Source organism: Sphaerodactylus townsendi, linkage group LG04 (genome assembly GCF_021028975.2).
Source record: "Sphaerodactylus townsendi isolate TG3544 linkage group LG04, MPM_Stown_v2.3, whole genome shotgun sequence".
NCBI lineage: Eukaryota > Metazoa > Chordata > Lepidosauria > Squamata > Sphaerodactylidae > Sphaerodactylus > Sphaerodactylus townsendi.
Genome location: NC_059428.1, coordinates 37,482,104 through 38,635,536, shown reverse-complemented (window position 1 = coordinate 38,635,536; position 1,153,433 = coordinate 37,482,104). Strand labels below are relative to the sequence as shown.

The 1,153,433-nt window shown below is 42.0% G+C and overlaps 2 protein-coding genes and 1 long non-coding RNA gene across 4 annotated transcripts; 2 read left to right on the top strand and 1 right to left on the bottom strand.

The window, feature by feature from the left end:
• Window positions 1–184,175: 184,175 nt before the first annotated feature.
• GAP43 (growth associated protein 43) lies at window positions 184,176–253,906 on the top strand. Its single transcript, XM_048494940.1, has 3 exons — window positions 184,176–184,317; window positions 215,459–216,068; window positions 253,162–253,906. Exons 1-3 carry the CDS (start codon window positions 184,288–184,290, stop codon window positions 253,248–253,250), a joined length of 729 nt encoding a protein of 242 aa, XP_048350897.1. The 5' UTR covers window positions 184,176–184,287; the 3' UTR covers window positions 253,251–253,906.
• A 20,291-nt stretch (window positions 253,907–274,197) lies between these two features.
• Window positions 274,198–851,083, bottom strand: LOC125430856 (limbic system associated membrane protein). 2 transcript variants are annotated; one of them, XM_048493154.1, is made up of 8 exons: window positions 850,113–851,083; window positions 579,814–580,046; window positions 486,014–486,139; window positions 332,451–332,585; window positions 323,927–324,047; window positions 321,815–321,963; window positions 312,908–312,943; window positions 274,198–283,463 (listed from the first exon to the last, which is right to left on the bottom strand). In XM_048493154.1, exons 1-8 carry the CDS (start codon window positions 850,265–850,267, stop codon window positions 283,366–283,368), a joined length of 1,053 nt encoding a protein of 350 aa, XP_048349111.1. In that variant the 5' UTR covers window positions 850,268–851,083; the 3' UTR covers window positions 274,198–283,365. The 2 variants fall into 2 exon arrangements, with proteins under 2 accessions (XP_048349111.1, XP_048349112.1); XM_048493155.1 differs by lacking the exon at window positions 312,908–312,943 and having other exon boundaries at window positions 850,113–851,079.
• LOC125430857 lies at window positions 404,202–409,451 on the top strand. Its single transcript, XR_007244229.1, has 3 exons — window positions 404,202–404,468; window positions 408,803–408,804; window positions 409,439–409,451. It is a non-coding gene; the product is annotated as an uncharacterized LOC125430857 (long non-coding RNA).
• Window positions 851,084–1,153,433: the final 302,350 nt, after the last annotated feature.

Below are 1,153,433 nucleotides of genomic sequence, written 5' to 3'. Positions count from 1 at the left end.
TGGTGCCATGAAACTGTGGGTCCATTCCTTTTGTGGTGCAATCTATAGCTACAGACATGATAGGTGACTTTGTGACTTTGTAGTGATTTTGGAGTAACCCAAAGCAAAAATCCTAAGGTTCCCATACATCTGTGCTTAGGAACCTTGTTTTTTGCATCAATATGTTGCACAGAAACTGTGGATTTGAGATTTTTCTGGTGCTGTTTGTGGTTATGGACATGACATGAGATTTGATTATAAGGTTTGGGGCAACATAATGCAAAATCCTTGAGGACCCATGAGATTCTGTGCTATAGAACCATATTTTTGTGGCATGCCACAGTTGCATGATTTTTGTGGTGCAATCTGTGGCTATAAACATGTGGTCTAATGGTGAATTTGGGGTAACCTGAAATAAAAACTCCAAAGGTCCATGAGGATCCATGTTTTGGAATCATGGTTTTGCACCATTGTGATGTCATGAAGTTAACATGATTTTTGTAGTCAGATCCATGGCTACAGACATGATAGGTGATTAAATGGTGATTGCAGGCCGACCTAGTGCAAAATATCATGAGGATCCACAAGGATCCATGCTTTGGAATCATGTTTTTGCACCATTGTGATGTCATAAAATATCAGATCCATTATTTTTGTGGTCATATCTATGGCTACAGACAAGATAGGTGATTTCAGGGTGACCTGGTGCAAAAATCATGAGGATCCATGGCAACCATGTTTTTGCACCACTGTGATGCCACAGTGCAGCAGATCTGTGAATTTTGTAGTCAGGTCTTGAACTGTGCAATGTGACTTCTTGATGTATTTGGCATGACCTGAAACAAAAAACCCAAGGATCCATGAGAATCCATGCTTTGGAACCATGTTTTTGCACCACCGAAGTGCCACAAAGCGTTAGATCCATGATTTTTGTGATCACATCTATGACTACGGACATGATGTGTGATCTAACAGTGATTTCAGGAAGACCTAGTGCAAAAATCATAAGGATCCATGAGGATCCGTGCTTTGAAGCCACATTTTTCTATCACTTAGCAATGTATCTGTGATTTTGCGGTCAAACCGGGGCTACAGACATTTAATCTGATTTGATGCTGAATTTGGTGTGATGTGAAACAAAAATCCCAAGGACCCACAAGGATTCATGCTTTGGAACCATGTTTTTGTAGCACAGCATTGCCACAAAGCATCAGCTCCATGATTTTTGTGGTCACTTCTATGGCTATGGAATGATATGTGATCTGATGGTAATTTCAGGGTAACCAAGTGCAAAAATCATGAGGATTCATGCTTTGCAATCACATTTTTGTGCCACTGTGGTGCCACAAGACTGTAGTAGATGGATGATTTTTGTGGCGCTGCCTATAGACCAAGACATGGTCTATAGAATCATGGTGGTTTTATTGTTTCAATGTAAAAACGATATAAATTCATGAGGATCCACACTGCAGATCCACATTTTTGTGCTGTTGCAGCACCACAAAATTGTTGCATCGATGTTTTCTGTAGCCTAGCCCATAATGCTGTCTTCCAAGGGTGATTTGATACTGATTTAGTGGAGTTGTCTTTAAAAAACATGGAGGATCCATGAAGATCTGACTTCTCCCTTTCTGTACCCATGAGAAGGCAACAGGCAGAGAATGACCGGCTGATTTATTTACAGCACTAACGGAGTGGTGAAGCTAACAGAGTTTTGCGCGCTCCTCAAAACAGAAGCTCCGCAGCACCAGTGAGAAAGACGCCTCCTATAAAATAATGCTCTAAAATCCTTCCAAGACACAAACTCGGCATAAATTACTAAGAAAGTACTCTGAAGCGCCTCCAGTAAATAACAGCAGCTGCTACCGTATCAATTTTGATCTGATCCAGTATTTGTGACTACAAGAAAATCCTAACAAATATTCTAGTTGTCCCTTAAAAACACACCCGTAAAACGAATGTTATCACAGAGTAGATCCCATTTAATTCGGCGGGATTCGGTGGTCCTGCGTAAATCCTTGCAAACGGATTTATTTTAGACTTAATACAAATCTTTCAGTTCCGCGAGGTTAACTTTTGAGGCAACATGCACAAATCCGGGCGCGAACTGACTAAACTTTGGAGGACCCTTCATCCGACACACTCGCATAAGTCATGTAAAAATCACAAGTCCCATAACCACGTGTCTTTAGGTTAGCTTCTTTTACAATAGTTCACAAACACGTTCCTGCCCCTCAGAATATTTAGGCGAAAGATTCTTTCTCGCTACAGAGAAAACTTTTACTTTTCTTTCAGCCACCCCTCCCCCCATCTCACATATCACTTTTTTAATTAACTTCCTCACACCACCCCTTAAAGGGCGGGGCTACAGCCGACCCCACCTCCTCACCCCCCACTGACCCCGGAAGCGCGATACCTCTCTCATCTTCTTTCAGCCTCCCGCGCCAATTCTACCTTTCAATGTACAACAGCCACCACCCTCCCCGCAGGCGCCTGCTCTCATTGGCTGCTTGCTCCTCCCACCCGCTCCGCTCATGTCCCCGATTGGCTTCTGGCCATGCCACTCCCAAGTGAGCTGGATTCACCAAACAGAGGATCTTTCCGCTCCTCCTCTATTTAGCTGTCTTCTCATTGGAGTAGCTCCAGATATTTTCTTTTTTTAAAAAAAAAAACTCCGCTATGTCCCCGGTGTTTGACGTTGTCAATCAAATCATAACCGATGCTGTCATTGGCGTACATCCGTATGATTAAGGCTGACCTCCTTCCATAACGCGTATTTTATTTGTCCGGGATCACCGCCAGAGGGACCCAGGGTTACTCACGATTGGCTAAAACAGCCGCTTCACGCTAGCACAGCATGTTAGGTTGCGATCTCTCCCTCCTTTCCCTACCCCCTCCTCTCTTTTCTACGCATTTCTATTTCTTCCTTTATTTATTTATTTCCTTCATAAACTTAAATGACCTCGGGAGGGAGGGGGAAATGGGCAGACTCGCCAGGGTCCTATGACCAATATCAGAGAGGGCAGGGGAGGAGTCAAAAGAGGTGACAGCCAATAGCAACGGATTGTACATTAAGAAGTTAGCGTTCTGCCAGCCAATCAAATTCTGTAGCTCCCGGCACCGGCGGGTGGCGGCGACAGGCGTTAATCACTGTCTGGGCTTGGCGAGGAACTGGGTTGTACCATTCTCAGCTGAAGACGGGGGGGGGGGGGGGAGAGCTAGCGCGCAAAGGGTTTTTTTCTGATATTAAATGTGCGGCTGAGATCAATATATGTTTAAAAACAAAAAGTAGAACCTGTAAAAAGCAAGAGATGGAACCGAAGCAAGCAGTAATAGTAATTTGGTGGAATTGTCCCCCTCCCTGATTTTTTTAAGGATCCTTCGAGTATTCGCTGCAAGCGGCGAATACCCTGCGCCAATAAACCCACGATTGTTTGGGATATTCGTGCTGTTGTTTTTAAAGTTTCAGATTTCACAATGACAAAATACATTAAAAATCAAACCAAAAAGGGAGGGGGGGGGAGTCGATCTGCATTGAAAAATTGACATTAGTAGTCAAAATGAAGGATCTTGCGGCTCGTAACTTTCAGGAATATGGAGCAAGGCATTTTATGCGATTTGGTCTGAGCAAAATAGATTCGTAATTGGCAATTGCCCTTACAATTCCTAAGCCTGTCACTGAAATAAAAAAATTGAAAGGAATTTTAATGAGTTTGCAATTTCTACAACCCATAGAAACAGTGTAGGAGGGGAAGTTTGTAGAAATTTACTAATTCTTCTTACAAAAGGATTATGCATCTCAACGGGGTGTGTGTGTGTGTGTGTGTGTTTATATTGGTGTGGGGGAGATAACATGTTTTAGAAGCTCTGTTCTGTGTATGCATTTGAAGGAGCCCCAAAATAGTGCTGTGTTACCGTATCGCCCTAGTGTAGCGGGAGGGCAGCGTGGAGGGCTTCTCAGGTACCCCTGCCCACTTGCCAGCCTAAAAGGGTGATACTGGCATTTCAGAGATGGGGAGCCCATTCTCTGGCAATAACCAGGTCAACCTACAAGAACTGGTTCTCATGCTGTCAGCCTGCTTGTCATGTCAGCACATTTTTAACTGTACAGCCAAGGAAAAATGTGTTCTCAACACCATATAGTAGTCCTGGTAAATATATATTAATTTCTAGTCACAAGAAGACTTCTGATGTCATTGCCTCCCCTGATTATCAACCAGATACTCCCTTTTGTAACTTCTTTTTACTACCTTACAGTCACTCCATTATTTCTCAAGCAATCCATCCAGACACCTCACAGAGGTGGTCCTTCCCCCTATAATTATCCTAACTGCCCCCCCCAAAAAAACCTTTTGTACGATGCCATTGACACCTTTCTGTGTTTGTTGCTGTGACCAACCCATTGCACCCCCTTGGAACCAAATGCTGGCCATTTGCCTCTGAAAGCAAATTCTAACTCGATTTTCCAAACTATCTATATCTTAGGAACTCTGTATGTGCATGTTTGCTGGATTGAATCAAATGCTTGTGAACTCCTTATCCCTACATAAAGATTGTCAAATTTGCATTATATTTCTCTCTGTGGATTTTCTTGAGAGCTGATCTTTGCATACAGCGGTATTAAAGAATTCCTTACCCAGCCTTTTGTAACATTAATAAACAGTCTGCTCTAAGTTCATATTCCCCACTATTTTGAGAGATTGCCTCTCCACCCTGGGTAACAGTTGGACATTACAGTGTTGTAACCATTTAAATAAAATTTGCTGGAAAATCTTGGATACATCAAAATACAACTAGGTGAATAATGCATGGGATACTTCCCCCCTCCCCCGCTCCCCCATGACAGCAATTCCATTCTGGCTGTGCAGAGTGACGCATCTCCATGTGATCTTGAAGATATGGACATGGTTTGCTTATAAAAATGGCCATCTTCATTGTTTATAGCCAGAAGCCATTATAACTTGTATAGCTGAAAACCTCAGCAGAACCCATTCTGGAGTTTGTGATCGTTTTATTCATTTAAACAATGCAAACTGCTCTGATTCTTGATAGGTAGGTAGGTAGGTAGGTAGGTAGGTAGGTAGGTAGGTAGGTAGGTAGGTAGGTAGGTAGATGATAGATAGATAGATAGATAGATAGATAGATAGATAGATAGATAGATAGATAGATAGATAATTTATATACTGCCCTCCCCGAAGGGCTCATAGCATCTGAGACCAGAATTACACAATCCCCATATAATACAGGCACCCATCCATATCTGCTACAGAAAGCCTTCTAGAAACTACCGGTATACCCCAAGTGCAAACCTAGCTGTCACTCTGTTGGTTTTGTTAAGCATTTACCAAGGGTTGCCAATTTCCAGGTGGAGTCTGAAGATCTCCCATAATTACAACTGGTCTCCAGACAATAGAGATCAGCTCCCCTGAAGAGAAGCACAGCTTTTGCATTACACCTTATTGAGGTCCCTTCCCTCCCCAAACCCCAATCTGCCCACACTCCATGCCCAAAATTTCAGGAGCTTCCCAACCTGGATGTTGGCAACCTAGGTTTGCCTACCGGTGCAGTCCTAAGCAGAGGTCATCCATGGGTGTAACTGTTGTGCTAGAAGGCTGCAGAATGGGATGGTAGAAATAAGATTTGATCTAGGCATCTGTGGAGAGTTACTACTGGATGTAAAGTAAAGATGAGCATTATGCCCTTGCCTAACTGACCTTGCAGTTTTGTTAGTAAGTCAAATAGAGAAGAGGGGAAATCATGCATGATTCCCTGAGATCACTAGGGGCTTAATAAAATCTAATAGATCTGATACATACTCAGTTTTTAAAATTTCCCCAAGATTATCAATAAATGGCTGTCCAGGACATTGTGGCATTAAATAGAATGACCAAACAATAATGACCAAACAAAGGATTTGGGAAATTTCTAGAGATTTGGAAGTTTGTGGAGAGGAGGAAGCTCAGTAGGACTGTAATGCAAACACATCTGTTCTCCAGTGATGATATTTCTTTATTTCAGTATGATGGCACTTTTATTTTTTAAAAAAAGGCCTGGCAGGCAAGAGAGAGGGAGACCTTCTCTGCATAGACCTTTTATCTTCTTAGACTTTTTCTTTACTATTAGTTGATGTAGTCCAGAGTCAACACCAGCATAGAAGCTGCGTACTGCATGAGATGGTCTGTTGCAGACACATTCCAGAGGAGGCTTTTGATGCTTAATCTACTTCCAACTAATTTTGTTTTATGTATATGTATGTTTGATTAGGGAACCAGAATAACCAGACCTTCCTCGAAACCAAACATTCTTGGTTGTTTATTCAGCCACTAATTGTATCCACTCTTTTTCATAGCTTGTTTCTTTTTTTGGTTAAAAGGGTCTTCTGGTTCATTGCAGCTCTTACACTCTGTACTCGAGGTGAATACAGTCTGTACTTTGAGCTGAAGATTTTTGCTTGGCCAGAACGATAGTTAATTAAAATTCTCTACTCCAGATGAAGAGTGATAATACTGGACAGAGGGTAAAATAGACAGCGATTAACATCATAGTTGAAAGTGGAGTTTGGAAGTCAATACCCAGTGTGTGTGGAGGCTTAAAGGATTTTAAGGGAGCGTCATTTGCTCTCATGTAAAGAGTACATTATAATACATTTTTTTAAAATGTGGGAAGAATTATACCGAAAGGAAAACACCGCACATGAGATGGTTCCTGGTTGGTAGAATGAAATAATTTAAAAATACTTTCACATAGCAAAGAATCTAAGGTCCAGTTCCTGGGATATATAATAATTAGACATAAGACTTTGTGGCCAAATGTAGAGAAATCATAGCACACTGCTGTCTTAATCCCATCTCCTGAGAATCCTACTCAGGTTTTATTCAATGGGGGTTACTCAAGAAAGAATTTCTAGGGATTGCACTATTTCTAAAGCAATAAAGGTAGGACTAGATATTTGATGCCACTTCAATATTTTCTGCAACATTCCATGTTTCATACATACGATGGAGCTATCTTTGAATTTAAGATTATCATGTTTAGCCTATATCTAGCAGAAATAGATATATACTTATTTACTTGGATTTCTAGCCCATCCTATATGCAAACGTTGTGGGAGATTACACAATCAAAACTTATATAGGACTCAACAATCTATTGTATTTACATGAGAATTAAAAGTGCCCCTTCTCACAATTACTTGGCCAAACACAAAGGTTTCACAAGACTACAGAAGATGGTCAAAACCTGGAGGGAATGTCATTATGTTCTGCCCACATACAGATGATTGAAGGATTGGAGCACCTTCCTAATGAGGAGAGGCTGCAGCGTTTGGGACTCTTTAGTTTGGAGAGGAGACAGCTGAGGGGGGATATGATTGAAGTCTATAAAATTATGCATTGGGTAGAAAATGTTGACAGAGAGAAATTTTTCTCTCTTTCTCACAATACTAGAACCAGGGGGCATTCATTGAAAATTCTGGGGGGAAGAATTAGGACTAATAAAAGGAAACACTTCTTCACGCAACGTGTGATTGGTGTTTGGAATATGCTGCCACAGGAGGTGGTGATGGCCACTAACCTGGATAGCTTTAAAAAGGGCTTGGACAGATTTATGGAGGAGAAGTCGATCTATGGCTACCAATCTTGATCCTCCTTAATCTCAGATTGCAAATGCCTTAGCAGACCAGGTGCTCAGGAGCAGCAGCAGCAGAAGGCCATTGCTTTCCCATCCTGCATGTGAGCTCCCAAAGGCACCTGGTGGGCCATTGCAAGTAGCAGAATGCTGGACTAGATGGACTCCGGTCTGATCCAGCAGGCTATTTCTTATGTTCTTATGCTCAGGAGTCTACCCAGCTAACTAACTGTAAAGGCTGCTATTAAAAAAGGAAGGAGTACTTTCCTAAGGTTACATAAGGCCCAGGCTGATCAAGTTTCATAAAAACAAGAGAAAAAAAACCAACCTCTTGAATTAATATCAAGAGGAAAAACTATGCTTCATATTGTGCCAAACACCACATGAGGCCAGGCCACGCCACGGAGCACCTGCCAGGGACTGGCCAAGCTGGTGCCTGTTCTGCTCACATAGTGACCATCAAGATTCCAGTAAATCTGTGTGGGTAGGAAGGGACACATAATTGTTTCCTTCTTTAAGAAGGGCAGCATGACACATTGGAGCTGAGGCTATGAACTCATCTCTAATTTTATTACACTGTGTGCTATGTGTTGTAAATTCCAGCCAAGAATCCAAGCGCAAAAGAAACTTTCCATGCCCAGAAGCTGGTTTGCAAATCTGCCATCACTTCACAATATTAGCATCAATACAGAGCCTCATGCATTCAGTTACTAATTGCTACACCTCTGTGTGTCTTAGGGAAATATCACCCTCTTCCCCCCACCTCTCCCAAGCTGACATCCAGTAAAAAGGTTAGAGGGAAATGGACCAAGGCCACACCTTAATTTTCTCCTCTGTGCATCCTTAATACACTATCCCATATAATAAAAGAAAACCACCACTGATCTTGAAAATTATAATCTGCAGAAAACAGGAGGGGTTGAAATACATGAGAAAAGCTTCAGAAGAACAAAGAATAAATATCTTCAATGAAACAAACACATTACAGCAAGCAGGGGATCTGGTAACCATACGTTAATGAGGAAGCTGAAATAAATCTAGCCAACAATCAGATTAAGGACATTTTTTCCCTCCTGTGGTAGTCAGGAAAAGTCACTGGAGGAAGGGCAATGGGGCTCATTTCAGACCCCAAGTGATGGTGCTTCAGAAGCCCTTCTCTTCCCCACAGATCTTGCTGCATTCCCAGCTTCCAACTATTCCTTCCTTCTCTTCCCTATTTTTCCTTTCTGGACCACCACAAGTTTCCCTTTGTCCCCCTCTATGCCCCCTTTTTTCTCCCATCCACAGTGTTTCTTCACACCCGCTTCATTTCTTTCTTTGCCTTCCTTCAACCTCTAATTTTTTCTTTGTTAAGTTTCTGCTATACCAAGTATCCTAGTTTCTCCTTATGACATTGTCCACAGCCACACACAGCTTTCACTTTCCAGCATTTCACAAAGAAAGAGGCCTGGGGGAAAAACTGGGAATATGCTCCTAGTTAGAGGAAGCATAATTCAGACATAGTGACGAGGCAGTCATTCTCTTGTTTCCAGTCCCACATTTGATGGCCTTGGGTAGCCTTACATGATCATACAAAGAGGTGGAAAAGGAATGCAAACAACTGGTATTTTTAATTTTCCAATTAGGGATGAGAAATTAAGGAATCAGTTCACAGGACTCCAGCAAAAAGGGATGGAACAAGGGGATGGAACCCTCCCTTTACCCTGGTAAAATCTCCTTGATATCTTGTTAGTAAAGTTACCTATTATAGGTTAGGAAATGCCTGGAAACTGCACAAATCTCAACTAGCAGTGATGGCAACCCGTTCACAGTCATGTATCAATCTATCATAAAAAACAACTTCTGAATCTAAGGCCCCTTCTGCACATGCAGAATATTGCACTTTCAATCCACTTTCAATGCACTTTGCAGCTGGATTTTACTGTGCGGAATAGCAGAATCCACTTGCAAACAATTGTGGAAGTGGATTGAAAGTGCATTATTCTGCCTGTGCAGAAGGAGCCTTAAGTGAAAAGGAGTATTGAAAAATTCATGTAAAGAAAGTCTTATATCTTGTTAGTAAGGCTACCTGCTATGGGTTAGGAAATTCCTGGAGATTTGGGGATGCAGTCAAAAGTGGAGAGGATTTGAAAAGGAGAGGATCTCAGCAGGGTGTATTGCCATAGAATCCACCTTCCAAATCTGCCATTTTCTCCTGGGGAATTGATCTCTGAAGTCTGGAGATCAGTTGTGATTCTAGTCAACCTCCAGGCCACACCTGGATGTTGGCAACCGTGTTTGCTAGCTATACACACAGAGACACACACACACTCAGGCCCCTTCCGCACACGCAAAATAATGTGTTTTCAAACCACTTTCACAACTGTTTGCAAGTGGATTTTGCCGTTCTGCACAGCTTCAAAGAGCACTGAAAGCAGTTTGAAAGTGCATTATTCTGCGTGTGCGGAATGAGCCTCAGAGAGAGAAAGGGAGAGGGAGCAAGAGACTTTCACGTTCATCAACTCCTGTATTCTTAAGCTTATCTTGACAGCACTTGACAGAAGTGTAAACAAGAGCTTCGTGAGGGGCCCACACACCTGAGTCCACAGAGATTCATGGCCTTCTTCTTCTAGTGATAGTAATAGGGTTGCCCTCTCTAAACTGGGTCATTCCTGGAGCTTGGGTGAGGGCAGGATTTAGGGTTGGGAGAGTCCTCAGCCCAGGATGATACCTCTAAAGCAGCCATTGTCTCTAGGGGAACTGATCTCTGTCATCTCTGCTATGTGGACAGAAACAGTATATAAAACGAATCAACAATAATAATCATGAGATCAGTTGTAATTCCAGGAGATCTCCAAGTCCCACTTGCAGGTTAGCAAACCTAAACAGATAGCAACTGTTTCTGGAGAATTCGTCTTCTCCTGTGTGTGCATCAGTTAGCCCACCACTATTACCGCATCTATTCACAGTTGCTTATAGTGAAAGCCATTCTGCACACAGTTCAGTGAATGCTGGCAGCAGCCAGCAGACTCTCAACACACATCGAAACTTTCAGTGTGGGTTGAATTTCCTATATGGAGTAAGTTATGTACTGACAGAATAAAGTGACACATCCCTAATTACCCTTTCCCCTGCCAAATAGTAAATTCTAGGATGCCAGTTATGTAGGATGCAGTATTCAGACTTGCTCAGAAATTAGCCGTGTCACTGTTGAGAGTGAGTTGAATGTCCCATGTGGCTGGGCAGTTACTAACAGCTTACACATCCTATAAGTGTAACTATCCAGGATATTTTAATCCTAAATAATGATTTAAAGGAAATAGTTCCTCTTAACTACATCTAAGCATGTTTAGACATGTTTTCCCTTTTACAGTAAAACAAAATTCCATTTTCACATTTAAATTTCTGTGACTGTAATTCTGCAGTGCAGTATAGAGTTGCCAGCCTTCAGCTGAGGCCTCGAGAGCTGGAATTAGAATTAATTTCCAGGTAATAAAGATCAGTTCCCCTGGGAAAAAAGACTTCTTTGGTGGGTGGACTCTATGGCATTGTGTCCTGTTGAAATCCGACGCCTCCCCAACCTCCTCCCAGGACCCACCCTTAAAATCTCCAGTTGGTTCACAACCCAGAGTTGGCAACCCCAAGTGACTGTGACATAATGTTGAGTGTATTGTTGTGAAACCAAACCATTTATTTATTTTTATTGCCAGGGACCTCTTCTCTTTTACGCTGTCGTTATAGTTTTGTCAAAAGAAGCAAACTAAGCGAAGGGAAAATATCTAATCTTTGTAGAGGTGGGGAGAAAGGGCCGCTTTCTGAACCGCCTTCAATTTAAAGCAAACTAGACACCTCCACCTACTGGTCAAATATGGGAAACGACACTGAATGGAAAATTAACAAAATTGAGCAATAAGTTTGCAGGGCTTGCTGGTATAACTGAGATCAGTGCTTGGCTCAAGATCAAGAACTGCTCCCTGAAGAATTTAATAATCACAAATATTAAAAAATACCTTACGTTAGACATTAACCAGACCAAATGTTTAGATAGCATGGTGCCTGTGTTTAGTGGAATGTAACTCAAACAACAAACCTTATTTTGTAATAATTAGGAATCTGGTTGATGTGAAGAGGGAAATGTTAGTTTTTCATTGTTAAATATATAGCTGCTTTCATCAAGACGAATTTGCTCCTTTGGAGAATACGTTTTTAAAATGATGTTCTTGTATTATTGGAACAGTTGGTAGGTCTCAACTATTTTTTTTCACCTTTAGCACAGTAGGAAGTAATTAAAAATCATATATATGCATATTGCTCCCTGCTACTCTTTCTCTGCAAGTTTTCTTGTTATGAGATTCAATCATGCAGTAAGTTATAAGGAATGTGAAGATCCTGAGGCTGCAGTCTTGCATATTAAAGGTATTCATTTTCATGGAATTACAAAATGCACGTCTAGGATTATATGATGATAAAGACTTCTGAATTTCAGATGATAATGTCTTCCCAGCAGCTTAACTTTTGCATAAGTCCACAAAAAAGTTTTTAAAACGTACATTATGGGAATGCTGATGACCCATCTGGTTTCAGTTTTGTGGCTTATAATTAATAGCAATCTATGATTGATTAATGACTGGAGTTGCTATGATTCAGTATGATTTGATAATATGTGCTGGAATTTCTGCTCTCTTTTATGAGTAATGCAATTATATGCAGAGTGCATTGCTTTCCATAGAAGGAAGCATGGAAGCAATGTGGAAAGCAGCTGCACGTATCAGACTTTGGCTCATAGCATAACATATATATCTGACTTGGATCCTCACCCCCAGAAGTAGTCCTGAGTCAGCAGCCATGTTTTTTGATCACTTCCTTGACCTCTCAGGCCATACGCTGTCTGAGGCCCCTTCCGCACACGCAAAATAATGCGTTTTCAAACCACTTTCACAACTGTTTGCCAGTGGATTTTGCTATTCCGCACAGCTTCAAAGAGCACTGAAAACAGTTTGAAAGTGCATTATTCTGCATGTGCGGAATGAGCCTGAGATTGTGGGAAAGACTTCATATTTTATATTGGGTCAAAAATTAAAATCAGCCTACAGGTGATCAGGATTCTAAATGTATGAAGAAGTAACCGGGTCCTTCTATCAGCAGCTCAATTATTTGGCTTCCTTCGAGTCATCAAAGTTCAGGCCAGGACTCCAGCAAAAAGGGATGGAACAAGAGGATGGGACCCCCCCCCCTTTTTACCCTGGTAACATCTCCTTGATGTCTTATTGATAAGGCTACCTACTATGGGTGAGGAAATGTCTGGAAACTGTGCACAAATCTGAAGCAGTAGTGAATGCGACCCTTTCACATTAATGTGGCAATAATCAAAAACAACTTCTGAATCGAAGTGAAAAAAGTATTAAAAATTCATGTAAAAAAAGACTACAATTTTAACTGTTTTGATCCCTGTGAAGGTCACTGATGGGTGACCAGGAGGATTTTAGCTGAAGAATCTTAATGCTCCTTAACAATGCGATTAAAAATAATAATAATGGACCTGATGGTCTCTCCCCCTTTGCCTTTCAAATATGATATCTTTCAGACCAAAGTGAAAGACAGAAACAGTTTGGTGCCAGTCTGGCTGTTTGGATGGGGTCAGGTTCAGAGACAGAAGGGAGAACTTACTGCTGTGGTTTGACTGAAGTATTTTCTAGTACTGGGGCCCTACAGCAATCAGATTCAGGATTAGCAGATCTTCTGCCTGCTATAGAAGTAAAGGTAAGTGACCTGTGTAAGCATCAGGTCATTACTGGCTCCTGGGATAACATTACATCACCATGTTTACTAGGCAGACTATGTTTACAGAGTGGATTGCCATTGTCTTCCCTCGTCATCTACACTACACCCCCAGAAAACTGTGTACTATTTTTCCCAACTTCAGAAGGATGGCAGAGTCAGCCTTGAGCTGGCTACCTGAAACTGACTTCCATTTGGAATGAACTCCATCCAGGTACATGCAAATACACCTCATCCCTCCTCAGTGGCGTACCAGGCCTAAATGGCTCCCAGGGGCATGACTGCCTCCCCGTCCGGCTCCCCGTGCCTCCCACCCGTGAGGCTCTCTGTGCTCCACTAACAGGAGCCAGCAGGGAGACTGGGGGGGAGGGCGGGGCTCAAGGGTAGCTCAGATGGGTACCGCCATGCCCACCTGGGCTGCCTGCCATAGTCTCCTGCCCTTCCAGCCTCCCTGCAGGCCAGCTTCTGCACTCCCCAGCCAGCCTGCAGCCAGCCTGCAGGGAGGGTGGAGTGCCGTGGCTAGTGGCCCAGGCGGGTGCTGTGGCTGCCTGCTGCCGAGCCCCTCCCCCGCCTCCCTGCAGGCCAGGGTCTGCCCTCCCCAGGGTGTCTGCCCTCGTCAGTGGCATATAAATTTCCAGAGTAAATAAATATAATAGAAGTTCTTGTTAAATCTCTGACAATTGATGTCTAACATTTTTTGTAAAATGGCCAAAAATTTCCAACGATTTCTTTACCTATATATCAGCTGAAACTACCCCTGCTTGAAGAATATTTATATGGTTCCTCTGTATGGTATATAACTGTGTAATATAGAACACAAGCAGCTCTCTTCCCTTGGCACAAAGGATCACTTGCATGTTATGGTAAACCTGGCTGGAAAGGCATTTGCAGCAGTAATGGAGCATCCACATGGGGTATTCTCTGTGGTTTCCACAGTCATACTCTCATACCTGCTATTCTCCTTCCCACCACTTTTATAATGCTGTAATGATATGGTAGCTACCAATTTTTTACAAGCCTGCAGAAAGCACTCTGATGTTGTTCTGTCCCCCAAGCAAAACAATCTAAAGGTGCCCTGTTCTTGGGTGGAACAGAGTGGGAGACACACAAACAAGGTATAACAGTTCACCAACAAGGTATATTGCTTAGAACAGGGGTAGGGAACCTGCGGCTCGAGAGCCACATGCGGCTCTTCTGCCCTTGCGGTGCAGCTCCACGAGCTGAGCCGCCTGCCCCATCCTTGCCCACCCTGCAGGCAGCAGGGCGGGTGCACCAACTGCCTGCGGTCGGCTGGGCCGTGCCGCGGGCTTCCCCTCTCGCCCGCCCCGTTCGAGTGGGGCAGGTGCTTTCCCGGCTGGCCCCATCCTTGCCCCACCCCTGCAGGCAGCAGGGCGGACGCATCCATGCGCTTCTCAGAATGAGAGGAGTAAAAGGTAAAAAAACCCCAATATATATAGTGTTATCTTTATTTTAAATGTCAAAAATTATTTGCGGCTCCAATTGTTTTCTTTTCCCGTGGAAAAACGGGTCCAAATGGTTCTTTGAGTGTTAAAGGTTCCCTACCCCTGGCTTAGAAGAATTGAGATCCTAACTCCTCCCAGGATCTGACTAAGATAAAGTACTTGCTTAACTGGAACATTTTGAAGCTTGAGACTTTTGTTCTTTCTTTAACTGCTTCCACTTCATCTGTGCTTCATCTGTGCTTTTTCTGGGTTCCTTGAGTGTCCACTTCATCTGTGCTTTTTCTGGGTTCCTTGAGTGTCCTTTGACTGGATTCTACTTTCTGTACACCTTAACTTTATGCTATCTTTATACACCTTGGACGTAACATATATTGCAACCTTCCAACTACCCTAGGCACCTTAGACTGACTGGCTGATTGACCAGGAGGATTACTGGGTAATAACATGAAGACTGCCTCTAGGAAAATTTCTTAAAGGGACAGGGTCTACTAAAATTCCCTCCTTTAGAATACTATACAAAGAACTGAACACATTATAATTATAGGGAAACTGATGCTTAATGAGAAAATAATAAAAGCTTATCTGGGGGCATAACAGATGTTGTTACCAGAAATGCCCAGAATACATGTGAAAATGTGTACTTGCATGCACTTTGTGTCCAGGGATCTTTTGTATGTGCTTGAAACCAGCTCAGTCTTGGGCTACACCTCAGGGAGAGATTCATAACTGCAGAAACAGTGAGAGAGATGATACTGAAATGCTAATATTTATCGACATATAGAAGTAGCAAGAGCAAATGAAGGGAAATATAGGCAGATCTGAGAGCAAAACCACAAAAGCTTGGGGAATTGCTAAACTGTGGATAACTGGATGGCACACCGGAAGGAAATACACCAGTATTCATGAAACAAGCAACAACAAGCGCATCAGATAATTTGAAGTGGAACTGTTTGTCCCTCACTCTGGTTCAGCAAATCAGAACCCACCCTTTGCAGTGTTGCAGTACAGTGTCCCCAAAGAGAGTTAGAGGGCAGAGAATACAGATTTTCTCTGATCACAGCCTTGAGTGAAGTGAGGGGACTTGGGAAGGAGGAAGGAAAGGTTGAGAAAAGCAGAACCAGAAAATTTCATACATCCTGCAGTCCAAGTCCAACATAGTTGGAAAAGTTGCTAGGTAGCAAGGAGAAGGATCCAGGTAAGAAGGGACTTCTATCTGGTGATTTCAGCAGAGGAAGAGTAATTTTTAGGAAACAGACTGAGTAGGCCTTGCCCTGTAGTGGCCGAGGAATGAAACTGAACCCAGTTCATTTATTCCAGGATGCCGGTTTTATCCTATTTTTCCTTCAGCATTCACTGTTGGTGCTGATAGTGATATTGATAGCATATTCAGGTTTTTTTTAAGGATTATAGGAAGAAGAGTGTAGGATGTCCAAATTTAGTCATAAGGAAGAAGAGGTACTGGAATATATGTATCAGGTAAGACAGAGGAGAGAGATGGGATGATTGAATTACCTGACTGGCAGACTTGATTAACATCTGTAAACAAAGGCCAGAAAGAGGCTGATGGCCCTGGATTCAGTTATTCTTCGATTTCTAGAGAAGTCTGTTTGGTAAGGAGGATTCCTATATGGTTCTAGAAAGTCAATTATTATCCTGCAAACCTTGCTCATTAGTCAAGAAGAAGAAGCGTTGGATTTATATCCTCTCTTTCTCTCTTGTAAGGAGACTCAAAGGGGATGACAATCTCCTTTTCCTCCCCCCTCCCCACAACAAACACCCTGTGAGGTAGGTGGGGCTGAGAGAGCTCATAAGAACTGTGACTAGCCTAAGGTCACCCAGCTGGCATGTGTTGGAGTGCACAGGCTAATCTGAATTCCCCAGATAAGCCTCCACAGCACAAGTGGCAGAGCGGGGAATCAAACCTGGTTCCTCCAGATTAGAGTACACCTGCTCTTATCCACTACACCACTCTTAACCACTACGCCATGACCTGGACCCTCAGGAAGCCAAATAATACAGCCATTGTCAGAGGTGTATCCAGGCCCCAGGGGTACCTGACTGCTCTGTGTGAGTCAGTATCCTTAATTTCCTGTAGTCCAATGTTAATTTCTTAGCTTTTGTTCAAACATGGATTCTCTTCCACAATTTCAGACATCATATGGCCAGAGAATTCACGATGATGACTCAAAAGCATGGCCTTTTCAGGGTTATAGTGGTGTTGGCAAGACATGGTGGGTGCAAGGGAAAGAATGCTCTAAAATAGTGATGGGATTTGGTAAATGCCAGTCACACAATCCAGTAATGAAGGAATTAATTGATGCATGCCAATTAGTTAGTGAGGTCAGAAGTCACTGACCAGGTAATTGATACCTATTGGTCAAGCAGACCCGGCATGAGCTACATGCAGTCCCACACACAGGCATTAGATATATATTCTTTGTTACACTCTGCACGTGCTCAGTAGTAGTTTCTTTGTTAGCCATGTAATAGTCAACCAGCAAGCACCATGAAGGTGCTAGCTGGAAGGTATGTACCTAGACTACTGCTAGCTAATCAGATAGATTTTTCTTGTCTTGTTTTTCCAAGTTACCCTTCCCCTTTTTTGTAACTAAACCATTTTTCTATAAGCAACTGCCTCTGCCTTATTATTGCGCTAACCCGAATCAATACTACTAACAACAAATACCGGTAGTCCTGATATGTGTGCAAACTTCAAAACTGTGCCCTTCTGATCCTCATAAGTGTACTATGTGTACTACTCAGGCTGCAATCTTTGGGGAAAGATTATAACAAAGCAGGATTGGGAAAATCAGAGGAAAGCAAGTGAAAATCCAGAAAGTGGACAATTGGGGGATACTGTCAAGCAGATCCTCCAAAAACCACAGGTCCAGTTAGGAAGTTGAAGCAGAGCAAAACATGCAGTTTACACAGCAAAAAAAAAAAAAAATTCTCTGGCAGCATAAGAATACCCACAGAGTCACTCCCAGCAATATGTTGGTAGCTACCATGAACAAAACAATCCTATTACATAGACTTCTTGCCCAAACAGTGGAGATAAGAAGGGCAAACACACATTGTCTCTTCTACCTAGAAATAAATGTAACATTTGAGGAAGAAACAGAATCCTGGATGAAGAAATTGTTGCAGAGCTGAGAATCTGGCTTATATGTTAAAGCTACATTTAATATTGATAGCTTTCTTGCATTTGCGTGTGTGTCAGGAGATATCTTTTTATCAACATATTTAGAAAGATTAACCAAACATAGATATTCACCTTTAAAAAAAATGGGAGGGTTTGCCACAGACTATTTTGTGAAATACAATACTGTGTTGTGTTGTACAAGGAACACACTAGGTGGCACTCTTCCTTTTGATCCAGTTACAAAACAGCTTTAAGGATTGCTATCGCTGAAAAGGCCCTGGAGAGACAGATGAAACAAAGCTCTTATTTGGAAACTGACTATACAGATTTATAAATATATGCTAAAAATTAAGAATGTTCGTGGCAACTCTATTTGGATTATCCAAATTATTATTTAAAATCTGCTTGCATTTCAGCTAAATATAACATTTTCCTTCTTCTGCATTAGCATGTTGATTTTAATCTGACTTTGTGAAGAGAAGAAACATTTTTTCACATAGGAAGTGACATCTCAGTAACAGGGAAACTGATAATTTACACATCTACGTACATCTGTTCTTGAAATTAATAGTTCAGTATGAAAATACAGAACTCTGTAGTTTTTTGTAAGCAGAGTTTAATCAAAACACTAACAAAGGCAAGGCCAAACTGAAAAGTTCAGAAGTTGACAACTTACTCTATGGAGCTAGATAAGTTTTGGGATGCTGCCTAGCTAAAAAATATTAGCAACTTTTGATATGGAACCCAGACGTCATCCAAAATGCATGCATGTGAATGGATAATTAGCATCTTCGGAAACAGGTGGGTATTGAGATGAAGACTGGGAGAGTTTCTATAAGTTTAGTAGAATTTAATTGCTGAGGATTTGATATTCACATGTTCATTTATTGAACTAAAGATTTTGGAAAGGAAATACTTGGATTGGATTAGGGATTCCCACTACTGCCCCGCTGGGAGCGGTAGAAGCATTAAGCGGGGAGGGGAGGAATTGTGTGACAGTAGGTGAGTGGCAAAGAATTTGGGGGGCAGTGTAGGGATTTCTGGGTCAGCTGGTGGGTAAAAGGTTCTTGGAGCAGAACACCAACTGTGACCCAGATCTAGCTGTGACAGTTTTTGTGAGTAGCAAAGTGAGTAGTCCTTCTCAAGAAACATTTTTCCACTCTGCTGCTAGGCACTGCTGCTGGCTGGTGCATTGTGGGGCGGGGCTGGATTGAGGAAGCAGTGGCAGGAAAGGCCTCCTGGGCATTGGGGGGAGGAGAGAAGGGGACAGCCCCCCAGCCTTGTGAAGCAGCCCCTAAGACCATGGTGGCGAACCTATGGCACTCCAGATGTTCATAGACTACAGTTCTCATCAGCTCCTGCCAGGGGCTGATGGGAATTGTAGTCTATGAACATCTGGAGTGCCATAGGTTCGCCACCACTGCCCTAAGAGGTGGGTGAGCAGGCTGACTCTTCCTTATAGGAAGTGGCCCAGCCCACAGCCTTTTGGTGGAAACAGCTGCATGGAAGGTGCAGGGCACAATCAGGGGAGACACGATGCTAGGGCCAGGCTCCTGTGGTGGGCTGGGGCTGTGGTGGCTGGTGGACTGACAGAAGCAGAGACAGGTGGGCTTGGCACCCTCTCAAGAACTGCAGGGTCAGGCCTGTGTGGCTGCCCCATCCTCCCCACACAGAAAGGATACCCTTTCTCTGGGTCAAATGCTTCCAACCTAGGCTGAGGAAAGGCTACTGGAGCTAGTGGCCTCTGGGATTGCCCAGATCCCTAACGGGGGCGGCGGGCAGCTAATCTCTTCTGCATCTCTCCCATCCTGATTCCCTCCAGCCACAGGTTGCAGAGCATTCTGCCACCTAGAATTAAAGACTTCCAGGCAGGTTTGAGAACTTGTCATGTTAAAGTCCACTTCATCACTGTGGCAGAATTGAAGACTGAACGAAGTATGAACGAAGTATGAACGAAGTATGCATAAATAACAGGTTTTGTCTGTTTTTTGAGGAGCGGGTGAGGCAGGAACACATGTGAGTATCATGAATGCACTACAACAAACTGGATTGTTAAAACCACGAATCAGACTCTGGCAGAGAAAAAAAGAACTGGGTTATTAATAGTCAGTAATGTATTCTTCCTCCTCCTCCTCCTCCTCTTCTTCCCCTATCAGAGTATCCCACCCTCCCATTTGTCCAACGCAGATAGTCCAACAACTGGAAATTGCAGTGGTATAACTTTCTTTTATTTATTTTAGCCATGTTTGTGCCTCCTCTCTACCCAGTTCAAGGTTCCCATCCAGCAAATTAAAGACGATTGGGGAAGGCAATGGCAAACCAGCTCATAAACAGTCTGCCTAGTAAACATCACCCTGTGGGTCAGTAATGAACTTGTGCTTACACTTTTATCTTTCTAGATGAAACAAGACTGAAGTGATATGGTTGCTGTACCTCTTCTGTCTCTTCATTTTGGGTGATCAGGGGTGTCAGATGTTGGGTGTGTGTGTGAAATTTCAGTGCTTGACCTGGGCACCATTTTCTGAAGGTGCGCCCCTGGTGACAGACGTCCTTCTTCCCCTCAAAGAAGTTGCCACAGATGTTGAATTCTATGGATAGCAGGCAGAACACTCACTCACTCACTCACTCACTCACTCACTCACTCACTCACTCACTCACTCACTCACTCACTCACTGTTCCCTTCCTTCCTTACTTCCTACCAATACCCTTTCATATTATTAAAGCAGCTCCTTGAGAAAACAACAATTTTAGATTTATTCTAATTGATTTTAAGTTCATTGGCTCAGCAGTACCTAGAATATGGATTCAACAAGCATTTAAGGCCAACCTCCGTTTGAGAAAGAATGACTGTGTCATCTGCATAGAGGAGAATCGGGGTACTACAACCACCAAGTTTAGGAGAATGCTCATTGATGTTCTGAAGATGGCTGATTAGGTCGTTGATACAGATGTTAAATGAGTGGTGCGCTATCTCACAGCCCTGCTTCATGCTTTTAGACGTTGGGATCTTGGGTGTTAGGGAACCTGCAGAAGTGAACTTTATCTGGCATGTTGTTGAGGAATATGGTTTTCAGATGAGTAGATGTAAACACAGGTCCATTTCTAAGGTGGTAAGTTTGGACTATAAAATGTCTCTGGAAAGCATGTCAAACACATTGAATAAATTGAGGAAGGCCACAGACAGCTTTTTATTTTCGGTGTTAATGTATTTTTCAGCTAGGAAGGAGAGAGTGATGCAATGACCAACTGTTAACCTCCTAGCTATAAACCCGATCAGTCCCATTCCCATAATATTTTTGATCTTAATCCGTTCGGTTAACCACAACCAGTAACAGTGATGACTACAAAATTAAAAGGGGAAACTGATACAACACATCATTCTCCATTATAAACATATTACTGTACAGATTTCACAGACTTACCAAATGACAAGGTAGATCTCATAAAAAAACAAATCCTGGATTTCCTCCTGTCAGCTCTTAGCAAGAAAGGTTCTTATCATTCACGGCAAATGTGTAGCATCCACTGACTAATGAATGTAATGTGCACTTGGGAATGCCAGAGGAATTTGAAAGAAGAGATTAGAAGAATACTTGATGAACCAGTTACATTTTGTTAGGTTGCCCCGATAAAGATTTGCCATAATATCCAGTTTTGCTGCTTGTAGAGAATGCCAGGCAGTTTGAACAGAAATAATAGTGCTTTGTAGGGGTGGTATCAAATTGCATCTTTAACAATCTGGGGAAGGGGAATTGAAAATAACTGCAATTATAAAAACCAATATAATAGCCAGCAGTAGTGGCTGACACTCTATACAAACGTAGATTGGGAAGTATAAAAATAATAAGACATTATTTGAAATAATGTCTTTATTTCAAAATGTATCATTATGTACTGTGGCATCATGGGAATTTGAGAAGTTCTGCTGATTCTGCTCTTACGTCACATCAAACATTGATGTGTTTTTTCATTGTTTTCATTCATTGTTTTTTCATTGTCCTCGTGCATACCACCATTCGGAGACTACATGAGGAGAGGGGTTTATTCTCAAGTGTGAAGTGCTTAATATTCAGAATTACCAGGAAAAGACTCGACATTGGTTGAAAATCAGGCTTCACATACCTCAAGTCACTGTTCTGATCGTTCTTTTTGGATGGCCTATAGAACAAACAATTTATTTCCGCAGTTCCAGTAAAGTACCACAGAGAAGACAAAATTGGCAGCCTGCGTTTATATCAGGTTGATAGCCCAAGGTTATGCTATGTCTCCATAATTTTCCCCTCTACACTTCATTTTTCTCATATACTAAAAATCTCAAGTGCATTGACTCTCAGTGGGCCTGCTGTCTTATTATGCTCACAGTTGGCTTACATCTTTTCAGGAAATGAGATATTATGACATTGATATTGTGGGAACTGGCTGGGAAATAATACCATTATTTTTATTCTACAGGTCCTGTCAGGGGTGTCTGATGCCTTATTCCATCTTGAAACTAGACTAATGAGAATCAAGGCTAGATTTTTTCTATTATCAGTCCATCGGTAGCTTAAGGTACACTCCTCCAATCACATAGGCCTTCCTCCTTTAATAGTACAAGATGTCTTCTAGCCTAGACAGCTGCAAGTGGTTCAGGATAATCTAGTGAGAGTGGATCTATCACTCAATGCCCTTCTGGTTCAAAATAATCTCAGACAAAGTGTTTTGATAACCAGAGGGTACAAGACATAAAGCATCAGCAAGATTTGATAAAGTCATTTGCTTTATGTCTTCTGTGACACAAAGATATTCTATGACTCTGTATCTGTATCTAACATATCTAGATGTCCATCCCCTTAGTAGAGCCTTTACCCTACCTAGGTGTGGTGCCTTGCTGTCTGTTCTCCTGGAAGGCAGATATAAGAAGACCCCTTATTCAGAAAGAATATGTCCTTGTGCTACAGGAGAAGTCTGCCAGTCATGTGGAGGAATGGGGAATCAAACGTGGTTCTCCAGATTAGAGTCCACCACTCTTAACCCATACACCATGGTGGCTCTCTATGGATGCTCAGGGATTCAGCTCAAAGTGTCCTGATTGATATCATGCTCAAAAGAAAGAAGTGCCTCTTTTCCCTCCCTTTACTGACTTCCTTCTCACTGTCAAGCTGCTGAGTTGGGTGTTTGTCTTTAACATGCAGTTCACACTGGAAAGGGGCTGAGGAGGGTGGTCCATGGAAGGGGGCATAAATACGCTCTTGCAAGGATGGGAAGGATCTTCATGATGCTCACTCCACCACGTCACTGCCTGTATCTGATAAGATAAGCTGCCTGCTTAAAGGGTAGGTTGACAGGAATGGATGGAATGCAGATATCATTTGGGTGAATGGAAGGGGGCAGTGATAGTAATACCCTTGAGCGCATGGAGACTTAGATGCCAAAAGGACAGAGCAGCCTAGCCATATAAGTGGCCCACGTGCTCTGGAGTTCAGATGGACTGCCTCAGGGTTCTCTTCTTAAGTTGGAATCAATCTCAGCCCCTTCGACATGCTATCCATATGACTTTCCATTGAAACATGCCTGTTTTTGCAGTTTTCCTAGCCTCATTCTATGTGGGTATTTTTTATTGGCAGGGCTATCCATGCTGTGACTCATTCCTGTTTACTCAGTTAGGTGAGTGATTAGAGAGCATTCCTGAGCATATGAGCCAATCTGACTTCTATCTCCTGTTTTGCAACTGGTCAGTATGTAGCTGAGCAAATGGTAAACTTTATTTTTTTGTCCAGCATCTCTGTTATTGGAAACTGAACCTTTGCCTCTTGTTAACCATACTTTCCCCAGTGACTTACCAATGGAGTGACAGGACTACCTTTGGTGAGGGGATGCTTGTATTGTTACCCAGGATGGAGACGCAGTCTCTCAATAATGGGGGAAAATGAGCTCAGAGCAGACTGCTTATTAATATTGCAAGAGGCTGGGTAGGGAATCTTTAATACCAATGTATACGAAGATAAGTTCTTGGAAGAAAATCCACAGAGAAGTATATAATGCAAATTTGACAATCTTTATTGTAGGGATAAGAGGTTTGCAAGCACTTGATTCGATGTAATAAACAAACACCCACAATGTTTCTAAGAGAGAGAGATATATCAAATGGCCAGCGTCTGGTTCCAGGGGGCAATTTTGTTGAGCACAGTGACAAAGATGTCAATGGCACTGGGTGATTGGCCCTTTGGAGGGTAGGATATTTATAGGGTGAACAACCATCTTTGGGGGCGTCAGGATGACCTTTGGGAGGTGCTGGGATAACCTCTGGGAGGTGTCTGGATGGACTGTTTGAGAAACAATAGAGTGCATTGTAAGGTGGTCAGGAGAAGTTAGTTACAGAAGGGAGTATCTGGGTTAAGATAATCAGGGGAGGCAATGTCATCGGGGTTCTCTTGTGGCTGGAAATGAGTATCCATTCAGCAGGGCTATCATGTTGAAGACACATTCTTCTTTGGCTATGGAACTGAAAATGTGCTGATATGGCAAGCAAACTGAGAGCATGAGAACAGAAAGAAAAAAAATTCCTGGAAGTTCCATGTAGGTCGACCTGGCCATTGCCAGAGAATGGGCTCCCCATCTCTGCAGCGCCAACAGCACCCTTTAGGCTGGCACGTGGGCAGGGATACCTGTGAATAAGCACTTCCCCCACTATGCCAGTCCGGTATGGTAACAGTATGTCCCTTTATTTCTGCCCCAGTGCCTGCATTTCCCTTGTCTTGGGAAAAAGTCTGTTGTGCCTGAGTCCTTCCCTAGCCAGGAACAAAACCCTGGGCATTTTAGGTGACCCATCAGCATTCCCTGTGCTGAGTAAGCTACTGAAGTTCACTTTATGGCTGGATTGGTTACGTTTTCTCCCCTGCATGTCTTCCTCGTAAAAGAAAACTTGGCTACAGGTGGGAACTTAAATCACATCTGTGGAACACCCTTGAGCCTTTTAACTCCAAGGCTCCTGCCACTCAAACCACCAGCCTCCTTGGGAATAAAGGGGGTGACTGCTCTTTTCTCTCTGCCTTGTGGTGCTCCACTGTGGGCAGGGGACAAGGCCACATCGGCAACTGGCAGTTGGCTGTGTCCAATGTGTGCCATTCATGTGATCCTGGAAAAATGCCATTCCAGGCTTGGTGGATGTTGCAGGGTCACCATAGACTACAGCAGGGGTAGGGAACCTGCGGCTCTCCAGATGTTCAGGAACTACAATTCCCATCAGCCCCTACCAGCATGGCCAATTGGCCATGCTGACAGAGGCTGATGGGAACTGTAGTTCCTGAACATCTGGAGAGCCGCAGGTTCCCTACCCCTGGACTACAGCATGATTGTTACACTGTCCATGGCAGACCTTGGGGTGTTTCTGTCACTGATTTCTCCTCTGTGGAGCAGTCATAGAACACTGGCTAGAAGTGCTGACAGGTCACTGGTGTTAGGGGTCTTAGAATGGGGATGATTGTTTCCTCAGCTAAGTGCAATCATGGACAGAACATTGGGCTGGATGTGAGGAAACCTGTTCAAATGTTTACTCAGTTTTTAAATGCATCGGATGACCTTAGACAAATCACTGTTTACACAGTGGTGTTGTGGGGATAATTCTTTACAACAACTCTTTTCACATACAAAAGGACTATTTAAATATATAATATAAAATATAAAATAAAAAATAGCAGTGTTTTGTGTGCTAGTCCTGATGCTGAAAGAACCTTTGCACTGTATTCATTTATGTTCAATATCAGCAGCCCCTGTAATGAATCTATATTTTCCATGGTTGTAATTGAAGAGAATCCCCCCCCCCCCCAAAAAACCTACAACAAAATCAAAACACAAAGACGCAAACAGTCTTTGTTTTTGTAAGCTATCTGTGAGAGGTGCGTAAATTAGAGCTGTCCTGGATAATCACCTAAATCTGAAGGTTGGCATATCATCAGAATATGTCTGAATAGATCTAAATTTTGGAAGCATAATTCATATTTAGCACAGAAATTGAACTCAAGATGTTGCCAAACTTCATTTTGTTCAGCTTGGGACACAAATATTTAGGTTTTGTAAGCCCAAATATTGAAAAGCAGTTTTGTTTTGTTTTGTCAGGGACAATTTGCCAACCTGGAATCTGCAACTAAATTTCAGTCATGAAACTGATTTCCTGACCAATTATGAATGCTGAATCAGCCACTGCTGTAGTTCAGATTCCAGTATACAAGGGCAGCTCCTTTGAGGTTAATTCTTGTTTTTTTCATTTATACCCCACCTTTTTTCCCAGTGGAGACCCAAAGTAATTTATATGACGCTCCCCTCCTCTATTTTATCCTGACAAAATCTGTGTGAGGTAGATTAGGCTGGAGATATTGACTAGCTCAAGATCACCCAGTAATATTGCATGGAAAAGTGAGAATTCACACCTCCGATCCTGGTGTGATACTCTAACTCCTATGCAACATTGGTTCTTAATGCATCATATTTTTTTTCTTTTCTGTTCAGTGCAGAGGTCTGGTGTGCATTGTTTTCTATGACTTTTCAAAAAGTTGTTAATACTGGATATCAGACATTTATTTTTATTGTGATTTTTTTAAAAAAAAATTAAGTAATTTTGTGACAGTTTGAAGCAACAAGTGCAGTTCCAAGCCAGATTTGTACAGATTGTGGTACATCTGGGTTTCCTCTAGTGCTAATGCTTGTGATTTACTGGAAACAATGAATGATGTTAGATCAAGGATGCAAAACGACACCGTTGCTTGATTCTAAATTTTCCTTGGGAAAACCGCTGCTATTCACATGTGTCATGACAGTCATAAGTATTTCCACATTCTGTTAGTGACAGTGTTGTATGTGAATTCACTCTTACAGTGTTACAATGGTTGTGAGAAAACACCAATCGCACAAACATTTATTTGTGATGGTTAGCCTGCTACAGTAACAAAGGCACCTTCATTTAGCATTTCATTATGATTGACATCTCTTCTTCGTACAATAAATATTTGGCCTTTCTATACCTAACCCACATCCCTTCTCTCCAGACTCTAATTTTGCTGCAGGCAGATTACCATATGTTTTCTCAGCACTTAATTTACAGTAGTCTACTCCTAAGAACATGTAATAATTCCTCCACAGAACTTGTTCACAACTGTTGCAATTGGTACATACAATGCCCGTACCTACTTAATACTATTCATGAATGATTAGTGATGAATGATACAGCTTCTCAACTGCCTTATTTTACAAACTTTATTTTCTCAAAGTTTGCTTTAATTCATCGAAAATAGCAGGCTGCCCACCGTATGCCTGTGGTGAAGGAATATTCATCCAGTGAGAATTTTTCCCCATATGGTGAACCTGTCATAAATTCCAGGAGATTTCCAGGAGTACTGTGTTTAAATAAAGGTGTCAAGAATAAGGGCTGGGGTCCTTTTCAGTCCTTCAAGAGCTATTTCAGGTGGCTCACAGCACCCCTTCCTTACAAATTATTGCACCATAATTTTTTGAACCCAGATGCTATTAGTATTAGCCTGCACACTCCCACTTTCCATTTTAAATTAGTGGGTTGAGGCCTATTCAGATGATGGGGGAATAAAGTACATTGCTAAGCATTTATTGGTGACAGTGGTGAATTCAGATGAAATCTTCTTTTGGGGTACAAAAAAGGGGGTGGCCCTTCAGCATCCTCTACTTTTGGAAGCTGGCCTTGAATATGCCAAAACAAAGCTGGGAGATCACATGTTGACTATTTGTATAGAAAGGTTAAGATTCTTATCTGTGTTTGTGATATTTCAGATTTTGGTCAAGAGGGGGCAACATTCTCCCTCAGCAAGGGAAAAAATGAAATCCGATGATCACACAGCCCTTTCTTTCTAGGAAAAGGCACGCACTATCAGATGGCATTTTAGAACAGGCATTCATTTTAAACCCTCTTTTTATGTGTCTGTTTACAGCGATAGAGGCTGATTTACACTTTTTACTTGCTAGGGACAATTTATCGCACACCTATAAATAAAGCTACAGCTCCTTCTTCCTGTGCCAACTCATGGTTTCCCAGCCTGCTTTTGTACCAGCTAATGGGTGGGGTGCTGATGTCCCCTTTAGAAAGGAACAGACAGCGCTAAGGTAATGGTTAGAAGGAACAAAAGCTAAAGCATCATTTCTGCATTACTTGTGGATAGATGTAAGTGCAGGAGATGTTGGAACACGTGGTAAGAGAGTGGAGCCAAGAAAAGAAGAATTTGTTGAAGGATGCTCTGGTTTTTTATTTCTTTTGCCATTACATATGCATGAACATAAATAATACGGGCTGCAGAAAAGGCAATCAGTTAATGGAAATAGAGGACAAACTAATGTGTAAATAAGGCCCTGCTCATTAAACAGATCAGTTCTTTAATTCTATCCAACAGAAATTCAGGTGGTAGCTTCAGTTTTTCATTGAGCTTTGGAGAATCTGAAGGCCTGGAATTTTATTTTATTATTGTATTTAAAATAGGTTTAATGCTGCCTTTCCACCCAACCAAGGTTCACAAGGTGGAAAACCTTAAAACATTAAAGCAATTAAAAATGCAATTAAAATATAAAATAATTACATGAACAACACAAGGAGAAGGACTGTAAGGTGTGTACTATTAAACACAAAAAAGTCTTTACCTACTGGTGAAAGGCACTGATCAAGTGAAACAGAGGAATCTCCCTGGGGTGGGAGTTCCAAAATTTGGTGCCACAACCAAGAAATCACTTTCTGGAGTTGTCTAGCTTCAGATGGTAGGAACAACCAAAGCAGGGCCTTCTAAGGTAACCAGAGTATGGATAGGTTCATATGGGAGGAGATGACACTTAAGATATGTTTGTACCATGCCATACTGGATTTTAAAGGTCCTTGAACTGAATCTGGAAGCAAACTGGAAGTCAGTGTAGATGGCACAAGATTGAAGTTATATGGTCCCTATGACCCATTCCAGTCAACATTCTGGCTGTAGCATTCTACACCAACTACAGCTTCAATACAGTCTTCAAGGGCAGCCTCATGTAGAGCTCACTGCATTAATCTAATTTAGATGTTACCAGGGCATGCACTACAGTGGCATGATCTTTTTTGCCCTGCAAGAGCTATAACTGGCTCACCAGCTGAAGCAACTTAAAGGCACCCTGGCCAGTGCCACCCCAGAAGGCCTGGGTCCAGGAGCACACACAAGCTATCAATTGGGTCTTTTAGGGTAATGCAAGCCCAACTAGAACAGGGGATAACCCATTTCCAGGGTGAGACACTCCCCCTACCAGTAGCACCTCTGTTTTGTTGAAATTAAGTTTCATCTTGTTGCTGTTTTAAAACAGCTTCCAGGCACTTGTTTATGGTTTCTACAGCTTCCTTGGGATCTGCTGGTTGTGCAAACTGTGCATCATCTGCATATTGATGACAGCTCAGCCCGAATCTCCAGACTTTTTCTGCCAGTGGCAATATATTGACATTGAAAAGCAAGGGGAACCCTGTAGGCCAAAAACCAAGTGGCAGGACAGCCGTTCTCCAACACCACACTCTGAAGATTACTCTTGAGGTAGCACTGGAACTACCACAGAATAGTGCCTCCTTGTTCCAGTCCTGAAAGGCAAACCTGAAGGGTACTATGATCAGTGATACTTAAAGCTGCCAAGGGATCCAGGAAAACTCTCTCTTGCTATCCACTTCCAGGTGAATTTCATCCACCATAACTAGGCCTGAAACCAGATTGGAATTGATGTAAACAATCAATTTCATCCTGGAATCTCTGAAGTGGTCCAGCTACCATTCATTCTATCACCTTGCTTATTCAACTTCCCTAGGGTTTGTTCATGGGTAGATGGACCACTGCCCACTTCAAAGCAGGGGTGACTGCCCATCTCTCAGGGAGGTATTTATTGTCTCCAGGAACCATTCAGTCATCCCAGGAGAGGCAAAAGTAGTAGAAAAGTGTTGTAGATCTCAAATGTCTGAGAATCCTGTCCATATCCTCATCCCTCACTAGTTGAAAGGTTTCACACAACTGGATTAATCCAGCACTCTGGGACTACCTGATCTTGGTGCTACTAATGTAGAGTACAAATAGCAATGGGTGTGAGAGATTTTATCCACAAAATAATTACTAAAATGATCACAGCAAACTGCAAAGCAGTTCACCTTTTCCTGGAAACCAGAACCCAATAGGCCCCTGACCAACCAGCAGAGTTATACAGATACTGTGTGGATGTAATGGTAGTGGGAAAATATTCTTTCTTTTCTGCCACCACTGCCACCACGGAGTAGGTTTTCAACTGAGCTCTATCCTGTGCCTTGTTGGATCCACCCACAGTCTTTCTCCACAATGGCTTGGTAGTCAAAAGGAACGGTCATTTCTACACATTCCCCATTAAATGACACTATACCCAAAGTTCATGGAGATATTGCATGAGAGGAGTTTATTTAACTGATATGTACCAGATAGAAAATAACAGTAGACAAGCAGGCAACCCACAGGGAGAACTCTGATCAAATTGTGTGATATTGGCTGAGCTGGCTCCAGTTGGGTGGTCTGAAACCTTCAAAGGCTCCTTGGTGGGGGCTCACTTTTCCCTCTGTTCATTCTACAAAACATTTCCTTTTTTCTTCTCCTAGCAGACTCCCTCCCATCTTCAGTCATTATTTATTTGCTTCCTTTATAGCCTCCCTTTCTCAACAACTTGGACCTGAAATAACTTACATCATTCTCCTCTCATCCACTTTCTCCTCTCATCCAGTTTCACAGCCAAGTGGGAATTTGAACCTGGGTCTTCCAGATTCTAGTTGGAAATAACCAATATGCATCATTGGCTTTTGTGGGATTGCTGCTGTGGAACAGAAGCAAGCAGCCAGGGTGATTCTTGCAAGTTATGAGGTAGCAAGTCACTGGTTGTTGCTGCCCTGGCCGAGTCCTCCCTCAAAGGCCAAAACATTCCTGCCTTTTACTTAAAGAAACCAAGCCTTTAATTGTCGACTAGCAAAAGCCACTGAGAACATCTCTTTCTTGAAGCAACAAGTGTTCCTTTTATCATTTGAGGTTTCTGGAAAGATCTGCTTTGCCAGTTCAGGGCTCCAATCTCTGGATTTAAGAACTGGATCTTTGGTTTTTAAAGCATGACGATGAATATAAATATATAAAGCATCTCAAATGGCCAAATATGAAGGTGAATCATCATCAAAGGTTAGCTAACCCTGAAATGCTTGAACATAGAAAGGTGTGAAACCAAACAGTGCTGTAGGACAAGACTGCAAGAAGTCTTGACATCTTTTCCATACAGTGTTTCTTTTCCCTCAGAGGTGTGGGAACATTCACTTCAATTTAGAGCTGCTTTCTTCTGAGTAAGAGGGTAAGAGGCCCTAAGTAGCATATGCCAGGCTATCTGGGCACAAGTGGGAAGTGCACATAACCCTGTCACTCCCCCTGATTTACTATGCATATTTTTACCCTGCAGGAGTAGGAGTATACCCAGCCCTCATACTAAATACACTCTAAGGAAAATACATACAGTAGTGATTAGAATGTCACACTAGGATCCAGGAGAAATAGGTTTACATTCCGACTCTGTCGTGAAAGCTTGCTGGGAGCCTTGCCTCAGTAATTCCCTCTCAACCTAACAGAGTTACATGATCGTTGCTAGGATAAAATGAAGGAAAGGGTAGCAACACACAGTACCATGAGCTGTTTCAAAGAAAGGCAGGATACACATCTATTAAATAAACTGTATATAGAGTTGTCACATCAGGGCATGTGGAATGGTACAGTATAGTCCAATTTTATCAGATTTTGGAAGCTAAGGGTCGGCACTTGGATGGGAGACCACCAAGAAAGACTTTGCAGAGGAAAGCAGTGGCAAACCACCTCTGCTTAATCCCTATACCCTGTTACACATAAAGACCTAAGGAAAATTGTAATGTCATCTGCCATTTCCTCCTGCCCTGCTCTCCACGTCTTGCACGTCTTCCACTTGTTGTCTACTTCAGACCAGGCTGCAACGAGTGAAAGTGTGGAACATGTGGAGGAGTGGGTAGGAAGAAATGGCAGATGACTTTACACTTTTACTTAGGTCTTTATGTGGATAGTTTTGAAAACCTGTGGGGGTCACCAAATTGTGCTGTGACTTGACAGCACTGTACACACACGATGGTCAAAATGAAGTTCATCTTGTTAATCCTTTCTCTCCCCAGCCAGCATTGTCCCTTCCTTGCATATTTGCAGTGTACACAATCTTCCACTTCCAGTCGCCTCGGTCCATGTACATATGCATGTAGAACTCACAATTCAAAACAATGTAAAAAATATTTTAATGGAAAAGTGGGCTGGCACAGAGAACCTACTTTTCATCATTGTTTGTCCCGAATGAGCAGTCTGCATGTCAGCTCTAGTTGTGCATTATTGCTCAACCATACTGAGAAGATATTGTAGTAGCTTGCTTGCTGTTTATGGTGAACATGGAGTTACAAGCAACATGTGATCATCTGTCACAATAGACCAGAATATGATGCAAATGTTTGGTGCCTGGATTTGCACACTCACAACCGCTTGTGCATCCAAAGGGCTAATTACCATCATCTGAGCCATTGTTTGCTGAGAGGAATGAGGAATGACAGGGTTTAAAATTTTTAATAAAATCAATGCTCTTTTTAAAAAACTGAAAGTTTCACTCAAGAGTATGGAGTCATGTGCAAAATGGTGTTACACATTTCCATAGGGCAAAACAACTCATTAAAATAAAACTTCTTAGTGAATTTTTAGGGCACGAATATATAGTACCCTTGAAGATGTTGGCCTATTCATTGACCTGTTCATGAAAATGGTTTCTTCTACCAGGCTTAACAGGAAGATGGAGCATATCTGACATACTCAATATAATCAAATTTTGTAAATATCATGGCAAAGGTCAGAGCAAAGGCTGACCTGATTTTTTTGCAAAGCCTTACCACGGGAAATTAGGAGATTTGCATTTTACTGCCTGTTTTATATTGAAAACAAGGAATAGCTTAGAGTATGTTTAAAAATCTTGTACTCTTTTTGTACTATACTGTCCTCACTGATGACACAATATCAAGGACAACCAATAATAGGGCAGTTTTGGTTCTTGCCGTTCATTTTAGCCTCTCAACGGAGTGGCTCATTTAGAGACAGTAAGTGGTCCAAATTTCATGGCTGAATGGCAGCTTGAATCTTGAGGTCTTCCCAACTCTTGCCCAACCACTATATACACAGGCTATGCAATTAACAATAACAATCACCCTTTCCTCTATTTTATCCTTGCAACAACCCAATGACTTTGATTAGGCTAAGAGGAAGTGTTGATGAACAGGGGGCTGTCCTGCTCATGAAGGGAAAATGACTCACTCAGATGAGCCCACAAGAATACTGCTGCAGAATCCAATCACCATCTAGTAGGAGGCTGAGATATTGAGGGAACACAGGAGAAAAGGGAATTGAGTTCTGCCTCAGTGAGAGAGCAGAGACAGTTCAGGTCTGACTCAGGAAAAAGAGCAGACCAAGGGAAGGATAGTCCAGAATGGTTTAGCTCTATCTTTGGGAAAGATAAGAGTGCTCAGTTGTCAGGCCCCGTACAATTTAATCTGACTCTCCAAAAAAGGCAGGCTGGCATGGGTGAAATCCTGCAGGTGAGACAGGATCCAACCTAATGGCTAGTGACTAGTCAATACAACTCTGTTTGTGCCTGAAAGCAGGGTAGAAATGTCTAACTACTATCTGAAGTCATAATCAGTTAAAATGTTTGTGCCTCAGTCTGGTTTCCATTTTGTCTACTGGAGATCTGTGTTGCTGGATTGTTCCTTTAAAATGAATCTATAAATAAATAGAACTTCTTAGTTATTTTATATCAATCCAGCCTCAGTGATCTCTGTGCACCTCAAAATGTACCTCACAGCAGTGAACACAAAGCCTGTATACTCACTCCTGTAGAAAACCTGGAAACTGAGGGGAAGGTTTATGGTTCAAAATGAACCTTGATGCCAAAAGTCACAGAAGACTGTATGTGTCCCCTCAATCGGGAAAAAAGACTTATCACAGGGAATGACTGATTCAAGATGCTTACCAATCTTTCATGGCAAAGTAGGAATTTGAACCTGTGTCTTTGGGATTTTAGTCTGATATTCTAACCACTAATTCACCTCAGACCAACCCATTGTCTGCTCTCTGCATCCACACTTTGACCCACCAGTTAGTCTGTCGGGGGTATCTTATTACGATAAAGGTGCTAGGTATATTAAATTTAAACTATAACTAGAAAGCCCAGTGGTTAACAATGGTAGACACTAATCTGGAGAACCAAGTTTGATTCCTTACTCCTCCACATGAGCGTTGCATTCATATCTGGTGAACTGAATTTGTTTCTCCACTTCTATACATGAAGCCTGCTGGATGACCTTGGGCTAATCACAGGCCCTTTCTGAACAGCACAGCTAAGACGTCCTGAGGACAGGAAAAATGTGTCTTGGGCCGTTTCCACACGGCCTCCCTGTCGCCTCCACGCCGGCGAGAATTCCGCCGGCGTGGAGGCGAAGGCCGTTTGCATGCATGCATGCGGGCGGCCGCAGCAGAGGACAGCGGGTCGGAGGACAGCGTGGGCGGGGCTTGGACAGCCAGCAGGCGACGACGGGGACAAGGTGAGTGGGACGGGCCAGGGAGACAGCGTGTTCCCGGCGGCGCGGTTCGCACCGCGCCGCCAGGAAGACGCTTTCCCCCCAACAACAACCCTTTAAAGGGTTGTTGTTTAGGGCGGCCTGACGCCGCCCTGGGGGGGGGGGAAGCGCAGTCAGGTCGGCGCTGCTGCGTTGCAGCAGCGCCGCCTGTGCGAACGGCGGCCTGGGGGCGGCGTTTTTACCGCCCCCAGGCCGTCATTTTTGGCCCATGCGGAAAGGGCCTTGGTAAGGAAGACATCCTCAGGACAGTTTATTTTTGCTCAAGCTATCTTATTTTAAAGTTACTAAAATGTGGTCTTTTTCCTGAAGTTTTCAAGTTTGGCTGTGCAAACACAGGAGGACAGGTTTACCCAACACTTCTTAATGGGAGGTAGACCAGTCCTCTGAGTGGGGCTGTGATTCTCAGATGGTGCTGCTTAGTTACAAAAACAACTCCCTTTAAACAAAATTAATGAATAAATAAATAAAAGAGAAAAAAACCCATACATGTGCAGGATCGCCACGGAAAACAAACTTTATTCATGATTGTTTTTCAAGGAAATAGTAAACAGATGAGCTGCAAGCAGATGAAACCTCAGTGGGAAACTAATGCAGCAAATAGAAGCAGCACAGATTCTCAAGCTGCAGAAAATGGCAGGTGCAAGCTGCTGTGAAAATGAAAGTAAGTGGTCTAATGGCAGGGAAGTGGAAGGCGGGAAAAATAAAACATCCACTATGCAAGCAAAAAAGCCAAGAGGTTTTTTTAAAAATGTGTCCTAAGACACTTTGTACTGGCAGAAAGGGCCACAGTTCTTCAGAACTCTCTTAGAACCATCAACCAAATAAGGTATCTGTTGTGGGGAGAAGAAGGGAAGGGGTTTGTAAGCCGTTTTGGGACTCCTTTCAGGAGAGAAAGATAGGGTGAAAATCCAAACTTCAACAACAACAACAAACAACAAGAACAAGAACAACAGTACTTTTATGAAAATGATATTTATGAATTGCTATACTCTGTAGATATGACCAAGAGCTGTGTTCTTGGAGGAAACAGAATCCCTGACGAAAGTATTAGTAGCCCTAACAGCACCATGACTTCCTCTTCCTCCTGTCTTCTGCCGCTATAGTGTTTTTCTCCCACCACCCTTCCTCATTACACTACAGCTCCTCTTCATCTGTGGCTACTGTTCTCACTAAATACTGTAGTGTTGCTTATGGTGGGTGCTAAGAAACCCCCATAAAGGCAGCTGAGATCTCACAATACTATGTCACAAGATCTATTTTGTCTTTAACTACACATATTTCCCTTACCATTTGTTTTAGTTTTGGAATTTTTCTGCCAACCTGGATTCCCCCCTTTGATTTCCCCCTGTCTGAATATGGCCACACTGTGCTGATGTTTTGATCCACACTATGGGGCTATTGTTCAGAACTGGTTAAAAAGAGATGCCCAGTATACCTGAAAATCATAAAAGCAGCAATATGTGTATCACAATAAATAAAAGAAGGGAAAGATATAGATGTAGTAGAAAACAGCCAATAAAAAACAAAGTGCAATGAAACAATATATTCAGTTGAATCAAACAGTAAAATAAAACCAGATTTGCAGGAGGAAGAAGAAGAAGAGGAAGAGGAAGAAGAGGAGGAAGAAGAAGAGTTTGGATTTATATCCCCCCTTTCTCTCCTGCAGGAGACTCAAAGGGGCTTACAATCTCCTTGCCCTTCCCCCCCTCACAACAAACACCCTGTGAGGTAGGTGAGGCTGAGAGAGCTCCGAGAAGCTGTGACTAGCTCAAGGTCACCCAGCTGACGTGTGTGGGAGTATACAGGCTAATCTGAATTCCCCAGATAAGCCTCCACAGCTCAGGCGGCAGAGCTGGGAATCAAACCCAGTTCCTCCAGATTAGATACATGAGCTCTTAACCTCCTACACCACTGCTGTTCCTTTCACCAAGTGAAAGCAGCTCAGAAGGTAAAAACTGGCAGATAGCACAGGATTATCAGAAAACTGGAATCTGCAGAGGAAAGCAATTGCAAACCATCTCTGCTTCTCACTTGAATTGAAAGCCCTTGGTAGGGTTGCCATAAGTTGACTGTGTCTTGTCAGCACTTTTCACACAGACTACAGAGTCTGTACACTTTTCACTAGAGGGTGAGCCTTTAGGTGCAATAGTGGAAGAACTTCAAATCCAAGCAGGTGAAATCAAGATCCTTGGAGCTGGGAATATTTTGGTACAAGCAAGCTTAAGCCTGCATGGGGCAGGTATGTGTACATATATGTAGCAAATAGACTGTGGTCACTGAAGAGCAAGTGTTTGCTAATGACTCAGTGGATTACTTAAAATTTATAAGTGGTTATAAATAATGAACGCGTGTACTTCAGTTCAAAGCCAGTAGTGTACTCTGTAATTTAAAGCTCCAATCCAAGAGTATTTATTAAAGTTCAGGAAGCTTCACTTATTCTCTTACTCTAAAATAAAATGTAACTTATTAAAAATTAAGAGAATCTTTTAGGAGCCATTAGGGGCCCTACAGTAAACAAAATCCCAATTGCCTAGTATGAGCCATTTGTTTTTGGCAGTGTGTTACTTCAGATGTCATTACAACATTCTCCAACCTGACTCACAAATGAGAGGTATGATATGGGAACCTTTGCCTCTTTACAAAGATTGGCTCAAGAACAACCTTCCAATGCCTTTTGACGGCCATTCTCTTTTACTGAGGTATGCGCAAATGGCGTGGAAGAAAAGAATGGCAATGATGCTACTTTAATTGCAAGTCAGTGTGGTATAGTGGGGACACCCAGGTTCAAAGCCCTACTCTTCAATTGCAGCTTGCTGGTTATCCTTGGGCCAGTTACATAGTCCCAGCCTAACCTACCTCATAGGACTATTACGAGGACAAAATGGAAGACAGGAGAATGATATAAGCCATTTTGGGTCCCCACTGAAAAGGGAAAAGCAGAATATAAACAAAGTAAACAAGCAAACTAATGCTTTTTGTTTTAGTATGGTTTTCATTAATTATCTAAAAGGTGTTCATTTACTTGTTTATCATACCTGGAAGGTAAGTTTCTGAGAGCAGTGTGGTGGGTCTGCTACTTGGCCCTTTGTCTCTGGCTTGCAGGATCCCACAAGGTAGCAACTTCTCCCCAGTGTTTTTTAAAAACATTGTTATGTAGCTGCTGAGTGTTTTCTACCACACACATAAAAAACTAATAATATATTTTAATCATAGCCTGGGGTTGCTGTCTCTTATATTGTGTGGAGTGATGTAGATATATATAAGACAGGCTATGAATTCCTTCACATGGTACCTGGACTTGCAAAATAATCCTCATAGATGTAACAATCTGTTAAATTTCCATCAAAATTTTTATCATTGAAACTTCAATGAGCTCACAATCTATTTAGATCACATACCTAAATACTCTTACATATTGATGGACCATGTCTCCCTGCTCGACCCACATAGCAGCTTTATTCTTCTCAGCAGGGTCTTTTGTGGATATCTCCATTGATTGAAACATGTTGGGCAATAGTCTGAGCTTGAACCTTGTCAATGGCTGCCTCCTGCATCTGCAACAACCTTCAGGAAGAGGCTCTTACTCTCTTGGTTTCTGGCAAGGGTATTGCTCTGGAAGCAGTGTGGAGCATCCTATGCCTCAGCCAGGGCAGAAAATCCACTGTGTTTTAGGTTGCCTTTGATGTGGTTTTTGTATCTGCTGTTTTCATGTTTGTTTTATCACATTGTTTTTGCATTGTTTTTACCCATCTTGGGTCCTGTGATGCTCAGGAGAAAGGTAGGCTTATAAATACTTTGAATAAATAAAATATTATTAGCTCCTTTGCTGGTTTTGTTTTGGAAAATTAACATGTGGACATGCCTCAATGTCAGTTTTTGTGCAGATGATTAAAGCCAATGCTTGCAAACTGCAAGCACAGACAATCCCGAAAACAACCAATAATTCTTTGTCACTTTTCCCAGCCTTGGAAAGTATTATAACATTTATAGCAATATATAAAGAGCAAACAAATATTTTCCATTTAATAGTTCACATGTTTATCATTTTATCTCCCTAGACTAGTCTAATATTTATTTATTTTGCTTAAAATATTTATATTTAGCTTTTCATCCCTAACTTTAACACAGCTAACAGCATTTAAACCCAATAATAATAATAATAATAATAATAATAATAATAATAATAATAATAATAATAATAATAATAAATTGGCATCAGCAAAAACATTCGAGTATTCACTGAAAAAGCGATGAGACAGTGGAAAACTGAACTGACGTCAGAAATGAAAACTTTGGAGCAGTCAACATTAAGCGAGGAATTTTCTAAGGTGATTCACTATCACCTTTACTGTTATCATTGCCATGATCCCACTAACAGTAATTTTAAAGAAAACAAAGTTGGGCTATCAAATGGCCAAAGACTCAGAAAAAATCTCACATTTGCTGTACATGGATGATTTGAAGTTGTATGGGAAATCAGACACAGAAATCCAGTCACTAAGTAAGTAAACCACAGTCCCAATATTCAGCACAGACATTCTCATGGAGTTTGGCCTGGAAAAGTGCGCTACTGTGGCAATAAAGAGGGGGCAAAGATCACCAAGAATGATGAGAATTGAAAATGCCTGATGGCCTAAATCCTCATCAAGGTGCAACCAAGAGGCAGCACTTTATAAATACCTGGGCATTTTGCAGTTGGATAACATCAAGCATGGGCAAGTGTTAAAGACTGGTTGTCCAGCAGAGTACACCCTAGAGGGTCAGGAAAATTTTGAAATCTAAAATTCTTAAACGGTGGGAATACCCATCAAGGCCATCAACACACCTGGGCATTATACCGATCGCCAACAGGTACACTGTGGGAATCATCAACTGTACACAGGCTGAGTTGGATGCATTGGACAGAAAAACTCGGAAGCTTATGACAGTGCACCATGCTTTACACCCACGCAGTGATACTGATAGATTATACCTTCCCTGGAGATCTGGTAGCAGAGGCTTACTGCAAGTACAGCAAACACTGGAAGAGGAGAAGCATGCACTGGTCGATTATGTGAAGAAAAGTCAAGAACAGACATTGATTGAAGTGAAGAACAGACATTTGCTAAAGACCCAGAAAACCAAACAAGAATATAGGAAAAATGTGATTAAAATGAGGACTGAAAGCTGGCACAACAAACCACTGCATGGCCAATTTCTGGAGAAAATCAAGGACAAGGTGGACAATGAAAAGACCTGGCTGTGGTTAACAACTGGTACTCTGAAAAGGGAAACTGAATCCCTGATTTTAGCTGCTCAAGAGCAAACCATTAGAACAAATTTGATCAAGGCCAAAATTGATAAATCCTTGGACGATGCAAAATGCAGATTGTGCAAAGAAGCTGATGAAACTGTAGATCATGTCCTCAGCTGCTGCACAAAGATTGCCCAGACTGAGTACAAACAGAGACACAACTCAGTGGCCATGGTGATCCATTGGAATTTATGCAAGAATTACAACATAAGAACAGCTAAGAACTGGTGGGAACATTGTCCAGAGAAAGTAATGGAAAATGAGAAGGTCAAGATCCTGTGGGACTTTCGAATCCAAATGGATAAAGTGTTGAAACACAATACACCAGAAATCACCATGATCGAGGACAAGAAAGTGAGCATCATCGACATAGCAGTCCCCGGTGACAGCTGGGTCATTGAAAAAGAACATGAGAAGGTCACTAGAGACCACGATTTGAAAATCAAGCTTCAGCGTCTATGGCACAAACCAGCTAAGGTTGTCCCAGTGGTAATCGGCACACTGGGCGCCATCCTGAAAACACTAGGGCAGCACTTGAAACTTCTAATTGACAAAATAAGCATTGGTCAAATTCAGAAGGCAGCCCTGCTGGGATCCGCACAAATACTACGCCGATACATTATAACTTCCTAGGCCTCTGGGTGAGGCTTGAATTGTAATGAAGACCAACAACCAGCTAAAGATCTGGCAGCTGTGAAATCTACAATAATAATAATAATAATAATAATAATAATAATAATAATAATAATAATAATAATAATAATAATAATAATAATAATAATAATAATAATGATGATGATGATGATGATGATGATGATGATGATGATGATGATGATGATGATGATGATGATGATGATGATAAAAAGATGCTCCATCAACAGATTAACTCAGCCTTAACTGCATGTACGTTAAAGACTGTAAGAAGCATGATAAAACAAAACCAGTTTCATTCAATGCCTAAAGCTGATCAAGTTGGATACCAGTTGAGGAGAGAAGTTCACAAACAAGGGACCAATTTAAAAAAGGCTCTGTCTATTGCACCTTCCTATGAACATCTCAACAATCATTTAAAAACCTTATATTCAGTATACCGTACTGCTTAGCACAGAGGAACAGTTACCATCATAAGGTCATCCAGTCTTACAGTTCCATGAAAATGTGAACAAACAGTTCATGGACTTGTACTAAAGTCAGGTTTTACACATCAATCTTCTAATCATGTAATTACAGATTATAAACTAAAGGCAAGCTTGTTTGTAGCATTTATAGTGCAGTCCTGAACAGATCTACTCAGAATTCTACTCAAATTATTCAGTGGAGCTTACTCCCAGGAAAGGGTTTTTTTAAGGATTGCACTGCCAGTTTTATAAAATGAAGGACCAAAAAGAAAGCAAATTCCTAGCCTTTATTATAGACAAATCTTGGTATTGTTTGCCTCATGTACCTACAATTACCTAATCAAGTCTCCCTTCATGGAGTGAAAGGGCAAATAGGTTTTCTACACTACTAAAGCCAAAGACATGTAAAATATAATGAGGTGTGAAAGGGGTAGGCAGAATGCTGCTGGTACCATCCTAACCTCCACAAGTTATTGTACAGAAGACAGATTATGTGTCTGTTTATGTACTTATATGTTAGTAGGCTCTGTAGGAAAGGTCAGGTGATATGTGGAGCATTACCAGACACAATCCTAACCTGCTCCACATGGTTACTGTCCATGGGGATATTCTGCAAAAGGATATTTATGGCTCTAGTCATATTGAGAGCAGGGATACTTGATCACCTGCTGGTTTCCTTCCAGCCTACTTGCAAGTTAGCTGTAAGGGAGGCAAAAAAGGATTATGAGGAACGCATGGCTGTGAACATCAAAACCAGCAACAAACAGTTCTTCAAGTACATCAAAAGCAGGAAGCCAGCAAGGGAAGCGGTAGGGGTCCGCTAGGATGACAAAGGAACAAAGGGTGTGCAGAAACATGGCAGGGAGATTGCAGAAAAAATTGATGAATTCTTTGCATCTGTCTTCACCCAAGAGGAGGTGAGGGAAAATTCCTGCACCCGGAACCAAGCTTCTTAGGGAGGCTAATCTGAGGAACCAACTAAGATAGTGGTAGACAAGGAAGAAGTTCTGGCAAGCCATTGATAAACTAAATGCTACCAAATCCTCTGGCCCAGATTGTATCTTACCCAAGAGTTCTTAAAGAGCTCAAGCATGAAATTGTTGATGTTCTCTACCCTTTAATATGCAACTTATCCCTGAAATCAGGCTCCATCCCTGAAGACTGTAAGATGGCCAATGTCACACCAATCTTTAAGAAAGGATCTAGGGGGGACCCGGGAAATTACAGGCCAGTCAGTTTGACATCTGTTCCTGGTAAATTAGTAGAATCTGTCATTAAAGATAAAATTATAAAACATGTACAAAAGCAAGACCTGCTGAGAAAGAGTCAGCATGGCTTTTGCAGAGGCGTAAAATCCTGTCTTACAAACTTACTAGAGTTCCTTGGAGGATGTAAATAGGCATGTGGATAAGGGGGAACCAGTGGACATTGTCTACTTGGATTTCCAAAAGGCTTTTGACAAAGTTCCTCACCAGAGACTATTGAGAAAACTCAGCAATAAAGGAATAAGAGGGGAAGTCCTCCTATGGATTAAAAACTGGTTGAGAAACAGGAAGCAAAGAGTGGGTGTAAATGGGAAATTCTCACAATGGAGAGATGTGGGGAGGGAAGTCCCCCAAGGATCCGTGATTAACTAAAGTGCTCTTTAACCTATTCATAAATGACCTGGAAGTAGGGGTGGGTAGCGTGGTGACCAAGTTTGGTAGATGATACCAAATTATGTAGGGTGGTGAGAACCACAAAGGATTGCTAGGAGCGCCAAGCCGGACCTTGATAAATTAGGTGAGTGGGCTAAGAAATGGCAAAATGCAGTTCAATGTAGCAAAATGCAAAAGTGATGCACATAGGGGCAAAAAATCCAAACTTCACTTGAAGACGCTTACAGGGGTCAGTGCTATCAGTCACAGACCAGGAAAGGGATTTAAGCGCCTTAATTGATAGTTCCATGGGAATGTCAACTCAATGTATGGCAGCTGTGAAAAAAGGCAAACCTCTATGCTGGGGATAATCAGGAAAGGAATTGATAATAAAACTGCAAAGATTGTCATGCCCTTATATAAATATCACTGCGTGGTGCTACCCACACTTGGAGTAATTGTGTTCAGTTCTGGTCACCACATCTCAAAAAGGATATTGAAGAGATAGAAAAAGTGCAGAGAAGGGCAACGAGGATACTTTCGAGGGACTGGAGCACCTTCCTTATGAGGAAAGGCTGCAGCGCTTTGGGACTCTTTAGTTTGGAGAGGAGACGCCTGAGGGGGGATAAGGATTGAAGTCTATAAAATTATGCATGGGGTAGAAAATGTTGACAGAGAGAAATTTTTCTCTCTTTCTCACAATACTAGAACCAGGGGGCATTCATTGAAAATGCTGGGGGGAAGAATTAGAACTAATAAAAGGAAACACTTCTTCACGCAACGTGTGATTGGTGTTTGGAATATGCTGCCACAGGAGGTGGTGATGGCCACTAACCTGGATAGCTTTGCAAAGGGCTTGGACAGATTTATGGAGGAGAAGTCACCCTATGGCTACCAATCTTGATCCTCTTTGATCTGAGATTGCAAATGCCTTAACAGTCCAGGTGCTCGGGAGCAACAGCCGCAGAAGGCCATTGCTTTCACATCCTACATGTGAACTCCCAAAGGCACCTGGTGGGCCACTGCGAGTAGCAGAGAGCTGGACTAGATGGACTCTGGTCTGATCCAGCTGGCTTGTTCTTATGTTCTTATGTTCTTAAGTTGTGGCCATTGGATTGGAATGTTCGACACACTGTGTTCAAACAAATGGAATTTTTATTGTGAAAATCATATGACTGTACATGTACATTTATGTATTAATTTGCAAAAAACTGTCTCCCTTGGCCACTGTGGATGGATTTCTTAGGAGAAAGGAAACGTGGGGAAAAGGTTTAGTGACTTTAGTCTGTCTCCCATCACTTCTGCCCTTTGAATCTCCTTAACTCCTTTCCCCTTTTGTAGGAATCCCACACAACCAAATTATAACATATGGACTATGCTACTAGAGTCTTAGTGTATGTCTTCCAAATGAGCAAGTTTCACAATTTCATATGCTAAAGGTCCACAACACAGTTGTACTGACATATAATCAGATTTTGATACTATACAGTGCCAATGTCGCTAAGTGTACTAGTTAGACATGGCAAGCACTTATATCCACCTGTAATTCTGTTTTCTGCTCTGCAACTTTCAAAGTTATAGGATCCTCGCTAGATGGACAAAAGCTGGCAATCCTGTTCATCTGACTTTCTTTCAGAACTCAGTTTCTAATGCTATTCAGTAAATATTTAGATTGTTGCACAGCTATGTCTCTGACTTAATGTGTTTGTTAGATGTGGTGTCTATGCCTATCCTTTGCTTGATACATCCTCATCACAGCTAGCACTTCCAGAGGGAGCTGAGAGAGATAGCAGGAATTGAACCTGGGACGTTCTGCATGTCAAGCAGATGCTATACCTCTAAGCCACAACCACTCCCCAAAGGTGAGCGTCAGCATTGCCTCTTCTAGCTAGTACAAGGTCGACAAAGGCTCAGGTTGAGGTTTTTGTATCACCTACTACCTGATCCTTTGTTGCTGAGGATTGAAACAAACAAACAAACAAACAAACAAACAAACAAACAAACAAAGCAGACATTCTACCACTGAGCTATAGCCCCGCCACAATTTCCCAAACCATCCTCTAATTTGTATAGTATTCAGAGGTGTTTTTCTAAACAAGATAATCTGGTATCGCTCTCTCTGTGAAGCTGTATAGATTAGGGAAAAAAAACAAAGTTAGGTATTGGCATAGGCATGTGTGAGTTCACCCACGTAATGCTTCCAACTGCCACAGTTGCTCCAGATATGAATAGAGAGGGCATTGTAGCAAAATAGCTCCATCTGGCCTTAAAGTTATAAAATCACTGATAAGATTGTCTAGCAAGTGCTTGATGAAGAGCTCTAAATTTCAGTTTGCGCCAGTTTATTTGAATAGCAAGGACAAAAGAATATTTATCTTGTCAACTACCATAAATAAACCTGTTAAAGTAATATATCTCTGAGGAATAGTAAAGTAGGATTATACAGTAAATATATTAGTTCTGCTCCATTTTGTGCTCATGGTGTTTGCCTTTGTAGATTAGATTATTTTTCTTTCTATCCAAAACATCCAGTGAATTGCAGAAAAGTGTGGAATTCATTCGGAGTAGCATCCAAAGCAGAGTTACATCCTTTTCAGTTCATAAACTTCAATGGACGTAGAAGGGTGTACCTCTGCTTGGGGTGGCACTGCAAATATTAGTATATTGGCAGCAAAGTCCATTGTGGGAGAGATGCAATGGGCCCTAGCAAAGGGTGGGGGAGCAAGCATTTCCCCCTGCAGTGGGCTTTACTGGGGCTGTAGCGGCCCTCTTCCTGTTTCCAACACTTGCCACCTACCTGGTCCTGGGTCTGTGGATGGTGGGTGGAAGAAGTCGGAAAGGTGTGGCTTGGGTTAGGTGGGAAGATGAAGATTGGGGGAGGGTAGACAGGAGTGACAGGGCTGGGGAAAGGTTGAAAGGTGACACTTGGGGTGGAGGGAGGGTGGAAAGATGAAATGTAGGGGGAGCAGAGGGTGAAATGGGGAGGCTTGGGATGGGGGAAGGGTAGGAAGGTGTGGCTTGGAGGAGAGGTGTTAGATGAGTATTGGTGTGGGGGAGAATGGAAAGGTAGGACTTGGGGTGAAATGAAAAGTCTTGGGGTGGGGGAGGGTTGTAAGATGTGGCCTGGGGTGTGGAGAGAGTTGGAAGGTGAGTATTGGAGTGAGGGGAGGGTAGAAATGTGAGGTTTGGGTGAGGTGGGGATGGGGATGGGGATGGTTGGGAGAGCTTCTCTGGGACTAAGAAGCAGCAGGGGCCCAGGTGCCACTGCTCTGCTGACCAGGAGGGGCTGCTTGGGCTTGCTGTTGGGTCGGGAGAAGCTGGGCAAAGAAGGGGATAGAATGTTGCCCACCAATGGGCAAGCAGGACTCACTTGCCGAGTCCAGCTTGCCGATTGGTGAAAGGTTTGTTATTGCGACATTTCATCCCCTAGTCCTTGATTGGCTAGGATGAGACATCATGGACTTTTTATGCTGAAGAGAAAGTATATAAGAATTCATATGTATCAATTACTATGTGTAGAGATACATACATTTCGAGTGATGTGGATACATGTTGTTTTTTAGAGTACTACTGTAGAAGGCTGTAGTCAAAGCAGCTGCAGCATTTTTAATGATGTTAACCAATGCACTTTAAGGTGAGGTTTGGTGAGGTGGGAATGGAGATGCTTGGGGTGGGGTGGGGAGATGGGAGGGCTTCTCTGGGACTAAGAAGCAGTGGGGATATCCGCATTGCATTTAGTAGATCCCGGATTAATTCCTTTCCTACCCCAGTCCCCAAAGAATTCTCAGGGGCTTTTGCATACCTCCCTATTTGTTACCTCCTTCTCAATATGTGTACCTTTCAATCAAGCCACTCTTTTGCCATTTTGGTTAATTTATAAAGTTTTATTAATCTGCATTCTGGGGAAATCCTACAAGTATGGTTTTATTGTTGTCTGGATAGAGAATCTGGTTTTGCTATTGTCTTGATAGCTCCCCACTTTGCTTTTAGGCATAACAACAAAACAGGGCCCCATGTGGAATTGTGTGTGTTTTTGAGAGGTAATAAACAATCTGGAAATTCACCTCTTCACTATCCCCTCCCTAGATCCTATATGCCATCAGTGACTTGAATATTCCACTTTTCACTCCCTCCTCCATTTCCTTCAGCTGTTCTTCAACTCTATTGAGTTTCCTCCCTTCCTTAAACTCTGTCCTCCCAATCCACAGTTTTCCAGGAATTCCCCAAGGTAGAACTATTTGTCAGGTTTTGGTTTTGACAACCCGTAAACCAATGAACTCAGAGGCGTAGTGCCAACGGGCCGGGTGAGGCGTGATGTCTCAGGTGCGTGGCGCAGCCATGGTGTTCCAGGGGCATGGTGAAGCATTCCGGGGGCGTTCTGAGGTGGGGTGGGGGCGGACGGCATTGCGGCAGGGGTGCAGGGTGTGCATGTGCCCTGGGTGGAGTTCCCCCTCGCTCCACCCCTGAATGAACTTGATGCAACAATACATCTATGGCAAGTATTTACAGGAGGACAACATTTGTCTTGCTTTGATAGTAACTCTTAATAACTTTGTTTTGTCATCTTTACAACATTTTATAATACTTATAGCAACAATTTCACATATTGTTCCTGGATCAAAATGTTGACTCAAATTGGGGTAATATCGAACATTTGTCTATATAAATGCTGTGCATATTGCACATTCAAGCTCAGCTGATGAAGAATGCAGTGATCTTCCTGAATTCCATGGCCACAGCACTTGAATTAACACATTCCAGTTCACAATATGGGTTTTTCATGCTTGAGATGAAACAGTCATTCTTTTCTTTTCACTATAATAACAAAAGTTCAGTAAAAAACATTACTATTGAACTGAAACCTGTTTTTGAATTCTTTGCATTACTAGCATGGCATATAAGATATATAAAGTGAACATAGTATAAACATGGCACAAATATCATATAGAAAAAAATTAACCAACTGAGAACACTCGCAACATGAATGGGTGAAATGAAAGGCTAACCATGACAGTGTAGATGAAAAACAAAATCAAGTGCAAAGGGTGTATGCCTAATTAAAAAAAAATCAGACCAAATTCAGCTAAACTCCCCAAAGGTTGTTGAGTCATGTCTTAGTAGTGTTATCAGAGTGACCAATGGTGGGTTGGGAGAGCCCTGTGCAGTGCAGTGCCAAAGTGCCATTTTTCTGCATTGGCTAGCATACCCACAAAGACCGTAAATCTTGTCTGGACTTGCTTTTGCCCATATCTGCCTTGCCAAATACCTGCCTCTCCCTTCCTGAAAGGATTAAAACAAAGACAATGCTTTGGCTATAGACACCCATTTCCACCTCTAACCCTGGACCATCTGTCTCACTGACAAAGAACATGCTAATATGTGTGATCCAAGGTGTGCCTGCCAGCACAATACTAATCTCAGTTCCTTCCTCTCTAAAGACCACCTTATTTCCATTGCCATTGTTTTACACCCGTAATTGAATCAGTTACCTTCCCCACCTGTGGGCACTCCTGGGCTTAGCCACTCAAACCAAGTGTTCAAACCATTAGAGTAACTACCTATTACTTAAGTGTAATATTCCTCTTTGTCTCCTTCAGGAAGACATAGACCCTACTTTGTCCAGGAAGATTAAGTTCTTTTAGCATGGCTAGGGGCCCCAGTATTTCCTATAAATTAGCCCCTGCCCAACACTCACTGCCCAATACTTCTGAGTGGCCTTTGGTTGAGTTGCACTAGGTGACATCTGCTTTCTCCCCTGCCTTCTTGAAGCTCAGGAACAGTTAATTTTGCCCATTTAATCCCCAAACCCTTCTCTTTTCCAAACCTATCCGTTCAACTCTTTGTATATCCCAGGATTGTGTGTTATCTGCTTCTTTGGTTATTGAGTGCTTGCCTTTTTTATTATTTTCCTTTAAAAAAACATGTTGAACTTTTACAAGTTCTCCTGCAGATTTCTTGCAGAAGCAACTCTTTGTAAGTTTTGGTAACTAAGAGGTAACCAAGATTCCAGGCTTGCCCAACCTCTCATTAATTTGGCCCTTGCCCCTTGCTAATCCCCCCCCCTAAAAAGGGCAGATGGTTGACCCCAGCATTTTGGGTAACAGTAATGTTGTATTCAAACTTTAAAATAATCACTGAAGTTTAGGCTAGAAGAAGCTGTTCTGAACCTGTAACTTTTTCTATGTAAACACAAGCAAGCCTCTTGTACTCCATCTGCACCTCAGTGTTTGAGATTCTAGGATGATAGCCATGTTTGTGAAGGGCCTGGCAATCTTTGGGTGTAAGATGTCATATAAGTGCTAAGAATCATTTCCCTTATAAAAGCTGAATTGACAGGTTTTAATGGAGACACAGAACTTTCCAGGCTGATCAATGACAGTGACGGGTAATGTAAAAACTGATGAATCAAAGTGATGTTACAGGGAACAGAAAGCCAAAGAGGCAGGTAAGCAGTAGATTAGTCAGCAATATAGGCAGAGAAAGATGGGCATCACATCAGGACAGATAAGAAGGCAGAACATAAATTCAGACTCAATGAGGAATTCGTAAATTGAAAGGATGCTTAGACACGTTCAGTAAACCTTTTATGATGATTTCCACTGACACCAGGAATAATGGATGGCTGAACCACGCATTGGGGGAAACTCTAGAGAAGGGGGGAAATCCATTTTTCCTGTTCCCCATCATTTTGCGAAAGGCTTCTTGTAGCCCCATATGAAGGTTTAAATTAATGCCTCTTGGTGCAGTGTTTCCTGGGCACAGATAAAATGGCCAGAAACCAGGAAGGCAATCAGTTCCATTAACTGTCTGTACGGCATTCCTGGAAAATCCAATGCCCGATGGTGAAAAGTGCCGTCCATTAAGTTGCAGCTGCATTACAGCAACCCTGTGGGGGTTTTCAAGGCATGAGATTGACAGAGGTGGTTTGCCATTGCCTGCTTCTGTTAGGAACCCTGGACTTCCTCAGTGGTTTCCATCCAAACACTAACCAGGGCCAGCCCCGCTTTAGCTTCTGAGATCTGACAGGAAAGGACGAGCATGGGCCACCAGGTCAGGATGAAGCCTGCATGCTTAACATCCATAAAGTAGATTCTTAACTGCAAAATAATTCTTGCCACCCCTGTTTTGTATTTGTTTGTCTTGAAGGTATCACATGGTTGTGCTGTTTCTGAATGAGATATACAATTTAAATTTTGATCAAGTGATAAATGGACATTATATGAAGCTGCCTTAGACCAAATCAGACTAGTGGTCCATCACAGTCGGCATTGTCTACTGCACAGGTGTCAAACTCGCTGCCCTCCAGATGTTATGGACTACAGTTCCCATAATCCCCTGCCAGCATGATTGACTGGCAACAGCTCTCCAGGGGTTCAGGCAGAAGTCTTTCACATCACCTACTGCATACTACTTTCAGCTGGAGATATCAGGGATTGGACCTGGGACTTTCTGCGTCATGCCATTAAGAGGCTCCATCGCTTAGGCACAGCCCCTCCCCAAGTATAGCATGACTTAAAACTGTAAAAGTATTTTTTAAATTTAAGACACCAAATACTTGGGTTCTGCATAGGATTTCAAGACGTCTGCAGAAATTTTCTATCCGTTCACAAAACTATGCTGTTTTGCAACGGCCACACAGGTCAAGCTTTAGATGGCCAGTGGGTGACCCATGAATGTGATGCAACTACGAAACAATTTTATCTCAGCTGTACCAGATTTTAATCAAAGTGAGCCAAAAGGTTTGACTGTAATATCACTCCTACCAAAAAGAAAATGACGTATGGCAGTTTTGGGAAACACACCAATATGACATTTCTCTCTATGTAACATCCCAGCCAAAGTTTATTTCAGTAGTGCTTATTCCCAGGAAAGTGTTCATCATGAAAGGATGGCACTGTAACTATGGTTGCTAAGTCTATGTTGATGTGTGTCTGTTTTTATTGATTCATTATGTTGATATATTGCTCCTTTTAACCTGTACAGGCTGAAGAGATGGTTTTAATCATTTATAAAATCATATAATACAATAAGATGCGCAAAAATATAAAAATTTAACAGTTTCAAAACAGAGCCACTAAAATACCACAATGGCAGCCAGTTAGTTGTAAAAACACAGTGGGCCATTTCTTTAAACAACAGGAGGAGACAAAAGAAAGTGAAAGAAAAAAACAAACAACCACAGTTTGCTAAAACTCGCCCACTAGCTGCTAGTTCCATTTCCACAGTGAAGGAGTAACATAAGCAGGACACAAACTCAGCAAAGGACCTTTCCCTTGTGGACACCAACTTTTCTTCTGAAAAGTGGGAGTATAATGTAAACTGTTAGACAGGATTATATGAGGACATATTATAAAGTACAAACACCAGGCTATGACGTAAGTGAATTTGGTGGCAAAATATAGATCTATATGTGTCAGCAGCAGATGGCTCTATGGCCACACTGACAACCCCCTCCCACACTGGCATCCAAAGAGGACCCCAGTGTAGCCCCAACACAGCCTGGATGTCCAGGTTCTGTGATGCTAGCACTGTGTGACAGGTGAGTGCCAGTGCATATCCCTTTTGGGGGATACATGCCCCAAGGAGGGCAAATGTGCAAGTACAACATACGTTGCTCCTTCATGTCTTTTTGGCTCCCTTTTTGGATGCGGCTCGAAATTGGCCTTTGGTAATATATTTGCTTGACTTTCTTTCCAAGTACATGTTTAGCAGCTGATATCCAAAGGGTATCTACTGTGTAATCCTAAACATAGTAACAATCTTTTAAACCCATTGAAGTCAATGTGCCTAGGAAGGTATAATTTTGTTTAGGATTGGACTGTTACAATGATAGAAACAAGAAATATTTTGAGAAGAAAAGAGCACTACTGGATCTCACAATGAAGAAAAAAATATTTGTTCTGTAGGTAGGCCATATTCCATTCTGGACAAAGGCTGTACAGTCATGCTTTCATCAAGCTGCTAGAAATATCCATAGCAACAAAGAGTAGTGCTAGCCTTATATTTGTAGATAGGTTATCTTACCTGATTTGTGGGTTGTCTTTCACTCTTGCTTGAGTGGTTAGCTAATATGCCAGTAGTGGGAGCTGTTCAGTTAATTGGTGGTCTGCCTCACATCTTAGGAGTGGTGCTGACTTTGCAGTGTCCCCTGATCTAAAAGATTCTATGGAAATGCTGGATTAGGAGTCACTGTTGGGAGGCCTCCTACTGTGCTTTGAGAGCTTAGATGGATTTTATGAGGTCTCCTTGTCAAGTAACAATCCAGCAGGTGTCTCTGAGGCTGAGAGTGTCATATTCATTTCACAGAACGTAAATATCTGCCAATAGTAGTAAGTGCTACAATAATCAATGAGAACAATTTATGTTTCCCTGAGTTCCTCAGAGGAAAGGTAGAATAAAATGTAATGATAGAGATAGTAATGAATAGTTTAGAAACTCCACCTGTGCAAATTATAATATAGGCAAAAAAAACTGGCACAGAAATGTTCTTGGTGAAATTCACTTTCCTGTGAAGGTGCTTCATGCTAGGTTTTCAAAGCCGCTGCACAAAGCTTATAGAAAGCATTTTCTACATTTTATGAATCTATGAATGATTCATAGTCCAGTCCTAAGCAGGTCCACTCATAATTCTACTGAAATCTATACAATGGGGCTTACTCCCAAGAAAGTACTCACAGGGTTGCACTGCCAGGGTTGACAGAAAGAGACTGTTTCTAAGTCATTCAGTGACTTTCATGGCAAAGTGAATATTTGAAACTGGCTCTCATAGGTCCTGATCTAACATTCAGTCTATTTCAGTGGTTCTTAACCTGTGGGTCGCGACCCCTTTGGTAGTCAAATGTCCCTTTCACAGGGGTCGCCTAAGACTCTCTGCATCAGTGTTCTCTGTCTGTAAAATGGATAAATGTTAGGGTTGGGGGTCACCACAAAAGAGGAACTGTATTAAAGGGTCACGGCATTAGGAAGGTTGAGAAACACTGTTACTAATGTAACAGTGACTCTTTTGTTTTGATCAGATGATTACCTAAATTGAGTTGGTGGAGATGTACAGTTACCTGGAGCAATGTGATTCTCTCTCTCTCTCTCTCTCTCTCTCTCACACACACACACACACACACACACACACACGCACACACGCACACACGCACAGACTAGGTGCCATCTTTCCTTCAGGGCCAGTTAGATTGATAGTTCTCAAAATATGAATATCATCTCCAAAATAAAGTGGTGCAAGTTAGTGGTAGAAGTTCACATTCTTTTCAGGCAATATTACATGTTAGGAATGCAAAATCCAGCTCACCTGTTTTCAACCAGTGCAAGGCATTTTTAAAAATATTTAATCAACTGCCAAACAGTTGATTAAGGCTAGGGCTGTTCACACCATCTTGCTTTGTTTCAGCCTGCTGACTTCTAACGAAGTAAAAACTGAGCTGATTTCTGGGAAAGCAACATCGAAATAAGTATTACCAGTTTCTTGTCAAGAAGTCCAAGAATCAAGACCTTTGAAATAGAGGCTGAGACAGAAGTGTCCAAGGACGTCAGAAAATTATTATAACAACTTCAAAAGGACATTGTGGAATTTATATTTAATCCTTTGGACATTCATTCTTTATGGAAAGATAAACATCATGTTATGAATAGTGCAATGCAATAAAAGACAAAACACATTGAGGCAGTATATATGTTTATAGTATTTATGTAAACAATTATTATTACATATAATGAATTTGTTATATGTTACAATACTGTGTTTTGCCCAGTCTTGTGATATTGTTTTGTTTCAGCCTGCGGCAGAGTGACTGAAGAGGCAAAATGGGCTGATTTAACAAATGCCTGTTGCAGGATTAAAGAGTTGTATGGATAGGCCCATATTCTTATGCATTAAGTGACTATTGTGGTTCAGTTGCTACTGTATGCATTTCATGTCTTTGATTTCTGCACACACACATATACACCCCAATAATGTAGTGGATATAATTATGGTTGTATGCTCTGATGTGAAATGATAATACCAAGGGTAGAGCAGATGTGAGTCATTTCTTTAGAGCGAAAAAAGAGAGAGACGAGACAGATGACAGCTAATCTCGCACACATGTATTTTCCTCTCACCACTGTGCATATTTATATAGAGAGGAATGTAATTGCTACTGCTGTGTCCAAAACAATCCTTTTCCATAAATATACTGTCTGGTGCAAACAAAGTTTAACTGGCTCAGACCTAAAGGCCCACTAGAGCAATGACCAATCCTTTCCAGGGTAACAGATCCATCTTTTCCATTGGCAGAGAAGACCAGAAGAATCTATTGTCTTCCCAGAATTTAGGCAGACTCCAGCAGTCACCTGGGTTATGGTATGGAGCGTGGTAGCATCTTCTGCTACAAGGAATTTAAATGCAAACAGTACACTGAGCCCAGGAGGTCTTTTTGGCAGCCCTGCTTGCCAGATTCTCAAATAATATAGTAAATCTCCATCTTGTCCATCAAGAGTAAGTCTGGCATACATCATTTAAGTGGAACAGAGGCAAGTATGTTCAGTCTCAAGAAGAGAAGGTTAAAGGGTGACATGATAGCCATGTTGAAATATTTGAAGGAATGCCATGTTGAAGAGGGAGCAAGCTTGTTTTCTGCTGCTCCAGAGACTAGAACACAGAATAATTGATTCAAACTATGAGAAAAGAGATTCCACCTAAACATTAGAAAAAAACTTCCTGACAGTAAGGGCTGTTCAACAGAGGAATATGCTGCCTTGGAGGGTGATGGAGTCTCTTTCTTTGGAGGTTATTAAACAGAGACTGAAAGACCATATGTTGGGAATGCTTTGATTGAGAGTTCCTGCATGGCAGGGGATTGGACTTGGATAGTCCTTGTGGTCTCTTCCAACTTTATGTTCTAACAGAATGTCTCTGTGGGGTTCATGGCCCTTTTTTCATCAGCATGTACTTCTTGCTCTGACCCATGACTTGAGAAATCCAATATAAAAAGAAAGCTCCTTGTAGCAGGGTTTTCTAAGCATCTTCAGCAAAGTGGCATTTGCTTGCCCCCCTTTCATTCCAGAGTGAATTCCTACTAAACAAAGAACCTAGTGTCAAAATCCAGAGATGGATTGGCCTGTGACAACTATGTGACAGGGGAGAGGCTGAAACAGATACTCTCTCTAATTCATTGTCTAGAATACAGCTGAGCGTGAGATAGATATTTCTTTAAATTATTACACATGATAAACTGCTTTCCATTAAAAGACAATGAAAGAAAATTGTACCTAACCCTGGGACACAAGGATGATGACAGAGAAAGCATCACTCTACACACCAATCTGCCACTGAAATCAGCAAGAGGCAGTAATAATAAATGGGCTCAGGGGACTGAATTCCAAACACATTTTATTTAGGCCTGCAGTACTGGGAATTAAGCCCCCAAGTCAATGTGATCCCTCTCTTCTCTGCAGATGGATGATATATTACCTGTATTTCTGTCAAAGCCCCAAGGATTTTTCTGTCTTATGTTGGCCACAGTTTTGCAGCTTGTAATACCTGCAACAACAATCCAATAATTTTGAATCAGAACATTTTAAAAACCATTTCCCAGAAATTTAAAACACACGATCTTTTAGAAGGAACTGATACAAACACCTTCTAATTTTTTTTAAAAAAAGATTATGTTTCAATCTCCCAAACATAACAAGGTTTCTAAATAATGGAAAAGTTAGCCAATTTGTATTTTTCTTTCCATACATTTCTGAAATTTGTTGTGAATTTCAGCTATGCGTGAGACGTCAAACAACAGTTCACCATTGGCTGGAATATTTTTTATTCTCTGTAAATTAAGACTTCAATTGTAAGGACACTTTGTTGGTAATAAGCTGCTCTGAACAAAACAGGACTGACTTCTGAGCTGACCTGCTTTGGATTGCTCCTGTGCCTATCTTCCTAGCCATTATTAACAGATCTTCCACTAGTTCTTTAACAGTTCTTAGAGTATGACCTTATAGTAGCCAAGTGCAACAAAGAAGCAATAAGGGATTTCTGTTTTTTTGTGACTTGCTACTTCTCAGCAGTTAGTTGACTCACTACTCCCACAAACATACACTTCTAAAAACAAGTTTACCGTTTACTGTCCCACTCATTACTGAATTGCTTGAGGCAATTATATATGGGTAGGATCTTGCAGATAACAAAATATTCCAGCCACAGGTATAATGTGGGTGAACCAAATCTGGAAGAACCTCTAAGTTTGCAGAAAAATCTGTTTTCTAAAATACCCCCAAAACATTAATAGCAATGGGTACAGTAGCTGTTGCAAAACAAATACACCCCCAATCAGAGTTTGTGCAAAAAATGACAGCAATGGCTACTTGGATTAGTTGAAGAGGGGAAGCCTGCTCTTGCTTGCCTTCCCCACTCACCTAGCTCTAACTTTCCTCCATTTGCTTGCCTTCTCCTCGTCCTTCTTTGGGAATGGAGAGGCAAGTGAGAAGGCAAGCAGGAGGAGTGAGGGGAGAGGAAGTGAGTGGGAATGCAAAGTGAAAAAGCAGGCAGAATGCCAGAGGGCCAGAGATAGGAGGAAGTGGAATATGGGCAGGAGGGACAAGGGGGCCCTTCCGCACATGTAGAATAACGCACTTTCAATCCACTTTCACAATAGTTTGCAAGTGGATTTTGCTATTCCGCACAGTTGCAAAGTGCATTGAATGTGAAAGGTAGGGAAGAGTCAGTCATGGCAGCAGCAAGAAAGGGGCAGAGAAGAAATGGGAGTTCCCTTTTTTCACGATTCCTCTTGTCTTTATACACTAAATCAAACACTAGCAATATTCCATCAGTTTCTCATGAGAACAGGAAACAGAACCAAGTGAGGTTGCTGAGCTAGAACTGAGAATGAATGTTTATATCTGGGGTCACCAAATCCTAACTTCATTCTCAGTCCAGCGGTGTCCCTATCTGTTTACTTTTACTTTCTCCCATATATGTTAATGACTGTTATTGATTTATAAGGAGAAAATTAAAGAACTTCTTATCAAGATTTGCCTCTGAAGATGCCAGCCATAGGTACAGGCAAAAGGTTAGGATTTAAAACTACCAGACCACAGTCATGCAGCCTGGAAAGCACAGAACAGCCAGTAAACAACTGGTACAGTGTTGCAGTAGGGGTGGTATATGCCCACTAATCCCCCTCTTTGTGCGCCTAGGGAAGAGAATGGAGGAAGGAGTATGGATTGTATCATGAGGAATGAATGCATAAAGAACTTTCCATCTTTTCATTGTCCTATAAATTCAATTAGTTGGAGAGAAAAGTTGGAGTTGGGTGGAAAAGATTGGTACTCTCTTCCCCTCCAATCAAACTTGATGAACCATTAGCTAGTCATATATATTGCATGATGTAAGATACAGTCTACACAGTGCCCGGGGAGAGAACATAAACATAAGGAGAAAAATATTGAATTGTTCACCATTTCCCCATATTTCACATGAGGTTGCTCTACCAATATTCTCTCCCGTAGTTACACAACACTTTTAAAACATTATGCTAAAAAAATACAATATATTAAAGATCACAGTACCAGGAAATCTTCCTAGCACCAAAGATTTGATATCAAAGGTTTTTAATAACACAAATGAAGTACATATATCTGAACATTGGTGTTTGTTAACTTGGTTCAGGTGTTTCTTTCTCTTGGAGGAGGCAACATTATCTCTTTCTTGTGAGTCTTTGGGGATATCCTGTTATGCAGAAGTGCGGTGGAAATGTCTGCAATCATGGCACCTCAATTATCCAGCCGTACGGAGAGGTAGTTCATAAAAATGGTCACTGTCTTCCTTTTTTATCATAGCTACCCAGAAGGGAGGGAATGGATTGTAGCTAATATGATGGTGCATATGAGTCCCTGCTACTAGGAACACAAATCAGTATTGCTCACATTCCATCAAAAGCTTTGAGACTGAAGTTAGATTAGATGTTACTAACCTGTCCTGATGATTTTACTACATGTATGCAAAGTGCTGTCAAGTTGCAGTCAACTTATGGTGACCCCAGCAAGGAGCTTTCAGGGCAATTAAGAAGCAGGGATGGTTTGACATTGCTTTCCTCCACAGAATCTTCCTTGGAGGTTTCCCTTCCAAGTACTGATTCCACTTAGCTTCTGAGATCTGACAAGATTGGGCTATATACCATGCTGTTTTCACTTCCAATGATTTTAGTACTTAAGCATAAGTCAGTTTCTTAGATGAAGGCCTTCTACATTGTTCTAATCTATTTAGTGTGGTCTAATTTACAAATCATCCTGATGTGGACGGCCCAAGCTAACCTGATCTCACCAGATCTCAGAAGGTAAGCTTGGTCTGCCCTGGTTTGCCCTTGGATGGGAGATCACCAGGAAGCCCCAGGATTGCTTTGCAGATGCAGGCAATGGCAAACCACCTCTGTTCATCTCTTACTTTGAAAACCCTACTAGGTCACTATAAGTTGGGGTTGTGATTTGATGGCATTTTCCACCACCAATATTTGAGCCTATTGTTTTCTTCATTTGTTCTTTACATTATTGTTCTTATCGTTTCAATCTTTGCTTTGGGTACACTACTGCATTGGTTGTTGCCATTTGAGCTCAGTTCTATTATCTTGTCCAGAATTTTAGCTCTCATATTATAGTTCTCATTTTGATTGAAAGAATAAGTGTGCGCTTCTTAGTTCAAAGATCTATTCATGTGTTCTTTTGTGTCTAGGGAATTCATGCGCCCGTGTAATTTATTGGAAACACTAAGGTTTGAAGACAGTAGTAGAAGAATATACATTTTTCTGGGTAGACTGACATCCATAATTACATTTTTAGTATCTCAGGTAATAATATCTGGTTTTATAGTGAACAAGTCCCCGCCTTTGCTCTTTGAATCTAGCTTTAAGGCATCCTTGGAATCACTTTGTCCTCTGGCTGGTGTCAAGGAACAGCTGGGTAATTTTTATTGAAAGTGGTTAGCATCTATTGGTTTGACCATGGCAACTTTCCCACAAACCTCCTGGTCTTTCTCTTTATAGATGCCTGCCCTCAGTTAATAGCTGCTTTACCATTTTTGACCTGTTGAAGAACAGCTTTTGATTTCTATAAACATTTATTATATAAAAAAACAGCACTTAATGTTATAATGATAGTGCAGATGATGAGGTTTAGGATAGAAAGGTTTAGTAGGTATCATCTGTATGTAGATAGAACTGAAGATACATGACAGTAGAGTGACAGAACAATGGAACATGAGACATTGAACCCAGAGAAAGAGGTTCTTCTAACAGAAACCAGATTCACATCTGTATAGAAAAAGCTTAGTGCAATCTTTCACACTATATGTGTATATAGGGAACTCTTTTTGATTTTGGCTTTAGGAGTTATATAGTAGATCCAAAGTTTTGATAAACAGGAGACCCATCAGTTTTGTCAGCATGAATACCACCGTCGGTAGGCCGATGGAACTGTAGTCTCGAACATCTGGAGAGCCGCAGGTTCCCTACCCCTGCCATATAGTCATGATAATGGAATTAGCTCTATGTGTGCAACATGGCTTACACTAATAATTTAAATTAATTAATAATTTTAAATTTAAAAATTTAGCTTTAAAAGAGGCTTGGACAGATTTATGGAGGAGAATTTGATCTCTGGCTACCAATCTTGACCCTTCTTGATCTGAGGTTGCAAATGCCTTAGCAGACCAGGTGCTCAGGAACAGCAGCAGCAGCAGGCCACTGCTTTCACCTCCTGCATGTGAGCTCCCAAAGGCACCTGGTGGGCCACATCGAGTAGCAGAGTGCTGGACTAGATGGACTCTGGTCTGATCCAGCAGGCTCTTTCTTATGTTCTTAATTATTCTCCACTTGTAGTGTTTCTAGCCACTGGAACCAGTCACTATTGGAAACAGTCTGGTAAGATGCTTTTTGAAATGTTGACTTGTACACAACATGTGATAGACTATGTGGTTGAAGTCTGTCTCCCTTTACTCACATGTCATTATTTATTTACAATATTTGTGAGTCACCTTTCAACTCAGAAACTGAACAGCAACAGAAAAGTAGAATGAAACAAAAATGAAAACATCAAACAACATGCAAAACAGTAGTCTGAGTAATGGAAAACATTCCAAACTACTTTTCCCCTCCCAAAAATGTTACCAAGTTGGTGATGATGGGGTCAGAAGGGCAGGTATGGCCTTACTGCTGCCCCATGTGGTGCAGGAGTAGCAAGGAGGGTATAGTACACCTCACAGCAATGCAGAGGAGGGCAAGAAAGACTGGTGGTGGCTTCTTGCTCTGGGGCAGAGGGGCTAGGAGGGCAGACATCACCTTAAGCTTCTCACTGTGCCTTAGTGGGGGTGGGAGTGAGGACAGTTGTCACTTCCTGCCTAGAGTACTGTCAAGCTCTGACTCCTGCAGGCTGGAGTCCAGGGCAGGTACACCCTCCAGCATCCTTTCTTGATGGCTTGGCCTCAGTTTAGCAAACGGAGAAGGGTTCAGCTGCACCCTGAGCCCCCTCTCCAGCCTAGTTCTTTGGCTGCAAAGGCATAGCATTACGCTTCTTCCTTAGCTACTTCTGGGCCAGCTTAATTAAGGACATCTGGGGGCAGGCTAACCCTGGACTCCCGTTCAGGGGCAGGCTCACAGTGAATCAAGGGAATCTGGGCCAGTGGCTGCCCTGATTGGGCCTTTCCTGCTCTCCTGTTCCACCATCTCCTGAGGTTTTAAGAGGACGTTCTGTCTTGCACAGGCCCCAGACGGCCTAGGATGCTATCGGGCTCCTCCTCTGGCCTGTTCCCAGGTGGAGATATCTGCTTGAGCTGGCACTTTTCTGAGTGTGGCCTCACCCTTGCTCCTTTCTTCACAGTCCCTGGTCTGACAGCCTGTCTCCATGGTGCCTGGGTGCAGCTGTTCCCTGCCAGTCCTTAAGGTGATGTGTGCCTTTAAGAATTTGGATTGATGGGTGAAGTAAAGAGACCCAGAGAAAGTAGTTGGAATTGAGAGCTGAGGGAGTTAAGGCTGAGAGCTTCTGGTTAGCTGTTGATTGGGCTATAGTTCATTTTGTTAATTGTAAATTAACTTGTTTAAAATCACTACGGTTATCCAGCCAACCATCTCGACAGTCCCCTCTAGAGCTGGCAAATGCTGGGGTACAGCTGCCACCCCTTGACATGTGCTAGAAGTCCTCTGGCTGGCCCTGCTTCAGAAATATTGGGTGAGAAGGGAGCTAAATATGGAAGTGGGGTTTGCAGAACCCAAACAATTAGAAGCTGTAAAGGTGAGAAGCAGCACCCAACTGGGCCCCGAAGGAAATTGACAGCAAGTAACATTACATTAAATCCTGACATACAATCTATTTAACCAGGAGAATGCAATAATACTGAGGAAAATATTCATCCTGCTAATAAACTTTGATTGCCATTGCAGAGGAGGAAGGAGAAATACCTTAGTCAGTTACTTCAACTCAGAGCTTTAATGTTATTGACTGTCTGATCTGTACCACATCCTGTCACATGGCTGTCTCAGTGCAAGGTATCTAGGAATGCCATTCTCTGTGATTGTGTTACCCCAAAATTCTGGGGAAGAACGCCACAACAATTTAATCAAACTGAACTATTGTTGAGACTTCTTGTGATGCTTTAGGGGACCATTTTTGTAATTCTCTTTGGGATGGGCTGTGAGGGCACGGCAGGAAAGAACCAGGCAGGATAGTTTGAAAGCTTAAGTAGATTACAGTTATAAAACCCATTTATGGGCCCATGGATTCAAGATAGCACTTTTCCTCTGGCTGTCTGCCTGTCATATAGTTCCCCTGACAGGTAGGGTTTATTAGCTTTTCCAACCACGCTCTCTCAGCATCTTTCATTTTCCCCTGCTCACATCCCTCAGCTGCCTGTCTCTACTCTTCCGGTATCTCTGGGCTCCCTAGGGCCTTTCATTTAGCTACACCAGCTGCCTGTGCTAACTTTCTTCCACATTGCCCACCGCTCACCCTCCCCAGTGCCTACCCCATCCGCTGGCAGTTTTGCTTTGTTTCATCTTTGCTCATAGTTCATCTTCTGTAGCTCAGCTGCTGCTTGTTTCAAAAGGGTAATAAGTCCTCTTGTCTGCAAAAGAATACTTAATGTTTGGAATGCTATCACAGTTACCTAATTCTGTTGGTCTGATTAGGGTTCTGAAATCTTCTTGATAGTTGTGGATAGATTTCCGACTTGCTGAACATTAGCTGTCCAGTTAAAGCTTGTGGAAGTTGTATGTACTGAGGGTTTCTGGAAAATAATCTGCCCTATATGTGTAGAGCTTTATAAAGTGGGCCAATCCCTAGTTCTGTCAGTGGTTTCTCTTCATAATGAAAGTTGCAACTTAAGCGGAGTTGGGATGACAAAACTTCTGGTGAGGTTCAATGTTTCTACACAGCTTGTTCCCTTATTTTTGAAGTTCCTCTATCTTTAATGCTTCACCACTTGGCAGGCAGATCTCTGGACCACAGAGATCAGTTCCCTTGGAGAGAATGGCAGCTTTAAAGGGCAAACTCTATGGTATACCACTGATTCCAGGTGAAATCCTCTCCAAATTCCCTGGTTCACAGGCAGCACTTGGAAATCTCTGAGAATTTCCCAAGCTGGAGTTGGCAACTCTAGTACAAGCAGCACAACAACAACAAAAGATACTATTTATTTACAAAACTATCTGAAAGATCTAGGGAAAATGTAAATGTACAAAAATGTTACAAATATATATATCCATTTTCAGTTTCTCTTATGAATACCAAATATTTAAATTATGGGTTGTTGTTTTTGCTAAATCATAGTGCTGCAAAGCTGTAATCACACTGTGGGAAAACTCAGTAAAGAAATGCCTTCATTTAGGGTTGCCAGCCTTTGAGTGGTGACTGGACATCTCTTGCTGTTATAACTGATCTCCAGGCAACAGAGAACAGTTCACTTGGAGAAAATGTGTTGGGGATTGCAGGGGAGTAAACGAAGAGTGGATGTGATGCCATACAGTCCACACCTTGAAGCTGCTATTTTACCCAGATCTTTTTAGGTCAGAGATCAGTTGCAATAATGAGAGAACTCCAGCCCCTACCTGGAAGTTGGCAACCTTAGTTAATACTAAAATCACCCAGAAAAAAATGACTGAAATTTTTACTTGAAAAAAAAATCATACAGTTCACTGGCAATGATTTGGCTTCCTGATTTTAGGAAATCAGAATACGTTTACACATCACCGTTTCCATAGTGATGCTATAGCAGGAGTGATGTAAATCTGTTTTAATCCTATCATGGCCTGTATCTATGGAATGGTTTACAGCTGGATGCTGCCTAAAATTACTTCCTGTTCCTTACCACAGTGTGGTTAATTTTATGTGCAATAGAATGGGGCATGGTTGGAATTTTTACCACCTCTACTACAAAACTTTCATTTTTGGAACTAATTTGGTACTTATACTTTTCTTCCCATAGGGCACATAGCAACTCTGAGGGGACAGGTTGGTTTCAATCAGAAAATAAGATGGGGAAAAGGGTTTAAATCCGCACTAACGCTACACCCCACCAGCTCACCCCTAGGCTGCTAAAAATGTGGGAGATCTAATCATTGATCTCCTACATTATTTCTAATTTATCCCCTGTCCTAACTAATTTTGTGTGTCACTTTGCAGTTTTGCATGAATGTGTGTCAAAAATCAGGCCCAGGCTTCTTTCTGAAGTGGAGCAAAGAAGTAAGTGTGTGTGTGTGTGTGTGTGTGTGTGTGTGTGTGTGTGTGTGTGAGAGAGAGAGAGAGAGAGAGAGAGAGAGAGAGAGCATTTTCCAGGCCCTTGGATCCTCCTAACGAGTATTCACAAATGGCATGGTATCAGAGATCTCCACATGCTGTCTGGTGATACATCTAGAGATCTGCTACTGGGCCGTATATAGCAAGCATTTCCACTTATTACTTACTACTGCAGCTCCCATCCCACTTGGCTTCTGTACATGCAGCTTTCATGATCTTGAGCTTAGGCGTTTTTTTTTGTCAAAGTGAACCCCTTCTTCCTTTTTCACCGGCAAAAAAGTTGATTGGTCCACATCCGCACTAAGGAGGTCATCCTTCTGTGGGAAGGCTAGTGTGACCAAGGAATGGTTGCCTTAATTCAGTTCATGCGTTTGTCTAAATTCTTCCTAGATGTGGGGCTGAAGAAGCACAAACCCCACCTACCATTACTGTGTAGAATGTTAACTTCTCCTGTGTAAGGGATGTGAGGGCAAGAAGAATGGGTTTAGTTATTGTGGCTGAACTTCCCAGCGGTTTACTCATATGTATGAGCATCACGTGTGACAGTCTGCGCAGAGATAGTGAATGGCTCTTAGAGAGCGTGTGTGTCTTGAAAGTCACAGCAAAGGCTGTGCGGTGTTATCAGCCAGCAGGTCTTTGGCAGGCTTCGCTTCTCTTTTGTTTCCTCTGCTCCCCTTGTTGTGTGCTGTCTTGTCTTCCGGAGGGATTTAATGTTGAAAAGGCAGAAGGAAGCTGAAATACAGCAGAAGTCAGAGCTTAGCCTTTTTTCCTCAAGGCTCCGTAGAAGAGATGCCATGTGACTGACTCAGGTGAATTTACAATAGGGTGGATGTCTGGAGAGATAAGAACAGCGCTATTAGATCTTCCTAGCAGCTTATCACTGCCTAGAGTCACACTCATAGTAAAACATGCTGTTAGTGCCAAGCCACAGGGCTCCGACTGCCAGTGATCCTGAGCTTTTGTGCTTCTCCCTGCTTCAGCAGGTGCTGGGAACCACTTGCCTCTTGGTTGCTAACAACCTGGACTAAAAATGGCTTACCTCGTTAACTTAGGCAGTTAAAGCTTTTCATGGCACAGAGGTGAAGAAGAATTCAGATTTATATCCCCTTTTCTCTCCTGTAAGCAGACTCAAAGGGGCTTACAAACTCCTTTCCCTTCATCCCCACAACAGACACCCCCTGTGGTAGATGGGGCTGAGAGAGTTCCAAAGAACTGTGACTAGCCAAAAGTCATCCAGCAGAAATGTGTAGGAGTGGGGAACCAATTTTGGTTTACCAGATAAGATAAGAGCACCTTGCCCCTGCTGGTGGGATCTTCATTGATCCTGCAGCCTTCTCACAGAATAGAGTTCATAGGGACAATCTGGACTCAGAAGCAAGGAAGGCAGTTCTCCCCATTACCAGGGCAAGAGCCATTCAGAATCTTGTATGTACATTTCACAAGCAGCATTTTTAAAAAGTGGCCTGTATCCCAAAGCTTTTAGGCTTAATGGCCTTGGCTACAACCACAGTGTACCTTGTCAGACTTCAAATGAGGCCTCTGCAAAACTGGTTTATCAGGACCTTCAGGATCAATGAAGATCCCCAATGGTGTAGATTATCCATACCCCTCTATGGCGGATTCCGTACAGGCCCCAAACAGCAGAGTGCAGTCAGAAATGCAGCTGCCCTGGGGCGTTTGCATGGCCAGGCATCTTGTGGACAGCATGCAAAACGGCTGTGGTTCATTGACAGTTCACATCCCCCTCCACAGCACATATGCTTGCCATTCTCCCATAGGGGAATGTACAGAGGCCATGACGATGAAAAATCACATTGCTTACCAATACTGTTTGTTCATCTAGTGGTCCTCTGTACAGGCACATGTCCCTCCCTCCTTCCCTGCTGTGGGCTGTCACCTTGCCTGGGTGGTGGCTCCTCGTAGTGGTGAATGGGGTTCAGAAAGGAAGGAGTACATCCCTCCTCCCTAGTCACATGCCCTGGGTGGGGAAAATAGATAGCCGAGGCTGTGATTGGAGGAGGGGAGCACTCACCTAACAGCTATGAACTTTAAAAATGCTAACTAAAAATGCGTTGCAGCAGGCCTATGCCCATGCAGTCCCACGTGTGCCTGTACAGAGACCCACTAGATGAGCAAACAGTTATGGTAAGCAACAGTGTTTTACTCAATATGAAACATGGACTGCTTCGCTATTTTGCATTAGTGAAATGGCTCAAGGGCCATAGCCTTCCATGAAACTTCAGGGCTGCTTCAAAATTGTGTCTTTCCTCTGCTTATTTAAAGAAAAAAAATTGAAATACAAGTCAATTTTGTATTTATCTAGCAGCATATGAGTATAAGAAGTAATAAACATGACTAAATTGGAGTCCTACAAAACTAATGATCTCCCTTCCTCTTGCTGTGCTTTTGAAGTTATATAAATAATCAGCTCTTCAAAGTTCTGAATACTGTGTCCCATTCACAACCAGATAATTGCAATAAAAAGGAAGGGGGGGGGGAACGTCTTAGCCATCTAAAAATCCTTGAAATACTTTCAGATTCATCTTAGGTAATTACGTCTGGAGTAGCTTTGGCCCATGTATCACACCCAGCACTGATTTGATCCATGCACTGTGTCTTAGTGAAGCCCCAACCCTGCCCTCTTTTGATATGGTGCGATGATTCCAGTCCAAACACCGTCAGTTTTCTGGAAACGTCAAGTGAGACACTTGTTGCCATGGTGATACTTAATAGTTCTGACTCAGATGTGGAGTTGTCATGGAAACTGCATCCATAGCTCCTGGGAGGTGATGTAGGTTCCTCCCCTTCCTATCAGCAGAAAAAGGCTCTGAAGCCCCATCCTGGTTGCTACTTGCTGCACTGCAGTGACTAAGCTTTCAAGGCTGTTTCATTATTCACAGACTGAGGGATAGTCCTTTTTGATCCTACTTTGGAGAAACAGAATTGTTACTTGACAGCAAAAATGCTTTTCCTGTGCATCAAACTTGCCACAAGCACATTATCTTCAAATTAAGGCATCTACAGTCTCCATGGTTAATTTTTTTGGGTAGATGGAAATCTTTTCAAAGAAAAGAAGAAAATGGCAGTTCATTGTTGAAGGCAGACCCCTTCCCCCTTTTCTCTGGCTTCTGCATTGGACCGTATCTACATATGACATCAGAAAGCCTACAGCCAAACTGTTGTTTTTAAACTGCAGCTATCTTTGTTCTCTAGATAACATAATTTTTTTTTATAAAGATTAAATAAACATTTGTTTAATTAATTTATTTTCCTCTAAGTGCCTTTGTGAAAGAAGGCATTTGAATGGTGTGTATAGCTTATTTACACATTGACATACTCATGTACACGAGAAATGTTCAGATAAAGTCACGTAATATGCTTTTGGACTATGTCACTATGGAGCCAGCGTGGTATAGTGGTTAAAGCAGGTGCACTCTAATCTAGGGAACAGGGTTTGAGTTCTCGCTCTGCCACTTGAGCTGTGGAGGTTTATCTGGTGAACTAAATTAGCTTGTGCACTCGAACACATGCCAGTGGGGAGACCTTGGGCTAGTCACAGTTCTTTGAAGCTCTCTCAGCCCCACTCACCTCACAGGATGTTTGTTGTGGGGGGGGGGGAGAGAAGGGAAAGGAGATTTTAATCCCCTTTGTGTCTCCTTACCGGACAGAAAGGGGGCTATAAATCCAAGCTCCTGCTCCTGCTCCTGCTCCTGCTCCTCCTCTTCTTCCTCCTCTTTTTCCTCTTCCTCTTCCTCTTCCTCTTCCTCTTCCTCCTCCTCCTCCTCCTCCTCCTCCTCCTCTTCTTCTTCTTCTTCTTCTTCTTCTTCTTCTTCTTCTTCTTCTTCTTCTTCTTCTTCTTCTTCTTCTTCTTCTCCACCACCACCACCACCACTAAGTAAAAGATGAAAATAAATCGACAGATGAGGGTCAGCTCCTGGGGGATCTTTCACACATCCTCTTTTTCCTTGCAGCACTCTGAGACCTAATCCTCCCCTGCCAATAACTGAAATAGGTCAAAATGAGGTAGTATGTGGGAAAGCTATCTGGAAGAGTAGAAATCAGTTAATTTTTCTCTTTCTTACTCTTTGGTAGCAGAATTTCTGCTACTTCCAGATGTCCCATCAATGCTGGGATAAAGATTGCCCTCTTCACGGCAGATTCCTGTACCCCATGATATCCTGACCATGAGGCTTCTATGATGCTAAGTATTGGTTTTTCAGAGGTCTGAGGAAGCTGTTGAAGAAAAGACCTGCATTCACCTTCCCCTAATGGTTTTTAAGATCCAAACCAGCCTAAATGTGTTGGACGGGAAAATTGTTTCTATAACTTTGGAGAACGTGTATGTATGTGTGAATATTGGAAACTTGGGAGTTTTATATGGCTATTTATAAAATGTATATTATTTAGGCATATCATCCACACAGGTACATAGTGTATAATGTTGATTTATTAATGAACATATTTATTTCTTTTATGCATTATGAAAACCTTTCAAACCAAACAGGGGGCTCAAGTAGACAAGCATTAAGGCATTAAAATATTTCAACATTAAAATAATACTTTGAAACAGCTTTTAAAATAGAGTATACATAAAAGATTTAAACAACTCAATAAAAATATATAAACACACAACACGCATCAGACACAATATAACCAGGGAGGAGGGCCAATAACAGTTAATTGGGGGTATGCCAAACAAAACAAAACAAAAGTCTTCACCTGCCAGTGGAAGACAACAATAAAAGGAGAGAGATTAATTTCCCTGAGAAGAGAGTTCTAAACTTTTGGTGCCGTAACCAAGAAGGCCTTTCTTGAGTTGCCACCTGTCTAGCTTCAGTTGATGGGGGAACCTGAAGCGTGGCCTCTGAACATGACCTGAGTAGATGGGCCAGTTCATATGGGGAAAAGGTGGGCCTTCAGGTGTGCTGCTCTCAATCCATATAGGTTCAATAGCAGTACCTTGAATTGAGCCTGGTAGCAAACTGGGACCCAGTATAGATGGAACAAGAGTTGAGTGAGGTCTGGATACAGGGGCACCCCCAAGCTCCAAAGGAGGAGTGCAACCCCATACAGAACAGGAGACATGCCAATTCCTGGGTTAAACCTTTCCCCAGCCAGTAGCACCTCCTCTTCCTGGGTCAAACCTTTCCCTAACCAGTAGCACCTCCTCTTTGTCGGGATTCACTGTCAGTTTTATTAGCTGTCATCCAACCCAAAACTGCTTCTGGGCACTTGTTCATGCTTTCCACAGCATCCCTGGGATCTGTTAGAAGTGTTAGAAGTATTCCACAAAATATATAGTTCATGGGAAAGGTTCAGTGCGAGAAACAAAAATAGTGCAGAAATAAAGAATCATACACAGAAAGAAAGAAAATGAAGTGGGGATTTGAGGATGTATCAGTGGTACTTTATTTAGATTAGACCAGATGGGGAGAGTTTCCTTAAGCTTTCTTTCAAATACTAAGATTTTCAAGGCAAACTCTGTTAATCTTCAGTTTATTATGTGTACCTTGCTATGAGTCACACCAACGGCTCATCTGGGACCAAAGAGAATATGTATTGGGAATACAAGTGAGGTCATAGTGAGAATGCAAACTGTTGAGACACCAAAGAAACAGGTGGGAGTGTTGGAAGCCCGGGTTACAAAGAGGAGACACTTTTTTTGAACGAAAATCTTGTATGATTTCACAAGAACCACAGGATAAAGGAATGAGATTGACAGGGATGGGAGTGGTGGGTTGGAGGCAGACGTCACTGGGTACGTAAAATGAATTGGTCTCCGAGGTAAAACTGACTGAAGAGCAGAATTTGTCTTCAGGAACTCCTCAGAGGGGTCAAACAGAGTGATGGGAACTAAATTAACCAATGTGAGAAAACAGAATGAATATAAAATTTCATGAGTTTCATTTTCTCAGACCCAGCTTGGCTCAGATCCTATGTGTGCATGTATAACAGACAGAGCAGATATTACAGTGCAGCATTGCTACATGCAAGCTTTGCTATTTACATTGAATGAGTTTTGAAATGGAGGCACGATGCTTTGCAGTTTCTCCGTTTCCAAATAAGATGAGTCCCACCGTCACCCAAAGTCTGCCATCTTCTTTAAACAATGATGACAATTTCCATCTGTGTCTCAGACTATCATGGGTGTCTATTAAAAAATCTAGCTCTGAGACCTGTGAACAAATGCTTTCCTTTAAGACCCTCCTGCTCCCTGTGCTAAAGTTGAAACTATGTCTTTCACCAAGTCCCGCAATGCAGTTCTACGTGTTCCCTGGACAGGGATGCCCATAGGATTAGAATTTATCTTGATTTAATGTCTCATCAGAAGCACATCCCAAGCAGTCATTCCATAGGGCTACTAAATGAAGCATGCCTTCTTTCTTCATCTGTGATTTAAACCTTTGCCCTTAGAGGCTTTGGGCTGAAAAGAAGGAAAGGATAAGAATGATCGATATTGACCCAAGTAGCATGTACACTAAATTAAATGGGCTTTATTTTTTTAGTTTGTTGAAAGCAGTTAGAGAGGGCTGCACAACTGATATGTCTGCTGGTATAAGTGACTGGAGAATCCTAAGCAGGTCTATTCATAATCCTACTCAGGTCTATTCACTGGGGCTTGCTCCCGAGAATAAGTTCCAAGGACTACAGTCTGAGGTGCCTGCTTCTGTTGTCTAGTCACAGCTATCCACCTCTTCCTACTTGACTTGCTATTTGTGAGTTTGACAGGAAAGGATGGCTATCAGCTTAACAGAAGAAAAGTTTTTTTTACTCTTTTTTCTCTTCCTTCAAAAAAAGCTTTCCTGCAGTTGAAGGGGGAGGACACTGATTTTTTCTGGGAAATGTCAACTTCCCTGGACCTTCAAGGGATGAGTCATACTGTTGCTACCTGAAGAGCTCCAAAATAAAAAATACGCTGTGAGGCGGTAAGAAAATGACATAGTGTGAGTGCGTCAGAAGATTAAGAACAGTTCATCAGAATCTTCTATTGTAATATATTAAAGTTGTAGTTACGGAGCATCTGTTCTTTTCCAGGAGTATTTCCAGTGATACTAAATAAGGAATGTTTGCTTGAAATAGAGAACAGGTGACAAGTCTAAAGTGTCCCCACCAATCTCATTTTAGACATGCGTGCATCATGATCATGCCCTGTATGTTCCTGTGCAAAGAACTGAAACCTGTCCAATAGGAAATTGCTGCACAGCAATTCAACAATCTCCTTCTCCTGCCACCGATTATTTCAATAAAGCATCATAAACATTTCATGAAAACAAGTTTTGTACATTTACTGCTTTATTGTTCAACTGATTCTGGAACTGACTGCTTGAGTATTAAAAGCAGCAATTCATCCATGTACACTTTTACATAGTGTTTTGTAAGCTGTATGTTATCCCCTTCTCTCTGAGCCAGGAAAAAAAATTGCCTTATGTATAGATTCTAGACTGACAAAGTAAATACACCCTAAATTCCCCAAATGGAGACAAATTTGAGTAATCAATGCATTTTATGATCTGATCTGTCATTATCCAGAGTGGGGAAGATTTTCCTACAGTGCAGGAAGAAAAGCAGTGCAACAAAACTTTTGAAAATTTCATATATTATAATCAATACAAAACAAGAAATTACTTGCACTACTAAATGTAATTCACAACAGACTCACTTGCAAATAATTCTTTTGACATAACATAATAGTGGAATCCAATATGCTTCCTAACCTTTAATTTCTTTCTTATTTACTGAAGCAGTAAGCCTAACTTCACTACCTCCCAAATTTTCCCTAACCATTCAGTTTATTTGGAAGATACACCCCCATACAAAGGAGAAGGAAGCAAAAAAAAATTCAGGGAGTGGTGCGGTCTTGCACTAGCATGTTTGGTCTCTGTGGGGTACTTACCCTGGTGGAAGAGGCAGATGCACCGGTGGCCTCTCATCCCTCAGTCCCACTGATGCAAAACCCAGTAGTCTGGACTATGGTGAGGCTGCACTGATGTCCCAATTAGATACCAATGTGGGGGTTGGGGTGGGCCAGGGCATTTCTGGGGATGGAACCTATGTTAGTTGACTAACATAGGTTTAGCATTGGGAGTGCTGCACCCTGGCCCTCAGATTTACGCTGCCCTTTTGGTGGCATATGTCCTGTAAGTCCTATGGGGCTTTCTGGTGGTGAAGTATGGGTGGATTTCAGAGCTTTTTCTTGCTCCCCGTGCCACCGGAAAGCCCTTTTGGAAGTGGCGGGGAAGTGCTGCATTAGCGCCATTTCCAACCTCCTCAGCTTTGGATGGGACTGCCCCTCTTCCAAAAACCAGCTAAGACTTTGCTAGTCTTGGTAGTGAAACAAAACTTGTATACTAGAACTGCCAATCTTGGTATTTAAGTCAGAAAACGACCAGCAAGAAGGGGACAAATCAGTCTCAGTCTTGGTGCAAGGGTCATGTGTGGTGGTTTAACATGATATGTCAAATTTGAGTACATCTAGTTTAGATTTAAACACTGCTCTGAATGCTTCATGGGACCATTATGGTTATTACTTGTGGTAATCCTAGTCCTTTGTCTCCTTATTCCTATTGTGTGACAGAAATTTCAGTGTTTGCATGGCTATGGAGGTATCCCCAAGCAATGTCTTTCCAGTGCCATTCTCTCTCCTTTTATCTTTTGTATTATTGACTGCCCAGATGACTTGATCACTACGCTGGGATCCAGATTCCCTATCTGTACATGCATAGGGAGAAAGTTGTACCCCACACATTACCTATTTTCTTTAACCTTTGGCTTTTTGTTTCATGCTGTTAAGTACAGTACATTATACATTGTTTGGGCAGTGCTTGGATATGAGACTCTTTTTAGATGGCATTCAGTTGAGCATTCTACACATTATACAATGCTTGATGTTATTTTGAGTTCTTGAGTTTACTCATTCTTCCAGTCAGCTATTTGTATTATTCCCTTCAATTAAAAAAATGGTTTCTGTTTTCTCTGTATGAGAATTCAGAGTATTCCTCCAAGGCTGGTATTTACACCCTTTGCTAAAGATGCCATAGATTGAACCCAGACCCTTCTAGCATGAGTTCCACCCCTGTGTCACAACCTCTCCCGCTGCAAATACCAAAGAATGTCTGTTTTCCTGAAGGAATCTGGACTGGGGTTAGGATGAAATGTAGCTTAAAATATATTATTTACATATTTATTTTGCAGTTTGGATTTTGATTAACATGTTATCTACCACAAACATTTGGAACAGAGAATACAAACAAGCCCTTTAAAACAGTGAACAGCTTGCTGCTTTCTCACTTTTCAGAGCAAAACAAAGGTACCTATTATCTCTTAACAAATATTGAAGGGTCTATTGAGTCTTGGAGGAAAGTAAACAAATCTATACTATCTGAAAATCACATTGCATGTATTGAACCCATTATGGTAGCTTTAGGAGGTGCTTGAAGCAAGCCATATTAAATCTTGATTAGAAGTCTGCAAAAATTTGATTAGAAGATTTCTGTTTTAATCTGGGCACATCACATTCTTTTCACAGTTTCATTTTTGAGGCACTCTCTTTTCTACCATCTTTTCACACAGTGGAGGAAACCTGCTACATCATTATGGGGGAAAATATTTCTGGTTCCACTGAGGAAAGCGCAAAGAAAAGCAGTCTGAATCCCCAGAGACTTATGGTGATGGATGTGATTTGTGAGCGAAGGACAAGACTGCTGATGTGGTAGAAGCATTTCATGATGGCAGATTAGAAGAGAGAGAGAGAGAGAGAGAGAGAGAGAGAGAGAGAGAGAGAGTAGATATCAGCTTCTCTACGATGTGGTTAAAATGTTGGACTAAGATATGTGAGACCCTAGTTCAGATATTCACTGTGCCATGAAGTTTGCTGGGTGACCTCAGGCCAGTCATTCTTCCTCAGCCTAGCCTACCTCACAGGGTTGCTGTGGGGATAAAAGAGATGAGGGGAGGAAGGGCAGGATGAAAAAGTACAACACAAATAAACACTGAAGCAAAGGATGCCGAACATGGGAAGGCAAGTCCTGTATTCTTGTACACAGATGATTTGTTCACCGCTCAGGTTTGGAGTAATACCGTCTTATGGACTCCTCCTTATTTTACTGATCTTACCTCTCTCTAGTTAAGAGTCTCTATGTCGGCAAAGTCTCTATATTGGCCCACATTAATGTGCTTCCCACAGCCACCTTGCATGGCAGGTTCATATTCATTCCTCACAGTGAAAGACTTTGCCTTTTTTTCATTGAGACAACCCAAAATTTCAGAAAACATGTTGTTTATGCAGCCTTGCATGGAACACTCATCAGGCCATTGCTGAAGGAATATCCCCTGTCTACTGATAGGGCAATAATACTCTGTTTCCTTGATGACCAGTACCCCCAATTGACAGCAGAAGTGGCCAAATTCCTTTCTTCCGCCATGAGGATCCGTGACCCTAAGTGTAGCACTCTGAAATTTTAAAGTTTCATGTCAATAAAGGTTGTTGTCGAATAAATACAATCTAAGTTGTCTCACTCAGTTGATCCAAGATTCTCTCCAATTCACCACCCAATGACTTCTGAACTTCGTTCTTATGAATGTGTGTCAGGACAACCTTCTTATTGTTTGTGCTTTGGATCAGTTCCCCTCTTGGCCTGCCTGTGCTAAACAGTGAACTGGAGTTGTGATAAGGCAGTTTTTCAGGAAGAATTATTGTAAGACCGCAGTCCCAAAATAAAGTGAATGGTAGTTGTTCTTTAAAAAACGTAAGACTTTATTGAGAACTGAAGCATGAGAGAGATAGACGACTTCTGAGGAATATAGAAAGAGCCAAACCTTAAATTTCTGCTGCCCTTGGCCCGCTCCCTTTCCGGGCCCAAGAGCAGCAGTTACAGTAAGATAACAAAGGGAAGAATACCAACATTCAAATACAGAGTTAACATTACAAAAGACAGGGGCTTGGCCACACCTTGGAGAGCTGTGGCTGCATTTTAGCTTTAATTTCTTGGAAGGCTGGAAGGGGGAAGGGAGGTGAGCCAAGGGGCCCATCCTGACAATTATATCCTATAATGGGTTTTACCTAGTTAACAAACTTCAGCAAAAGTTGGGTGACCTTGGTTAGTGGAGCATGGGAAATTCCTGGAGATTTGGGGTTGTGCCAAGGGATTTTGTTCTGGGAGCAGAGGGAGATCAGCTGGATGGGACACTATAGATGTGATGTGCTGCCAGAACTCTGAAGCTGCCATTTTATCCAGGGGAACATCCCTGCCCCTAGAGATTAGTAACTCTACAACAGATATCTAGAGTTGGGTTTTTTTTTTTCCTAGATCTGTGGTGGCAAACCTACGGCACTCCAGATGTTCATGGACTACAATTCCCATCAGCCCCTGCCAGCATGGCCACCACTGTCCTAGATGGTGTCCTCAGTAGACACACCAGTGTGTTGCTCCTGGATATGTTGTGGATTGAAGATATTTTACTCTAAGCATCTTGGTCAGGGTTAACTGTGGTGAATATCACCTTTCAGACAGCTCTTTATCAGAAGTTAAGCTGAGAGGGAAGAATTCACCCTGGGTGGGGTATGGAACAGGGAATGTGGTCTTGAGGTCTATTTCTGATCTCTCTCAATTCGCTGAAACCTGCCTGTACCATTTCCCCATATATCAGGCTCAGTATCTGTGTTATTGCAGCTTGGCTGCAATTGCGGGCATGAACCTCCTTCAGATAAAATGGAAAAGAACAGAAGTCCTTTCAATAAACTGGGGGTATTTGAATAGAAATTTGAATGAAATCTATGATGGGATGCATGCCTAGATTTTCCTTCCATGTTCAGCATCACTGCCGGACAGTTGTAATATCTAAAGGAGGGCTAAGAAGTGATCTGAAAAATATTTATAATATGTGCAATCTGAGAGAATGTATGAATTAGCCAAAAATTGATAACAGTGAGAAATTCTGTAAACTACTGAGGGAATGTGGTACATAGGCTTGGTAATATTAATGCCTGTCCACTAAAATATGCTGTTTCTGGTGTTGTATAGGCTGATTATGGTCATATAACTTCACAAAGAATACTGATTTATTTCAAAGCACCCCAATATTAGAATCTCTCTTCAAGAATAAAAAGGACCGTACCATGTAAGAAATAGCCCCTAAGTCTGGTTACAATGTAAATCTCAAAAAGTTCCCTCTCTAGCACATTATGGCCTTGCTAACCTGCAGTACTGCAAAGGGAAAACACTATGGTATCTGTAGAATATAATCAGTATCACAGTATACATTAAAGCTAACCAGTATAGCTTATTAAAATCAAACTTCATGGCTGTGTCTCTCTCTGCTTCACACAACAGAAGAGTGCTAATGAGGACCTTTGGCACTGGATGGTAAATATCAACTACTAACAGATGACAGCTGGACTGGGTTGTTTGTATGCCCTTTTCTGGAACCACTTGAGAGCCTATTTCCTTGGAAGATGCAAGGCTATGATTTTGCTGGCCCTAAATACCTTACAACAAAACTCAGGAATAAAACTTGTGAAATAAGGTTTTAGCATTTTTTTTAAAAAAAGAACGATTCTGAATCATGCCATATTTGGCTAAGTGAACTGTTTTCTCACCAAGTGACTGCCAAAGTTTCTACAGCATCCATCGAACCATGCAGAAGAGTCAGATCATACTGCTCATGGTAGTGGAGGGATGCTGCCGCTAGACTGGAGACCCATTACTCCAGTTTACTCAGAAGCAAATTCGGTAGGGTGGGCCCACACAGAAGGCAGGCTGGAAGAACAGCTGTCAAACAGATTTGACTTACTGCCAGGAGAGTTGGAGCTTGAGTTAAGACTGTTCAGATTTTCTGATTAGCTGGAACATATGAACAACATTAATTCTCAATCTATTTATTAATATGAATCTTGAGTAAATTGAGAAAATATCTTAACATTTGTTCATGTCTCTCTTAAAATGAATAATAGTCATACTATACTACAAGAAGAAGAAGAAGAGGTTGGATTTATACCCCCTGTAAGGAGACACAAGACGGCTTACAAACTCCTTCCCTTCCTCTCCCCACAACAGACACCTGATGAAGTAGAGGAGGCTGAAAGAGTTCTTAGAGATCTGTGTGTAAGGAATTCCATAGACGCAGAAATAAAAGGCTTTGGGAGTAAAAGTCCATTTATTAAGACATCTTAGAAAGCTCAAGTACACGCAGTGGCAGGAATGACACTTCCCACCAGAAGCACAGGTTATAATACCAGTCACCCCATCCCCCCTTCCTGCTTCCCATGGGAACAGAGGCTTCATCTCCCGCGCAAAGATAAAGTCTCCGCCGATGCATCTGGCCCATCGCCTGGGCTGTGGAATGCACTCAAGGTTACTTCACCATCAACACCATTGAATCCTTTACACTCTGCCTCCCCTAAAGAAGACCCCTTCCCCCCAGGTTTGTGCGGAAAGGCGCGGTGGAAAGCAGCAAATAAGGCTTCAATGTTTTCGGAATAAACCCATTGATTATACCCAGAGGAATATCCCACCCAAGAAACTAAATATTGCAAGCGTTTGCGATTAAAGCGAGAGTCCAGGATAGCGTCAATTTCGTAGTGCTTGTGGCCATCAATAATAGTCGGTGGGGGCCTCTCCGGCGGGTCGTGCCAGGCATCGGAAGCGGGAGCCTCCTTGAGCAAGCTGGAATGGAAGACAGGATGGATGTTACTAAGAGAGTTAGGCAAATCTAAGCGGGCAGTGACATCATTAATCACTTTAGTAATCTGAAAAGGTCCCACAAATCTCTTGCCAAGTTTGGAATATTTATGCACGTCTCTGAGATTTTTTGTAGATAAATACACCCAGGAGCCCACACGCAGAGGGAAATCTGAAATGCGTTTATCCGCTTGCAGTTTTTGGGAGTCCTTTGCTTGTTGTAAGGCGGTCTGGACCGACTTCCATCCCTCGGCTAGGGATGAAATCCATTGTTGAAATTCCGGGGGGTCCAAAGCAGCTGCGGGTAGTTGTGGCAACGGCGGGAAGGAGCGAGCAGACACAATTTCAAAGGGGGTTTTCTTTGTGCTACTATGAACCGCATTGTTGTAGGTACTCCGCAAACGGACTAACCTCTCACCATTTGTCTTGGTGGTAGTTGGTGTAACAACGTAAATACTGCTCTAGGGCTCTGTTCGTTCTCTCCGCCTCGCCGTCACTTTGAACGTGGTAGGGCGGCGACGGCCGGGGCGGCCCCCAACAACCCCAAAAACGCTTTCCAGAATTTTGAGATGAATTGGGGCCGCTGGGTCGGAGACCACCTTAACGGGCGGAATGGAGACGGTAAACATGTTGAATAAACAGCCGTGCCAACTTAGGAGCGAGGGGATGGAAGCACATGGAATAAAATGGGCTTGCTTAGAGAATAAGTCTACCACCACCCATAAAACCAGATTGCCATGACTTTCGGGCAAATCTGTAATGAAATCCATGGAGATGACTTCCCAAGGGCGGGAAGCTACCGGGAGAGGTTTCAATAGTCCATGGGGCTTTCCGGGATGGTTTTGGCTTCTGCACAAACCGAAAGCAGCCTTTAATGTATGCCTCAATGTCTTTGCGCATTGCGCGCCACCAGAACTGCCGGCGGGCTAAGTGCAGAGTTTTCAAAAAGCCAAAATGTCCAGCCGAACGGGCATCGTGGCAAGCTTCAAGAACTTGCTTGCGGAGGGGGGGAGGCACGTACCAACATTCCCCCCTCCGCCAAAAAAAAATCCATTCTCCAAAGCGCAATTAGAGTCTCCTTCGGCCGCTGGAGGCTCATGCAGCCCGCCTCCTCCAATTCCCGCAGGAAAGGAGAGACGAGACTGGGAACGGGGGGTGGAGGAGAAGTGGACGTTTGAGATCGGTGACAGCCAACCCCAACTGGGAGGGTAAGAACAGTGCGTGGAATGTCTCCGTAAGGCAGCTCCACCTCGGCAGGCGCGAGAGCGCGTCAGCCAGTTTGTTGGTTTTCCCAGGGAAAAAATGGACTGTAAAAGAGAAACGAAAGAAATCGCCCAACGAAGTTGTTTTGCGGACATCTTGAGGGGGGTGGAAAGAGCTGCCAGGTTTTATGATCCGACTAAACTTGAAAGGGGTGCTTAGCCCCCTCCAGCCAGTGGCGCCAAGTGGAGAGTGCTGCTTTGATGGCCGCAGTCTCCTTGTCTCCCACAGTCCAGTTGAGTTCGGCACCAGAGAATTTTTTAGACAAATAAGCACACGGAACCAGTCTACCATCTTTATTTTTCTGCAACAGGGCTGCCCCAAGCGCTTTGTCCGAGGCGTCCACGTGAACCACAAACGGGAGATCCGGGTCAGGGTGCTTTAGGATAGGTTCGGTTGGTAAACGCAGATTTTAATAGTTGAAAGGCTGTTTGACATTTCTCAGACCAGAAAAGGGGGGCCCCGGGCTTGGCGGACAGTGGATCTTTACCCTTAGTGCGTAAGAGGTCTGTGAGAGGGAGAGTCAGTTCAGCAAATTGGGGTATAAAATCACGATAGAAATTAGCAAAACCAAGAAACGACTGGAGTTCTTTGCGGTTGGTGGGCAGGCCATTGGAGGACTGCTTCAATTTTAGCAGGATCCATTGTTAAGCCCTCGGGCGAGATCCGTAACCTTAAATAGTCAATGGAGGTCTGATGAAAACAGCATTTGGAGAGTTTGGCAAAGAGAGAGTTGTCAAGCAAGCGCTTCAATACCTCTCGAACCAATATTTCATGCTCTTCTATAGTTTGCGAGTAAATTAAAACGTCATCTAAGTATACAACTACTCCCTTGTACAGTAAATCATGGAGAACTTCGTTGATAAGGGCCATGAAAGCTCCGGGGGCCCCACTTAACCCGAATGGCATTATTAAATATTCAAACTGTCCAAACTTTGTGTTAAACGCAGTCAGGTGTTCATATCCTTCAGCAATTCTGACTCTGTAGTAAGCTTCTCTCAAGTCCAACTTAGTAAAATGCGTCCTTTGCCGAGTGCATCTAAAAGGTCCTTGATCAAAGGCAAAGGATATTTATTGGACAGGGAGACCGCATTGAGACCTCGATAATCCGTGCAAAGCCGTAAAGACCCATCTTTCTTTTTGACAAACAAAACGGGAGCAGCGTGTGTGTGTTTGGTAGCTCACTGCATGAACCCGCGAGCAAGGTTCTTATCTAAGAAGGCACGAAGTTCCTTCTCCTCATTGGGACTCATGCGGTAGATTCTGCCCTTGGGTAGTTGTGCCCCTGGTTGTATGACAATTTTACAGTCAGTGTCTCTGTGGGGTGGCAACTGATCGCATTCCTGCTCCTGAAAAACTCTGGCTAGATCCTGATATGCAGGTGGGATGCCAATAGAATCGGGAGCAATCACTGAGGAAGCCAGAGAGGGGTGTGTGTCAGGAGACGTTGGGTTTTCTTCCCAATTCATATGTTCACCACAGGGAGGGTCAGTGAATTCTAGGATCCTTTCTTTCCAAATGAATTTTGGTTCATGTAACAATAACCAAGGCATGCCCAAAACTATGGAGGTTTGGCCACTGGCTTAAAATGAAACTAATTTTCTCCCAATGGTCGGCGCAACGGAGGAGAACCGGCTGTGTTTTGTACTGGGCCGGTCCTTCGCTTCCGAGGGGGCTGCCGTCCATTTGGGTGAATGGTATGGGCTTAGCCAGGGGAATTCGGTCTAGACCTAGCTCCTCTGCCACCTGGGGCCGCATTAAGCAGTGGGAGCAGCCGGAATCCACAAGGGCCGAGGCTATAATGCGCAGTATGTTTAGCGGGGTTGGCCAGAAATGCTTGAACAGTAATGGGAGCTGCCTTCACTCACCGCATCAGGAGTCGGGCCCATGTCCATGGGGGCTGAAGAAAGGCAAACAGCTGCTTCCCCTCCTCTGGGTCGCCTTCGGTCACCGCTTTAGACGAGCCAGTGGGAGGCGGCCCTGACCTGCGTGGTGGTTTGGCCGACGGAGGCGCTGAGCTGGAGCGGTTGGTTTTGTTTCTTGGGACAGTTGGCGGCTAGATGACCTGGCCCTCCGCGAGTAAAGACACAACCCAAGTCGGCGACGGCTGCTCAGAGGTGGTTTCGGTAGGAGCTGACTGGGCTTGATTTGGTGGACACAGTAGTGGTTTTAGGGCATGGGCGGCCTCCTTGACGAGCGTATTCCAAACGAGACGCCCACTTGAGACCCCAACTGGATCCAATCTGCAATGGTACGAGGGAACCCGAATTAAAAACACCGTTTCGAAGTTTGCTGTCCACAGCATCTGAGAAGTATTCGCGATTTCATGCGCTCAGGCCACTCAGGAGGAAGTCGAGCAGCCGCCGCACGAAATTCACGGGCAAATTCTGCAAACGGGCGGTTGCCTTGCTGGATGGGTTTGATGGTGCGGATAGCTTCATTGTCGGCGGCTGGATCTTGAAAGCGCCGCTCTTAAAGCTTGGAGGAATGCGGCACTGTACGAGAGTCCTCATCCTGCAAATCCAAAACAGTCACGTAACCAGTCGGCTGCTGCCCCATCCAGGACTGGAGCCGATGTCCCGTATTTTTTCGCGTTCAGACCGGTATAGATCATCATAGTCTTCCAAGTGGGCATTGAGTTGCAAGATGAAGTAGGGAAGTTTGGAAGCGGTCCCATCAAAACGGGCTGGTATCGGGGCTTATAGTAGCCCCGCTCGACGGCTCTTGGCGCCTGCTGGGGAGAGGTGGTCGCTCTGGTTGACCAGGTTGGCCAGGCACCTGTTGTCCGGGGGCGTCCCGGAACCGGGGGCGCTGGCGGTGCCGCTGGCGTTTGGGTGGCAGGACCCAGGTACGTGGCCCCCCTGGCACCGGCATGATCAGTAACAGCATAGGCTCCAACTTGGGGCCCCTGGTCTGCTGCCTCCTTAGTTCCCTCTCCAACGCAGCCAGCTCCCTCTCCTTGCGAGTCAATGCATCTTGGTGCGCATGCAAAGCAGCTTTTTCCCGTTCTAACTTAACCAGTTCGTCCCGTTTAAGGGCTTCAGTGAGTTCACTTTGCGGCGCAGAGCCTGAACAGCTTTCGCTGCCGTTGTAAATCCAGTCTGGACTGTTCCAGGACTTTATCATGGACTGACAGATTCTGGCATATTGTCGTTGGAGCTGCGTCTTTGGCACGGTCCAACTCGAGCTGGACTTCTTTGCGTTGCTGTTCCCGGTCCCTCTGCAGGTTTTCGCGCTCTTGCTGCAACTGTGCCCGCTCCTCCTCCCATAGCTGGCGTTCACGGTTCCATGCCGCTTGGGCATCTCGAAGTCGCCCCACTTCCTCATCCCAGTCTTCTCTCGATGGGAGAGGAAACCGGTCCGGCTGGGAATGCAGGCTTTCCTCAGTCTCTTCGTCATCAGGAAGCGAGCCATCGGAGACACCAGTAGCCGCCAGAGCCACCGGGTGGCTCCCCGAGGCATTTCAGGTGCGGTCGCCGGACCGGGATGGGGGGGGTCCGATTGGGAAGCGGTACGGATACCCCTCCCAATTCCATGTTGACTCCCGGTGTCCTTTGGACGGGCCTCAGTGCTGTGCCACGGTGGTTCCTGGGGAGCATCACCAAAATACGAAGTCCAGGAATCGTTCAATGGATTCCTGGGTTGCCGATGAAAGGTGGTCAAGCCCGCCTCCTCCATGACAGGTTGCATCTGAGGTTTGTAATCCACACGAAAACGGGTAGAGATCCGATCCACAGGCGCTCGATCCATAGACAGCGCCCCACACGACTCATGGAAGTCCCCATCGTCGCTGCCACGCCCCTCGCTCCAACGGAGTAAAGGGAAGACTCGTGCTGATACGAGGGACGGGAAAGAGCCACCAGCGAGGCCCGTTCTCCTGCCGGGTTTCTCCAGATCCAGAAGGGAAAGGTCGGAGCCCTCTTTGGGGGCTACCGCGAGCCTTCCAGAGTAACATTCAACCTCTCCATCGCAAGACAAGAGGTCCACTGTGCAAGAATATAGATGAATTAGGATTCCTGCCACAATGTAAGGAATTCCATAGACGCAGAAATAAAAGGCTTTGGGAGTAAAAGTCCATTTATTAAGACATCTTAGAAAGCTCAAGTACACGCAGTGGCAGGAATGACACTTCCCGCCAGAAGCACAGGTTATAATACCAGTCACCCCATCCCCCCTTCCTGCTTCCCATGGGAACAGAGGCTTCATCTCCCGCGCAAAGATAAAGTCTCCGCCGATGCATCTGGCCCATCGCCCGGGCTGTGGAATGCACTCAAGGTTACTTCACCATCAACACCATTGAATCCTTTACACTGTGACTAGTCCAAGGTCACCCATCAGGCTTCATGTGTAGGAGCAGGGAAACAAACCTAGTTCATGTGGAGGAGTGAGAAATCAAACCTGGTTCTCCAGAATAGAGTCCACTGCTCTTAACCATACCATTCTGGCTCTCTTCTACTACTGCTAATACATTATTGTTGTTATTAATAATAAGAATAATAATTTGTATAGTCCAATTTATAGCACAACCTTAAGCTGTGACCTGTTAGTGTTCAAAGTATTTTGCAACCTTTAACCATCATCCTGAAACCATCTTGTGTCAATTATTGGGTTTTGACCATAAATAAAATTTGATTTGAACCATCTTGTTCTTAGTATTTTCACTTTGCAGGTAGGGAACTGAAAATGACACACAGGTACTTAACATAAATTTATCCAGGATTCATATTTTATCCAGGGTTATGAGATTTGCAGAACTCCCAAAACTGGTAATATTATTTTTCACCCTGCCACTCTTACTGAAGGTGTAGGTAATAATAAGTCCAATTCTGAGCAGGACTTCTGTGAAGTAAATCCGATTTTATTCAATGGGCCATGCTGGTTAGAATTGCAATCAATGAGGTATAACCCAAACTGACGTCCACTTTTTGTGTCTGTGAATTGTCCAGGCTTCTGCTGGCAAATGTTACTTTACTTCTTACTCCATCTGGAAAATAAATTTTTCTTCATTGGTGAAACTGGCATGAAGGTTTTTTTGAATGGTCACTGTAGTTTTCAGAACAAAGATCTAGTACTATCTTCAGTCCAGTAATCAAATCTTGATTATAGCAACCCAGTAATGTTATGTATGTCACAAGGGCAGAGGAACATATCTTATGGACAGTGAAGAACATTCCAGCTACCAAGGAAGAGATCAAGACATCAAGGCCCTTTCCGCACGGGCCATTTACGGCGCCCCGGGGACGGCAAAAACGCTGTCCCCAGGGAGCCGTTCGCACAGGCGGCGCTGCCAAAACACAGCAGCACCGACCTGGCTCCCCTCCTCCACCCCCAGGGTGGCGTCAGGCCGCCTCCAAAAACCTCCCTCCTAGAGGGAGGTTTTTGGAAAACAGCGCATTTCCGGCAGCGCAGTGCGAACGGCACCGCCGGGAACACGCTGTTTTCCCCGTCCCTCTCCCACTCACCTCGTCGCCTTCGTCACCCTGCTGGCCTCCTAAGACCCTCCCTCGCTGTCCTCCGACCTCTGCGGGGGCCGCTCGCACACTCTCGTGCGAACGGCCCCCACCCCTCCACCGGCAGAATTCCTGCCGGTGCAGGGGTGCCCTTTCCGCTGTGCAGAAAGGGCCCAAGACATACGCAGAGGCCCATAGCCAGAAATATAACGGTAAGTGCATAGAAGTTTTAGAAGAAGCCATATACCTGCAATATGGCACACCATCTGCTATCCAGGGGAAAATGATTTGCTTATGATTACACTTTGCATCCTTTCTTTATTTAATTAGCATGCCTTCATTCTATTCTCAAGAGATATTGCTAGACATAAAACTGTGGGGTAGGATTGAAAATTGTGCTGGAAAAAGTGGTTGGCTTTGTGGGAAAAGATAGGAGCTGATCAGTTACTTAATTACCAAACTGGGAGATTCCTAAATTACACTTGCCTCCAAATCAGCGCTAAAAATAATTTCCTACCACCATGTAGGAAAATGTGTCTGGTTACTTTGTAGTGAGGGGAAAGCGCAGTGCATATGCACAAAGTGTTTGAAATTTTGGCAATCAGAGAACTGAGTATTTTGGGTGCAGATTTATTTAGATGCCCCATAATATCTCATTTGGTATCACTACAAGGAGGACACTCCTTGGCCTCCTCACCCCTTTGGCCTTCTGTAGTAAAGTGCTTATTTTTCTAGGGGTTAAGCACATCTGAGCATCGAGCTTTTTCAGTCTTATGCTACAATTCCAGTTTCTGAAGGAAGAACAAGAATGTAATAGTTGTTATTTACTGCTGAATCAAAAGCATTCTGCACAAGCTCAAAAGCATGCATTTTTTTCACGTTGCAGCAAGTTGCAGCAAGGAGGTTTGCAAATAATGATTAAATCACGGTCACAATCACAATAACCTTTATTGGCATAAAAATAATGATTAAAAACAGATACCAGGTTGGAGGAAATTGAGTTTTCATTTATCTCCTCTTCCCTCCCTCTTGGCCTTTCTATTTCTGAGACAAATTTCCACTGAAAACAGAGGAAACAGTCCCAAAACAGTATGGGAGTCACTTCAGTTTTCTCCCCAGTATGCTCAGTAGTCACTGAGAGCACAGCAGGATATAAGCAAAGGGTCAGGGGATAGGGTTGCCAGTTCTCCCTTTACAGTGGGAGACCTCCCATTGGCAGCTTGACTCCCTCTCTCCCTCTCAGTGGTGGGGATACTGGGGAAGTCACTAGAGTTCAAAAACAGTCCTGATGTGACCCTAGAAGTGACACCATCACATTGGGACAACACTAAATTATGGTAAATCTTAGAATGTTGTTCCAATGTGGTAATGTCACCTCTGGAGTTATGCCAGAAGGGACATCAGGCTGTAGAGTAGCAGTAATATGAATTTTCCTGCTCCCAAGCCTCTGCTGTACCCTTTCTCACTGAAAGATCTAAGTGCCAGTAGAGATAGAGAATGAGAGTGTGCTTCAGCCATTAGAAATAGTCCCTTGGTGTTTGGGGTAGGTGGAGGGTTGGAGGGGCCTTGGGTGGGCTGGTGTCTGGCCTGACTTGGTGTTTGGGGTGGGGGAGGGTTGGAGGTGGCTTGGGAGGGCTGGTGCCAGGCCCAACAGGGCAGCAATGGCTTGCCACTGTTGTGTTACCAGGCCTGGCTTGATGTTTGGGGCGGGGGAGGGTTGGAGGGGGGGAGTGGCAGTGGAAGAATTAGCAATCCACTTAGATTTTTTGGTGGGAAAGTGTGTAGTTGCTAGCACTCAGCCAGTAGCTCTACCCATGGAGAAAGGGGGTGAGTTGGGCTAGGAAAGATAATAAGTTGGGCTAGGAAAGGGTTAAGTAATCCAGCTCCAGATAACTTATAGCTTCCCTCTGCTCCATTCCTTACCAGGCAATGTGCCCAAAAACTATGTGCATTTCTCACTGTATCTCTGCAACAAAAAGAGCTAGGAACATTTAAAAAAATTAAATCTGGAATTCAGAAGTGAGGCAAGATGTAGGTCTGTGGTCACTGCTCCTGTGTCATCCACAGCAATGGACCATTTAATAGTGACACAAGATTACATATTTCTTTGCAGGTATTTGACTTCTACAAAGTAATAATATCTCTTATTGGTTACCACCAGCTACGTGTTCTTCCTGTCTAAAAAAGGGACAGGGTGGAGGGAAGAGTGAACTCAGAGTAATTCTTCACATATAAATAAACTTCTCTTACCAAATCAGGCAGATTACCTGGCAGACATGAGAAAGAAAAAAAAACATCTTGAAGGTTGGAAGGTTAATTTTACAAACTAGAAAATAAATTCTGAAAAAAGAGATAAGTGGAAACATCTTTGGCTGATGGCAATATTATAACACGCAGCTATATAATTGCTTTCCTGCAACTCCCCTGAGGGGCTAGTCTGGTTCATAAACACCTAATTTCATCTGTCCAGACAGGTAGTGAATGATATTGCTCTTCCAGAGAGATGATGAATGGAAATCATTAATAAGAGTAAATCCCAAAGACCAGAGATTCTCTTCGAATCTAAATTTAAATAGCTATGTCCTCTGTGACACTAGGGACATTCCGTTAACACCAGGCATTCGTTTTCTTGTTTCCTATCATACAGGGATGTTCTATATACGGTGCTATGAAACATAGACACAGAGGAAACAGAACCGTAGGATGAATGTCCACTTGATAATTACTTTTAAATGCTGACAAAAAGGGGTGTTTTTGTTTGAACAAACACCAATAATGTTCACACAATAAGGTCCATTGATGCAATATGAAAAAAAGGCCTAATGACATTTTGTCATATCTTACTGATTCAAAAAATCCATAATTATTGGCAATTTTTATTGGAAAATATTGATCTGAGGAACAGTCAAAGATGGCTCCAATGTTTCATTCATTTCAGCAGAACGTCTCATTGAAGAAAATGGGCCTGTTCCTATTTTCGGGGGGAATAAGTAATTTTTAATCCAGTGATACTTGCTTCTGAGTAAACTGCACACAAGAGTAGGCTGTTGAATCCATTTGGTTGGATATGTTTGTGCTGTTTTGGCATCTCAAATTCTTTCTGTTTCATCAGTGTTATCACTTCTGCTGGCCTCCTGCTTCCCATGTTAATTTCATTTTGGAAGCTAACTCTTGTGTTTTCATCTCTCTTTGCCATTTCAATTGGCCTGACCTTCAAAGAACTTTATGTTACTTCCTACCACCATTTTGTTCTCACAACTCTTTTGGGAAAATTATGATGACAGGTAGGGAACTGGTCCACGGTTGTCCATCGACATGCTTTCCCCATGTCTGTGCAACATTCACATATTTATAATTAATTCCAGCTATTTACTTTCACCTATGGTTTCTGAATATCCCAGTAAGGATTTTAAAAAATAGGTCTACTGAAAAGTATGCTTCCATTCCTGTCTCTAATTCAGTTAAGTATTTTCCTCTTATCAATGTTTATCTTTTGAGCAGTACTCTCTGGAACTAATTTTTTTTTTAAAAACTCTCCAGAGCTCATTGTAGCAATTGGTACAGCTGAACATCAGTTTAATGCAAAAACATGATAGCACATTACAATTCCATTTTTTAACATTGCCTATTGCCATTTTGGAAAACCTTCCAAAGAAAGCAGTGTAAAACCCACACACTATTTTAGTCATATTACTGTTCAGTGGAGAGACGCTCTATATGTAAAAATGCTATACAGTGCAAATAATTTTTGGTGACATCTTCATATACAAGCTATATTAATTGGTATTAAGCAGCAACCCCCTTAAAGAATAAAGGCCAGCAGGGAGTGGGGGAGACATTTAGCAGTTTACTGCCTCTTGGGGAAGAGAACTCAGATACCCTAGTAATGTGTGAGAAAATAGTCGTACCAGTAGTAATGCATGCAAAGCTTCTGCAGGCAAAGCACAGGTACTAAGTCACATGCTGTCTCTCTTGGGTGCCTTTTCTCCAATCTCTGTCCATTCCTTTGCTAGCTGCCTCACCATGTTTGAGCTATTACCTTTGTATTATCCTACTTTGTGTCCTGCTCATCATGATAACATTGGGATGAATTTCCCATTTCATTCTAGAAAACTCAGCATGGTTAGAGTGGCAGACTAAGATCCAAAAGATCCAAGTTCAAATTCCCACTTTACGATGGGAGCTTGTTGGGTGGCCTTGGAACCATAAGCAAATTTAGGGGGGACAGAGTGGCATTTGACCCAGGCCCCATTCTCCTGGATCACATGGGAAGTGCATTTTGGCCCCTGCCCCCTCTCCCCTTCACACCCAGCCCCTGGCCAAACTTGCACTGACCTCCAGCTCTATCAGCCCCACAGACCCCCTTCCTGGGTCTGGGCCAGCCTGCTGCTGCCACCCACATGCACACAATGCTTCTCCCCTGTGCCCCTAGGTGCCTGAGGCAGGGTCATCCTGAGTCCCCTGTGCACTGGGGAGCAGGAGGCTTGCAAAGCCACTCTCTCCCCTTCCAAGCGAGGCTAAGGCACACTGGGCATGGTGCAGAGACAGGTGCAACTTGCAGCACCCAGAGCAAGTGAGCACTGGCTGGCCTGCTTGCTTGCCGCCCAGCCCACCTGCTTTGAAAAGCTAGGGGTGAGGTGCACTTTTGGGAGGGCCCGAGTGCTTGCCCTGGGCACCATTTTCTTCAGATACATCACTACTTGGACCAGTCACTGCCTCTCAGCCTTGCCTACCTTACACGGGTACTGTTGTGAGGATAAAATGGAGGAAGGGGGAATGATGTTGAAATGATTTATTTATTTATTTATTTATTTATTTATTTATTTATTTATTTATTTATTTATTAATTAATTATTTGCTGTAGGTCCAAAAGAGAAGCAAAATAGGGCTACACCAAGCAACAGGTTAACTAACCAAAGAAAGAAACAAGATGCTAGGTGATTTGTGATAGCTTTATTTTCATGTACAGCTCCTACACATTTTGGTATTTGAGCTTCGTTGGGCAGGATCAAAGTACTTTTTGCTGAACTTTTCCACAGAAATAGAACTCAACCATGGCGGAAAAGTTCAGCAAAAGCAAACAAAGAAAACAACAACAACAACAACCCCCCAATCCCTCTGATGAAGCAAAATGCATAGGGGCTGTATGTGATAATAAAGCTGTCACCAGTCACCTTGCATCTTTCCCCCTTTGCAGCGTTGCTATTTGTTACCAGTGGGAAAAAATGAGATGTAAATTGTAAATAAAATCCATCATTAGCTGAGCACACCCTACTTTCCAGACAATTCTTCACATTACTCATGACCCAGAGGGCAAAACTCTTGGCTTTTTGCAATTAAGACTAAATGACAAAGCACACTGGGATGCTGAAAGGATGGCAAAGAAATAGCAGTGATGACTTATATTTAGCCATCTGGGTGGCCCTTGTAAGGGCAGAAAGGTGAGATATAACTTGTGTGAAACAATTAATACAATAATAAAAGATCAGCATGCTGAGAACCTAATAACCCTTGTCCAACCAGAGCCTCTGTGCCCCCAAACAAGCAGAGGTGTCAGTGTAAAGTCAGATATAGGGTAGTTGTCTGACTGTAGTTGTAAAAGGATTATTAAAACCCAAAAGCAGACATTTGATATCCAGCAAGGCAAGTCTGTTGCCACTAGAGGGTATAATATTAATGATGATTTTCAAAGATATTGTTTTAAGAGAGATGTAATCATATTTTGGTTTTTCAGAGCTGGGTTCAGACACAACATGACAAAAAGAGTTATTGATCACTGTATTCCAACAGGTATCTTGAAGGAAGTATAAGTTTTGAACTTTGATCAATATTGGGGTATAAATACATCATTATGATGCTTTAATTTCAAAAGTTAGGAATGGTAACAGAAAGATAGTGGCGAAGCTGCAACAGGTGTGTGTGTGGAGGTGCTGCGCCCCAGGCGCATGCTATTGGTGTCACATAGGGCAGAAAAATTGCCCCGGTACCTATAAAATGTAGGTACCTCTGTCCTTCAGAAACTTGCAGCACAGACTTCTGTGTGCAGGAGAAAAGTGTGTGTCATACAGGCCAATCCAAAGGGGCTGGGGGGAGCGAGTTGCCTCTTGGATGTGATGAGGACTTGTGGCGGCATCTTTGCCTACTCTGCTGGCATATGCGGCACTCCCACCAGTGGAGAGGGAAAAGACAATGGCTTCCAGCTGCCCCACAGCTCCGCAGTTGCAGAACCTGGGAATAGCGGCTGCCACAGAGCTATGCTGGCATCCAATGAGATGCCAGCATGGGGGGAATTCTTGGGGATGGAGCTGACTTCAGTTCCACCTGGGCTTTGGTGCAGGGAACACCTTTTGGGTGGCATACCTCCATTTTGGGCAATGCAGAGCTTTTCAGGTGGCTTAGGAATTATTTTTCTCCCTGCATTTCTGTGCCACCTGAAAACCCTCTGGGGTGTGTGGCAGTGGTGTGGCAATAGTGCTGTCACCAGCCGCCAGGGGCCCTTTGAACGGATTACCCATTGAATTGGGCTTTAAAAGACACATGACTTAATAAGTATAAAGCAAACATGAATTAAAGCAAGAGAAAAATACTACTTGAAACTACAATGGCAATTTAAATAAAACAGATCTCTCTAATCTCAGCTCCCTTGGCCATAGTCCCAGATATTCTCAATCAAATGTGGTTCTTAAATGCAGAAAAACACTAGGGCCACAAAATTGCCACATGCTCTAAATAGACCAGTTTTCAAAATGACATTTGGAACATAAAATACATACACACTTGGAAACAGCCAACAACAACAAAGAACTGGAAATATAAATGGGAAGTATTTCCCATTTATAGAGAAATATTTAATAGCTACAGAAGATAATACACTTATGACCTCTTAGAGAATAGCACTACAGAAAGTATTCAGAACAACGGAAGAATAGCAGGAAAGCAGAGGTAATGATAAATGACTCCAGCAGATAAATACTAATTTTTATGAATGGTGCGATTTTCTGAAGCGGCTTATGAAATATAAAGAAGAGGGGGGCAAAGATGCTATCTGCATAGCCTGTAAAATTAAGGATAATTTTGAAATCTGGGCCATTGAGATGACACAAGCTGCACAGTCATAAACTGGCCACAAGGGCTGATTATGCACAGCACAAATAAGATGTCCCTGGATGTTTCCACATGGCACAATCATACCTGGTTACAACCGGTTTCTTACAATCCGGGTCTTTATCTCGGTTACTCCCTTTGCATGGCTGCCCATTTTATGAAGGAATCCAGTGAAGACTAGGAGGAAATACTCTAATTTCTTTCGAAATTTTGTATTTACGTCTTTTGTATTTACGTCTTTTGTATTTACATTGCAAGCGTATCTATGCATGCCTGATGTCCTGTATTCTGATTGGCTGTTGTTTTTGAGTGGCAGCTTGAGTGAATGTCAGGCTGGAAGATCAGGGAAGCAGGTGGCAGGGTGGGGAGATCAGGTGGCTGAGTTGGAAAAATGAACTAGTTCTGCTCCCATGGTGTTTGCACGGTAGCAGGCTCACCCCGTGATTTTTGAAAAGAATCGCCAAATTGGCGATTTTTGAATACCCCAGGATGATGGAAATATCGCAGGGCAAACCCACTTTAGGACCAGGACCATGCAAACTTCTGGGCCAGACTGGAATATTTTCCTTGCTCAACCCAGGATATTTGGACTGTGCAGAAACGGCCCTTAGCATGTTTTAAAAAGAACCATCTTGGCTTTTCCTTTGGCAGAGCACAAATAAAACATCCTTAGGACATTTTAAGAAGAACCCCTCTTGGCCTTTTTGTCTGCATAGCAGACCTTTTATTTTTTTCTGCTTTCCACCCCACCCCCCATTAGAGCATTTACTTTCATTTTCTCACCAGCTTGTGTCTGCCATTTTCTGCAACTTGAGTCTGTGCTGCTCCCATTTGATGCATTTGTTTCCCATGGAAGTTTCCTCTGCTTGCAGCTCATCTGATTGCTATTTCCTTGTAAAAAAAAGTTCATGATCACCCTCAGAGGAACTCTGGCAGGTCTACGCATGATTGAAAGTAATGGGTAGACCTGCCCTCTGTGGAGGACAGGTCTACCCAATGCTGCTTAATGGGAGGTAGACCAGTCCTCCAAACAACTCTGATTCTCAAATGGCTTCTGCGTCGTTATAAATACACCTCCCTCTAAACAAAACAAAAGAAGGGAAAAAACCACACATTCTCTTTTTTGTCTGTCTTTATAGCTGAAGTTTTATTAACATAACCTCTTCTATAAGCATCATTTGATTCTTCCTCTCTGCCTCTCCCAGCTGATTTTATTTAATTACAGTATTTAGCCACATGTCTTCTTCTTCTTCCACAGTTAAAGTGAATAGCTTCATTGCCACTATCCAGTCTAAGGACAAATAAGTATTTCATCGTATTTTATGCTTTCATTTTTGCATCTGCATCTCTTAGATAATTCAGAACATAATTCAGGTCCGATGACTCTCTGGCCTCAAGCACAGACACCTGGTTTTCAAAACTTTCAGGCAAAGACCCCCGGATTACAGAAATTACATCTTCATTCACCAACACTTTCCAGCTGCTCTGATTTGCGTAACGATAAATCATCCATTTTAAATACTCATTCAAATTGCTCCCTTCTTTCATTCTTGCACTGTATCCCTTTTAGAAGTCTTATTTTCTTAACTGAATTTCCTCAGCATTTTTCTTCCAGGCCTTTCCAAAGATCATGAGCAGATTTGCAGCTCATAATGAGGGCACTCTCCTCATCCTCTATTGTTGAAGCCTGGAGATAGTATGCTTTGGAATCAGCCATTTCAAGCAGTTCCAACTCACGGGGATTTGGGGGCATTTCCTGCTCAATCACATGGGAGAGATTTTGAATAGCAAGAGCGTACTTCATATGAAATTGCCAGATTAAAATATTTTGTTCATCCAACTAAGGGAGAGCCAGTAGAGAGGACTGCTTGGCAGGACATAATTAAGTTTGCTGAAAAAGTCATTGCTGGGTTAGAAGCATTGACTAAGGTCCCTTCTGCACAGGCCAACAAACCCACACTGGGGACAGGAAAAAACCCATTCCGGGGTGGGTGGGGGATGACTTCACATGGCTCCTGCCCCAAAGCAAGGCTGCCCCTTGTTATATCCCCCAAAACAGGTTATTCGAGAATTGCGCTATCTGCAGTTCTTTTGTTTTAATGCAAGTTGCAGCTGCTCATGAGCGAACGGCTGGCTGGGAAGCGCTTTAAGCGGCTGTGCTTTCCTCAGTTTTTAAAGGTCCTGTCTTGCAGCTGCGTAGCTGCGTAGCCTTGCAGCATCACGAGACATCAACATGGCTGTGTGGGTCCATGCCTGCCTGCCTGTGTAGCTATGCAGCTGAGGGAGGAACGTTAAAAAAAAAGAGATGCGCCTCCATGTGAAGGCATGACAGCAACCTATATTGTTTCCATGGGCTCCATTTTCTGCCTGCACAGCACAGAGGCATGCAAATGGGTAAACAGGAGAGCAGGTTACTTTAACCTGACTGTAACCCACTCTCCCTGTGCTGTGTTCAAGGGGCCTCAGACTTACTCATCTGATACTGTATGCCAATAAAGGCCACTGTTGTTGTTGTTGTACTCATCTGACATTTTGCTTCTTTAGGAGCTTCCTTAAAATAAGCAAATCACTATGCATCAGAAAAAAAAGTATATGCAGTGGAAACATCTGTGCCCTTAACTGTTTGTTGTATTGCAATGAATTAGCAGAATAAATAACAGAGCAAAGGTTCAAGCGAGTTATTTTGTAGAACTTCACTAGATAACAAATAAAGTTACTCGAAGCATAGGAACAACAAACTCTCTGCAAATGCTCAGTCGGTTGTCTCTGCAGTTGATCTGTGACTGTGTGCCTGCTGGGGGAATAGACCAGAGATCTTTGCAGAAGCTCATGTGATTCCAGTCATAACACTTCAACAGTTAACTCTTGCTTGACTGAAAGGCAGGCATTGTGAAATCCTAACAGAAACATCTCAAGGAGCAGGCACACTGTTCATACTGAGGAAGCTCTTAGATAATAATGCCACAGCAGGCATCCTGTTTCCTAGTTTACACATACTAATGGATAATCCAACACCACCAGTAATATGCAATTCAATGGAGCAGGTCAGAAGGAAACAATAACATAAATTAGTTAGGGTGATATTAGCGCATGGGTAGTGCTAAAGCTTACTTCACTGAAGATGCGATGAGCAGGAGAGACATGTATAATTTGCATATTTCTATTTATTCAATCATGGTATAATTAATATGTGGCAGATTAATTCCAGAATGTGGCTGGGGGACATGTTGTTCTTCTTCTGTTATGCCATGTGCACAATTTCCAGAATGAGACTAGAACTGGCAGTTCTTGTAATGTTTTGGAGATGATCTCCGGCTAATTGAGATCCCAGTTTCCTCTTATTATGGTCCAGCAATGAAAATGTTTCCTCACAAATGCATGTACTGCCAAAGAGGGAAGACAGCTTAGAGTGTATTGCCCCATGTAAATATGTTGTAGTTTGTCCAGACCTTGGCAAACCTCCATCAGTAGTATTTCTGCATGTGTTTATCCACAGTAAGTTGCAAACAGTTCAGGTTGGATTTAGGAGCATTTGTATCTGTAGCTTCCTATCCTCAGGTGACATGGCAAATTACAGATGGTATTTTTTAAAAAAAATGAGAAAATGTTTGTCATATTCCTACTCCAGTTTCTGAAAAGGAGCCATGACTTTGTTCTTGCATGTGTTTCATTTTAAAATTCTGAGTGTAGTGGAAACTGTAAAACATTCACTGTAAGCCATCTGGATTACTCAAGAGTCTTTGTAATACAGCAATTGCAGCCACAGTCCAATGCAGAACCTCTCATGAATGCTGAGACTTGAAGAGCAGCCGGTTGAAGATGGCTGCTTCCTCTTATTATTAAAATCTTCCATTTTGTTGATGTTCTTCATTTTTGAGCTCTCCCTCACTGTGCCTACTAGTTCTTACTACCAGTTCCAGTGAATGTCCACTAGTACTTTAGAGTTTGTGGATTTCATAGCAGTGCTGAAGAGGGAGACAGCTACCCGTGCATATTCTAATTCATTTTTCAAGGCTGATAATTATTCCAGGGGCATTATCAACAATTACTAGAATAATTCAATAATTCATATCATGACAATCAAAATCTTGACAGGAAGACGGCTTTTATCTCTTGCTTATACAATGGTTTCTTTAGCTTGCCAATTGCTTGTGGACAGCTGGAGGATTTTGACCTCTTATGCATGCCGTGAGTTTTCTTTTTTGTTTATTCAGAGTGCCAAAAAGTGGCAGACAACAAGGAAGTGGTGGGCAAGGAAAATGGCAGCTGGATCGGCTGGACAAGCTTTGTAGCAGGAGAATCCCTAGTTTGAACTGAAAATCACATGAAAAACCCACTGCGAGGAAAAGAGCCGCGGGGCAAGCACTGCATTCATAATAGGTCGAAGAGGTTTTGGAAGCCTCAGGGCTTCTCTAGTCTGCAGTGTGATGAGTTCAAGAGGGGGAGGGCCATGTGTGCAACCAGGAATCTGACCCAAAGGGAATGTATGCTCACTGTGGGGCAGAAAACAACTGCATAAATGATCTGTGACTTGTAAAACCAGTAGTATGTTGGGCACAGACTTTCTGAGAAAATCTTACAGCTACATCAAGAAGCCATCATACACTCAGAAGATCCCTTCCCACATTCTGGATTGGGTCCAGCTAGAGAAACAGCTTGTGCTGCCAGCAGGCAGGGGTGTGACCGGGTCTGACCCCGAAGGGCCAAACGGGCAGCAAGCACAAGCGTGGTCAGGTCATGGTTCAATGGATCAAGGCAGGCAGCCAGCAAGGCATAGTCATGTCACAGTCCAATAGGTCAAGGCATGGCAGAACCAAGGGGCAGGCTGGGATTCAATGAAGAACCAGCACACAGTGGCGGCAAGTAACACACTTGTTGCATCCAAGCAGAAGCAAGTGCACAGCAAGGCTTATATACAGAGCCTCATTCAAGGGGCTGGGATTCTGCAAGGAGTTAATCCTCATCAGATGCGGAGACTCCCATATCTCCCATATCTTGCTGCCAAATGAGAACTCTGCTTCTGTAGTAGTGGCCTCTGCGTCTACCCCCTATGCACAACTGGCTCAGCACTGGGTTCCATAGAAGGATCTGCAGGCTCCTCCACCTGTATATCATCAGGCAGGGAAGGGCAGGAATTGGTTCTGCTGCCTGAACTTCCTCAGGAGCACCCAACTCTGGCTGCACTGTGTCCTCGGAATCTGCCTCAGAGTCCTCATTGTCCTGGTAAGTACCCAGGGGCTGGCTCATGACATAGCTGTTACATTGGCAGAATGAAACTTCCACTGATGGAGGAGTAGAATGTGATTTTTACCAATTTATTTGTTTATTGTTTACATTTATACCCCGCCATATTTCCAGAGACTCAATTTCCTCTCAATCTACACACTCTCACTTTGCTGAGTATTCGTGAAGGTCCTTTTTCTCTCAGGAGCTGTATTATGTTGGACTAAAGTAGGAATGTAGTAGTAGAAAGTCCATTCTGCCAACTTCACTGCACTGGCCGTAGTTTGAAGTCAGTCCTGTGTTTCCAATGTGTACTCAGTACAAGACAATGTCGTTTGTAGTTGCTGAAATTCAGCATGGAGACAAAGATCATAGTTCAGAAACCTGGAAATCCATCTGTAGTCCTTCTATATGTTTCAAAAAGTTATTATGTTATTAAAATGTAAAGTGGGAGGTGGCTAGAAAAAGTCAAGTCATTCTCTGATTCAGATCTGGCTTAATCAAGACCGTCATCCCAGTTTGAAATGTGCAGAAGACAGATCCATCTCATTTGTGATCTCCCAAATTTGCTAGCGTGCCCTGAATGATAAAACTCCATCAAGCTAATAATATTGTGTGATATTTTAAATGTTTTGTATTTTAAACCTGATTTGAGGATAATAGTTTTTATTTGAACTTGTTAATAGGATGAATCTAGATATGAGAAAAGTTCAGGCCTCCTTTCAAAAACACACTCCCTACCCTAAATAATTGTTGCCATCCTGTGGCTATTCTCATGTTGCTTCAACAATTTCTGGTTAGAACACATCACATGGTTGCCTGTCTTACTAGCAAAGTTGACCTCGTCTGGAGTGTTGCTAACATTATATATGACTCTTATCCATCCTTCTTTGTAGTGACACTCAGTTGTATAATTTATTTATTTATTTTTTATTTATATTTTAGATTTATAAGTCCTCCTGAATCTTGTGGTTTTCTCTTTGAAGCTACATACATTTGCAATTTGTTTTCACAGGCTGGCTTTGTAAGGCTGGAGACACTCAGACAAAGTTAACTTAAACAGAAAAACTTTATTGAATTGCGTCGCCCTGGGGTGCTGGAACTGAGGATCTCCCCTCAGTCCCAGCATTTAAGGCCAGTTTGAACCAACATGCCACCCAATTGCTGCAGTCCCCTCTCCCACCTCTGGTTCCCATTCTAGGTGGGTTCCTGCTTTAGTGGCCCCTCGTGGGGACTGATGCATGTTGGGACTTGTAGTCCTGACAGGCTTCTGTTTCTGTGTTAGACTGATGAGTTTTATCTGATGGATTTTATCTTCATCTAGCAGATATGATTAGCTTGTAGCTCATTTCTGCTTTAATTAAAAAAACACTACTATTATTGTTTGTCTTATAAGTTGTGAATTACTTGTTTCATTCGAAGAGGTTGTGGATGTATTTCTTTCATGCACTGTTTCGGGTGCATTAGAGCTATATGGTGACACCGAAACATTTTAAATAAATAAAATGATGTGAGCAGCAGAGATTGCATTGATAGCGTGAGACCGTGCGGGAGCAGGTTTGGAATGTTGCCAACCAGGCCTTTAAGCTTAAAGCTGACTTTACTGAGTCAGACATTGGCTAGTCCATCAATATCAGTATTATCTGCTCTAATGTGCAATACCTCTCCAGGGTCTCGGGAGAAGGTTTTTCACATCACTTGCGGCATGATCCTTTTAACTGGAGATTCTGAGGATTGAACTTGGGACCTTCTGCATGTGTAGCAGATTTTCTACCACTGAGCTGCAGGGCCTATTGCATTGCTATCTGAGCTGCCTCTTAGTGGGATTTGAGACTGTCTGTACTAGTACCTGAAACTGGTTGGTCTCTTGTATAATTTACTGATACATTTAACACCTGTCTTTTTGAATGAAGTATTTCCACTGCTAAGTTCAGAATGCTACTAGATTGGTACCAGATGAACTGTTTTAGTTTCCTCCTTGTCATGTGCAATATTGTACTGGACTGCCAACTTTGGATAAATGGGTGCTATTTGCTACTGTGTTTCAGAAGCACATTTGCTCTCTGTGGGGTAGAGAATGGTGACAGAATAGCCAGTTCTGCATCTGGTATATCCTAATGTGCCAGTGGCCATCTCCTTGCCAGAAGATGGATGTTTGCACTCTGAGTACCTCTCCGGAGAGCTAATGGCCGACATGGCATTATTACCAGCTTGCAATGAACTCCATTTTTTTATGATGGTAATTTGTTACACCGGTTTGCCACACACCCGCTGCTTTCTTGTTAATCCAATAATCTATATGAGAAAAGTAATTTTACATTCCTCCTTCCCATCTGCTGCCCATCACCCAATCTATATCTTAACTATCAGTGATTTATTAATGGCATCTGCATTAAGCACATCTCCGCTTCACTGGCGTCCCCTCCTGCCCCTCCCTCCCTTTCAGACATGCTCCTTGGCTAGGTTTAGAGAGTAGAATCAGCAAGGAGATAAGAAGCAACAGTGAAATCAAATGTGTTCTTGTGATTCATTCAGATAATTCACAGACAGGAAGGCAGAGTGGGGGCTGGGTGAGGAAGGGAATCTACCAGCTAGTCTGGAGACCACTACCCCAAACGTCATATGAGACCTCTCCCGCTCACTGCATGGGAAATTATTATTGCCAGCCTAGGTTACTTTAATTAATGTTAGAGCATATCATTCTAATATGAGAGGTGGGTTTCATTCTTGCAACGCCACAGAAACATCTACCCACTGTAAAGAAGGAATGCCAATATAACAATTTAGTGCAAGATCTGTAGAGTAATTAAAATAACCATGAAGGAATTTGTCTATTTAAAGAGCTATGGACTGGGGAAATACCAAACCACATAAATGTTCTAGATTTTCTAAAGCATTACCTCTTGGGGATCTAAGCAATTCTAAGTTAGTTGGAAACACTGAAATTTTGGACAATTCAGAAGGTTACTATGTCAGACTGCACAGGGAGGCCATTGAAATTCACAAACACTGAGACAACTTCAACAAGAAAGAAGAGACTCTGAGAATTAACAAAGCTTGGCTACCAGTACTTAAAAACACCAGAATCAAAGGCCAAGGGCATGCTACAATTCATGGACAATGGACTCCACCCAGACACAGGATTTGCATTCACCAATACTACTACTACTGCTGCTGCTGCTGCTGCTGCTGCTGCTGCAGGGAATGCAATTGCGACTACAAATGTAAATGGACTGATAACCCCACCCACAATACAGTGCACTCAACGACACCTTTGCATAGCCAGTTCCACCCAAACATTTACTGATTGGTTCCCCACCCTGGGACATGGACAATATATACCCCACTATACATTCCCTTCTCACCAGACACAGTGTGTAACAGACTTTTCTCTGTGATACACCTCTGAATATGCCAGCCACAGTTGCAGGCAAAATGTTAGGAACAAGATCTACCACACCACGGCCACAGAGCCTGGAAAACCCAACACAACCAGTTGAATCCAGCCATGAAAGCCTTTGACAATACAAATTCTAAGTACCTCTACACAAAAGTAAGTCCTATGTTATTCATTTGGGCTTACTCCCAGAAAAGTATTCTTAGGATTACAATCGTAGTCATCTTGCTCTTAGCAGGTCACAGTAATAAATTAAGACAACTGATAGCCTGGGTAGTTTTGCTAGGAAAGAACTGAAAACTGTTTTACAAAGACTATGCAATAGTTTAAGAATTACATCTGTGAAAAAGATGCCAAAAACACTATACTGCACTTCAGTGCTCATATATATTTCCAGCTCATATAAGAAAATGTTTTGCAGATGTTTCAACTGCAAAGAGTTGTATACTGTATCCCATGCCGGTCATGTTTCAGATACAAATGCAACTGATTCTTTTAATCTTAATTTTTTCATACCATTTCTGTATGGAAATGCTCTGCACTGAATTGACATTTTAATTCCCACCACCACCACCATACCACCCGGTCTCTTTCCTGATTATGGAGTTCAGATCCCATCATGGGTGTGTGGGTGTGTGTGTATGAATATAAAATTAAAAGTTGGTCTCTCATGAGTGTTTACATAGATTTGTATACTGAACTTCATTTGTAACTTTATCCTGTTTATCCAGTTGGAAGAAAACCTTTTGGAGCTAGCTCTTCACAATGTGCTTGGATCTTAATCCAGACAGCCAAACATTTTCTTTTACTGTCCCATGTGCATGTCTTTAATGTTTGTACCAGGCATAGATTTTGGAAACACCTTAAAAATAACATGAATTTATGAGCAAATTATTTAATCAGGTAAATTTTGGGAACACCTTATTAAAAACATGTATTTATGAGCATTACCAGTCCTGGGATGCCAATCCATGCCCCAGCATCATTCAGCAGGCTCTGTAAGAAGTAGCATACATTGTGCAAGGGCTGTTCCGCATCCACACAGACAGAAGCCTCTCCCATTACGTCCCTTATGAAATGACAGTAAAGGAAAAGTCAGCATTCATTCCATTGACTGAAAGGAGGAGCCTGGCTTGTGCTGGTTTCAGATGGGTGGGGGTGGGGGCTTGTGATGGATGGCCTGTCCTAACTGGGAATACCACACTGTTTGAGAGAGCTCATTTGGCATATCTTGCAGAAGAAAGATTTCATTAATGACTTCTGAGGAAACACAAGTGAAATTCAAGGGAGTAATTTGTGCACAAAATTGCCAGGGAAGAGACAGAATAACCTCTTGACATTTGTGCTTTTGTCAACCTCTCCAGGTACATTTTTTTTTAAATATTGAGAATTATATGAACTCACAAGCACTCTTTCATTTGAACCCTGCTTGAGTTTTCTTCGGAAAAAAATATAGAAAATAAGTGCTTTCCTAGTGGAAAAACTGAATAACAGTTCATCATTTTAAAGATGAAACAATCTAGCTCAGTCTCTGGCAATTCCTGCTTAATGAACTGTCAGTGACTTTTTAAAATGTTTTATATAATATCTGTACTTCAGTTTCTGATAATTATTACTACTTATTAGCAAGTTTTTTTAAAGTTTTTAAAATTGACTATTTGTACCTCCTTATTCTACAGTTTGGTGTATTGATTTATGAATATGAATCATTCAGATTACTATTGAGTATTAATTGGATGTCCTTCTGTCTTACCTTTTATTCTTTTAAAAATCTCATTTTCCAAAGAGAATCCCAATAATGTGTTTATCTCCTCTTGATCTCCTGGTCTTATCAACATTTCTGTACAAGACATGCTAACTCTTCGAGATCTACCCATCATTCAGGGGTTCTTATGTGAGGTGTAAATGTATTGTCACTATCCATGGCACTCAGATTATATTTATGTATACTGCACATCACAAAATACAGCAAAAGTTACACACAGGTGATAGCATTTTCCTCTGTGTTTTAGACACAGAGGGAAGAAGGGTCCTCCAAACCACACTTCTCTGAATGACATGGAACGCATCATGAGCTGTGATGTGACAAGGCCAACGGTGTTGAGATGTGTGAACATCATTACAATGTGGCAAGGCCAATGATGTGGATTTTCCCAACTAATCTTTGCCTGACAAAGAGAAAATATAACAATCTGGCAGGAAAGACTCATGTCCACAGTTGTACTCCTCGTAGCCTGAGATCTGCACAACCACCATTTCCTGTGTGAACCTTTGCACCCACGTTCTTGTAGTGTTTATTACCCAGCTTTTCCTATTATTGCTTTCACCCTTCAGAATGGACTTCTGGAGATCTCCAGCACTCTTGGCCTTCCAGAAGGCATGTGAGACCAAAGTATTTGACGGGGCCATTTGCCAAGCATTTAATTGTTTTTGAGGACTTTATTTTTGTAGGCAAATTCTATCGATGTATTCAATTTTATATTGTCAGACCTCATTTGACTTGTAAAACCAGGAACTGGACTTGCAACTGCTTCCCTCAAAAGCAGGGGGAAGGGCAGCAGTCCGCTGTCACATAGTTTTATTGTTCTCTTTGATCACCTAGGCCAGTGGTGGTGAACCAGAGGTGGCACTCAGAGCCCTCTCTGTGGGAATGCGCAAACAGAGTGCCCCCCCACATCTAGGCTAACCTGGGCTGCTGGGCTCAATTATTAGCATTAAACCTAGTTTTGGGGAAGCAGTGTAGGTAACCCTGTTAAGCGCTGTTAAACCCCCCGGATTTTCATGTGAAGAACAAAAGCACGATCCTTTACCTGGGAGTAAGCTCGGATGCTGGCAATGGGGCTTGCTTCTGAGTAAACCCTCCTAGGGTCGTGATTCACCCGTTGGAAAAGTTGCAAGGTTGCTTCAAAGCAAAGCCACCGACTACTACCAAGCTTACTCCTGAGTAATGCACGCCTTGGAGCCACCTGTTTTTTCTAAACTAAAACCTCAGTATTCAGGTTGAATTGCCATGTTGGCACTTTGCGATAAATAAGTGGGTTTTGAGTTGCAATTTGGGCTCTCAGTCTTGAAAAGGTTTGCCATCACTGACCTAGGCATTATTAAAACAAGGGGTTTAGCAGTGAAGATATCCTAGAGCCATTATCAATCAACTGTGTTTCATTGACCAACAACTGTGGGATAAGCTTCCTTAAGAATGAACCAGAAGTAGTAAAAGGTATCTCTCACCACCCACTGTCTTAAGAATTAGGGGCTAGAAAGTAAAGTGCAGACCAGTCACTTCTGTGGGTAAAAATTAGGAATGAATAGATCTATCCTATTTTGTACTTTCCCCAAATTTCCCAAATTTCTTTCCCAAATCTCTGTCAACCTGAGTTCTAATTTAACCAGAAGAATTTCTGATGCAAATTCTGTAATTGCAGCAAGTCAAGGTTGTCAAAAATTTCAGTTCCTTTTATTCACTTGTATGTTTTTCTCCCACATCCCCAAAATGCAGAGGTGCACTGACAGAACATTGCAAAATGAGAAGTCTTGATGGGGCTATATACGTATGAATACAGCAAGATTCATTTTGTGTGGTGTTTAACAAATGTACACATGCAGACAATTGTGTGCATTAGTAAATAACTGACAAAAACTAATCTTAATTCAACCATATTTTTACAAGTATACCAAGTCTGGGATTATTGGTTTGTTTCTATTTCAACACACATATATGTATTGTTAACACAGGGAGGGGGAGGTGCAAATGAACTGAAGGTACTGAAAGCTGCAGCATTATTACATGTCATCCAAAATTAGAAAATAAAAAGAAAACAATGGAGGAGTCTTAATCAATTCCATTTTGAAACACAACCAGCTGGTTCAGAACTCCAGGATCATGGAAGTTAGAGAATTTCAGAAGCATTACCACTGAAAACATATGATAGCTGCTTGAACATTTACCTGCTGCTGTTACTGTCATTATCAATAATTTTGTCCTCTACAATAGACTCTGCTTTATTGTTCATTTGTCCCATTTCCAGCCTGACTAGGGCAAGAGAGTCACAGTTTAAAGGGCTAGTACCCGGTAGCTCAGCTGAAACAATGCAGGGATGGTCTTGAGGAATTAGCAGCTAGGTAGGCAGCTAAGCTTCTGGAAAACTCAACCCCTACTTAGCAGAGGAACTGTACAAGCTTGGGCACAAGCTGGTGTGGCCATGTTTTGAACCAACAAAATGTCCACATAGAAGGCTTATAGGACTTGAGAACCCTTTAGCCTGAGTGGGAGCCTAGATCCCGCCAAGATTCAGAGCTCAGCAGTTTCATCTACCTATGCTCAAATCTGCCTTCTTTTCCACTTCAAGAGTCCCATGGAGATTGTGAGGTCCTGGAGGTGAATGGATCTAGGAGGAGATTCCCAGTTCTGAGCAGCTGCAGGAGTGCAGTGGGAAGTCTTCTCTAGTGAGATTTTCTCAAACTGTCAAGGTTAATTTTTTCAAAAAATAAAAACTGCTGAAACAAGATTTTCTTTCTTAAATATATTGATAGATACTGAAGGTATTAAGAACATAAGAACAGAAGAACAAGCCAGCTGGATCAGACCAAAGTCCATCTAGTCCAGCTCTCTGCTACTCGCAGTGGCCCACCAGGTGCCTTTGGGAGCTCACATGTAGGATGTGAACGCAATGGCCTTCTGCGGCTGTTGCTCCCGATCACCTGGTCTGTTAAGGCATTTGCAATCTCAGATCAAAGAGGATCAAGATTGGTAGCCATAAATCGACTTCTCCTCCATAAATCTGTCCAAGCCCCTTTTAAAGCTAAAGTATTGGTGTAATACACATCTTATAATGGTTAAAATATGTGCAGATAGGTCAATTGATAAAAATACAATAACAAATTTAGGATTTCACTTGAAGATAGGACACTGATTGTCAAACTGGCTTTGATATTTTTTTCACTCAGATATTATTCATTCATTTCTGCATAGCTTTTAATAGAAGGTCAGTCCAGATTCCTTTCAGACTAGGATCTAGAATCCATTTGAAAATGGATCTGGGTTAGCAAATCTACCACTGAATTCACGTTTTATTTTTAAATTCTGTGGCAACTGAACAAAAATGTGCTTGTTTCCACTTGTATCTCTCAGAGAAAAAAGTGAGTGTGTGATGTTTCTTTTCTGTGCCAAGAAAATCAAACCACCATCAATAACACTCTTGTCAACAATGGACTCTTTAGCCACCTTGTGCTAGCTTGTGGTATCCTACCACAACACTTGCTTAGTATGCTGCTTTTTAGTTTTCCAGTATGCTTTTTCTTAAGACCCTCTCAGCGCTTTATTATATTCCATGATCTCATTGGATCATGATCTCTCTCTCACATTAGCATTAGTCATTTAGCAGAAACACTGAGTGCCATTTGAATAATTCCAGTAATTATTTTCTCCTGTCCTCCTCATATGTCATTCCTCTCCCCTCCACAACTCTAATTCTCTCTCCATGCACACAAACACACACTGTAAAGGATGAAAGCTATTATGAAACTCCCATTGGACCATTATCATCTGCTACATCTTGTACCTGGATTGTATGTAACTCTGAATTTCTTTTGCTTCCTTAGCTGTTCACAGTGCCATTAAAATTGTCAAAGACTCCATTGAAGGCTGAGATCATTGAATTTTTGATATCTTTGGTTTGGGATGTTCAGATTGCCCAAACATGATGGTTTTGGGGTTAATATCCTTTCCCCTGATAGGATACTTGGCATCTTTGTAGTTGTATGGAAGACAGAAAATCAAGAGGCCCTCTCCCTATTATTGAATCTTTTTTCTAGGAATAGTTGCCTCAGAATATCAAGCCATTTAAAAATGCTTAGAATCATGGAATCATAGAGTTGGGAGAGTCCACAAGGGCCATCCAATCCAACCCCCTGCCATGCAGAAACATACCATCAAAGCAATCCCGACAGATGGCCAACCAGCCTCTGTTTAATAAGTTTTTTTAAAAAGTCTCCACAATCCTCCAAGGCAATGTATTCCACTCTCAAACAGTGCTTACCACCAGGAAATTCTACTTTGTTTCTTTTAGTTTCTTTTAAATTTTACAAATATCCAAAGGACTTGAAAGCATTTTTTAAAAATTGGTTTGTAATTAATTCAGCCCATTTTGAGAAAGATTAGAAAGAAATGAATGCAAAAGAACCTTTAGCTTGAATTTGTATGTAAGATGGAGTTAAGGTAAACTACAAGTTTAGATTTTTTACACTAGGGCTCATTCCGCACATGCAGAATAATGCACTTTTAAACTGCTTTCAATGCTCTTTGAAGCTGTGAGGAATGGCAAAATCCACTTGCAAACAGTTGTGAAAGTGGTTTGAAAACACATGATTTTGCGTGTGCGGAAGGGGCCTAGGTTTGGGTTCCTTGAGCCCAACTGGGTCTCCCAGACTCAGTCCAATGGCTTAAAAATAAATAAAAGAAAACCCACATGGGCCCAGAACACCACAACAGGTGGAGGAGGTGCTCTCCCCCGCCTATTTCCATTGCAGAAACAGTGCTGGGGGTGGAAGTTATTTCCTCATTTTGCTGCCTCACAACAGTTATTCTCAGAATGGGGAATAGCACCCCCCCCCCAATGCTGTTTCTGGTCAAGAAAATAGCTTGGGGCTGAGGAGGAACCTGCTGAGGAACCTGAGTTGGGTATGAGAAACCCAGACCCAACTTCTAAAAATCCCAGGTGTGTAATCTGGTTGTAACAAAATGAATACATTGAAAAATGGTACGTTGGGAAGGATGCTAGCAACTGAATTATAGCATAGGAGGCTAGGATTACATTAAACACAGAGAAACCTAAAATTTAAGAACAAGAGAAGCAGCTTCTCAGAGAGATCATGACGTCTTTTTTGGAATAAGTTTTTAAGGAAAGACTGAAAAAGCAGTTCATAGTGAGTACTTCAGATATGACAGCCAGTTTGGGGGAATCTAAAGTGGATGTATATATTCAGTGATCAATGATACCTCTTCAGCCTTACAACTCTGTAATTCTAGCTATGTTTATCATTAAAAGGTTGATAATATGACAGAGTTCTACAGTCATGCAGTGTCACAGATCTTGATTGTAAAACAAGAAGCAGGAAACCTTGTGATGGCTGAACATTCTCTCTTTCCACGTCTTGTTGAATCCCAAAAACAGTGCAACTGGAGAACACGAATATATTATATTTTGACAGCTGAATAAATATATGTTTTGCCATTATCTCTCACAAGTCTTTTCTCTTATTTTGTTGGCTTATCTGACTCATTATACCTCTAATTTTCTTTGGTCGCTTTGGTTCATGTTCATTGTCCTCTAGCTGTTTCAGTAACTGCCAAATGGGCTGGAAGAAATGCAGCAGAAAGATGTCATACTGTTCTACATACTTCTTCCAGAAACCAATACAATAGCATACTCGTTTATCAGGAACGAGAAACAAGATCCAGATCTGTAACTCCCAATCCTACATTTTTTTGTATACATTGGCCATGGAAACACACTGGTAGTAACCTTTAAGTTGGTGCTGACCTTTAAAGCTGTGAGTGGTCTTGGACACACATACCTTTGGGACCGCCTTTCCCCATATTGCCCAATTAGGTCCCTCCGCTCCTCAGAGGAGAACCTTCTGGAAATCCCTGGCCCAAAACATATCCAGCTGGCCTTGACTAGGGCCAGGATGTACTCTGTCCTGCCCTACCTGGCGGAATATGCTCCCGAATGAGATCAGGGCAAAACTTGAATAGTTTCCGCAGAGCCTGTAAGATGGAGCTATTCTGCCGGGCTTTTCCAGAGGCCAGCCGGGCTGATATCCATCTTTATTGGCCTCCCAGGGGATATCTGAGTTGCCATCTTGCTTGTTTTAGCTGTAGTTATATTGTAGCTGTGCTTTTACAATGTTTTAAGGATTTTATTTATTTATTTATTTATTTATTTATTTATTTTATTTATGGGATTTTTATACTGCCCAACGCCCGGAGGGCTCTGGGCGGTGCACAACACAGATTCTACATACAATATATGCAGACAAAAAAACCATTAAATTAAAATAATTTAAATTTAAATTTAAGAATTTAAAACACAGTGGTAGATTCAGTAAAAATGGCTTCAGCAATAACCCCAATTAAATCCTCCCAAGGAGGGGGAAACAGAACAAAAGTGGGTCCCCTAGATGACAGGGGGACTCCGAAACCAGAGGAATAGAAGGGGCACCTCGATCAGCGGCTGGGCACTCCAAAAGCCCGGTGGAACAACTCAGTCTTACAGGCCCTGCGGAATTCACCAAGATCCCGCAGGGCCCGGACAGCTGGAGAAAGAGTGTTCCACCAGGCAGGGGCCAAGGCTGAAAAGGCCCTGGCCCGAGTGGAGGCCAGCCACATCATTAAGGGGCCAGGAACCACCAGTAAATTGTTGTTGTTTTAATTGGGTTTCTTGTTGTATAGTTGTCCTGAGCACTTTGGGGATGGGTGGGGTAAAAAAAATCAAATAAATAAATAACAAGAAAAAAGAATTCATATTCTCCTTCCATTGCCAGAATCTTTTGGGGATAGTCTATCAGTACCTTGTCTCATTGAAACATAGAAGTTCAATTGTGACCAAATACCCCTCTTCTTCCTGTGGAATACTCTGCTTGCAGGCCATGCCCACAGTTGAGCATTCCACAGGAAGAAGAGGGTTGTTTAGTCATAATTGAGCTTCTGTCTTTTGGTGAAACAAGGTTTGGTTAGATGTATATAATAAACTGTGTATAACATTGCCAGGCTAACAGCACAGATTTAGATTTGCATATCCAACTAGCACATGTATGAATTTGCCATGTGTATACCTAGAATGAAAAGATGTATTCTGAACTCAGAACAGATGATGTGCCAGTTCCCTTGTGAGAGATTTTGACTACAATTGCCTCTTTTTGTTAAAAAATTTTTCATGCTTAGCAGCACCTAATTTCAAAGAATGAATAAATGGAATGTACGTCAAACAGACAGTGCTCTGCCATTCTCCAAGGCTTGCCGATAATCAGATCAGAGATGTGATCTCCTCCATGCCCCTGGGACAATGATGAACGATGTTACTTACTCGTCTCCCCCTCCTAACATGAGCCCACTTTTCCTTTCCATGATGTTGTTGCCTTGGAACTTGCTGACCCCTCAGAGGCAATGTGGCTACCCTTTTCATCTCTTCTCAAATATAATTGTAAATTGGAAGATATCTTGATAGGAATCAAAACATCCATTTCTTGTCTGCATCCCTGCTCTTTCTCCTCTGAGACCTCAAGAAAATACATCTGAGCCAGCCTTTTATTTACAAACACTTCTGATCAGATTTAACTTCATGGTTAATAAGAGTTTGGTCAGTTGGTCCCATCTGTTCTATTTGAACATGATGGGCCAGCTAAAAGTAAAATGCATGCTGAGCAGCATAATTACAACTTATTTATTACTGCTACTTATTTATTATACTACATTATTACTATTACTTAATTACTTATGGCCTCCATTTCCACCTATCTGTCTAAGAGAAGCAATGACTGTTCCAATTGTTTTCAACAGAGGATGTCAGGGCAAATGTAAATAAAACAATCTAATACTTTCAAAGTAGAGGGCATTTGTGGAGAACCTCTGAAACACTCAATATACGATGGTCAGAAGAATTTTGTGCCACTAGAGAGAACACTCCTTTTTTAAAAAAACAACAACACACTCTCTAAATACATGAATAAAAGAATTACTTTGCATATATTTTGAGATTTTCATCATTTTTGTAAGACAAGGATGCTTTCAGAACATAACCTTGAATTATTTGATGGGGAATCTGATGAACATCAGCATTAGCCTCAGAGAGTCTCATGTGCTCACATCACTGCTTGGAATGGCTGATTCCCCAGGACTGTGCAAGGTTGTCAGGTCAGAGGAAGGAGGTCAGATCATGTCACAGATAATTGAAGAATATACAGATGAAAGAAGAACTTTTGGCCTTGTTTGGTATGGCTTCTATTAGAGTTTGATCTCGTCATTTATTTATTTATTTTCCTCTTCTCGCTCCTTGTTTGCCCTTTGCCCTTCTCAGAAGCAAACTCCTGTCCTTTCCAATCCCAGGGGATGATGTCTCAAAAGAAGGATGCCCTTCAACTAAGTCTATGCCTGACCTCTTCCTTTTGTGGCAATCACATTGATTTTCACACTCGTATTACATTTCTGTAGCTTGGGTCTTATTGCTGCTTTCAGGATCATAGTCCACTGAAACCCAAGTAGGCTCATTTGCACATACTCCGTTTCACTGGACATAGATTTTACACCTGGTTTACCTTAAATAAAAATGGATTAAATTATACATGGAATGCAAAATCATGGAAATCTGGATTTGTGGATAATCTATGTACTTTAACCCCCTTTTGAAGGTAGAACATTGTATAAGTAGGCAATTCCTAATGAGCTGAACCAATTTTTTTATTTATTTCATTTGTAGCCCATCTTTCTTGCTGAGACTCACAACTTTTAAAAACAATCAGTCAAACAGCAAGCATAGCAAATAAACAATTCAGTAGGACTCAAACAACAACAACAACAACAACAACAATATCATCATCATCTAATTCATGACCAATGGCATAATCCAGAAAGTGGGTTGCAATGGTGGCAGACAAGGCAGTAAAAGAAAAGCGATACATACAACAACCATCACTATGGACGACAATCCTATACACTGATGTGTGAAAGCTATAACTTCCATTGTGCTTTGGAAAACACATGTGTGAAGGGTTATTGATCCAAACAGATCAGAAGTCATTAGACAAACACCAGAATTTTTGAAAAACCAAACTGCATTTGTAACTGGTTAGTGGTTTATAACTGGAATGACTTTTTCACTCTTGGCTATAGAGGGTTATGCAGTGATGATAGCTCTGTGTGGGCATGTGGTGGTAGGAAAATACCATTCCATTCCATTTTATTTTATTTTATTCATTTATTGCCCAACTTGGCAAAAATGTGCATGCAAGAAATGCTGCCAAGTGGACTGGACTATTATGTTTGGATACATTGAAAAAGTAATCTGCCGAACATGCTCATTTTGCTCATAATAGCCCAATAGCCCATCAAAAAAAAAATCAGCATCTTGCTTATGAGTAGTGAGCGGAAAGTGCATTGAACTGGCAAGTGTTCAAGCATCACTAATTAAATTGTACAATAAAGATCACAGATGCCTTTCAAATGTTGCGTCTTTGGTAATCAAATTGCCTGTCTGTTGAAACGTATCAAGACCTACCCTGATGTAGGCAGGTGAACTATCCAGATCCTCACCACCAGTCATTATCTGAAATCTGAAGAGAATTGGGATAGCAATTATGTTGGAATACACATGAGTGGTGGCATGAGTGGTGATGGGTCTTTAAATGTTACCCCAGAGGTGTGATCCAACCAGTTCTCACCACTTCTCTAGAAGTGGTTACTAATTTTTTTCTGAGTGCCGAGAAGGGGTTACTAAAGCAACCTCCCCGCCCAATAGGGACTGGAGGTGTGTGTGTGCGGCGGCACCACTGTTTGAATCTCATCACCATCGGAACCTGTTGTTAAAATTTTTGGATCCCACCACTGGTTACCCCACGTGATCAAATGGAAAAGTGGCTTTCACACCAAATTCAATCAAGTAGTCTGCCTGTTCCAGAGCTTTGCACTAACTGGGAGTTTTTGGTCATACCCTGGATTTGACACTGTTTTATGTGGAATAGGGAGGAAATCTTTCCCTGGTCAGGATGGCTAGACTCTATCTGTGCAGTAAAGGGCTTCACACTCCTTGAAGTATCTAGAACTTCTTGCTGTATTGACACCTTCCTACAATAAACGCATGTGTACATAATACATTGTTTAGGATTCTGTGGGTTTAACGTGTAGACTACTTGTACTCACAGTGGTCTTTCAAGGCAGTAGCAAGTGTGGCCACAGAACCTTAAGAGTGGCCACAAGGTAGCCTTCCCTTAATAAATTCCAGGATTACAAATAATTCTTCATATCGTTAGAATGGTTATAGCTCCAGTGACATCTACAGAGAAAGGATTTGCAATTAGAAGAACCTCTGATGCATGTGGTGGAACATTCCTGTCTGAACCCTTGCTGTCTATCCAGAATTCCATACAGAAGGTAAATACATACTTCCACTCCTTCCCATGCCCAATTCTTCAACCTCCTGCTGCACTATCATTCATGGGAACCTTCTCAGTTTCCTGCCTCTTTTTTCCCACTTGTCCCCAGACACATCTTGGTGATTAATTAACAATCCCTAGTAAGACACATTTCAAACAATTCAAGCAATTATATATAGGTGTTTCTGCATTGGGGTATGAGACTGGATCAGATAGCCTTTCCGATGTTCTTATCCTGTACATAAACATCCCCAGTGAGTGCTAAACATGCTACAATACATAAAGAAATATCTTCATGACTACTAAAAACTGGTTCAAACAAGTAATTATTCTATATATAACTTTTTGTATCATGTTAATCCATTTTTTGCACTTAGCCGACAAAATCTTCTAGGGGGAAGTTACTCAACATGAATATATCTCTATATTGTCACCATCTTATACCTGCAAAGAAACCTCAGCTTATCTGGAAGCAAGATACCCAGGCTCAAATATTTGCTCAGCCATAAAGATCAGTGTGTCAGTCACTCTTTCTCAGTAATACACACTGAGAAAATTCTTCAAAGGCATTTTGGTGGGAAGGGGGCAGAATGAGATAACCTCTCTGCACGCTGCCATGATTTCCTTGGAAGACTGAACAGCAGAATGCAAATACGGTACACATAACTACAATAACAACACAATAAAAATAAAACAAATGGTTGCATTTATTTGCTGCTCTTCCTTCAGGAAACCCAGACTGAGACATTTTTAAATGTCCAAATTCTTCTCTAAAACTGGCATCAACATCCATAGATCGAACTCATGGACCCCAAAATGTCTAGTTTGGCGCTTATCCTTTAATTTAAGGCAACTGACACAGTGACTTTGCAAAAACATGTGACTAGTAGTACATGCTTAGATAGACACATTCTAGGAACCTGTGTACTCTGCTTTGATTTGCATGACAGAAGAAGGGGCAGGATGCAAATTAAATACATAAATATGAATAATAGGAGGACCATGCTCCATGTGTGAACTATGGATCATGGGCACGACATGGGGAAACTTATGTTTCCAGTAAGAACGTAATCTGAATGATGTATTTTTTTCTTCACTGTATTCTCTATAAAAATCTGGGGTTTATTTATCATAGTTTATTTCTCTAAGAAACCCTGAACAATGCACAGGTCATTGTTTGCTGCCCTTCCTCCCTTGTATCTTCACAATAATCTTGTGAAATAGGTTAGGATAAGAGTGATTGATTAGATGTGACCCCATACATTTCCTAGGGGGGGGGGGAGAAGGGATTTAAGGTCAGGTCTCCTAAGTCAATACTCTAACCGCTGCTCGCGCAGTGAAACTGCTGTTGAGGGAGCAATGCTTGAAGAAGGTGATTGGGTGAAGAGGAGGGGGACCTTCTGTTACCCCCTCCACTCCTGGATCCAGGAAGGGAGGAGGGAAGCCAACTAAATGCTCCTTGTGTCTTGGGGTGTGAGGGAAGGTGAGAGTGACAAGCAGCCTGACAAGTGGTTGGCCACTGGGGGGGGGGATGGGATTTCCCCCCATGGCTCCCCACTTGTTCTTCATAATTCAGGGAGGATTTGTGGCTCAATGGTACAGCATCTGCTTGGAATTCAGATGGGCCTAGGTTCAACTGGTTCTGGTGGGTTTTCCGGGCTGTGTTGCCGTGGTCTGGTGGATCTTGTTCCTAATGTTTCGCCTGCATCTGTGGCTGGCATCTTCAGAGGTGTATCACAGAGGGAAGTCTGTTACAAAGCCCGGAAAAACCACCAGAACCAGTTGAATCCAGCCGTGAAAGCCTTCAACAATACATTGAACACGTCCTAGGTTCAGTTTGTGGCATCACCACAAAGGACCAGTAAGTTATATGAAAGACTGGTCAAAAGGACCAGTACGTTATATGAAAGACTTCTACATGAGACCCTAGAGAGCCTGTGTGCTCAACAATGACTTTGTGGCACCAATGGTTTGATTCCATATAAAGTATGTGCTTCATGCTTCACAATGTCTGAGCTGATCACCCTTTACTGAGAAACCATTTTTTGTGCCAACATTTTTTTGTCATCATTTAGTACAACACCCCAGAGTAGAGTTAATTTTCCATCCACTGCTGACATCTAATCATGAAGATTGTCTCTCCAAGAACTAACATGGGTTTATGTATTGTAATAAGACTGGAAGTAGGACTTGTGACATTGCATGATAGTGTGTTACTTCATTACATAAATAAATGCAATTCACTTGGAGAAAGGCATCTTATAAATTCAGTTAATAATAATTCAATTAATAGTAATAGCAATAATAATCCTATTATATGAAAGGCTAGCCATGATGGCAATGACTCATTTCCAATCAGTCACCACACACTACAGCCAATTGCCACGTACATATGGCTTGGGGGCTTGGCTTACACAAAACAGGTAAAAAAACCCGCAATCAAAACAGCTGAATATGATGGTTATTCTCTCGCATGCCCACCCTCCTCCCGCATTGCTGAATAATTATAGTCATTGTACTGTCTGCACCTGTCTGGGGAGGAGCAGGCACAAGAGTCAGAAGCTCCCCATGGGAGGGTCATGACTGCTGGTGGCCACAACGGTGCCATTAACTGTTGTGTGGTGATACAGGCATCTGGGAAGAAGAGCAGTGTTTGGGAACAGGAGGAGAAGGAGGAGGGAACTGGTGACATGTGGCTGTGGTAGGAGGAAAGGCAGGAGGGGCTGCTGCCCTTGGAGGGCACCATTAACCCTTGGAAGCCAGAAGAGGACAAAGACGAGGAGGGAGCTGGTGATGTGGGAAGAGGATAAAGATGAGGAGAGGACAAAGGGAAGAGGACAAAGACGAGGAGAGGACAAAGGGAAGAGGACAAAGACGAGGAGGGAACTGGTGATGTGGGACCAAAGGGGAGGAAAAATTGGCAGTTTTGTAGAGCCCATTGTATTTGTTTGTACAACGAGCTTTACTGCTCAGTTGGCATCATTAACCCACTAACAGTTTTGTAGAGCCCGTTGTATTTGTTTGTACAATGGGCTTTACTGATAGTGGAGATGTCTGAGGGGGGGATATGATTGAAGACCATAAAATTATGCATGGGATAGAAAATGTTGACAGAGAGAATTTTCTCTCTCTTTCTCACAACACTAGAACCAGGAGGCATGCATTGAAAATGCTGGGGGGAAGAATTAGGACTAATAAAAGGAAACGTTTTTTTCACGCAACGTTTGATTGGTGTTTGGAATATGCTGCCACAGGAGGTGGTGATGGCCAGTAACCTGGATAGCTTTAAAAGGGGCTTGGACAGATTTATGGAGGAGAAGTCGATCTATGGCTACCAATCTTGATCTGAGATTGCAAATGCCTTAGCAGACCAGGTGCTCAGGAGCAGCAGCAGCAGAAGGCCATTGCTTTCCCATCCTGCATGTGAGCTCCCAAAGGCACCTGGTGGACCACTGCGAATAGCAGAGTGCTGGACTAGATGGACTCTGGTCTGATCCAGCAGTCTTGTTCTTATGTTCTCATAGCAATAATAATCCAATAGATCTACACAGTTAATGGTAAGATGTAGTAAACGTTGTTTGGTGATGTTTTATACTATTATGAGCACCACAAATCCTGTGGGTTGAAGCAGCAAATGGTGTACTGTTTGCCCTGCCACGTTGTACTGTCATTGTGTAATAATATCATTGATGTGTTGCTGATATTATTCAAAATGCAGGCACACACAGATGAACAATTCAGTCTGACTGCTGAACAAATCCCCAAATTTGGATTACAGGATGAGTACATTTCGTTCAGATCTAATAGTATTTCACCAGTCAGCATTTCAACTGGAGCTGTGATTGAGGGTGCATATTGCAGCAGGCTGAAACTGTGCAGCCTGATGAATATATGCTTCTCACATAATTGAACCATGTTCCTTTCCCTTTCAGCATGCCTCATTGTTAGTGAAACCTTAGAATATGCACTAGATTCTTTCCACCTCCTCCTATCACTGCTTATTATCAGAGCCCATGGGAGCAGTCTGTGCATGATATTAGGTGAGGGGATTATTTTTCGTCTCCCTCTGTGCATTTTTTCCATTTTGTTCACTAAAGTGTTTTACAACTGAAGCCGAAATAAAATTTTGATATTTGATTTTATACATAAATAGGGATCTTACAGTCATTTTACAGATTTACGAATATTCCTCTAGTAAGTGAACAGGATTTGTAGCTGAAGTCACTGTAGGCTTAACAGAATGATAGTACACATTGCTTTCAACCATTCCAAACGTCTGTTGGGTGGAGCAGAGATGTATATTGAGTTGCTGCCTTTTTAACAGCCAAATGATCGTGGCGCTGTTGTTGCCTTATTTGAACCATTTTAGTTCAAACTAGCAGTTGTTTTAGAGGCAAAGAAGGAAAAGAGGTGGTGGCAGCATTTGTAAATATGCAGAAGCCTGTAGGGAGATATTATAGGCATATTTCAGTGGACTGACTAGATCAGAAGGGTTCAAGAGTCGCAGAGCCCCTGATAAGGAGGAGAGATGGCCAAGTTGGTTTGCAAATTTTCCAAGAAGCAATACTGATCTTATCTATCATCCTTGACTTCTTCTGCCTTTTCTTCAAGAAGCTCAAGACTGGACACCTTATTCTTACCTCCTCCATACAATCCTTGCAACAGTTCTATGAGGTAGTTTGCTTCAGAGAAAACACATGGCCCACAGCCACCCAGTTAGTTTCCCTGCTGAATGGGGATTTGAATCCAGGTTTCAAACTACCCTATACTGCTTTAAATGTCTTCAGCTACCATCAGGCTGAGCAATGCCAGGGATTAGGGTTTGTGCATGTTAGTATCAATTACAGATGAGAGGAAAACTTTGTAAGGTATTTGTAAAATTTCTGGACAAGGGAAGGCCATTTAGAAAGCTTGGACCTGTAGGCACTAACATGGGTTCTGAACAAAGTACACAAATGGTTGTGTTTTTATTTAGCCATCTGTATGAACCCGATACCTTTGTTGTACTGATGTAGACTTATAAAAAGTGTAGTGAGCAGATGCATAGGGGTGTGTGCGCATGTGTTGCCATGTACTTGGTTTGCATGAGTGACAAACACAAATCAAATGGAAAGATGCTCCTCTGTGTCCTCAGGTCATGCAGATCCTGCTCTTGGTATATGCTGGCACTCCACCCCAAGCAGCTTTTCCTGGGGTTTTGTTTTTCATTCCTCTAGGACACCTCCTCCATTTCACTCTGGCTTTCCTTGCCTGCAGTTTTGAAGAGAAAATTAACACAGGCAAAAACACACATAACAAAGGCGTTGAAGCGAACCCAGAAAAGTCTGCCACAGAAGAAGCTGCAAGGTGTCTGAACCTGCCAAAGCTTTCTCTGGGGGGAGTGGGAGAGTGGGATGGGACATTTTGAGTGTTGGCGCCACAGTACCAGTGGGGAATTGCATGCACTTTAATTAGGAGATGCCTTTGGCATCTCACTAGAGACTTGCAGGGTTGGGAGAGTGTGGAACATCTCTTGTGAGGAAGAGAAGCAACAATATTTGTCTGGGTAGCAGGTCTACTTATGCTCTGTCTGCACTCCATGTAAATAGAATAGACCTCAGAACAAAGCTTTCTTGGGGGACAGAGGAGGAAAAAAATAGATGATGGCTCTTTCTTTGGGCTCAGTTCTGATAGAGGCATAGTTACGGAAATCCACCCTCTTCTCCTTGGAATTTTGGGTTAATTTTTGGAAAGAAACTTCTTTACGCATTCCCAACCAGACCATATCCAAATGTTTGTTCTGTGCATGCTCACAACTTGAATACAGAACACCACTATGGCAAGAAGGAAGAAAGCTTTGAAGATGAAATGTTGCAGGAAGTAGTCAAAGCCTGTTACCTCCTTAACATCTATTTCCCTCCACTCTGAACCATGTTACTGCTGTCTGTGTCTGCACCACTAGACCTGGGACAGACAAAAATGCCAATTATTTAAAAAGCCTTTATGAAATGGTGGGGTAGGGGAAGAGGGGGACTTTGTAGTATTTCTCTGTCTTAGGGGTGGAGCGAGGGGGAACTGTGCCCGGGGCATGCCTGCATCCTGTGCCCTTTCCTTGCCCGTGCCCACCCCACCCTGGAATGCCCCGGGATGCCCCTGCCATTCCCCTGCACCAGCGTGCACCTGGTGCATCATGCCCTGCCCCCTCGGTGCTACTTTTTAAAAAAAAAGGCTGTGTGAGTTTTAGCTTTACAGTGATAAAGAATTTTTTAAAACAGACATTAAAAATACTCATGTAATATTTAGAAAAGTAGCATGACCAGCTGTGTGCATGGTACTACTTTGGATAGGTTGTTGTCTCTTTTAATTTGCCATGGCTTTCCAAGGTCTTGGCAGAGCTCCTTCTAAAACCACCTAGCTCTGATCCTTTTTGGCAAAAAAATCTACCTCATATGGGAAATGTTACACAGGATCTAGTGCTATAGTTCTAACCCCTTCTGCCTTACATGAATCCGGTGTTATTATGGACACACAGAGACACTTTTCCTATTTCCCATTATATGCCTCAGCTGCTTGCTGCTGTTTGCCTGCATGTCGGTTTCCCCATGAGACTAAAGAGCTGAGCTGTTTGATAAAGAGAATGTTCTTTTAAAATCTTTCTTTTTGTTCTGCAGACGGAGTCACCAAATCCTTTATGGCGTGGTTCATACACTTGCCAAGGTGCAATCTACATCGCTCCTCCTGACATTACACCATGGACAAATTTACAGGTTAAAAAACTATTGCGTTAGTTGAATTGTGACATGAGTAATTTGAATCAGAGATCCAATGGGAATGTTGTGCCTCCTAGACTAGTCTTTCTCTTCTCGTGGTCAAGGTGCGCAGGCAGGAGCAGCTGTAGCCTTCCCTTCTGCATGGCTTCCCTCCCTCCTTATTGCTGGAGTTTGCTGCACAGAGAAGCAGCTAACACACTGATTAAAAGGGTAAAAGGTAAATGTTTATTAGGAAGTACATTTAGGATAGGAAAGAAGGAAAGATAGCATGCTGCTATCTTGCTAGCTAGGAAGAGTCTCTGCAACTAACTTCCGAGAAGAAGCAGAATATTAGACCTGAGAGTATCAGCCTAAGGACAGACAAGGGGTGACACAAAAGGATGGAGGGGTCACTAACGTTACAGCCCTCTAGCTGATCACTTGCCCTCCCTCTGCTTCATCTCAGTTCCTTTGTATATTAGACATTGCTACATCCATCACTTATAGCCATCCCATACTCATAAGAACTACTGTTGGCTCCATTTGTAAAATCACATTACTTACATGGCTGCACATAACATGTACAATGCAGTCAGTATCAGCTTCACAGGAAGGGTTAAGGAAGACAAAACAGCATGGAGGGGAAGGCTCCATGTGTTCCAGTAATGAGGAGAAAAAGACACCAGCCCCATTCAAAAGGAGGGGGGGCAAAAGGGCTTGAGGGAGCAGGGAGGGGCTTTGCAGCAGTGCATTTGCCCTCTCCAGGGCACCTTCCCTGGATGAGGAGCCAGATGTGCCCCCTGCCCCCCTCAGCCCTGCAACTGCCAGACCTAGAAGTCTGAGCTGTGGTGGGGCTTATGCTAGTATTCTGATCAGATAGGGAGGTAGGCATTCCCAGGGTTGGAGCCAATGTTTCAGCTCCCACTTGAGGTTAAAGGCATGGAGTGCAGTGGCCCGGCCCTTGGGCTATGTCCTGTAAGCCCTGTGGAGGGCTTTTTAGTGTGTGTGTGTGTGTGTGTGTGTGTGTGTGTGTGTGTGTGTGTGTGTGTGTGTAATTAGAAGTGATGACTGTATTACTGAAAGGTCTGTTAACTGTATATAAGGATGATGATTATGCTGATATGTTCTGCACATGGAGGCTAACACTTAGATAAGCGCACTCCATGACATTTCCTTTTCCCTTTGAGGAAGAAGAATTGACTGACTATGATCTACAGGATTTACAGGCCTCTGTCACACTCATTACATTAGGGTTTTACCAACACACATTGTTATGGCACTGTTATTGATTTTTAGCATTCATTTGCAACTGGACTTTCCTGTGTGGATACTACAATCCAGAGAGTGAATTATCGGTATAGCTGCACAATGATAATACAGTACCCAGCAATGTGCTACTGATGCAATCCATGCACAAAATAAAGGACAGAAGCCTTCATCTACTCCACCACATGAAGGATTGCTGGCCAGGTAAGTGCTTGAATTTATCCTGGGTATCAGCTTACATGGAAATTAATCAATGGTTGGAGCCATATTTGATAACCCTTCAGCCCTTGCAGAGTTCAAAGTTAAAAAGTAGTTGTCAACCCCATTCAGCTCCTGATCTAGCACTGGTAGGTTAGACAGAGTCAGTGGTGGGATCCAAACATTTTAATAACAGGTTCCGATGGTGGTGGGATTCAAACAGTGACGACGACGCACACACGCACCTCCAGTCCCTATTGGGCAGGGAGGTTGCTTTAGTAACCCCTTCTCAGCACTCAGAAAAAATTAGTAACCACTTCTAGAGAAGTGGTGAGAACTGGTTGGATCCCACCTCTGCTTAGAGTCAGCTGGAAGAATTTGTAATTAAACCACCTTTTATGTCAATAAGTGGGGGAGGCTCTGTAGCTCCCGCTCCAGTTACCTTCTAAACGGAAAGCTTCTAGCTCACCATCCTCTGCAAAATGTCCCTCATGGTCCAAAATCATATCTCCAGCACATTCACAGAATGCTTTTCTTTCCTGCTAGAACCTAGTAAAGGAGGAAAAGCCATTAGTAAAGGATGATGTTGCTTGAGGTCTCATACATCTATGCAGGTAAACTCATGTGGTGGTGGCTTGTAGGATGTGCTACAGAATTGTCCAATTTTATTATTTTGACATCGCTGAAGAAGGGGACTCTCATTTTGATGTTTGATCACCTGCCAATTTGGCATATTTGCCCTTTGGGAGTTGTGAACAGGGATTTTGTGATCTGTTTGTCTGTTCTTTGACAATGACTATATGGCAGGTTGCTTCACACTGTTCCTTCCTAACAGTGAAACAAAAGAAACAAAAGAAAAAAATAGACATAGAAGGGCATACTCATTGATAGCTATATGACAAAGGTGATTCTCATTAAATCAGTTCTTAGGTCTGCCTGCCCCTCTTTGGACTGAATGCAGTTTCCCAAAATACTAGATAAAGATTGAATACCTTTCAAGTGTAGATGTCAGTGAATGTGGTATATGGGGAGTACTCCAGGCTGCTCACTAATGAGAATGGTACCCTACTGAATATGGTACCACATGCAAATTATGCTGTTGTTTGGATGTTGTGGGCTTTCTGGGCTATGTGGCCATGGTCTGGTAGATCTTGTTCCTAACATTTCACCGGCATCTTCAGAGATGTATCACAGAGAGAAGATGCAGGCGAAATGTTAGGAAAAAGATCTACCAGACCATGGCCACACAGCCCAGACAGCCCACAACAACCAGTTGAGTCCGGCCATGAAAGCCTTCGTCAATACATGCTGCTGTTTGACTGTAGAAGTTATTCTCCATTTTGATGTGAACTGATATGGATTTAAGGCAGTGATGGGATTCAAATAATTTAACAACTGGTTGTTTACAAGCACCATTTTAACAACCAGTTCTGCTGAAGTGGTGCGAACCTGCTGAATTCCACCACTGATTTAAGGCCATGCAGGAAGGAACCTCCTGTATCATAATGTACAGTATATTAAATTCTTAAGATACTGAGCACAGGTCATTACAGTAATGCAAGCATCACAACATGGTAAAAAAATAATAAATTAATGGATAGGAGTAAACATTTACAGTCCTCAAAGCTGAATGATTTCCCTTTTCTTAACTGTACAATCTGCTGGTGAATCCAAAGCACTGTGGATAGTTTCACCGGTGCATAGCAACTTTTCATCTATTTCCTCTTTCCATCAGCAGCTCCCCAAATCCTACTCCCAAATTTCCCTCTCTCTCCCCCAGCATGCCTGTGAGGCTGCCCAGAGCAGCATGTGATGGATGTGAGGGGGTGGTGCTTGAAGGATATATCACTGCTTTCCTCTGTTGTGTGTAATTGCTTTCCATTTGTGTATAGGGGTGAATTTCTAGCAATTATCTTTTTTGCTTTGAGGAACTGTGCTTCTATTTAAAATAAATTAGCCTCCCAATGATTTCCATAACTAATTTTTAAGTACAGGGTTAAAGAAATATTATGACTTAAATATGGGAGGAGAGGGCAAATTGAGAAGGGACAGGGGAGCAGAAAGAGAAAGGGCAGCAAGAGGGAGGCAGGCCTATTAAGGAAAGAGGGGTAAGTGGGTTAAGGGGGGGGGATCAGCATTATCCAAAGGGATTTATGCAACTAGAATTCTCAGTCTTGCTGTTTTTTTTCTGACGGGCTCACCATTATGCAACCTTGATGGCATGCTAAGTATCTATTCCAGGGGTCTGCAACCTGCGGCTCTCCAGATGTTCATGGACTACAAATCCCATCAGCCCCTACCAGCATGGCCAATTGGCCATGCTGGCAGGGGCTGATGGGAATTGTAGCCCATAAACATCTGGAGAGCCGCAGGTTGCAGACTATTCTGACTGTTCTCCAAGAGTAGGTAAATTAATAAGTATCAAGGTCCAAAGTTATATAGAAAGGGGAATTTTATTTCTTTATTCCTTTTTCCACTAACCCTGTACAGCGTGCTCTGAAGGGGCTACTGTGATGTTCATAGCAATATTTCATCTTTTATTTTTTGATTCCCAGTCCTAAAAGCTGCCAATTGTCTGAAATGTACAGATATTTTAATCTGTACATGATAATTTACAAGTAAAGGATAACTTTTTCTAAGCAAGGGTCAAATCTACGCACTGTTGAAATGATGGCAATAAGTAACTTGGTTTTTGAAAAACAAAACTTTTAAGGATTTGTGCTCCTCAACCCAGGTCTCCTTTGATGCTCAGAGATAACAGGTTGAACACATATTATTACATCCCTCTGAGGGTTATTGTGTCTTTGATGCGGAAATTAAAGATTACAACGGCCTGAAAGGGTACCTTCAGGCAGACAGCATGCATCACAGCACGGATTGTTACAGGTGTCTTTTCTATAGTTCCTTTTGTTGCAGTATAAGAAGGAAATGAAGAGGCCATCTAGTCAGACCCCTTGTGTGAAGCAGGACTACCCACCTGATCTATGTGTAGATCAGCTGATCCAAATTATGCCATAACATGCCACCTACAAAAGGAAAATACACAACAATGTCAAGGTGGATGGTGACTTATTGGGACTGATTTCTGGTGATATAAAATATTTATTTATTGATTCCAGCCAATTCTTTATTGCATCAAAGAAGAGGGCACCAGTTATCATCTTTATAAACAATATTGGTTAGAATTGTAAATATGTTTCAGCCACTACAAATAGATGGTGGCCTTATCATGTAACACAGAAATAGCTGTGTTACTAAGCTACACACTTAGGCAGAAACAAATTGTAATGCACAGATATAAGATAGGCAATACCTGGTTTGTGAAAGGGATCTGGGAGTCTTAGTAGACCACAAGCTGAACATGAGTCTACAGTGTGATGAGGTAGCTATGGAAGTCAATGTGATTCTAAGTTGCATTAATTGGAGTCTTATGTCTAGAATAGATCAAGGGAACTAATAGTACGATTCAATTCTGTGCTGGTCAGACCTCACCTGAAATACTGCATCTAGTTCTGGGCACCACAATTTAAGAAGGATATTATCAAACTGGAGTGTGTCCTGAGGAGGGCAACCAAAATGTTAAATGGTCTGGAATCCATGCCCTATGAGGAGAGACTTAGGATGCTGGGTATGTTTAGTCTGGCGAAGAGAAGGTTAAAGGGTGACATGACAGCTATGTTGAAATATTTGATGGGATTTCATATTAAAGATGGAGCAAGCTTGTTTTCTACTGCTCCAGAGACTAGGACACAAATATGTTGATTCATCTTTATTTACTGACATCAAACAGAAACTGGATTTTTTTTTTGCTTTGTAATAATCTCATTTTGTGCTGAAGTTTCACTGCATGGTTGTTTCATGGTAAACTGTCTGCAGATCATTGTCAAGCTTTGCTCTGACCAAATATTTGGGGAAAAAATGTCTCAGGAAATTTCTCCTCTACCACCTATGCAAGGCATCCATTATATGTGCCCATGCCTCCTTGTGGGAACTGTAATATTTGTGCAATAACAGCCAACAAAAATGAAGAGTTGTGAATCTCTGGTGAAGTTAAGAGGTCTTGATAGTGTACAACACAAAGCCTACCGTTGAAGACCCCAGGACATACAGGCTTGAAAGGCAGTAGATTTCATTAGGGAAGAGGGGAACACCCTCTTTATCTCCTTTTTTATTGGCTTCTAGATGCCAATCTCTGAATAACTCTAAAGTAAAGAGCACATCAATATTGCAGGAGTTTCCAATACTAAGAGCTGATAAAGTTTATTGTATTTATACAATAAATTGAAGGAAATGCTTTGGGTTTCCTATTTATAGACCACCAGGGAGGTTTCAGGTATAATTTATTGCTTCAATTTTTATAACGTTATTATTTAACTTACACACTCTTGTGCAGATATGTACAAATTCTACATATTTTTTTCTCCCACACACTGTTACCTTTTCCTACTCGGCTTCATAAGTTGACGTTGTTCTCTCTTACAAATGCAAACATTATTTGCATTTTAATACCTTCTCTAGTCTATAAGTTTGTCATCTTCCAAAGTATACAGTGACCTCATTGCTCACTGAAGTCAGCAAATCTTGAAAGCGCTCAAGCAGACCTAGAAAGTACTCAGTAATTCAAGGAAAAGATTTGCTAACATTTTCCCTGGTCAGTCAATCAATTCATCATCCTTATCCTTTGAGTCCCTCCGTTGGTTCTCCTTGATGCATTACACAAAAGTGCAATTTTATGTCCAGTTTTGGGAGTGTGCACAACTATGCTCTGTCCATCTCTGATCATAACTTCTGCTATGCTGTCAGTCATGCAAGACTTGATATCCCTTCAATTTCTATTTTCACTTGTCAACTTACTTTCCCCTTCATTTTGTCAACCAACAGCTTCTGATGAGTCTTTCTTCTTCATTCACAATAAATAGATACAAGCAGATATTGATCTTTTTTGTTCTCAAATAGTAAATTGTAGGATTTGTATTACCTACTAATTATTGGACTTAACAGATGACAAATTCCAGGGGTGGTTGTGGTGTAGCCATGTTAGCTTTCTGCAATAAAAAATACTAAAGAGTTTTGTGGCAGCTTAAAAGCTCTTCACACACGGTGGCATAAACTATTGTAGAGCACAGCGTACTTTATCACATGCACTAATAATAGATATACATCACTGTCAACAAGAGTGCTAATTTGAAAAATTCAGGATTATCTTTCCTTGGGAGAAAATGCAAGAGATATGAGGAAGGAGTATAGCAATGCATATAAAAAAGATTATTTTTTCCCTGTCAGTTGGTGAATGAAACGCATGAAAATTTCAGCAAGCATTATTTGAGGAAGGAGAGGAAGCCGATACACCATTCTGGGGCAGTTAACATATTATTTTTAGGCTGCTTGAGCACCTGCATGTTTAGCTAATGTCTTGTTTGCCGGTGATGCAGAATGCGACCATTTTTCACCAGAATGCCCATCTGTTTGTCAACCAGTTTATGGATGTTTGTCAGGTTGCTTCTCTGCAATTTTCCTTACTAGTGCAGTACAACAGAATCAGCTTTTCACGCAAATGCATTTACATATACTAGTGGCACGGGGGCAAAATGGCTCCTGGGCACCCCATGTGATCCCAATGGTGCATGCCTGGCGCACGTTCCCTCCTGTCCTGTGGCAGCTACGCTACAGATGTCCACTACTCCACTTGGTCTGCAGTTATTTAAATCAATTACCAAACATTAAAAATGCAAAAATAGAGAAATAAAGCAGAATCAAATACTGTTGGAAGATTTGGGCTAGGACCATGAAAAGAAGCAGGACAGCAACTCATAGAATTTTGTGACAATTACAAGTTGTTCACTGTGAACACACTTCATACAACCAAACAGATGCTTTAATAAATAAATGTCATTGGATGGCCCATACAAAAATCAAATACATTATATAATCAGAAGCAGGAGATGGAGAAGCTCTACTCTCTTTGCTAAAATAAGACCATGAGCTGATTGTGATACAGATCATTAATTGGTTATATCAAAAATTAGAATAAAGCTGAACAAAACCACCAAAACATACATAGAGCCAAAATACAATATAAACAGATGTGCATTACTATCAAAGAAGAATGTGCAAAGACTATTCCTGTAGCTCAAAGAAATGAAAAGTCTTAATGGATGATTAACCCCCTCATCCAATCTTCAACAAACTTGGGAGTTGGTATAAAGAGAGTCACCTGCAGCTACACTGCAAATTTTGTGCCTTTAACTTGAAAAATAGTTCACCCCAAAACCCTGCAACTGTTAAAGGGGACTGTTGCATTATACCCTATGGGGAATCTTTCTGGGGCTCAGGGAGAACTTTTTTTGAGGTAAAGATGCCAAATTTTCAGAGTAGCTGCTGGTGCTCTCCTTACAACAACCCCGACTTTGATTAAATTTAGGTCAGGGGGTTCAGTTTTATGGACCCCATTTTTCTTTCATAGAAAACAATGGAAGATGAATGTGGCACCTGAGATCCAGTGTGGTGTAGTGGTTAAGAGCAGGTGGATTCTATTCTGGAGAACTGGGTTTGATTCCCCACTCCTCCACCTGAGTGGCAGAGTTTCATTTGGTGAACCAGATGTGTTTCCGCACACCTACATTCCTGCTGGGTGATGTTGGGCTAGTCACAGTTCTTTGGAACTCTCTCAGCCCCAACTACCTCACAAGGTGTCTGTTGTGGGGAGAGGAAGGGAAAGGAGCTTGTGAGCCACTTTGAGTCTCCTTACAGGAGAGAAAGGTGGGGTATAAATCCAAATTCCTCCTCCTCCTCCTCCTCTTCTTCCTCTTGCTCTTCTCAGACCTATAAACTAGTGAAGATGACTGGAGTGAATGGGTAGATTCTTATGAGAGTAGGCAGTCCTTCAGCTACATTGGCCCCAAGCCATATAGGGCTTTAAAGGTCAATACTTGCACCTTGAATTGAGCTTGCAAGCAAATTGGGTGCCATCTTTTTTTGGAACTCTGGAAAAACAATCAATTTTTTGTCTATGTCTCCCCCCCCCCCCCCCAGTTTAACTCATACAGTGTCAGTATCCATTTTAGGGTACAAATATTGGTCGTTTGACCATTCATGGTGTGCCTTGGTTCCATGCATACATCCCCACTTGCGTGTAGGCTTTTCCTTTTGCTTCTGGTAATGCTGGCCATTTTCCTCTTCAGTGCTGCTTTCTTTGGATGTCCCCTCAAGGCTGGTAACTATCACCCATCCCTGAAACCCTATCCAATCTCCTCCCCTTTTCCTCTTAATTGCTTTTGCACATCTTGTGTGTGTGTGTGTGTGTTCCTTGGTTGAAATATATTTCTTGTTTTACTACTTTTATTCTTTAATAAAACCCATTCATTTATACAATTCCTGCTCATTTAAGAGTTCTCACCCAGATTATCCTGGTATACATAGGTTATCGATCCCAGCTACCTCTTTTTACTCTCTGTCTCCAGCTAATTCATTCAACAAAAGCAGAGACTGATTACTTAAGGTAACAGTAGGGAAACATTCAGTAACAATTGTTACCTACTTGGTAGGTGGTTGAGTAAAGATTGAGTGGCTGCTATCAACTGTAATAAAAATAAGGATTGATTCACTGCTATCAGTTGCAGTAAAATTGTAATTAAAAATTGTGACTTGACACAAAAAATACAAGATTGATGTTGTGGTGCCGTGTTTACAATACTGTGAGAATTCATATGAATCAACAAATGATAATTATTGTTTATTCCTAGGTACGGGGAGATTCAAAGGTTTCCACAATAGCATTCTCATTCTCTCTTGCACCCATAGATTGTGGAAGGCACTACAAGCAAAGGTGTGTGAAATAAAACTCAGCAGGAGAACATGTAAATTACTCAAGAGTTCTATCAGCTAGTAGACATTGCAGAAACTAGAGCCAGTGTAATTTTCCTGCCTTTCTCCCTTGGGCAGTGCAGTGTCTGCCTGACAGGTCTTCAGTTCTTTCTGTCAGAAGTTGAGGCCTCAGACTGGCCTTCTGGCTTCCCCACAGCTGGAAGGAACATGAAGCCACTGCTCAGCTCAGGCTAAATGTTCCTTGCAGGAAGAGGAAAATATTCCAGGGTTTTAGGATGTGAAGTTAAGTTGTACCGGTCTCTGTCTCATTAACAGTTGTGTCCATATTATAATGAGCAAAGGCTAAGGGATTGTAGTGAGAAGGAAACTGACACCCCAGTGATGCATAGAATTTAAGAGTTACTCAACAATGTCAACACTTTACAATCCCGGCAACATTTCCTCCTACATTTGATATCGCCTCAGTCTTCTTCCATTCTTCTGTGAGATCAATTTCCACTAATTTGAAACATCACTTACAGGTTCCTCAGATAAATTCCTTTCATCTCTTGGCAGTCTACTGGTTGAAGCTCTGTATTTATCAAAATAAAAGTATTTTTCAGTGGGGATTACTTTAAAAAAATGTCTCTCTAAAATAACATCCATGAGATGCTGCATTTTGAGACACAGAGGCAGATTCCACATGGGCCAAAAATAGCTATGTGAAAACGGTGTAAACCCTTTTACACCATTTTCACATTGCTGTTTTTGGCCCATGCGGAATCCACCATGGAGAAGGGATGCATGTGTTGTACTGGGGAGGAGGGTGAGTTTACCTTGGAATATTTGTCAGTGATAATAATCCTGGTCTTTTTATGAGGATATTACATCTTGGCTAATTATGGACAGAGGAGCTTACCTCTTCTCTGCCACGCTGCGGCATTAGGTGCACGCCTGAAGTGCTCTTGCTTTCCATGGGGAAAGTCGAGAGCAAAAGCAGGGGGCACACTGCAACTTCCTTGTACGTTAGTACAAGGATGTTTGCCGCACCGGGGTTCAGTTGCCAGTGTGCTGTAATCGGCCTCTGTGTAATCAGCCCTTGAATCATATTTATGAGAAAACGGGATTTGATTTTCAAAATCCTATTGCACAAACAGGCAACAAGACAGAGAAAAGAAGACTATTGGACAAGAGAAAAGATGAAGCATTGAAGCCAGCCTCTCTTCTGTTCTCAGGTTTGGAAGCGTTGGCAAGCTGTGTAGATACAGAGCTGATAATGATGTGTGACAGGGGCCAAGTATAAACTGTGGGGATGCTGTGTGCAGAGAACAGCTCTTCAATTCTACCAGCTGAAACACTGCCAATCTCCTTCTCGCCTCCAAGAATGTTCGCAACAACAAAAAGAGATAAAGTTCAGAGTCTCATTTCATCTCAATGGGGATTTTATTACCAAAGTGCCAAGGATAAGAAAAGACCAATTTGTAGTTTTATTGATTTGAGTAAAGGTCAGGGGCAGATGTGTAGGTCATAGTGTTTCCTCTGAACAGGCATGGGACCAATGCAGTACTTCAGCTACTTTCTGCTGTGGAAAATTACAGTGGGAGACAGTGTGCAGGAGAAAAAAGCACTAAGAGTGTTTAAATAAGGAAAGGCTCCGGATTGTTTGGAGTTCGGGGCTGGAAATCTAATGATGATGCTGATCAAAATAATATTAAAATTAGAGATCATATGACTTTAGTATGGGGTAAGGTTGAGGCAAAGATGGTGGAAGGGTTGGAAGCACAGCATCTGCAGCCTTACTCAATGCCTCAGGCATTTAAGGGTACAGATAAAGTAGCGATGTGTGACCTGGCAGCAACAATTACCCTGGTTCACTCCATTAATACAATAGTATGGCATCTTCATGGCACAAGGAAAAGGACCTTAGCTTCAGGTAGAACATCTGCTTCACATGTTGAAGGTCCAAAATTCAGTCTCTGAGATAATGGTTAGAGTGTTGGATCATGATCAGAGAGACCTAGGCCCAAATCCCCCACTTTGCCATGTGAGTTTGCTGGGGGATCTTGGGCTAGTCTTATATTTTCAGCTTAATTTATCCCATAGAGAGAGAAGCTGTGGGGATGTCAAAACTCTTCTAATTGGGAGACAAAGGGACCTCGACCCTTCTACTGAAGTATATTTGGGTGCTGCTCAGTGATGCCTTTATTTCATATGCTGACTTTAACTCCAGCAGCTTCTCTGCAGGGGTTGCAAATAGCTCCTCTTCTGCAAGGCTTCCTGCCCTTTTGCTGCTGCTGCTGCTACCTTACTGCCAATGACTTCTGTGATTTCTTGGCATCCTCTACACAGCAGCCAGCTGCTTGTGTTATGGTTTCCATGGCGATTCTTGCATGATGTAAAGGTGGTGCTGGTGGAAGCTGTAGGAAGAAGCGATGAGAGGTGGGAGTGTTCTCTGCATGTGAATGAAAAGTGGGTGAGGGTTGAAAAGGAGGAGACAAGGAAAGAGATGGAGACCGAGACTGTGGAAACTCTCTGAATGCTTTGTTAGTAATACTGCTTGTTATTTGGACCCCACGCATCCAAGAATAAATTGCAAGGGGGAAGAGGAGGAAGAGTTTTTACAAATTTAAATACACAAGACAGTGTGCCATGATAACCAGATTATATCTGGTAGCTTCTTTTCTCCACTAACCTGAATATAGATAATATTCTTGTCTCTGGGCTCAAAGTGCAAATGTGTGAAACAAGATCAGATGAATGTGAGACAGCACCATGAAGTATTTCAGTTTGTAAGAATCTCAGAATGTAGCTATCCAGATGAGTTATTATTGTTACTATTATTGTTGTTGTTATTCCATAATAATAATAATAACCACCACCACCACCACCACCACCACCACCACCACCCTCCTCCTCCTCCTCCTCCTCCTCCTCCTCCTGGTGGTGGTGGTAATAAAATAATATTTATTTAAAATTTAATTTTATTAAATTTATATACCACCACTTTCCTCAAATGAAACCATGCCCAAGGAACTTGCCATCTGTTTCAACAGAGGGAATACAACAGAGATGGAAAGTGTGCATCCACATGCTGCTGTATGTTGCTGTTGATGCTAGCATAATAAATACACATGGCACTTTTGGGAGTATAAGACCACAGGTTCTTGCCCTGAGGCATTTACAATCTAAATTTTGAATGTGGAGACAGCAAAGGGGAAGATGGAGGCAGACACAAGGAAGGGAAACAGAAGGAATATGTATTAATTTCAAGCACAGGTACATAGACATTATTTCAGAAGGGAAAAGAAACCTTTTTTTAAAAAAAAAGCTTTATGGAAGAAAAAGGTTTTGAGGAGCAATCTGAAAAATCTGAGAGATGTATTATGAAAGTATGTACTCCTGGGTATAAAAAGCAGCAAAAGGGAATGAGTGGTGTTTGAGAGAGCAGAAGAACTTCGGTTAACTGTGATCAGTGGAAATAGAGGAGCAAAAGTCATGGTAAGGCTGTATCAGGGTATGACAGTGAAGAGGTAAGGCGAAGGTCATTGAGACCTTGAGGCAAAAAAAAGTGGATCTGGGAGCAAGCAGGAAGCTGGTGTAGGGATTTAAGGAGGGCTGTCAAATGGCCAAAGCGACAATAGAGTGGAATGATTTTGGCAGCAGACTTTGAGATACAGATGAGAGAGCCAAAGTATGACAACAGAAGACCACAGAAGAAAAGGCTGCAGTAGTGGAGGCACAAGATTACCAGAGCATGAACCATTTTTTTTGGCTGAGAGGGTAGAGAGGAAGTGCCAAACTTATTCAGAGCTCTAAAGGAAGAAATTATATAACGTAGCAAGAGGCTGGATATGAGGAACAAAAGAGAGAGAAGTGGGGGAAAAAATCAAGGATTTGTAGCTTTTTTACAAGGTGAACAGTGAATTGTTGATGGGCATGGAGAACATATGAAGAGAGGAAAGTTTGGAAGGCAAGAGGAGAAGATTGTTCTAGGGAGAATGTTCAGGAGTAGAAGACCTCTGGGCACCTATGAGTATCAACTGTATTATCTGTATGTACCTACAAAATGTTCAAGTGGACATAAAATTGGGCATTATGCATAAATGAATGCCAGTTGCATTTTTAAATGTGGTTTGTATCACCCTTGCAAATTAAGTGGAAAAGCGAAAAAGGAGTTTACTTTGTGGCAATTTTGAATGAGTGCTTTAGCAGTATATGGAGATAATCACCTGAGAACAGAATAAGAGGAGGTGGCTTCACTGTCAAAAGTAGCGAAGAGAAGCAAAGTCCGCTTCTTTATAGTATCTGTCCCTTCTCATACACATACACATACACAATTTCAGGGAAGAGAATAAGCGTATATGTAGAAAGCAAGCAAAAGAAAAACATTTACCCGCTTATAGATTTCAGTGCTTACTACTGAATCGTTGGTGAGCTAGTGCCTGTCTTTAAGAATACTATAACCCTCAGCAAAATGTTGCAGCATCTGGAGCTGAAATAAAATCCTATAACATTTTTGAATTCAACATATTTTGGATAAAATTCTCACTTTCTGTTCCTAATCCTTTGCAAATTGCCTGCACCCCTTGATCTCCCTCCCCCCGTTCCACTTTCTGACCTGGATCCAGATAGACTGCTATTGCATAAACCTGTCCAAGTTTAACTCTGTCACTTCGGTGCTATTCTCCCTGAGCTTTTGTGGTGCAAAAGTGTAACTGTGCAAATCAATAAATACTCATGTTGTAATTTCTATGCTGGAACTATTTTTAGCAATACTGGGACAAAGAAGAGCAATGTAGAGTCCCCCAAAATTCAACACAATACCAAATATTCAACAGAATGGTTAATAAGAGGTTGACACAATAAAATTGAAAAAGATATAGAAGCAAGATCAAAGGTAACTTCTGCCCTTTCATGAAGCAAGCATCATGACTTCAATCAGACATTCGATATTTAAGGGCAAGAGGAGGTGGCACTGAGTCACAAAGCAGAGACTGGGAAGAGAGCGAGAAAGCTAGAATCAAAGATGAGAGTAACATAGCAAAAACTGAGTTGCTATCACACAACAGAGAACTGCCTACACCTAAGAAAAAACTACCAGGCTCATGGCTGGTTACACAGCCAAGCATGAGACTGACAATGCAACCCTAAGCAATGTTATATGCTTCTAAATCCATTGATTTCAATGGTATAACTTCTGTGAAACCTGGATCTAAAATGGAGATATTGTCATTCATTCAGGTTACGAACCATACCAGGTATGAACTCACACAACACAAATTGTAATTCAGCAACCGGTCCTAGAAACAAACTGTTGTCAAATTTGATACATACACTAGCTCTTTCTCCCATCTGCACTTCAGATTTAATTCGAACCAGGAAACGTAGGAAAATATATTCAGAGCAGTGGGAACTTGTTATGTAGCTATGACTGTACTCATCCACAGTGACTTTATTCATTTTAGGTTCAACACAAGAATCTTGTACGTGCACTGGAGTGCATGGATTCTTGACTCCAAACATTGAGTTTCAGCACAGGCACACTAAAACTAATGGAGAGCAACATGGATATTTGGAATATTAACATTTTTGGTTTTTGTGCACAAACCAAAGCATATAATCAAAAGCCATTAAGCCTTTTCAAATGAAAACTCGAAAGATACCATGTCAGAATAGAGTAGATCCGGGGGCGGGGGGGCGGGGGCTGGCTGGCTGCCAGTCTGCTTACTTTGAATCAAAGGCCTGAACAAGGCCTTTATTCCTTTCTTCTTTAACAGCATGTCTTCCAGCCTAGATGGCTACGAGCAGTTAGGGACAACTTAGTCAGAGTGGGGCTATCACCCAGCACCCTACTGGTCCAAAATATTGCTCAGGCTAAGTATTCTGTTAACCAGGGGGTACAAGACATTGAGCTTCAACAAGATTTGATGAAGTCACCTGGGTTTTGGTCTTCTTTGACATGAAGATTTTCTATGGCTCTGGCTCCATATCTAATCTATCTAGATGCTTTTTCCCTTAGGAGAGCCTTTACCCTAGCTCAGTTTGCACCATGCCATCTGCTGTTCTGGAAGGCAGATATAAGAAGATCCCTTATTCTGAAAAATCATGACTTCATGCTACATGTAAATTTGAGACTATGGGTCATGTTTTCTCTGTTTGGACAATGTTCACTTAAAAAAACTGCTAACTGCACTTAAAAGAAACTGCTACCTAATGAAAAGTCAAATATCTTGTGGCAAATTTTTGTTCCTACGTAATTAAAACTCACGGATAGCGGCTGTCTTATTCCTTTTTAAAACTAATATTGATATATTTTAAGAAATGTTTCTGTATTTAAATAATTTTATTAATTAACTATTTCCTTTCATTTATCTAAATATTTTTATAGTAAGTTTATAATGTTATTATTTTATTGTTCTCAAATGTCTCTCATTTTATTATTCTGGAATTTGATTTGTTTTATTCAGTGGCACTGGTCTGTGACTGTAAATTAATAAATACCAAATTCTAGAGTTTATATAGCACATGTGGTATACATGCTGGTAACGTACACACAATCTAATCTTGCAAGAATGCAGTTTCAGTATTGCACATCTATGAAAGTACAAGTAGTACAATGGCATAGGTATTGCTATCTTCTCTTAAATTACTAGAGACTTCTATAATCCAGGCTTTTGGTAACTTCTCATCTGGATTACTTGCTTTTGTGTGTGGCTCTGCTCATCAAGATAATCTGGAAACTTCTGATATTTGAGTGTGGCACCCTTTCCATATTTATGTGTGCACTCTCATAAACACATGAAGCTTCCTTAAACTGAGTCAGCCCCTTATTCTGTCAAGGACACCGACTGGCAGCATCTACTACCTGATCTGTTTTCATTAGCGAAGGGAAGGATTGAACCTAGGATCTTCCATGTGGAAAATTCTTCCACTTCTCTCCCGTATGAATCATATTTCCCATGTTTTGTAAAATCTTCATTGGCTATTGATTCTATTCAGATTATCACCTCTCTACAAACAGAGTAGTTTATAAGAGTATGTAGTGAACAGCAAAACCAATCAACAAAAGAAAATACAAAACAACCACCACCAATACTGATTTCTACAGCTCTGAAAGGCTTGTCATCTCCTATGATCCTTTTTAGACTTGCCAGGTTCCCATTGCCACTCACGTGGACAGCAAGAGAAAATTAGTGTGAAAATCGAGGTGACAGGCAGCATTCCTACATGCTGTTGTCATTTCCTGCACTCCTCGGTGTCCCTAGTGATGAACTGGTATATCTTCTGGGAGCATGGCACCTGCCTGGTGGAGTTCTCTGACTGGGGAAACCAGGGCCTTTGAGATTTAACACAATTCCACAAGGTCTGCAAGACAGAGCTGTTCCACCAGACATGTGGTTGAGGCAGTGATGGTGTGAAATCAACTAGTGTCCCTCCCACCCCATTTTGGTTTTTCTCCTTGAGTTTTTTTCTTTCAGATTCATTCATACTAACTTAATCAATATGGGGACATTTGTGTTAGCTAATATGAGATCTAATGAGAGTCCTCTCTGAAATATTTGTAGACTAAACTGATATTTTTATTGTAGTTTTAAATGATTTACTGTGGCTTATGTATTGATTTATTAATTGCTCTGGGTTTTACTGATTTACTGTGGCTTATGTATTGATTTATTAATTGCTCTGGATTTTCTAGGGAAGGCTGGTGAACAAACAACAAACAAACAACAAACAAACAAACAAGGGCTTGGCCCTTTTACCTCTGATATTTTTCTAGCTCTCCCACTAGGGGAAAGACATGGAATCCTCAGAACATTCCATTTATATCTTCCCCATGTTTTCTTTTTTAAAAAAAAACCCACAAAAACAGTTTGGAATGAGTCTATCTTTCTTTGGTTTGGATCAAACCAGGCTATACTGTCTTGGGTAATAGGAAAAATATAGAGAAAAGGTTCACAGAACCTTATGGTAATTTGAACCTGCACTCTGAGGCTCCAGATGGTGGACAGCCCATGGCGATTGACTATTTCAGGAAAACCTGTCTGATTCATCCTATTTCACAGCATGTCATATCTTTTCTGTTGACTGCCCTTTTGTCTGAGTAAAGCTGCACTTTAAATGAAAGTGAAATCAATTGGTCCTAGTGACTCATGAAGAAAAGAATATTAGTTCAGTTAAGTGCAGTTTGCATGTTTTAAACATGTTATTTTACACAAGCCAGCTTAATCACCAAGTCAGATCATTTTCCTATAAAGAAAAGGTAATTTTGGACAGGCTGTCAGACTATAATATTTTGCTATGCCTAAGTGATAGATCAGAAAAGCCTAGTCACAGCAATTTATGACATTATCCACAAGACTGACACAAATTTATCTTACATAGTTCCCTATTCCTAAACTGGAGGAAGAGGTAATACCCAACATGACCATTCTTTGGTCATTTGTCATTGCTTCTACCAAGTACATCACTTAGTCCAAACATACACAATAAACACATTCCCAATAACCAGATGCCAAACCCATACCATGATAAAATCAGATCTCACAAGTGAAGATCCACAAGAAACTTACTGGGAGGGCAGTGATATAGCTACCACGGGGCAAGGGGTGTGTGCGTCACACAAGGTGCGTGCCTGGGCGGGGGGGTATTTTTGATATTTTTAGTGTTTTTACTTTGTTGGCCAGCAGGGGGTGCAGTTTTTAGGATAGTGGCACCAAAATTTCAAGATATCGTCTGGCGACACTCCTGCTGATACCAACCAGGTTTGGTGAAGTTTGGTTTGGGGGGGGGTCAAAAGTTATAGACCCCCAAAGGGGGTGCCCCATCTCCCATTGTTTCCAATGGGAGCTAATAGTAGATGGGGCTACCCTTTTGAGGGTCTATGACTTTGGACCCCCTAAACCAAACTTCACTACACTTAGGTGGTGTCATCAGGATAGTCTCCTAAAGATACCCTGAAATTTTGATGCTGCTATCCTAAAAACTATGCCCCATGCAGGCTGAAACACTAAAAAACAGAATAAGAAACACTGAGGCTGAAGACTGGGCTCAAACGAACAAAACTCTGGTTTTTTTGTTTAAAACTTTTCCCTAACTATGCCTCTGCAGGAGGGTGCACCCCACCTCCATTTTTGCTTTGTTCCCTCTTCCCTTTCTCAAAGAATCCTCCACTGCACCAGCCACAGGGCCTCCATCTGGTACATGCTCTGCTTGTGCCCAGAGAACATTTTTGTTTGGAAGAAATTTGAACCCCAATGTATTTTTTATGTTTTAGACTTTTCAGCAAAACTTGGGGATCCTCCACGTTTGGAGAAAAATATCTTTTCTCTCAGTATGGGCTCAAGTGCAGATTTATCTATCCACAGATCTGCCTACACTTGAAAAATAGATACATAGGTACTCAGATCTACCTTATCTAGAGAATGTAGGCCCACAAAAGCCACCAAGAGTAAGCACACCAGACACACATAATGGGGACTGGAATGGTACCTGTTGATCCTGCTCCTAGACATTTCTGTGGGGTAAAACAAGACATTTCATTTTGAAATGGGTTGTGGAACATGGAAGGCTGGGAGATTCTACACAAAATGAGGACCACAGGCTGTGTAGAGCATGTGAGCTGCACTTTGGGGTTTGAGAAACAGGCTGAGCAGGTGTGATCCCACTTCTCTGTATTTATGTCGAGCTTTTAGATGACCAAATAGAATTCAAAATAATTTCAAAAGTCTCTCTTGTATGCTTATTCTGCAGCTGCACTATATGTTACACCCCAACATGGGACAGGCTGTCAAAAATGAGAGCATCTGTGTGCTTTCTTCCCTTTCATACCATAGGAGTTAGGAGCACTCAAGATATGATGCAACATCATCCCATTGTCATTGATTGCTGGAGGAAATTGAACAACATGTCGACATTGTGACAAGTGATAAGTAGTCCGGGATGTTACAGCAAGGAGAGGAGAGACTTGTCATAGGAGTGCCATTTTCAACAGCAACTTTGTGGCCAAGCTCTTAGTGAACATAGAAAAATGTTGCAGATTCTAATATGAGGCTGGAAGTTCACATGAGTTAGCATTTCTCCTTTTGGTGCATCCGCCATAATGTTTGGGGGGAAAAAACCCATGAGAGCTGGATGTGTGATGACTGGACAAAAAGCCAAGTTTACTGAAGGTTAGTTGATCTTCTAGAAATAGCTGACATTCTGTCAGTTGGCATTTTGGGAATTCTGGAAATAGCTTATGCATTGGCATATGATATCTGGAAATAGGAAGAAATCCATGGTGAGGACAAGAAGGAAGTCTACCACTCACCTCACAGAGACATGGTAGCTTCATCTCCTAGTTTCCCAGGTTGTTTTGCTGTGTAATCTCTTTTAGTGACAACATTCCTGCCAACATTGAATAGCCTCTATTTGCTTCTTTACAGATTGACTGTTTTACAGAGATCACAGAGGATTGTACCAATTAAGTATCAAATAAGTCCCTTATGGACATACAAGTGAATAGGCTGGAGTGGAACTGAATAGCTTGGTTAAGCCTTATTAGAATCTAAAGTGCTAAGGTGCACCAAGGCAAATGGTACATAAATTATTATAGGAGTTATTACTACAGCAGGTGTGTCTCTTCAAAGAATTTTTATATACTGAAACAAGTGCCTCATTTTTGCCTAACAGACATTGGCTTGTATCCTACCACTCTGTAGGGGTGCCAACCTCCAGATGATAGCTAGAGATCTCCTAGGGTTATAACTGATCTCTAGGCACCAGAGATCAACTCACCTGGAGAAAAGAGCAGCTTTGAAAGGTGGACACTATATCCAATTGAAACACCTCCTCTCGCCAAACGTCGTTCCTCAGAATCCTCAGGTATTTTTCAACCACAGCTAGCACTCCACCTAAGGGCCTTCCTTCAGCTTTTCAAGAGAAGAAAGACTCCCTGGGCCAGAGGAACTTCCTCCAGTCTAATATAGGATATTGCCCATCATGTTCAGTGAAAGCACATCATGGTAACCTAGAATTCAGTTTCAAGAATTTAACAAGAAGTTTGCTGTATGACAAAGGCAAACCAGAAAGGACTGAAGACACATCAGCAGCTGATTGATATCCCCCTGTGAAGTGGAACTTATGCTGTTCCTTCTGCTGCTCTTTAATTACTCTCTCAAGGATAAGAGTTGAAGAATCTTCAGATTCTGCAAAAACTAACAAAAATGTTCATATGAAGATGACCACAACTGGCCTCTGTCTTAATATTTCAGTTAGATTCGGTGGTGAATTGGATTCCCTGTCAGACGATGTGTATTGTGAAAACAGAAAGAAGATTTTTGAATTAACTATCAAAATTTGAAATAACAGATCCTCAGTCTCTTTTCATTTCCTTTTCTCTGTTACATTTTCCTCTTCAATCATCCCCCCCAAAACACCCCATAACTTGCTTTTCTCCACCTGTTCTGAATTCTACACCTTCCTTCTGCACATCCCAACTGCTCTCTCAGTCCATAATAAATAAAGTATCCATGCAATGGAATTTCTCATGATAGAAAAGGGCAGCCTTTCATACTGAACCTTGCTGCTGACCTTGATTTTCACAGTCGGGGAGTTATGCAGAATGACAGATGTGGTTGCCACCACCTAGTGGGGTAGGGTGGGAAATCTTGCGGCTTACAAGGAGACATTTAGATCATCACCAGCAGTAACAGTAAGTGACAGTGTGTAGCTCCCATCATCACTGCCGTCTGTGAGCCACTTTCACTTGGCACTTAGCCTGCCTTTAATGGAATGTGACCCACATCTGGGAATGAGCTCATCTGTAATCCACTTAATCAGGTTATATGAGCAAGACTCTGATGCCTGAAGTTGCTATCATCTTTTTCCCAGTATCATGGTTGGAAGGAGGAAATCTGATGTGTTGTCATTTACCATATTTTCTTGCTTCTTGGGAAAAGGAGATGCAGAGCTTCTACATATTCATGGAAGAAGCTCTTGAATTTGGACCCATCTACTATTTTTGTGCATGATTGTCTTTCATTTCAATTAATGACATTTGGTTTTCAGTTAAATACAAGTGGTCAAGAGCAGAATGTCAAGGAATTTTCATGATATGAATTGTCAGTTTACACGTGGTGATGGGTATGCTTTGATGTGGTCATAGAGTAAAATTTCACCAGGCTTCATTCCTGTTCATATAGATTTGTTCAGTTCCAGTTATTGATATTTTGTCCATTTTCAGTTATTCATATTTTGTTGGTTGGTTACAGTGATAGATTCTAAGGCTCATGTAATTTTTTATAGTAGCTTGGGCTCATTCCGCACACGCAAAATAATGCACTTTCAAGCTGCTTTCAGGGCTCTTTGAAGCTGTGCGGAATGGCAAAAACAGTTGTGAAAGCAGCTTGAAAGTGCATTATTTTGCGTGTGCGGAATGAGCCCAAGCTACTATAAAAATTACATGGGGGGAAGCATGGTATGAATGTTTTAGATAAAACTGTATAAATACTGATAAGTCCATAGCAAGAACCCCACTGGTTCAAACCAGTGGCCCATCTAGTCCAACATCTAATTTCACGCAGTGGCCAGCCAGTTACTCTGGAGTGCCAACAACAGAGCATAGAGGATAAGGACTTTCTTTGATATTGCCTTCATGGCACTAGTTTTCAGAGTTTTGCTGCCTCTAAATGCAGAATTCTCTTCAGTCACCATGGTCAGTAGACCTATTCTCCATGAATCTAAATAATCCCATTTAAGGCCATCTAAACCTTTGACCATCAGTACATCCTCTGGTAGCAAATTCCATATTTTAATCACTCAGTGAATAAAGTATTTCCTTTAGTCTATTCTGAATCTGCTAGCCATTATCTTTAAAGGATGTCCTCAAGTGCAAGTGTTTTGAGAGAGGAAGAAAAAGTTCTCTCTGACCATTCTGTCTACCCTATACATAATTGATAAACTTCTATCATGTTCCCCTTCGCCATTGGTTTCCTAAACTGAAAAGTCCCAGACCCTTCAGCCTTTCCTCATAGGAAAAGTGCTCTAACCACTTACACATCTGGGTTATCCTCTTTTGTACTTTTTCCAGTTCTGCAATGCCTTTTTTTGAGATATGGTGACCAGAACTTCACACAGTTCTCCTAATGCAGATGCCTCAAAAATGTATACAGGGGCACTGTAATATTGGTTTTCTTAGTCTCAAACTCTTTTCTAATAACCCCCAGTATAGACTTTGCATTTTTAAGTGCTATGGTGCATTGGATTGACATTTTCATTGACTTATTCACTACCCCAAGATCTCTTTTCTCACTCTGACCAAGTTTGTATCCCATTAGCATGTACTGAAAGTCGGGATTTATTGTTCCAATGTGCCTTACTTTAAACCTATATTGAATTTAATTTGCTACATTGTTGCCTACTCACTCTATGGAGGTCCTGCTGAGCTCTTCATAGTTAGTGTCTTCAAGTCATACACAGACTTGGCCACTACACTACACAGCTAGCCCTCAGTAACACTTCATTAATGCACTGATTAATGACACCTGCCCCAACACTGATCTTTGTGAGACCCCACTGCTGATCTCCGTCCGCAGAGGTAATTGTCCATTTAGTTCAACTGTCTATTTCCTTTCATTTAACCACTGTTAATCCATAAGAAGATCTGTCCTCTTATCCTGTGACAGTTAAGTTTACTCAGGAGGTATCTTTGGTGAGGAGAGCCGGTGAGCCTTTGGTAAGATACCTTTGGTGAAGAGAACTAGCATGGTGTAGTAGTTAAGAGCAGTGGATTGTAATCTGGAGAACTGGCTTTGATTTCCCTACTCTTCCACATGAGCGGCAGACTATAATCTGGAAAACCAGATTTGTTTCCACATTCCTCATGAAGCCTGCTGGGTGACCTTGGGCTAGTCACAATATTTTCTGAATTCTCCTAGCCCCACCTATCTCACACAGTATCTGTTGTGGGGAGGGGAAGGGAAGGAGTTTGTAAGCTGCCTTGAGACCCCTTTCAGTTGAAAAAGGTATAAATCCAAACTCTTCTCTTGTCAAAAAACCCTTTTGAAATTCCAAGTATCTATTTCTGCTGGGTCACCATTATCTACATGTTCACTTTTTCAAGGAACTCCAAAAGGTTGGTGAGGCGGAACTTCCCTGTGCAGAAGCCATGCTGATTTTCCTCTCAGCAAATTGGGTTGTTTTTTTCCTGCACACTGTGACTGGATGTAGTTATATACATGCCCCAATTCAAATTCTGAAATGAAACGATACTTCACAGCACAGGAAATAGATAAGAACCTTATGTTGCAACTATTTGGTATCTTTTCATGCCATGTGTAATAGCAGACAAACAACAGACATATTTTAAGTGCAGGGGAAAATTTTCAGCAAATTCTTGGATGATTTCCAAAGCAGAGAACAGTATGAAATCCATTCCATAAATAACACAGGCAGCAGTACTATAATGAGATATATGCAAGAAGTTAGGCAAGGTAAACCTAACTTTCTTCTCGAATACTAGGAGGGTTTCTTGCTTCCCAATCTATGAACATTTAAAGAAGGCTCTTCTCAAAAATATTGCCCTTGATTCTTTCTATAAACATATGTTTTTCTTCCGCATTTCCCCCTCCCACCTATCAAAAAACACTGATTTCATGAATGTGAAATAATATACACCACCAGAATTCCTGCTCTGAAGCAGACCTTTTTGCTATGGAGTGTGAACATAAAAATGCTGACAAAGCTGATTGAGGTTTTCGGCCACCTTTTGCATTTGGTTAGACATTTTCGCCTCTCCCCCAAATTATATTGCTGTGAACTTAGCCACCAAATTTCATTTAGACTTCACTTTAAGATTGCAATCTGTTATGCACTTACCTGGGCATCAGGCCCACTGAGCACAGTAGTACTAACTTGCAAAGAAACACACAGATCAAGCTACCTTGAAAGATACTGAGATATCAGCTACCCTGGACCATGGGATTAAGACATGAAGAATCTGCCTAACTGCACATTGTAAAATCCTCATGTCCAGGTCATGAAGACTTTCTATTGGACATGAGCTGTGGGAACCCTGCTGATGCATGAGTACTTTGTATCAATTGAGATCATGGCAAATGTAGAGAAGGTCCATAAAGCTTCCTCCCCATACCATTTTCATAAAATGATATGTAGATGTGCTGTTTGCCTCAGCACATCCTATCAGTACATGTTCAAATCCCAAATCAACAAATTGCGCTCCATTTGGTAACATCTCAATCAAAATCAGGCCCTCATGTGCCTGTAAATAGATTTCCAAATGTGGAACTCACACCTGAATGCAGTGGCGAATCTACAGTAAATAGCTCCAGGAGCAAGCAGTGAAATTGTCCCCCTCAGAACATGGTGACTGGTCCCCCCCCCCAATAAAAAGTCAGAGCCCCCAATCAAGATTCAAGATCTATCACAGACAAATTCTGATGTGACTAGCCTCTGGAGATCAGGGAGAATAAGAAAACAATCAGTGGGGTGACACTGTAGATTGAGTCTTAGAAGAAGAGGAGTGTTATACTGTGGGCAGTTTTGTTGAAGTTCCCTTATTGGATGGTATAGTCATGGCTTTAACATGATTCCTTAAGGAAAGAGCCTTTGCTATACCTTTCTCTTGTATCGTTTGTTGCTGGTTGCGAATGACTATGGCCTAGCAGGAACCAGACCAGGTCTTGCTTATGTTGTAATAAAGTAAAGTCAGATCTCCTGGGTCTGGTACTCATGCAGGTGGGTCAGGCAATGGCAATCTACTGCACACACCAGCATCTAAGTGCTAGCCACCTGCTTGGAATCTGATCTCATACTGATAGGCAGCTAATATTAGGGCCCACCACTGGATCCTACTCGAGGTCATTGGAAATGCAAGTTTATTTTCACCCAAGAATGGTTTTTGGTCTGCAATGATTGGCCCATAATATTAATTTAGCATGTAAGAAAGGCTCAGACTAATATTGTCATGTCATTCATTTTTCTCTAGTTGCCAAGTGGGATCCACTCTACCATGAATAGACCCTAATGCATTCCATTTAAAGAGAGGCATCAGACAAAAAGCCTCCAACAGAGGCCAAAGTGAATAGTCCAGTGGCAAGAAATGGTCCCAACAATTAGTACAAGTTAACAACAATGCCAGATGATATAAACTAAGATCAGGGAAGCTAAATCCTTCTTGTTATATTTTTGTCATTGTGTACATTTTTTTTGGTTTTTGTCTTATTTAAAATCATATTAGTTGCTGAATTTTAAATTTTTTCTTCCTTATTTTTTGTTTGTTTGGTTGTGTTGAAGGAAATTTTTTTAAAAAAACCTTTACAAAAATGCTTGCAGTAGTGTTTTTGTGAAACGTGTCCTGTAATTTGCATTTGTCTGTGATTAGTGGATTAATGTAAATGACCAGAGATGTAGAAAGGAAAATGTAATAGCTGTAAGCTGCTCTCTAGAGTTAAGTCTGCTGTTTTTAGCTCCTTGGAGAAAGGTCAGGATAGAAACGTTAGAAAAAACTTGTCATTCAAAAAGAGGAAGTAAATGCCAGTTTCTTGTGTAGAGGAGGTGACCAAGGAACAGGTTCAAATAAGATGCTCAAAATGGCTTTGGACAGATCTGTCCTATCACAGTGTGTTCTGTTTGGGAAATAACAGAATAAGCCACAAGCCTATTATTAAAGAATGCCTCAGTAAAAATGCATACATTTTCATGAAAGCTAATTAGAGTTCAGAATACTCCCACGCACTCCCACACTATGGGGTGACTACAGATGGAACAGGGCATCCAGGGATTATGGGATGGAGATAGGAATTGTGCACATATATGCCTCATTCTTTGTTTTTCTATAGATGATTACATGACCTCTATGGAGAAGAGACAGAATAAAAAATCACTAGGCTTGAATTAGGATCTCTTTCACTGGGCATGCTCCTGGGTATTTATTTTTTCTATTCTGGATTTATATTAACATATGAAGCTTTTGCACCATGATGGTTATATTTTTGTGTATCAAGACCGGTGAACACACAGTGACCCTATATCAAGAAGAAGTTTATGGAGCCTCAGCCTGACAAATGAAACTGAGTAGCATTTATTGAAAGGAAACTTTAGGACATGTCCTGATAATGATCACTGGTTCGCAGGGGGGGGGGGGGTGCTATGGCTCAGTGGAAGAGCTTTTGCTCAATATGTATAAAGTCCAGGTTCAGTCCTTGGTATCTCTAGTTAAAACATCCAGATGTGATGGGAAAGTGGAGAGACACTGAGCACATGATACTGACCTTGATGGAACAATAGTCTGATTCAGCATAAGGCAGGTCTATATGCAACCATGTGTAGTTACACTATAATTTTAATCAGTGTTATTACTTTATTGCTAGTTTATTGAAATTGTTTTAGCCTCTAGTTGTAATAAAATATAAACATTGGAACAATTATCACAGAAAATTTAAAATATAAAACCCCATGAAGTCACAGGGTCAACTGAATTAACAATAAGAACATAAGAACATAAGAACTAGCCTGCTGGATCAGACCAGAGTCCATCTAGTCCAATCAAGAAAATGGTCTTCAGAAATTGCTTTTGTTACATGCAGCATAGATTTAAAGTTAACCATCATGTTCAGTAAATTGTGTTTACAAAAATAATTGAAGCTAAAAGTCTATGAAGCCTTGTTATTGAGGTCAACACTGTATTTTGGATAAAAAAGGTCTGTCTTGTGTGTAGATCTTAGCTGATCTAGAACCCTCCATTCTCTTGATAAGGTTACCCCAGAGGTTATAAGACCTGCCCGCTACAAGTGCCTGGTAAACTTTAATGCAAAGGAGATCAAAGGAGACTTTTCTCTGGTCTGCAACTTCTCACATTCTTTTTTAAAAACAGCCTACAAGCATTTCACACAGCCCCCAAACATACAAGGGAACAAAGTCACATTTGATCCCATGGAAATGTCTATTGGTAAAATTCCTGTTACTGGTTGTTCAACTCTCATATTTACATAGCAGAAATGTTGTATATTGCTTGGCTCCTATTTCTAATAACATGCTGGTCTAGAATTTGATGGAAAGTATTACTTTGTTTTCTGAAGATGAGAATAAAGACACTCATATTATAGTCATCACAGATGAAGTTAGAATAGGAAGGTCAAAAACTTTGCAAGTAACTGGTATCCACTAATCTAAATTAGATTTAAAGACTCTGGTAGGAGTTCCATCATCTCCAGGTGTTTTATTGTTTGATAATGAGGTTATCAACACTTTACATCCATACCTGAGACAAGAGGCCATAAATCAGAGTTAAGAGAATCATTAGAAAGATTTAAACAAGGCCCCTGAAGAGCCATGCTGACCTGGAATATAGATTGGGGGGAGGGGGATATTCCCATTTTGAATTAGAAATATCAGATCAAAACAAATTATTGTACTTATGACAGCTCTTATTAATTACCTTTGTGAACTTTTACTGTTTTTTGATTCCATAGTCAAGTCCATGCAACACCATTAAGATCCCTGACTGGTGATGTTTTCTACCGGTAATTTATTAATTTTATTTCTTTAATCAAAAGAGCTCCAATTTGAAGTATGCTTCCTTAATATTGTAGTGTGATTTTTGCAACACTTTTTTCACATTAGCAGAAAATGTTGATGAGAGAAGGATGTGTGTTTCCATATATTTCTGGCAGGAGTATATGCAAAAATATCTCTTCTACCCATAAAAACCATAGACATGTAAGAAGAATGTTTTTTAACCAAAAAAAGGTAAAACAAAGCTTTTATTGGAGAACAAGTGCATCTTTGTGACTGGTGAAAATGAAACATGCTGTGGTGTTTATAATTTACAGTAGCTCACTTGGATAAATTACTTCAAAGTTTTACCTAGTATATTCCTGGAGAGAAAACAATTAAATGGCTGCCCTTCCATCGTAAAGCACTCATATCATCAACTTTCTGATTTCTAGAGCAATAGCAGCATGCTAATTATATTGCTGAGAAAATAATGATCGCTGCTAGGTAACTTGCTCAACCTCTGTTCGCCTTAACAAAGGCAAACTGGACAATAGTTAGATAAGCGTTACTCAGACAGCAGGAAGATATTCTTCTGTTGTACAGTTGATCAGTGTAGAAGGAAAGACTCCTCACTTTCTACACAAAGATGACTGCATTAACTCAAGTCATGTCAGAATATGTCAGAGTTCTCTCCAACTGTAGTTCTTAAGAGAAGTGGTTTTCTATGTGATTAATCAGGACACCATAGGAAAGGAATGGAGAAAGACTGACACTTGTAATATTTACATGAACAAAGAGTTCAACACTGGACACATCTGCCTTCCTTCCTCTTCATGTCTATCAGTGAGAATATTTGTTGGATAATATTTTTTCTTCTGCCTTCCACACTGCCTGTATTGCCTTCCAATTTTTATTCTCTTAAGGTATATCTATAGGAATAAAACTGCTTAAATGCTAACTGTGGTTGAAATTTTCAGAATAGGTAAACAGGTGCCACAAAAATTGCTGCCATAGGTCCAATCACAAAATGTTGGGAGATTCCAAGCCAAGCATCATTTCATAAGGAAGGCAGTTGCTTTCAAAAAGGATGTCTACAGGATTCTTCTGAAACACCTTCTAACTCCAAACAAGAAGAGAGTGACTCTTAGCTTAAGAAGCAAATGAGCACCAGGAAAATATCACTGGTTGCCATGGTGCCCACAAGCACAGGCTGAGGACTACCATGCTATAGAGCTTGCACCTTCAAGAATGAATAACTATCTAATTTTAGAGCTAAAAATGTTTGCTTTCCTTCAGTGAAGAGCATATATTTACTCTCAGTCAAACAATATACATATATGAGCTTTGAAATATGTAACTATGAAGAATATATTAGTATGATTACAGGCTGTGATTTGACTTTCGATCCAGTTAAATACTAGGAAATAAACTTGACTGGACAAAACGCACTATTTAAACATAATTGTTAAAAGACCTGGATGAAGATACAAGAGGATATGTACAGATGGCCCAAACTAAAGATTTCATGGCTAGGAAGAATTTCTATGTAAAAATGAACGAACTGCCAAAAGTATTAATTTTATTTCAAATGTTACCAATCCTTATACAAGAAAAAACCTGGCAGAGAAGAAAATGGTAATGTCAGAGAAGAAAAACAAGTTTAAATGGAATAGCAAAAAAGCCAAGAATCAGATTTAAAGTTTTACAAAATGAAAAAAAAGAGGACTAGCAGTACCAAATATTAAGTTATCCTATCAGGCAGCTGGTCTGGTTTAGACTGTGGATTGGATTATAAACCCATACCAGAGGGTAATAAAATTAGAAACAGCAAATTTGGAAGAAGAACTACATAATTGTTTATGAGCAGAAAAATCAGTTAGGAACAAAAATATACTGAAAAATTGAAACCATTCATCAAAAATAGATTGCTTAAAATTTAGAAAGTTGCACAATTTTAATAATATCTCCAATGTTAGCTATATTATAATAAGCTTATTATAATAAGAATGTGATAAAAATACTCAAGGAGAAATTAAGTCTTAGCAAAAAATAAAGGACTAGGGCAAAAATACAATAGCGGTTATATTTTCAACTAGTTTCAAGATTAAGAAAGGAAATTAATACAGCAAGAGGTATAATAAAGAGACAGGCTTTGAAAAGATGATTACACAACATAAAGAACATTTCTAGGATGAATTTATAAGCTAATTCTTCTATTTGATACATAAACAGAACAAATGAAAACATGCATGGTCAGATTGATGGAAAACTTTGAGGAAGAAATATCCTTCCAACAATGGACAAATGGGACAAAGTTTACAGGGAAACAAACATTAATAGGAAATTGGTACAAGATGTTTTATTGGTGGTACACTCCAAAGCATATTGAGAAGATGGATAAGAATTATTAAGGGACATTTTGGAACGGTAAAGAAATGGATGGTTCATTTTACCATATCTTATGGATGTGTTGAAAAGTTTTCAAAAATGGGAAAGAAATTTATTCAGAAATTCAGAAAATGGATACCCAGATTATGTTACTAAGCATATTGCCATTTTTTTTTTCAAAAATCTCGGAGGAACTATTTTAATATTTGATAAGACAGCCAGAGTAGTACTTGCAACAAAATGGATGGCAGAAGATTGTCCAATCCAAGAGTATGAGAAAATAAACTAGAGGAATGTACAGAAATGGCAAAATCAACAAACTATGAATAAGCAAATAAAGAATTTCAAGATAAATGGAAAGCATATTATTTATATTATTCCACAAAGAATGGATATTTCTGAAATGATGTATACAGATTATCAATAGCCATCATGATATATACCATATTGAAAAGGGGTTTAAAGGGAAATAAATTATTAATCACTCTATAAAAGTTGATAATATGCCAGTACAACTTTTATTTTGTGAAATTTTTTTTAAAGTTTATAAAAGTAACCTTTCATCAGTGCTTATTTTTTTTAAAACCTATTCTGGATTATCAGAATTTACATCCATAATGGCCATTATTGGTAATTTCAAATTTCTTATATTATATTATATGTATAATTTTGTTTCCTCTCTTACTATCCAATTTGGGGACAGGGACGAAACAGCTCCTAGATGCTTCCTTTGGAAATAATATTCATAATAAGGAGACAGCCAGACGTTTTATCACTGGATATGGATATAGGTATGTGAGAGACATCCATGAAGAAGATTTTTTTGCAAATGGAAGTTACAGATTACAAAAATGATAACTGATCAACAGAGAGAACACTGTTAAAAGAAAAGGAAATAAAAAGGGAAATATGTCTTGAATTACAGTTTGCTCTAAACCAGAATACCACCTAGAAACATTAGGTCTATTTCCATGCTTGTATAATTAGCTCTTGACATTTAAAAAAAAACAGAGTGAAGTGGCTTAAAGTCCATTAGCTACAGAGTTCAGGCATACAGAAATGCCAAACTGAGATCTTCCAGTCTACAGAAGTTAACATGGTGGCTATAACTCTGTGGTGTTGTGACATGAAGTAGTAAAAGTAATAAAAACTTCTACAGAATTAAGAGAAAATTGGTTGCTTTGAAATAAAATAAATGTCAGTATGAATAATCCATGCTTATTTTGTGACAGGACCATGGAGTGAATTTATATAATTTTTAAATAACTTATTTAATTATTTTAATGTTTTCTTTTGTGTGAAATCATTGAATAGCATATGGGATTATCTAGTTATTCCTCTGTTCTTTTTTGTAGTGCTTTTTAAAAATTACCAATACATAGTTTTTCATTAACTCACTTAGAGCTATTAGTTAAACCTACAATACCTGACAATGCTAATGTGTCAGTGAAACACGCTAGGGTCTGATACTTGGCTGGTAATGTTCTTTGTGTGATAAATGTGGAGGCATGTGGCCCTACTGATGCACACAACATATAATAAAAAGATGGAGAAATTAGTCTGATTCTTCTCTGCCACTTGAGTTGTGGAGGCTTATCTGGGGAATTCAGATTAGCCTGTGCACTCCCACACATGCCAGATGGGTGACCTTCGGCTAGTCACAACTTTTCGGAGCTCTCTCAGCCCCACCTCACAGGGTGTTTGTTGTGAGGGGGGAAGGGAAAGGAGATTGTAAGCCCCTTAGAGTCTCCTATAGGAGAGAAAGGGGGGATATAAATCCAAACTCTTCTTCTTCTTCTAAAACGTGTTACACAACATATACCTCCGTATGGATTAGCCACCTTACATGTCACATTAAATATGACCTGGATAAGTGGCATCTGCTCTTCCACTTTGCAAGAAATTCCATGGCCTGGTTAAGATATAAACCTGGACTATATCTTATTCTGTGAACTATCAAGTCTCATAATGATATGTCGTCATCACCTAAGTACATAAATGCCATCAGGCGGCAACAAATTTATGGCGAATCCATCAAGGGGCTTTCAAGGGATGTGAGAAACAAGTTGTTTGAGAAACAGAGGTGGTTTGCCTTCTGCTGTAAAATCTTCCTTGGTGATCTCCTGTCCAAGCACTGACCCTACTTATCTTCTGAGAGCTCGCTAGAGCAGGCTATACCACACTCCTTCCCTTAGAATGAAAATAAAGTTGCAACACTATCTTCAAATGGCACCAATCTCCACATTAGCATTCTGAATTGCTTATCTGTGACAATTTTGCCTTGAGAAGAGACGGGACCCAGCAATATATCTTGTAGAAAATAATGGTATAACGGTACATTATAGTCTCCTTACATATTCTGATGTGTCAATAAAATGTTTGACAATGGTAACAATGTAACTACTATTTTTAAAAAATCTGCATGTCATTTGAGTTGCTTGCTATTTCTCATCTGATAAATACTTGTTAACAGTACCCTTCATGGCAGTTTTAATATAAAGTTCAAAACTGTTATTCAGTATATATTGTGCTTCTACAGAGATTGTTTTTTCCCTTCCAATGCTGAATTCTAAAGCATGCTGATAATTTAAATTACTTTTTGCAACACTGGTTGATGTTTGGGATTTTTGGAACACTGTTTGATGTTTGTACTGATGTTTGGGTTTTGTCTATTGTTAAATATGGTTACTCCTTGGAGTTCCTCTCTCTGCCTTCTGTACCAAAGTTCACCCTGTTCCCTCCAGTTCTAATGCCCTGGTGCCAGAGGTGGCTGCATTACTGGGTAAAGGCATGTTATGGCATGTGCCCAGCGCCTCCCCTGTTCTGCTCAAGGTATTTTATAATTCACAAAAAAGATACTGGTCAGTGCCCCATTCTGGATCTGCAGGGCCTCAATAAATTTCCCCTTCAATTATTTCCCCTTAAAGGTTCTGCATGTTGTCCATGCCTGATATCATGGCCTTACTGGATAAGTACCTCAAGTTTGCAGTGGAGGACCTGATTTATGAATGTTGCATCTTCTTCTTTGGCCTATCATCCACCCTTAGGATGTTTAGGTAATGGCAGGACTGCACCATTTTTCCTTTCTTGGATGACTGACTCTTTTTCTCCTACTTTGTAGATGACTACCATACACATATTCTAATCTAGGCCCTGGGGTTGGTAGTCAATGATGCTAAGTCCAAGCTGCTACCTACTCATAAGATTGAGTTTATAGCTAATGTGCTTGACTCAGGTTGGCAGGGCAATCCTCCCTGTTAAAAGGGCTTGGGCTATTGAGATATTGGTATCTAAGTTCCAGCTGCATCATTTTCAAAAAGACATAACTATCCAGGCACCGTTAGGCTTAACGGCCTTGGCAAAACATCTACTGTATGCTTTACCAGACTTCAAATGCAATCATTACAGAATTGGTTCATTAGTTAATTCAAAATTAATGCTGATCCACAATGACACAGGTTGTCTATTCCCAAGTATATCCTCAGATCCTTTAAATGGTGGCAGGATCACAGCAACCTCTTGGAGGGTATGCCCTTTGTGGGGGAATCAGAGGCTGATTTTGCACTCTGAAATTGCCCCTGTTGGCACAGAGATTGCCCCGATACAATTGGGGGTTTTGCATAGCCCCCATTGCTGCAGCGTGGCTGCCACGTTTCTGCCCCAGAGCCGTCTTGCGGCAATGGCTTTGCTCCTGATCAGCAAAAGTTGAGGTCCTTTTGAAATGTCCCTTTGTTGCTCTGGAGGCTTCTGCCGCCATGCAAAACTCCTCCGTAGCAAAAATGGGGCCAATTTTCCCACCTTGCTGATCTGGCCTGTCCCACCAATGGACGGGTGCTGAGAAGCAGCGCTGTTCCCCCCCTTACAGTGAAAAAAAAACCACCAGAGGAAGAAACCTTGCTTTTTAGAAAGGGGGATGGAACCTTGGTGTGTGCAGGTGCCGTGCACGGGATAGCAGCGCACTAGCCACTTCTATGGCTTTTAAATCACATGTGAATATTAATGACATATGCAGAGCAACTCTGTGTTCCACCTCTTTAACTTTCATCAGGCATTACGCTGTGGACATTGATGCTAGGGCTGAGACGACTGTGGGTCAAGCTGTATTGTAATCTGTGGTTTGCTGACAGCACCACACCCACATTCCCAGCATGTAAGCTTGCCATTCTCCCACATGGGACTGCACAGAGGCCACGAGGATGAAAATCACTGTTGCTTACCGTAACTATTCATTCATCTAGTGGTCCTCTGTGCAGGCACACATCCCTCACACCTTCCCCACTGCGGCCTGTCATCTAATTCAAATGATGGCTCCCCACAACAGCAAAGGGAGATCTGGAGGGAATGGGTGCCCCCCTCTTCCCAGGTCACATGATCCTGGATGAGAAGGCAGCTAGCCTAGGCTTGTGACGAGGAGAGGAGCACTCAACTAACAACTAAAAACTCTTTAAAGACCCACATGTGCCTGCACAAAGGACCACTAGATGAACAAGTTTATGGTAAGCAACACTGTTTTTGGGGTGCTGTGTGGTTTCTGGGCTGTATGCCTGTGTTCTAGCAGCATTCTCTCCTGACATTCTGCCTGCATCTGTGGCTGGCATCTTCAGCCTGTGAAGATGCCAGCCACAGATGCAGGTGAAACATCAGGAGAGAATGCTTCTAGAACATGGCCATACAGCCCAGAAACCACACAGCACCCCAATGATTCCGGCCGTGAAGGCCTTCAACAATACATTGAACACTGTTTTTATTTGCCATGACAAGGATCCCAAAGTGAAAGTCTCACGCAAAAATGATTTGTGCAGTGGCAAAAAGAAAAAAAATGTAAAATAATTCACAATTGTTTCTTTTAGAACTAAATCAGACTGTCCATTTTTATTGTATGTGCTAGAATTTGGTTCAGGCTGTCTTGCCCACCAAGTGACAACATTGTCATTTCACTGGAGAAAGGTGGTTTTTTTTTGGAACTGCTACTGGTTGAATATTGAGTACTTCCATGGGAATAGAACATGGATGTTCAAAATATGTGAAGAAGTTCATTTGTTAACATCTCTCCCCCCCTCCCCCGGCATTATCTTTTCTCCATCCTATTGCAATAAATCTGAATGGGCATTTCTAGTTTTCTTTCCCAGAAATTAGGTTATATAAATATTTCGTGGATGTTTTTGAGACGTAAATGCAGTTATTGCTGTTGTTATTCTGTTTGGCAAATAAATAGAAAGGCCATCCATTAAGTATATAAATCAATACTAAAAATTATTTAGAAATGTAATCTTTGTTCCCATATGCAAAGCATACTTTTTGTAACTGCCTGGAATTCATGCCTTCCTACAAGTAAATACATCTATGTATACCCATGGTATACATGCACACAAACACATGGTACCTCAGAGGATTCACAGTACATAGCTTTAATGGCTGGTTCTTTCATTTTAACAGCTATGTGGCAGAAAGACATTTGACAGGTACAGCTTCTCCTGTCACAGCAGCACATCTCCAATGTCCAGAGTGTGATGTCAAGCTTCTTCTCTGAAAAATGTTACAGGTTACTGAAGCTGCATTTGGATCAGCAATCAGCAATTTTGCATCAATGCTGAACATAATGCTTTCAGAATGTAATAGCATTTGTTCTGAATGTTGCCGATTAGAAGCTTATAGACAATGCTAGAAGAACAGCTGCAGTGTACATGAATATAACCGTCACGTTATATTCTCCCACAAGAAGGTTCCCATACCTCTGTAATTTCACATAATGTGTACTACAGAGTTGTTCAAGAAGGCATTTTGAAAGAAAGGAAATAGGGTTGTAGTTTATTGCACTGTTCATTGTAGATATTTTCTTGGTTTTACTGTATTTTTTACTAATATGTGTAATCCTATTTTTGCAATGTTTATGGCATATTCCATACTGTATTTAAGGCACTGCTTTTACATTTTGTACTATGCCCATGTCGCAGAAAGAAAGGAGTACTCGTAAAGCAAGCAAATAAATGCAATGAATATTATACAGTGGTGTGAAATTGAATGGCTTGTATCCTAAATGCCCTATCTGTTCATGATAGCCACTCTTGAAGTTGGAAGAGACAACAAAATTTTGCTGATTCCCATCATTCACAGTATTCGTTTCCCACTTTGACCCCCATGGTGTTCCTTGAGGATCCACTGACACAAGAGGACACAATCTTAGGGTCACCAAGTACTGCACTGGGAGATCTAATGTCACCTTCCAGTAAGCCTGGTATTGCCAGTGCTGCAAAGGATCCAAGCCTATAGATATCTTTTCAGGTATGTAGCGGTGTTGGTCTGCAGTAGAAGAATAAGATCTGAGTTAAGTAGCACCTTGAACACCAACAAGATTTCCCAGGTATAAGATTTGAAAGTCAAACAGTACCGGATGAAGTATTTGATAAAGGGAGATTTGACTCTTGAAGATTTATACATTGAAAACCTTGTGGATCTTTAAGGAGCAATTGGACTGACAACTTTAGAGGGGTATGCAGACATGTGCTTGTGTCATGAGAGAGGTGTGAATTAGACTGGATGCATTTAACAGTTAAGCTGGAAAGATTACATGTAGTGAAATCTGCATGGCAATAAGGACAGTTTTAAAATGCTTTTGAGTTACTTCTGAAAGGCTTTCATACCATGGATATTTATAGACATTTATATTTATAGACATAATTATATACTAGCTGCATAATTATATACTAGCTTTCAATTTATAATTCTATTGGCCAGCAATTAGAATATTCTATTTGCATTTCTTTATGAATTAAATCCTGTACTTCTTGACCCACTGGATTAAAACCTATTGTAAGGATGCATTTTCACTAATGGATATTCTTCTCTTTTCCTGGCACTATACAAACCATTTGCATATGCTTATTCTACAGCTCTGTTGGTTCACCAAACACAGTAACTGTAAGAACTGAGCCCATATTTGGTTTTGGTTGCATCATTCATTCCCTTCAAGTCACGTGTGGTTTTTTTTCTTTGTCTGTGTATGAGACATCGGGCTCTAAGGAACACATGTGTTGTGACCCAAGTAAAACTGATCTTGAAGGTGGCAAAATACATATTTATGTGTTTTTACTGCACAGGAATGGATCTAATCCTATACTATCTGCAACAATAGCCATCCCATTCTCGTTTCCATTTATTGGATATCATTTCAGTAAGTGTTCTCTCTGGGATATTGCAGGTCTAAAATTAAATGTTAGGTAGCCAAAAAACACAAGACATGGCATTTTTTAAAAAAATTTTTTTTTTTAAAAAAAATGCCAATTAGGCAGAACATGTGGCTATGCTGTGTTCCCCCCCCCCCCAAAAAAAACCCTTTTTCTAACACAGAGAATGATGACAAAGCTATACTACCTTGAAGATATTGGATTTTCTGAAGTTTATGGTAGTTTGTCCATATGTTAGAAAAAGAAAAAAAACACATTTTCTTTCAAGAGATTAGCTTACCTCCTGCAGATCTTGAGAATATCAACTTTTGGTTGATATTCTCAATTCAATAGCCAAAAATGATTAATTCAGGTGGAATTCAGCTTTGACAAATTCTCCTTGCATTACTACAGATATCCTATTGTCATTCTGTACCATTCCCACAAAAGTTTTGCACTAGATAACATTGGCCACAAATCTTTTCCACCTGAGGGTTTAGTAGAACTAATCATAGATAGAAGATCTTCAAAGCAGGCCTACCTCTTCTTCCTGGAGAATATTGACAAAAGTTTTTTTTACTTTCCTCTTTCAGTAGTTCCAAATGTCATGCTGGAAAAGCTGGGAATGTAGTATATGCATCATGAAGAAGACATATGCGTTTCCATATCTATCAAATATACAACATGTTCCAAACACTTACATAAACTAGTGTCCAGAATCCAACTCTTACACTGAAACCACGAGAATACATGGCTTGTACCCTTTCTAGAGCTAATTACCACCCCACCCCCACCCCTATCCCCATCCCCACCCGCACCCCCACGCTCTACTTCTCATAGGTCTGCCAATAAATCTACTACCCCTTTAATACAGGCTTAATGTGTAAAAATGAGCAGGTAAAGCTTTTCATGGAATGAAGGTAAATAGTATCACCTGGTACATAACATCCTATTAAACATCCCATTAAGCATCTATTATTTGTTTCTCCAGGTTGTTGGCAACCTTAATTTCTCATAGCAGTCTATGTCTGCTAGAGTATGCCCTACACACAGCCAATTCACATTTTTATTAGATTATTAGCTTTCACCATCTGCTGTGCTCCATTCCCCTCTGGACTGATTTACTGGTGACAGGCAGATTTGTTGTGTTTGATGGCTTGTTATTATTTTCTTACTATTATCATAAACTAGTTTGAATCTACTCTGGTTGGGAAAAGAAGGTTAAAGGATCCTAAATAAATAAACAGACACCAGAGGAATTTCACAAGCAGCAGTAATTAGGAATGCTCAAACACCCACCTGTTGGGCTTGCATTTTTGTTTGCTGGTTGCAAACAGCGACTTGATTTTTCAACAGTTGTTGAGACAGGTCATTGATCTATTAATTAGTGTTCAAGAGGTTTCTTCACTGTATTCCTTCACCATGCTCTTTCCAAACCATGCAGTATAGTGCAATTGACTTTTTGCACATGTGCATTCTCACACAACCCAATGAAGACCTACCACCCCCCTCCCATACTGGATGCATAACTGCTCTGCTCAGCAGGAAGCTGTTTAAATAGATAACAAGATAACTCACAAATTGTATAGATCAGTCATAGCTAAATGCTGTGTTCCAGTAAAATCCTACCCTTCAGTATTCACCTAAGTAGTCCTTAATGATGCTAATGGCTGCTGATCAGTTTGAATCAGCAGTGTTTTTGCACGTACAGTTTTGTGAAAATCTGATGCAAGCCAGTTCAGAAGGCATTCACAGATGTCTGGCACCAAAGATACAATTTGGGCAATTGACTTGCGTCTGATCAACACCTCTGTTCACAGCAACATTTGCGGCATTCCTATCACAAGCCACCTCCCATTGCTGTTTCTCAGCAAGTGGCATTCATTTTCAGATTACCTCTGAACGCTGATGTTTCTCTCAGCCAGCAGAACTGATAGGATAACCTTGACAAATATATCCTGTGTGAATTGGTCTGATATCATTTTTTAAAGTCAGCAGTGCTAGCGGCCATCACCGCATCCTGTGGTGGTTAATTCCACAAGTTAATCATCCATTATGTGAAGAAATACTTCCTTTGTCTGTCCTGAATCTATAATTTAATGTAGTGACAGTGAGGTCAAATATTATGGGAGAGGTGAAAAATAGTTTCTGTCCACTTCCTCTACCATACATGGTTTTATACAACTTTATGACATCTTCACTTATTAGCCTAGATTTGAGTCCAATGGCACTTTAGAAAACAACATGCTTTGGGGGGTAAGAGCTCCCAAGTATTAAAGCTTCTTTTGGTCTGACAAAGGGAGCTTTGTCTCTTCAAAGATCATACTCCAAAAATCTTGTTGGTCTGTAAGGAACTGCTGGACTTGAATCTAGCTTGGCCACAGACTCAACCTGTTGATAATTTGGAGTATCATTTTAGAGCTCTATAACACTTCTTTGATATGAAATAATCAGAACTGAAGAATTGGTTTTTATACCTTGCTTTTCTCTACCTTTAAGGAGTCTTACAATTGCCTCCCCTTCTCTGCACAACAGGCACCTTGTGAGGTAGGCTTCATATGTAGGAGTTGGGACAAATGGGGATCAACCTGGTTCTTCTGATTAGAGTCTGCCGCTCTTAACCACTTGTATGCAATAATCTTACCCAATATAATTCAGCAACATGTAAACTGTCATGACAATAAACCCTCAGTGGGTGAGCAGGACTGTCTGCTTGCCCAATCCTCCTCCTGCCTTCCCTTCTGACCTACAAATGAGCTGACCTCAGTGGCCACCAGCACAATGGCGACAGACCACCCCCATGCTTGCCCAGCAAAAGGCTTCCCACTTCCCCTCTCTTTACTCCACACCCTCACCCAGATTCAAGACCTTCCACGTCCCCGCTCTTCCAAACCACCTCAACAAAAGTAATCTTGCTTCACTCCCCAACCCTCTCCCAGGCTCTACACTAACCCAGGTTCACCACTCTCCCCCTGGCCCTGGTCCCCACCTCATCACCCTCCCAGCCAGCCATGCAACAGCCTTCTTGCTTCTCCCTCCTCTCCTCTCCTCTCCTCTCCTCTCCTCTCCTCTCCTCTCCGAACCCCCACCCCAAGCCAGGCTCGCTGCTTTCCCACCAGCCTGGCATCTGCCTCCCCATACCCACCACCCCACCCCAAACAACCAGGGGAACCCACCTAGACGATAGAGGCTAATACTGTCTTGTAAGTCCGCCTTGGGTAAATGTAGCTGGGGGAACCAGACTCCTTGATGAGAGAAGGATGGGGGTGGCAGATCCCCATCCAGCCCTCCCTCCATCTTTTTCTAGAATGCATTTTATTTAGGATTAAAATGGGCTTTGCGGCTAGTCTAGTAATAATTCACCAATATAGCTATGCTATATATTTATACAAAGGTATTATAATATACTCTGTTATAATATTTTCTGATCAACCCTGGGGACGGAAGACACTCATTTTCCCTGACAACAGAGGGGCTGTCAACATGGGAGTAGGATACCTCTAGTATGTTCCTGTTACACTATGCTGATGCCCTATCTTCAGAGAAAATTAGTATGTGGAGGAGAATCACCCAACTTTAAGGAAAAAGTGAAGGACTACCAAGGAATATTCTGCAGAGGAAAGCAATGGCAAACCACCTCACCTTCTCACTTGCCTTGAAAAACTCTTGCTGGGATTCCCATAGGTTCACTGTGACTTGACAACGATTTACACACACACACACAGAAAGAGAGCATACCAATATAATCTATATCTATAAATGAGAAATACCACTGACTGACTGACTCACTCACTGGTAGTTTCCCCACTTACCATCGACGGCCCTTTGCTGCGTGCTACTCTCAGCGCACGTCATTTCTGGCACACTCCTGGGCTTCCCCATGACCCCGTGCTCATCAAAAGGTGCCGTTTTGAGGAGCGCCAGGAATGATGTGCGCTGAGGGGGCGCGAGAGTGGCAGCGTCGAGGCGGCTGTGTTGTCGCTGCCCCTGTAGTGGGGAGTGCCGCAGGACCCCATGCTACTTGGCGAGAGTAGCGTGCAGCAGATGGTAAGTGGGGGAACGACCACTGACTCATCAAAAGAACTCAAAACCCACCTAACCTGCAAAGTTAAATTTGGCACACCAGTTCATTATGTGGTTTAGGTGCTCACTAAGAAAGGATTTTTCAAAATATTCAGTTTTACTTAAGTTATTACACATTTACTGTTGAACTCTGGCCATCTGTGTTACTGTTGAACTCTGGCCATCTTCACAAACATTCTAAAGGTGACAGTTAAAAGCCTGCTTGCCAAGCTGAAGGATGCAGTACGGGAAGTAAAAATGATTCGTTTCACAGGAGATTTTAATGAAGCGCACTTTGACGCTCTACTTCCATGTGTTGAATCGACAAATTCTGATAATGCCCACCAAACAACAAGTACAATTGAGCCAATGGTGGCCCAACTGGATTCTACCACCCACCTCCTCACTGCATACGAACCTGTTTCTTCTGTTGAAACAGCTAAAGGGAGGAGAGGGATTAAACGCAGAAAGCGATTTACAGATTCGGTTAGAAAAAGACAACTACAGGAAGCTGCTGCGAAATATGCGAAAAACAACCCGGATGTTCACATACAGGCTGTGAAAAAGTATTCCTCTAACAACCCTCACGTTAACCAGACCGGTACAGCCAAATACAATAAAAAAAGATTACAAACCAAATTATCACCTTAGACTAAAAAATATTTGTCAGGTTTTGAATATGGCTCTCACATTGAATACTGTGGAGACACGGTTATTGCTCTTGGACTTCGATCACCCTGTGCTTGGTATCATGCTCTGAAGTGGCGGGATGAGCCCCCAGACGTTCTGTGTGGTTTACTCACCCACGTACCTTTATGAATCATATATTTACCCACCTTCTTAACATAAGCAGATCCCTAATTCTGTCTGAAAAAAATCTCCTCCCACTTTCACCTCCCTCTTGTCAGTTAAGGAAAGTTTTGTTTTCCCCGTTGTCTCGTTTCTGCCTTGGCAGACAGAGAATGGCAGGAAGACAGTGACGTGTGCAGACAGATTAACCAGGGAATAAAACAGAACTGGTTGAGAATCTGTAATTAGAAACCCAATTTCCGTTTCCTTCCCAGATACTTTTTAAAATCCCTTTCAAGGGTTTCTTGAATGCTTCAAAATGGAATGTCATTGAGATTTTGCATCTCCTGTTTCCTAGGCAACAGGTTGGTGATGCTTCACCTAGAAATATGCTGGGTCTCCGTGGAGATGCTGGCGTGGGTGTGCTATGGCAATCACAATGGGCACATAGCTTTGCCAGTCCCTCCTCTCTGCATGTATTAGAGGAGAAAGAAGTGAAGTTTTTATTTTTAGCTAGATAAGTGTTAATTAATTTGATTTATTTTCAGCATGCTTACCTTCAAGACACTGGGTCTTAAGATCTCAGACCTCAGCAATTACATCATTGCATGATCATCATAATAATACTTGGTACTTACAGAGTGCTTTAGCATGTTTGATGCACTTCACATACTCAGTAATTCCCTCAGGCAGATCAATATTCTTATCCCCATGTTTTAGATGGGTGGGCTAAGACTGAGACATATTGGCTTGCCTAGGGTCACCGAGGGAGAAAGGAGCCTTGAAATGGAAATTTCTGGTTAACAGTACCAGGAATCCTTGGTTCTTTATTGTACTATACAAACTCTCCAAATAATAGCACAAAAAGAAACCTTATATAGTCAAACTTTAAGAACATAAGAACAAGCCAGCTGGATCAGACCAAAGTCCATCTAGTCCAGCTCTCTGCTACTCGCAGTGGCCCACCAGGTGCCTTTGGGAGCTCACATGTAGGATGTGAACGCAATGGCCTTCTGTGGCTGTTGCTCCCGATCACCTGGTCTGTTAAGGCATTTGCAATCTCAGATCAAGGAGGATCAAGATTGGTAGCCATAAATCGACTTCTCCTCCATAAATCTGTCCAAGCCCCTTTTAAACTATCCAGGTTAGTGGCCATCAGCACCTCCTGTGGCAGCATATTCCAAACACCAATCACACGTTGCGTGAAGAAGTGTTTCCTTTTATTAGTCCTAATTCTTCCCCCCAGCATTTTCAATGAATGCCCCCTGGTTCTAGTATTGTGAGAAAGAGAGAAAAATTTCTCTCTGTCAACATTTTCTACCCCATGCATAATTTTGTAGACTTCAATCATATCCCCCCTCAGCTGCCTCCTCTCCAAACTAAAGAGTCCCAAACGCTGCAGCCTCTCCTCATAGGGAAGGTGCTCCAGTCCCTCAATCATCCTTGTTGCCCTTCTCTGCACTTTTTCTATCTCCTCAATATCCTTTTTGAGATGCGGCGACCAGAACTGGACACAGTACTCCAAGTGCGGTCGCACCACTGCTTTATATAAGGGCATGACAATCTTTGCAGTTTTATTATCAATTCCTTTTCTAATGATCCCCAGCATAGAGTTTGCCTTTTTTACAGCTGCCATGCATTGAGTTGACATTCCCATGGAACTATCAACTAAGATGCCAAAATCCCTTTCCTGGTCTGTGACTGATAGCACTGACCCCTGTAGCGTGTATGTGAAGTTTGGATTTTTTGCCCCTATGTGCATCACTTTACATTTTGCTACATGAAGTGAAGTACTCAAGACTAAAGACTAACTTTAACTAAAGACTAAAAGTACTCAAGACTAAAGACTAACTTTAATGAAGTGAAGTACTCAAGACTAAAGCACCAGTATTGTTTGCACTTCTATCATCATGTACACATTATAAAAACTGAGTACATCCAGATAGAGATAGAACGTGTTTCAGATGTGAGAAGTATGACCTGGAATTCCTACATTGTCACTGATGCCATGGCACCATTTCCAGATATGCAACTATAGTTTACTGCAGGGATCAGCAACCTTGAATATCAAAAGAACCATTTTTGGCACCCTTCAAAAAAGAAAAAACTGTCTGGGGCTATATTATTATTATTATTATTATTATTATTATTATTATTATTATTATTATTATTATTATTATTATTATTATTATTATTATTATTATTAATAATAATAATAATAATAATAATAATAATAATAATAATAATAATAATACCGCCCGATTCCCAAAGGGCTCCAGGCGGTGAACAACATAATATATAAACAATAAGCAGGAGCAAATCCGGTAAAATACAAACATAGGCTCCGTCAATAAAACATCTTAAAATACATAAAAACAGCGGCTAACAATTAGCAAATAAAACAAGAGGCATCCAGGCTCAATTTAAAAACCCACCCCATTTGAATCTTATAATCAAGGTAACACAGCATATTAAAAGGTTGTTGTGCGGACAAAATGAAAGCAAGGAGAACAAAGTGAGCTGCTTTAGGTCTCCACTGGAGAGAAATTGAGAGTATATATGAATATTATAAATAAACGAGTGTAGATGGCTTGGGTTAGAGTTTTAAATAAATTGAAATCCTTGGGCTCTATTATTATAGGGGAGAAAACAAGGTTGCCTCCCTTTTCTCCATCCCAGGCATCATTTTATAACCCTCCACCCCACCCATCATATCTATCTGGTCACCACAATAATCTTCCATGTTGTGCCTCAAGGCAGTTTAGGCAGAATTCATCTGCTCTAAACCCATTGACTTACACAAGATAGCCCTGTCTAGGAATCATTGAGGACAGCCTGGTGGGGGTCTACTGGAGAAGACAATAGTAGCTGGTCAATGACAAAACAATGCCACACTCCCCTGCAGAGCTTTCCAAACAAGCCAAAATAAAAGTCCCCCTTCCGCTCCCCTTGCCTCTCTGCTTCTCAGACAGAGAGGGTGGACAGCACTGGGAAAGCCAGATGGCCCTGGTTCTAGCTTTGCCAAGTAGCCACCATCTTGGTACCCAACTCAGGTCACTGTTGCCATGCCAGGCCCAGATGCTGGGAATTCAAGCTGTTGATGGGGTGCAACTGTAGGCACCAGAAGAGTCCTGTACCCCTGCAGGATACACTGGAAGCTTTTTGCCACCACCTGAAGAAAATTACACCCTCCAATCCCAACTCTGCTCCTAATGATGGCTATGCCATTGGCCTGCCCCTCCTGCCTGCTCCACTCCAGGCCAGGCTACACCTCTTGTGGTGCTCTGCCTGGCTGGCCATCTACTTGGGCAGGGAGCTACGCCAGAGCACCAAAAGAGGAGCATGTGACTCCAGGGCTGCAGGTTGCTGGCCTCGGGATCACTGGAATTGTAGATTATGTTTGGCATTTTGTCTTCAGATTTTGCTGAATTCAGATTCAAGCTACATATCTGCAATTCAGAAAGGCAGGTCATCCTGTAAACATGCAGAGGATTCTCACTTCATTGTTCTTCTCACTGAGAGAAAAGTTTGAGCAAGAATGACCAATATCAGCAGCCCAATTTGAAGGGATACATAAAACATCTGGCAATGGAAGGCTCACAAAATATGATTCTGGTTATTTCCTATTAAGATTTATCTTCTATACCTTTTTCTGGCTTATTCAGTTTCATTCTTTTTTTTTTGGCGTACAAGATACATGTTACATGTGCTGATTCCAGAATAATGCTCAAAAGTGGCTGCATTTTTTAAACATAAACCTTGTCACGCTAGATGTTACAGGTTTGTATGTGGGTGGAATCTGTGATTCTGGGCCTCCAGTCCTGGTTACTTCTGTTTGCACTGCTGATAACCACCAAATAATGGTAGCATCTAGGAGTGCTGTTTATAAACTTCCAAAGCAACAGTTTCTATTAGTTGTTGGATGGACCCGGTCAATATCATTCAGTACTTTGAGAGTGATCCATTTACAGGGTGATCCATTTGTAACATATTATAGTCATCTCTGTACCACAGTATTGTTGACAAAATACTTTTATATATTGGCTTTTATATATTGTGTCTCAACAGTTTGAACTTAATATACTTACCCTAACAAAAATGGCCTATGAATCATACCTTTCGCATGCCAGTATTGAACTGGAAGGGTACAATAAACTGTATCTTTCTGTATATGTGTTCATATGCAAGTGTAAATCTGTCTGTCAACCCAATATGGATTTTGAAAGCATCTGTCTGTCAACCCAATATGGATTTTGAAAGCATCTAACATCCAAATGACAAAATAAAACTACAAAACCAGAAAACATTTAAATGATATGCATACAGCAAAAACAAATCATATGTACACAGAAATATGAAAGTGTCTTCTATTAAACCAGACAAAGGTGATCTATCAAAGCAAGTATTGTCTGACTGGCAGCCGTTCTCCTTGGGTCTCAAGTCCTACCTGGCTTTTTAAACTTGGAACTGAATTTAGGAACTTTTGCAAGCAAAATAGTTGTTCTACCACTGATCCACAGTTCTATTCTAGCCCATCTCTCTCTCTCTCTCTCTCTCTCTCTCTCTCTCTCACTCACTCTCTCTCTCTCTCTCACACACACACACACACACACACACACACACACACAATAATAATAATAATAATAATAATAAAATAGATTGCCTTACAGTTCCCCAACAATCATTTTTTGTCCCAGGTCTTTGAGGAGGGGCATGCTATAAATCAGAACTGAACTGCTAGGTCCTTTCTGATCCACTTCCTTCCCAGTTCAACGTCACAAATCTTTTTAAACTCATCATTTTGTGCCAACCCCCTCCCCCCCTGGCCACATCTCCTAAAAATCCAACACACTATAAAATAATGAGTTGGCCTGCCATGAATACACTGGTGAGTGAAAATCTTGTTTGTTCGATTAAGGCAAAGCAAGCTTATGCTTAGCTGTAAAAATGGTCCCCAGAGGCAAGCATCATAAATTAAGTGCAAATCATGAACTATGATGTACAGACAGCACACTCACTCACCAGTCTTTATTCAGTGAGAAAGCTTTAGCCCATCTCATTTCATCACGGAGCAAGTTAGCTTATGCCACAATGATAATTTCAATCTAATATTTATAAGGCATGGTTTGCATTGCAGGGCACTAATGATTCAGTAATTTGCCCTTTCAAATAAATATTGTGCAAATATTTCCACAACTGCTCTTTTTGGCTTCTCACAGCCTCCTTCAGCATCTCTTTTATTTCTTGCTCATGTCTTAGGAAACACTCTGTTTTGGAACGCAGCTGACAGCATGTAATCTAGAACAGTTGGTCTCTAGAATGAGATGCGGTAAAGCACAGAAGCTGCCAATAGGGTACATGAAATTGCTGGGAAGAAAAGTTTATTTCCTTTTTCGTGGTGGTAGATTTTATTTATTTATGTACTTTTATCTTGTCCATCACTGAAGATTGGGAGTTGTAGTGGAATGACAAGCAGCATCCTTAGATTTGATATAAAGGAAAACAAGAAAGGCCTTTGGCTATGCAATTAGTGTTGCAGGCCACCAGTGGGGCAGTGGGGAGGGTATGGTTGCCAGCTCCAGATTTGGGGATGGAGCCTGGGGGTGGTGGTAATGGAGACCTCAGTGGGCTACAATGCCATAGCATCCATTTTCTCCTGGAGAAAAGATCTCTGTTGTCTGGAGATAAGCTGTAATTCTAGGGATCCCCAGGTCCTACCTGGCATCCCGGTATGCAGTGCCCACTGCAAGGAAAGATATGTGTTCCATGGTTCCTCTACACTACAGAATGTTTAACTTTTAGTGAATATTATGCACAGAAGTCTCCATTATTCTGAAATGCTAAAAGAAAACGAGAACCACGTAGGAAAACCTTCCGGTCAAAGAGGGAGAAAAGCCCACGAAGTCACATCCCTAATTTGAAGGAAGGAAAAATCTGACTGACTGGGCTGTGCATGAAAGCCATCAAGGGAAAGTTATATGATGAGAGTTCTTGGGAGGTGCACCATTTCTGAACAGGCTCACAGATATGTCGATACGAAAGCAACGAATCTCCAAGGAAGATATAGGAAGCCAAGGACTTTGTTTTGCAATACTCAGACACCTTAGTATACATTCTGTAGGATGGGATCAAGATTGTTGTCTTGTCTGATGGGAAAAGATACCCACAGTAAAGGCGCTTTCTATAGACTAACACTCCCTATTGCTACCTCTGTGAGGTACTGAAAGGCAGTATAAAATATCTTACTCAAATATATAAATCATAATATGATTAGGCAGCAGTCATTTTATACTACCTTTTAAAAGTATTAAAATATGCTTCTTCCTCCCATCCTTTTTTCTTAATTGTACTTGATGAAAAGGCACTTAATACATGGAAATGTTTTGATTTCAGTCAACTTTTAAGGAGTTTAAACATTATTTTAAAAAATTTGACATTGGTTTTCTATGTGGAAATTATGTTTAAAATCTCTGGAAATAAACAAAACAAATGTTTCCACCACTTTCAACAGAGCTGATTATTATTATTTTGCAAAAGAAACATCTGATAAAACAGATTTTCTCACTGCATCATGTTCCTCAACTGAGAAAGAACAGAATTGAAGGATAAAGATCCTCAATAATACTCTGAGGACTCAAGTAGCTGTTCTTTGGGAATTTTTCAGCATCCAATGCAAATTCAGATTGGTTCAGATTTCTTTTGAACTTCAGTTGCCCTATGTTTTCTGGGCTAGAATAGAAATTCTGGTGATGGCCTCTGTCATACCCAGGACACCAGAAACATATAAATTCCTCTTTTTTGAATTCTCCAGAATTTCAGAGAATTTGGAGAATTCTGTCATTTCACTCTGAGCTTTGGAGACTGCCAACATTTCTGCTTAAATGATTTGAAATAGGGTATGTCTGGCATCTTCACTAAGCTTTGCAGAATTAGTGTTACAGGCAATCCTAAACAGAATTATACCCTTTTAAACTCAATGCATTCAATCTATTTAGAAAAGTATATATTTACTGCTTTTAAAGATTATATTATTATTGCTTCTGTCAGCTCCATGACCCAGTATGGCATGAATCTGCCCAATCCTTTCCCCGAGTCTTCTGGGACAAAGATGGGTCTGGTCTTTGATGTCTCCTGGACTTGAGAGCAGCATGTTACTTATTAATATCAATAGAAAGTTTACCCTGGATGTTACCATGATTTGATTAAGACCCAATTTTAGAAAGAGAAAATGCTACAATAAAATAGATTAAATTTATTCAAGATTAGGACTTGGACTGGCACATTTTCAGAATATATCAGTGAATGTATTGTCGAAGGCTTTCATGGCTGGAATCACTGGGGTGCTGTGTGGTTTCCGGGCTGTATGGCCGTGTTCTAGCAGCATTCTCTCCTGATGTTTCGCCTGCATCTGTGACTGGCATCTTCAGAGGATCTTCAGAAGATCAAAGGAATTGGCATCTTCAGATCCTCTGAAGATGCCAGCCCACAGATGCAGGCAAAACATTAGGAGAGAATGCTGCTAGTACACGGCCATACAGCCCGAAAACCACACAGCATCCCACTATATCAGTGAATGCTAATAATCATATTTAAATGTCTGTCTACATTGACTAGAATTTTCAGAATTCACAGTATTGTCAAAACTCAGCAAAATTTTGGCATTAATTGGAATGTGATGCACACAGACATAATAGTAGTGATGGGGTTCCAAATGAAATGTCTATAAATATTAAATGATTATGGAGGTATGGACATCTCTTTCAGAAGCTTGTGCCTTGTACCTCTATCATATTGAAATTTAAAGTCTTGTGAAAAATAGAAGACCTCTAGCAGTTAACAAATATATTAAATGTTATTATCCAAACATTTCATGCTTGCTGATTGTTTTGAGTTTGGGATGAATTGTACTGAATTTCTTAATTTAATATGCAATTGAGCTAGGATGCTTCTGCCAGAATTAGAGTTTGTTATTAAAATGACACGAACATGCTATCACAAGAATTTGCTTTTCCTCTGGCCTACTTTAACTTGATTACCAAATACAACATCTGGAAGAGAAACCCAGGGATTGGGCAGCTGCAAGCAGAAATATAAAGATCCCCTAAGATTTGGACAGATTTTTCCTCTAGTTCTTTATCCACTATCCCCTTCCCCCCAAATACACACCTGTCTTTAGGTATGTCATACAACAGTAGAATGAAAGAAACAATCAAAGGACTGGATTAGGTAAACAGACAGAAGTTACACTTGAAAATATACAAGGAAAATCTCCAGGTTGAGTCCAACTGACAGGCAAAAGTCTTTCTCAGTTTTGCTAGCAACTGCATTTCAAACTTTGTAGAGAAACACAATCCACCTTGCACAACATCACACACACACTTTGGGGCTACAAAACAACCAGATTTGTTCCAGGAAGTTTCTGTATCAATACAAGGACTGGAAACGGGAGGCCAATTTATCGCTTTCAAGCACGTTTGGTCTGCTGATGGCTCACCTCTTACAGAACCTAGCACACATTAAAAATGATGACCTTTTCCATATTCAGAGCTTACTACACATTTTCCCAGTGGTCAAACCTTGTGTCCTAGAAACATTTTCTGTGAAATCATCCCACGTTCCTCCTCCTTCACCCCGGTGTTATGCTACTGCTGAAAACGTATTATTTCTGATGGTGATGGAATGTCATGTGGGATGCAGAAGAACAACTCTCCTCACTTTTTTCTTCTGTGCTGGCACTCTTGTGTTACTGCATATAGTTATATTTTGAAGTGGCAAGTCAAAGCTGTCTCAGCACACATTTCTACTACTGAGAACTACCAACTCAAATGGCAGCCGAAATAACTCTTGGAGCAGGTCAAGGTTAGGGTGTCTGGGGTTTCTCTTGCTCTCAGAGCCATAGAACATCCCCTCACTGTCAGATGAGGCATTGGGGGCAGAACGTGAAGGCATGGCCATGACTTCATCCTTCTCCCCAAGGTCCTCCCCCTCTGCAGCGAGTGGAGTTGGGCCAGGCTTGTGCGATGCTCTTGGTGAAAACAGCAGAGCAGGGCCAAGGCGTGGATGTTGGAGGCAGGTTCCCAGGAGTTGTTCTCAGGGCTATAGCCCTCCTAGTCAGGCAGCCACACCAGAGGTGGGAGTCCAGGATTTGGGCTAACTTGTATTCTGATTGACTGGCAATGTCTGTCAGAGGCGGTGGTTGCAGTGAGCTGGTCACAGAGGGTCAGGTGGCAGTGCAGGGTGAAAGAAAGAATGGTGGAAGAAACGGTGGGTGGAGAGCAAGGGCAGCAGCTGAAGCTAATAGGTCACTGAGTTGACTTGTTCTGGGATCTGGTAAGGGCTGATAAACCAAGCGTCCAACATGTAGAAGAGACTCTGGCAGAAGAAGTGATGGGTAAACATCCAAACTCAGTCACAGACATAGAGAGGGGGTTCAGACTGTCTTTTCCAGTCAGCAACTCTTTCATGAGGATGCTTTGCCTCTTGGAGATGCTCATAAAGCACTACTTGGCAGTGTATGGAACTCATCGAGGAATTGGTTGGCAGCCGACATGGGCAAGGCAGGAAGATCTCTGGTAGGTAGCACAGGTAGAATCCATAGTTGGCCATGAGTGGGGATTGGCACATGGAGGAGTGCATGGAATTATCGTAGGTGAACTTCAAATCGCTCTACGTCCTAACTTTACATCAGTAGTTCAATATGAAATTGACAAAGCTGGTCCAATTGACCATGCTAGCCTCAGTGTTCTATTGCTAGTTCAATATGACAAGGAGAAGAAATTTTTAAAAAATCTTTTGAAAATGGGGAGAAAATGATTGAAGGGAAGGTTGGGCAACTACATGGAGCATGAATAAGGACTAGGTGTTTGCAGAAAATGGAAACAATAAAAACTACTGGAGCAGGCACCATTATCTGAAGGAAAATAAATATGTAGCCCCACGCCCACCTCAAATTTTTCAGCCAAATTAGAGTTGCAGTAACATAATCATTACTGCAGAAGTCCTGTGTCAATTTCCTCCTGCCAAAGCAACTTCCGATGTCAATTTCACAAACAAAAAAACATATCAATTTCACAAACAAAAAAACATATCATTTGCCTGCAAGATATGTTGTAAACAACTTGTGTGGAAAAGGCCTATCAAAGGGCCATCTCACACCCTCGAACGCAGAGGTGGGATCCAGCAGGTTCTCACAGGTTCCCGAGAGTAGGTTACTAATTATTTGTGTGTGCCGAGAGGGGGTTACTAATTGGTGATTTTGCCACGTGATTTTTGCCTTAGTTACGCTCCTCCTCTCAGCAGTAGTGTGCAGAACATGAAGCAGTCTAGCAGGAGGTGCACCGGCGTGCGTGGCAGCCTGCACCTGCGTGCATTCATTTCCCGGCCAAGAACCGGCGCAGTGGCTGCATCCTTGCCACAGCCCCACCCAGGAATGCCCTACCCCGGAATGCCTGGCCACACCCCCATCATGCCACGCCCATCCCCATTGGCGCTACGCCACAATTTGAATCCCACCACCATGGGAACCTGTTACTAAAATTTTTGGATCCCACCACTGCTTGAATGTGACACCTAAAAAGTGACAGAGGTTTGGGGATTCCAAAGGCTAGACTATATCTCTTCCTGGGAAGGACAGGAAGAGAAGAATTAACCCACAGTGGGCAGGCAGAGACATGAGGGAAATTAAACTCATTTGCAGCATTTCTTTTGGGGTGATTTCATCTGGTGATAACTTAGAGGAAGGAACTTTATCTCCTGGGCTTCATCTTGATGGCCATCATTACTCTATGGAGCTAACAAAGGGACAGGTGACCTGGACAAAGACTCAGTTAATGAATGACTGATAGAATGCTGTAAGTAAGGCACCTCCCCTAGAATAACAACAGTCAGGGTATGTTTAGCCAAGGGACAGAGAATGGTATATATGCACCTTCATTTTATAACTTTGCTTAATCGACTATTATGTGCATACATTAAAAAATATTATTTTGAATGCTGGAAGTTTGTTCTTTGTAACAATGGTAACCCCCACTTAAATATATTACTGTCCTTCTTAGTTGGAAATACTGTAACCAACCAGATGGAAGCAGCGTAAATAGCCAGAGAGACATAAGGAACACCTTTGGAAGTTGGGTGGGCTCAAGAAAGCTTTGTCTGTCTTAGTGAGAAATACTCTAATCAATCAGCTGGTAGTAATATAAATACACAGAGAGAAGTGAGGAATGGCTTCGGGAGTCAAATATGCTCAGATGAGCAGTGCATCATTGGGTGGAAACCTAGGATGGCCATTGAATGTTCTGACCTCTCAAAGCACCCCAAGTGGAATGGTGCTCACAGGTTAGCAGGATGTTCTGTGAAGACCTTACAAACGCAACACTGGCAGTCCACCACTGGCTGCTTGTCCTCATTTTAAAGCCTCGGCATCTGAACACACAGTATCTTTGTTGGATCATTAAAGTAACATTTCCTTTTATTACTGTGTGATCGTGAATGCAGACGATCTTACTGTCATACAAATGTACAAAGGAATTCTTCAGGGAACAATTACTAGAATTCTCTGGAAATGGCTGTAGAGCTATTAGAAAAATAAAGTAACAGCATCCATTTGAGAGACTGCTTTAATTCCTAAGTTGCTTCTTTCGCTAAAACAACAAAAAATTCATAATACATTGTGCTCTCAAAAGAATGGAACTGTAACAAGTGTGATAATTTTTGGACTGGTTGTTTTATCATTCAAATATATTAAAATTATGTCAGTTTTTGGTCTTTGAAATTTTTTGGTCTTTGAAATGTAATAAAAGCGCAGAAAAATGGGCTTTGTTGTGCAAAATCAAAGGGAAGGTAGAAGGGTTAAATATTTTCTCTCCTTCCTGCACATCCTCTACCAGCATTGTGCCATAATTTACATTTTACACATTGGCAGGTATCTGTAATCTTCAACAAGTCTGTTGTGTCTGGAAATTATCTAAAAAAGAGTTTTTGAGCAAGCCTTTGGGATCTTCAAGAACCCAGTCACATAATTTATTAGAGTATAAATACTTTAACTTTGCACTGATTAAATAATCTGTTGTCATAATAATTCTACGAGATAGGCAAATAGGGTTTTTTAAAATAAACTATAAGGTAATGGAGTGAGGTACATTGCCTCTTGAGAAAAACAAAAAAGTGACATCACCGTTTTTAATTATTATTACATTTTAGGGAGTCTCAAAGGGCCTTACAATCACATTCCCTTCCTCTCCCCACAACAAGTGCACTGTGAGGTAGATGGGGCTGAGAAATTTCTGAGAGAACTATGACTGGCACAAAGTAACTCAACAGGCTTCATGTGAAGCAGTGCGGAATCAAACCTGGTTCTCCGGATTAAAGTCCATGACTCTTCACCACTGCACCATGCTGGCTTTCACGTGATACAAAAAAGACTGCCCCAATGCATTTATAATTCAACAAAAGAGAAATAAGCATATGCTAAGTCAGCCCAATGGACCATCGAGTTCAGAGTTACCTACTCAGAACTCAGTGACTCTCTAGGACAGTGGTACTGACTCCATGGTTTATGGAGAGCCATATTTGCACTTACAAACAAGAAAGAGCCACATGACTAATGTGTGCCCTGGGCACTACTTCAACAAAGGCATCAACACAGTAACATAAGATGGTTTTGCATATCAGGGAGGCTCTAGCTTCCTTGTTCCCCAACCCCTTTGGTAGCAGCTGTTTTCAAGGGAGAATCACCTGCCAGCTATAATCTTCACCAGACAATAGCCTCACCCACTTTCCTGAACATGGTGTGGTTGCTACACTAAAGAACAGTACTCAAAAGAGCCACAGATGGCATATTGAAAAGCCACATGTGAGTGTCACTGTCCTAGGGTCTCAGAAATAGAATGTTCACTATCAGCACCTGCTATGAAGAACTGTAAATTCTACAAATGCAAAAAGACACTTGACCACTGAGCCATGATCCCTCTTCTGGAGAGAAACTGGAAACAGTGATAAGCAGGAAAAGTATTTTTGTTCATTTGAGCTATAGGTATCTGTCTGGGGATGGAAGTGTTATGAAAGAAATGGATGCTGAGAACTGATCTGAAGAAAGTGAAAGATGTGACATGGCACAATTGTTTGAGAGAAGCCTTTTGAAGTTTACACAGAGCTTTACATTTTATTGAGTAAATCAGTCATTTATTTTGTTTATCCTGAATCTATTGCCCAACTTCAACATCATTGGCTGTCCCCAAATTCTAGTATCATGAGAGAAGGAGAAAATGTCATCTATAACTACTTGCTTTACATCATGAATAATTGTACAGATGTCTGCTAAGTCTTCTTTTGTAAGTTCGCCCCTCTTTTTCTGTTTTCCACCTGACTCTTTAGCTTCTCCTCAAAGGAAATGTGTTCTACTCTCTTTATCATCTTGGTTGGTCTTTAGACAGATGCAGCTTTCTCTAACCTTATATAAATGTCACTACGCTTACAAAGACTTGTAACACTTTCATCTCTGTGTAAGATGATAAATTATAAAAAATATGTTACTTTGAAGTACATACTATATTTTTCTTGAAGCAATTTCAGTGATGCCTGACAAACCAAAGTGGACTCTCTTATTTCTTGACTTGAACCATTTCCAATTCTCTACTTGGAAGAAAGTAGAAAAGAGATTTTGCTGAGTTACACCAGGGAGGTTCCTTGTTCTCCCCAGGGTTTTCAACAGTGGAGGGGTATAATTGTGCCCAGAGTGGAAGGAAAGATAAGTTAATCCGATTAATGGGACACAGTTGTGCAACTTGTGGAATGCCAGATAATACTGTCCCGATGAAAAAAAAATGAAGATAATTTCTGGGTTTCACTAGAGTATTTTTACAGAGCCGTGCTAAACCCCAGATGCCAGAGTATAGTGTGGGAATGGAATGTAAATATCCTATGTCCTTGCAGCAAAAAAACACATATTTTCCGAAAGGCCTAACTCTATGGAGCTGAGAGCACAGCAATTGTTTTGGAAATTGCTTACAACCACTAACCATGAAGCACCATGGTTTTAGAGCCCTCATGCCAGCCATATATGGAAGAAATAATCCAACACACACCTTTTTGGAATCATCCTTCTGCCACTTACCCACAGAACATGACAAAGGAAGGAACAAAGTAAACCCAGCATCCTCAACTGTATGAAGACTGCAGTGTGGTATAGTAGTCAAGGGTGTCTCACTAGTATCTGGTAGACCTAGGTTATAAGTCATGTCATAAAAGAACGCTGGGTGACCTTGTGCCAGAAATGCTTTCATAGCCTTAACTACCTCACAGGTTTGTTGTTGTAAATATAAAATGAAGGCAAGGAGGATAATGCAATCTGCTTTTGGTTCCCATTGTGCTGAAAGATGGTGTGCGTGTTAAGTGTTGTCAAGTTGCTTCCGACTTATGGTGACTCTATGAATGAATATCTTCCAAGATGGCCTATCATTAATAGTGTGGTTCGGGTCTTGCAAATTGAGGGCTGTAGCTTCCTTTGTAGACTCAATCCATCTCATGCTGGCTGTTCCTCTTTTCCTGCTGTCTTCAATGTTTTCCAGCATTATTGTCTTTTCCAGTGAGTCCAGTGACCAGAGTATGACAGCCTCAGCTTAGTCATTTTAGCTTCTAAGACAGTTCAAGCATGATTTGATCTAGAATCCACTTTGGTTCTTTGGAAGTCCACAGTATCTGTCACACTCTCTTCCAAAACCGCATTTCAATGGAATTGACTTTCTTTCTGTCAGCTTTCTTAATCGTCCAGCTTTCACACCCATACATAGTAGTATGGAACACTACGGCAAGAATTAACTTGATCTTGATTGCCAGTGGCACATCCTTACACTTCAGAGTCTATTCTAGCTCCTTCATGGTTGCCCTTCTAAGTCTCAGTCTCCTTCTGATTTCTGGGTTGTAGTCTCCCTTTTGGTTGATGATGGAGCCAAGGACTAGAAAGTTTTCAACAAATTCAAGATGGGTTACAAATGAATTAAACAAAATAAATTATGCCAAGTAAAAGACCTGCAGAGAAAGGCACAGAACAACACAGTATGCCTGAAATATGCTTTACTAGCCCTCAGCCGGACCATTGGGGGTAGGACTGACCTTAATGGTGGCCAATGATGCCATATCACTTTCAGCTGTATAATTGGAAGCAACATCACAGCATTGTGGGATGGCATATAGCCTACCCCTCCATTTTCTCCCTGCTGCTCCACTGAGTGCTGGTGAGGACTGGAAGGTGCTGGTGGGGTTTCTGGCACCCAACTGGCAACTCTAGCCTGAAGCATGTGGTTGGTTGCCAGGCAGTCATTGAAAGAGTCCCTAGCACAATTGAGTCATTAGATGAATAGGGCAGCCAGTTGTCCTGCTGGAGCAAAGCTCTTGTGCCATTGGAAGGTGCCCTGAAAATACAGCAGGCTCACTGGCAGAGTGGCTGTATTACTACATGTTCATAACAGGACAGCAGTGCTGTTTGTTAAGCTGCTTGTTGTGGTGCAGGAACCAAGCTAGAAAACAGAGTAGGTGGTCATATAACAGAGCAAGTGGATGCATACTGGTGACTGCAGCTTCGTTTATATTGTAAGCTCAGCAGCTTCGTTTATATTGTAAGCTCAGCAGGTGGTTGACACTACACTGTGAACGGCATTCTTCATGGCCTCTAGTCTTGCTGGAAGGCTGCCTGCAAGAAACCGCATGAGACATCAGGACAAAAATGTTCTGCAGTAGTAACAAAACTGCTTATGGGTTCAGAACATTCTTAAGTGAGCTGTTGATTTAAGAGACTGGTACTACTCAGATGCAGAGGTGTATCGGGGGAAATGGTGCTTGGAGACAACACCTGCTTTGGGTGCCCCCACCCCACCGTACCTCCTGTGCTCAGGGGCAGGGCTTGGGGGCGGGGGTGGCTTGGATGGGCACTGCAGCGACAGGCCGGTGCCCATCAGAGCCACCCCCGGGCAGTGCCCATCAGAGCCACCCCCTGCCTCCCTGCAGGCTGCCTCCTGCCCTCCTCAGGCCCTGGGGATGGCAGAAGCTGATTTGCAGGGAGATGGGAGGCAGGATGTTGTAGAGGTTGGCCCAGGAGCTGGCAGTGCCCATCTGAGCCATCCCCTTCCCTGGCCCCAAGGGCCTGGGGAGGGAAGGAGATGGATCAGATGGGCACCATGGTGGGAGGCGGCTCAGGGGTGGGGCTTGGGGCACCTTCCCCTCTCCAACTCAGCTTTTCCAAGCTGGGTCAGCATGGGGAAGGAGGGAGAGTTCCCGGCCTGGCATCACGCACTGGCATGATCCCCCAGTGGGGGAGAGGCCTCCCACTGTGCGGCTGGGCCCAACCTTGGGCACTGGCGAGTAGCACACCAGCATGGGGGGAGCTGCCAGGTGCTGGCAAGGTCACCTGCCCCATGGGAGAGGCTGGGCATGGAGACCCGACTTGTGCTCCCCCCCACGTGACTGAAAGGTGTGCGCCAGGGAAATGGGTTACCCCATGTCCCTATAGGCAGTATGCCACTGCTCAGATGCTCTTTCAGTTTCTGTACTTCTGTTTCAGTTCTTGTATCCTCGGTGGTCCCCCCTTTGCAGGATTCATAAGCTGGGGAACATAATGTAGGCATTGTCATATTAAGGCAGCTGCACAGGAAATTTTCTGCAGCTTCTATTTGTGCTGCTCACTGCAAGGCAAAGGGGGCCAATAGTAGTAATGGCTGGAGTGGCTGGCTGTTACCAACAAATGTGGTTGTTTTGTCCATTTGTATGTGGGACTACAGAAGATTGACATTGAAACAAGACCTGGGCCACAGGATTAATCAGGGAAAAACTTAAAATGTTCACAATTTAAAAACCCTCTTCTAGCCTTGCCTAGATCAGATCTCAGAGAGAAACAAGCAGAAGGGGCAGGAACTTGAGAAACAGCTGCTCTGCTGGTCTCCATCCTGAACTTCTGCCAGCAACTTCATCCCAATTCCACACATGGGTCAGGTCCAGACAAGTTATAGAGTCTAGGGCCTAGGCTATTTCTATCTAGCCTTGCTGAAGCTACAAGCCCAGTAGTCTCCATTCTTGCTAGTCTTCCTTGTCCAGGTGGGTATGAGCATGAAACATTTTCTTAGGGCCTTTTCACATGACCTTTTTTTGTGTAACATTCATTCATTGCAACGAAGGGGAGTAATTTTAGATTCAGCTGAAAAGCTCACCTCACTCTGATTAAATGTAATCACAAAAAGAAGAGGATGTCTGGTAAAATGGATGTAGATGAAACTCAATATAATGAAATATTATGAGGTTAACAGATTTCATGTTGTTACATTGTTCTGGAATTGCTGTAAAGCAGATGTGGCAATGTACAGAAGGACTCTATTGTGAGTGATAAACTTGGGGCTTTAACACCAAAGAGCTTGACAAAGGTGAAGTGAACACGTTAGAGTAAGAATCAGACCAGTGACAGTTCAGGTACATTTACAATTGCAGATGTGGAATCATGTAGAAATGTACCCAGAAGATAAGCTGTGATGAGTTTGTACTAGAATTTATGTCATTCAGCAAATGGATTATCTTAGCCCGCGTCATTAAAAAAAAATCACAAAAAGGAAACATACAAATGTTTAAAAAGTCTACAGCTGGCAAATGTATTCAACTATTTGAACTAAATTTACAAGACCAATATCATCTGTATCATGTGAAAGGAACGTCAAGTAAGCTGAATCATTAAGTCATGTCTGCATTTAACATATTTCAGGACTGATTTTGCTAGCAATTGAAAGATACTATCTAGGACACTAGACTTTTGCTTTGTATGCATTTGCAAACATGAACACCCAGAGAAGAAGGGAAAAGTCATTCTAGCTCGTAATTTAATATGGTGGTAACTAAACTAAAATTTTGCTAAAACATCACCAGCTTCCATGCTAAGCTGGGAAGAAAGCATTGCTAGTACAGCAATAATTCGCTTGCTTGTCCAGCAATAATGTTGGATCCAGTATAACTCCAAAGCATTTAACTGAGTCAGCAAGGGTCAGTTGAACTCCATTAAAAGTGAAGAGTACAATGTCCTTCAAAACCTCTGCATTCCTAACTAGAATTACCTCTGCTTTTCAGGGTTTGGTTTCAATTTGTTCACTCTCAGCCAATTAACCACAGCACCCATGAGCTATTCAGTACCTCTCAAGAGAAGTAGCTAGGGAAAATGGAGCCCAGGGAAATATCTGATTTTTCTGCCCTTCCCCCCCATGGGTGGCTGTCCTCCCCCACCACGATCAAAGACCGCCTTCCCACATCATGACCAAAGAACAATTCTGCCCCCCGCGTCCCACTTACCTCAGCTGACCCAGTGGTCACCGGCCTTGTCATCCGGCCCAGTAGTGGGAAGAGCAGTGCCCTTTCGCTGCCTGCCTCCTGCCCTCTGCTGGTGGGGCCCACCAATGGGAGGCAGTTGGTGCGGCGGCTCCTGCGGTGCCTCATGAGCGGTGAGGCCTTGATGCAACAGGAGTGTGCCACAGGTCAGCAGGTGGGCGAAGCCATGTGCAAGTAGGGAAGGCAGAGCGCTGGGCCTCTGGCTGTCTCCCATGTCCCCCTCATGGACAGGCCAGAGGAGGCCGACTCCTGATGCCCAGCTCGACCCCCTCTGCGCCCTTGGCCCATGTTACCGAGCATTTGTGGAAGCAGGCAGGCGGTTGCCAAAGGGGCTTGGCCAGGTGGCATAAGTTGGCCTCCTCCGGGATGCTCGTGAGGGAGATACGGGACATAGCTGGAGATCCGGCACATTGCTTTCCCACTTCGCACATGGCTTTGCTTGCCCACTGGCCTCCACCATGCTCCTACTGTGCCTGGCCCCACCTCGCCTCGATTTTCCACGCTCAGGACATGTGACCCCACCTCTAGTACCTCTATCTTGCTATCCACTAGGGCATAAAGAGATGAGTATTGTCAACATACCATGATCTGAATAGTCCATGCTAGTCCAATTTCATTAGATCTTGGAAGCTAAGAAAGGCTGAATGGGAATATTTGGATGGGAGACCACTAAGGAATACCAGGATCACTACACAGAGGCAGACATTGGAAAACTACAACTGAGATCTCTTGCCTAGAAAACTGTAAAGGTCACCATAATTTCGCTGCAACTTGATGGCAAAAAAGGAAGAAAAAAAAAAAGAAACAAACCAACAGCATATTGATGACAACCAACACCCAAACTATGAATGGTTTATCATAAGGACTTTGCATAGCGATGGAAAAGCGTGGGATAAGATTGCATCTTTGGGATGGATGAATCCCACACTGATGACAGCTAGTTTCCAGTAGCAACCCTTTAGTGATTTGAAGCAGTGGGGAATGATTTGAACCAGTTCAATTCACATCCCCTGATACTTACTTCTACCTCTGATGCCTGGACTATATGGCATGATCAACGGCTGCAGATAAATCCAACAAAAGCAACAAAGAGACATGGACTTTGTCTTCACTCAGGTGGAGGTCATCAACTAAAACTAGCAGATCTGTCTCTGCTCCGTAGCCAGGCCTGAAATCAGACTGAAAAGGGTCTAGAGCAGATGGATTATCCAGAAAGACCCAGAGTTGGTCTGCTACTGCTTTCTCAATCACTTTGTCCAGAACATGCTTAGGAGAGTTGTGATTGGCTGTAAACTTAATATCTCAAACTATACCATCCCTAGAATTACAACCAGAGAGATGGGGATGGGGACGTGGGAGGGCACTGTCCTGATATATAGGAATATCCAGAAACCTCGTGGTTTTATCTTAGGCCCCTTCGGCATAGGTCAATAAACCTGGCTGAAGGATGGGAAATAATCCATTTTGGCGGGGAGGCTTTGCACAGGTCCCGCCCCCTAAGGCTTCTTTCACACATACATAATAATGCACTTTCAATCCACTTTCACAATTTAATGTCGAAGGCTTTCACAGTTGGAATCACTGGGGTGCTGTGTGGTTTCCGGGCTGTATGGCTGTGTTTCACGATTGTTTGCAAGTGGATTTTGCTATTCTGCACAGTAAAATCTAGCTGCAAAGTGCATTGAAAGAGAATCGAAAGTGCATTATTCTGCATGTGCAGAAGGAACCTAAATGTTTCAGTGCCAAGTTGAAGCTATGAAACCACGTTATTAGAAAATTGCAAAAATCGTGACCTTTTTTGAACAAAGTGGCCTAGTGCCACTTCTGAGCGAATGCCTAGCCAGGAGCTGGGTTTGCTCACCCCCCCCCCCCCGTTGCAGGTACTTCCGCTGGTGGTGGCCATTGCTGGAAGGAAGAATCCACCCAGTCGCCATGTTGATTGATTGATTGATTGATTGATGTTGAGTGGGTCATCCAGCCAGATTCAGCCCGCCCTGCTACCCAGCTTCCAGATGGTGGCTTGGAAAGCATGTTTGCACGAGTGGCTGGGGATACTGCCAGAGCTGTGGCTGCTGGGTGCCTGCTGGCTGGCAGTGGGCCAATGGGGCACAGGGAAAGGCTTTTTTAATGTATTGTCAAAGGCTTTTACAGCCGGATTCAACTGGTTCTGGTGGGCCACACAGCCCGGAAAAGCCACCAGAACCAAAGGCTTTTTTTATTTTTGGAAGTTGTGCCAGCCTGGCTATGCAGGTGCAACCGGCCAAATAAAAAAAAAGTTTGTGAAGCGCCTTTGTGCAAAGGCACAGGGGCCACCTGAGTTGCTTGTGGACCGCAGGACCCTCTCCCAAAGGAAAACCAGGTTCACGTAACCTGGGTTTAACCTGCTGTGCTTATGCTGTGTGGAGGGGGCCATAGAGCTGCCATAAATTCCTAGGCAGAATTCCAAACAGATGATGTCATGATGTCAGGCTGATTTCATTTTTTTTGTTTCTTTTATTTAGTTTTGTTTATTCCCCCCCTGCAACTGCTTACAGTGGCAGCAAAAAATGGCAACTGGGAGCAAGGTATTCCCTGGCCATGGGGAGTTGGCAGCTTTAGTATAGACGTGGTGGGAAAGTGGAAAGGAGTTTTCATTTTTCGCTTACACTGAGTTCAGTGGGAATTTGTATACCACACTTGGATTTTTTCTGGTGTACTGTTACAGTAGTAGTTGGCATGTGGACTGAGAGGTCCTAGAATCCCAACTAAACCACGCTGCTTCCCAGCACACTTCCTGAGTTGCCCATTTCTGGTTCTGCTGTGCTACTGCAAGATTTACACCACCTTAGTATTAATGAGTGCTTTGATATGCTAGCATATCTCCAGATAGGCCTGTATATAGGCTCATTAACACCAGCATAGTTGCTATCCTTGGCACGTTACAGACCAGCCGTACAGATTTGTGTTAATCCTTCATTAGCAAATAAGTGGGAGAAATCTCAAAACTCAGGAAAAAATGGACAGGAAATATTGAAATGTTGTAAAACTTTTAAATATCCTGTGTCAATGATTATTTGGCCGCGAGAATAAGAATGAGAAAAGACCATAAACAGAAATTAAAATAAAAACCAAGAGAATGTTCAGTTTAGTAACTTGAGAGGAGAATTGGATCCTTGGGTTTTATCAATACCAACTTACACTAGTGTTATATCGAGTAACCATCTTGGTTCCTCCTCTTGAAAAAAGAGATTATGGGAATTGAAGTTTTGTTAAAGTGGTGAGCATTCTATTTAAGTTTCATAACATACTTCCAAAGATTACAGTTCCCAGTGTTTTATAAATGAGCATGCCTTTTTCAGCCAGCCTAAGTGTAATTACACCTTTCTAAGCCCATTGACTTCAATGTCTTAGAAGGATATAACTGATTAGGATAGCACTGTTAAGTTCAATTTTATAGTGTAGATGCACTCCCTGATTAAAGCTCCTGGCCACACTCCAAAAGATTAAGCATGCTTTAACTCTTTGATTTCAAAGATCTTAAGCGACTCTAACTGTATATTAGACTACAGTTATAGCTGGAGTTAACATCTTCAATTCACAGGTGACATGGTGTCCAATACACTTTAAAAAGATTGAGTAAGTACATGAGACAATCTTGACGATGAATACTAATGAATCATTGGCCAGGTGAATTCAAGAAATATATTAAAGAAAGCGATTGGTTTTTGTTTTGTTTTTTGAACTTCAATCAGTGATGAGATCCAAAAATTTTAGTAACAGGTTCCCATGGTGGTGGGATTCAAACTGTGGCGTAGCGCCAATGGGGCTGGGCGGGGCACGACGGTGGCGTGGCCGGGCATTCTAGGGGTGGGGCATTCCTGGGCGGGGCTGTGGCAAGGATGCAGCCGCTGTGCCGGTCCTTGGGCGGGAAACGAATGCACGCAGGTGCAGGCTGCCACGCACACCGGTGCACCTCCTGCTGGACTGCTTCAAGTTCTGCGCGCTACTGCTGAGAGGAGGGGCGTAACTAAGGCAAAAATCAGGTGGCAAAATCACCAATTAGTAACCCCCTCTCGGCACACACAAATAATTAGTAACCTACTCTTGGGAACCTGTGAGAACCTGCTGGATCCCACCTCTGACTTCAGTTGTAGTAATTCTGCAGTGGCTCTGATGCCTGTGTTTCCTGGTCGCTTACCTCCATGATTTTTCACATTTTCAGACTCTTACTCACTCTGTCCCAAATTCTCAGGAGTCACACATAGGGGGCATGGTGACCATTCTTCTGTATGTCTTGTTGATAATGTGTGCAGCGTGTGTAGTAAATATTTCCATAGATGCATGCATGTAGAGTCATATGTACTAATACGCTGGTGTATACCCACAAAATTCTCAATGAAAAATCCATTCAAATTCTAACACTGGCCAATTCAGTTATTTTGGGAGTGCAAGGAATATTTGAAAAAAAAAATGAATTATTTTAAATGTGTGTGCAGTTTGATTACCCATCTGCTGTACAAGAAAGCTGTGAGTTTAGCTTGCGTGTACTGTTTGCATATGCCCATTGGGTAGCGGAGACAGCAGCAGACATTTCTTCCTCCCCTGTCTGGAGACCGTGTGCGCACTAGCCCTTTCCAGAGGCTCCTGACATCTTGTGCGCCTTAAGAAACCGCCAACTTGTTTTCTTCGCCCCCATCTCCGAATGAGGTGGTCGTGCGCCCACTCTTTCCTTCCGCCGCTCTGGGGTGAAGAGGGCTGCTTAAAAAGAAACAAACAACCAGAGCGAGAATTGAAGAAATACAGCGGCTTTCTGGCAGACCCTACCTTGCCACACCCCCCTGAACAATCTGCGGCTCCCCCCTCCCCTTTCCCCTCTCGCAAGCTCCGTACAGTGGGGAAGTCGCCGGGTAATTGGGTCCAGATTGGATACGTTTAAATATTCATGAGGCTGGCAGGGGACGGCGAGGGGGTGGTTGCCTTGATGGTGGTGGTGGTGGTGGTAAGGGTGGGGGGTGGGGAAGTGACTGGTCCCTGGGAGCTGCCAGTGAACAATTCTGGGAAAGGGCGGGGGGAGGCAGAGAGAGAGAGAGAGAGGGGAAGAGGGGGAGCATGTGTGATGAGGAATAGCTGTGGACCTTGCAGTCCCTGCTAACTGCCCTGGGTGGTGTGGTGTGCGGTGTGGTGTGGTGTGGTGTGGTGCGTGCGCGCGCGCGAGTGAGTGAGTGAGTGAGTGAGGGAGAGGAAGAGGGAGGGGAGGGAGCGGAGAGGGTGGGGGGCGAGATAAGAGAGAGAGGAGGAAAAAAGGAGAGAGGAGAAGGAAGGAAGGAACAACAAGGAAGAAAGGGGACTGTACAACCATGCTGTGCTGTATGAGAAGAACAAAACAGGTAGAGCTGAAGGTTTCCTACTTTCTGGCCGCTGAGAAATGCCGGGGCTCTTGGATGTGGCTGGGGGGTGCTTGGAGAGAGAGGCGCGGGGGGCGGAGGGAGGCTTCCAGCTGCTTCTCAGCCACCGTGTCTTTTGCGATTTCTCGTGTGTGTGTGTGTGTGTGTGTGTGTGTTTGTGTAAAGCATCTTTCCATTGAAGGCTCACATCACATTTCCCTGAATGGGGGATTTTTTTGGGGGGGGGAGGGGGTTGGGGTGTGGAGTCTGAGACAGCGGGGGAGACCCTCTCCCTTTCAGACAGACACCTTTGGGCGGGGAACCTGTAGGAAGATGTGTGGAATGGGGTTTTCTGTCTTGGATTTGGAGGGTGGGGATATGCAGGAGAGGAGGGCGAGACATACTCAGATGCGGTTGTGTGAGCTGGGGAACTATGCTTTCTATATCCCCCCCCCCCCAAAAAAAAACAAAAAAAAAACACTGATCCATCCTAGACCGACATAAGGATGTTTTCTGCCTGTGCTTTCTTGGTTTGACACAGATTGAAGTGCATGGACTTCCAGACAGCTGGGATGCTGGGCGATGTGTTCTTCTCTTGAGTGCAACTTGACTGCATCCATCATTTTCTTTGCTTGTCTTTGTTTTAAGGGGGGGGGCAGAGGCAGTTAATGGAATGGAAAATAAATGAGCTACTAAGGGAGATGGGGGTGGGCGCATGGGGGTTCCCTCTCCAGTAATCCCTTTCCTACCAGGGGCTCTTGGACAACTGAGCACCAGCTGGGAAAAAGACAGAGGACCACGCCTCTGTTAGCTGTGAGCTCCGATGGGATGGCAGAGATGAGAATGGGATGAACTTGGTGGAAAACCAGTTAATATCTTATTGGTCCCATATGGTTTGGAGGGGTTTTTTTTGGAGGGGAGGAATAACAGTGAGGAGGGAGAGGGGGGGGGGAGCTCATTTTCAGCTATTAGAAAAAAAGATGAAAAAATATGAAAACGAACAAGATAGCCTTCCGACCCTCCCCATCACACCTTCATGTTAAACTGATTCACTTGGAGAGTGTTGCAGGTCCTTCTTTGAGGTGTATCTGATTTCTTCTGGATTTTCTCCAGTTATATTCAAACCACAGCAAGTGTTTGGCCTTTGAAGTTTATCAAATGTTTCTCCGTACATGTTGGTTGAATACTTATTTTCAATGCAAACTCCACAGACTGCTGGTAAGGCAAATGGCTGGCTGGTTCCTTCCAGTGTATCTGTCCCAGAAAACCAGAGTGCAGTATTCTTAAAAATCATCTGTGCTGAGAGCTGTAACAGTTTAGGATACTATAGTGTTCAAATACAGACATGCAAAAGGCATTTGTGAGCAATGTTGTTCCTACGTTAAGAGATGGTGGTGTAGACTGCGATGGGTGGGGCTGAGGAATGGGAACCCCCAGCTGCATTAGCATTTTCCCCTGGTTCATGTTTCAGATGCTCCCCCATTTCTGGTACACTGACTATTAAAACCTGAAGTGGGGTAGACTCAGAACATGTTGCAGCCAGCCAGCAGATCATATTTGATTGGCATATGTGAGATGAAAAGGGAGGGAGGAGGAAAGCAGACGGAAAAAAGAAAAAGAAAAGCCCACATAGTGAGTGGCAAGGGCTTAGCAAATTTTTCAAATAAGGTAGCAGACTCTGGAGGCTTAGGAAGTGATAGGCTGCAAAAGCCATTTTCATCAGCTTTCCACCAGCTGAGCTGCAGAACACATGGCCAAAACCCTGCCCTCATCACTCCTTTACAAGCAAGCTTATATTATTTTCTATTTTTACATTTTCCCAGTTTTGATATGTATGTTTATAAATTGTTGGCAGAAAGATCCTGAAAAAGCCAGGCAGTTGTATGGTCACCAGCCACACCCCTTTCCACACCCTTGTAGCTAAATCTTCATAGAATCAGGCATACATCCGGCATATACCCTTTGGTATACATCATCGGAGAATCAAGCCTTCAGCCAGCAATTTAAATATCCACATTCATCTACAGTTTGATGAACATACCTTCTGAGACACAAAGAGACACACCCATACACATATATACTCTTTCATATCCAGCCATATCCATATTCATGCATGCAATCCTAACTGCGTATGGGTGCACATATGTGCAAAGCTGTATCCAGACACACCCATGCCTCCAACTATCCCAATTCAGGCTCTTGTATTTGTACAGCATTCACATACATGTACAAATTGCACTTACAAGATATGCTGGTCCATAGAAAAGTTTGGAAACCAAATGCATCACTATTTCTTATAAGCTTTAACTGGAAAAAGATAGGAGAATCTTAAATGCATGCCTCCTCCTCCTCCTTATCCTTACAACCATCACAGTAGGAGTGCTAACAAATGACCATGATCTGAAGAGGATGCTTTAAAAAATATAGGCATGTTTCCTTGTTAATTGAGCAATACCTCTTTGTATTTTTGCCTGCATAGGAACAAATAACAGGGATTCTGTCAAATGTGTTAGGTAACATGCATATGTGCATCTCCTGTAGTCATATATATTTGTGTGTACATGTGTCTCCCTGCATCCAAAGTCATATTCGTAGCACCCTAGTAGGATCATTACTGAAATACATTAGACTTATTAATGGTAAAAGCATAAGTGTCTTTTAATCACACTATTCTCCCCCCCCCCCCCACCTGCACATGTGTATATAAATCGCATGCATAAATGCAGTTTCAGTGCATGAAATGAAATGTGATATCCTGCTGGCCTGGTTGAAGAGCAATTCAGATTTTTGACACCTCTGTCACCATTAAAAGGCATCATTAAAATGTTGAAAGTATGGCAGGCGAAAAGTGAAAATGTAAACTTTGGGAACATTTTGGACATCTAGCTCTGTACTCTGTGCCTGGAAATCTAGTATAGATATATCTCATGAAAGAATAGCTGTGAAACTCCTGTATTGTATACTATTTTGGAACAGACAGTATATAGACAGACAGTAAATAGACTAGTTATGTTGGAACAGACAGTGATGTGGGGGCCGCGTTGCAGCTTTGCCCATGTGTAGGAGAGAGGATCATATTGTCAGCTTGGGACCTCCTGACTAAATGCACTATTGCTGGAGAGAAAGAGAGGTTTTGAACCTTGCCACACCCATGAAATCAAAAGAAGGGGAGGAGGTGGAGAAAGAGAGAGCCTGCATTTCTTTCCTCCTCCACATGAGCAGCATAGATAAGCAGAACTGTATCTATAGAGATGCTATTTAATGCAAACAGAGAGGAAAGCAAGTGTTAGGGGACCATTCTGGCAATTACCAGCCAGATAGTGCAGTGCCTTTTAACACCAGGAGGCAGAAAGGTGGAGAGAAAAATGGAAAGAAAGAGAGGAATAAGCACCGTTTGAGGATACTTTATTGCTTCTGAGTATCTCAGTCCTCATTGGAAAATATCTGAATTGTGCTGCATAATGCAGAAACTGTGAACTTGCAAGGTGTTCTTATATCTTTAAAAGCAAAGCAGGGAGGGGAGGGGCAGGAGTGAAGAGATTTTCCTTCTTTGGGGGAATAAAAAGCATCTGAGTCTGATTTTCTCACAATAAAGCTGGCTGAGCTGTATCAATTGGCACCAGCTGTGATCACAACCGGAGCTTGCCTTTTAAGGGTGACAAGTCATGTGGCTTTTTCGAGACTTTTAATTTCTGCCCGACTGTCTGTGGTTCACGTTTTTTGAGGGTTTTGCACTCTATTTCTTGGATGTTGTCTGCACAGATTTCTCTTCAGTCGAGTCTCTGCAGCAGGGAAAAGTCCACGTTCAGCTTGTGCCCCTCACAGTGGTCTGAACTCCTTGATTATTATAGAAATAGCTTTTTTCATAAATCATGAAATGTAACTCATCTCCCCATTGTATATATAAGCTTCCCAAGAGGCTTGACTGAAAGCAGTTCCTCCATAAAGGCAAATAGAACCATGATGGGCTAGAGGAGAGATGCAATCACAACTTTCTTGTCGGTTTTGAAAACTGCAGGGTGGGAAAAGCACCCACCGGTGCTGAAGGATTCTCAAGAAACTTGAATCAAAAGCAGGTGTAACTTTTCCTCAGCTGAGCAAGTATTTGTGAGAGACCAAGAAGCAGTCTTTAAAATGAGAATGGAAGGTTTTCCTGTGTCAGTGTAAGGTTTTTCAAAACTCAGAACTCCGCCTTGTTCTTTTTCAGCGTGAAAATATGAGCCAGTGGCACACAAAGAGAATGCATACGAACTGAGGCTACCTTCCCCTAAGAGTGAAAAGATGCAACAATGATGTGATTGCCTTTGGGACAATGATCATAGATGACGAGTTTCAGAGTGTATTCTCTTGGCTGCAGCTTTCTTATATTTCAGGTCATCTTTTTCCCCACCCCAGATTTGTAGAACGTGAAGAATTATGTCATCTTCTTTGGCTGTGACAGTCACAGTTTTTCCTATAATCTTTGCTGCAGGGGACAGGACTCCAGTGGTCAGTACCACTGGTCACACATTTCCTGGCTGTCTACACCTTTACCATCTCTGTGCTCAAGGGTGTGGATGACTCAAAGACTCAGCTTGTCCATTTTGTTTAGTGAAAATGTACGTACATAAATTATTGTGGTGTTTTTTTTCCAATCCAGCTGCAGGCTTGTGTGGTAACCAGCAGGTAACATGTGTTTTACATTGTGCAGATGTTTGCAGCCTGGGTACTTTTCCTGCCCCATGGTGTGGTGTTTACATATAAATAAGAGGTTTGTTTTTGTACCACACCATGGATGCATAATTATCAAAAGATTGGTTCCCCCCCCTTGATTTGTGAATTGATCACCTGCAGGTTCTTTCCTGCTGCTATGGGATAATGTATGTCAGCTGATAGTAATGAATGGGTTCACATACCTTCAGGGTGGACAGTTTTTCAACCCAGGAGTTTGCATATTTGCCTGAATCCTGATAATGGAGGCCTAATTTTCAGAACTGCAGTGATTCTCAGATACATTGACCATGTGTACTTGAAGACTGAGAGGAGATATGCTGTGTTGTTGTTTTTTTGGAGTTGTGTGGCTCTTCAGAGTTCTGACATAAGGGCATTTTAATGCTTTGGAGGGCAAAAAAGAGAGAATATATAAGACATGTCTTTTAAATAATGCAAGGAAGCAGAGAACTTGTTCATACCTTATTTTGGAAGCCACCACATCACATGGGTCACTTGGTTTGCAGATTACTTTCCTAATTAGTACCATTGTCCCAGTGGAAACTGGCATTACTGTGAAAGTTTTTGTGCAACAAAGTTGCACCATAGTATGTGATACTTCCTTGTCCTACTGCTATAATGTGAATCCTAACAGGACTCCAACAATATAGGATCAGTTTTATTTATTTTATTTTAATTTATTTATTAGATTTTGTAGACCGCCTCATCCCCAAAGGGCTCTAGGTGGTTCACAATATAATAAAAACCAATAAGTTATGGGCACAGCCATGCCACAGAGCCTGGTGTGTGAACTGAGCATAAGAGTTCAATCCTAAACTGAGCTACATCTATCCAAGCACATTGACTTGAATGCACTTAGAGGAATATAATTCTGCTTAGGACTGCACTTTTACTAATTTAATGTGGCATGAGTTCCCAAGGGTAACAGTCAGCTTCAACAGATAAAAAAGCAGATTGAGGCCATATTCTCTGTGTGAAATCCACATCTTACAGTAGTGTTTCAGTAAGCAACTTGAAAAGGTACTGAGAAAGAAAGGCAACAGAAAAACATAAGCTGGTAAAAAAAAAACCCTACTATGGAACATTCAGAATTTCTTCATCTGATCGATATTGTGCACAGAAGTAAAAAGAGCCTGGAAATGTCACCTATCATCCACCTGAACTTTAACTAAGAACCCCTTGAGCTGCACATCTACCTGTTCACATGGCAGACAAGACATTTCTGCATGGTGCTATCTCCTACTGGTTGAGACATGTGGGCATATACTGCAGCTTTGTGAATGTTAGTCTGTCCTACCTGATGGCTACCTTCAAGATAAGGAGTATAGTGATCAGGGTAGGTTACAGGATTTGCATATATGTTGTGACCATATTGTGCAGTGCTACAGGGGAGTTGCCATGCAGCTAGGTAAGTGTATGTGTTTGTATGTTTCTTTCAACAACAACAAAAAGCAACAAATAATTTTTTTTACAGTTTAGGTAAAATAAGAAGAGTTTGGATTTAAGCCCCCCCCCCCGCTTCTCTCCTTTAAGGAGACTCAAAAGAGCTTACAAACTCCTTTCCCTTCCTTTCCCCACAACTGACACGTTGTGAGGTAGGTGGGGCTGAGGGAGTTCTGAGAGAACTTTGACTAGCCCAAGGTTACTCAGCAGGCTTCATTTATAGGAGTGGAGAAACAAATCCCGTTCACCAGATTAGAGTCTACCATTCATGTGGAGGAGTGGGGAATCAAACCTGGTTCTCCAGGTTTAGAGCCTACCTATTCTTAACCAACATACCATGCTGGATCTCCAGCAGGGCAGGGGTACAAGGGCAAGAAGGAAAGCTCAAATAACCTGGAGATTAAAAGAAGAAGAAGAAGAGTTTGGATTTATATCCCCCCTTTCTCTCCTGTAGGAGACTCAAAGGGGCTTACAATCTCCTTGCCCTTCCCCCCTCACAACAAATACCCTGTGAGGTAGGTGGGGCTGAGAGAGCTCTGAAAAGCTGTGACTAGCCCAAGGTCACCCAGCTTGCGTGTGTGGGAGTGTATAGGCTAATCTGAATTCCCCAGATAAGCCTCCAAAACTCAAGCGGCAGAGCTGGGAATCAAACCCGGTTCCTCCAGATCAGAATGTACCTGCTCTTAGCCTCTGCTTTTAGCCACTACACCACTGCTGCTCCTACAGCAGCACTACAGCACTGCTGCTAAAAGTGGTCCAAATGCTATTCAGAGTTGCCAGTTAATAGAAAGCACTAATAATGTGCCCTGGCCCACAAGTTAGCAAGCTGGTTTCCTGCTCTTTATGCTCTCTGAATCTCTCTGTGGAGTCCTGCTTAACTTTCTGGAATCCATAACGATCACTCTATATACAATGGTGTGTGGTGTTGGTTAAACCGAGTAGGAAACAGGGTTTTGCAGTTTTACATAATTCCAGAAGTGGAAGGCACACGATTCCTTTGCTACAGGTTTTCAACAAGCAGTTCTTTTGTGATTGTATCATTGACACATAGCCCACAGTTACATGAGACTGTGCCATAGGAAAGCAGCTGCCGTTTTAATGCTGTTGCAGTCTATAGGAGAAGCCAAGCCAAGCCTTGCTTGCTTATTTATTTATTTATTTAGACAGACAGACATCACTTTTCTTTCCAGTGTGGATCCAAAGTTACCTACAACATTCTTCCCTTTTCCCTTTTTACCCTCACAACAGCCCTGAGAAAGAGTGACTGGCCCACAGTCACCCAAAGAGCTTCCATGACGTAGTCAGGATTTGTACTTGGGCCTTCTAAGATCTTAACCATTATGCCAAAAGGATTCTCAGTATAACTGGTTGGTGGATATATTGCCATTGGATATAATTGCTAACCATATTCCCAAATTCATAAAGAACTAGCTACTTCCATGCAAGTTTGAAATGGCTTATAGAATGAAGATCGTCAGAATATCTAGCCCCTGAGGGAGTTCATAAACCTTACTTTGCCTGGAAAACTCTGTTACCCCCTTTTAAACTGCACTTTAAGTAGGTTAAATAGAGGACAGTCAACTAGATAAACCATTTGTAACCACTAGAGGTAAAATTAGTATCAAGAGAACCGGATTCACATTTACCTCCTCTTGGCTTCCCACTGAGAATATCTCTTCCTGCCTGCCTCTGTCGTGTCAGTGAGCAATGCCTCTCTCATTCACATGGGGATTCTGAGTTTTAATTTACTTAAAATTTCTGCAACTTTTTTTTTTAACTTTTAGGTGGAAGGTCAGAAATGTTTCTAAAGTGCATCTTTTGTGAAGGGGGAAATACCCATAATTTTGTGACCCAGTAATTTACTAAAACATTAATTACTGCATCTTTTCGGGAAACAGGAGGAGGGATGGGCAGAGTTGAACCCTTGTCATGTTTGGTTCCTGGTAGGATGAGGCTTTTCACTTTATAGCATCTGTGTGGATGAGGCCCACTCATCTGTTTGTGAACCTCCAGCCAGTTGTTTTGCCAGACAATTTTCCACTTTGTTAGACTTTGTCTTTGCAGACATTTTCTCTCCTCCCTCTTGCCATTATGCAGACAACTCATCCTTTTCATTCATGGTAATGCAACATCCCTGTGGAGAACCACACCCGTTTGCTTATGTGGAAAAATAACATTAGGAAAATATTGATTTAACTGTCTGTAGTGCAATAAAGGTTTTGTTCTTTTCAAATAAAGTGAATAGCACCATGTCCTCCTGCTCTTCATTTCCTCCCATGACCCCTGTTCTCCTTCCTATCCCCCACCTTGTATATGGTTCACAGTTTTAGATAATTTATCTTGCTGTGTAGCCTATTCCCATCTACTTCATCAGTTGGTCCTTTTCCCTGCTTTATCGGTCCTGTTTTCTTCTTCTTCATGACACGGCCTGCCTCTGAAATGGTGTACATGGACCAAATGTTGTCACAGTGTCTTGGATTTTTCCCAGCTTGCATACATTTGAGGAATAATTTAGGTAACCTAAAGGTAACACAGCAATCCTCAGGAATCATTTTGGGGTATGGCTGTGGCTCAATGGTACAGAATATTGTCTTGTGTGCAAGGGGTTCCAGGTTCAGTCATTGGGATCAGTTTAAAAAGTCATGTAGGAGATGATGTCAAAGACCTCTTCCTCAGAACCTGGAGAATTGCTGTCAGGCAGAGTAGATCTTGACAGAACTATGGTTTTGACTCAGTACAAGACCTTTCTCTGTGTGTATATTGACATTTATATAGGGCTGCCAGTCCCATGGTGGGGGCAAGGGAGCCCCTGTCCCACCTTTAATTTCCTGCTACTGCAGGGGAAAAATGACTATAGGGCCTATGGACTGATATCACTTCTGGAAAAACTTGAATGTGACATCATACCTCTCCAGGAATTACTTAGAAAAAAAAAAGTCTTTTGGGACTATGATATAATCTCACTTCTGGGAAAAGCACAGAAGTGATATCATGCCTCTTTAGGAATTGCCAGAAATTCTGTGGTATATGGTTCTCTATCCCTTCAGGTTTCCTGCTGGTTGCCAAGTTAGGTATGGCAACTTCCATGTATACAAAAGGGGGATGCCTTAGCTTTTGTGCCTGTTTGTTAACTTTCAGGGCAACTGGTGCCCACTGAGTGAAACAAAATGATGGACTACTGGTCTGTTGCAACAGAGCTCTTGGGTTATGATCAAGGTGCAAGCAGGTTGGAAATGGTAGTCTCTAGGGGTGACTAGACTGGATTTGGAAAAAGACAGAAGAATGGCTATGAATGGGCAACCATGTTTGATGGATCCGTGTATACTGATGTGGTAACAAGCACAGTGTAATGGCAATAGCAGCCCAGTAATGTTGATCCTCAGCATCTGCTAATAAGAGAGAATACTGTCATCTCTAAATATGGTAGTTGCAGTATGGATATTATGGCTTGTACCTCTTCTCCATGTTCTCCGTTGACCTCTTCTCCATATACTTATTCTATCTTTTAAAGCAATAATGTCTCTTGAAAATGTTCCATAGGTTAATTATATGCTGAACAAAGGAATGATTTCTTTTGTTTCACTTACATTTACTGCAGATGACCTTGGATCTTATTTATTTTGAAATTATTGTTCCTTATTTACTCTGCTCACACCAATTATGGTTTTCCTAAACCTCTGTCTTGCCCTCTTTCAATCATAATTTTTCAAGTTCTCCATATTTTTTTGACCATTTTACTGGTATTTTTAATATTTTTTCCAGTGCTTCTATAATTCTTTTTCTGAGATGGGGTGAACAGAAGTACACCTAAGTACTCAAAATGTGGATTTTCAGCTGTCTTGTCTTATTTTCATTTCCTTTTTAATAAGTTATGTTAAATGGTATTCTCTGTTCTTTCTTTATGGACTAGCTAACATCAGTCAAACTGATCATTTGTAGGTATTTCAGAGTCAGTGAATGCTCTTAAGCCATCTTTTGATTGTCTGGATGTGACTTTTGGTGCATCTGCCTCTTGATCACTAATTACTTCCAGAGTAGCCCTCACCATGGCTGGCTCCCCCTTGCTCTGGTTTTGGAGGAGTTTCTCCCCCTCTTTTTTGATCTGAGCAGCCAGCAGACCAATGATATTCTGATATGGTTTGCTACTGGAAGGAAGCTACATTCTTTTTTTAAAAAAAATTGTTTTTATCATTGGTAGAATCCTGAAAATATAAAAACTGCCTTGCTGGTGCAAAGAGCATATTATACTGTGTTCTGTTCCCAATATGACAAGCAGATACTCTTGGAAAGCTAGACAATAAGGTACAAGAAAGAGAGCCTTTGGTGTTGGGTACTGCTCATTTTAATGGCACACCTGCCATATGTCTGAGTTTACTGGACTACCAGAGTAAGAAGTCATATTGATCTTCAGTTATAATTGTCATGTTTTGACTCTGTTTGCAGCTCATTGTATTAAAAACTATGAAAACAACATGGAAGTACAAGTTAACTTTTGTATACCTTTCAAAGTTTCTGACCTTTCTTCTGCTTATGGAAACATGATTCTAGCTGATCTGAAGAGCTTAACAAATTGTACTGTAAATAGACAGGCTGCTGGGAGCCATAATGGGATGTCATACAAAGACGTGGGCTTTCCTCATTCTACTGACGCCTCAAATAAAAACAAATCACATGACTTGACCATCTCCTTAGGCATCCAGGGTGTCCTGGGAGCATGGAATTTTGTTTGCCTAGTTATCCCCCAACAATTGTAGTGGCCTAGGAGGATTACATGGCATTCTTCTCTTGAATGTTGGCTTTCAGGCTGTATAGCTGAAGCCTCCTGAGGCAGACCTGGCATTCCTATACCCCTGGACAGCTCCCAAACAAAGCAATAGAGCATCCCGGAGTTTCCATTTACTGATGAAAATATATGTTACCATGGGTGCTATATATCTGGAAAACATTTGGCCCACTCAAGGTCCGATCCCCCAATCTGTTTCTTTGATCTGAAAATTGGCAACACAGATTGAGTCTGAAACCATTACACTCTGGTATTTGTTAACATCAACTGATAATCAAGGGACGCTAATCTATATTATAACAATCATAATGAAAAATTAGTCTTCAGTCAATTGAAACAATTTAAAAGTAGTGAAAATTGTTATTGTCTGCAGTAGTCCCTGTATTAATGTGTATTTGCTTAGATTTATAGCCCAGCACTAATTAATTTGGCATTTGGACAAAATAATCTCTCTACAATGTGTATTCATTCACTCACATTCTTAGCATTCTGAAACTGCTTGGCTGGCCCAAAGTCTTAACTGTTCAGAAAGGCTTCAGTCCATAAAGTTGTCTAACAGACTCCCAGCAGCCAGGTGATTCCTTGTGTCTTGGGGCAAGGGTAAAGCAGAGATAGAAAAGGAGAGGCACAGATTTTCATTTGACCAAACTAAGAATTTTCTGATTGGTCCCTACTAGAGACGTTAGTAGAGAGCATCCTCTAGTAGTCATCCTGGGCATGGTTGTACTTTACCAATCATGGACAGAGGTTTAGCCTTAACTGAGTCTTTTATTCATATAATTTGTATTAACAGAAGACACAAAGGAGGGGCCATTCATGCATCTCCCAACTTGTTGCTATTTTCCAAGAAATGGAATGTGAACAGTCTGAATCTGAACTGAGAATCCCCCTACTGCAAACCACATTGCTCCAATGATAAATGAGGACTGCTTACACAATAAAGGATTACAAACATTTGTTTCAGTGTTAGCATGCATCCACCCATGATACACAAAGATTGGAATATATTCTAAAGTCCCTTTCTCTTTACTAGACATGCAGATTTTACTTTGCATAATCACAAATTGTGGAAGTGCCTAAGCAAATTAAAAGACAGTTGGGCTTGTTGCATTGGGTAGGTTCACCAGGCTTTCTGCTATGGCAAGAGGCTTCCCACCAATTGCCTTTGGTGCCTTCTGCCTCTCTGAGTAGCAGTGGGAGAAAAGTATTTAAAAACTGACTGGTATTGTCTGTCCTGCCATATCATTTCTGGGAACAATCTGGAAATGACAATGGGTAGCTCTAGGAATTGCCAGAAATTCAGACAATGATATGGCACAATGATGTCCAAATTTATCCTGGAGGATATTCTGAAGATCTGTCATTTCTGGGATGATACTGTCATTTCTGGGATGATATCATTTCTGGGATGATACATTTCTGGGATGATACTGTCATTTTTGGGATGATATCAATCTCTCATGTCCCCACTCCCTAGCCTTTCCACTGGGTGCTAAGGCTTGGCCTAGCAACCCACTAGGCCAAGGTTGTAAAAAGAGGATTTTACAACCCACTGGGTTGTAAAAAGAGGATTTTTTCCCCTCAAAAGCTCGTTCATATAACATGAGGTTTTGTCAGATCTTAAGATATGAACTTGACAAAGTGAAAAAGTCCTTATAATGAAACACTATGCCAATGTAGTATACCTTGTTTGTTGCCATTGTTTCAAAGGGTAATATTACCTTTTCCATTGAATATTACTTTCTCACAGCCCAATCTTATAGGGGTGTATGAATTGGCTCTTGGAGCCAGTGTAAGGTCAGGCCAGCTAATTTGTCCACATCGCTAGCAGAGAGAGCAAGCTGGGAGGTGGGCAAGTGCCACAAAGATCTGCAGCAACCAACCTGGAAGAGCCTGTGCCCTGCTGTACCAGTTAGGTCTAAACCCGGCCTCTGGTTTGGCTTGGAGCGGGCTATGGGTGTTTCTGGGGGTAGAGTCAACTTCAGTTGGCTTCCACTGGGATTTTGAGCTGGGAGTGCCTCCGGCCCAGACCTTGGACTCCATTTAGCCCTATGGAGTGCTTTCAGGCAGCTGGGGATTCTCTGTTTTGTTCTGCTTCCCTGTGTCACCTAGAAGCCCTCTGGAGGTGGCATGGGGGAGCAGCTATCCCCAGCTGCCACGGCTTTTGAATTGGGCTGCCCATCTTGTTGTATTGGCCTATTGCTTATTGTGCATTTTTTTCTATCTGAAGCTGTCATTGTAAGATGTATACAAATAGAGGGAAAGAAAAGTCACTAGTGATGATTTTTTCATGTTACTGCATTTTGTATTATGTCTTAGGGACAGATGATAATGGAGGAGCATATTAGTTATTTAAAAGATTTAACTCTCAATCAAAGCTTTTTCAGTTGGCTTCCACCTGAATTCAGCTTTTAAAACAATTTAATAAATAACCAACACTGAAAAGTAACACACATTTCTAAAAATGAGCTTTAAAAAGACCCACACTCACAATCTAGATCAATCTAAACCCTAAGTGAATTAAAAAAAGCTTTTGTTTGGCACTTGTTAAGTACCTGGTAAAGGGAGCTTCATGATCAAAGTACCACCATGTTAGCCACATCACCTTGTCTGTTAAGCTCCCCCCCGAAAAGACCTTACAGAAGATCTAAATTGTCTGCCAGTCTCTTCAGCCTCTTTGTCCCATCATTGGGTTGACTGTGCAATTAGAAATGGATACAATTAGAGTTGTTCTAAGTATATGGACATCAGCGGAGCTGCAACTGGGTGGGGGCACCGTGACCCTGGGCGCGCACCATTAGGATCATGTGCGAGGCGAAAATCGCCCCCCTTCCCCCGTCCACTTACCTTAGTTTGAGTTTGCTGCCTGGTGGAAACTATACTTCCCAGGAGACCTTGAGCCCCACAGGAGTTGGGGCTCGCTGCAAGAGTTTGGGCTCACAAGGTCTCTGGGAAGCATAGTTCCCACCAGGTTGCTTTTTCTAAGGTAGCAGCAAACTCTTAGCAGCAAACTCATGAATTGCTAGGACATCTAAGGTACTAAGGTAAGTAGGGGGGCATGGGGGGTGAGGACGGGCACCATTTTGCCCTGGGCATCATTTCCCCCCCCCCCCCCGGCACTGCATATGAATCATCCCGATTGAGGGGCTGGATGATTGCTGAAATTTACTTTTTTAACAGTTGTTTTAAAGCTGGAACTACATATTAAATGTATGGGTGCAAGAGAAAATGGCAATTACCAGATTCCTTATTGTGACAAAGAAGGATAATATGGGGTGATAAACACAGGGTGTTTCTACACACTTAAAATCAGCTTCCTTATCTGAATAGTACCAGTAACAAATAGCACATATACGCCTTCATTGCTTTGACTGAAAGGAACTATTCTAATCACAGCGGGATTTACAATTATTGGAACAAGGAGTTATTAATTATTTCAGCAACCATCAATTGCTAAACACTTCTTGATTGGAGCGGCAATCTCAGGAGTATTCCATCCCCTCCCTATATATCCTTTACAATTACTCTTTGGGTTAGAGTGTTTAGAAGGAACCCAACAAAACTTGGGCTGGATTAAGACATGCAACATGCTGAAGCTCTAAACTATGTCATATGTAAGAGACCCCGTGGCATTACCCTTGATAACAATTTTATATAAAGGCCTCTCCTAATCTGAAGGCCTAAGCAGTGGTTGGATCCAAAAGTTTTAACAACAGGTTCTGATGGTGGTGGGATTCAAACAGTGGCGCTGCCGCACACATGCACCTCCAGTCCCTATTGGGCAGGGAGGTTGCTTTAGTGACCCCTTCTCGGCACTCAGAAAAAAATAGTAACCACTTCTAGAGAAGTGGTGAGAACTGGTTGGATCCCACCTCTGGGCCTAAGGTAGAGTTTATCTAATTTGCAGCTCTGAATTAGACCAATAAATACCAGTTTTGTTCATTACAGATCTGTATCTAATAATTATCATTCTTCCCATAATAACTAAAAAGGGCAGCTAGCAAGCAGATGGGCTGGCTACCAAAGTTGGTGGAGGGTAAAACTAGGTCCATACAGAGAAGATAGGTATGGGTGTGAGACTCTGAAGCAATGCAGAAACGTTTTGGATTTTTGAAAATTAAATCCTTGCTCCTTCCCAAGCCCACAAAAACCTGTAGAGGCTGCTGGCTGCCCTCCTTCTGCCTTCCAGTGTTGGCAAGGAAAATCTGTGCGCAGGTACAAACCTTTACCCAGCCAGGGCTGGAGACTGAGTTGAAACCCAGGATCATTGTGGGGTTAGAGTTCATGGACAGCTGCTGTGAATTCTGGAACTTCCACCATCACAGTCTTCTGCCAGACACCTTCTGGATGAACTAGAGGAACTGCAGCAGCAGTAGCTATGTTTGGAGCTACTCCATAGAACAGAATCTGGGGAGAGCTATCATAGCCCCTATGCCAGATTCAGGCACTTTTGGGCAGTAGCTGATGAACTGCAACTTCAGCTGCTGTCTTTGAGCCAACTCCACAGAATCAACCCTTCTGGGCAATTAATGCATCCCCCTCTGAGCTGGCTGCTTCCCTGCAGAACAAAAGGCCAACCATTTTATATTGGTCTTTCCCCTCTCCTTTCCATTTTGCAAATTTCATGATTTCTGTCACTTGAAAAGGTCTGTGGCTCAGCGGAACAGCATCTGCTTGGCAAACAGAAGGTCTTCATTCAACCTCTGGAATCTCTAATTAAAAGGATCAGTTAGGGGGTAATGTGGAAGACCTCTGTCTGAGACCTTGGACAGCTGCTGCCAGTTACAGTAGATAATTCTGACCTTTATAGACCTCGGGTCTGATTCAGTAACAGGCTGCTTCATGTGTCTATATTCCTAGAAAGCTTACATATCCCATGATAGCAATCAATTTTTGGTTTTGATAAGCAATGACATACATGTAAAGGCAGAACCCTGATTGTTCACACAAATGAGCCCATTTATCTCTATGTAAAGGGAGTCCCCCATGCAAGAATCAGACCTTTACTGACCCCTGGGGTGACATTAGATCATGACATTTGTTTTATGGGATGGCTTGCCATTGCTTTCCCCAGTCATCTACCCAGCACGCTGGGTACTCATTTTACCAACCTCGGAAGATGGAAGGCCAACAGTGCAATCAAGAACAGAGTTACAGTGGGCTTAGGCTGGCGTAACTCTGTTCTGGATTGCACTGTTAGTCAATCTTGAGCCAGCTATCCGAAACCAACTTCTGTCAGGACTGAACTTGGGTTGTGAGCAGGGCTTTGACTTCAGTGCTGCAGCTTACCACTCTTTGCTGTGCGGGTTTTATTTTATTTTATCTTGAAACACATCTTGAATTTGTGAAACACGTGTGGAAGAACAAGGCTGGATAGTGGGCGTCTATCATTTTGTCATGAGCTAAAACAGACTTCAGAGTACAGATCGCTTAAACATTGTGGTATGGATCCATCTGTAGTAACGAATCTATTGTTTTCAGAATAGCCCAAGGATTCTGATATGAAATGCTACAGTCTACCTAAAGCAATCAAACAAATTTGATTGCATATCTGCCAACTTTTCAAAGTAAATACACTGTCACACTCATACTTCAAATTATGTGAGAATGAAGCTTGACAAGTGGGAAGTGTGGCCAACCCAAAGAATGTTTCTTAAAGCTTTCCTAAAGGATATGAGACTCTTATCTTAGAAATGTACCACTCTCTTGTCCTTGGAAGCATATTTTTTTACATTTGGATAACACATGTTCAAATAAAGCTGCTGTGTAAGGTGATTTTTCCTGATTCAGTCATCTGTGTTTACTAGCAAATTTATTAGATGTATTACTTGTGCAAGAACTATTGTACACTATCACCTAAATAACCTCCACCCATTTTTCAAACAAGTAAAACTTTAATATTCTCCCAACACTCTGTTACATACCCATGTTTTCCCGAAAATAAGACAGTGTCTTATATTAATTTTTGCTCCCAAAAATGCGCCATGTCTTATTTTCAGGGGATGTCTTATTTTTCTGTGTTCTGTTCGCCGGGCATGCTTCCAAACAAAAACTTTGCTATGTCTTACTTTCGGGGGATGCCTTATATTTCGCACTTCAGCAAAACCTCTACTATGTCTTATTTTCAGGGGATGTCTTATATTTGGGGAAACAGGGTAGATGTAGCCCACAGGACATAATTGAAAGATGGGTTATAACTTCACCATTATCCTCTATGCATTTTACAAGTTTTTTTGTATTGATCAATGTAGAAAGGAACAGTAAAGATAACATGCTAAGACAATATTTTAGTACACATTAACCATGTCAACTGGAGCATTATTCTGTTCTGTTTTTAAAGTTGGCAATATAATTTTCATAGTAAACATTCTCCACGGGATGGCTGGGGTTTTTAAAAATGATTTTCTTGTGTTTCCTAGTAACTAATTCAAATGCATTTCCTGTATCTTTAAAAGCTGTCTATCTTGTCATTCTGCCTAACAGCAATTGCTTCCCATTTTCTCTGATGGAAAATCTCCATCATTCTGATTCTTCAAAGCTTGCCAACCATTATTGTTCCTGATTCCCCTTGTGTACATTTTAATTGGGACCAAAAGACTTTGTGCTTTCTCCTTACTGAGTTCTTCACTCTGCTTTGGATTGAAAGGCAGAGAACCAGTATGCGGGAGTTAAATTTAGCTCTAAAGGTGGACAGATTAGTGTTTGGTATATAAATGTGGGAAGCTGGCATGTATATGAGATGCCAAAAAAAAACTGTCACAAAAAAGTAAAGGTGAAGTGGAGAACTCTATTTACCTCTCATAGGCAAACCTTTGAATACAGGCAACCTTTCCACTTCTCCTCACTTCTTTCCTGAAATGACTTATTAAAATTATTGATAATTTAAAATAATTTTTCTCCAAATGAAAAAGATCTGTGATATATTAGGATTTGTGGAATTTCCTTTATTCACCACAACCAAATATTATTGCTCCTGGTAATAATTTCACCATTTGTTTCCATCTGCCCTGATGTTCTCCACTTCCTGTTTCCTTTTAGCACACTATTCTGCACACATATTTATTTTGGACAACATGGCTAATTACTTTGGTTGTCAGCATCCTGTGTTTCATTAGCCCTTTATGCAGGGGTGATTGTTCATTCATTTCCGTACAGCAAGGGTGGCTTCAGTAATCAAAACTGGATCACTGAAAAGAGATTATGAAAAGGTGGAGGGAACAGCAATAATTAAACAAGCACAGAGACATAAATCTTAACTGAGGATATGAGAAACATGGCTACATGAAGATATGCAATAAACAGAACCTGGAAAATGTTTCAGTATCTCTCCAAGACACAATTTGAAGAGCCATATTGGATAAGATCAAAGGTCCATTCAGTCCAGCATCCTGTTTGCAACAGCAACTAGGCAGGTGATCCAGGGAAGCCACAATAAGTGTTGCTGTTTGTCTTCTCTCATGCAACCTGTACTCAGAGTTACCTTATGTCTAAAACACTGAACTTCCATTCATCTGTCATGACTAATAGTGATTGACAGACATCTCCTCCTGAACTTGTCTAATTACCTCTGCCTGTAAAAGGGGCTGTTTTGATAGTGGATTCCATTCATTAACTTGTGAAGAATTTCTTGCTTTTGTCTGTCCCAAGTTTCCGGTCAGTTCTATAGAGTGACTCCAAAATTGAGAAAGAAAATTATTTCTATGCACTTTCCACAAAACATACATTATTTTGTAAACCTCTGTTATATCCCCTTTGGCTTTCCCCCCCTAAACGAAAAAAAAAAACCCAAGGGCTTTCCTCATTTGTTCTTTTCTGCACCACTTTCAGCTCTACAACTATCCTCTTTGATTTGGAATAATCAGTATACAGCCACCTGAATACACCAACTTAGCCTGAGCTCATTAGAGCTTGGAAGCTCAGTATGTTTGGCCATGGTTAGTATTTGGATGGAAGACTACCAAGAAAGACCGAACTTGCTAAGTTGAGGAAAGCAGTGACAAACCAACTTGGATCATCTGTCTGGACCATCCAATGGATGGGATCATCTTGAGTCAGTTGTGCCTTGACAGCACATTCTTCTTAATTAGTATGCAGTAATCTAAATATTGCTGTATTATACCATTACATTAAAATATATTATGATGCAGGGGTCTCTTATTTTCAGTCTCTTTGCTAATAACCCTTAGTATGGAACATGCTCCTTTAATACTACCACACACAGAGGATGATATTATTACATTTCCACCATTATTTGAATATGCTTTTCTTACCTAGTCAGTGCCTTTCAGACCTCATCATTGACAGTGTGAATTCCTTTGCCTCATTCTCATAGACATATACTTTCTTACACTGAACCTCATTTGCTATTCCATTACCCATTCACTGTCTGGACAGATGTTTTTAGGATACTTTGCAGTGTGCTTCAGATTTTATCATCTTGAATAATTTGATGTGATGCACAAATTTGGCTACAACTGCTCACTGTCGATTCCGGATAATTTATATTTACTTTTGCTTTCTGTTCTTTAATGAGTTACTGATTTATAGCAGGGCTTCTCTTCTTATCCCAAGGACGTTCTGCTATCTAATGATCTAACCACATCCCTGGCTGGTTTCCTTCTTGCAATTTATTGAAATAAATATTTATTGAAGAAGAAAGAAAGGGAAACCTACACTCTACACAGAGGCAATACTAAGTCAGATGATTAAACCAGGTGTCTGGAATTAGAGATGATCTGTTGAGTATTAAAGCTATTAAGAAAGCTTGATTTTATGCAGTTAAAGGTAAATTTAAAATAAGGAATTCCTTCTCTGACTTTCCATATTCCAAGAGTGCTTTGCATCTGCTTATCCCAATGGAGGTTGTAGTGGAGAGAATTTATTGGCTACTGTCATTTCTGTCTTGAACTAGAGCTGCTATAGTGGCCAGATACTGTAGTATTTACACTCATGAACTGGTGGTATACCATCTATTGTGCTTGTGAGGACTTTGATGCCTTTTCCTGTCCAAAGCTCTGTGTCTTTCAATATTTGCATATCAGGCAAAAATTTAACAGATGCAGCATTCCCCAGCATGAAATACAACAGGAAAAACTTGTGTGTAACTGAAGTACACAGTTAATTTATAGCGATTCCAGCAAGGGACTTTCATTGCCTTCCTCTGCAGAGTCTTTCTTGGGGGTTCGCTTTTCAAAGCACTAACCCTGCTTAGCCTGTGAGATCTGACATTAGGCTATTACGATGCCACCTTCCCTTCCATATTTTTTTTAGATGATATTAAATTACACATTACCATGTGCTGCAATGCCACTGTTTCCTGTCAAAGAAACCTAAAAACCATACATATTGCCACAGTCAGTTCCGACAGGAAATTGCCTTCTTGATTCAACAATTTGCAAAAGCGAAAAATACTAAAGAAACCTGAAGCTTTTCAACAACCTTGAGGGCCAACGCTACACATGACTTTGTAAAATTAACCTGTTGATTCCTTCTCCATTGTAAAACATCCTTGAGAAGGGATTGTTTGCAGCAAATAAGGGGTGGGAGAGGTAGTGCATTGCTCTTGCCTTGCCAGCCATGTACAGAGAAGAAAATGAATATTCCTGCTTCTTCTCTGACAATGTTCTAGAACATCATGGGAGGAGGGAAAGCAGCTGGGGGGAATTTATGGGAAATTCAGCATATATGCTTCCTTTCTTCCCAAAGTCTTCTCCTCAGCAAAGATATTTTGCAATGGACAAACCATCATCAGGCACTGTAGTTTATGGCTGTAGTGTAATATGTAGTTTGGCCTTAAACTGATCAGGTTGATAGATATTGTTCAATGAGTTCATATATACATAGGGTTGCCAGTCTCCAAGTGTGGCCTAGATATCTCCCGGAATTACAACAGACATCAGTTCCCTTGTAGAATATGATTTCTTTGGCGGGTGGGCTGCATGGGTGTGTGTGCCTTTGCTGTTAAGTCACAGTTGATTTATTGTGACCCCCTAGGGTCAAGAAAAGACACATTCAGAGGTGGTTTGCCATTGCTTGCCCCCGCATCATGCCCCTGGTATTCCTTGGAAGTATCTCACCCAAATATTTCCCAAGATCGAGGCTGAGAATGTGTGACTGGCGCATGGTAACCGAACAAGTTTCCATGGCAGAGTGGGCATTCAATCTGAGTTTCCTAGATCCTAGTCCTACACCTTAACCACTATATTATGCTGGCTCTCAGATCCTGCTCAGGCTCCCCCCCTCCCAAATCTCCAGGAATTCCAAGGACTCTCCACCTCTTCTTCTGCTGGTGTGCTCATCAGTTCTAAATGCATGTGTATCACAGTTTATGACATGTGGAAAACAGGTATCTTTAAATGCACTTTTTCACCAGGTCACTAAACTAAGGGCCTTGTAGGAAGGTTGATTTACAGTCTTTTCAATGAAGCGTGAGGCTGAGATATTGTGTGAAATGGCAAGGTCTCTAATTCAAAACTGCAATTTGACACTTTCTTCACAAGTCTTTTGACAAGACTAAACAGGCCCCAGGATTCTGCAAGAAGCATCATCTCGGTGATGAGCAAGACTCGTTATCCTATTTTTACAGAGTTGCAGCTAGAATATAATGGGTAGCATCAGAGGCTATCTGTCTGACAAATGCCGGACCCAGTGCCCATTGGGAGTGGTCAGGATACCATTGTTCCTTTGTACAGGGTTCCCAGAAAGATGACAGTGTAAATTCTTGTGCTGACTGGCCAACACAGAGCAAAGGAAGTAATTCCTCTTCTCCAAATGCTGTGAGCATTCTGAAAGTCTTGGTAAACAACTCGGTTTCTGCTTACTTGTACTGTGTGTTTGGGAACTTGGTGATATAGGCCAAGTTGAGGGGCACAATGAAACATTACAATAGCCCAGGAGCAAACTGAGCAAAGAGTTTTTAGCAGTTCTAGAGGACACAGTCTGTGAGTGCTCTGGGTGTTGTGCTCTTGTTGTTTGGGTCTGAGCCAAATGGTCTTATCACTGGGATAAGACCTGGGAGATGGTGTAGAAGGCAGTGGGGGAGCCTATGGCCATCATCACTGCCACTGGCTGGGTCTGGCCAAGTCCATCCCTGTATCTTTGCCAGCAGAGCTGGAGCTTGTTTTTCTTCTGGCCACAGGTACCTGTCAGGGCAGGACCCAGCAGTTTCTTCAGGCTTGTCTTTGCACTGATGAGAACTAGCTGTGCCCCAATTATGTTCTCTTATTCTTGAGCAGTGGCGTAGCGCCAAGTGGGTGTGCGATGCACCGGGTATGCGCCAGAGCGGGGGACTGGTGGGGGCATTTGGGGCAGGCGGGGGCATGGCAGAGGCATTCTGGGGTGGGCGGGGGCATGGCAGGGGCACAGGGCGCATGCATGCCCTGGGCACAGTTCCCCCTTGCTCCGGCCCTGCTCTTGAGTTCTCTACTTGCCCATGAAACTGTGAGGAACATGCTCAGATTTGAATGTTCAGTACAATTGGAGCTAAATGTTTTACCACCAAGAATGTTTTTTTTCTGGGTTTGGGAACGTATGTTTTACCCCAGTGGTCTCCTGTCCCAATTCCCCTCTCCAACATGAATGAATTTACTATAAGCTGTGCTTTGCTAAGTCTGTATCTTTACATAATCTGACAATTTGGCCTCCTGGTATATGATAACTGAAAAATTTAAACATATATTTTCATAGCAAATGCTGAAATTTAATTTCCAGTAAGTGAACAAACAATACACTTGGCATTTTTTGAACCCAACAAAATAGTGATAGGCTCGACAGTACCCTGTTCTGCATCACTCCTCTTTTCTGATATCGGATCATGATCAAATATTTTATTCTATCTCTATGTAAATAAATGTTCTCTTGCCCCATTTCTGGGTCATACCCTCTGTAAGATGGATGATTTTTTAAAAATTGTGACATGAAAGGTGGATGCTGCCTCTTCCTTCTCCACAGCATATTTAAAGGCCACAGATATACATCTTCTGGCTGACTGGACAGGTTGGTCCTTCAGTCTATTGTCTGGACAGAAATGGGGAAAGGAAGGAAGCTTTCCGTGAAGCAGCCACATATTAACACATCAGCATCCGAATCAATATTCTCCTTGACAAGGCTAATTCCACAGAGGCATACTGCCGCCAGCCATGCTAGAAGGGAAAACCCTGCCAGTCTGGGGAAAATGCTGATGTGGAGGGTCCCAGGGACCATGGCAATCCTGGGACCACTAAAGGCTGGGGCTCAGGAATCAGTAAAGGTGCATTGTGTACAAGGACAGAGAAGAGCTGCACCCTGAATTACGGCAGGAATGGTCTATTCTAGTTGGGCAAATTTGTACTTGGTTTCCTGTTAAATTCTTCCTTTGTTTCAGCAGCCCTTTCCTCTGCACAGCCCTCTCTCTTCATCCATTAGGCTGTCTGTCTGTGTATTTCCATTTTGCCTTCCATTTCTCCCCTCCCGCAAATCCTTCTTTAGCTCCTCAACTCCCCTCCCCTCCCCTTCCTCTCCCCTCCTCCTCTCATTCTTTACCTTTTGGCTTCTTGATTCCAGCTTAGCTTGGGGGTGGTTTCTGAAGGCAGAAGGGTAGAAGGGTGTGGCACCCACTTGCTACTGTCCCTCGCAGACCTTGGTGGCGGCAGCAGAACCGGGAGGGAGGAACCAGCTGCACTGTCTGAGTTCAACAGCAAGCTGCTTACCAGCTGCTGGGAATTCATCCGCCTCCCCTTTCTCTAATTGCTTGGGATGTTTGTTTGATTTTAACAAACCCGTAAACACCACCTCAGAAGTTAATTGCTCCTATTTCCAGAGACATAAAGAAAAAAAAATATATAACACAAATGAATGCCTTGCTGAACTCAGCACCCTTCTGTTCATTAGACTAAGTGAACTCAGAGCTGTCGCAGAGACACTGCCTGCCAGGCAGGTCAGAGTTTAAGGTTACAGTATCTTGATAAGGACTGTGGGGTCTGATCCTCTCCTCTTAGGTTCTTGGCTCAAGATTCCTACTTTGGTAAGAAGCAGACAAAAATAATTGCTTTTATCATGCAGACCACTCGGATTTCTGCATTCCAGACAGTAAATTTTCAAATGATGTAGTCAAAAGGTTAAAAAAACAAGCCTGCTATCCAAATAAACTGATGCAGATTCAACATGTTTGCAAACATGTAATTGTCTTGGTTAAAAAAGAATCTCTCATTGGGACAATGGAGGTGTTAGCAAGACGAAAAGCAAGAGAGGGGATGCACAAATAAGAGGGAAAGTAAGAGAGGGAATGCACAAAAGGAAACCATGCCAAAGTCAGATGTCTCTGAGATAACCAGGCTGTGTATTTTAAAAGGCTGAAATACACTGAATATCTGGAATATTTACTCCTCTTCAAATTATATTATAAACTATTGGAGTGGCAGGCATTTTAATTAATGATGCAGTCTTTGGTTGTACTAGTGGGAAATGGAGCAGGTAACTGATGGCTCTTTTTGACTTCTGGGGTATTCTCTGACCATAGTTAAGAACAACCACTGTGGCATAAAAGATTCCTGCTACTATGCTGCAGAAAGGTTCAGAGGGAAGCACTCTATTCTAACCTGGTGCCTTCACACCATTTAACTGGGTTAAGCAGAACTGGTCTCAGTGCTAAATTGCTTCCTCACATCGTTAAGGCGTGAAATAGTTTTTTTCTCTCCTGCCTGGTGAGTCCACATTCTGCTACTTCAATACAAGCCCTTGGCAAAATATCATTTCTTGTACTTCTCAGTCGTATCTCAGCAGTCTGTGGCTTTAGGCATTAGCCTTTCATTTTTTTCCTTACATTCAGGCAACTGAAGGAGTATGGGAGAATCCAGAGGCGTATCTGCCCAGGCACAACTAATCTGATCACTTGGGGGGTGCAAAATAGGAAAGACGAGGCAGCAGGAAGTCCTGCTGCCTCATCGCCTTCGGGCTCCCTCTGCTCCACCCATGTCATTGTGGAAGTGAAGGGAGCCCGAAGACTATGCCCCTTGGGAACTATGCCCCAAGGCCAGCCTCCCAGCTTTTAAAAGCATGTTTCTGGAGGCTGTGCTGCTTCTCTCCTCAGGCTCTGTGAAGAGAAGCCAGGCTACAGGGAGCCCAGTTGGGGGGGGAGGAATGATTGTGGGTGGGGCCACACTCAGAACCCCACCCCTGAGTGCATGAGGGGCACAGGTAGGGTGCCTGGAGAAGGAGTTGTCTCCGGGCACCATCCCCCCCCCCCCATATGCCTCTGAGAGAATCTGTGAATCATGTTCAAAACTCTTACTTGTTTTGGACAAATATTCCTACCCCAGGTCAGTTGTGAGATATATTCAATTTCATATGTGTATATTTGCATAAACATATCCTGCCTGCCTGTCAAGAGAGTTAATTCCAGCATTTGTCAGGTAGAGAGGCTGTATCCAGATGACATAAGAAACAGAGGCACAGGGGCGGAAGCCAAACCCCTTAGGAAGCAAACAAACAAAAAACCCTAAAAGGAGGCCACAAGCTGGTTCTAAGAAATGAACATCCATTATGATATGCAATGTAGCAGCTGCATTTTGAAAAATGGCCTTCTTTGGAGCCAAAAGGATCTTGCTCTGTCTTATGCTGAAAACAGCAGCCAAAATAATTAACTTTGAGAATGTTCCATCTGTCTTTTTTCTCAACTGTTCAAATCAAGAATTAGGTGGAATTGGTGTGGCAGCTCTTTCAGTTACTTTGCCTGTACTGGAACTATTCTTAGATTGAACGAAAAAGTTTGTAAATCACACACTTGTGAACTGTGTTGTTGAACTGACCTATGCATAAGACTATGATTCAAGCTACTGTGAGGTTTTCTCTTAATTTTTACCCCGTTTGCCCTAGTTGTAGCATAAGATTGTCTGTTAATTCTATACCTTGTCTGAAAGTGTGTTAGTGCCACTGTCTGGTACATTTCTGCAGTACACACACATACACAGAATTTATTTATTTTTATTTTTATTTATTTATTGTTTCGGCTTTTATACCGCCCCATTCCCAAGGGTGGTATATACCGCCCCATCCCCAGTGATGTAGCATCCATATCTTAATAGTTTTTCTGCCTTCCCATGTTACTCATTGCAGTGTAAACACATATTATGTCTCAAGCCATTGAGCTATACCATGTGCCCTTTTCTCATGCCATCCCCGGGTGGGGAGTCCAGGGCAAGTGCAAGTTACAGCCCATTCTGAGTGATTGCAAAGATGGGGGAGGTGCTTATTCCCACACTTCCTGGTGAGATGTTAGGCTGTCAAGGCACATCTTACCTCTTCAGCCCCTTCTCAACCTGAGTAGCATCTCTTTTTATGTCACACCAGTGAAATTCAGAATGGACTACAGAGGTACTTGAGAGGAAACAACATGAGCAATTTATGCTTATTGCTTCTTCCCAAGTCATTACTCTTTGCTAAATGGGCCAAATGGACCGAAAGGCATGTCCCTATGGGCGGTACGTCCCTGTCTCCAGGGGGTAGGATTAAGGCTTATGGCACTTCTTCACTCTTGCGGAAGAAATAATTCTACCCCAGTCATTGCTGGGACATTATGTGTATAATTATGTGTGTAGTGTTACCATACTTACCTAAAAGGAGAAAAGCCCTGAATGAAAGGTGATCTTCTCAAAATGAGATATACACTCATTTTTTAAATTATTGTACATAACTTGTATGTGAATTTAAGATCTCTACGGTTGCTAAAAATGTCTTGCTTCTATGTGAATAGAGTTGTTTGTGAGGAATTGGTCCTTTTCCACTTGCTGTTCTCATTGTTGTTCCTGATACTGAAGCACATTGGCTCTGAAATAGCTATAAAGGGAAGGGAGACCATGCTCTGCTGCCCTATTCACACTTAAACCGACACAGTGCAGAGGAAGGAAGTCAGCTCCATGAGTTCAGTCACTGGGATATAAAGGGAGATTGTGATGTAGCATCTGGAAACAGAATTTTGATTGAAGAATCAAGTGAAGCCAGATTATGAGAGACGATTTATGAACTGTCTGAACTGGCTCCTGAAATTATTGGGCATAAATACATTCCTTATGGCAGAGGTATCTGGAAGTAGACAGCTTCTTTCTCTCAGTGTAGTACAGAAAGGCATTGACGTAGCTATAATGGGGACATCCGGGGACAAATCCCACGGGTGCCCCCTGGTAAGTCACGTGGGGGCAGAAAATTGCCCACTCCCCCTTCCCCCTCACTCCCTCATCCCTCCCTCCCCCTCCCCCTTCCCCCTCACTTCCGCGCCCCCTCCCTCCCCCTCCCCCCCTCCCTTCCTCGGCTAAACTAAGGTAAGTGGGTGGGGGCTCACAGGGGGTGGAGTCCAGGCACCACTTTGCCCTGAGTGCCATTTTCCTCCCTATGTTTCTGTAGAAAGGACTCTAGTGAACCTACAACATGATGGCATTTTTTCCCCTGAAAGAAGTTAGAGCAACAGTAGGCTTCTTTTTCAGGACAGAACTGGAATGAGAATAAACCATCTCATATTTTCTTATATTTCAGGCTTTTAAAATCATAGAATAATCTTAAAGTTTTGAGAGCTTAAAAAATTCTTTTCTAAAAATACTCTCAAATACTCTCAAATAAACACTCTCAAATAATTTTAAAATAAAGGCTCATTATTTTGTAAACTGGACTTACCATTTCTGATTTTAGTAGTCTATCATTTTTAATGAATGATTGCTGAGTTTTCATGCAGAGCTGACCCAGTTTTTCCTAAATTAGCATTTGCAACATATTAAGGCCAGGAATCGTAACTTAAATTCTGTAGAACTCCAAAAGACCAGTGGAATTCACTGGTAAGATCATTTGGGAGAATATGCAGGACCCAGGCAAGCCACAACTTATGAGGCACCAATCCTGATTTTGCCTTCAGTGTATTCTTCTTCTTATCTTCAGGAAAGCACCTCTTCAGATACCCTCTGAAATTATTACACCCCCCTCCAAAATCTGCAGGTAAGGGACCACTGGGCTTCTTCCACTTTGGTCTCTCCTCAGTAGCAGCAACTAATTCTTATAGCTATTCCTAACCAACTTCCAGAAGTCCTGGTTATAATTATAGGTAGAATTGCAGCATGCCACCCCTCCCACCCACTCCCTCTTCCTCTGCTAGGGTGGGGGGCCATGTCCAGATGCTGGACCCCTCCCTTGCATGCCACCCTCCCCCTCCCTCCCCTCCATTGCATGCCACCCCTTACTCACTCCCCTCCCTTGCATGCCACCCCTCCCTCCCCTCCCTCTCCCTCCGCTAGGGTGGGTGGGCCATGTCCAGATGCCAGACCCCTCCCTCCCCTCCCTTGCATACCACCCTCACTCCCTCCCCTCTCTCCCTCCCTTGCATGGCTCCCCTCCCCTCCCTTCCCCTTCCTCCCTACGCTAGGGTGGGCAGGCCATGTCCAGGTGCTGGGTCCCTCCCTCCCCTCCCTTGCATGCCACCCCTCCCTCACTCCCCTACCTCACTGCCCTTCCCTTGCATGCCACCCCTCCCAACCTGAATGGTAATGTGGACATTTAAACCCAGGCCCCTCAGCTCTACAATTCTTAGTTAGACTCTGACCTAGATGTCACAGGGTAGCCCAGACTTATCATATCTCAGAAGCTAAGTAATGTTGTCCCTGGTTAATACTTGGATAGGAGACCACTAAGAAAATCCAGGAATTGCTACACAGGGGTGGGCAGTGGCAATCCACCTCTGTTAATCTCTTGCCTTGACAATCTAAAGGGTCCCCATAACTCAGCTGCAACTTGATAGTACTTTCTAGCACTAGTTGAGTTAGCATGTGGATGAGAGCACATCTATTGAAACAGTGAAATGTGGATAGATGGCACTGCTGTGATGGTAGGGACATTATTGGGCTGGTTCCAGTCTAGTGGGAGTGGAAAGGAAAAAGTAATTGGTGCTGTTCTACATGTTTAAGCATAATAGTGCAAATGTGTAATGCTACCTACAGCACTTTGGCACACTCAGCTTGAGTCGTTGATTTGTAGTGTTTCCACTTGCACAGGGGTTGTTATGCATCTAGAATTCTCTATAAGATCCAGTTCTACATGCTTCCTTTGTATCTTCCTCTCACTGGATTTTGTTTGCAATTGTAGCCTAAATTGCTGCCCAGATTTCAGCACTTTTTTTGTTGAATAACAATGCATGTGCAGATGTTGCAATCGATCTAGGGTTTTATAATCTCCACAATCTTTTTTTTAAGTGAGAAGTTTCTGAAACCTGGAAGTTTGCCTGGACTTCCAGGACCATAAATGTTAATTGTGGCAGGCTCTGATTTACCTTTATGCATCTGGTTAGCTGTTGAATAGTAGCTCTAAGGACATGACATATAATCATGAATTCAGTCTGATCCTAAGCATTTTCACTCAGATGCAACCTTCCCTCTGTATTCATTAAAGCTTATTTCCCCATAACTGTGTACAGAATTACAGCCTTAGGCAGAAAAAAAAGAATGAATCACATCCTTTTGATCTAAATACCCCTTTGAAGTAAAATTATCTCACAAACAGAATCTGTAAGACAGCAAAGTCTGCACTAAAAAAAAATCCTGCCATCACAATGATGATGCAAAGAAAGATCAGAGCTTTTTCTGCATGGAGATATTTCTCAGTGTGACACAGCATACCTGTGTTTTATGAGACAGTTTCCATGTGATGTTTGGGGTCCCCCCCGGACTTTCCCTTTTGGACTTAAAAGGTAAACAGCACACTGGTTGCAGGTAGAGTCTTTGTTTGGAAGCTCTGACTGCAGCCAATCAAGGAGGGGGCAAGGCTTAGCCCCGCCTCCAAAATGGCAATGTGTAATTCCTGCATGCCTTTTATTCTTTAAACAGGATGTTTTTTTTAAATGTAGCTGAGGTGCAGCTGTGAACCCTGACTCAATTGTTGGGAGTGAGTGGGGGGATGGTAAGATTGTTTTCTGGTCCGTGCTTCTGTGCCAATGTGAAGAGTAGAAAGGAAGAGAGATGCCAGCAGTGAGTGGCCCAGGGAGAGGATATGCGAATGCCATTACCATATCCCTCAGTGCCACTCTCTACTGCTTGCACAATCCAGGTACTGTGGTACTCAATTTTTTAAATCACAGTGCCTAGTTTGAGGTTTTATTTGTTTTTTTTTTGGGGGGGGGGGTTGCAAATAGTTTCAGACAGCAGCCATATTGGTCTGCAGTAAAACAATTAGATTTTATTCTAGTACCCCCTTAGAGACCAACAAGAGTTTCAGGAGATCAGTTTTTGAGAGTCGGATCTCCCTTCCAAGTACCTGTCTAATGAAGGGAGCTGTGATTCTGGAAACTTATCTCTTGTCGGTCTGTAAGGTGCTACTGGACTCGAATCTAACTGTTTTAACAAATACAAACCCTTCATATGTTATGGTCCCTTAACTTGGCTGCTGGTGCTCCCAACATCTCCTGTTCTCCTCTCTAATCCTAACTGGAGGAACTTCATTAGTTTTAAAAAGATCCACTCATCCTGATTCTTAGGGGTCGTGTGGATACTCGTGGAATGGAATAGTATAATGTAACATTTGTTATTGCATTATACTTTCTAAAAGCTTGGTTGAGATCTCCAAAACAGCAAACAGTTTTTGACGTTTTCTTAAATTTTAATTGTTTTTATAATGTTTTCATTTGTTAGCTGTATGGAGCAGATCTCTGGAAAGGTGGCATATACATTTTCTAAGTAAATAAATACTCAAAACATCTCTAAAAAGTGTGGTCAAAATCCAGCCAAAGTTAAGTGCTTTTTGAAAACTCCATTGTTTGTAATGTGCTTCATGAAATAAATGCATGAAAAGTATTTAACTCTGGGACCATTCTGGTCTTCAAAAAATCCTAGAAGCTTAGTATTAAGAATCTATGAAAGTAGTGCTGCCATTTTTTATATGAACTTTTGAGGCAGAAATTTTCACATAAGCCACCAGTAAGAAAACTTTGTGTGAGTTAGATATCATCAAGTTGCTGCCAACATATTGTGATTCTATGAATTAGTGACTTCTAAAATGTACAATTGGTAATAGCCTTTCTCAGGTCTCACAAGCTGAAGGCCATGGTTTCCTTTATTGAGTCAATCCATCTCATGTTGGGTCTTCCTGTTTTCTCGCTGCCTTCTCTTTTCCTATCATTATTGTCTTTTCCAATGACTCTTGTCTTCTGATGACGTGACTAAAGATTACTGATTAATTATTCTTCCCTCTTGTTTTTCTCTACAGGTTGAAAAAAATGATGATATTGACCAAAAGATCGAACAAGATGGCATTAAACCAGAAGAGAAAGCTCACAAGGCAGCCACCAAAATTCAGGCTAGCTTCCGTGGACATATAACAAGGAAAAAGCTTAAAGGGGAGAAGAAGGGAGATGCCCAAACTATTGATGGTGAAGCTGGTGAGAAGAAGGAGGAAGTCCTCGCTAATGGTGTGGCTGATGGCAAAGCTACGATTACAGGAGTGGCTCTGTCTGAGAATGCCCAGCCTGCAGATGGCAACAAAGAAGGAGGCCCCGCAGCAGAGAAGCAGGGGGAGGCCACAGCTGACACTGGTTCAGAACAACCTGCCCCAAAGGCTACAGCTCCCGCTGCCCCATCAGAGGAAAAACCCTCCTCTGCTGCCATTGAAACGGAAAGTGCCACTAAAGCTTCCACTGATAACTCCCCATCCTTGAAGGCCGATGAAACCCCAGTCAAGGAGGAACCTAAACAAGCCGATGTGCCTGCCACTGTCACCACTGCCGTTAGCCCCACTGCTGCAGAGGATGCTACTGCCAAGGCAACAGTGCAACCCCAAACAGACACAGCAGAGAGTAGCCAAACCGAAGAGAAGACAGGTATGCTAGCCACAGGGAGGAAAGCTGTCCTTGTACTAGAACTAGTGGAGGATTCTGGGACATGGAAATTATGGTCATGATTACTCCATTCGGGACTATTTATGGGATGAGATTGATCCCAGTTACCCCCTCTTCCTCTCTGTCTCCAGCAAATCCCCACCTCCAACTTAAGTGGAGGCTGCCTGCCAGAGGCATACCTAGGCAAACTGGAGCCCTGGGTAAAACCTGAGTTTGATGCCCCCTTCCACTGGTGGCCACCCTCCCCCACCGTGACCAAACAATGATTTTTTCCACCAGGTCATTTCAAAGTCACCATCACATTATAGAACATGCCCCAACTCACCAATCTGAACACAGCAATGGGCCATGCCACACAGCAGAAATAATTTTTGGAAAACATTTTCAAAATGCTTTCAAAATATTTTATTACTGCTATGAAAACATTTTATGGTGTTGTATCCAGTCCCCCCAATTGGGGGAAACAGCAACACTTTCAATGTTATTTAAACTGGGAACCCCAGATTTTCCCTTTAAGGTAGATTTAAAAGGAGAATCTGGGCTCCCTAGTTTAAACAAGTGATGCTGGAATCCATCCCCAAACAGCATCATTTTCAATGGTGTTTAAACTAGGAAGCCCAGATTCTCTTTTTAAATCCACCTTAAAGGGAGAATCTGGGGTTCCCAGTTTAAACAACATTGAAAGAGATGCTATTTTGCGGTGGATTCTCCCCCACCCTGAAAAAGCATCCCTTTCAATGTTAGATTCTCAGATTCTCCCTTTAAATCCATGATGAAGGGGGTGGATTTAATAATAATAATAATAACCTTTATTAGGCATTGAGAGAATAAAAGAAAGAAAGAAAACAAGCATTGGCAGGAAGGGAGTGGATTTAAAAAGAGAATCTGGGGAAATTTAGGGGGTGCCTGTTGTCAGGGGTGCAATTATTAAGATAGCAGCACCAAAATTTCAGAGTATCTTCGTGAGACCCTACTGATGATACCACCCGAGTTTGGTAAAGTCTGGTTCTGGGGGTCCAAAGTTCTGGGGGTCCATCTCCTATTAGCTCCCATTGGAAACAAAGGGTGATGGGGGCACTCCCTTTGGAAGTCCATAACTTTGGACTCCCTAAACCAAACATCACCAAACCTGGGTTATATCATCAGGAGAGTCTCTCAAAAAGTTCCTGAAATTTTGGTGTTGCTAGTCTAAAATCTGCATCCCCTGCAGGCCAAAAACGGAAAAAAACACTGAAAATACAAAATCCCCCACAAACAAACCTGCAATTTTGTCGCCCACCACGTGGCGCCCTGAGCAGCTGCCCACTTTGCCCAATGGGAGGAATGCCTCTGCTGCCTGCTCAGGGTAACAAAGGCAGGAATAATTTTAAGGGCAGACACACCAGGCATCTGTCTGTCCTTAGTGGGACATTTGGGTCAGTATATGGATACAAATTCAGTAGAGTTGCAGTGGGAAGAGATGTTTCCCGCAGCATGGTTCTTTTCTTAACCACCTTTTCTTCACCCAACCCTACCACATGTTTGTCAAGATACAGGGAAGATATTATGCTGTCTTTCACTCAAAATGCAAAGCTTGTTTTGAGATACAGAGTGAGAGTTTCAAAACAAATTATCACTGTATTTTTCAGATTTCGTATATAATGACCATGCTGATAAGCGTCCCGAGAATTTATATAAAAACCCGGCCACCTGTTGTATATCAAAAAACATCCCTGACCACTAGTCTACTGGCTGGAGATTAGAGCAGCCCATGAGAATATAGATGTTGGCTATTTCAGCTTTTGATAACTTTACACTCTGAAAAAAATTTCCACTTTTGAAACAGTGTGCTGTGTTGTGCATTGTTGCACAATGGGGCTGTGGAGGTCAATTGGAGGTTTACCATAAAAGGGCAGTTTGGTGAGACAGTGGGGTTTAGTGTGTGGTAACATCAAAAAGGAAATAGATAATTGCAAATAAGCTGAAACCATCATGGGAAGTCTTAGGAAGAATCTGAAGCAAACACTAAAACTCGTAGTAGTTATTCCCTCTCCTCAGGGAACCCAGAGAACTGTTGTCTGTGTAGGTTGTGGTGTATCTTTAAAACACAATGCTTTGAATAGCGTTTTTACCTATTGGAAAAGGGGCAGCCATGACAGTCAAATTGGTATAAAACCAAGGTAGAGTTATAGTTTGGATAGCACTAAGACTGTCTAGCATATGCTAGAAGTAGGTTTTTCTTTTATAAATATCTATTTGACTTGGATTTGGGTGTGGGGGAAGAATCACTCATATCAGAAAGCAATAATCCAGCACTAAAATATCAGGCAGGAAGAGCAACCAAACTAAAAATCTATCTCTTCTCCTAGGGTCATGCTGTTTCTTGGCTTAACTCCAAATTACTTGAATGGAGACCAGCCAAAGATGATTTCAAGTCACATTCTCTGCCAAATGGATCTGTAAATCTCATGAGAAAGCCGGGTCTCCTTTACCCTAAAGCCGATAATCAGGAACATAGAGTGGGATGAGCTAAATAAACAAAGACATAGAAATTGTAGCATATATCATGTATAAATACAGAAGCTCCATTATTCTAGTTGTCAAAATTTATTTATTTTGAACAGACTTTTCCTGGTGTGTGCAAGGGAAGGCGAGGGAGAAAAGATGCTTGGGGCTAAAGACACGTCAAAACTGGCTGCAAAACCCATTCATCCCCACAAAGTCCTATTTAGCTCACTGGAAATATGCCTGAGCATTTGGATGGCAGAATGTGGCCTATAAAGAGATGTTTAGTGTATGTGGCCCATCCCAATGATGCCAAATCTTGCATGATCCTCTGCTGATTTCTCATTGTGGGAAGTGGCCAAAACAGGCATGTTCTGCTACTGATATGTACTGGCCCATATAAGACTGGGTATAAACGCTTACTAGAATGAGACATATAGATGTGTATTAAAATTACTCACTGCATAGTGACCAAAAGGCCTGTTTTGCACTCTCTTACTTAGGCAAAATATTTGATCCAAGAAGCAATTCTATTATTGATATGTCTCAGGAAAGCTTTGTGTAGCACCAATGAGTTCTCTTGTATTATTCAGCAATCTCTGCTTGCACTGCAAATACTTTGAACCTTGTACATGTCAGTCAGAGAAGATCAGGCTCCAATTCCCCTAGCTGGCTCAGCTGATTAACACTACTGTGTGTCTTGCATTTAATACATACCAAAATCTTTCTCTAAATATTCAGACTGAAATGAGATTTCTTTCCCCCCTTCGTAAAGCTAGAGGAAGAACAACACAAAAAGTGTCAGGATAAATTAAAACATTTTTTTTTTGTAGAATAAGGGTGAGAAACTGATTAAGCAGATCAGCCTGTTAGTAGAAAAAATAGCTTTCTTCATGTTCCTAAATAAGGAGTGAAGCTAGAAACCTGCCATGGTCTCATGATTAGAAATCTCAGTTCCTATTTTCAGTTATCAACATCTGGCTAGTGAATAATGGGTTAACTCACTGGAACTCTCTTCAATAAAATCCCATAAAGCAGTCTTAGAGATGAATAGCTATCCCAGTTTTCAGCTGGTGGCAGCTCTCAATGTGTTTCTGTTGCTTTCCTCCATGCAACCTATCTTATTTTCCCTTTCCAGAACAGAGTTTTCTGAACAGTGTGTGAACACAGTCCGCTTCTCAAAAAGTTGATTTGCAAGTGGTGTTACAAGGGGTGGTGAATGATCGATACGTTTATAGGATTAATAGTTCTAGGTTCTTTCTGGCTCCACAGGCTGACATATTCTTACTACAGTGGCCCATAGTAATCATTAAATTAGTATAACTGTTGTAATCGTTACAATAAATATCTCCCCAAGTCTTCCATCATTATAAAACAGGAGATAATATTTAAATAGAATTAGTTTTGACCATAAGAATGACAACCCAGCAAGTCTGTGAGGAGAAAAGACCGTGCTGTTGTACTCCGCATTGATCAGGTGAATGTATGGGAAGCGGTAGTGGCATAATAGTACAGCCCTTTCTTTTCATACAGAAGGTCCACATAAGTCAATAATTTGACATAGCAATATGTTGGGAAACATCTTCCTTTGTCTGAGACTCTGGTAAGCTGCCATCATTTGCCAGTAGACAGTATTGGACAATAGATGGATCTAAGTGATTTATACGGAGTGGCAAGACCTTCTTATATGTTCAGCTGTCACAACTGCATAAAGGGAGGGAAAGCACCCTCCTCAGGAAGGACATTTGAATGGTAGAACTGAGCTTTCCTGGGAATTTCCCTTCAAAACATTTAAGTCTTACTCTAAAATTATGGCTATCATTTCAGTGAGTAAAGATTGGCCCAGGAAATGATGATGGAAGACTGCCAGAAAAATAAATAAATGTAATTGGCTACCAGCCAGTATCAATAATTGGCTAATTTCCGAGGCACACTTGGCTTCTGCTCCTGTAAAGAGTAAATGAGGGTCAGCCTTCACTTTCACTGTACTGTTCACTAGGATTGTATTTTTATTGTAGTTATTGCCTCAGCCTTCTAATCCAAGGATATGATCTCATGGGTGACATTGACAGTGCATAAGATTGATGTTAGGGAGAATCATTGCGTCACCTGAGAAAGGATAGAAGGAAAAGACTGTCCTTTGCAGTGGTTGTTGGTTTTTTTTGTGAAGATACAACAGAATTTAGGGTTGTTTTTTCTCTTCAGTTTGCACACTTTTTTAACTTTTGAAATCAATACTTTATTTTTGTCGACAAATAGAAGCGTTACGATTCTCTACTATACTGAGAACAAAATGCATAAAAAAGAATTCTAAAATTCCACTGGAATGAATATGGAAAGTGTGCTACACATTTCCACATCAAGGGTGATGAGTAATACCTAATAGCTGTCCATAAAAGGCATGAACATATTTATTCATCAGTGTTGGGTGTGTTGATGATGTCTATTTTTAATTTGTAGCAGATAATGCTTGAATTGCTATGAAGACCTGCAAAACTGGGTTGATCTAAGACCACTGTGGAAATGGTGGGAAAAGATGGACATCATGAACTGTATGAAATTGCCTTAGGCAGGACATTGGTTGCCATAGGCATTCTTTGCTGTATTGATCCTACATTAGTACTAACACTGGTATAACATGGTTTAAAACCTGAGCATTTTCACAAGCAAACAATAGCTGTAGAAATAAAAGTTATTGTAATCTAATCTGGCACATGTATATCTTGCTCACACAATGCCCAAGCAGGCAGGCAGAAGTGTGGTCATTCATCTCAGTGTTGCAGGCAGATAGGGATTTGAATCCCTGACAGCACAAATACTGCCAAAAAAAAACACCACCCAGTCACAACCAGACAGGGAATGATGGAGTACCATCCCAATCAATTCACCCACCTGTTCAGTAGAAAGGAAAATAGCATTGACTTTCCAATTGAGGTGTTCTAGACAAGCTATAAAATAATGCCACTGTGGTATAGTGGTTAAGAGCAGTGGACTCAAAATCTGGGGAACTAGATTTGTTTCCCTGTTCCTCCACATTAAGCCTCCTGAGTGACCTTGGGCTAATCAAAGTCTTTTTCAAACTTTCACCCTCAACTACCTCAAAAGGTGTCTGTTGCGGGGAGAGGCAGGGAAGGTGATTGTAAGCCACTTTGAGACTCCTGAAAGGTAGAAAAAAATAAGGTAAAAAACCAACCCTGTTAATTAGCTTACTCCAGGCAAAAAAAGAAACAAAGACTTTGCAAGAGAGAGAGAGAGAGCCTACTTCTCCTGTGCATTTCCTGCTTTGGGACTTGCACAGTAAAATCCAGCTGCAAAGTGGACTGAAAGTGGATTGAAAGTGCGTTATTCCGCATGTGCAGAAGGGGCCTAGGAGGAGCAGAACCCACAGCAGGAAATGCACAGGAGCTGCTTGATAGTTTAGAGAGGAAGAACACTACACTGAAAATGGCAGATCTGACTCCCACCACTGGAAGATGTTGAAGCTTACCTTTTCTGTCAGCTATACTGATTCTACAGAGTAACTGCCTAACTGCCTAACTAGACTCACAGGCTTTTTGTAGAATCCTAGGGGTCCAGTTCATGGGCCCTTTCACTTCCTCTGTGCACCCAGTACAATGCATAGGACCTAATGAGCACAGCCACATATAAACCAGGATCTATGTGGGGTTGTAGACCAGATGAAAAATACAGGCTCAGTCCCTAGGGGTCTGCATTCAATGAAACCTAACTGGGGGAAAAGGTTTTTTAAACTGTAGATAGTTATCACAATCCCCCCAAGGCTGAAAAATTAAGCTTTTTTTCCTGGGATCATTGGTTACAGCAGTAGAAAAGGGAATTAACCCCTTTTAAAAGACAATGAAGAAGAGTTTGGATTTATACCCCTTTCTGTCCTGTAAAGAGACTCAAAGGTGCTTACAAACCCCTTTTTCCTTCCTCTTGCCACAGCTGACACTTTGTGAGGTAGATGGGGCTGAGGGACTTCTGAAGAACTGTGACTAACCAAAGGTCACCCAGTAGGAATGTAGCAGTGGGGAATCAAGCCCAGTTTTCCAGACTGAAGTATTCCTGCTCTTAACCACTACACCACTCTGACCCCCCCCCGTCTCTCTCTCTAAATCACCCCTCTTTGGCACATTCATGCCCAACATTTAAGTCCCCTCTCCTTTCAGCTCCACTGTAGTCTATAGAGAATCTTTCTGGGGCTCTGGGGGTGTCTATTTTTAAGATAGAGGCTCCAAATTTTCAGCATAGTTCCTGGTGATTCTCCTTAAAAGAACCCCCAATGTTGGTAAGGAATGTGTCAGGGGGGTTGATTTTATGGGTCCAAGCTTATTCTTCATTGGACACAATGGAAGATGCATGGGGCATCATCTTAGGGGTATTCCCTTCCTCACTTCATCATATCAAACCAACATCAATAGCTGGTTTCTTATCACACCAGAAATAACTAAGAGGAGAGGAAGACTCAGCCAGGCATTCAGTTGTGGATATTTCCTCCCCTTACTCATGCATGATCACATCCAAGATACCCAGCCCTGATGGGATATTGTGTTGGGGGCACCCAATGCTCCTGACCTCCATCAGAAAGAGTGTTGAGTTGATCATCCATGTGGATTTTTCTACTTGCTAACCATCAGAACAGAAATGAACTGAAACAGGAACAGCTTTTATTGAGCAAGGTAAGTTGTGGGGTGATCCCTGCTAATAACACATAGAAACAGAACTACCATTTATTTCAGTTACATGACTAACACCAGGAAACTTGGGCAACTTTCCCCATCAGTGCACACTGTGCTAGTTATTGCTGCATATATTAGATAACTATATTGCATACATCCTAGAAAGACATAGGAGATCAGACAGCAAGCCTTCTGAGGCACAAAACTTCTCATTTATTACTTTGGTTATTGTATGCTTTGCTGGTGGCCTTTATAGCACAGGGGTGAGGAACATTCTCACCTCTATGAGTGGGTGAGCAATGATCAAAATAATGCTCAAGCAGGCAGTACTTTTGACTGTCTTTTGTCTGAGTAATGGACAAATGGACCAGCTTGGTGCTCTTCCATTCCATGTGTTCTAACTCACTGCCCAGTCTAATAATTATTGTGTCAATGGTTGCTTACTTTAGATGATTCACCTATAGTAGATGATAATATGATCATTAGGATAGTACAAATGGAGAACCCACAAATACTTGCAGGAAGAATCTAATTTTCCTCTCCAGCTCAATTTCCTCTCCCCCCCCAAAAAGCCCCCATAGGCCTTCCCTTTTTCCTGCTTCATTCTGTCCTTCCAATCACCAGTTAAGCTATTTTTATCTGCCCCCGTGTATTCATCGTTTCTTCCATCTTTCTTCCTGGCAAACTGTACCTGGAAAAACTATGTTGCACAGTGTCTGCTGCAGCACTGGTCCCAGTTGTGCGATGGGGAACCCTCAAGGATTTGTGATCTACCTTCTAATACTATTAATTCTTTCCCTCATCCTGCCAGCTCTGATATTCTCACCTTTTCCTGTTTCTTTCTTTCCTTCCCACTCAGCAACCTGTTTTCTTTTTTCTGCACTTTCCTATTTTCTGCACTTTATCTTCAGCTTTGTTTATTATTTATTTACTTCACTTAGGACTCAAAACAACTTACATCATTCTTGTCTCATCCATTTTATTCTCACAACAACCCTGTCAGCTTGCGACTGGCCCAACGTCACTCAGTAATCACTATGACAGAATGGGGATTTTAACTTCGGTTCCCTAGATCCTAGTCTGAAACTCTAACCACTGAATCACATTGGTTTGTGCTGGATAGTTGCTGTTGAACAGTGGTGAGCAGTTGGGCCTGGGTGAATCATGAAACTTACGTGGTGTCAAGTCACCTGGTGGTTGCTGGTGAGCCTGGCCCTGAAAAGTCCTTCGTTGAAGGCCAAATCAGCTTTGGAAAAAGCCTATCTCCTTCCTCTCCCTTTTTCTGACAGAAACCAACACTTCAACTGTCAATACTGTTGTGGTTGCCCAGCCCGACCACAGAGGGCATTTGTTTATTAAAATTACAGGTGCTGCTTCTCTTATTGGTGATTTATCTCCCACCCATGGATATTTTATTTTTTTAGATTTCATATTTTTCTCCAAAGAAGGGGCATTTATCAGTTTTATAAAAAGAATAGCTTTGTCTCTGCATGGCTCCAGTCTTTGGATTTAAGTATCTGCAGGTGTAGACATGTTGAGAATTAGATGTATTGATGACCATTACATCTGAACTCATTTGTACCTGCTGTGAGCAAATTCAATATTCATTTGTGTTTCACTTTCATTTATTCCACAATCTGTGCACAGATTTATATTAAGTGAGCAAACACTGGCTCCCTGAGTCAGCAGAGGGAAGATTAACCGTAATATGAAACCTAGATATGCACTGAATTTTCTTTTTCAGTAGCTCTCTGTACAATTGGCTGAATGTGCAGCTACATTTTAAATCAATGTAACATAAGTTTTGTCTTGTTCAGTGTTGAAATCTGGTTTGATTAAATATTTGTTCACTCATTCAACATCTTTAAATCCTAACTCTCCCCCCACTCCAAGACTGAAGGTGTCTTACAATATGCCAGAGCAAAAAGCACAATAAAATTCATCACATGGTTTTCATCTCCTGTATTCTCAATTGAGACCTGCGCTGTTCCAGGTCCTGAAACTGGTTTAACTCCTGTATGAATAGTCATTCTGTAAGGTCAGCTAGATTTTTTCCAGGGAAACAGAGAGAGTAAGCAATTTCTTACTCCAGGTGTTGTCTGGAATAGTTACAAGATCATCATTTCTAATATACGGATAATATTTTCCTATTTCCTATCCTGAGAATGTAATTGCTCAAAAGCTGACTTTTCCTTTTATACTTACTTTCTCTGTAAATCTGTTTTCTCCCTTGAATAGGATAAATTGCCAAACTACATCAATTTACTGATTTCTGATCCAGATCTGGTTCATTACTTTTTTTTAAGCCATTGAGATGGCTCTTTCCATTATCCCTTTCTTCACTGTCACTCCCACTCTGTGGAATGGACTCTGAGGAAATGAGAGAAATGCTATCTTTAGAAATTTTTCAGAGATGCTACAAGGCCAGTTAATTTGACAGAGGATTTAATGAAATATGAGCTGTAGGTATCCATTGAGTGTGGATTATTTAGGGAATTTATTGTGTTGCTTTTATGTTATGATGTTTTAAATTATGATTTGTAAGCTATCTTTAGCCATGAGGGAATATTTAAATAAATAAATGTTGGGGCTCTGAAGAACTTGTGAAGTTGCAGTTTGGCAGTGTAGGCTTAGCTCTCTAAACTGACCTAATTAGTACTGTGTATACTATTGAAAATACCTTGCTATTTAATTTAGCAGGTAGAGACAGTTTCTGAGTTTTAGTGTACTTATAGTGTACCTTGATATTAACAACGTTGCTAAAGTAATTGGTGCTGTTCTCATCCTCCAAATCTCAAAAGGCTTTTCAGTTCCATAACGGAGCTATATGCTTTGTTCTGAATTGTGAACAAGGTTTGGAAACCATGTTTATTGAGGAAGTTCAGACAACTTTTATTGTCTTTCAAGAGACTGTATATGAAAATAACTGGGAGCTGAACAAGAATATTCCCATATAAGTCAGCCAGCAGTGCTACATTCAAGGGACATAAAATCCCTTTACAGGATACTAGCCAATCTGACCCCAAATTTCTGATCCAGATCTGTAGGCTGTAAGGTAGCTTAGTCTTCTGAGCTCTGCCATTTTTCTCTATCTACTAAAGGAAACTTGCACAACCCTTTTAGGAAGTGTGTCAAGAACCTGGATTTGGGATAATCGCCACCATGTGCAATCCTGAATCTGTACACTTTTAGAGTGTTAAGTGTCTTATTATTATACCATGCCTATCTCAGATAACTACAAATGGTAAAAGAACATTTCTTCTGTGAAGTCCTCTTAAAAGGATGTTGTTACAATCAAATAACTTGATTTCAAGCACATCACTACATATAACATTGGTGGATTCCACGCAGGGCAAATATAACAGGTATAGGACACAATACAAACTGTTTTGCACAGGCCCCATCCCCAAAACAAGTCTGTCCTATTTTATTTTTCTCAACCTAAGATTTTTGAAAATTGCTAAACCAGCAATTTCTTTTGCAAAATCCTGGGTTGGAGCAGCTCTTGTGCAAATGGCCAGGCAGGAGTCACTTTATTTCCCTTCCTTCCACCATGCCATCCATAGTCAGGGAGAATTCACCTGTCATTGCAGGGAGGTCCCTTTTCCTTTTTCCTTTGCATGTTGCACATGTGTAGCTATGCAGATGCAGCTGATTGTATTGTGGGATGATCGGCATGGCTGCATGGATTCATTTCTGGCTGCCTATGCAGCTACACATGTGTTCAGGAAATAAAAAAAGAGAGAAGTGTTTCCTTGCAAAGGCACAAAAGCAACCTGTATTGTTTCCATGGGTTCTAATCACTGCCTGCACAGCATGCAAGTGAATGGGAAAAAGGAAAACGGGTTCCTTTATAACAATTGCAACCCATTATACATTTGCTGTGCAGAATCAACTCTCAACTCTTTTACTCATTTTACTTCTTCCTGAGTTCCTCTGGGGGTGGGGCAGAATTCATTAGTTCAATTTCACTAAAAGTGTGAATTCTGCGGTATAACCATATCAGCATAAATTGAAACCTGAAATTTCTACTCCCCAGAAATGTCAAAAAATCAGTTGGTTTTCTTGGTTCATATATCAAAGCAGAGGTACTGTAACCTGATTGATCCAGGACTTGGCCAAAGGGGAAGGAAAGAACAGGGCTTGAATTTCTGTCTTCACAAGGAAAGCTCTGACTAAAAATGGTCAATCCAAGTAAAACATCACCTTGTATGTTTTTTTGTTTCATATTCTGTGGAAGCATTATAGCTTATCTATTTGTGTCCAGTAAGACTGCCAATTTCTGGATTTAATTTGTCATCATGTCCCTGTGCAGGCTGCACAGCTAGGTGATACCTGGCAACACTACACTAGGGCAAATTGCATGCTGATATGAACAGAGCTATGTGGCTCTTAAAGGCATTGAATTAACCTTTTGGAACAGATGCTGGCAATGTGAAACAGAAGTAGTAGCAAATTGTACAAAATTGACTGCCCACTGTGTGCAGTATACCAGTGGTTATGTTGTGTACAGCAGTTACAGAATCCCTTAGTACCAGGATCTAATAGGTTGAACATTTCAGCTGAAGACTGTAAACTCCTAAAGTACATGTTGGGATTTTGTGCACAAAGGAGAAAACACAAGAGAATGGTCAAGGTTGTACAGTCTGTATTCCACAATGTGAGTTTCACAACTGGCACCTATTTCAAGGCAGAAAGGACCACCGCAGAACATTCCCCAAGCTCATAAGTTCTGGCAGGCTAAAAGCATCTGGTTTGCAGACCATTCCATAAGTACTTCCATATTTCCGAAAATAATGCAATTCTATATGAAGGTATATCCTCTGAAGCCTGTTTACTTTAATGGCCTTGAAAGGGTGTAACTGCTTAGGATGACATTGTATGCCACAAAACCAATAAACGACCCAAGGAGTGACTGATGATTCTGCCAAACATGCATAGTAGCTCCATAACTTTCAAAATGATTATGTCATCCATGTTTCAACATAAGGCGCAAGTGTAAACAAAGAAATGATGCTCCCAAAAGTTTGCATAAGAAACAGGAAATCAAAGGGAGACTTAAAGACTAACCAGGTTTGTTCCAGCATAAGCTTTTGTGAGTCAGACCTCACTTCTTCACATGCACGTTAATTGAAAATTTCACAAAAAACATTTCGCACAAACCAACATTTCAGGGGGGAAAGTGGGCAGGGTGGTGGGTGGAAGTCTTGTGTCAGAGGAAGAGACCTGGTGTAAATCATTCAGGTGTGAGTCTCTATCTAAGGGACTGGGATAGAAGTGGTCGTTAGGGGACAATGAGAGAAGTCGCAGTTTCAAGCCTTCCATGGGGTTCAATTACAACAGATAAGAAATGTGAGGCTAGTATGCTAAATATTGAAGATTTGCATCCATTTTTTTACACTGATTCTGACTGGTTTATTAACTAAGGGTTTGTTTTTGTTTTTTAAAGAAAAATGAGATGCTATGTACATTATTCAATGCATAGGAAATTTAAGCTAACTTGGAAAACTCAAGAATGTCCTCAGTAGCTGGTTGCCTATGCTGTACTAATCAACATCAGGAAAAGCTTAAGATATTTGATAGGAATTCTCCTTGTAGAAGAATTTCAGTTATGTGACTATGAGAAATAATATTTATATGGAAGCTATAAAGGAGACAAAAATCAAGGAATGAAAGGAGGTCAGGGTAGGGGGAAACTATTCTGTGAATAATGTCACAGTTGTAAGATCCATGCAAACATTTCTTTTCTTCTGGCAAATTAAGAGTTACATTATTAATTTTTGGAGAAAACATGGTGTTATTTCTCTCTGCCTTTCCTCTGTTTCTCCTAAATTATGCATGTAACACTCTGTGGCTCAAAGTACAAGCTGACCCTTCATATGGTTTTAGCGAGCAAGAGACAAGATGAGACTAGCCTTATTAGTTCTAATGAACCATCTAGCCCAGTGTTCTATGCGTAAAAGGCTGGATGGTTTTAGGTACTTCACAGAAAGGGCTGCAGCTATGAAGTTGCCCAAGTAGGTTTCAGTTCATGATGCGTGTGAGAGACACTCAACACTGTGCCTAAAAACACAATTTTACTTTTGATACCATGCATAAAATAAATGTGCAGGACATTCTGAGCAATATACCAGCCAAGTGTACTCCAACATGGTAAATGCACATACAAAGCCTCCCTAAGGAACTTTACACAAGAAGTAGGGGGGGAATGATAGTGAACTCCTTGAAGGTAGTGCTAAAATAGTTCTAGCCACTTTAGGACAAGTATTACAATATTCTTCACATACAGAACTGGATGGGGATGGTCAGCTTTTGGACAGGAGGAAGTGCAGTTCTTAGTCTTGTTTTGTTTTGTTTTGTTTTGCATGAGTGTAAATATTTAAGTCCTAGAGAAAGAGACTGTACAAACTTGATGGTGAGAAACAATGTGGCATAGTGGTTAAGAGTTGTGGACTCTAATCTGGAGAACTAGGTATGACTTGTACAAATCCATGGATCTCAGGGTGGCCATGGCCCCAGGAATATGCCCCCTAATTGACCTCCTAAGTTCAGTCCATATGGTATTTAGTAGAAGCAGTAATAGTGAAGGAGGGGATGGCAGACGGCAACAGCCACATGCATATTTTGTACTCCGAAGTTACATTTTTCTCCCAATGGCACTCAGGCTGACCTTTTGTTACCAAACGAAGCTGGTTGCCTCTTAAAGGCCAATAGACTTCCTATTTGTTCATGAAAGTTGCATGTGAATTGTGCAGTTAGGGTATGCTTAGCTCCTCCCATTTGCTGCTGGATAAAATTAAGAGTTGTGCTCATGATTTGGCTTGGGCAGATCAAGGAAAGAGCAGTGATTGCATTTTACAGTTACCGGGTTGTTAAAGAGACAGAAGAGTATTTGCTGTAACTAGGATTGCCAACAGAACTGTTAAAACTTGTTCTGTCTCTTTAGAAGAGACTTCTTTATATGTGGAAATGGGTGTGTGGAGCTTACAATGCCAGGGAGGTGAATAACATCATCTGGTAAATCTCTCGTAAAGGGTCATGGCATTTTTTTTACTTCAGGCAGTAGGTAACCTTGTGATTTGGTTATCCTGTTGAGGAAAAAAAAGTACCCCAGAGAATAATGATAGATTAGATTCATTGCCCTCAACCTGAAATGGTTTCACATTACTTTAATACAGAATGGTTACATGAATTATCAGAGTGATCAGGTTTTTTTATTTTAGCAGGACTCCTGTGCCATTTAAGAGATTCAGCAGATGAAGCTTTTTACAGCATGCAGATGCCCTGATAATATGATGAATTCCACCTAAAGATTTTCCATTTGCTATGCAGCTGTTAAAGTCACAGGAGCCTTGCAAGAAAAATAAGCAAAGTGACAAACTTATAAAGTTAACCCACAAAATCTTATAAAGTTAACCCACAAAAAACGTTTAAGTAATTTGTCTTTATAGAAGACTTGCCATTAGATCTTATTTGAATATATTTCTTTTTCCCACCAGCTTTTAGTTGGCCAAAACTAATTACATGCACCTGTTAGCATGACTCAGAAGTAATTACTATAATGTTTTCACACCTGGGCTTCTATGACTCGGCACGGAGGTCTGTATTCCCTCATTGGGCTTTGGGGGCATAGCAATTAATAGCTTCTGCAGTGAATATGTACGACCGTGTAATATTAGCAAGAAAAATACTTTCTTTGTCTTTGGGCAACTGCCACTGTTAAGCAAAGACAATGCAATTAAGAGTAAGACCATGTTAAGATGCTAAGCATCACCATTGTGTCAAATTATACACTGATTTGTTTACAGGGCTTAATCTGTTTCCAGGATCAGTGCTGAAACCTGTTGTTCACCTCAGGCCACTTACATATAATACAAGGTATAACAAAAGACAAGTTTATAGGAGTGTGAACTATACATTTCTCTCATCACTACCAAGTAATCCAATCTGCAAATCCACAAAGAGTCACAGGACATAACTTGTGATCCTGCAAAGTGTGCTCCATTGTAAATTGAGTTTACCAAGTCACAAGGGGTATCTTTCAATCTCCGGGCGAATGAAGAAAAAAACAAAACAGCCATGGTTTCTCCCACCCTTTCACCAGTCCTATTACTCATTGTCTTCTTCTCCTCCTCCACTTCTGCAGAAGATTAACTGTAGAAAGTTGGCTTCAATTGATTCTAGAATTGCATTTGTGATGATTTGTGCAATAGTTGCAGATATAGTGCCTTATAAAACGGCTGCTGAATCTATGGCTGACAAAAAGGTATTCTATGGCTGACAAAAGAGTACCCTTGTACTCTATTCCCTATACATAGGGTTGGGAAATACTTAGACATTTTGTGGGCGGAGCCTCAGGAAGGTGGGGGTTTGGTGACAGGAGACACTTCCAAAGCAGCCATTTTTGCTTTGGTGGATTCCGCACAGGCCAAATATAACGGATGTAGGACAGTATATAAACCATTTGGGAGGGATATGACTCTGCACAAGTCCCATTCCCCAAATGAGTTTGGCCCATTTTATTCCCCTCAACCTGGGATTTTTGAAAATCACTAAACCGGCGATCCTTTTGCGCAATCCCAGGTTGGAGGCACTCCCACACAAACACAACAGGCAGGATACCTTTTATTTTCTTCCTCCCACCCTTTCACTTTAGCTTCCACACTGTCCACTCTCAGGGAGAATCTGCCCACCTGCCATTCTGTGCAGGTCGCCCAGCAGGTTGTGGTCAGATTCTCTGAGTACCCGACAGGCTACAAAGACTCCCCAAGCACACTTTCTCCCCATAGCAGCAAGTATGACCAATCTACTGCAACATGTTCATTATTGCCCAGCCGTTGCATGGGCGTCCCTTTGTCTTTTTTTCCCTTTTGTGTGTGGCACAGGAGCCACTATGCAGGTGCAGCCAATCATATTGTGAGATGATCAGCATGGCTGCGGGATCTCATTTCTGTAAGCCTGCGCAGCTATGCATGTGTTGCAGGAAATTAAAAAAGAGAGAAAAGCATCCCTGTATTAAGGTGCAAAAGCAACCTGGATGGTTTCTAGGGGCTCCAGTCACTACCTAAATGGGTGAAGGGCACACATGTGAATGGGAAAAAGGAAAGCAAGTTCCTTTATAATGACTGCAACCCTTTAATATATGTTGTGTGGAACCCACATTTGTGAACCCATCTCTGTTGCCTAGAGATCATCTGCAATAGTGGGAAAGCTCCATCCACCACCTGGAGGCTGGCAACCCTACCTAAAAGGTTTAGGTTGGGAGAACTTGAGAGCTTAGCTTTCCTGTCTGCTTTGCCTTAACCACTTGGCTGTTCAGTCCCTCAGAGGAAGCTGTAACCAGGTTATGTTTCATTCCTATTAACAGTTTGATGTGCATATCATTTTAGTAGTATGTTTTATAATTGTTAGCCACCTTGCATGTTATTTTTGAATAGAAAGGTGGGAAAGTCTGGATTTCTATGTGTGTAAAAAGAGGGGGTAATTTTGCTGATCCTTCTCCTGTGGCTGCTCACAATGCCCCCTGGGAAAGGGGTATCCTGGCAAAGGTTTTCTGTAGGAGGGGATATCAGATAGTATCACACATACCCCTCCTTGTATGCATGGAGATCTAGGCAGGAGCCAAACCAATATGTAAAGCCATGTAATTACTGGATATTGCTTGGTGGCAGAAGAAAACTCTCAACATAATAGCATCATTTTGCAATTAAACGTTATTAGGAAAAGCAGAAGACGAAATGCACAGCAAATAATTTTGATGTTAGCTGTGCACTGGGAGGTGGCGTGCTATTTCCTCCTATATTTCATACCTTTCACTTTTTTCTTGAAGTACATCTTATTTGGCTGTCTAAACTACCAGCTGCAGAAAACTATAATGGGAGAAGGAAGATCAAGCTGCCAGTGCATGTTCCCATAAGTGCTAGTTGCAGTTTTTGAGATGGCTGGGAGTGTTATTTTTCTGAGATGTACTTTGGATTATCTTTTGCTTTGACTTACCCTGTTAAGCTATGAGATTGCTTTCACATTTACCTACTACTTGATCCTTTTAATTTGGTATGCTAGGGGTTGAAAATGAGATCTTCTGCAAAGCAGAATACTCTTATTACTGAGCCACATCTCCTCCCTTTATACGGTATGTGCATGGTCTCTCTTTTGGAGAGAAAGTGGTATGTCTTGTCCAGCATTAAATTGGAGTGCGTGGGACAATGCAATTGAATTTTTTGTCAGTATTACTGCTCACACAGAAAGAAAGACAAGTAAGGGAAGGAGTGGAGAAAGATCAGCTCACAACATGTCTCCACTCCCTTCTCTGTGCCAGATGTGTCAGTAGTGCCACACCAGTTTATATGTCAAAGGGTAACACTGCAGTGGTGTTAAATTGTGATGTCTGCTCTTGCATAAACAACAGGAAGATGAAAAGGGAAATAGTGAATCAGTGCTTTGGAAGCACCATTGTCAGGACAGTCACGACCACTCAGAGGTCCAACCACTAAATAGCAGCCTATTTATGATGGGCTTTAACATGCTTCAGGGGTTCATTAACCTTCAGGGTATGGATCTCCATAGGTAACATCAAGGGATGAAGAGCTGCCAGGTTCCCACTCAGAACTGATGTCTACATGAGATGACACAATCATTTCACTGTCCAACCATTACTTGGCCTCTTGCCTACCTCCTTTTCCTTTCTATGGTTACAATTTTGCTGTACAACTGGAAGAGGAAGGGAAGAGCTAAGAAAGATGGCTGGGAGTCATAGATCCAATTTTCTTTTCATTTCATCTGGTCATTAAAAGATGTAAGCATCTTTCAACTCTAAAAGGAAGTGGGTTTATGGTTATGTTCTCTGGGGCTGAGATAATTCCTTCACGTTAAATATTTATTATACCTCATACATCTGCATAACTGATCTCTTAAGTTCTCTATGGAAGGACTTAACTCAGATCCTGCTATGGTCCCACCCTTATGGAACACTGCATGACCAGAAAGGATCTTCACTAGGTTGTACTGAGGCTTCAGTTCCTCTCCTCCTAATGGCTCTTGCCAAGCAAACAACACACAATTATTCAGCAACCTGTTTCCTAGTATGGTACATAGTGTACTTATTCTTCTTGTGAGAGTCATATGTATGCCAATGGTCTGCATAGTAACAGGCCATCCAAACCATTTTATTTATGTATTATTTGACTTATATCTTGCTCTTCCCCGTAGGGCTCAGGGCAGCGAAAAACAGTGATATAAACAAAGATCACTAAGGATAATCAAATCAGCAAACATCAATAAACGTAGCATCACACAATGGCAAAAAAAATCAATAAGTATAGCACAGCTGCATAAAACATAACAGTATAAACAGCACACAACATTACACATGGCAAAAACATCAATAAGCATAACATAACAAATATAATAATAGCATCATTAACAGAAAAACATCAACAATCATACCAATAATAACCTGAGTACACACAGATGGCGACTTTCCCTTCTATAGCTAAGTCTACAATATGAAAATCTAAGAGCCAGCATGGTATAGTGGTTAAGAGCAGGTGCATTCTAATCAGGAGAACTGGGTTTGATTCTCCGCTCTGCCACTTAAACTGTGCACAAGCAGATTAGCTTATGCACTCCAACACATGACAGGTGGGTGACCTTGGGCTAATTACAGTTCTTAGGAGCTCTCTAAGCCCCACCCACCCCACAGGGTGTTTGTTGTGGGGGGGGGCGAAGGGAAAGGAGATTGTAACCCCCTTTGAGTCTCCTTACAGGAGAGAAAGGGGGAATATAAATCCAAAACTCTTCTTCTTCTTCTTAGGCAGTTCATACCAGTGTCAGTACATTAACCAAGCCCAGTAACTAACTTAACATAACATCACTATGCTTCGCCTAATACCTTAAATATACCTAACACTGACACTATAAACTGCAAGTAATTAACAAACCCACTACCTAAAAATTCAACACTGAAGCTGACTAAAACAATCAATATAGGTAACCCCAAACACCAAAAGGTTCCAAAATGGGCCGTTGGGCCTCTAGCAGGTGTTTACACCACCACCACCACCCAGTCAGCATCTTCAATAGGTAACAGTGCCCACCAAACTTCATCCTTGATGGACTGAAGTGATTTCATCTGGAGGGGCTGCTGCCCCACCATCGCCATGTTCTCATTGAGGCACACCCAGCTTTGAATGACAAGTGTGATTCCTTCGCGTGTTCTGTGGGGGCCCCTGCCACCGGCCCCCACTGCTGTCAGGGAGCCTTTAGAGGCAAACAAATCATCCCGCCCTTGCACTCTCACTGCTGGAGAGCTGCTGTCTCTATGTCCTCCATGAGGCCAAACACTGCCACTGCCTCCACAAGCCCAAACGCTGCTGCCAGTAAGCCTGCATCATGCAGGCCCATCCAGTCGGTCGCTGTCTCCTCCACGAGCCCAAACGCTGCTGGTGGTAAGCCTGCGTTATGTAGGCCCACTCCGGCCAGTCGTTGTTGGGGGGCCTCTACCACCGACCCCCTATGCCAAGGCCACCCAGGAATCATAGGGGCATCTTGCAGTTCAAAGGAACCTCGTTGCTCACCTCTCAGTTGAAAGGAACCTCGCTGCTCATTGAATCGGTGCTTGCCAAATCAAAAATGCAAGCCAAAAGCAGAAGAGCACAAATGAAGAGCAAGTGGAGAGCACGCTGTTCCAGTCCTCTATTTCTCCACACCTCTATTCCTTCCACAAATCCAAGCCACTAACTAACAAATGCTAACAAAAGTTCTCAAAGACAGTAGAGAAAACACACTTCTACCTCCTCCTAGGTCTTAAAAAATAAACTAACTGCCGGAGCTCCTAGTCCTCCACCCCGGGTGCCATCTTTTTCCCATTCAGACTAACTGGACTCATTAGATTGTGACTTAAGTGAAGAGTAAGAATGCTGGGTGGATTGAGGGAGCCCTTTACTTTGAAATTAGTGGGACAGAAGGACAGAGGTACCTACTTACTATGAGAGAATCTACAATGCCCAAACACTATTACGCGATCAATTATACCTGAATGCCCTAAAGAAGCCCCTGCCTTTAAGTGCAGAGAAGTGTGTGAAGAGCAGCTTTGCTGTCTTTATACTGCTTACATAAGGAATATACATTAGAAACTGTTTTCAAAATGTGCATTCATTATTGGGCCAATGAATACCAGCGGCAATCTTGTTCATTTTCAGGTCAGGATTGTAGGTTGGTTCCAGTCAAAATTGGCTGTGCTACTATTTACTCCTCCCTACTGCTCACTTCATGCCTCAGCACTATGCTGTACTCAGGAACAGCATTTCTCAGAGATCAGCAGGCTGCAGTGGAAGGGGAAAGGCATGAGAGTTCCATTCCACAGTCTGAATCCTGACATTTGGTTTTAAGAATAAGCAATTAATTAAATTCTGGTTATTTCTTATTGCTTTTTCAGTGGGTTTTAACTTTACCTTCTTGTGAATGAATGCTCACAACACAAACCCTATTACTATCATTACGTTGGCTAACTCTCTTGACAGAGACATTGTAGATTTCATGAGTGACCGGGATTACAGTGTATGCAATTAAGGGCATAGCTGAATGAGATTCTTAATGATTCTTAATTGCTGGTAGCACTCTGGGTGGGTTATATTTGGATAGGGGTCACAGGACTGGGCAGCTTTTCAAAGCCTTTTCTTCATGTGCTGTTTTTCCAAATTGCTGCTTTCCAGTAGTCACTGTTTGTTTTAAGGAGCAGTCTTACAGGGACTTTGATAATGGGTGGGAAATAAGTACACAGATAAAATGAATGAATGAATGAATGAATGAATGAATGAATGAATGAATGAATGAATGAATGAATGAATGAATGAATGAATGAGTGATCTGAACTGAACTGAACCCCCAGTGGCTGTATGAGCATATTTGAGAATGAATCTCTTATAGTCACTCTGGTTTGGCCTTAAGGAAACCTAGAGACACAATGTCAAACCCAGTGACAGGATATATCTATTTTGTTTTGGGGGTTTATTTTTTTGGATGAACATCAGATTTCATTCTTAAAGCATGACATTTTTTAAGGCATTCCCACGCAGAATTAAGTGTGAAAGAAAACATATTTTCACTTTCATTTTCATGCTATCTTTTATGGCAGAAGGTAAATTACTCTGAGAAAAAGGGATGAAGTAACTGGCTTTTAAAAAAGCTAAGTAATTCTGCTATCTTTCTGCCAATTGCTGCTAATTGCATCAAGGAAAATTCTCATTGTATTTAGGGACAAGTGCTCACAGTACCAATAAAACTACCAAGAAATTTGTAGACATGCTAACAAAATGTATTTTTATTTATTTACAAAATTTGTATCTTGCCTTTCTGCCCTTACAAGAGTCACCAAGGCAGCTAACAATTTAAAACATATGATAAAATTACATTTTAAAAGCATTAAAATCAACCCCCTCAAAATACACATCATCAAAACAATTAAAAATATATGAAACATAAAAACAGCAATTAAAACAATGGTTAGAAACTAGGGATCGCTGCCAAACAAAACAAAACAAACGTCTTCATCTTCCAGCAGAAGTTAGCAACAGAAGGGGGCAGATACATTTGTCACCAATATGCGGATGACACCCAGCTTGTGTTCATGATGGTGGGCTGCCCGGCCTCTGTCCCTGGGGCACTCCAGCATTGTTTAGAGGCTGTGGCTGATTGGTTGAAAACGTGCTGGCTGAAGCTGAATCCAGCGAAGACGGAGGTCCTGTGGATGGGTCGAAGAAGCTTGCTAACTTTTGCCTGCCTACGCTAGACGGCGAGGTCTTGCAATTGGCCTCATCAGTCAAAAGCCTGGGGGTGATTCTGGACTCAGCCTTATTGCTAGAGGCCCAGGTCGCCAGGCTGCTTTTTACCATCTGCATCAGGCATGGCAACTGGCTCCGTACCTCTCCAGTTTTGACCTAGCCACAGTGATCCACGCAACAGTCACCTCCAAAATGGACTGTTGCAACTCACTATACGCTGGCCTTCCTTTGTCCATGATCTAGAAATTAAAGTTTGTCCAGCATGTGGCAGCCAGGCTCCTCTCGGGAGCGCAAAGGGGAGACTGGATTACTCCAGTCGTACTGACTCCATTGGCTGTCAATCGAGTTCTGGATCGTGCTCAAAGTGTTAGTGTTGACATTTAAGGCTGTGAGCGGTCTTGTATCTGCATAGCGTCTCTCCCTCTATTGCCCCACCAGGTCCCTCCGCTCGTTGTAGGGGAATCTGCTGGAGATCCCTGGTCTGACTGGCTTCCACAAGGGCTTTTTTAGCCCTGCCCCCTACCTAGTAGAATAAGCTCCCCAAGGAGATCAGGGCCCTGCGGGACCTGAATGAGTTCCACAGGGCCTGTAAGACGGAGCTTTGCCACTAGGGTTTTCCATCTTGCCAGCCATCCTGACCATTGTCATCATTTTCCTCCCATGGGTGTAGTGGGGGGGGGGGGGTTAGCACCATCTGTTAGTTGTTGTAATGTTTTAATATTTGATTGTTGTTTTATGGCTGTTTTAATTTGTATTTATTTGATGTTGGTGCAGCCTATTGCTTGATCATGGTTTCTTATTTATTGGATGTTGTGCTTCAAGTGCCCTAGCCCCCATGATACTTCAGTTTCCTCAAATAAGTGTAATCTCTTGGCACATTCTCATTTTCCATGTTCCATCCCATCCTAAAATCATCGAGACCAGTTAACTCCTCATTACATCTACATCCATCATCTGAAATTGACCAGACATTTGTACACATTGTCCATTGTGTCGTTCTGTGCAGAAGCTGTGTTTGTGCAGATGACCAGAAAGGAATGGTTAGACAAAAGATTGTCCGCATATTACACCAAATGGGTTGGAGACAACTGATATTTCTTCTGGTGAAAAATAAACTTCCTGACACTTATTTTACACTGTGATCCTAGGTAGAGTGTCATCCTTCAATAAATTTAGAAAAATATAATTTTGTATAGAATTGCTGTTGTACATTTTATATATTTAAATGGATTTGCTCCCAATTTACACTGAGGTGAAAAGGATGCTCATTCCACTACTATACTTCCCTGTGGTGGCCTCTGTACCATTTGGGTGTACAGCTTGGTTGGTTTGTTAGCATGTAGCCTGATCTGTTGACCAATCATCATCTTTGAAGTATGCGTTATCATGAACTTCAAGAATCAGACATTATTGTGTAATCTTTTAAGATAGCTATTGAGTCAAGGAACAGCAACACCGCCCTCTGCTGTTTGGCAAACTAAACAATGGCCGCAATTGGGTTTTACTACACAAGTGGGCTCATTTGATAATTAAGGAGCGGCAACCATTGCTGGATTCATTCAGACAGTCTGGAGCTCTCATGCCAAGACTGAATGTGTTAGTCAAGTAATTGAATTTTTATGTACAGATCCTGTGTGCTAATTAAAATAAGACAGCAGTGGAAAGACAGCTGCCTATTATGGCTATTTGTTTGGCATACCATTCAGACAAATTCCTTCCTGTAAATTATAAATTGTGAGTTGTAGGGGTTTTTCCTCTTGATACATAAAGTTCGCCCAGGTTTTAATTAAGCTCGGAATTATTTGTGATCAGGCGTCAGCTAGTTCTGCAGTAAGGACTTTGTTCGGGTGCCAGGTGTCTCCACTGTTTATGTTACTTTGAAAAATTAGAGCTTGTGCCAGGCTAGGCTTATCTCCCATTAAACTTTAATTTACAACAACATAAAAGTTTGGATCCAGGAAGCTCCCATTCAGGGTTTCGGCGTGAATGAGGAAGGTCCATTGTGTCGTTCTGTGCAGAAGCTGTGTTTGTGCAGATGACCAGAAAGGAATGGTTAGACAAAAGATAATGAGCTGTATTAAAGACATGTTGCTCATGTCCATGAAATAAAATTAAGTACCCTTACATAATTTATAGGGACAGCAAGCATTAGAAATTCCCCACTTTTGAGGTGGTTTTTCACAATCATTCACTCCATAGATTCATGGAGTTGGAAGGGGTCATATAGTTTAACCCCTTCCCCAATGCAGAAAATTAGAGGCTGGAGCATTGCCAACAGATGGCTATCCAGCCTCTGTTTGAAGTCCTTCAGCTAGGTGACACCTACCCTGTTCCCTGGAGAATTTGTTCCTCATAGATATTTTTCTATGATGGCAAAAGGCATGGAAGAAGGTAACCCCACAAACCAGCATATCCCACACTTGTTTTTAAAGAAAAGTTGAAAACTTGGCTCATTTGCTTTTAAAGGTGGTTTGTCTGTCTCTCTTTCATGGGTGTTACTGTTGTAGCAGTATTGAAAAACTGATTGTGTGATAGTTTTTGGGAGGAGCCAGGTTTGGGTATTTAGACACTCTGTTTTTCTCTTAAGCTCTGTAGGTCTGAGGAAGCTCTGTAGACCAGTTATTCAAATAAAGTTGGAAATTTATTCAAAGACAGAAAGGGTTTTCATGAAGATTGAAAGAACCTACTTTGGAAAAAAACCTGTTACAATTTGCAATGCACGCAAATATTTCAAAGAGGATGTTAAGGCAGAAACTAATGTGGGGTGGAGGGAGGGAGATAAGTTTACCAATTGCCTCTGTTCCCTCCTCCGCCCAAATAATGCTTGTGGTCACAGAGGTACAAATTTAATTATTCTCTCTGTTTGCCACAGTGGCCATCAGGGAAATTGACCATTAAGACCAGCAGGAAAAGTCCCAAAAGGATAATGGTTTGAGGGGGCCACTTCACCTGGGCCCCAAAAAGGGGGGTCAGTTCATATCTGCATATACAATCCTGTGAAACAAAAGTCCCAGGAGATAGTCACTGAACTGTGCAGGGACTGAAGACTTCATTGTAATCCCAGTCCTCTCTCTATGTTCAGTGGGGCTTACCCTAAAGTAAAACTGCACAACTTTGCAGTCTCAGAATCTTTCAGCATACTAAAAAATGCTAATTTGGAAATAAGTGTCACCTGGTTTGAAGGTAACCCACATAGTCTAAATGTCAAAAATTATTATTTTCTTAGTGCTGTGGTTGTGATTTTATCTTTGATGAGATACTCCAGAATTGTTGCATTTGTTATCACCTAGGTCATTTCTCCACAAAGCAGGTTAAGAAATACCCAATATTTTCAACAGTCGCTCCATTCAAATGTCACATGAAGCCATGGTTTTATTGGACCAATTACTAGTTTGACGATCTGAATGGTGGTCATTATGTTAACTATAGTGCATCCAGCAGGGATCCGAAACTGAGTTGGATCCAGTGATGTTTTGGCAGAAAACAAAATGCACTTATTGCAGCATTATGTGCTCAATCAGTAATGCAACTGTTGCAGCAACATGTTGCACTTTAATAGTTATTTAACAAAATAATGACATGCATATGGAACAATGGAATGTACAACTGATGGTTCACAGGATTTCAGCATGGTGTAAGATCCAGAGTGCTGTAGTGGTTAAGAGTGGTGACTTTAATCTGGAAACCAGGTTTGTTTTCCCACTTCTCCACATGAAGCCTGCTGGGTGACCTTGGGCTAGTCACAATTCTTTCAAAACTGTCTCAGCCTCGCTTTCCCCACACGGTGTGTGTTATGGGGAGAGGAAGAGAAGGAGTTTGTAAGCCCCTTTGAGTCTTCTTACTATTGAGGAAAGCAGGGTATGAATCCAAACTCTTCTTTCTCTTCTCAGTTTGGTTTCGAAATTGTAGCAGAAGTAATACCTTGTGCTAAGCTTTGAACATGTGGAAAAGATGGGGGTTGGGGAATAATCACACTTAGTGCAACCAGACAAAGAGGATTAATTACTGCTTCTGTTTGTGCAAGGGATGCACAGGGACAGATGATCTCAACTATGATTTTGTATGACATATATATGCAGAGGTGGGATCCAGCAGGTTCTCACAGGTTCCCGAGAGTAGGTTACTAATTATTGGTGTGTGCCGAGAGGGGGTTACTAATGGGTGATTTTGTCATGTGATTTTTGCCTTAGTTACACCCCTCCTCTCAGCAGTAGCACGCAGAGCTTGAAGCAGTCTAGCAGGAGGTGCTCCGGCGTGCGTGGCAGCCTGCGCCTGCGTGCATTCGTTTCCCGCCCAAGGACCGGCGCAGCGGCTGCGTGCTTGCCACAGCCCCGCCCAGGAATGCCCCACCCCCACAATGCCCGGCCACGCCCCCGCAATGCCCCGCCCAGCCCCATTGGTGCTACACCACAGTTTGAATCCCACCACCATGGGAACCTGTTACTAAAATTTTTGGATCCCACCACTGTATATATGTAGACATCATAGGTAAATCCTGGCCTTTTCTCTGGCATCTCCCTTTTTCCAGTGCAAGCTAGGATATCAGCTGCACGATTGCCAGCACTGTCTCAGCAAATGGCATCTTGCTACCTTGCTATCTTAACTCAAGGGCTTATACTCTCCTCTCAAAATGCCTCCCAGAATTTAAAAAGGAATGCTTTAAAGAGATGGGGAAAAATTATCTACGCAAAGCATAGCCACATGGGGTAGCAGTAGCTTTTTGAAACTCATGTAAAGCATCTCCTTGCCAGCTGCCATATGTCAACCACAGCTGGAAACATATCCAGCCCTACATAGTCCAGCTGTTCAGTGTGCAAAATACTTTCCAGCTGTGGCAGCGGCAATCTTTAAAAAAATCTAACTTGGCAGCCAAAATATGCAGGTACTTCTACTAAAGGAAGGCTCACTGGGAGTTTTTATACCCCAACCCCAACCTCCAAGGCATATATAAGAGAAAGGTTATTTCGCATCAGATATCCTTTTCAGAGAGTTCCCTGTGTGCTGTTTTCAGTACTAGTTCCATAGTAAACCACTATAATGAGTTACTACGGTGCAACCTTATGTACTCAATATCGAATCCAACTCTGTTTCATAGGATTTAATCTCAGGTGAGTGTGCATAGAGTGGAAATGATAGAACTCCCCCCACATCACTAGACTAGGAACAAAAGTTTCTGTTGATATAGGACAATAACAGTACCTAGTTTTTAAAGTTGTACATGACTAGCATATGGGAACTATGCAAATGGTTAGCAACATTTATAAACAATTCAAATATGTGCTGGTGTACACATGGCCAAGCCAAACCTCAAGACTGTATATCTTATGCGTCTGTAGAACAGCATTCAAATTAGAATTCACACATTGGGGAGCAAAGCTTGGTTTTTTATTTGATTTCTTTTACAATGCAGAATGTTGAAGAATGGTGGGGCTATTTTTCACTCAAAACACAGTGTTTTGTACCATTTTTGTTCCCCTCCTTTCCTTTTATGAACATGGAAAACTACTGGCTTTCATTTCTTTTGGCTTTATGTTTTATGTCTCCAAGTATGTTAGATAGTTCCATCCTGAACATCAAAACAGAAACTTTGGTGGACCCATGAAAAATATTTTAAACCTTTACTAAAACAAAGCCCCCCCCCCATAAGCCACCTCCCCATCCTATTGTGAACAGCAAATTGGTTATTAAAGTATAAATCATAACCTATTACCGATATTTCAGATCAAAGGGGCTACATAAAATTCAAGTAGACAAGGACAATATTATAATATGTGGATCACAAAGTAGAATCATTAGCAAAGAAGTTCAATTGGTCAGACTGAGGCTTAGGTAAAAGTAATCCCACCCTTGGTATTTTTTTTCTTTTTCATGGAAAGATCATAGTCATTCATATTCTATGCGGCTAATTTGTAGAATCAATTTATGCTTGTTCATTCATTTGCTTATATACTATCTTAAGAAAATCCCTTATCAGTCTACATAAACATATGAGCTTGCTATGTGAACCTGGATGATAGCTACGTCATTGTTGGAGGCACAGCATTGTAGTCTCCTTCCATTAGGTATAAGAGGAGTGGTTACCAAGAACAGAACCTTTTCGGTTGTGGCCTCTGGATTATAGAATTCATTTCCTATAACTCTGTGTCTGGCACCAAATTTAGTAACCATGCAATGCCAGGTCAAGGCCATTCTGTTTCCTCAGGCACTTTGGAAGTGTTTTATAAGGATTTTTTTGGGTATTCTTTATTGCCAACTTGTTATCTGTATCCATTTTCACAATGATTTCTTTCGATTTATTGCTGCTTCCATCTTTAGCATTTTAACTTATAGTTCTAGTTATTTTACTGTGCAGAGTCATACCCCTGTAAACCTATTGATTTCAGTGGTTTTAGAAGGGTGGACTTCAGAATCTTATTAAGGATTTAAGTCAAGCAGCTTAGAAAGGTGTAACACTTAGGATTGCATTATAGCTCTCACTTTTAGTTCAGTGTTGCTATTTTATTGTAACTTAAATGGGAAAGGTTAGTGATTTTTATGTTTGGAAGTCATGCTGAAATTTTTGTTGTCTGCTATATAAAACATGTTAAGCAAATAAAAGAAAGACCAGAAGATAGAAGGAAGAAAGAATGGAAAAAACATGGTCAAAAGTATTTAAAACTTTGTCTGTCCCCAGAAAATGAGTGGAAATGTAATGGGATTAATCTTTAAAAGTTTTGTGCATCATTAAGTGGGAGATTCCTCAGTGCTAATTCTTTGTTTGGTCAGTGGTGATTTTTATGCTCAAAGAATACCTAGAGCTTTGATCAACAACAAGATTTGCTGGGAAAACAGAGAATGAGACTGAAGTTCTCATCCTGCAACAGACTGTCACCATATTCTGTAATGAAGGGCACAACACCCACTTAAGCACTCCTCATTCCTCTACATTGATAACTGCTAGACTAGTTAGTTCTGTACAGGAGTGAACTTGTGTAGGACTGCTTTGTACCTGAAATAATCAATTCACCCATGCTGCCCTTCTTTATCCCATCCCACAATACTGCATATTCCCACTTACCCACTGACTTTACTAAAACAAGTGCACTGATGAAATGCACCTTTCGGGATGATAGAAGTGCTGTCAGCTAAGTAGGGTGTTATTTGCTCAAAAGCTGGAGCACCAATAGAGAAGGCGAGAGTGGCATGCATCAGCGAAGCTCTTCCCTCCGAACAGCACTCAATGCACCTGACAGTCTGCCATCTCCTCCCTGGGGTGTTCCTTGCCATACAATTAAGGTGTCTGTGATGATGGAGGAAGCTCTAATGTACTGAATGATCACTCAGAGAGAAAGGGGAGGGGGAGGGGAATGGAGAAATGAGCAGCGAGACATGTCCCAGATGTATGCTCAAATCCCAGAGATACCACTGTAGTGGGAGGTGGCTGCGGAGAAAAATGGGTGACTCTGGCTTTCCCTTGTTACCAGAAAGTAAACACAGTTGTAATAGGGTTAAGCCATCATATTCAGAAAGAGCATCTCTATTTCTCTCTCCCCCTCTCCCCCCACCACCCCAATTTCTCTGGAGAGACATTACTGCTCTTGCCCATCAGCCAAAGTTGGAGGGTTTCCATGGTAACCAGGCAGCTGGTGTCTAGACACTAAAAGATGCCTTGCAATGGAGCAGAGATTCTAGCTCCCCTTAACAATCTCTTACATATGAAAACACACGCCCTTGGTTGCCTCCCTTATGGCACATGACTGGGGGAAGGGATTCTTTCCACAGGCTGTAAATAGATGAAAAGGGGGAGAAGAGGCCCAAACTGAGCTTCCATCTCTTAGTGAAGAAGGTTAGAGTAGGAGCTTACTTAGGTGGATTTGCAGATCACGTAACTGGGTCAGAAAACAGCAAGTGTCTCTCGGGACCAGTACAATGAACTGCCCCGCACACGTATTCCATTAACTGGAAGGAAAGATGCCCTAGAAAGGTACATTTTACCAGTCGGGGGTGGTGGTGGTGAAGGAGATCAGTATCTTGCCTAACACATATGTTTTGGTACACATACTTACCATCGTTATAAAATGTTGGGTACCCAAACTGTCATTAGTCAGTGTGATACATTTACTCTCTGGTAAACCAATTGTATAATTCAATTTGTCACTTTCAAATTTGAGAGAAAACAAATGAATTAGTCACGGGTTTTACTAAGTTAGGGAGAAAAAATGGTTCCAGCCATGATTAATGCATGTTTCTCTTTAATAATGGTTTTTCATTTATCTTTGCAATGAGAAAAGCTAGAATTTTCAGGATTGTGACAGGAATCTACAAATCATATTTGCCTGTTTTTGCATTGGAGGTACAATGATATAAGGAATCATATACATTAAAAAGCTTATCCCGTGAAGCATGTGTGATGACAGTATTTGAGGTGTCTGTTGGATAGGGGTAAACAATTCCCCTTAATGGATATGTTCATTGTCGGTAATGTATATAGACATTGTTATAAAAAATTTTCACAGCAACCACAATAGGAAGAGCCTCCATACTGATCTGGGAATAATTCTATTATGTTTGAGACATTTCCTTGAGTAGAACATGAGGAGTCCTCGAATTGTGATTCAGTAGAGCCCTAATGCCATATGGGAAAGCATCACATGAGAATTAGAGGTTTTTATTCAACATCTCAGATGACACAAATTGCTTCACAGAAGCTAACACAATATTGCGTTGGACTGTCTGCCACTTGCTCAGAAGATAGTGCAAAAGAGGTTCTACTGGTGAGAACTAATGCTGAAAGAAAATGTGATCAAAGTTCAGAAGTCTCAGAAACGCTTGGTCTATGACACAGGTGTATTGTGGAATGCATTTACCTTCACTGGAATAGGGCAAGTGGCATTCATATCAATGAGATAGCCAAGCAATTCAGCGTGAAAGACTGTAAACACACACTTTTGACATTAAACACAGGACAAGTATCAACAACTAGGTGCAGGACTTCATGCACCCTTTTTGACTTTTCACTGGATTTGTCAACAGTATGCACAGTATCAAAATATGGAATTAGGATATCTTCTGTGAAGATCTGGAGAATGTCAGGAATCACACAAATGACCAGAGTTGTATCCATGGTGATAGTCTAGGCACTGATGTCAGTGATGTCATCAATAAACAGCTGCTGATAGGCCTCTGTCAAGTGCAATTCAGCAAAGACTGTTCCTCCTAATAATAAAGGAGTGACTCACCTCTGGAATTAGATGTGGGTACTGTGGAGTACATAGTTATCACAGTTTTGAATGTTGCTGTTGCCTTTCACAGGACTGACTGTAGATTTGATCGTTGGCTTATTGCTGTGATGAAAAAATGGAGGATGTAAGAATATTATGATGATGCTTTGGATCTCTACTGGTGAGAAAAGTGTGTACACACACAGTAGGTTGCAACTGTTTTGCTGGTGCAAAGTTAACTTCATTTCTGCTATACTCATGAAAGTGGCCAGTTTCCTCTTCAGCTGACAGATTCAGTATGCTCCATCTGTTTCCAAAAGCAGCATTGTGCATTTCTAAATAAGCATGGACATCGTTTGTAAGATTGTCCATGCCTTGTTTGGTCTCTAATTCTGCACAGTAACTGTCTGAATTGGGAGGGGTGTTATTGTGCTGTATCATATAAATAGATACAGGATGTGTATCAGATTGCTGTTCAGCTGGCCTCACAGCAAGGTGGGCTCCTTGTCAAATGTGCTTCATGGGTGCTTGCTGCTGCTTCTTTGGCAGACAGTGATTCTTCCTGTGCATTTTGAAACATGAGCAGCTTTTTATTTTCAAACAGGGACCTCTGCAGGCTTCATCATTCAAACCATAAACCAAGTAATTGTGCAGCATCTCCTTCAGGTTCAGGGAACTGCAGTGCTGTGTCAGGAGCTGTAATTCAGTAAGATATGTAGAAAGACTTTCTGGTGGGTCCTAGTTACCTGTGTAGAAGGCATTATGCTCTTCTATCATTTCCTGTATCGATCCTAGCAATTCACAGAATGGGCAAAACATAGATATTTGGGAAAATATGTTGTAGTATGAAGGAATAAGGATGCTTTTATAAGAGAACAGAATGGTAGTTTATCACAGTGTTTATTGTGTGTATTATCTATCTTTGAAATCCCCTTTCTGCATTAATGTGTCATGCCTTAGTTTTGTTTGCATCACTACACCTAATTCTCAATGTGGCCACATCTGTGAATACTTAAATATAGAGATTGGAACCATGATCATGTGAGACTGCAGGATGCCATTCCTACGAGGGGAGGGGAGCTGGGAAATTTTGCTGGTCTTGTGCTTTGCTTTGCTTTGGCTTTGCAAGTATTTATCGGATCCCTGCCCTTGAAGCTCTGTGGTTAGAGCAGGCTGGACTTCACCATATCTGCTGGTTCACATGTGGGGTGGGGATTGCCTCAATATATTATCAACAGTCCTTGAGGGTTTCCCACTGCACAACTGGGCCTGGCCAAATGGGTGAGCATCACTACACAACATGGTTTTGCTGAGGAGAACCTCACATGGAAAGGCAAGGAAGAAAAATGAAAGATAGGGGGGCAGAGAAAGGTAGGTTGGCAGATAGGTGGAAAGGTGAGCAGGAAATGGGCTGCCCCATGCCCAGGATTTCCTGATACCAGACCAGCCACACAAAGTAGGTGGGAGCCACCACTGCCATTTCCTGGTAGACCCTGCAGAGCAAACAGAGCGGCTGCTGCCACAAGCCACTGGCCCTGTGCTGCAGGAATCAATGGCCCTACTCTGCAAAAGAGGCAAATGCAAGTCACCAGAACTGCTTTGTAGAAGTGAGTGACCCCACTCTGTGAGAGGCAGATACAGTTCACCTGTGCTGCTTTGCAGGAGCCGGCATTGCCACACTGTGCAAGCAGGAGATGAGCTGCCATCACAAACTGGTGCCTCTGCCTTTCAGAAGCCAGTGGGAGCTGTTGTCATTGCAACCCGACTGGTCCCACTTAGAACCACGAAGACCAGAGCAAACTGGGCAGAAGCTGTAGCAGCTAATTCCTTCCCTCCCCTGCTGTCAGGAGGTGGGGTGAACCCTAGTCTCCCCCACCCATTCCATTTGAAGTGGGGCTCTTTCCAAGCTCTCCCAATCTGCCCTGATGACAAGGAAGCAATTGAGAAGTTACATATTGGTACCTTTATTATAATGGTAAAAGAACATTGGGAGGGAACTGTGAGCTGTTTTTCCCACTAGTAAGTTCCAAACTGAACTGGAAGTGGAAAATGAAATGAAACTGCTGTTCCTAAGATGCTGAATTCTAGCAGCTTCAGGTATATAGCAAGCTTGTAAGGACTAATATGCTACAAACCATATTTTTATCTATTCATGCCCAAGTATTTCCTGTTTGCCCTTCAGATTCTGTGATACCAGATTTTACATCAAAAAAATATGTGCACATATGAAAATTAATTAGTGACTGTAGTCCACAGTTTTGATGCTGCTGTTCGCAATGCAGCCATGTTCAGAATCATATCTAGATCCGATATTGTACCAAACCATAGGGTATTAGAATTGTTTCAGGTACTGTTCTCAGATATGCCTACCAGTGAAGAGTAAGGCCTTTTCTAAAATGCCTTGCCTGGGAAGACTTGCTTGCCCACTTCACTAAGCTAATTGAGGAAGGCCATAAACCCCCTTCCTATTATTTCATCTGGGGAGTTGTACTGCAGCTACTTTTTGGAGCTGTATGTGTTTTACAATATCTATCAAGGGGCCTTTTGGGCTGAGATGTTAAATATTTTCTAGTACAATTAAATATTTTCTAGTATGATTAAATATTTTTGTCTCTTTCATTCTTCTCATTATGTTAAGAGGTAGGTTAGGCTGAGAGAGAGTAGCTGGCAAGTCACCCAATGGAAGAATGGAGATTCAAGCTCACATCTTCCAGATCCTAGTACAACACTTTCAGTCTGACTAGTGGCATAACACCAAGGGCGTGGGGGGCATAGTGCATCGGGGGCACACTGGTGCAGGGACGTGGCAGGGCATTCCTGGGCATGGCAGGGGCACATGTGCGCCCGAGCACAGTTTCCCTTCACTACGACTCTGAGTCTGACACTGGCTCTAAATAGAATTTAGATTTTCTTTGGAAAATGCAGTTATTCCACTCTATGTTAAACACATATGTTCATGATACTGTGTGAGTAACATGCTGTCAAGTCACAGCTGACTTCCTCTGTAATGTCACCTTTGGAGGTGTCCCATCCAAGTACTGACTTTGCTTAGTTTCCCAGTTCTGGCAAGATCAAACTGTACTATACCATTCTACATTTCATTCACAATATTACACAAGCCTAAACATTGTTAGAAATAAAAAATTTAAAACAGGTTTCCAGAATGTTTTATACTTGCCTCTCAAAAACCATGAAGAAATAACTGCTGTGCTCTACTATCTTGAATGCCTGAAATACAGTGAGTTACCACAAAGGTCAAGGTGGATGTACACCAAATGGCTGATGCTATGAATGTCAGGGGAACAAGATGGCTGTTTCTGACTGAGCACTGTCAACTATAAATACAAGAATAATGAATCAAGACTAATCTTCTGAGGCTGTTGTATAGAATCTGGAGAGCTGATATGATTTATTTTTACTGGCACTGTGGTTGATAATGTAAAGATCCCACAAAAGTATAAACAAAAACAACAAGCCCACAAAAATAAAGCCAAAAGCCACCAACCACACACACAAACAAAGATCAGTGGCAATGTGCTGTTCTCCGCTCCAGTTTAATTAAACTTGGCAAGTCGAAGGAAGCTGGGCCAATCCCAAGAGACGGCTTTTACTCGGAAATCCACTCAACCTAATTTCACCAATGTAGGGCAGGAGAAGGACTTGGAGCAGAGCCTGCAAGCCATTAGTACATAGCGTAGGTGAAGGCAGCTGGGAACGCTCTCCTCTCAGAATTGCTGCCCCTCCTGCTTCCCCCAGCTTTATGGCAATCAGCGCTGTATTTATTCATAACTCTTTCATTTACTATAAAATCTGCTTGTGTACCATCCTTCCCGTTTTAAGGAAACACAGAGTGAAGCTGGTATTTGTAGGGAAAAGGGTTGCAGTATGTTTTAACTACCCAAGGACTACACATCTATGATGCAGAGGATTTCTCAGTGATGGCAAGCATAAAGTGCTAGAATAGGATTGCCAACTCTATCTTGGGGAATTCCTTGAGATCTGGAGCCTGAGAAGGGCAGAGTTTGGGACAAAGAGAATTCAGTGGGTGTGTGATTCCACAGAATTGACCCTTTAAAGTTGCCATTTCCTCCAGAGGAACTGATCTCTGTCACTTGTAATTCTTGGAGCACTGCAAGCCCCAACTGGAGGATGACAGCTCTAGGAAAGAACATCCCAGCACCAGAAACATAAAAACATACAGCTGGAAGGGATCTCAAGGGTCATCTAGTGCAACCCTCTGTCCAGTACAGGAAATAAGCAGCTATCTCCCGCCCATGCCCCTAGTGACCCCTACTCTATGCCCAGGGTAAGGCAAAAAGCCTCCAACATTAATTCTTTCATGATCCCAAAGTGGTGATTGACATTACTCTTGGTGAATAACAAAATGCCATAAGAGCTGAGCACTAGCTCATGCTTTCCTGCCCTCCCTCTTATGATTTCCCTAAATTCACAGTGAGTCATGGAATCAGCATTGCTTAGCAATGGCTATTGAGTATCTGCTTAAAAACCTCCAAACAATGAGTTCCCATCACCCTCAAGGAGCCTGCTCTACTGAGAAACAGCTCTGACTAGATGCTAATTTTTTCCAGAGGGGCATAAATGTCTCTGTCAGTCAAGGAGGGTTTAGGAGGCTTGTAAGAGTCAACCAACATTATTGACCTTGCTAGGAACTGGGAAAACTTAGGGAAACATTAGTAGGTCTTCTAATTATTTGTGTTTTCTGTAGTCACTGGAGAGGAAACAAATTTGATTGGAATATGTGGCCAGCTATCTTGTAATTTATTCAAAATTCTTTTATGGCCACTATATGGCCACCATTAGTCCTGTAGGCCAGAACCATCTCTTTGTAACATATAAATACATTTGCTTACAATATAAAATTCCTGGTTGGTTTGAACTAAAATGCAAGGAACCAGCTGCATTGACTCCAGATGGAGTACCAAATCAGATTCAAGGTGTTGGTAATTACCTTCAAAGCCCTAAAGTGTCCGGACCTATTGTATTTATGGGATTGCCTCTCCCAGTACATCACCTGAAGAGTGTTACACTCAGCTATCAACGATCTCTCATTGATACGTGACTTGAAAGCTTTCCAGATTGCCTCAGCCAGGGTCAGGGTGTTTCCGGCCCTGGCACCAGCTGGTGAAATTGCTCTATCAAATGAGACCCAAGCCTTGCAGGACTTGGTGCAATTCCGCAGGGCCTGAAAGACAGAGCCTATTGATGAGGCAGTAGCTGTTTACCATCCAATGGCCTCCCTCTTTCCTACCTGTTCCCTCCTTCCCTATCTTTCTGTTTACAATAATAGGAATTTATTGCATTTTACCATAAGAAAGTTTTTAACTGCTATCTTGATCTATTTTATAGTTAGATTGTTGGATTCAGCATGTCTAATTTTACTGTGTGTTGAAAGACCCCCTGAGCCTGCAAGGGGAAGACCGGCCTACAAATAAATATAAACAAATAAATATATTCTGGTGTGTGTTACCTCAACTATTCCAGTTCTTCCATCCCCCCTAGATAATGTCAGTGGGTTTTTTAATCAGTATTTCTTGTATCTAGTGCTTTTTTCTATATTTCCCCATACATCTGCACACATCGGACAGGCTGGTATATAGTTTAATTGTGTTTAATGAATTAATTTATTCAGTGCCTTACACTCACAATTGGCCAAATTTTCATTAGTATCCCTATTTCATCCCTATATCTGAAAAGAAAAAAAAGGAAGCTGGTGAGGCACAGGTCAGTGGGGCCAAAAAGCACCAAGCTAAGTTCCTGAGATGAGAAAAAGCAACATTTTGTTTGGGGGGGTGGGGCTACAAACAGGAGCCAGGCATTTTCCAACTCTATTGTAATATGGACTTTCTCCTGTCATAATGCAACTAGCCTTATTTCATGCACGTCCTTACAATTGTGCATTTGTGCCTTTTAGATGCTGTAGAAGAAACCAAATCTTCTGAAAGTGCCCAGCAGGAAGAAGCAAAAGAAGATGAGAGCAAGGCGGACCAAGAAAATGCCTGAACACTAAGAAATGACTCCCCGTTGCTCCTCCCTCCCTCCTCTTTCCCGTATCTTCCCTTCCTTCCTGGTTTCCATCTGACCTGCTCCCACTCACACCTGTGAGTCTGTCTGTCCTCCTTGTCCTCTCCTGCCTCCCACAACCCTTTTTCTCTCTGTGTGGCAAACATTTAAAGAAAAAAAAAGCAGGAAAAATCCCAGTCAAACAGTGTGGCTTAAACATTTTGTTTCTTGGTGTTGTTATGGCGAGTTTTTTGGTAATGATGATCCAATCATTTTGGGAAAATTCTTGCACTGTATCAGAATTCTTTGGTCTGCGCGTGAGTGTGTTTGTCTGCCCACCACGAATGCGCTCTCTCTCTTTCTCTCTCTTTCCCTCTCTCTCTCTCTGTTCCAAGTGTGTGTGCAATGTTACGTTCATCTGAGGAGTCCAAACCTAATGAGTGAGTTCAGAAAAAACAAACAAACATTTTTCTTTTCTCCCTTTTTCAATGTGATGATGGAATGAACTAAAGGAGACAAACAAAGAAAAACAGAATGAAAATACAACCCCAGTTTGTTTTAAAAAAATAAAGCAAATGTGCCAATTAGCGTTATTTGTGACTCCTGGCTCCTTTTTCAAACTGAAGAATGATAATAAAGGAGAATAATTATAATTATATCACTGTGATTGATTTCTGTAACACTTCAGAGTCCATTGTGGTCTGTGTGTTGTGTATGAAGATGGAAGATCTTGAAAGGTGGTTAGTTACGTTCTGGATTTCAGCTGAGAGCCAATTTTCATGAAGCATTTTATAAATGGAGGCCCATCCTTATGTCTGCAGTTGTTTTGTTATAGGACTGACCACAGTAGTGCTATTTTCCTATGCATTTGCAAACCAAAAATCTTGCTATATGTAGAACAATAAAGATACTGCATGTTAGTGCTATTTGTACATCACAATATACGTATGTTCTATGTACAAATCTGAACATCTTTCATCTATGAAAATGTAAAGACATCCAGGAAGCTGCGACGTAATCAGACAGAACTTGGCTAGAATCTTATTTCTCAAGTTCTTCTTCTGCAGTTAATATTCAGTAATCATGTCTTCTTTTCAGTAGTAAGTAAGTGGTATTTTAGGGTCCTTTCTTGCAGGCAAGGATGTTGAAGATTGTAGCACAATTGGGTGCACATTTGGGGACAACTAGGATTTTGCAAACCAACTGGTCCTTGGAACGCCTGGCATTATGGCCAACAGAATAATCAGAGGAAAATCCAGACAGGTGTTCAGTATTTCTTGAAACACCTTAAGGTTTGATGAACTAGGTATAGAAAAAATGCCTTCGAAACACTGCCTTCCAGTATTCTGTTTGTGCTGTATAATGCCATATCTATTCTACAAGATTTCTTACCTTTTGGTTGCCAGGAGTTTGATACAAATTTCAAGGAATAAACCATTCTATAACTTCATTACATTTCCCCTATACATTTTATCTAAAGAATGGAATCAGGAATTGACTGCTGTTACATAGCAGATTTTACTGATGACCTTGACACCAATGTAAATATTGTGCTGATCTCCTTGTCCTAATCCTTAGTTGACCTGGCCTTATTATTTATGACTGTGAGTTCAAAATATATAAACATCCGTTTATAGCTGACAGCTTGCGCAGGACCCTGTGGGCACTGACATCCTCCATTGGGTCAACTTCTGATTTTACAAGTTGCCATCTTTGATTCTACTTTAAATTTTTAGCCCTTAATGCATACCAGTCTTGACAAGAACCTCATCCTAAGGTATTTGGAAAACAAAAAATTGTGGAATAAAGGCTTTGGAAAAACAAACTACAACATGCATCAAAATTGTTTAACTTTTATATTTGTAACTTGGGTCTCGATATTCTGTGTCTGACGCTGAAAGAGTATTTGACTCCCAGCTTTTAAAGAAACTCTTAAAATGAAATTACAATGAACAAAGGATGAATGAAGGGCTGGAAACATCCATTCAAGACTATACTATTCACTAAAAATAGTATTTTTGGGAGCTGGCAACTACTATAGCAACTACTGCTTTCCTTCCTGTAGCTAAACAGCACCCCCCGCTGACAATATGATGTATACAGTGAAAAGAAAGGAACATTTTGCTCAGGCAATTGGGATGGCAGGAAGAAAGGAACATAAAGAGTTAGTAAACCAACAATTGGACAAAGCTGCAGACTCAGTGGTGGGATTCAAATAATTTAACAACTAGTTCCGGTGGTGGGATTCAAATAATTTAACAATTGATTGTATACAAGCACCATTTTAATAACCAGTTCTGCCGAAGTGGTGCAAACCTGCTGAATCCCACCACTGTGCAGACCTATATGGAACAGTATCCTGATTGGGTTCAGGTGATACCACATTCTCAATTCCTATAGAAACACACTGACTTCTGCAGTAAACAACTGCTGAGCAATGAGTGGTTTCTGCAGGACCCCAGTTAAATACCAGTTAGCTTTAGATCAGAAATGAAGGATTATATTCCCACCTTAATCCTCTGCTAGTGCAAGTGGACTGTCCAATTTCTATCTCATCAAGTATCTGATGACCACTGGTTTTAAATCTTAGAACTGCCTGTTTTACTGGGACCAAAACCATGCATTTGAGAAAGCCACCCCCAAATCAGAATCTAGCTGAAGACCACTAGTGTCCCTGGACAATGACTTCCTGCAGCATTCGACATTTTCTACAGTATTCAGTCTGAATACATGCTAGGAGGGCCAACCTTCTTTATCTGATGAGACCTGACAGGCTCAATAGCCCAGGGCAGGTATAGCTGTCTGTGTCTGCTGTTCTCTTTATTAGCTGTGAGAGCAAACAGTTTAATTGTATTACTGGAAAACCATTTTTAAGGCCCTTTCTGTAAAAGAGCTTTTAAGGTGGTCATAAATCCTCCAAGTGGTGCCCTTTCACTGCCCTGATTAATGTCACCAGACCGTCTGCCAGCCTTTTAAAAAAGACTGGAAATAAGAGTCTTGGTACCCTTGTGATATTGTACACAATCACACTTGATATGGTAGCAGACAGAATGACATGACTTCAGCACCAAAAATAAGGCTGTAGTGTAGCTAACTGCTAAGGTGACATTTTTGAATAGGTTGCTAGAGAAAAATAAGTACAAAAAAAGGCAGGGAAGAGGCGTTACAAAAAGCGTATCTCTTTGCAAGCAGTGGGTGTGTGTTGAGTGAGTCTGGTAGGCTGACACAGATATGACACCTGTAATTCAAACTGACTACATGAATTTATCAAAGAGAGGTACTGCTTTTTAAAAAATTACTATTATTATTATTATTATTATTATTATTATTATTATTATTATTATTATTATTATTATTATTATTATTATATATCCCGCCCTTCCCACATGGCTCAGGGCAGCAAACATTAATAAAAACACAACAATGTCACTCTGATTTTAGAAATTAATCAGCGACTTGGATTTTATTGAAGCTATAAGCTTGATCTAGAAAAGGAGTGAAGGAATCTCAGGATAGAACTAAGGTTTGCTTCAAAATAGAGTTATCTGGGACTGGGAAGACTCAATCTCTAGCAAAAAAAAGTAGTGGGCAGGAGGAAGATGCCTAACCTTTGCCAATTTCCTCTTTCACCCTCAGCTTCACCCAGTCTAGGCTGCAGGTCCATGTCTGTGATTGAAGTATCCTAAGAAAAATGTAGGTCTGAAGGAATGGATAAATAAAGGAAAGCACCCCCTCTCAACTTTGAGTAAATTACTGTGATGTTGTGGGATATTCATTATTATTCTAGCACATCCCCACTCTGCCATAGAAGCTTGCCAGGTGACCTTGGGGCAGTCACTTATTCTCAGCCCAACCTACCTCACAGGGTTGTTGTGAGGAGAAAAAGGAAGCGATGAGAACGATATAAGCTGCTTTGGGTCCTCACAGGGGAAAATGACAGGGTACTAAAACAAAGATAAAGCCCTGCTATAGAGGTTGTGTGAAATAGTTTAGTATAGGGCTTAAGATAATAAGATGGATTTATTTATTTATTTATTATATTTATAGTCCATGTTTCTCACTGAAACTCTACATGGATTACACAGTGTAAGACAATGCAATCAGTAGCATGAGACATCTAATAAGTAATGCAGTAGGACAAGAATTACGGGAATCTGAAGCAAAAGAATTAGATTTGGTATGTTAGACAATGCAGAAGGAAACAATGTAGCGAGAGTAGTAGGAATGATGTTGATGTAGTATACCTAGATTTTAGTAAAGCCTTTGATAAGGTGCCTCATGACATTCTTGCAAGTGAGTTAGTAAAATGTGGACTGGACAATGCTACAGTTAGATGGATTTGCAATTGGTTGACTGACCAAACCCAAAAGGTGCTCATCAATGGCTCATCTTCATCCTGGAGAGAAGTGACTACTGGGGTGCCACAGAGTTCTGTCCTGGGCCCAGTGCTATTCAATATTTTTATCAATTACTTGGATGATGAAATAGAGGGCATACTAATCACATTTGCAGATAACACCAAATTAGGAGTAGCTAATACTCCAGAGGACAGAGTCAGGATTCAAAATGATCTGGACAAGTTAGGGAGATGGGCCAAAGCTAATAAAATTAACTTCAACAGAGATAAATGTAAGATACTCCACTTAGGCAGAAAAAAAAATGAAAGGCACAGATATAGGATGGGTGACACCTGGCTTGACAACATGTGAAAGGGATCTGGAAGTCTTCGTAGACCACAAGCTGAACATGAGTCAGCAGTGTGATGTGGCAGCCAAGAAAGCCAATGTGATTCTGGAATGCATCAATAGGAGTATTGATCAAGTCTCAACTGGAATACTGTGTTCAGTTCTGGGCACCCAATTCAAGAAGTATATTGACAAGGTGGAACAGGTCCAGAGGAGGGCAACCAAAATGGTTAAAGGTCTGGAATCCATGCCCACGAGGACAGACTTAGGGAGCTGGGTACATTTAGTTTGGCAAAGATAAAGTTAAGAGGTTACATGATAGCCATGTTTAAATATTTGAAGGGGTGTCTTGTTGAAGAGGGAGCAAACTTGTTTTCTGCTGCTCCAGAGATTAGGATAAGGAGTAATGGATTCAAGGTGCAGGAAAAGAGATTCCAACTAAACATTAGGAGGAACTTCCTGACAGTTAGGGCCATTCGACAGTGGAATACACTTCTTCAGAATGTAGTGGAGTCTCCTTCTTTGGAGGTTTCTAACAGAGGCTGGATGGCCATCTGTCAGGGGTGCTTTGATTGTAACAACTGGCATTGCTTAGGAATAAGCACGGGGCACAAAAACTAACACAGGCCTTCATATAGTATCCTAATCTTAACACATAGCTAGAAGAATTTTGTTTATTGCTGGTGTTTAGATTTGTGTATTCAAATGCTGTGCATTTCATGGTGGATATAGAAGACCATGATTACTGACAAGTTCATTCCTCATCTTGTCACAGAATAGTAAGTTGTAGAGAAGTAACATAAACATAGACCAGGGGTAGGGAACCTTTAACACTCAAAGAGCCATTTGGACCCGTTTTCCACGGGAAAAGAAACACTTGGAGCCGCAAATAATTTTTGACATTTAAAATAAAGATAACTGCATATATTGGGTTTTTTTAACCTTTTACTCCGCTCATTCTGAGAAGCGTATGGATGCGTCCGCCCTGTTGCCTGCAGGGCGGGCAAGGATGGGGCCAGCAGCTCGGCCTCGCCGGCTGCTGGGAAAGCGCCCGCCCCACTCCAATGGGGCGGGCGAGAGGTGAAGCCCGCGGTGCAGCCCAGCCGGCCGTGGGCAGTTGGTGCACCTGCAGGGCGGGCAAGGATGGGGCCAACGGCTCAGCTCGTGGAGCCGCAGTGCAAGGGCAGAAGAGCCACATGCGGCTCTCGAGCCGCAGGTTCTCTACCCCTGACATAGACTAATGTGCCAGAATGCACTCTAGGAAGCACCAGGATAACGATGATCCTGATGTGTTTGATGGCATATTTGTAGTCTGGAATCCAGAATTTGTTCTCCTTTGGAAAGCATCAAGCATTAGTGTCAACTATTTTTGAGGGTCTATAGCAGGGGTGTCAAAGACGTGGCTGAGGGGCTGAACCTGGCTTCTTGAGGGGACTTATCAGGCCCCTGAGCCAGTTGAGGCAAACCCCCCCACCACTCCAGATTAGGAGACCTTGGGCCAGGCTGGATAACCTTGGGTCAGTCACTCATTCTCAGCCTAACCTACCTTACAGGGATGTTGTGAGGAGAAATAGTTTAGTATAGGACTCCTATACTATACTTGTGAGCTCACAAGTTCAGGCTCCTGCTGTTCTGGGGCCAGCCGAGGCAGTGCTCCCCTCCCCCTGCCCAGGCACGGCCTAACCAAATCACATTTATGTCATATCTGGCCCTTGTAACAAATGAGTTCAACACCCCTGGTCTAGAACATCGGGTGTGTTCCAGAGAACACTGCGGTTCCTTTGTTGTTTCCCTCTAGGACAAGATCTATAATGGTGAAAAACATTTATTTATTTTATTTAAAACATTTATATGCTGCCTTGTTTTAACACAGCTATGTAGTCATATGGCTCACATGGGGTTGCCATCTCCAGGCAGGGCCTGGAGATCTCCTGGAATTACAAATCTTCCCCAGGCTCCAGAAATTTTCCCCTGGAGAAGATGATGCTGGGGGTGGGGGATGGGGTTAGACCAGGGGTAGGGAACCTGCGGCTCTCCAGATGTTCAGGAACTGCAATTCCCATCAGCCTCTGTCAGCATGGCCAATTGGCCGTTAGACTCTATGGCAGCATATCGCTGCTGAGTTCTCTCCCATCCCTAAACCTTGCCTCCAGGTTCCACCCCAAATCGCCAAGAATTTCCCGGCAAATCACCAACTCAGACCCGGCAATCCTAGACATCCAACATTTGCTTTTTATTCTTTATAAAGAACACAGTACACAAAAGACAGGTGATAAATACAAATCACTGCTTAGCAAACAGTAGGCTAGGTTGTATGAGAAAGTGCAGCATTTATTTTAAAAGCTTCATCAACACAGACATCATTGCCAATCTCTTATTTAAGCTTTTAACATTTATAAATTATTAGTAGATAGTCCCAAGGTCATTCTGAATAGTTTAATCCTCAGTTTAGTTTTCTTGAGAAAAATGGCAACATAGTAAATAAAGAAGCCAAGGGTTTATATTTCAAAACCACAGCTCCCCTTTGTTAATCTCTAGATGGAGTAACTTTGAAAAAACAGTGCCATCTAGTGAATAATCAGTGAACCTGCCCTAAGATTTTTGGAGGCCATCTTCAGCCCTGCTGATGAAGCCAGATTCTGTTCAGCTACCAAAAATAAAATAGAATAAATTGCAGGGCAACGCAGCTAGCAGATCACTCATTGCATCCTGAAACCTTGTATACTTCTACACAAAGAGCAGCTGATCTTGTGAAAACAACAACAGCCAATATCCCTTATTTATTCTGTGCTTCATATTCTGTTTGTTAATAATAAGCTGATTATGTTGGCATGTGACCAGCCTTTTTTTTCCTACTGAGGGGCGCACATCGCCTTCTAAGATTTTTGGCACCTAAGTTTGTTTTGAACTATAAAGCTTCCCCTCCGTTGCCAGGTGTTCTACAAGGAGTGAGTGCATACACTTTGGATTTGCTGCTGTGAGGTAGACAAGAAAGCTATTGAGATCATGAGGTGGAATGACCGTAATATATAAATAACTAAGAAGATCTATTTATTTATTGGTTTGGTTATAAGTGAACAAATCAGCAGCACAGATAGACAAACCTGGCTGAGCCACAAATTTAAACTAATTATCTCTTCAGAGAGTAGTTAGACTTTTCTACAATGTTTTCTGGCACAGGCTTCCACCGAGTAGACACTAGTTTGGTCCTGTCTTACATGCTGGATTCCACCCACAATAGCCTGCCCATTTCCCAGAGTCAGGCTAAATGATACAATGTCTGCTCAACCCCAAAGACAGGCCTGACAATCAAGCGCTCTCTTCTCTTCAAGAGGGGAGAGAGGGGGCTTTCAGAGCCTGGGAGCAGCCAGCTGCTCTGAGGCACTAAAAGCCCTGTCCTTCCCTCTCCCAAGGGAGGGGGAGTGAGGGGGCTCCCCCAAAGGCCACACCACACTAATATCCCAGAAAGTGCTGGAGAAAGGCCCCGCCAGGCCATACAGCCGGCTCCCAGGCATGTGGCCTGCTCCGTGGCCAGTCACCTCCTGCAGTGGAAGAAGCCCAGTCCCTTTGGTGGCCGGCCCAGTGGCATGTGGGCCAAGCCACTGCTGCTGCCTTCCCTTGCCTCCTCCTGGCCCAACATCAAAAAGGAACACTTTAAACAGCATGTTACACAGAGTTGTGTGATCCTTCTGGGTTAGTTCTACTTAGAGAGTAGCGGAACTTTTCACTTGAGAAAGGATAGGACCCCAGCTATTCTTCTTAATGCATGAAAGGGCTTTCCAATAGATCAGACACTCCTAACAAATCTAGGCTGCTTAGCACTTCACAAGGTTGAAATCAGCACTTTGAATTGCACCAGGGGAATACATGAAGGTGTGTTATTGTTCTTATAAGTTCCCTTGTGGATCATGGGAGTGCCTGACCACTAATACAGTAACTAAACATAATGGGGACAGTGGCAGCTTATTGAACACTGGTCGCTCCTTTTGGCTCACTCTTTATTTACAACAGGACCAAAACATTCTCAAGTTTTCAAGCTCAGTACCAACTGGAATACATTACACTGGACCATTCCACACAAATCCCCCTCAACATTTCTAAAATGTTCAGTCCCCACCTTTATAATTATGTATGTCTGCACTCACCCCCTTGAAAGGATTCCTGGCTGCCATTAGATGATTTTCCCCCTTTTTGGGGATGGGGGGTGGGTGGGGAGAGTTTTGGGTTGAATCAATGCTTCACAGCCTCATGCTGTATTCTATATTCTTAAACTCGGTGCTTCGAAGACTGCCTCCCATCCCCAATAAAAGAGCGAACAGAAATGCTGCAAAAAAAAACAGGCGAGGAGGAATTGAGTGAACTCAGAAAATGGTGCCGAGGGTTAGGGTTAGGCTGCGAGACTACAGGTAGCGAGAAAGTGGAAAAATACCAAAAGCCCAAGATGCAAAGACTGGTTGGACACTGTACTAGAATTAAGAAATACGGACAGATTATCTTCAATCCTAAAAGGAATAACCAGGAAAAAATATGACTCAACATGGAAACCTCTGGATCAATACTTGTCAAAGAGAAGATAAAACAATTATTTTTATCTTGTTAATATCAGAAATACACTGCTGTCTCTTGCTTTCATTTGCTAATAGCATAATATAACTACAGGTGTTGGATTATACAAGATATGGACCATTAGACATTATATCAGAACTTTATAAGCTAGTTAAAGTGTATTGTTAGAACCATATGTTAAACGGTTGCCAAACCTAAGTTTTGCAGCAACCCTTATGCAAACTTACTGGGTATTACACCAAATGTCATCCTGATTTAAAAGGTGACACAATAGTATACGGACGGTTAAGTCCATAGACTTAATATGAACATGGTGAACACATGAAAAAAATGTAAATCTCGCAAAGACCAGGAAGCCAAGCTGGAATTAATTATCTAGTTAAAATGCAACGCGTGAATTTTATGTTTTTAACAGTTAAGCTTAGCTTAACTTTTTTAAAAAATTTTCTTGGATTTTAGTTACTAATATTAATTTGTATTAAACTCTCTTTTTCTTCTTTCTCTTATTCCATCCTAATCTTCCCTATCTCTCTTCTTTATTTAGGCTTTTGCGAGATGTTATGATTTTATGCAAATTCTCTCACTCTTATCCCTTTCTTCCCCCTTCCTTAACTTCCTTTTCCCAAACAACAGAGCCTTAAGACCTCGGACCAATATAGAAAATATTGTGTACATGGCATTCTATGTTGTTTGCTAGAACTCTGTATAACACTCCTTTTAAATCTCCAATAAAAATATTTAAAAGAAAAGAAAAGAAAAGAAAATGGTGCCGAGGAGGAAGTTCAGGGAAGCAGAGAAACGTGGGAAACATAATGCATAAATCGCACAGCAACTGAAGACATTTTCAAAACGTTTCAGCTAGAGACTCATTTAAAAAGGGGATTAATTTAAAATGTTTTGAGGCTGGAAATAAAATTTTGGGGGGTAAAAACAATGCGGAACGTCATGGAGGAAATGTTTTATTTCCTGCCTCAAAACGTTAAAAGGTTTGTGTGGAAAGGGCCATAGTCAAGCCTGAAGGCTATCAAAGAATACATCATAAATTAGGGTTTCCAGGTCCTTCCCCCCCCCCCCCGGCTATTGGCAGGGGCGGTTAATGCACACATATTCAGGTTGGAAAACTCCTGGAGATTTAGGGATAGAGCCTAAGGAAGAATCAGACCTCAGTGGTGTACAATGCCATGGAGTCCATTCTCCAAAATATCCATTTTATTCAGATAACTTATCTCTGTAGTCTGGAGATGAGTTGTAATTCTGCGGGATCCCCAGGTCCCATCTGGAGGCTGGCATCCCTTCACACAGATGCCATCTTCCCTTCTCCCCAGATGTTTACTCAGAATATTAATTTCACATATCAACACATAAAAACAGAAATAAATTTGTGGAAAGTATAGCAGTGACTATGTATGTATATTTTCGAAAAGAAGCTTTGTTTGCTAATGCTGATCTTATTCCGTTATTAGGGGGTGGCTTGGGTTGTTTGCAGACATAGTCTCTGTGGTCCTTGGTGGTGGAGAGGCCATTAATAAGGCTTTCTAGCCTGTCGCTTCATGCTGAATTCTTTGAAAGCTATGCCCCTGAGGGCCCATTAAAGGGAGGAACTCTGTCTGCTGAAACATATGAGTTTGGCAAGGGCTGCCTACTTACTTGTCATAAAGTCACTTCCCTAACTCTTGCTCACTGATTATATGGGAAAAGACATACTGGTAAAGCTGGGTGGGAGGAGATTTTATAATGGGAAGGGGAGAGCAACAAGAACCCTGCACTGAGCATTGAGGACAGGGGAGAGAAAATCTATTATTCGTGTGAGGAATTCTGTTTTAATTTTCATGGGAGGTGGAAGAGGATCCAGCTTGAATTAAGGACCGGGATTAAAATGGAACACAACAACAAAGAGGATTAATGACAGGCTCAACTCAATGTCAGAAAACATTCTGGGTGAATGATCAGAGAAAGCAATTTTCCATATGGTAACATAACACAATGTGTTATGTTTTGGAGAACTGAGTTTGATTCCCCACTCTTCCACATGAGTGGCAGACTCTAATCTAGTGAGCCCGGTTTGTTTCTCCTCTCCTTCACAATAAGCCTGCTGGGTTACCTTGAGCTACTCACAGTAGTCCCCACATACCTCACAAGGTGTTTGTTGTGGGAAAAGGGAAGGAGGAAGCTTGTAAGTTTGAGACTCCTTATGGTTAAGAAATATGAGGTATAAATTCAAACTCTACTTCATCTACAATCATTCTATAAACCAACATTTTGCCCTGTGCTGAAGATTTTTTTTAATCTATGTACAGTCAAAGGGCATAAAATTCTCCTCATCCCTTGCCAGGGCAATATACACAAAAGGTTTGTCAATGGGATACTTATACCTTGTGATAGTTAAGAAAGAAGTCAGTTGAAAAATGGTCTCCAATCTGAAATACCAGAAAGGAATGGAGTTTTTGTAAAAAGGATCTATTTTAGATTTTTAGTAATGTTCCGAGGTGTGCTTACTTCAGAGTAGGATGCATTGAACTGTGTAGCACTTATTTGAAAAAAAAACTACACAGGAGTGTGCGGTGGAACAGTGAATATGTTGAATATATTTGCAAATTTATCATCAGCTTGAATTCTGGGTCAGTTATCAGTACAAGGAATTCAGTGTGGTAGAATCCTGGCAATTGGCTGATGTCTTATCATTTGCTGCCCTGACATTTTCTTAACTCCACTGGACCTTGTCTAATCATCCAGCCTCTAACTCCATTTATGTGGGATTTTATGGAGACTTTTGCCTTTGAAATATTCATGGAGCTTTAGTGGTATGGTTCATGCTCCCCTCCCCCTGCCTTAATGGCATGTCTGAGGTTGGAAGGGAAGAAACTCAGTTGGCAGCTGGCTGGAGCAGAGGTTCTCTATCCTGCACTTGCAAATTCAACCTCACAGAACTGAAGAGAGTCCAGCCAAGGGGGCCGAAACAGCATAAGGGAAGTGTGTGTCTGAATATTCTCCACCAATTATCAGATTAAGCCCATGTAAAAGAGCAATTCACCATAGCACAACAGTAACCAAATTCTTTATGTAAGCCACTTGCATGGAATACATATTCCAATAGTGTCTCTCGTCCATTATAACACAGTTTTAAAAATGTTACCTCTAAAATGGCAGGCTTTTTGACATTTAGAAAATATATGATATGTTTACATTCTACACAAGGACAGTTTTGGTTGGTGTCACAAAGACTGAAGGATGCAATGTTATAATTTTGTAATGCTGGAAAGAAAACATTTATTTATTCCCCAGCAAGATATGTTTGGAAGACACCCTCCAGTTTTAAGTACAACTTCAGTGTATACCTGCAACCACCATCCAGTGAAGGAAAAGTATTGAGTCTTTTTGCCAGAGAGATAAATGACAGTCAGTGACAGTTCCTTGGTTACAGTTAAAGGAAATCATGCAATTTGTGCAGCCCCCCCTTCCCCTTCCCCAATAGCTGATAAGTTCATTTGCTGGCCTTGTGCAACTAATGATCTTGGAGCAGTGACTTACCATAAAATGAGTCCAAATCTCCATGAAGATTTCCATAAAGAAAAAACGCAAAGATCATGAGGGCAGAGAAGAAGAAGAAAACACCGCTGAGAAAAAATGTCAGTGAAACAATCTGATTTTTCTTGCTCTGTGTGTGTGGGGTGTGTGTGTGTTGAGGGTAAGGTGTTCTAACCATTTGCCAGGGCAAAAAACATTGTTGACATGAAGACAAAGACAAAATCAGGTAGAATATGTTTGGTCAGTTCTAATACAGCTGAAATTTCCCCTCCTTCTGGTTACCAATTGCCACCATAATGGCAATCAGAGTAAAGGTACTTTACCATTAGGAACTTTTTACTTTACCCAAATTCAAATGAGAACTCCTGTGCCCAGCAGGATTTTGTAATGTATTTTAAGCAGCATTTTAAAGAATTTTAAAAAGTAACCAATCTAGCTGGTACAATAATGGACTTATTTATTGTGTACATTTTTACACTTTTCATACAGGGTGATATAGATGCCTCTCCCTTCCTCTATTTTACCCTTACAACAATTCTGTGGAGTAAGTTAGGCTGAGTGAGGATCAAGTCCTACGTCTTCAGAAAACTGTACCAGACAGATCTGAAAACTGTACCAGACAGATCTGAAGACTGTCATGAGAATAAGACGAAACAAGAACTTTGGTTTGTTTTGTATATTTGGAAATGTCACAAGTGCCCATTTTTTCCTTAGAAAGTAAGACCTGTCTTATGTGGTCTGTGTCTGTGCTGATCTCCTGCTGTTGTATCCTTCCATCCTTCCATTTCATATATGCACTGAAAATGACAGTGTGTTCCTTTAAAAAGTTAGATTGTATACATAAAAAGGAACAGTTGTGTGTTATTTTAAATGTATGCTTGAGCTGGAAAGGTTTATCGAGCTTCCTGAACACAAACCCACCTAGGGAGGAGAATGTTTACGGAAAGGGTTGTTCTAAAATTTGCAGTATATTCATGGAAATCATTATTGACATGTCCCAAATCATCCTAATTAGCAGGTATTCATTGCCACCCACGTGTTCTGCCAAAGTAGCTCTGCACAGCGTGGCAGTGAATGAATCTGCAGGTTTTCAGCCTGTTGCCATTCAACGCAGATAATCAAATATTCGCAGCCTCTTTTTTTCTTTTCAGAAAAGAGTAGACTTTTAAAGAGGAAGAATCTTGATAATAGGAATAAAGGAAGATGTAGGAGTGTAGACATCAGCTGCACCCTCAAATTCCGTCTCTGAAGAGCAGCAGCAGTGTCTGGAAATCCAGATGTCTTTGCTTCCACTAAGGGTAGAAACAGGCATGCTTTGAACAGACATTGCTCTGCCTTAAAAACAAATGCCCAGAATGAAGCAAATGGGTTTGAACCCCTTCTACACTTTCTTCCCACATTTAGACAAAACACTGAGAACTGATTGCAAGCTCTGCACAAATGCCAAGTTATTATGTAAAATGTCACTGGCAGGGCCAGTTCCAAGATTTGCAGGCCCTTTAAGTTTCTAGGCTTCCCTGCCACCCTCTGCCACCCTCTGGCCTGTTATAGGCATACCCTTCCCCAGCAGTGCTGGACAGCATGTGTAACTAGAAGCATGAGTTGTTGAGCACTCCCAGAAAAGTGCTGGGGGAAGTACGTGCAGGGGTGGTTGGTAGCAGTGGGCCCTCCACCAAAAGTATTAGCTGGATCACAGCAGCTGGGGACCTTAGGGTAAACTCATATCAGCCCTGATTCCTTGTGAGTTGCAGATGTGTACATCAAATGAAGGATGCTACGATTTCAGTTTGCTAGATCAATGCAGCCTAAATGGTAATCCCTAAATTAATATGCCAGATAAATATGTGTGTTGGGTACTGTATATCATCCTAATTTAATTTTTGTTCATCATGGTCAAGGCTGCTTTAGCTCCTGCTGGGTTGACTTGTGCCTATTCATAATAATGACAGATTAACCTTAAAGTCCTTGGCTGCATACTAACAGAACACATTTTATTTTATTTTAAATTTATTTTAAATAGTTTTATATTTTGCCCCATCCCCAAAGGGCTCTGGGCGGGTTACAACATCAGTAAACATACATAATTTAAAACATCCTACTACTAAAACTATAAATCCTAATTTAAAACTTTAAAACCAATTACAAAATGATCACAATAACGCTGATTTATATAAATTAATCCATCCCGTCATTTCCACCTCAACTTCCCCCCTCCCCCCAGAGACCGAAAGATGTTTTAATATATTTGACCAATCCTGCTGGCTGGTTGGGAAAGGCCTGGTAAAACAGCCATGTCTGACATACCGTAGTTCCTGCAGGGTTCTGACATCAACAGGTAGCCTGTTCCACCAGGCCAGAGCCAGGGCCATAAAAGCTCTGGGTCTCGTAGAAGCCAGTTGGATGGCTCTTGGGCCGGGGATCACCAGGAGGTTCCCCTCTGACAAATGGAGGGGCCTTTTGGGCAATACGGGGAGATTCAGTCCCAAAGTGTATGACTTTGTTTAGGGTGTGTTTGTGTTTGTGTGTGGAAAAATGTGTATGACTTTGTTTAGGGTGTGTTTGTGTTTTTCTGTGTGTGGAAAAATGTGTATGACTTTGTTTAGGGTGTGTGTGTGTGTGTGTGTGTGTGTTTGTGTGTGTGTGTGTGTGGAGATTACTATGGATGCACAATTACTGCTTTGACACAGTGCTGAAACACACGTCATCATGCTCGTCATACCCTTCAGTTGCTGAAAGACTCATTTTTTAAAAAGAAAATAATAACCTTTGACTTTTTGAGATTAGACTTTCTACTCGTATATATGTATCCTACTGAGTGTTGATGATTGTCTGCTGAACACTCAGTGTTGATCATTGTCTGCTGAACTTACCAGATTCATATCCATTTGTGCATGTGAACTTTTGTATCGGCTCATGGGAACTATAGATTCTCTTCAGTATTAGCTAGACTTTTAAAAAAAATTTCACACCACTAAGAGCTACATCTCAGGTGTTGTTACCACTACTCCTCATATATATTACCCACACTGAAAACTAAAGGAAAAGGAAGCCAAATTGTCCTGATCTGAAATTTTTGCATGAGTGTACTTACACTGCTTTATGGGAGTTATAGTTGTATTAATGGGAATGATTACTTCTTTTCCTGGATAACCTCTTACATCATGATAAAGAGCACAGAAACACTGGGCAACAATAATGAGCCACTTCACCAAAGGGAATTCAGTCAAATTAAGCTGAGCTCATAATTTCATTTTTGGGGAGGGGGGTTCTCAGTGGTAGCTGAGAGCCCTTCGGGGGTTGGGCGGTATAAAAATCCCATAAATAAATAAATAGATAGATAGATAGATAGATAGATAGATAGATAGATAGATAGATAGATAGATAGATAGATAGATAGATAGATAGATAGATAGATAGATAGATAGATAGATAGATAGATAGATAGATAGATAGGTAGGTAGGTAGGTAGGTAGGTAAATAAATAAATAAATAAAAGCTAGCTAGCTCATCTTCTGGGCAGCCCTGGCCCCTACCTTACAGCCCTGGCCCCTACCTGGTGGAACAGGTTCCCAAAGGAGATCAGGACCCTGCAGGACTTGCAGAGCTTCTGCAGAGCCTGCAAGATGGACATGTTCTCCCAAGCATTTGACCAGCCTGGTTAACTACATCTACAGTTCCATATGGCCTCCCGTGGGCATGAAGGTGGGGAGGGAAAAGGTATATGCCACCTGTATTTTATGGTTCTGGTTTTTTATTGATTATATTGAACTTATTTTTACTGTTTTAAAGTATGTTTTAAGATTGTTGTTCACCACCCTGAGCCCCTAGGGGGAGGGCGGTTAAAAAGTCAAACAAACAAATAAATAAATAAAGGCCCCAGGTTTAATTCCTGGCAATTCCAGTTAAGAAGGATTTGTGACTGGAAAATTTAATCAGAATCCAACCCAATGGCAGTGCACAGGATATAGAAATGTGAACTTTTTCCACAGTCAAAACATTTTGGGGAAATATTTCTTTGCCTTAACCCCTCTTTATTTTCAATTTTAAAATAAACATAGGAAATATGGTACAGCCATATTTAGCTAGCTCATTATCAGAAATGTGACAGACAGAAATGAATATGAGAAGGAAAGCAATAAGTGAGTACAAAAGCATTGAAAGTGTAGACAGGAATGGGTTTCATGGGCGATAAAGTATCATTGCTTTGGAATTAATCTCCTGAGCTTTCCCTGCCCTCTTTTTCTAACTCAGTGCCTCCTGAAATGCATCTCCATTTGTCTGTATTGTGTTATTCCCCCTTCCTCTGTCTCATCCCAATGATCATTAGGGTCATAAAGTGCCCCCTCTGTTTTCTTCCCTGTGGCACTCTCCTTGCTATGTCTTGATTTGTTAACTCTCCTATCATTCATCTGAAATCAGAGACTGTGACTTTGACCTGGCTCTCTGTGTCTAAGTGAACCAGTGTACTAGGAGGGCAAGACAGGGAATAATTGAGGGGCACCCAGGTCCTGACCCCTAGTTAATGGCAATTCCAAACATTTGCATTCCAACCCGTTCTAGCAATTCACATTTTGAAAAGTGATGGCAATCAGCTAGGATGCTCAAGACTTCAAATCTCCCTGGAGTTTGCATGCAGCTTAATGTGTTTTGTAATGGCCTGTGAGGATAGAATCCAGATACTAGCCACCCAGAGATGTACATAACTCAACAGACTTTGCAGCACAATAACAGGCAACAAAATCTACCAACAAAATCCTTGGGAAAAGGGAAGAAATGAAAGTTATACCTTATGGTTGAGGCTGCAACAGGGCACCTTCTATATAGCCTCCCTCTCCTCTACTGTTCCATCTTCCCTTTTTTAAATAGCTGTAGGAATTTATTATTTAATACTATATGCTACTCACCATTGAGTTTTTTATGATGTATTATTATTATTATCCACATAACAACATAGCACAAGTGTCTGGAATTCATCTCTGAATATCGAGTCCTTCCCAAGGACCTAGGATATTAGAGGTATTTGCGTAGAATATGTGCAGTTCCTAGAAGTGCTGCTTTCTGCAGCATGTGGACTGATGTTCTGTCCAAGTTTAGGCTTTCCAGATGTTTTTCAAGATTTCTTGGGATTCCTCATAGAGCACCGACTACTAGTGGGATTACTGTTGTTCTTTTTTGCCACAATCGTTCAACTTCAATTTGTAGGTCCTTGTATTTTGTCATCTTTTCCAGCTCTTTGTCCTCTACCCTGCTGTCAACTGGCACAGCAACATCTATGATCCAAACATGTTTTTTCTCTATTATTATTATTATTATTATTATTATTATTATTATTATTATTATTATTATTATTATTATTATTATTATTATTATTATTATTGTTGTTGTTGTTGTTGTTGTTGTTGTTGTTGTTGTTGTTGTTGTTGTTGTTGTTGTTGTTGTTATTGTGGTGGGTATTGGTAGGATTTTAACTCTGGTTTTATTGTTATTTACATCATAATTATATTTTTGCTGAATTGTTGGAATCCGCCCTGACTCCAAAAGGGCAAAGGGTGGCCTACAAATGTTATAAATTAAATGAAATGGATGACAGTCCGTTAACAGTGTAGTTATCCAGTGATGAACATGTATTTGTAAAGTAGCCTTAAGAGTTGTTGGGATCGAATATTTGGAGCCAGAAAGATTTCCCCACCTCTTGCTGTTTCTGTTCAGGGACACAGTGAGATAAAGAGCACACAATTGATATAGTAAAATCATATTTTTCTGACATACTTTGGATTGGAAACAAACTAACATGAGGTTGAGAAATACTGCAGACAGTTGTAATATTTTTTGCAAATGGCTGTGATAGATATTAATAATCTACCACTTTATCCTGTGGATTTGCAGAAAACAGCACTATGTTCCTTCATGGCATTTAGAGCTACAGAAGAGAATTTAGTTTTATGTCAGCAACAGAAAGATGGATTTGATTTGGGGGTGAAATGCGAACTTGACATATTGGTTTCACACAGTGGACATAGCCCTTCGGAGGAGGGCGGTCTAAAAATCTAAAATCTAAATAAATAAATATTTGTATGCCATTAAAGGTTAAAATGAAATGAAATGAAAATAAATAAATAGTCTAGAGACAGGAATATCTCAGAGAAAACAGGATTTAAATACTTGAATGAACAATTTATGCCAATGTTAATAGGATTTGGGAAGACTATACAGTGCCTGGTTTCCCACTCTTTAAAACAAATAAAAGAAACATAACTGAACGAGATATGAAGCCAAGAGGTCTCTTTAGTGTATGACAGAAAGGCCCATGGATTTACTTATTTATTGGGTGGCTTCAGTGCATATACTTGTATCACTTTGCAGAATAGCTTTGTAAGATTTTCATTCCTATGTCATATGAGCCAGTTTTACCTCCTGGCCTGCCACACTATGTCATGATTTGTCCCCCTCACCTGTGCTGATTTTCCACTAGACTCCCTGTCCTGGACTCATTTTCTTATCATGCCAGGTACATTCAGGCCTGTATGGTATAAAAAGGGAGCCAATGTGGTGTAGGGCTTGAGAGTGGTGGACTTTAATTTGGGGAACCAGATTCAGTTCCCCACTCCTCCACATGAAGCCTGCTTGGTTAAGTCAGAACGCTTTTTGTCCATGTGTAGGCAGGCAATGGCAAATCCCTGAATATCTCTTGCCTTATGGGGTTTGCATAAGTCAGTTGTGACTTGAAAGTAAAATCACATACGTACGTACCGTAAATAATGGTCACTGGATGCAAGCAACATGGTGGTGACAGGAGATGAAAAGAAAGAGGCTTTGGCAGTTCATGCAGAATTTGACAAGGTTAGTCCAGGACTAGCACTGATATATACTTTTGCAAATCCTGATGGGTTAGGGTCAGTTAATCTGCCTCTACTCTCTCCCCATCTAATTCAGTTCAAGCCACAAAGGATGGAGACATCACAAGTCTCTGGATTTTGTCATAATATTTTGCCTCGTTTAGGTCTGCGGCTGAAAAAAAAATAGGAAAGGATAGACCCTGGAAGCAGATCTAGGAATCTGTCCACCACCTTCATGATGCTCAACAGTTTGCATGACAAAGATTGCACTTTGCAGATTCTGTCATCTTGTCCAGCAAAAGAATAGGCAAAACATGTCCCTTTATTTCTGCAGATATTTTCTCTTGGCAATATGGTTGCATCACACACTTGGGGCACTTTTGGGAACTAGACATAAATGTTATGTATTATGTGTATTTTTTAATTATTAGACATCCTATGTACATTATGACCCCCACATTCAAAACTCAAAGATGCCCCTTAACCCAATATTTTGCTGCTGTTGTTGTTATTTCTTTCCTCTGGAACATCCAAAGTAACCACTACTGGAGATAGGAACCAGAATGATGGATTCTATGTAGCTGAATCGCGCCTTGCAATAAAATCGTTGTTTGCTGAAGGCAGAAGCATCTCTGAAATGGGTCCAGCATCTGCCCATTTTCACATGTGTTTTGGGTAGGAGGTGTCTAGTGCTATGGGAAATGGCCTTTTCTTCCCCTTCCTTAATTTGTGGCCTTGAGACCACATTTTAACAATTCTTGCCCACCGTTATTGGCAGAAACATTTGAACATATAAAAATCATTCTAGAGCTTGGACACAATGAAAACACAGTGGAGCGGTTCCACTCATCCTTCTGGGTTTCCCTGTTCATAATTTCTTAGAGAAGACTGGATGGGGAGGGGAGAGGTTCTTCTTGCGCCAAATGATCTGCCAATGATCTCACTTATTGTTGCCCCATGGTCTTGAGTTACTTGGACCTGTTGGTTCTGCACAGGATATTTTATGCAGTACACTTACTTTCTACATGAGTTCCGTGTCGATTAGCTTGTTGTGGAACATTGGCAGGTGAATGATTCTTGCTTTGGACAGAGCCTGGCATTTTATTCCCTTCTGAGTTTATGGTTCTGTTTGGTAATTTTGCTGCAGTCTGACTACAACAAGGCTTCACCTTATTGCCATTAGATCTACGGGAGAGAGTTCAGAGACAAATCTCAGCCACAATTCTAAGCAACAAAAACAGTTTGAACAATGTACTGGTTTATCCTTCCCTCTCCCTCCCCCTGCTCCCTCCCATCCCAAGGATGTGGACAGGACAAGAAACGAAGACTCAGCTCTTCCTTTTCATGTTTATTTCATTTTTGTTTTTTGTGGATTTTTGTTTTTTTTAAGACCACAGAAGAGCAGAGCATTCATAGATGTAAATAAACAGAGACACGAAAACAGAAGTTAAATACATTGAGAAAAGAAAAAAAGGAAACAAAAAAACTTTTGTCATTTTTTTACACACACACTGCGCTTTTAAATTTTTTCTTCCACAGAGCTAGTTTTTGAAAAAAATAAACCTGACAGAAAAAAAATAGAATGGCCACGTTCTCATTTCGTTAAAGAGAAGTTCAGATCATGTCTACGGTGCTGGGGAAAAATATATAAAGATATAGATATATATATATATTTATATGTATATAACACTGTTAATGAGGAGAATTCTATCTGCCCAGCAGTGCAGCAAGAAGAAACTGGATATCCTCCCAAAGACCTGGGAGAAAAATTTGGCTGCAGCTGGGAAAATCCAAAGGCCAGGGATCTGTGGGAGACAATGTGACCGTCCTCTCCCCATCCCTTTATCTGCACAACCCTTTTCTTGTTAGCAGGAGCATACCACAAGTCACAAAGCTTATGACTTTTATTATACATTTAGTCTTAAAAGCACGTTGAGCAAGTATGTGTCAGGTTGTATGTGTTGTGGGGGAGGGGCAAAGGTGAGTGGGGGTATAAAAGGGATAGTTTAGGAAGTTGGTAGAACATTTTGTGGTAGCGTTTATGCCTTTTTGTGTGTGGGCATGTGTATTTATATATATATCCATGTGACCAAAATGATGTTCAAATGAGATGCCTTCAGAGAAGGAAAACGCTCCCATTTGAAACAGTTTTTTTTTTTGTGAAAGGTCGGTGATCATGCTTCAAGTATAGCATTATGTTTCATGTACACACATATAATCCATTGAGGTACAAGGAATTGCAAAAGCTACCAAAAGTAGAGAACACAGTTCTTCATAAACACCCCCCCCCCCGGCCCCCGCCTCTCACATGTCTTTGGTTACTTTCACAAGAGACACAAAAAATACCTTTTTTGAATTTGCTGTATCTCTATGATTAAATCACATTGAGCCAAACTTGGCATGTTTAGATATGGAATAATTTCATGCATTTCTTTTTACAGCTATATTTCCAAGGACTAGTGTTTGATCTTTACATGGCTGTTAGTTGCAATGCATACCATATCATCAAATTCGGGGGGGGGGGGGGAACACATGCATTCTCAGTGTCACTTGTGAAAGTACCTTGTGTGGTACTTAAAGTATGGTACACAATGATATTCAGCATCAAGTGGAGAAGTTAAGAAAGAAGATCTGTGTTGCCTAGAACTTGACTGTATATGAAACTGGTTCAGTGGATGTGCTTAGTGAACAATATTGCCTTCGTCTGACTCTAGTCATTCCTAGGCCTCACTTGGTCTCTCCATTGGCTAAAATATTCTTAAGGTGGAGAGGTAAATGCATCTCAGTAATTTCATTAATTTACTAAGCTTAACATACACAGCAATAACTGAATAATTAGAAATACCACATTCCAGTCAAAAATCTGTGTCCCCGGTAGATTTGGATCTTTAAATGGACAATGAAATGAAGTCTGTCCGTGGTACATATTTCTCCCTTGCATAAGGGGGAGCTTTTCTGGTCTGAGAATAGAAGGTACTTATTGATATGAACACACCTTGGGTATTAGCCTGTTCAAATTCTTTCACTTGCAATGGTTACAGTCTTGCATAGTTATTTCTCGCCTTTTAAACAGCCAGATACTTCACCAATATCGTATACTCTGAGCTCACCATGTCTTCCTTCCTTTCTGACCATTCTGGGAAGGTCTTGTGAAAAATTCCTTTCAACATTTGGTGTAACTGACTCAGGAATGAAATAACAAGAGGTTTCCCTTCAAGGGGGAAACAGAAAGAGTCCTTGTAAATCCTCTGCTGAGCACCTCCAAAATTTACTTCCACAGAACATTTTTAAGGTTGTTTCTTGTAATATCAAGAGGAAAGGAAATGTCAGCTGTGGATCACAGGAGTTTGGACAAAAGAAGTGGGTTGTATTTGCATGTGTATAGAAGAAATTACTTTCTGTCTTTTTCCATGAGAGGATGTAAAGAAATTACATGGAAGCCTCCTTTGGTGTGGTGCGGCTGACAGCAAAGGTAGTTCACCTGTAATTAAATGTCCATCAATCCTTTGAAACAGCTAGTACAGCTCAAATATTATCTGTAGGGTTTGAAATGATCTTTATTTTTTCAATGATGTTTATTTAGTTAATGCTGAATGAAAAGAATAATCTTAACTCCACTAACATCGCTGACCAAACTCTTTTCACCTTCACTGAAGTCAGGGGGGCTGTATCCTTGGCTTTCAAAAATGGTGTAATTAATAGGATCAAATATGCACATAACATGTTCACATCATGCTTCTACTTCTGATCTGTGGACCCCAAAGCAGAAAAACAAGTGGTTAAGGTACGTAGAGACTTATCACATCTACCTCCCCAGTAATTTACGGGCATATGTAGCCATACCATTTACTGCACAGCAAGACACATACAAATGATGATGCCATGCAGTCATGCCTACTGATCATGTGTTCCCAGGTTGGATTGGGGCCATGGCTCAGTGGTAGAGCCTCTGTTTGGCATGCAGAAGGTGCCGGGTTCAATCCTTGGCATCTCCAGTTAAAAGGAACAGTTAGGAGGTGATATGAAAGACCTTTGCCAGAGATCCTGCCAGTTTGAGTACACAGTGATTCTGATAGACTGATGGTCTGATTCAAGTATAAGGCAGCTTCATGTGTTTATGAAAGTATGAGGCTTTCTCCATGCCCTCTTGTTACCCTGTCTAAGAGGCATGCCTTTCCCTTCCCTCCAGCCCCAAGTCATTTGAAAAAGGTTATAAATCTGCTAGCAAGTAAGGGGTCATCTTCAGATTTAAGCGCTTCTTCCTCGGCATGTACATTACTGGACATTTCATGTCACTCTCATATATTTACAAACTTGTAGAAGAAATACAATTTTTTTGTATTTTTGTTTTTATAACACTAAATGTTAAACTTCCATCAATCAAACACAATTACACCTACAGTCTCGAGGAACTGGTGTCCCGTTCTGAATCACCACTCAGGCGCGGTGACAGGCTGAAGCTTTTTAGGGCTGTGAGGGGAAAAGGGAAGCGGGAAGACAAGGACAGCATGAGAGGAAAGAGTTGAACTACTATAAGAAACATCTTCACATGAATTTTCCCAGAGGATACCATAAAGTCACTCATTCTTTTTGACCCCAGGGACATCTTAAGAAGGTCCTAAGTGAACTCTAAGACTTACTGGCCTCAATGATAAACAAAATATTCAACAGCCAGTGAGAACTGAGGGCATTCAACGCCTCTCAGGAAGCACAAAGACAACATCAGACTCTGTAGAGTGTGACAGAAAACTACATGATTATTTGTCCAAACCAAATACTACCCATAGTCCTCTTAGTAAACCAACTTTGCTAAAAACTTTACAAAAATGTAGCTCACATGCAATATTAAAGTGCCTCAGTATACCTCCCCATTATACAGAGAAGCTTGGGCATAGAATAAAGAGTTGACAAAGGTCCCATCATGAGTCAGTGGTGGAGGATCGGGGAAATTTGATTCACAACCATTAAGCCTGACACGTTTTTGTTCTGTTTCCTGCTTCAGCCCATCTTGTTCTCTCTAAGAAAAAACCCTGTTTTTGTCAAATTTTTTTGTTATTTTACAAGTGTACTTTAAAAAACATAATTTTTTGAGTTTTCTTTCTTCTAAAAAACACATTGCTCTCAGTGGCACAGTGTTTATCAGCAGCCCCACAGTAACAAAACATGGCATTCAGTCCAACACTTTAAAATGACTCTATTACTGCAATGCTAAACGGTACAATTGACATTGGCAAAGAACAATGTTAGTTATGGGACTGACTGCATGAGAGGGAAAAGATGAACGTAGTTTTAGTTCCTTTCTTGACGTATCAGAAATGCTACTGGATATGGATGCTGACATCCTGAAAGACTCCGCCCAAAGCCATGAGGCATGAATGCTCAGAAGAATAACCAAGGGAGAAGCTTGACTTTGTTCCCACAGAAGATGTATGGCTTATGGTGGTCACCAAGTCACATACAGACATAAATGACATTCATTCATTATGGTTTTCAGTCTTTATGCAGATATCTGGTGGAAGTACTGATGTACTATCTAGTTGTCATTGAACAGTGATTCTTTCACTGCAATATACTTAGTGTTTACCTCTATAGAAGCTAGTCAGCCCTGGAAACCTCCTAGTTTTAAGCTGCTTTTCAGTTCTCCCTTCTTGGATGGAAGTTCTCTCTATTAATGGCTCCCTATGCCATTTTGGGATGCTCTGATGCCGTTGAATTAGGGTGGTGGGGGGAATAGTTGACTTAGCCTGGTCATTTACCATCTTATTCTGCCTGAGATTGGCCTTGGATCCCCCAAGATTAAGGGCTGGGGATCTTTTACAGAGTCCACAACTTTCTCTAGCACTAATTGTTTTTGAGCTTCATAATTCTACTCTGCCATTATTAGGTGGTCTTATGCTTAGGGGTCTTATATGCCTTTGAGTTTTATAACTAGGAAAAAAGAGCTGTTCCCCTGAAAGCCTATTTACACACCCTTGAGTTTTTTGTCAGGTAAAATGATCATAAACATACAGTCCATGTTTCCTATTCTGAAAAATAAGAATGGTAACATGGTTTTACTGCATAGGGGCTCATTCAGAAGGTCACTTTGCAATGCTCTAAGGGGAAAAGTGATCTCACACCAACTGTTCAATCACCAATATGATCATGTGAATTAGTTTCTAGGGATGACAACAGGGAATCTCAGGGCCAGGGATCAAATTCCAGTAGCTAACACACACAAACACACATACACTTCTCTCCTCTCACACACATATACATTCTCTCAGCCTTGTTGGGCAATGTTTCAGACAACACTCCTCAAAGTGGTACCCCTTCAGATTTCTAGACACCGTCCCAAAATGCAAGTGGAATTTTATCTTAGGGTGCAAAATGATATGAACTAGATGCCCTCAAGGAAAGGAAGGGGAGGCATCTATCTCTTTGTGGTGGCAGGACTGTCCTGGACTCATATGGAAGAGCTCATCAGGGATAAGGCTTCCCATCTCTCCTGAGTGCACCAAGTTAAGGAAGAAAGGCAAGTGGAAAAGGAAGGTTTTTATAGGGCTACTTTTAATCTTTTCTGTCATGGCAACTCATTTTTTGATAAATGGTACCCCTCACACAAAAAGGGTAAGAATCTGACAGTATTATTTCTTTCTAATTGCTTTACAAATGAACTCTGCATTTTTGAGGGGCACCTAAAAGCTGGGAAATACACCTTGGAAAAAAAAGGCAGAGACGCTTAACTATCTAGGAGAGTAGGTTAGGATCTCCACAGTCTCCCATTTGGTGCCTACTCCCCCCCCCAATACTTCCCCACCTCAACTCTGGCCCTAACCTAGACAGGATGGAAATTGTGACAGACCCAAAGCACAAAGAGAAACTGTCATCCACCCTGGACTATTTTGTGTCAAGTTCAAGGAACAACTGAAGCTTCAACGCAGTTGTAAACAGTCACCCTTCTTAAATCCTTTAAGTTGATGGGTGTAAAAGGGTGAAACTCTGCTTAGGATTGCACTATTCTTCCATATAATTATATGAGGAAAACAAAATGACAGGAACTCAAGATCTAACCATGGACATGTTTTGAGTAGAATGAGATCCCAGATGAAGGCTTGGGAGATCAACTACATTTTATGCCGTTATTAAGGCACGCAGTGTTTGTGTATGGGAATTATTTTGTAGATTTAGTTCTTCCTATCCCTTAACACTCCAGCAGAACTCACTCTGTGACATCCTCTAGGGTTATTTATCCACTCCTCCCCGTAGTCGTTCACACCCCTTTGCTTCTGCTTGCCTGCCTCTACAGAATGCCGTCTAATAGACAATCGTAAACTGAGAAGCCTGGCTAGTTGCTTAATTGACTGCCCAAGTCTGTTCAAAACTGCCAACTTCAGCAGAAATAAATTGTCAGAGCAGCAGGAGTGGGAAGCTGCAGTGATGTTGATCAAGGTGATAGCTGGCTTGCTGTATGCAGGCGTGGAGCTGCAGAGAGCTCTTTGCAAAAGGAATGATACTCGTTAGAATGAAAGGAAAAAAATGCACATATGTACACACTCACACTTTGCTTCCGCATTTCCAGGCATGAAACCATTCCCTTTGCTAATGCAGGAAATGCATTACAGGAAAACCTGACCCACCTTCCACTTACTATCCAATTGCAGATTTCCACTGTACATTTGGAAGGGATGAAAAGGGTTTTTCTTTGTTTTTGTTTTGCTGATTAGCAGTTCAGTGGAATGAAAGTCACCAATGCAGTACCAGTCAGTTTAGTCTTGGATTATTCTTTAATGGCCACTGAACATAGCATCCTTTGCACACTCACATCCCTACTGGGTGACCTTGGGCTAGTCGCAGTTCTTTGGAACTCTCTCACTCCCACCTACTTCACAAAGTGTCTGTTGTGGGGAGGAGAAGGGAAAGGAGCTTGTAAGCTACCTTGAGTCTCCTTACTGGAAAGAAAGCTAGAATATAAATCCGACTCTTCTTCTTCCTCCTCAGATGAGGTACCAACGGTTCCTTGAGGGGAACATAGTGACATGCCAATCCAAGTGTCAGTTTCTGAACCATTTCTTTTAAATAAGTGAGGCAGAGGCTATGCAATCTGATTGCACTTGTGATTTAGTCAAGTTGGGAGCAAAATCCTGGCATTAACTTTTTTTTAACCATTTCAAACCTCACTTGAGCCGGAGTCATCTCTGGAACTGACACAGACATCAAGTCAGATTGGATTAATCTGGCTCCTCTTCTCCCTGTAGTACTATAGCAGGAGAAGTTCTGCCTGGTAGCTTAACACAGAGGCAGTCATTTAGGACAGTTTGGTTGGTAATGCCAATTTATTACACTTGCCCCATCTAACATTTTTAGTATTACATAAGGGAGTTAAATTAATATATTTAGATTCACAAGTACTTTTTTTGTAATAAACCAGGTCACTTCAGTTAGCTGGAGACTGTTTAGAGACCTATTCAAAAACAATTTATCTTTCCCCGCATTTTCACCTTGGTATGATCATGTCATGTTACTTAGGTTTCATCTTCAACAAGACTGCTAACAGCAAAATGTACTAAGAAGAGTTAACATTATGGACCTTGTGAGATACTTGTGCATTCTTTACACTTCCTTTAGTATACTCATAAGAGGGTTTCCAATTCCTCTTCCCTGTTACGTACTGCAAGGTGAGATGCCCAGAGACTGAAAAAATGCCATCTCTTTATCAAAGGATGAAAAGTATTGTTCCATTGGAAAACTAGGTAGCCTCAGGGTCAGAGTGGATTCCAGCCATAGCAACATTAGAACCACTCAACACAACTGGAGAAAGCTCCTTCATACAAGGACACACCATGGTGTTCTCCTTTGGTTCTATCTGCTTCTTCAGCTGGGTCCTACAAAGCTATCCTATCAAGGCTAAGGTTCCTGCGCCAGAAGTGATCCCTGTGCATTACTGTTCAAGCACAGAAAACACATTCACCATGCAAGCAAAGTAAAGCAGAATCAAGAGACAGGAACTAAGATATGAGCAACCAAGCTATTATATACTGTAAATTTACCCAGCTAAACCCTGGCATTTATGGTGCAGCATCCTGAGATGGCCCATCTGCAGACCATGGTGGACTCCATTTGGGATTTTACCTTTGTTCCCCTTTTCTCTGCAGCCTACCCTTACACAAAAGTATACCCTGATGATACCCTGGTCTCCTGGACTTTATATTGAGCTTCCTGGATTCTATTTAATTTCTGCCACCTTCAAAGTCTTGACTCCAGAGCTCCTTTGTTCCCGGTATCTCCTGGGCCTTTCCTGAGTCATTCCTGCAGACCTTGCCATTACTTTGTTCAAGAAGCTCCATGTTAAATGGATTGGGTCTGGACAATGGGCACTTCCACTAAGGAATGCTTACTGACAATCTGTACAAACCACCAGGAGTGCTTTAGTCTTTTTCTGAGATCAGATTCATTCTAAGTGCAATGGCTCCCAAACATTCACAGTACCAAGCAGCCCCATTAGGCTTTGATATCACCCTATCTTCTAACTGGTTTGATGTCCTATTTGGATCTAGGCAAATTAAGTATTGGGGGAAATGTATGTGTTCCACCTGAATGGTATCCAGTTAAACTGAGTTGGGGAACAGGAGAAGGCTTCTCAAAACAGGGCTTCCAAGAAGAAGGAATGCTAGCCAGTCATGGCAATGTTCTGCCAGGGAAACTATTGTTCATCTCCTCCTCATCCTGCTTTCACACCCAAGCACCTCTCATCTTCTTGTACAATGCAAGACATCATCTACAGCATAATTAGCGTATGTACACAGGAACTGTCCCCTTGACATGCGTTTGAGACACTCACACACATCCACACAAGAGAAAAAGAGATAGAGGGAGAGAAAGGCTTGGCAAGGACAAGAGGTCAGGTGAGTTAAATTGGTATCTTTTAGCCAAATCAAAGAATTGTGGGCCAACAGCATCAAGGACTATAAGGGAGCGGTGAGGTAAAGGGCCATGTGGAGTTTCTTCGTGGGACACCAGTATGCTGGAGAGATCTGCATCACTGTTTGCCAGAAATCGGAAAAGGCGAAGTATCCTTTTTTAAGAAATGACAAAGCCAATCAAAATGTTGTGGCTACTGACACCAAAGCAAAGGCTGTCTCATTCGAGGAGGGAAAGAAGGAGAAAATTGATCAGGGAATGAGGAGAATAAAAGTGATTTCACTGTTGATATTTCTTTTTACAGCATCTCAGCATCCTTGGCAGGCTCCAGTGTCTGTAGAGTGATCCGTCTGGCCTCCCGTACTCTCAGATGATCGGTGACTTTGACAGTTTGTGATAATAAACGTTGTTGGTTCTTCTTCATTGCTATTCCCCCCCTTTTGTTGCGCTTCACGCAAAAGTTGTGAACGAAACTGTCCTTTCCCCCTTCTCTCTCTTGCTCTGTCTCCTGTATGACACATTTTTGTTTGTTTTGCTTTGTGTGTTGTTCTTGTTGTTGCTGGGCTTTTAATTTTTTTTCCCTTTTTTAAAATTCAGATGTTATTAACATTTGCTGAGGAGGCAGAGCAGGCAGGCTGCCAACAGCCACAGTGGTACGGCCAGACGCATTGATCCGTTGCCTGGCATCCCTGTACCAGGTCCTGTGGGGGTGAAAGAAGGAAGAAAAAGAAGAGAGAGAAAGTTTACTCACAAAACTGTAAGAAATTGGAACATGCAGAGGAACAGCCATATTCATTTAATGGCATTCCCCCTTGTCCGTCTTGTGCCTCCACAAGGAAAAGTTGAACTGGAGATGTATAGATTACAGAATCGCACTTCATGTGTGGTGCAATTCTTCATTGTTTTTTCATTCCATCACACCACTGTACAAGAAAAATCTGACCATGACAGAATGAGACTGCATATTACATACCTATCAACCTATCAGTCACACATTGTCCTTTCAAGAGGTTTTGTTACATTTTCATTGTTTGTGTGCCCCATTACTTCAGTTTTTTTTCTGCACCTTTTGCTCTCTCTCTAATGGTTGCTTGAATATTATATCACTGTATCTCCAGCATTCTTCCCTGCAGTGTTAAAGTGCAGGGAAATATGCCAGAGACACAGTTATGTAATATTGAAGTGACCACTAGAGGGAGCAAAACATGGTAAGAAAAAACCCCCAAAGCAATAGTGCTGGCAGTGCAGTGCACATAAGTGCTGACAGTGCAGAAGAGCCCCAAGTTGGTGCAGATACCACACCTAAGAAGCTTCTTAAAAATGGTTCATTATTTAGGCCACCTCACTGCCAAAAGGGGAACATGTGAATCCAATGGATTATTTGTTTCAATTTGAAAAAAGGTCTTTGTGTATATTTCAGCTGTGCCAACTAGAATAAACTAAAATTCAATGGTAATGTCCATGGACAGAAAGGGTGCTTTGTCTACACAGCACGACTTCCTTCTCGCGTCTTCCCTGCCCCCCACCCCAACACTATGGCAACTAATTTGGCCTTGATTTTCAGGACAGCAAATTTTTGCTGGGTATAAGGACCCCTCACTCTCTGCAAAAATCAGTAAGGAATGGTGTATAGCTCAGTGTTCCACAACCCAGGCACTCACATTTTCCATATCATTACAAGGTTGAAATAAGAAACAGCAGTTTCTATACTGTTGGACATCCACGACATTATCCATATCTATAGCCATCCATCTGATATATAATTGCACTGGAGGTGTGGAAAGATTCCCATGGCCAAAGGTGGTAGAACTCTGAGAAAGGCATCCCCTCCACTCCAGGTAACTTTGTAATCTGTGAAGTCTCAGTCACCAGTGAGAACAAACTCTACCCAGATTTCAGGAGTGATGCAGAGGGAAGGGTTCATTAAGGCTCAAGTTTTAGCTCAAACTTGTGCTAAAAGTATTACATTTTCCAGAAAGTTTCTCTCCCCCCCCCATTTTGTTTCAAAGAACAACAGTTAAAGGTGTGATAACTACATCTGCAGTCTGAAGTGGTACAGTCAATTCCGCTACCCCATGACTCCACCACTTCAATCTGCTGCATATTTAAACCAGATGGATGGATTAGAAGCAAGGCTCCGAGAGGGTCAAAAAAAGGCATCATTGGTAGCTGAAAAAAAAGAGAAACAAATTCTCTGCTCAGCAACAGGAGACTGAACCAGCCCTTTGCACTGGAACAGTGAAAAACTATTTCCAAACCAGTTCAGGGATCTGTAATTAAAAATTACTGGAAAATCTGGAATAGGCTTACATTCATTGGTAAAGTCCATGGACAGAAGGGATGCTACGTCGACACAGCACAACTAATGCAACCACCATTCTCACCAAGCAATAGAATTACCTGCTGGCTTAAGGCTTCCTTAATTTTTTTTAAGACACAACATAAAAGAACTTACAGTGATTTGGTGAAGGTTCTGAGGTTAAGAGAGTTTCACATTTGTAGATCAATGGACCATAAAGTATAAGATGATTTTTCACAATGAAGGCTCTAAACTGTGGTAGACAGACCCTTACCAAGCAGAGTCAAAAGCCGCTCACATCTGGGTCAGTAATTTAATGGGATCAAGCACCAAGTACAGACGGGTGAAACAGAACCGAGTCCAAAGCAAGATCAAAACTGGGTTCAGGCACCAGAAACACACTCAGTGGCTTACAAGTCCACACACATCATCATCACTGCCACAACACAGCTTGACTGACAACCTCTTTTATAGTAGATAGCCCACCCACCAGTGCAAACACTTCATGCAGCTGGGTTGCTGCAGTCTTGGCAAGCCCAGCTGGCCCCAGAGCTGCTAGCCTGCTGCTGTGTCTTCTTCTTCTCTGCAAACTGGCATGCAGCTTTCTCCAGCAATGCTCTCAGGACTCTGGAGACAAAGTGGGTGAGAGGGTTGGCAGAGCCTCCCCTGGTTTGGCATCAGGAGGTTGGAGAATCTCAGAGCTGTCAGAGCTGCCGGACCTGGTCCTGCAGAGACTACTGCTGCACATTCCGCCTGAGCTTCTGGGCCAAGTCCTGCAGGAGGCTCAGGCTGAGAGCCTGCAGACATTACCAGGGACTCTGGGCCAAAGCTATGCCCTCTTCCCTGTCTTCCTCCAAGGGGTCCCCAGACATGCTGCACTGGGCCACAACATAAACTGTTTCCAGGTTTTGCAGTTCAAACTTATACAGCCTATAGAATAATTACAGTTTGGTGTTAATGCTACACACTGAACTATCTGTTAAATGAGATTGTTTGGAGGGAGGGCAATATTCTCCAGCTGACAACTGGACCCAAGGGGAACAGATGCCACAGAAAGAGGTGCAGAAGGAGAATCGTTTGACATGACATGATCATTCAGATACGATGAGAAGATTTATGACAGTTGATCTGTTATGCTCTGAAGCTCTTCATTTAAGAGACCTGCACCCTTAACGGAGCTACACCCTTCTACGTCCATTGTCTTCAATGGACTTATAAGGGTGTAATTGCTTGGACTTTGTATTTCTCTGTCTTGATTAGAGCCATGTGAAATGCAAAGGCTGATTATATTATTTTTCCTCTGCGTTTGCATATTGTCTTCGTTGGTGCTTTGCTCTCATCTAGGTGAACCCCTTCATTTCTTTGGCAACCTTATCACATCACCCACCACTTATGTGCAATTTACACACAAATTATCTTGAAAAAAGGGGGGATTCAGGGCAAAAAAATGGTAAAGAAAAGTGTGTGGTTTGATTCACATAGGGTGGCGGGGGGGGGGATGACAGTGGGGATTTTTGAGTTAAAGCAGCAGGAATGACAAATTCATCATGTTCTTAGTAAGACCATGGAGAAATTGCCAGTTTCCTCCTCATTGTCGCTGGTCCCCATTTTCCATGAAAGAGTCTTGCCAGGAAACCTGCAGCACAAGCTCTGTGTGACCTGTCTTTTCATCCCCCCTCCCAAAGGACACAGCGTGGTCCACCTGTTTCCTCCTCCTCGGTGTGGTAGCCCTTGAATGCCACGGCTTGTTATAATTCTGCATGTTGAAGGGCGTCTGCCCACAGCTAGACGCTACCTCCTCAGGGGCTGATTCATCACAGCACTCTAATCAATAAAACATAGAACCAATCAGCAAATGTCTGCAGTCCCAGGAGAGGCTTTGTAATTATTTATTTGAAAAGTTGGGAGGGGCAGCGATTTCAGTGTAACGCTTATGGCCCTGCAGTGCAAACCCTACAGAGAGGAACAACAGGAATGCCAGGAAAGCTTTGATTTTCACAAGAGTAGGGAATGGCAGGAGCTCACTACTGCAGCAACAAATAATACAGAGTCGCCACAGGAATATTAAATGCGAACACGATGGATGTCCTTTCGTGCAGCCTCTTGTTTAAATGTTTAAATGCTCTTCAGGCTCGCAGCAATTTCTCGGCAGAAGTTCTATTTAGGTGGTGGCAGTTTTCTGCCAATCATGCTTTCTGCATTTTGTGAATGTGGTAGGATCCCGTCTTTAAAAAAAAAATTAGATTTTTAAAAATTTAAATCAGATTTCTTGATTTAAATATTTTTAATGAAATGCTTTTTGAGGAAACATCTATCTGAATATAGTTTTGTATTTAAGAAACATAGTCCAAATGTTTAAGAAACATATTCCAAAGGTTATTCATTGTCAAACAAAGACTAGTTGTTTTTTAAAAAATAATGTGGCATGAGACTATATATTTATGCAAGGTTTAAATTTTTGGTGAATGAATTCCATTAATCCATTCACAATGTAATTCTCTTGCAGAGATTTCTGTAAGATTATTTTGGCCAATTTTTCCACCTAGAAGACATTATCACAGAAGCTTTATTCAGTTTACAAACCAAATTTATGACTGCAGAGATAACATACCTATTCTTCATAGTAAAAATGCTATTAAAATATAACAGAGTTGAGAAAAAGATATTATTCCCATTGTTCCTTTGCAAATTTATGTACTTCTTACCTCTGCAGTGCTAATTTTTAAGAAGTTCAATTAGCAGAAGATTGTTTGGAGTAGATCTGCAGAAGGAGCTAAGTGTGAGGAGGGAGGGACAATAATTAAAAATGAAATTGAAAACTTTCTAGTAGAATTCTCCACAAGTCTTGGGATCTTTGTGTAGATAGTCTGAAGTTTATCATATTATTCTGCTGTGGAGCAGAAAATCTATAATGGCTGCAAGCTGTAAAAAAGACCCAGTTTAGGAATATTTTAATGCAGTTCCTCTACTATGGTTAAGATTCCAAGAACTCAGGACAGATTGTATCCTTGTATCCTTCCCCCTGCCTCTCCATTGTCCCTTATCGTCTGGCAGACTATACAGGTCTATAAAAACTAGGACAAAGAGGCTTAGAGACAGCTTCTACACTAGAGCTGTGGCTATGCTGAACTCCGTGGCTTCGTGTTGATGTGTCTGGGGCTGTGTAGGGATGGGTGGAGGAAGGGGAAAGTGAGGATGGGGTATGAGTCTGAAATTGTGTGCATCGAGGAATGCTGCTGTAAATTTCGTTGTGCGTGCACAATGACAATAAAATGCTTTGCTTTGCTTAACGGTAGTTGTAAACAGGGGGTCAGACTGAGATGTAATGTTTATAACAACCTACCTCAGTGATAGCAAACCTTTTCGAGACCGAGTGCCCAATTTGCAACCCAAAACCCACTTATTTATCGCAAAGTGCCAACATGGCAATTTAACCTGAATACTGAGGTTTTAGTTTAGAAAAAACGGTTGGCTACGAGGCATACGTTACTCGGGAGTAAGCTTGGTGGTAGTCGGTGGCTTTGCTTTAAAGCAACCATGCAACTCATCGAACGGGTGAATCACCACCATAGGAGGGTTTACTCAGAAGCAAACCCCACTGCCAGCACCCGAGATTACTCCCAGGTAAAGGATCGCGCTTTAGTTCTTTGCATGAAAATCAGTGGGGTTTAACAGCTTAATAGGGTTATCTACACTGCTTCCCCAAAACTAGGTCTTAGGTTTAATGTTAATAATCAAACCCAGTGGTCCAGGCCAGCCTAGATGTGTGTGTGTGGGGGGACAATTTCCCCCATGAGAAACTCTGTTTGCACATGCTCACAGAGAGGCCTCTGAATGCCACCTCTGGCACCCGTGCCATAGGTTCACCACCACTGACTTACCTAATGGGGTGGTCAGTTGAGGAGATAATAGGGCAGGCAGGTGAGAGGGAGGGCAGGAACCCTGGGAAAATAGGGGGGGTTAAGCTGAGAGGAAGAAAAAAAAGCAGATGTTCATAGGTGAAAGCACGGGGGCACTGGGGGCGGTGGTGAAGGAATGTTCGGTTATTTATGTATTTAAAACAGTGATGTAGGTATAGATTTTTTATTGGGGGGGTTCGGGGTTAGGCCATGCTCCAACTGCCTCTGGGGGTGTGGCCACACCTCCCCAAGCCCCACCCCCAGCCTAAGTGCTTATAAAAGCAGCTCTCTGAGGCAAGGGATGGCAGACTCCCATGACCCGCCCGCCCTGCCTCCCCCACCAGCTGGGCTCCCAGCTGGCAGCCGGCAGTCCCTTCTCTCTCCCCTCCAGGCAGAGGGGTAGTTAGGGAAATGGAGCTCAGTGCACAATGTGAGGTTTGCGCAACCCCCCTCTCATGAGCAACTGCTGTGGTGCTGGAATCCACCCCCAAACAGCATCACTTTCAATGGTGTTTACATTAGGGAGCCCAGATTCTCCTTTTAAATCCACCTTAAAGGGAGAATCTGAGGTCCCCAGATAAAACAATATTGAAAGTGATGCTGTTTTGGGGTGGATTATCCCCCACCCTGAAACAACATCACTTTCAATGTTTAAACTAGGGACCTCAGATTCTCCCTTTAAATCCATGCCGAAGGGGGTGGATTTAAAAAGAGAATCTGTGAAAATTTGGGGGGTGCCTGCTGTCAGGGGTACAATTGTTAAACTAGCAGCACCAAACTTTCAGGGTATCTTTGGGAGACTCTCCTGATGATACCACCCAGGGTTGGGGAAGTTTGGTTCAGGGGGTCCAAAATTATGGACTCTCAAAGGTGCACCCCCCATCTCCTATGAGCTTCCATTGGAAACAATGGGGGATGGAGGCACCCACTTTGGGAGTCCATAACTTTGTACCCCCTGGACCAACCTTCACCAAACCGGGGTGGTATCAGCAGCAGACTATCCTGATGATACCATCTAAGTTTAGTGACGTTTGATTCAGGGGATCCAAAGATATGGACCCTCAAATGGGTAGACCCATATACTATTAGCTCCCATTGGAAACATAACTTTGGACCCCCTGAACCAAACTTCACCAAATGTGGCTGGTATCATCAGGAGTGCCACCTGATAATAACCTGAAATGTTGGTGCCGCAAGCCTAAAAACTTCGCCCCCTGCAGGCCAAAAACCAAAAAAGCACTTTAAAAATACAAAAACCCACAAATGGGGGGGGGGAGCTTCAGACATGCAGTGGGGGGGGTCTGAACCCGAGAACCCCCCTTACCTACGTCCTTGATTTAAAACATTTATATGCTGCCTTTTCACTCAATTCAGGATTCTCAAGGACTGTAGTTGACACCCTATTAAAATATTAGTAGACAAAATGGCCTGAGGTGGCAAACCTGGACTGTACCACTTCCTACTTCAGGTGGGGGATCCCATGTGATGACCAAGAATAGACCAATACCATTTGCTGCTGTTTTATGTATAACTTTTCTAATGAAAGTTCTCATAATACCAGCCCATACCTTACTAGAAGCACCATATCAAACTTATAAGAAATGATTGTTCCCTTCTGTTCCACACTAGTCAGACCACATCTGGAGTGCTCAATTCTGTGTTCAATTCTGGGTAGTGCATTTTAAGAAGGATACAGTGGGTTTAGAGGAAGGCAATGACAGTGGGCAAGGACCTGAAAAATGAGGAAAAGTTTGTCTTTCAAAGTTTTCATTAAAATTATTTATACCAAAAATAGGAACATTTGAAGGACCTGAGTATTTCAGAAAAAGAGGGAGGGGGTGAGATTGGGGAGGGGCATGACAGCCCTGTGCAAATATCTGAAGCTGTGTCGCATGAAAGAAGGCAAATACATTTTTCTGCCACCACAGAGGGCAGGACTAGCTATGACAGGCTTGAGAATCAGGAGAGAATAGTTCAGTTGAACATTAGAACAACTTCCTAATCAGAAGCACATTTCAATGACAAAAATCCAGTCACTTAAGAGATGGAAGGATCGCCCTTGCTGGCTGCCTTTAACTTGAGGCTGGGCAACCATCCGTTGGATCTGCTTTCAGTTTGGATAAGATGGCACAATTCAAAGTGCTGGTTGCTGCAGAGATGTGGGCTGGGATAAAAGAGCCAATAATAGAGACTGAGAATAAAGAACATGTCGAGGAGAGGAACCTGAGGTTAAGAAAAGAAAGAGGCATGCACAGGAAACTTTCTTTTTTTACTTTTTAGGGCCTGGAAATTTAAGATTTTGGCAGGGAAATGGAAGAGGGGACTAGGAAGGAAGAGAAACGAGCGATTGGGTGCTAGATCTGTGGGTTAAGACAGATAAGAAAAGAGCTGATCTGGAGGATATGATCATGCAGAAGAAGAAGGCAGGCAACCCAAACAGTATATAGTGGGATGGATGGAGTTCCATTGAACTAAGCCAAGGCCTTTGAGTCACCTGGGTCAGTATTTGTCCACTATGAGCAATAGAGGTATACAAGATGTCATGTAAAGAAAGTTTTTCCTTTAGCAGGAGATTTCAGGGATTTAGCATGCAGGCAAAGCATGTGCATTATCAATCTGTCCCTGCACTTCCTACCCATTAGATTCATAACGTGGAGTGCAGATCCATGTGCAGATTTCTGCAGACAGAATATTGGCTACAGAATAAAATTGGCTCCATCTTCAGAACTGGCAAGCAGAGCGTAAAACAGAATATTGACTACAGGCAGTTTGTTTTATCGTGGCAATGAGTGATATTTATGAAGTGAAGAACGAGGGAGAGTCAGCGTGTGAGACCACACATAGGATGTTGCAGACTTTGGTGCCACCTGCTGTTCATCATCCCCCACTGCAGCAAGTCCAAAAGGAGCGCAGGGAATATGTAAAATGGATGATGTAAATATGTAAATAGCATAGTTAAAATTGTATGGCAATATGTAAAATGGATGATGAGATGGGCAATATGTAATATACAGGCAATATGTAAAATGTAAAATGGATGATGAGATGAGACACAAACACTTGCTGCCGCTTTTGCCTTTCCTAGATGTGATGTTACAAGTTATGAACAGATTAATTTCCTGACCTTCAGACATTTATGAAGCACAAGCTGTTCCTGCATCTGCCAATGCCAACAACCAAGTCTTCACTTTACTTTGTGTTAACACACTTCAGCCCAAACATAAAGCATACCTAATTTCTGTGTAGCCTAACAGGCCGCCTAGCCTGATCTCATTAGAACTTGGAAGCTAATCAGGATTGCCCACAGTTAGTACATGAATGGGAGACCATGAGGAAGGCTCGGGTTGCTATGCTATGGGAGGCAATGGCTAAACCACCTCTGATCATCTCTTTCCTTGAAAATCCCATTGTCCTAGGATCACCGTCACTTAGTTGTGATGTGATGGCACACAACTATTATGAATGTTCTCATCCATCTACGGCAATTACCTTTCAAAACTGCCTGACTGCATTTCCATTTTGAGAAATTTCATATCACAAATACAAGTTTAGAGGCATTTGTATTTTGCTAAATGAACACTTCCGGGAGAAATTTTATTCAGATACTCCAACCACTAGACAATGCTGGCTGTCTCTCCATATAAAACAAGGATGTCAAGACTTTATAACTTGCATGTCCTAAACAAATGCCTCTGAACCAGTATTTGTAATATGAAATGTCTCAAAATGATTTATTTTTGCCTTAAAAAATGGAAAAGATTGTTCAAGGAGGTTATAGAAATACGAATCCAGTTTCGTTTCAATAGAAAACTGAAAATCTGTGCCATGCTTAGCAGTCACATGTAAAACATGAAGTAGCAGCTAAAGATGAAACTAGGTCTGGTGGTAACTGACCCATTTTTAGAAACTCAGACCTGACCCAGTCATACAGAAAGCTTGTGTGACATTTTTCAGAGATGGTAAGCCCGCCCGACATCTGCAGGTTACTCCCTTGAAGAAAAGTTTCTGTCCTGTAAGGAGCCTCAACGTATCTTATAATCTCCTTTTCCTTCCCCCTCACAACAAACACCCTGTGAGGTGGGTGGGGCTGAGAGAGCTCCGAAGAGCTGTGACTCACCCAAGATCACCCAGCTAACATGTGTTGGAGTGCTCAGGCTAATCTAGTTCCCCAGATAAGCCTCCACAGCTCAAGTGGCAGAGCGGAGAATCAAACCCAGTTCTCCAGATTAGAGTGCATCTGCTCTTAACCACTACGCCACTGCTTCTCCCTCCTTAGATGTTTTTCTCTGCAGTTGAGCCATGATACTAGAAGCCTGGGTGGGAGAAAAAACTATGTAGTACAGGAATTGAGGTATGATTAGGTAATCAATACAGTGGGCAGACAATTAAGCACCCTTTTCGATGTGCTCCTTTCGCTTTACTAACTGAAACCTTACAATTTGATGCATGTTGGCCGCAGGTTTTCGATGTGACTGTGTACCCCAGTTCAAAGGGGAAGTCCCCTGTTCAAATCTTGCTTGCTTGCTATCAACACAATCCTAAGCAGAATTATACTTGTTTAAGTCCATTTGAGTTCAAGGGGCTTAGCAGGTTGCACATCTGTACAAGACTGAATTGTACATAACCTCAGGCAAGCCATTCTCAGTCTCAGCCAATCTTATTTGCAATATGGAACAATCCTAGTGCAACTGTTCATGAAATTAACGCAGGCATGGCTTTTAAGAACAGAAGAAGAGCCCTAAAGGATCAGACCAGTGGTCCATCTAGTCCAGGGGTAGGGAACCTGCGGCTCTCCAGATGTTCAGGAACTACAATTTCCATCAGCCTCTGTCAGCATGGCCAATTGGCCATGCTGGTAGAGGCTGATGGGAATTGTAGTTCCTGAACATCTGGAGAGCCGCAGGTTCCCTACCCCTGATCTAGTCCAACATCCTGCTTCATGCAATGTCCAACTAGAGCCCATATAAGCCCAGCCACTGGTGGAAACAGGATGTTTACGGCAAGCACCTGTGTGTGACTACAAGTGTATTTCATGCATCACCAGTTGTAATATGAAAGGCACAAATTCAGGGTTCAGTAAACCAAAACAAAACAAAATTTCTTGTCTCATATAGTGGCAAATACACCTTTAAAAAATCCCGAAGTCTAGCGAAAGCAAGAAAAGATATGTGAGAATGAAGCAAAATGCTATCAGGAAGAAGTTACACTGTCCAGAGGCAATGGGGTGTTGATTAAGTAATCTGCAGGTAGAAAGTACAAGGCACCAGACAAAATGTCTCACAACCAGAGGAACAGTTGTTAAAAAAAGAAGCTGAGGAGATGTAAGTAGTTTAGCTCTAAAAGCTGGTCACCTACATGTAACATTTGGGATGAAGATGATGATTTGCATAATATTCAGAATGGCTCATTTCCATTTCTGAAATAGCACATAGTCCCTCAAATCAGCGTTATTTCAACCGCATTTCTTTCTTCCAGTCTTTCTTTTTACACAATTGGCTAACTCCTGCCATCTAGTGGCACAGCTAGGCCAGGACTCCGTAGTTTGAAGAAATACATACTCCTTTGCCACAAGGTGGTATATTAACTCAAACAAGGAAGGAAAACATTGGCAATTAAGTGCTACTGTGCTAAAGTTTCCTCAGTTAGAGAGGAAGGGTGATTTCTTAGCCAGTCAGGATTCTCTGTCCCTATAATCTAACGAACAAATGCCACTCCTCTGCAATGCCATTTAATTCTCTTTAAATAGCTTGTCTTTACTCTTGCTCATTCTCAAAGACTCATTGGTATGACTCCTCAAAACTGTGCTTGTTTGAATTTCAGGCTGATGCTTCCATGAGCTCAGACTGAATGTATGCAAAATGCTCTAGAACAGTTTCTCAGCGTTGCCTGTTGTAATCTTGCAGGCAATCTAGGCTTGTGGTGCCGTGTCAGAAGCAAACACCATAAAACGTAAACAGCAGCTGAATCAAGCCCAAATCAGTTTCTTCTAACACCCAAATGTGGTGCTTTAATTGCATGAAGAATCTTGCATACAAACAGGAATTCTGGAGCAGCCTTCAATTGCGGTTTAGAAGCAAGACTTAACCTGGGGCTACACTGTAGCCTGGGGTCAGGAGAAAGCAAAGTGAAGCCATTTCGCTGGCCCCAAACCAGCAGCGTGGGGTTGAGGGGAAGGGTGGAGTCCCAAAAGCAGCCTGGGCCAGCCAATCGCCCCTTCCCTGGGAGGGGCAGAGCTCCAGAGGGAAGTGGAGTTTAGAAGAAGAAGAGTTTTGATTTATACCCCACCTTTTTCTCCTGCAAGGAGACTCCTGCAAAGGTAGCTGAAGCCCAAATCAGGCTAAAGCCACTTTGAGTCTCCTTACAGGAGAAAAAGGTGGGGTATAAATCCAAACTCCTCCTTCTTCTCCCCACAACAGACACCTTGGGAGGTAGGTGAGACTGAGAGAGTTCTGAAGAACTGTGACTAGCCCAAGGTTACCCAGTAGGAATGTAGGAGTGCGGAAACACATCTGGTTCACCAGATAAGCCTCTGCCACTCAGGTGGAGGAGTGGGGAATCAAATTTGGTTCTCCAGATTAGAATCCACCTGCTCTCAACCACTACACTACACTGGCTTTAAAGCTTCCACCCTGGTCCCTCCCCTCCCCCATACACATTTAGCTAGACTGTTCCCAAATTGGCTCTAGCTCTCTTTCCCCTCCTTGATTATTGAAAGAGGTTTTCCTGTTTATCCCATCTACCCAATGATGCAACTTGATTCTGGTTATTGCAGCAACTATGGGAATCTGGGCATTCCTAAGGCCGGTTCTAATTGCATGAGGTGAAAAATTAATGAGGGGCTAAATTTGCTATGAATAAAGGAACCACACACCATTTTCTCATTACTGGTGGAGGGCCATCTCACAGAGGAGGTATTGATCTAGGCCCCCTGAAATTGGTGTAAAACAGGCATAGGAATGTTTTAAATCAATAATAAATAAAATAATTGTCAACATTTGTTGATCTGAGAGAATGAAACAGGAGTATGATGAGGAAACTGGAATATCAGAACAAATATCTGTGCTAATGAAGACCTTGAAAACTCAGGAAATCTGTCCCCTGTGGTCGTCGTATGCCAAAAAATGCTCATGGCTACGGTGTTGCCCAGCACAGCTGAAGGATACAGTAGACATATGGAACAGAAAAACAGCTATTGAGGCAGAAGCAACAATGCAAAATGAAGGGATAAATTTAATCCCCTTTTCCCACTCCTTGTGGTCTGGAGAGCCTGAGGTTTTTAATACATGGCAGCTCCTTAGTGGGAAATCACTTTTCTAGTCTGTTGACTCTTTTTGGCCAGAATTTCTGGAGATGAAATCTTTATTATCAGTGAAGCTTAAAAGGAACGGATACCGTTAATTCCATTTTCAAGGTCATACTTTGAAAGTTATTAATTTCTTTCCTCCAGGGCTCACTGCTTATTCCACGGCTTTAGGGATTCGCAGCGGGTACTTGGTTAGCTACACAAGGAGATCCCCCCCACCCCATCTCTTGGCTTCAGGGGAAAAAAACCTTTTGTGCTAGAAGCAGCAGGCTCATAGCACACATGAACCATGTTGTCAATGTAAGTTAACAATGCTGTTTATTTCTATGAAAGTAATTTTCACAGGGCTCCTGCTAACACTTCTAAAATTAGCGCAGTGGCTGTTCTGGGCAAACAAGAAATAGCTTCCTTCAGGTTGTACAGATTTTGAGAGAATGTTGCAGAAACAACTTGCAACTATGCTATAGGAGCATGATACATAAAAACCGAGGCTGGTTTCACAAAAGCCATTCGGCAGCTTTCACGATTCGTTCACTCAATTTTTTTGGAACCTTCCGATAAGGTTGTGGTTAACCTGTTGCATTTCAGTACATTTCAGTGCGCTGCTTTTCCAACCTTTTAAAGACATAATTTGTTGCACTACTCCTCTTCACATGGAACTGTTGTGCCACACTGTCCTGTGTAGACTGTCAACAAGCTATTGAGACTTCTAAACTCATAGCGGCCTTTTAAAATTAAGAACTAATGGAGAAAAGTGTGATGTTTATCAATCTATAAGTAATGTTTATAAAGATATAACTCTGTTTATGTTTTGTTAAAGGCTTTCACGGCCAGATTCAACTGGTTGTGGTGGGTTTTCCGGGCTGTGTGGCTATGGTCTGGTGGATCTTGTTTATGATATTAAGGACCAAGAGGTATACTTGATGCAGATAAAGCTGGAAGTCCCTACGATAAATGTATTTTTGTCACTTTTTAGAAGAGCTTTCAGGTATGAATAAAAAATTTAAACTATGAACTCCTAATTTTTAAGGACGCTCAAACACCCAGCTGTTCAACTAATGTCCTATTCCCCAGTCATGAACAAGAAGCCAATTTTTCAGTGATCAGTTTGACTGTCAACCAGTTCATGACTATTTAACATGCTGCTTCACTGCATTTCTTCCTAAAAGTGCACTACAATGCAACTGGCTTTATCTTTAGTCACAACCATCATTTTCCCTGTTGGGCCTCTGGAAGGCTTCTGGAGAATTTTTTTTAAATGGGCAGTTGCTATTGTAACATTCTAATATGTTGCCATGATAGTTGAAATCCCAGCTTCCCTTTTTTTTTAAGTAACTCTAGTTTCTTCCATTGCAGAGTTATAAGAGGAAGGATGTAGGTGAGAGTTTTAGTTTTTTTTAAAGACAGCTGAAACTCTGGCATCTACAGCATCTTGGATCAGAGTAACACCTTCAGAAGCCTTCTGGTGGCATGGCAGGCAAAATAAATTTCAGAGGAAATGGTGAATCGTTTTGTGGATGCAGCCATAAATCATTAAACTGTTTTTTTTAAAAGCATACCCTTCCATGTTCATCTACATTAACGTTAAATATAGGTGGACTCAGTAACACAACTGGGGGATTTTAACTATATTTTCCAGTGGAAAAGAGAAGGGGTGGCTTTTGCCAATCACTCTCCTGCCACAGATTCTCGCTTCACTTACCCTGCCATTCGCTGAAGGTGGGCTGGAACTACTGTTGCCAGACTAACCCATGGGGGAGGGGCCCTCTTTTTAAAGACAGTGATACCTCTACCCATCCTGCCAACCCCTTTGGGTGCTAGTAGTGCAGTGCCAAATGGGGAGCCCATTCTCTGCATTGACTAGTGTACCCACAAGGACAATAAAAACTTGTATGAACTTGTCCTCTCCCATATGAGACCTGCATCACACTTTTTTTGAAGGGATTAAAAGAACAAAATTTCCCTGCCCTGCAGACCATTCCCATCTCCAGCCCAGGTCTATACACCTTTGCAGAGACAAAGAACTTGTTAATGTATTTGCCTTGAGTGTTCCTGCCAAATATTGTACTAACCCAAGAACTTCTTCCTCTGACTAATCTCTCTAACAACCACCTTATTTGCATTGTCATTGTTCTACCAGTGTAATTTAATCAGCTACTTTCCCCCTTACAGGCTCTCCCAAGCTTGGTTCATCAAACTAATGCTTCAACCAATGAGATTAAGGACCCAACACATCAAGATTCTTTCCCTGGGAATCAGGACTTTACTTTGTCCTGGGAGATTAAGGGCAACTCTGCATAACCTTGAGGGTCCCTTTCCCCCCATGACATAGGCGCTTGTCCTTGAACTCAGTGTTCAAAGTGTTTGGACCGCTGGTCTGCCACACCATTCTACCCAGCACTCCTGAATCTGCCTTGGGGTTCAGTTGCTGCTGTGTGCCACCTGCTTTCTACCCTGCTTACTTGGAGCCCAGTGCAGGTCACTGGACTCTGTTTTTTGGACCCAATGCCACTTCAGGATCTGGTATAGTATCACCTCAAAACATTTCCCTATTTCCTCCACTATTCCCAATCTATCCAACTCAACACTGTTTATATCCTAAGACTGTGTGCGTGTTCTGCTGCTTTGGTTATTGTGTGCTTGCGTGCCCCCATTATAAATGTGTTAAACTTTATTTTGCTGTCCTGCAGAATTTCTTGCAAAAGCTGATCTCTATAGACATAGGCAACCAATCTTTTGCCCAATCTTTTGCTAAGCCAAAAAAAGTCTGCTGTTGCCAATTCCCTACTCCCGTGGTGGCGAACCTTTGGCACTCCAGATGTTATGGACTACAATTCCCATCAGCCCCTGCCAGCATGGCCAATGGGCAGGGGCTGATGGGAATTGTAGCCAATAACATCTGGAGTGCCAAAGGTTCGCCACCACTGCCCTACTCTAAAAGGGAGCGGCTCTCACCACTTTGAGTAAAACTACTTGATTTCAAAGGATGTTGAGATTAGTTGGGTAGGAAAACTTGCTTATGAGAGAACTGCTTTGCTCACAAAAGATCCAACCCACGATTTCTTCCCAGGCCAACATTAGCTTGTCCTGGAACTAACAAATACTGATCTGGGAAGTAATTAGGGTACAGACACTCTCCCTCATTATCAATATATTCAAATACAGCAAGCACATCATCTCCACACTGCTGAAGATAGCATGTGTATCAGTATGAAGGCAGAAAGCACCACCAAGTCACAGCTAACATGGTGATTCCATAGGGTTTTCAAGACAAGAGAAATTCAGAGTTGGATTGCCATTGGTTTCCTCTGCATAACAACCCTGGTAGTCTCCCATCTAAGTACTAACCAGTGTCAATCTTGTTTAGCTTTTAGCCTCGAGAGATTTGATGAGACTGGGCTAGGTCAGGGCATGCATATGTATGGGCTTGTGTTTATATAACTGGATACACAGCGGTCTGATTTATTCATGCAAAATAATAGGTTGGTCAAATGAAGTGCACCACATTACACTACAAGATGATCATATTTTGGAATGGTCTCATATATTTAAAAACAAACAAACCTTCCCTAAATAGAAAACCAACTCAGCAAGAAAAAAAGGAAGACATGAATTTTCTTCCCTCTGCACTAATTTTCTATTTTTAAGGAGTTTTTTAAAAAATGCAAACAAGTATTCAGAACTGGAATCCACTATCAGTAGGCAGCAACTGTCCTTTTAATTGGGTGGGAATGTTATTGAATTTTGGATATTTTTAGCTTATCTAATTATTAGAGGTTTTAGTTGTGTAGAGTTTTTTAGCCTCAAGAGAAAATGTGGACATTTTTGCTTAGAGAATAATGTTGAACGAATTCCGAGTAAAGTCAGAAGACTTCAGACGAAACTGTCCACATTTCTGTTGCAGGATGCTGCACAGCCCTTGTTTCTATATACCTTTTTCCAAAAAGGGTCCCTATACTTTATTTCCGGTTGATTTAAAGCATTTTTTAGCCTACAAGATTAGGAAGCACACACATTTCTTCCAGGACTTCAGAATGTTACCCAAGAATGAGGAAGAAGAAGAAAAAGAGTTTTGATTTATATCCCCCCTTTCTCTCCTGCAGGAGGCTCAAAGGGGCTTACAATCTCCTTGCCCTTTTTCCCTCACAACAAACACCCTGTGAGGTGGGTGGGGCTGAGAGAGCTCCGAAGAACTGTGACTAGCCCAAGGTCACCCAGCTGGCATGTGTGGGAGTGTATAGGCTAATCTGAATTCCTCAGATAAGCCTCCACAACTCAAGCAGCAGAGCTGGGAAAAAAACCCCGGTTCCTCCAGATCAGAGTGCACCTGCTCTTAGCCACTGCTCTTAGCCACTACGCCACTACTGCTCCTATAATAAAGAATAATAAAACAAACCAACCACCACTCACTGGCACAACACAGACATGACACTGGTAGAAGGAAGCAGCTGGAGATCTAGGTAGTCCATTAAAGTGTCCTGTACCAGGCAAAGACTACATTGTGTTTCTGCTAATTAGTTATTTAATGGCCCACACAGAGAGAATGATAGAGGGTACTTCTGTTTTCTCTTTAGTGCATCTCTTCATCACTCTGCATCACCACTGCATCTCCTTCTCACTCTGTGTGCCTGGTACTTGACCTATTGTGGGTCTGTAAGTTTCTTTTGATGAAAATTGTCTCGGTGCCGCTTCTCTCTTGCATTAAGTTCCTGGTGCCTTAGCTCAAAGAAGCATGACAAAGCTTTAAGACTGATGAAATCTCTCCACTCTGCACTGTGGCTATTCCTTGAGTAGGAGGACATTTTAAAGCAGCAGTGAGGCTGCTTTAACATCTCTCAAGGGTAAGGCAGGGCTCACTGTGTTTCCAGGATAAGTAATCTCCAAGTGAAGTGTTTCCTCACTGAAGAAGTGTAACACACATTTGTCTAGTATGTTGAGATATTGAGCGCAGTGAACTCTGTAACCTTGCTATTAAGGACTGACGTACAGCGAAACTTTTCATGGGCTCCAACTTTGAGGTTAGTTTCCCTCTCTCTCTCTTGATGGTTCAAAAACTTTTAATAAGATAATAGCGACTAAGGGCAAAAACAAGACAATGTGGAAGACAGAGAGCTGAACAGAACTTTTCAAAAAATATTACAAAAACAGTTTCACTGGGGAAATGTGACTGGGGGTAGTTAAATCTTTCCTCTTGAACCATTTCCTGATTCTAAATTGCTTTTTCTGAAGGTTCTTTTTGCTTGAGAATGACACAGGGAGGGAAAACAGAAGAAAATGGCAAAGTGGTTTCAAATTTCTCTGCTTCCACTGAGGTTGGCCCTGGGCAAAACGGGTTCAATGGCTGATTATGAATGAGGCTCCAGGGGGTTCCGGGTGCGCACTGGGAGCTGAAGTGCATTGGGGCAAGATTTCTTGTCCTGATGTACTTCCTCTTGCCCCGCCGGTGCTTCTCGCTTTTCCCATGGAAAGTGAGAGCGCTTCTAGTGTGACTTTTTGCACTAGAGTGGGGCAGCAGCTGGCTGTGGCTAATTGGCCAATGACCCCAACCCCCCACTGTGGACCTCTCAAACGCCACATTGTGGTGACTTCCCCCCCTCCTGGGACTCACCTCTGGATGCAAAGAAGCATCACTCCTCAATCAGTCCTCCCTCTGCATGCCTGCTTGCCTCCTCCTGTCTCTCACAGTGAATTCCTATGCATTCTTGAAATCACGGGGCTTTATTTCTGACTAAATGTGTAGGAGAATGTGTGTATGCCTGCCTCTCCTGTTCCCCTGCCTTCCCAGGTGGTGAGTCACCTCCTTGTCCCAAGTCATACACATGACCAATTATTTGCCCAGCTGTTCACTCATTCTTTGGGATGTGCTGCCACCGTCCCCATGTACGACTTGCTACCCTGCTCACTCAGCACTCATACTCACTTGCTCAGGCAGCAGTAGTAGGAATGGGCCGCACAGGATGTCACCCCACTACAAGGGGTGCAGAGGCTGGTCTGGGCTATGTGAAAGCAGCTCTGCAGGGTCATACAACCTGTGGTCCAGCTTCCAGAACCACTTAGAGCACACAGAAGAAAAGAATGGTTCTACTTTGGAAAATGTCCAAGTTGCAGAGCTGACCCATTTGGAGAATGTTCTACAGACGACCCAGCTTCTAATATATGGGTCTAATCTGTTAAGGATCCAACTTTAGTTGTTAAAATGATGCACGGGACACTTCCTACATATATGGGCAAAATCTGCATATTTTAAGAAATACAGGAATCTGCTGCAGACAATGTAGTCCTGTGTTGAGACCTCCTGTCTTTTCCCCTAATGTGTTATTCCTGTTCTCATGCCACCCTATAAACTACCATAGGTAGGTGAAGAGAAATGCTCACAATAACGATGTGAAAACACAAGTAAAGATGGAATACATATCATTGACAGGGATGGCAACTCTGTCTTGGGGAATTCTGGAGATTTGGGAGATGGGTTTTAGGGAGGGCAGAGCTTGGGAAAAGGAGGCAGCTCAGTGAGGATGTGATGCTACAGCATCTGCCCTCCATACCTGCCATTTCTCCCACGGGAATTCATAAGAGTTGAAAGAGACGCAAGGGCCATCAAGTCCAACTCCCTGCCATGCAGGAACAATCAAAACACTCCTGACAGATGGCCATTCATCCTATTTAAAAAACATCCAGAGAAGGAAACTCCACCACATTCTGAGGCAGTAGATTCCACTGTTGAGTAGCCCTTATTGTCAGGAAGTTGTTCCAAATGTTTCGGTGGAATCTCTTTTCCTGTACCTTGAATCCATTACTCCCTGTCCTAGTCTCTGGAGCAGCAGAAAACAAGCTTGTTTGCTCTTCAAAACAACATCCCTTCAAATATTTAAACATGGCTATCATGTCACACCTTAACCTTCTCTTCTCCAGACTAAATATACCCAGCTCTCTAAGTCCATTCCTCATAGGACATGGATTCCAGACCTTTTACCATTTTGGTCACTCTCCTCTGACTCGTTTCAGCTTGTCAATACAATATCCTTCTTGAATTTTGGTGTTCAGTATTGAACACAAGCTTTTCCAGGTGAGGTGTGACCAATACAGAATGGAGAGGTACTGTTACGTCTCTCGATCTACACTCTATACTCCTATTGATGCAGAATTGCATTGGCTTTCTTGGCTGCTGCATAATACTGTTCCCTCACGTTCAGTTTGTGGTCTACTAAAATTCCCAGATTCTTTCACGTGTCCTGTTGTCAAGTCAGGTGTCACACATCCTATTTCTGTGCATTTAATTTTTTTTCTGCCTAAGTGTAACACCTTACATTGCGCCCTGTTGAAATTCATTTTAGTTCTGGTCCAGCTCTCTAATCTTCCCAGGTCATTTTGGCTGTCCTCTGGGGTATTAGTTACCCCTCCTAATTTGTTGTCAATTTGGTGAATTGATCTTTGTAAGCTAGAAATCAGCAGTAATTCTGGGGGAACTTCATGCTCCATTGGGAGACAAGCAACTCCAGACTGAACAGGAAGAATAAGGCAGGGCAGCAGTAGTCTTGTGCTCAATCTAATTCATAGTTATAACTTCTGCCTGTAAAAGTTCCTCCTCCTGCTTTGTATCTTTTTATCTGGGGACATGTATCCTACATTTCCACAAGCAGAGGAGAATATCAGTGGTGGTGTTAGAAAGTTCCCCTTATATTTTGCTCCCTGGAAAGCCCATACATTTGGAACCCATCAAAAGCAAACAAACAATAACCCCCTCTGCTTTTGCATCAGGCCAATTTGTTTTGAAGAGATTTCTTCCTGCTTCCTGTTCCTGTTATTAACAAGTCTGCTCAGGCAGTGGTGTTAATCATGCAAGTGCATCCATGTGGAATGTGCTTTATCAATGAGAAGGCTCGTACTAAATGGCAATTAGCTCACCAATGGACAGCCCAGTGCCTGAGTCCGGAAGATAAACTGTACATTTCCAGAATGACTTCACCATCACAGGTTAGTGAATGGAAACACTGTTTATCTGGGAAAATAACCAAATGGGAAGGCAATTTGTTAGGCAAATGCCTTGGTGGTCTGTGATGCGTAGAAATGGCCAAACTGAAGGTGGTTGTTCTTTGGATGCTACTGTCTTGGAGATTTTTTTTAACATTCAAGGATTAAAAAAAAAAGAAAAAGGGCAGCTATTTTTTATCCTCCCTCCCATTGCCATATTTTTTCCATTTCAGTTTAGCATTTCATACATGTGGAATGTATGTGGGAACAGAATCTGCAGGTGGGAACCTGCAAGGACCTGTGGAAGGCATCTCATTTCCCCACTCCAGGGCAATGATCACTCAGAGATGTATCCCCAACTTCGTAGTATTCCACTTTTGTCAACAGGGTAGGAGACACAGTTATACAATCGATAGTGCTAGCACAGCCTGTGGATATATATGTACAGGTACCTCCTGAGTTATCATATCTGGTACCATGCAAAACATACAGATTTAATGGAGATAGTCCTTCAAGCAATTTAAAGCCTGGTTTGTTTGTAATTTGGTCTTGAGAAGCTCATTCCTGCAAGTTGGCACGTAATGCTATTTGTGCATTGAGGCCCTCCTGTGATGTTAAACTTCCTGATCCAATCCTTGCATTAAAATCGCCTCCCAATATGATCTGAGCCTTAGGATTTTGAGAGGTAAAAGTTTCTAACATACAATTTAGCTGTTTCAGTGGGTTTCCTTTATTCTGTGGTACTGACAATTTAGGAGGGATATACACATTTATGCACAGTAAAATACCCAAAATTTGACTCTTAATTAACAATATTTGAATATATTTGGGGCAACTACTTTCTAATATCTGAATTTCTGCTTTTAGATCCACAGTGATTAAAATGGCCAGGCCACCACTACCTCAGCCTTTGATATACCGGTAAGTCTTGGTTGATGGTACATCAAATAATCGGTATCCTTTAATGTTTAAAGAGGCTGTCTTCTGAAGCCATGTTTCCTGTAAAAATAAAATCTCAAAGCCTCTTAAAATGTTTAGAAACTCTTGGTCATACAATTTGTTATAATATCCCCCCCAAATTCAAGGATAACGATTTTAATTATCATTCAGGGGTTAACATATGATTCAATTCTCCTTTTGAGTCTAAATAAATACACCCGTTTCTGAGCATGGGTTTACCAACTGATTGATCCGATACTTGTAAAGACTGGCCTTCTAATTACAAGTCTTCTGGGTGTTGTTGATTGTTAAATAGTTATCTAAATAGTTCTTTCCATCATTGGTATTTATATCTAGGTGCAGTTGTGCTATAGCAGTTGATGGATGTAGTTCCTAATTTATTCTTTTGCAAAGACAGTAAACCATTTGCGGAGACTGTCTTTTTAGTATGTATATGTTTCTGTCTCAAGAATTCTCTTTTGTTTGTGGTAATTAGTTGATCAGTTGATGGAAGAGGTGGAAAGAGATTTGTTAAGTCAGATTCTGTGGGGTTCTCAAGATTAAGGTGTTTGAAGGACCTACCTCATGATGTCTACTGGCTCTGACTGCTGATTGATTAAAATGAGTTGATTAGCTCATTTTGAGAAGTCTCATTTCTAGCCTCTTTTTTTGTAGATGTTTGGTTAATTGGAATTGGGTCCAACTCTTTAATCTCTATCAGTTTATTTTTACTAATCCCAGTCTGTCTACAATTGCTTGTTTTTCATAGGTAGGTAAGTTTCCAAAGGTTGTTGTAAGATCCTCTTTTTGAGAGACATCCAATAAATTAATGGTGAAGAATTAGGGGGTGGTATCCCTTGATTGTCTTGGGTCTGGTAGGGAACCTCTGCAGTTCCACCAGATCATTCCCCTTCTCCAAGTCTTGCTATGGAGGGTCCATAGTCATCAAGTTCTCATTTCTTGTGTCTTTTGTAGGTTTGTCAGGATTTTTTTTTTTGTAGTAATGCCACCACATTTGTATTGGCAAATATACATACTGGAAAGACACTGTCCCAGTCATTTTTTTCCAGTTTTTGAATTGTTATAGGAATTCTGGTAGTACAGAATGACAAAGTAATTTTTTTTGGTCTGGTTCCCATGACTAAGCTGTTCAATCTCCTTAAGATCTATCTCAGTATAATTAGTCCCAAGAAGTTCGCTCAGATACCTTTTAGCCTGATACTTGCTTCAAGGGATCAGGCCCTTGAAGCTACAAATTGTCAAAAAGATCCTGTTTGGCTGTAAAACAAGATGCTGGGTGCTCTCTCTCCTTCTCAGCAGCTCTGACATCTTTTGAGGTTCCTTGTGCAGATTCCATTGTTTATTTTTAGAAGTTGCACTCCCAACTCCTTGGGGATCCACATGAATTCTAGCTGTAGTTTTCTTTGGAGTTTTTGGTATCCAGTTTCTCCTACTTGGAGGACATTGGCTGTAAGAGCTGTGTTGATAGTTCATTTATTTTGTTTAACATCTCAGCAATTTGGTCTCCGACAAGCTTAGATGTACATGATTGAGTTATATTTGCCAGGAATTTATTTGTTTGGCTGAGTATTTGATCCAGTTTTTCCCCTATATGTTGTAAAGTCCTTGCTGTTAGCAGACATGAGTTTGCCAATTCTGCCAGCAACCTTGTAAAAAAAAAATTGCAGGAGAGGCTAATTCTTTCTCACATGCATCATTCTCCAGAATATCTCCTATTAAATCACTGTAGGGAGTTGGAGTTTGGGGTGTATTTTCCTCCTGCTGTTCTGAATTATAATTAGCTTCCCCAGCATTCTCCAATGGCAAGAATCTGTTTTGAGTAGGAAAGTCCAATGTTAGCTGGGGATTCTGTGGCTGTGCCAGCACAAAGTCATCCAGCTTAGTCTGTTTTTGTTTGGGCTGTTGACTCAGGGAGTTTGATGAGTTTGACCTGTACTTTCTTTTGGTCATAATCCTACTTTTCCGGCAGGGAGAGGCTTGAAAAGAATTCACTACTGGAGCCAATTAGCAGGTCCTTGCAAACGGCATCAAACAGCTGGAGTTTCACAAGTTCCACAAGTTTCTCCAGGATTGTAAATGAATAGCTGCTAGAACCTCTGCTGTTAAGCTCAAAGAGTTGAGTCAAAATGTGATGGTTTTCATCAAGTCAATGCTGATAAAACAAATTCAAATACATTAAAACTTATGAGCTCCTATCACGCCTCTTTCGGTTTGCCCGCTGCCGTCTTGCCTCTTGTGTCACATATGAAACCATGCATGGAAAAGATGGGATCTGACCCTGTACCTGATTTCCAGCTAGTGAGGTGTGTAGATGCAGACAGTGATGTACATCCTGGCCCTGCTGCATATGATGAATGCGTTTGGGGAAGATATGCTGTGCATCAATATGTAACAAAAAAAAGCTTTTTGATGTCTATATCGGACCCTTTTTTTTCATCTCCTTTTTGGGCTGTTTTCTGAGTCCAAAAAGTCTGAACAAAACTGTTATTTTTTAAACAAAGTGGTATGGAAAATTTGACATCAGAGCTGTAATAAGAGAATAGTTACCAGCATGTCCCCCCCCCCCCCAATTATTTGCTATCAATTTTTTTCCTCAGATATCATTACAAGCAATGGAAACACCACCTGTGTTTTCATGACCAGGAATGTGTTTTAGTCTGTAGTCCCATCTGTCCCTACAGACATATATGGAATGTCTTTTATTGTCATTAAATCTGCTTATGAGGAGGTGTATAACCTGACTCTAAATATGCCTTTTGACAGCTACCGCATCTCAAAGTAAAAACAGTGCATGTAATTTGGCCTTTCACAAGATATCCAGACATGCAGATACAGATATGCAGACACAAAGTCAACTATGAATAGTTCAACTGTAGAAGAAACATAGGAAGAACAGGCTGGAATGACTGGTTCCATTCACAAAGACAGGCTTGATCCTCGGAGATCCTTGTTAAGAATGCAAAGTCATTAAAAAGAGTTCATATCTTTCTGGACTACTGGATCCAAATGATCAATCACCCTTTATTCCAAGCTCCCCACCAGTCCCTTCCCCCGGTAAAGCTGTTAGTACAAGTTATGACTAGATCTAAGAGAACACTAGCTACAATCTACAGTCAATGCAGGGCCATTCTCCAATCAGTGTCTTCTTTATGGAAAGGGAACTATTATTCTCCCCCTGCCCCTACTACCTTCATTCATGTGGGTTCACTCATTTCGTCTATATGTCTCATTCAGGAATAATTTATATATATGATGTTTTAACTTTTTATTTTGTTGGAAACTGCCCTGAGCCTTCGGGGAGGGCGGTATACAAATACAATAAATAAATAAATAAATAAATAAATAAATAAATAAATAAATAAATATCAAAACAGTCATCTCATTTTTAAATGCAGTCCTACTACAGTTCTTACCACTGCCTTTATAGACATTAAAAGGTACATAAGTAGTGACAGACTTTAAACAGCAAGCCATAGGTCCATTCTGTATGCTTGAGACAGAAGAAACTTGTATGCCAGGGACAGAAAGGCTAGAAAGTGTGGATGAACTCTCAACAGGTCAGCAGGAGAGAGTCCCTACAGTAAGAAAATGGGACTTAATTCAAGATTTGGTTGGTTTTACCTAGTCAATTTTGTGATAGTTACATGTAGTATTTATTAAAGGATGACACCTGTCTCTTGGGCCCAGAGCAATGCAGGCTTAAAACATGCTATGCCTCACTGCAGGTGCATGCACATGGGGCATTTGGGAATAATGCAAAGCTATATGCTCATTCAGTCCTTACAAGATACAGTGATTTTACTTGGAACACATCCCATACTCACTGGCCTCATAGCCCTGAGTCCTCCTTGTTTGGTGTGATATTTTCTCAGGACTTGGAAAGCGGAATGTTAGAAACCTCAAGCAGAAGTATCCTGAATCTTATACCATGTTTCCCCGAATATAAGACAGTGACTTATATTAATTTTTGCTCCCAAAGATGCGCTATGTCTTATTTTCAGGGGATGTCTTATTTTTCTGTGTTCTGTTCGTCAGGCATGCTTCCAAACAAAAACTTTGCTATGTCTTACTTTCGGGGGATGCCTTATATTTCACACTTCAGCAAAACCTCTACTATGTCTTATTTTGAGGGGATGTCTTATATTCGGGGAAACAGGGTAGCGCCATGAGAAACAACAGAGGGAGCAATTTTGAGCAGTCAACTCAGAAATGAGTTTCATTTTGTACAATGGAATTTATTCCTCTGAAAGTGTTCTTAGGAAAACTCTAAGGAATGTCTTAACACTTGAATCTACAATCTAGAAAACTCTCCGTAAGCATATTACTATAAAAAATTTTTTCCATAAGTAACAGGTTGACCTTGGTAGCATGTATCCCAAGGAAACATAGTGATGACACTATAGTGATAGCATAGTAGGCATTATTTTAAGTAGAGTTGCCAGCAGGCCTGGAGAAAAATGTCCTGCCCCTTTAACAGAGGCTTAATACATAGAAGTGGAAAGTTGAAGCTTTATATGACATACAAGTAAATAACATCACCTGGTAAATAACATCCCATTAAGCCTTTGTTAAAGAAACAGGATATTTTTCTTCAGGCCTGTTTGCAACACCTTAATTGTCTTTTGGGGCGGGGGGGGGGGGGGCTTTATTATGCTAACATTCTAATAGCGACAGTGGAATATAACAACTCAGAAGAACATGTTTTGGGAGTAATATGCTGAGGATGTTGACCTTTAATAGCAAATAAAGCAGAAATTCTCAGAAATGAAATCATGTTTTTTTTAATATCCAGGCAACTCACTAATAAATTTGTTTTTGTAATTCTTCAGTTGTTAGAATCTGCAGATTCATATTTTAGAGAAGCAAACAATAAAACCCTTCACTACAGGCCTTAGAGGTCAAGGATTACACAACCAGGAATTCAGAGAATGCCACCGATGGCTGTGAATAGAGAAGTTAAGGGATGCAGCAAAGTTTTTTCTGAAGGCTCTATCTAAGGCAAATTGCAAAGGCAGGACAAACAGTTAGTAAAGCACCAATACCTGTGCTAATTGCCCATGGCAAAGAAACTGCTGGAAACATTTGGCACAGAAATAAGGTTTGACATATTAAAATTACGTTTTTGTTCAGTGAATTCCTCACAGTCATTCTGGATGCACTGAAGGAACGTTGGGATGCAGCTTCACAAATATGTGAATCAAAATCATGGAAAATTAACCAAAGTATGGAATATTTCACAGTCCATATCCTACTGACAGGTTATAAATATAAGACGAAGAACCAAGCAAACTTCATGGGCAGAGAGGCCTAAAGTTCTAAATTTGTAGATGCAAATATATTCCTTTGCACTATTCTTGATAGTTTGAGCAACCAGTAAAGAAATCTTCTCCTAGCATGTCCCAGTCCACCGAAGTTATTCGTGATCATGCGTGATTGAAACTGAGGGGCTTTCCGCACTACAGAAGGGAGCTAAGGTCGACTCGGTTCCCTTCAGTGGGGGGCGATTCCAGGCTGTCCGCACAGCAACTTACTTGGCCCCCTGGAACCGAGCTAAGTGGGCGGGATCATCTTGGTGCCTGTTTCGCTCCTCTATCGTGATTGGAGCTTGTGTTACCATGGGAAACGGGAGCGGCTTCTTTTTTTTTTTTTTTTTTAGAGTTTTTACAGTTTAGAGTTACATGCCCGCTTACGACTCTCCCGTTCCCGCGATGCCACAAGAAGCGGCTCCTGATTGGATTTGAACGGATGAGAGTGTCATTACCGGACAGCGTCCGCACTTCGAAGCGGTATCGACCTTGTTCCAGCAGAAAGGTGCAGTTCATAACTGCGACAGGGATGTCGCAGTTCTGAGGGAGGGGAACTGAGACAAAACAACGTTGAGCTCAGTTGCAGTGCGGATACACTGAGGTGAACCTAGATAGAAACCAGTACAACTCTGTCAGTCCGGAAAGCCCCTGAGTGGTCTTCAGTTACAGTGTTACCCTAATTAGATTTACATCTCCCTGTCCAATGAAGTGCATAGGATAACACCGTTAAGGCTCATTTAACTTGTCCCGTCAGTTTCAATGGAAGTGAAGCCCAAATAATTTTTTTCAGACATTTGCATATTTGCTGTATCATTTATTTGAACAAACCAAACGTCAATCTATGACAAAATTTGTTTAATGTAACATTTCCTTATGTGTGGTGGACATAACGAGAGCTATGAATTTCAGTGGAAACCTTTTTCTTGTATAAAACCAGAATTCAAATTTTGTTTATTAGATTTTTATTCCACTTTATCTCATGGGCCCTATAAATAATTTAGAATTGCCAAACTTAAACCCAAAGCAGCCCTTTAAAATGTTATTTTGTATCTGTGTACATTTTCATTTCTACTTCATATGATAATCATGTTTAATTGCATTTATTTTTCTAATTCTAGCCTCCCAATGGCCTACTTTACTGCCTTCCTTGAATGTTATTTGCCAATAACCGTACAGGGTTTATTTTATTAGTAGCTTGATTTTGCATGTGCTTTCCTTTAATTGTATTTGTTGATTTGTCTTTGTTTTCACCAATTATAGCTGTTTGTTGCAACAACATTTCAGTCTTTTAAAAGCTTTGCTATTAAGGCAAGTAAGTGACTCTGGAACAAATACCTAGAAACCTGGAACCAATATTTGATTTGGAATCAACTGCATTACCTCAGCGATCCATCTCTAGCCCTGTGCTGCATTTCCAACACCAATCAGTGATAATGTAAGAAGAAATGCAAAATAATAATTGGAAGTATAAAATAGATAATATCTGTTGTCTCGGTGGGTCACTTCCTGCTTTAAGTACACTAACTTTTAGGGATTTCACTGCAAGGAAATTTTCTTGCTTAGTAAGTCGCTGTTACTGTGTTGCATTCTAGTGTTTGTCTTTGGAATCAGAGTGACCCATGAATCCTCCAAATCAAGACTGTACTGTATGTGAACACATATTCTCCTTCAGATTAAACCTGTTGTTTTGGAAGCACTCCATTATGGAAAGAAGTCACAAGTGGGAATCTGCGTTATCTTTTCAAAAAAAAAAAGCACAATGTTCTAGCACATGTGCTAGAGGTTAAATGAACAGCCCAGCTGTTGGAGTCACCTGAATGACTGGTTTGAAATTAGTGACCTTTAGTTTCCATTCTCTAATACAGACAAGTGGACATCTCCATTTCTTCTAATATAGCATCAGCTGATGAACTACTGTGATCTTCCTGCAATGCCTGTTGCCTGCCGAGATCATTATTATTATAGGAAGATATCATCTCAGCTGTGTAGGGAGCCACTGTGCAATTCACATGGGACTCCAAATGGTCTCCCATTCAAAGCAATCCCTGGTTAGCTTCAGTAGCCCCCTGCCAATCACTTGGCCCATGTTAGATGGAAGGCTGTTTCCCTAAAGCATCATCTTTTTCTACGGAACTGTCAGAGGGAGGAGGCAAGAAGAAAAGAAAAGCCCAGAATGTATTGAGTCACTTCAGTCATTCTGGTAAAACCAGTATTTTGAGAAACAATTCAGTTTGTCAGCACTGAGTGGGTAAATAAGCACCACGACAATCAAAAGGTAGATGTGAGGGGGTGTCTTCTTTTTAGACTTTGTCTAAACTGTTTTCTCTTCCCTGATTCATCTTACTTATTAAATTGATGGAGAATGACCCAGCTCAAACAACTACAGTGACATAAAGCATATACTGACCTGAAAAAGGATTGGGGAGTGTGGGCAATATTTTCTCTAAGGAGTGAGAAAAAAAGAACAGAACAAGACAATAAGCAACATGCAGTTCTTACATCTACAAGCAGCTTTTACAAACCTGAAGGGTCTCCCGACTTGAAATTGTTTTGATTCTAAAGAATTTTTTTTAAAAATCCCAGTGCAGCTAAGTGGGTGACACCACATATTGGAACGGGGAAGTGAAGAACCATCTGGAGGAGTCACAGCTGAATAAACTGCATATAGAATGCAAAGGGAAACACAGCCTGCAGTAGACTTGAAGAGCATGACCCAGCTTCGGAGTATCAACATATCAATATCCTCCTGTCTAGTGTTTGGCTGTTTCTTTTGCCCAGTTTGTTTTCCAGTGGAATTTGTATTATGTGTTGACTCTGATGTTGAAAAAGAACCAGCAAACAAAATCCAACATCCTTTAACATGCAATCTGAATCCCCTCCCCACCAAAGTATCATAGCCTTCCTTGTAAAAAGTGATTTTTTTTGGGAAATCTGATAAGCTGCAATGTGTGCAGGAGGTTAAGAAGTGCATAAGACTCACTTTTATATCTTGTTGCCATATGGCACGATTAACCAATATTGTACTTTTGCAGTTCTTGCAGCAGGAACTCCTAAAACAACAGGTGCTTTCAAAACAGTAACCAATGTATATTTCAGTGCCACTTTGCAGCTGTTTCCATTTAACTTCCACAGTAGAAAAGAATTTAGTTAGACTGCAAACTTTCCCCAAAGTACAGCTGAAGTGATAGCTACGTGAATGCCAAACTGATGCATGATTCCAAGATGGCTTGAAATTCCTTCTTACAAGCCAGCTAGAAGCACCTACACTCCATTGCCACAATATTACAGTCAAGGAAACTGGGGTGAGGAGGGCATGCAGGCTAAAAATTATCATTTTAATCTCATATCAGGAAGATGGGAAGGGCATGCTTATCAAAATCATTAACTATTGGGACTATTGTTATAAATATCAGAATGTCAGATAACTGAGACTTAGTGCCTGTAAATTTTACAAGGAATAATTATTTTCATTGGGATAGACCTAGCTATTTTCTTTGCTGCTGTCTCCCCCACAGAGAATATCAGAACTGAGATGTTGGTGAGGGAGCAGTGGTGGTACCATACATTGCCAACATTACCTGATACTCCTCTAAAAATCAGGGATCTTATTGAGTCAGCAATATTTGACTGCACACCCCTAGTAGGGAAAGGGGCTTCTAGAAGTCAGTGGAAACTTCAGTCACAATGCTGGTTGACTGCAGCCTGGATTCTCAAGCTGCTTCCTTCTATCTGCCAAAAAGTCTAAACAAAATGTCAGGTTAACTGTGGGCCTTCCAATTTTGGCTTAGAAAGTTCCTGGAGTTTGGGAGCAGTGTCTGGGGAAATTGAGGAGCAAAATGAGGAGCAAATGCCACAAATTGCACCTTCTGAAGCTGCTGTTGCCTCCAGGGGAACTGATTTGTGGAATTTCCAGAGTGGTGTATTCTGTTCATAAATCAGGCATTAACACCATAAACTTAGGCAAATGTGTATGTACTAGTTAAATCAGTATTGTTGCTGTACTGGCACATGCCTATTACTCCTTCCAGCTGACTCTTCTTCTGGCACATGATCTTCTCACTCCTCTCCTAGCACTGAATCAAGTTCCAGTTCACCAGAACGTCAGAGACGGGAGGTGTGAGAAGCGTACCTGACCTCAACCACACACTGTGCTCATGCTCAGTTGGAGTTTAATTTCTGTTTGTTTTAATAGAACCCTGAAGTCCAAGAAGGAACTTTGCTTGCAAATTTAATATTCGCCAGATCCCCAAGCTGAGCATTTGGGACCTGCATGATGCTCATCACAGGTGAAAACATTTCTTGGCAAATATTTCAGGGCATCAGTCAATCATTATTTGCTTACACACATCTTTAGCCACCAACAGCGCTACACTCCTTAACTCAGAGGACTCCATGCTTTTATAACCTCACTTGTTGGAAACCCTGCAAACCAATCAGGATGCAGCAGGTCAAGTACATCCCGGTGCCTAATGACAGATCTCCTTGCTCTAACTGCCTTAATGGGAGTGTTCGAAGTCACAGCAGGTACTAGCAGATATTGTCTTCTTGCATGGATAATCCACAGCTAACGTAGAACTCAGTTTTTATAAAGCAATGGGGGCCTATTGTTCCAAGAAAACAGTCAGCTGCAGTGACAGAACCTCCTTGTTATTTAGTGCGCTTAAATAACTTAAGCCCATTATACCTTTCTCTCGCACAGCTGGTGAGGCACTTCTTTGCAAGCAGTTACACTAAAGCATTCTGGCCTCATTACCACATTGCTTTGTATGAAACTGCAGTACCTGCCCCCTACTTGCTGTGTAACACCCTTTTTATTCCACCCCATTTCTGCCCTATTAACTCAACCCTGTCTCCATTTACTCAAAGTCTTACGATGCACTATATGCTCTTGTGTGAAAGCTTGCTTTAAGTAGCCATGGAATGATAGAAAGGGTGGGCGAGCCACCAGGTGGTCTGGGTTCCTAACGGGCCCCATTCCATTGGTGATCCCTTTAACAAGTCCCCATGTTACAACTGTTTCCAAGCAAAATCTTCTTTAAATTATTCCCCGTGGCCTCTGTCTCTACAAGGGCACTATGCAGTATGAGAACTCAGGAATTTTCTCCCTATCACTGAAGGTTGAAGCTGGATGGTAAGAAACAATGGCCTTTCTCCACATGTGGTAGCACAGAGAATGTTGCTCAGTGCACTCGATGGTCTATTTCATATGAGTGACTTGCCAAGTAATGGAAGCTGCTGTGTAGACAATTTAAACAGCATGCACCAGGACTTTGATTTCATACATACTGGTTGTTTGTTTGTTTATTTATGGCATTTGTGGTCAATAAAGATTTTTGAAAGAGATCTTAAAACAGTGGTATTTAATTTTTCCAGACCAGAAGCCACTGAGCACGAGGACCTACTGATCTGCAAGCATGCAACAGGAAGCCATGTGACAGGAAGAGGGAAGTTAGTGTCAAGGCCAGGACTGGAAGCAGATGAGCCCAGGGCAAGGAACAGAAGCCAAATCCAAGAGGTAAACTGAAGTGAGGCAAAAAATAAGGATCAGAGCTATGGAGGAAATCATCTTCACCATGGTCTGATCTCACCTCTCCATCTTGCTGTTTTCTCTCTGATTAAGGAAAAATCAAAACTAATCAAAACTAATCATGACTAAATGGACAACGAGGCTTTTTTAAAAAAAATTCTGCTTCCTCTCTGAATAGCATCCTTGCTCTCTACTCAGGTGCACTAGCAGCAGGTTCTTCCCAAAGGCATCCCAAAATGGTGGCTCTAGAGGAGATTGCAAGCTGACAGGGAGAGTATCTTATGGGCTGAAGATCACTACCTTAAAACAGTTTCATTTAAAATCAAACAAGGCTAATGTGGAATAGCCATCATTTGTTCACTATGTTTTGTGAAAGATTATAATGCAGCATTATACATTTTTCCTTTTCTTTTTGCAGCCAAAGCCATTACTCCTTAACTTCTTTTTTATTTTAGCCATTGTGCTCTTTCAAAATTATGGTCATGAAAAATAAAGGAAAACATTAACAAGCAATTGCTTTAGCTATAATAAAAAGCACACTAATTAAACCATAACTGTCAACTTTCACCTCAGAAAAGAAAGGACATTTTAGCAATCAGAGATCATGGGGAACACAAAATAGCTAACCAAGCTGAGAGGCAGAAGAGGCTATAAAACTATCCCAAATTTCCACAATATTGTCTTCTTCAAAGGAAACAAATTATAAAGGCTGCCCTGGATTTCTTGCTTGTTTCAAATTTTACTTACAGACATAACATTGTAGGATTATGTACCTTATCAGAAAGCATTTAGCTGTGTGATATAAGTCTTTAGAAAAAGAAAAGAATGGACAGAAATCTTTTGCATCCACTCTCAGGATTTTTTTTATTCCCAAAACTCTTGTATTCTCCATTTACTTTTTCAGTCCCATAGAAGGGATTTGTGAAATTTACACTTGCTAATCCCCCTTCAAACTTTCATGCATGCCTGCCCCTCTGAGCTGAACTAAGGAGCAGATACCTCAGATGATGACCAGGGAGAACCAGGAACCCTTGTGAGAGACAACCAGGAGGCTCATGGGCACCTGTCACCACTGGGCCTCCTCCAGACTGAGGACTTCTTCCAGACCCAGAGCCCCTGCATCCTGGGACCTCAGTCAAGGGACCTACCCTGTCCAGGGTAGCCAGTGCCATATCCTGGACTACCAGTTACACCTGGTGGGAGCAACTGAAGCAGTGAATCCACAAAGAGGCAATTTAGTGATGAAGAAGCACCAGGCTGGCAGCCTACATTCCAGCTACTAAAACAGATAATTGCCTAACTGTACATAGTACATCAGAACTCAATCAATCTGACCAGATGAAGCCCAGGAACAGGCTTCTTCTTGCCCTCCAGGATACTTAAGCCATAAACTAAAGCAGGATCTTGTTGGTTCAGCCAGTTTGTATGGTTAGCTTACTTCCAAGCTATCCGTGAAACTGGTCCCAACGCCTGAATCTGTTTCAAGCCCTTGCCATCTAAGTGAGAACACATTCCTCGCCCCCCCCCCCCCCACACACTCACACAATTGGTTGCATGGTTTTGAGATTCAGTGAAAATACTCTGGTTTTTTTCTGATTGCCCCCCAGATTTCTATTCATTGCTACCTAAAGAGAACAAAATTTGATCGATTAACTACTGATCATCAAACAATTGAAAGGATTATATATATTAGCCACACATATCGGCGGTCTGTGCTTTACAAGGTGACAGAAATCTATCTAAAGCAATTTTTTTTCTTTCATGTTGTATTTAGAGAAGCTGTCTCTGATGGGGTGATCACTATGTTTCTGTAGTGATGATAGCATTTGGGTATTTCTGATCTATTTCAGAACACTGTCCACCTCCTGGGCAGCATGGATTTATTACTCCTAAGCTGCTTCATACAGTGCCTTTTTTTCACTCTACTGCTAAAGCTCAGTTTTCATATTTCTGGGGATGAGAATCCTCTTGTCCCAAAAAGATACCTAGAAGATATGTGAGTAGAATTATGGAAAATCTCAGTTGAGGACAGACACTTTCATCTACCTCAGGCCTAGCTGCTTATGTATCAAATGGAAAGACACTTTCATCTACCTCAGGCCTGGCTGCTTATGTATCAAAGTGTCTTTGGTCTTAGTGTCATGGCCTATTAAGGCCTACCTCTGCCCTTTTCACAACACATCTGGGGTCACTGGTCACTTGTTTTGCTCCTTTCCTAAACTGTATTTTCAACCAATTTGCAGGACCTAATAAACCCTGTTTCTTCCTTCTGTCTCTTTTCTTTACTTGCTATGGCCAAAGCCACAAACATTTCATTTTGTCCCTATTCTGCAGTTTCAATCTCAGCCACTATCATTTTTCAACCACCGCGGAACCTTCCGGCACTGACACTCATGCCTCTCAAAGAGGAGGATAGCTTTGAACAAATTTGTTCTCTATTAAAAGCATAACATTTTTCCCCCTGGAATTCCTTTGATTCCAGCAAAGAAAACCACTTGAACGGGGTGTGTTTTGTATCTCTTGCTCTGGTCTGTTCTTGGATGTGAAGCCAAGTAGGCTTAGATGGGTGTTTCATGCTCTTCTTTATGCTTTTTTTCTAAAGCTAATGATGGCCAATTATAGACTACCAGATTTCCAATTACAGAGTTCTTTACCATAGGAATGGTGAGTTTATTTTGGTCTCCATGGACTATGTGGATAATCTGCTCAGTCTTTCCACCTCATCTGAAAGTTGAGAAGTGTTCATCTATAATCATAAGGGGCTGCCGCTTTAGTTTTCTCAAATATTCCCATTATGTACATTAGTTAATTGAATGTTGGTGTTAACGAAAAATAAAAGACTTCTTCATATTTTTATTTTTAGCGTGGCTAAGCATATTGCGTTGGCATGAGATGAGCAGGAAATCAAACCCCTTGTGCTTCCTTTTCAGTGTCACTATGTCTAAAGTAGATATTTTTGCATTTTTCCCAGTGGGAAATGTTCTAACTGGCCCAGTATTGGGACCCTGGGTGTATCCTTAATTACAGAGAATGGAGATGTAGGGAGAGAAGAGTAGAACTATTTCCCAATGTGCTAAATAAGACCTGGGCCGAGCATCTGCCCCTCCCCTTTTTGCAGGTATTTGGAGTCTGGGGTTGGTGGAAGGAAAGAAGGTTAGGAAAGATAGAAGGAAAGAAGGGTAAGTCACATAAAGGTGAGAGCAAAGCAGAGTACAAAAATATTTAAATGGCTAAATAAACTTTAAACCTATGCAAAGAAAAGTAACCACAAGGCACTTGGTTTCCTGCTCGCATCAATTAGCACCCAAGTTGCTTTCAGTTGAACAGCTTTTATAGACTCTGAATCTTGCATATTATTATGAGTCTTGGGCATTATTATGAGTACAGCAGGATTTCATAGGACAGCTCTAGGGCAGCAATCTCTACAGGTCCCAGTGCACTACATCCATGCACATTCCAAGCAGTTTGATTTGCAGTTCAACAGCCTGTGACAATTTCCCGCACCCCTGTCACATTTAAAATTCCCTCACCTTTACAACATAGTTTGCGCGGTGATAAGAGGAACAATGGAATAGGAAACACTTTAAAAAATCCAGAAATGGTCAAGCTACAGTGAAACAATTACATCCTCGCTAAAATCTAGATTTTTTTCAAAAAGTAAAATGGAACACAAAGGCCCTTTCCGCACACGCAAAATAATGCGTTTTCAAACCACTTTCACAACTGTTTGCAAGTGGATTTTGCTATTCCGCATAGCTTCAAAGAACACTGAAAGCAGTTTGAAAGTGCATTATTCTGCATGTGCGGAATGAGCCTAAGTGGCACTGAAGACTCTCTCATGCTACCACAAAATACAAATAGATCCCCATATATGTCTCTTTATCCCTTGGGCATCCTCATATGTGCACTTGGTTTTCCGTATAAAATTGGGCTTATTCCTCTCAAGGTTCTTAATTCAGCTCATCCACTTGTACAACTATATTGACAACATCCATCCATCTCCTAGTCATTTATGAGTTTCATGTTCTTTACTTGCTGTAGCTTCTAAGATCATCAGAGGCACTGGCTAGTGGACTCATTCAAACGATAAGTGCTGCTAAATTTGACCTCTGGGATATTTCATTTCAGTAAAGACCTTATAAAGAAACTATTGCTAGGAAAAGAAACATTCCCTGTATATAATTCCCAAGAGAAATCATAGATTGCTCTAACATTCATTTTTTTTTTTAATAGAGAAGAAAACCTTGTATATAAAGATCTGGTCTGAAGGTGCAATGGGGAGGCGTAGAAATTCTTGTTTTTAAAAGGTGCTGTTTAGTTAAGGAACCATGATAATTACTTATCAAAGTCAGTTCAGTCAAAGAATGAAGAGAAGGGTGTTTTCAGAAAACAAAAAAGCCTGCAAAATCTAGCAAATGGAAAATTTCTGGCTGGTTTCTCAGCCACGTTATTTCTCCCAGAAGTTAACTTGAAAGGTATGAACTTGAATCTAAGGAGATACTATGCCATTTGTTGGAGTTTTCAGTCTGATCTTTTATGACAGTGATGGTGAACCTATGGCACGGGTGCCAGAGCTGGCACTCGGAGCCCTCTCTGTGGGCATGCGCCCACAGAGTTTGTTATGTGGGGGCGGAAAATCACCCCCCCACACACACATATCTAGGCTGGCTTGGGGCACTGAGCACGATGTGCACACACTGCGGTGAGCAGGGAGGACTTGGCTGGCGGGCCTGGTGCCTGTGCTCCGGGTGGTTGCTGCCCGAGGGGGGCGGGTGGTGCAGAGGAGGCAGAGATGCTTGAGAGGCACAGAGCGGTGCATGTGGGACTTGCTGGAGGCTAGAGCAGGCTGGCCCCTGCTCTAGCAGGTGGGGCGGAGGAAGAGGGAGCCAACCGGTTTTTTTCTAAACTAAAACCTCAACATTCAGGCTAAATTGCCAGGTTGGCACTTTGGGATAAATAAGTGGGGTTTGGGTTGCAATTTGGGCACTCGGTCTCAAAAAGGTTCGCTATCACTGTCTTATGATCTAGCAGGCCTTAATGTAGAACAAATTAACACTTAGATTTAAGACTATTCATTATCCTTCTATGGAGCTGAACAGATTTTAAAAAAATATTCAATGATGCAAAGCTAGACAGAGGGCCACTTCAAACACCGTAAACTGCCTTGAGAGTTGCATGCCAAAAGGTTGGAACAGAAGTTCCCTAAAGGAAATAAAGGACCGCATTTCCTACACAGTCATTTTTGTGGAGAAAAATACAATCAGCTGTAGTTAGCACAGGCTTCCTGTCTTTCCCATATGAGTTATATTTAGCACTATCTCTTTCCCCTGCCACACACTACGTCTTTTCAAATCCTCACAAACCTTTTTAGTCATTCTGATTTGGGTCTCAGTTCTTTCTCTTTTCTCCTCTCTTTGCCCCTTCCTGCCTTTGCCTAAACTTTTCATTCTTTCTTAACATTTTTCAAAGCTACACCACACCAAGATATCCAATCCCCACTTTAATGTTTTGGCTGTCACAGACAGTTTCAGTATCAACATTCCGCTTTAAGATACTGACAATTTCCCCATCGTCTTGAATCCCTACTTCTTTGAAGAGCAACGGCCGAGCAAAACACTTTCTTCTGTTTCACTTTAGGTTTGGAAGTATAAGCGTGCGTGTGTCTCGTGTAATGATGTCTTGTAGTCACCAAGTGCCAGATCCTAACCACCTCAAGGATATCCTTAAGTCATTGCAAATGTTTCTGTGAACTGACTTACTGTGTTCCTTGTGGCTTGTCATACTTACTGTAAAGAATTATGCTAGCATTTGTGATTCCCAATTTGTTGGTAGCCACGCAAGTGTAGTTGCCATAATGTTCTTCAGTAACATTGGCCACCGTCAGGTAGGACTGGCTCCCTGTGCTTCTGATCTCCAGACCATTGGCATTATTTATCCTGAGGAACCAAGAAAAATAATTGACAGATACATGACAACATGAAATGACTCACTTTTTCCAGTAGTAGAGAAAGATGGGAAAACACAGATTTGAAGGCAGATTGACAAGAGATGGCAGGATGGCAGGAATCGAAGAGGTAGAGGAAATAAGAAAAATATGATCATAATAAAAATGACAAAGAAAAGGGGAAAACAAGAGACTTTGTTCATAATAGTAAACATTATTATTTAGCTTTTTTAAAATTTTTATTTCTGGTACTTTGTTATCTAAATTGGATTGTAAGCCCATCAGGCAGGACCTTTTCATTTGATGCATTTTGCATAGTGCTGAGCTTGTTCAGGAGCTTCACAAATAATAAGCATTATGATTAAATTAGAATGGAGATAATAGAAGCTGTGATGAAGGCAAACATGAAATAAAAAAGTGGGGGGGGGGGCAAGCTTCACCTTGGAGTCAATATGTTTCTTGCACGGGGATGTACTTGAGTGAAGTTCAGCCTGGATGCCTGCTTATGACCCTTTCTATTTGAATCAAAGCTCACCCCTGAGGTTGGACATATCTTGTACGGATCTATACATTCTGCCTCTTCAGTGTGTTTCTGTTGCAAAGCAGGGCTACAGAGAAGTGGTAGGCAGAAGCAAGGCACTGAACACTTCTATGACCCACTCATTTGCCTTTATACATTTCTTCCCTCATACATCACAAAACTCTGATTCTGTTGCAGAAAGTAAACCAGAGGGCAGGAGTCGCAGGAAAAACCAAAAGATGAAAGAAAGGCTAATTCTCTCACATGAATACATGAAGCTGCCTTATTCTGAGGCCAGGCCACAGTTCTACCAAAGTATATATTATCTTGTATTGTCGAAGGTTTTCATGGCCGGAATCACTGGGGTGCTGTGTGGTTTCCAGGCTGTATGGCCGTGTTCTAGCAGCATTCTGACGTTTCACCTGCATCTGTGGCTGGCATCTTCAGAGGATCTGATAGTAGGAAAGGAAAGCAAGTGGTGTATATATACCTGTGAGTAACAATGAAGATAGCAAGGTCAATATGTGCGGGCATCTGAATAGAAGTAGCCTGGCATGTGAGTAACAATGAAGTATGTAGCATGTGAGTAACATTGACCTTGCTATCTTTATTGTTACTCACATGCTACATACTTCATTGTTACTCACATGCCAGGCTACTTCTGTTCAGATGCCCTCACGTATTGGCCTTGCTATCTTCTTTGTTACTCACAGGTATATATACTCCACTTGCTTTCCTTTTCTACTATCAGCTGCTCTGAAGATGCCAGCCACAGATGCAGACGAAACGTCAGGAGAGAATGCTGCTAGAACACAGCCATACAGCCCGGAAACCACACAGCACCCCACCTATATATTATCTTGTTTGCCTGGAAGTGGCTCTCCAGGGTATCAGGTAGAGGTATTTCACAAACCTGTGATGTTGTGGATTGAACCTAGAACCTTCTGCATGCGAAGCAGATGCTGTAGCACTGAGCCACAACCCACATTTTTGCATACAAATAGAGCATTCCTGTATTCATTCATCAAAGAACTGGTCCTTGGATTCTTACAGTAATCTGTTCTACTTTTCCATAGAAGAAGAGCTTCACTGAGCAAACAGTAGACCCAAAATGTTTTGATTGGACCAATGCTCAGTTCTACATGACCCAAACAAAGATAAAGAAAATCTCTTGACAATAAGCCCCAATAAGGGGGTGTGAATTTGCTTTTGAAAAATCAGTATCATTGACAAAAATGGGAAGCCCTCATCAAAGGAGGGGCAGAATCTATGACCACCACATTTGTGAACGAAACTAAACTGGGACAGTGAACGCAAGCATTTTTTTTTAGCATAAGCTGCAGGATGGTGATATTTTTAAAAAGAGAGAACAAGGGGCTCAGGGGGTTTTATTAGACATCAAAGGCAGCTGAAAAAAGATGATAAGTATAATTACCTTGTGTCATCTCTGTACCACTCAAAATCAGGCGTAGGCACAGCAGAGGCAGCACACTTGAGTGAAACTTGTCGTCCTGTAGCAGATTCGTTGCCCTTGGATTCCGTGATGGTGGGAGGGTCTGCATGAGAGAAACATTTGCTTATGTCATTGGCATCCGCATGGGTCCTTTCCGGAAATAAAATGCCCTGCAGATATCTAAAAAAAGTATCTGTTTGGGCTTTTTGTGTTCCCAGAGTGTGGAGAACACAAGCGCTGCCAGCCAAAACACTTCTTTTCCACCACCTGCTGGCCAACAGGACTCTGGACAATTTCAAAGTTGCACCTGCCATTTTGTGTGCTGCTGTAGAGATTCTCCTGCCTCCACTATTTGGTGAAGGTTTCCCATGAAGGTTTCCTCCGCTTGCTGCTCATCTGTGCGTGATTTCCAAGATGAATAAAGTTTGTTTTGCCTATTGATCCTGTGCATGTGTTGTTTTTTCTTTTTTCCTTTTTTTTGAGGGGAATGTCTGTCTAGATGCGAGGACACAAATACGCGTATTTTGCAACTTCTCTAATCATGATGTTGTAGCTTCACAGACATAACCCTCAAAACAACAAAAAACGACAGGCATAGAATATTTTTACACAGAAATCGTGTGCAGATGAGCTGCAAGCAGAGGAAACCTCCATGGGGAATATTTACAGAGTCTCTGCTGCAGCACACAAAATGGCGAGCACGAACATCGGAAGTGAAAGAGGCTTGAGCAGGAGAAATAAAGCAATTCCTGCCTACTTCTGTTTGCTCAAAAAGAAGAAGAAGAGTTAAAGAGTTTGGATTTATATCCCCCCTTTCTCTCCTGCAGGAGACTCAAAGGGGCTTACAATCTCCTTGCCCTTCCCCCCTCACAACAAACACCCTGCGAGGTAGGTGGGGCTGAGAGAGCTCTGAGAAGCTGTGACTAACCCAAGGTCACCCAGCTGGCGTGTGTGGGAGTGAACAGGCTAATCTGAATTCCCCAGATAAACCTCCACAGCTCAGGCGGCAGAGCTGGGAATCAAACCCGGTTCCTCCAGATTAGATATACGAGCTCTTAACCTCCTACGCCACTGCTGCTCCTTCTTCACACTGCTGCTCTTCAACCCACATTGAAGGGAAAAGATTGCTTATTTAGTGATTTTTTAAAAACTCAGATTGAGAGAAACAAAATGTTCTGAAGACGTTTAGGGGGAGAGAGCTGTGTGAACTTCTTCCCCAAAATGCTTTTTAAAACATCTCCTGTGCGGAAATCACCATAGCAAAAAGGAAGGTGTCTATTTGGGGAAGGGGTCAAGATATCATTTACAGTGTCTAGCGAAGTACAGTTATACCCTTCTGGCTCCATTGGCTTCAACAGACTTAGAGGGGTACAACCCTGCTTAAGATGGAACTTTAAGTGTGGTAGATAAAAAGGCTTATCTAGATTTTATTATAAAATGAAAAGACCCATTTTGTATGAAAGGTTGTCAAGAAATGAAGAGAAATTCAGCATCTGTGAGCCACCAACTCATTCTTAAAATACACTTTTTAGTTCATTACTTCTACTTTCGGCATGGCTGGAATCAGGAAACTGGGGAGCAGCCCAGAGGGGGGAATGGACTTACCTATGGAGCCGGCACAGGTACCCAGCCTGCTGGTGCAAAGGGCAAAGGTGCTGGTGGAGGGCCAGATACACAGGCAGGTGCCCTTCAGCCCTGCTGCTGCAAAAGCCCAAAGTCCCGGCTATGGTGGAGCAGCACAGCCATTTGAAAAGGATGCCAACATGGGGATGGGGCAGGCCAGGGTGTTCCCAAATTTGCAGTCAGTTGCGTTGAAGCCACTGGTCCCAATTGAGGGCTTTCTGGAGGCAGTGAGAGTTTTTGCTGCTGTCTCCCTCCCCATGCCTCCAGAAAACCCTCTGGAGGCAGAAGGGCATCACAGGAGTAGTGCTGTCCCTGCCACCTCCACTGCCTGGATTGAGCTGTAGGACAGGACGTAACACAAAAGAGCATATCTGCAAGAAATGCTCAGAGGAAAATGCTCATGTGTTTCAGTTGCTTCCTGACTAGTTTTTTTTAATGTATTAATTTTTAAATTTATTTTACACGAATAAACAATAAATTCTAGTGCCTATCTTACAGTTCACAGGATACCTCCCTGCTCAGAAATGCTTATTCACAAACTGGGCTGTGCAAAGATGGAACTAACCAGACAGAACAAAGCAGCACATCCAGCAAAACCTCTGAGGGAAAACATCAGGCGGGTCTCAGTCTCCACACAAGTGAGAGCATGGACGCATGAAAAATGAACACACAAAGCTGCTTTATGCTGAATCAGAGCCCTGGTCCCTCAAGGACTTGCAGTGGTTTTAAGAAGAGGTATTTCACATCACCCACCATCTGATCTCCTGCATGAGACCTCCTGCATGCCAAACAGATGGTCTACTGCTGAACCACAGCCCCTCCCCTACAGGGACAACACAGCCTTGAGAAAGCTAGTTTTTCTCTGACCTAAGACAACAATGAGTTAGAAAATGACAACATAATAGAGAGATGCCGGAGGCAGGTGAAACCAGTTCACAGTGTGTTACAAAGAAGCAGCATAAAGTAACTTTGTAAACACTGGAAGGAAGCTAGAGAGGAGAAGGTTGAGGATAAGATGGATCACTCTCCTTGTCCTTCCTGGGACAGGAACTGAAAATGGGTTAGTGGTATGGTATACCACTTGCCATTCTGACATTCTGACAGGTCCTGGGTGGAATGCATTTGCCACATCACAAAAATGAGAATGAAAAAAACCTCCGGGCACCTATATACCACTCCCACTCCCTCCCTCCCTTGAATGCTACCCCTCACTCCCTCCCCTTCCCTTGCATGCCACCCCTCCCCCCTCTCTGCTAGGGTGGGTAGGCCATGTGCAGATGCCGGGCCCCCTCCTCCTCTCTCCCTTGCATGCCACCCCTCCCCTCCCTCTGGTAGGGTGGGTGGGCCATGTCCAGATGCTGGGGCCCTCCCCCTCCCTCCCTTGCTACCCCTCCCTCCCTTCCCTTCCCTTGCATGCCACCTCTCCCCTCCCTCCCCTCCCTCTGCTAAGGTGGGTGGGCCATGTCCAGATGTCGGGGGCCCTCCCCCTCCCCCTCCCTCTTCTCCCTTGCATGCCACCCCTCACTCCCTACCACCATAGTGATAAAACAGGTGTCCCAAAACAGAGAAAGCCCCTCATGAAGAGACGGCTTAAGCCAGTATTTGGGTGATTTTCCTCCTTGGAGATAGATTATTCCCTATCTCAGTAGGTAGGTAGGTAGGTAGGTAGGTAGGTAGGTAGGTAGGTAGGTAGGTAGGTAGGTAGGTAGGTAGGTAGATAGATAGATAGATAGATAGATAGATAGATAGATAGATAGATAGATAGATAGATAGATAGATAGATAGATAGATAGATAGATAGATAGATAGATAGATAGATAGATAGATAGATAGATAGATAGATAGATAGATAGATAGATAGATAGATAGATAGATGAGATCGATTATTCTCTATCTCTTTCAGGTCTCCCAGAACAGAAATGCTGATGTAGTAATGTCAGCGTTTATATACATATTTGACCATTTAGTGCCCCATCATTGCCCTGGTTTTGGAAAATTAGTAGAAATAAAAACTGTTACAAATTGAAGAGGAAAGGGAATAATCAACTGCGAGAAAGGGACACTTTTAGAGACCATTATTTCTCTGTACGCTCACATTTCCATAATGCCAAGGGGAACATAATGTGACCTATTCACGTAGTAAATACTATACTTAAAAAAACTGGATCTCAGTATAAAACATTCACTTAACAACAAAAGTTAAAGACAAATGAGCCAAACACAAGGAGAGGAGAGAGTTTCTTTTTCAAAGTCTCCCTGTGCAAATGTTTTTTTCCTTCGGCAGTAAATCTCTTTGCCATCTGCAGGGAGACAAACCATTTCCGCTCCATTGGACCCAATACATGAGTTGAGTCATGAAATGAACAAATACCTTTTCTGAAAGCTACACTACCAGGCCTAGTGTTGGCGTTGTATTCCTTCTCCCGGCCAAGGTACCGGCTCACTCACTTTCAGCAGCATTCTTCATGTTAGCCACACTCCATGGCACTTTAAGAGAGAATTTCTAGATAGGCCCATGGCCAGATCCTTTGGCTGTAAATCCTGACTGATCATCTTTTTTATCTGAGAAACTCCAGGCTAATTCCAGGCACTTTAAAATCAGCAATTCCCTTCCAGTGAGAAGATACTGCAATCAAAGTTGCAGCAGCCTGACTTGGTCTGAAGAGGCCTATATTTCTCTGAACCAGTTATTTATCTAGCTGTTATTTCCCCACATGTGGCACTTAGAACAGGGGGAAAAGAATGGAAGAACAAAACCCTCTTTACCCGAATGGAAGAGGAGCCTGATAGGGTTGTTAACTCTGGGCTAGGAAATTCCTGGAGATGCGTCGTAGAGCCTGGAGAGAGGGAGGTTTAGGGAGGGGAGGGGCCTCAACAGAGGTGAATGCCACAGCCACCCTCCAAGCAGCTGTCTTCACCAGTGGAACTGGAGGCTGGAGATCAGTGATAATTTCTGGAGATCTCCACGCTCTACCTGGAGCTTGACAACCTTAATTAGATGGTCCTCTAAAAGACAGGTTGGGTCCCAAAAAAATTGGATTATTGTCCATAATTGGAACTTGTTATGGGAATGTAAACTAGTCTTCCTTTCAAGTGAATAAACAAACTGGGTTACTTGCAAGGATTTGTGGCGGGGGGAGGGGGAGCTCTCATTTGCCCCGTCCCCATTACTTCCTTTTACTCTTCTCTGGAAAACCCTCGAACACTGTCCTTTTCTTGACTCTTTCTCTCCTTACCACCCACCAGCCAACCTACATTCACCTCCACCCCTATCTTCAGTTTTCCCTCCTTCCCTCCCCCTGGCAGCCTTTCTTTCGAAAATTCAACACAGTTCCATATGCTGGTCCAGTTGCGTGTAGTAATAACCTTGCCATCCATACCATCGTTCACATAGAATGCTTTCTCTTTCTCTCTGATTGCTCTCTTGCTCTTTCTTTTGTACAGTATTTTCACTCTGTCACCATATCATATTGCTTGTGCCTACAACTCTATGAAAAAGGCAGTATTCATCACCACTCCCTTGGTGTAAACAATGGTTCATTTTTTCAGTTATCTCTCATTTTGACCACTACACCCGGCTCTGCTCTGGCTTGCAGTTGTCACACCTCAGCCACTTCATCTTTTGCCTCCAAAAATCGTTCGTTCGTGTCACTTGGACCATAAAATGCCTTTCCTTTAATCCCTAGACGAGTTTCCTCTACTTTGCTCTGCTGGATACATCAGAAAAGGTTTATCCTCACCTTCAAAACCTTCACCTTTGCACGCATTATTTCTCCCTGGTCTGCTATACTGATACTTCCTTGTCCATGGCTTTTGTTTCCCCTGCTCCATTATTCTCTATCTCCTTCAGGTCTCCCAGAACAGCTCTGCCCTCTGGTCCCCATCAAGTCATATACTTAGAACTCCCCCTCAAAACTCCTTTATGATTCTGCTACTCCCTTCCCTTTAACTATCTTCTGAAAATCTATCTCTTCCATGAAGTTATTGGCAAATAACCAATTAATTCTCAGCTTCTGCTGAAATTGCTTAAGCTCACATAACTGAATTGAACACGCTTCTACTTTTGTTTCTTTTAAGTGATTCTTTATCCAACACTATCCTTTAACCGACATCTTGTAAAATGCAATTATATATAAATAGGGTTGTCAACTCTGGGTAACTGCCTGGAGATTTGGAGGGTGGAACCTGAGGAGGGAAGGGTTTCAGGCAGGGTGGGACCTTAATAGGGTTAAGGCCATAGAGGCCACCTTGCAAAGTTGAACTGATCTCTGTCACCTGGAGATTGGTTGTCAAGTGGGAGAGCTCCAGCTGCACTCTGGAGGTTGGCAACCCATTAAAAAGCTAAAAATGGAGTAATAATAGGGGACCAAGAAAAGTCAAGACTGGATAAAGACACAAGTGCCAACAACTGAAAGCAGGAACTCAAGTGTAGGAATGCTCCCATGTTCATCCAGAGGAGACATCCCTGTTTTATTCCCGCCTTCTCACCTGTTTACCTCTTTTGGGGCAAGGCAGCCTTCCTTGTCAACATGTGGCAAATAGGTGACTAAAAGCCAACAGTGACAATAAATGCAGATTTGTAAGCCACAGAGAATTCTGATTTCTGTGTGAAAGTCAATGTGGCACAGTGGTTAACAGGGGCAGACTAGAATATAGAGAACTGGATTAGAGACACATGAATGGGTGTCTCTAATCTGGTTCACCAGGTGTGTTTCCCCACTCCTCCACATGACACCTGCTGGGTGTCCTTGAGTTAGTCACAATTCTGTCAGAACTGTCTCAGCCCTACCTACCCACCTCACATGGTTATGTTGGGAAAAGGAAAGGCAATTGTAAGCCACTTTGAGATTCCTTAAAGGTCAAGAAAAACAGGGTATAAAACCTAATTCTTCTTCTTTTACTCTTCAAATCAGGCCCAAGTTTAAAAAAATGGATACACACCCAAAGTAGCTCTTAAGGCTCATAACTTTTTCAAGCCTCATAAATCTAATTCCCTAAGTTGTATTTGTGCATACACACTAAGACAAATGCACAAAGAAGTCCATTTTGGAAAAAAAAACCCAAGAATGAGCTGAGGCATGCTGCTCAACCTATTATGCAAATATTATGGAATCCAGCTGTTCTGATCTGAGGAATAAGGCTGTGCTCCCTGTGGCTTCCATTTCTCCTACAATGGAAGGGTAAATGTATTTTGCCTGCACATGGGTTGGACTTTTAAAGAATGGTCTGATTAGTCAGAGACGATTTGAAGGGAAAGGGCACTTCATCTCTCAAACCATGGCAAAACAGAGGCCATTAGGAGAAAATAAGCAACAAAGTGTGGCATATATTTGCATAGATATGTGGTCACTCTGAAAGCGCCAATCACAATTATAATTTTTGCACCTTTATTTTAATGTCAAAGAATTAGCTGCTTCTTCATATGAGAAAATAGCACTGATTTAATTAAAATTCAGACACCCTGCAAGAATGTTACAGTACAATGATCCAGCGAAGGGCCATTTTCTCATGTAGTCAAAGATTCAGACTTTTAATTGGATATAGCGGTGCTCACAGATGTAAACTGCGGCTAGTTAAGCAATTGTTGGAATGTTGAAGAATGGGATTTGGGACTGAAAACAACATCCAAATGCTAACTTCACTGCATCCTACATGAATATCCATTGTGCAGCAGCAGTTGGTAACTTGCGTGTTTTGCTCTGTTCTTAAGGAAGAAGAAATTCAAAAGATGATGGTGATGGAAATTACTGATGAGGACAGCCAGCATTTATTTCAATTTCTCAATGTACATCTTAATTTTTATGAGATCCTTGACCTTGCCCAGTCTGTCATAGATTGATAAGTGAGGCCACCACTGACTTTAGCAAAAGTCATGCATCATGAGGTCAAGGATGATGTGACGCTTGTCTATTTATTTATTTAGTGCATTAAGTGCTTTACAACCTGTACCTACTCATGGTGTAACCTTCAGGTAAACACAGCCCCCTTCTGCTCAGCAAATGAATAACGGGTTGCAGCCGGGATAAAGCAACTCGTTTTCCTGTTTTCGCATTCACGTGCATCCGTGCAGGCAGCAGTTGGAGCCCACAGAAACAATCTGGGTTGCTGTTGCGCCTTCGCACGGAGACGCAGCTATATTTTGTATTTACTTCCCACGATGCGTAGCTATACAGGCATGCACAAATGAACCCCACAGCCATGCTGATATCTCATGATATGACTATCTGCACCTGTATAGCTACACAGATATAAGCTGGCATTTTTTTTTTAAAAAAAAGGAAAATAGAGGCAAATAAAGCACCTCCTTGCCTGGCTGTTTGCTCATGAGTGGCTGCAACCTGGGATTTTTGAAAAGACTCACTAGTAGCGCGATTCTCAAAAGCCCAGTTTGGGGGGAAATAGCATGGGGCAGACTCATTTTAGGGGCAGGATCTGTGTGAAGTCTCTCCCAACATTTTTTTTACTGTCCTACCCCTGTGTTCATTGGCCTGTGCAGACTGGACCACAGTTTTTCAATTCACGGATAAAGTACTGAAATGATGGGCTAGTCCTGGGAAATCATTTTGCTAATGTTGATGCTTCTCATTGGCTCAAGGCACTTTCTCCTGATGCAAGATGAAGAATCTTTTGCATCAGAGAGTGGCTCTCCACCATGGGATGCAATCAACTGAGACAGCCACTAAGCAAGCTCATGGCTCATCACAGATTGTCCAATCTTTGCCTTACACCACACTGGCTGTTTAAAGAAAACCACAGACAAGTCAACCATCAAAAATGTTCTCAATAGGCTATGATGGATTTTTGCTTTCTTGCTAAAACTGTACGCATAATGGGGGCTAACCTTTCCTTTCCCCCTTGCTGATCTCATAAGAAAGATACTCACAATTCACAGTGACTCGGACTTGTTTGACATCTGCTGTGGCGACTTCATTGGCCGCTTTGCACTCGTATTTGCCTGATTGCTCTCGCGTTATTCCCAGGATCTCCAAGAACTCTTCATCACCTTCAAATTCTCTAGCTAGGAGGAGATAAAGATACAATTCAGTCAGCTATATGCAAAAAACACAATTCAGTTGGTTCAGATTGCATTGTGTAGCATACACGAGCATTTATAAGTGGAGAAGCTGTAAAGCAAAGAGTTCTGCAGAACAGTTGTTAGTCTTAATGACTAGGACAAACATCCTGAAGTCACAGAAGATGGCATGAATGACCCAGAGGCTTTCTTCACATTTCATGTGAAGGATACAGTTCAATCATAAAACATCAAATTACATCCATTAGCCAGTGTGGCAATAAAATAAGCAAAGGATTTGTGTAGACTTCATATAGATTTGGTCTTCTCCCTCCCTAAATGGTGTCCTTTTAGAAACAACTTGAAAGATTTCTAATGACTTTGTAATAATCTATTTATAAGTGACCAGACTTTAAGGCCACAGAAGCAAAAGCAGACTGAATGAGTAACTGTGACATAACATCTGACATTATGGGTGGCAAACAGGAGTAACAGAATATGTGTGCACAAATCCTGCATTTTTGCGCACACAGACAGTTTTGTATTTGCAAGGACAGCATTATTTATTTATTTGATTTTAGTATACCGCCCCATCCCCAGGGGGCTCTGGGCGGTGTACAACATAGTCGTCATACAGTACAATAACAAAGGGGGCAATTAAACAACAACCAATGAATACCTAACATGGCATGAAATAGTGCCAGTCAATATTTCCTGAAATTAATTTACATGCCTAACACTAAGACTTTTCTTCAAGAGAGTATTTTCCACTGGGAGACAGACCGGTTCTCGGGATCTATGAATTATATTGCATGTTCTAAAAGTTTTGTAGCATTTATAAATAGATCATTACAAAGTTATCAGAAATCTTTCATAGTATTTTATGGTAAAATGTACTGTTTGGATTTGGAATATCTACAGTCTATATCAGGGGTAGGGAACCTTTAACACTCAAAGAGCCATTTGGACCTGTTTTCCACGGGGAAAGAAAACACTTGGAGTCGCAAATAATTTTTGACATTTAAAATAAAGATAACACTATATATACAGGGGGGTTTTTTACCTTTTACTCCGCTCATTCTGAGAAGCGCATGGATGCGCCCGCCCTGCTGCCTGCAGGGCAGGCAAGGATGGGGCCGGCAGCTCGGCTCGTGGAGCCACAGTGCAAGGGCAGAAGAGCCGCATGCGGCTCTCGAGCCGCAGGTTCCCTACCCCTGGTCTATATCATTTGCACTGGACTCTGATCTTAAGCTACAGGCTTAGGGAACTACAAGATGGGACCTGTGGGGGCTTGTGGGATACAAGAAGGTCCATCCTTCCCTTGGTTGTCTTCTGCTTTCAAACCTGTTATTCTTTCTCTGATAGTACTCCTCCTTCTATTCCTATGCCAGTATTTCCTGTTGCTTAAGTCACCCATCTTTCCAATCATTTTTGTCCTGTCCTTTTCCAACTACATACCCAGTTTTTCTTCAGCCTAGCTTTTTCTCCATCCATTCGCCCCTCTTCAGCTCAACCCCCCCCCCAAAAAAAACTTTTTACTGTCATTTTTTGCAGTGCAGCACCAAGAGTCCTCAAGCGGTTTCTGCTTATTTTGTCTGTGCGAGTGCAGATGTCTCTTTGACTGATGGTTTATAGTCCCTCCACTTTGACTGATGGTTTATAGTCCCTCCTCAGGAAACTCCCTCCACTGATGGTTTATAGTCCCTCCACTTAAAAAAAAACCTTTTACGTTCTCAGTGACCTACCTTATGGGGTTGCTGAGGAATTATTGAGTTAATGTGCTTGTGAAATGCTTGACGTAATTGCTGTGATACAGCATGTGAAGCACTCAGGCATGATTACTGTGATACAGCATGTGAAGCCCCCATCCACAAGTCCAGGCAACCACACTGCCCTGCTTCTCTCAAACGTGAAAGCCTCCCTGCTGGTGAGAAGCCCCCATTAAACTCCATAGATTTACACTGCCCAAAGGGGTGGTCTCAATTCTGGTCCACCAGCATATCACACCGAATGGCCATGCCCCTGCCCCACCCCCACTACACCAGCAGTGGGCGAAGGAGCTCTGGGATATTGGTGCCATGTTTGGCGCGCATTCCAGTGCTGGTGGGCGGGCATGGCAGCTGCACACCGGCGGAATCTTCTCTCCACAGAGGCAAGTGCTCCAAGGAGAGCAAATCCGCCAGTGTTCCACTCCCACACGCAGATTCTCTCCCCCCAGGTTTGGATGGCGCTCTAAAATATCTGAAGCCCATTGTTCTCAGTTATTTATATTCCCCAGTAGTCATTTACTAGTTCCTGGTTTTTTCATTGAATCTGGAGCTAGGCTTTGGGGACTTCTCTTTTCTAACATCGAAAGCTGAGTGAGCACATCTTTCCACTGTGATGTCTCATCATGTACCGCATACTGATCTCACTTTGCAAAGAGATGCACTTACTCAGCTTGGACATTCAAAAAAAGTGACAGAAAAGGAAGCACAGCTCACTTGCACTTCTCTGTACGGATGTTTGAAGCCACCCTCAGAGTACTGGTTGTAAGATTTTGCCTGTTGTGCTACAGAAAGTCTTTTTTCATGATTTCTCCAGCGATTCATCACAGTAATTCCTACATCGTACTTGGACAGTTACATTATCCCTTTGAATAGTAAACTACTCTGCCTCCACAAAGCAAATGCAATGTCCAGATGCCTATTTTTTCTTTGCATCCATCCTGTCAGCTCTTGAAAATTGAAATGTGTGCCAATATATAATCCATCACTGGTTTGGGAGAAGATCAGTTGATGTGCTTTGAGGGCCTTCAAATCCAGAAGTAATTATGTGGGGTTTTGGCTGCTCTTGCCTACCTCAAAAATGAAAATGATTCTTTAGCTATAACTGGCACTGCTAAGAACTGTTCTTCTCATTAATTTTGAGGTTGCTGTTGTTGTTTTAAATTGTCTGATAGAAGGGACTGCAAATGATAATATTCTGGTCAAAGATCAGTCAATTTTAAAATCCCAGTTTTGGCTAGGACCATTCATTCATCCTCTGTTGCACTCAGCTGGTTTGAGCTGGCTAATGGTTTTTGGCTTGTATGCTGCAGAACACCCATGCCAATAAACTGAATAGAAATTTCAGAGACAGTGGCCAATGTGGGGAATCCAAGGGGAACAGACAGTGTAGGGAATCCAAGGGGAACAGAAGCTTTTAAGGATGGGTATTGCTGATACCACCATTGAGGCATTGTCTGCTAATGCTCCTTCATAGAATAGGAAGCATCTAAATCTCTGTTTTTGGCTACACTCTCATATGGAGAGTGTAGATTTGTCTTCTGAAATCCCTGCATCAAGTGGACAAAAGTTTGCTGTACAAAACCAAGAAATGCAAGGCTGTAAGAGTTCCATAACTCCCTCGTGAGATGTGGGATATCTACCTTCACTTTATGACTTTTGTAAGGACAAGTTTTGCCAAACTTTTTTGAGTTGGTTTTTTTTTCTACTGAAACAGCTCACATTGTTGAATGAGCAGGCTTATTTTTAATCTGAAACTGATGGCCTCCTCCAGTGGTGCGAACAGCTGCAAAGGCAACTTTGAAGAAATGTGGGCTACATATACAGCTTGACTCACAAAAGTACATCATATATCTAATATACAAGTAGACTAAAATATTCTGAGACAGATATGCCAAGGACTAGTGGATACAATTCTACAAACCCTCAGGAAACTCCTGGTTTGTGGGAAGAGAAAAAGATGAGACCTGATAACTTACACAAGGTTTTGAGGTCACAATAGAAGCAATATTCAAACTGGGGGCTTGCTTGTGCAAAAGTTGGTGTATTATCATGCAATCTTAGGCAGGACTATATCAGTCTAAGCCCGTGGATTTTGACTGAGATGAGTAATTCTGAATGTGATTGCACCATATGACTCTAGCTTGCAGCTTATTCACTTTTTTTGTGGTCATGGTGTTTGTACTGTGGTTTGTTCAAGGTAAAACACTTTCTAGCTCCCACAGAAGCTGTTGAAATGCATAAATACCTAAAAGGATCTTGGAACAACAAAATTTTAAAAAAGCACTTTGTGTCAAATACTAAGAAAAGCACCTGTGAGCGTGATTCCTTGCTTTTAACGAAACCACTCACTGTTTTGGATTCTCAATGGTGTAGACGTTCCTAGACAATGGTGTGATCACTACTGTTAGAAATATCATCTTCCCATCACCCCACCCACTAGCAGCCACAGGGAAAAAAAGCAGGTTAAAGAAAAAGAACATCAGTCATGCACAGATATGTGACACATTCGCCCATCACTGTTTCCCAAGACTGAATTTCATAGGTCTGTCTAGACATTCCTGCAACATATCCAGTCCTGGGGTTTGGGAATCAATACAATAGAGCTGAGGGAGTGGGTGGGTGCTCTTAGGCCTAATGTTTCATGTAGTGCTGACTTTGATTCCCATGAGTGCCACTGCTTATTGTTGCCACCATACTTACATTTCTAAAGTGCTGGCTGTGTGTCCTTAGCTGAACAAGCATAGAATTTAAAACTGCATTTCAAAGTGGTTCAAAAGCTAAGAGGAACGAGTAGGCAGTCAGAAAGAAAGGAACATGGGGAGAGATGGGAAATATAATACATTTATAATTTTAGTAAACCAACCTTTATTGAGGGGGATGCACTTTGATCTACTCTGAATGCAGTTATGAAACAACAACAACACACAATTCAGACATATCTCCTTTTCAGTGATGTCTACTAAAAGGAGACCTGTTTTTATTTTGAAATTCACCAAAGTGTGGTGCCATATCACAGTAATAAGAAACAAAAAGTCACAGTTGGGCATTGTACCTAAACTACTTTGCAGAGATTCAGTGTTATTTACACCAATTCTCTTCAACAGGCAAACAGCCTGGCTCTTGCTAGCTCCCATCTAACCATCTAAAAGTGGTCGGAGGCTATCTTTGGGGAAGAGGGAAATGAATGGTAAGAAGAATGGAGTCTGTCTGCAGAGAGGCATTAAAGTGTCAAGCTCAGGAAAAAGAACCAGCAAGAAATTTGCTTATTGATATCCATTTTATAGCAGCAAAGGGAGATGGAATAAGGTGGACATTTTGGATACCATATATACTCATGTATAAGTCGAATTTTTCAGCACATTTTTAATGCTGAAAAAGCTCCCCTCAACTTATATGCGGGTCATTAAATTTTTTTGTTTTTATTTTGCCGGCCAGCAGGGGGTGCAGTTTTTACGCTAGCGGCACCAAAATTTCAGGGTACCCTCAGAAGACACTCCTGATGATACCAGCCAAGTTTGGTAAAGTTTGGTTCAGGGGGTCCAAAGTTATGGACCCCCAAATGAGGTGCCCCCATTCCCCATTGTTTTCAATGGGAGCTATTAGTAGATGGGGCTACCCTTTTGATGGTCCATAACTTTGGACCCTCTGAACCAAACTTCACCAAACCTGGCTGGTCTCATAAGGAGAGTCTCTTTATGATACCAGCCAGGTTTGGTGAATTTTGGGTCAGGGGATCCAAAGTTATTGACCCCCAATTGTTTACAATAAAATGCCCCATCCCCCATTGTTTACAATAAAAGCTAATAGTAGATTTTCCATTTCTGATAATATCCCTCTTAAAATCTAAGTTGGGTTACATTTGGACATACAGATGATGATGAGGAATCCAGTTTTGGAGGATTTGAACTCTTGTGTTTTAGCTTGGTTGCTGGTTGAGCTAAGGTTTTTGTACTTTTAAAGTTATTGTTGATACCAAATTGTTCTTGTTGACCCTCTTTTCCACTTACAGAGCCAGTTTACTGTTTTTCTTTGAAATAAATATTCAAAAACATTTAACCTACTGATGCCTCAATTGATGTAATTTTATTGGCATCTATTTTTATTTTTGAAATTTACCAGCAGCTGCTGCATTTCCCACCCTCGACTTATACGCGGGTCGACTTATAAGTTTTCCCAGTTTTTTGTAGTAAAATTAGGTGCCTCGACTTATATGCGGGTCGACTTATAAGCGAGTATATATGGTAATTCCCAAAGAAAGTATCTGGGTTTGCATTATTCTACAAGCAAGCTGGCAGTACCACCTGCTTGCTGGTATTCGCCACTGTTATCTCTCAAGATGTCTTCCCCACTGTGCATTCTCTAAATGTTTCCTTAGTTTAGTTTTATGTATCCCAAGTGATGGGTGTTCCTTCGCCACAGTCCTAAGGCAAGACAGTCCAGCATACAAATACAGCTGACCTTTACAAAACTGACCTTTTCTTAGTGACATCTCATAAATCCTGGTTATACCACTTTGCCAGTCCCTCTCACTTTGGGGATTATACTCTTCAGAGACTTCTAGATTGATAGCTATCATAGCCGCCCTTGGGTGTTGCAAAGTCAAGCTGTACTTTTGCCATCTTGGTCAGCATAAAGCATCTTGCTGTGGAGGCTAAAGAAACACAGCAGAGAGGTGCCAGGCTGAATGATTAACAGCACAATGCTATGCAGAGTTACACCATTTGAAGTCAATTATAGTCAATGGGCTTGGGGTTTAGAAGGCTGTAAAACTCTGTTTAGGATTGTTCTGTAAATCTACCTTTTAACCAAGAATGCCAGCTGACTGCACTTGATGATAGCTTTCAACAGAAAGGATGAAAACTGCTAATCTTGTGGTGGAAAGTGCCATCAAGTTGCAGCCGACTAACAGTGGCCCTGTAGGGTTTTCAGGATCAGAGACAAACAAAGGTAGTCTGCCGTTGTCTGTTCTGCATAGGAACCCAGGACTTTCTTGGTTGTTTCCCACCCAAATACTAATCAGGGCCAAGCCTACTTAGCTACTGAGATCTAATGAGATCAGACTAGCATGGACTAATATGCAGGCTTGGGTGAATATTAATGTAGTTCCAACATCCCACCCGAAGTAGTCCATATACAGAGGGCACATTCAAAATACCTTCATTTTGGAGAATGTACCTGAGCCATTGAAGTACATGTTCTGGTCCTTCAACAGCATCTCATAGGGCAGTGTTGGCAAACCTTTTTGAGACCACTCGAGTGCCCAAATTGCAACCCAAAACCCACTTATTTATTGCAAAGTGCCAACACAGCAATTTAACCTGAATACTGAGGTTTTAGTCCTGCGTGCACCCACTGGTCTGCCCTGCGCTGCTCCAGCACCTCCACCCACCCCTGTGTCTGCCCCACCCGCTCGAGCAGGGGCCAGCCTCCTCTAGCCTCCAGCAAGTCCCACGTGCACTGCTCTGCGCCTCTCTAGCATCTCTGCCTCCTCTGCCTCTGCCCCCCCCCCTCGGGCACAACCACCCGGAGCACAGACACCAGGCCCGCCAGCCAAGTCCTCCCTGCTAACCGCAAGCATTGTGCCCAGTGCCCAGGCCAGCTGAGATGTGTGTGGGGTGTGTGTGATTCCCCCCCACATGATGAACTCTGTGCGCGTGCCCACAGAGAGGGCTGAGTGCAACCTCTGGCACTCATACCATAGGTTCGCCACCACTGTCATAGGGTACGGTTACCAACTCCACACCGGGAAATTTCTGGAGATCTAGGGACAGAGCCTGGGGAAGGTGGATGTTGGAAAAAGAAGGGAGCTCAGTGGGGATGATATTCCAGAGTTCCCTCTCTACGGCTTCCATCTTCTCCAGAGGAACTGATTTCTGTAGGCTGGAAATCATCTGTAATTCTGGAAGAACTCCAAGCCTAATCTGTCTTTTGGCAACTCTAAAGATGATTTCCCTTAAAGGAAGGTTCTATACAAAACATTTTGTTTCACGGTACATCTATAACTTGCATGGGGATTTGTGAGACTTTCCTCTTCTTTCTTGATGGCATACGTGCAGAACAAACAAGTCTCGCTTTCAAGCAAATAGAGTAAATAGGTGGCAAAGCTACCACACAGTTAATAGGATTCAGCAAGGGACCAGGAAAACCTGTAAATGAGAATCCTGAGAGAAAAGGTAACTTTTTTCACCAGCAACAAGGGCTGATTTTGCACGTTAAAAGTGCCCTGTTGTTTGAACGGGAAATGCCTCAGTGCAATTGGGAATTTCCCTACAGCACCCAGCGTTGCAGTATATCTGGCATGCTATTGTCCCAGCACCACCCTGCAGCAGTGGCTTTGATATGGGACTTTCCAGAACTGAAAAAGGTTGGGGACCTTTTGGAATACCCCTCTGTTGCTCCGGTGGCTTCTGCTGCCGAGAAACCTCCTCGGCAGCAGAATGAGGCCATTTTTCTTTCACCGCTCTGGCCCGCCCCTCAAATGAATGGGTGCCCCCCCCCCCCCGGTTGAAGTGGAATTAGAAACGTGGAGGGAAAAACCTTGCAGAGAAGCAGCATGTGAAGGCACTGCAAATGGGAGAGTGGCAATTCCCTTGCACATGCAAGTTTAGACTGGGGAGAGATTTGGAGTACCGCGATTCCCTCGCACATGCAGGGATTTTAGATGAGGGGGGTGAGGGAGCTGATTCCCAGCACCTGTTTTGTGCACAGTCAACTAAATTGGTGAAAGTGAGTGGGGGGAGCAGAAGGGGGGAAATTCATAGAAGACATTGCCAAAGACCATGTGTTGCAAGTGGAGGAGAGCCGGGAGCAGTGCGAAGTCAACAGCAGGGTAAAGAGCGCTGCAGCAGCTGCGCTCCCGGATATAGCACAGGGCATTTTTGCTGTGCAAAATCAGCCATGCACTACATTCTGGCTTGTAGATTATGGTTGAACTCTGCCCTCTTCACATGTCCTGGAAGTCAAATATACATAGTGTTCAGCCTAGCAGACTCTAATCTGGAAAACTGGATTTAATTCCGCACTCCTCCACATGAAGCCTTCTGGGTGACCTTGTGCTAGTCACAGTTCTCTCAGAACTCTCTCGGTCCCATCTACCTCACAAAGTGTCTGTTGTGGGAACAGGAAGGGAAAGAGTTTGTAAGCCACTCTGTGAGAAAGGTGGGGTATAAATTCAAACTTTTATTCTTCATATCTGCACATAACACACTTCACTTCCTTATGTCACTTGGAGGCTCAAACAGATAAACAACTTGCACCTTTTATACAGATACATCCGCTTTATCCGCAGCCTCTCAAAAATATACAACCACAGAGAAGAGCTACATGATTCATAATAACATGCAGAGTCTGAAACCAGTCAATTTGCACAGTCCCCCCCTGCACTTTTATTTAAGAGCCAATACACAAGCCCCATGTAAATCAGCTACATTCCTTTCTGCAGTTTGAAGAATATTTTTATATCTGAAAACACATGGCACACATACCATTAGCCAATGCTATGGATTTATAATGACTGCTTTCGACATACAACTGCTCTTCTAATGGGGCAGAAAGATGTGTTTTTTCGGGGTGGAAACATGGGAACCTATCTTTTGCTTTAATGTGTGAGGCAGCCCTGAATATAAGATATTATGGATGCACCCAATGAATGCCCTAGTGTATGTGCCCAGTAATGGAAAATGGGATATTAACGCATGCTTTTTGTCACTCACCCCTGTCCTTACAAGGCACTGATCTTTCAAAGTGCTAAGTACACACAGCTTGTTATCAAAGTAATCCCTTAACTTCAAATTAAAGATGAGCAATCTGCAGGTAGTACCCTTATCTCCAGGTAATGATAAGAGAATCGACCACAGATAGGAGAGCTATTTCATGTTCACTTCAATCAAATATGTCAAGGAGACATACAACCATGCTCCCTCCCCTCTTTCACATGCATACAAGCACACTGCTCACCTCTTTCTCTTTTTCACACATATGATGCTTTTCTCAGGCACACTGCTATTCCTCCTTCCTCTCTTTCACACACACATGCACATGCACATGCACACACACACTTAATGCTCAGTGCCTTCTGTATACAATCAAAAACTATGGTTTGACATGTTTGCTTGTTGTACTTACACTAAGCTAAAGTTCAGCCTCACCTAAGGATATGTTTATGTATGGAAGAGAGGAAAAAACAGCAGAATTCCCACTCCTTTGTTTTCTTCAAAATGCTTTTGTAGATGTGGTATGAGGAGAGCAGAAAGGGCTTTGGGACATGTTGCCTAAAACACAACGCCAAGGGATGAAAAGATTGCCAATCCAAAGATGCCATTTGAAGTTTGTTGTGGCAGCCCCCAGTGCTGCATAGAAGGTGCTTTCTTGTTTTGTTTTGTTCTCTCTGCACTTTTCATGTAGAGTCTAAGGTCTTGCTCATCTAACTCTGTTCCCAGCTCGCCACTTGCATTCCCCAGGATGCTACTTCAGAACAACCAAAATAGCAAAGGGACTCTTTGACATCATTTTCTTGCTTTACCTCCAGCTGGGGATTTTTTTTTTCATTTGCAACTTTGAAGCTTTCGCTTATCAGTCTTTTCTTCTTCACCCACCACAGATTTCCAGGAGCTTGGCATTTTTTAAAAATCTGTCCCTCAGTTGAAGAGACTTGTTTTAAATTACAAGGGGGGAAAACCTGCATGTGAGGGAGAGATCAGTAGAGAGTGGCAGATGGCAAATGAATCAAAGGGCGGAACATGTTGCAAGGTGACGGAGAGCTGGGAAACTGGAAAACTAGGAAGAAGCCTGCGGAGCTAGGAAATATGAGGGAAATTAGGGAAACCAGAAGAAGTGAAACAGAGGCCGTTTCTGCACGGAGGCGGAAGCGGCTGGGTTGGCGCATTTTGCGCCGACCCGACGACACTGGGACCGTTCGCATGAACGGTCCCAGAAAGAGCCAGGACGACAGCGGCGCGGAGCACCGTCGCCCGGCCAACCCGGCTTGTCCCTGGCCCTCCAGCATGTCGCCGAGGCCTGGAGACACGCCCCCTGGCCCTGCGCGACTGCTCCAGCGTCGCCGAGCAGGGGGGCGTGTCCCCAGGCCTCGGCGACGCACCGGAGGGCAGGGGACAAGGTAAGTGCAGGGAGGGAGTGGTGGGGGGAAGTGCCTGGAAGCCGCTGCCGTTCGCACGGCAGCAGCTTCCAGCCGGCGTTTCCACAACAAGTGTGCTTCCAAGCGCACTGTGGAAACGCCGGCTTTGGGCCAGGCGGGCGGTGAGAGGGCGGCGCGGCTGTGAAGCAGCTGTGCCCCCTGTGCAAATGGCAGCCTGGGGACGCTGTTTTTGCCGTCCCCAGGCCGCCATTAAATGCCCGTGCGGAAATGGCCAAAGAGAGGTGGAGGTAACTGACAGGAGGAAAGAAGAAATAAGGGAAAGGTTGCTGGGTGCTATTAGCTTTGTTACACCTCAGCTTTTGGTGAATTGCAAGAGTAACAAAAACATGATTTTAGGCAGTGATCACAAAACACTGTACTCTGTTCCACAGAAATATGATAGTGTGGTCAGTTGAGGTGCAGCAGTGAAGAAAAATGGCATGCTTCCACATTAGAATATAGTCCTGAATGAATATGAGAATTATCATTCATTGTTCTGTGTTGCCTTTGCCAGAACCATTATTTTGTGCATTATTGAACATGGTGCTTTAATACAAGAGCATTTATAGTTCATTGAACAACTGTCACCAATAATTGCCTTTTGCAAACTGCGCCTTACTTTTACTTGGCAAAATGGCTGATGGAGTGGGAGTGGGCAGGTATACTTCTGGAGAACATTGCTCACTGTAAGTTTAAATCCAATCACAAAGGTCTACTCCTGGGGTATTCTGCAATCACCAACAAATTAAGAGGTGGGCAGACAGGCAGGCCCCCTTCTCCAGTGCTGCTGGGTTGTGGGTCTATCTGGCAGCTGCTCATGGCTGACAAATGGGATCTGGGGGAGGGAGGCTTGCAGCCGGCTGCTCTTGGCCAGCCAGCACTGGCAGGGAGACCAGGTTCACTGCGAGTGGGTGGGCAGGCACCTTCAGCATGGTGAACAAGGAAGGTTAGCCAGGAGTAAAGCTGTGTAACTGAGTTAGGTGCCAATCATAACACATAATTTCCTAAGGGATGGAATGTCACAACAACTCACTTCCTACCAATCAGCACGCAGGACACTTCCAGCTGTGGAAGTGAGACTTGCTCACCAATAGTGCCACCCACTGCCCTGCCAGTCCTGACACCACACTTCCCATTCTCCTCACCCTGTCTCACCCTACTCTAAAACATCAAGTTGGGCTGGCAGGGCACCACCTTTTCTATTCCTTCACCTGCTCAAGCCGCCCTCCCCACTGGACCCAGCAGAAGCCAAGCCAGACCCCACTCGCCCTCTCCCACCCCCCACCCCTATCCACAGACCCCCTGGTGAGACAACAACTCAGCAACCTAACATGTCATTGAACTCCTGTGCTTATCTCCAGTGATGGACCCAGGACAAAGATGTCAGGTGGAGGAGCACTGCTGCAGCTGGCCCAGTCCCCACCAACACTCAGCCAGAAGAGAAGTGTCCAGGGGGAGGGAGTGATGAGTGGCAGGTGTAGGTAGTGGCTGCAAGCCCCAGGCTCTTCAGTGGCAGGCAGGTCACAGCCAAGTTCTGGTGAGGTGGGGAAGAGCAAGAGCGCCTCGCTGCACCTAAAATGGAAGAAGGAACCAGGGGCTGGTGATTCAGTCACAGGCAGGAAACATGTCGGTAAGGAGTGCGGGTGGGGAAAGGGGTGGGTAAAGCAGCAGTAAAGTGGGGGGAAATGTTTGCTCATCCCCTTTTCTGCAACCCATTGCATTTTCCCCTGCAACAGGCTTTACTGCTAGTGTTGTATAATATTAAATAATTAAACTGAATGCCAAAATGTATTTTTTACTTTCAAAAGGGAGAGGGAGCAGTGCTAAGTAGGCACTAGGATCCAGGCAGATCATTCTACAACATTCTACAACAAAGAACATTCTGCAACAATATGACAGATGAATATACAGCCCTACTATCATCTTTCTGCGGAACAGTGCAGATTCAGTTTTGTCTCTTCACAACATACACCCACCACAGACAAGGAGGGCTGGAGATCTTTTGGATTTACAACTGATCTCCAGACTACACAGATCATTTCCCTGGAGGAAATAGCAGCTTTGGAGAGTGGATTCCCTCCCCAAACTCTGCCCTTCCCAGACTCCAAGTCCACCCAGTCCAGGGTTGGAACTATGGTATTTTCCATTGCAACCCCCACATTGTGGCATGGACTCCTTGTTGGAGATCTTCATGAGCCACTGCAAGACTTGTTTGTTAGCCGGAACTTTTTATGGGTCATGAACAACAGGCATCTTTTGGTGGGGAGTGTATTTGGGGTTTGTTTTCAAGACACAATGTTTTAATAGCTAGCTACTTGTAAACCATTTTGAGCCAAGAGAAAAGGTCTGAATGGATATTTTAATAACCAAATAAACAAGCCTTCAGACAGAAACCAATCCAGCCAATACTATATAGGGATGACTAGGGTGGGGATAGATAAGGTTCTGCAGGTTTTACAGGGTGGATGTGTATGTCATGCACATCCATTATATGGTGCAGTAATACAGATATGTGTGTAAAGTACTTATGGTGACTCCGCAAGAGGTTTCCAAGATGCAGAGGAGGCTTGCCATTGCCTCCCTTGGTGTCTCCCTTCCAAGTATCCATATGGCTTAGCTTCTGAAATCTTATGAAATAGGTCTACACCATGCTGTCTTCTCTTCTGGTAATACAGATAAGATGAACATATGCTAGGCCCAGCTGGGCAACCAGCAGGAAACCAGATAGGGTGGGAACATGAGGGGAGAGTGTCAGCAACAGCATGATGTCACTTGCCAGAAAACCCAATAGCGACATCATGCTTGTTTAAGAATCACCAAAAACTCTATTGTAAAACCATAGAATTGTCTTGATTCCTAGAGATGACTGATATTAATTCTGCAATATTCCTGAACTGGTGTCACACTAATGCAGGTGGGAAAGTGATTTTTTAAATCTTTTCTTTCTCCTGCCAGCTATTGAGTGCTTCAGGGCATATAGGAAGACATTATATAATTTGATATGCCAAAGAAGATTGTACTCAGATGTGATATATCTGATACAAAGAGATGTTTGGGAAGGCCTAGTTAGTAAAAGGCCTGTTTATTAAAGAAGGGTTCATGACTGGGTTTGACAAGTCAGTTTTTAAAAGACCAATATAGCAATGTTTTATATTTGAGCATTTGTTATTTTGATTTCAATGTTGTAAAATGATCTGGTCCTTCAGGAACAGAGAGGGCTATAAATCGAAACAAACAAATAAAAGGGAAACAGTACTGACTTTCCAAGGAGAATCAAGCATCCTGGGCAAAAGATGACGCAGAGTGAAGTTGTCACTGCCCTATTGAAGCAATAAAACAGCAGAGTGAGTTTAGTGTAAGCCACCTTCATTCCACCCATGCTACTGGAGTTTTAGTCCTTACAAGCCCTTCTCAAAATGTACAATTTGAAAGAGGAAGGAATGTTGAACGAAGAAGAGGGTCACACAGATTCTCCCTTTTCTCATTCTCCATGCACTGATCTCCTACATACAAAATGGACCACAGAGCCAAGCAACACACCCAGTGGGATGCACAATCCGGGGTTGTAGTCATGCTCCTCTTTTACATGTTGATTCTATCTGCTTCTTAAAGGTCTGAAAAGGACTGTGTTAAACCAGTAATAAATCAGAGAACTGAGGTCGGTCAAGAGAATCCAGTCTGGGTGTGAGATAAAACCCCGCCCCCCCGGGACATTTCTTGCTGTTCATTCAACACTCCTATTTATTGGCTGCCATATCAGTTTCCCTACACTTGCAGAAGCTGATCCCCAGATTTAGGCCTCCAATCCAGGATGCTTAACAGTTTCTAGCTGTCCACTCCAGCATTCTGTTTAGTTTATTACACTAGTCAGACAAGAAATTTATAAATGTAGATAAGGCTCTGATCGAAGGGATCTAAAATGGGAATTATGCCTAGCTTATTCTTACATGCTTTGAAACTTCTTAGAATTAAAATAATCAATTTGGATTATGAATCAGATGCTTTCTCCTGCTCCTAAAGCTCTGGAAACTGACCTTGTTTTGAGAGATTGTTATTGAAGCTCATTGGTTTCTTAGTTCAGCTAAGCTCCATACCGCCTCCTCTTGGTGAAACCACCCCTTGCCAAGAAGGATGGGAATGTGGTGGCTGTTTCCTTTCACAGGAGGAGAGAAGAAAATCAATTGGTGTTTGCTACTGGCTGTGTTCAGCACAATAGTGAAACAAAGCCTAAATGTTGCTTGGGGCACAGGGGTTTATTGCTTGCCATGCAAGCACTTGAAAGGCAATTAAAGCCGAACAACCAGCCAGCCTTCCTATTCTCCCGTGACTCTAGGAACAAAATGTTTGCTCTTGCTCAACCATATCCATATGCCATAGCCCAAGCAATACAGATCGGAAGAAGGTTTAGAAAAGGAGACGGGGAAGAGATGAAGCCACCAGAGAGAACCACCTTTCCTTTTTAATTGTTGATATATGAACACCGTTTGCCAGGAATGGAGGCTTGTGACAAGCTCTTATAGCAGTTTTTTTAATATATAGTAGTATATATATTTTCTTATAGTAGTAGATCCTTTCAGTTGTTTTAAAGTTTGAAAACCCTTTTTTTTAGCAGAGGGAGAAAAATACACTAAAGCTGCCATCAAGTTGTGCAAGAATGTTCATGGGTATGTCGAACTGGATCCCCACAACACGGTGGCTCTTAATGGACAGACATAAACCACTCCAAGACAATGAAAGATGAAGTTAACAAGATAAGGATAGTGATATGATTTTTCCCCTTTTAACAGTGTGCTTTTCAACTTTTGAGGAAGAGGCAGAAACAGACACAGTGTTGCAGTGGGTGAGAACTGAGAGGAAACAGCATGTGATTGTGTATGTAGACAGCTTTCCCCTATCACTGGACATACCTGCGCTGTCTGGATGCAGACAAATGATCCACTGGATGTTTGGCTCCTTTGATCACATTGTGTAATGAGTAGCATGCCACCCCACCCTTGCGTCCCCCTCCCCCTCCCTTGCATGCCACCCTTTACTCCCTCCCTCCCCTTCCCTTGCATGTCACCCCTCCCTCCCCTCTCTCTGCCAGGGTGGGTGGGTCATGTTCAGATGCTGGGGCCCCTCCCCCTCTCTCCCCTCCATTGCATGCCACGCCTCCCTCCCTCCCACTTCTCCCCCTCCTTTTGCTAGGGTGGGTGGACCATGTCCAGATGCTGGGCACCTCTCCCCTCCCTTGCATGCCACCCCTCCCTCCCCTCCCTTGCATGCCACAAGAGCATCTCTGTTCTGCTCTTCAAAAACAATCCATGAGCTTGTGAAAGAAAGAAAAAAACCAGAGCACTGAAAGGAAGGTCTGCAGCTTAGTATCAGAGCACGAACTTTGCATGCAGAAAGACCCCAGTTCAGCTCCTCTGAGCACCTCCACTTACAGGGGTCAGGCCACGTGAGGGGCATCTCTTTGAGACTACAGAACAGTCAAAGTAACAGTCAAAGTAACCAGTTCCTGCCTTGATAGCCCAATAGCTTGACTTGGCCTAAGGCAGCTTCATGTATTCATTTATGTGACATCCTGTTAGATCTGAACAAATGTTTGCAACTTTTGAAACTTGTCACGATCTGCCGGGTGATGCAACACTTTACATTTAGATTTGATGAGGAAATTGTGGGTTGCAGCATTTGATCCTCTCCCTGGTTGAATGCATGCTGTACAGAAAAATAATGCAGCAAGATGGAGCAAAAGAGCAAAACAGTGGTGGGGGGGGATGAGGGAGAGGGTTTGCTGCAGAACTGAATCTCAGAGCATCTGAGAAAAAAAAAATCAGGAGAGTACAAGAAACCTACACAGGGAAAGGTGATGTCGAGCATACTAGTAGGCTAATTGAGAGAAATAAATGGGAGAAAGGAAGTAAAAGCGATAAAAAAGGATCAGTGGAAAAAACTAAAATTCCAGGGAGAGATAAAGCAAAGAGAAGTGAAGCAGGGAAAATAAATCAAACAAGTGATCCCAAAGACTGCCAGAAAAAAAAAGTTGTGCCTAGAGAAACTCATGTGTCTCTGCTGAGCAGATAAACCCCCTGTTCTGCCATGCACTACTTATCAATGCTGTTGAATACACAAACCAGTGGCATCCCAAAAGAACCGTTAAACTATTTTCACTTACACCGGTATTCTTTTTATAAATCTGAGAGTTGAGATTTTCTTCGGGTCTTTGTCAGCATGTGCCCAGGAGACACAGAGAATCTGTTATATTGGCTCTGCTATGGCATACCTGTGGGAGCAGTGGGATTTATGGAAGTGCCTTTGTTGCATGGTCCCCGTGAGGACATGTAATACTGTGCACCGTACGTAGACCAAGTCAGATGAATGCATGAGTAATGCAAAGTGAGCAGGGCTGAACATGCCATCTTACTCCCTATTATGGCAACATTTCCCATTGGAAAAGGAAGAGACTATGGCAGAGACCAAAAAATTAACCCGCTAAGAAGGAGACAAGGAATGGACTTATTCTCACGGAAGCATGTCCCTTTGGTAATGAACAACGCATAGGGCGAAAATCCCAATTATTTATGGATACAGAAGCTAATATGAGCTTTCATAGACAAAGGTTGCAAGCAGTGGCGTAGGAGGTTAAGAGCTCGTGTATCTAATCTGGAGGAACCAGGTTTGATTCCCAGCTCTGCTGCCTGAGCTGTGGAGGCTTATCTGGGGAATTCAGATTAGCCTGTACACTCCCACACACGCCAGCTGGGTGACCTTGGGCTAGTCACAGCTTTTCGGAGATCTCTCAGCCCCACCCACCTCACAGGGTGTTTGTTGTGAGGGGGGAAGGGCAAGGAGATTGTCAGCCCCTTTGAGTCTCCTACAGGAGAGAAAGGGGGGGATGTAAATCCAAACTCTTCTTCTCTTCTCTTCTTCAATAAAAGAACAACTGATGCTTTTGGTCCTCTGATTACAGCAAATGTCAGAATGACTTGTTCTCCTCCATCTGGCATGGAGGTGGATGCAGATAACTGGGAGCCATTTATAAATAAAAGCATGAGATCTGGAAAGCAGAGGAGGGAGGTGCAGACAGAGTTAAGTATCCCTTCCCGACTGCTGCTTCTTCATTCAGAATTATCCCGTCTCATTACACCACATGCAGGTAAGGGCCAAGAATGTTCAGTGTGGCCAGTGTATGACTACTCTAGAGTTCCAGTGTGGCCAGTGTATGACTACTCTAGAGTTCCTTTATTTAACCAAGGCCTCATTTCTGAAATGGCAGAGAAAGGATAAGGGGATTTGGTGCAGGGCAGAGTAGGGGAAGGGATAGGGTTGCCAACCTCCAGGTGGTGGCTGGAGATCTCACACTATTTCAAATGATCTCCAGGTGCCAGAAATCAGTTCACCTGGAGAAAATGGCTGCTTTGGAAGGTGAACTTTATGGTATTCTATCCCATTGAAGTTCCTCCCTTCTCCAAACCACATCCTCCTCAAGCTCCACTCCCAACATCTCCAGGTAATTCCCAAGCCAGAGCTGGAAACCCTATAGCCCACTGAAGCCCCTGTCCTCCCCAGACTCCATCCCCAAATATCCAGAAGTTTCCCAACCTGGATCTGGCAACCCTACCCCCACCCCTCTGCTGCTATTGGCCAGGTGGAACTGGCAAACACATGAAGAGAAAATAACAGTATGTGGGGAACTTTTTCCAGCTTTTCCTGTGATGGTTCAGATGACAGAGAAGAGACAGGATAGCCTCGGGAGAGGCAGACTGTTTTGCCATGTGACTAATAGTACTATAAGACCGAGGACACTAGAGGAAAAAAAGCTCAGTAATTCTCTTACTCCCTGTTCTGTACCCTGTGGAGAGAGGGACGGAGACACTTCAGTCCCTGAAATCAGGCATGCCAGGAAGGTGGGTGGAGATGATGCCAGCAGGCCAGTGGGCCAAAGCTTAATAGGAAAACAGCAGTGATTTGTCTCCAAAATGATTTATGTTTCTAGCACATGACAGGCTGTCAGTGGAAAAGAGAACTGCTAAATTTACTGCCTTCTAGATCCCTGCCACAGTCATACACTTGACAAGTCACTTCATTTAAAGAGCCTGTGTTTGACGGGGCCGCCCTCCCCGTACCTGATTCTTATATACACAACAACAAACATGCAGTCAGGGAGGGTGGCTTTGAATACAAGGTCTCCAAGGCTCAGCTAATCTCTGTGTGAGTGTCTGAGGGTCATTTGCTAGGACCTTACTGTGCAACAGTTCACTTCAAGGTTTGGCATTTGCAGTTGCTGCATTGAGGGTGCAAATGGGAGCACCACTGCAGGGCAATTTTTGAGAAACTGAGACTGGGTGACCATTTTCCAAGCTTTAATGTCACACATTTGTTGCCATTTGTTGCCATTTGTTCAAAAGTCTTCAGTGCATACAAAGAGACTTCTCTATTAGGTCTATGTAGTGGTTTGATTGTCTGTTCCTGCATGGCAGAGGATTGGCATTGATAGCCCTTGTGGTCTCTTCCAACTCTATGATTCTATGAAGTATCCCCTCACAAGAAAGAAAAAAATACATTAAAGAGTCTTGTATCAATTATTACTCTATTGACCACTATTAATTTTTTCCTATTACCATCATTATTCAAGATCCCAGCAGAAGAAGTATTTTGACTGGCAAAACCCTAGTGTAAATCTTTGTGGTATGTAAGCACATATGTTGGGCATCATGCATGTAGCATGTGTCACTTCAGTATACTGTGGTTGTGGTTGTTTTTAGACACATCTGTCTCCCTGTACCTATGCGAATAATCATAGCCATACCCATTCCAATTCAGGGATCATTTTTACCAACTGCAAACTTACAGAACCAAAATAGTTACAAAGGCTGAGTTGGGGGGATAAATACTCTGGGGGAAATGGCTCAAAATACACCTACAACGGTTAATAGTATTAACTACTGCACTATTAACAGATGCTGTTTTGGCACTTTAAAAGGCATTGGGGTGAGGGGAGACGAGATTGCCCGTAGCCACCACTCCATGGGCCTGATCAGGATTGGGCCCTCATAGTAATTTTTAAATGGCTAAATTCTCTTCAAGATCTCACTGGTGGCCAGGAGTTAGCTCCATGGATGCTGTCACGTCTGGTTGGGCCTAAGACTCGCACTTAAACATATTTGGTTTTATGTTTTTTTTAATGATTTATTTTGTGTATTTTATTAATACTGTAAGCCACGTTGAGCTTATAAAGAAGAAAGGTGACTAATAAATATTTAAAACATACTAACAATTAAATAAATGAAACAAAACTGCCTCATACAGAGTCACACCACTAGTCTGTCAAGTTCAGTATTGTCTATTCTGACTGGCAAAGGCTCTCTAGCATCTTAGGTAGAAGTCTTTCACATCAGCTTTTCCACTTGAACTGGGGATGCTGGAAATGGAATGTTGGATCTCGTGCATTTATTTATTTATTTAATTTGTATTCCCACCCTTTCCCCACAGGGCTCAGGGCATGCAAATCAGGTATCCTGTCACTGAACCACAATCCCAGATCTGAACTGCTTTGTACTCTAAACTCAGATTTCATAGCGCTACTATGGAATTCAGTTTTCTTTGCCATGTTTATTTTCATATGTTTAAGAGGCGAAGGTGTAAATTAGCACATGCTTGGTGAAGTAAGGTGCCAAGAATGAAAAATAAAACATGTACGTAGGCATGGACCAGTTAGAATAGTGAAGGAGCAAGGCAAGTTATTTGTAGTGGTTCTTGGTTGACTACATTTTGACTAAATTTTGGGAGACTCAGGTTTGAATCTCCAGAGGTATTCTGGGTAACCTTGGGCTAGTCGCTGTCTCTCAGACTAACTGACTTAACAGGGTAGTAGTTGTGTGAATAAAATACAGAAGGGGAGAATGCTGTTATAAGCTGCTTTCAGATGTGTTGGGGGGGGGGGAAGCAGGATATAAATAAATATTTTAGAACTCACTGAGGTTTGCAGCTTGCAGTATAAAGGAATCCTCACTGCAGGGATGTCTATTTTATAATTCAGCTAAAAACTGTTCTAATTCCTTGGATGGTGCTGTGGATTGCTAATACTTTCCCATTTATATTCATTTCCAAGACATTTTCTTTCGAAAATGAAAAGGCAAAACTCAAGTGGTTTTTTTTAAAATACAGATGTAGCAGAACAATTTTGAGGATAAACAATTCTTCTGGTCTCCTTTACCAGCTGTGCCTTATTTTAGCACACACTCTCCCTAATAAACTTACTAAGGAAGATGGCACAACACTGTGCTCATCACATGCATATGCGCAAGAGTCATCAGCCCAGCAATCCCAAGTCCGGGGTGCAGACAAAGAAAAGCTTCTATCTGGAGGTTTGCTTCATTTGGTTGTCTGATGCTCTTAGGTCCTTGTAATTTATCTGATTAAATGTATCATTTATGGCTATCTGATCTCAGTGAATAATGAAAAGGGCTGTCAGGATTCATGCTTAGAGCATCACTTCTGCACTAGCTACCTCTTTTGGCTTCTTTGCATCATGGGGTGTAGCACAGTATGATTTTTGTGATAGGTTTTTGGATGTTTTTCTGGCTCTAATGGTATTGTCTGCTGGTGAGCAGGTTCCCTGGAGAGGCGGCATAAAATATTCTAAATAAACAGCGCAGGAATGATGCTTGGTGAATAGGGCTTGCCTGAGGTGGGGGCGGGGGATTAATAACTGCTTTCCTTTCTTTTTCTAACTGTCTCTCTCACCTTTTCATTAAAATGCTCACTGACTTATCCACACTCCACAGTTGTACCTTCAAAAATCTAGGTCATGTTATGGTTTGAAGTGGGGGCGGAGCACACTGAAATCAGAAATGTACAGAACGCTCTCGAGGAGAGCAGAAAATGGAGTTGAAGACCACCTTTAGCTTAGGCAAAGGTTTGATCTGTGTGTCACCCCCCACCTCAACCTACTTTTGCAGATGCTGGCATACTGGCAAACGGGGTGGGGAAGAGATGAGAGCTGTGCTAGGAGAAAGCTGCTTTCCAGTTATAGTTGTCAACCTCCAAGTGGTAGGACAAAAGAAAAATCTGCACCAATTGGCTTAAAGTCACCAAGTACTGTATATGATCCACAATTAAATAGCTCCATTTCAGAAACTAATACACATGTATACATAAATCAAATTCAGATTCAAGAATCTAACACCAGGCATGATAACTACACAGAAACAGGAGAACAAAGTATAAATTGGCTTGAAAAAATGATATAGATATTACACATATATCAATAGCCCATATAATAGGGCTTTAATTACCACAACAAACTTTGCAGCATGGTATAGCACACTCTACTCCCTGACAGAGACAAAGAGGCCCAGCAGGGGTGGTGGTGTAGTGGGTGGATGTTTGATAGCTGCCTTCAATAGTTAAAACAAGACTAGACTTCATTTACAAGCTTTCTTCTCCTTTTGATGTTACAGAGAGGTTTTTAAGAATTTCTGGTTCTTTAGGCAGATATTACTTAGATGTTCAGATCAAATGCAGTGTCACTTAAATGGCTGTCTCAGTTTCAAGATATAGCTTCATACATGCACAGGTGTTTGTTTAGGGTTAACCTTTCCAACATGGTCCTGGACATTCTCCTAAAAACACCCACCCTTAACTCCAAAGGGATTCACACTGGCTTGGGACAGAGTAAGCTCTAGGGTTTCTCTAAACCTTCACTTAACTCTGCCAGTTAAGCTAACACACCCTCATGAACTCTCTGGTCTAGTATCTAGCTGTGGTCTCCTCATGAGACAATAGCCAAGCCCTCTGTGTGGTTTTAGGAAATAAGTTTCCCTCTTGTCTTCCACCAACACCAGGCCTCCTAGCCTCTGCTGAAAACAAGGATCTTTCCTCTCAGTCTTTGGCCCCTTCCGCACACGCAAAATAATGTGTTTTCAAACCACTTTCACAACTGTTTGCGAGTGGATGTTGCCATTCCGCACAGCTTCAAAGAGCACTGAAAGCAGTTTGAAAGTGCATTATTCTGCATGTGCGGAATGAGCCTTTGAGATTTTTCTGGGAACCCTGGCCCCCTAGCTGTTCTCTCTCTGTGTCTCTCTGCCTTCAGACACTACCTCTTGACTGAATCTGAGGACTGACACAATCTGTGGCTCTCTATGATAGAAACGATCTCTGTGTCACACAATCTGGTTCTGCTACAAAATCTCTCAATCTGTTTCTCTGACAGGCTCTCTCTACTTTTTATAAGGCAAGCACACCCTCTCTGTGGCTCCTGGCTACTGAATCTCAGCTGGCCAATCAGGTTGATCCCTGGTTAACTCTTGGTGCTCCTGCACCTGACTGAACTGAACTGCACCTTTTTAAATTAACAATTTTAAAGCCTCATCTGTCACACACAGTCCCTTTGAGGTGGTCTGAAGATGCAGCTGGAGCTTTTTTCAAACCAATGTATACTTTGTTCTCTTGTTTCTATGGTCCCTCTGTACATGCAAAATAATGCATTTTCAAACCACTTTCACAACTGTTTGCAAGTGGATTTTGCTATTCCGCACAGCTTCAAAGAGCACTGAAAGCGGTTTGAAAGTGCATTATTCTGCGTGTGCGGAATGAGCCTATGTCACTACAATGTCTGGTGTTAGATTCTTGGATTTGAATTTATGTATGTATATGTATTAGTTTCCAAAGTGAAGAGATATTTGATTAATTGTGTACAATATAAAGTACTTGATTACTTCAAGCCAACTGGTGCAGACTCTTCTTTTCTCCTAATGTTGATGCACCTAACCCCTCTCTCATTATGGTGGGAACTTCCAAGTGGTGGCTGGAACTCTCCCACTATTATAACTGATCTCCTGGTGTCAGAAATCAGCCCAACTGGAGAAAATGGCTGCTTTGGAAAGTAGAAGGGGATTTGCTGTGTGGGCTGCCCTCTGTTTTCTATGCTATCAGCGTGGATTCTGCCACCTTTTCACCTTTCCTAACTTTAAACTGACACAGGAAGGATAGCATGGCCCCTATAAAAGTCATGGAGACAATGATAAGAGGTCACCTTCTTCAGGGATCAATCTGGATCTTATTGTCCAACTCCTGTGATATTTGTGGGATTTTTAGTGTAGTGAAAGGCCTGGCCTAGTGCAAGTTTGGTACCATTAGTTTACACACATCAGTTTTGTAATTTTTTTGCTTTTGCATAACAATGAAGGCTGTTGTTGTTTTTGGTACCATTAATTAAAAACAATCTCTCTCACTCCTGGATTTATTACTTCATATGAAATAATAACCCAAAGTTCTAGAATATTTTTTTAATCTAGAAAGGAGTCCAGAGCAATAATAAGACACCTGAAAATCAAAAACTAGGGAAAATTGCCCTCCCAATACAGAATCCAAAATTAAAACAGATTTTTTTTCTATTGCATGCTGCTAACATTTGCTTTGCACATGCTCCAGGATATTTTCTATATTTTGCTGATTCCATGGGAAAGCCTGGTGTTAAAAGATTCTGCAGCTAAGCCCTAGCACAAATGGAGATTTAAATTGTCAGTTTACTTAGTCCTTCCAGTCTCCTTTGTCCTTTTAGCCCACAAGGTATCTTTCTTGTCTTCCAGGCTTCTAAAATACCTGTTTCTCTCTCATTCCTGGATGTGCAAGTTCTTGATAGTGAAGTAAAGCACGCTGCAAATTTATTCTTTTCCATAGTTGATTCTGCACAGGGCAAATATAAAGGGTGTAGGATGCAACACAAACTTTTGGGGGGGGGGATTTGCATGGGTCCCGTCCCCAAAACGAGTCTGTCCCATTTTATACGCCTCAACTCAGGATTTTCGTAAACTGCTAAACCAGAAATCCCTTTGCAAAATCCCCGGTTGGAGCTGCTCCTGTGTGAATGACCACGAGGCACTTTATTTCCCTCCCTTCCACTGTGCCACAGTCAGGGAGAATCTGCCTGCCCTTGCCCTGCCATTGCAGGGAGTCTCCTTTTTCTTTTAATTTTGTGTGTTTCACGAATGCAGTTGTGCAGGTGCAGCCGATCATATTGTGGGAAGATCAGCATGGCTGTGGGGATTCATTTCTGCATGTCTGCACAGCTACACATGTGTTGCAAGAGAAGCGTCTCTGTGTAAAGGCACAAAAGCAACCTGGATTGTTTCCATGGGCTCCAATCACTGGCTCATTCCGCACATGCAGAATAACGCACTTTCAAACTGCTTTCAGTGCTCTTTGAAGCTGTGCGGAATGGCAAAATCCACTTGCAAACAGTTGTGAAAGTGGTTTGAAAACGCATTATTTTGCGTGTGCGGAAGGGGCCACTGCCTGCACAGAATGCATGTGAACAGGAAAAAGGAAAACGGGTTCCTTTTACGACGACTACAGCCCATTATACATTTGCTGTGTGGAACTGACCTATTTCATACATGCACCAGCAGTGGAAACTGATCCCTTGCTTGAGTACAGATTCTACTTTCTTTCTCTCCAAAACTGCGAAGATTTCTCTTTGACATGGTGTTGTATCCCTGAAGATGCTGATCTCATTTAGTTTGAACCTCAGTACTCCTCTTTTCCTACGGTGTTTCCAGACAAGATTCTCCTAAAGAGTAAACAACTAGAATAGAAGAAGGTCAATTTGATTCTGGGCCACAGCTCAGGAAGAAGAAGCTTAACCCTTCCTCCTCACACACCATCTTCATAATTCAATTACCACCCTGTAGCTGCTGTTTGTCCTTCAGGGGATGCACACACATACCCATAGAACTTAATAATTTTGAAAACCAACTGTTTAGACCCTGCTTCATTTATTTGCAGTTCAGGTAGTTATATGATCTTCTAACCTTGGGCCACCTTCAGACAGAATACTGAGCTATGTGGACTGTGATTGTGATGATTCAGGGCCCAACTAGACAAGACAGGCATCCCCAAATTCACTCCAGGGACACACCACCATTGCAGGGGACAGATACTGGTTGGAATAACTGTGACACAAGGGGTAGGAGGGAATTCTGCTCCCCCCCCCCCGCTGTTTCCTGAGCTGAAATAGTGCTGGAGGAGTGTTAGTGCAACACTGGGTGGCAGGTCAATCTCTGACATGGTGTTACCGCTGCTGCTCAGGTAACATTAAGTGATTTCAGCTCAGGCAAGGGGTAGTGAGGCGCAGGAAGCCGGTGTTCTTCAAAAGCAGAATATTTTATTCGGAAGTGGTTGCTACAGCTCAGGCAGGGGAATCGCGCTTTCGTAGCCAAGCACTAGAACCTTTATACACATAATCAAAAAGAGGCAAGAAGGCAGGTAAGGGGGCAGGTGAGGGGGCAGGTCCCTTACCTTGCAACGATAAGGAAACATCAACACATAAAATAAAAGGTACAATTACAACTTTGTGAATGGGACCATGAGATCTCGCTGTCAGGTGTCTTCCCGCGAGACTTTACGATAGTGCTGAAACAGAGAGCGGAGAGTGTCCATTCATAAAACTGGGTGAGGCTGTTAACGCACCCAGGTATCTGGTTATCAGATGGGCTGCTTCCTTGAGTTATGTCCTGAGGCTCCCGCGCCTCAGTCCCGCAACAAAAGAAAGTTCAAATGGTCCAATGGCGATCTTGGCACGTTCTTCAACGGCTGGGATATCTGGGGTGCCGTCATCAGATTCAATTTGTAACTCCAAAGGGGTCTTTGTTTTTGCTAAAGAGATTTACCTGGCATTGGCCCAAACTGAATTCCAAGGCTAGCTTCCTTGGCTCTTAATATCAGCTGCTACAAGCTATTGCTTTTACCAACAGATAAAGATATCTAGAATAACATATCTAAACTTAAACATTAGAGGAAATCTTAAAGACCTTCCAATACAGTACAAGCACATATACATATAAGCATGAGTATCCTAAATTAACAGTAATAAAACCTTAAATCAACTGGAGAACCTAGATAAAGTATAAGCCTAAACATGGGACAGACAATAAATTCAACACTGAGGGGCTTACATTTAAATCCTGAAAGGGATAAAGCAAGAGGGAAACCATGTAAAACATTGGCACAATCACATATACACGTCCTTTCCTGGTGTTATGGAGACTTTTGGACAACACTGGTCTCTTTGCTCTGATCCTTAGCCAGTGTAGTTCAATGATAGGCTCAGGAAAATATTTTCCCTATTTTCCTGGCGGTAACAATGGTGGTGTGTCCCTTGGGAAAACCTGAAGATGCCAATCTCAACTAATTTTGACCTCAGTACAATTCTGTTCTATGGTATTTCCACACAAGGTTCATTTGTGTTCCTACACTCTTGAACTTTTGGTGCAGTAAGGGAGACACAGAAGGGACAAAAACACCATTCCCACTGTTGTAGATTTTGTAAACTTAAGCAGTTCAAGAGGAGGGCAGAAAGGGATGAGACAGTACTTGGTTCTCATGACCTTTTCTTACATGCCCATGGAAATGCAGATCACCACTTTAGCCCCCCCCCCCCCCGCCTCCCAGGAATTTTCCTTCAGCCCAGATTGGCTAGAGGTCCTGGAGCTGTTTCCCCCTGCCCCCTTCCTCTGGGCATACAGCAGTGGCGACAGGGGGAACGGGGAGAAGATAGTTGTGAATTCCCTGCATTGTGCAGGAGTTAGACTAGATGACACTGGAGGTCCCTTCCAACTCTATGTTTTCATAAGGTCCACACAGAATCCTTCAGTGTAATAGTTTCCTCTTCAATGGAAATAACACCCTACTGGCTTCTGCAATGAAGTAGCAGTTGCCAGGATTTCAGATGTGTCTTTTGTGTTCTAACATTTGACCAGAAAGTCAAGGCTGTTGCAGTTAAAGACTTCTTTTATTGAGAAAGTGGACAAAATTACTACTCTCAGCTGCATGTCAAGTACCAAAATGAGTAAAAAACCACTGTTCCCCCCCTCCCCCCAACCCCTTATTTTCTTATTTCTGAGTGGCTGTCAAAACTGCTGGCCTTGTGCTTCGGGGGAGTCCAAAATCCAAATGGGATGCTGGGTTTGATTAAAAACAACTTTCTAGCTTAGAGGTTATGCCAATATCCTGGTGGGATTTTATGCCATAAATCTCAGCAGTTTGCAGTTTCACACAGAGGCGGAGAGGGAGGTATTATATATATTAAAAGTGGCAAATTTACCAACAGTTTATATCTTTTCCTTTACTTTGTAGAGTAGTTTCTCAGGCTTTTTTAAAAAATGCAGCTTTGCTTATATGGGGAGCCAGGGGAAGGAGTGAGTAAGAAAGATAACAGCATGAAACGGAGTAGGAAACTAGAAGAAGGAAAAGGAAAACAATGCAAAAGTAAGAAAAGGCAGGGATCAGAAGAGAAAGCATGAAATGGAGAGGGAATATAAAGAAAGAAAATGATGAAGAAAGCAAGCCAAGAGAGTAGCCACATGAGATGGAGAAAGACGTCAGCACCAACAGCAGTGGTGGTAGGAAATAAACATAGCTGGGTCCTGATCCTTCCAAGCTTCTCAATATGAAAAGTACACCATGAGCAGTAACTCTGGGCAATCGAAAGTAACTCCCACTGACTTTGTTGGGGTTTACTTCCAAGTAAATATGCAGAGGACACTTAATGGGACATAAGTCCCATTTAACTCAGTGGGGCTTCAGCATAATCATGGGACTGGGGTGAATGGCTATAATCCTAAGCACGCTCACAGTCTGATCCTAATAATGTGTTCTTGGTTCATTGACTTCAACTATCCTTGGGTGTTTCCCCATTCACCCTGATCCCCCCTATGCCGCGCACTGCTCTCAGCGCGTGGCATCCCAGCCGTGCGCCCGGGCGTCCCCACGACCCTGCGCAGTCATCAAAAGGCGCCGTTTACAAGAGTGCCAGGGATGCCGCGCGCTGAGGGGGCGTGACAGCGGCAGCGTCGGGGCGGCTGCACTGTCGCCGCCCCTGTCGTGGGGAGTGCAGGGGGACCCCGCGGTACTTTCCTCAAGTAGCACAGGGCTTAAGGTAAGTGGGGAAAGGCCCCTTATTTTGGGGTGCAGAACTTTTAAATGGTCTCAATCAGGATTCAGGAACTAGGAAATGCAAATGAGGAACTGGGAACTAGGGACGAACTTGGAATTAGGAACCAACTTCATTCTTGTCCTTATTGAACTGCAGCATTTGACAGTTGTCTTCACTATATAGAGCCGTGGTGGCGAACCTTTGGCACTCCAGATGTTATGGACTACATTTCCCATCAGCCCCTGCCAGCATGGCCAATTGGCCATGCTGGCAGGGATATAGAGTGTATCTGTAATATCCTAGCCACTTTCAAGCTTGTTTAACTGCTTCCCAGCCATGGAATGGTGGGAACTGTCGATCTATAAAAGGGCTAAAGATCTCTCACAAAATAATGAACATCCTCACAAAGTTGTAATTTTCAGGGTTAAGGGCAGGAGAGGAGTGAGAGTTCAACTGGTTTCAAATCAATTTAATTTGTAATGTAACAGTGCAACCTTATACCCCATTCTAAACTCTTCATTGAACTTCAATAAATAGCACTGTCAATGTACATTGCTGGGTGACTTTCAGTGGTGTTTGCTTTCCAGTAAAGATGAACTGTACTGTTGATAGAGTTGCCAGCTCTGGTTTGGACCATTCTTGGAGATTTGGGATGGTACTAGGGATTGGGTGAGTGCAGGGCGCTCGCAGGGATGAGATGCCCTATAGTTTGCCCTCCAAAGAAGTCATTTCCTTCTGGGAAACTGATCTTTGGAAGTCAGTGGTAATTCCAGGAGTTAAGGTTGGCAACCCCAGTTTCTGGGCTAATCCTTTAATAAGGATTAAGACTTATTGATGTAAGATCTAAAAGCCTTTTAGGTTTAAGCTGCAACCAAGTTATAACCTCATCAAAACTAATGCACAAGGCAAGAGATAGGGGAGTAGCATGGGAGAAAGGATGTTTAACTCCTTGCCCCGTGATATTTTCTTGTCCTAAATCCCCCTTCAAAAAATCTCCCACAGGGATCCAAACATTAGCTACAGAACAGGGACTCGGATCAAGAAGGCAAGGCAAGGTTAAATTCTCTCTCTCTCTCTCTCTCTCTCTCTCTCTCTCTCTCTCTCTCTCTCTCTCTCTCTCTCTCTCTCTCTCTCACCCACCCCCTTGCCACTATGCAGCTTCCTTGGCCTGATTCATGGCACCTGTACCATAGTTAATAAAAAGTGGATGATCTCATCTTGGATATTTCCTGCATTCTTGTCTTGTTTCATCTTAACTTCCATGAAACAAAAACATAAACAATCTAGCTTTATGACTTTTCCCCATGTAAAAAATTGTAAAAAAATTGCTACTGTCCTGGAATTTGAAGCAGGTTGTAGAGAAGATCTAATACGTGATTTCACCTGTTCTTAAAAATGTTGGCGACTTCTTGAACTGATTTTTTGAGTGACATAGAGAGGAAATCAGCAGCCCTGGAACAACATCTCAGCACAGCAGGAACCCTGCCAACCAGCCTAGCTTTCCACGCATCCCTGTCTAAAATCCCATGTCTTCCTCTTAAATTTTGCCTTCCAGGCTCTCGCTGAGTGGAAACCTGGGTTCTCACAGAGGTAAGACTGTGACTGTCAGGAGGCTCGAGACAGATAGGATCACAGTGGGGAGCTCTACAATTCGTCTGTTGTTGGCCTGTTTGCAGTTCCACTGCTCACACTCACCAATCTGTTCTGGCAGGTAAAGGCTAATGTATAAACTCTCCCACATCAAGCTGTCAAACATTTGAGCAGAGGCAGCCAATACGTGAGAAGAAGGGCCTCTGACACTAAAGGAATCTGTTTGCTTTGGGGAATTGCAACTATTCCAAACAGCAGAGGGGCAATGGATTATGAAAACAAAACAACCCCAGAACGCTGAACCCAGGCTTTCGACCTGAGATACTAGCCATTCTACCACCTGAGGTCTCTGAATGTGCAAGTGGTAAATTTTCTTTAAGGGACACATCATATGTACATATGATGCTGAAGAGAAGCAAATGATCCTCCTGATCCTTGTGCACCAGTTCTTTACAAAGTATCATTTTAAAGATACTTTTGCCACTCCCAGGGCACATCTTCTGGGCTGACTTTTTGGTATGTTTGCCTGGTGCTTGAGCCAGCCGGATGCCCATGGATCAGAACAGGATTTGCTAAGCTTTGAACACAAATGTATTGCCTTTAGTTGATCCATGCAGATGCTTGGTGACATACTCTGTGCTTTCCATATTACTTCCAGAAAAAGGTATTGCCTGTTTGTCAGATCTAGTGCAAAAACCAGATTTTTGAGGACAGTCTGGTGGTCTGGAACTTCTTACGTAACTAAATCAGTGCTGAACACTGAAATCAGAGGCAGAATTTTAATCTGCCAGCAGCAATCTACTGTTTCATACACTAGGACAATATATGTTTGCTTTAAAGTGCAGCATGAACGTTTCCAATAGGTGTATATGTATTATATGGATTAAGATTAGAGGAACTGTATGCTTCCCTATAGGCAATGCTACTGGAGTGGTGGGATGCTCGCCATGAAACAGCTCTGACCAAACTTTGCCAACCTCAATCTGACAGAAGGAGAGGGTAGTCCCCTGCCACACTACTTGTATTAATTTCAGTGGGATGCTATCTATGTGGTTGAGATACATTCCCATAACTGTGCAACTGCTTAAAATAACAAATTGCTGATAGAAAGATATATGTAACCAGCCTGCTATATGTATCCTCCTCTGCTGGCTGAAGGAGCAGCCGGGCCAGGAGCCTGCCATGGGCCCGCTGGGTGCCCCTCGACTTAGCCCGGCCCGGCCTGGGACTGCTGCTGCCCTTCTCCGCCGGCTGAGGTAAGTGGGGAGCAGGAGGGGGACCCGCTGGGGGCACTTTAGAAGGTGTTGCCCTGGGAGCCATTTTTTCCTGGTACGCCTCTGCCTCCATCTCCCTTACTATTCCTTTTTCTGGGTTTGTATTCTATTCCTATTATATGCTTTATGGTTCAGGATTTTAGTATATTGAAGGTGATTGGACTAGCTGCCATCTGAGATTGTAACTGTAATGTAAGTTATGTTTTTATTGTTTACAATATGTTGAAGCTGTCCTGAGCCCATGAGGGGAAGGGCAACATACAAGTTAAATAAAAGAAATAAGTAATTCATACCATCGCTGTAATTCGGAAGTGATTTGATGGCATTTCATGCACACACACACACACACATGCACACACATAGAGAAGCCCATACAGTCCACCAATTACTGGAGAGAACTCCAGAGTACTGCACCATGAATGGTGGACTTCCTACAATCAACACAAGAAGGACCTGTCTTTATCCTGGGACATCAACCATCCCATGCTCCAAAGTTTTTACTGACAGGAACTGCTAGGAAGATATGCACTTGTGTGTGTGCTCTGAAAGGTAATGGTATTGCTTTACTCATCCTTTTACTGGAGTTTTTCATCAGGGATAGACTCAGATGAATAGCTGAGCACTTCTCTGAAAGAAAAATGGCCCAAGGCATTTCTTTGACTTGTACAAAAATACTGATCATGTACCTGTACATTACACAACTCTCTGGGTCCCTTCAGCAGGGAAAAGCAATTAAACGAAATCACACATATGCTTTCAACACCAGAAAGAAAAGGACTCCTCACACAAACATGGAGACCCCAGTAGTTTCAATTCAAGAGACCAGCAATTGTATTTCAAATGGAGTGTGCAAGTTTTGCCCTTCAACTGAGTTATTAAGCAGAATTCACAATAAATTATCCAATCCTAACACTGATTTATTTATGTCTAAATTGAGCCTTCCTAGAAAAGATTAAATTGTACCCCCCACCACCTCGAATAATATGACATCCTGAACATCTAAAGCTGAAATCTTTTGCACACTTACTTGGGAGAAAATATCACTGAACATGGTGGTGATTTAACTGAGAAATCATAGGTTGAATAACTGATACCATGCCCTTCTGCTCTTATCGGGGCCACCAAGGTAGCTAACAAATTAACAACCTACATAATAAAATCTCCTTAAAATCCATTAAAACAAAACATGTTGGTAACAGTAAAAAACACTTTGTTAAAACAACTAAAACTAGAGCTAAAATATGAATACAAAACACTAAAGAAACTAAGATATCAAGCAAGAAGGCTGGATCCTTAAGGGAATGCCAAATGAAACAAAGGAGTCTTCACCTGCTGGCAGAAAGAAGCAACAGAAGGAGGCAGGTGAACCTCCCTGAAGAGAGAGCTCCAGAGTTTGATGTGCTGACAGAGAAGTCTCTCTCCTGGGTTGTCACCCATTTAAACTTAGAAGGTGGGGAGTACTCAAAGCAGGGCCTCAGAAAATGACCACGGTGGTCAGGCAGGGTCATGAGGGAGCAAGCAATCCTTTAGGTATATTTGTCCCAAGCCACAGGGCTTTAAAAATCAACACTAGCACATCGAAACAAACTGACAGCCAATGTAGATTAGCCAAGACTAGCGTTATATGGTCCCTATGACCCACTCCAGTCCACACTGGTTGCAGTGTTCTGCACCAACTGAAGCTTCCAAACACTTTTCAAGAGCAGCAGTAATCCAGCCCAGATGTAAACAGGGCATTCCAGCTGAAACTCCAGTGGCCAGAATTTTTCTGCTCTACCATCACATTTCCCTTTCTCTTCCCCTCATTCTCTTTCATATAGGCTATGCTCAGACTGCAGCTCTCCAAGCTTTCAGATGGACCCCTTAGGGAATAAACAAACAAGAGATGGGAAGCATCTCTGTAAAAACAACAACAGAGAATCCCCCTTGCATTCAAAGGAGTGAGTTGACAACACATAATATAAAGGCTGAATGGGCCTTGCAGTAATCCCAACTAACAGTTTATGTAGTAGCCATGTGGAAGTGCTATTTTTTAATGCATGTTTTTCCTCCTATAAGAACCTGAAGTGGCTTACTATTCCCCTTCCTCCAATTTAACTTCCCAAGGCAGCTGTTCCAAGGTCACCCAGTGTTAGGTCTTGGATCAAAAATCAATAAGTAGACTCTGGATACAGGATCAGTAGTCTTTATTGAGTTGACAACAAGCTCCCTAAGCTTCAAGAAGCCAGTTCTGCTGATCTGGCTTCTACATTCATATTTATACCCCAAGTTTGCTCCCTGTAAATCCCTCCTCCCATTTTTCCAGAGAATGTGTGAAAGTAGACTGTGAACAAGAATGTTTTTGAAAGCAGCCTTCCCAAGGCCAAACCAGGAATAGTCAGATAGCCTCCTGCTGGGTTTGCGCCTTCCCCCTGGAACCCAGGCAGGGTTAGCCTAGTTATCTACATTTGTAAGCATATAGAAACAATTCAACCAGAGTATAGGTCCACTAACATGTCAGATGGCTGGTTACATTGTAAAGCAGAGATCAATCCCCATACAACGGATTCTGTACTCCCTCACCCAGGCATTAAATGGCATGTGGCACCTCATTGGTGGATACCACGAAGGCAGGCTCCGTTGCCATGTCTGAGCATGCATAGCAGGGTGGGGACTTGAGCATGGTTCTCCAACATCCTAACCTGATGTTCTAAGGACTCCACCATTTTGGTTTTTATATGCTTTTAAATATATATATGCTGCTGTTCTCTTTCAGCTGGTCTTTATATTTCCATTCTCCCTCTTACCCTTTTGCTTCTACCACAATAAAACACCCTGGCATAGTACTAAAGCTTCAACTCGCCTGAAACATGTTTTTTTTTAAAACTAGTTTGTTTAGGACATTAGGAATGGAAGAGAAAGTTGATATCTCACCTGGAGTATAATTTGCTTTTTATCAAAATCACCCGGCAAACCGTGCTGTAGTATTACCAACAAAGAGGTATTAAATGAAAATAAAAGACATGCTAGTTCCTTTCAGCAAGAGGAAAACACAAGAACATAATTTTCAAACCACACAGCGGTGGAACTGCCTAAAATGGTGCCCATGGCAAACGTAACAGCTCACCCTGCCCTGGGTGCCACTGTCATGGCTGCCCACTGCTGTGGCTGAGAGTTTGTCAGATGAAGACTTGGTCATGGTTCACAGTGGCAAACCAGCTGTGTCAACAGAGCAGAAAGATTTATAGGCTCCCAGCTCTGAGCTTATGAGGAGTACTGGACAAGATTCCAGCAGCTCTGATTCTTCCCACATGACACAGCATGGCAGAAGCTGAGGCTGCCTTTGAAGGAGAGAAGATGCTCAGTGTGGTTGCAGGCCCAGTGTTGTTTTGAGCCTTTGCATCTACCTTCCAGAGCAACCAGCCCAGATGAATATGAGTTGCAGTGAAAGCTGAAGCTGTGGATGCTATGGGCTGAAGCTATGGATGCTATGATTCCTTGATGCTGCCTACACTTCCCTGCTCTGTCTCCAGACTCTGGGATACTCCCTTCTGGTGTGTATGTTCCTTGATGTTTGACTGTCTGGCTTGCTTGACCCTGCTTCCTGGACCCTCCCACTGGTTTGTCTAATCTATGTTGGGATTTTGCTGACTGTTTGGACTTTGCTGTTTACCAGCTTATGCTGCCGTAGGGGCAGCTCATGATCTCTGAGCCTCCTCAGTGCTGATGTTGCTGTGGCACCAAGGTCAGCACAACCCCACTTGGGCAGGTCCTGTGGGGTTGCATCGCTAGCCACTCCCCCTTGCATCTAAACCTCTGTCTGAACTCTATATAAAGTTTGGGACCAGCGTGGCCTCAGATCTCCTTGCCTCAAAACTCCACGTGGAGTTTGGAGTGGGGTGGGTCTGTTTGATGCTAGGCTTGCCTTGGCTGGATCCATCTTTAAACAGTTGGCTCTGCCTCCCAAGCTCCACTTCCAACCCAAGCTGAACCCAGCATTGATCAGGCCCATGTAAAGTTTGGGGTGGGGCAAGTCTGCACCGTTCCACTCAACTGTTCAACTGCACCTCTGCTCCCAAACTTCATGTGGAGTTTGGGTGGGGGCACAGTTGCAAGGGGAGGGGGGTGGCTTGGCAATGCACCCCCATGTGACCTGCCAAAATGGTACCTGGGACTCCAGTCTCCTTACCTCCCCTTGTTACACTACTGAAATCACATGGGCCCAATAGTTTATCACCTTGGAATAGCCTATTCAACTTGGTGAAATTCATGATGTAAAGCCCACATGAATTAGAACTGCATGACTCATATCTTGGCATCACTTGGGTTGTGATCCTAAGCATATCAATGTGAAAATCAATCTCATCAATCTCAGTGTAAGTATAACTGTAGACACAAATATGGTAAGGGTTAGGCTGTCAGTCTTCATTTTTTGTTTCCTACTTTGTATTGGCTGTATGCCATGACAGCTGTTATATCTGAGAAATCTACAGCTTGTTATAAAGACAATCATTCAAATCCTGGTTTGCCTCAACAAATGCTAATGATTATAATTTTAGAACTTTTGCACAGTCCAGAGATCTAGTTGGTATCCCACTCAGCACAGTGGCAAGAGCATCACCATAGAAGAAGTCAGGATTCAGCCTGAAATGTAACACTGATGCATTATGTAAAACTATAGTTCATTTCTTTAATTATAATTTGGTTTCTAGGCCACCCTTCCCCTTGGCTGGCTCAGGAAGACTTACAACAATAAACTGCCAGATTAATACATGAAACAGTACATAATACAATGCAATATAAAATCAATCCCTCACTAACTAAGGAGAATGAATTAAAGGAAGAAGGGAAGAAAAGAGGAAAGAAGAAATAGAAAGGGGAAAGAGGAGAAAGGGGGGAAAGCTATGATGGAATGCTGCTGCTGCCCTCAGCCATAGGCCTGGTGGAGCCATTCCATCTTATAGGCCCTGCAGAACTGCAATAGGACTCATAGGTTCCACAGGGCCCAGGTCTCATTTGACCCAGTGTTACACAAGGCTGGAGCCAGGACCAAAAAGGCCAGGGATTACCAACAAGTTGTTATTCATAGAGTGAATGGCATTCTTGGGGGAATATTTGGAAATTTTTTGGAAAAACTGCACCTTGCACTTTACTACATTAAAATTACCTGTATCAGTTACTTAATTATCTTGGATTTTGGCCAGTGGCCACAGTGTTGTCTAAGTTGTTGTCTAAATCCTTCACATTGCCCACACTGTTGTGCTTGTGTCCGGTGTATTTGGAAAGGCAGTCTCACAAGTATGAAAGTCCAAGATCACTCAGGGCTTTGAAGGTTAGCCCCACTTTGAAACTTGTAAAAGGCAGAGCAACTAATTTTGCAGCACAGCTTCTGGTGCCTTTCCTTACAAGAACCCCAAATTTGATGAAGATTGGGTCAGGGGGCTCCAATTTTATGGGGCTCCCCATTTCCCCTCCCTTTTTGCCAATGGAAGACAGATGGGGGCATCTCTTTGGGGCCCCATAAAATTGGACCCCTTCACCAAACTCAGGGTCATGATGCAGAGACCAGCAATGACAAACCATCTACTGAACATCTACTGCTTTGAAAACTTCACTGGGGTCGTCATAAGTCAGATGTGACCTGATGGCAGAAAACATTTTCTGTGACATCTGAACCAAGTCTGTGATAGATCCTAATTACTTTAAAAATGAATTTATGTTCCTTTTAATGTCAGAAGTTAGCTTTTTAAATTATTCTCTCTGCTGGCTCGTGCTATTATCCCCTGTTCTCTGCCGTCACACAGAATGGCCCATAATAACAATGGTTAGTTCTAACTCACCTTAACTGTTACTGTAAGGAACATTTTCTCATTAATCATTTATAAATAGCACTTGCTTTCTTGATTTACTAATATTGAAAAGGCAAAAATGCCAGATTTGAGCAAAGGGTTTTTCCCCCCTGCTTTCAAACACTTTAATTCGGCATTTGTGAACTGATGGCATGGAAAGAAAACCTTACTCCAACTGGAGTTGGGCTGTCAACACCCTTACTAGGAAAAACACCATGTGAGACTTGTCAAGGGAGTGCCAGTCGCACTTCTCTACGTTCCAGAAACAAATGGATGTGGGGAAACAATACTGAAATGTGTTCACATAAGATAAATTATTTATCTTGGATTTATGGGTTTCATTGTCAACTTAACTCTCAGATGCATTGGCATATTTTATACGCAGACAGACTGCTTCTAACTAAACAGGTTGGCTTTCCCTCTCCCGCCCCCGCCCCCCCGCCAATCCCTTCTATAAACATTTACCTTAACAGGATGAAAATGGCATGGAAGAACAGCAGTAGAATTAAATTCTAGCAGTTAACCAAAGCACCCAAGAGACCTCCTTCTTCATAAAGCAATTGCTTTACAGAGATGGGTTACTTATTATTATTGTTTAACCAATCATGATAGAGGACTAAAGAACTGTTCTGGTGGATCAAGCCGAGATGTTCCCACCCGTAATCTGATATTCATAGGCACACTAATTTTTGTACACGGAGGTTTCATTCAGTTTAAAATAGCTTTATTAGCTTTTTATATAATTTTTTGGAGTTATAAATCTAACCAGCATTCTCAGATCTACTATCTCTTGCTTCCCTAATTTGGCTTGAGATGCTTTCCCACCCTAATGTGCTGTCTTTGTTGTACCAGTTGCCTAATGGCTCTGTATAATTTCAAGAACAGTGGTCCCCAACATGGTACCCACTGACACCTTTTCTGGAAGCCACCAAGTGTTTTCAGGAAGTGGACAGGCCCAGGTAGGGCATTTACCCAGCAAAGCTTCTTACTGATTACTGGAAATTTGATTAGTCATATAGATTTTTTTAAAAAAAATGTTGCTTTGGCAGCAGCTGCCACCGTGGCACAAAGCTCTGCACTATGTTACTGAAGTTAAGCTGTGGCAATGATTTTGGAGTTGGATTCACTTCCACCAGTAGCCATTTTGTGGCAGCCATTTTGTTGCAGCACACACCATGTGCCTGCAATCTCAAAAACTTTGTGAGGCCCAGCTCTAGAAGAAAATTTAGTGGACACAAGTGAACTTGTCTCAAGCAGTTCACTATCTTCTGGTATATTTCTGCTTCATTACTTTCACAGCCTACCTCCTGATTTTTACGATATAGCACTGCTTTATTTAGAAGCAGTTGTCCAATTTCCAAGTCTACCGTGATGGACCATCTAAGGCTAATCACCACTGATAGATCTCCTCTATGAATTTGTCCTGTCCTTTTAAAATCTGATGGCCATCACTATCCACATGAAAAGATGTTACTGCTTTATTCCCAGTCTGCAACAGTGTCTATCAAGGTTTTTATTGTCTGCTCAGATTATCAGGCAGAGGTTTTTCACATCACCAAGAAGCTGATCCTTTTAACTTGTAAAATCTGTTTTGCAAGCTCTGCTCTCTGTGATCCCACCTACAGAGGTCAGATGGGTGGTGACTAGAATGGTGGCACCTTGCCTTTATAACATCCTCCCTCTTGAGGCTTGCCTGCTGCCTACTTTACTTCCGTTAGACACCAGGTTAAATAAATCTTTCTGCAAAGGCATTTAATTAGGGGTTTTAACTTATTGACTTTTTAACGGTCTGATTCTGTTTTATGGTCAGTTTTTATGCTACTTATGTCCAGTGGCTTGTCTTTTAATATCATGGCTTTAAATTATAAGCTGCCTGAAGCAGGACTCTGAAGAGCCAGTATAGAAATACACCTTTCACTGGGAGAAGCTAGCGCGTAACTCCAATAAGTGGTTACTGTCTTTTGTCTGGATCAGGTTAGCTTCATTTGTATGACTGTACACATATAGAAAACGAGAGGCCCAGTACAGAGAGATATTTTGCATGGACAAAATTTACCATGTAGAGAAAGGCTGACATCCTTTCTGAATCACCCCTAATTTGCATAATAATCCTGATTCTATGAAGCTCATCAGCTCTCTCAAGTCCACCAGAGGAATCTACTCAGCAGAAAAGTTCTGCCATACTACTACATCAGTCTTTTCTTTTTGGCCATCTGGCTACCTCTGGTGGAGTTTTTAAGACAACAGACATTCAGAGGTGGGTTGCCATTGCCTGCATCCACATCACCCTGGTATTTCTTGGAGATCTCCCATCCAAATACTTGCTTTGCTTCTGAGAGCTGATGAGATCAGGCTATCCAAGTCAGGGCAATACTGATGATACTGAAATTAAAATGTGTGGCATTCCATATTTTCCATCCCTCTCTTTTGCCCTTTGTGATACACAAATGATTTGTTGTAACTTGTTTAATATATCAGTATGGAAAATTGAAGCAACCAAAACAAATTCTCTTTTTATATAAGGGCTGCAGAAAAGTTTCTTTCCAGTCCCTTACCAGTAAGGAGTAGATGTCATTGTGCCTTAATTGCTGTTTGCCACACAGCTTAAGGAAGAGGTGGGAGGGCTGTTCTGAAACAAGAAGCCATATGCTTTGTTCTGAAATAAGAAGTCATATCTTGAAATAAGGGGCAATGGGGCAATCCAGAACTGGAGGGAAAGCCTATGCAGTTTTAGAGAGCCACAATCTTTTCTTATGAATGTAGCTGTGTTCTCAAACAACAAATAAAGGCAAACCAGCAGGTCAATGAAGCTAGACTCCAGCCTGGATTCAGCTTATCCCTCTACAAAGTCATAGTGCATTTACTTTTATTGGTATATATCCAACATCAGGTCAACATTAAGGTCAACAAAGCAAGAATAGACTTCAGCCTGGATTCAACTCAACCCTCTACAAAGTCATAGTGCATTTACTTTATTGGTGTACATCCAACATCAACATATGAATCTGCTGAAAAAGCCGCCTCTTTTGATTTAAGTGCAGGCAAACATTTTGTTCAATCTTGACAAGTACATTTGCCTCTCTGCTCTCTAATTCCAGTGAACACCCAAGCCTCAGAAACATCGTCAAACAAAATTTTATGCATATCCAGGATCCCCTATTACATAAGTGATAAAAGGAGGGTGGGTGTAACCTGAAATTTTGATGCAGGTGGGGCTGTCTGAAAGCTCACCTAGTTGCTAATGGATGGGGGAATGGTTTTAAACCTATTTTAATAAGAGTCTGAAGATCATGTTACATCTTACCAACACAATTTATCATGGAGAAAACAGTTCATTAGTCATCCACTGACTTGGCCAAATACTTCTGTCTCACACAGGCACAGATTTTGCCACTCCAGGCCGGGCAAACAGAAGGTGCATTAAGCCTCCAGTAGGCACTGCCACACATGGCTACACTCAGCTCAATGAACAGTGCAACCCATCCAACTGCCTGTGCCTGATCAAATGCAAACCAGAAACTTTATAGTGTCATGTACAAATGCTCTCAAGTCTCCCTAAAAGCAACATGGTGACCCAGGTCTTCACATCCTGACTCACCAGCTTGCATTATGATCTGGGAACTCTATCAACACAGTGCTCCTCTTAATCCCAGCATGCTGTAATGCTTAAGAGAAGTGGTTAATCTGGGGTTAAGAGAAATGGTTTCCCTGTTCTTACACAAGAAGCTTCCCCCAGATTTGGCTCCCTGGCTTTTGGCTTCAGTGAAAACCACCCCTAAATATTTGATTATGTGAAACTTTTCCCGTCCTGATAACTGCACCTGTCTGAATTTTCTTATGGTGCTGTTCACACATCCATATTCATTACTTGAGGGCAGCAGCCATGATTGTGTGAATGAGTCACCACAGGGTAGAAAAGTTGGACAAAATTATGAAGGCGCCCCCAAGCATTTACACATGGAATTGGTTTACACCTTCAGTTGCAAGCCACTGAAGTAATCACTGTTTCCACAGTGACAGCCACCATGCCACTGATACTTGACTCACAGATATTTTCTGCATTTAAATATTAAAAAGAAATCAGTTTCAATAACTCCATTTGCAGCTGGCTGTCACAAATCTCAAAGGCTCTTCAAGATCTTTTCATTGCTTTCATAACAAGTAAATGTGACAAAAGACCGAGGGAGGGAGAGAAAGAGGAAGGGTACAAATATACACAGAAAAGGGTTAACATTCAGCTGGGCTCCATAAAAAAAGAGCTTTCTATATAACTTGGCTCAAATGTTTACAAGTCTCAATCTACTGTCACATTCTGGAATTATTATTGCTTTCTACCAGGGTGATTGTGCATTAATGTAGGCTTTTGTCCTTGAGAAAATCAGGTTGCCTTCCCTCTATCATCTCCCAGAATAGCAGCATTGCTGTTGAAATGTACATGCTTTCTCAGGAATACAAAAGCGGGAAAACACACACATACACACATCACTCACCAACCTGGGCTTTTTTCACATGGGCATATTAATTAAATTATTGACTACTCTGCACATTTATGGAGGCTGAGCAAGAAAGCAGCAACAATCACCAAGGAGGCTGAACAAACTGGTCATGTGACAGTCCCTTCTGCATTACATTTATTATTTATTTGATTTGAAGTATTTACATACCTGCCTTCTTCCCAAGCATCTCACAACCAAGGCACTTAAGGTGGATGCTTGTTTACTTATTCCTGCTTCTAGAGATGTTATTTCTCATTTTGGATCTAAAATTTGGGAAACTTTTAGGATCTAACTAAATTAGGAGATCCATGCAACTGGATGTATTCATTTTACAGTTCTGGGCACCGCAGTTCGGGAGGGATATTGACCGGCTGGAGTGGGTCCAGAGGAGGGTAACCAAAATGGTAAAGGGTCTGGAGTCCATGCCCTACGAAGAGAGGCTTAGGGAGCTGGGGATGTTTAGCCTGGAGAAGTGTAGGTTAAGGGGTGACATGATGGCCATGTTTAAATATTTGAGTGGTGGGGTCTCCTTCTTTGGAAGTTTTTAAACAGAGGCTGGATGAGAATATGTCGGGAATGCTTTGATTGTTTGTTCCTGCATTGCAGGGGGTTGGACTTGATGGTGCTTGTAGTCTCTTCCAACTCTATGATTCTATGATTTATTTGGGAGATTTTTATGCCACTTCTCTAAGGCTGTTTCCGCACAGGCAGAATACAGCGTCCCAGGGACGCTAAAAATAGCGTCCCTGGGGAGGGGTTTGCACGGCCACCGCTTCATGCCAACCCCCGAGTGGCATGAAGCCGCTTTTTCCAAACCTCGCTTCCTGAGCGAGGTTTTTCGGAAACAGCGGCTTCCAAACGCTGCCGTGAGAACGACAACAGCTGGAAGGTGCCATTCCCCCCTTTCCCAAATGCCTTACCGTCCCTCCAACCTTCTGGCGCATCGCCCAGGCCAGGGGACACACCCCCTGCCCTGAGACTTCAGAGTTGTCATGCAGGGCAGGGGGCGTGTCCCCTGGCCTGGGCAACGCGCTGGAAGGTCAGAGGGATGGTAAGGCGTTCAGGGGATGGCGCAGCCTCTACCCGCCCCTACTGGGACCGTCCATGCGAACGGCCCCGAGGGAGGGGTGTGTGCATCGGCATCATAAAAGCCAACGCACCCCCTGAGCGTGGCCATGCACTAACAACCTAAGGAACCAGTCTGAGGTGGTTTTAAAAAAATATTGTATATATTTAAAATAAAATAAATATGTAACAGTGGGCTGAAAATGCTCACAGAATCTACATGTGGGAGGGCAAATTCAGATCATGTTTGCAGGAGAAGACATTCCTCTGTTTTTGCTGGCCAAACCCACAACCCATACTACTAGCCCTACCTGAGGACAATTGCAAACAAGGTCTAAAAGTGCCTAAGTACATAGAAGTGGATGAGGAAGAGGTTGATTGCTAATCTTCAGGTGAAGCCTGGAGATCTCCAAGAATTACAACTGATTTCCAGACTACAGAGTTCCCTCAGAGGAAACAGCTGCTTTGGAGGGTGGACTGGGTAGCATTACATCCCACTGAGGTCCCTGCCCCCCCCAAACTCTACCTTTCCCAGGCTCTACCCCTAAATCTCCAGAAATGTCTCACACTGGAATTGGAACCCCTACAGAGACAGAAAGGGAGATCACTTCAATTGGTGAAACTGCACGAGCAAAATTCCCTCTCGTCTTGTTTGGCTCCAATTCCAACAGGGCCTGGTGATATTTCTGCCACCATTTTAAAAATGGGAGGATCCAGACATGAATCACCTAGCATCTTATCTGCTTTGATACTTCAACATCATCATACCCTAGGTTCAGAACAACTTTTCAATTAAAAAATCTTCATGAATGTATATATCTTCAGCGTACCTAGGATAAGGTGACCAGATGGTCACCTTTGTTATCCGGGACGGGGAGGCCGCATCAGCGCACGGGCTTCTGGGGCTCGCGTCAGCGCACAGGCTTCTGCGCTCCTGCGTCCGCGTGCACCGGCTTCTGGGGCTCGCCATTTGCCGCCCTGTGACAGGGCGGCAAACGGCGAGCCCCAGAAGCCTGTGCGCTCCTGCGGCCGCATGCGCAGCCACAGAAGCGCACAGGCTTCTGGGCCTTGCCGGTTGTCGCCCTGCGACAGAGCGGCAAACGGCAAGCCCCAGAAGCCTGTGCGCTCCTGCGGCTGGGCGCACGGGAGGCTGCCGCACTGACCCCAAGGCAGTGCAGCAGCCTCCCCAATCGGGACAATTTGTAGAACCCGTGTGACGCAGGACAAATTGTCCAAAGGCGGGCCGGTCCCGCCAAAAGCGGGATGGCTGGTCAGCCTAACCTAGGACTGCATACCCATACTACCTCTCCATAAAAGGACCATTATGCATAGATGATGCCAAAGAACAGCCATAGCTCAGTGGCTGAGCCTGGCACCTTATGGGCAGACAATCCCAGATTCAATCCTGGGCTTCTCGGTTCAAATTACTGGGCAATATGAAAGGCTCCTCCCCAATTTCAAACTTCATGTAAGTTTTAGGCCCCTTCTGCACATGCAGAATAATGCATTTTCAATCCACTTTCACAATTGTTTGAAAGTGGATTTTGTTATTCCACACAGTAAAATCCAGCTACAAAGTGCATTGAAAGTGGATTGAAAGTGCAATATTCTGCAGGTGAGGAAGGGACCTTGGCCTTGACCGAATGGGAGGTTCAGAACACCCTTAGGCTCATTCCGCACACGCAGAATAATGCACTTTCAAGCTGCTTTCAGGGCTCTTTGAAGCTGTGCGGAATGGCAAAAACAGTTGTGAAAGCAGCTTGAAAGTGCGTTATTTTGCGTGTGCGGAATGAGCCTTACAATAAAAATGACAGCTTTAATGAATATATCTCTGTCTTGATTAATAGTTTGGTGTCTTTCTGTCTTTTATGACCATGAAGAACAAAACACCTTCCTCTTTCTACAAAAAAAGAGAGTCAATGATGCAAAGAACTGCAGAATGCCATAAAACAAGAACAAACTTTCAGCCATAAGACGACTGTTATAATACTATAAGCCCTGGAAACAGCCACAACATGTCTTGGGGCTTGAGTAAGCCGCAGATCTATATCCAAATGTGCTTTCTAACGGTTTTGAAAAGGATCACAAGAATTTAGTATACATATCAGTTTATGTGACATTTATAAGCAGAAACTGAATAATCTGGCCAGCTTTGTTTCACTGGAAGAAGATTTCTACCAATTCCCTAGTGAGAGTTTATTCCACAGAGCTTATGCATTTTATTGAATGTTCTCTTCTCCACGCAGATCAATAGCTCATTGCTGCATGTAGAACTTCTTTTAAAGGCATTCATTATTAAATTATCCACAGTAAAGCCAGGATATCCCCAAGTACTGTTTACAATATTTTACTTCTTGAGTAAATTGAGACAAAAGCCTCAAGGGGTTTTGTTTGTTTATTTGTGTTGTTTTTAAGAATCACCTTACAAAATAGTTGTGATTTCTCTACATTGGTTTCTGACATTTCTTTGCATTGAAGATACTTACTATCTTACTAATCACCATTTGTTGAAAAATAAGAATGCATCCTACATTCAAGCAATGAGCTGAAAAACAGAAAGATCAGTAAGAACGACTTTATTTAAAAGACTTAAGGTGATTTTTAGCATGATGGCCACCTGTTCTCCTATGCCAGGTAAACTGCCAGCAGGTAGAGTCAGGATTGTTTCCCAGATATATTATGTATTTATTTTATTTTAAATATTTACATTCTGAGGTGGCTGACACACAGAATCGTTAAAATAAATATTAATAAAGAGGGGGGCAGAGAGGGAGAGAGTATAAAACACAAACAATTTAAGCAACCGCATGCAATAAAAAGAGACAGGATCATTCATATCATAAAACCAAGCAGTAAAAATCTACAACTAGTAATATTAAAGATAGAACAATAAAACCAGGAGAAGAGCTAAATATTAATGAGTGGAATGTGCACAAATGCCAAGCGCCAAGGATTTTGTTTTAAAATCCTGTACCTAAAACTTAACTCACAAAGCATCTGGCTAACTGCTGAGTGAGAGAGAGCATTCCAGAACTGAGGTGCCGTTATAAAAGAACCACTGAGTCTGATCATCAGCTCCCATACCACTAAAGGCATGTACACATACTGTGGGAACTCTGCAGATGTTTACAAGATGGACAGGCTTGTATGGGAACAGATGGTCCTTTGAATATCCTACTCTTTGACCATTAGGGCCTTAAAAACAAGAACCAGAACTTTTCAATGTTCTCAGAAACAATTCACTTGGCACTGTAGGTTCTTGCAAAATCATATTTCATGACTCATGCCAGACAAGACCTTATTGCCACATTGTACATCGATTGAAGCTCCTCCGCAGTCATCAGAGATAATCCCAAATATATATAGTCTACAGGTGACTAGTGCTTTGATTTGCAGATACAATGGCTTAAAATATTCACATAGTAGCATTTATGGCAATCTGTCAAAGGCTAGCTCTCATCAACGTTCCACTGTTTTCAGTGGGCCTTATCCGTAAGACCTCCAGAAACTACTGTGGCCAGCCGGGCATCTGCATTGCTTGTTTATGTTATGTTGATATCAGTAAGAACCCAAGTCAAGGGACATAATTCTAATGAAATTCCCATTATTTTCTCTATAAGCAATCATTTCTAAATTGAAAGAATATGTTAGGACCAACATATTTTAATAATTTCCTACACACTATCTTTTTTCTTTTTTTCCACAACAAAGTTAAAAAATGAATTTTCAGCCAGCCAGATATTGCCTTTTGTGATCAGAGATAGGATATTGGGAGGGGGAAGGTAGGATTTTCTAATTTTGATGTTATTACTTTACATCCATCAGTCCATGCACAAAATATTGTGCCATTTGGAACAGAATTGTTGTCTAGATGGATGCTGCACAAGACTGAATAGAATCTTTTCATGCTCCTACATTTGTATTGACATTCTAAGGGCTAACCAAGAAAAAAAGTCTATTAGAGCCCAACAAAATGATGTGGGAATAGGCAGACAGACACGTTTTGGGTACACAAGACCAACTTGAAGTATTTGATGAACCTGATTCAATCAATATCTAAATTGGGTGAAGTACTTTCTGAGGACTAGCAACTAACTCTTAGGCTGTTTCCGCACGGCCAGAGGCAGCGGCTTCCCATCGGCTTTGATGAAGCCGGTGGAGCATTGGGACCATTCGCATGGTCCCATGCAGGCAGTCCTGATGCCAATGCTGCCTGCAGGGGCGGCTCCGCACAGAGCCTCTCAGGGTGTCTGAGAGGGAGTTACCTTGCATTCCTCTGCAGCTCTGGGCAGCTAGGAAGACATGCCCATGTTGCCCTCTGACCCTTGGGGTTCACAGGGGAGTGTGGGTGTGTTGTTCCAGCCGCCCAGAGCTACAGAGGAACACAACGTAAGTCCCTTGCAGGAACGCAAGGAGCTAAAGAGGAACACAAGATAAGTCCCTTGCAGACACTGGAGGGATCAAAAGTGGCGACCTCACGCCGGTGCAGTTTGCACCGCGTTGGCAGGAAGATGCCGTTTTTCAAAAACCTCGTTCAACGAGCAAGGTTTAAAAGCGGCATCTTCACGCCGGGGGGGGGGGGGGGACTTTGTCTGGGGACAAAGACTGGGGACAAAGACTGGGGAAAGACAAGGACCTAAGGCACAATGCTGCACAATCTACAATTGAAAGCAACCAGTTTCTCCAGGGTAGATGGGATGAAATTTTGGAGGATTTCCAGGTCCCACCTAGAGGCTGGCATCTCTAAAGTCCTCTAATTCAAATATGGTTTCTTAAGAATTGGTCTAATCATAGCTTTCCAGTTGTGAAGGAAATGGCCCAAGAGGAACATATTACTAATCTTCCCCAAAGAGGTTTTCACCTGAAATAATTTTACTAGCCAGGATGGGCAAGGATCTACAACCACAAGCACTCTGTCAACAAGTCTGTATTTGGCTTTGCTGAAATGAAAAAAAAAAAAACAACCCTGAAAAATGCTCTCTTTTTTGCCAGAAAAAAATTGGGCCCTTTAAACAGAAGCTGAAAAAGATGAATTGGGAAAAGTCACTGATGCTCACAGTAAGGATCTGCCGAATATAGGGATACGTAGTTATTTATGCCCCCAAAAAGCTGCTACAGTTAAAAGCCATAAACTATAAAGAAAAGCATGTACTAAGAAGAGGCCTATTGGGAATTTGGGCAAAAACATACAAAAGATTAAGCATGCCAATTTCACCTTTAATATCTCCACTTGAAGCTTTTTTATGATGTGGTCATCCAAAAGAACAATGTTACTATAATATATAAAGTTATGGTTAACAGCCAAGGGAAAATCAAATCCTGGAGGAAAATTTTAAAAAGAAGGAAATAATATCCAATGGTGGATATACTTTCAAATAGTATCAAAACTCAGGGGAATTCTAAAGACAACAGGTGGTGCCTTAACAGTAGTGTCAGAATTTGAAAAAAGAAATTAGTTTGCAAAAACAACGTTAGGAAGACTCTATGAGCGATTACTCAAATATACGACTGAAACAGAACAAGTCAAAACCTGTATGATAACATGGGTGCAACATTTCCAAGAAGACATTATTATGGACTAAAAGTATAAAATTCTCAATGTGTCAATCTTTGAAAGAACATTGCTATAAAAAAGTTTTTAGATGACATTTAAACCCAGAAGATATTAGGAAATTAGACAAAAAAGGGAACATACTGGAAATGTCAAGAAAAAAATTGTATCATTTGTTCATATGTGGTGGACCTGTAAAAAGGCAAAATAATAATACTGGAAAGAAATTCATACAGAAATGGGAAAAAAATTACTGAAGATTAATTACCAAATGGATCCAAACACCATGTTTCTGGGCATCTTTCCAAAAAACTAGCCAACAAAATTACAAGAAATACAGCCCAATCCCGGGCAGGGACGGACGACACTGCGCCGGTGCTGCCCTGCCCTCTCCAAGGGGCTTCCCTGCAATGGGGGGGGGGGGTTTCCAAAAAGGTTAAAAGCCAAAAACAGCCTCAAGAATCCCCCATAGGAGATGGCAAAGATATGCCATGAAAATTCTAGTATATCTCCAAAGCTGACTTTGGTGACATACAGGGGCTGGACAGGTAGTGGAAGCTGACTAAGGTAGGGTCCACCCGCTGGCCTGCCCCTGGATTGCCCCCAGTCACATGTGCCTAGGCTGGGACAGAGGCTTCCAGAGCTGTGCAGCGCCTGCCCAATAGGGGTACGTTGCCTGTTTGCCTGAGCATCTGTCCCACGTGTTGGCAGGGTGGGCAACCGTGCCAGTTCCATAGTGCTGTCCCCCGCACTCTGGATTGGGCTGACCTTCTTGTACTTATTAACAGCAGCCTGAGTTTCAAGCACCTCCAGTTGGAAAATGGAAAGGTTTCCTGACTGGAGAACTTGAAGATAAAATGAAAGAGTTCTCTAACATGGCTAAATTGACCAATCTTGTAAATTGAAGACCAAAACATCAATTCCCTGCTCCATTTGGTAAGTCCAGGGGTGGGGCTGATGGTTGTGGGGTGCTCCAGGGTCCCTGGGAGGGCATTTATGACAAAGAAGGGTGTGTGTGAAACAGGCTGCTGGGTGCTGGGAGGCAGCCCTGTCCCTGGATACATTTTTATTTATCATTTTAAAAAAATATTTTACAAAATTACAGATAAAACCAGTTAAGTTTTTCAAATGTCCTACAGTTAAAGCTATTTTATTCAGTATATCAGGCAATGTTAGCTCTTTTGTTCTTTGTTCTTTTTTCTCTTTCATTTACACTATCAGGAATGCAGATCCATTATATATTTGTTATTGATATAGATTATTTTGATTTATTTTGACTTTTCTAAGTGTTTATTATAATTATTTTAATTATATATGCTAGTTATGTCTGTTCTGCTTTCTATATTTTCTTTTCTTTTTTGTATGCTTTTTTCATGTTAAATCAGTAAACATTATTTTTTTAAAAAAACACCAGTTCTGGATCTGCCCTTAATCAGCCACTTGAATCAGATGAGCAAAATTGTCAGAGCTGATCTTCAAGTCAGAGTCAAACTCTAAACCACACCATATACGTTAATTCCAGTGGATCAGATTCAGCTCATGTTATCTTAGTGGGAAAGAAAGCCGTCTTCGTTGCCAACTCACAGGTCTTCAAATGGACTCTACAGAAAGCTGTGATTCAGCTTGAGTTTTCTCCTAAGTGTACTCAAACTGTCTCATCAAATTCAATGAAGAGCAGAAGCTAGCTTAGGCCGTTTCCGCACGGGCGGAATATGGCGGCCTGGGGACGGCAAAAACGCCGTCCTCAGGACGCCATTCGCACAGGGGGCGCAGCTGCATCGCAGCCGCGCCGCCCGACTGCCGCGAGGCCAGCGTTTCCCCAGTGCGCTTAGAAGCGTACTTGTTGGGGAAATGCCACCTTGAAGCCGCTGCCGAGTGAACGGCAGCGGCTTCAAGATGCCTCCCCCCACTCCCTCCCGGCACTTACCTTGTCCCCGGGCCTCCGGCGCGTCGCCGAGGCCTGGGGACACGCCCCCCTGCCCTGCGCCGCTGGAGCAGGCGCGCAGGGCCGGGGGGGCGTGTCCCCAGGCCTCGGCGACGTGCCGGAGGCCCGGGGACACGCCGGGTCGGCCGGGCGCCAGCGCTCCGCGGCGCCGGCGTCCCGGCTCTTTCCAGGACCGTCCATGCGGACGGTCCCAGCATCGTCGGGTCGGCGCAAAATTCCGCCTCCGTGCGGAAACGGCCTTAGTTTCTCTGCAAAAGAGAGTTAGAAGAGAGTTTGGTTGCTTGGATGGTGCCAACCAAGCCTCCGCGGAAGAAAGTTCCATAAGTAGGGGCAGGGTATTCAGTTCTGGTCGCCACATCTCAAAAAGGATATTGAAGAAATAGAAAAAGTGCAGAGAAGGGCAACAAGGATGATTGAGGGACTGGAGCACCTTCCTTATGAGGAGAGGCTGCAGCGTTTGGGACTCTTTAGTTTAGAGAGGAGACGTCTGAGGGGGAATATGATTGAAGTCTATAAAATTATGCATGGGGTAGAAAATGTTGACAGAGAGAAATTTTTCTCTCTTTCTCACAATAGTAGAACCAGGGGGCATACATTGAAAATGCTGGGGGGAAGAATTAGGACTAATAAAAGGAAACACTTCTTCACGCAACGTGTGATTGGTGTTTGGAATATGCTGCCACAGGAGGTGGTGATGGCCACTAACCTGGATAGCTTTAAAAGGGGCTTGGACAGATTTATGGAGGAGAAGTCGATTTATGGCTACCAATCTTGATCCTCTTTGATCTGAGATTGCAAATGCCTTAACAGTCCAGGTGCTCGGGAGCAACAGCCGCAGAAGGCCATTGCTTTCACATCCTGCTTGTGAGCTCCCAAAGGCACCTGGTGTGCCACTGCGAGTAGCAGAGAGCTGGACTAGATGGACTCTGGTCTGATCCAGCTGGCTTGTTCTTAGGGTAGGGCAACAACAAAGAGAAGGAAGAAATGGAAAAGTGGGGGGGGGGTCTGTTTTGGTGTCAACAACAGAACAGAAGAATGGCATGTATGCATTATAGTGTTTCTGTTTTTAAATGTCCTGATAGAAATTGACGTGGAGTTTTCCCAAGATCTGCACAGGAAGCAAAGCTGGAGAAAGGGAGGAACAATAAACCTTTGCATCAGAAATGCTTCGGAGATGCTGGCAAGGGACAGGTTGTCCTTGGAGAAGTACCAAATCTGAATTTGCAGATGCTTTGAAAAGCAGCAGCAGCAGCTCCGTTATAGGTGCTTTGAAAGAGAAAATGGTCAATTGGGGTATGAAGGTTCAATTGCTTGGGGGGGGGGGGCGAAGAGAAGAGAGAAGAGGGGCCGGCTATTCAAGGGCAATACATTTACTGCAGCTGATTGCCTGATGACAGCAAGCCACCTATGCCTTTTCAGCCAGACTTTGATATGTGTGATGGTGTTGCTGCTTCTGCTTCTGAAATAGTATATCCATTGGATCAATGATGTGAAATTAAAAAAAAAAAACATCCAGAAAGAAACCCTGAACTATCGCTGCTATTTCCTGAGCAGCAGCACTTCTTCTCCCCAGAGTTTCATTACGGTCTTCTTTCACTTCAAATGTATCTTCTTTCTAATTCAGCAACTGTGTCATCCTTTAGCTTTGGTCTCCCTATGGCAATATTCTTTTATCCTAATCCTGCCCTGTTGCTTCTTAATTTAGGGATGCAGACTTAACACAGTGGGTGAGGGCATGGAAGAGGCTGTCTTGAGAAACAAAATGGGGGAGGGAGGCATCGCAGCTGCTAGATCTGGAAAAGCAAAAGGGCAGAAAGGCCACCAGGGGCTGTGGAAGGCAAAGGTATGCCTACTGCAAATCCAAACCACAAAGCAGTAGTGATGAGGTATGAGACAGGGAATCCCAGAATGCTTCGCTTGAAATTTAAAATTATAAATCTTGTTCAATGGATGCGTGTGGGGTATTATGGGGTTGTATGCAAGTCTAGTGGCACAGACAGCATCTGGGGAGATGCCCCATCAAACTGGGTATGAATAAACACTTTTAGAACCATCCATAAATTACTCATGAACCTTCCCATTGATTCAGAACCGAAGGAGCTTTTTGCGGAGCATAAATTATGCATTTTAGTACAGGACAACAAAAAAACACACTTTGCAACTTCCTTAATACCACAAGGACTCATGAAATTGTGAAATCTGCCTATTTTCTTCTTCAGTGCACTGCATATCTCCCTACAGAGTTTGTGTTATTGTTACATATTTACAATAAGCAGGGGATGTGATTAAATAAGAAAGGCATGTGATTTGGGGGAGGGGGGAGGAATGGGAGAAGTGACAATGAATGATGGACATTTCAAACCACCAGCGCAAGCCAAAGTCAATTGAAGTAAATGGCCTTAAAAGTCTGCAACTTGGCACTGTTTTGCTATTACATCAACAAGACTGTATTTTGGTTTAGGAACAATTTCATTTATTAAAGTGGGCTGGGGAACAGCCAACAATTTAGAGGCAGCTCTGAAATTTGGATAAATGGGTAGGGATTGTTGTGAGGTTACAATGATGGAGGGCCACAGAACTATGCAGTGATTCTGTGAAACAAGATACAACAGAATTTTCTTCAATTTCCACATGCACTTTAAATCCCTGTCTCACTACCTGAGGCATTTGTCGCTGCCTACAGAATTCACAGCAAGTCAACAATATGACAGTGTGTACTTGGAGACAAAGAAAACACCCAGAATGAGAGAAAAGGCGGAAAGGATGGAGAAAAGGAAAGAGAGAAAAGAAGGCAGGCGAACAGGCAGTAAAGGGAGAGTTCACACCAATGTACTGCAGGAAGAGAAAGCTTCATAGAGGAACAGTACTTCAGTACTACATATAGCAGGAAGAGGGTGCTCTTCCCTTGCATGAAAACTCGGGGCACTGGCTGATAACTCTGCAAGTGTTCCTTTTTTGGAAGCCAATCAATAAAAACCTAGCCCATTGTTGTATTGGGGCCGAGGCTTGTACATTTCCTGATGTGGCTGCTACCCAGACATGCTTCCCATGTCCTCTTCCCTGCAGGGGCTACTAAGCAAAGAACGGAGGCAGGAAAGGGGAGCCCTGAGCCGGAAAGCAATCCCATTTGAAATTCTTAATGCTGTTTGTTTCCAGCCTTCCAGGAGGCAGGGGAACAATCCGCTCAGAAGGAGAAGGGGCCTTGTTTTGTTTCTCTTACTTAATTGACTGTTGCAAGGCAATCTCAGGCTTGGCACAAGAGGCAATGTCAAAAGGAAGATGTCAATGTCAAAAGGAAGATCCCACCACGTTGGCAGTTGAGGACTACTTCTCATGAGGAGCATGCCAGATGAAGGCAAGGTTCTGCTAAGTATGGTCTGTTCCATAAAGCACAAATAAGATGTCCTGAGGACCTTAAAAAAGATGTCTTGGGAAGGAATTTCACACAGCTTTTCCCCCAAAATATCTTCAGGATGTTTAATTTCAGCTCAAGGCACCTTTTTTTGAAAAACCTTTTTTCTTTCAGACACCTGCAAGATGTCCCCTGCCTAGCTGTGTGGAATGCAGAGCTCAGGAGGCATCTAATTTTTCCCACCTGTGTGTTTCGCTTTCTGGTCAGTTCCCTCCTCTTCTTGCACCTAACATTTTGTGTGTTTCTGAAGGGATTCTCCCTGCCTCCTTTTGCTGGAGGTTGCCCCAGGATGTTTACTATGCAGGCTCTGATCCTGGGCACCTTTTCAGTTTGAAAAATACATAGCTATACTCAGCTCTTCCTGATGATTCCAGCAATATATAGTTTTCCTATTTTTTAATTTTGAAGGAACTGTATTTGAATATACACCAGACACACATATGAGAATCTTAGCTGCTCAGAGACAGTCCTGCTCAATGGGTGGTAGACCTGTCCTCTGACATCCCAGTGGTTTTCCATGGAAGTCCTCCAAGTGTTTAATGCCTGTCTCTAATGCTTGACTTATGCATTTCTGTGTATATTCAACTATATATTGCCAGAATTGGCCGGAAGAGCGGAGTCCAGTGTTGGGTGAAACTGAGAGAGCGAAACATGCCTTTACTGTCTGGAACCAAACCAGCAGCTCTCCGGAGGACATCTTATTTTGGGTGTGCTGAGTGAAAAGAAGTAGTTGCCTCTTTTTAAGATGTCCCACAGACATCTTATTCATGCTGTGCAGAATGGACTGATGCTTGTGTGCAGTACTCGCTGTGTTGGACTGGTTGAAACAACCATCCTTCTGCTTAAAGGCTCATCAAGAGGAAGATCTGAAGGAATTAACATTTCTATAGTGCTGGTTCATCAAAGGCAATGAAGCTAATCCAAGAGCACCACATCAGAGCACAATTAAGACGACACTATTCATTCTCGTGTTTTGCATGTTTTTTGTATCTCCCAAAATAGTAGTTTAGTTGCAAATGCAGACACTGGGGTACCACCCTAAGCATCCATGGCACTGATATAAATGTTCATCCTTGCCCTCAAAGCGTGAAGTGTTTTGCCCAGTTCCTCTTCTCTCCTGCTCCTGTTTGCTTGTAGATAAGAACAGATTCACAAGATCATCTGCAGACAGTGTGGGTCTGCTCGGTGAGCATACCTATATTAAGTTTTCATTTGCATCTTGGCAAATGTCATGACTGGTTCCCCCTGCCCAAACACAACTCAAAATCTTTCTTATTGCGCATATATCTGTAAGCTCTGAACAGGTATACATGCATGAGTATGACCTATGACATGATATTAAAGCAACACACACACACATACACGAGCCCTGTTCATGAGTAACAATGAATGCCCATATAATGCATGTACAACATACATTTGAGTTTTCATTGCACATGTGTACACATTCACACTTAAATGTCTGGTTCACATTTATGTAGGTAACTGCTCCCTGTTTTCATTTGTAAAGTGAATGTGGGGTTGGCCCTTTCTTACAATCAGATATGCTCAGATATATGCAGGATGTACAGATGTTCACTGTAATATATGTACAGGCCTGCCACTGAATTCCAAGATGTCTCTTAAAGCTTTTTGGCTCTCCCCGAGTTGCATGTGTGACAGAGATTTTCTATGAAACTTGCTGGTGGAAGCCATGGGGTTGAGCTGAGCTGAGCTGGGCCAAGCTGGAGAGTTGAGCACAGGTGTCATTGTATAGACTCTGGTTGGCTCTCTGGTGGAAAAGAGAGGCTCGGGGTGCATATATTGACTGTGAGACCTGCTGCAGTTTTGGACTGTCTCAGAATTTACACCACAGAATGTTCGCAAAGTGAGCCTGAATATTACATCTCACTAATATCGTTCTGGATCAGTCTAGAAACTGAGCAATTTGGGGCCAATTCAGACATTCCCTTACAGAAGTAGTGCAGACTGATCCAGGGTAATTGTGCTGGTCTCTACCATTTACAAGACTGATTTTGGACTTCTGTCAGTGCCCTTAGGTAAAAGAATCATCCTTGTAATTGCAAGCTCTTTAAAGGCTTCCTGTAACAAAATCTCACCAAGGCCAAACAGGATGAAAGTGTATTCACCTGTTGCTTTTCCCTCCCTCCTCCCCCTCCAGGGCTGGCAGACTCATTGCACAGAAACATGAGGATCTCTGACTGAAATAAAAATTGAGGTTGCAGCAGGGGGCTGACAGGCAGGTGGAAGAAAAAAACAGATGTGAAGGCAATGGGGTGTGAGGGTTGCGTTTGACCTGCAATATATCTAACAACAAAAATCAATCCACCAACTGTAGCAATCTATTCTGTCATTCTCCCACTTCCCACCCATGGTCTGCCTCACTCTGTGCTGGCTTGTCAATGACTTGACCAGTCTCTCTCTCTCTCTCACTCTCTCTCTCAGCCTCTCTTATCTGCCTCTCCATCCTGTTGCTCTGGGTTTGTCCTACTTTTATCAGTCCCTCTGCCCCTTGGCAGTATCTTTCCCTCCATCTTTCAATTGTACCTTCCTCCCTCTAGTATCGATCCATTCCTCCATCTCTTTCAATTGATCTGTTCCTCCTATCCTTCTGCCACAGTGGTTTGCTACCCTTGCAGTCAGTCCACAGTGACTAGCTAGTTTGTCTGCCTGCCCACGTCCTCTCACCTCTCCAGCTTCCCTCCCCACACGTCAATATGTGTGAGTAATAATGAGCTGCCTGTTTTAGGGGCCTCCTGGAGGAAGAAGCTGCCCTATGCCTGAGATGTGCTCTCTTTCTCACCTTGCCAGCTGGGGCCTCGTTTATCTGTGGTTGCGGATGCTTTTAGTGTGTATTATTAAGAAGGCTGAGAAACCAATCATCCTGCAAAAGGCAAGGCGGAGAAACCATTAGGAACACAAGGGCTCTTTGCTAATGATTACCTGAGACTTGCCCAGGGCTGGCAGTCGGGAAGAGCGTTGATGATTGCATCCCAAGGCCCCTCAGTGTCTTTCATGAGGATTTTTCAAATACTTCCCTGCTTCTGGACTTTTGCAGGAAAAATAAAACATTAAGTCAGCGCCTCCACTAAGACACTTAAAAATGCTCAGTACACTTTGTGAAACTGAAATTCTTTAACACCTCTTGCCACTCTCATCATACCCCCTGAACAACACTACCTGCTCTTGATTGTTTATGACTACATTGGTCTGTTGTATCTCCTCGGCTGCAGGACTTAGCCACATGGAATGTTTTTGAAGGTCCACATCTTTATTTTTACTCCCAAAGGTGCATTTCATCACCAGCCTGTAACCCTCAATACTGGAAACCAAGGCGATAGAATGTATGTTGACTTGCAGGCAGCTGTGGGCCAACACAGTCTACACACTGGCAACATTGATTCAGGGTCCTCCTGTGCTGGGCTCTTCTCGCTGATATGCTTGCCATTTGTCCAGCTTCAAATGATAACAGCCAAAGCAATAACATAAGGGGCCCCCAGGCATCATACGACTCATTACAGATGATCAAATGGTACACTGAACTACTAAGTATTCAAGTTCTCTAATCCCTTACACACACACACACACCTTTCATTTACACTATACAGAGAAAACATATGATATCTACACAGTATCTATACTCCAGAGGCGGAGATGCAATGGGGACATCTGGGGTGGCTCGCCCCAGGTGCCATAACTGCAGTCATGTGTTGGGGGTGGGGGCAGGGTGGGGCATGTCGGGGACGTGAAGGGGCGTACGGGCAGTTCATGTCCCGGGCATAGTTTCCCCTCCATTTGTCACTGCTATACTCACATACATTCCTGACCAAGGTAGGCATGTGGTTCACTCTGTATTTGGGTTTGAATGCATATGAGGGAGAGAAAGAGGGAGAATTATCAGGGCCTCTATTTCACCCTTTCAAGAAGCAAGGCCCTGCACCTTAATATGGCTGACTTGGCCACCTAGCTACACACCATGATGACACTGAGACTAGACAACTGTAATGCACTCTTCACAGTTCTCCCCTCAAAATCAGTTTGGAGACTCCAGTAGGTACAGAACACCACTGCTTAGTTATTTTCAGGAGCTCTGTGGAATGTGCATATTACTTCCATTCTGCAATCACTCCATTGGCAGCTCATCTGTTGCTAGGCTCAATTCAAGGTTTTGGGCTATCACTTACAAAGCCTTTCATGGCCTTTGTCCCTCATATCCATGTGACCCCTCTCCCCCTTGCCTCTGCATGTCAGCTTTGCTCGTTGGAGCAAGGCCTTCTGCAGGTGCCAACTTGCAAATGGACAAAATCTGCAACTGCTGTTACATGTGCATTCTCAGTTGTGGCTCCCATCTTAGGGAACAGCCTGCATGATGAAATTAGAAATGCTTTTGCTCTCCTGGCATTCCACGAACTATGCAAAGCTGAGTTGTTCGGGAGGGCTTTTATGAATAAGCAATAAGGCTGTAGTGTAATTAAACAGTTTAGAAAGTTGTGCTGGTAAATGGCTAGGGACTGGAAACTATACTGCTGTGATCTATTTGCTCATCAATCTGCTTCTACTATGCAATTCCTGCACTGTTTAAACTGTCATATTTAAATGCTTACCCTTTGTTACCAGGTTTCTTTCAGATTTCTGGTTGGCTACAGATTTCTATAATCCAAATCCTATTGCACTGTTTATTGGGTATCCCATCCTAATGATTGTACTTGACTTAAAACTGTGTGATCCACCTTGAGTCTCACTGAGAAAGGAGAATTATAATTCCACGGGGCCTGTTAGGTAGAGTTGTTCCGCCAGGCCTTTGGCTGAGGCCAGTCATGTGTCCTGATATCATCAACTGACCTTCCTACAATACCCCACAACAATCAAAATGTGTTTAAATTGTGTTGCCTCTTCTTGAACATGTCCCATGCTCACATTGTCCTAAGGAGGCCTTATACTGGAACTGGGCCAGTTAGTTTCCATAGGCGTAAACAGTTGATGCCATCTTGTGTTTTACTATGTCTAAAGAAAGGTATTTTACTGTATTTCATGAATGAGTAGACATTCTTTCTGCTTAATCGTTATCATTAGGTGGCCTCACTTGAGCCCCCCTTCTCTCTCTTTCTGACATCTTGAATGCTACAAAAGCAATGTCCTAGAACTATGGTTTCCAACCTTTCTTGACTCGTGTACCCCTTGGCAACCCATTTCTCAAAATTGTATCCCCATATTAGCAAACCCATTACATAATTTTTTTTCGCATATCCCCAAACGCTCTGGTCCATACAGGTTCACAGGAGCTGCTGTGCTAGAAAGTAGCAAAACTGGGCAAATAAATATTCCCTGTACAACATAGTTGAGTTCATATTACAGACAAATGAATGCTCTGGAAATTTCATATTCTGGGGCTGTGGGAGACCTTGCTTCTTCCAAAGCCATGACTATCACCATTGCACACAGCAGTAGGAAATTGCCAGAGTGGGGTTCAGACTATGATCTGAGCTTAAGAAGAGCTATAATGTTTCCCTAATGATTGCAAAGTTAGCATTAAGAGCCACTGAAGTTCATTACCAGTGAAATCATATGCACACTTACATGGGAGTGAGCCCCACTGAATATTATGGGGCTTACTTCTGAGTATTCCCGCATAGCTGTATTCCCTGCAAATCAGATGAATTGAATTATTGGTAGCATCACTGCTTCTAATGTAAACTGTATCAAATTAACCTTGTTTTTATTCCCTAGGCCTGCTGCTATTTGGACAGCCCTCTCTGTATCTAATTTTATGAAACTTCACCTTCCATACCACTACACCACAATCATTTAGAACATCTTCAAAGTATCTTTGCCTTACCTTGCACATCAGCCACACTAATTTACATTTTCTGTGATGAAGATGACCGAAATTCCCACTGGGGGCTCAGGCATTAACATTTCAGCATGACTGGGCAAGTGCTTAGAGATTAAGCTTTCAAAACAGCTTTGAATTCTCCGGTTAAAATTTGCTTGAAATATCATGACAAGCTTTATTTATCTTATTAAGTACACTACATTAACTTTGCAAATATGGTAATGTGGACAAAAGTGCTTTCTTGACAAATTTCTAGAATAGGAAATTAACTACATTCATTAAAGTAGCCTTAATTATTAGTGATTCCTAGAAATGCTCTGAAAAGTCAATATTCCCCTTCACATGGGACCCCAGGAAGCAGAGGCGTATCCCAGCACTTGTGTATGGAAGGCTTTGGCTGGTCCTGTAGTGGAGTATGCAGTCACATTCCAAAACACTCGCATTCCAAAACACTTTGACTCATTCCGCACATGCAGAATAATGAACTTTCAAACTGCTTTCAATGCTCTTTGAAGCTGTGCGGAATGGCAAAATCCACTTGCAAACAGTTGTGAAAGTGGTTTGAAAACGCATTATTTTGCGGGTGCGGAAGGCAGAATTGTATGTTGTTGTATGTTGTTGACTAGGAGTAGGCTACAAAAAGGAACGAACCAAAGGGCACACAACTGGCGCTCTAGGACATGAGCAGTTATAGCTGTGCCAGTTATTGTTCTTTAAATTCAGACCTGATGTTAAGGGCATGAGAAGCCTGTGCTCAGTCATTTTAGGGGCATTCCATTGGCAGGGTTGCCAGCTGGCCAGTTATTCACTGACATGACCAGCATTATCAAAAGAGGATTTTTCCTTACAATCTAAAGAGTAGGAAAAATTGGCTTCATTAATTCCTTTCTTATGTATTGCTTTCTTATGTGTTCCTTTCCTTTCTTATGTATTGCTTCCTTCATGACTTGGATAACTTGGGGTAAAGTTAAAGGGGATAGAACAGACTGTGCCTTAGTGGAAGAGTTTCTGTCTGCAGAAGGTCACAGGCTCAGTTCCTGCATCTCCAGTTAAAAGGACAGGACAGAAGAAGGTGATGCGAAAGACCTCTGGCTGAGATCCTGGAGAACTGCTGTCAGTCTGAGTAGACAATACTGACCTTGATGGAGTGATGACCTGATAAAACAGCTTCATGTGTGAGGTTCTCTTTCAAACTCATCCTAAGTGATCCAACCCACTCTGACCTTGAGGAAAACCTGTAGGGGTGGCTGGTGAGCATTTCAACATCTTTGTTCATGCAGTTGGCTTAGCCTTTCCTCACTCCCTTACACTTTTTCCTACCTGATCCTTGGTGAGCAGTCTCTGCCTCTTGTCAGATCTGTGGTTTTAAGAATTGGCAACCCAATCCATAAAGCCTTTGCAGAAATTCTAAGATATGACGGTATAATCCTGAACAGAGTTAGTTTGGTCTAAACCTGTTTTGATGGATTTGCAATAGTATAACTCTGCATAGCTTTGCATTGTCAATGTCTTTTGGGGAATGGAAATGGGGAATAGGATTGTACATGAGTGCAAACAATGTATGCATACAGTCTACATATATACAGATTCCCTCTACACTCACTGAGAACTGTGCCTTCATGGAATTCTGGTATCAGTGCTGTTTTCTATTTATATATATATAGATGTTCCAAGTGGATAGCACATATATATTTATATATATAGCTGTTCCAAGTGGATAGCATATATATATATATTGTCTATATATATATAGATATAGATATATATATAGATATATATATAGAGAGAGATATAGATATATATAGATATAGATATATATAGATATAGATATAGATAGATATAGATAGATAGATATAGATAGATAGATATAGATATAGATATAGATATAGGGATAGGTATAGGGATAGATAGATAGATAGATAGATAGATAGATAGATAGATAGATAGATAGATAGATAGATAGATAGATAGATAGATAGATAGATAGAGATATAGAGATATAGAGATAGATATAAAGATAGATATAGATATAGATATAGATAGATAGATATAGATATAGATATAGATATATAGATATAGATATAGATAGATATAGATATATATTGTGTGTGTTTATATATAAAAAGATATATATATCTAAAAAGTGCTCTTCTTTTTTTCTTTACACATAAAGGATGCTGCATAGAAACAGGGGCTCATTCCGCACATGCAGAATAATGTACTTTCAAACTGCTTTCAGTGTTCTTTAAAGCTGTGCGGAATAGCAAAATCCACTTGCAAACCATTGTGAAAGTGGTTTGAAAACACATTATTTTGTGTGTGTGTAACCCCCATGCCCAGAATGGGTTGGCCCAGAATGGGTTGACCCAGTAAGGGGGTGGAGACTCAGAGCAGCAGAAAGGCTGCAAGAGCTCTTTGCAGAAGACAAGGGTACCAGACTCGGACCTTGATTTCTATAAGCCCTTAACACCTTGTTAAGGTAATTGCAATATTGTTGGGAACTACTGGGAAGGTAGTTGTTGTTTTTGCTATGTTGTAAATGTTGGAGTTTATTGTTTCAGGGTTTTCTTTTGTGGTTGTAATGGGTGAGAGTTCTCCTGGAGACCTTCATCATGTTGCAACCTGTTCATCAAGCCCTTGGAGTCTTCAGGAGCCAACCCACTTGCAAAGAAGAATTGGACTTGGCAATATTAGTAGACTGTAAATAGAAGGACTTGAAAATGCAAACTTAACAGGACTGCAGAGTGTAAATGTTGATGTTTTAAAAGTGTTAATTGTAAAGAAAAGTAAACCATTTTGTTGTTTAAAAATTGTTGTTGCAACTCATTCCAAGTACTGCCCCACAGAACCCACAAGCTGAGGTTACATGTGCGGAAGGGGCCGTAGACACACTGTATTTGAAGATGGATTTCCATAGGTTTTGCAGAGAAATTTCACCATATGGAAAGAAATCCTTACAACATCCTGAGGCTACTTGTTCTTATAAAGGCATCCAAATGCAATAAAGAAGAATATATTTTGGTTTTAGGGCTTCATCACATGGTCAAACATGCACAATAACTAGTAATCAGAGAGAAGTTACATGGATTACTCAGATTCCAAGGGTGGTCTGGTTATACAAATCCCCTTGAATCATCTTCTTCTCTATCTAATTCTGAACTCTCCTGAAGTAAAAATAGGGGGTGCCCTAAACTAGACCAGCTTTCTTTAGTATTATGGAGACTGAACCATGAAGTCCACATTTTAAAAGGAACCAAGTCTACATTGTGACACTCTTGGCACTGACAAACAATGGCCTTTTCCTCTCAACTTATTCAAAACATTTTGATGCAGGAAGTGTACTTAGGACTGCCCTGTACTTAGGACTGCACTGTAGGTAGCCTTCAGCAAGGCACTCTGTCTCTCAGTCTCCCTCTACAATATGAGGGGAAATACTGGCTTGCCTGGTTGTAAGAAAATAATATATGAAAAGCAATTGGAACAATGAACACCCTATATAAAATCTCAGTATTACTGTTTATAGTATAAATGGTATCCACAATAACTTTACACTGTTTTGTGGCATCAAACTGTCTCTCATCACTAGCTGCAAAAGCAACATTTAGTTCAGGTTCACAAGCCCTCAAATTGACCTGCAACCAACAATTTTGGCACAATTTACCACTTCAGCATTGTTATATGTAGGTCAAAATTTCAAAGCAATGCGGCTTGTTAAGATTTTGCCATTTGTTCTTACTTAGCTGATCTTTACACAGCCTCAAGACCTTTTACTGTATTAGTCAATTCTGAAGATGGGAGATATAGCCCATTAGCCAATGTATTTTTGATCCTATACTAGATAAAATCATCTCAGCGGAGCAGTACAAGATCATTCTCATGCCACAATGGAAGAGGTGTCAAAGAGGGTTCAACAGAATAACATCAAACAGTACAGAGTTTTATACAGTCCACATAAATACTTGATGTTATGCAGCAGGGTACTACATCGAATTGACCAAATAGTGCTGTCTTTGATCAGGGTAGTAAATTGTGAAAACTCACTGTAGAGATCTTAAAGAAAGATCTTTGGAAAAAGTACTCTTGGAGTTATTTCAAAGTGCTTACGCAAACTACTATGCATGACAGCAGACATGCACTACAGCAGGTCCATCCCACTTTATACGACATAAGAAATCATAGAGGAAAATGTAGCTGTAGGCAACAACAGGCTGTAAAAGAGGCCAGAAGTGAAGACCTGGTAACTATACTTATATGCATATTTACACATATGTGTAAAATACTGTCAGTTTGCAGCCAACCTATGGCAATCCCAGCAAGGGGCTTTCAAGGCAAGTGAGAAGCAGGGGTGGTTTGCTCTTGCTTTCCTCTGCAAGACTTCCTTGATGGTGTCTCCCATTCAAGTACCACTCCTGCAGATATTCCAAGATTGGGCTATATAATGCCGCCTTCCTGCCCATAATGCATACTTACAGAAGAAAAAAAAACAACCCCAATGAGAAAAACTTGCAATAACATATCAACATGTGAAGTTGCCCAATACGTTGTCAGATCTCTGATCCCGTTAGGCCAGTGCTCTCTCATGAATTAACCTGTATAAACTCATCTTATACTGAATCAAACCATTGGTTCATCAATTAGTGGTCTTTACTGTCAAACGTATACTGTCAGAAGTTCTTCAGGATCTCAGGAAGAGGTCCTTCACATGATTTTTTAAAACTGGAAATGCTGGTGTTTGAACTGTTTTTTTAAACTGGAAATGCTGGTGTTTGAACTGTTTTTTAAACTGGAAATGCTGGGGCTTCCGCATAGCAAAGCAGATGATCTACCTTCCCATTACTCTGATTGGCAATTGGTTTCTGGAGATATTTGTTAGTCCTGGCACTTTGTCAGCCCTGTTGTCATTCTTTAAACTGGATATATATTTTATAATACAAACCTAAAGAAATGGAGATAATTTGGTAATTCAGTCTGGGAATTGCTAAGGGTGAAGGTACACATAAACTTACCTCCAGGCAACTTCTCCTGAACATTTTAAAAAAAATTGAAGCAACACACTTCAAAATCAAGCACTCCCAAAAGCTTTGTTGAAGACATTTGACGAACAGGGAAATATGTGTTTACTCTTCCATCCTAGACACAGTGCTGGTATTAGATAAAGGTCAGGATCCTTTGGAATGACGAACAGAAAGCAGAGCAAAGCTTGACAATAAGGAGGAAACAACATCATTCCTTATATCTTATATGCAAATATCAGAATTCACATATACACTGCTGAGTTTTCAGACGGTCATGATATGCCTGAACTTTTTTGTCTGTAATGTACAGTAAAGACCAAGGAAGTGGGCTGGCCATTTATCTTACAGGGAAACTTCCTGGGGGACCACTGCTCAACAGAACCACTGGAGGGCAGGAGATGGACAAGACCCAGCAACTCTGCCCAAGACTCAGGGGCCAATTGATCCTGACCACGGCAGTTCGTGTCAGCTCACTGTCTTCTCCTACTGCACTATTTCCAGTTTGAGGGGTGCCCATTTCTAATCCTGCTGAGCTAAGTGGCCCAGGAGTCATGGCTTATAGAACAGCAGGATTAGCCCAGGGCTGTTTTCACTGCCTGATCTGCTCCTGCCAAAGGCCTTCATTTACGGCATATTACAAGTCAAGATTTTGGCCACAGAACAGCATGTGAACAGGCCAGTCTGTGTCTGCAATGGAAAATTTTGATTTCGTATATCCAGAAGATAACATGAAATAAGTTTCTTGCTGCGAAAAATTGGATACAATGTATTTTTAATATGTTCATTACCGATAGTGTTATAGGGGCTTTTTATTCTACTTTCAGAACCATTGTATTGAAACATAGATTTTAAATTTTTAAGTAAGCAAATGAGTATGCGGATAGCTAGCAGAATGCCATTTTGCCAAGATTTCACTCTCATATGCTCTGTATATGTGTGGGGATACTCAGAATTAAACATTTGAAGCAGTGGAGTGCAATGACTAAGAAATATTCTCCTGTCAGTGTAATGCTGCCAGTGTATAAGCCAGTGAAGAAAAAAGGACATGTTCATTGATACTAATTTTCTTCTAAGAAACCGACCAGGAAAAACAACAATGGTTGTCTACTATGGATGTGTGAGAGACATAAATAGGATCTATGCAACTGATTCCAAAACCTGAACTGCCACCATTTTATTCTAAGGGTATTTTTCCCCAGATAGTTTCACCATGCCAAAAGAAGGACCACAGTCTTACACTCGGAATACATTGATACAGGCTGTCTCATGACACTAGCAAAAAGCAGATGCCTAACTAATCATAAGGCTCTAACTGATGTTTGGACAAATGAACTGAAGCCAGGGTTAAGAACATCAAATGCAACACACACCTCTCTCTGTGCATGCTTTAGAATGTATGCCCTTTGTAGTTGTAAGTTGTCATGCCTAGAAATCAATTGGTACATATACAGGCATTTGTGAATTGTCTGTAACAGTAATCAGTATCAACTAAAGAGAAGTCAACAGGCTATGAAGAAACAAGAGGCAGCAAGGTTCAGTAGTCAGACTGTCAGAGTAAGATTTTGGAAACCCAGATTTGAATCCCCATCCTGCCATGGAAGCCTGTTGGGTGACATTTGGCCAGTGACTTTCTCTCAGCCTAGCCTACTTCACAGGATTGTTGCTGTGATGATGAAATGGAGGAAAACAAAATGATGTAAGCCACTCTGGGTTCCCATTGGTGAAAAAGGGTTCCCATTGGTGAAAAGAAATTTTTAAAAATTACTAAGTATACACAAGAACATAAGAACTAGCCTGCTGGATCATCTAGTCCAGCACTCTGCTACTCGCAGTGGCCCACCAGGTGCCTTTGGGAGCTCACATGCAGGATGTGAAAGCAAGGGCCTTCTGTGGCTGTTGCTCCCAATCACCTGGTCTGTTAAGGCATTTGCAATCTCAGATCAAAGAGGATCAAGATTGGTAGCCATAGATCGACTTCTCCTCCGTAAATCTGCCCAAGCCCTTTTTAAAGCTATCCAGGTTAGTGGCCATCACCACCTCCTGTGGCAGCATATTCCAAACACCAATCACACGTTGCGTGAAGAAGTGTTTCCTTTTATTAGTTCTAATTCTTCCCCCCAGCATTTTCAATGGATGCCCCCTGGTTCTAGTATTGTGAGATAACAGATACAGATAACGTAATGACTTGGAATTTATGTTGAGGAAGGAGCATCTGAGCACTATACACTAACATGTGAAATAGATGTTTTTGTCAGTTTGACTGAATTTTTTCCTCTTACAGTCGGCTAACTGACAACTCTTTTTATTGTTCAGCAGGAGGCCACTAATGGACTTATATCTCTAGCAACGTGTAGTAACCATAATCATGACTTTTAGGGCACAATAACTATGTACTTAAACATGTTGCCATCTTGTTTTAGAAACAATGGTCTATTAGTGATGGTATGTTAATGTGAATCTTTATCATGTATCTTTTTCATGGAGGGATGTTCAAAAATCCCCATTCATTCAGCTATCCAAACAGCCAGTTGTGCACCTTCAATTGAAGCATAAGTACTGCTATTGCTGCTGAACGAACAAATACATTTTTAAAGCATTTATATATTTCTACTAATTCCCTGTGGGGATAAATTTGACTAGTCAAAGGAATTCAGACTAGTTGGGATCTGGGGAGATTAGGAAACACTCTTCTTGGAACTAAAACGTTGACTCTTCAATTTAAAGGGGGAGGGTGCAGAAGACTTCTTAAGAAAACCTTCATAATACAGTCATCTTTATTAAAAACAAGGGGGAAAGAGCGTGACAGGAGCTCGAGTGTGAACTTGGTGGGGCGGGGGGCAAATTAGAGAAAAAACGAAGAGGGAAAAGAATTTAATGAATAAAATATTAAGATCATCCATTTTTTATGCCAAAGCATGGAACGTTCTGGCCTGCTGTTTCCTTTTGGTTTAACATGTTAACTGGTACAGTTCCCCTGTGAGAGCCCTCTGCTTGTAATAATTGTGCCAGGCACTTCACTGCATGCAAGAGCTTGCTGGCTAGTTAAGGCAGGCAGACAGGAGAGGGCAGGAAGGAACAAACCCTCTGTGGCCTCAAGAGGCAGAATCATTAGGCAGAAAAAACCTCCCAAGAACAGAACAGCAAGTTAGCAATGTAGACAGGAAAAGTGACTCCCAAGCAAAGAGATGCAAAAGTGAGAGGGAGCAGGAAACTCTGCAGAGGGTCAATATGTATGCTCTGTGTGACTATGAGGCATCTCTGATATACACAAACAATAGGAAATGGATCAGAGATGACCCACAATGCCTGACCAGTTCCCAGAAAAACCTTTGCCAGACAATGAGCTTATCTACACAACTGCTTTGGTGCAGCGAGGGAAGTCCAGCGGTGTGCCTGGGGAGGGACTAACTTTAGTTGGCTCCCTCCAGGCTGTTTGGTGCTATATGAGTTCCCTCCCACCACTTACTGTATGCCAAAAACAGTCCCTTAAGTCTGAAAAGCCCCATAGAGGCTGCTCGGTGGCAGGGAGGCTTTTGCATTTTTGTAGCCTCCCCATGCTGCCAGAAAGCCCCTTTGGGAGCATCAGGATGGTGTAGCTGCAGCACTGCAGCTGGGCACTTGACATGTAGATGGGGCAGCCTGAAGGGTATAATTCTGCTTAGTGTGGGAATGTTATACAGTTGTTTTTCTTCCATTAAGGCAGTTTCCGGATGGTCAAAATATCCTGGGTTGAGCAAGAAAAACATCCCTGTGCCGCCAAGAATTCTGCATGGTTCCCGGTCCTAAGGCAGGTTTGCCCCGTGATATTTCTCTCATCTCAGGGTATTCAAAAACTACCAAACTGGTGGTTCTTAAAAAAAAAAACCCTGAGGTGAGCCTGCTACAGTGCGAACACCAATCGGGAGTAGGACAGGTTTATTTTTCCCAACCAGCCCTCTGATCTCCCCCGCCTGATATTCATTTAAGCTGCCACTCAAAAACAGCAGACAATCAGAACGCGGGACACCAGACATGCTCAGATATGCTTGCAGCTGCCACTCAAAAATAACAGCCAATCAGAACATGGGACCCCAAGCATGTTCAGATATGCTTCCAAAGTAAATACAGAAGTCTGGCGCTTGTGCAAAACAAGCTGGAGTATTTCCTCTCGGTTTTCACTGGATTCCTTCAAAAAACAGGCAGCCATGTGAATGGACATCCCGGGATAAAATAGACCCAAGTTAAAAAAAACACACAGTGGTACACAGGTATAATTTTGCCTTGCAGAAACGACCTAAGATATCCAATAAATACCTAACCTAAGCTGTGTTTCATTTGTTTCATCTGTTGTCTTCTTTCCCTTTCCTTGAGTACCAATATAGAGGTTATTCGAGCACAGACACATGACATTCCACATAAATTTCTCTCTGTCTTCCAGTTTTGATAAAAAGGCAACTCTATAAATCCTGAGTGACACTTAACATTGGTCAATGTAAAGTGTGTGTGTGTGTGTGTGTGTGTGTGTGTGTGTGTGTGTGTGTGTATTTTAGTCTTACTCAATGGAAATGGCTGCCTGTTGTCAAATAAAACCTGGGCCAGGGACCAAGAAAATCCATCATCTGGTGTATGTTACAGGCCTCTGTTGGGGGTGTTTCCAGGCACAAAGCCCAGTGCAAGCCAGCTGTTGGCTCCATCCTTGGGAACCCTAGCCTGCCCCTAGCCATGCTGACTTCACTCCACTCCTTTACACAGATGCAGCTCTGGAAGAGAAAGCCCCTTTCGGGTCAGATGCCCTCTGCCCTGTTTGCCCTTCTCGCTGGTGTACCTTCCACTTATGTTTGTGGGGTGGGAAAATAGCCCACAGTCCATTCCAACCCCCCAAATCTGGATGGGACTGTAAAGTCCTTGAAATCAGTTATTTGGGCTTTGTTGTGCTTGTTAAAGTGGAGAAAACTTATACTTCCTTTGCTTTGGACAGGCTTTGGACACCGACCTCATACAGAAGAAGAAGGAAGAGGAGGAGGAAGAGGAGTTTAGATTTATATCCCTCCTTTCTCTCCTGTTAGGAGACTCAAAGGAAGTTACCATCTCCTTTCCCTCCCCCCACCCCCACAACAAACACTCTGTGAGATAGGTGGGGCTGAGAGAGCTCCAAAGAACTGTGACTAGCCCAAGTCACCCAGCTGGCATGTGTTGGAGTGAACAAGCTAATCTGGTTCCCCAGATAAGTCTCCAAAGCTCAAGTGGCAGGGTGGGGAATCAAACTAGGTTCTTCAAATTAGAGTGAACCTGCTCTTAACCACTACACCATGCTGGAGGGGTGTAAGGTGCCACCATAAAATATTTTCGCCAATCTTCACTTGTCAAGTTAACTTATGAGAGATCTATGTTGTTCCTGATGCTCAGTGAATTCAGTGAGAAACTGAGCACTGCCCACCCTGATGGGAAAATCAGCATTGGCCTAACTCACCAAAGTTTTAAGCTACGACCCTTTGCTTGTCCCCGTATCTAAGAGAAGCAGCTTTTTACCAGGATTAGTTTTGTTTTTACATTATAGATTCCTGCCTTGGGCACAGTGAGGCACAGTTGCCCTTAAGTTTTCAGTGGAACTGCAGATGTGAATAATGTATGGTGAAAAGGTAAACTGCCCCTACAGAGAGCTTTTGGTAGAGGTTGGGGGTGTTGAAATTTACAGCGTTGCATGCAGTAGCAGCAGGGAATTCTGGGAGATCTCTACAAACGTTCTAAAGGTGACAGTTGGAAACAGTTGCTCCCTGACTGTTGCTGAGGAAAGATGTGTTCTGTATAACCAAAAAGGCTCTGACTGATATGAAAACATCAGTCTTCATCCCTTTACCAAAGAAAGGTGATTACCATGTTTGTTCCAATTATTGCACAATAGCCCTCATCCCACATGCAAGCAAGATCCTTCTCAAGATAATACAAGAAAGGCTAGGACCAATTGTCGAAGCCCAACTCCCTGATGTATAAGAAGGCTTTTGACGCAGTTGCGGCACCCACGATCACATTGCAAACTTGAGATGGATCATGGAGAAAGCTCAAGAATACCAGAAGAACATCTACATGTGCTTCATTGATTACCACCTCTGACTGTGTTGATGGCAAACCCTGCAAGAGCTAGGTGTGTTGCTGCATCTAATCAAGCTGATACAGTCACTCTACACCACAGTGAGCCACAGTGAGAATGGCTCGAGTGTGAACTTGGGGGGGGGGGGATTAGAGAAAAAATGAAGAGGGAAAAGAAGTGATCATGCAAACATTGGAGCTAGAAGACTCAAAAGCATGAGTGAAAATTGGCGGCAGAAACATCAACAAACTTTGTTATGCAGATAAGCAACGTTGCCTGCAGAGACCGAGAACAATCTGAGACAACTTATAGTGAAGATCAAAGCTGAAAGTGAAAAAATGGGCCTCCATCTCAATATGAAAAAGACAAACATCATGACAACAGCTAGCATAGATCGGGCCCAAATTAGCATTGACAATGAGGTCATTGAGTGCGTCCAAGACTTCATCTTCCTGGGCTCAAAAATTGACTGTAATGGAGAAGTAACCCCTGAGATAAAGTGGAGAATAGCATTAGGACGAAGCACAATGCTGAGCATGGATAAAATTTGGAAAAGCAGAGACATCAGCATCAAAATCCAGCACAGGCTAGTCCAAGCCATCATCTTCCCCATAGCCATGTATGAGTGTGAAAGCTAGACTACAAAGAAAGCCGACAGAAGAATAGACGCATTTGAGTTGTGGTGTTGGCGAAAGCTACTATGCATACTGTGGACATTTAGGGTGACAAACACAGAAGTCTTGAGCCACATAAAACCAGACACATCACTAGAAGGGAAAATAACCAGACTCAGACTTACATACTTTGGTCATGTGATGCGATCAAATTCGCTATAAAAACCTATGATGCTTGGACTTGTCAGTGGCAGGAGAAGATCTGGGCGCCAAAGAATATGATGCTAGATACCATAAAAACTGATACAGGCATGAACATCAACCAGCTGAAGGAAGCAATACTTAATCGAAAAATGTGGAAAGAGCTTGCATATCGGGTCACCAAGAGTTAAGAACAACTGAATGGATACCCCGTTTCCCCAAAAATAAGACATCCCCTGAAAATAAGACATAGTAGAGGTTTTGCTGAAGTGCTAAATATAAAGCATCCCCTGAAAGTAAGACGTAGCAAAGTTTTGTTTGGAAGCATGCCCGTCAACCAGAGCATGCATCTGTGGAGCGGAAAAATAAGACATCCCCTGAAAATAAGACATAGCGCATCTTTGGGAGCAAAAATTAATATAAGACACTGTCTTATTTTCGGGGAAACAGGGTAACATCATCATTATCATTATGCTTGAAACTGTAACCAAAGAATGAAAAGTGAATGTATATAGGTGATACTTTATGTATATAGTCTGTTTCCCTCTCAGTTTAAGTTAAGTTATCTTATATTTAATGATTTCTGAGGTAAAAAGGTTGGTCTTTAACTATATCAGGGGTCAGCAACCCACGGCTCCGGAGCCACATGCGGCTCTTTTGTCCTTGTACTGTGGCTCCGTTTGGCTTGGGCAGGATAGACGGCAGCAGCGATGCCAACAACGGCAAGTTGCACTTGGGATGCGGCGACCACACCTCCTTCCCCACCCCCTCCCTCCTTCCCTTCCTGTGGGGGTGGGGTGGGGGTGGGGCTTGGGGAGGCAGGGCCAAATGGCTCTTTGGGTGTTAAAGGTTGCTGACCCCTGAACTAGATAACTATTCATATCATAAAGTGGCGCACAAAGCTACATTCTGCTCGTTACTCTACTAACAGGATCATAGAGTAACATACCTGCTGCCCTTCAGGGGGATCCTCCTTCTACAGAAGACACTAAGTAAAGAAGATCACATTGGAATATCCTGCATTTTTAGAGGAAGTCATTTCTACTGAATCTGTGTGTACGGCACCATCTAAAATTACACCTCAATTTTGCCAATATGAAAATGATGTGTTTTTAAACTTTTTAAAAAAACTTCTGGCTTTTATATCTTTCAAAACAAGATTTGCCATTGTTTCTACCTCCCAGACCAACCTGACATCCTTTTTACACCTAGCATGGCTTAATTAATTAAGTCTCCATAACCCTTCCTGTGCTCCATCTGAAGACAATTGAAATCTGAAGACAGAAAAGCTTTTCAATCATACACAACATCACTCTACTCCCCATTCCTTTTTGTTTTACTTGATACCTGGCTCAACTGAAAATTCTATAGAAGTCAAAAGTGTGCTCCCTAATTTATGACATTTTAGTTGGTCCTAATAAGTGATATTGCCCTACTGCTGTTTTGAGATTTTTGCTTTCTATCTGAAATCTCCCAGTACTGAAACACTGTTTCCTCTTCCTTTTAACCTTAATGGCCTGTGCTTTGTGTTCCTATCAGACGTTATCACAAGGCTTAGAAGATAACCGACCTAATGTTAATTAAACAGTTACCATTCATGACTTCTTAATACGCTCTTCATATGCAACTTATTTAGCAAAAGTAAATCTATCTGTGAGTCATACAGCTCCCCTGCAAATGAATCAGCAAGTTGGAGACTCTCATGTAATATGGTCTCCAGAGGGGCAGTCAAGATCTGATAGTGGTAATTGTCAGAAGGTGTGCAGCATGCTCCCTTTCTCATGTTGCGATGGAACAGGCTTCCCACAGTTAAGGGATGTTTGACAGCAGCAGAAATGTGATGGTTGCTAAGGGACACTAGAGGCCAAGAAGGGAAGGGAATGAATGCAGCTGCAAATTTCAATATTACTCAAAACACTTCAGTTCCAATTTAATCTCAGACCTGGTATCAGATGCCTGGCGATGGAGGCATTAGAAAAAATGTAGGTTTAGAAGACCAGAAAAGATTAAATGAACTTGGAGAATGAGTGATTAATATGTACCATAACAGTTATGCAAACACTAGAAGAGATATAGATAAGTTAGCCAACAAAATTGCTCTTTGATTGGCAAGTTTTTTCTTAATCAATAGCTTTTGACTGACAAGCTGAGAAAGATTTATTTGTCCCAAACCTTGAGCTACTAGAAAACTGAAGACACAAAGGCACAAAAGACTCTGGTAATAAGGTGATGGAGGACTTTACCCATCAAGACAAGAGGGATGTTGAAACCACTGCTGGTCCTTTAATTGACACAATGTACTCTACAAAGTTCATAACAATATCAAATTGTGATCTCAAAGGAATGGCTACTCAAAACAGAGACTGTGTCTAGAATACTTTATAGTTATTATACTTGAAGAATATGAATATTCAGTTTCATTAAACAGAAAAGCACTGGACACTTTGCTAGCAGCAAAAGACATGGCTGTGACAAGGTGCTGATTGCTATCTGGCAGAGCGAGGAGATGTGCAGGTGAGGAAGTGTGGGTGGGTGCATGGTGCCCTTATGGCAGAACCAACAGCAGGCACGGACTTCCAGTGGAATGGCATTTCACTCTGGTTGAGACTCTAAGTGCTCCAAGACTACACACTGATGATAGGGGCTATTATTTGCTGACTGTAGAGCAAATTTTCTTAGCTCTCACCTCCCCAGATATTGAGGATCTTTAGTATGACAAGCAGACTGAAAGGGTTTGGATTTTACACCAACTAGTTCTGAAAAATCCAGAATCAGCAGTATGAATCAGGCATTGAGCTCTTGGAAAAAAGCCTTTTTTTAAAAAACAACAACAACAACTCACTTTAAAATTTTTCTCCTTGTTAGTCTTCTTTCGTTTTCTTTCTTATCTCTTCCCTTTTTTACCTCGTTTCTGGAAAAGGTCCATAAAAGGCAGGCCTGCACAGACCTTCGAGTTGACCAGTTGCTGGTCTACTCACCTTCCCTGTTTTTATATGGTTATGTTCTGGCACTTTCTACTGTGTTCAATCTATTTTTTGTCACAGCTTGTTGTGTTGGTCATCAGGACAAACCCTTTGGGGAAAAGGGTCCTGTGTGCCTGCTCCCCATTGACAGGGCCCCTATAAGGGGCCTTGGAGGTTATGGCAGATCACGAAGCCATGTGCTCAGATGGGGGGCCTACAACCCTTGCCAGGTAATAAGGAGAGAACCATATAGGAGCTGGCACCCAATTAGCTCCCAGGAACTTGCCACATCACAGGTTCTCCTATGCAGGCATGCTGGGGGTGAGATATTTCATTATGTCAGCAGGTGAGCCATCCAATGTTAGGATCTATCACCATGCTGCACCTTTTTTCCTTTGCCTGCAATCAATAAATAAGCTGTGGCCAACAAATTTTACCAAGAAAATAGATGTTTGCGTGTTCATTTGGTCTCCAGGCTCCCCTCCTTCCACTCCTCAGATTGGAAAGAAAATAAAGCAAAATTAAGGGTCTTGGTCTTTTATCTATACCACACAGGAAGCACCGATGAGTAATTAGACTGTCAACTGCTTGGGAACAGGGTCATCTATGCTCATGGGGTGGTATTAATAACAAACAGCCTGCTTCAATACAAACATTTAAAAATGGACTAGGACACACTGATGAGGAAATCTCACAGCCACATTTTGAACCCTTTTGTGAGTGGGCACAATAGTCTCAATTGTTAGCACAATCAAAATAGTCACAGTAATTTCCTTACCAACCGTCATTACAACATTCACATTGCCAGTGGGAGCTTAAATCTCTAAATTGGGATGGTGTTTGTCATAAAGTCTGTCAGAATCTTAAAGAAAAGCTGGTTGCTTCAGTGAATCTTTTCACCTTGTAGTTCTTTTCTGCAGAAGGAATGCATAACGCCCCTTGAAGATTCTGATGATAACTAGTTTAGTGTTGATTGGTCTTTGGGGATGGGAACTAGAGCATTGTGTAAGAGCCGCTGAGCCCTCTTCTGCTGCATGTGGCCCCTGCAGCATGCCCTCTGACATTTTGCAGAGGAAAATACCCCTGCCTTTTCTAACATTCAGGGCCAAAATTTCTCTGAAACCAGAACAAAGTTGACATGCCTGCCATATCATACAAGTAATCTTACGAATGACAAACTTTTCTAAAAACGTCAGTTTTATTTCTGACACGACATAAAGAGATAATGGCCTGACTTGCACCCCCAACTCATATCCCCATGTCCACCTTTCCCAATTTTTGAGCTTTGGCTACTATTCTCAAACTACCCAAACAAGCCACTCTATCCTTATAAAATGCTGAAAACATTCCCCACAATGCTAGACTCTAGCTGCATTAATTTACCCCACAATGACTAATTATGTAAGTGACTCTAAAGCAGAGTAAGGAAAGTGACCAGTATCTTTGGAAAGACAAGAATAATTACACCAACGTCTTACCTTATGACTTCTTAGTTGGAGCCCTGTTTCCTTCAAGGCCAGATACAGAGACAACCATTATATATAAAGTTGTAGGCCTGTTCATCCAAGAGATTTTAACCCCCCTGACATCCCCACCAGCCCAAGGAAGTGTATTGACTCTTAACTCCTTGAAACACACAGCCACTTGCCCTATAAATTAACTCTTATCTTTCTTTTTTTTAAAAAAAAGAGTAAATAGGCTCCATTTTTAATGCTAACATAATATACAGACATTCCCATGAGCTATGTTTGAACCTGGATCTGAACTATTTGAACTTACTTTTAATTGGGCACTGCGCTGCAATTCCAGTTCATTTCTGTCGTTTTGGATGGGTTAGTATGAAATCATTTGTATATATTGCAAGAGTGGTAAGACACGTAGCAGCAAATGATTCCAAGACACAGCAGGCCTGTGCAAAATGCCTTGTAAGTGCAGCATCTAACAAAAATAATAACAATATGTTCTTCATATTGTTCTCCACATGCAGAATTAGATATCATTGATTTAGGATTTATTACTGTTAGGATTTTACAAGAGTCTGCTTCATTCAGTCAAAAAACCAGAATCACATATGCTTCTTGAAAGATCTCTCTGCTTCTTCTCTCAGCTAAAGAGGACCGATAGGCACTCAGACACCCAGACCGAACACTTGCATAGATAGAGTTTGCTGTTCCTATATTTAGTGCAAATTCATTTGTTATCTAGTAAAGTTCAACAGTTCACTTGCATCTCTACATCTCTTATTATTGCATCTCTGCATCGCTTATTATTTACTCTGCTAATTCATTGCAATACAACAATTTCATTTGTCATTTCTCTGTAAAGGCTACATATAAGCCAATACTGTGAGAACACTTTCAACCTGTGAAGGACTCTGTGTGCATAAAGAAGACTAATCTGTTTATGGCATATATATATATATATATATATATGGCATATATATATATGGCATCTATCTATCTATCTATCTATCTATCTATCTATCTATCTATCTATCTATCTATCTATCTATCTATCTATATCTATATATCTATATATCTATATATCTATATCTATCTATCTATCTATCTATCTATCTATCTATCTATCTATCTATATATATATATATATATATATATATATATATATATATATACATACACACACACACACACACACACATTTGTGATTTTTTTTACCATGCTACACAGCAAATTCAGACTACAGCTCTTTGTTAATAATAGTCAGATTGTTTGATTCAGATCCCTATTTTTTTAATCCTTTCAAGTTTCCCCACTATCAGAACACAGCTTTATCACAGGGGACAGAGGCCCAAGATGTATGAAAAATTACAGGCTTTACTAGCCTGCCCCTACTGACAAGGATCATATCTGCATTACAACAACAAATTCCAGGAAATAGATCTGTAGAATGAGAAAGGAATCAGTGATTACAAGGGGATAGCAGGCACCCTCACATATTTCATGCTTCCTCAGCTTTCAGTAACAGTGTGTTCAAACCTTCTACAATAGATTAAAAATTTAGAAGGCCTGCAGGTGATTAAAGAAGCCTCATCGCTCACTCCCATCCTTCAGCCCTGCAGCAAGCAGATGCCACCGCTGCTCCAGGCAGGCCAAGTTCTAGCTGCGTCAGCCTGGCCAGGAACAGTGTGGGATGAATGTATTTATGTGGGATGCAGTGAAGAGATCTATTTTTCTTTCAAGTTATCTCCACCTCCAGTTTAAACTAACACTGCTTACCTCTGTCACATGTTCTTGGGCAGGAAGAGAAAAATCACCCAAAAGGACCAGACTAGAAGGCAAGAGCTAATCTTAGAGCAGAACCAAAGCCCTCAACTGGTGATGGCTGTTTTTTTTTAAAGCTGTCGTTTCTTGCTCTTAGTGGTGTAGTGGTTAGAAGCAGGTTGCCTCTAATCAGGAGAACCAATTCTGATTCCCCACTCCTCTACATGAGCAGTGGATTTTTATCTCGTGAACTGGATTTGTTTTCCTGCTCCCACACATGGGCCCTTTCCTCACAGTGGAAAGGGCGCCTCTCCACTGGCAGAAATTATGCCGGTGGAGGGGAGGGGGTCGTTCGCACGGGAGTGTGCGGAAGCTGGCTCCCCACAGAGGCTCAAAGGCACAGTGCGGAGTCACGGGCCTCTTCAGATTCCCCTCATCTCTCACACCTCTATCTCTCCAGCATCGGTCTCGAGGGCTGCATGTAATCTGCTCCACGTTGCTGCCCTCCAACATCCAGGGGTTGGAGGGCAGTGTGAGCAAGTCTCAGCAGCTCTCCAGACCGACGCCGGAGGACGAAGTGAGTGGTGGGGGGAAGGGGAAAGCGGCACCTTCGTCGTGGTGCGGTTTGCACCGCGCCGATGGGAAGGTGCCGCTTTCCAAAAATTTCCCTCGGGAAGGGAGGTGGAAAGCGGCGCCTTCACACTGCTCGGGGGTGCACAGGACGGCCTGTGTGAACAGCTGCCCAGGGATGCCGTTTTTGCCGTCCCTGGGCCGCTGTAAATGGCCCGTGCGGAAAGGGCCATGAAGTCTACTGGATTGCCTTGGGCTAGTCACAGATCTCTCTGAACTCTCAACTCTTCTTCTTCTTATAACAGTAGCCATATCTTGCTTTCTTAAATAAAATAAAATATAGTCTTAAATCCATTTGTGGTTGGCCAAGCCATGACAAAGCAGTCAGAAAAGCTACCAGGCCAATCAGAAGTGAAGTGGCCAGGACCGAAGTGACCCAGTTATGTAATACTCAAGCATTTGTCAGAAGGGTCCACACAGGAACCAGTAATGAGCCAGGAGCTGGGTAAAAGAAACTTCTGGCTGTTGAGCTGAGAGGGAGAAAGGACCAGCAAGTTTTTCTCCCTTCTTCCAAAGCAGACTGTCTAAAAGCAGCAGAAGCATGGGGTTTAGGACAACCATAGTTGACTGAGACCATGAAAGAACAGCAGCGTGGTGCAATAGAGACCAAGAAAAAAGGCCAAGTGGCCACCGATGAAGTACACTGGAGCCCCATTTTGGAAATTGGGCTTAGAAATTCTTCAGTATTAGAACTTGCAGTGGAACTGGTGCACCTGGTACACTGGACTCTAACACTTTTGACTTCCATTCTATAGAGTATTTAATGGGAAAAAACCCCTTACTCCTCTAACAGTTGACCACCACCTTTTCACGACCCCAGCCCCCATAGAGTTTCCAGGCTTGCAGTGATCTGTGTGAGCCTTCCTTGCTACAGCAGACTGGCAACAACAAAAAAAATAGAAGAAACAATCCAGGCATCTCAGAAACGAGACTGAGTAAAGAGAAAGAAAGAAGTAAACAGTCTGGCAAACACTATTTAGTCTCTCTCGCTCTCACTCTCTCTTTTCATAGGAACACTCTCTTTCTTCTTCTCTTGCTCAGCTGCTGCTGTCCGGCTTCAAGTGAATTGCTTTCTCTCTCCTCTCAAATAAAAGAGATTGCCCTTCTCCCCCAGCAAGAATGCAGATGATAATTTGGCATTGTCCAGGACCATTATGCTGTCAGCTCTCAAAAGAAAATAGGCCTTGTAAAAATCCTGTAGTCAGACAAAGCAGAGCGAGCACTTCATGAAGGCTTGTACTTCAGGCTGCTAATAACCTTTCCTGAACAATGGCAAACATGGAAATCTCCACAGCCGAACATGAGAAACCTATGCAAACTTCACCTCCACTTAATCATAACTCTTGTTCCAACCTCAGCTCTCCACAGAATGGAATGAAATTTCTCATCTAGCTGCTTCCATGGTCTAAACCAACAGTGGCAAATAGAGGTGTCTGCTTCAACAAGACAGACCTTGGGCTCAGCAAAATATTGCCTTGGTCCAAGAGTTAAACCCGATTTTTGTTTTCTGGAAACAACCTTTTGTTTTGAGTGTAGGGTTTGAGGGCAAAAACGCCTCTGGAGGGGTATAAGAAAAAATATATTTCTTTTTGTTTCCTGGTGGTGTAATATGGAATTATACCAGTGAAATTTCAAGTAACGCTTTTAAAAATCTCAATTGCTATATCTGTACTGGGAGAGGCAAACGGTTTTTCTATCCTGAGTGGGAGCGGGATTTTGTTGTAGGGCAGGCCTCACAATGTACGAGTTAAAATAATATTCCACACATGAAGTGTGTTTATTGACATGCCTAACACAGGAAGCAACAATGACCCCACTCCTTTTCTCTATGAAAGTCTGTAACAAATCACATCAGCAAGAACTAATGCAGCACATTCTGGTCTCAACTTCTGATGAAAAGAAAATTAATGTTGGATATTGGGCAGAAATGCTTAGGATTCCATTCTCTTTCATGAAGAAAGAAGTGTTGTCTGGATGAGCAGGAGGAGGCAACAGTGTTTGCCCATGTTTAGGCAGCTGACCTATTGGCCCATGATGTATTACTGGATTTGTTTCAGCTCAAAGTATGGCATCAAATGACAATATCAACCAGCTACCTAAGCAATGGCTGTACTCAACATGAACACGTGCAGAACAAGTCCTTGGTGAAAGAGGTACTCAAACAGGCATTAGGCCTGTCTCTAGACAAACCAGCTCCTCTCGCACAGCCTCCATCTCCTTGAAGAAAATATATAGGATTTACTAAAGGATATTATAATTGAACACCATTATGTATCTCCATTTCTACAACTGTGAATATAAGAGATGTTGTCTCACTTGAGGCAATTTGACATGTTAATACACTAAAAGTGGGCCCTCTGGGCAGTCAGTGACATTCCTACTCACTTGGTCTCCCTATGTTTTCATATTACTGCTATTCAGATGTAGCAGCAGGCACATACACTGTCATCAGGGAACTCACAGCATTTCTGATTTGTATTGGTTGGTGCCTCATGCTAGACAACCATTTCTTATCTCTCAAATTGCAATGAGGACTTAATAACTGCCAATGAAAACTTATCCTGCAATAAATTTCTTAGTGTTCCTGTGACCAATTATCCATGAATAAGATGACTAAATAAAGTGAGATTTCCAAGTCAGTGTGCATACACAGTCACACTGCCTGGGGCCATAAGTAAAATTGTAAAATTTCTGGAAATTTTAAACCAATGGAAAAGAAACACACACACACACACACACACACTCATTTTCCCCCCTGGGAAAAAATGCTAGACAACCATCTCTTATCTCTCAAATTGCAATGAGAATTCAATAACTGCCAATAAAAATGTATCCTCCAATAAGTTTCTTAGCGTTCCTGTGCCCAATTACTTATAAGAGGACAAATTTGTCATTATTCCTATAGTAAGATGACTAAATTTTCTCATTTTTCCTTGAAATAATATGACCCCTGGAAAAAAAATGTAAATTTGGGAGTAGGGAATAAAATACATGCAATATTTATTTCTTATCAAACAAAAACTACTTTTATGGATTGAACAACATAAAAGCATCATTTATAATACAGCATATAAAACTGAAGTGTATGGCATACTTATGGAATTAAAAGTATAAATATCTTCATTTTTAATAAGAACAATGTTATGTATACCAGATACTTGAAAAAGGGCTGTAAGCAGCTGCATCCTATGCCACTATAGCAACTGTATCTTTATTTTTTTGCCGTTTAAGAAAGAGGTAAGAAAAAATAAAAGTTTGAAGGTAGAAGACAAATTTTGTAGTAAACAAAAGAACAGCTCATTATTTGACTCAAACGCTTACAGAGTCACAATCGGTAAAACTGCCAGCATGTTTGGATATTAACTTTATGAAAATGTATTATAGTTCATTAACTTTTGACAAAACTATTACATTTAAACAAAAAGGCTTGAAAATACTGTATAAATTTACAGTGTAAGAGTTTTTTTATTCATTTAAACACCAACCAAAAAAAACACCAACAAAAAAAAACCCTTGAAAAAATTGTATGTGGGGTCTACAGTGTTGAGAGTTTGTATTTATTGTTCCCCCAAACCTCCCAATTTTTCCACAGGAAAAATTGAGAAACTTGTCTGACTTTGATGGGTATGAGAGAAACACTTTGTTAGACTAAGTTTTTTCTCAGAAAAATATTTCATAGAAGGTTTTTCTCTTCATTCCTTAAAATTTCCTTGAAAAATTTAGATGGTGCACTTGAAATGAAAAAGGCAAATGGGATGATATTGGGTCAATACTACACTATTGGGTTAATACTACACTATTTTTTAAGTGTTAGAAGTCAGGCACTTTTTTTTTTAACCCCACACATGTTATTAAGTAAACAGCTGATATTTTCATCTTTGTACTGTTGGCTAGTTTTATTTAAAACAAAACAAAACAAAATGAGTACTTATTATGCTCTAAGTCACAAGATAAGCATTTTCTATATCAAATAAACCAATACTGGAGACAGAGGGACAGTGTCAGAGATGACACAATGCCCCTTTCAGGACAACCCTAAAAATGATGTTATGCCTTTCTAGTCACCACCAATTTTACCACAGTTTCTGGCAATTTCTAGAGACTTGAAAGTGACATCATGTTAATACTGACACCATCCCTCCGTCTCCATCCCTCTGGTCTCCTGCTGTCAACCCTAGTTCCCATTATCAGGCTAGGGATAATTAGAGCTTGCAACTGCCTTTTTACAGCTGCATGAAGAAAGTCAGTAGATGCAACCTGTCTAGTGTGAACATTTCTTGGTTTTTTAAAAAAATTATCCAGTTTTTCTGTCTTGCAGGTCGTCTATTAAATGCAGGAATCCAAGCAGAAAAAAAGCTCTAACCACCCTACTCTGTGAACAAAAGGACTATTCAAGTGCTTTACAAGATAATGGTAATTTATTACACCTTTAAAAATTCACACACTCACACAACATGAATTCTAGGATCCAGCAAGACATGCTTACTTTCTGCCTCAGACTCATGGAATATTAACTCAGCTGAGATAAACAGCCAGTGCAATCCTAAAGAGCTATACCGATGAAAGCCCAATGTAGCAAATTTTCTTAGAAAGGAGCATATCAGTTTAGAATGGCTCTGAGATTTCCCCATGCTAATAGAAGACCACTATTTATTCTAGTCTTGTTTCTGTTGTTTAAGAAGCATAATTTTGCAACTAGAACATCGGCAGGCAAAGCCTACTACAGGGGTGGCCAACCTATGGCACTCCATGCTGGAAGGATGATGGGAATTGCAGTCCATGAACATCTGGAATGCTTAGGTTGGCCACCCCTGGCCTATTACATTACTTCTAAAACAGGAAGAACCTTCATCTGCTACATTTCTGCCTGTCGTGCTACTATGAAAACTCCCAGTAAAGACCCCATAACAAGATTCACCTGGATAAGAGACAAAAAAGCTTTTCAATACTAACTCTACCTTGAAATTAATTTGAATTTCTGGTGCACAACCAGAAAAGCCAAACAACCAACCTTCTTATTAGGATTCTCTACAGTCTTGTTCCATCTAGTGGGAGAGGGAGTCTTTACAGCAGCCCTGTCTTTACAGCAGCCCAGAGCACAGTTTAAACATAGAATCACAGAGTTGGAAGAAACTCCAAGGGCCATCAAGTCCAACCCCCTGCAATGCAGGAACACATAATTACCAGTTTTCCCATTTCAGTAGAAGACCTCCTAGCCTCCGTTTCTATTGTCTATCAGCCTGCTAAGGACAGGCAAAGGCAAAATATTCAAAACAGCAGCACTGCACTATGACTTCTGGTTTTGCCATAGAGTTTTGTATGAATCCCAGAAGATTGGATTGAGTGACATGATATCACTTCTGGATATTCATTGGAAGTGAATGACATGCTGTTGCTGCAATGTCTATACATCCAGTCAGTGTATCCTCCCTGATCTGCTGCTTGTCAGTAAATGACTCCCACCCTAGCTCCCACCTTTCTCTCCCTTTTCATTGACACTTAGTAGTAGGGATTAGGACAGGGGTGGGCAATTATTTTTTCCATGGGGCCGCATAAGAAACAGAAACTATTGTGGAGAGCGGGGGGCCAGTCAGGGTCATCCGGTGGGCCGGATGTGGCCCGCGGGCCATATAATGCCCAGGTCTGGATTAGGATAATCCCTGCAATCCACTCATTAACCATTCCTGGCCAGTTCTCAGAACAAAAATCTCAGCACAAACAAGAGTACCTTCAATCTAAAAATGTGAAAAGGACAATTAAGTGCACAATATTGTGAACAGCTATATAACCACAATAGATCATACACATTTAACATTAAGAAGAAGAGATTCCAGATCAGAGGATATGATTCCAAGCAGGTATAATTCCTCAACACCTATCATGTTGTTAATTAAACACTGTCATCAGAGAATTACATTAGAGTTTGGTATAAAAGCAGTTGCTATTCAAAATGTCAATTAGTACTTAGGGTCTGACTCATTACTTTTCCTCAGCTGTTAAATAGGATGCCTACTAGTAAGAACAGCTTCACCTAGAAGCAGGCAGATTGGCCTGAAGAATAGAATGAGTAGCACTGATTTAAATCAGATGACGATCTGGCTTGATTTATTACACTTTGAAATCTCTGAGGTCTCATCTACATCCCTCCGTGTGACTGCATGTCTGCGTATAGTTTATATATGTGTGTGCGTGTATGAATACAGACAGACTGCACAGACATATGGTTTATTGGAATTTTATGGGCTGCAAAATCTGTGATAACGGGAGGAAATCCATTACCTGGTTAGAAGATAATATACATTTGCAAAGAGTACGAGCAAAGAGATTGGAACAGAGGATTCGCAAGGAAAAGGTACATTATTGGTAGAGTTGCAAACGGGAAAAATGCCCTGTCCCTTTAACAGGGGTTTAGCGGTGTGATATGTGCCTCTTTTAAAGGGATGCCATATATTTTCTCAGGCCTGGTTCTCCAATCTGTATTATTATTATTATTATTATTATTATTATTATTATTATTATTATTATTATTGATACAAAACAGTTACACACAGCAAGCAAGATCAATATGCTGGATTTTGTATTACATCACACGTCGGACACTTCCCAAGCATCTAGGACTGTGTGATGTATCGACGAATAATGCGTGCAGAGCCGAGTAGGGTGGCCTTTTGCAGCTGACATATGGTGATTTTGTCAGCGCCAATTGTTTTTAAGTGCCGTTCAAGATCTTTAGGCACTGGGTAAATCTAGTGTGCCGATCACCACTGGGACCACCTTTACTGGTTTGTGCCAGAGTCTTTGTAGTTCAATCCTTAAATCCTGCGTACCGTGTAAGTTTTTTTTCCAGTTGCTTCTCATCAATCCTGCTGTCACCAGGAATTGCGTAAATTACATATACATATTTATTATTATTATTATTATTATTATTATTATTATTATTATTATTATTATTATTATTATTATTATTATTATTATTATTAATTCAATTTCTATACCGCCTCGATCCCCAAAGGCAATTCGGGCGGTGAACAACTATAATATATAAACAATAAAAAAAAGCGAGCAAACTGCAAAATACAAAACATAGGCTCCGCTACAATAAAACATCTTAAAATACATGGCTAAAACAGCGGTTAACAGTTAGGGCAAATTAAACAAGAGGCGTCCAGGCTCAATTTAAAACCCACCCCAAGAAGGGGGGGACGGGCAGGCCCCTCAATATGAGAGGAGCTCTGTTGTACTCAGTGCCAAAGCAGGAGTACAGTGGGGGGGCACCATATCAGCGGCTGGACACTCCAAAGGCCCGGTGGAACAACACAGTCTTACAGGCCCTGCGGAACTCACCAAGGTCCCGCAGGGCCCGGACAGTTGGTGGGAGGGTGTTCCACCAGGCCGGGGCCAGCGCTGTGAAAGTCCTGGCCCGTGTGGAGGCCAGCCGCATCATTGAGGGGCCGGGGACCACCAGCAAATTGGCCTCTGCTGAACGCAGAGGCCGAGTAGGGACATATCGGGTGATGTGGTCCCGAAGGATCTCTCAATCTAAATATAAATAATTAGGCAAAGACATTGCAGTTATGTTTACCACATGGTTCTGATAAAATTCCTGTGATTTTAATCGAAACATGGAAGGTACACAATAAACATTTGCGAGCAGATGGTGAGACTTTCTCCGGCAAATGACTACACAACCACGACAGGCTTGGAAAATGGATTGGGCCGCAGCCCAATTTATTAATTATTAACATAATTATATATATAACTATATACACTATGTACAATGAGAAGCTGGGCAGCAGACGGGTCTTATACTCTGACTCCTCCCGCCTTTTGGTCTGTAGACCAATCATTGCAAACCTTGTGCATGCTTGGTCCCAAGCAATGCTCTTGCAATGCCTTTGCAAACCCCTTATTGCCTCTTTGCTCACCACAGCTGCAATGGCTGCTCCCGGTGATTCGGTTGCTGCCATTTGTCACTGGTATCCTTCTCTATTTGGAAAATATATGCCTATCACATTAGCAACATTCCTTGACTGAGGCACACCCTACTTTACAGTTATTACTTGAACACTTTCCTGTGTTTTGCACCTGGTTGCCACCTTGCACAGCTGTAGCAGAAGCAGGGCAGAAATGGGTGTGCAGCAGACCTGGGTGTACAGTCAATCACCCAACCGAACAGGCAAATTGTGATTTTAAGTGGAAAGAACAGTCTTCTTATTCAGCAGTTACTCTGGGCTCCTGCTCTTGAATTTGGCCAAGGTGTGGAGTGTTGTGGCGGGCAGGTGGCCTGCAATCAAGCTGAATCCAAAGACAAACAGCCATTGCCTCTCCAAAGCAAAGATCAATTTCATATGCCCTTGGTAAAAATACATATTCAACTGCTAACAACTCCCAACCCAGGACTTGTGCGCAGTCTGGTCACAATACCAACTTGCAATACTCCACCCCTTTTACCCAGCCTATAGAGATGTTGTGAGAAGAAAAACAATTTCCTGGAACAAGGATTTCTGCCCCACCCCCAAATGCCATCAGCAGACTACAGGAGTCCTTTCTTTGCCTTCCAGCAGGACTTGCAATGAGGGGAGGAAGTTTTTGCAGGCATCTGTGGGTGTGAGAGATGTGTGGACGCAGAAAAAACATATCTTGACTGATATATCTCTTAGGTCCTAGGTCACATACATCTCTCTCCCTCTTGAAGCTGCCTAATACTGAAAGAGACCACGAATCTATCAAGGTCAGTATTGTCGGTTTTAGCTGGCAGCACCTCTGCAGAGTCTCAGGTAGAGGTCTTTTACATCTATCTGAACCTTTTAACTGGAGATGCCAGGGACTGAACCTGGGACCTTCTGTACACAAAGCAGATGATCTATACCTGAAATGTAGCCTTCTGTACTTAGACACATAGTGCACAAATTCTAGTACATTTCCTTTTCTCTGCCCTCATCACATTGAATGATCATTACTGCAAAGTTAAAACACCTTTGTTCACTCTCAGTACAATATAAGGAAAAATACCACATTTGTCTCTTCCGAATTCTCTTATTAACTGTCAGTTCAGGTGCCCTTTCAATTTATTTATGAGAAGTTTCCACATGGCTGGAACAATGCTTAAATAGCCAAGCTACGTGAGTGGGGTCCAGTCACATGAGCTTTTCCTAATGTTAATTTTTTTAAGTGAGATTAGTTAAATGAAGTGTTCCAAGTGGGACACAACTTTTTTCTCCTCCTGTTCTCACTTAGCAGTTTGAAAATGGAAGAGGGTTATGCCATCTAATAGAGGGCATAAATTTCCTTATCTTTATTTTGCACAAAAAAAGTCTGAAATCTCAAGCATTTAATATATTCTACACAGAACAAAGTTAATAACCACCCAGGATGGCATATGATGGTCTTTTTTACTTTGAGAGACCCTTTCAAGAGGATCAAGCAGTATAGTTTGACCTTGTTTCAAACTTCATCACCTATCAGTGGACAAGGCAACTGGCCAGGAAGAGCAGAGTGACCTGCTGGTGTTCATTTTGGAGGGCTTTTCTCAAAGCCACATCTTTTAAAACAGTGTATTTTTAACAGGGGTTTGCAGGGGTTTTCTCTTTTTCTCCTTGTAAGGTTGCTAAGAGCTGAGACTGCTGGAGGTGGGGCTTAACAGGGGTTAACAGAGGTTACTCTTTGTCCTGGGCTGCTAAAGGTGGGGAGCTCCTGAGGTGGAGCTTCAATTCAGCTCTTTAGTTTCTGTAAGTCTCTGGAACTAAAGGCGGCAATGACAGCCTGAAGGCGGCGCCGCAATTTCTTCTTCTTTTTAAAAAAATAAATAAAATTAATTAATTAATAAGGACATTTCTTACGAGGGATAGTAGGTACAGTGAATAGCTCCAAGGGGCACTGACTAAAAGTTTAATATCTAAATATATAGAAAACTAAAAGCAGATATGAAGGCAGGAAGCCAGCCTTAGGGGGATGGGGGCTTCCCAGCGTTTTTTGAAACACATCCTCGAAAGTGTCACATGTATGACTATCACCGCCGCACAGAGGGCCAGAAGTCGTGGTGTGCCCTCACAGCTGCAATGAGCTCCCTGGCATACAAGCGAACGTGTCCGTTCTCTTGGAAAGCCAAGGTTGGCAGACCTGGAGAAGCTGAGAGAGGCAGAGAGGGCAGACAAACAAGGCTTTCAGGGACCCAGCAGCCGGGTCCCATCTCCCAAGGTGACACATCTGCTTCAGATGTCATGGAGAATGAGAGTCTGGGTGTGACAGAGGGTGCTAGTCTGGCGGTGGGGAAGATGTTCCCTTAGATGGGACCCTTCCTTAGTTGGTGGTCAGGGATATCCTCTCCGCGCCACTCGAGGATACCACCCACCTGCGGGGAGGTGCGTGGGGGCTCGCCTTGGTGTGAGTAAAAGGTGATTCGGATCATCAGGAATATAGAGAGTTGGGTTTGTGACAGGCGTGATGACCGCATGGGTGACTTGCCTGCCTGGGTCGCGAAGGTTGGGCGGATGTCATCGCTCACGCCTAGATAGGCTGTTAGAGCAGTGCTGGGGTGGAGTCAGCAGTTTGTGCAGATCCACATTGGTACCAATGACATTGGGAAATGTAGCCGGGAGTTTCTGGAAGCTAAATTTAGGCTGCTAGGAAAAAAAGGTTAAAAATCCAGGACCCCCAAGCGTGGCATTCTCTGAAATGCTGCTACCTGTTCCATCAGCGGCAGAGGGCTTGAAGCTAGGGCAAGCTGGAGATACAGGGTCTCAATGCGTATGGATGAGAAGGTGGTGCAAGACAGCAGAGGGTTTCAGATTTTGTCAGGAACTGGGGAACCTTTTGGGATAAGGCAGGTGGCCTGTACAAAAGGGGACGGGCTTCCATCTTAAATCCAAAGAGGGAACCAGGCTGCTGGCGCTCAACGATTAAAAAAAAAAGGTGGCAGAACAGCTTTTTAAACTGGATCCCTGGGGGAAAGCCCGACTAGGAGCTGAGGTGACTTCGGTGTCGGAATACAGAAGTCCATGGGGATGCAAGACAGAGAAGAGGAGGTTTTTTTTAAATCAAATCTCACATACAAGTGAAGAGCACACAGCAATGTGATAAAGTGATAGTGTCTACTAAAAGGCTGAGGAGGGCAAAAAAAACACATAAATCCCAGGTTAGGGACAGAGACAGAGAGGTGATACAAGTGTCTCTATGCTAATAGTAGAAGCATTCGACCTAAAATGGGGGAGCTGGAGTACAGGAGTTTTGAAGGAGGACATTGGATATAGTGGGCATCACAGAGACATGGTGGAATGAGGAGAACCAGTGGGATGCTAAGTTGTTATCCCAGGTTACAGGCTCTACAGGAAGGATAGGGACAGGGCGTGATTTAGGGGGTGGAGTGGCCCTCTTACATCAAAGAGAGCATAGTGTCACATAAAAAATAGACAAATGCAGTGGGGGGAGCTGATTCTCCCTACAGAAGCTTACTTCCCGTGGATATCAATACTCAGGGGTGAAGCTATAGTTTAACATTAGGAATATATTATCGTCCCCCTGGACCAAAAGCGCACAAGAAGGATTCTCCTGGGAGATGGAAAAAAAGAAATTAGAGAGGCCAACAAAAGCAAAAATGTCGTGGTAATGTGCTTTGATTTTAACTATCCCCATATAAACTGGAAAAAAGGAAAATGCAATGTTCAGGTCTCATAGTAAGGAGAGAACATTCCTGGATATGCTAAAATGACTGTGGCTTTAGGAGCAGATGCGGTTGTAGAACCGTAACCAGGGGAGATGTGGATCCTAGATCTGAATTCTATATGTGGGGACCCAGGACCTGGTCTGCGGGAGGAGATCAAAGTGTTGTTGAGCCGATAGGGAACAGCCACCACAATGCTGTCAGATTCAGTATCTCTGCATTGCGAACAAGTGACAACTACTAATGTAGTTACATTTGCCTATTCAAGAAAGGGAAATTTCTCAAAGATGAGGGGGGATAGTCTTGCCCAGAGGAAGCTGAAAGGGAAAATCAAGAGAGTCAAAAATGTCCAAGATGCTTGGAGGTTATTTAAAAACACAGTCACAAAGCTCAGCTGGAATGTCAGGTTCCGCAGGGTTAGGAAAGTGCAGCGCCCAGTCCAAAAGAAAGCCACCATGGTTAACAAAGGGACGTTGAAGAGGAAATTATTAGGAAAAAAAAAAGATGTCTTCTTTTTAGAAAAAAAATGGAAGTCCAACTCCTAAACTGGATAAAAGAATACCATTGTGAGAGAGAACACAAATGGTGGCAAAAGAGAAGCAAAGTTAGCTGTAAGGGAGGCAAAAAAAGGATTTCATGAGGAACACATGGCTGTGAACATCAAAACCAGCAACAAACAGTCTCTTCAAGTACATCAAAAGCAGGAAGCCAGCTAAGGGAATGACTGCAGGGTCCGTTAGGGATGACAAAAGGGAACAAAGGGTGTGCTAAAAAGATGACAGGGAGATTGCAGAAAAAGCTGAGATCGAATTCTTTTGGCATCTGTCTTCACCCAAGAGGAGAGGCGGTGAGGAAAATTCCCTGCACCTGAAACCAAGCTTCTGTAGGAGGCGGTAATCCGGAGGAACTAACAAAGATAGTGAGTGAAGTGACGAAGGAAGAAGTTCTTGGCAGCCATTGATAAACTAAATGTTACCAAATCCCCTGGCCCAGATTGCATTCACCCAAGAGTTCTTAAAGAGCTCAAGCATTGAAATTGCTTGATCTTCTCACTACCTTAATATGCAACTTATCCTTGAAATCAGGCTCCATCCTGAAGACTGGAAGATGGCCAATGTCACACCACAATCTTTAAAAGAAAGGATCTAGGGGGGGGACCAGGGAAATTACAGAGCCAGTATAAGTCCAGTTCTTGACATCTGTTCCTGGTAAATTAGTAGAATCTGTCATTAAAGATAAAATTACTTATAAAACATGTGTAGAAAAGCAAGACCTGCTGAGAAAGAGTCAGCATGTGCTTTTGCAGAGAGCTAAAAATCCTGTCTTACAAACTTTACTAGAGTTCTTTGAGGGATGTAAACGGAAAGGCATGTGGGATAAGGGGAACCAGTGGACATTGGTTCTACTTGGATTTCCAAAAGGCTTTTGACAAAGTTCCTCACCAGGAGACTATTGAGAAAACTCAGCAATGAATGAAGGAATAAGAGGGAAGTCCCTCCTATGGATTAAAAACTGGTTGGAGAAACAGGAAGCAAAAGAGTGGGTGTAAATGGGGAAATTCTCACAATGGAGAGATGTAGGGAGTGGTGTCCCCCTAAGGATCCGTATGATGGGACCAGCAAGTGCTCTTTAACCTATTCATAAATGACCTGGAAGTAGGTGGGTAGCGTGGGTGGCCAAGTTTGCAGATGATACCAAATTATGTAGGGTGGTGAGAACCACAAAGGATTGGCGAGGAGCCTCCAAGCGGACCTTTTGATAAATTAGGTGAGTGGGCTAAGAAATGGCTTAAAATGCAGTTCAATGTAGCAAAATGCAAAAGTGATGCAGCCATATAGGGGCAAAAAATCCAAACTTCACATTAGCTACATGCTACAGGGGGGTCAAAGGTGCTATCAGTCTGAACCCAGACCAGGAAAGGGATTTGGGCGTCTTAGTTGATAATGGTTTTCGCATGGGAATGTCAACCTCTCAATGTATGGCAGCAGCTGTGAAAAAAGAGCAAGAAGCGCCTCTATGCTAAGAGGGGATAGTGATTAGGGAAAAGGAATTGATGAATAAAACTCGCAAAAGATTGTCATGCCCTTTATATAAAGCTCGTGGTATGCGACCGCGACTTGCGGAGTACTTGTGTTCAGTTCTGGTCAGCCACATCTCAAAAAAAGGATATTGAAGAGATAGAAAAAGAGGTGCAGAGAAGAGGCGGCAGCGAGGATGATGATTGAGGGGACTGCAGCACCTTCCCTATGAGGAAAGGCTGCAGCGTTTGGGGACTCCTCTTAGTTTGGAGAGGAGACGTCTGAGGGGGGATATGGATTGAAGTCTATAAAAATTATGCATGGGAAATTTGAAAATGTTGACAGAGAGAAATTTTTCTCTCTTTCTCACAATACTAGAACCAGGGGGCATTCATTGAAAATGCTGGGGGGAAGAATTAGAACTAATAAAAGGAAACACTTCTTCACGCAACGTGTGATTGGTGTTTGGAATATGCTGCCACAGGAGGTGGTGATGGCCACTAACCTGGATAGCTTTAAAAGGGGCTTGGACAGATTTTATGGAGGAGAAGTCGATTTATGGCTACCAATCTTGATCCCTCTTTGATCTGGAGATTGCAAATGCCTTAACAGTCCAGGTGCTCGGGAGCAACAGCCACAGAAGGCCATTGCTTTCACATCCTACATGTGAACTCCCAAAGGCACCTGGTGGGCCACTGCGAGTAGCAGAGAGCTGGACTAGATGGACTCTGGTCTGATCCAGCTGGCTTGTTCTTATGTTCTTATGTTCTTATCAGAGCATAAAGCAGGGGTGTTGAACTAATTTGTTACATAAATGTGACTTGGTTGGGCTGGGCCCGGGGAGAGGCAGTTGCTGCCTTGCCTGGTCTCATAATGACATTGGGGGTGCCGGGACTGGTAAGCCTGCAGCGGGGTACAGTGGCTACCTTGACAGGGCTTATTAGGCCCACGAGCCATCTGAGACCAGTCCAGAGGTTTGACATGTTTGACATCTCTGGCATAGAGAATTCTTTCACAGTCCCATGTGACATCTGATTGTAAGGATCGAAGACAATGGAGAAGACTAGTAGCTGAGCACCTGTGCAGAAAGGAGGGAATACTGATGGGGCAAAGACACTCCAGGTGGTTGGTACTTCCTCACCATATCCTAGGACAGGGGTCAGCAACCCGCGGCTCCGGAGCCACACACGGCTCTTTTGTCCTCGTACTGTGGCTCCGCAGCGGCAACACCAACAACAGCAAGTTGCAATTGGGATGCAGCGAGTGTGCCTCCTTTCCCACCCACTCCTTCCTTTCTTCCTCCCTCCAGTGTCCTTTCACCTCCTTCCCTCGTCTGCCACCTGGGAAGGAGAGGAAAGGACGCCGGAGGGAGGGAGGGAGGGAGGGAGGGAGGAGGGGGCGGGGAAGGAGGTGCGCTTGCTGCATCCCAAGTGCAACTTGCTGTGCTCAGAAGGGCGTCGCTAAGCTGCTGGGTCTATCCCCGGCTTCGCTTGGCTGGAGAGACAGGGGCTTACTTGGGGAGGCACAGGGGCGAAAGGAATGTAGGACTTGGGGAGGCGGGCCAAATGGCTCTTTGGGTGCCAAAAGTTGTCGACCCCTGTCCTACATCTGTTCTGTAAGTATAAGCAGAAGTTGAATACATTCTGAAAACAGTGATTCATTGGTGCATGGGTTCTTATACTTTGATCCTATACATCTGCATCAAAGGGTGTGTTCTGCAATGCTGATAAGATATAAATGCAGCACAAGTGCAGCACTATCTACACACTTGTGAAATCTTGGTATTCTGTTGTTATTCAACTTTCAAAAAAGAGACCTACATCCCCATTCCTGTAAGGATTCAGCCAGTAATCCTTAAGATAAGGTTATCCAGCATTAAAGAATATCTTAAGTTCTATGCAGTGGCATAGCGCCAATGGGGAGGAAGGGTGTCACGTCCTGGGTGGTGCTGCGGTGGGGATGTGGCCGGGGCATTCTGGGGAGTAGTAGGGCAGGTGATGCTGTGGCAGGGGCGCAGGGCGCGCGCATGCCCCGGGCACAGTTTCTGCTCGCTTTACCTTTAGTTCTGAGGCTGGTGCATGAATACATTCAGCCATCTTTGGGACAATTCAGTATGCATTTAGATAGTTCTTTCTTGAGACTTCCTTTTTTCAAGTTCTAATAGCTGGGGGTATGCACCTCTGCAATGCTACATACATTTTGCTGGTTGCTTGCAAAAGCTATTTTGTGAACTCCAAAACAGAATTGCTTATAGATTTTTATTTGTTCTAGATCTAGATAGACTAGCATTTACTTTATAATACTGGTTTGTATCCTACCACTCTGCTCAGCTGAAGGCAGAACCTTTCTCCTTCCTTGGGCATAAAAACCTCTTTCTGCAGAAGGAAAGGGTCTTCCCAGAGGAAGGTTCTTTTCACCACCAGGGAGTTGAGTGGACTTTTGCAGTTACTGTGAAATTTTACAGTTACCATTTTGCAGTTACATTGAAAACCTTAGCCTTCCATAATCACCCTAATTGCCTTGGAATTAAAACAAAACCTTAGATGATGACCACATAACCACAAGTCACATCAAAGACACAGACTTCATTTAGATCTGGGATGTTTGTGACACTAATAAGTCAAATTTTCCTGGGAAAACTACAATTTATATAGTAACATAACTGTTTGGAGACTCAAGAAATCTTTAAGCTCAGCATATATATTTAGAATATGGCCACACATATGCGCAAAAACTCCTACTGATCTTTAATTACAGCCAACTCATGGTGTCCTACGCCGAAGGCACAGATATTTCAATAGTTTTCCTACAGATTGCCCCCACTTGGAATGAGTCATGCGGTAGACATTATTAATGCAAAATATTCTCTTTCAAAAATGCTTGCATATTGTCCATGCTATGATCACTAACTGCCTTGAAAACCACTTTTAAAAATGACGGTTGAGATGATATTTAACCACAAACCTCATTTTGTCACAGATGACGTGAAAGTAGTGATGCACATTGTTCTCTTTACTAATCAACATCCTCTTAGCCAGTAAAACCTAGGGATGATGCAAAATTTGCAGCAAATACATTTGATACTCAAACACACCATGCAGCAATCAGACACAAGCCAATCATAGGATCTATTCAGTTCAGCCCTGAGCGACTCAAAAACCTTCCATGCAGGTTTGCATCAGGGTTATGAGCATGAAAATGATGCTGATGCAGTCATTAACAATGATGAGGTTGACTTAGATTGGCACTAAACAGTACATTTTTTTAAAAAAATAGCATTTATTTATTATATGATTTGCAACTGATTTAACTGCAACTGATTTAACTTAAACAATTTCCTACTGAATAGAGAAATGATGCAGAAGGATGGGGGGGGGATAGAATTGTGGCGTAGGAGGTTAAGAGCTCGTGTATCTAATCTGGAGGAACCGGGTTTGATTCCCAGCTCTGCCCCCTGAGCTGTGGAGGCTTATCTGGGGAATTCAGATTAGCCTGTTCACTCCCACACACGCCAGCTGGGTGACCTTGGGCTAGTCACAGCTTCTCAGAGCTCTCTCAGCCCCACCTACCTCACAAGGTGTTTGTTGTGAGGGGGGAAGGGCAAGGAGATTGTAAGCCCCTTTGAGTCTCCTGCAGGAGAGAAAGGGGGGGATATAAATCCAAACTCTTCTTCTTCTTCTTCTATGTAAGAACTCACATGTATGAAACTGTGTGCTCTATTGTACTGTTGCAGTTGAAACAACCTGATGAACATCCATGAATGGGTCAAGGAACAGATAAACAGTTCATTGTAAAATGTGCTCTGTGTTTCTGACTTACAAACAAGATATGAACCAAACTGGTCTGAGTACCTCCTGTAAAATTTTGCTGAAGTCTGTCTTCCCTCTACTGTGACTAAATAACATTTGCATCTAGTGACTTCATCTTATTCTGGGTTGGCACCTATTCTCCAGCTGCAACCTTTATTCTAGAAGATAATTTTAACTGTTTATTCATTGTTTTCATTCCCCATTCTGAATCTTCACAAAGCAGAGACCAGCTAGGCCTATGAGTCCCTCTATTTGTGGAAGAAGTCTTGTTTTACCTTCCTCCACCACTGTCTCCAGCCCAAATGGAGAACCTAGCCCTCATTTGTATGATTTCTGAGGGCCATTTTAAATTGGACATGCTGGACACTCTCTTGCTCACTTTCATTTTGAGATTCAAGAATGGACACTGGTAAATTTGGTCAAAGGCCTGTTAGGATGTTGACATTTCACCAGGTATAAGGAAAGTTTTAAAGAAGTTTGCAAAGGTAGTGAAGTACTTTACATTTGGCCGGAAAGTTTCCTATGCCTGTGTATGTTGTAGTCTCTGAGATAGGATTCTTGAGATGTATCTGAGAGGAAGAAGTATCTAGCCAAACTGCCAGTTGTGATTAAGGAGAGATCTAAGGGGGTCACAACAAACTGTCCCCTCTTAATTTGAGCACTGATTTTGCTCCCTTTACCACCAATAGATCACAATATTTCAAATACTGTCATTTCTGTTTATTTGCATACTGTAAAAGTTACGTTTTTATTGCTGATAATATTGAAATAAATGTTTAATGGATGTGACATTCATGTCATATAACCAATAACTAATTCTTACATGATGTTGCTGTTCATGTCTGTTTATTCAGTTTATTTTAGTGGGCATTTATTGCCACACCAGTACCAAAGAATGAGAGACATAAATACTAATGGTACCACAGACTGCTGCAGATGTAGAAGCAGCGTGGACTCATTGGTGCATATGGTATGAGATTGTCCAGTCATCTAGAGTTTCTGGACAGAAGTCTACGTACAAATAAAATTAATAGTAGGGCAGTGTGATCCACTGATCTCAATAAAAATGGCTCTAAAATTTCAAATATAAATGTCTGATTAGAATGTGTCCCAACTTTATGGAATGTTAATATTGGGCATAAACTTTGGGTTTTATAAATGATATTTGTGGTCCAAAGGCTGATATCAAGTTTGGAAAAATAAGCATTCTTTGTCTATATACAGCACACAGAATATGTAACTATTTTAGCTACCTATGAATTAGGATAGGACTTAGGATATTATCACAGACTATTGTGGCTGACATGTATTCAGAGATTTGGACTTCAGTTGGCCACCACTGCCCAGCAGGGCCTTGTGTGCCAGCAGAGCTACCAGTGAAGATATTCTATTCCCTGCTATGGGAGATTCCCGGGTTGTTTTTTTGTCTCTAACTTTTTTGGGGGAAAATATAATCTGTAGTTAAGTTATACGAAGAAAAAAATTGGCTATATATGAAAAGGCCTTAGATTTTTCAGTCAAAATCAGGAATGACAAAAAAAAACCAGTTTTGGATTAAAACTGTAAAGAGACTCAAGGGAGCCTACAAACTCCTTTTCCCTTTCTCTCACAACAGACACCTTCTGAGGTAGGCAGGGCTGAGAGAGTTCTGAAGAATTATGACTAGCCTAAAGTCTACAGCAGGGGTAGGGAACCTGCGGGTCTCCAGATGTTCAGGAACTACAATTCCCATCAGCCTCTGTCAGCATGGCCAATTGGCCATGCTGGTAGGGGCTGATGGGAATTGTAGTTCCTGAACATCTGGAGAGCCGCAGGTTCCCTACCCCTGGTCTACAGGGATGTAGGAGTGGAAAAACAAATTTGGTTCAAAAGGGTTTTTGTCTAGAGTTTTTACTTGGTTCCCAACCAGAAATCAAGTCTTATGAGCTTTCTGTCATCCTTTGCATTACAGATTAGTAAAGTATCTTGTATGATTCCTATAATGAATTTTTATTAATAATGACTATCACTGCCTGATATTGCCACTTTGAGTTTAATGATTAAACCAGAATGGTTTATTAAGATCTGGAAAATGAGTTTAATGATTGAGCTAACATATTATGTATCTGCTCAAGGCATTTTGAATTTCATATTGAATACATTCTATGAACACTGGCCTGTATTTCTAATGTACCGGAACTCTACATTTCAAGATAGAATCTGCTTACATGTATTCTTTGGTATGTTACAGCTGATAAAATGAAATCAATTTATAAAATGGATTTATTTTAGAAGAGCTTTTATTATTTACTTAACAAACTTTACACTTTTTCCAAAACAAAAGAACATATGGATGGCTGGGGCTGCCAGTTGTGAACCACAAAAAAGAAAATCTTGTAAACCTTCTCCTATCATGTGAAAGCCATGAATTGCAATAGAATTTTTTTTTTAAAAAAACCTGTTCACATAAAAATTAAGTTTTGACCATTTCTGCAGCTATCAAGCTATAAAAAAGAAAACAGATGAGCTCCTGCTGAAAGCGAAGGAGACACTTAGAAAAACAATGTTAATTAGAACCTTTGCATATAGACAGAAAGCAGAACAATTTTCTTTAAATCTGTATCCACCTTCAGAGCTATTAAACCATTTCTTTTTTTTTCAAGCCATCATCATTAAATTTGTCTATCCTCTTCTAAATCCATCTCAATCAGTGCTGGCAATTTCCTCTAAATTAATACACCAAACTACCCTCCTGCTGAGGAAAACAGTTTTGCTTTGCAGATAGGCTGTGCTGCAGAATGCATAAAGATGGCAGCAGACTCATCCCTTTCTTTAATGTGGTTCTGATGGAAAACTGCATTCACAGAACAAAAATGCTGTTCATCACCTTAGAAATTAAAAAAAAAAAAATCCACCCCGCTCTGTGTTTTTGGCTGGAGCAATAATCGACAACTCTTCCATATCTAGGTTTCCTTTACTTTTGGAAAAAGCAGTGGATCACTAAAAAACGTGGGATCCATCAACACATCATGTAAACCTGGTGAACAGGGGTGTATTCTACAAAAATCTGGTATTGTTTCAGATCCAGATTGCCAGCAGGGCACCTACTTTGTGCTCCTAAATTTTCAGGAGTGTTCTGATTGAGAATCCCAATTTAGGAGCTGGATTTGTTTGTACCCAGATTTGCCAGATGTCAGAATAGCTGTTCAGCGGTGCCTGGTATATAGGGATGTTCTGTCCATAAGAAAGAATAGGTTACCTACCATTTTCTTGCAACAAGGCCAGGCTCTGCCACTCTGCTTGTCCTGCCAAGCCTTGTCAGGACCTTAGTCATATTCCTTGAAAGGGGTCCCACATCTCAATGTCCTATTCCCACAAAATGGGGTGCAGAGAGGCATGTAGATTAACCTGCACAGATCACAGCCTACCTGAAGTTCTGCATCCTGTTCTACTCAATCCTATCACGTCTCCAAACCATTACTCACCTATGACTGTCACTGTAAATCTGTGCCCCATCATATGTTGAAAGGCAGCCAGGATGACACTAGTTCTTAAGCAAAGAAACATTAGCTGTAGTACAGTACTTGGTTTCACTACAGGAATACTTGTGTTCAATTCAAGAGCTGTGTAGTCAGCAGGAAGATACCTGATTTACAACTTGCTTGGCCTGCCAGCTGTTAACAGCACTAAGATAAATATGCAGGCAACAGCTAAAGGATGCCAGCAAATATCATAGGCTGTTCGTAGCAAAGGAATAAGGCTTGTTTTCCCACTAGTAAAGAATATTGAGGTCATGCATTGTATCCTATTCTGAGACCCAATGGACCTCTTTAAGTCTTTAATATCCTTTAAGTCTTTAATATGCCTACTTACATTCTGTCCAGGCTCTGAGACTGTGTACAATGTAAGAAGACCCAAGCCCAATAAGGATGGTCAAGTTTAGCCTGATCTTGTCAGATCTCAGAAGCTAACCAGATTTGACGCTGGTTAGTACTTGGGTGGGAACCCACCAAGGAATTCCAGGATTACTCTGCAGTTGAACACAATGGCAACTCACCTCTGCTAGTCTCTTTTCTAGAAAACCCTATTGGGTCACCATAAGCTGGCTGCGATTTGATGGTATGCACATGCACACTAGAAGAACCATGTTGGAAAAAGACAAGGGTGAGCCTAGCCATGTATCCTCTGTCTCACCCATTACCAGCCAGATGGTTCTGGGGACCCATATTAGGCATGAAGGAAACAGTCTTCCGGAATTGTTGAATGCCCTGGTAAATTTAGATTACTGCAATGTGCTCTATGTGGGGCTGCACTTGAAAATAGTCTGGAAGCTACAGTTGGTACACTGTGCTGTGTCCTGAATGTTGAATGGAGTGAATTGTAGGGACCATATTAGTCCAGACTTGCTCCACCTACACTGACTCTGAGCTTGCTTCTGGGGCACTTCATGGCACTGCTATAAACCCTTAAAGCCTTCATGACACTGCTATTAACCTTTAAAGCCTTAGATAGCTTGGAGTCCTAAGAACATGCCCTAAGAACTGCCTATTCCCATAAGAACATACCTGACCATCCGTATAACTTTTTAACCCCTGCTTTTATACCCCATCTTTCAATGTTAAATGGGTGAAGACCTGAGAAAGAGCCTTCTCAATAATGCAATGTTGGAATGCCTTCCCTGAGGATATCTGTCCATCCCGCTCTATCATTGTCTTCTGCCAGTGAGTGAACACTATGGCTGATTCCGCACAGGCAGAAAACAGTGCCATAGAGATGGTAAAAACACTGTTCCTGGGGCGCTGTTCGCACAGCTGGTGCTGCTGCATCACAGAAATGCTGTGCTCACCCCCCTCAAGTGGCATGAAAATGCCGCTTTTGAACCTCGCTCAACGAGTGAAGTTTTTCAAAAGTGGCGTCTTCCACCCACCGCCGTGCGAATGGCAGTGGGTGAAAGGCGGCATTTTCCCCACACCAGCCCCAAATGCATGTCTCCTGGGCTCCACAGAGCGACGGAAGCCAGGAAAAGGTAAGGAGGCATTTGGAGGGCTGCACAGCCGTGCGGAGCCTGCTCCACCAGCTGCGCAGCCAGTGAAGCTGTTTGTGCGAACGGCCCCGAGGCTTACATCAGCATGAATCATGCCGATGCAGCCCTGCTGCTCTGGCTGTGCAGAAACAGCCTTTCTGTCTGTTTCTGTGAGTTTCTGTGCTTATTTGGGTGTGTGTGTGTGTTTTGTGTGTTTATGATGCTGATATATGATGCTGTTTTGATGTTTTAAATGTTTTAATGTTTGCTGCCTTGGGGACCCGGCATTGGCTGGAAAAGCGCTATAGAAATACTTTTAATAACTAAAAATTTTTATTTTAAGGGGTTTTCTAACTAGGACGACTATCTATGTAGTGATAGAACACTATGTGTGGAATAGCCATAAACCGGAGCATCTAAATAAAGGAACTGTACAATCTGGAAAACATCTTTGAAACTAATATCTAAGCTAATTTATAATTGACTAACTTTTAAGTGCTGTGAAGAAATAAAAAAACTATAAGTCTCTGTGCCAAGCTCTCTATGGATAGTGTAAATATATTCCTTTTGCCTCCTGCCTTATTTGCATCATCCAAAGCCATCTCCGAGTTAATATCCCTACCATCTTCTCTGTCTGTTAAATAAATCTGTGTTACTGTTTAAGTTAACATCTGCCTCAGTATATTTATTTGAGTGTGCCTGAGAGAAAAGGGAGTGCCTGGAAAGGAAAATAAAAATCAGCGGACATCCTTAACCTTCTGGTGTGTGATAACAGGGTTAAGGGAAAGTGCTTTCAAACAAATGCAACCTTATTTCTGAAGCACCTCAGTCTCTGAAGGGGAAAAGTGGGGAAAATAGAGTGAGTGGTTTCTCTGCCGTGGTGATATAGAAGGTTGAATGGAGTATTGGTCACACCCATCTTTTGGAGTTCTTTGAGAAATGTTCCACACCAAAGACTCATACGTAAACATAGTAGTCATGGCACAACCGGGAAGGTTGTAGTTTGCCCACCATTTCAGTTTTATATGGGAATAACTTTGTTTCCTTTTTTAAAAATTACTTTTTTCAGCAGTCTGGCAAAGTGTGCTGGCAAATACCAGAGAGCTGAATTGCACAGATTTCAATATAACTCATGAATGAGTCCAAAATTATTTTGTTTCTGGAGGTTGTTCCAAGAAAACTCACGTATTCATTTTTCCATATGACAGGGGTTTTTTTGTTTACTCTTGGGAATGACCTGGAATCTAAAATTAACTGAACGGAAACGGTTTGCCAGTGATCACTCCCAGTTTGGAGAAATTCTACTTCACATTATTTTTCAGAATGTGGTAATAAACAGCATTTTCTTTTAATACTGACTATCTGTGGGGGGGGGGGGGTGGCCTTGTGTGATCCCAGCTTTGTTTTGAATCTGTATTTCTTCTTGTTCGATCCTTGTCATTCATCACACACACATTGTGTCAATGATGATCATTTTCTCAAACATATAGAGGACCAAGAAAATCTTTCAAGCAAAGAAAGAAAATATTACAATTTTTTTTTAAAAAATTATTTCCTGGTTATAATAGAATGTGTGTGTGTATATATATATAGTATCAAATGGTCCAGATTTTATGTGCTATGAAAAGGTGAAAGTGTCATAGCTGTAGCTGACACTTGTCAGAGAAAAAAATGTACAGAGTGCATGCCACACACAGGACTATTGTTAGAACCTGAAGACAAGGTGAACATTAAAAGGAATTGTTCTGTTTCAAAGATCTCCTGGAACAATGCTGTCTCTCTTGGTGTTCTGTCTCCCCAGCAGCTTTTGATGTCATGGTGAGGCTTTGATTTCTGACTCTTGTAATTCTCACACTGACTCACTCAACTTAGAGCAAATTTTCAGTATCCCACCCTCCTTCTGCACTGGGTTCATTATTCAGAAAGTAAAATGTTTTGCTGTCAGTGTTGTTTTTTTCTGTTGCCGTTGCATTTTTCTGTTTCCCTAATATTAGGGATAGCTGTATTGAAGTCACATCTAATGAAATCCCAGGCAATTCCCCCATCCCTTGTATTAATGTTATTCCAGTGCTGTGTGGTCTTTCTAGCCTTTATTTTGGTTACCAATTAGGAGGTTTTAAAACCCTTTCAGTGTGGTACACTATCAGTGCAATCCCAAACTGAATTGCCTCCTTCTAAGACTATTGACTTCAATGGATTTAGAAAGGTATAACTCTGTTTAGGATTGTACTGTAGATTCTCTATCCTTTGAATTTACCTCTCCAAAAGTACCTCCTGCTGGGAGCTCTTTTATTGCCATACATCCCCACTCCCCGCATACCAAATAATAGCCTCCCAATCAGCACAGTTGGTACTGTAGTGCCTTTTTTAAAGCCTAGACAGGGGGTGAGCTAGGTAATTGCTTAATCCCAGATAAAGACAGTGATTATCTTGGTAGGAGCTAATTTGCCTACGAGATCCTTGATCTCCCCTTGGTGATTGTGGGTAAGATTTGGTCATTTTGCTTCCTCCCAACAAGTTCAAATTCCACATACCATAAATAATAAAAATCTATACTGAATGAAAAACTTAGGCCAGAAAACAGTGTTTTACCATTTGCTATGTCATCCAAATTCAGAAATATTTCTTGCTTGTGGAAAAATGCTGTGCGGCTTGACATTACTTATTTCTACACGTACGAAGGCTTGAAACTATACTTTTCATCCAGTGTTCACACTGAACTTTAAGACATCCACAAGTGGTGGTAGAAAATGCTGTCAAGCTGCAGCCAATTTATGGTGATCCCATACAGCAGTGGTGGCGAACCTTAGCACGGGTGCCAGAGGTGGCACTCAGCGCCCTCTCTGTGGGCACGTGCAAACAGAGTTCATCATGTGGGGGGGGGGGGAATCGCCCCCCACCATATCTTGGCTGGCCTGGGCTGCTGGGCTCGATTATTAGTATTAAACCTAAGACCTAGTTTTGGGGAAGCAGTGTAGGTAACCCTGTTAAGCACTGTTAAACCCCACTGATTCATGCAAAGAACTAAAGTGTGATCCTTTACATGGAAGTAAGCTTGGTTGCTGGCAATGGGGCTTGCTTCTGAGTAAACCCTCCTAGGGTTGTGATTCACCCGTTTAAACAGTTGCATGGTTGCTTCAAAGCAAAGCTAACGACTACCACCAAGCTTACTCCTGAGTAATGCACGCCTTAGAGCCAACCGTTTTTTCTAAACCAAAACCTCAGTATTCAGGTTAAATTGGCATGTTGGCACGCCAATAAATGGGTTTTGGGTTGCAATTTGGGCACTCAGTCTCAAAAAGGTTCGCCATCACTGCAATACAGTTTCCAAGGCAGGCGACACACCGATAGTTTGCTTCACAGCAACCCCAGACTTTTTGGTGTTCTCCCATCCAAGTACTAATTAGGGCAGTGGTGGCGAACCTTTGGCACTCCAGATGTTATGGACTACAATTCCCATCAGCCAACCAATTGGGCATACTGGCAGGGGCTGATGGGAATTGTAGTCCATAACATCTGGAGTGCCAAAGGTTCGCCACCACGGAATTAGGGGAACCTTGCTTAGCTTCTGGGATCTGATCATATCAGGCTATCCTGGGCCATCAACATGTATCCAAGAAGATATCTGCTGCTTTTGAATCACCATTTGCTTCAATTTTCCCTCAAGACTGAGATTGCATGAATGACTGAATAACTGTGCAAAGTATGCAACATAGAAGAGGCCTGTGAACACACAGCATTCATCCATACAGATATCTGAGCAACAACTAGTGTGTTGTACAAGTATCTTTCTTATGTATTTGAATACTATATGTAAAAGCAGATATTTTCCAGCGAACACCCCATTTTATCTGCATCACCAACGCTGTCCTTTATCAGCACTCTTCACCTAAGGCATGACTGGCTAAAAAAAACTGCTAAGTCTCTTCACAAGAAGCTTATGAAATCTTCACAGTATTAATTGTGTCATATTTATTGTCTTCATTGATGAGTTCAAACAAAGGAAAGAGTAGGTGAATCACTGAGGGCAAAAAAATAATCAAATTAACATGACGACTTAGAAGCAAGCTGTGCTGCGTTACAGCAATATGAAGTACTGTTTTCATCTTGCAGATGAGCAAAAATCGTGATGTGATTGGTAACAAAAGGATTTATCATGGTCTAGGCAAGGTTTGATAAAGGGCCTGGCCAGAAAACAGCATAGTATATACATCTGTTATAAAGTTCTCTGAGATTTTAAGATTAAAAGTCTACATGCTAGACATCTGTTGGAAAAACCTTGTCTGCAGCCCTGTTCCATGTTAAACCACAGCGTGATCACAAGTAGTCACAAGTTCCAACAACCCAGGATTTACCGTTTGGTGTCAACTAGGGTTGTAAACTAAGTTTTGTAATAATAAAAATAATTACACGCTGTCAAGTTGCAACTGACCCACAGCAATCCCTCATGGGGTTTTTAAGGCAAGAAATGAGCAGAGGAGGTTTGCCATTGCTGTCCTCTCCACGGCAACTTTGATCTTCCTTTGTGGTCAAATAGTAGTCATGGCCAACCCTGTTTAGATTCCAAGCTCTGACAAGCTCAGATGAGTCAGAGCTATTCAGAATGCATTGTTAATCACAGTTTGTCTTAATTCTGGCTTGTTATGACATCTGAACTGACAAGCCAGTTTGTTGTGTAGTGTTGCTCCTTGGATTTATTTGAACACAGATAGGGGAGACAGGAAAGACGTCCTTCCTGATGGGAGGTACAAGGAGGGCAAGACTGGTGAAAATACATTTCAAATTATTTTATCTGAAATTTCTAAACAGGGGGTTGAGTTGACAGAAAAGCTTTAAAATAGGAGTTAAAGGACACTGGTTCAAGTAAAAACATAAACATTAACAAAAAACTGGATAAATACAGATAATTAAAAACATTGCTTCTACCTACTCTCAAACGGCTCCTAAGGAGACTGACATTCACAGGATAGATATCATTTCTGTAAAGGCCTGATACTGCTAAAGAATATATGTCCATCCCTAATGTTAAAGAAGTACATTGTGGACCTCTACTGAAGCTGCTGTTGTTATTTCATCCATTCATAGCGTTTTGTTCACAGAAAAACACCATCTGGATTCACTGAAAAGGATTAAAAATAAAGGGTCCATTGCAAGACATGAATCAGATGGTTTTGAAAATGAATGAGTCACCTTATGTGCTCTTCTTAGAGCAAAATCTAAGGACTTATGTAACTACAGCAGAACATTTGTTAGGTTAACATAACCAAGGTGTTCTTTTAGTGAAAAAGAAATACTTTTTTTTGCAGGCTTCACGTGTTGTGTTCTGCCTTGTTTTTCAGTAGCTTAGGAAAAACATTAGTATGTATGACCCTAAATTGGGTGATCCAAGAACTTTTGCAAAATAGTATCTTCTCACTTGGGACGTATTTGTTTTTGATGAATTCAAATAAGATCTTCAGCTATATTAAGGGCCTTCTAGAGCAAGAAGAACTTTAGATGTGGATGGTGTCCTAGGTTTCTCTTTCTCTCTCTTTCACACACACACGCACATGCTCTTTCATACAAAAACACAAACACATATTGTAAGGGTTGTTTGCATTGCTGGAGGGGCTAAAACCCTAACCACCATAATAGCAAATTCAGTTGATTTCTCTGGAATTGTGTCTGGGAGGAAGGAGGTTGTTTACGGGGCGGGGGAGTCCATCTTTAAGGACATTGTTTACAAATGTTTGTTTGTTCATTTATTTATTTATTGGATTTATATCCTGCCCAATCCCTGAAGGGCTCGGGGCAGGTAACAACAAGCTTAGAACATTAAAATATGGCTCTTACTCAAACTGGCTGAACATATCATTAATAACCAGCAACCCACGCTGGAAAATGATACTCTTCTCACAGTCAATGGAAGGCAAACCTTTTCTCCCAAAGACAGTCTCCAACCGGGGCCTGCAACAAAACAAGATCTGTCCTCATATCCACTCATTCACTTGTTCATTTGCCAATGTTATACATGCCCTCAAATGTCAGCAGTGCCCTTCCACATTGCACATATATTGTTGAAGGCTTTCACGGCTGGATTCAACTGGTTGTGGTGGGTTTTCCGGGCTGTGTGGCTGTGGTCTGGTGGATCTTGTTCCTAACAGAAAAGGGGTATAATCAAAACTCTGACAGATCATGCAAAATGAATTTGTGAACCTCACCTCCTCCCTGATGAAATCAATAATCTAGACTGGGCTCTGCAGGCTAATGGTTACTCCACAGCAGAAATCAGAAGACCTTTAAGACCAAGAGAAACCCAGAACACTGAGGAGAAACAGCTCACCACAGGAAAAATATTTCTACCGCACATCAAGGGAATCACTAATCAAATAGGGAAACCGATGAAGAAATATAACCTACAAACCATTTTCAAACCTACCAGGAAAATACAGCAGATGCTACGCTCAGCAAAATACAAGAGAGACCCCCTCACTTCTGCAGGAGTCTATCGCATACCCTGCAGCTGTGGAAAGGTCTACATAGGAACCACAAAACACAACATTCAGACTTGTATTAAGGAGCACGAAAGACATTGTCGGCTTAAACATCCTGAAAAATCTGCAGTTGCAGAACATGTCTTAAACAAAACTGGACATAATATTTTATTTGAGAACACTGAAATTCTGGACAATTCAGAAGGTTACTATGTCAGACTGCACAGGGAGTCCATTGAAATTCACAAACACCAAGACAACTTCAACAGGAAAGAAGAGACTATGAGAATTAACAAAGCTTGGCTACCGTACTTAAAAACAACAAAAGCAAACCCCAAGGACATGCTAAGTTCATGAACAATGGACTCCATGATTTGCATTCACCAATACTACTGCTGCTGCTGCAGGGCATGAAAATGTGAATCACTCCCTGGATAGATAACCCCACCCGCAATATAATACTATCAACCACATCTCTGCATAACAAGTTCCACCCAAACACTTACTGATTGGTTCCCCACCCTGGGACATGGACAATATATACCCCACTAAACATTCCCTTCTCACTGGACACAGTGTGTAACAGACTTCCCTCTGTGATACACCTCTGAAGATGCCAATCACAGATGCAGGCGAAATGTTAGGAACAAGATCCACCAGACCATGGCCACACAGCCTGGAAAACCCACCACAACCAATTGCACATATAACTCAGTCCATCCTGTCTGTTTGATCTCTGAGGCTTCAGTTGTCTGTTCCTCAACCTGTTTTTCTCCAGTCTTCACTGAGTTCTTCAATTTTATTTTTTATTTCACATCTCCCGCCTACTCCAAACTCCGCTCTTCTCACCGACTGTCAGTTGTCGCAGTGTCCTAAAAAGTGGAGGGGTGACCTGAACAGACACTTTGCTGTGCATTTCACCCCAAAAATACAAGGTGGAAGAATTTCACCACAGAACATTGGTAACTGTGTGTGCTTAGAAATGTAAATTGTGATTTGTAGCCATACATTTGAAAATGTGTTAAATATTGCAGGGAGAGGGTTTTGCTGGGAGAATTAGTGTAAATCACCCCAGCCAGCCACCAAGTGCCAAACCTGCAAGTCATCAGTTCTTGGGGATCATTGGGGACCTTGCCCCTTTCTTTTTATCAGACAGCCCTCTTATTCTGAGAAGCTAACAAAGAAGAGTAAACAGATCAAGATACATGACAGATACTAGCAATCCATATATCACTTTAGGCCCACCCATCTTTGCCCAGAAGGCACACATCCCGAAGAGCCACTCATGCTTCTGAGATTTTACTTTTGGATTGCATTCATGCTATCACCAAACATACAAACAGAGGTCTCTCCAACAAGGTGATTAGCATGCTGTGATGGCAATGTAAATATTGCACTCGAATTATGACTTCCACACGGATTGTGTGTCAGGTAAAATACTCCTGATTTTAGCTTTCTACCCCTTGCTGATCATTGGCTTAGATCAGGGGTAGGGAACCTGCGGCTCTCCAGATGTTCAGGAACTGCAATTCCCATCAGCCTCTGTCAGCATGGCCAATTGGCCATGCTGGTAGGGGCTGATGGGAATTGTAGTTCCTGAACATCTGGAGAGCCGCAGGTTCCCTACCCCTGGCTTAGATCATCCAGGGTAAGGGCAGTTCTGCCTCCTGGGGCATTCTGGGGGATGGTCTTTTTATTCCTGGAATGTGTCCTTGGTATCTTGTGTGTCTCTAATACTGAGGTACAAATATTAAAAATGAAAAAAAAAGTCTTCAAAGTTAGCTGTTGTGCTGGTGACAGGAAATTACTTTGCATGAAAGTCCTAAAAGGTAAAGTACATTTAGAAGCAGGGCCCACTTCAAAAAGTTTGAAATGGACTGCACTAATGTAAAACTGAATCTGACCTCTTAACTTCTGAAATCTTTGAAAAGTGTTTGAATGTATTTTGGGTTATACATGAAAAAGAAATCAATAACATAAAAGCCATAAAGCCTAGAAAGGAACACCAGAAGGCAACATTAAAAGTTTACCTTTTACTGAGTTTATTTTTCCAAAACAAGTCTCTCTGGAACATTTTCTTCTAACATTGGTTTACAGACAACTATTGGTCAAAATACAGAAATCTCGGTATTTTTTGTTCCACTGGGGTTAAGGAAAGTCAGTTGGAGGATGCACTTTTGATTGTGAAATTGGTGTTAAATCCTCCTTTCCCTAGCACTATGGATTTAATGGATATTAGACCACCACAAATCTGCTTTTTGCTACAGCCAAATCTAAGGACTTAGTATAGCAGAACATTCGCTAAGTTCGGTTAACTGGGATCCTCAGGATCATCTGGCCCCCAATCCCAAAGCTTACATTTTCTAATTGGCACATTATGTGCCTTATATTGTGACACTAAATACTTGCATATAAAAGGAAATACAAATCACGTTTACATATCTTACAAACAACTGTGAATTTGGTATCTAGATGCGAAACCAGCCAATTTAGATTGGGTTGCAGCCAGGATAAATGAACTCGGCATAGCCCTGGGCCATTTGCATGGCTGACTGTCCTGGGGCGCACACCTTCATATGGAGACATGCCATTTTTTCTTAAAACTTACCACCCACCAATATGCAGCTCCACAGGCAGGCACCCAGAGCATTGCTGAAGCCAGAAATCCCAGCATGGATCCACAGATGGGAGCTGGGAGGTAAGCAAAAAAAAACCACCCCAACCCAGTCACATAATGTGCCTTGCAGCCATGGCCATTTGCTCGGCCATGGCTGCAAGTTGTGTTAAAACAAAAGAATCACACATATTGCAATTCTTGTAAAACCCCGGTTGGTGGGGGGAATGCGGAGCGGACTTACGCTAGGAACGGGATCCATGTGAAGTTCCCCCCAATAGGATTTTATCCTGCCCTCAACCCGTGTTTATTGGCCCATGCAGAAAGGGCCAAAGAACCCCACCCAACAGCTGTGTACTCAGTAGAGAAATTCCTACAAGGTAATCTCTGGAGCTTGCTTGAATGTGTCTTCTCTGGTTGCTCCTTCCCCGGTTGCTCCTTTCCCAACAATACTCTTCCAACCCTCTACTTAGCTTGGTGTAGTGTTTAAGGTGTTTTAACTATGCTAGGGTCTAGGAAACCTGGTTTGAATCCCCACTCTGCCATGGAGACTGCCTGAGTGACCTCAGGACCAGTCACACACTGGCTGTTTCTGCATGCACAGTCTCGTGCAGGTGGCACTGAAGCTGCTGCACACCACAGAGGCGGCCTCCGGTCTAAATGTGTTGTTTACCTTGTCTTCTCTCTGAGGCTCCAGAGGGAAAAAGTGACATGCCCACACTGCCCTTTGACCCACGGGGTTTGGAGGGCAGCATGGGCATGTCTCTTCTCCTTCCGGAGCCTCAGAGGAAAGACAAGGTAAACAGCACACGCAAACAGGCAGTACCCGAAAGAAATGCCCTCACACCAGTGCCCTTTGCACCATGCCGGCGGGAAGATGCAGCTTTTCAAAAAACATGCTCATGGAGCATGTTTTGAAAACAGCACTTTTGCGCTGTTGGGGGCGGGGTGAGCATGGCACTGAGAACATTTTACTGTTGTTTTGACATGCAATGCTATGGCTACTTAATTTTTAAAGAACATTTAAATTTTATTATTGCCATGTTATTTTTAAAATTGTTTTAATATGATACTGGAAGTTGTTTCAAAAGACAGAATCAACTGGCTGCTATGGGTTTTCTGGGCTGTGTAGTCATCAAACCACAGGCATACAGCCCAGAAAACTCAAAACAGACAATATTAATACATAACTAAGAGAATCATCTACATGAGACAAACTATTAAGCCTTGAACTTATTCTGCCCAAAATAGGGTTTTGCTCATGCTTGGAACAACACTTAAACTGAAGTATGTGTACAAGTGTGATTATGTGAAAAGGGATTTGGTATATGATTTGGTATATGATTTGGTATATGATTTTTTCTACTGAAAATACAGTAGTATTCAAAAATCCATTTTCACTGATGTTGTAAGTCCTGTTGATCCCATGGTTCTTGGAAACACTGTCTGATGTATTAACTTATAAGCACATGACATATCTGGATACTGCCTTTCATCTATTCTATGACGCTGCCGGTAATTATTCACATACAGTGTATACTTATTTGCTGCCAACTACATGCTATGAATTCTCATTGGTTGTTTGCTCAAGAGCATGAAGGTCACTGAAATGTTTTGTGTTTAGTCAATATTTTCCCATGTGCTCCTGCTGCCCTGTTTTTTTGGAAAGACTTATCTCATTGAAAACCAAATCCTTGTATCAGAATGCCAACCGTGAGTGAGCTAGCAACAACTAGAAGTGTTCATTTCTTAGCCTTGGAAATCATATTAGCATTCCCATCCTCCGAAAAGCCCACAAGATCTTATTAAATAAACATTATGGGATATAAAAAGCAGTGTGAGTGGACAATGAATGCAATCATTACAAAAGTTGGGCAAATACAGCAAAGCAATGCCTGAATTTTTTGAGCAAATTTGTTTTTGTCCCTCTCCTAATCCATTCCATAAATTTTCTCAGATGTTTCCTGGCAGGAATATTCCTGGAAAGTATACAAAAGAGTGCTGTAGTGACTTGACTTCAAAAAGGATTCCTAAAATATATATATTCATTCAAAAGGAACTCAGTATGTTACCATGTGACCAATCCATCAGTGCTATGCAAAGTTCTGCCCAGTTGGCTCATGCTATAGAACTCTGAATAAGATTGTACTAGAACTTAGTTAAATTGAGATTGTTTCAGAGGGTAGCCATTTTGGTCTGCAGTAGAACAATTAGGTTTGGCCCCTTCCGCACACGCAAAATAATGCATTTTCAAACCACTTTCACAACTGTTTGCAAGTGGATTTTGCCATTCCGCACAACTTCAAAGAGCATTGAAAGCAGTTTGAAAGTGCATTATTCTGCATGTGCGGAATGAGCCTTTGAGTCCAGTAGCACTTTAGAGACAAGAAGATTTGGGTGTGTGTGTAAGGTTTCAAGAATTAAAGCTGCCTTGTCAGAGGTCTCTGTTCCAAGGCATACCTGATGGAGCACTGACTCTCAAAAGCTCATACCCCAAAATGGTCCCCAAGGTGCTACTGGACTCCATTAAATAACGTATCAATTAAAAACATGTCACTAAATTTCAAATAAAAACTAACTGCAAAAAGAACTCATCACCCCTTTGAAGCAGAACACTGATACCAACTTTCTCATTTAGAAAATACTTTTCTTTCTTTATTTTCATTTCTTTCTTTATTTTCATATTTTTATCCTGCCCTATTCAAGTTTGACTTGCAATCATTATAGTTATATGTGGGAAGACGGAGACCAAAATATTTTTTTATTGCTAAATTCAATTATAGATTTTTAAATTATTGTTTATGTGCCTGGAAATAATATATAGTGAAACAGAAGAAGTCATGGAAAGGGAAGGACGTACAGATAACTCCTGTGACTACAGAGGAAGAGGAATATTCCCTCACTGAATTTGTTTTGGCCTCTGAAATATGGATGCCTTTAGAAGGAGAGATGCTTTATCTGTCAGCACAGGCTCAAATGCTGTTACAGCAGTTTCAAGCTATGCTTTTCTATCTATTATTTTTCTTCATAACCATTTTGGAATGAGTAATTAGAATTCTCCTTGCTGAAGAATTTTCTCACTAAAGCAAGACAGAATGCTAAACACTCGCACCCATTTGGGCAGAGAAATGGCAATTTAGGGACATACCGTATATACTTGTGTATAAGTCGACCCGCATATAAGTCGAGGCACCTAATTTTACCACAAAAAGCTGGGAAAACTTATTGACTCGCGTATAAGTCGAGGGTGGGAAATGCAGCAGCTGCTGGTAAATTTCAAAAATAAAAATAGATACCAATAAAATTACATCAATTGAGGCATCAGTAGGTTAAATGTTTTTGAATATTTATTTCAAAGAAAAACAGTAAACTGGCTCTGTAAGTGGAAAAGAGGATCAACAAGAACAATATGGTCTCAACAATAACTTTAAAAGTACAAAAACCTTAGCTCAATCAGCAACCAAGCTAAAACACAAGAGTTAAAATCCTTCAAAACTGGATTCCTCAGCATCATCTGTATGTCCAAATGTAACTCAACTTAGATTTTAAGAGGGATATTATCAGAAATGGAACATCTACTATTAGCTTCCATTGTTAACAATGGGGGATGGGGCATCCTTTTGGGGATCAATAACTTTGGATCCCCTGAACCAAACTTCACCAAACCTGGCTGGCATCATAAAGAGACTCTCCTGATGAGACCAGCCAGGTTTGGTGAAGTTTGGTTCAGAGGGTCCAAAGTTATGGACCCTCAAAAGGGTAGCCCCATCTACTAATAGCTCCCATTGAAAACAATGGGGAATGGGGGACCTCCTTTGGGGGTCCATAACTTTGGAGGTCTACAGACACTAAAATAATCACTTGAAAGATATTTTGGTGACTATCTTAGTTTTGGGATGAGTGGACTAAGGAACAGCAGGGTCAGACAACTAAGGGAAAGAAAAAAGGTTAAGAACATATGAAAATGGGGACTGAAAAGTTAACTCTGCACCTCAAAGAAAAGAAGTCTCGACATCTGTGAGATATGAAATAAGTACCATTATATGTACTGCTGTGGTGTATCAACACCTTTTGTTGCAAGCTGGTTTTGCTGGAGGTGATTAGCTATATTTCATAAAATGCCACTCCACATTTTTTCCTATTTTGCCTTAGGGGGAAAAGAATTATGAACAGAAACTTAACACTTTTCTGTTCTTCTCATTTTTTTTGGAAAGGGGTAAAAATACAAAGCCAGAAAATCCAGATGATCTCATAATTGGTTATTGATGAGTGCCCCAGGCAGCAGTGATTGTGCAGATAGAAAATTCTCTTTATAGCACAAGATGCCTGCATTGATCTGCTCTACTAACAGAGAAACATCATTCCAACATAGGGCCTAGGAAAACAGAGGTAATTATGCAGACAACACTGGGCAAGGAAGCTCCTGATGCATCAGGTTAACAACATACACATCTCAACTGTTATATATTAAGATGAGTTCGAAATTATAACACCTATTCTATCATTCTTGTTCATAAGACTGTATGACAACCACCTCCTGGCATGGTAAGGTCTCACCTCAGGTTAAACATTTTGTTTATAAGAAGAAAACCAAACTGCTAAAAAGAGCAAGTTCTATAGCTAAAAGGGATTTTGAAGCAGTGGAGAGCCAGAAGCCATCAGGAGCTCAGTGTCTCAAAACCTCTTTCTTCATGCTCCTCTGGAGAACTTAATGGAAGGTGGTGGCCTCTTTTCTTTTTCCTCAGAGTGTTCCATCTTGTTTCTCTTTCATTTTTCACTTTTAGCATTCATGATTTTTTTTTTCATTTTTAGCATTCACCTTTGGGTGTTTATTTCTCTAAGCTTGATAGCTGCTCTAAGGATTACATTTGTTAACAGTTAAGTGCAAAGTGTTTCACTTGCATCTACTTTATATGAGGCAGGTACAAGAGTTTATGTGAGGCAGAAATATTTATTGAACATATACATTGAACAACTAGAAGTGACTGCCCTATGTATATAGAAAGACCTGCGATTGCTGGCCATGCAATGTGTAAAACACGTCTGAGAGATAGTTCCCATCTTACCATACAGAATATTAGTGCATATTATTTGTGTTATAATTATTATAAATATGAAGTGTACAAAAAGTGATGCATTCAATTCCCTGCTAAAAACTGTTTAGGAAAACATCATTGTATGGGTATCATGTATTTAAAAAGTTACTTTTAGATCTCGCTTTAGATCTAGTTTAGTCACCATGATTTATGCCTTCACCAGGAAAGCCATGAGGAGCAATAGCATGAGGATTTTTGGACCTCCCTGTGGCTTTTGATATCATCAACCATGGTGATGGTAGTCATCAACTATGGCAATTCTAGACCAGATTGCTGGGATAGGTATGGAGGGACCAGAAAAGAAAACTAATTCAGGATGTAATGCTGAAGTTTTATACTCTTTGGAATTGGGCCTGTTAATTTGCATCTAATTTTACACACCCATGGAACTAAGGCCCTGTCAGCATCTCCTGTGGCCAGGGTTCTGACTGGGCAGGAAGAGGGGTTGAGAGGTACACATTATCTCTGAAAGCAGGAAGCACATGACATGACTAGCAATAACATTGCTTTGAAACCTGCACAAACCCCAGGATCCAGACCTGTGTCAGCAGTGCTAGCTGTCTGCAATTTAGATCCCGAATATGATGGTAGAACTTGTAGCTAGGGATAAGTGAACATTCCCTATTTCATTTTTTCTTCTGTATTGGTTTATATTTTTGCTAACCGTTTCAATACTATATTTTCTGATCTTAATTTGATCATGTAATTTGTATTATATATGCATGTTGTATGGTTTTTATATGCAAAGTATATGGTATCTGTATATGGTATCTGTAAGTATAGCATATGTCCTTTTAATGTATAATGTATGTATAGCATATAATGATGATTTATTCACTCAAATAACAATGAATATCTGTACAGTTTACACTACTTTTTGTGTAATGAAGCAGAAAAGAAAAGAAAAAGGTTTCATTCAGATAAGAGAGAAGCAAAATTGAAATGAGGAGTTTTGAATCAAAATAGCAAGGATGATAATTTTAAAATCATATCTAGTTATACCAGTTTAGTTGAATATCACTGTCTCATCTGTAGACGTATATATTAATATGGTATAGTCAGATGTAAAGTCATGTTCTTCTCTCTGTGTTCACTGGTTTCTTTTGTGAAAATCTCCTCCAATTCTTCCTGGGTGAATTCTACCTTCTCCATTACCCTATTTCTCCTTTGCCTTCTGCTTCTCCCTCTTCATTTCCCCCCATGCATTTTGCTTTCGTTATAATGCTACAGGAAATGGCTAAACCAATACTGCTTTTTTGCCCTTACTCACTTTCTCTTCTTCTCTCTACCCTTTTCTTTTTATGTGAGTCAGGCTAGTCTTTCCCTGAATATTTCACTGTTGCTGATGCTTTTTAAAAAAACCAAAAACTGCATCCCCTTTTGGCTGCTTAGCTGGCTGTCAATTCTCTGGATTTGCTTCACACGTCCAGTTCCTCATTATCTCCACTCAGTGTCTCAACCTGTCATTTGCAACTAAGGTTATTGTTATTATTTTCCACTCTAGGAAAACAGGATCAACAAAGTCTTCAGGACAATGGGAAGAAAAACAGCAGGGGCTCAAGGAGCAAAGAGGAAGGGGCAACTGGGGAAGAACACCTGCGTTTCACCACAGATCAGGCTGAAAAAAATGGGAAAGGATATAAAGCCATGGCACCCTTGTTAAATTCCTCACAGACACAGCGTGAAAGATTCTCAGTGCTCCAGATCAAGACTAACTTTAGAGGAACATGTCTCCCTCGGCTTCCTGGCATTTTCGGTCGGGCAGAAATTCCTTTCAATTAATAAGCTCCCAGAAAGAATCCTATTACCATACCAGAAATCTTGAATGCAGGAGGTGGCTGAGAGAACAATGAGAGAAACAAGTAAACGGCAGCTTGAAAATACAACACAGTCAGAAAATTAAGGGATGATGATGTCGCAGCTTCCAAATTGGTGAATGCGGGTTTTCAGTGGGGATTCTTTGATAGCCTCCAGCACTGATGTTCAGGAACAGATACACCTCTTTGATATTAAAAGGGAAATAGTGGCTTTTGTACAAAGTGGTTCAATTTGCAATGCCAGTTGAGTAGGGGATAGAATAAGTGCCAGCCTTGCAAATGGGATGTTAGCAAGAACACATTTATTATTTTTCTAGGAGGCTTGAATTAATCACATTACTCTCTATGACAGTGGTTCTCAACCTGGGGGTCGGGACCCCTTTGGGGGGTCGAATGACCCTTCCACAGGGGTCGCCTAAGACTCTCTGCATCAGTGTTCTCCATCTTTAAAATGGATAAATGTTAGGGTTGGGGGTCACCACAACATAGGGAACTGTATTAAAGGGTCGCGGCATTAGGAAGGTTGAGAACCACTGCTCTATGAGCTTCTGAATAATTATTTCTTTCTTAATTGCTTTTAGGATAGTACAAGTGGGGTATACCAGGAAATTATGGAGGGATCTCGTTTCCCCTGCCCCACCACTGCCTCTTTCCCTTCACTTAAGTCCCCATAACTTTACCTGTTTCTGCTTTTTCCTCTCTTTCTCATTCAGTAGCCAACCGACCATTATCTGATCCTCCCATCTGCAGCTTTCCTTCCTCCTTCCTTGGCAGACTCTAGCTGGGAAAACTGTGGCCAAATGTGCCATGCCAATTCAATAGAGTATAATGCCCCAGATTCCACTTTCTACAGTGACCATCTTCTCTAGGTGAACTCATCTCTATCACCTAAAGATCAGTTGTAATTCCACGAGATTTCCAGCTACCTACTATCTTTATTTATACCTTATCTTTCTCTTCGGTGGGGACCCCAAGTGGGTTACGCAGTTCTCTTCTCCTTCATTTTATCCTCAACAACTTGGTGAAGTAGGTTAGGGTGAGGCTTTGTAACTGGCCCACAGTTAAACAATGAGCTTCCATGGTAGAGTGGTGATTTGAACCTGAGACTATCTGATCCTAGTAGTGTGAGTGGTGGCTGCTGTTGAACAATACAAAGCAGCCAGGCCCAGGTGAACAATACAAGTCATGTCGCAATTAGTCAGTTAGTAATTGATGTCTGTCACTGATGAGTCCTCCTTGAAAGGAGAAAGCCTTCTACTGACAGAAATTAAGGCCTAAAGGCTGGTAATACTATTGTGATTTCTTAGCAACTCCCACAATGGCTACAATGTTTCTTAAAGCTACAGGTAGTGCACCTATTATTTGGAAGGGATTTACTCTCAGTGTAATTGTTTTGCTTTTGCTGAATTTTTATTATTATGGTTGATTTCACAGTTGCCAGTACTTTAGCTGGTTGTTGGCCTTTCATTACAATTCAAGCCTCACCCAGAGGCTTAGGAAGTTGTAATGTTTCAGCATGGCATTTGCACGAATCCCATCACAGCTGCCTTCTGAATCTGACAGATGTTGATTTTGTCAATTTGAAGACGTTTCAAGTGCTGCCCTAGTGTTTTTGGAATGGTGCCCAGGGTACCAGTTACGACTGGGATGACCTCAGCTGGTTTGTGCCTTAGACGCTGAAGTTCGATTTTCAAATTGTGGTATTTAGTGACCTCCTCGTGTTCTTTTTCAGTGACCCTGCTTTCACCGGGTACTTCTATGTCAATGGTGGTCACTTTCTTGTCCTCGATCACTGTGATATCTGGTGTGTTATATGCCAGCACTTTGTCCATTTGGATTCGAATGTTCCACAGGATTTTGACCTTCCCATTTTCTTTTACTTTCTCTGGACAATGTTCCCACCAGTTTTTAGCCGTTCTTATGTTGCAATTCTTGCATAAATTACAGTGGATCATCTTGGCCACTGAGTTATGCCTCTGTCTGTACTCAGTCTGGGCAATCTTTTTGCAGCAGCTGAGTACATTATCTACAGTTTCATCAACTTCTCTGCACAATCTGCACTTTGCATCATCCAAGGATATTTTGATTCTGGTCTTGATCAAATTTGTTCTAATAGTTTGCTCTTGAGCGCTAAAATCAGGGATTCAGTTTCCTTTTTCAGAGTTCCAGTTGTTAACCACAACCAAGTCTCTTCATTGTTTACCTTGTCCTTGATCTTCTCCAGAAATTGGTTGTGCAGTGCTTTGTTGTGCCAGCTCTCAGTCCTCATTTTAATCACATTTTTCAGTATTCTTGTTTGGTTTTCTGGGTCTTCAGCAAATGTCTGTTCCTCACTTCAATCACTGCCTGTTCTTGACTGTTCTTGACTTTTATTCCCATAATCGGCCAGCGCATGTTTCTCCTCTTCCACTGTTTGCTTTACTTGCAGTAAACCTCTGCCACCATATCTCTGGGGAAAGTATAATCTATCAGCACTGTCATAAGCTTCCAAGTTTATTATTTATTATCTTATTTATTTATTATTATTATTTGTTTAGATTTCAGATTTCTTCTTGCAAACCTGGGTTTTTTCCAGTTTATAAGAAGATCTGTCTTCTCTGTTCAAGGCCACAATCTCTGGATATCCATATATTAGGTCATACTAAGAATTAGGTATATTGATGTAGCATCTTCGGGAGTTTTAAACTAGAGAACAGGATAAAAATACACACAAAATTTTGTGTGCGTCTCCATGTCAGCTTCCAGCCTTCCCTTTTGTCATCAAACCATCACCTGAGGAGCTCATCCCAGCTCAAACACATGCCTGCTTTGGGAATAAAGCAAGGGAGATACAAGGCCAAGCAGGGTGATCAAGTGATAAGAAGGTCCAAACAGTGCAATGGATTTATAATGGTGTAACTCTTTAGGATTGTACCACTGATCTCCAGACTATAGAGAACATTTCCCCCTGAAAAAAAATGGCTACTTGGAGGGTAGACTGTGGCGTTATAACCACCCAGATCCCTCCCCTTCCAAATCCTGACCTCCTCAGGGTCCACCTTCACATCTCCAGGAATTTCCCAATCCTATTCCTAACACTGATCCTGTTTTTCCTCAACACTGTAACTGACTACCCCAGAACATACCTGTTTGTTCTATTTTAGAATATAAAATATTAAACTTCACATACTATTTCATATGCTTGGGTAAATTAAAACATTTTCTCAAATTATTATGGATTCTATTTTTTTAATATTGCTCTAACGAACTTTCTATGATATTAGAAATGCTTTCTTTAAAAATTCAGATACAGTGATTGTATCAGAGTCCAGTTTAAACAAGCCGGCTGCATTGTGGTTAAGAGCAGCAATGCAATGAAGCCATGAGAATCCTTTGAAAAAGTAGTCCCAGATTCACAGACTTTTCAAAATTAATAAGAACAATAACCATATTCCATAACATTTCAGCTGAAAGACATTGCTCAGTTCCAAAAAAGCTCAGCAAGTTTAAAGGAAATTACAATCCTCTGGTAGGCACTATAAAACTGTTATACAATAAATTAGGTTAACCTTTTCACCTATCATGGATTCCCAAGCATTTTGCCGAGACTTCATAACTTTACAGTTCATAACATCTATGAATGATTTGAGTATGTGTAATTCAATATAACATACTGTGGCAAAGCCAGACTTCTATCAGTGAAAAAATGAAAAGACCTATTAGGAAGCAAAAATTCATGCATGCCAAAATGCAACATTACAAAATTTACTGAGCTACTTCCCTTTTTTCTGATGCCCATTTTCATAACTTAAATATTTAAAATCTATATTTTTGCTTATTAGTCAAGTATAAAAATTAACATACTTGAGCAAAATTTTAAAATAGTAATAATGCTTTTGTAAATTGAGGCATTATGAATTTCAAATTAAAACATTAGAACATATACAACCTACACAAAAGTGATAATCTGTCAACAAAACATCTATCAATAATCTATCAACCAACATTGTAAAATTGGCACTGAGGGGAATGGCACAGAGGCGTGGAAAATGGCAGCAGGAAAGATAAAATGTTGTAAATATATGACTGCACTGAGAGGGAAGCCAGCTTAGAAACATTTCAGACAAAACAATCCCCCCCTTCCCCCCCCCCCCAAAAAAAAAAAAATGGAGAAAAGGCTGCTTGGAAACATTTTGGGAACCATAGGCGGATTCCGCATGGGCCAAAAACAGTGATGTGAAAACAGTATAAACTCTTACACCGTTTTAAAGCATTTTACACCATTTTCTCACCACTGTTTTTGGCCCATGTGGAGTCTGCCAAAGAGAGAATAAACAATGTGGAACTCTGTGGAGGAAATATTTTATTTCTCGCCTGAAAATGTTTCTAATAGTGTGTGCAGAAAAGGCGTCTGTTGTCAACTCCACCTATGTTCTTCCATGGAACTCATGGGTTCACTTTGGAATAATGAATATAGAATAATATTTTGGGTTCACTTTGGAATAATGAATATAGTCTTGTAATTGCTATATTCCCTTTTGTACCAAACAACCTTTTTTGAAGTGATAAACTGCTAAAAAAACACATTAAAATTTTCCAGGTTCAAAACCAATTTGGGTACTACATAAATTAAGAGTTTATATGCCTTGAAAAATCTAAATAACACAATGTAGTATAAGGCCACATTAAAATCCATGCAGGGTAGCCTAGGTCCTACACTTAACTGAAAAAAAAATCAGTCAAAATAAATGGTGATAACATATTACCAAGCAAAATCACACTCTGCATTAGATTTTTCCCCCTTTGAAAATATGTTGCTTTGGACCAGACAAATGGAATTAGTAAGAAAATTTTCCCTGTGGAGAAATTTACCTTTCTGAGGTGGATTCATACTGGGAACACTTTTAAATATTAAGCACAGTAGAGCAATTATAACTAATTCATGCACAAAGCCTTAAGCAGGCATTTAGAAAAGAGTAAATGTGTACCCTACATCATATTTGCAAACAGTGGAGAAAACTGTTATAGACAAACCATGATTTGGCCAACCCCTTTCTTTAAAACAAAAGTGGGATGGTAAGTGGATTTATTTCTTGAATTAAGCTTGCTAGCATTTTACTCAAGCAAAGGTTGATGAAGGGAATTCAGTCAGTTTTGGGATAGAATCGTAGAGTCATAAAGTTGGAAGGGGACATATAGACCATCTAGTCCAGACCTGGGCATTATACGGCCCGCGGGCCACATCCAGCCCGCTGGATGACCCTGACTGGCCCCCCTGCCATGCTGGGGAGCGAGGTGCCTTTGAAGGCCCTGCAGAAGCCGGTTGCCTTGGCTGCCAGCTTCTGAGGGCTTTCCAAAGCACCTCGCCCCCCTGCCTTTTGGCCCGGCCCTCCACAATATTTTCTGTTTCTTATGCGGCCCCATGGAAAAAATAATTGCCCACCCCTGATCTAGTCCAACCCCTTGTTCAATGCAAGATCTGCCTAGAGCATCCCTGAAGAGTGTTTGTCCAGCCACTGCTTAAATACTGTCAGTGAGGGAGAGCTCACCACATCTCTAGGTAGCTGACTCAACTACTGAACAATTCTTACTGTAATTGTTTCCCCTAATTTTAATCAGTATTTTTCTGCCAGTAATTAAAACGATTATTGTATTGCCAACAGTAACAGCTCCCTGCCCACTTCTAAGTTTTAATTTTTAAATACTTAAAGAGAGCAATCATATTTCTCCTCAACTTCCACTCCTCCAGACTAAACATTCCTGGTCCCTCAGTCTTTCCTCACAGGTCTCAGTCTCCAGTCCCTGACCATCCTCATCATTTTCCTCTGCACTCGCTCCATTCTGTTCACATCTTTTTTGAAGTGAGGCCTCTAGAACTGCACAAAAGACTCCAGGTGTGGCCTGACCAGTGTAAAGCAGGAATATGACATCTTGTGATCTGGATGTTGTGTTTCTGTTGATACACCTTCAGACTGCATTAGTCTTTTAGTCTCTGCATCACACTGGCCACTCATATTTAATTTGCGGTCCACTCGTACCCCTAAATATTGTTCACACACACTGCTACCCAGAAGTATAAACCTCATTCAGTATGCATATTCCACATTTTTGTTAACCAGAGCTAGAACTCCGCATTTATCCTTGTTGAACTGAATCTTATTTACAACTGCCCACTTTTCCAGTGTGTTCAGAGTTTGTTGAATTCTCATAACTCTTCTATTCTTCCTTCAGCAAACGTACCAAACCTTAACACCTCTTCATTTCTTATTAAAAGTGAATAAAGCAACCAACCTTGGTGCTTCAAGTGCAAGTCTACAATGGAGACACAAGATTTCATGGGATGAAATGTTCAGTGATGGAGTACATGTTCTTCATAACTTAGATCCCAGGTTTGATCCCCATCATTTCATTGACATTTCCTCTAGCAGAGCTGGAGAAGACCTCTTCCTAAGACTGCAAAGAGCTGCTGCAGGTTGGAGTAGATGTACCTGGACTAAATGGATCAATTTTCTAATTCAGTATAAGGCAACTTCATATATTCTTATAGGAAAAAAGTAATGGAACTCTGTGATGATGTCACTAAATTTGATTTGGGAAAGCACAGTCAGGGAGTTGACTAAAATCATATAATGTAACCTCTGTACTGAAGATAAGCAAGTGGGTCTGGATGGAAGACTGCCTGGGTTTTAATGTGATTAATAAACAATTGTGCTTAAACCATTCAGGAACACATACTCTGGAATTTCTTACCCACTTCTCACCACTTATTCACTTACTAATTGTAAATAATACTTAGAGAAGTACTACAAAACAGCTGTCAATGTGTGGAAACCGAGGGGACAGCTTATAGTTCAAGATGAACTTAGATGCCCAAAATCTTAGGAGTCTGTGTGCATCCCCTCAGTAGGAAAAAAAAGGTTTGCCACACATGTCAGACCCTGAATAATACAGCTTCTGCTTTTTAGAAAGAAGAGATAGAAAGCAGCCTAGTGATGAAAATACCTTTGCACTCAAGCCATATTTTTCATAATTATGCATCTTCAGAGCTTCATAACGACCAATTTAATCACTTTTGCTGTTTAGAGGGCCATAACAGCCAATCATGATAATGGCTTTGGTATTTGGTAGGAACCATTTAATGCCCAAGAGTTCTTGTTCTGAGCCACTTGATGCCACTTAAGTTTGATAGACAGCCTCTCATTAGTACAAGTTGCAAAACCTCCTGCACAAAGCTCATTCCTTTAAAACAAACTCCATTCATTGATCCCAGAAACCTCTGAGGAAATCATTACCCTAGCATGTGTGAGTGTGATCAACAGCCAATCAGGGCTTGATTCCCACTGATACCCCATGAATTTATTTTCTTTTGTCACATCAATTTACTTCTAATAAATGTTACTTGAAACTCTGAAAAAAACACACCTCTCCTCAGTCAGACTCTGACTCCATTCAGAAAGCCACTGTGGTACACTGGCTAGCAGGGTTGGACTGTATTATTTTCCACCAAAAATTAAAATAGAATTGTACATCCATCCACCACCACCTCCTGGACCTTTTTTGTTGTAGAATGCTCCACTTGGGTCCTACTGCCTACCTTGTTGCCCGCCCCCTTCCCAACAAATGCAAAAAATAAAAAACCCTTGCCATTAGGACTTTGTAGCATGCAGCAATCCCTTTCTATACTCCTGGTACCACAACAAATGGCTGGTGGGAAATAAGTTTCTGCCACTAGTTGCAGATGTAGATCCAGCGAGGATGCACAATGAAGAGGCTGGTATTCTCATTCAGAGCCTACTCAAATGTTGTCCCATTCCTGAGTTGTGATTACATCGTTCACTCTCTCATTTATGTAGTCTTCCACTGCCCCGTTAAAATCCATGATGTAATGGTTCAAGAGGCGCCACTGCTGAGAAGGGAATTTGCCATAGAGGAAGAAGTACTTGTTCCCAAACAAGTCTGATAGCTTGAAAATGGGTTGATCTGACTTCCCCTTCTCCTCCACATCCATGTTCTCACCCGTGGAGCTGCTGTATGGGTTGTCCTCTGATTCCAGATCAGGCCCTCGCCCCCTTGCTGCTTTTTGTGGTGCTCCTCTTCTAGTCTTCTCAGCTCATTGCCTGTGTCACTGGGCCCCTCTTCTCCATTGTCTCAAACTCCTGCAGACTCCCTGTCATTGCTGAAAGCTGCAAGATCTGCCTCCAACATCCGTGAGTTGTGGTTGATGTTTTATGATGCACTGGACTTCTTCTTTTCCTCTCCAGAAAACCCCTTCCTCTGAGCTGGCTGTTCAAGGATCTTGGATTTGTGGTTGGAGCTGAAGATTGGCTCTGTATGATGAGGAAGAGGTTGAGGTGTCAGAGTCTTCTTTTCACTGTCTTCCTCTTTCTCATTGCTGGATGATTCAGGGCTGTTCATCAGGTAACATTTGCAGGCCAGGCACCAGCAAGTGAAGTAGCAATCCAGGATCTACCTCTTGTGCACAATAGTGCCCCCAAGCCCTTTTACCTGGCAGTACTTGGGCATGTTGGAAAAGGCACAGATGAGGTGGGTGCTGGGGGGGGGGGGGCGCAGTTCAACCAATACTTGGCCTCCATCTCCAGGACTTTGTCCTGCAGCTCTGAGTGGAACGGGTTCTAGAAGCCACTCAGCATGAACATGGGGCCCTGCACAAGATACTGAAAAGGCCCTTTGACCAAGCCCTCTGGCTGGGCTTGCAGGAGCTTCTTGGGAGGGGGCTTCTTTGGTGGGGCTGGAGCAGAAGGAGAAGCTTTATGTTTCTTGGGGTGGGGGTGCAGCACAGGGAATATTGGGGTTCACCTTCTTTGGTGAGAAGGAGAGGCTGGTATTTTCCTTGCTGAATTCTAACTTCCTCTTGACTGGGGTAGGCTCCTTGGGAGAGGCTTTGGTGGTGGGCTTTTTCTCAGTCAATGATGCTGATTGAGGGTACTGGATACACTGGTTTTCAGGGATGCAGAGTTCACTTCAGAGGCTGACATTCCTGCTCCTGCTCCAGCAGCAATTTTTGTAGAGGAATGATGCCATTTTAAAAAGGCAAGTTTGCTGATAGTTGTTGGATGCATTATAAATGTTCTTTTATCAAAGTCCTATGTGTAATAATGCACAGAATAATGGTTTTGACAAACTCCACATTTAAAAATGAATTATAATGCTCATAGTCATTTAAGACTATTTTCTACTGCAGAAGCACATTGCTTTCTCTTCTGCCACATTACTGACTGCACTTTAATCTTTTGCTGGAAAAGAGTATAGTGTCTGGAAAACCTAGGTTCAAATTGCTACTAGAAGAAGAAGATGAAGAGTTTGGAATTATATCCCCCCTTTCTCTCCTATAGGAGACTCAAAGGGTTTGACAATCCCCTTGCCCTTCCCCCCTCACAACAAACACCCTGTGAGGTGGGTGGGGCTGAGAGAACTCAGAAGAACTGTGACTAGCCCAAGCTCATCCAGCTGGCCTGTGTGGGAGTGCACAGGCTAATCTGAATTCCCCAGATAAGCCTCCACAACTCAAGCGGCAGAGCTGGGAATCAAACCCGGTTCCTCCAGATCAGAGTGTACCTGCTCTTAACCTCCTATGCCACTGCTGCACAAAAGCTTGCTGCGTGACCTTGGGCCACTCTCAGCTTAACCTACCTCACAGGACACTTGTAAGGATAAAGTGGAGGAGAAAAATGATATAAGCTGCTTTGGGTCCCCACTGGGGAGAGAAGGGTATAAGTGAATTTAAAAAAAAAACTCCAATAAACTAAAAATGTATAATTTCTTTGTGTATTATATACCAATCTTTTTTATTATTCTTTGAAATATTCGGCACTAGCAGTTTTTCCTCATTTCCTAAGCACTTAAGGATGTCTTGGACTAAATAATGGTACCCGTACTATCTCCCCCCTCCTTCCTGAGGGGAATATGAGTTCTAATTTGCTGTTAGCTTTGATGCTTTTAGGAATGGGAAGCACCCATATGCGACTTCAGTAATTCTAACAATAACCCAGTAAAGGAGACCAATATTGTTTTATTTGAATTATAGTTTGGTAACTGAGGTGAAACTTTGGCTTCTCAAAATGTACTGAGTAAGCTAATGAGGCAACATTAAACTCCAAGGCTCACTATCTTAACCACTGCCTTTTTTCCCCTACCTACTTTTAGGGTCATTTGGTTATATCTATTTTTTTTTGTTTTGAATTCTCAGTTTTCTTATGTAATATGTTTCTCATGTAATACATGAGTAATTTTAAACCAGTTTAGTTTTATTAATTCAGAAATTTTTCATTATTCAGAAATATTATTTGTAGAAAGTGATGTGAGGATTAAAAACCATTTGAAGCATGTTTTGAATAAACTACTTCTTTAATATTACAGTTGGGATTCATTTCAGCATTTTAAAAAATATTATATTGCAGCATTTTTAAAGTGGTGGTCAGGTTTGCAAGGGCACTCCAGAGGGTCTACTTGTGTTTTTTTTTTTTTTTTGAAGGACAGAATTCAGTCTCTTCTCATGCGGTCTGTCTGGTGTGGCAAGGGGCAGGAACTCTCCATCTCAGGGGAATAGTATTGAATCAGTTTCAGGCTCTTCCAAAAGGACAGTTTCAGCCTGCAGTCATTCACCTGGAGAAAATGGCCATTTTGGAAGGTGGACTCTACTGTACCTCAATAAAGTTCTTCTTCTTCCCAAACCTGCCGTCCTCCCCCCACCCCCCCAAAAAAACTGCAGGTATTTCCTAACCCAGACCTATACCAAATGGATCTGTAGCTGGAATTAGAGTGCTAAGGTAGATGTTCTTTAGTCTTATCCAGAAAAAAGAAGAATTGGTTTCATACCCCACTTTTCTTCACTGCAAGGAGTCACAAAGCAGCTTACAAACTCTTTTCCCTCCCTTCCTCATATCAGACACCTTGTGAGGTCAGTGAGGCTGAGAGAGTTCAGAGTAATTAGGCCAAGATCCCCCAACAGACTTCTAGTATAGGAGAGGAGAAACCTGGTTCACCAGATTAAACTCCACTCATGTGGAGAAGTGGGGAATCAAACCCAGTTCTCCGGATTAGTGACCACCACTCTAAACCATTACATTATGCTGGTTGTGTTGTCTTAGGCATAAACACCATTTTGATATGTACTAGATTGTACTTAGCCACAAACTGAAGAACAGCATCATGAAGGCTGTGTTGCAATGAACAGGTCTAGGACCACTCAGCTATGAAGCTCATTGAATGCCCTGGGTCCAGTCATTCTCTTTCAGTCTAACCTCCCTCACACAGCTGCTATGAGAATAAAATGGGAAAGGGACATTGATGAATAATGCCTTGAGCTACTCAGGGGATGGCAGGTTAAAAATAAAAGATGATTTGCAAATAACTTGGTAGAGTAGAATGCCATATTAAAAGCTACTGCACATGCCCAGGCTGCAGCCTTCAGTTTTTTTGAAAAAAAATTCTGACTCTTGAGGACGTAGCCTTGAGTGTTTCTCAATGAATGGGATAAAAGAGAGCATTATAGAAAAGGTATATGATACCCATTATCTCACCTTACCTTAGTGTAACATCAGGTGGAGAATTTGATACTTTATACATCTGCCTGACTGTTAACCTCCAAATCCCAAGCAACAACCTAAAATGGAAGCACATTCTTTTGTTCCTATTCCTCAACATGCTAACACACTGGGAGGTGGGGAGGAGAGGGGGGAGAAATTCCTTTGCTTGATAATTAAGAAGCTCCTTTGATGTTAGCTGCTCACTAATCTTCCCCCCTTCCCATCCCTTAATTCCATTCGCCTACTTCAGTTGGCTGTCTCCTTATCCAGACTGCCTGGATGTTTCAGCAAAGCCCATTCATGTCACCTGCTGCGTTTCTATAGCTGTGATCTGCCTACTTTCCTTTCCGGATTTCAAGCACTGGCGGCTGTGTTGGTCTTTTTTCTGTAAAAATGGATGTAGTAATGATACATAAGATGCTCCAAGTTGAAGTTGGGACCTCTGTTCAAATTGACACTAAAACTTACTCATTGTTGCACATTTCCAAATGTTACAGAAGGTCAAAGTAACAAGGTTTTGATTCAATTAAAATTTTTAAAGGATGTAGGTTTAGGATAAGATGTGTGTGGGAGTTTTGTTATTCAATGTCATCAGCAGCTTTGCCATGTCACACTTGCCATCATGATGAAACTAGAAAAACAGTATAGAGCTGAGAGGGTGTTCTGGCCCCCTTACCAGTGGTTTCATTGCTCTTGTGCTTGTATCACGAAGAAGAGATCATAATGATCATAAACTGTACCCACTTCAGGCAATTATGTGCTTCCATAGTGTCATTTCATATTATCTGTCTCCATGCTGTGACTATTTTAATAGATCCCTGAAAACTAACAACTAATGGAAACTACTTCTAGAACATTGCTCATTTTAAAAGGTGAACAAACCATTATTACAAGTGAGCAGGGTGCTTGAGAGAAAATAGACCCTGTGACCAGGGTAAGGACCACTTTTCGAACAAACACATTATTTTTGAAGATGACAGGACTCCTCCCAGCCCCGATCAGCTGCAGCATTTTCCCCTGTCTCTTTGGTTGTTTCAGACCAGCCTGGATCTTTACACCCCATCCACTCAATGGCTCTCAGAGACAAACGTAGTAGCTTTAATCCTGTTGGCCGAATGATGTTACTACACACTGAATCTCAGTACCTTTCTAGTAATCTAAAGGTTTCGTTTTGCTATAACTGTTCTCTTGCTATAATTACACCTATAATTATATCTCCTACCTGGATATCTGTGTAACCATTCACACTGGAACAAGGCTGGGTCAAGGAATGCCGAACTCACACAAGCTGCTCCCTCCTGTCAGCTCAAAAACAGCATAAAATGGGTTAACTCTGCCATGGCCCATGATGCAAAATAAACAGGACTGTCCCTTGGCGAGAGTGAAATGGGAAGACTCCCTCAGGCCCTATGTGCTGGAGGCATAGAGTTCCCATAGACAGGCATAGAGTTCCCATTCAGCAAAGATGGCAGCAGCCCCGCAAAAAAAAATATCACAAGTGTTCCTTGACTGCTTCCCCCACCATGAGCATTGGAAGATGGATGTAGAGGTGTCTGAGGAGGCTGCAGTTCAGCTGCCCACCTTCTTCTCTTCCCTCACCTTTGGTCTCTAATAAGCTGCCTTCTTAAATAGTGGGAGCCATGCAGGCCCTGCACTGTCCTAGGAAATCCTAATCTTAGGAAAATACCCGTGGGATTAACTTTTCTTTTTAATTTCTTTAATATTGTAAGAACATCCCTCTGAACATGAGAAATACTGAATGTGCAAGGGGAATGAATCAAACACTTGGGAAAACATTTCCAACCACAATATTTATAACTTCATGAAGAATAGGCTCTTTCCTCAATATTACTGGCAACTAGGTATACCAGGTCTCCAGCCGTGATGGGAAACATCCTGCTGCCCACACAGTTTCCCCCTGACACTCAGTAGCGTAGCAGGGGAAAACAGGGGAGAGTCATTGTACATGGGAATGTGTGGTATAGAACATGTCTAATCTAGAGAAGGTCATGCTTTGTGGAGACTAACACATGAACAGTTCTTTGCAGGTCTAGGGATGAATGCACATTCTAGCACCGCAACTGCTTGCAGTGGAAGGTGAAGAGGGGCAACATCAAGTGATAATCCTAGGGTCTACTGTCAGTTCCATGTGTAGAACTGGCATTGGGACAAACAGCTGAACATAGTACAGGATAGAAGGGAAGAAAATAGTACAGGATAGAAGGGAAGAAAAGCTGAAGCACCTCCTCCCACTGACTACGCCATGCTCTACAGCTGATTTGGCTTCTTGCAATAATTTTAAGGAAAATCTCAGTCAGTTGTATAACATGAGTCTCATGTAACGAGGGCCCTAGGTGTCCTGTGAGATTCCTGAACTTCCTTTCCACTTACTGAGCTCATCTACTCTTTCAAAGCCTGACTCGTGTCTTTAATCAATATATGCAAGTTTAGCTTTGGCTTCTATTGAAAAAGACAGAAGGAGACCTCCTGGAGATAGGAACTCAATGTACCTATTTGCCTTGGGGTATCTGTCTTCTGAATCCTGCAGCTGAAGAATGAAAAAATCTAGGAGCAAATGAAAGCTCTTTTTTAATGTTCTCTGATATGCTGGGAAATGCAAACTTCATTATTACATCAAGAAGTTTCTTTGTACAGTCTGATCTATTGCACATTTACTCAGAAGTAACCTGTATTTATTAATTGTAGCTTACTCCCAAGTACGGGACTATAGTTTACTAAATCTAGTTTAAAGAGCCAGTGTGGTGTAGGGGTGAAGAATGGCAGACTCTGGTGTGAAGAACTGGGTTCTCCATTCCTCCACACGAAGCTTGCTGGGTGACCTTGGGACAGTCACAGTTCTCCTAGAACTCTTTCATCCTGTGTAGAGATAGGCAATGGCAAACCTCCTCTGAACGTGTCTTGCTTTGAAAGCCTGTCATGTGTTTTAATCAATTAGAACATAAGAACATAAGAAAGAGCCTGCTGGATCAGACCAGAGTCCATCTAGTCCAGCACTCTGCTACTCGCAGTGGCCCACCAGATACCTTTGGGAGCTCACATGCAGGATGTGAAAGCAATGGCCTTCTGCTGCAGCTGCTGCTCCTGAGCACCTGGTCTGCTAAGGCATTTGCAATCTCAGATCAAGGAGGATCAAGATTGGTAGCCATACATCGACTTCTCCTCCATAAATCTGTCCAAGCCCCTTTTAAAGCTATTCAGGTTAGTGGCCATCACCACCTCCTGTGGCAAAATATTCCAAACACCAATCACACGTTGCGTGAAGAAGTGTTTCCTTTTATTAGTCCTTATTCTTCCCCCCAGCATTTTCAATGTATGCTCCCTGGTTCTAGTATTGTGAGAAAGAGAGAAACATTTCTCTCTGTCAACATTTTCTATCCCATGCATAATTTTATAGACTTCAATCATATCCCCCCTCAGACGTCTTCTCTCCAAACTAAAGAGTCCCAAACGCTGTAGCCTCTCCTCATAAGGAAGGTGCTCCAATCCCTCAATCATTCTTGTTGCCCTTCTCTGCACTTTTTCTATCTCTTCGATATCCTTTTTGAGATGTGGCGACCAGAACTGAACACAGTACTCCAAGTGTAGTCGCACCACAGCTTTATATAAGGGCATGACAATCTTTAATGTTTTATTATCAATGCCTTTCCTAATTATCCCCAGCATTATATGAAACCTTAGCTTTCCCCTCAGTTGAAAGAGACAGCAGGAAACCTCCTGGAGATACACACACAGGCAATGCCTTAGGGAACATGTCTTCTGAGTCCTACAGAATGAAAGAGTCTCGGACCAAATAAACATTTTGGTAATGTTTTGTAATTTGCTGGAAAGTGCAAACTTCTTTATTAAATCAAGAAGTTCTGGTTTGTACAATCTGATCTTATGCACGTTTACTCAGATATGAGCTGCACTGTACTGAATGTAGCTTACTCCCGAGTGAGGGATTATAGTTTGCTAAACCTTGTTTAAAGAGCCAGTGTAGTGTAGGGGTGAAGAGTGGCAGACTCTAATCTTGAGATCTGGGTTCCCATCCCCACTCCTCCACATGAAGTCTGCTGGGTGTCCTTGGGCCAGTCATAGTTCTCACAGAGCTCTTTCATCCCCTAGGATGCATTTGAAAGGTTAGATAGTAATCAACTAAATAAATCAACTAACTACACACACACACACACACACACACACACACACACACACACACACACACCCCCTAATTTACAGGCAGACTGTTTTCTGGACAAGTTGGAAGGATCTACCTGCCAGTCTCTGAATGTCCTCCTTTTGATTCTCTTCTCTGTTGCCACAGTAGGATGAGGGAGCTGGGACAATATAATGCCAATGGTGCAACATCATTTCCAGCAAAACTCCTGGAGTGACATCACCAAGCAGCAAAATAAGGTCAGGCTGTTTTCTTACTGTCATTTTCATAAGTCTGCCCAGGGATCATTGACAGACATGTGGTGTTGGCAGCAGGTCCTAAGACTTTCATGTCAAGCTGCACCTATTCATATTCTTTCCCAAGCAGCTGCTGTACTAGAGTGTGTATCTAGCACTAGCTCTGTCCCAACACAGCATTCTGCACGTACTTCCATAGATAAGGCAAAGGGGATCTTCTGAAATCATCCACAGGCATTGGGACAAAGCTTTGTTATCAGCTAACACATCTCTCTTACCTGCCTCCCTTTGGCTGGTGTCCCAGGCTGAAAACTCAGGACAAGGAATTGATTTTGTGAAATGCCCAGAAAAAAACAAATCTTGAAAAGGGACAAATCTTGCCTCCGGGATGCTTTTACCTTTAATGACTTGTCTCCCATGACTCTCATCAATAGCAGAATAATTGAAATCAGTCATGATCAATAGATTAGCCCTTCCAAGGTCTCCATTACCTGAACTCACAACAGATGACGTGTATTTATCTACAGAATCACTGCGGCCAAACCTTTCATCACACATATGACTTCTCCCTAGTTCAAATGAAAAGGCAAAACTGTGAGGAGAGTGTAGGAGCCACAGGACTGAATGTTCCTCCCCACACAGAAAAATAATAATAAGGGACAAGAGTTCTAATCTAGCCTTTTCCCTAAATATCCACCTGGAGTCAGAATGGGTCCAGACCACAGTGTACCTCCTCAGTAGAAGGCAGCCTTTAAAAATAAGAGGACTCATGTTCAGTTCTAGAGTTGAACTGCACCCAAAGATCCAGCAATTCTTTTGGGGTTTTGGAGAACCTATGACAAATCTAACTCACAGCAAAGAGAATCCTCTAATTTCTTTTTTAAAAAATGCTGAGTTTGAGAAAGTGCGAAATAATGAAGTACCGCCTGTTCTCACCTGTACATAAAATGGGGGGGGGGGGATCACAATTGGATCAATAAAAATCAATAATAATAACTAACTAAAAGGATGCCCTCTCCAAATAAAATCACAGTCCTGAAATACTAATAAGAGCTTAGTCACAAATCCAGAGGAGTAAAGGATGGGAAAAAATGAAATGGGAGGAGAAGAACTGAGAGGCCAATTCACATAATCACTCTAAATCTTTTCTTTAAATCTCATCACACTAAGGAGTAGAAATTTACTGTTCTCTTTGGTCATTCACTCTTATCACTGTCAGTGAAAGAGAACAGTGTTGATGTACTTTTTGTTGAGAATAAGTAAACTTTTACAGAACATGCCCCAGGCTATGGCTGAAAGATTCATGATACAATAGTCAAGTAGGTATCCATCACTGCCTGGGTGGAACAACATGTGGAAGTCCTGAATTGCAGAATGATCCAAGCTCAATCCCTAGCATCTCCAGTTAAAGACTAGGTCAAATCACAGAACCTGGACCTGTTTTTCCAAATAGGCACTCTTCAGAAACAAAGGTGCCACCTCCTGGGCTCTTCTGAAGTATCCACAGGCACCACATTGGGGGACCATTGGTTCATTCTGATTGTCAGTGTGTCCCCTACTGAGATGCTTTAGAGTTTCTAGAGATTCTGAACCTAGATCCATTTGTATGCAACTAAGTGAGTTAGCCCTTCCCAGGAACTTTTTCTGTAGCCTAACTGACTTGGTTGACTCATTTCACTGTTCCTCTACACAAGTACCTTTTGCCAGCACTTCCATCCTTCTAAATGTGATGCACAGGGCTGAACTGTGATACTGATTTCTCTTACCTTCAGATGCTGAATCTGAAGTTCACATATTATAACACAAAACTATTTCTGTATGCGTATGTGTTTACATTATACTCTTTCCAGCTGCGACCTCTTGAATCATTTGCCCATTTGGGGCCTGCAGTTATTCATTTCTTCAGCCTGTTTTGAGGAACTATTACTGAGTAAGCTAGAATAGTTGAGTCATGGTTGCCCTATGAAAAATGGTTGTGCAAATCAGCCCTGAACCAGGCAGGTAATGAAGGAGTTCTGACCAAGGTCTCGATAACAGAAATGAAAGTGTAGTTCGTGTCTCCAGGCTCCTACGCCCTGCTCATATGTGACAAATAAAGTTCTATTTCTCATTAGTTTCATATACTAGGCTGTAGCATCATGGAATGAGGGCATATTTAAGAGAACTGTTTACAGGGGGGGATTGGGAAGCCTGTGAGTCATAAATCAGAACGCTGCCATAGCTCTCCAAAAGGAAGGGAATTAATCTTTCTGTCTTTCCTCTCTTTCTCTGCACCTCAGAGACTTCAGAGTCCAGCTCAATTATTTCTGAATCTTGTATGTGTTCTACAAAAAGAACCTCCTGCTAGCATTTTCCTAGCCAGCCTTGGATCTAGTAGGCAAACGCCAAGCTGCTTTACAACTGAGTCTAGTGGGGAGTGATTGAAGCAATGGGTATTGGAGAAACCAGAGGCAGGCAGACTTTTAGGGCTACATGTGACACTTCCCAGATATATTTAGGAAGGCACTTGATGCGGCACCTACCAGGACAAAGCTGTCATCACCTTCCCCAGTCCCCAGGAAAGAGAAATACAAAGCAAGAATCAGCCCCTGCTTTGATACAGGGAGAACTAATCAGAGACTCAGGAGGAGGAAAATGAAATGAAAATGCAATGAAATAAAAAGATCTCTCTCTCTTTCTTTAAATGTGCCCAGAGCAGCAATCCTAAACTTTCTCTCCTTACTGCTACAGCTCATCTGCCTCTTCCTGCTGAGAAAAAAAGACCACCAGGGTTAAGTAAAAGAAAGTACATGTTAACACTAGGAAAAACACAACCTTGTGTTTCCGTTTTTATAGGAAGAAATTGAAATATGTTTCAATTGATGGTGTTAACTACTGAGGATGTGTTTTCCTTTCTAAATTTGCACCCTTCTCCTTTATACAGTAGGACATTAAAACTCAATGTTTTTATATGCTATTATAACAAACCTTGGTCATAACAGAGACTACTGACTTAGAATCCCTTTCCCTGAACACACACACACACACACATACACACAAAACTAAGGGATTACTCTTTGTCATGAGTAATTTATGAGTCCTTAGAATTGCTATGGCTAGCAAGTAGAAGGAGATGCCATCTCATCCACTGCAGTGTAAAGAATCCCTCACCAGAGCATATTTCCCACTTTATTATGGAAAACGCTCTTCGCAAAACTCCATCCTGTATACTGAAATAATTCCAAATCAGTGTAGGAGTATCTAGTGCTCGGGTACTTTTTGTACTAGTACAGAGAGTCCTGCTGGAGAGATTTTCATGGCGAGTGAGCCTTTCAATCTGCATGAAGTGGGAGAAGGAGAAAGTATTCAGGGGTACTGAAAAGCAGGGGGAGACAAGAGTAATTGCCTGAGCAAAAAACCTCAGCATGCACAGAGGTGAGAAAATGAATGGGGAAAGAAACATGGGAGTTTATTGAGGACTGGCTATCTGGAGGTTGAAGTTTTTCAGTGTAAATATGATTTTGGGGTAGTAAGTGCAAGATCTGCTCACTTTCTGGGTTTTTTAAAAAAAATCTCCTGTAAGATCTTACAACAACAACAACAAACAACAACAACAACAACAACAACAACAACAACAACAACAACAACAACAACAACAACGGTGAACAATGAAAAGACCTGGCTGTGGTTACTGGAACTCTGAAAAGGGAAAGTGAATCACTGATTTTAGCCACTCAAGAGCAGGCTATTAAGATAAATACTGTCAATGCCAGAATTGAAAAATCCTCAGATGATCCAAGTGCAGACATACTCAGCTGTTGCAAAAAAAAAAAATCACCCAGATTGAGTACAAACAAAGGCACAACTCAGTGGCCAAGATGATCTATTGGAATTTATGCAAGAATTACAACATTAGGACATCTAAAAGCTGGTGAGATATTGTCCAGAGGAAATAACAGAAAATTAGAAGGTCAAGATCTTGTGGAACTGTTGAATCCAGATGGACAGTGTTGGCACATAATACACCAGACAACACATTGATCGAGGACGAGAAAATGACCATCATCAACATAGCAATACCTGGTGATAGTAGGGTCACTGAAAAGGAACATGAGAACGTCACTAAATACCACAATTTGAAAATTGAGATTCAGGGACTATGGCACAAACCGCTAATGTTGTCCTAGTGGTAATCAGCACCCCAGACGCCATTCTGAAAACACTAGGGCAGCACTTAAAACATCTTCAAATCAACAGAATCAACATCTGTCAAATTCAGAAGGCAACCCTACAGGGATCCACACAAATACTATGCCAATACATTACAATGACCTAAGCCTCTGAGAGAGGCTTGAGTTGTAATGAAAGACCAACCATCACTATCTAAGAACTGGCAACTGTGATATTAAGCAACATTAAATAATAATAAAAATACATTACCAGCACAGATACTGTGTAATATTCCCCCTGGAGAACTCATTCCAGCTCATTTGGAAACAAATCAGTGATGAATACCTGGGTATTTGACTCTTTAAAAAAAAAACAACCACCCACCACTTGGGGGCATCATTCCTTCTAGTGATTTCAATACAACAATAATAACTTGCTTTTAAAAACAGATGGCCACAGGCCTGAAGTTGCATATTTGGCTCAATTCCCTTCCTCCTGTTCTTATGGATTTAGTTTATAATATCTTCTCATCATCTCAAAATAACATAACGTATATGAGGAATTTATCCTTGTTTTGCATACTGTTGCTCAACTTGCATGCTTTGTCTTAAACTTAATATTTCTTTTTTTTCTTACAGAATTTGTATATGATGAACATGGTAGGGTATATATGGAAAGGTGACCAGAGACTAGGTTCTCAATCTCCTGGTGGGAACTAGAGATCTTCTGGAATGACAACTGATCTCCAGACCACGGAGAGAAAAAAGCTGCTTTGGAAGATGGACTCTATGTAGGTTGCCATACCCCGCTGGGAGTGGGGGGGATCCCATGCTTTCGGCTCCCACCATTCAGCTGGCCAACAGAGGTCTTATCAGCATCAAACTGAAGATTAACACCCAAGTCACTGCTCAATTGTTGATGACATGGGGATGCTCTGGTATTCGGGGGAAAAAAACTCTGGTTAAAAAAAGCTTCCACTAAGGAGTTTTTGCACAAATAGCAGCGTGTCTATACAGCATCTGCAATATGATGATATCTAGCACTCACCAGGATATGTCACTGATGCTGTGGGGGCTAGGCCTCAGTCCAACAAAGGCAAATGCCCCCACACACTCACCCGCTGTTTGTCAGGACTGCCTGGAACTCGAACCGAATGTCATAATTCCTTGCTGAGGCTCCTGTGCTTCCCAAAGCCAGTCCTCCACATGCTCCATTCTCAAAATCTCCAAGGATTTCCTATCTTGGAGATGATAACCTTACCGTCTGGCTAGATCTCTACCATGAGAAAGAAGTAGAAATATAGATTGAATGAACTCTTTAACACTGAAACTTTTTGCATGCACCCATTAAGGCCTCGATCCCTAAATCTGTAGCCAAGATAGCTAGACTTTTATTTTTTTTCGTAATAGTGAAAATAAAATAAAAGAATTTCCCAAGAATTCATGTCAGGTACCCTGGATTATATGAAACTTTTTAGAGTGTATCATATCTATGTGTTCTTCCCCATGAAATGCTGTATAAACTATTTAAAAAATGCCTGTAAAAAGTGAAACAACTGGAATTTTATGGCCTTTGAGCAGGGAAAAATACAGTTTGTTTTCAAACAAGGTAATTTCCATAAGAGACCATAAATTCCCAGAAACTGTGTGTAAAAAATAAACATGCAACAGGTTTGTCCCCATTATTCAATTCTGAAAGTAATTGGCTTAAATTTACATCATGGAGGGCCCGCAGTTTAGAGGTAGCACAGATGCATTTCCAGTCACAGGATCTCAGGTAGCAGTTGCTGGAAAAGATTTCTCAACCTGAAATACTATCAATTGGACTACCAGAGTACATTCAGAGTAGACTGTGAAAGGCCAAATAGATCAGTGGTCTGACTCTGTATAAGACAACTTTGTAATCTATTTTGGGACAAAGGATATATCTGCTTTTAAACTTCATACAGATTATTCAGACTTCACGGAGACATTAAATGCAGTTGCTCAGAATTAAGCTCATTAAAGAGAGAGTTGAGAGAACTCTTCAAGTTACTAGACAGATATAAGGAGATCACTTGAAAAGTTTGAATGAAGTCAGGAATAAATTCGTTCCTAGGTTGTCAACCTCCAGTTACGGTTTGTAGATCTCAGAATTACAACTTTTTTCCAACCTACAGAGATCTAGGGTTGCTGGGCACCCACTGGAGATTCCCCACTTTGGGCCCCTCCCCCCAGTGCCAGCCAGCAGGGGACTTGCCGGTGGTAAATTGAGGCCTCAACCTATTTGCTGTTGACATAATGACATCACTTCCAGAAGTGACAAATCTACACCTACACCATTGAGTGACATCATCTTGTTGCAGAGGTTGTGAAAATACACTGATATTTGAGCAAATCTCTCAGATAAAAACAATTTCTACCATAGAGTTTTTGTCCAAATACCACAGCATCTTCCATGGTGTTGCTCTGGGACTGGAATGACAGTTACCAGAGTGGAATGACTACCTCTGGGAATAGCAACAGTGTTCTGGGATTGAACTGAAAGCCCCCAGAGTGAAATGATGATGCCTAGGGATAGTAGAAGTGTTGTGATTACAGATTAACAACTCTTATTTCAAACCCGGGGGCTATCATTCCATCCTTGAAGCTGTCATTCCTGTTGCACAACACTTGTGCTACTGCCAGGTGCCATATTCCTACTCTGGGTCTCATATTGTTCAGTCTTTGCTGGTGAAGGTCAGAAATTCATGTACTTCTGCCTATACCTTTGATAGTTAAAAAGCTGACACAGAGCTCTGAAATGACTCAGTGCTATTTGGAGAAGCTCACAGACAGATTTCCTGACATATTTTACTTCCTAGGATCACCAATACCTGAGATTACATTCTGAATTAAGTTTAAATTGCAGATCTATGATGAAATCCTGAGGAAGTGGATTTTCAAATAAAATTCAAAATCCATCTGCGACTTAGTGCTAATAAATAGGACATTTCTCTGTTTAATTCTCTGTAATAAACTAGCCTGTCCCATGAGATCTAATTTTTTACTTTGGCCCGTTCTGCATGGGCTTTGCAAATGGGGGTGCACCGGCATACTTGATGCCAGTGCACCCCCCCGGGGCTGTTCACACAGTGCCCTGTGAACGGCCCCAGTGTCCCACGGGACCGCGTTCACATGGGCCTGCTGGCGAAGATCCCCTTACCTTTTTTCCTGTCCGCAGTCGCACTGGAGAGGCCAGGGGTCACATCCCCGTGGCCATGGCGACACCTCCAGTGTTGGACGCCTCCACAGACCGCCGGCAGCTGGGGCAAGGTAAGAGGGGACCTGCAGCAGTGCGGGGAAAATGCTGGCTTCCACCTGGTCCCGTTCGCTTGGCACCAGGTGAAAGCCAGCGTTTTCCAAAATACTTGCTCAACTAGCAAGTCAGGAAAACGCTGTTGTGGGGGGAAGGAATGCTGGTGCAGCTGTGCTCCAGCAGCAGTAGCTGTGTGAAGTTCTCCCCCACAACAGTGTTTTTACTGGCACCACATCGGTCTTTATGGCTTATGCGGAATGGGCCTCTCTACATCATGCAATCACATTCTTTTCCATATTGTAACAAACACTACTCAGAAATTATCAACCTTTACTCAGATTTACCTAAAGAATGGGCTATACTGGAATTGAAAAGTACTTTGTGACAACCACTTGATGACAGTGTTAGAATGGACTTTTAGGGCTAGGGTTTGTTTTTTTAATCATCCCTCAGCCTTAATATAGCTCAATGAGTAATCTTGACAAAGTCATTATAGCTCTCTTCTGAGATAATTATTTGTACCCTGTTTTTCTTCCCAACGGGGAGAAAGGGGGCCAGGACATAATCTCTCACCTAGGGTCTACAAAAACTTAGAAGTGGCCTTGAGTATGCCCCTGTCCACCTTCCACACCCTCAGATCTCCAGGAATTCCCCAACCTAGAGTTGGCAACCTTATTCCTCCCAGCTCAAGTGGCAGTGTGGACTATGGAACCCACATGAACTCGGTAGTCTGGGCTATACACTTATGCCTAGGAACCTTGTTTGGGAACAAAAACTAATTAAAAGAATCTAGAGTCTATATCCATAATCATCATACCCAAATTCAAAATTGGTTTTCTGGTTCAGATTCTGACTTGCAGATAACTCACCTCCATCTCCTAAAAGTTTAGGAATACACCCTCATCAGAGCGTATCTCCAGTGGACTTAAACCAATCTTTTGGCATTCTTCTGATCATCAAGCATAACTTTATCCCAGCAGGAATGGAAAAAGCAATTTCAATAGCCCCCACTGTCTGAGGAAAGGCAGTATTATATTTTGCACTATTGCAAAGAGCAAAGGCACACACCAGAAAAAAAGAGATTTCATGTGCCCTAAATCAGTTGAGCAAAAGAACAGTATGTTGCACTTCATTGGGTCTTCTCTATAGTTACTGCCAAATTGTTGTCTACATTTAAATCTAAGGAGAATTTTGGGTATCTTGTTCTGATGACAAAACAACAGGAATTTCAACAAAACTTTTCTTACACAAATGTAATTTTTGATGGACGCCGTTTATACATCAATACTACTTTTAAAGAGGGAAATGTTAGTATTTAGAACAGCTTAACACTAGATATAAATGGATAAAAAGTTAAAGAATTGATGGAAAGAATGATTGCCCTCCCTCCAGTAGCAACAGGAAAAGCAATAATACATCCTGCCAGATTCATCCCAGTGAGATGCCTAATCAAAGTGTCATCCTGAGTTCTGTACAGTGCTAGACCTCAAACAGTGTGCCAAACTCAAACTAGATAAGTGGAACAAAATTCTTTCTTGCTAAAGAGGGACCTCTTCCCTTTGCTTTTGGAGACGAATCATGACCTGCCAAAATCTATCCTAAAGCCTGGCCTGAGTGGGAAGGTTATTCTTGAACGTTAGAGCACACTCTGAAGTTTCTTCAATTTAATTCCAAATGGAGAGAAGGAGCAAAAAGTGCTGTGAAGAAAACGTCAAGAAAACCTACAGTCATCGTGACCTCTCTCCAGAACATTACGCTCCTTGCTAAGCTGACTGTTCCAAAGCAAAGCACAAACATTTCACTCATCTTTTAAAAAACCAGATCTTTTGTGTTAAAATGTAGGTTTCCTTAACAGTTAACAATCTCCAGGTAGGATCTGGAGTTCTCTAAGACTTACAGTTGCTCTTCAGAATACAGAAAACAGTTCTTCTGGAGAAAACACCATCAACTAAGGGTGTATTCTATGGCATCACGTCCCCACTGATCTCTTTTCCCTACTTAAAGTTCTCATTCCCCAGGCACCATCCCAAATCTCCAGAAATTTCCGAAGCCAGAAGTAACAATCTTAGTTGTCTTCTAGATTTATAGCAAAATAAATCTGAAGAAGCAAAGAACATGCCAGAGTACCCTCTCCATTAATCCCTCTTTCACTTTTTGCAGAACTATCTACATTTTCATTGCAGAAGTATCTACCCTTGAGATATATTAGTTACTTTCCAAATGGCAAGGTAGGTTGCTGCCATCGTGAAGCTAAAGATGACAATGAGGCACACTGATGCAAGTGCAGCTCACCTGCACACTGACTATTCCACTCAGAATCATTAGCCATTTGAATTGTAAAGTGGTTTAATTTTGAGATATTTTAAACTCGCAGTAAAGCCCATTGTACAAACAAATACGACAGGTTCTAAAAAGCTGTTGGTGGGAATGGTGCCCTCTGAGGGGGGCCACTCCTCCTGCAAAGGGTGAGAGTCAACAGGGTGCCTAGGAAGAAGGGGAGAGTGTTCTCCAAATTATAAGCACCCCACCCCCAGTTTGCAAAGGGGAATTGGGGCTTTGCAAATTGGCAGGAGCCACCAGGGTACCTGTGAAGATGGAAATAGTTCTCCCCATCTCCATGGCCCCCCTACCATAAACAAATCTGGGGTCCTGGATTTGTAAAGGGGAGGGTGAGTCAGCAGGGTGCCAGTGAAGAAGGGGAGAGTTCCCCTTATCTCCATAGGCACCCCTAGTGCTGTCTTTCTTCCCACCCCATTCAATGGCACCAGGCATTGGGAAGAGGAGGGGAGGGTGAACTTGCATGTTGGATGGAGCTAGCCCTGTCCCGCATGCAGGATTGTGCTGTCTCCTCCCTGCTTTCCAAGGTCTCCGGGCTTTGGGAAGAGTGGTGGTGTGATCTTGCATATGAGATAGAGCTAGCTATGTCCCGCATGAAGGATCATGCTGTCTCCTCCCCCCCTGCTTTCCAAAGACTGGAGGCCTTTGGAAGTGGGGTGTGGGGAGACAGCCCAGATGCTGCCTTGTTGTTGCAGGTCTCGGGAAGGGAGGGGGGAGGGGGTTGGAATGTGAAAGATGCACTTCCAACTAATGGGCATGCAAGACTCACTTTGCAACCTGTTTCGTGAGTCCTACAAGCCCATTGGTTAGTAGTTCATTGTCAGACATTCCAACCCTTAGCAAATTATGTAAAAGGATGATCAATATGTATTTTAATTTTTCCTGTGAAAATGTGCGGTAATTTCTTTTTATTTTGATGGAATCATTGTTGCTACAGCTTGTTTGCTGATGAAGTAAAGACAGATTGACTTTCATGACCATTGTACTCACTTTCGTATCCTAAACATGAAAACACAGCTGGTTTGAATATCACCACATCACTATGTGCACTCTTCCCTGTGGCAGCATTCCATTCAGAAATAGAAATGTGCAAACTCATTGTAATGAGCCCATTTACCAAAGTGTATCTATAAACCAGCTTCTTGGGAAGCACAAAACTTTATGTAGAATAATAATACACACAGCAGAGCAAATGCACCCAGGGTAACATCTGATTTGTTTAAAATATCATGCAACCCACCCAGTGGTGAGATCCAAAAGTTTTAGTAACAGGTTCCCATGGTGGTGGGATTCAAACTGTGGCGTAGCGCCAATGGGGCTGGGCGGGGCATTTCGGGGGCATGGTGGGGCATTCCGGGGGCGGGGCTGTGGCAAGGACGCAGCTGCTGCGCAGGTCCTTGGGCGGGAAACCAATGCACGCAGGCGCAGGCTGCCACGCACGCCGGTGCACCTCCTGCAAGACTGCTTCAAGTTCTGTGCGCTACTGCTGAGAGGAGGAGCATAACTAAGGCAAAAATCACGTGGCAAAATCACCAATTAGTAACCCCCTCTTGGCACACACAAATAATTAGTAACCTACTCTCGGGAACCTGTGAGAACCTGCTGGATCCCAAATCTGAACCCACCTTTCTAGCCACTCAGCACTTACCCTTCCTTTATTTAATATTTAATTTAAATGTTGAGAAGTCTTTTTTTGATCGTATCAAATGCCTCCTGTTCAGTATACATAGCTAAATCCTCAGTTGTTATCCCCAGACCACTCAGCTTATTTTCAATACTAGACCACCATTTGGTGAAGTGCATTGCCAATAGTACCTGATAGGAAAGACTGTTTACATCCTGGTTATAACATTTACACACCCAAAATTTAAAGGTAATATACCAAGCCCCAGGCTCCAGAAGGTGCTGGCCAGTTTATAGACAAAATGAGAGAGATGGAGGATTTTGTAAAGGAGCCATGATTGCACAGGCTCTACCTCACCGTTCCAGGCTCCAATCCAAATTTGTATTCTGTACAATAGTTGCTGGATAACCTTAGCATTAAAGGTCCGGATCGCTGCTGGAACATAACCATGACCTTTCCCATTGAAGAACCTGGCAATAGCCATGGCACTTAATTTGCCTGCTGCAATAGCCCGGGCTCTATGAGTGGGCCAAGAGGCCTGATGGTGAAAGTTAAAGCCAAGGTACCTAAAGCTTTTAACTTGTTCAACATAGTTACCATTCAGTTCCCACTTATATGTAAAGTCAGGGATATTTGTTAGCATGTTATGTTCACCAATTATGTTTCTAGCAATTAATGGAACAATATTTAGATTTTTAAAAACACACATTGTATAACCCTCCCCTTTTTTTTTTTTTTGCAAGAGCTATAGTTTGTCTTAAAAGTTGCTGTGGGATGTTTTCTGATTTAAATAAAAGCATAAATCTTTCTGACACATAGGAGTAATTGGTATTATCAAGTCTTTGTGCAGATACTAGATCTATTTAGCTTGGGTTCTTTTTCAATAGAACACTAAGTTGGCCTCCGGCCAAGCCTAAAGAGCTCCAGGGAGACAAAGATTTTGATAGTTAAATACCCTGAGGCAAACTTTGTTGCCATAGATTAAAGTTTTGGTAACCAAAGGATTCCAAGGTTGCCTCTCATTGATGTCAATTTTCTGAGTTGTTTTAATATCTTGCTGGTGCCTTAATTCCCCCAGAGTAGACTTTCTAATGCTATTCAATTTAAAATTGATGTTGGTGAGTTCCTTAAATATAACTTCCACAATATTTGCAATAAGGTTGCCAAGGCTGAGCAAGACCTCCACTTCAGTCGACAACGGGTCCACAAATCTGGAGATTGTATTCACATTACTCTTTGAAGTAGAAAGCAAGGGAGCAAGGAATCATTAGGACACTCCTCAACAGCTGTACCACCAATGGGAGCTTGAAGAGGTTTGTTTAGTCTTGCCGTTTTATTAGTCCCCTTACTGCAGTGAAGGGATTCAGCCAATTTGCACTGGTTTGGCAGAACCGGTAGCTAATTTTTTGTGTGGTTCGACGAGCCGACTGAATGAATCCCACCACCCCAGGGGAGAGGGAGCGTGGGGGCTTTCAGAGCAGTGGACAAGTTGGGCACCTTGCCGCCAGGCTGCTCCAAGGCACTAAAAGCCCAGTCCTTCCCTCTCCCAGGGGAGAGGGAGAGAGGGGGCTTTCAGAGCACCAAAGCAGCTGGGTGCCTTGCATTTTTCAGGCTGTTCAGCCTGTCATCTTAAAAAAAAACCACTCTCTCCCTACTCCCTCCTCCACCTACCTGTGGTCTGGCTGGGACCAGCATTCAACTGTGAGTTCTGCCTCCAAAGTCTGCAGTTTAAAAGCAGACCCAGCCAAGTTGAATCTAGCATTGAATTGCAGGCCCGGCTTAGCCGGATCTTTATACTGCTGATTTTACCTCCAAATTTCCCAGCCACACTAAGCCCACAGTTCAATGCTGGCTAGGCCTAGAATTCAACTCTGTGTCTGCCTCTGAAGTCTATGTGAGTCTCAAAGGGTAGCAATCAGCACGGGTTCAGTTCTTTAACACTTGCTGCTTCCCAGACCTACAAGGATTCCAGAGGCAGGCATATTTGGGGGGGGTTAGGGCTTAATAAGCAGAATTTTTTTTGGGGGGGGGGGTCAATACGTAGCATTGGCTTTTTTGAAAATTTCCAGGTCAAATAAACCAAACTCAAAAAATACTGATTTTTGCCAAAAATATTGAACCTAGGCTATGTTCCAATAGGAATATTGCCAGTGCTGCTTAGGGTCACACAGACAATTATTGTTGTTGTTGCTGCTTATTTATTTATTTATTTATTTATTTATTTATTTATTTATTTATTTATTTGACTTTTATACCGCCCACCCCCAGAGGGCTCTGCATGTTGTCATGGAGAGCTTATTACCATCAGTTCATGAAATGCACCAACCTGTTCTTTAATTCTCCTAAGAAGAACACTTTGATTTTCCAGGCTTTATTTTTTTTCCAAGCAACCAGATACATCCTCTGTTCTACATGCTGAATCTTTTTTTTTTTTTTAAAAGAGCAACCCAGTGACCCAGTTTTGGACATAACCAGCCTCTCCATTCTATCGTCCCATAAAATTCACTGCCAGTAATTTAGCTACAGCCAAAAAAGCACCAGCATTGGTATGTGCAAGCAGGGGATGCATAGAAACAAGGGGAAAATCAGAAAGTTATCACTGACTGTATCTCAAAAGGGTTACCAACACACAACTAAAGAAAATATGCGATAAAGACCCACGTGCATATAATCTGAGTGGGGTAGTCCTCAGAATCTACGTGTCAAAACAGCAATGGGGAAAGCATTTAGCCTGACCAAAAGAAAACTGGGGACAGACAGTTGATTAAAATAAGATGGAAGGGTAAGAGGAGGCATAATACCAAAAACTGCATACAGCATGAGCACTGCAAAGAGCTGACTGGCAATATAATCCACCAGTTTTCCGTCTAAAGCCTATGGACCAACAAACAAGAGGAATGAAAGGGACATCCCTAAAAATGTTTGGATTCCTTAAAATGTCTGGAACACTAGTGTTTGAAACATAGTGTCTGAAACATAGTGTTTATGTTTGAAACATAAAGATCTGACCATACAAGAGAAATTAAAAGACTAAGATCCTCACAAAACAAGAACAAAAGTGAAACGCTGGCTTCTAAGCTTGGCACTCCACTGATTCCAAACCCAGTTCTAATTGGAAAGGCACAGAGGCAATACAACAAGGAACTCTACAAAAGGTTGACCAACAGAGCTTTTAACCCCAGTGATCCAAGGCCACCCCACATAAAAGCTGAGAAAGCACTTTAGCCCTAAAGCCTTGAATTGCTTCAGGAACATCCTGAGTCCCAGCACAGAGGGGAGAAAAGGTGACAAATTACCACTGAAGAACTGGCCATTGAAAGCACAGCACACTCTTTCAGAGCTTTCCATGAGAGAAAAGCTTGAAAAAGAATACCTGGGTGATTAAACTGGGGGCACTTTCACACATGCGGAATAATGCACTTTCAATGCACTTTCAATGCACTTTGCAGCTGGATTTTACTGTACGAAATAGCAAAATCCACTTGCAAACAGTTGTGAAAGTTGATTGAAAGTGCATTATTCTGCATGTGCGAAAGTGACCTGGGACATCTGCTCTGCTGGCTGATTATGCAGTTTTCAGGAGGCTTGCTTGGGCTGAAAAGATCTCAAAAAGACCAGAACTTTTTTTCCACAATTTATTAACAAGTTTTCTCCAGTGCAATAGTTCTGAAATACCATTAGCAATCGTGCCGCAAACAAATTTTGTTCCTCCTTATTTCTAAGGCTACCCCTTAGTCTATCCAAAACAGCCAATTACTTCTGGCAGCTAACACAGCCCAACCACCGCAGAGCTCTCACTTTGGCAAGGTGTGATGTTTTCCCCTCAGCTGTGACCAAGGGGAGACAATTAAAAACTCCGTATCACCAAAGGCTTTGTGCACGTGAGTTGCATCAAACTGACTCTGTCCCTCATGTCCTTTTGAATTGCCCTTTCTATTTGTCTGTTAGACATCATCTGCTTTCTCCTTTACTCACTAACAGAGAAGGCCTATCTGAACATCAAAAGATTGTGTACTTATTGGATGACGACTCTAGGGAAGTTACAGAAAAAGTTGGCAAATTTGTATGCTCTGTTATAAAGCTTAACGCCTTAGAGCATATTAACATTTTATTAACAACTTGATAATCAGGTGTTATAGATATAGCTCCTTGACCGGTCTACTCATTCTTTAAGATTACTAACACAGTATTATCTCATCCACCATTTAATTGTACTCTGTTTATAATAATCTATTTTATTATGCCAATAAAGGTTTTGTTGTTGTTGTTGATTACCATTAGCAATCTATACAGACCCTTTGGTGATTGGAATAGAGGGACCATGTTGCCTGCACAAAACAAGGGGCTCTGATTGGTAGCTTGAACAGGGGAATGGGAATTCACTGCTGCTATATCATTAACGTAGAGGACAGAAGACAACAAAGTAACCCTGCTTCATTGCCCTGGACAGAAGGAAGTCCTTTATCAGTTTCCCCGGGGAGGCTACAATGAAAACAAGCAGTGTGATAATATTTGTCTGTTATTATTGCAATTTATATAATATTCATCAGTTATTATTCTAAAATAAAAGTTATTATACTCTCCCCTTCGGGGGAGAGCGGTTTATTAAGTTGAATGAATGAATGAATGAATGAATGAATGAATGAATGAATAAAATAACAACAACAACAATAACAACAACAACAACAATAACTGGTGAATTAAATCCAAAAGTCTGCAGCTGATGGGAAACATGTAATGTTTGGCTCACAGATACTCTCAAGATATAGAGCCAAGATATGGCTTTTAAGTTTATCCAGGCTAAACAAAGCACACTCTTTGGAAAGGCTATATATATTTCCGTGCCAGGTTCAAAAAAGCCAAGCAATGATTCAGCCCTGAATTCCCTCTTCAGAATTCAGCCTGCTCTCCCAAAACACCCTCAGTTTCCAGTCATGAAGCCAGTTTCAAATATAAATAAGTCATATAAAGTTTCCCAACAGAGGAAAGCAAGGTAATGGGACTGTGCTTCATACATAGCTTGCGTGTGAGTTTCTCACATTAATTTCTCACATTGCTGAGGGTGCATATCTGAATTCTGGCATACAATACATTCATTAGCACATTTTCTCACATTGCTTTTATTAAATCTCATCAGTGAGCATGGCGACTTTGTGACAATGCAGAACGATACAAGAAGGATTTTACCATGTCCAATTGCCTCATACTGAAGCAGCCCACTGTGTATAGGTAAAGGACGCCAGCATGAGAAGTGCCTGGATAAGTGACAAACTAAGACTTGCCAGAGCATTCATCCCACTACACCTAATAATTCAAGAAAGCACTTGGGGAGTTAATTAGGGTAAATGCTGAACATGTGTCAGCACAGGCCTTAGAAAAGAACAGGTAGAGGACTTGTTAGGGTAATGTGAGAGAGCTATACTGCCCACAAGTGCAAATTAGAAATAAAGGTGCTAGCTAATATGTGAAGGAACACCATCTGTTATATTATATATTCACGCTTCACCTTTTAGAAAGAGGCAACTTTCATAGAACAGGTACACGGTTTAGGCATAATCTGGCACCTACGTTTGTTAAGCACCCATTCTGATTGCTTTGTTTCCATAGCGTTGTGATAATTTTGCATCTCAGGTCATCCCCTCAGGCAAGTGGAAAAACTATGAATACATTTGGTAAAAGTCTCATAGTAAAAGCAGTGGTCTTGTCCTGACTACCTTATTATTGTCTACTCTTAACAACTGCTTTTTTGGATGTCAGGTTGGTCTCACATCACGAATTATCATTTTAACTTGAGATATCAGGGGCTCAAGCTGGGACCTTCTGAATGCAAAACAGGTTTATCACTTAATCACATGCCCAAGTCTCTGTAAAATTTAACCATGAGTGACAACTCACTCAAGAAAGGAAGTCCAAATGAGGTGACTTCCCAATGAAGACATAGCCTCTGAACAATGAATCAAGAAGTCCATGTTCTGAATCCTGCCTCAGCTATGAACTAGGTGGCCTAGGAAAATTACTTTCTCAGAGACATGGCTGATAAAAGGTCACTTATGGTACTTTATAGAGTTGTAAGCAAAATATGGGGAGCATTTTGAACACTCAAACATACTAATACACATTTGAACAGGACTGGAGAAAACCTGGTTGAATTTCTCCCTCAGCCCTGAAGCTCATTGGGTGTAATGGAAAGTAGTCTTAATAAATAAAGTTTGCCAAGTGCTAAGAAGAATGTTATTTTATTGCACATCACATACCACAGACCAGTGAAATGATTGTCTGTTCATCTGCTTCATGGAGGCCAGTCCCCTATCACCTTTGAGGTAGAACCAAAATCATGACAGAACAGTGTCTCTTTTCCTTGTCTGCAGCCCTTCAGTAAACCAAGGGGCTGTCTGGGCTTTTAGATCTGAGAGGGGGCACCTAAAAGCAATTATGTCGATTGCCTGGGTCATTTCCTCATGGTAAAGCTGTCTGATAGGAGATCCCTGAGCATGCTAGTAGGAATGCTCATCCGAGTTTTGCAGTTCACTTGCCATGAATCAAAAAAGAGGAATATGCCTGGATCAAGAAAGTTGGGCTGTTTTTCTCCCTGCTTGCTCATCTCAGATCTGTTTACTGCACAGGAGTGGCAGAGCCGTCATGAAGAACGAATCAGGGCTGATATCCTGAGAAATGGCATTTCAGCTTTCATTACCAGAATACCTCCAAGAATTAAAGCTGATTTGCATCGATATTTGCCATCTGAATTATTAAAGCTCTTCTCATACCTCCTTCCCCTCCCCTTTCCCCAGGCTTCAATGCTACAGTCGACAGCAACTATGACAATTTAACTATCTCACCAGGGAGAAAACGGGCTTGCTATAGGCAGGTCTTGGGTTTGGAAATTGGTGGCTGGTGTGAGGAAAATATATGAGATGTGATTTCTGCATATGTAGTAGATCAGATGGCAAGGTGAGAAAACAAACTACTGCGTTTAATAAGAAATATATTTTTTAACTTTCTCTCATATATCCTTTCAGCTGAGGATGCCATAAATGCATCATTAGTGCAGAAGTGATGCAACAAGGGACTTCCCACAGTTTAGTTTTGAAGAATGGTGCAAAACTGGAAGAATGAAAATAGATCTGCGAAGTGTTGAAGAGGGTTTTTTAATTTTTTGCAAATGATGAACATATGTCATAGTGCAGATCGCGCTAAGACTTGAATCTAACTTTGGTCTTTCAAGACTCCAAATGCCTAAGACTCCAAATGCCTAAGGAAAGTGATGTCTTGTTTCTTCCCCACAAACTGGATTCTAAATCCTAGTTTAATCCTTAGTTAAAATCCTGCTTCATGAGGAGATAAAAACTAGGATTTGTCCAGCCACCTGCATTCAGGTATTACAGAAAACATTTGATTCAAGGTATCCAAACCCAGGGAGCCTTATCACAGATGTGATAAGAAGCATGGCAACAATCTGAGATGGTGTTTTTCACGCACAAATTAGTTCATGATGTCTGAATGCAATTCAAGATGATTAGTTCAGTGGGAGCTAATTAATGAGGGTTGCCAACTCCAAATTGGGAAATTCCAGGAATTTGAATTTAGCCAAGGGCGGGTCCTCAGTAGGGTATAATGTCATACAGGATACGCTCCAAAGAAACCATTTTTCCCTACAAGAACTGCTTTCTGTAAACTAAACAGCAGTTGTAATTCCAGGCCCTCGACTGGAGCATGAGAACCTTACTTTAGTTGGAGATGATCTCTCAATAGCTAGGGATACATCCAAGAGCCTGTGAATTATTTATCCATCAGACCCTTCAAATGATAACACACATACAGCCTGATAGCACTCACCAAGCAATGCCCTACTGCCCCAGAAAGTACATATGGAGTAATAATGGAGCTTCCTCATGTACATTTTCACAGCAAGGAATATCTATCCAATTCTTCATACATAGCAGTGCTCAGTGCATGATGTTGGATGATTTCCCTGATAACATCAAAGGAAACTGCTAGCTAATTTTCCAGTAAGGAGGAGGATCAAATGTTCAATAAGATGCCCCTCATAGCAAAATTTGGGTCTTAGAAGTTAGCAGATTTGTAATATACAACTTAATTATGAGGGGGGAGGGAAATAGGTTATATTTCCAGCACACTGCAGTGGCTGGCACGTCTATACCTAGTACTGACAACAACAGAAGGGAACAGGGAGGCATTTCAGAATTCAGTGGAGAAAACATTCTTTCTTCTTGGCTCTGTTCACATTTCTCTTCTTGGCTCCATTCCCTCCTTTCGCCCCGTTTCTTCTTGGCATGTTCTGCTCTCTTGCTTATTGTAGTGCTATTTGCACTGGGCATAGGACTAAATCACAAAACACAGCACAAGACATTTTTTACTCTCATTATCAGTAGTAGTAGTATTTATATTAATAATATGGGATGGTGGAATAACTAGACCATTTCAGTTCCCCATTGAGATGAAACGCATGGAGAACTGCAGTGTTAGGATAGGCAGGTCTCTGTGCTTGCATGACCGGCAGACATACAAGTGGTGTAGTTCTTTCATTCATACAGAGGCAGTGACAAAGAAAACTATACCCATGGAATGTCTGCATATGCAAGCCCACTGTGAAGAGTCCCACAGTAAGCATTCCCTGCATAAAAGATCACTTTACTTCCTTTATGTTGCTCAACCGGAGTGGGAAAAGAAACTCTTTTTTTTAAAAAAAGAAACTATCTGAAGAAATAGTCTATAGTGAAGAGTGTAAGTAGGAAGTGAATACTGGCACTATACAGGAAGTTAATTTTGTGGTTTTGTAAAGCTCACCTTGAACTCGTTATTAGAAGAGCAAGACCTGTTCTCTTTGTCTGCTGGTAGCGATGGGTGACAAAAATGGCTGACTTTTAGATAAAAATATATGCCAACCTGCAAGCAGAAACTCCCAAATTTGAGAGTGTGCCTGGTACACTCTGATATACAGAAATATCCAGTACTTTGTCCAGCAAATGACCAGATAGCTGCTGGATCTTTTGTGCCCCCAAATAAGAACGTAAGGAACAACTTGAAACAGTTAAACAACACAGTGGTTGATGCCACAGACCAAGACTTCATACCTGTAGGGGTAAGGTGCCGCCAGGTGATGACAGGTTCGGGGCGTCCATTTGCCATACATACCAGGGTCACATTACTGCCTTCATTCACAGTGATATCTGAAGAGATATTGGAGATCTTTGGTGGAACTGTGGAAATAAAAAGATTGGACCACTTTTAGTTCAAGTTTGCCTTGCTTTGTATCATTTTTTTCGGTGCTCTATTTGATCACTAGCATACAAATACCCCTCCCTCCATTTCTAAGTGCTGGGAATGATTATAGCCCTTTTTAGTTGTTTTATCTTGGTAGGCAGCAACCACAATGCATACCACCCCCTAGTCCTCCTGATATGCAAAGTTTGAATAAACAGTGCAAAATGTATACATTTTCCATCTGTGAATTAATTTTTGATGATGTGTGTATGTATATACTGAAGAAGTACATACACTGAAAAACACATATGCTGATCTATTCACACATAATGGTGATCATGTATACTACATGCTCCCATTATCTATGGCAGGTGAACCAAATTTGAACATCCAAAATAGAACATTAAAAGAATGTGCTAAAGGTACTACCCTCAAAGACACCATCTCAAGTTAAACACTTTGTTGTCCTCCATGTGACAGTTAGAATATGTGAACTACAGAAGGAGCATATCCCTCATCTCTACAAGGAAGCCCTCCCCCCAGCAGTAATTTGCTAGACAACTCAGGCATGGGGAAAATTAGCAAAAATGTCTGCCTTATGCTATTATTTCAATTTTCTATCCTATGATCAGTTTGTAAGCAAATAATGACAGAAACTCAAATGGAAACTGAAAAGAAACGAAGGCAGAATTGAAAGTTAAAATAAAATTATAATTTTAGCTAACAGTATTTATCCTTCACATGCATACTTAAGCATAAGTTTCTTGCTTAGATAAGAGACCTTCCAACCAGACCTTGCTATTCAGTTGGGGGGCAAGACAGAAATGGTGAGGAAAATGGGGTAGGGATTCAGCACAATCCCAATGTATGGTGGCTAGGTGCTTCCTGGTCACTGGTGGGCTATGTGGGGTAGGGTTTTCAGATAGTACCAAAAAACTGCAACTGGTACAGTAGCTAATTTCAAGCAGACAACAGGTGAGTAGGAAGCAGTACTGAATCCACCTGATTATTCTTTCAAGCAACCACTTCTCTCATTCCCATTTTTTTCTCAATGGGCTGCAAGACCAAAAACAAATTCATCTGTAGAAAAACTGACCTAGATGACCCAAGCTAGCTCGATCTTATGAGATCTCAGAAGCTAAGCAGAACCAGTCCTGGTTAATATTTGAATGGGAGACCACCAAAGAAGTCCAGGGTTCCTACACAGAGGCAGGCAATTGCAAATTAACTGTGCATTTCTCTTGCCTTGAAAACCCTACAGGATTGCCATAAATCAGTTGCAATTTGATGACACTTTCCAACACCACACCACCACCAAAAAAATGGCAGGAAGGAAGAAGAAGAAGAAGAGTTTGGATTTATATCCCCCCTTTCTCTCCTGCAGGAGACTCAAAGGGGCTTACAATCTCCTTGCCCTTCCCCCCTCACAACAAACACCCTGTGAGGTTGGTAGGGCTGAGAGAGCTCCGAGAAGCTGTGACTAGCCCAAGGTCACCCAGCTGGCGTGCGTGGGAGTGCACAGGCTAATCTGAATTCCCCAGAAAAGCCTCCACAGCTCAAGCAGCAGAACTGGGAATCAAATTCGGTTCTTCCAGATTAGATACACGAGCTCTTAACCTCCTACGCCACTGCTGCTCCTCCCCCCTCCACATTTGGAAGTATTTGAAATAAGGGGACAATGGGTATAGAAAAGATTGAGTGTTACTATCTTATCTTGAAATTGCTTATCCCACTACATAACTGCTCAGCTTTATAAGGCCATGGGTCTTCAGGCAGAATACTGAGTGTATATATATGCACCATGCACACCCACACATCTGTGTATTACATTTTAATCTTGTCCTTCCTTCAAGGAATTCCAGGTGGTATACCCTCTTCTGTTTAAACCCCACAACAATGCTGTGAAGTAGGTTTGATTGAAAAAGAATGACTGGCCCTGGAGGAGCTTCATGGCTGGCTGGGTTGTTCTAATTCTAGAATACTCTCTGCAGGTAACAGCACTCAAGGATGTGCCAATGCAATTGGTCAGAAAGTTTTAACCCCTCCCCACCATGGTTTAGTTTGTGGTTAGGGTTGAAGTATCTTGTCTGCTATGACAACAAACTGAATTTGCTGTGAACTCTTCCCCAACAATGCATATTTTTGCTTCAGAATCTGAGCTTTTACTTCAAAGAGTCCTTGTGATTCCATAAATAATCCTGAAAATGTGAACTGAGTGCAAACCAATGCAGTGTGTGGCATGCCAATACTATACTTAGATTCAGGAGTATAGCTGAGTAAAGAAAATGTATGCAATATTTGCTTAGCTCTTAGAATTTTGCCAGAGCTATGAGTCAGCTTCCCAAACTCTGAACAGCATGCTTCTTGATTATTTATTATATTTTTATCCCTTTCTCCCCAACTAAAGCTGGGCTCAGAGTGTGAATTTATTTATTTATTTAAAATGTGGGGGTGGGGGAGGCATTCACAGCTTGTGAGCTTTGCTAGCTGGCCATGGCTGGAAACAGATGTCTGTTGGTCTGATCCAAGAGAGCTTTAAAAAAAAAGGCCTGTTATTCAGCAGATCAGTTAGTTGAAGATCTATTGTACTTGTGACAATGTAGCCTCTAGTTCCTATCTGAAGAGTTGTTCATGATCAATATTCACACTTCCAATATATATGTGGGAAGAGAACACTGTCAGTTTGACTGGCCTTAAATTCACACTGGGATATGCTGAAGACTGTTAAAAAGCATAGCAAGATGAGAGTTTATCTCAGTCAAGCTTGCTAACCAGAGGGTGCAGAATACGTAACGCACTGCAAGGAAGGATAGTTGAAGAGTGAGACTTGTGATGAAGAGCTGAGAAACAAGAAATTGTGTAAATTAGGGTGAGAACTCAGAAGAAACTTCAAGACCAGAAAAGAGCTGGGCATATTTTGAGGAACAGAGGTGTGAGAGGGGGAAAGAGTGTTAGAAAGGTTGGGTGGCTAAAGTCAGAGGAGCAAAATATGTACTGCTGATCATGGAAACAATGGGGGAGAAGACACAGAGCTGAATAAAGGAAGATAGTAGAATAAAGGGACAAAACTGGAAAGTGGGCCTGGGTTTGTAAAGTATTTAGGGAGGGAGGAAAGCTTTGGTATTCTCCTTATGAGCTTTGATATTCTCCTTATGAGTTGCAGAGAAATGAGTCAGAATGTGACTGTGGTCTAAGTACAGACCTTTACAGGAGCATTCTGCCAGTTGTAGTTGCTACTGCCACTCCTGAAAAAAATAAAAAGGGCAATAAAAGGTGGCAGGAGTGGTACCAGCTAGACATTAAGAATTTTTTTTTTACAGTGGGAGTAGTTCAGCAGTGGAATTGGCTGCCTCAGGAGGTGGTGAGCACCCTCCCCCTCTCTTGCAATCCTCTAAGAGCAGCTGGATGAACATTTGTCAGGGATGCTTTAAGCTGGTTCTGCACTGAGCAAAGGGTTGGACTAGATGGCTATATGATTCTACCAGTGGTCTGAATTTCATATGATAACTTCTGTAGGCTTTTGATATGTGTTGTACTACACTGGCTGGAAATGGCTTGGGGAGTAGTTTGGGATTTTCTACCTTAATTACCAAATCAAGGGAGCTACTGAAGATCGTCTCATATTTTAGGATTCCTGTATTGACGTCTCTGAAAACTACTTGTGGACACTCTCTGCGGTGACTGTAATCAGGGCCTGATTAAGCTAGTGCAAGGCCTGTAGCATATGTTATAAGGGGGGGCTACATTTAAATAAATGCATGTAAAAACACGAATTATTTACCTGCATAAAGTAATTCCGTTTTTTTATTTACTGTACAGCAACATAATACAACAAATGTCTGACACTTCAATGATATTACTTCACCACACCTGTGCACCACACCACAGCAAGACGCCAACGCACTCCTGCATGCAGGAAGAACCTGCATGTACCATGCAGCATTCAGCTCCCCCAGTATGTAAACAACAGTGTTCCTAGATTGTGAGAATACAGTGAGATGCCGATTTCACCAGACCGCATCCTAACGTTTAGTGTGGGACCCTTGAAAATGTTGAGCCCATGGCACACACTACTTTTGCTACTAGGTTAATCCAACACTGATTGTAATGCTTTGAAGTCACTTTTCATACAGTTTGACTCAACCCCATCTCTTTGCCAAAACAACACAGTTCTAATGGCTGTTGGCTTCCACACAGATAGTTTTGCCATATGGAGCCCCACCATGCTTTTTACCCGCTTCTGCATAGAAACTATGACACTTGAATAAACCCTGGGAGATTAAGAAGCAGCTTGAGCCTCCCCTGGGCAGATATATTATTTTTTAAAAATTTCTTGTACCTCAGGCTGAATGGGCCTTAATGCCTTAGGCCTATAAATATATGGCCAGCTGGCACCCTTATAAGCCTCCTAGGGAAGCTTCGCTCATTTTAGGAACAGAAAGACTGTGTGCTGAAAGCAACAGCCTTTGAATACATTGGTGAATTAAAACACATTTGAATGTCACATGTTCAAAATCTGGAGCTGTCCTTAGCTCTGAATCCTTCTGGTCAGGATAGCAGGGCACTAATAACATTCAGATGCTGTTAATTTTGAAGGTGCCAAGTTACTGTATTTTAAAAAAATATATATAGGTGTCAGCAGCTTAATTTGCAACAATAGTGCTCATCACTCACTTGCATGCAACTTTTTAGAACAGTCTTAAATTGGGAAGACTTAAAAGCTGTACTCAGACGAATGATGAGCATTGTGGCACAGTGCAGAGAGAGATGTGGACGGGTGGCTCCATGGAGCGCTGGACAATACTGTGAGATCAATTCAGTCAGCACACAGAATCTGGCAGTCCAAAATCAGATGTGTTGATGTAAAACAGTGGAAGTGTGCAAGCTGCCACACTTCCAATTACTTTCCACCAAAAGAACCACATTTGCTTGCATCCCCAACGTGAGGCCTACATCTCTGGGAGGTTTGACGCTTACTCATTTCTCTAGCAGCGGCTGTTTCAAAATGGAAACCAACTGCAAAGCACAGTCCCCACCAGACAGAGGCCTAACCCACATTCCTGAAACACGGAGCAAATGCCTTATTGAGCAACAGTGCTCAGAAAAGTGGCACATGTAGTTTCTAAACCACTGAGAATGGCATAAGACATTAATCTATTAAATGTGCTTACAAGCTCCGTTAAGTCAGAATATCATACTGGAATTGGATTAGAGGATTTGGTTCCTCCAGCGGTGTGGTTTACTGAAACACCAACCAAATGATTGTAAACACATTTGAAAATATGGACTGTGTAGTTTGATTATAGTTGTATAGATTCAGGCCAGAGTCAACAGAACCTAAGAACAAAGTACCACTGGTTAGACATAGAGGAGGATTAGCCATTATGGCTAGCGGTTCCACAGGTTGATGGCCTCCCCGCCATCTGGGCCAGGCCAGCCAGCTTATGGCAAGAAGGGCCTGAACAAGGGAGGCGGCACCCTGTGCACCCAAGCCCCACATGGGATGACTCACTCAACCACCTGAATCCCGTATAGTGCTTGAAAAAAGGTCATCCAGCCAGCTACATGACTGGCTGTCTTTTCCTCCATGCCTGCCTCCTTTAAGAGGATGGAGCTGAGGCAAGCCAAGCCCTTTACACCTCCCAGTCTCTATTGCCTGACAGAGTAGAACTGAAGAACACATCAAGTATTCAAAGGACTAGATAATTTCACAACTTTTACCCTCTGCTTATTTCAGGCCAAATGCCATAGTGTAAAAGCAGCAGCAGTGGCGTAGGAGGTTAAGAGCTCGTGTATCTAATCTGGAGGAACCGGGTTTGATTCCCAGCTCTGTCGCCTGAGCTGTGGAGGCTTATCTGGGGAATACAGATTAGCCTGTGCACTCCCACACATGCCAGCTGGGTGACCTTGGGCTAGTCACAGCTTCTCGGAGCTCTCTCAGCCCCACCTACCTCACAGGGTGTTTGTTGTGAGGGGGGAAGAGCAAGGAGATTGTAAGCCCCTTGGAGTCTCCTGCAGGAGAGAAAGGGGGGATATAAATCCAAACTCTTCTTCTTCTTCTAAAAAAAGGGGGGGTATCTGGGTCAGTCATTAATGATATTTGGATTGATTGAGGGGAGGACCTGAAATATACCGGAAAGCTGAGTGATGGGCTCCCCATGGTCTTGGAAGAACCACAGGTAAAGGTGCTACAATCCATTGCCAGAACTTTCAGGAAAGTGGAAGACAACCTGTCTCTTTATATCGTATCTAGCCCTAGTGATTTTCAAGCTCTGGTTTTCATGACAGAACTGCTCAAGTTGATGCAAATGATAAAAAGAATGAGACATGGAAATATTCTAAAATCCCCCAGTGCAATCAGTGTTGCACTCAAGAAGAAAGCGAGTGATTTGTTTCCACAAAACATTAGCGTGTCCCTTAAGCACCAACTGTACTTGTAACAAAGGGGGAAAACATCTTCAAAAACACATGCAGTCATAGCAGCTGCTCTAAGACACATACCCTTGTTATCGACAACGGCTGTCATCTCTGAGAGGGTCTCTTGACACTTCCTGGTTTAACATCACTCCAGTAGCTATGAAAAAGGGCTCCTAAATCTTCCCCTGCAAGATCAATTTGATGAAACCTTTTGATCCCTGGGCTCTTTGTCCATAAATGTCAAGCGCCTGAGTTAAAGGAGTGCCACCTCTCGGCTTCCCATTGCTTTTGCCTCTTATCTCTAGCGCACTGTTCTTTGCACTCTGACCTGTCACTCAAGGATATCTGAGGGGGACAGAATGGGAAATTTATTGGGAATTCCCTGGCAGGCTGATGCCTTGGAGGGCTGCTGGTAGTCAGGAAGAAACCCAGGCAAATCCCAACACCTTGGGGACTACTTTCATGGTAAAGACAGGATCCAATCAGCAATTGAATTCTCCTGCACTGCTGCTCATCAGAGGGTGAGCCAATGCCTGTGAATGAAACTATTGGTGCTGATCAAAATTGGCTTGCCCCAAGCCATTTTCAGTTCCCAGTTCCCTGCCCGTCTTGACGTAGTGGTTAAGAGCAGGTGCATTCTAATCTGGAGGAACCGGGTTTGATTTCATGCTCTGCCACTTGAACTGTGGAGGCTTATCTGGGGAATTCAAATTAGCCTGTGCACTCCCACACACGCCAGCTGGGTGACCTTGGGCTAGTCACAGCTTTTAGGAGCTCTCTCAGCCCCACCCACCTCACAGGGTGTTTGTTGTGAGGGGGGAAGGGCAAGGAGGTTGTAAGTCCCTTTGAGTCTCCTACAGGAGAGAAAGGGGGAATATAAATCCAAACTCCTCCTCCTCCTCCTCCCTTCTTCTTGTTCTTCTTCTTGTTCTTCATGTTCTTCTTCTTTAAAATGGAGTGACAGATTCCTGGATGTGAAATCCACCAATGTCTATTAACCATGATCAGTTAAGGGAACTTCCACATATAGAGGCAGCAAAACTCTGAATATCTGAGGAGGCAGCATCAGGAGAAGTCTTCAGCCTCTATGCCCTCTTTGTTTGGCTTCCAGGGCAACTAATTCATCGGCTGTTGTCTGAAGTAGGACACTGGACTGTATGGACCACTGGACAGATCCAGCAGATAATGAATGCCGTGGACCATTGTAAACATCTGAATTTATGTTCCTATCCATTCAAATTCAACAGCTTTCAATCCTTCTTGGTCCATTTCTGTTACTGATAATCGGGACGTCAACATCTTGTTCCAGTGGCAAAGTGAAAAATGGAAGGAAAGGGAGAAGCAAGGGTAGCAGCAGATGAGCATCTATTTTAACACCAGACAATTTTGCAATTGTTCTACTGACAGGGCCCTTTGGTCAGAAATATTTCACTCATTTTCACGAAAGCGTTGGGCTGGTCGGTGCATGCCTCAGTTGGAAACAACAGCTCCGCAGGGCTACTGCCGTATGTGAACGATGGTGGCAGCCTAAGCAGTTATGCCATTCAGAAATCTATTGAAGTCAACAAACATGGAAGGGCATAACTCTGTTTAGGATTGCACTGTGAGTCATTACAGATTAAACATTACCAAACAGAATTTTCCAGTCAACTCATGTCAGCTCAGAAACAATGGTTTTCAGCTGAATGATTTCACACATTCTGTTATATCAAGTCATCTAGGTACTTGTGAGCCAGCTCTTCCTCTCAGAAAAATAAACATCCTCTCTCATCCAGTGATTTTCACCTTGGCCCTTTCCGCACAAACCTTTTAAAACTTTTTGAGGCAGGAAATAAAATGTTTCCTCCCTGGAGTTCTCCATTGTTTTACCCCCTCTGGATAAAATGTTTTGAAAATGTCTTCAGTTGCTGTAACATCTATTGAAAATGTTTCCCACATTTCTCTGCTCCTCTTGACTTCCTCCTACATTTTCTGAGCTCACCCAGTTCCCTTTGATTGTTTATTTACAGAATTTCTCTGTTTGTTCTTTTATTGGGAGGGGGTAATCTTTGAAACATTGTGTGCGCAAGGAGTATAGAATGCAGCATGGGTCTGTGAAACATTTAAGCATCAATTCAACACATAACTCAAAAAAGGGGGGATCACGTAATAGTGCCAGGAATCGTCGTGTGAGGGTGAGTACAGACATAAAGGGCAGGGAATTGAAAACATTTTAGAGGACTTGTGTGTGGAAAGGGCTCTTATTCCCCCATGTACACGATAGTGTTTGGCACACCGACCACCTGCTTTCAGGTTCTACGCCAGTGATTCCTTGAGGAAAAGAAATCATCTGGACCTTTGTAGTCCCCACCTATAAGGGCAAGCCATTAAAACCTCCATCTGAAAAAGGAGTTTATAGCCATGAAAGCCTCTGCAGGAGCTTCCCAATTAAGTCTTGAGAGTTGTAATTTCCTTGTCCCTGGCTTCTAATTAGCAGCATTTTGCAACAAATACAAAGAAACTAATCAGCCCCCAGGTGAAGATTAAAAAGGGGAGGTTCTGTTGGCCATCATATACTGGAATACACCTTGAGCAGTTTTGGAGCTGACACCTTGCCTGCTACAATTAGCAGTCCCTTCCTACGGCAACTAATTGGCAGCAAATCGGCCTCATTAGTCATTGTTAAGTTAAAGTGAATGAGAGGAGACTGAGGAAGGAGGGGGGATTTAAAGAGGGGGGCTGAACTGGTAAATAGGACTGAGTGGCTAATTTTCCTCTTCCCTATGCTGCAGGCTAATCACTGCTCTTTACACCTATAACAAGAAGCAGCATGATGCCGCTCCTGTCCACATGGGTTACAATCTAAGCAAACTCTCCAGCCCTTTGGGGGCAACGCATGCAAATGTCCCTGAATCACTTTGAAGAGGCAAAATGCTACACAAGCAGTCAATTAAATTTTGCATGAATGCTTTTCTTGCATTTATGATAGTTAAAATCTACTCACAAGAGTGGCAGCCATCGGAGGTCAATGCAGTTAGCTACAAAATCCAGGCTTTCAAGAAATGCATCGGAATAAGCAACACTCACAAGTTTTACCACAATCTGACTTACTAACGACCCCCCCTTGTTTGTTTTTAATTGCTTGTTTTACGTATGTGTTCAGTTTTTTTAAGTTGATTATTGATGGCTTTTTAATTAATGCAGGCTAATCACTGCTCTTTACACCTATAACAAGAAGCAGCATGATGCCGCTCCTGACCACATGGGTTACAGTCTAAGCAAACTCTCCAGCCCTTTGGGGGCAACACATACAATGTCCCTGAATCACTTTAAAGAGGCAAAGTGTGTTCAGTTTTTTTAAAGTTGATTATTGATGGCTTTTTAATTGTTGTGCCTTAAGAATCCTAATTGGGCAGAAAGGCAGCATACAAATGTTAAATAAATAAATGCATAGGATCTCCTTTCCAAATTTGTTAATTCTTCTTTAAAGAAAAAGCAGTAGGAGTGGAATAAGCATGGAAATAAAGGCAAGATTCAGAACAGAAAAAAGAAAGGACTTCTTCTCAGGACAGATAAATAGTTTATGGAATTCCCTTCCCCTCTCCACAACAACCACCTTGTGAGGTAGGTGGGGCTGAGAGATTCCGGAGAGAATTGTGAGGTAGGTGGGACTGAGAAATTCCGGAGAATTCAATGCCATTGCTTGTGGTGATGGTCACAAATTTAGATGGCTTTACAAGAGAATGGAGATAGGCTTATGAATATTTGGAAAGATGGCTAACTTGAATGTCCCTCTCTTTGAACTACTGCATCCCTAAACTCCAGTTGGTGGGGGAGGGGCATTGGTGAAGAAAGAGCATCACTCCATGTCCTGCTTAGGTACTCCCCGGTAACATCTGGTTGGTCCCAGTCAGAAACTGAATGCTAGATTTAGACAGACCTTTAATTTCATCCAGCAGAATCATCCTTACATTTGTTAAGGAATAATTTTTAAATTCTAGTATAGAGAGCCAAGCAGAGATATTGAAGATCACAGGAAACCATAGAAACATGGTGAGACAGCTGCACTGACAATAATTAAGCAATGGTTTTAGTAGTTACTCTGATGTTAAACAGGCAGCCCAATCCACAGCTGAAGACAGTTGGGAACTGTGCTGCTCCCACATTGCTGCCTTCAAAAGACTTTCCAATGGTGCTGGGAGACAGAAAATATTTTTTTTTAAAAAAAACACTGCCAGAAAGCCCTCTGAAGGGCTAAATGGACTTACACCACCCAAAAGGATGATTTAAATTGGAGAACCGGGCTGCAATATAACTACCCTCAAAGCTGAGGTGAAAGCCTCCTGGAATGCCCTGGGAATCCCTGCCCCCCCCCCCCCCCCGCTAGTGTCCAATCAGACACAAGTGCAGCTCCATCGTGGCCCTGACTTCCAGGTTTTGCTACTAAGGAGCTGAAGGGCATTGGCTGTCGTCACCTTTGCCCCCTCCATCACCAGTGGTGCTTCTTGAGCTGGCAAGAGGAGGCAAATGCATTGGTGCAGCAGCCCCACATTACCTCCACTACTCACTTCACCCCCAATAGGATTGCACTGTGATCCCTTGCTGACTGCTGAAAAGCAACAAAATATGTGGCTTGATCAACACTGAATCAATGCATGCTTGACAAATGCAGATTAAAATAGAGTCAGAAACGGTGCCCTAAAGCAACCTCTCCTGGTCTTTGGAACCATGACCGCTTAAAGTTGTGGGGACCTGACCTGTATATATGTATGTGTTGTCAAGTCAAACTGACTTATGGTGACTCCAGGAAAGGTTTTTCCAGGCAAGTCAGAAGCAGAGGTGATTTGTCATTGCCTACCTCTGCAGAGCATTCCTTTGAGGTTCCCTATCCAACTATTAACTATGCTTAACTTCTGAGATCTGATGAGGTAGGCATTACCATGCTGCCCTCCATACTGGCCTGTAAGAGACTCCTTCCGTTTTGACAGTCCTGGGTCCACTGCATGCCCTGATTGATTGAAGGAAGGGGGAAAAATAGTTTTCTTCTTTGTCCAGTTATTGTGAGGAGGAACCAAAACTGTAAGACATTGAAGGGACTTTCCAGAAAAAAATAACTGAAAATTAAGTAAATCAAAATTGAAATCATGGGACTTGGGGCCTTGTTGTCTTTTAAGCAAGACAGCAACTAAGCACTTTCTTACTGCTCTTCTGTTCACACTTACTTAATCATACATTTACTTTTTATTCAGTTAACACATACAGCCATGCATCATCAGTCCAAAATGCACACACAAAACATGTAACATTCACCTGTGTCAAATCTTTTTACATGTGTTTTTCACACCTTCCTTTACTTATACACTAAAAATCTACAAAAAAATTGCATTTGGCCTTAGTATGTCAAGATTTGCTTCGTATTTTAAGATTCTGTTCAGCTTCTTAAATACCATTATGCCATATGTTCAGGGTTCATATCTGGTTTCCATTAATTACAATGGAAAGCACATTTCCATCAGTCACTCCCTCTGCCCTTGCATTGGAGAGGAAATTCTCAATGATTGCCCACATCATCCTTTGCAAATGTTCAGAAGATACAAGAAAACCTTCTGGTTCAAGCAGCTAAAGAAAGGTTAACACACGTCTACCTCTTTTTTCTCCATGTCCACTGGGAAGAAATTGTTCAGAGATTGCAGCCTTCACCCAGGGGATCCTCCCAAATTACAGCATGACCATCAGGCTCATTTTATAAGCCATAAGAACATAAGAGCATAAGAACAAGCCAGCTGGATCAGACCAGAGTCCATCTAGTCCAGCTCTCTGCTACTCGCAGTGGCCCACCAGGTGCCTTTGGGCCACTTTAATTCTCTCACAGAGCAGGCACAAAGCAGCATAGGGATGAATTTTTCCCTCTCTTCCTTCTGTGGACATGAAGTTGGAGTGCTAAATGGAAAAAAAAAACAGGGAGTACTAAACTCTGTACACATCAAGTCAATCGGCACATACATGATGCCTCCTGTACTAGCTTTATTCAGTTCAGCATTTTACTTTCAGCCCTTCTTTAATATACCATATATACTTGTGTATAAGTCGAGTTTTTCAACATATTTTCTGTGCTGAAAAAGCCCCCCTTGACTTATATGCGAGTGAGGTGTATTTAAAAAAATATTTTAGGGTTTTTACTTTGTCGGCCACCAGAGGGCACAGGTTTTAGGCTAGTGGCACCAAAATTTCAGGATATCATCAGATGACACTCCTGATGATACCAGCCAAGTTTGGTAAAGTTTGGTTCAGGGGGTCCAAAGTTATGGACCCCCAAAGGGGGTGCCCCATCCCCCATTGTTTCCAATGGGAGCTAATAGTAGATGGGGCTACATTTTGAGGGTCCATAACTTTGGACCCCTTGAACCAAACTTCATTAAACCTGGGTGGTATCATCAGGATAATCTCTTGCCAGGTTTGGTGATATTTGGTTCAGGGAGTCCAAAGTTATGGATCCGCAAAGTGGGTGCTCCCATCCCCCATTGTTTCCAATGGAAGCTAATAGTAGATAGGGCTACCCTTTTGAGGGTCCATAACTTTGGACCCCCTGAACCAAACTTCACCAAACCTGGGTGGTATCATCAAGAGGGTCTCCTAAAGATACTCTGAAATGTTGGTACTGCTAATATAAACATTCCTCCCCTGACAGGTTGTGTGAATGTTCCTTCTAAAATGACACCTGCCATGTGCAATTTTAAAAATATGTACACTAAAAATAATGAACTATTCTTTTAAAAAGCAGGGTAGTTTTGAGTCATAGTGAACAGGCATGTTCATTCCAGTTTTTATTGTAAAACCCATTATTTAAAACCCTTCCTTACAAAAAAGCTAAAGTTTTTGTACTTTTATAGTTATTGTTGATACCATATTGTTCTTGTTGACCCTCTTTTCCACTTACAGAGCTAGTTTACTGTTTTTCTTTGAAATAAATATTCAAAAACATTTAACCTACTGATGCCTCAATTAATGTAATTTTATTGGTATCTATTTTTATTTTTGAAATTCTTATCAGTAGTTGCTGCATTTCCCACCCTCGACTTTATACACGAAGTCAATAAGTTTTCCCAGTTTTTTGTGGTAAAAAATTAAGGTGCCACTCGAATTTATATCTTGAGGGCTTAGATCTCTATACATCAAAGTATATATGGTAGCTTACTAATTACAAATTGGCTGGTTTGAGGAAAATCATACACTTCACATGGTAAAAGGAAGGAAGGCATAAGCTTGACATATACCCAATGCTCCAGTTATATTAAAAAATACACTTGGCTGTTTCTTAATTTATTCATAAATGGACTTCATTTGCATACAGGAAAACATTCAGAATGAGTCCTCAACATTTTTGAGCCTGTGGACTCCTTGGGAATTCTGACATAAGGCAGTGGATGTAATCACTAAATGGTCACACACAGATATGAAATAGCTTACACTGAGGGTGCTAGGGCTTCCTTCATATATGCCTCTGCCTCATGTGGTAGCCATTTTGTGGCTGCCCACACCTATGTCAGAATTCCAAAGATACCGACAGGTTCAAAAAGGTTGGGGACCCTTGACAGACAGGGATTGCCATGCTCATATATATGACTTCCCAAACAGGGCAAATAATACTTGTCTCAGACTGGGCCAGCACGATCAGGAAAAGGGATAACTGGTACTATCTTGTATTATAATCCCAAACTCAATTAGGGAATAGCAAGGATGTGATTTACAAAGGAAAAATGATGTGAGCATCTAATCTTCCACTGTCTCATGTATTGAAGCTTCATTTTCTATTCTTTCACCACCTTTTTGTCTCTTCACCCACCCAACTGCAACAGGATGAAACTAGCAAAAGAACTAGTAAATGCATCTAATTGGCATATTGCACTGATGTTTCAGGGTGGGAAATTCAGAGGGGGGGAAATGCATTTGCATTTAAAAGAATACATTTTATGGCAGGTGCTTTGCTTGCCTCAGTGACAACTTATACTTAAGTGATCAACAATTACAGGTATATATTAGCGATGTTGCCAGTGATCATAATTCCTTGGCTGGGAATACAAATTTTGGCAGCTCATAATTGTTGCCTGAAATCTAAGGTGAGCATTATGCCCTAGAGAGCTTCAGTTTGTATCTTAATCAGTGAATAAGAGACAAAAGTGCTGGGTATCCCTTCCTTTCTCCCAAACTTATCAAGAAGCAGTGTTACAAAGGTGTAAGTATGCTCAGACCTAAACAAGCATTCAATGAAGTGATGGATTGTTTAAAACTTGCTTGTATGTGTTCACAGGAACAGGCTACTTGTAGCCTTCAGAAGCTGATTCCCAACAGATGATGGATCAGTTGGAAATCAGCTTCTGTTCATTTGCTGAGGAAATGTGGTTATATACCTGGCAAAGATGGGGTGGGGTGGAGGAACAGGAGCTATCTGCCAGCAAATCAGAGCACAACACTATCTGCTAATAGACCTTAAATCTGCCATAAGTTATCCTATTGCCCTTACTTTGTTTCTGCTACTGAGGTTTATCAAGGTTTATCAATATTAAGTTTAGAACTTAATATTAAGCGAATTCTTATATGCAAATATAATATATCTAGTTTATGTCAATCAAAGGATTGAGTGATTTAAAGTTTTGGGTTTCTACAACATTTTCAAATTCTAAATATACTACTACTTATATTTTCCTATACCTTCCTAAATAGATTTTTTACCTTCTAAATCTATCATTCAATGGACAGAAGGGTGTAACTGTTTAAGATTGCATGGAGTCAAAAATTTGGCAGATCTAATTCTAGAATCCTGTATACCTAGGGGTAAAGCATCTCTCTGCTGAATACAGTAGCTGGTTTTAGAACTAGAATTTAATGTTGGAAATAGATACTTTTGCAAATACTATGGTCCAGAATACTCCCAATACAAAAAAACCCATACTTACCCACTGTGATTACAGTCCTAAGAGAGTCCTAGCAGACAATGACTGCATTCAGACATCATAATAAAGTACTCTTTATAAACCATGATGTCTGAATGAAGGTTGTGAACTATTAGTGGGGTGAAACTGTTATGATTTGCATAACTAATTTATTAAGATGTCTGAATAGAGAAAACTCAGTGCAGTAAGCTGCTCTTTTTACAGTCCAATTCAAAAAGGAGAGGCAAATGGTTCTGTCACCTCCAAAGAGGTTTGCAAAGGCACAAAAAGTAAAAAAAAACAGAAAAAAATCACCATCCCGCCTGCAAGTGTATACAGCCCAGTTGGTTGTGTCTGCCTTATTGGTGGTGTAAGTCTATGCTGGCAAAAGTGGGCAATCCAAGGCTGAAATGCCTGAGGAAGCACCCGTAGAGACACCCCCATTGGTGCCTGGGTGACACATAAGTGCAGAGGTTGAAAAATCTAATAACTATCCATTGATTTTGTGCTCTATTTGAATGTTCATGTTCACCGCCCTGAGCCCTTCGGGGGAGGGCGGTATATAAATGTAATAAATAAATAAATAAAATAAATAAATATAAATTATATAAATAAATTATATAAATATATAATTTATTATACTATATAATTTATTGTGCTATATTCTTAACAATAAAACACTATACATAAAAATCTCAATAGAAAATATACATTCATATATGAAAATACGTAGAATATCATTTACTACAAAATATATCAAAAACAACCACAAAGGCTCAACTTTAAAAATCAAATACACAATATCTCAGAATGTAACACATAAAAGACCTAAAAAGTCCTGACATGTTTCAATCCAATTGGATATATATTTTTAGACTTCTCAACCTTTTTGGTTCTTTGTTTTTTCAGGTTGGGTTGATTTCTTCCCCCCTTTTTTGGCTGCTGACATGCAAGTGCCCCTGTCACCAGCGTAGATATCATGCCGCATGGAGTGGCATTTATGCTGGCAATGGGGTCACATCAATTCCACAGCCTTTTTACCTCCCCCCCCCCACTTTCCGGATTGCACAGTCAGCGCCCCCCCCCCTTACAAAGAAAGAAGCAAAGACCAGCAAAAAACCCTTGCTGCTCTAACCACCTGTTTATTTATTAATTGTTTGGGGAATTTATATACAACCTCTCCGGAGTCCTGCCTGAGGTAACTTACAAGGCAAAAAGCATAAAATCATTAAAACATCATAGATAATCAATTTAAAAACAGAACAAGCTATAAAACTGAAGCCATAAAAATAGATATATCAACCTCTGAGCTCCCCCCACCCCCATAAAACAGATCTCAGACCAGAAGCTGACCATGAAACTGCTAAAAAGATAAAACTTCAGGTTTATAAGCTGGGTAAAAAAGAGCAGTTTTACCCTGACATCTAAAAGACTATATCATAGATACCACACGAGCCACAAGAACCTTCCAAAGGGATGCAGTGTGTGTACAGTATGCATCTATCATTAAGACTGTAGCTTAGAGGTAGAGTCCATGACTTTTGTGCTAGTTCTCAATTCCTGTTCCTGGCATGTTCAGTTAAAATAATCACTAGTGGCCAGAATGGTGTTGTTGTTGTTTTTTAACATGAGGCCTTGGAAAATTTCCACCAGTTGGAAGAGACAGTACTAGAACAATGATCTGGTTCAGTGTAAAGCAGTTTTATATGTTCACTGAAATTTGTTTTGTGAAAACTGCGCTTGTGGAGTTATGGTGTGTATTTGAGACATAAAATGGCAGCATGCTGGAAGGCATATTTTGTGAAGAAGTGGCAACAAATAAATGAACTTACTAAATATATAAGCATTCATGGAAATGAAGCTCATTCCTGCTGGAGTGAGGAGGTTTAGATTTCCCTATCCTCAACTGTAAAAACGAATGAACAACAACAACAACAACAGCAGCAGCAGCAGCAGCAGCAGCAACAACAACAACAGCAGCTATGAAATGAAGACAAGAATGTTAAAATGTATTTAAGCTGAAACAACGAAGGACAAGCTCAATGCCTAACATGGGCTATAGTCTTAAAAGATCTAGTTTAAAATCCAATTCAAAAAAAAACATGCACAATGAAGGAAAGCATGGTATGTTTAATAGCAATAATCTCTGGACATTTCTAGGCTATAAATTTGGTACCAGTCAGAGCTTTCTGATTAATATACTTAAAGAGGCATGCTGTGAATAGTGCATGGAATTATTCTTACTGCATGCTTAAATTATACAAAAAAAAGTGTTTACTCTACTAAATCCAGAGGATTAACCCCTAGGATACTGACTAATCCAAAAGGGTAAACAGTTTTTAAAAGTGCAACCATACATATAGGGATGGCATTTATGTTTAAAGTGGGCATTTGTGATGGGATGCTGTAGAAAATCCTAACACAAAGCCCTAGATGGAAACCTTTTAAGGCCAAGGATTTTAGCTAAACAGTCTATTTTGCCACCTTACTGTTACATATACGGTGGATTTCAGTAAATTTGAAGCATTCATTTAATAGAGAGAAATGCCTACATTTTTGGCCACTTTAATCTAAATATGACATTTTGTCTTTTTGTATGTTTATAACCCTTCCCCCAGTCATATTTTTGTATACATTTTTCTGACTCTTCTGTTTTCTGGTAGGACTGTAATGTATTAGCATGTTTTTAAAGATGTTTTCAGCTTATGATATGGCAGTGACTGCTCATATTATCTGCAGCTATTGAGACTATTTTATCTTTTTAACCTAGGTCTCCTCATATTTTCATTCATATGTGTTTTAGTAATTGGGTTGGGAACTGCCTCAGGCATTTTTAAACCAGAAGTGCAGGATATACATATTTTAAATAAATACATAAGTTCATCTCAGCCAAGCCCTGCATTTACAGTGCAATCATATGCAGAGTTATTCCATCTAAACCTAATGAAATCACTAGATGTAGAGTTGATCAGATTGCACTGCCAGGTAGGTAATGTTGCATAATTCCCAATTTTTTTAAAAAAATTATCAGCCTAGACAATGCAAGTACATGCTAGGGACTATGGAGACTCTCAAGAGGGTGGTGGAAATTCATGCTGTAAGCCATTGTATACGTTATGGTGAGGAGGAGGAGGAGAAGAAGAGGAAGAATTTGGATTTATACCCCACTTTTCTCTCCTGTAAGGAGACTCAAGGTGGCTTACAAGTTCCTTTCCCCACAGCAGACACCTTGTGAGGTAGGTGGAGCTGAAAGAGTTTTGAAGAACTAGCCCAAGGTCACCCAGCAGGAGTGCGGAAACACATCTGGTTCACCAGATAAGCCTCTGACACTCAGGTGGAGGAGTGGGGAATCAAACCTGGTTCTTCAGATTAGAATCCACCTACTCTTAACCACTACACCCCTCAGGAACAAAACAGTACCAAAGCTTTTTTCCCCCCAGCAGGACATTACTGGTGGCAAATGTAATGCCTACTTCAGCTCTGGGCTAAAGGTTTGAAGCTTTGAATAAAACCCAAACCGCATTCTAAACATGTGTGTGTGTGTGTAAAAATCCATAATGTTACAACTGACTTATGTCAACCTATAGAGGATTCAAAGCAGATGTGCCTTCTTCTGCATAGGATCCTTGGTATTCCTTGATTGTTTCACATCCAAGTACTAACTGGGACTGACCAGGCTTGGTTTCTAAGGTATGATGAGACTAGACTAGAAAGGGCCATCAACACATCTTAAACTTACACTGGGGATAAAAATTTATAGCCTTTTGGGGGCTAAATTCCATGAACACTTATGTCAACAAAACTTCTTCCTGTGGATGCGATTGGATTTATTTCCATGAACATGAGAAGAAAGTAGAAAGAAGTTCTAGTTGTTACTTTTTTGGAAAGGACTATCATATACTTTGGTCACATGATGGGAACACAAGATTCACTGGCAAAGATGATAATGCTATGAAGCTGAAGACAGTTGGAAAAGGGGATGGGGCAACATGAGATGGATTGACTCAATAAATCAAGCCACAGTCTTCATTTTGCAAGACTTGAGCAAGGCTGTCAATTACAGGAAGTTCTGAAGGTCATTAATTAATAGGGTTGCCATAAGTTGGGAGAGACCTGACAGTGTATAACCGACACACACAGATCTATGGCAGATTTATACCTAAGTTAAGCTCCTGGCATGTCCAGTTAAAGGATCTCAGGTTGCAGATGTGGGGGAAAACCTTTCTCTATCTGTGAGAGGCATTGCCTGTCAGAATATAGAATAATGAACTAGATGTACCATTGATTTATCATGGTTCAAGACAAGTTCAAATGTCCACATATATATGCAAAAGAAAGCCAGGATTTTCCTGTTATGAAAGTGGGGACAAGAAAAAGGGAATGCTTCTGTTTTGTATTGGAATGGGAAAGGAGTTTTTCCTATTCAGTTTCTTATGGTTCTACATGCCTGTAGTACTAAAAAGAGATAGTCTTGATGACATCTTGTAGTGATTTGCAGCCTGAATGCTCCTCACTTATAAATGAGGAACATTTAGGCTGCAAGCTGCAATACTTCCACATGTTCTTGTTATGTGTACCAATAATTACCATAATTATGGGCAAAGTAGATTCCGTATAGCCATTTTTTGCACTCTAGGCACAATTGGGATACTCACCAAATGCTTCACCATTGTCTCAACTGATTACAGTCTGATTACATTTGATATTGTATGGCAGATAAAAAGTCACATGATGCAAAGTTCGGTACTTTAGTGCACAGAAGTGACCCACATAAACAGTTGAAATCACATCTGAAGGGTAAGAGTCACACATAATTCAAATGCATGGCGACTGGTTTGTGGATGACTTCTCTGGAGTACTGTAACACAAGCTTGCAAAGATGGGGTCATAATTTTGTAACACTTTCTCACAGTTATACTCATGTGATCAACTTGAAACTATTCCATAGTATAAAATAGGGGGGGAAATGATAACTCTTATTAGACTAAAGAAGCAGGAGATCTACAAGGACTTACCAGAGGCATCTCATTGTCCCTCTCCCACTAATTCCCCTCTACTTCCCCATAAACTATTCCTTTTTCCTGCTTCCTTCTCTCCTTACCACTTAGCAGAAAACCTAGTTCATCTGCCCATCCATCCTCAGCCTTCCTTCCTGGTTGACTCATGCAAGTTGTGTGGTAGCAAGTCACCTGATGGTTGCTGCTCAGCCTAGATGCAATGAGTCCTTCCTCAAAGGCCAGTACAACCCTGGAAAGAGCTCTGCCCCTCTTGTCAGCTTTCCCCCAACAGAAATCAAGGTTTCAAGGCTAGCTATACTGTTATGGTTGACAGCATAAGTTTCTTAAAGCTACAGGTACTCTTTTAATTACCTTGAGGAGGGAATTAACCCACAGTGTGCTTTGTTTTTAGATTTCAGATGTTTATGCAGACTTGTGGCTTTTCTCAGGTTTATAGAAAGATCTATGTCCAGGGGCGAATCTAGGCAAACTGGAGCCCGGGGACAAAATCTGAGTTTGGTGCCCCCCCACCCCCACCCCAGGTATGGACGACCACCCTCCCCCACAACGACCAAACAATGATTTTTTGTACCAGCTCACAAAACACCTCCCACCACCAGCAAAACATACATGGCTTTCTCCCCACCAACTCTCTTTCCTAATTGTGTCCTCACACCAACCCTGTGAGGTAGGCTGCTAGCCTGAGAAACAGCTCCAAGCCAGTGCAAGGGGAATTAACTTTTAAGCATGTAAATCTCTCACAAGTCACCCCCTATCTGAAGGTTTACCAAGCAAACATCAGCATCATCTCTCACAAATCACCTCCTACCACCAGCAAAACAGGCATGGCTCCCTCCCCACCACTTTCCTAATTGTGTCCTCACACCAACCCTGGGAGGTAGGCTGCTAGCCTGAGAAACAGCTCCAAGCCAGTGCATGGGGAATTAACTTTTAAGCATGTAAATCTCTCACAACTCACCCCCCATCTGAAGGTTTACCAAGCAAACGTCAGCATCATCTTCAGTGCTGCTGCTGCTGGGCTCCCTGCTCAGCTGGCCTTTTCCTGTGCCTGCTGGCTTCCGAGTCATGCCACACTTAATTTAAGGCGAATAAGCGAATAAGGCACGCTGGGTTAGAGGGAGGGGAGGCGGAGCTTCCCAGTCCTGCTCCTGGGAGCCCAGTGGGACTTCTCCCCCGCCCCCTGGACACTCCAGGCCACCGTACAGAGTGGGCGGGGCTACGACAGGCACTGGGAGCAGTCGGCTGCTTCAGTGCCTGCTTTCTAGGGCTTGCTCAATCCCTCCCTGTGTAGGATGTTTTGGCGCCCCCACGTGACCTCAATCGATGCGCCCGGGGACAAGGGGTACCCCATGTCCCTAGGCAGGAACGCCAGTGTCTATGTCTATCACCCCAGTCTCTGGATTTAAGCATTCAAAGATGATGCCACAATGATGATTAGATACAAAGAAGAAGAAGAAGAAGAAGAAGAATTGGATTTATATCCCCTTTCTCTCCTGCAAAGACTCAAAGGGGCTTACAAACTCCTTTCCCTTCCCCCCTTATACCAAACACCCTGTGAGGTGGGTAGGGCTGAGAGAGCTCCAAAGAGCTGTGACTAGCCCAAGGTCACCCAGCTGGTGTGTGTTGGAGTGCACAGGCTAATTTGAATTCCCCAGATAAGCCTCCACAGCTCAATCGGCAGAGCCGGGAATCAAACCCGGTTACTCCAGATTAGAATGCACCTGCTCTTAACCACTACGCCACTGCTGCTCCTAGATAATACCTTGCAATAGATTATACCAGTGTAAGGATGTGCACATAATAAGAAGTTGTCTTAAATTAAGTCACACCACTGGTCTATTGAGGTCAGTATGGTGCACTCTGACTATCAGTGGGTCTTATCCAGACACCTTCATATTATCTACTATTTGAAGCTTTTAGCAGGAGATGCTAGGGTTTTAAACTGGGTTCTTCTACATGAAAAGAAAATGCTCAGTCTGCCCCAAGAATTATTGCCTACATTCACAGATCCACAAGTTATATCCCCAGTGATAACTTCTGTATTCATAGATCTGGAGGTATCAATTCCATGAATATCCTTTTATATTTGTAGATCAAAATGCCAGTGATATCTTCTATCCACTGGCAATATTCAAATATTACATCCACTGGCAATATCCAAGAATTGCAGTCCCAGTATTATTAGATTAAGCAAAAGGGACAACTAGTGGAAATGAATAACTTTCATATATTTAGAAATAAAAACAGAAAAACACAAATGCAGTTTAGTTCTGCTTGCTAAAACATAGCTCTCAATTTTGCAAAATGAGAAGCACGATTGCTCACACTTGGGAGAAAAATAACCATATATAATAGTCCTGATTATTCATTCTTTTGCTTCACTAGTTTCTCTAGGAACTGACAGCACAGGCAGGGAAAGCATAGGATGTAGCAACGGAGGAGGAAAATGGGTAAGGTTTTGTGGATAATGGCAAATAGTGACTACCACGTACAATGGCTGTATTTTTTGCATTCAGTTTTTTTGGGGTGGGGGATTCTTTAACTTTTACAGTTTTGCATATGTGCAGTAGATGGAATTCTCTCCCAGCATCACAGAAGGCTGACTAAGGCACCTAAATGATTGTGGAGGTGCAAAAGTAAAAGGTCTGCAAGAGAGAGAAACTAAAACTCCCACTGGACTGTGTGAAAACCTGCAAGCTTTATATACCGCTGAATACACTCAACTGTACTTTTTGGATATGCAGAAAGCAGTCAGCTGAACAGGTTTAAACAGATCATGAATTTTATTTATTTTATCAGGCCTATTACCCTGCTCTTACCAGCCTATGGCCAGAGTCAAAGTGGTTAACATACCTGGTTAAAGTGGTTAACATACATAGTTAAAACAATATCCAAAACAGTTTAACAGCCAAGTAAAACAACAATAAACAAAATAAACAATAAAACATATATATCAATGTTATCAATTATGATGGCTAACACTTTAATACCAACTAATAGGGTACCATCCTTGTATCCAGGGATGGGCTGCCTTCCAGCACCCAGCAGCCCTCCTGACATCTCTCCCTTTCATGGTACCCACCCATGGATGGCAGGATACCCTGCAACTGGTAACCCAATCCCCATACTTACCAGCAAACAAAGGCACCTCATAGGAGCCAAAAGCCAGGAGAAGAAACAGGGAGCTGGTAGGAAGGCCTCAGCACTTTTACAGGGCCGAAACAGCATTGTCCCTAGTTGCAATCAGCAGGCCTCAGTGTAGCCAACACATCCTTGAACAGCTTGCAATCAGCAAGCCCCAGCCTTTCCTCAGAGCAGGGTCGAACCCACACAGCCCAGACCTGGCAATCAAAGTAGAGGACCAAGAGCACTGGGGGGCAATCCCAAGCCAGAAGGGCACCACAGACAGTCCACCAACCATTGATAGCCTGGAATCAAGAGTTCCAAAAGGGGGGGGGAGGAACCCTTTTGAAAGGGATAAAAGGAGGAAAGAGGGTGCAGCATGTGGTGGTTGGGAGGACAGATGTAGAGCAGAGGACTATAACTGCTTGAAGCAGAAATAAAGGCCTTCTGAACTAAGAACCTTGTGGCCTTTGCCTTCTATTGTTGTGCTGACTGGTTTGGAGGGTCTCAGCCTATCTTGTGAGGAAGACAGAGAGGTGCTCACACATTCCATTATGAACTATATAAAATCTTCCACCCCAACTATAATTTAAATTTACAGCAAATGGGGGAGGAGAAGGGGGCAGATTGGGAGGCCAGCAAGTTGGAAACACTGTAACTGACTCAACCAAAGGCCCAGTGGAACATCTCCATCTTGCAGCCCTGTGAAACTAAAGCAAGTCCTTCAGGACCCTAGTCTTAACTGGCCCGGCCCTGGTTGAGGCCAGTCAGATATTCTTGGGGCCAGGGACTACAAGAATGTTACTACCGGTAGAGCAACATGCCCTCAAGGGCAATATAGGGAGATGTGGTCCTGCAGATATAATGGTCCCAAACCATTTAAGGTCTTAAAAGTTAATACTAAAACCTTGAACATGACCCAGAATTCACCAGTAGCCACTGCCACTGTTGGCAGAGCACAGACTGAATATGTGCTGTTACCAGAGTCCCAGTAAGAACTCTCACTGCTGCATTCTGGACCAGTTGTAATTTCTAGAGGAGCCTGTTCCACAAAAATTCCTTTTCTCATCTGATGAGCAGACTATAAGCCAAACCAGCAGGTATATGAGCATCCTTTGCTGAGACAAGCCCTTCACTGCAGACTATGGGTGAACTTACAGCAGTAAATGTTTATTGTAAAAAATATTCTAGGCTCCGGTATGATGCTGTGGGATGAAGAAAAACTCCAGAAACAAGGGTTGCCTTAGCCTAGTTTGTAGCAATTAGGATCTTCCATTCTTAAGTCAATCCTTCATGACCCATACTAAAATTTATTGCTCATCTGACACAGCTTTGTTAAAAGAATTCTTCTTTTCCTTTAGTTGTATGCAATGGCACTTTAGGGGTCTTAGACTTGCTGCTACTTTGCCAAAAGCATCAGCAAGTGATGAAGATGTGATTTGTATATTTATCATCACAGTGGATCCTTCCAAGGAGTTCCAAGTCTTATCAGTTCCATGCATCTACGCTTCTTGAATACCCTGGTGACATTTGTCCCTCCTGGGTTCACATAGCAAAAGACAAACTAGATCCATGCCATTTCCTGTTACAGAACTCAGTTCAGTTTTCAACCGTAGACTTTGCTGAGCATTTCAGGATGAATAATTCCAGCCATTTATTTTGCACATGTTTAATACTATCATCTGCCTCAAGGCACAAATCAAATCATCAGATGCACTCGGCTAGCTCCCAATGACTTATGTTTCATAGTACCTCGGAATTTCAGGAAACAGTTGAGAAAGGAAAATGCCATATGTAGGAAAGATTAAGAAGGTAGAATACTGTATAGATGGCTAAACAGAAAGAAGCAAAACCAATACATCAATCACAAAGCGAAAGCTTTGTAAATATATCAAAGGGGACTGTAGTAACAGTGGTGGCAAAACATCAGTTTTCATCTTTTTCCCTTTCCTGGTCGCTATACAGAACCCATATTCTTTGTATCTGATAGCAGTAGGCACTATGCTATTCTGCTCAGTAGAGTTAACCAGAACACGAAGCACAAAATATGTAACTAAACTGCCTCTTCAGGAGATGAAATTTTCTCCCCAGAAGTTGCTTGCTGCTAAAATTCATTAAAAGTTTAATTCACAGAAATCTGCAGTTGTATCAAAGTGGCATAATGCTCAAAAATTACAGGCAGATTTACTTTAATGTGATTTGGTTTAATCAAATCCACTGTTCATTCATCAAGTAGGCAATCTATTATTTTCTACAACACCACAATCATTATTCCCTGTTCTCTCAATATCTTTATTACCCTTTGTGTTAAACCTGTCGTAATCTCATTGGATAACTTCTGATTGAGAAATGTATTCCTAATTTCACTTGAATGACTGTTTATGCTGGTTTAATACTATAGCCATCATGATGCAGTACAAACTCAAAGGCCCTTTCCGCATGGGCCAAAAATGACGGCCTGGGGGCGGTAAAAACGCTGCCCCCAGGCCGCCGTTCGCACAGGCGACCTGACTGCCCTCCCCCTCCCCCAGGGCGGTGTCAGGCCGCCCTAAACAACAACCCTTGGGCCGTTTCCGCATGACAGCGGAAACGGCTGGGTCGGCGCTTCTCGCGCTGACCCGAAGACGCTGGGACCCATCCGCCGCGGACGGTCCTTCCGGTGGCAGTCAGGCAGCTGGCGCCTCGTAAAGCGCCCGGCGCCCGCATATTGACCCGGCGCTTGTCCCTGGGCTATTCTCCGGCGCTGGCCAGCGGAGGCCTGAGGGACTACTGGCCCCGCAGGCCCTTGGCGCCTGCTCGAAGCCAAAGGTGAGTGCGGTGCGTCGAAGTGTGAAGCCGCTGCCGTTCGCTCGGCAGCGGCTTCACTGCGGCGTTTCCCCAAAAAGAGCGCTAGGAAGCGCTCTGGGGAAACGGCTCCAGGCCGGGCGGGCGGAGCGAGGGCGGCGCGGCTGCGCTGCAGCTGCGCCCCTCGTGCGAATGGCAGCCTGGAGACGGTGTTTTTACCATCTCCAGGCCATCATTTTCTGCCCATGCGGAAACGGCCTTTAAAGGGTTGTTGTTGGGGGGAAAGCGTCTTCCCGGCGGCGCGGTGCGAACCGCGCTGCCGGGAAGATGCTGTCTCCCTGCCCCGTCCCACTCACCTTGTCCCCGTCGTCGCCTGCTGGCCGTCGAAGCCCCACCCACGCTGTCCTCCGACCCCTGGAGGTCAGGACGCGTATGGGCTTCGGACGCCAGCAGTATGCACGACACGGGACAAGGCGGAGTGGACGGGTAGGAAGAGGCGGGTTCGCGCGACAGTTTCCGTCAGCTTGTCGTTCTTCTGAGGCCGCCTGCATGCATGCGGTCGGCTTCCACGCCATGGAATTCTCACGCTGGAGGCGCTTACAGGGAGTACCGCGGCGGAAACGGCCAAACATTCATACTTATTCGCAAGCCCATTTTGGTGTTTCTAAAGCTCTAGGGGAATGATGTGTTTTGGTGCTGAATACATTCCCCACATCCATTCTGGAAATCTAATTAGAATGAGCAGAAGCAGCTGAATTTTAATTTATGCTATGAATTTTTCTAGGAAAACCACAGCTGACCTGGGTGGTAGGGCTGCCAGTTTCCAGGTTTCCGGCCTGATATCTCCCCAGAATTACAACTGGACATTGACTGCAAAGATCTGGCTACAAAGGTCTGTTCCCATGAGCAAATTGGATTGATTCTACGGCATTATGCCACTGGCAATTTTGAAGTACAGCAAAACCAAAACTATAGCCTATGTGCTGCTCTTGTGTAATTACTGTAAATATATTTTCTTTTGTCTCCTGCCTTGTTTGCTTCAACAATTCATCTCCAAGTTTTAAAAAATCCTTTCCTTCACCATCTCCTCTGCCTGTTAAACAAATCTGTGTTTTTGTTTAAATTTAAATCTGCCTCTGCATATTTATTTTAGTGTACCTAATATAAGGAGTGTCTGAGAAGAGAAGAGAAAGGAAAATGAAAGACAATGGGCATCACGATGCCTTCTGGTGTGTGTGGACAGGTCTGAGGGAAAGTGCTTTCTACCTTTATGCTACCATTATTAGATGCACCTCAGACCCTTAAGTGAAAAGGCGGGAAAAATCAGAGTCAGTGGTTTCCCTGCCTTGGTGTGGTAGAAGGCTGAGTGGATGTCTGTCACACAGGGATTTCATTGAAGAACAGAAACATTAGGTCATAAAGCCTAATTGGTGGTCTGGTTGGGAATTACACCATGCACCTATATATGAATGGCTTTGCAGTGTTTAATGTTATTCTGTGCAATTCATGATGTCTAGCCAGCTGAGATCACCCATTTGAATTAACAAGGAAAGAAATGGTTCACTAATCTGAAAGAAAAAAAATGATGTTGAAGTAGCAGGACAGAAAGTGAACAGTGGCAGTGGGCATCAGTAAAAAAGACTTGGAAAAATTATCCTCTGTATTAGACATGGTTATCCCAGTCTAAACCCATAGAAAACAATGGACTGGCCTGGATATTCAGGATTGTGCTATAAGGATATTTGGAGTAAACATTTCAGTTTCTAACTCACAAAGTTTTGTTTTTGGCCTGAAAATGGAAAACACAAACATCTGTTGCAATCATAAAGATTAAAAAAAACCCAGCAATGTCATTTTCCTGTGAGTTTTGCATGTCATGAAAGAACTAATTAAAAACCAGTAAAATGTGCCAGGTTAAAGGTCCATCCTAAGAACTCTGGTAATATAGTTCAATGTTTATGTATTAATTATTATATAATTTATTAGGGATTCCAAAGCAGTAGTCCTGGGATATTTAAAGATTAGTGTTGAGGAGACAGATGATAAAATTATTCTGAATTTAATTATGGTTGTTCAAATGTATACCTATCCTGTAACAGATTGGGTTAAGAGGATGCAGAATGCCCTGCTGTTTTCTATGCTACAAAAACATATTATAAAGTAATGAGTATTATCAATTTAAGACATTTATTGAAAAACAGATATGATTTGGGATGTACTAGAATAGAAATATAAAATACAATATACAACCTTTTGCATTATTTACAATGCTATAAACAATCTGCATCTTTATGGTTTTCTCAAGGACTATCTTCTTTTCCTTAAGGTTAGCATACATCTTAAGTGTTGTGAGGTACTAACAGCCCAGTCCAGACAGAGGTACTAACAGCCCAGTCCAGACAGCCATGCATACAGAGAGGTGGAAGGCTGTGCCGACATGTTTGCCACCTCCACTGGCATAACAGGTGCGGGGCAAGGCATTCCTAGGGATGGAGCCAACACTGGTCAGCTTCCACTGGCGTTCCAACCTGGGAACACTGGCTCCCAGACTGGCAAACTGTTTGACTTATGGGACAATTTTGGCAGGGGAAGAGTGTTTTGTTTTCTCTCCTTTCTACATCACCCCAAGCCTCTTTGGAGGTAGTGCAATGCAGCCTTCACTGTGCTGCCTCTGCCCACTGTAACACTCCCCCTCCACAACTGGTTTGCACTGTAAATGACTTATGCATCTGGTTACAAATTACCAGCCACCAAAGAACAAACATGTGGTGACATAAATACATTGAAAAGTATTCAATTCTAATAATTCAATTCTACTAGTAACAGAAAAGAAACAAACCCAGTAAAAAATCAACTCCCCAAAAGCAATGTCACCAACCCTTTTGCCTTTAGTCTAATATCTTTTCAACCAATAAAATCTGAAAAAAAGTTAGTAAAATGCTAATTACCAGAACTGTAAGGCAGGTTTATCTCTTTTTGCTTGGCACTGGTAGTAGTTAATACTTTACTTTCACATTTCAGTATGTCAAGCATCAAGACACCGTGTTAGTCAAGGAATCTGATACTTCTTACCATACTTCTTACCATATCCATCCACCAGGAAGGATAATATGGTTTGTATATTTCTTGGTTTCTAGCAGAGCAATGCCTGGCCAGGAAATGGGAAACTCTGCACTAAAATGAGAAGCTATGATTAAGATCTATCTGGCACTGCTGACTCTAACATATTTATGTTGAAACTGATCCAAAAGATGGGCAGTTGTATCAGTGGGTATTTTCAACAGGCTCCAAGTGCTTCTATCTGCTTTTCCCTGGCTTGGCAGCTATCAATTGTATGTATTTTGTCCCTTTTATATACAAAAATACTTTAAGGTAAGTTAAAGTGAGCAAGTGCAAATGACTCAAGATCATCCAGTGAAACTGAACTTAACCTCCCCCAAGTATAATGCTGTACCACATTGCCCTGGTGGAGGGGCAAAATTGCCAAATTGAGGCGACTGTAGCCTGAGATGACACTGCATGCATGCTTTGTCCCAGCACCTCTGTTGCCACCAATGCACTGGGGGTGGGCCTTGGCTGTGGCCATGGGTGAAGCCGACATTAGTTGGCTCCTTCTGGTCCATTTGCCATGTTACAGCCAAGGAGTCAGACTTATGGGACCAAAAAAGGTGGTGTAAGTCTATGAAGCCCAATGGGGGCTTCTCAGCAGCAGGAAGGCTTTCATGCTTTTGAAACCTCCCCATGCTACCAGGAAGCCTCTTTGGGAGCAGCAGGGTGGAGTAGTTGCGGTCCCCAGCTGCCTGGGCTCTTGGATGGGGCTATATATTTGTCATCCCATCTCTCTTCCCACATTAACTGCCTGTTGCTGAATTGTATAGCAACTCCATAATAAATACATCCAGACAGTACTCTTAACTGGGTGGAGAAACATCTGAAGAGGGACTTTAACAGGATATAATTCCATGAAGTCCATCTTCTCCAGGGGAACTGGTCACTGTAGTCTGGAGATCAGTTGCAATTCTGGGAGATCTCCAGGCCCCAGCTGGCAGTTGGTAACCCCACATTCAGATGCACAGTGGGATTGTATATTCTATTAAATTACATTTTAAAAAGACTTAACTCACAAAGGGTTCATAAGCAAGAAATACATTTTAAAGAAATTAATTAATTGCAAGGAAACTGCTGTGACCATTTTATGAACATATCTACTTCAGAAGTTTCTTAACACACTTGCTTCAGGAAAGCAATTAAAAACCATGGACAGCAGCTGGAAAAGAACCTTCAGCAATCTGTAACAGTATGTATATTAGAGAACAAGGAAATGCTTAGGTGGCAGTCCTTTGAGTGAGAATAACAGAATTACAAATAGGCATGAAACCAATGTTTAAAAGAAGTCCGTTCAATTTGAAAACCCCTGTTGTTATTTTTCTCCTTTATAAGTTTTGAACCCAAGAGTCTTTAATTTTAAACCAGTTTCTCTTCTTGCCATATTCTTCCCTTTAAAAATCAATGTATTCTTCAATGTTATGTTTGGATCAGTTGCATATGTGGAGTTTACATCTTAATCTATGGGAAGGGAAGGGATAAATATTTAAAATTTTTAAAAAATGCCATCAAGACACATCTGATATGGTGGCCCTTGGTGGTATTTTCAAGACAAGATATTTTTGTCATAAAAATGAAACAAAAGAAATAAAAACAAAAGAACATCAGTGACTGCAAAGGCAACACAATGGCAATGGCAACCAGCGAAATAAAAATTACATAAAGGCTATAGTGATGGAAGTGCTAATAGTGAGTGGAAAGCCTGACCCAGAATTAAAATGTTTTGGATTGGGTTCCACTCCCCTTGAAGGAACAGGTCTGGGGCCAGCTGGTTAAGCAGGTGGCAGTTGTGACCAGGAGTACCATTTATCAACTGTGGCCTTTCCCAGGCAGAAAAGTTCTGGTCACTGTGGTGCACACCCTGCACCATAGTGCAGCAATCTAGATGAGATTACTGAAATGTGGTCTACATAAAGCTGCCTTTGAGAAGTATGCAAAAATGCTGCAGGGGCATATCTACAGTAAACAGCGGCTGGGATAAGCGGCAAAATCCCCCTTTGGTGTGGTGGCTAGTATCCCCCTGGCAAAAGTCAGACCCCCCCCCATCACAGAACCTATCAGGGCTGGCACCCACAGCGCCGCGTTTTGCTCCCGGTTTCTTGGGCTTCTGGAAAAGTCCCCAATGGGGGCAAGGGATGGGTGGGAGCCCCTGGCTGCAAAAGGCCAAAGAGGGAGCTGGTGGTTGGTATATCCAGTGGAATAGCCCTGTTGGAGTGCTGGTGAGTGAAAGCATGCCATGCAGGGCTCTGCAAGGAGGTCCAGGCCTGAGCAGAGAGGGCAGGAGAGTCCTGTGGGCAGCCACAATGGAGGGTGCAGTGAAGCTGGGAGTGGTGCAAGAGAAGAAGGAGCCAGTTGTCTATGCATAGCCGGATGGAAGCAACCCTCAGTGAATTCCACTTGGCCACGGAGCAGGGAGGATGGGGAAAGGTGGGAGTCTTCTCAGTTCACCTCCCCTTGCTGCAGCCTGCCTCCCTTAAGGATCTCCTGCCAGGGATCTGATTGGGCTGGGCTAGGCGGGGGTGGAGAAAGGCTGTGAGGAGGAGGGAAAGACCTGTGGAAAGACACTGCGGAAAGGTTGGGCCAGGGAGGGCAATGGTAGGTGGTTGGGCTGGGGGTTGTGGCTGGGGAAGGATGGGGGAGTGGCTGAATGTGCCCCTCACATGACACTTCCAAGTGGTGCCTGGGGGATCCATCTTTTCTGTGCATCCTAAATACATCATTGTCAGGATGTTGACTATAGTGGGTCACAGGAACCATATAGTCCAGTCTTGTCCTATTTACACTGGTCTTCAGCCTGTTTCCAGGCACAATTTAAAGTTTTGGTATTGACCCAAATGCTCCGACAAGGCAAAGTGGGTGCTGGCTCCAAGGCACCCACCTTTGTGGTGGCAACAAATTGCAGAGGTTCTGTGATTGAGGAGTCTGACTCGCCAGGGGATAACAATTTCACCAAAGGGGATTTTTGTATTTTCAGTGTTTTTCCATTTTGGCCTGCAGGGGCGCAGATTTTAGGCTAGCAGCACCAAAATTTCCAAGCGATTTTTTTGGGAGATCTCCTCCTGATGATATCACCCAGGTTTGGTGAGCTTCGGCTTTAGGGAGTCCAAAAGTTATGGACTCCCAGAGGGAGTGCCCCATCCCCCATTGTTTCCAATGGGAGCTAATAGGAGATGGGGGCTACACCTTTGAGGGTGTAGATTCTCCCTTTAAGGTGGATTTAAAAGGAGAATCTGGGCTCTCTAGTTTAAACACCATTGAAAATGATGCTGTTAGGGGGTGGATTCCAGCATCACCTGTTTCAACGAGGTGTTTCTCCAGATTCTCCTTTTAACCACCTTAAAGGAGAATCTAGTCCCGAAGTTTAAATAACATTGAAAGTGATGCTGTTTCCCCAATTGGGGACCTGATACAACACCATAAAATGCTTTCATAGCAGTAATAAACATTTTGAAAGCATTTTGAAAAATGTTTTCAAAAAAATATTTCAAGGTGTGGCATGGCCCATTGCTGTGTTCAGATTTCCTGTGAGTTGGGTCATGTTCTATAATGTGATGGTGGTGACTTTTGAAACGCAATCTCGCGGAAAAAAAATCATTGTTTGGTCATAGTGGGGAGGGTGGCCGCTGGGCACAAACTCAGGTTTTGCCCAGGACTCCAGTTTGCCTAGGTACGTCTCTGCATTGACCTTAAAGTTCTGTATGATTTGAGACCAACAAATCTGGAGGACCGACTGCCTAGTCCCTTATGAACCTTCCAAACCACTATGATCATCTTCAGAAGCCCTGTTTTGGGTGCCCTCACCTTCTGATTGACAGCAGCAATGTAGGAGAGGGCCAGGAGAGGGCCTACAGCTGTGGCACTCAAACTCTTGAACTTTCTCCCCAGGGAAACCTCTTCTGTTGCCATCTTCTGCCAGTGGGTAAGGATTTCTTTGTTTTGTTTGGTATCCCCTCAGTGACCTTTGTTCCTGCCCAGTATTTTAATTGTTGTTTTTGCATGTATTTTAGCTCTGGTTTTAATTATTTAAATGATGTATTTTGTAGATTTTAATAGTACTTAAAAATGAATATGCATGTTTGCATGAAGTTGACCACCTTATTGGCCATTTTAAGGGTAGAATGGCAGGGTATAAATTGTGTGCGTTTGTCTGCTGTGCTGTTCGGGTCAGGTAGGGCCAATGTACTCTCCAAAGTCTCCTCAGACTGGAGAACAGAAAGGGTTAAAAGCATCCAAGATCTTCTTCCTCTCTCTCTATTGTCATCCCTGTAGCCAAATTCCCTGAGTCCCAAGCCCTCAAGAGGAACAATGTTTAAGGTATTCCCATCCCTTCCTCTTCCCACCTCCCTGTGGGTCCCTCTCTGGCACGGGCAGAAGCTTTCATGGGTGCACCTGTACTGGGCTAGTTTTCCTGATTTCTCCATCCCCTGCCCGTCTGCTTGCTCAGCCAGCTGATGCCAGCACACTAAAAGTCAGGACTTTCTCATGAAGTAGATGTTCCTCCATCTGCTGGTTTTGGACGCGTTACCTTCCTGTTGGGCAGGTCCAGCTGTGCAAGGGTCACAATTTGGAGCGTTGACTGTCCTTCTGTGTTGCCCAATGGGGGTGGGGCAAACTTCTGATATGAACAGCCTTTTGCCAGGCAGGTTCCTCCTTTGATTAGTATGGGGGTACTGGGGGTACTACCCATGTACATTTTGTAAAATGCATTGATTTATTTAATTATTTAGACAGTACATCCACTACCTCTCCACAATCCTGCTGGAAGAAGTTCACAAAGTAAAAACAATGCAATAAAATCCATAAAGTAATAATGATAAGGTGCCATCAAGTCACAACTGACTTCTAGCCATCCCCCCCCCCCCCATAAGGTTTTCAAAGCAAGGGATGAGCAGAGGGGGGGTTGCCATTGCCTTTTTTCTGTTATTACTATAAAAACAAGCCATAAAACCAAAACTATCACAATCTTTTACAGCAGTTCCTCAATAAAACATTAGGTATATTGGCTCATCTCCAATTACAGGTATGAAAGAGTATAGCTATTTTTGCATGTCATAGTTATCTATATCTATATATATCCTCTCTCTCTTTGCCTGCAGGCTTGAGATCTCATCTATATGGAAACTCTATTTTAAGTGAAGGCAGACTTTAACTCCTGCTTCTATTTTTATTTATTTTTTGACAAGCTGGAAAGAGTTCCACCTAGACCACCGATGGGTCCTTAGATAAAATGGACTATTTTCAAGCAACACTAAGGTAGCTGTTTTCAGAAAACAGGAGCGTCTCCTCCTAATCTGCTTGGTTGCAGACAGCCCTAGCAATAACAGCAAATTAAAAAAAAGAAAGCTTTATGTGCATTTTAAAATTTAATTTGTCTTTTTGGTCAGATCCTTTACATTTTTCCAATAATAAAATTATTTCACAAGGTTTGGTCTCTGATTATCTAAAGCTCAGGTCCATTTTATCTAAGAACCCATCAGTGGTCTAGGTAGAACTCTTTCCAGCTTGTCAAAAAATAAATAAATAGCTGCCCTCTCCACATTAATTTACTGACTATCTTTATGTTACTGTGTGAAATTAAGCAGGAAGCCAGGGAGACAAGCAACCAACCCCACACATTAAAAAATCATGATGTTCATGCACATATGGGCCAGGTCTTAGTTATTTTTATTTCCTGTCATGTAACCCCCGGATTTGAGACTGAGGGAAGAAATGATTAGATTAGATTGAACATAACTGGAATATATTTTTAAAAAAGAGCTTTGAAGAATCCAGGTACTTTTGTGCACGTGTGTGAAATGCTTGAAGACCCTAGGCAAAGTATTTATTTTTGATTCTGTGGGATGGAAATGAAGGCTGCTGAACCCCATGATTTTAACCAGAGAGGAACAGAAAGCCCAGCCATTACGAAGAGGCTTCATTTTTTTCTGTTAGGAGGAAGACCACATTAAACAAGATGCTGCTGGAGGAGAGGAAGATGATATAGTGCATGGAATCAGACTATATGACACCACATTGAAGCTGCTTCAACTTTATGACTGGTCATGGAATCCATATACATACTTCAATTTCAAGGTGCCTAAGACATTTGAGAGTACTTTGACCTGCACTGATTCACCTCTCATTCCCCTAAGGTCACATAGCAAATGTAAATCAAACAGCATATAAAAGCTGGAAGGCAGACATTCATTCCCAAGCCTTGAGAAAGCAGAGGCATCAGATGCATGCTGTATAGACCACTTGCCCTTCCCCCTTTGGTGAGCAGCATGACTGACATCTGTGTTTGTCAGCAGAGACAGCTTGTCTTGAATTTGAGATAGCTAACTATCACTTGGGGAAACTGTAAAAGCCAGAGAAAGAAAGGGGGGGGGACCTAGAGAGAGGTAGGGGAAGCAGGAAAATGAAGGAAGAAGGCAGGGAAGAAAAAGATAGATCAATTTTTATATAACAACCTGGGAACTTGGGAAATATTATTGATAATAAATTCACCAGCACTGAGAATCAACAGAAATTCCTCAAACGGACTGGAGTGTAATAAGGCATATGACGCTAATAAAGGAGTTAAAACATTTGAGAAGAACAATTTGATTCACATCCAGTAACATCTTAGAGACCAACAGGATATTCAGGTTATAACCTTTCAAGAATCAAGGCTCTCTTTGTCAGACACCACAAAGATCAGGTAAAGGAAGCTTTGACTCTTGAAAGCTTCTACTCCCAAACTTCAGCAATCTAGCTGCTTTCTTAAGGTGATCTAGCTGTTCCACTGCAAACCAACATGGCTACCCTCTGAACATATTTGAGAAGAACACCTCCAAAATGAAAAACATAGTACTGTTGTTCCCCTGTTATTTAATATATGAGGATTCTTATAAGGCATATTTGAACACCCACTGGTTTGGCTCATGTCTTGGTTGCCAGTCACAAACTGGAAACTGATTCTTTAATGGCTATTGATCTGCTTGTGGCTGTTCAACATGTTCCTTCATAACTCATAGATTAGTAGAGGGGTGGCCATGTCTGGATAATTTCATCATTCCGACAGCACAATTGGCAAGCAGGCTGATGGGAATTAACCATGAAATTGGAGTGAAGATAGCTGCTACAATTTCTGCACTACAGCCTCAGCAGCCTTTGTAAGGCAGAAGGGCAGGAAACTAACTAACTAACTAACTAACTAACTAACTAACTAACTAAATAAATAAATAAATAAATAAATAAATAAATAAATAAAATGAAGCTTTTTTCACACAGCCAGACTGCATTCTACTCTGCCACGTCCTTGTTGGGTAATTGTTCTACTCAGCAGACAATTGTTTGAACATACAAAACAGTCACTAATAAATGCTGTTTTAACAAAAATCCCTTGGTGTTTATCTAAATGGTCCCTTAGTGATCCTGATGGCTGCCAATCGGTTTGAATCAGCAGCATCCTTGTGCATGTGTAGTCTTGCAAAAACACAATGCAAACTTGTTAGGTAGCTATTTGTGACTATTCAGCATGATTCAAACAGGCTGGGTGATTAGCTCAGTTCTGGCCAACACCTTTCAACATAGATAAGCTCAACCACTGAACATGTTTATGGCAAAGTTGACAACATCCTTAATTCTTCAATAATTATAACACAAACATTTCTGCAGGTTGTATGAAATATGAAATAAGTGATAGTAAGCTCTATCAACTTCAAAAGTGCCATAAAATGTTACTTTTTTTACATGCCACATGTACATTTCTGACTAATACCCATTTTCTCTTTTACATGCAAACATTATATGAACATGCACACTGTGTTCAGATGCTTGTTTTCACCTTGTTAGTTCCTCATAATCATAAATGTCAATGATAATTGTGATCAGGGAATAGAGCTAGTGGCAACATAGATGACTTCAAGAGAAAGTTGGAGAACATGAGGGAATGACTGCAATGATATAAACCCTGTCAGTTTTATGTGTGGCAGCCCATTCTAGGGAAAGAAATGGACTTACCAATAAACACATTTCACAATAAGGAAATATGCTCTTGCTGCTCTCATTTCACTTTCATTGTGGTGTGACTTCCATTAATGGTACAGATGAGAATACAAACACTATTAAATAAGATCCCTTAGACAGCAATCCTAAGAAGGTCTGCTTGGAATCCTACAGTCCTACCGAGTGAGGGTTACTCCCAGCAAAATGTTCTTAAGACAGCAATGTTAGCCTGCTGCTTTCAAGCATCAAAGATTTTAGAGACTGCTGTTCTATGTTTACTAAGGATTACTAAAATCAGTCTTTACTAATATCAATCTTGGCATTCAGTCAAAATAACTGCAGTGATTTTCACTAACTGAAAAACAGAAGGGATTTAGTTTTTCTGCCTGCATGAATTGAAGCTGAATTTTGGATTCTAAGTGACTATTACATTCAAATATGCCTATTTTTCAGAGTAAAAGCCCATTCATATTTGGTTTAGGAAAATGTAAAACAAACACGAGTCATAAATATTATGTCTAATCACTGTAATTTTCCATTAAGTTTTAATTTTCTTGGGAAAGTGTCTTGTAGTTCTTCATATCAGTCTCAAAGGGTGCAGGGTTTATTTCATGCCACTTAACAAAGGAAATTAGGATGCCCCAAGTATGCCATTACTTTGCACCCTTGCTCTTGATCAAGATTATTGTTATCAAATGGTACATTGAGTGGACTGATGTTGGCTCTTTCTGCACAAGTCGCCTAAAACATTTGCAGAACATTTGCAAAATGTTTTTGATCCCCCTTGTTTGTTTGCACTCACCACCCTCAAAACATTTCAGTTCCACAGAACTGACAAAAATAAAGAGGCAAGGGGGAACAGAGTGAGCTCAGGGATACGATAAAATGTTGCTGAGGGGGATGTTCAGAGACAGCACAGAGGCGTAAAAGATTCAGCAGGAAAGATAAAACATTTTAAATATGCCCGGAAAGCAAGGAAAGATGTTTCGAAAATGTTTCACACAAAAGAATAATTGTAAAAGAGTTTTCAGATAAATCGTTTTCAGGCTGGCAATAAAATGTTTACAGAATGTAAGGGAGAAAAAACAACGCAGAACTCCATGGAGTTTTAAAAGGCTTGTGCGGAAAGGGCCGCTGTCAGATATGGTCAAATTATTTCCAGCTCTATTATACTCTATTCTTGTTCTTGTATGTGTGTAAAATGCCACCAACTCACGGTTGACTTATAAAAACTGCAACAAGAGGCTTTCAAAGCAATTAAGCAGCAGAAATGGTATGCCATTGCCTTTCTCTGCAGTCTTCCTTGGACGTCTCCCTCCTGCTTAGCTTCCAAGATTTTATGATATTGGTCTATTCCATGCTGCCTTTGTTCCCTTCTACATGTCCTTAGATGGATGTAAGAGAAAGACTAGAAAGAACTGACAGGACTCAGTTAACTCTGAATGAATGGGAAGAGTAGGGAGGGAAACAACACAAAGGTAATGATTTCTCTTGACATGAATAAGTGTCTTCTATCTATCCCAGAAATGAATTTGTCTGGGAAAATATTGCATACCATTCATACTTATATCTTCTAAAAATGTTTTTTTTATTTTATTCTCATAATTAACCTGTGAAGCAAAGTCGGTGAGAGACTAGCATAAGGTACTTACGTTTCCTAAACAGGAGTTTGAACCTACAGTCTAGCAGCTATATCCATATGCCAATATAGCCACTTTCTATTTTGAAAACACTGATTCACAATTCAGTTAAACATTTGGATGTAATCTATTCTGTATATCAGAGGAGCCAAAAACCACATGCTAGACTGTTAAAACTGTTAAGGATCCAGTGATCTATGGTCTGAAATTATGAGTCTGAAATTGTGTGCATCGAGGAATGCTGCTGTAAATTTCGTTGTGCATGCACAATGACAATAAAATGCTTATGCTTATGCTTATGCTTATGCTTATGCTTATGCTTGTCAAAGGTGTTGACGGGCCACACTTCTTTTCTACTTGCCCATTCCCCAAGGACCCATTTTCCTTTCCCAAAGAGCTATCTAAGACACATATGGGGACAAAATCATGTTTCCTGCTACTTCCATCAGCTCATCTCCATTTATCAAAGAAGAAAGAACAGGTTTTGAGCACTTCCACTCCTCCCTTCAGCCTCCAGATCTACATGGCTGTAATTCTAGGATTAAGTGTTCCTAGGGTAGGAAATGGCTCCTGGACAGGGGACCAAAGAACATGTACAATCACTGTAAGATCCTTGTTCTGGATCCAACCCATAGGCACAGGCCCACCTTACTCAAAGTCTTCCTTCAGCCTATGGAGTCTTCTTCCATTGTAAGTGGCTTTTCCATCAGAGTAAGTGCAATTGAAGCTGGAAGAAATCTCCTACTGCTGCAGAATTCCTTCCAAGTGGCTCTTGCTCCAACAGAATTGGAGGAAACTTCCTTAGGCTAGGGAACATCCTCCAACCTAAACTGGGATACTGTCAGTTATCTGTCTCTCTTCTTAGTCATCATATTAAGATTCCACTAGAAATTATCTGGTTGAAAGCTCATGTAGACGGCCCTTTTTTGGAGATCAGTAGCACTGAGTTAGTGTGTATGTTTATCTGGTCAGTTTTTTTCACTCAGTCAGCCAAGTCTCCTCCTCATTACAGTTTCCACATGGCTTTTGTCCATGCAGGAACCCAACATCCCTTGTGGCATCTTACATACTAATATTTATTGTGACAGAAACTTCCATGGACCAGGGCCCACTTCACAAAGAGCTCTTGTATGCATTTGAGATTTACATAGGAACGTAACTGCATTGCTTTTCATGCCAGCTGAAGACACATTTTATGCATCTGATGCTTTAGGCTCACATTATAATCGAACAGAAAGACAACAGGTGGTCTTGCATGGCACCAGACACCTTTTGTTTGAAGTCAATGGGATTAGAATGGTATAACACTGCTCAGGATAACACCTATAAAATTCTGCCTCCCACACTGCTGGTACCAAAGATATGCAAGCCCTAGCTGGTGTTCTTGTCCTCCCTCTGCTAATGATTGCCATCCAGCAAAACCTTTAAGAAGTTGTCTCCGACTTTTCAGCAACTATATCACACCAGAATTTAACAGAAGGTCAAACAACCAATCTCACAATGTAGTGCACATTTTACTTTTTGTTTCTTCTACTGGAAAGTTTCTTGGATGGGTGGGGGGGAAATCCATCCATAACGGTGCTGTATGACATCAAAATATGGCTTTAAAACAAGTTTCAGTTAAATGAATATGTACTGGCATAAAATGTAACAATGGGTTAATGTTCTAGCTGGCTTTCATCAAGAAGGAGAAAATCACTAGGTACTCAGTGTGCACGTTAATAAATGAAAGAGAGGTGACATTCAAGATGATTTTTAAACAACTGGGAAACCAAACTGCTGGTTAAAAATACCACAAAGCCTTTAGCATGGAAAATAAAGAATGAAGTGAGGTGGGCAATCAGGAAATGATGGTGATTTAGTAAATATAATTATTGATACAATGCAGGCAAGGAAATGTTTCAGGGGGAAAAAAACTCCCAAGTCTCTACAAATCATCAGCTAATGGATTAAATGCATCCAAGGGTGAGAAGGAAATTAGCTGATCAATTCATTCAACAACTGCTAATTATATCTGACAAGTTAGGGAGAAATGGGGAGGAAGCACAGGATTCAAAGAAAGCAAATACTCTACAGGTCTTTTTTTGCATTTTGAAGGGAACACAGACTCAAACTCATCCATCTTTTTCAAAAAAGGTGTCATATATTCTTTACAGTCACTAAGGCTCATTCCGCACATGCAGAATAATGCACTTTCAAACTGCTTTCACTGCTCTTTGAAGCTGTGCGGAATGGCAAAATCCACTTGCAAACAGTTGTGAAAGTGGTTTGAAAATGCATTATTTTGCATGTGCGGAAGGGGCCTAAGTTTTTAATGATGTATATGGTACATTTTGAATGAAATACCCTTCCAGAGTGTTGTGCTAATTGAGTTATATGGCCGGTATTAGAGCCAATCTCTTTGAAACGGTCTTTGGGATTGCTTAATGTCTGTACTCTTTGGTGCCCACAGAGCAAGCACAGAGGGGCTCTATGGGCCAGTAATCCACCCGCACAAAGTCATGCTAATCTCATACCTGAATTATTCTGGTATCCAAGAGTCAATTTGAACCACTGTATGGCCCTTTCCACACAAGCCAAATACAGTGTCCCAGGGACGGCAAAAACGCCACCCCTGGAAGAGCGTTCGCACAGGACGCATTGCTACTGTGCAGCAGTGACATCCTGGCTTTCCCCGTTATTGATAAACAGCATCTTCCCGGCTGGGCAGTGCAAACCGCACCGACGGGAAGCCACTGCTTTCCCCGTTGGCTCCACTCACCAGCTAGGGCTTGCATCCCTCTGGAGGTCGCAGGGCAGCATGGGTGGGTCTCTGCAGTCCTCCAGAGGGACGCTGCACAAGAAGGGCAACTTCATAGATTTCTTCATAGATGCCTAAGGGCAACTTCATAGATTTCTTTTCTTTGTATACAGAGATAATCATGTACAAAAATGTGCATTTATCTGTTACAAAGAAGAACAGTTTGGCAGATAGAATCAAAAATTCACTGCATGTATTAGTCACCCCAAGAAACTGTGGTGGAATGAATACTTACATTGCCTTTAAAATATCACAATATCATTTACCGTTTTATGAAGGGTTAAGGGACAATGTATATCTCTTTGTCTTTCAAATCTGAATAACTACAATAGAAATTCTAAGCACATGAATAACCAAGATAGAAATTCTAAACGGGCATGCTTACTAATGACTCAGTCTTGGCCTCAGTTCTAAATCATTGTTAAAGAGGTCAACATCCTATCAAAAACCTTAGTAATAGGAAGAAGCTTTAAAACAATGTGGTTTACTGTAAAATGCAAAAAACAACCCACCTTGTTTTTACATATTTCATACATCATTGAAATCCTTATGAGAAACAAATGTTAAAGCCAAAGATCAAGGAATGTCACAAAAGAAAATTCAGTCTACTACCCATCCACCTTGCAGGCAGAAGTATTGTTTACATATTTGTATTCAAAAGATAAATTCAGTCTAAAATGGAACAGGCAAGATTTTTCTAAAACAGCTGAATTCATGTTCAGCGAATGTCTTTAGAGTTAGACTGTAACCTTTCTGGATTAGGAGCTACCTCAAACTGAAGAGCTACCAGAAATCGATCTTTCCTTATCCCTTTGATGGGATGCAGGGCATTCTCCTGAATCAAGCTACATCTTCGCCTCACAGATATTTTACGATAATTGAATCTTTCAGTGTTTGATGTCTTGCTTCCTAGAAGTGAAATGCAAGATGAGTTTATGATGGCCAGTATGAATAAATGTACACTGCAAAAATATTGAATTACTAATTCAGGATTCTTTTTTTCCCTCCTTTTTCCCTACTTATGAGCTAAACCAAATATCCAGATGCACAGTGATTTCATCTGAGGTTTTCCAACCAAATCTGTTCAGTTTTTAGCATGACAACAACTTATGAGTCAAATTGTCTTGAGGTAAGTTATGACTGTATTAGTTAACATCTTACGTTCTGAAACAAATGGCCAAGTCTGGTGTGTTGAATGCATGCCACCATATGATCTTTCTGAACTACATCGAAAAAAATGAAGTTGGATTATCTGCTACGAAACTATGAGGTTTTGCTTAGAAACGTAATTCCAACCAGCAGTGTGATTGCATCTGCTCCTCTTGATTGAATGCTAATGACAGGACCACAACAAGGATTACTGAATTTGTTGTGTCTGAATACTTTGTGCCTAAGCTTCTTACTGTGATAACACAAAAGCTCAAAATGTTTGTGTGGTAGCCATGTAGAAGCTACTGAGGCACTTGACCATATCTAAAAATATACAGCTTACAAGCAGAGGACCCACAAAATAGGGAACATCATTTCTCCACAATGGAGACACAATGGCGGAGCTACAATGGGAAGGGGGGGCAAACACCTCAGGTGCAGGCATGGGGGGGGGTGGAGAATCGCTCCCCCACCCCTTCCCTCAGGCTGCCTCAGGCCACCTTCACAGCCCTCAGCAGCCCCTACGGACCACAGCAGGCTGCTTTTTTCACTTTCAAAATTTGGTAAGAGGTGTTGGGGGGGGGGACATGGCCGCCATTTCGTCCCTGGCACCATTTTCCCTTCCTACAGCACTATGGAGACCCCAAGTGTTTTATCCTCACAACAAACCTGTGAAGTAGGTGAGGCTGGGTATGTGAGATTCGGCCAAGCTCACCAGGCCACCTCCCATGACAAGAGTGGAGATTTAAGATCCTGGTCTGAAATTATAACCACTACATCACCATCGCTTTGGTGTTATTGCTGGGTTATTGCTGCTGAACAATGATGAGTAGCTACCCCTAATTGAGTCATGGAAATTAAGGGATATCAAGTCTCCTGGCTGTTGCTAGTGACCCTGGCCCTGATGCCCTCCCTCCAAGGCTGAAACAGCCCTGGAAAGAGCTCTTATTACTCCCCCATATTGTCAGTACTATATGTCTGCCTATCAACAGCCACTAAGGGCATTCATTTCTTAGTTAAATGCTCTGCTTCAGTTGTTATTTTTTTTTGAGGGGTGTGTGTCAGAGATTTCAGATTTTTGTACAAATCTGGTGCTTTCATTTCAGGTTTGAGAAAGATTGTCTGTTCATGGCTCCAGTCTCCTGATTTTAGTACCCAAAGATTTCACCACATGCAGAATTAAATATATTGATTTATGTATTCATCCATTTCAACTTACTGCAAAAACAATCTTTAAATACTGGCATATAAAAGATAACCATAAGAATGTTACAGCACAGCTATATAGTTTATACAATGTGTGTTTAAGAGGAAAAGTATCTAATGAAAGCACATTGCTAAAATATATTGCTACAATAAACTTGACCAATCAAGAAAACCTTATCTTACCTCTAGGAGATTCTAAAGTTCTTGTTTTGCCTTCTTTCAGCATGGGCCAGTGCCAAGCAATTACTTTTTCCTAATATTCTTGTGCCACGTCAGAATGCATGCTAAACTATTGCATCCTATGGATGAATCCTTGTGGCAGGATAGGGAGAGATGACACTTTGCATCAAACTGAGGTTTAAGCTATTGCCATGTTTTAGGATATCAAGCAATTTTATAGCGTTCCAGACATTTTTAAAAAAATTATACTTTATTTCAGTAATGCCAAGTGTGACGTCACTTACAATAGTTTCTGGTGATTCCTAGAGCAGCAGGACACCACTTCCAGTTCCTCCTAAAAGTCATGTCACACCATACACAATACCCCTTACATCTCTGCCCCTCCTCTTGCCTGCTGGATACCCCTTGTATCCCTGTCCCTCCTCTTGTCCGCTGCCAGTCATTGGCTGGCAATCTTAAAAATAGGCCAGTTCTCACAGTACAGCAGGGAAAATATTGGCTTGCCTAAAGCAACCTGAAGTGAGAATTGAACAAGAGGCATGGCAGATCACATGCTAGTCAAGCTTTCTGAACACACAGCAGAAGGTCTAATTAGATTTGTAATGTGTATTCGGTGTTTATAAGGGGCAGAACAACACATTCCACTTGTTTCTTTTTAGAATAGATGATTTGTGTATTTTTCAAAGGCCAGTCTATCTAACTATTCATTCATTCATTCATTCATTCATTCATTCATTCATTCATTCATTCATTCATTCATTCATTCATTCGATTCAATTTAATTTATAGGCAGCCCTTTCTTATATGGGCTTAAGGTGGCTTACAATATCAATACATAAACAATAACATAAACAAAACAAGCAATACAAAGGACAAGTTTTGCCATATAAAGTGGCTTGCCTAAGGTTCCGTTGGCTGTATAAAAGAGCTGGTGCCACCCACTAAGAAGAGCTTCACTGTTACCTAAGCAAGACCTCATCAATGATATAATGGATAGATCCACATTGGCAGTTTTCACTGGCTCCTTGTTTCTGTTATGAATCTCCCCCCCCCCACCCCGCCCACACACACTTTATTCCTCAGTGTCCCCTATCCTCTAGTCTAGGACTAGCATTTCATGAAGATTAGTGGCAACAGTAGGAAAGGAAAGCAGGAAATGTTTGTTTTACTGATAGCAAATTTAGTCTGGAGCCATCCCAACATTAAAAACTGTGCTATCTCAATTTTTCAGAATATGTGGGAAAAATAATTCTTCTTATGAATGTAACTGTCAGGGAACAGAGAATTTGCTTTATGATAGAAAATCATCTGTTTAATTCATGAGACAGACTAGATTAGCCCTTTTAACCTGACACAAACTGAAAGAACATACAAACATACGCTAAAACTGGGACTACCAGTCTAAATCTGCCATCATTTGTTGGTGCAATCTCTCTTTGCATGTAAAAAGGATTCTGTACATAGAGGGTTAATGATTTTTCTTTACATTTGCTAATCCTTCTCTAGTGTTTTTGAAATATTCTGCACATCTTTCATAAAACCACAGGTTGTAATTACAAGTAATCAGTGATGGCAACTATATTCACCTGTGCTTATCTTTCATTTCTGTTCCTCTGAGGTATTTTACCTCCTTTATATGACAGGGAAACAAATAAAAAGACTATACACAAGAGGGAAGGACTGACAAATACTGAAGAGCCTAATATATGAGGAGAGATTAAAAGAAGTACATTCATCAGCTCCATTTACTGCATTCTCCATTTGTTATACTGGCGCAAACCATCAATTTAAGTGAGTCTCACCAGAATGTGTGGGAATTCCTTCAAGAACATGCACAGCCTAATGGATCCTTTAAACTGGTCTGGATTCTGGGTGCTAACAATAGGATCAAGTTACAGGCCCAGTTAAACAAGAAACATGCATTCAGTGGACATAGAAGGAGGCAGCGCTGTTTGGGTGGTACTGAAGATCCAACATTTGGAACGTGCAGTTTTATTTAATAGATAAGGCAGGTATAAATATTTCCCATGAGAGGATTACATATGAATCTCCTGCAGTGTGTTGTTTGTGCAAATGAACTCGCAACATAAGCTCCAATTGTACCCAGTAGTACTACCTGTTTTTCTTTATAAGTGCTGATGTGTACCGAATTAAATACAAATTAAATACAAACACTATCAATTGCAGCTTTGTAACTAAAACAATATTGTCTTGACTTGCTCGAAAGCTAAGGCAATAAAAATGTACCATTTACAAAATACTACATGAACTATGCACTTGTGCTTTCTGGTTTGTATGTTAAGATATTTTGAAGTTAACCTTTCAAACATTCTTTGACCTGAAATGTGCCACCAGACCCCATGTCTGTGATTCATTCAACCAATAATAGAAAACAATAAATCACATGTCAACACTTAAAAATTCAAGTTCAGTAGCCCCTTAAAGCCATTTCTCTCCCAAGGATATAAAAACTCAGTTTGTCAGACACAAAGTGGTATCTGATGAAGCTTTGAATTATGAAAGCTTTAACTGTTGGTCTTGAAGGTGAAGGGGGCTGAAAGAGGCAGTGATACACCTGCCCTTGAAACAACAATCATTAGATTCTCTGGATCTACTGCCCAGTTACACATTTGCTGTTCCTGGGTAAGGTAGTTGAGAGAGTGGCAGTTGAGCAGCTCCAGGTGTTTCTGGATGATTCATTGCACTGAATCCATTTCAGTCCAGCTTCTGGCCTGGCCATGGGATGGAGACAGTGCTGGTTGCTTTCACAGATGATCTCCAGATACAACTGGCTTAAAGTGGTTCAGCACTGCTGGTGCTTCTCGATCTGACAGTAGTTTTTTACTTAGTCAGCCATGAACCTTGCCAATGTTGGAATTCGGGGGGGACAGCCTTGTGATGACTGGCCATCTTTCCAAAGGATAAGGGACAGAGAGTCCTCTTGGAGGTCCTCTTGGTGGAGAGGACCTCATCATGCTACTTGTTGGAGTGTGGGGCTCCTCAGGGATTAATCCTCCCTCCAGTGTTAATTAACATCTATATGTACCCTCTAGCTTAGTTGGTAGCTCAGTACACTGATGACACCAGCTGTATCTGTTGATGAGGAGCTGCCCACGTACAATCCCCAAGGATCTGGCCAGTTGTCTGGGGATCATGGTGGGATGGATGAAGCAGAGATGACTAAAATTAAATCCATAGAAAACAGAGGTCCTGTGGCTGGGCTGGGGGGACTCGGGATTGGGTTTCCAACTCTTGGCTCTTGATGATGTGTAATTGGCACCCAAGCCATCAGTCAATAGCCTGGCTGTGATTCTGCATTTTTTCCTTTCTATGGCGACTCAGATCACAAATGTTGCCAAGCTGGCATTTTTCTACATACGTCAGGTTAGGCAACTGGTGTCCAACCTGTCTCACCCAAACCTACCCACAGTAATGCATGCAATGGTCACCTCCAGGCTAGAGTTTATGCAGTGCTAACCTTGAGACTGATCCGAAAACTTCAGTCAGTGCAGAATACGGTTTCACTTCCGGTTGCGAGCGGGAAGGGAGAAGCCGGGTCGTCCGGAGGCTGCCGCTAACTTTTGTGGAAAAGTTAATATACCAGCTTCCAAACTCCACAACCAACGGAGTTTGGAGAAGGGTATTCCTCTTGGAAAAAAGGAGGACCTAAGAAGAAAGAAACTACTTCACTATCGTCCACTGGAAAGAGGGGAAGGTACCCGTCTAGAGCCCACGGCCGGGAGAACCTACAGTTTCCAGGTAAAGAGACGAGATAGCCACACAGCGGCAAACCACAATCCCAAAAGCTCCGCAACACTCTTAAAACATCAAAGAGCTTAGCAAAACTAATTTGTATGGTTCTTGAACTTAGACTGAAGTGGGCACAGAAAATAAGGAGAGGCAAAACAGAAACTTGCAAAATAATTTGCGGTTAAGTTAAATTTAAAGACACAGAGACGCAGAGACTTATTTGAGAGCTGGGTGCCTTATTAAAATCGGAGCGAGCGGACGCAACATAGCGAGTGGGAGACTTGCGGAGACTTGCGGAGACGCGCACACACGATTGGAGATCAGGCACCGGTATTCAAATAAAGGAGTTGGAAGGGGCTGGGGCGAACGAGTGCGGCGAGACGAGGGAGATGCGGAGGCTTACTCGAGAGCCAGGTACCTTGTGAAGCGGGACCGGGTGTTTCGTGAGACGCAGAGATCTACTCGAGCGCCGGGTGCTTGATACTTGGTGAAAGCCGGAGCCGGAGCGAGCAGGCGCGAGACTTGCGGAGAGACAGCCGCATGCTATAAGCGGAGGAGTAGGCAGTGAAATACAAACAAAAGAACGAGTTAACGCAACGGAGAAATGGCGCACATGCGCAATTGAAAATCTGTCAAACTATTGAGGAGAGTGAAGAAAGGTGGAGAGATAGAAGAAGAATTTATAAACAATTCTGGCTAAACAAGTGCAATAGAGGATTGGAGGATTGGAGTAGTAACAAAGCGAAGAAAACAACCAGGAAGACTGTATGAATTAATAGAAGAGAAAAGAAACTTTAAACAAAAGAGACTGGAAAAAGAAAGGAAATAATAACAAAAAATGTCTAAAGCAAATACAAGAAAGAACAGCATTCCAGATAAAATAGATAAATCAGAGATGGAAAACAAAATGGACCAGTTGTTAGAAATGATGGCAGAAATGAAGAAAGAAATACAATGCTAACAAACTTGACGGTTTAGATAATAAAATAAAAAACCTTGAACACAAATTTGAGACAAAATTGAAAAATATAGAAGAAGATTTGGACTCAATGAAAAAAGATTTATCACAACTAAAGACATTAGAGACAGCAGTGAAAACATTAGAGCAAAAAGTTGATCAACAAGAAAACCTAAACGGAAGATGGGAGGGGAAAATTAATCTGCTGGAAAGAAGAAGATCTGAAGAAGATGGCCGCTAAATGTGCCCTTCTAGAATTAATACGATCAAAAAAAAGAAATATTTTTAACGCATTTAAAAGGTGGTGTGTGCACAGAAAGAGAAAAAGATGAAGATATTGAAAAGAAAATGATTATACACCTTGCAAAATTTTTGGAGATAGATATAGAAAGAATTATACGGATAAATACAAGAGGAAATGAGGAGTATAAGAGGATTGGAGATGTTTTAATTTTCTTCTCCAGAATGCAAACAAGGGAGGAAATATTAAAGAAAAATTCAAAAAAGAAGATGAACATAGACCTGAAAGACATTATAATACTAAAAGAAGTACCAATTTGGATTCTGAATAGAAGAAAAAATTATAATTTCTTGACAAACTTTCTGAAGGAAAAAAACATCTCATTTAGATGGGAAGAAGTGGAAGGACTGAGACTAAAGTACAAAGGAAAACCCATCAGACTACAATCATTGCCTCAAGCACAATCGTTTTTTGAGAAAACTAAGAAAGACTTCGAACTTAGTCAGTGAAAATATTAAGTAAGTGATAATTAATTTATTTGTTAAATTATATATTTATTTTATTAATTAGACAGAACAAATATGAACTCTAAATTTATTTCATGGAATATTAATGGATTAAATTCCACCAGAAAAAAGAAGCGCAAGACATTTCATCATACTTAAAGAAAAATAATAATTATGATCTGATATGTATGCAAGAGACGCATATCAGGAAGGAGGATATTGAACTGATTCAGAATAAAAAATTAGGATTATGTTTTGTTTCAGCAATGAAAAAGAAAAAAAAGAGAGGAATTGTATTCTATGTTAATGAAAAATTGCAACCAAAACTACTGTTCCAAGACAATGAAGGGAGATTTCTAGGATTGGAAATAAATCGGGAAGATGAAAAAATATTAGTAGTAGGAGTATATGGCCCTAATGAAAATAAAGGAAATTTCTACAAAAAACTCTTAGAAAAACTCAAAGAATTTAATTATAACAGTATTTGTTTAATGGGAGATTTGAATGGGGTAGTTTCGACTTTATTTGATAAACAAACATCAAAGGGGCAAACATATATAGGTGGCAAGCTTCCAAAATCTTTTTTTGCTTTGACAGAATTTCTAGAATTAAAGGAAGTATGGAGGCTGATGAATGGTAATAGTAAGGAATACACCTACTATTCAAAAAAATATAATTCTTCTCTAGGATAGATATGATATGGGCTACAAATGATTTATGTTTAAAAACAAAAAATATCAACATAGAAGCAAAGATATACTCAGATCATAAACCCATAACGTGGACCTTAAAGATGCCATATAAACAAAGAATATGGAAAAAAAAAAAATGAATACCATTATTTATTAAAAGAAAAGCAAAGTAGATCGTAAAAAGACTAAAAGAAACAAAAGGCAAGAATTTCTTTGAAATAAATAACTCCTCAGAAATTGATCTCAAACATTATACTTCAGCGGACACTTCTGGCAAAGCATATATAAGTAGAGTATGGCTTAATTAAAAGAGAACATTGTAATTGGAAAAAAAACAAAAAATAAAAATGGAAAAAAAGCAAATAAGAGAGAAAAATTTTGGAAACTGAAAAGTATTTAATATCAACACCAAATTGATAAGACACTAATGAAAGAATTGAACAGATTAAACAATCAACTGACAATGATATACACAGCAGATATGGAACGGAACCTAAAAATTGCCAAATTAAGTAATTTTGAACAAGCCAATAAGTGTAGTAAATGGATGGCTTGGAAAATCAGACATCAAATACAGAATAGGGAAAATTAACTCTCAATAATAAAACTTGAAGGGAAAACAATATACCTAATCAGAAAGATATATTATTGCGGAATTCGCTACAAAATTACTTACGGCTATTGACCTATATTCACAAAAAGAGGAAAATTAAACACAATGGGACTCATGGCAACAACTTTATTTACCAAGATTAAAATGAGGAACAGAAAGATTTACTAAAACCAAAGAGATAACTAATTGAAGAAATCCAGAAGAGTATACAAAAGGAAACTCTAAGATGGCAAAATCTCCAGGGCCAGATGGAATAACTAATGAATTATATAAAACCCCTGATAGAGACAAATAGCCCCAAATCTGAATCTAATGTTAACTATAAAACGTAAATAAAGTATCAATACAAAAAAAATCCCAGGAGATCATGGCTATATATAGGAAACTTTAATATTACGGTGATACCTAAAGAAGATTATGACCTTACTAATGTCAAAAATTATCGCCCTATTTCTTTGCTCAATTGTGACTATAAAATCTTCGCAGCGATCTTGGCGGAAAGACTTAAATTAATACTAAATAAGATAATTAGTAAAGAACAAAATGGATTTCTACCAAATAGACAATTAAGAAATAATATAAGAATAGCCATACAGACATAGGAGTTGAATTATTACATAAAAAAATTCAACCAACAAGCATTTGCTGGTGTTTATAAGACCTAGAAAAGGCGTGCTTGACAATCTTAGTTGGAAATTCAAGGAAAGAAACACTAATAGGAAATTAAACAATGCGGAGAGGAAAAATTTCAAGAAAAGAGATTGGATTAACGTAATATAATTTCAAAAACAAAGAGCTAAAATAAAAATAAAATGGAGAATTATCTTAAATCTTTTCTGACATCCAAAAGGGACCTAGGACAAAGGTTGTCCTTTGTCCCTATTTTATTATTATTTATATCCTTTCTTTAGAACCCTTTCTATTAAAATATAAAAAAGAATAAGAGGAAATTGAAGGAATAAAAAGCGAGAAAAAGTTTTGAATATGGCAAAATTGGAGGGAGCCTTTATGAGACTGATTTCTAATTATTTTTTTTTTAAACCCTACAAAAAAATCATCATTAGGAAGAATTTTCGAAAATCTCTAGATAAAGCCAATTTAGTGATAGATCAGGGATTGAAAGTAAAACGAGTAACCAAAACAAAAATGATGTGTCCTTTTAATATAAAACCAAATAAAAATAAAAAAGATAGAAAAAAGAATTAAAATATACAATAGTAAATAAAATAAAATACTTTAGTGGGATAAATTTGACAAAATATAATGTTCTTACTATTCAAAAATAATTATAAGAATTAGGAATGGAAGAAAAAATAAAAGATAAGTTAGAAAAGTGGGACTCAAAACCCTCAAACCGTATCACTGATGGGGAAAATAAGCGCTATTAGAATAAAAAATGGTTGTCCCTAGCAAAAAATGAGAACTTTCTATTCCAAACAATACCAATCTGAGAAATACATGTCAAAAAATTCTTCAAAGAAATGCAAAAAAAGACCTTAACTAACTCTTATCTGGGGAGAAAGGAGAGACCTAGAATTAGCTTTAAGATTATGTGCGCACGATGTCAAAAAGGGGCTTAGGATTACCAAATTTAGAATTATATTATATAAGCAGCAGGGCTGTTATGGTTCAAGGCTGAGTGGATGCTGCTAGAAGATAAAGAACTACTCTGAAGTCCTGGAAGGAACTGACCTATCTTTTTTAGGTGGCATTTCTTATATTTTGGTACGCTGACAAAGCGAAAAGAATATAAAATATTTATGGAACACCAGCCAAAATAAGAAGCATCAATATTTAAGATATGGGAGGGATTATAAAAGAAAAAAATATTAAGCTTCCAACACCAGAAGGTTAGCTGGCACCAAATTTTGAAGCTACCAAAGATGAGAATAGAAAAAACAACATAATATACTAAGATACAATCGAATTCTAAGATAAAAGCTAAGAGGCGGGGAATACACTCTAAAAGAAAGACAAGAAATTAAAATAGATGGACAAGAATTGTCCAATGGTTCCAATTTCAACAACTTTAAGGAGAAATTTAAATTGGATAAAGAGTAAAGGATTTGAGACAAAACAATCGGGTCTTATCAAAAATCTTAAAAGAACTCCCAAGAAGGGGATAATTTAAAAAATTGTATAAGCATATCCCTTCAATTAGGAGTTTCTACCAATTGACGAACAGGTAAACAGACACTGCATGGTAAAATGTGGGCTTATAGGACTTAAGAAGAGAAATTTCAAATTTGGAAATATGGGAAAAAACATGGGAAAAGAGGAATAAAATTTACAAAAGCAGTTAGATTACAGGAAAACTATCACAAGATGCTTCATCGATGGTATTTTATACCCCAGTTAAGCTGGCCAAAATTTATAAAAACTGTTCAGACAAATGTTGGAAATGCCAGGACACAAAAGGTACATTTTATTCATCTCTGAGGTGGACATAGTGAAGTTTTCCACAAAAAATTTTGGGTGGATATTTATAAGATGATTAAAAAAATTATGGAAATAGAATTTATATTTCTACAATTCTCATGGAAATGTTTCTTCTGGAATATTTTTGAGAAATTAATTTGGATAAAAAATCTGAAACTTTATTACATTGTATATAATAGTGGCGGCAACGATCCAACTTGCCAAGAAACTGAAGAAGAGAAGGCATCGATACCAACTTAACCTTAGAGGGACTGGTTACTACTAAACTTCTACAGGAATATGCAGCATCTGATAAATTATCATCAAATATACTTAAAAATAAGACAACGGAAAACTTTTTAGAAATATGGAAACCTTTAATATTATTTCTACAGCATAAAGAAGAATATAAGAATTTATTGATATATTTGCAATGTTAATAATAATTAAATAAGAATATAAGAAGTATAACAGATAAGAATAAAGTTATGGATAATAACTGAAATCAAAATTCAAGAAAAAAAAAAGTCAACAAAATAGATGCTAAGTGGAAGTTCTAAAATCTGATTTCAACTTTCTTTTCTTTTTCTTTCTTCATATCTTTCTCCTTTTAATCTCTTATTATAGTTTTCTTCTCTTCTTTCTTGTAATTCTTTTCTATAGTTTCGAAAAAATTTTAAGTTAGTATTTTACAGATTATTGAAACCGGTATGATGAATATAATATTGTGTAAAAATTTGTAATAAGGGTGTTTTATACATAATAGATGTTGTATTAATGTACTTGGAATTTACTTTGAAACCAATAAAGCTATTAAAAAAAAAAAATAGCCTGGCTGTGATTCTGCATTTTTTCCTTTCTATGGCGACTCAGATCACAAATGTTGCCAAGCTGGCATTTTTCTACATACGTCAGGTTAGGCAACTGGTGTCCAACCTGTCTCACCCAAACCTACCCACAGTAATGCATGCAATGGTCACCTCCAGGCTAGAGTTTATGCAGTGCTAACCTTGAGACTGATCCGAAAACTTCAGTCAGTGCAGAATACGGTTTCACCGGTCCTCACTGGGATACCAGGGAGGTCCCATATCCATATTCTCTATCACTTGCATTATCTCCACATGGAGTACAGAATCAGTTCAGGATTCTAGTACTACAGTTTAAAACCCTAAATGTTCTGGGACCTTCATCCCCTTCGGGGATCGGGCGGTATACAAATTAAAGAAATTAAATAAATAAATAATAATAATAATAATAATAATAATAATAATAATAATAATAATAATAATAATAATAATAATAATAATAATAATAATAATATCTGCAAGACAGCCTCTTGCTATAGGTCTCCCAAAGAGTATTAAGCTTAGCAAATAACAACTTACTGGAGATCCCTGGCCTGACAAGTGTTCAGCAGTCCTTTACCAGAGCCAGAGACTTCTCTGCTCTGGACCTGGGCTGGTGGAAAGCTCTGACAAGTGAGACCAGACCCTACAGAATCTGCAATAATTCTACAGGGCCTATAAGATGGATCTGTTCCACCAGACCTATGGCTGAAGACAGCAAGGTCTGTTTCAGCTTGGCTGGCCTCCCTTTCTTCTCTCCTCCCTCCTTGTTCTGTCTATTGATCGTTGTTGTGTGGGGTATGGGAGAACATTGACATTTTAATTGCTTCCCCTTGCAGGATGCTATATTTAAGGTGTCAGGTTTAATGTTATGTTAGGTTTATTGTTATGTTATTGTTAATGTACGTTTTATTGATATATATCAGGGGTGGCCAAACTTGCTAAACATTAACATCCATGTAGAATAAACATCAGATATTTGAGAGCCACAAAACAAATATTACACATACATTTTATTGTTACATGCACAATTTGTTACACTTTTATATAAACATTACGAAATACACATATGTAATAATATTCATGCATGTAATCATGTTTGCAAAAACAGAACAAAAAGTCGATTTAGAAGTTATTTGCCAAAAACCTTTCCTTTCCTTTTCTGATTTGTGTTCTTCCCTTTTTATTTATAGCAAATAATTGTGGGCACATCTATTAATCTTTTGTAACTCATTTTGTTCCAGTCACATTTGGCTGCCCCTTCTATCTGACCCACCCCACTGACACCAGGAGTTAAAAATTCCTTCTGGGTTTAATTAAAAGCAAGCTCTCTGTTGCAGTAAGTATACTTGCCACAAATTAATAGTGTCTTAATAAAATCTTATCTCCTCCAAATGCATGTTGTGGAAGTTTGGTACCTTGGCCCACCAGGGTGTGAAATTTAATTTCCCCTGTCCCATTTCCTTACTATTTGGGTCAGATAATAGAAAGGAAGGAAATTAACATCTCAACCCATATTTAGACCACTATTTATGTTCCATGTGAGTTCAAGTACCACAGACAAATCATGGAGGAGGATGGGGAGTTCAATGCATAGTCCCATATCATCTCTCCAAGACATGCTCAAATTTGTCAGCCATTTACCTCATTCAGAAGACAACCCTAACATTTCTGCATGACATAAAGATTAGAGAACTAGTAAGTGGGTTTTATATTTCCCAACCTATGTATGGATTCCAGTAACTTTTCCCTGTCATTTGTCAGTTTTTGTGAGCAAATGAGAATGCTAAGGGGCTCGGAAGGTGGTGGAGAAGCCAGGAGAGCTAAGTACAGCCATCAGCTTAGCCGATGCCTGTACTCAGCTTCCCCCACTCCCAGCCCAAATGGCCTTGGGAGGCAGCAGAGAGCCAGGAGAGCTGAGGGTAGCTATCAGCTTCGATGATACCTGAACTCAGCTCTCCTCCACTGCCTCCCAAAATTGGCTTTAAAAGTCTTACCTGAATGTTTCCCTGATCTTGTGTTTGCCAGCGTGGCGCAGTGGTTAAGAGTAGATGGACTCTAATCTGGACAACTGGGCTGATTCCCCACTCTTCCACATGAGGAGGAGAGTCGTATTTTGTAAACCAGATTTTTTCCCCATTCCTACATTCCTGCTGGGGAGACCTTGAGCTAGTCACAGTTCTTCAGAACTCTCTGAACCCCACCTACCTCACAAGGTGTCTATTATGGAGAGAGGAAGGAAAAGGCATTTGTAAGCCCCTTTGAGTCTCCTTTTAGGAGAGGAAGGGAAGGAAGTATGAATCCAGACTCTCTCTCTTCTGGCCTCACTGCTGCACTTTGCTAGGGGGTCTTGGGAACTTCTGTCTCTGATTCCTCTTCTGGTATCCCTGTGCCATAGCAAAGCACGGCAAGGATGAACAGAGCAAAGTGGAGATCCACACTACCAGAAGCCTCCCTATCAAAGCCACACTATCAAAGACACACAACACATAGTAAGGAGCTGCATGCAGCTCATGAGCCACAGTTTGGCCATATATAATGGTGATGTTGCCCCCTCTGACATTGTCATGACAGAGGAGAGCAGCATAGAAGTTGAATGAATGAATAAAGAAGAATATATTGGCCAACTGACAGACTGAGAATTCAACATGCTGCCCTCACTAAGCTTCAAAACCTGTCTCAGGGCCAAAGTCGACAACACTTACAACCCCAACATGCAACAATTTCAAATTATTCTTGTAGAACAGAAATACCAAAAAGTACATAAAAATTTGGATTCTGTTCACACACTTGGAAATGATGCTAAAGTTTACATGTTAATCATTATAACCCTGGGAAATTAAAAAGGAAATACTCTGGATTGTTTTCATCATTTTCTATCTACATGTGAGAAACAGATGCAAGCAGAAGTGACCTGCCAAAGTTACCGATGATTCAAATGTGCTGAATGTTGTGTGTGTTGGACTAATGGACAATTTTTGTCCGTGGTTCAGTCTCCACTTCAGGTTCTTATGTTATTGCTACAATTCTGCAAGTACCCTTGAGAAATGATGAAAACAAAATTCAAATTCAAAATTCAAATCTTTCTGTTTAGTATCAATTGTGTGGACTGTGTTTTTGGCATTTTGTAATTTTATTTTGAAATAACATCATGCGCTCTGATTTTAAATACTCAAGTCACAGTGAAATGTGCTATTTCTATCTAGTTCTCACTGAGATGGGAACCCTGTATCTGGACTGCAGTAATTTGGGTGGTATACCACAAGCAGTGGAGGGGGGGGGGGGGTCACCAGATCAAATGCTCCTGTAAAAATATTTATATACCACAAGTTGGATAGCAGGGAGAAGGTTCTCTGTTAGTTTCCAATTCATAGAGAATTATTGTGCAGTGGAACTTCAATCACACGTGCTCTCTGAAGTGGTGCAGCCCAGACACTAATTTCTCACTTCATTTAAAAAAGAAAAGGCCTACAAGGGGATGGAGCTTTTTAGCTCTTTCTTCTGCTATTTCTTATGAGTTTAATTTGGGATAAAAAGTGGAAGAGAGAGATCTTTAAATCACATGCATGTGTCTAATGGACATTTGCGTTACAAACATGGAAAACTGAACAACAAAAATTAGTGTTGTGTGAAAAAGTCCTAATAGAATGTCACCTGGGAACAGATGATACCAGACAAGTGACAATCATTTCAGACTCTCCTTCTGCTCCAGTAATGAGTCTCAGCTGTCTTCTCTTACTTCGGCATCATGTGCCTGAAGTTGAAATGACCTGCTGGTTGCAACTTGCCAAGAGGAGTTGAGCCCGCAGTACTGAATGCAGCTTATTAAAGTAACAACAATAAATTGGCTGCAGTGGGATTGGCAGGTGTGCTTCCTCACCTGAAGGCAGCTTGGCAATTTGTTTTGAGTGGCCAGTCTTTCTGGATGAAGTTCACTTTTCAATTGCTTCCCTTCTGTTCTCGACATTCATCCCTAGTGTACTGCACCAGTCCCTTGCAGACATGGTATGCTCTGGGCTACAGCTATTTTTTGTACCACATCAGGGGAAAAATCTGTTTCTCTTCTGTTCCTTCCCTTCTGTACTTTCTTTAGCATCACAGAAGTGAAGAAAGCTAATTCCTGATGTCTTGTAAGCATTAAAGCTGAAAACAAAAACCGAGAAGGAGCTGTGGGACGGGGGATGAAAATGAGACACAATTCTGCGTGAATAATTTCTGTCCCACATGGATGCACACAAAATGACAACTGAGGCTGTACCTTCCAAACCATCTCTAGGAACATTTCATATCTCAGTGGACAGGGAACAGACACTTGAGAGATCTCTCCCTCCAGAAATGAGACTGCTGGGGACTTTGCAAAATCCCAGAGGCCTATCAAATTGATGACATTTTGCTAGGAAAGCTGTGCAAACAGCGTAGGCTTTTACAGCTTGTCAAAGGCTTGGTTCCAGTGATCTCTGAGGACCTTGGGCAACTGACCAATTTAGCACAGGTATCCATAATCAAAAGGAGCAACACACTGTCACTCTGCTGAACTGTTACAAATTATCATGAAGAAAAGTATTCCTTCTTGCTCAGGTCAGGGATGGACTGTTGCATGCAGATGTGCGGACTTCGCTTTGCCCAGTAATGACAAGATAACTCTTATTTTTTGGAATGGAAATGGCTGCAGCCCAGTATAACAACAATGCCTGTAGGAAACTGGGTGAGCATAAACGGGACACATCCTGGCCACCAGGCAGCGTACTGCCGAATTTGGCCTCAGTCAGCCCCACGGCTGACCCCTGGCCCTTCGGGCACTGTCCCTCATGGGAATCGGGACAGGAGGTTACTAGGTGCCACTTGGGCGCATACCCATTTTGTGACACCCCCTCCTGCCTGGGGTAGCGAGCTCGAAACAGGACCTCCAGGCCTGCACCGACAAACCCTCCACTCCACTGGCATGCAAGCCTACCTACCCAATAAGGATGTGCCCCTATGCCCCCCAAAACTGCCCAGGTTGCAACAAAATGCATAACATTAAATAAGAACATAAGAACATAAGAACATAAGAACAAGCCAGCTGGATCAGACCAGAGTCCATCTAGTCCAGCTCTCTGCTACTCGCAGTGGCCCACCAGGTGCCTTTGGGAGTTCACATGTAGGATGTGAAAGCAATGGCCTTCTGTGGCTGTTGCTCCCGAGCACCTGGACTGTTAAGGCATTTGCAATCTCAGATCAAAGAGGATCAAGATTGGTAGCCATAAATCGACTTCTCCTCCATAAATCTGTCCAAGCCCCTTTTAAAGTTATCCAGGTTAGTGGCCATCACCACCTCCTGTGGCAGCATATTCCAAACACCAATCACACGTTGCGTGAAGAAGTGTTTCCTTTTATTAGTTCTAATTCTTCCCCCCAGCATTTTCAATGAATGCCCCCTGGTTCTAGTATTGTGAGAAAGAGAGAAAAATTTCTCTCTGTCAACATTTTCTACCCCATGCATAATTTTATAGACTTCAATCATATCCCCCCTCAGACGTCTCCTCTCCAAACTAAAGAGTCCCAAACGCTGCAGCCTTTCCTCATAAGGAAGGTGCTGCAGTCCCTCAATCATCCTCGTCGCCCTTCTCTGCACTTTTTCTATCTCTTCAATATCCTTTTTGAGATGTGGCGACCAGAACTGAACACAGTACTCCAAGTGCGGTCGCACCACAGCTTTATATAAGGGCATGACAATCTTTGCAGTTTTATTCTCAATTCCTTTCCTAATTATCCCCAGCATAGAGTTTGCCTTTTTCACAGCTGCCATACATTGAGTTGACATTCCCATGGAACTATCAACTAAGACACCCAAATCCCTTTCCTGGTCTGTGACTGATAGCACTGACCCCTGTAGCATGTATGTGAAGTTTGGATTTTTTGCCCCTATGTGCATCACTTTGCATTTTGCTACATTGAACTGCATTTGCCATTTCTTAGCCCACTCACCTAATTTATCAAGGTCCGCTTGGAGCTCCTTGCAATCCTTTGTGGTTCTCACCACCCTACATAATTTGGCACCATCCGCAAACTTGGCCACCACACTACCCACTCCTACTTCCAGGTCACTTATGAATAGGGTAAAGAGCACTGGTCCCAAAACGGATCCTTGAGGGACACCACTCCCTACATCTCTCCATTGTGAGAACTTCCTGTTTTCACCCACCTTTTGCTTCCTGTTTCTCAACCAGTTTTTAATCCATAGGAGGACTTCCCCTCTTATTCCTTCATTGCTGAGTTTTCTCAATAGTCTCTGGTGAGGAACTTTGTCAAAAGTCTTTTGGAAGTCCAAGTAGACAATATCCATTGGTTCCCCCTTATCCACATGCCTGTTTACATCCTCAAAGAACTCTAGTAAGTTTGTAAGACAGGATTTGCCTCTGCAAAAGCCATGCTGACTCTTTCTCAGCAGGTCTTGCTTTTCTACATGTTTTATAATTTTATCTTTAATGACAGATTCTACTAATTTACCAGGAACAGATGTCAAACTGACTGGCTTGTAATTTCCCGGGTCCCCCCTAGATCCTTTCTTAAAGATTGGTGTGACATTGGCCATCTTCCAGTCTTCAGGGATGGAGCCTGATTTCAAGGATAAGTTGCATATTAAAGTGAGAAGATCAGCAATTTCATGCTTGAGCTCTTTAAGAACTCTTGGGTGAATGCAATCTGGGCCAGGGTTTTGGTAACATTTAGTTTATCAATGGCTGCCAGAACTTCTTCCTTGTCTACCACTATCTTTGTTAGTTCCTCGGATTCGCCTCCTAAGAAGCTTGGTTCAGGTGCAGGAATTTTCCTCACCTCCTCTTGGGTGAAGACAGATGCAAAGAATTCATTCAGCTTTTCTGCAATCTCCCTGTCATCTTTTAGCACACCCTTTGTTCCTTTGTCATCTAACGGGCCTACCGCTTCCCTTGCTGGCTTCCTGCTTTTGATGTACTTGAAGAACTGTTTGTTGCTGGTTTTGATGTTCACAGCCATGTGTTCCTCATAATCCTTTTTTGCCTCCCTTACAGCTAACTTGCTTCTCTTTTGCCACCATTTGTGTTCTCTCTGGTATTCTTTATCAGTTAAGTTGGACTTCCATTTTCTAAAAGACATCTTTTTTTTCCTAATAATTTCCTCAACGTCCCTTTTTAACCATGGTGGCTTTCTTTTGGACTGGGCGCTGCCTTTCCTAACCTGCGGTACACCTTCCAGCTTGAGCTTTTGTGACTGTGTTTTAAATAACCTCCAAGCATCTTGGACATTTTTGACTCTCTTTGATTTTCCCTTTCTCAGCTTCCTGCGCACTATCCCCCTCATCTTTGAGAAATTTCCCTTTCTGAAGGCAAATGTAACTACATTAGTAGTTGTCACTTGTTCGCATGCAGAGATACTGAATCTGACAGCATTGTGGTCGCTGTTCCCTATCGGGCTCAACAACACGGACTTCCCGCACCAGGTCCTGGGTCCCACATAGAATTAGATCTAGGATCACCATCTCCCTGGTTGGTTCTACAACCATCTGCTCTAAGCCACAGTCATTTAGCATATCCAGGAATGTTCTCTCCTTACTATGACCTGAACATGCATTTTTTCCAGTTTATATGGGGATAGTTAAAATCGCCCATTACCACGACATTTTTGCTTTTGTTGGCCTCTCTAATTTCTTTTTCCATCTCAGAATCCTCTTGTTCGCTTTGGTCAGGGGGACGATAATATATTCCTAATGTTAAACTATGCTTCACCCCTGGTATTGATATCCACAGTGCTTCTGTAGGGGAATCAGCTCCCCCTGCATTGTCTATTTTATGTGACACTATGCTCTCTTTGATGTAGAGGGCCACTCCACCCCCAATACGCCCTGTCCTATCCTTCCTGTAGAGCCTGTAACCTGGGATAACAGCATCCCACTGGTTCTCCTCATTCCACCATGTCTCTGTGATGCCCACTATATCAATGTCCTCCTTCAAAACTCTGTACTCCAGCTCCCCCATTTTAGGCCGAATGCTTCTACTATTAGCATAGAGACACTTGTATACTCTGTCTCTGTCCCTAACCTGGGATTTATGTGTTTTGCCCTCTAGCCTTTTGTAGACACTTTCACTTATCACATTGCTATGCTCCTTGCTTGTATGTGGTTGATTTAAAAAAACCTCCTTCTCTGTCTGCATCCCCATGGACTCTGTATTCCGAACCGAAGTCACCTCAGCTCCTGTCGGCTTTCCCCCTGGGATCAGTTTAAAAGCTGTTCTGCCACCTTTTTAATGTTGAGAGCCAGCAGCCTGGTTCCTCTTTGGTTAAGATGAAGCCCGTCCCTTTTGTACAGGCCTGCCTTATCCCAAAAGGTTCCCCAGTTCCTGACAAATCTGAAACCCTCTGCCTTGCACCACCTTCTCATCCACGCATTGAGACCCTGTATCTCCGCTTGCCTAGCTCGCCCTGCGCGTGGAACAGGTAGCATTTCAGAGAATGCCACCTTGGGGGTCCTGGATTTTAACCTTTTTCCTAGCAGCCTAAATTTAGCTTCCAGAACCTCCCGGCTACATTTCCCAATGTCATTGGTACCAATGTGGACCACAACTGCTGACTCCACCCCAGCACTGTCTAACAGCCTATCTAGACGTAGCGTGACATCCGCAACCTTCGCACCAGGCAGGCAAGTCACCATGCGGTCATCACGCCTGTCACAAAAATAACATACATAACACTGCCACATCACTTAAGAAGGGAGGGTGGGTCTGCTTGCTCGCAGCCTTGTGAAGAGGCAGAGCAGAGCCGGGCACTGGCTTATATAGCCTGCCCGGCTCTCTTGTCACATGACGGTTCCAACCGTCATGTGACCACCCTCCAAGGCATAAGGGGAAGGAGAGCAGCCACTCGATCCTCCCCTGCCGCAACGGCGCCCCAGGTGAGTCTGGGTGTGCTTTTTCATGATGCTGTGACACAGTGAAGTCAGTCGCACTGGAAATGTCTGAACTAGCAAGGGGTTTGTATGACCATTGCCACAAGTCAGAACTTGTTTTTTTTTTTGAGATCTAGCCTGATCTTATCAGATCTCAGAAGCTAAGCAGGGTTGTCACTGGTTAGTACTTGGAGACTGCCAAGGAATGCCAGGATTGTTATGCAGAGGCAGGCAATGACAAACCGCTCTTGCCTTGCAATCTTACTGGGTTGCCATAGGTCGGCTTTGACTTGACAACACTTTACACACACAGGGAAAATAGTTCTACCTAACCTTGACTAGTGTGAAATTGGAATAATGAGACTGAGGGGATATAATACCACCTTATAAACAAAACTAATTTGGAGAAAAGTAGTAGGAGGAGACTATAGGGATTTATAAGACACTCAGGATATGATTTCTGAGATAATATTTCATTTAATGGATATGAAAAGTAAATCAAAGTGGGTCATATCTGAGCAGCCATAAGCAGAGGGAGTCTGCAGAAGAAGATCTTTCCCACTTGTCTCTTCCTTCGAGTTCTCCAAATGCCACCTCACCTCCACGTCCCCCCAGCCCCAAAATTGCTGATGTGTATCTGGAGACCTCAAGAACAAGATTCCACACGACCAGGAGGTGGGGGGTGCAAATAGAAGAGGAAATTGGATTAAAGTGACCTATTTATCTCAAAGCTGGTTGTGGTGAGAAGAACATTTCATTCAGTTCTGCCTTCTTGAAGCACCCCACCCCATGAATGATGTTCTCATTCTCTAATCTTCAGCAAAAGCTTTAAGGGAGATTCAAGAGGATGAAGACAGTTTTGCATACTTTCTGTTCATGGGTTATTGAATCCATATCACAATACTGTGTTTCTTTTTATTCATTTATAATTTTATATATAAAAAATCAATCTTTCACTTTTAGAGCAGAAATTAAACAATCAAATATTCCCACTAATATTTTATGAATTTTGGTTATTAATTTCCCCTCTTCCTTTTCTGTACTGTAAACTAATTATTCAAATTTAATGAGAGGTCTATTCATCTGACCTCTCTTTTTAGAAAAGTTGTAATGTGATCTGTAGCCAACTGCATCCTTCTGGAATATCACTTCTGTACCCTATTTGGTTCCCCTTTTCACAAGCAGCCCAATCCGGGGGGGGGGGTTAATCCCCTTCTGAAAGCAGTGTGGGCCTATGCTGGTGAATTTGCCCTCACTGGGGCACTTACTCTGGTAGAGGGACAAATCCACTGTGGGGTTCTGGGACACATAGTCACGGTGCACAGCTCTGTGTTAGTGCTCCCATGCTGTCCCAACCTGGGTCAGCATGGTAGCGGCATTCTGGGGGTGGAGCCAACCTTAGTTGGCCTCCAAAGCTCAGTCGACCTCCGCATGATGGCAGAATTACCACCAGAGATATGGTGTATCTCTATTCTCACCTATGGGGAATGTAAAGATGAGTCTTTTTACTTACGTTTTGGGCTTCCTACACCATGGCTGTTTCCGCATGAATGCGGAAGCGGCCGGGTCAGCGTTTCCGACGACGACCCGATGACGCTGGGACCGTCCGCATGGACGGTCCTGGAAAGAGCTGGGCAGCCGGCGCCGCGGAACTCCGGCGCCCGGCAGACCCGGCATGTCCCCGGGCCTCCGGCGAGTCGCCGAGGCCTGGGGACACGCCCCCTGGCCCTGCGCGCCTGCTCCAGCGGCGCAGGGCAGGGGGGCGTGTCCCCAGGCCTTTGGCGACGCACCGGAGGCCCGAGGACAAGGTAAGTGCTGGGTGGGGGAGGCATCTCGAAGCTGCTGCCATTCGCTCGGCAGCGGCTTTGAGGCAGCGTTTCCCCAACAAGAGCGCTTCCGAGCGCTCTGGGGAAACGCCGGCTTCGCAGCGGTCGGGCGGCGCGAGGGTGGCGCGGCTGCGATGCAGCTGCACCTCCTGTGTGAATGGTGGCCTGGAGACGGCGTTTTTGCCGTCTCCAGGCCGCCATTAAATGCCCGTGCGGAAACGACCCATGAGAAAAGCCTTTGGATGGGGCAGTGTGGTGCTGGAGCTCAATCTTGATTGGGCTGTAAATTTACATTTGCATTTTTTACAAATATCTTATTAAAAAGGGGCTCTTTAGGGCATAAACCATAATTTTTATTGAAACAAAACTGTGGATGATATATGAGTGGGGTCAAAGGTGAAATTCCTGGATATAAAGTTTTTCTCCATTTTCTCTAAATCAGAATTGGACTTGAAAGAGTTGAGAATGAATTTAACTTTTTTAAAAAAATGTTCCTTATTACCGTGTATAATATCTGATGTCCTCCCACTTCTTCCATTTTACAATTACACTGTAATCTTCCAACAACTGCAGGCAGTGATTGGGATTTGGGAATGTACAAAGTAAAGTGATTGATCTTGAACCTGATAAGCTGCTGTTTGGTTTGTGAGGCTTCTGTAGGATGATCACCTGCAGCTTACAGACCAGAAACCTGATTCTCTTTGCAAAGGGTGATGCCACAACGGCTCTTCAAGACTGACTGCATGGTATGTTCCACCAACACAGAATAAAATAGAAGGCAGACAAAAATTTTAAATGTATTATTTTTAACTTTCCTTTTTGCCTCCCAATGTGAATGCTAAACATATGTGCCAGTAAAGAGCATTCAAGTACTTTGCAGTTTCTTAAAGTCATTAGTAGAAAAGGGACAATGAATGGTAGCTGGGGAAGAATCAAGAAGGATTGGATTAGGAAGAGCTCCCTGCCTTTTTTTTGCCAAGGTTAGGAAAGGGAAAATACAATTGGCTGAAATGTAGACATTCTTCAGTAAGGATGCCCAATATTTCACTATTCTACAAAAGCATACAATGCCTTTTCTCTTTTTTGTTGTCCCAACTGAGTACCAAGGCTTTTCAGTACTGTCATCAGCTGGAAGTGAAGCACTTTGGCATGGGTTCTCTTGAGGACTGCAGACTTGAACTCACTTGAGCATACTCAAACTTTCATTAGGATGTTAGATGAACATCCAGCAATTGAAGCTGTCAGTGCAAAGGATGCAGCTGTTTGGTGTCCTGCCCTGAAGTTGGCCCTCTAACAGTGCAGTTTATTTTCTCCCCCTAAATGAAGGATGTTATATTTATTAGCACCAGTCTTGCCCTGTTTGCCCACAGCCACTGCTGTTCTGATCTTCCCAATTCACTTTCCAATTAAATACTCAGCTCTTGAGAAACGACACAGCAGGGAGCTTCTTGGTCTCTTCCTCTCCAAGTTTGGCTGGTCAAAATAGCCTCTGGAACTTTCTAGCGGATCCCTAAGTACGGTAGTATAAATTGGAACTTGTGCTGGGCTGAAAGGATAGACACTTTATCACAGCTAAAATAGCAGCTCCCCAGGACCCAGCTTGAGCCTTAAGACTTTATGTTATCAGCGGGACTCGTGATAGTTTCTAAAAGCCTGAAAGATATTGCATATTCTACTTTGGAAATTATAACAATTTACTTGGGATGCATAGGTACAGGGGGTTTTGGGGATCATTTCACAGGTTAAGCATAGTTGGCTTATGACATAGGCAGATTTATAAGGTTGAATATTTCAAATGGATAAGACAGAGAGCAAAGACAACAATCGTTTTAAGTCAGGAGGAATAAGGGTTTCCAAGCCCTCTCCACAGCAGGGATAGTTTCTTTGTACAGAATACAATGAAGAAGATGGGCTAAGCTGGGTAAAATCTCTTGCGTGTCTGTAACACTCAAAGCATTGCAGCTCTTCCTGCTTCTTGGTAAAGGTGACAAAGGTCACTAAGGTAACAGTTACTGAAGAGGAAGGAACAAAAGAAGTGAGTGGGAAATGAGAAACAGCATGGGTTGACAGAAGAGTTTTTCCTCAAGAAAAGTTCCCTTTGCTCACCTGCTCTCCCCAAAAAGAAAAAAAAGTGGTTCAAATTCTCTCAGAAACAACAAAAATAAATGTTGGTCTGCATCTGTTTAGTGGGCCCCTCTATCTTTAATTCCTCACTCCTGCAACAGCCAATATCACTCATGGGTAGGGCTGCCAACCTCCAGGTGGTATCTGGAGATGTCCTGAGCTTACGACTGATTTCCAGGTGACAGAGATCAGTTCATCTGCAGAAAATGGCTGCTTTGGATGGTAGACTCTATGGCATTATATTCCATTGAAGTTCCCCCCCTCCCCTCCCCTCCCCAAACCTCACCCTCCTCAGGCTCCACCTCCAAGATTTCCAGGTATTTCCCAACCCGAGGCTGGCAACCCTTCTCAAGGACAACCTCCTGGATGACTTGCATCTCATTCACTTAACTGTTAGCAGTCCTGGATACAGCTCACCGTTGGGACCACAGGCAATCTTCTCATTACAGAGGGCGCAGACTTTGCAATGAATACTTTTAATAGGCAAACATACCATATTTGACAGCCACAATCGCACGTGAACAAAACGTCCAATCTGTTTGCCTGTCTGTCATTTACCTTGAATGGCTTTTGAACACCTTTGCAACTGTTGGACAGTTCATGACCTCATTGCCACCACTTTGATGCTAGATTTCCATGATGGATACCAAGACATGTATATCCTCCCTCCATGTTATGTGTCAGGATTGGGCAAAAGTGATATAAGAATCCCTGGCCACAGACAAAAGGGATGAATGGAAGGGAGGAAAGAGACTGCACCAACCAAGTCAAGCAAACCCAGAAAACTCTTGGAAAGGTCCTAAAGCAATGTTATCTCCAGAAACGTGTAACTGATTGTGGCAGGGGAGCAAGTGGTAAAGAGTCTATAAACTAGTTAGCAGTAGCTGAATAAGACCTGGCAAATTTTACTTCTCCTGTCCTCAAAAGGTGCAAGACAAAAGGCAAGAAGAGCCCTTCGGTTCTCAGTTGGACTGGAAGATATAGCCACGTGATGAGAGAAAGAGGAGGAAAAGACTTACTCTTCACTCAGAAGCCCTCCACCTTTTCCTGTTAGTTTCTGTTGTACCTTGGTCCTCAATGGAAACACAAAATGGGATATAAATAAATAAAGACCATTGATCAAAGACCCTTAATTTCATTAGTGGGCTTTTTGCCACAAAAGATCCTTGGTACTTGTTTTTACCACAATAACTGAATTTGCCTATAATTAACATGTCTTGAACTCCCCCTTTTTTCAACATGTCTTGAACTCCTCCCATTACCCAAAAGGCATCTCCATATGTGAGCAATGACTTGTTCTCTGTCTTCCTGGCTGCCTAGTGCCAAAGAAGTAACTGACTTTACACTTTTCTCCTGTTTTGGGATGCTTCCATGTAGGCTATTTGCCCTGGGTCCAATGGTTTTGGTAATAGTGTATTTATGTACCTCTTGGAGTTTCCCCATCTTTTCATTGTTCTTTCAAAAGCTTGCATTGTTAAGAATTTTGGGGAAAGATTGCAGAAGAGCCTGGAATGTCTGTTGTGTAAGCAGGCCAGTTTTGATTTTCTATTTTCTCAGTCCTACCACTGTTCCTGCTGTAGCAATTTCATGCCCCCCCCCCAAAAAAAAGAGGGGCTTTCCCCCTATTTTAACTAGTAACTGACCATCTTTATAAATTTCTGTGTCCCATGGTTTTTAATCTCCAGTTTTCATTTTGTTTAAAAAAATTAGTGTCTACCCACTTTGGTTGCAGAGATATATGGGGTAAAGAGTCTGCAATGGAAGAGGATACAAACTTTTTTTTTAAAAAAAGAAAAAAGCTGTGAATTGAAACAACCTGATATAACAATTCATGTATCATTACAACAACAGTCAATCACCAATTTTAATAAACCTGAAAAAGCCCCAGTGGTGGGGGGGGGGAGGGGAGGGGAAGTGGAAAGTGGTGGTGGTCACAGCTGGGAGACTAGGACAGAAGATCTATGGGGAAATGTGCCATGTAGAAGCCTTTTGGTACTGCATTGGCAGCTGTAGCAGCAGTGGAGAAGCTACACAAACCTGTCCTCATGTGGAAAGTTCCCTGAAATAGCTATAATCCTAATACAACTGTGCAAAAGGAATGCAGCTGTGTGCTCTATGGCCCATTCATCTTTTATTGGACCTTCCAAAGGCAGACTTTAATAGTTGGCACAGCTAGTTATTCTAGTAGAATAGTTTACTCTTCTGACATATGTATGTGTGTGTGTATGTATGTTTGTATATATGTATGTGTTTCATTATTGTATGTATTGTGCTGAACGTTGGCTTTTATACTAATAGCTACTGATGACATACTACAGCCTAGCTTCTATAGGCAACTCTTAGCACAGTTTGAAGGCTGTACTAGATGACAAGTTCTGTAACTGTTACTTAGAAAATTAATTTCTCTACACTAAAGCTTCCACTCCAGAGGCTCTCGCTGTGCATATGTCTACAAGAAGGAAGAACATGCTGTGACTGAGTGTCTTTTCCGAGTGCATCTACATAATGATCAAATCACTTGCCTACCTTGAATCTGGCATTATAAGACCTGCCCTCCATCTCAGGTCATTTTTTGGTCTCCCTGTGAATTCTTTCTGATATGCTCTTATCCTGCTTCAAAGCGTGACTGCTAGGGCTGAACACAGTTTTGCAGCTATGAGCTCACAAGTGCAATCTGCAGAAACAATAAATTTTCTGCTTGCTGCCCTCCTTTTCTATATACTCGATCTTCATATTAACCTTATTTGCCATGTAATTGGAAGTCCTGAGGAGGACACTCTCTACAATAATCCCTGGCTGTTTTCCAGACCACCACTTCTGAAACATAAAACTAACCCCTAACCACTGATCATGAATAGATTATTCCAGTTCCTGTATTGGTGATATAAATTCTCCAAGTAAAAAACCCAAATTCTAGAATCAAGATGTTAGCATTATTGAAATTTATAGAACAGATGTGATTTTCTATTTATTTAAAAGTTAATTTTTTTGCCACAAGAATTCTGGGACCAGACAGGATCTTCTTTCCTTTCCTTTCTTTCATGCTCCTTTGATCTAATGATCTTGAGAATCAAATAGGGAGCCTTTATTTCTTCAAGGAAAATATAGTGGAGAGATATTTGGCCACTGCCAAATTGTAATTCAGTTGTAATTCCAGGAGACCTCCAGCCGCTACCTGGAAGCTGGAAACCCTGGGTCCAAAGTATTTGAAGGAAAACAATAACTTTCCCAAAGTCGATTGCCAGATTGAAGGCAAATAGAAGTATATTTGAAACTTTTTCTATATGAAATCTTGAAATGTACCCTATTACAAAAAGTTGAACCCATAGTATACTGAACCAAGCTATAAGATGGACTTTGTTTATGGCTTGTATGCTGTGAATGCAGGTAGGAAACAATCCCCAGGATGCAAGTTTTCATTAGTGCAAACAAAACAAATAAAATTTAGTGAGTGATACTGGGATTCCGTTAAATTATGCCAATAACAGCTACAGGTCTAGTGTGTCTGTCAAGCATTCAGGTGTCAAACACAGGCTTGAAATGCAGCTAATTTCTAATTGCAAAGTAATAATTTGAAGGCAAAGGGAACAACGCAAAATCAAAGGGAGAATCATGCGTGGGAAGAATCCTAATCATATTAGGTCATCTTGTGGCATCACTAGAGAGAGCTGAAATAAGCAGTGAAAAAGGTTGCTTGGGGTAAAGTCTTGTCATTAAGCATGTCACAAAGAGAGATGATGAATGGTTACTCCCTTCACTTCTATTTCAAACCGTGCTATGAGTAACCTTAGGCTTCTTCCTGAATTTAGTGTATCTCCTGCATTTACCACTCCAGAGCCCTACCAAATGCACTATTTGCATTAGATTTCACCATTTCCATTGCCATTATCTTCATAAAATTGTTTCAGTGTAGATAATACTCTATATCACAAATGATTAGAGAATTAAAAATTAGGCAGGTGGGGAGGTGGGTATATTCCTTGCTTTCAATACTATTTGTAGCAATACTATTTGTAGCATATACAGGGTTTTAATGTCTGTCCTCCCCCTTATGAAGTGATTCCCACCCAGAATTTTTCCCTGTCTTATTGACTATTTTCAACTGACTTGCTTTTGGTGCATTTGTTTGGATAATTCCTGTTTCCTCCTATTTAGCACACAGGAAACAGCATTAGTAACACTCTTGATTTTAAATGAACACTATTAATATCCGCCTCTGCAAAGGACTGTGGGATAATTTTGATAAATGTGGCTCAGAAGCTGATCTGACAACAGGCTCGCACAAAGTCTGTGCGTTCATAGCCCATCACTGCTTCTACAAAGGGTGTGCAATAGAGGTGGAATGAAACATGGAGGTGAGATGACAAGCAGGGGGAAATAGGGTGGAGAAGGCTGAATGATTCTGCACAAAACACATGCTTCTTCAGATTACTCTAAAATGCCTGGAGGGAGTAGGAACATCAGCAAAGAATGTTTAAAAATGGGATGTAGCTTGCAAAATGCACAGTAATGCAATCAGGACTGATAGCTGAGATGCTAAAACATTACTTTCCACATTACTTTTAAAACACATGGGTTTCGTCTCCAAGATATATTCATATCTTGATACACAAACAAATACTACTCTATGAGCAATTTTCCATGTAAAGCCACACAAACTCTAGAGCTACATCTGAAAGTTCCCCACGTGTTTACCTTTTTTTTCAAAGTAGACATGTGCATTGTCTTTGAGACATTAAATATCTAATGATCTTGGGAAAAGTAGTGTGGGATTTTGCCTTGAGTAACAGCAGAAATAAGAAAGTCAGCTTCAACCCAAGGTACAACCTGGCCCAGTACCACTTCCATGCTAGATTCTGATTGGATGTTAGCATAACTCCGCAGCAGCATCCTCTTCTGAGATTTGCCACTGCTAAGCTGTGGGTGGCTAGATGCTGGCATCCTTGCCCTCCCTTTCACCAGCGGAAGGGACAAAGATGTCAGCATAAGCCCATACCACATCTAAGCAGTGATTCCCCCCACCCTCTGGATTGGGCCGTTAGTTCTGGTTACATAACATAATTTTCACATGTACATTTATGAGTGTGCCTGATTTTGTTGGGCATATTTTAAAGTGTTTTCAAATTATCATAGGCCTTTCAAATTCATTCTACAGCCATTAAAGATAGAAACTTATGATTCAGCATGACAGTTGAGGTTTTTCACAAGTGTCTGAAGCCCATGTTTAAATGCCTCAGAAGTTGCATGTGGGTGATAGGACATGTATTGCCCATCAGTGTGCCAAAAGAAGAACTCTGGAACTCTGTATTCTTAGGCTGATTCAGCAAAGCATGAAAGTCAATGGAGACTTTAAATACAAATGTAAAGCTCTGCACATCAGTGACTACCACCCATGTGGTTAAAGAAGATTTTGAGCTTGGGTGCCTTTTTAACTGGGAACTAAGAACATAAAGATGCGGTGCAGAAACAAGGGAACAAGATGGAGCTCAAGGGTTTTTAGTGTAAGTGCCAAATTGTGATTATTTGTTTAAAGGGTGGCTGCAAAGATAGGAAGGAATTTCACTCTTCAGGAGAACAAGAAATATTGCTCCTGCTCTAAAGGTTACTCTATACCAACTGTTGTTCTTGTGATATATGTCTAATAATATAATATAATGGGAATAGCTGGTGCAATTTGTAGTTCATCTGAAGTGGTGGCATCTGTGCTTCGGGCCCTATTTCTGGGTTCTGTTGCTGAGAAGTCATTTTACAAGAGGTAGTAACTTTCTCACAATGATCATCACCACATGCAGGAGGACAAAAGAACAAATGAGCAAAACGTTGCAACTTCAGTTTCTTACCTACAGAGTGCATCTCTAGACGAAACTGCAGGTTACAGACAAGATCCTCCCCCTGAACATTTTATCAGTTACTGTCAACTTGACTGGCCCAGCAGCAATGGGTATGCAGTCATATTTAACCTTTTCTTGCATTTACCATCTAAACCATATCCACAACCCCGATGCTGTTATCCCCAGAAGGAGACAGGTTAAACAGCCCTACCTAATGTTGTATCATTAATCAAGCACATCGAGAGTAAGAGAGCCCTATAGTTACTTTAAAATAAAAAGAAAGTGAGATTCCAAGCATAAAGTGTAGATTTGCACTAGCAAGTTCTTCTGGAAGACAGTATAGCTGCCTCATGTTCCCCATTGTGTTGCTGCTGCTGTTTGCCTGCAGCTGTTGGAGCTGTCTCCATCTGGTATAGAGATCAGAATCCATTAAGTAAGGATGAGGATTGTTTGGAACAGGAGTTCACAGGAACAACTAAGCCCAAGCTGGAGCCTCACAATTCTACCTGTGTACGTGTGTTTATAAAGCTACACACACACACACACACACACACATATATAAAACCCCTCCACATCCTATTGAGCAATTGTTTCTGCACAGCAACTCAGCTCTAATTGATCTGGACACCACAGCTAATTTTCCCTCAGACATCTGTTAACACACATTAGTGTATGTCATTAAGGAGGGAAGCACAGATTAAATGGAAGGGGCAGAGCTCATAGGCCTTGTGTTTTGGGAGGTGAGAACAGGCAGGGGAATGACAGCAGGGAGGAGAGGTTTGTGGAGTAATGTTCTATCTGGGGAGTGGAGAAGGGGGGCAGCTTTGATAAGGTTAGATGCTCCTGTGTAGCATCTAATCTGTTTGGCTAATATGCTTCTGGAATAAGCACTTGTCACTTTCAGATGAATTACAGCATGTAGCAGCATTGAGAAGGCCTCAAACAAGGAACAAAAACAGCTAGTTGTTGTTGAAACCCAGAGCAAACGCTACTTCTTTTACTTCCTCGTCTCTTTCTGCTGGTGGAGGGTGGTGGTGGAGGAATTCTGCTGGTGGAGGGGGGGGCGTTCGCACGAGAGCGTGCGAGCGGCCCCCAAAGAGGCCGGCGCAAGAGAGGCGGCTCCGCATGGAGCCGCCTCTTCCCCGTCCCTCTCCCACTCACCTCGTCGCCCTGCTGGCCTCCGTAGACCCGCCCACGCTGCCCTCTGACCTCCAGGGGTTGGAGGACAGCGAGGGAGGGTCTACGGAGGCCAGCTGGGCGATGGAGGCAACGAGGTGAGTGGGAGAGGGACGGGGAAAACAGTGCATTCCCGGCGGTGCCGTTCGCACCACACCGCCGGGAATGTGCTGTTTACCAAAAACCTCCCTCCAGGAGGGAGGTTTTTGGAGGTGGCCTGACGCCACCCTGGGGGAGGGGGAGGGGAGCCAGGTTGGCACTGCTGCATTTTCGCAGTGCCGCCTGTGCGAACGGCTCCCCGGGGATGGCGTTTTTGCCATCCCCAGGGCGCCATTTATGGCCCGTGCGGAAAGGGCCTTTGATTTCTTTCAGTCGTTATTGGTGGTCTCAGAGGTGATAAGGACAATCATTCTATAGTTTGCATTTTGACTGTTTAAAGTGTTTCATACATGCAATCTCTTTAGACAAGTCCTACAATAAGCTTATGAGATAAGTGAATCTAACTGCAATTGGGAGGCTAAGAAATACATATTTTCAGTGAATACAGGGCAAAGGTGCACTTTAAAATAGTGACACCCCCCCCCCACTAGAGTTCTCAACCATGCCTTAGCAAATGCCAGGAGATTTTGGGGGTGGTGACTGGGGAGGGTGGAGTTTGAGGAGGATGTGATGTCACTTCTGGACAACACTTTGGAAATTCATTATGTGGAAGTCATATAGTAAATGATGCCCAAAGAAGGATATCTGTATGGACTTTAAAACGCTGGAAGGGGGTGGGGGGTTGTCCAAAAGATTCAGAAACGTTGATCAAGCTTCAAGGGGATTTTAAAAAAATTGTTTATGTTTTCTGGACTACTTTATTTCTATTTATCCTTGGTTTTCATTGATATTTTTCTTATATGAGGATTTTATTGTAAACACCACACAAAAAAATGGACAGAGAGGACATTTAAAAATACCCATCAATAAAATAGCTTTTTTATTTATCTTGTTGATCTCAAAATAAAGACTGACTACCAGAGCCACCAAGGAAATTTCTCTCCAAGAATTTGGCTAGAGGTCCAGCTGAACTAGATCTAGAAAGTTCAATTCAGAAATACACTGGACATGAAAGCAAATATACATTCAGTTATTTGTATGTTTGGCTGACATACATTCCTTGGGCTTGAAGACTGAAGTGTCTTGCAAGCCATCATAGGAAAATTCTTTCTCGCCTGGCCACAATTTTCATTCAGTTCCCTTCTTCATTTGGGCATTAATTTTTGTGTGTGGATGGACAACAGAATATGATCAATAAACCTTGTCAGACTAATCTTTGCATGCTTAGCATGAGATTACTGTCTGTATTTGATGCTATGTCTTGCACTTCTTATGTTTAAGGAAGGGAATCCATCCCCGCCCAAAAAATATAGAAATTAAAACTGTTGTTCATTATTCCTTGCTACTACTGTGTTTATGAACTTCACAGATATCCACTTCTGCTTCTGCTTTTCAATAAAACAGCTGGATGCAAGTTATGAATAAATGCTTGGAGCATTGCAGCAGGGGTTAACGATTAGACCAAAATCCATCTGCAATCATTCCCTATTAAATATGCACAGTCCAGAAAATGGGGAATAGATTTTAGCTGAGCTCAGAGTGGCAGTAACCAAGCACAATTTGCCCTTCTCATGGCTGCTCAGTAGACTATAAGCACAGGAATAAAGATGTTTACATTTTTAAGAATTCAAAACCTCTCTGTGACACAGCACTATCCACTTGCTTGTCAAAGCAACCAGGATTACAATGTTCATTAAATCTAGTGCTGAATCTTGCTTGTGGCAACAAGAAGAGGGTCTGCAATGCCTCTTGATGCTAGATCTGAGTAAATGTAAGTGATGTTCTCTTGCTGTGATACCACAAAGGGGCTTCCGTATCATTCATCTCAATAGTTTCTGAGTGTCTTAGAGTAAGATTAGCTCATTCATTCTCAACCTTTTAAAAAAGACAAAAGTTTCTGTAACATTGACTCCCATTTCAAAAATAAAAACAATGTTCATCAGATCATACTAGATCATAACAGAGGTTCATACATGGGGAAGCTGCCCCCCCCCCCACTTAGCTCCCTGAAGCTCTTCTTCTCAAGTGATTCTTTCTCAGATGAGATTGCTTCCATTAACAGAAGTCAGCCTGGGAGAACAGTGGCATGGAAAGTGTGGTGGTTATGAGTGGCAACTGTGTGGCAACTGCCTTCTGGAAAGAGAACCCAATCCCCCACTTTGATCCTTCCACAGGTTTTTTTAAACCCCAGCCACCCACCATCAAATAAAAAGGAGGACATAAGCTTTGAATAAAAGATTGGCAGACTGCAAGCTATGTGCTCCCTAAAGGTCTCTTATTTGGAAACCTGCTATATCAAGGCTGGACTTATTTGTGAGGTAAATAGAGATCACATTTTCTTATATATTTGACTTGACAGACAAGGCAAAGCAGGAGATGAGCAGCAAAGCTTGTTTAACAGAAAATAAAGTAATAAGGTAAATATGATGTGTGGATAACTTAAATATATAAAGTAAAGCTAGCTTTTAAATAAAGTAAATAACCCCCAAACAGAGATTTGATTCCCTTTTCTCTGGACAGGATACCTCAGCAGATTCAATGCAGTTATTTTTTTCCACACTCAGAGCACCCTTCTATAGAACCTACCAGCTAAGAATGCTGGACCCTTAACAGGATACTTATTGGCTCCACAATATATGTTTTCCTCACTAAGGCCGTTTCCGCACGGCCGCCATGCGCCCCCACGCCGCCAAGAGTTCTGCCGGCGTGGGGGCACAAGCCTGTTCGCACGCAAGCGTGCGAGTAGGCCAAGCAGAGGCCCCCGCAGGAGAGGCGGCTCCGCACGGAGCCGCCTCTTCCCCTCGCGATGTCTCCCATTTGGTAGCCTGCTGGCCGTGGAAGCCCTGCCCACGCTGCCCTCCGACCCCTGGAGGTCGGAGGACAGTGTGGGCGGGGCTTCCACGCCAGCAGGCTTACCCCACGGAGACATCGCGAGTGGGGCAGAGAGAGGGGGACAGCGTCTCTCTCAACAACAACCCTTTAAAGGGTTGTTGTTTAGGGCGGCCCTGACACCGCCCTGGGGAAGGAAGCACAGTCATGCCGCTGCTGCGCTAGCAGCAGCGGCGCTTGTGGCAACGGTGGCGGCCTGGGGGCGGCGCTTTTACCGCCTCAGGTCAAGCCGCTTTTGGGCCGCGGCTTGAAACGGCCTAAGCCAATTCCAAACCCTAACCAAAAAGCCAGTAGAAGCCTGGCTAAGCCAACACTGCTTTCCAGTGCCACAAAATTCCTATAAAAAGAAAAGAAAGTTTTTCCTCATCCTTCTTAAGCTGAAGGTAACTCAGCCACTCCCATCCAGGAGAGTTCCATGGGCACTCATTGTCTGACAATTACTTGGATTTTCATGAGGGCTAAATCCAAGAGATTGGTTCAGTGGCCTGGAACAGAGGCAGAACTGTTAAGAATGATTAGTATAAGGGGTACGTCCGAGTTTGACATTCTCTGTTACTGTACTCTTAAAGAAATGGATCCCTTTCCTACACAACTGGAATTCCTTTCAATTTAATAAACTGTTTCATATAGCTCCAAGTGCTGTTTTTTGCATCATATTGAGAACATGAAGCAGACACCAATGTTAGGGTTGCCAACACCAGTTTAGGAAATTCCTGGATGATGTCTGGAGAATGTAAAGCTTAGTGAAGGAAGGAAACTCAGGGTGGATGTGAGAGTCCTCCCTCCAAAAATATCATTTCCTTCAGGGCAACTGATCTCTGTAGTATGAAGATTAGCTGCATTTCTCCATGCTTTACCTTGAGTTTGGCAACCCTATTCAGTATAGGGGCAGCAACTGTGACAAATAACAGCAGAAGATTTGAAGCTGGCTGAGCTATGTATGTGAATAGATGTCTGTTGTATTCATACAGCACACAATAAAACTGCTGCTTTTGTTTGCTATTCATACAAGAAACTTGTATGAAAGAAACTTGCATAAAAGAAAATGTAGTTCTTAAAGAGACATTGATAAATTTAACAGGATTTAAGCCCAAAAGAAAGTTAGAGCTCTTCCAAATTTAGTCCCATGCTGTATTGTCAGTAGCAGATCTAATTCCCAGAATACCAATTTTAATGGAGTACGGTACCTCAGTAATCTCCTTTCTCAAGTTAGCAGTCAGCCAAGCTTCTCCTATCTGGGATAAATGGGAAGTGCTTCCAGGTGAGTAAGAAAAGATTCCTTGAATGAATGGTCCCCAATACCACCTTATTTAGACATTAACTGCTTCCAAAGTATATACATGACATAATTATGAGCATCTAGAGATGCATCTAAAACAAAACATTTCTCACAGAAGTTCTATAATTCACTCTAAAATATTCTGGTTTGATTGTTTTCTTTGACTGATTATACTTTCTTTCACAAATTAAATTTCTTCCTGTGTTGTTATTTGTAAAGACCATCCTCATGATAGGACCCACTTCAGTTCTACTCCGAAAAAGGATCCATAGTGTAAGTATTTCATCTCCTTTGCAAACAAGGACCTGCCACCTGGAGCTGTCAATATTATCAAATGATACCTCAAAATGTCTTTGGAGAGGTGGCATATGAAATTTCAAAATAAATAATTAAATCCTATATTGCCATAATGAAAATGTCAGGTTACATGATAAGTTATTCCTGTTGAATAGATAAAATACTGCATATCCTACAAACAGTCTGTAGACTCCAACTAGCTCAGAAGAGAAAGGAATGTTAAGCCCAAATAGGAACAGGAAAGAAGCTAGAATTGTAATGAAAGTGAATGTAACAAGTTCTAAAAAGTCATGGGAAAAACTTGGTATGAAACTGTATTTGATAGATTCAAACAACAACTGAAATGATTGTCTTTGCTCTGAAGGTGATAACTCATCATGAGAGTGATAAAATGATCAGTAAGAATGTTCCCAAAATATTTTTCCTCCATTAAACAAACAAAAAATTACTATTTCACTAAGTAAGAGTTATGAGGCATTATGACCCAGTAGTACAGACAACTTGGGATAATGTCCATACATTATTAAAGCAGGTAGGTTTGTTGTAGGGTATGCTCCTCCTTGAAACCTATTTCACATCTCATTGGGTAACTGAATGAGATCTGATTTGTACACATTCTCTTGTTTTTCTCCATCAGTGTCCCAAGGTGATTGTTTCTGAAGACAGAACCAATTTGTTAAAAGAAGATAAGGAACATGAAGACCTATTTTGCTCTTTTGCTATTCCTAACACTGATCTTCATCTACGAAGAATGCTGACTAGGAAATTCTGTAAGCATATCATTTCAAAATACATGGTTCAAAATTCTGAACTAACCTACAATGCTTTAAAAAGTACAGCAGGTTAATGCATGTAAACTTTCTCCATGTCTAATGGCACATCCAGCAGCTTTTAGTTAGTAACCCACAAGAACTTTTCTACCTGTCAGCTAAGAGGCCAATTATTTGTGTCCTTTACATCATCTCCTGTATAAGAGATGGAAACTTCTTGACAGACAAGACAGATGCTTCAGCTTGCAACTGGATGACTAGAAGCCAAATTCACATGAAGTATTGTCTAGATGATTACAGGCTCAACAGTGCAATCACAGCTATTGAATGAAAGTGGTCATTGTTCTGTTCCCCAAGCAAACAAAAAATCAGGTACCTTGCACTTGGCCAGAACAGAGTATGAGACCCACAGACAAATAAGTAACAGTTCAAAAACGGTTTAATAATATTGAAGTTTAGGACTCTGAAGTCTATCTAATAAAAGAATACTTGTGATGTTGGAAACTTTTGGAGATTGAAGAACTTGCAGACATCAACTCTTTCCTTAACTGGTTCTAAGGAAGCCTGTGCTACTTGTACTGCTTCTGAGATCTCCTGGTGTCCTCTACTTGGACTCTGTTTCCTTGCAATTATGTTGAAACTGGATTACTTAAAATATCTTTGATCTTTCACACCTTAAGCTATAACACCTTGTCTGAGATATTGTCTCCAGCCTTTCCCAGACACCTGAACTAAAAATAAAGCTGTAAACAGGAACTGCTAACCAATAAGAATGCTAGTGCTTTGTCTCTAGAGGGCTTCTTAAAGGGACAGGGTCTGACTAAGGTTCCCTCCCACAGAATGCTGTACAAAAGGCAACTAAACCCTGTACAATGCTGTACAAAAGGCAACTAAATTCTGACTAAGGGTACAACTGAGGCTTAATTAAGGAAAATAGTGAGGGTGTCTCTGGGGACATGACAGTCATAGTCATGGATGCACAGTCATGAGTCTGCAGTATTGACAGAGGTGGACCTTCTTGAACTTATGGAAAAGAAGACTGGAAAAGGTTGTGGTCCTCATCTTCACTTATTGAGTTAAAAGGTTTCTGTGAAGAGGAGGCAAAGCCACTTTTATCTGGAACTAAGAAGAGCAGCTTCTATTTCAGTATGCAGAATAGTAAGTTCATATTGTCTAGGAAAAATTGGTGAAAAGTTCCATTATCTTGCCTTTGAGAGGCCATGAAGTCCAAGTCCCTGGGTTAACCCAGCATAACTACTTCTTCTACCTGTTTGTATTTACCTTAGGGTTTTCTCCATTGGCATTACTTTGCTTACCTTGATTACATTCAACTGTCCATCACCACACAGAATTCATAGATAGTACCCACCTGAACACAGATTTTGTATTCAAGGATCATTAACCCAGCATAGTGAGTGTTGATATGAGAGTTTTGAATGACATAATGCGTTATCAAGACTTGTCTATAGAATCTGGACACACAGCACTGACTAAATGAGCATAGGCAGGCTATGACTTACATTAATTTCTATTACACAGCTGTACTTTAGAAGTTATTTGTGTACAGTGCCAAGGGAGAAGGTGAGAACAAAGGTTCCCATTAGTTTGTAAGACCCTATGCACTCCCACAATAGATGTCGTAGCCCAGAGGCTGCTGAACATCAAAACAATGCTTTGAGGTCTTGCAGTAGGAATGTGTTAACTGGCACTCCTGGGAAGCATTGTGTTTTGGATGAAACAAGGTGATACAGAAGCCCTATGAACAGTGTTTGAGATGTGATAGTTAATTCAAACATGTTGAAGTTCTCAAAAGATAAGCATGCAAGAGGGGGCTGGCCCCTTGCCTCTCTTTTTCTTACATCATGGATTTTTAAAAAATCAAGTATACAAGAGTCTAGTGAGTATGTCTGCAGAAACAATTTGAGAGCCTTCGTCTAAGGGAGAATCCTTCATGATCACCCCTTATTTAGTTCAAGGTAGTCGTAACTATTCTTTCTGCATGAGAGGCAAAGCAAAGAAGCAGTTCCTGATGACCTAGTATAGGAGTGAAGTTGAACTTAATGTGGAAGTAAGCAAACCGAGTTAGAAAAAGTAGCTGAACACATATTTTGGCAGCAGACCATCCAAGTAATTTGGGTCGGCTGTCTACAAAGGCAACAATTACAGTGATGACATATGAGAATCTTCTGAGAAGTGGTGGGCTTTAATGAGAGAGTGACAAGTTTCCCTTGGGTCACTGGAAACCTAAGAATATGACTTGTTCGCACTCAGAGAAGTGTAAATAGAGGTACGCTGGTGTAAGTGAAAAAGGGTATTAAATGTAGCTGAAGGAAGAAGGTGTGATTCTTATAGATGTGTCAGAGCTAGAATCATTTGAGGACATAAACAGTTGTGTCACTTACACACCAAGTGTAAACTGGTCATAAAACAACCATCGACAAGTGCAGCAGCTTACTCTGAAAGAGTGCTCTGCATATCTGGGAATGACAGCAACTAAAAAAGCAGTTGCAAAGAAAGCAGTTTCCCTCCCACTTCTGTTCAGTGATATTGGAGACACAGCATAGAAGTTAAGAAAATGAACAGTCAATCAGTTTAAATGTTGCCTGTACCATGAACTCGTGAGGGAGCTTGAAGCAAGCCATAATTTCTCAGCTTCCACTGTCTTCTCCTTTGCAATATTAGGATAATATCTGTGCATCTTCTTTCCCCTAAGGAGCTCAGGGAAACATTATCCTGTTCTCCACTCATCACAACAGCACTTAGAGACAGGGGAGGTTCAGACAGAGAGACAGAAATATGACTGGCTCAAGGTCAAATTAGGTCTTCCTGAACCTCATCCTCCAGTCTAACCATTGCATACACTGCCTTGTTATGTGTTTATATCCTGCCTGTATTCCGTCACAGAAATCAAAGTAGGATAGCAGGGGGTCCAGGAGGTTTCACCTCCAATGACTGATTCAGACCCAGCAAGACTGCTGTATCATGTGCCCTCCAACCATTCCTGGAGAAAATAGGATATAGCTAGTTGGCTAGAATGCTAACTGACCTTTCAGGGTTGCTGTAACGACTGCAGCAATTTCAAAATACGTGAAATGCTACAGATCCTCTAAAAATGCTTTCATAAAATGCAGGCTTATTCAAATGTTTGAGATCCAGTGTGGTATAGTGGTTATAGTGTCAGACAAGGATGTGGGAAACCCAGGTTCGAATCTCCACTTTGCCTTGGAAACTTGCGGGCTGACCTAGGACCAGTCACACACTCTCACCTTTGACCTTGGAACAGTGGTGTAGTGCCCATGGGACAGGGGGCGCTACACACCGGGCGGAGCCATGGCATAGGTGTGGCCAGGCCATGGAGGGGGTGTTCCCTGGCTGGGGTGGGCGGTGCCATGGCAGGGGTGCACACAAGCCCTGGGTGCAGTTTCCCCTTGCTTCATCTCTGCTTTGGATAGTAGACCTCCAAGGAACACTAGGGCTATGATGTGGAAGCAGGAAATGGCAAACCATCTCTGAACCATCTTGCCTTGAAAACGTAGGGGTTGCCTAAATCATCTGTGATTTGAAAGAAAAAAATTCTAATGTTTAAAGTTCTCAGAATCTTAACTGTAACCCTTGTGTTTCATTGAAGAATATGACTACTTATAATAGGACAAGATTTGTACTTCTGCTGATGCTATTAATCATTTATAAAGTGGGACCCTAGGGTTCAAAGGGCTTTCTCAGTAAAAATTACAACAGTCCTTCAGTGTAGGTCAGTACTGAAGGTAAGAACATAAGAACATAAGAACAAGCCAGCTGGATCAGACCAAAGTCCATCTAGTCCAGCTCTCTGCTACTCGCAGTGGCCCACCAGGTGCCTTTGGGAGCTCACATGTAGGATGTGAGGATGTAGCTAAAGGTAGCTAAAGCGGAGAGAGTCGAGGCTTGTCTGCTGCATAATGAATTTATGCCTGACAAAGGAATTTGAACTAGAAACTGCCTTGTTCATAATTAATTTCACAAAACCATAGAATTCCCAAGTTTTATTAATCTGCACTGAGCACCAATTTTATCTTCACTAGAATTACACTAAATAATGAAAATAGAGCAGAATTCAGTTGTCTTTTTTTTGTTTCCTTTTCACTACCCTGCTTGCTTCTTCTGAATGGTATAGGTTGCAATGCTATATCATAAATTCTGGAAAGAGGAAGTCTGGAAGTCATACAATCTACTGTGGAGCACAGAAAAATACCATCTGTCTGGTCTCCTGTGTTTTTGCTACACTTTCTGCCTATCTATCTTCCGAAAACTGAGTCACCTAGCTATATAATAAAATTGAAAATATTCTAGCACTATATTTGAATGAGTGTATTTGTTCCAAAAATATTTCACAGAGAATCCTCATGAGATCATACAAAATGACAGAGTTTGAAGGTAATCACCTACTTTAAATTCGCTGTTCCAGAACAACAGAAACTTCTATGGGTAAATGATTTTTCCAAACCTTTCAAGAACCACTCTTTCTAGGAGCAGAAAACAACACCTTAAAATGTGGCATAAGCTTCCAAAGGCCAAAACTACTTCTTAGGGAAGGAAGGATACTGGGAATGCAATCTAATTGGAAAGCAGCAGTAATGGTGAAGCCCAATGGACTCCACCAAAGTATTTCTATTTATTTATTTTATTCAATTTATTTGATTTATATCCTGCCCTATTCTTGCAGGGCTCAGATGGGTCACAACACTAACATTTCAGTAACAATCATTAAAACTTTAAATATAACTTTTTCCCAATACAAATATTAAAAACAGCAATACTGTAATGCCAAATACTGTATAATAGATATTAAAAACCAATGGCAATAAATAATCCCCTCCACCCCCCCCTTCCCCCAGAGGCTAAAAGAAGATGACCTTACTTCATTCGACCCGGCTGACTATATGGAAAAGGCCTGGTGAAACAGCCACATCTTGCAGGCCCTGCAGTTGCAATAATTCCCTCAGGGCCCTGATGTCACTTGGTAACTTGTTCCACTAGGCCGGAGAGATGTTCTCTTGGCAGCTAACTTGCGTAAAAAGTCCAGTATAGTCAATGAAAGCACAGTAAACACTGCCAATATTAGGAAGAGAGTTTATTGTGGGATAGGAGGATGGACAAGAGAAGATTAACTAGATCCCTTAGGAAATATGTTGACTCTCTTTTTGCAAAAACTTGCCTTCTGTTAAGACTGAAAAGGAAGCAGTCTATAGCTGCTAAGTGCACCCTGATGGAGGAAGATGTATATTAAATAATATTGGCAAGAGAATTGCTCCTTGCGGGTTGTCACAAGCCAGTTTATAGTGAGGTTCTTTCTAGCACACAGATTAGAAATTTTCTAGTTTAGCTCCCAGCTGTCTTGGACAGCTAAACATGCATCCATTACAGGAACTTTAGGTAAGAATCAGCTTATGTTTAGAGAAAGGGTTGAGTAACAGGTGACCTGTGGCATCAAGGACTCTAATCTTTCTCTAAGCTGTTGTTTCCTCTAAAGGTCAGCAATGGAATTGAGAACTATCACTGAATTTGTTTACTGAGCCATGTCACAGGATCAGCTGACCACCTGCTGAAAGCCACTATATTAAAACAGTCTCCCTACTGTGACCATGATATCTATTTTAGCAGTACTTTACAGTGTGTTGTTTGGATGCACATTCAGTACATTTTAACTTTTTTGATAAGGTCCACAAAAGGGCCGTACTTCCAGTGTCTGGAATGTTATTATTACATTTTGTCAAACATCAGTCTTGTTTTGAAAGTATTGACTTTGATTTGACAGTTTTGAAGAACAGTATTTCAAAGTGTCTCAGAGACTGAGCTGCAAATCACAAAGCCCCTGTTTCAAATCTTAACTTTGTCATGAACTTTGTAACCGGTCTTAGGTGATCCAACCACTCATCAGACTCTTCCCTATATCTATACTAAGGATACAATAACACTTGTCTACCCTCTAGGACTCTTGTAGTAATGACTGAGGTAAAGTACACAAAGCAAAGTATATGAAACACTTGGAACATTTTGAAAGTGCAAGATGAACGCTAGGGATTATATTGTTACTTGAATTTGTCGGATATGGCCTTTGATTTAATTAAATGTGAATTGCTTTCCTCTTTTGAAAGCTAGACGTTGGTAAGAACACTGATTCATCCATCTAGTGCCAGGAGATGTCCCACAGTGTCACCTAACTACTATTGTGCAACACATCTCTGGGCAAGAAAAAAAACATTGATCTTGTTATTCTCAGCACAGCCATGGGTGTTTTTTTTTCACATGAGACGTCCTGAAAGTCCCCAGGGATCCAGACATACAGATCACAGATATAGCCAGTACTAGTACTTGTGAACCTCAAGGCTGGAAAAAGTATAACTATAATCCTCGTGGGAGTAACACAGTTATTGCCAACTGAAGATGTAATTGCCTGTCTTTACACCTGATGTCTGTCAACATTATAGCCTGCCCACTGTAGAACAAATTACTGACTGGGTGAACTAGCTTGTCTTTGATTTCCTGTAGGCCCATACCTAGATTATTTTTGATAAAATCACAAAATGGTGTGATTTTGCAATTCTTCCGCATATGATTGGTTTATAGAAAGTCACGGGCTTACAGCCTCTAAATGGAGATGGCTTGTTAGCACCTCTTGGTGGTGGTAGTGGGGAATAATCTTTTCTGCTGATGATAATTATACCTTTGCAGTTACCTTCACAAAAGACTGCATTCACGTGTGTTCAAAGGGAACTTTGATTGTGAAAAGCTTTCATAGACCAGAGCTGCTGCAGCTGAGCTGCCACTAAAAGCCAACTGAAATCCTCCCATTTCAAGTTCTTTTCCCTTTTATGCCATTTAATTCCTAGCATATCTTGCACTGCCAATTATTGTTTTCTTTTAATAAAGCTGTGAATAAATCTGTTGAAGCAGAGAACTAGGAATGCCAGGCAGTGAAGAACACAGGGAAGCTTTGCGCATATTCTAATTGACTGAGGGCTAATTTATGTTTATCCAATGTTACCCTGCAACTATCACATGTTAGCTTGGCTGTGCAAAAGTGTTACTGCAAATTAGCAGTCAAGGATACAGCTTTTTGGTGCAAACAAACAGAAAAAATGTTAAGGGACAGAGTGAAGGAATCATAAATGCTACCTGACAAAATTATGTGATTTGGCCCTAATGTGCTTCTCAATATTATTGCAGTTGTGGGAACTCTAAATGCATGAAACATATGAAGCTGACTCATATCAAGTCAGACAATTGATTTATCAAGGTCAATATTGTCTGTTCTACTGGCAGCAGCTCTCCAGAGTCGCTGAAGTCTTTCATATCTCCTACTACTGACCTTTTTAACTGGAGATGCTGGAGATTTCACCTGGCTGTTCCTGGCTGCTTTTTACTCCTACTTTTAGGACTTAAGCACATTAAGTCTTTCAAGGTCATCCTGGTCCATACAGACATTTCTCGTGCAAGTACTAGTCAATGTGCTTTAAATGGGCATCACAAATGTGGTAGATGTCGTATATGTAATTTATGCATGACTATAAAGACATTTATAGATCCATCCAAAGGACGTCACTATGAGTATTTCAGCAACTGTAATTCAAGGTGTATTATTTATTTAATACAGTGCGTGTGAAACAAGCTGTACATTGGGTCCCATCTGAGGACACTGAAGTAAACTGAAACATTGCATCATGGATGCCCCTCTTGTTCTACATTTTTGTCAGGCTGGTCACTCGGACTGTTATGGACTGTGAATCACAGTAAATATATCTATGGGGCTCAAGAAGAATTATTCTACAACCGGAAGTGATATTCATATGCTGGTTCAACTCCCTGGAACCTGATGGAGTTGGGTTGCTTTTCTGTAATCATGAAAATGTTTCTCTATGCGTTTGGCAAAACAGAGGGGTAGCTTTTTGTAATCGGAATAAATATATCTATGTATGAAAGCTCAGTAAAACATTTGCACCTGCTAACATACCAGTGGAGCCTGCACCTTTAAATAATGAGGACTTTGCTGAGATTGTAATATACTATAAGATAAGCATTGAGGTTAAGTAAGCCAACAGAAATATTTACCACAGTGGCTTTGAATGGTTGTAACTTAACAGTTTATCACTATGGGGTTTTTTTCCCCAGCAAAACAGGCTGGGAGGATTTTTCCCGGGAAGTAAGCCAGGCATGCATTTATTTACCCTCCCTGACGAAGCTATTGTTGTGATATTGTGTACACATTTGGAGGGATTTATTTGTATAAAGATGTTACTTGGCTATGTTTATGTCTGCAAAGGATTGTACTGGAGTTTGTACTTTTACATTATAAGGGGGTATTATCTGAATTGTATATGCACTGTGATTTATACTAAATTTGCAAGACGTTTCACCTCTAATTGCAACAGGTTCATTGCAGGGAACTTGTTCCCCAATTAAGTATTGTACATACTTATATTAAGGTTTTGTTTGCATCCTAACCCTGTGTGGGATTCTCATAAGTTGCAATTCATCTTCAGTATTGTATATAACATGCAGGTTGTTTTTCTGCTTGTTATCTTACATTTAATAGTTGAAGCCCAGTGAGGCATTTGTTACATTATATTTTTTATTAAGGTCTTATAAATTTATTAAGGTCTTATTAAGGTATTATAAATTTATAAAAGGCCCTCATACCTTCGCAACCGTCTTACCCCATATGTCCCAAATAGGCCTCTGCATTTGGCAGAGACGAATTTACTGGTAGTCCCCCACTACTCAATGATGTGGCTAGCCTCTACTCTTTTATGGCCCTGGCCCCTGCCTGGTGGAACACACTTTCTCCAGCTTAGGGCCCTGTGGGACCTTGGTGAGTTCCGCAGGGCCTGCAAAACTGAGTTGTTCCACTGGGCTTTTGGGGAGACTGGCCATGGATTGCCCGCCCCCTCTTGATGCCCCCTATACCATATATTATGTACCATCCTCAGCATTGCTGGTCCCCTCCCAGCCTTGGGATTGGATGCCATTATCAAATGTGGGTATTATGATGCTGCTATTGTTGTTATCTTTCATGGGATTTTAATATGTTTTTATAGTTTGTATTTATTGTATACTGTTGGTTTGCTTCTGTACACTGCCCAGAGCCCTCCGGGGATTGGATGGTCTATGAAATACGATTAATAATAATTACATAATAATTATAATAATAATAAATGGATGCAAGAATACATAATCAAAGCACTCCCAACAAGTGGCCTCTGTTTAAAAACCTCCAAAGAAGGAGCCTCTGCCACACTCCGAGGCAGTGTATTCCACTGTTGAATAGCTCTTAAGTATCTTTACCAAATATTACTGAAGTTCTGGCATTCCAAATGTGAATGAATTGCCTTTTTGAAATTCATTACAAGAAGAAGTTTCCATCTGCTAATATGGAAATATTCAGTTTCCATAGCAATAATATTTTAATATTTTATTACTACATAAACAATAAATGAATAGATGAAATGGTCTGGTGAGACTTTGGGCATCATATTATGAATACTACCAAGTCTCCTGCAATATATTTCACTAGTTCTTGGAGAACTTCATGAGCTTCTGATCAATTTCACAGCAAAATTCAACACACTGGTTCTTACCTTTAAAATCCTGTATGGATTAATTTACTACAAAATTCTGCATTGGGGCTCAACTCTGAGGCCAGGGGCTCAGAGTACATAACTCCAGGACTGTGTCAATGGTACTGGTTACATATTGTCTTTGAGCTCTATTCAAAGTGTGGGTTTAAACCTTTAAAGGATTTTTAATGATGTAAGGCCCTTATATTGAAACTCATTTCATAGTACACTCCCATGGACTAGCTGAGTTTTCCAGACAGCCTTCTTCTTATGATGCCTTCCCTTAGGACTATCCATACTGTTACAGTTCAGTTGCAGAGCAGAGAGGTTTACTACATTTAGGAAGGCATGTAAGACAGTTTTATTCCTGAATGCCTTTGGCTATGGTTGTTTTAATTCTACATTTAAAAATAATTTAAAATTCTATTTTGTTTTACATTTTAATCAGTTTTGCCAATTTCAAATTGGGACATTCCTGAGGAATTGGGGGTGGAGCCTGGGGAGGGTGGGAGTTTGGGGAGGAAATGGCCCTCAGTGGGGTACAATGCAATAACCCTTTAATAAGCTATTTTCTTCATGATCATAGAATCATAGAGTTGGAAGCGACCCCAAGGTTCATCAAGTCCAACCCCCTGCCAGGCAGGAACACACAATCAAAGCACTCCTGACACATGATCATCCAACCTCTGTTTAAAAACCTCCAAAGAAGGAGATTTCACCACTCTCCAAGGCAGTGAATTCCACTGTCAAACAGCCCTGACAGACAGGAAGTTGTTCCTAATGTTTAGGTGGTATCTCTTTTCCTGCACCTTGAATCCATTACTCTGTGTCCTAGTCTCTGAGGCAGCAGAAAACAAGCTTGCTACCTCCTTGACATGGCATCCCTTCAAATATTTAAACATAGCTATCATGTCCCTACTTAACCTTCACTTCTCCAAACTAAACATTTCCAGCTCTCCAAGTCTCTCTTCGTAGGGCATGGATTCCAGATTTTGTACCATTTTGGTTGCCCTCCTCTGGACACATTCCAGCTTGTCAATATCCTTCTTAAATTGCGGTGCCCAGAATTCAACACAGTTCAGTTCTGGGCACCATACTGAACATGATTCCTGGGATATTTCCAGGAACCACAGTGCTTGGTAACCCTTATGTGAATCTGTATTTTATTCTTACTAATTGGATTGCTAAATTGAAACATATACCTCTGCATGCATTGAAATTAGAAGAATGTGATTGGTGTTTCTCCAGTCCACTGTGGGAAAGTATTCTTGGAAAACTTTAATTGCTAAACAGTGGATACAGACACTTTCCCTTTGGGGTGATTAAAGAAAACGTAACTTATTACAGCTGCAGCCCTAAGAACTCTTTCTTGTGAAGAAGTCCCAATGAATAAAATTGGACTTAATTCCAAATACAAGTGCTCTATTTTACTTTTAGAACTATTCCTTAAAACTCCAAGAGCAATAAAGACCAAGTCATTCCCCTTATATATATATATAAGCTGGAAAGCTTCTGCCATTCAAGTCCATGTTGTACATTGCATTCAGAATTTTCACATGTAGTCAGTAAAGATCTCAGAGTATGACAGCACAGTGCATATCATCCTTTGGATCTAAATAATTTCTAAACGTCTAGATCAATTTTAAATCAGTTCAGAATGTTTATTTACACACATGAAAGTTAATATCTATTAGGAAGACTACTGGAGTCATTACAATAAAGACAGCTGAATTTCCTAGTTTTATCCCACTGTGATTACATGAGGGATGGAGTAATTCTACCTACAAAATTTTGTTTGATTTGTAGAAAGCTAAAGAAATATGCATCTTAATGCATACACCCAAACATGTTTCATGCATTATATTGGTATAATTGATGTAAAAACTAGGAAATCATGCTGAAATCCTTTTTGGAGCGAAAGTCAACTGCATCCCTACTAAATGGATTTTTCTCTGTTTCTACTTGTCCAGGACATTTTCGCTCTTTCTCCTTATTCAGCTGTCTTTATTGTAATGACTCCAGTAGTCTTCCTAATAGATATCAACTTTCATGTGTGTAAATAAACATTCTGAACTGATTTAAAATTGATCTAGACGTTTAGAAATTATTTAGATCCAAAGGATGATATGCACAGTGCTGTCATACTCTGAGATCTTTACTGACTACATGTGAAAATTCTGAATGCAATGTACAACATGGACTTGAATGGCAGAAGCTTTCCAGCTTGTGTGATCCTGGCAAACAGGCACTCCCTGACTTTCTTTATACATTATAGTATCTGTATTTTCAACACAAACATCCTCTTTGTGTAGAAAGCATGATTTTTGAAGATGCCGTATGTTATTTAGGAGGAGACAATCACTGGACAATGCTTAGGCTCAAAAAATAAATAAGCTGTAGCTTCCTATGGCCCAAGACAGCCTGAACATCTACAACTGCCTGCTTCGTAAATTCTTCAGGAGAATGAACAAGGTAGGAGTACTTGTTGGATTAAGTCTACAGTAGTTCCTTCTAGTATGGAACCCATGGTTAAAAAAACCCTGAAAGGCCTTTTCCAGTTTCTGTCGCTCTTGAAGTATTCATTCTGTATTTATTTATTTGCCCTGATTTGGATGGCCCAGGCTGGCTTGATCTTGGCAACTCAGCAGGGTCATCCCTGATTAGTACTTGGATGCGAAGTCACCATGGAAGTCCAGGTTGCTACTGAAAGGCTGGCATTGTCATGCCACCTCTAAATATCTTCTACCTTGAAAACTCCATGAGGGGTTACCATTAATCAGCTGTGATTTAATGGTACTTACACACACACACACACACACACACACACACACACACACACACAAACAGAGAGAGAGAGAGAGAGAGACAGAGAGAGACTTACTGAAACAGTCATGCCCCACCTTTCTTCTTGGTTGATGGTGAATTACAATCAGTGGTGGGAATCAGCCGGTTCACACCACTTTGGCAGAACCAGTTGTTAAAATGGTGCTTGTAAACAACCAGTTGTTAAATTACTTGAATTCCCACCTCCGGAACCGACTGTTAAATTATTTGAATCCCACCACTGATTACAATATGCTCGCCTCTCCTCACAGACAGTGTGTTTTCTTCACAGATAAAACTCCAGTTTCATCCCTCCAACTGAGAATGTTGTGGTGAGCAGGTGATGGCACATTAAAAGGACTACAGTGAGGAAGGACACTTTGAATGTGTCCTTGATTCTCTTCTTTGTGTCATTTTATGTCAACATTCCATTGTGCTAGCTTAGCACTGTCTTCTCTGGGTGGCAGTGGTTCTCCCAAGTCCCCAAGCTTGGGATGGGAGGCTCTAGTTCAGCGCTACAGGATCTGTTTTACTTGCAAAGGCCCTAGTTTCATCTCTAGTTAAATGGCTCAGGTGGCAGGTGATTTTGAAGGCAACCTAAAGAGATTCTGGAGAACCACTGCTGGTCACACAACCAGTACTGACCTCGAAAGACCAATAGTCTGGGCAGCTTCGTAAGAATGAAGGTCTCTTTCAGTTCTGCTCCTTGTAATAATTTATAACTGGAGATAATTTATAACATGCTAAGCTTGTGTTCAACCATTGAGCTATGCTCCTGGCCCATTCTGATCACATGCCTGTGAATATTACCTGTTACTTTGGGAGCTTGAACTTTGTTTATTTCGTGTGGAGGAAAACTGTTTCCAGGTGATGACATGGAAGATGTACGTAAATTGTGCATTTAGTGACTTGTCTCAAATGAATAAAGTTCAGAATAAGTGTTATTTTTACACTTGACATTTTAAAATGAAATAAATAAATTAATGAGTTAATTGCATTAAAGAAATATAGTCAAACTGCCTCGCTTCAATCATTACCCAAGAACTGCTGTCATCTGTACTAGTCACATATGACTAATCAAGGACACTGAGAAGAAAATTACTGATCAATATAGCACTACACTGTGGAAGAAAGAAGGAGGTCTGCATCACCACTGCAAATCAACGCTGAATCCTCAACAACAATTTATCTGGAGATAAAAATATGCAGGTACTTTTCCATTTGAGAATGACCCCCAATTTACATGGACTTCAGAGCTATCTGGAGTCTTAAAACTGCTTTTCAAAATTCCCATGAAGTATTGTTCACAATGTTTTGTGTTCTGAGGAACTTTGGAGGGAAAATGAAGTTTGATTGCTATTTCCAGTACTTGAAGGAGTGTACTTCCACACTGTAAATGCAAGCCTTATTCTTGACTTGGGGGTGGGGGGTGGGTGGGAATCTGCAACTAACCAGATTTAAAGAATCTCCAGTACAGACCAGATAAATGGTTTCTTTGGCTCAGTGTTGGTTTGATACCATTTATCAGATGCTACATGAAAGTTCATAATGGTGCTGTGTTAAATATAGTTACAACCTTCTATAACTTCAATGGCATCAAGACAGGCATATGAGGCATGACCGTTATACACATCCCATATTGCTAATTCTTACTATCTGGCCATCAAACAAACCTCACAGAACCTCTGGCAGAGATTACTGTCCACCCACAAACTCTGTTTCCAGAAGCCATTTCTTACCTTGAACAATCAAATAAACCTGGGAAGTCTTGGGATGATGAAGCGTTTGCACAGAGCATGTGTATGATCCCTCATCGTAGATATCTACTTTCTGGATCCGGAGGCTGTATTCCAGAGGTGTGCGTTTCTCAAGCTCTACCCGAGGGTCCAGGGACCACTTGTCTTGGCCAGCAAAAATTATGCCTGAGCGATTTAACCAGGCTACCTTGGAGCTTTTGTCTTCTATAAAACACCTGCATGAGATGAGAAAGAAGAGTTTGGTGTCTTAAAAATCAGCTTAGTTTCGGTAACACCCTCCATCCTTGCAAACTTTTCCCAAACCTGCCATGTTCTCATCATCACCTATGTGGTCATCTGTTTTTTTAATGCACATAGTTCTTTAAAAATATATTTCCCACTATATATGTCTTCACTACCAGCTGTTATTATTCCTGTCACAGGCATGGAACTGAGTCTGGGAATAACTTGACCATCGAGTAGTATCCACCCTCTGGTTTCACAGTTCTCAGCCCAATTTGCTATTCATGCACTACAATGCCAGAAATGGATGTTTTGGAGGATTATGTGAGTGTGACTTCTGCCATAAAATGGAGCTCTAAAATGCAGCAGTTGTGGGTACTTGAAATGGTCCAGAATTGACAAATTAGGCTTTGACTCCCTTGTTTCTGATGAAAATGCTACCTCAAAGGCAATTTTAATTCCTGGTAGGGGAAATTTTACCTTACATGTTTTAAATTGCTAGCTGCATTGGTGGTCCTTCTAAGAGCAGAAAAGCGAGATACATTTTTTAAAATAAAAAAATAAAAAAAAATAAAAAACCAGGAACAATGTTCGTTGCCAGGACTTTAAAGCAGTCTGGGAAAGAATGAAAAATTCCAATTGGTCGAATTATATAGGTAGGAAGGAGCTGAGCCCTTCTTCCCCAACCTGATGGTCCCAATCCATGAGATTCTTTCACAAGACAGCTACATTGTCATCTGCAATCTGGCAGTTACCTAAGCTGAGTTATGCCACTCTCAGCTACGTATGTCACTGCCTATGCAAAAGCCTGGCAAGGCTAAAAAGTTTATGACCTTCTCAATGGTTCCCATTTCTGTTTTGTACCTTAGAATGATCTGCATAGCTCCTATTTTTTCCCACTCGGGAAGGAGCTCCAAGCAATTTTCCACATTTTCTTTAACAATTCTCCTGCCTACAGTCTTCCTTCTGAAACTACCCATGATATGTTTACACAGTAGAATATTTAGATTTCCTTCTTACATGTACCCAAAGGCAGGATACACAGCAGGCTTAAAATATTCCCCTTCTAGTTGGTGGAATGAGAGGTCAGGGTTGCGAACTGTATTTTTTTAAAGAAAATGTTATAGGTCAGCATCTGTTACATTGCACATCTGCTCTTCAAGACTGGCTACCACAATCTCTTTCTGGCATTAAAAATGTGTTCTGTCTGCATATTTTCTCAGTTCTAGACAGCTTTTAACCTTTCGTGAAAACTAGATGGTGCCCGCCCCTGGGCCAACATCAGAGCTGCCTCTACTGTGTTTGCTGCCTTCTCTGTAGAGATTTCACCAACCCCATACAGCTTGCTTAATATTCTCAGAAAACCAGGTGACACAGAGGTGAGCAGGAAGGGGAGGGGGAGGGGGAGGCAGCACACAGATACTGCATGGTCTGCCACCTGGCAGGCCCTCAGTGGCAACAGCTGTCAGTAGCAGTGGGGAGTCCACGAGCAGGAGGATGGACTGACAGCCTTCCCAGGCTACATTAATCATTCAGTCTTTATGCTTTTGCATAAAGAAGCTCGCACAGAATCAAACTCAGCCTGAATCTAACGGGTGAAACCAACGGGTGAAACCAATCAAAGAGGAGATGGACTTAATATAATTCTCTTTTCTTCCTGTTAATTAAACTGGAATAACTGCTGCCTGATGAGTATACTATATTTGGGTCAAACGTGCTCTAATACTTAATATGTGTTTTTTTTGGTAGCATTGATAATGTTGCCCAGTGATTACAAAAGCAAAGGGAAGTACGTCCGACTCCTATCAGCAGCCGTAAGACCATCGGAGATTGCTCTCTCCCCCCCCCCAACTCCAAACTGGATCACAGGATGGGTGTTTCTTCAGTATTTTTTTTCAATGTTAATTTAAAATAATGTACAGAAGTTTTGATATGGAGGGCCCAAGCTAGCCTGCTCTCATCAGCTGCAGATAACTAAGCAGGGTTCCGCCACAGTTGATGGAAGACCATTGAAGGTCGCTATACAGAGGCAGGCAATGGCAATGGCAAAACAACTCAGCTTGCCTCTTATGGGGTTGCCATAAATCAGGCTGTGATTTGACAGTGTTTGCTATATGGAATATCAATTAATAAAATAAGGAATATATTTTGTGTTTTACTGTTAATAGTACTGCTATTATTCTGCTTCTTTTTCTTCTAACGTTTAGCTTACTGTGCTATGTGTAGACATTGTGCGGAAATGGTATGGAGACTATGCAAAGGGCTTATCATCTTTATTAGAAAACAGGAAAGGCCCAGCAAGTGTGATGCTCAAGCATGGAAACTAAATGGCTTACATCCAACCACACAATTTTACAAGCAGATCGCTACAAAATTTTAAAGTCAGTTCATCCCCAAAAGGCAACTGTCTTCATCTCTAGCAGATTCTCTACTGAAATATTAGCAGTTTCCCTGTGTACTTATATTTTGTCAATCAAGGCTTCATTTTGAAAGGTGGGGTTTCAGAATTCACAGATATTGAAAGGTTGTTCAAAGTTCCTTTGTGAAAAATGACTTTCAATACAGAATATTTGGCATACCATATTTCTGTAATTTTTGAAAACAAAAAATAATATACATATTTAAGATATGAAGAACATGAAATGACTGAATTATAACCTCATCATGAAACCCATGGTAGGTATTTTCAGGGGCTGGTCTCAATTTTTTATGTTTCTTATGGCCTTCATATAGCTGGTATTATTTGGCTGTTCTAAAGTGAGATCAAGCTGGTTGAAACGCTACAGGGACAGACAGACCTTCCAAATCATTACATTTTATCATATTGAATTTTTTCTTTTGTCTCTAGAGAGCTTTACTTGAAGCCGTTGGTTTTTCTCTGATCAAGGTTATTTGTAACCAACAGAGACTGCTTCATTATATTATTATTTTCCTTCTGAAGAGCAGCAGATTCAACCAGGTGGCCATTAAGGTCCAAGTCTATAACATCTATTTTGGTTTTAATGTGGTTTGCTCTGTGACTGATGAAGAGCTTCACAACCTAGTTCTAAAATGAGCTTCTCGTATTTTTAATGATGAACTGAATACGAAGTGACATTTCAGTTGCTTCTATATTTTGCCTTCCATTTAACTAAATAAAAGCTTCTGGCCTCTTGGGCTGTGTCACTTTCTCACCTTTTGTCAGCTCTGTTCACACAGGTGTACTTTTACAGAAAAAGTATTGCAACTGGAGTTTGAAGATAAGCAAATAATTTAACAGTACAGTTTCAAATGGTTTTGGGGAGACATTTACAGAGCTCTGTAGACCTCAGAATACTGGTCAGAGCCAAATGTTATCATCTTGACCTTCTTTATCCTTTTGAGTTCACCACCCAAGAAGCCTACATCTAAACTGTGCAGTTATTCTGGACTTATTTCTGCTCATTCTAATTTGAACCCAGGTCTCTTAAGTGCAATACCTTGATCCCTACATCACATTTGTTCCTGTGCTGCTGGACAAACCTGAAGTATGTCCTCACCTTGAACCTACTTACCTCAGGTACATAACATAACTATTTCTCATGGTATAACAGCCCTTCTCATGGTAACTTCAAAAGACCTACTACTTTGGAAAATTGGTCATTGTCTATAAAGGAAATCTGACATTCTACACTTGCTATTTCTCATAAATTGAGGGGTGGGGGGAGTACACACAAGGTCCAGTAAGACTGGATTCAAAGATTGCAACTATTTCATTAATTTCAGTATACATCCTGCTGCATTGTATCCTAAATGAATGGGTTCATAAGGTTCTTTTTAGATGGAAAAAAATTCAATGAACAGATGTGAAAATTTCATACTCACGAATGACTATAACACTTGACCTTATGGTCACACCTTAATCAAGATTTATATAATGATAATCAGATGAGGCAATAACTGTTAATTCAATATTAATGGAGTATTAACTTGCAATTTATATGGTAACTCAGACAGCTTCTGCATAGCATCCATCCAATATTACAAAGCTGTACATGTTTGTTAAATAATCAATAAACACAATCATAATTAAAGCTGAACAATGTAATCGGCAAACTGATTGAAGGCTGTTGGATAGCCACAACAGGCTAATTTTTCCCTAGTCAAATATATTCTACATTTATAATCTTACAGTGTAATCTTATGAAAGAGTGATTGTGGTGGCTTTTCCAGGCTGTGTGGCCGTGAAAGAAGTTTGACCTCAGTGGCCCTTTAAGACCAACACAGTTTTATTTTTGGTACCTGCTTTCTTATATATGCATACTTCTTCAGTGCAATCTTATGTTTGTCTCTTTAAGAGGGGTACTCCTAGAGAAATATGTATAAAATAGCATTCTTAGATTTTTCCCAAGTCTCCCAACAGATGTTGGGAGTTAGTGGGCCTCCTACTTGCGGATTTTGCTATCCCCAGCAAGGGGCACACTTGGGAATTAGATATATTGTTCTCAGTCTGAGACTAATGGTGCCATTCTATGTGGAGTTAGTATACCTGTCTAAACCCAATGGGCATAGAAGGGTGCTTAGGATGGAATCCTGTATCTAGTTACAAAAGGAGAAACAGAAATAAGTCTTAAAAGATTTATAGCTGTCATGTTTATATAGCCAGTAACCCATTTCTGTTATTAATGTTAGAAAAGAGTAGTCTGTCAGGTTCCAGTTATGAACCATTGAGAGCCCCTTAACTAAATGGTCTGTAAAAATGCAGACCATATTATTGCCTCTGTTTATCATCCAGCCTTGTCCCAATCCCAGCCCAAGTTTATCATATGCTTTTTCTTCAGGATTTTTGTGACTTTGCACCTTTTACTCTTCTGCATTTTCTCCCATAGAGATACTTGCATAAAGCACATTAATTTCTCAGTGTGGTGCACCAGCAGCAGTTCCTTGTTGTTTCTATTGTTCTACCCAATTTTGTTTCACCCCCCTGGTCCCTGCCTTTGGCAAACACATGTGTGTCCTGTCAAGAAGAATCATTTGACTGGAAATCATGACAAGCTATGAAAACCAACTTCATTGTCAGCAGTAGCAGTGGCAACAAAGATTCAGCCAGTCCCTTCCTGTAACTAAAGCGAATTCCGCATGGGCCAAAAATGGCGGTGTGAAAGTGGTGTGAAAACGGTGTAAATCCTTTATAATTCCCGAACTGTATAATTCCCGAAGCCTAAAGAAACCCCAAAATATTCTGAGAGACCCGTCTCATCCAGCACACTCTCTTTTTGAACTGTTACCATCTGGCAGACGATACAGGTCTATAAAAACTAGGACAAAAAGGCTTAGAGACAGCTTCTACTCTAGAACTGTGGCTATGCTGAATTCCGTGGCTTCATGTTGATGTATTTGGGGTTGTGTAGGGATGGGTGGAGGAAGGGGAAAGTGAGGATGGGGTATGAGTCTGAAATTGTGTGCATCGAGGAATGCTGCTGTAAATTTCGCTGTGCGTGCACAATGACAATAAATGCTTATGCTTAAACCCTTTTACAACATTTTCACACCATTGTTTTTGGCCCATGCAGAATCCCATGCAGGATGAGGCTTTGTTTGCATGCCTTTCACGTTCAGAACCTCTTTTCCTGACTATGAAAAAGTATGCTTGAAACTGTGGTAGAGCCTTGATGTTCCAAACAGGAAGATCTGCTAGGTTGATTCAAACTCCTTTAGCATCCTTTGAAATCCCCTCAGGTTCTTGATCTGATTGGGATCAAATTAAGTTGGGAATCAGCGATAACAGAGATGGTGCAGAAGTACAATCTGAGAAATTTCATGAAACTTTTGTAGCTTCTCCTCAAACTCCTATAATGCTTTGCCTGAGCATGAATCTCCCAATTAGTTTTGAATTTGACTTTACATGAGATTAGAAGGTGACTCCTAGTTCCAAGCCTAATAAAATGGTGGTAGACTTGCAACAAATGCCATGTGAAGACTGTTTTAAATCCCTGCATGCAGCAGCTGACAAATTATGCTAAATGGCTTCCCAGTGGAGACTATGGTTTATACTTGCACTGTAGTTTACACCGCTTTTGGGTGACCTACTATGCATGGTGACAGTATGTTTCGACCAGCCTTATTTGATTAAAGCATACCCTCCAGCATTTGACAGATGAGAGCAGGTACGCTTGATTCATTATGAGAACCAGAATAATAATGAATGAATAAATATTTCATTATTCCTATTTCCCGATTCAATACAGCAAGCTCACCATCCAACCAGAAGGCACATTTCCACAAAATTACACATTCGCACACCCCACAGCTTACTCTCAAAATGCCCCTTTTTTCTCCCAGAATTTCAAAGTTTGTTACATGCTAGCAAAATTGTGAAAGCCAGTTTAGTAAAGGCAGCTTTGCGGGTACAGCTGTCAAGTACGTTCCACAAGTAGGTAAAAATTCAATATGCAATAGATTATGATACTCATCGTGCAAAATTGGTCCTGTACCTAATAAATAGGTGCAGCTGGAAGCCATGTTTTAATGGTGTGTTTTTGAAACACTCCAGGGCTCTGCAAATAGAACGCAAATGAAGAAAGCATTTTAAATTAAACTGCTTTGAACTGAGCCGAGTGCATTTTTCTCCAGCCCGAGCTGCCTCCTTCTGAGAGTGGCGCAACTTGCGAAGGCCTCTACACAAAGGCTGCTTTCCCTTAAGGATCACAACACCACAAGTGCTGACGAGCCAGCTGTAATCTTGCCATTTCACAAGCATTTGCGGGATTCAGCTAACAACTTCCCTTGCCACCCATCCAAACCCCCTGCTACTTCCAGTGCCAGTAGCAAAATGGCAGAAAGGGAAATAAAATGGGATCAAATGCTGCTTGTTCAATGCAAAACAACACTGATTCCCAGCAGCAAGAATAAACAAGCCAGGCATAGTCTCTAATGTGTTGTAAAGTGCGATGCTGGAAAGCAAACGCTGTTGTTCCACACCATACAGATACGGGAGGGGAAAGCAAGTGTGATACAAAATCATAGCAAACCATGCAAAGATGGCATCAAGGCACCTCATTCTGTTCATCTTTCTCCTGCCAAGCAATCAAATGGACCATGGTGTTACTGAAAAGAAAGAATTGCTTGGAAGCAGAAGTCACCTTTAAGCTATGAGTATTCTGTACAACAGGCTCCTATGGGTTTGAGGTTAGTCTGAAAGATCTCCCTGATACATAATTCTTATTGTGATTGAGAGTCACCTAGTAATACTATTGTTGTGGAAAGTCTGGGCAAAATATACCTCTGGGAGGAAAAGAGGGACATAAAATATACCTCTGGGAAGAAAAGAGAGAGACAATCTGCTTGAGACCCAGGAAGATCATAGAAGCCTTTCATGCAGTCTGTGCCAAGAATAATTCCTCTGGGCTTGGTACAATTATGCAAAGCACCCACTCTGTCCTGATAGTACGGCATACATACAATTTCATTAATAAAAATACATTTGTTTAATGTTTCCCTTCTGCCTTTGTAGTAAGTATGACAAAGTCTTGTGGAGAAAGAACTGGACTGGAGCTTAAAGAAAGGAGCTCTGGAGCATGTTTTTATTATGTCGCTTGACATTCACAGTATACACACAATACCTGGGAAATCTAAGACTCCATAAGATCTCCTTGTTGCTGCTTCTGTCACAGCACTGCAGACAAGTAAGTTGGAGAAGGAGAAAATGAAAGATGAGGTAAGGTTTCGGGGCTCACGACTGCTGTTCTTCATTATTTTTTAAACGAGGTAATAGTTCTGTCTTAAACACAGTTCTATCTTTCTCAACTGACTGACTTCAGTGTACTTAGAGTGATATAACTGCTTTGGATGGCACATTGTGTTTTTGAGCAGGGGTAGAATTGACAACTCTGAGTCGGAAAATCCCTGGAGATTGGGGGGGGGGGCTTGTGTAGGGTGGATTTGGGAAGGAATCTATAATGCCATAGAGTCCACACTCCAAAGCAAAGTACCTCCAAGAGGTACTGAACTCCGAAGTCTGGGAATCAGTTGCAATTCCAAGATAACCAGGCCCACCTGGAGGTTGGCAACTCTAAAGAATGAGGAGGTTGTAATTTTGGAGAGAGGAGCTGCTAAGAAATGTCAAGGGTAGCCTTTAAAAAATCAGTTCAATAATGAATTTTATGTGAGAGTGTGGTGGTTAGACTAGGACGGGAGAAATCCAGGTTCAAATCCCCACTTGCGCCATGGAAGCTTGCTGGGTGACCCCAGGCCAAATTCTCAACTCTGACCTTGACTAGAATTTGGATGGAATACCAGAGTTATACATATACTCACACACAACTGTATATATTGTATTGAACATTGGCTCCCATTCTTAGCTAAACTTAGTCCAGTCTTAGCCCCAGACAGTACAGGAACTTGCTGGCGGGGGGGGGGGGGTGGAGCAGGGAACCTTGACATCCTTCTCATTTTCAGAGTTGAGGAGAGCAGATGAGCAGTCTGCCAGACAGACTGTTGGACTAAGCATGATATGTGAAGACTCTTTCGTTATACCACCATTCTCAGGTAAGTTATCCCACTGGGAAATGGGTGAATCCATTCAGCCCTCCATATCCATCATGTAGTACCACATCGTATTGTAACATACCTTTAAATGCTTCTTACTCTCTTATTGTTTCTGTTGAGCTTAGGGGCTGTTCTGATAATGAATTTTTAGGTGCTCCTAGTATGACCAACACCAATTGCTATAACACTTGTTGCAGGTGCCGCATTTATGGAAATTTCTGACAGTCACACTCATGGCTAGGTTGTCCACATTTTTTAAAAAAAACTTTAAACAAAACCCTCTATATGCATTTTATAAATAAGTTGTGCTGATTTGGGACAAATGTGCAAAATGAACAGTAACAAATCACTACAGTACTAAAGTGATTACAGCGTATGTAAGAAATATTAAAGAAGCGTGTTTCCTAATGAAAATATGCAAAACCAGTGAATACAAAATGAAGAAAAATACCTGTTTTTCAGAGCCGTCCTAAGCAGAGCTACTCCCCTCTAAGACCATTGAAGTCAGTGGGCTTAGAAAAGTGTAGCTCTGGTTAGGATTGAACGGTTAATAATGTTTCTTCCGCTTGGCACAATGCAAAAAATGGAAATAAGTATTTCACATCAAATTAGAACCAGTGATCTGTGAAACCTTCACTATTCGAATGACAGGACCCTTTATGCCTAAGTTTCCCTTTATTTCTGTCAGCAAAACATATGCTAAAAACCTGCTTCCCTGTGTGATGAGGTATATTTACCAGTGAGAAACCGTCTGTCTAAGAACTGAGCATCTCATTCCAACTGGGTCCTATGGGAGTGCCACAAACACTTCAAGTTCTTATGCTAGGAAGATAGTTTGGCTGCCTAGCCTGTTGCAGTGCACATAACATCTTGATTCAGGTCATTTTCTGGCCTGCCAAATATTCTCTCATGAGCTTCAATCAAGGCCCTGCTCACAGAGCGAGCAGCAGAAAGAGAGACAGTGGTGATGCGGTCTCTCTGAAAACAGTATCAATTTCTTCCACTTTCAGATCAGCAGAGAATTCTTCAACATCCCTTTCAGTGCAGCCTGGCTGTTTTTGATTTTGACACAGAATGATTGGGGGAGGAATGCTGATCAACATCTGGTCACATCAGCTTCGTGAACTATCTGGCCAAAAACAGACTGTACTTTGCCTTCTTTGTAACAAAACCTGTCACATTTAGCCTAGCAATTGCATGTGTGACAGGACAACAACGAATTGCTGCACTTTTGCACTGGTTTGAATCTGAGCTCTACAGAACTGGAGACATTTCAAGGATCATCTGGTTCAATTCTGCTACATCAAGGAAGGACCTGTTATATTCATACCATCACTGCAAGATACTTATCTCCCACAGGGGGTTCTTGAACTATGTAATGCTATGCCATTACCTCCTTGAGGAAAGTAAATAACTGTACAAGAGTGGCCAAATACTGCAAAGATCAAGGAAGACGAACTGTTTGCGATGATATCAGTGACAGAAGACTCAGTACATGAAACCAAGAGAAATGGGGTGTAACCACCTAATCCCAACGTGAGCCATATAAACAATATTGGCAATAAAAAGATACATTCTTTGTTCCTAGATTTGATCATCAGCAATGAAGAATGAATAAATGTGATCTACCCACCAAGGATTTGAGAAAAACAAAACAAATTATTGTTCCACCACCATAATATATTATCTGATCCAGTAGAATAACGTCATACAACGGGGCAATTTTAGACTGGGACTTAATGGTTTGTGCCATTCTGCTCCCCTCCTCCCCCATAGTAATGTGCATTGTTTCAGTTGTTTCCAGTATGAAACACATAATGAATGTTCTTCTACTATGGACCAGAAGTGGTTGTGAGACAGATTTTAACTCCATCCCCACTCATTTTATGAACTAAATGTGCCAGTCACTTATTGGCATGCAACAGGCACCACCCTACCCTTGTCTTGGGATTCCAAGGCATGTGATTTGTAGGTGGTTGGTTTGGGGGAATGAGTCTTGCACATGAGTAATGGTTACTTTACACCCCAACACTGTGATAAACAGCTGACAGGTGAAACTCTGTAGTACTAAATTTCACTCACATACTGGGTTGGGAGTAGTGAGTAACAAATTATCCTAGTGTCATTGTGACATCATCAGCCCTATGCTGGACTTAAAGGTCTTCATTAACAGGGCTTGATATAGAATGAATCATGGAAATTTGGACTGGAGAGTCTAGCAGACAACCTTTGGATTTTCCTGTGCTCATTCTGGAGGGGATTGAGGCAGGGAGTGGGAGGATGCTTATTCCTAGAAACAACTGAATATATGTGTGTATATTCATTTTTCAGTGAATAGACTGGAAATACAGTACAAATGATAAAATAAACATGAAATTTTCATACATGAAAATGTTTTCATTTTTTTGGGAAGCAGCTGTCATAATGGAAAAGAGGAGGAGGAGGAGGAGTTTGGATTTATATCCCACCTTTCTCTCCTGTAAGGAGACTCAAGGTGGCTTACAAGCTCCTTTCCCTTCCTCTCCCCACAACAGACACCTTGGGGCTGAGAGAGTTCAGAAGAACCATGGCTAGTCAGTGGGACTTGCATCCATTTATTTGCTGCACAAGGCTTCTCATTTTTAAAAAATCGTGTTCTGAAAATTCATGATTACAGAATCTCAAATTTCAGCCATGGTTCTGGATGGAGGCTGTCTTACCATTTTGAAGGGCTAGCCATAAATGGTACCCTCACTGAAGAACAGAGGAAAGGGAGCGATTTAGATGGAACTCCTACATGCCTGCTAATTATCAAGCCTGCAGAGGAAATCTGAAACATTCCATTCTGTATCAGAGAATTATAGCACCTGGAGCCCTTAAACCCAGATAAAAAAGTAAGATGACTATCAGGCTGTTGGAGGAAAACAGCAATAGATCACAGTAAATGAAGGGAAAGCAAAGATATCAAGGCACCCCTGATGCAGCTACTGAAGAATTAGTGATGCAAATAGAAACTCTGAAAGAGATTGGAAGAAAGGAAAGAAAATGAGGACAGGACAGAAAGACTGAGCAGGTGAGAAAGTGCTGGATATCAACAGCAAGAGAAAGAAAAAAAGCAACAAAGAGAAAGAGAGAGGAAACACCAAAAGGAACTTCAAAGCTTCCTGCATCACCTGTTCCAAGCCCAATTATCATTCTGCAAACATAGGAATGAGGGGGGGGGGGGGTTGTCAGCTAAGTAAAGCTCAGACACAGAAATTAACTCATTAGGGATTGTATTAACTGAGGTAACATATTAACAGATCGATTTTACTTTTTCTTGTTGTAATTTTATGTAGCACAAATATGCCTAATAAAGATCTTTGTATTTGTATTGATTATAAGGATGCATAAATCTGTAGATTTTCAATGCTTTGGTGGTGGGGGTTGAAGGATCATTCCTTTCCCCCTAAATCCAGATGTGGGTGATCTTTTTAAACTAGTATAACATTCCTTTTAAACATCTTGTTTGAGACACCTCTTTTATCATTTTAAAAGGTATTCCTTTATCATGGAGTTTTAAAAGATCCAATCTACTTACTGTGAATAGGGATGCCAGCATCTAGGTTGTACCTGGGGATCCCCCCAGAACTATAGCTCATCTCTGGACTGCAGAAATCAGTTCCCCTGGATAAAATGGATGCTGTGGAGATTGGACTCTGTGGTATTATACCGCACTGAGCTCCCTGTCCTCCGCAGCTCATCCCCAAATCTCAAGATGTTTCTCAGCCTGGATGTGGCAGCAATGGCATAGGAGCAGCAGTGGCGTAGGAGGTTAAGAGCTGGTGTATCTAATCTGGAGGAACCGGGTTTGATTCCCAGCTCTGCCACCTGAGCTGTGGAGGCTTATCTGGGGAATTCAGATTAGCCTGTACACTCCCACACACACCAGCTGGGTGACCTTGGGCTAGTCACAGCTTCTCGGAGCTCTCTCACCCCCACCTACCTCACAGGGTGTTTGTTGTGAGGGGGGAAGGGCAAGGAGATTGTAAGTCCCTTGGAGTCTCCTGCAGGAGAGAAAGGGGGGATATAAATCCAAACTCTTCTTCTTCTTCTACCCTCCAACTCCTGCTGGTTGCCCGTTTGCACCTGGTAACCCTAGCTGGGAATGGGTGGATGCTGGGTGTTAGTGATTTGGTTTCTTTATCTATGCAACAACAGAAGAATAAATGCTCATCTTGATTTTGAAATCAATGATCCTTCCTTCCCTCTAGTCCAGATTTTAATGGATGTTATTCCAAACTAAAGCTGCTTCCACAATGGATATTTGGTCTTGGTTGGATCATAATGGGGAAAAAAAATTATCTCCAGCTTCCACACAGCATTATGGTGCTCTCATGCAGCTTCTGGCTTTCCCAAAGCTTTGCTGCAATGTTTCCAAAGCCTGCTTTGTTATAAAAGATCACAGCAAAGCTGGAGAGCCTGCTGTGTGGATTTTAAAGTTCATATTTTTCACAACTCTGTCAGCTGCATTTTCCAGGCCCTTATCTTCCGTGGAAGTCATTTTCACCTGTAGCACTAGTCGGCTTTGGATTTATTTGTTTTTTTAAAAAGTAATTGACAAATCAATGTAGTGTTGTAAAAATCCACCAGAGTGATGCAAGAGGGAGAGGAAATAGCTACCACAGGGATTTGGGACATGAGAAATGTGGGGCAACATGCCATGTTGAGAGACCATTGCTACTTGACTGAATTGTCAGTCTCAGCAACATCAAGGAAACTTGGGTACTCCTAAAAGTCACCTAAACTGTCGCATGCCATCCAGAATGAAAGTTGCATGCCATTTTTCTTTTCTTCTTTTCTAAAAGAAGAAAAAAGAAGAGTAAGAAGAGCTTGGATTTATACCCTATTGTTTTAAACTCTAAGGAGTCTCAAAGGCCCCTTCCGCACATGCAGAATAATGCACTTTCAATCCACTTCCACAATGGTTTGTAAGTGGATTTTGCTATTCCGCAGTTAAAATCCAGCTGCAAAATGCATTGAAAGTGGATTGAAAGTGCATTATTCTGCATGTGCATAAGGCGCCAAAGTGACTACAAACATCTTCCTTTCCTCTTCCTACAACAGATACCTTGTGAGGTAGGTGGGGCTGAGAGAGTTCTGAAGACCTATGGCTAGCCCAAGGTCACCCAGCAGGCTTAAGTGTGGGAGCAGGGAAACAGATCCAGTTCATCAGATAAGAGTTTCCACTCATGTGGAGGAGTGAGAAATCAAACCCAGTTCTTCAGATAAGTGTCTTAACCACTACACCACACTGCTCTCAGTCCACTTTTTAAAGCATCAAAGTATTAATTGACCAAAAAACTTGAAATATCTGCTCCTCCTCCTTTCCACGCCCAGACAGGCACCTTTCCTCCTGTGTTCCACAAGTTCCATAGATACTTAACAGAGCATCAGAGGGTTATCTCTGGACAATTCATGTCATTGAAAAAATATCACCAAACTAACCATTCTGAGCCATTTACCTAAAAGCCACTTAACATTTGCAGCAACAATCACAATGGGATCTTTGGGATGAGATTTTGAGGGAGCACAATCATGAAAAGACCACAATAGCATCCCAAGTTTCAAGGGAACAAAGACAATAAAGAAACGTTTTTTAAAAGACAGCAAGAAAACAGACAAGAGAATATGCTTCCAGTTGAACTACGATGCTTTCAACAGATGTTGTTCTATCTCACAATTTGAAACATCCTAGTTCCACTTGAACCCTTTAATGTATTTAACAGCCCTGGTGACCTCTCTTTCAGGCAGAGTTAGGGCTATATCATAGGTGAATTCTTCTGTACACAATCTCTGTGTAGGAATAAATGGGTGCAATAAGTATTTCATGTATGAAATAAGGCAATTACATTCAGTTGGGAGGATGTGGATTGTTAAAAATTGTATACATTAACTGTGGTGATTTTTTTTGTAGGCTGCCTGTTTTTATACAGCACCCCTGTGTATAGAATGCCTGTGATGGTAGCTGTGGATCTAAACATCAATTGCTGCCACTGTGGAAAGGCAGACTGTACTGGAGAGGACACTGTTGCTTTGTGGATGCTAACTGTATGCTGGGCATGGAGAGGGTATATGTTCTGGGTTCATGTTGGCCATCGCTATGGCTTTTTCTGCACGGGCCATTTATGGCGCCCTGGGGACGGCAAAAACGCCGTTCGCACAGGCGGCGCTGCTAAAACGCAGCAGCACTGACCTGGCTCCCCTACAGCACCCCCAGGGTGGCGTCAGGCCGCCTCCAAAAACCTCCCTCCTGGAGGGAGGTTTTTGGGAAAACAGCGCGTTCCCGCCGATGCAGTGTGAACAGCACCGCTGGGAACACGCTGTTTCCCCCGTCCCTCTCACACTCACCTCATCGCCTTCGTTGCTCTACTGGACTGCTGAGACCCTCCCTCACTGTCCTCCGACCCCTGGAGGTCGGAGGGCAGTGTGGGCGGGTCGCAGGAGTCCAGCAGGGCGATGAAGGCATCAAGCTGAGTGGGAGAGGGACGGGGAAGAGGCGGCTCCATGCAGAGCTGCCTCTCCCGTGCAGGCCTCTGTGGGGGCCGCTCGCATGCTCCCGTGCGAACGGCCCCTATCCCTCCACCGGCAGAATTCCTGCCGGTGCAGGGGCGCCCTTTCTGCAGTGCGGAAAGGGCCGTATGGATTTGTGCTATCAACTGAATAATGTGGAGGTGTTATGGGCAGGTAGTGATCGGTAGGTAATCAGTAGGTGGTGGCAGGGGTTCAGAGGAAACTCTGGGTGTGTCTGTCAGTGCTGCTGCACTGGTAACATCCTCATGGTGTTGTCTCAGTGCTTGAACAAAGGATTAAAGAAATGTCACCCTAGTGATATAGTAGACATAGTAGGATTGTCCTGCCTATTTTAGATGTCAGTCCTAAGAAAGCTTATTAACTGAATTTGGTCAAACTCACTTCTGGATTAACATGCATTGGATGGGATTTCAACCATTAATTGAGAGTGTAAGTTAGAAATAGCTGAAATAAGGTAATTTTTTTTAATTTAACCATTTAAAAAACACTTGGGAATTTCCCTTTGGCATTAACAATCATGTCCTATCTGCTAAATGTAATTTGATCTATAAATTGTTTCCACTCTTACCGCTCTCCTGGTGGTGGCAAAGATGGACAAAATATTATAGATGACACAGCAGTTAAAAAAAAAATACAAGCACCCACCATTGCTCTCAGTGATAATGGAGCTCTGGGGACAGAAATGCCAGGAATTGTGGTGGAAAGGATTAGCGTTTAAAAACCCTTTCATAAGCTTACCTCTCCCCTCCCCAACACAAAAAACACACACTTGGCTCTTCATATGATGCTCCCACTTGAAAGCTTAGCACAGCTTCTGAGGAAGACATAAACACACACACAGTCATTTCCATATCTAAGGCCAGCTCTGAAATCCCATCGCCAAATGCTGCTCTCAGAGGAAGAGACCAAGTGGCAGATTTGCTCTCAACTGTTCTGCTTCCATTCATTTTAAGAATCATCATCATCACACACAAAAAGAATATCCAGAATACCACTTTTTCAGTTTAGGCGCCTCATTTCTGGAGAGAAACAGGAAAGTTAGAGATCATTTATTTGTTAGTTCAGAGGCATAAGACAAGAGGCATATGAAGGAGCTGCCAGAGATTGATTTAAGATGGCTACATCTGTGTTACTTTGGCTAAGCAAAACATACTAATAGTCAATATGAGGATCACAAAAGAAGAAGGAAAGTGCATGAAAATAACAGTATCTACACATATAGAGCCGGTGTGGTATAATGGTTAAGAATGGTGGTTTGTTTCTCCATTACTCCACATGAAGCCTGCCTAGTGACCTTGGGCCAGTCACAGTTCTCTCCAAACTCTCTCAGTCCACACAGAGGCAGGCAATGACCAACTACCTCTGAATGTCTCTAGTCTTAAAAACCTTATGGAGTTGCCATAAGTCAGTTGTGACTTGATGGCACCCACACAAGAAAAGCATAACAAGGGTGTTTTAAAGCAGATGGGGAAAACTGCTTGACACAATGTAGGGTTGCCAGGAATGGTCGCGCAATGAATGAGGCATGCCCTGGTAACTCATGAGAAATTGGTTGGGGAGGGCAAAGGAGGCAGCCACTGGCAATGGCATGAGGTCACTTCTGGAAAAACCTGGAAGTGATGCCACACTTCTCTAGGAATCACTGGAGACCCTATGGTAAAACCATAGACCACTGAAGTTTTGCCAAGAAGTGACATCATGCTATCAGCTTAAATATTTAATATTTCTCCCTTTATGGGGACCTGGCAACCTTTCTGGATGTAGAATTACCCCCCAGGAAAGTGAAGGAGGAGCCATTTACAAAGCAATCCTAAATGGATTTACTCAAAATTTTAGGGGTCACTCCCAGAAAAAGCTGTAGAAAATGATTCTGAATATTTTAAATAAATGTGTTTTAGTTCCAACACCTATATTGTAATTATTCCTTCAGTTCCTTGTCCCACTATCTCACAGGTGCACCAGCAAACTAGTTGTTTTTTCTCTTTCTCACTCAGATAATGTTGCTTTTGCTGTCTCCTTTCTTTGAGAGGTTTACCAAAGGTTTTGGTGCTTACCCTTAAAGCCCTGAACAGTCTGGGGACATCACATCTGCAGGATCGCTTCTCCCTTTATGTGCCCCAATGGGCTTAATGCTAAGCCAACAACAACTTGCTGGTGGTCCCTGCCCCCAAAGCGATCCAACTAGCCTTGACCAGGGCCAGGGCTTTTTTCAGCCTTGGCCCCTGCTTGGTGGAATGCTCTGTCTAATGAGACTAGGGCCCTGTGGGACTTGACGCAGTTCCCCAGGGTCTGCAAGATGGCGCTGTTGCAACAGGCCTATGTTTGAGGAAGTTATGGGGATATCATTTAAATGGCCTTTCTGTCCCTTCAGGGAAGTTTAATAGGGTCCCCTTTGTAGAGTTTTAACAGTGAATGTTTTATAATCTAATGGTTTTTAATTTGTGATTTTATATGTTGTAAGTCACCCCGAGCCAGCTAGGGAAAGGGTTGCCTAAAAATGTGATAGATAGATAGATAGATAGACAGACAGACAGACAGACAGACACCAGCCTTCTACCGCACTTTTTAAGGTCCTCTTCTACTTGATTCCCTATCCTCTATCTCTACATTTTATTACTATCTCTTCCATCAAAAATGTGCCTTTGTTTAAAAAATGAGCAAAATATGAACAAAAGGCACCACCATTTGCATTCATTTTGAAATTATTTTTTTTTAAAAAATGGGAATCAAACTGTATGAAAAATTCCTGTTTGTCCCCCCTCAGTTGGTTTTAGTAGAGAATACAAACCTAGATGCAACATCTTTGTTTTCTGAACAAAATCGTCAAAGGCTCAACTTGCAATATAAGGAATCATATCTGTTGTGATTCAGACAGGTGGAAAAACAATTCCAGATAGGAAATTACTGTGAAGTCTCATTTCCCAACTGTAATGTTCATTTTGCATACTATTTTAATGAAATTTCTGGGAATTGTAACTCTCATGCAATGGATCAACCTGCCCCAATCTTAGGTGGACTGGAAGGAAGGATCCCACTTTTATTCACAACTAAAGTGAAGGCTTGTGCATCTTTTAAAAAATGAATGTTGCAATATCTAGAATGCTGCTTATCTAGTTATAATGAATTGTAGGGAGAATTTGAATCCACAAGGGGGGATTATCATATAAACAGGAAGCATTCAGTTCATCATCACAGTAGAACATATTTTGTTTTTATTTCTATATAGTATGTATCACTAGAAAGAGGAAGACAGAGTGAGAAAACATAAAGAAACGTTAGACATATAAAATATTTCTTCTATTTATTTTGCTTTAAATCACTTTAAAAGCTGGGACTATGTTTTGTATCTGTCTGAAATTTGACAGGCAGAATCCCATAGTTCAGGGGATTCATTTCCTGATAAATGTATCCCTACTACAGATGGAAATAATATCCTATTGAAACCAATGGAAAATTAAAATGCATAAATGTAAAAAATGAAGAAAATGAAAAATGACATTTTAGAAATGAAAACACCACATGAAATTGCATCTACTTCTCTCCATTCCCTACTTCGACATCATTCCTGCCTATAATTTTCCCATCTCCTTTAGTTTCCCGGTTTGCTGACCCTTTTTCCATTAGCATTGCAATCCTACCTTGTGGGTGCTCTTTCCACAAAGCTCGCTAACCTATGACCTCCTTATCCCTCCACATGTACTCTCCTACCACCATAATATAGTCCCTCTTTCCTTCAGTCATTTCTGAAGTTTTTCATATGCAGAGCTTTGGATCGTCAAGAATCTGTAACAGATCCTTACCTTTCAGCAGTTGGAACGTTTATAAATATTTCATATCTTCACATCAGCAGTTCAGTGACTTAGAGAAGGGGCTCATGAATAACGGAGCTAGTGTGGGAGGAATTTGAAACCCGTTATATGTCTGTGTGTGTGAATGTTGTGATAAACACTGGCAATTTTACAGATTCACATGAACGCAAAGCAAATTTGTACAAACGGTTAGCACAGAGAGGTGACTTGTATATATTGTCTAGCAGCTATTTCACTATGGAAGAAGATAGGATGGATATTTTTGTTATACATTAATTGGTTCGTTTTATTTTAGTGAAGAAGCTGCCCAAGAGATTCTATGGCATTTATATTAGTCACAAACTGTGGTAAACATTTCTTTCCCACTCTCGCACAAGCATCTTTGAGTTTTCCACATGTCACTGATGTGTCACTTCTGTCCACTGTGGTCTGCATAAGGGAATTATTTGAAAAGGGCTTGAGGCAGGCATGGAGAGAGAAAATGCTGGGAATGAGGTCTCTTGGGAGCTTTGATCTGAACTCACCTTCATCCCTGCACCCACAATGAGCCTTCCAAAGGAAGACACAGTTGTAAATAAATAAGCAGATGAGAAAAAAGAAATGGCAGTGTGTGTTTGATGGAGGGGATTGTTGTTTTTTGCTGTCAGCATGAAAGTTAGGGCCTGATTTATGACTGATGTTGAGGAGGAAAGAAGCAAAGGCTGGCGGGATCAATTGATTCCTCAGAGGGGAGACATGGGTTGTATCTGTTTCTGCAACTGGGTCTTCCTGCCATCTTAGTTAAAACACCACCATATAGCAAAGTGTAGCTTTTATTAAAGGCTTTTATTAAAGGCTTTCAGTTTCGACCGTCAACAAGGCTTACAAAGCGTACTCCATGATGGAACTGATTTTTTTGCATACTGATGCTGTGTCAAAATGGCAGAAGCTGAGGTCCAACTAGAGGGATAAAACCAAAAAGCTACATAAATAAATTTTAAAAAGCCTTGATAGTGGGACCTGTAGGGTTAGAAGTGCACCATGAAGTCAGCGTAGCATCCTTTTCCTTTCCACTTGGACTGATTTTTAACAAGCAGCAATCTTTTTGAATTTTTGATCCACACTCCTATACTCTCTGGAACTTGTTTTTTTTTTAATAGTTACATTCTTTAAAAGCCTTCTCTGTTACTAAAAGTCCCTGGTCACATAAAAAGCAGTGATATAATGGGTTCCCACATATTCACTTCTCCCTTGACAGTAGTTTAGCGCCACATGGATTCAAAGACCTTTTTATCTCTCCGCTGTATTTAACCATTGTAATTAAAAGAAATTGATTTCTCAATCAATTAGTTATCAAATATCTGTAACAGCTTTTAAGCTCTGGCATTATTGTTTAATCCCATTGGTTACTATGAGCCAGGTCGACTGGCTGTCTCTTTACCTGAACAACTGCTGCCAGTAGGTTACTCTCAGGTAAGAAAAGCCTGTGAAATATTTTAGCATAGTGGGAAAGGAGAGAAGATAATTGAAGCTTCTGCATTCCTAGAATATTAATAAGTATGTTCTGCTAGCCTTGATAACAACCAGTGGGCAATGCCAACTCGATGCCACCTGTTACTCAAGGTACAAGAACCAAATATAGTAATTTGAAAATGACAGCAGGCATACCACTCCAAGCTGATGACTGATGTAATACTAAAAACAGATGGGACTAGTGACAGAAGTCTGTAGGCTGGATCACTAGACAGAAATCTAGGGACTGGGTCATCATGTAATAAGCTTATCAACAACAGACGTTATAGTTGTATGTATGCATAAGCAATAAGGAGAAGAGACAAAGCCCCAAAAGAAAATGGCCTCATTCCAGAGTTGTATGTACATAGTGGGCTCTTGCATGTGCATTTCTCTGAGCCGAACAGTTCCCATGCATGCAGTCTTCAGTTTCAGTGCTCTTTATGGTTCCTTATCTTATGACTGCAGCTCGGTTGTGGGGACAGTTCTAACCAATTTAGACTACAATTGATATTCAAATAATTATGGTTAGAAACACCTGAAGTCTATCACTGTGGCACAGCTAACATACTATCATGCTCAGAGTCATTCCCTGTCCCTCCTCTAAAATACTAATGGCAGTTTCACATTATCTATACCTTGTACAGGACATTTAATCAGGGCCTAACACAGCCATTAATTTTGTGGATGTGCAGGGACTTTCTTGTAGGTCTCCTCGAAAAATGCTGACTCTCTGTCTACTATCACCACCACACAGGATCTGTAGAAGTGCCATCTTCTTTGAACTAGATATTTGCAGTTCCCACCCATGCATTAGCAATACTTCTTTCATTTATTTTAGAAGCAATAAACTCTCATTCATGATTTCAATTAGACCGTTGCAAATGAGATTGAAGATAATGCATCTCATGATTTTTCATGCTTCTCCTGTGCAGAGACTGAGGCAAAAGTCATTTCCAGGCCAAAACATGGCCTCTTCTTGATTGATGAGGCTAATAAAGAGGCTTTATTGTGATATAAATAGCCTTAAAAATGTCCTGAGGAGTCAATATTGATGCTTGATGGCCTCATGCATACAAGGTCCTTGTCTTAAGTAGCACTAAAGCTTAATGAGTTATGCTTCACAGGAGTTTTCTGTTGGCTTTGGGTATTGATTCTGGGAGCTACAAAATGGCAGAACACTGCTGAGATAACTTGTAGTTGGGAGAAACAAATGCTTTAATAATGTTTCCATTCCTTTCCAGGTTTTTTCTAGGATGAAGTAGGAGGAGATTTTTGCCTGGTCATTAGAAATGGGAGAAATGAGAAGTTCTGGTTCTGCCATGGTCACCTGCCTTGCCCAGGCCATTGAACAGAAGCAGTGGATTCGTTTAGCTCTTTGAGGCTGGAAGACCTACACCATAAGGCAGTTCACACTTCTCTCAACAGTAATTAGGATGATTCCTGCCTTGACTCTGTGGTGAATATCTGAAACATGGAGGTAGCAGCAGCTATAACCAATCTCTAAGATGCAGACAACATGAGACACAGCTGCAGTAATGACTCCAACTGACTAAGGCTAAAGAGCAGTTAGGGATACTCTGTTAAATGTGTACATGAAATGCCATCAGGTTGCTTCGACATATGTCAACTTTATGCATTAATGACCTCCAAAATGTCTTACTGTGAACTGTCTGTTGGGCAGTCCTCTGGGGTGTCCTCTGCCTTGCTATTTTTATAAAACAAATAAGTGTTTCTCCCTTTATGTTTGGTTTCTTCTCTCTTGTATTTGCATTCAGTTGTTTTCTCAGTGTGCTTTGCCTTCTGAAAAGGGTGTGTCTCCTCTTACCCACCTTCAGCACATACTGCTTATTTTAACCCTCAGAGATTTGCTTTGTTTTGGTACCTTTTTCCTGCAATTGAGTGTGTAGAACATACAGTCTCTATTTAGGTATTTTTAAAGATATTTTGAGGAAGCAAGGGCCTGTATGCCTTCATAATGTCTCCAAATTGGCTATGCAGTAAACAGGGGTTTAGCTATCCTAATTTAGAGACAAATCCTAATTTAGGGACAAACTTTGGTATTGAGTTCTCTTTAAAAATGGGTCTTTTGCGAAGGTCAAAAGTTAGAAGAATGGCTTCTCTTTATGATTCCCATATACATTCTCTAAATCAAGCACATTCATCACTGTTATTTTGCACCACATCCTGTTAATCACTACCAAAGATAAGCTGGCAAAGGATCACAAGAAACACATTAACGCCTGACTTCTGATATCAGAATTTGCTCAATCTCTCTTCTTAAACAACAGTGAAGCTTGTCTGGGATGCCGCAAGGCCTTGTACCATGTGGTCTTTGATTCTGTTTCTCCCGCAGTGTATGATTCTGCTTCCTTTCAATTAAGGCATCGCAGAAGTTCCGATGTAGGAAGGGGTCTTGAACTTTTGTCGGTTAAATACTAAGACACACGTCTCTTCTGTTGATTTCAGAAGGGTTTCAATGTGGTTTCCATGAAAGTTATTATCAATAAGATGTAAATAGGACTGTAGCTTTAAAGTCTAATCCTAATATAATCGGAAGAAAATCTTGTCAATTTAAACGACTAATTTCCAACCAATGTGCATGCTATTGCAGCCTTAAGCATCTCAGACATTTCCCAGCACCTAGCAGAAATATTCAGTCTAAGACTTTTACTAAGACTACAGGACCCAAGATTAATGTAACAGAGTTGAAGAACTGGTATGTTGATATCAGTGTAACTGAGTTTAGAATTCTGCTATAAATCATGCAGTGATGCAGCAAGGACACAGCCCCCTCCATGATCGGGTACTTCGGACCAGATGGAATCTTTATTTCTTGAATTTGTTTCTTGAACTCTGTCTCAAAGCACCCCAGTTTTCTCAGTTGGATCGTTGCTGATGTAAATATTGAAATGCATGCCAAGAAGTATGGAACTAAGTGCCCAATTTGCAGGGGGGACTCTCCTCTGGAGCTGGCATAGCCTTGCACCAGTGTGGGTGTCCACCCCACTGCAAAAGGGGACAAATGCACCAGTGAAGAGGCAGATAATCAGGCACCTGGGAGCTATGTGGCTCCATGGCACCTGATCCTGGACACAGCTACCATGTCCCTGCCCCATCAGATATGGCTGGGGCATTCTGGGGCAGTCCTGGGGGGTGGCGCTGACCTTAGCTAACTTCTAGGGTTTGGGACTGGGTGTGCAGTTTCCCAGCCTTCAGACTATTCGTTGAGTCCAGTGGAGGACTCCCTGGTGGCAGAGGGAAGAGTTTTTTCTCTCCCTTCCCACACTGCCAGAAAGCCCTCTGAAGGCAGCAGGGCAGCACCACAGTGGTGCCATCCCTTCCCACCCAGGGTTCTGGATTAGGCTGCCGATCATTCTGCCCTGACTAGGATAGCCCACATCTTGTTAGATCTTGGAACATACACAATTTTAGCCCTTGCTAAACAATGGCAAACCACCTCTGTTTGGTCTTTCCTTGAAAACCACATGGGTTAGCATAAGTGGGCTGTGACTTGACTGTTCAGGAGGCTGTAACAGCACATCCCTCTCTTTCAAGAGTTAAGGGTAACACAGTTTAGTTGCAATTGCTGTTAGGTATAAGGCTAAGAACTATGAGATGTGTGACAGAATCAGGTGATGAACAGGCCCATTCTCTCAAATTTCTAAGTACCGGTACCTCCATGAGAAGACAATATTGCAATCTATAGTTCAGACAGAAAACAGTAAAGTACTTGTGTGAGGTGAGATCATCATAGTCTTTGGCTGTGGGGTTATTGCCTGTTTCTTGGGTGTTCCTTAAATAAATACATCAAAAAGAATACTTGTCTTTCAGTGGGAAGATCCTCCTTGCACTGGTTGCTAGTTTTATTCTCAGACTCTTTGCCAGAAGAAGACAACAAGAGGAAATAACAGAAGCGGGGGAAACATGCTTGACATTTTAAATGATTTCAAAACTGAGACAGTCTGTGGGAGAGGCAGGGTGAATAAGATATGTAGCCAGCCTGTGGAAACATCTGAAGGCAGCCATTTCAGCTACATCTGTGTCATTAGGTCATTTGTGACTTATGACCCAGCCATCACACTGAAAATCCTGGAGATGTTTCTCTTTGTGCTTGGTTCAATGTGCACTGAGAATGAACTAACCTTTGTAAATGCTTAAGGTGCATGAATGCTAAATCTTATTATTCCCTTAAAGAAAAGATTCCTAAATAGAATCCTCCTGGATTTCTCGTACTGAAAACACAGGACTGAACGTTCCCAGAAGAGAAGTACGGTATGTCAGCATCACAGGGGACAATACCACATAGGGGATATCAGACTAGCATTGTGTTATAGCATTTAATTTTTGTCTCGTGGTGGGAAGTGCTCACTTTTCTCTTTGCATGTTTCCTGCTTACACTGTTGTAGCTCAGAGAGGCTAGTCATTCATTTACCAAATACTAAACATTTATACACTTCCATTGATATCTTATAGCAGTGGGTGAAGCACAACTGATCGTAAATTTTGTGCAAATTATGCACAGGCTTATCAACACATCTAGCTTTTCGTTGAAAGTTCTCAGCTGGCTCCACCTTCTTGCATGTGCATGTTGAAGACATCGAGTGAGTCAGGCCACCACACCACAAGAGCACTGTTGTTTTCTCTGACCAATAGGTGGCAGCTCTGTAGCACCTTAGGTGGAAGTCATTTGAGAGCCAGCATGGTATACTGGTTAAGAGTGGTGGACTCTAACCTGGAGGACCAGGTTTGATTCCCCTTTGATTGGCAGACTCTAATCTAGTGAAGCAAGTCTGTGTCCTTACTCCTCCACATGAAGTCTGCTGGTGACCTTGGACCAGTCGCAGTTCTCTCAGAACTCTCTCAACCCCACCTATCTCACAAGGTGTCTGCTGTGGAGGAAGGAAGGGAAAGGTGTTTGGAAGCCCCTTTGAATCTCCTTACAGGAAAGAAAGGCAGGGTATAAATCCAAACTCTTCTTCTTTTTCACATCACCTCCTCCCTGAACCTTTTAATTAGAGATGCCAGGGATTGAACTTATGACCTTCTACATTCAAAGCTGATGCTCTGCCATGAAATCTGGTGCCTCGCCAGTCACAGTTAGAGTTGGGAGCAGGCGTTGTTTTTCAGAATTCCTCTTGCTTTTACTTTTGTAAAGATCACATGGTGTTGATGCATAATATGCTCCTGACCTTGCCAGACTTGAATATTATGCCTGCATTCCCATTTCCAAAAAAACAACAGCCCATTTTCATATGACAAATAAATGTTTAAAATAATCAGCTTTTGGAACAGTCGTCAATGCTTACCTGCTTTGTCGACCCGCTCCGATTATTGCCAACATTCCAAGCACTAAAGCTGTACAATATGCTCACAACATATTTTGTTTCATTAGTGGGAGTTCTGTTGCAACTTAAAAGCTAACTTTTCAGCTGTATTAGGCACATCTTTAATTGGCAGACAAATATATACAGAACGGGGGGTGGGGGTGGAAATTGTAAACAGCAGGAGAGTCAGACGGTGATGGGATGCTAGCAATGCATTTCAATTACTCCATGAAATAGCAAATGTAGTAATAGTTTCAGGGTCAGGGAACTCTGGACATGAGTAATGTGAAACAGTTTTTGTCATGAGAGTTGAGTGGATTCTCCATGTTCAGAGGCAGACCATCTCTGAAAAGGAAAGAGCTATTTGTAAGTTTTTTAAAAGCACCTCCCAGACTACAGTGGGAAACAGAATACTGGCTGGATATCTGCTCCAACCCAGCAGGGTTCTTTTTTCCTTTTTTGGAGATTAGCTTGTGTGATAGTGTCTGCTACAGAGGACCAAAACCTAAAGCCTTGCACCCTTAAAGCACATGGCAGCTTGCAAACGCTATTGAGCACCATGGGACTTACTTCTGAGTAATTATGTATCAACTAAGGTTAGACTAGATATGACATCCTGTGCTTTGCAGTTGAAACATGCATTCTGATATTAGGGGAGACCCCCATAAACCGAGATGCTAGAATTCCCTATCTGCACCAATAATTAAACAGCAGAGGTGGGATCCAGCAGGTTCTTACAGGTTCCCAAGAGTAGGTTACTAATTATTTGTGTGTGCCGAGAGGGGGTTACTAATTGGTGATTTTGCCATGTGATTTTTGCCTTAGTTATGCCCCTCCTCTCAGCAGTAGCGAGCAGAACTTGAAGCAGTCTAGCAGGAGGTGCACCGGCGTGCGTGGCAGCCTGCACCTGCGTGCATTCGTTTCCTGCCCAAGGACTGGCACAGCAGCTGTGTCCTTGCCACAGCCCTGCCCAGGAATGCCCCGCCCCCGGAATGCCCGGCCATGTCCCCCTTGTGCTTCGCCCAGCCCCATTGGCACTACGCCACAGTTTGAATCCCACCATCATGGGAACCTGTTACTAAAATTTTTGGATCCCACCACTGTTAAACAGGTAAATAAAAAGGGGGTAATGGCAAAAGAATACCCTTGTAATGTGAGGGGGACAAGAAGACAGTGAACGTTTACAACAATAGTAAGCATGTACACCTTTATTGACATAGAGCTTATAAGGACTGTTGTGAAGAAACAAAACAAAAAATGAAGCAGATTTGGAAGTTGGAACTGATTCTATGTACCTACTCCTATTGTGGAATACTGAGGGTCTAGGGTAATAGTTGCTCTTCTCTTGGGAATGGAGAATCCTAGCTACTGAGCATATTTAAAACTACCTGACACATACTACTTGACAGATTCAGATTCAGCTGAGTGGCAAAAATGTGTGAATTCTAGCTTTTTCTCCATTTAGCTAAAGCAGGTTAGTTTCTGAATTCCATTGTTCACCTGTGTTGGAGACAGCATAGGGCTTCTCTCTCTGTGGGGCATGTGACGAATTCCACCCAATAAAGGCTGGGATTCTGCTAAGACCTCTGTGAGATACTGTAGTAAAAGTAACACCAATGTTCCGGAAAATTATGAAGACACCTTTTGAAAAATCTTTTTACAGTGACTCCCACTCTCTGACTTCCTGGGGGAGTGTGAATTTCACAGGCGACCTGCTGTGTGAAAAAGCATCTCCTTTCAAATGAGCTAAATTAAGCTACCATTAACATCTCATGGTGACCTCTTGTTCCAGTATTATGGGACAACATAAAAGGGAAGATGTGATCTCCTTTCACAGTCTCCTTCACTATTTTGAATAGCGCACTTAGTGCCCTTTAGCATTTCTCCATTTCAAAGGCTAACATCCAAGGACCCAACCCAGATGGGGAATTATTCCCCTAGCTCGGTGGAACCATAAGATTTCCGTTTCCATACCACCAGCTGAGGCAGAGCATAATGATCCCTTTCACAAAAAAATGCTAAAATTCCCACTGCTTAAAGCAAAGAGGGCTGGATCCAGTCTCACATTTTTTGCTGCTACACCAAACAGCTGATCAGTAGAATGATAACTTTTCTGAAAAGGCTTTACATGCTCAACCCCAACTGCTTGGTGCATGATTTATGGTGCCTGTTCTGAATTTCATTCATTAAATAAGCTAGGATACAGATATTTTTTTAAAAAATATATATTTTTACACACACTCCCGCACATACTTGATCTCACATTTTTACACAATGTATTAATTGATGTTTGTGTTGATTATTTAACGACATCAATTGCTAGCTTTTTAAAAAAGTTCGCATTTCATTCTGGTGGGATGCACATGAAAGAAACATTCCATACTTTACAGTTTTCAAGATGCTTAATTTTTAAAAAAAAAAACTTATGAAAAAATTGTACTGCCTCTTGTATTTAAGAATCTAAATGGAATTAGTGACGACAAATTGTTTTGTACTGTCGAAAGTCTTCAAAGCCAGAATCAACTGTTGTTGTTTTTTCCGGGCTGTGCAGCTGTGATTTGCCCGTTTTTGCTCCTAAAGTTTCACCTGCATCTGTGGCTGGCATTTTCAAAAGAATGTCATGGTGAGGTGTTTCTCTCCATGGCCCATGGAGAAAAAAGCTTCTTACTGTGACAGGTCTCTGAAGATGCCAGCCATAGATGCAGGCAAAACATTAAGTGCCCAAACTACCAGACCACAGACACACAGCCCAGAAAACCCACAACAGCAAGCAAATTATTTTTTTTAAAAAAAGCTTATTTTTTTAAGATGATGAAAATTAATCATTAAGTTATGGCAGAGACTATACAATGATTGTGGCAGACCTAGAAAAAGTCCCTAGTAACCTTAAATGCCAGTTCATTTGCAGAAATATTGACTGGGAGTAGATAAGGGAAACAGCCATGGCTGGTTACTACAGGATTTCTGCAGAGTGAAGACAGTGAGATAGAAGATATAAAGGTGGACACTGTTGAAGCTATCAGCACCACTATCTTCTACCGCAGCCTTGCTTGCATGGAAAGTAGGGCCCAAAGGCACATAGCTGACTTTTAATGTATTCTAAGCTACTGCATTACTTACTTCAGAGTATTGATTCAGATCCAAGTGACAGCACAATCCTCAAGGGGGAGGGGCAAAAGTGCTGAAGAGGCGGTGTGTCCCTGGTACCAGCATAAATACCACTTGCACTGGTGTAAGAGGCATTTATGACAGTGCCAGGTCACTCATGCCACCCTGAAGAACAGTGTAGCAGTGCCACACATGTCAGCAGCATAGCTAAGGTGGCATCACATGCTGGCGCACCTCCAGTGCCAAAGTGGGTGTGCCTGCTGGTGAGTCTGGCATTAGTCATTTCCCTGAGCCCTTTTCACAGAGGAACATCCACATTTACTGCTGCAAACATATGGCAAAAACGTAGGTGCAGCCCATACAGCTGCATACAGTAGTTCCATGGGGGTTGGGGAAGTGTTCCTGTTGGTTTCTGGCTGCAGTGCAGCAAGCCACTTAGGGCAGCTCAGCTGCACCCTGACGGTGCTGTCCCTGGCTATGGAACAGCTACACTCCCCTGGACTGCACTGTGTTTCCACAAGTGCAAGAATTTTGTTTTGCCATGTGCAACATTCTGTTCTCCTCTGCTCTACTACACCTAAAAAAGCCCCCTCGAAATCTGTCCCTGTCCCTCAGGAACAGCTCTTGGGGCTGTAGTAGAAGGGGGGATGTAAGCAAGTCATACTTAATAGGCAGATTTTTTTTCCACCCATGGAAATGTTCAGTAGGATCCAAGTCTTTGAGTCTAACACTTCCATTGTCACTAATATATACACATGGTTTTTTGTGTGTGTGTGCTGTCAAGTCATATCTGACTTATGGCACCCCCTGGTGAGGTTTCCAAGGGAAGAATCATTCAGAGATTTGCCATTGCCTGCCTCTGCATCATGACTTTGGTGTTCTTTAGAGATCTCACGTCTAAGCACTTGCCAGGGCCGACCCTGCTTAGCTTCTGAGATCTGACAAGACCAGCCTAGCCTGGGGCTATCCAGGTCAGGGCACTGCTAATACATAGCAACAAGCTTTCATAAACCAACAAGCTTTTTTAAAGGGGTGGTGAGGGGGATCTGAAATTTGGATGTTAATAACAGTATTAGAAAGGACAAATTACTGCCTTTTTGCTCTTGTTATTTTTATTATTCTCAGTGATCATTATGATGCACTCGTCCTATAAAGGAAAGAGAAGGATTCAGGATGCAGGATAATGAATCCCTTCTGAAACAGCAGTTCTACCAGCATGCCCACAATCCGAACCAGCACTCAGAGGAGCACCAGCGTTACCCCTAGCTGCCAATAGACCACTTTAGGGCAAGTTAGGCAATACCAGATGTTGGATCAGCAATATCTTTGGCAATCATGGGTGCTTCCTTCCTTTATTTTCCTTTAGTGCTTGGTGAAATTCTGTCTCCCCTTAGTGCTTGAGACCTCTAAACCCGACAGCTAAATGCCAGTATGATGGCTATCATAAATAGTTGCAAGCATTCGTTTTTGTTGGAATGATTACATTAATGAATATCAACTTATCATTAAGTTTGTTTTTTATTAGTTATTACATAACCACAATCCTAACATTCAAAAGTTCTTAAGAGAACTGACAGTGAGGTTACAAAGGCATCACTTTCAATATCATGAGTATGTGTGTACCTGGTTAAGCATATTTTACAGATTTTGGAAATAACAAAGTCACACAAGTGGAATAAGTATGAACTTTAACAAAGATCAATTTCGTTCTCGGGTGTGGGTGGGGAATCAACTTTCTCCAGACTGCTTCTCATCCTCATTATTCTTGTTAGTTACAAAATGCTTCTAATTAGCCAAAATGTTCCCCGGTTCCTTGTAGCCTATGCCCCATCTCTCCCCTATGGTAAGAGACACCCCAGTACTACTGTAGGGGAAGCAAGTACTGATGAATAGATTCCTAAATCAAGAGTTACTTCCTACCTCACAGGCACCAAAACAAGCTGATCTAAAAAGTCGTCATTTATGATGTCAGTAAATTGCCTCTCCAAATCATGCCCAGATGTGCAATTGAAAGCTCAGTCACCTTGTCTTTTCATTCCAGCCTGCAATGCCTCATGCATGCCTATGTCACTCTGTACACAATAAATTACACTCAAGTACATTAAATGCACCCATTATTATTATTAATTATTATTATGGCATCAGCAGATTTAACTGCTTCCATAATCTCTGCAGCATGGTAAAACCCACACTGCTTTTCTATTGGATATGCACAGCACACAGTCTGTTGTACAATCCTCAAGGCAAAGACCTTTACCAAAGCCCCTCCCAGCACGTACTGTTAGCTCTTCAGGAATAATAGGCAAGGGCTACCATAACTCATGCCATTAACAGTGATCAAAACAGCTTGTCTGGACAGGATGCTTTGCTTATATATGTGCTGCATTGCGAATACTAACAAGTCTGGTGCTAGGAAAAATATAGGAGAAGGCAGCCAAGTTGTGTAGGCAGAATCTGGCAAAGTTACAGAACTAAAGTCAAAAGGGTGACAAAGCCACAGCATCCCAAAAGCACAGTGACATGGAAATCCTATATCCGAACACTCCCAAGTGCTGCCATCTGCTGTGATCCAGACTGTAACATGATAGAGGGATCCAGTGTTAGCAGTGAATAGTGGACCTTTTTGATCCCCTTCCAATGACCTGAATGACCTCCCAATATATCATTTTGTCTATGGGTGTGTTGCCAATGGGACAGAAACTCATGATCACAAACTGTTACTTTAGCGTATTTTTATACCTTTCAAAATGTGTAGACTTCTTAAAGCACGGAGCAACAGTACTGAATGCTCCAGTAGGTATTTGCTGATGAATTGACAATACGTAGCTCTGAGTGTTCAAATGCCGTATTGATCGATGTCTTTGTAAAGAAAACTATGGTGTGGAAAGAGGGATCTGACAGAATGCTTGTGTGGACTGGAGTCTTTCTCAAGTAATCAGTTTAAATATCAAATATCCAAGGATGGTTAGATCAGACAAATATTTTTGTGAGAGGCTTTATCCCATTATCAAAGGTTACGCTATGTAAAACAATTACCAATCAGTCTTAACCACAAGGCAGACTAGACTTTATAGAACAACAAAACTTTGATTTAAAAGAAAACAGGCTGCTAATTTGTGACTTTACAGTTTGCATGTTAAGAGGCAGAGTTCATACAATAGGTAAATGCCACATTTAAAATAAAATAAAAAGGAAAGTGAGGACCAGAAACAGGGCATTTTCAACAGTGGCACCTTGCCTATGAAATGTTCTTCATGTTGAGATTTCTCCAGTGCCAGATACTCTAGTTTCTCCAGATACTCCAGTAGCTTCAAGAACTTCCCTAAAGCATTTTTTACCCAAAATTTGAATTAAGGGGATAATTGTTTACATTCATTTTTAGAGCCGGTTCTAGACTGGGAAGGGATTTATGAAATTTGTTTTACAATGTTATAGGTTTTATGGTTGTTGATGGGTGTGAATGGGTGTTTTCCTGTTGAGATTTTACTGTTTTGTTTTTAATAGTTTATTCTCTTGTTAAAAGTTCTATGATTTTTTCATTCTTATTATGCTTTACTTTATAAGCTGCTTAAGAAGGCATTTTAGAGACGTGGCATCAAAATCACATAGAGAAATACATACATACATACATGCATACCTACATACCACTTTAGTTCCTCATGCTGAAATGTTTAAAAGGGAGAGGTAGTTACTTTAGCTAGTGTCTTTCTTAACATTGATCCCTGTGGGATTCACTGCTTCATGACACAGCCCCTATTGATATTGTCAAATGATCCCTAGTTGGATGTTCCAATCCACTTTGAGGTTGGCATCAGTCTAGAGGGAAAGAAATTGCTATACTCTGTATCCTTCTGTTCTGCTCCGTGGTCTCTTCACTTGGGCACCAAGAGAGTCCAGGCTGAGAGTCCCCCTCAGTCTAGACCTCCGGTACAGAATATGGTACTGAGTGCTTGACTTTGCTCTAGCTTAGCCAGGCACCAAAGCTCAAGTGTGTAGTTCTGATAAGAGAGACTGCATGCCAGAGAAGCTGCATGAATTCCTGAAGAATACTGAAAGAAAAGGGTGTGCATGATAGACGGGAGTTTTTAAAAAGTGAGATCTTCAATGCTCAATTTCAAACAGTTCCAGTGAAGAGGAAAAATGGGAGGTGACTAAGGAAACCTGGATGGATTTCTAAAGAACTTTCAATTGAGTTGAGATTTAAAAAGAACCTGTACAAGAAATAGAAAAGGGAGGAAATCACCAAAGAGGAATTCAAACAAATATCCAGGATATGTAGGGAGAAACTCAGAAAAGCTAAAGCACACAATGAGCTCAGACTTGCCAGAGCGGTGAAAAACAATTTTTAAAAGTTTTTTTGTTACCTCCATAGACAAAGGAAGAAAAAGGATATGATAGGGTCACTGTGTGGAGAAGATGGTGACATTCTAACAAGAAACGGAGAAAAGGAAGAGCTACTAAACACCTTCTTTGCCATGGTTTTTTCCCAAAAGAAAAACAGTGATCAACTGGCTGGAAATGGATCAGAAGATACAGTAGGGGAAATTCAGCACAGAATAAATAAAGAGCTAGTACAGGAGTACCTGAGTACTTTAAATGAATTTACATCTCCAGGGCCTGATGAACTAAATCCCAGGTATTTATTTTGGATAATAATAATAAGAGTTTTGTGTGTGTGTGTGTGTGTGTGTGTGTGTGTGTGTGTGTGTGTGTGTGTGTGTGTGTTTAAATGAAGACATTTGAAAGGGAGGGCATGAGTGACACCCTTTCACTCCTTATTTGCTGTATTTTTTACTGTCAAAATGGAAGGAGAGGATATTCCAGAAGGTCCCTGCTCCCCTTATTCCACTAATGAAGGCACAGACCCACATGAATTCAACCAAAGAAAGCAGCATAATTATTCACACTTAGAATGTACTGTGAGATGGATACCCAATGGGTTTCACGAATACGTTCACATGATAAAGGCAATAGTAGAAACCATTTTTTCCAGCCACTGATGCAAAGCATCCAAGGCCATTCACATGGTTAGCTGTAACATTAGCTGTAATATTTTCCAGCAGTATGCTAGTAAGCAATGCAAAGAGCACATCTAACTTTGTTCCAGCTTTAAACTTGTAATTAAAAGCAAAAAGGTGAGCACATGCAACAAGAGATTCGTTGTGAGTTTCCATTGATGGTTCTTCCATGACCAGCATTAAATATTCAGCCCCACCATTAAGGATATAGTTTCAGATTACATGTCCAAAGCTCCGCCCTCCGTTTGTGGATTTTTAGTGGTATTTTTAGTGTTTTTTCAGTTTTTGGCCTGCAGGGGGTGCAGTTTTTAGGCTAGCAGCACCAAAGTTTCAGGGCTTTGTTGGGAGATTCTCCTGATGATATCAACTAGGATTGGTGAGATTTGGTTCAGAGGGTCCAAAGTTATGGACTCCCAAAGGGGTGCCCCCATCCCCCATTGTTTCCAATGGGAGCTAATAGGATATGGGGGCTACACCTTTGAGGGTCCATAACTTTGGACCCCCTGAACAAAATTTCACCAAACCTGGGTGGTATCATCAGAGTCTCCTAAGGACTGAAAGTTTTGGTGCTGCTAGCTTAACAATTGTGCCCCTGACAGCTGGCACCCCCAAATTTTCCCAGATTCTCCTTTTAAATCCTCCCCTTTGGCATGGATTTAAAAGAAGAATCTGGGCTCCCTAGTTTAAATACCATTGAAAGTGATGCTGTTTGGGGGTGGATTCCAGCATCACAGTGGCTGTCCATGGGAGGGGCACAAAACTCAGATTTTGCACCGGGCTCCATTTTCCTTAACTGTGCCTCTGCCCCGAGGGTAGGGTAGAAGTGACTGCTGGCTGGGAGTCCAGCCGGAGGGGGGCGGGGGGGGGGGAGAAGAGTCTGCCATCCCCGGCCTTGGAGAGCTGTTTTTATAAGCACTGAGGCCGGAGGGTCGGGCCTTGGGGAGGCATGGCCATGCCCCCAGGGTTGGGTGGGAGCGTGGCCCCACCCCCGAACTCACCCCAAAAATAAACTATAGTTACGTCATTGCAGTCGGGTAACTATGTTGGTTTGTAGTAGAAAAGCAAGAATCAAGTTCAGTAGGGCCTTAAAGACCAAAGTAATTTCCAGGGTATAAGCTTTCCAGAGTCCAAGCTCCCACAGGAGTTCACACCCTAGAAAACATGTTTGTCTTGATAGTGCCACAGTTCAGGATGTCATGGATGTTTCAAAAGCTGAAAATTACATATTTACGGTTGCAGATAATTGTTCTGATTAAAAACAAGTTACCAAAAAGCTATTACACACCTATGGGGTGGGTGAAACTGTTGATTTTATGAAAGACAATGAACAATTAATGGAGAAGACTAAAAAGTCATCTGGACTACTCATTCAATAGAGCCAACGTGATGTGGTGGTTACACTGGCAGAACTGAGGGACAGAGGGGGCAGATGACTCTGGCACAATTTGCCAGGGTGATGTGGGAGGCACATTTTGACCCCCACCTCCTGCATCCAGCTCTTGGCTGAATTCCCATTACCACCAAACTCCTCCTGCTGCCACAGCACCAAATTCTCTCTGCTGCCACCCTGCCGCCCCGCTTGGAGGAAAAGATTTGTTTGGAGGGGGGGTTATGTGTGAGGCAGCAGGGGGAGTTCAGTGGTAAGGGCCAGGCATGACACCATGGGCAAGCTCCTGGTGACAGTTTTTGGCAGTACGCTACTGAGTGGTTAAGAGCAGTGAACTCTAATCTGGAGAACTGGGTTCAATTCCCCACTCCTGCCAGGTGACCTTGGTCTGGTCACTTCTCTCAGAGCTCTCTCAGCCCATACGGAGGCAGGAAATGGCAAACTTCCGCCAAACATCTCTTGTCTTGAAAACTCTACAGGGTTGCCATAAGTCAACTGTGATTTGATAGTACTTTCCATCACCACCACGATTCTTTCAAATGCAGAAAGATGAGCAACAGCCCATCTTCTTTTTGAACAGGGGAAGTTTTCTGCTTATCACTGTGAAGAACTATGCACAGTGAAGACTTTCCCTGGAACAGTTTTTAAACAAAATCAAACAGGGACAGAAATATGCACATATGCAACTCTGCAAAACAAACTGTACAGGATATGCCTTCGTTTTCCAGTAAAGCACTGTACATATTTACATAAGCATTGCATTTATGAATAGGGAATCATACACACTTAAACTAGATCTCTGTGCACAATTATACTGGGATCTGAACTGACAAGTAAAGTAACATGACAAAAGTAATATTTAAAAAACTCCTTATAAAATCCTATCCTTACCAATCAGTGTTCTGAACACATGATACTGTTATTTGAAAAGGATTTGGAAGGTTTTAATTTGATGACCGAACTCAAGACACAGAGCCCAATACCTGAGAAAGTGAACACATCTATTTTTCCCTTCCTTTTTAAAACAAAATGTAGTTGCAGAGCATAAAATTATATCTTGGCACAAGGAAAAGGGCCTCTTACCTCTATCCCCTCCAGCAATCAGTGTTTCCACTGTCTTTTTCCCCTGCAGGGAAATTATGATGGGCAAATTTTATTCAGTTTGATTCAAATCTGTTCATAATGAGCTTTCATAATATATTTTAGGGTGAGGGAGAATAGTCTGTTTCCCGACACTTCTTGTCTTACCCTTATTCAGCAAGTTATACACGGTGAAGAAGAGAAGGGCACACATGTAATGACCATAATGCAAATTCTTGTGGAGAAGACTATTTGGATGGACTTATATAACACGTTTGACCATGTGGCCAAGTCTAGATAGGAGTCGAGTAGGTGGTAAAACTACACCTTCATTCCAGTCTTCCTGATCCGGAGTCTGTCTGAGTCCTCTGCAGACAACCCCACCAATTATGGCTTGGAAGAAGAGTTTGGATTTATACCCCACCTTTCCCTCCTGTAAGGCAACTCAGGGCAGCTTACAAACTCCTCTCTCTCATCTCCCCACAACAAATAACTTGTGAGGTAGGTGGGGCTGTGTTCTGAATGAACTATGACTAGCCCAAGGTCACCCAGAAGGTATCATGTGAAGGAGCAGGGAAACAAGTCCAGTTCACTGCTCATATGGAAGAGTGAGGAATAAAATCTAGTTCTCCAGGTAAGAGTACACTGCTCTTAACCACTGCACCATACTGGCTCTCCAGAGTGATAAACCACAGATACTGCAGAACTTGTCACAAGGTCACATAGAGGTATAGCAAGGCATACAAATGTGGGTTATTTAATGAGAAAAACCTTATTCTTAAGAGGATGGGACTGTTATGAATCTTCAGAATTTGCTCTATTCAATAAAACTTTAGTCTTTCTCAGACTTTCTCAGACAGCTTTTTTGGAGCAAACTGTCACTCTTGGAGCTATTTGTGTCATGTTTATATATGCTACTGTATCATTCCCAGGAATGAGAGTTGCTTGGAACTTCAACTCAAAAGAAACACATGCAAGAAAAAAGAGATTTCAGATCAGAGAGGATTTTAACCACACAGCACCTTTTCCATAAACAATCAGAGAATGAGATGACACAAAGAAACGTTTTCTGAAGAAATGTCTGCTTTGTCAGGTAGTTAATAACTTGTATGACCTGGATGGCGCGGGCTAGTCTGATTTTTGATAAATCTCAGAAGCTAAGCAAGGTCAGCCCTGCTTAGTATTTAGATGACAGAAAGAGGCAGGCAATGGAAAATAATATCTGAACGTCTCTTGTCTCAAAAACTGTCCATCACTACCATATGCCCGCAAGGTGACCTCTTAAGCTGGTAGTACAACAAAACACTTTAGCTGCTCTGTGGCTCAAAAACAGCACAAAATGGGTTATGGAGTTTTTCAAGTGGTGGTACTGGTGTTTACATTTTTGAAGTTCAGTGTAGGACTTGGATGCAGAAAGCACGGCCATGACTCACCGGGGCCGCCATTGCCGCCTGGGAAAGGGCGGAAGTCAGGCAATGGCTATGCCCATCGTGGGCAGCAGAATCATGACGCCGGTGCAGCATCATGATGTCAGATGGAGGGGTGGCAAGAACCTTATAAGGCTTCGCCCAGCCCTTGGCCCCTCCTTCTGGTTTGAAGCAATAACAAGTTTTTCCCACTCCCCACTCTTTTGGGCAATGTTAATGCATTAGTTTATTGTCATAGCCAAGCCGGCAGTTGGTGCATGAGAACTGATCTGATGGTGAGGGAAGCTGTGGAGCTAACCCTCTTTGGCGGAACCTCCTTAAGAGGTTTGGGGTGGAGCAAGCCATAAGTCAGGACGCCCAAGTATGGGCTACTGTGGCTTGCACCCCTTAGCGGTAAAATGGCTCTTCAGAAAGTGGCCTGCCGCCCAGCCGAGTTTTACTACCACTGCACAAAACGGGCCTCCAGAAAGTGGCCCATCACCCGGCTGGGGTCCATGGTTCTGTGCAAGGTTAACAATTTCCTCCAACAGGTTGGAAGAAGGCTTCACTGGAGGATAGCACTTGGGCTGCCCAGTGTACAGATTAGATCCTGTGCTGTGCCTCACACTTCTTTTCATCCTTTGTCAATAGAACGGTTTGGCTATGGCCAAAATTTTAACCCCACATACGGGAGTGTTGTGCCTTTATTTTAGCTATGAAACGCTGAGCAATACCAGTCCCATCCTCGGGTGGAAAGAGCGGAAACAAAAGTTACAAAACCCATTCCCCTGCAGTTCGATTTAGAAAATTTATTGATCTCTGCTGTGTGGCGTCAGTTCTTCTTCCAGCAGCAGAAAAGTGACACAATATGGTAGCCCATGATTGATAGCGTGCACTCTAAACTTCATAGTTTAGAGTGCTCCCTTGAAACTATGACTGTCCCTTGAAACTATGACTGTCCACCCGTCTACAGAACAGATGGTTGTGCAGTTCATACAGTTCCAAAAATTAAAAAATTAAAAATCTAGTCTGCTAAGTGTGCATACTCAGAATGTCGAAGAATTTACAAGCATCCCCTCAAAAGCCAAACCACACACACACACAAAAAGGTCAGACATTTTTGAGTGTTCAAAGGAGAAGCTTATATGTCCACACACACAGGTGTCTGCCGCCTCCATTCCAGTAACCATTTTGCAGAGATGGAACACGTGGTTGCCTTATACTGAGTCAGACTATTGGCTTATCAAAGTCAGTCTGCTTTGACTGGCAGAATTGTCTACTCTGACTGGTAGCAGCTCTCCAGGTCTCAGGGCTTATAAATTCTTTGGGGATGTCAGGCTTTGAATATGAGACCTTCTGCATGTAGAACAGACACTCTAATACTTAGCCATACTAATAGTTGTTTTGACAGAAATGCCAACTGATTTATACTACGGTTCACATTTGGTGCCACTAGTATTAAGTGTGCCAAATTCTGTGCTGGATTGTGGAGTTTAAATATTATAGGAAGCCTTCATGAAAGTTTAGAGAGTGTTCATTTTCCCCTTCCTTGTGCAATGCTCATATCTCAGTTAAGACCCGGAGCATTAAGAAGTTAGAACTCTCTCTCTCTCTCTCTCTCTCTCTCTCTCTCTCTCTCTCTCACACACACACACACACACACACACACACACACACTTAATGTTTCTGAGGGCTGTCAGGAATTTTGCGCAAAACTGAAATAATCGAGTTACAATTAAGTCCAAATTGAACTATATTTTCTGCATCCGTAATAGTGAAATGTTCTGTAATTAAATTAACTCATTACACATGAACATAATTCCCTCAGTTTTTTATTAATATAACAGTGGCAAATATGAATTGTTGTAGCTTCAGAAAAGGCACCTGGTTTTGTCACTTTGAAAATAAGGGGAAATAAAATGTTCAAAATGGAAAGCATCAATATTGTTTTAAACTAAATGGATGGTTATACCTTTGAGGTCAGAAAGACTGAATAAACAGAGCTTCCCTGACACTGTTATTGCTACATAGAGGAAATGCATTCTTTTTTTTTCCTAGAGAAAAGGCTCCGAAAATAAATGTAGTATAATGGCTCTAACATGGCCTGGGTTATGCACACATAAGTCTTACTGATTTCAGTAGGACACACTCATAAGGCTGGGTGCTATTAGCACAGATCAGCAAAGGATCAACGAAACACTGGTTCTATATCCAAGAGCAAAACTACTGTGAATATTATGTACCCTCTAAATAAAATGCCTCATACTTTTATTAATCTTCCTGTCTGTTTCTTTCTTTTGACTTGCTTTGTCAGTGGGAGCAGCATGGATGCCACATGAAAGCAGATGGATGAAGTAACTCGGGAACTCACAGACTTTCATTGCAATCACCCTTTTCTTCTGGGAATACCTTAGGAGAACCACTCCAAACACCCAAGCAGGACAGGTAAAGAATACAGGTGTGAAATGATCTAATGGCCAGTGATGTCAAAAAAAGATTTGCTTTCTCCCAGATGTGTGTGTGCCAAGCAGCAAACCACAGCTGTAGACTGGGGCAAAGAGGTGCTTGGTTTCACCTGTGCTGCAAGAATAGATGTGACAATCAGGCCCGGCTGTCTTGGTGTGATTCCACCTCCCAGCATACTGTTTTATTATTTATTCCAAATGCTAGCTAGTGACACTGGAACTTCCCAAGTTTTGCAGCATTTGTACAAAACTCTTAAACCTACTTGAATTGCTTCATAAAACGTCTCTAGTTCCCTAAGCCACAACCGCTACCCTTTGTAAGAAGGATGACTAGCCAGTAGTATGTGTGGGGGTAGCATTCTAAATCAAATTTGGGAGGCTAAAGAAACAACAGTTCCTATTGAACTCAGAAGTATATCATGGTGAACAAATTTCAGAAGCACACTTGGCAGAAAAACTGTCTCCTGTTTAAAGAGCCACCCCAGCAGCTGTTTAGTCCCCTGTTTAGAAAGACAAATGGAAGGAGGTGTTGGAAAGGTGAGTTGAGTTGAATCCAGAGTAAATTGGCAATTAGCTTCCTGCTCCTCCTTCGGACACTCTCCCAGGTCATTCCCAGCATCTCCTATACTCAAGAGCAGACTTTTGTAGAAATAGGCGGCCTGCCCCCAAAATGGGGAGGGAGGGAGGCATTCCACTGATAGACAATTTAGTCTGAATCCAACCTGGTTACTGGAATGCAGGTGGCAGGCACCTGTGTGTGTGTGGACATATGAGCTTCTCCTTTGAACACTAAAAAATGTCTAAATGTTTTTTTTTTGTATGTGTGTGGTATGGCTTTTGAGGGGATGCTTGTAAAATGAAGGAAGTTTCACCCAGGGCCATCACCAATGATAAACCTCTTACTACTTCTCCAGCTCTCAACAAGAATCCTTTGCTTCACATAACTTTCCTTCTTTGAACTCTCTGTAGCACTCTTCTTCTCCTTCAACCATTAGCTACCAGCTTGTTGGGAGATGGTGTCCTAGTGTGTGATAGATGATTGAAGAGAGAAAGATGAGTGATCCTTCTGATAGATGCTGGCCTGAGATTTTCTCTGGACACATTAGGGACAGGTAGAGGGGAGACTGCAATGTGATGGATAGCATATAAACTGAAGAGAGCTGATAATCTTCTAAAGGAACCCTGCAAACAGCGCCTGCCACAGGGGAAATAGGGCAGCATTGTCAATGTAGGCTTGTATGAGTCTTGTACAGGCAACTTTGATCTGTTCCGCTTCTCAGTGATGGATGTGTGTGGGAAGAACAAAGAGCAAATGTTGTCCTTATTTTACCAGAAGCGCTAGCTCTCTCAGCCTGCATGTTATAACACTGTCAAACCTATTATAGTAGGGTTCTGGTACATATTGAAGGTACTGTGGAAGGGAAGAGTTATGCCAAGCAGCAATTTCATCAGTCTCTCCACAGGCAGTGTGGCTGCAGTTCATCCTTTGACCTCCTCTCGAAGCCTTATGACATGCATGGACTTGTCTCTGTACTACAGTCAGGAAAGTCAAGTATGTTTTTGCCAGACAACAAAACTCAGTAAGCTGCTTGCTAATAAAGCACTTCCTCTGATAGACACAGATTTATAGAATTTTAAGGTTATTTTACTGGTATTTTAGATATAGCTTATTGATAGGCGGTAATGCAGTCCACTGTAGTGTCAGGGGACGTTTTCCTTGAGGCATCAGAAAGTTGAAGTGTAGGTACAATGGTTTTATACTATAGAACAGAGTAAATTACTTGGGGACTCTGAAGAAATGAGTTTCATACATAGGTCTTGTTTACAAATTTTAAAATGTCACTTGAACCATATATGTAACTGCTGTGATACCCAGTTATGAAATCCTAGGAAATCTTGTTTTTAAATGGCCAACAAATAATCCTCAGACATTATAAAACCACTGGGCTATTTGCCTTGCCCCAACCCTCCTTATAATTTGCAATTTTGTCTCACTCTCTTACGATATCTGAATCACTTACTTATATGCTGCTCTGGTATTGTACAATTTGTTCATTGAAGATTTGGGACACTAAAATCTGGATGTTGTGTAAGCTAAGAGGGGGTGGGTCCCACCCTGGAATTGACACACTAAAGTCATATTTGTGATTCTAAATCTTTCTATGTATTTTTTAGCAGGAATTGGATTTCCATGAAATTGTAGCTATAAAGAGACTAGCAGGATACCCGTGCTTCGCTACCCATACTTCATCACAGCCTCTCTATTAATTTCGGGGTGACATTCTGCATACTTCTTTACAGCCTGTCTGTGAACTTTGGGGTGACATGCAGCATATTTCCTCACAGCCTGTCTGTGGACTGATGGGTTGGTTTTTGCATATTTTGCAGCAGCTTCCTGTGCCTACTTCATTCAGTCAAACAAGAGTTAACTGCTTAAATCACATGACTGGAATCACACGAGCTTCTGGAAAGATCTCTTTTTCTTCTTCCAGCAAAAGAGGACAAGCAGGCAAACAGGCACATATAGACTGCACAGACACCCAGACTGAGTACTTGAATAGATAGAGATTGCTGTTCTTATATTTAGCGTAACTTCAACTGTTATCCAGTAAAGTTCTACAAAACAACTCACTTGCAACTCTGCTATACTATTTACTCTAATAATTCATTGCGGTACAACAAAGAAGGATGAAATGGTTGCAGATGAATACTTATGTATATGGGATAGGAAAACTGGGAACAGAAACAGTATGCTAATGCTTTGCTCTACCTGAACTCAAGACTAATAGATTGTGTTCAAACAGAAAGTCCAAAGAGGCACCCCACCCAGCATGGTAGACTATTAAATGAGACTGGCCCTCTTCCCCATCTTGTACCTGCTCAATCGTTCTTCAAGGGACAAAAGATGCAGCACTTCAGCTGTTCACTGCCATCTGTGTTTCAGCTGCCAAGGACTAGGCCCCATCCCTGAATACTCGGAAAGCAGCAGAAGACAGCAGTGGTTTTCCTTCTTACTGCTGCTTTCCCCCTCTTGTTTTAAATCAATAGTTTATGACATGTACAAGGGGAAACTGTAAATTTAATTTTGTCCCCTGCAGTGTGATTCATATCTTGTTTGCTGGGAACATAATGAATATGTTTGCCCTCCAGACCCCCTGCCCAGTAGAGCAATTGAAGGATAAAGGAAGAGAAAATAGCAATGTGCAATTAAGGAGGTGGATTAATGCTGGATTAATCAGCAGCTTAGCTAAAGATAGCATTGTGCCATTTGTGTATGTGTGTAAGGCAGGGAGATACAGGGACAACATTCCCCGAGGGAGCAAAGAGGAAATCAGCTACTTTCCTTTTCCATTCTCAGGATTAGGGATGATTCAAGGAGGAGACAGGCAGGCACCTGAAGATGATGGACCTTCGCCCAGCTTTGCCCTTGCAGATCACCAAGCAGTGCACAGGGTGGTTATTGCATTTGTCAGCCTTTCTAAACATCTAAAAAACTGCAGGGGGAGAGATTACAGAACCAGAGGGACAGTCCTTGGAGTCTGTTGTAGGCAGCAATTTCTTGCCATAATGTGTTGGACTGAAGTTATAACTTGACACCTAATATTGGCCTCAGATCTCATCATCACAGCCAAAAGCTTCCTGTCCCACACTTCTGTTTCAGAGGCTATAAAGCCGTTGTAAGTGTCTCAACCCCACATTTTTAGATAGGGTGGGTTTTTTTTGCATTGTAATAATATTTTCCTTTGGGGATGTCTTTTCTCTGTTGACATTCTTTCTGAGTTATTTAGCAAGTTCAAAACTGCTGGATTTAAGGAATCATATCCCATAATGCAAAACTGCTTATCTGGTCCTGTATACAGTAAGCTAATAAGGAAATCTCTTGGGGAAATGGTAATGAACCTCCAGTAAGGGCTAAATGATTAGAAGATATCTTCTAAATATAACTGGGATCATCTCTATTTTCAGGTGTTTGCTCCTAAAAAGACATTGCTGTTGTTCAGTCTCTGGTTTGCCTTTGGCGGTTTGTTTTTTCTAATTGTTAGTGCAAGTAACACTACCCTACCCAAGCAGAAATATTACTGAATGTGTCTGAGTGTTACTTGTTCCATATGAATAATAAGCCTGCTCCACTGTGAGATTAAAAATTCTATTACACATTCTGAAATTATTAAACAAGGGAATGGTTGTAATCAATTTAGAAATATGCTTCTGCAGACGCCTAGGTAGCTATTGCAGAATAAATGAATGAAGAATACATGGGCTACAGAAGGGCCTTCAGCAATATTCTGCAGTAGGGGAGGTCGTGCAAACAGAACGACTCTTGGGGTGTTATCAATCCATTTGTAAGCATGTGGTATAAATATGTGGGAGAGGTATATTAGAATCTCATTTGTGCATCTCCTTGGAGAAACTAACTACTGCTATATTAACAGCAAGAGAGAAAAATATGGGAACATGGCTGTTACTTGTTTAAGAACTAGGCTGATCTTTTTCCTTCCTTTGCTTAAGCCAGAGACCACCGAAGGGTCTCCACTGAGATCCCAATGGATTTCACATTGGCCCAGCCTGTTTAGACTACTCCTGTTTATATACACTATATTTGGTTAATTTAAATGGTGTTTCCATTTTTGTAAGCCACTTTGAGTGCCCACTGGGGGATACATAGAGCTGGAAGGTACACCACGAGTCATCTAGGCCAACCCCCTGCACAATGCAGGAAATTCACAGCCACCTCTCCCCCATCACCCGCATTCTCCAAGTGAACCCACTTATGCCCAGAAGAAGACACAAACCTCCAGGATTCCTGGACCAATCTGCCCTAGAGAAAAATTCCTTCCTGACCCCAAAATGGCAATCAGCATTACCCCAGGCATTTAAGGAAGGACCTCAAGAGTCAAACAAACTAGATAAGAAATGTCCTAAACAAATGTACAAAAAAAAGCGTCCAAATACTAACTAGAGTCCAATTGCTTAGTTGTTTTGTTTGGGGGAGGGTTGCTGTTAACTTGCAGCCAACATATGGCAATCCCTTATAGTTTACCAGGCAAGAAACATTCAAAAGTGGTTTGCTGTTGCTTGCCTCTGTGTTGCTATTCTAGATTTCCTGGGTGGTCTCTGATTTAAATACTATGTATGTTCACACATTCTGCATCCAAATCCTACTTGTTGATTCTTTTGCCATGATGATGATATTTAGGTTGTTTTTAGGCAATTATTATGTGATGTTGTAGTGATATTAAGATGTTATTCTACTGATATGTTATGTGATGATGTTATTATTGAGGATTGTGATGTTATATTATGTTGTTAGGATACTTTGATAGTGTTATATTAAGAATGATGTTGATTATGTTTTATGAGGGTTTGTTATAATATGTTATCATGTTGATTACTCTTGAGTATTGTTGATATTGAAATATTGTCCATGGTTTATTGATTTGATGTTTATTGCTGATGTTGCTGATGTTATGACTACTGTTATATGTATTGTATTGTTACATTGTTGTGCACCGCCCTGAGCCCTTTGGGAGAGGACAGTATAGAAATTAAACATTCAATTCCATAAATGTGTTCCTAGCAGGAAGAGTAGGATAAAAATGAAATAAACAGAATACTTCCTCGGTATTTAAAACATAGATAAGTCCACTTTTATTTCAGACCACTTGAGGTAAAACAGTAGGGCGGGGGGATTAAAACAAAAAAACAGTATGAGGGTTTTAAAACAAAATTCAAACAACTATTAAAAACGTTATAATTCAAAGTTTATTTTTTCTGAATTGATATTGCTATTATTGCTCTGAATTTGCTTTTGCTTGAGAAAACTCTTTTGCAATAGGCTTCCAATTGGCCCCCAATCCAAACAGACATTCTGAGATGGTTATAATATGATCTTTACCTGGGGCTGTAAACTGGTTCAACTAGGCTTTTAAATGTCAGGTTTGCCTCACTGCACTGCTGTGGTCGTCCAGAGGGGGAAAAGTTTTACAAATAAAACAAAACCAAATGACTGCAAATAGCCTTTTTCCTCTTTTCTTAGAAGATGTCAACCATAACTGATGTGAGATAGATTTGACATCTACTTCCTCCCTTTTCCATCAACCATTCTCTTTCAAACACCTTTCAATAGGTTGAGGTTTGAAGGCAGACTGCCATGGTAGACTGGACTCACAAACCCAATGGGCATACATGTATACACTAATATTTCTTGGGCTCTGCATAAAGATGAGTGGTTTTCTATAGCTCCATCCCAGGTGGGATGCATTCTATCTTTGTTCCCTTTCCCCCTGCTCTGACAGTCTTCCATTTTATTTTGCAGAAATTTGAGAATCACAACAAAGTACTAAAAATAGAATGGTTCTCCTCATCTCCCTAGTGTGTGTGGAGATCATGGACGATGAGAAGAGAGTGTTTTGTTGTTATTTTAGTGAGTATAAGCTATTATGTTTTCGGGATAGGAAAAGCACGTCCAGGGCTTTCCCAAGGTTTCTGGCATCTGCTAGCCACAGGCCTTGAGGAAAACAGTTCATGGAGTTCGCTGGGCATGCTTTTCCGTGATTCAGGGGTCATTGGGAAAGAACATAAAGGGCTTCAAAAGGCTCTCTAATGAGCTATTTGAAATTATATCATATTAGAGAATCTGAATGGAAGTCTCTAATGTAATATTATTAGAATAACAATCATTTGAAAACCAGAACTGTGCACTGACATGACCTGATTGCCTCCCACCCCTTAAATAGCAAAGTCTCCATGGACATTATAGGAGAACTTGTAGGGGGAGGTACAGACTCCTGTTTGACTGTTCAGAACTTTCATAGTCCTGGGTTTTAATCTACTACACAGTATGATGCAGGGGCAGTGGGGATAGCCAAGATTCCATTCTAAAAACCTGGTTCAGATTTTGCAACTGTTTCTGTTCCAAACTTTAATCACAATGAAAAGCATAACACGTTACTATGCACGCACTGTACATGTTTTTGCTCCTTACACTTAGTGCATACATATGAGTATGCTGCTAAAGGGCAGTTCTAGGAACCCTAGGTATACACTGAGTGCATGCACTTCCAATATCCTCAATCAGTCCACCTTCTTTACTTGTGGAAGAAGCAAGCTGCAAGTATCGGCATAGACCTTCCATTCATCATGCTTATCGCATATCAAGATTAATGTGATACCCAACTATGCAGCTAGTCCTGTTGTAACTGTAATGAGACTGTTTCTGCCCAGATAATACACTTTCTTTTGTTTACTACCAATTTAATGCTCTCTATTTCCAGCTTTTACTTTTTCCTATCTCTCAGATGACAAAAACTCAAATGTCTGTTACTATAGCTTAGGATGCAGCAGTCTGCAGATCTGTCTCTTTAGTATTGTGTGTGTGTTTATGTATTTTTTTTTAGAAATCTAAAGCAATAATATATTTTTCCATTTCATAAGCACCCCCAATTATACAATTTTATATGCTTAGTTATACAGGATGCCATTTATATTCTTAAAACAACCAGTTTCATTGACTTCATTTATACCCTGCTTCTCGCCCTAGGAAAATAACTGTGAAATCCTGCAAGTGGAGGGGGAGAGAGGGCTGTGGAACTGGCATGGTCCTGTCACCGGAATAAATATCATTCCATGTGTATCTACACTGGCACTGGGGAGCCATGTGTCTACATGTCACCCAGTCACAAACACTGCTGCTGTGCTGGTGCTCCTTTGGTGCAGGACCCATGCCAGCATCAATGGAGGTGTTCATGGGGGTGAAGTTGAGTCTAGTCAGTTTCCCAAGGGCTTTCAGCCCAACAACACCCAGCATGGTGTAGTGATGATTCAAACATAATTTTGTCCCTCCAAAAAGGGGTATGTATCCATTGTGTTGACAGTCATGCAGACTATGTATGGCTGGAGCACCGAATGATAGGATTCCTCAGGCATGCAGAGCCAACGTGAAGCAGTGTTAAGAGCAGGTGGACTCTAATCTGGAGGTTTGATTCCCTACTCCTCCACATGAGCAGTGGACTCTTATCCACTGACCAGATTTGTTTCCCAACTCCTGCATTCCTTCTGGGTGGCCTTGGGCGAATCACGGTTCTTCAAAACTCTCTCAGCCCACCTACCACACAAAGTGTCTGTTGTGAAGAGAAGAAAGGAAAGGAATTTGTAAGTCCCCTTGAGTCTCCTTACAGGAGAGAAAGGTGGGGTTTAAATCCAACCTTTTCTTCCTTTATAAAAATCCTTGTTACATGCTGTAGTCAATCCTCTGCTGGTAGGGACTGGAGCTAATTGGGAATAATGATTAGCAGAATGTTGGCTGCAGAAATATGTTGAGCAACAGAAGCCAACTATGGTGTAGTGGTTCAGAGTGGTGGACTTGACTCTGGAGAACTGGGTTTGATTCCCACTCCCAAATGAACAACCCAAACCCTTCTTGTATATACTGTATCATGCATGGAGTATCACCTGTTACAATTATCAACAAAGCACTATAAAGCACTGTTAGAAACACAGTCTTTAAAGAGTCACTTTTACTCTCAGCAGGGGTGAACACTCCTGTTCAACAATTTGTTTCAGACGACTCAAAAGCATTGTGCTGTATAAAGCCACCACTTTTTACTTGCATTCTATGAGTGGTGGATTCTTATCAGGAGAACTGGATTTGATTCTCCACTGCTTCACATGAGTGAGGGACTCTTATCTGGTGAACTGGATTTGTTTCCCAACTCCTACACATAAAGCCTGCTGGGTGACCTTGAGTCAGTCACAGTTCTTCAGAACTCTCTCAGTCCCACCTACCTCACAAGGTGTCTGTTGTGGGGAAAGGAAGAAAATACTTTTGTAAGCCGCTCTGTGATTCCTTATGGTTGAGAAAAGTGGGGTATAAATCCAAACTCTTCTTCTTTTGCTGGTGTAGATTTACTCCACCAAAAAGGCAGGCAGAGTCCATTGGGCTGCACAGAGCACATGCAGCTCAAATATTCCTCTTTTTCTTTTGCTCCTCACACCTCTGCAAACCGCTTTAGCACTGCATAGCTGTTAGCATTGCACATACTTCTGTTTTTCCCAAACTGCTTGGTTTAATCCCTCCACATGCAATTGCTTAAAAGTCTCCAGAAATTGTAAATTTTACCTATTTGGGAAGGACTGTTCCTTAGGTAAGGAATGGAGGTGAAGTTGAAATTACTCCCAAATGATTGGTGCAAAATAAAAAGTTGCACCCCTCCCCCCAAAAGCCACTACTAATAACTAAATCTTTTATACTTTTAAAACCTGTTGATCATAAAGAACGAAAAGCTATTTTAAAGAAGTTAAAACCAAAAATGACAGACTTTTAAATGCACATTCCTTGCTGAACTAGCTATGAGGCTGAAAATATGAGTTAGGCTTAAGGAAGAACTGGGAGAGATTAGTTCAAAATTAGAAGTGGCTACAACACTTCACAGTTATGCTGAAACCAATTTTCTGTTTCGCAAATGTCTAAATGGAATGAAAAACATACAAAAATGTGTAAATACAATTTTTAAGTGGCTGTCTCTTCCTTTGCTTTAACAACTTTCAGAATGGTATACTGTGGATGACTGAGAGTGATCCCAAGAAAGTCTACTGAGTAAGGGGCTATAAACCCATGGGGCATACACTCAGAAAAGTGCCCTTAGGACTGCAGCCAGAGTGCTTTTAACATCTTTTATGAAAATGCACTAATCAGCACATGGAGACTGTGGGAGGGGGAGGAATTCTTGGTTTGCCTGGTGTCTTTCCTTTGGTCTATCCATAGACACCATACCTCAAGCTCCCTCAGGCTTTTTGCTCCAATTACATACAGGAGAGTTTTGCAGATTGTCCTTGCAGGACAATCTATCTCTTGCCCTTTTTTGGGGGGTGGGGGGATGAGAGCCAAACGCTTTGATTAAATATCTTCTGGACTTCAGTGTCCCATACTTTTCTGCTGTGACAGTTTAATTTCCAGGCTCAAAACTTTTCTGAATCAGAAAATGCCAGTTTTGTGCATTGTCACAGGTAAAAATCAAAGCGTTCCCATTTATTTCCAGGAGCAAGTTAGCTGTCTGTAGACTTTTTTTCCTCTTTATTTTTTATTAGTTCTCCAAAGATTATTCCTCAGTATCGAAGACAGCAGAAGCTGCAGTATATAAATTCCTACTATCTACAGTGATGGCACTTTCTACAGCACTCAGTAATTAAATAATAAAAAATCATTACAGACCTTTCATTTACAAAGCATCACTGCATTCTGAGAGATTCTGAAATTGTCTTACAGGTTTTATATAAAAGGATTCACACTTCGCTAGCATTCAGCTGTCTTCGGAAGATGGAACATGGTAGCATTTTATAATATCGACCAACGTAGTACAGTACAAAGCAAGTGAAAAGGGTTATCTAATGAAAGTTAAAGGCATATTTGCTGTACACAGGAGTCACACAAAAATCTGGGTAGTGTGGAAGCAACAATGGTGTGAGCCAAGGAACATTTGAGCTATGAACTCAATACACAGCACCAGGTAGGACCCAAGAAAGCTTTAGTAGCGCAAGATCATCATACCTCTCTGAGACCATCACGTCATGTTAAAAGATACCCCTGGAGGTTAAGAGATCCTCAGGAGCCACACTGGATATGGTTTGACATGATCAGAAGCTTAAGGGGGAAATCTGAGCAAACAGTGCCTCCCTTGTATGAATGGACATGCCTTTCACTTGTTCCTAGGACATTTTGAGCTTACTTATTTGTTGTGCCCTATTCCTACAGATTAGAAATGACATTATTTATGTGTTTGTTTGTGCTTCTGCTAACCGAGGTTCATAAAGAGTTTACATAAAATATACACATATACATAATTAAGCAACTGCAAAAAAAAATCAGTTAACTCCAGGGCTGATCCAGGATCCGCTGGTCAGGCTCAGTTAAAGTCAGTGGCTACAGGTCCTAGGCTAAGAGCCATCGGTCAAGATCCCTTTGGCTCATGTCTCTGGCATTATCTGGCAGTTTATGCATGCTGCTGCTCTTAGTTAAAATATCCACACGATCTTTCATAACTTATCCAGACTATAATTCTGAAAGCCCAGCCTGACATTACCTAATTGTCCTAGGCACTGTTATCTAGTACCCCATCCTGGGAGCAAGCCCCCATGGATAGACCCAGTTAAGATTATGAGTAGTGCTAGGGAAAGAACTGAATGGCTGTTCCTGGCTTGTGTATTCCCTTCAGATGCAACCCCAAGGCTCCTTTTGAACTATGCATGGCCTAATCTAAGAAAGTCTGCCTCACACCTCCTGTAACCCCACCCTCACCCCCTGTGACAAATGCAGTGACACTGTAAAGTACTATTTGAAGTGGCTGTCTTATTTTGCATTAACAAATTCACAAGTGACATATTCCAGATGACTGAGAGTTTTTGTGAAAATGCACTAAGCAGTGGTGCACTAACCATGGTGCAGTGGTTAAGAAGAAGAAGAAGAAGAGTTTGGATTTATATCCCCCCATTCTCTCCTGCAGGAGACTCAAAGGGGCTTACAAACTCCTTGCCCTTCCCCCCTCACAACAAACACCCTGTGAGGTAGGTGGGGGTGAGAGAGCTCTGAGAAGCTGTGACTAGCCCAAGGTCACCCAGCTGGCGTGTGTGGGAGTGTACAGGCTCATCTGAATTCCCCAGATAAGCCTCCACAGCTCAAACAGCAGAGCTGGGAATCAAACCCGGTTCCTCCAGATTAGATACACGAGCTCTTAACCTCCTACGCCACTGCTGCAGGTGGATTCTAATCTGGAGAACTGGGTTTGATTCCCCACAGAGAATTATCTGGTGAACCAGATGTGGTGAATTATCTGGTGAACCAGATGTGTTTCTGTACTCCTACATCCCTGCTGGGTAACCTTGGGGTAATCACAGTTCTTTGGAATCCTCTCAGGCCCGGTCCGCACAGGCCAGTGAAGTGGCTGCACATCGGCATACATGATACTGGAGAAGCCATGGGATTGTTCACATACTTTTGTGCAGCTGGCCCCGGACCACAGAAGTGCCTCCTGTTTTTTTTTTTTAAACCTACCTTCTCTCCCTTTGGAGCTCCATGCTTCCTCGTCCTTGCGGAGCTGTGCAGGGAGAGAAGGTAGGTTTTTAAAAAACAGGAGGTGCCTAAAAGCGGCGCCTCCAACCTGGTGCCATTCACACAGCACCAGCTGCAAGTCGCTATTTTTCAAAAACCTTGCTCATTGAACAAGTTTGAAAAACAGTATTACCACGCCAGTTGTGGGGGTGGGGGGGAAAGCCCAAGGCTGCCTTATTTTGGAGGAAGCAGTCGTGTTAAGTGTGCCCAAGGAATGGTATTTTTACTGTGCCTGGGGTGCTATTTTTGGCCCATGCGGAGTGGGCCTCAGCCCACCTACCTCACAAGGTATCTGTTGTGGGGAGTGGAAGGGAAAGGAGCTTGTAAGCCACCTTGAGTCTCCTTACAAGAGAGAAAGGTTGGATAAAAATCCAAACTCTTCTTCTACATGGAGGCTGCAGGAAAAGCAATTTCTGGCTATATAATCATGCTCTGAAACCACCTCCTCCTCCTTCTTAACATCCAGCCTGATGGAACTGTTGTGATAAAAGATTGTTCTCTTTTTGCATTTTTTGTTAGTTGGTCCAAATAAAGGTATTACCTTACTTTGACTTTTGAAATTATTTCCTAGTGGACCAAAATGTCAAACTGTATGTTTGTTTATTCATTTGTTTTCTTTTTTGACAAATAGTAATCCTAAGTGAATGCCCACAGTAGCAGTTCAGAGTGAGTGAGGAGTGCTCATCCTGAGCAATCAATGAAAGGCAATTTGTCCTTCTAATATCACTGTGATGAATAAGTTGTATTCCTGCTCTTGAACCAGGGAAGTTGAGCACATTAAAATAGTCTCTTCCCATAACATCCCCAGCTCTAGACTCAGACAGTACCATGCAGGAGGATGAGATGCCTACAACAGGGTGCCCAACCTTATTAGCCTGCAAGCAGCTTTGGGATTCAGACATGTGATGGTGGGCACAATTACAACTGCAATAGCACCTGTTTGACGCTTTAAGCAGAAGCTCTGTTAAACAGGATGCCTTTTCATCTGCAGAGCCAATCAAGGATCCAATGGTCAAGCAAAAGGCGTGCTGGGCAACTCCCCCCACCCCCGGTCCCTGCTCACTTTCTGAAAATTCTTGATGGGCACCGGGAAAGGTGTCAGTGGAATCCACAATACCCAAGGACACCATGTTATGAAGTAGCTTACATCCATTTCTGTTGTTAATGGCAAATGCTGGGAACAATGTAAGTACTCCCTTGGGTACTGCCACGTGCTATTGGAGATTATCCAATATGATTGCAAGTGGTCTGCAGACCACCAGTACCTTTCCTGATAAGTTAAAAATGTCAAACAGCCATATACTACACAAGGTCAATGGAAGGTCTCATGTAGGATGAGATAAGGAGAAACTTTACATAAGGCAAAGTTGGTGGATGGTGGCAGCTAATGCTTGCAGCAGATCTGAGAAGGAGTAAGCAGCAGCAACCTCTTGTCAATGAGGAGAAAGGGGTCACCTGGAGTGTGAACATATCACCATTAATATGGAAATGAGGGAAGAAGCAGCAGCAGCAACCTCTTGTCAGTGAGGAGCAAGGGGTCACCTGGAGAGTGAACACACCACAATTAATATGGAAATGAGGGAAGAAGAAGAGTTTGGATATATACCCTGCCTTTCTCTTGTATGGAATCTCAAAGCAGCTTACAAACTCCCCTCCCTTCCTCTTCCCACAACAGACACCATGTGTGGTATGTGGGGCTGACAGAGTTCTGAGAGAACTGTGACTAGCCCAAAGTCACCCAGCAGGCTTCATGTGTAGGAACATGAAAACAAATTCTGTTCACTGGCTGAGAGTTTGCTGCTCGTGTGGAGGTGTGAGGAGTCAAACCCAGTTCTCCAGCTCAGATTCCACTGCTCTTAATCACTACACCATGCTGGCATAGAAGAGTGTCAACTGGGACGTGATAAGGAAGAGGCATGACTGTTGAAGAGGATGCCACAAAAGGTAGGCACAACTGGATCCGGGCAGTATCTGTGTTAGACATATGTAACCATTTTCATAATCATTCTACCTTCCAAACGAAACCTGGGGTCTATTTGATAGAATGAGCCATCATTAACATAATATACATATGCAAAGGCAGAATTCTTAGAGCACAAGAACTATTATGAAAATGTTATCTTGCATAATTTTTAATTTACTAGCTTAATCTCACAGAATAAGCTAAACACAATGTACATTACGTATTATTACCAGCAGGACTCAACCAGTAGGAACAAATCCAGCCGCCAGTGTGGGAGGGGGTCTCATTGGCACCGGCCCCCTCGGTCCGCAGCCTGGGGGTCCACCTGGATTCGTCTCTTTCTATGGAGACCCAGGTGGCCCATGTAACCCGGGTTGCGTTTTTCCATCTTCGCCAGGCCCGGCGGCTGGCCCCCTTCCTCTCCCAGGCGGATCTGGCCACAGTGATTCATGCAACGGGTCACCTCCAGATTAGACTATTGCAACTCGCTCTACGCGGGCCTACCCTTGAGGCTGATCCGGAAACTGAAACTGGTCCAGCATGTGGCGGCCCGTTTGCTCATGGGCGGTGCCTCTAGAGATCATATCACACCTGTGTTGCACCGTTTGCACTGGCTCCCAGTTGAATTCCGAATCGTCTTCAAGGTATTGGTGTTAACCTTTAAGGCCTTACGCGGTCTGGGACCCTCGTACCTCAGGGACCGTCTGGTCCCATATGTCCCACGTCGGTCTCTGCGCTCGGCAGAGGCCAATTTACTGGAGATCCCCGCCCCCTCTATGATGCGGCTGGCCTCCACTAGGGCCAGGGCTTTTACGGCCCTGGCCCCTGCCTGGTGGAATGCTCTCCCACCAGCTGTCCGGGCCCTGCGGGACCTAAACGAGTTCCGCAGGGCCTGCAAGACTGAGTTATTCCGCCGGGCTTTTGGGGAGGCCGGCTGCTGATAGGTGCCCATTAACAACTGAGATCCGCTGTTCCCCTCTCAGAGGAGTTGAGGAGTTAATGGTCGAACGCCATCTGTTTTTAATTGTTTATGAATTTGGAACGCTGCATTTTAACTGATGAATTTTAATATTTTATTTTGTTTATCTGCTTGTTTATATTATGTTGTAAACCGCCCTGAGCCCCTTGGGGGAGGGCGGTATAAAAGTGGAACGAATAAATAAATAAATAAAACAATACAAGCTGAGTTCTAAATGAACAGGGTTCATCTAGAATGCAGACTGCCTTCTTCCCTGAAATACGCCCTTCCCTCCTCCCATTACTCTTGGTAGTCAGTGTGTGTGTGTGTGGGGGGGGGGGGTGCTCAACTTTGGCTTTGGGGCACTGGTGTAAAATGAATTCCAAGAGAGCAATGCAAGAAATTCAATCCATCAGGTATTTTAACCAAGCATACTCAAAGGCAGTCACTGACATTACTCTCCCATGAGTCTGTTGTGACAAGACATGTTTGAAGGATGGGAGGTGGCTAAAGAGCGGCATGGCAAAATGAAAAATGGATGAATCCTCTAGAGGCCAGAGGGGAACAGGTGACTAGTATTCCATCACTGGCTTGATGTCAGCCTATTAGACTGGGTCACACTTGGAAGGAAAGGTATGTATGGCTTTGAGTTAAAGACAAGTACCTCATGCCAAGGGAAGGTGCACTTGACAGATTAGTGGTCAGCAAGATTTCATAGAGCAAAGAGGAAGGTGATGGAGAGGTTCTTTAGCCTTTGCCAATAGCGCACTAATTGTTGGAACCTTTTATCAGTGGAAATTCCAACAGAAATGGCTTTTCTTATTTACCTTCATTTACTATGCCATGCTGTTATATGTTTTTCAAACAGAATAAGAAAGTTTTCTATGTAACCAATATCAATATGTGGTAAAATGTAAAGCTGGATCAATAGTGGGTGGGGGTGGGGGTGGGGGTGGGGGTGGGGGTGGGGGAAAGTTCACACATGTTGTCAGTGATATTTCTTCTCAGAAGATAAAATAGAGAAGAGGAGAATTATGTCAGGGAGTTCTCAACTGGGAAGCAAGGTGGGGTATAATAAATACATAGTGAAGACTGCTTGGCTAAATGACATGGAGGGGTATAATATCTGATAGACTGAGATGCTGGGGACAGAAGAAAGGCAGGCCAAAATAAAAATGAGAACCCAGCAGTAGAGGGGAGTAAAACATTTCTGTGAAAAGCCATTAACAAGATGTGGTTTGAAGTACCATCTAAAATAACATTGAAAAGACTTGAGATAAGACATTTGACCCAGCTTAATGAAATAATCATGCATATTATCCCTCTGTGTTAAAAGAGCAAAATCCAGTAGGTAACTAACAAAATGTGATATTGAGACATATCATATGCAACAGTAAAGTTCATCACATTGTGCGCAGCTGTACGGTGCAAAAAAGAAGACACGAAGTAATGTGTGAATTTAGGACCATGTCTTCCCACCTCCCATCGCACACACTCAATGCTGTTCCACACCATCTTATATCTACTGTCAACATTCACACTGGAATCCCACAAAACACATGTGCAATTGTACTGAGGAACCCATTCAACAATTTTAATAAGCAAACTTCCCAAAAGCTGGCAAAGAAATGGAAATAAAACACATTGTTTGAACCATCTGCTAGTACAACCTGCGACCCCTCCAAGCTGAACGCAGTCCACCAGAAATGCTTTGTAGTTTGCCAGGGGCTCAGTAAGCCTCTTGGTTTCACAGCCTGCTTAAGACTGCAACAACAGCAATTGTCAAACATCTGGCCGGCCCCGTTATAAGCAGCTAGTCGGCAGAATTCAGCTCAGTGAATCACGTTACGCAGGTCTGAATGAATCACCTGGGGTTTTCTGGAACCAGTGATTTATGTCATGATTTTCTAAAACAAGACAGTATCTGGACAAGAATAGATTTCCAGCAACAGCAGCACTAATTTAAAAGGAACACCATCAAATGGCTTTAGGAAGGGAAAAGTCAAGTTTTTGAGTTCCTCCTAAAACATGGGCATTGAGTAGTTGGAGAAAAGACATGGGGTGAGTGGTTAGTTTGAGCTTCCTCCTATTTTTGTGCTGTCAGTTATCCAGATCATAGTTCTGGTCGCAAATCTTCAATACTCCTTGAGACCTCAACTGTCAAAATGTACTGAATCACCACACTCTGTCAATAGCAGAGCAATCATGTTCAGTTATGACCCTTCTCAAGCCTCTGAAGTCTCAGAAGGGTGTAACTGCTGAGGATAGCAACTGCCATTCAGAAGTAGTCAGGGGGCAGCTCAGAGCCTCCAAACACAGTGACAGAACTTGATTTCTTCTGGAAGAGATAACTGGACAGAGCAATGTAGATGATTGCTGAGCTTCCAATTGGAGAACAAAATCTGTAACCACAGAAGATATAAGGCTTTGCCCTTCAGAAAAGACAGAGCACCCTTCCAGAATAAAGCCTTCTGATGGGATGCCTCTGAGAATCCAGTCTTTCCCTCCTCATGCAGTGGCCGTCACAGTCCTTGGGATTTTATTAAACCAGTTTTTAATCTCTTTACACTGCATGTAAAAAGCTGTGCACCCGGATGCCTCCAACGAATGAGCAAGCTACTAAGCTTTTACTAGTTAATAAAAGCACTCTTCTGGCAGCAGCCTGCTCTCATTGTTCCCTGCCGCATGACCTCTACACATGGCTCAGAGCTCTCAAGCATCTTCTTAAGCCTCCTTTTTTAAAAAAATGGAAAGGTGACAAGAAGGGATGTTAGCATCAGTTCTGTCGGCTCCCATGGTCTGTGAATGGGAAGCGAAGGCAAATCACTCCCAGTAATTGAAACTATCACCCAAATCTTGCTCCTTGGACCACTGGTAAGGCAAACAGCACTATACACTACCAACCAGTGCAAACACACATGCAATCAGGATGATGAGTATGCATGCGTATGTCTGTGTGCAACCACAGGTGAGCACATAGAAAGAGGAAGGCCCACATCATCAGGTTTCAACAGATAAAGCTGCTTTTCCAAGTGGCTGAGCATATCTGTTCACAGAGTTGAGACTTTAAAAAATGTTTATTTACATGCTAAGGTGTTTGTTGAGTGTGTTGTCAGCACTGATACAGGGGTAGCTGAACACACGCTGGTTGGGCCAAGTATATTGGTAGATATCTGCAATCGGGTCAGTGAGTTATATGCTTGAGTTTGTTGCAAGGCGGTGGCTGTAACACTGCATTAGTTGAATAAATGCTAGAGAATGATTCTACCCAATCTTGAAGGGTGATTCAGTACAGGTCACGGGGAGGTGGGGGGGCTGCCAAAATTAGACAGGATGCCTATCCACAGCCATTGCAACGTCAGGTGGCTTAAAACACAGGGCCTGCTTCCAGGGAGAAGTTTCACTTTCACTTTCTGGAGAAGTTGGCACATTAATACCCTGGCCAGTATTATTTACAAAAATATTATGCCGTCTCACTTATGTTGCACTTTCTATTAGTGCAGTCTGAACTTTACCTTATTGATACTTCACAAGTTTATGAGCTGTGCCACTCATTTTTACAGCAGTCTAGAGATGCCACAGCAGACTTCAGCGCAGGATGACTAATTGAGGCATTGTCCCCTTTGAGGCTTGGAACTCAAGCTTTTCTCTCTTTGAAAGAGACTTGTGAGAGCTGAATTTCTACTATGAGCCTGAAGTTTTGACAAGGTCAGGCATTTTTCCGGATGCTGACTAGCTTTGTGGTTCTTTTTGACTGAGGTATACTACAGGGTCTACATGTTGATTCATGTTTGTATGACGGTACATGGAAGGATTAATTGATGTACTCATACATACTCTCATGATACTGTATGGTTTTCAAACCATTAGTAGATAATCAAAGACCACAGAGTCTATGTTAAAACGTTTACTTTGCGTTTTGAGTTGCACAGATTTTGTGCTGCTAGCCACTTTCAGTGTAATCACATTTAGTGTATGCAGTCTTGATACATTGACTCTTCAACTGATTGCTGTTATAGTAATTTCTCCAAGGCTGACCTGGGATCTGAACCTAGGACCTGTCACATACTCCAAAGTTACAGCTGACTTATTGCCACCCCAGGTGACTTTCCAGGCAACTGAAAAGCAGAGGTGGTTTGCCATTTTTTGCCTCTACAGAGTCTTCTTAGATGGTCTCTCTTCTGAGTACTGAACTGGCGGGCAGCCCAATCCACAGCCTGAGGTGGTTAGAGGTGACGCTGCTACCACGCTGACCTACCGCCTTCAGAGGGCTTTCAAGTGGTGCAGGGAAGCAGTTAAAATGACAAAAAACCTCCACCTGCTTGAAAGCACTCCAAAGGGCTAAATGGACTTATGCCACCCTTTTAAGTGGTGTAAGTCCAAGCCCCCAGCAACGTGTTGTCACCAGTAAAGCCCAGATGAAAGCCGACTAACATTGGCTACACCCCTGGGAATGCCTCCGGCATGACCCCGCTGTCCCAATGGGGTCAACTGTAGTGTGAGAGTACTGATGGAAGTGAGGGTTTGGGTTGTTCTAATGTGATTTTTATTGCTGTTATAATTGTTATATTTTATATATGATGTTTTATTGTGTTTTTAATTTTTTTTAACCTTTGTAAGTTGCCTAGATATACTAGTATGAAGCAGGGTATAAATATCATAAATAAATAAATAAAAACTAAAAATGGTTTCTGCTGCATGATGTCTTCTTAGTTCTCTTCCATAACGACACAAAACGTTGGAGCCACCTTTCTTTATACCTGAAAACTATTAAGTTGATTGAGGGCAAAGACGGCAAGGACTGATGCTCCAAAATGGGAAAACTTTGAATGCAATCCAGAATCGTAGAACTAAACTGCCATCCCAACCTTTCTCTAAGTGGCTCTCTACTACAATTTTGTCCTTAAAAAGCTATAATTTTGGAGGTCATACTAACCTAATTACATTGCTGTTGGTAGCTGAGGCAACAGCTGCATAACATGTGTGAGCCCAGGAGGGTGGGGAAAAAAAGCAATAATCTTCCTTGTGATTCTTGCTATAATTATGGCAGAGGAAACCATGAGGTTCTTCTCCTTGGCAGCAGTGTGGGCAGCTGCTATAAAATTCAGAACAAAGCTTAAAGATTGTCTCATCAATATTGCCTTTTAACTCACCACGTGCCACCTAAAATGCAAACATTACCCATTACACCTATCAGGTGGGGACAATGTGTGTAAAGTCCTCACTACAACACAATGTCTAGGTCTTAGAAATCAATAGTCCTGCAGCGTCCTGAAAAGACTAAATGTCCCCAAATTTAAAGCTGACAGCAGAGTTCTAGGTTAAGAGCTGCTGAATAAACTATATTGCTGACTTTTACTTTGCCAGTAAGGTTAGCAGACACACTTTTTTTTCCCTAAGCAGTTTGTTGGTACAGGTTATTTGCAAAAATGCCTCAGTGGGAAGTCTAATGGGGGGAGACACCTCACCAAACTCCCTCTTCCATCTAGTCCCATAGAAGTACTGACTCCAAACAACTTATCACTCAGGTGCATACTTGGATACTTGGATGTCCTATTCCAGTCTAAAATCTTGCTTGCCTTCCCGATCTGCTTCTTGGCTCAAATACTGGTTTGTCACCCTGACAGCATCCTGCATCAAGAGCATAAACAGGCAGCTCAAATGCCTTACAGCAACAGCTTTAGTACTGAAATATACTTAGTTACAGCCGTATTTAAGTGGAACTGGATTACATGGTTTCTTTTAGTTGGAAACAAGAAGCTATGCAGGCAACCAAGCAAACTTGTTTCACGGGTTTAGCCAAATGTGGGGCCAACCCAGACATGAGGGAAATGAATGCACCTTTTTAATGCATCTGTTTTCAGTGGAAGCAAGAAGGCATATCTCACGGGAAAAAGAGCACATGGGATAGACAATTGAACCTTTTCCCCTTGCAGTCTCCCTCCCCTCAATCCATTAGAAGGAAGACCTGTCACATCCTCCAATTTACCTGTGAGCAGGGAAGGATCATGATGAAGGGACCCACCACATCTAGTTGGGCTCACAACATCCTGAAACAATGCAGTACTTTGTTTTCCAAAACAATCCTTACAGTGATGCTACTATCCGAAATGTTGGGGCCTGCCCCTTCTAGAGTGGGGAATTAGCAAAGGGCAGTGTCATGCCCCCAGAGAAGCTCTTACTATTTGTCTTGTCAAGCATCAGTTGTCCTGATAGTTAGTATGGGTTTAGTTACTTTTGTGTAGTGTTCTACAGGAGGGAACTGAATAAAGCGCCTCCTGCCCAGCCGTTTGCTCGCAAGCGGCTGCAACCTGGGATTTTTCAACACACTTGTGGATAGTGCAATTCTCAAAAAACCTGGTGTGGGGGAAATAACATGGGGCAGATTCACTGTAGAGGCGGGAACCGTGCGAAGTCCTCCCCCCAAAAACAGTTTTTTAACCATCTTTAATTCGTGTTTATTGGCCCGTGCGAAATGGGCCAGACTTTTGCAATTTTAATAACTGTTTCCAAGACAAGGTATTCATTCAAGATTGCTAATATATATAAATTGTCAAAATTAGCTTATACAAGAAGCTAGTACTCCACTGCAATACACCCAATATAGATTTACAACGCACCATGACATACACACATGGATACTTTTCTCCCTGCAGAATGCAACAATAATCGCACATAAGACAAAACCCAGAACTTTTTATTATTTTAATTATTCACGTTTTATTATTTTAATTTCTACTTTTTTAGTGGAAGTATTTTAGAAATTCAGCTGGGGTGTGTGTGTGTGTGTGTGTGTGTGCGCGCGCGCGTGTGCGTGCAGATGGATTCCAATATGATTTATTCTACTCTAGCAAACATTTTCAGTAACACAGAACCAGTAAGTCCAGGCGAGAAAATTGTCTGAAGAGGATTTCAGAAGCATCCCTAACTCTAATGAATGGCTAGCTGCTGTGATTGTTTGATACATGAGTTGGTATTGATTCTGTTTGCCAAACTAGATAAGAGGGCAACGGAATTGTTTAAATTAATGATCTGCAAACTTGCCCTTTGGCTAAATCATACTGTGGTTGTAATTTGTACACGGAATCCTTGAAACGCACACAAAATGCTCACATCTTAGGGTTCTAAAAGAAAAGATATTGTCCATGCGCACTCTAGCATTGCTTCTTGATAACTATAGTTCAAGTGAGAGGAAAGCATTGTGTTGCCTAGGTTACTATCTGATGCTCTGTGCATGTGGCCTAGGCAACTGTCACAACACCTGTTCCACAACTCAGAGTACGCACCAGCAGCAGAGACCACTGACTGCCTAGTGTGACCTGTATAACTGTGCTGACAGAAAAATGGAATAAAATCCATCTAAATCTAACTAATGTATGCCCTGCTTCAATCTGTGGGGAACAGATGACTTGCTTAGGAATCCATGAAGCTCTGAGCATGTGCAATAATCAAGTAATGGCTGGCTAAATACCATCAGATACAAAAAGAGCATATAATTTTAATAATGAAATACTACTGCATCTGTGTATGGTTCTCCAGTTGCACAGTGGCGAATAGGAAGGCGCTCCAAAGGGTGATCACTACTGCACAAAGGATTATCGGCTGCCCTCTTCCCTCCTTGGAAGAAATCTATAATTCCCGAAGCCTAAATAAAGCCCAAAATATTCTGAGGGACCCGTCTTATCCAGCACACTCTCTTTTAAAACTGTTACCATCTGGCAGACGATACAGGGCCCTCAGAACTAGGACAAAGAGGCTTAGAGACAGCTTCTACTCTAGAGCTGTGGCTATGCTAAACTCCGCTGCTTCATATTGATGTATTTGCTGTATTGAGGCTGTGTAGGGATGGGTGGAGGAAGGAGAAAGTGAGGATGATGTATGAGTCTGAAATTGTGTGCATCGAGGAATGCTGCTGTAAATTTTGTTGTGCGTGCACAATGACAATAAAATGCTTATGCTTATGCTTATGCAGTTCCTTTTAAATACAGCTCCTTTTAATCCATTTGAGGATTGGCTTGACCAAAATGAGAGAGAGAGAGAGAGAGAGAGAGAGAATTAGCGCAGGGTAAGTTTCACTGCATTATTTGTGAGGTGTGGGGGAGTGTCTCTTGTTTAAATAGAACTCTGGTCAGTGTCTCTTGTTTAAATAGAACAGTGTTTAACTGTGGCTATTGAGCAGGCCTGGCCAGAGAGAAGAGGCAGGAGAGGGGTTCTCCTTGGAAATGGGTTATTGAATTTAGCAGCAGTGGAGACAGGTAGGATTTTCAAAAGTATTTTCAATGACTGAAAAACATATATCCATTCACTGAGATTATAATATACCGGTAAGTGGATTGATTAAAACATATGTACAAAACAATATACATTTACCGGTATATTACTGATTAACACCTTGGATGAGCGTTTTAAAAGTAGTATAATTACAAGCAGCTGTTTCTATTACTGTCGCTCTGGTTAGCATTGTGAATGTATTTTTAAGCAGCGAATGATATTAAGCCACGGAAAGCCATGGGTGTGAAAAAGAAAAGAATTTATATTTATAAACTTGCATGTATAAATATGTGTACTATTTAATTCTGAACTGTGATGGACAGCTGCATTCTAAAGCCCTTCGGGGATCGGGCGGTATATAAATTTAATAAATAAATAAATAAATAAATAAATAAATAAATAAATAAAAAAAATAAAGAGTTGTCCCAGTCCTAGAACCCCTGTAATTGACAGGGAATTTCAAAAACATTCTGAGAATAGCAGTTAGAACTCTGACAAATGAGAACTGACAGTTAACTGAGAGAAGTTAAGACGCAGCTTGGAAAACACCATGTGAGACATAAACTGTCTGGTAGAGGATTCTCCTCAGGAGTGAAAAGGAACACATTTTGGTTTTTTGGATCAGAGCAGGGAAATATCTAGGGCCAGTTTGAGAAAAAAAACTCACAGGAAAATATGTTAATGTTCCTAACTTCTACAATGGAAGAACCACATGTAAAAGGGCAGGGGGAACCCTTAAGTTTAAGAAAGTATAAAAGAAGCTTAAGTTTAAGAAACAAATCAGTGGTTGCCAAGAGAAACCATTCTCTGTACAAAGTAAAAAATTAAACCCTTGTATGTGAACCACTTTGATTCATCTGGAAGTATATCATTTATACTTAACTTTCATCTCAAGTTTCTCAATTCTGTTATTCTGTTACAAACCAATCTGCTGCAATGAAGAATTTCTAACCCGTCTTTCACACAAAAAGAGACCAATAATTTTAAGTTGTATTTTAAAAAACCTCTCGAGTTCCAGATATTTTTGGCCTTTTTATTATTCAAACTATGTTCCTCCATCCATCACATATACATTATGACATTGGGAGACTTATAGTTCACATAAGTTTGTATGGTTAATACATTCTCTGTTTGTTTACAGTGTGGTGCTCATTAGCATTTCAGTATCTTGCTTCCACACCTGGATTAAAAACAGTGAGAACTGCCATCACAACCAGGCTCATTTTGGCTGTAGCATCCCATTCAGTCCAGAAGGGCAGAGGAAAAAGTGAGGAGGAAGCAGGAATGATGAGAAGGTGCAGGCAAGCTTTTGAGAAACATGAATGTTTGGGGACATATTGGCTCCTGTGCAGAAGGCATGGGGAAAAGGAACAACTCCTATACAGTTGGGTGGTGTAACATTTAGAATTCAGACTAAGACCTAGAACAATTGGATTTGAATCCCAACCTGAACTGTGAAAGCTTGCCAGGCAGAGGCATTCCTCCCATTGGGCAAAGTGGGCAGTTGGCCTGGGCGCCCCCTTTTGGGGGGCGCAAAAACCGCAAGTTTGTGGGATTTTTTGTATTTTCAGTGTTTTTCTGTTTTTGGCCTGCAGAGGGTGCAGTTTTTAGGCTAGCAGCACCAAAATTTCAGGGATTTTTCAGGAGACTCTTCTGATGATATCACCCAGGTTTGGTGAGGTTTGGTTTAGGGAGTCTAAAGTTACCGACTCCCAAAGGGAGTGCCCCATCCCCCATTGTTTCCAATTGGAGCTAATAGGAGATGGCAGCTACACCTTTGAGGGTCCATAACTTTGGACCCCTGAACCAAACTTCACCAAACCTGGGTGGTATCATCAGTAGGGTCTCACATAGATATTCTGAAATTTTGGTGCTGCTATCTTAATAATTGCACCCCTGACAACAGGCACCCCCTAAATTTCCCCAGATTTTCCTTTTAAATCCACCCCTTCCTGCCAATGCTTGTTTTCTTTCTTTCTTTTATTCTCTCAATGCCTAATAAAGGTTGTTGTTGTTGTTGTTGTTTAATATTATTATTAAATCCACCCTCTTTGGCATGGATTTTTAAGGGAGAATCTGAGGTCCCCAGTTTAAACATTGAAAGTGATGATGTTTCAGGGTGGGGGATAATCCACCCCAAAACAGCATCACTTTCAATGTTGCTCAAACTGGGGACCCCAGATTCTCCCTTTAATGTGGGCTCCCTAGTTTAAACACCATTGAAAATAATGCTGTTTGGGGGTGGATTCCAGCATCACTTGTTTAAACTAGGGAGCTCAGATTCTCCTTTTAAATCCACCTTAAAGGGAGAATCTGGGGTCCCCAGTTTAAATAACATTGAAAGTCATGCTGTTTCCCTCAATTGGGGAGACTGGATACAACACCATAAAATGTTTTCATAGTAGTAATAAAACATTTTGAAAGCATTTGAAAATGTTTTCAAAAAATATTTCTGCTGTGTGGCATGGCCCATTGCTGTGTTCAGATTTGTGAGTTGGGGCATGTTCTATAATGTGATGGTGACTTTGAAACAACCTGGTGGAAAAAATCATTGTTTGGTCATGGTGGGAGAGGGTGGCCACCCATTGGGGGGGGGGGTGGCATCAAACTCAGGGTTTGCCCAGGACTCCAGTTTGCCTAGGTATGCCACTGTTGCCAGGGGACTTTAGGCCTGTCACAATAAACTAGCCTCCCCTGACCTGGATGGCCCAGGCTAACCTGATCAGATCTTAGAAGCTAAGCACATTTGGTTCTGGTTAGAACTTGGATAGGAGACCACCAAAGAATACTGGGGCCACTCTGCAGAAGAAGGCAGTGGCAAACCACCTTAAGTCTCTTACTTGCTTGGTTGCCATAAGTCAGCTGCAACTGTGTGGCACTTTGCATGCATACAACCTAACTTTACAAGGTTATTGTTGTTAGGATTAACTGAAGGAACTAATGTGAAAAGCAGCTTTGGGTCCCTGATAAGAGAGAAAAGCAGCATATAAATAAAAAAAGTTTGCTCAGTTTTCTTTTAATCTGTTAGCAGGATTTCTCAAATTTTAAAAGTATGGAAAAAGAGAATTGTGCTGGACTGAGTACAGCTCCATTCTTTCTTCCTTTTTATTTTTACATTGCAGTCCCTCTTCTAGGCCCAATTCCAACTTGCTGTTGAAGCAAATTATGCAGATACATCCACCTCTAGCATTTTTGAACTGCCACCCTGAATTGGAAGGAATTGTGTTAAAAGAAACAACACCACCCTAACAAACAAGAGAGTATAAATATCTTGTCAGGGTAGTTGGACACACCTCTCCTGCTCTTTGAATCTAGGCAGCTGCCAGCTCAGGTTTAAAACCTTAGAAGAACACAGCAAGCATTTAGCAATGGTAACACTTCATTGTTCTGCTTTTTATTAGAAATGCAAGGTGGCAGTCAAGTTGGCTGAAGAGTGTTTGTTAAGCAAATGCTCAGTGCATTTTAGAAGATGAGTGGCAAAATAGTTACCAGTGTAATCCCAAACAGAGTTACATCCATCTTCGTCAGTTATCTTCAATGGACTTAGGAAGATATAACTCTGCTTAGCAGTGCACAGTAGAAGACGTTAATAAGTAGGAAATACTGATTATTGGAGCATGTCATTTTTCCCTTCCTCCTTCTTTTGGAATAGAAACCTAATTTATTTTTATATATATATTTATTTTAAACAACAACAACTGGGGTTTATGAAAGTGTGAAACCCAGTTGGATTGCAGTCATCAGAATCTTCAAGCAAACCTGCAGCCATGACAATCCATGTAAATTGCTTCTGCATCTTGTCAAATCATGGATTCTCTCATGAGGTACTAAGAGAAATGTGGTATACACATATATGCTTACCTTAGCAATACTTGCTTCATAGTAAATATAATGCAAGCTACTAGTGGAGGAAAAAGTCAAACCTCAGGACTTGAGGAGAGGAAAGGCAGAATGGTACAGCCCGATCTTGTCAGATCTGGAAAATTGAACAGGGCTTGTATTTGGCTACGAGACCACTGATGAAGATTGTGCCAAGGAAGGCAATGACAAACCAGCTCTGCTTCTCACTTTCCTTGAAAGCTCCTTATTGGGTTGTCATATGTCTACAAACATAGATAAATAGGTAGGATAAATGAAAAGGACATCCCAAACCCAGTAACCAGATAAGATCTAGAATGGAAAACTGCCTCTAATTACATGAACTCTAGTCAATGAAAACTCATGCCACAAAAATTGGCTAATCTTCATATGTCAAAGAATTTCTTGTTCTTCAATAGTTTAGCATCCTTCTTCTTCCTACTTCCTCCTTCTCTTCTTTTTCTTGCAACAAAATGACTAGAGTACTGAATTTCAGCTCAAATCCATACTGTTTCACATTTTGGGGATTTGAATCAGCAAAACTAAACTGCATAATAGTGGTACAGTTTACAAAGTATGTATTTGAGGGCGGGAGTGGGAACAATCAGACTTAAAATTTGAAAGACAAACTTTGAAAAGTTAAGAAATGATCACATATTAAAATAAAGTCTGACTCTTTATAGAGGAAGAAGAAGAATAGCTTCTCCTCTTGTGGTGCCTTATTTGCACCAACAGCAGAAGGTAACATTGAAATAGATGACTTCTGGAGTTCTTTTGTTTTCTTTTGCTTTTGATAAGAGAGTAATGATCTTGTTCTGGAAACATATCAAAGACTGCAGTGACTGCAGGAAATGTCAGCTCTTTTAATTTAATTTAATTTATTTATATATTTATTTGCCAGGTTTCTTTAATCCTTGGAGTTTAAAGGCACCCATAAAAAAAAGTATCGTGTGAGAAAATGAAGAGCATGTGACTCTATCAAAGAAGAAGACCAAAGCTACAATTGCCAGGGGAAAAGTAGGGGTGTTTGTGTGCCTTGGTGGAACCTCGTTAGAAGACACATTAAGGCAATCCAGCTGACAGACTGAAGCATTTATGTAAGGGAGATAAAATTCTGCAAATCTTTTCATCTTTTACCTATTTTTTCCTTAATTAGCAGCGCTTTTTATAGCCCCCCCCCCTTCTCTCCACATGTACATCTTTCCATTTGTTTCTTTCAGCTGGGAAGATGTTTGTCAGCAAGCCAACAAAAATTCACTGGAAGACAGACCTTGAAGCCTCGCCCTAATTTAGAGGTTTATTCTCTATGCACAAAGTAAATTAAACTAGAGCCTTCTCTAGAAATGCTAAACATATGCAATGTGGGTTTGGGGAAAGGGAAATGGGATCATCTACCTGGCCATGAACCAAGTGTGTTCACTGGAACTTAGGCATGAATTATTTTGATCTTGGTTGCCAGTGGCACATATTTACACTTGATAATCTTTTCTAGCTCTTGGGAATACCCACATATACATACAAAGTCCTCTCAATCCACTTCCTCCAACTCATGCTGTCCCTTGTATAATTTCATTTATTTCTCCAGTGATACAGATAAGCAGTGAAATCTGGGCACAATTTACAAAATTCAGAAGAGTTGGTTTTTAATACCCTGCTTTTAAGGAATCTCAAAGGGATTTATAATCTCCTTCCCCTCCTTACGACAGGAATTCTCTCCTTGAGAGAATTCTGAGAGAACTAAGGCTAATCCAAGGCGGTGGCAGGTTGAATTTGGAAGAGCGGGAAAACAAGCCAGGCTCACAAAGTTAGAGTCTCCCATTCTTAACTACTATGTAGACTTCAAATGAAAACTCATTTTTGGTTACTTATCCACTATGCTCGTAATAGATCTGGGTACATATCTGCACATTCTTGAGCCAGTGTCCCTGTACAGAAACTGCATTAACAAGCAACTTTAAGTGAGGCCTGGTACTACTGCAGGATAACTGAGCATAAACATAATTCATGAAACCATTCAAATATGAGGGAAAAAAACCCACAAGTGCATTGGACTGTGTATGTCAGGGAGGCATACCTATTTCAGAGGCTTGGTTATTCAGATAATATTTAGCAGACTAGCCACATGAAACAAAACACAAACCGTAGTTGCAGGTGATCAATTCATGTTCAGTTTTCTACTATTGTGGCCAAATCTATATAGGAAGCTTTCAGTTTCTAGACCACTGACATTTGGAAGGCAAGTCACAAAATGCCACATACGATCTTTTAGCAGGAACACATCCTCTGCAACAACAGAATGTGCATGCACACACACACACACACACACATTCACTGCTTCCGTAGTATGAAAAAGCTGAAACCATTGATACAAAGTGGTAAATTAGCCTCACTGAGTTGATTCCCATTAAAATGCAGGTACATGCTCCTTGTTTATCTCCCCCCAGGAACAAGCTGTGAAAAGTGTTAGTGTCGGGGAAAATAATAATAATATTTTTTTTCAAAAAAAAAACCCCTAAGTGTTGACTCTACATTTTCTGGGGCCTGGTAAATTCAATGGAGCGTGGCAGTCTATCACTTTTCTCAGTGGGGTATAATTACTCATAACTTGAAGGTTTTATCTCTTGGCTGCCTCTAGTAAAAAGAAGAGAAAAAAGGCAAATCTTGCATATAAAATATAAGTGTTTAATTAAATATCACTTTTAATTGTTCCAGTCTTGGGTTTCATGGTTGCAGACTTCCAGGCATTTCCTCACAAATGGATATTGTTGGAACAGAAGGCAACTGCGCAGTTAGTGCCCTAAGCCTAACTAGTCATGCCACTGATTGACCGACAACACTGCTTTACTGCCCAGAACTGCTGGGCATGCAGTCTTGTTCCTTTGGCAAGTTCTGTATTGTGCTTCTAGTATCTGGGGAAGAACATATCAGTCCTTACTATACTTCCTTTCACACAGCTTGTACCACCTAGTCAGTATCTACATTCATGAGTTGGCAGTTTTCTATATTTTCTTGCTACTTGCTCCTTTAGGAGGGCAAACTAGACCTCTTGATTAAAATCCTGCTCCATCCCTATCTTGACCTTTCATTCAAAGCTCCTGGAACATTTTACATGTATTGATACTTTAAAGGTCCTCTGTGAGACAGAGCAGTTTTATTATTGTTGTAGGGTAATCAACAATCCTTTCCAAGGTTGATAAATCCCAGTTAAGAAGCCCTTGGCTTTCAATTGTACATGGACACAGATACAATCACAAGGGAAGACTACCTAGGCAGTGGGGTGTAGTGGTTAAGAGAGTGGGACAAGTATCTAGAAGACCAAATTCGAACCTCACTCATGCCATGGAAGTTCACAGGAAGAGCTTGGGCCTGTCATATTCTTTCAGCCTAATCTAGCTCTCAGGGTTGTTGCAAGGATAAAATGGAGGAGAGGAGAATGATGTAAGCAACTTTGGGTCCCCATTGGGGAGAAATGTGGGGCATAAGTGATTTTTTTAAAAATATATTCTTTTAAGAAACTGCTCTATTGGTCCCGCTGTAGTCTTAGTGGGAACATTTGGCCTCATCAAAACATTTAAGGCCATCTTAATTCTCAGCCACTCTCATCCTACCCTACTACTTGGGGCTCAGACTTGCAAAAACCAATACATGTTTAAAACTTTACTTTTCAGTTTCCCAGAGAACTAGCAATGCCTCTGTCAACCAAGTTGAGATCTCTTCACACTGCCACCAGCAAAATGTCATTTGATCTTGCCACCTTTTGCAAGCCAGAAATCTATACGTGCATGTGTTTTTTTTTGTGAGCAGGAAAAAGAGGCTTTATGTTTATGCTCCTCCCCTTCCCCCAATTCTTGTGATATCTTTCTGCCAGCTAGTCAACATTAACTCAATAGTCTTAAACAGCATAAGTAGGATTCTCCTCAAGCAGTTCTTAATAAACTGAACCTCCAAAGAATCTGAGTGCATATATATCTCCTGGAAAGAACCAATATTTAAGAAGCTATCAATAGACAATTAAAATTATAAGAATGTTTTGAAGAGAGTCAAAAGGTAACTAACTAACTAATCTTTACCTTTCAAATAACCTCTAAATCTCCCATCTTGGGAATGGTTCCAAGGTGGAGCACCCTTGGCACAGCTTCTGATATCAGACTGTTGACACTGAACATCTTGACACAGGACTACACCATCCAGGGTAGTATATCTATTTATTTATTTATGAATATTATTACCCTACCCAATGCAGAGGTCTCTAGGCAGTTCTCGATAAAGTTGAAATAATAAAGCTTACCAATAAAAACATCATAAATAAAACAGTAAATAAATAAAACATCACAAATAAAACAGATTATGGACTTTCACCCTGGAAGTTCTTTCCAGGAGTCAACCACAATTTGAGTTGTACATTCAAAGCTTTCCTCCAAATCAGCTCTTGAGCAATCACTGCAAAATATGGATTAAAGGAATCTAGTTTGCCATAGAGGAAACCAGTAATAATCTATCAAAGCATTGTGTTAGTTAAGCCAAATGGTTAAATTGAGTCTTGGATTTAGTTTCCCTTCCCAGCTTAATCACTCATCATATACCTCTCTGTCTGTTCCTGGAATGAAACTTTAGGATTAATTTGCCCCATTTCAGCAGAGAAGCTGGAATTTACATTTATTCTTTCACAACAGGAACTAAGAAGGATCTAGAATTTTTCCTGCTGGGAGGCAGAATCAGATGCCTTTGAATGCCAAGGAGAACAGACACATACCATGAATTCATTGTTTAGGAGATTGCTGCAGCCACCTAACTCTTGTCCCTGTATGTACTTTGGATCTTTTGCTGGCACTGTTATCACCCAACTTGTCTTCACTGTACTACATCTCCAATCACTTCTCTCCTTCTGCCTAGATGTGGAAAACAGCATGTATTGACAAGATATATAGGGGACACTTAAGGCAAGGTGTGAAGGAAAGCCGTGGTATAAATATTTTATTAGAAGTGGATACCCATCCTGCAAATTTCCTATGCAAACTTCACCCAAAGTTCTTAGAATAATTTTCATGGTACACATCTACTATGTTGATTTGTTTTATTAACTGCGGATTTTAATGTGTTGTTAAGGGGTTTTTGTTGTTGTTTTTAATTAAAGGCATCATTTTGAGGATGAAACTGTAACCCTGATGCAGGTGGATGACAACCCAGATTTCTTTCTCCATTATTTTCACCTCACACCATCCTCTGCATAGTAATTATCCTGCCTTGTTCCACCTTAAACAATTTGTAGTTCTTTTCAGTGTTTACCCTTCAAATCCTTGCAGTCCCTGGTGATGTGCGGTTGTTACATGGAAAAGATCTGGCAGGCATACAGAAAATGGGAAATGCTTTGCAGGGAAATAACAAAATGCAACTCTTGTAAAATAAATAGGAGGCAAAAAAAATGCAACAACCCAGCAGAAACAATAACAACAACAAAACCCTTGAGGGATTGAAATCTGAGCCACTCTCTTCCCAGTGTGTTCATCTAATCTCGCTGATGCTAGTTTAAACACACACAGGGACGGATCCTGAGGAACATTAAGCACATCACAAGAGATGGAGAATGCCCATGATTCCCAATGAACTGAGACAGTAAAAAAAGAAGGCAGAACTCAGTGTCTTGCAGGATATGGCCTTGTGTGCCTGGTTTACCCCAGTGGGAGAAAAAAAAAGGCAATTTTGTGCTAAATTTTAAAGTTTTTTTAAAAACTCTACCTGCTTGGCAGCTGCCATTCAAATCACGATCAGATCTGGCCTTTTATGAAAATGCAAGCCCATTAAAACAGCTGTGAGAATGTCCAGAATGTCTCTGAGGAGAAATGGAGGGATTTTTTTTTTGCAGGCTAGGAGGAGGGGGAGGACTGAAACAAATGTTCAGCTGGCAGAAGGAAAAAGACTACAGTCAAAAGTGCAGCCTCTTTCATATTTATTAAATCCCCAAGAAGCAGCACTAAATCAAACCAGGATGTGTGAAAAGAGAGAACCAGGTATACAAGACAGTCAACTGGAGGAAATCAACACATAGCAAATACTGCAGAGTCCCTTTTCCTTCTTCATTTGAAAACTCAGGAACAAAAATCAGTATTTGGGGATGGCAACTAAAGCTCACTGTCAACTCCTTCCCATTCTACAGGGTATTAAAACAGAAAGGGGGGGAGGACAGGGGTAGGAAATCACAAAATCTTGCCATCTTGATTTCTAAAAGGGAACATAAAGAAGAGATCAGATGGAATGGGTTATCCAGCATTTTAGAAATGTGACTAAAATAACTGCATATTAAAAACAAAGTTAGTCACATTAGGAAATCATATCGTATTTCCTGATAGGAATTTCCACTGATTGCCATTTGTGGGGAGGAAATTCACTAATCACCAGTTGGGATGAAATTACAGCCAAATCTCCCCTTCTCTATTGCTAACAGAAGTAGTAGAGGAAGAAGATGCCTCTAGACCAGTGATGGCGAACCTTTTCGAGACCGAGTGCCCAAATTGCAACCCAAAGCCCACTTATTTATCGCAAAGTGCCAACACGGCAATTTAACCTGAATACTGAGGTTTTAGTTTAGAAAAAACGGTTGGCTCCGAGGCATGCGTTACTCGGGAGTAAGCTTGGTGGTAGTCGGTGGCTTTGCTTTGAAGCAACCATGGAACTCTTCGAATCACAACCCTAGGAGGGTTTACTCAGAAGCAAGCCCCGTTGCCAGCAACCAAGCTTACTCCCAGGTAAAGGATCACGCTTTAGTTCTTCACATGAAAATCAGCGGGGTTTAACAGCACTTAACAGGGTTACCTACACTACCCAAAACTAGGTCTTAGGTTTAATGCTAATAATTGAACCCAGCAGCCCAAGCCAGCCTAGATGGGGGGGGGGGCATTCCCTCCCCCCATGACGAACTCTGCGCGTGCCCACAGATAGGGCTCCGAGTGCCACCTCTGGCACCCGTGCCATAGGTTCGCCACCACTGCTCTAGACAGTAAGCAATCAAAGAGATCAAAAGGCCAGGCTACTACTATGCAGATGCCCTCACTAATTGATTATGATATCTTCATGGTTACTCACATGCTAAAATGGGTGGATCCCACTCAACACATGCAAATCAAGCTTGCTAATTGAACCCTTTACACTTGTTGAACAGGCAAATGGTTCTTTCTTCCGCCTTGGACATTCCACAGGTATATATACTCCACTTGCTTTACTACCATCAGATCCTCTGAAGACACCAGCCACAGATGAAGGTGAAACATCAGGAGAAATTGCTACTAGAATATAGCCATACAGCCCGGAAACCACACAACAGAGAAAGAACAGTTTGGATTTATACCCTTCCTTCTCTCCTGTAAGGAGACTCAAAGGGACTTACAAACTTGTTTCCCTTCCTCTACCTACCCTGTGAGGTAGGTAGGGCTGAGAGAGTTCTGAGAGGACTATGACTGGCCCAAGGTAACCCAAGAGATTTCACGTGGAGGAGTGGGGAAACAAATCAAGTTCATCAGATAAGGGTCTACCACACATGTGACGGACTGGGGAATCCAACCCGGTTCAAGTTAGAGCCCACCACTCTTGACCACTACACTAGTTGGCCAGTTTTGTACACTGGGGAAGGGATAAGATAGGCAGAGTCTAGCTGTCTCCGGCATACTACCCACTGACAGCTGGATTAACAAATTCACATGTCCCACAGGGAACAAAGGGAAAAGCTTTGCATATACTGACTGGTGAGCAGGTAGGCTATGTAGCGTAAAAAAGAAAGATGGGCACAGAAATCAAATGTGGCCGTCATTATGCATAGTTCGTATTAGGAAAAAAGCTGAACACACAAATAGCCCCAGGTAACAGTGTAGGAACCCAGTATAGGTGATTACATAGAACTGTGGTTTTTTAAAAAAAGCTTCTCATGCCAGTGTAATAGTACACTAATTGACAAAATTGCCAATTAGGACAATCAGGTTGGTCAAGCACATATCCTGTTGAGCACATATCTACTGAGTCATTGTCTTTCCCCTTCCACCTGGAAAACCAGAATAAAAAAGGTCCCAACACAAGCCTTATCCACATGAGTAGTTTGCAAAATATCTTGCTGTAAAGTGCTACATTTTTTCCTTTTAATTCTGCATTTTTTCCTTCTGTTTGGTTTCAGAAATGTTTTCCCTTAATTCTTCTCCCATTGTTTCCCAGTGCACTTTTACAACAGTTTTTTTCTATCCATCTCCAAGCCAGTTTGAACTTGTGATCATGTTGAAATGATATTCATTTCTCTGCCCCACCAACACCTTAGCCATACAACCTTGTAGTCGTACACCCTTCTCTTCTGGAATTTTCTCCTCATCTTCTCCATTTTTGAAAGAATTTTTTTAAAAAAATCTCTATCACATGAGCAATGTCACATAAGGGCACAGACATAAACCAGGTTGCTTGTATCAGCTTTGTCAGTTTCAGCCTGAATGATCAATGTCACATTAAGATGAAGATGCAGTGTGTTCTAAGTTAGGAACAACTGAAATTGACAAAGGAAGATGCTTTTGCAGGAAGAAATTGACAAGGAATTGCCATAGTAAATCTCTACATGCAGAATATTGTATCAATGATAAGGCTAGAACCCTCCTTGTCCTCATCTTTTTTTTCTGTGTTCAAAGACTGAACCCTCACCAATAGTACAAATAGTGCAGTTCAAGAATAATGTATCAATCCCATCTGCAATATGTACAGACAAGTCCTTTGTGTGATGTGGAAGTTGACATTCCCCTAATGGACCAAACTGTCTCCTGCAAAGGTCTTAGACCAGATCATCCTACAACTGTGAACATTTCTGGTTCTGGGTGCTTCTGCTCCAGTTTTGCCCACAATTCCCACATATTAGGGATATGCAAATGACAGTTGAAGAGCTTAATCTGCCCCACAGCAGAGCCATCTAAACTAGACCTTTGTCATTCATAGGGAATCCATTCAGGGGATCACCACAGACAATGAAATTCCTGGGTCCTGGGAGGTAGGAAAACAACCAGTGTTCAATCAAATGTAAAGATGTGAAGATTATAGTGATGGTGTGATGAGTGTAAAACCAGACCCAGTGCAGCATCAGATGATTGGACCAGAGTGTGCATAAGTGCAATCACAAGTCGAAGGTCCACACGTTTATTTATTTAGACTTAATATGCCGCTCCTCACCTTTCAGTCTTGGGGCGGCACCCAACATTTATATAACAGATTAAAACAGTGATAACGTTTTAAAACATTACAAATAAATAGCATTACATTTATAAATTCCTCTAAGATGATTATAAACAATAAACAGATCCACTGAGGATTCAACAAATGAACTTGATGGAAAAGGTGCAACACATGGTGGAACAACTATCTTATAGGCCCTGCAGAATTGCATAAGCTCCCACAAGGCCCTGGTCTCATTTGACAGAGTGCTCCACCAGACTGAGACCAAGGCTGAAAATGCCCTAGCCCTGGCCAAGGCAAGCCAGACTTCCTTTGGGCTAGGGACCACCAGTCAATTACGATTCGCTGATCAAAGCGATCTTTGGGGAATGTATCAGGAGAGTCAGTCCCAAGGTACACGGGTCTGACCTGATCCAGTACTCCACCTGGAGCCACTGCAGCTGGCGGAGCACTAACTGAGTATGAACCTGCCATGGGATGCCTGTTAGGACCCTGGCTGCAATGTGGACCAGCTGGAATTTCCGGAGTAAGCCCAAGGGTAAACCTGCGTAGAGTGAATTGCAAGTATCTAATCTGGAGGTGACTGTTGCATGGATCACTGTGGCAAGATCGGCCTGGGAAAGAAAGAGTGCCAGCTGCTTCACCTGGTGAAGATGGCAAAACTCTATATGAGCAGTGTGTGCCAAGTGGGCCTCCATAGGTAAGGAGGTATCCAGGAGCCTAACCAGACTCTTGACAGTTGGAACAGCATTTAGCTGGACACTGTCTAGAGTCAGGTAGTTTCTACTGTATTCCACTTTACTGACACAAGATGCTAGAAAAAGGCTAACAGCTTCCCTTCCTAGCTCAATTTTTGAAGACAATTCTCCTTATAATCACCTCAGCAACTGACTGCCAGACAGATGCACAAGGCTCAATGATCAACTCTCTGGCATAAATAGCAACAGCCAATCTGACTGAATTCACCCTACATGTTCTCTGCTGGTTACCTGTAGTTTAGCTTAAGAAATGGATGCAGCATCTGAGAGATGAGCTGACAGAGTATGTGCTCTGGGTAAGGAGGGTGTTAAGGATCCTGGCCCTTACATTTCCTCATCTAGGAATGCCTCAATATGCAGCCAGGATTGCTGCAACTTCAGCACTAGGTCAATTCAAAATGTGTGGGGTGGGGGGGTGGGTGGGAAGTGCTCTCAAGTCTCTTCCAACTCATGGTGAGCCTATGAATTAATGACCTCCCAAACTGCAACAAGACCATGGTGGGATAGGAAGCTGTTTTCCTCTAGGACAGGGGTCTTCACACTATGGCCCTCCAGATGTTCAGGAACTACAATTCCCATCAGCCCTGCTACTTGGCCATGCTGGCAGAGGCTGATGGGAACTGTAGTTCCTGAACATCTGGAGGGCCATAGTTTGAAGACCTCTGCTCTAGGACAACTCCTCTCACCATAGGAAGCCTATATGCTTGCCAGGTCTGAACTGTCAATTACTGAATAAACTACCCTGACGTGAACCAGATCTCAGCCTCAGGTCAGTCCCAGCAAAGTTTTTGCGAGGCTTCTGGAAAAAGGAGTCTCTGACCTAGCTACATTCTTGATGCACGCACGTGTATTTTCCTCCTTCTGTCTCTCACTGTCTTTTGTTTTGAGGTAAATATGCAACCCAAGTCTTATGTGTAAAGCAGCCCATGTTCCCTCTGCTTTGTCAAGCTCTTCAAGGGAAACATTATCGCCTTAATTGCTTAATTCCAATTTGCATAATACGGCAGCCTGACAGCCTCCAAAACCAGGATGCAAAGGGAAGATTAGGAAACTATGGATGCACACTGCCAGCCTTTAGCAGTTGGTATAGAAGAACTGGGGAGCAGTCCTTGGATCAGCAACTCTTTTGGCTTACCCACCCTGCCGCCTTCTCCGTTCCATCTCTGTCAATAAAATGGTTTTGCAGGTTTTGGTTCCCAAACAGTGTAGTTGCGAATACAATGAATTCAGTACATGGCATTTTGAGCGCCCTCTAGTGCTGCTTCTTATTATACAGTTTTGCTACTGGAGTGTGTGCCTACTGACCATTACAGGCTCTCTCGATCAAAGATGTAAAGGTATCCATTTGGATACATCTTGAACAAAAATCAGCAAGAAGGTTTAAGTTGACACTGATTCTGCCACATCCACTCACTCTTTTCATCCAGCTGATGTACTCATCACGACACTTTGTAAAAGGTTAACCTCAAATTCTTAAAAGGACAGAAAAAGTCCAAATGGGTTCATATACAAAGTTGGACCTGCAGGTGCTTAGAGCACTATATTACTTTGCAAGACATAACTTAAAGGTTTGGCTGTAAACACAGAGTTATTCTGTTTTTGACAGTCAACAAAATGTTTCTTCTTCCCCACAGCATCAGGAAGGAGTATACAGTTCCCACACAAAAGGCTGCTATTTGAGCAGAAGAGTGTGCGGAAGTCCCTTCAGGATGTGGTGAAATAAATACACATCACTGGGTGCCCAACCTTTTTTGAGCCTTTGGAATTGTGTCACAGGGTGGTATGTGCAACCACAAAATGGCTGCTGCCAAAGAAGGAGTCACCTTCATGCCCCAGAGGAAGTCCATGTGCAGAGGAAGAGGGGTAATTGAAAAATATATATTGGAAAAGAAGAGTGAGAGGGATAATATAACCAACACTCTGTTGCCAAGCAATATTATTTTAAACTACACAGCCAATCAGATCTCCAAAGAAGCCGTGCTGGCCAAGAATGCCACCTGCAGTTTCCCCACTTTCTGAAAACCAGGTAAGGTATCAGCAGACTTCACAGCCCCACTTTAACCTCACCAGACACCACAAACCACCAGACCATCATTCCTGATTCCCAGACTTCACATTCTCAACCTTTCTGCATATCAGGCTCAGCAAGGGAACTGTGTAGAATGCTGGGGCAGGGGAGACATCCCCTTTCAACTCTCTTTTGCATGATCAGAGGAATGTCTTCATCAAGCAGGGAAACTGATCCAGGTGCATAGCACCACCTCTTTAAAAAGTCAACTTCCTTTCTCGGTGGCTTGTTCATAAATGAAGCCTCAGGAGACCGATGCATGCACTACCAAACAACCCAGAAGAATTAAAGCTGGAAACAACATATCAACTCCCTGCGAATGTGATAAGGACTTGGAAACAAAACATGAGCTCCTAAAATGATTTCTGTAAAATAACTGATTGGGATCATAACGAAGCAGAATAAAGCTGAGGAAAGACAGGTTCCCGGAGGCAGGATTTTGCTTCTTCTTGACACAGTCTGTTGAAGAGCTGTGATACAGCCAGAGGCTATTTCCAGTCTTGTACACCTGGGAAAAAATGAATTGTGTAGCTTGTCTGATAAAGAGGGTTCAAAGATGCAGAAACATGCATGGTAGCAGTCACTGAGGACAAAAACACAGATAGGTCTGAAAAACAGCCAAAAGTGAGGGGGTGCTCGACTTCAGCAGGAGAATGAGGGTAAGAACCGCACGTGCCCAAAGGGGTTCAGGTTGGCATAAGGGAAACTGGCAGCAGCAAAGTGGGCTTTGGAGCAACTAATGAAATTCATTCTGCAGCTCAGTGTGAAAAAGAAAGGGCACAGAAATCAAACATGGCTAAGTCACGATATATACAGCTGCGTAAGCAGAAAGCTTTAAAGAAAATACAGAGAGTCCCGGAGGAGGAGGAGGAGCAGGAAAAGGATGAATATGAGCAAAAGCAAATCAGAAGGATAATGAGAGGAATGAAAAAAGAGACCGTGGATGTCAAAACTGGAAGATTATGCCAGATCACAGCAAAGGGATTTTCCTATTATAGGCACGCGTAGCAGAAAGTAAAATTGGTCCCCGAGAAACTGTTGTGTAGATATAGGGACACTCGCTTAGCCTTGCTGTGAAATATGCAATTTATTCTTCTATCAGCAAAGGGGACAGAGGAAAAAAAGAGAGTTTTCTCTAGCCATTTAACTTTTATAGCTTGATATTTGGGACAACTTAAGGCTGATGCTCACAATCACTAGCACCATGGCAGCTGTCATTTCCACTGGCCACAGTCTATAAGAGGCACATGTTGCTGTGCACAGTGGTAGAACTAGCAGATCTCAACACAGATTGTCACTCACAGGGTTTGAAAGGGTTTGCATCAATGGTCATCCTTCCCATAGTCACCTCTCCAAGTACCAGAAGAGAGCTACAGTAATCATGAATGGCCATACCACCAGCGGTCCACTGCGCAGAGCTGGATAAGCCTTCAGATTTGGACAGAGGTACCCAGGCATCCAGGCCACAAAATGGCAATTACACACACAAACTGAAAGATAAAATGGCAGCTAGGACCACCACTCGTGGAGATATACACTCCTTTGACCTGTCCTCTTAAGGGTCATACTTCGATATTTCCACCAGTGGCCCACCAGTTGTCCTAAAGCATACCGCTACTTAGGCCAATGCTGTGTATTTTAAGGCCCCCATTCCACTCAGAGACCTTACAGATCAGTTCCTCTTAATTTCCAAAGTATATGTTACATTGGCTATTGTGGCTTTCCAGGCTGTGTGGCCATCATCTGGTAGTTTTTGCTCCTAGTGTTTCGCCCGCGTGTATGGCTGGCATCTTCAGAGGCATGTCACAGTAAGATTCCTCACCGTGACACATTTTAAAAAATGTAAACATCCAGTCCAAACTTGGCTGTGATGCCCCTAAAGCATTGAGAAGAGTCAAAGATTAATTCTGCACAGCACAAATATAATGTCTTTAGAACATTATAAAAAGTGTTTAGGGGAAGAACGTCACACAGCTCTCTTCCCCAAAACAACTTCAGCCCATTATAATCCTCTCAACCCAGGTTTTAAAAAATAGCTAAACTAGCAATCTTTTTTCCCCAACCAGTAGTGGAATTTTCCCTTTTTTGTTTTGAGGGGGATATCTGCGAAGCTATGGCGACACAAATATGCATATATTGCAGCTTCTCTAACTGTGTCTCTGTAGCTTCAGAGACTTCCACCTCAAAACAAACAAAAAACAACAACACATGTACAGGACCTCTAGGCAAAACAACTTATATTCATCTACTTTTTACAGAGAAATCACATGCAGATGAGCTGCAAGCGGAGGAAACCTCTGTGAGAAACCTTCACGGAGAATCTGCTGCAGCAACTGTTATGGGGGCAACTTTGAAACTGACAAGAGCTCCATGTAGTAGATGAGGGGAGGAAAAGATCCATTTTGGCTGGCAACACTTGTGTTCTCCTGAGAAGGAGAGGTTTTTGTGGGAACACAAAAACACCAAAACCAATCTTTTTATAACATTCTAAAGGTGTTATATTTATGCTGTGCGGAATCCACCAATGCAAATACAAGAGCTGCTATGCAACCTGCTGCTTTATGGAAGGCAAGCTACTCTCTAACTTCCTCACAGTGGTGTCAAGGCTTTACGGTAGCTTTTAACCTACCAGAGGTGAATACTACACAAAACAACACATGCACAACACAACAGTCACTGATTTATTTCTAAAAAGTTTAACCCAGAATTAATATAGCATTGAGGGGAAAAAATGTTTCTCCGAAAACTGCTGCCATAGGCAGTAGTCTAGTCTGCTTATAGCAAAAGCAGCCTTTCTCCTCATATATCATCCTATTTGGAATCTGCCTACAGCATAGGACTGCCCTCTACTGGGTCATGATAGATCTCTCATAAAGAAGAGTTAGAAGAATTGCTTGGGGAAGGCAGAAGGGAGTGGAGTCCCTTTTAAAATCTCAGACTCCCCCTTCTCACTTGCACCTGCAGTTCAACATCACAGAGCTCGCCTTCCTAGTTTTCCCTCACTACCCCCACTGGGCAAAGATGCTGACGCTGCTACAACAACATGTGTAGAGCTGTAATCATTTGCAGTGAAAAATGCTCTGTCTTTGGCAAGAGACTCCAGGACTCCTTTGCCTACCTAAATTTGCAGCCCCTCCCCTTGCTTTCATTTGCAATAGGGTGTAATCAGTTTTCAGCTCTTTAACCTTATTTTGTGTGCTCTTCTTTTTAACAATTTGCTATCCCCTCAAAACACTCAAAGGGAAAGAAAGAAACACACACATTTTAATTAAATTTCATTCCATTTCTCCCTTTTTTTCATTTGCATACATACTTCTCTGGAACAAATAAATAAAGAGAGAAGAAATGTGGAGCAAAAAAGGTGGCAGAGAGACAAATGCATACTGGGGGTAAGTAAGCAGTTCAGCACTTCGGGCCCCATTATAAATAAGGCTTTGAGACAAAGGGCCACAGCTAATTTTCATCTTTTAGGTGCATATAATTAACATAATTTTCATAACCCCGGCCAGGTCCATGACAAATGTCAGATTACACCTGGTGGGCACCTTGTACTCTTGTCTACAACATCCTTATTTTAAAATGGTTGCCTTTTAATGTTGGAAATCTGATACAGTCCTCAAGTAACTTGATATATAGCAACTCATAAATCATGAGTTTTGGGAAAGCGCAATTAATTTGGGTTGCTTTTTCCTTGTTGGCTTGTTTCAAATGCTTCGGTGTTTAGGGATACATTTTTTTTTGGTGTGCAATTTTAAAAACTCTCTTCAATCATGCATATCCCTTAATAGATGAAAAATGAGATCCACTCATTTTATAATAAACACACATGGGTTGCATAATATATAGAAAGCAGACCAAAGGAGATGCCACTTATGGAGGTGGGGAGGGGAGAAATCCTTTGATATGTTCAGCCAAAGATTTTTCTTAAAGATATATTAATTTACATTTTCCTGACTTATTTTGTATTGAGATAGCATTAATTATACAAATTATTTGTAACAGTTTGATCCCTAAATGCATAGTGCCTCCAAAATTTAATCTTCATATTAGAAAAGCTTTGCTATTCTGTTTCTTAACAAACTAGACTTAGGTTTTTCTAGTGAAAAGGGCACTGTTGGCATATAAGCCACAGGTACAAATTCAGTGTGCAACAGTAACGGCTACCCATGGTTAGACTACAGGAGTTAGGAAAGTAGACCATGGGTCAGAGAGAAAGACAGGGAGTGTTTTTGGAAGTGTGACTCTCCTCTCTTGACTTTCTCTGCCATTTGGTCTTTGAACAGCAAGGCAGCATGGGGAAAGAAGGTTGCTTGAAAGATATCAGCTCCTGTGTGCTCCTCCTCGTTTTGTTCCTGCTCAAATATACCTTTGAAAAGCAAAAGGAGGCCCAGGAGAGACACTGAGGGAAGAAAACCTCTTTCATCATCTCCTAACTGAATACTGCTCTGTGGGCAAGATTAGTTGCTGATGAGGGTCATACTATGCTGCAAGATCCTCTGCTATAAACTGAAAGTATGCAAATGGCAGAAAACTGGGAGCATCTATCAGGATACACACAACAGATGATATACCCCAATAGACAGTGTGGTGTATTGATTAAAGTGTTGGAGTAGAACTGGGGAATCCAGATTCAAATTCCCATTATGACATGAAAGTAGAGTGATCATGTCTGGATTGGGAAATTCCTGGAGGTTTGAGGGTACAGCCAGGGAAGATAAAGGTTTGGAGAGAGGAGGGAATTCAGTAGAGTGTAATGCATAGAGTCTACCCTCCATTTTGTCCAGGGTTAATAATCTCTGTAGACTGGAGATCAGTGGTAATTCTAGGTGACCTCCAGACCCTACCTGTCACTTAGCAAACCTACACTAAGTCTCTGATTAACCTTGGGATAGTCTCTCTTTCACAAAATAAACACCCTCCCTCACAAGTAGAAGCAGATTCTCTTTCTGGAGTGTTGTGGGGTTTCTGGGCTGCATGGCCATGTTCCAGTAGCATTTTCTCCTGACATTTCGCATGCATCTGTGGCTGGCATCTTCAGAGGTTCTTGCTACTGGAACACAGCCATACAGCCCGGAAACCCTACAACACTCCAGTGATTCCAATTGTGAAAGCCTTCAACAATACACAGATTCTGTTTTATCCATGGGGGGGCGGGAGGGGTTAAAGGAGAAATCCTGCTGACAATCTTTTTTTCCCCTCTTGTAATGTAGAGGTGACCACTTTTAACAACCTGCTTACGTTGTCATTTTTATTTTAAAAGGTAAGTCTCTATTGCCATTTGCTGCAGAGGTACATGGGGCTAGAGACAACCCAAATGAAATCTGGGGACTCAAAGAACCTGATACCCACATTGTTACAACATTATATCAATACAGTGATATTCAGTTACTGTTAAAAAGAATTGGGGGCAGGGAAACCAGAAGGAAACTTGCCATGTGAAACCACAGCAGCATGTACCCTTCTGGAAAATACAAGTGTTTTAATTGTAACTTGGTCAGTCCTTCTGTAACTACTAAAAGAGTAAAAAAAAAGGCCTGTGAGTAGGGCTAAAGGCAGCTAAGTTCCAAAGGGCCAATCAGAGTAAATCACAGACTCAGATGCTGGAAAAATCTCTAGAGACAAACCAAACAGGAGTTTTCATGTCATTCCAAGATCACACTGTTTCAAGGCACAGAAATTGAAAACACACCCCTTGTACATTGATTCATATTACTTCACAAGCCTTTCAAGATAGTCTCTGGCAACCAGCATCTAGATCTGTACTTCTGATTAGCAACCAGTAACTGAAATGTAGTGTATATGTCCAAAGTTTTCTCATTATTTATCAAGCAACTGTGACCCAGAAGCAAGCTTTTTTTTTCAAATAATAAATATAATTTCATATAAAAAGCCTCCTTTCCACTCAACCGCCCGCCCCTCACTCCTCATCTAGCTCCTCATCCCCCTCAATCCATCACTGCAGCGGATAAACCTTGGCTGTCATAGGTCAGGGTGGGGCCGAGGGGTGTTCTGCAGTGGCTCCACTAGGCTGCTCCTTCAGCCATCAGAGCCTTCGTCAGCTGAAGGAGCAGCCTGGCAGGGCTGGGCCCAGCCGAAGGGAAAATGAGGAGGGATGTGGGGGCGATTTCCCACCCCTACATGACCAAATGGGGGCCTGCCCGGGGCATTTGTCCCCCATCCCTCCATGTGGAAGCTACACCACTGCTCTGCCCATCAACTAATTCTTAAAGGCACATAGATCTCATTATGCCTGGCAGGCAAGATTGCTGGTTTAGACTTTTAGATTGCTCTTATCTGGCAACATGGAAGGGAGGGCGAGGGGGGAAGGCATCGATGACAGTGCAAGAAAGTGGGAAGGCTGACTGTGGAAGAGGGAAAATGTCCAGGGCAAAGTTGTGCTTCATGGCAAATCTGCCTCGTTCTGGCGGCAAGGCAAATTAAAATTATGCTTGAAGTGGTCTCACCTGTGGTGTAGAGATTGGAAAGTGAAAGTGGGGCTTGAAGACATATGCCCATACAACAAATCTTGCAGAGAGAGACATTCACCCCCACCATGTAGCAGCCACTTTGTGCATAATCAGCTAGGGTCAGCTATGCTTAGTACTTGGACAGGAGACCACCGAGGCAGTCCAGGTTTGCTATACAGATTCAGGCAATGGCAAACTACCTATGTTCATCTCTTCACCTGCAAACCTGATGAGGTCGCCATAAGCCTGCTGCAACATGACAACAGTTTCCACCATATTATTTTTCCCATATTGCTGATGAAGAACTGAGAGGGAACTTGCCAAAGACCACTTAGATCGTTCAAGGCAGAAATAAGATTCCAACAAGGGAAGTCTTAATTAATGCTTCAGCTACTGAACAATACCAGCCATCACAGATGGGGTTTCTTTCTGCCGGAACGTTGCCTTCAGGTCACCACTCTTTTCTGCCTCTGAGCTACCCTATTGCTACTCAGCTATGCTATTCCTTAACCCTCTTAGAAAGTACTTTTCTGCAGTATGAGAGACTCTACCTCACAACCTGTTTGCTAATGATGCCTGGTTGTTAGCTGAACTATAAAACACACACACACACTCACACTAAACCCCTACCCTGGTCTGCTTTTGAACTTTTAACAGAGGCTTGCCAGGAAGGGAATAGCAGATGGCACTTTGCATGTTATGGAGATAAGCGCTATCACCTGCTCACTGCTACAGATGAAAGAACTACAAAAGGAGAGAAAAGGGTGGTTCAAAATAGTCCTACTTTCTGCTGATTGACAGCCTGGTTTGTTATGTTTGGGTGTGGAAACATTTCAGTACTGCACATGTCTGCATTGGTCGGCGGGAGTATAAGACATTGTTTAGCATCTGTGGTGCTAAAATGAGTGAGGATAGCTCTTCAATCAGGTGAGTTGCTACATTTTTCTACAAAGCTTTGCAAACATTCATCAGATTAATGGTTGGGACTAATATTTGCCCAGAGCAACTTTCCCAAGGAACTGCAGATGAGCATACCTGATCAATATAGATAACAAGAGGTTTCATTTCTCAAGTGGCCTTTGATTGCTCAGATTTTTAAATGAAAACAGAACTTTGTTTTCATCCCCAATATAGCAAATCTCCCAAAGCACATTTTTGACCCCTTATTCTCTGTGGGTATAACTGAGCCAGGGAATGGATTGTGCTTCCCTGCAATCTCTTTATCTTTTCCGGCTGTGCCCTTTACTAGCTCTCCCTTGGGCTTCTTTCTCCTGGTACTTAAAGAATTTATTATTATTGATTTATTATTTCAGGCTGCTTGTTCTTTGAATTCCTTCTTAATTTTCACTAACGTCTTACCTGCCAAAGTTTACGCTGAATTCCATTAGCTTCTCTTACATTGAATATTCAAATTTAAAGGAGTCTTCCTTCAGTTTAATCAACCTACGTGTCTTCCAGGCCTGGCTTTTTCACTTCTTTCTTTCCTCCTTTCTTCATTTTTTGCTCCGGGCTGTTAAATTTTAAATCAGGGGTCTGATGCTGCCTCCTGTGATTTTAATAGGGTATTTTTAACGCAGCCTTCCTGCTGATTTTGTTTTCCAATTCTAACATTTTCCCCTTTCAGATGGTTTTTCAACTAACTTGGGAGATCAGTCAAGTTCACATTAGCTCAGAGCCTGTAATGGCTCCCAGTAGATCCCTCCCCAATTGGTCTTTCTTCTAGCACATGTGCAGGGCCACAGTAGGGCCTGGCGAGCTGCTTGCCTTGCCACGACCAGAGTGAACCCCACCCACCTCTCCCTGTTTTTCAGTGCTGGATGTTTACTTGATTTGTCATAGCCGCGTCGTGGGTTGTGTATGGGAAACTGATCTTTTGGCACGGTGAGCTGTGAGCTAACCCTTTTGGTGGAACCTTCTTACAAGGTTTGGGGTGGAGCAAGCCAAGGGTCTGGACACACAGTTGTGGGCTACTAAGGCTTGGGCCCCCAGCAATGGAGAATGTTCAGACAGTAGCCCACCGCCCATCTGGAATTTCCCTTCATTGCTCCAGTGGTTTATGGTTCTTTCCTCAAACAGGTGGGTTTGAGGAAGGTGCTGGAGGACAACTTACAGGCTGCCCGGCGGTGTGATCAGACCCCCAAGCTGCGCCTTACATTGTGTTATCCTTGTGCCAATAAAATTAATTGGCTGTGGCCAATCTGTTAACCATAATAAAGTTGTTCTGTTTTCTTTGCTAAGTTTGTCTAAAGTGTCCTCTTAATCAGGAGCTGCAGGGCCTTCCCTCAGTTGCCAAACAGATCAACTAGAAAAGGAGGATGAGTCAGGGATGATCACACCTGATTATATCATGTTCTCCTGAAGTTCGTTATACAATGGAAAGGGGATGCAAAGTCTAGTTGAACATGCATTCTAGACTTGAAGAAAGCTGATTTCAGTAAACTTAAGAAACTACTGGGTGTGATCCCATGGTTAAGAATACTAAAAAAGAAGGGAGTACAAGATGGATGGGAGTTTCTTAAAAGCAAGATCCTGAAGGCACAATTTCAATGACGAGAAAAAATGAGAGGTGTCTAAAGAAACCAGGATGGATGTCTAGAGAAGTCTCAAGTGAGCTAAGATATAAAAGGGACATGTACCAGAAATAGAAAAGGGAAATTACTAAAGAAGAATTCAAACAAATAGCCAAGACATGTAGGGAGAAAGTCAGAAAAGCTAAAGCTTACAATGAGCTCACACTTGCAAGAGATCATGTCATCCTTGCCTCTCATGTACGCAGAGCTTGCAGAATCACAGATGTATCTCTCCTGAACCTCTAAAGAGGGACTGATCTTAATTACTCATCCTCCTGGACTCCCTGCCCCTACAGGCAGACATTGAAGATGCCCATTTCACATGCACGACTTTGCTTCCAAATGTCATATGTGTTCGGCAGCCTTCCGCTGTGTTTTGTTTGAGAATTCTCAGGCTTTCTCACCAAAGAAAGGCTCCTCCATTGTAAAGCTGTTAAATGAAAACCTTTGCAGCTGTCATAGCCGCTCACTGCCTCAGTGCCTGCGAACACCACTTGGCTCTCATGCGTTGATGCATTTACTGTACTGGTAATTAATGCCGTTAGCTTTGTAATTAAAAAAAAACACAACTTTTTGCCTTTATACTTGGGGTGATAACGCTGCAAGTAAAAATTAATTAAAATGAGATGAATTGCCTTCAGTTGAATGAAATGGAAAGGGAGGCAGAGGAACTAAAGAAGAGGAGCGGGGGGGGGGGAGAGAGACAGGCACCAGGCCCTGCTAATGAAGCAAAATGATGCTGTCGGCTTTGGGGAGATTCTCCCCCCCTGATTTTCTTTCCTCTCTTGTGTTGGGTCGCAATTTAACAGAGCCTAAAAGTATTGCTTGACAGACAGGAAGTCATGGTGAGGCATAGTTGGTCACTGCTTCAGCCACAGCTGACCATGCAAGATGTAAATTTAACCACCCATGTTTGTTGAAGCCACCATCACCACCTCCTCCTCCTTTTTTTGTTTTCCCTTTACCTGACTATGTGAGGTAATGGGCTGTGAAATTGGCTTTTCTATTATTATTAATTAGATATGATGTTGGCTTTCTGGTTTTCCTAGCTTAGGCAGGAAAAGGGGCTAATTGTTTAAAAATGGGCAGAGACCTTAAAGACTTCACACATTGTGCAGAGGAGATTCATTGTAACCAAATTATTGGCTATTTGAGTGAAGACTCAGCAGGAGCCTGATGTGTGATATTGTTTCTCTTGCCGCTTAACCCTCAGTCCTGACCCTGACATTTCCATTTACACTTGGCATTTTGCCTCAGCAAACTAGGGTGAACCCAGAGGCAAACTGAAAGAATCGCCATTGTGAATCGAGGCTGGCTGGAGGAAGTAAATAGCAACAGGGAGAGGCAGGCAACACTGGAAGCCCAGATGAATCCCAGCAGCAGAAGCATTTTTGCTAGGATCAGACTACAAAACTCCAATCACATCGCAACAGGATGAAGTCACAAAGGGGACATCTGAACTTCTAACACCTTCCTGACTCTGTGAACTCTAGACATAGAATATTTTTGACATTCATGTAACTACTCAACCCATCTCTGACATACACTGTGGATTGTGTGTGCTACACTTTGTATAGCATGAAAGTTCTGCGACCATCTTGCTGTCAATTCATGAAGTGTACTTTAACTCTTTCCTGTATTTGTAGCACCAAGCGTGTTCTGTTCTACCATTACTCATGTGGGTGGGGTTACTTCTGTGGCTTCTGACGAGACGATAGTGTTAACACTAGGTCCACCCTGGCCATTGGTGGGAGCTGGAGGAAAGAGGATGAATTGCCAGCTCCATGATGGGAAACTTCTGGATATTTGGGGATGGAGGTAAGGACATGGACCTCAATGGGATACAGGGCCACAGAGTCCACCCCTCAAAGCGTCCATTTTCTCCAGAAGAACTAATCTTTGTAGTCTAGAGATGACCTGCAATTCCAAGGGATCCCCAAGTCCCACATAGAAGCTGGCATTCCTACTTAACACCAGTCTAGAATAGTCTAGAATGTTAGTGCGTATGTTGATCTGTACATGAACCTATCAATGAAACTCTATATTACATAAATAAGAAATAAATTAGTCTACTAAAGGTATACAGAAACAATGCAACAGGCCATGCTTTGTGGAAGAACTGTCCCAATGAACTGACCAGCAAAACTTTGTAAATTAATTTAGCACCCTTCCTTTTTGTTTTTCTTCTGCTTTCTGGGATTGTCTGCCATTTTCTCTTCCCCTGCCCCCTACTGCTTCCAGTAATCATTGATGGATCAAGTCTTGATTGTTACAATGTCCACATTCAATGCTCAGAAAAGAATACCTAATGGTACTATAGATCACAGCATTCTGATAGCTGCAAGTAGAAAGGTCATTAGAAAACAGAGAATGGTTGTTGACTTAAAGGGAAAAAGTATCTGTATGCACTAAGGTCCTAAAAAGCATTTTCTAAGAATAACCCCTAGTCAATATAATGGGTCTTACTTCTGAGTAGACTGCTTAGAATTGCAGCCAGCCCTGAGTCTCTGCATAGCATCACAGCTAAATATTTATAAATGTAAACTATAAATTTATAAATGGCCTAGCCATTTTGGTACTCAATAGGTGTGGTTTCATGATTGTTCACTAAACTTGTATCTTGCCTGAGATATATGAAAATGCAAGTGAAGTGAGCTGGAGGGACGACTTGTATCTGAGGTTAAAAAAAATGTCAGAGGCTATTCAAATCCCATCCTGTTATCAATAGTCTGTTTCAGCACATACCCTAGGCCAGATCTGACCTGGCTTTTTATATTGGCACTACAGTATTGAAGTTTGTAGTACACTTGCTTTACAATAACATGTGAAAAAGAAGGAGAGGATCTTGCCTGAGGCATAACACTTGTTTTACAGCTTGTCTTTGTACTGTGCTGGTGATCAAAGATAAAGGTCTAAGAAAGTGGATCAAGAAGGAATCATACTCATCATACGTCCACATGGGCAAAAGCAAGAAGGCATTATGAGCTGGAGTTGAAGCAGTGCTGGGGTGACTCTTGTGCAGCTTTTTCCCACCTTCACAGAAGAATATATATGGAATAATGTTATGTCAGAGAATGAAAAAGCATGTAGGTTTCTTTAGAACAACTAGCAACTGGATGCTATACAGTCACGCCCACGTCTTTAAAATGCAACATAAATGTGTTTTGTGAATAGCATTTCCAAATGTGAAACATTCATATGTAAGCCAAAAAAAAACCTATATCGAAATCACCTCATAGTATGTGCCCCACTTAAGATGTTGAAAAGATGGGGTGGATCCACCAAGGAGCCTTCCTTTATTACATGGACTGTTCCTTCAACTGACCTAGCTCTAGTAGAAGAAGCCTCCTTAGGCTGGAGGAAGGCATCACACTTTACTCTGTGTAGGATGGGTTAAAACAGTGGTTCTCAACCTTTGGGGGTCGAACGACCCTTTTACAGGGGTCGCCTAAGACTCTCTGCATCAGTGTTCTCCATCTGTAAAATGGATAAATGTTAGGATTGGAGGTCACCACAACATGAGGAACTGTATTAAAGGTCACAGCATTAGGAAGGTTGAGAACCACTGGGTTAGAACCTACCTCACTAACATGGTACTTCATCCTCTGAATGACTCCTGATCCAATCACCTTAAACTTTCCCTTGATCTATGGGCCTTTCAGTTAACACTGGACACAAATGGGCATTTCTAACCTCCTGGCACCACCAAACAACTCCAGAATTACAGAATCCAGCCAATTCTTTCTGTCTCTTGCATCAGCCTCAGTAATAAAGATCCTGCAGATGGATCATAGCTGGCAGTTTTACTGCTGATGCATGAAGTAAAACTGACTCCGGCTCATTCCCCTTAGCTGTGTCAGCTCCTGCAGGGCTCGGCATAAGGAACTATGACTTGAAGCAGTACATACTGTGACCAAATCCTTGCTCCAGCTTCTCCCCCCCCCCCTCCTGAAAATGAAGAGCTATGCAAGGACTGGTTCACTAATCATTTCCCTAGTTTGCAGCATGAACTACAACTCACTTCATTTGTTGGCCTTGGTACAGGAGTCATGCTGGAGATGTGAGTGCAGAAAGGCTGTGCAGCAGTTGTACGTGACTGATGGGAAAAGCACTGCATGCAGAAGGGATCTGGCATCTCCTGTTAAAGGATCTTAGATAGCAGGTGTTGGAGGACTCAGGGGAGCTGCTACTAGCCAGAATAAGCAGTACTGAGCAAGTCAGATGGTCTAACTTGGGATTAGGCAGTTTTATACTCTTCTGTAGAAAAAAGATCAGGGCTTCTCAATGGGAAAATATTATATTTGCAAATAAATGTATGAATCAGAACAGGCAAATTGGGTTCAAGGTTTGTTTGTTTTCCCTGCTAAGAGAGTTACAACCTTTCCCAGAGATATCGCACTGACAATGTTATGCAATGTATCTAGAGCTGGGGATAAAGACCTTCCATTTCCTGTCACCCTGGACTGTGAAAACACTGATTGGACACAGATCATTCTGCACTGCTTTCAGACCAGTGCCATCCAGAACATTCTTAGTTTAGTGGCATTGAATGGGTCAGAGGGAAAATGTCCTCAGTTTCATCTACAATGCATTCGCCCTGGCTGCAGTCTGAATCTATTAAACACAGAGGAGACAGATTTTGCTGATGGTAGACATGTTGCACAGTACAGTCCCATTTTATAGGTGAATTAAAGATGCTATTTTAAGAAAATGCAAGCACTCATGGAAAAAAAAGTTTAAGATCTTCAATCATGCGCCGAGCATTAAATATTACAAATTTCAAAAACTAAATCTCTCTGAACTCTCTCTGTGCCCCTTCAACTCACACATTCAGGTATGAGCTGGGAAGGGCAAGAGTGGCATTTTTCCTTGGGTACCAAACAACCTTGATAGGAAAAAAAAGTATTCATTGTGAACAAAAAATGCAGCTGCACCAGCGCTGAACTCACTGGCCCCAGTGCTTCCGATGACAAGTCACATGTTTCAAGGAGTTCTTGTTTCAAGGAGATATTCGCTTTAGGATAGATCTTAGGACCTATCTGTGCAACAAGTGGCTTCATGGCTTCCAGGAAGCAGAAGGCCATTGCTTTCACCTCCTGCAGGTGAGCTCCCAAAGGTACCTGGTGGGAAACTGCGAGTAGCAGAGAGCTGGACTAGATGAACTCTGGTCTGATCCAGCAGGCTCTTTCTTATGTTCTGAAGATGTGCTTCTTTCTGGATATATCCTAGGAACACTGATGCAGTCTACACTAAATTTTGGTTGCTGTTCCACTGCTGAGTTTTGTATTGTGTCAGTGCAATCCTAAACAGAATTACACTCTTCTAAGATTACTGACTTCAATGGGATTAGAAGGATGTAAATCTCTTTAGGAGGGCTTTGTGAAGTGGTTTCCTCTTCAAACACTGTTTTTAGCAATAAGACACTTGGACTCCTTGCTGAAATGGCATACTATCAGTAGGCATCATCCAAGCATACCTGTGCAGGTAGCCACCTAAAATGGAATTCTCCCAAACAAGTCAATCCGCTGCAGTTCTTCATTGGTATTCTGTTCACTGGTATTGTATTCAATTATTCTGTAAGGAACTGTGAAGACACCTGGTACAGGTGATTCATAAGTGCAATATGTGCCTATATGTTCTGAAATCTCAGTTACTCTTGTGTTAATCTTTTGGAAATATGATCTTTGATCTGAGCATTGTCATTTTGGCAAGGGACAGGGGCTGGCAGTATGAAAATACTGCTTCTGTCCCCCCACATTATTTTGTCTGCATTTTACAGCCACACTATCTCCAATTAGTTAATGCTTCGATACTTTTTCCTCATTTCCAAGGTTTTCTTCATTGTGTCACTCTAGCCAACCAGGAATCATGAACGGAACATTTTGATATCCTAGAACCAAATAGGCAGGGTCATGAGATATGACTAGGTGCCAAAGTAGAAAACAAACCTTTGAAAGGGATGGAAGAGTCCATGCATCTCCATTGTCCAGGCAGCTCCTGACCTGCTATGCTGTGCAGCCATAGCTTCATCTTCCTTCCCTATGGCCCCTTCTGCACACACAAAATAATGCATTTTCAAACCACTTTCACAACTGTTTGCAAGTGGATTTTGCCATTCCGCACAGCTTCAAGGAGCACTGAAAGCAGTTTGAAAGTGCATTATTCTGCATGTGCGGAATGAGCCTATGTTCAAAATGATGGTTTGTATATTCACATGTACTTGGTGCATTGTTATTTTTATTATCACAGCCTGGCAGATTGGAATTGGCACTGGAATGGATCCTTGGGGGGGAGACGTGTATGTGTACCTGCCTCCCCAAGATTGGGGAACTCCCATAAGAGGCCTTAGGTAGTAAGGGGATACCCACCCTTACATTCCAGGCAATAAAAGGATACCCACATAAAGGCAAGTGCTCAGTGGGATCCCAGGACTTGCTACTCGCTGTGTTTTCCCCAGGCAGGTGGGTTGGGGGAAAATGGCATTCATAAGTCAGCAGGTGTGTCGCTTGATCACAGGAGCTGTCCCTATGCTCCACCTCAGCTCTTCATGCCTGAATTCAATAAACTAAGCTGTGGCCATCTATTTTACCAAAAAAGGTACCCATGCCATGCATTACTTTCTGCTCTGATTTCCTCACCCATTCTCTCATCGGCATGGCAACATTGCCTGCCAGTGCTGTGCAGCGGGCATTTTTCCTGATACATCTCTATTTATTATATCATTTAAAACATTTACAAGTCTGTCTTCCTACTAGGCAACTGGGACCCAATGTTGGCAACAGATTTAAAACCATGTAAATCACAGACCTGCATAATTAAGAGTGACTAATTTGAGAAGAATGTGGATGCAGATGTACATCCCACTGAAATGCAGATGTTAATCCACAGCCAGATGCACATCTGGATACAGATACTGCCTGCTCTACTAAGCTATTTTCACCACCACTGTCCTCTCTCTTCCCCAACTGGCCCACAATGTTTGAGGGAATCAGTACAAAGAAACTGCACAGCTGCCGGGACATGTTCCCACTTCTGTCCACATCAAGACTCTCAAAGCTGCTTACAATCACCTTCCCTTCCCCTCTCCACAACAGGCACCTTGTGAGGTAGGTGGGCCTGACTGAATTCAGAAAGAATGGTGACTAGTGCAAGATCATCCAGCAGGCTCCTTGTGGAAGCATGCAGAAGTAAGCCCAGTTCACAAGATAAGATAAGAGTCTGTTTCTCATGTGTAAGAGTGGGGAATCAAAACTGGCTCTCCCCCTTTGGCACTGCACCAGACTAGTGTAATGAGAGGAAATGAAGGAAATATTATTCCACATTGCTCTTAACAGCAACTTTCTCATCACCTCCAGTCAGTAAATCCCACAATGTTTAATGTCTACCTGCCCCTACTTGTATAGGTGGACTTTGAGGGAAATCTGAGGCTCAACCATGAATGAGAAATATCTCACTTACAGAAAAATCCAGCCTTTTTTCCTATTCAATTAGCACTATTTCTTGAGGATGTAAGCATATAAACTGCTTTAGATTTTTAATATCTTCTTACCCAGCAGCCCTTCATTAGGTGAGAACATAGTGCCTTTGCTTCATGGCTGTATCCTCAAAACAAAGTCACACACACTCTGCATTCATTTCTTCTTTAATGTAACTTATATAACACCACAAGTTACGTATTGCAAAATGAAACTAAGGGAGAGTCCGCACTTACTAACTCAACCTAGGTTCGCCCCGTTGGGCTGAAATTGCCAACCTAGGTCAATTCCTCCGTTACTCTGCACAGCAGCTGAGGTCATCCTGCTGGAGCCGAACTCAGAGGGCGGGATCACCTCGGTGTGTCATTCGCTCCTCGTTCCTGATAGGCTGCTGCGTTGCTATGAGAAGCATGTAATCTGCCCTCCATTTATGCGCATGGCTGTCGCTTCTATACAGAAGTGGGGGGAGAACGGCGTGCTTTTCGCCGGTGTGAGTCTCCCGTTCCATGCATGCCCAAGACATTCATCTGTGATTGGCTGAATGGGCGAATCGAGGCTACGGAGATTCCCCACTTTACCAGCTTCAACCTGGGGTCACCGAAAAAAACTGTACCTCCCTGGTGGAGTCAAAAATTTAACAGCAGGATGGAGCAGAGCAGGAACGGACCCGCGTGGAATTCGCCAGATGTGGGGAGAACCTAGGTCAAACCTAGGTGGAACCTAGGTTGAGTTGGTGAGTGCGGAATCGCCCTAAATCCCAAGCCCAGGTTTTAAAAGTTAAAAAAAAACCTTGCAGCCACTTCCACACTCAATTTTTAAAGGATTCGCCTACAATCATTTAAGGGTATTCCTCAATGTCCTTCTTGACAAATGTCCTTCTTGATAAAAAATCTTGATAAATGTCCTTCTTAACAAATACACTTGTCAGGGAGCTGGGGGAGCCTCCAGTTTCCGGTGCAGCAGATAGGTGACAGCAAGCTTGACTTTGCTGCCATACAATATATCAAGCAATACACTCAAAACTGGCATGAACAACAGCGCAACACTACACAGAGTTACACCTTTTTTAAGGCCACTGAAGTCAAGAGACTTAGGCAGTTGCAACTCTACTTAGGAATGCACTGTAAGTCTCCTAAACAAGGGACAATTCACAGTTGTGCTTCTAATTCCAGATCCCAGGTAAAATGAGAACAACTAAAAATCCCTTCCTCTCCCCCCCCCCAACTCCTCTGTCCTTGTAGGGTGCTGTAGAGTGGCCAGGTCCCCCCTAGCCACCAGTGGGGGATAGGAGGTTAGACATTAGGACTGCCAGATCCAGGTAGGGAAACTCCTGGAGATATGGGGATGGAGTCTGGGGAGGACAGGGACCTCAATGGGGAACAATGCCCTAGAGCCCACCCTGCAAAACACCCATTTTCTCCAGAGAAACTGACCACTGTTGTCTGGAGATGAGGTGTAAATCTGGGAGATCCTCAGGTCCTGTCGGGAGGCTGCATTCCTATGCCCTTGCTGCCTAATAGTTCCTTCAGACATTAGGACAAATCAAGGAAAATGTGAACTCAAGAGACTCTTTTGGACATCCTAGCAGAAGTACAAAAAACAGGGGCACAAGGCATTCACGCATCCACCACTCCTTTTTTTAACTATAATTTTGGGAGCTGTGTTGAAAATGCCTTTGGTGACTGCACTGTTGCCTACAAAGCAACTGGGGAGGGGCCCTACAAAAAGAACGATCAGAATAAACCAAACGGCAAAGGGAAAATGTCCAAAAAAGCAGCCTGGAGGACAGGAAGAATCGAGGCATCCACAGATGAGTGCTTTTAATTAGGAAGAGGGCTGAACGGCAAGGAGCTTATGCTAATGGGAAACCTATTTTAATCAGCTTATTTTTTTTTTAAAAAAACAGCATTTTGTAACAGTCAAAACATAGTCTGAAAAATGGTAATTATCAGTAATGTGTTAACAGGGAGGGGGTGTCTCTGTGGGCTGAAATTAACGAGGTTCCTGTTTGACAGCAGCTCTATCTATCCAGGACATAGAAGCTACCAGACAGGAAGGTTCAGCCAGTATGTTGGCAACTGACAGCTTAGATGTGGTCAACAATGTGCACAGTTTCTCCCGGCCCTGATCTCCACTTTCCTTCAATGAATTCTTTGTTAACGTGATGTTTTCCTTTTCTTACAGTTCCCCCTTATTCTTTTGTTGTAAACTGGGGTCAGCATTTCTGTTCACTGGCTCCTATGCACACTCTCCTGAAGATGTTCTTCATCCCTAGTCAAAGGTAACAGAGGACAAAGCAATCAGTTCTTGTGAGTCCAGCCTTCCATTCCAGCGATCCCAGTAAGATTGCAAACCTTTGAATCTTTACAGGCCATTGGCATGCAAGACATGCAAAATGTTCTGTGCACTGCCTGCTGCAGATCTGTTTTCCAGTGTGGAGTATACCATACCCCTAGTTTGAGAAACAATAAAAACAGCAATAACAATAACAATAAAATGTGGTGGAAAGGGCCATCCAATTGCAGTTGACATGACAGCCCCATAGGGTTTTAGAAGTGGGCTGCTATTGCCTGCCTCTGTGTAGCAACCCTAGAATTCCTTGCTGATCTCCTATTCAAATACTAAGCTGACCCTGCTTAGCTTCTGATGTTTGATGAGATCAGGTCAGAGCAAGAGTTCTGAATACAGTCAAGAAAATTTGAACCTGTGGTTTAATTAGATGGAGTTTCTGTTCCTCCTTCTGTTCTCTTTTTATCACCTCCCTGTTCAGAGAGCTACAGGGTACCCAAAGCCCTAATTGCTACCTCATTCTAGAAACTTCAGAGCGAGCCAGGCCAATTGAACAGGAAATAGGATTATACAACCGACATAACTGAGTAGCGCCAGTGCCAGTTTACATAGTCCTGCTTTGCTTTTTAAAAGTATGCCAAGCATACAGTGCCATCTGCTCCTGTAGGGGCTGCCGCCATCCATGTATTTTCTTTCTTTGTAACATGTGGGATAAAGACCCCCAACTGAACATCAATCTCAGAGCTTCCCAGAACATAAAATCTTGAGGGTACATTTAATCTGTTGGGTAAGGCAGTGCAGGATGGGACAGAAGTGGAGAGGGGGGAGGGGAGAGAGAGAAAGAGAAAGAGAGAAGAGAGAAGAAAGAAGAGACAGAAGGAGAATGGCCAATGGCATACAGAAGGAATGAATGACTATATATAAATGGAACCATGCATTTGTTACTTCGAGAATAACCCCACACCTGCTGGCCCAAATGCTCTGAAAATTTCACAGACCCTTACTCATTCCCCCGACTGTGTTCTTACGTACCTCCCACTGTCAAACAACACACCTGAGCCAGGTAAAACATCTTTTTCCTGGCGCACCAGGCCATGAAGCTGCCTGTTGTGTAACTGTCACCCTTAGAATGTTCTTGCCCTTAGAATGTTCACTCAGATGGCCAGATATGAGCAGTGAAAACAGTACGTAGGCAATAACTCGAGTGGACATGAAACACATACACATGTTGCCGTGTGAGACATCAGGTGGGGTTCCCCCCCTCACACTCTCTATGCCTCACCCACTGCTACCACACAATACACCTACTGTCATACACATTCAGCAGAGGGAGAGGGAAGGGACAGAGGGGGAGGCATGCAAGGGAAGAGAAGTGAGGGAGGGGACAGAGAGTGAGGGGTGGCATGCAAGGGAGGGGAGGGAGCGGGCCCAGCATCTGGATATGACCCACCCACCCTAGCAGAGGGAGGTGGAAAGGAGGGAGCGGGAGGGGTGGCATGCAAGGGAAGAGAGGGTGGAAGAGGGAAGGGACGGAGGGGAGGCCATGCAAGGGAAAAGAAGTTAGGGAGGGGAGAGAGTGAGGGGTGGCATGCAAGGGAGGGGAGGGAGGGGGCCCAGCATCTGGATATGACCCACCCACTCTAGCAAAGGGAAAGGGGAGGGAGGTAGGGGGAGGGGTGCCATGCAAGGGAAGACAAGTGAGGGAGGATGCGGTCACACACATCAATGGCATCGCACAGGATCAGCCTGCGCGTTTCCATGAGCATGTACTGCTGGCCTCTGCAATTGATTTGCTGCTACTGTTCCTTTCCCATTTCACCACAATAAGCCACAGCAACACGTGGCCAGGCCCACTAGTATTTTCTAAGTGTGAACACACTTTGTAGGTGGTAGCTGACAGGCTCTAAAATATTAGATTCTGAGCTTAACATTTTTAAAAAGTCTCGTTTTGCATCAGTTTATGCCTATTATCTGGACTGAAAGTCTTGTTCATACATTGTCCAAGCATGTACAGTTATCATACTGAATCTGAGAAGACTTCAGCCCCCTTCTCCATGAAGCACAGGAAAATCAGTATGAAAAACAACTCAAATGTGTGAACACGAAGCAGGCTTTTTATACACTGTTATAGAAAGGAGGGGACAGACTGCATGGACCATTCTGCTTGCCTAGGCATTTATACATGAAGCTCATGCTGCAAATTGCTGTAAGGCAAGGAGGTCATGTGCTGTAAAATACTGTATTTGTATGTGTAGTATATTTTGATGTAATAAAGAATGGAAAGTAACATCACTGTGCTTGGTTGTTTGAAGAGATGGAAGATACTTCAGTGAAGGTTGTCAATAAACTACAACATACTGGTATGCTTTCAGAAACGAAGCCTAATGAAGCCTAAAGTTATGCAACAGAAATCAACAAATACCTTTACCTGTTACCTTCATTTCCATCTTCTCATCTCTTCAAAGCGTCCCCCATGCCATACTTTAGATTGCAAGCCTTCTAAGGCAAGGACCTACTACGTTGTTACTCTCTGAAATGATATGATACTAGGTTTTCTCAGGAAACCTACCAATCTACTAACCACAAGTTCCTTGCAGCACTCTCGTTTGGGGGGGGGAAAAGTATGCCTCAAAGAGTCCTACACTGATTGCAAATGAACACCAATACTAAGAAATAAATTTTGTAGCATTTGATTCAAACAGCTTCTCTGCTGATAAAAAAACAGATAGTGAGGTCTTCTTTGACCCTGAAAAAAGCTATCATAGTACCCTGAGTGTACAAAAGCCATACGAGATTAGGGTTATCATAAGAAGAGTGGTTGAGTAATGCCCTGACCTGAATGGTCCTGACTAGTTCAATCTCATCACACCTCAGAGGTGAAGCTAGTAATTGTATGGGAGACCACCAAGGAATACCAGGGTTACTATGCAGAGGAAACCAATGCCAAGCCACCTCTGTTAATACCTTGCCTTGAAAACCCTACTGGACCGAAAACCCAACTGGACTTATGGGTTGCCGTAAGTTGACTCTGACTTGATGGAACTTTACAAACACACACAATTGACCAATACTGAGTGGAAAAGTTGCTGGATTCAACAGTAAGTCTATCCATCACTCCATTTCTCACCCTTCTCTTTATGACCATTCAGCAACAGCTTCATGTTATCTGGCTCTGGACCAGCTATCATATCCCCCACAAAACTCTCTCTCTCTCCCTGCCTGATTGTTTTCTGTCTCTTTCAAAACACATGGGTGAACTCCAGTCAAGGATTTAACTCACTGCCTGCCAAGCACTCTGGTCCTTGTCTCTACAGGGAAGAACTAGTAGCTTCAGTGATAATAAATGTGGGTGTTGATGGAAAATTGTCACTTCAGAGCTTATTCACTCTGTTCTCACTTCATCTACAAACCTGCTGTTGTTCGAGGCAATTGCTGAAACTCAGTAAGCATAGCTGCCGTTATCTATCAACTCCTCCGTCTGAGCAAGCCGAGAGTGCTGTTTGCTAAAAAAACGTTGTAACTTAAAGCCCATCTCCTATTCTTCTTCTGAAATGTTTGGCCCTTGCTGAGAAACGACCAGCTGTAGGCAGCTTAAACAGGCCAATGTTCATTAAACGTCTTACTCAACCCTGAACCTCATGAATTGTTTAATGTACAACACAGACAAAAGCCTTATTTCTTCATGTGTCAGCTCTTGTTAAGCGCCTCCCTGCCCCTCTTGCCGCTGTCAGTAAACAGGATTAACAAGCCCTATACTTAGACACGCTGCACCCGCATATGATTCTCATACGAGCAAAAGGAGCAGTATGCTTCATACAAACGTTGACAGTGCGCAGAAGCAAATATGCTTCTAACGTGGTCTAGAAAATAATCCCTTGTATGTACCACAAGATGGCAAGTGCATAGAGAAGATGCTTAGAGACAAATGTAAACACTGTATACGGAAGTCACTCACAAACACACTGCAATACAAATGTAAACACTGTATACAGAAGAAACACTGTATACACTGCAATACAATTAATGATCATGTTCAGGATTAATTTTCACAGAACTAAAACTAATCTGTGGATTTGTATTTCTGCAAACTCATTCATAGGAAATGGGGTATAAAACCAATCAGAGGGTCATGAAAACCAATCTTATATTCTTCCACCTAACCAGGACAGAAATAATTAATAAAATAAACCAAGGAGTGCTAGCACATTCCCTAGAAACTCTTGTTTTAAAAAAGGCAAATTTCTAAGGCAAATTACTAAAACAAATTTACAGAGTAAGCATGAGTTATTAAATTTTCCAGATTTGGTTTGTGATCTTATTTATTTTTTCAAAAAAAAACCCTCCACAAGTAAGCATATGAGCTTCTCTATGGTAAAGATGGCAACCGGCAACCAAACACAGGCATTTTTAAGCCTGCATCTGTTCACAGGAGCTTGTACCTTGAATGTTCACAGGATCACCTAAAAAAAGTTAAGAGCCATAATTCTAGGAGGCTTTCTATCCAGTTCAAACATGACTCTTTACCATCTGCAGTACTCACCATATTCAGGAGAGTATGAAAAGCACAGAATTCTAATTGTAAAAACAGCTTAAGCTTATAACATTATTATACTGCAATGGAAGGTAAATCTGTGTCACAAAACAAAACAGAGAACTATAAAGACTGCTAAATGTGCAAGCTGTTGTGAATGGAAACATCTCAGATAGGCATTGCAAATTAGGTATTCAGCAGCTACAAGCCCAAACACTGTGGCATAACTGTGTTGTTTGCACAATGGGAAATTTCATGCAAGATCACTTCATGGGTAGTCTGCTTCTGTTAACCTGATTCGATTACATGTTTTCTACCTCATCCTTCCTGTGAAGAGACCAGGGTGACTTATATGGGTTTCCCCTCCTCCATTTAATGTTTACCACAATCCTGTGAGGTAGATATGGCTCTGTGAGGATGATTGCCTGAAGCCACTCAGTCAGGTACGTGGATGCTTCGGGAATTTGACCTTGAGTTATCCCGAACCAAACCTTTCCAATTCTGACAGCCCCACTGATTCTCTTAAGTGTGAATTTGATAAGAGTGAAGAGGGTTACGCTGCCTGAACATAAGACAAGCGAGTTGCTTGCTATGCTGAAGCACAGCCCTTAAAAAGGTTATCATCATTTCCAGAAGTAAAGACTGTGGGAGAGCTTCCAATGCAAATCATGCTGTGGACTTGAAAATTCGGACCAGCTGGTGGAATTAAGTTACATCCTCTATCTAGCAAAGAGTGAAAGCATGGTGGGGATTAAAAAAATAACACCTCCTAGTACATGGAATTTAATGAGACATCAACATCACTCCTTTCCAAACTGTCAAGTGTGGGGTGTCCTCTAGAGTTTTTCTGTAAAGGGGACAATCAACCCCACCACTCCCTCCAGTTGTAACACAAATACTTTTCACAAGAAAGAAAATCTTATGGATATTTTGAGAGTTTGGTCTGAAGAACGTGTAAAATCCCGATCCTTCAAAATATAACCCCCAACCTCATTAGCTATTGGACCATGATTTTTAGAGCTCGAGCCAAAATGAAAAAAAGGTTTTCTAAGTTCCCAATGTAAGGAAAACATACAAGCTGCTGGCAGGGTAACAGAGAATGGATTCTCTGAAATGTGTTAGTGGTGTATTTTGGAGAAGGGTGGGTTTTTTTGCCGTTTGATTGTAACTACTGGGCATATTTCAACTGGCCTTTTATTGCGGCATATCCAGTATGACTGGAATTGTAACAACCTGCATCATTAACTGATCAACATAACACCAGATATATATGCTGCAGTAATTGCTGCAATGTAGAAATTTCACCGATTGGACCAAAATAGAGCCATCCAATCATGAAAGGGAATGAAGGCTATCTGATTCAATGGAGCAAATTGTGGCTTCTACAATATAATGCTGCAGTCAAAATTTGTTTTGGACAAAAAGGAAGGGAAATGAGGTTTTCAGAGCATTGGCACAACTGAGAATGGAAACAGCCTTACACTCAGGACTACCCAAGCAAAGTCATGCCTCAGGTAATGTTTTAAAGCCAACAGCATTTTACCAAAAAAGAGACAGAATGAGACAGGGGAAAATAAGCACATAAGTAGAGCTGTGCAGGATCAGACCACCATGGCCATCCAGATATACCCCAAAGGTACACTAAAGGAGTATTGACAATCCTGTTTCCCTTCCCCCCAAAAACCAGCAGCATTCAAAGGTATATTGCTTCTGAACATGCAAGCCCCATTTAGCTATTAGGGCTAATAGTCACTAATTGACAAAATTTATCTAGCTTCCTTTCATCTAAGCTAATCAGAACATAAATATTTTCATAAAATATTATATGAAAATATGATTTTTGATACACACATCTGGAGGTTGCAAATGCCTTAACAGACCAGGTGGTCAGGAACAGCAGCAGCAGAAGGCCATTGCTTTCACCTCCTGCATGTGTGCTCCCAAAGGCGCCTGGTGGGCCACTGCGAGTAGCAGAGTGCTGAACTAGATGGACTCTGGTCTGATCCAGCAGGCTCTTTCTTATGTTCTTATGTTCTTATGGAATGGAATACACAGTGGATTCAGTATCACAATCACAAAGGAAAGTCAGACTTCCTGTGACACTCCTTTCTTGTCAGCAAGTAGGAAGAGTACGTATGGGAAAGAGCTTGATATTCATTTTGGCCCAAGTTCCAAAATTAACCTGCATGCCAACAAACAAAAGTCAGGAGGAGAGGGTTATACACAACCAGACATTGAACGAAAGCTGAGCACCAAAAGAGCTACCAGAGTCTTCAGGATTGGTCTCAGACCTGGCTGGCAGCTGCATAACGATCCCGGAGGTAATTATGGTAGGCATATGGTACCTGCCTAACCTTTTTGTACACCACTGGCTTCCAGGCCTTGGCCTTAGTTGCTCAGGTGAAGAATCAACTCTGTACCAATCACTAAGTGAACAAAACTCTGGTGTTACTGTTCAGTATGCATGCCAGACATTGCCTACCGTTGTTACAGGATGTTGGTTGGAGCCATATATCAGTCAGATGGAAGATAGGTAGGTGTGGGCAAAGCCTCTGAGATTGTGCTGAAGGCTTCTCTCCCTTGCCTCAGTGGCTACTCTAGAGGAAATATCCAGTGCCCATCAGTTAGATATCAGCTAGACATGAGAATACTTCTTATCTGTCAGCATTTTCAGTCAACCTTTGTTTCTATAAATTTTGTGATCAGCATTGTTGTGTCGTCTCTTTTTCACACTTATTCAAAAAAGCTATTTTGGTTGAAGTTATATTCCTGAAACTAGGTATATCCTCAGCTCCACTCCTGATCAAACAGTTGGATTAGTCCTGACTTCCCAGCTGGAGGAGGAGTTAACACTTTCCTGCCTGAACTTCTACCTACATGGAACAACCAACGTTAATGAACAATTAAGAATTAAGAAAAACACCGAGAATTAAAATAAGACTAATAAAAAGACTTATGCAATAGAAAAGCAAGTACATTAGGTGAAATCATCCCTAGTTGCCTTTGTCCTCTGGAAATAGTACTTTACACATGAATCCCACAGCAAAGCTACTGGATGTCTGTGTGTGTATGTGGGACGGGGGGAGGGGAGGGTATTTGCTAATAGAAATAGACTGGCACAGTCTTAAGATCCAAAACTGGTAAAACAAATATTCTGCTGCATACTCACATAACTCCAGAAATTTAATATTGTTCACCTCACCTCCAAGCTTTTTCAAACAGAAACTACACTTTGTTGTTCAGCTGTGCCCAGAAGGTACAGCCATTGTTAGCTATAGGCTTCTCTACTTCCAATCCAATGCTTTAAGTGGAGATCAAAGGCTATGAACAGATCCATAGCAAAAAAAATGGTTGTACCAGCCCAAGAACCATAAAATCTAACTTGACCATCTGTAATCACCATGTCTGTACATAGCCCCTTCCTATTTCAGCCTTGGGCCTCTCAAACCGCAAGCATCTTTTGTGGGATTTTACTACTGGTACGTGCAGCAAGCATTCTATTGTTGCTCTTCCTTATAATAAAACTTTGCCTTGAACTGACTTAAACAAGGAGAAAGGAACTGAGCTGAGTGTTTGTGTATGTTGAGCATGCAGGAAGAATAATGTATAAGCACCCTCTTTCAATAACTCACATGACTGGTGCAAAGCAAGACGGGGGCTGTTTTGCTGAGGCTCGCACTGTAGGGATGGAAATTTTTCGCTTGTTATTTTTATATTTGCCATCAGACACTGCCACGCTCCATCAACCTGAGAAGCTTAAACGCCAAAAGTTGGAAAGGAGGGAAGAAATCCATCCAGCGTCTGAATCTGTTTTGACGGCTGCATACGTATAAATGCTGGGCAGAATTCAGTTGCAAAACTGTTTGTTCTACCTGTCTCTAGGTCTGAGAGGACAGCAGAGACAACAGACTAATTACCATTGGGAAAAAAACACAGAGTAATTTGAGGAAATATATGGATTTAGACCTTTAGAAGATATTCCTGTGAGATTCAGGTTTATATTTCCACTTAGGTATGACATCCTTGGCCTTGAGCAAGCTGCTAATCAACCGTACTCCCTTAATATATTCTGTAGTATAAATTATGGTGAGTTTAAAACAAACAAGAAATTATAAAGCATTCTGATGACTGAAAATGTCCTACAGGAATGATAATTAGTAATGAAATAGTCACAGCAACTTAAAACTATGCCAGTAGATTACGATTTCATAGATTCAGCTAGGTACTATCATGGTAATAAAACAACTTCAGAATTGTTTCTTCTTACTGACTGTAAACATTACCGAAAGATTAAAAGACATTTGGCACATTAATTTCAGAACAGGATATGGGCATTGGGTAGGGCTGCTAACAGCAGGTGGATCCTTGTGATCTGCTATTATAGTTGATCTACAAGTGACAGAGATTAGTTTCTCCAGAGACAATGGCTGATTTGGAGAGTGGACTCTGTGGCATTGTATCCTGTTGAGTTCCCTCCCCACCCCAAACCCTATCCTCCCACAGCTCCATCCCCAAAACCTCCAGGTACTTTCCCCATCCAGAGCTAGCAACTCTAGTCCTGGGTGACCTTGGGCCAGGGAAGTTTGTTGGGTGACCTTGAGCTACTCACTCTCTCTCAGCCTACCTATCTTTCTGCAGGTTTTTGTCATCAGGATAAAATGGAAGAGGGGAGAACAATGTTATCAACCACTTTGGATCCACACTGGTGAGAAAAGTAGAGTATAAAAGTCTAAATCAGTTGAATATAGGAAACACAGATTTGCCACCTACTAATACACTGGTTAAAACTGCAGACAAACATGGCTGTCAAGTATACCTGTATGTTACCTGTATGTTACGCAAGCATGCAGCTATCACATTTCCCCTTAACATGTTTAACTGTGCAATCCAAAGGGGTGGTGCGAAGCTGCATTGAAAGTGGTGGAAGGGCTGCGGCCAGTGGCATAGGGAGTGGGGACCAGGGGAGCTAGAGCCTCAGGTGTTGCCTCCTGGAGTCATGTGGGGAGCACATTGCAGGGTTGACTCCCTGTGCCCCACCCCCAAACTCCCCATGGAATGCTGGTCAGTGGAGTTCAGGAGCAAAGCAGGCCCATTTGACACTAGCCTGCAGTTCAAAGCTTGACCCAAGCTTCACTGAGGCTAGGATCAAACTGAGCAGTTGGGCTGACCAGCTCCAGCTTTATACTACTGGCTCTGCTCCCCCAGCTCCCAGTTTAAAGCTGGACCTGGGTAAGCTGAGGCCACCATCAAATAGGCCTGCTCCACTCCCAAGCTCCATGTGGAGTTTTGGGTTGGACGAGCCTTGCTGGTCAGCATTCAACTGCACCCCACTTTGAACTCCACAGGGAATTCAGGGATGGGACACAGTTGCGAGGAGGTGGGGCACAGCTGTGGGGGGCATGGCACTCAGGGTGAGCCCTACACACTGTTTTACACAGTTATGCCCCAACAGGCACCTGTGCCACCAGTGCCACACAAACTGGTTCAGACACTGGGTCTGAAGTACTTACCTTGGTGGTCAGCTGCCATAGCATCAAATTTGAAAGCTGACTCCTGTGGTGGCTGGCCACTGCCACAAATACCCATGCCACTGGGGGTGGAATCTACTTTTGTAGTCTCCCAAAGGACATTTGACCCAGGAATATCCCCCTTCAGTTGTGCAGACCGACATCACCAAAAAAGGTGGAGTAAAGCTCATTCCGCACATGCAGAATAATGCACTTACAAACTGCTTTCAGTGCTCTTTGAAGCTGTGCGGAATGGCAAAATCTACTTGCAAACAGTTGTGAAAGTGGTTTGAAAATGCATTATTTTGCATGTGCGGAAGGGGCCTAAGTTATTTTCCACTATGGACTTTCCCTGGAAAGAAAGGAGTTTCTCCTTTCCTCCAGGGCCTACATTATTAATTGCCTCTTTGGAGGCAGCACAGCAGAGCTGTTCTCAGCCTCAGCTCTACTCCTCTGCCCTTTGGATTGGGCTGTACATATTTTAAAAATGTTTAATGTCTACACTTCAAAATGTAATGTGTAAACCTACATTCTTAGTAGGGCAGTTATTACACCATCATGACACCAGAAATAAAATTTTAGCTTGTGGTTTAACAGTGGTAAAAATAAAAGGGAATCACTGTTGATATTCTTCCATGCAGGAGTTAGGGCAGGACAAGATATTATGACAAACGTGGGGCTTCTGTAGTAGGCATTTATCTTCTCTTTTCCCTTGTGTACACTGAGTACAGAGGGTTCTCAGTGCAGCATAGTGAGAGCTCCCCACACCCTTCCTACTTCATTCATTGCTCACTGGCAAAATGAATAAATAAAATGAATAAATCTAATCCTTGCAGTGATTCCATGTCATGGGACGAGTTTCAGCAAAACTGCCATTTTTAGTCATAGCTCTGCGTTATTTGTAAACACATTGCTCCACCCTTACTTGCAGAGATAATATAACAGTACTATTAAATTATATATAATTTTTATTTATTTATTTAGATGTGGGATGCCGCTACTCTTTTTTTTTAATCTCGGGGCAGCTCACAGCATTCAATATCACAATTAAAATATTTAAAACATTAAAAACAATTCAATAAATGACATTTCAGTACTTTTATACTATTTCCAAAACTCTGTTCTGTGGGTTATATGTTTGGCCTGAGACCACAAACTGCCAGAATAAATTTGATAATCTTTAAGTGGCCACAGGTCTCTTCATAATTTTGCTGCAACAGACTACTATTTTTTCTGCAAATTAATGCTTCACATACATCTCATTAATTATCTTATAATTACCAGTACCTACTGTAATTGGTTATATTTATATACTCTCAACAGGAGTTAACTATTCTGGCAGTATACAACTAATGTTATAACTCCTGTCATGAAATGATTCTGTCCATGAGGCAGACTTGTTTGCATTTGTCACAATGCTCTGAGACTGCTAGATAACAAAAACACTGAAACATCTCAGAGCAATAGACACATGGGATTGTTTATACACAAATCTCTTGACCACTGGCTACTGGAAAGAAGTGCAGGATGAAAGACAAGGAAAGAATGTGACATCTCATCAGAGCACAGCATAGGTTCTTAAAGGGTGAAGTAAGGACAGGCAGGAAACACAGTAGGCTCCTTCTCATTTGATGATTGCACTGCCGAGGGCATTTCTTTCTATTGCTCACTGGGACCATAGGAGGTTGTTTCTACTTTGGAGATGGCTATTCACTGGAATTTTAAAAAGTCTTAAGACTCTTCCTGGTAAAATTCTTGAATAGGGCTTTACAATTCTGATTTCCCCCATGCCTTCTGCTTTGGATTCAGCAGGGGCTTCCTAAATAAATATTTAACTGAATAAAAATAAAGAACTTGATTCCAAAAAAGTGAAAGTAGATTGAAGAGTGAGAGATTGTTTTGGGATGCAGTAGAGCAAGACAAAACAAGAGAGAGAGATAAGGATTGGGTGTACAGGTGATAAAGGGCTTGATTTTGCTAGGGTTCAAGCTGCCTTTGCTTTTTACCAGGTCTTTAGGTTGGCCATACTACTAGATGGTTGGAAGACTTCTCTATTGGAATGTCTTCTGTATGGATCAGTGTCTGTATTTTTCTTCTTTTTACCAACACAACATGATAGAGGGAAGGAAAGCAATTGTAAACCTCTTTGAGACTCCTTAAAGTTGATAAAACAACTCTTCTTCTTTTGAAGTCACATTTAACATCCTAGATTTACAGCAAGAAATGGATTCAATAGTTTGACAAACTTGTTGGCCTGCATCTATCATAATCTGGTCCTGCTCCGGCTCGATCAGGGCATGTCTTCTGACCAGGAGGTGGGATCCCCTTTCTTGTCCTGCTATCTGTCTGCTATCAGTCTTGCTGGCTTTGTAGTTTAATTTCCTGGCATGAGCTAATCTTCTTGTTAGACACCTGCTGGTTCCTACACTTCAAAGCCTTGGGGAGTGTGGATTGTTTTGCTTTGATGAAGGCCATGACCTCACCTTCCCATGAGAGTGGAGGGGTGCTGCTGCTTCCTCTTCGGGAACTGGCACTGGAAGGTGATGCTCAGCTATGTAGTGGTGGGGATAATGGAGTCAAGATATAATGGAAGCTGTTTTGGTGCCTATTCTTTAGTTCTGTCAATGGAAGTCTACATGCCTTATCCTGATGCTGTGTTCAATAAATAGTTTGAACATGATGTGTCATTATTGAACAGTTCAGGGGCATGACAGCATCCTACCATTGCTCCAAGCACTGTCTGAAGCATTCTTCCAGCCTAAGGAGTCTTCCTCCACCTTTTGACTTCTCCTTCAACAGAGCAGCTTCTTAACTCATGAAACTGGACCTCAGACACAAGGAAAATAGGTTAATGCACAATGATTTTTAAAGCAGTAAATCAGCAGCTGTCTTAACAGACTCCCGGCTTTTCCAATTCAAAATTGCAATTCTTGTTCTGTAAACACAAGGGCTACAATGGACTGCACTGCTGCTTAAAAACACAAAGATAGTGGTAATAAATAATCGAATGACAGCAGGAACAGAAGCTTTAAGCAAATTACCTCAAGGATCATAGAATGTGCTAAGCTTCCAGGAGAAATCAATGGGATTTATTTCCACACAACAATATGTTTTAAATCAGGGGCCAGAGTCACATAATATTGTTCAGGCCTTTTCATTGTAGTCTATCTTCAACCGTATTTACAAGGGCTGTTTCCTCACTGAATAACCTCCCCAAAGTAGAATGACTTAAAAATTATCCCCAAAGCAGCTGCTATTATAACTACTTCTGTTTCATGTGTATGTTGCAGTTTCTTTTGAGCACTTTCTTTATAGCAAAATCATAAACTTCATACAGCTATGATGGTTGAATACCACTATCCTTGACCCTAGACTGAGATGCCCTCAAGGCTGGACGGCGGAGTGAAAACTACCTTGGCCTCCAAGGGTCTTACCAAATGCAAGATACACTGGAAATGGGCAAGAAATTGGAAGCCAGCAACCCAGCACATTCCAGCATGTACTATTCACCAGCTATCCACCAGCCTATAGGATCATGAATGTTGCCAACTACACAGAGGCAAATAAATATGAAACTTTGCTTTCTTAACTTGCAACTGAACCATTAATGGAAACATATGAGGTGTTCAGCTTGGCAAAAAACAGACAATGCAAATAGGGTGCATTTGATTTTTAACACTTTTTAATACTTTCACAGCATTGCTAAGAGCAAGCAGATCATGCATTCTATTCACTGTTCTGAGCCAGGACCCTATACTTAAAGTATCCCAAATGGATGACTGCATGACACTGGCATGGTTTATTCACATATACCTATCAGTGGGTGAAATAGTTGCCAGCCCTTGGCAGGCAATCCCTGGAGCACTGAGGGAGTAGACACTTCTGGGTCATCACTTCCTGTTCCAAACTTGGAAGTGACAATACTCTAAGAATTTCAGAATTTCAAGAATTTTGAAATATGTAGAGCATCATAACATAATTTCCTGTTACAAAACAAGAAATTGATCCACCCCTTTCCCATTTCTACTTTGTGAGGGCATTGTGTGATGGCAGGGAACAAGGAACATTGTCTCCTTCTAGAACCAGGTAAGTGGCAACCGTATTTGATGACTTCAACATCACCATTGCCACCCAAAGCAGAATTTTATCCCTCTAAGTCAGGTGGAGTCACTGGGCTTTAAAGTGTGCAACCCTGTTTAGGACTGAACTTCCTGCTTAGATTTACCTGGAATTTTTGTGCTCTGATTATGAACATTTTAAACAAAAGTTTCAAGGTACCTCTGCCACAAACTACATACTGTGTGGGTGTCAAGTTCACACATCTCAGCTTAGCTACTTCCATGCTATTTGAAGTTCAGAGTGGTAATCTACTGATGATTATCATTTCTAGGACTGAAATATTGTGATTTAGGTTCGCATTAAACTTAATTCAGGAGAAGACCACTCTGGTGTTTTCCCCACAGACCATATATCCTGGGATAAGGAGGTGAAACATCCAGGTTCGGCCATGGCCTTCTGCATGGCTTCAGGGCCTAAATCAGGCCCACCCCGCAAGATTTCCCTTATACTGCAGCTTTCAAAAAATGATAAAACTGGAGGTTCTTTTTAAGAAGCCTGGCCGCTCCTACGCAAACACTGCAGGAGCTGGACCAGTTTATTTTTCCTGCCTCGTCGCTTACTCTCCGTGCCCCACAGCTGCAGCCAATCAGAATGTCAGAAAAGCAAGAATGTTCACACATGCACAGAAATCTATGTAAACATAATGTGACGTACGTAAACTACATAAATGTTCATGTGGAAAATGAAAATAAAACGGGGGCTCGTGCATAATTCACTGGAGCTCAACTTCAACAGACCTTTATTAGGCATATCAGTAAAAATAAAACAAAATACAGGACAGAACAGGTGTTAAAACAAGACATAAAACTGGACAAAGCACGTAAGGTTGGTAAGGAAGAGGTGATCAAGCTTCCATGAAGTCTTTAGTCTTTGTATGCTCCGAACAACTTTTTTTATTCCCTACAGTCGGGACAAGTAGGGAGAGTCTAGGTAACGCATACCTTGGGCAAGAAAACATAATATGCTAGAGGGTCTCAACAGTATCCTGACAATATGCATATGTTCTGTCTAGAAGTGGAATATTCAACTGTCGGCCCTTAAGAATGGCAGAGGGGAATGTGTCCTATCTAGCTCGAGTAATGATCCGTCTCTGCCTGGGCTCTGACAGTTGGGATAGATAGTTCGCTGTGAGGCTAAATTCACTGGAGTTCTTCCTCCCGACCTGAACACACTGACAGGGCAGCCGTGCAAAGGGAGAAACCGAGATACAAATAACCCGGTATGTTTGATCCCAGTTTTCCCTCAGGACATTATATCCATGGGGGGGGGGGGACCTGTCTTTATTGAAGAAAAGAGCAAAAGCAACATCAGGACCCTTACCAAGACAGTCACAATGAAGGGGGTTTCTTCTTGGAGCAACTCACAAAACAAGACTGGAATGATCAAGCAGTGAGTTGCCTTCTTGTCCAGTTTGTCAAGGAGTGAAGATATTAGGTAGGGCGAACTAGGATGTTCAATGGAAGTAGGGATGGAAGATCAGTGAACACATTTTGAGGCATTACAGTCATGCTAAGTAGGCACCTGCCACCTACATGTATGTGCTACTTATGGTCCTCCTAGTACAGAAAGTTGCCACAGTCTGAAAAGGGCACATACATGCCCCTCTGTGTGCCTGCCTTCAGAGGTGAGACAGGTGCCAACTGGAGACAGGGCCTTTTCAGCAGCAGCACCTCACTTATGGAATGGTCCTCCCCTTGAGATGTTCCTACTGCATATGTTGCTTTATTTTATGTGCCAGGTCAAAATGCTTTTGTTCACCCAGGCTTTTAAATAAGTCTTATTTTAGTCTGTAAATAGTTATTTTAAGTTGTCAGTGGTCTGTTTCATGGTCTATGTTTTTATGCTGGGCTGGGGGTTTTTAATGCCTGATTTTAATTAACACCTTTCAATGTTGTTTTTATTGTAGTGTTGTTTTGTAAATTGCTTCGGGCAAATCCCTGGAGAGGCAGCATAACATTTTTCCAAATAAATAAATATATATTGATACAGAAAGTTTAAAAACTCATGCCAGCTAGTCTTGGAGGAAACAACTGGCAGAATGGAAAATTCTCCCAAGAGATAAAAAAACAAACAAACAGTTATAAATGCTGTGGAAAGACACCATACAGAATTGGCTTCCTGTGCATATAATGTGTTATGTGGACTCACTGTGGAGCTGAAACGTGCTGTGAATGAGGTAAGCCTTCTAGGTTCTACCTATGAAAGCAAAGACCAGCTTCGAAGGAAACCTCTGAATGTACTCAAATTCTTATGCTTCAGACTCTTTTTTTTTTTTTTGCAAACACAGATAATTTTGAGAAAGTACTAGGGAGGGTAAGTGAATTTTGCTAAATGTTTTATAATGTGCCAAGGAACCTTTATCAAACATTTAATCCCAAACCTGGCTTTGAAGCAAGGAGGCATACAATTCTGTAATTAATTTTTTTTACCTTCTTTTGCTAATCGCTGATAAAAAGCTTAATTCTATTAACAACTCGACTTGACAAATTGCACCGCTCAACAGAAGCGTTTAGAAATTAATTACGCATTTTATTGCATTAGATCGGATAAACAAGGGAGTGCCGAGTGAGCAGCCTGAACCAACCAACAGCCCGATGCAACCATTTTGGGAGGGTAAACTAGCTCTTTCTGGGTATTCCTGGTTTACAGTTTTCAGGGATGGAGAGTTGCTGACGCAGCTGGAGCGGGGGGATGGCTTGCTTGCTTGTCGGTTTGTGCTGGTCTTTTTACAGATTGGAAATATTCCACATAGCAAAGTTTAATTTTTTAAAGGTGGATTGCAAAGCTAGGGTAAAATCTCAGCGAAGCACAAATTTGTATGCCAAGCAGCCCCTGTGAGGGATAGCCAACCTCTGTGCAAGTGCATGTGTGTGAAAGAGAAAATAATTAGGATATGGACTGCATACATCACTTTTTGTACTCAGGAACTTATTCTTGAGAACAAAATACACTTGAACAGCAGAATTTATGAATTGCATGCATGTGAATAAATTGCATGTTTTCTCAACAAAATATACAACAGCGGTAGGTTGTAATCAATTGTGGGTATTATAAATGTGACCTATCAGTATAGGTATTGCTTGGACTGGAAAGTTTCAGAGCTTGATCTATCAGGCTATTATTCTTTTTCTTCCATTTCTTTTCTTTTCTGTTTTGTTCTACTCCTTTTCTTTATTTAAATCACAATGGCCCTTACGATTGGTGTGCTGGCAAAGATAGCCAGGGTTTTGTTTAGATGTCTTGAAATGTATTTAGTGTGCATTTTTGATTGGGTTCTGTTTTATTGTAGAAGAGCTTTCTATACTTTAGCACAGTATTAAATATGGTGCTTTTTTATATCAAGCAGTTGGAAAAAAATATTTACTTTTACAATGTATAACTTGTGGCCCAGGGTTTTGGACCTAGGATTGCCAACTAGACTGGAGAAAAAAAGGTCCTTTTCCCTTGAATAAAGACTTAATAGGTGGAAATGGGTAGTTGACGCTTTTAATGACATGGAGGTAAATAAGCACAAACCATTTTTTCCCTCCAGGTTGTGGCAACTTCAGTTGGACCCCTACTCATATGCTCGCGGAATCCTCAATTCATTCATATGTTCCACATTCAGATCCTTTCGCGCCATGAAACTTATTGGGTGATTTGGGGGCAAACATATTCTCTCAGTTTAACCTATCTCACAATGTTAATGTAAAGAAAAAATGGTATATGTGTGCTGCTCTGAGCTTCTTGGAAGAATGGTGGGATAAATATGTACTATAAAAATAATATTATTGTATATTTTATAGTGTAAACTGCTCTGAGCTCACTACAGTGGGGAGACCAGGGTATTAATTAAATAATGATAATGATAACAACATCGGCACCCTAGGCGCCATTCCAAAAACACTAGAGCGGCAATTGGAACATCTTCAAATTGACAAAATCAACATTTGTCAGATTCAGAAAGCAGCCAAGCTGGGATCTGCACAAATACTACATCAATACATTACAATTTCCTAGGTCTCTGGGTGAGGCTCGGATTGTAATGAAGGCCAACAACCAGCTAAAGAACTGGCAGCTGTGATATCAAACATAATACTAATACTGCTTGGGTATGTAGTCTACTTCCAGAAGTAAATAAAGTAACTGAAAGTAACATGTGAACTACCTCCAATATTTCCGTAATATTAATTGTGGTGCTAAATGACTTCCCCACCCTCTGGCCACCAAACCAGAGGAGCATGAGAGAGCAGAACTCCTTAATCAAAGATAACTTAACCCATTAGCAATACTTAGCTAAATATATTATTCTACATTTATTAGCAGGATACCTGGAGGAAGTTGCTCTAGATCATTGTACTTAGAGATGAAATACTAATGAGAATTGCTCTTGGGAATCAATTTCTTTTAAAAAGCTTTTATTTCAAAGTTTTGCTGCCACAATCTACTGCTAACCCACTCCCAAACAGGCCAGACAGCAGTTCAGATTTGATAGGACCATTTATTTAGCATTGATGATCATACTACCAAAATAATATTATTTTCCATCTATATGCGACCCTGGGCACAGCTAGTCTGGAGCTTTGGATTGGTTTGCTGTCAACATGCTGATGACATCTACCTTCTTCTGTTGATGGAGGGCCAGTCAGCTGCTGCCCCAGATATTTTGGTTCGGTGTTTGGAGGCCGTGGCAGGATGGCTACATCTGAGCAGGTTGAAATTAAATCCATCAAAGACTAAGATCCTGTGGCTGGAGCGAGGGGGGCCAGACCAGGGATTTCAACTGCTGAATTTAGATGGTGAGGCTTTAACACCTGCCTTGTACATAAAGCGCCTGGGTATGATCCTGGAGTCCTCCCTGTATATGAAGGCCCAGGTCATACATGCTGCCAGGAGGCCTTTTGCCATCTCTATCAGGGCAATTGGCCCCCTGTCTGTCCTGTACAGACCTGGCCACAGTGTTCCATGTGACTGTCACATCCAGGTTAAATAAACCAGCTTTATGCTTGTCTACCTTTTAGACTGCTCTGGAAACTGCAGCTGATCGCAAGAGTGGCTCCAAGAGTACTCACTGGGACACTGCACTGGCTGCCCTGAGTGTGCAATCACATTGAAATGGTCTTTATTCCTCCACCCCACCAAACATCAGGCCCTTATCCATGCTCCGGTGTAATTGCCTAACCTCCCCTTCAGCCCTTTTCTCCTCCCCGTCACCTGTTTTTGAAAGAAATTTATATATTTTTTCTTTCTTTGTTCTATCACATCAGTGATGTAACATTAGGACATACACAAGGCAGGTCAATTGTATCAGTTTTGTCAATTTCATCAAGAATTAGTGAAGTAACCTTAGACTGAGAAGTTAGGAGCGAGTGAAATTGACAATGGAAGTTGTTTTTGCAGGAACAAATTGACAAGGAATTGCAGCAGTAATGATCATGCATTACTGCAGCTCCAATTGGCCAAAAAAGTGGGGGTTTGGGGCGAGGGAGAAGGGGGGAGTTGGCTGCATGCGCCTTTTCCTTCAGGTAATGGCATATGCTCCAGTAGTTTGGTTTTTTTTACTTCCATTTTGTGTGGGTAGTTCTCAATGGTAGATGAAGGCTCAGACATTTTTTGACTTGCTGATTCAATGTCACTGTGCAGTAATGCTAGAGTGCCTGTGCAAAAGAAAAAAGGGGGGAGGGTTGTTCTTCTGTATCACAGATGACATCCCACCACTATCAGGAAGAATACATTTTCAGCAGGAATGTGTGGAATAAATGCAACTGAGGAGACAAGGGGGAAAACAACAGGGGAATGGAGGTATGTGGAATGATTTAACAGAGGACGTTTCCAAGACACAAGGTTATTTGGGTGGATGGTGAAAATCAGCATTTGCAATCTCTCGTGATATGTCATTTGTTCTCACGACAGTCCAATATTCTATGGAAGAATGAAACATAATGGAACTTCATTTGCAGCCAAATACTTACCCAAGACACAAGGTTTGACCACTGGGAAAATCTGTGGTGAGCTGAGCATGTGGAAAAGGCCTAAGTCTCGTTGGTGTTGACAGAACAGTTGAACATTCCTCACTCCAGCTGCTGGGAGGGGTGATGGAGGAAGTAATGGATTGTGGCCGTTTCATGCTCTTACAAGTCCTGCTGGCACCAACACAACTTGGAGGAGGAAGAAAGACCCACATTCCCATGGTCTCTTCCATGCATTATTTCCAATGGGAAATGAGAGATTACTTCATTTCCTATTGGGATCAGACAGCTCTGCAGTGGATTGTGGATTGACCTTAGCAGCTGCCTAATCATGCCTTCTTTTGATGCTGGCTGTGATAATGCAACACTTTCCATGAGGAAAAGTAGATTTTTGAGCATTCTAACATAAAATGGGCCAATAAGCAGCCTTAGGTATTGACACTTATCATTCCTTCCAAATATAAATATACAAGCATATATTTTCTGTAGTATGACTAATGTTATGTATATACTAAAATCAGCTTAAGGAAATGGCATCATTTTCACTTGGTGTTTTCCCTACTGTTTCTTTTATCTAATTTTGTCTAATTTTCAAGCGAGGTGCCCCACAAAGTTTTCTAAGATTTCATATTCTCCTTTTTGAAACATTCTGGAAAATGTCTCTTCTTTCTTGCTAATTATATCCTTCAAATACATGCAGGTGGTTATAATTCATGTCCTGTCTTAAGTTACCATTTAGCCAACCTAGACATATTTAGTTCCTTTAATCTTCTTCCTTAATAAGTCAATCCCTTGAGCCCTTTAATCATCCTTGTTGCCGTTCTCTGAATTCCCTCCAATTCATCTACATCTGTCCACTGTGAAGGTGCCCAGAAGGGGGAAAAAGGATTCTAGCGTTAACTTTACTAAGGCTGCATAGTAATATATCCTTGTTTCCCATGACACAAGGCATCTGTATGTACAGCCCATTCAATTCCTTACAACCTTGCAGGAATATTTTGATGAACTTCAGCCATTTCCCATTTCTTGCAACAGTATTATTATACAGTAATCAACATGATGTACACTTATAAAATAATAGTTGCATACATTTTACCAATAGTTCACAGACACTCATCTGTAGTGTCCGGTCACAAATGAACAAATAAATGTGTTTTATATTTTTATGTCTGTCTGTCTGTCTGTCTGTCTGTCTGTCTGTCTGTCTGTCTGTCTGTCTGTCTGTCTGTCTATTTGATTTCTAAACCGCCCTCCCTCTAGGGGCTCAGGGCGGTGAACAACAATGATAAAACTTAAAAACATAACATAAAAACTGATTCGCAATAATAAAAATAAAAACCAGAACCATACCTCGTCAGATGGCGTCATCCTCCCCCCCCCTTTATGCCCATGGGAGGCCAGATGAAATGGCAGTGATGTATTTAACCAGGCTGGCCAAATGCCTGGCGGAACAGGTCCGTCTTACAGGCCCAGCGGAAACTCTGCAGGTCCCACAGGGCCCTGATCTTCCTTGGAAGCCTGTTCCACCAGGTAGGGGCCAGGGCTGTAAAAGCCCTGGCCCTTGTAGAGGCCAGCCTGATAGCTTTAGGGCCAAGGATCACCAGAAGGTCCTCCTCCGATGAACCCAAATATAAACCCAACTCACTATTCCTTCTGTCTAGTTGATCACTACTCTGTGAGTGTAAGTCAGGATGAGAATGCATGTCTGTTTCACAGTCGAAGGCTAGTGCTTGCAAAAGCTTTGCTGTTTGTAAATACCAACCATTGCTGAAAAGAATAGGTGGGCAGATCCACGGCAGAGATAATAGGAGTTTATACCGGGAGAGGCATATGGATCCCACACTGTGAAGGGCTTTAGAGGTAATTAGCAGAGTCTTGAACTGAACCCAGAATCAAGTTGAGATTGGTATATACTATAGGTATGACCCCACTGGCTCCCCACATAAGCAGGACAGTAAAACCTGCAGCTCCCCTGCAGTTGCTTTCAATTTCCAATATAGTCAAATGTAGAAGGGCAGATTCTCTCTTGACCAGGTGTAACTGGGGAAAAAAGGACTTTTTGCTATAGCCTGAATTAGTTTTAGAAAAACATGGACATGCCCTTGACCAGACTTTCCAGAGGTTACGGTACAGAACAAGGCACAAATCCCCAATAGATAGATAGATAGATAGATAGATAGATAGATAGATAGATAGATAGATAGATAGATAGATAGATAGATAGATAGATAGATAGATAGATAGATAGATGGATGGATGGATGGATGGATGGATGGATGGATGGATGGATGGATGGATGGATGGATGGATGGATGGATGGATGGATGGATGGATGGATGGATGGATGGATGGATGGATGGATGGATGATAATGTTTGGTATTTCCCTAGTAGTATACATTTCTCACTAACAACAGATTTGTACTTCACAGTCAGTCATGTTGCCAGACACTTTTTAGAGTGTGTGGCGAACAGCCTTCAAAATTACGCTAGGGTAAATGGCAATTATAAATGGTAAAAGGTTGTTCTGTGAAAACGAAGGTTGGTGATTCGGCATTGGTAGGGGAGGGAGAAAGAAAATCCCATGCCACTCTGAGCAGGCTCAGCACAGCATGGAGCTCACTTCACCACCAATGCTTTCCAAGCCCTGGATCGTTGCTAGGGGAGGGAGAGAACTCTATGTCACTCTTAACAAACACAGAGAAGCACGGAGCTCTCTTCCTGACTGAAAGTTTCCAATTCCTGCTCCCACTGTTTCCCAAGCCCCGGAATGCTCAGGTTCAGTTTTTTTTAACCTGAAAATTTTTAGTAACAGCTAAAAAATGTCAGTAACAGTATCAGCGTTATTTGGCTTTTTCTGGGTTAAAAAAAGCCCAAACCCAAAATTTACCAAGCACCAGACACTGTGCTCATCCCTAATGAAAACATATGTAGGGGGGAGGATGGTATGGTACAGCCCAATCCCATCAGATCTCCAAATCCAGGCAGGGTCAATATTTGGAAGGGAGACCACCAAAGAAGATTCTGCAGAGGAAGGCAATGGTAAACCACTTCTGCTTCTCACTTGCCTTGAAAGCTCCTTTCTGGGTTTACCAAAAGTCAGCAATGACTTGCCAGCACTTAGCACGCACAAATTAAAATATCTATAGGATTATTATGGGCCTGATAATGGAAATGTGACACTTTTATCTCCGATCACACATACTAAGAAAGGGAGGTCCTGTGGTGAAACTGTAATTTTTGCTGTGATAGAAAACTAAGCGGGAGATCAGTGGCATCATGAAGGCTAACAAAATTCATTTCAGTAAAAAGCTTTAAGGATCATAGTTTACTTCATCAGATACATTACTTGTTCACCCATTAGGCAGAAGTGGCCATTAGGCAGAAGAGCTATTAGGCAGAAGAGTAGTGGTGTAGTGATTAAGAGGGGTGGACTCTAATCTGGTGAACCAGGTTTGTTTCCCCACTCCTACTTGGACTAGTCACAGGTCTCTCAGCTGTGGGGAGTGGAAGGGAAGGAGTTTGTAAGCTGCTTGGACACTCCTTATGGTTGAAAAAAGTGGGGTGTAAATCAAAATTCTTCTCTTAAAACTATTCGATCCTAAAAGTAAACAGCAGAGAAGTGGGATGGGGTAGAGGGAACATGACATGAAGAAAGGCCAATTTCAAATAGCTAATTCATTTGATTACGTGAGCTCTGACTCACAAAAGCTTATGATGGAATAAATGTTAAGTGTTTAATGTACCTCTTGATTACTGTTTAATTTTGCTATGGCAGACCCACACAGGTGCCACTCTGGAATTAGTGTACTGTACTTCTGATATTTATGAATTTGGTTTTACGAAATCATTTCGACAAACTCCTTCTCGTTGCACTAGACAGCTGTTTCTCTGGATCATCAGAGTAACTTTCTCCTGAATTCTTTTATACAGATTTCTTTCAGAAAGCCATTTGTTTGTGCCAGGAGCCTGGTTTTAAGTAATGAGCTGGACACCAAGAGGCTTAGAACTATTGAAAATATAAATGAAAATACCAGAACTTGTGCAGGGCAGCGATTCTGACAGTGTACTGTTAGTGAACTCTTGGTCTAGGTATGACGGAAGATATATGACTTCAGAAGAACTGTCTGTGTCTTGCCGATGTCTACCGGTAACCAGGACAGGGAATTCAGTTGGAGCTGCTACAGGTTGCACTAGGGATGAAAAGGTATGCTGCAAGCTCCTTGGCTTGATTCGAATATCTTAGTCTGGAATCCATCCCGCCCCCCCCCCCCCCATGAGAAGTGAACACATGTATTTTTAACTGCCTCATTTTTCTTTACTTTACTTTCTTCATGCTTAAAATGTATAAACTTCTCAATCTTGTGTATAAACAGTATAAAAATGTATAAACTGTGTAAAATGACATTTATAGGGTGTAAAATATATATGGTGTACAATTTCATTAAAGTTTCATAAAAGAAACAAATGACTAACCAATGACAGCAAAGAAGAGGCTGTGGTCCAAATGAATGATAATGACAACTTATGGAACCAAAGTTGTAATAATAATTTTTAATTAAACTGTTCATTCCACTTGCAGCATATTAACTTGTCAGAAAGCACAGCAAACGGAACTGAGCCCATGTTTAGCTGTGAATGGGCTGAAAACTACTGTACTGATGCAGGACTCAGAGAATCCTGTAGTCTGGACTATGGTGTATATTTTTGGTCCCACTGTGAGACAGATATGTTTCACAAATAACAGCTAGCCCATGTTAATGGCAAAGCAATGAAAAACTGAAATGTAGTGCTGCCCAGATAGCATGGCATTTGTAGTGTGGGCAATGCCACTTTGCTAACCTCAGAATTATCAAACCACCAGAAGACTGATAAGCACATGTTGCCAATTACTTTTACGATGCTTTCACTAGCAATTACCCAATAATTATCATCCCCTGAAACTCTTGGCAGTCAGAGTTCAATTAAAAAGACTTTCCCTCAATCTGGATTTTAACCATTCTTACTGGAGAATGAATTTTGATATAAAAATATGTCACTGACATTCAAATGTCATTGCATTTGAAACTTCTGCTAATTTTGATTTCAGTCCTAATGTGCTCTTTTTTTGCTGACAAAAATACTGTCCCTTGTACCAGTGTACCAAAAGCTGAGGTGAACTTTAATTCCCATACCTTTTTGTGGCTGGCCATGTATGTCAACATGGAGTTTGGAGTGAATTGTGACTGACTCAAGGTCACCCAGCAAGTTTCATGTATACAAATGGGGAGACAAACCCAGATTAGTGTCTGCTGCTCTTAACCATTACACCACGCTGGCTCTCTAAGGGGCAATATTGTAGTAGCTTAGGAACTGCATATGCAAAGAGACTTGATGGTCACTAGCATTTACCCAAGAACACATGTATAGTTCTCCAAGTGTAGAGGACTTTTGACATGGGATATGCCTGACATAGGAACCAATTTGGGAAACCTGAATTGACTCTGCTGCCAGGTTCTACTGTGACTGCCTGGAATTTGCCTCTTTCTGTTCCAGTACCTATTTCTAAAGAAAGAGAGAAAAATGGACAGCAGACTGATTTCCTAGTCTCCTGGAATTCTATTTCATGGTAATTTGGAAATAAGCAGCTCCACTGGAGTGAGCCGTCTGAGACAGAATTTCATGTGTGTTAAGGACTTTGTCCTGTGATCACCGACTCTTTAAAGAAGACAATGAGCCCTTTTCCTTGGGAAAGGAGATAATGGAGAGCTTTGTAGACCTCTTATGAGGCAGAATAAAATTATCATAATGCAAGCCATTATCCTGTCTGCCTCTGTCCTTTCTAAATGTTCTGGTTGTCTTGATTCCATTGGCTGATAAGATTAGATGTCACCTTGTCACTGTGGCACTTCCATGGGAGACAGTTGCCTATGCAAATCTTCTCTTGTTGCCATTGGCTCAGCTGCTCTGATGTCACAGCCACAGTTGTTCTGGTGACACAGAGAGCCTTTCAACAGGTGGGCCACCCAGCTGGCTACTATGAGAAATCTTAGCTGTGAACCTCAAAGTCCATGGACAGCTTTGGTTTAAAGGAAAGTATACTAGAAGCACAAACAATACTCTAAAGAGATTGTAGGTCATTTTTTCCCCTGCAAATCAACATCTCTTCCTACTTAAAAGACAGGACAAGAAGAATGGGATTAATATTTTTGTTTCAGAACCCGATGCAGTGACACTGCTGAATTAGAGAGTTTATTAATGTCAAATGGCAGCTTCTGACCAAAACAAACGCTGGAAGTAGCTACTGTAAAATTAAGTATGAGGAAGTGGGTGAGGAACATGGAAATAGCTTGTTTTCTGCTTCTCCAGAGAATAATGGATTCAAACTATGAGAAAATAGGTTCTGCCTAAACACTAGGAAGAACTTCCTGGTGGTAAGGGCTGTTGGACAGTGGAATACACTGCCTCAGAGGGTGGTGAAGTACACTGCCTCAGGTGGTGGCAGAGTCCCTTCTTTGGAGGTTTTTATACAGAGGTTGGATGGCAATCTGTTGGGAAGGCTTTGATTGTGTATTCCTGCATGGGCATTGGACAGGATGGTCTTGTGGTCTCTTCCAACTCTGATCTGAAAGTCAGGCAAATAATTGTTGTTCAGGGTTACATGAAATCCCTCAACCACTGTTAATGGAACTGCATGGATAGTGTAACCCCAGGTAGGCAGCATATGATCGAAATCCATGTGCCAAATTAGAGAATGAACCAAATTTCTTTGAAGCAGACATTGACTGATTTATGCATAATGTGGGCAAATGGGTAATTTCCCTCTGGGTTTTAAGGAACTCACTGAATGGACTCTCCCACGACGGCCATCTGTGTCTGTGTCATCTCCTAAAGGGAACATCCGTCCACCACATTTTAAGGCTCCTCTTGGCTTGACTTCCTGATCAGTAATTGGGGAGCTATAAAACAAGGCCAATTTTGAACAGATTCCAGGGAAACAGAGCTTGCTGAGTTCATTATAAAACTGCATTTGATTTTATATCCTAACAAACTTGCATCTGCCTCTTTCATGATACTGTAATGCTACAAATCTGCACATGTGCCAGGATGTGAAAGGCTCACAGAATCACCATCTGTTTCCCAATCGCTAGCAGCTCAGTGATCTGCACACTGAAAATAACACAGCAGTTTAGTGACAAGCTTCACACTGTATTCCCACCTCTGCTTTGCCAGGACTGTATTCACCTTTACACCCTGACGGCGTACTCTCCCTTCTATTAATTTCTACAAGTAAACAAAGATGAGATAGTTTTATATTGAGAGTGGTGATGAGTCCTCGCTTTCGTTTTGAAGTGGTACAGGACCAGCAGCATTTCCTTATATTTATTTCCACTTTGTACCCTGCCTTTCTAACTAGTTTGATGCTGGACTGACCACTGTGGTGGGAACACAGAAAATATGCCAATCCTTGGAGAACCATAAGAAGAAGAAGAAGAGTTTGGATTTATATCCCCCCTTTCTCTCCTGTAGGAGACTCAAAGGGGCTTACAATCTCCTTGCCCTTTCCCCCTCACAACAAACACCCTGTGAGGTGGGTGGGGCTGAGAGAGCTTCGAGAAGCTGTGACTAACTCAAGGTGTGTGTGGCGTAGGAGTGTACAGGCTAATCTGAATTCCCCAGATAAGCCTCCACAGCTCAGTCGGCAGAGCGGGGAATCAAACACGGTTCCTCCAGATTAGATACACGAGCTCTTAACCTCCTACGCCACTGCTGCTCTTTACAAAGAGAACTTAAAATCAAGGAGAAGTTGTACATGTGTCCATGATAGTTACCAAACATGTAAGCTGGTTTAGCCTCCGTCAGTTTATACACTGTTGACAGGAAGCAGTAGCAGGATAAATGGGGGACTCTGTATTTTGAATATATGACTTCCCTTGCTCTTTGAGGACAAACACAACACCAATCTGTATGTCACCGATCCTTAGATTAAAGATGAAAATATAAAGATTTAAAGATGTAAAGAGTTAAATCTCTCCCCTCCCCACACTAAGGCTAGGATCAGGGTTCCATGTCTGATATTCATAAAGACAAAAAACTTGGGAATTCCCTAATGGAACAGGGTTGCCAACTCCAGGGGGTGGAATTCTTGGGATTCTGTGGGCAGTCCCTTAGGAGGAGAGAGTTGGGGAAGGGAGCTTAGTGGGGATGTATTGCATATAGTCCACCTGCTGATGCTGCCATTTTCCTCAGAGGAGCTGATGTCCTTAGTCTGGAGATCAGTTGTCGTTCCAGGAGTACTCCAGGCCCCATCCCACTCCGTCATGAAACTTTTAGCATCATGCCTATATTGGGCCTAACTTATTACAAACATTGCTTAGCTTCTGATCAGCATTTTCAAGCACCATGAAAGCATATCTGACACCCGCTCCTTCCTTCCGTCTTTATTTCTAGATTATTCATGTCAGCTATCAATCTAGGCAAATTCTGACCTCACCCTTGGCCTTCCAGAGTTTGAGAATGTGTACGTGTTTCATTTCCGGGGAGCTTTCTGTTACCCTTTGAGGATTTGCAACGGGAGGGAGTAAATCTGAAATACATGCTGAGGGGAAAGTGCCTAACAAAAATATTCTTCTCCTCTCCCTTAGAGAGTTTGTATTTTGCTTGCTGCTTCTCTCCAGGGTCACAATTACTTGGAATGTTAAAACAACCTCCACCACCCCTCCCTGAACAACTCGTACCCCTCTGCTCTGCAAGGAGAAGAAAATTGTAGAGAAACACTACTTAATTATCACACCACGTAACTAATTAAAAGCAGAACGCTTGTGTGTGGTATGCTAATGGGGCATTAGAGATCCAGCATGCTCTGGTAAGGAGACACGGGCCCCCTCTACTCCCCTTCACCTCACTGCAGGGGCTTCAGGCTGACAGCTAACCATGATGAGATGGGAATTTATTATGCTGCATTTCTGTTCAGAACTTTTACAAGAGGCCACAGAGGTCAAGCAACTTCATTGATGCAGAGGGAGAAGAAAACACCTGGGCAGGAACCGAGAGAGCAAAGGATGGTTTACTGCAGAAAGTTACAAGCCGCATATATTTCATAATGCTGTACAAAGGAAGATTAGTTTGTTTCTTCCTTAAATATCTGATGGGAAATACGAAACTCTGTGGATCAAGGTCAACTATTAATTTCCAAAGTGAGAACCGTGAGGCTGAAACATGTGTGCACATTATGACCTCTGTCCTGGAAAATCTTTTTCAAAATTCTTTGTCCATAGACTTCACGTCAAAATAAGCAAGATGCATTCTGGGGGAAGGGGGGGATCAGGTCAACTGGAGTATATTAATAAATCCAAACCCTTCTGCCACAATTCTAGCATCCCATACTAATTTTTTCAGGGCTTCTGATATTGGTATTCTTACAACTGTTACACTATTTCATGCCAAGCCAAGCCAAATTTTGAAATAGTCTGACTCTTTCACATGAAAATACCTTTTATACCAAAATTCTCTATCCCCTGATCCTGAGAAATGGCCTCTCTTACCAGTTCAAAAATGAATATACTATACTCTTTTCCACAGAAAAAAAATGACAGTAGAATTGTATATTGATCTGCTGTGTCCTGGATGTTCTTTGTTCTTAAATGTTCCTCTTGGGTCCTAATGCATAGTTCTATGCCCAAGGCACTAGGACCCAAGTGGAGAATTCGAGAACAAAGAAGGTCCAGGACACAGCAGATTAATATACAATTCTACGATCATCTTTCAGTGAAAAACAGTATAGAATAGTATTGTCGAAGGCTTTCACGGCCAGGTTCAACTGGTTGTGGTGGGTTTTCTGGGCTGTGTGGCCGTGGTCAGATGGATCTTGTTTCTAATGTTTCACCTGCATCTGTGGCTGGCATCTTCAGAGGTGTATCACAGAGGGAAGTCTGTTACTTCCTCTGTGATACACCTCTGAAGATGCCAGCCAAGGATGCAGGCAAAACATTAGGAACAAGATCCACCAGACTATGGCCACAGAGTTTGGGAAACTCACCACTATAGAATGGCTTAATGTTTGAAAGTCTAACACCTTCAAGCAAAATATGGATGTTTGAGAAGAACAAAGTTTCTACATAGTTTAATTGTACAATTCTAAGTTACACCCTTTAAAGCCAAATGGACTTAGAAGAATATAACTCTGTCCAGGATCATACTCCAAGGTTACAATACCTGTAATGCTGCCCAATCACAAATGAAATTTCATGAGTGGCAGCTCTTGGGGAACTAAATTATGTTAAACAATTGAAAAGCAGTGATCTATACCAGTGCACACAAAGTGGGTGGATTTTGAAATAGATTTTCTGCAAAAAGCCATTGCTGGAATTGGGAAAATTAAATTTGGTAACAAAATTTCAGCTGTTTTTTTTTCCTAGCTGCACTTCGCATAGAAGTTATTATCCTTACTGGACTCAAATGGCTTAGCCAGGCTGATTCATGCTATAGTAACCTTGGAGGCTAGACTATTATAATGTGCTCTGCACAAGATTGCCTTTTAAAACAACACAGAAACTTTATTGTCTTGTTTTAGCCAATCAGACAAAAATAGTTTTCTCCAGAGGGTTGGAGGCAGCCATTTGAGAACTGCATTGCAAAAGCAGATCTTCTTGGAGCTTTAGGATACAATGAATCAACATGCTGATGACACCAGGTCCATTTTTCATATTTAGCCTTTTTGATTCTGAATCAATTCTTTAAGGTCAGACAAGATAGAGGTAAGGAATTCTGCATTTCCTCTGGGAATTGCCAAAATCTCTATGGTAAAACCACAGAGCTTTTGGCTATTCCTTTGACGGACTGATGTCACTTGCAACGCCTCCCGCCCATAAATTATATCAGTCGTCTCTAGGAATTGCCAAAAGCTCTATGGTTTTGCCACAGAATTTCTGGCCTGCTAGAGAGTTGGGCTCATTCCGCACATGCAGAATAAAGCACTTTCAAACTGCTTTCAGTGCTCTTTGAAGCTGTGCGGAATGGCAAAATCAATTTGCAAACAGTTGTGAAAGTGGTTTGAAAACGCATTATTTTGCGTGTGCGGAAGGGGCCTCAGTGTCACCTTTTGTAATACAGATTTCTGCATCCTTATATTTATTTCTGTTATGGTTTTGTAATGTATGTTAACTTTGACTCTCCTTTTACAAAGAAAAGCAAGTTATATTTTAATTAAAGATATAATCACAACTTGAAAAGTGGACACTGGTTATAATCATGGGTGGAAATGGAAATTATTTGATAATAATTTATATGTATATAACAGTTTTCAATATTCAGCATACTGTATGCTCTTGTCCGTGTTTTATATTCTGTAATCCACACCTGGGGTCTCACTGAGAAGGATGAACTATAAATAAAGTAAATAAAAAGAAATTAAAATTTTTTATCTGGGTTTCAGGAATAAATGAATGTATTGTAAACAGATGCTGAGGTTTTGAAGTTGGTGAACTTAAATTAAAAGCTGGAAGAGGAGACAATGAAGTTCAGTTTGAGAAGAGCTCAGTGTGTTCCAATTTATTTATGTATGGCTCTAATTAGATACTGTAGAGTGACTAGAACTAATAACAATTAATTATCTCTCATCCTAGAGCACACTTATTCCATACATCACACAACTCATATACTTTTACACTCCTCAACCACAAGGCAGAATTTTACCCAGAACTGAAGTCCATGTCAAACGTGCTGATATATACACCTCGGCTGAGTTGCTTAACTATTGTATTTTTGGAAAAATCTAGGCCATTGCCCCATAGTCTTGTAGCTATAAAAGTAAGCCCAGGGGACATACAAATGCAGTGGAATCAGCAGCCTGTGTTATAAAGCACTCTGTACTGAACACATCTAAAATAAAAGAATAGAGGTCTTAAGGACAGAGGAGTCTGTTGTTAAGATCCTTTAGAACAGATCTGTCTCAGTGATATATTTTACTAGGTATATGGAACAAGTCCTTGATGGTACCTGCTACCCAGACAACGTAATGAGAACTGAAAGCACCAAACATGTGCAGTACATTTCCTTTCCAATTCACAGGGATTTTGTATGCATTTTGCACACTAGACTTCTCAAGCTTCTGAATCAGGGCCATGTCCAGCAATAAATTTTTGAATGTGACTTAATATTACTTAGGGAGAGTTCGAAGTCTGTTCAGACCAAATATACATAATCTCAACCATCCTTCTGATATAGTTCATTTTCACCACAAAAAACAGGGGTGGATAAAATTTCCTGCAAGATCTTTCCCCACATTTATTAAAGCATGGGATTGTACGCAGGGAGCTGTATGTATTTGGAGTGGCTTATGCAGCATTAAAAGACAAGAACATAGAAAAGGTCCTGCTGATCCACTGCAATAGCAACAGCCGCAGAACTAGAGATGCACAAGGTAAGGACCCTTTTGGGGAGAACTTCATGCAAGTATCTCATTTATTCCCTCCCTAAAACCACACAAGTCTTTTGAGGCAAACAATAAATGTAGAAACCTACTCTCCACGAGCTCTGCAAACTAAATTACCAAATGAATTAAAATTACCCAACCAAACAAAATGATCGTATATCATTGATTTATTAAAACAGGACACTCCATTAACAATTAGCTATTATTACCAGGAATTCATATTACCTTGTTGGTATAAGCCCTCTGCAGGGGAACTCAAGTGAGCAGTGTCTTATATAACATCTGCTTTAGAAACAGGTCTTTTATTTTAGTTTCAAATGTAAGAACCTAGTTAAGTACCTTTTCCCCTGCATGATTCCTTTTTATTATTCAGCCAATAACTGATGCTTATTATAATAATATCAGTATTTAGGTATAGCATGGGAAGAACTTGATGATTTGAGTGCCTTGGGAAATGTTTTAAATGTGCAAATAATCAGGGACTACAACAACAGAAATGCTATCAGAGATCCATGGGAGATATACTGTAGATTCACATAACAAGGACCTTTGCTCTCAGTGAATTCATGTAATGGGGCTCTACTGCATTCCTTAGAAAGAAGAAAGAGAATGAAAGTTCCGGCAGAAACAAACACATGAAAGATGAACGTAATGTTTTTCATCTTCTTGCTACAGAAGGTGTTTCCTTCTCATTTGTGGATTTTTAGCTTACTTTTTTGGGGGAGAATATCTCAGATGGTTCTTCTTCATCATCGAGAAAGGTCATTATTTTTCAGAGATGGATGTGCTGGTCTCTCTTATTTTACCAAAAGGTGACTATTTTGTGTATTTTGAAATGATTAAAACGAGTGTGGGAATCTCATTATAATCAATGGCACGTGAATGCTTGTGGAATTTTAAAAAGGGGGCTAGGTTCAGGTTTTGGGAGTCCAAAACAAGGGAACCTCCTCGGCCCCCAAATATTTCCTTGAATGCTCCTATAACCTGCCTAGAGGAAAGAACATAATGTGATTCTCTGTGCTCTTTTAAGTCCCAGTGACTGCAAAACTACAAAGAGAATAAAAGAATCAGACTTCAATCCTTCCAGGTTTCCTGCTGGTAGAGGAACATGGGGGAGGCAGTGGAGCATAAACCCCATCATTGCTGGAAATGGGGAAGTTATGTTGAATTCCTTCCACCATTCCTGCTGGTTGAAACACCTGGAGGAGGCAGTTATTTCAAGTACCCTTCAAGCAGGCAATTCAATGTCTTGGGGCCTTCAGACTGAAAAGGTTCTGAGGAGAAGTAATGGAATATAGTTTTTTCGCTGCAAAAGTTCACCAGCTCTGCTTCCCAGAGGTTTTGGTGACATTGCAGGAGCTCTTGGGGGACTACCCCAATCCTTGTCGTAATAGATAGCCCATGAATCTTTGGGTGGTAGTGTGCTTCTGCTGGCCCATGCCTATCTATGTCACACCCTGATGGCAGCCTGTCAGGACTATTCCATGGCCACATCCTGGAACTGATTCTTCATTTGGAAAGGAAGTGGGGGGCAGAAAGACTATATGACTCACTTTTGGAAGATGAGGAGGGCTCAAGAATAGTCAGGGTTTTCACAGAGTCATCAACAGGTTTAAGGGAACCCCTAGATACAGAAAGGAAGACAGAGAAACTTGAAGCAGAACCTCATTTGAGTGTTCAGAGGATATTGTAGGCTGGTATTTTCTCAACTACTCTGGGCCTGGCTCCACACCAACATGCTCCTGCCCCCATTCTCTTCCTAATCACCAAGACTGTCCATGAAAAACAGCCCTGCATAGGAGGAGGAGCTGACTCAGAACCTATGCTTATTTGCTCGTTCATTTGTTCATGCATTTATTCATGCAACTTCTATCCCACCTCTTCCCAATCAAGTCAGGCTCAGGCAGTCACAATAATTTCCAACCATTAAAATCATATCATTTGCTATTTAAAAGCCTCACTATCTGTTATTATTATATATGTCACTGAGCATGTCTGCTGCTCGATCCTTAGCTCTGCAGAAGTCCTGTTCCTACTCCAGCCTTCTGCATTCATGGGACATAACAGAGTCCTGCAATCTCCAATTCAAAGACAAAAAATAGGATAGCGTAATGAAAGCTAAAGAACAGAATATTCTACACATTTTTAGCAGTTTTGTATCATTCCAACTGACATGGCTTTTCTGAAAAAAAAAACCCATCTATGATTTAGTAAGATGCTAGAAGAAGAGTTGGTTTTTACACCCCACTTTCCCCTACCTTTAAGGACTATCAAAGCAGCTTATAATCATCTTCTCTTTACCTTCCTACAACAAACAACTACTTTTTCTGACAGAAATGAGGTAGGTGGAACTGAAAGAGATCTGAGAAAATGTAACTACCCCAAAGTCACCCAGCTGGCTTAATGTGGAGGAGTGGGGAGACAAACCTGGTTGACTAGATTAGAGTCTGCCACTCATGTACAAGAGTGGGAAATAAAACCAAATTCTCCAGATTATAGTCCACTGCTCTTAACCATTAACCATGCTGCTCTTAACCATTAACCATGCTGGCTACAAATTTCATTTACTCACCGTCCCTATTAAAATACAATTCCAGGAAAGACTGAATACCTGTTAAAGCAGTTTTACACCTGCAGGATATTGTTAACTTTAGTGTATATTGACTAGAGTATCCATACATCTGCTCTGTACGAAAAGGTTTTTCAATTTGCCAATAATAAGGGCCTTCCATACTTCTTAGCAGAATACAGAGAGACTGGAAGGAACAGGGAGTGCATTACACAATACTTTTAGCATCCCCTGTAGTGTTGCCAACATCCAGGTGGAGACTGAAGTTCTCTAGCATTATAGTTGCTCTCCAAACTACAGAGTTCCCCTGGAGGAAATGGCACCTACATATGGTGGACTAAAATGGCATCACATTCCTTCTTAAACTCCGAGAAATTCCTAACCCAGAGTCGACAACCCTACATATGTGAATCCTGGACCAAGCACTGTAAATTCCCCTTTTGTAAACTGGGAATGTGATCTGATGCAAACCTTCAAAAGTGGATTTAATACTAAAACACCCGTTTGATTTCTGTCAGGAGAAGTAGTTAAGTTTTTATTAGCATAACAAGGAAAACAGTTCCAAGATACCTGTGGGGAAATGTAACAGGGAAAGCATTCATAACAGCCATTAGCCAACTCCCGCTCTCCATCTACATAGGTATACTATTCTCACAGGCTTCCCTGCCATTTTATCACAGCACTATAGGTGAATGATGGAAAGCAGTCTTCCAAACCAGGCTGACGTTTGCTTAGTGGAACCCTCTGGGTGTGAGCTATTCAGTTTAATTCAGTGAGTGATTATCAGCATGACAAGCCACAAAAACATTGGCATGACATGCTAACACAGAGGAGAAAGGCAGGCACCATGGGAATTTGGGGAGTGTGGAAAGATGAGATTGATATATTTTTTTTTAAAAAAAAATACAAGTCTAAACATTAACAGGTGTGCATATGATCCACGCAGGAGTTACCTTTGAGGGTATACTTGTTCAGCTTGCCAAAGCAATGGCACCAGCCACAGAAAGGACTGGGCTGCCATAAATCAAGGGGAACAAATAACCCAACCCTCACCACTCTGAAACAGAAGCAGCCTCTTTCAGCATCTCTCCCGCACCCTCCACCCTCCATGTTTGATAACAAGCCTTTGCTTCCTTGCTTCTACTTAATTACCCGTTGAATAAGGGGTTTTTTTTGTCATTTCTTTCAAACTGGCAGCTGGGGTAAAAGCATTAATTACATTCAGCAAATTGCTAAAGCAATACTCTGTCAGAGGCTAATGCGTGGGGTCTTGCGCTGCCCTGTTGTGCATGCCCCTTGGGGAATCTCCGTCAGAGCAAGCATTGCTTATTGCCCTCCTTCCCATACTCCTCTGTGTAATCTGTCAGCTTATCCTTTATTTACCCTGTCCACTGTATTATTTAAGACAAGATGCATCTTCATTACTGCTTTCTCTCTTCCATCAGCCATCAGCCTCAGCTGTGAGGTTGCAGGGCCGGGGTGCCGGGAAATGTCCATTCAAAGGCATCCACAGTTTGTGCGGACTCAAGCATATTATGATCATTAGAGAGAAGAATACAGACCCCAGGGCATCCTGAAATTAGGTAGCTGATCTGCTCTTGGGTCTTGCTCTGGGGCTAGAATATTGTCAGATATTGTCCACAAAACAGAATTTCAGCTACAAGGCTTCCCATGAAAGAAACTCTGTACACTATATGAAGAAGAGAGGGCTTCTGTTTTTTCTCTTTCTGAACCCAAGGCTTCAAAAGAGGATAGAAGAGCTCAGTGCGCATCTTTTGGAGTAGCTCCAAAACTCCAGGGCTAATTTAACCAGGAGTCAAGGTGATATAACTAGCAGCCAAATGACATGGGGTAGCTACACAATTAAAAAAAAAGATAAATGCATGTTCCAACCTTGCTGCATAGATATTAATTAAACAGGATTTCACCCCAGAGGTGGAGGCATTTGTGTAATTAATGGAACCATCTGCAATTGTGGAGGTAGTAGTGCAAAGCACTTAGAAATCCTTTGAGATACAAATGTGAGATGGAAATGATGATGGGGATGGCAGCAGTAGCAGATCCTCTAATAATGAGTTTTATCTCCACTGGTACAAGAGAGGACATCTTGGTAACCTTCATTATTTAGGCTATCTGTTTAAAGTCATGCACTTTATCTCGGTAGGATTATATAAAGAATGTGGCTTTTCAGCTCCTTTCGTGATCCACTATGCAAGAGAAGGCAGTGATAGATGGTGTGAGAGCTGCTAACAAGGCTTGTGTGCTGATATTATTATCGTTAGCTGCTTTTAACTGGGCATCCAAAATTGTTAGGTCTCATTTAAAATGAAAAATAAAACACGGCCTGCCTGATAGTTTACAATGTTAAGGCAAAAACGTCTAATATAATGGTAACACTTCCTTAGGCAAGAAAGGAAGGGAAAAATCAAAGGGAAGGATTGTTAGAAGGAAAAGTTAATAGATGACCGCAGACACATCAAGATACCTAAGAGTGATGTTGACATTCAGGCCACATCATAGATAGTAATAGGTATAATAGGTGTAATAGGTATAAGCATCTTCCCTACATCAAATGTTGTTAATTGTGGTTTGATCATTTGTGGTAAATCAGGCTCTGAAACAGTAGAAACATACACTGTTCTTTTTCCTCCATGTTATTTACCTATTTATTATGTAAGTGGTCCTAGACAATATGAGTATGGGCATTCCCAAGGAAGATGAGGTCAGAGAGCTGATATGTGTCAGCTGTTGGATATACAGATTTAGCTGAAGGCAACAAGGAATTTGTCATTGAAACAGGAGGTAAGAAGCTTTGCTTTGGATCCTATGATGCTGTTTCCCCTTGTGATTCTCTCCCCTTGTGATTCTCTCTAATGGCTGATTCCTCCACTGTGGTGCTAACTCCCGCCATTAGTACTTTTGTGTGAATAAGAACTACTTGAAATGCAATGATATTTCAAATGTGGGAGTGCTAGCAGCAGAGGAACTGAGTACCACATCAGGGAAAGCCACTACAGTAGCTGCAGAGAATCAAGAGGAAACCATGTCAAAGAATACAAGGCCATGTCTCTGTCTATAACAATAACAAAAACAACATGATGCTACAGTTAGCCTTTCTACTGTCAATCTGCTGAAGTGTTTGTATATTTAAAAGATTCCAGCACCGCTGTTTCTAAAGAAAACCAGAGTAAAAACCAGACAACAACCCAGAATGGTACGTGCCTTAATCATATCATAGGATATGCATCTTTCTGGGTACTGCTTCTGGTGGGTTTTTTGGGCTGTGTGGCCATGGTCTGGTGGATCTTGTTCCTAACATTTCGCCCGCATCTGTGGCTGGCATCTTCAGAGGTGTATCACAGAGGGAGCTCTGTTACACACTGTGTGATACACTGTGTGTTACACTCTGTGATATACCTCTGAATATGCCAGCCAAAGATGCAGGCAAAATGTTAGGAATAATGCAAAGTCTGATCTAATAAAATCAAGGAGACTTTAGGGAAAGCCTATCAACATAACCATCATTAAAGTTTACATTCCAATTACAGTTGCTGATGAGGAGGAAACTGAAAGCTTTTATACAAGTGTCCAGGAAAAATCTGATTACACATCTAAGAAAGATGTACTGATAATAATAGGTGATTTGAACACAAAAATAAGAAACAAAGCAGAATCACCTATTATTGGCAGATTTGAGCTAGAAGCCTGAAATGAAGAAGAACAGAATTCTGTGAAGAAAACAATTTGTTCACTGTGAACATGTTTCAGGCAACCAAACAGATGATTGTATACATGCACATAATCAGATGGCCAATACAGAAATCAAACAGATTATATAATTTGAAGCAGAAAATAGAAAAGCTCTAGTTCTGCTAAAACAAAACCAGGAGTTGATTGTTATATAGACCCACAAAGTGTTAATATTGAGAATTAGAATAAAGCTGAGGCGAAACACTGAAACCTATATACTGCCAAAATAGAATCTAAGCAGCACACCTGAAGAGTATGCAGACCATGAAAAGACTAAGTTTGCATTTCTATGTCCATGTGAACACGAACCCTAAGAGCTGTGGGTAGAAACTAGAGACATTATAAAGGAAGAATGATTAATTCTTGTACTCCTGTTGCCAAAAGAAATACAAAGTCTTGATGGATGAAAGTTTTAAAATTGCTGAAGATGGACGAGAAGCAAAAGGTAATGATCGTGGGTTGGCTCTCCCACGCTGCAGACCCAGGGCCTCCTTACAGCCCTCTGGGCCCCGGCCTGGTGGAACACCCTCCCTCTCCAGCTGATTCCGGGCCCCCAAGGGACATCAGTGAGTTCCGCAGGGGGCCTGTAAAACGGAGTTGTTCCTGCCCGGGCCTTCCTGAGAGGGACCCAGTCAGCTGAAATGGTGTGCCCCAGCCAGTTCGGGCCCATCTAGAGGCTTCCCACCATCTACTGTGGTTTCGCCACCCTCCCTCCTCCTCCTAATTTTTTTTTCCTGGGAAAATTTAATGAAAAAATAGGGGTTGGTTGGACGCTTCTTATTATTCCTTTATTATTCCTATTATTATTATTATCAGTATAATGTTACCGCTGTTTTAAAGATTTTAATAACTTATTTATTGTGTTTTAAGTTGTTGTACACCGCCCAGAGCCCCTAGGGGATGGGGCGGTATAAAAATGTAAACAATAAATAAATAAATAAATAACAGAAACAGAATCAAAAGTCTAAATGCAATGTTCTAGCAATAACATATGTAGAGCCAAAGGAAACTATTATGACCAGTGTACAGAAACAGAAGAGAACAGCAACAAAAAAGAAAAGTGCTAAAACAGGATTACAGCTAAACAAAGACATAATAATGACTATTGGGAAATGACTGAACTTTTAACGTTGATGATGAAGATACTGAAGTTGCTTAAGGTTTTCGATTCATTGGCTCCATCGTCAACCTAAAGGGAGACTGCAACCAAGAAATAAGAAAGAGATTGAGACTGGGAAGGGCAGCCATGAAGTAGCTAGAAAAGATTCTTTAGCCAGCATGGTATAGTGGTTAAGAGCAATGGACTCTAATTTGGAGAACTGGGTTTGATTCCCCACTTCTCCACATGAGTGGTGGCCTCTAATCTGGTAATCTGGTGAACTGGATTTGTTTCTCTGCTCCTACACAAGAAGACTCCTGGATCACAGCTCCCTCAGAACTCCCTGAGGCCCACCCACCTCACAAGGTGTCTGTTGTAGAGACAGGAAGGGAAAGTGATTGTTAGCTGCTTTGAGACTCCTTGCAAAAGAGAAAGGCGGTGTATAAATCCAAACTCTTCTCCTTCTAAGTGTAAGGATGTGTCATTGGCAATGAAGATCAAGTTCATTCATGCTATAGTATTCCCTGTTACTATATATAGGTGTGAAAGTGGGACAATGCAGAAAGCTGACAGGAAGAAAAATCATTCACATGGTCTTGAAGGAGAATTTTATGGATACCATAATTTTATTGATGCCATAATTTTATGGATACCACCAAAAATACAAATCAGTGGGTTCTAGATCAAATCTAGTCTGAACTCTCCCTAGGAGCTAAAATGATCAAACCTAGCTTGTTGTACTTTGGTCACATTATGAGAAAAGAGTCACTTGAAAAGCCAATTATGCTAGGAAAAATTGAAGACTGCGGGAAAAGAGGACGACCCACATAAGATGGATTGACTCTATAAAGGAAGCCAGGGCCCTCAGTTTGCAAGAATGGCGCAAGGCTGTTATCAATGGTGTGCTTTGGAGGACACTGATTCATAGGGTCACCATAAGTCAGAAGTGACTTGGCAGCACTTACAAAAACACACACAGAGAGCACCTTAGAGACCAACAAGACTTTCAAGATATAAGGTTTTGAGTCAAAGTTTCCTTAAACTGGTATATGACAACAGGAGTTTTGACTATTGAAAACTCATCCTCCTAAAACCTTGTTGGTCTCTAAGATGCTACTGGGCTTGAATCTAGCAATCAAGGCTACTGGAGACTCACATTCAATTTTGAACAGGAAGGATGCAACAGTTTAGCCACCTCCATCTATTTCTTCCTCAGATCATTAGACCAACTTCACAGGTCTTTCCAAAGCTGCTGACTGTCACAACAACTTGAGCGGCAGTAGCAGCGATGGGCCTCATGCCACCAGCAGCATCCATGGCCTTCCAGCGGCTGACAAGGACTAATTAGGAAATGAAACATTAGTTAAGTCGCTCTCAATTAGGGCCAGGATAACGTTTTCCTGGCAGCACTGGGGCACTTTAACTGCTGGTCCCAGGATGACTGTGAGCACATCAGACTTGCTGAAGGAGCTTTAATGTTTAACATATGTTGGGAGGATTACAGAAAACCTTTCAGCTGTGACATTTCTGTGTGCTCCCTGCATTTTCTATCCCCTGCAGCAAACAGTGGAATGGTGAGAGCTACAGCTCAAGAAAGATGCTCAAAGCAATTGCCAACAAGGGGAGGGGGGAAGTCTGCATTTTAATGCCTGCTTGTGACAAACTGCAATCTTTTTCCCCAACAAAAACCAATGAGGAGGTGAAGAGTTCCTCTGCTTTTAAAGTATCCGAGAACCTGATACCAGGGCCAATTTCAAACAGTTTTCCAGTTACCAAAGCATTAAAAAAGGGGGGAGGTCAAAAGGGACGTGAGCTTGGAATTTCAACAAATACAAAGCAGATGTAGCTAAGCTTTCTATGGGAACCTCAGAGGGAAAGAAAGCAATAAGCAAAAAACTAATTCCAACCAAATAAAAAAAATGAAAGAACAAAATCTTTTCAAAAGTTAGTTTTTTTGCCTAAGAGAATTTTATTTTGGGAAGGATATAAGCGTTAAGAAAATATTAGAGAAAAAGATGTGTCTTTTACACACAGAGACTTTTCATATGGCATAACAGCTTGTGGGGAGACGTGACGGCATAAATAAGATATTGGAAGGGAAGCGCTGGGAACGGTGGGAGGAATTACACAAGAAATGAATGAAGAAGGATTGAGGGGGCAGGCTGAGGCACTGAAGGCACTATTTGAACAGTGTCCTTTTATTTGACTTCATTCTATATATCAATAATGGGTTTGGCAAGGCATGGAAAATGTAGACTGAGTGCAACTTAAACAAGTATAGGAAAAGTTCTACATTGCCATGACCCGGGCTTGCCCTACTCAGCCCACTATGTGGACCAGTATGATATTGTAGTTGGGGTGCTGCTAAAGATCCCCTCCCTCCAGCTTTCAGCTGAGGGTATTAGAGAAGAAACCAGGCTGTCAGATGAACAATTTGTCTATTAATCAAGTAAATGAAGTCACCAGAAGTCATTCCACTAATTCCAGTGGATCAGTCTTTGGATGCAGTTTCCACATATAACGCTGACTTTATTTAGTCAATCCAATGCACATCTAGAAGAACATAAGAATATAAGAGCCCTGCTGGATCAGACCAGTAATCCATCTAGTGCAAGGTCCTGTACCACACATTGATTGGCCAGTTACCCTGGAGGACTGAAAAACAGGCACAGAGGTCAAGGCCCTCCTCTGAAGTTTCCTCCTAAGGCTGGTAGTCTGAGATTTAGTAGGACAGTAAACTGTCCAAAAGTGGATATCTTTAGTTGAAGTTTACAACCACTGTAATAAGTGCTGTAAATCTGCCCATTCACTTTTGAAAAGAGGATGTTAGCTTAGATGGACTCTTGGTGTGACCTAAGACTACTCCTTTTATAGTCTTCTTGAGAACTTTATGAAGAGGGAGGACATAAATGCATGAAATAAAATAAACAATGAAAACAGGATGCTATAGGACATGATTCAAGAGGTTCTATGAATAAAGGTTTAAACTTTTTAAAATTCAGTTTTCAGGGATATGGGAGTTTTCAGGCATATGGGAGTCCAATTCTGGGTAATATCATGGTGCAAACCTCACTCTCAGGATGTTGTTCTGATCTTGGGATGCCAAGAAATTGTTGGAGATTTGGGACACTGTTTGTAGTAAGTATTGGGGAGCCGATGGAGTCCAGTGGAGACATACCAGAGAATCTGCTGTTCACAGTTGCCACTTTTTCCAAAGGATCTGATCTATGTTGCTTGGAGATCTTTTGTAATTCCAGGATAACTCCAGGTCCTACCTTAAGGTTAGTAATCCAAATTTGCTCTGAAATAGTCTCATGAAGCTACAACAAGTAGCTTTACATTTGTGAAATCTAGGAAATGCTGGATCCCTGAGTCTGTTTCTGATCAGGAAATTGCATGGGATGAAGGCTTAACACACAAATCCTTTCCATATCACTCTTCTTCCATGCAGAATCAGGCCTCCACATGTCTGAAGCTAGGGAGACCTCCCAGCCAGCATCTTTGATACCCATCACCCAAACAAAGGGCTGGTGAGGATAAAAAATTTTTTAAGTGGAATTGCACTGACTCTAAAAGCCTGAAAGTTACATCACATCATCAGAATACCCCCAGTGTGATGCTCTAGGATTCAGGCAAAAGTCTATGGTTTTACACAGTTATACCAGCAGCTTCAGTTCCATGTATTCACTGGAAGTGAGATCTTTCTAACTGCCCCCATCTGGGTTGGGAAATACTTGGACATTTTAGGGTAGAGACTGGGAAGAATGTCATTTGGGGGGAAGGGAGAGATCTCAGTAGGATATAATGTAAGAGAAATCATACTCCAAAGCAGCCATTTTCTCCAGGGGACCTGATCGTGGTCATCTTGAGATCAATTGTAATAGTGGAACAGGTCCAGGAGCCCCCTTAGTATCGGCAATCCTACTCCCATCCCTGTACCCTTCCCTTTCCTGCTGGCATCAGTTGGCAAACTATCTGAACTTATTTTTAAAAAAGAAATTCCATGCATTAAACTCTCAGCAGCTCAACTGGGTTAGCTCAAAGGCAGAACTTCACGTCTTGTTGACCATGTGTCAGTTTTGAAGTCGACACTATAGCAGAAGAGGATCAGTAAACAATTCTAGAATACAAGCATGTTTTGTGATTTTTTTCTGATACACTGGCTGGGAAACTTCCTTCCTAATTATCTGTTTGTTGTCACAAAGCTTAGAATGATGAAGTCCAGGTGGGACCTTCAGTTCCCGCCCAAATTGTCACTGATCTCCAAATTACAGAGATCAAATTGCCTGTATAAAATAGCAGTTTCGAAGAACAGGCTCTAAGGCATCGTATTCCCACTGAGCTCTCTCCCCAGGCACCACTCCCAAATCTCCAGGAATTTTCTCAGCTGGAGTTAGCAACCCAACTAATCTGTAAATAAGAATAACTATTTCTAAATTCTATGAATAAAAATAATAATTTCTTAAACAGCCTCTGTAACCATAATCAAGTCCACAGCTCAACAAACACTGTTGGGAGGCAGATAGCACCTTTTAAAAATAGTTCATCTCAACATTATGGCTGTTTCTGTACGGTGGCAGAAGCAGCTGGCTACCGGCATAATTTATGCCAGTGGTGCCTCAGGACTGATCACACGGTCCCACGCAGGTGGTCCTGAGGCCGCTACAGCCCGCAGGGGTGGCTTCGCACAGAGCTGCCTCCAGTTTGTTGTGTGTACCTACCTTTTCTTCCTGCGAAGCTCTGGACAGAGGAAGGGACACGCTCCCATTGCAGTGGGATGTGTCCCTTCCTCTGTCCAGAGCTTTGCAGGAAAAAAAGGTAGGTATGTACAACAAACTGGAAGCGCCTAAAAGTGGTGCCCTCACACCAGTGCGCTTCGCATGGTGCCAACAGGAAGACGCCGTTTTCCAAAAAACTCGCTCATTGACCAACTTTTGAAAGCGGGGTCCCCTCCCCCAATTTGGTAGGGGTGAGCACGGCACTGCTGTGCTGCAGCAGCGGCAGCTGTGTGAACAGCACCCCAGGGATGGTGTTTTTACCATCCCTAGGGCGCTGTTATTCGGCCCTGTGGAAACAGCCTATGTCTTGCTAATTTCAGTTAGTTGTTTAACTAAGGAAAAGGATAAAGAAACTGCCTTTACTCTATCTGGACTAATTCCCCATCAGTTTCTACCTTGCCTGCTTTCTCATAAACCCTGTGCAGATGACATAATTATTTATTTCAGAGTTAAAGTCTGCAAAGTTATAGTTTGCAAATCAGGGTTTGATTCCTCACTGCTCCACCTGAGCATCAGACTCTTATCTGGTGAACTAGATTTGTTTTCCCACTCTCACATTCCAGCTGGGTGACCTTGGGCTAGTCACAGTTCTTCAGAACTCTCTCAGCCCCACCTACCTCACAAGGTGTCTGCTGTGGGAAGAGGAAGGGAAAAGAGTTTGTAAGTTCCTTTGAATCTTCTTACAGGAGAGAAAGGAGGGGTATAAATCCAAATTCCTCCTCCTCCTCCTCCTCTTCTCCTTCTTCATTCTGTCCCTACAAGAACATGTGTTAAACGGAGAAACACATGGACTAATCTTTCTTGAGAAAGATAAGAAATTGTGATGGGATATTTAACACCATATTTTTTTTTTAAAAAATCACTCTATAATAAAATATGTAGCATTGATATGTAGTACACAAACTAACTGTAAGAGTCAGGTGATATAATCTAGTAGGGCTAACAAGGTTCTTGGTTACAGAAATAATTTCATTTGAGATGAGGTTTTTGCAACTCCTTACCCCCTTCTTTTAAAAACACTCACTTAAGAATGACTGAAAGACTGAAAAAAGGGTCCCCTGCTATCTTTGCAACTGCTTTCATGATCTCCTTTGGATTTAAGCACATCTTTTAATTCTCCTTCTTTATTTGGATGTCTGTAGAAAGGACTGCTTTAAGTGCACAGGCAAGGCCCCCTTTCCCCCAAAAAGGACTGCAACATTTAGTAGCAAGAAACTCAATCGCATAAATTCTTCTGCAAAATTCCAGTTCATTTTAGAGCAATCTTAGACATGATTTTTAAAAATTTGTCTTCTGTCACCTATCCATTCAAAGACTATTCTGTATACTGAGTGAAAAGATCAGACTAGCTTCCCGACAATTACATTTCACACTATAATGGGGAATCTTATTACATTTTCTCATGACATGACCCACTGTTTTGAATATTAGGTTTTGAGATGGTTAGCAAGGGATTTAAAAGGGGCTGGCTATAACACTCGTTGAAAGGCAGCATGATTCTAAGGTGAACATTTAGATTTTTTATCTTTAAAAGAAAACACTTTCATGTGTTGCCCTGGGTTGACATTTAAAAAAATAAATAAAAGTCCTATTCAAAGGTTAACTATTTTTATTTCTCAAGATTACTAGATACCAATCCATCACTATAGGCAGTTTCAACTACAACCATTTATTCAAACAAATAAATTGGTTTTAGTTGAAGCATGGCTAATGGGAACTGTAAATTAGCTTGCTGAAGAGCAGCCACAAAGCCTGCCAGATGGGACACCAAGAGAGAAATGAACACGTGCGCCATCACGTACAGAAATCGCATCAGGAAACCAGATGCAGTTGCAGAGAGATAAAACAGATCTATAATTGTCCAAATACACTGTCTTCTACTGGAACATATTTCTAGAGAATATCTATTAGTGTTTTTTTATTCTGAACTGTTGACCTTGCGCAGAAGAATTCAAGGAAGGGTTGAGGATTATCCTTTTTGTACTGTTCAGTTCTGAACGATCAACCCTTCAAAGAACTCATATAGAAAGAAAGCAGATCTTGCAGGTACCGTATCTTTGGGGTTAAATCCAGCAACACATTTTGCTTGGAGCCCTAATCATAATGGATATCAATCAAAAAAATCAGAAGTTGTGGCATCTTAAGAGGTTACTAGAAGGAAAGCAATCCGCGTTAAACACATACTGGTCAAGACAGCTAGGAAGAGATCTGCGGGACTGGTTTGAGGAACGTTTTACAGTTCGCTGTCCAGCTTCAAACTTTATTTGAAACAACTGTTACGTGACTTTTTACAAGAATATTCATCTAACATAATCACAAGTCTTTGATGCTTGTATTCGACATTGGATTTTTTCCAGAGGACCTACCTGCTCTTTGTTGTTGTTGTTTTGTTATTATCATTCCAATGTAAGGTTTTGGATAACACTGAGTGTGCATTTGAAATTGCATTCCATTATCAATTTTGTCACTGAAAGCATGGTGGTGCATATTGCTGAGTTTTATATTTATGGATATAAAATCATAACGCTTTTCCTGAATGCTGTGATTGATGCAGTATAGGTGAGCCTATATTCAGTGCAAATTCTTTGTCTTTCTACTGGTGCATTAACCCCGAAATTCCTTTACTATGGGGAAGAGACTGGAGGTTAATGTATTTTCATCTATTGTATTTCAACAGAAACCTCTTTACAAACTATACAAGCGAAGCTTTGCATTAAATAAAATAGACTTGTAGCATCATAATACAGATGAAGTTGACTCTCTCAATTAATGAGTCTACATTCAATACTTTGATGTTGGGGTATGAGTGTTAGGAATATGCTGTACAGCAATGATCTATCATTTATTCAGAGGAATGGCAAGTGTTGAAAAGTTCTACGGTTCCCTTAGCATTCCTCAGTCCTATACTGCCAGCATAGCAGAGTTTCCTTCTTATGGAAGAAGAAGAAGAAGATTGGACACCAGATTGGACGTCAAATCGGAGAAAGCTCCATGTGGAAGCAGACAAAGTGAGACCCTTCATTTGTCCAGAGGAAGCCTTGCTTAGCAGAGAATAATCGTTGGCTCCTGTAGAGTTTTACTGCACATTTCCTGCAATTCTACAGATGCTACAAGAAATAGGACAAATTTCTAAAGACCGAGTTTGTAGGCACTAGAAACCAGTGAGAAGTCATGCTCTGTTGATCCAGGTCCTTTATCACCCAAGAAGGTAAGGACAAATGCCAGATTAACTCACTCCAGGAAAGATAAGGCATGGCTTGACATTATCAAAAAAGGCGAGACAACAGAAAATGAGGAGGAAAAGGATCCGCAACATTCAAAAGTATAAAAAACCACTGGAACACATCTCATTGGTCAAGCATTTCTTGCTCATGCCCCACATGAACCTTTTTCTCCAGAAGGCTGTGCAGTTGGGTAAAATAAAAAAGAAGAAGAAGAAGAAGAAGAAGAAGAAGAAGAAGAAGAAGAAGAAGAAGAAGAAGAAGAAGAAGAAGAAGAAGAAGAAGAAGAAGAAGAAGAAGAAGAAGAAGAGGAGGAGGAGGAGGAGGAGGAGGAGGAGGAGTTTGGATTTATATCCCCCCTTTCTCTCCTGCAGGAGACTCAAAGGGGCTTACAATCTCCTTGCCCTTCCCCCCTCACAACAAACACCCTATGAGGTGGGTGGGTTTGAGAGAGCTCCAAAAAGCTGTGACTAGCCCAAGGTCACCCAGCTGGTGTGTGTGGGAGTGCACAGGCTAATCTGAATTCCCCAGATAAGCCTCCAGAACTCAAGTGGCAGAGCTGGGAAGAACAAACACTGGTCTATAAATAAAGGACATCAAGCCAGTTGGGTGGAAGGATTCTTGCATTTAATACATAGGTGGTTCTGCCTCTTCCCAGGGGATTTCTTCAACTTCAGATATGAATGACATGTTTTTTGGAATAGAGTAATTTCCTCAATGGCGCATAGACAGGAGAAATTGATTTAGGAGTCAGATAAACAGATACAAACCAGTATGGTTTAGTATGGTGTAGTGGTTAAGAATGTCAGACTAAGTACCTGTGAGACCTGGGTTCAAATTCCCACTTGTGTTGTGGAATCTCATTGGGTGACCTGAACCAGTCACACTCTTTCAGCCTGCCTACCTCACAAGGTTGTTGTGAGAATAAAATTAAGAAGAACAATGTGTGACCCTTTGGGTCTCCATTGGGGAGGAAGGTGGAGTACAAAGGAATTAAATAAACTGGGAACAAAACCATGATACCTACTTATCAACTGTCAATTCAACATAAGGCATTTTAAGAATGATTATCAAATCTTTAAGACACCTGTGTTGTTCAAAACTGAAAAAGTACTGGCATTTGTAAAGTGCAAGCCCCAGTGTTTGAGGCACCTACACAAACTTCACATTTTTTTTGCCTTAAGTCTTATGAATCACTGCACTCTAATGCATTTTTTTAAAAAAATGGCTTGAATTCACCCAGTTTTTTGGGAGGTGAAAAAAGAAGTGGGTGTCCTTTTGGTTACTAAAAAAAATGCTATGTATAACAGGATCCATGAGGTGAAAGCTGTAGTATGGATTCTCACAACAATTCTCACAACAGTGATAATATTGTAACACAGACTGGAAAGATCTATCAGTATTGGCTGTTGTGTGTTTTTCACACTGTGTGTCCATGGTGTGGTAGCTTTTTCTCCTAACAGTTTCATCTATGGCTGACGCCTTTGGAGGCATGTCACGGAAAGATGTGATTGCCTCCGTGACCATGGCTACACAGCCTGGAAAACCCACAACAAACAGTTGGTTGATTCTGGCAGTGAAGCCTTCAACAATACATCATTCAGTACTATTATCACAGATGGGTGGTCTGAGGATGAAAGATAGCAGTTTGCCATCTGATAAATATATGACTAGGAAAAGGTTTAAACTGAGGCATTCTGGATTAGTGCTTAATAGCTGAGCCTGTCTCATACTTCTAAGTGAATCCAGATCATATGGTCTGTCTTATTTCCATGATGGTTCCACTGTGCAAATCAAATCATTTAAACAGTGGGTCCATCTACAGTTAGTGAGCTGTTCCTGCAAACCTGGGAGAATCCCCAAGTTTTCAGAATCCCTCCCCCAAAGATCCAGAATGCCAACTGGTATCTTGTCAAGCCACATCACATGATCTCCTCTGACAGTGCAGGGTTAGTCAGCAAAATTACTTTCACCTGATGTTTATGAAAATACTCTAATGCCTTCCAGAAAATAGTGAAGAACATAGTGACTCATTCTGCACAGCACAAATAAGACATCCTGAGGACGCCAAAACAAAAAAGGCATCTTGCAGAGGAACTTTGCACAGCTTTTTCTTGGTGATGTCCTCAGATCACCTTATTGCTGCTCAAGCCATCCTATTTTGAGGACATTTCAAAGTAAAACTTTTCTTCCCTAAGCCGTCTTCAAGATGTCCACTGCCCAGCAGTGCAGAATGCAGAACTCATGAGGAGTCTTATTTTTTCCAACCCGACCATTAAGCTCTCTGATCAGTTTCACCCTCTGCTTGAGCCCAACATTTTGTGTGCTGCTGAAGGGATTCTCCCTGCCTCCATGTGCTGAAGGTAGCCCCAGGACATTTGCTCTGCAGGCTCCGATCATGGGCACTTTTTCAGCCTGAAAAGTTCATAGTTGTATTCAGCTCTTCCTGCCAATTACAGCGATATATAGTTTTCCTATTTTCTTATTTTGGAAGAACTGTATTCTAAGATATGCAGACATGCATATGAGAATCACAGACACTTGGAGCCTCTGCGGTTCCAGTGATTTTCAATGGGAGTTCTCTGAATGGCTAAGATTCTCATATGCATGTCTGCATGTCTTCAAATACAACTCCTCATCATTTTTGTTAAAAAAAGAAAATGATATATTGCCAGAATCAGCAGGAAGAGCTGAGTACAACTATGCACTTTTCAGGCTGATGAGGCACCCAGGATTGGAGCCTGGAGGAAAAAAAAAACATCCTGGGGCAACCTTCAGCAAATGGAGGCAGAGAGCATCCTTTCAGACACGCACATCCAGGCACAAGCAGAGGATGAAACTGACCAGAGAACTTATCAGTTGGGTAGGGAAAAGCCTCTTCTCTCCTCTGACACCTGTGCTGTCTGGAAAATAAACAAGAGCCAGCTTTTGTTAAGACATCCCCAGGACATCTTATTTTAGGTGTGTGGAGTAAAATTAAGAAGTTGCCTCTTTTTAAGATGTCCCCCAGAAGCCTTATTTCTGCTGTGTGGAATGAACCTGTATCTGATACAGGAGGCCTTCGTGATATCTCACAGCTTTGCAAAACAGTACCAAGTTGTAGCTGAAATCCTGTGAGTCAGTCTCAGAAGATCTCAACAATCATTCTATGCTGACCCCTTTGGGGATTGGGCGGTATAGAAATCCCATAAATAAATAAAATAAATACATAAAATATCTTGTGAGACTGCAGCATGAGAACTTGGTGGCCATTTGGCTTCAGCCCCATTAAAAATAGGGCAGGATTCAATGACTTGTTTAGTTTTTCAGATGTGAGAGTCATGAAAAGTAGGTGGTGATACAGCCAGAATGGAGGGAGAGAGGCTGGAGCAAGAAGAAAAGATATGATAATTAGTGGAGAAGGAAAATCAAATTCTGCTCCCTTGTCAGTTCTGCTCCTTTGTGGGTCCCCTTACTATAAATACAGAACTGGAAAAGGCAGAAGAGTTTCATAATGAGTGCTTTCAAGTGATCTGGTATTTTATGTCTGGATGGATGTTGTGATACAGTAATGATTGCCAACCATTTTTTAAAGATACCCGTTTGGAAGTGACCGAAGGCTAGTTTCATGCCACATGAAAAGAGAAGGAGAAGGAAGAAGAAAAAAAAACAGAGGCTAATGGGAACATGCAAGAAACTAATAAGGAATTATCACCAATAACACTCTAATCTAACACCAAGCATAGGTTAAGACTTACTTTGAACTCTGGGTGATTTGTAACTGATTAATTCCAAGTTTAGTGCTGTTATCTATTTTCATGTTACTCAATGTAACAATGGCTATATAATTGTAGAAGTAAATGCATCCATTCCTATTTTGAATCCTGTTAACCATTACCTTAAATTACATCTCTCAGCAATGAGTTCCATTACTACATAATTATGCATTATGTAAAAGTCACTCAGTTGTATGTTAGTAATTTCTGATTTAACTGATTGTTCCTTTCTCTGTTCTGCAAAGAGAAATGGTAAATAGGCTCTGCTGATTGACCTTCTTGATTCTATTCATTATTTTCACATCTTCTATCATGTCTTCGATTCTTTGCCTGTGCTGAAGGAAATGTGACTAAACTTTTTAACCTTTCATTTTAACTACTCTAATAATCCCCGTGGTCCTTCTCTAGTTTTACTGTTTATCCTTTGGGAGATGGGGGTGAGCAGAATTGAACACAGTATATAAAATAGGTTTTTCATTCCATTATAGAAGTATTGCTTCTTTCCATCTTACCCTCTACTTCATTTATCTATGATATTTGTTTTATTTTCTTGGAGCATGCATATAAATGAAGGAAGGAAGTAGGCATGGGGAAAGCTCTGAATTTTGGCTGCTGTCCTGCAGTTTTGTTATCCCATGGAATAGATATGGGCAAGCTAAATTGTACTGCTCAGTCAGTCTACATTGATGCCTGCTTCCTGGCTCAAAAGTCTGGATGTAAAACCATATCAAGGAAACGGGGATGCTTATACATCACAGCTGTACTGTGTGAGGGATCTTGACTACAGAACCCTGACAATCAGGACCCAATGCCTTACTCCCTGTGCTATTGCCCAGTCTATAGAAAGCTCTATCTTGCAAGTGGTCACTGAAGTCTAGGCCAGCCCAACAGAAGTATGTGAGTAAGGAAGCCTATCAGGGCACCATTGGAGCTATGCAAATTCTGCCTCTGAGCTGGGTACTGAGTCTTGATAAATTATCTACAGTTGAAGGATTGAGCTTTTAATGAGCCTGCTTCCTTGGAGTGGTTACTGATGGATGTAGTATCCTCTGGGGCTTGGTGGATAGTGTTGGCAAAGGATAAATATGTTTTTAGAATAACTCAGGCTTATCTGATGGAATCAGGGAATAAGAACTCAAGTTATATTCCAGAAAGGAAGGCACAGGTAAATGATGAATGATAAGCAGGGAAGGAGACTGAATCCCAGACCCAATTTCACCATTTGGCTCAACTACAAATGGCCCTTGAGGGATTATTACTGGTCTCTTGTCTTGTAAAAGTCTTATAATCCAGGCTTTTGACAGGATTGGTCAGGAGTTAGCTTAGTTGGAAACTTTGAAATGATCTTTCCAAATCTGATTGGTCCAATAAAGGCATTCAAGCTAATGAAAAGTCTGTAAATACATTAACCTGGAATGCAGTTCTGTATCAACATGGAATTAGGAAGATAAAGTTATTTTCTGCATGGGGCTCCTTTGGTGCCAGACTACTTCACTTTACCCCTAATTTCTACATGATTTTTTCTACCATTAGTTTTCATTTTGAGCCCCCCCCCTTTACTATTTCTTTTGAGACCATTTTTATCCAGATCTTATTATGGAAGCCGATTGTCAGCTGGCTTTTTATTATCATGTAATGTTTCTGTTGGTTTTATTTGCACTGCTCACTCTCACCCACCTTCAGCCCACTGTTTCATGATTGGACTATCTTGGGCTCATTCCGCATGGGCCAAAAACAGCAGTGTGAAAACGGTGTGAAAACGGTGTAAAAGGGTTTAAAACACTGTTTAAAAGTTTATACCATTTTCACACCACTGTTTTTGGCCCATGCGCAATCAGCCTAGGTCATGACCCCCCCCCCCCCGACCAATGATTTCATTTTTTTTCTTTTTACTGCACTAAAATATCACTATATTACTGGAGCTTTGTAACAATGGATTTAGGAGATTCTCTGAATTCACAGCTTTCTCTAGCTCCTTCCCTTTTGGGGATATGCCTTCTTCCTGTATGTCCACAAAGAAAGGGTTTAGAGACTTTTAAAAAAGACCCTTCCCTCTCCACATACATACACAAGCTACTTCACTTACTACAATTCACTTCACTTACTGTTATATGTATAGGGCACCCAAATTTATGATCCAGTAAGAAGTAGATTACCAACTGAACATCACAGAAGGCTTTGAAAGCACATTTTTAAAAATGCAATGAATGTGTTTCTTTCACAGCTTTCAGGTGTTTCATTTTTTAAAAAAAGACTGGTTAAGAAAAACTGATAACCAAAATTGTTTGATTTTCATCAGGGAAAAAAAATATACCCATCTTGACAGGCTTTCGTTTCATTTGTCAAAACTTGCTTGGTTTAGGGTTGTGGGTTTTTCCCCCCTGAAAATTGAAAGATTTTTATCAGGCTTGAAAATTTTTCTTTTTATATGAAAAAATGATTCTTTAGAAAAAGAAAATGTTTTTCATAAGAAACGTTTGACAGACTTATCTAATGTGGCTCTGTAGGTAGCAAAAAGTAATAATATTTGGGAGCCAGAAAGGATACTCAATCTAGAGGCTGATTTATCAGATGAAAGGGCTAGCCCTGTATGCATTTAGGGAAGTTTGGCCTGTCCAATATTTTGCTCTTGCCCAATTCCCATAAAACAAAACAACTCTCTCCTATAATCACAAAATTTATCTTAGCTTACTCTGCTCTCAAACACCTGGATAAAGTATAGGTCTATCATTCCAAGGTTTCTGTTCTCAGTAGTGCCTTTCCTGCACTTAGGTAAAAGGCTAAGTTCTGCCTCTCCCCAAAGCAACCAATGACAGTTGATGGAATGTTAGAAGTCTGCAACCAAAGGATCCCAATTGCAGGGATAGGATCACAGTTCAAATGTTCAATGGAAGCCAGACCCTGTAATGTCTACCTTACTTCCATTAATGTTATGTTCATACCATAAATAAAAGTTAACCCTGAGTGTCTTCGGGAAAGAAATGCCCACAAACACATAAGTTAATATCTTGGTCTTACATGGCACAAGCTAATATCTTGGTCTTGGTTTACATAGGTGTTATAGGATATGAATAAATGGTGGCAGCTTGTGACTGGAATAGTGTTTGAGCCTCAACCCCAATAATTTTGTGTGAATGAGGGACTGTTATTAAAGGGAACTGGGCTCCCCTGTCTGCAGATGCCTTTGGGAGTGTGAGGTATGACCTGAAAGGGAAATGGTCAGGGCTCTCTATTTTAAAAGAGACAAGAAGGATTGCAAGTGTGATGTCCTAAGAGAGGGAGAAGTGTAGAGGATGGTATAAACTCTGAGTGGAGAAGTGGCATCACAGGTAGGTTGTACCACCTAGGATCTTCCTGTTCATTAATATTTGTGTATGTGTGTGCAGAGCCTTCTTCCACGACTAGTTTTGTATCTGGTCATACAAAACGACTAGTTTTGTATCTGGTCATTACTGCAGGTAATCATGTTTACATATACCTTGTAGTAGACAGTATTTGTTTTTCCAAGATACTTGGTCCTGGTTCCTGAATGCTAAGTGAGGCACTCAAGCAGTAAAACCAGGAAACTGATATCTTGCTGTGCACTGTAAAAGTTGTGGACTTGAAGACCTCTATTCTCCAGAATTTTTTGTTCTACATATTCCCAGGAAATCATCCCTCCCTCCCTCCATCCCTCCCTCCCCCTGTCTGTCTGTCTGTCTGTCTGTCTGTCTGTCTGTCTGTCTGTCTGTCTGTCTGTCTGTCTGTCTGTCTGTCTAAAAACATGTTTGACGCAGCTCTCAAGGTAATGCCATGAAAACAGCATAAATAGTAAATTAACAAACCACTAATAGCCCAGTCATAAGCATGATTTTAAAAGGTAATGAAACCTATGCTTTCCCCCTATTCCTATATCCCATTCCTTTCATTAAGGATTCAAAAGGAATTTTGGGTTTTGGTGGAATACGTCAAGTGAATATTAAGAGAACGTTGGCACAACATTGTCTCTTGGTAGTTGAAAGACATAAGCCTTTACTCTGTAAGCTCTGCTGGATGAAATTCCAATTAGGTAGCAGCAGGAACAGTGCCATGGGATTTATGTGTTCATTCCACCCACAAGGTTGAACTCTGAACTGCAATAGCTTGCCCAGAACCATTTCTGTGACCAACCTGAAGGCCAAGGAGGAAACACTAAAACCACACAGTGAATCATTTGTGTCTATAAGAAAAGAGAGACAGAGGCAGAGAGACCAAATCAGTCTAATAAATACTGATTATTTCTGTCAGAACATGAAAACATCACCAGAAGCAACACACATGGGAAGAAGGTAGCATAAGCCTCTGGAATGTCCATGAAGTATCTCTAAAAGAAATAAATGAATCTCTCTGCAACCATCATTGACAACTGATAACCAGTAAAAGGTCTAGTTGTAGCTAATGTTTCAAAGATTGTGCCACAGAAATTAGCGCAGGTAAATCCAGATGTTTTTGCATGCACATATCCTTGTACAGAACTACCAATCTACTAAAGTCTGATAGTTCCTCTTCTAAATGCCACAGTACAGAGTTGTATAGGAATAGAGAATGAAACAGAATCGACATCAGTTTCTGGTATCAAAGACTGTATCTCCCACAGCTGGTTCTCATGTAGTTAGATCTAGAGGCGGAGAGAGGAGGAACGGCCATGCTCCAAATGCCCCCGCCACGCCCCTGCAGGGGTGTGCACCCAGTGCGTCGCACACCCACATTCCCTTGGTGCTACACCACTGGCTAGATCCAACCTAGAGAGTGGGACAGACCAATTTCAAAATTTAATTTGAGATGGGACAGCTAGCATCAAGTACCATAATAGTTTCAAAAGTCATCACTGGGAAATTGTGTTAATTTTCTCTGTGAGTGAAAATTACCTTAATAAAAAAAATAGTTATTCCTTCCACATTGCTGGGGCTAGGGGCTCAGTGCTCCCATGAACTGGAAATCCATGTAAAAAAATTGGCCCTCCCTTTACACTAGAGAATAAGTCTGATTTTTTTGTTTTTCTTTTCTTTTAACTTTTAAAAAAGAAATTGTGTATATTTATGGTACTGATATTATATTGTATTATGGTATTGTTGATATTATACAATACTATACATGTATTTTATGCATTTCTGAGTGTCTAAACTTTTTATGTGTTGTCTGCTGGCCTTCATTTGTTGTATGTGGCTTCCACAAAACTCCTCCCAAATTCCCAATTAATTTCTTAGGTCGACCTGTGATATATCAAAACTGCAACAGGGAAAGTCATGTTGTGGAAGGGATAACTGTACATTTCTGAGAATGTATCTTTGCCTCATCATTCCATCACTATGACCGCTCTTCACCTACCTGTGGAGAGTGTACATTATGGGAGCAGGATGGCAGCACAAACCCTTAAGGAATTGTTTATTGCTTTTTTTAAAAAAAAGTTTCTAGAATATCCAGCAGAAGTTTATATTATACAAACCAATTACAACGGGAAAAAATATTCTTTGTCTTCTTCAGGTCTACTTCCAATGCCCTTCATGTGAAACAGCACCAGGCTACTGATTGAGACGCATTGTATTTCTTGCTGAATCACAGGGCTGCTTCCAAGGACACATATTGTTTTGAAACAAAGAAGCACTAGTTCAGGGAAATTCAAGCCACAGAATCTCCTTTAAAATAAAGACCATTTACAATTGTGCATGGTCACCCACAGTGGTAGTGAGGGGGTAAATGGCTGTTCATGCATTCCCCCACAGGTTCTTGTTGTGGCTATGTCATTATTAAAGTTACCTCAGGGACATCTGAAGTGCTTTCCGGTAGTGAAACCCGAACAGAGTCACTTATGGATCCAGAAAATTTATGCCGAAAATGCTAAGCAGCCCATCACTTTAAAGAGGTTGTGAGAACCAACCAACATTATGTTCTTATCAAGCTTCCTGGACAGAAGCTTCTCTGAAGCTAACGCATTACACAGCACATTTTCCTTGAAGTAAATGTGCCTTAACATGCCCCCAAAGCTGCCAGCATGCTTAGGAATATCAATGAGAGAGGTAGTCAAGCAGCCATTTAGCTGTAGCTCTCCTGAGGACAGCACAACCTATTGATTTCAGGGTTAAAAAAGACAAAAAGCTGTATGGATGTTCCAAGGGCTTTCGTCCACTCCTAATAATAGCTGAAAGAGCTGGGTTACTTTTCCAACATCCTGTAAAAAATTAGCAGTGAGCACACACGGTCAGTTAAACTAGAGAAAGCTTTAAATGGATTTTGAAATGGTCTTGTATGGAGGAAATAAATGCACTAAGGTCAGAGTGCCAAGTACCAAGGGGGGTGAGGCCAAAGGTCCAGAGGCTACAAAACTAACTTAATTATCTAGCAATTAACACTAGAAACATTAGAAGGCCCAGAACAAAAGAGCTAAGGAAGGGAAGACAGAAAGCAGTGGCTTCTTCTTAATAGCTGTACTGAATGCGGCTTACATGAAGCCAACTATGTGTGGGTGATGTGCTCTTAAACCTTTTGGGGGAAAAGATGAATTATAAAGGCGTGACAGTTTAAAACTCATTAGAAGTGGAAGGTCAATGCTCAGCAAGGTTTTAGCATGCACACAGCAGCATGTAATCATCTGCACAGCTCTGCGGGATGCAGCCTTACCAAGTACAAGGACCTAGTTTTCTGCCAATCAAATGAGACGCCTCCCAAATCCAGCCAGTTCACATGTTTGATCATTCACCTGGCTTTATCAATAACCACTTCATGATCTCAGATGTATATATTAAGTTACACTGTGAACAGTGATTGTCTCCATATTTATTTCTGAAAAAATATACTAATACTCTGCCTTCCCCAGCATCCATGGATGGTATCTGCTGGGCGATCACCTAGCACATTGGGAGACCAGCTAAGCGCTCTGGCATGGGTTGGCAGTTACTTGTCACAGACAGCATTTAACTATTATTGTAAGCCACCTTGAACCATGGAAAGGTAAGGTATAAATGTTTTAATGAATTCATACGTGAAACAAAAAAAAGAATACCGTGGACTTTATTAAGGCACAGTTCTGCTGTCAGAATTCATCCTGTTGTCTTCTGGTCATTGAATTAAAATACCTAGTAGTTTTTCATCCCAAAGCAGTGAGAGCTTTATTAAACATATTACATATCATAGCCTCAACAAATGGAATCAATCCGTTCAGTTCCATTGTTCACTCCAATACTGGCTGCTCTGGTTAGCTCTGGTTCTTTAAGGTCTCAGGTCTTCACTTGAAGCTGCCTTTTACTGAGCCACACACTGATACATCTAGTTCAGGACTGTCTACCTTCACTAGCAACAGTTCTCCATGGTCTGAGGCAGAGAAACGTCTGCTCCAAAATCTGTTGGTGAAATTCTTTAAGCAGAAATGCCAAGGATAAAATTTGGGACCACATGTTATGCAGAGTATGAGTTGGACCACCAAATGATGCACCTTCCTGCTTAGATCCAAGATCCTTTTAACAAGCAATACCAAGGACTAAGGTCTACTACCAAGCCCTGGCATTACAGAAAAGGCTAGATGAGTGTGAGACTATGAGTCCATGCAGCACCTTATAAGAAGAAACTGGCCTCTTAATTCTATAGACGGTATCTTATTTGGAAACTAGTTCCTTTGTCAAATCACAGAGATTTAGAGAATATTGATAGGGATGTCAGTGTTCAGCCTTCCGCACAAGATTTTGGATGCAACCACATACACTCCCATTGATCTTCACAGACAGTACAAGGATGTGCAACTCCAGGGCCCCTAGCAAACAACACAGCTGTTTGGCACACACGTCTCTCTGCAGGTTGGTCTTCAGATGCTGTATTAATCCTCAAGCCTTCTTGGGGAATGAAAGTCCTTGACTCAGGCATGAATGTGACTGGCAAAGATCCCATTATTGTAAAGCAGCCTACCAACAGCTATTCTGCTCTCTCACATATGCATATCTTAGCTCACTCTCTGCATTTTTCTAAGGTCACTGCTCTATAATTCAGTAACTCCCCCCCCCACCTTCTCAGATCCAAAAATAGCACTACTTCAAGTGGACAATGCCTACCTGCCTTGGAAAAAAAAGAGCTAATGTGATTCTAAAAAATGGCCGGAAGAGGAGAGAAGGGACACAGCACTTCTGACTTGGCCCCATTCTCTTTCAGTTGCCCAGGACTGGATTGCAATAGTAATGATCAAAAGCTTGCCACAGCAGCAAAAAAAGTACCCCTTGCAGACTCCTGTTCAGTTGTCTCAGTGCTCTAAACATAGTTCTTTTGCACAACTGGTTACCATATGAGGTTTTGAAATCCTCAGCAGCTAGTACTGCATCCACTACACACACACACACACACACACACCGAATTTCCCCAGCCATCATGATAAGACACTTCCTCTGCTGTTCTTGCTGAGATGCACCCCATCCCCAAACAAGGTCCATAGTGGCACCAGCTACAGTTGCCACCAAATTAGCCTAATGCAAAGTTTAAAGCGAATGTGGACAGCCCTTCCTAGGCAAAAACATCTAAATGGAATTTCAAGAACAGGTAAAAGAATTTTGATTCACAGGGTGAAGAGATCAAATATCAAGATGTATCCACATGCCAGCCCTCAGGCAGATTATAGTTATGCCCACAGCAACCCTTCCTCTCTCAAATTTATTACCAAATTTGTTACTCATACTGATCTTCTTATTAAGCTGTGTTATATTTAATTGGTTGAATTTGTTTGAGTGACAAGGAAAAAATAAATTCTGATGGCCTTACACTAAGCCTCTGAGGTTGGCTAAATTGGAAAAAGGTGCCTCAATTCAGGCACTTACCAGTTAACAAGAGGTTAACCTGCCAACTGTGCACCTAATGTATAATACAGGTAATTCACAGGAAGGTCAGTATAAAAATAGAGATGTGGCTAGGTGATTGTTTCCTATTTAATGAAAGGGGAGGACAAAGATAACTTAGGTGTAAGCTAAAACGAATGGCCCATTTTCACACACACACACACACACACACACACACACACACACACACACGGGTGTATTTCAGATGTTACTTGACTTTGCTTTTCCTGAAGCATGGTTCTCTCTCTCACACACACACTCTCTCACTGAGAACGGGTAAAGCTATAAGGAGGCTCATTTGCCTATCTTAAAGTGGCAGCGAATAGACAAAACTCAGTGATAAGGAGCACCATTCATTCTTCTGTTTCTCATGGTTAGTAGTAGGGTAATAAGGGACACAAGAGGCATTCCTTCCATATTTGCCTGATAAATAGCTGAACCACAAACAACTTCCATTTTAGATTACACTGTGCTTTTCTTTCTTAAAGCAAATTAGCAGCACTGTACAAGTGCCTTGAGAACTGGAGATGAGTCAAGGAAGGATATGTCTAACCTTTCCCTCTATGTCTCTTTTGTGATTTCAGAAGCCCCTGAGAAGCTGTAGTCAGCATCACATACTTTTCCCCCTATTTCAGTAATGATAACTGCAACTAAGAGGGGTTATTTAAATTATGGAAGAGATATACATTTTGGCCTCTGTTACTGCCCTAAATGACCTCTGAGATATTTTACTTTATGTGGTGGTGAACTAAGTAGCCTAGAAACTTTTGTCAAGGATATATTTCAGAGAGAGTGCATGAAATAATCAATCTGCTCAATCAAACAGATCTATCGGCAGGGATAATTCTTGCTGTTTATGGATAAGGTTTAATAACCAGGAAACCCCCTAGCATCCTATCACAAAGGCAGGATTCGGGAGTGAGGAGGTTGGGGAGAGAGATGTCTAGTGTGTGGTGTTACAAACCCAGTGTGTAGAGGAGAAGAACCTCTTTAATAAGGTGAAGAATATCCAAGGAAAGGTCTAGTAGAGGGCACAATTTAGAGACTTCATGCTGTACTAAGTATTCCAAGAGCACCTCTGTTGTAGGTACATGTTGATGCTCTTTTGGTAGTCTTGGACAGTCAGCACAGTTGACGTGTCAGACTAGGATCTGGAAGACCTGGGTTTGAATCCCCACTCTGCCATGGAAGCACACTGGGCAGCCTTGGGCTGGAGTTGCCTGATATGAGTTGGGAAATACCTTAAGATTTTAGGGGTGGATTCTGGGGAGAATGGGGCTTGGGGAGCGGAGGGACCTCAGCAGAGTCCAGTGTACCCTCCAAAGCAACCAATTTACCAGGGGAACTGATCTCTATCATCTGGAGACCAGATGTGCTAGTGGGAGATCTCCAGACCCCACCTGGAGACTGACAACCCTACCATATTTATGTATATGTGTGTGTGTGTGTGTGTGTGTGTTTGTGTGTTGGTTGGATTTATTATACCACCCTATCCCTAAGGGCTCTGGGTGGTGTACAATTTAAACAACACATCCATATAGCCTAATAGAAAAAATAAATTACATTTCAGTTAAAACAATTTAAAACATCCAGTACCTCCAACACAGAGACCTAATCAACAATAGCAGCAATAGCAGCAGCCCAGTCATATAGGCCAGTCATTTTTTTTCAGCCTAACCTACCTCACATATTAGTTTGTTTTTTAATTGAGGATAAAATGGAGAAAGGGTGATTGCCTCTTTGGGTCACCTTTGATTTAAAAAAAAAGACGTTATAAAAAATAAATGTACAGTCTCACCAAAATGTGAAAGATTCTTAATATTCCTATATTTGCCTTAAACCTGCTTCTCATTAATTAGGTACTGAGTTTTAAAGCCATAAACAGACACCTAATGACTATCAGGGCTGTTGAAAGGACAGGGGGCTGGGGGTTCCAAATTCAGGGGGCTCATATAGTCAGGCAAGGCAGGAACAGTTTGAATACAACTGCCCCCTTAGCCACTTTTCAAGTGAGTGCATTGAGGCCTGACAGCCCAGCAAAATGACCCAGTTCTTGCAGACTCAGACAGAAAGGCTCCACTTAGGCCCTAGGAAAGTGTCTCTAATAAGGCAATTCGTTAGCTGTGTCGCCTCGGCCCCTCTCTGCTATCCTTCATTCCTTCTCTCCCTCCCTCAAGCTAGTCATTAATGCAGCAGGAACAGAGGAAAATGAAGCCATTGGGCTTCGTATATATTACAGAGCTCTGCATTGTGAGTATAAGGCCATTATTTAGACACCCGAGTCTGCAGTGTGTTTTGATCACACCAGTTCAGCAGGACAGAGAGGGAGAGTTGGCTAATAGGCTTGGAAACTAGACTATATATGTGTGCTTTTATGAGGATGGTGCTATCTTATACACACACTAATGCATACATGCATACACATACATACATTTACTGAAAGGAACTAGCTTGCAGTCTTAGTTTGGGCCTTCTTCTGGATATTCAGGGGTTGGTTGTTTTTATCCCTTTCAGCTGTTGCTGTAGAAGAGACACCTAGCTACTGTTTGCACGCTGTTATTGGACAAATGTAATGAACCGTACTAGGTACAGTTCTAGAAAGCTCTGCATTGTCAATACAGGGCCATTATTTAGACACCCAACTCTCCAGTGTGCTTTGATCACACCAGTTCAGCAAGATAGGGAGAGGTGGCTTGGAAATTAGATTACATGTGTGTGCTTTGATGAGGATGCTGCTATCTTACACACACATCAATACATGCATACATACACATATGCAAATGTATTTAATGAAACTAGGTCGCAGTCTTAGTTTGGGCCTTCTTCTGGATGTTCAGGTATTGGTGGTTGTTTTTTGAATTATGGTTTGAATCTGGGATAGCTGAGGGAGTATCACATTACACCCATGCTTTTCCAATTTTTTGTAGATGCTGTCAGTGCAAGAAGTGAAGTTGGTCAGGACCAATAGGCCTTTCTTGATTGGTAGGCTTTTGAAATGTATTAAGAGGAGTTTTTATATTTAAGGCTAAAATATGTGTCATTAAAATAATCATGGTAATATCCAGAAAGCATCTTGAGAAATCCAAACAAATCAGCAGCGGGGGACCAGCTCAAATTGGGGACACAATGCTACACAAGGGGACTGTAACTTTCCCCCCTTGTGCTATTTTCCTGGTCAAAATGATGCCCAGCTTGGGAATGACCCAAATCGAAAGAAACAAGAAAAGTTAGGTGGCTATGTTATTTCCTTACTATGTTTACTATATGCCCTAACCTGGATAGCCCTGGCTAACCTGACTTTGTCAGTTCTCAAAAATGAAGCAGGATCAACCTTTGCAAGTATTTGAATGGGTCTCCACAGAATACCAAGGTTGTGACATGGAGACGGGCCATGACAAACTACCTCTAAAGTCTCTTACCTTGAAAACACCACCAGGAGTCATCATAAGTCAGATGTGACTTAACAACAATAACAGAAATGTTTTTAAAGCCACACCCCTACTCAATATATATCTTTGTATGACAGAATCACTCACCTTCAAAAAATGTCGTACTATTTCCTTTGTTGGGGTAGACAACCAGAAGATATTTTACTGACCTGACCAGGAAAAACGTGTTCTGTTCAATAAGCATTTTGATAAGCCATTTCATTCCAGACTTTGCAGAACTCTCTCCATGACATGCTTTACTCTTAGCAATCTCCACCTGGAATTCAATAGGATCTATCTTGGCTTCCCTATCCAACCTATCAGAGTGTACCCTTGGTTTGGGCACCCAGGTGCACTCTGACCCCCAGTTCTGCCATAGTTCTGAGACTGATTCATTAAGAGTCTTTGATTATGACTACCTTAGCTCTGAGATCCCCACAGAGGCCTTGCCTATGGTCTGTTTGAATTTGGCCTTTATTCTTAAACTTAGCTAAAATTTGTTCCAACTGATCACTAAGGCTTCTTATTAGGTTAGGTTAAAGCTAGCTTCCTTAGATCAAGCCACAAAGCCTTGCCCATTTAAGTATATTAAAAAGGGGGGGGCTCCATTGCTCTAATCCTGCCCTGCAAAACATCCTAAAATGTTAAAATTGCCCTAAAATATTATTTTAAACTCTAAGATCCTCTGGGCAGGGACTAGTCTTCTTATACTTTTTAAAATGTCAGGCATGTATAAGATGTTAAACAGGACTTTTTTTAAAAAAATGGTAGTCACTGGCAGTGATGTAGATATAGATTTTTTATGGGGTGGGTTTGGAGGGCGGGGCTCAGGGGGCAGGGGGCGCTCAAGCAAGCCAGACATGTAGTGGGGGGTTTGAACCTGTGAAAAAAAACACCCTTACCTATGTCCTTGCTCACTGGCATTGAGCACCAGCACCTTTTGTCAAAGTTCCTCTAATTTTCATGTGCTGACTGGCCCCACTCAGCTAGAAAAGAAAGAATGGACCTTTTAAAACAGCCTAATGGAGACCTGCAGATGGAGAAAGGAACTGGCAGAAATAAGTACAACCTTTATGCGCACACATCTTTTTTTTTTTAACAAAAAAGGCACTGGTGCAAAATATTGGCTTGCATTGGCCAACCTTTGTATTTCAACTGTTCCGTCCTTTTTCTGTATCAAAGTCATTTGCTTTGTTGCTTGTGGTCACATGACCAGACTTTAATTTATTCACTTATCATCTCTACTGAACTACAAAGCTACTTCATAAGTATTTGAGAGACCGTTTCCAAGATTATGGGTAGAATAAAGTTGTGTGGCAAAATGCTCTAGGGAAGCATTGGACTAGCTCTCATGAAGGATGGGAAAAATTACCTCACATATCAATGTAAGCTAAGCCAAGGAAAGTGCAGACTGATAAATCCCTTTTATGGGTGGCTCTAGCAATAGGAGGTGGAGGATTTTTAAAGTCTGGCCATTCTCTACAGTGTCAAACCCAAGGGCGACATTTGAAATTCTCTGGTGACAGGGGAAAGACAGAGACAGAGAACTGTGGCCATGTGTTATCAACCCAGAGGACATGACTGAAGTCAGAAAGACAAAAGATCAAAATGCCGGTAGAGCTCCCTAAATAATTCAAAGGGAAACAAACGCCTTGCAAAACTGTTCAAAGACAATGCTAGGCATAAATGGTTCGACTGGAACTATGAGACTCTTACTGTTTAAACTGCCTGGAAGAGCCTACAGAACGTCCTGTCCTCAGAGGTGGAGCAAGGGGAAACTGCGCCCGGCGTGCACGCACACGTGCCATAGCTGCAGTGTTGCCCACCCATGCCCCGGAACACACCCTGACGTCCCCTTGACAGCCCGGCCATGCCTCTACTGCTGCTCCGCCCAGTGCATCGCGCTCCCCTGCCCTGTGGGTGCTACGCCACTACCTGTCCTTCTTTAGTGTGGAATCTCCATCTGGAAGTTGGTACCCAAATTCTGTTCCAGTATTTTCAAGATATCCCTTCTAACTTAGGCAGCTGTTCTGTGAGTTTTGCCTCACAAATACAGAACGACTAAATTCAGTTTGTCCTGTACATACCCCAATAAGGTCGATTTGCAGCATCACAGGATAATTTTATTATCAACAGACAGAAGTGAAATAGTACACAATGTTGTTTCCCTTTCAGCTGATCAGCATCCACTGTGTACTACTGTTATAGCTGGCTCATTTTTCCGAATGAATTTGGTTCTCGCAGCCATTGTCCCTGTTAGTTTTGTTAAAAAAAACAAAAACCAGCACTGCTCTAGAAAGGGATTTGGAGTTCATTCTGTCTAATTCATTAAGTAAAGAATTGTTAATTAAATTCTAGTTATTGATCAGGCAGGAGCAGAAAGAACCCAGCTTGACTCTGAGTCATCATGGTAGCTTTGTGACTTTCGCAGCTGTGCCTTCTAGTAAACTGATCAAATATCTTTGGAGTCGCAGTTTGACAATAAGTATAGGCTAGACTCCAGGATAGCAGTTTTACAGTCTATTTCCCCCCAGGAAAGTATTTCAGAGATAAAATTACGAAAGTCTCCTAGTGGTAGTAGCTGTTTTGTTTTGGTTTTTTTATACCTTCCAGTATTAATGCGATGTGCTACTTGAACAATCCCCCCTCCTCGTTTTAAATCTTGCTAGATAACTATCAGATAACAGCTGCAATCCTGCAGATATTTTCTGGGGAAAAGGCACCACTGAATGAACTGGGACTTACTTTGAGTAGACCTGTTAAGGATATGTTTCAATCAGTCCAACCTTCACGGTACAATTTGTGGAAGGAGGACAGGATGGCACTGGATGCAGTGTGACTCTGACGCCAGCGTAAAGGCCACCTAATACTAGTGTAAGTGGCATCTATGTTGGTGCAGGGACTCTTATGCCGGTGAAAGGAAACCATGCAGCTATGTAATACCCAGGCACCAATGGTGCCACAGCACTAGTGTTCCTCTGGTATAGGAGCCCATGCCAGCGCTAATGAGTGTGTTCCCAGGAGCAGTTGGCTTCCTAAGCCTTTCAGCCCAAAAATGTCCCCTTTTGCTGGTGTGGACTTTGTTCCAACTGATCACTAAGGTTTCTTATGGAGCTGCTTAGAGGTTTTTCACTGCCCTCAGAGGCTGCCTCTGCACATCTACCCCACCCCCTCAGGATTGGGCTGCCCATAGAGTTACATCTTTCAAAATCTATTGAAATAATTGACCCTTTTCCTGTTTAGGATTATGCTATGCTATATCTATATAGATTACTTGACTATAACATCTACTATGTTCTTTCAGCTTTAAGCTGCCTGCATATTTCAGTGAGCAAAACGTAATCTATTGAGAATGGTGTTAAATCCGTAACTTAATGGAAATTTGATGGCAACCCCATAATTTTGTAATGGCTATACAGAATACAATAGATGGCATATTTGACTAACTAACATACTATTCTTTGGAGAATTGTGGTTTTGTTATTACACAAACTCATCTGTTAATAGTAGCATATCTGTTCATTATAACAGATATGCTACTAATAAAATTATTTGTTTCAAAATGTGTTGACTCTAGGACAACTGGTTGGCTACTGTGTGGAACCAAATGCTCGAATAGATAGGACTCTGGGTTGATCCAGTAGGTATGTTCCATTTCAAATCAATTCAATCTTTTTTTGAAGATGATATTATGGGATATAAAGTATTAACGACAATGTAAAGTACTGGAAGGGGCCTTTTTTAATCTACCAAACGAACTCTTTCTAGGTTTGAAAGAAAACAGGATCAGGAATATCAAATAAATATTAGAAATTGTTGTGATCATAAAACTGGTCACAACATATGTACACTAAGGGAGTATGAGTGCACCTGATGGTGCTTAACCAGCTGCAAAAAAAAAAGTTTCAGTTCCATGGGTAAGAACAGGAATTTTGTCAAGACTTGCAAATTTCAAAGAGGCTCACAAATTGACAAGATAATTCTTCTGTACTGGGGCCATTTCTGTGCTCACTTCCAAAAAGTGTCTCCTTAGAAGTTCAAGTCAGTTCAATTTGCTTGCTTAAAACCACAGGTCATTCCAAAGCAATGTTCAGCGACAATATAACAAGGACCAATGATCTGTACGAGTGACCAACCAGAAACTTTTCTACAATAAGCAATTTACAACCATTATGCTTATGCACTGGAAATGCAACAGTAGTGGTTCTTACAAACTGAAATTAGGTGAACGTCTCCACAAGAATCAGTAATACGAAGCACACTTAGTGAGGCACAGTGAAAAACCTACGCACAGCTGCCCAGGAATCAGATGTGCATATGAATTTACGTCTGCACTGAAAAAGGTGAGTGAGCATACTCTCCTCCATCTTATGAAGAGGATGTGTAGAGCTGTATTTCATAGATTGTATTTCAAAAGTCCAAGCCCATACAATCTAGTGAATCTCCTTGCCCATCTGTGTACAACACTGGATTTGGCCTCATAAGCTAATCAAAGCTAATTTGCATCTGCCTCCTCTCAAATGCAGAACAATATGATACGTGTTGAAACTTTCTTACGCAAAACACTGCTACCAAATGAATAAGGCGATAGTGGATCAGGGAACTCATATTCTGATACCATCTGCCCTCTGGGTGCTGTCTTTTCCCTGATCTACTTTCCCTCCCTTCCTCTCTCCATTTCCTCCATACTAAGTGTCCTTCCTTAACAAAATGACAACATGCAATGGAGGATAGGTCATACTCGGCAGACTTCCTGTTTGTTCAGTCTGATAGAAAAATATTTATTCATGTTATCAGTGAGAGAACTGAGAAAAAAAGAGGGAAGTAGGGAAAAACATTTATTTTAACCCTTCAGATAAGAAAAAGAGAAGCTCGGCTGGTATGGAACTTTCTGATTCTCTCTTCTCAGATGCACAGCCAAGAACATCTTAAGGTCAGGCTGTAAATCATGTAAAACATCTTTATCTACTCAAAATTGTTCTGCTCCTGATTCCTCCCTCTCCACCCTTCACCCCAACAGCAAGGACTTTGGAAAGCATCACATTCCAATATAGTATGACTGGAGGCGGGGTCATTTTTATAAGCTCAGCCAGACATCTAGATTAGGAGATCTACAAAGGAAGAATGCCAAAACTGAATAATTGTTCCAGCTGAAAAAAAAGTATCGTAAAGTCATACCTCTGAGTCGGCTGCTGGTGGCAATGTGTATGTCTGATGAGAATTAAAATGATGGGGCAAAGACTTGAGAGAAGCACAGAACAGATCAAAAAGGACATCAATGTAGATTCATTGGAATATTTCTACACTTGCAAGGCCTTCTGGGCATACAGCACAGCTTTCCTTCCCCTGGGGTAGCAAACCTCCAGGGACAGGAGTTGTAGGGCATTTTGGAATACCACAGGAGGGAGAAGGTGAAAAAGTTCCATTCACCCATGGAAGACTTTGGTGGATCTAAGGTGTAATCTTCACCTTGATACTTCTATTGAAACATGACCTAGACTAGGGGTAGGGAACCTGCGGCTCTCCAGATGTTCAGGAACTACAATTCCCATCAGCCTCTGTCAGCATAGACACTCTGGTGTGATCTGCTAACTATCTCCTCTGCCAAATAACAGGTATATATTTGAGGTTTGGATAAGCTTGATAGTCAATGTAAAGTTTGGTTGATAACTTTCTTTTAAGTAATGGTGAGCTTGCAATCATAATTTGAAATTCTGTGTTCTTCGAGGTCCAGATCAGGTTTTTTCATGTATTCACATTAATTATAACTAGCCTTTCCCATTGAAACACAAGACAGATTATACAGTGTAAGTCAACATTACCAGCAGCATTGGACTTTTCAGTAAGTAATGCAAAAGAGTTTGGATCGCACAAATCTGAAACAGATCTAAAACAAGGCATAAGCACTTAAACATGCCTTGTTAATGCAAAAATTACACATAATGAGAACACTTTCAACTACAGACAGTACATATTATATACAAAGTAGTACAGTGCACAGTCCCTGGTGTTTTACCAAAGCACTTTTCTGAATCATTTTTGTGTAAAAAAGAAAGAAAGAAAGAAAGCTGGAGAATAATGCAGTTCTGCAGAGTTTGTGAAAAGCCAGGAAAGTAGGAACCTTCTTAACCTCATCAGACAGAGGACCAAAACAGAAAATGCACGAGCGTGGGTAGTTATTCATTTGTAATTTGCAGATTGGTAACTGTAAAAGGCCCTGCTCTAATGACTAAAAATGTCAGCACATCATTGGGAAAGAGGTGGTCCTGAAGATATGAGGGACCAAGGGACTGAAGGGCTTTACATGTGATAGCCAAAACCTTGATGGGCAGCCAATGGAATGATTTCAGAATGAGGGTACAACACGTGCTCTGACTAGCTCCTGATAATAACTGAGTGGTAGTGTTCTGCATCTCCACATTAGCTTCTATGTCTATGCAGAGTCTCAGTGTTACTATAGTGTGGACCCAGGTAGCCAGATTGGCTATGTCAAAATAAGCATCCATTTTACAAGCTTGTGTTGGAAGAAAGTGCATGGGGAGGTTGCAGTTGCATTAACTTGCTTTCCAGTACTTTATCAAGTCAGCAAGGGTCAGCTGAGCTTCACTGAAAGTAAAAAGCGCAATATCCTTACGTGGATCAAGGTCAACAACTTTTAAACATGTGTTCAAAGCATGGCTGTAAAACTGCCAGAGCCTTTTCATAATAGTATCATCATATCTCATTCAGATGAATCATTTATTGTGACATATGTACAATAATGAGATCAATAAAAGACCAATTTGCACATCCGTTCATCATGTTGTTGACAAAAAAAAGTGAGTTGGCTTGTTAATGGATTCAGATGTTGAACTGGTTTAGAGGAGGAATCTGGAGTCAAACCACACATGTGTACTCCTACATTATTATGCACTCAGCATATAAGCTCACCGGAGGATGTAACAAGCTAATCATGGCCCCTTTCCAGTGATTCACTTCCTCTTTTTAAACATTTCTAGTAGGAGGCAAAACATCTTACTATGTTTGCATAGCTGGTTCAATGGCAAATTGTTCTCAGATATTTCCTTGATATGGGCCCCCAACCTTTTTGAGCCTGTGATCACCTTTGGTATTCTGACATCTTTGGAATTGTAAAAACAGCTGCCAAATCACTGCTGCAGGAAGTGGTGCCAGCCACAAAATGGCTGCGACGACTCACCTTCAGTCACAAAGCGAAGATCCTTGTGTTGTGATTGCAGCTGCTGCCAAAGCACATTTTTTAAAAAATCTGCAGAGCAAAAATCTCCAAAGGCCAATCAAAAGCCTTGCTAGGCAAAAGCCTCACCTGGCTCCACCCACTTTCTAAAAACACTCAAGTGGGTGCTAGGAAAGGTATTAGCGGGTGCCATGAAGCCCACGGCAATCAAGTTAAAGACTCCTGTCCTAGACACTTCTCAGAGTACTTCCTAGATAAGCTCATGTTTTCTCAGCATAAGAATGGACCACAAAAGATGCAAGTCCTGGACATATAAAGTCACACGTTAGTCCGTAAACATAAGCACATCACATACAAATCCTCTCTCTGTGTGTGTGTTTTGTGTGTGTGTAATAGATAAATAAGCCATCCTTAAACATCTGTGTCAGTGTAGGACAAGACAAACCAGAACTCTCGTTGAACTGACCTACTTTTACAGTCTGTCCTTGGCTCAAATGTGGATGTAGCCAGACAGGAGGGATGTCGATAGACTCTGTCAATAAACCAAAGCAAGGATCTCGGCTGCTCTCATCCAACACAGTTTAATTTTTAATCCAGCAAAACAGCAACAAGGACATAGGCAGCAGAGATTCGACAGCCGAGCAAATTGGTCAGGATGGAGTAGATTGATCTGAGAGAAATGAAGACACAGCAGAAACTCTGGTTTATGAGCAGGGATGGCATTTGGCCTCCCTTCACTTTGGCCAAGTAAAAAAGGAACACAGTTTAAAGCAAGGGCATTAGTGAATTTCAGCTGCTGCATTATGAAACAACCCAAGCATCCAATAGCCTTCCACCACAAGAAGACTCCTGCCCATTGTTTCACTGTTTAGATTTAGAATGACAGAATCCACATCAGAGAGAACCAGTATTTTAAGAGACCAAAGATCTCTTTATGAGGACAAGAGCATCCTACTCCCAGCACAGGGCCAGAATTGATGTACTTTACCATGCTGGTTCATATTATCTTATGATCCCTTACTTCTGCCAACTGCTTGATGTTTCTCAGCAGCTTGGCTCCACAACTGCATTTTATATTTGACATCCCTGGATAATATGTACCAAACTCCATTAGTCTTCAGCAAATTTTCATGCTACTTGTTTCCAATTTATTGAGAAATTTATGAATTTCAATCTTATGCTCTAAAATGTCAATACTCTTTCCCAACCTTGTGTGCAGTATTTGAAAGACTGAGATACAGTCATTTTTTCCAACTTAGAGGTGAAAATCACAGCACAGAGACTGATCACTGCAGAATTCAGATTGTTGCCACATCTTAGGCGGTTTCTGCACGGGCTGAAAACAACGGCTTCAGCCCGGTAAAACATCATTTTGGCGGGGACCCTTCGCACAGGCGCTGCTGCCAAATCGATGCAGCAGCACTCTGTGCCCGCCAAAAGGGTGTATTCAAAACTGGCTTGGGGAGCGAGTTTTCCTGCAATCGCCGGCTTCCATCCACTGCCATGCGAACGGCAGTGGGTGGAAGCTGGCATTTTCCCCTCCCCTCCCCAACCCCAAACGCCTTGTTACCTTCTGCTGGCAGCCATGTTGCTCTATCATCGCTCTGAGGAGAAGGGGACACGCCCCCTGGTCTCCAGTGCTTCAGCTGTCGCTGTGGCCATGGGGGCGTGTCCCCTTCCCTCCTCAGAGCGACGATAGAGCGACGCGGCTGCCAGCAGAAGGTAACGAGGCGTTTGGGGCCAGGGAGGGGACTACGCAGCTGTGCGGAGCTTGCTCCCACAGCTGCGCATCCCATGGGGCCGTTTGTGCGAACGGCCCCATAGCCTGCATCGGCATGATTAATGCCGATGCAGGGTCTCTCCCTTGGCTGCGCGGAAACTGCCTTAGTGTGAAAATTATCCGGCATTTCTTAAGCGTGCCATTGTGTGAAATGTCCAATAGATTGGCCCCAATCACAGAGATTCCATATAAATATTTGCTTCTTGCTATAATTTTGAACTGTACAGGAATGCAAGAATCCTAGAATGTGCAGCTTGTGTTTTTTTGGGGGCGGGGGCTGGGCGGGTTAGATTAGCATACCACAATGGCATGATTGCTTGTTAACAGGAAATGCAGATGAACTGTTCAGAATTGTTCAGAATAGTTTAGGAACAATTTGCTAACATTTGCAGTGCCTTATAGATGCTGTAGTCATTTCTCATGGGACATGCAACTGTTTCCCTAGACAATCGCATGACTCATTCTGCATCATAACACAAAACTGCTCTGAATGGCTGCTATCACATGCTCATGACCTATAAAGCATATAAAACTATCACAAGCTCATGACCTATAAAGCATATAAAACAACTCATACCAGAAAGCCTTTAGAAGCAGCTTCTGTGCAGATGCAAAGCTGATAGACATGACATTCAATTAGAATATAGAACAAAAATATCGAGGACATCCAGTGAACAGTAGAACCATGGTCAGTCTGAACGTCACTTTTAACATATTAACCAGCTCTCCCTTCATTTACTAGAAAGTTATTTTATGAAGGTTAAGGGAAAACTCTTTTGATGAATGCATCTCAGTTCCTTTTTAAATAAATAGTGGAATAAAGTCAAGGGCATCATATTGATATAGTATGTGCCCAACAGAAGTGGATTGATAAAATTTTGTGATAAATACCAACGGTTGCATGATTATTTGTATGGTACCAAATTAAGTATATTACAGAAGGATGTTTACAAGCACTAGACTACCATAACAAATCTGAACTGATGATTTGCCCTTCATATCTTGCTTGAAGGTCTTTAAGGGCATCTGACACAGCTCTGTGGTAACAAGATGCTCGACTAGGTGAAATATTGGTCTGATGAAGCAGGTATCATAGGTCAGCCTACTGATATTTCCTCAGACAAAAAGGAGGTGAAAGGTGTCAACTTCAGAATGGAAGGAGTCAACTTCTGAACAGAGGAACAGCTGAGAACAGGCAGAAACTGTTTTGCCATGGCTGCAGCCCTCTACCTCCAGGACCCCAACTATGCCTAAAACCAAGTCAGTTTCACCTTTAGGGTCACTGAAAACTCTGGAACAAAGGTGGAGACATCTCTGAAGAGAAATTCAGGATTGTCAGTGGAATGCACATGTGTGTCATCAGCATAGAGCACTCTCAGACAACAGAGACCAGAGTTGACACACCCCATCTGGGTTGGACCAGCCTAATTAGCAACAGCTGACTTATCTATCCAAGCAAGACAAGTGGCTATTTAAGCAGCCCCAAAGCAAAGCTGCTGTGAGAACATCTCACCACTACTTACATATCAGCCGTTGTATTGTATTTACAGTGCTTTTTGGACTCCTGACAACCTGACTACTTATGAATGGACATGATTCATGGCTTAAACTGCCCTCTCTTGCATTGATGCCTTGGACTCTGAAGGAACTGTGCTTGTCTTTGGATTGCTTTACAGACCACACTTCTTGCCTCCAGTTCTAGTGATCTACCTGGACAGCAAGAATCTTCTTACAACATATACTGGGACACAGAATGTTTTGCACGTACCACAACATTTCTGAGCCATTACCACCACCACCACTTCTGAGGTCCTAAAAATCTGCTTTTAAAGGGCTTGATGGGACTTAAAAGATGCAGTCCAAAGGGAAGACAAGGTGCATCACTGTCACAAGACCTGTAGATGCATCTAGTCACACAGAAATGTTTTCTCTTGACTTACAGGGCCCTTCGAATCCCTGCCTTAATGGTTAGGGGGGTTTTTTTGAAAAAATATGGGGGTGCATTTAGACCCATGGTGGCGAACCTTTGGCACGCCAGATGTTATGGACAACAATTCTCATCAGCCCCTGCCAGCATGGCCAATTGACCATGCTGGCAGGGGCTGATGGGAATTGTAGTCCATAACATCTGGAGTGCCAAAGGTTCACCACCACTGATTTAGACATATACTACAAGAACTGGTACAGTCCAGCAAAAACCATATCACAAAATTGCTGTGATTATATATTTTGTATTTGTGGAACACCTTTCAGGAACACCAGCTGTTACAGTGTTATAGAAAGTATAATGGAACATGGTGGGTTATTAACAACATCAAACCTTGAGGTATTTCAATATTTCATCATAATAATCAGATTAATCTAACATTCTTTAGGAAATATATTTCTGAAATCTAAGTGGGTAAATTTTTAATAGATCTGGATACCTTCTCTTGTTCAGGCTTCACAGAACACCTCGGGATCTGAAATATTTTAGTGCCGAACACGTAATATTTCAGTTATACAGTTTCTTTACCTCCGCCTTAGCTGTGAAAAATTGGTAGAAATTAATTTATCACTGCACAGATGGAAACAAATTAGCAGAAACTACACTGAAAGACAAAGATCGCCAACAGAATTTGAATTCACTGCGTTCACTAAACAGGGAGTACATGCTTCATCCATTAGACTATGCAATCTTTGCTTCCTGTCTAGAAGAAATTACAGGTGTTAAATTAGTCACAGGAGGGCTCCCCTATTGTTCCATCATTGCAAGAGAAACACTGGAAATTACAAGGCCTAAATTAAGATTCCAGAATAGAGTATAATTTTGTTCTCAATTATCGAGTGAGCCTATTCTTTACAGGGGTGTTACTTTACTCGTCTCTAATTTGGAAGAAGAGGGAATCTTCCATATAGGTCCTTGAAAGGTTAAACAAACATGTCCTCTGATTCAAACCCAGAGTGTTGTTCTCCATAAATATTACAATAAACGGCACTATAATTTGCAAGGACTAAAAGGTGCCAAGGCTCAGGAGGTGCTCAGAAAACACAATTTTTGGTCACAGAACAGAAGCCATTTGATGAATCACATGCTCAGATCTATGGTGTAATTGCCTACAGTGAAAGTTCAACTGCAACCCACCCTAAGATATTGCATCCCTGCTGTCTCACCCACTAATATATCTAAGGCCAATCAGAAGCAATACCATCCACGTACCAGTTTGAGTACCAAAGCATTTGGGTAGCAAAGATCTTTCCCTAAATATTTAGTATGTGACATTGTTAAGAGACTATAATCTTGCCTTGTCAAAGACTGCATCAGTGACTGCATCAGAGGATTTGGAAATCCTACATCCTAGAGACACCACAGGAAAAATGCCAGAGTATTTTGAAACCTTTTTAATTCACGCCAGGATAATAGCCCAATCCAGAGCTATCATGAGGGTGTGGACAGCACTGCTCAGCCCACTCCAAAGGTACAGGAATCTCAAACAATGTGTGTGTGAGAGAGGCTGATTCCACATGGGCCAAAAACAGCAGTGTGAAAACGGTGTGAAAATGATGTAAACCAGTGGTGGGATCCAAAAATTTTAGTAACAGGTTCCCATGGTGGTGGGATTCAAACAGTGGTGTAGCGCCAATGGGGCTCAGCGGGGCACGACGGGGGCGTGGCCGGGCATTCCGGGGGCGGGGCATTAATAATTTCTCTGTTACTGTAAAAAACTCTTACTGTAAAAAAAAGTTCCTAATTTCCAGCTGGTATCTTTCTGTCCATAATTTAATCTCATTATAGCAAGTCCTATCGTCTATTGCCAACAGAAACAATTACTTCTCCTCTAATTGACTGCCTGTCAAATACTTAATACTTTCAAATACTTAATTTTGTTTCTAGAAATCAAAAGAAGGATACTTTCCTTAAACAAGGAACTTTACCATATTTCTAAAACATGTTTTTAAAACAGCCCAACAGGGAGAATTATTCTGTTTTCTACCTTCGCTAACCAGCCACATAGGAAACAACAGGACTTTATGATTTTTGGACCTAATGGAATTTCTAACGGAAAAGCAGACCCAATTAGTAACCTTCTCTCGGCACACACAAATAATTAGTAACCCACTCTCGGGAACTGGTGAGAACCTGCTGAATCCCACCTCTGGTGTAAACCCTTTTATACCATTTTAAGCCCTTTTACACCATTTTCACACTGCTGTTTTTGGTCCATGCGGAATCTGCCAGAGAGAGAGAGAGAGAGACTCACCTTCAACAATTCCTTAGGGAACAGTGGAGGTACGTTGCGAAAATAACCGCTTATGTCTGAGTCCACCAGTGCAAGGGGGCTAAGGAAGCTGACTAAGATTGGCTTCGTTCCCAGGAAAGCCCCCATCAAACCAATGTAGCTTTAGACAGTGAGGGAGCGCCAATGGAGAACAGGTGCCATGGCCAGGTGTTACAGGGCCCTGCAATGGCTGGGCACTTCCACCGGCAGATTTGCTCTTCTGCTGGGGTAAGTGCCTCAGGAAGGGTATTTCCGCCAGCGTAAGCCTGTGCCACATCTAGAGGGGGATTCACCTTCCATTCTGGATTGGGCTGCCAGCATTTATAGGAGTCTGATCTAACAAATTTGATCTGTGGGTGCTCATCTGATCCCTCCAGTGAAGTTAATGGAGTTCCATATGTAAATGTGCATCAGGAAGACAGCCAGGCTCAAAGACTCTTTATTCTGCAGCCAGGCTGCAGATACAGAAAAATGCACGCTTATTGGAAATCCATATTATAATGCTGAACCTGGGGCCCTGTTTGAGGATGCTTGAAGTCATAAACAGCTCTGCACTGAATCTTGGAGATCCTGAACTCTGCATCTTGAGATGGTAATGATGTGAAGCGCCCATGAACCTGCCTGAGAATGGAGGACACTCAGCTCTTGGCAGGATTGTCTCCGCTTATTACAGCTTTGCCTTGAACAAAGGAAGTTATTTAACTATTTTCATTAAAGGCAGTGTATTTTTGGATGATAAAGATAATTAAGTACCAGGCGCATAATGATCCATTTGACACAGTGAATAAAAGATATGAAGTATTTCTAATAAAAACAGAACCCCCATAGGGACTTGAACTCACTGTCTGGCTTTGCAGTCTAAGCAAAGCACTGTATTCACCAGGCTAATACTTTCTGTTTGTTCGCCACAGTTGGAATTTATAACTGTGATATTGGCTGCACACACTGGGTATCCCTGTTGTTCTCTCCAAGCAAAAGAAATATATTGTTTCTCAGAGGGTCTATAAGAAAAAAAATGTTTTTAGAAAAACAAATGCAACTGTTGCAAAGTATCAAAGCATGTTTTCTTATTTGTTCCAAGATCTACACTGCATGTTTAATTTTAGGATAATCCCTATTAATTTGTCTCATGTTTTGTTTCATCAATAAAAATGTGAAAATAGAAGGGATATGGGGGCTTGCCCCCCTCTCTCAGTAGTTGATACTTTGTGAGTAAACCAGGAAGGATCTGAATGCCAGATGAGACCAAACTGAGTAACTCTGTGCAAGCCCCCGTCAAATAATAAAATCTCCATGCTCCATATGGCAAGTGATCATTTCAGTTTCCTTGATCATTTCAGTTTCCCATGAACTGTATTGTTGCAAAGGTGAAGACAATGGTAATTCTATTGAATATGGAACAGCCACTTGCTAAAACTCTCCCACTACTGTAAATCAAATCATACAAACCTTTGGAACGTCATGTGCCTGACATAAATTATGCTCCCCCCCCCCAATTATAGAATTCTTATTTGCATGCCTAGCAAAGCACGAGCAGACACACCTATCTTGTGTACCCAAGTTTCTTGAGAAGATGGCCAAAAACAAATCTCTTCAATGAGCTCTCTTTACTACTAGCATTTAATAGGGTATCTCAATAATTAAGAGAAGTCAACAGTCACCTCTAAAAACTACTGAATTTGTCTAATTACAGATCATATCTCCTGCCACATCTGATGATTCAGAGCAGGTCACAGTATTAAACTAAAAACTAACAGGGTTTCTTTATACAAAAATAGGAATAATCTATGTTTAGGTATCAATCAATCAATCAATCAATCAATCAATCAATATTTTATTTCGGTCAAAGACCAGAAAATATCAGATATAAAATATAAAATCCAGATAGTACATTTACAGACCAGATACAAAATAAAATTGAGGTAACCAGTTTCCAAAGACTGTTTGTCCAAACCATAATATAAGTTCAAGTTAAAAACTGGAATAAAATTTGAATAAAAGATAAAATCATTAATCCAAAGTTCCTATTTTTATTGCCCTACTTGTCCACGCCTTTTAACCACATAAGCACTGAATTATATAACCACCTCTCTGGTTATATTCGGATTGGCATCTTCTAATAGTCTTTCCATGGCACAATCCTCAGGGCCAAGAAAAATTGATGTTGGAAGAGAGTCAAACAGTTTTGCCCTCATTTCTTTGTGAGTGGGGCATCGTAAAAAAATATGTGTCAGGGTCTCTATTTCCCCCATATCACATGGACAAAGCCTGTCGATATACGGAATTATGTTTAGGTACATTAATCCGGAACCTGGACACATTTCCAAGATTCATTACTGCTCATGTGCATTGCTCTCTGTATGTATTTTACACTTTTGACTTACTTTAGTTTGGGGTGTGTAGTACTAATGAATTCAGAAAATGTCAGATCACAATTATGCATACATAACTGCTGTTGCACATATGTACTTGATTATAGTTAAACTGCAGTTTAGGGCTTATGGCATTTATGGCATGGGACCTCTTCATTTTTATGACATGTTCATATATCTATGTTTCAGTAGGTTTGAGAATACAGTGACTAGATGCTCAGCAGATTCAAGAAAACACTTTACATTTCATTTATTGTTGTTGCTGTTTTACACACTGTTTAAAGTCTCACATTATTTAACCGAGATTCTGCTGTTGTTCAATTTTGGCAAATACAGCAAGTAAAATCTATACTAAATATACAGAAAATCACCAGCTCCAGCTCATTTCCATACTAGGCTTTGAAAAACCTCATTTCACAAGCAATGGCATATTTGTAAAAAAATAATGGCAATTGGGACAAACAGTGAAATTGTGTCCCTCCCCCCATTGCGTCCTTCCCTTCATCAGCAGTGAAATTGTATCCCCTCCACTTCCCAAACAGGGACAAAAAGAGTGCAATAGGCAGGCATCTCCTCTCCTGCACCCAGCAATTTCTGCCTGGCCCACCTTGCACCACCATGGACATGGACTGTTGCCTCCAGCACAAAGCTGCACCTCACGCCCCTCTCCCAGCCAAGCCAGCGACACCCAGCAGAGCACGTGCGCATTCACCTGCCCTCTCTCATTTACCTGCTTGCTTTCTCACTCTCCCATGCTCACCCTACCTAGGATGAGGGCCACTTTGGTCACCTTCTGGCTGGCCAGCTACCCCTGGAGAGGGTTCCTTTCTAGCCCAGTGTACTATACTGATCTTTGGAGCTTGTTGCTGGGGGTGGGGGAGAGGCGTAGCCAGTCAGCCACCCATCTGCCTACCATCCAGGCTTCTGCTGCCTACCTGCTTGCCTCTTCCCCGAGCTGGGGGGAAAGCAGCAGTGAACTACACTCCCATGTGACATGTGCAAGTGGCTCCTGGGGCGTCGACCTCCTCTATCTCCCCAGGTTTGCCATTGTTGACAAGTATATAACAAGCCACAAGGATAGACTTCTGGATTTATATCGTATGTACTCACTGGATGAATATCATAATTAAAACCGTACTCTCAGTATAATAGACCATAAGCCATAAGAAAGGAAGTGATTTCACAGATGAGAAATAACACCTTGAGTTGACCTGACAGGCTACAGAAAACCATTGAATGCTGTTTTGGAACATTATAAAAATATCTTCCAAATAATCCCTTCATAAGTATGATGTAACTGTGATCCAAGGCTGATTATAGGACACTCACAGAAGAGAATTTTAAGCAGAATTAGGATTGCTGACATGCCTAGGGAAGAATGTCCTGTCCATTTTACAGAGTTTAACATGTGGAAACTGGTAGCTGAGGCTTTTCATGGTACAGAGATAAATAACATTACCTGGTAGATAAATAACATTACCTGGTAAACATCACAATCCATTATACTTGTATTTTTTAATCTAGGCAGCTGGAAACCCTAAGCAGAACTAAGTGGTATATTACTCAAATCATTGACATTTGACTGCTAATTCCCTTAGTACTGATATTGATTTAGACTACAAGTAGAGTCAATTCTCATTAAAAAAAACCTGAATGTGTACATAATCTCCATGTTATTAATGCATGGGAGAATATGCACTATATGCAAGCTATGATATTCAAAGTACTCACTTTGCAATAGTCCCAGTAATTTACCCTGGAATAAGTGGATTACAGTGAGGCTGCATGCCTTTGAATGCTGGCTATTGGGTTCAATACAGGGAGTATTTTGGAAACTCCGGTTGAATCCCTGATCTGGCAAGGAAAATTGCTGGGTGACAATTGACTTCATCAGCCCCATGCTGTGTAGAAACTGACACATGCTTTCCCCCAACACTATGGAAAGTGGTCCCTGCACCCCCAACAGAGGAAGGAGAGAAGGAGCAGACTCACTACAGGTCACCCATTAGGGCTTGAGGCACTGTCCAGGACTGCTGTTTGCTGTAGAAAGCCGTGCCCATGGAGAAGCAACAAAGCTGGTTTTGGTGACCCTCCACTTCCTGCACTCTGGGCAATTGCCTAGGTGTGCCTAATAGACTGGCCAGCCCTGCTGGGTGACCTAGGGTCAACTTAACCTTTCTTAGCTTAACCTACTCATTGCATTACTGTGAAGATAAAATAGAAGAGAGGAGAATTTTGCAAACAGCTTTGGATCTCCAATGAGCAGGCAGGTATAAAAAGAGATATGAATGAAGTAAAATAAAATAAATATAAGAGCACTGGTGTCCAAGCTAATGTATTTTAGAGTAATTTGGCTGGCGATTCTTAGAAATAGTACATTGCACTGAGAAGAGAAGAAGAGGAGTTTGGATGTATACCTCTCTTTTCTCAACAGCAAGTTTTCCTTTCCCTTCCTCTGCCCATGACAGGCACCTTGTGAGTTAGGGGAGAGCTGAGAGTTCAGAGAGCCCATGGTCACCCAGCAGATTCATATGGAGGAGTAGGAAAAAAAACCTATTTCACCAGATTAGAGTTTGCTAGTCATGTGAAGGAGTAGGGAATCAAACCTTGTTCTCTAGGGTCGTTTCTGCACAGGCCAAATATCCTGGGTTGAGCAAGGGAAATATCCTAGTCTGGCAAAGATGTTTGCACGGTACCAGTCCTAAAGCGAGTTTGCCCCATTTCCCTCATGCCAGGATTTTCAAAAATCGCCAATTTGGCAATTCTTTTCAAAAATCCCACAGTGAACCCGCTACCATGCAAACACCACGAGAGCAGAAACAGTTTATTTTTTCCACCCAGCTGCCTAATCTCCCTGCCCTACCCCACCCCCACCATCCTGATCTTTGCACCATCCTGATCTTGTTTTCTTTTTTGTACACATACTGGTTGCTCAGAGCACATAGCTACGGAGATGTGCACAGTGGGCTGAATGTTAGTGGACATATCATGAAGGGGGAGTCTCTTATTTTCCATAAAAAAATATGAGAATGTGAGTGGGAATGTGATGTGATGCTGTGTCCCATTATTTTTTGCTGCCATTTGTTGTGCTGAGGCCTGCACGGGGCCCTACCCAGAATTGGAAAAGGGGGAATTTGTTTTTCCCTGCTGCTGCACCAAAATAACAGCCAATCAGAACGCCAGACACTGAGGATGTTCGCGCATGCATGGATATGCTTGCTGTGTAAATACAAAAGACCTGTGCTCATGCAAAACAAACTGGAGTATTTCCTCCCGGTCTTCACTATGTTTCTTCACTGTAATGGGCAGCCATACGAAGGGAGAAACCCGGATAAAATAGACCCAGATTGTAGGATACTGATTGTAACCCAGGATAATTGTGCTGGGCAGAAACAGCCTAGTTTAGAGTCCAACTGCTCTTAATCACTACACCACATGAGTGTGTTGCACTGGATTAGGATTATGTAATGCAGGAGGGTTCCTCCTATGCTCTTTCAAGGAAGTCATAATAGTCTCTAAGGCAGCGGTGGCGAACCTATGGCACGGGTGCCAGAGGTGGCACTCAGAGCCCTTTCTGTGGGCACGCGTGCACAGAGTCCGTCATGTGGAGGGGCAGAAAATCACCCCTCCCACACACACACATCTAGGCTGGCCTGGGCGCGATCGTTAATTGGGAATAAGCTCGGTTGCTGGCAATGGGGCTTGCTTCTGAGTAAACCCTCCTAGGGTCGTGATTCACCCATTTGAAGCATTGCACAGTTGCTTCACCAAGCTCGCGTAACGCATTTCTAAACTAAAACCTCAGTATTCGGGTTAAATTGCCGTGTTGGAACTTTGCGATAAATAAGTGGGTTTTGGGTTGCAATTTGGGCACTTGGTCTCAAAAAGGATGGCCATCCCTGCTCTAAGGCCTTATTGCATGAAAAAACATCATTCTATAATGGTGTACATATTTTTCACTCAACCACATGTTAACTCCATTCTGTATTTATTTTCATGTTTTCCAGACTTCAGCTCATACTCATCAACCTTTCCAGATCTAAAGTATACAGGATTTGGCAAATGCAAGACACCAAGGGACCTGTCATTAAAAGGGCTATTTAATATGTCTATAATGCACTATGGACTTGCATTGTAGTTTGACTTCTTGGATTTGTATTGCAGGCTAATTTGGTCTGCTGTGTGCTGTGCAAGTCTGATTTTATTGTGTCTATTTTTATTGTTTAGCATTGCAAGCCACCATGGGCTTGGAAAGGCTAAGCAGAATTTTTAACTAACTAACAAATCAACCAAATAAATAGGGAAAAAACACTTGATGTTGCAGAAATACATCTTAGCATGTATGGCACTTTTTCTGTGCTTTAATTATGGCATGTAGCTGAAATTAAATGAACTACAGAAAGAACAATCCTTGCTAACCTAAAGTTGCTTAGCTACAAATCCAGTATTATGCTACCATAAATGAATTGTTCCAACTGTATAATAGAGCACCACTGATATAAGATGTTTTTTTTGATCTTTGTTAGAGAACAGCTATAATTAAAGTTATGAAAAGGGGATGGAAACTATAATATTACAATAAATTAACGATGGGGGAAGTCACTAGGAAAAATCATGAATTCATAAAGGTCACATAATAAGTAAACCATTCACAATGTACACAAACACATTTGTACCTGTAAACACAAGCACAGTTGTTGAGAGGGAAATCCTAAGAAAAGTTATACCTTTTTAAATCCTGGCCTCTACTCAGTGATTTTAGGTGAGCCTAATGGTCGATATGAAATACAGCATTATAGCATTTACCTAAGTACTCATCTTGTAGGGATTACAAGGTAGTATTTATGAAGAACTATGAAGAGTAGAAGCAGGTTAATAACATGAGTCTTCTTAGTAACCAGCTAAGTAACAATGTATTGTCGAAGGCTTTCACGACCAGAATCACTGGGGTGCTGTGTGGTTTCTGGGCTGTATGGCCGTGTTCTAGCAGCATTCTCTCCTGACGTTTCGCCTGCATCTGTGGCTGGCATCTTCAGAAGATCTGAGAGTAGGAATGGAAAGCAAGTGTATATATACTGTGAGGTCAAAAGGTGAGGCCCTCTGAATAGAGTAGCCTGGTATGTGAGTCACAAAGAAGTCTGTAGCCTGGGAGTAACAATGAAGATAGCAAGGTCAATAGGTGAATGGATCTGAATAGAAGTATCCTGGTCTTTATTTCCTTTGATTGATATTGTCTATAGTTGTCCTGTGTTTGTGTGGAGCTGATTTGTCACTGTCTTGATTCTAGAGTTTTTCAACACTGGCAGCCAAATTCTGTTCATTTTCATGGTTTCTTCCTTCCAGTTGAAGTTGTCCATGTGCTTATGAATTTCAATGGCTTCTCTGTGTAGTCTGACGTAGTGGTTGTCAGAGTGGTCCAGAATTTCTGTGTTTTCAAATAATATTCTGTGTCCGGGTTGGTTTATCAAGTATTCTGCTATTGCTGATTTTTCTGGCTGAAATAGTCTGCAGTGCCTTTCGTGTTCTTTAATTCGTGTCTGAGCGCTGCGTTTGGTGGTTCAGACACGAATTAAAGAACACGAACATGTCCCTGTTTTGAGGGTGATGCTTTCAAAATGGGTATATTGAAGATGGATAACATGTATACTATGGGCAGTGTCATGGGTGCAAAATGGTGCCCGTACCCCCACACATGTCTCTGCCCACCCCCACCCCCCATGCCTCACTTACCTTAAAAAGCTAATAGAGCAGCCTGATCCGGTCTGCAGAGGCTGCTCCAAGCCACGGAGGGTGCTTCAGGCAATGGGGGTGGTCAAAGGGGAGGGGTGGGGGAGCAATTCTACACCCCCACACCTGCGTCCAGGGCATTTGTCCCCCCACCGCATGGTAGCTCTGCCTATGATTACTACTTTCAAAGCCATAACAGCATGCGTGATTACATACAATTCACAGTATGAGCCTTCGTATACATTTATTTAGAACTAGCAGGCCCAGCCACGCGTTGCTGTGGCAATTGTCCTTCTCATCACAGTCCACAACCCACACAGATGTCCATGCAGGTCCAATGATCCCCAGCCTTTTGGGGTGGTCAAATGGAATCCCTCTTTCCCTTTTCAATGCACATTGTTATATGGTGCTGTCTTGTTTTTTTTAGTATAAGGTAACCCTTCCCATTCCACAACGGAACTGTCTAGAGTGCGAATCCCGCTGTCCATGAGGCTGGTTGACACGCACAGTCCTAGCTTGGGTAAGGAAGAACTGGGGCAAGGAGGCTATCCCAGTCAGGCAGCAGAGGCAGGGTGGTGAGGCACTCAGATTGAGGCCAGCTCCCTGGGTTCTTAAAGGGCCACGTGCAAAAGAATCAGAGCCGATAGTGTTTGTTCGCCCCCACCCTGCGGATTTTCTTAGAAGAAAAAGGCAAATTCCAGCTCGCTTTTAGTAAGAGAGCTTTGGCGAATATGGGTGAGGAAGTGGGTAAGTGTTGGTTGGATGTGAGGGAGGGCAGAGTGAGGTGTGTGAGGATGAACTGGATGTGTATTGTGTGGTAGCAGTGGGTGAGGCACAGAGAGTGAAAGTTACCTGTGTGTGAGGGGGGGGAACCCCACCTGACGTCTCACACGGCAAAGTGTGTATGTGTTTCACTTCCACTCGTATTACTAACAGTGTTACCTATTTACTGTTTTCACTGCTCATCTCTGCCCATCTGCGCGAATATTCTAAGCCCTCATACCAATCCCTCAGGCCACAGACAGACAGGCTGCACGAACATTCTAAGGGTGACAGTGAAACAGAGCCAGCCTCATGGCCTGGTGTGCCAGGAAAAAGACGTTTTACCTGGCTCAGGTATGGACTTCCGGCGATTTGAAGGTCCGATTACCTGCCCGCAACAGGAAGGAACGTCATGTGAAAATTTGGGGGCGATCTGTCCAGCAGCTTCTGAGGGAGATCATCAGGGACAAAAACACTGTTAGATTTTTATATATATAGAAGATGTGGTCTCACTAAGTTCCATGGGACTTACTGCCGAGTAAATGTGTGAAGGACTGCTGTTTCAGTTATGTGAAATGATAGTATGCCGTGGCATATTCTACATCTCTGATATGGTCTTGGTGCATCCCATGTAATATACCCCATACTACATATTAGTAATAGTAATTGTGCAACATGAGTTATGCATTTTCATATTGGAGATTCTGACACTAGGAACTATGAGTATCTCTGTGTGTGTATGTACATATCCTGCATGTAAAAGCATGCTGCTCCTGTTGCTTCCCTCTGGATTCACACTTTTAAAGGTCAGCAGGCTCTTTTCAAGCTTAATTCCTTTCTTGCTGCTACTGTTCAGAAGTAAATGTTCGCTTTTTATTAAAAATCAAAAGCAGAGGTGCTTGTAATCCTCCTGACTCTAGACTTTTAATATAAATGGAAAGCTTAGTTCAGAGCACTACCAGGTAAAATTAGAAGAAACCAGTGTCTTATTACTAGCAGAGATAGCAGTGTGTGTATTTGTACACTCATACACAAACACACATGCACATAGACACACATGCATTTAAATATTATTTCATGCTTCTTTCCAGGACTTAAAGATCTTTGTGAAACTGCACCTGGAAGCCGAGCTTGGGTCAAGGTCTTGCTGAAGTTGTATGCATAATCCTACCTCTTTGCAATATTTATTTATGGTGAGGAATTGGCAATTTTTAGAATGTGAGATCAGAAGTATTTTAGGGAACACATTCATGAACCAGTTTCATTTGTATTCACTGTATGTATGGCAGTTAAAAATGGCAGGATGAGGAGGTACCAGATCTCAGTCCAGCCCATCATGCCTATGTTATCCTTCAGATAAACAGCTCTTAAATTAATTCTCTAAGCCAGCTGCAAAGTTATTACAAATCAGATTTAAAGAATCCAAAATAACTCTCATTAACCAGGAGGGTCTTTATTCATTAATATATTTTGCATTCACTGGCTTGTAATTCATAACACTGCATGTAAGTAAAGCAAATTTTGAAACTGTTTCTGCACTGCACCAATAAATCAATAAAATAAGCTGCTGACTGCTCTAGAGTAGAAAAGGTCTCATGAGAGCTAGAGACAAGAACAGAAAATCAGATGTTTGGAGTCTAGCTTGGGAGCAAACGTGTTACGTTGGAAATAGTTTGGCAAACCAGAATATGAAACAAACTAAACAGAATACCAAAAAAAAGCTACAAGAAGTCTTGTATTTTGGAGAATACATTATGGGAATCCATTACGCAATCTGAATGTTTGCATTTTACTCAGCTGTAAAAGTCCATTGTGATCCATGGGGTTTTCTCCTAGGTCAGTGGCCATCCAATCCAGAATTATGCAAAAGTCCATTAAACCTTTAATATTGTTGTTTACCCCGGTCCTACGCTGACAAGTGAGAAACCAACTTAGAGGAGGGGCAATACTAACGTAGACACCAGCAAAGCCCCTTTATCAACTAGATACCCTTGATGCTATTATAATTTTAAAAGGAAAAAAATGTGTTTGTTAAAAATACAAGTGATTCTTTTCCATTTGAAATGCTATTAACACGGCAGGGAGACTGATTTTGACGAGCAAATGGAACAGGTACAAAAGTTAACCCTTTCCTGATACAAACTGGGGCTGCAAAAGACTACAAGAAAGTGGAATCCAGGAGATCCATCACAGGTTTTTACTCTTGGGGGACACTCATACTCCTGGTGATCCAAAAGCTCAGACCAAAGCAGAAGAGACTAGGCAAGAAAAAAGACGTCCAGGTGCAAATTCAAAACCAGCAGCCAGTGACATAGGTATAGATTTTAATGGTGGGGTTTGGGGGGTGGGGCCAAGCCCCAACCCACCCCTGGGGTGTGGTCATGCCTCCTCAAGCCCTGTCCCCAGCCTCAGTGCTTATAAAAGCAGCTCTCTGAGGCCAGGGATGGCACCCCTGTCCCGCCCCCCAGCCCCACCCCCACCCCCACCAGCTGGGCTCCCAGCCAGCAGCCGGCAGTCCCTTCTGCCCTCCTCTCTGGGCACAGGCGTAGCTAGGAAAAATGGAGCCCAGTGCAAAATCTGAGTTTTGTGCCCTCCCCCCGCCCATGGGCGGCCACTGTGGTGCTGAAAACAGCTTCACTTTCAATGGCGTTTAAATTAGGGAGCCCAGATTCTCCTTTTAAATCCATCTTAAAGGGAGAATCTGGGGTCCCAGGTTAAAACAACATTGCAAGTGATGCTGTTTTGGGGTGCATTATCCCCCACCCTGAAACAGCAGCACTTTCAATGTTTAAACTGGGGACCTCAGATTCTCCCTTTAAATCCATGCTGAAGGGGATGGATGTAAAAGGAGAATCGGGGAAATTTGGGGACTGCCTGTTGTCAGGGGTGCAATTGTTAAGCTAGCACCACCAAAATTTCAGGGCATCTTTAGGAGACTCTCCTGATGATACCTCCCAGGTTTGGTGACGTTTGGTTCAAGGTATAGCCCCATCTTCTATTTGCTCCCATTGGAAACAATGGGGGATGGAGCACCCCCTTTGGGAGTCCATAACTTTGGACCCCCTGAACCAAACCTCACTAAACCTGGGTGGTATCATCAGGAGAGGTGCTGCTAGCCTAAAAACCGCACTCCCTGCAGGCCAAAAAAACACACTAAAAGATACAAAAAAATCACACATGGGGCGGAGCTTTGGACATATAATGGGGGGTTGAACCCAAGAACCCCTCCTCCTTACCAACATCCTTGCCAGCAGCCAACTCTATCTCAGAAATCAGCCCAAGACTCAGATATGTCCCCTGAGACAATGAACTGCCATCTGGGCTCACATTTACCCCTAGCCCACTTGTTCAAAATCCAAGAAACTACAAAGTAACCAAGAAGGGTTAGGCTTCAAATTAAGGTTATGGACCCCAGGTTGGGAAAATCTAAAAAATTATGAGGCAGTGTTCAGGAAAGGAAGACTTTGGAGATTTGAAGGAGCTCAGAGAGAATGTGATATTTCTGAAGCTGCCATTTCTTCCAGGGAAAATGATCACTATTGTCTGAAGAGCCATTCTAATACCTGGAGTTTGATAACTGAATCCAAGATACTGTAAGAAGATGTCTCCAAACCAAGCTGGAGGGACTTGGTGCAGACATTACGGCTAGCACTACAATATAAGGACCCAGTTTGGTTGTGGTAGTTGAATTAAGTTGTTTGGTTCGGAGGTGGCTGAAATTCTGATCACCAGCTGTAAGTTGGAAAATTTGTGGAGATTGGGGGCAGCACCCAAGAAGGGTAGAGTCTGAAGAAGAGAGAAAGCACAACACGGATGTGATGACTTTGGGTTCACCTTTAAAAGCTGCTTTTTTCTTCAGCGGAATAAATGTCTATAGCTCAGAGACCAGCTATAATTTCAAGAGACCTCCAGGCCCACCTATAGGTAAATCTAGTGCCTTACTTATCCTACATCCTGTTGCCTTCTTCTTCCACTTCTGCACTATCCTTTCCTGAAGTGGGTATTTGTTGGTCTCTCCTACTTGCTGCTTTGAGCCTGCCTTGTAAAAATCTGGCTTGACCCCAGTGGACTTTGCCTCACGCAGTAAATTTCTTCTCTCCAGTACAGAACATAATAACCTTTCAGCGCACTGCTTGGAATTAGCAATGCTAAAAATGTGAGCAAAATCAACAGTTGATCCAATTGTCAATTTAAACAAATTCCCTCTTCCCACTGCAGAGTCTATTCATCCTGTTTCTTGGGATCCCCTTTTTCTCAGCTGTAACATCTAGTGAAGATCAGTGGCTTCCAGGGAGAGGACGGGGATGGAGAAAAGTTCTGTTCTGCTGATGGCAAATTTAATCTGGCTCCAACCTGACATTTCCCATATATTATGATGGCTTCTGAGATTTCTTCTTCTGGAGAGGCAACATGCTGTCACTCTCATTTCTCATTCCCACCGTTCCTCACTGGAATCTGCTGAAGATATCCCCAAATAAAACAACACAGAGGTGTGAAGTTTATTACTTAGTGAAATCAAATTAAATTGCTAAACACCTTGAAATACGTTTGTATTCTCAGTCACGTTACAGGAAGGCATCACCCAGATTAACGTGCATGTGTAGTATTGTGAGTGCTTTGTAGGTTAACAAGATAGAACGGAAATAACTCTATTAAGGCAAAAGGATATTGCCTAAAAATGGCTCGTACAAAGTAAGCACGTTTGTTTCCACCATTCAGATAAGTTCTCCATGCACATTAGAAGAAGTAGTACATGTTTAAGACAAAACATGCATGGCAAAGCTCTGGAGGTTACTCCTTTTAGAGGGTAGTTAGGGCAAAAAAGACAATTGTTGGTATTCTACTCCCTCCCCACCCCAGCTATCTTTCAGTCTGTGGAGTTCCAGACATGTGTTAGCAAAAAGGGAAACATGCAGTAGGAGGCCAGGGCAGAGAAGTGCTTTCTTTTATTTATTTTGTGTCAGTTATACTTTTGTCCCTGATGGGAGACCCAAAGTGGCTTACATCATTTCTCTCTCCTCCATTTTGTCCTCACGGGCCTGTGAGGTAGGTTAGGCTGAGTCTGCGTGATTAGTCCAAGGTCACCCAGCAAGCAAGTGATTAGTCCAAGGTCATCATAGAGTGGGTATTTGAATATGAGTCTCCAAAATCCTAGCACACCACTATAACCATTATACCATGCTGGGGAGAGGAGTTCACATACATGGTGGCCATTAAACTTGGAGGGAAAGTTGCCAGTGTGTCACTGCTCTGAAGGGCTGCTGGCAGCTAGAGGTGAGCCAGTAGCCACCACTGCAGCACTACAGGGCCTGCTTTCCTGACAGTCAGGTAGCCACACCTAAAAGTTAGATTCTTTCTAACCTGATCACAAAACCCACATTTACTTTGAAAGTTTAATTTATTCCAGTGATACTTACTTTCATGCTTGAGATTTCACTTTTCGAAGTCCCATGGTAAGAGTGAAGAACTCTAGGATTTAAAAGTGTACAGCTTTAGCTGGACTGGATCCAAAACTTCCTGCTACGTGAGTAGCCTAAATGCCGTTCTGCATTGGTCTGTGTCCTTCATCTTCTCTTAAATTGTTTCTTCGTCACCTGGGAATTTTCTTGAAGCCACATAAATCTCCATACAGATAGTTAAAGTTTTTGCTCTACTTTTTGGACTGTGATTTTAGGTGTGTGTTTTTTTGAGGAGGGGAAGTTAAATGTTACACAATGTTTTCACAAAAGAATTGCTAGGGAACAGCATGCAAATAACCCATTTTCAAGCTGGGGAGAAAACATTTTGGGCTAAAAAAGCTATGGAACTCCATGGAGGAAACATTTTATTTCCTGCCTAAAAATGTTTTATTTGTGTTGTGCAGAATGGACCTTTGTTTGCTTCAAGTTTGCTACAGAAACCTTCATATGTGGAAGAGAAAACACATTGTTATAAATATGAAAGAATAAGCTGCAGACCCACTAAAGGAAAATACTCTTGCCTTAATGTAGACCCTCCATGCTTTTCAAACATGCATTTATGTGTCAAATTTTAAGGCACTGACTATTGTAAACCACACCTGAACTTCTGCTCCAATAGTCCTCCAATGCACTTTATGCCCTGTGTTGGCTGAAGCCCTGAGTTTCTGCTCCAATGCATTTTATGCATTTTGCACTAAAACATTCACATATGTTAGAATGGAGGCAGGGCACCTGTAAACTTTAATTAGATTAGCCAGCATTCAAGCATATAGATGGAGATTCTCTTCTTCTAATAATGTAAGAAGTTGTTGTGGGTTTTCCGGACCTGGTAGATCTTGTTCCTAAAATTTTGCCTCCATCTGTGGCTGGCATCTTCAGAGGTGTATCACAGAGAGAAGTCAACAGACCACAGCTACACAGCCTGGAAAACCCACAACAACCAGTTGAATCTGGCTGTGAAAGCCTTCGACAATTCAATGTAAGAAGTGTTCAGGGGCCTTATTAGAATCATAGCACTGTGGCAATGTATTATTCTGGCTGTAGTGGTTGAGACAGCTCTTTGCAGCTCTCTGAGAGGACATGATCACAAACCTGACAAAGCATCACACCAGTACTGAATCAGAGTATTAATTTCAGCCTTTCCCAAAATGGCACCCCATAAAATTCCCTCCTTTCTCTTGACGCACTTTCGCTTGCTTTGCTGCACTTCTCCCCCATACTCCTTCCTAGTCCCACGCACTTTCAACCTACGCACAAACAAGCCTTGGCAGCTAAGCATTTCCGTTCTTGCAGCCAACCTTTCCTTTCCTTTTCTCTGAGCTGGCCCAAGAAAGAGTAGTGTGCCCTGGCATTAACTACGCCATTTAGGATTTTACACTCAATTAATTCTCCTCTTAATGGCCTTTCCACCTCCTACCCCACAACAGACTATCGAGAGTTGGGTTTTATTTTTAACTTGCTTTCTCAACGGAAGACTCTCAGCATCCCTCATCCCATCCATTGCCCTTTCTGGCTCTTTTTCAGCTTCACCAACACTGCTGTAGTGCAATCTATTAAGTGGGGTGAGCAGCGCCACTTCAGTGGCCAGCCCATTCTCTTCTGCTTAAGGCTTCTGTGCCACAATGGGTTGAGCTGATCTGTCACAACGTATCAATTGTTTTATACATGCCACCTCCGGACGAGGGAGCGCAGGCTGTCATTCCAACTCTGTCTTGTTCTGAAACTGTTTTGTTCTACTCTTTACCCTTCAAATCCTCTTGTAATACAGGAAAGATATGAATTCTACTTTTAATTGGTTTTAAGGGAACTGGAACTTAAAAGTACAGCAAGCATATTGGTGAGAAATCATGGACAAGTGGTTAATGATAATTTACTACCTTGTGCGCATGTAGGTAGATGGTAGTCCATACAATTCTACAAAAGGGCTGAGATAAGTGATCTGTAAACTTCAACCAACAGATGGGGATAATTTTCTCATACATCTGTACCTGATCACAAGTCAGGGTACGAAAGTAAGGGGGGTCTTATCAGGAAAATACAGACGTACAGTTGACAAAGTCTATAGACCCTACTCCTTAACCGGTTTCTAAGCAAAGATGTAGGAGAGAGCAGTACTGCATAAACTGACTGTGTGCACACTCAAACACATCCAGTACAGACAATACAGATTGGTAATGTCTTTCCCCTCAAAATTCAATGCAGCAACATGTTAACAATCCCATTATCTGCAGTTTAAAACAGAAAATTGCAAGCTTCCATCATAATACATCTACTTCTCCCTCCTGTTTGATCTTATACGTTGCCTAAGTCTGGAAATGGTTTCTACTCTGTACTACCACTGAATTTAGTACTGCCATGGTGACAGTGTACACAGGAGTAAGCTACAGTTCCATAATATTTCCAATTTATTTCCAATAGTTTGGATAAGGTGCCCCTTGTTGCTGTACCTGGACCCAGGCTAGAATTTGGAACACCTCGGGTAACAGTAAGGGTTTCCACTAACAGGAATTGCCTCAGATGATAAAGGGACAACCACCTATGTGGATTCACCAAACAGCGATAGATCTTTAGTATAGTTCCCCAGGCTGACATTATCAAATCTTAGCTGCTCTTGCTAAGCGAATAATGCAAAATATGAATCCCCATTTAATGGTACTAGCAAGAGACACTGAGCAAACTGAACAACACTGTGCTTAAGTTGTCATGGCATGTTGTGACAGAAGGCAATAAAAACCTTATGCGACTGCAATCCTCTGCCACCACACCAATAACTCAGTTGCCACGGTGCTTGGTTTTGCAGTGGTATCATTGACAAGTCGCTAACTATTTGCTTCTTTTCGTTAGTGTTCAGAAGAATCTAGGACTTGTCTATCTGACAGTGCTATCTGGAAACCTGATGGATTAACCTTGGGTTGGATCTATCTGGATCAATACATTCCTTAACAGAGCTGGAAACACAGTGATCCATCTTACAGATGAATTTAAAAAAGCATGGTCATAGCTACTTGTAAACTTATCATTAAATATCCTTTAAGGCTCCCTCCCCACATCATGAGTTTGAAAGTCAGCTCTGGGTAAAGATTCCTGAAGAGTACGAGCTCTCTCTCTCTCACAGACATGCACACACGCACGCACACACACTATAAATGTACTAATATGATTTCTATCCTGCTCTTTCCTCTGTGGCTGCTGGCCAGTTACAACATTAAAAAAGCATGGAAATAAGTATAAAAGATACACTGCATAAAACAAATGTTTTAGCTAAATTCAAGTCTTATTAAAACTTCCACAGTAGCAGGTTACAAATGGCCACCATAAATCAGTCTTCAGAAACATTTTTCAGAAATGTTCATGTTCAGATTTTCTTCCGCTTCCAGGGAAAGGAAGTGCAGTCATCACTAAGAAGCCTTCAATAACACACTGTGTAGGCACATGTCATATATTAATGTATGAGTCAAGAGGACACTCTTAGTTATCATAGAAATATATATACAGCCCCATGGAAAAAGATGGACAGTTTCAGAAATCACAGTACCATATGGAGTCCATTTGTAATCTCGCTTTGTGGCAGCTGCACCAGCATTGGAAGCCACTCTACACTAACTGGCTACATGCTGAAGCTAAAGTTGTTGCATCTGAGAGACCATATTTGCTCAGCAACAACATATTATATTTGAGTGCTGGGAAAATGAGATCTTCTCCTTTCAAAAAGAAGCATTTCCTTAAGGGAAGCTGTCTGGATCCTTTGCAAGAAAAGGACAATAACAGTCCACCATCCAGAAAGATTTGTGGAAAAGAATCCATTTGTGCATAGTAAAAAAACTCTTAATAACAGAAGACCACAGCTATAAGTGGTTCGGTGGTTTGCCATTGCCTGCCACTGCATCATGCCCCTGGTATTCTGTGGAGTTCTCTCATCCAAATACTTGCCAGAGTTGACCCAGCTCAGTTTCTGAGATCTAACAAGATCAGGCTAACCTGGGCCACCCAGGTCAGCCATTTTACAAAAAAACCCCATATAATTACTAATCTAGAGGCAGATTTAATAATGAGCTCAACATGTTTTTGTGTGCTTTACTGCAAAGGTTGATAGAGCAAGAGAGATCAACCATTCCCTATTTTAATGGCCAATTGTAGGAAAATAGTTTCTCAACAAAATAAACATTCCATTCTTGGTTACAAGCACCTACATTTGTTTAGCGCCAGCTTAATGGAATCTGTGCAGTATGTTTTCTGTATGCGGGGGTGAGAGAAGTGTCACTTAAGGGTGTTGAGAGATTCGATTTTATGTAACAAGACAGCTTTCTCTGTGTCATTCTCACTCTTACTCACCGTAGTTTTCTGCACAGACAAGTTTGTTCTCTATTGTGTTTGAAAAAATCCAAAGAAAGGAATTTGATGCAGGAGAAAATGGTGTCAAGGAGCAACAGGGAATTCTATACACAGAGATATCCTTTTTTCATATAGCAAAGTTTGAGGGGCAGAACAAAAACAAGATGGGATTGTGTTAATTTTGGAAGACATAATTCATAATTATCCAATGGAAGTCTAAAACAGTAAAGCTTTAAAATGAATTGATCCATTCATAAAATGTTGGTTCATTAAATTTAAAAAAATATCGGCTCTGACAGGATAGTTCCTGAGGGCCAACCAAAATGTTACAAAACCATCAGCTAGATTTGTAAAATTCCTCCTCAGGTTGGATGTTACATTAAACAAAAATAGCAAAGAAGGCATTTTCAGACATGGTTGGAATGCTCCAGTGTAGCCCATAGCGATTTCAGAAATTCAGGATATATAATTTTCTAATTAAAATAGAAAAAAATGATTTTATGATGCAAGGTAGGTGTGGGATGTAGGTGTGGGATGGCATCACAGTATCTGTGTGGGAAGAGAAAGCTGGTACTACAGATTTGCACTGAGCCAACATAAGTGGGCTACTAATCCATTCCTGAGCAGTCCCAACTGGAGCTTTGAATCTAAATTGTGAGCTTTTATGTGTTTTTAAAATTGCTGATTTATTTATATTGTATTTATTTATTGATATTGTTATATTGTAAGCTGTCTTGAGTTCCACAAAGGACAAAAGTGGCTAATAAATATTTAAAATTATTATTATTTAATATCCCTCTCTTCCTGCTGAAGTAGGCTCAGAAAGGCTAACAATATAGTTAAAATACAATTATAAAACTCATATAAAGATGGTGCTAAAAACAAATCCGGGTAGGCCACCACCTGATTTAAAGATGGAAAATGGGGAATGGCAAGAGGGAGGGAGGTCGGCCAGCTAGACATTTCAAGCTCATTGCTGTCCTCAACTACAGGCTGGGTAGAATAGCTCTGTTTTACAGATCCTGTGAAATTGGGATAACTCCTGCAGGGCCCTAGTCTCAATCGACAGAGCATTCCACTGAAAAAGCCCAGGCCCTGGTGGAAAACAGCTGGACACTTCTAGGGCCAGAGACCATCCATAAGTATTTATTGACAAAGTGAAGAGCTCTCTGGGGGACATATTGGGACAAGCAGTCCCACAGATATGCTGGTCCCAGACCATTAAGAGCTTTAAATGTTAAAACTAGGACCTTGAAGCTGATTGTGTATTCTACTTGGAGCCAGTCGAGTTAATAGAACACTGGTTGCATATGGGTTCCCCACCGAGTCCCAGTAAGGCTGCCATGGCCACATTCTGAAAAGTTGGAAACTATTTGATGGCACATAATAGACTTAGCAACCTGTAGGTGGGAACTGGAACTGTGGAATTCGGTGGGGACTCGGTGGGGAATAATAACTTCATTCCAAGCTACAGAGATCATCTCCCTGGAGGAAATGGCTGCTTTGGCTGATGGAAGCTCTTTCACATCCCCGTATCTTGTCTTCCCCAGGGTCCACCCCCCAAATGTCCAGGAATTTCCCAATCTGAAGTTGGATACCTTATGGGACAAAAACAGTGCATTAAAGTCATTGAATGAGTAACATTGTCTTGAAAGTGACTGTAGAGATTGTCTTGAAAGTGACTGTAGCTCCAAACATGATTTAGTAATTGTTGGTTTAAATAGTGACCTGGATACAGCTTTACGGCCCAGTCGGGGGGGGGGGGCATGAATCTACCTGTGGAAGCAGCCAGGGCACTTACCTTAGGGGCAGGTGGACACCATGGCACTCCAGTATGCCCAGACATGGTGCTAGGTGCCATGTCAGTGTTCCCATGCCACTGCCAGGTTTGTTGGTGCAGCAGGGGCATGCTGGATGCATGCCTAGGGATGAAGCCAACATTAATTGGCTTCCTCACCAGGTTTGTGGCCAGTTACACTGCAGCCCAAGGTGTAGACTTGTACCACTCTTTAAGTGGTAAGCCCCATGGAGAGCTTTCCAGCAGGATTTTTTTATTCCTCTGCCTCCTTATGCCACCGGAAAGTCTCTGGAGGTGGTGAAACGCCATCCCCCACTTCCTGGGGCTCTGGTTTGGATTGTCCACTCCGACTGTGTTCTCTTTGAAACTACAGAACTGGTTCAATAACATGTAGAACCCTGTTGAAGAATAAAAGGGAAGAAAGCTCTAGTGTCAGCTTCGTGTGTTTGTTTTAGATACTTGCTGCAGCTACTGCCAACTGCATGACTTCATCATAGGACTCATGATATTTGGCTTTATACAGAGCTGTAAATTTAAGTCTGTACAACATTCTGTTGTGGCTGCTTACTAAAGCTTCAGAAACTAAATATAAAAGAGAGTACATCATAAGGCAAAATATATGCTGACACTTAATTGTTCAAAATTACTTTTTTATCGCATAGGTTTTCAAATCTTTAACTTAGAAAAGCTATTGAAACTCCTGAGTCAAACACAGTGACTATACAATGGAGGAGAAAATTATGAAAGAGATTAAAAATAAACGGGGATTTTAATAACTTCAGTGTTCTACATGCTGAAAGGAAAGTGAACTATCTAGCAACAGCTTTCCTGGATCACTTACTCAGGTTCACGTGTGACTTTGGCAAACAGCTTGTTCTCTTGTAGTTCTCAAGGGTGATAATAAATTGAATGGGAGCAAAACCACCCCACGCAGCACAAACTGGTGCCTTCAAAAATAGCCCAGTGTTTGTGGCTTTGACATTTACCCATTACCTCACTGTGTCAGTAGCCAATGCATTCTCCTCTGTTATTGTCTACATACAAACATCATTTTAATATTTTTTTAAAAATAGGAAGTGATCATAAAAAGTAAAAAAGAAAAAAAGGAAGCACAGCTCCTTAACACAGTCCAAACATGCAGCCTTACAAATAAATATTAGCAGCAAATTATAGGTCATTTGAATTTTGCTCTGTAAGAGTAAACCATTTCATATATTACTAGCATCAGCAACGCTAGTAGTATTATTACTGCTATTATGGCTGCTGCTGCTACCACTACTGCTATTACTATGATGGCAAATAACAACAATAACAATAATCATAATATTGGGTTGGATCCTATGAATGCCTTCTGTTGAGTCCGATTACTCATTTTTGCTAGGTTATTTTTCACAGGTTACAGAAATCCAATTGTGCAGAATTATGTTTTTTTCTGATGGAGAAAGGCTTTGTATGTTAGAAAAAAACTTTATGGAAAGAAGTCTAGGAACTAACTTAGTGGAAGGGGGCCACATAATTCATAAGAACATAAAAAGACTAAAGGTTGATTGACAGCCCATGCCTTTCCCATGGAGGCTTCCCAGTGATATGGGGAAGCTTGAAGCAGAAAAGCCACTTCATCCCTAGGAAGCCCCCATTGGACCTAATGGACTTATGTACCTTTTTGGTGGTGTTAGTCCTAATCCCACACGGCAACAGTGGCAGAGGCAGGGAGGGAGCCAACTGGCATCTGCTTCTCCCCTGGTCTCGCCCCATGGACTGCCCCTGTTATGCCGTGGGAGCACAGAGATGCTGGTGCCAGGGAGGGGCGTGGTGGCCACATGCCGACAGATTTGCCCCGAGAAGGGTAAATCCACCAGCTTGACCATGTACCACTCCCACCAGCAGATTCCCCCCCCCCCCACTTTGAATGGGGCTGCCAGTTTAGCTGTCAGGCGGGAGCCTGGCATCGGGGAAGCCTGTTTGCAACTGGGAGGGGACGCGAGCAGTCTGGATGGAAAGTTACTTTCTCTTCTGCTTAGCTGAAACAAGTAGAGGTGCCCAGGCCAGATGGCTGCTTATCTGATCCTTTGGCCTTGGAGTTCTGTCTCACTATTTCACAGCTTTCCACTGTAGTTGGGTAGCCATGGGATGATCACTGGGGTTGATATATTGGGGGTTTGGGAAAAGACAATTTAGAATTGGCTTTTCTTCTGCTAGCCATTGTTGCTTGCCAATAAAGTCTTTTGAATCGATGGTTTCGGAGTCTTGTTTGGTCTCAGATCCAGGGCTTGACACTAGCAAACTGTTTCACATAGCAGGCAACTAGCTGTCCTGGAGAGCTAACAAATAGGGAAGATGCCAAAGCCTTCCCCCAGCACTGGTATTCATAGATTTTCAGCTTCTGAATATGGAGGCTTCCTTTATTCATTATGACTAGCAGATATTGATGGAATCACTTCTTCTGGCCATCTATGCTCATGGCCATCAATATGTTCTCTGGATGTGAATTTCACACTGTAATTACTCATGAAATAAAGAAGTATGTCTCTTTGCCATAACACTAGTGCCCACTGTGTGCCTCCTGAGTCTTAGGCTGTTTCCGCACGGGGGAACAAGAGTGCCCCAGGGACGGGAAAAAAACAGTCCCTGGGGCACTGTTTGCACAGGAGGTGCTGCTGCATCGCAGCAGTGCCGTCCTGGCTCCCCTGAAGTGGCACAAAGACGCCACTTCCAAAACTTGCTCGGAAAGCGAGTTTTTGGGAATACGCCGGTTGCCACCCATTGCTGAGCGAACAGCAGCGGGTGGAAGATGGCATATTCCTGTGGCGCTCCCGAACAGCTGCCTACCTTTTCCCTGCCTTGCGTCACTCTGAGGAGGGAAGGGGACACGCCTCCTTGCCTCCATCGCTTCAGCCATTGTTCTGGCCAGGGGGTGTGTCCCCTGACCTACTCAGAGCGTGGAAGGCAGGGAAAAGGTAGGCAGCTGTTCAGGGGGCTGCGCGGCTGTGCAGAACATGCTCTGCCAGCAGTGCAGCCTGTGGGGCCGTTTGTGCAAATGACCCCAGGGCTTGCATCGGCATCAATCATGCCGATGCAAGCCCGCAAACCTGGCTGTGCGGAAACAGCCTTAGTATTTTTGGAGAGGAAACTAAGGTTCTTTATATCACTCTACTTCATGCACATTTTTATACACCTCTCTAACATCCCTCCTCAGTGGTCTTTTTCATAAATTGAAAAGTAGTAAATTATTTAGCCTGTTCTCACACGAAAGATGTTCCAAGAACCTTAGTTGCTTTCTTCTGTGCTTTTTCCAGCTCTGCAATATTTATTTTGAGATATGTAAATAAGGTTGCAACACAGATCTGTATAGGCCAGGGGTAGGGAACCTGCGGCTCTCCAGATGTTCAGGAACTACAATTTGAGAGATTAAATTTTATGTAACAAGACAGCTTTTCTCTGTCATTTCTCTCTCTTACTCACATTAGTTTTCTTACAGACAAGTTTGTTCTCTATTGTGTTTGAAAAAAAATCCAAAGAAAGGAATTTGATGCAGGAGAAAATGGTGTCAAAGAACAACAGAAATTCTATACACAGAGATATCCTTTTTTTCATATAGCAAAGTTTGAGGCAGAACAAAAACAAGATGGGATTGGCCAATTTTGGAAGACATAATTCATAATTATCTAATGGAAGTCTAAAAAAGTAAAGCTTTAAAATGAATTGATCCATTCATAAAATGTTGGTTCATTAAATTTAAAAAAAAAATATCGGCTCTGACAGGATAGTTCCTGAGGGCCAACAAAATGTTACAAAACCATCAGCTAGATTTGTAAAATTCCTCCTCAGGTTGGATGTTACATTAAACAAAAATAGCAAAGAAGGCATTTTCAGACATGGTTGGAATGCTCCAGTGTATGCTTTGATTTTCAGAAATTCAGGATATATAATTTCTAGTAAAATGAAAAAAAAAAAAAATGATTTTATGATGCAAGGTAGGTGTGGGATGTAGGTGTGGGATGGCATCACAGTATCTGTGTGGAAGAGAAAGCTGGTACTACAGATTTGCACTGAGCCAACATAAGTGGGCTACTAATCCATTCCTGAGCAGTCCCAACTGGAGCTTTGGATCTAAATTGTGAGCTTTTATGTGTTTTTAAAATTGCTGATTTATTTATATTGTATTTATTTATTGATATTGTTATATTGTAAGCTGTCTTGAGTTCCACAAAGGGACAAAAGTGGCTAATAAATATTTAAAATTATTATTATTTAATATCCTCTCTTCCTGCTGAAGTAGGCTCCAGAAAGGCTAACAATATAGTTAAAATACAATTATAAAACTCATATAAAGATGGTGCTAAAACAAATCGGTGAGCCACCACCTGATTTAAAGATGGAAAATGGGGAATGGCAAGAGGAGGGAATTAGAAGCCAGCTAGACATTTCAAGCTCATTGCTGTCCTCAACTACAAGGCTGGGTAGAATAGCTCTGTTTACAGATCCTGTGAAATTGGGATAACTCCTGCAGGGCCCTAGTCTCACTCAACAGAGCATTCCACTGAAAAAAAGCCAGGCCTGGTGGAAAGTAGCTGGACACTTCTAGAGACCCAGAGAGAGACCATCCATAAGTATTTATTGACAAAGTGAAGAGCTCTCTAGGGGGACATATTGGGACAAGCAGTCCCACAGATATGCTGGTCCCAGACCATTAAGAGCTTTAAATGTTAAAACTAGCACTTTGAAGCTGATTGTGTATTCTACTTGGAATTGAGTCGAGTTAATAGAACACTGGTTGCATATGGGTTCCCACCGAGTCCCAGTAAGGCTGCCATGGCCACATTCTGAAAAGTTGGAAACTATTTGATGGCACATAATAGACTTAGCAACCTGTAGGTGGGAACTGGAACTGTGGAATTGATTGCAGGGACTGGGGTGGGGAATAATAACTTCATTCCAAGCTACAGAGATCATCTCCCTGGAGGAAATGGCTGCTTTGGCTGATGGAAGCTCTTTCACATCCCCGTATCTTGTCTTCCCCAGGGTCCACCCCCCAAATGTCCAGGAATTTCCCAATCTGAAGTTGGATACCTTATGGGACAAAAACAGTGCATTAAAGTCATTGAATGAGTAACATTTAATGTTATTGTGCATTAAAGTCATTAAATGAGTAACAAATGCAATCAAATTGTTCAAACACTGAACAAATGGAGTGAGTCTTAGAGATGCTCTACCCATGAGGTTCCTTTTATTCTAGGAAAGGCCCTGGTCATAGATACAGACACTCACAGCCAGAGATTGTCTTGAAAGTGACTGTAGCTCCAAACATGATTTAGTAATTGTTGGTTTAAATAGTGACCTGGATACAGCTTTACATTGTCGGAGGGCATGAATCTACCTGTGGAAGCAGCCAGGGCACTTACCTTAGGGGCAGGTGGACACCATGGCACTCCAGTATGCCCAGACATGGTGCTAGGTGCCATGTCAGTGTTCCCATGCCACTGCCAAGGTTTGTTGGTGCAGCAAGGGGCATGCTGGATGCATGCCTAGGGATGAAGCCAACATTAGTGGCTTCCTCACCAGGTTTGTGTGAGATTACACTGCAGCCCAAGGTGTAGACTTGTACTCACTCTTTAAGTGGTAAGCCCCATGGAGAAACTTTCAGCAGGATTTTTTTTATTCCTCTGCCTCCTTATGCCACGGAAGTCTCTGGAGGTGGTGAAAGCGCTCATCCCCACTTCCTGGGGCTCTGGTTTGATTGTCCACTCCGACTGTGTTCTCTTTGAAACCTACAGAACTGGTTCAATAACATGTAGAACCCTGTTGAAGAAGAATAAAAGGAAGAAAGCTCTAGTGTCAGCTTCGTGTGTTTGTTTTTAGATACTTGCTGCAGCTACTGCCAACTGCATGACTTCATCATGATGATATTTGGCTTTATACAGAGCTGTAAATTTAAGTCTGTACAACATTCTGTTGTGGCTGCTTAACTACTAGCTTCAGAAACTAAATATAAAAGAAGTACATCATAAGGCAAAATATATGCTGACACTTAATTGTTCAAAGTACTTTTTTTATGGCATAGGTTTTCAAATCTTTAACTTAGAAAAGCTATTGAAACTCCTCTGAGTCAAACACAGTGACTATACAATGGAGGAGAAAATTATGAAAGAGATTAAAAATAAACGGGATTTTAATAACTTCAGTGTTCTACATGCTGAAAGGAAAGTGAACTATCTAGCAACAGCTTTCTGGATCACTTACTCAGGTTCGATGTGACTTTGGCAAACAGCTTGTTCTCTTGTAGTTCTCAAAAGTTGATAATAAATTGAATGGGAGCAAAAAACTCCCACCTTTCACAAACTGGTGCCTTCAAAATAGCCTTCCAGTGTTTGTGGCTTTGACATTTACCCATTACCTCACTGTGTCAGTAGCCAATGCATTCTCCTCTGTTATTGTCTACATACAAACATCATTATAATATTTTTTTTAAAATAGGAAGTGATCATAAAAAAATTAAAAGAAAAAAAAGGAAGCACAGCTCCTTAACACAGTCCAAACATGCAGCCTTACAAATAAATAGTAGCAGCAATTTATATGTTAGATTAATTTTGCTCTTTATCAGTAAACCATTTCATATATTACTAGCATCAGCAACGCTAGTAGTATTATTACTGCTATTATGGCTGCTGCTGCTACCACTACTGCTATTACTATGATGGCAAATAACAACAATAACAATAATCATAATACTGGGTTGGATCCTATGAATGCCTTCTGTTGAGTCCGATTACTCATTTTTGCTAGGTTATTTTTCACAGGTTACAGAAATCCAATTGTGCAGAATTATGTTTTTTTCTGATGGAGAAAGGCTTTGTATGTTAGAAAAAAACTTTATGGAAAGAAGTCTAGGAGTCTACTCATTAAATGAGTAACAAATGCACACATAATTCATAAGGCCACATAATTCATAAGAACATAAAAAGACTAAAGGTTGATTGACAGCCCATGCCTTTCCCATGGAGGCTTCCCAGTGATATGGGGAAGCTTGAAGCAGAAAAGCCACTTCATCCCTAGGAAGCCCCCATTGGACCTAATGGACTTATGTACCTTTTTGGTGGTGTTAGTCCTAATCCCACACGGCAACAGTGGCAGAGGCAGGGAGGGAGCCAACTGGCATCTGCTTCTCCCCTGGTCTCGCCCCATGGACTGCCCCTGTTATGCGTGGGAGCACAGAGAGATGCTGGTGCCAGGGAGGCGTGGTGGCCACATGCCGACAGATTTGCCCGAAGGGTAAATCCACCAGCTTGACCATGTACCACTCCACCAGCAGATTCCCCACTTTGAATGGGGCTGCCAGTTTAGCTGTCGAAGGGAGCCTGGCATCGAGGCTTCCTGTTTGCAACTGGGGAGGGGCCTTGAGCAGTCTGGATGGAAAGTTACTTTCTCTTCTGCTTAGCTGAAACAAGTAGAGGTGCCCAGGCCAGATGGCTGCTTATCTGATCCTTTGGCCTTGGAGTTCTGTCTCACTATTTCACAGCTTTCCACTGTAGTTGGGTAGCCATGGGATGATCACTGGGGTGATATATTGGGGTTTGCGAAAAGACAATTTAGAATTGGCTTTTCTTCTGCTATACGTGTTGCTTGCCAATAAAGTCTTTTAGTCGATGGTTTCGGAGTCTTGTTTGGTCTCCAGATCAGGGCTTGCACTAGCAAACTGTTTCACATAGCAGACAACTAGCTGTCCTGGAGAGCTAACAAATGGGAAGATGCCAAAGCCTTCCCCAGCACAATTATTCATAGATTTTCAGCTTCTGAATATGGAGGCTTCCTTTATTCATTATGACTAGCAGATATTGATGGAATCACTTCTTCTGGCCATCTATGCTCATGGCCATCAATATGTTCTCTGGATGTGAATTTCACAATAATGTAATTACTCATGAAATAAAGAAGCATGTCTCTTTGCCATAACACTAGTGCCCACTGTGTGCCTCCTGAGTCTTAGGCTGTTTCATGCGGGGAACAAGAGTGCCCCAGGAATCGGAAAAAAAAACAGTCCCTGGGGCACTGTTTGCACAGGAGGTGCTGCTGCATCGCAGCAGTGCCGCCCTGGCTCCTGAAGTGGCACAAAGACGCCACTTCAAAACACTTGCTCGAAAGCGAAGTTTGGGAATCGCCCGGTTGCCGCCCCATTGCTGAAGCGAACAGCAGCCCGGTGGAAGATGGCATATTCCTGTGGCTCCCGAACAGCTGCCTGCCTTTTCATAACGCTGCGTCACTCTGAGGGGAAGGGGACCGCCTCCCTTTATCCCATCGCTTCAGCCATTGTTCTGGCCAGAGCGTGTCCCTGACCTACTCAGAGCGTGGAAGGCAGGAAAGGTAGGCAGCTGTTCAGGCATATGCAGAACATGCTCTGCCAGCAGTGCAGCCTGTGGGGCCGTTGTGCAAAATGACCCCAGGGCTTTACATCCGGCATCAATCATGCCGCATGCAAGCCCATAACCTGTCGCGGAAACAGCCTTAGTATTTTGGAGAGGAAACTAAGGTTGCTTTATATCACTCTGCGCTTCATGCACATTTTATACACCTCTCCTAACATCCCTCCTCAGTATTTTTTCATAAATTGAAAAGTAGTAAATTATTTAGCCTGTTCTCACACGAAAGATGTTCCAAGAACCTTAGTTGCTTTCTTCTGTGCTTTTTCCAGCTCTGCAATATTTATTTTGAGATATGTAAATAAGGTTGCAACACAGATCTGTATAGGCCAGGGGTAGGGAACCTGCGGCTCTCCAGATGTTCAGGAACTACAATTGGCCATGCTGGCAGGGGCTGATGGGAATTGTAGTTCCTGAACATCTGGAGAGCCGCAGGTTCCCTACCCCTGGTATAGGCAATATTTATTTATATTTTTATTTATGTTCCACTTTTTTCCCTTGATGGGACTCACAGTGGCTTATCAAATGATTTTACCCTCCTCCACTCCAGTCTTACAATAACAACCTTTTGAGGTATGTTAGGCTGAGAGCTGTAATGGACTGAAGGTCACCCAGAGAGCTTCTATAGCAGAGCTGTGATTTAATTATCCAAGTCTGAAACTCTAGCTACTATACCATCAGCATTCAGTATTACAAAATTGGCTATTTTATTTGCTTTCTTGATAATCCTCGTAATAGAATTTCCTTTTCATTGAGCTATTCAGACCCCATCAGTATATATTTAAAGCCAGGATTTTTTTTTTGTTCCAATGTGCATCGCCTACACTTAACTTTATTTGTCTTTCTGTTGCCCACTTCTACAGTTCAGAGAGAGTCTCCTGAAGCTCTTCATAGTTACCCAAGATTTGCACCTTGCTGAATAATCTGGTATAATTCACAAAATTACACACTACACTGTTCTTCCCCCAATTCCAAATTCAACCCACTAATTCTGTCTGTTTTGATTTGGGCATTCATAATTATAAATCTAACATCATGATATTTTTAAAATGATTTCTCTGGTTACAAGAACAAGAGGAGAAAATTAAGAAAAAGGTCAAAGATAAAATACCTATCAGTTTGTAACCCAAATTTCTGATTAATCAGTGTGCTGATGAGTGGTTCTTCTATGTTTATTATTTTGTGCATGCATGGACACTCATCTTTTTAATTGGTGTGTATGTCTATTGATCTATCCACACACACATCCACACACACACACAATTATGTACTATTTTATCTTTCCAAATGTCACTCCAACAAAATTAACTGTAAAACAGGATTAATGAAACTAAATTGTTCCATGGTAGATTTGATACTGCCTCAATAGTACAGAAGAAAAAGACAGAAATATTTCACTTTTTAAGAAGCAAAATGTTAACAGTTGGATAGCCTACAGATCTTTACCAGTCTGTTTCACATAGTCCTTAATGATGCATGAAAGGGTAAAGATTGCAAACAATAAGTTTGTAAATGGTTGACATCTCCCATTATTCCTTTAAAGTTCTGTCACTATCTTTGTAGCTTGGTGGCTTTCAAACAATTAATTGTGGGGGAAAGCTTATTGTCAGAGTTTTGTCTTTATTTACATAGCCCTTTCTACCCATCTCTTCTTCCCTCTGCTTCCTACTTCTATAACAAAATTTCTTTGCCAGCTTCAGACCAAACTTCTGAGCAATGCTAACTATGATGTGGTCACTGATAGACTGAGCCTTTCCCCAGTCCTGGGCTCTGCATTCTCCTTCTCTTGTCTCTGCATGCCTTAGCTGTCTTTTTGATATCCTCTTGTGAATGAGGATTAACTGATTTAAGACTGTATTTGTTTTCTGCTCTTCTAGCTTGACCCTGGCTGATCCCCTTGACATTCATAACTCTTAGCAGCTTGTCTACCTTCTTGAATCACTCTCAATTGAATTGCTTTTTGTCATGTTTGTTTACAGGGTGTGTCACATTTATTTATTTATTTGGTTTCCATCCAGCCCTATCCTAATAGATACGGCTTGAAGCGTACAAGAAGTTATAAATAATTAAATACATACATCAGTTAAGACCTTATTGTATAAAACTCAGAAGTGCCCAAGCATACAGAAATGGAGAAGCCAATAAAGAGAAAAGAAAAGAAAACTGAACAATTAATTAACCTAAGGAAGGAAAAAGAGAAAGGGAAAGAAAAAGGGAGGGAAAAGTTGACCAGCTAGATAAAAACTGCCACTGTCTTCAACCATAGGCCTGTCAGAACATTTCTGTGTTATAGGCCTTGTAAAATTGCATCAGGTGTCAAAGGCCTGGGTCTCCCTTGAAAGAGAATTCCACCAGGCCTGGACTACAGACACAAGGACGTAGGTAAGGGGGGGGGGTTTCTCGGGTTCAACCCCCCCATTACATGTCCGAAGCTCCACCCCGTTTGTGGGTTTTTTGTATTTTTAGTGGGTTTTTTGGTTTTTGGCATGCAGGGGGCGCGTTTTGTAGGGTAGCAGCACCAAACTTTCAGGGATTTGTTGGGAGACTCTCCTGATGCTACCACCCTGGTTTGGTGAGGTTTGGTCCAGGGAGCTATGGACTCCTAAAGTTATGGACTCCTAAAGAGGGTGCCCCATCCCCCCATTGTTTCCAATAGGAGCTACACCTTTGAGGGTCCATAACTTTGGACCCCCTGAACCAAACTTCACCAAACCTGGGTGATATCATCTGGAGGGTCTCCTAAAGATACCCTGAAAGTTTGGTGCTGCTAGCTTAACAATTGCACCCCTGACAGCAGGCACCCCTCAAATTTCTCCAGATTCTCCTTTTAAATCCACCCCCTTCAGCATGGATTTAAAGGGAAAATCTGAGGTCCCCAGTTTAAACATTGGAAGTGATGCTGTTTCAGGGTGGTGGATAATCCACCCCAAAACAGCATCACTTTCAATGTTGTTTTAACTGCGGACCCCAGATTCTCTCTTTAAGGTAGATTTAAAAGGAGAATCTGAATTCCCTAGTTTAAACACCATCGAAAGTGATGCTATTTGGGAGTGGATTCCAGCATCACAGTGGCTCCCCATGCCCCCCCCCCCGCAAAACTCAATTTTGCACCGGGCTCTATTTTCCCTAGCTACACCTCTGTCTGGAGGGGAGGGCAGAAGGGACTGCCAGCTGGGAGCCCAGCCAGTGGGGGGAGTGGAGCAGGCAGGGCAGGGCCTCGGAAAGCTGTCCCTTGGCCTCGGAAAGCTGCTTTTATAAGCACTGAGGCCAGGGGCGGGGCTTGGAAAGACATGGTCAAGACCCCAGGGGTGGGTGGGGCATGGCTCCACCCCAAACCTCTCCCCATAAAAATCTATACCTACGTCACTGCCCTGGATCTGGGTGAGGATAGCTCGATACTCTTTGGACACACGTGGCACAAGCAGGTTGCTTCCAGCAGAACAAAGCATTATTTGGGTCAAATATTGGGATAGATCAGGGGTAGGGAACCTGCGGCTCTCCAGATGTTCAGGAACTACAATTCCCATCAGCCCCTACCAGCATGGCCAATTGGCCATGCTGACAGAGGTTGATGGGAATTGTAGTTCCTGAACATCTGGAGAGCCGCAGGTTCCCTACCCCTGGGATAGATGATCCCACAGATATGGTGGTCCCAGACCCTTTAGGGCTTTAAAGGTTAGAACCAGAACCTTGAACCTCATTCAGCACTCTACCTAAATCCAGTCCAGTTGGCAGTGCACTGGTTGGAAATGTGCTCTCCATTCCACTTCATTCAGGAACCCGTTCCAATTTCCAGAGCAATCTCAATGGTAGTTCTGCATACAGCAAGTTGCGGTAATCCAGCCTGGAAGTGATCGTTGCATGGATCACAGTTGAAAGGTCAGTGCAAGATAAGTAGAGGGCCGGTCACTGGACCTGATGAAGGTTGAACAATGCCATTTTGACTATGTTCTTGACCTGTACCTCCACTGATAAAGAGGCATCTAAAGTCACTTCCAGACTTTTGATGGACGGTGTTGGTGGTTAGTGTATACTCTTTACAGATCCCAAATCTCTCTGGCCCAGTCTCAGAATCTCCATTTTCAATGGATTTAGTTTCAACAGACTCAGACCATTTCACCACTCTGTCTCAACAATTTTACCACAGGCTCCAAAATTGGCCAGGATAGCCAATGGCATCCAGTTGGCCACCCATCAACAAATATAAATAGGTGTCACCAGCATACTACTTCCATATATTGCATGTGAGCATCCTTCCACTTTTTCTGAACATTCAAAATGATTTCATGACAAATATCTATGGGCCTGTGTGTGGACACTTCCTTGTTTTCCTGTGGGTGAACCAGACCCCCATCCCCTTGTTATCTACCCACCTGACAGAAAATATAAGCAAGTTACAAAAGGGTCTCATCTTGGTAGTGTTCAGAATGAAAGAGTGAGGTGGAGAAAGCTGCATCGCTTATCCGTCTAGCATCCCGGTCTTGCCCTTGTTGTTTGCCTTACTATCAAAGCTGAAAATGCCCAAAATTAATTGTTCTAAATAGGGCTGCAAATGCTCATGCACACCTTTGCTGCATGGGAAATGAATTCAATTTAGAAATTTTGTGAGCATTCACTAACATGAAGATTAACACTACCAAAAAATGAGCTAATATAGCCCAATGTTGCTGTTCTAAATGATATGTGACCTCCACATAACGACTCTGGGGCAGCAAGAATTGTAAGCATGCATCAACAGTGGCCAGTCACCAACCTAACCCCACCACTATACAGTCGTACAACTATTCAAAATACTGTTTGTTTGAAATTGTGAAGAAATCATCAAAGTGGTCGCATCAGGTACTCAGCTCAAGGAAATGGAAAGCTCAATTTTGCCCCTTCATTTCAGCCTCCCTGTCAATATACCTGTTAGCCTTCAGGAAATAAACTTTCCCAGGGTCAGAAGAGAATGCTGGAGGGGGGGCGGGGAATGCAGTGAAGAGTCACACTTCTTTCAATGAAGATTTAATGGGCAGAAGAAGCTAGGCAAGAGCAAATGTGGGTGGGAAATGTGAGTTGCAATTTAGGAGTAGAAATTTTTCAAAGTGACATGCTGGGCCACAATTTTATCAGCTACCTTCTTTAGCAGTGGTGGTAGCACCTCTTTTTGAGATCTAGTACATTCAGAGTACAGATGTTCCTAGAGAGGTTGCTCAAGGATACCACCTTTGATAGATGTGGCAGAATCCTAAACCCAATGTTTATGCCCAGTGATATATTGGTAGAGGAGATCAAATAGGTGTTTGGGGAGAATAAAAAAAGGAATGGGAAGTGACTTAGCATCCCATACTAAGAACACTTTCTTGGAAGTAAGTGAATAGAATAGAATCTTAGCCACTCAATACCATCCATTGAAAAACACTGGGCAGACCTGCCCTGCATGGATCGACTTAGTTTTTCTGTGCAGCAAGATTAGTTTTTCTTTGCAGTAAGAAAACCAAGTCAGTCCACAAAGGGCAGGTCTTCCCAATGCTTTTTCAATGGGCAGTAGACCTGTCTACTGCGTGACTTAGATTCTCTTATATGTGTCTGACCAGCTACAGAGATAGTTTACTGATTTTTTAAAAAGAGAAAATAATATATTGCTGAAATCGGCAGGATGAGCTGAGTACAGCCAGGTAATTTTTGAGCTGACAAGGCACCCAGAAACAGGGCCTGCAGGACAAACATCCTGGGGTAACCTTCAACAAATGGTGGCAGCGAGAATCCCTTCAGCTGCACACAAAATGTTGGGAGCAAGTGGAGGCTGAAACTGACCAGAGAGCAAAACAGTCAGGTGGGAGAAGGCCTCTTTTCCCCTCTGTCTTTGCTGTCTGGAAAACACACCAGAAGCTGCCTCTCATAAAGACGTCCCCTGGACATCTTATTTTGGGCATGCAGAGTGAAAAGAAGCAGCCATCTCTTTTTAAGACATTCCACAGACATTTTTCATGTGCTGTGTGGAATGGACCAAGGTCCATCAAGGGATACCACATTCCTGATTCAATTCTAAGCTCAGCCATTAACTTGCTGGGTAGTCTCTCTATCAATATCATCTCCAAACCACCTGCCCCAGTCTGTAACTTCAAAATGATATTTGCCTACCTTACACTGCTGTAATAATTAGTGAAAGATGTGTGTAAAAATGTTCTGAATGCTCAGAAAGACAGTAGAAGGTTTGAGGAGAAGACTGTCTGGTGCCTGTGTTTGCCAGTAAGAGTAAGATCCTTTTCAGGGTGAACTGATCTATAGGAACCTCTCAACTTAGAATGATAGGCAGCTCTGATTGAAAATGCCTGCCATGCGGGGGCTATTTGTGTGTAGCCCCCCTTGCTCTTCCACGCCAGCAACCAATCTAGTCACACTGTGAGGAGGCTTATAACATCTCCTCCTTCATTTTGGAAATGCTGATTGAGTACAGCTCACTGAGCTAACAATGTCTAAAAGGGTCAGAACACAACAAGGAAGCCATTTAGAGAGGTGAAACCAAAGTTGAATTTTCATCTTCTGCAACAAACGCTTCTCAAGAAAAGAGTTCAAGTGGATCACTGGCCCCAATTCAACTACTTCCACAGAGTAAATGCGGGGGGTGGGATGTCACTCCACAACATTGTCGCACTGGATCTGCTCCACGGAGATTATTTGCACCCTTGCCACTCAGGTCTGTTCATGAAGAAACAGCAACTGGAACAGGCTTTTTGGTTATTGCCAAATGTATTTAAAATAATTTAACCAGCATGTAGTAGATCTACAATCTGTATTTCATTCCATAGACCAGCAGTTTGTATATTTTTTTAAGCTAAGGCTGCACAATGTCAAATGAAAAGAACACTGCAGCCTAAAGGAAGGAGCTTGTTCTCATGATGTGGGATGAGTCAGCACCGAAAATAATTATGGTTAACAGTCATTACATTGGCACCTTTTTGTCAAAACGAAAACAAAAACAAGAGGCAGCACAGAAATATAAGGGAAGAATCCTTGCTTTTGCTAATTTTAAAGGGAAGATGGTCATTCAAAAAAGATCTGGATTTCATCAATAACACAGCAAAAATCCTGGGTTCAGATCAGAAACGTTTTGTATGCAGGGTCAAACTTTTCGCGGATATTTAGTAGCCAAAAAAAAAAAAACAATCTTGGCCTCAGTGAGCTTAAATTCTCTGCAGTCTCAAGATGTGATAAGCAGCACAGCAGTCATAAAGGGCAACTGCATAAATAGTTTCTTACCAGTGTCGTTTACTGGTTAAACTCTGGACTAGGATTAGGGAGAACTATGTTCCCCACTCTGACATGGAGCTCACGGGCCAGCCTTGGGCTAGTTGTTCTCTCACCCCCTGATCTACCATATAGATCAGTGTTTCCCAACCTTTTCAACGTCGTGGTACCCTTGACCTCGCTCTTCATATCTCAGGGTACCCTTGAGGTTCATTTGATTTCTTTTGCACTTTTTAGGGTTTTTTTTTCATTTTTGGCCTGTAGGTGGGAGGAGTGGCAAGCAGGGGGACAGGAGGGGAGGGGAAGCAGCATTGACATCCGTGTTGTTTGCCTAAATTCGGCATGGATTGGGGGAATTTAAAGGGAGAGCTCCCTTTAAATCTAACCCACAATCCACGCCAAATTTAGGCAAATAAAACAATGCTGTTTTTCAATGTTGTTTAAAGAGAGCCCATGAGGCTTCCAACCCCCTCCTTCAAAATCCATTTGATTCCGGGGGGGCAGGGGTGGTAGAATTGTTATGGTACCCCTGGGACATGCTCATGGCACCCCAGCGTTGCACGGAACCCTGGTTGGGAATCACTGATATAGATGTTGTTGCAAGAATTAAATGGAGGAGGAAAGAGTCACATGCACTATCCTCCACCTGGAGTTCCTTAGTGGAATCAAAATGTGACTGCCATCATCCAATTGCCACTTCCTAAATGTCCCTTGCTTGAAGGGGCCTACTTAGCATTTGCTAGAACTTGTTTTATCTGTAGGGGATCCCATTTTGTGAAATGAATACACGAGAAGGGCTGGGGAATCATCTTGAGAAGTATTAATTTGACATGAGTCCACTTTATTTGGAGAGATATTAATAGGAACAAGTTCCAGACATTAGCAAATGGGGTTACACTGTATTTGTGTGAATGTGTTTATGCATGTTTGTAATTGTGAGCCACAGGAGAATGGTGGAGTATAAATATTTTAATAAATACATACAACAACTGGGAGTAAGTAATAAAACAATGCTTAATATAATGGGTTGAAAGTATATGATTTATTCCCCCCCACAAAAAAGTTACATATGGATTTTAGGTCAATTAAAAACACACTGCCATCCTAAGCAGTTATACCATTGAAATCCTTTTGACTTTAATGAATTCAGAAGAAAAGAATCCTGTTTAGGATTGCACTGTTAATTTACTTTCATGTCTGTGTTTCTGTTGCTTGTTAGGCAGTTATCTCCAGTTTTACAGAGATCCTTTTATCATCTCATCTGAAAAATGTAGTCAAAAACAATGAAAAGAAAAAAACTGGCTTTTAAAATTGGATTGATTAAAACTAAGGGGAAGATAAGTTCCTTTGCTGGCATACTGAAAATAATGCTGGAACATGCTGTTATTTGAGACAGAATTCTTCTCTTCCCATGCCATGCCATCTCCAAAAATCTTCCCATTATCCTTTTCACAATTCTCTCTCCAAATCTGGTGAGTTCCAGCTCACACTAACGGAGAAGTGGGACCCCTCATGATCTTAAATTAGACACGAGACATTTCACAGCTCCTGAGTGCCTAAGGAGCCCATTTCAACTGTGTTTTTACTCTTTTCCCCAAGCTTACAATTTAGGAGAAGCTTGAAAACTCATCTTTAACCCAATATCAGGCCGCAAAGGCATTCCAACAGTGCCATCCTAAGAGAACTTTCTTGAAAAAAAATCACTGAATAAACCTGAGTATAATATTAAGTAGCTCTGCTCAGGATTGTATTATAAGACCTAAATCTCAGCATAATATCAAAGGCATTACTCCAAGTCACAGACAGGACAGGGAAGCTACGTTGAGACCACAAGGGAAGGGTGGCCTATAAACAGAATAAAATAAATACATAAATAAAATTTTCAGAGGCAGTTGTTACTAAATTTCAAATACTTTAAAGCAGAGCAAGAGAAATACCCGCATCTAGGAAAGAGCAGTACCCTATGCAGATGGAATACTTACAGTGCAATCCTAAACAGAGATACACCATTTAAAGTCCACTGCAGGGTAACACATGAGGATCAATTACAAACAAGACGTGAAATCTTTGGAAATGGGTTTTTAAAGTGAGGTTTACACTGGGCTCAGCAAATATGCTGGACTCATCCCCAGCTTACTGCTGAGAATCACAAAGTTGTGCATCTGGACACTGCCAGATAAGACATTCAGCATCTCCCACAGTCTCAACTACTGCTTGACATCTCAGCTCTGTCCTGTATTGATTACCAAACTGCTCCATAATCTATGGTGTCTCAGACAGGATGGATGAATTTCTGTATGAAAACTGAAGCCAGTGATCTCTGAAGTATGAATTTTAGTGCCTGTGTGTGTGCACGTATGCACATACTCATGGCCTGATCAAGTCATCTGTGAGGAGGTACTCTTCACCTGTGGGCATGTATCTCTAAACTATAGTGCTTTCCTAAGAAGAGTTACACCCTTCTATGCACACTGAAGTCAGTGGTCTTAGAGGGTATAACTCTAATTTAGGATGCCACTGGCTATGGCAGATAAATTCTACCATGAAATTCTACTTTGCTAAATCTCCTTTCATAATTTCCGCTAGGCCTATTAATCACTTTGCCTCAAAAATATTCTGTTGCGTAGATGGCACAAAAAAAGGCTGCCACATTCGCATCTAGAAGTGGCTGTATTTCAATGCTGAGTAAAGTGGTTTGGGAACCACTAGGATGAGAAGTACTACATAAATATCAGTTGTTATTAATATTTTGGCCGGTAAGTGAACTAACTCTACAGCTATATTTTCATCTTGGGGGTTTCCAGGACTGATACATCAATGCTTGGGACATGGTATAAAAACTGAGTGAAAAACAGAATCTTATATGGTACAGCTGGGCATTTGCGTATTTTTTTTACACACATATACATCATCCCTGCTCTGCCTTCCCTACAAACACAGCAGCTTCCCAGTTTCAAAGAGCTCTGACAAGGAGTTAAAAATGCAACACAGCCTCACCACTTTTGATTTAATGCAGGTGGGGAAAGAGAGAGATTTCCAAAGCACAGCACTTGCAACAGAGCTTCATATTGCTTCTTTCCTCAGTGCTCTCCACGCTCCCCAAAAGCTGCACTAGGAAATTAAATCCAAGCAATAAAGGCAGCCCCAACAATAAGATTAAAAAAAACTGTAATGCTTTTGTGACAGGCCAATTAATTTGGGGAAGAATTTTGAGACCAGCATACATACACATGTATGATTGACGAAATTAAAGGCAAGGTTCCCGCATTTCATGTGGCAATTTAAAATTGCACACCAGAAATCTTGGCTTAATGCAAAAGAAACTGTACATTTATGGGCCCTGAAGACGAAAACAAACAGTATTTCCAGGAGCAAAAGGAAGAGTTTACATGTAAGTGAGGTGCATGTATGGATCCAAAACACACACACACTACAAATGTCCAAAAGCCCAATATTTATACCACAAAATGGGTCCTGAGGGAGTATGAAGTAAGCTGGCAGCAAAGCCAGAGAACAAAGAATTGATGGCTTTTTCAGGGCTCCAACAAAATGATAGGAGAGGCTGGATAAGTCATCAGGATCTAAAAGAATGTCTGGTCAATTATTTTGAATACTAATTGCTAGCATGGGTGAAAATAGGGTAAGTAATGGTCAACTTGGAGGAACAATTAAATAAACTTAAGCTGACACACTGGAGATTAACTAGCTCCATTGTACAGCCAGGCCAGGGGGAAATTTCAGTGAGCAACAGCCTTTCTGGCCGGCCTTGATATACAAGATGGATTCCAAAACTCTGGGAGGCATCCATTTTGTGAGGAGCAGTATCTTGATCTGATGTCCGTCTTTAGTCCCCGTGCACTCATGGCACCCCTTAGTGGAAGGAGGGGTCCCTTACAATTCCCCTTCCATCAAAGACATGCCACTCCAGCATATTCTTCCGTTTACACATATCGGACTATTAATCAATTGCTGGAGTCCCCCAAGAGAGGAACCAGCTGTTAACTGTTACAAGATGACTCCAGCAGGCAGTTGCAGAAATCTGGGAGAGGGCAGAAAGGATGAGAACAGTGGCGGAAAAGCAATTGGAACTAGAGGAAAAAAATCAATGAGCAAACTAAAAATGGTAAGGTTGAAGTCAGATGCTGCTTTTGCAGTCTGTGGGTATGGGAAAGAGATTCCCTAATCAACCATAAAATACTTCAAGTGTTTTAAATAATAAACAACAAAGTAAATCAAAGCATATAAATATATAATAAATCACTAACGCGGGTAAATACTGATTGGCCATCTATGCATAAAAGAAACATGAACCATGAGGATCCTAACTATGTACAAATAATGTGGTAAGTCGGAATCAAATCAACTGAGATTCTCAAAGATATGTATTTATGACAGTCACTCTCTGAAGCCAGTTTGTAAGCAGAACCCTTCCCTCTGTATCCCACAATGGCAGGGCACAGGCAATCAAGGGAGCTATTAGGCTACAGCTGCGAAAGTTCATGGACGCTGGCAACTGAGTCTGGAGCAAGCAATGGCCCTTGAATTCCCAGAGGCTTGAAATAGAATTCCCATTGGCTGCAGGAAAGATGTGCAACTGATATCAAGCAGCTGGGTGCAGCAGTAGAAGAAACAGCCTGGTTTTATTGGATGCTGCTGCTGCTTGGGGTTTCCAGCTGGGACTTGATGGATGCATAAGGATAAATAGGGAGCTTCCCTGAATGAATGGGACCTACAAAGCAGCCAGTCTGACCTTTGGTGGTGACTTAACTGTCCCATGCTTGGCTACCTGCAGGCTTGAAAAGAGACTGGAGAGGTTAGCAGAGAGGCACTGCACAACTGACACTGTGTGTAAAAAAAAATGGAAAAAAGAGAAAAAAGGAAAGGGCCGAGAGTCAAGATCTGTCAGTTTCTTCTTGTGGTCAAAAGGATAGTGCTGCCAAATCCTGGCAAAAGCAGTTGAAGTTGCAATGGTGTTGCTGAGTCTGGGATGAGCTCGGGTTTTCAATTTGCAAAGCATGTTGGCCATGCAAAAGAGGCAACAAACTAAAACAAAATTGGTGAGAAGGAAAAATTATGGCAAAAAGGAGAATTATTCCAGAAAAATAACAGCAGCAATTGACAGGGCACATCCAGGGCTATTGGAGGGGCTGACTGCTGGCATTGCCACCATGATGAAAATATATGTTGTTTAGCTGGACATCCCTTTACAAAAATAAAAGAAAGAAAAATGAAATGTTCAAATAAACCTATTGTAAGAAGACACAAAGAGGGGAGTCCATAGTCACAATAACTCAGGTACAAAGTATGGCAGAAGTGGCTGTTGTGGGTTTTTTGGGTTGTGTGGCCATGGTCTGGCAGTTTTTGCTTCGAACATTTCACTCAGATCTATGGCTGGTCACATCAATGATGGTTGACCTTGGGCTGGTCAGAGTTCTCCCACCTACCTCACAAGGTGTCTGTTGTGGGGAGAGGAAGGGAAGGAGTTTGCAAGTAGCTTTGAGACTCTACAGCTGAGAAAAGTGGGGTATAATTCCAAATTCTTCTTCCCTTCTCTTCCAAAAAGAGATATACAAATGGCATAGCTGGTCTCTTTTTGCTGGAGTGTTTATATTTGATTCCGATCTTTAACTTTCCATTTCTGTCACAATTCACCTGTCATACAAAATCTTCACTTACTTTGGCTAGTAAGTACTACAAGTTCATAGAACTCCTAGAGGGACTTTCCTTACTTGCATTGCCCAGAAATACCTTCTTAATTATGCAACATTCATTCACAATTCCTTCTTTCACTAATCTTTCTATGTTTTAATCTAATCAATGTATTCTCTGAAGATGCCAGCCTCAGAAGCAGGCGAAATGCCAGGAGAAAATGCTACTAGAACACAACAGCCCAGAAACCACACAACACCCCAATGTATTCTCATCCCAAGCAGTTCATGTTGTATTAGGGCCAGGGAAAAGTTCAGTCATCAACTGCCTTCCTGTCCAGTTCTGATACCCATGGTGGATCTCAAAATTATCTGAGAAGCATTTTGTGAGCAGCAGTGTCTTCTCCATGGCACCTCTTAGAGAGAAGAAGGGTCCAATCGCTGAGAGAAGAAGGGTCCAAAGTAGAGATGATGAGGATGATGGCAAAATAGGGGAAAGAGTTGTAGACTCTGTAATAAATCTATCACTCAAGTCCACTGCATCACCACAGCCCACTGTAGAGCTGGTCATGATGGTGCCCCCAACTCAAACTTTCTTTACAATCAGGTAAACCTGAGGAAACAGATTCTCTATATTTATACAAGTATGTTGATATCACTATGACAAGCAGAATATTTTGAATGACTGAAGAAAAAAGATTGATACTTGAGAACTATAAATCAAGGTTATTTATGAAAACTGAAAAGGGGAGAAGGAAGGAAGTCATGAAAAGGTAAAGAAGCATTCTATTTAACAAAACAAACTTTCTATAGAGCCCATGCCACTACATTCTCTCCTCCCTGATACTAATGTCACATATATATTATAAACCCATATAAACCAGTTCTGAGAAGCGCAAAATGCTACACAGTCACAGCAGAATCAGCAAGTCGTTTATTTAAGAGAACTCAAGAAATGGACGCGAAGCAGACTGGGACGAAGAGTCACCTCAGACTGTGCTCCATCTCCCTCCATGCTTGACGGTTGCAGATTTCTGTTGCCAATTGCCCTGACAATAATTACCTGGAGTTCCCTGACAGATCATTATGAGAACATTAGCAGGGTATTAGAAAGAATTGCCCATTTTTCACCCATTGATTACATGCCATTGCTGGCTCATTAGCTTATCAGCCCTTAATAGTTGCATTCTAACTAGCAGATTCCTCCTTTAGTTAGCTTCCAAACACACTTGACTGGAAACAAGCACACACTGTCCTGAAGCAATGAAAGTACTCAACTACTCAGCTCTTGCTCAGGAAGAACCTAATTAATCTATTGCCTGCAGTTGTGCAGTAAGGCGATGGTTTTGCACATGTACAAGTTCAGTTCCTTTGCCTGAATACGGGATGTTCAACAGAGCAGTGGGTCCGTTGCATTGTCTCTAACAACTCCAACTGCAAATGAACTACTGCACTGGCCATGGGTGTGGAGGAAGCATAAAATGCAGGCCTTGAATCAGTGACCTTATTTAAATTGTGTGCATAGGTGAGTAGCTTAAAAGCCATTTGGGGTTGATCGAGGGGCCATTCATGTCCCCAGAATTGTTCTATTAATCCCTTTCAACAGGAGATCCAATTGAGTTGAAATGTGTATTCTTTCCAGTTCAAGAAAAGGGAAAGGGAGCCCAGGTCAGTGGGATTATTTCCATTTCAAAGGCCAAACACTGTATTGTGCCTCTGGAAACAAGAACATGGCTAAGCAACAAAAAGTGACTTGGCAGAAGATTTTTTCACCCCCTGCTTTCCTTATGCACATCCACCACCTGTCCAGCTACACTGACAACAAATTTTCATTTGAGTCATATATTTGAAAAGGTAATGCAATCCTCTTAACCTCATTATGCAACTGATTGTACCCGCCTAATCCAGTAAAGCCTAGCACAGTTTCTGCGATCAGGAGGTTCCATTCTTTTTCCCTGTTTCTCATGTTAAAGCTATACTTCAAAGCAGGATGGAATATAAGAGGTGAATTATGGAGGAATTGCAAGCTGAGCACTCAGCAGGGCTGGTGAGATTATAGGACAGTCAGTCAAAGCTACCAGTCCTGCTAAAAAAAATGGGGTCATAATGCAAACAGACGGTCTTTGGCCAAAACAAAATAAGCAAAATGAGGCAGGGAAAGAAGCGATGCACAAAAACCAAAAGTTATTTCTTTTAGTGTCTCCTGTAAAGGGATAAATGCTGGCCTGAGAGATGCATGGTGGAGAGGCTAAGGGAATTAGCCCTTTTTCAACACTGATGTCGTGCAATGCCAGGTCCATCAATAATAAAACCAGCACTCAGCAGGAGTTATTGGTGGTGCATAAGGTGGAACTGGAATGCATTACATGACAGAGACCTGAATGAGAGCAAGACAGTCGGCCTAAAAAAAACTTACCCCTCACGATTCTCAGTACGACATCAGTCATGGACAAAGGGTTGGGGGATGGGAGGGGTGACTATGGTTACATGGGATTCTTTCTTCTTCAGGGCACTCCCCATCCTGGAAATTCCAGGTATTGAATGTGTAGTTCTGGCATAGGGTACCAAGGACAGTGTGGCAATCTGGCTGGTGTACCGCCTGCCTAATGCACCAGCAGATTCCTTGAAGCTACCAGAGGTTATGCCGAGTTGGGCCTTGGAGTTTCCCAAGCTGACAGTCTTGGGGGATTTCAATGCCCACGCTGATGATGCCTCCTCCAGACTGACATTGGTCCTGGCATCATCCATGGCTGCACTGGGACTCTCCCAGTTTGTTTCATGTCCCACGCATAGAGCAGGTCTCACTCTGAATTCAGTTTTTCGCAGTGGGGGTGGAATTGGTTCTGAACATTAGATTTCATGTGGCATGGTTGGATCACTATGCCTAAGAAGGTCAGCATGGTCATTTCACTTCCTCCTCATATTGGCAGCAAACTGATTTATGCTTGCCTCATGGATCCAACAGGATTCTAGAATGCTCTGCAGGATGTGATGCCTCCCAGCAACTCATTGGATGAGCTGATAGAGGACTGGCAAGCCCGGCTGTCTGAAGCTATCAATGAGATCACACCATGATGTCCTCTGCATCTGTGCTCTAAATCTGCTCCATATACCATGGAGCTACAAGAGAAGAAGTGAGAACTCACATGGCTAGAGAATATATGGTGGAAGATATGGTGGACCTGTGTATCTATGGCATTTCCTCTCCTAGTATGCCTGTTTTCAAAGTGCACTTTGATCAACAAATTCCAACTCACTGGTGATACACAGCCTCAACCAGGGACACAGCATTTTTGGTCCTGGCACCAGCCTGGTGAAACACTCTGTCCAAGGAGTCCAGTGTCTTGCATAGCTGAATGCAGTTCCGCACAGCTTGCAAGACAGAGCTGTTCTGCCCTATATATGGTTGAGGCAGCTATGGTATTATCTAGGTCTTCCCCAACCACTGTTAACTGTCATCAACAGCTAATATTTAACATCTGTTATCTCCAACTTATTCTGGTTTTTAATTACCAACAAGTTGTCAAGGCCCCTTCACTGTGGTGGATTTTTATTGTTATAGTTCTGGCTCACCACTTGGACTGTTTTTTTTAAAATTCTTCATTAGTTTTTTATTGGATGCTTTAATATTTATTATTAATGTTATTTGCATGTGTACATGATTATTGTACACCACCCCGAGTCCAGAAGGGGAGCAGTAGCCAACCAAAAGAAAGAAAGAAAGAAAGAAAGAAAGAAAGAAAGAAAGAAAGAAAGAAAGAAAGAAAGAAAGAAAGAAAGAAAGAAAGAAAGAAAGAAAGAAAGAAAGAAAGAAAGAAAGAAAGAAAGAAGCAGGACAATTCAACTGAGATCCTTGTTTACTGGAATGGCATGCTGAAGCTATGGCTATGTAAAAGTCTCATTACATGAGTTGGGATTTATTTATTTATTTATTTATTTATTTATTTATTTATTCTACTTTTATACCGCCCTCCCCCGAAGGGCTCAGGGCGGTTTACAACAGTGATAAGACAAATATGAATATAAATATAAATATAAAACAATTTGAAAGCAGCATCCAATTTCTGTATCAATTAAAATTAAAATAAAGATGGCGTCCAGCTATTAAAACTCCTACAAAGGGAACAGTGGGTTTTAGCTGTTTCCAGGCACCCTATCAGCGGCTGGACTCTCCAAAAGCCCAGCGGAATAACTCAGTCTTACAGGCCCTGCAGAATTCATTAAGGTCCTGCAGGGCCCGGACAGTTGGTGGAAGAGCATTCCACCAGGCAGGGGTCAGGGCCGTAAATGCCCTGGCCCTAGTGGAGGCCAGCCACATCATAGAGGGGGCGGGGATCACAAGCAGATTGGCCTCTGCCGAACCCAGAGACCGACGTGGGACATATGGGGCCAGACGGTCTCTTAGGTACGAAGATGTGGAAGATGATACTTTGTTCAAGCATTCACATAGGGACAAATAAATATATGGGGGGTGGGGGGAGTTAGGACTGTACTCATTAGCCCTGCTCCCAAGTTCCACCTATCAGATATGAAATCCACATGCATGCATCTGAAAGTAGAAGTAATTCAAATCCCTTTATCCAATTGAGTGTGTGCATGCATATTCCATGCAAATGAAACCTTTGAACTAGTGGTGGTTAATTGATCACCCCTTTTCATGTATTTATCAAAAACACAATTACGGCTACTGAGTTGCAGATTTGGGCTCAAACCACTGTAGAATAAAGACATTGAACACGCAAATACAGTATAGCACTAAAAGTCCTACATGCAGGAGTACACAATGAGATCATGCGCATATGTTCTTGGGTGAGGCAGTAGTAAAACTGGCTGTATGACTTGAAACAGAAATGGGTTCCAAGGAAAGTGCCAGCCCAGTTCCCTGGAAGCCAGGTTTAGGTCTCATCAATACTGTGTTAGTTGGAGAAATGCTAATCTGCAGGTTTCTGGAAGGACAAAAACAAACAGATGCCCCTGAACTTTTCCTTGATCCTTTTTAATGAAAAATAACTGAGAATCAGCTTCTTACCAAACGAAAGCCATGCTTCACAGAACAGGATACAGAAATAATATACCAGGGCAACGTTCCCACTCCTTCCTCCTACAATCAGCCAATCAGATGGAATGAAAAGAAAGGCTTTTAATTTTCAGCATGTCTTTTCTCCCCATGTATTTCCCTTTGCAAATACCTGACCTCACACCCACTTGAAAAAGAGGAGGACTGGAACACGCAGGGTGCCCTTTGGAAAAGGTTCCCAATGGGTCTTGGCAAGGAATGTTTTTCCAATCAACACTGATGAGTACAGGGGCAACATTGCTGACAGGTCTGAGCACAGTGTGCTATCTGAATATAAAAGAAGCTGACAGCAAGAGCTTTGTAGAAAAAGAAGTAGTCAGGACACAGGAAGGCGACAGGCAGATGGACCTCTACATGGAGCATGAGACAGGACAAGTGGCATTGGGCCCAGGAAAAAGGCAGGGCAATGGCTCAGACAGGAACCAGCAGTAACAAGGCTGTGAGTTCTAATCATAGACCATAAATGCACTAATAGCTGGGGGGTGGGGAGCATCAGGGCTGCTATTCCAGTCTTGGGCCAAGGCAATTTGCCTGTTAACTGGCAGCCACTGTAATCCACTCTGTGAACAGATGGCACAGAGAGAAAGATATAAAAGCTACAAATAAGCCCTCTCCAGTAGTCATCCTCCAAACTACCACACGTCCAACAGAGAAGGATTTGATGCAAGAATCAAGAAAAACACTTGACTATCTGATGTTTTCTTGGATGGAGAAAAATAAAATACAATAATAACAAAGTCTGAAGCATAAACAAACTGTGAAAGGAACTTAACACTAACATTTCTGATCTGGTATCTCAAACCAGAGTCCCAAATAGTCATAGGTTTCTGAACCAGCCTTTTAAATTTAGTCCACTAGCCACAGTTATCAACCCAATTTTTTATAAGTACCACCTCTTCCCAATAATTCTAAACTGGGTCTAAAGTTTTGTGTGTGTGCGTGTGCTTGCGCACATGCATGCATGAAGTTCTTTTCCAGGAAGAGTGCATGCATGTTCTTACACCGAGCTTTGGGACTTCATGGGGCAGGGGCAGGCAGAGCATTGTCAAGACTACCTTGAGTTCACAAAACATGAAATTAGCCTATTTTCTAATCTGTAAACTGCCAGAAAGGAGATACAGAAATCAAGAGCAGGGACTATATTCTGAGAAGACGGGGATTGTTTCTGTAGCCTAGTAATGCAGTCTTTTAAGCTTACTTTTGTTATCCCCTTCTGACTGTTAAAGGTATCTGATTCATACATGCTGGGTGTGTTTTTTTTCACAGTTTCACAGCTGCCTTACACCTTATCTGCCATCTCTGGTAAAAGTTTAACTCTAGATCAGTGGTTCCCAACCTTTTTTTTTCACTTGTGTACCCTTTGGCAACCTATTTCCCTAAAATTGTACCCTCATATTTGCAAACTCACCATGTAATTTTTTTTCATGCTGCCCCAAATGTTTGGGCACATATCCCTGGCCGTATGCAAACCCCACATTGGGAACTACTACCCTAGATCGTTACATCCTGATAACTTCACCAATGTGTTCTCAAAAAAGAACCCTCTGCAATCCTATCATCAAACTCCAAACAAAGCTCCACTATTTCTTAATTTTAGGGTTGGCCATTTATTTGAAAATGAAGTGATCTGAAAAATGATAGTTTTCCCAAACAAATGTTTCCTGTTTAAACTAAATGTGAAGCCTTCTGTAAGCTAAACCCATTCAGTGAAGGTTCAGACAGGCTGTTTAGGCTGGATTTATTTGACAAATGCCAGGTGTGATGGTATACGACAATGGTATTGTCTATGTCTTTTTGTATGTCTACATAGCTTTGGGAAGAGTCACTTTATCTTAGTAGAAGATAACCTTCCCTGTGGGATCAAATTACTAATTTTTGTTTCACTGAAGGCCAATGGTTACCATACTACCATACAAGGATGAGTCTGGAAGGTTTTTATTGCTCAAGATGCCATACAAATTCCTCCTGTTTTCTGCACATGCCATACTGTTTGGCCTAGAACCAAAACCTTATTTTTGGAATCACAGAATTCTGAAAATGGGTGATGCTGACAGACAGTTCTGCCTTACAGGACCTCTGCCAATAACTTTCAAATAGTGGATTTGAATGTGGGTCGGTGGTAGGTAAAGCTGTGCAATTAAACTGCTGGCCGAATGACAGAACTGAAGATTGTTGGATTTTGGCGGGAGAATGGTTAGGTGGGGGTCTGCAACCTGCGGATCTCCAGATGTTCATGAACTACAATTCCCATCAGCCCCTGCCAGCTGGCAGGGGATGATGGGGTTTGTAGTTCATGAACATCTGGAGAGCTGCAGGTTGCAGACCCCTGGGTTAGGAGGTCTGCTGATTAGGTAGGGAGTTCATTAGGAATTTTGAACATGGGCAGCATTTGGTCACAGGTCCTGTCAAAAACAGCTAAAAAGGGGGGAACTTATCTGCCCTGTGTTATTAAGGTTTGGGTGCCGCCACCATTAAAAACAGTGAAAAGTTAAAAAACTTTCCATTTTATGTTATGTCTGAAATTAGTCAAACAAGAAATTTGCTCAGTTTCCCACTGTGCTCTAACCTTTGGCAGAATCTTCATCTGTGAGTATTTCTGCATATATGTTTGTCTAACAGTAGCCTCACAAAAAATATTTCTAGAAACTGGGCACGGTAGGATGAGGACGCCAATTCCTTTTATTGTTACCTGCCTGTCTACCTGAATTCTTTCTATTGACTCACCTTTAGTCCCATTGCCCTATTTTTTTTTATCTTGCATTTTCCCCATTTCTATGGTCTCCCACATCTCAGCAGAAACTCCTCTACTAAGTAATCTAAGCCGCTATGCTGAGCAAAAGGATCTACATCTTGCCCATCCTACAATATGGTTTTTAACACTTACTAACAAATAAAATTGATCATTATTTTCCTCTCTTCTTACCGCTAAGCAAATGGTCGTTATATATCTAAATACAGTAATAAATTTCAGATCTCTAGGATCTGAAGTTGAACCAAAGGAAATCAAAGCAATTCAGATTCATGTTACCCACAGAGACAAGGAAAAGTGTATTAGGATAAGAACCAGCCACATATTGATCCAGCAGTGCTGTATCCCTTTTCCTGCTTAGGTGTATGGAGTGTGGTTTCAGTTTCCTGAAAACAGGATGCAACCTTTTCTCATAATTTCACAACTCTGGCAAAAACATAATGTCACACGCGCACATCATATCAGAACTTACTGATACAAAATACAAAAACTGCAAGGACGATTTTCAGTGCTGCTCTTTTGTGTCTCTGAGAAACTGCTTGATACTCAAACTTACAGAAATTCCCATTCTGTCCTAGGAGGTGATGGAGTGAAAAGGCATTTTTTTTGTTATTATCATTTTCATGAACAATGAAAATCTCCCATCTAGAAAGATGACACCGAGATGGCTATTTCATTTTGCCCACAATCAACACAGCACTGTTGTATTCTTTAGTCAAGTGCACTAAAAGCAGTATTATAGCAAGCAGAATTACAATATAATTTAATAACCATTGTCCACTTCATTTTATTGCCGGTTACATGGAAGAACAGTTTTCTGTGTAAAACTGTCAATTCTGATGCATAATTATGTGAGTATACATATATCGGGGTTCTCAAACTAAAATAGTGGGCCTTTCCCAATGCAGCATTTGGCCCATAGATGTCTGAGATATGATCTCTGAGAATAGTATGATCAGCATACCACTTAAGAGTCTTTTAAACAGACCCCACTGAAGTTTGTATAGCTGAGTGTGTCCAATGCCTCATTTTCATCATCTTTAATATATGAGGATAAATTATATCCTATCATCTCTCAGACAACCCTACCAATCACTTTCCAAAATTTATTCATTTAATGAAAATCCTATAGTGCAGTGATGGCGAACCTTTTCAAGACCGAGTGCCCAAATTGCAACCCAAAACCCACATTTATTGCAGTGCCAACATGGAAATTTAACCTGAATACTGAGGTTTTAGTTTAGAAAAAACGGTTGGCTCCGAAGCGTGCATTACTCAGGAATAAGCTTGGTGGTAGTTGGTGGCTTTGAATCAGTCATGCAACTCTTCCAATGGGTGAATCACAACCCTAGGAGGGTTTACTCAGAAGCAAGCCCCATTGCCAGCAACCAAGCTTATTCCCAAGTAAAGGATCGTGCTTTAGTTCTTTGCATGAAAATCAGTGGGGCTTAACAGCACTTAACAGGGTTACCTACACTGCTTCCCCAAAACTAGGTCTTAGGTTTAATGCTAATAATCGAACCTAGCAGCGCAGGCCAGCCTAGATGTGTGTGGGGGCACTCTGTTTGTGCATGCCCACAGAGAGGGCTTTGAGTGCCACCTCTGGCACCTGTGCCATAGGTTCGCCACCACTGCTATAGTGTATGCAATAAGTTACCATTTGTTCTATCACAATTTCAGAAATGACTAATATTTGTGGTATATTTCTTAAGTATTTAGTTATTAGCTACTGCTGCGAACATGCCCCAAAACAAAGAATCCCTAGGCAATTCTCTTTGAAATCGTTGTGGGGTAGGTGGTGCTCAGAGAGTTCTAGAGAACCACAAGTAGCCCAAGGTCACCCAGCAGGCTTCGTATGTAAGAGTGCAGAAACAAATTCAGTTCACTAGATAAGAGTCTGCTGCTTAGGTGAAGAAGTGGGGAATCCAACCCACTTCTCCAGATTAGAGTCCACTTGCTCTTAATCGCTACACCACGCTGGCTGGTTTTGTCTTAACGCTAGCCGATGTCACATTCCTATTTCTGCCCTATAAAATTAGTTCCACTCTTCTGTTTTAATCATTTCCCCCTTTCCATCCATCTAAGTTTTCCCATGCTTGGAACCTGTTGGTACTCCACAGTCATGCATACATTAATTCTGCTGCCAGAAAATAAAATAAAGACCTCAAGGGCTATGAATTACCTGTCCTGTTTTAATAATTAAAGATGAATACACAGCCAAGGCAGCTTAGGCATTCATCTGAATGTTCACATAATATCAGAAATGTCTTTCATAGCCCCCAGTGAAATATATCAAAATGTTTCCCACCCATGCAAGTTATCCTCAGCATGCCCTGGGACTGGTGCTCAGCAGCCATTCAGATTTGCTGCCCCGGATTTGATCACGATGACATATTTAGCTTGCTGGAAGGGCTTGATAGCCTGATAATTCATGACTTAAAGCAGAAGAAAAGCAGCTTATTATTACATGCAAATGGAACAAAATGAAGTCTGGCTGTTGGGGTGCAGATAGAAATTATACAAAGCCCATAAGCTACTCTGGAGATCTTAACTACTGGAAGGAACATAGCCTGGGAAACAGTACGTCAGCTGCAAGCAATCATAAATCCTTTCTTTCAGTTCTGACCACTATTATTTTCTAAAATACATATGGATCTGTGCTGGAAACAAAGGGTCAACGGCCCCACAATTTTTTTAAATCTTAAAAATATATATTGCAAAGTGCTGTGTAGGAATAATATCAACATGAGTTCTGCAGCAAAGGAACACAAGTGAGAAGTGAGTCTCCAGCTTGCGTATCCTTCCCGGAAAATCCACATGGGCTTTGCATCCTTATAAGAACAGCTCCTTGGGTGTTTTTCTCCATGGGTATCCTTCTGTGGAAGGAAAAATGTAATACAAGAATCAGCTTAGCAGCACAGTTGAATAGGCAAGAGTGACTAGGAGCAAGGTGACAAGAACTGGAACACTGTGAAGTGTCCTGAGATACTCTTTTATTTATAGCACAGGATCAGCATGGGAATTTCTTGGGATTCACAAGTTCTGGTGCCGCTTGTTCTAGTCCCTTTTCCTCAAATCCCGAGCAACTTCCCAGCCTTTCCCCACCTTCACTCTAATGCTCACATTTAGCCGATTAATTTGGTCATATATCTCCTGCTTTTCATTGCCATGCATTCCAACTCAATCAGCATCTTCTAATAAGCAGCCCTCTGATGATCAGTGCCCAAATGAATCCACCAAGGAAAGGAGAATGGAATCAACAGAAATAAGTATGATTTTGTTCATTAAATAATGCAGAAGACTTGCCAGTTAATTCTAGCTATTGTACTCTGGTCACATTGTGAGAACGTAGGCATCACTGGCTAAGACAATAGTGCTAGGAAAAGTTGAAGGCAGCAAGAAAGGAGGAAGGCCTAACATGAAATGCACGACCCCAGTTTGCAAAACCTGGGCTGGATGTTTTGGAGGACATTGACTCATGGGCTTGGAAGCAACTTGACAGCACTTAACTCACATTTTCAGAAGCCAGCAACCTATCTTTGAAAAATAAAACCTTCTTTCCCTTGTCTTCAGTGTTTGAACACTCTGCACTTGTATTTTCAATTTACTGTCACCAACATCAGACTTCTTTTCTCACTTTCCTTTGCCTCTTTCTTTCATGCTTCCCCTTTTTAAACATTCTGACCCTCTAATCCTATCTTAACCTGCTAATCTTCTCAGACACTCGCCTTCTCCTCCCCACCCCGATCCTCACATCACTCTGTCTCCTGACGCAATGACTGGTGCAACAGAACAGAAAAAGGTATTCGCTTAAGTATTACCATAAAGATTATAGTCAGCAAGTATCACAGCTTCCTCAATTTCTTCAGCCCCTGTTTGTGTGTGTGTTGTGTGTGTGTTCCCCTCAAAAACAACAAAGTTGTGTAATCCTCAATGGAGGGGGAAAGAGGAAGAATAGCAAAACTGAAGAATAAAAAGAAAGAAAATGTTTGGGGAAAAATATTGTTTTCTAATAGCATGAGAGCTTTGCAAAGTGATTTCTGCCTTCACATAAAAAAACAGAGCAGATGAGACACAGAAAGGTGAAATGATTTCCACACAGCCGGAGCACACCAAGAAGAGTCACTTAGCTCCTGTACCAGGGTCTACACCCAGATATATTCCCATCTATCAGACTGGCACGGGAGACGCAAGACTGAATCATGACAGCCATTTGGAGAAAAGGAAATAAAAGTCATAAACCATCAACAATAAATTATGACCTAAATACAGAAGACCAACAAAGAGGCTCCACTAGAAGGAATGCTGCTGCTGAACCAATAGCCAGAGGAAATGGTCAGGCAGCTATATACAAAAGGATATGAAGTGGAACTAGAAAATACAAAGCAGTGGTGTTGGACTGAACTGGAAGTTTAAGAAGCAGAAAACATAGTTCCTCATTCCCCAGAAGCTCCTGCAGTGCGCAGATGGAATTAAGAATAGACCATGAATCAGAACCAAGATGATTCTATTGTACAAGCAAAACTGTCTCCATGCCGTTGTAATTATTCTTTACAGTTTGCTGTGGTAGTCTTTTAGAAGAAGAGAAGAGCTCGGATTTACACCCACCTTTTCTCAACTGCAAAGATTTTCAAAGGGGCTTACAAACTCCTTCCTTTCCTCTCCTTACAACAGACACCTTATAGGGTAGGTGGGGCTGGGAGAGTTCTGAGAGAACTGTGTCTAGCCCAAGGTCACCCAGCAAGCTTCATGTGTTAGCGTGGAGAAGCAAGCCTGGTTCAGCAGATTAGGGTCCGCTACTCATGTAGAGGAGTGGGGAATGAAATTCGGTTCTCCAGATCAGAGTCCACTACTCTTAACCAGCATTACACCAGCATGAATAGGGCTGTTGTCAGGATCTTGAAAAAGTATACTACTTTGTTTGATTAATCCTTTCTATATTAAGGGTGATGTTCAGTCCCCCACTCTCAAGTGACGCTAGAACAATATATCCCATAGTTAAAAGATGCAGGATCTCAGAAAAAAAATGTTTCCCTGGAACTCTTTCAGAAAGGTCAAAGGAACATCTCTAAAAATGACTTGCTACCAAATTCCATTACCACAATTATCTCTCCCTCTGCATCCCTCTCTGTCACCCCTGTGTTGGTCAGGTAACAAGCCTTTCGGAGCCACTTTTGTCCCGGTGTCTGTCAATTTACTGTCCTGAAACTAAAATAGATGCACGGGATCAGTCTGCTGGTGATGGTACAACCCACTGACTTGGCAGCCTAATCTATCATTTCTGACAACCTGAAGATAATAAAGGGCTGACCATCTGCAAAGTAGGCATTTGGGTCACAGCCCAGAAGCTACTTACTCCTTGGTAATCCCATTGTATTTGGTGGAACTGTACTCAGCAGCTGATTTATGGATTACAGGCAAGGTTTTATTATCCAGTAGGGCTTTCCCATTTTTTTAAAAAAAATTAAACAGGCTGAAACTGGAGAGCAGACAAACCCTAGAGCTTTCTTTCAAAACTTAGTATTCTGGCTGAGCCGCACAAAAATTGTGTTCATGCATCAGAAGACCCTGCTAACAAACAAGAAAACCTCAGGTTATCTTAAATTTTTCATTTAAGTTTAAATTTAAATTTTCATTTTCATTCATATTTAAGTGACAGCTGATTAAATTATTGAAAGATAATTTCTCCTGGGCTGAATTATAAAATCTGTTTATTTGTTGTGAAATTTTATGACAAAAACTTTTGGATTAACAATAAGCAGGGTTTTTTGTGATGGTACTCATTGGTACCAAGCTCTAGCACCTTGGGGGGGTGGGGGGGTGAGGGTGCTCTCTCAAATCCAAATAGAGAATTGGTAGAAATCCATGCAACCTGATATGTAAAAAGCAAGAATGGTCAAAGCTAACCTAGATATAACTTGTTTCAGCATTAGACAGAAGACACAATTTATAATTTGTTTCTCATTGTTTACTATTAGCTATCAGCAGTCAGAGATTTAAGAGAGGAATGACTATGTATTTTATATTGACTGATTTTGTCAAAGGACAGTTCAAAAGCCTATACGATTGTTATGCCCTATGATCTTCTAGCACTTGAATCAAGTAAGAAATAGTTGGAGCTTCATGGTTGAAATTTTGTGCAGGATAAGGGACTTGGTGCAGAAATAGACCACCCATCATTCCTTTACAGAAAATAGCATGCTGTATCTAATGAAAGGCTCTATGAAGCGTCACAATCCCGAGTCATTTACTGTACGGTATTGAATGATAACTGAGGCTGAATTATCTTGTATTATTTTATTCTGCCTTTCCTCAAGAAAGTTCAAAATGGTCTCTTCTCTTTTTTAAGCTTCACATGAGCCCTGAGGGGCAGGCTAGGCTGAAAGAGAGTGACTGGTTCAAAGTGACTCAAAAAGCTACATGGCCAAGAAAGGATTTGAAACCTGTTCTCTTGGCTCTAATCCAGTACTCTAACCACTTACTACTACATCATGTTTGCACTGTTTCATGTTAATTCCAAACACCAAAATAGATGTACTCCTCTGATAATACTTAAGGAAGGGCAGTCTACTGGTTCATATTTTTGTATCATCCTGCCGAAGTTTGAAACCAGTGCCACTCTGAGAAGAAACAGATGCTCAAGCAAGCAATAAAACAGGGTTTGCGGATATATTTATTAATTACAGTAACTATAACATACAAATGATATATGATACAAGTTCTTTATGCTGCAGAATATGTTTGATTAATCAACCATTCCAATATTCAGTCATGTATCATAAGCTTTCAGGACAGTACCCAAAAGGAGCTGGTAAAACAGAGTCTTCGTTCTGTACACTGAACATAGAAAAACATCTATGTACAACACTCAATAATTTCACTTGCACATCTCATACCAGTGCCAGCATCACCACACCCCAAATCTCCCCATCACCAGAGCTATATTAACCCATAGCTGCCCCCTCTTGCACTTCAGTCTTTCACTTCATGACAGCTGACAGTCTGACCCTAGTTATAATAGCTATTAGACATACATAAATATTGAGTTTTATGGCCTGGTGCATTTGTTTTAAAGATGACTGTGTAGTGTCGTGACTCATCAGCCTGACTTTGGTCAGGAAGGGCAGGATATAAATTTAATAAAATAAATAAATAAATAGATTGCAGTATATATCCCTGTATCTATTTTGAGGGTCTACTGAAGAATTTCTGCACAATTTTGAAATATTTTTTATTGCGCGAGTAGAGTTCCTCAGGGAAGCACATTTTGGGAGCATAATTGTCCAATCCTGTAATATTTTGAAGTGAACAAAAATTTTATTATTTTTTTTAAAAAATAAAAGACAGTTTTATTGGAGCCCTAGGGTGCTGGTAACAGTGCCTCAGCAAAAAAGAAAAGACAAAGAAAAAGACAGGTTCCTAGTCCCTGCAGGGCCCCTAGGATTCAGCCTAGTCAGCCTTATGGATAATATGGCCTGGCCCATCAGTGCCTTCATCCTCCTTAGCAGGACTGTCTGTGTCAGATCTATGAAGAATGCTCTCAATTAGAGTGACTGGGATGCAGATGGCTCTTTCTCAGATCAGTGGGGAATCTCATGAAGTTCTACAGAATGTTCTCGCAGTTCAATGAATACACTAGAATGTATTTTTTAAAATTCTGCCAGCTCTCTGAAGACCACATCAATCCTTGCCCTTTGAGAACTCTTCAAAATACTTGATTTCCATGACAACTGTCAGGATCTGGTTGGTGCAGACTGAAACGTATCCCAGAAATAAATCCTTCAGATGACCCAGTATCTCAGCCCAGATTCCATGGGCACATGACATCTGAGAATGCCTTTTGCTTTGGATATGAAATCCTCCAAATGGGTTAAAGAGATGATCAGACTGTGGAGTTTCTGATGCTGCTATAATCAAGGCCACTTTTGCAATCACAAAATCATGTATGTGACCATTATGTTTGAGCACACTCGGGTGCAACGTGCTATGCAGTTTTCATTATTTCCACCATTACAGGTGCTGGAGAGACCAGAATAAATGTGCCTGCTTCTCCTACAGTCAAGCACTTTATTCTGCTGCCAAAGACAGGCAGCTGCCTATGAATGTCCTTTAATAGTCTATTTCTTTTGAAGGATTTCTATGAGACCCTAAATGTCCCAGAATGTATCCCTCTGTTCTCACGGCACAGTGTAGTCTTCTTTTAATTTCTGTTCTGCTTTGGCTAACGTTTTTCATCTTGCCTCCAGTATCTAAGAACCTGCAACACCGACCATCCCTGTGCAACAAAATCAGTATTATGGATTCTGGTGAGCGTGGCAGAAACTCTGCACAGAGCTTCATAGTATCTTTGAAATTCTTTCACAGGGGATTAATTTATATTTCTTATATATAGATTCGAGTGCCAAAAAATGTATACCTGTTTAAAAACCTGTCCTTGGTAAAGACAACGCATTCTGAATCTTATCCATTGAGAAAATAGATGACTGACTGGCCCCAATGTTTGCTAATACATTCAGTAGCAAACCCTGAGGACTCAAGTGTGAAGTTTTGAAGTGCCAAGTTGTAGACAGATGCTGTGCTTTTAGAAGAGTAGTTTCCAAACATTTTTCAAACGATATATAGATGAGGGAAAAAAACCCCACTTAACCTTGCCTGTCTTTCTCGATTGTAAGCCAAGTTTTTAATGTTTCTGTCCTGTTAACAGACAGTTATTGCATGCAGTTCTGAATAAAATTTCCCTCACATTTTCTAGGAACCAAAGTGATTAATTAAATTTGGTTTTACATGGCAAGGCTTTACATGGCAAGGCACATTCTTTAAAAAAATTAGGTAAGATCAACATTCCAAGTCTTCTTTTGCAAGTCTCCACTGAATAAAATGTGACCAGGTTCAGAAGCTGCACCACAATTTGGGAATCCAGTTCCCGTAAAGGTTTGCCTGATCCCTCACTGAATAGCCTACAAGTGTCCAGCATTTTGTTATTTCTTCTTAAAATGGTTCTTGCTGAGTTTTTAAGAAGTGCCTATATGGTCTTCTCTCCTGACGTCTTGCATTTCTCCTTTTATTGCTGTCTTAATGCTGTTACCTATTGACATGGTTTACCATGTTTTTTTTCTGTGTGTGTTTATTGTCTTATTTTGTCTTTCTGATATAGTATTTTTTTCATAAATGACTCTGAGATTGATCTAACATTAAACAGCTAATAATTAAATTAATTGTGGATAGATAAATTGAAAAGCTATTGGCTTATTTTATGTATGTCCATCTTGAAACAGAAACACACATCTATGTCCAAATAGAACTAAAATTGTATTCTGATACAATTGGGGAAAATTTGGAAACAAAGGATTGGATTCAGCAATCTACTTGTGAAAAGATTGTGGGTCTTCTGGCTTTTCCCTCCCCTCAGAAGCCATCTCTGACCCCAGGAAAATTGATCCCCAGGATCATGAGATCCATATGGAGAAACAACCATGAGGATCAGAGGGCTCTAGTGAATAAAATACAGTAAAATCACTCACTTTTCCTATCAGCAGAAGTGGCTGGTAAGGGAGGGGGCAGCAGGAAAGATCTGCAGTCACCAGAGCTTTCTACTGACAGATCACTACATCCAACCCACAATGGCAGAGCTTTCCATCATGTACCTTAGGAAGAAAGGGCTGATCGCTTGAAAAAAAGACTGTGTAAGCCTGTTTTAGGGGGCAGCCTCCTTAAAACAATATCAAACTTTATTTTTATGTTAGGATGCATTTTTTTTCACACATTAGAGCCGTTGGTTTCCAACATGTAACAAATGGCACAAAAAGTTCAGTGGTACATTAAAGTTCAATAACTGTTATTTCAGTGGCATAAGTATAATGTTTTAGGAAGCACTCTGAGCAAACACCACTAACAAATGCTATTGATAGATACTCCACTCCTAAATGTTCATATGAATCTGCTTTACAGGACTCATGTTTTTCAATCATGTACAAATGTTTTAATTGTCTGAAAGAACATATGCCTTATCAGAAAGACATAACTACCACAGGCAGCTCTAAGTAGGTCTTCTCAAAATCCTACTCAGGTCCGAATAGTGGGACTTACTCTTAGGAAAATGTTCTTAATAATGTACTATTATACTACCAAGTCAGGCCAATCAATTATTCTAAATATTTACACTGCATAGTTTTACAACTTTGCATTGAATACTGGGTTATTATTTTTAAAAAAATTTTTGATCTCTGATCTGAAATAAGGGATGTCCTCTTGGAAGAGAAAAAATATTGGCAACTGGTAGTGGCAGCCTGATTGAATTGGCTGAACTACTTCAAAGGTGCTTCCCTTTTCCTTATCATCTAATTACTCAGAATTAACGTATACATAGCCTGATGCTATTGGAGACAAGGCAGGTTAGAGAAGCAGTCAAGCCTATTGAGTTAATAATTAATTACCAGGCATTTTCAATCGCAAGCCATTAACCACTTACCCTTTAAAATGGTAATAAATAGTGGGGACGTGTCTAATTAAGAGCCCTGTAAAATATTTTGGAGTGCTGAAGCCACAGAGAGAAATAAAGAATGTTTATAAAGAAACAACCTGTTACTTGAGTGAGAGCATTTAGAGCAAGAAGACAATGTTATTATGAAAGCCAGTTTCAATGCAATAGAATTGTTCATTAAACCATAGATATGGAAGGTGCATTGGAGATAATTTAATATACAACTGAGCAGTTCTTGATAGATTCTTCGCTAGCTGCCATTGAAGGCATTTTCAACTTTCTATCAGTATTCTGCATGGACAAAGTGGTTTAATTGTTACAGGGGGAAAGCATGACATGAAGGATGCTGCAAAAAGGTAAAGGTAACTGACCCACTGCTTACCCATGAGGTGACATCACATCACAGTGAGGGATGGGGAACAGAGGGATTATTTTTAACAACCTCAAAAACTGACATGCAAAGCGAATGTCCATTTTATCTGTCAACATTCTGTCTACATACACTTTAGAAGGGCTGCTGGGTGAGTAATGATGACAATCAGTAAATACATTACAGGGTACAATTGGGCATCCATGAGAACAGGCTTAGTACAGAGGTTATAGGGTAAGACTAGGATCTGGGAGAACAGCTACAAAGCCTCACTCTGCAGTGAAAGCTTGGTGAGTTATCTTGATATTCTCATTGAAAGCTACCCACAGAGTACTTATGAGGATAAAACGGAGAAGCTGATAACCATGTCAAGTTGTTTTGGATACACACTGGAGTAGAAGAGAGGTGATAAATTAAACACATCAATAAATAAGTGTATAGGACTTATCAGAAGTAAGTTTCATGTTATACAATGAGGCTTACCACCAGGAAAGTGGTGGTAGGACTGTAGACCATATCACTTTTCTCCAAACAGAAATATAAGCATAGACTCTTAGGTCATGGTAAGCATTGCCATCCTGTGACTGCTGGGAGGGAAAGTATGAGCAATGAATATTGCTATTGAATAAAGCTGCCAACCATTCTGGAGGAAAACTGTCCTGTCCCACTGGTGTAGCAGGACTCAAGGAGCCTCATGGGGGAAAGAATGGGTTGAATTTCACCTCCTGGCTTGAATCAACTTGCCAAATGGAGGATTGATGGGGTGTTATTTACAAGGTGAGGTTATTTAAATGTGTCAGCTTCCCATTTCTGTACATTAAGCCTCTATTAAAGGGGCAGAGCATTTTCTCCAGGCCAGTTGGCAACCCTACCATGGGATGTTCATGAAAAGCACAGGAGAAAGGGATTGTAAATCATTACCAGGTGGAGAAAAGACATTTAAGGGAGTTTGTAAGGCACTGAAACTGAGGGTGGGGGAGTTTAGCATTGTCTAATACTGCTTTGGGAGAACTAACCTAAAATTTGCACAAAGAGGAATTCCAACTATTGCTGTTTTTCCAATGGATGTTAAACACTTCATTGAGGGAAATTCCCTCTTCGATGCTACTCTTAAAAAGGTATGAGTCTTCTCAGGGTCCATGTTGGGTATTAGCTTGATTTTAAATGGAGTTGACCTCCTTTGGGATGCGTGTGTTTTAACAGTCGTCTTAATTTAATAGTTACTTATTATATTAGCTGTAAGTAGCCTGGAATAGAACTCTGAAGAGGGGGTATGTAAATTTAAGAAATAAATAATTCTCATGGTATGGAAGGACTCAAGAAGCCCCATGGCAGAAAGGAAGGGTCGAATTTCACCTCCTGGCTTGAATTAACTTGCCAAATCATGGCCACAGGTCTCTAATTTATGTAAATATTATAGCAAATATTGTACATGATATCTTTTTAAAAATAAACCATTTTTGCTTAGCACCATGTTTTATGATGGCATACTATGGACTTAGCTTTGACAGGATGCCAATAGCACAGCTGGGACCGCAACATGTAACCTTGCACAGCCAATGGCTTTTTATGTGTCGAGCATATGTCATTTCCTGTAATGATACTTCAGTTCCCACACCTGTAAAATGAAGATAATGAATGTGGATGAACTGACAGGATGACTACGAGAAGCCAATTCAATAATATTTGTAAAGCACTCTGCTGGAAAGCTGTTTCAATAAAAATGTCCCATATATGCTAATAAACATAAGCATCACTGTTATTTCAACATAGTTGGCTGCCTACAATAGGTTAATATTTTAATTTCCTTATCAATGTATTTTTTTTTAAGTTTCACAAAATTAAACCAGAACCCTTCAATATACACTTTAGCAGAATACACAACCTGTAATTTGTGTAAAGACCTTGGTGCTGGCAAAAGGCACTCAGTAACTCAATAAATTAGAATAATAAAAGCAACACTGAAAGCTCAGAGCAGGAGAGGACAAGAAGGAAAACTCAGGCATAGGTGGACCGTGCAGTTCTAGGAACACTGAGAGAACACAGAGTCCAAGTCTCCACTAAATTAAATGCTTTGAACTGCAGTGGCTGGCAGCCACCAGTGCAGGCAAACAGTATACAACCCCCCAAAAAGTCTGGTGGCCCTTCACAGATCTCACGTGAGTAATTGTAGTTCTAGTAACTATCTGTATCCTTGGGACTCAGCTAGGGACATATCTGTCTTACACAAACACTGCAGTACCTTTAGCCTCAAATACCAAAACGTGTGACCATGTACTGATGCAAACTGGAGACCCAGGAGTACATGAGCCACCCAGAATTAGAGCCGCTGTACAGCTCAGGGCTAACTTCATTAAAAATGGCAACTGGGCTGAGCCAGGGATGTAGAAAGAACATCAGTTGCCTAGAGGCATACACGCGGGAATCTAAGCAAAGAGTTGGTTCAAGGAAGAATTAGACCTGTCATAAGGCTCTCATTTACTCCAATATACTGTATGTTATCATTTCTGATGCAATAAATCAAACTGGCTGGGGGAGCAAGCATCCAAATTTTAAAAAGAACATTAGCCTCTTTTAGGAATGATTCCTTCATTGGGATTTTAACCTGTGTTGAACTATAGAAGGGACTTGCTCTTTTTAAAGTATATATTTATTTAATTTAAGGTGAATCCTTGCTTTTTTGAGATACAGTTATTTGCTCTAAGGTGAATTTTATAGCCTTGCTAAGATTGATATTTTATCAATAAGAGAAAGAGAATCTGTACCAATCCCAATTACTTTCTGAATAATTCTTAAAAGATCATACTCATAGCTTTTTACTCAGATAATGCCTCAGATAATCTAGATGAAAATGTGGGATGTGATTCTGCCTTTTTTGTAAGACAGCCCTGCACAGAAAACAGGACATGGGTTAAGCAGACTGGGCCAACCCCTGTGAGCTAGATTTGGCTGAGTCTTTGTGACTCGCCCAAGGTCACTCAACAAGTTTCCATGAAGAAGTAGGAATTCAAACCTGGGTCTTCCAGACCCTACACTGAAATGGACGTATCTTAAGGGCTGACTGTCAATTTACAACCCATATGTCATGGAAGGCAGCTAGAAATGATTGAACAAAGCATTTGAATCACACTGTCATGATAAGCTGTGACAGCCATTCATGTATGGAGAATCTCCAAGTTGGGACCAGCTACCACATGACTGTATAAGACCCACTCTGCTATTAAAGAGAACAGCCATTATGCTTTATAGTCACTAGCCCAGAAAAGTAACCATGCTGGATCACACCAATCCTGCATCCCATTTCCCACAGAAGACCTACGAGCAGAGCGGGGAGGCCAAAGCTTGCAACTATTGCTACTCTTGCACAGGTAGTCAGAGCTTTGCTGTTTCAGAACATTCAAGTTCCACTAAGACCCATTCCGCACATGCAGAATAATGCACTTTGAAACAGCTTTCAGTGCTCTTTAAAGCTGTGCGGAATAGCAAAATCCACTTGCAAACAGTTGTGAAAGTGGTTTGAAAACACATTATTTTGCGTGTGCGGAAGGGGCCTAAGTTACCATGGCTAATAGAAATTGATGAACATGAACTCCATGTTTTTGTCTAAGCCCAATTTAAAGCCAACTAAGTTAGAGGTCATAGGAGAAGCCTTGCTATATTAGACTAATGGCTGTGGAAGCACTTTCAGGAGCTTTCCACATAGGAGCCATAAAGTGAAAAGCACCCATTCTTCTAAAGAGGGTTCTGGTTCCTTTGATATTTTGACATACTACGTATTAACTTAGAATGTTCTTAAGTTTCCCTATTCTAGGTCTTTTAATAGTTTCTGCAGAAAAAAGCTTTTTTTCACTATATAGCATAGGAACAGCGGCTACACTCCCAGCTGTGGTTAAAACTAAAAATATCGATAACCTGTCTAGTGTGAGAAGCAGAGTGCTGACAATTTTTATATCACTGAAGATTTTAGGTTATGGGATTAGCAGTACAGCAAAAAAGTAGCTAAGTCTGTACAAGTGGCTGCGTTTCTGTGATTACAGAAGAGAATATGACAAATGGGTCAGGAAGATTTAGCATAAGGCTGTGTACATCAGTTCAGCCTTGATATCAACTCTGGAATCTGCGTAGGGCCACCCCAGAGCTGTTCTGGGCTACTTCTATCATACTCTTGGAGGAGGAAGAATCGGTAAATTGATTTAGGGTGCTGGTGGAAGGAATGAGCAGCATTTAGAATTGTATTTATTTTTAAGAGTGAAATCTTCCTCAGGTCTTTGCAAGAAACATGTCTTTACTTTGCAACTCAGTGGAAAGTGTAGAGGCAAGGGAATGCAAGAGGTGTTTCAAGAAATTATTTGGTATCAAACGAGATGGGAAAATAGAAACAGAGAGGAAGGGAAGCTATGAGGCAATGAGGAAAGAATTCTCTCTCTTTTTTTTGGAAAAAAGAGGTAATAATGAACACTGCTTGAGTTGCACAGATGGTTTCACTTTATTTCTGTTTTTGTCTGTAAAGCACATGCAAATCCCTCTGCATATTCCTCTAGAGGCACCTTCCTGTCAGAACCAGGGCTGGTGCTCATATATTCGAAATGAAGCAGGGGATTCTGCAGCAAGTTCATAACACAGAGAGACCATTATGTGGGGAATGGAAAATCTATACAGGTAACACACTGAAAATGTTTGTGTATGCCTGTATAGAGGCATGCACATATGCGCACATGTCCATAATGCCTCACTTTCTGCAAGCTGGTCATTCTTTGTCCAGCTGGGATAGACAACAGAATTAACCTGTCCTAGGCTCGCTATTTATTTGTTCGGTGCATTTTTATTCTCTCTTTTCTCCTAGGACCTTGGGGTGATATATGTGTTTCTCCCCTCTTTTCTTTTATCCTATCAACAATCTCAGTGTCTTTGCATTTCTATTTTGCTTGAAAACAGAGGTGCATGACCTTTGAACACCAGTGGGAAGCAGCAGTACCCTGCCGATATTTCAGGGAACATCAGTTTTCCTGAAAACTAGCTCATACTGGCAGCCCACGTCTCTGTTTCTGAGTTGCCTCCATCAGCTGAGCAGCAAAGTGGGTAAGCATAAGCTAAAACTGTCATGGCCTTCAGTAAATGGGACATGCTGTGTGAGTCCAGGAATCCATGCCTACAGTTTTCTTCATGAGATTTACCAATGCAATTCGATGCAGAGTGTAGGACCCCAGGCATCAGCTGCCATGAACCTGGGTCCAAGGGGGCTAATATGCCTTCCTTTGGCATCAGGCAGAAAGAAGGGGGAATTGAGCACCATCCTATTTCTCCCACTCCCAAGCTAGGAACCAGAGTTGTTTTATCCTCACTGGCCTCCTCCCTTCAAGTCTTTTAAAGGCCCCTGCCATGCATGAGGCATGTCAAGCAACCTCCCTCTATTCAGAAACCCATGGGGCTGTTATCAAGCCTATAAGGGCCCAAGAGAGGATTGGGGACAGCAGGTGGCAAGAGAGGGGATGTCCCAGCAGTGTCCACTATTTTATGGGGTGCCACAGGGGGCAATTCTCTCTTCAATGTTATTTAATATAGATATGCATCCCCTGGGACAGTTGGTCCAAAGCTTTGGACTGGGTCACCAACAATATGTTGATGACACCCAGCTTTGTGTGTTGATGGAGGGCCTGTCAGCCACCACCCCAGATGTTTTGGCTCAGTGTTTTGAGGCTTTGATGGGATGGTTAGGAAAGAGCAGACTGAAGTTCAATCTATTGAAGATGGAGGTCCTGTGGCTGGGGCAAGGGGCATTGGAGGAGGGGTTCCAACTGCCAATATTGGATGGAGTGGCTTTAACATCTGCCTCTTCCAACAAAAGTCTGGGTGTAACTCTCCTTGCCTATAGAGGCCCAGGTCGCACATATGGCCAAAATGATCTTTTTCATCTTTGCCAGGCTAGACAGTTGGCCCCCGATCTGTCCCACTCAGAACGTGCCACAATAATCCATGCAATGATCACCTCCAGGCTAGGTTACTGTAACTTGCTCTATTCTGGTCTACCTTTGAAATTGGTCAAGAATGCGGTGACAAGAGTTCTTTCCAGGACCCTAGTAAGAGCACATATTAGATCCATGTTCCACCAGCTGCACTGTTTGCCAGTTGAATTCCATATCATCACCAAGGTTTTGGTTTTAGCCTTAAAGGCGTTCAGCGGTCAGGGACCTTTGTATCTTTGGGACATATCTCCCCATATTGCTCATGAAGGACACTTTGTCCTTTCAGTGATAACCTTCTGGTGGTACCCGGCCCCAAGGACATTAGGCAACCATGGGTCCATTCCATCTCACTGGCCTCCTAACCTTGCCCCCTCCTTTCCCATCCTGTGTTGTCTCTGCCACCCTCCAACACAGTTTTCAATTGGTTCAATGGGTGTAGACTGGACTAGGTCCACACAGCACTGGACAGTAACTGTCAGTTGTTTGGATCTTAGTCAGTCATGGAGCTAGAAACGACTACTACTGTCAGGCAAAGTCTCAACCTGATATGAAAGTCCTCCAAGTCAGAGGAAATTAATGGGCATTGTCATTTAGTTGCCAATGAACACATCACAACTGGTGTCATGACCAAACCACAAGAAGCATTGATATAGATGAAGGAGAACTGTTGAGTCTGGGAGGCTGCTAACAGCAGTTGCCCTGACTAGACCCTGGTCTCACTGCCAAGCGCAAGTCTCTCAGTGAGGAGTCCCTTCAGCCATAACCTATGAGCCCATAGTCATTGTACCCTGCTTGCCAATTGTGACATCAAATAGCTCAAATTTGTAAAAAAGTGATGCAAGTGTCCAAACACAGAACTTGACCTCTTATAACATACTGATTCACTGGGGGAGGGAGAAAGCATAAAAGAAGTAGTCTGGCCAGCGTTAGGTAAGCTTTAGGGTTCAAGTGTCAACCCTCTCTCTCATACCCACGTAATTGTTACGATGAAGCTTTTTATTTGTCAGAAAGTAAAAGTTTACATGGAGAAGAGAGACAGATAAGGTCCGCACTTGGCCAGCTACATGTAGAGAAAGCTGAACTTCAGCGCCACTGCCAGGGCCTGAAGGGATTATCTCAGACTCAAATGATGACTGCATAAATCCGGGAAGTAATGTTGGACATAAAACCAAGACAATCACCCTTTAACCCCAGCGACAGCCCCAGTAGCCTTATAAGTTCCTCAGTTGCTTGGACAGAGCCCTATGTGCCAAGCATAACAGTCTGATGTGCCACTGTTTGCACACAGCATGGAGGTTATACTCATGATGAAGTATGGAACTATGATGCCTGTCCCTGTGACCTATCCATGGTTCTGAAGTGCTTATTTCTGACTACTCTTGCTTCTGTTATATTAAATTGCGGATAATTCTCCCTTGAAAACTTGGTCCTCCGCTGACTTATTCCACCATGCTGTTTGCAGTGCCAGGATTAACCTTCAAGTGGCTTACCATATGCTGAGATTTGAAGGTTACCAGCTCTGTACTTAGCTGTTCCTGGCTATAAGAGTGGCTATATCAAGTTCAGGTGTCTCTTATTACTCTAACAAAGACACACACAAACACACACACACACACACACACACACACACACACACACATTAGGTCCAAGTGGCACCAGTTGGCTCAAACTATGTGACACTAATTGTTAAAGCAACATATTTACAACAGTTTTGTATCAGGAAATGCCACAGAATCAAAATACACACAAGGAAAGAGATGAAGATTTATGACTGGGCAGCTGTCCCTCTTCCCCTGCTAAAGCTGTGAAGCATGGAAAATACTTTGAAACTTGGCTCACTGTGCAGTAGGTCGCCCCCACTTTAGGAGGGAACGAGATAAATCAGAGAGTGGCAACGTGTGACAAGAAATTGACTTTGGCTCTAGCCATGGTCTGCCTGCACACCAGAGCTGAGTAATATTCAATTTGATTATCTCTCACTTGCCAAAATTGAAGTTTCTTTCGGTGCTTAAAAATCTTTAGGATGAGCCAGGAAGGAATTGATCTGCTGGAATGAGACACTGACAAAAAACCAAAGTCAGAAAACAGGGTGGAGACAGACATACAGGGATGCAAAAGACACAGAGCATAGTACTTCTCTACCCACGTTCACATCCAGCCATAAATATATTTTTTTCACAGAAAAAAAAATTACTGAGATGTGGTCTTGACCTATTCTTCAGTAAAGCATATCTTTACGCCTCCCAGATATATATAGTTACTCCAACACCCAAATCTTTCAGAGCTTTGCACTGGTTAGTTAGACCGTCTAGTCAACCAAAAAGGACCAACATGGCTGAAGTTCAAAGAGCCATCACAACTATATGAAAAGTGGCTCATTGCAGTATAAAGACTTCCTTCTGATTGCAAGGCCTGCAGGTCCCCCAAGCCACTCTCATTAGATATGCTTGTTTGCAGTTGTCAAATCTAATTGCAAGGGTTTGGAATCCATTTAGTTGTTTTGTTGTTCTTGAAAGCTCTTCTTGTTTTCTGTCTAAACTGTAGCTTTCTCCATCTCTGAGGATCAGCTGCCATCCCTCCCAGAACGTCTGTGGTTGGTAACAACACATCACTTCAGTCTGCCACTGTTTAATTCCCCCTGGGACTCACATTATACCTACCCTATAACTGTTTCTAATTCAAAATCTAACTCATTCTGGAGGACATCCCAATAGCAGAGATAAAAGAGATATCATTTCATTTCATTCTTCAGGCAAAAAAACCAAACAAAGGAGAGACTGTAATGGTGCTACATGATGTCATAAATTGAAATGAACATGCAAAAACCAAAATAAATCCTGAGTTGCAAAAAAAACCCTTTATTTTATATGAAGTCTGTGCTGGTTCTTCAGACATCATAAAGCTCTCTGATACAAAGAAATTAGAGATGAACAAAGCCCTTTTTTGCATTTCAGAAATGTTTGGCAGAGTCTGGAATTTCATGAACTTCCTCCTGTACTACTGATCCCAGCAGTGCTGCTACAGCCATGGTTGCTTGAGTAGAGATCTACATCCAACAGCCAAATAGTCTAGAGTGCCAGAGTTAGAATGCTTACTGGGGGTTGCCTACTCCTGTCTTACATGCTGTTTCCAAAACTTACCCAGAACTTGTCAGAATGTGGCAGGTGTTCATTCAATTCTGAACATTATTCCAATCCAAATTCTGGTTGCAGTGGCATCTGCCACACGGCCAACTTGAAAACACTCACTCATGGAAACTATATAACAGTTAGTTAGTTTTGTAATATGGAAGGCTGTCATTCCAACTGGAACACCGGAACAAAGAGGTGAGATACAAGTTCTTGATTGTAAGACTGGCTGAGTACACAAGGAAGTGGAAACCTTGTATTTAACTGCCAGCTCAAACCAAGCTCTTGATGCTTCACTTGTACAAGGCAAGGACTGGATGCACACTCATTCAATCTCTCTCTCTCAACCACTCATGATGATAGGCAGGAAAGGATGTAAGATGTGGACATGGTGGAAAGTCCCATCATGTCATAGCTAATTTATGGTGACCCCATAGGGTTTTCAAGACAAGAGACATTTGGAGGTATTTTGCCATTGCCTGCCTCCATGTGGGCTGAGAGAATTCTGAGGGAACTGTTACTGGCCCAAGGTCACCCAGCAGGCTTCATGTGGAAGTGTGGGGAACTGAACCTGGTTCTCCAGATTAGAGTCTACCATTTGTAACCATTACACCATGACAACATGTCCTCTCCTTCAGAAGGAGATGATGGCTGATGAATGGGGGGTATTTAATGTACACATCACTGCTACAAGACATGGCTAACTAACATTCCACCCTCATCTATACTTCTACTCCTCAGTGGGCAGATGAGATAGTCTGGACCTAGAAACAGATAGTACCATAAGCTTGGCCTCAAAGCTGAAGAACTCATATAATATGCTACAAGACATGGCTAACTAACATTCCACCCTCATCTATACTTCTACTCCTCAGTGGGCAGATGAGATAGTCTGGACCTAGAAACAGATAGTACCATAAGCTTGGCCTCAAAGCTGAAGAACTCATATAATATGGCACTACCACATGATACTTTTCACTCAGAATCCCTGAAGAATGGGTATGTGCATGAGAGAGGAGACCAACTGACAGTTATTTTCATAAACCCATCAAATACATAGTTACAGTAAGGTGTCACCTTCGTCACTTATTTGTAAAAGCACGTACAATATTCTACATTTTAAAAATGTAAACTAGAACTATCTGGTGAAACTGTTTTCTTTGTTTTCTTTGCAACAAGCTCTGTCCCCTCGTTTGCCTGTTGTTCCTTGAAGCACATGGGAGCCTAGAGATGTAAAATGCAAACCTTCACACTATTACACCAGTTTTTGCCATCTCAAGTTCCATCTGTCTAATAGATTATTAAAATAATGCCAACCACAGGTGGAGAGGAAGCTAATGTGTTATTTTACATAGGAAGTACAAGAAATCAACCTGCAGAAGGAGAGAAAAAAAGGAAACATCACCAAAGGCCAGAGAATTTATGACTCAGGATTCCATATGGGTCTTAATTTCAAGGCTGGAAACACACAAATTTCCTGTTACTGGACATCTTATAAATCAGAAAAGTGTCTGCATAAACAGGCACAAAGGGACAGGTCAATAAAGATATCAACTGGAAATAATTTCTATTATCCCAGTAGCAAGGTCAGCCCCAGATGGACCTTTAAGGCATAGCTCTTTTTAAACCTCTAGGTCAACCTCTCTTCCATGCAAGACCAACCAACACCAATGAGAACTGCAAGAAGACACTCTTGTGTGCTTGCTCAGCTTCCACAGCAAAACTACTTTGCAGAGGATGCCTTGTTTTCTTTACACCTAAAAGTTGAAACAGAAGCAACTAGCTGTCACAGAAGCATCATACACTTACAAATGGCAGCTGCTCTTACTCCCTGATCCTATATTCCTCCTCTCATACAAAATGAGGCTGTCTCCATCTGTTTCTCTTAACTACTAATGAATCCTGCACTGATATGTCAGTGGTTAAATCCCAGTTGCTTGAATTAAGAGGCTTGAATTATGAGGAGGTGAACCCCTTCCGCTCCCAAGTGAGATCAGGGCCCTGAGAAATTTGAGTTCTTTCCACAGGGCCTGCAAGGCACAGCTATTTCACTGGGCTTTTCCTGGGGGTCAGCCAGGTTGACATTTACTATCATAGGCATCCCATGGGATATTGGGGTTTTAAGTTGCCATCATATCTGATTTAAGCTGCTATCATGCTTGTGATTGTGGGATTTTATAGTGTTTTAGATTATTTATTGTTGTTTTAATTGAGTTATGCTTTATATTGTTGTATTGCCGCCCTGACCCCTGTGGGGTAGAAATTATAAAAATTAGCAAATTAATAAAATAGTGTGAATTAATACAACTGTGATTCGCTACTGCAGGTGCTCTAACTTTTGTAGACTCATCAGTTCCTTTCCTCATCAGTCTACTTTTGTAGACTCATCAGTTCCTGTTAGCACCTATGTGCTAACATTCAACACAAGCAGAGTGGCTGAAACATCCATCCCAGAAAAGGTATCCTCTAGCAATGTGAAGGAATGCTTGATTTTGTAGCTCTGAGGTTCTGGAGAAGGATATGCCTGGGTGGGGTGCAGAATCTTGCCCCTGTCCAACACTCAGCTCCCAAAATAAGATGGAGAAAATGGAATTACTGACTGTTTCAGGGTTTTCCAAATTGCATAGACATGGTCTGCTAGTTTTTGCTCCTAATGTTTTCCAACATCTATGGCTGGCATCTTCAGAGGCATGCCACAGAGAGAAACACATCTCTCCGTGACATGCCTCTGAAGATGCCAGTCATAGATGTGTGCAAAACGTTAGAAGCAAAAACCACTCAGCCTGGAAAACTGAAAACAGCCAGTTGATTCCAGCATGGAAGTCTTTGACAATGCAAAAAATGGGACTACCTTTCTCTATTACTAGCAAATTCTCCCCCTTTTTCCTGAAGGTATGAAGGAGAAAGAAAAGACATTATGAATGCATCTCTATCAGAAAAAGGAATCTATATTTCATGCTTCTCCCTACCTTTTACTCACTGGTCTCACACCTTTTTTGTATTTTCAAATTTTATTAGTATTTCAAACACTTAAAAACAAAGAAAAGGAAAAAATCACAAACTTTTTTAAAAAGTATGACTCCCAATTTTATCTATATCGAATGTTAACAGGTCTTATGTTAATAATCCACCAATCTTCAAAACCACTAATAATAATTTTACTTTTTTCTATTTTACCCAAATAATCTATCACCAGTTTCAAACTGTCCAAAAATTTAGCCAAACTCTTTTCTTTAAGTAATGAAGTGAGTTTGGCCATCTTCACCAACTCCATAACCTTCACCCACCATTCTTCTACTGTAGGTATGTCTGAAAATTTCCTTTTTTGTGCATAAAGTATTCTTGCAGCTGATGTCACATATAAAAACAAAGTTCCATATATATATTTTTTCTCCAGAGATCTGCCCATAAGTCCCAACAAGAGAACGTCTGGTTTCAACTGCAAATTCATTTTTAATATCTTTTGAATTATTGAATGTATTGGCCTCTATTACTCCTTAGCTTTTTCACAAGTCCACCATAAAATGACCCTTCGTGGTGTCCACATTTTCAACACTTGTTAAGAGACATTTTGACACACCTTCGCTAATTTACTTAATGTCATATGCCAACAATATATCATTTTATAAAAGTTCTGTTTTGCCATAGATTTCATTGCAAACTGAAGCCCCTTGACCACAAGTTCTTCCATTGTTCTATTTGTAGAGTATACCCCAAAAATAAAATGGGCTATTTTATCGTACACTTTTTCACTTGTTCTCCTTTCATTTTGTATCTAAATGCTATTTTATACATTTTAGAAATAACCTTGATAAAAGCCACTTGTGAATAGGCAGTCAGCCAGGCACAGAAAATAAAGTCATCTAGTATATTGTTAGGTATATAGCAGGGTGAGGGGATGGGACAGTGCCAACTATGCAACAATCCTCTTTGCCTTGAACAGCCTTCAAGAACAGAGAAGTTACACTACAGACAAATTAGATGCAAATGTGTGTAAACCCTCCCCCATTTTATTTGAAAAAATATATACACTGAGATGAGTGATTTGGAGAAGAGGTAGTTCAGGGGAATGGATGTTTAACCATTTTCCTACCTGCCACTTATCCTGTAGTCAGTACACCCGCAATCTACACTGGGAAAAACCAATAATAGAGTATTGTATGTGTCATGTCAAGTCAATGTGCAGATAAAAAAACACACACAGATTTTTCATTTAATCTCATACCAGAAATAGGTCTGCCAGTCTCCCACTTGTGGGTCTTTTGTGCCTCCTCTGAGAAATTTCTGTGATGAAATCACATAATTGGTTTCCTACTACCTATGTCAATCAAGAAAAATACACATTTTAGGTCCAATTACTAAGTATGGGTAAACATATTCCTTGTTTTCTAATGCAAAACGATGTTTGTATGCACTGGAAGCAGCACAAGGTAAAAAGGGCTGGTACCCCCTGAGGCTAGTACCAAAAGAAGCCTTTTGAAGTCTTCTCAGCTTACCTTGAGATAGGGTAGCTGCCCAGGGTCCATAGATTCTGCTGGGTCCCACTGCCACTGACTCACCTTTCACATGCTTCCACTGCTGCCCATCTGCTTGCTAGCAAGAACTGCCACCCAGATTCACTGGCTAGCATTGTCAGTGGTGCAAACATCAGTGATCAGAAGTGGTCAGAGGGCTCACAAGGGGTAAGTAGTGAAGAACACACTAGCACACTGATGGTCAGGTGGGAAGAAAGGCATGAGAGTGTGTGAGAGGTCCCACCTTCCATTAAATGGCTTCATGGAGGTCAGGGGGCCTCCAAGATTGTGGTCGGAGCAGAGTATTGCTCCCACAAAATGGATGTCCCTCACAGTTTTTGGGATCTATTTTGATTGTGTTCAAGCCAGGGCAGTAAGCAGGTTGGCCACTGAACTTTTCCCCTGGCCCTAACATGTGTCTGACTTAACAATGGGGATAGCTAAATCCTATTGTGTCACCCTCAGAAAGTTTGATCAGATTTCCAAGCAGACCATCTCTCAAACTTTCTGTATCCATAACCCAAGCATTGTTAAAGCATTCTCTTGGAACCTGATTACCCACCACACCCTCCTATTCTTTTTTTTAATACAATGAAAGTAATCAATTCTTTATTCTCTGGCTTATTCTTGCCACCTTACCTCATATCACTTAAGACTCATTTTTGGCTATAAATACAGGTCCCTTTGGCATCATAATGTGTGTGTCTGTCCAGGATCCATGCAGTCAATCCCATTTGTGTAAGGCCCTTTCTTCTTTGCTCCTGGAAATGCTAGTTGTTTTCCACCCAACATTGATCTTGTGGACGCCCCTTCAAGACTAGTAACTATCACCCTTTCCTAAGCTCTTTCCACCTGCCTCCTTCTTCTCTTAGCCAGCTCTTGCATGCTTTTCATGTGTATGTTCCTTGCTTGAGATATATTTCTTTTTATTCTTTTTATTAGAACAACTGCCTTCTCATATAAGAATTCTCACCCAGGATGATCCTGGTATAGATAGGTTATTGATCCCAGTTACTCCTCTGGCTCTCTGGCTCCCAGTAGCAACAGCTTACTTAGGGTACTTAGTGCTTAGGGTATTAGATGGTGATAGGCAGAAGACAGAAAGGGACTCCTCACTGCTCTCTGCCCAGCTGAGTTACTTTAGGATGGACCATACCCAGCTGAGTTACTTTAGGATGGACCATACCCATACTTTAGGATGGACCAATTCACCACTGCACCCAGCTGAATGTATGAACGAAGGCACTTCTCTTGGCCAACAGCAATGAGTAACAACATTACCAAAGTGTATATATTATCTACATTTGAGAAAGAATTAGCCCACCTTATACTGCTATGACACATTATGCATTGAGCATCAAGATCCACAGAAGTTCTGCTGTAACTAGGAACATAAAAATGTGATTCCAATCATGCACAGCCAGCATTCAGGTTGACCAAGTTGGTTTGTATGCACACATACAAGTGCTCACCACTTACCCTCAATGAAACTTCTATGGAAATGACAACAGATCACTATGAAACTAACATTAATTACAATACCAGCTGCTTTGTAGGACTGTTCACTGTTAAAATATCTTACCCTGGGTGAAACTTTTTGATGGCTATAAACTATAGAACAAGACCAGCTTTCCTTGGGGAGCATCTTCTAGTTAGATCAGTAATCTTTATTATTTCTGGCAAATTTCTGGCTGTTTTCACCACCTGGATTTAAAAGTCCATGTTGTTCCTGCAAATGTTTGTTTTGGTAGGGGGCAGCTGAATTTCCAAGCGGGTCTTAGCCATGACCAGCATTGACAACAACATTTCTTAGGGGAGAAAACACATGCATGAATCACCCTCAGCATGCAAGGATACACCAACATTAATATGTGGGGAAGAAGTCTCACAAAAGGCCCATTTCCCCTACCAGACTTCCACCATGACATCTTATAAACAATGAACTGATTCCAAATCAAGTTTCTACCCCTAGAAACACATTTGGGTTTTTTTCCCCTATAGGCTCTGTCCATTTTTCATGTAACAGGAAAAAAACTTCTTGCCAGAGCTCCCAGATATGTATCAGAAATATGTCTCTGTGTTTGTTTTTCCTTTGCTTGCAGTACGAGTGAATCTTTCATTTCCCTTTAGGGAAATATTTAAGCTATGGCTGGAAGGTGCATTAGACCTTAAGGGAGAACCTGCCAGGAACAACCATCAGCCAATATGGATGTGTAGTAACAAAGCAAAGCCGAGGAGGAACATAATATTTCATGACAGATACGCAGAGATTAGCATGGCAACATGTAGCAATTTTAATTAACTCTGCAGTTAAAGCCACAAAAACCAAATAAAACTCAAGGCCTCATTCAGATAACCTTCCTTGTTCCTTCAAGAAGCAGCTTCTTAAGAACTAGCATAGAAAAGAAAACAATTAAGGCAGAAAATCTAAACAACCTTTTCAGCTGAGTAAGGGGCCAACCTGAAGGACCAAAGCATTTTGTTGAGGAAGGATAGCAGACTGTTTGAGTATATGTTTAATTAACTGAGATCTTAAAAGCTACTCCATTTTTAAATTGCAATGTGTAAATTCATAAAACTACAGGCAGCTTTTTTTAATATACTCATACAGTTATAAAAAGTAAAGTTGATGATGAGGGTCACACCTTTCTGGACCTGTTGCTAGGATGGCAGGTCCCCAAAGAACAGAGCAAGTCTGCATGATTTTTACACGACTAACAGCTCTAAACCAGAGGTCAGCAACCTTTACCACCCAAAGAGCCATTTGGACACATTTTCCATGGCCCCAAAGATCTACTGAGCTGGAGAGGTGGCTCCGCCCGGAGCTGCCTCCAGTTTGGCCCCTCCACTCACCTTTCCTGGAGGGGCATGCCCATGCCCCCCCCCCGACCACCAGGCCACGCGGAGCTGCAGTATAAGGCTGAAAGAGCTGCATGTGGCTCCGGAGCCGCAGGTTGCAGACCCCTGCTCAAAACCAAAGTGAAAGAGGGCTGAAGATAGCATGTCTCTCCATAAGAAAATGGAGATGGCTGAAGGAAATATTAAGAGAGAAGGGAGACATTTCTTTCAGACCTTCTATCTCTCAATGGAAATCAAAACTTACCTCAGAGACTTCAACCCCTCCTGAGAATTCCACCTGCTACGCTACAATGATCAGCAGATGTCATCATGTTGTGTGTCTGACAGCACAATCTCATGCATGGTTTCACCAGATGAACTGGGCTGCACTACTATGTCATTCCTTGAGGTAGGCCTATCTGAATAAGCCACAGTGCTAGGCAACGTGTATGCAGTCCCCAATAAACCAGATAGCCAGTTGGCTGTAGTCTTGCATTCTATCAATTGAAGCTCCACTGATCTCCATTCATGACTGAAATATACCCAGCAGAGGTGTGTGACTAATTTTGCACTGCATAATCATTCAGCGAATTGTGTTCCTTCTTGAATTTAACAATGCTCATGGGCAGCTGGCCAGTTCCTTGGACTGATTCACAGTTCATTGTTTGAAGAGGAAATCCCCTCCCCCCTTAAACAATGGCAACACACTGTAATTATGGGATCTTCAATATTCTAGTTCCATTGGTTAGTTATGTTTGCTTGTATTTATGGTCACTACCTGGTCTATGATCAACAGGCTTGATTTTTTGACACTTTTCCCAGCAAACTCAAAGTTAAAGTGCAGCCAATTACAATTTTACATATAGATGGTTGGTGACTTTTTTTACTTTTAGGAAAGATGGCAACTACAGCCTTGTTTAGTTCATCACAGTCTTCCATTTCCTGATTGGCCAAGTGCAACAACTCTTACCGGAATCTGCTCTGAAATCTACTGAAGCCTGTAGAAATACATCGATTGCCTGGAAGGGGACTGGAAAAAAGATCAGAGACATAATCAAGAAGAAGGTGCTAAGAGAGTCCCTGGAGCTGTGACTCCATCAGGGAGCAGAAACAAATAAGGGCTTTCAAATTATTAACCTTTCCTTCTCTGGGGGCTCACAGGCACTGCCTGAGGCAACGTTCCTATTAAAATCAGGCTACCAGAACACTGGCTGGGTGCAATGTTTGGAAGGTAATTTCCTCTTGTCACATTCACATAAAATAATTGCCTGTGCAATCCAAGTTATGATCAGAGCCACATCTTGCTCATTTAATTGCCTCAGTTGCAGGGCAACCGGGGTAAGGGAACTATCACCCACTGCCATGCCAAGCAAACTATGTATGCCATAAAAATTGTCACACAGCCTATCTTGTGTCAGTGCCAGCCACTGACAAAGTATTTACATTTGCTTTGTATGCATGCATTTGTGTGCGTGCATGTGTGTTTGTGGTGCCAGCTGCAGAAGAAGACACAGTCAGATTGTTTACTCATCTATTGATAGTTTTTAAAATGTGATTTCCATGAACATTAGGCAAGTTAAAAATTCAGTTGCTCAATTATTCCGATGCAGAAAAAAAGCCAACAAGGAGAAGCATACAAAAGAAACACAGCTGCAACTGAAGTGAGTTCATTTTTATATCGGAGCAAATATTCATGGGACTTACTTTTTTTGTATGGAATTTGTCCCACTCTAATAACAACCCCGTGCTGTGGCGAATAAAACCAAACATCAGTAATCCATTGAAGTTAGTTCTGCATTCCTGGGATGTCTCTCCCTAGTTATGATAAGCTCTGTTATTGTACACTAGCAAAACATTAATCATTATGATGAGAAGATAGGTGGAGGCAGATCTTGCCTAATACACAGACATCCAAAGGGCATATGTGAGTACACTGCATCAAGACAGAACAGCAACCATTCACTGATATAAAGGGATGTCTGCAATGTACAGACTAAACTTGCGTTTTGTGGCTCCAGTGTCTAGGGAAGAGCAGTCAAGATTTGTCCTTTTTCAGTTGTGTCCCAGTTTACAGCCCATTTACCATGTCCCATAGAATGTTCATGGAAGACACACTTTTTTTTACAGTAGAGAAGCCGTGTGTTTGAGGGGTGGGTGGGTGGGTGGGTGTGTTTACGCTTTCCTTGGCTTGTGACTGGAACCTTTGCTAAGAGAAAAGTGGAAGGGGGGCACCTTTAATAGCAAAACTGCTGACAGAGCAAAGGCCAAGCATCCCTTCTAAATCACCTGCTTCTGAAGCCACTTTCCAGAAAACTGCTGAGGATTAAAAACCTATATTTGCATGAAACGTCTGTTTGAGCCCATTTACCATGTCCCATAGAATTGAATGAAAACCACTGAGGACCAACCCAGTCCAATCAGCATCGTCCTGCTATGGATTAGAGTTATCAGTGAGATGCTAGGATGCAATATAATTCTGGGAACTGTGAAAATATTGTATTTTATTTATTTAAATTGTATGTTTTGCTTTTCACAAAGCTCAAAACAGTTTACAAGTGCTGCATAAAAACTATCAGATAAATCAGATAAAACCAAATAAATATTAAATATACACCACTCAACAAAAATCAATATATATTACAACCAACAACTAACATAAGCAAAAGGAGACCTACAACATAGCAAATAGCCAGGCAAAAGAGATTTCTTCAAGGGAAGTTCCACCAGTGCATTACAGTAGTCAAGACTAGAAGTGACAGAAGAATGAAACAGCACAAGTTTGCCCAGAAGGAAATGGAGTTGATACTGTAGATAAAAGAAAGCTTTCCTTGTGACAGTTACAACCTGTCTTCAAAAAGAAGGCCTGTGAACACTGCCTATGCATTTCCTTTGATGACAATGTGTACCCCTATCCCAACTATCTCAAGAACCAACACCCTCCAGATATGACCTAGAGATCCCCCACCCTCCCTTGGCTCCACTCACAAAATCTCCAAGTATTTCCCTATCCAGAGCTGCCAACCCTACCTCAAAGACACTGGCTTTCCCTACCAGCATCCCCTCCATTTTGCCTGAGTTCAATTTCAATCTGTATACTCTCGACCACTGTACCACAGATTCCAAACATTGCCCAGGATTGTTTTGCCACCACATATTTGGACACCAAGTCCCCACTGTGCTTTTAGGACACTAGTCTAAACCTGGTCAGCTCTCTTTTATCCACCTTGGAGTGCTTTTAGTCATATATTTGTCACTGCTTCTTTCAACACCCAAGGGAAATTATACTGTTCTAATGAGGCACTTAAAATTCCGGCCAATAGACCTCTCGGTGCTCAAAGTTACAAACCAAGGATACAATTTGCATGTTTGGGCCCTCATAACCTAAGCAATTTGTTGACTGTGTGAAGAATGAGCAACAGAGTTCAATGAAGAAGGGAAGCATGGAGTTCCAGGACCATTTCCTACAACCCCAAAAGCACAGTTTCTTTTTTTAAAATAAAACTTCAATTTTTCCACATAAGAAATACAGAATACAGAAAAAAACTGGAAATAAGAAAAACAATAACTGGATCTACATTACTATCTTACTGTACTAAAAGAATATCAATCACAGTTCAAAATAGAAAAAAACTAAATACTGAAGTTTATCAACTTGTACATATAGTCATGATCATATAATTATTTCATTTAAAATTATTTGTTATTTTCTACATATGTTACAAAACCAAACATTAATATATATTGTTACACTTCAAAACCATGTTTGTATGGGATGAACATGACAGTGCTTTACATATTGTCATGATTAGTAAAAGGCTCATATTCTGATATAAATACAAATCTTCTATTCAAAGAGTTTGTTAGTTCCAGATTAAAATAATCTCTCTTCTCAGTTCCTTAAATAGAAACTCTTTCTGATTTCTATGAAACAGCAATAATAATTTTTCCCAGAAATTATTCTTGTTATTATTTCAATAGATTTTATAGAAAGATACCTGACAATATACTTGTACCATAACACCAACTATTTCTCTCTCTTTTTAAACAAACCCTATTACATGAAAGAAACCAACAACCAGGGTGAGGGAAAAACCAGACAAGCATGAATATCAGGTTGGTGGACAGGGATCGTGCAAAAACAGTAAGCAGGTGCCCCACCCCGTGTTCGGGACTTTGGAATAGCGGACAGCCAGAGATTCCCCCTCCACAACTGAGAATCTCCCACCCCACCCCCACAATCAAGAATCTCTCTCATCTGAACATGGCAGTCGCCATTTGAGTGGATTTTCTAGAGACTACACTCAAATGGTGGATGGAAGGGAGGAAATGGGATACTTCTTGCTGTTGTAGTTCACACGGGCAAGCAGGAAGCATTTGAAACCTGGGTTACAAGAAGATCACTTGTTTAGTGATCTTCACCAGAGGCGTAGCTCCAAGGGGTGGGGAGGGGCACGATGCACCAGGTGCGCACCCCGTGGGGGCAGGACATTCCAGGGTGGGGCGGAGGATGCACCAGTACCCTGGGCGCTTTTCCTCCTTGCTACGCCTCTGATCTTCACTTAACCCGGGTTGAGCTCTCTAAAATGGATCTGGCCCATTTTGGGGGAGTGTTCTCTGGAAAGCTCTGCCCCAAAATGTGTTTTTTGCCTCCTTATACCGTTTTAGATTGGCTATGTGGAATCTCCCAGAGAGTTCTAACAGCTGGATCTAAAAGGACAAGGCTTCTGTCAATGGTGCCTCAGCAACCAGCTTACTGTTTTTGCCTGATCCCTGCCCACCCACCTGATATTCATGCTTGTCTGGTTTTCCCCTTACCCTGTTTGCTTGCTTCACTTGCTCTCTGTTTCCTCTCTGTCTCCTTCTTTTCACTCTCTTTACATTCCTTTCACCTCCACAGCCTCTACATCTCCTTTTTGCCCCTTTCCTATTCCTTACTCCTGCCCATCTCATTTGTTGCTGGGAGCTGAACAACTTCACACTGTGGTCTCTTAACACTACACATGAACCACACCGTAGCACTGGCATGATGTTTTATTCCTTATTACTTCCATAATACTTTTAACATATAAAGTGGTTTATGATGTTTATTACATTTTCTCCCAGCAAGCCCTTATGAAGCAATTGAGAGTGGGTGGGTGAGAGAAAGAAAAACTTGCCTGGGGCTGCACAGGTACTTTTATGACTTGGAGGTGGATTTGTAAGTAGGTTTCCTGCACCCAAACCCCACCCATGATATACAGCTCATTTTTATATAACAGAAGCGTTTTAAGTTCTGCCCATGCAGAAGAAAAAAACTAAAAGGAAATAAGAAAAGACTGGGTTTGAAGTTGCTTTAAAATAAGTTACAGCTTCTGCCAACCTCAAAATATCACCCCCTTTGATGCCTGTTTCCTGCTGCTTCCCATCTACCCCTTCTGCAGTTTTCATTTGTTTCTTTCCCTGCATTTCAGATACATGGAGGGGGAAAAAAACTGCTATAGTTCACCAGGGAGGCTCAGCTGAAGCCCCAAAGACAGGAGCTGTTTGCGCTGCTGCTTCTTTCTCCATAAATACAGCTGAGACTATGACTGGGTAATTGGCTAAGTGCCTGTCAGCTTAATAACGGAGAGGGAGAGTTGTACTTACTATTCAAAGCCATGGATGCTTCCTGCTGGTGGATTTCAACACTGGTTTTGTTTTGCAAGGCCAGCAAAGAGAGCAAGCGGACACAGGGTTCTGAGGAACTGTCTCCCCTGGCTCTGGTCTTACACTCAACAATTGGTATGGAAAAACACAGCACGAAACAAGCAATGTGGAAAAGAACAGAATTCACCCAGGCGTTATGCACTCATCCATCACAGTTCATGCCAGCCAGGCAATCCTACAGTCATCTTTGCTTCCAAATTTTAAGTTGCAGCAGAGGCTAGGAAAAGTGAGCAGCTGCCAACTAGGGATATATACAGAAATTATATTCGGGTTTAGCTCATTGGGGGGGGGGGGGGGGAGATAATATCACTGTCAGTGCTGCCCTAAGCCAGACTGACTTAAGTGAACTGAAAAGGGTATAACTCTGTTCATGATTGTCAAATGCTGAGGGGAGAAAATCAGTTCAGCAGCCACTTCAACTGGGACACCTATTCAGTATAGCCTGGGCCACAGGGAACTGAAAGAGAAATGTAGACAGAATTGGCCAATGTACTCGATCCACAACTCAAAGGAAGGTTCATTTTCACCAGTCGTCCTTCCAAGGTTAATGAAAGGCATGTGATCAGCTTGAGTGTGATTAGTTATTATTTTAGTTTGCATCCCTAGTAGCATCTTTAAATATATCTGGCTTTTGAAGATGGGAACTGTCATGCTGATAATACATGAGTGTGTGTGTGTGTGTGTGTGTGCGCGCGCGCGCGCGCGCAGGTTACCAAATGCATATTCCTCCATCATCATAGCTTGTGGAGAGGAGCGACCTGTCCAACAATTACAACGAGCTATTAGAAGCGCAACAGTGCTCTGTGATTCAGAACTGGAACTGAAAACCCCTTTTCCACTAAAGAGGAGATACAACGCAGAGCCAAGCTTAAACTAAGCTAATGTGAGACCAATCAATAGAGTACAGAGATTTTCTAATGCTTTATAGGTACCTCTGCATAACTATATCAATTTTAACCTAATCCGAGCAGGGAAACATGGTACTTTGCTGCAGATTGAAATGTATGCTCAGACTCAGGGGGAAAAGCTGAACAAACACAGCCTGACAATTCTCCTCCTCTGTTTTCTTTAATACAAATTATAGTAAGATTGCCAGTTCTAGGTTGTAAAATACATGGAGATTTTGGGGGTGGAGCATGAGGGGGGAGGGTTTAAGGGGGAGCGGACTTTAATGGGGTATAATACTATACAGTCCACCTGCCAAAGTGGCCTTTTTTACTCCAGGTGAACTGATCTCTATTGCCTGAACACAAATTGTAATCCCAGGAGATCTCCAGCTACTACCTGGAGGTTGGGAACCCTACATTATACATTTCGTATTATAACACTGCATGTTGGCTTTTCCGCCAAATAGCCATGCATAGCACGTTTCAGGGGTCAGTGCAACACAACAGCACGTAAATGAAATGTAATGGCGAAACAGCTCTGAGCATATAGTCAATAATCCCAAAATGAACTATGCAGACATCAGTTTCCTAGATAACTTCTCTGGTGTAATGTAAATATTTACAAGTTGGTTGTCAAAATATACCGGTGTCGTAGTAATATTTCATATTTTCGAACCGTGTGGATAATGTAATAAGAAACAACGACCAGAGAGCTAGCCAGACATCCAGATAAAATCCAACTTCGAAAAGAACTTCTATGATGCATGGTTTGTGCAATGGCTAGTTAAAGTGGTAAACTGAAAGCACTAGTCCCAGGTTTCTTGCCAGGGCCAAATTCTGATGCAAAGTGAACCACGATCTGCTGGCTAGCTCTGTCGCCCTTTTTTCGTATTCATATCTACACTTGAAAATGCCTGTGAATTGTATTAGATTTTGGTATATTTTGTCAACCAACTCGTAAATATTTACATTATACCAAAAAGGTTATCTGGGAAACTGACATCTGCATAGTTCCTTGTTAGATTATTGTCTATATTTTGTAGCAACGTGCTCAGAGCCGTTTACAAAGCAATGTATTTCAATCAATGCGGCCTTCTTTTGTTCTTTTCTCACTGAAGCCTCACCTGTGATTTGTTAACCCATCTATTCTGGTCCTCAGATGTATACAGTTTGTGCTGATGTGAACATTATTATCTGCATATATTCCAGATTCCAGGCAGGTACAGTTTGTAACCTTCCTTCCAAATGATTTTTTTTTTAACAAATTTCACTTTTGCCAGAATTATCTATTTTCCAATGTCCTCTTTCTCTAGGTCTATATATTTAAAATTCCAGCATTGTATTAACAGTAAACCAGGCATCAAGAAAAAAATATGTGGTCTACAATAAGATCTCTGAAATTTTTATTCATTGCAGTTTGTACACACTATCTACAAATTTGCAGGCCCAATTAATGCAAGGTCTTGGAACTACTTTACATGACAATGTAATATGCATACTTGTTTATTTATTTTGGATTATTTATATACTGCTTCTCAGCTGTTAGCTCTCTCCCAGTGCATTTACAAAAAATGCGTTCAAGGGTTGGCATCACAAACATAGATTTGGAATGGGGTCAGAAGGGAAAATTTTAAGTAGGTTGCATGTTCCTAACTGTTTGGGTCTTCTTCTGAAGAAGGCTTGAGGCACCTTTCTCTGTTTCTGATTCCCTTGTGCTGTTTTTATCCTAAAATGAGTTTGTAAGAGGCTCAGGATGAGGCTATGTTATCCCTGACCCATTTTTCCCTGTTGCACAGGAAGACTTAGGCCCCTTCCACACATGCACAATAATGCACTTTCAATCCACTTTTAATGCACTTGCTGAATTTTATACTGTGCAGAATAGCAAAATCCACTTGCAAACAATTGTGAAAGTGGATTGAAAGTGCATTATTCTGCATGTATGGAAGGGGCCTCAGTGCTTACTGTTGTGACCCATCCAGATTACCTTGAACTCCACAGACTCCACTTATATCAAATGCCCATATGTCAAGTGCCCAATTTGAAATGTTACCGAACAACATTTAACTGTGACTAAAACATAAGACATAACAGAAAAGTGAAAAGTGACAACAACAGCAATATCCGAGTTTGTCTCTTTGTATGACAGAGCACTGGAAATGTGTAGTGTAACATTTGCTTGGTTTAGCTTTATCTATGAAGAACATAGGTGGAGATAAACAGGCACTGCTATGGGCAGGGCTTTTTTGTGATGGTACTCAACTAATACTGAGTACTAGCCCCATTTTTAGGGGCTGTTCAAAGACTTGACCTCATATACCAGCCTGCCCCACTCACTCAATTCTCTGTCTGCACCTGCCTCCCACAGGGCCAACCTAGAGAGAATATGCGGGGGGGGGTGGGTGTTTCAGACATAACACTGATAGAAATAGTCACAGCCTTGTACATGAGTTATGGCTCTTTTCTTTTTCTCTTCTTTCTCTTTGTACAAAAAAAAGAAAAGAAAGGACTATGGAGAAGAAGATATTCTAATCAAATATCCTGAGAGAAAGACCCAGTACTGCCATATTGCTTTGCCTTCAATCACCTCACAGCTTGTGCCCAATTTGCTTCTCTCTTGCTCCATCTTCCCAAAAAAATGTTTCTATACACATGTGCGCATCGATGTGAGCATGCCTCACTGGGATTTTTCTCCAAACTCTGATGGGCAAACCTGAACAAAGCTAACAGGAGACAATTTCCTGACATGCGATGACCCTAGAGGAATATTAGCTTTCTTTCCCCAAAAACCCAGATTCTAGTCTTTTTGAGTTGAACCATTCACAATAATCAGAAAGCAAACACTCAACAATATAGCCACTTTATGCTTATGTGTCTCTTTTACCATGCTTTGCCAAAATCATGACCTACGTCATACAATAAACTTTCAGAGGTACACATAAGATATTTTAAGTGCACATCTAAAAGCAAAAAAAGCTAATACTGCAAACTCATATACAATATATAAGTATCCATCTCAGGGAACCATGACTTGTTGCTATTCCACATTAAAGGCATGTTGACTAACAGCCTACGTTTGCTTGTATGTGGTGTGCGAAAAGCTCCTGAATTTAGACTGCATTTTGTTCAGGTCAACATTCTGGTCCATGGGACACATTTTTAATAGATAACAGTGTGTCCAGCTCACCTGGTCCATATCCTTCTTCTTCAGCTGAACTACATGAGGTTCAATCGCACCTTCATCCCTACCATGAATGGACTGCAATGTGCTGTGACTAGTATCAGTTGCACAGATGCATCCTCGCCAGGGTAAGAACAGCTTCATTTTGAGAGCAGACTAAATGGCAGAGTAATGATCTGAGTTTCGAGCTCCACCATTCTATTCAGATAACAATTTTTCTCCCATTGTCAGACTAGTATATTTTAGCAGCTTTATAGCTTCAACATCTAATTCAGTCAGCCTTTAATGAAATGCACTTTACCACATTTCCTGTTATAAACTGTATGCTAACAAAAGCTATAATCTTTGGAGCTCTTCTTTTTCTTTTATCTGGATTGTGTAGGACACAAACTTCGTTTTAATGATGTGCTACTCTTTCTGCTCGAAAAAGCTTTATCAAAATGCATAGCTCCAAAAATATCAATAAAATATCTGAAGGCAAAAACGACTTCACTCATGCTGTTACTAGAAATGTAATTCCAGCCTTCCTTACCCTTTGGGCAGAAATGTCCATTAGAGGAATCCTGTCTCAGGAAGATGGCAGACCCTCAGATAACCCAAGGCCAGCATCAATCTGCCACGAACCTGACCACTAAAATGGGCCTCAGGCACAAAACAACCCCTCCCTCCTACAATTATGGCCAGATACCAATATCTCTGCAATCATTTAAAAAGTGTATGGATATATATATAATCTACTAATTAAAATAAAACTTGTATGCCAATAAAAGTATCTGAAAACCCACCCTAAAATAAAACTTTTAAAAACTGTTTTTCCCCTAGTTATTTTTATTGTTTTCTATTAACCTAACACAAATAAAAATTTAAGTGAGGCCTCAAGATATTAACAGTTTATATACGATGGCTCTCCCAGTAAAATAAGTAGGTAGGTTGAGCGCACTCTAAATCTCAGTACCCTGATTCTCACCCCTGACATATCTAGACCATGCTCTTCCTAAAATGTTCAATATTTGTTAAAATTAGAAGTTGGTGATTTATTCATATGTATTACTGATCTTGATCTTTACTTTGATGCTCCCTCCAGATTGTAAGCTCATATAGGTTAAGCATAAAGCAATTGGCCTCATCCTCTTAGAAACAAATAATCTCAATGGAATTCTAAGAAGAGTTACAGTAAATTAGTGGGCTTGGAAGCATGTAACTGTCATTTCAAATTCCTGCTTTTCCTATCATATCTCCTTGGGTGGGTCACTTTCTTTTGGCACATCACTGTCTCTCCAGCTATAAACTGAAAAGGAACAAGAAGCGAAGAAGGCAAAAGACCTCATGGATAACAATCATGATAAATAATCATTACCGGACTGCATATTGAAAAAGAGCTGGGTACCTTCACTGAAATGAAGTGCATGGGACAGCACGAAGTAACAGGCATTTTAAGATGGCTGCAAGCAATCTGAGCCTAACAGAAGAAGATGCTTTCTAATGAGTCAAACCATTAGCTCAGCACTGTCTACCCTGGCTGGCAGCTCTCCAGGATCACAGATCATGGTCTTTAACATCACCTACTTCCTGATCCCTTTAACTGGAGATTCTGGGGATTGATGCTGAAATCTTCTGCATGCCAAGCAGAACCACATCTCCTCCCGAGAGGAAAGCTCAGAGAGGTTTAACACTTATCTCAAACTTGGAAGGGCTGATTTCTAAAAGTAATGTATGAGCTTCTTAACTGGAACTCATCATGTACTGGAGACGGGATTAAATCTCTTCACTAATCCTAGTTGCAAGAGCATTCAGTACCATTTATTTTCAATGGCTGATATGGCCGACATCAATAACAACATAGCGAAAAGAAACAGAAAGAAGAAGCTATCCCTTTGGAAGTGGATTCCAAGCAAGGCCACCAAGAAACTGTGCTTGTTATATGATAAGACCAAGAATTGTCAAAAGGTTAAGACCTCAGAATAACATGAGCCTTAGTGAAGAAAACACAACTATTCTTATTTATTGCTGTACACCCAAATGTACCTGGGCACATACATGTTTTCACTCCTGTGGCCTTTGTGGTAAGTACATATCAGATCAGACTAGTTAAGGAGCAGCAATGGAAGAGAATAGGAACAATGTAGAATTAATTTTGTTGAGACAAGATGAAACTGTAGATGTACTGCATGCAAATCCAGGTCCACCACACTTAGGGCACAAAGCATTCTGCCTCAAGATCAGTCCCTATAAAAGGACTTTTGCCTAGTCAATTTCAAAACAGGGATAAGTTACTCACTGCTCTTTTAAGTAACTGTTTATACGCAAGAACACTGTGTGCTGCCACATATCACTGAGCAAAGGCACAGTTCAGAGCAATATTTTTGACATAACTTATTAGTTTGATCCTATTTTTTTTCAACTTTTGACCAGTATTACAAACAGAATTTATAACTCGTAATACAGCTTCTTGCATTTTGTCCCCACTTATCACAGATGGTTCCCGCACAGCCCAGCTGAGGAAGCTACTTGTTGAGTTTGGGGGAAGAACTTCGCACAGGGCTCTCCCCCAAAATGGGTTCAGCCCATTACATTTCCCTCAACCCATTACAAAAAGAGCTAAATTAGCAATCTTTTTGGAGAACCCTGGTAGAAGCTGTTCCCAAGTGAAGGCCCCAGAAGTGGCTTCTGCTTTACTTTTCCTGCCTGCCACTTGATTTTCGCACCTTCCTCCAGTGGTCCACACCTACTTCCATTTCTGCAGGCGTCAGCCATTGCAAGAAATGATTCTGCTCGCTCCTCTTCTTTCCACAGTTCACCAACCATGGGAGGGGGGGAATTCTCTGACTGAGCTCCCTTTAAATGTCCCAAGTGGGGGGGGGATTGTTTTTTTTAAAAAAAATTGGATGTAACCAATGCTTAGCCACAGAGATACATGGAGGATTCTTACCTCCATAGCTACACATTCCTTAGGGGAAAAGAAAAAAAGTGTTCTTGGGCAAGGGAGTCCCAGCAACATGGACAGCCTGCAATTGCTTCCTGGAGGGATGAAATCTCCAGTGCAAAGGCAACCGGGGAAAATGGGTTCATTAATAATGAGTTACACATGTTATTAGTGTGCTGTGCAGAAACCACTATAGAGATTTGAAATTTAATACCAGTTTGTGCTTTTATCAATCACCACATTTTTCTGTATACCACTGTAAAGAAAAGAGTGTATATGAAAAAAAAATAAGAGTAAAGATCACAGCTGTCCCTATTTGTGCCCACCTGCAGAAGAAAAGTATCTGGTGATATACTGGTCCTATATTCCTCTCAGCATGACTACAGTTGGGATTTAAACAAAACAGAAGTTTTCATATTTGTGAATCAAATGTGTTTCCTTGGATATGATTAACATTTGAATTCGCACATCTGAGGATATTAACATCAAGTTGACTACACACTTTCATAACTTATGCAATGACCATTTAGAATCTAAAAGTAACAGCTTCCATTAGGCCAACTGCTTTCTGTTCATGTTTCACTATTTATCACAGCAAACAAACCTTGCATTTTATTGGTGGATATGATGAGTGGTATTGTTTCACTTACAACTATACAAGGTCACAAATATTCATGAACTTCAAGATTGCAGATAGAATATTCATGACCTTTTCTGTACTGACAAACCTGGGGACAGTCTCTGTGAACTTGTTATGCAAAATGCACAAATGGAACACAAACTCAAATTAATTTACTGAAAATTAATGAGATTAGATTAATGCAAACCTCACATAGAAAAACATTAGTCTCTGGTTTGTTGAACAAAACCACTAGTGGGTCTCCTTATGTGTCAGGCCATGAACTAGCAGAAGAATACCTATCTTTGAAAACAAACAAATAACCTAAATGGTTAGTACAGGTCCAAGAACAGTATTTTGCTCCTTATATTCAAAATTGAACATGGAAAGAGCTTCCCTATTATCAGCGGTGCAGTTGAAGGGTGGGGCAAGCAATTCCAGGATCTTACATTCTGATCCAATACTTCAAATGAATAAGAGAAGGTGAACTCAAAGTGTCCTTTATTTCAATACAAGATTCAATTTAAATTATTGTATGCTATCATCCAAACTTTTACAGAACGAGGTTTTGGAGAAGATACTGACATCTATCCTCAGTTGCTCAGAGTCCACGCGAGGTACTCAAGGAACCACAACTGAACATTCTGCCCTGAAGCACACATCTAATGCAAATGTGAACAGTTCTGACTGCAGGACACAAATTACTAGCAAAACATCCTCCCTGTTGCCCTGGAACCTGTAAACAGATGGGCATGTAAGCAAAATTGTCTTACCCTGCTTCTCAAATGTCCTGTGCAAAGTAAAAGCATTGGTTCTGTTGAATTTTTGGAGGCACTGAAATATGCAACCTTCTTCACCATCCAGAGTTAGCCATGCATGAGAACCACTCAGGCCCCCATGCATTCAGCTGGAATCTCTTCTGCTTCATCATCTTTGTCCTTACAAATTTTTGGTTCTTTGGAAATCCAAATGCTAGCAGCTTCCTTTGCCCAGACACAGGTGTCAAACTCACGGCCCTCCAGATGTTATGGACTACAGTTCCCATCATCCCCTGCCAGCATGAGCAATTAGCCATGCTGGCAGGGGTGATGAGAACTGTGGTCCATAACATCTGGAGGGCCGCAAGTTTCCCTACACTCCACTCATACTTAAAAACTTTGCTTGAATAAGTCTCAGACCCAAGACATGGTATCTCTGGAAGATCTATCAGATCCAACTATGAGTATTTGCTTTCATCTAAGGAATAAAAAGACCAAATGACTGGATATTGCCATCAATAAAAGAGAAAACTGTTCCACATAGGACCTCAAACCTATATGCCAGTCATAACTTTTTCAGTAACTTAGATCAAGGATTACCTAAGGTAGCATTCATATACAAGGCACTTATATTTTTATCTGCGGCATATAAATCCAAAAAAGGCATCTGTGGAAAGGTTACATTAACAGAGCCCTGTTCAAGAGGTTCATCTGTGTAGAATGAACCCAGCTCTGCTTGCCCTCCCACTGCCATGTGTTCAAGAATCCATTTGCACAGAACTTATACATTGATATCTGAACATGTGTAGAATTCATCACACGCTCTCCATTTTCCAGGCTATTTTCCAGGCCAACATTATGAGAGCCAACATTAATTTGGATGCACAGCTATAGGCTCTCTGCAACTATGTCCTTTGAAGGCATGAAGGCCAGGGCCAGTAAACACAACATTAACTTCTTTAGGCATTCATTTCATTCATTTGCCCAAACGATGCTACAGGGAAGTCACAACATTGACCTGTAGTCATGTCTTTAGCTGTGCAGATGGCCAAGAGAATTGTGTAGCATTAATTTCCCAGCACTTGTCGACTGCAGGCTCACATCCTTGAAATAATTGCCTTGAGTGAGCACATTTATGTGCAACATGCACAAAAATTCTGTCAAAGAGTCAATCCTAAATCAAAGACTTGCCTGGAGCAAATTTACAAAGCATGCAGGTCCTTTTGTGTTTGTGCTGCTGAAACTCTCCTTGATGCAGCTGGATCTTCAGTTGTTCGTGCTTTTTTGTCTTTTTAAAAAATCCTGACTTGAAAGTTGGCATACTCTTTGCCCATTTGAAGTTAATAAAATAAACACCCACACACAGAGATCCCAACATGGTACCTCTTCCCTCTGTGCTCCAAATGAATCATCGGATGCCAGCATACTTATGAAAATATTGCTGAACTGTGCACATTCCTAAGCCTCAACACAAAAGGATGGAATGTGTTTGCGAACATTCTATGTCCACTCCACACTGGCTATACACATCCTTGCTGCAAATGCATTCTGAACACCAAGTATCTCCAGATAAACTCCAAGGCTGCAAGGTTAAGTGGGAAATAGAAATCCAATGACCCCTAGCTGGGTAAGTGAGCTTAATGACTTCGCTGCTGCCATACGTACACAGTGGAGCTGAGCCTGCTCCCTCCCTGCAGCGCAGGAAAGTGGGAGACCAGTGGAATTATGTTCCACACATTTTAAAATGGATGCAGATATGTAACTACTGCTGAAAAGGGTTAACAAAACTACGAATCCTCTGTGGGCGGAAGGACAAGACAGAGGACTGAGCATCAGAGGCCACAGCACCCACTGTTAGGTGTTTGCAGTTCTGCTGATGCTTTCCATCGCAAGGCAGATAAATTACTCAGTAAATCCTATTACTCCATGTGGATAAACCTTACATGCACGTTAACAAGTCTGGAGAGCTGGAGGAATGGATTCCTCTGAAAGGATATGCCAGGATCAGAACACATCCAGCTCACAGGAACTCAAGAGGAGCAAAAGGTACATATTCTTCTTATCCTCACTTGCAGAAATCTCCCTCTCCCTGCACCAAAATAAGAATGTGCTTCAGTACACTGGAAGCAAAGATAATACAGCATGTTTTGCTTTCCTGCACCCAGCATCTTGAAAATAATGAAACACTAAAATGCTGTTGGGGTTTTCCTTTCATGCTCTCCCCTCCCCCCAATAATAAGAATGCACCTGCAATTATTAAGCAGAGAACACAAGGAAAGATCATTGGGGCTCAGAAGCTCACAGTGGCATCTATTAGCTACCAAGACTAATGCCAGACGAAGAGAATGAAAAACTTTGCTGCTGTCATTAGCTTTGCCAAGGAACTGCTCCCTGGACATTTGTGGGCTGTGCACCATCAGCTCTTTGCATGGATTACACGCTTATTCTAAATCACGCCCAATAGCTTTATTGCCATAATATGTAGAATACATGCATGAGCGTGCACAGCGAGCAAGAGAGAGAGAGAGGTGTTGTTAGTAGGACAGCTACACTAGATTAAATTGCACAGATTATGATGATATAATTTATTTGAAAGAAATAGAGAGTTCATTGTCGACTCGGAGTGCACTGGAAAGATTTTTTGTTCTGTTTTCTTCAAACAGTTTATGCAATCAAAGTTTTGAGGCAATAGTACTGACCTTCTTCAGGGGTGGCACCCCCACAACTAGCTGCTTTAATCACACATGTATACATATATGGCACATGCTTCTTCTTCCGCTGAGACAACTAAAGGCAAGCAGATGAGCAGAGGAGTAGCCCAAATACCTTCCAATCTAGCCAGATACCACCATGGTAAACCAATGAACACAAACGACATGCAGTTCAAACTATCCAAAGATTCTCTTATCAAAATTCTGTCATCAAAGGGTTTGCTGTTCTGTGCAGGACCCAGATGGAGTGTCTGGAGATTCAGTTGACCAGCACCCAATTTTAAGAAGAACATAATGTCCGGAAGGGAGAAAAACAGTTCTACAAGTCACAAGTCCTTTAACTACAAAATTTGGTAGGAGTTACTCTTCGTGCTCCCCCCGCCCACACACACACACCATGCTGTTTTATGTTGTGGTTTGAATATGTATTTATTATTTTATATACATCTCGAAACGTTTGAAGTGGCTTACAACAGACCAACATTAAAATTACAGTAATAAATATAATCCTTGATTTTTTTTAAAATAGAAAAAACAGTCCAACCCCCACTTAAAAGACACAGCAAGCCTTTTCTACTTATGCCCATTTCACTGAAGGGCAAGTCCACTACCCACTCCACACGTGGCATGTTCTTATCCAGACCAAGAAAGGGAGAGAAGGCAAAATGATGCTTGACGTGTGGGGACGGGATTATTTGATTTCACTGTCCAGGAAAGGTTTTATTCCAAAACATTCCCGCAAAGGCTATTTAACAGCATCATTCATTTCTAGGTACTATTCGTTATCATGGGCTAGTCACAAGTACCATATCATTTTTGCTCCCTTTGCGTTTGTGTGCATAGCTATCATTAGTAAGTCACCCAATTCAAAGCAGAGAATCTGAAAAGCAAACAAAACACTTTGCGGGGACTGCGCACACTTCCAAAGGTTTGGGGGTGGCTCTGAATCCTCGGAGGGATGGAGGTGGGGGCTTTTTGCTTTTTAAGCGTGCAGCGATGCTGATTCGGAATCAGTCTCCCACAAACCCCACTCCGGGAGTCGCGCACAAACACACACACACACAGGGACACGAGTTCGAACCAGAGGGCAGGCGACACGGGGACAGAAGAAACAAGGAAAGTTGGGCGATCGCCCCCTACCTGAGGATGGCCGTGTCCCCCTGCCTCACCGTGATGTTGTCGGTGCCTCGATTATAATCCACGCTGCGGACCGGCAGCCCTGTAGGGAGAAGGCAGAGCAATCTCAGTAGGACCAGCGGGAATTGCCTCCGATCGGGCTGAGCCCTTCCCACCATGGCTGGAGATGCAAACTGGGGGGGCTCGTCTTTGGCGCTCGGGGCGTGCAGGCAGATGGATTTCCACCCCGGGAGGAGGCGAGGGAACCGGGGGCAGGAGAGAGGGGTTATCCGGAAAGCGATCAGGGGGCGAGGGGGGCAATGCACAACTCTGCCTTCGGAGTCCAAAAAAAAAAAAAAAAAAGCGGTCGTGAGAGCTCTCGGTTTCCTGCTCTGCCCAGTCCTCCGTGCCTTTTCTTTTTGGCGGCGTTTCCCTTGCGACTCCTTTCTCGAGATCTGAATGGAAAGTCCCGTGTTCCCTTTTCTCCTTGATCACCAAAAAGTGCCCCTCAAAGCAACCCGGAGCGAGACGGACCCGGGAGAAGCCGGCCAGGAGTCGCCCCGAAAGCCAGCCCGGAGACGGACGCCGGGGCTTGGGCAATTTAAAAAAACACACGCACACAGAAGCGAAAACAACCCAGGCGAGCGGTCCGGAAGAGCTCCGAAAGGAGCGAGCGGGAGGGCCCCCTAAGGCGAGGGGCTGCCACTTTCCCTGCCGCCGCCGCCGCCGCCGCCGCCTCCTACTGCTGCTGCTGCTGCTCCGGGGCGTGCGAGTGGGGATGCTCCTGCTCCTGCTCGGGCGAGCGGCTGAGCAGTCTCTAAGCGCTCGCCTCCCTTCCTAACCCACTTTCCCAGGCGGAGCCAGGGAGGGGGCGAAAAAGAGGGGCGGGAGAGCGAGCAAAGCCGGAGCTCCGCGGAGGAGGGGGCTCTCCTCTCCGACTGAGTCTCCGGCTGCCCCTCGCCTGGCGCTCTCGGCCGCTCGCCCGCCCCTTCCCCTCGCCGCTGCACACAAGTGCCCCCTTCAGCCCGCCCGCCCCGATCAAAGCCTGGTGCGCCTCGAGGTTGTCACGACAACAGCTCCATTGGAGGCCCGGCCGAGCCCCTCCAGACAGACGGCCGGCCGGCAGGCAGGCAGGAAGGGAGGGAGGGAGGGAAAGAGCCGAGGAGGCCCGCGGGAGGCTGAGGGGGGTCGAGGGTCTCCGTAAAGGGTCCAAAGGAGGAGACCAGGTGGAAAGGATTCCAGGGCCGGAAAGGAGGGGGTGGGAGGGCAGGAACAAACTCACAAGTTAGCAGACACGAAGTGTGCTGCGGGGGGGAGGGGGGGGTTGCCAGCTCTGGATTGGGAACTTTCTGGAGATTTGGGGAGGGGTAGAGTCTGGGCAGCACAGGGTTTGGAGGAAAGCGAGAGCCCAGTGGGGTCTAAGAAGAGTTTGGATTTATACCCTGCTTTTCTTTTCTCAACTCTAAGGAGGTTTTCTGCATGGTAAGAACGGTAAGCGGCTGACAGACTCCTTTCACTTCCTCTCCCCACAGCAGACACCTGGTGAGGTAGGTGGGGCTGAGAGAGTTCAGACAGAACTATGACTAGCCCAGCCCCAAGGTCACTCGGGTGGCTTCAGGTGTAGAAATGGGGAAACAAATCCAGTTCGCCAGGTAAGAGTCCACTGTTCATGGGGAGGAGTGGGAAATCAAAGCCAGTTCTCCAGATTAGAGTCCACCACTCTTAACCATTACATCACACTCCAAAATTGCCATTTGGAACCAGTTTCTGTCATCTTGAGAGCAGCTGTTCCACTAGAAGATCTCCAGGTCCCACCTGGAGATTGGCAACCCTAGCTATATATGAGGCTGTTCTTCATAGCAAGTTGGTTGTGGGAAAGGTTTACAGGAGCAGGGGGGATTGCACACTACCCCCAGCCCAGTGTGGTTTCTATCTCAACTGGCGAGTCCATTTGTGGTGGATGAATCAGACAGACCCTGTCGCAAGCCAAAAGATGTGCTCTTTTTGCTGAGCTCAAAATTGTCTGACTGCTGACCACCATGTATCACTGGAATTTATGTGCATGAAAACCCAGTCATGTAAACCCAATTGTGTAGTCTGTACCCTGGGAAAATGCAGGGTAAAGAAAATGCAATGCAATGTTTGGATGGTCGTGCCTCAGATTCTGCACTGACTTGAGAAAGTATAGGCCGGGTCTGGGGCTTGTGCCTAAATGAATTAAACCAGTTCTTACACTGCAGTACTTCTTCACCTACAAAAACAGCATTTCCAACATGGGCACTGTGTCCTGTCACAAGCTTTCTGCACAGTATGCAGAATAAGATGGTAGGTTGAGCGGACAGGATTCTAGACTGGACCTTCAGACTGCAGGAGGGAGTCATGTTTTGTCAACTATGGGATAAAAAACTCCTTGCTAATGTAAACTAGTAGACAAAATCACACAACACTCTTGCCTAGGGCACTCTTGCCTAGTTTACATCATTCAGGCAACTTTTGAAGTAGGAGAGCATAGGAAGGTATGACGCCCCCCCCCCCCAACTCAATCTGAAGTGGTACAGTCCAGAATCTGACCATTATTGCATTGACAGCTATTACTGAAGCCCCAAACTGCTGGTTTGCACTGTGTGCCCCTCATGTGAGCAGATCATTCCCAAGCAGGGTGGTTGATGCGCTTGGGGAGACTTTGTAATGTGAAGAAATGGACCATTGATTTTTTTTAGGCAAGTTTGTAAATAAAAGCTTCTGAGGGCAGAACATTTTTTTTCTCTAGACCTGTTGGCAACCTTATTCTCATGTACGACAAAAGATGTGAAAGCAGCGGAAAGAGAAATCTGAACTCGTAGAATTCATACTCTCACAGCTGCCACCCTATTCTACTGCATCCAGACCTGTGCCACTTCTTTTTCCTTACTGTCAGTCTTCTGACCCCCATCTCTGACTTCAATGTGTTCTGCCTAGGATTGATCTGTAAACTATCATGAATAGATACCAGGAACCCTTCCTGAAATGTAACCTCTCTAGATTATCCATGCATTTAGATACCTTCCTATATTATAATATGTTTAAAATTTTAAAAACAAACCCTTTAAGAACTGAAGAGAGGGAAAGGATAGCAAAAAGAGGAGGGGATTTTATCATCAGCAGTTTGGCAGAGCAGCATGAAATCATTAGCCCCTTTGATGAAAAGGGGAACATTCTTCTTGGCAATTAGCTCAAATATTTCTTCCTCTTGTACTTTCCCAGATAAAACAATCCCTGCTGCACCCTCAGACTCGCCCTTCCTCGCTCTCTCTCACTCTCTGCTCTCTTTTCCATGCCCCCAGATCTGCGAGGGTCTAATTGGAGTGGAGACAATGATGGCATTGAGTTGCCCACAGTGTGAATGCTCAGTTTGTCTTCCCCAAATGCCATCACTGCCAGCTGAGCCCCACACCCTTGCAGCGGCTTTGCTGACTTGACCCAAAGAGGCTTCGTGTAGCAGCTCACGCATCACTGGCATCACTGCACAAGGAAGACGCTTAATTAGGCAAGATGCCTGTGATGAAGGCTTCGTCGGTTTTGACATCTTCCTTGCCTTGCATATGTGAAGAGTAGGGCCGGATTCAACAGGAAACCAGAGTCCAGAATCCGGATAGAACCAGTATAAGCAAATGTCAAGTGGAAAGAATAAATGAGAAGAAGTAGATTTTTAGGTAATTGATGGATTATCACTGCTAATTGTACCCAATAAAAGGATTCCTGTGTGTTACTTTTTTTCTTTTCTTTTCTTTTCTTTCCTTTTTTTGCATAGGATTTAAAATTCAATATGTCATGTTTAGAAAATCCTAACTTTTAGTTCTATAATTGTTCTGGCATGCTTGTCTTTCCCACTTTTTCTGTCAAGAACTCACAAGAACTCTCCTAACAGTCCTGTAAAGACTGGTCCAAGGTCATCCTATGAGCTTAATGGCTGAGTCGGGAGTTGAACCTGGCTCTGTGTAGTCCCGGCCTGTCCAAATAGGGAAGGCAACTGCTGTGAACCCGCATTAGTTGCACATACCAACTGGTGGCTTTGACAGTGCTGCAATCCACCTTCTAATCAAAAGACACACATAGATCATTAGGACCCAGATGAGCAGAGCAGTATATATGCAAATGCACATCTAGACGAGCATCTTATCAACATGCAGATCTCTCTTGGTGGAGTAGGATGAATATATTTTATTTCACTGGTATCTTCTTGGTATAGAAATATGAAAGCTTATGATTTGCAAAGGTCTCCTTTTCTCTGGCCTAAAGACACATTGCAAACATTTTTAATTCCTTCAGCTGAACAGTGGCTGCTACAAATTATGCATGCTATACTCCAGGAGAATTATATATGTGGAACTCTCAAAATCTCATTTCTAAAATCTGAACTTGAAGATGATGATTTCCATACACAGAATTCCAAACTAGAATATTTCACTGTGAATTGTGTTTGTGTTAAGTGCCGTCAAGTCACTTCTGACCTACGATGACCTTATGAATCAATAGCCTCCTATCATTAACAGCCTAGCTCAGGTTTTTCAAACTGGGGACAGTTTCCTACACGGGGTCAATCCATCTCATGTTGGTTGTTCCTCTTTTCTTTTTTTGCTGCTGAACAAAAATTAGCTTCCAATTTAAGAGCCAGCTTGGTGCCATGAGAGCCATTGTGGTGTAGTGGTGAAAAGCAGATGGACCTATCTGGAGTCTTATTTGGTGAACTAGGTTTGTTTCTACACTCCTACATTCCTGCTGGGTGACCTTGGGCTAGTCACAGTTCTTCAGAACTCTCAGTCTCACCTTGCAAGGTGTCTGTTTCATGGAAGGAGCTTGTAAGCCTCTTGAGTCTCCTTACAAGATAAAAAGACGGGTAAAAATCCAAACTCTTCTTGTGGAAAAAAAAAAGGGGGGTGGGGTTCATCAACAGTAAAAAATCAAATCAAGTTTTCTGGCATTTAATACATGCACATATATGCCACATACCTCCAAATTTAGCACTAAGACTATCTTGATACCATTGTTTTCCACAATGCTCTCTCTGCTTTTTTTCATACTAATCCAGTGCCCAACTTGAACATGAACATTATTCAATGTCTGAAATAACAGTGATTTTTTGTTCCTTCTAATTTGCAACACTGCTGTCCCAGATATTAGTCTTAGAAGGACTTCAGATGAACTGCTTGTGATGGAAATCCCTGTGTATTGATATGCAATTTTCATAATGAAGCTTTCTCCTTTCTTGTCCCAAATGACCTTGACAAGGACACTATTGTGATGAAACTAAAAGCTGAAATGAGGCGTGCTACTGTTAAAAGTTGAATGCAATCTGAAACACCCTACTATATCAATGTAGCTTCATATAGCTCTTCCCACAACATCCTGTGAGCAATTCATTTACCGTTAATAAGAGTTATTATATGTTAATTAAATACCAGTGGAGTAAAGAAAACATATTTGTCGGAGATTAACAATTATGCAATACGAGTAGCATCTGCTACACAACTGCTAAATCTGGCTAAATATTTCCTTATCTCAGACTATTTACTTAAAAAGCAGTTACTATCCTGTTAAATCTAAATTTAATGCCTAGTTAAATATATTTAGGGTGCATTCCTTGGAAAACGGCGTCCATTTTTTTAATAAGAAGAATAAGAGAAGGCTTTGCAAGATGAAATAAGGCAATAAACAATTTCCACAGGATCTAACTATTGCGTGCCAGATGGAAATACAAATGGCATGAAACTTCCTCTCCTTTCAATGGAAGGCAAAAAAAAATCCTACTTCAGTCACAAAATCATTCCCAGAAGCCTTTTGATCACTCTCCCCTCCCCCGCTAAAAAAAGTGAGAAACCTGCAGAAGTAGCTCGAGTGGGATGAAGAAGTGCAAAAAAAGAGGCAACTCCCTTGAAAGGAAAAAAACAAAAAGCAAGAACAGCTCTTAGAAGCACTTAAGGGCAAGAGTTACATTTTTTCCTCTACATTTTAGAGCCTGGCATGGCTCCAATGTCTTCCAGCTTTAAGATAACCCCATCATTTTAATTCAAGTGAGAGTCATCATAACCATATTTCCTTTTTCAATCTTTTGAGGTTATTTTTCAGACCCATTTATTCCCATCTTGTCTCCTTAGCTCTCTGATTGAACCTATTGCACTGTTGTGTCATTTCTCCTGACCCAGAGCAACCCACATCTTCTTCCTCAATACACACTGCCAGAATCTGGCATTCTTCCTTTCTGTTCTTTCCCTCAGCTGCTCTAACTGTCTTCTCAAGACCTCACTTGCTGCATGGATGATTGCTTATGTTCACTACACTGGTCCAGCTGAATTTCTTCACTGGCTGTTATTCAGCGAGCCAGATGCAAGTTTCTAGTCCATGCCTTCTGTCTCTTTGTATGCTTGGCCAAAATGTTTACTCACAGATTTGAGGGAATCCTCATTTTCCCATCCATTTGTATATCTCACATTTATGTAAAGAAACTCAGTGTGGTGTGAACTCCCCTCCCCCAAATAACACTATGAGGCTGAGAAGAAGTCATTGCGCCAAGTTCACTGAGTGAACTTCATGTTGTGGGTTTTCTGGGTTGCATGCTGTGTTCCAGTAGTATTTTCTCCTGATGTTTTGCCTGCATCTGTGGCTGGCATCTCCAGAGGATCTGGATTTCCTTTAATTGCTGTGCCTATCCTTATCTATCCTTATACATAATTGCCTACGGGGATGGAATGTCCAATGACGAACTCCCAGCCGATGGACACACATTGCACATCCATTGTTGGGCGACATTCCATCCTGTCTCTGCCTGCCTGCCTTCCCTCGACACACGAGCCTCCCCCGCACAGAAACTAACAAACTGGCATATGGAGGCAGCTGAAGTTGTTGAACTTTCCCCCTGCACCAAAAAGCAACCTAAACTGGTGAGGCAGTGGCAGTTTGCCACCTGTTGCCCTGCTGAGCCTCCCCAATGTACCCTCTACCCTGCCCCCAAAAGCAACTTGGGGCGGTGCAGCAGCAGTGCATTGCCCCACCACCCTCCCCAAACAAATAGCAGGACCTACCCAGCAAGGACAACAAGCGCCAACCTCGGGTAAGCCTGGTTGAGGCTGGGATGGAGGCTGGTCTGAGGACACTCTTTGGGGGGGAAGAGGGGTTAGGATTAGGGTTGCCCACCATTCCCCTGTCTAGAGCCCATTTTTTGTTTTAATTTAAAATGGAGTTTAGTACTTGTTATACTGTAATCCACATCAGGGATACTGAATGGCAGCATTCATACAACTCCGCATAGAATTTGACCTCTAGGGCACAGTTCAGTGACTTGAGAAAGGATGCTGAAAATCTTAATATATAGTTTTGCAAATGAAAAAATGTTGCTAGCCCTCCTAGTTGTAATCTGAAAACATGATGGCAAATTAGAAAACAAAAAGGATAAAAATTTATCAGGGTCAGGGAAAATGGCATATTAATTCAGTAAATGTACATAACCAATCACATATCTTCATGTATTTCAGAGGTGCGCATATTTCCCCATCCTTGTTCAAAGGTTCAAGAGAAGAACAACACAATAAAATTTTTTCTAAAAGTTAGATTACAAGATATATAAAATATTCTATAGTGACTTATTTCATTTATTCAAGGAGGTCTACATGTAGCACATAGTCTTTTAGACAAAATAATATATCAAAAGTGACTTAACCTTAACCTTCAAATGCCAGCCCAGATCAGAAGATCTTACAAAATAAGGTGGATTGGTATTTATTAACTGAAGCAATTGCAGTGTGACATATTTCAGATTATACTTTCTCATGTACCTAATGTTAACTCCTGAGCTTCAGCGTTGACAGTTTGCAAGTCACTAGGAGTTTCAATGGTGTCCCTGAAGTTTTACTAAGCCCATGATGATCTTAGTGTACATATGTAATTTGCTTCCAGTATCTAACTTGTAATAGAATGTGATTATAAAAACATTGTCATGAATTGTACTCGACCTGTAAACATATTAAATAAAACAAGAAATAAAGCCCATTTTAAAATGAAATAAAATTAGCTCTAGACGGGGAGGAGGGAGGGTGAGTGGGGGACCCCACCTCCTTTCTCTTCTCCTCAAAAGTGTGCCCTCACATCAGTCTCTGCCCCAGCCCCAGCCCCAGCCCCAGCCCCAGCCCCAGCCCCAGCCCCAGCCCCAGCCCCAGCCCCAGCCCCAGCCCCAGCCCCAGATGAATTTATTGCTCCTTGTTCTTGCCAGACAAATTCTGCTTTTTGTTTGGTGCAGAAGGAGGATGGTGGGGTAATGTGGAGGGTGCTGGCAAGCCTGGCAGGAAGGATATGTTTTTGACACCCTCCCCATGGGCCAGGCTTTTTGTTTGGGGTGGGGGGAGGATGGTGAGGCAATTGGGAGGCTGCTGGCAGGCCTGGCAGAGAGGGTGGCTTCCTGTTCTATCCACTGGGGCCAGCTTGCTCCTGGGTTGGGTGGGGGGGGGAAGTTGGGGGGATTGGTTGGAATGTGGAGGGTGCACTTCCAGCCAATGGGTGTGCAGGACTCACTTTAGGAGTCTTGCACGCCCATTGGTTGTGAGTTGTTGCCTCATTCCAACCTTAGGCAACTATGTCTAAGGATAAGCAGCTAAAACTCTGTCAGTGGATTCCTAAACACAGTCATATTTTTCTAAGCCCACTGAAGTCAATGGTTTTAGGCAAGTATAACTCTGCTTACTATTTATTTATTTGTTTTTATTAAATTAAATATGCTGCTGCTCCTCTTTCAGGCTTGGGGTGGCATACAACATTCATAAAACCATTAGTATAAAACAATAACATAATAACTACATAATAACTACATATAACTACATATAACTACATAATAATATGCCACTCAGATCCAATTTCAGCGATAAAACCCCACACACTGAGGCAATTTTGACTGATCATGCTGAGGTAGGCCTAGATGTTAACCACAGTTGCCTCAACCATAAGCTCTGTCTTACAGACCCTGTGGAACTGCATTAAGTCCTGTGGGGGCCCTGCCTCTTCAGACAGAGCATTTCACCAGACTGGGGTCAGAACTGAAAAGGCTTTGTCCCTGGCTAAGGCAAGCCAGACTTCCTTGGGACAGGGGATCACAAGAAGATTGGAATTCACAGACTCTTTGTGCTCTTTGTGGGACATACTAAGACATGTAGGTACATTGGTCCCAGCACATTTAGGGCTTTTTATGTTAGCAAAAGAACCCTGAATCTAATTCAGTGCTCCACTTGAAGTCTGTGCAGCTGAGGAAGCACAGGTTTGTATCCACCATGAGCCCCCTCACTGCTGCACTCTGGATGAGTTGGAGCTTCCAAAGTAGACTCAAGAGTAGGCTTCATAGATCGAATTGCAATAGTTCAGTCTAGAGGTAAGTATAGCATGGATCACAGTGGCTAGATCAGTCTGGGAGAAATAGGGCTCCAACAGCTTTACCTGGCATAAATGAAAAATGCCACTCATGCAGTGTGTGCTAGCCTCTATTGATAAGGACTCATCCAGGAGAACCCCTAAGCCCGTGGGGGCGAACCTTTGGCACTCCAGATGTTATAGACTACAATTCCCATCAGCCCCTGCCAGCATGGCCAATTGGCCAATTGGGGAGTGCTGCCCTAAGCTCTTAACAGTCAATCTAGTAGTTAGCTGTCCAAGGTTGGCAGGCAGCACTCCCCAATCCAGCCTCTCCAATCCAGCCACTGCCACAGCCACTGTGAGGATTGCAGTGCACACCATTTATTCTTTCTCACAAACTCTCCAGACAGGCATGTCTATCATAGTGCTGCAAAGAGTTCTCACATGCTGGTAAAATGTAAAATTTCACAAGTTATTCAAAATTGCACAGGCTAGCTCTACCTAACAATCACCAATGGACCCCAAAAGACTATTTTGATATTGACTATTAGTAACGGATGAAGAAGCTGCAATGCCTTGCCAAAATGAAATGGACGATATATTCATTTGCCGCTGTGAAATGTGTATTTCTGAATGAAAAAGGTGCACAGGGCTGTAGAACTGAACATTTCCCTTGGTGCACCCATTATAGTGCTTTCCACAGAGCTCTCTAAGGTGTCTGATGAGCCAAGAAAATGACTCTTAGGGTTTTGTAAAAATGATATCAGTAGAAAGTGAACTGTCAAAAAGCCTTAAGTATGACAGTCTGATAGATGAATTTGTACATAAAATATTGGCGAGGTCCTGCTGAAACTATGACCTACCTCAATTTCAGATACTGCAAAAGCTCACAGTCATTCTACAGTTTGAGACAGTGTTCATGATTTTTTTAAAATTACATTTATAAGATGAACTGATTTTCAAGGAGACAAACAGGACACTCATACAAGCTTTTGTTTTGTTGAAGAAAGGGAGTGAGAAAGCAAGCAAACAATTTTTTTTAACAAAACACTAAAATGGAGAGTGGGAAATAGATATAGCTAACCATTCTTCAGAGCGGTTTGACTGTACTTTTGTGCTTTTTTGTCACCAGTTATTTTGCTGTTTCCATTTTTTTCATGTTTTGTATTATCAGCTTCATCTTCCATTTGCAGTTCTTTCCTTTCACATACAGAGATGATTCGGGTGATAATTTCTCCCCCACTCATTTTTCACCTAGTAAACCAAGGAGGGTCTTTTGGACATGTCTCCTAATTGTTATCTCAACATACCCTAAAAATAAAAGTCCCAAGAAAGTGGGTTCAATCAGAGAAAGAAGAATTGTGCTTTGTAGACATATAATAAACATTGCTGACTGGAACTATCACGTAAGAAGAGTTTGAAGAAGAGTTTGGATTTATACCCCCCACCCCTTTCTCTCCTGTAGGAGATTCAAAGGGACTAATCTTCTTTCACTTGCCCCACCCCCCACAACAAACCCCCTGTGAGGTGGGTGGGGCTGAGAGAGCTCTGTAGAGCTGTGACTAGCCAAAGGTCACCCAGCTGTGTGTGTTGGAGTGCACAGGCTAATCTTAGTTCCCTAGATAAGCCTTCACACCTCACGTTGCAGGGCGGGGAATCAAACCCGGTTCTCCAGATTAGAGTGCACCTGCTCTTAACCCCTATGCCACTGCTGCTCCAAAACTAATGGGCTCTGAATACATTAATATATATAAGACCAGCCTGATTTTATCTTTAAACCATTGGCCTGTAGGAATATGAGAAAAAGATGGGATGGCAGAAAAGTCAGTGACTTTGTGCGACTGAATTCTTTACCTCTGCAAACCTGTGAGGTCTGACTTGATCTCTGTATGCACAGATTTGCCTCTTATGCCCATTTAAAGTCAAACAAAGAACTTTCTGGAAACTAGGCTGGTGCTAAATTGATGTGCTTCAGTTCATATATATACACACACAATCATTCTCTTCCATTTCTCAAATTATGTTGTCAAGTTGTGGGGTTGTTAAGGCTCCAGAGATCCCTTAGAGATCTGAGTACTAGGTAACACCAAGACCATGGGGAACAGTATCCATAATCAATGGAAACCATGGTTCTTGGCATTCACAGATACTAACCCAACCATGCACAAGAGCATTGAGAATTTCAGAACTATGAAACCTACTGTCATGGCTCCAAGCATCTCTGGGTGTTAATGTGCTTGCCATGGCCAGAGATGCTGGGAGTCATAGAACTAACTGAATTTGCATTAGATTCAGAAATGCAACACTGGAGGACATACGGTATAGAAAAATAATCTGAATCCTCTCAGTTATTTCCAGTGTAGATCAGAAGGAGTCCACCATCATTAATATAATATTCAGGGTCTGGGGAAGAGCAACTGAAGAATGAGAAAGCCCCTATTCAGACAAACCTTGACGTATGAGCCTCTCAATCGTCCTGTACTTACAGACATTCAAAATTTCCCATGTTTCCATCTACATTTCAAATGCAGAATTGCAAATGTGAAATTAAAATTTTACCCACAAGTTCAAAACTGAAGTGTTTGATGGATTTGATTTGATTTAATCACATTTGATATATTGATCAAATTTGGATTGAGGTCATAGAATACAAGGTTTATGCTGCCCTCTACACCATTTTCCTACCTGAAATAGTAGCTGAAATAAGCTTTGGTCCCCCTCGCCCCCGAAAAAACAGGACAAAGATCACCCATGGGCTGTTTCAGCTTGCAAACTCATGTCTAGGGGAGGGCATCATCTCTCCTCCCCATGAACCAAGGTTCTGATCTAAATCAAGCTCTGAAAACCTGAGAATTGAGTTTCTATTATGGAGCTGGGATGTGTATCATGCATAGTTGGGTAGGACTGCGAAGAGGTGGGTGGGAATGTAAGAGATATTTAGGCTTTGAGAGTATGAGTGGTGCACCATTCAATTATATTGATGGCTGAGTAGGGAGTTGAACATGGTCCTCCCCAGTCAAAGTACAGCACAGTAATCAATTCATACTGCATCTCAAGTGTTAACCTCAGTTGATAGATTTCAATATACAGATGTAAAGGTGGGGGAGAGGCACAGAAGCTATGACAAAATCAGGTCACAAATGTCAAGCAAACAGATATAAGTATGTTAGCATGAAGGGCACTTATGAAAACAAGATCCAACCAAAAGAGTAAAGGAGCCCACCAGAATGAATGTGGACCATTCCTAACTGAGGATGAATTGGCAATATGGGTTTAATAGTGCACATAACCTTCTCATGAAGGTCTATTTCTCTTCGTAGTGAGCTTGTTCTATTATGACCAAGGCTGATTATGTTAAATGTACATGAGAACTTTAAGTTCAGAAGTTTCATGGTGGAATTTCCCTTTGAACCAACTTTTGTGAAAATATGCCAACTTTTAAACTAGTTATTGAATGTTAATATAAAGACGGTATAGCAACAGCTCAAATTCTCATGTTTCTTAAGTACTCTTTCATCAGATTTTGAATGAACTTAACATTAGTGAAAGCAAGAATGATCCTTTGCCAATAATAGAAGTGAGCACATAATGAATTTCTTCTTCTTCAAGCTCTGCCAAAAGTCTTTCCATCTTGCAATATATGCTAAATATATATGAAGCCTTACAAATATTAATTCTAATAACAACTTATCCATCCATCCATCCATCCATCCATCCATCCATCCATCCATCCATCCATCCATCCATCCATCCATCCATCCATCCATCCATCCATCCATCCATCCATCCATCCATCCATCCATCCATCCATCCATCCATCCATCCATCCATCCATCCATCCATCCATCCATCCATCCATCCAGATTGTTTTTAATGAGCAGGAAAAAATAGAATATTATTTGCTATAGAATTCCATATACTGTATATACTGGCGTATAAGACTACTTTTGAACCCTGGGAAATCATCTGTAAAGTGTGGGGTCGTCTTATGCACCGGGTACTCTTATATGGCGAGTATATCCCAAACTCTATATTTTAACTGGAAAAGTGGGGGGGGGGGGGGGGTCGTCTTATACACCCAGTCGTCTTATACGCCGGTATATATGGTATTCTTTTGAACTAAAGAATATAAAAACTGGCCTGCTTGATAAACCAAATGTCTTTCTAGCCTAGCATTCTGGCATCACTTTAACTCCTGCAGCAGGAGTCAACCCGATAACTGAAGTATTATGTTCTTGCTGTCAACCATGAATTCTGCTCAGCATTGTTTACTAGTCTACCTTGCAGTGAAACCAGATGAAGAAGTACCCTCCATAACACTTTCCCTCCCATTTAATTTGATTTACACCAGGTTTACCATCTTGGTCATGTAAAGTTATCTAAGAATAAAGAAAGGTAAAGGTTTATTATCTTAGGACAAGCAACTGTACAAATATCTCCCTCCATGGCTAGTACAGGGAGAACTCCACTTAAAGAACTGAGGAGAGACAATGGAATAGAAAAATAGGACATACCATTTCGGAACTTTAAGACACTGATTAAAATCACAGAAAATTAAAAAGTTTATTATCTTCTGCTGGACTATGACTGCTGAACATAGTTATTACAAAAACCACTTCAGCAGCAACGCTCTGCCCTATTTGTCAGAAATAAGTCCCATTATATTAATAGGAGTCAAAGATGACTGCAGATCATAATTCCATCCCTTAGCATCAAGCAAAGAAATTCAAAAGCAGTATATTTCACTTCTCTTGACCTTCTGGGTAAGGTTGCCATATTGCCTTCTTGTAAACATGTGTCTTCAACAGTTGCATGTTAGGCAGTGATTCAACAAGTGTAGTTTCTGTCAGCATGAAGATGTGTGCATGTTATAGTATCCTGTCATTAATATGTAATAATCGTATTACTTTAATTTGATTGTGTTCAAGTTTTCTTTTAGAAATAGGATTGGTAGAAATATTGGTTGCATAAAGCAAAGAATGGGATTCCCAGCAAAGAAGTAATCATGGGTGAAGGATGTAAGTAACTCTAATCAGTAACTGTGAGGGAGGCAAAGCACACCGGTTTGGGGAGGGGGGTGGATAAGATACAATTTCTATGATCCAATATGATCCAAACTGTATTCCACAAGAAGCAACAACTGGAATATTCTCAATATTAAATCACAGTAACAGTGCAATCCTAAACAGACTTACATTCTTCTAAGCCCACTGATTTCAGATATAGGAAGGTATAACACTGTTTACAATAGCATGGTCAATTCTGGACCATTGAAATTCAAATTCATGCCACCTCATCAGGAAAACGTAACACTGCTAATATGCTTACAGAACAACTTTCACAAATAGTATCATTGAATATATTCATTCGACAAGTCAAAGTACAATCTATTTTGTTCAACAACAACAACAACAAAAGTGTCCTGTTTGAGGTGGCAGAAGATGGTTTCCTAATACAAAAATGACCAGAGGCTAGGGTTACCATCCTTTAGGTGATGGCTGGAGATCTCCCAGGATTACAACAGATCTCCAAGTGACAGAGAGTAGTTTCCCTGGAGAAAATGGCAACTTTAGAAGATGGACTCTATGGCATTATACTTCACACAATTCCCTCCCCGTCCTAAAACCCACCCTCTTTAGGCTCCATCCCCAAACTCTCCAGGGGTTTCCCAACCCAGAGAGGGAAACCCTGCCAGATTCTGAAAACACATGTTCACAGGAAGCAGAAAACATCTACAAGTCATATTTGCAAATGTTTTATCTGGAGCATTTCTGCTGTCTCAAGACCTTAATTCTCTGTGTTGAGCAAGTTCAGCAAGTTATCAGCAGGTCATCAATGAGCTACATCTCTCCAGAGCACTTAAAATGCTAGTGGATAAGTGTTTTCTAAAAACAAACACCCCCCCCACACACACAAATTATGTGGTGTTTTTATATTTGGGGCTAATGAAGCACCCCAGTAGCAAAAAATCAATCAGTTTCTGGGATTGTTTTATACCTCATGCATTCGGCCAAAGAAGGACAAATGCATTCACAACAATGACAGTAAGGTGATGTAGTTATAAAGAGTCCTATTTCCTGTGACTATGTGTCTTAGGCTGATTCCGCATGGGCCAAAACAGCGGTGTGAAAACGGTGTAAAAGGGTTTAGAATGGTGTAAAAGGGTTTAGAACGGTGTAAAAGGGTTTATACTGTTTTCATACCATTTTCACACCACTGTTTTTGGCCCATGCGGAATCAGCCTTAAGTGCCATCATGTTTCTTCCAACTTACGGCAACACTATGAATTGATGACCTCCAAAATGTCCCATTGCTGACAGCCTTACTCAGGTTCCTGTGATTACTCACTGAATGCCCACATACCAAGCTGGTCAAACCATCAGCAACCAAGGTCTTCTCAAAACACAAGTCACTTTGCAATCTCACACGAAAAGACCACGTGGGTTTGCTTTGGCCATCAGTGCTGACAGTTTAGTATTCAATCCACAGCTCATGATCATGTGACGTGTACTTTTTAACATAAAAAAAAATTGCAACTACCATATTTTTATACCAAGGATCACTTAGAGAGTCCCTCAACCTCTGTTATTAAGCAATGCTGAACAGTGCTGCTTACTGCATTTGCTTAAGCTGCAATGAATATTCAGTCCTCCTATACTTTTTAAAAAGGCACAGGATGTTTGTTCATTAGGTTAAAGATATTTTGTAAAATGCCCTGCAATATTTCATAAACAATTAAAAATGTATCAGACCAACTGCAGTGTGCCAATGAACAATGAGCACCTGTATTTGTAATGACATTATATTTTTATTTAGGTGCAAGATTAAAGAGCAGTATTACCTAGGACACAAATGCGATTTTGGGGTTATGAGCTGTTGAGAGCGAAAGCTGCCTTCATCAGATATTTTGTCACTATCTGACTCTCAAAAGTTCACCCCCCCAAAAAAGTTCACCACCACCCCTCAAAAGTTCACCCACCCCCCAGGTAGCCTCCAGCAAGTCCCACATGCACCACTCTGCGTCTCTCTACCACCTCTGTCCCCCTCCCCCGGGCAGCAACCACCTGGAGCACAAGCATCAGGCCAGCCAGCCGAGTCCTCCCTGCTTGCTAAGGTGCACGCACATCAAGTCCAGCAGCCTAGGGCAGCCTAGATGTGTGTGTGTGTGCGGGGGTGATTTCCCCCCTCCCACATGACGAACTCTGTGCGCGCGTGCCCACAGAGAGGGCTCTGAGTGCCCCTTCTGGCACCCATGCCATAGGTTCACCACCACTGATCTAGCTAATCTACTGCAAACCAACAGACATCCTCTAAAACTATTTTAATTTAATTTGTTTCTACCCTACTTTTCCCAACAGATCCACAAAGCAGCTAACAAGTATGCCAAATATACAGTTGTGCCATGTAGGGATGAGAATTGCTTCATCCAATTATTAATAAATGTATATGAGTACTGTCCTTGTTTCTAGTCACTGCACTTAAAGAGAAGCAAATGATTCCCTCAAAAAAAAAAACAGTCTACCCCCAGATCTAGGCCATTTGGGAAGGTCCAAGCATACATTACTCTCAATAGAAACCAACATTTTCCTCTCCATTCTGCACAGGCCAATAAACACAAGCATAGGAGGCTAAAAAAAAACCCTGTTTGTTGTGGAGGGGGACTTTGCACAGATCTTGCCCCCAAAATGAGTCCACTCCATGTTATTTCCCCCAAATCGGGGTTTTTGAACATTGCTAAACAAGCGCATCTTTTCAAAAAATCCTGAATTGCACCCACTTGCAAGTGAACAGCCAGGCAGGAGGTACTTTATTCACCTCCATTTTTCTTTTAATTTTTTTTTGCAGCTTGCATCTGCATAACTACATAGCTATGCAGGTGCGGATGATCATATAGTGGGACATCAGCATGGCTGTAGGGATTCATTTGTGCATGTCTGCATAGCTACACGTGGGTGGGAATTAATTTTTTTTAAATAGACACATATCCATGCAAAGGTGCAAAAGCAACCCAAATTGTTTCCATGGGTTCCAACTGCTGCCTGCACAGGTGGATGTGAATGCAAAAACAGGAAAACAGGTTCCTTTATCCTGACTGCAACCCATTATATATTTGCTGTGCAGAAGGGTCTCTGAGTTTTATTTTTTCCTGAAATGTGTTAAGGGTCTTAAATATTCATATGACAGGCTGAAATATGTTGCCTGACCAAATGCAAAAGGCAACAGGTCCCTATATCTTTTATAATTATGTGAAAGAGGCCACTGGATATCAAAACTTTTTTCTAATTCCTGCTGAGAAGATTTTGTTCCACATTGCACACTGTCACCTGAAAAATCCACCACCTGCAACTTTGCCTAGCATGAAAGCATGGAAGCAGGAAAATCTGCCCTTCTTAAGGAGCTGTTAAAGGCACCTAACCCCAATTAAGGGTCAGGATGAATGGTGTCTATTGGAAGAGTTCTGAAAGCAGAACAGGAAAATAAGCTCCTACCTTGCATTTATGTCTACTCTCAAATGTGTCTGGAAAATATCACTCCATCTGATTTGATTAGTACTAGAGACAGGCTGACCAGTTCTTTTTTGAATAGAGTTCTCATTCTGCAATGAGAGCCGCTAAATTACCTTCCTGGATAGCTCAAGAGAAGAGCTCCATATCAACAGAAAGATACCAAAACTGTCACAGAGGGACACACTCCATGTCAAGAGGGAAAATGAACTTATTTGACAGTCATAGTAGAATGATCTTAAATTGATGGGTCATGACTCATTCTGAAACCATCTTTTTTAAATAAAGAAAGCTAGCTATGGCCAGCTGCCTGGGAGGTAACCCCCCTCCCCTCCTGGTGGAATGGCCTGCTTCAGTTACAGACAGCTTGATGTGGAGAAATCAGAAAGCAAAGCATTCTAGGCAAAGCCTAGAGACAAACATCCTGACTAAGGTAGCCTAACGAAATACTGTCAATTTTAAAATGAAAGGAGATTGTGAGAGACAGAAAGAAGAATAACTGGCGTTCACTGTAAAAACAAGACCCTTAAAAGTAGGTCCCATAGTGCATGCTGAGGTAAAAAAAAATATCTGGAGGGGTTGAAGACCACTGCCACAGCATATTAGGGCAAGATGTCCCCATCAGCTGAGTAAAAGAATCAGATTGAGCTGTGTAGTATGCACCTCCTGACTGGATTCACTCTTACAGCTTCATTAATTTCATAATTGCAATCTATCCAATAAAGATATCTATCTTCCTATATTCTTAAAACCATCCATCTCTCCATGCATCTGTCCAAACACATGGCTTATTTTATGAGAAGAGGAAAAAATTAGTCTCAACTTAAGTGCACAAAGTGGATGTTCCAGGCTATTAGTAATACAGTGGCTTTTCAGATGATACAAACAACTTGCCCAACATGGCAGACAGCTAAAATATAAGTTCAGCATCAGCTCCAAGGTCATCCAGTTGAGAAAGAGGCCTCTGAGAACCTAGGGCAGGGATATGTTTCATTCTTTTATTTATTTATTTTTATTTTTTTTCTCATGAGTACCTTGATCACCTATTAAGGGGAAAGCATTCTTATCTGCATGTTATGTTTTTGTGAGACTTTACAACTTTGAAAACCATAAGTTACCATTCCATGAAACAGGCACCATTGTGTTAATGATACTGCTCCATTTAACAAGCACATTGCATTTCATTATAAGGCTACACGAATTTAGTGATTTTTAGTGTGCTTTTACCAAGTAACATCAAGTTAGAGAATCATAGTGGTGACCATTTCACACACACACACCCCAAAAAGCTGCAACTCGTTGATGTACATATTTGATACACCATAGACTATGTATAACAGAATTACCAGTCTGTGAAATTCCACCTCTATTTGAAACTCTCCCTGAAAGCCAAACCACGTATGATGGGAGCACTCATGGGGAGTATTTTTGTTTTTTACAGAAGAGGAGGAGGAGGAGGAAATGTCTAGATTTAAAGCCTGCCTTTCTCTCCTGTAAGGAGTCTCAAAATAGCTTACAAACTCCTTCCTTTCCTATCTCCACAACAGACACCTTGTGAGGCAGGTGGAGCTGAGAGAGTTCCAAATAATGTGACTAGCCCACGGTCATTTAGCAGGTTTCATGTGTAGGAATGGGGAAACAAATCCAGTTCACCAGATTAGAGTCCACTGCTCATGTGGAGGAGTGGAGAATCAAATTCAGTTCTCCAGATTAGAATTGACCATTCTTAAACAGTACACCACACTGTGGTGGTTAAATGTATGGTTGAAGGGAGTTCCCACTCCTTTTCACAGCTGTGTGGTGCTGAAAGCATTTCCCCCCCTAAACCAAGTCTGATTCTGAAGTGTGCTAGGCTGGGAATACAGCAAATGAACAAATTTTAGCTTCACTTCCATACATGCTGTGTTTTCTGCAAAAAGAAAAGACCTACCCTTCCCATGTCAACAAATATATGCATATGTCCCTGTCATGTTTAGCTTGCAATTAAGTTTATTTTGCATGCTTTATTCTACTTTTCTCCCAAGCAGCTTAGAATGGCAAACATGGTTCACTTCCCAGGTGGCGGCACAGTGGAGGCATGGCCTGGCCGTGGCGGGGGCATTTTAGGGTGTTCCGGGGGCATTCCAGGGCTGGGGTGGGCAGCGCTGCAGCATGGGCGCAGGGCACGTGTGTGCCCCAGGCACAGTTCCCCCTCGTTCCACCCCTGTTCACTCCACTTCTATTCCAGCCTCACAACAATGCTGTGAAATAGGTTCAGCTACAAAGCAAAGTGAGGTTTGAACCCAGGTCTCCCTGGTTTTTGTCCAATGCTGTTACCACCACACATTACCAACTCTCTGGCTTGCACCAGCCCTGAAACTCAGTGCTGTCACTGTGCTGGTCAAGAGCAAACTAGACACCTGCATAGCCATCTTTGCATTATGTTTTACATAATCTCTTTTCCTGACACAGATGTTAATAGCTGTATCGTGAAAAGTAATCTGAGCCAGCGCCGAAAAGAATTACTCAGATATCTGAATTGATCAAAGTCTGAATTGAGCACAATTTGCATAGCTGAAATTTTGGATGCTGAATTAGTTTGTTATCTGGCACCCAAATGTCAAGTTCCAGCAGCTCCCTCCTCATTCACATTGTCATTCATTTCTTATGTTCCTTTGAAGTCCTATAAGTGGCTGATTGATGAACTCGAGTTGCACAATGAAGGGGGCAACAAAACAGCTGAAATTCCAAATGCCGAAATGAGTCAGTGTTAAATTTTTTGGCACACTTTCCAAAGGTCAGTAATTTGAATTCAGAGCTTGTTAAAGCACAATATATACTCAAAGTTCAGTGTGTGAATTTGAAGTGGACGATTTCCCCGTTAAACACAGTGAAAATCTGAGTAACAATTTTACCCAGTCATTTAGGTATTTATTAAAATACTTTACTTTTACTTTTTACTCATAATTTGAAGTGGACTATTTCCCCTTCGAACACAGTGAAAATCTGAGTAACAACTTTATGCAGTCATTTAGGTATTTATTAAAATATTTATGATGATGATATCCATTCAGTCATTCTTGACCCTTGGCGACCCGATATGCAAGCTCTTTCCACATTTTTCAATTAAGTGCTGCTTCCTTCAGCTGGTTGATGTTCATGCCTGTATCAGTTTTTATGGTATTATTATGGTATTTTATGGTAAAATATTTATACTTTCCTTTTACTTTTCACTCAAGCGGATTCAGGATGGGCCAAAAACAGCAGTGTGAAAATGTGTAAAAGGGTTTAAAATGGTGTAAAAAGGTTTATACCATTTTCACATCGCTGTTTTTGGCCCATGCGGAATCCGCTTCAGATTTGAAGCTTTCCTCAGTCTTCAGAGGTTTCCTCCCAATCGAATCCTTCCTTCTATTGAAGGAAGAGACACTTAAGTTGGAGGAAGTCTTGTTATGATGGAGGAAAGCTACTTGGAGGTTGACTGGATCCACCCTACTGGAAGCAGGCCAAGGCCTAGCAGCACTGCTTGTGCCCCAAGGCCTCACCCAGCAAAAGGAGGAAGTGAACATAAGTGATGAAATCATTGGCTTTCATGTTGCCAGCCTCATGACACTGAAAATGACTCAGACCCCATCTGCACATTCAGAATAATGCACTTTCAGTCCACTTTCAATGCTCTTTGCTGCTGCATTTTACTGTGCCAAATCCACTTGCAAACAATTGTGAAAGTGGATTGAAAGAGCATTATTCTGCATGTGCGGAAGGGGCCTCAGGGGCTCACCTTCATTGTTTGGGCAAAGAACCAGCTTACATGGCCTGCTATGCAGCTGTTGGACCCATGCGTCAGGGGTTACTTCTTTCTTTCTGATAACTTCTGAGGTCTGGTGAGTACAGGATTATGTAGTGCTGTGTCTATCTTGACTTCACACCTTCAGAAGCATAGAACTGCATATCATAATTTTATTTTTTTATTTTATTTAATATCTCAACCTCCCCAACCAAGGCCAGGCTCCTGGTGGTGAACATTCATGTTTAAAAACAGTCTTAACAAAATATATCAATACGAGTACAAATAAATATATTAAAATCCTCCAATATGTAATAAATACTCATTCCACAGATGGCGGTTAACTGACAACTTACTCATATATCAATCCCACTCTCACCCCAGTTTCAATTTTTATGAGTGAGAGATGAGGGGGTGTAAATAACAGCCACAGATAAAGTGAACTAGACATTACATGAAGCTGCTTTCTACTATGTCAGATCTTGGTACTAACAACAGCTCTTCAGGGTCACAGGATGAGATATTCCACATCACTTACAATTTGATACTCTCAAATGGAGGTGCTGGGTATTGAACTTAAGACCATATGTGTAGAAAGCAGATGTTCTACCACAGCCCCACTCTCAAAGAGGGAGGGAAAACTCAACAGGAAGCTGTTTTTCTTGACAGAAGCCCCATTCTTTGCAACATGTAGTTCCACTCTGAGTTACCATGAGTACTGTACTCTGGCCTGACAGATGCATAAACCTTGGAGAAATATGGGTGACAGGTAAAATTAAGTCTCATGCTTTAGTATAATAGAATCTCTTCAGAAGAATCAGGATTCCTGTTTGGGAAGTTTTTTCACATAGCTATGGCCACTTACATTCCATGCGGCACTTCCAAGTGCCTGTTGATATGAAAAAGCTACTTTAGAAAAAAGGCTATGGAGAAAAGGTGACAATACAGTCATTTTAGGGAATCTAGCATAGCTGGCTGCTTACTACTTATTGTTGGAGCCTGTGTTGTTTAGTTCCTCTCCCTGGGTGCAAGTTGTTATGTTTATTAAGACAGAATCTCCCTTTATTGCTTGCATCCCCACTGTTTATATCTCTCAAAATTATCTTAGTAGCATGCTTTTTCTCTCTCTCTGGGGTTTACTGCCTTTCTAATTGCAGCTCTACCAACTGTTATCACCAGGGTTTAAGGGCCACACAAGGGGCAAGTCTACAATTATTGTTTACTGTGGGTCAGGAGCAGTTCGAAACATATGCTTTCCTTTCCTGCACTGAGCAAGTTTAGGTATTTTATAATGCAGAGTTATTATACTGGAAAGCTGTACATAAAAGGGAAAAATGTCATTGTTTTAACTAGCCACAGCATAAAGGAGTATAGTCTGCAAATACATAACACATCTATTATTCTCTTCAACACTTCAAGCAAGAGGAAAGAGTCCTCCTGATAACGCATTACAGAATTTCACCAACTCAGAGCATTTTCACCCATGCTACTGTCTTCAAAAGTGAACCTCTCCTTGGGATATTGGTTCACACATGTAAATTAGCTTTTCATGCAGTTTAGAAGGCTCCGGGAATTCAGTTTTTATTTTAATATGACTGATGACTAAAGTAGGAAGGTAAATTTACAATTGTGTTTCAGTCTTCATGTGCATTTGAACAGATGTGCTCCCCTGAAATGAATCATTGGTCTTCCATCCACCATTTCTGCCGTAGGCTTGCACATTGTAGACCAAACAACTGGGAGGCTGCCATCTCTTACACTCCCTGGATAATCACAGTGACATTTTGAAGCTGGAGATGTCTTCGTTTCATTTGAATCAACCAGGATGGTAGAAATGTTCTGGGTTACTGTTAAAACAATTTCCAAGGGGACTTTAATCTGGAGCAATTGGTTTGTTTCCCTACTTCTTCACATGAAGCCTGCTGATGACCTTGGGCCAGTTCACAGTTCTCTCAGAACTCTTTCAGGGGCAGGCAGGCAATAGCAAACAACCTCCCAACATTTCTCGCCTTGAAAACCCTAAAGGGTCACCATAAGTTGGCTGCAACTTGACAGTACACACACATACATCCAAAATGTATTTGGCTACCTTGATCTGACGGTGAATGCAAGTGGACCAGTGACATTTGTGATCCATAAGTGTGCAAATGTAGAGATTTAAAGGTGGTGCTTCATAAAACACCATTATTCCAGGCCATCTCAGTGGTTCACCTAATTCAGTCTAATGTGACTGGGAATAATTTTCCTAGATCTCAAGGAGAAAAGTGTCTTTCACATGCCTGATCCCTGAGGGCTCGGATAAACAAGAGGAAGACCATACTTCTTGTTTTATCCATGGAACACACGCACATTGCAAGCTTGTGTGACTTTGCACTGCCTTGGGACTGTGCAGGGAAATGAGAAGGTTTTAACCCTTCAACCACCAAGCATTCTGAGCAGTTTGCTCTTACTAAACTGCTGCTTTCCATTGGCATACTAAAGGTGGGGAAAGTGTCTGTTAAAGGGCACATCTTTTAATCCTTGTCAAATGATGATAAAGCAGAGAGCCCAGTTTTGAATAACAACACTGAATAGAGCCTGAAGGGTTACCCTGTTACCGCGCTGCTCAGGATAACACTTTCCGTTCCAGAGGTATCCCGCTCTCGGCAGCGCCCAGGAACCCAAGCAAGACCCGACAAGGCTTGGATAAATAAAAGTGATTTATTGAGATGCTGACCTAAGTGTCAGCACCTCCCTTCCGCACAAACTCTGCGCTGCCTAGCAGCCTTACAACACCTTAAGTACACTTTCTCCCATCGGGAGCCCGGGAGAATCAAAGACAGCCGACCACCATTCAAAACAACCAATCATTCATTTGCAACATGCAGGAACCAATCAGTGTCCGATAGGCATCCTCTTCTCAAGTTTCGCGCCAGAGCAGGGCGAGGCGATGACGTGTCCACTGACGGGGGACACACAAAGGTTTTCTCCAGGTGTCCGGGGTCAGGAAGCAAAGAGCGATGACGTGAGTCCCCTTATCTGCCTGCTGACGAGATTAGGCAGGGCAAGGCGCTTCGGCTGAGGTTTCCCTTTGTCCGCGTGCATCAGGAGACTTTACACGTGAATGGGATAAGTCCGGGTGGGGCAGAGATGGCTCTCTGCCCTGGACCAAGGAGGTTCCATACAAGCACAAATACAGGGAAACTTACAAATCCTATTTCTACCTAATACAAATCAGTTTCTACCTAAACAAATACAAGACAGAATAAATTTTCCAATCGTTTTTAGTTCAGACATATTCCAGGAGCGGGATTCTCTCCTGGCTCCGCTATCAACCCTTCTGGGTCTCAGGCAAACTGAGACTGTTTGAGCTTGCAACTGGCTTTTCATAGGTTGATGTCAACTTCGCCTCATCTGTTTGGCAAGCTCAGTAACTTACAACTTGGTAACCTTTTGTTCCCCTGGACCCTAGTCTAGCTGTATGTAACAACAATAAATAAAAGAAATGCCCCTGGCAATGTGCAGAGTACCTTTTCCACTTTCAGCAGAGTTCCCCTAGCTCACTGCAATCTATCTGGAATCCAGAGACTATTTGAAAAGCAGGAAAGCTTCTGCATTAAAGGGGAATGTTCACATGACATTGGCCTTTTCTGCACATGCAGGAATAATGCACTTTCAATCCACTTTCAATGCACTTTGCAGCTGGATTTTACTGTGCAGAATAGCAAAATCCACTTGCAAACAATTGTGAAAGTGGTTTGAAAGTGCATTATTCTGCATGTGCGGAAGGGGATATTCTGTTCATTCTGAGCAATTTTCTTTTAATCCAGATTTTTCTTTAACAAAAGAAAAGAAAACAAGCTTGTTCCTTTCCAGCTCAAGGGGGAAGGGAGTCAAGGTTAAGGTCCACTTTTGAAATTGGCCTTGAGTTGAACGAATTGGAGTGGGGGCAGCAGTGATGGCGAGTGGCGAAGGTGTGGGTGGGTCCGGATGCCTGTCCCAACCATTCCTGCACTGCTTGCTGCTGCTGCCACAGCAGAAGTGTACATTTACACTCTTGTCTGGAAGCAGCCCTAGTCTCAAAATACAATAAGCCTAGGAATAACAGCACCTTTCATTTTGGAAATGAAACATTAAGACATGCCATATTGCACCCCTAGAATGATAAAACCTGGAACTGCTAGGAAAAAAACATCAAATTACTCAGCTGCATATAGATATAGGATGTAATTTGTGCAAAGGAAGTGCTAAGGAACAGCCCGCTAGATAAGAGAGCAAATTAAATGCAGTGAATGAACACTGCAGCAAACAACAGCAGAGTAACCAGTGTTGTAGTTATTCCTTAAATCATCCTAAGTTAACCATTCCATTTACTTAAAGAAAGAGCTGCTCTGGGCCAATTTCCTAGCAACTGAAGGCAATTGCTCCTTCACCGACCCGGAGTGGCTAATCAATTGTTCTTGGCCAGACTGTGGAATCAGCCTAGAGCAACTCAATGTATAGTAAATTTGGCCTGATTTAGAGACTGCCAGAAGCATAATACTAAAATACACACCATGAACAGAAAAGGATGTCATATTTTGAGTTTGGCAGGATAAACAAAGCTACAATAGGCTCACACACAATCAACATGAGGCAAAACGGTAGCAAGCAGAAGTAAACCACGTGTGTCGCAAACTATAGCGGTGAGGAGGGGACTCAAATGTATGTCAAGCTGTATTTAACTATTTAAATGCAAATCCCAGACAAATCAGAAGTAGTCTTAGTTGCATGCAGTCCATTACTCCCCACAGTGAGTCATCTAACCTTGGACCAGCACACTCAGATAGAAAAGAAAGATCTCAACATGCATGCTTTGGAGCAAAGCACATGCTGTTTGTGTGTAAGATCTCTTTGCCTCAGTACCTGGTATTTCTGCTTTAAAAATCTCAAGTAGCAGGAGTCTTCATTCCTGATATGTAAAATGTAATCTCAATTATATGTAACCTCAATTATTTATGTCATAATAAGAACAGGGATAAGTCTGTAACACATTTTGCCACATGAGAAAGTGAAATGCAGAAAAAATAACTATCACCATTAAATAATCAACATATCTTTGTGCTTTCTTTATAGCTGGAGGGAAAACATGTTTTTAAACTCCTAGATTTTGTGTTCACTGAGATTGTTTCCTCAGATGAAGAAATGAAGAAGCAATCTCGCTATTGTGGAAAATAATGGTCTGGGTCCAACCACAAAGTTACTGAAGTGCCCTTCAAGTTTTCTTAAAGGAGGGGGGGGGGAGGAGGCGGCAAAATTCAAAGATTTCTCCCTCCCTCTGCAGCCTATTTTGTTCCAGGAGTGAAGGTGTTAGGGGATCTTCAGAACCAACATGGGTGGTGGTTTGCAGTGGCAGAGAGGATTGACGTTTTCTTGCTTTGGCCAGATTCAGGGCAACATATGAGACACATTTTGATATATAGCACTGAGCAAACTATTTGGGGGTCTCTCCCCCCACTCCGTGATCAGAAGTCCCCTTGTTATATTTCAGTCTATCTTTATATATATATTATCACGCCCGTCATCCAAGGAGTTTAGAGAAACTTCTCTCTTTCTCCATCATCTTCTCACCAAAAAGAAAAAAAAATCCAGTGAAGTAGATTAGGCCAAGAGAAAGTGACTGGTCTGAGGTAACTTTTTTTAAAAATAAATGTTCATTTATATCATTTATATCCCACTTTTCCACTAACAGGAGATCATTCTCCTGTCCTGCATTTTATTCTTACAACGATCATGTGAGAGAGGTTACAAGAATTGGACCAAGGTCACCGAGTGCACTTTCACAGAAGAGTGGGGATTTGAACTTGGGTCCAACACGGTAACCATTATACCACACTGGGTCTTTTTATAGCAAAGTATTGATTTGAACTGGAGTTCCCAGGTGTGCGTAGATGCCAGGCAGGCTGCCAGCGCTAAGCAAGTCCGTGCCACCCACGCTGGTGAGGCTGAGGACGGAGCAGGTGACCAGCAGGTACCTGGTGGGCAGGGCGGCACACGGGTGTGGCATTGCGGTGGCTCCTTGTTCAAGCCCAAGATCACATGGATGCCAAAGCCGCCACGCCACGCCCCCTACCCCCAGCTGGCCCAAAGCTGGCAGAGGAGGCATGCCATCAGGGACTTTGGGCTTGCTCAGGAGGCTGTGAGCTAGTGCTTTGCCCATCTTGCCGGTCCCTGGTGTGCACTCTGGGGAATGCTCGGGAGCCCCCGCTGCCTCCACGGGAGGGGGAGCTGGGCCGGCCCAAGTCAGAAGTGCGGGGGGGGGGGACTTTCCACCTCCACATGATGTGAACGGCAGCTGCCCAGTGCATTTGTCCCCAGGAAGCTTCACCTCTGTGCAGTAAGGATGCTTACATTTTTTCCTCTCATGCTGCTTCATTGATTAAAGTCTCCCACGAAATCTGCTAGTAAGCTCTGCAGAGAGAAAGAACATACAGATACCACACACTGTCCTTGTAGATACAGTAACCGTCCTTGTAGAGACAGTGCTGGGATGGGGATTTAGATCAGGAAAACAGCAGAGGAGCAAAAGGTTTACCCCCCCCCCCCCTGCTTTCTCTAGCACTTTTCTCAGCTCAAACTGGCAGTTCCATTGTGGCTATTCTGAAGCATTAACAAGACCTTCCACATCATGGCCCACAGACTCTAGATGGAAATGACGCTGCAAATACCAACATCAACTGCAGAGACACCAGGCCAGCATAGTTCATGTCCTGGCAATATACAATTGGGGGTGGGGGGCTGCTTACAGTTATTATGCTCTATGTTTTAGACTGCCCAAATGATTTGTCAGTGGTAAACAATGGGATAGGCACAAATAGTCAGTCTGCCTTCCTTACAGATGCCCTGTTCTAACACTCTTCTGCAAAACAGGCATCTTGAAAAAAATAAGATTTTGCTTTCTTCCATTACCTCACATCACAGAGGTCATTTGGGACAGAATCTACACAGAGGGGAGATCTTGGCTAACTCTGCTGTGAGTGCTAAACTAATATTATTCAGTTCAGTTGGACTGAAGGCCCAGAAGGCCAGTCTGGCACAGAGGAAGGCGTGCTTAAACCCCATCCTGTGTGGCTTCAAGCATTCCTAAGCGTGTGCTTGATTGTGGCTGGCGTGCCCACACATTTGAAAGCAAAGAGAAGTTAACAGCACATTAATAAAACATACAGGGGAATTCCATGTCCCAGCACATGATGCATAGCTAAATGCTGCCGCCATTAGTACTACCAAACAAAGCAGCAGCACCACAGGATAAGCCGGAGCACACAACTGCTAATGAGATGGGTGCGGAAGCTTGTAAGGAACAGCTTAGAAAATGGCTTTGGTCAAGAGTAAGTGTAAATTTAATTCTAGGTCAACATATTCTGTGGGGCAAAAAAATAGCCTTCAAATGAAAAATGACTGCAGAGGTGTCAGATTTGAGAATTTCTTTATCATCTATATACTGAATGATGGTTGCACAACATGACACTGGTACTGACCGTGAGTTATGACTGACCTTCAGTTATTGATAAATGATAATCAATTCTACCCATATGGGACAACACTAAACAGGCAGCAAACAGGCACATCTATACACCTGTGTCATAGTAATGTGCTAGAACACTGTCACCTTGTGGTTGCTTGGATACATTAAATGCAGCAAGCAGAGACTGTCTTACAGGTGCTGGGCAAGATTGACTATTTTAGAATCTCAGATAACCCTAAGAGATCCTGAACCATCTCATTGTGTGGTATTCAAAGCAACACAGTTGTGACTTTAGCACAATGACACCACATGTCCCAGCTGCACACTTCAAAGAGTTAAGAGACTTCTGGCAGTTCTGCAACTTATGTCACAAAAGAAAATGTGAAGAATGCTGCAGGAAAAAATAGGTGGGTGGGTGGAGTAGATTTAGCAAATGCGTAACAGAAAAAAGAAAGAGTTCCTTGCACTTCAAAATCCTATCAGTGTTGCCTACAGGGTCAATTTCACCGAATAGTGCTGAGTCGTTCTAATATGCACTCCCACGCTTGCAGGATAGGGTAAAATTTGGGCCTTGAGAACTATGCTGGGAAGAAAGTTGACAGAGCTGTGGCATCATTTTTCAGTGCTAACTCTAGTTAGCAGGGAGCAGAGTTAAAGGAGATACTGTGCGGCAGAGTGAAAAGCTAATGGATGTTAATTAACCACCAATTGACAAAGGACATATTTGCTGTAATTTAACAGCTCTGCAAATAGATATAAAACCATGTTATACATGTTTAAACCTTAATAAATACATTTGCAGTCCTCTGGCAGCCTATGTTGATATCCTGTTCGCCCCCTCCCCTTCCTGTTAATTCCAATGGAAAACATTTGGTTGCCAAAAAAAAAAGTTATTTCACATTAATTAAACATTTGTTCATTACAAAAAACAAACAGGCTGATGTTAAATGACCATTTTTGTCAATAGCAATTTTGCATATGGTAGTTAAAGGGCTACTTTGGAGTCTAAGACAACACCCGCCCTTGTGAATACATTTGCTCTAAAGCCAAAATAATCTAAACTGTTGCTCTTTGGATCTCTTGATGTTCAGAAGTATTTTAACAAACACTTCACGGAGTGAAAACATAAGGGATAACCATAGTGTACTGAACCAGCCCAGTTCTTTTTACTATAGTTGATGGCACAAGAAAAGTTATTTTTCAGACAGTCACCAAAAGCTAGTGCTAGAATTTGGATGAACAAACTGTGGAAGGCCAGTTTAAGGACAGAATTCTAAAAGTGACAAAAAAGATGATAAGATGCATGCTGTCACTTTGATTACATCATCCCTTTTTCAAAGCTCTGACTTCTGGGCGGTTTCTGCAGAAGTGCCAGGAGAATCCTTCTACTTCCTACTTAATGGTGAAGCCTGTTTGCCAATTCTCCCTGGCCAGACACATTCCCCCCACCCCCGCCTCCTTAGGGCAGAGATATCAAGCCATTTTAACTTGCCATGAAAAGAAGCTAGAAGGTTGAGGCAATGGGGAAGAGAGAGAAAGAGCATGCACAAAGAGAGAGAAAGAGGGAGAGAGAGAGAGACGGAGGAGGGAAGGAAATCTTGGAGCACTGCTGAGGGGGATGGAAAGAGATTGGGGAAGGGAGCCTCTCACAAATTTCTTGTGAGTTTCCATTTGTTCAGACTATTGATTGATTGATTTTCCATCATGCAATTCAAGGCAGTCTACACAGGATAAACAGGATCCTGCTTGGTTTTAGCAAGGTCATCCTGTACTTTCTAAACATATGGTGGGATTTGTTCAAGATCAGTGAATAGGGTGCACTTGACTTTGACTAGTTACTTTCTGTATGAACGCAAGACATTAGGTGGGGGTTCTGAAAAGGTAGCAATGTAGTTCTAGTTTTTTTTAATACCAAATTTACCCTCATGACCTTGACCAGAATGGCATAGACTAACCTGACCTTGTCAGATCTCAGAAATTAAGCAGGGTCAGTTCTGCTTAGTATTTGGATCGGATACCAAGGAATTTCAGGATCCCTATGCAGAAAAAGGTACTAACAAACCTCTGTTTGTTTTTTGCCTTGAAATCCTGTGGGGTGGCCATAAGTTGGCACTTTACATTTACTTATCCTTGTGACTGGTCTGACTCTGACTTTGATGGTCTTATGTAATGTATTTTGTCATCCTTCTTGTGGGGCTGCACCAGCTGACATTGGCCCAGTGCTAACTCAGTGCTGTGACACAGCTGAATGCTATTCCCTCTAACCTGGTCCATGATGCCCAGTGGTGATGTCATTACAGAGTGCCGTTGATCTGGAAGAAGGCACAAGGATAAACCTTGGAGACTGAACAAATGGTGGAGCCTTTTAAAAAAATTCTCGGCCAGGAAGAGAGGTGGAGATAACTCTTGATCTCTCTGTCAAAGAGAAGGCAAGTCAGGATAACTATACCAGAAGCAAGGCAGGACACTCAGTACAGCCGAGCAAGATTGCTGTAACCCCTCCCTGACACAAGATTGGAGCAAATGGGATGAAGGAGGCAGGTAAAGGTGCAACTTAAAGGTTTGTATTTAAAGGCCTTTGCCCAGCTAAGGACCTTTAAGTACCAGCATTTCTTTTGTCCTCTTACATATTACTGTTTTAAATTAGTATTTTAAAGTTTATGGGGGTTTTTTTGCCCCTCTTGTTACTTGTATTTTAAAATAACTATGCTGTACACCGCCCAGAGCCCCCTGGAGATGAAGCGGTATACCGAAATCGAATAAAAAAAATAAAAAAATATGAGTAACTTCAGTGAAAATATAAAACCGTGAAATATCAACTTTCTGCCAGTATCCCATAGGTATTGGAACTAGGACACCTGATAGACAATGACTGTTTACATTCCCCCGCCCCCTTTTTGATAGCCTGTACAAATAATATTAAATAAAAATATCATTTATTTATTTAGGTATTCTCTATCCATTATTATGAATTTTAGTATACTTTATTGCGTACTATAGGGCTCTGACAGCGAAAGAATCGAAAGTAACTAACAAGCACTAAGCATATCTCTGTTTAAAAGAAAATAGGATAACTTAATTAAGTATTTGCATCCTGCTTTACAAAAGGCGTCTCAAGAGGTAGGGGGTAATCAGAGTTTAACAAAAGGGAAGTTCCAAGTAACGCAACAAGGAGGGCAGCGTGTTCAGGTTTTGTAAGAAATAATTGTATTGTAAAAATTGTCAGGACAAAAAATATAGATTGGATTAAGAATAATGAAACCTACTCTATTCTCACAAGTATGCAGAATTTTCCACAGGGAATACTCACAGCTGTCCTGGATCACAGTAATAGCTTCCCTCCCTTCCCAATTATGGTATTGGAAAAATCCAGTTGTATGGGAATACTAAAATGATATTCCATCATTTCAATTACCAGCAGTTTATGAGAACAGGAACACCCAATAAACCTACTTTTCAACTGAAGATTATAGTTTATTATCTTTCTTTTTAAAAACATACACTCAAATGTCACAATTTACAGCGGCAGAAAGTCCAAATGTCATTTCAAAACCATGAAAACATTTAATTTAAAAAATGTTACTTATGGCATAACTTTCATTTGGTGTCCTCTAGTGTACTATGCTAATTTTTTTTTCTGTCTTTAAGAACTGATATCAATATAGCACACTCTAGTTGTGCTATACTGCTATCAAATTTTGGTGAGTTATAGAAAACGTTTTGCTTTGATCGAGTTTGAACGTACTGTTTGTGGTGTGAAAATGATTGAAGTCTTGTTTTATCTTTATCTCACCTGATTTGCAAGCGGCCTTCGATGAAAGATGGGATGCAGATATTTTATACAAACATTTGATAAAATAGTCAAGAGGTCAACTGAACATTTTGCCACACAAATCCATCCATTTTAATAGGATTTGAGCAACAGAATATTTGTATATATTGCATATAATGTCAATTCACTCCTTTTTTAAAAAATCAAAAGGAAACATTTCTTTGCTCAATGAATAATTAAATTGTGGAATATACTTCCAGTAGCTATAGCAGTGTTTCCCAACCTTTTCAATGTCATGGTACCCTTGACCTCACTCTTCATATCTCACGGTACCCCTGCCATCCTCCCACCACTCTCCCCTCCCAGTTTCCCTGCTTACCACCCCCCACCTTCCCCTCCCAGGGTGAAGGGAAGCATGGGGGGTAGGAAGTGGTTGCTGACCTTGCATTAGGCCCTGCCCCCTGGGCCAGCTCCATATCCTTGCTGGTGCCGGTGACAGACACCACAAAAGTGAGGGGGGTTGGTAGCATTGACGCGGTACCCTTGGGACATGCTCATGGCACCGCAGGGTACCATGGAACCCTGGTTGGGAATGGCTGAGCTATAGTGATATTGATGAGTATAGAAGGCTTTAAAAAGATTCATGGAGGAGAAATCCATCAATGCCTACTAGCCATGGTGAGGTAAGGGAACCATCATATACAGAGGTAGCTTAACAAACCTCTGAATAATAATGCTGTGGGGCAACATGAGAGAAGACCTTAGCCTCTATGCCATGTCTGTTTTCTCTTCAAAGCTCCTGGTCTGATACTGTGAGAAACAGAATGCAAGATGAGATAGACCACTGGTCTGAACCAGCAGGGCTCTTCTTATGCTCTTAAAGCATATTTCTGATTAGTCTTTGATCTTCACAGGGCACTGTGATAATGTTCTGATTTCTTTTCAGTTTTGATGCTTATGTTGCTTTACCTAATAATACACTATGATGATCTGCCTTGTCTTTTGGCAGCCGGAGTTCATTGAGTTTTTGCCTTCACTGTGCTCCCCACATCGATTCCAAGACCACAAGAACCACTAGCTACCGCCAAGAAACTCCCTGTTGAAATGTTTCACAGTTTCCTCTAGGAAACAGGAGGCTGGAACAGTTACCAGACCAGATAATGTTGAGGATCCAAAGCTATAATGTCCACAGCATTCTTTATAACATAGTCAAAAGTGATATGATTTATACAGCGGAGGAAAAAAGCACTGCTGTCTTGGCAAATACTGCATACATCCCATCAGAGCTTGGCATGGTATCAGTCAGCATCTCAGAAAATATTCCCATAAACTATGAAAAAACTCCTCTGTTCTTAAGCATCGGATAAATAGGGAAGATATTGAAACAGGCCTGGTCTATGAAAGAATGGGACAGGAATTTAATTATTTGCCAGCTTTTTGCTTAAAGGTATGGAAGGTAGTCTGTTCTGAAAGTGATGCTCTAACCCTTAGATTGAGTTAATCTCTGGGTCAGTGCTGACAAGTGGTAAGGGTGGGGTCATGGCTCAGTGATAAAACATCTGGCTTGCATGCAAAATGTCCTAGGTTCAGTCCTCGGCATCTCTAACTGAAAGGATCAGGTAGTGGGCAATGACAAAGATCTCTGCAACCATGGAGACCTACTGCCAGCCAGGGAAGATTATACTGACCTTGACATACCAATGATCTGATTCAATATAAAGCAGCTTCACATACTCATGAGAAGGAACCAAAATAAAATAATCAACATCATTAAATCCCCTTTTAGAGTGGGGAATTAGTGAAAAGCAGACTGTGTTTTAATGAGAGGTCAGGTAAGCTCAAGATATTTGTTGCCAACGTTTATGGAGATTGGTCTCCGCAAAAAATCCGCAGGAGAATGGAGTAAAAGTTTTAACAATTTTATTGGGAAAAAGTAAAATAATAAAAATACAAGCACACAATAATCATGGCATTCAGAGAATTCACATAGTCCTAGGATGTATATAGAGTTCAAGGAATATGTTTTGGAAAAGCGAGGGGGTTGGGAAATAAAGAAGTTATTTACCTGGTTTAGAAGTGGGATGGTCCATTAAGCAAAATCCAGTGACCTGCGCTGAGCGCCAGTAGAAGAAGAAAGGCAACATGTTGGGAACAGTATTAAACAAAGAGATGTCCAGAAAAATACTGAACACTGAGTGCTGGCTGAGGGGGCTAGCTATAGGAAGAAATGGGTCATCAGGTTATGCTAAGTCAGGGGTAGGGAACCTGCGGCTCTCCAGAAGTTCAGGAACTACAATTCCCATCAGCCTCTGTCAGCATGGCCAATTGGCCATGCTGGTAGGGGCTGATGGGAATTGTAGTTCCTGAACATCTGGAGAGCCGCAGGTTCCCTACCCCTGTGCTAAGTGACCTTGATCTCTCAGACCAAAAGAGACTCTCACCTTCCGGAGGGAAGACAAGAGAGGGACACTTAACTTAAATGTTAGATACTTAAGTTAAGTGGTAGACAGTTTGACTGGACAGTTTGTTTGTTTGATTTTTTAACCGCCCTCCCCCAAAGGACTCAGGGCGGTATACAACATAATTTATAAAAGAATTAAAAACTATTACAGATTAAAACCGTTTAAAATACCAACAAGAATTACTAGAGAACTTCAGCTGTAAAAGATGGCGATAAAATCCCTACTTCCCCCCAAGCCCACCAGAGACCAGGATCAAATGGGGTTTCAATCAACCTGGTTGGCCAAATGCCTGGTGGAACAGGCCCTGGGGAAAGCTTATAGATTCCGCAGGGCCCTGGTCTCTTTTGGGAGCCTGTTCCACCCAGTAGAGGCCAGCCGGATATCTTTCAGGCTGGTGACCACCAGTAGGTTCTCCTCCAACGATGATGCTAGGCACCCTAGGGTTGACAGAATAGGTAGAGACACTGTTTCTTAGAAACAGGGCTCCCCCACCCACCATGGTTCAGTCTGGTAACATTTGGAACAAAATATTTCGGTTTAGATGCCTATTCTGAGAGGAAATACCATTCATCAGAACCAACCATTCATGGATACATCCTGTTAGGAAGTAGGGGATGATGGTATCCTGTTATGACACCCAGACTTCTGTTAATCAGAATGAAGCAAAAAACAACCTTGACAAAATGTTTCAAGAGAGATCTGAGGACATACAACTCTTTCCCCAGAATATATAGAGAAGGTAGGCTGTTTTGACAGTGAAATGCTATCGTTTAAAACACAGTCTTTGGATTAGTGACAGAAATGCTTCCCTTGGCTCAATTTGGAATTGGCTCAGTATTTGTAAAATTTTCTTGGCAAGTATTTGGGGAAAATATGACTGTTTCTATGGAAGGGTACAGTACAGCCTGATCTCATCACACCTCAGAAGCTAAGCTGGGTGGGTACTTGTATGGCAGACCACCAAGAAAGACTTTACAGAGGAAGAAAATGGCAAATCACCTCTGTTTGTATTGAAATCCCTAGAAGGTTGCCAGAAGTTGGCTGCAACTTGACAGCACTATGTACATACATGCACGCACACGCACACAATTGTTTCCAAGAGGACTCTCCCAAATATTGGGGCTTGCATGCGATGGAGCTACTCTGATATCTATTATCATATTGTCCTTCAGGAATGGTAGTTTAATGTCACTTGACCTGACTCTATCAATCAGTAGCAGTTATGTTGGAGAACAGTCTATTTTGAAATCACCCTTGCCCACCAAACAAACATACCTGTGAACAAGGCAGGTTGTATCTGTTAGGAAGAAACCATCAAGCAAACTAACCCAAATAGAGAAGATATGTGACATGCATCAAACTGTTTCACTGAGTGGCATAATAATGTAGTTCACAACAGTTAATGAAAGTCTGATGAAGAACATTAAAGGACTTCACCTATAAAGCAGCTGGCTTGGACACCTGGTCTGCTGAATCCTGACTGTACATGCACATTTAACACTTTTCAAGGTAAAGGGTACTTCACCTATAATAAAATTGAGCCTTACAAGGTGCACACATTTCCATCCCAAACACCATAATTTCGACCAGACAATATAGGAGGAAATAATACTGAGAAAAATAGGCACATCTAGGACACTCCAGTCACATAAAGAGCACCTCTGCGCACAAAATAAAGCTGTTTGACCCATGTAGCCATAATCCTGTACATTGTTAAGAATAAGAAAAATACACTTTCTGAACCCACTGTAGAAATCCTACTTAAACCATCCTTGTAAACCAACCATGTCCAAAGCAATGTAAATGATGTTACAAATTATTTACCTTAGATTAAGACAAAAAAAAATTGTCTGAGAGGGCTCTGGCAATTTGCATAACTTGCTGCTGAGAATATCTTTTTGCATCTAGTGGAGTTTGGTTGTTTTTCCGGGATTTTTCTTCTGTTTTGCAACTTGAGAATGGGGGTGATGAGGCATGTAATTGAGGAAAGCAGCCATTTTCTAGAATCGAATTATAGCCCTACTAAACATACCCTTTTTAATTCAAAGGTTCTGGTGGACAAATGTCTTTTTTTCCTCATGGAATTAGCCATGCGAGTGGTATGCCAGCTGCTATCTTTGGGCGCAATCCCAAGCAGTTCTACTCAGCAATAAGTCCCATGTTATTCAATGGGGCTTACTTTCAGGAATTTGTCTTTCAGATTATAGCCTCTATCATTAAGAATGTGTGGTGTGTTACCTTAGATGGTCATGTTGTCTTTTGGATTCTGGTAGCCCAGAAAACTCTTTCAGAACCTTACCATAGTTCTGTGCCCTGTCTACATCCAACACTATAGCATTTGTTCTACAACCTATGCTTCAAAATATAGACCCTTTCTACTATGAAACTGTCATGGATTAGTCCTATGTGAAACAGAGGGATAAAAATTCACCGGGAACAGCATGCATATTTACCATTTGTACATGCATTTCCACAATACCTGTTCCAGTTTCCCTTCAGCCCATCTCACCAAACCTTTCCTGCCATTAACTGCTGCCAGTCTGCCTGGCATTTAAATCATCCAATCGAGGCAGAGTTCCCTGTCAGTTGAGCTCACTACAAGATACGGCTGGAAACATCAGCCTCAGAGGACCAAGAGAACACTGGGTATTGTTGTTTCCCCACTAGAATATGAAGAGTTTGACCACTGGAACATATTTAACATGGGTTGGATAGGAATCAGCACGTCAAAAAAATTCATAATTTGAAAAGGAATTTAAGCATTTAAAAGGTTCTTTTGTCCCATTCTTTCCCAGCATAGTGGCGTAGGAGGTTAAGAGCTTGTGTATCAAATCTGGAGGAACCGGATTTGATTCTCCGCTCTGCCGCCTGAGCTGTGGAGGCTTATCTGGGGAATTCAGATTAGCCTGTACACTCCTACACACGCCAGTTGGGTGACCTTGGGCTAGTCACAGCTTCTCGGAGCTCTCTCAGCCCCACCCACCTCACAGGGTGTTTGTTGTAAGGGGGGAAGGGCAAGGAGATTGTAAGCCCCATTGAGTCTCCTACAGGAGAGAAAGGGGGGATATAAATCCAAACTCCTCCTCCTCCTCCTCCTCCTCCTCCTCCTCCTCCTCCTCCTCCTTCTTCTTTATTTTACGCAACAGCACAGCCTTCTGGAAAAAAAAGGTTCATGTAGGGCATGAGCAAGAAATGCTTGACCAATTAGATGTGTTCCAGTGGTTTTTTATACTTTTGAATGTTGCGGATCCTTTTCCTCCTCATTTTCTGTTGTCTCGCCTTTTTTTTGATAATGTCAAGCCATGCCTTATCTCTCCTGGAGTGAGTTAATCTGGCAGTTGTCCTTACCTTCTTGGGTGATAAAGGACCTGGATCAACAGAGCGTGACTTCTCACTGGTTTCTAGTGCCTGCAAACTCGGTCTTTAGAAATTTGTCCTATTTCTTGTAGCATCTGTAGAATTGCAGGAAATGTGCAGTAAAACTCTACAGGAGCCAACCATTATTCTCTGCTAAGCAAGGCTTCCTCTGGACAAATGAAGGGTCTCACTTTGTCTGCTTCCACATGGAGCTTTCTCCGATTTGATGTCCAATCTGGTGTGCTTTCTGCCCCAGAATATCCACTTAAATCATGTTCTCATCACACTTCACTTGCTCTTTCCCTGTGTTTTTTTCCATGTTTGCTTTGCTGCAACCTTTTTGGGAAGACTGCAGACCCAGCATGTTATCACACTGGTTGCACATTTTGAAAGGTTGTGCCCACTTTGGCACCCTTTGTCTTCTATCAGTTCCTTGAGTCACCATTTTCCCCACTGTACCACCACAGGGCAATTGCTATCATACTGTGCCATTTACTGATTTTTCTAAGCATTCAAAAACCCTGCAACTGATACACCAGGAAAAAAATGAAGATAAAATGTGGCAGGTGGAGGAAAGTGCCTAGGAAGGTCCTGTGTGGATGCTCCATTGCTCAGATGCATGACTCTACATTTGCAGCAGAAATCAGGGCATAATGGATAATCATTGTCATGTGAATAGATTCTAGAACATTAGTTGGATGGGAGTCTTATGGTCTGACCTGATGTCTGCATAAAACGAGTGGTGATATATGTTGACACCTGACTTAGTTCATTGACAGCCTTTCTTAGTTCTGATTAACAATTCTTAACGCATGCTAATTATTTGCAATGCCATTCACAATTTAGATAGGTGTCTCCTGTTCCTTGCTCTTTGGATTATACCTTTAGCTATTTGGACCTATGTATCCGAGCTAGACTTAATTGCTTGATAAGGTACCATAAGACTGTTCATTTTCCAGGCCAGTCATAAAAGAGAAGTAACATGGACACCAAAGTAATACAGAGAACAATTTCTATTCAATTTTTTAAACAGTTTGGCATATAGCTATGAGAGATGGGCAATTGTGACAGCCATTTTTAACTAATGGATAAATCAATGACAATGACAAGTGAATTTCTGAGACTACTGTAGTAAGTGTACATTATTCACATTGACTTTGTAAGTCACACACAGAGCTCAAATGCATATCAGTGACAAAACACCAGACTTGAACCAGGACAATAGAAACTCTGTGGTCCGTTCTGCACAGTCTAAATAAGACATCCTGGGGATGCTAAAAAAGGCACCCTGGGAAATACTCTGCACAGCTTTCTTCCCAAGACATCCTCAGGACACCTTATTTTAACTCAAGGAGTCTTTTTTTGGGGGGAGAACACTTCAAAGGGCACCTTTCCCCCCAATGTCACTTGCAAGATGTCTCCTGCCTGGCTGTGTGGAATGCAGAACTCCAGAAGTGTCTTCTTTTTCCTGCCTGACCATTTTGCTCTCTGGTCCATTTCACCCTCAGCCAATTGGCCATGCTGGCAGGGGCTCATGGGAATTGTAGTCCAGAACATCTTGAGTGCCAAAGGTTCGCCACCACTTCCCTAGATGTTTGCTTTGCAGGCCCTGATCCTGGGCACCTTTTCAGCCCCAAAAGGGCACAGTTGTACTCAGCTGATTCGAGCAACATATAGTTTTCCTCTTTCCCCCCCTCAAGCTGAAACAGCTATAGAGATCTGCAAGGTGGCCCCAAAAGTACATTGTTGTATTCAGTTGTCCTGATGATTCTGGCATTATATAGTTTACCTTTTTTAATTTTTGAGGAGCTATATCTGAACACAGACACAAATATGAGAATCTTAACCACTTGGAAAACCTGTCTACCTCACACTGAGAAGCACTGAGTTGACCTGTCCTACGTGGACTAACTTGGTTTTTTCTTACTGCACAGAAAAGCTGTTGTTCTGCAGAGGGCAGGTCAACCCAATGCTTCTCAGTGGTTGATTACCCACAGGGCAGCTGCTGCACATTGACAGATGCAGCACTGTTGAAGCAGCAGATTTACTCGGAGTAGACTACCTTGTAGGACGCAATGTAGACAAGAACTGATAGACACACAGTCACCAGTGCAGTTCTTTTTATTGCTATCTACTAACAAAGTGCTTCGCCAGACCACAGGTGTTTTCAGGCACACATCACACTGCTGACTGTGCTAACTATATACAAAAGTGGTACCAATCAGGTGCCCTCACCTTATCAGGTTTGCACACGGTACAAGCTGTGCACTCGGTACTAATCTGCACACGGCACCTGTTAGAAGGAGGGTCCAGCTGTCATTTAGATTTTGCTCATCTAAACATTCACACATGTTCTGACAAGCACATCAGGACAAGAAATCTTGCTCCGATGCGCTTCCTCCCTGGTGCACACTGGGAGCAGAATCACATTGGGGCAAAATATCTTGTCCTGATGCACTTACTTCCTGCAGCGCACAGAGAGAGGAAGCACATCAGGCCAAGATTTCTTGTCCTGACACGCTTCCTCTTGCCTCCCCTGTGCTTCTTGCTTTCCCCGCGGAAAGAGAGAGCACTTCTGGCATGACTTTTGTGCCAGAGCAGGTCAAGGGCAGGGTCATGGGTAATTGGCCAGCGTGAGGTAGATGGGTCTTCCAAGCAGCTAAGATTCTCGTATTTGTGTCTGTGTAGCTATGGAGACAGCTCCTCAGTTTTTGTTTTTTTTTAAGCAAAACTACATATTGCTGGAATTGACAGGACCAGCTGAGTACTGCAATGTACTTTTTGGGCTTTTATTGAAGATATCTAAAACTAACTGCTTGAAAGCTGGGCTTGCTGTCCTCCAGAGCTCAGTTTCAACATTAGTCAACAGACAAATATGTGAAAGAACTAATGTATGACACGGAATAATGACTGAACGCTGGTTTTCTTTCTTTGTCCAGGAGTTCTGGGAACTCTAAATTTTCTCAGTCATGGCCTAGCAGCCAAGGAAGAAACTGTTTGCTGAAGTTGCATTGGCCAATGTTTTGAAATCCAGCCATCTCAATAACTGTGATAATTCTGACAGCATCTAGCTACAGAGGAGATCCTGTTCAGACCCCCTTGGGAATCATACTGTCAGTAACACATCATTTTCCTGGCCTGTTTAAAATGCCTTCCCTAGAGAAGCCTGTTTGCAGCTGCCAGGAGACGCGTGGGATGGGATGATGTCTCAGGGAGTTGCAGATAATTAGCATTTCAGGATGTGCTGTTTGCTTCCTTTTAGCTATTATCCTGTACTGAAAAAGGTCAAACCTTACGGAACTTCCCTAGGTGCCAATAAATTCGCGAAAATAATCCTCATATTTTCTCTTTTCTTTGCCAGTGTCATAGCTGATGGTCTGGCCCAATTTCAGTACAAGGATGCTCTTAATGTTTTAGGAAAATGGGCCCAAGACTCCATTTGTGTTGTCTTACACAAACTACTCTAGTAGCATTTAAACAAAGGCCAGGACCAGACTATTCTTCAAATCAAAAGCCTCTCTTCTATTTCAAATTGCTATGGATATAGGGAAACTTTGGCAAACTCATAAAATAATACAGATTCAGGTATGTGTCACTCAGGTTTGTTTTTATATCTCAGTTAGTTTGTTATAGGAGAGAAGGCAGCATGGTATACCCTGATCTTGTCAGATCTAAGAAGCTAAGCAGGGTCATTACTTGGATGGGAGGAGAAGAAGACGACAACTTTGGATTTATATCCCTTCTTTCTTTCCTGTAAGGAGTCTCAAAGTGGCTTACAAGCTTCTTTTCTTCCTCTCTTCACAGCAGACACCTTGTGAGGTAGGTGGGGTTGAGAGAGGTCTGAGAGAACTGTGACTAGCCCAAGGTCACCCAGTAGGAGCATAGAATCAAATGCAGGTCACCAAGAAGAATCCACAACTCATAGGGCAGAGTGGGGAATCACACTCGGCTCTCCAGATTAGAGTCTGCTGCTCTCAACCACTACACCATGCTGGCTCTCCATCAACAAGGCAGACTTTGCCAAGGAAAGCTATGACAAACGACCTCTGCTTCTCACTTGCCCGGAAATCGCCTTGCTGAGATTGCCATAAGTTAGGCCATGACTTGATGGCACTTCACACACATGAGTTTACGTGGGATGATGGCAGACCATTTTAGTACCAATTTCAGAAAAAAAAGTGACTTTACTTGCATATGTAGCCATTGGATTCAAAAAAGGAAAAATGAACAGTTGGGCAAAAATGTCTAACTACTATTGAATGAAATGAAAAGATTGATAAGGGTATCTTCTCACCATGGGTCTAAAACTTGCCTGTACATTTCCTGATACCTGTTTAGGATCTTTTCATTCTCTTCCATTCTGTTGACCTTGTTCCTTGAGGTGCCACTCCCTTCACCCTCCAAAAGAAATCCCTGATCTTTTTTTTCCATATAAAGGACAGAGATTGTGCTATGTGTGTAGCTTCAGAAGGGGTGTGTTCTTCTGGTTGTTTCCATTGACATGAATTGACCTGGCTAAATTTGCATGTGGACATCTAGATAGGAAAAAAAAAGATCTGCACCCTTTTGCACCTGAGAAACTAGATGTGATGGCATCCACAGGGCCAACTCATGAATACTACCACCACTTTAAAACAATTTAAAAATGCTGTGAGGGCTGGATCCTGATTGGACCTGCAATGTGATGGGCTAAGGAACTCTAGTTTATCTTTGCCTTCTTCTCCTTACACCCTGCAGCTGTTCTGGCACAAAACATTGTTTGGGTTGTGGGGAGGGGAACAAGACCACATCAGCCCCCTGTGCTGCTGGGCTGATCAGTTAGACCTTGAAACAAAAAACGCACACTGAACATGCACATGAACTCAAGAAGCTGCCATCTGCTAAGTTGGATCATTGGTCTAACCAGGTCGGTATTGTCTACTCTGACTGGCAGAAGCTGTCCAGGTCTAAGCACAAGACATTTCTCATCACCTGATGCTTAAAACTGAACGTGGGGCCTTCTGCCTTTGATGCAGATGCTTTATCACTGAGTCACATCCATCATAATTCTGTTTTTAATAACTGTGTTTGTACTTATTACACATGTTTATCTTACTTTTCCATTATATTCAACTGCTATTTTTTTTAATAGAAGAAATTCTCAGGGATTGAATCCTGCACTGAAAGAACTTCTAGCACATTTTAAACTGTTGCAATATATATATATTTATTTTAGAGGAAATTAAATATGGAATGCATTTAGAGTTCTAGTTTTGAATTTTCTGATCCAGTTGAGATGAAATTACCAGGGATTGTATCTTTCAATCATTGGATTCTTCCAGCCAAACTGCTGGACAATGAGAGATAGCGTCTAATTTTTTAGCTGATTAAATAACGTAAGGTGAGCACAAGGAGGCATTTGACAACTCAAGAAGACAAGGGATGGATCTAAAAATATAAAATTTCTGAAAATATTTTAAGTCATTTGGAGAAAATAAAAATGCTTCCCTGATCATTTTTTCCAGAAAAAAATGGAAACATGAGGGGGAAACGTACTTTCCTCTCAAACATAAGCTTATTTTACTGCTTACATAAAATGCACCATTTATACAGCATATAAATCATGTTGTCATTTTACATAGCACACTACGTGTCATATTTATGGAATTAAAAATTTTAATACATTAGATCTTAATCCTAGGCATGTTAACTCAAAAACGTCCCATTGTATTTACTGCAGCTTATTTCCAAGAAAGTGTGCATAAGATTGTACTGCAAGCAGAACAGAAAATGTAGCTAGTATTTGAGAGAGCTGTAAGCAGCCGTACTCTATGCCACCTTAGCCAATGTATCTTTATATCTGCCATCTAAAAGGTGGAAAAAATACCTTTTTTGGCAGAAAATGTAGGGTAGTGCATTCTTTGAACAGAAACAGTCACATACAATTGTAATGGTACTATCAGCATATTTAGATATCAAGATTAAACTTGTCAGACATCAAACATTCAGTCATTAAAGTGTTGAACCAGCACCTGGGAGACCCAGGCTGAAATCCCTTCATGCGTGGAAACTCAGTGGATGGCCTTGAACCAGTCACTCTTTCACTATAATCTACCTCACAGGGTGATTATAGATTGCTAGGATAAAATAGAGAAGAGAACCATATGTATTGCTAGTTTAAAAGAGTGAATAGAACCATGTTGCCGGACACTTTGAGTTCCCATTGGAGAGCACAACAGTTGACAGACAAATAAACGAGCAAATAAACATTCTGGTGGGTTTTCTGGGCTGTGTGGCCGTGGTCTGGTGGATTTTGTTCCTAACGTTTCGCCTGCATCTGTGGCTGGCATCTTCAGAGGTGTATCACAGAGAAAAGTCTGTTTCACACTGTGTCTAAGTGAGAAGGGAAAGTTTAGTGGGGTATATTGTCCATGTCCCAGGGTGTAGAACCAGTCATTGGGTGATTCTGCACACTAGTAAAATAGGTTCGACCCAGTTCCCTGAGAAGGGTACTAACCTAGGTCGGAGCCACTGTTGTTCCGCACTGCAACCAGCTTGATCCCAGCTCGGAGGGTGGGATCATCCTGTGCCTCTTCGCCACTCCATTCCGATTGGCTACTGTTCTACGGCCATGTTCCGTCTATCCCCACACACGTTATTAAAAAAAACTGCCACAGGAATGGAGGGACGAACTGCCACAGGAATGTAGCAGCAGAAGAGACTTGGCCAGGAAGAGCAGAGTGACCTGCTGGTGTTCATTTTGGAGGGCTTTTCTCAAAGCCACAGCTTTTAAAACAGTGTATTTTAACAGGGGTTATCTCTTTTTCTCCTTGTAAGGCTGCTGAATCTGGAAGGTGGGGCTTAACAGGGGTTAACAGAGTTCATCTCTTGTTCCTCTTTGTCCTGAGAGGTGGGGCTTTTGTCCTGAGAGGTGGGGCTTTAGTTCAGTCTCTGGAACCAGCGGCGCACGCAATTTTAATTTAATTTTTTTGTTTTTTAAATTAATAAGGACATATTTGACAGATAGTACGTGCAGATAGCTCCGGGGGAGTGACTAAAAGCTTAATATTTAAATATCTAAACAAATCAGATATGAAGGCAGAAAGCCAGCAGGGGATGGGGCTTTCCAGTGTTTTGCACTGAGTGTCACATATATGACTATCTGCCACTAGGACAGAAGTCGTGGGTGTGCCCTCGCTGCAATGAGCTCCTGGCACTTCAAGAGAACGCACACGTTCTCTTGAAGCCAAGGTGGCAGACCTGGAGAAGCTGAAAGAGGCAGAGAGGGTGACAGACGAGGCTTTCAGGGACCTAACAGCCGGGTCCCACTCCCAAGGTGACATCTCTTCAGATGTCATGGAGAATGAAGGCCTTGGGGATGGAGGGTGCCAGTCTGAGGTGGGGGAAGATGCTCCCTTAGATGGGATCCCTTCCTTAACTGGTGATCAGCTATCCACTCGCACTGAAGATACCCCTCGGGGAGGTGGGGGGCTCCTTGTAGTGGGTGATTCGATCATTAGAAATGTAGAGAGTTGGGTTTGTGAGAGGTGTGATGACCGCATGGTGACTTGCCTGCCTGGTGTGAAGGTTGCGGATGTCATGCTTCGTCTAGATAGGCTTTTAGACAGTGCTGGGGTGGAGTCAGCAGTTGTGGTCCACATTGGCACCAACGACATTGGGAAATGTAGCCGGGAGGTTCTGGAAGCTAAATTTAGGCTGCTAGGAAACAGGTTGAAGTCCAGGGCCTCCAAGGTGGCATTCTCAGAAATGCTACCCGTTCCACGCGCAGGGCGAGCTAGGCAAGCGGAGATACAGGGTCTCAATGCGTGGATGAGAAGGTGGTGTAAGGCAGAGGGTTTCAGATTTGTCAGGAACTGGGGAACCTTTTGGGACAAGGTAGGCTTGTACAAACGGGACGGGCTTCATCTTAACCAAAGAGGAACCAGGCTGCTGGCGCTCAACATTAAAAAGGTGGCAGAACAGCTTTTAAACTGATCACTGGGGGAAAGCCGACAGAAGCTGAGGTGACTTCGGTTCGGAATACAGTATCTATGGGGATGCAGACAGAGAGGGAGGTTTTTCTAAATCAACCACATACAAGCGAGGAACATAGCAATGTGCATGTGACAAGGGATAGTGTCTACAAAAGACTTGAGGGTAAAGCACATAAATTCCAGGTTAAGGACAGAGACAGGGTATACAGGTGTCTCTATGCTAATAGTAGAAGCATCCGACCTAAAATGGGGGAGCTAGAGTACAGAGTTTTGAAGGAGGACTTTGATATAGTGGGCATTACAGAGACATGGTGGAATGAGGAGAACCAGTGGGATGCTGTTATACCAGGCTACAGGCTCTATAGGAAGGATAGGACAGGGCGCATTGGGGGTGGAGTTGCCCTTTACATTAAAGAGAGCATAGTATCACATAAAATAGACAATGCAAGGGGAGCTGGTTTCCCTACAGAATCACTGTGGATATCAATACCAGGTGTGAAGGACAGTTTAATATTAGGAATATATTATTGACCATAGGATTTGATTTGGACAATGTTGGGACTGATAGTGAACTGCATATTTTCAATCAGATCCGCGAAAGACTGAGGGATCTGGAACATCATTGTTTCTATCCAACAAAGGCGGCTGTATGCTCTCCCCGCTCCCTCGGAATACAACCAAGTTACAGAGCAAGAGCTAAATATCTCTCATCTCTGTTATCCATCAACCAACGTCGTGCATTCATGCTAGCACGCCTCAATATTTTCCCATCAGCGGAAACCTCAGGGAGATACCTCCAGATCCCTAAACATCAGAGACTATGCCGTTGCGGATGTGGATCTATAGAAACCATAACCCATATTCTTCTGGAATGCTGTCTTCACAGTAACCTGCGCATGATTTTAATTCACCCTCTGCTGCTTCCAAGACTTGAGCACTCCAAGTTCCAGGCCACTCGCTTTCTGCTAAGTGACTGTAATCCATCGATCACCTTGGCAGTGGCTAAATTCTTGGAAAGCATTTTAAATACCCATATTTAAATGTTTTAAAAGTTTTCTCTTTTAAATGTTTTAAAAGTTTTCTCTTTTCTCTTTTAAATGGAAATAATTTGTATGCCATTAAAGGTTAAAATGAAATGAATATATTATCGTCCCCCTGACCAAAGTGCACAAGAGGATTCTGAGATGGAAAAAGACATTAGAGAGGCCAACAAAAACAAAAATGTAGTGGTAATGGGTGATTTTAACTATCCCCATATAAACTGGAAAAATGCATGTTCAGGTCATAGTAAGGAGAGAGCATTCCTGGATATGCTAAATGACTGTGGCTTAGAGCAGATGGTTGTGGAACCAACCAGGGGAGAGGTGATCCTAGATCTAATTCTATGTGGGACCCAGGACCTGGTGCAGGAAGTCAGTGTTGTTGAGCCGATAGGGAACAGTGACCACAATGCTGTCAGATTCAGTATCTCAGCATGCGAACAAGTGGCAACTACTAATGTAGTTACATTCGCCTTCAGAAAGGGAAATTTCTCAAAGATGAGGGGGATAGTGCGCAGGAAGCTGAAAGGGAACATCAAGAGAGTCAAAACTGTCCAGGATGCTTGGAGGTTATTTAAAAACACAGTAATAAAAGCTCAGCTGGAATGTGTTCCACAGGTTAGGAAAGGCAGCACCCAGTCCAAAAGAAAGCCAGCATGGTTAACAAGGGAGGTTGAGGAAACTATCAGAAAAAAGATGTCTTTTAGAAAATGAAAGTCCAGTTTGACTGATGAAGAATATGAGAGGGAACACAAATGGTGGCAAAAGAGAAGCGAGTTAGCTGTAAGGGAGGCAAAAAAGGATTATGAGGAATGCATGGCTGCGAACATCAAGACCAGCAACAAACAGTTCTTCAAGTACATCAAAAGCAGGAAGCCAGCAAGGGAAGCAGTAGGCCCGTTAGATGACAAAGGAACAAAGGGTGTGCTAAAAGATGGCAGGGAGATTGCAGAGAAGCTGAATGAATTCTTTGCATCTGTCTTCACCCAAGAGGAGGTGAGGAACATTCCTGCACCTGAACCAAGCTTCTTAGGAGGCGAATCCAAGGAACTAGCGAAGATAGTGATAGACAAGGAAGAAGTTCTGGCAGCCATTGATAAACTAAATGTTACCAAATCCCCTGGCCCAGATTGCATTCACCCAAGAGTGCTTAAAGAGCTCAAGCATGAAATTGCTGATCTTCTCACTTTAATATGCAACTTATCCCTGAAATCAGGCTCCATCCCTGAAGACTGGAAGATGGCCAATGTCACACCAATCTTTAAGAAAGGATCTAGGGGGGACCCGGGAAATTACAGGCCAGTCAGTTTGACATCTGTTCCTGGTAAATTAGTAGAATCTATCATTAAAGATAAAATTATAAAACATGTAGAAAAGCAAGACCTGCTGAGAAAGAGTCAGCATGGCTTTTGCAGAGGCAAATCCTGTCTTACAAACTTACTAGAGTTCTTTGAGGCATGTGGACAGGGGTGAACCGGTGGACATTGTCTACTTGGATTTCCAAAAGGCTTTTGACAAAGTTCCTCACCAGAGACTGTTGAGAAAACTCAGCAATGAAGGAATAAGAGGGGAAGTCCTCCTATGGATTAAAAACTGGTTGAGAAACAGGAAACAAAGAGTGGGTGTAAATGGGAAGTTCTCACAATGGAGAGATGTCGGGAGTGGTGTCCCCCCAGGATCCGTTTTGGGACCAGTGCTCTTTAACCTATTCATAAATGACCTGGAAGTAGGGGTGGGTAGCGTGGTGGCCAAGTTTGCAGATGATACCAAATTATGTAGGGTGGTGAGAACCACAAAGGATTGCGAAGAGCTCCAAGCGGACCTTGATAAATTAGGTGAGCGGGCTAAGAAAGGGCAAATGCAGTTCAATGTAGCAAAATGCAAAGTGATGCACATAGGGGCAAAAAATCCAAACTTCACATACACGCTACAGGGGTCAGTGCTATCAGTCACAGACTAGGAAAGGGATTTGGGCGTCTTAGTTGATAGTTCCATAGGAATGCCCAGCTCAGTGCATGGCAGCTGTGTAGATGGCAGACTTTATGCTGGCGTTAATTAAAAAAGGAATTGAGAATAAAACTGCAAAAGATTGTCATGCCCTTATATAAAGCAGTGAAGATGCGACCAAGACTTGGAATCCTGTGTCCAGTTCTGGTCGCCGATACTCAAAAAGGATATTGAGGAGATAGAAAAAGTGCAGAGAAGGGCAACAAGGATGATTGAGGGACTGGAGCACCTTCCCTATGAGGAGAGGCTGCAGCGTTTGGGACTCTTTAGTTTGGAGAGGAGGTGGCTGAGGGGGGATATGATTGAAGTCTACAAAATTATGCATGGGGTAGAAAATGTTGACAGAGAGAAATTTTTCTCTCTTTCTCACAATACTAGAACCAGGGGGCATTCATTGAAAATGCTGGGGGGAAGAATTAGGACTAATAAAAGGAAACACTTCTTCACGCAACGTGTGATTGGTGTTTGGAATATGCTGCCACAGGAGGTGGTGATGGCCACTAACCTGGATAGCTTTAAAAGGGGCTTGGACAGATTTATGGAGGAGAAGTCGATTTATGGCTACCAATCTTGATCCTCTTTGATCTGAGATTGCAAATGCCTTAACAGACCAGGTGATCGGGAGCAACAGCCGCAGAAGGCCATTGCGTTCACATCCTACATGTGAGCTCCCAAAGGCACCTGGTGGGCCACTGCGAGTAGCAGAGAGCTGGACTAGATGGACTTTGGTCTGATCCAGCTGGCTTGTTCTTATGTTCTTATGTTCTTATGACGAAGGTGGTGTTTTGTGGTTCCTATGTAGACCTTTCTCCTCAGTCCTCTGGGTTTTTCTTGGTCTTAAAGCTCTTCTGAGGAGAAACAGCCCACCACCAGAAAAATATTTCTACCATACATCAAGGGAATCACAGATCAAATAGGGAAACTGATTAAAAAGCATTACCTACAGACCATCTTCAAACCCACCAGGAAAATACAGCAAATGCTATGTTCAGCAAAGGACAAGAGAGACCCCCTCACTTCTGCTGGAGTATATCGCATACCCTGTAGCTGTTGAAAGGTCTACATAGGAACCACAAAACGCAGCATTCAGACCCGCATTAAGGAACACGAAATACACTGTTGGCTTAACCATCCTGAAAAATCTGCAGTTGCAGAACATGTGTTAAACAAAACTGGACATAATATTTTATTTGAGAACACTGAAATTCTGGACAATTCAGAAGCTTACTATGTCAGACTGCACAGGGAAGCCATTGAAATTCACAAACACCAGAACAACTTCAATAAGAAAGAAGAGATGTTAAAAATTAGCAAAGCCTGGCTCCCACTACTTAAAAAATGGACTGATAACCCCACCCGCAATACAATGCACTCAACCAAACCTTTGCATAGCAAGTTCCACCCAAACACTTAATGATTGGTTCCCCACTCTGGGACATGGACAATATACTCCACTAAACTTTCCCTTCTCACTTAGACACAGTATGAAACAGACTTTTCTCTGTGATACACCTCTGAAGATGCCAGCCACAGATGCAGGCGAAACGTTAGGAACAAAATCCACCAGACCACGGCCACACAGCCCGGAAAACCCACCAGAACCAGTTGAATCCGGCCGTGAAAGCCTTCGATAGAGCAAATAAAGGCTTAGTCCATTTTCCCCTCTTTTAACATAAGGAATCTCCCTTCTGAATATCCTTTTATTGAGGTGGCACATGGAAGCCAGATTCCCACAACAGTGTCTTGTAAACCACACAGAATAATTCAGGAGTCCTTGGACTTGCTCCAGCAGTTAACCTGCATTGTACATTGATTCTATCACACTTCTCCAAATTGATTGTGCTTTCTTGGACTGTGGTAGCTGCTGTAGTTGATAGAAACCTGTAGGTAGTTACACAAGATCACTACACTGTTTAAGGCTATGTCGGTTCCGCCGGTTCCTCTTTTGTTAGTGCTTGCTTTATATTAATTACACATACTCATCAGTTGGTCGATTGCAGCCCAGTTCTTCTTCTGTTCCAATGATTCCCTTGCAGTGCATTAATGTCTGTGAACTGCTAGAGCTTTTCCACATTGCCAGCCAAGATTTAATATCAAACAAGGTTATGAAATAATGACTTAATAGTGAACGTGTGGTAATTTATATATCAGAATTAAAGATTAAACCTTAATCTTAATTAAATCTTGAGAAAGTTCAGCCAAGCTACCTAAATTATAAAAAAATAAAAAAGATATATTGATTATTTAAGAAATTGAAATCACATTTAATAAATATGGGAGTGAGCCATTAAGGGAATGGGGAGATCAGAGAAAGTACAAAATGGTGATTAAAAGAAGATAAATATTTATTAAATGTTTGCTGTGATTTATTAAACTGTGATGGGCTAAACAAATGTAATTTGATATCTGGATCATATCTCATTCCGATACAGCCTTCATTAAATCTGAAGGCTTGGCTTTAAATGGGTATCATATGTTCCCTTCAGTCCTTAATCTCTTTGAAATATCAGTTTGATGATGCTGCAGACACTGAAAGTCACAGAGACTGAAGCTTCCTGAGTATCAATGAGGCAGCCTTGGTTTGCAGGTAGGGAGTAAACTTTTCCCTCTCTTGTTCTCACAGTCTCTTATTTATTACTTACGGGGTGTGTCTTTTCCACACCTCCCATTCTACTAAGCTCAAAAACCATTCAGAAGCCTCCATATAAATTCTATGCGGATTTCTGCCCACTCCATCCCAAAGTTACCAATCTTGCTGCCTAGCTGTTGTGCCTGGCATACTACAAATAAGCTGGTAAAGGAGCTTTCCTCATCAGCTGATTTCCAAATGTTTGACTGCAAACTGCCAGGCTGCTCCAGGCAAACTAGCAAGGCCAATGAAAACAGGCAGCCCAGCCTGTCCATTCTACCCTATGTGTCTCATCGTAGAAGCAGGCATAGTGACAGGCAGATATTCCTAATTAAAATCCACAGTGAAATCTGACATTTCCAGGTTTTAAAGGAGTGTCACAGTCACAGAGCCTTTGCAAGGAAATCAAGTTGTTCCATTTCAGAGTTGTGCGGGATTTGAAAGGTGCAAAAGGATCATCAACAGTTTGATTGCCATACACAGTCACTCATGTCAGCATGCCATCTTTTGGAATTCCTCCTAACTCAGACCTGGGCATTATACGGCCCGTGGGCCACATCTGGCCCGCCGGATGACCCTGACTGGCCCCCCTGCCGTGCTGGGGAGCGAGGCGTCTTTGAAAGCCCCGCAGAAGCCGGTTGCCTTGGCTGCTGGCTTCTGCGGGGCTTTCAAAAGCGCCTCGCCCCCCTGCCTTTTGGCCCGGCCCTCCACAATATTTTCTGTTTCTTATGCGGCCCCATGGAAAAAATAATTGCCCAACCCTGTCCTAACTTCTTGTAACCTTCTTATCTTTGGCCACACCAATCTCCATTGGAGACCTAGGAAATTAATATATGACAACACCTCTTGGCTTGACAAACAATATAAAATTACTTGAACAAATTAACAAACCTTTAATTTAAACACAATTTTCAATCATTTAAGGATAAATAATTGTGAACATATATATGTATATACATACAGCACAACTCAATTATACAAAGCTTTTAAAGAAAAGCACTAAAAACAGTTACCACTACTAATAGTGCCCAATAAATAAAGAACAGCAAGAAAGTCCAAACTATTAATAAAGCAGGGCTTCATTATCTCATCTGGTCTTCTGCATAAGATGTAGCTGCTGCAGGTCTTTCAACTTGGGCCTGTAAAAAAATAAGTAATTCCCTCAATTGAGCTGTAGCCTTCCTTCTCCTACTTCAGGCCACATCAACTCAGCAGGGTGGGGCTCTTGCAGTTGGTAGTAAATAAGCAACTGCACCAACTGCACAAGCTTACCAACTGCAGATGCTCAGTGAGCTCTTATCACCCCTGGACCCTAAGATCCAAACAAAACAGAAATACTAAAATGGCATAGGTTACATTCTCATGCTTCTTTTATATTATTTATTTATTTAGGCACTCACAACTTCAAACATATTTCTTTCTGCTTCTCTCCCCTCAGTCTTCTAGCTTAATCTGTTTGCTAGATGGTTTGTTTCATTTTCCAAAATGCCACATGTATTGACTGGAAAATCATTTACCTACAGACGGAGTCTTTGGCTTAGTTCAGACATAATGTGAAAAAATGGTTTATTTTAGCTATGGTTGGCCTTTAAAACCAGGATTTAGCGTATGTGCGCATGCACGTACACACACACACACACACAATCATTAGTGTCCTGGTTTACTTTGAAAACAATGGAGTCATTCCCTTCGTTAGGAACAAGATCCACCAGACCACGGCCACACAGCCCAGAAAACCCACCACAACCAATTAACAGAATAGTTTGCAATCGGACAATCCCACTAAACACAGGTTAGTAACAGTGCTATCCAGTCTAGTCCCATGAAAATTAATGTGTTAAAATGAAGTACCTCTGCATAGGATTGCATTGTTAAACCATGGTTTCCTACTGTGTCTGGACTGAGCCTGTGCCAGATCTCAGTGCCTCCTGTTACATTTATGGTACTAACGCACAATATATTATACCTGAGATAAATTAATGAGGTACAAAGCCTGTGCTTCACTCCAGACATTAATTCACCAAAACAGATTTAGTCCCCTTTTAGCGATGTTTTGAGTCCACCCTTTCATTCCTTCACATAAATGAAGGGCTGCCATTTGCTCCTAGAGCTGAAACAATTAAGCACTGCATTAGAAGACCATATTACAGGGGGGACACAACGTGTCTACATGCCTGACAGCAGATACCACAGCATCCACTGGCAAGGACCTGAGGGTGGGCAATATAGGACCTAGTGGGATCACTGCAAAAATCCTTATGTTCCCTTCTTGCTTATTCTGTTAATCATAATAGAGGACATCGTATGGGTTAATAGTTCCCCCTCCCATTCCACCCAATGATCTAACAAAGGCCAGAACTGCTGTGAGCAGACAAGGAGGAGACGGATGAAAGATAGGAATCTTCGTATTAATTCAATATTGTATCAGCAGAATGTTGAAGCAGAGACCAGCTCCCCCTCCCCTCCCCATGCATCGTCTTTCCCTAACCAATCAAAATCCAAGTAATTGTATTTGGGCTAATGCAACATTAAGGTTGAAATGTTAATCACACAGTTGTCAATAAATTCATGGTTAAAGAAAGAAAAACCTTTTTTAAAGGAAAGCAACCTTATCTTTAAGCCTTTGTAGATGAAGATCACTAATATGAAAACAGTGAAAAGTGTTCCCATACATTATGCATATTTTAAACGAAGGGAGAAAGGAGCCGCTTAACCCTGTTTACACATGGACTACCTAAAAAGAGCAATGGAGAAGGAATGCAGCCCCTTTAGTTATCCCATTGAATGGCCTGATTTAGCCAGTTGTGCGTGACTGGCACTCTTACCTGATTGGCCCAGGATACACTGATCCTGTCAGGTCTCAGAAGCTGAGCAGGTTGGCCTCGGTTAGTCTGGGAGACCACCAAGGAATACCAGAGTTGCTTTGCAGAGGAAGGCAATGGCAAACCACCTCTGTTAGCCTCTTTTCTGGCGTAGTGGCTAAGAGCAGTGGCTAAGAGCAGGTGCACTCTGATCTGGAGGAACCGGGTTTGATTCCCAGCTCTGCCGCTTGAGTTGTGGAGGCTTATCTGGGGAATTCAGATTAGCCTGTACACTCCCACACACGCCAGCTGGGTGACCTTGGGCTAGTCACAGCTCTACGGAGCTCTCTCAGCCCCACCCACCTCACAGGGTGTTTGTTGTGAGAGGGGAAGGGCAAGGAGATTGTAAGCCCCTTTGAGTCTCCTACAGGAGAGAAAGGGGGGATATAAATCCAAACTCTTCTTCTTCTTTTTAAAAACCTCACTGGGTTGCTGTAAATCGGCTGCAACTTGATGGCTCTTTACACACATACACATAACGCTGGAAGATTTAGGCCCACTTTGGGTTGGGAAAAGGAGTCTCTTGTGTAGAGTTATTTCTGAAAATTAAATGATACTGATTATTACGATCTGCGACTAAAGTGACAATTAATTTGATTCCTGGTCTCTGACTTCACGATCACATTTCTTCCCTGACAGTGTGTCCCATTTTCTGGTAGGCACTCTGTAATCATGCAGGAGAGAGTGTAATGGGTAATGGAAGAATCAGTCAGTTAGGGGAAAGATTTCAGAGCACATTGCTGCTGCCACACTATTGTGCTAATCCCCTTTTCCAATTTAATGTTTCTGTTTTCCTTTCTGTTTAAAGAAAAGCAGAGGGAGGACAGGGTTAGAGTGGTTTTTCAGCCCTTAGCATCAATTGCGGGAAGAAAAATAAAAGGTCAGAACATCCCAGGGTTGAAAATAATAAGTAGAAACAGGGATGCCTCCTTTGGTCAGACATCTCTTGCACCTTATTAAGTGTAGGATGACTTGGGTATGCCAAAGGCCTTGAGGAACCTGTTATTTAACAGGATCAACAGGATCATGTGGTCAAATGTATGCCTATGCAGACAGCCATTTTTAGCCTTATTGAAAATACAGAGTTTATCTCACATAATTGCATTTCTTAAAAGATGTAGGAGATAAACAAAAGTTTTGCAAACCCAAATGCAGCACTGACAGGCCACCTAACTAAGGGCCCTACTGAGGGCATGTCTACATTATAAAGCTGTATCATTTTTATCCGAACAGAACAGTCATTATATTGTCGAAGGCTTTCACAGCCGGAATCACTGATGTGCTGTGTGGTTTCCAGGCTGTATGGCCATGTTCTAGCAGCATTCTCTCCTGACATTTTGCCTGCATCTGTGGCTGGCTTCTTCAGAGGATCTGATAGTTGGAAAGGAAAGCAAGTGGCGTATATATATCTGTGAGTAAAGGTCAATAGGTGAGGGCATCTGAATAGGAGAGGGCATCTGAATAGGAGTGGCCTGGCATTGTTACTCACATGCTACACTTCATTATTACTCAGTTGCCAGGCCACTCCTATTCAGATGCTCTCACCTATTGACCTTTACTCACAGGTATATATACTCCACTTGCTTTCCTTTCCAACTATCAGATTGTCTGAAGAAGCCAGCCATAGATGCAGGCGAAACGTCAGGAGAGAATGCTGCTAGAACATGGCCATACAGCCTGGAAACCACACAGCACCCCAGAACAGTCATTGCTTCCTAAAAAGAACCCTAGGAGGTTGGAATTTCATCCTTAACTCTACTTACAGTTCTTAAGATTCCCTAGGAAAGTGAATGCCGATTAAATCCATTAGTGCAAGGCATAAGAATGCCCCAAAATTGTGACAATACAGGCTTTTAACTTTATCCTCCTCTGTTTTTCATAAGTGTCTCTCATGCAGCCCACAAGGCCCTTTCAACAGACCTGACCCTCTTCCTTTGCCAGTTTTCCTTCCATTGCAGTTGCTTTTATAACTTTCTCTGAGCTCTTTTTAATAGCGGGTGGGCCCCCATTATTAACCATCAACACACCAGGGTTTTCATGCTCCATGAGTATGGGAGTCTCCACCATATTGTTCCTTGGAAGCATTCCCCATCTTCATATGCATACCTAGAACAGTCACTGCAACCTCTGAGCCATCTGTTCTTTAGTATGGTATAATTCTTCTGTTTCATATGCTCGTTGCTTGAAGGCTGGATCTCTGGATTTCATTTTATTGGGTCACATTATATATTGAAACCATAAAATAGCCTTGGTAGTCTTCTATTAATATCATGCTTCTAGGGCAGTTTTTGACTATGTCTGTAAGTCTTCTAAAATTCTGTAGGTAATGCTGAGCAGTCCTCAGAGAGAACAAGTGCATCGGAAAATCTGTGGCTCCAAACAACCTATCCTGTGTATAGCTGCAGTCTCATCTGAGAAACAAAGAAGGTCAACCTGCCCCACCCCCTTTTGTCCCCTGTTATGCTGCTTTGTCAAAATGTAAATGCTTCTTATTTTGAAATGTCTGGCTCTCAAATAGATGGATGGATTTTAAGCAGAAAAAGAATTGGTTTTTATACCTCACTTCCCCCTACCTTTAAGGAGTCTCAAACCACCTTACAAACTCCTTTCCCTTCCTCTCCCCACAAAAGACACCTTGTGAGGTAGATGGTGCTGAGAGAGCTCAGAGAGAACTGTGACTAGCCCAAGGTCACCCAGCAGGCTTCATGTGCAGGAATGGGGAAACAAACCTGGTTCACCAGATTAAAGTCTACTGCTCACATGGAGGAGTGAGGAATCAAACCCGGTTATCCAGATTAGAGTCCCTTATCGTAACCGCTACTCCACTGTAGAGTCTAAAAGCATAAGTTTAACCCTTGAACATAAAAGCTTAAGAGCCCTGCTGGCTCAGACCAGTCCATCTAGCCCAGGGGTAGGGAACCTGCGGCTCTCCAGATGTTCAGGAACTACAATTCCCATCAGCCTCTGTCAGCATGGCCAATTGGCCATGCTGGTAGGGGCTGATGGGAATTGTAGTTCCTGAACATCTGGAGAGCCGCAGGTTCCCTACCCCTGATCTAGCCAAATGCCCTGTTTCACAGAGTGGCTAACCAGTTGCCTCAGAGGGTCAATGAACAGGACACACAGGCCAAGATCTTTCTCATAATTCCTCTTAGCACAAGGGGTCCTGCCTTTAAAGCTGGAGGCTTAAGCCTTCCAGACTTCAGTGAACTGAGCTGAACAGGCCTCGGGGAGAAAGAGCACATCAGACACTCTGTGGCTGGCTTGAAAACAAGCATGTGAAATTCTAGCTCTCCAGGCAATTGTTTCAAAAAGATACGTGTCTCTGAATCAGGAAGGCTGTGGTGCGTCATGAAAGCACTAGTTGAACCAGAATCCTCATCAACAATGCTAGCAAATCAGTATGATCTATCACTCTCTCCCTCCTCCCATCACCAGCTGCGGCCAGTGCCACGTGCAAGAAGGCAACCAGATGAAGAGAGAAGAATAGAATAATTATGACTACTTGGGACAAATTCATTCTGGCAAGAAGTAAAGGCCCAATCTTGCTGCACTGCAGAACATTTCTTCTCAGGGAGCTTGAACCTGATTCAGGGCCTGTAAGCAAACCTAGGGGGTGGGTGTAATGAGAAAGCGTTTCTTTAAATAGCACCAGCTATTGGGTAGATGCTGTCAAAGAAGAAAATGCAAAGTTTTTGCCCCCAAGCTCCAGCAAGCTGAGCAGAAGTACCCAACACATTTCTATCCATTATCTTTAATGAAAGTCATGAGATTTTGAAGGAACTCTCCATACCTAAACCCCATTTTTCTCCTATGACAGAGTGAACAGAGGAACAAGACTGAATGCAGACTGAGGACCTAACTACATGGGCTGTTTTTTTCTTCCAGCTGATTTCTATTTTTTTTTAAAAAAAAATATTATGAGATGTCTGAGAATTAATTGCCTTGGAAATCCTTTAACACTTTTGACAGGATATCCAGCTTGTCAGAAAGGCTATCAACCTAGCTGGGGCTATTGATCTAACCTGTGTAGCTGTTTCAGTGATCTTGTATTGTTTCAGAAAAAGTTTTAACTGCTCCATTGCAATTCCCCTAGGAGTTCTTTTTTCTGTTCTTCCCTCCTCCTCCTTACCCCCCACTTCTGAACTAGGAGGAGGATAAAAGTGTCACTATGTCTCCACATAGAAAATGAAGATGAGAACTACCTGGTTTGAGGGCTTACCAGATGGCTCTCTGAGCCAAGTGCAAGTTGCACAAGGACTGTTGGTAAAAAGGACTGTGCCACTCTATTTCAGGCAAGATAGAATCAGTGATGTGGTTGGGAGGAACATGTAGCCCTTTGCTAGATTTTGCCGCAGTGTTAGCCCTGCCAAATTCCTACTCTCTGGAATTTGCCCCGTTAAGTGGGGACAGATGCTATCATAATTTATTAATTATTGAATCACTCACTGTTGTCTGAGCAAAGCAGATTAATAAAATTTTATTAATCCAAAGTTCTTTAACTGCATGCTTGCTCCAAAAACAAAACAAAAACATAAAACTACAGAAAAGAGAATTAGGAAGGAAAATCTGAAGAGAGGCCCTGTCTTACCCTGGAGTCCTTTAAAATGACCATAATACAAAATATATCATACAACCAAAAAAACACTACCTAAAACCCTAATTTAAATTCTTGTGCTCTGTTGATCTTTCAACTCCAACATCAGATGACTAAACCCTTACTCCCCAAATTGCCTTCATCTATTCCAAACCTATTAGCTCAACACTGCTTATAACCTAGGACTGTATGTGTGTTCTGCTACTTTGATTATTGTGTTCTTGTGTTATTAATAAAATGGTTATTAATAAAATGTTAATAAATGTTATACTTTATTCTGCTCTGTTGTGGATTTCTTGCAAAAGCTGACTTTGGTATACATAGGCAACAAAGATCTTGAGCTTGCCTGACCTTTTGCTAAGCCACAAGTCTGCTCACATTATTCCACCACTCTAAAAGTGACACACTCCCACCATTTTGGGTTACACAGTGTCCGCCTACATTATTATAATATCTTCAGGGGAGCAGACTTCACATTCTCAGGCAGAATTTCATCAAAGCATTGACCAGACCAGAACTTCAGCAACTTTATGATGATTTCTTTGTCACTGTGGCAGTTCATGGGAAAGAATGTGTGAATTCCAGAGGACTTCCATACTTTTCAGGTCAACTCGGAAGCTTTAGAAATATATTTCCTTTTCCCATAAAACACAATTCTTAACCAATGATTGGAATTTGGGAAGTTGAAATGTACTTGGTGGGTGGGTCCTACTATATCTTTTAGTGCTCAAAGTATGGCCAGTCATGATGCAGCAGAAGTAAAAGTAGAATGCTTCTGCAGGTGAAAATAGTTCCGACTGAGTATTAAAGAATCCTTTTAAAACTCAACCTTTTTCACAAACATCATTCTGTGAACTATTAAACATGGTAATTTCATAAAAGAAAATTTATATTACCTTGAATGACCTTTGGCAAAACTTGTCTTTTTCAAATGGAGACATTCCCTTCTGTTGAAAAAAAAATGGCCAACGGAGCAGGAGCAGGTTTTCTTCTGCTTGCAGCTCATCCAATGGCCATTTCAGTGTAAAAAGTAGATGAATAACGTTTGTTTTTCCTAGTGATCCTGGTGACCTTCCTCTTTTTTATTTTTGAGGGAGGTATCTGTAGCTATGAAGACACCATCAAAGAATTGCAGCTGTTCAAAGGGGAGGTTTACATCCCCATAAGAAGCATTGGGTAGATCTGGCTTCTGTAGAGGCCAGCTCTTCCCATTACTTTCAATCATGGGTAGACCAGCCCCATTTTTTCAATGGGAGGGAATGTCTCTGTCTGCAAATGGCCATAGTAGCATCATGGACATCCCTGGACCTGACACAAAATGGCGGGTGCAACAAAAAGGAAAGCTATTTTATGAAAGCTCTGAGGGTGTGGGGAGGGAAGCAAAAAAAAGAAATTTAACTTTGTGTGCCTCTCCCTGGCCTAATTTTTAATCTCCTGCAAAGTAGTAAAGGCGATTTTTTATTTTTATTTTTTCCTTCAAATGTGAGGGAGGGGGGTGCAGAACAAAGCAGGCACTTGGACACCTGTGGAGCATTCTACTAAAAATAAGGTCCAGGAAAAAAGTGGCGGATTAATTCACAACTGTTACTTAGGACTTTTGGTGGAAACGAATATAATTATACTGAGGTCCTGCTGTGTTAATTTGCTTTCTTCATTAAATATTCTCGAGCCATGAAATGCAGAAGTTCAGTCTCTTGTCAGACTGTTGTGTGAGGGTGTTGGGAGAGAGGCAGTTGCTGCTTGATTTTTGTGTCATAATTTAAATCATAATTTGTGTCATAATTTAAAACAGAAGCAGAAGAGATCATACGAGGGTTTCCCAGGATGCCCTTGTGCTGAATTTTCATTTTACTACAGAAAGCACAGGAAAATGTCAGCTTGCAAAAAAAAATGAGGATTTGGGTGTGACAGTTCAATACCTTCCCAAAGTTGGTCCATTTCCCCCTCAGGCTGCATTCCAGGATTTTCAAGATAGCACGATTTACTTCCCAACAGTAGGGAAGTATGGTGAAGCAGATATACTTTACCAAGGAGTTTAAAGTTCAGGGTAGCCCCAGTCTAGATCATATGTCCTTGCCATGATATGGTCTATTTTTGTCATTTCAGAATTAAAACAGATCTGGTTTTCCAGGCTTTGTGGCCGTGGCCTAGAAAATTCACAACACCCAGTTGATTCTGGGTGTGAAAGCCTTCAATAATAGATTTAATTTATTTCTTTAGTATATTTTATCCTACTCTTCCTTCAAGGACAGTGGTTCTCAACCTTCCTAATGCCACGACCCCTTAATACAGTTCCTCATGTTGTGGTGACCCCCCAACCCTGACATTTATCCATTTTACAGATGGAGAACCCTGATGCAGAGAGTCTTAGGCAACCCCTGTGAAAGGGTCATTCGACCCCCAAAGGGGTCCCAGCCCACAGGTTGAGAACCACTGTTCAAGGAGGTCAGAGTGCTGTCCACTGTTCTCTTCCCAACAACACTGTGAGGAAGTTGTGCTGAAAAAAATAGTGACTAACCCAAGGTCACCCAGCAAGCTTCATGGAAGAGTAGGGATTCAGTCATGGGTCTCCCAGACTGCAGTTCAGTATTCTGACCACTATTCCACACTGGCTCTTAAGAATGACCCAGTGTGGGTTATTAGTGACTCAGGAGGCTGTACATATGGGCCCGGAGAATTCATTTCTCTACTCCCTCCAGAGACATTATCTTTGGGTCAGGTTTTTAATATTAAGAACATGACTACTGTACCTTCTGGTACATGGTATGCTATAAAGAAACCATTTTGGATGACACTGAGAATCTACAACTGATCTTTTTATTATTACAGTGGCAGTAGAACTATGGCTTTCTGACACCATCAACTTGTTATATGGAAATTCGTCAGACACTAGCAAATCAGAGCAGAACTGTATTTTTAACACAATGGAAGGCAGTGAGAAATCATATTCACTTCCCCTTTTGCTGCTCTTCTCCCATCCCTTCTGTTCCTTTTCGCCCCATCACTTACTGTTGCAGCTGCCTTTGTCCAGCCCTAACCCTTGAGCAGCTGAGCTTTCAAATTCAGCCATCAGTCAGAATTCACATTTCCAGAAGGGGAGAGAGAACTGTTGCCCTTTTGGAAAGGCAATGCTCAATTGCTTTGAGCAAAGGAAGATGGAATGGAGTCAGCAGGTGGGCTAAAGTTTCATTTGAACACAATTTCTTTTAACAACAGTTCCGTTATTAGGCTACTAGCTATTTCCATGAAGCCCATAAAGGAGTTCTGGTTGAGCTACTCTAAGTTGGAATGGCTTTGTTGTATGATAGCGATGATAAATTTTGTTGGGGAGGAATCCAGGTTAAATAATGAGGCAATGTGGCCTTTTTCCAGGGACAAAGGAGAGATGACTCAATTGCACAGCCAGCCCTCCTTTTCTGAATTAAGAAATTGGAGGTGGGCCAAACAGATCCAGGCAGTCCTCTCCCGTGGCCTCTGTGGAAATTAAGAATGTGAACATCACCCCTGTCCAAAGAAATCATATATTTTTAAAAAGGGTTTCCCTCAAATATCATCATAGTTCAATTGAAGAGGACCCCTTAAATTTATTTCAGTATTAACTTTAAGTAAAATTTTATGACAGCTGTAATGGAAGGTTTGTTCTCAGGAGAAGGATGATTACACAGAGAAACATTTATCATTATATGAATGTAAGATTAACTTCCTCATAGATCTTATTAGTTTTTGAGGTACCACAAAACTCTTTTATTGTTTTAGATTTTAGTGATTCTTAATGCTGGTAACGTGTTCGCCAGGTTTGCTTTTCTGCTTTCTTATTTGAAAAGGTTTCCCTGTTATTGGTGCACTTAGCAAATTTTATCTTCTATGGTATAGAGTTTTCTTGGTCTGCTCTTCACTTCTGTTCATGATCTTTCGATTCCCAGGTAGTTGAATGTGGGAGAGGTCATTGTTCAGCTCCCAGGTTTGGAGGCATAAAAGGGAATAGAAATTGCTTTGTGCCACTTAACAGCATCTGCTTGGGGAGGGTGAAGGGGTTATAGAACACATAACAGAAAAGAAATGGGACTATAGCACCAATGGATTAGATGGATATACCCCCCCTCCTCCTCTATATGCATTTACTGAGTTTAACGGCATCTGGGAAGAAAAAAAATAATCTCCTCTTGAGCTGCAAAACAAAGCAAAGACTGTGACATGGCTGAATGACAATGAAGGAGTTCAAACCAATCCATTTACCTGCTGACTAATGACTTAATTTCCCATTAAGCTGTAGGGTGCTTTCCGAGTGATTTAATGATAGACTGTTAAACAGGATGATCATTACTCAGACCATTGTGAATTCCATCCTGTTATTGCCTTACTTGGATCTTTGGTAGAAGGAACAGCATAGATAACAAGAAGACCTTACCCATGGCTATGCTCTGGCCCTAGGCAGCAAAGGATCCTGGTATGAAGGACATGAAACATGACAGCAAAGACATCAGCACAGTAACCCCTTTTATTAATTTTTTTTAATGTTGCAGTTTTTAGCAAAATAAACCAGGGATTGTCTGTTGCCATCTCATTTTTACACTAAGAATGAAATTGACTTTATTTTAAGGAAGGCTTCAGGACTTAAGCACTATCTCATTCAAGTGTTTTTAGTATATTCTCTCTGTGTGTGAATCTGTAGCAAGTAAGTCATTGCCACACTATCTCTAGTATCCAGTATTCAATCCAGATAGGAAAGGTAAAGGTAGTCCCCTATGCAAGCACCAGGTCATTACTGGCCCATGAAGTGACATCACATCATGACATCTACTAGTCAGACTATGTTCACAGGGTTGTTTGCTGTTGCCTTCCCCAGTTGTCTACACTTTACCCCCAGCATATCTATCTATCTATCTATCTATCTATCTATCTATCTATCTATCTATCTATCTATCTATCTATCTATCTATCTATCTATCTATCTATCTATCTATCTATCTATCTATCTATCTATCTATCTATCTATCTATCTATCTATCTATCTATCTATCTATCTATCTATCTATCTATCTATCTATCTATCTATCTATCTATCTATCTATAGTACACTTTTCTCACTGAGCCTCATGGTGGATTTTACTGTGTAAATCAATGCAATCAATATAGGATTATAGTCATCTTGACAGGATTAAACAATGCAGAAAATTGTATTACATAAGTATTAAAACAAAGCAGTGAAAGTAGGATAATATATAAAGCAAAAAGACATACAATTCACAGTTCCTTTCTGAACCGTTTTGCTCCCAAAGGCACCTGGTGGGCCACTGTGAGTAGCAGAGTGCTGGACTAGATGGACTCTGGTCTGATCCAGGAGGCTAGTTCTTATGCTATAGCCTCATTACCTTTATAAAAATGCCCTCTTAAACAATTCTGTTATACATTATTTTCAGAAAGTGTGGAAGTCTTCCTGACCTCCTCAGGCAGTCTATCCACAACATAGGTATCATAACAGAGAAAGTATATGTACAGGCGTTAACTTTGCCCATTTGTAGGGTGGCACCCATAGAAAGCACTGCTCAGATGAGCTATGTTGTAGTGAAGCATAGCAGGAGATGTGGTTTTGTGGATATGAGGATCTATGGCTTTGTATGTGACAGTCAGTACCTAGAACTGAACCCAATGTCTGATGGGCAGCCAGTGCAGAGTGTGTGTGATATGCATGCTCAAGGAACTACCAAGAAATTGCTTTCAGCAAAGTGTAGTGCTCTCTTGGGCTCATAGGTATGACGGTCCCAGAACCATGAACTTGATCTTCAGTCTGGAGCCAGTGCAACTGGCAGAGCACCAGTTGTATGGGTGCTCTTATTGAGATCCCTCTGTTGTGTTGCAACATTCTGAACCAACTGAAGTTTTCAGAGCAACTTCAAGCGCAGCTCTGCATAAAGTGAGTTACAGTAGTAGAATCTAGAGGTAACTGTTGCATGGATCACTGTGGCCAGGTCAGTGCATGACAGGGATCAACTGTTGGGTTTGGCAGAGATTGAAAAATGCCATCCTAGTTGTATTTGTGACCTGGGCCTTTAACAGAAAGGAGGCATCCAATGTCACCCCCAAATTCACAAAAAAGATGCTACCTGAAATTTCAGGCTTCATGTGGACCAACAGTCATACAGGTGGTAAAAGTGCCCTCCTTCAATGGGTGGAAAACAGAGAATGGGTAATTTTACCCCATTCCCATGGCTTTTCCCCATGAGCCCCACAACCCACATCACCAGGTCCTTCTGATATGCTAAACCCAAGCCTATGTAAACAGTTCTTTAACTAACCTGAGTCAGGGCCTGAATTAGGCTGGGACCATGACATTAAGAGATAAGTGATTTACGTCTTTCCCTTATAGTGTTTTCTCACCTTGAAGCAGCCCTGTGGAGTTATTGTTTGCTCCAGTGGGGCAATCATACAGGTCACTATAGAGTAAATAGCAGCTCTATGGGGGCCTTTCAGGTAAGATAAACGGCATAACCCTCCCACCGTGCATCAGTGTCCCAGTTTGAAGTGAGACATTACTCTACTGCTATTTGGGTATTTATTTAGTAGATTTGTATCCCACCCTTCAAATACTTCCCAGGGCAGGGTGAATGTAAACTCTGGAACTTTATTAAAGTAAACAAAACAATGGTGACTCTTGGCTGTTGTGGGTTTTCTGGGTTGTGTCCATGGTCTGGTAGGTTTTTCTCCTAATGTTTTACCCACATCTATGGCTGGCATCTTCAGAAGCATGTCACGGAAAGATATGTTTCTCTTTGTGGCACATCTTACTATGACATATCTCTGAAGATGCGAGCCATAGATGCAGGCGAATGTAAACTGCCAGCCCATGGCCTCACAGCCTGAAGACACACAACAGCCAGTTGATTCCAGTGGTGAAAGCCTTTGACAACACAATAGTGACTGAATTCATTAGAACACTCAGTATCACAACCAGACAAAAATGTCATAGAACATGAGTCTGAGGCCGTTTCCGCATGGGCCAAAAACGGCGGCCTGGGGGCGGTAAAAATGCTGCCCCCAGGCCGCCGTTCGCACAGGCGGCGCTGCTGAAACGCAGCAGCGCCGACCTGGCTGCCCTTCCCCTCCCTCAGGGCGGCATCAGGCCGCCCTAAAAAACAACCCTTTAAAGGGTTGTTTTTGAGGGAACAGCGTCTTCCCGGCGGCGCTGTGCGAACAGCACCGCCGGGAACACGCTGTTTCCCTTCCCTTTCCCACTCACCTTGTCCCCGTCATCGGCCTGCTGGACTCTGAAGCCCCTCCCTCACTGTCCTCCGACCCCTGGAGGTCGGAGGGCAGCGTGGGCGGGGCTTCGGAGGCCAGCAGGCCGACGACGGGGACAAGGTGAGTGGGAAAGGGAAGGGGGCAGAGGCGGCTCCATGCGGAGCCGCCTGTCGTCCGCCGGCCTCTCCTGAGGCCGCCCACACGCTTGCATGTGAACGGCCTCCGCCCCCACGCCGGCAGAATTCTTGCCGGCGTGGGGGCGCCTGGGGGGCCGTGCGGAAACGGCCTAAGCTACATAGTACAAGCACATGCACAAAGAAAATGGTCAGGTGTATTTTAGTGGACTATGTAATGTGTGCAAATTACAAGCACATAATAGTGTGTGCTTTGAATTTTGTTTTCCTTTTAAAAATCCTGCTTTAATTTCAGCGGTTTCATGACTGGAATGCCTTTCACAAAGCAGTCCATCTCTTCTCTGTTCCAAACACAGGCAACATTCTGCATTTTGGAATCAGCACGTCCTGATGGGGCCTAATTTCCCTGGTCACAATTATGTAAGACTAGAAAACTCTGTTACAATGAACACCTCTGTTACACCTAATTGCTATCACAAGACATATTATATATTAGAGGTTTTAGTGCTCCTGGCTTTTCTTTTAATGAATGCTTCAACTACTACCTATGTTTACAAATGATACATTCTCTTCCAGCGTTATGTCATGGACTTGATTAGAAATGTGATAAAGCAGAGAGGATGTAAACTTCATTATACTTTACTTGCTGTTAATGCTAATGCAAACCATATTATTTTCTGAAACAACCATCATGTATATTACTTTAGACTTAGAGACTCTGCTACACAACTAGCAAAAATGTATTGTTTCCCTTTCCTCACCCAGTTCTTTATGGTCTTCGTTCCTTCCAGGTGACTTCCATTCCATGTTCAAAAAAGGAATATTCTCCCCCCCCCCAGATGTACTCTCCCTCCAGATGTACAGCAATAGAGCATCCAGAAATCCCATATACATTCAGCATGAAATTTATGAAAGTGCTCATTTGTAAAATAAGCAAAGCATGAAACATCCCATACTCTTCCCTTAATTGGTGAATTAGGCAAATCTCCTCTCCTATTCATAACATCAGCAGTCCCCCTGCCTGAGTCACGAAAGTGACAATGCCTCTACAAAATTCATAAAAGAGGTGGTGCCTGGCCCAGTTCATAAATTAAGCAAAGTTGCCTAGCATACAGTCAGTGATAAATAAATGTGTAGCAGCCTCTGCATAATTCACAAAAGACTTCAAGGCTCTGCCATGATGCTGTGGAGGAATAATTTTCCACAGCATAGATTTTATTAAGATGATAGAAAAGAACAGCAATTAATATTTTGGAGTGACTGAAAGGTAGTATTATACCAGTGGTGACGAACCTATGGCACGGGTGCCAGAGGTGGCACTCAGAGCCCTCTCTGCGGGCACGTGGGCACAGAGTTTGTCATGTGGGGGGGAATCCCCCCCCACACATCTAGGCTGGCCTGTGACACTGGACTTGATGTGCGTGCACCTCAGTGAGCAGGGAGGCTGGCGGGCCTGGTACCTGTGCTCCAGGTGGCTGCTGCCGGGGGGGGAGCGGGGGTGGTCAGAGGCAGCAGAGATGCTAGAGAGGCACAGAGCGGCGTATGTTGGACTTGCTGGAGGCTACAGCAGGCTGACCCCTGCTTGAGGGGGTTATTCAGGTTAAATTACTGCGTTGGCACTTTGTGATAAATAAGTGGGTTTTGGGTTGCAATTTGGGCACTCGGTCTCGAAAAGGTTCGCCATCACTATATTATACCATGAACATACATGTTCAGTAGTCATTGATACTGGAAAAAAATAAGACTTCTGTTCTTGTATAGGTTTTGACCAACAGTCCTTGTGTTGTTGTTTTTTAAATGCATGGGATGTTTCACAATGTTAAGAATATTTCCAGGTCAAGTACAAGTGCATCGTAGCTGATAAGAGACCTACTAGCAATATAGCTGGTAAGAGACCTACTGTCTATCCCGTTACGGCCCTCAAAGAACACTTTGCTCTTCAAGTGAGAATTGACTTTTGGTCCCTTGCCCAAGGAAGTCTGGTTGCCTTGACCAGGGTTAGGACCTTTTTGGTCCTGGTCCTGATCTGGTGGAATGCTCTTTCTAATGAGGCCAGGGCCCTGTGGGATTTAATGCAGTTCGATAGGCCCTGTAAGACAAAGGTGTTCCACCCGGCATATGGTTGAGGCAGCTATGGTTTTCTAGGCCTCCCTCCCCCTGGACCACCCTGCTGATCACTACCAAACTCTCTGATCCTCTGTCCCTCTGATCAGTATTGTTTACCAGCTGTGTTAGCACCATCAGGATTTGCCTAAAATTTTATATAGTTTTATATATGACCTAAAATATGGGGGGAGGGCATTTTGGCAAGGTTGTGAATGACCTGACCAGTCATATAAGGACTGGAAAAAGGAAACTCATCTGTTTGCTGGGATTCCTGAAGAGAGGGTCATTGTCAGATAATTTTCATGGCCAGAGACTATCATCCAGAATAAAGATTGGTTCTTATTTTTAACTGCCCCTATTCGCCTGTTCCAAAGGGATTTAGTATATTTTTTGTAACTGTGTACAATTTTTGCCTTGTAGACCTTTTTAACAGCTAGCAAGGTGGAATATGCTTCTTGTTTGGGGTTGTCATCAGCCTTTAAGGCTTGCCTATAGGCATCATTTAGGCATTATTTTAGCAGAAATCACAAGCATGGTTGAACCAGGAGGCTTGGACAGTGGCTTGCTTTTCAAAGAGGTCCTTCCTAGCCTTCTTAACAAAAATACAGTGGGTTTCAGATCTTGAATCTGAATATAGTTTTAATTGTTGGGATTTTAGGCATTTATGATATTGAGATTTATTTTATACTTGACCCATTTATTGCGTTAATTGTCTATTATTGGAAAAAAAAAACCTCATCCCAAGGGAGGGAGTGAGTATAAAAAAAGGAGGGAGTGAGTATAAATGCCAATAAATAAAATTCCTATTAACTGCGATGTAATTGATCCAGAAATATCTTGTTACATGTATACTTCATCACTAACGAGTGCAGCCACTGAACTCTGTTTGTGCAAAACTCTTGCAAAAGAACCTCCACCTGTCACAATGTCACCTCCAATGGGAACTTACAGAGATCATGGAAGCCTGCAGAATCCCTTAGAGTTGGAAGAGGAGCCACTAAAGGGTAGTGTGAGCCATTAGTCCCGTTTTTCCATGGCGGAGACGTTCGGCACTAACAATTAGTCCCTCGTCCTGGGGGTTTAGAAAAGTCCGATTTTTGAAGGCTGCAGCAACCATTTTGTTGTTACATTTTCTTCCAGGTCCCGGAACCCGGTTGTTTAAGATTAACCCCAGCTTACCTTTGGTGAAGCTCTCCCTTAGTTCTGCAGGCTTTGCGGTTAATGATTAACTTCACCTTCTTATTGACCCAGCATGTCTGTTAATGATTAATCCCCCTCCCCCACCATGGGGAGTAGTGTTGAAGGCTCTATTTTAAAAGTATCCAAGAAGTAGCGGGAGGAAAGCCCACCTACTTAACCAGCGAAAGTGGGCAGGAGGCAAGCCAGCGTATGATATTTTCGTGGGCCCGGGCAAAGATGCGTTCAGCCCGCCCTGCTGCTTACAGGGCGGGCAAAGATAGAATCAGTGGCTGAAACCAGCCCTAACCCGACCACGGAAAGCATACGCCATGCGCAACCAGCGAAATGGGCAGGAAGCTGGGCAACGCAGCCAGGCGGCCGCGCCAGGCAAAGGGATATGCCAGCCCTGCTACTTGCAGAGGCCGGACAAAGGCGAGTCGGCGGCTTAGCCTGGCGTATTACGGAAAAGCCACGCCTGGCAACCAGCGAAGGCGGGCAGGAGGGGCAAAAAAAGCCAGCAGCCGCGACCAGACGGTAGCGGAGCAAAGTTATCGCCCGCCCTGCTCCTTGCAGGAAGGCGGATGAAGATGGAGTCTGGCGAAACCGGCCTGGCGGCCGCCGGGGAGAAAACTACCGCCTGCATACCGAAGCGGGCAGGAAAAGTTTCAGGCCATGAAGCGGCCAGGCGGCAGCAGGCAAGAGGATCGCCCACCCCTGCTGCTTTGCGGAAGCGGTGAAAGATGGATCAATGGCTGACTTCGGCCTGGCGGCTACAGGAAGCGCCATACCACTTAATGGCTGGCCGGGCAAAGATTCGCCAGCGGCAGGCCGGCGAACAATACCGCCCTGCTGCTTGCAGAGGCCCGGTGATGATCAACCGGCCTGGCGGTAGCCAGGCACTTTCCATACTTAGCCAGCGGGCGGGCTGGGCCAGCGTAGGTATGGAGCAAGGGGATCGCCCGCCCTGCTGTTTGCAGAGGCGGTGAAATCGTCCAGCTGACCGGCCTGGCGGCGCGGAAGCGCCAGCCGCAACCAGCCAGCGGGCAGAACAGGCGATACGCTATGGATCGCCCATACTGCTGCTTACGAAGCGTGGATGGTCGTCAGTGACTTTCGGCCTGGCTGGCGTAGCGGGCGGGCGCCAGCCTGCTGCTTTGCAGAAGCGAACAAAGAATAAATCGGTACCGACCTGGCGTACGAAGCCGCAAACCTCGCAATAGCCGAAGTGGGCGGAAACAAAACCAGCGGTAGGCCAGCGGCGGGCAGGGATCGCCAGCCCTGCTGCAGAAGCGGACCAAGATGGTGGCGGCTTCGGACTGGCGGCCGGAAATAACCGCCAGAAACCATACCTACGCCAGCGAACCGCCCTTAAACCAGCGGGCGACTGAACCTGCGGCACGACCAGGCGGCAGCGGGCAAGGATCATCGCCCTGCTGTTTGCAGGATATCGTCGGCTCGTACAGCGGCTGCGGGCGCCATACCGCGAAACCAGCGAAGCGGGCAGAACTGGAGCGATTAAACAGCGGATCATACGCCCTGCTGCTTACTGGCGTGGATGAAGATAGATCCGGTTTCATTACCACCAGCTTTGGCGCGGGCAGGAAGCGCCATACCTGCTGCGAAGATAAATCAGCGGCTCGGCCTGGCGGCCACAGGAAAGCGCAAAGCCTGTAATAGCGAAGCGGGCAGAAGAACAAAACCAGCGACCAGGCCAGCGGGCAAAGGATCGCCATGCTGCTTGCAAGAAGCGGACCAAAGTCGTTGTGAAGCTCGGTTGTGACGCGGGAAATAACCATGCAGAACCAGCGAGGCGGGCAGGGCAAGGGAGGCAACCAGCGAAGGCGGGCAGGAGGGCTGGGCCTGCGGCGGCCAGGCGACAGCGGGCAAGGGATCGCCCGCCCTGCTGTTGCAGAGTGACCCGGGCCGAAATGGAGTCGAAACCGGTACAGCGGCCGCCCGGAAGCGCCTGCCTGCAATAGCCCGAAGGCGGGCAGGAACTGAGCCGTGCGCTATTGCGCGGATCGCCATCCTGCTGCTTGCCAGAGGCCGGCCCGAAGATAAATCGGCTGACTCGGCCTGCTTGACTCCTGAAGCCGCACCGCCAACCAGCGAGGCGGGCAGGCGCCAGTAACTGACCAGGCCAGCAGCGGGCAAGGATCGCCATACTGCTGCTTAGGCCGGACCAAAGATAGGCCGGTTTCCGAGGACTGGCGGCCTTGATAACTGCCAGAAACCACCGCCTCGCGCCAGCGACGCCCGCCTGCAACAAGCGAGGCGGGCGGAGCCTCTGCGAAGCGCGGCCAGCGGCCTTGGGCAAAGGATCGCCCGCCCTGCTGCAGAAGCGGTTGAAAGACTCGTTGGCTGACTCGGCTATAGCGGCTGCGAAACCGCCAGCCGCAACCAGCGAAGGCGGGCAGGAAAACAAAAGCCAGTAAGCCGCATTACAGAGCCAGCGGCAGGCAAAGGGATCGCCAGCCCTGCTGCTTGCAGAAGCCGGACCGTCAGACCCGGCTGACCGGACTGGCTGGCGCGGGAAACCAACTGCCAGAAACCCACCCGCCCTCGCACCGCCCGCCGCCCGCCTGCACCCAGCAAAGCGAAGGCGAGAGCAGGCCTGCGGCAGCCAGGCGGCAGCAGGCAAGATCGCCGCCCTGCTACTTGCAGAAGTGAGGAGACGAAATCGGTTAATTTCAGCCTGGCGACGCGGGGAAACGCCCGCCTGCAACCAGCGAAGGCAGGCAGGAAAACTGGAGCCAGCAGCCGCATTAAGAGCGGCCAGGCAAAGGATCGCCATACTGTTGCAGAGTAGGCGAAGCTCTGTGGCTTTCGGCCTGGCCCGGCCGCTTGAAACTTCATCGCAACCAACAAAGCCAGGCAGGGCTAAGGCCAGCGGCGCTTAACCTGGCGAAGGCAGCGGGCAAAGTTCACCAGCCCTGCTGCTTGCAGGCGAGGGCGAAGATAGAGGACAGCGGCACCGGCCTGGCGGCCGCCCGAGAGCGCCACGCTAGCCCTCTCAACCAGCGAAGCGGGCAGGAGGCATGGCTCCCTTCGCAGCAAACGGCAGAAGCCCGAAGGCGAGCGGGCTTCGTACCAACCCGGCCGCCAGAGCGCCCGCCAAAATGCAGGAAAAGGAAGGTCATGGCGAAACACCAGAGGAGATTATTGAGCTTATTTCCTCTCACAAGCTATTAAAAGTAAGTAACCCGGAAGTTTTGTTAAGCGTTCTGCCTGATAGCGTAATAGGGATGGAGAGGGCACAGTTGCCCATGCCTGGATTTCTGCTATTAAAACCTTCTGCCCTGGTGCCGTAGGGATGGGAGGCAGGGATTTAGCCAGTGCCTGGTTTCTGCTGGCAGGCTTTCTGCCCTGAGTAGCATGCAAGGGACGGAGAGGGCACAATTTGCCCATGCAGTTTCTGCTGGCAAAACTTTCTTAACCTGAGTACTCCGCGTCTCGTCTCGTTCTTACGCTGACCGCGTGGGTCGACTACACAGGGTTAGGACCTTTTTGGTCCTGGTCCTGATCTGGTGGAATGCTCTTTCTAATGAGGCCAGGGCCCTGTGGGATTTAATGCAGTTCGATAGGCCCTGTAAGACAAAGGTGTTCCAACCGGCATATGGTTGAGGCAGCTATGGTTTTCTAGGCCTCCCTCCCCCTGGACCACCCTGCTGATCACTACCAAACTCTCTGATCCTCTGTCCCTCTGATCAGTATTGTTTACCAGCTGTGTTAGCACCATCAGGATTTGCCTAAAATTTTATATAGTTTTATATATGACCTAAAATATGGGGGGAGGGCATTTTGGCAAGGTTGTGAATGATCTGACCAGTCATATAAGGACTGGAAAAAGGAAACTCATCTGTTTGCTGGGATTCCTGAAGAGAGGGTCATTGTCAGATAATTTTCATGGCCAGAGACTATCATCCAGAATAAAGATTGGTTCTTATTTTTAACTGCCCCTATTCGCCTGTTCCAAAGGGATTTAGTATATTTTTTGTTACTGTGTACAATTTTTGCCTTGTAGACCTTTTTAACAGCTAGCAAGGTGGAATATGCTTCTTGTTTGGGGTTGTCATCAGCCTTTAAGGCTTGCCTATAGGCATCATTTAGGGTATTTTTTAGCAGAAATACAAGCATGGTTGAACCAAGGCTTGGACAGTGGCTTGCTTTTCAAGGGTCCTTCAGTTTTCTTAACAAAAATACAGGGTTTCAGATCTTGAATCTGAATATAGTTTTAATTGTTGATTTTAGGGTATTTATGATATTGGTTATTTATACTTGACCTTATTTGCGTTAATTGTCTATTATTGAAAACCATCCCAAGGGAGGGGTAGTATAAAAGGGAGGGGTAGTATAAATACCCAATAAATAAAATTCCTGTGCTTCTGATGTAATTGTCCAGAAATATCTTGTTACATGTATACTATCACTAACAGTGCAGCCACTGAACTCTGTTGTGCAAAACTCTGCAAAACCTCCACCTGTCTGTCACCTCAATGGAGGAACTTAGAATCATGGAAGCACAGAATCGTAGAGTTGGAAGAGACCCTAAGGGCCATCAAGTCCAAACTCCTGCAATGCAGGAACACACTTCTCTGGAGTCCTAGGGTTGCCAACAGACTTGGAACTGTCCTGCACCCTTTAACAAAAGGATTAGTGTTGTGGAAATGGGCAGCTGAAGCTTTTCATGGAGGTAAATAACATCACCTGGTAAATAATATCCCAATAAGCCTCTGGTAAAGGCACAGGACTTTTTTTTCAAGGTCAGTTGTCAACCCTGACTCTGTATATACAAAAGAAGAGTCACACCATGCTTCCACCTCCATTGAAGTGAGGGGAGAAGCCCACTTGCTAAGGGCACATGCAGTGATCAGATGTGGGAAGTACAGACACTGTATTTAAAGAAAACACTGTAAACATTGTAAAGTCATCTAAATAAGGTCCCTTGTTATCAAGCACAGTCGAGCAATCAAACAAATGCTTAGATTCTCCTCCTCTCATACTGGCTGAACAAACAAAACCAAGCCCTTGCTAAGTCAGGTCTCCTTAGAAGATACTTAGTGCTTCTTATTACTCTAGCATTGTTTGGTTGGGGGGGGGGGGGGAATCCTGGGGGAGGTGTCTAAATAGATCCCAAAAGGAATTGCATAAAGAACCAAATTAGTCGCATACATTCCAGTTTAACATTGTAAATAGGGGAGGGGAAAATCACAGGAGGAAAAGGAAAAGAGAAACCAAGCAAGATAAAAGGGGAAAATGCAAGGTTGGGGAGGGGGGACTGGGACTTCTCCTGCGGAGCCAACCCAGACCCAGAGCTTTGAATAATGCATGTTCCATAAATCTAAGCATCTCCACTTGCCACATTTTAGAACCACGAACAAAAATAATAGCTACTGTCCACACTTATCACCAATAATAAATTGCAGGGCTCCTGTGCATGGCAGCGATTAATGCAAAACGCAACCCAAAACACATAACTAAATAAATAGATAGTTTGACTTTCCTGGGGGTTATCATTTTCTTTCCCCAAGCCTCTCTCTGGCTCTCCCCTTCCTTTTCATGGGAAATAAAAAGTATCTAGGTTAAAGCTGCAGCACTGCATAAGCAAATTCTAGAAACACACATGCTGGCCACTAAATTTATTTCTATAGTGACTCCATCTTGTGATGTATGTGCAGCAGGTGTCAAGTAAAGGGAGGATAGCTTGCATGCCTGTGCAAACTCACCTACGTTTGGGCTACAATCCTATGCACAGACACTATGCAGCAAGTGTCATTCACTTCAGCGGCGTTTACTTCACGTACACATTGTTAGGGCTGTGATATTGCAGTTCTTGTACAATGCCAATTAAGCATGCGTCCTCTTATGTTGGCCGCCAGCTCACATGTACTGTCACATTTGGTACCTTTCTCAAAAGGGTAGGATGAAGAACTGAGCTATTTTTTGTAACACAAGGAGACAACTCAAATCAGGATCCTTAACACGAACTTTTATTTCTCTGTCCCTCTTACAGCCCCTTCTCTATTTTCTCCCCCATCTTTCCTTCATTGTTTTCCCTCTGCTTTCCTCATCAATGTGGAGAGACTAGTCCGCCCACCAACAAATTATGGTCTCCCAAATGAGATCCATTTTAAAACTTCAGTCACGAAATACCTCACAGAACAGCTAAAAACACCACACAGTTGACCTCAGCTGTGGGACCCCATCTTAGCAGCCGTTCCTGGTGCTGCCACATCTCCAGGAGTGACTTTGACAAAAGGAAAATCAGTTATTTCCCGAAAATAGATAGGCACGTCTACAGCCTGGGTTGCAGAGGATATATATCTTTTAGTGTCTATGAATTATTAGCTGAATAAGAACAATATCTTTTTATGCTCCCAAACTTTTCCTTATTTTTATCAACATTTTCCATAAATGAATAAGCTGTCTCTTATCTCCTTTAAGCACTTTATCATGCTTGTAGTTACTAACATGTGACCAGGATAATTTAAACACAATGCAGTGCCAAGGGGACTCTTGGATGCACAGTCAGGCAGGTAGATGGAGCTTTTGAAGGGCACCAACCTCCACTCCTCTTTTTAAAAAGATGCCGTATTTCCTAATTTCAAAGCATGATCTCATTCTTTACTTGCAAGCTGAAGTGGCACAGTTAAAAAGCTGAATTTTGCCAAACAAAACAAAAATTGCAACCTTAAGTGGGGAAAATCAGTTTTCCAGGGTTGCCACCCTCCAGGTGGTAGCTAGAGATCTCCTGGCATTACAACTGATCTCCAGATGACATATACCAATTCACCTGGACAAAATGGCCACTTTGGGAAGGGGATTCTATGGCATTATGCTCCACTGAAGTCCCTGCCATCCCCAAACCCCACCATTTCCAGACTCTACCTCCAAAATCTTCAGGTGTTTCTCAACCTGGACCTGGTAACCCTACTATCACATCCTCAGTGTCACTCCATTGGCCTCAAGCCATTGTACTCTATACCAGAGACTGTTTTTTTCCTTGTCCTCACTTGGAATGCAAGGTCAGTTTAAGGTTACCTGAGAATTTCTAGATTTTTGGGCTCCAGTCTTCCAGCAGCCCTTGACGAAAGGTTGTTGCTTGGCTGGCTGGCTAATGAGCCCTCTTTAGAGTGACTTTGTTGTACCTAGAAATATGTTTAGTGAAAGGTTTCCCACCCCCAACACACCTTTCACAATTGTATATTTACAATATATAATCCTGTCAAGCAGAGTAACAAGCAGAAATGTGGATTATGCGGCATGTTAAATTAGAATAGTTATCTCTCAAAAGACCAGCCATTTTACCTCAGAGGTTCATAAACATGAGGAGAACTTTACTATAACTGAGAGAGAAAAATAAACAGTATATACATATCAACAAAGTATCACATATATATTGTTACATTCACGGCTCATCGTTTGTTACAGTTTGGTTGTGATAGTAAGTTTATACAGTATCTTTAGTCAAAGGCACGTTTACATAGCATAGGTTAGCAGTATGCAGAGAAACCTCTTTTCTCTCAGTCAGTCTGGGAACAACAGAGCTACCAATGGTTTTTAACTGTCACCTTTAGAATGTTCTTGCAGCTTCCCAGAATTCCCTGCTGCTTGTGCTGCTGCTGCATGCAAACAAGGTTGAAAATTCCAACAGGAACCAGGAAGAGGTGGTTGCTTGGCTGGCTGGCTAATGAGCCCTCTTTAGGGTGACTTTGTTGTACCTAGAAATATGTTTAGTGAAAGGGGACCTCCCTCCCACACCTTTCACAATGCCTTACATTTGAGCTCTTTGTCCTGAAAGCTTACTCTAGCTGCCTCTTCTCTGCTCTTGGGCTTCTCTCCACCCCAACTATAACAGCTGTGTCCTCGCTTGCCCTTTTCCAAGTGACTCAGATTCTGCCTTGTTTAAAAAATGTGCAGTAGGTTTTAGGCATTCACCCAGGGCTTCTAGAGGGTAACAAAAACTGTGAATAGTTAACATGAAAGTGTTAGTATCACAATTGATGATTAGTATTTTTTCTAATATTTTTCTTATACATGGATATTGTATTTAACAAGTTCAGCAAGTTAAACTGAAATTGGATTGAAATGTATACATAAAATGAGTTCAGATGGGTGTTTAAAACCACACTAAAGCAATTTTAGCACTTAGCTTTAGTAGGGCTGTCCAATCAAATGCAAGGAAAAATAAAAACATGTTCATCTGGAATCTAAAACTTAAACTGCTAGGCAGTTCTCTACAAGGAGGGTATTCTACAAGAAAGCTACTATCAGTGAGAGAGCTCTGTTTCTGGTTGATGCCTACTGCACAGTGAAGGCCTCAGAGCAGAACTTTACCATGGAATCCAAGCAAAATTATACCCTTCTAAATCCATGGTAGTCAGTGGGTTAGGATTGTATGGTTAGATGCTGATCAACTCACAAGAAGGTTGATATGTAAAATGTGTGTTATTTCTCTATAACCAAAGAATGATAGGAAGAATGATGTCTGGGATTTAAATCTCTCACACTGTGTAATAACTATGAATTCTCTTGTGCAATAAAGCAAAAATAAATCTGGGGCAAACCCTTTCAAAACCTTTGAGTGCCAATATCTTCTTTCCCTGCTATCATCTGGAAAACTGGCACCTTAAAACTAATGTCAGCTTCAATTCACCATCCAAAACAATAGCTTTTGTACCATCTCCTTGCAACACATTCAATTTTTTTTCAGGCCAATTTCATGCAAATTTTGATGTTCATGATGTGCAAAAATACTTTGTTAGGGTTTTGACTCAGGCAGTTCTAAATGGAGAACAGTTTGAAAGGTGGTTGCATGATTCTTCTGCAAATTTGAAAATGAATGCAGCAGAAGAAAGAGTAACAGCAAATGTATATATGGATGGGTGGATATATCCTGCTGTTCTATTTTTTCATTAGTGGCTATAATAAATTGCATTTTATATTTATACAGTTATCTATGCTATTATTTTATACAATTATATATTTTTCCCTCTGTTTGCACAGATTCTTACCTCCTCAGATATTTATTTGATGTTTATTTTTTTAGAATTTTAGGTCCCAAGTTTAAAAAAAGCACCTGGATTGGACCTGGCCAGGCAACCAACAGGAGACCACAGGAGGGCATGGAAGGGAGGCTGAGAAAACCTGGAAATTATAGTTTTACCATAGAGTTTCAGGCATTCCTAGAGAGATGTGGTATCACTTTTGGGTTTTTCCTGGAAGTGATCATGACATCACTGATGGTGATTTATTTATTTATTTCTCTTGGAGGCACCTATAGTGCCTGTGGGCATCTGGCAATCCCATATGCACACAAGGGGTGTTTGTTTCAGTTTTCTGTAATCCCCCCCCCCCCCATATTGCTTTCAGGGACAGGGGACCTGCAAGAATATCTTGGGAGGAATCTGACAGTTAGAGGAATCAATGAAAATATCCTCCTGCTTGCATACATAGAAATCTGGGCAGGATGCGGACTTTTAACAGTAGTTAGGTGGTTGATTAGTTGATTGTTGCAGTTTTAATCTGCTAAAAGTTGTCTTTTATTTTTTCTAGTTTTAAAAAAGCTGTAAGCTGCCTTATGAACTGCACTTAGAAACAAGTGGGATATCACCATTCCCAACTAGTCAATCAATCTTCACCCCTTGCTTCCAGCAGCTCCGTTCTTTTATACTTTAGGGGTTGGAAATTGTTTCTCCTCTTAAGAATCAAAAGTAAGTTTCACTTCCAACAATGACTCCTTCTGGCAACTTTCTCCTTGTTGGAACAGTTAAATTAAAGAGACAGAACTAGAAAGGTCACAAGAATGCTAGTAAGACATTACAGTGAAAATATCACAATTATGCTGCCTAAAGGGAATCATACACATCAAGTACTTGGTGTACTATAACCTCAAGATGCCCGAAAACCCACTTGGGTGGCACTGTCAATCCTGCTTGTTAGGAGAAAAAGTATCCTGTGTGTTTTGTCCAACTAAATAAGTAAACAGGCCTTGGGATGCAGCAGAAGCCCATCTTCAAGATACATTAATGTCAGGCTCAGATAACAGCTTGCATGGGAAGCATTTCTGCCACTTGCACATGGTACTGTGCATGGCAGCCTTATAAATTGCTTGCTGTGATGGTTTCCCTTGGGAAAGAAGGCTATACTGAGAAAAGAATCATCATCAGAGAATAAAGGATACCGAATCCACTCAGGTCTTTACTGTACCTGTGAGATGCAAAATTTCCATGTCATGCTAAAAAATAAAAAAGGCTTCAGTTGACAGATGTCAAATCTCACCACGTAAGACTCACATTCAGTGATCAAATGAAAGGCTTATTCTACAGAGCTGATAGGCAAAAGTTGTCTATTTTTAGTACAGTAAAATGAAGCTGGGAACTGGACCACAGGATACATAGAAGAAGAAACAAGACCATATTGCTGACTTTCTAGGACCATAAAAGCTCAAACAATGTGTTCATTTTTTGGAGAATGTTTTGTAGAAGAGGTGAGATGCCAGTAGATTGAAGGCAGACAATGCTGACCCCACATTCAAGAAGGGGAAAAGGGAGGATCCAGGTAACTACTGACCAGTCCGTTTGACATCTATATCTGGAAACATTTTAGAGCAACTCAGTCAGTCCTTGAGCAGAAACCGCAATTGTTGCCTTGATGGGTGACAGGTCCTTGGGTCCTTGGGAGCTTGGTCCTGTCTACTATCTCACAATACTAGAACCAGGGGGCATACACTGAAAATGCTGGGAGGAAGAATTAGGACTAACAAAAGGAAACACTTCTTCATGCAACGTGTGATTGGTGTGTGGAATATGCTGCCACAGGAGGTGGTGATGACCACTAACCTGGATAGCTTTAAAAGGGGCTTGGACAGATTTATGAAGGAGAAGTCGAACTCTGGCTACCCATCTTGATCCCTCTTGATCTGAGATTGCAAATGCTTTAGCAGACCAGGTGCTCGGGAACAGTAGCAGCAGAAGGCCATTGCTTTCAACTACTGCATGTGAGCTCCCAAAGGCACCTGGTGGGCCACTGCGACTAGCAGAGTGCTGGACTAGATGGACTCTGGTCTGATCCAGCAGGGTCTTTCTTATGTTCTTATGTTCTTATGTTATTCAACAAGTATATAACCTCTGGGTCATCAGAGGATATGGCGTGGGGTGACACCAATATGTGGATGACACCCATCTGTTCCTCTCAGTACCATCTGCATCAGGTGAGACTGTTGGAATGTTGGAATGTTTCTGGGAACCCAGGTGGCAGCAACTACCTGGAGGGCCATTCAACATCTCTGGCTGGTGCACTAGTTCCATTTTTTTTCCTGGACTGGGATAACTTGGTCACAACTATCCATGCTATGGTAACTTCCAGATTGGATTATTGCAATGCACTACACATGGGGCTGTTTTTAAGGACAGTTTGGAAGATCGAGCTGGTGCAGAATACAGCAGCTCATTTGCTGACCAGTGCTTTGCCCTGGGATCAAATCACCCTATTCTGAAGAATCTGCACTGGTTTCCAATGTACTACCAAGGCTCAGTTCAAGGGCTGGTGTTAATCTATAAAGGCCTGTACAGCTTTGGTCCTGGGTACCTGAGAGAGCACATCCACTCATATATCTCTGCTCGGGCAATGAGATCAGAGGTGGAGACCTGCCTGGCTGTCCCACCCCTGTCAGAGGTAAGGGAGGTGGGGGCAGTCCAGAGGGCCTTTTCCATAGTGGCCCCTACACTGTTAAATGCCCTCCCTCCAGAGGTTCACTGGGTGCCAACAGTCTTGGAGTTTCAGCACCTGGCAAAGACCATCCTCTTTACCCAGGGTTTGGCTGACACCCCCCCCCCCCTGCACACACACTGGAAGGCTCCTCTGAGACATCCATACATCTCTTCTTTTTTCCTTTTTGTGGGTAGGTGGGTATGGGTGTGGGGGATTTCAGATTGTGTCTGGGTTTTTAGAATGAAGTTTCATTGTGTTTTTAGAATGGGGTTTTTAGAATGAGGTTTTAGATAGAGTTTTATTACGTTTTGCGGTTTTTAGAATGTGACTATATTATGTTTCATTGTGTTTCTCCTGTCATGATTTTAATGTTGCATGTTTTATTGTAGCCCACCCTGAGACTGTGGTAAAGGGTTGGAAATAAATGTAAATAGAAATTTAGAAAGGGTGCCCGTGATTACCAAGAGCCAGCATGGGTTTCTCAAGAACAAGTCACGTCAGACTAACCTAATCTCTCTTTCTTTGAGAAAGTTACTACCTTGCTGAATCTGGAGAATGCTGCAAACCTAGTTCAGCTTTATTTCAGAAAGGCTTTTGGTGAGGTTCCACATGATATTCTTGTTGACAAATTGTGAAAATGTGGTTTGGATCCAACTACTGTTAGGTGGACTTGAAACCGGTTGACAGATCACACCCAATGAATGCTTGTTAATGATTCTTCATCCTCTTGGAGACAAGTGACAAGTGGAGTTCCTCAAGGATCTATTCTAGGACCTGTGTTGCTCAATATCTTTATAAATGATTTGGGATAAAGGAATAGAGGTGATCATCATCACATCTGCAAATGATACTGAATTGAGGGGGGTAGCAAATATAGCAGAGGACAGAGCCAGGATACAGGATGAACCTGACAGGCTGAAAAACTGGGCTGAAACTAACAAAGGCTGTTTCCGCATGGCCATCGAGAATTCTGCTGGCGGAGGCGAGGCCGCTCTCGCGATGCAAGCATCGCGGACTGACCTCTGGAAAGCTTCGACAGGCGGGCAGATCGGAGTCGCTTCTTCCCCTCTTTTCCTCGTTTCACTGAGTTTACGCCGGCTGCCGGTTGGTTGCACGAAGTCTGCCCATGCCGCTGCCATCTCGGCCGGAGGACAGCGTATGGGGATTCAACGGGCCAGCAGGCCGACGACTTCGGGACAAGGAGAGTGGAATGGAGAAAACTAGCGTGTTCCCCAGCGGTGCTGTTTGCACCGCTGCGGGAAACATCTGTTCTGGGAAAACAACCCTTTAAAAGGATTAGAAATTTCAGGGTGGCCTGGACGCCGCCTCTGGGGAGGGGAGGCGACGCCAGGCTTCAGTGACGAATAGCTCCCTGGGGACGGCAAGCCATCCTGGGCCCCCAGGCTGCCATTTAAGGGCACGTATGAAACGGCCAAAGTGGAGGAATCTCTCAATAGAGATAAATGTTGGAAATTATCAACCTCTCCCTTAAACTTGGAATTTTCCCATGGAGCTTAAAAGAGGCAGTGGCCCATCCTCTCTTAAAGTAACCTTCTCTGGATCCTTTAGATCCAGTCAAATACCTCCCTGTCTCAAATTTTCCATTTCTGGGTAAGGTGGTTGAGAGAGCAATGGCAGAGAAGCTGCAGGTGTTCTTGAATGATACATTGACACTGGACCCCTTCCAGTCCAGCTTCTGGCCTGGTCATGGGACAGAGACCATGCTGGTCACCCTAACAGACAAGCTCCGATTCCAGTTGGATCAAAGTAGGTCAGTGTTGCCATTACTTTTAGATTTTGCAGCAGCATTTGACATGGTCAGTTAGGATCTTTTGATCCACCACTTTGCTATTACTGAGATTCAGGGCACAGTCTTATAATGGTTGACTTCATTTCTCCAGAACAGGGAACAGCAGATGATAGCAGGGGATGATTAGGGAGAGGTTGCCCCAGTGATGCCTTTTATTTTGTGGGGTGCAACAGTGGAAAATTCTCTTCAATATGCAACCCCTGGCACACTGGTTCACAGTTTGGGGCTGGGCTGTCAGCAGTATGCTAATGACGCTCAGTTTTCTATTGATTGATTGATTGATTGATTGATTGTTTAGATTTTTATACCGCCGCATCATTTTTCTGATGATGGAAGGCCAACCGGCACAACCATTGATACTTTGGCCAGGTGTCTAGAAGCAGTCTAAGGTGGAGGTCCTATTGCTGGGATGGGGAGGGGTTCAAGCTGCCAGAACTAGATGACATGGCTTTAACACCTGCCTCTTCCATCAAAAGCCAGGGTATGATTCTCTAAAGTCCTTCCTTTTTATGAAGGTCCAAGTCACACATAAGGTTAAGGTGGCTTTCTTCCACCTGCACCAGGCTAGGCAGTTGGCTCTCTACCTGTCCTGCTAGAACTTTGTCTCAGTGATCTATCCAACAGTCACATCCACGTTTCATTACCGTAACTCAATCTATGCAGGCCCACCCTTGAGACTGCTCCAGAAATTGCAACTGGTCTAGAACGCAGTGGCAAAGATTCTTACGGGGACTCCAGTAAGAGCACATATTTGACCTATGCTATGCCAACTTCACTGATTACCAGTTGAATTCCAGGTCATGTTCAAGGTTTTGTTGTTAACCTTTAAGGCCTTGAGCTGTCTGGGACTGTCATATCTGCAGGACTGCATTACCCAGACTGCCACAGGAGGACGCTTCACTCAGGCAGTAATAATGTCTGGCTGGTCTCAACCAAAGCCAGGGCTTTTTCAGCCATGACTCCAGCCTGGCAGAACTCTCTATCTTTGGAGAACAAGACCCTGTGGGATCTACTTCAGCTCTACGGGGCTTGTAAGTTGGAGATGTTCCACTGGGCCTTTGGTTGAAGCTGCCACAGTTTTTCTTCCTAGTATGGTAAATTTGAATTATAAATGGGGAGGGAGTTGTTTTGTAAGACTATGACCTTCTGTTGGAGCCTACTGAAATTTAAAACTTGTTTGGGATAGATGATTATCTTGACTTCAACATTTGATATTACTAATGTCTACTGTCACTGACACTGATGGACTTCAGATGTAAAAATCTGCATTTCTTTTATCCCCAAAGAAGTTGACAGTTTTCCGGAGCACCATCACCTTAAGCAGACATTTTGAGAAAGAATGTTTAAAACATCCTGCAGTTTCCAGAATCATTTATGGGGCCATCCCAAGCAGAATTTTGTCCTTCTAAGCCAATTGGCTTCAATGAATTTAGAAGATCTATTTAGGATGACACTGTAGATCACGCAGATTTCTTAAGTCTTCTCTTTGAAGATTGCATATTAGTAAAGAGTAGATTAGCTGTCATTTGGCTTTCCAAAAATTACTGTCTAAAAGCTCCAGGTCAAAATCATTTCTTAAGTGATCCCTTTTTCCACATTCCCAGCAAAAGGTCCACTAAAGCAGATGAATATTTAATCTTGTGCCCTTTACTAAACCATTTATCTAAACTATAAAAAAGGGATTATCTCACAAGCTTGAAACATTATTAGATAATATCTACAAAATGCTTTGAATGTGTAAATCACCCAACAAATGTTGAACAGTATCAGGATTTTAAGAAAGCATTTTGAGGATGGCAGTTTGGATGATGGCAATTCCTTAGACAAGGGAAGAATAGAATGTATGAAATAAATAAACAAATCTGAACCATTATCAGCCTCCCCTCCTTCTCGCTTTGTGGTGGGGGAATCTTTATCGGTGAGAATTCTGACTGGCAAACTACTAATGCAACTGCTAAACAGTGAGGGGCATGTCTGGAATCCCAAGGACAGGACTTTCAAATGTTGCCAAAGTGCCAGAAGAGGTCTGATGTACTATTTATGATGGGAATGATGAGAAATACATCTTCTGGCCTTGAACAAATAAATCCATATACTGAATCTCAATGGCTCAATGGAGATGGAAAATCACATAAATGTTAAGAACCCTTAACAGCAACATGACTGCATCAAATTAAAGGTCAATTTAGTTCAATATTTTGTTTTTGGCAATAAGCAATTCTGAACATGGACACACTTAAGAGGCAGGTCTGGTTACAAGGCAATCTTCACAATGTAAATCTATGTGGACACAACCAGATACTCAAGAGATAGGTAGTTCACTGAATCCACACATACAGACTTCAACATTTATAATAATATGAAGCAACCCTCAGAGACCTCCTAAACATCACTTCAGTTAAGGAATAACACATTTTCTGTAGAGTAAGATTCACTTAGATTTATGGAACATGCATTATTCAAAGCTCAGTGCCTGGGTTGGTTTGTGTTGGTGTGAAGCAGAAGAAAAATATTTGAGTCCAGTAACACCTTAAGGACAACAACATTTCCAGGATATAAGCTTCAAGATTCAGAGCCCCTTTGTCAGATAAATCTGATGGAGGGAGATGTACTGTTGAAAGCTTATACCCTGGACATTTTGATGGTCTTGAAACTTTCTCTTCTGTGGCAGACCAACATGGTTGTTGTAGACCAACACAGCCCACCTGAAACACATTTTTGGTACCATGTGGCAGTATGGGATGAATGGAGAAGGTAAGGCCAGTCACCTTAGCCTCAACTGTCTTCTAATGTTACAGCAACAGCAACCCTAAGTAGGTCTACTCACTTTATTGAATGGGGCTTAATCTCAGGAAAGTGCTCTTAGGATATCATCTGGAAGAGTCATGTGTGTTGATGGCTGGAATTATGCCCACAGCCACTGAGCGGCAGTTCTCTACACTAGCAAAGGAAGAGGTAAGCTTGTCTCTCAGGGATGACAGAGCGAAGGGTTTCAGAATAGCCTGCGAGGAATTCAGTTGCAGTTGGCAATGGAATCAGGTTTATCACCTTTTGAACTATTTGTGAGAATAAGGATAGATTCTGTACCTTCACAGAATTTTTAATGGTTTATAAAAGCAGGCCCAATGAATACACAAGTGAGAAGTGATCAGGAATTAGAAAAAAGTTATTGATATTTATGCCAGAGTCAGAAGAATGTTGTATAATGGACAAAGAATCAGACTTTGTAGGGCATGTCCGAGATCAAATTCATGAAGGAAGACTGTGGACAAATCATTGTCTTTTAGGGTTTCTAATTCAGAACTGGGAAAATCCTGGAGCCTGGGAGGCAGTGCCTGGGGTAGGCAGAATGTGGGGAAGATGGATGGGGTACCATAGAGTTTGTGCTCTAATGGTGCTATTTTATCCAGGCCAAAGAATCATCTTTGTAATTTAGAGAACACATCCAAATTCTGCAAGAACTCCAGGTCCCATCTGGATGTTGACATTGCTAGTTTTAGTCTAGGCTATCATAGCCGCCTTCTGCACCACTTTGCTCATGTTGCATGCAAAAAAGGCCGTCGGCATAATATGACGCTGAGCAAGAAATCTCCGAGGACCATTCGCGATACCGGATGGTGGTCCCGTTAGGGGTAGGGGAAGATTTGCGCCCAACCTGGGCGCAGAGTGTTCGCGCCATCCTTTTCCTAAATACCTTGCCTACCGTCTGCCCTCCGTACTACCGGTAGCGTCGCTGGAGACAGGTTAGATTGACGCCCTCGCCCCTACGGTTGCAGCTCTGGCAGATTACCGCCAGGGCAGTGGGGCGTGCTGCATCCTCTGGCCTGTGCGATGCACTGGAAGGCTGGAGGGGATGGTAAGGCGTTTGGGAAAGGAGGGGAAATGGCACCTTCCAGCCGCTGCCATTCAGTTGGAAGACGCTGCTTCTGAAAAACCTCGCTCAGGGAGCGAGGTTTGGAAACAGAGTCTTTGTGCTGCTCAGGGGGTGTGAGGCCGGCGCTGCTGCAATGCAGCGGCAGTGTCCATGCGAACCCCTCCCCAGGGATGAATCCTTGGGGCGCTCTTTACCACCCATGTGGAAAGGGCCTAAGGTTAGTTTAGCAATAGGGGCAAGAGTAGGGTTGCTAACCTCCAGGTTGTGGCTAGAGGTCTCCTGGGATTACAAATGAACTCCAGGTACAATTGACATGCTGTAACTTGAAGCTTAGCCTGGTTATGCTGTGATAACACATGAAATTTACAAGCATCGAGTACATAATGCTTGAAATGGACTGGTAAACTATGGCAAGCAATAATAAATCACATCTTACTGATGAAGTTGGCAAACGACAAAACGAGCTGAGTACCAGAAATCCCATCTAAATTTCTCCTTTATATCGGTCCCATCTTAAGCAACTGTTCTTGTACTGGCTGTTTCATATACCACAGTGGACATGGACTGTTATTTGTAGTATGAACTGGAGAATTCATCTTTATCTGTTAACTGTTGTATTGTTCACATGCATGTTGCTTTGTTTACAAATGTTATGTCTGGCTGTATTCCTTTCGTCAAATATGTATCAATTGCCCTTGTTCACTTTTCACTGTTCATATTAAATATGGCACTTTTCATAGGCTGTCTAGACTGATGCTCATGGTCAGTAGGAGCCTTCCAGATACTGAATTCACATTCTTCCAGCATGGCCAATTGGCCATGCTGACAGAGGCTGATGGGAATTGTAGTTCCTGAACATCTGGAGAGCCGCAGGTTCCCTACCCCTGGCCTAGGTGCTTGTTATAGTGTTTGACTTTTTCCACTACAGCTTTTCTCTTTTGGTTCTTCCTTCTATTTAGGTATGGTACCTATATCTCCAGATAAGCACCATATTCCCATCAGCCTCTGCCAGCATGGCCAATTGACCATGCTGGCAGGGGCTGATGGGAATTGTAGTCCATAACATCTGGAGTGCCAAAGGTTCGCCACCACGGCCTAATTGTTCACTTTGGAAGGTGGACTCTGTGGCATTATACCCCACTGAAGGACTACCTCTCCTCAAACCTCAACCTCCTCAAGCCTCATCCCCAAATTTCCAGATTTTTCCCAACCCAGAACTAGCAACCCAAAGGACTTTGCTATTCTTAGAGGTCAACCAGGCTGAAAAGACTTTTGTTAAATTTTTTATTAAAGTCCATTTAACCATGTCTATTCAGTACCGTTCCTTTTTCCATTTTGTGCTCGTTCATAATTCTTGCTCTCCCATTAATCTGCATCTTTCCTCTGCATCACTAAGATATTCTCCCTGCCTGTTTTTAAAAATTTCTTTACTTAGTTCCACCTATACTGAATCTGTCTGTCCATCCATCTGCTTGTCTTCTTCCAGGTTTGGCTTCCCGCGGGAAGAAAAAATCTTGACCATCCTGCTCTTTGCCCTTTTGCTAACAGTGGGGAAATGGCTGGAAGGAGGAGGATATAACTGATTCATTCACCCAGTACCCTATTCTGTCATTATAGGATAAAAATTGTCACTATTATCAATGGAAGTTTTACCAGATATAAAGCCCTTCCAGACATGTTCTCTGGAGTGAAACCTTATGCTTGTACAGAGTCCCACTGGGGTCAGCACTACCAAAAATACTGATGCTTTTGTTCCTAATTGGATCCCTGCAAAGGAGAAACCTGAATACAGCAGCTTGAAGGCCTGAAGCTTAACGCATGAGTCAAGCAATTATAGGTATTTCTCTCTCAGGATTTTATCTTCTCTTCAAATCCCTTTGGAAACTGGCTGTCTCCTTTTGTCTATGCAGTTGAATAGTCTATTACGGCAGTTCTCAAACTTCAGCAGCCTGAAAACCCTCATTCTGATTTTTAAAATTTCACAGATCCTACCCCCTTCTTCTCCTGCCTCATTGGCATATGCCAGTCAGCAGACAACATCTTCTCAAAGTATTTGCAGCAAAATATGTATGTCCCTTGAAGACCTCTACCCTCTTTTATCCTGAAAATGAATCAGGGAGATCCCTACCAGAGGAAAAAAAAATGTCTGTTGATTCAGAGTGGAATCTTGCTATGCTGAAACACTTTGCCCTCCAAAACAGAATGAAATCTGGTCAATTTTATACTCAAAATATGCTAGAGATATTTATGATGATTGCATAATACCCGTTTGTCACCACTCATCCAATCAGAGTTGTTAGGTCTGTTATTAGACCCCAGAAACAAGCAGCACATTTTTTTTGGCTTTCATCTAGAAATCAGATGAATCGTCCCTGCTTTTAAGGTCCCCATTGTTAGGCCATTATAATTCTTATGAACCAAAAGCAGAGATAGATGTTTGGCAATCCAAGAAAGCAGATAGCAGGCACAAAACAATATAATCCCACTCATTCATAACTCAGGTTGGAAGGTATGGGGAGGTGTGGGAAATCAGTTTATTTTTAAAGATAATGTTTGGTAAAGGAGAGTGATGTTTTGTCCCCTCCCATCCATGCTTTGCTCAACTACATACAGGATATTTCTCCTAGATAAACTCTGATACTGGAAAAAATCTGGGTGGAGAAAAATGTTACCCACCCTGAATGCAGTACGATGAGATATGGAAGAGAATGAAGGTGGCCCGGCATCTAGTCAGGAAATCGTCTTCACCAGTTGTGACTATTTTTCAGGATTAAACCCTGAGAAACTGGTATTTTCTAGAAGTGCTTGAAAGTGTTTTTTCCCCCATCGTGTTGACAACAACCAAATAGGGCCTCCATTCCTAATTTGCTGTCTGCTTGTATGCCAGCAGGTACAAGCAAAGAACTGCCCCAGACAGAAGAAGCCAAGCTAGTTGCAATCAGAGCCTTTCCACAACATACTGTCAGAGGTCTGACTATTTTCTAATTCTACCCCTAGTCATTAATTTTCCACTGCAGCTATATAGTAGCAGATATATATTAACAGTATTAAAAAGAGATTCAGAGAGTAGCTGTGTTGGTCTCTAGTAGAACAGCTACTGAGCCCTTCGGGGGTAGGGCAGTCTAATAAGTTGAATTAACAACAACAACAACAACAACAACAACAACAACAACAACAACAACAACAACAACAACAACAACAACAACAACAACAACAACAACAACAATAATAATAATAATAATAATAATAATAATAATAATAATAATAATAATAATAATAATAATAATAATAATAATAATAATAATAGAGTTTACTAGCCCTTTGGAGACCAACCAGATTTATGGGGTACGAGCTTTAGAGTGAAAGTTCATACCTAGTAAATCTTGTTGGTCTCTAAATCTAGTATTAAACAGCAGAAGGTTTAAGTTTTGATTAGTTTCCATGTTGACTGCACATCCCCATTCCTGATCACCTCCTACCGACGTAATAATCTTTTATGCATCTTTTCTTTTTGTTGACTCTTCCCAGGAGATAATTTTAAAAGTTGCTCAGTTTTGCCAGTAGGCAAGAAGGATGTGAGAGCAGCTAAGTGTGAGGAGCTTTTCCTGTCTGAGGGAAGAGGGTTTTATTCTTCTTTGTCCTCCTTTCAACTTACGTATGTTACCCTAAAGATTGAGGCAATCTCTTGTGCAAAAACTGGGTCATTACTGACCCATGAGGTGACATCACAACACAACATTTACTGTGCTTCCAGGATGGTTTGCCATTGCCTTCCTCAGATACATATTTTTATTTTACTCATTTGTTAATTTGTATTAAAATTGAGGTTGAGGATCTTTTAGTTTTGATGAATCACACCAGCCTCCATGTGGTGGCTGGAGATCTCCTGGGTTTACAATTGAGCTCCAGTTGACAGACATCACGTTAGGTGAAAAGAATGCTTCCCCAAACCCGTCCTCCATAGACTCCACCCACAAAATCTCCACATATTTCCCAACCCAGACCTGGCAACTCTACCACAGAATTGATATGTTCAACTGTAACAAACCTGATCTTTTCCACTCTAATCCCAGTGAGGATATTACTGAAGAGCAGTGCCATTCAGAAGTATATTTACATAAAGAAAACATAATAGCTAGCTAGCTGTGAAAAGAAAACAGAGAGAAGGAGTCCTCCAAATTCAAAGAACCATTTTCATTATGGCCATTTTATGATAAAATGCATTTGCATATACGAAGCCGTCAACAAATCTCATTGTTCAATTAATTAGTATACCTCTTTGATGTCTTGTTCAGGGTTTAATACATTCATTTTTTGCTGTGCATTTTTGGTTTCAAATGTGTTCAGTACAGAGTGGTTAGTTCAAAAAACACAACCTTGCTCGTACTTTCTAAGAAGGACAAGATAAGCCCTTGCTGAGTGAAACATTCAGCATTGAGTGTCTTCTGATAATCACTAGGGGGTTTTTTGTGCTGAGGAAATTTCCCCCTGAAGCATTGGCTTTCACTGTATAATTCTTCAGGTTAAGGGCGGAGGTTCAATTATTAAAGTTCCCCAGTCTTCCCATAACTCCACCATTACCTGATTCTTATAGGCTCTAATGGGAAATATGACTGAAGGCCACATGCAGCTTGATTTCACAGTTTACCTTGTGTTGAATCTCAGCTAATCAGGACAAAAAACTATTTGTTGACAACCACATCAAATGATTACTTAGCCTGGACTGCACTGAAGACTTTAGAACCAGGCTTAAGGCTATAGTTCCCTAAAGACCACAAGTTCTTAATTGAAAATCTTGACCTCCAGATAGGGGTGGGCAAAAAAAAAATAGTATTTTTCAGTTGAAGTTTATTACACTTGTAACTTTTTGAAAACCCCACCAAAAAGCTGATACTACATATCAGCTTTTTCAGGTTCTTCTGACAATGTTGGAGTTATTAAACCCAAACCAAAATACATCTGCCTCCAGACTTCGTATGGTTTGGGAGGTAGCAGGCAGTGCAGAACTGAAACCACACTGCCTGCTGCCTCCAATACCCTCATGGACTTCAGGGGCAGCAGGCAGAGTTGAATGCCAGGCCCAGCCAGGCTGAGCCCAGTGTTAAACTGTAGGCTCAGCCTGGCCAGGTCCAGCTGTATCCTGCTGACTCTGCCTCCACGCTGGCATTCACAGCCCCCTTTATCCCGCATAGAGAACCCTCCTCCTATATTCCCAAGAGTTTGTGAAAAACAGTCTTTGGAGCTAAGGCGCCCAAAGGTCAGCAGCAGACAGCAAAAGAGAGAGCCATCTGGCTTCCTGTCCTATGAGATAACAGATGTAACACAGTTCCCATGGGACAGGAGTGTCAGGAAAAGCCTAGTTGTCACAAGCATGTGAAGCCATAAAGTAAAGATCAAGGAAAGAATGCACAGATGGCAGTGGATACATATACCAGGCTAGTTACATATATCTTTCTAGCAGCAACAATGTGATACTTCAAGCAGTTGCTCAATTCTGGAAATGCATCTCAATCACCTAGGTAACATCCCCCTGACATCTGTCCATAAATTGCAAGTACATATGTTGCTATCCCTTGGAGCCTTACAGTGTAAGCCTTTGAAGAGTTACTCCAGTTTAGATAACTCTTAGTTGCTTCAATAATCTTGGACTGGAGTAACTCTTCATAGGCTTGCATTACCAGCTATTCAAGACTGAATCTTTAGCAGAATCATCTTGTTATGATCAGCAACAACTATACTTCTAACCCTGCTTAGATGGCTCAACATATAGAATATTTAATTCTGATTTCTTTAACAGTCAAATACACTAGCTGCAGTTTGTACTGATTAGAAAGAAGATTTCTTTAGAAAAAGTTTTGAAGTGATTACCATGGATTTTATTTGTAAAAACACCAGAAAACTCCATCACTTTCTCCTTTGAAGAAAGGTTACCCTATAAAGAAATACTTCAACTTCCACTGCTTCAGGAATTTTATAATTGGGCAGCCAGACATAAATCTATTTCCTTCTCTGACCCCCTACAGATAACACACGAAGCTAGAAATGTGGTCCTTTATGTTTGGTTTGTAAATTACGAAATGGAAAGAGAGAGGTTAATTGTCCTTGTTCAATCCATAGCCTAAAATAATTATATGGCAGAATGGAATGATTCTTGGTTAGCACCAGCTGGGGCCCATTCAAAGTGGCTGCATGAATCGAGAGCTCAGTAGGAAGAACAGAAATACCATCTGTCTCCATCAACTTCCTCCAGAGGGAGGCATCTCAGACAAATAGAAAAAAATGGCAGCCAAATCATGCAGATCAGGATGAAGGAAATCATTTTGCCATCTAAGCAAGCAGGTCTCTGGATTTAAAATTCCAATGATAGAAGGGAATATAAGGAATGAACAGTAAGAACAAAAGTGAAGGCATAGGACATCCCTCCTCCCATCTCCTCCTTAAAAAGTAGTAAGAACGAAACACTTCAACAGCTAAATGGCTATTTTATTGTGCCAACACAATTATTGTGCCAAACTGTATTTACAGTAAGTAATATATATGAAGTGAGTACAAAAAGTGACAGTGAACACACAAAATAATTACACACCTCACTTCATGGCACCCCAAGTTGGGATGAGGGGGAGAGAGCAGCCCAAAGAGATGCAGCAGCTCAACAGCTGAGAGGTGGGAGAGGCATATCCAGGCCATAAGGGTGCTTCAGAGTCAGTCATGAAAAATGACTGCCAGCACTAGCCTTCTTTGGAGGGCAAGCCTGAGGGTATCAGCAACTGGGGGTGGGCAGGTTGAGGCAAATAAAAGTCCACAGCCAGAGAGGAAGAGAATAGAGAAAGAATTAGCTGGATGGAACAGCAAGCAGTTAGGAAGAAGGGCAATTAGCAAGGTCTGGGGGCTGTACAGTCTAGAAAGGCCAAACCCTTCCAGGACCAGAGAGTTGGCATTTTATGGTTGGGAATACGGCAGGTTGCATCACCTGGCTATCTCAGGGCTTAACTTTGTAATAAGGATGCAGTGGCTGGAAGCAATACCTAGAGGACACAGAGAAAGACCTGTGGCTGGGAACAGACATGCAACTTTGGCTGAGGTGGATGTGGCAATTGGTAAGTTGCCCCTCATGGCTGTACTGTGTTCAACTCAGGAATTTGCTGTTGATTTATGCCATTATACCAGAATCTCAGTATTCCTTGGATTGTCATTGGTGAGGCTAGTGAAAGATGGGATACCATGAACAATCAGGATGCAGAGGAAATTCCATTTTCTCACTCCTCACTGGTTCTATGGGCTTCTACCCCCACCCCACATTTGGCTAAATTTCTAGTCCCCTCTAGTCTATTTCCTCCACTTGAGATTTATTTATAAGATATTCATTAAGAATATTAAGAAATGTTTTGGGCCTTTGAGTAACTTCACATAGATGCTGATTTGTAGATACTGATATATTTAGATGTCATTATGTATGATCTATTCATATATCTAATCATGCCAGAAGGATTCACATCAGGCATTCTTAGGATTACACTACCCACCCAAAGATGTGATGCAACAGATTGTCAAGACCAGACTACTGCGCAGAAATAGTCTATTAAAAGACAGATTCCCACCGAGGCAACTTCACTGGTTGTCACCCACAGCCCCCTGCTCAAACTAGTCCAAGACATCATGTAATTTACAGCCCAGTCTGAACAACGATACTTCTCTTTTACAGTCCTCCTCTTTACAGTTTTGCAGCCCTTACAGATTTCAGTTTACCCAAAAGCTTTAAAACCCCATGGTCTGCCTAATAGAGATACAAAACAGAGACCAGACTCTGCACCTAGCCCTGATGCTAATTGTGCTTATTGTCCATTCAGACAATATAGGAACTGATAACATCAGCCATACCATCTTGGATTTATGTACTTGTTCACACTCCAGTGCAATCTATGCTATCGAATTTCAAAAATACTCTGGCGCTGTCTGCATAGGACAGGGAGACTGATGGTTTGACCCAGTATCTCTCCATACAGCAGTATACAAATAGAAAGGTACATGCATAGAGGGCAAGTGAACATGAGGATGCTGGCCCTACCCCCACTGACATGTGATCACTGGCTCATGCATATGAGCCTATGTGAGTAAGAAATGTATGAATGTAGGACTTTGCTCTGTGATTAGGAACATTTTTAAAAGCAGGATGTGTGCGTCGCTTCTATAAAGCAGATGCACCTGTGCATATGAACTTTATATTATGCTATACTTTACATCATATATTTCAGGGCCTTTTGACCCTATTGTTGCACTCTCTTTTCTTCATAACTTTGTGCATGTGTTTGTGTAGGTCTGCCTTGTGAGTACCTATGTGATACATTAAAGACTAACACAAGTTAGTCTTTATAATGCCACAAGATTCCTGTTTATTTTTGTTCCATGCTGCGTGTATTTTTGTGAATGTTCAGTTCTGTGGTTTCTCTGTTGTATTCATCTAATAGAGATCGTTATCAGCATTGTTTTGTTTTTCCTTCTTGCACTATGACAATGCAGTATTGCTGTTTTTGCAAGGAGGGTTATTGGTGTCCTAATATGTTGTGGAGGGGTAGATTTCCCATGCCTGTGAATGCTAACAATTTGGTTTATTTTTGAGATACCAGACAAGATCTATGCAATGAAACAGTACTAATCAAGAAGTTGTTGAACTGAAAGGATTAAATTTCTGTGATAAAGCTGGCCAAGAACACAGCTTCCAAGCTTCAGAACAGCTGCACAGAAAATAGAGAAAGAACCATAATTCATAACAGGATTGGGTAAGAATTTGCTAGTCTACAGTGGATGGATAAGAATGTGCTAGTCTACAATATTATTTTAAAATATTATTTTAATCAACTCCATGCTACCATAATGAAAAAAAAAAGTGATGCTGAATTGAATATGGTCTCTTCAAAGATCCAGGTGCAAACAGCGGGATATCATTACTTCTTAAATATAAAAAAAACAGCAAGCCAGTCTTTAGTGCAAAGTATTTCAGTTCGTTTGGGAGTTTCAAGAATATGATTTCCAGTTCAAATGAGCTCCTCAAAAAATAATGGCAATTTTTGCATTACTGAAACTTTTGGTAATAATATTCTCCCCTTCCCCTCTTTTTTGCAGATTTCTATTTTGGTTCCAATGCTACATCTAAGGTGAAACCTCTAAATGGTTTTCAAATGCCACTTCAAATACAACCTGGTTAAGAGTCAAAGGAACTCTTCCAATCACTTTTTACAATTGTATTGGAACTAAGCCAGAGTCCACCAAATCTCGGAGGATGTTTTGACCAGAAGAGGGGAATTTTATGCAAATTTCATTTGAGGTAAAAATGGGGAGCTCTAGGATGATCCCAATATTCTTGTTCATTCCCCTTTTATCTTCAGTATTCTGTTATCCATATGTCATTGCCTTGGGTTAACATCTGTTCATTTGTTGGCTTTTTTTGCTAAAATGATTGGAATTGCTAATGAATGCCACTTTCACACTGTATTGGTTTCATACATATGAGCAACATATAGGGAATGATTTATTATTCTTAAGCAGTGATAATATTTTTAATGCAGAGAAGTTGAGTCTCCATATAGTTTCTAATTCCTAAACTATCTGCCTCATCTATATGTTTTCCATGTCTGCTTAATGAAAAATGGATAGAGCAACTTGCATAGGGAACAGCTACAGAGATCGCTAGTGGAATATGCATGCCTGAACAGCTCATTTTGTTCAGACCTTCAGAAATGATTGTTATTGAGCACTTAGAAATGAACAAACCTATAGAATCCAGGTTGAAACTTCTCCTCTGTATAATACATTGGGGGGGGGGGGTTGTAAATGAAAAAGAACCTATGCAATGTTTGGAATCGATCTATGAGCTTCTACTCCATAACCTTCAGTGTTGATAAAAGCAACTTATGCTTTCAGCACCAAGGACAGAGCACGTAGGCATTTCTTCTGAAATCACATATGAAAGATCTGGCCCACCTTATTATTATGATCCAGCACTACCCGCCCTCTCCCAAACACCTGAATCATGCATAATGTTTCCTTCATGATAGAGAAGGTTTCCCAGTTGGGTGATATTGCAATTAACTGGGAACTTTAGAAACATACCTTGAAAGGGCAAGCCCATGAATAATTTTGCAATAAAAGCTAGCTATGCATTTAGGGGAACCTGAATGCATTGAAACAGAATGCATGGTTTACCCTAGGAAGAGCAGCAGGGACAAGCAGAACAACAGAAGGATAGGGTCACTTTAAGGCTGAGAAAATGACAGGAAGGAAAGTCCTTGAAGTGTGCAAACAGATAAAGTGCAAAGACAGATCAAAACCACTTTTTTTCAATATGGAGTATAATACACAATAGCTTTTATTATACATTGTAATGTTTATGCTATTATGCTGGACTGGAAGGTAGTGCTAGTTGAGATTCTTTACTATTGTCTGGATGTATAAGCATTTGAGTGTCAGAGTATGTGAAGGAAAATGGGAAAGTGTATTTGCTTTACTTCTTTCTCAGGGTTCTTTTTGTCTGCCAAGTGAAAGGTTTCCTGCACAGATGCCAAGAGAATGATTAATTGATTTTGCTGTCAAAGGCAGAGAGCGTTGTATGAATGGTGTACATGTGGGGGGAATGTTCTGGAGAAAACTTTGAGTTCTGGTCTCTGATAACCTGTCTTAAGAAGCACAACAAATGCAGGGGAAAGAAGGTAGAGAGGCACAAATAGAGAAAGCCAGGATGCCAGGAACAAAAGTCATCCTGGGAAAAGCTGAATCTGCCTTGACCTTTGCAGGCCTTCCAGGCTTGAACAAAAGCACAAAAGCTAGGAGAAGCTTTAAAAAGGGCCAGCATTGTCAGCTACCTCTGGCTGATCTTCTTTCTATGGTCTCTATTGCTACAAACTGTTTTTTCGACACTTCACTCATTGGCTATATTCTAGCATAGGTGCTCAAGCCTGTTTGCTAGAGCTCCATTATATCCCCTGCAGTATTGACCTGGATTTTTTCAAACAACTTCACACTTTTCAATCTATTTTCCAATATCTTATCCTAAATGTCTTTATTTCAGGATCTTTTGGCCTGTATTGATCAGCATATCAGTCTTCCAAAGGAGGCTTATACCTATGATAAAGTCATTTGCTAAACACCCAAAGTGCAGTAATGATAATCTGGAGAGTAAAGGAAGTTAACATAAATAAGCTGCCAGATATAAATGGCTTTAAAACATGCCCATTACAAATGACAGGTATAAGAATAAATAATGGTGTATTGTCGAAGGCTTTCACGGCCAGATTCAAATCCACCAGAACCAAATAATGGTGTGTTCACACAACTGTTTCAAATGAAATTTTCAGAGTGATGTGCCAGAATCTTTTTTGGGATGAGTTTAATGTGTGCCACTAGCACGTACACAAGCTGCCCATGTTTGATCTTCAGGACCAGAGGATATCCTAGGTTGAAAATGTTGGGACAATGCACTGAAGGTTTATACATATTTGATTTTATTCCCATGCTTTCCCCAAGGAACTCTGAGGCAGTATATACAGTTCTCGCTTTCCTCATTTTGGTCACACAACAACTGTGAGAGGTAGGTTAAGTTTAGAGGGAGGGAGTGGCCCACACTTACCTAGTAAATTTTATGACCTCTGTATCACCCACCCCCAGTGCAGTCTGTTGTGTTCATATTCAACTGTGTTGTGCTACAACAAAATAAGCGAAGTGTCCTGGAAACATCATATTTGCCTTTTGGAAGATAAGCTCTACATTGACACCCACAGTTGTGGTTTGCAGATGTCAAAGGCTGGGATATCAGCAACCGTTGCCATGCGGATGAGTGAAATAGCAGCTAGTCAAACAGATAGACTAAGCCTCTTTGAATGTGGACTGAGATCAGTGAGGCATTAGGAGCAAATCCTGTTCCATTCCCAAGCATCCATGTGGACGTGCCATGAGTTTATTCTTGTCCATACAGAGCTGTCTCTTTTTGTGAACTAGGCACTGAATTTTCCAGTACCCATGTACTCACCCAAGAAAAACTGAATACAAAATGCAAATTATTGCTGAATGACTACTGTCCAATGTAATATTACTGATCCGTTTTGTGTTTCTTTTATATATTCAACACTAGGCCTTGCCAGAAAGAGAAAAAGTGCCACAGTTTGGGAACATGAAAAGAGCACATCAAATCTTTTGGAACTGCAATTACTGCATTAACATCTGTAGCTCTCACAATGTTTATACAGGTCAAGAGATTTTCAACAGAAGACAGATGGAATGGGGACATAATCAGAGCATCACATTTCATGTGCTATATGTTCACTTCTAAAATATGTTTTCAATCATGCTATAGAATCATGGAGTTTGATCCTATGACTGCCTTCCACTAAGTTGTTTCCTGAATTGGTCTGGACTGCTCCCATCTGTAGTTGGGGAAATTAGCTGGGAACAGATCTGCTATACCTCTTGAGCCCTGGGCTGGGCCCTGTTGGTTGGCTCACTGTGTTGGGTAATTGTGGGTTGTTGGCCTGGGCAGGTTGTTCAGGCAACAGCTGGGTCTCAACGACCTTCCCATAACCATGGTTCTCTTTCTCTCACTCCTTCTCTCCCTCTTTGGTTCACTTTCCACCTCTCTGTTTAACTTTCCTTGTCTCCTCCAACTGTTTTCTTGTGTTCTCCCCTCCCACTTTCTCTGTCTTCCTACCACTTCTTATTCCTTACCAATCCTGGCCCCATAAAGATCCTTCCCCACTTCACTATTGGACTGTGTAAGCCATCTGTCGGGCCTGGCCAGAGCTGCTGTTGGTTAGATGACCTGCAGCCCCAGCTCCCCCTTTATGCCTTACTTTCCATGGCAGTGCAGGTGTTGCTCACCTTCTGCCAGCAGGCCTGGGCAATGGGCTTTGCAGAGAGGGCCTGGACCTCATGGGCCCCTGTCAGCCTGTTTGCCAGCTGTCCTCACCTGCAGCCAGTTTTGCCAACCTCGCTTCCCCACCTCATGGAGATGGGCCAGCCATGGTGGCTTTCTGCAGCTCAGTGTCCTTGTTCTGGGCCATTCCAGCACTCATCATGAGTGAAGGGGTTGTGGTGGCAGAGTGCCAGGCAGTTGTGGTGCAGTTGGGTGGGTGGCAGAGTCCAGAATGGTGGCTGCTGCTTGCCACTAGACAATTTGGAGAAAAGAGTGCAGGGTGATCTAGCTGGTTTGCGGATGAAATCAGGGTGTGGGCATTTGTAGGTTCTTTGTGAAGCCAGGGGCATAATCTGAAGGCTGAGCTATTTTGAACATGCTTTGAGTGGCCATGCTTTGCATACTTAATTGTGGAGGGGAAAGACAGATGTCCTGTGTCAGGCAAACCTTCTTGATATCAAAGTCCTTGAATTACGCTTGGTGTTCATCTTACCTTTGCTTTGCTCCCTGAGTCTTTCTCTATGGAAGGAGAACTTAGCAGAAGAGAATCAAGGATTTAAATATCCATTTTTAGAAAAAGGGACATATCAGGTCTGGCTATTCCAAGGACCATAAACAAACCAAGAAACAAAAAACCTTGTTCAAGAAACACTGGGTCTAGTTTTGAATTAGCCTTGTTTGCCTTGGTGAGGTCAAATAGCCAAATCTCAGTGGTTACAATATGAAGTCACCATACCATGGAGTCACAACTTGGAAAGCACATATGAAGGAGGAAAGACAGCCTGTGTGTCAAAGTAGGCCACCTTCACTGTTCTCTTATTTGCATGAAAACAAAAATTAAAGCCCGCCCTCACTCAGTCATCCACATGAACGTATTTCATTTCATGAAAACCTTTCCATTTTAGCTTTGCCCTAACTAACCATATGCATGTGTTAAATGCTTTAGGCTGAGTAATATAATTTTAATTGCTTGCTGTAGCTAGTTTGATGAACATGAATCAGCATTTGTACACACTCATCTCCTGCTATGCCTCTGTCACCCCCTCTTCACTTTTGTTTTCTGCCCTGCTGTAGAAATGAAGGTAATAAGCTCCTCAGGGCAGAGACCTTAAAATATGTCCATGCTGATCCGGGAAAATGTAAGATTTAAACAATGGACTACCAATGACTGCAGCATTTGAGCGCTCCATTATTGTTGAGAATTCAATTTTTTAAAAAAAATCAAGCCACTACATTTCCTAATGGAAACGCATCTTTGTTCCTGAAAAGCTTTGTGAAAATATCAGAGTTGATCATTCTCTTTTGGGGAAGAAAAAGTTTCAAAAAGGAAGGAAGCCATTGCTTCTGCTCTCATTGAAGTTGAGGCACCCAAATATTTGCACTTGAAAGTCGTCAGGGAACTTTGAAGTAAAAAGTGAAAAATGTTCAGGCTGTCTGGAGGAAATGGTTTTGAGATCCCTAGTTCGTCCCTGAGTGACTCATAGAATACACCTTCAGCCATGACTACTTACCATACACATGACTGACTAATCAATTAATTTTCCCAATTAGTTATTCAAATCCAATAATGCGCACCAATGCAGTTCTTCACCATAGAATACTGCAAGTTTGGACCTAATTCAGTATTATACAGTATTATGACATATGACATTTTTGAGATGAAAGTGACTTCATGTGGTAACGTTTCCCCTCACTATATATGATGTGATTATGGTCCTCTGAAGGGCCTCTCAGATGGCACAACCTTGATAATCAAATGCATCCTGAAAACAGCAGGGAAATATTTTCCAGGTTGTGGAAACATGACCATTAGAACCCTTTTGGCTAGAAGGACCAACAAGCAACAATAAAGAGGGGCAAGACCACAAATATTAAGAAGATCATCCATTTGGTCATGACTCTTCTACCTCAGAAACAGAGGCATATGGGGGGAAATGGCGCCCAGGAGCAACATCTGCTCTGAGCGCCCCCCGCCCCCCCATGCCCCACTTACCTTAGCAGGTGGCTGCTCTGGCAGTGGCGGTCCTGGGCAGCTTGGCAGGGCCAGGCCTGGTGGGGCCATGCTGAGGAGCGCCTGGCGGGAGCCCAGCTGAAAGAGCAGCCAGGCCGGGAGCCTGCCTCGAGCCACCCCTCAGCCCAAACCTGCCAAGCTGCACCTTCAGCCAGTGGAGCCCCCCACTTAGCTGCTCAGCAGCAGGTGGCTCAGGGCACTGCAATCGCAGCTGCTCCCTGTCAGCAGGGAGGCCGGGGAGTACAGGAGCCGGCCCACCTGAGCAGCATGGAGGTAGCCGCCGGGCACCGGCTGGGTTCCACCTGGACCCAGCCAGTGCCCTGCATGCACTCCCATGTGATCAAATAACGTGCAGCTAACCCATTAGCAGTACACCACTGCTCGGAAATGCTTACTTAATGAACCATTCACAGTCAGTACATGACTCATTCTTTCCCTCCTTCCACATTTTTTTCAGGTCTGATTTTTTAGCTGAGGCTTGCAACCAAAATAACTTACACGTGCAAATCTCACTTAAAGGCTGGCCATTACCCACTACCCATGCAAAACAGATGCATGTACAACACTGGCATACCAGAGACCTGTAGCCAGGTGCAAATCCCACTAGTGTGCTCATGCTGCAGACTTACAGTGTGACATGGGGAAGAATTACTCCAGTCTAAGACCATTCATTTTAGTGGTCTTAGACTGCAGTAACTCTCCTTAATACTGCACTGTTAATCCCTCTGCATGGACAATGGCCCAGTTTAAACAAAATGTTTGCATCGATAATTCTTCCTGTCCATTAGTACCACATTTAAATCGATCCTCAGTTGCCTTGAAAGGCAGGACTGAAATTCAGAAAACTTTGTCTTGCCTCTCATTTCTAGAACATAAGCTGACACTTGGCATGCATCAGAAATCCATTCCTTGTGTACTTTCAGCAGCAACAGTGGAGGTAGCAACATGTTGCAGTTTCATTCTGGAGAAATCCACCTCGGGTTGTTTTCCTTAGCAACAACACCAGATGTGGCTGGGGGTGGGTGGGGGTGAATTTGTTTTCTTTTCACTCCATCAATAAGCAATGTTTTCACAAAGGAATGCCATCCCTTTCTTACCCATGGTTGCAGTACAATACTATTTTAGTTTAAATTGGGGGGGGGGGGTACGGGGGGGGGGGGGGAAAGCAAGAAAAATCAGGTCCAATTGTTTTTAATAAGCAGATTACCTTCCTGTGGGGACTAGATCTGGCATTCAGAGACGTTGTGTGCTTGGGTATACTTGATACATGCCAGGGGCTTCAGAACAGATTGGGAATTATTTCTCATCATGGGGAGGTAAGAATTATCAAACTGAATCATACCCTAGTCTATTACAAACAGTAATCTGCCTCCTGCACCAACTAACATCTGGTCCCCCCCACCCGTTGACACCAACACTGCACAATATTCTATCTGCGGGAAATGAAATGGGAAAGAGATTTCTTCCTGACTTTACTGTGGCCATCCTCATATGCAGAAGCTTGCAATCTGATTGCATGTATTGAATTTGCCGCAGTCTTTATGCCACAAGTGCTTTTGAAGAGCCATAAAATTATCAGAGCCCCCTTTTAACAAAGCCCAACGAGGCTGTTTGATTCTTTGACCTCCTGCGGCGGGGCAAATTCCACAGGTTCTCTGAACACTGCAGGAAGAAGCATTAATGTATTGGCAGGTATATCCCACAGTCTCGTTTGCGAGAACCAGCTGTGCTGGATAAATAAATCACCTGCGGTCATTTATGAGCAAATAACACGTGCCGAGGGGCCTTTTTGGAAGGGAAGCCTTCGATCTGCATTTGGAACCACAGAGCTGTAACAGGAGCAACTAAACATGCACCCGCTCCTTCTTGCTCGCAGTCCTCCCACTGTGCTTTTGTCATACCGCACTTTTGCCTCGTGGAGTTAAAGCCGGGAAGTGGCATTTTGCATTAAGTAGATGGCTGGTGTGGCGGAGAAAGCGCCACAAAGTGCACTTAACAAAACCCGTCATGGTATTGGGAGGTTAAAACCAGAGCTGAAGTGAACGAGGCTCATTTCCTCATCAGCGGTGAATTCCCCTGACAGGTCCCATTAAAAAGCCAAGAAGGTCTGGGCCCGCATTTCCCGCAGGATCTCCACAGTGCAGCTATTACATAAAGCACATTGCCTTTCATTGAGAATGGGCTGATTAATGTAAGTACGGCACTTAGGCGAACTAGAGCAAGAAAAGGTTGGGCAATCTTTGATCTGTTTTGATGCCTTCCTCCCTCTGCTTGTAGTGCAGCAACTGAGGACCCAGTTTTAGAAGGAATGACAGGGTCTGAACCTCTCCGATTCTTTTCTTAAGCTCTAAAGCTGGTATTCTTTTTCTGTGCATCCTACAATCACATTGAAGACTTGCGTCACTGATGCTACATAGTGATCAGATACAAATAATCATATTGGTGCTGAGATACTCTCTCTTTTAGCCAGTTGGGGCTTGGCAACCCTCTGGTCCAAGGAGATCAAGGCAGTGTAGATGGAGCTGTCTCATTTTATCTTAACCACCACCCTGTGAGGTAGGTTAGCCTATGAGGCTGTGACTAGCCCAAGAGAATATAGGAATGGCTTAGCAAGCATTCGAACATGGGTTTCGCTGGTTTCAGTCCAACATCCCTTCTACCCAAAAGGGGAGTGAGTACCAATGTTAACCAAAAGTCTGTTTCACCCTGTGGGAGATTCTCCAACAGCCGGCACTTTCTTCTTTTCGCTGCCTCCGCACACCACCTGGATAACCTCTAAAAATGGCACAGGAAAGTGGTACTAGTGCTGTCCCTATCCACCACAGCCCTCTGAATTGGGCTGTAAGTGTAGGAGTGATTCCCTTTATTAAAGTTGAATTCACCATATTCCTTTTTCTTCTAAACATGCTGAGGAGCCTTGTTACTTCACCAAAGAATCCCTTTGTTACTTCATGTATGGGCCAGCCCTTCAAGCTAATCTAGCAGCTCCCAGCCATAGGAGTGAGAGTCAACATAAGGAAGGTTTCTTTCTTATATCTAGGCTTTCCCAGAGTGAACACAAACCAAATAGGAATATGGACCACATTCACAAGAGCCTATGTATAGGACACATGTGTCTTCCCAATGTTTATACCAATAGTACCAGTTCTTCACCCATTGGGTCATTCTTCCCTGCTTTTAGGCAGCTAGTAGGAAGCCTATCTATTATAGGGGCAATCAGAGTTCTGGAAAAAGGTTTGCCAGCCTTTGAGCCTAAATTTTTTTTTGGGGGGGGGGTGCATCCAACCATGGGAGCAGCATGTGGCCACTCTGGTACTTTTGCTCTTCCTGAGGTCCTTACCCTGGCAGAGGGGCGAGTCCTCTGGTGTGCGACTGTTGTATCTCTTTCCAGCATTGGACCGTGGTACCAGACATGGCACCAGTGTCCCAGCACCCTGTCAGTAGTGTAGTGGCAGGACTGGGGGAGCAGGACTGGGGGAGGAGTCAACATTAGTCAGCTCCCAAGTGGAAACTGAAGTCACCCTTTTAGGTGGCATAAGTCTGTTATCCTGGGAGGCTTTCATGCTTTTGAAGCCTCCCCAAACTGCTGGAAGCCCCTCTGGGAGTGGCAGGGCAGCTGCAGCATTGTGACCAGCCACCTAGACTCATGGATGGGGCTGTCCCCTGTTGCTTTGCTTTTGAATAAAAAGACAACAAATGGGTGGACATGCATATCATGTTAACCTCCTCCCCCCCAAAAACACACAGGTACTTGTTTTAATTACAGTATCAGAAGATGCCTGATTCATATCCCAGATCCTTAACCCTTAATTGTCAGTGCTCTTTTAACATATCTGTCAAAGCCTCCCCACTCCTGTCCCACAAGAAGGTTTTGGGTGAAGGTCAAGAGAAAAACACATAAAACTGGGGAGTGAAGCTTCACTACCCAGGATAGCAACCCATCATCAGCTCTAAACTAACCATCAGCTGAGAGATTACCAGGTCTTAATCAAAAAGTCAGTCACACAAGTAAGACACTTGCAAGCTGAGTTCCACAAACAAGTACTTGATATCTGCAGCCAAAATAGGCCAAGGCACTGGGCTCAGACTAAGCTCCAAAATCCAAATAACATCATAGAAATATAATTAATAAGGGTTATTAGAAGAAATGTGGAAAAGCATAAGAATATAAAAGCAGTGTAAAGCAGGTATTCCAGCTGCACAAAGCCCAACCTTCAATCAAAAAGACAGCAGGAAGGAAAGCAGATTACCTGCAGATGGCCTGGTTTTGTTTGGCTGATCAAATATGTTGCTAAGACACATGACCTCTATAGCTGCCACATACTCACAATCAAGCAACTTACCTATTCCCAGAATTCTGTGCACTAAAGAGGAGGAATTTGAGTGCAAAACTCCCTATGGATCTTTGGCTTTGACGTTCCCAAGCCTATGATCTCAACTTGCAGCTGTGCCTGACTCCATCTTATCACTTATCCCTCTTGAAACTGCAAGACATCATGAGCCTTTAGTAATCTGAGGAGCATTCAGTAACTTTCCTAGGCCCAGAAGCCTGAACCAAAATTTTAAAAGACAAGAAATGGCTAGGTAAGGGCACTCTCTTGACAGGATCTGTGTTGCTTATTCTTTACAAACAGAAAAAGCCTTAGGAAACTATTGTTCCCATCTGCAAGATAGATAGGGTGCTAATCCTGAAAGAGGAACATGAGACTCTGTCTCTCCCTCTTTCAGCAACGTTTTACCCTTGAGACAGTGGAATTTTTAGGGTAAATGTTTGTGTTGTACATAGGAGTACCAATTGTAATAATTCTGATTTATGCAAATATAGGCTCACTGTTCTGGCTGAATAAAACCCCTATCAGCCAAATATATGCTGAGTCACTATCTCCCCTTTCTTTCTCTCCCCATCCTTTGTGACCTCAAGGAAATGGAAAGTTAAAGAGGAATAGGAGCTAAAAGCAAACTGCAGGTGCAAACTGCAGATGCCCCCTTTATTCTCCTGTGCTCGGGGTTCCTTTACCATCTAAGGGACCCACCTTTCTCCCCCCCCTCTTTGGGAGGGTTTTAATAAGGGTTTTATTGCTGGACGCTGTTTTATTATGTCGACTGCTGTGTTTTCATTTAATGGGTTTTCAGCTGTATGTGTTGTAAAGTTATGTTGTGCACCGCCCAGAGCCCTCCAGGGATAGGGCGGTATACAAAACTCAATAATAAATAAAAAATAAATAAAATAAAAAGACATGGCACAACCACCCAAAACAGCATTTCACTGTGGCATATTCAGTTTTTAACAAAAGTTGAAAGAATGAACAGGGAAGGCTTGGATTGGATTTTTAGTAACTACATTCTCAATGTACATACATGTTTCCAGGAATTCAGCTGGAGTCCAGCTCCTTGCATTCCTGTATCTATTTGGAAAAAAAATAAGGGTTTCCTTGGCTCTAAAAAGCTTTCTAAACATCTGTGCCAATTTTGTAATAGCAAAGAAAATAATGCACATGGAGTGACATTGTCCTTGTTCCGTTCTTGTTCTGAATCATTATAAATAAAGACTTCTGCTTTACAAAACAGATTTCCATTGATTAATCCTCCCGAAGCCATTCATGATATGTTAGTTTTGTCAACATAGCTATGTCCCAGATTCTGTACAATTATTCTGTTGGGGGTGTGGATAATTTGTTTTTGGCAATAAAAGGATATTACATTTTTTCCCACAGTCAAATGATTGATTGCTAATTCAAGGTTGAGAAAGGGCAATGACCAATCATAATGGGGAAGGAAAGCACTAAGCAAAGCCTCTAAAAAATTACTTGGGTTCTGAATCCGGCTCTGAAGGCGCTTTAATAGAGATTTTGCTCACTCTCACTGGTTTCTGTCCTTTCACAACCCTACTTATCTTCACTTTCCTGTCATCATAAATAGTACATGTTGCCACAATGGAGACCTTAACTGAGTGAAAAGGCAGCATAAATATATTTTAATTACCTAAAATATATTAACAATCACTTCTAGGTGAACCTCACAGATTCTAGAATTCACACTATTTTTGCCATACATTCTTGATTATCTACACCTTTTTATGATCACCTGGACATCCTAGTCTTGTTGTCTGCTTTTTCATCTTTGATGGCTTGTCTCACTAACCACCAGTTTTGCCTCAGCCTTTGGTTGGATTCTTCAGCTCACATTTGCTATAAGGGAATCAGGTATCTGCAGTGCGAGAAGCTTATGGAGAAATTCTGTTGGAGCCTGCTTCCAGATAAAAGCCACAGTACAAGAGGATCATCAGGGAAACAGAAAATTTTAGGTAACTATTAAAGGATAAGTACTAGTCTTAGACTGAATTAAAGATGCATTACTATTACTATTAAGGGATAATGATAGAACTATAAAGTTTGAATTCATTATCTAATATTAAGAATTTAAAAACTATCCATATTATTGGCAAATGCTGTGGAGAGTAACTACAGTCTTCACCTAGCACCAGATTTTTAGATAAAGTATTCATTGACCCAGGTGCCCTTACAGAATCAGAAAAGCTAGTTGTATATTTGTCTAATATTGATCCTTTTATCACTTTCTGGCAACCATATATATATATGGGCTAGACATGTAAAGAACATGTTTAATGCTTACCCTCTCTTATCTAAATTGTAGCCATAAGTTTAATACTCTGTGATTCTTAAATCCATTTTAGCCATATGTTTTTTTGTATATATATTCTTATAATTTCCTCTTTATTTTTCAATATGTAGTGAGATTCTTATTGTATGTATTCTGAATTGTAATGGCCTATGGACATAAACAATGATAAACCTGACTTTACAACTATAGTCCTTATATTCCTAACAGAGCAATCTGGAGGGGGAGGGGGAATTGGTGGGCAAGCTGCATTGGAAGTGGTGTGACTTTGCTCCAGCATCAGTGCCACTTGTGTCTGAAAAGGGGCATGGAAGCCTTGGCACTCATGCAGGAGTCCACACTGGCACTTATGGAGGTTTTCCAGGGGTGCTCCAAGTGGTGGAGTTAACATCAGTTAGCTTCCTGTTGCCTTTTGGCTGGGAGCATACCGGTTTGATGGCATGGGCTTGCACTGGCAAAAAGGCAGACAAAGCCCACTAGGTTACATAAGGGGTTTGCAGGGCAGCTGGGGATTTCTGCTGTCTTTCTTGCTTCTCACACCACCTTAAACCCCTTTACAAGTAGAACGGCTGTGTCCCAGCTGGCATGAAACTGCCCCCTCCCCATGGATTGGGCTGCCTGAGTCTCCCAGTATCAAACAAATCACACAAGCTGTGATTGGCAAGAGTAGCCTAAGAATTGGTCATCCATAAAAGTACCATTTTTTTTCCTCCAATCCATGGCTCACATTTTCCCTTCCTCCAAGAAGTTCAGCGCAGTGTTCATGGTCTTCCATTTTATCATCACAAAAACTTACAGTGGAAGCTAAGCTCAGAAGTAACAGTTATCACAAGTCAAACATCCCATTGAATGTATAGCTAGCAACACAGCATCAGCAGTTGTCTCCAAGGCGACAAGGTCTGTTGAATTTTGTCCCCTTCACCTTCTCATCTCTGTGGCTCTTGGATAATATTGGATAATATTTTCTCCACCACAGATGACAATCTTAAGCTAGTTAAATGATGGTGTAAATAAAGAATGCTAGGCATTAAATAGATATTTTATGGCTTCAATAATAACTGCAAGAAATGGGAGAATAAGGAATATACCAAATCAATGTGAATGGGCGGCCAAAGTATGGAACACCTGACAGTGCCATCCTAAGAAAAGGTGTACTACTGTAAGTACCACTGCAAGGTCAGCATAAGGGTGTACTATGTAAGTAGTCAGACCTCTCCTGTTAAAGGATACCACAAAGACTGGCATAAGAGCAAGTCGCTTCTCCCCACAAAATTGATACCTCTCAGAGAGTTTTTGGATCCATCCTGTGTGTCAAGCCTGAGCAGGTAAAAGACTGGCAGCTGAACTTGTGCTGGCTGGCTATCTGCACTCAATCAATATTCGTTCTCTTGGGTCCCGATGACTCATAAAGGCTCTCCTATCTTTTTGCTGGAATTCTGTAAAAAACAATCAATTTGTTGTCTCTAGCTTTCCTGTAAGCTTATCTAATAATACCTCAGGACTCATTTTGGGGTATAAATATTGGCCTTTGGCCATTTCGTGTGTTTGTGTGTTCTGGATCTGTGTGTGCACCTCCACTTGCATGTGGGTTCTTTCCTTTGCTCATGGAAACACTGGTTGGTTTCCTTTTCAACACTGATTTCCCTGGACATCCCATCAAGACTGGTAACTGTCATCCATCCCTGAAACCTATTGAGCTCCCTCTCCTTTTCTCTTAGTTTTTGTATACTTTGTATACTTATGCTCATTGCTTAAAATACAGTTCTTGTTTAACTATTTTTATTCTTTTATAAAGCCATGTTTTAATTATACAACTGACTGCATAATTGAGAGTTTTCACCCAGGACTGTCCTCATATACCCAGGTTATCAATCCCAGTTACCTCCTCTCACTAATTCCTCCAACTAAAGAGGAGACTGCCTACTTAGTGTAACATGTAAGTTCATAGTGTCCATGTGCATGCAAGGGTGTAACTCTGTTTAGGATTGCACTGTTCATCCAGGAGGAAACTAACATATATATGCACATCAAGGAAGCTAAATGATACAATAGATTGAGAGAATTTGGTGATCTTTTCTACTAACTAGATATGAGACAAAACTATCCTGATATGATTTATTTTTGTACCCTATGAATAATACACACATTCATCTCTTTCATTTAATCACATAATCAAATACATTTTAAAAGTAGGGGGTTCAAAAACTTGCTCCTTTCCAATTTACGCTAACTTTGCCAGAGGGGCAGAGCTATACATTGCAAACTTCATTTGCAATCATGTAATCATGCACCCTGTTCAACAATGAACTACAGACCAGGAATATTTAATGAACGTGCAGAAGAAAAATGGTAATTTATGGATAATTCACCTAGGCAAAGAAATAGATGATTTGTTAAGTAATGAACAGAAAGAAAATAATTTCTTGACTGTATGGTTTTGAGCATTGGTGTCCATGCACAGTATAGACCAGTGATGGTGAACCTTTTCGAGACCGAGTGCCCAAATTGCAACCCAAAACCCACTTATTTATCACAAAGTGCCAACACAGCAATTTAACCTGAATACTGAGGTTTTAGTTTAGAAAAAAAGGTTGGCTCCGAGGCATGTGTTACTCGGGAGTAAGCTTGGTGGTAGTCAGTGGCTTTGCTTTGAAGCAACCGTGCAACTCTTCCAACGGGTGACTCACAACCCTAGGAGGGTTTACTCAGAAGCAAGCCCCATTACCAGCAACTGAGGTTACTCCCAGGTAAAGGATTGTGCTTTAGTTCTTTGCATGAAAATCAGTGGGGTTTAACAGTGCTTAACAGGGTTACCTACACTGCTTCCCCAAAACTAGGTCTTAGGTTTAATGCTAATAATCGAGCCCAGTGGCCCAGGCCAGCCTAGATGTTGGGGGGGGGACTATGTTTGCACGTGCCCACAGAGAGAGCTCTGAGTCCCCCCTCTGGCACCTGTGCCATAGGTTAGCCACCAATGGTATAGACCCTGCTGCAATATGTAGCTTCTTCTCATCAAGAATGAGATCTGCTCTCAGAATGCAAGGTCAGCATGTTCCCACATGGAGGTGGACTTTTGTTTCCTGCAGCTAATCAGGATCCTTTCAAAATGCTTCCTAGAAGGAGTAAATCTCAATTTGTGCCAAGAGCACTACTTCCTCATTTGCAGTACTGTGGCCATTTACACTTGATCCAAATAGAGCCAGCAATTAGCTTTAGTTGGTAAACTGTGCTGGGAGACCCAATCAAGGCTAAGGTGCCAAATTCTCTTCTTATTCACACATCAGAGAAATAATTTTGACAGTTTCTGTCCCAGGAAGTTCCATTTCTCCCCAATTAGAGCAGATAATGAGAAGGCACAACTCACTGAAACACACAGTTCCTTGACCTGAGAACAGGGAAACTTGATTCCAGTGGAAGATGTTCCACAAAAAGATGTGGATATTGATTAAATGAGCACAGACAGAGGGATGACAAATGGCTTAAGAAGAGAATAAGTGGAATGCCCTTTTGCTGTTTGCCTGTAAAGGCAGTGGTCCAGCATTGCTCTTCCTGGAATTGAGGACTTCTTTAGATGCTGAGAATATTGAGCACTAGCCAAATGTTTGTGATATTGATTCTGGTGCAATCTTAAGTTTATTTACTTCTACTGCAGTTTTTATATCATTCTACTAAGCTCCATGAGTGTGACAGACAATATATGATCTGGGATCCAAGAGCCTGCTTACATTACCATTTTCTAAGGAAATGTAATCTCAAGGTGAAAACTCCACGCAGTTCTTTCATGGACTGACAAAAGGAAATGCTGCTCCACCCAATTGGTATTTAATGTATAGAACATGTAATCACAAGAGGAGACTGTGGGAAGATGTAATGAAGTTGTAGACAGCTTTAAAAATAGAAGTGGGAAGTTCCACAGAGCATGTATCTACTAATGCCAAAGGGTGGAGACATGCATGACATCCTGAGATCCCTTGACAAAAGGTAGGCAAAGATATGATCACTTGGTTGATTGGTGGGTGGTGGCTATTAGCCGTGACATATAAGGGCAGTCTCCTAAATACTAAGTTCCAGAACCTGAAGGATAAGTATATTTCTATTAGGTTGTCTGGTACTGGAGGCAGCATTCAGGATGGTCCTTTGACTTGATCAACCACAGGCTGTTCTCTTTTGTCATTCATTTAATAAACTTAAAAACCTGGCAAAATAAATGCAGCTATATGAAATAAATGGACATAAACTGCAAGCAGTTGGACCCCTCCCCCTGCTAAGGTGTGCCACAAAGGCAAAGAGGCCAAATCCTACGCAAGAGCAAGACACTGCTCCCCATGCCTCTCAGAAGGTTTTGGGATCCATCTTGTGTGTCAAGTTTGGGCAGGAAGAAGGCTGGCAGTTGAACTGTTGCCCTGGCCCTAATGTGCTCCTGGCTGCACAATGGGACTAGCTAATCTCCAGACCATTACTTACCCTATTTGCAACCATCTCAGCACTCAATCAGCATTCAAGGAAATAATCCAGGCATTCTCTTGGGTCCTGATGACTCATCAACCTTTCCTATCTTTTTGTTGGAACCTCGGAAAAGCAATCAATTTTTTTGTCTCTGGCTTTCTTGCCAGCTTACCTCAGGACTCATTTAGAGATATATTGTTTCTTTTGCCCTCCATAGCGTGTGTGCGTGTGTGTGTTCTTGATTTATATATGCACCCCCACACTGGTTGTTTTCTTTTTCAACACTGTTTTCACTAGACGTCCTTTCAAGACTTGTAACTATCACCTATTTCTGAAACCTTATCCAGTTTCTTTTCTTCTCTCTTAGGCCGCTTCTGCACTGCCCAAAAACAGTGCCCTAGGGATGGTAAAAACACTGTCCCTGGGACGCTGTTCGCACAGCTGCCGATGCTGCAGCGCAGCAGCATTATGCTCATCCCCCCCCCAAATGGCGTGAAAACGCTGTTTTCAAAACATGCTCTATGAGTGTGTTTTTTGAAAAGTGGCCTCTTCCCACTGGTGTGGTGTGAAGGGCACTGGCATGAGATCAATGCTTTCAGGAGCTGCCTGTGTGTATGTATTGTTTACCTTTTCTTCCCTCTGAGGCTCCGGTGGGAGAAGGGACATGACCATGCTTCCCTCGGACCCCCGTGAGTCAGAGGGCAGCGTGGGCATGTCACTTCCTCCCTCTGGAGCCTCAGAGGGAAGACAAGGTAAACAACACATGCATTCCAGAGGCTCAGCAATGCTCAGCAGCTTTGACGCCATCTGCACGAGACCGCACGAACGGTCTCGTGCCTCCACCGGCATTAATTATGCTGGTGGACAGCTGCTTCTGCTACCGTGCAAAAATGGCCTTAGTCAGGTCTTTCATTACTTGAAATATAGTTCTTGTTTTGCTAATTTTATTATTTAATAAAACCCATTTTAATTGGACAACTGCCTGTTCATTTGAGAGTTTTCACGCAGGACTATCTTGGTACACTTAGATTATTGATTGTGGTTACCCCCTTTTGTTCTCTGTTTCCAGCTAATTCCCCCAACCAAAGTGGAGACTACCTACTTAGGGTAGCAAAATGGCATCTATTTCATATCTGATTACAATATTTTATGTGGTACTAGGAGTGTTGTCAGAGCAAGCAAATAGAGAAGAATTATAGATGTTTCCTCACCTGACAGAAATATTCAACCCACCTTAAGAAAGAGTTTTCCTACTGTATAAAAAGTGACTAAAAAAATATGCAAAGCACGGCACTTTCTACAGTAATCTGCATGTTTCACTGGAACATTCCCCAGCGTACACAATGCAGGCTTGCCATGTTAATGCAGTATGCCTAGCATTCTGACAAAGGCAGCCATCTTCCATGAATGTACTATGATAGCCGTTAAGTAGCATGTGATGTAAATTAGAGGCAGATTCCCTAGTGATGGACTCTGCCCAGTTAGCCAGATAACTGTGGCTCATCCTCTCAATCAGACTCACATACAGCATTACGTTGTTATTTCATCGTTTTGATCATTACAATGTCTTACAATATTTTTTTTAAAAAAAACTAACTGGGAGAAGTAATTTGCTTAACTGAAAATGAAATGGAAGACAGGGAGCAATTTTTAAATCAATATTTCAAAATGAAACAGAAGGGAAGAAATTATGCACGAACTTGTCCAAGGGACTAAAACTTGCCCCTTTCTCTTTCTAATAACAAAAGGACTGGAAGACTCAGCTGAGCTGCTGTCTCACAAACCACAATTCATTATTCATTGAAATGCTTCATCCATTTTGCATCAGACTACAAACTATGCAGAATGCAGAGGTATAAATTATGATGCAGCCGGCTTAATGGAACTAGGGTGAGGATTCCAGGTACTTTTCTCACTGGAATTACCTCCTGTTGCTCCCTTAAAGCCTGTTTATTCTGGATCCAAAGCCATCCTCATAAGTTGGTCATTGCAACAGATGGCTGAGGAACTAAGCCATCCAATAGGGTTTAAAAGGAAGAAACAAAATATCCATTTGGTACACCAAAGAACTGACTCTGTTGCAAATGTGTATGCAATCACCTGTAGTTCTCTGTTCCTCACACCAGCTGCCTCTGAATGCTGTCTTGTGTGTTGCAGCCTGCAGTGGAGCCACTCAACCCTAAATCCGCTTATCTTGATCTTAACAGCAGTTGTCTGTTACCAGCTCTTCCCCAGACCTCCAGCTTGCAGGACAGGCTTAGAAAAAGGAAGAACAGAGCCATGCACAAGATGCTGGCAATCAGGTGCTGACAGGAAAATGCAGAAGGGTTGTGGATTAGCCAGGGATACTAAATGGTCTCAGTGGACCATACCATGCTCCAGAATAGTGCCTCTCTTCTTTTTTAAATGTAAACCTGTGCCTTCACTGATCTCTGAATCTTTTATTGAACAGGGATTTTAGGCATCCTTTAGCAGCAAAAGTGGTTAAGTCTTCATCGCACTCTTTGGAAAAAGTAACACGTATCTTAAAAGATTTTAAAACCTTAGTCAGGAGACACAGTCTATTCAGGAATACAAGAATCTGGACTAGGAAGTACTCTGCATGATTCCAGATGCTGGCCCTTCCTTCATATTCCTTAAACTCTCTACTTATTTACCTGCTCAAACTGTACTCTGTCATGCTACTTCCTTATATACTAGTTCAGAACGAGTTTTCACATATGTCCCTAAATTGTTGTGTGATGGTGGCCAGTGGCTTGTGCATACAAGTGCCATGAAGTTACCATCAACTTGATGACCTCACCAAGGAGCTTTCAAAGCAAGTGAGAAGCAGAGGTGCTTTACCATGGTCTTCTTCTGCAGAGGCTTTCTTGGTGGTGTCCCATTCAAGTACTGACCCTGTTTAACTTTCAAGATTTGTACCATACCACCTTCCCTCCTGGCCAGTGCCTTAGACTGCTTTAAATTTAAATTCAACAGTTTATCAGTGGTGGATTCCACACAGCAAATGGGACCTGTTTTCCTTTTCCCCATTCACATGCGTGCCGTGCAGGCAGGGACTGAAGCCCATGGAAACAATTCAGGTTGCTTTGCATCTTCATATGGAGATGCTTCTCTCTCTCTTTTTTTAATGTCCTGCAGCACATGCATAGTTGTGCAGGCACACAGAAATGAACTCCTGCAGCCATGCCGATTGCCCCACAATAGGATTGGCTGCACCTGCATAGAAGTGCATATGCAACACACATTTTTTTAAAAAAGGAAAAAAGACCTCACTGCAATGCAGGGCAATAATAAACATATTACTGTGGTGCCAAATTCTTCCTGACTGTGGACAGTGTGGTGGAAGGGACGGAACTAAAGTGCCTCCTGCCTGGGAGCAGCTCCAACCCGGGATTTTGCAGAAGAATAGCTGGTTTAGCAATTTTTGAAAATCCTCGGTTGAAGGAAATAAAACGGGCCACTCGTTTTGGAGACAGGACCTGGGTGAAGTCAGAAATGGTTTGTATTTATGCTCTACCCTCATTATATCTGCCCTGTGCAGAATCCACCAATATCAGAAGAGTCAGAAGTGAACTAATCAATCAATATTAGAATCTAATTTTTAAAGCTAAAATAGAACATCTGTGTTGGGGAGCTTTGTGCTTTTGAATAACAGATGCTGGATGCAAGTATCAAAAGATGGTGGTTTCCATCATTCTCAGTTTTAGAAATCATTTGGAAGGCATCTGGTTGGTCACTGGTGGAGACTGTAGGGGACCAGTAAAATTTCATGAGACAATGCTCATACTCTCAGGTACACTGTCTTAGAACAAAATGGGCAGTTCAACACCAGCACAATAAGATAATCTCACTGATAGGCAGTGAATTCTTTTTTGACAGCAGCTGCTAAATATTCTATTGTAATTTTTCAATAAATGTATCAAATGACTCATTCGTTTCTGGGACAGGATGGTACCCAGAGATGCTTCTGAGGTCCCTTGTTAAGGTTACTGAATGGGTGTCAGGTACCTGTGCAAGGTACAGACTATTTGTCTACGATCAAACTATTTAAATTATAATCACTCTTTACATATATCTGTTTTCAAACAATGCAAATTGTCATGCTCAGAGGACATTATGCCTAACTACTAGTTGCCCGGTGTCTATATATTTGCAGCTATTCTAGTCCAAGAACATTGAAATCAACAGGCTTAGACCAGAATACCTCTGCATATGTTTGCAATGTGAATGCCATACCTGAAAGGATATCCCAGAGATATCCCAACCTAATGCTGTTTTGTTGGATTATGTGTTCATATAATTGCTGGCTGGATGTTTAATTTTAACTTTCTAGTAAGAACATAAGAACATAAGAACAAGCCAGCTGGATCAGACCAAAGTCCATCTAGTCCAGCTCTCTGCTACTCGCAGTGGCCCACCAGGTGCCTTTGGGAGCTCACATGTAGGATGTGAACGCAATGGCCATAGTATGAACGATAAACTGGACCATTTCCATCACTTTGCATTTCTCTCTTACACCCATCTGTACTGTAAAAGTGATGATACAAATGTCTCTCTAAAGGGGCATATGAGAGAAACTGCTACACATAACCTGAATACATATAATTTCTTACTGCTACTGAACCTAGGACTTAAATAGGTTGTGGACTAGATTGATTGTTTGGATTTTTTTTCAAATCCATATATAGTTAGTGGTCAGGAACAGAGAATCAGACTTAGCATTTAGATTGTATTAATTTATCCACAATTTCTCTTAGAAGCCATAATTATTCTCATGTCCAGCTTTTGTTGAGTTTATAAAGCAGATCTCACTACTACCATTTTTAATGTGATTCTCACGACAGCTGGTGTTTTCTTTAAAGCACCAGCTGTTTCAGTCCTTTCAGTACATGATATTTTTCTTTTTAAAAATGTGTATTCTTAACATTCCAGTATTGAAGGGAAGGGTGGAGGAATAATTTCACATGAACAGAAAAAAAGTCAACAAATAACAGGAGCTCATTGTGGCTGTAAGGAACAATATATTTTAAGAGTGTTTTTTTTAACAGTCCCATGTTTACCACAATAGTGCACCAACTTAAATTTTGCAGTCAAACTGAATTGCCAGGTAATCTAAGACTCAATTCAAAATCCTGGATTTTACCTTTCATAACCTGAATAACCTGGGCCCACCCTATTTTGTGAAATGCATGCTCCCTTAGCAGCTTTTATCTGCTCAGGACCTGCATCAGACATTCCAGATATGAGTCCTAGCCTAATGTAGTGGTGAGCATGCTGGATTAGGATCTCGGAGACCTGTTTTTGAATATCAATTTTTAAAAGGTTATTTCAGCAGCGAAATCGGCTGACTAGGGAGGTGGGTAGCTGTCCCTCTCTGGCAGTCTTCAAGCTGAATGAACACTTGTGAGGTATGGTGTAGGCTGATCCTGCAATGAGCAGGAGTTGATGGTCTGTATGGCCCTTTCCAAGTCTATGATTCTTTTCATCTGAGGTTAGGTCAGTATCTATTCTGAACAGGATCTTTTGTATTGCTCTCTTCTGTGCTTTCTGGAGCTCTGTAATGTCATTTATGAGATACAGTTATAAGAACTACAGTCAGTATTCCCAATGAGGCTGTGCCATAGATCTACATAGGGCCATAACAATACTGGCTGTTTATTTTCAATCCTTTTCCTAATAATCCGCAATACCAAGTTTGCCATTTGCATTGCTGCAGGACACAAGGTCAACATTTTCATTCCATTATCCACTGTTACCTCAATATCTCTTTTGCATTATGGCACAATCATTCTGGAATGTTCAGTTTTGGTTTTCACCATCCTGAATAATTCTGTGTCATCTGTAAATTTGGCCACTATACCACTCACCCTCAATCCCAAATTATTCCTGAACAAATTAAATAGCACCGACCTGAATGTGAATCCTTATGTGACCCACTGCTTTCCTTTATTGGGATAACTGTGCATTTTTTTCCTTTTTTCTTTCTGTTGCCTAATTAATTGGAGTCCATACATGCATCTGTCCCCTTATCCCATAACTGCTAATCTTATGGAGTCTTTGCTGAAGTACCACATCAAAAGTCTTTTGAAAATCCACATAAACAATCCCAGCTGGATCACTGTTACCTACATGTTTTATCACTTTCTCAAAGAAATCCAAAAAGTTGATGAGAAGGACTTCCCTTTGCATAAATCAGGCTGATTTCTTCTCAGCAGGCTTTGTTCATCTGTATGCCTAATATTAGATCTTTGATTACAGTTTCTACTAATTTGCCTGCCACAGACATTATGCTAACTTGCCTGTAATTTCCTGGTTCCCCCTGGGCCACTTTTTTTTTTTTAAAAAAAAATTGGTATTAGCATTTGCACCTTTCCAGTCTTCTGTTCTGTGGCTGATTTTAGTGATAAACTACTTATACTGGTTAATAGACCAACAATTTCACATTGAGTTCCTGTTTTCCAACAGGACCTGGAGACTTAATACTTTTTAATTTTCCCAATAAGTCAAAAATGTTGGCGAAGTCAATTTGACTTAGTTTTTCAGACTCCCTTCCTGTGTAATGGATGCATGCCCTATACTTTCCACAGCAATGGCTGTGTAATGGATGCATGCCCTATACTTTCCACAGCAAACAGAAATGTAACTGTGTATTGTCGAAGGCTTGCAGAGATGTAACTAATTGTATTTTAGAGATGTAATTAATTCATTTAGCGTCTCTGCCACTTTCACATCTTCTTTTAGCAATCGTGCATTCCTTTGCTATCCAAAGGCTCAATTAACTGTGGCCAGTTTGTCTTGAAACAACATGGAGGGAAACCCTCAAGATCAGGGGGCAGAACCCTCATGATGGTAGACTCTGGAGACCAGGGGTTTTTCAAGATAGATAGAGGTCCAGATTTTTCACAGATTCAACAGTTAGCAGCAGAATTCAGAATTAAAGCTGCCTTAAAGTTATGTGTCCATCTTAAAAAGGCAAATGGGATAAAAGAGCATTGCCAAAATAGTCTAAAAGATTAAAAAACAGCTAGCAATAACACAGAGACTGAGATGAATCATGATATTGTATTCTGCCATTAATTGCTTTTTAAAATGACCCAAAAGATTAAACATTGAAATCGTACCAACAGCAATCCTTGCAGAAGACGGGAATGCATGCCTGTAGATTATATTCTGTCACTAATTAGTTCAGGGACTAAATCACAGATGAAATTCACTTCTCACATGCAGAGTTCTTTTCCATCACCTGTGAATAGCGAGAACTATTCTCTAACACTGACTTAGGCCCCTTCTGCACAGCAAATGTATGATGGGTTGTAGTCTGGATAAAGTAACCGGTTTTCCTGTTTTCGCATTCACATGCATCCTTGAAGGCGGCGATGGGAGCCCACAGAAACAATCCAGGTTGCTGTTGTGCCTTCGCATGGAGGTGCATCCTTTTTTTATTCACATCCCACAGGCATTCATGCATGAATTCCCATAACCATGCTGATGTTTCACAATACGACCATCTGCATCTGTGTAGCTATGCAGATGTAATCCGCAAAATAAAAAAAGGAAAACGGAGGCAAATAAAGTGCCTCCTGCCCATCCGTTCACTCACGAGTGGCTGCAACCTGGGATATTTGAAAAAAACTTGCTAATAGTGCAATTCTCAAGAAACCCAATTTGGGGAAAATAACACAGGGCAGACTTGTTTTAGGGATGGGATCTGTGTGAAGTTCCCCCCAAAATGGGTTTTTTACCATCCTATACGCGTGTTTATTGGCCCAAGCGGAAGAGGCATGAAGGAGGATCACCATTTCCCTGATCAAGGCACAGTTTAAATGTACAATCATGCACATCCTGAGGACATGCCAACATGCTGGAAGTCCCTCCTGCCCAAAATCAGTACCAATGCAACATACATACTCAAAAGTTGATTTTAAATGATGCAGGGCTTTCTCATATTGATTCTGGGGCATGCATAAGCCCAGAAAAGTAGAAAACTATGAGCATGAGCCCACAACAGTAGAGTCACCAAATCAAGGATGGAAATTGCTTGGAGATTTTGGCAGTAGAGCTTGAAGAATGTAGTTGTAGGGAGAGGTGAGATCTTGGTGGATCATAATACCATAAAGCAGCCATTTTCTTCTGGGACCTGTTCCAGTCTCTGTAGCCTGGAGATCTGTTATAATTCTGGGGGATCTACAAGCCCTACCTATTTGTTGGCAACCCTGTAAAATAGCTACCCCAGCCAGGTGCCATGCTGTATGCTGCCATTATATATACACATAAAACTATTTGAAATTCGGCTCAGTGGGCACTGCAAACAAGGTAAGCTCCATTTTCGAAGGTCTGAATCACAAAAATCAAATCATCCCTGGTTTAAAGTCAGCACTGCTCTGATTGTTCATCTGTTTCTGTTCCATGAACAACAAAAATATTTTTTTTCCAAAGCAGCTGAAACATTTATCTTTGATTACTGTGTGTTTTGTTCCCTGACTGGCTGCTGATTTTGTTCTTCTTCCTGGAGCATACATAGTGAGTGTGTTGACATTGTGACAGTACCCCGGCAATCAGATTTGGCTGTATAATGATGTCACAAAGCCAATTGTGACTGGGGACATGTTTTCTCCAACAACATTGTAGCCACTCTGAATGGTGAAGAACCTCCCTTCCATGCAAAATCGCCAAATAAAGATATTGCTGCAAACTTTCCTGTAAAGCTTAATTTTTTTTTTAAAAAAAAAGCATTAAAAACCCATAAAAGAATCCTATAATAATCTGCTTTGTTCAACAATTCTGCAACCCTTTCCGACTAAAATAATTGTGTCGGAGACACTTCATATACAAGAAGAATATCAAAATAGAGAAGAATATCTCATCTAGCATCCTGTTTTTCCTAGTGACCAACCAGGTGCCCTCAGAAAATTGACATGGATACCAAAGCCCCATTCTATCATTTGCCTCCTCCCCTACTGGCCTTTAACATGGACAACTTATTTAGTCCTCCTAACAGTCGCTAAAGTTCTTCCTGTAGGCATCTAACTATCTTCACAAACCTGAAGATCAAGCAGCCACCATTACAAGTACCATGTGAAAAAAATACTTTGTTCTTAATTTACTGCCCATCAGCTTCATCAGTGCCTCAAGTTCTATTAACTTGGAATATGTCCATCCATGTTCTTCATGTCCATCACAGTACATAATTTTATAAACCTCTGCCTTGTTTACCTATAGTTTTTGAAAACTGGAAAGCCGCAATCTCTTCAGACACTGGTCCACTCTGTACAGCACAAATAAGATGACCTGGGGACATCTATTTTTTTTAAAAAAACCTGCCTCCCCATTTTTATTCAGACAGCATGGACAAAAAAGACACCAGAGGATAAAGAGGTCTTTTTACCCCACCCACCATTTCCTCCCACCCAAGTTTAAAGTTGTGCACTTGATATTTTGTGCTTCAGGGATTCTCCATGCAAACAGGTATTTGGTAAAGGATGTTTGCTCTGCAGACTCTGACCCTGGGCACCTTTTTAGCCCAAAAAATACATGTTGGTCTCAGCTCATCCTGTTGATTCTGGAAATATATAGTTTTCCCTCTTTAAAAAAATTCAGTGAGCTGTCTTCAAAGACACAATATGAAAATTGGCATGAATGCTGAAATTGTGTGTGTTTGAATACAGTGCATTCGAAATAAAAAGGTAAAACTATATATTACCAGAATCGGCAGGACAAAATGAGTAAAACCATATACTTTTCAGGCTAAAAAGGCACCCAAGATTGGAGCCTGCAGAACAAATGTCTGGGGTAACCTTCACTAAATAGCTGTGCACATGGAGAATCCCAACAGAATGAAATGTACCAGTGATAGAGGAAACTGACAAGAGAGCTTGAATGGTTGGGCAGGAAAAAATAAGACATCTCCTCAGCTCTGCACAGCAAGCAGGAGATGACTTGCAGACAACTTAAGGGGGAAAAGTCCATATTTTAGCAACTTTTAAAAAAAGATGGCTCAAGTTGAAATAAGATATCCTGAGGATGTCTTGGAAAAAGCTGTGTGGAGTTCCTCCTCTGTGACACCTTTTTTTCCCATCCTCAGAATGTCTTATTTGTACTGTGCAGAATAGACCTTACCTGTTAGGAATGTGCTTCTTTTATGATTTTGGTGGCCCTTTTTTGCCCTACAAGGGCAAAAATACTGTTTTGTTTTCAGGTCTCTTTTCTAGTAATCCCTGACATAAAATTGGCCTTTTAACTGTTGTACCCTAAGCTGTCATTTTCATTGGCCGTTTCCGCACGAATGCGGAAGCGGCCGGGTTGGCGTACTTGACGCCGACCCGACAATGCTAGGACCGTCGGCACGGATGGTCCTAGAAAGAGCCGGGCAGCTGGCGCCGCGGAGTGCCGGCGCCCGGCCGACTCCTCGGCGTGTCAACCTTTAGGGCTCAAGGCCGCTGAGGCCTGGGACATGCCCTGGTTCTGGCGCCGCCTGCTCCAGCGGGCGCAGGGCAGGTGATGTCCCAGGCCTCCGGGCGACACGCTAAAGAGGCCCTGCCCGGGACATGCCCCCCTGGCCTCTGCGCCTGCTCCAGCGGGGCGAGGCTGTGCGCCCGGGGCAAGGGAGACATGTCGAACCTCGGCAGAAGCTTCGAGAGATAGGTAAGATACCGCCGGGAGCAAGGGGGGAGGCGTTTCGAAGCTGCTGTCGTTTGCTCAGCAGCGGCTTCGAGGTGGCGTTTCCCCAACAAGAGCGCTTCCGAGAGCTCTGGGGAAACGCCGGCTTTGCGGCGGTCGGGCGGCGAGAGGGCGGTGCGGCTGCAATGCAGCTGCGCCCCCTGTGCGAATGGCGGCCTGGAGATGGCGTTTTTGACGTCTCCAGGCCACCATTAAATGCCCGTGCGGAAACGGCCATTGATATAATCAACATGATCCCAAGATCTCTTTTTTGCTAAGTCACTGCCAGTTCAAACCCCAACAGTGTATCAGTAAAGTGTATCAGAGCAAAATCTGAGTAATGGGAATTGCAAGCCCTCCAATATGTCTCATCATGTAGAGATTTGCAGTCTTTCCTCAGACTGGGAAATAGTTCCTCTTCTAATGAAGGAAGATGTTTTAGAGAAGAGAGAAAGGTGTGAGAATGGAAAATTCAAGATATTGGTACTCCCTATTCCTAATATCTGAGTCGTGCCTGCTTTTCAGAGCTAACCCTCTCTGCCCAAGGCAACACAAAACTCCTGTGTCTTCTTTTCACTGTCTTCTGTCCACTATGGGGCCATTCATTCCACCCACTCTGAAATTCCCCCCACCAAATATGCAGACATTCCAGCCACATTCTGTAGTGTTATATCTCTCAAGAGAATTCAAAGCAGTCTACATTATATTTTATTTATTGCATTGTGCAATGTAGTAAATGATTTAAAGATTGTTTTCCCTACATACAACACTATGAGTTATATTATTTAGAGGATAATTGCCGATTAATTAATAAGTAAAGGCAGACTTGGTTGTTAGAAATTGTTTTAGATTGCTTCCATTTGGGCTCCCAAGGGGTGTATGTTCATCAAGAGACCAAGGAACAAGGGTAAGAATATTAATATACTTACAACACTTTCCATTTTCTATTTACTCTAGTTTTCAGGATGAACTGCTTTATATTCCCACTTTTCATTACATTAGAAATGAACATTTTTATCATTTTACAATGGAGACAACAAATTATGGAATGCAGGAGCCATTTCTGTAGCTACAGGGGATGAGTTGCTTTTAAAAACAAGCCCAGCAGAGATTCATAGGAGATTTTGATTCCTTGATTTCTAATTTAGGTTTTTAACGGAAAAGATTTTCAGACTGGAGATCTGGAAACATCTAGACAGGTGCAGGGTAGTATATTTAAGACCTCTTTGAATCTGTTATCTGAGTCAGTGTCTCAATTGAACTGTAATGTATCTAACTTTTCCTCAGCTGTATCCAGGTGGAGCTTACCACTTGGGACTAATAAACAGTAAGAGATCCAGGTGGTTTTGGTTGTCATTTTCGAACTGCTAAAGATTTGCTCTTTATGCTGCAGTTTTGCAACTGTACAGAAAGAAGTTCATCTTTCCATCGAGCACTGGAGTTCCTGCCTAGGGACATGGGGTTCCCCTTGTCCCCGGGCGCATCGATTGAGGTCACGTGGGGGGCGCCAAAACATCCTCCTACACAGGGAGGGATTAAGCAAGCCCTAGAAAGCAGGCACTGAAGCAGTGGACTGCTCCCAGTGCCTGTCGTAGCCCCGCCCACTCTGTACGGTGGCCTGGAGTGTCCAGGGGGCGAGGGAGAAGTCCCACTGGGCTCCCAGGAGCAGGACTGGGGAGCTCCGCCTCCCCTCCCTCTAACCCAGCATGCCTTATTCGCCTTAAATTAAGTGTGGCATTACTCAGAAGCCTTCTCCCTGGCAGCCGGGCGCCGGCAGGCACAGGAAAAGGCAAGCTGAGCAGGGAGCCCAGAAGCAGCAGCAGAACTGAAGATGATGCTGACGTTTGTTTGGTAAACCTTCAGATGGGGGGTGACTTGTGAGAGATTTACATGCTTAAAAGTTAATTCCCCTTGCACTGGCTTGGAGCTGCTTCTCAGGCTAGCAGCCTACCTCACAGGGTTGGTGTGAGGACACAATTAGGAAAGTGGTGGGGAGAGAGCCATGCCTGTTTTGCTGGGGGTAGGAGGTGATTTGTGAGAGATGATGCTGATGTTTGCTTGGTAAACCTTCAGATGGGGGTGACTTGTGAGAGATTTACATGCTTAAAAGTTAATTCCCACTTGCACTGGCTTGGAGCTGTTTCTCAGGCTAACAACCTACCTCATAGGGTTGGTGTGAGGACACAATTAGGAAAGAGAGTTGGTGGGGAGAAAGCCATGTATGTTTTGCTGGTGGTGGGAGGTGTTTTGTGAGCTGGTGCAAAAAAATCATTGTTTGGTCGTTGTGGGGGAGGGTGGTCGTCCATACCTGGGGTGGGGGGGCACCAAACTCAGATTTTGTCCCCGGGCTCCAGTTTGCCTAGATTCGCCCCTGTTGCTTGGTAAACCTTCAGATGGGGGTGACTTGTGAGAGATTTACATGCTTAAAAGTTAATTCCCACTTGCACTGGCTTGGAGCTGTTTCTCAGGCTAACAACCTACCTCATAGGGTTGGTGTGAGGACACAATTAGGAAAGAGAGTTGGTGGGGAGAAAGCCATGTATGTTTTGCTGGTGGTGGGAGGTGTTTTGTGAGCTGGTGCAAAAAATCATTGTTTGGTCGTTGTGGGGGAGGGTGGTCGTCCATACCTGGGGTGGGGGTGGGGGGGCACCAAACTCAGATTTTGTCCCCGGGCTCCAGTTTGCCTAGATTCGCCCCTGTTGCTTGGTAAACCTTCAGATGGGGGTGACTTGTGAGAGATTTACATGCTTAAAAGTTAATTCCCACTTGCACTGGCTTGGAGCTGTTTCTCAGGCTAACAACCTACCTCATAGGGTTGGTGTGAGGACACAATTAGGAAAGAGAGTTGGTGGGGAGAAAGCCATGTATGTTTTGCTGGTGGTGGGAGGTGTTTTGTGAGCTGGTGCAAAAAATCATTGTTTGGTCGTTGTGGGGGAGGGTGGTCATCCATACCTGGGGTGGGGGTGGGGGGCACCAAACTCAGATTTTGTCCCCGGGCTCCAGTTTGCCTAGATTCGCCCCTGCCATCGAGCTACTGCAAAGTCTGAACGGGATGGTCCTCAGAGGGAGAAAGCACTGCATTTTTTTCTTGAGGCTAGCATTTGATTGTGTGGGAGGAGTCCCAAAAAGAGAGGTAAAGAAACTTTATTCTCAATTTCAAGGCACAACAGCGAAGGGAGAATATTTGACAATAATTGCTTTCTACATTTCTGATGAATTGGGAAATGTTGCCTGGTCACCAGGCATTTCCCACTCTGCAGTCTCCTAGTGCAAAGCCCCAGTCTCATGCCTGACTGACTCCTCTCTTGATTTGCAGTAATTAGGAGCTTCACAGCCTGCCCAGAAGTAAAGCTCAGCTTGCTGAATCCTCCCTAAGAGCCCAGCCACTATTTGTAAGGTATTATCATGGTTGGCAATTGTTTATTTATAGGAGTCGAATTGTAGTCCTTGGTGGTACAGCCACATAGTATTTTCTTGTGGCATCTTTCCCCATTCTTTCATTTGCCTTACATGCTTAGTTCTTAATAACAAAAAAGACTGAAATGTGAGCACCTGCTTCATATGCAGCCAAATTACTTAATAAAGGAGATCTGCAAGCCTGTCAAAACAGAAACAACAAAAACACCTTCAATCCTTCTCCCTTAACATTCTTTAAAATGATGGCCAGGAGGATGGGTCTTCCTTAACTCTTCAACAAACGGCCATTCTGCCCAGAGCCAAGCATCATTTATCCAGAAACAGTACAAACTTGTTAATATGTCATCTATTCCTGCACTTACCAAGGAGGTGGAAGAGATGCTGTCCCACAACTCTTATGAGGCAAGCATAAAATTATTTTACATCATTTCTGAACTGACATAAGCAGACTTCGGCATGTTAATGGACATGCAGCAAAACTGGACACCCCTGGTCCCTCCAGCAGAGTATTTTCAATTATCTTTGGACCCTAGTTCTACCTCTCAAAATGTTAATAGCAACTAAAATAAATGCATTATTCAATTGTTTAAGTCAGTTTGAGAGTGCTAAAAAACAGTAAATAATTGTGTCACAACAGTTGATGTGTATGCCCTGCATATGTCTAATGTATGAATTAATTATCATTTGCTGTAACCTCAAAACATCCCAACCAACTCTTTGTTTTTAATGAACTAATCCAGATCTCATATTCTTCTCCTTGGCCAATCAGTGGTGACAAATGCTTCCTTAGTGATTGATTTGGCTCTTGGATCATAAGCAGTTAAGGTATTGAGGAGAACCCTCTATTTATTCTCCCTTCCAAGAATATGAACAAACAGATGATGAATAATCTGCACATTTGGTGATGATTTTCACAGCCTTTCCATCTTGCCCACATTTCTCTACATTCAAGAGGTTTGCTTCCTGAGAGACATGATCATTAAAAAGTCCTAAGTAGAAAGCTGAATGATTATCTTTCCTAAATTGCTTTCCCCCCTCTTGTTACTGCTTTTGGTTGCTATACCTTTTCCAAATAAAGATGACAGGAGATTTGAGAATTTACCTATCATTTCCTGGACCGCCTTTGTTCTAGAATGCTCCATTTGGGTCCTGGTGCCTACCTAGTTCTGTCCCCAAGGCACTGGGACACAAACAGAGCATTCTAGAACAAATATGGCCCAGGAAATACTGGATGAATTCTCAAATCTCCTGTCATCTTCTGTTGAAAAAGGTACAGAGAAAGTAAAGGCCTTTGTATTCCTTCAGAGGCTTTGATATCTGCCTCCAGTCATTGCTCCATAGTCATGTAAATTTTCACCATGCACTTATAGAAATCTCTCCCTTTGCTATTATGACAGTGTAAAACTCACCTGTTTGCCTTGTGTGTGTATGTGTGCATTTTGTGTGTCTGGGGGAAGATAAGTAATGATCAGTCTGGGCTCTTCTCAGTAATTCCTTAGCTATCATATTTCTTTTTGAGCTTGTCTCTTAGTGTAAATTGGTTGTACATTTTCTCTGAGGTGGAAAAAGAATGTTCAAATCTCCAATCCTCTTACTTGAATTAAGGCCAGAAAACAACAACAAACCTTTCCCTGAATCTGATGAGCGGCATGAAGAAAAAGAGGACTCCCACTGGCCGTTGCAAAATCCCTGTCAAAAAAACATAATCGCAGATACCGATACCAGGAGACCATCGCTTCTGCCAGCATGGCCAATTGGCCATGCTGACAGGGGCTGATGGGAATTGTAGTTCGAACATCTGAGAGTCGCGAGGTTCTCACCCCCCGGTTTGTTAGACTCTTCAGATAACAGTTCATATCATCAGTTTTTCGCCACATGGGCCAATTGGCCATGCTGACAGGGGCTGATGGGAATTGTAGTTCCTGAACATCTGGAGAGCCGCAGGTTCCCTACTCCTGGTCTAGAAGCCGGGGTGGGGAACCTGCGGCTCTCAGATGTTCAGGAACTACAGAACACATCAGCCCTGCCAACACTTAGCCAATTAGCCCATGCTGACGAGAACTGATGGGAATGGATCTAATTATCAGTGGAGATTCTGACTAAACTCCCTCCTCCCACAGCACTCTTTAGAAAAACTCTGAAGATCAAGAACCTGACTGAGAAAAGGACTGCATACATGGAATGCTCCACATACATGCAAAACAGGATACTACCATTATTTTTCCTAACATGTTTTGACTGACAAAGGAAAGACAGCCTTGAGGAATCCCTTTCCATTCTTATATGATATTCAAACATGTTGTTTAACCAAAAACTGTGGTGTCTTAGCATATTTTTTGCCTTTGTGATGAAAAACTCCACATAAAGAAACCAATCGCAATCATCAGCATGCAAAACTGTTCTAAATCTTATGTTGTGCTAGTTTGGCCGATTGTAAAAAACACCACAGATAACACACAGGTTGGAGGTGTCTATGGCAATGAATAATCTGAGGCAGAGTTTCAGCTCATTTATTCTCCCCGGGTTGTGCCTGCTGGTGGAGGTGCTGCACATTTGCTGACATGGCAGACTATTTCTATCTGCTGTTTGTCAGCTGAGAGATACTGGAGGGGAAATGCTGGGATCTGCAGCTTCTTTTAAAAGCCTGCACCTCCTCCACAGGGTACAGCAGTGGCACTGGAGGGATGTCTGAGGCAGGCTGGCCCTTTCTGCATAACTCTACTAAAACATCTGTAAAATGTCTGTAAAACATTTTCAGCCCCCCCCCCCCCTTGGTTCACATTCACCTCCCCTTGAAACAATTCCTGGCTGCATTTTCTGTTTTCCCCTGTTTTTTTCTGTGTATGGACAAAGCAGTGCTCCATGCTATACAGCCTCATGCTGCAGTTCCCTAAGTCTTCTGTAGTTGATGCTGTGAAGATTAAGCCCCGCTCCCCAAAATCTCAAAAATGCTTTGAAATGCTCCAAAACCAGGGCAGGGGGCTTCTGCAGGCCATCTTAAAGGGACAACACACAAATGAAGCCTTTTAAAAAACACTTCAGTCAAAAGAATCGCTAGAAAAGAGGATGCATTTAAAATGTTTTGAGGCTGCAAATAAAACATTTTTGAGGAAAAACAATGCAGAACTCCTTGGAGGAAACATTTTATTTCTGCCCCAAAAGATCGGGACTTCTTTCTTTCTTTCTTTCTTTCTTTCTTTCTTTCTTTCTTTCTTTCTTTCTTTCTTTCTTTCTTTCTTTCTTTCTTTCTTTCTTTCTTTCTTTCTTTCTTTTTTTCTTTCTTTCTTTCTTTCAAGTAGCCACAGAGTATTCTCTGTGGGTGGGGAGGTAGACAGTGGATCATTGCTGATAACTATGGCTTGGGAAATTCCTTGAAATTTGGGTGTACTACGTGTAAAGGGCAGACTCTGGGGAGGGAAGGGAGCTCAGCAAGGATGTAATGACATAGATTGTGCCCTCTAAAGCTGCTACTTCCTCTGATCTCTGATAGCTGAAGAACTCTTAGCCCCACCTTGATGTTGGTAACCCTAACCATCAGGAACAGCATGGGGCAAAGGAGGTGTCTTCAGTAGGAGGGGGGGACCTTTGTAACTCTGTTGTTGAATGCATGCTGTTATATCTATGACTATTTGTAGCATTTTGTTTCATTTTAAGAGGCAAAATGGCTTGTTCACACCTCATACATACACATGCTGTTCACGTCCTCTCCCCAGATCTGCCGATTTATGTAACCTAATATTTTTCTTTTGCCAGTACACAAAACACCAACAGTAACGTAATTAGTTATGATAATATATGCAGCAGTGATCTTGCTCTTGTAGCTTAGCCAGTCAGTGATCACTCCTGCTGAACAGAGTGTGAAAATTTATAAAAATAAAACCAGTAAACAAGTAAGTGATAGTCTCAAGTTAGATTACTTGATTTGTGTCATTGATCGGGATAATATCATGGACACATTTAATGTGGAGTGACAAGATGGTGTAGAGAATAATGGATGTGTTAGCAGGATGATGATGTTCCGAAAGGTAAGAGTTGTAGCAACTTTCTCCTTTTCCCTATCTTCTTCTTGACAAAATGAAAAATTCACTTCTGAATGTCAGAGCAGAATAATAGAGACTAGAACTAGGAAGTGCTTAGGAGAAGATAAACTTGGAACTGTAAGCACTGGGAAGAATCCTTGAAGAATCTATACTTTGTGTCAGAAAAAGATGTTGCTCAGTAGAGGTGCAGCAGTTGAGAAAATTACATGCTTCTGTATTAGAATATGGTCCCAGACAAATATGAGAATTATCATTCATTTCTACACACTGCCTTTGTCAAAACCATTATTTTGTGCATTGTTGAACATAGTACTATGTATAATTAAATTGAATGCCAAAATGTATTTTTGCTTTCAAACGGGTTGGGGGGAGCAGGGCTAGGTAGGCACTAGGACCCATGCGGAAGATTCTATAACAAAGAAGGTCTAGCATGTTGAGTTGTGTTCTACAATCCTTCTAGCATCTTTTTCTGAGACAAAATATAGTGTGTCTAGCCTTGAAGTTCATCTTATGGTGGACCATATAAGGGCTGAGATAAAGTTCTGGTGATGTCTTCCATCAATGGCTGGAATCTTTTTGTCACTCCCATAATGATCCCTCTTTCCTAACAAATGTATTCATACTTTGTAGGTATCTTAATGCTGTGTTTTAATTCTTTTAAAAGTTGTTTTGATGATATATGGTGAATTTGAATGGTTTTATGATGTTATTTTATCATGTGTGTTTTAAACTGTTAGCTGCCTTGGCAGCCCTTATTAAGGCCAGAAAGGCAGGATATACATTTGGTAAATAAATAAAATAAATAATTTTTGGAAAATGTATTGTCTGGGAATTTGCGAAAAGCTGCTTTATAAAAATGATCGAATAGTCAGTAACTAATTTAATACTAAAGCAACAATGCCCCATTTTATTTTTTAGTTATAGCTTACATCTGCCTGGTCTTTGAAAAGGATTGCTCAGATAAGTGTCTGTGGATAGCATTTCCCTTAGGCACTGCAGCCACTGACCTGGGGATGGCTTTTGGATCTCACGTAAGTGGAAGTAGTGCTTCTATTTTCCTGCCCGTATCCAGTGGAAGTGGCGTGCAGCCCTCCCCAGGGCACTTACTCTAGCACAGGGGGGATTCCACCGGTATGCGGCTGCTGCAGCTCTCCCTGGTGCTGCGTGCAGCACTGGATGTGGCGTCAGAGTCCCAGCACCTCTGCCATCACTGCTGGTGTAGCAGGAGAGGGCCAGGGACATGGCTGAGGGAGGAGCCGACATTAGTTGGCTTCCCCCCAAACCATTTGCTGCACTATGCCAGCCGACAGGGCTTTTGACTTATGCCACCAAAAAGGATGGCGTAAGTCTGTTAGGCCAATGGGGACTTCTTGGTGGCTGGGAGGCTGTTTTGCTTTACCAGCCTCCCTGCAGCACTGGGAAGCCTCCTTGGAGGTGGTGGCCCAGTGCAGCCATGGCATCGTGGTTGAGTGCTCAACCACTTGGAAGGGGCTGCCCACGTCTTTCAATCTCTTGCTTTGTGATTGCAAATATATAACACAGTTCAAGTGCCAGTTTTGTATGCCTGTCCTTTTGGGTACCAAATTTCTCTCCATATCTGATTTCCAAACACCTCTCACAAGCTGAAATCCCCCTTTTTTGACTTTTTCCTTAATACTGGCTGCCTTCTTAGGGTGCCAAATTTTTCCCTGTGGCTGACATTCCCATCTGCCGGCTTTACAGGATTGCCTGTGCATATTCTGCAAGTGAAATGTTATTTACCTATATCTTTCTGATAGATGTCTGAAATCTAGCAGGGAAAAATCCCTTGGCAAGGCGCACAGTTTCAAAGAACATCATCCCAACTGGCTGGGGTAATAAAAGGAGCCAGACATATGCTTTTAATTGCTTGTAAAATGGGGATGCCTTTCCCTTTCTGCAGGAAATTTGGCACCAGAGTCCCATGAGTGATGGGATACAATTTTTGAAAATGTCATCTCAGTTGGCTGGACAATAAAAGTGTTACCACTGCAAATGCATTTATAGTCAAAGCTCAGAGAAAAGAACAAAGAGTAGATCATACAGATAAGAAGAGAAAGAGGAGGAGGAGGAGGAGAAGGATTTACACCCAACCTTTCTCTCCTGTAAGGAAACTCATGGCAGCTCACAAACTCCTTTCCTTTCCTCTCTCCAAAACAGACACCTAGTGAGGTAGGTGGGGCTGAGAGAGTTCTGAAGGGTTAGGGTTCACCCAAGGTCACTCAGCAGGAATGTGCAAGCAGGGAAACAAATCTGGTTCACCAGATAAGAGTCCGCCACTCATTTGGAGAAGTGGGGAATCAAAACCAGTTCTCTAGATTGGAGTCCACCTGCTCTTAGCCATTACACCATGCTGGCAAGCAGATGTAATAATAAATATGAAAAAAAATTAACCTCATTTAATTTAATTAACAACTTTTAAAAAGAAAAAAAATAGTAAAAATAAACAATATTTTGCTGCACATCCCTCAGGTTTTTGGTTTCTATTTCTTGAACTGTACAGTACAGGGGAAAGAAGGCCTTTTTCCTAGCTTCAGATCACATCTGATTCTGCATAAGAATTTCTGTATTACTGGTCAACTCACAGATCGACACACTGGATGGCTATTATTAAAAAATGAAAAGGGTCTATATTCTGGCTTTGCCCATCAGGTAGAAATCTCTTTGCTTTATAACAGATACCTGTTGGAACTATGCAAACAGTATCAGAATACATGGATTCCTTCTTTGTTTAACCTTGAAAAGAACAGATTTTGAAGCTTGCTGAGGCCTTGCTCCTGAAGGAACTCTCTCCCCATTTGCCTACACTTGGCATCACTTTTTAAGAAAAGTATTTTCTTCATCGCAAGCCGGAGCGTGCCAGAGGAATTCCTTCCCACAAAAAAAGGGAGCTGCCACCAGCTGGATAGGAACACGGCAGCCACCAGACTGATGCTAGTGAATTAAACTTGAGAAAGGGAGAAGTGGGGGGGATGTGCAGTGGGGAATCAAAGAGCTGGGACTTTTCCATTGGGGATCTGAAGGCAGCCAATGTGTACTGGTTCACCTCTGCAATTTATGGCATTTCAGATTTTATTCACAATGTACCCTTTAGGGCATTCTCATCTAAAAAGGTCATGTTATTGTATGTACCCACACAATATAGAAATAGAAAGAAAAGGTGGGGGGAAAACAATTGTATTCCTTTCTTGCTAAACCTGATGGGAACAACTGTTTCTATTATGCCAATGACGTAAACTAATATCCCTTACGTATTTAAAAGGTACTTTGAACAATGCATTTATATTTAATTCTCCAAACTTAATTTAAAAAAAAAGAATTTTCAGCCTGGATACTGCCTCCGAGAAAGGTATATTTTACTTCACCTCTCATGGGCAGATATACCACAATATATTATTATTTCTACTATGTAAAGGAAAACATGGCAGAATCAGTATTTTTTTTCCTTTTCACAAAGGAAATCCTAAATCTGCACAAGGATCCTTTCTCCATGACTGAACTGTTTTTATAGAGCCTGCTCCTAACCTTGAGCTCATTGCTTCTTTTCCTAATCTCAGTAGAGATTCTCCTATGCAAGAACATTTTTATTATTATTATTATTATTATTATTATTATTGTTGTTGTTGTTGTTGTTGTTGTTGTTGTTATTGTTGTTGTTATTGTTATTATTGTTATTATTGTTATTATTGTTATTATTTAATTTATTATACCGCCCTATCCCTGAAGGGCTCAGGGCGGTGAACAATATAATACCATATATAAAACATACAGTTGAATTAAAATAAGCATATTCTAAAAACAGTATTTCACAAAAACCCGCATACAACCCGCCCAGAAAGCACTGTGGGTCCCAGAGATGTTAGGGCCCCTATATGGCAGAGGGGGGGGGGCGGGTCTCAGCGGCTGGTCTCTCCAAAGGCCCCGTGGAACAATTCAGTCTTGCAGGCCCTGTGGAACTCTCCAAGGTCCCGCAGGGCCTGGACAGCTGGTGGTAGAGTGTTCCCACCAGGGCTGGGACCCAGACGTAGAAGGCCCTGGCCAAGTGGAGGCCAGCAATACATCATCAGAGAGGCCAGGGATCTCAGTAAATTGGCCTCTGCAGAACGCAGAGGTCGATTTGGGACATATGGGGTAATGCGGTCCCGAAGGTACGAGGGTCCCAGGCATAGAAGCAGACATAGAAGCAGTGGGAGCTATTTCACATTGGTCTACTCATAAGTAATTACCGCTTTCCATAACAGGACTTACTTTGGCCCACTCTGTACAGCAAATGTATAGCGGGTTGCAGTTGGGATAAAGTAACCCATTTCCCTGTTTTTGCATTCACATGCATCCATGTAGGCAGCAATTGGAGCCCACGGAAACAATGTGGGCTGCTTTCGCGCTTTTGCATGGAGGCACATCTATTTTTTTATTTACTTCCCACTTATGTGTAGTTATGCAGGCATGCACAAATGACTCCCTCACAACCATGCTGACATCTCACGATACCACGATACAACCATCTGCACCTGCGTAACTACACAGGTGTAAGCCGCGAAATTTAAAAAAAAAGAAAATGGAGGCAAGTAAAGTGTCTCCTGCCCGGCTGTTTGCTTGCAAGTCGTTGCAACCCGAGTTTTTTCCAAAAGACTCACGATAGTGCCATTCTCAAGAAACCCAGTTTGAAGAAAATAACATGGGGCAGACTCGCTTTAGGGGTGGGATCTGTACAAAGTGCCCTCCCAAAAAGAGTTTTTTTACCATTCTAAACCAGTGGTGGGATGCAAAAAATTTAGTAACAGGTTCCCATGGTGTGGGATTCAAACAGTGGCGTAGCGCCAGTGGGACTGGGTGGGGGCACGACAGGGGTGTGGCCGGGCATTCTGGGGGCGGGGCATTGCTGGGCGGAGCTGTGGCAAGGACGCAGCTGCTGTGCCGGTCCTTGGGCGGGAAACGAATGCACGTAGGCGCAGGCTGTCATGCACCTCCTGCTAGACTGCTTCAAGTTCTGCGTGCTACTGCTGAGGAGTGGAGGAGGGGCGTAACTAAAACAAAAATCACGTGGCAAAATCACCAATTAGTAACCCACTCTCAGCACACACAAATAATTAGTAACCTACTCTCGGGAACCTGTGAGAACCTGCTGGATCCCACCTCTGTTCTAAACCAATGTTTTTTACCATTCTAAATCCATGTGGAGTGGGCCTTTGAGTTCTTAGTATTCCTGTCAGTACTTGTTAAGTCAAAGCATGTAAGGAACAGGAAAAACAACAACCCTTTTTTATTGAGAACATAATTGATTTTGAGGCAATGGAAGGCGGGGGAAAGCCCTTCAGATATTCAAGTTCAGAGGAATGTTTAAAAAACACTTTTAGGGCATTAATTGATTTCATATACAGTTCAACTGCTAGAACTGAAAAAATATATCACATAGAATACATGACCATAACTGCTAGGCATGTTTTACCCCACAGCACTATCAGCTCTTATGCACACTCTTCTACAGAATGATTCATATGTTATTTGTTTGGAGATGTTGTTGACCATTGCTAGGCCAATTCCCAGTGCCTTCCATCTATATTTCATCAGTAATGGATGGATGATTTGTAGGGATGTGCATTCAAATGAATGAAAATCCAATCTGAACATGCCGTGTTTTAAAATCTTAGAATGGTACCTAATCAAAATGAAAATATCTTCAGGTTTTAATATAGCACTGAAAATGCCCCATCCAAACATTAGCTGTTGTGGTAGCAAAATGTCTGTGGCTGTACACTGCTTTGACTTTCCATCTCCCTTTGCATCTTTCACTTTCCATTTTCTTGGAGCAGCAAATTGGATAAATGAGGGGGCTGCAAGAAGAGGAAGTAATTGAATAGGTTCATGCCAGATAGGAACCACCCAAGAGAGCTTCCCTAGCAGATCACTTCGCTCTATGGATAAAACTTGTTGGTGATCCCTCCCTCGCCCCAAAAGTATTTAGCTGTCCTCAACCAGGGCCTGGGCCTTTTTGGCTCTGGCTCTGGCCTGAGGGAATGCTCAATCAAATGAGATGGGGGCCTGCGGGATCTATTGCAGCGCCACAAGGCCTGTAAGATGGAGCAGTTCCTCCTGACCTACCTTGAGGGCTTCAACGGCATTCCAGCATAACTGGCCTCACTTTTCCTTTCTTCCTCTTCTTTCATCTTTTTCCTTCCTTCCTTCCTTCCTTCCTTCCTTCCTTCCTTCCTTCCTTCCTTCCTTCCTTCCTTCCTTCCTTCCTTCCTTCCTTCCTTCCTTCCTCTTAGTTAGAGATTGATCTTTGTGGAATCTTTTCATAGTGGACTGATTACACATTTAACTGTTTAATTTATTGTTGTAAGCTGCCCTGGCCTAGAAATCAAATCCTAAATACATGCATACAATAAACTATTGCCTATAGCAAACAGAATCATTCTAATTATTGTTCCTATACATAGCAAGCATTTTTCCCAATCACTGCTCCTACCTAAGGGGCATGAGAAGGCATTATCTGGAACAGCATACATTTTAAGCAAAATTTGTTTGTTCTTGTTTGCGGGGGTGGAGGGAGAGACAGAGACCCGCAGTTTCCATTCAGTGATATGCAGCCCACTTGCCTGGTAATGGCAAAAACAGGCAAGCCCTATTTCCTTTGCCATAGTTCTCTACATTGAATATTTGGATGTTTCATGCTTTTTCAACATATCAGCTTTTTCTGCAAGTGAGAATGCAAACTTCCTCCAGAGTTGATAGGCTTTCTCAGAGGCGTATCAGGAGGAAATGGCGCCAGGGGACAACACCTGCTCCAGGCGCTTCCCTGCCAAGTGCTTGGGGATGGGGCTCAAGGCGGGGGCAGCTCGGACGGACACCGCAGCAGCAGGCTGGCTCCTGGGCAGCGCCCATCAGAGTCACCCCCTGCTTCCCTGGGGAGGGCAGAAGCTGGCCTGTAGGGATGTGGGGGGCAGGGCACCACGGTGGGCAGCCCAGGAGGTGGCCCGCTGCTGCAGTGCCCATCTGAGCTGCCCCCGAGCCCAGGTGGACGGAAGGAGGTGGCTCAGAAAGGTGCCACTCTGTCTTTAGGCGTCTCCCCCGCACTGACCCAGCTCTTCTGAGCCGGGTTGGCCTGGGGGAGGAGTGGGTGAGGGCGATTTTGCACCCCTCACCATTGTGCCTGTCATTTGACCCCCCTGTCCCCATGGGTGGTACACCCCTAGGCATTCTCCTGTCTGCTTAAATAAGGGTGAGTGGTACAATCCCTGAACATTTCATCTCCGTTATTGGGGATGGGGGTGGGGGGTGAGGGGCTATTACTGGAAGAGCTGTATTTCCCAGTGAAACCAAAAGGTATGTCAGCCAACTATAATAATTCTGAAAATGTCACAACAAGATTAAAAGATCTCAACAAAGTTTTTAACCAATAAAACAAACAATTACACTAGTTCACGTAGTTAGCCTTACTCACATGGGTACTTTCCACACCAGCACTCCCCTTGCAGCATTTTAGGAAGTATGACATGATCCAAATGCCTATACGTTACTAATTGTCTGAGAGCCTGCCGTGACCCCAGAGCAGCATCTTTGCCGTAACACAATAATATATGGATCAATCATCTTTCTTGATAAGCTCAGCTGGAGCAACCAGCATTCCTTTCAGAGGGGAGTCCTGTATCTTCCCTCCAAGCTTTAAGTCCAGTCGAAAATTCTGTTTGAGGAAACCTGTGGGTTCCCCACAGGCAAATTTCTTAACTTTTTCTGCTGCTGAGTTCCCTGTTGAGATTATTGGAGCATGTAGCATAATATAGAGATGCTGATAGGGAGTTACCCTACAAAGCAAGTTAAGTCAACATATAAGCAAAAATGGAGACCCAATGCTGACCACAGAGCTGGCCACAGAGTGACCAAGCCTGCAATGCATTTTCTCTGTTTTTGTAAGGATTATTTGATGAGCAAAAGGACTGAAGCTAGCTCCAAACACCTTCTGCACAGAACACATAATTTGCACCTTAAAAGAGGGATTCTGTCTGTTCTGGTTATTCAGAGCTTTAATTATCCTTATGAAAAGCGAGGCTGAATTCCCTAAGGGGACAGTCCCTTTCTAACTGAATGCTTTTAACTCAGAGATAAGGCAAATTTAAAAATTTAAAACTTAACTTTTTTTATTTTGCACATCTGGGTAAGATCCCACTTTTTTGTTGTTTACTACGGCAATACTTATCGTATAGCAGGAAGGGAGGCTGAGCAAGAAGCCACAATTTCTGCCGAATGAAAAATGTAAGTAAAATATGTCTGATTTTATTTTCCCTGACCACAAGTGGGGAAAATAACAAACTTAACTCTATAACAAGAATTAACTACCAAAACACCAAGAATTGACTAGGGCTACTAAGGCCATAAAATCGCAATGGCAAAACACAAAGGTCATAAAGTGTGATATAGGATTCCTTTGTGTTTGTCGTCGTGATTTTATGCACATATTATGGGTTTTCCACTATGATATGATTACTTTAATTTGTAATAAATGCATTTGTATTTTTGTTATACGACTGTTTCTTATCTAGTGACCCTAGTCAATTCTTGATCTTTTGGTACTTTATGAATTTTTCTTCTCCATAGAAAACTATGGAGGATGGCTGGGGTCCCAAGACCCCTTGGTCCAAATCACTTGAAATTTGGTAGGTGTTTAAAGGACTGGCACCAGCAGCTCCCCAGCAATTTGGGTGCCAGTATCTTTAAAAACAGCCCCAGCCTCCCCCCCCCTCCCAAGATTCCTGATAAAAATAACAGAACCAAAAATATTGGAAACCTGAAAAAATGTATTCCAATACCATACTGGTATTTGGAACCCAGGAAACCAAGAATACCAATATTTTTCAGCTCCAATATCCTCTGAAAAGTACGTTTTTGCTGCATCTTAATGCATGAAACACAGACTTTTCCCTACATTTCTCTCTGTTCCTGCAGCCACTTCACGCTCCTGAAAACACCTGGACCATGAGATCCATATAATTAAATAAGATCATGAGATCCACATAATGAAACATCTACCTGGGTAGACGGAGTGAGCAAGGACAAGCGGGGGTGGGGGTGGGGATTGTTTTTCCTTCCTTTTCTGAAAGCACAGCTCTGTTGGAAAGGGATAAATAGTGCAGAATAGTTGGAAAGGGCTGACTAGTGCAGAATAGAGTGGTTTGGCCCTACAGAGTGGTACTATTAAATCCCTCAATCTGGAAACTATACTCCTATTGATGCAGCCCAGAATTGCATTGCCTTTCTTGGCTACTGCATCACACAGGATATGCTGGAAATATACAGGGCAAAACTCCCACAACAATGCCATCTGAAAAAGTGGTACAGTTCTCTAATGAGACTGGGGATGTCAGCCAAGTGCTGGTAACCAATGAAAAACTTGAAGGGCAAAAACAATAAAATTGGTCACATCTATCAGGAGCCCAGAAGTGACATCACCATTTGACCATACTCTCGGGTGAATCCTAGAGAGTTGCCATGACCTCACTTCTGGGTTCAAGGTGAAAGTGCTGTCATGGCTGTAGCACAAAGGCAGTCCCCTTCCTCCCTTTTTGCACTTGGAGCTCCACAGAACAACAGTGGGATCCTGGGGTTATGCAATGGGAGGACTCCTGCCAAACCCGGAGACCAGGCACCCTAAAATATGACTGTCTTGCTAGACTTCTAACTCTGTCCAATACCTGATCCTTTTCAGGTCAAGCTCACTGCCTCCTTTGACATGCTGGTATCAAGCATAGGGTTGCCAACTCCAGGTTCGGAATTTTTTTTAAAGATTTGGGGTGGAGACTCGGCTTGGAATGATTTGGGAAAGGATGGGACCTTAGCTAGATATAATGCTTTGAGATCCATCCTCATAACAACCAGTTTTTCCCCAGGGAACAGATCTCTGCAGTCTGGAGATCAGTTGTTTGGAAGATCTCTAGTTTGACAACCCTACCTTTGATACCAGCCTTGCTGTAGCCCAGCTTTAGAGACTGAACATCACTCCTCTTTATGCAGGGCTTTATGTACATTTAAAAGTTGAAAGTTATATTAATACTGTTTTATTTTTGTTGTTATATTTTTGTATTATTGTATATTGTATATTGAGAAAGTTGGAAACTGCCCTGAGCATAAAAGGGGAAGGGTGGCATATAAATTGCACAAATAAATAAAAAAAATAAAATATATGCTTTCTGTAAGCATTGCCTTGTCACCTTCAGCAGGTGGGAATATTTTTTAAAATAAATTGTTGCTTTTGACAGCATTACTTCTGGAAAAAACCTGGAAGTGATGTCAGTCTCTCTAGTAATTTCCAGAAACTTGATGTCCCCCCCCCTCCAGTTCTTATAGAAGATTGACATTTGCAACAAAACCAAACAGGGGGAGGGAAGGATTCCCCTTTCACAAGTTCCAAGCCCAAGGAGTTATTACCTCAGGAATTATTCCTTATTGACTTTAAGGACCTCCCTCAAAATCAGCACCAGAGCCCATATCACCTTACGGCTCCACAACAAAAGATTTAATTTAAAATAAACAGTAACATTAAACATTTCTTTAGTAGGGTTGAGGAACACATAAACACACACATGAAAAATATAGTCATTCAGACTGTATAGTCATTCAGACTGTTTATTTAGGCTCTCAAATGGTCCTATGATCAACGGTGAGTTGTTTGGGTCCCTGCCTAGAATTCCCATGTCTACTGGCTTAAACTAAGAAGGATCACAACTCTCTCCTCAGGAAGCTGATATTCCACTTCAAACTTACCAGTCTCCCTCAGGCGCTTCCCTGCAGCCATATCCAGGAGACCTCCCTTTAAGGAAGAATAAACAAGCCCCAAATACACGTTCTTAAGGTCACCCTAATTTTATATAATCTGTAGCCCTGACAGGTTTATGAGCTCAGATCCCTTTTCTGGAGTCTCCCTCACTCCGACTCTCCCCACAGGACACACACACCCCTGCACTCCAGCTGCCTCTTTTTCACCTCTCAGGCAATTCTCCACCTCAGCCAATTGGGACCCCGCAGGTCATGCGGTCTCTCACTGGAAACCACTTCCCAAATATAGACATTTCTCACATAGTGGGAATTAACCATTTCAGTGCAGTTTATCACTGGAAACCACTTCTCAAATACAGACATTTGTCACAACATCACTGCCAGTTTTTCTCCAGATGTGATATCATGTTGTCACTGACAACTGTTCTCATGTGCCCCTCCATCAACTCCTGCCAGTTGCCAGGCACAGACTAGCAATCCTATCTCCTCCACAGCTTCTAGCACATGCATAGTTCTTAACATAGTTTTAACAGTCAAATTCATAGAACATAGAATTGCAACTAAAACCAACCTAAACACTAAGATATGAAAAAGCATGACCCACTTCTAGGGATGGTTAAATAAAATGCCCAGAAATATCAATACACATAGTATCTAAGAGCTTTTTCTCTCTGTGTGAGCTTTCATATTGGAATGAGGAAAAGAAGGGAAGAATTTATAAGCATGAGACAGATGGTGAATGACAGAGAAGGAATGAGTTTTAATTAATATTTTATCACAATTGTCTCTAATAAATGTGTTTTCTTTCAGACAGAGTTATCAAGATATTGCAAGTAATCACAGATCCTCTCCACTAATTTTAGTTCAAATGGAAACCCTAACAAAGGCTTACAGAATTTGTCACATGACTTTAGCACAGTGCGGTGCACACGCACTATTATGTCTTGGATAGCTTTCTCACTGAAAGTTTTCAGGCACTGCAACATTACTAAAACTACAAGAATATTTAATGGACTGATCTACTTATTCTTGTTCCTGGTTCAACTGTTATCATTACATATTCCACATCCCTTTTTTGGGGTGGTGGTGGTGGTGAAGGCAATATGATAGAAACCGCAAAATTTACTTGGGCTCAATTGTTCTACTTAGAGCTTCTGGAATCTTGAAAATTTGGCCCTACATTAAAATGGCTCATTCCATATCGCATCATCCTGCCTGACTTAATCCAGCAGATGGGGTGGGTGGGAGACAGATGAGGAAGGCCAGCAAGAGTGAATCCACCCTTGTCAATTTCATCAAATTCACCAATTCATTGATAGTCTTTGAACAATATTTTAAAAGGAGTCAGAGGGAGAACCTCCTTAAACCTTCTGATTGTCCTGAAATGGTGGCAAGTGTGGGATGTATTGTGGTCTGGGCGGGGAAAGGTGGGAAAGATGAGAAAACATGAGGAAATGATAATGCATTTTTCATCCCTGCAAAAAGAGGGGAAAAGTCACATTTACAAAGCTTTTGGGAACTGAAGGGATTCTCAAATCTCAGAGTAGGTGGAGTGCCAAAGAGGGCAAAATGTGCATAAATGAGAATCAAACTGAAAGGAAATATACCGTCAAAGTGAAAGACACCACACATGCATAAATGGCCTTTGTTAATTCAACGATATTGCTTTTCATTTGAACATCCATTTGCTGTGTGTTCTGTGCCTTTCCACTACTTTTTTAAACCCAGCCAGCCTGCTCCCCTTTTTATTAACCTTTTATGAGCAGTTTTTTTTGTTTGTTTCATAAGAACATAAGAACAAGCCAGCTGGATCAGACCAGAGTCCATCTAGTCCAGCTCTCTGCTACTCGCAGTGGCCCACCAGGTGCCTTTGGGAGCTCACATGCAGGATGTGAAAGCAATGGCCTTTCATTTAGTTTCTTGTTACATGCTAGCCTGCGTGGGCGCCATGTAGCCGTTTTCTAAGATTAAGGATTCTAGGATAAGGCATTTTTTAGGATTTCTACCTTGTCACCTTGCTGTTGCTCTAGAGCTGTGAAGTACCTTCACAGTGGGTCAGTCAATATGTATTCAGGTGGTTCTGAGTAGTAGCAGATAGTTACCAGGATGTTTTTCCAAGAAGCAGTTTCTCTAAGGAAGTTTCTCACACTCTTTCCCATTCCGTCTCTTTCTCTGGAACACCTACCCTCTTGCCTCTAGTTGCTTATCCTGCAGAAGTGTAAGGCATACACTCAAAATTTCTGCCATAGTAATACTTATATTTCTTGGTGGTTTTTTTCCCAAAAAAATGATTCACCAATCAACAAAACTGTGTCCCACGGATCCCTTCAGCTGCAGTGCTTAAATCCTTGTTAGGTGTTCCTTAAACAGCAAGTGGTTTATAAATAAGCATTAGGAGAATAACATGTAGGGAAGTTGTTAAGTGGGAAAGGGCCCTTGGGCGAATTTCTTTACTGAAGGTTAAAAATAAGAACAGGCCAGTTTCCAGACAGAATCAAGAAAGCCACTGAAAGTAAGTAATGAAATACTTGGGAAGATGACATTTTTAGAAAAGATTAAAGTGTTCAGAAGAAAGTCAAAGTTAAACTGTTCCATCCATCTGCAGGAAACTGCAAGTTTGGCTGGGTCATTTGACTCTTGAGTTGTGCAGGTTACTGAGGTGTAGCTGCATTATGGAAATTAATCAGCAGATGTCACAGAAAGCTACTTAACATTTTCTGGAAGCAGTAATGATTTTTTAAAGTTTTATACAGATAGGAAGATAGACCAGCACTCAGTAGTGGGTGGTACAAAGACCGTGATTATTTTGTAGCAGAGAGTTAAGCACACACATAGATAAATATATGAAATCTTTTCTAGTCTGTCTGAAAATCTTATCACGGATTGTGGCTTCATTCAATTTATCCAAATGACAACCCTGAGAAACAGTGATGTATAGTGCCATTCTAAGCAGAGTCACTAGCTTCTAAGCTTGGCCTCTCATTTGCCCAAAGTGGGGCATTACTAGCCTATGGAACTGAGCAGTTGTAGAAAAATGGCCTCTGTAGTGCAGTTCAACAATTATCCTTTAGTCTCTGTTGGGGGGGTGGGGCGGGGGAGAGACCCACACAGAGACTCTGGGAGACAGCCTACCCTAAAGCATCAGCCTAATTATTATTTTGTTGAGCCCCTGAACGCCAGGGTGCTCCTCTCCAGGGTCTCAGCCTGGGTGCAGCTCTGCCTCAGTAGCCCTTTCCCAAGACTAACAGGGAGCTACATGGGAGCATCCTACCCAGCTGTGCAGGCCCGCACCCTTTTTATTCCTGCCCTCCAATATGGGTTCTACCCGCAGTCCTTCCCCCTGGCTCTTCCGTCAGAGTCTTTAAAGGCCTTCACTGGTCCACTTGCTGTTTCCCTTCCTTCCTGGCCAAGCTGGATCCTACCTTTTCCCTGTCACAGCTCCAAGTGAGCTGAGGCCTCAGTAGGCCTTCTAGGTCTGCTCTGGGCCCCCTGCTGAGGGCTTGGGTTTCTGGTTCTGAATGGCCTAGCTTGCTTTCCAGGCCTCTTCTGCTGCTATGTGGCCTTTGGAGCCCAGGCAGCTGCTGGCCTTGTGGAGGGCTCCTTCCTGTGAACCATCTTGCTCTGCAGGATCTGTCTGCTGCTGCCTGCCACTCTATGCACCGCCAGGACTTGAATAAGTCTTACTTCTGGGACTTCATTGCCTATTCATTTTCATCTTTTCATACTTTTTTTGCTTTTTTTGCTTTGTTTTAGTGGATCAATGAAGCATTAATTAATCAGAACTACAAAGGATCAAACCAATGAATCAACAAAGTATAATTCAACAAATAAGCAATTAAAACATTTAAAAATAAACACTGTGGCAGGCATGAACCATATAGGGGAGGTGAGTGCAATCAAACATCGTGATTGTCAAGATTCTGTGAAAATCTGTTGGCATTTCAGCTCTTCTCTGGTTCCTGCCAAGGAACTTTGGGGTGGACCAGGAGAAAGTGGAGTGGTGAACCCTTGACTTGTTTTCTTTTTACTCTAGGTGCAAAATGGCTTTCCCACCCTTGGCACCTGCTTTATCTTTGGTGTGACTTTGGAGACTCTGCTTCACTTGGGAACCCTGCTAGTTACCTTACCTTGCTGGGATCCCAAGGGAGTGGGGGTTGAGGAGAAGGGATATTAACCCAGAAATACTGTATTGAAATTTCGTTCCAGCAAATAATTGATGGTGGCTGTGTGCTGTGATCCTGTTTAGTAAACTGATTTCTGCTCCCCAGAGTCTGGTTACTGCAGGGAGGTTGGCAGAACCTGACAGTGGTAATGGGGCAATTGAAAATGTTCTGGAAACATTCTAAGCATGGAAAAGGCCAATATTTCATAATTCTGTAATATTGTGAAAGTTAATTGAATTTTACACGTTTGTAATTCATTCTTTGATATTACATATTTTGACATCAAGTTTCAAAATCCACATTTTGATAGTGAAATGTCACTTCAGATTTAAATTCCAAGAAGGAAAAATCTGAAACTCATCTTGTGGGATTTAAGAAGGTGCTTCCTAATTGGTTAGTAAATGGCACCAAATGCACTAAATAGCATGCTATTGAAAATTGGCTGTGTCATAACGCAGGTGTTTAATTCTGTATATGCTTTAGTACAGCTTCTAATGCTCAGCTGTATTAGAAAATGTGCATAATTGTGTCAGAATTTCTTTGGCTCAAAATGTCACACAAGATTCTGTGCTTGTTCAGTCAGCGTTCAGCAGATCCCTCATCAAAATCTAGTTTGGCAGGTGTGTGCAAAAAAAGTCTCTATTTTTACCTCTTTACTTAAATGAAACTCATTGAACTTTATAAGCCGAAGTGAAATCTAATGCATATACTGTGGTCTAAATCCATTGGTTTCAATGAATGGAAAGTGGAGATTCCCCTGTACATCACACAGCCAAAAAGACTTTTGTTCAATCTCTATCTTTTCTGTTTGGCTCACTTCTTTTGATTATTTGTTGGCAACGTTTCATGGTTGTTGTGCCCTTATCCAGATCTAAAACATTCTTTTGTTCCAGGTATGGCATTGTTAGGATGACCAACTTCCATGTGAGGTCTGGAGTAATTCTAATGTTGCAACTGATCTCCAGATTACAGAGATCAGTCCCCCTGGAAGAAAATGGCACCTTCAGAAAGTGGCGTTACATCCCTGTTAAGTTCCTTCTCCAAGTTGTACTTCCTTAGTTCCCAGTCTGAGGTTGACAACCTTAACACAGTGTTTGCTTGTTGTGTGTTGTGTCTGAGGTGAATTTCTTAATGGATTTCTATAGCCTGCAGCTGTGAAATAAATACAAAATGAAAAAAACTGCACCATAATTCTTAGGAGCTATAAGCAGCGTTGGTCCTGGCTAGTATTTGGAGGGAAGACCCCTAAGGAAGTCAAGGATTGCTACACAAGGACAGGCAGTGGCTAAGCACCTCTGAATATCTCTTGTTTTGATAACCCTGTGGAGTCATCATAGATTAGCTGTGATTTAATGACAAAAACAAAACAACCAGGATACACCAGGCACCACTTGTATTCATGTGCCAGCATCGCAAGCTGGCAGAGAATTTTCAGAAAAGAGGTGAGCTTTCTACAAATGCTAAAGAAGAAAGCTTGTGTATACTGAGTTGATCTCCAACCAGGATCCAATGAAAGACTTACTGGCATATGTTAGCTAACAAATAATGTCTGATTACTACCTGTAAAACTGATTACTACCTGTCTGAGTCAAGTCTTGAACTTATGACCTGAGAAATGGGATTCACTGCCCAGCTCTGGTGAAAGAAAGGAACTGCAAGCCACAACAACTGAGGAAGTCTCCTTGACTTAATATATGACAGTGGATGCAATATACTGTTTGTTGTCAGGTTTTCTCTCTACTCTGAGGACTAAAACATCAGCTGTTATATTCCCCAGACTGCCACTGCCATTCTCTCCCTCTCCTTTTGTATCACTCTGCCCTCAGCTGCAGTAGAACTGGGCTGGGCAATACAGCACTATACAATGTTGATTGTATATCAGCTGTCAGCTGCCATCCTGTGTTAACTGTGTCAAATACTGTCAATTATTAGTGCATGTTGGCTGTCGGACGCAGTCAAAACTTCTGCCTGAGCATTAAATATTTGCATACTGTGTTAATTTCCCAAAGAATATACACTATCAAAACAGTAAGATAAGTGAAAATTTATTGTCGAAGGCTTTCACGGCTGAAATCACTGGGGTGCTGTGTGGTTTCTGGGCTGTGTGGCCGTGTTCTAGCAGCATTCTCTCCTGACATTTCGCCTGCATCTGCGGCTGGCATCTTCAGAGGATCTTCTGCTAGAACACGGCCATACAGTCTGGAAACCACACAGCACCCCACTAAGTGAGAATCCTTAAGGGCTAGTTAATTTCTGTTCTTGTTCAGGCCATATTTGATATTTCTCCAGTAGTCTGTAGGATGAAAGACAAGCACTTCATCATTGTCTCGATTATCAACAGTCTGACCAATTTACAGTGCTTTCCTATGCAGTGTTACACCCTTTTAAGTCCACTGAAGTCAATGGGCTTAGAACAGGGGCGTAACAAGGCAAACTGGAGCCCTGGGAAAAACCTGAGTTTGATGCCCCCCATGGGCATCAGAAGGAGGTGGAGCTCCCCCGTCCTCCTCCCCTGGTGGCTTGTGGCTTCTCCCCTCCCTGCCGGCTGAACTTAGGCGCCCCCCCTTCCTGGCGAAATGGCGCGAGATACAGGGGGAAGGCAAGTGGCGGGGGGCAGCGGCAGCATCTAGGGAAGAGCACCATCCGGGGATGCAGCAGGGCTGGCAAGAGGTGGAGCACAGGCAGCAAGGCTTGGCGGTTCGGCTCGGCTTGGCCTGATCCATGGATCGGGCCGAGCTGAGCCGGTTCGGAGGCACTAGGAGGGCCAAAGGCCTGAGCCTGCCCCCTCCGAACTCTGCGCAATCCGAACTTGTGGTAACATCCAAGATTCTCTGATGCATTTTTATTTTTTGGTGTTTTTTGCATTTCGGCCTGCAGGGAGTGCATTTTTAGAGGTATCAGCACCAAAATGTTAGGGTATCTTCAGGAGACTGTCCTGATGATGCCCCCAAGTTTGGTGCAGTTTGGTTCAGGGGTCCAAAGTTATGGACCCCCAAAGGGGTAGCCCCTATCCCCCATTGTTTCCAATGGGAGCTAAGGAGATGGGGGCTGCACCTTTGAGGGCCCATACCTTTGGCCCCCCTGAACCAAACTTCACCAAACTTGGGGGGTGTCATCAGGACCGTCTCCTGATCAGACCATCCTGATGACACCTCCCAAGTTTGGTGCAGTTTGGTTCAGGGGTCCAAAGTTATGGACCCCCAAAGGGGTACCCCCTATCCCCCATTGTTTCCAATGGAAGCTAATAGAAGATATGGGCTGCCCCTTTGAGGGTCCATAACTTTAACCCCCCTGAACCAAACTTCACCAAACTTGGGGGATGTCATTAGGACAATCTCCTGAAAATACCCTGAAAGTTTTGTGATTGTGCCTTCAGAAATGTGCACCCCACAGGCTGCACCAGAAATTGCCCATTGACATCAATGTTTCATGTCCTTATTCCAGGATATATGGGTCATGGGAAAAACGCTTTGGTTTCTCCACAGCTCTGGCCTGCCATTTTCTGCCCTGGAGGCTCCATGCTGCTGCTATTTGCAGAATATTCCCATAGAATTTCCTCTGTTTGCAGCAGTGGTGTAGGAGGTTAAGAGATTGTGTATCTAATCTGGAGGAACCGGATTTGATTCCCCGCTCTGCTGCCTGAGCTGTGGAGGCTTATCTGGAGAATTCAGATTAGCCTGTACACTCCCACACATGCCAGCTGGGTGACCTTGGGCTAGTCACAGCTTCTCGTAGCTCTCTCAGCCCCACCTACCTCACAGGGTGTTTGTTGTGAGGGGGGAAGGGCAAGGAGATTGTAAGCCCCTTTTGAGTCTCCTGCAGGAGAGAAAGGGGGGATATAAATCCAAACTCTTCCTCTTTTTCTTCTTATCCGTGCGTCCTTTCAGTGTATAAAGTTCACTAATAAAGTTAGTGCCCCCCCCCCCGGCAATCCCATGTGCATGTCATTTCCCCCTTTTTTTGTTTATAAATGAGATATCTTTAAAGCTATGATGTCATATGAGAATTGGCTGCGATGTCATAGCTTCGTAGATATCTCATTTTTTCTAAAAAGAAAAAATGACGTGTGTGCAGAATCTCCAGGACAAACTAACTTTATGAATGAACTTTATATGCTGAAAGGATGCGCGGATGAGCTGCAAGCAGAGGAAACTCCGATGGAACATTCTGCAAATGGTAACAGCACGGAGCCTTCTGAAGAGGACAGAAAATGGTAGGCACAAGCTACTCAGTAGAAACTGAAAGGAAGAGTTGGGGAAGAGGCAGGAAAAAGAACCATTTCCCCTGCCAACACTTTGTTTGTCCATGCTATGTGGACAAAAATAACCCACAGATCTTTTAAAATGTCTGCAAGAAAAGGCCAATGAATGGAGCAGAATCACAGTGAACAAATAATGGAGAGGGAACAGAGAAGGGAAAGTTAATCGAACTGTGATTATGTGCACAAATCCTATTACATTCAAGCTAAATAAGATGCTGGTTTGACCTGGGATGCTTTTTGCATACTTCCACCGCTCATTAGTGGTCTTAGTTGACAGGAGCATCTCAGTCTCATGTGTGCACACACGTATGCTTCAGTGCACCGTGTTGCTGTTTTACCTTTGCAATTGCAGTGAATTTCTGTCCACTTCTTATTTGGCAAGACAGAAAGGATCAGGGAAAAAGATGAGTTAAAAAAGAAGAAGAAGAAGAATTTCCTAAATAGTAATGCCAATCTTTCTATAGGGACATTCATGGTTCTTCTCCCCCTCCCTGTGTTCCTGCAAAATGGGATTAAGTTGAGCTACAGCATCTGCCGTCAGCTCAAATTCCCCACATCCCAAAATGGGTACTTGTAATTAAAAGCTTAGCTCACCTTATCCCTCCAGTTTCCCAGGTGAAAACTCAAAGCTTGCATTTAATTGCATATATATATTTGAATGTATTTAAAATGGAAGACAGGCAAGACTGGCAAAAAAAGGTAAAATGATGGGCAAAAAGATTTTGGATACATATTTTCAGACAAAGAGGATACAGGAGTTGGAGATGGGAGAGGGTTTTTTTCTTTTTCCATTTCTCATTAGGCTTTGATTTGCATAAATTGATTGGCTGATGTTCCTTGTCTGTTTACATTGGACTTCCTTAAGCTCAAACCCCATTTAACTAAAACAAATGACACCCATGTATTAAGGGGTGATAAACCCAAAGGTGCACTGTGTTAAATACTTGCTAAACGTGTCTTTTCACCAGGGACACTTGGGAAAATTAGACTTTGTGATTCTAGTCAAGGTGATAACATTTTGTCTGATTGTATTAGCAGGCTTTGAAAAGGTACCTAAAGGGAAAAAAACTGCCAATAGGCCATGCACGTTGCACAAACATTTTCCATAGTGGTGAATCTAGCATGGTGGCATCTTGGAAGCATGTCTGCACTGGATGAATGCCCAGTATCATTCAGAAAGAGCTTCTCTGCCTCTGCCAAAGAAGGCCCACCAGCTATGGAGGACAAGAACACAGGAGGAGACTGACAGGTGGGAGGACAGGAGAATGGAGACAGGTGGGTCTCCATTGGCCTATCTATTGTGTCCTTTCATTCCTGTTCTGCTTCTGATCCTTATAGAAGCATAAAACACAGGTTTTTTTGGAAATAGAGGCTCAAAACCTGCTTCTGTATGCTGCTTCTAAGACATGCTCCCCGTTGAGTCTGGGAAGCCCAAGCACACCAGGCCATATAGCAGAATATCTTTCTCTTTTATAAAATCCAAGGCAGCACAGAGCGCTCGCTTGCTTTAACACTATGGCCCCTTCTGCACAGGCAGAATAATGCACTTTCAATCCACTTTCACAATTGTCTGCAACTGGATTTTGCTATTCCGCACAGTAAAATCCAGCTGCAAAGTGGATTGAAAGTGGCTTATTCTGCATGTGTGGAAGAGGCCTATGACATGTGCCCTACCCTCTGGAAGATTCCAGAAAGTACCATATGCAGAACAAGTCTGCCATTGTGATTCAGCAACCATTGAACCAGTACAACATATTTTATTTTTCTGCTCATTTTATGCTGAGATTTGGGCCAGGTTCTTAAACCCTATTCTAGAATTGAGAACTGACTCTTCTGTTGCAATTTTGACATCTTTCTTATTAAATAGTCCTTCTGCAGATTTGTGTGAGATTTGTGTGAGATTTCTGCAGATTTGTGTGAGAGGATAGGCAGTTTCCTACAGGGCGCTATAAATCTTCGCCTTGTGAGGAATAAGTGTCAATTTTAGGCACCATAAAATTATAACATATGCATTGTTATAATGCTGTTTCCTCTATGTTTTGTATTGTTTTTAGTGTTAAACAACTGTGCTCCTTTTAATTATACTGGATAGTACTTTTGATGGCAATAATTAATGTGGGAAGTCACGTGGGCTTTAGTGTCTCATGTGACTATGAAGTACACTGTCCAGGATGAGGAACTGATGGAGCACTGATATTCTCAAGATATTCTTAATAGTTGTATTCACACAAGCATTTTTGTTGCCCAGTTTGGTATACATCTCTAGTGAGCAGTGAGTATGAATGCATGTCCTTGTTTCTCAGTGTTTATCATTTCAATACTATATCCAGGCTTATGTCAACCCTGTAAGGCTAAGCACTGTACAAATATAATTTTACATAAGTATAGTAATTACTTTTCTTAAGTTCAAATCCTCCACTTCTGAGATGTGCTCCTGCTAACAATGGAAGACTTGCAGTGCAATCCTAAGCAAAGTTGCATTCTTCTAAACCCAGAGATTTCAATTAATTTTGAAGGGTTTAACTCTGTTTGGAACTGAACTGGAAATCAACTAAAATATTAATCAAGTAAAACTGTTCCCTCTGACTTGGTTGGATCCTGTCTGTTAAAACAAAGGGAACATTTACACCATCAAAGCTGTATCTTCAGATGAAAAGAGACATGCTAGCTGAGCTGCATCCACTCAAAGTGAATCTGGGATGCTTCAAAATTACAACCCTATGCATGTGTATTATTTCTTAAATACTTCATCCTTCTAATAGCCTTGCTATTCCCTCACCTGTGAAAGAGATCCAAACCAATTATGTATATTTCATTATGATTTTCTCACCGGAACAAGACTGTCATTGAGAACAGGTGAAAACACAATGTCCAGTTGAATATCCTTGACTCAGACTGAACATAAGATATTTCATTAGCTCATATAAGCCAAGGAATATTAATGAATGTGGTTGATGTGACCCTGTTGCTAACATTCAGATTTTTTTTTGTTAACTAACATCAATGAAATTATTCAGAAGAAACTGCTATCTACAAACTCTCTACAAAGCACCAAGATCTTTCTTTTCTTTCAGTTTTTGGCTCAATATGAATAAGATGACCCAATCCCTGGAAAAGATGCTAAGCCAATGAAACCAACATGAGATGTGAACTGCTAGCACATATTTAGAGTAGACGTTTGAAAAATCCAAATTCTTCACGTTAATGTAGATTTGGAATCCTAAAACAGTGGGAGAAAATCCATGACTTTGCTAATGAGGCACCTTCCTTTTATGCACTACTGATTCAGCTGGTCTTTGATTGTTATCAGTACACTTAAGCTACATAAAGAAGCCCAATCTATTTGCATGGAGTGCAGAGTACAATGAACCTCCTCTAATCCTTTGTCACCACTCACAGGACTCACCTCACCCAGTGTGTTTCCTGATGAGTGTTATGCTCAGCTAGCAACAACTTGCTGGTAGTCCTTGGCCCGAAATATATCTAGCTGGCCTCAACCAGGGCTAGGGCATTCTGGCCAATGCTCTGTCAAATGAAACCTGATACAGTTCCACAGGGCCTGCAAGACAGAGCTGTTCCACCAGGCCTGTGGTAGAGGCCTCAGTGGTTGTCTGTCAGTGCCACCCTTCCCTCCTTATTTTTTTGTTGCATTTAAGACGGGGAATGCATTGGATTTTTAATACATTAGTTTAACGCCATCTGGATAACTATTTGGCTAGTTTTAAATTGTTTTGATATATTTTAATCTTACTTTATCACTGTTATTGGAAGCCGCCCTGAGCTCGGAAGGGGAAGGGCGGCCTAGAAATTGAATAAAACAAACAAGGAGGAAAACAAGTGGGCAAACTAGCAAAAACCAGCTTTGATTTGCTAGGACACCAGAAGGGATCCCACATCAAAGGGCCTTAATGCAGAGAAGATCAAACCTTCTCTGTTTTTAAGAGATTTAGATGTTAAATATGAATTCTCTTTGATAAAAGACTAAAGTGCTTCTGTCCCAGTGGAAAGAAGTGTCTCTTAAGCCTCCACTCCTGGTGATCTTGCACAACAGCCCAGTAAATCAACACTGCACAGTTTTTACATCCTTGGTCTGCTCTTGTACTAAGTGTCTACTCTCATTAATGGTCTAAGGAGTTTCTTCTCTGATTATTACTTATGTTACAGCAGTGATTTCACTGTGTAATGGTAAAAGTTTATGCATACCATTATTGCTATTTTGACAGGTACTCAACATTACAAAACCCCTCCCAGATTATAATTATGTTTTTAAAAATAATAATAAAGTGATCAATTAAGAAGAATTGGTTTTTTATACCCTGCTTTCCTCTACCTTTTTAAGGAGTCTCAAAGCAGAATTCTTTCCCTTCCCCTCCCCACAATAGACACCTTGTGAGATAAATGGGGCTGAGAGAGTTCTTAGGAAACAGTGACTAGCCCAAGGTCACCCAGCAGGCTTTTTGTGGAGGAGAAGGGAAAACAAACGTAGTTCATCAGATCAGAGTTTGCCACACATGTGGAGGAGTGGGGAATCAAACCTGGTTCTCCATATTACAATCTGTCGCTTATGTGGAGGAATGGGAAATCCAATCTGGTTCACTAGATTAGATTGTGCCACTCATGTGGAGGAGTAGGGAATCAAACCTGGTTCTCCAGAGAGTCCGCCACTCTTAACCACTATACACTGCTGCCTCTCTTGGGTTTGAATTGAATCTTGTCCTCAATTAATCTTGTCCCATGAGCCTACTATGCATGTACAAAGGAACTAACTCAAGAAATTCTCCCTTGTAGCTCAACAAAAGATCTGTGAGATCTCCATATCCTTTGCAGTCAAGGAAAAGGGCAAGAAAAGATGGGATTCTTTCCCATTAGTCTTTGTATCATCTTCAGGCTTACAACTGTAGCTTTATTCTTTTCTTATTTCTCCTCAATTGTGATTTTATTACAAATTGTAGAATATATTCATATGGTAATCTAATGAATTATCCAATCAATTCATATTTTGATGATGCATTGACTGAAGTACCTTTGACTGCTTGCCTTTTTCCACTTGATCCATAAAAAGAGCTCTTTCTCCAAACTGTAACAAGAAGCTAATTCTGTTTCTTCCAGGCTGAACCAGTCCACAAGTCTCAGCATGGAATGTCTCGAAGTTTGCTATAACTTAACTAGGCAGGTTAGAAATCTTGTTCTTCATTTTGCAGGTGATTTTGATTTTTTTTCTGCTGCCAGTATTGCAATGGGAATTGACTTTGGAAAATTTTTATTTCTATGTAGGCGGGAGTAAAAATGGCATGATCACATTCAATATCAGAAACTAAATAATAAGAGAGACCACCAAGAAAAACTCCAGAGGAAGGCAATGGCAAACCACCTCTGCTTTTTTTGCATGATATCACATGTATACGACACAGTTTGTCCAGAGGTCCAGAGATCACAACTTGTAGATGGGCTGATATTTGAAGCAGCAGTTGATTGAGCCAGAATAGTAGTTAAGAGTATTGGACTCTAATCTGGAGTGGTTGTGGTGGGTTTTCCAGGCTGTGTGGCCGCGGTCTGGTGGATCTTGTTCCTAACGTTTCACCTACATCTGTGGCTGGCATCTTCAGAGGTGTATCACAGCGGGAGGTCAGACTTCTCGCTGTGATACACCTCTGAAGATGCCAGCCACAGATGCAGGTAAAACATTAGGAACAAGATCCACCAGACCGTGGCCACACAGCCCGGAAAACCCACCACAACCAGTTGAATCTGGCGGTGAAAGCCTTCGACAATACATCTAATCTGGAGAACTAGGTTTGATTCCCCACTCCTCCCATGAATCCTGTTGGGTGACCTTGGGCTAGTCACAGTTTTCTCTAAGTTCTCTCAGGCCCACCTACCTTACAAGGTGCCTGTTGTGGGAAGGGGAAAGGAAAGTTACTTTGAGATGCCTTGCTGTTGAGAAAAGCAGGGTAGAAATCCAAACTCTTCTACAGTTCTGGCTCTCCAGAACTTTAGCAACCACATGTCCCCTCCCCTCCCAAGTTTCCAAAGAAAATTGAAGAAGCTGGAACCAGAAAGTTGATTGCAGTGTGCATGGATGCCCTTCTGTATCTGACTACAGAGTAAAACCATTGGCCAAATCCCTTGTTCCCTTCACATTCAGGCCTGGGTGAGGAGATATGGATATCTGGGAAAACAAATCCCTCTGGCTGTCATTTCAATCTAACAAAAGGTAGGAGCATCTTTGGCATATTTCCCTATCTAAAAGCAGGGGAGGCCACCTGCCTAATCATCTGCAGGCAGCAGCTCCTGTGACTTTTATCAACACACGCACACACTTTTTAAATCTGTAATTTTTTTTCAAAACAAATAGAAAAGGGTGAAAGCGACTGCATAATTTTCAAAGACGTTTCAGTTTTTTTTGTGGTTTTTTTTTTTACAAAAGCACATTAAAGAATTTTCTTTTTAAAGTTTGGTCTCAGGATGCAGGAGAGAAGATAATGGGGGAAAAAGATTTAATGAGGACGAGAGAGAGTGGAGGAATGTTTCTTAATCTCCCTGTGCCTGTGCCGTTAAGGAAAATCAGTGAGGATGGGGATACAAGAGGTAATTATCAGAGTTGGCTGAAGAACAAACAGTGCAGGTGAAACAAATAATACAGAAGACTTAAAAATTCAGGTGCATTTGCATTAGCCTTGGCCAACTTTGCATGAAAAAGGAAGAAAGAAAAGTTAGTCTAAATGAGGATCCAATCCTTATTTCTAAGCAGGCCTCTGTGGTCAATCCCATGCATGTTTATTTGGAAGTTAGTGTCTCCAAGTCTAACTGTTTAGTTACTGGGGTATTGAGCTTAGTGGGATGTTAGACTAGAGGTTTTAATCTGGTTGCTGAATCCTTATTAGGATGATAACAACTAGTTTGGTTAGGTTAATTAGTAATGTATTTTGTTATTGGTAGTGTAGCTAGGTTGATAGGACTGTTTATTCTTAGGTCAATGGATTGTAACATTTTAGAGGAAGTCGGCATCTGATTTTTTGTTATTACTGTCAGGTTAAAAATTGTATTCTATTGCGGGATGGGTTCTATTGTTGGTTATAATGGATTAATAAGTATGTTGTTACATACACTTGTGTAGATGTTATGTGGTTTTGTTGTTGATGTTCTACATTATGAATATTATTATGTTGTATAGTTGTATAGTTAAGAAAGGATGTTGAACCTGTTAATGATGTTTATGATGTGGATGTTAAATTACTGTGGTGAATTGTGTTAATGTTAACCTGATATTAGATATTGCTAAGAGCTATTGAGTTTCTGCTAGGGATTTTGTTCTGATGTATTGTATCTATCATGTATTATTGGTTGTATTATTATTTGCTGCTGTTCACTGCCCTGAGCCCTTCGGGGGAGGGCGGAATATAAATTAAATTTAACATAACATAACAAGTATATGTACATAGGAAAACTGCAGTGGTACATGGTTGAGCAGGTAACATGCAGAGAAGCTTTGAACTCCTCAGAGGAAGAGTCAGCTTCAATGAATTGATGACCAATACATGGATTATTAATTCCTATTCTCTGCATTTAACCATAGCCCATCCATTCCAGTAATGACTGCCTTGCTAGGATGGCCATAACTGTTGGACTGCACCTGGCAGAGCTTTGAAGACAGCAAGCCTGAGTGTGGTCTCTCTGTTACACATTCATCATTATTAAAAATATTTACCTTGACTATGTTGTTCATGTTGTTGGGTATGGTGGCAATCAATAAAAACACAGCTCCTTCTAGAAACAGGTTATTTATTATTATTTATTATTATTATTATTATTTTATTGGACTTATATACCGCCCCATCCCCGAAGGGCTCTGGGCGGTGCACAACATATAAAATACAGTATAAAATAAGTAGTAATTTAAGGCAGCGATAAAAAGTTTTCATTTCCTATTTCAATTATAAAACTCAACAAATTAAAGTGGCGTCCAGCATTCCAGTAATAAAAATCCCTCCCCCCTCAGAGAGGGAGGCATGGCGAGTCTTGTTGGATGACAGGTGGCCCAGTTGTCAAGGGCCGTTACAATCCTTATACTCAGGACTCAGATATTATTAATCAGTGAAGTGACAGGTTTGTTTCCTCTGTGCAGGCACACCCAAAGTTGACAACTCTCACTTGGGGAATCCCTAGAGATTTGGGTGCAGAGCCTGGGAAGGGGGATTTTTGTGGATGGAAGGGAGCTTACAAGGATGTGACGCCATAGACTCCACCCACTTTAATCATTCTATATTTCCTAAACTATACAGAGTAGCCCAGAGTACACTTTATCAGAACTGCCAGTTTCTCTGGGAAACCTACTCTCTGTAGTCTGGATATCAGTTGTAATGAAAGACGAACTTCAGATTCCACCTGGAAGTTGGTAACTGTAATACAGAGCCCGGTAGCTTCCTTCTCTCCATGCAGTGACCTCAGTTGAAAGATGGATGGAAAGTATCCTGGGTACAGATTCACTGGAGGAATGCCAAAGGTGGTAGATGCTTGGAATTGCCAACCTTCAGGCTGGGTATAGAAGTTGCCCAGAATTAAAATTGATCTCCAAGTCTACAGAGATCAGTTTCCCCAGAGAAAATAGCTATTTTGGAGGTAAGTTTTTTGGCATTATAACATGCTAATGTCCCTCTTCTCTCCTCCCAAAATACCACACTCCCCAGGGTCTACCCCCAAATCTCCAGGAATCCCTGAACCAACCCTACAAGGTGCTTGTGTTTCTTCCTGGTGTCATGCTTGCAAATTATGCACAGTATCTTGAACCTACTTCCTCTCCTGGAACAAAGGTGCATGTGTAAATTCACTCTATGAATATTTGTGATGCAAGTAAGAGTAGCTCCTAAGACAGTATTTTTCCCGTCCACAAATTTCTTACAGGAAGTCTTCAAAGGCAGGTGTTGTTTGCAATTTTCTGTAGACAAGGTTTGTACATTTCCAAAATGTCTACTCTAGACCAATGGCTGCTGACAACTTGGAGGAAAAAAACGTCCTGCCTCTTTAATAGAAGTTTAGTGTGATGTTCACTCCATATACAGAAAAACTTCTATCACTCATGTTCACACATCAAGCCTCTGTTAAAGATAGAAGACATTCTCCCCCAGGTTGTTGGCAACCCTATCTGGAATACTTTTGTATTAAAAAAAAATCAAAGCAGTATACAAACAGAACCTTGAAAACCCCACTCAGTCTAAAACAACAGGCACATGTTTTAAAAATCTAACAGGAGCTGTAAAATTGCAATGAAAGTATTTAAATGTTTTTACTTGCTGCTAAAACCTCCTTGAAAGGATGCTTAGTAGGCACTTTGTGCAGTCTTTCATCATTGTGATGCCACTATGGGGAAAGAGCTGGACCAAGCAGTAAGACACCGGGTCATGAGTCAGTGGTAGAGCATCAGTTTTGCATTCAGAAGGTCCAAGTTTCAGGCCTTGGAATCTCCAGTTAAAAAGATCAGGCACCAGGTGACATGAAAGGCCTCCACCTGAGACTTTGGAATGCCATGGTCAGTCAGAGTCAACAATGCAATGCAGACCTTTACAAACCTGTGGTTTGATTTCATAAATGGCATATGTTCATTATATCTAGGCCTCCTGTGGGTATAGTGGGGGTGTGTGTGAATAAATATTGGCATCTGAGCCAATCTGTTTTATCATGTATATCTGTTTTTATATTGTACATTAAATTGTGATTTTATTGTTTTTATGACTGTTGTTCACCGCCCTGAGCCCTTTGGGAGAGGGCGATCTAAAAGTTTAAAATATGAATGAATGAATGAATGAATATCTGGACTAGAAAGCACAATCATAGGCTCATTCCGCACATGCAGAATAATGCACTTTCAAACTGCTTTCAGTGCTCTTTGAAGCTGTGCGGAATGGCAAAATCCATTTGCAAACAGTTGTGAAAGTGGTTTGAAAATGCATTATTTTGCATGTGCAGAAGGGGCCATAGGGTTCAGAGCTTTATATGGGTGGATGTCTTTTCATAAATAGACAGCCATTTGAGGCAGGTATATGACATGGGATAATTCTAAGTTGGCTAGGGCCTGTGCTTCTGAACATGAAGGAAGATACAAAGTTATGTGTACATCTCTGGTAGATGGGGTGCTGCAAGGGCCATATAATTGGCTCCAAATTTGTTATACTGCTTCTCAGCCTTGTAGGGGACACAGTGACCCTTAATTCTCTTGCATCTGCAGAGCACTTTTGAGATGCTCTCATGTTATGGGCTGTAAAGCACTCAGAGTATTATTTGTTACTAGTCAATTCCCCAGCTGACACTTTCCCATCTCTCCCTTCCAAAGATACCATACGCTTCTCCCCTATGTGAGCGTTTTATTTTATTTTATTTTTTTTAATTTCCAGACAAGTGAGCCAGATAAGAGCTGGGAAGAACTGAGTTATGAGGAAAGATTAAAAACACGAGATACATACAGTTTAGTTAAATGATGGACACGATAACTCTCCACAAGGATCTTTTTATACTTCTCAAAGCTTGTAACGCTGGGCTTTATTTTATTTATAATTTGTTTTTATTTGCCCACAGCAGGAGAGATACTAAACTCACCATAAATGTGACACCCAGACAGAGCACCGCAGAGCTGCTGAAGTTACATGGGGGTTAACGTGAGGCAGTTAAACTGCTGTGTCAGGAATGCTGCCCCAGTGAGGAAATAATAACAGCCTCAGAACTGGCTCACAAGCCTGACAGATGCACGGGCTCCTTCCTAGCCTTGGATCTGCAAAAGGCTACATGCAAGGGGGAGAGGGAGGGAGGGAAGGGGGAGAGGGAGGGAGGGAGGGAGGGAGGTAGCAGTTGGCAATCACACACAAGACAGGGACTTTAAATTCCAAGCCAGTTAGCAGTCTTGACAGCTGGAGAAGCCTCATCACAGAAACACCTGCAATGCCTCATTGATCAGTAGTTGAGCAAAGGAAAGAGAAGAAGTAATAATAGGACATTAAGCCAGCATGTGCCCAATGCACAGCCCAGTAGGATATGGGAGCAGCCGTGAAAATGGAAGCAAGAGATTAACTCAAGACAAAAGTGAACAGGGCTAGAGGATCGGTGAAGAAAGATCTGCTTCCTTCCCTTTCTTTGCACAAAAGTTGTAATCCAATTTTTTTTCCAGGGTGGTCACAAAAGCATTTGAAAATTATAATTAAGAAAATAATAAAAAGAAGCTGTGCATTGAAATGAATTGAAAACTGTTCAAATATCAACTCAACAGAAGGCAGATAAGGAGGGTCTCCCAGCCTCCCCCCCATTGTCCCAGAGAGGCAACTAAACATAGCCGCTTGGAGCTCACTGCTTTCCTAGAAGTGAATGGGTGACCCTCCTAGCATGGGGTTTGGGTAGCTTATTTTATTAGCCACATCCCAAATCACTGATCGCCTCAGATGCTGCCATGTATTAAGACTGAATTTCACCTGAAGGTCATGGATCTGTACTTTGTACTCTTTAGCCAAATATTTCCTCTGTAGGCAAATATTTCCCCAATAGATTAACTGTTATAATTCAGATTTTGCTATGCTATAGAATGCACTATACTTGAGGTTTACAAAACCTAGGAGCACATCACTAATTTATATTGCTGAAATAAATGGGCCAGATGAAGGTCTTTCCAGTATCCCAGTTCCCTAACTATTGTTAATTACTGTCAGCTCCTCTGACTAATATAAAAAAAATTCAAAGTTACATATTTAAATCTTGATTTGTTTCTTCCTTCTCCTATAACTAACCATTAAACAACACTGTACAGGAATGAAGAGGAAGCTCCTCATCCTTAGGAACCATTAGTTGTCTCCTAAACAACCCTTCTAGTGATCCTATATATATTTTTAGGTATACCCAGAAGAAAGGGAAGCTCACTACTTTGGCCTTCTCCCTGTGTAAACAAGAAACATTTCTGTTCTAAGTTCTTAGAACCATACATGTGTTCTTAGCCTACTTATTAACAGTGTGTCGGAGGTTTAGGATTTTCTCCTGGATGAGGCTGGCAGCTGGCAGGCAAAATAGATAATTGCATGGTGAATGGAATTCTACGGCACATTGGAGATGGAAATATCACCTTAACAAGCATGGACAGCCCCCAATGGACTATAAAATTCATTTGGTGAGTGAGATAATTCAAAGTGCAAGTGACACAGCAGTTGAGGCTGAGACATATTGATTTAAACATGTAGACTTCTACAGTGTCCAGCAGAAAGGGAGAAAGTACCCAATTTGCACATGGGCACATAAGCACTTTGCAGACATTCAATGCCGATCTAGCTACAAAAAAAGTGAAAGTCCTAGTCTGACACCAAGTACTTGGGCGGGGCATTTGCCTGGGGCTTTCATGCAAGTTAGTTAACTGTTCTTTTTACTTGTGCCAACTTCTTTCTTTCTGTTCTGGGACCCCAGATGTGGGGATTGATATATAGATCTGTGGTTGTTATATGGAACAAAATGTATGGCAGGAAGTAAAGGAAGCCATTTTGGTTGTGGCACTCATCATCTGGAATCTTCTGAGTGCTTTCAAGATCTTTCCCATTATACCTATCCATTCTCCAGATAAAGATTTTCTATTTATCCCTGATGTTTCACTGACCTTTGTTAAGTCCTCATGATTGTATTTCTGCTTCTACATTCTTATGTTATGTGGTCTGTGCTTTTATTTAGTTATTTATTTCTGGCTCAGTTTCCTAAGTTTTGTTTTTTTACATTTGCCAAGCTGAGTACTGGTTTAATTAGGAAAACAGCTCATATTAGAGAGGGATGCATTTCCTTTGCTTTGCTTTTCCTCCATCTTTGCACAAACAGCTTTTGTGCCAGCCTACAGCTGTTTAAACCTAGCTGACTATATAAAGAGGTTGAAGTAGTGGGCTTTCTATGCCCCCTTGCTAGTAGAAAGGCTTCATGGCAGCAGCATAGGCTTTGACTGAAAAAAAAATATCACTGTGTCATTTTAGTTTTGGAATACACAGACAAAATGGTACATATCCACACCTGCTGATATGGTCTTGTTAACCATCTTATTAAACATATTTTTTGTCTGCTGTGCTTGATAAATAATGGGCTCTACTTTGTTCTCAATGACACCTTTGGAACCCACCTAAAACAATTGATTCACACTACTCAGGTGTAACTGAGGGCAGATTATGGCCAATTTTGCACTTATTCAGCTTTTATTGATGCAATAAATCCACTTGACCTTCATCCACTCTGTCCCCATTGAGGTTATTTCCCAAACACAAAACTGCTCGGAAGTGTTTTCTCTTGGAACAGTTCCCCAGGCACCAAGAAATAGGTTTGATAGCTACAAACAACCAGAAAAAAACCCCCTATACTAATACAAAAGGACTCTATCATAGGTATCTCTGTCTTGAAATATGGTAAGGTGGTATTTGTGACTTCATCAGAGACACATCTGTTTCTTCTGCTGTGGGGAGCCAGCAAAGTGGAATGTTTTTTTAAAAGAATCCACTGTGCCCCTTGCTGCAAGTTAGCTGTCCATAAATGAAAGCCTCTGGATGCTGCATTTCATCACTATTTTTATCATGTTTCCAAGATGGAACTTACAGTTCATGCTATGCTGTCTCTCAGCTAAAAGATGGGACACCTCACAAACAATGAATGAAACAGAGTGCAAGAGCAAGTGTCTTCCGGATCCTAGTTCAGTGCTAAAATTGCTACACAATTGCTACACAACACTGAAAAAACTAAGAAACTAAGAAAAAAACTAAGAACATAAGGCACCTCCTGCTGAATCGTGAGATCAGAAGTCTATTTGGTTTGGCACTAGTTTCCTCAGCAGATTTTACTGAAAAGCTTGGAAACACTGTTGGAGAATAGCCTTCTGTTGTTGTTTGAACTGAACCAACACTGGGTAATTAGAACTCGGCTACCCCTGAAGACGGAGGATCCAATAGAAGGTACTGTGTATTAGGAAAAAGAGTTTCAGGCCAGAATCCTTCAATTCCACTTGCTGCCTCTTGTAAAACGGCTGCTTTAGCTAAAAGAATTTCTGCAGTCACATGTGACTGGGGCATGCATATTTATTTATCCTTATATTTTATATATTACATTTATATGATTTGTTTATTATTTATAGCTCACCTGTCCTCAAGGAAGTTTACAAAGGCAACACTACATTGCTAATACAATATATATATTTTAAAAAACATGAAAATCCAGACAGCATACCTAATAACCTCCAGTGCTCTCCAATCTTTTATAACATCTGCCATGGAAACCTAAACAGAAGGTTCTCTGAAATAGGACATCTGTACATGTCCTACAAAAACAATGAGGTGAAGGTGCCCTCTGCATCACTTTGGGCACGCCATTCTAGAGCAATGGTCTTGTCCCTTGCCTGAGCAGAGGAGAATATAATTCATTTGTGAGAGGAGACAGAAGAGACAACATAATTAGTTGCTGTGCGTTTTTCTAGCTTACACACTACTTCCTCAAAACACATATGGCTGTAAAGAGCTGCACATCAAACAATGGTATTTCCACATTAAGCAAATGGCAAATCAGCTCAGATTTCATTCATGTGGAGGCAGATTTTAAACCAACAGGTCTAGCACAAAAATTAGGAACATTTATTTGCTCCATTTACTGCACTTGCCCTGGTGGAGGGGCGAATCTGACGGCATGCAGCCACCACAGCCCTCCCCAGCATTGGGACACCATGCCGGATACTGTGCCAACATCCCAGTGCCCCTGCCACCACTGTAGCAGGGCCAGGCTGGGGGAGGAGCCAGTGTTTGTTGGCTTCTTCCCAGCCATTTGCTGCTTTGCCAGCAGCTGGCACTTTAGACTTCAGCCAAGAAAACGATGGCAAAAGTCTATTTAGCCCCATAGAAGCTCCTTGGTGGGGGTGGAAGGCTTCTTTGCTTTGCAAATCTCCTCACACTTCTGGGAAGCCTCTATTGAAGAGGCAGCATAGTGCAGCCATGGTACCATGACTGGCCGCCTGGCCACTTGGATGGGGTTGCTAGAATCTTATGTATGACTTTTCCAAAAGAGAAAACAAAGCAAAAAAAACCCAAACTCACTATTGGTAAGCTGCATTCCATCTCTCCTAGAATTCCCACTGTGAGACATAGGGCTGCATATAATATATTGAAACACTCATAGGGTGTGCTCAGGTACTTATAAAGTACTCTGCGCAGAGCTGTCTTCGCGATCCAGTACTGTGGAAGAGCCAGTGTTGTATAGCCATTTGAGCACTGGACTGGGAGTCTGAGGCCCCTTCTGCACATGCAAAATAATGCATTTTCAAACCACTTTCACAACTGTTTGCAAGTGGATTTTGCCATTCCGCACAGCTTCAAAGAGCACTGAAAGCAGTTTGAAAGTGCATTATTCTGCATGTGTGGAATGAGCCTGAGGTTTGAATACCTACTTGGTTACAGAGGATTACTAAGTTACCTTGGGCCAGTCACTTTCTCTCAGCCTACTTTTTCTCACAGGTGGGTTGCTGAGAGAATAAAATGGAGGATGGGAGAACAATGTTGTAAGGCATATTGGGTCTCCCAGAAGAGAAAAAAAGGAGGCAGAAATGCCTACATATTTAAGTGTTGTGAAGTCTGACTGATATTCACAGTTTATTATCCATAAATCATACAAATGTGTGTGTAAAGTGCCATCAAGTTGCAGGCACTTTAGGATTCTCAAAACAAGAGATGAACGGATGTGGGTTGCCATTGACTGTTCCTATTTAACAACCCTGTACTTCCTTGGAGGTCTTCTATCCAAGTACTAACCACAGCCCACTGTGCTTAACTTCTAAGATCAGACAAGGGCTGATTCCCTACTTAAAACAATTGCTGAGGCAAACCGCTCTCCTTTGAATTGCTGCTTTTGAGTGCGAACTCTTATTCCCCCCCACTCCCCACTGTCCCTTTAGTTTTCAAAAAGGTGCTCAACCATCGAGGAGCAGAAAGGACACACGCTGAGGAGGAAGGATAGCGGCAGAATTGGGGTTGCTGTGTTGTCGCCACTGAGGCAGTGGGGAATGCAGCAGGCCCCCGGATTATTTGACGCGAGTAGCCTGCAACAAAAGGTAAGTGGGGAGACAGCCAAGGTTAGGCTAGCCAGGGCCAGACAGGTCAGAACGATCATACAGTTGTGGCAGCTTCAACATTAAGCAAATTACTAACCAGAAGTGGAAGCTGTATCTGTGGACCTACCATGTCTGGCTTTATTTTGTCTACATAATTGACTGCATCTTTGGGGCTGTGCTTGGACCACTCCAGTGCAGCAATTCACAATTGTCTGAAATGGCCAATAAATGGTAGAATTCAGCCATTTTCAGTGCATATTTATACCCTTCTGAGCTAGTTGACGTCTACGAGCTTGGAAAGTATAACCCTGCATAAGAATGCGCTGTTAGCAGCTCTTTCAACCAGTTTTCATTTTGTGCTCAAGGAGACAAGGCATACTCATGATGCCACTTTATTCACACCTTTGCTCTCTACAAATGAGATGGAAAACACCACAAGAGGGGGGAAAAGTCAGTATTTTCACTTCCTACAGGAAAAGTTTGCACAGAAGCAAACTTCACATCCAATATCTTCCCCCACACTTCACCCTCACCACTAGACTATAATAATACGCTTATATAACTATTAATGAGTGGCTTCAAGGAATGGCATCTCATTGCTTAGGTGAGAAATCTGTCATTTTTCATACAGTGTTTGGAGAAAAGCAAGCAGCACTGAATTTTCTCCCCAGTCCCCATTCCACATGTCAAGAGAGGAAACAAACAGAAGGGAGATGGGCTCTTGCATAACTTGTGGGAAGACATTATTGATAATATGTTTATCTTGTCTGCCTGAGACACCTGTTCTGTGATCGGAAGGGTTCCAAGGGGTCAAATATGATTTTGTGCCAATAAAAACAATCAGAGCTCTCCTGCCTCTAGTCCCCTGAGGGCCAGAGAAGGAAGGTGAAGGGGATTAGCACTGATATTTCACAACACATTCTTATTAAATTCAGATTCCTTTTGTCAAGAGGAAAAAGAAGGAGAAATGAGTGATTGGTTTTCAACAGATAAAGAACTCGCAAGCTGCAAGGGGGGAGGAGAGTCACAGAGAGGAAACTCATGAATGGGAATACAAAGGGCCAAATGTTCCCCAGGGAACCTGGGAAAAATACTAACCAATTTTCTAACTGACTTGGTAGTGTCTGTGTGAAGTGGAGAGATGACAGGAGGGGGTCAGGATTCCTCTTGGGAGTTATCAGGCATACTGAGATATGGTTATATTAAAATCATAACTCAACAATGTGAATTGAATATGGAGGGTTTTTTCTTCTTCTTCACAGTGGAACTTATGGAAATCTTCAGGAAACTTATGGAAATGGTCAGGCTTTAAGCTTAAAGCCAGTATCACAACTTCCACCCACCACAATAGCTTAGGTGTATGGAAACTGATTCAAATTACCTTGATCTAGAAAGGTCTCATTGACTTCAGTAGCACTTCTAAGAAAGTGTCATTGGGATGGGGTTGCCAGCTCCAGGATGGGAATTATCTGGAGATTTGGGAGGTGGAGCCTGAGGAATGTGGACTTTGGGGAGGGGAAAGCCTTCAATGGGTCATAATGCTATAGAGCCAGAGTGACTACTTTCTCTAGGTGAACTGATCTCTGTCACCTGCAAATCAGTTGTAATCCCAGGATATCTTCAGCTACCACCTGGTGGTTGACAGTCCAACCTTAGGATCTTAAGAGGAAAAGGCAGACTGAGGTTACAGTAAAAGTTTTCAACTTTACATTAAAAAAATCCTGGGCATTTGGGGGTGGAGCTTGGAGTTTGGAAATGGGAGGGACTTGAAGCAGGGTATAATGCCATAGAGTCCAGTTTTCAAAGCAGCCATTTACTACAAGGGGACTGAACTGTGTTGTCTTGAGACCAATTGTTAGTCCAGGAGATCTCCAGCCACTTTCCAGAGGTTGGCAACCTGTCTACTTACAGTAGATCTAAATCTGAATACCAGACACCCAAGTATGTAAAATGTGTGTATTTATGTTGCACTGAATGCATTAGATGAAGAATTGCATCAGAACCATGGGAAATGGATGACAGAATGCAACAAACCGAAGACTCATGAAGAGTAAAAACAACATATATATGAGATTGAGTGGTAGAGTAGACATTTATTATCAAATTTATATAAAATCTTTCAGCTATATGTCTAGAACCAAAGCTGGCTAACAACTATATAAATGTACAACTACATTTAAAATAAAAATAAAAAAAGGAAAACCAATCTGAGAGACCAGGATTTAGCTCCTTACTCTGCATGAATGTATACTCCAGCTAGTCCTAGGCAATTGGTCCCTTTTATTCAGTCCTATTTCCCTATCTGTAAAGTGGGAATTAGAGTAACCTATCATACAAGATTGTTGCAGAGTTGCAAAAGAGAGCTGGATAATAATTCTAAAGCACTCCATACTCTAACAGTGCAATCTTAAAAAGAGTTAACACTCTTCTAAGACTGTTAACTTCAATTGACTAAGAAGGGTATAACTATGCTTAGCATGGTCCTGTAATAGCACTACAGAAATGGTTTCTAAGGATCAATCTTATTCACAGTATAGTTAATCATGGGGGCGGGGGGAGAAGTTGAATGTGAAACTTAAAAGGATAGGAAGAAGTGTTATACAAATTTTCTAAACAAAGACCTAATTCCTCTAAAGAAGGCAATAGTGGGTTAATTTTACAAAGGCAGAATGAGAGGGAGGATAATCCTTCTGTACTCTTGGGGAATATGTGTTAGAGCCCATTCTGCAAGTGTCATATAACTTTGCTTGCAAACTCAATATCTGATATTATCCTTAATTCTACATAGGTGAACCATCCCTAGCCAAGCCTCTGTCTTAAATCAAATTGTAGAATTCATTGTCACTAGATATTATGATGGCCCCAAGTATAAATGGACAAATACATGGAGGATGGGTCCATAAAAGCCAATTTGCTAGAATGCTCCACATTCAGAGCAGTTAATCTCTGAATACCAGTGCTGGGAGGTAAAACCAAAGGAGGCCTTGGCTGTCTGTTGGCCTTTATGTACTGCCTTTTGGTTCCCAAAGGCAACTTGTTGGTCATCATGTCATACAGGATGCTAGACTAGATGCTCCAGAAAGGGAGTCTGAATAACTGAGTCAAACTGAGTTAATGTCAATGAAAATGTTAACCCAGTGTATCAGTGTACCAGGCAGTGAAAAAGGTGAGCTGCACTAGGGTTTGTTAGGTTTAAAGAGTGCTCTGTGTAGAAGGATGTGTGTGTAGAAGGATAACATTTATTATACTCTGTTACACAGAAAGATGATAGTAGGACTGTATATTCCTCTGCTACAGAACAAAGCATGCCAGACCTTCTTTGTTGTAGAATGGGTCCTAGTGCCTACAAGCCTTGCTCCCACCATCCATTTTAAAGTCATTCAGTGAACTATAAATGCCCCTGCACCAAAGTACCATGTTCAATAATGAACAGAATAATGGTTTTGACCAAAGCAGCACTTAAAAATGAATAATAATTCTCATATTGGTTCAGGATTATATTCTAATATGGAAGCATACAATTTTCTCAGCCAGTGTGATGTAGTGATTAAGAGCAGGTGCACTGTAATCTGGAGAACCAGGTTTGATTCCCTGATCTGCCACTTGAGCTGTGGAGGCTTATCTGGGGAACCAGATTAGCTTGTGCACTCCAACACATGCCAGCTAGATGACCTTAGGCTAGTCACAGTTCTTCTGCGCTCCCTCAGCCCCACCCACCTCACAGGGTATTTGTTGTGGGGGTGGGGGAAGGGAAAGGAGATTGTAAACCCCTTTGAGTCTCCTTGCAGGAAAGAAAGAGAGGATATAAATCCAAACTTCTTCTTCTTCTACTGTTGCATTACAAACAACCGTATTATCATCTTTCTGTGGAACAGAGTATAGTATCAGAAGTTTCAGTGGAACCCAACATGGGCTGCAAACTCATTACTATGATATCTTCTATCCATGACATCTTAGAAATAATATAGGCTTTTACATTTTTTCTTCAATGTCTTATGAAATTTAATGGATACAGTTGATTGATTGAGAAGGTTGAGACTTAAGTGAATCTATCTAGAGCAGTGGTTATCAACCTTCCTAATGCCGCGACCCTTTAATACAATTCCTCATGTTGTGGTACTCCCAACCGTAACATTTATCCATTTTACAGATGGAGAACACTGATGCAGAGAGTCTTAGGCAACCCCTGTGAAAGGGTCATTTGACCCCCAAAGGGGTCCTGACACCCAGGTTGAGAACCACTGATCTAGAATATAAAATGTTTGCTGGTAGGTAACTTTTGATATAATATGTACTAGTGATGCAGCCTTCCCATCCAAAACCCGGAACCTTTGTAGGCACTTATTTTCACAGATGCCCAAGTTTCTCTCCCAAATGATTTGGCCATTTTCCATTCTTTCAACCTTATGATAGCCAAAATGATGTTTTTAAGTCAAATAATGACAGGTGTTTTTCTCTGTCACTGAATTCCTTTTTGAGGTTCATTAGTACCCCATGCCTACTTTGCTTCCTTTGTTGCAGGAAGAAAAAGCATCCAGTACAGACACAGCAGAAACCTTTTGGTTGTAAGAGGTTTGAGGGCATTTATTATTTACATCTCATAGGGTTTTAATTAGAGCGGAGAGACTCATCCATTCTGAATAATTTATTTGATTAATTTTGCTGCTTCTTCGTGTCAGAAATTCTCTACAAGTAGCTCATGAGTCTGTGAAATTTATTTGGAATTTGAAACTGTTTGCAGAACAGTCTTTAAATAATTCTTGGGTTTGCAGCTTGCTCCCTCCATTGTCTGTTGTATATGGGCTTTCAAAACTTTGAGTCATCTTGGTTCCTTCTTCTTTTGTTGTTTATAGGTGGCAGCGCTTATTAAACAGTTTTCATTTGGCTAGGTTTTTTTCAGGAGGGCATTTCGCTCCTATCAAATATTGCCCTGTCCTTTCATCAAGTGTGCTGATACTCTGGACTTGTTATGTGTGTGATCTTGTTCAGAGGGACAATAACTCATGGACAGATCGCAAAAGAATGTTAACATCATTTCATTTAATAGTTTCTTGTTCTCACTTCCTCAGTTACACATTTTGCTCAGCCTAAGTGTCTCTTCTCTAAGTGTCTCAAGTGGAATTGGATTATCTGCCAGGAAAGCCTTTATCTGTCTAAATATTGTTTCTTTTTTAGTGTACATCCTCTCAATGCACCTCTGGACTGGGTTTGCTTGGAAAGCAAATTCACATGGTTTTAATGATTTTTCTGGTCGAAGAAGAAGAGTTGGATTTATATCCCCCTTTCTCTCCTATAGGAGACTCAAAGGGGCTTACAAATTCCTTACCCTTGAGGATTGCCTAAGGTTGCATCTGCATTTCTGAGGCAGTTTTTGAAAATTCATAGATAGTCTCGCAGTAGATGCTATAACGAGGTGGGCCCAGTTCTAAGAGCCTTCCTTAAGGAGCACAACTTTTCCTACTATTGTCCCCAATGGTTTTGCATGCTTTTCTAGATGGGTATGGAGCTCCTCACAGCATGTGTCTTTCAAGGAAGAATGTAAGGCATTTTCCCAGAAGACGTTTAGCTGAGATCTGTGGTTTCATCATTGTACAACGTTTTTTTTAAAATTTCTTATAAAGGCATTAAAAGTGTGGACTTGCTGTTTTCAAACTGATTCTCAGGCTGTATTATTCTGTTGCTATATTAACCAAGCTACTGTGTGTGTCTTTGAGCTGAGGAAAAGAGAACTAAATGAGGGGAAGGATGATGGGTTGTGATGCGATAGGCTAGGAGAAGGAAGAAACTCGGTTGAAAAAATCATTTTAAAGTGCCTATTTCCAGTCCTTACTTAGTAATATCCTAAAAGCTTACACAGACATGTAATCAACATCCTATACATGAGGGCAGCTGCAGGCAAAACCCTTTTTTTTTTGCATCAGGTGCAGGTTTAGAGGCGCATGCTTTCTGGTATCCTGGAGAGTTATGAAAAAGCAAATGTAATTAATTAAAATCCATTGGGTGTTATGTCTTAACTCATATTAACTATTAATAGAGTTTGTATACACATACAATATTAATGGGCTCTAGGAAATCTCAGATGGAGATGAGTATTTAACGCTGGTGGACTGCATTTGGCAAAGGGACCAATATGGCATTCATCATTTGGGTACACCTTTTGTCCAGTCTACATGAAGGATGGGTTGACCCTCCATGTCTAATTCAATTTTGTGAGCTCATATGAAGTTATTTAACTGATGAATTACAGTTGATCGATTGAGTAATTATATTTGGTTTATGCCATTACTCCACAGTCCCCTGACAAATTAGGCACCTTCAGACTATTCTTCAGATGTAATCCTTTCTATCAAATGTTTGCCATCGATTTATGTTCTGTATAAATTAGTTTTCAAAGTTTTTCTAGGGATTCAGCTAATAGCCATCACACCATTTCTGTGTGTATGTGTGGGTGGGTGGGTGGGAGAAAGGTGGGAGGGGGCGTGGCAGGGAGATTTATAGGATTATTTCCCTATACAAAAACTGTATGGAATATTTACCTCACAATGACTTTTGGATACTATTGCACATGATGCTATTGCATATGCATATTGCATATGTCCTGTTCAACTACCTTGATTGGACCTATTCTTACTAAATGTTTTGGGAGACTCTTGCACAGAGATCTTTGTTTTGGGCAATTGTATATCATGTTCTCTTTCATTGTTTATTTCCCTCAATACAATCCTGTTTGTCTCTCGTACAACCATTTGCAGTCTGCTTCATAACTTATTTAGGGTGTCAGCAGATCAATAACTCATTGTTAAACAAAAATGCTGCCTATTATGGGGAGACAGTTTTTTGTATTTACACTATGCATTTTGGGGGGTTTAGTTCTATTGTAGCTATGCCTTACAATCACAAGTGTGAAGCACATACATTGCCCCATACCTGCTTAGATGGACTTGTTGAACAATTAGAACTAAGGAAAATCTTTCAATAAAAGCATAAGAACATTTACAACCTTTACATTTACAAATATCTATTCTGTCTTGAATCCCAAATACAAGGCCTTGGGAGAAAACTCAGTATTGTTTTGAAGAGTCTACATATCATACCCTTTAATATATTTTTGTACCAGGGACAGTCCTTATTTTCCAGAACCTATTGCTGTTAAATCATTGTCCCTAGTTTAATGCTGTTTTGCATTTGCAAATGCCTGTTATGATGTTGGCAGGGTGAGTTGCTCGAATTGTCATTCTTCAGTGTTCATCTCCTTTCTCAGGGCTTCTAAAAGTTCAAATGTGGTAGTGGTAGATGCATCTTTAATCTTGAGAGCATATGCATGCGCATGAATATTAAGGTGCCATGAAACACACAACCTTCTATTTTTCACATAACAGCGGGGTCATTGATAATATTACAAAAAATCTGGGTGTATCTAGCCAGGTTTTTTCCCCACTCAATCTAATTCAGTTTCCCTTCTTATCACAGGCATTGTCCCACTCAGCTTTGTCCCCACAGCATTTTTGATCAGTCAAAAGGAAACCCTCCTTCCTTTTTAACTCCTAGAAAATCTGGTTGAATCCAACTCTTATCCTAACATATTATCTTATCCTAACATATTTTTTAGTATCTGTTTTAGCAAAAGGGTTGTGCTCCATTGGCTCATAAATCCATACAAGACAAACTAGTTCAGAACAAATGAATCTATATATATAAACACGAATACCACTCACTGACTGACTCATGCACAGAACTCAAAAACCACCGAACCTACAATGTTGAAATTTGGCCCACCGGCTCATTATGTGGTTTAGGTGCTCACTAAGAAAGGATTTTTCAAAATATTCAGTTTTACTTGAGCACATTTACTGTTTTAACTGCTCATATCTGGCCATTTGCACGAACATTCTAAGGGCAAACCAGCCCCTCAGTCCATAGACATGCTGTACGAACATTCTAAGGGTGACAGTTAAACACCACCAGCTTCAACAAACAGGCTGCAAAACAAGCATGCTGAATGTCACCCCGAAATTAACAGACAGGCTGTGAAAAAGTACTCCTCCACCCACCCTCACGTTAACAACACTGCTACAGCCAAATACAATCAAAACAGATTACAAACCACACTATCACCTTGGACTGCTAAACATTTGTCGGGTTTTGCAAATGGACATCAGATTGATTACTGTGCAGACAAGTTTACTGCTCTTGGCCTCCAATCACCCTGTGCTTGGTGTCTTGCTCTGAAGTGGTGGGATGAGTCCCCAGGAATGTGCTGCAGTGGCGGTACAGTCCAGCTCCCTGCCCTTCAACCCTACCTTGAACCTCTTCACAGCCTTCTCATTCATCAACATCCAATGGCAGAACACTTCCTTTCTGCATCCTGAAAATACAACAGCTGCTTCCACATGACATCTTTTGGAGCTCACCAGGTTAAAGAGAGCAATAACACATTACATTAGAAAAAGACAACTACAGGAAGCTGCTGCAAAATATGCGAAAACAAACCTATCAGTCCACAGACAGGCTGTGAGAAAATATGCTGCATGTCACCCCAAAGTGCACAAACAGGCTGTAAAGAAGTATGTTGAATGTCACCCCAACATTCATAGAGAGCCTGTGACGAAGTATGCATAGCGAAGCACAGGTGCCCTGCTAGTACAATATATAGTCAAGAGAAGATCCCTCGGCAATGTGTAATATTGGAGGAGGGGATTTCACATAAGAACTGGAGTGCTGTAAGCATGTCCTTATTTCCATCTGCAAAATGTCAGAGTGTAGGTATGTATGTTTCTAGATTAAAGGAATGGATTCAAGATGATGTGTGCCCATACTGTCATTAGTCTTTGTCAAATTAACTGAGGAGTATTGCTACCTTCATTAAATATCTGCAACAATCCACTGTGCCGTATACGATATTTTAATCAGTAAATTAATCAATATGTTAGTTAAGTGCAAAACAATTAATCTACTAAAATCCTTAAACCAGTTAGCAACTGTAACTGTCAGTACATATTAGCAATATATAGGATTTTGAGAATTCTCCAAGTATTAAGCTTCAATAAACTTTCATTATTAACAGACAATGGGACCTGAGCAAATGCATTATTAATAATCTCTTGCCTTGCAAAAGCATTGTGATATTTTCATATGAGGAAAGTAATTCTTTCATATCAAACAGTATTATTTCAAAGGCATAATTGCGTAATTGGGGTCAGTAATCGCTTGGACATTCGCAGACCAGAACAATCTTACAGGGTAAAAGATTTATTGTCCTGACAATAGAGAGCAAATTTTAATATTTCTGAAAAATTGAGGTCTATTAATCCTGGCAAGTGTTACTCTGAAACACAAGGAAATGATAAAACTTTGATCTAATTTTCCCTTTGAAGGAGAATTGGAGGAAGGAGACTCTTAACTCCATGTAGCCTGGAATTGACTACAGCCCATGTCTGATTTTTCAGTGGACAGACAAAACAATGGCTAAAAAGGACCACAGAACCTTAAGATGTTGATCACTGGGATTCTGTATTGCAGCCCTGAGCTCTGGTTAAATGAATGGGAATTTCACTATTACTGCTCTGCTGTTCCTCTTCCATTTATAGCAATGTACTGTAAAGAAAAACAGATGAAGGTAACAAGTTCTATGACTCATGAAAAAGCAATTCCCCAATGTAGAGTCATTTTACACACCATGTACAAAATGAAACCCGTAATTTTCTTTACAAAACGCTCCTATACATTCTTAAATACATACATGGCTAGTGAGCTATCCAGCTGCCAAAATATATCGGTTTGAAAGAACAGAAGTGTCTCAAAATGGAAAATACACCACAAGAAATGTAGCTGGTTGGGCATACAGACGCTACTGGATTCCAGCTCTCATGGGCAGTGGTAACAAATGTGCAGTTCCAAATGTTATAATTCCATAGTGAATTTGTATTAACCCCACAGTAACTGCACTAGGCATGCAAAGAGCTTTCTGGAATCATTACACGATGATTTCCAAATGATGCCGCGGCGGAGGCGGCATCATGATATTCAACATGACATTATGGTGACATTACATTACATGATACTTGACACAACATCGTGATATTTTAAGACTACAAAGTCCCCCTGAACCAACATGCTGGAATTAGATCCTAAGGCTAAGTTTTCATCAGAACCCTCTGGATCTAAATGAACCTTCTGAGAACTGCTATGCTTTAAGACAGAAATGGGGCATCTAGATTGTTTGAAAGGCTGGGGGCCTGGTGATTCTGCCTAGCACTAGGAGAACTTTACATATAAGATATAGCAGTCTATAATTATTCACCGTTGTTCTAAAACTACAGCTCTTAATCTGGTGTCCAAAGATTCCTGCGGGTCCACAAAGATACTCCAATGAGCTTGTGAGAACTGAGGGCAAATCTTTCACAGCCATTTGGCTAATGTGAAAACAGAGCCTCCTCAGTTACTCTGCCTTGAGGAAAGGGGATACAACCAGCTTTCAAACCAGGAACTAATAGAATAAGCAGTTCCTGCAGTAGCCTAGTTCTCAGATCACCTCATATCACTAAACCTAAAATACATTGATTAGCTGCTGCGATCCAATAATGCAACCCTGAGAACTTCAGTTGTTGAGTGGCACCATGGAGAAACAGTCCTAACATAGTCATCATATAACTGAACTGGTTTTTTTTCTTTTTCCCCCCAATACAAATGATTTCACCGTAGACAGAAAGGCATCACTGTGCATACATGGATAATAATAGCCAATCTGCAACTGAATGCCCCAAGTTCAGGTTTTGTGCAAAGCTATATGAGAGGAGCTCTGAACATTATTCCAGACTTACCCATCCTGATCAACTGGCTTCAAGCTAAAACTTATTACCCAATAAGTAAGTTTCTGGTCATCTACCACAAAAGGCTGGATCCAGCACAAAATTTCTGCTGGAAATAGAGCTCTTGTGCAAGGAGAAACACAAGGACAGGAACACAAAAACAACTCAAGCTAACTCAAGCTTACCATACCCCTCCTTGTACAAGATCTTGTGCATCCAATTAATGGGTGCTATTAAATATAGTAATGGATGTGCTATGTGCTGCACAAGATGCAAACAGAACTGTGCTAACTCCATTTATGTTTCCACTTGCACATCGCTGGATCCAAGCCCAAAAGCAGGATTGATTAAAACTTGGGTCAAGGCATTTTCAGTTTGTTCTTTCTACCTCTTAAAAATCTCTGAAGAAACTTGCAGATTTGTGAGCACCTTTCTGTATTTTCTATATTTTTATAGTGATGACTGCTAGAGCTGAATTTGTACAAGTGCACAACTGTAGTAAAACCATGATGTCAAAGCTACAACCTTTTTCATGTTGAACCATAGCGAGGTAGAGGAAGGTCACAGTTCCATCAAAGCTTTTGGTCCTCATGAATTTCTGAAGAATAGTTCAACGGATCTAATGATAGTTTACCACCATGGGAGCACTGTATTAGTCCTGAGGATCTTCCTCATTTATTTCAGTGAGAAAGCAGACTGTGTTCACACATGGAAGCATCAAACACATGTGTATGTTCTGCTTCCTTGTGTGAATGACTTCTGATTGCACATTGAGGTAAGGGCTGGAGAACATCTTATAATCACCATGGGAATGATGGCAAAAATAGAGTGGTACAAAGTGTTCTCTAATTTTGATATTGACTTATAATGTAGCACATTTAATGCATCCAAACAGATTGCTGAAACAATATGTACCTAACATTCATGTTGTTTTAATGCTGTTTGGCACCCTTTTCTGCATCTGATTGCCTTTGCTTTTTGGCACCAGTTTCTTCTCTTTTGCCGTTACAGTTTTGGGACTGTACATAGGTACATTTTGATTCCCACCTTTGGCAGGAGCTGTTGTTTGGTAATGCCCCTTGTTCAAATGGCAAGGTCTCAGGCAACTGGGAAGGCGGAAGAGCCTCTTGCTGCTGAACTAATCAGGACTCAGTAAAGGGGCCATGCAGACTTTTACATCCGCCTTTGCTGGAAGAGCTGTTCAACCCACCTTCTCTTTAAATACATCATGGGATTAGAAAGAAGGAATTGAGGGGGCTAATATACCATCAAATAATGCCCCCCCTTTACCTGCTTATTCTGTATGAGTCGGTTATATTGAAACAGACCTAAGGGAGCAGATTTGCCCAGACCTGGATGGCCCAGGCTAGCCTAATCTTATCAGATATCAAAAGCTAAGCAAGGCTAGTCATGGTTAGTACTTGGATGGAAGCTTATCAAGGAATTCTAGACTTGTTATGCAGAGAGAAGGCAACAATACACCACCTCCATTAGTCTTGTGCCCTGAAAACCTACTGGGTTGCATTAGTCTCCTGTGACTTGATGGCACTTAACACACAAGGTGGCAGATTTACTGTGGTTGGTTGTCACCCTCAGGTATCTTGGGATAGGAAGAAGTAATCAAAACCAGACATTTTGGGCTGCCTGGTACCTGGTAAGGGAACTTTGTGTTGAACAGTCATATTGACTAACCTAAGCAGTTGGTCTTAATGGGAACTACCATCTCTTGGCACAGTCTTGTTGCAAACAAGGATAAGAAAGCTTGGAGCAAGGCTGGGTCTGCCTGAATGCTGGTGAACCAGTTGTGACATTATTGACAACAACCTAAGGCCCTCTACAGCCAAGCTAAATTGAAATGGTAGTAGTGGGGGCAAAGGAAGCCACAGAATCCAAGGGCAAAGAAAGAAAATGCCACTGAGAAAAAAAGTACTACAACCACATGAACGTGTTTGTACAGTCACTGAACACGGGAAGCACTTTTCAACAGTTATGAACTCAACTCAACCTAAGCCAAAAATACCATCTTTTTGGAGACTAATCCCTGTCTTGGCTATAGACTGGCTGTTGTGTGTTTTCCAGACTGTGGGATCATGATCTGATGAGTTTAGAGCCCTCTGGGGGAGGGCGGTATAAAAATCTAATAATAATAAAATAAAATAACATTTTTTCCCACAGCTGTGCCTTCCAGCCATGCCTGGAACTACTAGAACCACTAACCACCTGGGGCACTGGTATGTATTCTCCATATCTTTGTTCTATCTTTTTGACAACTATGACAATGCCTTGTTTTTCATGGTGTTTTTATCCATATGATAACTAAGTGAAGGAGTTTGTAAGCTGCTTTGAGACTCTTTACAGGAGAAAAAGTGGGGTATAAACGCAAACTCCTCCTCTTCTAGTTCTAAACATTATGGCCTGGCTGGGTACCACTTGCCATGGGAAGATATTTTAAAAGGCAGCCCCATGGTAATACTAAATGGGTTCCAGTTCTAAACTGAAATGGGACAATATACCTTCAAAATGATTTTAACATTTTAGCTTGGTACTACTGTAATACATTTTCAGGTCACAGGTCACATCCTTCTATTCAGCACTAAGCCACAGGGAATAAGTACTATTGATGACACCTAAGTTTTTAAAGTATCAGACTCCTCCCCTTTCACCTTTTGTTCACTTTTAAGCACTTTTAATATGTGCTTCAGACAGATAATGTCAAGATCTGATCAGCCAGACACCAAAATGTTTTCTTCTTTCCTTTGAGTATTGCCCTTCTGCAGCGTCTGAATGACAATATTCATTCTTGCAGAGGTGATGGATTTTAAGTCCAATATATACTCACTCATCATAGGTCGAGGTGAGAATTTTATCCCACACTTAGAAATGTTCCCAGTGAGACACACAGCATTATTTATGTCACTAAAAGTTTTTAGCACTTTGGATTTAGAAGTCAGAGTCTTAAAAAATAGAAAATTCTACCTACTAACCAAACAACAGCTGATCTTCACCATGAAGATTACATTAATGAAATGTATGCAGTCAAACATACATAAAGGCAGGTACCGCAGAAAATCCTGCAGCAATTTAATGCTGTCATCTTGTGTATACTGCCCGTTGTTCTGGCTAAATGGGGGGTATCTAAGACATGACAGCTAATCAAGGTTTCTTTGCTGCCAGGGGAACAGTGTAGCTGATGGAACACTGACAGACACCACAACATTAGCCTGGCAGTTTGCATACTTTAATTTAAATACTTCTGCATTCATTTTATTAATTTAGCCAAAAAATTCAGAATCCCAGCTTTAATTTTGGAAAGACACAATTTAGTTTTCAGTAGTTGCCTGTTCACAACATTCACATTGAAGTTGTGTGCATCTTTTTCATGAGTGATTCATGTATTCCTTTATTGTGCATGATTAGGCAAAGTGTTCTGTATTTTGTATTTTGATCCATGATGGCTGTATTTTTCCCATAAAGTCACATGGTGTAGTTGGGAATCTGTGTATTTACCCTAAGTAATCAACTGCAAACCAGATGTTGATGTTATATTCATTGAAATATTTCCTACAGTGTCCATCATTCATACTTGTTGTTCAGCTTTTCATAAGAATCTGTGAGGGAAAATATTGGGCTATGGAGATCTCTGTCAGGAGAGACCAGCGGCCCCATTCAAAAGGGGACTAAACAACATACCTGTGGAAATGACATACCTCTGCACCGGTGGATTTGCTCTCCCCCAGGCACTTGCCTCGAGAGAGGGGCAAAACACCTGGCACATGGCCACCTTTAGTAAAAGCAAAATGTGGCATAAGTCTATTCTGTCTAAAAGGAGATTCCTGGCCGGGGGGGGGGTGCCTCATGCCCAGGTTGAGGAGTAAAATGTGGTGGCACATGTACCAATTCACATGAAATTGCCCCAATGCCCCTCCCCATGAGCATTCAGCCTCCCTCACCTGGACATGATCAGGTCAGTCAATTGAAAAACAATGGTCTTTGCAATGTGTCTGTAAGAGGACCACTTAAGCTGGCCAAACATTGAGAAGATCACCATTATACTGTCAATTTGATTTTCAAAACCTCAGTATTAAAGAGGCCTTGCCCATTAATCTATGGCATATGTTTGTGTGTGTATAATATTCAATACAGAATTACGAATAATCTCTCTGCAATAGTTCTTATGACTGAATTATATGTGGTATACAATGGTACATCATTTGTCTCTGACTTGATTAAACAAGCACAATGAAGATGCATACTGAAGCAAAAAGCTGTTGCAGGGGAAAGGGAGTTCTTAAGTCTTTCCCTTCATGCCCCTGTCTAGTAAGAATCATTTCCTAAGTTCCAGTATGCTTTCTACTGTGCTGCAAAAAAGCAGCATTGGACAATTTTAGTAGAAAAATTGGATGAGGGAAAAGGGAGAAGAACCCTGCTGGTCTTATTCTTCCCTTTAATTTGCAGTCTTGCTGACTCAAACAAACAAACATAAAGCTCTGGTGGAAAACTGTAGATGACTGAACATCTTGCATGATTTTGATCTTTAGACTCCCATCAAACTCTACCAGCATGCTCTAGCAGACCACAATGCAATTCACATGAAACTACCTCAGTGAGTTCGATCATTGTATCAAGGTAACGATGGTCTACTCTGACTGGTGGCAGCCCTTCAGGATCTCAGATAGAAAGCACTTAACCTCGCACTACCTGATCCTTTTAAGTGGTTATGAACAGATATTAAAACAGAGAACTTCTGCATGCAAAGCAGGTGTTCATCCACTGAGCTACAGCTGCACTCTGGTGTACAACAAAACATGTGTGAGAAGCTGTTCCAGTTTAAACCTATTTGCATAGAACTGAGAGCCAGTGTGGTGTAGTGGTTAAAAGTGTCGGACTAGCATCTCGGAATTCAGGTTACAATCCCCACTCATGTCATGAAAGCTTTCTGAGTGACTTTATGCCAGTCATACTTTCTCAGCCTAACCTACCTCATATGGTTGTTGTGAGGATAAAATGAAGGAGAGGATAATGATGTAAGCTAAAAACGGAGTAAAAATAAATACTGTACTATACTAAACAGAGGGTTGGAATCCACAGGCAGGGGCATACCTAGGCAAACTGGCGCCTGGGGACAAAACCTGAGTTTGGCGCCCCCCCCTTGGCGTATGGGCGGCCACCCTCCCCCACCATGACAAAACAATGATTTTTTTGTACCAGCTCACAAAGCACCTCCCACTCCCAGCAAAACATACATGGCTCTCTCCCCACCAATTCTTTTCCTAATTTCCTAATCACAACAACCCTATGAGGTAGGTTGTTAGCCTGAGAAACAACTCCAAGCCAGTGCAAGTGGGTATTAAGCATGTAAATCTCTCACAAATCACCCCCAGCAAAACATTTACCAAACAAATGTCAGCATCATCTCTCACAAAACACCTCCAGTGGAATCCACCCCCAAACACCATCACTTTCAATGGTGTTTAAACTAGAGAGCTCAGATTCTTCTTTTAAATCTATCTTAAAGGGAGAATCTGGGGTCCCCAGTTAAAACAAAATTGAAAGTGATGCTGTTTGGGGGTGGATTCTCCCACACCCTAAAACAGCATCACTTTTGAGGGTTGGAGATTCAGATGAAACAAATACCAGATTCGGCTGGAATCTGGGCAAATTTGGGCAAATTTGGACAAAAATTGTCTGATTATGTCCTGCCCAAATATGAAGAAATGCGAATGCAAGGTATTTGGGCTTTTGGGGGGTCTTTTTGGTGTTTTTTTTGGCCTGCAGGGTGCACATTTTCAAAGCTAGCGCCACCATGATTTCAGGGTACCATCCAGAGACTGCCCTGATGATACCACCTAAGTTTGGCGATGTTTGGTTCAGGGGCAGCAAAGTTATGGATGTCCAAATGGAATGCCCCCATCCCATTGTTTTCAATGGGAGCTAACATGAGATGGGGGTTACCCATTTGAGGGACCATAACTCCTGAACCTAAGTACACCAAACTTGGGTGGCATCATAAGAATAGTTACCAGATGATACCCTGAAATTTTGGTGTCACTAGCTTTAAAAATACACCCCTTCCAGGCACCCCAAGAAATTTGCCCAAGATTCTTTGTTTTGCAGTGTCTTTTCTCCATTGTAGCCAATGAGGAATTTCTGAGGCAGGCTGCACATTTTTGAAGATAGAGGCACCAGACTTTCAGGGTGGCTCCAGGAGGGCCTCCTGGTAATAGCATCCAGGCTTAGAGACCTTTGCTTCTGAGGGTCCAACAGGAGGCACTGTGGTAGTGGTCTTTCTCTGGGTGGGGGCACTTATTTCCTGCAGGGCTGCTGGTGTGAGTCTCCTGAAAGGAACCAGCCAACTTTGCTAAAGTTTGCCTGTGATGGCTGAATGCTGTGGGCATCAGGTTCACCTTCAACTCGGTGCCCATAGCATTTTCCTCTTCCACACACATTTTAGCAAATTTGGCTGGTTCCTTTCAGGAGACTCACACCAGCAGCTACAGGAAATGCCCCCACCCAGAGCAAGATTCCTACCACAGTGCCTCCTGTTGAAACCTCTACCACAGAGCCATCTGGGCATAACAGAAAGCCCCATTGAAATCTATGGTGGGAAAAATAATTTTTCCCACCACAGAACTTGCTGAAGAGCCTGGCAAATTCTGGGGGATGTCTGAGTGTGTAAGCGCTGGCTGCACATTTTTGAAGATAAAGGCATCAGACTATCAAGGTGGCTCAAATAGGCCTTGAGTAATAGCATCCAAGCTGGGTGAGCTTTGCTTCTGGAGTGGGGGGGGGGAGTTGAGAGAGTTCTGAGAGAACTCAGCCCACAGGCTTTCATGTGCAGGACAAGGAAACAAAATAAGCCTTTTGGGGGCCCATAAAATTGAACCCCCAGAAGCAAAGGTCTTCAAACCTGGATGCTATTACCAGGAGGCCCTCCTGGAGCCACCCTGAAAGTCTGGTGCCTCTATCTTCAAAAATGCCTGCACACTCAGAAATTTCCCATTGGCTACTAATCCCCCACATTCTGCCTTTTCTTCTTTGCTAGTTTTAGTGTTTCTTTGACTTATCCTTAATTGAAACATTGTGTTACAGCATACTTTCCATTCCTGGATTCCTGATCCTCCTGCTTGAGCACACATGTGTACCATTTCTTTGAGCTCACAGTTTCTTTTCTCAGTCTTCATTTCACCTTCACTTAATCAATTTGCATGGTGCAAAATGGTCTAAAGTAGCAAGAAAATAAAGATTAAAGTACTATTCATCATTAAGGAATAGTAATGTGGAAATATAATTTTGTCTTCTTTTTTTAAGAAAAAGAAAGGCTGCACCCCAAATTGGAAAATGTGCATGTCCCTCTTAGTATCAGCAACTTCTAGCTGTGTCTTTAAGAGAGGGAAAAAGAGACATCTGTGCTGTCAACCGTGAGATCAAAGGAGTTAGATCATCAAACTGCTAAAGGAAATGTCTAAATTAAGAAAGCAAAAAGAGGAGGAAGGAGATGAGAAAGTGTGAGGCAGAGGAAAACTGGAATAGACCGTGAGGCACAGAGAGAGGGCAGCATGACCAGTCACAGACAAAATGCAGTAAAAGGCATTAGATTTACTACCCACCTGGTCCCACAAGTCTCTTGCAAGTCTGATAAGAGAATAAACCTGTCACAGGTACAGACAGCCCATGAACTCAGGCTCTTTAGGGAAATATCCTCCCAAGGAACAGCAAGTAAAACTCCAATGTGCTACTTTCCGAGGGGTCTCCTGTTGCTACTCTACAGTTATGAATGGTAAAGAGCAAATGAGGAACTCATAAGAGCACAGCAGGAGCCTCATAAAAAAGCAAGTGCAGAACAGAAAGTGCAGTCAAGGGCTGACAAAGGGGGGAACAAGACCACTTTGGCCAACGATGTCATTGAAGAATCACACCTGTGGTACAAGAACAGAGGCAAGAAGTAACTGTATCCACACCCGTCCCCAATAGTGAGTAATTTAACAACTTCACAGAAACAATACGGATAAGCACTTCTATTTGTGTCATTCTTATTATTACCCTGATACAATAGCTATAGCACCTTCTCCAATTTGAGGTGTCCAGTTCTTGTCCCTCAATTCATAACTTAAAGCATACCAATACAGGATGACTAAGAAAAACCTGGACTTATTTGATTGAAACGTGACATCTATTTGATTCTTGTGTTTACTGCCACCACATGGAAGCTGCTGTAAACTGTATCAGGAAAACTCTTCAAATTTCTAATAGACATTCTGGTTGAGAGATTGCTAATGGGACTAAATTGTTTCCTTCATCCCATGTCATCTCCCTTATTTCCCTAATAAGTTACAATACACTATTTCCGCAAGTTATCCGCAGCCTGGCACATTTCCTTGCTTTTAGCATATCAGCAAGGTCTCTTCACAGGCATGAAAACTGATTCTCCTTGCTTTCTGTTGAGGGATATAGAAAACTTGAATTAGAAATGCACTGAAGCTAGCATATTCAAAGGGGAGAGAAAGAGGAGGGAACTTTTTCACCAAGAGAGTCTAATTCAATAATTACCAACCATCTAGAGCAGGGGTAGGGAACCTGCGGCTCTCCAGATGTTCAGGAACTACAATTCCCATCAGCCTTTGTCAGCATGGCCAATTGGCTGATGGTAGGGGCTGATGGAAATTGTAGCTCCTGAACATCTGGAGAGCCGCAGGTTCCCTACCCCTGATCTAGAGCATAGGTGTCAAACTCGCGGCCCTCCAGATGTTATGGAATACAGTTCCCATTATCCCCTGCCAGCATCATGCTGGCAGGGAATGATGGGAACTGTAGTCCATAACATCTGGAGGGCTGCGAGTTTGACACCTGTGATCTAGAGGTCTGGAGGAAAGGGATTTAACACCATTATTACCAAACAAAGTAAAGAGAAACAATTGCATGCCTTATGCTTCTCTGAAAAAGAAGGTAAGCAACACAGTGACATACCGCCAATGGGGACATGGGGACCTAGGAGCCAGCTTGCTGCCGCAATACCCATCTGAGCCACCCCCCGAGCCCACCCTCCCCTGACCTCCCTGGTGGCTCCCATAAGTGGGTGCAGAAGGGGGGCGTGGGGGGGAGCAGAACAGGGAGGTGGGTGGGGACAGGCATAGGGAGGCGGTCATGTCCCCAGGTGCCATATAGGCCCAGTATGCCACTGAACCAACATGATATTGTTTCATATTATCCGCTGAACACAAGAAACCTCCAACATAACTGGAAAGAAAATAGTGGAGATTCAACTGATATTTCTTAGTACCAGTTCACTTACACTCATAATGGTAGATCAGGCAGCCAGGAAGAAGGCCAATGGGGTTAAAACAAGTATTAAAACAAGTATTAGCTTGAGGCATGCACTTGGGAGCTCAGCTAAGACAACGTGTGTATATTCCTTGTTTGTCTTATTTGGAATGCTCCAATAACTATCAATCAATCAGTCAATCTCAGCAGATCACTGAGGGAGCTGTTGGCACAAAAAAATCAGTTCAAAGCAGACAGCAGTGCTGAGGAGGAGAAGAAAAGGTAGAAAGAACAGAGTAAGGTTAAAACAAGCATTAAAGTGTAAATGCAAGATCACAGCTTCTTATTTTGTACTTAATCTGGAGCATGCTCTCAGAGAAGCATAAGGAAGCAGTCTGGCCCCTTGCTTGAATGTTGGGAAACTCCTTTTTACTGCCTGGAACTGAGGCAAAATGTTCCTAGTAGCTAAAGTTGCCAATTACCAGATTGTGGCTAGAGATCTCCCTTTATTTCATCTGAGAACCAGGTGACAGAAATCAGTTCACCTGGAGAAAATAGCCACTTTCGAAAGTGGACTGTATGGCATTATATTATATCGAAGTCTTTCCCCTTCCCAAACCCCACCCTGCTTAAGCTCCACCCCCAAAATAACCAGGAATCTTCCAACTTGGAGGCAGCAACCCTAAAAGTAGCTTACCACCCAAGGAAGTGAACAACTAACTTGTTCAGTGCTGTTCTAAGTTCCAAATATCATTGAAAATGCAACACTTCCTTATAGTATTTCATAGAGTGTACTTGCATACCCTGTGAGTACCTTTTAAGTACCCTAGGCACAAAATAACTTCACTCCTCCCTAAGTTTATTAGTTTTAATAACCCGTATTAACTAAGTAGATCACCCCACAATGACATAGTGGCTAACAGCCCCATCCAATGGCCTGGGTTCCCGGCTGTGGCTGCACTGCCCACTTCCCCAAGGAGACTTCCTGGTGGCATGGGGGGGAGGCTTTAAATGCAAAAAGAGCCTCCCCAACACCAGAAAGCTCTTACTGGGCTTAATAGACTTATGCCACCTTTTTGGTGATGTGAGTCTAAAGCCCCAGGCACCGGCACAATGGAGAAAATGGCTGGAAGGAAGAAGACTAACATGCTGGGCATGCCCCCTACTGCACTGGTGGGGGGGGGGCAGGGATGCAGGGACACTGGCTCTATGTCCCATGCTGTCTCCCACTACCAGGGAGGGCCACAATGGCTGCCTACTGGTGGATTCATCCTTCTACCAGGGCAAGTGCCCCAGGGAGGGCAAATCTATTGGCAGATTCACCCTCCCCTTCTGGATGGGGCTGAAAGTGAAGCAAGAAAAAAACCTTTTTCAGTCAATGAAAGAGTCCACAACATAAAAAGGAGAAGCAAACTTATACAATCTCTGTGCTCCTTGCCTTTGATTGATAGGGAATCCAGCCTCCCAGCATATCCCCCAAAACAATCTCAGCATCGTCCCTTTTTTTGGAAAAAGGAGGTGAGGCATAAGCAGCTCCCAAACCACTGGATGTGGGAGCTGAAATTATCATATTAGTCAATGAATGTCCAGCAGGACATGAAATGCAACCCTCACATTTATCTAGACACAAATCCAATGTTTTGTTTGTAAAGTGAGCACAGGTTGGGTCTTTCTTAAAAAACAGATGCATACATGTAGAGGCAGGTTGTACATGCAATCACTGTACCATGTGAACAGAGTTTCTGCCAAATTGAAAAACAGAACTGTCCCTAATTCGAGATACAAGTAGAAGAAATTCTAGAAATCTATGATCAGATCTGTGCAGGCTGTGCCCAGCACTGTTGTCCCAATTCATTCATTCATTCATTCATTCATTCGTTCATTCGTTCGTTCGTTGGTTCGTTGGTTCGTTGGTTCGTTGGTTCATTCGCCTCTCTCTCACACACACATATTTACACTCATACACATATATACACTGCTACTGATGAAAATTTAGGAGTCCAAAGATCTGATCCTGGATTTCAAGCACCATATCAGTGATGACCATGAACCCAACCTGACTAAATGGCACTTTCCAGAAGCTTGTTATATTAACTATACTGATGTTATATGTTCACTATCAAATCCTACCATTACCCCCACAAGGTTAAAACAGGAACAAATAAAGGTCATGAATTGCCAGAGAAAAAGGTATCAGAAAACAGAGATTTTTCCTGGAAAAAAAAATCAGGACAATTGGAATGGACTCCATGATGTCAATACTGATTTCTTTGTAGTTCTACAATCACCTGCAAAACCTGTTAACCAGAGAAAATCACAGGATGAGTTTGCACACCACAAGTAGCAACACCTCTATTATTCCACCTTGAACATTTTTTAAAAAGTCATCTGTCTCAGCCCTACAGCGAGAGGGGCAGTATTTGCATATCAGTACATCAGATTTTTAACAATATGATGAAACAGACACTGCTATTCGGTTCTTCCCACATCGCAGGTACTTGATGAGAAGTTGAAGGTGAAAAATGCACTTCTATGCAATGCATTGCATATTTAAGCAGTAGAAATTGGTCTAGCATGAAAATATTGAATTAAATCACTAAGGCTTTCTCTTTAAAGACAGAATTAAAGATTTGCTGAATTCAAACAACTTTATCACAAGCCACATGAGGAGAGAACATCACATTTACTGCTGTCTGGTAAAGTTAGCACACTTGAGATCAGTGGTTGGGTACCTTTGTCATAAACAGGGCAAGGAATATAGGGGAAAGGTTTCTGATCTTGACTAAAGAAATCATGGTGGGTGCTTCTGCAGGCCAGAACCAGAGCTGGCCTAGTCACACAACTAAGCAACAGGACATGCCAAATAGGTAACTCAGAGACCCAAAACAGAACCGTTTGATGATGAGTAAAGAACAAGGGAGTAACTAATATTCTCCTTAATAGAGTAAAAATAGTACAACTTCATCAGTTGTTATAACATGTTTGAGTTCAGGTTCGAGAAATGCCTGAAAACAGCAACTAATGTCTGGTTTGAGAAATGTCTGAAAACAGCAACAGCTAGCTAAAGAGAAAATACAGCTCAATGAGGGCTAGCAGATAGCCATACCCATGAGGAACTTTATTCCCTATTTTTATATGCCAGAATGAATACAACTTTCTTTGTTTCAATAAGATCTTTGAGGATGGATAAAAAGAAGAGGAGTTTAAATTCCACTTTTCTTAACTGTAAGGGATCTCAAAGTGGCTTACAAACTCTTCCCCTTTCTCTCCCCACAGCAGACATTGTGTGAGGTTAGGTGGGGCTGAGAGAATTCAGAGGGAACTCTGGCCAGCCCAAGGTCTCCCAGCAGGCTTAATGGGGATGAATGGGAAATCAAACCTGGTTCTCCAGACTACAGCCCACCACTTTTAACCACTGTACAACACTGGGTATCATAATCTGGTATCGTGTTTGAAGATAGAAAAGAATTAGCTAAGAACACGAGCCCTGTAGGTGGGACAATGATTTTAAAATCAGGAGCAGCAGTGGCGTAGTGGTTAAGAGCACGTGCATTCTAATCTGGAGGAACCGGGTTTGATTCCCCGCTCTGCTACTTGAGCTGTGGAGGCTTATCTGGGGAATTCAGATTAGCCTGTGCACTCCCACACATGCCAGCTGGGTGACCTTGGGCTAGTCACAGCTTTTCAGAGCTCTCTCAGCCCCACCCACCTCACAGGGTGTTCGTTGTGAGGAGGGAAGGGCAAGGAGATTGTAAGCCCCTTTGAGTGTCCTACAGGAGAGAAAGGGGGGATATAAATCCAAACTCCACCTCCTCCTCCTCCTCCTCCTCCTCCTCCTCCTCCTCTTCTTCTTCTTCTTCTTCTTCTTCTTCTCCTTGATGATGCTCCTTGCCTGTAACCTGCATACCTTTGGTAAGAAATCATAAAAGAGCTCAAGTAATTATTCTCCCTAAATTGTTTAGGTAAACTCAAGGGATGGTATTGTATTCTTTTAAGTTAGTGTTAAAAGTGTAAATAATTATGGTTTAATAAAAAAAATAAAATGGATGAAAGGTTCTTAGCAATATTCTTTCTTTGTGCACACCCAAAAATGTTGTTGATGTTTAACTCTTGTGCGGAGATCAATGATTTGGTATATAAATGCAATAAAAATGCAATTATAAAAAATTGTAATATATAAAAATGACTAAAATGCACTTATCAAAATGCTATTGTAAATAAATATGTAAACCCTACTAAAAACACATAAAGAGAATAGTAGTTGTTGCATGCTTTGCAGTGCATTCCTAAAGGGAGTTGCTCTGGTTTATATCTGTTCATTTCAATGGGCTTAGACTGGAGTAACTTGCCTCAGGATCGCACTGTTACTCTTGCTGTCTTTTAATGGATGGTGATCCTGTGCATTTCCCAAAATGCAGACAAGCCCAGAGTGTATCTGTATGAGAATAGATATTACCATGTGTATAATAGAGGGGACAGCTAACTATCAAAGTGTGTGCGTGTGTGTGTGTGTGAAAGAATCCATGAACATAGAAAGTTACCTTATCCTGAGTCAACCAATGTCTGTACTATATATTTTGACTGGCAGTGGCTCTCCAGGGTTTCAGATACAGCTTTTTCTCTCCTCCTACCTGATCCTTTCACCTGGAGATGGCATGGATTGGACCTGGGACTTTATATATGCACAGCAAGCGCCCAGATCATCGACAACTGAGCCTTTGCCCCTTCCATGAAAATACAACTATATGATAGCTTGTGCAAGAGAAAACATGCAATTGTAGATGACTATATAAATGAGACAGCATGAACGTATGTAGGAATTTGTTCACCTACTGCTGTGCAGTTCTTAAGTTAATGGCTGCTTGGACTTACAAGAGGCACACAGTGGCAACAACTAACCATCTTCTGTAACTTCCATTCTTTGGTCCACGCCTGTTCACAGCAAGGCTGTGCCGAAAGAAAGAGGGATGCAAACTCCCAGAGAATGCTGTGCAATCAGCCTCAATAAGCATCGCTAAGTAAATTGCAAAGGAGGAGAAAGCAGCCTAATTGAGAGATTCTGACTGAAAGGGAAGCTGATGGCAACTGCTGGAGTGTTTGGCCAAATGGATTTTTAGATGAACTTGTGCAGGAGGGAGCTGATGGGATGGGAGGGCTGGGAGGTAAATGCACTTGACAGGAATACATCAGCTCTGAAGTTGCTTTTGCTCAAGCAGATCCCTGACTTTCTGCTTTGAAGAGCCAATTTATGCATAAAATGCTGGCTTTGCAAGACAAGACCAAGTTTCAATCTAGTGGTGGATGTCAGATGGTGTTTCTTCTCCTGAAATGGTCATCATTTTATTTACCTATAAAGTACAAATAAAGGGCTTTTGTGCATGTGTGATCTCCTTCACATTGACCATACATTCCCCTTAGATCTGATGCTCAGTTATGCACACATTTCCCCCTCTTTAGCAAGCAGCCTGTCCTCAAATCAGAGAATCCCCATGGTTTCTGAAACCTGTGAAAGTGTGACTTTTCTTCTCCCTTCACAGGGAAAGAAAAGGAGATCAGCATGCATTTGGTTTTCTTCAGGTTTTACTGCTCCTTCCCACTTTCCCCTCCCCACACCACGGCAGCTTCTCCCACTTTTAGGGCCATCGTTTCAGAAGGATGAAAAGGGCTTTTTTTTCACACTATTGCTCAAGTGATAGACCTAGGGAAGTTGACAAAAAATTGAAATGGTCTGGCAAACTAATGCTAGACCAAAGACTGCCCCCCCCAAAAGGTGGCAGGCAACCTCCGCAAATGGAGGTTGTATGGAAACAACAAGAACTGACAGGCAGGCAAAATGGTGGCTTGGCCTGGGACATTTTTTGCAGGATAATCCCTGTGCAAACAAAGAACTGCAGGAAAAATCCCACTGCAAAGCAAACAACTGTGGGGCAAGTAGTGCATGCATAACTGCCCAAAATCTGTATTGTTCCCCCAGAGGTTATGCAATAAGCTTCTTGAATTTGTTACCTTGCCTGCCAAAAATTCTTTTAAAAGAGTTCTGAAAAGGAATTGGGCTTGAAAATTGTTGCTGTTCCTGATATTGAGGAGCTAATAGTGCAACAACAGGCAATGAGGAGGATGCTGCACGGAGTGGCCAGATGTGTTCTTTAGGAAGCAAATTTCTTCTCTTGTGAGCTGTTTGAGCATTTGCTTATACTACTGACTAGATCCAAAGGGGCTTAAATAGCAGCTATGGAAGAATAAAGCAAGTGCACTTTGCAATACCACCCCCCCCCGAACCTCCAGCACTAGAAAAAAAATTGCATTTGCAATGTACAAAACTTGTCTCAACCCTCCCTCTTATTTCTAATCTCAAGCATCAAATGGAAAAGAAGTCTGTTGTGAGGTTGCTTGGAAAGATAGGATTGCAAATCACTCCCTTTGTCCTTCAAGCCTCAAAGGCACAGCACGCTGCCAATTACCTTTGCTTAAGGAAACCATGAATTCACACTGGCATATGCAGATTTTCAAATAAGCACACAGCATTTGATGTTCATCTATAACTATACTCATTTTTTGCACTCATACATATGCCCATATCTTTTTGAACATATACATAATATAATCTAGGACTACACTTTGGCAACTGAGGAAAACAGTATGGTGGAATTATAGTGGTAAAAAAACTGTAACTTTTGAAGTGGGCATAGTACAAAACTGGTAATATAGAAAGATCCTTACTATAATCCCAAATTGTTCTCTGGCCAGGCCAGGCTGACCTGAGAGACTGTTAGCCCCTAGGCTAGAACAACTCCAGATTTACACATTACATTTATTACAAGAACACGGAAAGAACATTCTTTCAGCAGACGAGTTTGGTGGCAGAGTGAATGAATTGTATCACCTGAGCACTAGCTTTGAATTTTCTTTCATTGTAAACATCCTCCATGCGAATGAGGATGATGATGATGATGATGAAGATGATGATATAGCTAGGACAGCAGGGTCAATAAAAAAGAACATGAGAACGTCACTAAATGTCATTATTTGAAAATCAAGATTCAGAAACTATGGCACAAACCAGCTGAGGTTGTCCCAGTGGTAATTGGCACCCTGGGAACCATAACAAAACTGTTAGGGCTGTGCTTGACACATCTTCAAATCAACAAAATCAACAACTGTCAGATTCAAAAGGCAACCCTGCTGGGATCTGCACAAACATTGCATCGATACATTACAATGTCCTAGGTGAGGCTAGTATTATAATGAGAGGCCAACAGCCAGCTAAAGAACTGGTAGCTGTGATATCAAACAAAAATAACAACCACAACAATTGGTAACAGCAATGTTGAAAAAAAGAACTGGAAAAAATGACAAAATACCAAGAAACAGGAAGTGAAAATACCAACAACCAGCAGTTGTTGTCTCAGTGATCATTGGCACCCTGGGTGTCATACCAGAAAAACCTTGGACAGCACTTGAATCATCTACATATTGATAGAATACTCATCTATAAATTACAGTTATATTCAAGTGGAAATTATAAGAAGCAGCCTTTTAAATTACCTGGGCAGATAGGAAGCTGGCATTCTGAATGCCTACCTCATATGCTCTGTTCCACCTTCTGGAATTCAGAGATCTCTCTCAGCTAGTCATGTAATGAAAATGAGCCATGAGTTGCAAACTCTGTAACAAGGTAACAGAGTTTAAGGCAGCAGGGAAAAAAATAGGTTCTAACACCTGAGGATGAGATAACAAAGCAGGTAATTTGCACATATGTGTTTTACGTATAAGGTCAGAAAGCAAAAACAATAGCTTTCCTAGGTAATCAGATGAAGTGCAATACAGATGTGTATTTCTGAATCTGTACACCAAAGAGCAGATCCTCATCCATCTAGATCCCTGAATGCTGGAGTCAGGTTGGAGTTTGATAAAATATTCATAGTCGTGAACATACCTATACAATTGTGCTAGCTCATCATTCCTCTGTTCTTGGGGTTAAATTTTTGATCAAATTATAGAGGCTGCAAAATAGAATGAACTGTTGTTCCACCCACCAGATTTGAATTAGCAACTGTATCATACACAATGTGCAAGAAAATGAATGACACACAAGTGAGTGAATTCTAGGGGTCAAAATATCATGATTAATTCGTTAACGTTACTTAGACTGATCCTGATATGAAGCCCTGCATTTGAAATTACAAATCCTTAGATAGCAGTCAAGAGAAAGGGAATGTTGTGAAAATGAGCGCTTGTTTTGAAAACAAGATGGGAGCTCCAGGATTCAAAATGGGTGGCAGCATAATCCTCAACCCTCTGGAAGGGAATGGTTTTAGAAGGGTATGACTCCTCTTAGGATTGCTGTGAAAGCTATGTCCATTAATTCTACAAGTATGGGAAATGAATGGAAACATTCACCAATAAAAATATTTTACAGATGTTCAGAGACACTCTCCCCCTGAAGCTTGTTAGATAAAGCTAGTGCAGCTGATGATGTCTTGATCCTTGATATTGAAAACAGAGCTAAGTGAGCTCATATTGAGGTTTTTTCCCATGGACCATATATTCTGGGATAAAGAGGTGAAACATCCTGGTTCGGCCACAACTTCCATTTGGCTTCTGGGTCCAACTCGGGCCCAATCCGTGAGATTTCCCTTATCCCGAGGCTTTCAAAAAACAAATTGGTGGTTCTTTTTAAAAAATGTGCTGCTCCCACTCCCATGCAAACACCATGGAAGATGGACTGGTTTATTTTTCCCACCTTGCTGCCTGCAACCAACCAATCAGAATGTCAGAAAAACGGGGACAGTTCGTGCATGCATGACAATGTTGGTGAGGAAAATGAAGCTAAACCTGGGCCATGGGTAATCACCTGGAGTTCTTCCTCCTGGCCTGAACGCATTGACAGGGCTGCCATGCAGATGGAGAAGCCGAGATAGAAACATCCCCGTATGTATGATCCCGGTTTCCCCACAGAATATTATGTCCGTCTGGAAAACGCCTAAGAGAAGTTCTCAGGTTTATGAAGTTGCATTGTAACTTCAGGTAAAGTCTAGAAGTTAACCAGAATTGATTCCAAAATATTGGTCTTTTGTGGTTCTAATACTAAACCACCTAACCAGGCATTTGAACACATAAGCTATCTTATATTGAATCAGACTATTGGTCCACAAAGATTGATATTACATATCCTGACTGGCAATAATTCTCTGTGATCTTCTACATCACCTATTACTTGATGCTTTTAATTGTAGGTTCTATGGATACAATCTAGGATATTCCGCATGCCAATGTTCTACTCTTGATCCACAACCATACTTTGAAAATGGATCAAAGTTGCTGGGGGACAATGTGCATAATTCCTTCTTTCCATGTCTCATCTACAGTTTAAAATATTGATATTGTTCTTAAGGGTGGATAAGTGGAAGCAGAAATTGGCAAAGGTCAGTTCTGTGAACTCTGCTGCATTTGCACTACTTTGGATCTGAGCCAGCGATTCATAAGTACAAATGACTGAAAGAATTAAGGATACATATTGGTGCTTGATATATTTAGACTGTAGAGAACAGTATGGGCATTGTTTAAAGAACAGAAAGTGAAAATGTGTGCATAGGAGAAGTGGAACAGCCATGGAATGAGTGAGACCTTCAGAAATTAAGCTCTCTACAATATCTTAGATTATCAGAGAATGTGAAAGGCTGTATGATCCCCATGTCGTTACAGGAAATTTGCTGTGTAATTGGCTGTGTGTTGGAGTTAAAGGAATAGTAATCAGATAATTACTAACTGCTGAAAGGGATTTGTTCAAGGGCTTAACACAGATGGTTAAGGCCATTCCCCAAGGCATTCATGGGCCATGAGGTAGATAAAAGATAAAATTCATGTAAACATACCTGATCTCATTGCCTACGGAGTACATCCTGAATCCTGCGTACTATCTTATTTTGAAGGACAAAGACAGCTAAAGACAAATAATACTACCTTCCCGTCTTTCCACTTCTAACACGTGAAAAGCAATCCTGAATCAATATACACTATGATGCAGGTGAACACATGCACTCACAAGCCCTCTGAAGATATTACCTTTATCTTCCATTCATGGCAACTGGCAACCCACTGCTGTGGATATAAGGATCATGCAGGTCCTTGCAGTGCACCCAATCTGATTATGAACCCAAAGAAAGAAAGAGGATAGGTACATTTTGGACATCATTCAGCCAAACCAACCTTCTGATCTATAGCAAAGTCAGCATTAGATTTAAGTTAATTCTGCTCTGATTACGTGGCCCATTTAACAGAATCTACACAACTGTATTATAGGAAGATTACCAATATTTTTTCAGTGGCCGCTCTTCTTTCCCATAACTGCAGCTGCACACCTGCATACATTTAGCAGATTAATCATTTCACATAACCGAAATAAGGTTACACAAAAAGTTTACTTTCTTCCTGTCAGGAGCAAATAAGCTCACATTCATAACTGCTATATGCCACATGCATATATGTGCATGTGTTATAAAGATACATATTTTGTTTGCACATCTGCCATTGGGTTATGTTTGGAGCGCTTCAGCTAATGATCCCTATCTAACCTTGTTTCAAAGGATAGTTGTTCCATCTGGGCATTTGTCAGAGGGGACATGTCCATTTATCACTGGTGTTTTTCATGGCACAGTCCCATATGCCAGGAACTTCTTTTGACAGAGGTGCTGCTTTCTCATACTACAAGGGAACATATTTTTTTCACATTTTTAATGAAACCTCCTCTCAAGTTAGGCATACAGGTTAGGATGAAAAACCGAATTATTCACATTTATTTCAGACAAAGCTGTAGATTCATCCTGACCTTTCTTGCTTATTTATTTTTCATGTGGGTTTTCATGTGCCCAGCCACTTGAAGCCCCCGCTGTTTGACATGTCTGTATTTTAATTTCTTCTATTGCTGCACGTTTCACTAAGGCAAAGAAAACCAGGTACCTTTTTGGCCCATCTGAACACAGCTTGAATAAAGCTTCACGAACAGATTTTCTAATGTCCTACTCTTGTCTGGAGAAAGGCCTTAACTAAAACAATGAAATCCAGCTTGATCTTTACGGCTTGATTCAGATCTGATCTCTGTTTGGCCATCTCGTTTCTGTAGAAAGCCAAATTGAATCTCCAGATTTGGAAATCTTTTTGATGTTCAGAAAAGATTAGCATGGTCTTCGTTGTGCTAACCAGTCTAAATTGTGGCTTCACTGGGATGTAGACCAATGTACTCAAGACGTACTCAAGGAGCCACTTCAAGCTGCACACTTTCCCCAACAGTCACTAAGCAGATGTTCCACCCTCTGGGATGGGTACAATCTGATCATGAATACAATTCCCTTGACCAGTGATTGCCCAAACAACTGACACAATACCCCTAATTATAAAGACTTATTTAGACTAGCTAACAGCCATGGCTAGACATATTTTCCAAATCCCCTTTTAAAATTAGCTGTGCTACATGCCACCTCTGCATCTATGGTGTAAAGTAGTTTTGTTTGTCCATCCTGAATATACTGCAAACAACTTCATTGGATGACCCCAGAATTCTAGCACTGTCAGAGAAGGAGAACCTGTTCTATCTACTTTATCAATACTATGTATAATCTATAAACCTCTATCCTGTCAATACTTAGTAATATTTTTCTACACTACAAATGTTAAGCCTCTGCACATTGAGTAGAGATGGAGTACAGATTTTGACTAATGGCCCCACCCAAAGGGTTGGGCATGAATCTGGTCCATGGCCACTTGGGTGGATTTGTCCTCCCTGGGGAACTAACCCCAGTGGAGGGACAAAATCACCATCATGCAGCCATCTCTGCCCTCCCCAGTTGTAGGATGCAGTGCAGAATGCTGCGGCAGTGTCCCGGCACTTCCACTGGTGCAGCACGGGAGGTCCAAAGGTGAGACTTGGGGGAGCTGGGGAGGTCCAAGGGTGTGACTCCTTTTCAGCCATTCGATGCCTTATGCTGGCAACAATTAGTTCAGACTTAAGTCACCAAAAAGGCGGTGTAAGTCCATAAAGCCCCATAAAGGCTTCATGGAAGTGGAGATACTTCTTCTCTTTGCAAGCCTTTCCACACCACTGGGAACCCTTTCTGAAAGTGGTGAGGTGGAGCAGCTGTGGTACTGCAGCCAGTCACCTGGCCACAAGGATAGGGTTATCCATCATCTAACACAACTGTGAGATCTTTTCTTGGTTGCTTATCACATGTTCAGATGCTATCCCGGTTTATAAGAAATTAGATTTGCTTTTCAGGGTTTGTGACAAGTAGAATAATGGATTGTTATCTTGTTCATAAATGACCTGGAATCTGCTGTAAACAGAGAGACTGCAAAGTTTTCAGATAACCAAAATGGACTACACAGTTTGTAAAAGATTTCTTCAAACTGGATAAGAGGGCAACAGTATGGCAAAGTTCAAAGGGAGCAGCAATGACGTAGTGGTTAAGAGCAGGTGTACTCTAATCTGGAGGAACCAGGTTTGATTCCCTGCTCTGCCGCTTGAGCTGTGGAGGCTTATCTGGGGAATTCAGATTAGCATGTGCACTCCAACACACGCCAGCTGGGTGACCTTGCGCTAGTCACAGTTCTTCTGAGCTCTGTCAACCCCACCCACCTCACAGGGTGTTTGTTGTCAGGGGGGGAAGGAAAAGGAGTTTGTAAGCCCCTTTCAGACTCCTTACAGGAGAGAAAGGGGGATATAAATCCAACTCTTCTTTTTCTTCAGTGTACATCAATATATAGTGATACACACTGGAACAAAACTCTTAATACCCTGTAATGTTAGAAAAGCCACCAAGGAATACCTGGACGCTCAGAAACCATAACAACAACATCAAACTGGCATAGTACCACTGATTAGTTATATCTATATATTGCCAATCCCCAAAATTTGCAAAGTGAGATCAACTACAATGAACACAAGAACACAAGATATGGAACTGGCATAACTAGAGAAATTCAAGTCAGAAAAATTCATATCATTGCAACTTTTAATATATTAAGATGATTATAAAGTAGAGTTGTACCATTAGATCTGTCTAACTATAACAGCTGTGTGAATAAAAATAAATGTGAGTTTCTGAAGACTTCCATTTTACTCTCAACACGTCTTTAAGGTATAGTTTTAAAATCTGCACTCTTGTGATCCTCCTTCTATTACTATTGCATGCTTCACAAGCGAGATGACATTTTTACTGTCACCCCATATATGCCCAAGTCCATTTGCTGATTGCAAAATGGGAAGCATTTGTCAAGCACATAAATATTGGCCGCAGCTGGTGAGTTAAATGTTCCTGAATAACATCAGATGAAAATGTGCAGCTGCCAGACATTCAAAAAGGCATACAACAAAATGTGAGGGAAAGTCTGTGCAGCTAAGAATTACCATGTTTCCAGGAAGTATCTGGCTGAACTCCTTGCCTCTTCATCTGTAGTAGATTTGCTGACACTTGTAAAGTACCAAAAATTTTAAAAAGGCAATATTTTAACAAACATAAATGACTGTGGCAAGGCTGTGAAAAAGGTACTATCAAGAACTTTAGTGCTGTGTGCCACCTCTGACATAGTTAAGAGTTACAGTTATTTTTTTACCTGAAATGGAATGGGAGTGTGTGCGTGTGTGCATGCATGTGTGTCAAAAATCATGTTAATGTGGAGTCAAGGCTCAAAACTGAGTGGGAAAAGCAATTTACTGCATGTTCACATTGGGTGTAATTGAAAAACACCAGCATAAGGGAGAGCAATTGTAACCCCCATGCCCAGAATGGGTTGGCCCAGAATGGGTTGACCCAGTAAGGGGGTGGAGACTCGGAGCAGCAGAGAGGCTGCAAGAGCTCTTTTGCAGAAGAAGCAAGGCTACCAGACTTGGACCTTGATTTCTATAAGCCCTTAACACCTTGTTAAGGTAATTTCAATATTGTTGGGAACTACTGGGAAGGTAGTTGTTGTTTTGCTGTGTTGTAAATGTTGGAGTTTATTGTTTCAGGGTTTTCTTTTGTGGTTGTAATGGGTGAGAGTTCTCCTGGAGACCTTCATCATGTTGCAACCTGTTCATCAAGCCCTTGGAGTCTTCAAAACCAACCACCAGCAAAGAAGAATTTGGACTTGGCAATATCAGTAGACTGTAAATAGAAGGACTTGAAATGCAACCTGAACAGGACCTTGAATTGTAACGTTAAATGTTGATGTTTTACAAGTGTTAATTGTAAAGAAAAGTAAACCATTTTGTTGTTTAAAAATTGGTTCTTTGCAACTCCTTCCAAGTACTGCCCCACAGAACCCACAAGCTGAGGTTACACAATCACACTGGATTCTCACAATACTGTGAGTGGGAACTAATAAGGAGTTAGGCAGTCTTACTACCGACCTAGTTGATGTAGTAGGACTGTGAGCAAGTGGGCACCACTATTTTTCCAGCATTAATTTTTCAGATATCCATGAGCTCAAAGTGGGCTGCCTGGTGCTGCCTTTGCAAAATGCCTGAAAATTACATGAAGTTCAGAATACACCCCATCAGGCTTTTAATCTAGAAATGATATATGGAGCACATATACCCAATTTTTTTAAAAAAAACCCTGAACAAACATCTCTACTCATCTCTTCCCTTGAAAACCCTATTGGATTTGGCATAAATTAGTTGAGACTTGGCAGTACTTAATTATTATAAGGGACAAGACTGGAGAGACCTCCATGGAATTACATAAGAGGCATAAAGCATGTGGAGAGAGATTGTTGAAAACCACAGCTTCTTCTGTTAGAACCACTAGTTTTGGTATTTACTGGTAAGCCTAGCAGTGCCATCTTAAGCAGGTCTATGCAAAATTCTGCTCAGGTCAATTCCATGGTGACTAACTCTCAATAAAGTATTCTTAGGAATAAATGGTATCCTCAAACTATCTCTCTATATAAAATGCTAACCATCCATTTGTTGGTGACTCCCTAACGCCGAAACGGCTGGACGGATCGCCCCCAAATTTTCACATGACGTCCCTCCCTGTTGCAGGCAGGTAATCGGACCTTCAAATCACCGAAAGTCCATGCCTGAGCCAGGTAAAATATCTTTTTCCTGGTGCACCAGGCCATGAAGCTGCCTCTGTTTAACTGTCACCCTTAGAATGTTCGTGCAGCCTGTCTGTCTGTGGCTTGAGGGCTTGGTATGAGGGCTTAGAATGTTCGTGCAGATGGGCAGGGATGAGCAGTGAAAATAGTAAATAGGTAATACTGTTAGGTAATACAAATGGAAGTGAAACATACACAGTTTGCCATGTGAGACGTCAGGTGGGGTTCCCCCCACCCCACACACACAAATGCAGGTAAATTTCACTCTCTGTGCCTCACCCAATACTACCACACAACACACATACTCTCATCCACATCCAGCTCATCCTCACACACCTCATTCTGCCCTCCCTCACATCCAACCACCACTTACCCACTTCCTCATCCATATTCGCCACAGCTCTCTTTTACTAAAAGCAAGCTGGAGTTTGCCTTTTTCTTCTAAGAAAATCCACAGGGTGGGGGCGAACCAACACTACTGTCTCTGCTTCTTTTGCACATGGCCCTTTAAGAACCCAGGGAGCTGGCCTCAATCTGAGCACCTCACCACCCTGCCTCTGCTGCCTGACTGGGATAGCCTCCTTGCCCCAGTTCTGCCTTACTTACCCAAGCCAGGACTGTGTGTGTCAACCAGCCTCATGGACAGCGGGATTCGCAATCTGGACAGTTCTGTTGTGGAATGGAAAGGGTTACCTTATACTAAAAACCAAGACAGCACCATATAATAATGTGAATTGAAAAGGGAAAGAGGGATTCCATTTGGCCACCCCAAAAGAAGAAAAAGAAGAGGAAGAGAAGAGGAGGAGGAGGAGTTTGTATTCATATCCCCCTTTCTCTCCTGTAGCAGACTCAAAGGGGCTTACAACCTCCTTGCCCTTCACCCCTCACAACAAACACCCTGAGATGTGGGTGGGGCTAAGAGAGCTCCGACAATCTGTGACTATCCCAAGGTCACATAGCTGGTGTGTGTGTGAGTGCACAGGCTAATCTGAATTCCCCAGATAAGCCTCCACAACTCAAGCTGCAGAGCTGGGAATCAAACCCAGTTGCTCCAGATCAGAGTGCACCTGCTCTTAGCCACTATGCCACTGCTGCTCCCAAAAGGCTATGCTGGGGATCATTGGACCTGCATGGACATCTGTGTGGGTTGCGGACTGTGATGAGAAGAACAATTGCCACAGCAACGCGTGGCCGGGCCCCGCTAGTTTCTCATATTTATAGTCTGACTTTCCTTGTAGGAACTTAGTGCAACATACACAGTTATCTCTTTTTATTTTCACAACAATAAACCATTTGGAAGAAGAGTTGGTTCTTATCCCCCACTTTTCTTTCCCATGAGAAGTTTCAAAGCAGACACTTTGAAACTTTTTATGGGAGAGAACAGTGGGGGATAAGAACCAACGCTTCTTCTCCTCACAAAAGTCACCTTGTGAGGTAGGTGGGCCTGACGGTGTTCTGAGAGAAATGTGGCTACCCTAAGGCCACCCAACAGGCTACATGTGGAGGAGTGAGGAACCAACCCATTTCTTCAGATTAAGACAAAGTAAAACAATAAACATACAAGCACACAAAATGTTCAAAGCATACAGAGAATGCACACAGTCCTAGTATATATAAAGGGTTGAGTGTATAAGTCTGGGGTAGAGAGTAATTTTGGGGGGGAATGGTGGTAACTACCTTATCTATAAGAGGATTCATCCACTGAGCAGAGTTCAGAGACCTGCGCTAAGTTCCAATGGAAGAACGGGGAAGAAGGCAACCTGTTGGGAATGGTATTAACCAGACAGAAAGTTCTCCAGGGAAATACTAAACAGGGAAGACAGTTTCACACATAACATAGACCCTTGTAAGGCTCATAAAAGCTACAAGGAAGGTGTCTTCCAGGCAAGGTATTCCTCAGAGGTGGAACCATAATAGAAAAGGCTAGATGTTGCATTGCAGGTCATCCAGAATGAAGGGACAAGTAGGAAACACCACCTAAGGAATGCAACTGAAGCATATGTTTGTACAGGGAGAGACAGATACATTGGCCTTAGATCATGAAAGGCATCAAAGATAGGAACATGCATTTTGAGCCAACGGGCATGTAGGCAATTATCATAGTTGCTTTATAACCAATTGTAAGTATTAATTGAGCCAGCATAGTATAGAGGTTAAGAGTGGTGGACTCAAATCTGGAGAACCAAGTTCAATTCCCCACTTCCCCACATGAAGCCTGCGGGGTGACATTGAGTCAGTCATAGTTCTCTCAAAAATCTCTCAGCCCACATGGAGGCAAGCATCGGCAAACCACATATCTTGCCTTGAAACACCAAGGAGTGGCCATAGGTCAGCTATGAGTTGATAGCACTTTCTACCATCAGGAGTGTTCATAGTGATTTACCCAAGGAGGTGATGGTCAGCTGCATTTTGTGCTAGTTGATTTGTTTCACTGGCCAGTAGTGCAAGGCTATCTGGTAAGCTTTTTGGACGAATCTGTCTTCTTTGTTCAAGCATAACTCTCAGTTCACTACAGTATACTTTCTCTCATTACTGGGTCATGAAATTCTTGCTGGTGTTTTCTGAGAAGTGGTATAAACTCCCTGTTGTTCATGGGTAGTATTCAATAATTCTATTACTGCATTTCTAATAATGTGCACATTTAGAAGGGTATCCCAGCTTTGATTTCACAGCATTGAGACTGGCCTATGGCTGCATGTTTCTATGACACTGCATTCCTCTTTTCTGTCTCCATGTAGGATTTACTGGCTATCTAATGCCAAGCAAATGCATCCTTCTTTTTAGATTTTAAATGGAGTAAATTCCAAGCCTCACATGATGTTTATATAAGGTAGCTTGGGGTCGATTTTACACACATAAAAGTCAGGGAATTTAAGAACGGATGGGTCCCTCAGCAATCTTAACTCATCCAGGTTGCACATATCTAATAAGGCAGAGTTAACAGCATACACATGAATATAAAATACTACTCCAGCAAATCTCAGCCATCACATTGCATTAATATTGATTTGTTTCATTTAATAATAGATTGTCCCATCATTGCTTTCGAGAGAGAACAAGCTGCTTATTAAACCAGTACTTTAATATTAGGGCATCATTCTAACACCCTCCCCCCTCTCCCTCCTAGCATATTTTATTAACATTTGCTATTTTAGAGATGAGACATGATTCCTCTGTTGGAGGAAACTGGCAACTTGTTCAGGTGGAATTTAGTCACCAATTTAACTGTATCTCCGAAATAGCAGTTAGAGAATTTTTAATTAAAAATGTGAAATCTAAGTGGGATGACAGACAAAAAAAGACACGAACGTTATCTCTGGGAAAGAAGGCTTTGATTATGGATAATGACATTCCTGCCTTCATGCTCTCTTTTGGGGGGCCAGAGTCCCAAGGGATGTAAACTGGTCCAGATTCAAGCAGGAAGGAAGTGCACATTAACATCATGCTTCTTCTACAGACTGTTCCTGAACATTGTTTTGAGGCTTCAGCTGGCACATCATCTAAGTTTTCCATAAAATGGGAGTAAAGATAAAGGAGCTCTGAGAACAACCCTAAGAAAAGATTGAAATCTCTCTCTCAGGCATGTTTCACTTAACAAAGGTTGGAAGAAGCTTCACTTTTTTTCCACAGAGGTCCCCGTGATTGGAGAACCATGCCACTATTGGAGAACCAAGCACAATGAACAGTGCCTTTGACTCTTCAGCAGTAGTTCCTTACTTCCCTGTGAAGAAATCAACAAATGAAACACCATTCACACACTTCTACTGATCATTCATGTGCCTTGACCACAAAATGTCCACAGTGTCCTCTGAGCTGGTTTCCTACTCCTTTTCATTCATGCCTCTTGTCTATCTTGTTACAGAAAATGTCAACTTTGTTTGGACGTGAATTTTGATTACAAAGAATATATACTTTTTTTTTGGAGACAATTATTTCAGCATAATTAAACACAATGTTCTGAGCTCTTCCAAAATAGGGCTCTAAATGGAACACTCCCCACCCCCCCTAGTATCACCCTAGGGTACTATGAGAGGGCAGGTGTAGCATGCAGCTAACTAAAAGCTTCCCCCAAAATGAACAGGAACAATTTCATTAACCAAGGAAGTTTTTCTCCCCTGACAATTTGCAGATTAATCATCACAGGGAGAAAAAACATTGCTTCTCCTCCCCATCCTCCCAAAATACAAATATTTTGTTCATTTATTTCCACATCCCTGCCCAGCGAGCCCCACTGCACTCACTTCATAGCTCATCATTTAAATTGACTTGCTAAACGTTGAGTCACTGGATGGTCTGAGGCACTATCTGGTCCATCGGAGAAGCTGGCCTGGTCATGTGACTGCTCTTATTAGTGAGAGGCAGCTACTTAGCTGTGCTGCCTTTGATAAGCCCAGTTCCTTTCTCACAAGTACACCGCCAAGCAATTAAAACAGCAATGGGGGATTCCCCCTCCCCCTCTCCTATTTTTTTCTTCCTTCTCCTAACTTGAATAAAAATGATTTGATAAATTATTCTTTTCAGAGCTAAACACTCAGGAAAAAGGAAAGGGGGGGAAGGAGAGAAAAGAGCCGCAGGAAAGGAGAAAGGCATTCTTCAGGATTATTTTTCTCATGAATTCCCAGCTCCTTAGCAATCAGGAGAAAGCTTGAGACCTAAGGGCAAGGTTTTGAGTCAAGCTAAGGTTGGGGTTGCCAACCTCCAGGTGGTAACTGGAGATCTCCTGCTGTCATAGGTGACGTTTGCCTGTAGAAAATTGCTTTTTTGGAAAGTGGACTCTGTGGCATTATATTCCAGTGTGATATAGTGGCTATGAGCAGCGGACTCTAATCTGGTGAACTATGTTTGTTTCCCCACTCCTCCACGTGAAACCTGCTAGGTGACTTTGGGCCAGTCACAGTTCACCCAGAACTCTCTCAGCCTCGCTTACCTCACAAGGTGTCTGTTGTGGGGAAAGGAAAGGAATTTGTAAGCTTGGAGATTCCTTAAGGCTGACAAAAGTGGGATATAAATCCAAACTCTTCTTCTTCATTGAAGTCCCTTCCTTTCCCAAACCTCACCCTCCTTAAGCTCCACCCCTAAAATCTCTAGGTATTTCCCAACCCAGAACTGGCAACTGTAGCTAAGGCCCCTTCCGCACACTCAAAATAATGCGTTTTCAAACTGTTTGCAAGTGGATTTTGCCATTCCGCATAGCTTCAAAGAGCACTGAAAGCAGTTTGAAAGCGCATTATTCTGCATGTGCGGAATGAGCCTAAGAATATCATCCCCTGGGTTCTGTTTGCTGGTCAGGAAACTGGTATTAGGAAGTACAGCTTAGGCCTTGGCAGTCTTGACTCACAGATACCTATTTAGTTAACATGAACTGGTTATCAGTAAACAGGTGTTTGGTGGAGCAGCACAGGCTGAACTATTGTGAGAAACAAGCCATCTGTCCAGGAAAAGAGGAAGATCCAACATGAGATGGATTGACACGAAAGAGAAAATAACCTTTGCAAGACCTGAGCAAGGCTGTTAATGATAGGATGTTTTGGAGGACACTGATTCATAGTGTCGCCATGAGTCAGAAGCCACCATCTGTCCATCCATCACAACCTTCTTCCAAGAGGTTTTTATCCTCTTGGAAGAATCCTAAACAAAGGTGTTTCCCTCTTAGGCTTGCAGTATTACGTTGCTCACTCCTATTTCACGGACACAACAATACCTGGCTTTCCCCAGTCAATGGCTCTTTCACCGGTCATTTCATTTGCAAAATTGTGCATTGGCTGCTTCTCTTTATGAGTGTGGCAGATTTACAGTGTTTGCAAGAGTTCTGCCTGCCAAGGGGGGTTATTTCAACTGATAGGTTGGAACCCTCCCAGACCAGCAGATCTGCTCTTTAACTCAATATCAGTTCAGGCAATACTGCTCAGAATATTGGGAAAAGCTTGTTTCCTTTCTCAAAAAGAATAGTCTTGACAATTAACATACCGTCCAAGTGATTCCAGTCCAGATCAGACACATTATTTTTTTCTAGGTTGGAAAATCGTCAAGAGCGGAGGTCTCAAACAAGGGCTATCCAAATAAGGCTGTCCCCTGATAGATAATGGCAGAAGCCTTTCCCAGAGAAGAGCTATTAACTGAGCTGGCAGTAATGTAAATTGAGTAACTTTTTTCTGTCCTCAAACTTCCCAGTAAAATCTTTGCACTGTACAGGGTGAGCAAAAAATTTTTTTTTACTCACATGGGGCTTCATTTTGATATGGCTGAACCCTGTGCTCTTTCTACTCCATAGAACCACGGCACTCCAGATGTTATGGACTACAACCTTTGGCACTCCAGATGTTATGGACTACATAACATCTGGAGTGCCAAAGGTTTGCCACCGCTGCCATAGAAGTTATAAGAGAAATTAGAAGGGAATTTTCCAAGAAAACATTTATTGCTTTCATCCCCAAATTAAGATCTTTACCAAGAAGATACCAGCCAGGCCTAGTAATTTCTTTGGTGAAGAAGTTATGTTGCCTTCTCTTATTGCAATGTCTATAGCCTAACTAGACAGATTCCTGTCTTCCTTAATTTGGTTTCTGATAGCCATAGCCAATTTAAATATGTGCACAGCTTTCCATGACATGGCTAGGGTATTACCCACCCCAAAATTACTTCAGATCAGAGGTTCCCTATGTGCAGAACCTTTCCGGTGAGCACCAAATGTTTTTAGAAAGTGAGTGGGGTTAGGTGGGCTTTTACCCAGCAAGGCTTTGGGTTGGCCATTGGCGATTTGATTTACTTCATTTGCTATCTATTATTATTAATTTATTATTTATTTGCAGATTTTTTTGCTTCAGCAGCCACAGCTGCCACCACAGTACAAGGATAATTACTGTGTGACTAAGGGTAAGTTGAATTTTGTGGCTGTGGTAATCTCCTATGGCAGCCATTTTGTGCCTGTACTTGCTATGGTGTGCTAGAAATCCAAAGGTGCCTGAGAGCATAAAAACATTGTGTTCCCCTGCTTCAGATAGACAGGAAGTTTTAAAGCACCTAACAAAGCACTTTCCACTTGCCTTGAAAGATCTCTACATCAGTTTATAGTAGTGTCTGAGGAAGTTGGGATTCTTGAAATATTGTAAGAAGCTCTGATTTATGTGTGTGAGCACTTGATCCCAACCAAACACATTGTGGGGGGTAGGGGTAGGCAGGACAAGCAGCTACCTGGCTAAAAAGAGATTTAAGTTCAGGCCATGACATAGGTGATTCTCAATAGAGTTAAAATAACTGAGCCAGAGACTTGATTGCCTTCCTCAGGCACAGAGATAGAAGGTGAAGAAACTCAGGTTGGGAGCCATGAAGACCTTTAACAAATATAAGGCTATTGATATTTATATATCAACTTTGACCCTTTTAAATCAGTAGCTGGGGACCCAACCCAAGTAGTAGGAAGACAGGTCAAGCCCCTGAGCACTCTAAGCATGAGATTGGTATTTTGGTGAAGGGGAAGAAAAGAGGTGAACAGTACAAGAGAAGGCTAAAAGCTGAGGTCACATTAGAACTTCCAGCTCTGGATTGGGAAATACCTAGAGAGTTTTTGGGGCGCCGGGGTGGGTGGGTGGGTGGGTGGGTGAATCTGAGAACAGTATGATTTGGGGAGGGGAACTTCAATGGCATGGATTCCACCTTCCAAAGCAGCTGTTTTTTCCAGGTGAACTGATCTATGTTACCTGATGGGCAAGTATAACAGTGGGAGATTTCGAGCCTCCACTTGGAGGCTGGCAACACTAGGTCAAATAGTGGTACTTCTGTGTTTTAAAAAAGTGTACCGTTATTGTGACAAAGTAAAGAAGTGGGCCTGCAACTGATTGTGAATCATACAATAGTTCAAGAAGGCTGTACTGAAGCTAGGAAAAGGATCAGAAAAAAAGTATCTTTCTGGAACCCGCAATAAAAATAGAAATGCCTAGAGGCAAAGAATAGAAAAGAGAACAGAGATACATTGGAGGACTAAACAAGGGGGCTAAATAATGAGGAAGAGTAGAAAATTACGTACATATCAGGATGGAGTTTGTATATTTAGGGATTGATAGGAGAATATTTATGTTATTCAAATCATCCCACCTTTCATACTTCAACAGCGCCATTATGAAGTCCCAGGACAAATCATGTAATATGATTCTACACGTTCCTTCAGATCTAAATTAGGTTGAGTTTGATCCCACTGAGCCACTGTCAGCCACTGCTCTTGCCCACCCACCTGGCACTTCTTAGATCTTTCTGTATCAAAGCCATCACCCTTCCCACATCACTTCCACTGAAAACAAATGCGGCATACATCTGCAGGATGATTAAAATAGCACTAGCATAAAGAGATAGCAGTGAAAGTGCAGTAAGACTTATGGAACCTAGAAGAAGAGATGTTGTGGTAGAACACATGTGGTGGGGCAAAGGAAAGGAAAGGATGTGGGTGTGGACATAAGGCAGCACATGCCCTCCCTTATCCATAGCCTTAGGTCCCGAATCTAAATGTCAGCTCAAATATACAGGTTTAATGCTCAAATGCACAGGTTTAATAGAGAATCAGATGACAAAGTTTTCAGAGATATAACCTGTGCATTTCCATTGGAGCTGTTTTATATCTTGATTTCTAGATGGAGCCTTTTGGAAAGGGCAAGCTACAAATCATATGCATCTTTTAATTTAAAAAAGTAGCATGCCGCAAAGTGAGATTTTTATCAGTGGTATGTGGCAATCCTTGTGTGGAGGGTTTGAAAATGGCATCTGTGCCTTTCCTTTTGGAGGATATTTCTCATGCAGAGAGAGTGCAACCCTCCAATGTGTCTTCCAGTCAGTGACACCCAGGAAATGTTTTATGGATGAGGCTTCATCACCTGTTGGCACAGGGAGTAGAAGGCACAGCAGCCAGTGATGGATGGCTCCTCAAAATCTGCACTGTGTCCTCTGCGTCTCCGCCATCCCTCATTATCATGCATCATTTCAATTGTATCCTATTGCCAATGCTTGGACAATCCCTGTTTCCAGCCCCCATGTAGGCAGATGATATTCCTCCTTGTACCCTGCAGAACTTCCAAGACACTCTTCTCCCTACCTTTTAAAGGATCAATTTAATAATAATGATAAAAGGAGTCAACATAAAAATACTTCTAGGAAAACGTATACCAAACATTGCAGGTAGATGGACTGGTCTATTAGGGGACAGCAACCCCCCTCTCCAAAGTAAAAGTAGTAAAATACCTTTTATGACATGTACCTACAACACAGTAAATAAGTTTTTGATTTAGCCACAATTCTCTTTTCAAACTGGATATTGAGAAAAAAGTGAAGCACAAAAAGAGCTGGGAATGATGAAGGGCAGATGAAATACTCCAGTCTATTTTTGCTCTTAGAATGAAGGGGAGGTGGTCTTTTGTAGGAAATCATTTATTGTTATTTATTATTATTATTTATTAGACTTAGTGCACTGCCCACCCTGGCCAAATTTGGGTTCAGGGTGGCTAACATACGTGTCTAAAATACAATCACAAAAGCAACATCAATAAATGTACAATTAAAACATTTCCACATTATAAATAATGGTGATTTGAGCAGTCTTACCCATATTACATTTCCAGAACTCTCACCATAATTTTACAAGATCTTGTAAGTGAAGAAAGGGGGAAGGAGCATTAGCCCAGGGGTCAAGGTGACATATGGACCAACATTGTCAGTTAAAAGCCTGGCAGAATAACCCAGTCTTACAGGCTCTGTAAAATTGATTTATATCTTGTAGGACCCTGATGTCTGCCTGGAGTGAGTTCCACCAGATGGTCAACAATTGAATGTCCTTGGGGCTAGAAACCACTAGCAAATTACTATCTGGGGATCTAAGGGTTCTCCAAGGGGCGATATGGTAAGATGAAGTCTTGAAGATACAATGTCCCCAGACCGCTCAAAGTCTTAAAATGTTAGTACCAATAGTTAGTACCTTCTGGATTACCTTCCCTGAGTTGGGAACTGGAAGCACCACATTTCAGTTGTTTGGGAGATAATTGCATTTAATTAAGGGCAAGATTTTTTTTTGCTAGTTTTGTATTGTAAGGATTGTGCAGAGTTCCAAAATTCTGAGAAAAATCATTCAGATGTCTGGGGTGAGGTGCCACCAATATTTATTTCACCTATTTTCATTGAATCTTGTGGCAATCACTACATCTGCTGGCAGTGAATTCCCCAATGTAATTACTCCCTGAGTAAAGAAGTATTTCCTTATGTCATACACTTACATCTATCAACCTCATAAGGTACCCTCAAGATCGGGAGAGGAACAATTATGGGAGAGGAACAAAAAGCTCCCTCTATCCACTTTCCCCACCCCACCTTCTCTAATCTTGTTTAAAAATATGATAAAATGACTGGCTGTCCTAATATTTAACTGGGCATTTTTCTTGGTTGAATCCCCTGACAAAGACACATAGCTATTTTATGGTGTCATACTATGTTGCTGAAGATTGAAAAACGCTGGGTGAATGTGCTCTTTACTGTAACCATATTGGCATATCAAGAATGGGAATACTTTTTATATGTACTTTTCTGAGGCACTGGAGATCATATTGCAAATTTCCATTGGTTACTGGAGCATATGAAGATTTCAGAAGGAAATGTTGTGTTTCATAGATTATGTTGGAACATTTGACTGTGTAGATCATGAAAAGCTGAGGTTGGCTTTAAAAGAAATGGCATACCACAACATCTGATCATTTTAAAATTCAACCCTTTACTCTGGATAAGAGGCTAATTTTAGGACAGAAGAGGGAGAAACAGAATGGTTTCCAATTGGCAAAGGTGTCAGATAAGAATGTATTTTATTTCCCTGACCCTTCAAACTATCTGCAGAAGATATTATAGGGAAAACCTGATTAGATTTAGATGAAGGTAGAATGAAAATCGGTGGAAGGGACGTTAACAATTTGAAATATGCAGATGATACTATATTGCTGGCAGAAAATAGGAAAGACTTAAAATGACTAATAGTGAAAGTTAAAGCAGAAAGGGCTAAAGTAGGATTAAAGCTGAACATCAAGAAAACAAAAATAAAAACAATCGAGGAATTGCACAACTTTAAGGTTGATGATGCAGAAATTGTAATTGCTCAGTGTTGTCTAATCCTTAGTTCAATCATCAACACCCAATAAATTGGAAGGAGACTGAGACTGAGAAGGACAATAATGAAAAAGCTAGAAAAGCTCCTTAATGGCACATCCAAGGGGGGGAGGATCTGCCCAGAGTAGCAGAATGCAGCCATCCCAGCAAAGAAGTGATTCCTCCAGCGTGCAGCTTCTGCAGCCCTCACTGGCACTAGAATGCTTCCTCCACTAAGCTTCCTCCTGGCCATTTGCTGCCTTACATCCGCAGTCAGGACTTTAGACTTATGATACCTAAAAAAGGTGTCATACATCTATTATTCCCAGTGGGGGCTTTCTGGCGGCCAACCCACAGCAGCTGGCTGCCTGACCTCTTGGATGGGGCTGTAAGTGCAAAATATTTTGCTGGTGACCCAGATCAAAATAATTCATTCTGTAGTATTTTCCATTCTTATGTATGGGTATGTATGCTACACAGTTACAAAATGATTCATTTGAAATGTATTGGACGGAGGTTTTACAGATGCTGTGGACCACAAAAGGACAAATAAGTGGGTTCTCGATCAAATTAACTTTCTGTAGTAGTAGTAGTAGTAGTAGTAGTAGTAGTAGTAGTAGTAGAAGAAGAAGAAGAAGAAGAAGAAGAAGAAGAAGAAGAAGAGTTAGATTTATATCCCCCCTTTCTCTCCCGTAAGGAGATTCAAAGGGGCTTAGAGACTCCTTCCCCTTCCCCCCTCACAACAAAGACCCTGTGAGATAGGTGGGGCTGAGAGAGCTCAGAAGAACTGTGACAAACTCAAGGTCACCCAGCCAGCATGTGTTGGAGTACCCAGGCTAATCTGAATTGCCCAGATAAGCCTCCACAGCTCAAGCGGCAGAGTGGGGAATCACACCCGGTTCCTTCAGATTGGAGTGCACCTGCTCTTAGCCACTACGCCACTGCTGCTCATTTAGAAACTAAAATGACTAAAATTAGGCTATTGTACTTTGATCACATTTTGAGAAGACAAGACTCACTGGAAGACTAGGAAAAGTTCAGGCTATCAGGAAAAGAAGACCCAACATGAGATAGATTGACTTGCTCAAGGAAGTCACAGACCCCAGTTTGCAAGAACTGAGCAAAGCTGTTAACAATAGCATGTTTGGGAGGTCATTAATTTATAGAATTGTCATAAGCTGGAAGCAACTTGACAGCACAACACATATAAACAATTGTTGTTGCCTTCACAGGTGCTCATTCTCTGATTAGGGTGCATGCAAAGTTCTCCATTTCTACAGTTTAGCTTTAAATGTTTTTACATAGTAGGCTAGCAATCAAAGGTAATTTTTTACCCAATGGGAAGAAATTTTTGGACTATGAAGGCTAGAGACAACCCTCCAGTAGTGATAGCTGTGGGGTGGAAATTGCTTAAATGGCTTAAAATATGCCAAGAAACTGTAGTAATTTGGTATTCACTTATAGCCAGAATGGCATGGGAACACCTGTGGATACAGTATCATCCATACTCAGTAGAAGTCCAACTCCAGGATACATCATTCAAAGTATCAGAGAAAATACCAAATACCAAAACCCACATATTTGCACCTTATTAGTGTTAACACAGAATATCTTATAAATCGCTCTGTAATTGAAACACAGCCACACAGCTTGGAAAACCCAGATTAGCCAGTTCATTCTGGCTGTGAAAGTGTTTGACAATATATCAACCTCAAAATAAAGGAAAGTAGCATAGTATACCTTTTATGTTATGTAAACGTTTTATAGCATCATTGAAACACTTCAATGAAGTGAAGGATCATCATATCCACTCAAAGTTTCTGCAACTGATCGCTGGATATGCTAGGAATCAGCCACTGGTACTTGGTAATGCTTTTTCTGACCTTACATCTTCGGCCAGTCAGTCAGTCAGTCAGTCAGTCAGTCAGTGCCTTTTATTAGCATAAATACATCTTAGGTCATTGCTCTTGTGAAAAAGAGGACATGACTATCCTAATGTCATACACCTTCCACAGAAGTACCCTTGTACAGCACTTGATACATCTTTGCAATGTTTTTTCCCCTGTCATCCATACTACTTGATTATGTGTGTTGATTACATGGGTGGGGCCAGTGGGATGTTTCCTTGCCACTTGATCATTATAGTTCCTTTTGGTTAGACAATATTTATGTGGGAAGGATCCATGTAGTTGGCTCCACCACATAATTTTTTTTAAATTTGTGAATGTTAATGTGATTGATGTGAGAAGATGCAAGTGTTTCCTCCACCAGTTTGTGCAGCAATACTTGAGAAGACTAGGAATTTCTGGAGAAAATTTTTTACCCAATGGGAAGAAATTTTTGGACTATGAAGGCTAGAGACAACCCTCCAGTAGTAATAGCTGTGTCAGGAATGACCAATATTTGTGGGAAGTCCCTACTGTCTCCAGCATCAATAAATCAATACATATTCTCCTAGGATTGACAGCAGAGGGGAAAGAGAAGTCCAAAGACCCCCAAACAGAGGCAGGCCTTGCCTCTGGTTTTTCTACAGTGTATTCTTTACAGTGTAGGTCTTGGCAGCCTAATTTTCCTAGGTCCCATGACAGGAACCATTTGATAGCCAGAGACATCTTGCTGTCAGGAAGAATATTTTGGAGATTCAGCTCCATTTTCTCTTTCATTTCATCATTTCACTCCTGGTTATAACTAAAAGCTGGGCAAACAGTGCATAATGAATCATTCATTAGTTTAATTTCTTAAATTTATTCTCCCTTCCAAATCATTAGGGCCCCGGCGCAGCAAACCCCACAGAGTCTGGTGAGCTGAAGTCATGTACTTACCATAAGGCTTGTGGTGACTTTCTCTCCCCCTTCTTCTTCTTGTGGATTTGCCTGTCTTGATGAATATTTGCTAGGAAGGAATATAAATTCTTGATCTGTGGTTTGCTTGTCAGCCAAACAGTTGCAATTATGTGGCCTGGATTTGATTGGATATCAAGGTCACATGCTAGTTTGGAATGTATTTTCACAACCCAGTGGGTTGAACTCTTGCAATCAATTTTCTTCTGGTAATGCTCAGAATTTTTTTTAAAAAGTATGAAGAGGCTATGTTAGCCACACTGTGTATTAAAAAATCAAATATGTGTGTATAGGATTTCCCCCCATCAATTAAATGCTAGGCTCCTAATTTAGTCAAGCACTCTTCAAAATCTTCTAAAATATTTATCCAGGTCAAGTTACTGTCTCAATCCAAGACTCTCTAAACACTCCAAGCACAATCTGCTCAGTCTTTCAGTGTATTATTAATTAGCAAAATGCCTGTTGTCATTTAGGATAAGGTGCCTATGGAGAATGAAGACATATTATGCAAGGATTCTTGGGGAGGTACAGCACAAATACATGATAAACCTTGAACAGTATACTTGTCAGTGAGGGCATCAGGAATTCAGAAGTGGATGGCAGGTTGTAAGGGCATAATTTGTCTTGACTTTCAGCATGTAGGGGTGCACTATAGCTGAGCTTTTCTCTAGCTTTAAGAACATAAGAACATAAGAAAGAGCCTGCTAGATCAGACCAGAGTCCATCTAGTCCAGCACTCTGCTACTCGCAGTAGTCCACCAGATGCCTTTGGGAGCTCATGTGCAGGATGTGAAAGCAATTGCCTTCTACTGCTGCTGCTCCTGAGCACCTGGTCTGCTAAGGCATTTGCAATCTGAGCTCAAGGAGGATCAAGATTGGTAGCTATAGATCGACTTCTCCTCCATAAATCTGTCCAAGCCCCTTTTAAAGCTATCCACCGCCTCTACATGTCTAGTGGAATGCATCTCTTGCTCACAAGTGGTCTCCTATAAGCCTCCTGTAAGTTCTCCACTTTTTCCTCACAGTGGTAGAGACTGGGAGGGAAGAGGATAAGAATGTCTTGGTTCCCTTCCACACATGCAGAACAATGCACTTTCAATCCTCTTTCACAATCATTTGCAAGTGGATTTTGCTATTCTGCATAGCTGCAAAGTGCACTGAAAATGGATTGAAAGTGCATTATTCTGCATGTGTGGAAGGGGCCATTGTCTCCTCCCTTCCTACATCTTGAGCTTTGCTTTGGCAACATTAACAGTGCTGGGACCTTCAGAAATGTAGGGATGGGCTCTCTTCAGGGTTCATGCTATCTATTGTAAATGAAGCAAAAGAGACCGGTCCCTGCCCCAAAACCATGATAAGCTAACCTTTTTCATTAGGAAGAAAACAGAAACAGAGAAGTGGAAAGTGTAGCATAACATGAGAAGGATGTGTGTGTAAATGCAGTTTACATGTGCTTAACCTTAATTTGGATTTATGGAAGGGCTGTGAGGTAAGCAATCAAAATACCAAAGGCACTAAACCTTGGCTGTGTAGCAATCACAATTTATCCAAATATAAATACATTTTCAAAGCATGTAAACATACAAGTGGCATAGCTGGCAACAGAAAGTGCCAGAGCTGGCAACAAACATAAGCCTTTCCCAATGTCCAAACAGAGAGTCTCCAAATTGGGAGGGCACAACAGTGCAACCACACACATTGGACTGTTATGCCCTCCTGATTTTGAGACTCCCTGTTTAGCCATTGGGAAGGACTTATGCTTGTTGCCAGCTCTGGCACTTTCTGTTTCACTTGTATGTTTACATTTGCAGGGGTGTACCACCCAAATAACTGCAGGTGCAACATGAGGGGGAGGTGCAAAATCACCCTCCCCATGCCAACCCAGCTCGGAAGAGCTGGGTAGGTGGGGGGGGCACCTAAAGACAAAGCTGGCCTGCTGCCATGGCACCTGTGCAAGCCGCCTCCTTCCCTCCCCAGGCCCGTGGGGGTGGGGGCAGCTCGGACAGGCACCGCAGCAGCAGGCCGGCTCCTGAACCATCCGCCGTGGAGTCCTCCCCCCCCCTGCAGTCTGGCTTCTTCCCTCCCTAGGGCCTAGGAAGGGCAGGAAGTGGCCTGCAGGGAGGTGGGGGGCGGCTCAAATGGGCGCCACAGCAGCAGGCTGGCCCAAGAGCCCACCTGCCACTGTGGTACCCATCCGAGCCACCCCCGCCCCTGAGCCCTGCCCCCAAATGTGGGGGGGGGGGAGGGTGGCGCTCCGGGCAGGTGTTGTCCCCAGGCACCATTTCCTTCTGTTATTCGTCTATACATTTTTATGCTCCAAAATAACCAGCACTGATAGATACAGTGTACAAAGCAGTAAAACAGAGCAGGAACCCCAGTATCAAGGCTCCTTACAAAAATATGTTAGAAAAGTGAAAGTATTTTAATAAATCAGGATAAAGTGCAAAATAAAGTAAAGTGCCCAACAAAGTAAAGCAAATATATATCTACATATATGTCTATATCTCTATATCTGCAACAAGCTGTCAGTTATATAATATGTCTCAAGGTCCATTTATTATAAGTTCTGAAATGGGCATAGAAGTATTGTCCCAAACAGTGCAAAAGAATATCTAAGCCTCCAATGCTATTGAAGAAGAAGAAGAAGAAGAAGAAGAAGAAGAAGAAGAAGAAGAAGAAGAAGAAGAAGAAGAAGAAGAAGAAGAAGAAGAAGAGTAGTAGTAGTAGTAGTAGTAGTAGTAGTAGTAGTAGTTTGGATTTATACCCCACCTTTCTCTCCTGTAAGGAGACTCAAGGTTGCTTACAAGCTCCTTTCCCTTCTACTCCCCACAACAGACACCTTGTGAGGTAGATGGGGCTGAGAGAGTTCCAAAGAACTGTGACTAGCCCAAGGTCACCCAGCAGGAATGTAGGAGTGTGGAAATACATCTGGTTCACCAGATAAGCCTCTGTCACTCAGGTGGAGGCCTGGGGAATCAAAGTTCTCCATATTAGAATCCACCTACTCTTAACCACTACACCATGCTGGCTCTTGCTATGTAGGTGTTTCCAGAAATGGAGAATGGCTGAATGGCTGAATCCAATTCTCTAGTTTAAAGAAGGTACATAGAGAAAATAATATTTTTCATGTGGTTGCAAACTACCCAGTAGATTAATTTCTCTATGGGCTTTCTTTAAACCACAAGGTATGATTTTTCAGCCATTCAACATTTATAAGAAAGAAATTTTGAAAACACCTACAGGACTTATTATAAGCAGACCTTGAGACATATTATATGACTCAGATATATGCATGCCATTGTGCTTTGTGTAGATATATGTATTAAAAGTTTAAAAACTTTTACCTTTCTGACATATTTTTGTAGCAGCCTTGATATGGTGGTTCCTGTTGTGTTTTTCACTTGTATGCTTACATGCTTTGAACATCTATTTATAATTGGATTGGATAAATTGTGATTCTTAAGTGTCTCTGGTACTTTAATTGCTTTGTGATTGCACTTTACCTATATGTTTGTGTTGATTATTGACAAGTGCATAAGGCCAAAGGCTTCATGAATTTAGAAGAGACAGGAAGGCACAGACAGAGAACACCCTCAGGTGTTCTGGAGGGGTGACACTGGCAAAGCGGCCTGCAAAGGAGAGTGGGGCAGGCAGTAGGAAACTGGAGAAACTAAAGTAAGGAAGGTTAAACTAATTGAGTTTCCCAAGGCCATCCAGAAATGTTCATGGCAGAGAAAGACGGGGTCTGAACCCGCCTCCCGAGTTTAAGTGTACAACTCAACATTACATACGAAACTCCCAATGCCTGCCCCTTTTAAAAAATTTCACTATAGAGCAGAAAAAGCCGAGAAGGAGATCTTGGCCCTTCTTGTGCCTGCCAGTTTTCCAGTTCAGTTTTCTCTCAGCTGTTTTCCCCTTTGTAGAAGAAGAAGAAGAAGAGTTTGGATTTATATCCCCCCTTTCTCTCCTGCAGGAGACTCAAAGGGGCTTACAATCTCCTTGCCCTTCCCCCCTCACAACAAACACCCTGTGAGGTAGGTGGGGCTGAGAGAGCTCAGAAGAGCTGTGACTAGCCCAAGGTCACCCAGCTGGCGTGTGTGGGAGTGTACAGGCTAATCTGAATTCCCCAGATAAGCCTCCACAGCTCAGGCAGCAGAGCTGGGAATCAAACCCCGTTCCTCCAGATTAGATACATGAGCTCTTAACCTCCTACACCACTGCCTTTGCAAGAGGAAAACTGGGCTTACAAATCCAGGGGTGGGATGAAGAAGCTTCACAGGATCTGGAGACAAGTGAGGCTTAAACACACATACACACCCTTCCAAGACTTCTGTATTCTAAACTGAGTTAATAAAACAGAAACAAACCAAACAAGAGTTGCCACTGCAGCTTAGTTCAACATTTGGAAGCTAGCACTTTGTTCTATTAATGACTGCACTTTTCTTTCCTGGTGGCAGTTGTGGCAATATACATCAGCGCTAACCAGACCAAAAGCTGCTGAGCTTTGGACCCTCCAATCATCCACTTGTTTATGCCTCAGGTTCTCCATCATCTGATGTTTGCTGCTGCATGGATTCAGCTGAAAAGCGTATTTACTTATTTACAGCATTTCCATTTGCTCCAAGCAGGTTACAAAGTGGTTTAAAATTGCAAGAACAAAGAATTCAATATTACCATGAACCGTAGAGAACTCTGGTTCTCATACATTTTTGTATGACACCCACTCATTTTAACGTCACTTGAGCAGCAGATGACCCCAGTTGTCTTTCTTTTCCCAGCAGGGGACTGACAATCTTTGGAAAAAAAAATAGACATTTATGATCAACTCAGCACAAGTTCATTAAAAAAAAATCAAAATTATCTCTCGATTTTAAACAGTTGCCAGGATATCTTCGATTTCCAACAATTGGGCAAAGCACCATTTCCTTGGCCGGAATCTGATTGTCCTGTTTCGGCAGGCAATTCCCACAAAGATTTTGACAACATTGATTGAATAGCCAAGTGTGCTGATTCCACCTTTTCAGCATAAAACATTTGTGCTATTAAGCAGCCTGCTGCTTCCCTTTCTTTTCAAAAACTGGACTTGACTTCTTTCCATTCCATCTGTGATGTCTGCACTCCCTCTGCTGGGTTGTATGTCTCTGTGCAGCCAAACTCAGCAAACAGTGCCATAAGGCCTTAAGAGACATGAACACTGGAGACAGGAAGCCTTTCTCCACACCAGTGACTTATTTCACATTAATTTCTAATAAACATAAATTGGATGTGCATCTTCCCTGTCCATCAGCAGGAAAACATAACCAAGAATCAGTGCAGCCACTGTGCTAAAATTGCCTAGAATGCACAGTCTATCATGTTCATTCATGGTTTACCCCTACTTATCACAGCTGTGACAATAAATACCGTTATTATACAATACAACAAAATGTCCAGGCATAAATCTTGCCGTGATTCTGGCCATCAGAGATGCATTCATAATGCTGCTTATTTCTTTATTCTATCATTTATTTCCCCCTTTTGTCTGCATAGTTGTTGTTTCTTTACTTAAATATTTGTAGCCTTCTCTTGCTATAAAAATCCATACAAGAGCTGTGCTCAGATATTTTCCCCAAATGAACATCCTCGACTCTAAAAAAGTAATTTGTGAATTCTTTTAAATTGTTTATCTGGGGAGGGGACAGAACAGGAGAGAAATCAGGCCCACTGATTGCTAAACCTTTCCAGTCCTCTCTAACATACCGTCTAGTAGTTAATAGGCAGGTCCAGGAGATATTCCACCTAGAACTCACAGAACTCCAAGCCTGTGACAGGAAGTTAGGTAGCATCTAGGCTTGCCAACTCTGGGTACATGAATTCCTGGAGATTTGGGGATAGAGCCAAGGGACGAAGGGATTTTGGACGGGGTCATGAGAGTCCAAAAAAGATTTAGGGACTATAAGCTTTCAAGGGTCAAAACTCCTTTTGTCAGATAGGAGAGAGATTTGGCTCTAACATCCAAAAGGAACTTTTTATCACTTACAGTGGACTTATAGAAAAGTGTTGGTGTAAAAATATAAAATAGTTAGCAGAGTAAAATAACCACAGAAGCTGCTGGTTAGCTTAAATAGAATTTACTAAGAAAAATAGAATGGAAGGGTAACATAGTAGAAAATAATTAAAAAAACTCCTCTCTAACCACATGCTGAACCACATGCTGCTTCTACATTGTGAGAAGGTATGATTCTGACAAGCTTAGAACAAAGAAGTTTACAACTTCCTCTCGAGGACATGCTTGGAAACACTCCTCAATGGCAATATATTGATTAGTCAATGACAGTCAATAGATCACTTCGTTTATGCAGGTAACTAGTTACTCGACACCCTATTGACTATACCAATTTAGCTAATGTTTACTAACAAACAGCATCATTAACTCTTTCATGCATATACCAACACCCCTTCTCAGGTATCAGTCACTGAAGTCATGAAGGCTCTCAAACTTTCTTCTGGTAAGCGGCTTGGTGAATGAATGAATGAATGAATGAATGAATGAATGAATGAATGAATGAATGAATGAATGAATGAATGAATATTTATTTACGGTTAGCAACCAGTGATACAATAATTCATAAAAGGCCAAATTCCAAATTTTTACAAAGAGGTAAAAAGTTAAAATATAAAATAGAACTTATCTTAACATTCCTGTAAAGAACTGATGGTCTCCTATCTACCTACTTTCCTGAATTTATATACTATGTCAGCAACCATAGCTTCTGAAGGACAGTACTTGATATTGGTGATTCTTTCCTCTGCATCTTTCTCACAGAACAATACGTGACAACAATATTCTTGCTTTTTGATTGGATGTTTTCACTCTTTGACCAAGCGATGCATGATCTTCAAACAATGTTATTGGCTTCAGTTCATCTATGCCAAAGTCTATTAATAGATGTACAATCCACTTAAGCTCACTGTATGCATTTGCAGCAGAGATGTATTAAACTTCAGTTGCTGATAGGGCAACTTATGATTGTTTTTTACTGGTCCAGCTGATCAGACTGTCTCCATAGAAGAACAGGTCTCTGCTTGTTGACTTGTAATCAGTTTTGTCTTCACCCCAGTCAGAATCCATGTATTCAATCAGTTGTGGGTTGTCACAAGATTAGATCTTTAGTTTCATATCAGCTGTTGGTTGAGGTATCTAGCCAGCCTCTTTATAGTTTTCCAATCATGGTGACTGGGTGATTCATTTTTTTGCGTAAGGTCTTGTCACTGTATTCAGGTTCAAAGGTTTGTCCGTTGTCTACTTGTACTGTTGATTGTTCTCAAGCAATGTTCATTTCTCTAGTTTAAGATAAGGTGGTTCAAGTGGAGTACACCTTTGGCATCCTTCACACCCATAAACTCAACACAGTACATACCTGTGCATTTCTGTTTCAATAGAAAACTTCCATCTTTGGATCTTTCAATTTGTGTTCTTGCCTCCCACTGTTTGGCTCAAGCCTTGAGCAATTTCTTTTGTATCTTCTTTCCTTTGACTGCACAATAATAAATCACCCTCAGAAGATAGAACATACTGCTACTGGTCATCTTTCTTCCTTGTGAATCAACAGGAGGTCTGCCTTTCTTTGTTGAAAACCTTCTTCCTCCGTACTTGTGGATTCAAGTTCATGTTGTATATTTGCATAAAAGGAAAATCTCTGTGGTGGTTTTCCTTTGTTCCATCTCTTTGATTGTCTCACAGTACTGTCTGCTTTCTCTGGCCCAGCCGCTCTTGCCTCCCCTTCTGAATAAGGGGTCCTCTGCTGAACAACAGTCCTGGCAGGTAGCAATCCGGTCATGTCAGCAAAAGAGACTTCTCCAGTTTTGTGGCTGGTCTGCACTGTGGACTCAATATGTCTGTTATCTCTCCTTGGGAACATGGACATAGGCTTTAGACCCAAATATCTTCAAATGTTTTAGGCCTGGTTTCTTCCCATAATGCAGTTCAAATGGTGTTTTCCCTGTAGCCTTGCAGGGGCTCCTGTAGCCAGTTTGAAAGAGCAGGCTGCATGCCATTTCTTGAATGGTTCTGCTGAGGCACTCAATAGCGCCATTTTGCTGAGGTGAGTATGCTACACTCTTTTACTGAGGTGAGTATGCTACATTTGGGTGCTCAATTCCCTCTTGTTCAAGGAACCTGAGGAACCCCTTGCTACAGTACTCAGTCTCATTCTCCGTAAACAAAACCTCTGGAGCCTTTTGGAACTTGTTTTTCACAGCTGTCACATAAGCTTTGAATCTCTCAAGCACCTCATCCTTGGATTTTATAAGCTATAAATAGGTAAAACGACTGCCTGCATCCATAAAAGTTGAAATGTATTTATTTCCTCCAGCTGAGGGAGTTAAAGGGCCAATTAGATCAGAATGCACTTGCTTTAACAATTCCTCAGTGTGCACAGCCTTATTCCCCTTATAGCTGGGTGCAGTTCCTTTTGCTTTTATACATATTTCACAATAACCCTTCATCTCATCACATTCATCCACATCAATGCCACATTCCTTCAGCAGCATTTGCACAATCTGAAGATTCCTATTACCCAATTTTAACATGCCGTGCTTGCACACATCTTGAACGAGAGCATTCCATTTGGTTTGCCTTATACATTCTCTTTTCAATATTCCTCAGCTAGTAAAATGTGCCAATTCTCTCTCTCAAAGGATCTCAACATTGGACTTAGAATACAAAACATTTTATTTTAGCAAGAATTGAGTTCCACTGTCTACAATTTTTCTCACAGATAATAGGTTCTCATTGGCTTGAGGTGCATACATGCATTCCTTTTGGTGGAGCTCAACCAGCCCCCCTGACTCCATTGAGCACCCAAAGTTTTGCAATGCCAATTCCTTCAACCAACAAAGGAGTACCATCCACTGGAAGTAAACTCTCTCCTTTTACTTTATTCAGTTGCACAAAGTAATTGACATTGTTACAAACATGAAAAAAAGACCCAGAATCTGAAAGCCACATATTTTTTTCTCCATTGGAGCTTTTGATTCCAAGCATTAAGGCAGAATTCTGAGAGGATCTGCCTTCTTGCTTTCCCCCAGATCATCTGCCTCTGAAAGTAGCACTGTATTCGATTAATGTGTGCACGTTATCCTGCTTTTGTCCAGAACAAAGAAGTCTTTTTAAATTGACAATTTTTTTTGCAATATGCCTCTTTTTATGGCAATTGTAACACCCAGCACCTTCACTTCCATGCAGTAATTTCCACACAGAAATTTCATTAGCTTGTCTCTTTTCAAATTCATCCTTTCAGAAGGTTAGTGTGTATTCAGCATCCACCTTCTCTCTTGCCTCTAAAACAGCAATTTGATTGGCAGATGAGCTTGGCAAACTGTTCAAAATTGTGGCATTAAGTTCCTCATTTGTGATTGAAATCCTTGCTGCTTTAAATAGATTCACACGTTCCATTAATTTGTCAAGTTGTGCGTACAAGCCTCCAGTTTCATGCAATCTAAAGATATACAGTTTCCTCCTCAAAAGCTGTGTTTGTTTAGAAGATTTTACACAGTATTTCTTTTCCAGTTTTACAGTCTTTTGCAGTTTTACATCCATTTACCAGAGACCATTCAGCATCTTTAATTGAGCTCAAAGTTATGAAGCATGACTTGCAATCTGCTTTCACAAATGCACCTTTCCCTGGTCCCAACTGGGGCACATCTTCTATATAATAATGTTTAAAACCTCTTGCATTTCCAAGAGACATGGAACTCTGTTTCTCCACATTAAATAGTTCTGTTGGTTTAGATATGGAACTTGTGGGACAGAAGGAATACTTTGACTATCAGTCTGATGGCAGATGTAGACATATTGCTGGCTTCAGGCGCACAATTCCTCCTTTGGAACGCTTGTGTTTCCTTTTCCCTCTTGGCATGAATCCTAGCAAGCGCCCTCTCCCTTTGTCCCATGAGGCTGGTGGGTTCTAGTGAAAAAGTTCTCTTGCAAAATTAGTCCAAAGAGGTCAGGAGGTACAAAATTAGCATCCAAAAATAGATTTTTTAAAAGTTGTCTAATTATGCCTAAGCTAACACACAGCAGAAAAGTGTCTGGGCTACCATAACCTTTTATTGGTGTAAAAATATAACATAGTTAGCAGAGTACATATTCACAGATGCTGCAGGTTAGCTTAAATAAAATTTACTAAGAAAAGTAGGAGGAAAGGGTAACATGGTAGAAAAAAGTCCTCTCTAATCTGAGCTATATGGTGCTTTAACATTGTGAGTTATGACTCCAGAACAAAGAAGTTTACAACTTCCTTTAAAGTGCCTACATGCTTGGAAACACATCCTCAGTTGCAATATATTGATTAGAAAATGATGATCATTGGATTTCTTCATTAATGCAAGAAACTAGTTACTCTGACATTTTGCTGGCTATGTTAATCTACCTAATGCTTACTAACAAACAGCATCATTAACCCTTTCATGACTGAAAAGTTGACGCTTGCATACACCAACAACAAGCTAAGGAATGTTGAAGGTCGATATATACAATAATCCAAAATCTTTTAAAGACTAATATCAATGAAACTTGAGACTTTTCTATTGGGACTTTTGAATAGATCTTTGGAAAGAAAACATGAAATTTGTTTTTATATATAACAGCAGTAGCAAGAATACTATAGGTGCAGAATTGGAAAACTCCAGTTATACCTACAACTGAAGAATGGTGGGTGAAGGGTATTAGAGTTGACAGAGATAGCCAAGTTAACTTCACTACTGAAAGAAAACAACTTAAGTTTATGAACCATTGGAAACCCTTGTAAAAATAAATTGATGACTAGTTGTTTTGAAGGTTAAGGACTGTTAAAATAAGATTCTCTTTGGATGTGGCAAGGACAGTCGCCTGGAATGAAGAAGATGGAGGCTGGCAGGGGAGTGGCAGCCCAAGAGCTAATTGGCTGAGACTGGGGCAAGCTGAGGACAAGGTCTCTAGCTGTGAATGCTAAGGAAGAGGTGGAGCTGGGAGAGGGTGATTGGGAAGGTTGGGTAAGATTCAGGCAGGTACAGGGGACAGCCAATGCAGATGCAATGGGAAGGGTCAGAAGGCATCCCAGGGAGATGGGTTGGGCTGAGAAACCCAGGGGGGTGGGGAAACCTCTTTAAAGGAGACTCCCTGGGCAAGTCCAGGGAGGATGCAGGTCCCAAGAAGCACCGAGGAACCTGTCATTCAGGGATGGTGAGGGGCTGGGAGAGTCTACTCTCAACTTCCTTTCTGAGGCCACTGCCCAGGGCAGGTGCTCAAGTTCTCTGCAGAGTCAGGGAAAGGGCCCGAAATCAGGGCAGAGACAGAGCAGCACCACACACTTATAATTCTGGGGCCAAGGACCACCAGGAAGTTGCTTCATCTTGAGTGCATCACCCTCGGGGGGGTGGGGTATACTGAAAGAGGTGGTCCCACAGATACAAGAATCCCAGACTGTTTAGGTCTTGTAAATCTACACAAGTTCTATGATGGAAGAAAGATGAGACATGAATGAATGAATGAATGAATGAATGAATGAATGAATGAATGAATGAATGAATGAATGAAGCCATTTTGAACCTTACATGTGCAAGTGTGACCTGAACTTTGCTACCTTAGCTTTGTCTCAAGGGAGGCGGGAAAGGAGGTTTATGGATCCATTTGTGAATGGCATATAAACTGTTGTTCATTAGTTCAAATCTTGCCACTTTTTTCTGGTGTAGGTGAACAAAAGGGTCTTCCAGGATATATGATCATATATGAATGGGGAACTATAGGAATGATCATAATTCCTCAATTGTTGGTGAGTCCAAATATCTTCTAAATCTAGAAATCTAACTCATAGTTTGCTAAGCACACTGTTTTAGCTAGGCCCAGTTTTACATTCCCAGTCCCTCACGCCAAAAGCACTGGGGTGCTGCATTATGCCCAAAAGCCACAATGGGTATTTTTTCAGCATGCACATGTGTATACCTGGACACACAAAATCTAAATTCTGATACAGGAGTTTTTCAATTTACAGATATATCCAGATATTAATCCACAACTTTAATATACGTATTAATCCACACCTTTAAAAAAAGACCACCTTTACCCCATTTTAGATGTTTTTTGTACCTTAGCAGTCTAGCTCATTCCTGTGTGCAGGGATTCATGCACAGCTACAGTATACTCAGCATAATTATACTATCAAAAGACCAGCTATTTTCAGTAGTGTGTAGGGTTATTATAGCAAGCCACCCTAGCGCAATAAATTATGTGTAGTAATTCCACAGCCACCAAGTGTAACAAGGCAAGAACTATATTGGTGCCAAGGCAAGTCCACAAGCTAAAGATACCATTCAGTTTTGAATGTGTCACTTGTGAATGTTGTTAATGTGAACTAAGGGGAAAAAAATACATTTCTAAATTGAATGTATGCTTTTGGCCAGTGTACATTTGATTTAAAAATGGCTTTCTTCCACTTTCTCTCACACATTATCAACATTCACAACATGTACATTCTAGTCAATGTAGCTTTTTCATTCAATTTATGGGCACAGGAAATGCAGAAACTAATTTAAGCATCACTTGAGAAAGTGGCTGAAGGCTCTCGGAGGGAGAGAATGTTTTGTGAAGAGCTCTGCAGTTCGAGCTGATGCATGTTTATTTGGAACTAAATCCCACTGAGTTCAACGGGGCTTATTCCCAAGTTAGTGTACACAGGACTGCAGCTTTAGATATACTGCTGAAAACTAGCCCAGCTTGATAAGGAAAGAGAAATGGGCACTGCTATGAGGCTAAGAATGGCTGTGACAAAGGCTAAGTTTTCACTTTAATTCTCTGATCAATACTCCCTTACTATGCAGTGTTCCTGCTTTGAAATCCCAAACCTCGGAGTTATGTACTCGGAGTTATGTACTCGACCTAAAGTACTATCTAGATCAACGGTCCATGCTGTGTAAAGAGCTGTGAACAGATTCCTTTCCTAGAACAAAATGAGATGGCTGCCACGCCATTTCCTTGAATGAAATGGTTTAATTGGTTTTGCTGTTATTGGACTTGAACATTGAGTGTATCAAGGAATAGGGGTCTAAGGTTACTCTGCCTGACCTGTAGCAATGGATGTCAAGTGAGTTGGAATATAGCAATATCTTGTGTACAAAGAGGAAGAATTAGATACTGCAGGGAGCAGCAAGCATCAGGTAGACAAGACTGCAGGAAAAAATACCTTCTTTCCCAAAGGGGCTTCTCATTGTCAGCAGAGCGCTTGTTTTAGGCTTTTCTTCTAGAACAGTCTAGAACTCTCTCTCAGTTTGCAAGGCTGTTATGTTTAGCTTTTCTTTTCCCGATTCAGTTTGTTAGTTCCTAAAGGTGGCTTTTGTTAGTCTTTAATCAGTTCAGTGCCTTGACTCCTGCATAGGCAGGAGTCTACTGTCAGCCAGCCAGCCAGCCAGCCAGCCAGCCAGCCAGCCAGCCAGCCAGCCAGCCAGCCAGCCAGCCAGCCAGCCAGTCAGTCAGACAGGAGCCATCTACTGACTACAAAGGGCTAAACTAGATGTTAAGGTTTTTGGAGAGTTGTGCTTGGGTTTCCCTGATCTATCTCGTATGCCCTGCAGTCAAACAGCAGCTGCAGGGATTTAGGGCTGCCAACACTGTCTTGGGAAATTCCTTGAGATTTGTCCGAGGAGCCTTGGGAGGAGAGAGTTTGAGGAGTGAAGGGAGCTATGTAGGCCAATGACAGATGGAAAGACCCAGAGTGCCATTCAAGGACAGGGAAGGGTAGTGGAAGAGAAAAACAGGCTTACTAGTGTAAGGTAAGCCGGAAGAGCTGGCTGATGTCAGATAAGGAAGAAAAATAGGACTTGAGGAGTCGTCAAAGGATTCTGCTGATTAAGCAGTGAAACTTGGTGGAAAGTAAACAGTTCAGGACCTAGTGACACAGAAAGGGGCAAAACACACTTCTAACTAAAAAGGCACCAGTCTTTGAACTGCACCCCCATGTACTATTATGGGTTAGTTGCATGCGCAGTGTTTACTTTGATATGTAATCATACAGAAGCAGTAGAATGCACCAATCCAGATAACTTAAATGTTTGAATAACCATGCGTGGGACACCAAAGAGGGACAAAATGTAATTTAAAAGGGGGCTCAGTACTTTTAACTGCTTCGCTTTCTTGGTGTTGGCCTATTTGTGATCACAAATACATTGTGAAACCTTGTTGCTTTTGGGTTTTTGGACCTGATGGCACCAATTCTGAACCTGAGACTGAAAAACCTACTGGTAACAGCTCAGTCAGAATAGGATGCTATAGAGCCTATTCTCTGAAGCCAGCTTTTTCTTCAGAGAAATTGATCTCTGTAGTGTGGAGATCAGTTGTAACTCTGGGAGAACTCTAGGCCCCATCTGAAGGTTGACAACACTAGGAAGGAATGGCATTTTAAATATCATAAGGGACCCATTCCTGCTTGGAGCTGTGATGGGGCAATAGGAAGACTCCTGCCCCTCTCACACTGAGCAGGGAGTTATTTATTTGCATAATTTTGGACCAATGCTCTGAGCATTCAGAGTACTGCAAGATTCTACGCTTCCAAAGAGCTGGATAACCTTCAGAGGAGTGTCTCAGGTCTCTTCCTGCCATGCCACAAATCCAAGCATAAAAAGGGTTCCCTCTGATCTATAAAATTATCTTCCATGCAGCTGCAGTGTGACTTCTCTGGTTGGGAGGCCCCAGACACAATCCATCAAAAACGTATTGTCTGATTGGTTCTAAGAGCCCTCAAACAAGAGCATGAAAGTTGTACAAAACGTACATTTTAAAATGTATATCAATCGATACAAATTTACACATAATTAGCCAGCTAAAGAACTCTTATCCTGGGTTGGGGGTGGGGAGAAGTCTGGGCTGCTGTGATAATCAAAAAGTAAAAAGAAGGGGGACTCTCCCACAGGGAGTGAAGCATCATTATTTAGCCAGACTATCTGATACCGGAGACAAAGGCTCTCCTTAGCCTAAAGCTGAGTGGGAATATGACCGCAACAGAGAAGCGGCAGGGCAGTTTTCCTCACCAACAAGCCTTGAAGCTCTTGGGGTGAGGTGGGGGAACTGAAGACCAGCAGACAATCTTTATCAGTCTTGGGAGCATCGATCAGAGCTCAGCGCCTTGAATGATAGCTCTTTAACTTGAAAGTTGACAAAAAAGTTTCTTCAGCAGCCTCCCTACGCATGCTTCACCCGCCTCTGGAAGAGGATGGTCCTTTGGAAAAGAAGAACCCTGAATACTCTGGCTAGGTCTCATCAAGTGAGCACCACTTGCTGCCAACTCCTGATGAAGGAAGGTAGAAATCCGGAGCAGGTGCTTCTGGGCTCATCCATATTATAATCTGGAAGTAAGTGTTCCTTTCCTCTTCTTGCATCAGAAAGCCTACACACTGGAAGGAGGCACTCGGCAAAAGGTGACCTGAATAACAGCTCTGTGCAACAGACTTGCCTTGCTCCCGAGAATGGAAGAGATGGCTCAGTGGGTTTTCATCATTTTGTATTGCTGGTTGTAAAGCAGAACCCTATATGTTCAGCACTTTCAGTAAATGCCTTTCAGTGCAGCGAAAGGATAAGAAAAGGCTACGGCAGTTTCCACAATTTGACTGTGTGCATCTCCAGATAATATGCTCTGCTGAATAGTGGTGGCAGTGTTGAAGATATTTCTACTGGAACTTGAACAGCCACAGAACAAAATGACTCGAGAATCCCCTCTGCAAGAGCAGTGAGCAGCAATACCCTATTTTAGGGTTTCTTTGGGTGGACTAAGGCAACAGAGTAGTAAGTAACCGCAGTGAGCATTTAACTTCCTGGTAAGTTGGTTGTCTGTTACCTGGTGATCTTATCACTCCTTTGTTTCTCTAGATTTTTGATCAGGTGCCAAAGAGTGGTAAGATTTTGTTCACTGCTTTGCAGCACAATCAGTTTGACAGTTTACCAAGTGGCTGTAACCACACTGTGGTAAATTACTTCTTGGGAAACTATTATTGAAATAAACCCACAATCTGCTGCTGAAGGCTATTTCTGTGCCAGTATTTGTTTAGGAAGGAAACATCAGCTAGCAGAAAACATCACCCTGAAAACTAAAAACCTGTACAGGGGTCCACAATACATTCCTAAGTCCCAGCCAAATCTTTATGATATAGACAATATCACAAAGTTAAGGAATAGTTAAGGGTTTTAAACACTGATATATTCCAACTGTGCATAAATCGCTCAGTGTCTAGCTATCCCCTTTTATAACTCCTCTTCGGCTCCCTGAAACCAATTTGGGAGGGCTGTATTGTAGACCACTGTACAGGTTTTTAGTTTTCAGAGTGGTGAATGGGTTAATGTCTGCCTCTAGCCAATGGGGAATGGCTCCTCCCTCAGAAGTAAACTGTGATGATTCTGCAAAAAACTTTCAGGACAAAGTCGCTCAGATTTGTATGGAATTGAATTTTGTGGTTCTGGATAATCCTGAGGTGGTCTCCAGAGAACCACCTGATCAGGTTGTATGGGGTCAATTTCAATTGTAGCAACCTGAGGATGCAGAAAAGATGCTTGCAGGGTTTTGGCCAACCACCTTTCCCCTAGATCCTTTCCCGTCATGGCTATTCAAAGCTGGGGAGGGTGCGGATGGCTGAGTGGATCCAGGCGGTGGTGAATGCCTTCTTGGGGAGTGGGGAGGTGCCTCATGCCTAGAAGGAGGCAGTAGTACCCCTCCCTGAAGAAGCTGTTCCTGAATCTAGAAGATCTTAAAACAATGGACTGTAGCCAATATCCTTTTTCTGAAGTGGCTGATGGTGGTACGACTGCAGGAACACTTGGATGAAACAGATTTTCTAGATCTGTGCCTGTTGGGGTTCAGGCAGGGGCTGGGGACACAAGACAGCCTGGGTTGCCCTGATGGATGACCTTCTTAGGGAAAGGGACAGAGGTAAGTTGTCCCTATTGGTACTCCTGGATTTGCAGCATCCTTTGATACCATCAACCATGATATTCTTCTGGAGCAGCTGCGGTGGGGTTGGGGCTGGGGTTCACTGTAATGCAGTGGTTCTTGTCCTACCTCAGTGGCAGGCCCCAGAAAGTGGAGATGGGGGCAGGTGCTCAGGTCACTGGGAGCTCTCTTGTGGAGGGCTCGGTCCTGTCTCCTATGCTATTTAATACCTACGTGAAGCTGCTGGGGGAGGTAATCAGAGGATATTGTATGGGGTGTCACCAATATGAGGATGACATCCAACTGTTCCTCTCAATTCCATCTGCATCAGATGAGGCGGCTCGAGTGCTGGATCATTGCCTAATGGCTGTCATGGACAGGATGTGGGTCAATAAATTGAAACTGAAGAGGTGCCTACTCTCTTGGAATTTGGGCATCAGGCGAAGACCAGCCTCTTCACCAGGTATTTGGCTGATTCCCCCCTACTGGGATGCGGGGTGGGTCTTGAGGTTTCCTGTACATTCATCCCACTTTCAGGGGTGGTTGCTATGAAAGTTTTAGGGCTTAGAATGTTTCATGGTTTAAGGATTAGTCTTATTGCATTGTATTGGATTTTATTATGACTTTTATTGTAATTCACCCTTAGACTGTTGTAAAAAGTGAGGAATAAAACTAAATCATCATCGTCATCATTATCTGTTGAACCAGGTTTGTTTATTTTTATTATTTATTATTTCATTTTTATACCGCCCTCCCCCGAAGGGCTCAGGGTCAATATTTGGCTGATTCCCCCCTACTGGGAATCAGTGATCAATGAATCAGTGATCAATCAGTGATTTCCCCACTCATACACATGAAGCCTGCTGGGCTAGTCATATAAGACTCCTTAAGGTTGAGAAAGTGGAGTATAAACCCAAAATGTTCTTTTTGCTGTCATTCTTCCCCAGTGGAGATCCCAAGACATATTCCCGCAAATGAGTATCAGATCCCCTTAATGAAAGACAGGCATTCTCCAAAAATCTTTGCTGTTGTGTAAAGCACAAGGAAGTCTGTAATACAGCTCTACCTGATGATGCAAATCTGAAAAGAAACAAAGTCTTGAACAATTTATGTTCTGTATTGTCAAAGGCTTTCACAGATGGAATCACTGGGGTGCTGTGTGATTTCCAGGCTGTCTGGCTGTGTTCTAGCAGCCACAGATGCAGGCGAAACGTCAAGAGAGAATGCTGCTAGAACACAGTCATACAGCCCGGAAACCAAACAGCACCCCAATTTATGTTATGTAATTTTATTTGAAATTCATGTATATGTATTAATCATGGGTCCGAGGAAAAAGCAACGATGCAAAAGCACCTGATTTGGCTAGTCAATCTTTAAAATGTTTGTCTTTAAATTTGTGGCAAAGGATTCCAATCCTTCACAGCCAGTTCAAAAACAAAGCATAAAAGCTCTTAAAATAACAGAGCTACAATTCTGAATTTCGAAAATTCATTTAATGTTTTAGATCAGTTGCCCTTGTTACCCAACAAATCCTGATTTTTTTTCTCACGTTGAACCTTCTATGTCTACTATTCCCGGAAAGTTAACCCTTTGGCTGGTTGACATGTTTTCAGCAGTTTAATCAATAACTAAAAGCACGTACAAAACAAACATAGGAACAATGTTATTTGTAGATGTTATTTGTTATTTAAGGATGCAGGTCTCAGCTGCAGACTGAGCCATGAAGCCACAGTCTATACCTGTGATTTCATCTTGGGTGTATTTTGATCATGAGTACATCTCAGTCCAGAGGCGGACATATTCTCTCCAACCAAATGTTCCTTATTTTCTGATTGCTGTGCAGTAATTATCTATATGGCCAGCAGATGGCAGAAGAGTCTCATTTTTGATCTCACTTTTTTTTTTAAAAAAGTGTGCTCTATGCTAAGGAAGTGAAGGCTTGAAAACATACTTGGATACACTATCCACTATCTGTAGAGTCGGTGGACATGTGATACATTTATAACTTAGGCAGGAGGAAAGAGCTTCAGAGCAGGCCCAGTGATTTGAAATAATCGAGGAAAATGAATTCTTCAGTTCCAGAAGACGTAGTGATATAACCCCTATTATAAATGGCTTTAGGAGAGGATGGCGGGGAGGCCCATCAAGGGATACTGGGCACAGAGACTAAAAAGAACCTCCATAGTCCTAAGCAGCAAACCTCTGAACCAACCAGCAGCAAACCAGTGCCTAGAGGCAACATCTTGCCCTTTGTGCCCTGTTTATTCGGCCTCCAGGGCAACTAGTTGGTCACAGTATGAAAAATGTGCTGGACAGATGATCTACTAACCTGATCCAGCAGGGCTCTTCTTATGTTCTTATGAGTAATGGTTTGTTTCAGCTATTTTTGGGAGGTGGGGAGAGAAGAGATTTTGGCATACATACTTCTTCTTGGTTGCTTTTTTAAAAAAATCTGTTTTCTATTTTAAAATAGCCTAGGGCTGTTGGTACCCCCACTTCACCCCGCTGAGAAATGCAGCTCATTATTCTTCCTAACTCCAAGTGAATTTTTTGAGATCACTACCATAATAAAGGGGGTGGGATCATTAAACATTGATAAACCCGCACAAATAACAGCAGTACAAAACTCCTCTTGTTTAAACAAAAATCCAGAGAAACAGATTTTTCTCTGTATCATTTGTTGAATTGAATACATTGCATGCTAGTTATTTCTACACTTGATGTCCCCTGTTGAAATTCCATTTCTTCCGTTATTGTTACTGTAAAATTCTACCTTGTGAGTGAGGGACATAAATCATCTTTGGTAACTCATACTGAACTGAAAAACATTATCAATAATTTAAAACAAATGGTTGTTTTGAAAGCTTCTGAACTTCAAAAAGTGGTAGATCTTATTCAACTTGGATGTTGCTCAGATAGTAACAAGTGTACAGAGGTTTCTGTGGGTTTTGAGGAAATGACTGTTTCCCCAAAAAACACTGCTGGAACAGACCAGCTTCATATCCAACACATTGGAGAAACAATAAAGAAGGCAGGGGCATCAAGGACTTTCCTGGCATTTATGTCTTTGAAGTCCTACCTGGAACTGTTGCAGCCACTCCTGGCGAAGAAGGAGAAGAAGGAGGAGAAGGAGGAGGAGAAGATGAAGAAGAAGAGAAGGAGGAGGAGGAGTTTGGATTTATATCCCCCCTTTCTCTCCTGTAGGAGACTCAAAGGGGCTTACAATCTCCTTGCCCTTCCCCCCTCACAACAAACACCCTGTGAGGTGGATGGGACTGAGAAAGCTCCGAAAAACTGTGATGAGCCCAAGGTCACCCAGCTGGTGTGTGTGCGAGTCACAGGCTAATCTGAATTCCCCAGATAAGCCTCCACAGCTCAGGCGGCAGAGCGGGGAATCAAACCCGGTTCCTCCAGATTAGAATGCACCTGCTCTTAACCACTACGCCACTGCTGGCAAGAGTGCACAGAAAGTCCCTCTCCCAATATCTACTTTCCCCTTCATATCAATAGCTTTCAATCCAGCTGTGGCTAATAATTCCCTAGTCCTTCCATTCTAGTTTGTGCGAGCAACTCTCTCCTGGGAAATTCCTGGATATTTGAAGGCAGCATCTATTGGGGTGGGGAGTTGGGAAGAGATTTTACCAAGCATCTATAGAATACTATAGTGTCTGCCCTCAGCAGCTGCCATTTTCTTCAGGGAGGGTCTTGTGGACCATAGCATCTGATAAACAATGGACAATTCTTTTAAAAAAGAAATGGGTTGGATTCATGCAACCCAGAACCACACCAGCTTGTTGCTGAAAGGTTTGTATAAACACAAACAGTTCAAAAATCAGTTTCAGTTCAAACAGTTCAAACAGTTCAAAAACAGTTCAGATCCTCTGAAGATGCCAGCCACAGATGCAGGCGAAACGTCAGGAGAGAATGCTGCTAGAACACGGCCATACAGCCCGGAAACTACACAGCACCCCAGTTCAAAAATCCAAAGCAGCAGATAATATCAAGCATAACAAGGTCTGAAAAATTGAGACTACCCTCACCAAGGACATAGGTGCATGCCTGTGGTTTAAGCTTTGCCTAAACAGCTACTACATGACTCATCTCTCTGAATCTACCCAGGCACATAACACAAATGAAATTAGCTGTAAGTGTGTGGGAGAAAACGACATGCCTTGTATATAAATCTGTGACCTTCTTTGGAGCTTGTCTGTGATGGAGGGTTTTGAATTTGCCAAGCAAACATTGTAATATTCTCATTTTCTCTTTGATTTGTGTGTGGGTTGGATTCATAAACAGCTGCTCTGTACTATTAAATCTCTTACAGACAGTTGTTACTTGTTCCCATCCATCATATTCCAAAATGAGATCTTTGCTCATTATGAACAGTATGGCTGGGCTGTGCCACGGGCTGTTTGGATTTTGGCTAACCATCACTTAGGATGGCAGCCCTTTTCAGCACCGGTGCTTCACCAGGCCTTTGAAAGAGTGACCCTGAAGTCTCCTTGAGAGACAGACGGTCCTGCAACAAATAGTCACCATGGCTGTCATTAGCAAATACGCATGCAAATGTATGTGCGCAAGTATGTCTCATACTGTTTGAATTTTTTAAAAAATGGTTCTGTTTCACAACCCATTGGGTTTTCCTGCTTGCAGCGCTGCTTTTTTGCTTTGAAGTGGGGTTTTCCTGCAGTCTCCTGTTGTGAAGTGTCCCCAGCCATGCCAACTTGAACCACCATTTTGCCTGTTGCTTCCTCTCCATGCAACATCCTTCTAGGGAAGTTGACTGCCACCTTTCTGTGTGGTGGGAGGGGTGGATGCTATTCTGGTCTATCAGTAGTTCAGTAGGCCGTGTCAATTTCACTATACTGAATTATTAGTAGACCAGCAGTGCTAAAATAAAAAGAACAGCATGGCCTGAAGAGCTATTGGGTAGGCAAAGGAAGGTGTGAAGGAGTGAGAAAACCCAGAAGTGTAATGCATGGTAACCTCTTTGACTTTCCTGGTGAAGGCAGAGGAAAAGTCACCCTTTGCCTGCTTTTGCAAACCATGGGGATTCTTTGATTTGCAGTACAGTGAATTTGGGACCAGGAAAATCGTGTGTGCAACCAAAAATTTGACTGGAAGGGAATGTATGCTTAATGCAGATTGGGCCACAAGTGAATAAATGGCTGTTGTAGTTGTCGTAATAATAATTTATTTCACACCTTTCCATCCCTTCTGATCCGAAGGTCACTTACATCATTGTCCTCTCCTTTGTTTTAGCCTCACAACCACCCTGTGAGGTAGGTTTAAGCTGAGAGCATTTGGCTGGACCAAGTTCTCCCATCAAGTCTCCATGGCTGATTGAAAATTCAGACCTGGGTCTCCCAGATCCACCATTCTAACCACTAGGCATGTTTGCTTTCTCACGCACTGATCATCATCTTGAACTGGTCATGTACTTGGCATGCAAGTATTCAGAGATTCCGGGGTTCAGCTATGCGCAGCCTAGTGCTTCACATAAGGAACAGCAAATCAGAGCAAAGAAATAACAATTCAGATTCATGTATTTGTTGTTTATTTGTTTAGAAAAATGTATGCTATCTTTCCAGGAATCTTCCCAAGATGGCTTACAAAATAAAAGCAATTAAAACAATTAAAAGATCCCACAGTAAAAACCCAGCCTAGCATTAAATAAACACAAACACAGGATGACTATAGACAGTAAACAATCAAAGGGAACAAAGGCTTCTATTCAGATGACCTCACCTTCTTCTATACTTCTATTCAGATGACCTCACCTATTGACCTTGCTATCTTCATTGTTACTCACATGCTAATGGTGGATCCCACTCAACACATGTAAATCTAGCTTGATAATTGCACCGTTTACTTGTTAACAGACAATGGTTCCTTCCCCCACCCTGGATACTCCAACAGGTATATATAGTCCACTTGCTTTCCTACTATCAGATCCTCTGAAGATGCCAGCCACAGATGCAGGTGAAACATCACAAAATAATGCTGCTAGAACACAGCCATACAGCCTGGAAACCACACAGCACCCCAATAAAACAAGATTATTTGAATAGGGAGCACATATCCCTATCTTCCTCCATTCTCTGACTGGTTTGCACTTTCCCCCACTCAGACCAGTTTCACATTTCAGGGGACAAACCCAATGTCCCAGATGTCTTGGTTGTTAAAATCTGCCTTGAAGGTGTAGATGGGCATGAAAGGACAGGTGTCTACAGTAAAAATTGACTTTGGTGAAAGTCTTTGAGGAAGGTCATGAATGTTTTAAGCAGTGGCTGGATAAACATTTGTCTGGGATGCTCTAGGCTGATCCTGCATTGAGCAGGGGGTGGGTCTATCTGGCTTGTAGGACCAGTTTCAAATCCATGACTGTATGATTTGTGTGGATTCAGATGGATGACTAGTGTTACCCCACACTAGAACACAGGGAGAGAGACTGGCAAAAAGGACTGCATGAGGCTCATAGGGGTGAATGACAGAAAATCATTTTGGGCTCCTTTTCTGTGGGGATAAGCAACAGGGGACAGCCTTCTCCCTGCTTGTGAGTTTTGTAGATGTATTTGGCTGGCCACTATTGTAGTTAAGGGTTCTGGACCTCGCAGGCCATGTGAGAGCAATCCTGAACCGGTCTCCTCAGAATCCTACTCAAGACTATTCAGTGGGGGTTTCTTTGAGCAAAGTGTTCCTAAGGAAAAGTTTGATCCAGCAATGCAATTCTTATTTTCTCATCTTCAAGAGGTACCCATCTAGCTAAGAACGGAAGCCAGCAAGCAAAGAATTGTTGTATCTTTGGCTCCTCAGAGAGATGCTCTACAGTGACCTTTCTCATTAACGTGGATAAAAGTCACATCACAGGGCTAAGCTGCACAGAACGTGTTTTCAGCTTCTCTGACAGTGGCTTCTGATTCCAGAGGGGCAGGAAGAGAGATGTTCTTGAAGCAGGAGCTTTATCTCAGAGATTAACAAAAGAAGCAAAAGGGAAAAGAAAAAAAATGAGGAAGATAATTTTCAAAATTGCCCTCCCCCCTGCCCACAAGTTGGCTGGCGTTAAACTCTCTTCTGCATTTTTGCGAGGAGCTGCTCTCTTTAAAAAAGTTTCTCTAGTGTTTCACCTGAAAGACACATGGGCTGCTTCCATAAAGTGAAGATTCTCTGCCCTGCTTTCATTTCAGCTGTGAATGCAGAAATGTGCACATTGGCAATGAAACCTCCGTGGGACTGTTCTATTTCCCCCCTGACTTTCCTCTTCTACAGGTGCTCCCACCATAGCACTCAGCATTAGCTGTTGGGTGTGTTGCTGTCATGGCTGTTGTGGTGACTCAGTGCCTCTTTTTGCCTATCCTAGAGCACTACAAGAGTTATATTAAAATTTGGACACAGGTGAATTTGGCTCCCAGCCCCAAAATCATTCAGCTGGCCTCTACTAGACCCAGGGCTTTTCCAGCCTGGTTCCCACTTGATGGAATTCACTACCTGGGGACATAAGGCTCTGAGAGAGATTGATCAGTTTCACTGGGCCTGTAAAACTGAAATAGTCCAATGAGTTTATGGTTGAGGCTGCCATGAATTTTCACATCGTACTGGCCCCTGGGTTGAGTGGGACATTGTATCCTCCCTCCTTTCTGCCCTGCCGGAGAAGAGTATATTAACTGGGAGATCTATAACATGGGCTATTGAGAGTCCTGACAACTTGATAGCCATCTGCGAGTGTTTTTAACGTTTCAACGTTTTTAATTTTTAATTGTTTAATTGATAAAGTAGAGATTGTTTTTATGATTGTGACTGAGCCATGTATGTTAGCCACCTTGAGCCCTGCTTTGGTCAGGGAGGGCATGGTATCAAAATTCAATAAAATGAATAGAAATAAATAGAAATAGGTATGGCAGCACTGTACCTATATGGCATTATACGGTAGCACCATATTTATGGTGTTAGCCACCCTGAACCCAGCTTAGGTCAGGAAAGGGCAGGACACAAATATAATAAAATAATAATAAGAGATAACAGTATAAAAAGGGGGAAAGAGTTTGGATTTATATCCTACTTTTTTCAGCTGTAAGGAGTCTCAAAGAAGCTTACAAACTCCTTCCCTTCCTCTCCCCTCAACAGACACCTTGTGAGGTAGGTGAGGCTGAGAGAGTCTTGAGAGGCCCAAGGTTGCTCAGCAGGCTTCATGTGGAGGAGTGGGGAAACAAACCCAGTTCCCCAAATAAGAGCCAACCTGACCTTAACCACTACACCAGTGGTGGCGAACGTTTGGCACTCCAGATGTTATGGACTACAATTCCCATCAGCCCCTGCCAGCATGGCCAATTGGCTGATGGGAATTGTAGTCCATAACATCTGGAGTGCCAAACGTTCGCCACCACGGCACTACACCATGCTGGCATTGAGGGTAATAGTGGGGAAATGGTGGTGATGAGGATACGATCACTGATGAGGTGCACCCTCAATGCTGGTCCCAAGCCAAGAAGGGCTTCAAAGTCAACATCAGTACCTTGAATTGTTCTTGGAAACAGATTAAGACCATTAGTGGTGGTGAAGTAGGCATCATCATTGCATAACAGGAAAATACACACTATTGCTTCCAGATTTATGATCATATGTTTGGCATGTGTTCCTTCCACAAAGATCAGAGTAAAGCAAGTTGGGAGGGAACTGTATACTGAGGACAGGAAAAACCTTGAAATGGAAGAATTACATGAAACTTCAGGGGAAAAAGCCAGCCAATTTGGAAGCCATGTTTGGAAACAGCCAGGGTTAGGACTTTCAGTCCTTCAAGTGGGGCAGAGAACAATATGAATGCGAGAAAAGATCTGCTGGATCAGACAAGTGGTTCATCTAGGCCAGCACCCTGAGTTACACAGTAGCAAACCAGTTGCTAACTAATAAAGCACAGAGTCCAGGACTTTCCCTTAATGTTAACATTAAGGGTATTGCTGCCTCTGTATATGAATGTTCCTCCTTGTTTCTTAATAGCCACCTACCTTCCATGAATCTATATGATCCCTTTTAAAGCCATCTATCTGTTCTATTGAGCATCATTACATCGAATCGCTAATTGAGCAGTGGCAGTGAATCACTAATTGAGCGAAGTATTTCCTTTTGTACACCCTGAATCTATTACCTCTCAACTATCTGTCTATTACTCAATGGGTAATAGATGGATCCCACTCATGTTCCTGGCTGCTACCTTGGCTGCTGAGTATTTCAAAAGGAAAACTAAACAAATGTCCACTGATTTCACACTGGGATCCCCAGTCAAAGCCCAGATATTTATCTATGTTGGAAAAAAAAACCCTGGATGTTAGGAATGAAACCAACAGATAGCTAGCTACAACAGATAGCTAGCTTCTTTAGAAAGAAGGCCTGCGGTTCAGATCCCATCGTACAGATTTCATAAACAAGAATAATATTCTAATCCTGAAAGTGCCTATTCTTCTTTATAGATAAATGTTTTGAACAAGTTACACATGAAAGACACAGTTAAAAAATAACACTGACTGGATGAACCACTGGTGCTCCATAAAGCCAACTGCATCTTCCATATACAGCAGTTATTCAGCTTTAGATCACGTGGTTTAGAGAGAAGCATAATACACAATTCCACCAATTATATACAACTGGCAGCAAAGCCCATTGTGGGGGAGATGCAATGGACCCTAGCAAAGGGTCAAAGAGGAAGCATATCCCCTCGCAATGGCTTTACTGGGGCTGTAGTGGGGCTCCCTATCCTTGCTTGTGGTGCAAGACTTACCTGGTTCTGGGTGTGTGGCTTGAGGGTGGAAGAGGTGCGTCTTGGGATAGGTCAGAAGGTGAGGATAGGGGGAGGGTGGAGAGGAAAGGATTGGAGTGGGGGGAGAGTGGCAAGGTGAGGGTTGGGTGGAGAAGGATGGAACAGAGTGGCTTGGGGTGACAGGAGAGTTGAAAGGGAAGGCTTGGGGTGGCAGATTCAGAAAGGGTGGAACAAAGAGGCTTCAGGTGGGGGAGGGTAGAAAGATGAGGGTTCTGGTCGGGCAGGGTGGCAAAGTGAGGATTGGGGTAGCAGGAAGGTAGAAAGGTTAGGCTTCAGATGGGGAGGGTTGGAAGGTGTGGCTAGGAGTGGTGGGAGGGTTGGAAGATGAGTATGAGGGTGGAGGCGGGTTGGAAGATTAGTACTGGGGTGAGGGGAAGTTGGCAAAGTGAAGTTTGGGGTAGTGGGAGGGTTAAAAGAGTTGGGATGGGGGAAGAGTTGGAGGTTGTGGCTAGGAGTGGGAAGAGGGTTGGAAGGTGAGTATGAAGTAGGGGGAAGGTTGGATGGTTAGTACTGGGATGAAAAGAGGGTGGCAAAGTGAGGTTTGGATTGGTGGGAGGTGTGGCTAGGAGTGGGAAGAGGGGTTGAAGTTGAGTATTGGGGTGGGGGAGTGTGGAAATGTGAGGGTTGGTGTAGGGGAGGGTTGAAAAGTGTGGCTAGGGGTGGGGGAGGGTGTAATTTAGATAGTTCAGGTAGGAGGGGAGGCAGAGAGGCTTTGCCAGACCCTCCTCGGGTCTGGAGTTGCTCTTGGAGTTGCTCTTGGAGTAGCAGAGTGTTCACTGGGTCCTCCGTAGGCCTGACTCCATCTTTGGAGTGGGATGGGCAGCTGGTAGGGCTTTGCTGGGCCTTCCACAGGCCTGGTGATGTTCTTTGGATGGGAGGGGGAGATGGAGGGCTCACCACAATGACCCATGGGTGTGCAGCACACACAGGGCTTGGGTGTGTGTGTACCCTGCATGGCAATTGGCTAAGGGTTCATGCTCAGACATTTGAACCCTTAGCCGATTACGTATTGTAAGATAGTTTTCCTGTAGAACACCACAATTAGGCAATCCATGGCTATATCTAGGCTAGATTACTGCAATTCAATTTAGGTGGGGCGGCCCTCGAAAAATGTTTGGAAACCCCAATTGGTGTCACATGCTGCAACCAAGATATTACAACAAAAAAAAACCTACAAAGTCAAGACCTCATCAAAAGTTAACTCTATGATTAGGATAAAGCCACATTGCATTGATGATACCCAAGGCAGACACCTGCTTAAACACATACTTGTTTCAGTGAACATGGCTTGAAAATAAATCCTCTCCCACAGCCATCATTTGAAAGGTCAAAGCATCCAGGCAGCACCTACAGCAAATCATTTTTAAATATCTCTCCCTTAACACTGACTTGCCTAGTTTCAATGATGAGAAACCTTCCTGTGACATCAGATCAGTTGAGCTAGTGGTACCCAGACAGGTCATGATAGTACTGCCATTCTGCATCCCCTGAAACATCAACTGATGATATAGCCAAATCTAGATGCTAAAGAAGGCCTTCTCATTGTGTTGCTGCCTCTCCTCCAGTCCTTTGGTTCTGGACAGTTATCCAGTAAAGCACCAAGGTGATGCATATTTTAGCTCTCACTGAGAGGCAGGTCTGAAGAAGCCATCTTTATTTAATGTCTCAGAGCTGTTCAGCATGGTTCTCTACTTTATCAGTCCCATTTGCCCCAGCATCCCATGTGATGGCCTGTTCTGGACATCCCAATAACATTAGATGTCTCAGGGTCTTTGAAGAATAGCTTTTCTTAGTCTGGAAAACCCATCTTATTCCTTCCAACATAGTTGTGGCCAACCATTGTCTCAGTCAGGCTTATTTAATTGGGGGCGGGGGGGAACCCTGTCCACAAAGAAAGCACACAGCTAGTGAAAAAAGGTTTTGCCAGTTTGGCAACCCCCCCCCCACCCCAATTCCTGCTGAACCCTAAATATAGTGACCAACTAATCCTATGTCGTCCATATTCAGCCATAGTAAAAAAAAGGTTTAAGTTACAGGATACAGTTGAATAAAGCAGCCTGCCATATACTCCTGACTAGTTGATCATATTTGTGGATAGGCAAATGTGTCTTGAGTTTCATTTGTAGTTAATTGGGGCTGAGGCAAAATGGTCTACGAAATTGTCTCATTTACCCGCACAGGTTTAGTTGGCTGCTAATACCTGTTCTTTTCTTCCATTCTGCGGCTGTACTCAATGCCACCCACTTTCATTTTTGTGAAAGGGGAGAGGAAAATAAGTAAACTTGTTTGCAAAAACCTGCTCTACAAGTTACAGTGGGTGATAAAATCTGGAAAAATCCATAAATGCAAATTCAGTGTGGGTGAGCCCATAACAAGGGCAAGAAATTATTACGTTTGGTCATAATACAAGATACCGTTGATGGGAAGAAATCTAAAATATGAAAGTTCTAGGTATGAGAACTCAACAGCACTCTTCCAAATTGGATTTCAGTTGCATTCCAGATGATGGTTATGTGTTTCCTATGAAGCTGTGGTTCAGTATGCTGCCTGTAATTTAGCTCTATGTCAGTCTTCAGTATGTCCCAGAATTATAGTTCACTTCTATTTATTATTTGTGTTTTTGTTTTATTTTACTGAGAGGCTGCCCTTCCCCTTGCAGGCTCAGGGCGGCTTCCAACATGATGTAATAACAATAAAATCAGTAACAAAACATTGGCATAGCCTATAACAGTCTATAAAAGCCATCCAGATGGCATGAAAACTCTCACATACTCCAAATGAATCATTGATAGTTCAATGTTTGCCTTCAGAATTCAACTATATACTCAACGAAATGTCACTTTGTGACCCATTTTAGCAAAATGCCTTATTGATGAGTTATTCAAAGAGGAAAAACCAAAAATTCTAGGCCATAAATCCAGCATGACAAGACGTAGGCCGCTTTTGCACAGCACAACTAAAACAGCTTGCAGATATTTTAAAAAGAACAGTTTTGGCTTTTTTTTGTCAGCATGCCATTAAACCACGGTGTAGTCAGGTTTATGTTCTTATCTTTCAGTTGACTTCCATTACACCTTTTTGCTTGTAATATTTGGTTGTAGCTTCGAAGACACTTGCCTCAAAACAAAACAAAACAACACAAAAACAGGCAAAATGACACGTGCACTGAATCAGCAGTCAAAAGCAATGTTATTCATGTACTTTTTACATGGAAATGGTGGGCAGATGAGCAGCAAGCAGAGGAAACCTCCAAGGGAAATCTTCACCAAATGGCAGACAACACAAATCACAAGGAGGAGAAAATGGTGGTTGTGAGTTGCAGTGAAAATGAAAGTAAGACAATGAAAGAAAGAGCTTGAAAATTGGGCGAGAGAAATAAAATGTTCCCTGTTGGTTCGCACAAGCAAGCAGGAGGCTTCTTCAACCCATTTTGGGGGAAAGATCATTAGTCAGTGTTTTAAAAAAAATGGGTTGAGCAGAAATAAAATATTCTGAAGATGTGTTAGGGAAAAAGCTGTGCAGACTTCCTCCCCAAAACACTTCTTTTAACATCTTTAAGATGTTTTATTTGTGCTGTGCAAAAATGGCCATACACGCAGCATTTTCCTTAGATTCCGTTCTGTTTATATGATAATAAAGGTCTAATGGTCCTGGGTCCCATTCTTCATCGTAACTCTCCCTCAGAAAATGTGAAACTCAATGATTCTGTATGATCACAAGCATCTCTTCTTAGAGAGATTCCTATACTCTGGACAACTTAGATGGCCATTATGAGAAGAGAAAAAAAAGTTTAATTTGGCTAACAACAAAATTCAATAAAGAAGAGATTGGAGATATGAAAACCAGTATGGTATAGTACAAAGATACTGGGAGATCCTGGTCCAAATTCTTACTCGGCCATGAAGCTTCTTGTGTTGCTGAAAGCCAGTGTGCTGTAGTGGGTACAATATCAGACTAGGATCCAGGAGACCAAGTTTTGAATCCCCACTTGGAATTTTGCTAGGTGACACACACTCAGTCTAATGTACCTCAGAGGACAAATGGAAGGAGAAAACGGAAGGAGAAAAATGCCATAAACTGCTTTGCATCCCCTTTAGGGAGAAAGGGGGGATAAATCAAATAAATAAGTGTCTTTTTTAAAAAAAAATTCCTCACAGGGCTATTGTAAGAATGAATGGAGGACCGAAAATGTTACCAGAGTATCTTGAAGCAAAGGCAGAAGAGACAGATATCTGCTCTAAGGCAAACCAGGAGCTAGGAAGCAGAGGATGAGATGCAGGCAAAGTTCAGCTTTAAATAAAAGAAAACTGTGGGCCTTTGATGATAAAGTGTGCAGAATGGTAAGGGTTTCTTTTCAAACTTTGATACAAAACAACTATCCAGATCTTTTGCCTGAAGGCTTGTTGTAATCAATAGCTTTGTACAAGATTGATTTGCTCATTAGTGTGTGAACACACCTTTCCAGTGTATGACACCAACCTTAGTTTCCATCATTCTGTGTGTCACTCTTAGGCATAGCCAGAGAATAGCTTTAGGCGAAAAATTCCACAGAATTAAGGGGGGGAAAAGATTAAAAAATTCTAGCTAATGATACATTAACTAAAGTGCTGTCTTTTTAAACCTTGTAACATGAATAGAAATGTGGTCTTTCCATTCCTCTTCATCTTGGACACAATTTATACAAGTCTGGAATCTAGAGTTAAATTACTGATCAATTGGCGGCTACAGAGAAAACAATTGACATTTGGCAACGGTTGCATCTATAACTCTATTAGAGTTTTCACTGGCTTTCATTTCTGGGCTTTTCCCTTCAAATCCCGAGTTCAGATTTCTTTCTTACTGTAATAAGGGGCTTTTAAGATAATGATATATGTGCCAGTGTTTGTGGCAGAGAGAATGTGCAGTCAATACTCATTTGTTGACCACAGTCCACAGACCTTTCCTCCGGTAGAACATCACAATAAAGAAAAAGGCATTTGTGGCCTTTAGAGCAAGGCAGGTTTTGGCCCCAGGCCTTCAAAATCAAATGGCATGCCAAGAGGGCTGGTAATTGTCCAGCCAATGAGGAAGGTGGTTTGAAGGCCTTTATAAAGGTGCCCTGCCACTCCCATGCAAACATTTGCTATATGGTGCTGACTGACCTATTCTCTTAAGAGATATTATGGATTAATTAGTCTTTTTGGGGTCAGGCAGGAATTTTTTGGGGTCCTGGTGATTGCTGGCTTTTTATGGGATCTTTTTTTTACCAGCTTGATGTTGCTTCCAGAGTATGAGACAAAGGGGCTTAACCTTGGACTGCTTTGGAAACAATTAGTGATGGCAGGAATAGGGCAAATTACTTAAGAGGTGTGTGTGAATATGCTGCCAACTTGTAACCAATTCATAGCAACTCCAGAAAGGGGCTTCCAAGGCAAGTGAGAAGCAGAGGTAGTTTATCAGTGCCTTCCTCTGCAGATTGTTCCTGGGTGGACTTCCTTCTAAGTACTCATCCTGGTAAGCTTCTGAGATGTGATGAGATTGGGCTAGACCAGGGGTAGGGAACCTGCGGCTCGAGAGCCGCATGCGGCCTCTTTCTGCCTTCGGCACTCACTGACGCCTCTACAAGGCGAGCTTCACCGGCTTCATCCTTGCGCCGCCTGCAGGCAGCAGGTAGGCTGGCTGGCACTAAATCGCCTGCAGCCGGCTGGGCTGCGCCGCGGGCTTCCCCTCTTGCCCGCCCTGTTGGAGCGGGGTGGGCGCTTTCCCGGCAGCCGGCAAGGCCGAGCCGCCGGCTTCATCCTTGCCCGCCCTGCAGGCAGCAGGGCGGGCGCACCAATTGCCCGCAGCCGGCTGGGCAGCGCCGTGGGTTTCCCCTCTTGCCCGCCTTGTTCGAGCGGGGCAGGTGCTTTCCCGGCGGCTGGCAAGGCCGAACTGCTGGCCCCATCCTCATCCATGCGCTTCTCAAAATGAGTGGAGTAAAAGGTAAAAAAAACCCAATATATAAAGTGTTATCTTTATTATTTGCGGCTCCAAGTGTTTTCTTTTCCTGTGGAAAACGGGTCCAAATGGCTCTTTGAGTGTTAAAGGTTCCCTACCCCTGGGCTAGACCATGTTGCCTTCCCTCCACTACCAGATGGAGCCTCTGAGGGTCCTAATCAGAAACAAAATGGCTCCTTCTTTTCCAGTATCATTTTGTGACCTTTTTTTTTTTAAAAAAAAAAAATCTCCTTTCATATAAAAACAAAGGCCCCATCACCACTCATAGCATTCATCTGACAGCTCCTGGAGCCTGGTCATCGCACAAACTGTGCAGTGCCTTGTGTAGCAGTGCCTTTCAGTAATCTCCATCTCCATGCTGTTGCTTAATTAACTGATTGCCACATTGTATGGCTACAGCTTGAAATGAGCTCTAACCATGTGGGAAAACATTTGTCTGTCTGTTTCAGCCGTCACCTCACCAAATGTGACCATGTCACCCTTTTGGCTTCCATGTTATGTCTAGATTTTACTGTTTTCCCCAGAAAAGGGTCTACATCACTAGTTCAAAAATTAAGGATGGCCACAGCATACTTTATAGAAGGAAGTTCTTATGGGCCATGTGGATCCCAAAGCAAGGTAAAATCAAATAAAAAGGACACAATCCAGATTTTTGTTAGGAACAACCAAATGATCCATACTGTGTGAGCTTTTGAGCTTGCCAGAACTCTTCACCAGGTGGGCTGTTGCGAAAAATAAAATAAAAATTCAAAAGAGACATGTTGTTATGAACTCGAGTCATTTTTGTGCTTATCCACAGCTGCTTGTTGTAACAGTGCTGGCAGATTGGCTGTTATACCTGATCCTTTATATGCTTTGGAGGTGAAGTGCTGGATCAGAGCAGCAAATGAACCTCAGAGAAAATTAGCAGGGGCCTACTTAGCACTACCCAATTATAACCAATGGTATTTCAGCACACTGCTAACAGCTTAAATCCCATTGATTTCAGTGGGATTTAGGCTTTTCTCTGGCTGCACAGTCTTCAGTCTCCACCATGCTTTTCAATGCATGTCTGTTCAGATTACTTTCCTTTCTTCTTCTTTTCGCTTTCTGTCTCCAAGATCAAACATGAAAATCTAGTCATACACAGTCCTTCCTTTGTTCATCCATTTACCTGCTTCTTGTCTCTGCTGACTATGTCTCCCATGCTCCAGTGCCTACAGATACTCTGCTCCATTAAATCTCTTTTCATTCTTCCAAGTATAACAAATGAAAGCTGTCCCAAGCACCATGTTTTCTTCAACTTTGTTGCCAAGACGGGACTCATCTGCAGTCACTGCTTGCTCAGTCGGGACTCAGTGCTACAAAACTATCTTTTCCCCAGATGCCTTCTGTCCATGTGTAACTCCAGTCTGTCTAATTCAACTGCAGATTCCTTCTTCCTCATCACATACAATACTGATGAAAACATGGCAGAGTCTATAAAACATAATTTAGTATCCAACAAAGTCGTTCCTATCTATGCTGTATAGATTGGCCTTCCAGAACCAGGAATTGTCTAAATCAACCAGGGAGATAGCTATGATGCAACCCTATTCCCAGCCACTTTCTAGCAACTATTACTTCTCCTGTTCAGAATATAAGGCTGATTCCGCATGGGCCAAAAACAGCGGTGTGAAAATGGTGTGAAAACAGTATAAACCCTTTTATATCATTTTAAACCCTTTTAAACCATTTTCACACTGTTTTCACACTGCTGTTTTTGGCCCATGCGGAATCAGCCTAAGTAAAATGCCATTTTGCTGACAGTGGGTTTATCATAGAGGCAATGGCCCTAGCTTTGCACCTGTGTACAAATGTCTCCACATTTTCCCCAGGATTTTTGAATTATTTGCTCTTGGTTCTGAATTCTCTGCTTTTTTTGTTTGTTTATTTTCAAATTTCTAAATTTCACGCAGAGCTATGCAAATGCATGGCTAGTGCTAGCGGTCATTTCCTTCAATTACTTTGTGTCTATTTGCCTCTTCTGCATTACCAATTCACATGTGTACATTAATGAAAGAGTGCAAAACCCCCAAAGCAAACAAGCCTAGATGTGATTGCATGTATAGTTGTGTCAAGATTCTTTTTAGTGATTGTTGTCATAGTTAATTACAGACATAAAATTCCTACCAGTGTTTCACTGCAGTCATTTTTAAGACAGTGGGGGTAATTTAGGATTTCGTTGCATTTTGTATGGTCTAAGTTTGGATTTCTAAACCACCTTGAGTCACAGGAAGAGCCAGGGTATAATCATTTAAATAAACAAGCAAATGTCACTAGTGGGTAGGAGTACATGTTCACATTTGTAAAAACATCACCAAATTGGGGATGCCAGCCTCCAGGGGGGACCTGGGGATACTCTGAAATTACAGTTCATCTCTAGACAGACCTGGACAGTCTAGAGAGCTTATGTCCTGGACAGTCTAGCCAGTTATGTCCAGACAGCAGGCATTTTTAAAAACTTTATCCCATACAATGTAGCGGAAACAACTGCAAAAGAATCAAGTCCACTCTTATCTGCCCAATCCTACCTGGCACCATGTTTTAATTATTTATTTTATTTTTCTGGAGTCCCATTTGAGAGTGATGGAACTCTGGGAACTAGCTGACAGATGAAATTGCCCTGATATACAGAAAAGCAAACAGCTGTTAAAAAAGTTGCCGCTCAATAGAATTAAGAACAGTAGTCATTCAAGAGGTTCAAGATCGAATTGATCTTTTCAAGCAATAGTAGAATTTATTTCAATACCTTCTAGAGCAGCTGATATCTCTGGAATGCACATTGTATTGGGAGCTGCCCATAAATTATGTCCTAAAGTAGAAGAAACGTAGTAAACTTTCAGAGGAGCCATTTCATCATTGTGTTAATCCAGCTGTACTTCAGTAGTAAATCAGGACCAGTGGTGTAAAACTGGGTGACATTTATAGTCCAGAAAGACTATTAAACTTACTTTTGCAATCTTTGGATTAAAATTATGCTACTATTGCAGCAGTACAATATCTTTAAAGAACTGTAATAACTTTGTAGTAAGATTTTTGTAGTCCTATTGTGTAGGAACGACCCTTCTACTGTGTTAGTACATTGCTACTTTATTGCTACACCTAAATTTCTTTTTATTACCATTAGGTTGCCAGACTTACTAATTCTTTGTGACACTAGGATTTCCTTGGAATAAAGAATATAGGGATGCTTGCTACATTCTCCCAATTTTAATTTTTCCCTGTTTTGAGATTCCAGTCTTGAGTTTTGAGATCTGATCTCTCTGAATTTTGAAGCTTGATTGGCATCAGACTGACACCACCATGTCTCTTCTGGCATGACTTAGAAGTGACATAATTGTGCCAGTGACATTATTGTGTCCAATATTCTTCCAAAACACTACAGTTAAACCATGGACTGACTTCTAGAGTAGAGTCCCTATTCAATGGCATCACTATTGGGTTGAACTGAAAATGTTGTCACCATAATGCTCTCTCTCCCTGGAAGTCTCACGGGTTGGCAGCTCTAGCTAAGATCTGTTTTAGATATCTCCCTTCTACTAATTTGAGTGTCATAGATTATATGATCTGAAATCTTGTGATTAACTAATTTAGCCATGATAGCTGTTGGTCAGGCCCGGAGGCATATCTAGGGAAAATGTAGCTCGGTGAACAATCTTGAGTTAAAAAAACCCCATGTGGGCGGCCGCCCTCCACCCCTACCCCCACGAAGTCCAAACAATGTTTTTTACACCAGGTCTTGAAGTCAGTGTATGGACCTGGGGAGCGGGGGGGAGGAGAAGGGATATGGGGGGTGATTTTCCACATGACTAAATGACCGCAGCCCAGGGACATTTTACCCCATATGTCTCCCTGGATGGTACGCCCCTGGTCAGGCCCAAGGATTGTATAAATATATTTCTCAGGCATTTCATTGTGTTCTATTTTGGGCATACCCCAAAGAAGGACCTATGATCAAGAACTGATTTTTTTTTAAAAAAAAATCGAAATGGCCAAATCTATTACATCACTTCTCTTGGTGAAACAAGGTCACAAAGGAAGAGAGAAGAATGCAATGTTCTTTGATTTTAAGAAGGATGAACAAGCACAACATTGTGGAACATTACTGTGCCATTAACAGGGTCACCTTCAGCAGAACAAATAGATTCGAGTTCAGTAGCTTGTTGGAGACCAACAATATTCTGGGGGTATGAGATTTCAAATGTCAAAGCTCCCTTGACTCTCAGAAGCTTGTACTTTGAAAACCTTGTTGGTTTTGAAGGTTCTACTTGACTCATATCTAGATGTTCTCCCAGAGACCAGCACAGCTACCTCCTAAACTACTTTTAGCAGAGTTATACCCTTCTCAGTCTGTGAATGTCATTGAGTTTAGAAGGGTATAATTCTGCTGAAAATGGCATTGTTAGTCAGTAATGATGATTCAGCCCCATAGACATACTGCATACATTAACGCCTTGGTCTCTTTTTATGCTTCTCGGGGGGCAGGGAGATTAGGAAAACACACGCACACTATGGTGAAGGAATATTTCATGGTTAAAGGTTAATTCTTGGTTTAATCTGTTTCCAAAGTGTTAGAGAGTTAAGGGAGACAGGCTGATTTTAAAAAAGGAATTAGAGGAACTCTGGACCTCTGGAAAAAATTATTATCAAGATAACATGTATGTACAAGTGGAATAGTGTGGGTCCTCCTGAAAATATATGTTTGATTTTCTTGTAATCTTCTTCCTGCTTCTCTCAACCATGTGCTCCAAACTTACTACATCTCAATCCACTCCTCCCTCTTTCATTATTGAAGATGAATGTGGAATAAAATCCAGGGTGGGTGGAGGAGGGTAGTGGTGAGAAAGAAGAACTGATAAGAACTGACTTCTGAATGGTAACTTGAAGAGAAGTGACTTGACAACACTGAAAGAGGACAAACTTCAATATAAATGCTCTACTTTTAAATTCAGTCCAGTCTTTGTAAATGATTGACTTAGTTACAGCTATTTAGGATGGAGAAAGAGCACAAGACTGACACAAGGGTGTACAAAAGTAGGCACACACATTTCAGAGGCAAAACCTTTCTGTCCTCATCTTAAGATTGAAATAGAAATACTGAGAACCTTTTCTCTTCCAAAGAATCTATTGGAATTGCTTTAAATTTACAAACTTACAAACTTACTAGAGTTCTTTGAGGATGTAAATAGGCATGTGGATAAGGGGGAACCAGTGGACATTGTCTACTTGGATTTCCAAAAGGCTTTTGACAAAGTTCCTCACCAGAGACTATTGAGAAAACTCAGCAATGAAGGAATAAGAGGGGAAGTCCTCCTATGGATTAAAAACTGGTTGAGAAACAGGAAGCAAAGAGTGGGTGTAAATGGGAAATTCTCACAAATGGAGAGATGTGGGGTGGTGGTGTCCCCCAGGAGGATCCGTGATTGGGACCAGTGCTCTTTTTTTTTTAACCTATTCATAAATGATGACCTGGAAGTAGAGGAGATTGGGTAAGCTGTGGGTGGCCTGGAAAAGTTTGCAGATACGAGATGTACCCAAATTATGTAGGGTGGTGCCGAAAGAGAACCACAAAGGATTGCTTGAGGAGCTTCAAGCCGGACCCTTTGATGATAAATTAGGGTGAGTGGGTCTAGAAATGGCAAAATGCACAGTCTCTCAATGTAGCAAAATGCAGGAAAGTGATGTACACACATAGGGGCAAAAAAATCCAGAAACTTCACATACATCGCTATTGCCAGGGGTCAAAGTGCTATCAGTCACAGACCAGGAAAGGGATTTGAAGTCTTTAATTGGTGATAGTTCGCCATGGGAATGTCAACTCAATGTATGCGCAGCAGCTGTGAAAAAAGGCAAACTCTATGCTGGGGATAATTAGGAAAAGGAAATTGATAAGCATCAAAACTGCAAAGATTGTCATGCCCTTATATATAAGCCATTGGGTGCGATTTCCACACTTGGAGTAATTATGTTCAGGTCTCTGAGGTCACCACATCTCAAAAAGGATATTGAAGAGATAGAAAAGAGTAGTCAGAGAAGGGCAACGCAGGGATGAGTTGAGGGACTGGAGCACCTTCCTTATGAGGGAAAGGAGAAAGCTGCAGCGTTTGGAGACTCTTTAGTTTGGAGAGGAGACGTCCTGAGGGAGGGATATGATTGAAGTCTATAAAATTGTACCATGCATGGGAGTAGAAAAATGTTGGGACGAGAGAGAAATTTTTCTCTCTTTTCTCACAACTCACTGAGAACCAGGGGGCATTCATTAAAGAAAGAAAAATGCTGGGGGGAAGAATCTTCGGACTAATAAAGGAAACACTTCTTCACGCTAGCGTGTGATTGGTGTTTGGAATATGCTACCACAGGAGGTGGGTGGATGGCCACTAACCTGGATAGCTTTAAAAGGGAGAGCTTGGACAGATTTATGGAAGAGAAGTCAATTTATATGGCTACCAATCTTGATCCTCTTTGATCTGAGATTGCAAATGCCTTAACAGTCCAGGTGCTCAGGAGCAAGAGCCGCAGAAGGCCATTGCTTTCACATCCTACATGTGAACTCCCAAAGGCACCTGGTGGGCCACTGCGAGTAGCAGAGAGCTGGACTAGATGGACTCTGGTCTGATCCAGCTGGCTTGTTCTTATGTTCTTATGTTCTTAAATTCTATGATATCCCTAATCAAAAGGTACTTCTGCAAAGAAAATAGCATGTAGATCATAAGTGACAGACATGGGGGGGCATTTACATGTGAAATGTCACCAAATGTCACCAAATGTCTAATGTGGAGGCAAAACTAGGTGATCCTGCTTAGCTGTTTAACAACCCCATCCAAAGGGCCAGGTGCCCGGACATGTGGCCATCCCGCCACTTCCCCCATTCCCAAGGGGGCTTTCCAGTGGCATGGGGAGGCGAAGATCACAAAAAGTCACCTTGTTGCCTGAAAGCCTCCTTTGGGCTTAATGGACTTACACCACTGAAAAGGTGGTGTAAGTTCAAAGCCCCGTCTCTGGCATGATGAGGCAGTGGTTGAGTGGAAGCCAACTAGCATTGACTCCTCCCTCAGTCATTCCCCAGAACTGCCCCACTATAATGGCGGGGGTGGCGGGGGCAGAGCGACAGTGGTGCAACATTCAGCACTGTGCCCCACTGCCACGTAGAGCTGAAGTAGCTACCCACTGGTGTGTGTATCTCTAGGCCCTGGTTTACATGAGGTCATGTGAATTGACCTTCATGTGCCTAGAAACTGCTGGCCTAATTTGGACTGCTTCCCTTATCAGTCTTGGGGTCATCATGACATACAGAGAAGAAGCTACCAGCTTCAGCCATTGCTTGACCTGTCGGGAGCCTAGTCCCAGCCACCTCAGCAGTGCGGCCATCACCACCCCCACTTACTTTCTCATCCTCAGCAGCACCTAGCTAGCATTTTGGATACAAGAGAGGAAGAATTACAGTTACTTCTCTGTCTCTCCTATTGGATAACCAAAGAGATCAGCCACTGCTAATGAGGCTAGTAGGCTAACCATAGCAAGAGAACTTCTGAAGGATTCGGAATTGGTCCGGCTGGTTGTAGCAACTATCAGAGCTGGTAGCTTCAAAGTTAATTCTCAGGGTCCTATGTGAAGCGGCCCCACTGAACAGACCACCTTTGAATCAATGATCAATAACATCCTTACGGAGATAATTTTTTTCTCTTTCTCACAATACTAGAACCAGGGGGCATACATTGAAAATGCTGGGGGGAAGAATTAGAACTAATAAAAGGAAACATTTCTTCACGCAATGCGTGATTGGTGTTTGGAATATGCTGCCACAGGAGGTGGTGATGGCCACTAACCTGGATAACTTTAAAAGGGGCTTGGACAGATTTATGGAGGAGAAGTCGATCGATGGCTACCAATCTTGATCCTCCTTGATCTGAGATTGCAAATGCCTTAACAGACCAGGTGATCGGGAGCAACAGCCACAGAAGGCCATTGCGTTCACATCCTACATGTGAGCTCCCAAAGGCACCTGGTGGGCCACTGCGAGTAGCAGAGAGCTGGACTAGATGGACTTTGGTCTGGCTTGTTCTTATGTTCTTATGTTCTTATGTTGATGAAAATGTTGTGAATTGTACATTATTTTAATGGGAATTCCTAAAAGAACATTAAGAAACATTTGAAGAATGTTTCTAGTTGTAGCAACAATGATTATTTTATACAGTTTTTTTTACAGAAAGGTGTATAAAATGGTTTAAAATGTTCATTTCAGCACCTATAGATCACAGTACTATTTCTTGAAAACGATGCTGTAATTTGTTAGAAATACAGGAGGAAGGATACTGAAAATATTCTCAGTTTGACTCATCCATTCCCTACCAGCTAGTAGCAGGGGGTCAGTTAGAATATTTTGTTTACTTCTTTCTAGTACATTACTTCAAAATTGCAATCTTGCTGTTAAGCAGCTGTTTTTTAACGGGTTTTCTTCATCCTCATCTCTCACCTGGTTTGGAAGGTGAGTGTTTTTGTTTAGCAAGAAGAATCTGGATAATATGACTCATAGTGTACATGCAGAGCAAATGATTTCCAATGAATAAAAATTCAGCTGGCTGAGAAACTAAAAATGCCATCTTAAGGTAAGTTTCATCAATGGGCTTAGGAGCGTGTAACTCTTCTTATAGCTGTGGTATCGTGGTTAAGAGCAGGTGCATTCTAATCTGGAGGAACCAGGTTTGATTCCCCGTTCTGCCACTTGAGCTGTGGAGGCTTATCTGGGGAACTCAGATTAGCCTGTGCACTCCAACACACGCCACCTGGGCAAGTCACAGTTCTTCTGTGCTCTCTCAGCCCCACCTACTTCCCAGGGTGTTTGTTGTGAGGGGGGAAGTGAAAGGAGATTGTAAGCCCTTTTGAGTCTCCTATAGGAGAGAAAGGGGGGGATATAAATCCAACTCTTCTTTTTCTTCAGTGTACCTCAATATGTAGTGATACACACTGGAATAAAACTCTTAAAACCCTGTAATGTTAGAAAAGCCACCAAGGAATTCCTGCATGCTCAGATACCATAACAGCAGCAACAACAACAATTACTCCTCTTTCTTCTTCTTCTTCTTCTTCTTCTTCTTCTTCTTCTTCTTCTTCTTCTTCTTCTTCTTCTTCTTCTTCTTCTTCTTCTTCTTCTTCTTCTTCTTCTTCTTCTTCTTCTTCTTCTTCTTCTTCTTCTTCTTCGAACTGTGCTGTCAAACGTGCACTGAAAATCAACCTGTGTTCAGATAGCTGAATAAACCATTCATGATGGACTCCTTTTCTTTTCTCATCCTGATTTTGGAAGTTTTCACCAAATCACAACTTGATGTGATGTCCAAATGTAGCTGCATAAACAAATAAAAAAGGGCTAGCAGCAGACAATCATAATTTATGAATAGTTACATCAGAGACCGTAGAACATAATATTCTACTCGCAATGTAAAGGAACTTTTCCACTGAATGTGAAATATTAGGGATTTTATCCTCAAACAGAAAAATAAATAAATTAGTGTTTTGTTTGTAAATTAGGGCTTCACCTGCACACTGATGAATAGTGCATTATAGTTTTGCTACAGCACTCATTTGCAACGGGATTGTCTTGTTCACCTTAAAAAAATCTTCTTGCAAATGACCTCTACAGTGTTACAATAGTGCAGTATCCAGTGATGTGTGGATGCTACACTAGAGTATAGAAACCCAGTTATGGCAAGAAACCAACATCAGTTTGTCAAAGTATTTAAATGTAGACTTCATGAAAAATGGGGTGTCATTAATTTTTTTCAAAAACAAGAAGCATTCAATGTCAGCATGGCATCCAAAAGCCAGGGTGGGGAGAAGGCGTGCATGAGTCCAAGGATTTCAGCCTCGCTTGGCTCATGAACTAATTATGGTTCATTCATGCTGTCAATATGCATTGAAATAGTGCAGTCAGATGTTGAAGCCAATTTTACATACTAACCCTTTATACTTAAAATGTTTAGAGCCCTGATGGATGAGTTCAAGGGCCTATGGAAACCAGTTTCTTGTTTTCAACAATGGCCAGCAAATGCCTCTGGGAAGCCTATGAGAAGGGAGTGAAGCCCTTCTTCCATCTCCCTCCTAAGAACTGGTGCTCAGTGGCAAACTACTTTTGAGCATGGCGGTTTCATTTAACCGTCGTGGCTAACAGCAACCATTCTGTCTCATCTTTCATGAATCTATCTAGTCCCTTCTTAAAGTCATCTAACACAATGGTCATCAGTACATCTTGTAAAGAACTGACCATAACAAAGGAAATGGCCACTACTTCCTTATTTTCCTAAATAAGATATTGAAAATACTACCTAGATGTAGCTGCATTGGCACCTACAGATATTTTCTTTTTAAAATTTACTTATAGATTAGATTTTTACTCCACCCATTCCCAACTGAGTTGGGCTCAGGGTGGCTTACAACACGTTCAATTACACACACAATTAAAACCTTCATTAAATCAAACACATGATACTCTAACATATGTAATTGAAGAGCCCAGTCAGAGGAAAAGGAAGAACTGCTAACACACAATAAGGAATGAAAGAAATGGGGGGTAGACTTCAACAATAAATAAAAGAGGGAAGGGGAAGAAAAAGGCAGAGGGAAGGGAAAAGAGGCCAGCTGAATAAAACCACCATTGTCATCAACCATAGATCTGGCAAAACAGATCCATCTTACAGGCCCTGTATTATTATGTCAAGTCCCACGGGGCCCAGGTCTCACTTGGCAGAGTATACCAACAGGCTGAGGTCAGAGCCAAAAAGCCATGCCTTTGGTTGAGATAGTCTTTGGATCAGGAACCACCAATAAGTTGTTCCCAGCTGAGGGAAGCACTCTTTGCAGGAGAAGGTATATCAGGAGAGCCTAACGTTTCTTTCCTGAGGCACCTTTGGGCTGTACCTCGCCCTTTCAGGAGTGGAAAAGCAGCCTCAAAAACCTTTGGCATATTATATGAGTTAGCAAAGAGCACTTAGGATAATGTCTTTAGGACCATATGAGGAAATTACCTTTCTAAATAAAATCATTGCTTAATATCCTCTTATTGCTCAGACTTCAAAAACTATATTAACCTGCAAGCATAAGTTAATATTTAATGGCGAGAAAATGAGTGAGATATTCCTGAAGATCTGGCTTAAAAAAAACACTTTCATTAGAAAGTTATGAATACTTGAAGATGGAAATTGTACATGATGCAGTTATATTTGCAGTTCCGAAGGCTTTCTTTACGTCATCTTCACCAATCTGTGAAATTAACTTGATCAGAACATGGGTGTGAATGGCACAGTCTTATGCTCTGCTGGGATTGCTGCTGAACTCACCACCACCACCCCTATTTGAGCTGGTGGCCTGGACACCATCCGGTGTAGAAGCACTTCTATCACAGTGCCAGAGCCTTCTACTATACTTTAGTTGCATTTTGGAAATAATGATTGCATTCCCAGAAGCTCCAGCAAGGGAAGAAAGCAAGTCCCACATCCCCTTTAGCAGGGCACACATTGTGGAATTTATTCTAGATTTTTGGTGGAGAGAGGAATTTGGCACATTATCTGGAGAAGTTTAATTAGGAATCACTCTGCTTTCTATCAGAACTGTTTTGAGTGAATGCCATCAGTTCCATTAATTGCTACATAACAATGGGGCAACATGCAGTTCCACTCTAACTTTCAGAAGAATAGATACCAGACTAGATCACTATTGCCCATACAATCCTCTTTCTCCACCACCGCCGCCCCCTTATGCTATTTGATGCCTTCAGAAACATTGCTATACATCTCAAACTTAAGACTTCTTTACCACTTTTGAAATTCCAAGTATAAGTTGATAATGACCATTCCTAGTGACAGTCATTCAAAAAAGCATTATGAATCTGTAGATTGGTTCAGACTCATACATTGGTTGGAAACTGGTCAACCGTTACTAGCATTTGTGAAATCATAAAACACAGATAGCCTTTTGTATCACATCACAAAAAATCACTTCCAATGATCCAGTTTTGTAGCCTGATGGATCTGACAAGTTTTCAGATGGCACTAGGGGATTTTCCAGTTGATGTGATTGATGCTCCTTCTGATCCCCTGGTTGACCTCTGGAATAAGGACATGACCAAGGCAATTGGTAGGATCACTCCTAGGTGCCTTTACTCAGGTCTAAGAGCCTGGGCTGCCCCTTCGTTTACTAAGGGGCTACAGATGATGAAAAGACAGAGGAGACTGCTAGAGCAGCAGTGGAGAAAGTCTCAGGAACATCTGTCAAGATATGGACTAGAGAGCCAGCGTGGTGTAGTGGTTAAAAGCGGGTGCATTCTAATCTGGAGAACTGGGTTTGATTCTCCCGTCTGCTAGTTGAGCTGTGGAGACTTATCTGGTGAACTAGATTAGCTTGTGCACTCCAACACATGCCAGCTGGGTGACCTTGGGTTAGTCACAATTCTTCAAAGCTACTTCAGCCCCACCTACCTCACAAAGTGTTTGTTGTGAGGGGGAAAGGGAAAGGAGTTTGTAAGCCCCTTTACAGGAGAGAAAGGGGGATATAAATCCAACTCTTCTTCTTTTTCTCATTGTAAAGTTTACCCCATGGAGGTGGAGAAAGAATATTTCTCTTCCACCACTGCATCCTAACAGTGTTAGATATGTGGAACTCTTTCAAGTGTTCTGCAGACTATTGGGCTCAGACTCTTGCATCCACTCTAACCTCAACTCTGCATCAGCAGTGACAGGAATGTATGCTACCAAGGTGCAGATCTGTCCAGCCTTGTTCCATCTACACTGGCTCCCAGTTTGCTTCCGGGCTCTATATAGTTGTGGTATTGAATTAGAACCCTATATAGCTTGGAGCTGGCATATATGAAATAATGCCTTCTCCCATCCACTCCAGTCATCCTCAGAGGCCCTACTTCAGGTGCCTTCACAACATGAGGCAAGATGGAGAGGAGTAACCTGTGAAAGGGACTTATTGGTAATGACATTGCAACTCTCAGCCTCCTTCTCCAGGGAGATAATCTCTCTTCCTCTGTTGTTGTCTTCTGCTAGTGGGTGAAGACTTTTTTGTTTTGTTTGGCATACCCACAGTGACTGTTATTGGCCCTTCTCTCTGGTTTTGTTGTGTGTATGTTTATGTGTTTACATGCTTTCATTGGGTTATTTTATATATCCTTTATTTAAAAACTGTTGTAGTGTGGAAACATTTTAATATTTTGATGTTTGCTGCCTTGGGGACTCTATTTGGTGGAAAGCAGCACAGAAATATTTTAAACAAATGAATAAAAGTCAGTACCCAGAAACATCTGAGAGTCATCAAGTGAAACAAAATTGCGCTATATACATGCATTTGTGGAACATCCATTATTCAAGATTTCCTTTCAGCCTCTGTTCTCCTTCTGTAAAAAATGGTATTATAACAACCTACTTCATAAGGTCAGTTGTGAGGATGAAATAACATCCCTGAGCAGAACTTCCTCTTTAAAAAGTGCTACATAAATGGAAATAATAATAGTTTTACTGTATACCCAATTTAGACTGTCATCAAAGGTCACAAGATAGTTGTTGAACAAATATACTAAAACCCAATCTCTGAGTCTCTTTATAAGCATCTGTTCTTCTTTTAGATAACCAAACACTCAGCATCTGAAACCATACAGGTGAATAGGTGAGTTGAGCACTCACAACACAAGGATTGCCAGTGCTAGATTTCGAAATACCTGGAGATTTGGGGGATGGAAGGCTGGGTTTGGGAGTAGAAGGACTTCAACGGGGTACAGTGCCATAGGCCCCTTCCGCGCATGCAGAATAATGCACTTTCAATCCACTTTCAATGCACTTTGCAGCTGGATTTTACTGTGTGGAATAGCAAAATCCACTTTCAAACAATTGTAAAAGTGGATTGAATGTGCATTATTCTGCATGTGCGGAAGGGGCCTCCACTTCCCAAAGAAACCATTTTATCTAGGCAAACAGATCTCTGTCACCTGGAGATCAGCTGTAGTAGTTGAAGATCTCCAGCCTCCATCTAGAAGTTGACAACACCTAACTGCGTCACACTCAACTTCCTCCTTCAAGAAATGTCAAAGCTGTCTGGATGAGATTACTGAAATTTCTCTAGGGGCTTTCTAGGATATATCCCTAAGTATTCAGGTATCTGTCCACAAATTGCATGGATAGAAGTGTTGATTTAGTGAAAAAATGTTGGAAAGGCTCATGCAGAAATATATTATTTGTCTCCATTAATGGAAAAAAGCAGTAAAAATTAAGCATGAAGAATGAACACGCTGGAAAATTTAACAGCCTGCATTGACTAGCAACCAAAATTTGCTGCCCCACATGATTTGTACCTAATCACAGCAGGAAGACATTCAGCTTGCACTTTCAATATTAATAACATTTTTCTTCAGAGTCATCATTAAGCCAAAGCAGATTCATTGGCCATCAGTGCTGCCTTCCCCCCTGCTGCCAATATCACTGAGTACATCAACTACCGGCCAGCTGTTTGTCATGACATTTACCAGTGTGATCAATCTGGGGTGATAAGTTTTCACATTAAAAACTACAATCCTTCTAATTCAAGTTTATCTCAGACTTTACCCTCTCTCTCTTGCTCCAAATTACACAAATGCATTTGTGTGATGTTGATAGTGGACTTTGCCTTTGAATTAATTTTCTTTCTTATACCTCTCACACTCAAGCACGGTCAGGTAAGACAATTGGGAGTTTTTTTGTTGCTTTTGATGCATCTGATTGGATTAATCATTTGTGGCCACAGTCATTTTTTTTTCATTATCTCACCACTTCCAACTTTTCTACCCTTTCACCACATGCTGTGCCTTGTTCTCTTCTGATTTTGACCTTTGTCTCAAAATAAATTTACAGAGGAATTTTAAGAAATAAAATCTGACCAACAATAATAAAACCAGATAGGAGACACATCCTAGTCTAGCATCAAGCTTTAAAAGGTTCCTTATCCCAGGATAGTGGAAGAGTCATGGATTAGAGGCAGAGTGTCTTCTTCACATGTAGAAGGTCTGAGGTTCAATCCCCGGTATCTCCAGTTAAGAGAATCAGGTAGGAAGTTGTTTGAAAGACACGTATTTGGGATTTAGAAAAGCTATTGCTAATCTGAGTAAACAGTACTGACCTTGATGGAACAATGGTCTGATTCAGTATCATGAAGTTTCATGTATTCACCTAATACATTCTAACGCAGTGGTTCTCAACCTTCCTAATGCTGCGACCCTTTAATACAGTTCCTCATGTTGTGGTGACCCCCAACCCTAACATTTATCCATTTTACAGATGGAAAACACTGATGCAGAGAGTCTTAGGTGACCCCTGTGAAAGGGTCGTTCAACCCCCAAAGGGGTCCCAACCCACAGGTTGAGAACCACTGTTCTAAAGGCTCACAATGATACAGCAGTCTTTCTGAAGCTAATCAGGTCAGATCACTGATGTATAAATGATGCATTTGTAGGCGTCATCATCACACAGTTTTAAGAACATTTAAACATTTCAGACATGCCCTGGCAAATCCTTTCAGTGCGTGTAACACTGGTAGAGTTGCCTATCTCCACAGGATGGCTGGAGAGCTCCTGGGATTCCAACTGCTGTTCAGGTGACTGAAATCAGTTCACCTGGAAAAAAAATGGCTGCTTTGGCATGATACCCAACTGAAGTCCTTGCTCTGCTCAAATCCTATCCTCCTCAGACTCCACCCCCAAAATCTCCAGGCTTTCCCAGCCTAGAGCTAGCAACCCTAATCACTGAAAGGCTTTTAGCAATACAGTCCTAAACAGAAGCTCATTGATGATTTCCAGGGATAGCTTCTTTTCATTTAGTAAAGTGGTTTTAGGAAAGGGTGCTCAAATATTGAAATCACAACTTGTCTTAAATATAGCAAAAACCATGAAATGTTCAGAATAAGGGGAAAAAATTACGACACGGGTAGATTTTACAAATGGTCATGGATATTGTCATGAATACAATTGTTCCTGCAGGATAGAATCAAGGCATGCCAAAATAGTCAGAAGATCCAAAATGTAACAGCCTTATAAAGGAGTAAGGAATAAAGGAGCAACAGAATAATGTGGCCATTAGGAAATTAGAACTAGTCTAGCTCATACCAATGGTTAGTATGTGCTTGGAATGGCAAGAATTTCCAGCTGCATATTAAAGTGACTGTATAGTTCAAAGACGGGTGAATTGGTTGAGGGACAACAGACATAGATATGATAAAAAATAGTTATTTTCAGCTGAGAAAGGGAGATTTGACGCTCAAAAACCTATATCCACACATTCTTGTTGGTGTCTAGCACATCTACTGCAGATTAATACAGGTACACTCTGAAACTATAGTAATTATTTTAATAGTTTTTGTTATGATAAAAGTAACAAAATATACAAATACAGCATTTATATGTTTAAGAAGTTTCAGTTCATATCACTTTGAATGGTGTTTGAAGTGATACCATTATTACTTAACCAAGAATACATACCTTTACTTAATGGGACAGTAAGTTGTTGCTAGAAAAGTAGCACCCCCCCCCCCCCCCCAGCACCACCCTCTGAAACCTACTTTCAAGGTAGGATCAAAACCATCGCACAACAGTGTTTCCCAGTCCCAATTCATAGATGTCAAGAGGTTCAGTAAAATTAATGGAGTCATACTTCCCCTTTCTTTTCACAGCACAGGTCATCAGGGGCGGAGCCAGGGGGAACTGCGCCCAGGGCACACATGCCTGCCATGCCTCTGCCTGCCCCAGAACCCCCCAAAATGCTCCCAATGCCCAAGCCACGCCCCCGCACAGGCATACGCCTAGGTGTCATTCTCCCCTGCCCTGTTGGCGCAACACCACTGCAGCTCATTCACCAGGACATCCAAGACACAAAGGGCTTCTTAAATACATGCTGACACCTGAATCATGCCTGACCTGAGTAAGACAGAAGAAAATTCATTTTCTTATGTGATTGAATGAAACCATGTCATGTTGACTTTGTCATCTGAAATATTATTATGTGAGTCAGCATCCCCTCTATACCACACACACACACTTCCTTCCTCTCTTTCCCATACTTATGTAGGGTGGTAAGAACCACAAAGGATTGCGAAGAGCTCCAAGCGGACCTTGATAAATTAGGTGAGTGGGCTCAGAAATGGCAAATGCAGTTCAATGTAGCAAAATGTAAAGTGATGCACATAGGGGCAAAAAATCCAAACTTCACATACACGCTACAGGGGTCAGTGCTATCAGTCACAGACCAGGAAAGGGATTTAGGCGTCTTAGTTGATAGTTCCATGGGAATGTCAACTCAATGCATGGCAGCTGTAAAAAAGGCAAACTCTATGCTGGGGATAATTAGAAAAGGAATTGATAATAAAACTGCAAAGATTGTCATGCCCTTATATAAAGCAGTGGTGCGACCGCACTTGGAGTACTGTGTCCAGTTCTGGTCGCCGCATCTCAAAAAGGATATTGAGGAGATAGAAAAAGTGCAGAGAAGGGCAACAAGGATGATTGAGGGACTGGAGCACCTTCCCTATGAGGAGAGGCTGCAGCGTTTGGGACTCTTTAGTTTGGAGAGGAGGCGGCTGAGGGGGGATATGATTGAAGTCTACAAAATTATGCATGGGGTAGAAAATGTTGACAGAGAGAAATTTTTCTCTCTTTCTCACAATACTAGAACCAGGGGGCATACATTGAAAATGGTGGGGGGAAGAATTAGAACTAATAAAAGGAAACACTTCTTCACGCAACATGTGATTGGTGTTTGGAATATGCTGCCACAGGAGGTGGTGATGGCCACTAACCTGGATAGCTTTAAAAGGGGCTTGGACAGATTTATGATGGAGAAGTCGATTTATGGCTACCAATCTTGATCCTCCTTGATCTGAGATTGCAAATGCCTTAACAGACCAGGTGATCGGGAGCAACAGCCGCAGAAGGCCATTGCGTTCACATCCTACATGTGAGCTCCCAAAGGCACCTGGTGGGCCACTGCGAGTAGCAGAGAGCTGGACTAGATGGACTTTGGTCTGATCCAGCTGGCTTGTTCTTATGTTCTTATGTTCTTATGTTCTTATGTTCTTACTTCTCAGGCATAAGTTGCCATTAGTAACAGTAACTCCTTATAGTGCAATCCTAAACAGATTCACACCCTAATAAACCCACTGATTTCAATAATGCGCGCGCGCACACACACACACACACACACACACACACAGCATTCAGTATGATGGCTTCTGGAGTTCAGCTGCTGGTTTTGATAGCCATGGTGGTAACTGTTTGCTAGGAAAATACATCATTGTTTATCTGCTACATAATTGTTTAACTGCTACGTCCCCACCCCCATACAGCTCTCTGAACTATTTGGTACGAAGTGTACTGGCCAGAAGACCTTGCCTTAGCATCAAATCTTTGTTGTTATTATTTTATAAAATATGCTATAAAACATTGCAGTTAAGAACAATTAACTAAATTAGAATTGTCACAATAACCAAATGAAATGCCTCTGTGGCTCATACTCAGGGGCCCTTTTATGTCCTTTCAATTGCTTACTAGTTCACAAATTTCTCAATGAGTGTCACAGTCATTCATATAAATTAGTCGGATTCTCTCATATGCATCATGCGTAATGACCTTTATTGCTTTGTTGCTACAATGCCCATGAATAAAGCGCATGGGCCTGTTTAAAAACTTGTTAGGTGTCTCCTCGTCCCCTCTTTGGAACAAAGTTACTGACCCCTCATGTCTGTCAACCTATGTTTTTGTACCCCAGTCTATATAAAAAACAATTCTCAACATCAATTGCTGGTCTAAAAATGTTGTGACCATTTTGATCATTACCTGTTCCTAGATGTCAACAGACACAGGACCAGTGGCAAGCAGAAGCCCCAACACCAGATGCATTTTCAAATGAGCAATGTTAGCCAAGCAAAGAGCTCCAGACCCTCTGCTACAAGAGACAATCTGTGAGAATGAAATAACCAGCAATGCAAGAAAAAAGGATAACACATGGAAACTGCTGTCTGCTTCGGAAGCCTTGTGCTAAAGAGGAACCAATTTGTGCTGATGAGCTCGCTTGATGGCACCTGACAGCATGACCCTGGCTCCAATATGCCATTTATGATGCTGGGATTTCTCCAGCAGCTTCCTTATTAACCAAGGATCGAGTCTGCTTAAAACAGAGCACCAGAGTAGAAAAAAGACCCCAAGTAAAAACAACAGGAAGCAGATGAGCTGCTTTCTTTTGTGACCGTGAAAGGAGAGAAATAGAATGCTCGGTTTTAACTTTCCTCTAAACTCCACATTGCTCATTTTACAGAGACCGGGGGCCTATGATCTGCAGAGGCGGCACAGTTCCTACTTAGATTCTCCCTGGAGATACAATAGCCGTAACGTAGTACTGCAGAGTAGAAGTTTTGCTGTTCTCACTACCTATAGAGCTTGCATTCGCAACTTCCTGTTCAGATGCTCCTTTTTTTATGATGAATATTCTAACTGCACACAAATTCATTCATAAAGATGGGCTAGGGAAGGAGCAAGAGCATAGTGGGAGGAAAATTCCCCCTTTGTTTTGGAGCTGAACAGCAAAGTGACCCACCTAAACATCCTGATGAACACTGCGATTTGTAGAACAGTCAGTTTCCAACTCTAATGATCACAACAGAAAAAAAGATCATTTAAAAAACCTATGATTTGTTTTCATAGTGTCCCTTTAATAGCACTGGTGCCATCATAAAAAAGGAAATTAATGAGATCAAATCTCCTAATTGTATTGAGAGAGACTGATTTGCTTCTGGCACCAGTCTCTTTTTGATTCAGTTTTAGTTGTGATCTTTCTATTTGAGTTATTTATATGGTATTATTTCTAAATATGATAATGAGACCATAGATCCTACTAAAAGGTATTTGTAGAAGGTCTGTAGGCAATTTTAATTCAAACTCTTAATTAACAGAAGGTTACCACTTCAAGGGTTTCTGTTTCTCAGCATCATTGAGAACTGGGTTCAGCTAACAACTCCTTTCTGACAAAGCTTTGTTCAGGTAAGGGGGGAGGAAAGATATTCCTGCTGACCACCAAAGGTCACCAAGCTTTAAATCAAGGTCATTTTACAAGGCAGGTCACTCTTTTGCCAGGAAGCAGAATGAAAGGGTTTCTTGGAGATTCGGAGTGCAATTTTTCCCATTCCATGTACAAAAACACTCATGGGACATAGCCAGGCTGAAAAAAAAAACAGGTTTCAAAAGCACACTTGTCAGCTAAGTTCTCCCCATAAATATTATTCCTTTGGGAAATGGATGAGATAAGCATATATTTACATGGGTGTCACACATATCTGTTTACAGCCATGAAGGAATACCTTGGATGCCACTGTTCTTAGATAAGGGTAGCCAAGCCACTAGCTGAGTGAGGGCTAATTCAAATATTTAGTAATTAACCACATGTGTGGTATTTGAAAGCAAGCCTATGTGTCTAATTTTTCTCACTCTTCTAATTTGGATGGAGGAAGAGATGATTGTATAAACTAACACACTCGTTTAGTTTGTGCACACGGAGATTATTTCCCGAATAATGTAGCATGTGAACTCACCATAAACGCATTCTTTTCAAGTGTCCATCAACAACATAATTTAGCATTAAAACGATACAGGTGGAAGAGTTACCTTTTATTGCTGAAGCACTTCATTTGCCAACTTTATATGAATAGAGTGAGCACTTACCTAAAAGACGAGAAAGAAAAAAGTGTCAGTGTTTACTGAAAATGTATATTGGCATGCAAAGTGCTCTACCACATTTTTATGAGGTATTTGTCATATCCCTAAATTCAGGTTTGTGGGTCACTCAGAAAATGGAAATGTGATTCAAGTTCAAATTTATCATGAATTCAGACCTTCTCCATAATATTTCTATACTACTAAGAAACCCTTTGGAAGTAAAGTTACAAGTTTGGCTGCCCTACGCAATGGAATTGTTGCTCATGTTTACCACTTCAGATTATAGGTGGGAGATTATTTATTTGCTCACCTTTTCCTGGCCTTTACCCTTCATATCATTCCTCACAGGCTTTTCAAGAATTTCCCTCACTGTTAATCAAGTGCCCTGCTCTGGGCACTTTGACACTGGATCCAGGCTAAATTGGTCCCCTCTGCCCATGATTATCAGTTAGCAGAGATCTGTGGCTGCAGTCGAAGCAGAAGACAGAAAGTTCCATTTCACTACTGAAAAATTTATCCGGGTTCCAACCACCTGTCTTCTGAGGTCAGGTTGGTGGTTATCAGGGATAGGGCTTTCTCTGTAATAGAGTCTGACTGGTGAAATGTCTTACTCTCACAAATCCATGACTCGATGTCTGTTTTTATATATTTGAGGGCCATACCTGACCTGGGTTGGGGTGCTTTGCGAATGTGCTCACAAAAACTGCATTTTTTCTGTATTTATTACTGTTTTATCACACCCCAAGGAGGTCAGAATGGCAGATGTAATTCTCAACAACTCCATGAAGTAGAGAGAATGACTGTTTACATGGCAGAGCTGGGGTTTGAGCCTTCCAGCCAGTAACCATTACAATATGCTGGCTCTACCACAAAGCTAACCTGTGCACATGGCTGTATTGAAAAGAGACTGATTTGCTTCTGGTGTCACTCTCTTTTCAAGTTAATTCTTGAAAGTTGTAATCTTTCTGTCTATTTACATTGTGTTATTTCTAAATTTATGTAAGCCCCTCCTAAAGAACCATCGGTTTGCAGCACAGGGTTCAAAAGAATTAAATAAAACAATGGCTGCATAAATGTGAAGTGCAATTTTCACATGTAGAAGGACAAGCACTGGCAAGGCATCGTGGAAAATCCTGCTTTTCTGCAAGAGACTGAAACTTTAGATCTATTTACTTTCGTCAGATGCCTGGGAGATGTTTGAATGCTCCAGTCACCTGTCTTCCATCTGGTTTTTTTTTTCCCCATTCTCACTTATGAAACAGAATGGAAAAATTCCCTTCTAAATCTCCCCTTGCCACAGTGTGTTCGCAGTTTCAGACCATGGTGCTTATTTTATGCACCGACTAATTTGAGACTTTTAGTGAGGAACTCTCTGTAAAAATGGAAGAAACAAAACCAAGAGGAACCTGCAAATGAAATCTCTCTGTGCAACATGTGTGTACAGTCCCATTAGCAGCCGCACAGCAGGCAATCGATTAGGGAGGGAAAAATGGCTTTTTTTATGGTAATGGATTTTGAGACTCCTGGTGATAATTTATTTACTCGGAATTTTGCAGAGCTGGCTCGCATGCTGATGAAAGCCTTCAGAATGGGCTGGTTTGAAAACGAGCCCCAAAGAGGAAAAAAAAGTAGCGTTGCTTATTTTGTAGAAATATTGTTATTAAATCATTTGAAATGTATTGATAAAATGTGCTTGAGAGCTACACCGCAGTAATTTATAATACAAATTACTCCGCTATTGACAAATGGCAATTTAATCTGGCGATTAACTTTAACAATGTGAATTCTTTTGCCACCTTAAAAAAAAAAAAAACCAAGACAGAGAGAAACAAAACAACACACACACACAAAAAAAGAAACAGCGCCATTATGTACGGGGCAAAGCGGCACATTTCCTGCTGCGCACCTCAACAACTACAATAATACTGATGAACTTGCACTTATTTTGTTTCATAAGGAGCGGGCAAACTGAAATTAACCTAACCAACCATTTTATACCCTTGGCAGTGCAATCCAAATTGGGGGATGGGTGGGGTGCTGAAACTGCTTAAGAGGTGGTGTGACCTCAATGCCTAAGTGCCACTTGTGCCAGTATAAAGAGCAGCTATGCTGGTGCAGAGCCATGTATGTTGGTGCTGGGAAGTCATGCAGCAGCATAATATCTGTGCACTAGCATAATATTCCTCCCATGCAGGAGGCTGTGCTGGCATCAAAGGCAGCCTTCCTGGGGAGCAAGACTGCCTTTAGTTGACTTCCTGAGTCCTGCCAACCTGGGAAAGCCCCCGTTTGCCAGCACAAACTTATGCCCACCAAATTGTACTACATAGGGCACTTTCATGTGGGAAGAGGCGGCATCACTGTCAACTAGCTGGCTGCAGCCCAGCACGCCTCTTAGGAGGTATTGCGGTTGAAATCAGGGGTGTAGCTAGGGTAAATGGAGCCCGGGGCAAAATCTGAGTTTTGCGCCCCTCCCCCCATTTGGGCAGCATCCCTCCCCCATCACGACCAAACAACATTTTTTGTACCAGGCCATCTCAAAGTCACCATCGCATTATAGAACATGGCCCAACACACAAATCTGAACACACCCAGGGCTCCCTAGTTTAAACAACATTGAAAGTGATGCTATTTTTTGAATGCGGGGAATCCACCCTGAAACAGCATCACTTTTAATGTTGTTTAAACTACAGAGCCCAGATTCTCCTTTTAAATCCACCTTAAGGGGATACTCTGTGCTCCATAGTTTAAACAACATTGAAAGCAATGCTGTTTCAGGGTAGATTCCCCACCCCAAACAGCATCATTTTCAATGTTGGTTTTGTGGGTTTTCTGGGCTGTGTGGCCGTGGTCTGGTGTATCTTGTTCCTAATGTTTCACCTGCATCTGTGGCTGGTATTTTCAGAGGTGTATCACAGAGAGAAGTCTATTATACACTGTGTCCAGCCTTCTCTTATAACAGACTTCTCTCTGTGATACACCTCTGAAGATGCCAGCCACAGATGCAGGTGAAACATTAGGAACAAGATCTATCAGACCACGGCTACACAGCCTGTAAAACTCACAACTACCAGTTGAATCTGGTTTTGAAAGCCTTCAACAATACTTTCAATGTTTTTTTTTAATCTAGGGAGCCCAGATTCTCCCTTTAAATCCACTCCAAAGAAGGTGGATTTAAAGAGAGAACTTGGGGAAAATTTGAGGGCGCCTGTCAGGGGAGCAATGTTTAAGCTAACAGTACCAAACTTTTAGGCTATCTTCAGAAGACTCTCCTGATTAAACAACCCAGGTTTAGTGAAGTTTGGTTCAGGAAGTCCAAAGTTATGGGCCCTCAAAAGGGTAGCCCCATATACCATTAGCTCCCATTGGAAACAATGGGGGATGGATCACCCCTTTTGGAGGTCCATAACTTTGGACCCCCTGAACCAACCTTCACCAAACCTGGGTGGTATCAGCAGGAGACTATCCTTATGATACCACCTAGGTTTAGTGAAGTTTGATTCAGGGGATCCAAAGTTATGGACCCTCAAAATGGTAGCCCCATTTACTATTAGCTCCCATTGGAAACAATGGAGTATGGGGTCACCCATTTTGGGGGTCCATAGCTTTGGACCCCCTGAACCAACCTTCACCAAACCTGGGTGGTATCAGCAGGAGACTATACTTATGATACCACCTAGGTTTAGTGAAGTTTGATTCAGGGGATCCAAAATTATGGACCCTCAAAATGGTAGCCCCATTTACTATTAGCTCCCATTGGAAACAATGGAGTATGGGGTCACCCATTTTGGGGGTCCATAGCTTTGGATCCCCTGAACCAAACTGCACCAAACTTGGCTGGTATCATCAGGAGAGGCACCCGACAATAGTCTGAAATTTTGGTGCTGCTAACCTAAAAACTGCGCCCCCTGCAGGCCAAAAATGGGGAAAACCCTGAAAAATAGAAAAAGCCATTAACGAACCTGCAATTTTTGCGCCCACCACAAGGTGGCGCCCGGGGCACTTGTCCCTGGATGTCCCCATGGTAGCTATGCCTCTGGTTGAAATGTGACTGTGGCACTCTTGGTTGTGGTGCAACTACCCCCCCCCCCTCCACACACAATTGCCCTGCCCAAGCAGAAGGCAGGTTTTGAATATGCAAAAGGTGCTGTCTGTAATCAGAATACTAGCAAAGACATTTGAGTGGACTGGAGTGTGTTTCCGTCTGAGGGAGGATATGATTGAAGTCTATAAAATTATGCATGGGGTAGAAAATGTTGACAGAGAGAATTTTTTCTCTCTTTCTCACAATACTAGAACCAGGGGGCATACATTAAAAATGCTGGGGGGGAAGAATTAGGACTAATAAAAGGAAACATTTCTTCACGCAATGCATGATTGGTGTTTGGAATATGCTGCCACAGGAGGTGGTGATGGCCACTAACCTGGATAGCTTTAAAAGGGGCTTGGACAGATTTATGGAGAAGAAGTCGATTTATGGCTACCAATCTTGATCCTCTTTGATCTGAGATTGCAAATGCCTTAGCAGACCAGGTGCTTGGGAGCAGCAGCAGCAGAAGGCCATTGCTTTCACATCCTGCATGTGAGCTCCCAAAGGCATCTGGTGGGCCACTGTGAGTAGCAGAGTGCTGGACTGTGGTCTGATCCAGCAGGCTCGTTCTTATGTTCTTATGTCTTGTCCTGCAAAACATAGCACAGAGATCCTCCAAAAGACATAGTCCTTCCCTGGATAGCCCAGACAAGTCTGATCTCATCAGATCTTGCAAGCTGAGGTCTGAAGGGTCAGCCTGGTTAGTATTGAATGGGAGGTCAGGAAGAAAGTCTAGGGTTGCTACTCAGAGGCAATCAGTGGCAAGCCACTTCTGAATGTCTCTTGCCTTGAAAAGCCTATGGGTTCATCATAACTTCCCTGCAACTTGATGGCAAATATTTAAATAAAATAAGCTTCTTAAGTCTTCATAAAATTCAAAGTGTCTTGAATGGAACAGAAATATACAAGGAACTTAGCAAATCATGAAGTTCATTCAAGGTGGGTGCATCACATCTCATCTTAGCCAAAGAGAACACTTTCTTATGTCTCTGGAAGTGAGCACCCCACCCTGTGGCCACAGGAAACAAACTCCTCCCTGAACGAATCAAAAATTATGTGGGACCTTCCCCCAGAGCAAGGATCTGATCCTGGCTTTTTTCCAACTCCATGTAGGAACTGATTCTGAAAAGTACAGGGGTCATCCAGAAACAGCTGCCTCAGTCATAGTAGGACAATTGATTTTAAATATCCCAACATATTGTGGGGCCTATGTATTGTCCAAGGCTTTCACGGCTGGAATCACTTGAGTGCTGTGTGGTTTCCGGGCTGTATGGCCGTGTTCTAGCAGCATTCTCTCCTGACGTTTCGCCTGCATCTGTGGCTGGCATCTTCAGAGGATCCTGGAGTATTCAGAGTAAGACCTGGAGTATTCAGATCTTTGTGAAATTCATCAGAAAATATCACAGCCTTATTTGGAGTCAATTCTAGCATATTGTGGTTTCCTGATTATCTATGTGATCGTTGAAGGTGAATTCATATTTCTGCTAGATTGCCACTTTTATTTGCCTTTCTGTGTCTCTTCTTTCTGACTTCATCAAAACAGGATCTAAAGTCAGGACTTTAGTTGGCTTATAAACCATATGGTTTTATGTGATGACTGAATGCCGAAATCCTCAACTAATCCTGGTTTGTTTTCCGGTGATACCCTTCTGGCAAAAGAGACAAGGAAATGAGACAGTATCTAAGTCTGTGTGCGAACTGAATTCTTGTTCAATGAACTGCACATAGTGAATATGAACCATGGTATTGCATTATTTCTCAATCAAGCCTGTGATTGGCTCAAACAAAAAAAAAAGAGAAACAATATCAAACATAACTGCAAAAGACTTAAACAACCTGTCTTCAGAGCTCTGGAAAGGAGGGCAATTATACTACATTTGCCCACCAAATGTGATGGTGATCGAGTCAAGAAAGCTTTTAGGGATGCTATCGGAACCTCATGCATGATGGTTCTACTTAATTTTCTCTTTCATTACTCCCTTGATCAAATCAAACCCACACAAGTCTATTCTGGTAATCTGACAAAGTGAGTTGTGACTCTCAAAAACATATGCTCTGGAAAAATGGTGTTGATATTTAAAGGTCCTACTGAACTCAGGTTCGGAGTCCGTTTTGGAAAATGTTGTTTCTTTACACTTTTCCTATTAAGTGTGACCATTTTGAGCACCATCTTTGACAAGTAAATGACACATACAAATTGCATAAAATGATGTATAAAAATGATGATGTAAAAAATAAAATGATGGAAAGGAGGGCAATTATACTACATTTGCCCACCAAACGTGATGGTGATCAAATCCAGAAAACTTTTAGGGATGCTATCGGAATCTCATGCATGATGGTTCTACTTAATTTTCTCTTTCATTACTCCCTTGATCAAATCAAGTAAAATATATACATATTAAAATAGTACAAAAGAAACAAATGAACTGAAGGTTCCAACAACAAAAATGGGTGACAGTTGGGGGCTTTCTGGGCTGTGTGGCTGAGGTCTAGCATTTCACCCACATCTATGGCTGGCATCTCCTGAGTCATGTCTTGCAAGATGTGTTTCTCTGGTGTCAGTTGATTCCAGCCATGAAAGCCTTGGGCAAAAGTGGGTGAAAAAATGTTCAGCGTGACAACGTCCACAATTAAAATGAAACAAAAAGGGCACAGTTTATTCATGTACCTTATAACTGAAACCACTTAATTGCTCCCTAATGCTTCTTACACAACTGAGAAAACTTACACAATTTCCTTAGATATGTGAATAAGCATGCCGCATGCCCTCAAAGACTGCCACAGGAAACCTTGAAACCTTTTCCAAGCATTCCAGATACTGATGCCACATCTCTAATGCAGCAGAGCTCCGGTAACACCTTAAAAACTAACAACATTTATTTCAGCATGAGCTTTTCTGAGACAGAGTTCTAATGGTCTAAAACTCAAAAGGTTCAAATTCCAAGAATAATATCCAGCAGTTCTGCTACTTGCCCGGACTTGGGTAGCCCAGGCAGGCCTGACCTTGTCAGATTGTGGCTGCTAAGAAGGGTCAGTTCTGATTAGTACTTGGATGGGCGACCACCATGGAAATCTACGGTGGCTACACAGAGGCAGTCAAACCACTTCTGAATGTCACTTGCCTTGAAAACCATCTGGGGTCACCGTAAGTCAGCTGCCTCTTGACAGGAAAAACAAAGTCCTGCAGCTCAAAGAAGCAATGTTGGCACACACATCTGCCAGACTTTGGCTACATTTGATCCAGACATTCTGTTCTAGACTGATAAGTGAAACATCCTTACCAGCAACCACTTTTAGTGTACTCATAAAAATAAAACACAATTGCCATGAATAAACAGGAGGTGTCTTTCGTCTACTGCAGAACGTTTCAGCTGCCCTGACACAGTGCAAACCCACTGGATATCCACTGTTCAAAACCTTCCCCCGAGAGGATCTGCTGTAGCTCTTGACTTCTCCAGGAGATTTCCTTTCTGGATACTGACCGAGCCCATCACTGATTAGTTCAAGAGCCTTTCAACAAAAGCACAGCTTGGGCTTGGATGGTGTGGCTGCATTTGAAATGCAATCAAGATAATGACTTCAGAAGGGAGGAGGATCATAATCAGCAGAGACAGATGAATTCCCAAGATAAAAAACATTGTGTTTTCATGCAGATGTCCCTCCTAATGAAGAATGAGGAAAGAGCAAAGCAGAAAGCTTATGAGGTGGCAGCGAAATGGTTTTTAAATGGAACTATTTCTGAGTTTTCCACGGGGTGTTGAGAAAGTGAATAGAAATACCCCAGACACCGCCTGGATCCAACCAAGCCTCACTTTCTGTTAAAACAGCCATATGTAGCATATATATCTCCCTTATCTGTTCTGCAATTTAGAGGCTTAGTAGAAATTGCAGAAGATAATATAAAATATGCAGGAAACATCCTGGACTCCCTCCAGGCATAGGCTGAGCTCAGTGTCTATGAAAATATTATGCAAATAAAGAAATGTGTTTTCTTTTGGGCGAGCCATTTAACAGGAGCTTTCAGCACCTTGGAAGCCTGAAGAGAAGGAGAGCAAGTAATGATAAATGCAATTTATTTACGAGGAAATTGTAGGCAGCTGATGCAAGGTGTTCATGCTGTGTAGCTGGGAATTTCAAGACTAATTGAGCACCCTTTTTTCCTTTCAATGCAAACCCACCCAGCAAGCTGGTTGCTCTGGGGCACTTCACATCATTGGGTGGAAAAGGCTTGCATGTGTGTCATTGTAAGCTGGTTAAAAAAAGTAGCAACTGAATTTTAGAAAGGCTTAAAATCAGCCAGCAGGTTTAGCATTCTGGTTGGGCAGTGTGCAAACTCTGCTCCAGGGCACCAAGGCTGAATGAGACACAAAAACTTCTGGAGTCCCTGCCATATGCTAATGATATCACTGTGATGCTACAAGGCTTAGAGACCTCTTGGAAGACATCATGGACTTTGGAAAAACAAACTGGATGGCCAGCAGATGGTCCAGGAAAAATATTCAGCAGTAAAATGTTAGTATAATACAGATGTGGAAACATCTCTACAGCAAAAATATTTGGAGCAAGTACTATAAGATATTCTGGACAGGAAGGCCCAGGCTAGGCAAATGTCATCCAATCTCAGAAACCAAGTAGGGTCAGCTCTGATTAGTACTTGAATGGGGGACCACCATGGAAGTCCAGGGTTGCTGCACAGAGTCAGGCAATGGCAACACCCCTGTTAGTCTCTTGCCTTGAAAACCGTACAGGCAGTGGTGGGATCCAAACATTTTAATAACAGGTTCCGATGGTGGTGGGATTCAAATATTGGCGCCACTGCACACACACACCTCCAGTCCCTATTGAGCAGGGAGGTTGCTTTAGTAACCCCTTCTCGGCACTCAGAAAAAATTAGTAACCACTTCTAGAGAAGTGGTGAGAACTGGTTGGATCCCACCTCTGCCTACAGGATCATCATAAGTCAGCTGTGACTTGACAGCACTTTCCACCACCACTATAAAATACTTTCCTGTTTCTGCATACAGTATGTCCCTTTAATAAATAACAAAGAGAGGAACAGTAATATTACCAGAGTTACCAATGCAGTTTTGGATATATATGAAATAACTGAGGTTTTTCACAGGAAGGATTGTATCAAAGTTCATGCAGTACTGAGGAAGAAAGGCATTTCTTCATCAATAATTTCTCAAAATCCCCCCCCTCTCTCTTTTATTACCATCAGCCATTTCAGTGACTATCTGTCCTTCCTGGTTAGTTCATAATTGGCCAGTAGATACCGGCGATGCAGTTGCTTGGGGTGCCAAGTTAGCAGGAGGCACCAGTGGAAAGGACACATTATCCTGTGGATTCCTCTAGTACTGGACAGAAGCAGCACCAGAGACACACCTATGTCCTCCTCACTCATCCTGTTCTGGTGTCAATAGGTTGCAGCTTGATGAAGTCAGCATGAATGTGAAAGGAATGGGATTCCCTACCTACCTCCAAAGAGATGCAGGATATCTTTCCAGTCTGTTAAAACCAGGTGGGCTGGAAGGAGAAGCACGAGCCATCCCTTTTCCCTTTTTTCCCACAGAGCCCACTGACAATATGGTGCCCCAAGAAATTAAGTGGGCCTTTTGGGTACTAAGCTAGTCCTGGGAAACAGCAGTGTGTGGCTCTTCTAGGCCTTCCCACCCCATTGGGAGAATGAGGAGCAACAGTGTATCTTATTTTAGCAGCAGTGGCGTAGGAGGTTAAGAGCTCGTGTATCTAATCTGAAGGAACCGGGTTTGATTCCCAGCTCTGCCGCCTGAGCTGTGGAGGCTTATCAGGGGAATTCAGATTAGCCTGTGCACTCCCACACATGCCAGCTGGGTGACCTTGGGCTAGTCACAGCTTCTCAGAGCTCTCTCAGCCCCACCTACCTCACAGGGTGTTTGTTGTGAGGGGGGAAAGGCAAGGAGATTGTAAGCCCCTTTGAGTCTCCTGCAGGAGAGAAAGGGGGATATAAATCCAAACTCCTCCTCCTCCTCCTCCTCCTCCTCCTCCTCCTCCTCCTCTTCTTCTTCTTCTTCTTCTTCTTCTTCTTCTTCTTCTTCTTCTTCTTCTTCTTCTTCCTTTAAAGGTGTCTCTCGAGGGAAATGGGAGGGACATCTGCCAAGCATGAGGCAGAATTTGCACATGAGAAGGACATGGTGGGGGGTCTGCAAAATGCCAGGGCGGTGCAACCCAAGAATCTTCCATTGACTGTTCCTGTTGTAAATTAATTAGATACAGAATTTTTCTTTGTCTCCTGCCCCACCATATAATCTCACTCTTAAAAACACCATCCCATTCTTCATCACCTTCAGAGTGTTCGCTTTTAATAGGTTGGTTGATTTAAAAATCATGCTATGAATCAAACCAGGGTGCCAAACTGGTTTCTGATTTCTGTGGGTGAAAAAAGAACCTTGTATGGTATATATGGATTATACATTATTACAATTACCCAAGAAAACTTAGTGTCTCAATTAAAGAGGCCCTAATCCTTTTAAATTTGCTGTGAGTTAAATCATTACTTACAGGGGTGACAAATGAATTGCTAATCACATAATTACTTTACTACAGAGTCGCTAGTATAAAAATGGCTTGACAGCTAAATGAAGTCTAATAAAATTTTAATTTAATGAATGACTTTATTTCCAATAATTATTTACTTAAAAATAGAATTAGTTGAAAATACCACATTAGTTTTAACAATGCCACGTACAGTGAGTGTGCCATTAGAAATTAATTTACAAGGTGGCACATTTTGTGGAATAAGATGATATCATTATATGGGATTTTAGCCACAGTAATTTAAAGCAGCCATTTAAACAAATTCAAACATTTATGGGATGTCACTTGAAAACACAGGATTCTAATCCCAGGAAATCCTGCATGTGTACTATTAAACCTCTGGATTCAGTGCTAAGCACTTCAGAATGTCATTGATTTAAATAGGAGAATAAGGCATATGTTTTAATCTCTCCCACTGAAATCAATGAGACTAAAAACTATTTCGCCATCATCTGATAGGCCTACATTGTCATTCTGTCCATGGAAGTCAGTGTTGAATGTGCATGTCTGTGGGAGATTCCAGTATGAGCTATATTTGTTGGAGTCAGACTAGGGTGTGGCTTTGAAGTGCCGTCAAGTCACAGCCAACTTATGGCTACCGCAGCAAGGGGCTTTCAAGGCAAGTGAGAAGCAGAGGTGGCTTGCCAATGAATTCATCTGCAGAGTCTTTTTTTGAGGTCTTCTTTCCAAATACTAACCCTGCTTAATTCCGAGATCTGATGATATTAGACCAGGGTTGTCCAACTCTGGTGACCCAGATGTTAATGGACTATGATTCCCATCAACCCCTTCCAGCCAACTGGCCATGCTGGCAGGGGCTGAAGGAATGAACATCTGGGGCACCAGAGTTGGACACCCCGGATTAGACTATATCATGCCACCTTCCCTCCCCAGACTAAGACAGGGAGACCCAAATTAAAATTCTCACTCAGGTGTGAAGATCACTGGATGACCCTCATCCAGTCACTGTCTCAGGTTAGGTGTGAGGATAAATGGGGGCATGGATAAACCAGGTATACTGTTCCTTAGAGACAGGATGGGTAAAAATTTCCAGATAAGCAGATAGATACTAGTTCTCATAAACCACTCTGATAATCTTTATGGTTAAACAGCATTTTCCGGATTTTGTGAAGAAATAGATTCACCATCTTCAACGCTAAACCAGAAGCCTCAGACAACTCCCCTAGACAATGATGTAACAAATCAATGAAAACATGGGGCTGTCCAGATTGCATTGCCCTTTCCAGTCCCATGGTACATTGTACTGGGAGGAAAGATAGGCAGGGGGATGAAAACAGAACCCATTTTTCTAACATTCAAACTCTATACACTAACCTAGTCATTACTGAACATTGTAGCAATATTAAAAATAGACCAGAAAGCATAAATAAATCATAATGGCTTGCATCCAAAGTCCCGTTATAGGAGAGGCACCCACACAATGGGATTTGCCCACCCACCAGTTTGATGCACACACACATCTTCTCTCTAGCAGTCCAAGAGACCCCAGAAACAGTTCTAGGAATGAAGTGTGGTCCACAGTGGGAAAGAAAAGTTGGCAAATACTACCCATCTCCACTAGCTGAAGTGCTTTCCATTGGCAGAAAATTAGCATTAGATCCAAATCAATATGCTTTATATTCATTGTTGTCTCCCTTGCAGTATATGATGGAGAGAAAACTGGAACCATGAAAATTAGGTTGTTTCCAAACAATGCTATTGCTGTACGCGCGCGCGCACACACACACACACACACACACACACACACGAACTACAGAAGCTTTACTTCGTTGGGGAGGGAATTCTGGACAACATCATAATCATAATCCAAGCCCTGTTCACAAGTTAGAGTGAATGCACTTGCAATCTATGGATAGTTTACACTTGATTGTTGTTTATAAATGAACTGAACTTGTGCTACGTTCAAAACATGTACACCTGAATATGTGACTGAAATCTCATTTTTATCCAGGTAATTGTCCCTGGTTTCATTTGCAGATTGAACACTCACTGACTGTTTCTTACAAATAGGTGTATGTACTTACATGCAGGGGTATGCATATTCATATTAACATGTGAACAGGGCTTCAGCTGGCCGCCTTCCATGTTTTGTGGCTGCACTCTGCAGTTTCCCAGACTTGCTTCGATAAGTCTTTTCCAAAAGATCATACTGAAAATGGGTTTGAAGAAAGTGTGGATACAAAGTGAATTTCCACACCTTAGGGGAAGAGAGGAGGGAAAGCTGAAAGCTAGTGTAGTATGGTGGTTAGTGTGTCAGAGCAGCATCAGGGAGACTCAAGTCCAAATCTCCACTCTGCTATAGAAGCTTGCTAAGTGGTCTTGGGCCCAGTCAAACACTCTCAGCCTGATCTACCTCAGGGGATTATGTAGATAAAATGTAGGAGAGGAGAATGGTGCAGCTTGCTTTTGGCTCCACTGAAGAGAAAGGCGGGCTATAAATGAAGTAAATAAACAATAAGTAAAGCTGAGATTTTGCGGTGAGGCAGATAAAATAAAAATTGGTTGATGAGCGGGAGAGATAGCGAAGAGGGAAAAGGGACAGAATTTGTGGTTTGCCTGCAGAAGAGAAAGAGGAAATAACATCAGGAGGGGGATAAAGGGGTAAATGGAGTGACTTCCACATGTGCTTGTGGATTCCCTACTTATACTAACTAGCGCTTGCCCATCCTGCCATTACTGGCGTTCCAGAACTGTGCTATATGCTTGTAAATATGCCAGAGTATTTCAGTCATGAGGAACATATAATTCAAAACACTTTTGTAGTCTGATACAAAAGTCCCTCAGTCTTACAGTTCATTTCTGGAGATGATTAACTTTGAAAAATCATTCGATGCTTTCCATCATGGGAAAAAATAAATCGAATGCAGTCAACAGAGAGCAAGGCAAGGTAACTAAAATCAGAGGCATTGCTTGCAACAAAAGAGGTGTCCTTTTATCAACTTGCATCCACGTTTCCTTCTGTCTTCTCCATTATTAACTGAACAAATATGTGCTGCAGAAAGAGGGAATGGGAAATTCTAAGTTTAATGATGAGGCCTGAATGTTTGTCAACAGAAAGAAAAGGAAGGAAAACTTTGTGGCTTAGTGACTCTTGCAACATCTCTTCTGGAAAAAAAAAGTCTGGTACTGTTACATTATTAAGAACAGGGGATTATGCAAACAAGCCAGTTTCTCTCTCCCTTGTCAGCTATATCTGCTGCTGTCAGCCAACTACATTCTCCATTTGTGTATTTAATTATTCTTCCCTATGTGAACCATTTCTGTATATTAGATTTCGCTGCATTGATTTCCGACTTTTCAGGCCACTTCTCCAATCCATCAAATGGAGACTCTAGCCTGAGCCAATCCTCCAAAGTATTGGTGTTCGTTCCCAGCTATATGTTAGTCAAGAATTTGATTAGCATGCTCCCAACTCCATTCTCCAAGCTGTTAATGAAAATATTGGAAAGTGTTTGATCTAGGGAAAGCCCACGTGGGTATCCAAATCAACCCTATGCACTTTTACATGAAACCATTAATAAGAACGATCAGCATACTTTAATTGTTCAATTAAATACGTGGAAAAACAATGCCTGGCCAATAATTTAGTTAGCCAGTTGGATAGGATCTGAATGTTATGGTTCCATTGCCTTCAAAGAGACAGGATCTCCCACAATAAGAGAATTGGCCCCTTTCTTCTAAATGCCCAATCCCCTGCCCATTCTCTATGCCATGACATTAGCAAGGACACTCAGGGGCATAGCTACATAAAATAGCACCCAGAGCAAGCAGTGAAATTGTGCCTCCCCCATCCTCAAACATCTGACACCCCTCTTTCAGACTGTTGATTGCACTGGCTCACTATGTGTAATCTGCCTTGAGTCCCTGTGAGAAAAGCAAACTATAAACAACATAAACAACAAATAAAATCCTCCAGCAGCATCACTAATAGTTTCACTCCCGCTTTGACCCAAAACCTTCATGGAGACATTCAAGAGCAGTGATCTCAGAGCCAATCAGGCCAGGATGGACCCTTTTGAAATGCTATTTTCTTTGGGCCTCAAGATCCACAGCCAAATGCTCCCAAGGAAAACTTCAAGGTGATTCCCCCAGCCCTGAAGGAGGGATGGGAAAAAGGAACCCCCGCCCCCCATGCACAAAAATTCTGATCCTGCAGGAGTGAGCCTGTCCCTCACTTTCCCTGCATGCTGATGGACAGATCCAGATTGTAACCCTGCCCTTTCCTAGAGGAAGACGAAGGTGAGTAAGGTAATAGCCCCTCCTCTGAGGATTCTTCCCCCCATCTTGGTGGGCAGCAGCAGAGCATGGACCCCCTGGAGTCTGGGGGGGTGCTGTTTTCACATGCTCAAGGCCAGAGGAGAAGTGGCCTTGAGAAAGCTTTCCCATGGGTGGGGGGGATTTGCACTTGGGACTCAGCTCCAAGGGTGAGTGAAAGAGCAGGAGAGAGAGAGAGAGAGAGAGAGAGAGAGAGAGAGAGAGAGAGAATAAGCAAGAATGAGAGAGTTAGCAAGAGATGAGCAAGGGGTAAGTGGGGCCTCTGGCCTCCCCAGAGCCCCCCAGGCAGTGCCCAGGGCATTCACTCTCTCCTGCCCCCTCCAGTTACACCAATGGCTCAGCCAGTGGCTCAGCCAATGTTAAACTGAATAGCCAGACTGGAATTCTCATGGACTTCAGTGGCAGAGCCCACAGTTCAATGCTGGCTCTAGCCAAGCCCAATGCTCAATGTTCAATGCTGGCTCTAGCACAGCTTTCAACTGTGGACTCCACCTCCCAAGTCCATGTGTACTTCAGAGGCAGAACATGCAGTTTAAAACTTATCTTTGGAGGTGGAGCTGCAAGGATGGAACCAACAGTATAAAACTGAACCTGGTCAAGCCAAATCCAGTGTGAACTGCAGGCTTGGCCTGGCTTGGTTCAGTTTTATACTGTTGGCTCTGCCTCTGAAGTCCACCTGACCCAGTCAGTCCCAGCCAAGCCCTGAACTGCTGGTTCCTCCTCCAAAGTTTATACAGAGTCCACAGTTTAAAGCTGTATCTTTCTGGAAGCAGCTAGGAGGGTGCTGAGGGTTCCCCCCTTCACAGGGTGCCCAATCCATGTGCTTTGGTTGCCCCACCCTAGATATCATATCTAATTTTATTATTGTTTCCCCTTTAAGGAGCTGACATGCAAAAACAGATGGGGGAGGAATGCACCAAAACTTGATGAAGTTCAGCCTTCCAGTCCCCTTATATCAGACTGGTATTCCATCCAGCACCTGGGGACCATCTAGAATTACAGGACATCTCCACACTACAGAGATCCGTTCCCCTGGAGAAAATGGAAGGTTTGGAGAGTGGACTTTGTGATGTTGTACCCCAATAAGGTCCCTCCCCAGGCTCCATCCCCATATCTCTAGGAGTTTGTCAGCCTAGAGCTGGCAATTCCTACATTCCACCTCCTGCCAGTGACCAGGGAGGACCTCACTATGAGTCACTATGGCCTAGTATGTGTTACTATGGCACAATGGTGGTTCTGCTTATCAGAACTATGGCACACACTGCTGTATGGTCAGAAGCTATTGCAAGGCAGGTGTTGTCAGAGGGAGACAGAAAAAGTTAAACTAACTGCCATAGAGAGTTTAACTATGAAAAAAAAAACTTGGTGGTGGGATGGGGGTTTTGTATTGCAAACCTGTGCAGGCATGAAATGGTTAAACCCTTTTACCACATTGCTCTGATCTGAATTGTTACCCCACAGAACTGTAATTTAAATAATAACAACCAAAGATTTTATTATGGTTTATCAACATGTATTATTTTTCAGAAGTTTACAAAAAGGATAGTCTCCTTTTTTCCCTAGGGGTCTCCAGATATATCATCTTTTGGTCTTTTTAATTTTTTTGTGCACTTTCATTGCAAATATTTTCACTCTGCCTTTTTTTCTTTGCTAGTCCTCCTGTTTCATTCATTTTTGATAGAATGTTATACATTTTTACTGTACCTCATTTTCTAATGTATTTGTTATAAACACTTTAATGCCATTTATATACAAACCCCACCCCCATTTATATACCACCTCCTTCTTCTCCATTTTAACATTTTTTTTACTGTTGGCTGTCTTTATTTTGATATGGAAAAAGGCAGCCATAATTTTGCCTCTGGCAACAAGAAATAATAAAAGAAACCTCATATGTGGAATAAATGCCTGGTATTCCTTACTACTTCCAGGAAACATTTAAGTCACTGAAATTAATATAGTATCTCCTTTCTATCACCACACATATTAATCGTGTTCATTCAACATGTTGTGCACAATGAAAGCACACAAGGTACAGGATCATGCACAATGCTCTTGCCCGGATCTCTGCAGATTAAACTTCTGAATAAAACCTACACACTTGTATTTGGTATGATGGGCTGCTATTTTCCCCAGGAGATGTCAGAAAGAATGCTTAAACAAGCAGCTAGCTCTCTTTTTCATTATTTGTTCAATGTCCTTAAAAGTAAACCAACAAATAATAAAAGTTAATTTAAAAAAAAAGAGTATACTAATGAATCTGTTTAGACCCAGGCTAGCTGACATCACATTGTACATTGGCTGGGTACACACTGATGCTCCACTTAAGACTGAGTGATTTCTTTTCATACCATATAGAAGGATATCAAGAAGAAAAAATTCGGCTGTAGCATGAAAAAGAAAAGAGTTTGGATTTATACCGCACTTTTCACAACTGTGGAGAGTCTCACAGTGACTTACAAACTCTTTCCTTTCCTCTCCCCACAACAGACACCTTATGAGGTGGGTGGGGCTAGGAGAGTTCTGAAAGAACTGTGACTAACCCAAGGTCACCCAACAGCATTCATGGGGAATGGGGAATGAATCCCAGTTCTCCAGATTAGAATCCACTGCTCTTAACCGCTTCACTACACTGGCTCATAGTGTGAGCTGGTAGATGTGAAGAGGGAACAATGTAACGAGGCAAGACAAATAGATGGTTTAATGGAGACTTCCTGAATGTATAGGATTGCCAAATCTGGGTTGGGAAATTCCTCGAGATTTTTAGAGTGGGGATAGTGGGGTTTGGGAAAGACTGAACAGTCCATCCCAACAAAAACTGCCATTTTCTCCAGGGGAACTGATGTGTATAGTCTGGAGATTGGTTGTAATTCCAGGAGATCTCCAGTCCTCACCTGGAGGTTTTCAAGGCCTCCCATTTTCCTATCAAAAATGCTGGTTTGTAGTTCTAAGAGTAGTTGAATCAAAACACCATCTATCCATTCACGCTCATTAAAAGTTTACCATTTGCCCTAGGGGATACATTTACTGCTCCCTTCCTGCTCATCTTTCTTGTGCTCTCCTCCTCTCCCCAGTTGCATCCCCAGGGAATTAATATTACATAGTCTGTATTATATACCACGTTTATACACTGCCAGCATAGAAGGCTGGACTGACTAGATCTGGTTGATAGTCTATCATCCATCCTGATCACTGGATTCTTATATCATTCCACCATGAGGAACCCAGCTGGATTCATCATCTGCTTTTTAAGGCTCCCCATACAGAAGTCTTGATTGGGTTGACATTCAAGTGGTTTTGTTTTATTACAACAGAGAGCATGGGGATACCTAATATTTCTTACACAAGCACTGTAGGTGTCAAACAAAGAGGAAGAAGAGTTTGGATTTATACTCCCTTTCTCTCCCGTAAGGAGTCTCAAAGCAGCTTGCAAACTCTTTCCCCTTCCTCTCCGCACAACAGACATCTTGTGAGATCGGTGGGGCTGAGAGAGTTCTGAGAAAAATGTGACTAGCCCAGGGGTAGGGAACCTGCGGCTCTCCAGATGTTCAGGAACTACAATTCCCATCAGCCCCTACCAGCATGGCCAATTGGCCATGCTGACAGAGGCTGATGGGAATTGTAGTTCCTGAACATCTGGAGAGCCGCAGGTTCCCTACACCTGGACTAGCCCAAGGTCACCCAGCAGGCTCTATGTATAGGAGTGGGGAAACAAATCCAGTTCGCCAGATTAGAGTCTACCACTTATGAAGGAGAGGGAAATCAAACCTGGTTCTCCAGATTGGAGTCCACTGCTCTTTATCATTACACAGGCACAGGTATGATTGGCGCTATAAATAGTGTGTAACAGACTTCCTTCCATGATACACCTCTGAAGATGCCAGCCACAGATGCAGGTGAAACAAGATCAACCAGACCACAGCCACACAGCTTGGAAAACCCACAACAACCAGCTATAAATAGCATTTCTTTAAACATCTAAAGAAGGAATTGCATTCTTTTCTGGAAAGACATCTCAGCAGAATTGGGTGAATATGTTTAACCATTAAACAGCTGCTGATTAGTTTAAGATCCAGGAAAAAGGTGAATTACAGCTGCCATTCGATGTTACCAAAACAAAGCAAAATGATATGCAGTATTCATATTCATATCCTTTTGTAAGGGGAAAAGTTATTTTGTATTTGCATGCCTGTTGGTCTCTGATTTTCCATCATTATTTCTAGATGCAGCTTGTGAACAGCCAGGAAGCTTTCCCATAAACCGTCTGGCTAGCTTAGTTCTCGTGCCTTTATATTCTCAGCCACATATTCTCTATCTGTTCTTGATTTAGGGATGAGCAGTGTATCTTCCAATATAAATTTGTTTCTTGCCTGCCCTCATTATTATTTATTATTTCTAAACCTAGTCAGCCGATACATGTTCCAGATGAGTAGGCAAGCTTGTGAAATTCTGGGAAGCAAGGTGGCAGACACATTGTAACAATTTATATTCTGAATTTAAAAATTGAGAATTATACTTTGACTTCACTTTTTTATTGGACTTACATAAGTAGAATAAAGTGCCACTGTGTCCCGAGGTTACCAAAGGTGTTTCTGTATTGCTTCACCACAGTATTCTCTCACCAAAGAAATAGCAAGTGTCTATTCCCCCCCCTTTCAATGTCTCCTTATTGGGAAGACATATACACAATGTCTGCTTTCTTCAGAGTCCCTCCTGCATCATACTCTGTTCTGTGTTAGGAAGTAGAATTCTTCCTCATCTTCCCCACAGAACATGCGTCTTCAGACAATTTGACAGGACTTTCCCTAACCCTACATCACTTCCTCTCATATTACGATTCTCTGAACTCCTTGGCTTTTGTTTCACACTGCTCCTTTTCCATGACTTGTCACTGTCATAAATTACCTAATTTACATGGATTTTCTGATTGCAAGATTCTTTGCACCATGTCATGGAATTTGTCAAGGTTTCTCATGGATTTTGAAGCGGGGGAAGCTACTGATAAGAGTTACACTGGGCATTTGCAAGACCTGCAGGTGGGATTCCATTATTTCTTAAGCCCTTTGACCTTGATTCTAAGAAGAAATGAACAACATTCTCTGATCTGATTCTTGTTTATATTTTTTACCCATACATTCCCTAATGTACTCAGTTCTTCACCTTTTCCTGTTGGTTTTCATTTGTGTATGCATGTTGTTCAGTATATATGTGCAATTATACAGGGCCGGAGCAAGGGGGAGCTGTGCCCAGGGCACGCGTGCACCCTGCACCCCCACCATGGCCCCAAACGGGTGTGCACCTGGTGCATTGCATGCCCCCTTGCCCCCTTGGCGCTATGCCTCTGCAATTATATGATATGTAAATGCATAATTTGCATTATAGCTTTCTGGTGGGCTGGGATGTGGTATGACACAGGAAATCCCAGAAAGTTTTTTAAAAAATAAAAAATAAAATGCTCCAAAGAATTTCCCATAGGGAAGAATAGAGATATGCCATAAAAATTGTGGCACATCTCTGTTGGTGGCTTTGACGGTGCATGGCGCTGACTGGGCACAGGACGCTGACTAAAGTTGGCCCTGCTCCTCAACTTGCCCCCAGAATGTCACCGGCCGTGCCAGTGCAGTTTTTTGCACTTGCGGTTCTGGGCAACAGAAGCAGTTTCTGAGTCTGGTGTGTGAAGCCACAAGGTGCATGGCCATTAGGGAAAGCACCTCTCCTGCCAGTATATTTGCCCCTTGTGCTGGTGAGGTGGGCAATCATGCCATTGCAGAGCTCTAGAGGGGGGTTCGCCTCCCATGAATTTGGTTGCCCATGATCGAAGCATTCTGTTGCTATTTTGATGTACAAATAGGATGGCTCATGTGCACATACTTTGATAAGAATTCAGTGTGAGGAAACGTTAAATGATGTGAAAATCAGGAATTACAGGTGCAATAAACAAAGCAAAGAAACAAAACCAAAATTGGGATTTTCAGGTCAAAACAGATGGGATGAGAAATTTGAAATCTTCCTCACTATCACCCTAGCCACCTGACATTATTAGTGTTCCTACTTTTTAAGAAGGGCGGATACACCTGAACCCTCTAATAAGATCTATTTGTGAACCTGAATATTTCCCTAACATTGGAGAACTACACAGTCAGTGTCTGCACAGGTTAGGGAGCGGGGAACAAGCTTACTAAACTCAGTGATTCAAATAGTCAAAGAGATTTTTAGATGCTTGGTTTCTCATTCAAGTTTAGATTTTTTTAAAAAGCAGTATTGCTTTTTCAATAATTTCTTTGTTGTTTTAACTTGAAAGAATGCACTAGACAGATTAGGTCAATTTAAAATAAGAGTCTTCTGCAGAGAATTAAACAGTTCTCTTTCAGTGTGGAGTGCCAAGAGTAATTTTCTAGTTATTGATCTCTTTCAAATGGAATTTCTTTGTGATATTGCCCTTTTCCATCCGTGCCTCATCAGTTCTGCACAATGGGTTTCCTCAAGGATTAATACCTCAAAGCTATTTGGTGGACAAAAAGGTTGCCATTGGACCTGGATGATTTGAGTTCAAATCCCAAATCAGACTACGTGAGCCTCAGTTTTCCAGGTGTAAAATGGAATCATCATTGCTATTTGAGGAAAGAAATAAGGGTTTGGGAACACTTGGCATTCATAGGTCCTTTATTCACTTGTGTTCTGAACTGTAAGGAACATATATTCCATTTGGGTCAGATTCTTGGTTGCTCACACTTTTCTCCCTTCCCGAACACCACATATCAGAGAAGCGCCACAGTTTTTGAAACTGGGAAAAGCAAAGGAAACTAGCATATGTTTGCTTTCTTTGGTTTCCTTGCTTCTCCCAGCTTCTCCTGCTCACACAATAGCACTTCCCAAACAGAACAAGGAAGTGGAGGGCAGGCCATTCCATTTTGCAATGGAAAACCCCCATTGAAACAGAAAATGCAGGAAGAACCCATTGTGAAGCACACAGCCACAAGGTAAATACTGCATGTATAAATGACCACAATCTCATTCTAAGAAAAAAAAACCCCTATATATGTGTGTGTAATGGTGGTGTGCTATTATTAGGAAGACTGGTGCAACACAGCAGTGCCCTGGTTCAGCAATCAGTTTACCTCATCTTTATGTTCTTAATGGATCTCACCTATCTGTAGTAGTTTTATCTCGGGATGCCAGCCCCCAGGTGGGATCTGGGGATCACTTGGAATTACAGCTCATCTCCAGATTACAGAGATCAGTTCCCCTGGAGAAGATGGATGCTTTGGAGGGGGGATTTATGGCATTGTACCCCACTGATGTTCTTGCCCTCCTTAAGATGTACCCTCAAATCTCCAGGACTTTCCCATCTTGGAGATGACAACCCTACCCCCCTAATCCCCTAGATTTATCTCACCCTCTCCTAAGCAGAGAAACATAGATGATTCTTCCTCCCTCCATGTTATCTTTGTAATTTTGTAACATAGATTAAGCTAAGAGAGAGTAATTGGCCCAAGGTCTTACACATGCTGAAATCAGTGGGTTGAGAAGGGTATAACTCTGTGTAGGAGGGCACTCTTAACGAATTTCATTTCTCAGGAGGGATCTCACCCAGGTTGTCCAAGTCCTATTTGAACAACAATTTGTACAACACAAATGCTTCCATTTGCTCCAGTGGGGCTTGTGCAAGATAACTTCCTCATTATTGTAAGGATAACAACCACTATGGCGGTTATCTACTGGCATTGCTTGCCCTAGGAAATCACGTATAAAATCTTGTGCAAACCACAGCGATGGATAACAGGCAAATGCTCAGTTTTTCCAGTGCGCTTCTTCAACATTTTGTAGGTAAGCAATGGCTGCTACAGTGGAAAAGCAAAGACATACAAGAGTGCTTTTAATTTTAAATTGGGAATCAAGCTCTGGGAAATGTTTCATACCTGTGTGGTTTCCCCTCCACATTTTCATTACAATTTTTGCATCGGAAAGAATGTATTAATCCAGTATATAACGTTTTGCTTTATGAACTTTATACACACCTCCTTTGCACAGCTGAAATTCTCCTCGTTCGCTGCGGTGATATTGCTTATTAACGATAGAGTTAAGTCTGCAAAGAAGGCTTATAGCATGTGGATACTCAGAAGCATGGTGGGACATATATATGTAGATATTACGCAACCATAATTATTTCAGGGTTAATTTATTTGTTCAGTTTGGTAATCTACAGAACTCAAACATCTCCAAAGAGTTTTAACTCAAAAAGAAGTCTTAACCTCAAAATAGGCAATACAGGCATTAATTGGTACAATTAATCAGTTAGTACACTGAACACCAATCAAAGCAATAATTGTCATTAATTAAAAACAGGCTGGAAGAGATTTGCAAACTTGAAAAACTGAAGCTAGAAATGTTTTGATCATATACAAATAGTTGTGGAATTATGTGAGTATGTAGGCATGTTTCCATACCCATTGGACCCTTCCTCTAATCTAAGAATATTTTGTGGAAAGTTTGCTGGTGTCCTTGATAGTTGGAGGAACAGGAGAAAAACTGGGGAGGGGGGAAGAATAACATCAATGGTGAAACCCTAATAATTCCCCCTAGTCTCTGTATAGGAGCCGCATGGCGTAGTGGTTAAGTGCTTGCACTGCCACTCACATGGTCAGGAGTGACTCCTGTGGGTCAGATATCCTGGCAGCTGGCTCATGGTCAACTCAGCCATCCACCCATTCCTTGGTCGGTAAATGAGTACCTAGCTCATAACTAGGGGGTAAAGAATAGCCGGGGAAAGCAATGGCGAACAACCCCACAAAAACGGCTTGCCTATGAAATCACTGCTCGCAGACACGACTCGTCAGACACGACTGAAGGGGAAACTTTACCTTTAGTCTCTGTATAGTCTTCACCATAAGGATTAGGGGAAATTCCTGGAGTGTTGCCATATTCTCTTGAAACTCCACTTTCCACAAAATCTCCCAAGCATTTGCTAGTACAGGGTGCAAACTTAGGAGAGGCCCCTATTGCTCCTGTCATCAATAGTTGCCACAGTGGGAAAGTGGGAAGATTTAAAATTATTTATGTCATTTGTCTTTGATTCATGTATCAGGACCTTCAGACGCAATGCACAGCCCTTTCTGATGTGTCATCATGAGCCCCTTTCAGGCTGCTCTTTGCACTGGTGTTGGTTTGCACGTGTAAAGGGCAAAGCACCTTCCCCATTGCCTCTCTTTTCATGCATGCTAAAATAGTAAGGCACTCACTAATGGAGAGGAATCATTTCAGTGTTCGAAGCTTTAAAGGCTTTGTACTCACAAAATCTCTCCCTTGTTTTTTTTCTTTCTTCCCATTTTGGTCAGGTCATACAATACCCAGTGGCATAGCTAGGGGGTGTGGGAGTTTTCGTCCTAGGCACCCCTTGCTAGGGGCACACTACAGGACTGCATTCTCCCTTGCAATTGTGCCCCCATCCTGAATTCCACATGGAGTTTGGAGCAGGGGCATGATTGCATGTGAGTGGCTCATGGCTCCCAATCTCCACATGGAGATCGGGTGCAGCCAACTGGGCTCGTCCTGTCCCCGCATCTCCACATGGAGTTGGGGAGCGGGACCAGTCAGGTTGCCTCATCCTGATCTGCACATGGAGGGTGGGGGGCCCTATGAGCCTGGCTGAGGGTTCCAGCCTGCAACTTAGAGCTTGATCCAAGCCTGATTCAGCCAGACTGTGGCTGAGCACACAGAGTCTGTTGGACTAGTTCAGGGGTCGGGAACCTTTTCCCCTCAAAGAGCCATTTGGCTCACCCCCCCTTACCCCCCCACTCGCTGGCATGCCCTCTCGCTCCTTCTAATTTGCTGCTCCGGCTCCTCCGCCTGGCCACATTAATATTACACCTTTCGCACCGGCCTGCAGGGCGAAGAGATAGGCCCGGTGGCTCAGCCTTGCCGGCTGCCGGGGGAAGTGATGCGCCCTTGCCGTGAGGGCGGGTGAAGAGGTGCCCGGCGGCTCGGCCTGCGCGGCCGCCCGGGGGAAAGATGCGCTCGCCCTGCTCGCAGGGCGCGGTGAAGAGGTGCCCAGCTCGGCTCCTGCTGGCCTCAGATGCGCCGCCTCTGCCGTGAGGGCAGGAGAGGTACTCATGCTCGCCGCCGGGCTGGGAGATGCTCCCTTTGCTGCAGGGCCCGGGTGAAGAGGTGCCCGGCGGCTCGGCCGGGCCGGCCGCCGGGGGAAAGATGCGCCCGCCCTGCTCCTCGCAGGGTGGGTGAAGAGGTGCCCGGCGGCTCGGCCGGGCCGGCCGCTGGGGGAAAGATGCGCCAAGAGGTGCCCGGCGGCTCGGCCGGGCCGGCCGCCGGGGGAATGATGCGCCCGCCCTGCTCCTCGCAGGGCGGGTGAAGAGGTGCCCGGCGGCTCGGCCGGGCCGGCCGCCGAGATACCGCCTCTGCTCCTCGTGAGGGTGGGTGAAGAGGTGCCTCGCCCGCCGGCCGGCCGCCGGGAAGATGCTACCGCCCTGCTCGTCGAAGGGCGGGTGAAGAGGTGCTCGATGCCTTCGCCGGGCCGGCCGCCAGGGGAAAGATGCGCCCGCCCTGCTCCTTGCAGTGCGGGTGAAGAGGGGCCCCGCGGCTCGGCTGATGGAGCCGCAGAACAGCGGCGGAAGAGCCGCATGCGGCTCGCGAGCCGCGGGTTCCTGACCCCTGGACTAGATTTATATTGTTGGCTCCACCCTCAAGCTCCAACTGATGCATCTCTAGCTGTTAAGAGCAGTGCAAGCATGCATTGTCTGTGGCTATACATGAGTTGACTGTTTTGTAACACCCATTCTGTCAGGGTGTTAATTTCACTGCCATACAACTTGCATGTCTTGATTTTTAGTTGAGTTCAGTGTGTTTTCTGTCTAGGGTTCAGAGGCAGAGCTACAAGGGGGCCAGGGGTTGCGCGTTGCACCGAGCGCGTGCCTGGGGGGCAGCAAAAATTTCAGGTTTGCTTTTTGTATTTTTTAGTGTTTTTCAGTTTTTGGCTTGCAGGGGGTGCACTTTTTAGGCTAGCAGCACCAAAATTTCAGGGAGTTTTCGGGGGACTCTCCTGATGATACCACCCAAGTTAGGTGAGGTTTGGTCCAGGGGTCCAAAGTTATGGACTCCCAAAGGGGGTGCCCCATCCCCCATTGTTTCCAATGGGAGCTAATAGGAGATGGGGGCTACACTTTTGGGAGTCCATAACTTTGGACCCCTTGAAACAAACTTCACCAAACCTGGGTGGTATCATCAGGATCGTCTCCTAAAGATACCCTGAAATTTTGATGCTGCTAGTCTAAAAACTGTGCCCCTTGCCGCCCCAAAACTGGAAAAACACTAAAAAATACAAAAAACACAAATGAACATTGCGGGGGGGGGGGGGGGCGCTCAGATTTTGCACCAAGCTCCATTTTCCCTAGCTACACCTCTGCTATGGTTCAATGGGCAGAATTCCTGAAAACTCAAAAGCCCTTGGGGCATACCACACTGCTTTGGCACTGTACCATTCCTGAGGGAAGAATGAGAAAAGGAAATAATGGCACTGCCAATAAAAATTTGTGGCCACACTAAAATGAGTGGCCTCAAATGCACCCCCTCCATCTTCCACATGGAAATCAGGATGGGGTGACTCCCCAACTCCACATGAAGATGGAAGCAGGAAAGCCCTGCTGGCTGGCACTCAACTGCACCCCTGTGCAGGGGTGGGGGAACAGCTGTGGGAGGGGTGAGCGCCATTCTATAAAGCCATAAATCATGGGTGCCATTTTACAAAGCTATGCCCCTGACTATACCCACATAGTAACTCCTTCCCCAACTTCAAGGTCTTAATTTTAGTTCTTGCTCTCCAAGTCATTTGACTCTGACTCGAAGTCTTCTAATCACATGTTCTGCTCCAGTGGTAAAATGAGGCCCAGGTCTGGAACAGGCATCATCCATTAGTCATGGACATGGAGTTGATTTTTCATTGAGCATTGACAACATATGAGCAGCTCAATCCTGTTTGAAAGGTTGGTTTTGTGCTGCAAAGCTGTTCAGTGTACTCTTAAAGCCAGATAGTGGTGAGGCAAGTCAATTTGGGGCTCAGCTCATAAATTATTACAGCTGTCAAAAAAGGGCATTGTCTTGCTGAACATGTTTGCTAAAAAAAATTGCAGATGGAAAGGCTGAAAACCTATGGTTTATGCAGTGCTGCCTTATATGCAAGATGCAAGGCATGACTAATTATCCCATGTATCTGGCAAGAGGTTCAAATGGTCTGGCCCCGTCTTCTGTTTGTTTATTTTCACTGACATGATGGCCCCTTAACATGAACCTTTAGAATGAAAGTTAGTGCTTAGAAGAAAGCTACAACAAGCCTGGATCATGTAGTTTTGTTTTTTTTTAAGAAAGTAAATGTGGACTTCTGATACCTTTCACTTGTAAGTGACCTGGGTTCTGAGCAAAGTTATTTATGTACAATTGATTATTTAGCATCCATTAATGTTGGGGAGTTTAAAATAAGTTTGGCTGCCACAGGGCACTTTATCAGCTCCTTTCCCCAGTATATATAGAAGGCTGAGAAGAAAAGAGTGGCTTGTTATCATGGAATTGTGACGGGCTCCTTCCAGGTATATAACTCTCCTGTGATCCTGGGATGGAAATGGCAAAAAGATAGAGTAGGGACGTCGCAAGATAGTGCCTTCCCTGGCCTAGATTAATGCAGCCATTCATCTTAAACCATGAACCGAAGAATAATATTCTACTGCTTCTATAAAAGAATCTTAATTGGTTGCAAGCCCCATTTCTCATTGTTTAGTGCTGCAGCCGCAAGTAAAATAATCCATGATCATGGCCTGGCTTAAAACTTTATGCTGCTTTCTTGGCGTTGGCAGCTACAGCCATCCTAGATGATGGAAATCCACTTTGTGATCATTATTTTAGACCAAGGAAAGACACAGATATAGCCTCTGGCAAGCCCTCCTCATATTTACCCATTACTGAATACCATGACCTCGTGGGATGAGCAGAAGGATCCATAGTGATGTTCATCTTCAGTGTTTATTAAAAATAATCATTCTTTGGTTTCTTTAATGAATGGCTGGCATTATTAAAGTTGGAACTGTAGTCTGAACCAGTTCCAAGGAGCACTGTCTGCCCAGCAATGAGTAGAGATAAATAAAGATCTATCTCTGTGCCATGAGGATTCCCAATGAAAAAAAAATCTTGTGGGGAAAGATAGAGGGCTCATATACAAAATGAGCTGTGCAATTTACAGCCATCGGATTGCTGAACTGCTGCTTCCAGATCCTTTGTAATGGGGTCTATTTATTTCCCTGAGCTGTAATTTACTATTTAGCACACATCACCCCTGTCTTATATGATTGTGTTCTTCTGAATGGTCTTGATTTACTGCACTTGACTTTCTATTTGTAGTGATTTATTAATACATTTTTTATCATTCTTCTTGTGTGATAGATTTCATTGTACATCATAGGAAGGATTTCCAAAACATTGGGTAACAGACTCACAGAAAGACAGATGCTGGAGGACTGCAAACTGGGCACTGGTCCAAGTCTCCTAGCTGGGTGAATACTTGGATCTAACTTTTGCTTTTTGAGTCACAAGTCCAATCTGGGCTTCCATAGAAAGGAAAACTCGGGAAATGACAGTACCAGGCATCATGAAGACAGATCAGGTGCAATACTGCCAGAATAATTTGTGGATACCTAACAGAAAAAAAATCCCTTGTTTATACATGTCAAATAAGCCAACTGGAATCTCATAGTACTGTTTTACTTTTACATGTGAACTGTGGGATTTTTGTTGGCAATTACTAATCAGGATTGCCCAAGGAGAAGCAGTTATTCTGTTGAGTTCATACCCTCACACCTTCATTCCTGCCACTGAACAATGCTTTAACCTGTTTAAATGGAGCATAAGTTGCTTCAGTAGATGAGGCTCCCAATCTTCTAGAATATCCACATTTCTCTGTATGCTTCCAATCATCAGAGATAATTTCATTTCAACCTGGATACCCTTCCGAGCTGAACAAACACAGTGTCCTTTGGATAGATTTTCACTAGTTACATTCCAAACACTTGTCTGTTTTCCGTTCCTGAGGACTAAGACCTCATGCCGATAAGTACAGAAATGAAGGAACCACTAGGCATCTGAATATGGTGTTGGCTTCCTAACACTTGATTTGAAGAAGTGATTTATGCCTCTTATTTCCTCTTTCAGACAGAATTTGTGAACTGGGGCTCCAGATTCTCATTGGTTACCATTTTGAGCATCCACCTAACATTTGTGGCAACCTCATCTGATGAACATAAAAGTCAGGGCAGTTGAGTGAGGATTTAGTCATTCAGAAAGGCAAGAAAAACATTCTTCAAAGGTATGAAGAGATTTTTATTGTGGCCAATTTGTACCACTCAGGTGTGTGTAGCCCTGCCTTTCTTTGGGAAAGTATGTATAGAAATCTTTGTGTTGCCTCTGCAAATGTAGAATGCTAGAAGAATGACATAAAATCCATCCTAAGAGCTTTTTGGACAGCAGAGATTCACATTAACAGTGGACAGCAATATAAAGGCCACCCACTGATGTGCTTAGAGAATACAAAAGTTTTCATTTTCTTCAGTAACAATAATGCTGAATCATAGACTATAATGTAAGTTTTCCCAGCAGTCTGATGCTATTTCTATGGAAATAAGTATCTGCTATCTGCGATACAATCTGACAATCAACTCTCTATTGGACTCAGGCAATGAACTAGGTAAGAGATAGATTTATATTAGACAAGGGCCCAAGCTCAGAAATCGTTTGATTCATACTTCCATAAAATGAGATAGTTGCTAGGATTTGGGGCCATTTCAGTTCAAATGCCAATTATCTTTAATAATTAGGGCAGCAGAGAAAACATTAAAAGGATCTGAAAGCTGGGCATTAAAGCGGATAGAGTGTATTAAGAAATCATATTTGACAAAGATTGGAATTATTGAGAAATGCGGACCTATGGAAAGCTATAATCACTTTGCAATTAAGATTAGAACCAAAAACGGATTTCCCTTCTTTGTAACGTACGCAACTGGCAACAGCTAACAACCCCCTACAGAGATGCAGCCATTAACATGCAAATAATCTCCCTTCTGACCAAGGTATTTGCTAGGGGAAGGTTGACATCTATGCAGATTTCAAAGGCGCTTTTGAAATAAGGAATGCCAAAGGAGAAGGGAAGGAAGGAGGGAGAGTTGGGGGAAACAATCTGTTTACACAGAAAAAAGAGAGAGCTAGAGTTAAAATAATATAAAAGCGGAAGGCCCAGTTATTGTATCAGGGATGAAAAGGAGGCAACAACATTGGATTTGGACAAGCAAATCATTGTCAACATGCAAAAGACAAGTCTTCAGGGCTAGAATGCTAATGCACAAGTTTTACATTTGTATGCCAAAGACTTTTGTTAGTATAGAAGAAAGAAAGCGAAAAGGGGAGCCCGTGTGCTTTATTGGCTTTTCCATTAGGCAGCCACATGTGTGGCGTGTGAACAACAATGGCTGGTTTTGAAAAATGCTCATAATTACAGTTACCTTTTGGCTTGGAAATTCCAGTGACTGCCTCAGCGGCCCCTTGTCATTGTTCTATTTCAACAGAGTTGTGGAGAGGATAAAATGGAGAAGATAGCAATGACATAAATGAGCTTTGGGTCCCCCCTGAGCAAAAAATTAGGATATGGAGGAATTAAATAAATAAATAAATAAATAAATAAATTTCAATGTCCTATATGTTCTTCAGCAATGGAAGCAGTGAATTCTTTATTATGTATCTCTATAATGTGTGCCAAAATTCAAGTGCAAAAGTATTTTACTTCCCCCCCCCCTTTGCTGTGTAAATTGATTCCACATCTCAGATATGGATCCACGGTGCCTTGTTGGATTTGCCAAGGTCTGGCCTGACCCTCTGAGGATGTCACAGCCATCTGGGGAAACACATGGCAGCCCATTGCTCCCTCTCCAAATACTGATTTCTTTTAATTGACTTTGTGTTTTCTCCAGTTGATCAAATATTTGCAGCAGGTGAAGATTATCTGAAAAACTGCAAAAGCGTAACAGAAAGTTTAAATTGGAGACCTTTTGCACTATTGCTATTTGGCTATATGCTGTTGTGGGGAAAACACGGGAGAACACATAACCAAGCAAATAGTGGTCTCCTTTCCCCAACTATTGAAAATTTCTGGGTGACTTTTAAATGATCTTCTGTTCCTTGAAACAGAGAGTGATGGGAACATAGTTTCTTTAATTACAAATGTAACAAGGGTGCCGAAGAAGTGTGCACAGGCAATGCCAGATTCATAGCCACATCCATCCAGTGCTGCAAACGTTAAAAATCCCGAACTGCTGCTTTCCATTTCATTTCTTTTCTGCATAATCTGCCACACTAAATTTTGACCAACCAGAGTAACTCTGTCACTCTTCATGCTGAGAGGATTCATTGCACTCCCAGAACAATCCTAAATCTGAATTTAATGGATTTAGAAGGGTAAAATGGTGGTGTTCTATTCACAACACAGTTGGAAGATGGGGAGGGGCATTTGTAGCAAATGGCATCATGATGATTTGTAGCAAATGGCATCATGATGATGCCACAATGGCACTTGTGGCATGAATATTGGGACAATGTTCCAGGATTCACCCAAATCATAGAGTTTGGATGACTTCAGCAACATCCCACCAATGTGGTGATGTGAAGTCAAGTTTCACACTTAAAGGCACACATGATTCTGCCACAATGCCAGTTTTCTTCCTATTGTACACCACTGAGCAGCAGTGGGAGCAGTCGGGCCCAAGAAAGATCTCGCACTATAGCAGGAGACCTGGCAAAGTTGGTGGGAAGCACTGCCTGCTGGGAAATGCTGTCGTGTATGACAAGGAACAGAAAATAAAATGGAAGAAATCAGGCCTAAGCCTATGCTGAAGGTGGCATTACATATCAATTAGTTAGGGTCCATTTGGAGGCATGTCACAAAACAGAACCATTAGACTCCGAGCAGCATTGTCTGAATCAGCTCAAAGCAGCTGAATAAGAGACCTCAGCAAAGAGGCCAGAATGGAATGATGAAAGGATGAAGTGGTGTAGGGGGCTGATCTCTGAGCGAACATCCCCACCATTTTTGTGGATGGATTGCTTAGTGCATGTTTGTTTCTTACAAGGTGAAGGAGCTATCTAGATAGGAAAAAGTAATTCTATAAACCCTGACCTTTCATTTAAGATTATTCTCTCTCAATTTGGCCAGACAGCTTTATTTAATGTCTCTTTAGTCTTGAGATGCCCTTGGCAAGTTCACTGGAGCTTGTTCTCTAAAAGTACAATCTACACAGTTGAGCTCTAAAGAGGAGCAAGAGAGCAGGACAAAATCACCTGCTCTAAGAGAAGCAGAGAGGCAGCTAGAGAAAACAAAGGCCTCTCTCTCTGAGTGAATGTGTCTGTGTTTGCGTGTGTGTTTGGTGTTTAAAAAGTAGAGCACTGATCATTGAAACAAAGTGGAGAGAAATTCAGACCAGCTTTTTAATATTTGGTCACAATGCTTTTTTTTTTTAAAAAAAGATGTTTAAAGACATTATACAAATAATAATTCTGTTTGTGCTGGCTATGAAAGTAAGAATAAATTAATTGCGTTGGTGGCCAGGAAAGACTGTGCAGCAAATTCCTATTGGTTTGCTTTGAAATGTATTTGGCATTTCTGAACTTTGTTGGTGAGTGTCTGGGAAAAGTTGATTGTGCTGCCATGCGGATTATCATCCCAGGTCAATACTACCACCTCCATCGGAGATTGACCACCAGTCAATTTGTTCATCTCACAACTGTGCACAATTCATTGAATATGATGTTCTCATGGTAGAGACTTGTTGTGTATACATTGGTTCACAGAATCTCTCTCCCTTTTTGTGCATGAGTGTATGTGGGGTCTCGAATTATTGTTGTTGTTGTCCATTGTATGAATAGTTTATATGTTCATTGATGTATTTTAAAATGTTTATATTAAAATGGAGTTTTTAATTCTGTATTTGAGCCAGACAGGGGATTTGTTGTTTATGATTGATATTTATACTGTCTCAGGTTTTGTTTTGTATTGCAAAAGTTGATTGGTTTCCCAGGCATTTTCAATTTGGTTTCATCTGCCCTTCATCCTTCCCACTGTATTAACTATGCCAGAAAGCCAAAGAAATTCAAGTCCTCTCCAAAGAAAGACATGTGGGAATAAGAAGCATTTTAGAATGGGGGAGGGGGGACATAAAATGTTTAAAAGAAATGACGGCCTGTTAATTGACTTGATCCAACAGAGAACATGGTTGACAAGAAAATGGTTGCTTTTTCCACAGTACTTCAGTAATGTAGTTTGTCACAACCACTGACATGAGTTTCATCAAGAATAAAGTGCAATCATTAAGCAACTTCTGCACATTTACCTACAAAGCCACTAGCTCAGGGTGCCTGAATGGCTAATTGCACCACTTCACAAGGGACAATTTGATTTCCAGTCTTATGTGGTTTTCCTGTAATGGACATGAAGATCCCTTGCCTCTGGGCAAAGAAAAGCATGGGTCACCTAAGAAATGT

Coding starts and splice junctions, on each gene's coding strand:
- GAP43 (XM_048494940.1), top strand. CDS start 184,288: ATGCTGTGCTGTATGAGAAGAACAAAACAG. Junction 184,318..215,458: donor GTATGAGAAGAACAAAACAG/GTAGAGCTGAAG, acceptor TTTTCTCTACAG/GTTGAAAAAAATGATGATAT. Junction 216,069..253,161: donor CCAAACCGAAGAGAAGACAG/GTATGCTAGCCA, acceptor TGTGCCTTTTAG/ATGCTGTAGAAGAAACCAAA.
- LOC125430856 (XM_048493154.1), bottom strand. CDS start 850,267: ATGGTGGGAAGGGCTCAGCCCGATCGGAGGCAATTCCCGCTGGTCCTA. Junction 580,047..850,112: donor GGGGACACGGCCATCCTCAG/GTAGGGGGCGAT, acceptor CATCTCATGCAG/GTGTTTTATAGAAGACAAAA. Junction 321,964..323,926: donor TGGTACAGAGATGACACAAG/GTAATTATACTT, acceptor TTGGTTCCTCAG/GATAAATAATGCCAATGGTC.